The sequence below is a fragment of the Rhodnius prolixus genome, unplaced genomic scaffold, assembly GCF_049639745.1.
Source record: "Rhodnius prolixus isolate KJV_2025 unplaced genomic scaffold, Rpr scaffold_4, whole genome shotgun sequence".
Taxonomy (NCBI): domain Eukaryota; kingdom Metazoa; phylum Arthropoda; class Insecta; order Hemiptera; family Reduviidae; genus Rhodnius; species Rhodnius prolixus.
In genome coordinates this window covers 36,269,574-37,080,064 of record NW_027411614.1, presented here as the reverse complement: position 1 = coordinate 37,080,064, position 810,491 = coordinate 36,269,574, and the positions used below count along the sequence as shown (strand labels likewise).

The 810,491-nt window shown below is 33.2% G+C and overlaps 11 protein-coding genes, 3 long non-coding RNA genes and 1 other non-coding gene across 25 annotated transcripts; 5 read left to right on the top strand and 10 right to left on the bottom strand.

The window, feature by feature from the left end:
• Window positions 1-3,025: 3,025 nt before the first annotated feature.
• On the bottom strand, window positions 3,026-68,836 carry LOC141456563 (uncharacterized). 4 transcript variants are annotated; one of them, XR_012459869.1, is made up of 8 exons: window positions 68,639-68,836; window positions 49,666-49,832; window positions 12,864-13,006; window positions 11,927-12,124; window positions 11,214-11,292; window positions 9,039-9,274; window positions 8,101-8,254; window positions 3,026-6,663 (listed from the first exon to the last, which is right to left on the bottom strand). It is a non-coding gene; the product is annotated as an uncharacterized lncRNA (long non-coding RNA). The 4 variants fall into 4 exon arrangements; XR_012459870.1 differs by lacking the exon at window positions 49,666-49,832 and having other exon boundaries at window positions 9,185-9,274; window positions 68,639-68,831; XR_012459868.1 differs by lacking the exon at window positions 49,666-49,832 and having other exon boundaries at window positions 11,927-12,066; window positions 68,639-68,829.
• On the bottom strand, window positions 33,983-38,318 carry LOC141456561 (uncharacterized). The gene has a single exon (XM_074132709.1). The coding sequence runs from the start codon at window positions 37,580-37,582 to the stop codon at window positions 36,530-36,532; it is 1,053 nt and encodes a 350-aa protein (XP_073988810.1). The 5' UTR covers window positions 37,583-38,318; the 3' UTR covers window positions 33,983-36,529.
• Window positions 68,837-72,484: 3,648 nt separating the features above from the next.
• LOC141456562 (uncharacterized) lies at window positions 72,485-75,989 on the bottom strand. Its single transcript, XM_074132710.1, has 6 exons — window positions 75,841-75,989; window positions 75,011-75,149; window positions 73,833-73,975; window positions 73,199-73,304; window positions 72,998-73,112; window positions 72,485-72,643 (listed from the first exon to the last, which is right to left on the bottom strand). The coding sequence occupies exons 1-6, from the start codon at window positions 75,905-75,907 to the stop codon at window positions 72,491-72,493; spliced, it is 723 nt and encodes a 240-aa protein (XP_073988811.1). The 5' UTR covers window positions 75,908-75,989; the 3' UTR covers window positions 72,485-72,490.
• Window positions 75,990-85,564: 9,575 nt separating this feature from the next.
• On the top strand, window positions 85,565-94,897 carry Wwox (WW domain-containing oxidoreductase). Of its 2 annotated transcripts, XM_074131948.1 has the most exons (7): window positions 85,567-85,796; window positions 85,874-85,938; window positions 86,139-86,369; window positions 87,380-87,581; window positions 88,607-88,792; window positions 88,946-89,207; window positions 89,301-94,897. In XM_074131948.1, exons 1-7 carry the CDS (start codon window positions 85,702-85,704, stop codon window positions 89,487-89,489), a joined length of 1,230 nt encoding a protein of 409 aa, XP_073988049.1. In that variant the 5' UTR covers window positions 85,567-85,701; the 3' UTR covers window positions 89,490-94,897. The 2 variants fall into 2 exon arrangements, with proteins under 2 accessions (XP_073988050.1, XP_073988049.1); XM_074131949.1 differs by lacking the exon at window positions 86,139-86,369 and having other exon boundaries at window positions 85,565-85,796.
• Window positions 94,898-95,687: 790 nt separating this feature from the next.
• tei (irregular chiasm C-roughest protein teiresias) lies at window positions 95,688-603,938 on the bottom strand. Its single transcript, XM_074131947.1, has 9 exons — window positions 603,514-603,938; window positions 603,320-603,427; window positions 126,211-126,495; window positions 113,774-114,151; window positions 100,226-100,348; window positions 98,310-98,456; window positions 97,918-98,220; window positions 97,635-97,816; window positions 95,688-97,258 (listed from the first exon to the last, which is right to left on the bottom strand). Exons 2-9 carry the CDS (start codon window positions 603,375-603,377, stop codon window positions 97,013-97,015), a joined length of 1,722 nt encoding a protein of 573 aa, XP_073988048.1. The 5' UTR covers window positions 603,378-603,427; window positions 603,514-603,938; the 3' UTR covers window positions 95,688-97,012.
• Window positions 140,964-142,702, bottom strand: LOC141456201 (probable salivary secreted peptide). The gene is made up of 2 exons (XM_074131951.1): window positions 142,528-142,702; window positions 140,964-141,737 (listed from the first exon to the last, which is right to left on the bottom strand). Exons 1-2 carry the CDS (start codon window positions 142,638-142,640, stop codon window positions 141,470-141,472), a joined length of 381 nt encoding a protein of 126 aa, XP_073988052.1. The 5' UTR covers window positions 142,641-142,702; the 3' UTR covers window positions 140,964-141,469.
• On the bottom strand, window positions 153,595-163,075 carry LOC141456200 (probable salivary secreted peptide). The gene is made up of 3 exons (XM_074131950.1): window positions 161,135-163,075; window positions 160,915-161,045; window positions 153,595-156,370 (listed from the first exon to the last, which is right to left on the bottom strand). The coding sequence occupies exons 2-3, from the start codon at window positions 161,028-161,030 to the stop codon at window positions 156,103-156,105; spliced, it is 384 nt and encodes a 127-aa protein (XP_073988051.1). The 5' UTR covers window positions 161,031-161,045; window positions 161,135-163,075; the 3' UTR covers window positions 153,595-156,102.
• Window positions 434,943-438,022, bottom strand: LOC141455656 (uncharacterized). The gene is made up of 3 exons (XR_012459380.1): window positions 437,820-438,022; window positions 435,491-435,627; window positions 434,943-435,328 (listed from the first exon to the last, which is right to left on the bottom strand). It is a non-coding gene; the product is annotated as an uncharacterized lncRNA (long non-coding RNA).
• A 6,107-nt stretch (window positions 603,939-610,045) lies between the features above and the next one.
• Window positions 610,046-617,520, bottom strand: LOC141456477 (WD repeat-containing protein 43). Its single transcript, XM_074132507.1, has 11 exons — window positions 617,368-617,520; window positions 616,976-617,224; window positions 616,661-616,902; window positions 616,341-616,556; window positions 616,103-616,261; window positions 615,839-616,010; window positions 614,618-614,701; window positions 614,297-614,500; window positions 612,714-612,865; window positions 612,374-612,624; window positions 610,046-610,622 (listed from the first exon to the last, which is right to left on the bottom strand). Exons 2-11 carry the CDS (start codon window positions 617,153-617,155, stop codon window positions 610,519-610,521), a joined length of 1,764 nt encoding a protein of 587 aa, XP_073988608.1. The 5' UTR covers window positions 617,156-617,224; window positions 617,368-617,520; the 3' UTR covers window positions 610,046-610,518.
• A 1,177-nt stretch (window positions 617,521-618,697) lies between these two features.
• Window positions 618,698-619,659, top strand: Srp9 (signal recognition particle 9). The gene is made up of 3 exons (XM_074132511.1): window positions 618,698-618,952; window positions 619,260-619,328; window positions 619,537-619,659. The coding sequence occupies exons 1-3, from the start codon at window positions 618,884-618,886 to the stop codon at window positions 619,633-619,635; spliced, it is 237 nt and encodes a 78-aa protein (XP_073988612.1). The 5' UTR covers window positions 618,698-618,883; the 3' UTR covers window positions 619,636-619,659.
• A 549-nt stretch (window positions 619,660-620,208) lies between these two features.
• Window positions 620,209-626,089, top strand: LOC141456478 (CDK5 and ABL1 enzyme substrate 1). Its single transcript, XM_074132508.1, has 9 exons — window positions 620,209-620,878; window positions 621,134-621,273; window positions 621,349-621,481; window positions 621,548-621,674; window positions 621,825-621,919; window positions 622,046-622,125; window positions 623,304-623,401; window positions 623,739-624,038; window positions 624,788-626,089. Exons 1-9 carry the CDS (start codon window positions 620,580-620,582, stop codon window positions 624,926-624,928), a joined length of 1,413 nt encoding a protein of 470 aa, XP_073988609.1. The 5' UTR covers window positions 620,209-620,579; the 3' UTR covers window positions 624,929-626,089.
• Window positions 626,090-628,327: 2,238 nt separating this feature from the next.
• Window positions 628,328-632,560, bottom strand: LOC141456482 (uncharacterized). Its single transcript, XR_012459793.1, has 3 exons — window positions 632,229-632,560; window positions 631,040-631,189; window positions 628,328-629,828 (listed from the first exon to the last, which is right to left on the bottom strand). It is a non-coding gene; the product is annotated as an uncharacterized lncRNA (long non-coding RNA).
• A 3,676-nt stretch (window positions 632,561-636,236) lies between these two features.
• Window positions 636,237-647,503, top strand: LOC141456479 (trypsin-1-like). 2 transcript variants are annotated; one of them, XM_074132510.1, is made up of 7 exons: window positions 636,237-637,265; window positions 638,516-638,690; window positions 643,247-643,372; window positions 644,303-644,460; window positions 644,563-644,714; window positions 646,901-647,075; window positions 647,161-647,503. In XM_074132510.1, exons 1-6 carry the CDS (start codon window positions 637,244-637,246, stop codon window positions 647,057-647,059), a joined length of 792 nt encoding a protein of 263 aa, XP_073988611.1. In that variant the 5' UTR covers window positions 636,237-637,243; the 3' UTR covers window positions 647,060-647,075; window positions 647,161-647,503. The 2 variants fall into 2 exon arrangements, with proteins under 2 accessions (XP_073988611.1, XP_073988610.1); XM_074132509.1 differs by lacking the exon at window positions 636,237-637,265 and adding an exon at window positions 637,287-637,525.
• Window positions 647,504-659,102: 11,599 nt separating this feature from the next.
• On the top strand, window positions 659,103-788,217 carry LOC141455410 (uncharacterized). Of its 6 annotated transcripts, none has more exons than XM_074130466.1 (5): window positions 659,103-659,257; window positions 690,708-690,743; window positions 758,631-758,800; window positions 777,267-777,421; window positions 785,827-788,217. In XM_074130466.1, exons 3-5 carry the CDS (start codon window positions 758,644-758,646, stop codon window positions 786,469-786,471), a joined length of 957 nt encoding a protein of 318 aa, XP_073986567.1. In that variant the 5' UTR covers window positions 659,103-659,257; window positions 690,708-690,743; window positions 758,631-758,643; the 3' UTR covers window positions 786,472-788,217. The 6 variants fall into 6 exon arrangements, with proteins under 6 accessions (XP_073986567.1, XP_073986561.1, XP_073986562.1 ...); XM_074130462.1 differs by lacking the exons at window positions 659,103-659,257; window positions 690,708-690,743 and adding exons at window positions 753,016-753,142; window positions 758,311-758,436; XM_074130460.1 differs by lacking the exons at window positions 659,103-659,257; window positions 690,708-690,743 and adding an exon at window positions 742,212-742,387.
• TRNAL-AAG (transfer RNA leucine (anticodon AAG)) lies at window positions 725,520-725,601 on the bottom strand. The gene has a single exon. It is a non-coding gene; the product is annotated as a tRNA-Leu (tRNA).
• Window positions 788,218-810,491: the final 22,274 nt, after the last annotated feature.

Sequence of the window (810,491 nt, the reverse complement as noted above, 5' to 3'; positions counted from 1 at the left end):
GTTAATTATATTTTTATATTTGTTTCTCCTATGTTCTTGTGATTTTTATAACTAGTTCTTTGCTTTAGTAGAGCTTAATAAACACATTATTGTTAAGACACCTTACAAATATTTCGCAGATGGTATTTACACTTACTTTTCGGGTGTCTTTTAATTATGTATTTAGATAAACAACGGTTTATATGTATCTATTTTCATTGTTAAGAATTTTAAATAATAGACTCCTATCGGTTTCGGACTTTAGCAATGAAAATATTTTTTGATTAGTTTAATAAATTATTTTAAATTATCCCTGCTCACCATTCGTTAAGAAGTGCCCATTAGCACACGACTGGTGTGAAGGATGAAATTATAATTAGTCAAGTTCCTTGCAGAAAAGCACGGAAAACTGCATCATTTCTACATAAAAAAATATATTTTTTTGTTCTAATTTTTACTCATTACTTATGTGAGAAATGAGAGATAGATCACTTTAAAGTATCTGTTAAATCTTCGTTTTCAATAGGAGGCATATTTCTGTCAAACTTAAATATGTTCTTACGCTTTTAAACTTTAACCACACTCTAAACTAAGTTTAAATTCTTACAGTTAAAAAAGAACCACACAATTGATCGGAATCTACCAGCAAACATACTTATGTACTTACTGGTAAAATAACAGAGCATTTTAGTAAACCTTTCGGTACAAGAAAGGCTGCATGATTTTTTCAATGTGCACCTCGCCTTTCTGAGGCGGTTCTTCCAATAACTTGATACTCTCAAGCAGCTTATCCATCATGAGATAACAGCCCGTGTCCAGAAAGCTGAGAAGACACTTCCATTTTGAGCGAGTCGTGAATGTTCGGGCTTCTTTAATTCATAAGGAGTGCAATGCAGAAGTAAATGGTTGTAAAAGTTTAATAAAGGTTTTCTTTTCCAAAACATAATTCCGGTAGGATCAGCCTTGGAGCTTACTCAGAAATTGACTTAGAAATTTTCAACTAGTGATATTGCAAAATTATTCACCCACAGCTTTGATGAAAGAATATTGTTCAACTGTTTTTGGTCTAACTCAAAGGCACTTCATGTTTTTTAGATCGTAAAGTACACTTTCCACAAAAAAGTGTGTTCTGATTTTATCAATTTAGTTCTTTGATACCTTACTGTTGCTGAATATATTTTGAAATTGATTGAAGCCAAAGGATGACCTCAAAATGCACGTGAGAAATTTTAGGTAAATGTCTCAGGTACCATTTCTTAAAAGTAAATACAGTAATCATGAATCCTACAATTGGCAAAACTTAGAGTAAAAAGAAGTAAATAAACATTGACCCCTAATACCAAACATATAATACTATACTGTTATTACGAAGAGACTAAATTTAAATGGTGCATTGAAGGTATGGTTTATTCGTAAAAAGGGAAAAGTAGGCATAAATTCAGGGAACGTATGACAAGAATGAGGGAATGACCAGTAGATATTACATTTTTGGGCTCGATGCTCGTTTCTCCTGCTTTTTGTGTAAATGTGTGACCTGTGATGACGGGTGCGGAAGAAAAACGGAGTAGCGATAAGTCAGTGGACCGGTAAGAAAGAGATAGTCATACAGCGGGAGCGAGGATCCAGTGGCGAGGGGAGCTACAGGAGCTACTATCATGTTAATGAACATTATGTGCTCCCCAGGCACCAACAATGTCACCACACTTCGTGGCGTGAGTACACATGCAGACTTGTGCTCACCCTTGTGCTTCTCTACTTTGTTACGCTCTTGTTTTCTATGTCCTCTCTTCCACTGTCAACATATCGATTGATCACTTTCACTCTCTTACAAATTTCTTCTTTTTCACTCACAAAATCCTTTCTAAGATCAGCCTGACCATCAAAATCTTTCAAAGGATTTCATAATTTTGTGAAAGATTTAAACTTTAAACTTGAAGTAATATTTACTTAAAAATTTCTTGCCACTGAAAATGTAGGGCTTCGTGTAATCATTGTACTTGATGAACGCATGTGAATTATGATTAATTTTAAAACTGGGGAAGGATACATTGACAACAGCGAAAGTTTATTCACGATGCCTATACCCCTCTCTTCGGAGAACTTCCCAAGAAAGAAGGTTTCCTTGATTTTGGAAAGCCATTCTCACATGAACTAGGACCTTTGAATTTATCCAGATTTTCTTGAACAAGAGTATATCTTTCCTAGAATTCTCTTTGTTAACTATAGAAAGTCTTCATCAGAGTATCTGTTTGTTTAGTGATTGGAGAGAAGAGAGGTACGTATACATCAAGGCAGTATCCAACCCCAAAGCTGACTCACCTCGTTCTTCCAGGTACATCGCTAATGAACCTGGGTGACAGGTTTTATTAACTGCAGTGCACAAGATGAGTGACCGCGCAATAGATAAATTTGGTAGCCCTGCAGTATTCCCAGTAAATAAAAATCGGAGATCGGACAGACTGCTTTTTGTCTTGCTTCACCACAGGTTATAGATCTACAATTTTAGAAATGATTAAGAAAAGTGAAATTTTTTGACCACTGATACTGGTCATGAAAGAGCTTCACCGCGGTCTTATCATCGAATTACCGCTCCTCACCTCGATCTAAGGCTGTGGCTCACCATTTCCTCAATTTACCGCGGTAAAACTCTGGTACTATTTGCAGCAGTATCTCAAAACAAATACCTTTGAAGTTCCTCAACTAACAACTACAGATATTTCCTTATTAAGAAGGAACTACAAATAATAGGAACAACAGATATTCAACGGGCAGATAGCACGATGTATTGTCAGCCAATAACTATTAGCAAACACATAACAACGCTACCAATCACATAAAAACACTTTAAAACCAATTCATAGAAGAGTATACAGCTTGCTACACACAATTAATTCCATAATCTTTATGAGTGATAAATGTACACTCCTTTAAGATAATTTATTCATAGATCAGCTTAGTCTTTACTAATCCTAAGTCTAGTATTCTAAGATCAATAAAATTTATGGACATAAACAAAAGTTTTACTTTGTTAATGAAGAATTATCAATTTCTTGCTGGCGTTCTTTTATTGTTTTATTAAATTATTATAACAGACCATATTCTTATTATTAATTTATTTATTAGTTATCTAATTTCTTTTGTGTAGGGTTCTCGCCATTATCAAATAAACTGATTTGATTTGAACTCGATATCAAAAACCAAATTTTGGTTAGAAATGAAAACCATTGTCAGTATTTAATTTTTCCTAATTTCTTTTGTGTGAAAATAATTTTTACACTTCTACAAGATGTATTTGTTTTACACTGATTTCTGAAAAATGAATCGTTGATGATTTATTTTGAAAACAAACAATAATTTGTATTACTTGTTACATATAACAGCTTTACAAGAATGTAATGCAAGAATCTTTTAAATACAATCTATATATATATTTTTTTGTAATTATTAAATACCTTTTTTTTTTTAATAATATAATAATTTTGTTTAGAGAATAACATTTTTCTTTTAGGAATGCTGGATTTTTTTTTTCCAATGGGTACAACTCTGTTTTATTTTGATCATCTTTGAAATTTACTTCTTTAAATTAGCGATTAATCTCTAGTTTTACAATACAATTCTTTTCTTTAATTTGTTAAAGAATTTGGGATAGAGTTTTATTTGTATGTTTGTTTTTTTAAAAAAAAAGCTTGGTAATTGCTTTAAACTCTAATAAACTGCCTGTTTATTATTTATTTACGAGTATTTAGATTTCATATGTTCATTTGTAAATTGATTGTTTATGTCTTATTTGTGAAGGTACTTAAAAATATTCAACATAAGTTATAATTGAGATTTTTTTGTAAGTTACAACTAGCGTTCGACGTGGTTATGTTAAATGAAAGAAATTAAGCATAAAATATTTCAGATAACTGTTAGTAATGTATTTAAAAGGGAAAACGAGGGTGACAAGAGTCTGTCTAAATAGTAAAATAACCAGAATTAGCATGTTCGGACAATACAGGAAGGGATAAAAATGATTTTGTGTGTTCCTGTATTAGACAGACACCCCAAGGGTTGTTGTTGTTGAATGATAGGGTAAATATAGTAAGATGATGAGAGAATTATAGTCCCTATTTGTGTGGGGCTGAGGTACTGGAATAGAAGATGTTGGAGAACATTTCTTTCTTCTTAGCTGGTATAAGGATTTCTTGGCTAGTTGATATCCAGGTTTTTAAAGCTTTTTAAAAACACTTTTTCTATAACTAATTTAGCTTTTAGCTGGCAATTGTTAAACAAAAATTTTTAGTTTTCAGGTAGTTTGACTATTAAAATTAAATTGACAACGTTATGTTTAGAGTATGGTGATGCTAATGCAAAAAATCAATAAATAAATAAGACTATTAATAAGACAATTAAACATCTTGTGTGCACACTCACACGACTTTCTCTTCCAGAAATTGACTTAATTGACAAATTTGTTTTTTTTTTTGTAATTATATTTTTCTGTTTTGGTGCTCAATAAATATGGTCCTTTGCAGAACATTGCACCTCCTGAACCCTTCGTAATGTATAATTCTTTGTCTGTTCTAGACCTCACATAAGAGCTTATCTATTCATGCCATCTCAATCATACCCAGTGCAATCATCCCAATCAGACAAGCATTCTAAAAGCATAAAATTAAATCCCATCCTCGCTAATAAATACATTCCGTCTAATAAATACTCTCACCGCACTAATCATGTATGATCAATCACAATCCCCTCATCTAATATTCAAAGACTTACAAATCTACTCAAACTTACAAATGGCATAGAGTACTGGATACTCCTCTAACCCCATCTTTCCTAATTTATTCTAAAAAATTGATTAATAAAAAAAAAATTGTTCGATACGGAAGCCCGAAGGCGCAAGTGTAAGGAATGAATTAAGCTGGACGGCCAGAGATTATAATAAATATAATTGTTAAATGGTTTCTTAACAACATTATAATTGTTCTATTGTAAACAAAAAATGAAAAAGCGATGAACTTTTGAACTTCAATAATTGAGAGGATAGATATTGGAATGCCTAATTGTTCCCCTTAGTATAAGTTACTTATGTCCAAATAGGCTTGAGTTGTGCGTTTGTAGCTATTCTTTGTCGGTCAATGTTTTTCTCTTAGGTAGTCACGCCATAAAGTGATAATGTTTCTTTATTTCTTGTCCTTTGAGTTTTGAGTGTGTTTTTGATGTCAGTAGTTCCTCAACATTGAGTCTTAGATTTTATGATTAGTCGGGCCGAGGAAGTGCAATTTGATTATGTTTGATTTCTTAAATTAACTTTTTTATATATTTAATGACTCATTGACTGATTAGATGTTTTAAAGAATTTTGAACAAAGAATAAGTATAAAAGAAATGCTAAATGAGCATTTTACTGTCATGTATGGTGATACTTCATTGAAAATAAACATGAATGACATCAAAGCAAAAGGATTAACATCAGTATCGTCAAGAAGATTTTGTCGTCGTATTCATTTTTGTAATTAAGAAATAATATAAGTTTGGTTTATTTTTACAATGGATAAAAAAAAAACGACGCAATGCTAATAAACATTATTTATTATTTACTCGAATAGTTTTGAAGGAATTAGTTTATACTATTTCATACAAATAGTAAATAAGAAGAGGCGATAAAGTTCCATTCTACTTGTAGGAATTTGTTTTAGTTAACAAATATCTGGACCAAGCTTTTTTTTTTCAACGTGTATGAGCGTATGTTTTTTATGTTTTCTGTTTGACCTTTTAACAAGCATAAAGCTCCAAGAGGTTGAGTTGTCCACCCGTCTTACATCTCTCTAGACGCGTGCCTTAGTTTATGGCAACAAAAAACTGTGGAGGGATATAATGGTCTCTCTCTTGCTCTCCCTTATTCATCTATATATTTCATTCACTTAAATTTCTTTTTCTTTCACACATATATTTCAAGTTTAGAATTATAAAAGTATGGATATGTTAAAACAGAACAAAACAAAAAAGAGTAAAATTTAGAGTTTTTGGTACCTATCTAAAAAAATAATAACACATGTCGTTGGTATCGCCATTTACTAACATTCACTCAAATACCATTTTGTGTGCCATCCAGGTTGAAGAAATAAGAACAATAAAATACTTTTAGACTTATGTCTGCCAATAAAGTGATCGAATGTAAAATAACGAATCTAAAACCTGCACCTGCTATTCTTTATTTCCCTTCGTAAAGTAGCAGTTTTTTTACTTTTTAAGGTTTAGACCATTGGTCTGTAGCAGTAAGTCGTAATAACTTAGACCTTCACATTCCTTTAGAGGTGTGAACATAATACAAATCTTTATTTCATTTTTTTGTTTTGTCATGGCTAGTTTTTTTTATTTTTTAATTTTGTTAAAGTTTTTATTAAAGTGTAAGGAATTCAGGGCTCGCAAAATGACACGATCGTGCTCCTCATCATATGGTCAAACAAAAAACATAATCCGTAACATAAAATAATGTAGGACAGTCACAGAACTTATACGTTTTTAACGTAGAAGCAATTATTATGTTTTCCTCTACCCTGGCTGGCTCCCAACGAATAATTTCTGACAAGCCTCTTTTCTAGAAGTTCCTCAAAGAGCTGGCGGTATTTTTGGGAGAAGTTGTACTCGAGGGATATTTTTTGGGCCTTCGCTCTATGATTCTCCACGATAGTACCTGTTGGATTAAGAAACAAAAGAAAAAAAACCATGATAAATATACAAATCACAGAAGTAATTGGCCAATTTGATGACAATTAATAATAATTCTAACATTTTTCTTAATTCTCAGTAATTAAAAATAAATTTTTATATAGCAGACCTTATGGTCTACCGTAAGAGGGTAGTATCCCTCTGCTTCTATGCCATCAATCATTCTTTATTACCAAAAGTATATTAAGCTCAATCCATTCAATAGATCAAAGAAATAAGAACAAATATTGAGAAATTCTTTGTTAACTGGCTCTAAATACTTTAAACTTTAGAAAGATCTTTGTTACAGCAATTTGCACAGTTTTTGAACAGAATCCGCCACTGTCAGAGTCAACTTTATCAACTAAATCTGCTCACATCTAGCTCAATATTATGTAAATAGATCTACATTTTGTTCAATATTTATTTTAAGAGTATATTTTTGTGTGGAAATTGTGGTAAATTAATAATTATTCAAATTAATTATTAGATATTATATCTATTTTTAGATAGTATAGCGATGTTTACAATTGTAGATCGTCCTGGTGAAATTTTACCAAAATAGCTTGTCCTAAAATCTAAACTAGTACAAAAACAAAATCATCATAACCAATACCAATTGAATACTAAATAATGAAGCTACCGTTTGTATCTGCCTGCACGTTTGGACATAGGTTCCTCTTAATATATTATACATGCAGTGAAGGGGGTCACTGGGTGCAATATTAGCGAATGTGTGTGAGTGAGAGAGAGAATGATATGACAAAGAATGAGAGAGGCAGTTGAAGAAAGCCGGTCTATCGCCCAAGAAGAAGCAGAAGGCCGATAGTAGAGAAGGACGCGGCGACCCCTTTCCTATCACAGTTTGATCTATGTCCAGATATTAGGAGAGTGTCCCCGTCCATGTGAGAAAGATATACGAGCTCGTGGCATCCTGCTTGGACCTCACAGTCTCCACCTCCCTCCGTTTTATTGCTCTTCTAAAAAAAGAAGAAAAAAATATGTTTCCTTCTTAGTTTATCTTCCTCTCGCCATAGGACAGAGTCTAGGGAGTGACAGTGCGCGCAAGGGCTTATATATAAGTATACTCTGTCCTCCGCACCATTTAATAAAACTAGGTATCCACAATTCCTCCACTCTATTCCATCTGAAACTGAATTTCTCATTCCTCCTTTCAGATGGTCAGCTGTTTCACTACGCTCTAAATCATAAAACGGTTAAAAAAATATATATAATAAATCATATTTTGTTTCTATTTTCGAAATGCAGTAAAAATAAAAGATTTATGAAAAGCAATATGACTGAATCTCCAGCATAAACAAATAAAATTTCTTAATTTTATTTACGATTCTTTATTTTATTTTAAACTAATTTAGTTCAATTTAAGAAAGGATTTCTTTTTAAATGGAAGGTTGTTTATTACCCATTGATTACGCATCATTTTCAGGTGTGCTTCACATATTTTTTTGTCTTTCCTGGGAGCTGCTTCCATTATGGGTATTTCCTTCTGAAACGAGGTTGGTTGTAGGCTGACAGTATTCTGATAGGCGTCACTGCATATAAAGATGTTGAAGTGCCTTAAAAATCAGAATGTGAACAAATTCTTAGATTTTCCAATCAACAAATTTTAATTAAATTTAAACTTTCAGGCATTATATAGTAATAATAATAATAGGATGAAAAAATAAATGCCATTTCAGTCAGTCAAATTTATTTTGCCGAGCTTTCGACCTCCTAAGGACTAGATCATCTTCAGGGCTAGTTTAGAAAGTAATATTTTTACATTACAGGGTTGGTGTGTCTTCTGTCTTGTCTTCAGTCCATGAACAGACAAGACAGAAGACACACCAACCCTGAAATGTAAAAGTATTACTTTCTAAACTAGCCTTGAAGATGACCTAGTCCCTAGGTCGAAAGCTCGGCAAAATAAATTTGACTGACTGAAATGGCATTTATTTTTTCATCCTATTGAAACTATGAATCAGTCACCAAAAACAATGAACAATAATAATAATAATAATATTAATAATTGTGCACTGAAAAAAGTTCCGGGCGCCAATAACCTCAGATGTTGACGCGCCTTAAATCATTTAATAATAATAGTAATAAGGAAAAGGATTAGCTTAATGCTAAGTGTAAAACTGGATTCCAACGCGGAAATCTTGGGTTCGAATCCAGCTGCTAGCTTCTTATATCCCAGTAGTGATGGACAGTGTGTCTTTAACGGGGAAATACGCCCGGAGGCCGGCAAAGAGCTCCGTACATCAATGGCCTCAGATGTTGATGTGCCTTTTTTTAAAAAAAAAATTCGTTAACACCATGTTCTTTCTTTTCGTTCACTAAAAGGAAATCCTTTCTAACCTGTATCAGGAAACGTGCCGTCTTTTTTTTTACTTCACCCAATGATAAGCCCACGCAACACAGGTGAGTTTATTTAATTGGAAACTGATTCAGTTCGGCCATTGAACATTTCAGTAGAAAATTGAACAAAGTTCTAATAACTTCACTGAGCATATAGTTTGCTGAACAGCCAGTAAGGATGATGCCATCAGAGGTTAGTTTTTATCTTAAATCTTCTTCATTTTCAAGTAGTAATCCTGAAATCAGAAAAAAAATGAATGAAAAAATGATTCAGTTTATTTTTTTTTTAAAAAGTTAAGGTTCTAAAGAAAATATTTTCTAATAAATTATCATTTAATCGGCAGATAGACGTAAAAGCGGACTAGTGGTGCCCAATGAAGTGTCGCTTCCTTTAGCCGCCTCCACTCTAAGGGCGACTGGGCACGAATACTCCCTTTTTTTATGTTTCCTTTTTTTTTTTTTGTGATGATGAGGAGGAGGAGGAGGGTGAGTTAAGTACTGCGAGCCTTCTCATCACGCCTCTTTTTTATTTATATATTTACAATGACCCTGTTCTTCAGCCAAGTTTTTATGATGGTTTTATATTCTTCATAAATCAGTTGGCAATATCCGAGGGTTAAATGTCTCTTTACAGTTTCTTATAATATTTAATTAACTGCGGAAGCTCGATGATGGGAAATAGTTTCAATAAAAAAAACATCCTCCCTACAGCTCAATAGTTTGATGATCCACAATTAGTTTAGTTGTAAGGTCTCTGGATCCTCTTAGATTTTATGAGCCGTATGAGGCTTTTTCGGACTTTTCTCATCTTTTGCTAAAGCGTATTAGTTAAGTTTTTTAACTAATTTTAATGCATTTGAAGTTAGAGCCCATTTTGTTGAAGATACTTTAGTGTTAATAATTGCAATTCCCAGCCATTTTATATTAGCTAAGTTTTTATACTTTTTTTTTATTTTATTTAAACAAGCGTGTTGCCGTTGCAGGTTCAAGAGGGAGGATGGCAAATCTGTTTTCAAAAGATATTCAATCTTCCTACTGTAAAAAACCCGTGGTGTTACTTGGCCTCATCAACAATCCCAAATTTACTTTGTTGACCTAAAGCAGTACTAGCATCTTGACAACAAAGACCATTCAACACACACTTAGCCTATCGACCTTCAATAATAATAATAATAATAATAAGTAAGTTTTATTAAAAAAATAAATATGCAAAAAACATTTTAGTTTATAAAAATAAAAACTTATTATGGCGTGGATATCCGTCGGCCGGGGTTTGGTTTTTAATATATGTAAATCAAATCATACAAAATACAGCTTATAAATTTTGAATAATTAAAAACAATTTTGAGTTGTTTTAATGTAAAATTAACCTTTTTGTTATACTAGAGAAAAAAAAATAAAACAATTAATAGTTAAAAAATACCTATTACTGATAATAAATCAACAAATCAGCAGGCCAATCAGAATGCAACATCCCTACTTATAAATAAATGGTTTACAGAACAATAAATACTCTTTAAAGTAATACTGAATTCACTTAGAAAATAGATAATAACTGAATTAAATATCAAACAAAATTAGAAATTAACATCCTTTTATTAAATTTAATAATAATTATAACGGTATTAATAATAACGTATATACATTACTTCAGTCCTTCAATAATATTAATTGATAAAAAATTTACTCAAAATCTAATAAAAATAGCGTTCGTGGCCTATTTCGGTGTACCGCACTGTCTCCGGACATTGTACTCTAGTTATAGATTACATTGGCCATCATCGAACAGTGAGCTGCAAGAAGTTCCTTGAAAGAAATGGTCTGGCAGCTGGATTCAATCAATCTAGGGATCTTCGCATTGGTATACAGTGCTTTGTAAATTGCTGTGAGATCTCTAAACTCAATCGTAAGCTTCCTAGAGGTCAGATATGAAATTTGAGTGTAGAAAGAATATTGAACGAAGCTGGATTGAACTCACAGTAATCTCCCTCTATAAAACGCCCAAGACACAGAATACATTACTTTGATTACTTAAAACTGACTGCATGCTTTATTACTTTTGTGGATTAATCAATCAGTCACCAGAAATAATGAAACAATACTCTACAACTAGACTACTTATGTTTGCTCAGGCAATAATTAAAGTATCCATTCTCAGACGAGTCTCGAACCTACCTCCAGTTCCAATCAGCGGAATCCGTTTGCTTTCGTGACATTCTCAAGTCCGGAGACAGTAAAGTGATGGGAGTAATAACTGAAAAAAAGGATAATTATAGAGGATTATGAAACAGATATGTCAAATAATCAAAGCATTTGGATTTTGCACAAGAAATTAAAACATTCCTGTTTCCTATTGCCATTATTGCTGTAAAACAAAATAACGATGTACAGTACTTATATAAAAAAAAAAGCAAAAGCAAAAAATGGATTAGTGATTTAGCCATCGTGAAACACATTTTACAGATGCCTAGTTCTTGTTTCTTTTGCTTTCAAAAATACAGTTGGCTGGAGAGTTAACCATTTTACCTAAGCATAAGTTCTCAAAAGGACATAAACAACACTTGACCACTTGTGTAATAATTATGAAGATGGTTCTGTTTATTTATATTGACATAAATTATTTACTAGTTTATTTGAAATAATTGTTTACTTATACTTTTTACGTTTGCTTATATCACTTTCATAATTGTGTAACATGTATTCGCATGATGTTCTGTACAGTTTAATATACTCAATAAACTTGATTAGAAATGTTATTTTAAAGTTGTATGGGAAGATAAATAATTCAAAAAATAATCCCGTCTTTCTACAATCTTTTTTTTTTAGTTTTAATTTTTTTTGTAGTGCATTAATGCATATAAATGCACAAATATACATATAGTGCTTACCAATATATTAAAAAAATGCGGTTGTTCACAACATCAGCAGAGTATATTGGGTAAAATCGGAACTCCATCGTCCAACTCGGTCCGTTTACGAGTCTCTAGTATGCTTTATTTGCTCGACCTTCATCACATTTAAGGTGACCCTTTAATAAGAAGCGTATCACAATTCTTTTTTTTTGCGACATTTTTCACAATACATGGCTGGAAATAAACAGAGGAAAAACGACCTTAACCTCTTACATATTAAATAAAGCAAGCTGGAATAAAGTAAGATTAATATAAAAGTAGGAATTATCATGAATATATAAATTGTGATAAAGAGCGAAGCCGTTGCGTGATTGTCCTTGTGGTTCATGCTTTAATTCAGCTGATTGAGAATCTGGCTGTGCTTTCTCCTGGGTCTAGATCAAGAAGGTTGTCAGGATCGTTCTTATTATTTTCGAACTAAAGTTACAAGCTTAAAACTTGTAATTTAAACTGGAAGAGAAAGTACGAACGGATAGCTAAGTTTAGGATTGCCTGTATATTGCCAGGAGAAAGCGTGCCCAGCAATATTCTTGCCCTTGTACTTTCAATAGAAACTGTTCTTTGAAGTTTTCAGCAGCTGTCTAGCATAAAGTATAACTTAAGATATTGACAAAAGAATTAGATCAACGGTGTGAATATCATAGTAACAGGGTAAATAACGCGAACCTATAGATGTTATGGTGATATTGTTTCTACAGCATGGAATGTATGTTGGAATATTGAGTATGTAAAAGGCTTTAGGTTATGTTAGCACACCGAAGAGCGGACAGTCTTGAGGGAAGGAAAACACCATCTATTTCAATATGCGGTCCTTGTTCTAGAACTCCGACTGACCGTACAGCTGACCAACACAATATTATACTAGAGTATGTGTTTGTGTATATAAGATACAGAAATATAGAATTGTACTAGCCTTCAGCAGGCAATCCAATAAATGTCCTTTTGCTTAGAGAGTACTGGCTGTAACATTTGTAAGTAACTGCCTTCGACACGTTGAAATCTCCTAAAGAAGGGATGGCTCTTGCAACAGAGAGAAAGGACGGAGATGAGAGATGCCTAAAAAGAAAATCAGAGGACATCTGTGCATAATTACATTCAAACATTTGCCAGAATAATATTGTTTTTAACTGTTACATAAGATAATTTTTATTAGATGCTAAATAAAATTAATTAGAAAAATTGAGTACTTAAGAAATAAGTAAAAATCTAAAGTGAATTAAAGTTTAGATCAAAATTATTCCATCTGCTTATTTTATAGCAGCACATGTTTAACTTGCTCAGAGAATTTCATTTGATTCATAAAAAAAACAATGTTCACGTTATTAATTCAAATTTTGTCAATTTTTAAAAGGATGCAGTAAGATTTAGTTTTTTACGATCTCCTGTTGAGAAAATATGCGAATGAGAATAATTGTGTTTACGAAAAGAGAAAAATGTAGGTTTGTTTCTCGCCAGAACCTTCTCTTTTTACTCACCTTCGTTGTCTGATGCTCGCCGATATCGGTGATGAATATAAATACATCACAACTGTAAATTTAACCAGTTACGGTCTCGAACTGAATACCTCGCTATGGCATATCCTCTCTCACCACCCAGGGATCAATCCCAAATTGTGTTGATGTTACAGAATTTTGAAGTACCTTTTAACTGCGTATATCTTGAACTAACTTCCGCTCTCAAACTTGCGATTTTTTTTCTTTTATACTTTCTTTTACCATATTTTATTTCTGTACACTGCCATCTACATCAGAGGCTCAAAGTGTTGCATGTCACTACAACTAGACAGTAACATTGAATGTCTTTATTAAACTTAATAATAATTAAGGGAGATTCCATGGAGATGTGCGGATTGAAATAGAAGAAGTTGTGAGATAACAGGAAGTTAATGAAACCAATTTGCGTGTTTCTGTCTATTGAGAGAATTACTGAAATGAGACACAGAGGGTAAGGTCGGAGAAGACTTGACATTTTCGACCAACAGTTCGTACTTTGATGGTTGACATTCTGCCAGCTTCATTATCAATATAGTCTCACCTCTTGCTAGAGCTCTCCTGCGATGTATTTTCAAACTAACAAACTTTGTTAGACTAACTGAGCTACAAATGAACTTTTCGCTTGGTCTGTTCCATTACAATTACTCCCCTTCATCTCATTAACTCCAAATCACCTCATACTTGAGAATTTTTATCAGTATTAGTTACTATATAATTATTTCTTTGTGGATTTCCTGTAAAATGAATCTTTAAGATTTTCCTCATTGAATCCCATAAAGACAATAAAAGTTAATTTTTAAGATTCTTAATTGGGCAAAGATTTCATAAGTTAGCTGGTCTTTTCTCTGTCCATCGCTTCCGTAAAATCAGAAAAGTTTCTATTTTTCAAGGAACATACTCGTAAATGAAAAGCTACTCAAATTCTCATGCCACAAGTAATAACTCTTAACACAAAACAAATGTAGTAGAACGTTGGCATTTTAGCTTAACTTTTTCTACTGAAAATTTATAACTTGCGCAATATAAAATATTGGATTAATCAGCTATATTTCTATAATGATGTGTCGAAACAGATGTCTTTATTGCAGAGAGAAAGTACACTATTTACAACCAACAAATTGTTGTGAAGTGCGGCTACGAAACTGTAAAAGTGCCCAGGAATCAAATAAAATATATGTAAAAATAATAAGTTTCTCTGTTTTCAATAAATATCTTACCCCATACTCGCTGGTTCCGCCAAGTACTTCAGCTAGTTTACATAAATAAAAACAAAACAGATAAAAATAAGCGAGGACCTTCTATTTGTTAGATCTCTCTCGCTCCATCTCTTTCTAATGGTCGATATCGATTGTCAAGTTTAAACGTCAATCCATTTAGTGTGGCCAGGTACAGAAGGTCTTCCTGTTCCAACAAGGCTTCCCTACAGGCATCTGCCCTAGCCATGAGAGTGATCCGGTCAAATGTTCCCTGCCCCCGCATTCTGTCACTTTACACCTTTATTATGTAGACCTGTGGGGAGTGCCCTCGGTGAACCCTACTCACTTCATTCTTCCCTCTCTAATAATTATCTTTTTTTATCTTTCTCTCTTGGTATTCTTCCTTTTAAATGTTTTGTTTTCACTTCAAAATTGATATAAGCACAGGGGTGTTTTGGAAAATTCACCTATAAGAATTAAATTTAACTTATTAAATCTGTTGAGTCTTTCTTCAATGTTCTAGATTGTTTTTATATAAAATGGTAGACCGATCACTTTTATTCGAAATGCTTATTTATTACCGATACAATTTGTGAACCCTCTAAGGGAAATATTAGAGGAGAATCAGACAGAAATAGTATGCATTATGACGATATTTCTAATAATGAGTCTATTTTTAAAAAGTACAAATAATAAAAGAAATTTTATTGATTAAACCTTAACCTATTGGCCTAATCAGAATTGATTATTAATTGGTGCAACATAGTTGCATGTCATTATCACATTCTGACATTATGCATGCAGATAACCTTTGCAAATCTTTATCACACACGTAATTTTTTGTTTTGATTTACAGTTCCGTAATAACACCAATTATTCATGTAATAATTTTTGTTATTTAGTTCTTAGTTATGTCGCATTAGATACTTTACCTATTTTATCATGATGCTTTTAGTTTACATAAGGGATAAAAAAAACAATCTTGAATATATTCAATCAATGAACTATCTACTTTTTGGTTTTGTGATTTCTAAAGAATATATTTTGGGGGATTTCATTCTTTGTGGTAAAGAGCAAAGTGTCCATTCCTGCACTTTGTACAGGAATGTCGTGAAATAAAATGCTAAAAAATAGATAGGGAGTACAAAGCATTGATAAGAAAGGCAATGCCCATGTTCTGGGTAGATATGTAATTACGCAGTACTTAGATGTGAAAGCTCACAGATTAACAGCACATGCGGCTCGTACTGAAGGTAAAGATTAGGCTGGAGAAGCTGAGAGTGGAGATTCCGAAAAAGAAGAAGAGGTCATCAGGTATCTGATGGAGATGGCGATAAGAGCAGCTTGTGGATAGTAGACCCCACAGCAAGAGATAGAAAATCCTGAAATAATGTCTCAAAGAAGAAATTTCAAGTTGCAATTAACGTTATGGTAAAAAGACTTATAAAAGAAACGTTTTAGTTAATTTTTATTCATTATAGCATAATTTCATTTAGTTTTCTTTTTCTTTTATATACGAACACCATTTAGTTTCATGTACGAGGGTCGTTTGAAAAGTCCGTGCAAAGTCAGAGAGATAGCACTACTGGCGCGTATCGAGGTTATGTTTCGTTAGTAGCATCTCTTGGAAGAACACACACCAAGTTTCAATCAGATCGGTCTATTTCTTTGTGTTTGGCATTCGTTTGAATCGAGGAAGTCGAGTGATTTTCAAAAAATGGACGAAAAAGAATTTCGTGTGTTGATTAAACACTACTTTATGAAAGGCAAAACGCCTCAGGAGACTAAAGAGAAGCTTGATAAACATTATGGTGACTCTGCACCTTCGATTAGAACAGTTTATGAGTGGTTTCAAAATTTTCGGAGTGGCCATATGGGCACAAGTGACGCTGAACGTTCTGGACGCCCTGTTGAGGTTACTACTCCAGAAATCATTGATAAAATCCATGATATGGTGATGGATGACAGAAGAGTGAAGGTGCGTGAGATTGCTAGTGCTATGGGCATCTCGAATGAACGGGTACATAATATTTTGCATCAACATTTGGACATGACAAAGCTATCCGCAAGATGGGAGCCGCGATTGCTCACGCTTGACCAAAAACGAAATCGTGTGAAGTGTTGCACGGACGGTTTGCAGCTGTTCCAGAAGAATCCGCAGGACTTTAAGCGTCGTTTCGTCACTGTGGATGAAACATGGATACATCACTACACTCCTGAGACCAAAGAACAATCTAAACAATGGGTTACCAAGGGGGAATCTGCGCCAAAAAAGGCGAAGACCGTTCCTTCGGCCGGAAAGATTATGGCGACTGTCTTTTGGGATTCGCAAGGAATAATCCTCATCGACTATCTGGAAAAGGGTAAAACTATTACAGGTGCATATTATTCATCGTTATTGGACCGTTTGAAAACCGAGCTGCAAGAAAAACGCCCACGATTGGCCAACAAAAAAGTCCTTTTCCATCACGACAACGCACCAGCTCACACCTCAGCAGTTGTGGTCGCAAAATTAATGGAAATAGGGTTCCAACTCGTTTCACATCCCCCCTATTCTCCAGACTTGGCTCCCTCGGACTACTATTTGTTCCCCAATATGAAGAAATGGCTGGCGGGAAAAAGATTTTATTCAAACGAGGAGGTGATTGCAGAAACGAATGGCTATTTTTCAGACTTGGACAAATCCTATTATTCGGAAGGGATCAACAAACTAGAGCAGCGTTGGACGAAGTGTATATGCCTAAAAGGAGACTATGTTGAAAATAAAAAAGGTTTACCCCAAAAAATTAAGTAGTTTTTATTTTTGCATGGACTTTTCAAACGACCCTCGTAACTAGTGCTTCTTTTAATTATTTTCGTCTTAATATGTAAATATTAAGACGAAAATAATAACTAGAACTTGTAACCTTTTGAGGCTTTTGTTCTGTGAAGAGGGTAAAATAACACCTTTATTGTTAATATTGTCAATCAATGGCAATGACTAATCATAAACACACATTTACCGTTCTTCAAAGCACATCATTCCAGTAAAACTGACACATTCTTATAAAATCTGGCCAATAAAAATTCTCCTTCTGTTAGCCACAGGGATGTAACATTTACCATCGTAAAACAAATGAACACATTCACATACTAATTCATATAAACAGTGCAACGTATTTGCACTATATTCGTAGAGCACAAGAAAACCAAGTATGTTCTTGTTAAGTTATTTAAAAAAAAAAATGGTGTAAAAATACCAATAATTTTTTTCTTGTTTGGATTTCCTGAATATTCCATTGATAAATTGGCATTAAAAAAGGATTATTGATTGGTTTGTAATGTATATTTATAGAGTGAGTATTGTTTACTGAATACTATTGTTAGTGCTTGGATTAAATACTGTAATAGTGCCAGGACTTAAGATCAAATATCACTTTATTTTCTTTCTTTTAACTTCATTAATAGAATTTGATCTAATGTATACTAATTATTGTAAATTCTAAATTAATTTTCTATTTTATCCTTTCAAGCATTAAATACGTTACTGCCCTTCCTAAGCGCTCATTCTGATCCTCTTAAAGGCTCTTCAAATGATAAACAGTAACCGCTTACAGCCCTGGCTAAAAAAGACCTGATCAAAAACTAACATTGCCGAATCCAAATATATAAACTACCTTCCGCCGAAAAATCCTACCTCCCATCTTCATCAGCCAAACTCCTATACCAACTGTTGGCAAAGTGGGCTACTTTGGACTGTACCTAGATATGGAATCCCCAAACTGTACTAAATAGACAAGAGGCTAACCAATGCTACAAACTTCTCGCTAGACTATTTGACAAACTCAACTAGAATTATTAAAGCTCAACCAAAATAACATAAGACCCTCAGATCTATTCGTGATGATGAGATGTCTCGGCTTCATGAGCGCAGTGTGACTACGATGATGGAGTGACCTCACTGAGAGCCTTTTTTAATCCAGCATCATGACGTATTGTTACCTGCTATTTGCCATATTTACTTGAGCAGTTGTAAGTTTCTAAAAAAAAATCTTTATTGTTTTAATTGTTTATTGTTTTCCTTTGCCACTACAAGAACTGTTGATACAGACTTCTGCATTGAAAACAGTGCTGTCAGGAGGAACTGCTTCAGTTATAGACATGAAAAAGGAATGCCGCAAATATTGCCTGTAAATATTCATTAGAATTAATTTTAGATAATAAAAAATTATTACTAAATGAATTATCTGGCACTTTGGTTAATTGAATTATGTTAGGAAATTTATTGTTTCTGGTGTTCCATATTTTAGCCGTTTGTATCAGTAACAGACCTTTGTTATAGTGAAGACGACTTAGGGGTAGGTATATGTGTATTCTGCAGATATACCATGGGGCTTTACGTTCCCCGCTTTGTGAGTATGTAGGTGTGTATGTGTGAGTGCGGCGCGCGTATGTTTGTTAAGGGAGGAAGTCCTCCCTGGATATTTTATCAGCGATATGGTCCCAATAAATATATCCTATAATGGATGTGGATAACTTCCGATTGAGAGATTCCAGTCTCAATTTGGCCCAGTGTCTACTACCAATTCTGTCCCTATAACCTTCCAGCAGGGATAGATCTTTGGCAGTAGGGAGTTCAACTTGGAAGTTTTAGATTGTTTGTGGAGAGAGAGAGAATAGAAGATTCAGACAACAACGAGTTACTTAGGCGGTAAATATCTTTTAGACTTATGACAAAAAAAGAAGTAAAAAGACTATACTGTAGGTTAGTATTATGTTTAATACGTATTAGTATTATATTTTTTTGACGAAATAGTCACCAACTCACTAAAAATTGCTAAAAAAAGAAGAAATAAAAAAATAAGTTCAGAGAAATTGTCAACAGATTATTGTGTGTTGAAAGTTTGAACATCGAGTGCGACTAAAGAATTACGAAACAATTATCTTCTTAGGCGTATTGATAATTTTAGTTATACGTTCACAAAGCATTCGATAGAAGATAATTTGACAAAATTTGCCGATAATCTCCGTTGAAGAAAAGTGGATTACGATTATGAAGAGTATGAGTGGCATTAAGAGTGCAGACATTAAGGGTCTGTACCAGAAGGCGCCTGCGGGTATTCCGTTCAACCGTACTAATCTTGTCACTTTTACCGGAACGTTAAATGCACTTATCCGGGACCCGGATGTGTCACAATCAGAAAAAGACAAGGAAGGAATGACTGGTGTATGAAAAGAGAAGTAAGGTCTTGTGTTAAACAGTGATGTTGAACTACGTTACGTGCGTGGGGGGGTGGAGAAAGAGAGAGACAAAGAGAGTGAAGGAGATTGGACTGCGAGAGAGTTTAAGGAGAGGAGAGGGAAGTTTTGGTGAATGAACAAGGAAAAGGGGGGTATATAGAAGGAGAGATGCGATTTGTAAAGGCAATGTTCCGTGTTGCGTTAGTCTGTGATACAATCAGCATTGGGTATAGTGGTTAAAGTTGGGTAGGTTGGTAGCGCTGGCTACCATAGCCAACCAACGGACCTGACATTGCTGACGTCACCCTCCCAGATTCAGTCTGCTCATTAGTGGCGGCACTATCCTACAGGAGCAGAGCCACTCCACTCATTTACCACCCACTCCTCGCCAATCCAGGCCATGCCTAACTTACTGTTAATTAATTGAGACATACACATTCACGTACTTACACACAGACACTCTCGATACTATAGATTTCATCTTAGTGCAGTATCATTGCACTCCCAATGCCCTTATAGGAGGTGCAATCCTTGTTAAATTTTTTTGCCGCATTCAGACAGATAAAAAAAATAATTTTTGCGAACATAATTTTAATATTATTTAATTATTAATGGAGGATATTAATTGTACGTTTGCTTACCGGATGTAACAAGATTGTCTTGAAGAGCGGATGTTAGAATGACAGGAAGCAGAAAAAAAAGCACTTGTCTGTAAGAAACCGAAAAAGATTTATATCGCGTAGTAGGTTTGTTTACCTTTTTTTTCCGGAATAGCTTAACTTAATTTTGTTTCAAACATTTTTCTGTCATTTCATTAGTGCTGAAAGAAGCAGATCACTTTCTCGTCTGAGCTGAGTGTTGAAAACAAATGTTTGATAAAAAAAAAAGTATATTTTTTTTTATTCTATTAAAATCTAACCGTCTACGCATATATTCTATGATCTTCAGTTTTTGGTTCATCGTACTGAGAAAACTTTCTTTTTTGGAACCCATGAATTAAAAGAAATGGTTTTTAGAAAATCGAGCACGCGCTCAAACCACAAATCGTGCACGCTAACCAAAAATTGTTAACATTAGTAACTGTACATTAGGGTGTTTCAAAAAATGATGACTTTTAAATTTTAAAGAGCGCCGGGCGGAAAATCAAAGTTCATTTAAAAACGAAAAGTTTCGTCCGTATCAGAGCGAAATCGATTAATATTTCGAGGTCGCTACCATTGATCAAAAGATTTTTGTTTTGCTTTTTTTTTTTTTTTTTTTTATAAAAAATCCTTATTAAATGCTTTGTATCTTTTCAAATTATTAGCAAAACATGTAATTGTACAAAGTTTATTTAAATATAATTTGCTATAAAGACAACGCAGTTGGAATCATTTTGATGGCCTTTTTATTTTCAAAGTTATGAATAATTAAAGAAGCTGTATTTTTTTTTAAAAAAAACATACATTTTTGAAAAATTTCAATTAATTAACGTTAAAATCACTTCATTTTTTGTGTGTTTTCGAACAGTATTTAAAAAACCAATAATTTTGGTTACTGAAAGGTCTAAATTAGGGAATATTTTGCATTTATTGTTAAAATTTGAAATTAATTTACTATCAGTCAATCAATTCACACCCTACTGTACATCTCCTGAGTGAACCGTCATAAGATGGCCCTTAACTTCACTGTCAAAATCCCTTCTACAGAACTACCATTTTACAATTTTCCTTTTTTTTGGTATTTTCTTCATAATTACTTCTAAACTTGTACTAATATAACTAACTTTTGTTTGAAATATCTAGAAAAATTCATTTTAGGACTGTTCTGGTAAAAATTGGATAGGCTTGCATCCTAAAATTCCGAGTTTGTGGAACATCACTTATCCGCAGTCCGAAATTCTTAATATGTGGGCTCTTTTAGTTTATTTATTTGTCAATTTTCTTGTAAACCGAAACAATTTTCTTTCTATTTTTGATTATTTGACTTTTAATCTTCTTTCTTGAATGTAACTTGAAAAATGAAACCAAGATAGTTTCAAAACAAATTCATTTGAATTCAGCCTAAGTTTGAGATGTTGGTCACATAACTACAAACCTTTACTTTCATCTTTTGCCTTACATACATTACTCGTACATTTTAAAGGTTATTTTTATTACCTTTAGAAGTATTTTGGCAGTCTCACATTTGCATTGTGCTATAACACTGAGCAAGATAAGATCCTGTCCGATGCTCCGAACACCAATAACCTTAAATACCCCAAATAGAAAGAAGATGGTAGTTAGGACTTGCCTCAGATGTGCCATTCTACTAACTTTACAGGTTTTACCAACTAAGTTATGCTTGTGACAATTAAAAGTTTGTTTTTCGATAAAATGTATGAGTTAGAATCGATATTAAGTATTCAAGTTATTCAAGATATTTAAAGTATTTTGTGAACAGGCATTATGATTCGTTTTTATTCTTACGAATAGAGACCATCTCCCTGGTGTCAAATTTGTTTATCTGTGTGTAAATACTAACTTTTGTGGTCTAGTACGGACCTAGAAATTCAACGGAAAAAGAAAAAGTTATTGGACCCTGTCCAAAGATATAAGCAAAGCCAAATTATGTAAATGGTTTTTATTGAATGCCCGTTTCTTTTGGGTATGATAGCCAACAAGGGTGGGATGGCTTTGTATGGTCCACCTAACTATATAAATATATATCTTATGTAGTGCAGAAAAGATAGAGGGCAAAAGTCTGCAGCTTTACCTCACCCTAAATGTACTGGATCTTGCCGTAGATATCCAGGACGAAGGATTAAAGGTGAAGTCAAAGCAGTAAATCTCCCCCGTATACCGGACATGCCAGCAAACAAGATCTATTAATTGTCCCACACCAAGATGGATATCTTCCGGAGGTATTCTTGTTCAGAAATCTATTTCTATTATTGAATGTTGGTGTTGTTATATTTCTATAGGTTTCCTGTTGTTTCAATTAAAATCTGTACACTACAATTCCGCAAAACTATCTTTTGAATTTTTTTGATTAAGCCATAATTTTAAACTTCTTTTTGTTATTTATATATAACTTTGTTCTAGGTGTAATTTTTTCTTTCTCTTCAAAGAAAATTCAAATTCCGCAGAAATAAAGGAAATTATATCAATGACGATGTGTTCCCCGCAAAAATTGAATCCTTTTTTTAAAAATATATTTTTCAGTTCTATAAACATCGACACAAAGATTTGTATCTAGTTCAGACGAACTCTGTAAAAATTGTTTTAAAGAAAATTAAAAAAAAATTATTCTTTAAATTGTCCATCTGGTTAAATCAATTTATTCAAATTTCAATTCATATAATGCTTTCTTAATGCAAAGATCAAGAATTAGTTGACGTCAGAAACTTTATATCATTATCGTGCACGCTCAATCATCTAATCTACACATATTTAGGGCTTTCTAGGCTTTGAGTAGTAAAATTCTTGGTCACATACCATGGAGATTGTTACTTGGTAGAAGAATCGTACTGGCAATCGTACTGATATTTTAGATATGAGATTAATGTTACATTTCCTCCAGGCTTCTGAAAAAAAAGTGCCTGTGAAGTATCATTTTTTGGAATAAACAACTAGTTTCAGTATCCGGACCGCTTGATCAAACTGATTGATCCGGTAACGCAAGACGTACGGCTGCGATTTAGAAAGTTGAAAGATAAAACTTGATTGAAACAAGTATTTTTTTTTTTTAAAGAAATGGTACCCCGCTCCTTCTTACTTTTGAATACTTGAAGGAAGAAGAAACTAAAGAATGGTGGTGTTTAGTGCTGGAGAGTGACGCTGGAAAGGGCTCTTGGAGTTGGAGTGAGTAGATGATGCTTGGAGTACCTTGTGTCTGGAGGAGTAGACACTTAGTGCGGAAGGGCTGTTACTTGGTGTCCGCAGATATACCACGTAGTACCACTTGCTTTCTATCCTATACTCCTCCGTAGAGGGAAGTTGCAAGGATTTAGTTTCTTCGTAGTATTATAATATTTTTAAGATTAATTAATTGTTGCAAGTGATCTGATTGTAAAATAACATTAGATCAAGCACACTAGCTAATTAGAAGGATGTATCATAATATAGATTCGATCTAAAAACCAGATAGGTTAGAATTTAGCTTCGTATATCGCTCCTTATATTGCAGATATCAACTACAGCTCAGAGATATCATTTATTCCTTTCAAAAAGTATTTATTCTTTGATGTAGAGTTTATACTAAATAATTTACGCAAAGATGTAGAAATATAGAAAGCCATGATGCATTCAATAACCAAGCACTATTTTTTTTTTAAAGAACAATTTAAGGAGTTTTAGGGTTGACTGTTGTTAGAACTGATAACAATAATACAGGGAGATAGCCGCACTGCTGCTGTAGGGTATTTTTGGTCTTTCTGGATACAAAAAAAAAAAAAAAAGGTTTTAGTGCATAAATTAGTGATTGAAGTTCTCCAAGCAGCAGTATTGGCGTCAATTAAGATGAACGGAATAAACCAGTCAATTAACTGGTTGAAGGAGGTGTAGAAATTGCTGGGATGTTCTACGGCCAGATAATTTTGAATGTGAGGATAACACCACCAAGACAGAGAAAGGAAGACTGTTTTGTGAGTATTCCATAACCAGGAGGGCTTTTCTGAAAAGGTTTCTACGCAGATGACCTTTTGTTGATGCAAGGATCAGCAGGAAATTAAGAGCTTCTACCTCTATAAAAAAGTGTGTTTACATGGTGCTTTGATAATTAGTTGCGTATGTCCCAAGACAAGACATTTGAAGTTTTGTTCAAGGGTAAGCTTACTGTCTCTTGGTAACAAAGTAAAGATTTTCTCATTGTACAAGTAACTATATTTTTAGTATAAATTCCAAGTTCGAAAGAAATTGCTGAAAATTATGAAATTACAAGGAATATCTTGGGAATATAGCACAGTCCAAATCTATTTTTTTTATTTTATAATCTAAAACTCCTGACATAACTTTGTAATTCAAATATACCTAATAATAATACTGTTTTCTCCGAGACAGAAACATTTCAAATTCCCATTATTCCTGACATTACAATCATGTTTAAAAGACAGCCTAATCAATGACATAGATTCTTCTGTCCCCACAATACATAAACTTTTGGACATTAAGGTTCAACATAAGAATTGACGAATTAAAAAAAAACAATATCGAAACTTTAAATCTATTGTAATTAATTATGCTATTATTGCAATATAACCTATTTACGAGAATCTTCCACCTATATTTTGATTTATTATGTTACGAGTTTTTCTTTTTATTATTATGATTATTGCGTTATTTATTTTTTGTTTTTATTACTTGTTTTTTATGTTTATTGTCAAAATATTTCCTGGCTTCGATGGCCTTGTGTCAGACATAAATAAATGTCGAAACGTTTAACAGTAAAACAGAACAAATTGCTCGAACAATTGTGCTCTTCTTCAATATTCTGTAATGTGTTAATAATAGCTATCAACCATTTAATTTGCCTTAGAATTACCAAGTAGTTATAACTGAGCATTTTGTGTTTTATATTAAAAAGTAAATTTATAATGCTACCAGTATGTTATTTAAACGATAAATTTGTAGAGTAAATACTCCAAGTTTTGTAGCGGCATCATTAGTTTGTTATCAAATTATTGTCTTCTTAAAAGGAAAGAATATTACATCAAGAATTGATATAATTTAAAAAAATTACTACTCTTGAATAAAAAATCCATTTAGACATTGCTAAATTTTATAAAAACTTCTGCATTTATTAATCTTTCTGATAGTGAATTGAAAGATACGAAATTGTCCACTCTTTGATAGAAAAATCAGAAGTAACGCAGAAGGAACAGAAGATGTTAAAGCCTTAAAGGTCAATTTCCTTTTAATGAACTCTTTGGTAACAATCCTTTTCTCCTAAATTACGCCCTCTACCTTAAAACATTCTTGCACGTTCTGTAGTATATTGTTCACGGTAAATTCTAATGTACTTTGCATCGTTCGCTTGCAGTGTATGGAAGGCGGATTGATTCATGCAAATACCCCATATTACATGCACTCATTGCTTTTTTTTTTCAAACCTTCTCTACGACTACTTACTTACAAACAGTATGACCGCGCTGTAGAATATCGTCCATGCGTAACGCTAGCAACAATGTAAATACATACATGTAAAACTCTTCCAGTGTTGAGAGTGGCTGGAACACACTGCGTGCTCCATCTGTTTATGTTTATATTTTCTGTGTTACGTCCAGCCATCCTCCAGCGCTCTACTGGAGAATCTACACTCTTCTTGTTTACAATATACAAACCTCTTGGTCTGGGGATAGTTCCTTGGATGCTGATACTCGTCTAGGCACGTACTAAACATTACCGATACATTTCAAACCTTAAAGATGTTATTCAGAATGCCTTTTTCTTCTTCTTCTCCTAAGTTGGTGTACTTAAAATTCTAAGCAGTATCAATAACCCACAGGAGTTCACTGGAGTGAAGTAAACCTGTACTTTTGGAACCAGAAATTGATGTGAGATGATTTATTTGTGCCGTGTTTCGCTATAAAGACAAATCCCTTTAGAGAGTAAGTAAATGCGACGTGTATTTGCTGTTTTCCTGTAGTACAATAAACTTTAAAATTTCACATCATCACTTATAAACGTATTTGGGTTTGGATCAAATGTTGGACTTAATCTTGTTTGTACTTCAGGAACGATAAGCACTCTGATGAGATGGTTAATCCAAAACTTAAAGCCTAAATAATAGGGTTTAAGCTTCCTGTGGAATTCTTCTTCTTTGTCTTCTAATTCTACTGATGTATTGCGTTGAGATCTGATGATAGTTCCGCAGTGTCTCAGATCCTTCCAATCATCTACTTTCTCTTGCAACAGTTCTGCAGCAAAGTTTACTTATCTTCTCCCATAAGATGTCCGAAGTATAGCAGATTTCTTTAGCTGAGAACATTACTCACATGCATTAACGACCAACAAGAGTATCTCGGCGTTGGCCACTCTCCTTGAACATGAGCCGTTCAACATCTTCTTCGAAATGAAGGTTCCATATCTTACATATTCTATAGATATGTTTCCTTCTACCATTTACAAAAAATGGAACCTAAAGTGGGCCAGACTCAGGATCCTCTAAACAAACACTTTTCGGTAAGTAAGATTATTTTAAATTGAAAGCAATTCAAATTGATGAGAGTAAAAGAGAAGAATTAATGGACTTGACTGTTCGAGGTGATCGCCGCCCATTTTGTAATCACGTTCCGTGCTGGAAGAAGTTCAAGGTAAGCAAGAGGTGTGCCTGGGCGGACACAAGATGGCAGTATTCACCTGTGAGTTTGTTTAGATCTCCATTTATTGCTCCCTACGATACCTCCACAATTAGTACATTACAATACCTCTGCAGCTTGCCTTACGCTTCTGAGATATTGCTCTCTTTCTCTGGCTCTCATTGGCTCTCTTTTTTTGCTAATCTCTACCTTTTTTTTTTATTCCTTACTTGGTTACAGGTGTCCTTAATTAAGAGCAGGATGTTTATAAAAATAAAATTGTACAATCTACGCTTAATTACAAATAATTACAGTTCACAAATCTTTGATTTCTTATCAATAAAAGCTACACTGCTTATATACTTCCTGTGACGTTGTAGGGAGTAAATTGAGTGATACTGAACAGAAATACCTAAATAAAAATAACACGAAGAAGTATTCCGATAAATTTTATGTTCCTAAATAATTGTTGGTGATTCATTCGGATCAATGATTCACACCATACGAATCTTTTCCTTCCAATACTTCTTTCTTTCCTAAACTATGAAGACAGTTTCCGGGCTGTTTACTATCTAGGTTGGAGAGTTAATCTAGTACATCAGCAGGGGGAGAACCCATTCACACTAACCTTTCTTCATTTCTCTTTCTCCTCCACTTCCTCTCTCTCTCATCTGATCGTGTGGAGTACCTTAGATATTCTATCTTAAGTGTCGTAGATCTTACTACACAATTCTCAGTTAATGATCTCTCAGTTATGAAAGGTGGTGAGTCCACAGGATATCATTTTATTCAATTTTATCTCATTCATAACTACGTACGATTATACTTAAATCATTCAATTAATGGCCTAAGAGTGTATGTTTACAGTGTGTGAAGTGTGCAACAGAAAGAAAGCGATAAAGGGAGCCGAATATCCCAAATAAGGGAAACTGCAAAAAGCAACCTGCAATTCCGTTTTGGGAACAGTGCCCGTTTCCGATTACAAGGTTGCTGATAAAAATTCATCAGTTTAAATGCGATTTTACTAAATTTACTTTTCGTAATTTTGATTTTGATTTTTTTTAAAAAGATTTCCAATATGGACCTTCCTTTTCTACTTCAACTTAATAACTGCTTATCACTTTTATTTAAAATAAAAAAATTACAAGTAACTGGAAATAACCAAATTAAAAGTCTTTATGGACAAGACATCACTCGGATTTCCTACAGAACAAGAGAACATGGGCAATACCATCGACTTGGAAAGAAGACAGATCGACGTTGACTAAAACCAAAATTAAAAAAAGACACTATATAATACAATTTTTTTTTTGTCGTTTATTTTTGCTACAATCAGCGCGTTGGCGCTATAAGTAACAGTGATAACTATGAATTGCAGAGGTATACGAGTGGAGAAGTTACCCAGTGGTAACGCTCCAAAATATTAGACTATTAGTCGCTTTCTTCAATGGAGTGGAGATCACGAGGCCACTGTCTCTTAAGGCGTCTTGTCCGGGTTGTCAGGAAGAGTTCTTGAAGAAAGATTTTGAGCTAAAGGATTTATATGAGACTGCAGGCTGAAGTGGAGTTTTCTGTACCGTGTTTTAGCAACTTCGGTGAAAAAAAGGAATGTTAAGGTCAGTGTGTACAGTCAGGTTGAAGACATAAATTGGAGCGTGTACAATAGTTCGAAGTATTTTAGATTGTTGAGATTGAATCCTTTGGAGATTGGAGCGTTTGGTTGATACAAATTTAAAGAACTAATAGTCACTGATTATTGTCGTGCAACATTATTGTAGCAAAAATTGCCACTTTGAAACAAGGCAATCCATTTACGGATTGATCATTCAACAAATTGTGAAACTTGATGAATTTGTACAGGAAGAAAACGTTGAAACTTCAAGTTTACTTTTTACACACTTCAGTAGCTGATGAAGAAAAACTTTTTAGCTATAATCACACAACTTAAGATGAAAAATAGCCTGACAGTCAACTTCAACCAATAATTTGATCTACGTGGCTGTACAGCCGCGAATTACGGGGTTCTACTAAACCTGTCACCCTGTTCAAATCACGAAGGTTTACATCAAAATTACTGGAGACTGAAAATAAAGTAGTCCAGGTTCACCTATGAAACAGAAGTATGGGTACGAGGAGAATTACCGCTTGATGACTTCTCCAATTTCATCGATCATGATTCTATTGTCCTACAAAGTAGCTTAATTCAATTAAAAAAACACAATATTTATTGTTTAGTATCCATCTTTTAAAATGGAATTTGATTTTTTGAAATCTTTAAATTTCAAAATGCTATTAGGGTAGTAATACAGTTTCTCATAGCCTAACGAGAACCACGCCCACAACTTTGACGCCCTTGAGCGAAGCGAACGTAAGACTTCATCAACATCAACTGTCAACTTTGCCCTGGGGTGTGACTGTCTCACAAACTAGACAAACACACTGCAATATGGACACGCCCCTAGCTTTTATATTCTGGGTATTATTATCTGCGCTAATAGCAAATGAACGGTCGTTAAGAGATGCGACATCCCTTGTCATTCCATCAAAACTTGCGACTGTTTATCCCTGGCCATATCCCCTAAACATAATAAATTATAGTTATTACATGATATTTAAAAGAGAATGAAACGCGTGTCGTCATGTATACGTCCACAGTAATTGCCATTTAATAATCCCTGTTTTCTTGTAAACATTGTTGAATGAAACAATCCATTACTGAAATATTACACATTGTTTAATGGGTTGTACAAAAAACCTTTTTCTTTTTGCACCCACAACTAGGCCATTAATGCCGGTCTTGGATTTTAGGAAACTTGAAATCTCGAGTTTCTATTCGCACCATTTTCAAGAAATGGTAGTCTGATGAAGCTAAATCTGAAATGTAGCTGAATTTGCTGCAAATGTCCAAATATATTTGCAAATCAAATTTAAAATACTTCATCATTCTGTAACTTTCAAAGTTTATACTCTCAACATAACATTTATGGAAGCAAAGACCAGCGGGACCAATATCAATGAATCTTCCCATTCATCGCAAGCAGCACGCATAACTTCATGTATAAATAAGGCGTTGTTTGTTAAAAGCTTTTTAAGAAAACCATGACTGTACCAACAAATCGATGAAGAAAATTCAAAAAGAAAAAAAGTCTCTGAATAAGAGAACTAGACAATCATAGCAGAATGCCTTTCTTTAAAATATTAGTGGGGATAGAATATTTAAGTTAAATTTTAAATATAAAAAAATCGGTGGAACGGAAGTAATTCTTTATTGAATAAATTTTATGTTTTCTGTCAATTTTTTCGTGTAATTCCTGAGTTTAAGGAATTTTTCATTTGTTAGACAAAGTTGTGCCTTACAACCATATCGTTCCTTACAAGTCAAAATTTTGATTTATTTCCTGAGAATTTATAACCGATCAATTCTCGAACTAGGGACCTCCACTAACAAATCCATGCTTAACCACAGCACCATAACTACATCCCTATTTTACAGATTATAACTACTGCCTAGTTTCCATATAGTACAGAATAAAGTAACCCCATTTTACGCCTTCATTTCGCCTTAAATTAAGTCCACAGCGAATCGTTCACATTTTAGACTCATGTATATATTTCTGAATAATCTTTTACTTTTCTATTTCAATCACTTCTATAGTAAAAACTATGTTTAAAGAACTTAAAACAGTATCTTCTTTCTACAACCAATTGGGAGAGATTGACGCATTAAAATCGAGTTATTATTTTTCAAGAACTGTAACAGACCTAGTCTATAAAAAAAAAAGTATCCTTCTTTTCAGTACTTTTGAAATGATGCCACTAGAAAATCTTGTGCACCATGTTTACGTCTTTTAATTGGGTTAAATAATTAAGTTGAGTGCGCTAGATAGTATTTAAAAAATCGCTTTAACTAGTACATATATCTACATATTAACATTAAGCTAAAAGCTTTAATTAATTTATTTGAAAAATTTAAATACATACTTAATGACGATTCGAATAATTGTTTAATAACAACCAGTATTTTGTTCATGTGTTTTGAATAATGAAAATTATTTACGATAACAAGGAATCAGTTCTCTAATTGTTCATGTTCTAGTTTATTTATTTACATTTTCTTTTAACATTCATTCCCAGTTTATATTTTGAGGTTAAAAACCTTTCCGGCAAAAACAAATAATATTCCTTGAAAAAATATGGCACTAGTAGAAAATAAAAGAAAATGGAAAAATTTTATGAAAATATGACTTACCTTTTGTGGTTTAGGAAGGGATTTACTTCCTCTAATTCCTAGGAGAAGAAGAAGGTGTTGCAATGATGTCACTTTGAGCTTACACTGGAAACTATGTATGCTTAGAGGTCGCTTGAATAGGAAGAAATATTTAATAGCGGATGCTATGTAACAGGATATCTCGTTCAACTAACAGTGGCAAAAAGCTGGAACTTCATAATTAATAGTTGGAAAGTTATCTCTCTCTAACTGTAAACTGATCAGCATAAGATGCTTTGTAAAGAGGAAATTGAATTTATGACTGATAACTCCATATTCGCTCTAAATATTCACAGGAAATTGAGTTGTTCCGCCTTCTAAAACAACTATGAAATTAATTGTTTCCTTTTTAAACAAAAAACTTATTTCTTGTTTATCTGGTTTTATTAAGTTAAATTCTGAATATCTCTAAAGTGTGCCCCTAAGCATGAAGTTATTTTTTTTATATTATAGTCTATTTTCCATTTTAGGCAGATATAAAAAATGATTTGTGATGTAAGGTTTCAACGATCAAGAAATTGATATTTAAACGAAGTTGCCAAGGAGACTGGTTAAGCCTGATCATATGTAAGCACTTCCTTCCCTGACTAGATGTTTTGGTATGTTTAAATGATCAGTCACCAGACTTTAAGAGTTAGGACAGTATGTAAGGAGAAGTAAGACCCACAATCGAATGCGCAAGAAATAAGAGGGATATTTAGTTACTTTACACAAATATGGTAAACTGAGTTAAAATTTTTGCAGCACTGCTCTATGTAACCAGGAAAAGAATGAAAGTGACAGTAGTAGATCTGAAGAAGCAGGAACAACTTCCTGTGCGATAAGGCAATCTGTTTATATAGGAAAGATCTTCTATCGATCATCTTCCCAATAGCTCATCAAAGGTTATCTCTATCTTAAAACAGCATACATGGTTTATTTACTGAGATTGTCGTACAGGAATAGATTGCCCAAGGAAAGCTGAACGGCCTGAGAAAAAGGCAAGTCAGCGATTAGCGCGGAAATGTGCAACAACACAACGATTCGACTCTTGCGATGAAGAAGTACCTGCACAGGCAAAACAATGATACGAAGATCCTACATCAAAACAATCCGGCAGTTTGATTTTAGAGCACTGGAAAAGGCACAATGCGTCAATACATTCAGATGTTGTCAAGCCTTAATTAAAATAGTATTGAAAAGTATAAAAGATGAAATAAAATGTGGTTAGATTGGCAATGAAGTCAGCATAAATAAGTAAAATTGAATTCTTTTTACCAAAAGTAATTAATCTACCTCCATGTGGTGAAGAATGAAAGTTCAAAACCAGTCAGGGACACAATAATCATGCCACGATGGATAAAATTCAACATTATGAAGTGAAATTTTGAAAATATATCTGGCAAATGGTTTAAAATATAGATTATTTAAATTTTAGCAGGATATTCATTATTAAGAAATATCCTCATTTGTTCAAGCGGTTTCAGCTACCTGGAACCTTTTTTGATTTTTTTGGTGAATGTTTGCAGTTTGGCTTAATGAATGGCTGATCAATTTATAACTAAATCAAAATCCACCAATTCGAATAAAATTTAAATTCAAATGAAATTAACAGAAGGAATATTACCCTGTTTCTTCATTTTTGTTTTGTTTTTTTATTTTATTTTAATAAAAATTTACAACTGTACAAGACAATAGATTCATTAAATTTTCTTTTTTAATTTTTTTGAATAAAGAAAATTAGTTTTCTCCTTTTTTCTTTTTCTTAAAAAAAAAAACTAACATCAAATCATAAAGAAAACAACTTGTATTTGCATTTTTCTCATTTTTATTTATTTAATTAAAATACTTGGTAACATTTGGTAACTTGTAAGCTGTATGAAATTTTAAAAAATACTTTGCTTTTTCGTTTTCTAAAGAACTTAAAGTAAATAATACACTTTGTTTTTTGAATTCCATGAAGAAAGTAATTTGTTTTAATTAACCTTTTTTCTTTTTTGTTGAAACATTCGGCGCAAATAAATATTACAATAATAATATTTCTATACATGTAAGGAAATAAAAAAATTGAAATAAGATTAAAAAAACACAAGTAATTTGTAATAATTGCCAAAATACCCAGCCAAATTATTATTAAATTTAATAAAGAATATTTATACAATTAACAAAACTAAAATATCTGCAAATATATACATATTATATGAGTGTGTATATTGCACACTTATCCGAGCAGAAGAGCAAACTATTGCGAAACTCACAACTGACCCGCTTTAATACTTCTCTTATTTAATTCACAAAACATAAATAATAAACTATGCAGTTGTTCTCCTTTGTTTAAAATAAATTTATTCAAGAAAAAAAATAAATAACTAGAAAGAAAGAATTAAAAATATTTTTTTGAAAAACTTCCTGCCATTATTATTATTATTTTAGTTTATTAATTTTTTTTATCTTTTCTTATAAAAAAAACTAAACTTTAAACACAAAAACTATAATTTAACAAAAAACTAATATTTAAACGAAACCTTTTTCTGTATTCAAGTAAATAATAGTTTTATAATTAAATAATTAAAGATATAGATAAAAAAAAGAAAAAATATTGGCACATTCTTTTGTTTTAAAGTTTTAAAGTATTTTAACAACAAAATTGTAACTCATTTCCTCTCACTCACATCCCATTTCCAAAAAAAATATCTCTTCTTTTTTGTAAATAAAACATCAGTAAGATCAGCTACTTAAATAAAAAAATTTGAAAAAACATATTTAGGTTCTAAATTGGATTACAAATTACTTAAATCTATCTAAATATTTTTCAAATAGATTTAATTTTTGTTTGCATTGTTTGTACTTGGAAGGAAAATAAATCAAGATCCCAGTTTTATGAATAAATATTTTAAGAGGGATCGTGATTTTTGTTTTTTTAAAATTGATCTATGATATTTTTTTCTCTTAAGAGAACGTTCAAATGATTATTCATTTGAATTAAATCATACACGATATAATGTTCGTACAATTAATATATCTAAAATATTGATTTTAGAAAAAGTGTTTACCTTTATCTTGTTTTTTCTTTTTAATTCGCTAAACAGTTCAATAATTTTTATATTTTAGAAATAATGAAATTTAAAAAAAATTGGGCACCGTTCATTTATGATATCTTTGACAAATTATGTTCCAAGTAATTTTTGTTTTGTTTGTTCCTCTCCCTTATCTCTTGTTAAATCGAAGAAACTTAAAATTTTAATTTATTATTATTACAATTTACTATTTACAAAAAGTATCAAAATAAATAGGAAAAAAAGACCCATTAAATTCAAAAATTATTGATATAAGCTTATAAAGGGCATCACCAAAACTTGGGCTAATATAACTTTAGAGCTTGGTCTAATGACAGATCCAATAATAGTTAGTCTATAAAGAGTGGTATCATCTTTAAAGGTGTTTGAATTGAATCAGAACAAAAGTTGAAAGCAATTAAAGTTAAAAAAAAGATTAATTCTGGCATAAATAATAATAAATGGAATTTTGCCAAAAATGAATGACAATTTTGGAGTCTGCCTTCATGGAGTCCAGTCCCAGAATATAATAACATCTACTTCATTTTTATTGAAACCATAAACCCTTGGCATTCTTAATTTTATGAGAAATGTCTTTAAAGATCTCAGTTTGGCTCAGAATAAGTGTAGTAAAGTTATTATCTTGTTATTGTTATAAAGTTATTGATAGTGTCTTGCGAAGGGGAATTAATGAAATTAGGACATGCAAAGCCCCACAATCCCATGCTAATTTCTTTTAAAAGTGATTTGTGAGACAGGGTGTTTGTTTGAAGTTAGCCCAAGATTCTGAAGGAATGACTCAAAACAACAGTCTATTACTCGTACTTATTCCAGAAATCGGCTCGATAAGCTCAAAATCATTCCATCCACCGACGCCAGAGCTTTTTTAAAATTTTGATTAATTTATTCCGAAATGCAGTGCTCTTTACTAAGTGGCATGAATTAAGACTGAAACCTCTTATTTAGAGCAGTAAAAACTGTCTTACAATGCAGCTATCACTGCAAGGCAACGCAATATCTTGGTGGGCTCAATAATTCCGAGATAGAATAAAAAATCTCTATTAGCTAATTGCCATAAAAGTTTGCTATGGATTTATTCCAAAGACGAGAGGCATGGCAGCAGTCTTGGGGAAGCATATTAATCTTAAGGGTCCCAAATAGCCTGTGTAAGTTTGGTGTGGAGCAGGAAGGATTTAGCAGCGTTTACTATGCCAGAATAAGGGCTTGTTTGGCTGTTCAATATAGAAAAACTATGTCTGCCGTCAGATTTCTCTTAAATTTGCTAAAATTTTGGTTATACCCTTTCATGTAACTTACAATTACTTCTGACATGTTGAAGCATTCATTTTGATTTTGATTTTTTAAATATATATGTTACATATATATAACTATTTATAAATCTAAAATATTGTAATAAAAAATATGAACATCATCTCTTTTATGAAATAATTTACAAATTACACACACACTCACACTCGTCCCAGTAAAGGTGTTAAAAGTGTTTTAATATTTCTCTGTCACTATGTGTATATATATCTATATATATATATATATATATGCAATATAGTCATGCATTATGCAATTTCTGCCATTTCCTAATAATATTCTCTTCTTTGTTTTAATACTATGTACAGAAAATAAAAATAAATGTAGGATATAGTGCCCCTACTGAAATGTTCGTACAATATTCAATATTGTTTGCAACAATACACCAAAGAGAAGCTATAGTGAATAGATTTATCATATTGTATTAGCTAAATTCTCATTTAGTTTGTATTTTGTAACTGGAGGGGATGTAGAGCAGTTACACTTTGCGTTATTATAATAATAATTTTATTTATTAAGGCCACATTATTTTCTAAATGACCTTGTATTAGAATTTATTAATGGAGTGTCTTAAACTGCTCTGTTAAAAAGAGGAGAAACTTTTAAAAAGTCCTATTTAGAATGTTTTGTAAACAGTGTAAGATATGGGATCCTCTTACTTCTTTCACGGGTCATCAAATTTATCACAATGTGTTTTATATAAACTTTCTTTACTTAGCTTTCCTTTCGGGCATTTTGATTTCATTTTTTGTTTTCTGTTTTAATAGTTAAGCATACCTCACCTAGGTCACACATACATTTCGGGCGCAGTCTCCGGGCTGATCGGGCTCCCCCTTGCGTTCTCCAGTTCTTTTCTTCTCATCACCTCGCACCGATGTTTGTACATATCCCTCTCTTGTATCAATCTTGCCAAATCTAATTTTACCCTGTGTAATTCACTTTGTAAGTTTCTATTTGTTACTTCCAATTGATGCCTTTGTTGTAGCCTTTTACTTCGACAATTTTGAGCATAACCTCGATTTTTCAATGTTCTACGTTTTTGTTTTAATTTGACAACAGCTTCACGTGGAAATCCATGTAATCTTTTATTTAGTTCTCTCACTGACAGCTGGGTGAGCATGTCATCGTTGATCAGATCATCTGAGGACATTACATTTAACCGTGGTGTATTTGAATTGGACCTTGAAGATGATATACTGACTTGAGGAGTTGGTGGATTTAGGTCCATGTCATCTGGATGATGATGATGGTGGTGGTGGTGATGATGGTATTCTGGATTGATTCTCTTCACAGGCGCGGCCAACACGCCCGGATGTTGCGGAAGTGGAGACCATTCTTCGGGCAGTTCTGAATTCGGCCTCAAATCTAAAGGTTCCTGTCTCAGTGGTTGTGAAGTCATCAACCAACTCATTTCGTCCACCATATGCGGTGCGGGCCCACCGGGAGCTGCTATCAATTTATGCTGATGGGTTAGGTGTTGCTGAACTGGTTCGATAAAGTGCCTGGATGGAGGTGACCGCGGGGAATTACTTTCTGGCGGTGTATCAGGCGGAGTACCAGGAGTGTCCGGGTACATCAGGCCTGCAGCATTCTGCGGCATCATTATAGAATGTGGTGTCATATTAACCACACTGTAATCATCACTCTGATGCCCTGGCGGCGTTAACAGATGATGTGGAGGAGGCGGAGGTGAATGACTTAACTGTACTAGTCCTCCGTTACAATTCATCATCGACGGCAGCCTTTCCATGCAGATACCTTCCTTTTTAACGGCCACATCTTCAAAATGGTCCAACACAAACTCTTGTACGTACTGATCGGCAAGATGTTCTGGATCCATTGTTTTTTAAAAATAATTTTGAGTGAGCTAATGATCGTTCCGTGTTGACGCTCTAACTTTCACAAGAAAAACAATGTTCACATTCTGTCGCACTAGTGACACTGCACGCGCTTTCAAAAATCAAAATAAAAAGAATAAATTAAAAAGAAGTAGCAAGGAAACTTATAAACTGCTGTGTACAGTTTGACAGCCGAACACTGCTATTGCCAAAGAAATTCACCAAATAAAGTCCCGGCAAATAAGAAAGACAAAAAAAAAAAAAAAAAAGGCGGGGTTTTTACTCAGATAAATTATTCAGTATATTAATTAATAATAGGATGAACAAGGAACTGGTCGTTCGATGGTGATATGAACACTGAAACGCGTTAGTTAGCATCTGCGCGCAAAGACGCCGGAGACCGAGTTTTGTGTGTGCGTGCAAGAGTTGGAAGGCGGAGCTGAATGCTGAGCTCTAATCGGCCATTGGCTGCCCCTCCAGGATGGTGGGCCGTCTCCAACTCTGGACTCCTCCACGGGGTAATCCACGAGCCACTTACCCTTCACATTCTAGTACTGTGCCCTACTGTTCTTTTTTGTTTTTATTTTTTGTTCTTTTTATTTTTTTAAGAAATTCCATAAACTGGAATCTATGACATGAAAGTCAAATAGCCTTTACACTTCATTAAATACCAGAGTGATGTTTAAAAACAAATATTTCTAGAATTCTGCCGTTTTTTTACACAACCTCTCAGTTAGATTAAAACTGTCCGGTAGGACAGTTGTATAAGGGTTGATCGTCAAAAACTGCACGAAAAAGCGTAACGTTGAAAAACACCCAACTTTGACAATTTTTTTCTCTTTTTCTATAAAAGATAAAATTCCCAAATTTTCTTTAAAATATAGGGCAAACCCTCCTTTATAACTGTAATTTTTTTGCAACAACCCAAATCTAATTGGTTTCGAGAAAAAAGTTGCCGAAAATGAGCAAAAACGGCTTTTTCAAAAAATGTTGTTGTTCTTGTTCTTGTTCTTGTTCTTGTTCTTGTTCTCGTTCTTGTTGTTGTTACCTTTTTTGTAAACTGCGTAGCGCCTAAACGCGCGAACCGATTTTCATGAATGAGGTGTCATTCGATTCGGAATTTTATGTAGATGTGCCTTTTGGGGGTCTCGATGCTGTACATTGAATGGGAGAGGAGTTAGCCCCCTTTATGTAATGCCCCTCCAAAATTATTATTACTAATTACTCTGTAAATCTTAGCCCGATTTTGATAAAATTTGGTAGGATGACAGGGTTAGGGCTCCCCTACGTAACATTAAAGCGACGATCTGCTCTTACACTTGTTAAGGGGAAGTATAGCAATCGTTTCAAATTATCGACAAGTGAACCGATTTTCATGAATGAAGTGTCAATCGAATCGAAATTTTGTACAGATTTGAACTTTAAAAGTCTCGACGCCGTGCCTCATAAGGAGGGGAGTTCACCCCACCCAAATAAGGCCCATTCTAAAACTATTATTACCAATATTTCTATATCGCTTAGTCCGATTTTGATAAAATTTAGCACGAAGAAGTGGTTAAAGCTCCTCTACTTGGCTGTGAAGTGCCATCATGCTCTTACACCTACTAAGAGGAAGTATTGCAATCGATAAAATTATCACTGAGTGAACCGATTTACATCAATGAATTGTCGTTCGATTCAAAATCTTTGCTTCTCAGCCTTTTAGGGAGAAGTACTGTAATCGCAGTTTATTTTTCTTACTCCTCTTAAAAGGAAGTACTTAAATCGCAATTTAATTTTGCTATTTACGTACAAATACCTTCCTATTTTATTCAAAACGCTTCTCAAAAAAATTGTTATTGAGGATGGTTTGTGGGCCGCAACTATAATCATTCTTTAAAAAGATCTCTCCAGTGGTAGTTACGGTAGTAACTTAACACCTTATCAGGTTATAATGATAGAATTGCTTATTCTAAATTTTAAAAAAATCTGTAAAACAGATATGTAACTTTGCAATATAGACAAAAAGGAAAATCTATCCAAAAGGTACAAAAATCTCTTTAACAAAAACTTACAGTTTAAAAAGTTAAGTATAATGGTTGATTAAACGCCAAAAGGTACACAAATCAGCAAGTACCCAACATTTCATTAATACTTCATTGATATTATTTAAGTAATTTTACTGCATTAATTTTCATTAATATTTTTTAGAATTTATTAGATGTCACAGACCCTTATGCTGGCCAGTTCATTCATAATATTTTTTGTTATAATTATGATAAAATGTATATTATAACTTCGTTATTAAATAGGTACTTTATTTTAACTCTATTCCAAATTATTCTTCTGATTTATCTTTAATATGCTTTATTCTGAAGTTGTCACATATATGTACATGCATGTTAAAGTAGAAAAAGACAAAGTTAGAGTCGGCTACTGTTTAAATTTGAATCTCGGAGGATTTAAAACAATATTTTAGTATTGAATTCGTCTTACCGAAATATTCGTGAGCACAAATAACACACAGTTAATAACAAGTAGATTGTGCAACAATAATTATTCATTTCTCAATTGTAATTTAATTTAGTCCCCCTAATTTTATTTATGCATATTTTATTTATTTTATATTACATATATACCTAGAAGAATACCTAGATTGAGAATGTAATTGAAGAAAACTATATTATTTGCGGATAAAGCCAGATTAATTATTACCTATTATTATAAACGTTTGACTACTACATAAAGTAACAATTACATTAATCGAAGAATGAACTTAAACCGTCGATTTTTGTTTAAAAATAAAAATAAATAAATAAAATCATTGATGTATGTTGGTGTAAGCATTTTTTAAAAACAGTTTTTGAATTTTTAGCCTCATATTTTTTTATTTTTTATAACGTTTTCTTTTTAACCTGCAATTAGTAGTTTGATTATTATAGATAAATAGATACTACAATCAATCTACAGTGCTACTTGAACATATATTTTGTAGATGAAAATGGCCAGCATAAGGGTCTGTGACATCTAATAAATTCTAAAAAATATTAATGAAAATTAATGCAGTAAAATTACTTAAATAATATCAATGAAGTATTAATGAAATGTTGGGTACTTGCTGATTTGTGTACCTTTTGGCGTTTAATCAACCATTATACTTAACTTTTTAAACTGTAAGTTTTTGTTAAAGAGATATCCTATAAGAATTGAATTGATTTACAAATATTCTTTATTACAATATTAGGAAGAAATACATATTGCGCACCTATCGGAATGCGATAAATCCCTTTAAATAATCACAGCAGTTTGTCTTCAGGATTTGCAGAGAAGTAAAACCAAAAATAGTCCCTGCAGAAAAGAGTTCGGATAATTTAAAATTAATGTAATTATTATTGATGAATTTAATGGAAGTTTGACCAGTGTTATAATACACCTGGTAGTAGTTGGCTGGGATTAAAAAACACAACACGTTTCGGTCAAATTTGGTGTCCTTCTTCAGATACTAAGGATTAGAGTATGGGTGAACTGAACTTTTAATAATTCAACAAGTGCACTAAATCTATAGTTCCAGTCGTTAATGTCAAGCAAAGATTTTGACAATGATAAAAGTTATTCACTCTCACTTTTCAAATATTTTCCATTTCCAGGTTCGTAAAATAGTGATCCATTTTCTGACCAGCACTGGGAGTCCCTTGATCAAGATAGTAACTCCTGTAAGAGTGAAGGCAGACCTGAGCTGTTCATTAGTGAGTAATTAGAATTAAACTGAAATACCAGGGGAAGTCGCTCAGGTCGCGGAGAGAACTTGTGGCGGGTATCGTTTCCTCTGCACATTATTACATTGTCAGGAAGTGAATATTTTTGTTCCTGGAGCCAGTTTTGGAATCAGCTTAGAGTAAGTCGTTCCTCTATTGTAGCTTTATCCAAAAGGGGTGCTCAATAAGAAGTTCATTACTGAAATCGTTCAATACTGAATATGAATATTTTAGCGTGATTGACAGACCTCCGTGAACTCGAATCAGCTCCATTGTTCAACGTTCTTCGAACGGTTCTACAGCTCCATAAATGTTATTAAGGAATTTAGGATCTTAACGGAAATTTGAAAGTGATGAACAAGCGCACTAGCAATAGAAAACTTTTTTGAAGTTCTTTTTACCTTCTCCATATCTCATCCTTCATTCTATTCTTAAATATTGCACAATCATTGACGTGTCTAGGAAGGGTTATATTAATGGTTTAGTGCGTTGCATCCTACTCAGGGAAAATCTATCACCATTAGATCATCTCTTGCAGCTCACTGTCTGCTGGCCGAGAACGCACTGCAAAATACTCTGGGTAACTAATCCAAACTAACCTTTAAACCTTTGGGCAAATATTCTTGATGTCAAAGGGGTTAGTTAGAATAAATATAAGTTTAATAGCAGTTTATTTTTCATCTAAAGGAAATAATAAATAAAGAGGTAAAAGATCAAATAATTTAAATCACACCTTTATGCAAAACTCTATGCAGTCATCTTTTCAGTATTTATTATTTTATTTGTCCCCAAATTCTCATAAAATAAATAAGTTTGTCGAAAGTAGATTTAAAGTTATAAATTAATAATAATACAATAGTAATAAAAGTTGATGGTTCAGACTACTCTGTTTATTTCTTTTCATTATTTGTCAGGCAATACATTTACTCTTCAAATTTCTGTCGGCACTGAAACTTTTTGTCTTTTGATATCTTTTGACTGTAATCATGTCTACGAATATATTAAACCATTTTCGCTTCAAAGGAGCTTCTACCCTAGCACATGGCTGTACTCATCAATGAGTAAACATCAAATTTTATGTGGCGACTTCAATGTTAATCGTCATTTTATCTTATTTTGGATATTTCTTTGCAATTATCAGCCTCTTGTAAGGTATCTTGGAGATAAAGATTGCCAACGTTTTGTTCACCGAGGTGAAAATGCCCTTAGCGGTCAAGATATTGGAGTGAAAAATCACATAATCCAGTTACCGCTTTGTTATTATTTCGACCTATATCTAAATATTCCCTTTATTGTGTTAAAAAGTTTTATACACGTAGATTTGTCTAAACTTAATTCTCTGTAAAGATGTAAACACTTTTACATCCACATTATCACTGCATTCTGGTAGAAATGCAACATGTGGGGATCTTGTTTCTTATCTACTTTGTTATCGTTGGCCAAACTTACAACTACTGAAACAATAATGTGTAAGACTTTGTTTTTTTAGTTAATTTCTTTTTATAATCTGATCTCTTTTTCTATTTTTATCCTTATTTGTTTTTTTCTTTATCATCTCAATCACCACAATCAAGTACAAGGTTTTTTCCTTTTGTTTTGAACATTTAGTGCACGCTCTTTTTGTAACATGTTTTTATTCAGTTCACTATGAATGAAGAAGTTATTTGAAACTTCGTATTCAGAATCATACAAACTTTTTATTTGTCAACTCCCTCATTTTTAAAAGATACAGAATCAATTTATTCAGAATGCGAACAAAATCAAAAACATTCTCATAGAATAAATCTTTCTTAAATACATTTTCAATCAGAGTTTCCTACGTCCAATAACCCATTAACCCACACAGATATCTGGAACATGATTTTTTTTGTTAAAATTACAACAATTGATAACCACTAATTTTCTTATATCCAAATTTTCGTGACAGTATGAGAGCTAGAGCAGGAATTCTCTTGAGTTAAGCGCAAACTGAGTTAAGCTCCCATTTCATAGGTTCCTTGCATCTACTAAGAGAGTCAGGATGCGTTTTATGCACTAGATTTTATGTTTTCACCTACAAAATATTGCTAGAATGATCCAGAAGGTAGGAAGAACTGAAGATATTCTAGTTTCGTTGCAAATTCATATAGAACTCTCCGGAAAGTTAGAATATACTCTTAGAACCTCTTTATTTTCATCCTTTGGCTTGGTTTATGCCTCTTGTAAATTATGTATTAGTTTTTATGGCGTGGACATTACACAAAATTAATCCCGCTGTAAGTATTCAGCGGGTTTCCGCCAAAATCTTAAATGCTGATAGGAGTTTTTGAGCAGAAATGAAGTATGAGATCTTAATGGGTTTTTTATATTCCTCCATTAGGCACCTGGTTAAATCGTACGTTCTTTGGTATGACGATATATTTCTACGTGATATAGCTAATGCTAAACTCTTTTTAGAGCTTGTGAGTCTGTAGAGGAAACATCTAAGAGACATTTGTTCTGTATAGATTGACGCAGAAGATTATTTCCTCATTGAGGGTTTCTTTGTTTCTGTGAAGCTAAATGATTGGTCAGGAGCAGGACTCATATCCAAAGCTCCTTTAATTTTTCCTTCTTAATCCAGCTGTACGGTTCTACAGGAGCTTTGGAAAAATGAATGATGATGTGGAAATCCTTAGTGAAATAGCTTTCTGCAAAGCCTGTAATCATTTTCCAGTCAATTTCTACAATGTAGGTATTTCGATGAAATATTTTACTACCCTAAACTTTCTTGACTGATGGAAAGTGTAAATTAAATTTATTAGTACTAGTTTTTAATGCAGTTCCTGATGAAGGGCCATAACAGTTCTTGAAACAAAGGTCCATTTCTTTTTCAAAAGGCAATATTTGACCTTACTTTCCGAAATTAGTATAACCAAAGAGAATCGAAATTGAAGTCATTAGTGTCCCTCACTCTAGTGAAAAATATATGGCGACCTGAAAGAATTAATAATAAGAACATTACTGTATTGGGTAACATGTTTAGATACAAATTTATTAGGTGTAAAAAAAACATTCGAAAATTAACCCACTTATATAAAATATTAATTATTGCTAAATAATTTGTAGTTCTAATTTCTTATCTTAGTATTATGGTTACGCAACCAAATGGAAACACTAGACACGCCAGGTTTCATTTTATATTCAATAATCAATTCTTATTTTTTTTCAATTACAAAATATTTGTTTTATTAAATTTGAATATTTGATCACTTCCTGAAGAGTGGGAACATCTAAAATTAGTTATAAATTTGGTAGGCATCGATTTCTTTAATAATAAAAAAATTAAATCAAAAGCAGAACCTCTTTCAAATATGTCTTTGACAGTAGTTATTTTGGAAAAAGTGTCCACTAAAAAAACCTAAAAAAGTATCAACTGAAATGTTGAAATTAAGACTTGTTAAATGTTGCAAGCCATAAAAAAACTCCTACGGAGGAAAGCCAATTTGAATCGTCATTATTTGGTCAAGATGCATTATGAGACGATCACTTAATGTGTTATTTTGTTTGGACTGTTATTAAAACTGATTCTGATTATTCAAGAAAAGTTAGTTACAGCTATCAATGGAAAACCGACCTGCCACCCAACAGTATTATCCCTTGATCTATATCTATAAGTTTTCCTTTTATCATTTTAAGGTTTGATCTCATCTACATAGAACTACAGATATAAAAATAACGGAATCAATTTAAAAAAAAAACTACAAAAGCAGTTTATTGGTCTAAGTTAAGTATGAGTACATTGCCAACAAAGGTTATCAACTATTAAGGACAGATAGACTAGAAAGGGCAGATAGCCTTTTAAGCAGGCAGAATACTTAAAACTAGCCATTATAGAATCCACCAAAGATCCCAAATCTCATTTTACTTTCTCAACAAAAGACTTCGTTTCCATTCTTGCCTTCTATATCTATCAAGAATTCCTTCTATCATACGAGACTTACTCGCATCTGTAACTCAAGACACTGCTCACTGATTTTTCCCAACAATAATACAGTTATTTAAAGCAAAATAAAACAATAGTGTGCTCCACGATGGCTACATATTTATTCATTCAAAACTTGTAAAGTATAGCTGCTATTTCAAAAATAGATAAAAACGTTAGACCTATTTATTTCCAATCACATACTATGTACACAACATTAGATATTATACTTTTTTGTTCTTTATAATATTTCATACTATTTCTCTGACATTAAGAAATGTTCAATATTGTCATTTAAACATTACTGTCTTTTTATACATCTGCTACATCTGCATTCATTCTGTGTATTTCATTTGGAAATAATTTACATACTTTTGTCAAAATTATGATTCTATAAACCAGCGCTACAAAGCGTTCGAAGTTCTAAAGATAATGTTTTCTTTATGGACACTTCATTTTAGTAGATAAGTAGATCTGATCTGCTGCGTATATTTTAAGTTTACATTAGAAAGAAAAACAACATACACAAAAAAACTGTCCCTGTTAACAGTTATTCATTAGAGAAGTGTGGACACTTCATTTAGTGTTATTTAGTGTAAGATTTTTTGTTTTATTGTCTCTCTTTGTACCCAACAATTATAGAATAGTATTTTTAATTTTATTTGAATGAATAAAATTTCTTCCAGTTGGTCTTCAATGCTTGGAATTGATAATTTGTTAAGTAACGTCGGAGCAGCTTACACGTAGGTTAACAGAGAGTACTCCTGTTTTGTTTTTGTTTTTCTAAATTCCGGGAGAGAATTCCGGGATACTTTGGATAAAAGACGCTGAACCCAAAGAACACTTTTCAGCAAAACCCTAAAATCCAACACAATTACTTTTATCATCTATGTATGATTTACACGTTGTGTAAGATAATGCGATTATTAATGTAATTAGAACTGCAATCTTTTGAGAGTTTTTTTTACGGCACCGTTGAAAACTGTACCACCACCACTCTGGTCTCGTCACTAAGTTTATTCAGGCAACGACTTCAGCGTCTAAATTATAATGTCCGCCCTTTGGCCTTATTAGGCATTTACCCAATTTGTTCTCATGAAGTGTGTGTTTCATCGTAACATTAGATTAACAATTGTGAATCGAATATAAAGAAATGTAACTAAAAATTCCATTTTTTTACTAGAATCTTTTTATTTAATTAGACAATATGTTTAGAAATTGACAGTACATTTACGAATAAAATAAGAAGAACAAATAAAATGGAATAAGAATAATTATTATGAATAATTGTTTCATTAGTTTAACTTATAGCCGAGTAAGAAGATAGTTAAACCTGCAATTCCTGTAAGTAATGCATATCACATGCAGTGGAAGTCTTCTGTTAAAATAAACCATCAAAATATGAATTAATCTGAAGACAGTTCTTGACTAAACTGTCCAAAAAAAAAGCCATCCGTCTCTCTACTTAGGCTCAATTTTGGGGTAAGAGAGCCTTAAAAATACTTGCCTCCAGAGATTCGTAAGAATCTCACAACCAACTATATATGGTATCCAACAAATAAAATACAATTCAACAAACTGACGCTTTTACTTTGATCTAAACTTCGATAACTGAGTGCAGATCTACTTCAACAATAACAACAAACCACAAATTCCTTTGGTCTTTGTAAACCAGGAGGGCACCCAAATATGGCGACTTCTCTTCGAAACAATAGTTTTGCAAGAGAGTTTAGTAAACTGATTTGGACGACAACTGTCTGTGTTCGATGCCAGGTTCGAAGGTTTTGTCTCATATTTAAAATAACTAGATGTAATAATTGTAAAACTAAAATGACTATTTCTTATAATCTAAGATATGCGCTGGTCAAAATGTAAATAAAAGAAAATAAAAAAAAGTGTCAATAAATCAAAAGAAAAGAATTAATATAAAACAGCTGCATATTGACTTGTTGATAGGCAGGATAACCAAAATGTTGTTTGTTGACATTATTAACCCCTCCAGATGGACTCAATAGATGATGGACTTCGCCAGTCAGACTCAAGTGTTGCTCTTCACTAAGGTAACAAATGGTAGGGTCTCAATGTCCCTTATCTTTTTTTCTAGAAGATGGAAGGGAGCTACATTGATTGATGTAAATGACATTTGTCAAACTGATGTTTCTATTGTTCATTCCCTCACAATAGTCCAAAAAAAATCATAAAAATACGACACATTAATTTTTATGATTATTTTTTAAAAATTTTCTCATTGGTTAAAAGGAAGTATTAAATTAAATTTACACCGTAAGTGTGTCTTTTTAGGCCCACTGAATACGAAAAAGTGGGGTGAAAAAATATTAAGATAGCGGATAGATAAGTCTAGAATATACAATGTGCGTCAGACTGGTTTTTCAAAATATTTTTAATGAGTAAAATTTGCGGCTAGTCAGGTTGACAGAATTAATAGAATGAGAGATGCTTTCCTGATTTCTTCTTGAAATATTCCTTTTTTAAATATTTACCGCTGCTAGCAGAGATCTGTTTTACTTCAGAGATCAAGAAAAAATGATTTCCCTTGTGCCAAAGAGATACAACAATTTTTGAAATTCGATTTCAGAAGTTCTATTTTTCTGTAAGCTCCGAATTTTTAAATTTTGGACACTTCCTTTCTTGAAACATTGGTAAGAATTATGTTTGTATCTAGGAAATGAAGAAATTATCAATGCTGATTATACAATTAACTTTAATGCCTCAAAAATAACTATTTGATCGTCAGTTTTACCTAAAGAAAATCGTTACAAAAATAGAATGTCCGAAGAATAGAATTTTTCCATAAAAACGGAGCAATCTCAGTTATGTATTGTACAAATATCAAAATTTAGAGTATTGTTTGATATTGATAATTTATTGTTTCACCATTTTATGTGGGTGTTTATTATTATTTTTTACCCCTCTCTATTTTATAACAGTTATTGTTAAAAAACAAAAAGGTTTTTATTGAGATAATATGGGATATTTATCATATTCAACCCATTTATTAAAAGTTTACTGATCAAAGTAGATAATACTTGAAATGGTTTGTGACCATGTTGCTACGTGTTCTTTAATGAGTTTACTTACGTCGATGTTAGGAGTTCCGGGCACGAGTCCCACCATCGTTATGACCAGCCTCACTGATACTGTTAAGTAGTGCATTATTATTTAATTTTTTGGATGTTTCAAGTAAAAATTTCTAGACCATTCATTAAAATAATGCCGTAAATAGCGCTTTAAAAACTTTTAATAGAAGATTCAATTACAAACATTTAATTCAAAAAATGAATTAAAAGGCACGCTTTTGATTTATATGGTTAGCTATTATTATAAACAATTTTGTTTTTTAAGTGCAAACAAGTTTTACTTCCTCTATGCAGTCAGCAATGGTTGTTTTTGTATAATAATAATGAATTATTTGTTAATTTAATAACAAGTAAATAAATTTAGCCATTAATAATTATGTTATTAATCGGTACGAGACTTTTTAGTGACAAATTACAGATTTTAGTGGACTTTAATTGAAGATTTTTATGAAAAGCATTGTTTGTAATCCCAGAAATCGAATTTGAGTTTCCGCAACTTACGTTTTATTATCTAAAATAATACAGACAGGAAATAAATCTAAAGTCAATAATGTATTTCCGTTTAGTTTTCTAAAAGCAAAACAATTACCTTTTAGAAAAAGGAAATGATTTTTAATAAATCATTTGAAAGCCTTCATTAATCTACTTATTTTAAATTAAAGGAAGTATTAAAGGAATAGTCTTACGCTTGCGCTGTCAGAAAGAGAGATTGGTGAAGGAGAAACAGGAAATCTAAAAAAGTAAATCAAATTATAGCAAAAAAGCTATAATTTGATTTAAACCAAAATCCGTGAATCAGATGTGCGACTTCATTGAAGCCAATTTCAAGTTTTCAGCTATTTCATCGAAATTCTGCAATGATTTTCTTAGAACTTATTAACTTACCTTTATTTAATCTATTTTTTTTTTGTATTTGAAGAAAAAATTCGGGTGTAGAACCAAATTGTATGTAAACATATACATGTGACACCACCATTACTTACGCAGCTACAATTTTAAATTTAAGTTTTGTCACATTTTCAGCGGCAACTATAAATTTGTTTGACTTTGTTCCTCTGACTTTATTATTCATTACCATGTATGGATGCCAGCTAATCCAATTTTGTTTCTAATTCCTAATTTTAAATTAAAAGTTATATATGTATGTATAATTCTTACTGAAATTAAACATTTTGTAAAAAAAAGTACATGATGATTTAGTCCCCTCATCCTTTGAACCGAATTCAAATATTTCGGAGGTAATTTGATCCTTCTTGGTGTAAAAGTTTATGAGATGGCTTTTTTCGTCACTATTTGTGTAATCAACTTACTATTGAGCTTTTATAGTCGTGGAAATTTCTGGTAAGCCAGTGATCTCTATTTGGAGACGAGGATGGCCGTGTAGACGTCACAAGAGGATGAAAGAAGAGATGAGGTATGCCAGCAGTAAATTCCGAGTAAAGGAGAGAAGACCGTGGTATTCTCTCTTCCAAAACACCTGCGAGAATAAGAAAATAGCTGAACCATGGTTTATCTAGGAATAAACACCCAGGCAGATAAGAAAATTAGATAGCGCAATCCAACAGAATAGAAGATGAGCAAAAATCCAATTCTTACTACATCTTCAAAGATCTGTCATTTTATTTGAAAGACTATTTCCGTGAAAATATTACCAATATTTTCTCTTTCGGTGAGTTAAGATTCAAGAACGATTTCACCTCCTCGGTTCTGAAGAAAACTTGTATTGTGAAAGTGAATGAATAATGAGTATAACTTTAAGAAAAAAGACATATTATTGAGCTAGAGATTCTTATTACAAGACTAAAATTGCATTGATAGAAGATCAAAGGGAGAGTCAATCCAGTTACCAAGTTCAGAGTTTTTCACTCTCATCTAATCTTACCTCTTGAAAATCCAAAATTGAATGGTCTTGCTGGAAGCTTAGAGAACTGGGAAAAATTTGACAACAGGAAAATTAGTTTTTTATGTGTATCGTTAAACGATCAAGGTAAATAATTAATAATTATAATTATTTACAGATTATCTGTTAAATGGAATTATTGTTGTTTCAAATATTATTTACCATAATTATTCTTTATTAAAAGTAGATTTACTATTGGCTTGTAACATGGTTAGTTGTGTTTGCCGAGAGAAAACTGCTGACCGCATATTACAGTGTAGACTTTCTCACGATGAATCTAGCCGGTCTTCTGCCTCCCCACGGCCCTCTTAGATAATAAATATACAGCTTAGTTCTTAGAAAATATTACTCATTCATTTAATATTTAATTATTTTATTGCGTCTTTAAGTTGATTAATTTATTAAACGGATGCAAAAAGTAAAAAGGTTTTTATCTTTAATTTAAATAGACGATTACATTGAAATTTTGCATTTATTAACTTTGAAATCAGTCAATCAATCAATATTGCTCACAAATTTCAAGTTAATTACTATTCTTAGTTAATGATTCTCAAAATTTCAAATCAAAGAGTGGCTACATTAGTTTATGGCCTATTCAGCTCGTCTAAGAACAGTTCGGGCACCTGAGAAGACAGAAAGCTTGGATCAATAATACCTCCATGGACAACCGCAATGATGAATCTGCTATCTAATTAATCCTAGTGTTTTAAAGAAGGCTATATGATTTCTAATTACGTCATTTTTCTTAAAATTCAAGATTAGTAGCTTGAATAAATTTAAAAGCAATTTTATTATTTGATGGTAATAATAATTTAATATTTTGAATGAAATGGAAATAAAAGGATTGAACGAACCTTAAGGGGAGAAGAGGGAGCACGAGCTACAGACAACAGGTGAATAATGCTGACTCCAGTAAAATATTGCGTTGGGGTGCTTTTACACACGGATCGCTAGGTGAAACGAACCTTCTTTTTTGTTAACATTCTGAAATTAAATTCTTTTTAATTTGTTGTTTCATTTCGATATTTATTTATGTTCATTTTTCGATAGTAACATTTATTCTGATATTTACGTTTATCTGAAGTACAACTGGCTGTAATGAAAAGATCCTAAGCTAAATCTGTGAAAGACAGCCGCCTTTCAGTTGGCTGAAAACATTGCAGCATTTGAAATATGATTTTCCCCGTTGTTAATTTCTCCTAGCGAGCTACTGAGTATAAGAAGAAATGATTAAGAAATTCAAGAACTCTGGCAGAGCTCCGAGAGATCAATAGAGTTTCGATCAATATTCATTCGGAGTAGGGTGACCTTTTTTTGAGGTTCGAAAGAAGTTTTATTAAGCGTCAAAACGCTCCTTGAACAACACTTTCATCCTATTTATGTTTTCTGCCAGATCTAGGACTTCTGATGATAATCTTTGTCACCTGTAGCGTTGCACAATCCTTCTTTTCAAAGAAAAGAAAACAATTTAACCTAGAAGTAAAGGTGAAGTCATATTTTTTGTATTCATCTTTAATATAAATAGTTCTTTGAGGGGTGATTTTTAAAGCATATCTCACTCTAATTTCCCTAATAAAACAATAAGTTTATCAAAATATTTTTTGAACTATACTGCGGAAGTGATAAAGAAAAATGAATTTAACAGGAGTTGAATCCTGGTTATGGGATCCGAATCTAAACATTGTATTTTTATAAACAGATCTAGCGTTCATTTTTGCAGACAACGTGAAATCTTTAGAAATTGTTAAATTAAAATATTCTCGTCAATATTAAGTTCTGCTCACTTCAATTTTTATAACGTATTAGTGCTTCGAGGCCTTAGCCTCCAGATCTCTCCATCTATTCCTAGTCGATGTTTTCTATTGACAAAGGTCTTTCAAATCGTCTGGCACATCCTTTTCACTTCAGAACTGTTCTACAACTTCTCTACTCATCCGCACTTTGTGGTATTTTTTGCATCTTCAGAGCTTCAAATAATCTTACAAATACTTTTGTTTACTATCTGTACCATCCGCTTTGGATAGTAAGTATGCTTCCGAAAACCATATAGATTGATCGCATTGTCGTTATGTAGTCTCTCATGTTTTTTCTATTCGGAACATCTACTTCTAAATGGTGGCTGCAACGCCCAGTGATATCTAGCACCAACTGTAATTCCCCAAGTTCTGACTCTCACGGCTACAGATTAGATATCAGTGAATAAAAATGCCTTCATCCAATTCTGTGTCTTTTAATAACGCACTGTCAAAAGTCAAGCAAGCTTCGCGAGAGGTGGTCTGCATGTAGATTAGCAATCATCACCTCAGAAATTGGTCTGTAAAACCAATTTGCTCTATTTTGCCTTTCTTTGCTCATATGAGGCTAACAGAAATGAAAAGTAGTTCATTTTGGAAACATTTTCAACACAGCAGTTAGGGTTTACTAGAGTAAATCGTTGAGACTATTTTTGGAAAACATTTCCTGCCACGTAGGGTAGAAAAGCCATTAACCGCTTGTGTTGGCAATCTGGGACCAGTAATCAAATTTGAATTCCTAAGATACTTTGTAAGTGCCAATAAACATTCTAAAGAACTAGTTACTGTCCTTTTTGATCTTTAACAACCATCGCATCTAGATGAAATAAAAGAAACAATTAATTCACGAAAAAGGAAATGATACTTTTAAATACGTTGTAAATATCCGCTAGACTAATCTATTTATTGCAACTTCCGCAACAGTGTAATGTGAAAACAATATGATTCATACAACTGACTGAAGGAGTTTTATATTTGCCGGAAATGGCTCGCTTTATTACACTATTATATGGTAATAAAATTAAATCAAGTTTTGAAACCCTTAGATATTAAACGTTAAAGAAAAAAGTAGCTTTCAATTGAATGGATCGTTAATTTCTAAAAATGGTTATTATAGTTGTAATACCTAATAAAGTTTGATTTAAATTCTGTTTTATAAATGAAATATAATTGCTGAATGAAAGATAAAGATTGTTTATTTTCCGTCTTTATGATTAATTTACAAATTATTTATTTTTATTCTCTAGGTGTTTGTAGTAGGGTCAGGTTTCATTGATGATTTTTTTTTTTCTTAACTTTCAGCAAGTTACAGAAATATTGGATAAGCAGAAATGGTGTCCGGTAATAAAGTACAGGAAAAGAAAGCTACAATTCATTTTAAGTCTCAGCAAATAAAAATAAAATAACATATAATTTTGGCTTGCTAAGGAAGCCAGCCAGGTAATTAGACATTCATATTTAAGTCTTAACACTTGATTCAGGTTGCGGTAAATAATTGATTTCTCAGACCAGAAAATGTTCATATCAGCTATTATCTTGCTACACATGACTTGTACGGTCCTTTTTTTACGCAAGCTGCGACGGTCATAGCCAGAAACGGAGTACGATCCGATATCAGAAACACATTTCATTAGACTTATACTTATCGGCGACACAATTTAATGTGATGGCTTAACTCGTATATTTCACAGATGTAATGGCAATTAATGCGTACATGGGGCTTCTTTGTTTGGCTAGAACCCTGGATGCTAATTGCCTTGATGTAGAGGAATTCCAAGGGAGTTTATAGGCCATTATTAGGGAGGTGACCGGCCATAAAGTCCCAATTATTAGATAAGTAAAGAATGATGGCCTGCATTACCTGCTGGAGGAAAAAATTTGCCCTAATTTTTCTATTTCAACAATTTACTTACTGTTTCTTAAAATTACGGAAAAGTTGGCGAAAAATTTATTGTATTCCCGCTAGACCGATTCTCTTCAAATTTGAAATTTTGTTTAAATTGGTTATATTTGTTATTATTATTACCATTTAGGGCGTTTCCGAGTCAATCACAAAAAAAACAAACACGAAAATCATTCCAATAATGTACCATTTCCAGTTAGAAAGATTTAGCATTTCTTTCTTAGAGTTTCCCGAAATTGCCCTGCACATTGTAAGACACAACGACAATGACAGAAATGACGCTGTATTATGTTAGAAAGGAAATTACGTTTGGTGCCAATGAGAATTGGACCTAAGACCAATATTGGCCATTTTTTTAAAGTTTGGACTACTGTGACATTTTTTTAACCATGATTCGTTAACAATGAATTGGGTTAACACTCTAGTTAGGAATGCCCAACTTATATTTAGAAGTTAAACGACATCTCTGACATTGCAATATCTAACTAGTAAAGAAAGGTGAAGTAAGTCCTATTTTTTTTAGGCAAGCCTTACCTCCAAGGAGAGGGATAGCAAACATACTTTACAGTAAATTTCTTTTATTTCCAAGGCCTAGATCGGGAATCGAACCCAGGACAACAGTACCTATTAGCTTTGCGCACCTCGTTTCTAACCTCTCGGCTACCGTGGCGCCCAATATCTAACTAATAAACAAGATTAAATTTGGAAGAGTATCTTACAAACATATTACGATCAGCCAATTAGGAACAATATGTTGGTAATAACGAAAAGTTAAAGAAAGATGCAGAAATAGTGCTATTTGGTCCCAGTACTTTAATCCATTTTTTAAAAAAGGTTACATTTTAATATTTGCCAGGAAAATATTTCTACTTTTTTAAAGATTGTGCAATTTGTGAAATGAAAAATACTGGATGCTAAATAAAATGATGTAAGCTTATTTTATTGGCTGTTAGTTAGTTAATTAAATAGTACATAATGAGGTATGTTATTTGTATGTGTTTGAGTTAAAAGTTTATGTTAGTATTTAGTGTGAGTGTTGTTATTGAGGAAGATGGTGTGCTGGTCCGTATGTTAGCAGTATTACTGCGAGCTGGAAGTCCACATGCAGCAGTAAGTGGTATAGAGGAGCACACAGCTCCAGCAGTAGAGCAGTATCCAGGCAAAGGGAACCAGCCGCCAGCCGAGAGATCTCTGCTTGTACGAGGGTAGAGGTGGAGGCGGTTGGTGAAGACTTGCTGATGTCAGCTAGCCACGGCTTCGATTTTCTACCACTACTTGGCAATCTACTGCCACACAACACACTACCACTAGGCTGGCTCTCTTCACTTCGCTCGCCGCCTCCAACCAACAAAACCAGCAGCATAGTACGCTACCACCCCCGGCCACGCTCTTCTTTCTGCCCTATACCTCACTAACACACATTATATCACCACCCATATACATACAGCCATCAAATCACCAATTCCCCAACACTCCTCTAACCAGTAATCGTTTATAGGTTATATTTTTAGTCAAATATTACGATCAAAATTCGCCCGGAGGCAGGTTTGTCGGATGAAACAATTAAAATATTCTGTTAGCCTTGACCTGATGAAACTTACCTTTATCTCTATTTGCGTACATAATTCTCCAATAATTATTTATTGTACCCTAATGAACAGCTTTTTAGTTGGTTCTGTTATATTAAATGTGAACGTTCAAACGACTTAATAATTATCTCTAACAATGTAATCGTCCTACCCTTAATTTTTAACCCTTTTCAGAACTGCCCAGGGAAGATATTTTCAATAAATGTTACAGATCTTAGTAAATTATAACAATGTTAAAGAATCGTTTGTGCCACTTTTAGCCAAATCTAAACCAATTTTACTCAGTTGCCCGTATAAGGAAAAAATTTAACCAAAAAACGAAAAACAGTCAAATTTGTGTTATCTTTCCTCTAAAATTCCCATTCTAAAATATCATTAATTAAATTGAACTAAGAGAAAGACATTTCAAGGTTATCAAAAACATTTGTTTATATCTCTCACTCTATTACTGATTGTGTTCATGCAGTTTTTTCGATTCTAAGTTTGTACTGAAAATGTCGCTTTTGAAGCCTCTTGAGTCTGGCAAAGTGTTGGCTAAAACTTGCCCGTTCGGAGTCTTCTGCTCTGTTCTCCGTTCAGTGATCTCTTACAATACACTACTCTACTGGAGCTGCAGATTACCTGAACTGCTGATTGATTTACTGAATCGATTTTCCGCCACTAACGGTTTTCTTAAATAATACGGTTGAATCCGTTAGTTCTGCATAATTTAGTTTTTTATTGATAAGTCACAGCATATAATGGTTTTTGTGTTTCCAACAGGTTTTGAGATTATCATCCATTACCATAGTGAAGAGAATTAGTCTTTCACTAAGTTTCTGGCATATTTTCTTTAAACTCTGCACACATCTACCTATATTGTTGGAAATCTTTTACCAGAAAATACTGCTTATTGGCAACAGTCATTTTTTGGACGAGAAGTGGGGATAACTTTTCTTTTAATGTGACATTAATGCGATTCATTATAATAGTAAGAAGGAGTCACGGTAGCCGAACGGTTAGATTCGAGGCCTGCCAAACTAAAATGTATTTTGATTACTGGGTTCGATCCCTGATGTAGGATTTGTGTTTCATTTAATGGTAAATATTAAAGAATGTTCGGTAGTAGCCACCTTCCACGACACCTAATTTGGTAGTTGGACATAAAACACGCCTGAAAAAATAGGAATTACTTTTACTAATAAAAATTCAATACGTTAGTAACATTCCGAATTTAAGAAAACAGCTGAGAATCATGCTACTGGATGATTTTGTGGTTTTTAACCATTTTTCCACCCAAATTAAATGTTTAAAGGTAATTAAATTTAAATCCGGACAGAGAAAGCTATGAAGTACTCACTCCGGATTTTACCAATTAATGAGGATCAATTAATTTGTCATAAAATTGATAAAAACTCCTCATGGAAATTTATTATCACTTTAATATAGTTCTCTTATTACTATTTTATTTTTCTTGAAAGGAAACTGATAATTCTAATCATTATCACAACCCATATGATATTTTTTTTGGTTGATTTAGATAAAATAAAAAGCTGAATTTACAATATTCATTGACGTCTTGATGTTCGGCCAATATCGCTTCCTTAATTTCGCTGCCTGAAACCTTCCTGTCTATTCCTTTAACGTCTGGTATCTGTTGTGATAAACTTAATAAAAACGAACGATCTATTTGCTAATTTTTGGTTGTTGGATTAAATTTTTTGTTAAGTATACTTTAAAAAGTAAATTTTGGCAAAAAAAAAATTCAAATTCTCTCAGCTGAAAGTGCAGAACTATGCCACTAAATTACAAATATTCTTTTTATTTGTAAGCCATCTTAAAAGGCTCCAAGAAGTCACTTGATTTTTTAACCTATCAGCAATCAGTTCCAAAATGGGGCGCTGAGAAGGAAACAAAAACAAAAAAGTTTAATCATAGGAGGTCTGAACTCGGAATGTTTTAAAAAACTAGGACTTTAAATGAGTGTGAGGAAGTACAAATTTTGGGCAAATAAATATGTCCTACGAGTTCTTTAGACCCTCTCCTAGTACTTTGTACTCTATTTCCCAAAGAAAACCTATGATCTGGTACAATTATAAAGTGCTTCCTATTCGAATATCTGAGGCCAATTAACCTCAACAGAATGCTGGCAATCCATCAGGGGATCTCACCTTTCGCTACTTCAGAACTGCAAGAACCAAAAAACATCCTAGCCCCAACTACATCAGAAGACTTCCAAGTATCCGAAGCCTAAAGAGAAAAACCTGTCATTATTCGACAGCATTCGCTGACACTATTTTCAGACGACAATTCTTTGCCTGTATGTTTGACCAGGGCAAAATCGTCTTCGTTTCACCTTCTTTACTGAGCACTTCTTGAAGAGGAACACATTGAAGAAGTGGATGGTTACATCTTTCTTTGAGAGGATGTCGGCAATATTTATACCACTCTGTAGCCAGTGCATGAACATTTTACTCCATTTTAAATGAATTATTAATTATTGAATATTAGTTGATTACTTACATTATAATTAGTCCTTTAATGAAGACATTTAGGAAACATGAAAAATGTTCAATATGTAAGATTTAGCTGAATGAGAAGATATAAAATCTACCTCTTTAAAACTAGATAAAGAAAACATTGATATTTTATTGCGATCGTTAAATTATTGTATAATATTTCTTATGAATGAAACTTTATAATGAATAAAATAAAGGAGATGATACAAAATAAGATTATAACTAATCAAGTCAGCATTATTAATGCTGTCTGTATTTTTTCATTACATAAGATAATTCTTGATTTAATTATATCCTGTTATTAATATAAATTTATGAGCAATTTTTAAAAGAAATATCTGACTTTTTTTTTTTTTGTTGCTGTTAAGAAACAATTCAATTTCAACACGAATGATTAGATTGGTAATGCTAAAATTATTCCACCGATTTTGGACGATTTTTGCGATATCTTGGTTCTATAGAATGAGATTATGCCAAAGCGGTTTCGAATAGCGTAAAGTTTGGTCGTTTCATTTTAGCTTTTTGTCTATTTTTCACACACCCACACACGCAAACTCTCAGAGAATCTCACAGACATAATTTTGGAATACATTTCGACCATAATTTGAGGACTCCAAAATATGTATTCCTTAAAAAAAAACTGAATCCAGAAAATTTGTCATGATAGCAGTCCTACTTCTTATGCAAGAATAAGAGGCTGTAACATAGAATAAGCGAATTACTGCCAGTGTGATTGTATTCTACGATTGAATAGATAAATCAAACTATAATTCAGAAACTACCAATTGCATGAAATCCAACTTACTAATCAAATTAGTTTTAAACATTTTTTAGAATCTGCATTCAGATCCTATTGATTGAAAAACTATGAAATGGAATGCTTGTTTTATCTAGACGTGCTCCTGTATATACAAATGGGTTTAAAAACAAATCCTTTGTTTACAAACAACAGTTTCTAGCGACTGCCCAAATAGGCTAGATAGAATTCTGTTCATCTTTTCTATTTTGTTAAATTCTAGATATTTGTCAAGCAAGATGTGCCTTAAATATAAGGACTAGGTCTACTGCTATATCCCGTAAAAATGTTTGGAAAAATCCAAATCCATGAAAATATTGATGGGAACGTCGCATTGCAACATAGCTTTAGGACGATCTTACCAGTGAATGCGCTGAGAGGTTGATACACTTTTTTTTGAGTAAAATACGTAAAATTTAGTATAAAATGCGATCACAACTCACAAAATCTAATACCACTTATAACTAGTTAAGGTTGAGGATGATTCTAGCTGTTATTAACATCTTTTTTTGTTTTACAACCTTTCTGTCAATTATGATTGCGAAACTAAATTGTATATAATCAACCAAAGACCCTTATATTTTAAAAATAATAATAACAACAAGAGATACGCTATTCTAAGAATTTTCCAACGATATCATTTGGAATAAAAAATCACTAGAGCAACAGATTATCGCGCATTGTAAAACTGCGAGACAGTGTTGACTTTACAAGCACGGATTTGCAGATATGTTTTATATTTGTAAAGAAATAAGATCTTTGTCAGTGGGATTTTCTTAGAAATTTGATGTAGTATTACTGGTCACGTTACATGACACACTCTGGTCCGTAATGTCTCTAACTATATTTGGAACTTTGTTAACTTTATTTTCTTAATGTTTATTTTTGAGCGTGGTTTGACAAAAACTATTTTTTTTTTTCACAAAAAGATCCAGCAATAATTTGGTCTCTAACCAGAAAGGGACAACCAGAACTACTTAATATCATTGGGAAACATTAAAATCATAATGCACTCTAGACTCGGTTGGTGTTGGATGTTACCGTGAACTTTCTAGCATGTTCTACTGCAGAAGCTACTGTACAGATAGGACTTCTTGTTCACAATACAATCAAGTAGATATGCCTAGAACTGAGAGAAATTGCATCCCACACAAGTTCCCATTTTGAAGCGAATGCTAATTTATTTTTGCCTATTTTAGAAGAGAATTGGTAGAAAACTTTTTACAGTTAATAAAAATAAGTAATTGGTAAGAAATTGATGAAATTTTAATCTACGCCGACTTTCAAGTTACTGATTCAGGGTTATAGTCTGAAAATAAAAATAATAACTTTGGACTAGAATACACTTTGATTAATCTATTCATATCTCTTGTTAAATGGAGCATCGCCATAATTTTGGCAAATTTAATTGTGTACGTGCTTTGTGACCAATTAAAGCAACTAGAATAACCTTAGCTTTCTTTGAGTTTTCACTTTCGAAAGAGATTATGTTCAATTTGATATTTTCCTTTTAATGAAGCTGTACATGCGTAAGCATAGTATTTTTCACCAATAGAATTACGTAAAGTACTTTGGAAGCATTTAAATTGTGGTACATGAATTTAGGGTTTAGGACAGTACCCGAAATTTCTTTAAAAAAAAACAGAACAAATTGTGTATTTATTTTTTACACCTAAAAAATCAATAAAGGAATGAAGATGTAGCAAGTTCTGAAGCTGAACTCCTCCAAGATTCTCATGTTTTTTGTCATTTTTCTGATTAAACTTTAGTAATATTTTATAAACCAGAGAATAGTAGCACTTTTTAATTTTAATTTTTCACATTGAACCTTAAAAAGTCATAAAGTTTGTAAGCTTACGACGCTATTTAGAAATCAAGAACTGAAATTAAAGTTGCAAGCAGCTTTTTTGTACCAAACGGAGTTTTATTTACAGGTTGCCTTAAGAATGAAAAACGAAAATTACTACAAAACTTTATTGTTGTAAAATATTAATTTTCTAATAGCATTCTTGTTAAAAGCACCATTTGATGACATTGGCAATTGTTCGGAAACACTAATTGTATTTTATTATTTGTCGTATTAATTATTATTAATTGGCTAAATTTATTCGGCAAAACTGCCAATCTCAGCTCTCAATGGCGCAGGCATTCTACGAATAAATATAAATAAAATTATTATTCTCTTTACATAAATTCTGAATTGAAGTCCAATGTGACTTCAATTACATTGTACTTAGTGATCAAGCTTTGACAAGGGTCTCTTTTACTTCCAAGACTTCTGACCCATAATCTTCATGCTTTACTCAGCTGTCTGAACCTAAACTTAGCAAAACCACTTTGAAAGTGTAAGATGAATTCCAGTTGCCTTAGAATTTGAACTAGTTTATAATCAATGATACTATCAGAAAATTTTGAACAGAAGGTTGCTGATTTCAAACGAATTGGAAAAATAAAGTTCTCAAAACGCCTAAGATCTCATACTGTCAAGCAGCGATTGAAACGCATGATACAAATAGGGTATCTTCCTCCTATCCCTCACAGTCTGCACAATGTCTTTAGGAGATTCACCTGAACAGGTGCTTCCTGAACTTACCGTACCGGGTATGCAGATTAATCTAAATCCTTCCTAGTTTAACGTTCTTGTGGATTTTGGTTTGCGTTTGAGACATACGCACGATAATCTTGGTGATTCCCAGGGCAATTTATAAAGGGTAAAACATGAAAAAGTGAAGTGCATGCATTGAAATTGTAATTTTCATTATTTCTATATTTCCATTTCTTTTTGTTTGGTCAGTTTCATAGAAACGGTCCTTTTTCCTTGCGTCATGATATCAAGGAGAAGCATGAACTTCTAAATCTAAACATCTCCTTTGCAATTCGATCCTTGTCAGTTGAACAAATCGAATTAAAATTGCATTTGTTGCTACTTTTTTTAAGTACACATTTTAAAATTAACTACACGTTGTTTAATAACATTTTTAATTCATGTATTAAACTGGATTTTGTAGTTTAAGCATGTTTATGAACATGAAAAATCCAAAATTGGATTCAGAATATTTCTTAGTAACTCCTGAGCTACAAATGGAGCTACTTTCAAAGATGGTTTATGTTACGCGGACCTTTCTTAACATGGAATCTCCATAAATATATGTTTGTACTAATAACAATGGCCGATCTACCATCTTTGTGCTCTCTTTAAATAAAAGAGTTACAGTATCAGCTATTGTTAATTGTTGTCAATTCTTTTTTGTTGTTCCTTTTATTATTTTAATTGTTGTAAGAGAAGAAATAGTAATTAGAGCAATGTCCTGAATGGCCCCCGTGACAATGTACCGTACAACGCCATCAATATCCACTGCAAAGTACTGCTGAATAATCATAATTAATTTTTCTTTCTTTCTTTTTTCTTTTATTTATAAGATCTGGAGGGGTTTTTGATGGTATGGAATTTTTGCGCCTTAAAATGTCTAATATTTTGTAACTGCTTGCTACATATCAAATAAACGTTGTTGCTGTCTAACAAATAATAATTAATTCTATTTAAATGTTTGAACATTTAAACTACGGTTATACCAAAATACTAATCGTTCAATAAAAAACAACAGTAAGGTTTCTTCTAGTCACGGCGAAACTAAAGAGATCATGCAAGAAGAAAATAATAAGAAAATACCGTTTAAGTTTTTGGACCAACTGCATAAAAGTCCAGAGTAGCAATTGTGGGTTTTTTTTTCTTTTTTTTGCAATAACTAAGCAAACACAGTTATTTCTTAAGACTTAATTGATTTGCAAGGAAGCTTATCGATTGTCAGTTTACAGGACTCAATGCAAGAATTATCACCTTAAATGCTATTAAGTATGCCTTAAAATTATCTGCTAAGATGTTACACATCTACGCGTTTCTTCGTTTGTAAAGGTTTGAAATTTCAATCAAGAAGTCCATTCCTTTCCCAAAAAACTTCTTGCTCAACTTAGAAGTTTGGATTGGATTAATACTGTGCCAAAAGACTGTTTTTGTGATTTTACTAAAAGAAGCTTCTTTCATATTTGAATACCGCGAAAAGATTGGATATTGCGGCCATTTATTTAAACATTTTAAACATATTTTGTAATATTGACTTTTGAAGGAATTGCTTTCACCTCTGTTCAAAATGCCTCCTTGAAAAGACCAAACTGTTCAACTATCTTCCTAAGATCCTATGTTAATGGCTAAAAACCTACGTTACTGCGATTTCTTCTTGGGTCTATTGGAGTACTTACAGTTGCAGCGTAGAAAAAGTGTTCTAAGGTAGATAAAGCTTCCAGTTGTCTTCTTGAACCGTCTTAATCTACTTCTGATAAAACCTAACTATCCTGAACCAGATCTTTTTGGTAAGAAGGAGGTCCGTAAGGACTTCAGGAAAAATCGTACCAATGTGCCGTCTCCGTTCTCTTACTGCGCTTTTCCATATAGCCTAGATGTTGAAGCGGGGCTCGTTCTTCTTGGAGGAATTAGGGGCGGTATCAGGTACCAAAGACTGGTTATTCCAATTTGCCGGCTCTCCTATCCTTGGGGTCATCCCTAGAGATGGTGGGCGACTACCAGGATTGGAGAGTTGAATACTCTCCTAGGACAATCAAATCTTTCAATTAGGAGCCAACTTTTGAGTATTTTGGGCAAATAATTTGTTATATTGCTTAAATATACTTTTTAAATAAGATATTTCGTTGGTTCAGAGCACAAATAATGCAAATATTTCATTAATTTGTTATAAAAACGAGTTAAAACTGGGAATTAGATTTGTTTACAGCCTTCAGAAAGTTACTATGGAGTGATCTATATCAGTTAACAACGTACATTACAACTGCGACTAAAGGGGTACAAATGTAAACCTCCCTCTGTTTTGTATCCTGTAAATTAACTGGGTTTTCCTGATTTGTTTGTGTACCTACCCAACATACATAAGTATACTAAGATAATATACTTACTTGGTGCTTTGGTTAGATAAATAATATAATGAATTATGTAAACTTAGTAAGTAAGAAGCTTTATTAACTTAAGAGATGATATGTATTTCTTGGGACAACATTTGATATCACTGGTTAGTTTGCTGAGCTTTGCTGTTTGAGTGGTACACATATATTAAGCTTATGTAATAGTATATAATACATGTACATATATTTGTGTGTGACTATGTAAAGTACGCATGCGCTTACAGACGCCGTGTCAGCATCAGCTCCAAGCCACAGCAACAGGCACCCGGTTGCCTAGAAATTTACCCTTTCCTTATCACTTCTATTTTATCATTAACTAGACAATTTATCTGACACTTTTCTAAATAATTCATACTTTTTTTGGGGAGAAAATAGGAAGAGAATATAACTAAAAGCTAAACTAACTTGAAAACGAAAGGATTTACTAAGTTACGGACCTAAATACGAGATAAGAAAAACTTATAAAAAACGAAAATTTGTTCTTTATAAAAAAATATTTTACCTATTTTCAAAAATTGACATTTTAACAAAATGAAGTTAGTTCAGAAATTTAATGAAAATTATTGTGGTTCTCTTGCACAGTCTTCATATTGAACAAATAATTTTTTTTATTTTTACCTTTAAAGACTTGATCTGTTTGTCAGGTCAAAGTAAAATGGTTCCTTCCCAGAACTGGAGAAATGAAAATGGACTAAGGCACTTCAAGTTATTGATTGAGTGCCCATTACGTTCAGGCCAGTTGAAACTTTATTGATGGTTTGAGAAGAGTGATCTAAGAGAGATCTAAGCCACGTTGAAGGGGCACTGCCTTCTAACAAAACGTTTTCACAGTGTGAATCTTTTACAAGAAACTAATTGCCGCTTTAACTGTGATTTATTCACATAGTTCTTCCAGCCTTGGTCGTGTGAATGATTTAATCTAAATGGCGATATTATCAGGCTATTTCTTTCATTAAAACCATTATTATTCGTCTGAGGGGAGAGAAACCCTAGGCTTTTGGAAACCCATAGCTCTTCTTGACCCATATAGCTACTGAATAGTAAAACAAAAAAATAACATAGCGAGTTTAGAACGAAGCCAAGATTGGATAGAGCCACATTAGATTCACCGAAGTCCTAGCAACGACCCTAAATCCAAGCTGTTCCATCGTCAACGTATCCACGTTAATGTGATTCCATTTAATCTTTAAAGATCACAATATGTTTGTGTTTTAATAAATTTTGTTAAAAAGTTAGAGTTAAAGAAAAATTTAGAGAGAGAAGCGTTCCATTTGGTAACCTATCTGAACCTACTGGTATTTTATCTGATCTGCTTCAGAGAAGCGATTGGATTAGGATAGCAATTAGGATTGGATAACTCCATTAGATTGAACAGAATAATTTGCTTCTACGGCGCTCAGTTTACCAACTTGTGAATATAGGAAGTATTTGTTGTTTCCCACCGTTTTCGCAATTCAGCTTTGCAAACCGGACCGCTATTAATTTTCCATTTTATCTTTGTAGTGAAGAAGTAGGGAATACATAATCGAAAGTACAACTTCTGATCAAAAAGAAAATCTTTTCATATGATGTTAATATCTCTGCGATGCATGCAATACTTTTACCTATCTCAATATTTTGTCATCAGAGTCTTTATTTTAATTTCCTGAAGAATCGTAGAAAACTGTAATAATTGACAGTAATCGAATAAATTGTCGAGAAAACAAAAATCATCATAAAAAAAATATGCTAATTTAGCAAAAAAGATAAGGTTGTATACACGTGTGTAAATAAGTAAGTTGGCTAAAAAAAAACAACCTTTTTTACAGATAATTATGTTTTTAATAATTTAATCCTAATTATTAAATACATGATAGCATCGAATATTCGACTAGCTGCACAAAGCTGTAAGAAGGGAACTGCGAGATCTAATTGACAGTCCCAGGGTGCAGAGTTATAGATTCTGCTTAGAGATTTTAGAGTCGAACTTGGCTTGAGGCAAGGGGATTCCTGTTATGAACACTATACTAGCTGGGTTTTTTGAAAGCTGTGAAAGCCATAAGTTCAATCTTGATAGAACAATTAACACGAGATGACAATTGCATCTATAGCAGATGTCCTAATATCCTGATTTGGTAGTATGGCCTGCCTGAAAAATTAGGCATTACTTTAAAATATTTAATAATTTAGGTATTTTTTCTGTATGACACTACATAAATTTGTTTTATTTTTTTTATTCCTTCCAATTAGTTTATAAATGCTTCGAAGTCATACATGTTCTGACACTTCTTTTAGAAACTTGCCGCTTTTTCTAATTATATCTATTGCATCTAAAGAGGAGATGATGTTTCCATCTTCTACGCTCCTGCGATCGCAGATACGACTAAAAAGTAACTTTATGCAGATCCGGATTCGTGAAGTTATGTTGAATCTAAGTTGAGTTATTGTTGCGTAAAAATGCCTTTCTTCCTCCGGCAACTCTTAAACCGTGGCTTGTTGGTGATTCTAGGCTGTTAATCAGTATAATATTTACCCTTATTTTCTTCTTCCAGACTCTACATCAATTGAACTAATTGAATATGTCGATTTCAAAATCTTTCTTCAGATTGGTATCATGAAGAAATATCTACTCTATATAATATTCATGTTCTTTTAAACTTTGAAACAACTTGGTTAAAATAGTAAAATATTGTGAAGTCATTGCTGAGTTTGAATTTTACTTGAAAAAGAATGTTTGTGAACAATTATTAACGTATTTACTTTCATTTTATATCTATAACTAAAAGTAAGTTTTTTTACTATGATTTCGGAACTGAATCTGCAGTTTGCAAGATGAAGTAGCATGAATAAGCCGTCTGAAACGATTGAAAAGGACCCTGCCACCCAGCAATCTTTTTAGAGAAATTATACCAAACTTTTTGTGCTATTATTAAGAACAAAAAATATGCAATATTATATTCAAGATAAAAAGAAAAATCTAATTATTTAATTAATTTTGGTAATTAAGAAATATCTTTAATGATAAACTAAACGAATTGCGACGCAAAATCTTCTAATTTTGCAACAAATAATGTAAATTGTCTATGCAGAACCATTAAAACTTATTAAGAAGGAAATGGATCAGACAGAAATATATGATTAGTTAGTTTAATATAAGAAAAGAAAAAAAACTATTTTGCCTGGGAACTAGTAAAGTCAGCATATTTTCCTAGTTTAAATCACAAAGCTCACTATTCTAATCCGGCAAAATTTTCCATTAACAAAACAGATTGCTCCTATCTTTTTATTTAGATACCATAAGTAAAAATTTAAAAGTTTTTTAAATTCAGCTTAAATAAATGGGAATCAGATGTTTTATTTAGCCTTGGGAAGCTAAAGGTAAGCATTTAAAAGTTATTACAGAAATTATCATCTATTACACGGATATGTGAACAAAGTGGAATGAATCATACAAGTTAGGCGATGATAAGTTCCAAAAAAAGTCAGACAGTACTAAAAATGTATTAGTTTCATAAAACCTAAGACAAAAGCTCTTTTCAAATTCAACTTAAAACGATGGAAAAAGCACTGTTGAGGGCTATGGAGACTAAAGAAAACGGCTTTACTGAAAAGGAAAGAGCAGAAACGGAAAAGGTTAGAAAAGTCAGCCATGATTTGATGGGCGAGAATGAATTAAGCAAGACCGTATTTGCCGTAAGGAGTAGTGAGATGTTGATGCTAAAATAGATGAATGAGAGGGCCTTTCACTCTTTATGAGGGTCGTCCATATGCTTAGAGGACCAGCGGTAGGATGGTTGGTAAAAAATGGTAATACAAAAAACTTTTCCCTGATGTACTGGTTAATTTGTTTAAGAACTAAATTTGAGAAAGAGAAGTGATGAAAATTTAAAGTAGATCTTAACCTAGTTTGGTTATTACCGTTCTAACCAATGGCGCTTTAGAGTAAAGCTAAAAAGTGCACCTTCCCAAAACCATCGAAAACAAACACTTTCAGACAGGAGTTATAAGACCTTGGATTCCATTTTTTTTTTTTTTTAACATCATCAAACCCCAATACTGAATAATTGTATAATTTATAATGCATACAATAATTGTAACTGAGTCTAATATCATAACGAAACCAATGGAGGTACTTAATGCTTAAGATAAATTTGCTAAAAAGTGGATATAAATAAAAAGGTCACACGACTTTCTCAATCTACAATTTTCAAGTTTTCATTTGAACTTCATAATTTTAATGAATATTCGTTGGCGTTAATGCAGCTCATTTTAATAAAAGTGCTTTTGAGAAAAGCATTACGTCAAGGAACCCTTCTTAAAATCAATGTTCATGAAAGAATTTCAAATAAAAGCGACGTCTTTATGTGAGTAGAGGATGTAGGAACGCGCAAAACTAATCAAACAATAGTTCCAGAGCTGTATAGCAATTCTGTAAAGTGGTAGCGGGATTTTAGTACCCTTCTGGCCAGATCCCATGGAGGATCCGCGAAAACGAAACATAATGTTTCGAGTTTCCAGCAATCTAACTGAGTAGTAGTTAGCAATTTAACTTTTTCGAGTTTATATGCATCTACAAATGTCGTAAAGACAAGAAAATTTTCTAAAAACATTTTTGGACTTTGAGAACCAAAATAGAGTATTGCTGGGTAAACTTAATTAAAAAAAAAGACGAACTCAAAACTAAGAGAAAGTAGAAATACATATATGTTATAGGTGACTTAAAAACATTTATTTCTGTTAAGAACTAAGTTCTCGACACTTTGAAAAGATAAAACAATTCCTCTTGTTTTTAAACTGTACACTGAGTAAAAAAAAAATTGTAATTACTTGCGAAAAACGAAATTTTGTACTTACCTGCCTCGATGAAAAGATCCTAATTTAATGAAGAACCTAAACTAAACCACACATTCTCAGTCCAGCATTCCAATAACTGAAGAAGAAATCAAACTAACTGGTCAATAAACTGATGAAGTGTTGTTTTTAATCATAGCTTTGCTAACTCAGTACCAAACTCGCATATAACGTGCAAGTTTACTATTCTGTTTAGTAGACAGTTAATGCATCCAATCTATTCTTTTAGTATTATACTATTATTATTATCATCATGTTTGCAAACATAAGATGAATTTGATTCTATGGTGCAGTTATATCAACATTCATTTCCTTGTTTTTTTTTTGTTTTTGTATATTTATTTGTATTTTCGATTGTAAACTATTTTTAAAAACGCTCTTTCGGCTTTCTAAAAATATTTTCATATGAATGTAAAACTTTGCATATTTTAAATTCAAGCAAAGTCAATCATTTTCTAATCAAATTATTAATAAAAGAGAGCTAATACGTGTGTCAATCTTTCTGACATTAGATAATCCTTTTCAATTATTTATAATGACTTGTTAAATGTTTTCTATTTTTATGGATTTTACCTAATGAACAAGTAGTTATTTGTATAGAATATTAAAAAATGGAAACTATATTTTTGAAATATCTTTTGTTAAATATGGTTTAGAAAAAAAAAACTTTTATAAAAATACATTTAAATAGGATTCAAAAATGTAACTACTTTTAAAATATTGCTTGAAGCACCTGTCGGATTGCAATCTATGCTTTCTAGACTAAACTAGAAATTTCTTTTGAGAGACCTGGACGAATTAAAAGTCCACTGTAAACAAATTTTAGCCCGAAAGATTAATCATGCTCACTTGAAATTAATAATAACAGCGGTTATTAAATTGTAAATGAAGAATTTTGTTCAATCAACTTAATGTAAATGGCTGTAGATAGAGATTTTTTTAAATATTTGCAGAAAGGTTCCTAATATCGCCAGAAAATCGGGAACAGAATTCAATTTTGAAAAATTTTATTGAATACTTCCATTTGAAGCAGTAAAGATTTGTGGAAATCATTCTTTTTTTAAATGACTAAAATATGCATGCAAAATTTTATTTTTATAATTTTGGCATAAATTTATTTACAACAGAAAGTTCTATGGGCGGTTTTTCGAAAGAACTGTGAACCTATGAACTGATATGTCGCTAGAGTTTTATACTGCTATACAAAAAAATAATTTTTAATCAAAAAGTGTAAGATGATAATAATTTGCTTACTACCTACTTCTTTCTAGTTTTATTTTTAAATATGTTTCGCATTCCCTAATTTTAATAACAAATACTGTTTACATCTATAATCTATAATGTTTTATTTTTATTAAAAAATAATCACACCGAACTGTGATTATTTTATACTTACGATACCATTTTGTTTAAAAACATTTCACACCTTACATTGCCAGGATTAGTTTTATAAAGTAATTTATACTGAAAACTTGATCCCTAATTATTAAATAAGACTATTATTATTATTCCTGTTATAATTCCTCTAAATATTCCTGTTAGGCCCTTTATATCGTACAATAGGGTTGATCGGCAGAATGCTAAGCAGGCTACGGAAAGTAATTTGAAAGAGTATCTAAGATACTCTAAAATAAGGCGATGAAAATACGTTTTGTTTTTTTTCTGCTATTTTGACATTGAAGTGAGGCTAGGAGGCAATGGTTTATTGGGAAATTAGAATTGTTTGGTTCAGAGATCTTACTTATTGAAGAAATGTTCATTGATCTGGAATGTAGGAAGTTCTGACAACTAATTTAAATGGATGTTAGGACTATAAAGGCTTTTCGGAAAGTTGATTTAAGGTGACTAGTAAGTAAAGCAATGCCTATTCTTTCAGGAAGGTTTTACAACCAATTACCAAATTAGGTGTCGTGGACGGAGGCGACTAGTAAACGTACTTTCTATAAATTTTTCATATTAACCAATAAAATAAAAATAAAACATAAATGAAATAAAATAAAAAATAAATAAAATAAAAACCCAAGGCACAGACCAGGAATTGTACTTAATATCACAATACTTCTTAGCCTTGTTGGCCTCGCCTCTAACTGCTCGGGCGCCTATTAAATTTGACTAAATTTATTAAAGAATCAATAAAAACTAAGGAGCAAATAATTAGATAGTTTAGAATGACCGAAATTAAGTTTTATACCAGATGGTCCTATAACAGAAGCGGGTTGGGTAGACATTTACATGGCAATAAGAATGAGGAAGTAAAAATGCTGAAACAGTTCAGCAACATCGATCTAAAAGAAGGAAGTATCTGTAAGAGAAAGAAACATTTTCATAAAACAAGATTTGGTGCTCCGAGTTCATCAAAACTTTGAAGTCAGAGAAGATTGCAAAGAAAAGGAAGTGTAATGGAAAAAAAAGTAAACATTTTTAATATGGAATAATTGGACATTAGAAAATGTTACAGAGTTCGCACGTGTAATAAGATGGCCTTAACCTTGCCAATAATATCAATATACAATGTAATAACATAGTAGTTGTAACAGTTTAATTACAAACATTTAATATTATCTTTAGGGAAGAGGTCATACATGTGCAACACATCTAAAAGTTGTTTATTGACCTCTTGCATTTTTATCTGTTCACATTTTTGTGCTTTTTTTTTCTCTACGTCATTTTTGAATGAATATTTTTTTATCGAGATTTTTTATGATTTAAATAGGAGAGTCAAACAGTCTAACTGAATATGACTAAGTTTCCATCCTTCAGGGCTCAACTTTTTCAATTTTTGTATTTATTTTTTACTTCTTAATCAGGATTTTTGTTGTTTGCAGTTAGACAGAAGGTGCCCATCCAAAAAACTATATTGACATTGATACCGGGAAAAAACTAAAAGCATATTTGTAGTTTGCCTATCCATTTTTATTTGTTTAAAAAATGAAATTTTGCTGTAAAAGGTAAAGATGAATTTTGTCTTACATTTATTCTCATTAATTAATATTTATATTTATTAATATTTTAAAAGTCATCTTTTACATTTAAATTTTAATGAACAAGTATAAAAACTTTTCCAGTTTTTATAGATTAATTAATTAATAGTAACTTTAAGAAAATAAATAAGAGAAGTACCTTACAAATTTAGCAGCATTAATTTAATTTCTAAAAATATTCTCAAGTTTACTTTAATGTAATAAAGAAGAAGAATAATGTAGAAGACCTAAATGGGAAGTAAATAGTAAAGTCTGATGGTAATTAGTGGTATAAGAGGTAGATGGCGGGCGGGTGTGCAGGCTAAGTTTCAGGGATTGTACTGCCGTTACGAGCTGAAGGAATCAGAAGAGTGGGCAGATAATGTACTAATTGGGATAAAGAGAGTAACCGCTTTAGATTAAGGTTAAAGTGCGGACTGTGCAGGCAAACATAAACCTGGAGAGTAACCTGACCTAACAATCCGAACACCAGCCTACACCCTTTTCCAGAGATTTAATAAAACAAACAAGTCGGTGGGAATGCGGTTGGAGGCAACTCAGTTAGGGATACAATCTGGTATGGGGTGTAGCTGCTATATTTTGGGCCAGATTTTTACCTCTACCACTAGGCAATGCCACTATTCATGGTGTTTCTTCGTGGAAGGAGATCTCACTTGGACTATACTGGGATGAATTCAACCGAAAAGAAGAACATTTATTTTTTAAGAGCATTTGTCAGATGGATTGTGTGTGTAAAAAAACAAAAAATTGCAAATTTGTATTAATGATCAAGTTTGATTATGCAAATTTCGTCCATACCCAACATCCGGAAGCAGCTTTATCTTTACATACGTGTAAATAAGTATAACTATAATAAATTCAAACTCAGTATGGATTATCTTTTATGCTTTCTTCGACATAAACAGACTATAAGGCATAACAGTATTAGTATTATTGTAATGTATACCAAATTCAGGGACACATAAACACTCATGTTGATTAGATAATGTGGTTTGATAGTTGGTGCAAATTTTGGTCCACAGTCAACCTGCAACAATTAAGTTACGTACATTAACATTTTATTTTATAATAATGTTTGCTATAATTAATTAAAAGTAAAGCAATCGCCTATTTTTCTGGCGGAGCTTATTGTCCAACTACCGATTAGGAGTCGTAGGCAGGAGCAGAAGCACTTTATACTTTTTACTTTACTAATAATTTTTTTCTAATAAATAAAAAGTAACTAGTAACAAATCGCGGGATTTGAACTGGGGGATCTCCCGTTTACAAATTGTGACCACTACACCAACACCCGCCCATGTAATTAATTAAACTAAATTTTAATTATTTAACTGATAATAAGAGTATTTTAAAATTAATTTATGAATGATAATTAGCGTACTAAAACTGAAGCAGCGATAATGCTGGTCAATAATTTCTTGTAAACATCAGCCGCTTTAGCGCCACATACAAATGTTGCTTTTATAGTATGACAGTCAATAATATTTTTATATGTTCTGAAATTTATTCAATTTTATTAATAAAAACTTAATCGAACTTATTTTCATGATAAAAGTAAATAACATTATTTTTGTTATTTTACCTGCATAATCTTTCTTGATCAGAATCGTCTGCCCAACTGTGTGGTACATCGCAGTCATCATAAGTGCCGAATGCTTTATCATAGCAAGATGCATAGGAAATGAATTCTGAAATTAAAAATAATTTTAGACACTTGGAGATAATAAATATCTCTTTGTAAACGGTGATAATAATAATATATCCATTATTATTTTTTTTTAATATGAATATGTATAAATGGTTTTTGTTCTTTAAATAATTGTAGGGAATCCATACAATTACAAAATGTGAATAAAGAATGCTACCTATATTGGACAAGTTTAAGTTGTTTGCAATTGCTTGTGCCTGCAACAGGCGTAGGATAGAAATATTATATAAAAAAAAATGAATTTAACAGAGGCTTTATTTTTAGAACTCTATCTCTAAATTTTAATTTAGTTTGGACTTGCTGACGTCCTGGAATGATGGATCCACACTCCAAAAACATTCATACTCTAAAACTTCAAGAATTTCATTATACAAAACGATTCATACTGCAAAGTGAAATTGTATAGTGAAATAAAAGAATAATAAGTAACTGAACAAAACATATAGAATTGTAGAAGTATCTCAATAACTAAAAGGATATTATCTTTATAATGAAAACAACTACTAACGTTTCTGAAATTGTTTATCTAAGCAAAGTGTACTATACAGATTGTTTGCTCCTTCCACAAGATTGCGGTAACTTTTCTTAATGCGATACATTTCACATTTAATAAAGTATGTATCTATATCATCCAGTCTTTTTTTAAAACCACTGAAATCAGAAATAACAAATCACATTAATTTGGGCATGATAAGCGATACCACTTCCAAAACATTTTTTATCTCTCCAATAATTTGTTATTTAATGCAAGAAACAAGTTTGAAAAGTGGCGTGATAAGGTATAAATAAACTTGTGATAAAATTTAACGAAATCTTTCTTTCTGTCTCTGTCTTGGGCGCTTTAGTTAAGATAGTCCTCCTCAAACAACTGCCTCCATTCTTCCTGATGGCAAAGCCTTAGAGGCGCATCTCTTTACCATTTTCTTACTCATCTACGCATCTAACAATGATGTGATTCAGCTCTTAAAATGTTCCAATTTCAGCGCACCAGTACTTAAAATTTCTCAAGTTCCAAGGATATTAAAAGTTTAATAAAGTAAGTACAGTAATGCTTATTTTTTTTCCCGTCCAACTACCTAATTAGGTGTCATGGACGAAGGCGTTCTTACCTAAATTTCTCTCAATCTAAGGGCTACATCGCAAATCAAACCAAGTCCCACAAAATGCCTTAGCGTTGCAGGCTTCTCCTCTTAAAATTTACCTTTTAAGCGCCTTAAATGACCATGTTCCACATGACTCAATCTCTTAAAGAAGACGTCCTTTCTAGATGAAGGCCTCGAGATTTGATTCATGGTACGTGTAAGTCCCTCAGCTTTGCTTTCGACATAATCCTTCACCTCTTTCCTTCAATGACCCTCACATTCAGAGCTCACTCATCCTCTCTGGACAACTCCTACGTCTCATTTTAGAATGCGACTACTGGTCTAAAAATAAAGTCAGCAGTTTTGCTTCTCTATACAGCGTTGTGAAACTTATGAATAGCAAAATAACATTTTTGGGCTGCTGCGGTCTTTGCCTTAATGTCTGAACCAACTTTCTTGAAGTCAGTGAGCGATTGAGTATAATTTAGCCCTAATTAAATCCAAGATTTCCTCTAAACAAGAGTAGGAAAAACACTCTCATTTAAAGACTAGATAGTAGGAACAATCGAGTCCCGAACATTTAAATAATATTTAAGCAATTTACTTGCAAAACTTCGTAATTTCATTTTGGACGGCTCTTTTTACTAATTCAGCGGGCGATAATGTTTGAACACCTCTGAGTTTGGTAATAAATATTTCCTCATCACATGCTGGGCCATTAAATTCTCCGCTATAATCTGTAACTATATTAATAAAAATTTTGAATTTGTTTTTAAACTAACTGGCAAAATACACAAGCACACAGTTATCTAATAGTCTAAACCTGTGCAGTAGTGAAGAAAGATAAGTAAAAACTTGTGCCCTCTGAGGAGTCACATCCATTAGTCACAGCCCTTATGAAGACAAGGGAACTATCCCAGATCGTCTGGAATATCACGAAACTAAAGAAAAAAGTAATTGCGATGCTCGTACCTCTAATAATACTAGTGTTGGCCATTGTTACAGTAAATTATTAAATTGGTTTGTTTTCGGTAGTAAAAATTATATTAAATTATTTCCAGATAGTCGCCGAGTGAAAGAAAAAAGTGATGGCTACTCCTCATAAATACTCTTAAACCAAGACTGTTAAATAACAATCCAGACAATAATATAAAATCTGGTCCAATTAATTAATGTGTTTAAAATTGGGTTTAAAAATTAATGTGTTTTACTTTCTTAATAGTTTTCTTTATGGAATTACTATGTGGTGCAACCAAACTTAAAAAACTTTTAATAATCTGTAAAACAACTGATACCTTTCTTGATTTTCTTTGGTTATCTTTCTTTAAGGCAAAAGTCGTAAGAATATAATATTAAGACAAGACTTAAAGAAACTGCAGTTATAAAACGAGTAGTTCAAAACTTAATAAGTTAATACTTAATAATATTACGTACCATCCGTGAAAGATTTAGTATAAACTATGAAGAAAACATTCAAACATACCACTAATCGGATGCACATTAGTTAAATACATTTCAAACTAAAAAAAATATTACGCATTAAAAAAAAAGGCATCACAAATATTAAAGAAATGACTAATAAATATTTCTATGGTAACTTGGCATTTGTTACAATGCAAAATAAAATTAATAATTTACTTAAATAAATTTAAAACTTTCATTTAGTATTGTAATTATTGATTCTTATGTTATCTATGAGAGTTGTAAAATTATATATTTTAGAATTTTAGGCTAGTATCTATGCAGGTGCCTTCTCATCTACTGAGTAAGGGTTATTGGAAGGAATTCTTGAGCTGCTTAATTGATTGAATATTTGTTGAGAAATAGATCTCTTATTTTGAGAAAACAAGGCCGACATACTCGTATGTATGTTTCAACTAATTGCCTTATTTTTAGGTAATCACTCACATAAGAATAATATTAAAATATGTGACAATTTGTTGTGAAATAAAACAATAATGCCCAGAAAAATACCTTTCCTGATGGGATGATCCCAAGGAATATCACTTGATTAGCAATGTCTCAGGGATATTATCGTTCAGTCAAGTAACAAGAATACAGCTAAAACATCTGCAGGAATGTTTTATCCACTCCTCCTTTCAACCACTACCCTGATTTGTAAGCTAACGGGAATGGCTAATATTAACTCTGCCTCTGGTCTCAGGTTTAGTCCAGTAAAACCTCCTGGATGTCTAAGAAAAGTACAATGCTGAAATTGATTATCTTCTGTTATAATCTCAGCAACAAATATATTACAACTAGGTCTGTCTGAAAGGCTGGTTTTCCCAGAATTCCCAAAATATCATGCGTCAAATTCATTTATCTTTTCGTTCGAGAACCTTTCAGATTCAGAAACTCAAATTAATTACTCTCGTTTATTAATGTTTTTATTCTATTCCTGAAAAAAAGATCATGCTATGATGTACCGAAATTATTTTGTAAACAGACAAAAACAATATCATTATGATACCTAAACAACACGTTCTCCAGACAATTAAATCTGGGTGCGCATCTAATGGTGATTACAGTGATTAAGTACGTATAGCTCTGTGTTGGGATAGAGGGACCGATATGTTCATGCACACCTTTATATTATAAATCTCCTGATGGACGTAAACTGAAACTCTGGTATTTATTTGTACTTCTTGAGAAGCAAAACTACATAATTCGTAATTATAGTGTTGGGATATTATTTGAAAAAAGTAACTCTCATAGTTATGCAGTTTCAGTTTACATCATATTGCAACAAAAGTAGTAAATAAATTAATTCTTTATCAGAAGGGACCAATTCAGATCAAACATGAAAGAAGTAAGCATGGGAAAGAACTTCTTAATGAAGGATAGTAAATTTTTAGTTTTTTTGTGATTCGAGACGAAATAATTTCCAAGCGTCAATTTGGAAATTCCATACATACATTTTGAATTAAAACAATATTTAACTTCAACATACGTAAACTGAACTCTGATTTACATGTTATAATTAAATCGATCAATTCGCTAGAGTGGTTGGGAACGTGTATACATTTACGTAGTTATACATGAAGTATATATAAACTGGACCAATTAATGTAATCTCTTACAATAGAATTAATTATGTTTACATAATGAAAAGGGTTAAGGGTTAAATTTGTAGACAGATGTTAGACAAACTGAAAGGGATCGAAATGAAACAGAAAAAAAAATCACCCATTTTGCGGTATGTAACTTTACTGTTTGAATTGTTCGTAGGGAAAGAATGATTGTAGTATGTATAAACAGTAAATACTACTATCTGAAGGTTGTAAACCCTTTTCAATTATACAAATTGGATTTCATAGTGTTATTGGATTTTAAGGAATGTTCCCCATCATTCAGTCTAAATTGTGGCATAAGGCAACCCAACAACATAGAAAATTTGCATATGTATCTAAGACAAGTTAGCGACCTTTAAAACTGTGGCCAAGCTCATACTGTTTTGAATTAGTAATGTGGCCCGTCTGCTTTACTGAATGTGTTTTCAACAAGTGTGATACCAATCTCTCCTTTTAAATGGGCATTATTTTGCCCAGTATTGATTTCTAATTTTTGATTTATTTTGCTTAAATTATTTTGTGTTATTAGTTAATAAGAGATGTGTGAATTTACATCTTATTTTTTTTTTTATTTAATGAGCATAATGCTCAAATTGAGCTATGCATCGCTTTAAAAAAAATAATTAGGACACTTCCGAGGCGATTATCGTTCATTAGCAATGATATTTTTGTCATATAAATCTTTAACTTTTTGAAAATTAATTTGCATTAGGGTGAAAAAGCTAAGATTAATATTAAATGTATGCGATGAGTATACAGATATATACAGAAGACTATGGTGTAATAGTGAGAAAACAATAGTATTGTGTGATGAACTGTAGCAGTTAGTGATGCAATCAAGCAGGGATTGTAGTCACTAATGTCACATGCCACTCACATCCTGATCAGTTCACCCCATATATCTCCTCCACACTTACCCATACAATCACTTTTCACACATACTAAATAGAACACACTTTTACAATCAAAATACACCCTCTATTATGTAATTATCTAATTATTGTTACAGTCTCAGTCTACAGTACAATTCATTAACTGTCACCAACTGTATAATACATAATTGCTTTATACTTGAGTTAAATTAATCTCTCGTGTTTTATAGTTTCTAAGAGAAGTTTATTTTCACAAATTTTTGAATCATTATCATTAAAAATCATCATTTTTTAAATTTATAATTTAAAGTAAGAAATGCAAACTCATATTTTCTGTATTATCTGCAATCATTTTGCCCTTAGAATCTATCCAGGGCTACCTTTAAGGCCGGGCTAGAGGAGCCGTAGACCCCAATTTCATTGATTTTTAATACCACATACCAACAACTTACTCTTCTGCTAAAGCATTGCTTTTTCTTAGAGTGCCTCAAATGTTCTTCGTAAAAATTAAATTTCGAAATTTTGGCACAATATCGTTATTTTCTTTCTCAAGACTAAGGAAAGTGAAACTGAAAAAAAAAACCCTATTATTTAATTCATGTTAGGTTTATTATTAAATCTTCAACACAATGAACAATAATCCTTCGTTTCGTTGAAGCGCAAAAGTGCAGCCACTTTTATTGAAGTTCACGATGGAAAACACGATCGGATTTAAGTGCAATGCAAATGTGGGTTGTAATGCAAATGAGGAACGATTTATAAGACAAAGCAATTTCCTGCTGGGTTTACAACACCACTTTTCTGTTGGAGTGTCACTTTATCACTCCCATTTCCACTTCACGGCAATTTCTATACCCGACACTTATCTTCTTTTTAATTCTCCACGTAGGAGGTAAATTATGTTTCCTTTTATGTTTATTTCAAAAAAAAAAAAAAAAAAAAAAGGTTCTCTTTAAATACCGGTGTCTACAATTAATTTATCAATATGAATTCATGGCTGACCTTGAATTTTTCCCCTGATAATGCCTATAAGTGTCATTAGTAAAGAAAGTAGTAGATCTAAATTCTTAGTGTATATATACACTGTCCAAAATATAATTTTCAAAATAAAAAAGCCTTTTATTCTATCAATGACTCAGATCTATCTCTTAATGCCCTTTGAAATTGATCACGTTCTGTGTCTATCGTCATTTTAACGTTTGCAAGAGTCATTTAACTTTATACCAACTATCTAGGTGTGCATGTTTGGACAGTAGACAAGCCTTGGCAACCGAAGGTTTGTTGTTCGCTTATATGATCTTTCATATAACAGCTAACTAACAAATTTGCAGCTAGATCTTTTCCAGCAAAATCAAAAAAGTTCTCTTTGTTCGTTCCTTCTAGAGAGAAGAGAGATCCTTGAAACTGTAAGAAAAAGTCGTGATAAGTGTTCTCTTATTTTTTTCGACGATTTCGCTGTAGTCAGTTTCCTATAAAACTTTAACCAGCATAGTTTTAAATAATAAAATAGTGGTTCTTGAGTGTGTCATTAGACATGAATATGAAAATTACCCATACAAGAAAATTATGATGTATTAAATAACATGTAGTCTATCAAGTCACAGGGCAGGAAAAATAAGAAAGGAACCTATGCTGATATTTTCCATAAATATACGGCGGAGCTCCTACTTAAACGGTTCCGAATCATAGGAAGTATAGGACTGACGAAATTGCAATTTTTGAGAAGGATTAGAGGCCGCATCTAGAGAGATAAATTGAGGAATGAGAATATTGAAAAATCTCTGTAACACACAAAAAGAAACAAATAACAGCCATGCAGAAAATACAAAAATAAAATAGCTACAACATTAAATAGTAAGGATGACAGCAGACTTGTTAAACTTGTAGAGGTCTTCCCGTAGAGGGCATTTTGATAAACTACGGCAAAGGTGGGTACAATAAAGATAGGAACAGGCTACAGCCTGGAGGAATATCTCCAGTATTACAAAATCTGCCGTCAATCTTGTAATTCACTTTTCACAGCTAACTTGTGATTTATTAATTCAATGTAGATTGTTACAGAATCAAGAATCACATCTGCTCCTTACCGATCTATTATAAAGAAGAAATATATTATTAGCAACGGAAACAGACGCAGAAATAGAATGGCGAGATGAAGAGTATGCTATATAAGGCACTGAGAGGAAGGAACTAGTAAATGGATGGTCACACACGGATGGTCTGATTAAGACACCAACAGTAGCGGTGAAACGGCCAGAGTTGGCGCTCGCGACCATTCTGTAAGGGCTCAATGATATACTACCCTGGGGACTTATAATTAAGCACCGTCACGAGCTGGCGGTTCAGTATATAGGACCACAGCGGCTCCAGAGAGAGGTTTGGGGTGGCTCCAACCACCGGAACTAACCATTTATCGTTTATTAATTAAGCCACCCTATCTATTTCCTGCCTTAAATCACACTTCCCCATTGTGACATTAGCTTCTTCTCTTGCGCCCACTATAATTATGAATATTTTTATGCGGAAAATATAACATTATATTTTCAGTTTTAAATTTAATTACTTGGATTTTATGATCGGTTATAATAGATTCTACTTAACTGAAAATTAATTATTTTGAGACATGAATGCTTTCTAAATAAATAAAAAATTAAGTATTTTTAAGTGGGTTATGAACATGATCCTTTGACTGAGAATCTGTAATACCTATTGTGAAGGAAACATGACTAGACAGCATGTTTAAGACTGTGCCTTGACAACCATCCTAAAACCTCCAACCTATCATTTCCGCATTTATTTTAGTGAAAATGATTATTTGAAAAGTTTTCACAATTGTAGTAACTGGGAAAAAAGAAAGTAGTTGTCAACAGATTTTCTATTGTTTGTCTGCTGCTAGAAGCATTTCCTTATTTTATCCGTCAATGCTCGTAATTATAAAGAAAACTGTAGATTATCTCCCAACAAAATCGTATTTCAGTAACATAAATTGAATCAGAGATTCAATTAATATTTGTTTACAAAAAAAATAAGGTGCGTCATCGAGGTCATTGGAGCCTGAAGCTGTAAAAGAGACTTCCAGCTTCCAAGCAGCGTCCGTCCGTCTCATTACTAACAACTCTTTCCATCTCAGGACAGAAGAAAGACAAATATCTAAGAGCAGCTAGATCTTAAAGTCGAGATCTCCGCATGGGGCTTCAGTCCACTAATTTTTAGATTGTACTATCACTTTTACTTTATTTTTTTCGCCTTTGTATGGATAATATACTAATAATAATACAGTAATAATTACTAACATAAACAATTACTTCTGGTAAATAATGTCAAACCTGCTCGAGTAATTTATCTTCTTTTTTTATAAAGCTATTACGTCACCATGACAAAGAAAGCATCATTGACTACAAACATAAATAATGGTCTACTCAAGAAGGCATAACAGACCATAGCTAAAGAAATATTAAATCAATATGGATTTGTATCAATTGGTTTACGAGGGGGCAAGAAAAGGGAAGAGAATTATATTGCAGACAGAAAGTCTACAAATGTTCAACAGAAGAGACAGAGGGAATGGATGTAAGATGGGTTGACTCTAAAGACTTACAGTCCCTTTAATACTAGACCAAGAGTTTACGCTAGCTTGGATCTGATTGAGTCTTAAGACGCATCCTTTAGGATGATATGAATAGCCGACGATATCTTCTGATACTCAAAGGTAGTGTCTTAATTAAACTAAACATAAACTTGAAGAGATTAAGCTGAAGACTTTGGTCTCAAGGAGATGGGGCAGTTGAAATGTTTAAATGAGAAATTAATTTAAAGCAGTTGCAGTGAAACCACATATATATTGTTTTGATTTATGCCTATAAAAAATATCGTACTTTCTCACTCAGCTAGAGAGAAAAGGGAACTTAGTACTAATGTTTTTACTTTTCTCTTCTTTTATCAATGAGTTCTGAGAAATACATGATTAAAATTTCTTGATGCGATTTTAGGAGTTCTTTAGTCCATGTAAATGTTTTGGACAGAATTTCTTTAAGACGAAAAATCATTAGATGCTCAAACTTGATAAGTATGCAAATGTGAGGAGAAAAGTGATGACTAAAATCACCGAAGTATAATTTCACCTACCAACTATTGTCTTTTTAACTCTACACTTGCTGCAAAATACAATAAAGTCACTATGTAGAATAATCATGTTATTATAATGTTTAAACTAAAAATTTTAAAATGTTTTCATTTTTGAGAATTTTAGAAGGGGCTTCTCTTTTGGTTCACATTAGTTATTTTTATTCCTTTGATTTACAGAAAATCTGTAATGCACATTTTAAAGAATCTGGAACGATTAGTGTTAAAAATGTCTCTCTCTTTCCCACTACATAATATATTATATGTATATAATATATTTAGCGTTTCAAAATCTAAGGATGTCCTGGAACCATGCTCTAAGCACTACTTACCTCCGGAGAGTGTTCTAAAATTACAGACTACCCTTTGATCACCGTAAGTATAAACTTTAAAGCAAATCTGGTTTCACCAATATCTGCTACCACAATCATCTGAGGCGACATACAGAATTTTATTTTTGCTAATTATACGGTGTTCATCAAGCAATTGTGGAAAACACAGAAAAAAATATAGTTAATGCAGAAACTGGTTACGAAACGGAGATAGAAATTAAAGTGAGCTTTATTCAAGTAGTCAAGCTGTGTTAAGTACTATTTTAACACAGTTTTTCGTTTGCTAAACAGCTGCTTAGTAAAAATTACACAATTCATGTACAAGACCCCTTCAAAATGAGGGTGAGATCGTCAATAAGGCAAGGCAAGGAAAAGGAACAGGGACCTATTTCAGTAATTTTGCTTGATCGATTTGATTTTCTGTAAATCATTTATCGAAATGAATACCATACATAGGTGTTAAAAATACAGGATACGATAAGAAAACGGGACATTTTTACAAATAACAGAAGGTTGCATAGATAATGCATAGATTTTGATTATTATTGTAAACATTAGAAAAACAGAATGTTATCTCTTTATGGATGCTTAGTAGCTATTATGGATGACACTTGATCATTAGGGATTTAGCAGGAGTAAAGAAGATGTTTCGGGCTAATGATGTATGTACTCACAAGATTGAGTTTAATCGATGTTATTGATGTGTGCATACCGGCTGTGCTAGGAACCTGCTCTAATCTATTTAACGTATGAACCACTTAATCATCTGTGCATCACTTACCATCAAAATGTTATACGTAGACACTTAATTAATTATATTCGCCGCCATTATTGGAGACAAGTGTGCTAAACTATTACCTTAACTTTGCTATATATCTTTACCATATGCTATTTTACAGAAGTAAAAAATAGAAGTATACTTATTGTTTCAATAAGTATCATTTTTATAAAATCCTAAGTTAAAATCCTTAAAATGGTTGCTTTTGCCTTTGAATCAATCAGGTTTCTTTGCTTCCAGGTTTCGTGCGAGTTATCGGTCTCGATTCTAGTGGAGGGGCTTCCTCCTTAGAGCCTCTACGCCAGGCCCTCCTTTCGGGGACCTTGGCGTGCTGTTGATGTGCTTGTATCGGTGTAAGCGTAAGTGTCGATGTAGTGTTCTGGTGAGTGTGTACGGTGTAGTGTACTCAGGAACTCGGGGGTCCGGAACACCCCAGAAGCTGCGCACAATAGCTACCCCCTGCGGGCTATGTAATTATACTTTACTTAAAGCAGCAATAACATCCAGTCTTCTGCAAATTTTTATTAAGAAGTTGATAAAGAAACAAGTAATTACTACTAGAACAATAGGTAGTGGTGGAATTAGTGGCACACCTAAATTTAGGTGAGAGTTCAGATTATGTTATTAAAGCATTATATAAATACATTATTTTTTGTCAAACTCCTGCTTATATTTTAATTCTTATTCCTTTTGTGTTTGTTTAATATCAAGTTCGCATTACAAGTAATTTTTTATCACACACCAACACAACCATGTGATATGGGCGGGACACAAGTAGCATACTTACATTATACATCGTATAATATGAATCACTCTAGGGAAAGTATAACATTATTCGTTTTCTTTCTCGCTCTGCCTAATCAGTGGCAGGAGAAACATAGCAAAGCGGTTGTTGCAGATGTAGTCTACTGATGTTGTAGACTTCCTTTTGAGGATCGAAGTCTGCTCAAGTAACTGATCGAACAAGCATACTTTAGCAGTAGACGAGAGACCATTCATGATATTTGAACTATTTGAGGGGTTGTTTCTTTCTCCTTGCCGAATTAGCGACAACAGAGATCTCCAAATAAAAGATAATCTTAAATGATAGCCATATTAATTTCTAACCTAGGATTTTAAAGTCCCTAAGAGGATTATTTTTATAGATAAAGATTTATGAGTAATTTATTCCCTTTATTTCAAACGAGTAGAAGCTCTCTAATGAGAATTCATTGTATTTTCTAATTAGTTTTTGTATGTAGCACAAAGAGTTTCTCGCCAGTGTATTGAGTATATTGTATTTTAACCCAGGCAATAAATAAATTTGATACTACATGTGCGAGAGTAGAAAAAAGAAAAGAAGAGTAATATATTGTAGAAACTAACAAAGATTCCCCCAAGTGGTTGTACTCATTTTTTATACCTACATTTAAATATGCACAGTAGTGCTTTTATCTTAAGAGAATTATTTTAAGTGGTAATAAACTTTGTGTAACTTGATTATTAGTTTTATGAAGATTTTGGAAATAGCTTTTTTTAAGCTAAAGATTGACTGAGTAGTAATTTATTAACAGGTGCGGAGGAATTCAGAATTCATCACATATGAAAACTAAATGTGTCAAATGATTCAATCGTAGAAAGTGGAAACCATTGAAACATTTGTTAAAGAACTTCTACAATTTTTTTTTACATTACAATGTTTACTAAATCTCTATTCCATACTAGAGAAAAGTACTACCCACAATATTTTACTGAAAAATTTAGTAAAATATTGTGGGTAGTACTTTTCTTTGGCGATATATTGTGGCTGAGACTTTTAGTAATATATAGTACAATAGGTAGTTGCACTAATTTTGTTTTTGTTTTCACTAAATTAAGTTTAAATGACTTGTCTTTCATGAAAAGTAAATGATCAATCCATCTAAATTAAAGATAGCAGCAGTGGCTGAACGCAATTGCTTCTGCTTTATTTTGTCATAATCTCACTGAGCTGCGCTAGAGTCTATAAGTTATCACTCCGTAATCAGCGTCGCCATTCGTGTCACCAGTTTGTAACCTACCGTTAATTGTGTATTAATCTTACCATAGTACCAGTATTCATTCTCAAAATTCTTCGTTATAAGGTAATGTTTTTGTAAGAAATGGCAGCTTATTTAGCGGATACAGATAGTGAAGATGAATTACCTCCAGGTTGGGAGGAAAGAGCTACTTCTGATGGAAGTGTTTATTATGTCAAGTAAGGCCTATTTCCTTCAATTACTTCATAACAGTTGATTTAAACAATGGAAAAATAATCATATGAAATGGTTTTAGTCATAACACAAAAGGAACTCAATGGAACCACCCAAGGACTGGAAAGAAGAAAAAGGTGTCTGGAGGTAATATTTGATATTAACCTGTTTTTTTTTTTTAAACATAGTTTATCTTATCTTGACCGCTTTTACATCTTTCATTCCTGATTCGGTAATACTATGAGGGCGTACCATACACTCTAGTGCTGTGTTACGAACTAAAGCATTCCGTGAGTTAGAGCGAGTTGATTTGTTTGATTTCACATTTATTTCTTAATGATTTCCAGAACTTCCCTATGGTTGGGAACGAGTTACAGATGAACATGGTAGAACTGTATTTGCTGATCATAACAATAAAACAGTAACTTACACTGATCCTCGCTTAGCATTTGCAGTGGAAACTAAAGAACATCCATCTGACTACCGGCAGAAATATGATGGTTCTACTACAGCTCTTCAGGTTCTTCACGGTCGAGATCTTAGTGGGAAGGTAGCTGTTGTAACTGGATCTAATTGTGGTTTGTAAATCAAGTTTATTTAGCTTGAGACTAGGTTCCGTGAAAAAATTACTTCGAGTTCAATTTTAGTGGAGGAAAAATCACTCATTTATGGAAATGTTAGATGCATGACATTGATGCTTTAACTATAATATTTTTTGAAACAATTAGGAATTTGCCAAATTTGAACTGTAAGAGTGAACCAAGGTGGTACTTATCTCCTCCAGTCGTTATTTATTACTCCTCGATTCAAAAAGTATGATAGAATTACTTCTTAATAAACGGGTTAAATTAAACGATACAAAATTAACATAGGTATCGTGTAAGAAGGCGACTAGGTAAGGACACATCCAAACATTACTGTAAATTTCTCATATTAACCATTAATTAAAATCCAAGGCTTAGACTGGCAATCGAACCCAGTGCCACAATTCACTTAGCTTTGCGGGCGAAGCCTCTAAAAACCGCTCAGTTATCGTGGTCTGAATATTTTTGTAGTACAAAAATACAAATGATGAGTTCCATTGAGCCACGGCGGGGGTTGCGTCAGAATCAGAAAGTAGAGTAAAGGATATATTCTGTGTTAAGAGGTGATTGGAGTTTTTCCAACGAAATTATTATAGGTTCGCTCTGTTCAGAAACGATTGATGTTTGAAAAACTTTTAAGATAGAAGTAAAAGAGGGTAGCTCAAACCAAAGAGGAACTTGTATCGAAGGGCCTGCATTTTTTTAATTATCAGCTAATCTTTAGAAGCAGTAAATTCATGTACCTGCTAAAAGATAAATGAAGGTAATTTCCCTTTGTCTACGAAATTTTGGTATTTAACCTTAGCAATGAATCATAGAAAAGATTACTCAATTTGTGACAGGTTCCTGTTGGTCACTAATTAGGTACACTTCATATTATCGTGTTCTGTATTTAACACATGGTAAATCTCACCAACTTGAATTAATTTAAGCTTACACGTTAATAATAAAGTTTTCCTAAATCTGTATGTTAATTAATTTTTTATTCTTACTTTTGGCCACAGGTATAGGATTTGAAACCGCTCGTAGTCTTGCTCTACATGGCTGTGAAGTTGTAATGGCCTGTAGATCACTGGGTGCTGCAGAAATAGCTGCTGCTGCAATTAGGAAAGAACGACATGATGCAGCTTTGCGACCAATGCTATTAGAATTGCACGTCCTTAAATCTGTTAAATCTTTTGTTGAAGAATTTCGTAAAATATACAGGTAGAATTTTTATTCACGTATATAAACTCATGAATTTTTTATTGTTTTAAAATTATCTTGCACCGCACTTTGTTTTCTGACGAATTAAGTGTTCATATTGCTAGAAGAAAACACGATTTGTTATTTTGGAATCTTACTTATTCTGAAAAATTATTTAAATAAAAGCAGAGAAATTTGAAGAAGGCATTTTCTGGAAAATTTACCAGGTAAAATGTTATGTCGAGTTTTGGAATTTTCTACAATTCGTATAAGTAACGTTGAACCCCGTTTATAATATACAGTACGCAGAACCTTATATTTTACTAAACTGGTACTTTAGAGGAATAATATCCGCGGTGCTCTTTCAAGAATCCTCTTAAGTCTTCAAAAAATTATTCAAATAAAAGTTGTAGACCATATTATTACAATGAGGAAACAAACTTTGGAGTAAATCCTTGGAACAGTCTTTGGTATTTCCATTTGTAAAATTTTAATCCTGCTCGGAATTTTAACAACGGATTTGTCATTTTTAGATGTCCTCCTTTGTAGTGTGTAGGTATAAAACCTTACATTACTCACAAATAGTCCTTTAGAGGAAGCTTCTTCTTCTCCAAATCCCCTTAATCGATGACTTCATGCATCGCATTACTTTCCTTACCTAGTTAGAGAAAATAAAGAAGGATGAGTTGAGAATCTAGGTAAGAGTTCTGTGCAGTAATGAAACCCGCTCATTTTTCAAGTTTCACTAATTTTTTTTTTTTCCGAGAGAATTCAAGTGGTGTTGGACACTGATAATAGGACTAACAATTAACTCCTTTAGCTTCTACTGTTGCTATAAAACAAGCATAAATTTTCAATTACTTATAAATCGCAGAATTGCAAATGGAGGATCCTTTTGGAGGAGATACTATTGTACATTAGACTGAAGAGATTACTTTAACCTGTTGTTATAACCGAGATAATTAAGATAAAGTAGTCATCAAATTGATGTAAAACTAGTTTCCTTTATTGAAATTTCCGAATTATGTTAATAATTTTTCTTTTAGCAAATTGGACATTTTGATTCTTAATGCAGGAGTAATGTCTATACCATACGGTTTGACAGAAGATGGATATGAGATTGTTTTTCAAGTAAACCACCTTTCTCATGCCTACTTAACCATGTTAATGGAAGATATGTTGACTAGAGGTGTTCCTTCAAGAGTAGTATTTGTGGCATCAGAATCTCACAGGTATTAGGTGTTAGTTTTAAAATGATCTTATTTTACTTTTTTTTAAAAACAAATATAGTATGAAAGAAATGTTTAGCAGGTTTAAGCATAATTTTTAAAATATTTGATAGGTATGTGTTGGTGCAGGAAGTTAACTTAAAAAGTATATTTTAGATATTCTAACCTTACCGAAGAACGACTTACTGAAGATGCTGTAACGCCAAAATCTGCTTCTTCATATTGGAGTCTTATGGCTTACAACCATAGCAAACTGTTAAATGTGACTTTTGCGGGTATGTTGTCCGAAAAATGGGCAAAGAAAGGCATTGCTGTATTTTCTTTACATCCTGGAAATCTTGTTTACACTAGTCTTTCCAGAAATTGGTGGCTAATTAGAATACTGTTTGCTTTGGTTAGACCATTTACAAAATCATTGGTAAGTTTTTATCTTTTTCTTCAATTTTTAACATATTTTGTACGGATTCTTAAACTTATTGAATTTATTTGTTGATGTAAATTTTATTTTTAGCAACAAGCAGCGAGTACTACGGTTTATTGTGCGACTGCTTTAGAACTGGACTCTGTGACGGGATTATATTTTAATAATTGTTTTAGAACCGAACCTAGTCAAACCGCACTAAGTCAAAAATTTGGAGAAAAAGTATGGAATTTAACTAGAGAACTTATACTTAGAGCAGGATTTAATATTTCCATGTGAAGTGAGATTTTTGTAGCAGTATTAAAAAAATGTTAATTTGGCAAATTATCAAGCTCAACAAGAGGTTGAAATGGCAAATGAAATTTTTGCTATCGTTACTTTATTCGAATGATCCATCGAACAGTTGGTCTCAAAAATAAAAGTAGTTCTGAATCGTAATATTGTAATGTTATTTGAAAAATTCACTTTAAAAGGCGCAATCTTTCAAGGCAATTTTCAAATAAGTTTTTTATTGTAATTGTGCTGATTTTATTGAAATCACTACAATCATGCTATGATTTTATGAAGAAACAAAGAAAAATCTTTGGTTCGACTGTAAAACAACGTTGTCTATTAAAAATAATAATCTAAAAAAAATATAGAGAGATAAAGTGAATAAGCCAGTTAAACTGAAATTCTAAATAATAAAAATTAGGGAAAGTGCAGTTGACTTACACGCGGAGTTCCTGGCATTTTTTCTTAATGCCTAAAAAATGGTATTTAAAACGAAAATTCTTTAAATGGAATTTTTTTTATAGTAAATTTACTTTTAAAAGATGTTTTTTTGAATTGTTACATTCTGTTCTTTTGACAGGTCTTTCTTCATTCGTTCTTGTGAGCTTTATTTGTTAACTGTAAAAAACAGCTGGAATGAAGGATGTTTTGTTGCATTTTAGTTAGTTGTTGAACGTTCTTAGTGGAATGCGTTATTATTTTTACGTATTTTGTAATGAATAAAAGTAATTTATAGAGCACTAATAGCAAAACTAAGTGATCTTTATGGTGACTGATTTTATTAATTCAAAGAGAAGAAAGATTATAATCATAATTGTTATTTATTTTTTTGCTTATCTTAGAGTGCCTAAACAGTCAGGACAGAAGACACTCCAAACTGTAATGTTAGCAGTGTAAAATAAATTATAATTGTTAATAAGTATAAGACTTGAAGACGAACTAAACCCTAAATGAAAAGCTTAGCAAAAAAAAAATTATAACTGAAACTGCCAATAATCTTTCTTCTCTTTGATACATTCTGTTCAACATTTGCTCAATACCTCACACGCACATTCTTACTTAACCTCTAAAGCATTTTTTTCGTATCCATGGAACCTGAATGTTTGTTACTAACTTGATATCTTTGTACAGTGAAAATTGGTTTTCTTCGAGATTCAAGTTTGTTATTGTAAATTTTTCAGTTCCAAAGCCCTAAACTTGAACAATGAATAAAGAACAAGGGGAAAAAATAAGAAGTATTTTTATAAATATATTAACCGTTTTTAACTAACACTTTTTGAATATTTTGTCATTAAAATTTTTATAGAAAGTAGCGGTGAGTCAGCATTATAGTCATGTATTCAATCTCTAAGGATATCCCTGGGTCACTTTTTTTTTTTCAGTTTCCTTATGTTGATAGGTTGTACCAAAATTTCTCTTAAGCATAAAATGAGAGGGTGTTGGCGACGATCTAGTGTGACATGGAACTTTCTGTGTTTGGTTTAGTTTGTGTTGTTTCACGTATGATCAGAAATTTGTCGCTGTTGTTTGGATTGTAGCCTTTGTATTCTTTACAGGTTGGAAGGTGGGGTAGAACCCAAAACTTATCAAATTAATAGTTTTATAAAACGAATTATATTCTTGTACGTACTGACATATGTATGTATGACTGGATGAAAATACAACTTGATACTGATCAAGTTGTATTTTCATCCAGTCATCGTCGTAATTGTTCAAATCTGTATCAAAGCCATTCTTTATAGTCTAATTTGAGAGTTCCACGTTTTCTCTGGGAGTAATTTTTAGTTGGAGCAGACCATCAAGTCCAAGTCTGTGCGTTTTTGTACAGTGAATGTCAAAGTCAAATTTTAGACAAAAAAATGAATAAAAAAGATTCAATTTCTACACATTTGTATCTTTATTATTTATTTATTCTTGTAACTACACAAAGGTTACTAATAATGATGAGTGAGATACCTATTGCATTGCAAATATCGTAAAAACCTAGAATATAAGTTAAAAATTGCATTGACTAATTCTTGGAAATGTATTTCCATAGAATCAAAAGCAAAAAAACTCGTGAATAAAACAAAATCTGAAGCTTTTAATACAAGTCCCTAAAAAATTAAAGTTGATCTTTGGAATAATCTTACATTTATTGTCTCCAGAATGATGTAGAGCTTAAGAGATCTTAGCGATTTATCAAGATTCTGATCTCCTCTCTCATATTAAATATACCACCAGGAGATGGAAGTATTTCCTGCTGTAACTTATCAACTCTATGAGAAGAAAAAGTGTCTTGATACGAAACACATTCAGATACCTATACTCTCCTTTATCATAAAATTCCTGTAAGAATTGCGTATCTAAAATAACGAAGTTTTTTTGTTCAATGGGAATTTATTAAGAAGTAAGGTACAATTATCAGCAAATTGCTTGAAGAGAAGTGAAACATCCATGTTTTCCTAACTACTTCTCAAAATGATCCCTTGAAGTGAAATAGCTATTTCTTAAGGGATTTCGTCGTTCCTGCAACGTCAGCTCCTGAATATCACAACCATTCCAACATTCACTCCAGGAAGTGCTGCAAAAATAGTTGGTGGGAAATCGAAACCACTCATAAACTAGTTAATTATCACACACTTTACTCATTACAACAAGATCAAGGGAGTAACAAAAGATCGTATCGTAAAAGTATATACATAAATTTTCTTACCACTTCACTCAGATACAGTGGGGAAGTTACATAGCTCCTTAGAGATAAATAATGTTGAGTTCCTCCCCAAAATCGAATTATCGTAATAATTACATTAAATGATAGTTCATGATTAGAAGAAACTCGAGGTGATCAGTATTGCTTGGATTTCAGGGAGGTAATTACCAAGTGTTTTCTGGCATTGTGGGAGTTAATTATGAAATTAAAGCAGCGGCGGATATGTATGTGCACGGTACTGCAACCATTTCGTTAATTTTTTTGAATAGACATCTCCTGAGTGGAACTTCTCTAATCGATTTTGTCAATTGTTAGTCTCTGAGTAGTCTACAGAAAAAGCAAGAAGTTGCCTCAAGATGAATTAATAATTCGATGATAAAATTGTTTTCTAATGCACTGGGTTAGTTTAAAAATTTAGTTGGAACAGGACTGACAAAACAGAAATATTGATATTCTAAGACTTCATGTATTGCATCATTTTTACAGCGATAAGGTAGTTCCGAGGACGTGAAGCGATCTGCTACAAGTGTCCTTCCATTAACAAGACATTTTAAAAATTGAATAAGTATTACGGGGATTTAAATTGGTGAAATAAAAAACTGATTTAGTTGTTTAAGATCGACGAAGCATGATCGATCCTTCATTTACCGATGAGGGTGGACACTATCTTTTCACAAATGAACATTAGCCTCCGACAAATATCGTGTCACGATATAAAACAGAATTACAAGATCTAATTAACAACACCTTTTTATTTATTTATAGTAATGGACGTATGACAGCATTTTAACATTGAATACATTGCAATTCTTTTTGTTTTTGTATTTTCTTTCAGCACTAATTATAACAATAAATACGCATTGAAAACATGTGTAAAACACCTCTGCTAAAAATTATGAATTGACAGTTTACTACAATTTGCTCATGGGCCATAAATTCCCATCTAACATTTATTTACACAGCGATGTTCTCCATTTAATAATAATAAAAAATTATTTCTATTATACATTTTTTAAAAATTATTATTATTTTTCTGTTATTCATTTTATGACATATAGTGTACATCTATATGAACATTAATGAAAAATTTACGTTTCTTCACATGTAACCATGCAAAAAATAAATAATTTGTTTTTTTACCAATGCCTGCAAGTCGTCTGTTAATTGGAATTAGTAAGAAAAAAGTAATTAGTGTGAATTAATATTAATTAATGAGAAGTAATATAATTTATAGGAACATAAATCTTTTTAGGAACATAAAATAAAGCTATAATACTGATATTATTAATAATTTATTGAAATTATAATGTAAATCACGATGAATATTGAATAAAAATCTCCTGCAAGGAGGATTTTTCAATTTGGCCACCTGCTGCAGTATTGAACTCTCAAGTTACGGGAAATTCAGAAAAACGAGTTTGCTGTAGTTTTTATTACCCTTCTTCTTTTCTTTATATTTAACTAGTTCTGATAAAGAATGGCTTACAATGTGGAGATTATAGTTTCTTCCATTGTGGGTTAAATAAAATTCGATAAATGTAGAAGAAAAATTCGAAATATGTTGTTCTTTGATGAAGGCACACAACTTTCCAATTTCTCTAGCACAATTTGTGATACATCTTTAATTTTTAGATGGCTGATGCAATTCCTATAGCTAACGTCTAACATAGGCAAATTTTGAAATTTTTACTCTGCTAGGAATTATTTAAATGGGATTTTTTAAATATTTTATCATCTGAAGCCACTCCAAAAATATATTCATTAAAAGCCTTTCAAATGCATTTTTTAAAAAAATATCTTTTCAGTTGTCGGTACCTGTTAGAATTGCCAGCTGAAAGCAGTGTTCATGGCAATTTCAATTTAATTACAGCAGTTATTTTGACTTTAGATTAAACTATTGCAACCGGTGGCCGATTTAATGTGTTGTTGCTTCATTTAGGCCAAGCATGTTGCCTTATTTTAGATATTCCATTTATGTGGGAAATTATCATCTAAGCAAAGGCACACTTAAATTTTGTGCAAATCAAAAATTTAAAAAAGAAATTAGGTTTTCTCAATTGTAAATGAAAAATATTGACAATTTTAGGCCAGGGTGTGATTTTTTAAAATATTAAACGAAAAAATAAAAGTAAACTTTTTCAGGCGTACTATACGTCCCCAACTACCCATCGACAGAAGGCGGATAGCTAACATTACGATAAGTTTCTTATAATTAAGACATTAAATAAAATCCAAGACAAAGCCTAGGAATTGAACCAATACAACAAATACATTTCTTTGCAGTCCTCGCCTTTAACCGCTCGGCCACCGTAGCGCCTTTTGTAAAACTAATATTTTTATAACAACTATTCTTGTTATAAATTTTATTTTTTGTTGACACTATTTTTATACTGTACGCTCCGCAATTTACTGGCCAAGTAAGAATTTGTTACGCAAAGTATGAGGAAAGCAACTTTATTTTCAGATTCCTTTATGCCAGATGAAACGATAATAAATGAGGTCACTTTTTCACCTCCAGGATTAAATAAGATGAAATTAAAAATGAGTATGATTCCGAACGAGGTTCTTTCTAGGCGCGGGTCCAGAGGTGACGCCTCCCACAGTTGTACAAAGTTGTTTTTGTTATATTTAGATGAAATTAAGGGAAAAGGTCTCTTAAGTTGCATCATAGAGTAAATTTATTAATACGCTCTCTTGGCTCTGAGAAAAAAAAAAATGAAAATAATAATACATCCATCTTTATTAATTTCCGCCTCACTTGAAGAAAGTTATACCGTTAATTTAATCAGTATTCTGAATCCGAAACTGTGTAAAGACATCTGCAGGTTCCAGAAAATATAACTTCCAATAAACCAACCATTTTTTTGGTTTTCACATTGTTCACCTCAAACCGGTGAAGTTAAATGCTGTTTTTAGATCTAGGAATGTAGATTAGAGCACCATTGTGAGCGAATCAACATTCCTATGTGATAGTTTTCTATCCTGTTTTCTCGCTTTTAGGCTGATCGAATTATCTGATTTTCGGATCAAGAAAATTTGAATAGAAAAGTTGCCATTTGAGTCTTGTTCCTGGGAACCTAAATGAAATTACATCCCACCTACTCTGGAAGCGAAAAATCTCCCCGGCATATGTTATTTCTGTTTTATGAAGTGACAAATAGTTGCTTTTCACTTTGTATTCAGTAAACAAATTTATTTTTATAATGTACACATAAAATATAGCAAAGAAAATTGAAATTAAATTGTGAAAACCGCCCTATACAATCACTTATTTATTTATTAGAATGGTGTTTTTTTATTGTTTAATGACTGTGTTTACTACACTTAACATTAATGTGCTTTTTAATTTTTTTTTTAATGACGTTCTTCTTCTTACAGCGTTATTAAGAAATCTTAACACAAAATAAAATATTTTAAATTTTAAGATGCCTAAAACTTAGAGACATCTTCTTTTTTTTTAATTATTATTAAACATTTATTCAGGACAGTTTTTTTTTGAGATTTTAAGTAAACTATTATTTTTCTTCAAGTAGGATATTTTCTTGAACACTTTCTACTTTTTTTGTTACTCCGTAAAAACATTAATTTGTTTCTAATATTCAGTGCAATATTTCTTTTTTTTTTACTCCATTGTTTCTATTCAATGGTATTTTGGCTTTGTTTATAATTACAAAAACAGATTAATTCTGAATTTATACATCCACGTTTATATTTATTATCTTATTATTAATTAATCTTATTACATATGAAAATATAGTTATTTCTACTGATAAGATGATATTAATTATGGAATGGCAATCAGTCATTAGTCCTTATCTAATGTAGACAAATACAAGTTACCATTTTTCTTCTTTTTTTTTTTAATATATGTTAATATATAATTATATGTTATAATTACCATCACTTCAATTTCGTGAGCGTTAATCAAATGGAATTAGTTTTCCAATCTAGAAATACACTTTCTTTTATTCAACTTTTCCTTTCTTTTAGAGCCACTTTCAACTAATCTATAAAAAAATATATCTTCCGAGTTATCTGCTAGAAAAATTGTTAACAATTATATTTTTTCATATTGATTAAAAAACTGAATCAATAAAAATTATAGGGTTAAAAAAAAATATACATATGTATATTGGAGGTGAACTTGTAAGTTTAAAGGTTTGTTTTTTTTTTTCAATTTTGCGTTGACATTGAGAAACCCTATAAGTTACTTTTTTTTAATTTTTTACAAAGTAGAAACACTGCTGGTGTTATTTTGGCGGTGCACAGATGGAAAATGTATTGTACGTTGCGAAATTATACTTTTTTTTTTTTACATATATGAAGCAATAAATAACGGCCAATGGTTTTTTATTTACGGGAGAATAGGCTCATGAAAAATGCAACCATTTTTTTTTCTTTTACTTGGGGGGGAGGAAATTCTTTCAACCTGCTCTTAAAAAAATTCATTCATTAAAAAAAAATATATGAAAAAAAAATAAAAATTAATAGTATTAATAGTTATTTGGCACAACATAATAACCACATACTAAAGGAAACATTAATTATTTATTCCTAAAATATACGCATTTAATTAACAATGTTCGATCATTAAATATATACTTTATTATATTGGTATCCATTTATCTCAATAAAATATTTACAATCACTTTTTTCCAATTCTTCCTTCCTTTTTTTTTGTTTATATATGTATACGTATTACTTTTTATGTCTCTATATTTAAAATTTATATAATGGCGCACCATGAACAAAAGGGAACATATGTCCATTTCCATTTCTTCGTAAAAAAAACAACAACATGTAAACTGTTGCATATTAAAACATTTCTTTGGTGATGTTAACAGCCTTTTAAAGTGTTTATCAGAATGTAAACCAATAAAATCACCAGATTTTTATATGAAATGAACTGTTGAGAACAAAATGCTGATGAACTGTCCATAGTGCCCCCAGTTACGTTCAATCTTATTGTTATTTGGCCAATTCCTCTGCCTGACCAAACTAAAAGGCTGTAGTCACCAGCCAGTTCAATTCTTGCTTCTTGAATAGTTAGCTGGGCTTTATGACAATCTGCCCAATTGCCATCCTGTAAGAAAATATTATAGCTTTAATAGAAAATTTTATAGTTTTAATGATGAAATGTAAAAAAAAGAAAAAGAAAATGACGAGATGGAAAAAGGTACCAGGGAAGATTAGAATTACATCCTATCAGAAACTAAATACGAATATGTTTCTCCCTCTTGTCACTCTATTGATTGTTTGTATGTGAACTCAACTGGATTTTACAGATTTTGTCATAATGGCTTGAAAGCTTTGAAAGAAAATATAATATAAAATAGTAAACTTAAGCATAATTAATGTCTGCATCTATATCTACAATTTTTTTTAAAGAAAGGCACAATTTCCTTTCACTATCTTAGTTTTTGAAAAAATTTGTATAACCTGAATTTAAAAAATATTACCGTGACATTGTGGGCAATAATGCCATAACTAGCCGAATGGCCTGGAGAAACTACTCTGGAAGTAGGGAGAAGCCAAACAACTCGAGTCACTCCTGGGCTAGCACAATATTCCGCTGTTAAAGACACTAGAGTGCCTGCTTCAGCGACTCTGCTCAAATTCTTAGCCACTACCATTGGCACTCCTAAAGAAAATAATATTTCATTAATAATGCTAACAGCGAATAAATGAATTTAAATAAAACATATAAGTTAGGATAATAAAATACTTTTAGATGTTCCCCACCTGTTACTTTAAGATGGACATTGTGCGTTCTCCAGGCATTAAGACGATCTGGTTCAGGTGCATAGCATCTGTAATGCCCAGCTTGCTGGTACAGCACTGAGTGTATTGACAAAGGAGCTCCCGGGCCAAGAGGTGATACATGACCTGTGGTACTTACCCGACCCCAACAACCTCTTTCACTGCCACCACATTCTAACTGAACAGCACCACCGACCGAAACTTCTACGGCTGCTCCAGACGCAGCTTCAGTACTACCACCAGCAGCTGCTTCTATTTCTGCTCCTCCCATATCTCCCTCGCCGTCTATTAAGGCAATCATTTAAGTAAGAGAAATTTAAATTTGGCAGATTGATGTGTACATTTTTTTCAAAATTAAGAAAATTTATACTAACATCTAACATTAAGGAAATATCCAATGGACGAGTATGTCGAGAGAAGGTGCCTGGTAGTACATTTGTACCATCCACTGTGCTCCCTTTTTATGGATGTGAAGTTCAAAAATCCATCATTGGATTGCTCTACTGGTGGTACCCCATCATCTAAAAATGACAAAATTCCTAAGACATTTCTTCAGTTAAAATGAAAAATTATATTATTACGATTATATTATCACTCGTATGTGGCTCATTCGGTTACAACCGGCTAAATTATTTAATTTTTTTTAATTTTCAACAGTATAGCATGAAACATTTATAAACATTTATCTCTTCTTATGCTTCTGCCTTTTAATCTAATCTTTTGGAAAAACGTTGAAGAAATTTAGCAAGAGTTTAAATAAAAATATAGAAAATAGTTTTAGAAGTTGTCGAGGAAATAATATAAATAAATACATATATTATTCCTCAACTAGTACCCGAATTTGGGAGAAACGTAGGACTGGATCACTCCATTAATCATCAGGATTAATTATCTTGTAATAAACACAATATCACGTTTGTAATTTCTCCTTTTTTTGCTTTTCAAAATGTTTCTAATATTTTTTGCCTCGTGCCTTGCATTAACTGGTTCAAAACCATTGAATTAGCAAAGGGAGAGTTTTATATCATTTAAACAATTTAATCATTCATATGTGGGAGCGCAGTTCCGCTCTAATAAGATCTAAGAAATAAGTATTGCAGCCTTTTTGGCGGTAAAATTTGTAACTAAAATCAGTTTAGTACAGTACAGTGGAAAATGTGTAATTATGCATGATTTATGTTGAGAACTAATGTTTTTTTGGGTAAATCCATGCAGTTTATACCATTATCTACCTCCCAGCACACCGAAATCATGAGATAATCTTGGGTGATACTCCTAGGATTACAAAGTCCTCTGATCAAGTTATTCAAATTAAATTATAATAAAGTGAAATAAATTATTAACAAAAATGGTAATATGTGTATCTACATATGTAATTGTTTTGCAAGTTAACACCATTATGAATTGTTTCTAAGGTAAAACAATTGTAGATAAACTGGTAACGAGATGCTATTTATCTTCACTATAAATTTAATTCTATATGAATTGTAAACAAAATGGTACAGACAGATTTATTTGAAGAGAGAGAATAAGTGTTGCTTTCTAAGTGCTTACTGCGACACATCTAAATATGGAAGATCTAGTTACATTATTCACGTAATGAGGCCATTGGACACCTGTAGCCAGACTGTCGACTCGTTTATGCAAAGCTTTCTTATTACTTATTCTGTACACTGTTCTTCCCTTTATTTGATGTAAACATGGATTTTATTATTGTTTCTGTTTATATTTAGTTAGCAGATGCTAGCAGTGTGTATCTAGCCTTAAAAGTAATTTTTTTAATTGTTGGCCTTGTTTAGAAAATGATTTATAAAGAATTCGTCCGTAATTACTGGAGGGAAAATCTTTTTATTTCATTTTTTATAATATTCAAGCACTTCCTTAAGAAATAATTTGGATAGGGGGAAAAAAGGCGCTATGTTTTAAATTAATCAACTATAATGATATGAATATTTTATCGGAATTGCCCGAAGAAGTCTATTTTTGGAGACAAATTTCTTTAGAACATTAACATTTTTATGGTACCTTCTGTTGAAGGTGTTTCTAGGCCTTCTACCAAAAAAATAATTTTGTTAAAACGTGGGCCAAAAATTAGCGTAGATTTTGTTTTGTCCTCGAAAAATAAATCCAAAATAAAAATAATAAAAATTTATACATCTGAAAGATTATTATTATAATAAAAATATATTTGATAAATTTCTGAAAATAAAAAATAAGCCCAGAATTATTTTCGAGGATAATTTAGAAACATTTGATAATTAACGTTTTTACAAAATGCTGGTGTCAATACCTTTCTGCCAGACTGGAGAGGACGGTGGATTACTGTCCACATCACATTTAAGAGAAACTGAAATGCCTTCTCTTAATGGAAATCCAAATCCTGGAGTTCGCATTATAGCAAAAGATGGTGTAACTGTAAATAGAAAAAAGAAAAAATTGTTAGTTTTAACATTAATCATTAGGTTGAAAATATGTTGGAAAAAAATAGAAGTTGAACGAGAATTTATATTAAAAGTTAAACATTTTATACTACATTCTACCCTTGTATGTATATTCCCAGAAATGTATTTCAAGAAATTGTAAACAATCGTAATAACCAGTTTGTATATTAGAGTGGAGGGTAGCAGTTTTAATAAGTTTATTATTAATGGCAAATATACAATTATTTCAGTAAATAATAGCAAACCTTTTCTTCGTGCTGTTATGTAGTGCAATAAAATTAACAAAAGATTAAAAAGAAATTGTTTTGCACTTGTGATTGTGACGCTGTTAGAAAAGGTTTTTTTTTTTTTTTTTTTCTAAAATACAGTAATTTGCTTAATTGAGTGTTGTGCTTATTTTTAAAATAACTTTTTCTAGCTCGCTGTACCTGTGGAATTAAAAAAAAATTATTTCGCAAGAGAGGAAATTTTTTTATTCATTATTTACTTTTGGCTTGAGCTTATACATTTTGCCAAAAAAAGTGAGTTATGATTGTGCGAATTTATCAAGAGGGATAGATAGTGTGAACACTCACAATGGTTCCTATCTGTCCGAATTTGAAGTGGATGAATACTTTACAGTTATTGAAACCTATATTACGAGTACTTCTGATCTCATTAATATTATTATTTTTAAATAGATCAGCAATGAATAATTTAATATTCTAATGAGGTATTCAAGCAGTATCAAAGTTAATTTGGTTGACTACAGACTCTTCCGAAAAATAGTGGAATAAAAAGTACAATTGTACTAGCAGAATGAAACAATGAACTGATAAAAATTTCTTCTAGGATGAAGAAGGAGATTTAAAGTCGTTAGTGTAAGAAGAAAAGGTATGTCTATGTGAAATCAGAGCAGTGATCAGAAAAGAGAGATACTAATGAACTCTCTTCGGAGGACAGAAACTCTTAGAGGCAGATTTGGGTAGAAAATACCCTCTCTCGGAATATATAAACGATAAGCCAACCACCGGGCAAACTTATTCTGAAACACACTCAGTAGAAGCTCCGCGGATATTGCAAATGAACACATTCAAAATGAGTTTTTACCAGGGATTTATACAAGGAAACCGCAAGAGAATGAAAATACATCTTGTTCTGAAAACAAATCCAAGCATTCGCAACAATTAGCCATTGATATACTGTTGATTTGTTCAAGAAAATCCAATTTACATTTACATTAAAGGTGACTTCCAATTGTTTTAATGATGATGGCCTATACTCGCAAAAAGTGTATCATAATTAAAGTTAGCGAAGCAAGCTGTACAGGACGGGTTCAATGATTACATCCACAACTTCTGCATGTGTTCAAACAAGACAGTAAGAGAAATGGCCTTAAGCCGTCCTAAGCTACTCATTCTCACAAAGCAAATCTTTAGTTCATTCTGCTGAGTATTTAGAATCATTGTTCAAATTATATATTGTGAGACAGCTATCAATGGAATCATAAGAGAATGCTGGTTCTAGGTGGCAAATAATGGAATGTAATTAACATATTGGACGCTTCTAAGGAGATAATACGAACTTAGTATTTAACAATATCAATTTACGATAAGATAATGAAAATTAGCCGATGTTTAATTGAAGATTTAGGAAAAAAATCAAAATAGATATTTATTATTAAAATTTGTGTTCTATATTTCGGTAGTTTTGTTAATATAGCAAGGGAATATTATCAGTCAAGTAATGCATGCTGTGTGGGTAGTGGGAACTGAGCGCTGATCCAGATGTATGGGTCGCCAGCCCCTTCGGCCTCAGTTTCTTATTTCTTTTCACCCTTTTATCTCTCGTCTCTAGCTTAGCATTCTCATCCTTCAGTCTCTTGCTATCCCCTTCTTTTTCAGTCTTTCCTTCTCATACAGCCGATAGTCCTATTCGCTTCCTCTTTCTTTAAAAAATCCCATACTTTCTAACAAAACCTACTACATAAATCAACAAAACTCGTGCTACTTATTTTTGGTCAAGAAAAATAAACATAACAGAGGCTACAGTATTTCTATCATATAAAATAAGAAAACAAAAAACCGACATATTTTATCACAACTTTACAACAACTATAAAAATATTGTTAAGTGACTCGAAAGAATAAAAATATGGAATGAATGAAGTAGTTGTATCCCCAACATTATTTTTCAAAGCTATTTTCTTTATTGCTTTTATTATATATATACATATATATATTTTTTTTTTGCAACAATGGTTAGTAGGTGTTGTACGGCCGGAGCTGAATGGAAATAACACCTTGCTATGAATAATTTTTTTTTTGTAGCTGCATTCTGGACTTCATGTTTTCTCATTGCAGGCCACACTGAAATTCTGGGTCCTGTAGAAGGACATCACAGCCTAAACTGCTTCTAATCTAGTTTTCACTATCTTCTAAGCTTTTATCTTTTTAGGGGGTCGCCTCAATCTAGCTTTTCTCTTGACTTGCAATTTTTGTTTTTGGTCAAAGACAGGGAGAGATGGCTGTCCTATCCTCCAACACTCCTCTGTTTGAACTCTCGCTGCCAGTAGTGCGCTTCTTAAATACAACCACATACTCATTATGCCATAGTTTTGTCATTACAAGTGGTGTTTAGTAAAGAATGTTTGTACCACTAACCATTCGCTCATTAGTAAAACTGCTTCTCCAGTCAATGACCTCTTATTTATATTTCTTCTTCGCTATTAGTTCACTAATCGATAAGCCATAACACAATGAACCGTCTCTGAAATCGTCCAATAAGGTAATGATTGATCTTGCAGCATCTAGCTGAAAATTATCTAGTTCCCTAGTACCCTGAACTAATTTCATTCTATTTGATAACAATAAAGTGAGAAGTACTTTTACTTTAAACGCTTTATAGTAAGTGAGCTTCTCAACTTAGTACTTCCAAGTTAAGACTACGATAATTAAATAAAATAAAGAAAAAGAAAGAAGATAAAATTAAAAATTAGATTTGTATTGTGTCTTTTATGTTACTATGTTAGAACAAATTTCTGTCAAAACTCAACGCAATTGATATGATAATAAACTATATATACGATAAAGTTAACTATGCTAGACTAGATTTTGGCATTTTCATGCTAAAGAATTGGTCGTACACCAAGAAGATAAAGCTATTCTTGCACAGATTCATAAGCTTAATTTTTGTAATAATAAAAATCTTGATTAACGCTGTTAACTGCGCTTCTAATAGGATAGACATTACGCCATCTTAATCTTAATGTTAATATTATTCTCGATATGTAGGTTTCCAATCGGTGTTTTTGAACTGCAAACTGCCGTTAGATCATTTAAAACCACTGATTTCACTTACAATATTGTTATCAAAATCAAAAGTTACTGACAATAAAATTGTTCTTGTAGGGTTCTGCTTACTGGACTCACGGACACCTCACTTTTCTAAATGTACCTATTCCAACAATTGGCCTTCCAATTGTAATTAAAATGGCACACATTAAAGTTAACTGCTACTGTTTAATAGGACAAAATTTTAATTAAGCTTATGCTGCTTTTTTAAGAATATTGTAATGGCAGACAAATAAAATTATAAATAAAGCAGAAAGACAGTTTACACTTAAATAAATAATAAATTATGTTCTTTTTATTTTTTATAAATTATTAAATGGCAGTTGCTGTAATTTTCAAACTTTGAAAAATCTCACTTCAACTGAGCCATTTTATAAATAAATGGTATTCTTAAGGTTTTATTAAATATGCCTTAGTTTAGGCAAACTACCCTAGAAACCTATAAACCGGGCTACCTACATATAAGAGACAAAATTACATCAGCTTCAACACTACAGACTACTGAAGATTAATCACAAGTTTTTGTAAACTAATTAAGAAACAAAACGAGGCACGTTCATTGTTAAAACTACACAAAACTTCATTCATTTCAACTTCTGAGCTGGTAAACTAGTTATAACAACAAAAACTTAAAAGCAAAATGTAGAAACTTCATAAGGATTTACTGCAACAAGAATTCGAATCTACTTTTATGCAAAAGTCTAATTTCCCAATAGTTTTCTCTTGATTACTTTTCTAATAATAGCTGTGCAGCCCACCACGACATCATCTTTAAAACTAAGCAGGAATATACTGGCAAAATGTTTTAATTAAAAAAATGCGGAATTTTGAATATGAATTTGACTTTGATTTTTTATTCGAGTTAAAACTATCTTGCATTGTTGAAATGGCTTTTTGCAGGAAGCATTTCTTGCCATAAAATATTTACTTACTGCGATTATTCTTATTTGAATTATACGGTTTAAACTTAATCACCGCAGTCTAAACAACCACTTCTATCTCAGTTCATCTCAAAACATAAATTTCTTGGGCAAACTCTAATTGAAAATCAGCACGACATTTAAGAGACTGCACAAAAAAAATCTCTTAAAAAATTAAAGTCTTCTTAGGGTGCATAGTCATTAAGGACTTGAGCATTTTATAAAGCATAAAATCCCATTTGGTGATTTCAAAGATTGTAAGCATACTCTAATTGTGCAGATCGTGGGCACACACTGTGCTAAACGCAGGTGCTTACTCTAAATGTGCTGAAGGCGAGCACATTAAATAAATTAATGTACAGACATTTCATAACAGTCGAAGTAGCAATCCTGTTTTTTAATAACACTGCCAAATAATGTCTGATTTTTGAATTGAATGCAAACACTCAAACTCTTCCGAGAGCGTCTCCTCTCTAATCACAAAAGATAATATAGAGTCAAAAAATGATGGTTCTTTCTGAGAGGCCTAACCACGCATTTCTCAAGGGCCGATCCTAATCCTCTTGTTCAAATAATTCAGCCGTAAAATGAATACACTTTGCAACTAGAAGGCTCATCCAGTAAGACTATTTTCAATGAAAACTTGGAGGAGTGGGATAGATTTCCCTATTTCCATTAACCTCCTAGATAAATCTTATTTGAGCTGCAGTTTCATTTTTTAACATATAACTGTTAGGAGAATGAATAATGTTGTGTGATAGTTCTACAGATATAATTCAAAAGAAGGAATTTCAAACGAAATTCAAAAGCATCCTTCTTGCGAAATTCATCTTATTTTAAAGAGATTATATAAATAATATAAATTCCCAAAAATACCAAGCGAAGATTAATGCAAACAAGAAAATGATTTAACGAATCCCTGCAATTAAGATAAAAATCTGAGCACCTTTATATTATATAAATATTATATATACATTATAAATTGTATAATTTATCAATTTTTTTAAAGGATGTAAATTCTTCATAACACAATTTAGAGTTTTCATGAAGTCGTACAAAACAAAAATAAAAAATCTTTGTCCTTATTTAACAAAACTCTGCGGAGAGAGCACTAATACAATCTCGTACAAATCGTAATTTCAAAATTAATAACAATAAACGGAATGAGCTTTAATCGAAGTGTTTACCTGAAGGGAAAGTTATAAAATATGCAGTAACTTATAAATTTATTATGAAGTCGATCTCTTCCAGAATATTAATTAAGCACCAATTAATTAAAAAGAGCTCATTCAACTTATTAACAAGCAGTTAACAATGGCTTCACAAAAATTCATTCAGAATAAAAACTCAATTTCTTTAATTTTACTATTATGAAGAGCATAAAATTACTAGAACTCTTTTATCAACGAAAATCTGTAATTTATAAATAATTTAATTCAACTTATTCAAACCTAATATTGACTTCTTAATTCAGCTCTCTTATTGAATTACTTAATCTTGAAAGATTTTATTAAATCCAACAAATTGTGCACCTGGTTCCAATACAAAGTTGAATTACGATTTGATTAAAACTTTTCTTTTAGTTTTTTTCCGAATAGAAACTTTTTTTTCTTCAATCTCCCATTTTTATTGGCTGAATTGCTTTTATTTAAATAATTCACATATAGAAAATCTGAATATCTAACAAACCAGCATATTTACACGTTCTAATGGGGGACCAATATTGACATTTCTACTTTTATCACTAACATGGTTTTGGAAAAGCGCAATATAGTTTGGATGTTGGCAAATCGCTTCGCTGATTACATAAGAGTAAGTTAGTTTTACTATTTAGGCGATAATCTAGTTTATGGGGGATTGATGTTTAACTTTGCTGGTGAACTATTTATTTAGCTGATAGAAGTTGATTCATTCGTAAATAGTTGTTGCCTGAGTTTCAACTGTGTGGTATTTTCAGTCTGTTGCGTTAAAATATTTCACTATTTAAATAAGAACTTTAGATGATATCAGTCAGCTACATTTGTATCTGAAATTCATCCCTAATTGAAGAGGCAAACTTCAATAAGTAACGATTAAAATCAATCCTAATTGAAAACTGAAGGTTTAATACGAAATGTAATCATAAAGAGTCTTCTTCTGTTTCACTGTACTACAGTAGATATTGAGATAAAAGACTGATTCTCTCTCATTCTTAACCGTAAAACGATTTTATCAATATAAAGTCCAAGTTAGTGAATGCCATTAGTGTTTGAAGTTTAGATTAGTTTAAAACAGGGTGTGTCATTGACGACCATAGTTCGATTACTTTCGTTATTTCAGTAGCAATTTTTTTTTTTTTTTGCAACTATTCTTCTATCTTCACTCAAGTTCCTCCAGGTCTCTCCAGGCAGAAGATATCAGCATTACTTGAAAATTGAATTCGCTTGTAGATTAGTGGCCTATTTTCTGAAATGTGGCCTTATTAGACTTTGCAATTGTTTATCAACATTTTCTTGCATAATCTTAAGTACAGCCCTCTTGATTTTCTTCAACGTTCTGTCCTTAAATTGTTCACCTTTTAATTAAAAAATGTTAGGAGAGCGAAGAATACTTTTTGAGACTTACTGGGGTCATTTAAAGGATTGAAATTCCACAATTTAAAGGAAAGGCAGGAAGTGAGCGGAAATCGTGATTAAGTTAGTGAATGGTGATTTAAATCAATGTACAGGATCTAAACAAAAGATTGGCTTGATTTATCTTCTTCTTCTTCTTAGTCAATCCTCGTTTACCTTTCAGTGTCGAGGTTGGTTTGATTTATGGCCAGAAAAATGATCCATTTAGGTACAAGACACCGACAGCCCTAGCAAAACCCTCTTTCAAGACGTTTCGAGTATGTGATTCGATGCTTTTTTGGCTACAACTTACAACCTGAATTAATAAAAAACATTTCTTTTTTTTTGAAAAAAGAAAAATTATAAGGCAAAAAAAAATCATTATATAAGAAGAAAACTCAAGTACTAATTAATTCGAGCGTCCACTGTAGAATGGAATATCTCTGATGCAATTGTGATGTCTTGCTTTAATTTATTGGCGTTCAATATTAATTAAAATAAGCTCCTCCCCGACACATTTTTAATTAAACACTTATAAAAAGTAAAACGAAATTTTTTTTAACAGAATTTAAACTGTGCAATAAATTTAGCTGAAGGTTTAATTAGTTTAACTTTGTAAATTATATCAGAGAGTCTTTCGCTAATGTATTAAATTATTGTCATTAGGATTGGCTGTATATTATTTGACTGTATTCCCAACAATTTGATTTTACATTTAATAAAAAAAGGGAAATTATTTTTGAATATTCGTTAAGAGAAAGAATGAAGTCCCTCTAAGTTATCTTAAGTCATTGCAGCCCATACAAGGAGTCTTACAACAACTCACGCTTTGAATGCACATTTCCAATTTGAGTTTTTAAAGAATCATTTGTAATGTTATCGCATAAAGCTGGACAAACTAGGCCATGATGTTTATTTTTGCAATAACAGCCATAAATCTACTATAACATTGGAAATGGAGGGTAGGTTACATGATAGGTGTGAGGGTTTATTTCGTTTCTGGAGCAGAATTAGGTTACTGTTTTAACTACAAAAATTAAATCAAATGAGATTTGTGAAAAGGACCAGTAGATGCTTCAAATACACTTGAAGTAGACCCCCAAGTAAGAATACTTTTTTCTGGTAGGAGACGAGACTGTATTGTCATTAATACAGTTATCTTCCACGAAAAGGAATACCGGAGAGAATCTGATTTGATCTTTGTCTCTCTAGAGAAAATAGTTAACGAGAGAACTTATTTTCGAGAGCTTCTCCTTCTAGCGAGAAGTAGATTTAAAATCTTCCTACTTGAGCACAAAAAGAAAGAACCAGTTTTAAGTATCCTTGAACATCACTTTAATCATCGGATCATTATCATCACTTTCTCATCATTTAACTGCAATCAGTTTTTTGAGAAATGATATGATTATACCCGGGGTAAGTGCTAAATGGAGTTCCTCACAATTAGATTAGAAATGGTTATTTCACTTTTTCAAAAGTAAAATGTTGCAGATAATTTCATTTGATTAATTTCACTCAGCGTTGAAATTAAAAAAGAAAAATAAATTTTTAAGAGATGGACACAGCATTTACTTTTTTCGAGATAGAACGAATAATTTTTCAAAAGGAAGAATTAGAAAATAGAGTCTGATTTAGTGTCAAAGTATAGTTAGAGCTACCCTCCGAAAGCACCTCTGGATTTATTACCGCCTGCGTTATTTTAAGATAAAATTCAACGTAACAGTACTACTAGGCTATGCTAGTTTGAAAAAGGCGATGTAATTAAAAATTATACATTTATAGTCTCAACCGTGTAGTATAAGCCTCCTTATCTTTCGCACGGTGAGGATGAGATGATACCACCGTTAATTGCACTAATTAGGTTTTTTTTTAGACTAAATCTTGCCTAAAAATAGATTCCATGACCCATTTATAATAAATGTTACATGCCTCAATTGCATGTAACAGATTTTGTAGGTTTAGAAAAAATAATTGAATTACAGTTCAAATTATTTAACTGCTTTTACTGCATAACTATCGCGAGATAGCAATATGAGGTATTTTTTGAACCTTTGCAGCCAGAAGAGGTACCATTACAAAAACTAAGATCCTGGACCTAGTAAGGAGAGGATTTCCTACTAGACTAACTAGAGCAGGGGTGGAAAACTTTTTTGTATATAAGATCTACTTTTTTACCTTAAAAGTGTGTCGCGATCGAGTTGCCATAGGCGTAGTCTAAGTGGGCAGAAGGGATGTGAAATGTATACTATGTTTATACACTGTGTTTCAGTATATAAGTTTATACACTATGTTTCAATATATATAGTATAAGGTGCATTCCAGCGAGGTGTGGGTAGATAAGTAAAATATATAATTTTTTAAATCACTTATTAAGTTTTCGAGATATAGGCTCATGAAGAAAATAAATTTCCAGACTCAACTTTTGATAGCAGCATTCCGTACATGCGGTACCTAAAAAAATCGATTTTCCGACACTTTTTCAAGATAGATTTTTACTAACTTAAAATGCAATTTAATTTTTTTATCAACTGCAATATATAAGTTGTTATACTATTTGTTCGTAAATATGAAAAAGTTATTATAAAAATGCACAGTATGGCCGATAATTTGATTTCAATATATCACTTTCGCGGTTTTTTTCGGGGCCAGGAAAATTTATCATGAAAGAATAATATGACTTACGATCGACTAAAACTGACCTCGCGTTCGACCGGTCGACTTGTTGGCTACCCTTGAACTAGAGGATGGTACAATAAGCCTCTTGGTTGCGATGCCTTGAAGTAAGAAAAGCCCCTTGTCCCAATAATAATAATGCCTCATTAAACCTCGCATTGCGACAGACAGTGCTACTGATGGTCCCTTGTAAGGTAAGAAATGTATAAGTATATTTGATTTAATAATTCTTGAATCCGTACCATTATACATTTTTTTTTTTTGAAGGAAATGGGAAACTATTAGTTTTTCTTGGATACAAATATGCAAGCAAGAAAACGAGGTGTTTTAATATTTAAACTGGAAGGTAAATAGATTTTTTTGAATGTAAAGAGAGCCCCTGTAATGCTTCCACTGATGGATCAATTCAGTAATAGAAAATGGTAGCACCTATTTTGTTGAGTGGTAAAACCCAAAATTGGGGGAAACAAATCATTGATTTGTACGGTGAATAAAACACAGATTTTGGTTACTCTTAATTGAAAATACAGTTACTATTCATTTAAGTAAATATTTTTATCGTTTTTTTTGTATCCAAAGAACACTAGAACTTGGGTTAAAACTGAAATTTCGGTAACTCCGCACTTCCTATATTCCACGTAATGAGAAATTAAAGCATGATAGACAATATTACATGTTTTATTTATCTACAAATAAAGCACATTAATAAAAAGTGGAAAGTTAATTAAAAGTTAAATAAATAATTGAAATGCGGTATGGAAGCGGTGTGTAAATGCGGAAGAACAGAGACTGAAGGTTTTACTTGATCAAATTAGTCTATGCAAGGCCAGCCGCCTCCATCCGACTTTCTGATCCTGTGCACACTCCTGCAACTTTCCTCCTTTCTTCACCACTGCCTGCACTTCACGTTAGCCTATTACTCCCGATCCAAGCTTTTCCATTTTCTTCCCTTTCAACGAAATAAATTTTACTTCCTATTGATGTCGACAGTTTTACCTCTCTAGCCTAATGAAATTTTCACCATCTCCACAAGCCGGAAGATAAATTGAATATTGGTCTAATTAACGTGCGGTTGAATAAAAGAAAGTAGAGGAAAAAAAAAAAATATTGTTAACTAAGATAATTTTGGTTTTATAATTAAATAACCTTAATCAGGTTATTTTGGAAAATTAGTTTTGATTTCAGCATAAACTCATCAAGATCTTTTTGTAAAAGAAAAAGTTTGCACTTGATTTTATTTTGTTTGTTTTAATAGGTCTGCGTTTGAAGTTTTTTTTTTAAACTTACAATGTTTTAACTTGAATTATGGACAAGTAACTCGATTAGCCTTTCCGAATAAAAAAAAAAAAACAGGGAACCTCATGTATAAACTGTTAAACATTAGTTTAAACAAAAATAATTAAGTAATAATTATTAATTTAGGGCACGTCTATATCTGGTATCCCCGGAGCATATTTCAGTTTAGTGGATGCTGTAGAAAGCTTCTAAGAAGAGAAAATCTAAGGCCGGCACTGGATTCGAACCCGGGATTTTACGTTAGTATCGGATGTGCTAACCATTAAGCTAATTCCTTTCCTAATACTATAATAATAATTGCAAAAAAAAAAGAATAGTAGTTTGGAACAATGAAAAAACCCGCCAATAACCTTCGTCGTCAACAATGAAATGCTATCTCAAACTTCCATACTTCTTTCCCATGCAGAGAGATCATTGAAAATTCCAACTAACAAAACGAGATTAATCTGTTTGCCTCTTTTTCTCATCAAATTCCATGTACTACTGTTATTTAGGGTACAACTTTCAAAGTCGTTCATGAAACCAGGCTCTTCTCACTCTCAGAGAAATAAGTTACTAGTCTTAATAAGTTAAGTCTTAAGTTACTAGGGAACTTAATAAGACACACTTGGGTCGTTGTAAGTGACTACATTTCCCAATTACAAAGTTACCTCCATCAGCTAAGTGGGGGCCTATTATACTAAGAAGCAATTTCCTTTCAAAATTGCCTAGTTAACTGCCTCTCGCTTTGTTGGTGGTCTTTTTCTTTTTCTGAGGGTTAAATGATCACCGGACTTATCTTGCCGCCAAATCTTAGGATGATATTTAATGTAGCAATATTTTAGGCTCATACGATTCAGAGCGGCATCTTTACTTTGCCAGTATAAATGCAGGTTGTAAATTATTATTTATTAGTTACAGAAGCCTAAATAAAACTTTGTCAGTAAAACATCATACTTTCGTTCGGGGCTTTCATCATATTCAATTTTTGTAAGGAGTAATCCATTTTGATCAAATTATATTCAGATGAAGGAAGCTAACAATGAGATCAGAGTAATGGATGAAAAATGTATTGATTTTTCTTCAAATCATGAAACACACAAAAAACAAACTTTGGAGAGAAATTTGAAAATTGCAACTAGAACTATTGCCAAATCATGTCTTGAGTTAAAAACAACTGCAGATTTTTTGAATTTCAAATTTCTTTTATGAAGTAGGCTAGAGAATGTATAACAATTGCAAGAGCTACTTTATTGTGAATGAGATATAATATCCTACATATTTAAGAATTCTTGTTCAATAAAGAAAAACTCCAAGTATCATTTAAAGTATTCATTAATTATTCGGAAACTTATAATTGGGCCAATATAATCTGATGATATACCCAATTGTTATTACGATTATGCACAATTATTTTGAAAACGTTTTCAAAAATTTAAAAATCTTATACAATTAGAACAGGGCCCTTTTTTCTCTTTTGAGAAAAAAAAAAATGAATACTTGGTCCAGAATTATGTCTCCTAAATATAGTTCACATAATCTTTGGTTATTAAAAAACGCTGAGTTTGTTTTCTAAAACCCTAGAAGAGGCAGCAAATTTACTAAATTAATATTCCAAGGTACCATATTAAAAGTGACATTTGGCACCAAGGGGGCGATATATTTTTAATTAGGTTTAAGAGAATAACTTATAACAAGCTGATAACTTAAAACCCAATGAATTTCACCGTAACACACTTGTTAGTTAAAAATGTTAGTTTAGCCAGGCCAGCTTTACTTAAAAGAAGCTGATATAATATTAGCAAGTCACATTATTAATTGATAACAATACTGAAAATAGTTAAAACTAAACTAAAAACCAAAACAAATTAAACAAAACAATAACAACAACAAAACCAAAACAAATGAAAGGGAAATCAGGAGATATAGCACCCTGTACAGTTTAAGTTTTTATTTTCGTTCATTATTCATTCCCTTTAAGATCCCAAGTACTTACTAAATAATTCACAATATAAACTCAAACATGCTGAGAAGTGCAGAATAAAGTTTAGAAAGAATTCTTAATAAGAACCATAATCTGCAACCAGATTGGTTTTGGACTATGAAACGGCAGTTAACTGATCCGCTTGAGGTTTTAATTATTTAATTATCTCTTAGGTATTTTATTGCCTATTTTTAATTATTTCTGTTACTCGGTATTGAGTGGACATCAGTTTTAAATAATTGTATAATGCTCTCCTTCTCCAGGAGGAATCGGAATGAATTAAATCAAATGTAGTACTATACATAAATGTAGACAAGTAAATGTTCATCGTTTTTGGTAACTGATTTATTAATCCAGATGTAGAAAGAACATTACCAATTTGTCATTATTTTTTATTTCCAAGCTTTCGACCAAGAGACTAGGTCTTCTTCAGACCTTATGCTATTGACAATTATACTTTTTTTACTTTGATACATGTAAGGTTGGTGTGTTTTCTGCCTGTCTGTTTATGCTACTATAAACAAATATTCAGGAATTAGTCCCAGGAAGAAAGCTTGGCAAAAATAAAAAAATAATGGCTGAAATTGGCAATATTCTTTCTTCCTTTAAAGGCAATAACTTACACTGTACATCCAAGAGTATTGAAGCGTTCAACGGGGCTGGTAGGGTAGGATGGGTAACTATACATGCAACTGTAGAATTGTGATGAGCTCTCAGGACTCTGGGTATAGTAGCCGTGCTGGCAGTGAAACCATGTTGTGGCGCGTGTTGCGGTGAAGGAGGCACTGTTGGAGCGGCAGGATTCTCTTCCTGCTGGGATAATCCGGGTGGCGAAGCAGCTCCTGGAGGCGGTACCAACAGCCAGTGCAATCCTGGCGCCGGGGCACCGCCTTCCACAACACACTCTACAGAAAGGCGGCTGTTCTCCTTTACTGGTACAAATATATTGCCGGGATCTAGACGCCTGGAATCGATCAACAGGTACGGCGCCTTAGGCGATTCTGTAACAAAAAATACAAAACCATTTATAATTTAATGTACTAACTTTTATCATATCTGTCTGAAGACTTATTTATTATAGAAGAGAACTTCAATTATCTGCAGTCAAACACTAATTCAATAATAATAAAGTTAAAGCTATTTTAATTTTGATTATAACGCTGCAGAACTAGTGAAAACTATATTTTTGTTGCCATTCTGGATCCAAAGGCCAAAAAGGCATTGTACAATCTCGTTTTGATCTCTAGACTGCAGATCCTCCAGAAGAGAAAGCAAAATCCAAACTTGCCACCATCAACCTGTTCCCACAAAAGATCCAGAACCTAATCTGTTTACACCACATCACAGAAATCAATAAATGGATTTCCTCCCCTGTCAAAAATCCTAGTGGGTGTAACTCATAATTTTAACCAAAAAGGGACTAGTATGAGTCTTTTATAAAGAGTTGACCCCTTAAATCAGACATTAGAAGTCTGAAAGATGAACGTGCAAGATAAAGTATCATTTTACAATCAACCCTATCCAGAACCTATTATTTTAGACTTCAACAACCTTCCGAACGGTTTGGTAAAGATGAAGGATGTGAAGCTGTTCTTCACTCCTAGAAAATAACAAATTTGTGTCCAGAGATGCATCAACACACGAATCTCATCAATGAGCAGTTCTTAAAATAATCAGTTATTCATTGATTAATTTTACAATTAATTGATTGTATATTTTGTGCAACTATTTTCCTTTCGTCCATTAGTTAGGATTACTATATTCTGAATGTAAAGAGTATAGATGAGAAAGAAGGTTCGTCAGATGGCTTGTTGTTGCTGTTAGCTTTTATTTTTTCTTTTTTCCCCTTCTTTAGCTCTTTTGTATCCTTTCAGCCAGAGCACATCAGCACCAGCTGGGTCATTAGCGCTTCTGCTCGACGAAGAAAAAAAAAAATTCTTTTCCAACCGAACTTAACACTCTCGAACACATTCACACAGAGTATCATTATCCTTCCACTTTTCAAACTTAATCCCAACTTCCCATTTATTATCCGATAATCCATTATACTTGTATCTTGTATTTCTCTCTCCTTCTTTTACCTCTCAAGAAAAAAAAGTGCTTTGAGAATAAAAGCTAGTCGAACTTCCGGATAATTAAAATCCTTACATCTATAATATCCGATCTTAGGGTACTTTGAAAATAGAGATAATTTTAGAAATTATCCTTTTTGAAGATAAAAACTCACATTTAAAAAAATATTTCATAATAAAATTACTTCGAAGGTTTGTCATGCTAGTGAATTTATTTAAATATTGTGCAAAATAAATTTTTTATAAGAGTTTATAAGTTAAAAAAGTATGAGAAAATAATTTAAGTTGTTTATTCTGATAGTTACTTAGTTCCTTAGGATTTGGTTTACTCTTCGAAAAAATACATAGAACTAGAGAGGAATATGAGGCTAAAAGTCTATAACTGGAATACGAATGTGATTCAACCCACAACTGAGCGATAGTTACCCACTAGACCCACTGATGTTGAAAATGACCCAAAAGCACCTTCTTCCTAAACAGAAATAAATTTACAATTTAGAGTATTATTACTTACAAATAACAAATATCGTTCGAGGTTGTTATGTATACGATCGTATATTGAAAGTTATGCACCCTCAAAGATAGTGGTGACTAGGTAGTTGTTTCAAGCACAATACTGTCAGGAAATATAAATGTGATCGATCATAAGGGACCCATCTAATTATCTTTGTCTTTAGATACAAAGGGATATGATGTATGTACGTTGGTTCTAGAAGCAAACAACACCCACAATGAGAGAGTATGTACAAACTTCAGGTTACCGAGTCTTCCTCTCTCTGTCTCTTTCTCTCGTAACACTCAACAACTCCCACTTAACTCTATTTCGTGTAACCGTTTGATTTAGTGTATGCGTTTTGCTCCATCTTGTTGTATGTACGATGCTAAGCAAAGTAAATTCTGATACACCTTTGTATTTTATTGGATAGGAAAACAACTTACCATCAAGTGTTATATAAATATAATACTATATTAGTGTTAAAATTGCTTTCTCATTCTCTTCTTACGTTGTAGAGTCTACTTTTTCGTTCTATTAAGAAACTAGAATCACAACTCATACAATTTCTGCTTTTTAAACTAACATAATCTTTAAATTATGTCATTCTAATTCCAGATCATGGATACTATTTTCGATAATTTATTTCCAGCTTGTTTAATTAATAAATAGTAAATTAGTAAATTTACATTAATTCATAGAGTTTACTTACAAAGAGGGAAGTACACTTAGCATCCTGATCCTATTTAAAATAAAATTTATGATATGCGAGATATAATGAGTCATAATAATGGGATGATGATGTAAAAAGACCATATATAGGGTCTTGGATTTCTCACACATGGTATGTTACGATTCGACGTGTGTCCAGCTTTTCTGCTAATTTAAAAAAAAAAACATTTTCGTTGTATCTTTTGCTTTAACACCATAATCGGATAATTTTTCCAGTAAAATAGTTTAACTAAAAGTGAAAAGTTAAGCACATAAACTATTAAAGGTAGAAAAATGCGATTTATACCAGCTGTACATAAAACATTTCTCTACATTTCGGTGAAGAATGTATTGAAATCTGATAAATATGAAAAGAGATATAAGAGTTGGAAATTTTGAACGAATTCGGAAACCTTCAAAATATAACCTTCTAGATCACAATAACTATTGAGACTAGAACAATGTGATAAATTCCATTTATAGAGGTATCTATTCTCTACGATTCGGTAAAGATTTCATTAAAATCCGAAAAGAAGGGATAGTGTTATAATGTTTCAATTTGGGACGAATTTCAAAACTGAGATCGAAAACATCGAAAATTTAACCTTCTACATCAAATTTTCTGTGATATTTCGGTGTCTTGTACACTTCGAAAATGGGTAATTTGCTTCGAAATCTAAATTTTAGCGGTACCTTTTTTTTTTTATGTTATTTAATAAATAATGCCGTTATTATCTTTTTAATCGATTCCTCTTTTTGTTGTCGTGGTGCGGATTTCAGTCTCGTCAAATTCGATGATATGTGGGGATAAAATGGTGCTGATCGGTATGGCTTACAGCTTCGTTGAACTGGATGATTACCCGGTCAGATTGGGAGGAGTGTGGATCTTGTACAATTTAGGTGCGGCAGGACCGCCATTTTCCCTGTACTATTAGCCATAATCTACTTTGTAGTACTTATATGATGTATCTTAACCAGAAAGTTGGTTTTGGTTTAGAAAGTTACAGGGGAAAGCCCTTAATTGTTAACAACCTTGGACTTCAAAATCTCAAGTATGTCCAATCCAATTACCGTTTAAAAAAAAAATTTTTTTTTTGCTTATCAACCGGTTTTCTTGATCTAATGGCTAGTACCTTCATCTTTTTGCCGGATTTTTAGGGTACAATTCTTCAGAACTAACTGCAGTGCAAACAATTTACTTGCAAGATGCCATCTCGCAAGTCTTAGCAGAATTTGGATCGTTAAGTCAAAGGTAAGAACCTAATAGGAGTGAAGAATCTCCAAGAGTAGTGTTAGCCAAACAATGAAAAACCCATTCGACTTATTAAAAAAGAACTTACTAAAGTAGCAAATGTTACAAGTGTTTTAAATGAACTTTTTTCAGTGTTTTCAATCTCTTTTATAATGTTTCAATTAGACTCTGATTTCCTTCAGGATAATATCTCCACTACATACTTTTCCAGAATTTTCCCTTTTATTGAAAAGCATACATTGTTTAGTAGACTTATCAGACGTCGCAATTTCATTCAATTATGTCTAAGGTTCTTCGAGTGTAGTGATTCTTTAAAGAAACATCATCTGTAAGTATATGAAAGTTTCCTTTCTTTCTGGTTTTCCTCCACAAGGATATTTCCATTATCTTATTGAACCAAGAATAAGAACGCGATACAAATAAATAATTGAGGAAAATGTTCAAAGAATTACTAAAAGAATTGGTCTTCTTCTTCAGGGAGAGCCAGTACGAATATAGAAAATAGCAAACATTTGATGTTAATTTTAGCTCTACGTTTCGGTTGCTAGTTTTAAAATAAATAAATAAAAACACAAATTAATCCCTTCTGAGACAATATTATCTAAATGATCAGAAGCCGCGGAGTTTGAAGTGATGGGTCAATTCTCTGTAATTACTAGACCGCTATTGAGAACAACTCGTAAGCGTTTCTGACGCCCAACATAACGACCTTTTATTTATTTATTTTAGACATTCAAATTAATTTAAAAAAAGTATAATATTGAAAATCTTATATCATGAATAAAATTTACTGAAATTATGTCATTAATGAAAGAGATCAGAAGAATCCTGTAACTTTAAAATTCCTTAGTCGACGCATTTGCATGAGAAAACATGAAATTAAAATAACTACTTTTTAGATAAGCGGTGCGTACTTATCCTTAATGATCTCATTCAACATAAAACAGAAAGTGAAATTAGACTATTTTTCTTTGTAACATGATGCAGCTTTTAAAATAAAAAAAATAAATCTCTCCGTGGGCTCTACTTTGCACTTTTCTGGCACACTGGTTCATTAAACAGGCATTTGGACTTAATCTGTTGTTTAAGCCCTGCTTTCAATCTGAAGGTAATGATCTCTCGCTCGCAAATCCAACATCCCCTCACGACACCACTTGCTCCAGCCCCTTTTTCTTTTTTATATATACAAAAAAAAAGCTAATTATTTAACGAACGAAAACACACACAAAATTTGGCCGAAGTACTCGTATTTTATTCACGAAAGAATATATTGATTTTTTTTCTACACTGTTGCTACGTTTCAACACAATTTACATATTCATATTTTTTTTTTAAATGAAAATAGAAATATCATGCAAAAACAATTGTTTTCGTTAGAAGAATAAGATTAAAATTATTGAATAAGATTAATATAACAAGAAGTAAGAAATAAGATTAAAATTTTAGAGGAATAAGGAATCTGAGACGTCTGCAAACCCATGTGACTGCAGCCGTTACACATGTTTGTACTTCATTAGAAGAGACTGAAGTAATTACTTTCGGTACGATTAGAAGCTTTAATTCAATCTGATCACAAATTTTTAAATAAACGCTGACGTTTGTTTGTTACTGTAATGGAAGAGCTGCGGTATTGTCAAATATTCAGCTCAATTCAATTAACAACATCTACTGGCGCGAGAAAACAGGCAGTGGTCAATACAAATCAAAACCAACAATATTAAAGATAAAATTAGGTACAATAATTGTACTGAAGTTAGCAGCACAAATGCAAATAGCCGGTTACCTATAAATTCGATGGTTCTTCGTGCCAATTTGCCAGTATTGAAAGACATTTAATTACTTTTAACGAAAGTTTCTCAACGTTCGACATGATTCTGTTTTATTAGCTCTGTAGCCCCATTATTCACTTATTCTTTGGTAAGAGAGCTACTTCATTCTATCGTATTATTCCTTTTTTGCGATTTACGTACCCGAAATTTATGTTTATTAATGTATTACGACAGGCGCCACGGTAGCCAAGCGGTCAGAGGCGAGACCTGTAAAGCTAATTGTGCATTGTGGTACTGGGTCCGATTCCCGGTCTTAGGGCTTGGATTTTATTTAATGGTTAATAAAAGAAATTTACAGTAAAGTATGTTTGCTATTCGCCTCCGTCCATTACACCTTATCGGTAGTTGGACGTAAAGCCCGCCTGAAAAAATAGGCAATTACTTTACTTTACTTTTTACTTAATGTAAAACGACTCCGAGAATTTGAAATCTACAAACGTATCTTCCGAACAAACCAATCAATATGTTTTTAAAAAAGAATAGGACATCGTAATTCAGGATCTGCTATTGGCTCAAGTAATGCAATGGCTGTAAAGAATGCACTGACACTATTTCTCGAAAGAGTGTAAATATATTTATTAAAACTATTCTAAATATTCATTTTTTAAAATATATATTATGTGGTCATTAGTAAAGTAAACTTGCTGCTAAACGGTTGCCAAGTTAATGACCTTTTAGATTTCTCCAATGCGGCAATCTCTAACACATTAATTATATTTCCAAATAAACGGCAATAATAAATATGAGAATAATAAATTCCATTATTCAGTTTTGCGTTCTTCTTTATTTTATTTTATTTTTTCTAAATCGATTACTCAACCTTTACTATACCCTTTCCACTAACCTTGGGGCTATAATTAATGTGGCTGACCACAAACCAGGCTCGTTGACATAAAATTAATTTTTCCTAAAACAATTAATTATAAATCTAGAAAAAATGGTACTCGGAAAATATGACACGTATTTCACATTATATTTTATAATGATGGTAAAATTTTTTTAAATATTAAAAATATGGAGTGGACACACAAGACTAAAATTTAAAAGTAAAAGTACCATTCTGTAAAGTAGTACATCCAGTTTTAATTTTAAGTTGTAGTTTTCATGTGTAAATTATTTATCAATCCATCTCTAGAGGATTCTGTTAACATTGATTAAGAAAATTGCCTCTAAAATATTGCTGCATTTGCGACAACTAAACTAAGGATTTAATCTTCGTAAACTTTGATGAGAACGGTTAGCCTTCACTTTTACATTTACAAATGCGCCCTTACTGTGGTAACTTTAGAAACGAATACAATTTTTATCTTTTCTCTAGGGTAAATAAACGTCTTACACAATAGTTAAGGTTTTTACACATGTTACAAATCTAATAATTCACCTTACGTTCCACATTAACTTACAATAAGGTACAATTTTTCTTAAAATGTTTGTCTTCTTTCTATTGGGTGTGGATGTTAAGGTGATGCTAACTGTTTGTGAAAATCACTTTAACAGAATGTGCCAGCGTTCAAGTAATCGAAACCAGCATAGTTCAGCATTTCTCTGTGCTCTTTTCTTGTTCACTCTATTTGGTTCCATGTACGTTACGAGATTTTGTGTCGACAGTTCTCTTACAAAGACATTACAAGACACGTGTCCTCTTTCCCACCTCATATTGATCCTTCTACCTCAGTATGCATCAACAACCCTCTTGCTATCACAGCAAACTACATTTCCGTTTCTTCTTCTGTTATCCTTACCCAACTCCGGCCTGCTACTGCTATAGTCTACATATGTACAAACAACTAGAGCCATAACTTAACCTTTGATCTCAGATTACTGAACCCGATTGGTTATTATCACTTGAACAAACTGAACGATAAAAAAAAAAAAATTGATATTTATTTAGTAATTCATTTTGTGATGTTAGATATGGTTGAGATTAACAGAAACTTGAAACATAAGAGACAAACAAAAAAAAAACTTCTTGGAAAAAAGAAAAAAAATACTGCTACAGTATTAACACTTCTAAGAGTGTTACACCGCTATTAGCATTTTGCTGGTGATTTTTATTAATGGTATCTCAAAATGTTTGCAGCTGATTTTACGGGGTCCTGAACCTCGGTTTCCACTGATTTTTTCCTTGCAACGTTCCACATCAAGAAATATATGTCGTTTCTTATGAGGTTACCAAAATATTGCATATTCCTTTATGTGACTGAAAACATTGCTATTATTATTATTCAAAGCAGCAGGTAATTTGTCTTGCTTTGTATTTTTTTAGTTAAATGCTAATAAATTAATAATTTTTCATTCCATGTGATTTATTTTAAATACTGGGTACACTTTTATTACTTATTACACATTTTTTTATCGCTTTGTCTCCTTACTTTTTTGTTATCTCCGTCTGCTTCTTCCAAGGGTCTTTTTGTGCTCTTATTTTGTCTGATATCTGTAGCAAGTCTTCCCCTTCACATCGACCAACCATTGTTTTTTTTTCAATTAACTTTCAATTTAAAATACCTTCTCGGCAATGAATGATACTTGTAATCCTTTCAATCCGCTATTGTAGCATTAACGCGATGTTCACTTGATGAGAATCTTCTGATTGTCATAACGTCTCTGGTTTAGGTCTAAGAAAGAATGCGATCTGCCCAAAAATAATTCTGGTGGTGTCAAGCCTGTAGTCATCTGCTTGGTATCTAAATACATTTTTTTGCCATAACTTTGAAATTATTTTGTTCTCTTTCACATTGCATGTTTTTAATTTTTTTATTGCGACTTGGAACCGTTTTCCATTTGATCATTCGAACTAGGTTGGAATGCAAGACTCGTTACCCACTATCTGAGCACTGAACATTCGCATCTTCAAGTTGGTCTATCTGAGTTTATTTTTATGTACCGTTACTTCTTGAGTAGTCTCTTGAATCATCATTGAATTTCCTTTGGAGTCCTTGTCGCCTATGTTATAATTCATTCCAATACTATTTTATAATTATTGATTTTATTTACTTCACTACACATTAATCAACAATGCTTATAACATTTTTGTATTTTATATACAGTGACTCCCATTAATATTGGGACACCTTTTACAAAATGATTTAAAAGGAAAATGAAAACAACATACAAAAGTTTGGATTTTTTTTTTTTTAAATTACATTAGCAATTATATATAAGTATAAATCGATGAAATTCCAAACTGTTAGGTAGCACTTTTTGAAAAAGTGTGAAATAAGGCTTTCAAAAATATTGGGACACCAGAAGTGCTAGAGTTTAAATGTTCAATATTTAAAATCTCCTACTATTTAATATTTGGTTGGTAATAATTTAATAATTGCTTTTTGTCTTACAATAGCCCTCAAACGATCAGGCATAGGTGAAACAAGTTTTTGGTTAATTCAGGTGGTGTTTTTTTCCCATTCTTCCAGGAAACATCGTTTTAATTCATTTTTGTTAGATATTACTCGTTTACTTAAAGCACTAGCTAAATATTGCCATAAATCTTCAATGGGATTAAGACCTGGAGACTGCGGAGAGGTTTGGAATACTTTTGGGCAATTATATAACAGTCACTGGCGTATCACCCAAGCCGTAGGTTTGGGGTCGTTCTCTTGGTAGAATTTAAAAGACCCTAAAATACCCAATTTTTGGGCATTTTTTTTCAAATTATTTTTTAATATATTACTATAAACCATTTTGTCTATCACTCCATCAACAAACATTAATTCTCCAAATCCTGATGCGGACATCTAGCCCCAAACCATAACTGACCCACCTCCACCCGGAGGTGCAGCTTTAAAACCCTTTAAAGTTGGCTGTAAATTCTTCTTTTCGAGTTCAGCATTCGCTTTCCTCCAGACCATAACCCTTCCATCTGACTGGAAAACATTAAATTTTGATTCATCGCTAGAGTATATCATTCCAAAATTCACTATTTTTATTAAAATATTTTTCGGCAAATTTCACTCTCTTAGCACGATTTATCTTACTGACAAAAGGATTCTTCCAGACTACTCTACCATGATAGTCGAGTTTTCTTAGCACTCTCCGAACAGTTTCTGCTCCATTTTTGCTCTCTGAACATGTCAAAAATTTCACATTGAAGTTTTGGAGCACTAAGTCGGTGATCTTTTCTAATTCTTTTAATATATAACGCTGCTCTCTCTCAGAGAGCAGTCGAGGACGGCCTTTTTGTGGGATTGAAACAATTCTTTTTCTTTTTGGTAATGCTGAATGATGTTCTACACTGTAGATGTTTTAGGTCCGATCAGTTTTTCTGTCTCTCTAACACTTTTTATTGACTTTGTGCAAAGAAATTACAATTTTTCTTTGTTCAACCGTTGTATTTGTATTTTTGCGCGACATGTTACACCTGGCTTGATTTATATAAACTAATTTAATTATTAATTTCATATTGAATATACGTATGCTTAAGGCATATATTTACAAATTGTATAAATATTCGGGCAAAACCTTGGACAAACTATAAATTATAATAGTGTCCCAATATTTATGAGAGGTAGAATTTGCACTTATTATTATATATATTTTTTTTAATCTACCAAAACATTTTTATGTACTTATTTAAATAGTTTTTATTTAATTACTAGTAATTATAAAATGAAATGAATTTATAAAAATTTGAATAAATGGGTGCCACTTTTAATTTTCGTCAATTTTTAACTACTGTATGTACTGGCCCAATATTAATGGGAGTCACTGTATATATATTTTTTTTTATACCAGATTATCTTCATATGTCTATTTTAAATAAACTATGATTTGTGATAGTTTTTTTTATTATTATTTATAGTACAATACAAATAACGTCTATAATCTCTTTTCGATTTTAAGAACACCTTAACATTGTCCCTTCCCTTCTTTCGAGATGTAAACATTTCAAAGCCGCATTACGCGTTCAAGAGATCCATTTAATAGGTCACATAACTCATGACAACGAACATTTCTGACTCTTAAGTGTAGTGTGATATTCCTCCTTCAAAGTATGCTAATCATTTTTATGAAATGATAATTCTAAACGAGAGGTATTTCCATTCATCACATACATTCATTGCACCAAGTTACCTAATTCTATCACATGTACTCTCTCCCATTCTTCATTCAGAATTCCCTAAATGAAGCCGCTGATTTCTTCAAGTTTAACTTTAGCTCAATACAGCACTTTTTACTTCAATTGATTAACACAATATATCTAAGATTTCAAGGCAAACTTTATAGACTACAGCATTATTTCATAATAATAACTTTAGCGCGGCTTCGAACATTTTACACTTTACCATTCGAATTTTCAGGGCATTTTTTATTTATTCTATTGGTGGCCGCTAAATTTTAACTTTCTTACCCAATTTACTTTCAAATAACCATATCTGCAAAAAGGAGATGGTAAAATTGTATTGAATTCTGATTGCTTTACAGTAATAATCGTTTGGGCATATGACCCAAAACCTTGCTTAAAAGTAATGACTATTAGATGGGCACTTTCACATCCTTGAAGATGGATTTCCCACGTCCCCTTTCTAAATTTTCGAAATTTAAAATGAAAAAATAAATAAATAAAAATAGAAGAGCAAAGAAAAACTATTATTACAAATAACAGGTAGAATATAAAAGAATGTAACTGAGAATGCTCATATTACATTCAACACATATTGATGGACAGCATATTATATCTGCCATCTGTCAATATGTTCCCACTCCTTCATGTCTTCAGTTTTTGGATGGATGTCATCATAAATAAACAATAATTTCAATGTTACAATTTCCTAGTAATACCAGAAATCTTTTCAATTATTCAAATAAATGCCTAAGTTGAAATTTTGTTTCCTATTTACCTTTGTGAAATATTTATTTGTATACTGTTTTGAATATTTCAAATTTTATTGCTGAGTTGAAATTAGTCTCAATTTAAAAAAAAAAAAAAACTAAAAAAACAATACCTATTTTAATTTGATTAGATAGAATTTTGTGCAAAAGACGAATATTCCAGACAGTAGTATCAGTAACGATGAAAGTAATATAATGGCAGTGAATGGTTTGAATTAACGTAATGTCTATTTTTTCAGGCGGACTTCATGTCGCAACTACCAATTAGGTGTCGTGGACGGAGGCGACTAGCAAACATACTTTACTATAAATTTTTTTTATTAACCATTAAATAAAATCCAAAGCCTAGACCGGGAATCGAACCCAGTACCACAGTACGTATTAGCTTTGCAGGTCTAAATAATGAATGGTTTATTCAATTTAAAAACTGATGAGATATTAAATAAATAAGAAACGTAGTCTTGAAACTCGTCATTTTCTCGCAGTGCAGCCAGTTTAAATGAAGTACTATTCTCTCAATGTCTTCCATTGGGAAGATTCTTTGATTAATGTTAATTATCAATCCTTACATTTTTTCATAACTTAGCATTAGAACGTATTTTCTCCTGGTCATGTCAAAGAATGTTGTAAAGAATTAGAAGATTATTCTCTATGTTGGTTTAATGGATATATATTAATTAAATAAGAATTAATACCGGAGATCGCGGATCCGATTTCTGATTGCGGATCTGATTTCCGATCTGTGATTTTCACCGATTTCGGCGATGGGAAGTGTTGTCTGTTACAATGTTTTGAGAGAAAAGTGACCGGAGACCAACGTGCATTGAAATGGCTTTGGGAGCCAATGTCCTTAAAAAAAAAAAAACTGACTAACCTAAAACTACTAGATGTACTGGAGAAGAATGTGGCGAACAGTGCCACTGGCCGGAGTCTGAAGGTCTGGTTCTTGTGATGACAAGACTGGTCCTGTCTGTGTGATAACGCGGGTCTTGCGGTAAAGGTTGGCCATGATGCCTCCACATCGGCGCCGACAACCCACTACTTCCTGGACCACCGCTACCAACTCCTGCTGTACCACTGCCTTCAGGGGCCGGCTGGCAAGGCAGCACTGCCCTGCCTCCTTCTCGTACATGCACCTCCACGCCTTCGACCAATGCCACTGTAAGAAAATGTATGTCATTAGTTTATATAACAAAATAACTTATCCGTTTGATGCACCTTTGGTCCAAACCGTAAATATTTTTTTAAATGGAATTTGAGCAAATAATAGGATTTGAGTCATTTTTAGTTCACTTAAAGCAAATGTGGCGTTTTAACTGAATTAATACTTCATAAGTTAACATGAATTTTGAAGTTTATATTTTGTGAACAAGCTAATAAAATGTTTTAACTATAAAAAAGTCCAACAGATAGCCAAACTTATAACTCAGCAAGCAGAATGTACATAAGTGCTTTATAGCTGCGACCCTCCACTGATGTATTATGGATGAAGCGTTCCCTTCTGTAATGACTTTTAACCATTTCACTTTGTTTATACATACATGTATACATTTCTGCGAATGTATTTATGTTTTGTACATCAGCCGTAAGTCTAGTATTACGTTTTCATTCCTAGCATAACTTGGGAATTTTTGACAAACAGATTAAATTAATTATCCTATAAAGATAAACCTAATGTTATTTTAGTCTCTGTTTGCGACAAAAAAAAATAAAAAATTACTATTTTTAAATGATATCCCTTCATTTAAAAGAAATTCGAAAATTTTAATCTTCATTACAATGGTTAATTTCGGTTATCACATAATATTTACTTCACAACAGTAAATATATCTTGGAGCTGTTATTTCATTAGAAGGAATAATACATTTTTATGCCTATCTTAAGCCATCTCAAGATGCAAAGCTTCTCTTTGAAGGAGTTGTTGATGACCAAATGAAATATCTACGAGAATACACGTTTTCTTGTAGGTTCTCCTATCAGCATCTCTTGTCTAACGTTTTCTCAACTTGTGAACATGAAATCAGAAGCTAACTTACGATCTTGGATTTTTTTTTTTTTATTAGGAGAGGATATACCATCCGTGGCACCTACAAAGTGGCAATATTATTGTTCTAACTATGACCTCTTTGTTTAACTAGGCTTAATAGGCTGGAGGTTGGGTGTGTTATCCAATTGATTATACGAGTATTATCTTCTTCTAAATTTAACTCCAGATGTGCGGTTACTGAGGAAATATTTCTATCGAGCTGATTGTTTTCTTTTTGTGAGTTTTTGCAGTAAATACCCGCTTTGAGTACGGCTAAGTATGTTTTGCAAAATGGTCAGGGTGATAAGTGTATAAAAAAAACCTACAACGCAAATAAGGAAATGCGCAGAAGGTTTTCATTTGATATTTGGTTTAGGTGAAGATCAAAATTAGTGAACCGAAAGTACCACTTAAAAAATAAAATTCCTAACTTTTTTGGAGTTTTTTTACACTCTCAATAGTTTATATAAATATTCGAAACAGATTTTTTTGTTCAAAAAGTGTTGAACTTACTTCATTTACTTTTTTGAATATTGACCAAATCATGTCGGTCTGTTAATTTTATTAGAATCATTTTTCGGGAAATTTATCATTAATTTAAGTGGGGCCAATAAAAACGTTGTAAAGTTTAGCCCATGAAAAAAAGAAGCGTTTTCAGAGTATAAAATGGAAATGGAAGGAAATAAGTTCGTAGGGTTTTTAAGGTGAATTCTACATGATTAATTTTTTCGAGTATTTATAGTTATTTTCTAGGTAGTCGCAATATGTATGTATTAGGTGGATACATATTGCACCTGTCACTTGGTTTGAACTTTTTTTTTGGAGAGCATTTAATTTACTATAGTTCCGGGGTCTTGTATTCTTTAAAACAATCATAACTATTGGAAACATGTACAGGTATAATATTGAAAACAATTATTTTGAAAGGTCTCTATCTTAACCATTTAGAAGGGGTTTCCCTCTTTCAAGCTACCTTTATATGTTACTACATGGGCATCGTGAATTCAATTTTGATCTAATCTTGACGGCTTGATATATAATCAACATCCTTTTCAAGCAAACTTCTTTAAAGTTTTTCTGAAAGGCGATCTAAATTGCCAACGGACAGATACGAACACAATACGCATCCAATAAGTAATTACACTCTGGAGTACAGAGTTCGTCGAACAATTCAATCTAAGCTAATGGAAGTTAGACTTTCAGTGGAATAGAGCTTGTGTACCGTGCTGTACACAAGTCTTACTGTCAATATGACAAATATATAGAATTCTCTTTCACTGCCCTAATAACAGAGTAAAGTCTGCCGTCTTAGTATTAAGGCGATGCTTTTGACATTCTCGACTAGCATTAGCAATGGACTGTTCGCTTTCAAATTCTCTGTCGAAGTTGTCCAATTGTATTGACAATACTTTTCTTAACATACTAACTTCTTACTTCTTAGTTACATACTAATAAACTATTTTTTTTTTTTTTGCGCATCGACAGCCAAAGTAAGTCATTCGCGCCATATTATTATTATTTTGAATTTAAGGCGCGACAACAACTGAGGTTTACCAGCACTGCTGACCATCACTGGATAGTGAGCTGTAAGAAGCTCCTCACAAAAAATCTTATGGCCAGCCAGCAGCTGGATTCGAACCCGTGTCTCCGAGCTGGAATCCAGTATTCACTGACCACTCAGGTAACACCTTCCCTACCATATTATTATTACTATTATGATTTCTATTATTATTTTTTTTTTGGCGCATCAACAGCTGAGGTTATTAGCGCCCGGAGCTTTTTTCAGTGCACTGCCGGCCTCCGGACAGTGTTCTCTCGTTACAGACAACACTGTCCATCACCGGACAGTGAGCTGTAAGAAGCTCCTAGGAAGAGAAAATCTAAGGGTCAGCTGCTGGATTCGAACACGGGACCTCCGCGTGGGAGTCCAGTATGCTAACCACATAGCTAATCCCTTCCCTATTATGATTTCTATTATTATTATTATTACTGGGAAACGGGGCGGGTTCTGTTCTCCAAGGTACTGAAGGTAAAGAGCCTTATTGTACCACCACCCTCTGTAAGCTCTAGCAAATCAAGAATCCCATCTTTTCGAGGTCCAGGGTTTTACCCACAAGTTGTTTTTTGCTAGATAATAATCCCCACTGGTCTCTACGGGCTAGACCTCTCATGCTGCAACTGATTATTGCGACTTATAGGTAAGGTCATTTATGAATAGCAGAAATAATACAAGGCCAAGATGTGAGCCTTGTGGGTATTCGTTAACTAAATGATGTAGAATGGGTTGGTCTAAATCGGAACTCTTTGTCAACTCTGGGAGTGACAGAGAATCAATAATATCCAGGACAACTAATTCAAATATTTTGCTTGTAAGGGATTAAACATAAATTGGGACGTAATTTTTTAACCATTGTTCGACTTGCAGACATGTAGACAGAAACGATATTACCAATTTTTTAAACATTACACATGAGAAAAGCGATTAAACTAATGAAAATGATGTAAGGAATGACCAAAAAAAAAGCATAATGTTTTAGGATAAAAGGAGAAATTTAATGAGGACCAGGTCCTTTGATGGAGTTGAGGCCGGCTAGTTTCATGAGGATTGATTGTGGATTTTTAAAGAATTATTAATATGGAGCAGTAACAGAATCATAAAAACGTACGGAACGATATTTCAATCTTTCTGGCATGATTTTCAGTTTATTAAAGAAGGCTATTTTAACAGAGCAGAGTTGTTCCTCCTCTACTTTGGGACTTCCTCCATCACTGGTTCTCATGAGCCATTCATCTCGCAGCACCTCCCCCCCTGTATGAAACTTGTCACGTAGGGAAATTCTTGGGAGATCAATGAAAATATTTTTTCCATTTATTAAACTTATTTTAAAAAATCACGGCAAACCTTTCACCAAAAAATGCGTTCGCGGAACTCTGCCTCACATTACAAAATTCTCTTAAAAAATGCATATACCAAACTGAAACTCTTGAAAAACCAAGTAAAGTAAATCAATGTACAAGTAACATAAACAAGTAGTCCCAGGAACTAGTATTCCATCACATATCTCTTATTTCAGCAACGATCACTATCAAGAATGTCCAAGAAAACTATTTAATCACCTCTGTTGTAAGGATTTTTCTGAAGGAGGAAGTAGATTAGTTTCAGGGATCTTAGCGACCGATAATCTGCAGGTATTCCAACCTAACACTTCCGAGATGCCTAGTTGATTATGCAGTTGCTTGTTTCCAGCGATACGGATCGACAGCTAGCTAATAACACAATTATGCAATCTCCCACTCGTATACAAGGTTCTTACGTCTAAATCTGTGAACTCTGACACTACTTAAAATAAAAATCTTTTAGGTCACCGTAATTTTGGCTTTAAAGACACTTATATTATTTTAAGTATTTTTTTTTGTTATAAAGGTAAATGTATGCTTCATTTCCTGTAGTAACAGAAAATGGTAAAAAGAGGTTGTACAAGCCGACTTTCCAAATTTGGATAAACAGAATTGGCGAACTATAGACAACAATTTGAGATTTTACGAGTTATATCTATAGATACAAATTATTGTGGCGTATTTTAACTTAATGTAAAATTAAATTGCTAATTATAATTTTAAGGGGTACTTTCGAAAAATATTATCTTGGCCACTTTTAAGAGTAAGAGACTTTTTATCTCTAATATTCTGTTATAATAGATATTAAAAAGTTATAGCATATTTTCAGAAAATTAATTGGTGTTGGTCTTTTCTGTTAACCATAGTCTTACCTCCACTCAAACCCACCAAGACGGGCTGGTATTAAGGAGGTGGTGGGAATCCACTGTACATCTGCATAACGCCGACTTAGCAGCTAGAGGAAAGGAAGATGTTCAATTATAATTATAATTGATAAAGTTATAATATAGGAAGCAGCCTCATTACCTAACCTCTTATCTTTTAGGCACACACACTAAATTAAAACGACAAGACGGTCTGTTACTAGCGGTGCTGCCACGGTTTTGCTCTCTCACTTTCTCTCCCTCGGATATCCCATTAAGGAAATTTGCTATCCCTCTCAGCCGTATTCTTAAGGTTTCTCATAACTAGTACAGAATCTCCCTATTAAGTTAAAACTTCTCCTAAATTGACTAACCACATCTACTAATGTACTTTCAAAGTCCAAAAATTATGAAAGAAAGGAAAGAGAGAGAAAACACCAAATGTTACGAATGTTTCTTTTTTTGGCATTGGCTTCCGCCATACAGCCAGCATCGTCTAGGTGCTTATCACTAGAATATCACTCACTCTCCATTCTTACCTACAAATACATTCGCTTCACACATTCATCATTCTACTATATACCGCTATTTACATAAACTACTGCTAATGGATGGAGCAGCACTCTGTGCTCCTGCCATCCTTCTCGCTTAACCAAAATTAAAATCACGTAATCCTTCTCTAAGCATTTTGTTCCATTCATTCTAATTCGGCTATAGCTTCTAAATACATTCATATTTCATTGCTAGCTCTGCTATCGACTTAAGCACATAACTGTTGGTGGAGAATATAATGTCTTCGTAGCGAAATGGTGCATCTAAATACCTGTATATATCGTCAAACATTCGTTTCCTTTCTACCACATAACGTGGACATATCATTATTACATGTTTGAAATCTTCCTCCTCATTGCAATCTACGCAAAGAGGAGAGGACCTTTTGTTGATCCTGTGTAGATACGATCCGCACACCGCGTGGTTCGCTCTCAGCCTGCTTATTGTCGTAACAACCCATTTATTAGTGACAGTTCCCTTAAACCATGGTTGTCTAGGTAACTGATCTGCCATAGTTTTATAGAATCTACCTTTATCACCATTATTGTAATTTGTCTGCCATTTTTGTAGTGCTGCTTTTGCAATTATACTCTTGATATCGGTGTGAGGTAATTTATAATTAGCCATTTCCCCACTATTGGTGGCTTCCCTTGCAAGTGTATCAACAATTTTATTCTCTTTTATACCACAATGACCTCTTACCCACAAAAAATTAATGCAGACTCCCTTCTCTTTAAAAATGGCAATAGTTTCTACAATCTCTGCGATAATGTGATTCATTCCTGCAGACTGGTTGTGTATATGTGATAATTTACACAACGCACTCTGGCTGTCACTAATAATGGTATATTTTTTCTCCGACAACGAATGAATATATTTTAAAGCTGTTAAAATAGCAATTAGCTCCGCTGTATAGATGGACGCCTCATCTTCTAATTTAATTATCGTAAAATAGTTCCGAACCGGATCATACACAGCACTTCCGACTTTATTATTGATTTTGGACCCATCTGTAAATAAACGATATGAGCCCGGATAATGGGAAGAAATGTAATCTTCGAAGGCCGCAGTTCTCATCTTTTCCGGTACCTTTATCAAGTCGAAGGAAGTGTTAACACTTAATTCGCTCAATAAATGACGAAATCACGAATGTTTCTTCATTTTTATATTATTTTATTAATCAGGAAGACTGTTTAAGGGCTGGTAAAATTGTCCAAAAATTTATTTTTACGGATATTAGCACAATTTAAGTAGTAATCAGTGAAATTTACTGCAAATTGATTGTAACGTTTGAAAAAACTCGAATTCTTTAGATGGGAAAAAACACAAGTACATACACTGGGCCAAAAAAGTCTGTGAACACTAACCTAAATTTTATTACTTTTATTATTATCTTATTAGAAACTTCTTTTATTTTCAAATGAAATATACTATTCGATAGAGAGAAACCAGAGTTTTTCATTTTATATTCAATCTTTTATTTTTGTTCAGCAGGAATATCACAATTAAATGTTTAACAAAACAACACCCCAAACGAATGCAAAAAAAGTCTGTGAACAGCTGTATAAATATGTAAAAACATTAAGATAACAAACAGAAAAACGATTGAATAAAGTTTCAAAGTTCTCTATTGTATTGTAGAAACCACTACAGTCAGTTTTGTGAATAAATAATCTAATTAGTACATATTTAACCACTAATATGGAAGTTCCCAGACCAATTCGAGAACTTATTGTGACGTTGCGAAATGAAAGAAAAAGTATTCGAGAAATAGGGAAGATAGTTCAAAAAAACCCTTCAACGGTGCATAATATAATTAAAAAGTACGGAAATGTGATTAGTAGGCCACGCAGTGGACGGCCACCAAAACTTAATTCCTTTCATAAACTGCAAATTCTGAAGTCTGTTCGAGAAGAACCCAGAACAAGCGCTCAAAAAATCAGTCAAGAATTATCAAGTGGTTATGTGTAAGCGTAACACCAGATACAATTAGAAATAAATTACATGAATACGATTATTGCGGTCGAGTCCCGAGGAAAAAACCTTTAATCAATAAAATAAATAGTAACCGCCGATTGGATTTCGCGAAAGAATATGTTTCTAAGCCTTCTAGTTTCTGGGAAACCGTAATCTTTTCAGATGAGTCGAAATTCAATGTATGTGGGTCTGATTGACGACAAAAAGTGTGGCAAAAAAGAAATGAAGCTATGAAAATGAAAAATATGAAGCCTACTTTTAAGCATGGGGGAGGCAACATTCTGGTGTGGGGTGCATGAGTGCTAAAGGAGTGGGCAAGTTAGATCTAATTAATGGTATGATGGACCAATATGTGTATGTGGATATATTAAGACGCAATTTAAAAGAAAATTCAAAAAAATTAGGGTTGGAGGGAACGTTTGTCTTCCAACAAGACAATGACCCGAAACATACCGCACCAAAAACTCGGGAATGGCTTTTAAATAATACACTCTGGCGCCTAAACACCCCTCCACAAATGCCAGACCTTAACCCAATAGAACATTTGTGGGATGAAATCAGCCGCGAAATAAATAAACGAGGAATAAGAAACCGTGAACAACTAAAAAACGCTATTTTAGAAGAGTGGGATAAAATTCCAACATTGACGACCACAAAATTATTAGGATCGATGAAAGCTCGTTTGTTGGAAGTGATTAGGAACATAGGAGGTCCTACAAGTTTTTAAAATTTATAATTCACGTACAATGTGTAACAATGATTTATTTCTGCAAAGTGTTCACAGACTTTTTTTGCATTCGTTTGGGGTGTTGTTTTGTTGAACATTTAATTGTGATATTCCTGCTGAACAAAAATAAAAGATTGAATATAAAATGAAAAACTCTGGTTTCTCTCTATCGAATAGTATATTTCATTTGAAAATAAAAGAAGTTTCTAATAAGATAATAATAAAAGTAATAAAATTTAGGTTAGTGTTCACAGACTTTTTTGGCCCAGGTATATTATTAAAACTAACCTCAATGCTTTGTGTCCAAACATGATTTTATTTTAAGACTAGCTCAGATATTCCTCCTTTTTATTTATTTATTTACGGTTTTAATTTAATATTCTCTGGTCTAAAAGAGGTGTTTTTTTTCGTTGATATTTCTAGATCTGAAAATGATTTCACGGCTTCATTAGTTGTAAAAACAAATAATAATAAATAAATAAATATTAATTAAAGCGGGAAATTCTCTTCAAAACAGGTAGGAAGAATTGTGTGACACTAATTTTTCTTAGCATGCTGCCTTTTAACACTCAAACGAAGGCATAAGAGATAATGGATGAGGATCTAAATGGTTAGGAACTTCTATACTAACTCAGTTGTTCCTGGAACTTTCACATATTAATTGTTTGTCACAACGATTGGGACAAGTTTCTGCTTGTATGCTCTAAATTCGTCAACACCGTACATGCCAAAGCGAGTTGAGGGAAGAACGCTGTTTCATGAGTCGACCGATTAATGATGTATGCTTCAATCGTAACTAATAGCACACCAGACAGATTGAGGGTCAAGCTGTCTGTCCCCCCAGAATAGTCTGCCGCAACTGCCGCGAGATAGCGTACAGCACTCACAGTTATGGCGGTGGTGACTCCCGCTCCTTGTATAAACCTCTCAATAAACTTCCACGAACATTAAATAAATTAAAATAATTGAATTTTTTGTTAACCGTAAATTATAGTCGGTAAAATTTAGCACAAATTGAAAAAGAAAGATCCTCCGATTATTTTTTTTTAATTTCTTAAAATTTATTTTATTATAAATACAAGTTTGGTGACTATTTACTGAGTGAATGTGATTGTTATCTACGTGCCTGTAACAGAATCCCTTACAACCATTTGGCCCGACCATACAATCCCTAATTGCGGCACCAGCGTAACCGCTAAGTAAGTCTAGAGTCACTAATTTTCCCTTTCCCAAGGCGCTCTGCTCACATCTCTCCTTTCACACGTGTCACTCTGATTCCTCTCAAACTTTGTACCTCCACCAACCACAGCAATCAATTTAACCACAGCTAGCTTTACTATGTATCGTACTATTACTAATCATACTAATAATTAATTCTATAACTGTCTTTACGTCACAACTAAAACATTGATCAACACAGGGAACATCAAAAAAAGATCTTACTCTAAGCGTGACTCAATGACCGACAGTAATAACTCGCTCGTCGAAAAGTGTAATAAGCTAACAATTGCGCATGAGGCGATTAGAACGTTGTTGCACTTTGGAGTGGATAAAAGATACAACTGACTTCATAACAAGGCTTCTTAAAATTTCTGACCTTAATTATTCAGTCAGTATGATTTGCATTTGCCAGATGTCCATAAGTTACGCATCTAAGTCACACTATCACTAAAATTAACTTACAATTTTCTTGGTTGACTCGCAGCGCAAGAATAAAAAAAAAATGATGTGGTTTAAGAAAACTACTAGTACGGTATCCATTGGAAATTAATAACTGCAGTATCATGTTAGTGAGGAGCGTTCGAACTTGGAACCGATCATATTTTCTGGTCAAGCATGGAAGATAAAACATCTTTATTTCTCACTTGGTTTTACACAAGGCTCCAAAGTGTCTCTGTACCAGAGCTACGAGTAGTCTATCTTTCGGGAATAAAAAAAAAACTTTAAATAACAATTTCTTACGATTAAGTTAAATTCTCTAGGAGCCATTCAACTGTTATTTCTTCTTAACCTGAAACTCGTGCTCGTCTCTTTCTTTAGATTTTGAACAAGAAATGCAAAGTGTCGAGACAGTAATTAAAGGATAAAAAACAGTCCTACCAGCCAAGTGCTCACTATTTCAGAAGATTATTAATAACTTTTATATTACACAAAAACTTTAATATTTTATATACTGTTAGGAGCATAAGAAAAGTAAGTAAATTTATGGCATTCTCCAAGATTACATCTACATTAATACAGCCTACAGATAAAAGTAGTTTTTGCTTTCACATTCGCAATATATATTTCGCCAACGAAAATAGCTTAACCGTTCCTTGTAGCTGGAATATAGTGATATCGACCTAGCTCTCTGGACAGTTTCCAACAAATATCATATGATATATATATATGTATATATAGTGTCCAAGTTTAATGAGGTAACTACATCTTTTATATATTGCTTTTTACACAAATAATAATTTTGTAAATAATGTTTTGATGCAGCTGAATATAAGAATAATATCTGCAAGAATAATATCCTATGGCAGTTAGTGGAGAATAGATCCTCTCTCGCAGCGATAGAACATTTTTCTATCTTTTTTACCTTCTCTTCCCCTGTAAGATTGGCCTGATTTTCAATTTTAAGTATTCTTCCGCAACATAAGTTTTAATGATAAAATAAAAACATAAAAAATAAAATATTGTATCTGTTAAATTCCGCCTAGTTATTCATACTTGAATACACAGACAATTGTATAATATATAATTTAAATTTGTCACGCGCAGCTGCGCATAACCGCGCCTTTATCTTTTTATTGATTTTTAAGCGTTGAACACACTTTGGGATAATCGAAATGATTGTTTTATATAAAGAAAAGTGGAATTATACAAACATATTTTACTATTCAGTTGAACATTACTACCACAATAATATGAACGCAAAGGCATCAAAAGATTGACCGACCACTTTTTAAAAAATCACAGTAGCAATCACTGGGTCTACGTAAGAACGCATTTTTTTTTTTTTTTTTTGTTTAAAGAAAAGATAACTATCACCTTGTAGCGAGATTTCCTGACTACATCAAATTGGACGCAACTTCTTAATGCGTGAATTTCCATCTGGAAGATGATGAGAAGTTTTTCACTGGTTTATAAGCCCTCCTGGTCCAAATGCAATAGCCTCAAGCCTTCGGTGGTCATCCATATACCACATTCGTGCTCTTCAATGCTAGAAAAGTTAGATTCACTTCTTCGCTCCATTCTGGTAGTCAGCCTTAAAGAAGGTTTCTAAGAAATCCATTCACGTTGTCTCTAGAAAACTGCAGGGAGGCAGAAAACAGGTGTGGCTACTCCTTGGAGCCCTTATACCACTCTTTGCAATGAGGATGACTCCTTTAGACCACCTTTGGTCCACCAGGTAGAGAGGTTTAGAACGGGGATAATCTCAATCCTGGAATTGATTGGGCCAATGCTCATTGGATTAGAAGTAAAAAAAAAAGTAATTAAGTTCCAAATTTTAACTTTCTCTAAAGTAAAACAGATATTGAATAGAGTTTGACGTTACTCCCCAAACCAAGAAAGCTACTAAACAATGTACCCTGAAAATACGTTTCAAATACAAGTGAAAGAAAAGCTTTTCAGCTTTTTGGTTTATTATACTAAACGATTTATGTGATCATGTAAATTTATGTTGTAATAATTGTATAATGTTAAAAAAACTTTGATGAAACAGATCGTTCGTGATACCATATAAAATATTCAATATTTTCAGACAATGTTGATATAGTATCTTAGAAGACCGAAATTTTCAGCAGTAAATATGTAAAATAACTACAGATAAATAATAAAAAAAAGTTAATTGAAAATTTGAGACTTGGTTTGGTCTCTTAATGCACTTAATGCTGATAGATAACATTTAATTAGAATTTTATGTATGCGCGTTGACCTTGTGACCCTAAAAATATTTGGTGAATACTGATGTTTCATTGTCAAATGTTAGAAAGCGGATAATCTACAACGAACTAGATTTATCTATTTTTGCCCTTCTAAAATTAATTTGCTATATACAGACTCAAAATTGTTGGAAAGTATTATAAGAATTGTTTATTAAGGTTTTCTTTTATCCTCAACTGAACAGCTAGGTTTAAGATAGTGTAATTGGAATTAATTTCCATTATATATGTTTTTGTTCGCTGCCGGCCATAAGTAAAAACTTTATAATTTTATCAAGGTTTTATATTTCAATTTAACCGTATCGTCGTGCTTCTTTTGTATATCCACAAATCCTATAAAGCTGAAACATAGTATTATATACATTGACGCAATTAGAATCATTCATTTGAAACACAGAAAAACCGAGTTATGCATATTTTTTGTGATTCTAGTGTTGGTGCTTTCTCAGCAGACGATTGCTATTTCTAAAGTTCTGTATGACAACAATGATTCAGTTACTAACTATCTTCTTCACCATTATAAAACATAACAGTAAAATGATACTTGAACATAATGGTAATGTTAGCTAAATGAACTATTCCAGAACCAAGAAAAAACAGTTTTATCGAGAAAAAATTAAAACAGAAGGGTTAGTACTACTTTAATGACAAAGAGTAAGAAAGATTGTTGACAATTTCAATCATAATATTTTTATTTGTGCCAAGCTTTCGACCTAGGGACTAGGTCATCTTCAGGGCTGTGGATCATATAGTCAGAAACAGATTACAATTAATGTAAAATGTCGACAAACTCACGAAATTGTCCTTTGAGAAAAAAAAATTATGTTGAGACTAATTTTAATAAAATAAAACTACAATTTAGTTACTAATTAGTAATGCGAAACTATGAGTTAGTAAAGATATTAAAGTAATAATTTACGCACCAAAAAAATATAAGAGGTGTAATGTAAAAAATAAAATGTTACAAAAATTAATAAAACAATTATAATGTAATAATAATAAATGGATTGGTTTTAACAATGTTTGATTAGTGATGAAATTAATAATTAATAAAAACAAAGTGCTCATTGATAAGTGTTCAACGAAATTTTCTTTTAATTTAGTCGTGAATCATTATTGTGTAAACAGTTCCAGTAAAGTTTCATTAAAGTGTTTGTGGTTAATTTATGACCTCAACAAATTGTGTAGACGGATAAAACAAATCTGGCGAGGCGAACTCAAACTAATTTCTCCTATTGAGGTTCTTAACTTAGACGGCAAATTTGCTTTAGACTCGAATCTTTGTATTAGGCCACTGCTACTAAAAATGCCTAAAGTGACAGACACACTGCTTTTAACAATTCTTCCACTAAATTAATGTTTTTTTAATACACAGCAAAAAAAAATAAAAGGGCCACTGGAAGAAGCCCACAGTACAACCTGTTTAGAAGAATAAGGCTGACAACACTTTGTTATTAGTGCAGAGAAATAATATGTGAAATAATCACATATTTAATACTTGGAATAATTCCTCAAACAAATTGACAATTCTATTGCCTATTTTTTAACCTCTCTCTATATATATATAAATGAAGAATTATACTACAGTTGGATTTGTATGTTTAATTAAACTAAAGATGAGTTTATTGAGTTGTACTTATTTTCTTCGGTTGAGCAGATTTAATTTTAATGAGTGTTTCTACAATACTTCATTTTGCAGAAATAGTTATCTACTGCAACTTATAAAAATAATGTCGAATGAGAATGTACTTTAAATTGCACAGTTTATGGAAATACATATATTCAGCTGCTCAATTTTATTCACAAATGAATACCTTTAAATTTAAACTATTTGTTATGAAATTCATTTATTTCTTGTAAATAATTTAAATTTAATTGCCTTCAAAGGGTTAATACGAATTTAATTTATTTTATTTAATTAATTTTATGAAGGTTTTGTTCCACTTTATTTCGATTGTTCATTTTTCCTGGTACTAATTTATGTTATTTTCTATTCTTTAAGTCTGTATTGATTTATTTTATTTTTGTTTTACTTTTGTATTCGTTTTACAAAGACTTATTTTATTTTATGAATATTTTCTGTTTGTTTGAAAGCCAACTGCCTACAATAAAAGTAAACTGTTCTATCAAATAAAAACTAGCCATACGTTGTATTCGAACTGAGGATCTCTCACTTACAAAGCCACTGAAATTCTGGAATATGTGCAGTGCCTGTGTCATTATGTAGCGGAGGTTTGGACACTTATATAACAGTTCGAAAAATAATGTTAATAGCTAGAGCAATGTCCCGAATTGTGCCAAAAAATTTCCAGAAGAGACAAAAAGCAAAGCAAATTAAGGAAAGAAACAATGTTAGAAGGTGTGGGAAAAATTATTTTGAAGAGGAAATGGAATTTGGTAAGCTACATAATAAGAACATCATGTGGAAGATGGACTAAGAAAATACTGGAGTGATATTTAAGAGACCGGAGAAAGACAGACTAACAGTTGAGACTCTGAATTCAGAAGGGTATTTGGGGGAGCAGTATGGACTCATTTGTATGAGTCCAATGGTATTTGGGACTCATTCATTCAAAATCGCAAGAAAGGGATACGAACGAATGAAATATACAAATAAGTATAGCTTTGCAAGGTGTAAACACAAGAAACTGATTTTCTCCAACATGAATCGGTTTTTATTTACTTACACTTTAAGGTTTTGTTAAATATTAATCTCACATTTTTTTTAAAATTATAAACTTTATTATATTCTGTAGATATTATGATTTTTTTTTTGTAAAAAAAATAGTTACTGATGATAAGTCACTTATTGTTTTTATTATATTTTTTAAAATGCTAGACACTCTACTTTTATTTTGTTTCTGAAAATGTAGGTGTGATAGTTAATTTGAAGCCAATTATTTGTTTATTTTTTCATAAAATTTATTTTCATAGAGCTCAACTTTTTCGTCTTAAAGTAAAAAAATAAAAAACTATAGTTGTATAACTGAAGTATGAATTATTGTACTATTCTAGTGCCACGGCTAAGCCGATTTGCTGTACTTACAAGAATTAAATATGAATTTTTGTAAAATTTAGCAATAAATGACAATCATAACAATTTAAAATTAATTTTTGATTTAAAATATAACAATACCATTTTAAATGTAAGTTAAAATTTAATAATTACGACCGTAAATAGTCAAAACGAAATTAAAGCCAAGCCCTTTTTGTGACTTGAAATGAATTGTCACATTGTTGTAGTTGACACCACCTTTGGTTATGTATGCATATCCTCCTTTGTCGTTTTTATCAAGATCAATAGCGTCGATCTCCGTAATTACTCTCTTTACACGGTGCTCCTTTTTGACTGGAAAGCTTACGTCTTCACTTACTGTTCCCCACGGTTTCCAATTAGATTTCGATACAGTCTTTTGGAATAGCAATCTATAAAAATTAAAGTGTTTATTTAAATTTTCTTTCTTAATAGAGATAGATATATATAATGAAGATTTTAAAGTTGTAGATTAGTTTATTTAGAGTTGACTGCGATGCAAAAGTACAAGTAAAAAAGTGTTATAAAACAGGCAAACTTTAGGTTTTATTAACTGCTTCCTATTTCATCCATTTCATCATTTTGGTTGAAGAAAGACTAAACATCTAAAGGAGCTAATGGCCAAATGAGAAAAAAATCTCGCTAGAGTGAATTTTCGAAGAGCCTAATACTTTTTACCATCCTGAGGTATAGTAGATCTTGGTCTAAACTTTGCGTTATGTAGCATTTGTAGCAAGATCAACAGCATCATAAAAAAAAAAAACAAAACGTTAATGTGGAATTGGAAAGAATTTACTGGAGTTTTCGGATAGCAAGTGACTGAGGAAAAACCAAAATCATGGTGAATCGAATGAGCCAAAACTTTGACAACTGAAAGTAGGCTACACTTAAGTATGTGGGCGTCAGTTGTCTTAAATATGGGAAGATACCTTCATGAGAGCCAGTATAGAATTTGCGGACAGAAAAGTAAGTAAAATTTAACGAGATTCACCCATAACTTTTCTTGTACTAAGGTTAATTCACTAAACATAGGTTGACACTTGTTTTTGATACATTTTAGAGATAAAACAGATCTTACAGAGGAATTGCTTTTGGGAAAAGAATATGTAAAAAAGTTAACTGAATGCAAATTACTAAAATTATTTAACCTATTAGTTTTATATAATAAACAAAAATACATACACATCATTAAATCCTCTTTTTCCAACCTTCAGGTCATGAGAACCATTGATTTTTCCATAAGTCACATATAAACATGTCACCAACAGTAAGGCTACTAGAGATATGTTCGCCATTTTTTTTTTCGTTCAACTAAAAAAAGAAACTTGCTTAACTGAGAAAACACAAAAGTGATGAAAACAATTTAACAACTTAATTAACGGATACTTTCTCGAACTTACCTTATATTTATTGCTAAAGTGATAATGGTAACTCTAATACACTCCCTATATATACTCAACTGAGTACATGAACATTTACTATCATCAGATGTCAAGAGTCCTTACATTTTAATGTTTACAATGTGATAACATTAATTAGAGATAATGGGGAAGTATTGAAGTATTGATTTGTCAGTTTTCTATTTTTACGTATTAAAACAGCAAGGTGTTAATTGAACATAAATGACCAATCATGGACGTAAAAACTTGAAAGAGATAATGCATAGAGATATTTATTATGACACATTCAAATTGCTTTCTCTATTGTTCTATTTCATAATCTTATTTACTATTGAAATTGGGTTTTGTTAGAAATACATTTAATTCTACTTACTGATTTAAAAAGAAAGACAAACGCATTTTTTTGTTCAAAAAATAATTCAACTAAAAGTGCTTTCCCATCCTGTATAACTAACCTTACCACCATCCAATCTCAGTGTATCACTTGATCATCTTCTTCCAAAAACCATTGGCCTTAGATTTACCACAGAAGACTCTAACTCGCTATCTGGAAATCCCCAACTAACTTATGATGGTCCCGTACTTTTTTTGGTAACTAATTCAAGTTAATCAAGCTAGTGTAATTTCACCAGCTTTTTTACTACTAATTTTAATTTTCTTTAACAATATGAATTTTAATTGCAGAAGATTTGTAAATAAACTACAGAGGCCACTGAGAAAAAAGTTCCAATATTTCAAATGTAAATTTTTTGTATTATTAAACAAAAATATTTATTTCAAAATTTTTGCCAGTAAACTAATTCGAATAAAGTGGAATCTACAAGGCTGTCAGTGTTATTATAATTACTGTCTTAGTAATTAATTACTTAGTTAATTTTAACCAATTATTTTTCTACAAAATAATTCCTCTTCTTTTCATTCATTTAAAACAATTTTACTTACATGACTTGATCATGGCTTTGCTAATGATCATTTAAAATAATTAGGCGACCTTTAAAATAATTTAGATTACCCATAATTATTAATAGAATGTCGTTTGATGTCTATCTCAGTTGCGGTTTTTAAGATGCAAGAAAATATATTTGGGAGAATGGGATGAGGCCGAACGCATTAAGATCACACTGCAAGTACTGCGAAATCCTCACTGTTGGCTCCGATCAGAAGTAATCATTGTAACTAATAAGAACCTGATGGATTTTTGAAATATAAAAAAAGGAATCGGTGTTTGATTTCTTGTTATATCATAACTATAATAGTGGTATTGTCAATAATAATAATATATGTTAAAGAACTATACAAAAATAGAAATATTTCGTGAGAGATATATGTATATTGTAGTCCCGCAAGGGCTTTTTTTTTTAGCTTACAGGGATAATTTCATTGGAGAACTTGACGTTGCTTACTATGTAACGTAGAATACATTACAATGAAGATATCTTCATGACAAGAAAAATAGTGCAACCAAGTGCATAAGAACCAATTGTAAGAGTAATATACTGGCCAGCCAACTGTGAGCGAGTAGCGACTAATCTGTCAGCATATGTACAGAAATGGTGGTTAACACTCTGTTTGTCACCAGCTTGTTAGGTAGAGCATGCAACATGTACAGCTAGGAAATGTTGGAACACAATTTGCTCTTCTTCTCTATTAACACTTCTTTTAGAAATAATTACATCTAGAGCTAAGTGATTGGTAATACTGTCGAATATCTTAAATTATTGAATCATCAGAAAAATTAAATAGGATTTTAGTAGAAAAGTAGAAAATGGCAGTTTCCATAGAAAAGTGGTAGTGTCTGGTTACCAGTTACCATAAATATCAAATCGCACACAGAGGAATTCCTATATTTGTAGCTACAACAATTTGTCAATTTGTATTAAATTCAAACGTAATTTTTATCTCAAAATCTCCTCACCATTAAAGACTAAAGCGAGAAATAATGCAAAAAGACTCTAGGTTATCTTATCACAATTATAAAACATCATTTTGTTATTTCATTTTTAATTAAATTTTTATTTCAAATTTACTTGATAAACTGGTGACACATATTAATGTAAATCATTATTTACAAAAAAAAAAAAATATCTGTCATTGGGAGTGTTCTTAAAATGTTCACAGCCTTAATTGACTTTTAAGTTAATTTATTTTCTTATTTCTTATTTTATTTCTTTTATTTTTTTATTTATAGTTGTTTTTGCGGATTCTGTTGAATACATTTCAATGATGTATTTGAAACTGATATAATTTCCAACTAAATAGGAATACTGTTGAGGTTGAGGTTTATATTTTGGTCTGACAACTGATACCCATTGACAAACCAAACAAGTACATGATTTGTAAATACATTTTATAATGTAAATATTAGTTCCATCTACGATTCCTGTATCATGATACACAACTTTTGCGGTATAATACGTTTCGACAGAGCGCTGATGTAAACCTCTTTGAACGTCATTCTCTCACTCACACAGTCTATTCAGTCCCGTTTCTATTCAGCCCACCTAGTTGATAAATATAATTGAAATAAAACACCTCTTTTTTTTAAAAAAAAAATTTATTAATATTTGTTTTACAAAAGAAAAAATAATTTAGCAAATATTGGGAGTTATTTTTCTGTGTAATTATTGCTGAAACGCGGTATGTAGCTCGAAGGCGTAAGAATGGCGATTACTGGGAAATAAACAAAATTTATTTAGAGTTAATCAGCATTTCAAAAGAATTGTAATGTGGATTATTGAACCTATTTGATATTTTCCCAATCTAAAGTTCCAGATCCAATTAAAAGTTTATCTAAATGAAACTTCTTTATTTCTTTTCAAAGGAAATAAAAAGTGAGTAATCGCCTATTTTTATAGGAGCTCAACCCCTAACAACTTAGGCGACATTTTATTTTGAACCAATAACATTTTTTAACAAATAAAACTAGCTGTGACTGTAACTGGAATCTTTCCGTTATGAGCACACGCCCCAAACATCATTCCAAACCGCATTTTCGATAGTGAAAAAAAGTAATTAAGAAATAAAAAGTAATGAATTTGACAGTTTTTGAAAGTGTTGTGAAGAGATGTTTAGCCGCGTGGGAAAGGCTACTAACGCGAAAAAAGAGAAGAATGTTCTGCCGTTAAAAAGGCACTGAAAGACCAGTAATTTGTGCTGGAAAAAGCCTGCTTTGTCGCTAAAGGGGTTGATGCTAGGAAATCGACTAAAAGTTACTAACGTCCAAAGAACTCCATGAAGGCGCTAGGACATTCTTCAGGAGTTTTCCACTAAAAAAAAACCATCAGCAAGTATCACCCCATTCAAAAAGTGATCTCTAGCTTATTTGGGTCTTAAAGCTCGGTAATTCGAAGCTATGAAGTAGTTTGATAATCGGCATTTCAAGAGACACGAAGCGCTTCAAACTACTAACTAATCTCTATGAAGAAAAAAACAAAAAACCAGGGGCTTCTAAATGACTATTTTTCGTCTAGCATTTGAGAATCTTTAATCAACTCTTAATATGTTATACCACTATAAATCGTTTGAATTAACAAAACGAAGCATGAATATTTAAGATTGACCACCAAAAACATTCGCTTCTCATGTTGCAGCATTTGCGGCTGTCGGAATTCTTAAAGGAGAGCTCACATGGCCATTTTGCTTTCTTGTTACATTGGTTTGCAATTATTTCAAGATGGGAATTAAAAATTATTCTTATTATTAAAGGATTAATTGAAAATGAAAAAGAGTAGTTAACATTTCAAGTTCTTCACTTAAATTTTTTAAAGGAAGTTTTAAAGTTGAAAATGTTACTTTATTGTGATTACTACTCAGAGTTTCCGTTAGAAGAAGTTATACTGCACAACTATAAGTGAGGCACTACGGCTCAGGCTACTCAGATAACATAGTTACATAGTTAAACAGAGAGACTTCAGTTAATATATCAACTTAAACTAACAACTTGCTACTTGAAGCAAACTATAACATATTATAAATGCTACATCATCTAATTGCTCTTTTCTTGTAGTGAGAATATAGCAAAATTAAATTTTACCTTAGTGTTCTAGCGTAACAAAACTAGAAAGTTGCGAAAGCCTTACATGTGGAAGAGAAATTGATAATATAGTTTATTGCTTGTTGATAACAACGTATTCAATGCTAAATGTTTATAAATTATTAAAGCATATTAACTTTCACCTAATATTAAAAAAAAAGCCTAATGTTTAAAGAATGTTCATAAAGAAAGAATGAATATTGCTGACAGGTAAAAAAAAATCATTTATTCTGATTATTACTCCAAAAAAAAATGGAAGGTCAGCTTTTAGAGATTGTTTAAAGATAACAAGAAAAAAGCCGAATGGGAAATCTTCCAGCTTTAGAGGGCGGCAATCCAAGAAGATGCTTTAGAAAGATTTTATCAGAACTTCTGTGCTCATACTTTAGCGTGGATATTTGCACAAATTGGATATGTAGGTCTAGCGGAAGATAAAAACGCAGATAGCGAAGATTTGTTAAATCCGCCTAAGCATTTTTTGTTTTTTTATTTATCACAGCCAAACTAAATCGTCCTAACTTAATCATTCCATTCCAAACAAACTGTGTAACATATACGCTGTATAAATTTACGTAATGGTATTGTCTTAAGCTCTATCCAAAACGGGTTTTCTTTTGGTTTATTTTTAATATAAAAGATAAAGTTAGTTCTACCAGCTTATAATGTTTCACAACTAGAAATAATTTTGACGATTCTTAGTTACAGCAAAATATAATGAAGTTGTTTTGTGCGAAAATCTTGGGATCCCACAACCAAAAAATATACCAAATATAAAAAATGTATTCAGTATTTTAAAATGAAGATGGAACATTCCATCCTTAAAAACTATCATGCAACTTACAATGATGTCTTTAAGTTCTGCCAATGATCTTATATATACTTCTGCATAAAATCGACATTGTTATTTTCTGCATTCAGGAACTCATGAAATGTGAAAACTCTTTAAAAATCATTGTCATTTCACAGGAGGAATCAAAACCTTAAAGCCAACTAATATGTAATTCATCACATTAAAAGAAAGAAATCAAAATTAATTTGTTGTCCAAAGTCCCGGAAACTTTATATATGTCTCTGCCAACATTCAAAGTATGGAAGAGCAATAAATTCATACAAAATTATTCAGATAAAATCCTATTATATAGCACAGCGGACGTAACCACATTTTCAACTGAAAGAACAATTATTTGACTTTCTTCATTAATACCGAGCCTATTTTTGGCTTGCCTCATAAGATTTCTAAAGATTAATTAATATAATTTTAAAAAAATCAATAGCTTGCTAACTGCATCGTTGGCTTACATGAAAAATTCTTACAAGTTAAAACTATTAAGTTGATAAATAATCTTCATATCGATGACTGACTTTTGGGCAAGAGTACTCCGGAATTTAGGTTTGTTATCATGTCACATCCCTAGCAGCTAGCTGAAACCCTTACTACATGCACACCAATCCAATATATCTAAAACAAATATAAGAATTTCGGGGTTCCAGAGAGCGCAATGTCTTCCTCCAAACCCAGGAATCTAAATCTTCCTGGACCGGTAGTAATTAGAAAGTTTATGGGAGTTTTCTAATACAATTTGTAGGGCTTATGCCAATTAAAGATAAGCATATGCAGAAAAAGAATTTGTTTATTTATTTTCAATTTTCCTCCATCTTTTATGGATGTTATTAAATTAAATCACCTGCCAAATGAATGAATCATTATTGGCTGCTACATTTCAGATTGACTTGTAAGTATTTAATTATTACAAACACGTTCAAGATCGCTTCTTTCTATCAGTACAATCATCTGTAATTTTGTTTTTCTACTTGTATACTGTGCCACCGTTGAAAATATTAATATTTAGAAGATTTAACGATAATCCAATGGTAAAGAGAAAGTAATTACTCCTCCTTTGTTAGCAACTCTTTGCAAGATATTAAAGACTATCTTGAATCATGTCCCAACAGGAAGTGACCTACTTTTGCCCATTGTTCTGTTTTGGTATTTTCTCCTTCGTCGCGTTCTGCCTACTGCTTTACCAAGATAAGAGGTTTATTCAGTGTCTTCTCCATAATGTTACAAGGTTTAATACTCTTTTCCATTGTCTTTTATGTACCTTCTTCTATGAGTATTAAAAAAAAAAGTATTATCTTTATTGTCATCACAATTAAAAACTATTTTTGTTCAAGAGTTCAAAATAAGGTATTGAAGACAAACAAATATTAGTTATTTATTTCAACTGCAAACAATGTCACCAAATAATTACTGTTGTAATTTTGTCGGCACCAGATGGGGTTCAATTAGATTAATTTAATTTTCATTCAACATCTAAGGAGACAGGTATCCAAAGCATTTTTCAGTGCATCACTGCCCTCCAGACAATGTTCTTTCATTATAACAACACTTGTCATCTATGAATTTGTATAAAAACATTAATACATTAGTAATATTTAGGATTGTACTAGTGAGAATTTTTTTTTCTTTTAAAGATGTTGCGTATTTTTATTCCTGTGTGTTTCAATAGTCTAATTATTGTGTTATTTATTTTTACAGATAAATCTTACAATCCAGACCTTGAGGAAGACAGAAAATTTGTTGAAATGTTGGTTATAAAGACGTTGTTGCTGTTTTTTATTTTGACCGAATCCTTGCTATTTCAATCCTAAATACTGTTCATCACTAAATGAGTTGAAAGAGGCTCTCAGGAATTAAAAGACAAAACCTAAGCCAGGTAATACTCAAACCTGAGGCTCTACGCGTGGAAACCCATTGCACTAACTCAGTTAAACCATGCCTTACTTCATGATAAAGAAAAGAAGCCATATTCGTTTTATACTCAGGAGTGTAATTAAAATAGTTTTTTTACCTTTAAATGTTTCAACTATTTCTATAATTTGACTCAGGAAAGCTTGTAATAATTCTAGAAACTGACATAATTGATAGGAAGGACTTTAATAACCAATTCAATTAATTAACTCAAATTAGTTATCTAAAATGTAACCTGATGTTGTATGAGTCTGCCGGAGGCAACTCTTTTTTAATAAATAAAAATAAATAATGAATTCCTCAGGTACTGTGGTAAAAAATAAGACATGCCATTTCCTTGCCATTTTAGAAGATGAAGTCTCCCCTATTTTTTAGGGTCCAGGTTCATCCCCATATCACTTGGATTTTTGAAATGATCTAATGCCTCAAATAAGGCAAACTAGCAATTGCAACACATCAAATAGAGTCTGAGATATCTTTTCTTCCTTTTTCTCCTTAGATATCTGCACAACTCTAGGCGAGCTTTCTTTCTGTACCAATTGTGCTCAGTAAGTAGGCCAACCACCAGGCTAATCTGAATCCTACCTTACATAAGGGCCTCCTCGGTTCTTTTTGTATAATCTGTATCGTGAATCTCCTTAATTCATTTTATTTTAACTCATCTTTCACAGTTATTCCATGAAATTTTACCAATGTTCGTCATGCTCTCACCAAGCCATAGCTTGAAATATGTTTACCTCGGTCAAGTTCTAGGATAATGAATAGAATGGCTGCCCAATCCTTATCAGTTAGTCGGCAATTACAATTTCTCTCTTGACAGCATGTCCCTGCATGCTGGACTGCCATTCAAGTACAACCTTGTCATCAGGTAAAAATCACCAGGTTTTTCACTTCCATACATAAGATGAAATAGTAATAAACTTATATTACATAAATAAAATAACAATACATATTACAAGAAAATAAATAAATAGAAAGTGTAAAAAGTTTTATAAGGCTGATTAAGTGAGTTTAAAATGGTTTTATTTGTGCGTAACCCAACGTCACTTAACCCAAGGATCCAAGAATACTTGGGTAATAATTTGAGCCACTTTTTAATGATGTGTGAGGTGTAGGTAATACAATAGAATATATGAAAGGTGCCTTAGGCGCCTAATACAATAGGTATTAGTTGCGAAGCGTCAACAGTACTGTCTGGTGACTGATAGCTGACTGCTTAAAGCTAGACAGAGCCAAAATGTTGAACAGCGAGATTGCTCTACTGTAGAACTGTAATAGTGTTACTGTCTGTAACCGTGTTGAGAGAGGTAATGAGATGGAGAGATGTGTGGAATGGTCCATTGCAGACACAGAAGCCTGGTTAACTTAAAACAGGCACACTGTGTGTTTATACGAACACAATGCAATAACCAACATAGTTGTGGCTTAGTGAGAACAAATCTACAACAGTTTCTCACTTTAGAATTACCATTAATTAAATCAACACTGTTGTCGTGTAAATATTGCGCAGTTCATGTACGCCAATAAGTTCATCCATCAACATGTTACCGTACAGAACTCAGTATTAGTTTAGTTAGGCTCCTCAGAGATGTGCATGTAATCTATCTTGAGATTTTAATTAAAAGTATTGCGTGAATGCTATACATAAACTCGATAATCTATAAATGGTTATAGAAAGTTGCAGAATAGTTCGCTAGCAGCAATAATTAAAAAAATATCTTCCAAATTTTAATTAAGTTTTCTATTCAGTTTAGAGCTCTTAGGAAGTACGAAAATGAAGAAGATGCCTTTCTAGGTACGGATTGGACTGAAGCGCTGGACATCACGGATTTAGGATGATAAAAAGCTGATGAACTTGCTAGAAAAGGATACTGATATGATTCTGTAGGCAAGAACTTGTCATGGAAATGTCAATGCGATGAGGGACAGAGATAAAGAGGTTGTCAACGGACTAAGAGAAGTAATTGTTCAAAAACTTGGAAGCAGCATCGTCACATGCATCAAAACATCGCAACAAGTATACAAGAAGAATGCGAACACCTCATTCCAAACATGCCCTGTTGTAATTAGAAAATGAATTTTTAACTATAGTGTCGAAGGTACTGAGAAGAAGATATTTTTGAAATTACTTCTTTGTTATCATCACCCACATTTAAATAATTTACAACTTAGGTTAATATATGTTTACTGGATACGTTTCAGGTGGAACTTTTTATCTTCCTGGGTGGTGGAAGTATTCTTGATTTACCTCCTTCGCACTTATTAACCAAGACAATGGATGCAGGAAAAGACAGTTTAATTCTTTACATTCAACATTTGGAGAATTAAAAGCAGGGTTAGAATAGTAAATCAAACAATATCAGGAGCTATTTTAAAACATTATCATTTCTGACATTGTTTAGTCCAATCTAGTACTGCAATCATGTCAGATGTCCACAATATCATTTCACCATTCCAACTTAAATACTTTAGACAAACGTAGTTAAAATCGAAAAGTTCTTTTAAAAGCTGAAAAGTATTCTTCAGATTTGTGGTTGAATTCCTTACTGGCCGTTGTGGTTTCTCAAGACAGACTGTTCTGATTGATCTGTGACAGCTGCGAGAAGATAAGATTCAATGTCTTTGTTCAGACAATAATTATGATGAAGAATTTAGGGCGTTTCGTCGTTACTGAGTGGTTTTTACCATATCATTATGATTTTAATTATGTTCTAATTGAATACCCACACTACGTGTAATTTATTTGAATTTAAACAAATAAAAACTAATGGTGCCTTATAATGCTCATTATTAGAGTTGTGTGATAAACATAGAAATGGCTCTATCTAACTAAAGTAACATAAACTTAGTTCAATCGCTAAAACTGAATCTAGTTTCTTGTGGTGTTATCATTCAACAGCCCCGCATACATCCTCTACTCCAAGTACTACATCGTCTGAAACAGACCTCTCGTTCTTCTCAAAGAGTGTTTCATTTCACTTGTGCACTTGAACAAGCAGCAGACGTATGATCTTTTCACTCAATCCTAATCCTACCAGTTTCAAGTCTATTTAACGCTTTGTTGAGTATAGGTTTTTTTTTGTTTGTAAGATTGGAAACTGAAAGTCAGCAATTCTATATTATAGGCAGAGTTTTCGCCCTATATCAAGAATGTATTTTTACGCAAGATTGACAAGGCACTGGCAACAATGTTTTAAGATAAACCAAGCCAAAGACTACTTTTTCTGGAAACAAACTTTAATTTAATTATTATATCTTGGTTATTACTATTAAAACTACAAAAAATACATTCCGTTTGCTTTGAGAAATAGTGTTTAAAACTTGGGAGACCTCTGACAGGGATTCAAAACAAAATTTCACTCAATTTTAAGATTTCATCTAAAGAAGGAAGAACAAATGGAAAAATATAAACTTTGTTAAATTTATCATCGAGTTTTGAGCGAAATTTATAATTTTTATCTCGCTTGTTGCTTTTTCCATTCCCTTTTACCCTTTTTGCAGACGGTACATCTGTTGAGCCTTTTTTTTGGGATTCAAACCCAAAATTTCTTCGCTTCTTCAGTAGGGTATCAATTAAAAGACACTTTTTGGGCTTAGAGCTAGAAACATACAATATAATAGATTTTTTTAAACGTCTAAAAAGTAAGATTTAGGCAAAGCTTATCAAACATTTAAGAAGCAAATGTTCTAGGCTACCATGTTCGGAATATATAAAGCGCTGTTGAGTTAGAAGTTGCAAACAGATCTGAATGCTGGAACATATCCACCTCTGAAGTATTCTTCATTTTGAGAGGATAGTTTTGATAGAAGGATTAATGTAGAATTAAAGAAACCTTATAACGATGTGGAGGCCCTAAGTTTCGTCAAATTTGCATACAGTCAAAGATTGCATTAGACACGATGTTTGGAAAGAATGGAACCCGAAGATGTACTAAGAAAAGTGATGGACAAGCGATTAGGCAACACTTGTAGAGACGGATGTCTTAGATTCAGAGCATCTCAGATTTGGAGCACAGATGGCATAGCTTGAGGTGCAGGGAATCTTTTTGAGGTCTGAAATAGGAAAAGGCAACAATAAGTAGAGAAAAGTGGTCAACTATTTTGAGCCACCGCATCTAGAGTATAGAGATTAGAATTGATATAAGTCGGAAGAAATATATTTAACAATTTGTTTAAGGTATAAATTAGGTGTACTGGGAAATAAGATAAAATTATAAAAAGTAACTTAGATGAGAGAACAGAAAGTAGAAAGTATAAATTGAAGAAAGTTGATAAATTGAGGGCATGGAATAGTGGTAAAGAGATTGATAAAGTTGGGAAACTAAGTTGGCCGCGATTCGTGTATGCGAGAGTAAATATACAGGTGATTGGTCCGTCGAGGGAGTGAAGACAAAGGTAAGTTCCCTTAAGTTACCACCAACCAAGAAAGACTTTGCAGTCTTCTCAGTGCTGGTAGAATGGATAAACAAAATTAGTTACACTGCTACCAACACGGCCGGAGTCCTGGGGAACTTACACCGTCTTGTAGTGAGAGAGCGACCTTTAATGTAATAAGCCGCGGGAAATCACCTTCAACAACACCTTTAATACATACAAATTGGATAGACAACACTCTGCTGCAGTTAGTTAAATCCATTTTGAAGTTGGTGGAAACTTATAAAAGAGAAAAACTAAACTCATGTTGGTAAGCTTTCTTTAAAGTCAATTATGTTGGGTTGGATTCCTACGAAGAAGATTTTATTGAAATTTCTAAAACAATTTTAATGATTGTTTCTTGAAATGTCTCTGTTTTTTAAATAAAGATTCTTTTACTTTTGAAAATGAAACAACTTTAACTACTTTAAAGTAAGATATTTTTTATCTTAAAACTTTGAAAATAAACTAATGGAATTATTTTTACTGAGATTTAAATTACAGAGTAGCGAAAACACAGGTAAAATTATCAAGAAATGGACAGCAATCATAGGTTATGTATCATAAGTCCGTATCATGGTAGAAAAAGATAGCCTATCGAGAAATAAGACAACCACTTTTGAATTTAAAAGCGACTGTAGGAAGTGGAATTACAAAATTTATGGTTATAAAAGACAAATTTACGTAGACAAATTATATGAGGGCAGAAAATTAAAAGGGAAAAACGCGCAGAAAAGAAAATAGTAGTTAGGCCGAGGTGGAAGAGTGTGTTGCAGATGTCAGTGTGCGGTAGGAAGAAGAAAAATCGCCTGTCAAATCTAATAGGTACCGGAAGAGAGAATAGTCCTGGGGTGCCTACAACTACCGCCTCCGTTACGTATACAGTTGTTTGGCATTTGTTAAAAGGTCATTATGAATAGAGGTCGCTGCTGGATGACGGGAAGGGATATGGCGATGAAGGGTGCTGCGGCTCTTCTACTACCGCAGTGTGCGCACTTGCTAATTGATGTGTCTGTCGGTGGTGGGTGTACTGGAACGTCTATGTTGATCTATGGTGGATGCGGTGGGCTGATAAATTAAAAACTCTTGAAAGCTCCACTCTTTCTGTCGTGCATGAAAGAGGTAGCCACAGCAGCAGGTGGGTTAAACTAGTGTAGTTGAACAGGTTAGAGTACTTAGAGGTTAAAGGTGAAACATCTCAGTAAACATTATACACCCGTTTTACCCACCTACAAACCCACACTTCCGTCTGAAACAGATGACTATGAGAAATAAAACAGATGGCGGACAGTCTGTCAGAACTGACCAGTTTGTTTTCTTGTCACTTGGATATCAATGGGAGGAGATTCAGTTCCATTCTGACAAACAACCGGATGAGAACATTTACACGAATTACCACAAAGTTCTAACAAGTTTTATTCAAATTTCGAACATTTAGGTCATATTTAGTTCTCATCAATTTAGAAGAATCATTTTATATCTCATCATCACGCCTTTCAAACAGGAAAAAATTTAAAAAAACTCAGGCGTTCGGCTATTTTCAGAGACAAAAATTAAATATCATTGATTGACTTAAAAAATTGAGATTTCTTTTGCAATCTTTCTCTTAATAAAAGATAATTTCTTATTTTTCCGTTTCAGAGGTAATTTAAAATTCCGCTTACCTGTGTATATATTCCATCTCTGGCTTAACTATAATATAAATACACTGTTTTCAACAATTCTTTTTATTTTATTATTAAACTTTATTATATTCAGTAGATATTATGATTTTTTTTTTGTTTTTGTAAAAAAAATAGTTACTGATGATAAGTCACTTATTGTATTTATTATATTTTTTAAAATGCTAGACACTCTACTTTTATTTTGTTTCTGAAAATGTAGGTGTGATAGTTAATTTGAAGCCAATTATTTGTTTATTTTTTCATAAAATTTATTTTCATAGAGCTTGACTTTTTCGTCTTAAAATAAAAAAAACTATAGTTGTATAACTGAAGTATGAATTATTGTACTATTCTAGTGCCACGGCTAAGCCGATTTGCTGTACTTACAAGAATTAAATATGAATTTTTGTAAAATTTAGCAATAAATGACAATCATAATAATATCAAATTAATTTTTGATTTAAAATATAACAATACGATTTTAAATGTAAGAATTTAATAATAATGACCGTAAATAGTCACCTCGAAATTAAAGCCAAGCCCTTTTTGTGACTTGAAATGAATTGTCACATTGTTGTAGTTGACACCACCTTCGGTTATGTATGCATATCCTCCTTTGTCGTCTTTATCAAGATCAAATGCGTCGATCTCCGTAATTACTATCTTTAAACCGTACTCCTTTTTGAATGAAAAGCTTACGTCTTCACTTACTGTTCCCCACGGTTTCCAATTAGATTTCGATACAGTCTTTTGGAATAGCAATCTATAAAAATTAAAGTGTTTATTTAAATTTTCTTTCTTAATAGATATAGATACATATAATGAAGATCTTAAAGTTGTAGATTAGTTTATTTAGAGTTGACTGCGATGCAAAAGTACAAGTAAAAAAGTGTTATAAAACAGGCAAACTTTAGGTTTTATTAACTGCTTCCTATTTCATCCATTTCATCATTTTGGTTGAAGAAAGGTTAAACTTCTAAAGGAGCTAATGGCCAAATGAGAAAAAAATCTCGCTAGAGTGAATTTTCGAAGAGCTTTACACTTTTTACCATCCTGAGGTATATGAGATCTTGGTCTAAACTTTGCGTTATGTAGCATTTGTAGCAAGATCAACAGCATCATAAAAAAAAACGAGATTCACCCATAACTTTTCTTGTACTTTGGTAAATTCACTAAACATAGGTTGACACTTGTTTTTGATACATTTTAGGGATAAAACAGATCTTATAGAGGTATTGCTTTTGGGAAAAGAATATGTAATAGTTCTTAAAAAAGTTAACTGAATGTAAATTACTAAAATTATTTAACCTATTAGTTCAGTTGTTGTTTGAACTTTAAACAAGTAACATCGTGTGTGCTGCTCTGTTTGATAAAACCTAACTTCATAAAACTTATTTGAAATCTTGTTTTACTTTCTTTTTCTTATTAATTCTTATTTTATTTCCTACTAAGGAGAAAGAGTAACAATTTTCTTTTTAAATTTTATTTGTTTTAATAACATCTAAATTATTTGGTGTTTAATATTGAGTGTAATTAGTCTGATAAAGTGTATATACTTTGTAAATTATTGTAGATAGTAGTGTACAAAATTAAGTTAATATATTGTGTACATTGATGAGTGGGACGGATGGAGGCCCAGGGCCTCCGAAACTAGATCCTAATGTGTGAAAAGTGATTAAAACGAAAAAATGGAAAAGGAAATTGAAGCTAAGAAGTTACACTTAGAATTAACTAACACAAATATAGATGCTGGTACTTTAGATAATAAATTACCAGAATTTTACCTTCCCGGTGACCCCGGCTCCTATGAGGTGATAGTAGAGAGTAACTCAGAAGGTGCAGGAATAGGCAGAATGCATGCTATGTCTATAGGGAAATTGATTAATAACACCTTTCCTCAAATACAGAGAGGTATACAAGAAGTAAAAGAGGTTGGAATAAATAAAATTAAAATATGCGTCAACAGTGTAAGTAGTTGCGAATGTGATTGCCACTTCGCAAACTCTTAAGAGACAAAGGCTTTCTGGTCTATATTCCGAAATTTCCTGTTACAGAGGCAGGGAGTTATTAGAAATGTTGATATTTCCTTAAATGAGGAAGAAATTAAAACATCTGTTGTCTTTCCATTTGAAAGAAACGTTAAACTCACTAACGCTAAAAGATTCACAAGAAAAGTAACAAATGAGAAGGGTTAAATATTGCAACAACCTACATATAGTGTTTTGTTAACATTTTGAGGTCAGATATTACCAGAGTATGTGTACATTCATTATGTAAGATATCCGATCGTACCTTACATACAGAAACCCATACAGTGTTTCAAGTGTTTGAGATTTGGCCACGTTAGTAAACAACGTAAGGGTAAATTGCGATGTAGTTTGCGTTCGGAAGAGCACGAAAAGAATAAATGTACGAATGTAAACAACCTTAAATGTGTACACTGTGGGATGGCCCATTCCTCACTAGATAAAGGGTACCCTGAAAGAAGGAAACAAGATAACATTCGGAACATTATGGGCTCTGAGAATCTCTCATTTCAGGAGGCAAAAAAGCGTGTGAATAAATTATATGCTTCAGCCACTACACTGTCACCCGCTAATTCAGTAGACGAATTCCATTTTCTAGCTTCACAGCCTGTGGAAAATATTACAAGCCCATCTTATCAGCCCACTATACGAACTCGTATCAATTCTCCTCCTAAATCGCATTTTTCTCAAAAAGAAATAAGGGAACAGCTCATGAATGTGAGTGCCCCAAAAAACTCTCAAGGTGTGAATCCCTATAAACCAGAAATTCATTAAATAAGAGATATACAAGCCTCAAAAAATTGGATTTGTGAAATAGTCTGTTCTGTCATAAATAATTTGAAATCTAATATTAAACAAGAAATTCATGAAGCAGAAATTTTAAGATTGATAAACGAGAGAGCGGAAGTCTATCCATTTTAGTAGATGTACGTCCGTATGTATGTGTACGCGCGTCCGGACGAATGCGTGCAGGTGTATGTATGTTTGTATAAGTGTGCGTGTATGTATGTCTGTGTATCTGTGTGTAAATGTTATATTTGTAAGATAAGTGATAAAGCAACTACAGTCATCAGTATATACAGGGGTGACCAGAGTTATATGCTCCACCCACTTTTTTTTTTAACGGCGGGAAATTTCGAAAAAATAAAAAACGTATTTAATCATTTTTAGTCTAGTTTATTTTCAGTGATTGACCCATTTTTTTAAACCCTTGTATCTCGAGATACAGCATCCAACTTTTGTTTTTCAAATGGACAGTTATATTTTTTTTTTGTATATTTTTATAGTATTTGAGCTCCTAAAAAAAAACAAAAAATTTTTTTTTGAAATCGGTCAAGTTTTTCAAAATTTATGGTAATTTAAAATATGAAAAATAAATTTCAGTTTATTGTCAAAATTACGTTATTTTTTTAAAGAATCTGTTCAAACTGGGCACTAACAACGGATAGGCAAGCCAAAACTCTGGACTCCCTCGCTTTGCTTGTAGCAGCACTTATGGTGGCAAAGTCAAGATCTAGGCAGGCTAGAGTTATTCGACGTTCTGGTTGTTTTTTCTACAAACGTTTGGTGTGGAGTTTTAGGAAATCAACTAATCGGCCCATACTTCTACAGAGAGAACTTAACTGGTGCAAGGTATCTAACTTTTTTTAAGAGACATTTTGCCAGTTCTGCTTGAAGAGGTTTCTCTACAACGTCGGCTAGATATGTATTTTCAGCAAGATGGTTGCCCGGCACATAATGCGAGAGTTGTTCGACGTTACCAGGACAGAAATTTCCAATTAAAGTGCTTGGGAACTAATTGTCCCATCCAATGGCCACCTCGATCTCTGGACTTAACCCCAATAGACTATTTTTTGTGGGGATATCTAAAAAATAAAGTGTACAGTAACCTTAATCCCGTGGCTTCAGTCGATCAAACGTCGAATAACTCTAGCCTGCCTAGATCTTGACTTCGCCACCATAAGTGCTGCTACAAGAGAGCGTGGGAGTCCAGAGTTTTGGCTTGCCTATCCGTTGATAGTGCCCAGTTTGAACAGATTCTTTAAAAAAAATAACGTAATTTTGACAATAAACTGAAATTTATTTTTCATATTTTAAATTACCATAACTTTTGAAAAACTTAACCGATTTCAAAACTTTTTTTTTTGTTTTTTTTAGGAGCTCAAACACTATAAAAATATGCAACAAAAAATATAACGTTCCATTTGAAAAACAAAAGTTGGATGCTGTATCTCGAGATACAAGGGTTTAAAAAAATGGGTCAATCACTGAAAATAAACTAGACTAAAAATGATTAAATACGTGTTTTTTTAAAAAAAAAGTGGGTGGAGCATATAACTCTGGTCACCCTGTATATAATCTGTACTTTAACCTATGCAACAACTTAGAATATTACAGTGGAATGCTAGGTCTGCGGTTACAAACAAAGGTTCATTAGAGATTTGTTTATCCACTTATAATGTGAATATAGCTCTTATTTTAAACCAAATACCAATATGATATTCACGAATTGCTACACCATTCGCGTAAGGACGGAAAGGCGGGTACCGCCTTATTAATTCACAAATCGATTCCATTTATTCAACTAAATAACGTACCAGTGATTAAAGGCGTTATGTCCGTTGGTATATCTCTTCCATTTGATTGGAATAAAAATTTTATTTTATTTTTAGATATACTGGCGAAACAAGCTGCAGTGAACGGTACCTTACTATCGGTGTCTTTGCCACATTGTGATTTTAAAGCCTGCATCAGAAAGAAGATAAATGAAAAGTGGCAGGGGATTTATTCAGAATCACCAAAGGGGAATTTCTATAAATCTTTGGTCCCTAAAGTAGGTCATAAACCCTGGTTCCGCGATGGAGCATTCTCCAAGCAGTTTTTCTCCATAGTTAATAGACTGCGCAGTGATCATTGCGTTTGTAAAAAATGTACCTCCATAGGATAGGTAAAGAGGCATCCCATTATTGTACAATCTGTGACAGCCTAGAAGACATGGAGCACATTGTTAGGACGTGCTCCAAATATACATACCAAAAAGATTTGTTTTTTAAAAACAATAAAAAATCTATTGCCGGGTGATATAACTTACCCTAAAATTATAAAAAACAGGAAAGCCTATGAGGAATTGGTGCACTTCATAAACGCCATTAAAGCCTCCCTAAATAAAGATTAAGAACTAATTAAGGAAAGATTCTGGCTATTAGTGCAAACTGATGCCAAAGGTAAAAGAAACAAAAAAAAAGCCTATTAGTTTTATATAATAAACAAAAATACATACACATCATTATACCCTCTTTTTCCAACCTTCAGGTCATGACGAGAACCATTGATTTTTCCATAAGTCATATATAAACATGTCACCAACAGTAAGGCTACTAGAGATATGTTTGCCATTTTTTTTTCGTTCAACTAAAAAAAAAAACTTGCTTAACTGAGTAAACACAAAAGTGATGAAAACAATTTAACAACTTAATTAACGGATTCTTTCTCGAACTTACCTTATATTTATTGCTAAAGTGATAATGGTAACTCTAATACACTCTCTATATATACTCAACTCTGTACATGAACATTTACTATCATCAGATGTCAAGTGTCCTTACATTTTAATGTTTACAATGTGATAACATTAATTAGAGATAATGGGGAAGTATTGAAGAATTGATTTGTCAGTTTTCTATTTTACTGATTTTATCTGTTTTTTTAAAGGCAACAATAAGTAGAGAAAAGTGGCCAACTATTTTGAGCCACCGCATCTAGAGTCTAGAGATTTTTTTTTTTTTTTTTTTTTTTTTTTTTTTTTTTTTTTTTGGCGCATCAACAGCTGAGGTCATTAGCGCCCGGAGCTTTTTCCAGTGCACTGCCGGCCTCCGGACAGTGTTCTCTCGTTACAGACAACACTGTCCATCACCGGACAGTGAGCTGTAAGAAGCTCCTAGGAAGAGAAAATCTAAGGGTCAGCTGCTGGATTCGAACCCGGGACCTCCGCGTGGGAGTCCAGTATGCTAACCTCATAGCTAATCCCTTCCCCGTCTAGAGATTAGAATTGATATAAGTCGGAAGAAATATATTTAACAATTTGTTTAAGGTATAAATTAGGTGTACTGGGAAATAAGATAAAATTATAAAAAGTAACTTAGATGAGAGAACAGAAAGTAGAAAGTATAAATTGAAGAAAGTTGATAAATTGAGGGCATGGAATAGTGGTAGAGAGATTGATAAAGTTGAGAAACTAAGTTGGCCGCGATTCGTGTATGCGAGAGTAAATATACAGGTGATTGGTCGGTCGAGGGAGTGAAGACAAAGGTAAGTTCCCTTAAGTTACCACCAACCAAGAAAGACTTTGCAGTCTTCTCAGTGCTGGTAGAATGGATAAACAAAATTAGTTACACTACTACCAACACGGCCGGAGTCCTGGGAAACTCACACCGTCTTGTAGTGAGGGAGCGACCTGTAATGTAATAAGCCGCGGGAAATCACCTTTAACAACACCTTTAATACATACAAATTGGATAGACAACACTCTGCTGCAGTTAGTTAAATCCATTTTGAAGTTGGTGGAAACTTATAAAAGAGAAAAACTAAACTCATGTTGGTAAGCTTTCTTTAAAGTCAATTATGTTGGGTTGGATTCCTACGAAGTAGATTTTATTGAAATTTCTAAAACAATTTTAATGATTGTTTCTTGAAATGTCTCTGTTTTTTAAATAAAGATTCTTTTACTTTTGAAAATGAAACAACTTTAACTACTTTAAAGTAAGAGATTTTTTATCTTAAAACTTTGAAAATAAACTAATGGAATTATTTTTACTGAGATTTAAATTACAGAGTAGCGAAAACACAGGTAAAATTATCAAGAAATGGACAGCAATCATAGGTTATGTATCATAAGTCCGTATCATGGTAGAAAAAGATAGCCTATCGAGAAATAAGACAACCACTTTTGAATTTAAAAGCGACTGTAGGAAGTGGAATTACAAAATTTATGGTTATAAAAGACAAATTTACGTAGACAAATTATATGAGGGCAGAAAATTAAAAGGGAAAAACGCGCAGAAAAGAAAATAGTAGTTAGGGCGAGGTGGAAGAGTGTGTTGCAGATGTCAGTGTGCGGTAGGAAGAAGAAAAATCGCCTGTCAAATCTAATAGGTACCGGAAGAGAGAATAGTCCTGGGGTGCCTACAACTACCGCCTCCGTTACGTATACAGTTGTTTGGCATTTGTTAAAAGGTCATTATGAATAGAGGTCGCTGCTGGATGACGGGAAGGGATATGGCGATGAAGGGTGCTGCGGCTCTTCTACCACCGCAGTGTGCGCACTTGCTAATTGATGTGTCTGTCGGTGGTGGGTGAACTGGAACTTCTAAGTTGATCTATGGTGGATGCGGTGGGCTGATAAATTAAAAACTCTTGAAAGCTCCACTCTTTCTGTCGTGCATGAAAGAGGTAGCCACAGCAGCAGGTGGGGTAAACTAGTGTAGTTGAACAGGTTAGAGTACTTAGAGGTTAAACATCTCAGTAAACATTACACACCCGTTTTACCCACCTACAAACCCACACTTCCATCTGAAACAGATGATTATGAGAAATAAAACAGATGGCGGACAGTCTGTCAGAACTGACCAGTTTGTTTTCTTGTCACTTGGATATCAATGGGAGGAGATTCAGTTCCATTCTGACAAACAACCGGATGAGAACATTTACACGAATATCTCTAAGTTCTGACAAGTTTTATTCAAATTTCGAACATTTAGGTCATATTTAGTTCTCATCAATTTAGAAGAATCATTTTATATCTCATTATCAGCTCTTTCTAAGAGGAAAAAATTTTAAAAAACTCAGGCGTTCGGCTATTTTCAGAGACAAAATTTAAATATCATTGATTGACTTAAAAAATTGAGATTACTTTTGCAATCTTTCTCTTTATAAAAGAGAATTTCTTATTTTTCCGTTAATTTTTCAGAGGTAATTTAAAATTCCGCTTATCTGTGTATATATTCCATCTCTGGCTTAACTATAAATACACTGAAGCAGAAATAGTAATATATCCGGTCAAACTAGGCGAGAATTCAATATTTTTTCATTAAGTAACTAAATATTCAGGCTGCTCTGTGCATGCGTTTCAGTTATAAATGCACTAAAACAGAAATCCTTATGTTTCAAGTAAAGCTAGACGAGATTCCTTATTTTTCCTTTTATTTGACCATCGTAACTACAAATTCGGAGTATCCTGTTTGTAAAACCCAATTCACGCCTGAATTTTGAATTACCATTACAGAAATATTAGAAAAATAAGTAATTCTTGACTAGTTTTGAAGAAAAGAATGTGATTTTTGCTTCAGTGAGTAAATACGTATCCAAATATTTACTAGTAAATATTTATCCAAATACGAGATAAAATAATGAATAATGAATTGGCAGTTTTACTGCAAACTAATAGCAAAATGAGGAATTCCCGTCGAGTTTGATTGGAAAGATGGTGATTTAAATATCATACTTTTAATAACTAAGTCAGAGGTGGAATGTAAATACAGGGTAGTCCGAAATTGAAGATACAATTACAGAATTCTCGTTTAGTTTGACTGAAAAGAGCGAGATTTCATTCTTCATTCTTTCTCTTTTAATTGTTCGAAACTAGAAGAGAATTTCTTATTTTTTCATTCAATTTTCAGACGTAATTTGAAATTCGGCTAACCTGAGTATACATTCCATCTTAAGTATTAATACACTGAAGCAGAAATTTCAATTTTATCCAGCCAAACTAGAAGGAATTCCTTACTTTTCCAATTATTTTGCAATCAAATTCGGAGCACCTGGGTAAGCTGGGTGCTAGGTGCTGACGCTGGCCCTGCTCTCTGGTAATGAGCACGTTTTATTGAAAAGCCTAATATCATTTTAAAAGATGGTAAAATTTCAGTTAGATGTTAATGAATGTCAAATTGAACTCACAGTCAAGAATTGTAAGCTTCGCAGGGGAAGATAGAAAACAAATGTTTTGTTATAACTCTCACATAGAAGTAGTCCAGCCAATAGTTCAAGAACTTGTCGCCTCAGTGGTTATCCCAGACTAACACACTAATGTTACACCATATACACACATAGTATACGTATGCCTGTGAAAGTAGTGGAGATGTGCAACTCTATTTGCTCAGGCAAACGCCACAATAACTCTTTACACGCAAGGAGGAGGAAAACACGGATTTGTTCCTTCTTTGGCCGATGTAAAGAGAGTCCTGCTGTGTAAAGGGTGGCCTCTTAGGAGATCTCTGGTTATGTTAGAAGGAGGAGAAGCCCAGAAATTTTTTAAGTTATGAAAATTTCATCTAATAATATCTTATTAAATAAATGCGAAGGAGGCAATTGGGATGGATAAGATGTTGCGCGTCAGTGGAAGAGATTGGCGACAGTTTCCGCCAAGAGTTCTATTAAAAAGAGACCAACATTCGGCATGGATCGCAATGCCACAGAAAGATTAACTTACAAAGCTTTTACACTGAAATAAATCTGAAATAGTTATTTATTTAACAAGTGTGGAAAGTAGTACTTTTCCTCACGCGAGGCAGGGTTTGCACGCACGAGCGAGCGAAGCGATGCAAGTGCAAGTGCAAATTGCCGAGTGTGAGGAAAATACTTTACACTAGAGTTAAATATTATATTTTTTCTGCAACCATTTATTAACTAAAAAAATTAAAAATTTCATTTTTACAGTCTACAAAAAGTAATTTATTTATTATAAACATTTATTGTTATATTACAATTATTTACATTACTAACGTATTTACATTACTTATTACATTTTCTGCTGTTTCTTTTATTGATGGAGAAGTGTTTTCTAAACAGGAATCACTAGAATCCATTTTAAATTTCTATAAGGTAACACTATAACCTTTTTAACTGTTATAATTAAAAATATCTAATTATTTATTAAAGTATTATTTTTATTTCTATATTCCTTTCAATTTTTATTTTATTTTTTAATTATTTAGTTACGTTAAATAAGCTTATTAAAGTTTTACAGAAAATATTTATGTTAATAACAAAACTTCTTATATCAAGGAAGCACAATAAAGTTTTTCCACACACTAGTGCGGAAAGTGACACTAATGGGAATTTCCCCCCACTAGTGTGGGAAGTTGGGCATTACACAGCTGATTTTAATTGAGTAATGAGAACTTCCCTACATGGTTTTACACTGCTTCGCACATCTTAGCCGGAGAATTCAGGTACGATGAAAACTCTAAGACTCAATTCATTATGAACATTTCATGTATAAGAATAAAGGTGAAATGGAAAATAACTTAAAATAACCTTCTTCTTTAATAAATTTTTCTCTTTGTTGAGTGAAAAAGTTAATAAAGCAGGAGAACTAACTTAACTTCGTTTTTCTTCGTTCTATTTTCCCAGACCTACATTTGAAAATATTATATACTTCACAGAAGAGCTTTCGAACGGAGCCGGAATGATTTTATTTAAGTTAATACTTTTAAGATTCTTAGACCTTGTCCCAAGGCCATGGTTTGGCTGTGAAATGGGGCCCACAGTAAACAACAGATTATTCGTATGAAATTTACTGCTCATACAGATCTGATTGATGCCAGACTGAGTGGAAACAGAGTCTCTCTCTTTTAAAACATAAATATCTGGATTAAATACAGCTTCAACGGAATAATACAAACAGTATGATCGTGCGGGATGGTTGCAGAAAAAGGATTTTTTGTTGGTTTTGTTTTGTTAATCCACTTATTTAAAAAAAGTTATTGGGGATAATTTCAATCAGTTCGTTACAGCTGAGTAACTAGTAGGGAAGAAAAATAATTTTTCCTCCTAAAATAAAGCATTAAAATGTATTTTAGAGCATATTAGATTGATGCCAGACTGAGTGGAAACAGAGTCTCTCTCTTTTAAAACATAAATATCTGGATTAAATACAGCTTCAACGGAATAATACAAACAGTATGATCGTGCGGGATGGATTCAACTCACTTCTACCTACCATATTATGTGCTTCAAATTACAACAAAGGGTGTCATTAATATTATTTATTTTTATTTGTTTTTATTAAAATAAATGGACAATAAAATTGTCTCTGTAGGCAAATTTTGTCAACTTTTTCAAGTTAAGATTTAGCTTAAATATAAATTAATACATCTTGAATTTCACTACAAATTCTTTATGCTTGTAATTAACACATTTGAGATATAATTATTTCATATATTTTGCAACTGCTTACTCGTATATTTATGAACATACTTTCTTAGTAATTCAAGAAAAATCAGAAGCACATAACCATCATCATTTCCTGCTTTATTAACTTTTTCACTCAACAAAGAGAAAAATTTATTAAAGAAGAAGGTTATTTTAAGTTATTTTCCATTTCACCTTTATTCTTATACATGAAATGTTCATAATGAATTGAGTCTTAGAATGTGATATATTTATACATAATGCTCGGCTTTTTTTTCCCCTCTTCTCAGGATTGGTTCTTTGTAGTTAGTTCTCCTACACAAGGTAACAAGAATCCCGGGAAATCATGGGGAGAATTATTAGAAGGAGGAGGTGAGCAATTTTGTCGTTCTTCCCTTTTTTCTCATATCGACAAGCTTTTTCTTTTTGAAAAGCTTTTATCAGGAGAGTGTATACAAAGTGAACCCTCTTGTTGTGAACAGCGTGCTCTCCGCCCAGAACTTGTTCAAGTTATTATTAGGGGTACCTTATAATAGAGGAAAAATAAGCGACCTCTGTTATTCTCTTCTAACATCAATAAAGATCAAATGTCAGTATAATTGAGTATGTACCATTTTCAAGATGAGGTATCAACTTTTTTTTTGACGATTTCTATTACTTTATTATTAATACTTATTCGTTAAATTATTAATTTGATGCACCAAATTGTGTTATCGATAAACGTAACTCATCATGGCAGAATTTTGTAAAAATGTAAAAACAAAAAAGTATTCACTTTTATTGCTCATTGATTGGCTACAAAAGACGTCAAGCTAAATTGTTCCTAAAATCTTAATAATTGCGGAACAGATCAAACAGCGGAAAGCATAGACTTACGTCTTCTGAAAAGTATCGCTTTATGCATTCCCAATACATTCTTATTGTTCCTAGTGTATGGTCTAAATCAGCGTTTCCAAACCTGTGGCGAGTTGTTGGTTGGTGGTACGCGAAAAAAATAATCAGTAATGGCGGACATAAAAAAAGAAATTAAATCATAAAAATATCATAGAAACGTTGTTTCCTATAATTCATAAAAATTATTTTAATTAATAATATTATACAGTAAAGTTGTTAATATGCACAGTAATAAGGTTAGTCTGTCTTAAGATATATGAGAGAATATAATAGCACATTTAACAGGATTAAAATTGTCTTTCACGGAGTATTTTCTAAACCCCGAAAACACGAAAATTTAGAAAAAGCTACATCATTATTGATAATAGATAAAGAAAATTTAATAGAATTATCATACGACGCAACTTAAATGATAATGATTTAAAAATTTGCTCAAAGAGACTGATTGTAATGAGTATGCTCTATCTAAGCAACATTAAATTTAATTGGTACTTACAGGTAGTTGAATGCTTAAAAGAAATTAATTTAGAAGATTTGGGCACAAATATAATAATCCTAAAGAAAAACTTTGTAAATTAATTAATAATTTTGAAGAGAAAAATAAGTGCCCAATTTTTAATTATTTAAAAAAAGTTTTAAAACTAAGATCTTACACTTGACAAAGTTTATAAAGTGAACATAATTTTTGAACTCCTTTGTAACAGATACATTGTATCTATATACCAATAAAAATAAAAAATAAATAAACTAACACACTCGGAATAACAAATTTCACGAAATACAATCATTTTTACGAAGTGGTACAATTTAGCATGATGTACTACCAACTGGTAGGCGAGCCAAAAAAAGGTTGAGAAACGCTGGTCTAAAGCAAAAAAACCAATAATGTTGTATCCGTATGGCATTTTTTTAAAGCTATATTTCAAACTATACGGAGGAAGTGAAGTAACTAAAATGTTTCACATTGATGACTTTAAAAAAAACACAAACGAAATTTTTGACCAAATCGAAACGAACTCATTCAAGTTTCACAGTTTTAAAATTCACTACTTTATCTTGTTTACACTCAAATCGCTTTATCGATAAAAGCTTTGATACACTCAGACGCATCTATCTAGAGACAGAAATTGTGCCGTAAAACAATGCGTTTCAAAAGAAATAAGGGGAGCAAGAAAAAGGAAATAAGGGTTTAATATTCTCAAGGTCTGTGCCATACTCATATGTTAGCCACTTTCATAAGAAACGGGCAGCAACATTTTTAATAAATGTCTATGTTTATTGAATTTATAATTTATAATCTTAAAGCAAAAAACTTTATTAAAAATATTTTACCTAAGTTGAAAATAAATCTAAGTTAGAGCTTTTATGGTTAATAAACAAGAGCGTAATAAATCTTCTGATACTAAATTGGAATTTAGTTTAACCTTGAAAATGGATTGGAATATGAATATATGAAAATAATGAGTCTGGAATTGTCAAAAGTATTTTTTATATTCTCTAACCATTAGAGAATATTACTAGAGAATAATTTATCCGTTTATAAATCCACAAATAAAATAACTAGTCTCACAAAACATGTAGAAAAATATCTACCTCCTTAATAGCAGAAGTACTTGGAACAATTTATTGAGGAAAGAAAAAATGTTAAGCGAATAATTTGACTTTTTATAACTTCATATTAGAAAGAAGCGTGATTATCATTAATTAAATGAAGCTTTCATTTGAAGACGGTTGCGTGGTACACTACTTATTCTTAGAGAAGATTTTAAGATCCACTTTAAACGCTTCAAAAACTGGGCGAGATATTTCTACAAACAATATATACTTTAAAATACGAGTATAAGTTTTTGGGTGGCACCTCCTTAAAATGGACCCTGGTGAAATTTATTTCTTAGTAGATTTTTTAAAAGTTTAAATTAACAATGGAAAACTTTTTGTTTTATAAGGAAATATTTTACGAACGTCACGGTGTCTTAGTAAAACTGCTCGCATCAGTGTGTAAAGAAATCTTGGCCTCTGAGAGAACTTAAGTTCTGACCGTCAGCAGTCAACTTCCTCTCCCAAGTGACTTGAGTTAATTAAATTGTACGCCAAAACCACTCTTCCGGACCGAAATTGAAATCATAACTCAAGTCCACGTAGAGATAATGGCACAGGAAGTTTCTAGAAATGTTTAGGTCTAATGTTTAAGCGCACCTCGTCTTGTTATCGTGTAAACTTCAAAGCTCTTGTTGCTTGACTTCCATTTCTCTCAGGCGCCTTCTTTTTTTTTAGCGCTCGTTTTATTAGGATTTGAGGTTGATAAGAACTGAAAGCAAAAGACGGCTAAATGTATTTTAAATGTTTACTAAGACTAAGAATATTTTTACTAAGATATACATTTTTCGTAAAATTTCCGATATTGTTCAGAACTAAGGTAAAATTACCGTAGAAAACATGTACGAATTTATTTATGATTCTTCAGAAAATGTTTAATAGCTCAGAACACATCATGATTTAAATGGCGAAGGTAAGTAGAATTATCAGTGTGTGATGTGGTGTGATGCTATAATGTCACTTGCTAAAATGAGAACAGTATTCAACAATATAAGAGCATATTTTAATTGGAAAAAACAATTCAACAATTAATTTTTTGGCCTAAAAATGGAAAAATAATCTGTTTCTTTGTGACATTTAGTGAGTGATTGATATTATTTTCAATTACGAGTATTAATACTAATATTATTCTATGATTAATATTATTCAATATTGTATTTATCAGTAAATAAACTACGGATTGTGTCACGTGTACTTATTATGGTATAAAATTTTAAAGAACTGAATGTGTTGCTAAAAATCTACTTTTGAAGAAAATGGTTCAATTAGAAGTGGTAATCAGAGGCCAAAGCATCGTTTAAAATTCTTTATATCAAAATGGTTTGTAGGGGATAGTTGGGTTGACATGGCTTCTTCAAAATGTTCTGTTGTACTGTTCAATTACTAAGAATCCAAATGTTTATGATGCTATCATTTAGGAAATTTAGAGCAACTATAAGGAATCTCTTCTTGCAACTATTTATTCAAATTTATCAGTAATACTTTTACAATAATAGACATTAGATTAGGCGTCGATTATTGAAGAGCCCGAACTAAGGTACTATTAAAGCAATTAAAGAAAGGCCTTACAATTGGTCGATATTATTAGCGAGACCCTTTCGTTCTTCAACAAGTTTGTAAGTAAATAAATTAATCCCTGTACCACCCTTGTTCCCCTTGCCATTAGGGGCGCAATAGAACTCAACTCCCCGGGCACCATAAACTGCTTCCACAAGTTTAGACAATATTTCCACTGTCTTAACATTCGTGCATACTAAACTAAGTGTCGTAAGGAAGTTGCGCGCCTTTGTAATAATAAATTAAACTCCGACTGCCAACCTTCTTAACAGAGCAACGAGAAACATGCAACGTTTGTCAAGAAATGCAAATGGTACTAACTGTTTAATATATATCAAATTGTTTAATGCTTTTATTACTATAGCTTTTTCCATTTTTAATTTCTTGATATTAGATTTAGTTTTTAGTTAATTGGTTCAGATTATGTTGCTTTTGTTGGAATTAATTAAGAAAATTAAAGTACGGATTTTTAACCAGAATATGAATCTACACAAAATGAAAAGATTATTATGGCGATGAAGCCACTCACAAACATAAGTTTTACCATCTCTTAACTCCTATATTACGTTTGATTCAAAATCTATAGACTATTTAATGTAATTTTTACCGACAATTTTGCAATGGGTACAAGTACATCTGAAAGGAAATAAAGGAAATCTGGCCGTTCTACTTCAAAAGCTGAAACTTTTCTTTTAAGCTGCTGAACATCTGCTTCCATAAAAAAAACTACGAGATGGAAGGACGTTACATAAGATGCTAAGCAAAATCGATGTGACTTAAGGATGAATTAATAGGTAAGGGGATAGTTGCCTTTGATTTTTGACAGCAGCCCAGAAAATAAATCTAAGGAAGAATTGTTTCTCCACAAAGGAGCAGGCTTCGTCGTTGAAGCTGTTGAACGGATGAAGGAGCTTGAATTCAAAATGATGTTCAGGGAATACTTGTTGAAACTTTAAGGACAGGAATTTTAAGAAGGAGCTTTTCAAGGAGTTTGGATGTTATTGGGAGAAGACATATAGGACTAGTAGGAGCGAGGATAATGTAAAAGTTTTCTGGATTTTTGGGGATCATCTTTATGATCAGTCATTTTTCTGTTTTTTTTGGGGGGTAGCCTTTTATTTGCAAAATATTTTCTGGGGAATTTTTATGAGAGTTTTTTTTTATAGAAGTTTGATACCAGGCTCCTGTATAACATTATGCGCTTACAACCTAAATTTATATAAAGTAAGAACTTAATTTTAAAGAATTATTCTGTCGAGGGAACTTTATATTTTTTAAATTCAAAAGTAAAGAAATGCTTGATGAAAAAAATAAATAAATTAACCGATATTGAGTAATTTTCCGGTTAAATTAATTTCTTGTTTAATTAATTAAAAGATAATCTTGATTAATTAGAGCATTAAGGATTATTGATTGTTTAATTACTTCATCCTGTCCCTGTCAGTTTCAGTAATATATCGCCGTTATTATCACAAATGGTGATGAAAAAATGAAAACACGCAATCATTAATTATTATTTTTTCATTTTAGCTTAATGCTCTCTCTTTCTCTCTAACCGAAATTCTCTCTTCTTCTATTTATGTGTGTGAACCAAATCTTTTGGTAAATGTAAGAAAATCTTAAGAAAAGGGCGACGATATCTCGAGAGTTTTGTTTGACAACTTTTAGGAAAATTATTTCATTATTTACAAAAAAAAAAAATAGTTCAAATTTCTTTAAAAGTGTTTTTTTGGAGCGTAAGTTAATCACACTTTCCTCTAAAAGAACAACATCAATCAAATGTTTTGTAATGGCAATTTTATAATTACAAATTGTGACGCAATGGGTTCAAATTCTATATTTTCTTAGTATTCTTATAAATAACAGATTTTGCACTTTATACACAAATTATGTTTGAATTTTCCTTTAAATTATGTAGGTCATTTGCTGCATAACTTGTGAGATTATTGCGAATTTCAGTTTAAATTTTTTGCCAAGCTTTTGATCTAGCGACTGGAGGTCATCTTCAGAGCTTACGCTTTTATAAACTATTTTTTGTTTACATTATAATATTAGATATTGCAATGTAAAAAAAAAAATTATTGTTAATGATTTAAGCCCTGAAGACCTAATCCCTAGGTCAAAAGCTTGGCAAAACATCAATTACCAATATTCCTTCTTTCTTTTGGATTGATGAATAATTCACCAAAATCGATGAAGCAACAACACACTAGAAATAAATAAGAGTTCTTTAGTTAAATGCATAAATTTGAAAATTTGAACAGAAAAGCCTGATCTATTCTAGTGGGCAGAAAGTATGTTAAAATGCGAAAAACATAAACATATTCTTGAATTTTAAATGAAAGTACAATTCAAGAAACAGGAATGGAGTCTCCTGGGCGAATTCTTTCCATCCATTCAAGTTGTATTAACAAATATTGCTACTATTAAAATTACAACAAAATCATTTCGGTTGAGCAAAGGCAGGAAAAGAAATAGTCAAACATCATTTTAAATCATTCAAGTGGATACTAACAAATAGGTATAAAAAAATTATTTATATTTATTACAAATACCTACATATAATTCAAATTATAATTTTCTTTTAGATACTAGATATTTGCAACTGAAGTGATATTTTAAAAATTAATTACGAATTTCTACTATTTTTTTCTTTGTGAAACAAAACGAATGAAACCTGCAGTGAAGGCCAAAGATAATTTGCTGATTCTAATCCAATAAATTCAGTGTCTCGAAGTCAATAAGATGCATTAAGATAACTAAGAAAAAATTAGAATTTTTTGCCAATTAGTATAAGTTTTTGGTATTTTTTTTTGTATGTATTAGTGATTATACTCCAGTGATGTTAGATTATACTCCAGTGATGTTAGATTATACTCCAGTGATGTTAGATTATACTCCAGTGATGTTAGATTATACTCCAGTGATGTTAGATTATACTTCAGTGATGTTAGATTATACTCCAGTGATGTTAGATTGTACTCCAGTGATGTTAGATTATACTCCAGTGATGTTAGATTATACTCCAGTGATGTTAGATTATTAAGTTAAGTAAGTCCTAGAATGTTTGATACTTCTTCATAAATAGTGTCTATGAGCAGTGGAGTTGATATAAAGAAAGGAAATATGTTCAGTGAAGGACTAGGGTATTCAAAAGCTATGGCATTTGTAAGCTTGATTTTTCCAGCGAAGGATTACTTGGAGAAGTATTGGTATGGTTTCAAAGGAGAAGGAAATAGTTGAAAAAGGACGGGAGGCATAGGGTATGCTAGAGAGAGGTGTACGTTCATCCAAGCGAACAACCTGGGGGTACCAAGGAGCACAAAACTAGCTACAGTAAGCTTTTGCCAGTAGTAGGCTACATTTAGGAAAGCGTGTGTTGAGGTGGGCTGCATTGGGTAAACTGTTCAGAAGTGTAGGATGAAGAAGTAGGGAATATTTGTTCAGTGAAAACGAGAGGGGCAAGTGGGAAATGGGTCTCGAAAGCGGAGAGTGCGGGGGTCAATAATAACCACCGGCCGCTTGGGGCCAGCCGCTCTACAAATACTTGACCAAAGGGCCAGGCGCAAATACGCGGGGCCAAACTAGTGAGGGTAAAAGTGGGCGAAGGGTTGCCACACAAAAATGAATTTCCTTCTTGCCAAGCCACAAATATTTTATATACACTGCACTCTGCTCACCCTTTGGATCCGGAGAGGGTGGATTCACTTCCACCATTCTGCCCCTTTAAACGTGAGAACATCCAAGAAGGCCTCTACAGATCTAAACCGGTGTCTAAATAATAAAATATTTAACAGAGCTACATTCAATCGTGATGTCAGAAGCTGGTTATGACGAACGCGTGTAGGAAACATCGACACGAAACCCTTCTAAATCTTTCGCACACAGATGGACAATTAGCAGTTTCCGTCTTCTCCGTTGTAGTTTAAAATATCATTAGATTAGATTAGATTAGACTAGGGCAGCCTCAAGGCCTACGTCACTGCGACCCCTTTGGATCTATTGTGGCTCCCTTCACTTTAAAGCTCACCCTCCAGGCTTGTTCTTTTTATTCAGACTCTTAATGCTGGAGAGCGACTCTTGGGTAAAGCTCACAGGCCTTGGTTTTTCCTCCCCGAGAATTAACATCCTTAGTCACACGAGCCTGTGATGTTAGATTATACTCCAGTGATGTTAGATTATACTCCAGTGATGTTACACTGACAACACGTGCAGTGCCGTTTCCTCCTTTACCTGACAGAACCTACAGAGGCTATCATTTGCCAGGCCCATGTGTTTTCTGAGCCTGCAGTGGCCAGTTAATAGGCCTACAATCATCCTTATAGCCCCTCGGCCTTGACGGATTAATTCTGCAGTCAGCCTCGGCGAATAGCCTTTAATAAACTCCTTCGCCTGTCTCTGTCCAGTGGTGGCAAGCCACCACTCCTGAGACCTACTCTGCAACCATAAATTAATGGTCGCAGTCTTAATACACTTCAGAACCCCAAAACAGGGCTCCGGGCCAACGAAATGTCCCGCAGAGCCTTCCCGGGCCAATAAATCTGCCGCTTCGTTTCCCTTATGTCCTGAATGACCAGGTACCCAAACCAAAAAGACCTTATTTCGGTCACTAATTTCCTTCAGGGCACCCAGACAGTCCCAAACCAGCCTTGAGTTGACCTGGTAGGAACTAATAGCTCGTAGAGTAGCCTGACTATCCGAGAAAATTACGACCTTGGAATTAATAATTCCTCGCCCTTTAATCTCGGTAGCACAGAACCTAATTGCAGCTAGCTCAGCCTGAAAAACTGTAGCTAATTTTCCTAGGCTAACCGAAAGGCTACATTTCGGCTTCGCCCCGTACACTACCGCTCCCACACACTCCTCCGTCTTGGAGCCATCAGTGTACCTCAAAACCCCAAATTTTGCCCAACAGTTTTCTTTTGCTGTGAGGCTTTCCTTCAAAATTTTTCACTCTAGTAGAAGATTTTACTTTTTCACTATCAATCTATCTGAGTTGAAATTGAACGTGGTGCAAATCTTTGATAGGTTCTTATAATCGAAATTGTTGTTATATTTAGTTTCCCATATTCTACTGTAGCAAATGAAGGTATAATAATTGCCAAAGAAACAACATCTTCCTCTCACAAAGCCCACAATGCTCAGGAAAATGTGAAAATTACTATGCATTTTTTTTCTTTCGTTTCATGTCTCTTTTCATGTGACATTTTTTATTGTCTGGATTCCTGACTCTTGATTCTACTAAACATCCTTGAAAGACTTGAAATTAAAGTCATAATACTCTCACTTTTTCAAATATTTTTCATTAGATTTTTTAAGAATGCTTTTTGTTCGAGTTCAAACTGAAGTCAGAAATTATTTTGATTTGAATTCCTTGAAATCAAACAAACCCATTTCTTCTGATTAACTTCTAATGCACGCCTAAGACTTGATATCAGTGTTAGAACAAGGGAACTGCTTCACTCTATATTTTATTGATACCCCAGGTATTCTATTTTATACATAAAAGTTTTCATAATTGTATTTATTTCTTTTCTTTTTTTTCGTTTAGTTGAAATAAAGATGGTAGAAGTTAGTTTTTCTAGAAGTAAATCTAATATTTTAGGAGTTTCAAGTGATACATAGCATAGTACACTGTCCCCACTGGCTACTTCCTGTTTGGCCGGAAATCCGTCCAGACATCCATACTAGTTGTGGTCGCCACCTAAGTCTGTATTCTTCTTCTTTTCACTCCCGGTGAACGACGAATATTCTTCTTAGAGAAGTTTATTCGTTTTTATTTTTCTTCTTCTTTCCTTATTTGTTTTTTGGTAGCACGTCTGCGGAAAGATTTGTGAACGAATTACCTAACGAATATTCAGGTCAAACTTAGTTATCAGGCATTCATTGGTGTGTTTTTTTTTCAGTAGGACGTTGACTTTACGCTATATTTCCATGTATCTTAACCATAGGTTTTTTTAGGGGTTTAGGGATGGGCCCAATCTTTGAAATGGTAAACAAGAAATGAAAATCATCTGTATTCTGCATCTCCAGTGTAAAAATTGGGCGAAAGTAAAGATTGGTTTCCGTGGGGGTTGGCTAGTAAACCTATTCTACCACGATCCAGAGATTTGTTAGGGCAGCTCTCAAAGTTGGAGCACTCTCTAGTCCTCCCGGGTAAAGCTTGGTACCCAATAATGCGTGTAGTGTCGATTCTATTTCTTTCTGTCCAAATCTAAAAGACTCTCTTGTTGACAGATCCTTGCATTGTTTATTCAGTCTGTCGTGGCTGTTTAAGAGACCTCGATTGTCTGAATGGCCTTTCTGGACTCGATATTGTAAGTAAACTCATGCCTAAGGCCTTCATCCTCCCAATCACTCTATCTCCTTGTTAACGTTTTTTATTAAATGTAGACCAGGTCTTTCAAATTGGTTCAATTATTTAAATTTAATATTCTAGGAATGACTTTATTTTCATAGTTGATTGGCTACCTAAGCAAGTGCGAGTATTCCACTGTCTTTCTTCGTTTGCTTTAGCAAAAATTTGGTTACCTTGATGTTAAAGCTCTTTCGTGGTTTACACCGTTAATTTGAAAAGCTGCGATTCTGCTGAAAATTTGGAATTATTTTTCACCAAACATCTTAGAGAGAAATTAAAAGCATTAAGAACTGGTTATTAATAGCTGAAAAGCCTTGCTGAATCATTTTTAGTTTTTCAAATTTTTGTTTGTCTGTAGGCAAATATTTGATCCCGCGTTTTTCCACCTTCTGAAGTCGTTTTCATCTGTCTTTCAGCCACTATCATCATATTATTATAACTATTATCATAGTTATTTCTCCGTTAACCTCATAGCTATATGGATATCCTCCATGATTAAATTACAAGGATTTCCTCACCTTATTTCTTCCTGTGCCCTATAGTCAGCTCACTCTTTGCGAACTTCTTTATTTACCCAAACTATTTCGCAGACGACTCGACTGTATAAACATCAAAATTTGAACATCTTTTTTTTTTTTTTTTTTTTTTTTTTGTTTTCTTTTTTTGGCATTGGCTTCCGCCATACAGCCAGCATCGTCTAGGTGCTTATCACTAGAATATCACTTACTCTCCATTCTTACCTACAAATACATTCGCTTCACACATTCATCATTCTACTATATACCGCTATTTACATAAACTACTGCTAATGGATGGAGCAGCACTCTGAGCTCCTGCCATCCTTCTCGCTTAACCAAAATTAAAATCACGTAATCCTTCTCTAAGCATTTTGTTCCATTCATTCTAATTCGGCTATAGCTTCTAAATACATTCATATTTCATTGCTAGCTCTGCTATCGACTTAAGCACATAACTGTTGGTGGAGAATATAATGTCTTCGTAGCGAAATGGTGCATCTAAATACCTGTATATATCGTCATCTTTCCTCTTTATGAAGGAGTTATTGCTGAATATGGTTTCCATGGTTTTCCGCAAACTTAGAATGGAACATTTTTTGGAATATTTTTATCTAGGCCTTTTTATTTGCAACTCAGAGAACTTTTGTGACTTCGTTTTTTTTTTTTTTTTTTTGAAAAGGGCTCTCTCACTCCTTCCATTCATAGATGCAGTATTTGAAAGCTTAGACTATTTCACAAGGAGCCTCATTCACTTAATCGAATTTAATTGTTTGTTAATATTTGATAAGCCCATTTTTGAATGTTAATTTATGTTTGACATGGAATCCCCCATACTAGACTGAAAAGACAAAAAAAAAACTAACCAACGCTACAAACTTCTCGCCAGACTACTTGACAATCAAACTAAACTCAACCTACAAAACAAAAGACTCTGTTGTTACTGCAACCTATTTGGTCGTACGGCATTGAAGTATGGGGATCGACTAAACGTTCTAATTCTTTACGCATTCAGACTTTACAATCAAAAATACTACGAAAACTACTTAACGCTCCATTTTATATTTCTAACCTCACCATTCATAATGACCTCAAAATCCCTTTCTTTAACGACCTTACTAAAACTCGTTTCTTAAAATTTCATTCCTTTACAGCAGCTCATCCTAATCCTTTAATTGAACACTTATCTTCTTCCACATTACCAGGTAATACTCCAAGGAGATTGAAGAGAAGATGGCCCCGCGACCTACTCTCCTTATAACAGTATAGTGCATATGTTCACGTTAATGGAGTGTCGCCACTGGGTGCCTTCTCTAATCTTCATTCACATTATATTACATCTCATTTGCTTGTTGCAACAACCGTTGCAGTCGCAAATTTCAATAAAAGATTAAACAAAAAAAAAGTATTGTATGATTCATCATCATAAACATAAATGTTACATGACGGTATTAAATGTAATATTGTAATAGAGCTTACATATTTTGGGCACCGCTTGAAATATTTGTGTAGTCTTTATTTCACCATATTGATGTCCGAACAAAGAATATCCTAACAATGCAAAGCATTAATTACAGCCATCATAACGCTCCCATACCACTCGGTAAGGCTGTGGAAGAGAACTTGATTATAGCCCAACTATTGTGAAGAACCCACTGCAGAAAGTCGTTTAATCAAACTGCAAAGAATAAGATGAGATACCCCTTTTATATCTTTATTCTTAAATATATAGAAGAGTTTATGATTTAAAATTTTCATTTTGAAATTTATCACCTTCATTTTTTTACTGTTCATAAATTTATCTCTTTATTCTCAGTTTCATTAGAGTAGTTTTATGAAGGGAAGATTGCCACATCATTTTATGAGGTTATTAAACTCAAGAATATCTTCAAATAAATTGTGCTTTTATAGTTTTCAATGTTGAAAAATAAATCTTTAAAATTTAATAAATTTTGATTTAAGAAGAAAATAAAAAAAATAAAATAAAGCTTGTCATTATTGTAAATCTCGCGATGAAATTTTCAAGAAATATATTTTTTAAAGGCCGATTTGATTTGTTTTTGCATGTTGATTCCAAAATTTGTTGCCGCCAATTAAATAAAAATAAATTAATGGCGGTTTTTTTCAGACCAGTTTAACGTCCAGTTTTGTTACAGAGTGGATAGCTAACATTTACCATACCTGAGGGTCGTTTGAAAAGTCCGTGCAAAAATAAAAACTACTTAATTTTTTGGGGTAAACCTTTTTTAATTTTCAACATAGTCTCCTTTTAGGCTTATACACTTCGTCCAACGCTGCTCTAGTTTGTTGATCCCTTCCGAATAATAGGATTTGTCCAAGTCTGAAAAATAGCCATTCGTTTCTGCAATCACCTCCTCGTTTGAATAAAATCTTTTTCCCGCCAGACATTTCTTCATATTGGGGAACAAATAGTAGTCCGAGGGAGCCAAGTCTGGAGAATAGGGGGGATGTGAAACGAGTTGGAACCCTATTTCCATTAATTTTGCGACCACAACTGCTGAGGTGTGAGCTGGTGCGTTGTCGTGATGGAAAAGGACTTTTTTCTGGGCCAATCGTGGGCGTTTTTCTTGCAGCTCGGTTTTCAAACGGTAACCCATTGTTTAGATTGTTCTTTGGTCTCAGGAGTGTAGTGATGTATCCATGTTTCATCCACAGTGACGAAACGACGCTTAAAGTCCTGCGGATTCTTCTGGAACAGCTGCAAACCGTCCTTGCAACACTTCACACGATTTCGTTTTTGGTCAAGCGTGAGCAATCGCGGCACCCATCTTGCGGATAGCTTTGTCATGTCCCAAATGTTGATGCAAAATATTATGTACCCGTTCATTCGAGATGCCCACAGCACTAGCAATCTCACGCACCTTCACTCTTCTGTCATCCATCACCATATCATGGATTTTATCAATGATTTCTGGATTAGTAACCTCAACAGGGCGTCCAGAACGTTCAGCGTCACTTGTGCCCATATGGCCACTCCGAAAATTTTGAAACCACTTATAAACTGTTCTAATCGAAGGTGCAGAGTCACCATAATGTTTATCAAGCTTCTCTTTAGTCTCCTGAGGCGTTTTGCCATTCATAAAGTAGTGTTTAATCAACACACGAAATTCTTTTTCGTCCATTTTTTGAAAATCACTCGACTTCCTCGATTCAAACGAATGCCAAACACAAAGAAATAGACCGATCTGGCTGAAACTTGGTGTCTGTTCTTCCAAGAGATGCTACTAACTAAACATAACCTCGATACGCGCCAGTAGTGCTATCTCTCTGACTTTGCACGCACTTTTCAAACGACCCTCGTATATTATTGTTTTAGTTAATATAAAAGTAGTTCTAGAAAATACCAGTCAATAATCAAGATTTGAATTTTGGGATTAATTTTTACCCAGTTTTAGATCGCTCCTTCTGATGATTTCCTATCCTGGCGCCGTCAATTAGTCATCGCTAGTATAATATTATTAGTAACATTCATAAACTTATAACAAAATCATAATTATTTAAAAACTGCCTTATTTAAAATGTTCATCAGTCTACTTGCCTACTTCATTTACTTCATCTACTTGATTATTTCGTTTTCTTATTAAAAACTCACTAATAATTCATTTGAAATATATCTTACCCAATATTTTTATTTTAAAGGAAATTTATTAAAAATGGTTGGCGAATTACCAGAAATAATCAAACAACACAAGACTTTTATTAGGTACGCATAAATTATATTTATTGCATTAACTGTGTGCATCTTTATCACCTCTAGCATTTATTTAAATGGTCTTATTTCCTGCTTTAGTGCAAGTTTGAAAATGAGAACTGGAAGGATAGCGTCATCCTTAAGTACCCAAAGAAAGGCTGTAAGCTGCACTTATGACTTACTAACCTTAAAGTCCTCAATCCTTAAGTTGTTCTCAGTAATCAAAGATCTAGCTTTCTCATGCATCTACAATCAGAAGGTTAACATCGCTTCCGTTCCATAGCCCACTTGTTTTATCTGGTAAAAAAAAATTTACAAACACGGAATATGTTCAAAAGGATGTTCCTAGAGTATACCTCAGTATATCGAATGGGCATTGAATTATTCGCTCATAGAGCCTGTATTCCGTCGAGATAGGTATTTTGTGATCAAATAAACTTATTTTTTGAATTGCTAGGTAACTCTAATTATCTCACTCGATTATTTGGCCCGTTCAAATGTGAGGATGGCGTTGCTCATGAACTCGTTTTGAGACTTCCTTACTTTTTTTTGGAAAAAATAAAGCTTTTCATTATGATCGCACTTCCAGTTTTGGATTAAGTTCGAAAATTTTGGAAACAATCATGAAATGAAAACTAATTTGGATTGTCTTGTTAATGTTTTGGCGCCAAATTTGCGACTATCGTACCACTTAGGGGAAGGCGGGGGAATGTAGCGCATCGGGTAATATCGCACAGATGAGATTTGAGGAAACGGTTTGTGTGAAGATAGTAAACATAGGGCTTCTACCTAGGAGTCAAAAATGTGGCAGAACAACTCAGCTCCCATCAACATATCGACACATGTGTTGACGCTGTGTGTATGAAACCGTTTCGTCAAGTTTTGTTATAGATTTTTGCACGTCTTCTTTTCACGATGAGTTCTGACATAAATATTTTTCATTTTCATTAGCTGGCTAGTTTTATTAGTAGATATCCTAACTCTCAGTTCCAGCCAAGTATTTCTATTTTAAACAAATTTTGTAGTTAATATGGCTTCCGCGCAAACGTACTATTTTAGTTACTTCATTTTTTATTACTGTTCAGGATTATTAATATTGTTAATATACCGCCCAGCGTTACAATAAATGATACTTTTCAGATTGGCACTTGCAATAATGTAATCAAGCCAATAGAACAAGAAATACAGCGATTTCCCCTTAAGTGTGTGATATTCCCCCACCTTTCCCTATTGTCATTTATAGCCGCTAGAAAAAGTAAAATTGCGCATTTTTATATAAATTGTGAAATTGTAGCTATTTTTATCTTAAAATGTAATCATTTTTCTTTTTTTTTTGTGTCTACCATGATGGCAGTTTTGTTCATATCTATTATGTTGATTGCATAAGTTTAATAAGCAGTTGTTTGTAAGTTCAGAGCAGAAAGAGGAGCTTCATTGTTTGTTCAGTGTTTGTACGTTTTAAACAAAAGATAGCAATAATAAGTGATTTCAAAACCAGCTTTGCATTATGAACTGAATGAGCGAGTCAGCTTTTAAATATAAACTTTTCTCTTTTGTTTTTGTATTCGTTGTAATTGTTTGTCTGCAGCAGTGTGACTACATATGTATATATGTATAATGTATTATATAGATATACTGCAATAGTGGCAAGCTCATGTCTGTTTTGTAAACGCAATAATTGGCCACAGAACTAGAGGTTTACATTTGTCAGGAAGAGCCTAGAGGTACGCTCAGATAACACCATGCACACAAACACACACACTCGAATACAAACACCTTTACCCACACGTACAAACAAGCGTACAATATCATGCAAACATTTCTGCACACTAAGCCACTACCCGTTTACGACAGAGCATTGTTTCAAAGTTAATTTGCTTTTCACTAACTACTCCTGCCCCAGTCATTCCTCATCATCGTATCCTTTCAAACAAGCCGCATGCACACAAAAACACTAAGTAAAGTGCGCACTAAACAGATAGGCTGGACCACAGATGCTGTGCTGGTGATCTTGCATCTCTTTGTAACATTAAATACACACAGTTTTACTGTAGATTTTCCAAGTTTAATTCCAAAAATTAATTTTATTATAATAATTCCACAAGCCTATATTAAAACATTTAATATTTACTACGAACAAAGAGAATGATAACAATAATAAAATTAAACAAATACAGGCTTCAGATAAAAAACAAAACACTGTAAAAATGTTACAGAAATACTGGAACATAATTAAAGTACAGCAAAACTTAGCTCTTCGCCTGCGTTTCAAAGGCAGCTAACAATTGATTCCTTCATGTTATTTCTCACAATCTACAATGCCACAACGAGTAATATAATTACAGAGAAACATTTTTAGCTATGTAGTGAATGACGATGGGATATGTGAAAAGTCAGAACATCAACCACTTTCTAAAATCATAATTAATCTAATATTCGCTTCTTAAAACTGAAAAATCGTCAAGAAAAATAGCTGGAAACCAGGAAAATTTTGCAATAAATAGGTGCTTTACTTCCACCGATTTTATTCTCAAACTTTACACCTAATAGCAATTAATACTATAAAGAATGACGTCTTCTGCGACTTTGTGACTTTTTTTACTGTTACTTGTTTAGCCTGCACTCTAAGTGGTGTGTGTAGTTACAGTGATTCATTCATCAAGGTCAAGGCTTATTGACTGATTTCATTTTTTTTTTTTTAGTTTGTTCTGATTCCAAAAAACAAATTGATCGAAGTAGAAATCTACCAAAGAAAAATGTACTTATTGCGTAATGAAAATGTCTATTCAGAACGAGAAGTTAATTTTGTTTTATTTAGATTTGTTTAGAGATAGGCAGGTTTAGAAAAGATGGGAAGAGCGAAAAGAAGTCTTTAAAAAAAGTAACAATAAAAATAAATAAATAAACTAATCAATCTTCTACCAGCTTCCTTTCATTTTGGGCCAAATTCAATTTTACAGGAAAAACGTCTAAACGGTTTTTTTGTCATCATTTTTTGTTTGGTTAATTCCATTATTGGTGTCTTCCTGATTCAATTTATTTTTCTACAATTAAATATTACACGAAGTATAATTCAACCTTTATTTTCTTTCAAATTTTAAACAAGTACTCTTTACATCAGGGGTGTCAAACTGGTGGCCCCCGAGATCATTTCTTGGGGCCCCACGATGTACTGAAATAAAATTAAAATAGAAAAAGTTTTTATGAAGAAAATAGCGCTTAGGAGAGGATCGAGGCAAAATATCGTACACACAATTCCCAGTTTCCGTTAACTACTGAAGACCGAGTATACACGTGGCCCAGTGCCTTTCCTGGGGGGGGGGCCTGTCGGCTTGTATAAACGCGCTGACTCAGTTCCAGCGACGTTTAAAAGCCATATGTCTGCCACCCTCAGTGGAATTCCAGAATGATTCGGTTTTAAAATAGGAAGTAGGAATTCTCAAAAAAAATTCTTATTTAGTTGAGAAATATCCAAAAAATGTTTGCTGTACAAAGTTTGTGTTATTTTTGGGGGTACCTTCTTGTGTGAGCAACTATTTCCGTCTACAGAAATTAAATAAAACGACATACAGAACAAGATTGACTGGATAAACATCTATCTACCTTAATGAAGATTGTCCGTTCTCAGTCTCGGAATCCAGATTTCGGAAAACTAGGCAAAATTTGTAAATATGTTGCGGCCCACGTGAATTTTGTCTGTGCCACCAAGTAGCTCGTGCTTTATTTTGAGTTTGACTCCCCTGCTTTACACTATAAATATAACTTAATATTTAATACCTATTTAAACCATAAAGTCGCCCACAGAGCGCTAAGATTGTACTGTCCTTTAACTGTTTTGTTTTGCGATGCCTTCAAAGTTAAAAAGAATTGTGGTACTGTGTTCAATTCCCGGTCCAGGCCTTGGATTTTATTTAATGGTTAATATGAGAAATAAGTATGTTTGCTAGTCGCCTCCATCCGTGGCACCTAATTAGGTAACTGAACGTAAAGCCCGCCTTTACTTTACTTAAAATATTATTTCATTTAAAAAACAAATGCTACTATTTCATTAAGTTTTTACCGTTAAATAGTTTGCATTTTTTCTGACTTATTACTTAAGTAACAATTTCCAAACAGTGGTAGCGATCTTTTAAAAGTTTGTGAGACAATCACAAGGGAATCGTACCAATTTTACCAGATATATTTTTTTTTTAAAGCACAAACAAGCTACAAAGGTATAAATATATTCTTAGTTAACTGAGTAGCGCCATTAAGAGGTAAGAGGAATAAAATTTATGGGCCGAGAAATTCGCAAGATAAAAAAAAATTAAATTATTACAGAACTTATAATTAATAAATGCTGCATGTTTCTGTAAAGAACTTAATAAAAAAAAATATAGAAACATGTTTTGTGAGCTATTAAGTTAATTTCAGCACAAGAATATCATTAACATAACGAAACTATAAAAACAAAAACAAAAACATCTTTTCACAGCTTCTCTAGATTTTATTAACAATTTTTTCTAGTAATTCCTTTTGAATAAAATAATGAAATTACTTTCCCAAAAAATAAAGCCCATTTTATGAATGTATGCATATAGTATGATAATGCAAACAGGGTAAACTGTAAAGTATATTTTTGAGGAAAACATGTTTCCTGGAGAAGAAATTGTATTGTTGAGTGAACAGAGATGTGCAACGAGTATGGAGCAAAAAGAGAGAGAGGGAATGAATATATGAAAAGATAGGAAAAGAAACAAGAGGAGATTTGCGCGGATGTGAAGGCAATTCCAAGTTATTTATATCACACGTAGGACAATGTAGCGGTTGCAGTATAATGGGTAAGACTGAGAGTGTGTATAAGTGTGTGTTGGTGTATGTAGAAAGGGGAAGATAATACAATGATACATGTAGCAACCACATGTGACTGTGTATGAGTAAGCCAGGAACTCACATTCTCAAATGTGGTCTAGGGCAAGTTCCTCTGCCTTCAGCACTCTCCTGGGGGATATCTTTATGGCATAACTCTCGACCGGAGAACAAGAGAGTCGACTATTGGTGGTAGACTGGAGGAGACCTTACTGCTGGCCATACTACTAGGCTAGAGTAGGCTTTCTCTTTGTCCCAGGGCGGTTGTTGTAGCCAAGCCAAAAACGTGCTGCCTCAAGTTCTAGAAGTTGTATATTAGGTACTCTATCGTTTTGCCAAACCACTTGAGAATTCCATATTTTCTTATAATAGCTGTCAATAGTACGTGTAGACATAAGACGATATATAAAATTAAAAAAAATAAAATAAAAAAAATCCTTAGATGCATCTTCGCTAAAGTCCGTGGTTTTATATTATTACTTTCTGTCATTAATTTTTTAAGCAGAAGAATGCTTTTCTTATTTTTCAGATTCTAAACATTTTCAGTTCCCGGTGGACCAGTTTTTATTTATCATTATTATATTTAAATCCTTTTCTTTTAGCATACCGACAGTTTTCGGAAAGTGTTCCAATCCCTTAAAGACAAGTCTGTACTTTGCCGGACAGTAAGATGTGAGACTCTTCAAATTCTCGTGACAGAGTCTGTAATACGTACTTATCAACCATTCAGCCAATGAAATCCTTTCCTCAGTACTAGAAGGCGAGGCGTGCAAAGCTAAGATGTATTCCGTGGTACTGGGTTCTCTGTTTGCTCCTTGGTTTTTATTTAATGGATAATAAAATAAATTTATTAGTAAAGTACATTTGCTGGTCGCCTCCGGCCATGACTCCTATTTAGTAGTTGAACATTAAAGCCTGTCTGAAAAAACAGACATTAGTGTACTTTAAGTATTAATTTAAGGACACTGTAAGCGCGTGAGGCTTACACCCAGATGCGGAGAGGGGAAGATGACGTAAACGTAATTTAAATCGATACGTGCTTGGGGGAGGGATAAATAAATACAAAGAAAATATTTAGTAATGAAAATGGTCAAGAAAACACTTACCTTTAACGCACCGGAAGCGAGCGCACACAGTATCCGCCAGGCGGCGAAGGTTCTCTAATTAAGCGGTAGAAGGGAATAGGAACTATTAAAGAGCTTAGGTAAACAAGTGTGTAAAGAAGTGTGTGTGTAATGTGTAGCTGAGCTCCTAGAAGCGTAAGGAATATTGGGGTTCAAGCCCAAAGAGGCGTATTAGAATTGGAAGTGAGGTAAGCGGAAGAGGGAAGGGTAATAGTGCACCAAGTGCACTAGATGCGGAGGAGGAAGAAGTAATAGTACAATCAATGCACTAGATGCGGATGAAGCGAAGTGCTAGATATCAGTGGAAGTGTCTCTTAGCAGGCTGAGATGCAGTAAGAAGTACACCAGCAGGCAGACTCGAGTGACGTAGGGCCGGATGCAGCCGATGATGAAGCGTTGCGGAAGTACGAAAAGCTGTACTTGAAGCGTTGGTCCAGCGGTCGCGAACTATATCTGATGCAGGGCAGGGCCAGACGTCGACTCGTTATGAAGCGGTATGGAATTGAGGAGCACTAACTTATTTGCACAGAGTCAGCGGCGTACTGAACTACAGCAGACGGAAAAACCCCACGGGTAAGAGAGGATAGAGAAGGGGAAGGTTGAAACCATGGGAACTGAGAAATAAACAAAACTACAAAATAGCAGAAAAATAAGATATTGGCGGCGACAGCAAAGGAAAAGATTAACGAAAATTAACGCATACTACGAGAATTGGAATAAGGAGAGAGAGAGAGAAATAGAAAAAGGCGAGATGGAGAACTGTCAAACGGTACCGCCGAGAAAGGACGGTATGCGGCTTAACAGACACAAACTTGCCGGGTGCTCGCCCTTAATATTTTGAGAACATTCATTGAAACGTAGAAGTAAACAGAATTTAAAAATTAAATAAAATAGATGAAAAAGGTATTATTTTTGAAGGCGCTGCAGTGTTATTCTCTATCTTCTCTATCTTAGCTGCAATCTTCTAACTTCTAACTCTGTATGGGATGATGCTGCAGGTATCCCCTCCTGTGTAACAGTTCATCATAATTCAGGCCTTCCCATATTACTGGTTCGGTACAATTTCTTCTCCTTCAGTTCTCTGTAATTCTGGTCACATTATGCCACCCATTTATCTTAGATGCCCAGCTTCACGACTTATTTCTCTTAATTGAGGCATTTATTTCCTCCTTAAATATATCAGCTTCTTGGAAGATGTGTTTTCTAACGTCTGATTAGTCCTTTCTTTCCTGGTAGCTCTCTTTACAGAGTCTTAGAATTTAACTTTTAAAGGATTGAGTCCTTTTCGTCCATTTTAGAGACAACTCAAGTTTCTGGACTGCAGGTGAGTACTAGTCAGTTTCTTTAATAAACATTATTTTTGGACATTAACTTACTCCGCAGCAATTGGTTCAATACAAAATAACTCCTGTTCTCCTACATCACTTTAATTCTAGAATTCCTCATTGAAAATAAAAAAAGGTAACAGAGAAATTAAAAATAAATGCAATTTAAACGTAGCTATAATAGATTTCAGCAGATGGACTGCTTTAAAGTGAAAACAGAAGACCGAACTGGAATATAAGTGCTTATACTTGAAATACTTCCTTTGTTTGGAATATAATTTAATGAAATTGAAGATAAGTTTATCAAGTAAATCATGGATTATTGATTTCATCATGGAATTTTAAATTAAAGTTGGAAGTTAGAAATGTATATTACTAAGTTCTCCAAAAGAACAACAAAGATTTCATTTTAATATTAAGTCCAACAACAAACTTAAAGTACACTTTCTTAGACTTACTTTTATGTTTATAATTGCGAAGTCTTCTGAATTAATTTAATTAATTAAAAAAAAACAAAACAAATAAACTAAAAAATAAAGAAAGTAGGTATTATATTGTAAAAAAAAAATCTTTCAATTTTAATAAATAAGTGCAAAGAAAACTAACAAATTTTAATTGGAACGTGGCTAATTTCTGATGTTAGGGATTTGTAATTTGTAATGTCTAGAAGAATAACTTAAAATTAAAACTTTTCTATTCTATTTGGAGATGAATAAATTCAAGATTTTTGTGAAAATATCCAAGATATGATAATTGAAAGGCTAAAAAAAAGTGCTCAGTGCCTGTATAAAAGACAACAATTCTAATAATTGGTCCCCTGGTTGACAACACTTCAACTGGCAGAAAAAATATGATTTCTCCGATCTATATGAGGCGCCCCTGGTTCTAAGCTATATATTAGGGGATATCCTGAATTAGGACAAGTTCTAAAAATCGATTGGACTAAGTTTTTGTTGAATGGTTGAAAGTCATTCCTCAAAAGATTTTACACTTTTAAGACATTAAACTTTTTTTAAATAATTGCACATAATTTGAATATTTTCATTAAACACGAGTCATCTTGAGAGAATATAATTAATTACAAGCGATTGAGATATTACGCAGACTTCATATCAAATTGCCTAAAGCATTTTATCAGGGGATTTACTGGTGTAGAGCCATGGCTATTTGCATCCGCTAGAAACTTTTACTTCCAGCGGCTTTTCACGTCTGCAGTAGCATCACAATGTGATCAAACTAAATTAAATTTAACACTTGTGCTACCATGGATGGACCAAGTTATATATATATATGTGTGCATATATATACATACCATCTATTCTTAGTGAAGTACCTTTCATGGATTTAAGGGTCTAACATTTTCCGGTAGTTCGGGTGCCAATTTAATTACTGTTGGGTAGCAGTAGTAGGCCGAGGATGTCCTTTAGAGAAAACCATGGTACCTTGCTTTACATAACTATTCCCTTATTCTCTGATTGTGTGACGCGCTCAACCAGCTAATCCCTGACCGTATTTTCACCACTACGAGGTACCTAGTTTACACAGACCACAAGTAAGACCTCTAGCGCTAAACGTAATCGAATTTTATCAACTCTAGTCTTACTACAAGAGAATTTGAATAAGCTCTCTTTACCTTTTCCATTTTACAACCTTATATTTAATTTATTTATTTTTTAAATTTAATAAAATGAAATAGCAAATACAGAATAAGCATTTATTGAGTTACTTTACTATTGATTGCGAAATTCATTTGTTTTATTTTAAAATGTTAAGGAAAGTTCTAAGAGTTTGAAATGAGATTAGAATTCATCACATTTTTCTCTAATCATTAATATTCTACTGGCTCATGGTTAAAAGAAACAGATTTGTCTTTAAATAGTTAGTGGAATAAAAACATTAGTTTTTTTTAACGAGACTGAATGTTCCAAGTTCATTAAGTGGATTGAGTTTCAATACTTTAATGAATCTAATTGGGTGAATAGTTACATCTTACGCGCTCGTTTTTTAGGAAACCGGAAACAGTTATTATCTTCTGCCAAAAAAGAGTCTTATACAAAAATGCTTACCATCGGAGGAATTATTTATATGTCTTCTTAGCATCAGACCACGTAAACCCTCTCTTTATCACCATTATGACCAAATTGCGGAAGGTTTTAGTGAGACGATGAGATAGGATATTCATTTGGACCGGTGCACTAAACACTATCGTAGACCTTAGCCGGTTTTAGTTGTATTTTATGGATATGGAGCTGTTAGAGATAGAGTTATTGGAGTAACTACGCTGGAAACCTCACCCAGTCGGTAACTTAGTTTTGGACTAAAGTTGATTGTCCTTTAATGAAAATTTGGACTATTTCTAGATCCATTTAAAAGAGAAAATATTTCGAAGAAAACATGATTCCATTAAGAATGAACAGAAGCTCAAGAATGAGCGATTAATAAAAGAAGAATATTTTGTAAAAGGTGGAATGTGTTATGAAAGATTGAGGGTCCATTTTAAGGCACAGCTAGAATTGAACTTTGGCAACAATTTGAAAATACAAGTACAATAATTCCAGCAAGAATGCCATGAGGTGTTATTCATTAGTTTCTTATTGATTCTTTTTAACAATTCGCAAGATGGCTTATCTATCTGTCTTCATCAAATTCAAACTAGATTAGGTATATGTTCAATGGTTAATTAAACATCAATTTAAAATTAGAACAGAAATGAAATACAAATCTTTAAATATTTAATTTTAAATTCTGCTCACTTATTTTAATTTTAATCAATAAGTTCGAAACAGAATTCTTTGATGTACTCTCAGAAATTTTCCCTTCTTTCTTCAAAGACATATTGGTATTTTTTACTTTATCTCACTGGTGAGGGATGAAGTACGGCCGTCTTGCATTCAGATGAATATTTGAATAATTCCAGCTCTATTTCCTGACTTGAGTAGTGATTTATTTTTAGATTTCTTTTCTCAACCTTTTGATGTAGAATTCTTTTCATTCTATTAATAAACTATGTACTGAATTTGATCTCAATCGTCTTTGAAATATTGAGTACTTTGTGTAGATATCAAACTTAATATTAACTGGATGTAAAATAATAGTATATCTTATGTGACTGACCAATCTAAACTGATTGGAATGCAAATACCCAATACTAATTTGGGTTCAATTGTAGTAGGTTGTTATTAATTTGTATAAATTAGAACCCAAAACTAATTCGCACGAGAGATTTTCCTCCTTGTGTAAACTAACTTTATTTCTTGTCTTTTTTATTCGCCAATAGATATGAAAATACTAAATGCCTGCCACATAAGTATTCATTCCAAATAATTTGACAATTTGAACAATATAATTTAGTTTGGGCTACCGTTTAAATAATATTGAAATAAATAACACTGAACTTCAAAAAATCACTACAAACTAAACAAATTACCAATTCTCAATTCATATTCGTCGGTGCAACAGTTTGCATTATGAATTTTTTATTAAGCAATAAAAATAATTGGCTTTACAATCAAAACTTTCTCTCGATTTTTAAAATTCTCAATTTCTAATATTCAGAAAAAAAACTTTACTAAATACCAGTACAAAATTTCATTTATGCTGTTATCTCTAAACATAGAGAACAGAGTTTACAATAATTGCGTTTGGTTATTATTTCACTTGGCAGCATCTGTTTGGGAGCCGTGTAAGACCAAATGGCGCCATTCCCAGCAGTAAGTGGTTGGTGCGGAATGACTATTTATAATATTTACTGTGATGTACTAAAACTTTATTTTCATTTTTTTATGGTTTTCTTCTACCGAAGTACAAATTCATTAAATTAAAACTAGACATTGAAGCCTAGATGAAACCGCACATTAAAAGAGAGACACCGAAGGCAACATTCACTGAATACCGTAAATAGTGGGTGCTAATCTCCGAAAAGATGGATTTTAGCCCCAAAAATTGTATGAACCTCTCAAAATAGGAACTCACGTTTTTTGACTTGGCTATTAATTTCAGATGTGCATTAAAATTTCAAGAACATTTGAACATTTGATGTTTATGGACACCAAATTGAACTTAGTAGTTTAAAAAGTACAGTTCTCAAGAAATTGCCCAGAAGGTTGTTAATGAAAAAATACTTACAGTAGACCTCAGTTAACTCTTACTGAAAAACAACTTACCTGTAACAAAAAAGAAAAAGTGACTCGAGAGAAACTAACAAAAAAATACTTAATTTAACTAAAATAAAAATTACAAAATTCTTAAAAAAATTAATGTAGAGAAATGGTAGGAATGTAGTTAAAACTGTAAAATTGATTCAGCATCATAAAAGAATTAAGATGATTTAGTTCACAAAATATGATGAAATTTTAGGAGCCATAGAGCTGTTCGTAGGACGGCAGTGCAGTATCTGCAAATCTTGGGTGCCAATGATGAACCCTTCATTTTGGTGCTTCTTAATTTAAAAAAAAACATTGATCTTATGTCTTTAGATTAAGTTCGACTAACTTAAAAAAGAAATGTTTTTTAACACCAGTTTTCTCCGGCTATTTCTAATTCCATTTAAAGCATAACACATTAAATGAAGAACATAATTCCGTAGAATCTCAGAAATCTTTTTGTTGTCTACGATTCCAAGTATACTTTTTTTGCTCGTGAACAAAATGGATAAAAAATTAGTTTGCATTTATAATTCGCATTATTTTCTCTGCCACGTTTTAGACATCTTGTACCATTTACGGAGGCCCAATTATTCAATTATTGTTAGATAAGTTGTAAATTACCAGACAGATTAAGAACTAGTACATGTTTTGTTTATTCTTTGAAAGAATTAAACATTTCCACTTTACTTTTAATGCTTTAACATTTGTTTGTAACTTTAATTCGAAAAACTAAGGCTAAAAAATATTCTTTCCTACGATTTGAGCTTTAAATAATTTATAATTGAATGCACGAAACAATAAAGAAGTGTAAATATACAAGCAAATAAATATATGGAGTGGAAAAAACAAACTTTTACCATTCAAAAAAGGAGCAAAGTACAATCGTTTTTTTTTACCCCGGGGCTAATTTTTCTTATTTCCCCCACGCTGTCTGTGCCGTTCTGGCTATATCCCACAATCCCCCTAGTTCATTTTTACTAAGTTTCTTCATCCTTATTCGTCGTCCTTCGTCAAACACAAAAAGAATATAAAAGACTCTTTCCGGTATTACATAAAGACGAAATGGAGTGAGATAAATGCCCTTTAGGCCTACTCTAAGGACGACGAGAGACTCCAGCAATCTCGCAACCCTCACCATTATTCAGTTATTTTTCCCAGACTACCTAATCCTCTAGTTTATGATTTCAGATATATGTAGATGCATATGAACAAAATTATGAGAATTTAGAATGGAAACGAGATGATGAAATAAAAGGATAAGAAGGGAATTTCGTAGAATAGGAAAGATATATGCATAGAGATCAATCCTTTTTTATACGTCCAACTTTACACAGAGATATCTTCAGATAAACAGGACAAAGAGAAATAAAAAAAAGAGATTTTTCATAACTGAGGAATTATCCAATAAAATGTAGGGAAAACAGTCAAAAAATGGGTAATCTTATCACGAACAATGTCAAGTTTGACGGCTCCTTCAACAACAAATAAATGTGATTACCAGAAATTCGAAGAACCCAAAACATCATGCCCTTAAATATCTTAGTTTTGAAATGAAAAAATATGTTTTTAAATTGTACGAAAAGCTGCTTTAAATTCAATTCATTCGATTCGATTAAATTCATTCGAAGAAATATTGACACATCGAGATTGATAATCCTACTTAAAGAGTGTGTTTATAGTGAGCAAATAAGTTTTGTAAGATTGTATTGAGAAATAACCTCAAATTCTCAGGATAATTCTACAAATGCAAAGGTATTCTTTAATTATTTTCATACTCTGAAACCGTGCATATTTCATCGCTACATGCAAGCACAGTTGGTAATCCAATTCATCTATAGAATAAAGTGGTGAAGTGGAACGTGCATTCTGCAAAATAAAATTCTTTTAGAGTAAACAGTATATATTTATCGGACTTCAGTATGGCATTACTGATGTAAAAACAGGTTATTACCAGGTGAAGCGATCATATCACTCCCGAAATAGTCGAAAAGAATTTATAGAGGGTCAATGAGGTGGTTTGTTACCGAATAAGTCCAGTGCACTATTACTTAGGCAAACATCTTAATAGGCTTGGGTTACTTCGTCCTCGAATTGTCTACTTTGCCAGAAAGAAGAATAAATGACAGGAGAGCATCTCTCTCATATGTGTATAAGTAGAAAATAAAGAATTTCTAGTAAAACTAGCAAAGGTATTAAAGAAATTCCACTTTGTCCCAATTTTCTGATCTTCTACTTTCAAAACTAGTCGACCTAATGTATATGATCGGGCACTGGCATGAGAATCCAACACTGGAAGTAGAAAATAAAGAATTTCTAGTAAAACTAGCAAAGGTATTAAAGGTATTCCACTTTGTCCCAATTTTCTGATCTTCTACTTTCAAAACTAGTCGACCTAATGTATATGATCGGGCACTGGCATGAGAATCCAACACTGGAAGTAGAAAATAAAGAATTTCTAGTAAAACTAGCAAAGGTATTCCACTTTGTCCCAATTTTCTGATCTTCTACTTTCAAAACTAGTCGACATAATGTATATGATCGGGCACTGGCATGAGAATCCAACTCTGGAAGTAGAAAATAAAGAATTTCTAGTAAAACTAGCAAAGGTATTAAAGGTATTCCACTTTTTCCCAATTTTCTGATCTTCTACTTTCAAAACTAGTCGACCTAATGTATATGATCGGGCACTGGCATGAGAATCCAACACTGGAAGTAGAAAATAAAGAATTTCTAGTAAAACTAGCTGAGTTGAGTTAATGGAGTTTTAAATCACACTAAGGTACACACTAATTGGTCCTTTGGTGAAATTTTAAAGAACTTTTGATGATTCAATTTCTTATATTAAATTACATTAGTGCACCTACGCCTGATTTTCATCGAGAAGTACAGATTTAGAAGCAGGCCAAAAACAATCTAGCAGGTTCTAAAGTTTCAGATAGATGTTGAAATTACATCGAGTAGTTAATTAATTACGTCACAGTAATTAAGTCAAAGAATTAGTAATCTCGTAGTCATTCAAGAATAAATAGCAGGTAGAAAAGTACAAGAGTGGTAAATGAATCGTCCTTATTAATTAAAATATTCATTTAATAAGAAACAACATTTTAATTGCCATTTTTGATGACCTAGTTTTGGAATAGAACAGTATTAAGTTAGTTAATTAGAACTTTTAGATTTGCAAATAGAAAAAAAAAATTGATAAAAGTGTGATAACTTCTTTCTATGTACGGATGTAGAACAGTCATTCATGTAAACTGCATCTGTTGTTTACGCTAGATCGATATTATTATGCCCATCTACAGCAACAAACTTTAATATATACTATTCATATACATCTATAACTGTAATCACGTTTAAATGAAATTGGTTGTTGCGGTAACAGTTGGTGGTTCAGATATAAACCGCTAGAATGTTCAATAAATGTAAATTGGCCAGGTATTAGAGAAAATAACCGCTACGCACCTGCAAGGCATCGTACACTATTACTGCTACTAGCTATTTGTTACAACTTAGTATTAGTAATAATATTAGAGTCCACTAATGTAAATATAGTTTGTAAATATGGTGATATTTGCATTTATTAAGAGGCACAATGTTACGCTTTCCTTTTATTAAATAATTACATTCAATTTTTACCGAAAGGTCTTAGAACTTCCACTTCAAGATCTATGGTCAGATAGCTATCTCGAAGAATCCTCGGGTGTTTCTACAGAAGTTTACAATCCAAATAGTCCATTATTGCTCGCAAGACAGCACTTATTATTATAATTAATTTGTTGAACAACAAGTTTGTTCAATAATATTTGGGATATTCAAACATGGCTACTTTTCCCTATCCCACAACAAGGCAAATTTTGGTTTTCCGACTTACACTCGCAGGCTTATATAATTTTTACATGTTCAACTTTGATAAAACGAGATTTTAGCTTATAAACTACTACCTTTTGCAAAAATAAAGTTATTTTTATATGATTACGAAGGCGCCACGGTAAGCCGAGCGGTTAGAGGCGAGACCTGTAGAGCTAATATGTATTGTGGAACAGGGTTCGATTCCCGGTCTATGCCTTGGATTTTATTTAATGGTTAATTAAAGAAATTTACAGTTAAGAATGTTTGCTAGTCGCCTCCGTCCACGACTACCTAATTGGTAGTTGGACGTAAAGCCCGCCTGAAAAAAAATAGGCAATTACTTTACTTACGTATATGATGATGATGATTTTGTTTTTAATGATGCCATTTTTCCGCTTTTAGAGTTGCCAGTATTTTTACAGATAAAAATGGAAGTAAATTGAAAATGTATAAATAAAAGTTTTTGCCTAGCCGGACGGACAACAGCTTTTACCAAAATATAAATCGACTGGCTAAGGGAAAGAAACAGACAGCAGCGGGAATCGGGGTCCACCAGTAGAGTTGCACTCTCTAGTTCTCCACCCGTCCTTTCATTCTATCTCTTCGCCGGCTTCTTTACCCTCCACCACTTTAATTCCGGTCGGCCAATGAGAAACGACTTCCGCAGATTTTAGTTTCTTATTTCCGCTTGGCAAACACTGCTGCCTCTTATAGCAGAAGGCTATGTAAGTCTTGAACTCTAGTCTTGGAGCTTCTAGACTTGCTCAAGCCCTCTTCTTCACTACCACGCCTTCCCATTCATTTTGAGAAACAGCTGGAACATGCGAAAAAGAATCATGGGGTCCATGGAATGGAGTGGCGAAGGGACCAGAGTATTGGGGGAAATTAAAAAATAAACGGTGAAGTAGACTGACTTGGACAAGGTTGGCAGCAGTTGGAGTTTTTTTTTATTCTTTGTGATAAAGAGGAAGCTGGGAGCGAGGAGGCGGCAGAAATAAAGAAGTAAGAAATGGGAGAAAATAACTTGACACTGAGATGGAGCCAGAAGTTTGTGAGTGGTTAGGCACAACAACTAATTCTAGCCATTTACCGCCTCCGCTCCATTATCTGGAGATCCTCTTAGGCTCCGTTAGCAGCACGTTCCAACGGACCCGCCATATTAAAAAGAAAAAATTGGAATTTTTCTGAAATAGATTCTTAAGCTGTAAGAACTACATTCCAGGTCTCCCTGGCAACCACTGAATCTAAACCCGCTATGATTACTTTTATTAAAAACACAAAATATTTTTTTAAGTGGTTTTAAGCCACTGCTATTTCATGATGAAGTTTCAGCTTAATGTTGAAGATATTTTCAAATCTTCAGCGTTCGGCTCCCATAATGCTCACTTTTCTTTCTTTGTTACTCCAATTTTTTGAATAAAATTAATTAATTGCCGATTACTCTGTATTCAGAATAATGTATTCTTGCCTTAAGTTGAACCCATTGCAAATTTAAGGAAAATTTTTCATTCCCAAAATGCTCTTCTCAGTTCTGCCATTGACCTTCCATAAGATCCGTTCCTTGCACAGCTTATGCAGTGTTGCAAAGGAGCAACCAGTCAAGTTGCTTAGTTTTCTTGAAATTCTTTAACTTTTTTTAAAAAATCCTTTAAGGAAACTTATTATTCGATATATTTGTCAGATGCGCCAGCAATTATCCCACAGTCCTCTGCCTCTAACAAAGGATATTCTCGCTTTACTTGCATTAGCCAGAACGCTAATCCTACCAACAGAGAGGTTGTGCAATGCTCAAGGAACTGCAGCGTCTACACAACCTTTCCTTCATCGATGATCATCCCTCAGGTCCTTCAGGACGAAATCTACGAGTACAATAGCCTCCAGATTCACTAGTACTCCATCACTATCTCCACAATATATCTACGCACCTGCAGAGACGTCCAGTGATCCTTACTCTAAATCTCCTCCTGTTATCATTGACATCTCCTCTATCCTCAATGACTTTTCACCGACTAAAAAGCTACTATTCTCTTTCTCTTTGAATTACTGCTGTCACCTATCTTTCCTTTCTTACCACTTGAATTTCCTGCTTTAATCACTCCTCTCTATGGTCTGCCTCCTTCAACTTGACATTGCTCTAGCCGCAGGAACTCATTTTCATCACACTCTTCTAAACGTATCACTGATTCGTTAGAGAATTGATCACTTAACACAAAGTCTGCTCTCTCTTACCATCCACGACAACCCCCTGAAGACTAACAGGCCGCGGCCCACGGCAAAATATCCTTCAAAAAAATAACAAAATAAAATAAATAAATAAATAAAATAGGGAATATTTCCATTCGAAGGAACCTTCCAGGAATATTATATCATGCTATTTATTCTATACAGTCGAACCTCGCTTAACGAGCATAATTCGTTCCAGAACCTTACTCGTTACGCGAAATATTCGTTAAGCGAAACAATTTTTTCATATAAATTAAAATAAAAGGGGATCAGCCACACTTACACCATTTTCTCGTTTCTAAATGATTTTACGTTTCAATTCTAACGTTATTTTAATTCTTTTCGAAGCCATTTTGTTAGAGGGATAACAAAATATACACAATAATATTTAAACACAAATATCATTATATGGACTTCCCCTATACACCACTCATTCGGTGAAGTTCGATTTCGACTGTATCAATGCATTAGATACGTGGAGAATATGAAACGCATATGCGTAAACAGGAATGACTAATCGAAGAATGCGCAGTTTTCGATGAGTCAGCGAAAACTGCGCAGTCAGCGAAATGTCATTAGAAAACTATCGTTATGCGAAACATCGCTCGCTATAAGAATCAATTTGTTTTACTCGTTATGCGAATTACTCGTTAAGAGAGGTGCTCGTTATGCGAGGTTCCACTGTACTCTGTATTGCTATTTATTCTTTGCTAAGTATTGTTTAGTATTTTATAGGTGACAAGAGAGATGCCAGTGAGGGCTTCATATAAGATCTGCTATAACCTCCAACATCTTAATCACTGAGAATCCCTTGCATTACATCCATTTTTAATCGTTTAGATCAGGGGTCGGCAACCTATTTCAAATAGAGAGCCATTTTTCCTTAAATAATTTTAATAAATCCTACCAAGAGCCGCAAGGATGGTAGTGTAAACAAACTCTGCAGATCATTTGTATTTTCACAAATTATTATTTTATGAAATTCAATAACATTTAAATGTTTAATGTATTTATTTTCACATATTGCAAAGTAAATAAACAAATAAGTAATAACTAAACCTGTGTTTGAATGAAAGTATTATATAATTACATACTTTATTTTAATGTAATTCTATTCAATTTCAAACCTATCACATTTAAAATTCTTTTTGAAAGAATATCTTTACTTTAATAAATGAAATTTTCATTTGTTTCAATAAAATTAAAATGTACAATATATTTTGGATAGGCTGAAGAGCCACACAATTTGGATAAAAGAGCCGCATGTGTCTCACGAGCCGCGGGTTGCCGATCCCTGGTTTAGACCAATCTTCTTTAGTAGGTAAGACCCAGGCTAATCTCAGTTTGCAAATTATTACAGAAAATAAAATGTTAAGCCAATTAAATAACATATTACATACATATGTAAGAATTCAAAAGAAAGAAAGTATTAAAATAGAAAGTTATAGTTACAAAGAAAACGTTCATGTGAAGTAAAGTAATCCAGAAGAAATAAGATATGGAAGTATGTGCGAACAGCTGACGCCCAATTTATGTGATTTATTTGAGAGAAACGAGGAAAACCCGTCAGTTGTGATGCTGCCCTGAAGTACGAAGCTCATACTCTACTGACTCTCTGACTGAGGTCTCTTTAAAGTATGGCTTCCTTAAGGCAGTCCTTGTCCCACTAATGGACTATGCTGACTTAGTACAGGTCGTTTACCTTCCTTTTTCTTCTATTTTCTCCAACCAAGTCACCTGGAAAAAGATTTTCTCTACCTTACTTGTTATTCATCTGTTTCTTGTTTGTCCATATTATCCAGATCTACCAGCGTGACAAGAATCGGGAACTAGACGAACATGAATCATTCCTGAAAACCTCATTAAAACTGAAATACAGTGGCCATTTGAATGCGACTGTCCTAAGCAAATAGTTGCCGCTAACAAACTATATTTCTATTAGTGTTTTTGATTATTTATGATAGATTTGTTATTTTACTTTGCATTTTAATACATTTTGCTGGTAATATATGAAATATATTTTGCTTAACACCAAACAATTTATATATATGCTTTCAGATGAAACAATGCACGAAATAATTTTCTTGCACGCTGAATCTAGTAAGAAGATTTCACATAATACTAGTTGTAATATCTAACATAATACAAAATAACGTTGTTGTGTATAAATGTTGACATCGTAGGTAATAAAAAAGAAATCGTTGCAAGCTAAATGAACTTTATAACAAATTTGATTATCACCAAACCATCTGTCAGGAAGTTATTACTTATCAGTAAAAAAAAAATCATCGCAACGAAATAACAAGTGCTCAGCGAATTTTTCCAGTTTACCCAAAAAATTTACGAAAGAAGGTTATTATTTTCATTACACGTTTAAGCGGAATTACACCAATTGATATCTTTGCAGAGACATAAAGTGTAGGGATTGTTGAGTGTTAGTAGCAGTCGAATTCTAAGCTCTGGATTGATGAATCAACCTCTGATGGGTGTGAATAAAATAAACATGTTGTGCCAGCTAAAATCAGTAATAATATTCAGCCCCCGAATCTAACGAAATTTTCAATTTTTGAATCAATTTTGATAAGCTTCTCATTACCCACCCAAAACAAAACCACAAAATATAGGAATCCAACTTGGATAATTTAAAATGAACAAAATTAATAAAGCGTTAATATCATGTATTACTTTAATACATGATATTAACGCTTTATTAACAATTCAACAATTTAAAGAATTGAGATTGTGAATGATTTAAATGAGAAAAAATTAAAAAATCAGCATCAACCTAACATTGAAATGAATTTCTAGTTTCCTTTCAGCTGGTTATTCTAGCCAGATAGAAAATAAGCTTATCCATTTTATTTAAATTTGTTTATCATTTCTCTCTTTCTCTCTCTGATTTCTGAAATGATTTGTTTTTCTATAATTTGGGCATGAATCCTTACAGAATGTACGAGTGCATATACAGGGTGACCAGAGTTATATGCTCCACCCACTTTTTTTTTTAACGGTGGGAAATTTCGAAAAAATAAAAAACACGTATTTAATCATTTTTAGTCTAGTTTATTTTCAATGATTGACCCATTTTTTTAAACCCTTGTATCTCGAGATACAGCATCCAACTTTTGTTTTTCAAATGGAACGTTATATTTTTTGTTGCATATTTTTGTAGTATTTGAGCTCCTAAAAACAACAAAAAAAAAATTTCGAAATCGGTTAGGTTTTTCAAAAGTTATGGTAATTTAAAATATGAAAAACAAATTTCAGTTTACTGTCAAAATTACGTTATTTTTTTAAAAGAATCTATTCAAACTGGGCACAACCAACGGATAGGCAAGCCAAAACTCTGGACTCCCACACTTTGCAGCACTTATGGTGGCGAAGTCAAGATCTAGGCAGGCTACAGTTATTCGACGTTTCAGATCATCGACTGAAGCCACAGGATTAAGGATACTTTACACTTTATGTTTTTAGGTATCCCCACAAAAAATAGTCCATTTGGTTTAAGTCCGGGAATCGAGGTGGCCATTGGATGGGCCTAAGCACTTTTAATGGAAATTTCTGTCTAAGTAACGTCGAACACTCTCGCATTATGTGCCGGGCAACCATCTTGTTGAAAATACATATCTAGCCGATGTTGTAGATGAACATCTTCAAGCAGAACTGGCAAAATGTCTCTTAAAAAAAAGTTGGATACCTTTCACCAGTTAAGTTCTCTCTGTAGAAGTATGGGCCGATTAGTTGATTTCCTAATAATCCACACCAAATGTTTGTAGAAAAAACAACCTGAACGTCGAATACTTCTAGCCTGCCTAGATCTTGACTTCGCCACCATAAGTGCTGTTACAAGCAAAGCGTGGGAGTCCAGAGTTTTGGCTTGCCTATTCGTTGATTGTGCCCAGTTTGAACAGATTCTTTAAAAAAAAATTACGTAATTTTGACAGTAAACTGAAATTTGTTTTTCATATTTTAAATTAGCATAACTTTTGAAAAACCTAACCGATTTCAAAAAATTTTTTTTGTTTTTTTTAGGAGCTCAAATACTATAAAAGTATGCAAAAAAAAAAAAAAATATATAACGTTCCATTTGAAAAACAAAAGTTGGATGCTGTATCTCGAGATACAGGGGTTTAAAAAAATGGGTCAATCATTGAAAATAAACTAGACTAAAAATGATTAAATACGTGTTTTTTATTTTTTCGAAATTTCCCGCCGTTAAAAAAAAAAGTGGGTGGAGCATATAACTCTGGTCACCCTGTATATTAATTTGTCAAAATTTAATAACACTGATATCAATTAATTAATTTTACATATTACATTTTTATTAATACTTTTTAGAATTGGATAAAAGGCCGTAGACGTTTTTTGCTGGGCGTTTTCAATTTATAAAATATTTTTGCCAAGTGAATAGTAGCAATCGCCATTTAATTTAGATTGATAATAAATAATTCCAGGTACCCAGCTAATAATGCATAGGTGTTTAATAAAATACAGTCAAAAAATAACTTAATAAAGCTTTAAAAAAATTATTTTGCGAAAATGATTTAGAGTTGAGGGACTTTTTAAAAGAGACACTTTTATATACTGCAGTAAATAAATTAATAAAAAATTATTCATACATCTATACATTTTATTTGAATGATTTTGTTCATTTCAGGACAGGCCTTGAGAGGAATTTTTCCCTCCAAAGGGTCTTTTCAGAATAATGTGCAGTTACACAATCTGCAATCAAGGTTGTAAGAATTAAATAGGTTTTGAAATTCCGAGTTAGAGAAAAATATATAAAGTACAACCTTCAGAATGTAGTAAGTAAAAAATTTTAGAGCAAAAACAAAATTAAAAATCTAACCAATCAAATTCACGTCACAAGAAATATAACAAACATTGTACTTATATTTGATGAATGGGATTTTAGCAGAAAATAAAAAGAGGGGTTTAGCCTTTATTGCGGCAAAATGCTGGAATTGGAAAAAAAATGTAATTTCCAGTTGGGAATAATCTGCACGCAGTTGAGCGGATGGATGCTGCGAAACCAGTACACAGCACTTGGATTAGAGAAGTAGTATGGGGATTGGGGTATAAAAAGTGCGAGTCCGCTCGAAAATTAATTCTGTAGGAGTTCTGTGTATGGTCGGTGGGCTGTTTGCGTGGTAAAGCAATGAAGAGGAAGGGAGGAGCAGAGCGTGAAATATACGATCACTAATGAGGCGTCACAACGGCACCCGTTCATCATCGAAATGAGGCGAAGTGTGGGCAGGGGGCAGACAGTATACTGGAGTAAAATCCGAACGATTTGATGAGAACGTCTTGCCACGATGGTAGAATGGCCGTCCCGTCCTGGCAATACCGCACTAAATATTTCCATCAAACTGTCAATAATGGGCCGATTAAGGCGTCAATCAGTCAATCATTGCAGCACCCCGCTATTAATAGGATTAGTTGCTCTTCAGATTGGATATCGTTATTACCATTCAATCAATATTAATAATGTGCTTTCTTTTTTTTTTTATATCATAATACCAAAATCAAATATTTTATTGGTATTAATGTCGTATTCATCATTGATTGCTTCATTAAATTAATTTTCACTACCTTTTTATTTTTCTCTATTACAGTGAAAGTTTAATCTAATTTTAATGCTTTTATCAATTAAGCATTGGAATGAAACGCTAATATTTAAGGGTCTTTTATTTGTGTAAAGTCTAAAATTAAAGTGCAACCATATACAACTAATTTTTTACTTAAAAAACAAACTACTGAATTTCAAAAAATTCCAGCATACCACTTTTATTCTCCAGTAGATCTCCTATACAGCTGACTTTCAATTTAATAATATATTGTATTAAATAAACACTTAATCTTGCTACTTAATAATAACTGTAAATAATTAAGTACATATTTTACAAATAAATTACAATTTTTCTTAAAGAGGGAAAAAATCAACTAGGTGAAATAAGAAAGAGAATATGTTATATTTGGTTGGAAAATATTTTCATTCACATAAACAAGTTGCCTTTTATAACCTGCGTGTCTGTTAGTAACTTCATAAAATGTTAACGAAATGTAAATATCCAAACAGAAGAAAAAGGGCAACCATGATAGTATAAAATAGATGCAGCAGAATGGAAGAAAAAACAACAGGTGGTTGGGAACCAATGTATACATAGGTAAGGTGAAAGTAAATTTACATTGGGCTTAAATAATACATAGAATGTTACATTATGTAATAGTTGATATTGTATTGATTGCTATCACTTCTCCACCAAAGGTATCCGCCAAATAAACTGGATCACATGGTAATAACAATACGGAGTTTGTAAGATACAAATGGAAAATAAAGGAAGGCCTGCAGATATGTAAAAGTGTCTTTCACAGGCTCCGCCAACCTTTTATCTATAAAGAACTTTGGGTAATAAAACTGATGAATTTGTAGGAAATAAATATCACAGCTGAACTAAACCGGCATATTGTAGACACTCTCACAATCCAGTGAAAGTGTACAACTATTTGAGTTTAGCATATCCACAGCTCAACAAAGCATTAATAATTTTGCATATTCTCGTAGTTCACGAGAAAAATTAAACCGATTTTCATTAGATCGATTTGGCTATGTAGCCATGGAGGAAATTCAATTTAAATTTCTGGTTTCTAAGACTACAAGATTGATCTGATAATTCCAAATGTCAGCTGCGGGACTAATGATAAAAATAGAAATACAAAACTAGAGTTTAAATGATGTGGATGGAATTTTAGGAGAGCAAGAAAATCATGTTCTCCAGGATTGTCAGTTCTTAAATCCCAGTTAGTTTTTTTATTAAAATTTATAACTTGCAAATTCTTTAGGTCTGAATGAAATCCACACTCAGAGTAAACCTCAAATATCGTAGTAGCGTTCCTGGTAAATTCCTGGACGTGACTTTGTAGGGCAGAAATCCTATGAGAATCGGGAGTTTTTTTTTTTTTTTTTTTTTTATAGATGTAGTAAGCGATAGCTGCAGCAACGTTTTCTTTAAGGAGAAGCTAGGCTTGTATTAATTTGGATGCTCGAACTGAATTAATTTTTATAGATGGGTCTTTTAAGAGCTGCTGTCTACTCATTGAGGATATTCAAGGAACAAGTTTTTGTTTTTGCACGATAATGTTCGGTCATATTCAACATGGCTTGTTTCCAATCAAATTAAAATGTTTCAATCAAATGATTAGAGTGGCCAGCACGTAGTCCAGATATGAATCCCATTGAACGTCTTTCTTTTGGAAGACGGATAAAGAGATTAAGAATAAAGAGACGTCCACCTTTACAAGAAATGCTTCCAAATTAAAAATGATTATCAAAATATCCTCAGGTTTGTATTCAAAACGTTATGAGATTGATGCCACGATGTATGCAAGCCGTGATAAACACTAGAGGAGGAAATATGTCTCATTAAAAATAATAAATTTAAAACATTTTTAGATTACTTATCAGCAAAACGTTTTTTTTAAATTTGTTTATTATACGCCCATTTCTAGACCTCGCTAAATTCCTAATTCCTTTCATGATGTGAAGTAACTTCTGTAAAAAATAAAATAAATGTGAATATTATTATTATTATTCTGTGAATGATGAACAATTTTTTTGAATTTGCTATGATCTTTGAGAGATATGGTATTTCCCGAAAACAATAAAGGCTATCTTTCTAAAAAATCTGAAGATAGGGAATAAATCAAACATTTAAAAATAGGAGGAAAAATGAAATCTGCGTGAACATAAAGTAAAACTATTAGGAAACGAGAGAAGATAAATACATTTTTTGATTATGGAAAAATGTAATTTATGTCTGAGTTAGAGCTTTAATACATTTCTAGATGAACTACATGTTCCTCACAATAGCTGCGAGGAAGTAAGTTGATTCAGTATGGACAGAAGGTTACTATTATATTAAGAGCTGTGGAGTAATGGCCACTATTAAGAGTTGGTTGTCAGGACATGCTGTGAATTGATTCGTGGTAGAAAGGAATAAGACCCCTAGGGATACGTTTCCACTCCTGTTCCAAATCCCCTTCTACTCTTCTAAAACCACTCCATATACGGCCCTTTTGCTTTTGCCAACATTGCCAACAGATCTCTTCTCCTTCTCCTCTTAGTCACCCTTTAAGTTGCCGGCTACAAAATTGGGTTTACCCGCCTTCCTCGTCCACACTCTTCGAGATAGGATGTGGTACAGTACTTCTAGCCTTACCATGAATATTGGATCAGCTGTAATCTAGGTATATAATATTTCATTTGACCACACCACAACCAATACTGCTTGCCTATACTCTCTTCTCCTTAACTGGAAGGAGACTGAATTCCCGCTGTACCACCACTCCATCTCATTCCCGGTTGCAACCCCTAACTCAGATAGTGGTTCGGGTCAACTTCTTGGTACTGTACTAAGAAGCATATATTGGTTATGGTAGCGGTTGCACAGATTGTGAGCTGAATATATCAGCGATGCTTATGTTGCTGATGATTGCAATCTAGCGGGGTATTACAAAACTTTGAATACATGAACATATATCTCATTTCATTTTATCAATAGTTTTTTATTTATTGTTTCCCAACTTCAAATTGCTCTATGTTTGTCTGAGAATACCATAACCAATGATGGTAGTAATGATTTTCCCTTAATTAACAACGATAAAAAATAAATAAAATGCAATTATGGGCAAATAAGTACTTAATAGTAGCCTTAATACTTTGTTGCTAAGGTGAAAAATTACTTCTACTGAATATTGGACATCCAAATCGTCTTCGCTAGAAGGCTAAAGAAAGGCCAAAGAGATGCTCCGACTCTACTTTGACTTTGATAGTCGATGCTAACATGAAATCTGTAGAGCGTTCTTGAAAAATCATGTTTACAATACTAAGCATGGATAGACTCCTTTTGCAGCATTTTATTCATCGATAAACACCCCAAAAATGTACTTTACACTCAATTGATAAGAAGATTTAATATTTTAATTTTAGGTTGTATTAATTTTCTCACTGTTTCTGGAAAATTCCAGCTCTCGCTTTTAATATTAATTCTCTTGCATTTAAATAGCTTTTTCTTTTTTCTTTAATTTTCTTTTTCTTTTTTAATTAAAGTATTCTGTTGAAGCTTAAATAGGTATAGTTATAAAATACTTAATACAAGGACAGCTTTTCATTATGTTCCTTTCTGACGCCAAAAGAGAGCAATATCCTTTGTAAAAGGAAGCTAGGACGGTACATTGTTTTGGCGGGCTACCCCTCGCCTTTAGGTGTACACACATCTAGCCATTTTACAAGAACTATTTTTTTTTTCTTTTATGAAGGTTTGCCAACATTTTCCCTTGGAAAATACCAAGAAAATGAGAATGTTGCAGGTCCACCCAAGACACTAGAATGTAAACAACAATGTATCCTAACTACTCTTTAGCCAACAGTAATTACTCCAGAGGGAATTTCTTTCTTTTATTTTGGACTCACTTTCTTCAAAAGAGATTATTACAATGCTTACTGTTAGTTGTGTCGGGTTAAGTAGTTTATTTGTGGAAATATTAGTTCTTTATTTATGGAAAGTTAAAATTCTATTTTTATTTATTGTTTTACTAATTTCTATTCGCAGCGCACATAATTTGGTTTTCTAGCAAGGCCTTCTTGGGCAATACCTATCCCCTGAAATAAATTCATTAGCTTCTTGTTTTCCTGTTTCTTCCAGGTCAGTCCTTCTCTGAAAAAACATTCAATCAGAGGTTTGCATTATCTTAAGAACAGGTTGGATTCCGCAGAGGATTGTTTCGGTATTTCATGACATAAGTTTGCTCTTCATGTGCAGGCCGATCCCTAAGTTTATAGGCCTGTTCTACTCTTCGTGTTGATTTACGAGATACAACTTAATATATTGTGACTTCAGTGCCAAGATACGAGTCCTCTTTTAATATTCTATGCATATGTAACAGCCCTTCCTAAACGCTTCTACTTTTACTCGATCGTTAGTTCCAGTTCCTCAGCAGCTCTGTCCAGGTTAATAATGCATTTTCAATAAATTTAAATTCTCTTCGGTATACAAATTGTTGGTGTAAATTTATAAATTCAATATTAATGAAGATATTTAAGATTAATTATTTTGATAAAGGAAAAAACAGCCTCTCTGCGCAGAAGTTATTTCTAATGTATGAAGTCTAACATATTTTGAAGTTATTTTGTATTTACTAAGCTGTGAAGTAAAAGTGAGAATTGAAGAGAAATCAGTGTCAGGTTAGTTGCAGGATCCATTCTCTGTCGAAGTTGATATTCATTATAAAGATGGTGGTGAGGTGATATGTAATTTCTCACGAGACCATCCTCAGGACTGGGCCGGGGCAGGCCGGTATTACCATTCCCCAATGAGTCACCCGCTCTGTCTAGATTACAGCTCTAACATTGTGTCTATTGAACGGAATGAACATTAACTACAACCTAATCACTTCACTGCAATCTTTAAACGAAATGTGCTAACATTTTGTACCACCTCATCAATCATTATACAATACACACACTAAAATACTCGCGTACTGATACATTGTTCATATAATTTACATGCATACTACCTCACTATATTATATCAATTCTGTACATTAAAAACAAATTCTTCCAAAGATAGTGCTCGCACAAATAATTAAAAAAATATAACATAAATGCTGATAAGATAATGTTCAAAACATTTCTTTTTTTCCTTGACATTCTCCTATTATTCATTCTCTTCGCCATGATCAACAACTGGACTATTCTGATCTCTTGTATCCTCTTTTATTTACCTCACTCAAAATCAAACACCATTTGCCAAAACTATCTAAATCAGGTTTACAGATTACAAGATTAATGGGCAACCCAAACAGAAAAGAGATAGTGACTTTCTCAACAAATTGACTTCTCAATAATTTGGGGGATTTGAAATGTTTTGCACCAATGAGATTCCTAAATATTTTATATCAATTGAAACAATGTTTTCAACGTGTCACTATTTTTAGATATCAATTGTTTGAGATTTATGTTTTCAATTTAATTTTTTTAATTATTATTATATTATTCTATTACTGTACGCAATTATTTCCTAAATTGCGATTCTTGCATTATTTACCAAATGGAGATTTCACTAGAATTACTTGTTTTGGAGGAAACTTACAATTACGCCCAATTTTATTAAAATTGACGCTTCCGTTACTGTTTCTCTAAATCCGTTAAACGGATACCCCACTTTATTGATTCAATTTTTTATTTTCCTCGATAATCGCTTCTACGATTTTCTTTAATCTTTGTTCTCTATTTCCGTTTAGTCAATTCTTAAAACTTGTACTTCATTAATTTTTCTAGAGATTTGGTTTCTATTAGGGAACTCAAAGAACTACATCTTTAAGCATCCCGCTAAAGTATACTAATTCCTGAAAAAGTTCTGAACTCTACCAAAATCTGAGTAAAACAAGAAAAATGTTTCATTTAAAGTATACTAGAGGTTGTCCGAAATGGTGACTTTAAACGAGAACAATAAGATAACAATAAGGCATCTGTATATGATTGGCTGTTACTAACAGTAATAGTTTAGTAAATTAATATACGATGTCTAGGACTTCTTGCAATCAATCTGTCGTCAACACGATAAGTCACTTACTTGTGGTGTAAAGTACTGTGTAGAGCTGTCAAGCTGCCATATAGAAGTAACAATATTATCTGCAGAATATGCATAGCTTACAGCAATATGATGGAGGTCACTCTATTCATCTCCTATAATCTGCAACAGTCAATAACATGCTCAAGATTGACAAGTCAAGGAAATATTCACCTTTTTACTTGAAAAAGGAATACTTCCATTATCTTTCTTTGAACAAGTTAAATGATTTTTTTAAGCGTTTCTATCAGAGATTCTTGTAGAGAAATAGATGTGAATCTTGTAAACATTAAAATATAATATTTATTCTTGTCACCCAAACATCTTTTCCTAAACAGATGGAAGAATTGTAAAGAAATATCTATCTCGCTATACAAGGCAGGAGAGAAAACAACTAATATATTCTTTCACACCCCATCATTATTGCTTGCAATCGGTCTGCAACAAAATAATAATGAGGAATTGACAGAATCCGTCCGAATAAAAGGCGTTGGGGCATAACCTCAAATCAACTTTTAGTGATGCCTGGGTTCCATGAATACTAATGTACATCATGATTAAGAGGAAGGAGAAAGGGTCCTTGGAAAGCATTGGGTTTTGGATTCCTCATCCTCGATTTTGAGTAGTGTTAGAAAATGGTGAGGAATTTAAATGGACAGTTAACGAACAGTGTGTTCCAGGTACTGTAATCTTTACTGAACATTATCCTGGACAATAAATAAAAAATAACAATATGCCGAAGCTCAAGCCAAGAAAAGAAAGGTCAGTGGAGAAAAGTCAGCAACCGAAGCGAAGAGGGTGATGAAGGAGATCTTTTATTACGGAGAAGGAGCCAACACACTTTTTCTCGCAAAGATTCTTCCGCCAACTTTAGGATGATAACGAAGCACGATTTCCTTAAGGTTACCAAGTTAAAATCGCTGTGAATGATAGCCTTATACATATCGATGTGATGTATAACAACTTGACCAAAATTGTTCCATACGATGAATAATGAAGGCACTCATAAAAGCACCAGAGGTCTTTAATGTATCGGTATGCAAGACGAAGAATGGAATTGATCTCCAAGTAAATAAAAAAAACTTGTCTGTTTTTTATATTTGATTGTCCTGGAAGAATAACAACATTTGGGGGTGATCAAAAATAAAATAAAATTGGCGTAATTAAGCGAAAGGAATTCTGACCATTAAGTTACTATCAGGAACCCTGACTTTCTTTTTTCGATAATTGGGGCCGTACATCTATCGGGTTTTATCACTTGAAAACAAACAAATAAGCAAGAAATCTTCTTCTATGTGGGTTGATAACGGAGAATCTATAAAGCAGGCAATTTTCATCCATAACTGTTCTCCCTTTCAAATGAACCAAGAGGGTTAATTTGATAAGAATCCGCAGTAAAATCAAAATAGATCTTTATGTTTCTAGATAATGGCAAATATTATGGAATTTCTGTTTTGGTAAACAAGTTAGTAATGTGGTAGCTTTTGTTTATGTACATTCAGTTTTACAAGAAGTACTTAAAGGCAAACAATTGAAAAACTTAGGAAAATATAGAGTTAAAACTCTTCTTTGCTCTCAGTTTGCAAAACACGCCTCTACCATCACCTCTTCTAACCTCGTGATTAATGATGCTTATTTTAATTTTTTTAACTTTATTTATTTTTATAACTGAATAAAATTTCTGCAACATGTGAAGCTGGGCATAACTGGATATATATGAGTACATGAGAATTCACCCAACGATGAAACTGCTGAAGAAGAGCATTACACTATTATGCACTGGCACTTACTTCATTAAGAAGATCACAAGGCTATCGGCGCTTCAACCGTTTTGAAGGATTTCCTGGGAAACTAGAGGGTTAGGATGTGAGGAAACAAGAAGCGTGTCTGTCTTTAGAAATCGAAGATACTATATAATATATCAAGACATTCTCGTTTAACAGTAATTCCTTCCTCTGATGGTGATCATAGGCTGGCAAATTCTTAGGGCATTCTGAAGTTCTAATTAAAGAGCAAAACAAAAGAATAAAAAGCATCAGGAGTCAAAAATGATTTAAACCATATTAATTACAATAACTTTGGATAGTGGTCTGTAACGAGAGAACACCGTTCGGAGGCGGGCAGTTCACTGAAAATCACTTTGGGTGCCAGTAACCTCAGTCAGATGTTAACGCCTTAATTAAAAAAAAAAAATAAATAATAAATAAATAAAATAAAATAAAAGAACCAAAAAAAAGTTAAATAAAATTGTCAAAATAAACGGGCAAAAGATTCTTTAAACAAATTTTCATTTAAACCATACTTAGAAGGTACTTTTCCTTTAATTGAGTCATTTTTCCCATTTTTTCAAGAAGTAATTTATTCTGTGTAAGTTTTTATAAGATTATTCCAGTAAGTTTTTATAACTAAAACATTTTGTTTATTTAAGATTAGTTTTTTATTCCTTTATAATTTGTTAGTTTATTATTCAATTTGATATATAAACAAAATGTCCAAATTAGCCATGCTAATTTAATTAAATCATGTTGTGAATAAAAATTGATCTTATTTTTAATTATCAGACGATTAAAATACTTCGAGAAAGTGATAAGTCCCAAACGAATAACTCTTTAAATATCTCAAAATTAAATCCGGAATTCTTAGATTTTATAAAGAAGGCAACTCCGGAATGAAACATTAAACACGTAATATTTCTTAAATTATTACAAGTTAGTAGTTAAATCTCGTTCGATGCACTATTCAAATTATTAATTTTGCAAAAAGAGAAAGTAGGAAGAATTGATATCATTCTAGATACACGTATCGCAACAAAGTGCAATCGCAGATGAAAGATAAAAGAAAGACAAAGAGATACACTTCTGACCAGTAGAATAGAAGATGAAAGGAGAAGCAGAAATAATCTGATTTATCTTTGGTACTTATGTGGAGAGATACTATAAAAGTGGTTGTAAGAAAATAGTGGAGCTAAAGTAAAATGCAGCACCATTGCTAGTGTAACGTACATACTCGTATAACTGAAATATCATGTCACATTATGGTCTGCCATACATTTCTGTTTATGTTTAGTGTAATGTTGTACCCATGGTGAGAACCGATGAGAGAAAGATCCAGACTATTCCTTCAGGTTGAACCTAGGTGTAGAATAAAACATTCCCTATAATAGCTGACAACAGATGTTCGTTATATTAGTTTTATATTTTTTCCAGGTTTACATCTGATCATTTCTTTTATTGGCTGTTATAGACGTAACTGATCTAGCACTTTTCAAAGCTGTTCAGAGTTAACAAAATATTTTACAAATTATTGAACATGTGATTAGCTCAGCAGTGCTGGATCTTTGGTTTTATCCGACATAAATTTTTACCAAATATTTGACTAATTTACCAATTAGTATTTATTAAATATTTGTTTTAGATCATGCTCTGAATAAAATATGGCAAATACAGTAATCCAGAAATCAATACTACATTTTCCAATGAACACTCCAACGAACTTCATAAACAGTTTTTATTTAGTGGAAAATCCACGTACTCCTCTCTAATAAATATAATTAACGTCAAATTTAAAAAAAACAAGGAACTATCTTTCAAATAGTAATAATAATTAGGAAATCATCTATTTTTGGAAGCAAAACGAGAAACCATGCAAAAAGCAGAAACTCAAGATTATATTAAGAAATTAGTTAAACTAAGATCAATGAATATTATTAATAAATCTGGAGGCAAGACTGTAGATTCCTAACTGTACCACTTCATTACCACAGAAAAAAATAATAGGAAAAAAAGAAACACTGAAGTACAATTTCTCCTTGATAAAGAAAATGGAGTTAATTAATGCTATTAATAGCCGCCTGTACATTTTTAATTACATTGAACATTGAAATTGAATTTTCATTGAAAGTCATAAACTTCACAATAAAAAGACAGATATTGTTTATTTTATCAGAATTGACAGTTAAAAAACTTTTCATTTTGTTACCTTCATTTCCACAGCTAAAGTTATTGATTTAAATATCTATTTCTATATGACTAGTGAAAGAGCCAATTAACTGAAATATGTTATCTGGCGATTTATTTATCTTCCATTTAGGAGGATGATACATGCTTCATTTAGTCCCACATTTATTAAACACCATGAAATTTTAATCGCGTATTTATAACAAGTAAAATATAATTGCAAAAGGTATTTGGATCAAACTGAAATTATAACAAATAATTAAACACGAAAATTAATGAAAATCAATTAAAGTTAAAATATAACTTAATGTTATACACTAATTCTGTGATTCTGTATTTACTTTGAATACTTCTCAGTAACGTTTCTTGCATTTTGACCCAATGAATGCAATTATTACAAAATAATTGCAACCAAATTTCTTAAAATAAAATTAATATGATTTAATTGTGAACTTATTAACAATTATTTTAATACCAAATTCTTCAAAATGGTTCACAAATCACTCTAATTGTTTAGTTCATATTAGTTACAACAGATGTCACAAGCACTCGCCTGCATAGTGCTATTATCCTGAAAATTGTCATGCACGTGGTTTTTAAATTAATAAAATTTTTATGCTAAGTAATTAGAAAGAATCCATTGCAATTTTTGGAGCTTCTGTTTTATCGTTATTAATTTCCCAAAATAATATTTATTACGAAATAATTTTAAATGAACTGCAAGTATTTGTTCATTATAATAATTAGAGAGAGAGGATTCCAGCTACCGATCTTTACATTTTCTCTTTCTTGAGCTTCGAACAGCTTGGTGTCCACTGTTCTCTGCAACTTCAGAACATTGTCCAGAATCCTGCAGCGTACTGAAAAGCAAATGAATCTCAGATATGGACACACCTTGAGTAATAAAAATCAAAGCAGATAGAACAGTTATGCAGCCTTTCTACAGATGAAGATAGTACCGATTATTATATCTTATAAGAATCTACTCCCTAAAACTATGGTAGAGGTGATATAAGAGGTTGGGAGCTGCCTCTCATGTGAATTGCAGGTACCCAGAAAGCTGCATTTCTGGATACTGTTAAAATAGTCTGGCAAGTTCTTAATCCCCGATTCAATTTATTTAAAATAATCGACAACTTCGCAAGGTTGTTGGGCGTTTGCCCCTTACCAGGTGTGTTTTTTTTTATGAATTGTGACGGTGATAGTAATATTTATAATAATAGTAACCATAATAATAAAGAATAATAAATTAGTAAAAATAAAATCGCATAGAATGAGTGATTACCCTTATCATACTCATATAAATTATATGTAGCTTTAAACAAAGTTATATCAAATGTCATAAAAGAGAAGTACAAGTTGAAAATGTGAATAATAATATTGCGTGTATAAACTAGCAATATAGCAACTCAGGTAGCGAGACATTGCCTGGTGTATGGCAAAGTCTTTCTATCAAAGTCTTCACCTCATTTACATATGAAGTTATTAATTATTCAAATTATGTACATGAAGAAGTATTAAGTGGAGAAAGTGGAGGGACAGAATGGGTGTAGGAGAAGTTTCTAGATGATCAATCGTTATGATGTGTTCGAGGAACCTTCACCCGTCGTCCTACCACCGCCGTACATGGGTACGGTACTGCGTTCGGCGGCTGGAGGCAGTTCGCCTCGGTACGTTGTTTCCCCTGCTTTATTATGGAGTGCTATATACCAAGCTACACTCACCGGCGGCCATATTTCATTATAAACGCAGTTCATCTTAGTCCTGCCGTTGTTACTCTGTTTTCATGATGAGTAATTTGCTCACTACAGCAGGATTATCCCTCCTCGCAATGTAGGCGCATGCTCACTTTCCTAATGTTACTATTTCATGAAACCATACATTGCAATGAAAGGAATGAGTATATATATATATTTTACTTGCGAACATTCTCTCCACATGATTAAAAGAATTTATGAATTGTAACCACCTAAAAGGCTTTGTCATAGACTTTCTTCTCTGTGACATGTTAAAGCTTAAGAAATGCAATTAGAAGATAAAGAAAAAATCCTATCATTATCAAAAACTGATAAAAGTTTATGTTAATATTATTTTATAATATTTAACTAAAACATGAGGAAACTAGTTTTTGCGGCCTCATTCCTTCCATGACATTTAATAAAACTATTGTTTTTCTCCCTGTTTTAATTTTTTGTCTTTAAAAATGTGTTGTACTGAAACTGTTTCCTAATTAACTTCAATTTTTCCTACCTTGGATACTATTTTTTTACCACTTCATGTAGATATCTTTAAAAATGAAATATTTTTATCTGGGATATATTAAAATTACCATTAATATTCTTATGAGATTGGCACTAATTCAGACGTTACAATTTCTCTTTCTGTTGATTGGCCGCAAAAGATGGACAGCCCACTTTTATACCATAACGGTGAACATTATTTAAATTACAATAAAATTTATTTTTAATTAGTTTATATTGAAATGAAATGCCCAGTGATGATGATTTTGAAGGGAAAGTCAAGTGTTAAAAGAACATAAGGGTAACGATAATTGAGATACTTGAAGTTAAAGATTCAAGTACTGCTCGTTGAAAACCTCAATTTGAGTCTCTATGCACAATGCACAAAACCAGAAACCCATTATTTAAAATCTTCATTGCTACTAAAAGAAATTATAACAAAAATGTTAGAAAATGTTGCTTTCCTTTTCCTCTTTTGTTTCTATTGTTCCTTTTAAAGCGGAAGTAAAAAATGGTAAAAGAATGGTGCCAGACATTTAGTATTACTTCGCCAAGTGCTGTACAGCATTAAGTATAGAACTTGTAAAGCGAGCATGCTACAACAAAACGCTACAATTATAATTAGAGGATATTTTGTAAAATGAATAAGGAATGAAGTGAGAGGGAAGAAGGAAGTAAGGACAAAGAAAAAAAAAAGAGGCTGTCAAGAACATCATGTACAAGTGAATTCTAGGCGGTGATAATGAAGAGTAGCAGACGGGTGGTTGGGAATACGGTATTTCTCAACATAGAGAGTGAACTACTTGGGTAGCAAGGGTTGTTTAACAACTCCATGAGAGTCATGTAACCTCAAGAATCACACTGTATGTTGGCGGAATAAGTACGAAGCTAGCTGAGGGTCCTAATTGGGTTCAGGTGTCACCTTACAATGGTCATCACAACATATTGCACTGTATTTCTCTTCCGTTAATTCTGTACATCTTTATTTTATTTTTTATTTTTTTGTCTTGTTATCTTTTGGGGATTATAAGTTAGTTAAAATATCCACATAAAATAATTGCTTTAGTATTTTATATAATAACGAGATAAAATAATGGCTTAACTCATAATAGTTACCTCGAGTAATATCTAAATAGTGCAAGCTTGCATGACTGAAATACGGCTTGCCTAAATAACAGCAAAGGAGGGTAAACCAACAAAAATTTTATCTCAAAGATTGGATAGATTAAACGCGAACATAAAATTACATCTTAAACATAACGTATATTCCAGGCCATGGACCGAATACAAGCTATTTACTTAAACCCTAACTAACTGAAAAATCCCATAATACTCCAGTCAACCATCAGAACCAAAACAAGTCAAAACAACATCTCTTAGTAGCTGCGCTTTATTGAAAATCTCAAGATACCTCTGGTAAGAAGAATTGCACCGGGCATAGGTAGCCTCTAGCCACATTGAGTCAACTGCTGGAGCAACAAAATTTAAAATATTTTATTACTACATAAACTAATAAAAGGAGAAGAGTTGAGTGAATAAATATACAAAATGATTTATATATTTTTATTTTTTAATTCAATTTTTAAGTTTTATTAAAATAAGTAAATGCAAAGTTATCTCTTAGATCAATGAATATTTATGATTTTGGGGAATATTAAGGTGCGGTCAATAAATTCAAAAACTAATTTCTTTCTTCATACCAACGTTTCGGTGAATATATTACCTTCTTCAGGGTCTGTACAAAAGGAATATTTCACTAATATAGATACAAACTGAGTAAAATTTTTATTTCCTTGCTGCTAAAAAAATATTACAAATCTTAGATTACTTTTACTTTATGTTTCTATTGTTCATTTTAAAGAGAAAGAAAATATTAAAGTAGAAATTTGCCAGACATTTAGAACTGATCGATTCTATTTCAACCTGGTGCTATTAGTCAGACCTAAATAATTACTACACTGTACTAATACACCAAACTCGCTATGAGTAGCCACAAGCTTATTTAGCGCAGGAGACATTTCCATTTATTTTTGCCTTCTTATTCGCTCTTCTTTCTCTGAAACTAAGATCACATTTTATACAAATCGCTTTTCCCACCACAACTCAGACGAGTTAAAAAAACACACACACACACATTTGTAAAGGAAGTGAAAGAGGAAACACATTTTCATTGAATAGTTGGCGGCAATGGGACACATTTCCTAAAGATATATGTACGTATTTATGTATGTCTGCGTGTGAGGAGCAATGAGTGAGTAAATAGCGCGAGCAAAAGCTCTCTTCCGGGTACACAAGGGTGGTGCGTCACACAAAAACACAAAGGGAGAGAAATGGTGCAAAGTTTAGGCCCTACTCTTGCCACACACAGACTAAATGCCCTAGTTCTGGTCTTGGGCAGACCTCATTCGTCACTGCCATATATCTCGCCAGTAATTTATGTCATTCTTTGCGTTCACTCAAACCATTTCTTACAGGGTAATTTGTATGTAGAAGTTCTACTCGTCACTTTAATTTAAATAAATGGAAATTAATTGTACTTAAATGTGTATATTCTTTAATTGGATATTTATTATGCAAGATTGGCTAATGAATGGGTCTCTCTCTTAAATTGTTCAATGATGGGAATCACAAATTCAGATGGATCAGAAATCAAAATTATGTATTATCAAAATTATTTAAAGTTTGGTCCCAAACACACGGAAATGAAAGAAAAATAGACATCGAAAAATTGACCACCTCTAATATTTTACTTATTAGTCGAAGTAAAAAGAAAAAATGCGACCTCTAGTGCGTTTTGCCTTCATTCTTCAAGCCCAGAGGTGGTGGCCAACCTTTTGCATACCATGCGCCAATTTCATCAAAGACGAGTTCAGATGCGCCACATTTAGGCCACCCTTGTTCTAGCCCATCTACAGGGTGATCCATTTAAAACGCACCAATCGCTAATAACTTTTTAGGAAAGTGGAATACGAAAACATCCACGAGGTAAACTATATGTTTTTTTCGGTCTAGTTTTCAAATTTTCTGCTCCTGATGCTGTACATTCATTTTTGGCAGAGTTATGGGTAAGGACCTGATCTGAGTTTCATATGGACCACTGTTTTTGACAATGTTTCTAAAAACTACATAAAAAATTGTGAAAAATGACGTTAACTCCCTAATATTTGTCGAGATATTTTAGATCAAAGTTACAATTTTATCTATTCGTGGTCGGTTTTCAATATTAATTTTCCACCAGAAATACACGTTTTGGGAGGTCCTCTGTCTACAAAAAAAAGAAAGTTATTTGTGACGCAAAAAACAGAAATAATAATAATTGATTTTAAAGAATGTAGTATACTGAAATGGTAGTGGGAGAATCAGGATAAATTTGTTTTATCATCAAATAAAAGCAACCATGTTTTTTTTTTCGGAATTCCGCTTTCCTAAAAAGTTATTAGCGATTGGTGAGTTCTAAATGGATCACCCTGTATATATTTATATATTGTATATATATTCATTTATTTCTTATTATTTTTTCAATTTAATACGCGTCAACATCTGAGGTTATTGGTGCCTACACTTATTTCTAGTACACTACCAACCTTCGTTCACTCGTTATAGACAACACTGTCAATCACCAGTGAACTGTAAGCAGCTCTTAGGAAGAGAAAACTAAGTTTCGGCATCTGGATTTGAATCTGGAATCCAGGACGCTAACAACTTAGCTAATTCTTTCCCTCTAGTTGGCTCCAATGACTTCTTGAGCGTTTTGTTTCTGCGGATAAGAAAGCAAAAATTTTTAATATGGAATGTAATTACAGCCCCAAAAGTATTTAACTCTCTCTGAAGCGTCTCTTCAAACTAATTTACTATTTTACCTCCTAAATAATAGTAAAGGATATTAAGATAATAGCTGAAATTTTAAAATTGAAAAAGATAGCGCTCATTTTATGGAGTAATTTTCTGAGTTCTTTCAGAAATTGCAGGTTTTTATTTATTTGCCATAATTATAATTGTAATCAAAGATCGGGGCCATAAAAATAATAAATTATATAGAAGCTATAATATTTTGTGGAAACAGCTCCATAAAAATAAGAAGGAAAAAGGGCAAAAAAAGGTATAAGAAATGAAAATGGGTCCCAATCGGGAAATTTCCATTTGTAAATAGGATTTATTGGTTTTTGCCACAATAAGCCTATAATAAATAAACGGCAAGGCGAGAATAATGGTTAGAGCAATGTGGGTGTTATTTCTGTTGGCTGGAGACTTTGGTCGATTGGGAACAAAATGACCATCCCTTCTATCGGAGGGCACAGCTTGTGCGCTGGCCACCTCGGTACCTCGCCCCCAATTTCCCTTGTACTGCCGACTTACTCCCTAGTATTAGCTGCCTTAGTGGGTGGGACTTCTTGATAAGTGGCCGAATTTCGCCCGGTTCGCTTGGCTATGCTTTACCACCTCTCTTCGTTCTCCTCTCACACTTAAACTGAACACATACTCATTCAACAATCTCTCTTCTTTTTTCTTCCACACCTCTCTCACTCCTCAGTGTCTCCTATCTTTCTAGTGAAAAGGGGCGTTCAAGTGGCACTAAACGGTAAAATTAGGTGAAAGGACATCAAACCCAATGTAGCCAATCTAAAGAGATCAGAAGAGACTTTCGGTCAGTGGCTAATGGTCATTGGCTCCACTCGTCTTCACCCTGGATTCATCTGCATCATTTCACCCCAGTGGAAGATATTTTACTGAAAATAACCAATAGCCAATAACTTACATCTCAGATTAAAAATTAATTTTAGCAAAGTAAAGTAAAACATAATTCTCTTTATTTTCCCCCCTTAAGTATATTCACTTTAATATCCTCAATGCCCTGTTAATGCTGTATTAAATTTTAATAATTATTAAATAATATTATTAAACAAGTATGTAAGTGAAATGTAGACAAGTATTATTAAAATGCAATAGAGAGAAAAAAGTACAGAAACAATGGACCATGGAATCTGGTGTGCCTATTAATGCCAGTAATACCTTTTAATGGTGATTCGGTGGAATGCCATTGTATGAATTCAATGTGATTTAACTGCACTAGTTATTAATGCTAATTTTCGTTCAGCTTTTTAAAAATAAGCCTTTCAATAAAATGAAATTTCTAATTATAGTTTATGATTAAAACGCCAACCAAATTCATTGAAAATTATATTTTCTTATTAATTCTAATCCTATATTTATGCAATTTGGTAAAATTATTTAAAAAATATTTATTTCAAAAACTAAAAATAAAACTGTTGAAAAGAATTCAGCTCCTTTCAGCAGAAACTAAAAATTTTGTATGTGTGAAACAATGGTATTTTGAATACCATAACTCCGAGTAAAGCTTTAAACTGTAGTTTGGCATCAAGGCCGTGTGATTCCTTTTAATGATCTTTGATGGATAAATATTGTAGACTGGTAACAATTGACTTGAGACTAACTGCTTGACTAACATTTGACTGAAACATTTATACAGGAGACTATCTCTTCTAATCGCTCATACAGGCGTAGAGCAGCCATTATTTTTATTTGTACGAAGAGTAGAGTTATAGTGCCGTGAGGAGAGAGGATGGCTCCAATCCATCAGATGGTAAACAGCTGTTGAGGATAACCTCCTCCTTCCTAGGCTTTACTTTACAACCATTTAGGATTTTTCTCGCCCAAAACGCAGTAGTTTCATCTTCTACTTGAGTAGTTGCTTAGAAGTAAATCTTTGGGCAAGCTGTGGTTTGATCGCTAAGTCCAACTAGACAACCCTCAACAACGGTTGCGTCTCAAGAGATGGATAAGGTGTTGCTCCCAATACTCCGTTTATATTGTAGTTTTTAACACACTGGTTGACATTATTCTGCCAATATTTGTACGATTTTCATTGTTTAGTCACATTCCAATACTTAAACATTAACGCTAATCTTCTGCATAAAATGTTGAAATAATTATAGTAGGAGATCATAGGTCACCAGTTTCTGGCTTAAGATTTACTTAATAGTGTCAACTTGACTGCAACTCCACACTAAAACTTATAATTTAAAGTGTAATTGTTCAGACAAAAGCCAAAGTAGACGATTCGGGGCGAGTTCCACTAATTTGGCCAACCTCTTTTAAATTAAACTTAAACCATCTGTTTACCAATATTTTCATTATCATTTTTCGAGAAAAGTAAAATATTTCAGATGGCAGTGATCTGCTTATACATATGTTCCATCAGAGATAGTTCAGTTTGTCCTTCAAAGTACGCTCATTTGTTTTAACACTGTCCGGAATTGGTTTATTATGAAACAGTTGATAAAGAGCAATCCTCTTATAAAGTACTTGCAAGAGGATAACAATAGAGAAATAATAAATATATACAATAAGGGAAGTGTGTAAAGAGAAATTCAGTGGAACTGAGTCTAACATTGCATTGCCGAAAATCCGAGGTGATGTTGGTATTAAGGAAATTGTGTTTGTCTTTCACGTTTTATTCATTATTCATAAAGGGACTGGAATTCCTTCTTTTTGCTGTAACTGGTACTTACTGGAACAATCCCATCATAATGTTAACGTATGTGAATTGGATAGTAAACAAGGCCAGCAAAAACAAATACTATGTCCTTTAGCCCTCGAGTAAATAGCGGACAAAGTACCAAATACGCAGCAACCAGGATAGAAGAGGGGATGGATAAGACAAAACGGAAACTTTATTTCTGTGTGTTGTGAAGAAAAGCAATGAAAGAATCTAGAAAATAGGGGAAGAGAGTTGTTGGGGTTAAGGCGCCGCGGCCAGAGATAAAAAAAAAAAAAAAAAGAAAGCAAGAGAAATGAAAGCCTAGGAAATCTCATTCGATGGTGATATCCGGGGGGAGACAATGGGAACGAACAAGAAGAGAAGGAAGAAAACGGAAAGAGGCAAGTGATCCTAATGTAGAAGGAGATGGTAGAAAGAGAAGGTGAACAAAGACTTAGAACGGATGGGGCGAGAATATGTAAGGGTAACGATACAACACTAAGACGGGTCGGGTGGACCAGCATTTTAATGGGTCTGAACTAAGAGCACTCGGCGGAAACTTGTTCACCCCTCTTTTTCCAAACAGTGTCATCCTCTCTCTAGCCGTACGCTTTGACTATGTTCAAACTTCTTCCTCAAAGCTCTGAAGAAGCGATCTTATGAAAATCACGCTTCTCAATAATATAACAGAAGCTGTGCTAGAGATCCATCCACAAGCAGCAATCAACCTCCAGCTACCGCCATCCACAACTTTCCCCTTAACCCCACAGCCATTATGATCTCATCGTTTTTCTTTATCTTACATTTCCTCACTTCTTCTTTTCTTTTTTAACTCTCTCGTAGTTTTTTTTTTTTTTTGAGTCTTTGTTGACAGCTAACGATAAATAGGAAAGATGGGTGTGGAAAAGATATTTATCAAAAGCGAGACTGAATAAAGCTTGAGGGAGCAGTTTGGAATGGAGGCAGTGACACAGAAATATATCACTGAAATTACTGCTGGGCGAGTGGGGACAGAGAGGGCGGGCTAGAGCCGAGTATTGAGATGATTCGATCACGAGTTGATAACTCACTACCAGTATCCAGTGAGTGTCTAGAGGGTACTACTTGCCGCCCCTCAGTGGCAATGGGTTCGCTCGTATACAGAACACCATCAGGCTGTCTGGAGATTTCTTATCTGTGAACGGCCTTCATTCTCCGTCCTATCCAAAGATATTGATCACAATTGTTGGCGGCCTTGCAGGAAACTCATTTTCAAATAGTCTTATTAAGCTGAACTGTAGCTAGAATGGCACGCTACCCACACTCACGGACCTAGCTGGTGGCATCAACTTCTTGTCCAGCAAGACGTAATCCATCTAATCCTAATTGACCTAATCAACGTGGGGTGCCATCTCTAATCTTCTAAAGCTTTTTATTTCTTTATTAGCTATTAATTTATTATGGCTTTATTTATTTTCTAAATACGGGCAAAAAAAGAAGCCATGTTTTGAATCGATCTACTGTTTTACTTTTCGATTATTTTGAAAAGCTACTATCTAAGGAGGCTATTTATAATAACGACTTAAGTAAATCAATGTTCTTACACGCCCTAAATAAACTGTTCAATAATAAGGACATTATTAGTTTGGAAATGCTGTAGAGAAGTCAGGTTTAGCAAATTAATGCTGACCTGAATTAGAAGTTGATGAACAGAAACGCCAAAATTGATGATATGGTGTTATGCCTGCCTACATAGTGCAAGAAATGTACAACTACTTGTGTAAGAGCGATGTAACAACTTAAATAACAAAAAGAAAAGATATATCCAGAAAGAAAAATAAAAACAATTAATGTAAACAAGTTTAGAAAGTAGAAGTAGTATTCTTGCAGAATGTAAAGAGAAAGTTAGACGACTTTCTTTAATACTGCCCAACGATAGGTTTAAACCCATTTTGAAAGAATACGCGTTCTGTAGATGTGATATCCGTAATATCTTTGTTTGGATCGACTTAGTTCTTCTTTTTTTCAACGAAGGGTTTTCTTTATTTAGAGAAGTTAGTATTCAAAATAGGTTTACTTTTGCAACTGTATCAAATAGGGTAACACAAAGAGATTGGAAACTTCTTATTGTAGAAATACAATGTGGAGATCGCAGTTTTGTTTTCCTGATTTCAACAGAGAATCTGCAGAGATAGAACCATAGTGGTGGTGGGAAGCCAGGCAAATATATACAGATCAGATTTTATCTTAAAAACTTATTTTACTCTTCGCAAATATATATATATATATATATATATAGGATGTTCTGTGCGAGTATATAAAGGAAATTGGCTGAAGAAAAATCATGAGTTTTGTCCTCAATGTACTGTTTTCCTTCAATCTGCCCGTTCTACACTTATACTGCGCATTTCCATGATAGTGTTTGTGTTATCTATTACAAACATAGTTCGCCCTGAGTGTACTTCTTCTCCTGAGACGAGGATCTATCCTCGTCCTATCTTTCTTCCGTACTCTTCATATGAATGTTACTAGCTTTCAAGCGAGTCCAAGTAAATTGCTAACCTCGACCTTTATTCGCTCCACTTAAAGAATTACTTTTGGTTATAGTTTAATCTTTCATCATTTTTTTTTTTTTTGTAATATTTCAAATGAGCTCCATTTTAGGCAACATTTTAGCCAAAAAATAAATCTTTTGTAGCTTAAATTTATTCAAAAGAACTTAAACACATATATTGTCATAAATTTTTTACGTTTTTACATAATAAACGTCTCATACACATTTTAAGTTCATCCTCAATCTATTGAGTAGAGAATGGAGAGTAAAATTTCCGTTTTCTTTAGCTATATTTACACCAAACGAATTAGAATCTAGATAAAGATCAACTACTAGATTTGTGTTCGCTTGGCGTAAACGGTCTTTCTTTAGTTATTCAATGAACGTTCTTTTGAACACATTTACTTTAGAAGAACATTTTTCTATTCAGCCTAATCCCACTAATTTAACATAACTTAATTAAAACTAATTTTTAGATAATAAAATATTCAAAATAAAAGTCATAGTATTTATTGTTCATTATTTTTGGTGATTGATTCATTAATCCGGAAGGAAGTAAAGAATACTGCCAATTTCAGCCATTATTTTTGTATTTTTGCCGAGCTTTCAATCTAGAGACTAGGGCTGTGGAACATATTTTACAGTTACAGAATTATTATTGATTACGTTATGCTATTAACAAATATAATATTTTTTACATTGTTACACAGTTGGTGTGTTTTCTGTCCTATCTGCTTATGGTCGACTTTAAGTTAAAGCCATAGATTTACCTGCAAATATCGTATCAAACTACTAAGTGAGAAAAAAAATCTACTATTTTAAAAGAAACAAGCTCAACCAGTATCAGACGGTACCAAATTTTTGTTTTATGGAAGCTGGGTTTGATTTGAGAAGTAAATGCATTTTTTTTAAAAAACCCTTTTTTCATTTAGGATACACTGCAATCACTTTCTTAATGTGACCATTTCTGAGCACACAGAAATGTGTGTGCTTACAAACAAATTTGTGACAGCAGTTCTCGGTTAGTTCCGAAACGGTTCTGGAATGTATTATGTTTTCAAAGAGAACTAGCGCTATTAAAATTTTAAGCGATGATAAACAATAAGGGCAAAATTTTGTTCAGACATGCAGGCTTTAGTTCGCTTTAGTTAATTAAGGAATGTGAGACTGTTCCTTTTTAAGATTGTCCGGACATTCAGAACAAAAGGAGTTGAACTATCTTCCTACATTCTCTTCTGCTGTTATAGCCTCATGTAAACATTAATTACAATAATTGAATAGTTGATAATCGAAAAGGATCTAAGTGTCTAAAAAATCATTTGAGTGTAAGATTGAAAAATGGTTAAAGATTTTCTTAATGATTTTAGTGATTCTTTTAGTATTATTACTTAAATGACATTAAAAGAGGCACTCATATCGAATTTTAACTCTTCAATTGCAATTTGGTTCATTAAATCATGTAATAAAAGATAAGTAACAAAGTAAAAACAAATTATATACACTCCGTCCTTCTTTATAACGAATATTTCTCAGTGAGAATTTTGTTAACCCCTGAAATTAATCTATTAAACTACTATTTTGCAACCAATTGAGCGCGACAAGTTCCCGATCTTTGCTTCTCCAATTTCTAGTGATTTCAAAGCTCAAGATATTGGAGAAGGACTAGGAAATAGAAACTAAGTTTGTAGCAGGGCGATCGGAGTAAAGCGTAAACTCATTGACAAACTCATTAACAATTTATCAATATCAGTAGCAGGCCTCAGACCCATTAATACATCAATTATGTATGCCAACAGAGCTCTCTCTCTGTCCCACGCGCGTACTACCAGAGATCGTACGGGAGCAACACCCTGGCAACGTCCTGTAGGGACGGCTGTTTCATGTTGGCTTGGTCTCCTCCTGGTAGGCGGGGTACTTGCGGCGGGATTCAGATTCCCCTCCTCTCTTCACTCTCAGCACTGCAACCCACCAATGTTGTTCTGAATGGAGAAGTGAGGTCTACAAGAAGGTTTTGTGCTTTGCTTTATTTTTTTTTTCTGTTCGCATTTTTATTTGTTTGGTGTGATTGATAATACAATATTCATCATTTTAACCATTTTTAGCGCTTATTCCAAAATGATAACGCCTTAAAGTGCTGATTTGGATGAAATTTTAACAGAAAGATCATTTAAGCTTGTCGAGTTTGAAGAAATAAACTTGCTAGATACTAGCTTTTCAAAATAGCACTACCTTCAAATAAAAGTTGCCTCGCACGTTGTTTGACATAACTTCAAAGCATTTTAGAGAGTCAACGCAATAAAACTTACCCTTGAAGTTATTCCGAAGGGCTAAGAAATGGTTGAAAACATTCAATACTATTGCATTTTTGATTCCTCAGTTCGTCCAGCATCCAGTAGAAAAAAAAGATAATGAAGTTTGATAATAGTACACAGTTGGAAATGAAATAGTTGAAGTGTAGTTTGTTGAATAGAGAAAAGGTAATTCGTGCGGTTATGTTAGCATATTTCATAGCTTCGTTATATGCTTTAACAAGCAGGCTCCTAAAAGGTTTTTGAAGCGGATATGTCAGATTGAAGATGTTAAAAAGATAACGAAAAAAACTGGAATCCCTAGGGAAAACATATTCAGCCAGTCGTCAACTGGTTTCATTTAAACTAAGATATGACATACTCGAACGAGGTGTGGCTATTAAATAACGAGACTGATGCTGCTACAGAAGAACTATACATGCGCCAAATCCTAACAACCGACAGCTGTGCAGCGTAAAGCCTTCTCTTTCGATTGCAGCGTCTCACGTGTTTGTAGAGAAATCTGTCTGACCGGAACCGTAGATTGTGTAAGAGGTGTTAGTTTCGTTTTGCCGAAAACATAATACTACACATGTAGTAGAGCAACGAAATGTCGTGAAATTTCACATCAAAACTTGATAAAACCGCTGCTGAAACTTATCTTTTATTAAAAGAAGTTTATGGCGATGAATGTTACTCACGTGCGCAAGTGGTTCCAGCGTTTCCAAGATGGCCGAGAAGACGTCGGAGATGATGACGGCGCGGGTCGCCCTTCCACGTCCAAAAGAGAGGATTTGGAGGAGCTTCTTTCAGCAGTATCTTTTATTTAAAATGAGAATCACGTATGAATACTACTTTTTTTAGAATAAATTCAGAGTTTCATTAAAGTTTTTGAGTTCGTAAAAAATTGAAATCACATAAATTGAGAAAGTCGTATGCCCAAACCAGATTTTGTTGTAATCTTGTTTTTTTTTTTTTTTTTGCAAACAATTGTTTGCTTTAATCAGAATAATGATTGATGGTAGCCTGGGACAGTTGCAGAGAATATTTAATTACCAAATACTATGCGCTAATTGAACGAAATAATGAACTTTGCCATCAAGTTAACGCCTCCACACTAAACGCATTTACTATTAAATTAACAATAGTGTGCCATTAAACGTAATTAAGTGAATGCACACTATAATGGAATTAGTGTTAAAATTTAAGTAATGAGTGCATAAGGAAAGTTTTCCCATTCGTTCTTATTTGAATGAAGCCATTACTGGGGCTTTCAATTATCTACTATTTTCCTAACTGGACGACTCGCCGGCGCGAATAAGTAATGCAGCACACTCCAAACCATTTAAAATAAATTTTCGTAGGCAGATGTCCTGAACAAAAGAGACTTTTGGGGGATAACTTTTTAAGAATTTGAATAGTTTTATTTAGAACCGTGAAAGTTTAAACTTATTTTTGAAAGTGAGGTTTAATATATTTTTTTTTTTGAGCTTTGTGATTAGTATGCAGATTAGAAATCGTTTTAACTTGGTAATGCAACTGGAAGGGTTGCAGCTTATTTTACAGGCAACGTTTTAATTTCTGTGCTTTCAAATTTTAACAGTGTGTTTTGTACTTTTGACCTTCAAATCCGCAAAATTGTTTTGACTTTTTGAAATGCCAGCTACAGATAGCTTAAATTACAGACAGCCTATAAAGTTTCTGGTCCATCAGCTTACCAACCACTGAGGTAAAACAAAATTAGGTTTCTGCGCAATGTGCCTCTTACACTCCATCGTGGTTTAAGCTAGCATCACACCTAATCAATATGGCCGGCACCATCTTGCAATCGCCCTTTTTAGCAAACCTCTTCAACTGAAACAGTGCTAAGATTCACATAAAAGCAGTGAAGTAAGGTTACAGCACGAAGAATTTCCATCAGAAACGTCGCCAAGTTTCTTGGACAATAATAAATTCAGTTTGAGTTGTTGCATTATACGATATTAGAAGAGCTAACACCGCGGTTAACTACACCCAATCCTGCATAGGGATTGACCAATACGAAAGTTTTACAATTAAACTAGAAGTTAGTGTATAAAATTAATAGGACGTTAAGAAATGCCTTCGTTTAGTTCAAGATAGTTTTTTGAAGAACATAATAATTGACTTTGAACAACCTACAAGTATCTAAATCTTATTGAAGAAGTTTCAAGCTATACTTCAAAAAATGTTGACTTCAACAGCTACAGAATATCTTTATCTAGCCAACATACCAGCATTACTCGCAATATCGCTCTTCACTTTGCTTAGACGCAGTTTTATACTTCGCAAATTTCGTGAGTGTCATTTATATAGAAATGATGCGATTAGTCTTCAGGCTCAATTTCTATCCAACGGCAAACGAAAAATTGGTGGAAAATTTAATAAATTTTACCAGTTCATATTAATATGAATGTCATTTCCAAAAAAAAAAAGTGGGATCCACTTAAGAAATGAAAAGGAAGAACCTTAATCGACAAACCTTATCCACAGCTACTCTAATAATAATCATATAATGGATATCGTATTTGTATGTATCGCACATTACACACACATTTTGCATTAATATGCATTTCCAATGAACTGACTAGATGCGGCTGGTTACTATGGTGCTTGCAGTACACTTGGAGTAACATTCAGCAATAATCAATACATTTCACAGAAGTTCTGCATACGTGCATATGTTACATTTATGGTGGAGCAACTTTTTAAGTGTTGAACCAGATCAATGGCTATTTAACAGTTTTGAGCGAGTATGCAATATTTCTCTTTCCTCGAAGAGCAACTCAAGAGAATGTACTGAACTCCAAAATTGAAATATAACCGTTGAAATTGTTTATATTTTCTCTTTCTCTATAAAAAAATTGCAAAAGCTGAAAATGCAATTATATTCTACATAATTATGTCAAAGTATTTTAAGTGAATATTAGAAAAAAAAAAAATGTACACAGTTGCTACAGTATCTGAATGTTTTGTGCTATAACGAGCACTATTATGAGTTTAGAAAAATCTAATAGTTTAACATTTATACCAAATCATGATAAGAATATTCCATTGTAAGCATTTTTAAACATTATAATTTAGATCTATGCAAAAAAGTATTTGAAAACAGAAAGGCAATGTGTTATGTGATTATATTCAATAGATTTAGTCGGTGGCCTGACCCCTGCAGACTCCCGTCTAGTTGCAGATAAAGAATTATAGTAAAAGTACCATCCACTATCAGCGCATCTTCCTACCAACCAATCTTCTTTCTTCCTCATCATTCACTGGTTAAAACCGAAATCACGGTAATGTTCAGTCCGTTTCAGATTTACTCAAGTTTTCCGCCTTTTTTTAAAAAAAATATTTTAAAGCCAATTTAAATGGTTAGGTTATAATAATTTAATTTTATATCCTCTTTTTAAAATAAAATTAGTTAGAACTGTTAAAAAAAATCAAATATAGAACACTGAAGAACATGCTTACATAAAGTTCGTAATAAAGATCAAATTTTGTAATTTAAAGATGGATCTACCTTACTCATACCACTTTCTCATTCTATCATTCTCATTTTCTCAAAAGTTATGAAAATTGAAAGTTAAATATTCTCCAGACTTCTAATTTTATAAACTATTTTTGACCTTCACTGCTGGAATGGAAAAACTATATATTGAATTAAAAATAACATTTTAGAATTCGACTTACTTCCTCCAAAACCCTTTAAATTAAGCCTTAGGCCTTTAGGTAATTGTTGGGTACTTGCTCATGCATTTTTTTTTTTCATAAAGTACTTCTGGTGTAGCTGTTAGCTGCAAAAAGGGGATCTACATAATCGTAAACCCTATGTAATTGGTAAAAACTGTACAGTACACTTTCTTGGGAAGTCCAAAATAAAAAAGAACAAGAAAATATTGTCAGATCCATCGATGTGCACCTTCCTTAAAGTGCTAAGTTGAACAAGGTAACAACAAAACATAGCGAACTTTAAAGTAGACTACAAAATTGGTAGAAAAGTAGTCAAAAATGTGAATTTTGTCTGACTCTTTTCATATTCCGTGATCTCTTTCTAGTAAAAATAAAATAAAAGTGTTATTTGTAAAATTTGACTCAACTGTAATGCTTACAATGGTTCCAGGTTATCAATAGTAAAAGCAAAAGGGTTGCAGATTATATACAACAATATACCGTTTAGTTTGCTAATCATCTTTTAGCCTCAATTGATAAAAATGTAGCCTTTTATTCTACTTTTCCTACAACAGCTATAAACTTATTTTTAACTTTTAAAAAATAAATAAAAAAAGAAAGAAAATACATAAACTGAAGTATATATAATCAAAATTATTATCCAATAAATGAGCAGGTATCTTATATAATTGTTTGAGAGGTAAACTAAGATAACGACAAAGCACAAACTATCGGATTAATCCCAAAACTTCTAAGTTTAGATCGTTAAACTAATTCAAGTTTGGGCCGGCTAGCGTAACAAAAACTAGTGAATAGCAGAGTTTCCTAACTACATATAACAACTATTGTCTAATTATTGGACACACCTTAGTGATAGCCCAGAAACAATAGTTGAAGAAATTCTAGAATGGGTACAATTCAATATTGTCTACATTTAGGATTGTTTGTAAGTCTATTATATCGTGAATTTAAATCCGAAATCTAATACAAAACTGTGGTAACTCCCAAATCAATTTTAGTGGCGGTAGGACGCATAATATAATTTTATGATCAATAAATAATCAATAATTTTACGTATTTTACAAACATAAATTTAACAAGAAAAAAAAAAATAATGTGAAATTAATAGGTAACCACTCAACTAATCTCAAAATGAGGGCTTTCAACTTTATAAGTCTACGCTCAAAATCTCGTACAATTCTCAAATCTGGGGCAAAGTTTAATTTTGTAAACCGGAGACGAACTTAGCTGGCCAGTTAAAAACTAAAATAGTTGCGGGATAAATAATGAATACGCAATTTAGTTCTGCTACTGTGTTCAGAAAATTATTTTTTTTTTTATTTGTTTTGTAATTTACAATCTGTATAAATATATACAATAAGTAAATAGGAGGTGAATGAGATGAACTGGTGCGGGAAGAGCAGGAGGAGAGAAGCTACCCAGCGGTAGCACTCTCTATAGGAGAGAGGAGAATGTGATGAGGAGGGTGTGAGGAGGAGAGAGGAGAGATAGGAGAATAATGACGTTTGGCCTTCAGACCTCAAGGAAGTCGCGGGGTCACTGGCGACTCAGTCGGCGAGGAGTATTAGGGATGTCAGAGGAGGCGAGAGACTGTACAAGAGGATTTGAGCTAGTAGAGAGAGCAGTATGGAATTTTTGATTTTAGTCTTAGCGAGTTGGTCTATGAAGGGAATGTTGAGGTCGGTGTGAAGGGAAAGGTTAGTCACATAGAAAGGTGCGTCAGCTATCTGTCGGAGGAGTTTTGATTGAAATGTTTGTTCAAGCTCTAGTCCGTAAGTCCACATAGGTTTGAGAATAGTATTGTATAGTAATCGTTTAAGTCCTATGGGCAATTTGGAGCGTCGTCCAAGGAGTCTGTAAAGCAGTTTCGCACGTTTCGTCATTGCTTGTCTTTTAAGTCTAGTGTGTGGGTTCCACGTGTGTCTTTTGTCTATGTAGAGCCCAAGGTAGCGCACCAGATCGTTCAGAAAAGATATTTTCAGAAATGGTTTTAATTGCTGCTGAAGAGTGATGTTAGTAGCTATTTTCGCGGCGATTCCTGTATACTGAAAGTCGAAATATTGAGAGCTTGTAGCAGACTAAATGATTGTTCACAATGTGAATTGGTACAGAACCTCTCATGGAGCTAGCTGAAGGAGCTTTAGGCCATTACGAGCGTTGAAAGTAATAGTAGTAGTAATCATTATTTATTTTGTTTTATAGAATCTAAATTAAGAGAAATAAATTACTAGAAAAACGTGTAGACATTACATTCTATTCGAGATTGTCAACGGATTGAAGATGGCATTGACCAGTTGTTCAAAAAAGGATTCAAAGCCTTTCGAACTCTTCAAAAAGAGGAGCCGAAAATATTTGGGCAGCAGAAAAGGAGCAGATTGCAGTAAACATTAGTGAAGTTGATTATTAGAGTTATTTTTGTTAAAAAAAACGAAAGCCGATCAAAAATTGTTATTAATAACAACCAAAAATTGTATTATTGGATTATTAAAAAATATAAAAGACCCGTGAAGTGGGAAGAAATGATGATGATGTTCAGGATGATGCTTGAAAGTCGAAATTGAAAACAAGTCTTTGAGAACAAAGATAAACTCTAGTTAACTGGACTAAACACAGCTAAGTGCCAATTTCTGTTTTCAAAACGTTTGTAGAAAGTCGAAATGAAAGGTTCCAAATGGTGTCTGAAACGTATATCACAATTAAGACTATTTAGAATACTTTTTCTGTAAAAAAATAAACATTCACCTTATTAAATAATTTTAATTTACTTCATTTTTATAAAAAGTAATTTTCTTTTACAATAATATACGTTTAAGTAATTCACCAGAAAATAATTGATAAAAACGTGAGAGAAATCAAAATATAGTAAAGTCCATAGACCATACAATAGAACATCTTGCCTGTGTAGGTGAGCAGAACTAAAGACAGATCTGAACAGAGTGTACCTTTGCTACGAACAAGAGGTGCCAGCGGCCACATTTGTTTCCACCGTGGTGTGTGTATTCATATAAACAAACCTGGGCTTCTACCACTCAGCATCACCATGCTGGAATTGTCACACTACTCAGACTCCTTCTTCCAATAAAATATAGAGTGAGAAAACTTGCCGTTCTCTCAAGTTGTAAACCGTTTCTCATTTACATATATTCACCCTCCGTTATCAGGTCGTACGTTCCACATATATTTGCACCCAATCTTCCACCAAACCTACCCAAAAGATGCGTAAAACATGTGTTCGCTGATAAACAATCCAACGCTAAGCTTTACTTTATTTAATTTTCCTAGTTTATCAGAATTTTATTTCAGTTAACAAAAAAGTAAAATGGTGCAAACTGCACAACTATCTCATACTGCAATAACAGCCACGAGGTAATCCCGTATTATTTAGCGGGTCACACGAAATAGTTGATATCATTGTCGCTCTTAAAGAAATGTGCCAAAAATACGTGAGAAAATATTTATCAAGTATCGGTCACCTAGTTTTGGGTATTGAGAAGGTTCATGTTAAAATGTAATTATAAATCAGCATCTTGATAAGCGTGGCAATAAAACATTGTGAACGAGTTATCACGTCAGATTTTATAAATATATATATATTTTTAATAAATGAAATGTTAATGAAAATATCGTGAATAGAGTGGTATATATATATATATATATATATTTTATTATTTAAAGCGCGTCAACATCTGAGCTTTTTCCAATGCACTTCCAGCCTCCGGACAGTATTCTCTCGTTACAAACAACACAGCCCATCACCGGACAGTGAGCTGTAAGAAGCTCCTAGGAAGAGAAAATCTAAGGACCAACAACTGGATTGGAACCCGTGATCTCTGCTTTGGAATACAGTATTCGCTACCCACTCAGTCAATCCATTCCCTAGGACAGCATATTAAATGATGAGAACATAGAAATGAAATAAAAATAAATAAATAAAATTAAGGAAAAAAAAGAAGGGAAAACTAACATTCGTTTTTCACACATTCTGACCAAAAGATATCTTGGGGAAAAAAATTGCAAGCAACTCACGTATGACCTGAGAATACAGAGAGAGTCTGTGAGGCCATTTCGTGATATTTATGTACGTCTCAATCGGTAGTATATTTCGCACGTTCGATGGATCAGTGATAATCTTGGCAAATACCCTCCATAGTAACCCAGTAAAGCTTGCTCGCTGATCTCAAAACTCTTTCTCATTTCCAAAGCTTTTATTGTAATTGAGCCTCTTTTCCACAACATTCAGCGAATTTTCACCTATCTCTTTTCCATTTATGAATAAATTCATTTTACGACGTAGAAGCCCAGAATCCTTCAAATAAAAATAAGAACAATCGCTTTTCTTAATTTAGAAAAAGAAAAATACATTTTTTAAATTAATCTTTGATAGAAGTTGTAGTATGTATTAAAGTAGTAAATAATAATAATAATAATAATAATAATAATAATAATAATAATAATAATAATAATAATAATAATAAAATATCTGCTGTATGGAGAGGAGTCTCAGGGGTGGAGATAGTCCCGTTGATTATTTCAGCCACGGGACTTGTGCCGCGGTCGCTGGGTGAGGGCCTCTGCATGATGGGAATCAGGAAGACCATCATATACGAGATGCAGCAGGCTGTGGTTCTCCACACCTGCCGCATTGTAAGGGAAGTGCTAAGGGAAGACGCCAGAGACTAGCACGGACATATTTTCTTTTGTCTTTATCATAGGACAATTGTCCGGTTCCAGTTAGAACCGTAATACCACAGGTAATACCAAAGAAAACAGGTTCCTCCCTTGCCTGCGGGCCGCGAGGAATTTGAAAAAAAAGGAAAAATAAAAAAAAAAAAAAAAAAAAAAAAAAAAATAATAATAATAATTTTTTTTTTTTTTTTTTTTTTTTTATAAGTGAGGAAAACCTTCATAAAGGTACCATACGCTCGGTTATGTGGGATTCCTACCCACTAAAAAACCTCACTTTCTCGTTTTCCTTGATGGAACCAGCCCGGGACCGTTTATCACATTACTTCGGGCTGGACCAGGAACACTATGCACTCCGTCATTTTTCCCTCATTTCAGCTGAAGTGTTCCTCTTCAGCTTTCTTCTTTTTTAAAATATCGCTGACGGTCTTGTCCACCTTAGTCCAGTTGGACTTCGCGGCTAACATTTTGCCCACGATATTCTCTGGGGTAATGCTCCCTATCTCCAACTCCAGTTCCATTCTTTGTTGGTCCCATCTCCCACACTCGAAAAAAGTGTGCCGTGCATCGTCCTGAACATCCTTACAATATAAGCAGCAAGGGCTTTCCACTTTTTTCATGGTGTTCAGATACTTCCTGAAGCAGCCATGACCTGTTAGAAACTGAGTCAAGTAGAAATTTACTTGACCGTGTCTCCTAACATACCATCCCGCAATCCTGGGAATCAACAGTCTTGTCCATGCTGCTTTGTTACAGAATTCCCATTCTTCTTGCCACTTCTTCAGAGTGTCTTGTCTTGCCTCCATTTTAATTAGCCATCGGTTTTCTCCTATTCTTTCATATATGGCCTTTCGCTCCTGAGCGAGGAGGTAGATCGGGATAACCCCGGCCACTACCATAATTGCTTCTTCCGAAACTAATAATAATAATAATAATAATAATAATAATAATAATAATAATAATAATAATAATAATAATAATAATAATAATAATAATAATAATAATAATAATAATAATAATAATAATAATAATAATAATAATAATAATAATAATAATAATAATAATAATAATAATAATAATAATAATAATAATAATAATAATAATAATAATAATAATAATAATAATAATAATTTTTTTTTTTTTTTTTTTTTCTTCCGAGGGGGAAAAATGCCACAGGCACCTTCCAGATGAAGTCTGGGTGTGTGGGGTTCTACCCACTAAAAAACCCCCTCCGCTTCAGGCATGACGTCCACCCCGGAACCGCCATAAGCATTACTTCAGGGTGGTGCCTCGTATTAAATGCATCTTAAATTTGTCTAATTGTCTGGGCCGTAGATCCTATCGACGGTCTAGCTCCCTCTTCTTACTTCTTAGCACAGACCTAACAAAGTACGAAACTTCCTCCCATAGGTCTGAGCTAACCAGCATAGTATCAACAACGTTGTGCGGTGATAGCGGACCAGTCCTTTCTTGCAATCTCGCTCTTTCCTCCGCCCATTTTTCACACTCGAAGAACGTATGATATGCATCATCGTTAGCTGAGTCCCCGAAAATACAATCCTTTGTGGCTAATTTACCCATTTTGCCAAGATAAGAGCAAAAGTATCCATGGCCGGTTAGGAACTGGGTTAGGTAGTAGTCCACCTCGCCGTGTCTCCTATCCGCCCAAGCTGCAGGATCTCCGATGAGACTGGCTGTCCATCGACCCCGAGTATCAGCCAGCCATCGTTCGCGCCAAGCCCGTTTAGCGAACTCTCTAGCTTGCGCCTTAGCCTCGCTTTTCTCCAGAACATCCTTCTGCAAGTAGATCGACCTTCTAGCCTGAGCGAGCAGATCTATAGGTGTCACTCCAGCCACCACTAAAACCGCCGGTTCAGACACCGTTCTATATGCACTAGCGATTCTAAGTGCACCCCTTTTTTGCACCACAGCCAATCGCTTACGGTACTTTTCTTTGCTGAGTGCATCAGCCCAGATTTCGCTACCGTACAGCAAGATGGCATTGACAGTAGACATCAATAAGCGCCGTCTGCTAGCAATAGGTCCTCCTGTGTTCGCCATCAACCCGCTCAATGCGGAAGTGACTTTAGCGGCTTTCATTGCTGCATGTTTAAGCTGGGCACCAAACGTGAGCTTTGTGTCTAAACGTACACCAAGATACTTGACATTGCTCTTCGTTTCCACGGCCAAGGCCCCTACCTGTACACGAACATTTGTGGGAATATGCCTTCTGGTTATCATTAAAACATCAGTTTTTTCTGTAGCCAGCTCCAGTTCATGATCTTCCATCCAGGATTGGGTGCGCCTCATCACCTGATTCAATCTTAACTGCGCATCCTCCACATCCCTCGCAACAATAATAGCGGCAATATCGTCCGCATAGCCAACCAAGAAGGAATCCAGAGGCATTTCCATGCACAGAATCCCATTGTACATTACATTCCACAAGTCAGGTCCCAATATAGAACCCTGGGCGGCACCACCGGTAATTTCCTTCCGCCGAGGTCCCTCTATCGTATCGTATCTCAGCTCTCTATTACTCAGGTAGCTATCGATCACACGCAGCAAATAACCAGGTACACGGAAATCCCTGTCTAAGGCAAACAACATATCTACCCACCTTGCCGAATTAAATGCATTTCGGACATCCAAGGTTGCGAGTAGTACAATTCTCCTTGAGAAGTGATTACCCTGTTGAGCTGCGTCAGCAGCTTTTACCACTTCATCAATTGCCCCTAGAGTGGATCTGCCACGTCTAAAGCCATATTGGCGCTCTGCCAAATCTCCCGCTTCCTGAATCGCTGTAGTCAGGCGTAGCTTAATGAGACGTTCGAGCAATTTCCCTGCAGTATCCAGCATGCAAAGTGGTCTGTAAGCCGATGCTGAATTAGAATCTCCTTTACCCTTACTGATTAAAACTAATCGCTGGATCTTCCAGACATTTGGGAAGACTCCCTCTTTTAAACAACGGTTATACATCTGAAGAAACATTTGAGGGCATAGCCGCACAGCCAGCTTAAGTATTTCTGAGGGAATGCCATCAGGCCCAGGCGCCTTCTTATTTTGAAGCAGATTTACGGCACTATTTAATTCTTCCTCAGTGAAACCTTGTACCGGTTCCTCAAGTGCTACACGCAGCGGTCTTTCTCTCCTAGGATGAGTTGGAAACAGCTTTTCAACAATTTCCCTCATTTGTTTGGCATCTAATCTAGGAGGGGGCTGTAAGGAGCCTAATTTACGCATAACTAACTTGTAGCCGAGTCCCCATGGGTCCTGGTCCACCTGGTACCGAAGTTCCTCCCACTTTTCCCGCTTGCTAAGAATTATAGCTCGCTTCAAGGCTCTTCTTGCTTGTTTGAATTCCTCGATTTTCTCTTCGGTATTTATTCCGTTTCTTCTCCTACCTCTAATGGTAACACGCCTAAGACGAAGGCAGTTTTTTCTAAGCATAGCTATCTCCGTCGTCCACCAATATACTGGTGTTCTCTTCCTCTGGAATCTCTTTCTTTTAGGCATAGATGCATCACAAGCTTGGCGAACCAAACCCATAGTCTTGCTAACCGTTTCTTCCAAAAGGCCCTGCATATCTACAACAGCCATTTTACCCTGTTCAATAACCATGGAGAAGGCTTCCTCATTCAATTTTGACAGGTTCCAGCCAACTCTCCTCGTTAATATGCCATCTGTTTTGTCGTATTTTTGCTGCAGATAGAAGATGATGTATTGGTGATCGCTGCCAGTATAATCTTCCAATACCCTCCAGTTTTTAACTTGTTGTGCAAGCACGTCAGATACTAAAGTAATATCTGGAACTGTGCCTAATTGGCCCGGCCTCCTAAAAGTAGGCGTATTACCACTATTTGCCACAGAAAGACCCAACCTGGCCGCCATCTCCAGTATGTATCTGCCCCTCGCATCTGTGGTGGGCATACCCCATTCCGTGGCTCTGGCGTTAAAATCCCCCGCGATTACCATAGCACTCCTCCTATCATGAAAAGTATCTTCTAGTGCATCAATCTTTTCACGGAAATCGTGGATACTTTCATTCGGTGTAAAGTAGCAGCTCACATAAGTGATGCCTAAACACCTGATCCACACAAAGCCTCGTCCAGAGCTATGATATTCAACCGGCACAGTTCCCGGATTTGGTACCCAAATCGCCGCGGTATTATACATATCCGTATACCAGGTAGGGCTACCCCTGTTGCGATATTGTTCGCTTATAATAAGCAGATCGGGCTCCCATTCTGTTATGAGACGGTCCAAAAGTGCGTCAGCAGTCCTGCTTCTATGAAGGTTTCCTTGAAGTATCTTCATAGCTTACTGAGTTTGCGTACTCTCTCCAATGCCTGCCTGAAGATCTTACATCCTCCCGTACCAGCAATATGTTTCAGAGAATCCAGGGCTTCCCCGCGTTCTTCACACAGAAAACACTTCGGGTCCGCTTTACATTCTTTTTTAACATGGCCCAACTCTCCACATTTAATACAAACTCCGTCAGATCTTCGGTTTGGTCCCTTGCACTCCATTTGGCGGTGACCATAGCCGAAACATGCATAGCACCGAGTCACGGCTACTCTCCGTCTTATTCTGCAGTTTACCCAACCTATTTTAATGCGGCTAGTCATCAAAAGTTTATTCACTCCCCGGTCATTAAGTTCGACAATAGCTATCTTCTGCTCTCGAAAATTCGCTTTACCAACAGTTATCTTTAGTTCCGCGAAATCTTCCCCTAACTCCTTCTTGATCGCATCCCGTACCTCCTCCTCAGTGGTATAGCTGTCTAAATCCCTGATTTCCAGCGTACCCATAGGTTCGAGGTAACGTATATTGGCCTTATCTCCAAGTGTATTCCTCAAGGCTTCACTAAAATGTTCCCTGTTTTTAGTGTCAGATCCCAGCTCAAGCAGAACCTCTCCGGCTCTAGTTTGTCGGATAGACCTTACTTCAATGTCCGACCTAGCTGGATCTACACCTTTCCGGATTTCCATGAGAACTGATGCATATGTGTTGCCCTCAGCAGGTTTTATAACAAACGCATCAGGCCGCGGTGGACGTTTGTTCTTCCTCTGCCTCTTTCTTTCCTTCTTTACTGAGGCCTTTACTGCTCCTGTCTCATCAGACACTTTTTCCACCGCTACTTGCGGACTCTGTGGCTTACGCGTTTTTCGCGGTCTTACCACCGACCAGGGGCTCGGATCGTCTTCATGATTTTCTGACAGCATCTTTCCCGCAGATACTAGCAGCGTCTTTTGCTCCACAGTCTCAGGTACTCTATCTTCTTTCCCTTTTAAGACATCCAGGGCTCCCGCACCAATCGGTGTTTGAGTATACCGCGATTGCCCTAAGAGATGAGACTGAGGCAATTTATCAGCGGTTTTCCATCCACGCCTATGTCGCTCTATCGCATCGAGAGCGTCCTCAAGTTCCACTAGACCCTTCTTAATGTCAATGCTGACATTTTTTTGTCTAGCAGTAGCTACCAGCATTCTCTTCAAGACATTTCTACACCTGTTTAGTTGTTGTTCTTCTTCTTTGATGTGCTTCTCAGCCTTATTCGTCGGCGGACTACCACGCAGAGGAATCGGCGATGTACTTGTTCCTAAATGTGGAGAACCATCACCCTTCCTAACACTTGTCGCATTAGATGCTACAGAAACCAAGTGATCCACTCCTGTAGCACTGCAGTCGCTTGATGACGACGCCCCGGAGCCTGCTTGCGCACTCCTGACGGCCGCCGGTACTGGGGATCTTCCCCCCTGCACCGTAAGGTTATTCCTAGAATTTTCCCTCATTTTCTCCCATAGATGGTTTTCTGTCGGGGTAGCCTTCCCTTAGCTTTTTATACCTACAGCCAGGTGGGAAAAGTAAAATAGGATAGGATGGGAAAGGGAAGGAGGAACGGGAAAAGAGAGGTTAGGGCAGGGAAAGATGGAAAGGACGGGGATAAGAAAAGAAAGGAAAAGGTATCCGGTCAACGGTCAGTTGCCCCTTTAGACGCCTCTTACGTCAAGCGGGAGACACTGTGGCCCTATTCTACCCCCGGAACCACAGGGGTAATAATAATAATAATAATAATAATAATAATAATAATAATAATAATAATAATAATAATAATAATAATAATAATAATAATAATAATAATAATAATAATAATAATAATAATAATAATAATTTTTTTTTTTTTTTTTTTTTTTTTTGGAGGGGGAAAAATGCATAATGCATCGTCGTGGGTGAAATGCCCACGGTATGTGGGACCCTCACCCACTAAAAAACCCACCTCCCCTAGAGGCATTGAAACCCACCTTGGAACCACTTGCGCATTACATCAAGGTGGTGCCTCACAATAGCTCATACGAGCTCCCACCGGATTTAATTAGTCTTTATTACGACAGGAGCAGACGGAAGTCCAGCTCCTGTTTCTTTCCCCTTAACACCACCTTAACAAAGGCAACCACCCGGTCCCAGCAGTCTTTGTGAGAGAGCATAATCCCCACTATATTTTCGGGCGTAATTCTTCCGATCTCCTGTTCCAATCTCTCCCTCTCCGACACCCATCTATCACACAGAAAGAATGTGTGATGGGCGTCATCGAGGTTAGAGTCTCTGAAGATGCATGACGGGTCTCCAACTTTCCCCATCCTATACAGGTACGAGGTGAAACACCCGTGCCCTGTAAGAAACTGGGTGAGGTAGTAGTCGACCTCGCCATGCTTTCTTCCAGCCCACTCAGAAGGATCGCCAATGAGCCGTGCAGTCCATCTGCCTCGGGTGTCCGTCCGCCACCTCTCATGCCAGGACCGAATGGAGTGATCCCTGGCCACCACCTTCGCCTCCGATCTTCCGAGGACTTCCTTTAAATCGTAAGCCATCTTACGTTCCTGGGCCAACAAATCGATGGGGATCACTCCAGCCACCACCAGTGCCGCAGGCTCCGAGACCGTTCTGTAGGATGAGGCGATCCTGAACGCTCCTCTTCTTTGTACCGAAGCCATCTGCTTTCGGTACTTTTCCTTCTTAAGAGCGTCAGCCCAAACTTCACACCCGTACAGAAGTATGGCGTTCGTTACCGACATCAGAAGTCGGCGTTTACTTGACGTCGGTCCCCTAACGTTTGACATAAGCCCACTCAGAGCTGATGTCACCCTCGCGGCTTTCTCCGAAGAGTGCCTGATCTGCTCCCAAAACGAGAGTTTAGTATCCAGGCGAATCCCCAGATACTTTACCGCGCTGCTGGTGACAATCGTCTCGTCAGCTACGCAAACATGCACTCTCGTGGGGATACGTCGCCTTGTGAGTAAGACTATTTCTGTCTTTTCTGATGCCAAACTTAGACCGTGGTCCCTCAGCCAAGAGGTCGCGCGCCTCATTACTTGATTCAGCCTAATCTGAGCATCCTCAGTATCACGTGCGACAATAACGGCAGCGATGTCATCAGCATATCCTACCACGAAAGAACTTTCCGGCATCTCCATACGCAGGATACCATCGTAAGAAACGTTCCACAGATCCGGCCCCAAGATAGACCCCTGAGCAGCTCCTCCCGTGATCTCTTTGCTACGCAGCCCGTCTGCAGTTTCATACTTCAGCTGCCTGTCCGAAAGGTAGCTCTGTACCATGCGGAGAAGGTAAGGCGGTATTCTAAAAACTGTCTCCAGGGCTCTCAATATATCTGACCACTTCGCTGAATTAAACGCGTTTCGGACATCTAATGTGGCCAGTAACACTATTCTTCTGGAGTAGTGGTTTCCCTGCTAATAATAATAATAATAATAATAATAATAATAATAATAATAATAATAATAATAATAATAATAATAATAATAATAATAATAATAATAATAATAATAATAATAATAGTAAGGGATTAGCTATGAGGTTAGCATACTGGACTCCCACGCGGAGGTCCCGGGTTCGAATCCAGCAGCTGACCCTTAGATTTTCTCTTCCTAGGAGCTTCTTACAGCTCACTGTCCGGTGATGGACAGTGTTGTCTGTAACGAGAGAACACTGTCCGGAGGCCGGCAGTGCACTGGAAAAAGCTCCGGGCGCTAATAACCTCAGCTGCTGATGCGCCAAAAAAAAAAAAAAAAAAAATAATAATACATTTTTTAATATATTTAATAATTTATAATTTAATAATAAAATAGTAATGCAGAAAATCAGGATCCAGCAGTACCAGGACCTTAGTTTCCAACTAAGAGAAATTTACAACCTGGACAAAACGACGATTGCGCCTATAATACTTTCCACGAGTGGCCTCGTGCCCAGAACAACGGTGAGTGCTGTCAATGAGTTGGGCCTATCCACTGATCTGGTTGTAGAGGCGCAGAAGGAAGTCCTCCTAGATACGGTCCGTATCGTCCGAAAGTTCCTGAGTGCTGCCCATTAAGCAGATCAATACAGCCAATCGCCGCGTGCAGCCAGTTATTATTTGGATTTAGTTTTTAACTCCGAGAGATAGATAGTAATTTAGATAAGGGGTTGTGGCAAAGTCCACCCTCTAAGTGATTTCTTTAATAAGGAGTCAGAAATGAAATAATAATAATAATTTTTTTTTTTTTTTTTTTTTTTAAAGAGGGGGTGAAATGCAATTTACGCACATTGTGCCGGACTCCCTCGCGGCCTACCGGCTAAAACACCCCCCCCCCTACTGCCAGGCCTAGCCTGGATTCGCTGTGATGTCAGCATTACATCAGGCTAGGCCTCAGTCCTGCCCCTACTCAGGGGACCCTGCTCAAATGATGTTCCATTTCCCTTTTTTTGGAGACGAGTACTTCTCTTGCAAAACCAGCCACTAGCGACCAATTAGTTCTGCAAGAGAGCATCGCCTCCACCAACGTCTCTGGAGTCAACCGCCCGATTATATGCTCCAAATCTCTTCTTGGGCGACCCCACCTTTCACATACAAAAAAGGTATGGCAGGCGTCGTCTCTCGTTTCAGGACAATATAAACAATCTTCTTCTGCCTCCTTACCCATCCTCTTGAGGTATGCTCTGAAAAGGCCATGCCCACTCAAGAGTTGGGTAAGGTAGAAGTCCACTTCTCCGCTAGACCGGCTTATCCAGACACTAATATCTCTGATAAGCCTGGCGGTCCACCGGCCACGCGGCTCCTCATCCCAAGCAGCCTGCCATTCCAGCACGGTACGGGAACGCTCCTCCCTGGACACGGCTTCTCTATTCATTTCCTTCCTCCTTTCATATAGCCTCTTACGCTCTCCAGCTAAGAGGGCAATAGGGATGACCCCAGCAATTACCATAATTGCAGGCTCGGATACAGTGCAGTATGCCGAGGCTATTCGCAGTGCACCGAGCCTCTGCACCCTGGCTAGCCTTTTTCTATACGCCGCTTTATTTAGAGCGTCCGCCCACACCTCCGCCCCATAAAGGAGTGTGGAGTGGATGACGCTCATCAGTACTCGCCGGGTGCTTGCCCGCGGGCCACCTACGTTGGCCATCAGCCTCCCCAGCAGTGCAACATTTTTCGCAGCCTTGTTCGCAGCCTGTTGGACGTGCAAACCAAAGCTCAACCTCTTGTCTACCGTCAATCCCAGGTATTTCACGGAGTTCCCAGAGATCACCTCCTCCTCACCAACAAACCATGAGATGTCGGTCGGGATCCTTTTCTTCGTTAGAACAACAACCTCCGTTTTGGCCAACGCCAGAGAAAGACCATGTTCGGCCATCCACCTATTTACCACCCGCATCACTCGATTCAGCTTCAGCTGAGCTTTATCCGTGTCACGAGCAGCAATTAGCGCCGCGACATCATCTGCGTAGCCCACTAACACAGTCTCCTCAGGCATATCTTGTCTGAGTAGACTGTCGTAGGCCACGTTCCATAAATCAGGGCCCAATATTGAGCCCTGCGCCGCGCCCGCTGTTACCGCCGAGGATCTTGGCCCGTTAGCAGTCTGATAAATGATTATCCGATTGCACAGATAATCACTCAAGACACGCAGAAGGTATTTCGGGACACGAAAATTGTTTTCTAGAGCGTGCAACACGTCAATCCACCGAAGGGAATTATATATACAAATACATACCTAATATCTAAATCAGCCGAAGCTGTGGCTACAGTAAAACTAAATATTAATAAAAAATAAAGACCGTAATTCTAATATTGCAATTTGAGATTAAAGTTCATAAAAAATTTTTGTAAATTGAATTTCATTCGGAAGAATTTAGTTTTTGTTCATGAACAGCCAATAAGCCGACTGCCCTATTATTCTGCAAAATTGTTACTCTAAGGGGAGGAGCAAACTCACGTTTGGTTGCTTACTACCTGCGCTGGGTAAGCAATGGAAAGTTTTAACTCAGAAAAATTAGCCTTGACACTTTTCCAAAACCCAGTTCATAATTCAGAATATCGGATAGGTATTGTCAGATTGTATTCACAATAAGTTTGGCACGTGGCTTCTTCTTCTTTTATTTTTTGTACACTTTGCGGGAGTAAATGATATGAGTTCTGCGTTGCAAGACATTCGCAGTTCCTTCAATCTCAGGAAGATCACTTTTGTTCCAAGTTGGCTAACCTATATTGGGGCTGCAAGAATGCGAATGGCCTAAAAGACTTTTAGCGATTGGATTAAGGAAATGCACTTTTCTTGTAGAATACCTTTTTTTGAATTTGACTTTTCGTTTGTGTACGGGTTTTTTACTCGTAAATGGGTTGTTACAACACCTTCACAATATTTTGGCACCGTTAAATAACCAGAAATAATATTTCAAAACTGGGAAGGTCTTGTTAATAATATAATAATAAATCCGTTCATTATAAAGTAAAACAAACAATACATAAATAAAACATGTTGTGAACACATTAGTGTGTATCTGTACTCCGCAAGCACAACTTTTATTCAGGAAATGTTCCAGGTTAAGAGAACTAAAAATATAAATGAAATGTACGCCCAAAATTTTGAGAGCACTGTTAAAAAGAATAAAGAAAGAATATTCCACTTCTGAAATCCATACCTATAATGAGAAAAGTAAAGATGGAAGATTTTAATAAATTACTTCGACTAATAATTTATAAAAGACAATACATCACTTTAAGAACTCATCAGAAAGAAGAAGAATTTAAAATAGCGAGGGGACACTAGCGGTTGGATGGTCTAGTTTGACTTGGAACTTTTTCGATAAGTTCCGCCCAAGAAAAGAGTGCTCAAATATAAATGAGATGAGCATATATATTCAGTCTGCGTTCTTGGTTATGTATATTAAAAACATTTATAAGTAGGGATATTTATGTACGTACAAAGAATAAAATAAATAAATAAAACTTCCTTTGAGGAAATAAGTGGGTGAAGGGATCGTGAAGAACTTCCAAGATGGAGCGTAAAGAACCCAAACCTTAGGACAAACAAAAACTTTATGAAACCGCTGTGTTGTGCTCACATAGTCCTATCATTATGCTCAAATATTAATATATTGCAGCCGCTCCTTCCCCATTCCCAAAAAGAACTTCAAGTCTTTGTGTATGTAAAAGGTAAAACAATTACACATTAACACTCACAAATATTTGACTTTCTTAAGTAAATAATGTTTGAAACCTTTTCCACATTAAATAAAAGTTACTTTCAAAAGTAAACAAACTATAACAAACTTTTACTCAACAGGCCATGGTAATCAAAGCAATCAAGACTATTATATTTGCAGCTGTAACAATAAAGTGTTGTCATACTCGTATAAGAGTCGTTTACACTGCACCACACGATTTACTGCATAAAACAAAAGTGGAGAAATGCGATGAAATAATGTACATTGTTTATTAAAATTCCTGTTTATAATATAAATTCAAATAAATTTACTGTTGAATCTAATGCCCCTGCTACTGAATTTGAATTGAATTATTGCTACATTTGAGCAAGGAAATTGATCAAAATGGCTTCTAGAATAAAGTATTTATTACTCAATGGCCAATAAAATTTTGTCTTTTAATGATGTTAGTCTTTATTATTTGGGAAATTTATTTTAAATATAAACAAGCTATGACTGAACCAAGTGCTTTGTCACAAATCTAAGATATTTGAAAAAGAGGAATTAATCGAATTGTTCATTGAATGGCTCATATTTCTCTTACATTGAGTACTCTCAATTCAGTGAAGTATGGTTGATAAGAATTCAACGTTTTAAAGGAAGGTGGAGATGTGGTCTGAATTGATGGTTAAGAACATTTAAAAATTCTGTTAACAATTACCATAAGCTCTAGATGAAGATCACCAATGGTACCCAATGCAAAGGACATCCTCAACAAATTTTATAATAACGACATTCTATTGCCGAACTTCATTCCTCTAGCGATTTAGGGGAATTCCTCTTTTATTTTGTAAAAAATAAAATATATAGTTTATGAACAAAATAACTCGAAACGAAAAATTGCTGTAATCTGAATCTTTTGTACTTCGATTGGGACTCATCAGCAGATCCGCCTATAATTTAGTGATCTAAATTCTTAAACTGAAGTACCATTTTACGCAATGTCCGCTTTTTTAATATTTTATCAAAAATAGCTCGAAACTAAACTTTATATTTATAAACTAGTTAAAGCTACTTAATTGAGATATTTCCTGCTCTAATTATTTTATGAAGGAAATATCAGAGTACATTATCCCACCTTTCTTCCTCTTTACAAATATAACATTATAACAAGTTTTTTATCTTTAAATATCTTTAAAAATGGACCGGAAAAAATTAATAATAAATAATCAGGAAATGAAAGAAATAATACTTTAACCTGGCGTTTATTGATAAAAGAGAAGCAATTGATAATTGATTTTTATATTGGATATGACAGGAAGATATATTTACTTTAGAATTCTTTACTTAACAAACGGAAAATTGATAAATGATTGTAAATTCAATTCTATTGCGATTAGATTTCTTGTAGGAAAAATTTCTGCATAATATGTATATTAAGAATTTTTAGAAATACAAAAAAATTAGATCTTATTGCAGAATACATTAATCTTTTTGAGATTTCTATGAAATATGCTTATAAAACATTATTTTGTTTACCTTGTCACAGAACTGCATTAAACTTTAATAGATAATTGATATTTTAAATTCAATGCATTTTTATTTAAAAAAAAAAGAATATCAATTACATTTTTAATGTTTTATTTTGCTAACTTTCCGTTTTTTGTTTGAACATTTTTCATTATTAATTAACTTTTATTTTCTCATATTGTTGTTTTAACCAGTAATTTAGACCAGCGGATTTCATTATAGATTTTTAAATTGTATTTTAAACATCACTACCTGAATACTGTAGTGGGTTTGTGACTTAAATTACATTGAAGGCAAAATGCTGTACTAAATTATGCCGCTTAGTTGAATCTATTGGAAGCGAAAAGGCTGTGAAATTCCCCACTGCAGAATGTTTACTTCACGGAAACTCCTTGCTATTTATACAGTATCTTAAAGATCTCCTTATTCAAACTAGTCCAAAAGGTATTTCTATATATAACTTTCATGATTTCCTAGTTTGCTATAAAAAGACGACTTAGTATTTGTAGCGACCACGGGATAGAAATACTAAGTATGTAAATTAGGTATACTGCAAAATTTAGTTAGTGTCAACCGAAGGAATTTTCCAATAGATCTGTATATACGAGGGTCGTTTGAAAAGTCCGTGCAAAGTCAGAGAGATAGCACCACTGGCGCGTATCGAGGTTATGTTTAGTTAGTAGCATCTCTTGGAAGAACACACACCAAGTTTCAGCCAGATCGGTCTATTTCTTTGTGTTTGGCATTCGTTTGAATCGAGGAAGTCGAGTGATTTTCAAAAAATGGACGAAAAAGAATTTCGTGTGTTGATTAAACACTACTTTATGAAAGGCAAAACGCCTCAGGAGACTAAAGAGAAGCTTGATAAACATTATGGTGACTCTGCACCTTCGATTAGAACAGTTTATAAGTGGTTTCAAAATTTTCGGAATGGCCATATGGGCACAAGTGACGCTGAACGTTCTGGACGCCCTGTTGAGGTTACTACTCCAGAAATCATTGATAAAATCCATGATATGGTGATGGATGACAGAAGTGTGAAGGTGCGTGAGATTGCTAGTGCTGTGGGCATCTCGAATGAACGGGTACATAATATTTTCCATCAACATTTGGACATGACAAAGCTATCCGCAAGATGGATGCCGCGATTGCTCACGCTTGACCAAAAACGAAATCGTGTGAAGTGTTGCAAGGACGGTTTGCAGCTGTTCCAGAAGAATCCGCAGGACTTTAATTGTGGTTTCGTCACTGTGGATGAAACATGGATACATCACTACACTCCTGAGACCAAAGAACAATCTAAACAATGGGTTACCAAGGGGGAATCTGCGCCAAAAAAGGCGAAGACCGTTCCTTCGGCCGGAAAGATTATGGCGACTGTCTTTTGGGATTCGCAAGGAATAATCCTCATCGACTATCTGGAAAAGGGTAAAACTATTACAGGTGCATATTATTCATCGTTATTGGACCGTTTGAAAACCGAGCTGCAAGAAAAACGCCCACGATTGGCCCACAAAAAAGTCCTTTTCCATCACGACAACGCACCAGCTCACACCTCAGCAGTTGTGGTCGCAAAATTAATGGAAATAGGGTTCCAACTCGTTTCACATCCCCCCTATTCTCCAGACTTGGCTCCCTCGGACTACTATTTGTTCCCCAATATGAAGAAATGGCTGGCGGGAAAAAGATTTTATTCAAACGAGGAGGTGATTGCAGAAACGAATGGCTATTTTTCAGACTTGGACAAATCCTATTATTCGGAAGGGATCAACAAACTAGAGCAGCGTTGGGCGAAGTGTATAAGCCTAAAAGGAGACTATGTTGAAAAATAAAAAAGGTTTACCCCCAAAAATTAAGTAGTTTTTATTTTTGCACGGACTTTTCAAACGACCCTCGTACACCTTGGCACTAGGCCGATTGTTGTTCACTTCTCTAAGTTTTTGTTCTAGCAATAAGTTTTTAATAAATCACCTTTCGATTATTGCATACATATATTTTTTTTTGTGTATCACCTACGTAAAAATTACCTGACTGCTTCACAAAAAATATTTCGTATGAATCACTTTATCAAACCAACTCCTTATTTGCTCATTAAGTTACTTTCATCGGGATAAGAATAAGTTTGAACTGTGAGTCTAAAATTCCCTCTCTCCTATCTCAAGGTGGCCGATTAAACCTAGAAGTCAGGCAGAAAAAGTGTCTATTCTAGAAAAATTTGGGAAGAAGCCTAACGGAGTGTTAGCGCACAAAACCCTGGGATTTCTCTACAGTGGTTACCAGGAATGGAAGAAAGGGTTTTCTTAGATAATTCACTGGAAAACTTCAGTTTCTCTCTTCAAGAAGACTGAATTGACAGTGTAGAGGGGACCGTGAAGATAAACGATGGTTCTGATACCTGTCAATAACAACAAGATGGTGAGGATGTCACGGAAAAGAAATTCTAATATATCACTAAGAATGTAACCAACATTTAAAACAGTAAGGTCCTTGCTACATAACCTATTGAAGGGTTTCCGTCTACAAAACTATCGATGAAATTCACTTTTTTCGGACAGGCTCTATTTTATGGTATTGGTTTGGTTAAGACGTCTATCTTAATGATGTTCTTATCTTTATACTGTTCTTCAAAATATCATGAATATAGGCAATCGAAATCGAATGATATTCCAAAAATATAAAGCACATTATCAACGAAAAGATCACTTCTGTGTTCACCCTCTGTGGTAGATTTAAACATTTTAAGTATATTGTACAAATTGTATGTCCAAGGAAAATCGAAGACAGGGCGTGGCCTCACCAGAAATTTTTCCTTTATAAAAATTAATTTAAATTTCTCTGCACGTATAAAAAACTGAAGCAGGGCAAAATGAAACTAAAAAGTAATAAAATCAACTAATTCATAAATAAGTCAAGAGCTTTGGTTTCTAGATCAAACAACACAACAATTTCATTCACTCGGTGTTGCTTATTAGTTTATGAATAATCAGTCAGAGTTTGTTTTACTAGGGTTGCTGCTTTCTTTCCTTTAGCTCATTGTGAAATCTCTCTCACTCACGTATATTGTAACCTTCCAACTTCAGCAATTTAATTCACTGTTATATTCGTAATGTTCTGTTTTAAGTCTATAAATATTAAAGGGGTAAGAACTGAGAATATCTCAATCTGCATTAATTAACAACTGGATATTCAGTAGAGTAGAGTAGATGGTATACTCAGTATACTTGATGAGTATTCATTTGCTCAGTGTACTTGGTGAGTAAATGAATGCAAGCAATTGAATACGAAGGTGATCTTTGATTATATTAACTCAGCCTACTTAACAATCGTAGACGAGCGGTTGGTGCGTCCCAGAATATATTTGTATGCTTATTGTCTCTTTATTCTTGTCTCTATAAACACTTGAAATTTTAATAATGTACTCATCATTATTATCGTTACTTTGATTAATTATTAGAATAAATTATAGTCGTTTTTAACAAAAGATTTTTATTAAAGTTACTCTGCTTAAAAAAACTAGTTTGAACATAATCTTTTGAAACCCATCTGGGCGCATGGAATAGAGCTGTGGGGTTAAACCAAACGCTCCAATCTCCAAAGGATTCAATCGCTACAATCTAAAATACTTCGAACTATTTTGTGCTGCATTTTATGTCTCCAACCTGACTATACACACTGACCTTAACATTCCTTTTGTCACACAAGTCGCTGAAAACACGATACAGAAAACACCACTTCAACCTGCAATCTCTCATAAATCTTCTAGCTCAAAATCTTTCTTCAAGAACTCTCTCTTCCTGACAACCCGACAAGACGTCTTAAAAGACAGTGGCCTCGTGATCTCCTCTCAAGTGAAGAGAGTGACTAACCACATAATGTTTTGGAGTGTTACCACTGGGTACCTTCTCCACTCGTTACCTTAACATTTATTACTCTATTGTATCGTTGTTTTTTGTATCACTGATTGTAGCACAGTAAACGCAAAAAAAAAAAAAATGTGGCTGTGTGATGGACACGGCCGTGTGTTGTACGTGAATACGTTATACGTAACGGGTTATATTTTTTATATAAAATATTTTTATTTATATATTTAGGATGAAATCAAGGAAACAAATAATTACTGTGTTACAATATAACTTTATTAATTATAGGTCTGTGATACGAAAAGCACGACACAAATGGCATACAAGATACATCGAGATTTCTGGTAAACGTTAAATCAATATAGGTATTACCTAACGTTGTTGGAGCAGTTTCAATATAAGACAAATTGAACTCGCTGAGCATGAAGTCGGGCAATGAGCGGTTTTGTGAGACATCAACATTAAAGTCTCCAACTATCATAATTGGTGTAGTAAGATCAGGCTCGTAATCGGGTATAATTTTAGAGATGCTTTTGGAATATTTTAACAACGATCGTAACATAAAGAGTTTAATTTCTGCTAACGCTGTGCCCGGATGGATAAACACACACCCGAGTACGAATTTGAAGATGCCATTGGCCTTTATGTTTACTAGACAGACATTACCAGCTTTTGCGTCTTTCATTTCCAAATAAATTTCCGAAATGTCAATGTTAACTCTGTTACAATCAGTGAAGCTATTGATGTTGCAATATATGGCGACTCCACCGGCTTTGCGACTTTTACCATTCGATTGTTCTTGAGAAGCCCTTTCCAATCGTATACGATCTCTGTATTTGGTTTTGGCTTTTCGACGCGTATAGGCCGACATTATATATTTTTGATAATATTTTTTTATTCTAACACCTTATTATATTAACTGTCACTATTTTACACAAATGTTTTATATAGATTGTGACGACAGCTGACGATTAAAACTAAACGAACATCGTACCTTCTCCGAGTCAAAAGTTATACTCATTGCAAATCTCAATACGCAGCAAAATTATCTCAAAATGGCGGCGCTTTCCTCTCCACCGCGCGCGATGCGTCACAGTCCTCGCTTATCGTAATGAATTCTTTGATCCTTTAGCTATCCAGTGGTCTAATTTAATTTTGGATGTAGACGATAGATTCGAAACTCTAATGCCAAACTGTATCCCCCGATTTTGTTATCATTAGGTTTTTTGGATTGCCACCATATGATTCAAATTTAAAGACGTATTCACGTCAGAAAACATATACCACTTAGTAACCAGTAACCAACGTTCTAACCTGAGCATTTTATTAAAATATTTGATTTTTAAAACAAATTCACTTCTTGCTCACATTGAATAGTTTGTAATTCCGAACACTACAATGAAGTGGCACCGGAAGGAAGCCTACTCCCAACTCTTCCCAGAATTGTCCTAAAAGGAATTCTCCCAGTATAATTATTCAATTTAAAATTATTGATAAAAGGCATGAATTGGTTAAGGAAAGTTTAGAAGAAATTATATAAACCTGTTTTACAATATGTTTAAATATATTACCTGTTTTCGAGTAAAGTCCCCACAAAATCACTGACTCTACCAAACAATTTATTCTAAAGAAACAAAAAGTGAAAACAGCTGAGAGATTGGAAGAGAAGGAAACTTCTATGGGCAATATTTCAACTTAAATTTACTTCTATTTGGATCAGTGATATTAAATTAATGGAAATTTAAAGAAATCTAATATATAAGTTTATTCTTTAAATAAAAATGCCATGATATAATATTTGGTCAATTAAATCCAAGTAACAGATTTAATACAAGCTTCTATAAAAACAGTAAAGTAAAACTTGGTAGTTCAAGCGCGCTTTACATCTAGGACTAAGTCAAGAAGACGTGGACAGAGGCGGATATCTAACAACGTTAACTCGATTTGTTTGTCTACCAATAAATAAAATCTAAGACTAAGACCAAAATCGAAACCACATTATATTTTAGTTTTGCGGGACGTGCGATTAACCGCTTGGTTACCATCGATCTTTATACATTCATAACAATAAAATAATAATGTCTCTTTGGTCGTTTCTAAAGGAACATTTTAGCAACAATTGAACTTTTTAGCTCTACAAAGTTAGTTTTTGGAGGTCTATAGAATTACGATATTACAGTACCTACAGAAGAAACACCAACTTTGCGTATAACAGTGTAAAAAACAATATTATAATTGTCAATAGCTCAAGCCCTGAAGATTGCCTAGCCCCTAGTACAAAAGCTTGACAAAATAATAAGAAAAGAATGATTGAAATTGGCAATATTGTTTCCTCCTATAAGAATTGATATACTAGAATTGATATAAGGAGCTTTGTGAGGTTAAAAAAGCTGTTCAGTAATAAGTTTTTGATTTTCTGCGAAAAAAAAGAAGAAGTTTTTAAACACTCGAGATCACATAAAGCACAGTTAAATATGGAGGAGAATAGCGATGATCTGCCACACGACAGAGGACCGTCGATACCCTTCAACAAAACCAGATAAGCAGAAACTGAAATCAGTACTAACACTAATAATATTAACAGTACTCCCACAGCCTTCGATAGCGTGAATCCCAATGCAGACAAACCAAGCAAATAAAAAAATCGCTGGCTCGGAAAGCAAGTACTACTCTGGATTTAATCTGGGCTTCTAAATTGGAGTTACTACCATCCGCACAAATGACTATTAGTAAATATCAATCTCAAATCTATAGAATGATACAAAATGTTAGTAGACTAACTCTTTAAGACTTGCTGATAGTAATGATTCAATTTGGGCAAAATCATGTTTATTAAATTCATTAGTCCGCCATGAATATACAACAAAAATAATGGGCGATAAATTCGATAGCAAAATGCCTTCAATACTGTATAAATGTTATACATCATCAATCAAAATCATCCACGCTATGTCATTTAGCGCGTTTATAAATAAAATGTACATCCATCCGTAAATATTTTGATACAATATGTCAACTACATGTGGACATATTTCACCCGGTTTGTACAACGTAAAGACATTATGATAACTTAATTCCGTAAATTCAAATTTCATTGCATACTGCAATATTCAATATTCAATATATGTTTGTGAATGTAAATGTCAGTTATTGTAGTTCCAGCTAGATATCTATCGTGTGTTACGAATATCTGACAAGTAACAAATACAATCTAGGTTTTTAAATTTTCTTTCTTTTGTTCTGCGGTCATTGGCGTAGTTTTGGTTGTTTAATGTTAAAATAAGGAACCTTTTTGAGTCATACAACACTAAATTTTGCGATGAGAAGTATACACAAAGAACATCCTGATAATTAGAATGAATTGTTTTTAATTTTCGTGAGAAGGGATTACAAGTTCATCAATTTCAAATCCCACAACTAAAGTGAACTTTTCTTAAAATTTTACTATTCTTCAGCTATATAGAAATTTCACCCGCTGCACAACCCTTTAATTATGCTTCGTCCCAGACCAAATGGACCTTCAAACCATTATTGTACCATCGCACGGCAACGTTAGCCTTTGGATAATGTTTTCTCACTAAAGGCAAGCAACCTTGTCTATTACTGGACTATAATCTGTACAAAATCGTAAGAAGAGAAGAGGAAATCTATGAGCCAACAGCTGGATTTGAATCCGGAAACTCCTCTTGAAAATCCAGTTCGATATTCACTGAGCTAATCCTTTTCCTTATTATTATCTTCTGGGATTGAAGTTCCTGGATAGTGAAAAAAATCTAAAAATCAGCTGGATTGGTTCCTTCTCTTCTCTTTCTTCAAAACGCATCCTTCCTATATTATTAACATTATTCATATCCTGTTATTATGGCTCCCAGCAACAGAAAATAGACCTGACACTTCTCCACGAATCTTGGTGATTTTTAGATCATAGGTGATTTTAGAGTAAATCATCCGAATATCACAGTTAACAGTAGCAAATTTATCCCATTAGGCCAACAATAACCAATAAAAATAAAAGTCAGGAGAGATAGTTTACAGGAGGGATTCGCCTTATATTATTCTCTATTTAGGGACTATAAAGAGACTATGATAGTTTTGAACCCTTCAGGTGAACAAAAATAATTACAACACACATTCTGTAATTTTATGAACATTTTTTTATCTAGTTCGGTATCCATTAATTTTGTTAAAAGAAAATAAACCCAAAAATATTCCAGTTTTTTAAAACATTTGGGGAGATTGCTTAGAAATAAAATAAAAGCATTACCTTTTTGCCAAAATTCCAAATTTATATTTAAATCCTCGATACTTTTTCAAATTCAAAATGTTCAAATTTCTGCTTAAGAATTGATGCAACAATTGTTGCAGTTGTAAATATACAAATAAAGTAAAAAAAAAAAGAAAAAGTTTATTCTTATTTTTAATAATTAAATGACACCATTTTGAGTTTAGATGTTATTTATTTATTTTTGCGGGGAGGGTTCTCTCATTATTACAGAATAATGTTATACTATCAAAATTAAAATAGAAATTAAATATTTTCGAAACTCGACTAAGAAGATAGAGTTTTCATTTCATATATCAACTTCCAAAAAAATAAAACAAAACTTAGATCCATATCTGCTAATTTGCTAAATGGAAATTTGAAATCTGCTTAGATTAAAAAAATATATAATTTTATGGAAAACATAGTATATTATTTATTATATTTATCCCCCAAAAATGGATCTTAAATCTCAATTCTCAACAGTAAAGTGTCACAATAAAGGAAAGTTTAATCTAGACAGACATAGATATCGCACGGTTAGAAAGAAAATTCAATGAAAAGATTTTGATTAGATTTTCCGAAGAGGCTTTTTACCACAAAGGAGTATTGCTATAGCAACAATATAAGTCAATTACATTTGGTCTCTTCTTATTTTGCTTTGTGTGTGTACAATATATAAAAATGGAAACAATTTATTAAATCATACAATAGCTTTTCTTTTATTATTATTGTTTCGTAGAATTGATTTAATTCAGTATTTTTTATTTATTTTTGAAATCAGAGAAGAAGAAATTTTTATTATTTTTGTCTTCTTGTTTTTACAAACTTTTGCGAAAGAAATCACAAAGTAAAATATTTAAAATATTGTAACATAAAATATATTCTTGATTGCGTTTTATAATTGGACGATGGGAAGATTTAGTTTATCGAATGATTGGCTGTCTCAGCTTCCTTAAAAGCTAGGACATCTATAAATCTTTAGACCATCATATTTATAATTAGTTTTACCAGCAGTATGTTATTTCTAACTCATTTCGCACAAATTACCATGCTCCCAAGACGATGCGCACTACTAACATAATTTTGGAAAACTATGAGCTTGCTCTCTTACTGGCTCCGATCCAGTCTAGAGTCTAAAGCATTTTGGTTTCAGTTGTGTTTGTCTGTTAATTAGAGACTAGATTTATGTAAAGGTTGGATGTGTATGTCTTAATTTTAATTTAATGTGGTGGAGTCCATGTTAGTCTAGTATCGAGTCTGGATCGTGGTTTTCTTGAGCGGTCATAGTAGACGTTCTGCATATTTTATTCCAGAGTAATTCCTGCTCCTGTATTGATGGAATTCCAATAAATTATGTGTTTAAGTCCAAACGTATTTATGTGTAACTTAATCAGTCGAATAGTTCTCTTCATGTTTGATTTTTTCGTAGATTGTTTGTTAGAGTATTTCTTTTGAAAAGAATCAACTAGATGAAATTTTGGACTATTTAATTCCAACGGAAATCTACCCACTTTGGCGAAGTTATAGGCTCTGTTTTTCATTTTCAACAGTGAAGAAATGCCAGCTGAATTGAAGATGAGCCGCGTGAACGTAATTCAAAGACAGCAACAACAAACGAGAACCTTGATTGAATGCACAGTGCATTGGATGTAGGTTATTAAATGTGTTCAAAATAATTGACATCGAGGCGTATCCAGGACAATCAGTCTGAAAATTTAGCAACAAGAATTAAAATTAGAGAAAGCTTTATATCTTTACTTCAAATGTTGGCCAAAGACTAATTTCGATTATTATCAATCCAACTGATGTTTTGAAAGCCAAATTGTAATAGTAATGAGTCGTGATATTACAAAGTGATACAGCTGTAGACAAGTATCATCTTCAACGTAATCGCACTTTAGCGGATAAAATAAGAAGATTATATGGACAAACTAAAACAATACACTCTTTTAAATATTTTTGGGTACGAATTTTTAATAATCGATAGTATAATTTTTAATAATCAGATCTAGATTAAAGAAGAAATTGATAAAGATCACCCATAAACGATCAGATTAAAAGCAGAGCCGAATCAAAAAATCAAATATAGTTCAAGGGATTTCGTCGAAGAAAAACGAGCTATTTATGAGAAATTAAACGATATTTTAACTTTTTTGTGTACTGTAATTCTTATTTTTTTTTTAACCAAAATAACTTTTAAGAAAGACACATTGAAAAAAATGCTGCAATTGGCTAGCTGGACATCATTTCTTAGTTGTCTTGTAAAGGCTTCGAGCATCAACCAACTAAATATTGGTTTCTAGGATTTAGGAAGTGCTTTCCTGATTATCTGCATTAAATAATAACATGGTACTTGTTAAATACTCTGGGTAAAACGTCACTAATTAATACTACATAATACTACATCCAGGTCAATTCATAACATTGTTTGTGTTATACATTTGTGTAACAAGATGTACAATGATTAATTAATGCATAACACCTAACTAGTGACTACTAAACCAAATGGAAAGAGAAAACGTTCAAGTGAGAGATAGAGAATATTGACACTCGCGATATACAACTGGATTCCAGTTCTATCAGCTACTATTGGTAGAAATCCCAATAGGGTAAGTTGCTAACACCTATCTACCGACGATTCATCTGTATTAATCCTTGCATAATTATCATGCCATCAATAGATCTGTTACAACAGTATTGCCAACCAGTTATGAGTTATATATAACTTGTACAAATTGAGCCGGTCCGCATTATGCTAACTGATATTCCCTAACTGTGAATCCATAATTATCATTCCAGTACATAATCGGTTATTTGGTCTCAGTCATTTATGAACAATTATGTACTGAATAAACTTGGTTGTTGTTCATAAACACTATTTTTAATTTCTTCATTATTTTTTAATTTTTTAGTTGACCAAACTTGACTAAATATCTAATTGGATTGATAATTTTATTGTGCTGGATTTTAACAAATTCCGGGTCGAAAGGCTCAGCAATATTTAATATAGAAAGAGGTTTCATCTTGAAAAAGAAGATGAATGACTTTTTTTTTTAAACTTTGATTGTTACTTAAAGCTTTACCTTAATAATATGGCCTCGTTCTTAAAAATAGCAGAGCAAAAAGTTAATTTTGTTTTATAGGTTGCAACCTGTACCATTCCAGTTCGGTGTACCACAGTATATCAGTCTGGCTATACTAAAGCCAAGTTCTTGCATCTAACGACTACCTCTGTAGATCGTACAAGTCACTGGTCACCATAGATTTGTCAAATTCCTTGTTTAGCATATCACATATTGTTTCTATTACAGCGCACCGTCTGAGATGATTGCAGAAGTCCTGTACGCTCCATTATGTAGAGGATGTCTGTTCCAAAATGACTGAGTGTGAAATCCAACAAAATGATACTCAGAGAATTGAGAACCAAAGACACTGTGTCGGCGTGTGAATATCAGAAAGAATTCAAAACTTGTTCGGTAAGCTAGAGCTTCGTGTTACGAAGTAAAGGTAAAACCCAAAACATTAAGCAGATCAACTAACTCTGCAAGTTCAAATTAATTGTGAGAGCTGTGCGAGTGGTTGTTGGGCAACCATGTTTGCTAAGTTCGCTAAAAAAAAAAAAAAAACATGATAAAGTGGCTTCTACTGCGGGAAAGCATAACAATTACATTCAAAAAAATTATGAATTTAAAAATTTAGTAAATAAAAAATTGGGACTGTGAAAAACTACTGGAATTAGGAAAATATGTCCATGTTAACAAATCCAATTAAGATTTTTTGTTTTTTAAGAATTATTTTATGAATATATGCAATTAAAGATGATTAAGTCATCACAGTAATGTGAATATATTTAAATATTCAGCGCGTAATATGCAGCAATAAATTTGTGCATATTTTTAATTTGTTTTCCACTTTCTAGAAACCGTCCCTACTGCACCAACTCTCATTTACGATATTGAAACTTTTGCGTGTTGTTCACATTTTACGAGTACTTTAGGACTATGTAAGACACAGAACACTTGGAGTCAGTTCAAAAACTTCTCCCAAGAGAGGTGGAAAAGCAACTCTTGCACACTCATTCTCAATGTACAAGATTTCCACTGGGAAATTCGAAACTGGCTCTAAAATTCTTCCTACTTTTCCCGTTCTCCTAACAGCTAATTCTACATGGGCTTCTACTTCTCTCTTCCTCTTTTACAAGCTATCGACAACTGAACAAACACTCTTTATATATATAATGGCTTCCTGTTTAAAGTGACGTAGAAGAATTGAACCAATCTTTATTCTTTCTTATCTTTTACTCAGTAGATATTGTTAATCAAAAAAATTTTTTTTTAAATTAAGTATATTTTATAAAGTAAAAAGTTTTAAAACAAAACTAGGCATTGATTAATGGATATATTTAAATTGTACAAAGAAAATATATTAATTTCATTAACGCAAAAATCTCAGTCTCGCAACAAACATAATTCCACGCTCTACATCTTGGATGCAGAAGCTGAAAATGATTAGTTAAGCAGTGAATTTACTATAAATAAAAAAAACCAGACTAATGAACTATTAGTTATTAATAGTTTAGTTGACATTAAAGAAAAAAATAGAACTACTTTAAAGAATTCTATCGTAAGATGGCTGTAACGTTGATTTATTGCAAATTATAGACATACAAAGAACCTTATGTTTACTAAAGCATAAAATATTAGATTTTGATTGGTTACACCAATCAATTTCAAAAATTAATTAGTTATAATTTTAATATGAACATTATTTTTGAGAATACATTTGAATAATACCCTAATGACTAATTTTGATTTTACCCTAATGACAAACTGTGGAACGCAGTCATCAAAGCGAAATGTCCACTTCCTGCCAACCTACATACCATCCTCGCAGAACCAATATTCGACACGTTGGCTATTTTCCAATTCATTACCAAAAACAAAATCAAACTTTGAAAATAAAAATTAAAACATAAAGCATAACAGCAACTAAAACAAAAATAACAATAGTACTCATCATAACACATCCCATTAAATAATACACTAGTACATCCCTGGCTAATCTGCACAGACAGGAAGCCAACAAACAAAAACAAAAAAAATTTTGATTTTCAAAACTGACACATAATTATGTAAATTGTTTTCCATTCTAGTTATTTTTAAAATTATTTAAGATTAAAGTAAATAACAAATATTACTTACGCATTGTTCTGAGGTAATTTTGTATGAAAATCAACTTACCTGAAACAGTAAAAATAAATTGAAGAGAATGGAAATAATGTAATAAATAAAAGTTAAATCTTTATAATTTCAAAATTATCATCAAAAAGGAAGAGAATTGGCTACATCAACTTCACAAGAGGGGAAATGAAGTCGGATGTAAAAGTGGTCAGAAATTAGTTTATCGATTTGAATGATTGGAATTGGGAGTTCAATCAAAAGGGCTGCTTAGAACTTGAATATTACATTTGAATTAATTGCAATTATGATTGGTTTTTTTCAAAATCTAATTAATAATAACAATTTATGTTTTATCGATATTTTAGGAGTTTGGTTCATTTATAAAAACCTAGGCAGTGAATCTTTTCTAGTTTCCGGGACACCAAGGGAATCCAGAGTAATGAAAAGCTGATGATGTGTGTCCTTCTCAACCTTTGAGGGCCCCATGTACTTGCAAACTATTTCAGCCCCAACAGAATCAAAGAGTTTGAAAGAAATGGTCAGGTCAAGGAAGTTTAGAAATTATTAAATAGAAATGATTTGAAAGTTCCTCTTATAGGATATACTCGTAAAGCTGTAGCTCGTCACTTTGTTTACCATGAAGGTAAAGAATGAGGAATTTGGTAGGTACTGGTTCACCAGTGTAAGATTAAGGAGTCTTTAAGAGTCTGGACTCATTATCTAGAAAGGGAATTTCCGCGCTTTGTTCGTTGCAGGAAGATCTTAATGAATGAATATGATTCGCAGAGAAACCTTTTTGAACTTGTTTTAACGAATTTGAATAGGTACTGAAACAAGTCGAATAGATTTAAAGATAACCAGTTTCGAGACTGAATATACTCGGTAAGTGTTGGAGAACAAATAAGGTTTTTTATCAAGTAGGCAGGGCTCATCTATTGTCTAGTTCTATCCCTTAGGGTAAAAGCCACGAAATATTAATACGTAAACATGAACTAATTGACTCACTGACAAGAAAAAGCCCTTATAATAATAATAATTAAGGATAAGGATCCAGCTAAATCCTTAGATTTCTATTTTTCACAGCTTTCTTTTACAGCTCTCTATTCTGCGACAACCAACATTTGAAGGTTCTATTTTAGCTCGTTATTTTTAAATTATTAATATTGCATTAGGTATAAGAGATGACGTGATATAGTTTTTATCTTAATTACGTCATTCTATGATAATTTCTTTATTAGTTTACTTAATATAGTCACTCAGTATCTTTTAAGTTCTATCTTTTCTCATTAAAACAACCCTTTCCTCACACTATTCACACAGAATACACAACTATAACATAATTCTAAGATAGTGGAATAGAATTTTGAATCTCCTAGCTGTGCTATTCTTACAGCGGATAAAGTTAGAAGCAAGACAATGAATTTCCCTCAACTAAAAGCAGCAAGTTTGATGTTCTGAAATAAGAAAAGTCTAGCAGGGAGAAACAGTTAATTAGACCGACAAAAGCTGCTCTCCTTACCACCGCTAGCAAGTTTCTATTCACTGACGCAACTCTACTTAATGACATTTACTTCTTTTGTTTTTTTGGCGAATTTCCCATACAGATCTTAAATTCTTATTACTAACGTAAAATAGAATAATATTCACTGCGACGGACAGATAAGGCCTAAGGAGAGAAGGTACTGCAGGGGTTAAAGGTCAAAATAGCCTGTGTATTCTTTCTTAATAAACGACCATTTACTCGTACAGTATTTTAAGATGCATGCAAGTCCTTGATACCCGTAACTTATAATTATTATTAATTTCAACATTATTTTATTCCAATAAATTGAGTTTTTTTTTTAAATTTTGCTGCTTAAATTTTTTTCATTCCAAAGATTAAGATGTTAAAAACAAGTACATTTTTAGTTCTTTTATTTCTTCTAAATGTAAGGTTATTTTTGCGTATACATATACAGTGGTCAAAAAAAGTATTCATACACTAAGTTTTCTTACTTTATCTACTGAACTTTTGTTTCTAGGATGACTATTTGTTCAGCACTGAAATCGAAGATAGTAACAATGAATTTAATGCTCTCATTTTCTTTCAAAGAATTGATTAAAAAGCAGAAAAATAATTTATTGTATGCAGAATAAGTGTTCAAACACTCAGTCTGAATGTTATAATTAACGCAAAACTAAAGACCTAATATTTTGTAAGCAATCCCTTTGCATTTATTATTGCCTGAAGCTTCCTTGGCATAGATTCCACCAGGTTTAGTGCCTCTTGAGATGTGATTTCTGCCCATGATTTCTTTAAATTGGTTATGAGCTCTTTTCTGGAAGAACATTCCGATTTTCGAATTTTTCGCTCCAAACAAGACCATGAATTTTCAATAGGATTTTATTTTTCTGCTTTTTAATCAATTCTTTATGATTATAAAAGAAAATGAGAGCATTAAATTCATTGTTACTATCTTCGATTTCAGTGCTGAACAAGTAGTCGTCATAGAAACAAAAGTTCTGTAGATAAAGAGAAAACTTAGTGTATGAATACTTTTTTTGACCACTGTATATGTAATATGTGTATTTATAATTACATTATTATTATAATATATATGAGCAATAATTACATTATTATTATAATATATAAATATATATGAGCAATAATTACATTATTCTTTATTTAAAATAAAAAACAACAAGTATTCGATCGGTGATAACGTTGTAGTCAATTTTTAAGTGTGTCTTCAACTTATCTCACGCTGAAGCACTTTCTATATTCGTCAAGTCATAAATAATCTTTTTTTCATGTTGAAAAAAAAAAAAAATATGACCAAAAAAATATATTAAAAGATACCAAATCAGAAATCAGAATATTTTTTATTTGTCGCAGATATTCTCCAAAATGAATTAATGATTTATGTTATAATTAGTTTGCAGTTTTCTAATCAATGAAACAAGGCTTTTTTTTTTAGTCGCTACACAAATAACAGTTATTCACTCTGAATTCCTAGGTTGGAATTCACTTTCAATTCCTTCGCAGAAAATCATTTTACTAATTTTTTTAATACAACACTCAACAGTTAGCCAACTTTTTGGATTCTATTGCTATCATTTAATGAAATCAAATAAATTCAATCCCCTCCCTATCACTATATCTCTCTTTTGTACCCATAATTTTTTAAAATTATTGTAGCTCGCGCGTCTACGTTGGTCTATAAAACAAAAAGCAGATTACTGAAATTTGTTATTCTGAACAGTAGACATAAATGGCGATTCTATTAAAATTTTCCGTCGGTAATAGTATTCGTTTCTTTTCAACTGACAAATAAGAAAAATAGAGAAAATAAAGTGTTTAAACTGTTCAAGAGGTTAAAAAAGGTATTGTGGTAAAAAAAAAATACCGCTTATCTCTGACGGCTTTTACGCATTTATAATCAATAACAAAAGACGTTATTTGTATGTGAATAACAGGAAGGCGCATTCAAATGTCAGAAGATCATCCGAATTGGAAGTCGGCAGCTATGTTTAACTCCATAGGGTAGAGAGAGTGTAGCGCAAACGGCTTGTCAAAGGTGACGCGCGCGGAAGTGGCCGACATCTGATCGATCCAATCAGCCAAGCAGCCTTGCTGGATGAAGGGCGGCCGAGAGGTAGAGTTCTGCAAACTAGGCAAACCTTTCCACCAATATCTAAACCAACTTTAATCCGTTCAAAACATTTTAAACTTTTTTTTTTTTTTTAACTAATTTATGCGCAAATGTAAATGTCTTAAACGTAAAACTGTTGTTTCTAGAAGAACTTAACAAAATTTAATAAAGAAATAGTCGCTCCGAAACTCTCTCTCTGCAATGTTTAGGTTGCTAAGGGACGAATTTTCAGTAACTCGGAACTTTTAAATTAACTACATACTGTTTAAGTGGCAGAATATGGGAATCGGGTTATTTATCGGGAAAATTTGCAATTAGACATTTCGGTAAGTTTCGGTAGACTAGACTAATTTAAGTCTTTCAGTTGAAGCTAATTGAAATATAGAATTCCCTTCCCTTCTCTAACAATCACCTCGGAAGGCCTGGAGGTTTTACAGGTTATCAGATGCTACAAACATTTCTCAAGGTTAGCCGTATAGGACTGTTTATAAATCCGGACAGGAATACGATGTCAAAAATGTATTTCTAATCTAGGAACCTTGCCGTAGCATTGAACAATGCTTCGTTAATGCGCTTTAAGAGAATAGGAGCATTACCAGACGTAGGTATAGTGGCGGGTAACTTCTAGCCATAAACAGGCGAAAAAGTTCATCAACCTAAATCTAAACTCACTGCGGCATCCTTACTTCTTAAGAAAAACTTACAGCTTAAAAAGTTTAAGTATAAGGGTTGATTAAACTACAAAAGGTACAGAAATTAGCAAATGATGTCTTTAAATCGGCGTTGGAATTGAAAAATTTCTGTGTTAACGTTCTTGGTAACGATATTGTTTCGTAAATACCTAACATCGTTTTACTAGGTTTAGGTCTGTCCATAGAATAGAAATTGTGGAGTGTAGATAGGACTTATTGCTCCCTGTGGCAGGCTTGTGAGAATTGTTGTCGAGTACTTTAAATGTTATTGAATCTTACCCAGAATGTTAGGTCCAGCAAAAATAATTGTATGATTTGAATAATCTAATCAAGAGAAATAACCACCTAATTTTTTAAATCAGCCCAGAGTGTTGAAATTGTCAAATACTTCAGCTAAATCAAGAAATAGCTGCTGCGTACATTCTGTTTTCTACTTTATTCACGATGAGTTCAGTTACTCGCTTAACTAGATGTTTTTGGCGACCTGTGATCAGCGTCTCACAAAACAATTATAAGCCCGCAAAGTAATTTTAAATTACAAAATACAAATACTTTTTTCTTTCAACTGACAATAAAAAAAAATTTTTAAATGTTTTTATTATGTTCTGCTTGGAATATATGATGAGAAATAAGACACTAAAAAAATGTACTCTCCTTAAAAAATAAAGAAGAAATGGCTAATTATATTTTGCAATGCAAAAAAAAGAAGGAAGGTTAAAAAATAAATTTAAATGATTGGCATTTCCTGCTTGCAGAAAGGAGAGGTGATAAAATGCTTTCAAGTTATGAATTCCAGTTTTAAAGGCAATTTCATGTCAAATTCAGATCCTGTAAATAACACAATATTTCCACTGAAATATTTCAAGCAGAAATTTATAAAATCTGTAAAACGGTAATTAGTGAAATATAAACTAAAAACAAAGTCATGTTCGCTAAATTTATTCCTTATTTCGAATTCATTTTTCATTCAAATATAGCAAATATATTGTTTTTAAAAATCAGATTTCAATTTAATTTTATATGCACGGGCCAGCTGGCCATAAAAGTTGTTGGTAAGAAGGACATGACACGTAACTTTGACGCCTCAGATTGGCAATGAAGTTGATATAATTGTCCATGAATAGATATAAAATTTGCATGAATTTATATGAAGTACGACAACACATGAAAAAACGAAGATTTTTTCCGTTCCGAAAATTCGAAAAAAAATGAGAAAACTATTCTGTAAAATAGCAGCTTCTGCCGACAATTTTTTTTCTTTTAATTTGGAATTTAACCAGAACAGAAAACTGAAATTATGACAAATTGTCCCGTTATGTTCACTAGGGGCCATACATTATAATCAAGTGACCCTTGAGTGTGATTTATGTTAAATTTTCCTGAGAATCCTCTATAAAGTAAATTTTCCTAGAAAACGCTTCAAATAAAAGTGATAAGAGGATTAGCAGAATAAGGCGTTGAAGTGAACCTGACAAAATGAAAATCGTATTAATTAATTCGCAATTCCAATTGAAAGAAACACGTTTTTAATGAAAAAACTTATAATTAATATTAATGAAAGCAAACGAATACAATGGAGAACTTCAAATAATCAAGGAACATTTGGATTGATTATAGGAAATCATTGTAAACAGGGCCGGATTTAGATGAAAAGAGGCCCTAGGCTATTCCACATATGAGGCCCTTTCAACTCCCATTTTTAACTTTGTAAATTACATGAGAGATAATAAAATATATCACTACTGTGATATATATCAATATATTAAATGTTAATGTATAATATGTTATGTTTTTAGAATAGTGAAATTTTAATTTTGCTAACAAACCAATTTGAATGTAGGCCCCTCTTGATCTTGAGGCCCTAGGCTGAAGCCTAGTTAGCCTATAGGAAAATCCGGTCCTGATTGTAAACCAGAATGAGACTAATGGCTGCAGCAAAACTTTATCTTTTCTTTTATCAACATAGATTTTATAGGTTGACTGGGAGATTTTTCTGTGCTTTTTGATATGCACTTGGAAAGCTCCCCATATATAATTGTTAACATTCACAACCGATTTTATACAAAATACATTTTTATCAGATTTTAATTTTTGGTAAGAATGTGTAATTTGGAATTGATTATAGAAATCTTTCACATTCTGGAAAAAGTATAAAAATTAAACTGGATCAAACAGAAAGAAATGCAGAAGACAACATTTCAAACAAGAAATTATTAAACAAAATTGGAAAGTTTGACAATCCTTTTTTGCCTCTTATTAAAAATGATATCGTAAGGCTAAGGTAAACTCATTCTGGTTGAAATGATAGCAAAATCACTAGACAGTAAGCTGTGAGTTGTTTCTAGAAAGAGAAAATGTAAGCGTAGACAGCTGGATTCGAACATTCTGGATCCTCGATTGGTAATCGCTTCACTCACCAATGAGTTAATCCTTTTTGCTAGTAAGTTCTTTTTATTTTAAAGTTAGATCTCTTGGATTTTGTATTTTTATTCTTCAGTTTCCTACACAGGTCATATTTTTTTTGTTTTACTTGTTTTAATTTTTAACTAATTGCTTTAACTTAAATTTGTTCTGAGTGTCTGGTATTTCAATTAAGTTCATAATACTACACTAAATGCAAAAATATTTTAACAAATTTACATTCATTCTTTATTAAAAGGTAATGGTTATGAAGATGATTTGAACGTTTTACTGCAAACATTAATTAGCAAGAATCTAAAAATATATTCTCAGCGCTATAACCCATGAAAAGGCCTAGTTATTTTTATTGCTGGTCAGTTCGCCACAGTTTCCAATGCTTGCAACCATGAGCGCCACAATTCGTTTACTTTCTACGAGTAAAAAGGAATAAAGTTGTGCTACTACAAAATATGAGCAGTAAGTATATTATATTATAAGCCATTTTCTTTTTTTAGAGAAAACCTTGGAAAACTTACCTATGATCGCAATGCTTCTTCTTACATAGTATAGTAAAAGAAAGGAAAAATGAAGTTAAGAATAGAAACTACAAATGGACTAAAAAGTTAAGCCCCAAATAAATTTCCCGATGGAATATCCTAGATTCAGGTCTGTTCGCCTATTTATCTTCCTCACTTTATAAGAAAAAATAATGGCAGTTTATTTTGCCCTCAGAGGATAATATTTCAATCCAATGTCCGCGTAAAAGAAGTATAAATTCAGCATATTATAACTTGGCTAGCTGGAATACATTTTATATTCCATTTTATGCCGTTAATCTTCTACTCATTTTCCGTTTAGTGAATCATTATTATTTTTTCATTGTAAGTAAAAAAAAAAATGGTTACTGTTTTAAGTAAACCTAAGTTTCGTCTACCAAATTAGATGTCATGGTTGGTGAGTAAATCCATCCAAATCTAGAATTACAAGAAGCTACAACTTGATGTATAAATAACTATTATTGACTTATGACCAAACATGATCCTTAATTCTAAGATGGATTCTTGCTGATATGTGGTACTAGGTTTGAGGAATTTTGATTCATGATTCACTATTTAATTCTCAAATAAAATTTGAAGTTGAAGCACAATGGAATTTCGAGAAAGATTATCAAGAATATTAACAAAATAACAAAGCACATGACTGAAAAAAAAAAATAACCTAGTTTAAACCCAAAAAAAAAAAACCTAATGACAAACTATTAAATCAATTTTTCACTTTGTATTAAATTGTGTGCTAAGATAACAATATTATGTAATTTTAGTGTGATTGTTGCAGTAACACTATAAGTGCACGAAATAACTAGCTATAAAAGACACTATAAATGTGGCCATTTAGACTGTCCCAACATTTGCTAGCTTGCCTTCTACACCTTCTCATTCTACCATCGTAAATTCTCTTTTATATATTAATATAAATAAAGTTACTACTAAGTCAAGGCTATCTTGTATTTTTATAAGCACTTTACTGTCCTATACATAACATTTTCTTATTTTCTTGAACTCAAGCACAATAAAAAGTGAACTTTCACAACTGGGACATCCTTACACAAAATACCACATACATAAAAATATATTTATCTCTCACACACAAGCATATATATGTATATAAATATATATATTTTTATATATTCTATAAAAAATGAATATATTTTTTTATATTTACTGCTGATAAAACAGAATGTGACTGATTTTTCATGGAACACTTTTTGTAGTATCTTCTCAGTGATTTGTAGTAATTTGACTCCAGCACTAAGTTCCCCTATCTCATCTGTATGTTCATTGTGCTGATGATTTTCGATCTTAGTACTAGTGGCTTAGAAATACACTTCTCAATCTTCAGGTTGCGTTAAATTTTTTAACGGGTTGTAAAGGAATGAAAGAAAACAAAACCCTGTTAACCGAAATTTTTTCACGAGATATAACACATTTGTAAGAGATGAGAACTGATGGATCCCCTGCAATGTCAGAAAAACTTACGAGGTTAGTACTATGCATAAAGGCAATTTCTCATTCAGATTTAATAATCTCTCACTGTTTACTTCACTTGGAACAATTGGTAACCAAAGATATGTGTGCAGATTTATATGTCGGTGTACTTATAGTGGACTATATTCTAGAGAAAGTGCGCGTGTTTCTGTAAATGAGTGATGAAATGGTTTCAGCCCGTAAATATTTATTGCTATATATTTTTATAAAAATAGGCTTTCGTTTGAGAGGGTTCTTTGAATTGATAATTCGAATTTCGGATTATATTATAGGTGAGATAGATTATGTGTCTAAAACTTGTCTTAGCTTTTAATATTTGCCCAGTTTTAGATTTGAAGAGTGCATTTAAGTACACAAATTTCAATCTGAATGTAGTGTAGAATAGCAATACTTTGAAAAGAAGGCTGAAATACTTCAATCAAAAGTAATTTAATAAATTCTCTGTTGTTAATTATTACTTAATTTGTTTTTAATAATGTAATAATTATTTTATCAATAGATTGAATATTTGGAAAATTATTAATAAAATCTAGTCTATATATGAGAAATGGAGAGGAAAGAGAAACTGAAGATTAACAGCAAAGATGGTGATACTAATGTCATTAAAGGTAAGATAAAAGTTCACAATGTAAGACTCCACGATGAAGATGAAGTGGAATCTTATAAAGACATAAAAGCTGAAGGAAATGGTGGCTGATTCTGAAGCAAGGCAGACGGTTAGAAAAATTGGTTTTTCCATTTCATCCGGCAGAAAGTGATTGTATTGACATTCAGCAATATTGGCCAGGCTCTGGTACAACGCTGCTCTCTATCTGCCCTACCTAACACTATTCAACGTGCTCCATAGGCTGTTTTTTTTTTTTTTTTTTTTTATCTAATAACCACATTTGACAATTAGAAATCTCCCAGTTCAATGAACATCACGTTCTTACTTCTAGTATTACTTTATTATATCTCTTTTTTCTCCAAATAGCAATTTGAAATTTTTCTGCTACTTAAATGTAGAATGCGGTAATACTTTAAATATGAACTCGTTATTGATCATCAACAGACATGCAAAATCAAAGTTACATTAAAGTCAAAGTGGTTCCTTTTGTTTACTTCTTGACAAAGAGGCAAATGCAGGTTTTTAACAAAGTGAAAGTTTCATGGTCTCTAGCAAAAGATTGGGTTGGAAATGGTGATGTGCGTTTACTGGAGGGAATTAAACTGAGGACGGAATTAAAGATGGAGTATGGAGTTTGGAGAATAGAAAGGGTAAAGGGTCATTAAAGTAGAGTATGTCCCAATGGGATAAGGGGAAGCCCAAACCGTTTGCAGAGAAGAGCAACTGAAAGGCTAAGTGGCCTTTAGTCAGGTCAATACAAGCTACTGTAACTGCTGGAAGTGAATTCGTTTTACTTGTCTATTTCTCTGTGGAATTTCTATTGTGTGAGTTTTATGGCCAGTGTGTTTGCATTTGTAGCTAATCTTGGCGCTATCAAGTTGAGCGAAAAACGCAGAATCGTAGATACAGTGATGCCAGTTTACATAGCGTTATACTGGGGCCCATAGATAATAAATCTGCAGACAGTGAGAGATCATAGCCTGGGTAGGCTATCTAGTCGTACACTTCCTGCTGGCAACGGGCCTTCCTGTTCCTGTCCTCCTTCATATACACTCACACCCTTTCAGCGTTGTACCATCAATCATCCGGTTGTTGGTAAGCGTGAGCATTATAGCTAAAACTACCTCTAAAAGTTCAGCTTTTCCATTTTCCCAATTCTGCTTCTTCTCCAGCAATTATTTTACTTTATCAAACTGTCTGTTAACTCGTATTTAATTTAAAACCTACCTTTTGGAAACAAGTAAAGAAGTAAATTTAAATAAGGCCCATCTTAGACAATGACCAACATGAATTGGCTAACACAGGATACCAACAAGTGAATTTTAGAAATAAATTCCTTCAGAATCCCTTTTTCTATTTCCGTCAAGGCTTTAACTTTCAAAAAAGAATTCGAAGTAAGGGTAATCTAGTGAGGAAATTATGAACGGGTCGGGAAAGTTTAGTTTAGAATGAAATTTGGGGTGATGATAATGGGGTTAGGTTTGGACAAATGAGATTTTTAGGTCAGTGTGGATAGTCTGATTGTTAACGTAGTTTGTTTGCAAAAGTTAGGATTTTCGATTGGAGAAATTGGACACAGTTGCGATTGGAGCTCTTAGCTGCTCTATATACAGTTCCAAGTTGGGGGTTTCTTTTCGTTCAGTAGAGACAATATGGGTTAGCCTTTAAATCATTTGGTAACGGACGTTAAGTTTCTGTCTATTGGTGTAAACTTTACGCTGTAAAGGTTCCAGTTGTGACGTTTTTCGAGGTGCAGTCCAAAATATCACATTTTATCAGCCAGTAGGTTAGGAATATGGTTCAAGATAGGAGGGTATATTTTACGATTGAGGGAAAAGGTTATGTTATGGGAATTGGTCTTGTTGATTGGTCTTTATTCTCCAATTGCGAATCCTGGGTTCGAGGATATGAAGTTGGTGCTGAATGGAGGGAATGGCAATGATGGGATCTGAATTGTGGACTAGAATGGTCGTTGGCAATATACATCAGAGGGTGATTCTTATGTATAGTGGTAACGAGTAGATTGCTTTTTTTTTTTGGCAATAGAATTAGGATATTGGAAGAGATCAAATCATAGTTAGGACTTGGTAGGTTGTCTATTATTTTAAAAACAAACAATAATTAATCTACGATTTCTTAAGAATTATTTATAAAATATTTATGTAAATTATTTGGTCTAAAAAGTTCTTGAATAGTCCTTACCCTCATTATCAAAATAAGTTTCTTCATTTTTCTATATTAATATAATTTTTATTTGATTTGATTGTAGGCTTATTTTTGTGTAGGCTATATCACACTTATGTTTAAGAAAAAAAAACTTAATATCTAGGCACATGTTAAAATTTTTATTAGGTACTGAGTTCAACCTACTTAATTGAAAGTCATATCTTAAGTGACTATATTAGTATCGGCAACGAAATCATAATCAAAACGGAAAATTAAGTTTGAGCATTCCGCGTCTTTTCGTCTTTGTAATATTCTATCAAGAAGTACTTATACACTTTCAGATCAAGTGACTCAAAACTTGTATTTGTCTCCTCTGAAACTTAATTTCCAAAATGTTTTACGATAGCAATTTATCTCTTAATAAGTGAGAAAATAAAAAAAAAATCTCGAGTGTTGTTTTAATTGAGAAAGAAGTGAAAGAGATAATGTACTTATGGAAACTTAATATATAATACTTAAACAATAAGTGCGCAAAACATTTATTTATTAGTTTCATATTGCTTTCCAGGTCATGACCTAGCCAAAAATAAATTTTCTAATATGAGCGTTTTGGACATGGGACTCGTCAATTCTAATAGAATTGTTAATTGTCTGAAGTAAATTGGTGGTTTGTCAATCAGAAGACTAATTGATGGACACTTTGTCATCATTGATTTCATTGTTGTCACGTCAGCTGCATTTCACCTCGTCCTCAGTAACATTTCACAAGTATGAAGCTTACTCGTATGTAAGTCTTGTTTAATAAATTAAAATAATGATAACATTATTATTATTATATAAATGTTAATGCTTACCATTGATTTGGTTAGTAGCCTTGGTCGACACGCTCAGTTCCACAGCAGCACAATAGCAGTATTGTGGGCATAATTGCTTATTGTAATTATTTAATTATTCATAAGAAGTTTACTGCCGTACATTTGATAAATTTGTGTAAAACTTTCTAAATAGAAAAAAACTTTATGAGTCATATCGCAACTTCAAGATCAGTTTTACATAATGTGTAACACTAACAAATCTTACTTATTTATTTCTGCACTGTCCATGCATTGAGACTTTTATTTTCTACTTTATTTAAGTACTTCTTCACTTTGAATTCATTTTCTTGATAAATACACTTTTTATTACGATTTAAATTTTGTTTTATAATAGAACTCACAACCAACTAATGGATTCATGTTTAGGAAAAAACTTTACAACACCGAAAAAACAAGAAGTCTTACCAAATACTTTGTAAAAAAAATGTTAAGTAACATTGTTATTTACAAACTCTCTTGGTGAAATTTAATTAAATTGATGGGCACGTTACTCTCTTGTGCCAGAATAGAATAATTTTTTTTGTTAAAAGAATTTTTAAGGAGTGCAATGAATTAAATTCTGTACTAGCCGAGAACATCTTGCTGTTCACATTGTGTCCACTTGTACACTATATAAGATTAGATGGAGATAGTGAATATACGTAGAAAGCTAGAATGAGTGAGAGGATGAGGCAATGTTAGTACAATAGTATGTATTAGACAATATATCAAGGAGTATACAAGATTTATTCAAGCAGTGCCCGCCAGCACACAGAAGAAATACAGTCGGGTATGTATTATTCATTAGCTGGATATTCCGGTGTATTTTCCACAGACTCTTTCACACCTCACCTTATACCGTATGTCACTGGTGTCATCCTGGATAGTGCACATGTTGTATAGGCTGTTGCAAGTATGATAGAAACAAGCCAAGGCAGGGTAAACCCCTTATTGCTACTATCTACTCTACAATATATCTGCTAGTCAGGTTATAGATGGGAAAGAGGTCCCCTAGGGACCTGTCTATAACCAGGGCCCAAACTCACTATCTGACAATGTAATTGCGGTTTCATATCACCAAGTGACACCTGTCTAATTACTTGGAATGATACCGCTTGGTTATCTCCAGGTAGTGGAGATTAGGAATTTGGTATCCAACTACCAAAATTACTTTCAGCCTTTTTTTTTTTGCCAGAAATTTTGTAAGTTTTATCATTTTTGTATTTAATAATTTTAAAACCAGTTTTTCAGCAAATAATTTCGTTATTATAATGAATATAACTTAACAAAAACTTACAGTTTTAAAAGTTAAGTATAAGGGTTGATTAAACGCCAAAAGGTACACAAATCAGCAGTTCCCAACATTTCATTAATACTTCATTGATATAATTTAAGTAATTTTACTGCATTAACTTTTCCTTCACATTTTTTAGAATTTATTAGATGTCACAGACCCTTATGCTGGCCATTTTCGTCTACAAAATATTTACTCAAGTAGCACACCATTTAACTTAGATTGACTGTAATATCTATTTATCTATAATAATCAAACTATTAATCACAGGTGAAAAAAAAAACGTTATAAAAAATATAAAAAAAATAAGAGGCTAAAAAATTCTTAAACTTTTTTTACATCAATGATTTTATGCATTTATTTTTATTTTTAAATAAAAATCATTGGTTTAAGTTCATTCTTCGATTAAAGTAATTGTTATTTTATGTTGTAGTCAAACGTTTGTAATAATAAGTAATAAATAATCTGGCTTTATCGCAAATAATATAGTTTTCTTCAATTACATTCTCAATCTAGGTGTTCTTCCCACAATGTTATATATATGTAATATAAAATAAAGAAAATAAAGATATGCATATTTTTAGGACAGCTAATCATTCCAGTATTTTACCATAAGTAAAATTAGGGGGACTAAATTAAATTACAATTGAGAAATGAGTAAATATTGTTGAATAATCTACTTGTTATTAACTGTATGTTATTTGTGCTCACGAATATTTCGGTAAGACGAATTCAAGACTGAAATATTGTTTTGAATCTTCCGTGATTGAAATTTAAAAAGTGGCCGACTCTAACTTTGTTTTTTTCTACTTTAACATGCATGTATATGTGACTACTCAGAATAATTCATCACTCATTTTATCATAATTATAATAAAAAAATATTATGAATGAACTGGCCAGCATAAGGGTCTGTGACATCTAATAAATTCTAAAAAATGTGAAGGAAAAGTTAATGCAGTAAAATTACTTAAATTATATCAATGAAGTATTAATGAAATGTTGGGAACTGCTGATTTGTGTACCTTTTGGCGTTTAATCAACCCTTATACTTAACTTTTAAAACTGTAAGTTTTTGTTAAGGAGATTTTTGTACCTTTTGGATAGATTTTCCTTTTTGTCTATTTGCAAAGTTACGTCTGCTTTACAGATTTTTTAAAATTTGGAATAAGCTATTCTATCATTATAACCTGATAAGGTGTTAAATCGGAACCGTAACTACCACTGGAGAGATCTTTTTAAAGAATGATTATAGTTGCGGTCCCCAAACCATCCTCAATAACCATTTTTTTGAGAAAGCGTTTTGAATAAAATAGGAAGGTATTTGTACGTAAATAGCAAAATTAAACTGCGATTTCAGTACTTCCTTTTAAGAGGAGCAAGAAAAATAAACTGCGATTACAGTACTTCTCCCTAAAAGGCAAAGATTTTGAATCGAACGACAATTCATTGATGTAAATCGGTTCACTCATTGATAATTTTAACGATTGCAGTACTTCCTCTTAGTAGGTGTAAGAGCATGATGGCACTTCACAGCCACGTAGAGGAGCTTTAATCACTTCTTCGTGCTAAATTTTATCAAAATCGGACTAAGCTTTGTAGAAATATTGGTAATAATAGTTTTAGAAAGGGCCTTATTTGGGTGGGGCGAACTCCCCTCCTTATGAGGCATAGCGTCGAGACTTTTAAAGTGCAAATCTGTACAAAATTTCGATTCGAATGACACTTCATTCATGAAAATCGGTTCACGTGTCGATAATTTGAAACGATTGCTATACTTCCCCTTAACAAGTGTAAGAGCAGATCGTCGCTTTATTGTTAGGTAGGGGAGCCCTAACCCTATCATCCTACCAAATTTTATCAAAATCGGGCCAAGATTTACAGAGTAATTAGTAATAATAATTTTGGAGGGGGCCTTACATAAAGGGGGCTAACTCCTCTCCCATTCGATGCACAGGGCCGAGACCCCCAAAAGGCACATCTACATAAAATTCCCAATCGAATGACACCTCATTCATGAAAATCGGTTCACGCGTTTAGGCGCTACGTTGTTTACAAAAAAGGTAACAACAAGAACAACAAGAACAACAAGAAGAAGAACAAGAACATTTTTTGAAAAAGCGGTTTTTGCTCATTTTCGGCAACTTTTTTCTCGAAACCTATTAGATGTGGGTGGTTGCAAAAAAATTACAGTTATGAAGGAGGGTTTGGAGTAAGATTTAAAGAAAATTTGGGAATTTTATCTTTTATAGAAAAAGAGAAAAAAATTGTCAAAGTTGGGTGTTTTTCAACGTTACGCTTTTTCGTGCAGTTTTTGATGGTCAACCCTTATACAACTGTCCTACCGGACAGTTTTAATATAAGATAATAAATATAATAAAACGCTCACAAATTCAAGTTGTTGATATCCTAGTTTATGAAAGAACGAAAAAAATAGTATTTCTTTTTTAGATTCATTTAAGAGACTTGGAATTTTTTCAAAAATGACTCAATCGATCTGTTTTAAACTGTGTTCTCGTAGCACGCAATACTCATCTAAAACATTTATTTGTAATCTTTTTCCAGTTTTAGAGAAATACTGGGTTAAGCTTGCCTATAATGTGTGTTTAATGTATAACGAGTGGCCTCAATTACCGAATTATATTAAAAAGAATAGAAATATTTAAATAAAATTCTAAATTTAAAATAAATTAAAACATTAAAATTGAAATTTAAAATCTATCGTAATTATTGTTATATTTTTAACTGCAGTTAAAATCATACTGGGGCCAATTCTCAATCATTTTTTGTTGTTTGCTATTTTTATAAAAGCTCAAATTTACTAAACGAAAAATTAATTCTTATTGTTTAATTTTTGTATTAATTACGACTTCATATCTCTATTATTATTAATATTATATTATTATTATTATTTTTTTTTTTTTTTGGCGCATCAACAGCTGAGGTCATTAGCACCTGGAGCTTTTTCCAGTGCACTGCCGGCCTCCGGACAGTGTTCTCTCGTTACAGACAACACTGTCCATCACCGGACAGTGAGCTGTAAGAAGCTTCTAGGAAGAGAAAATCTAAGGGTCAGCTGCTGGATTCGAACCCGGGACCTCCGCGTGGGAGTCCAGTATGCTAACCTCATAGCTAATCCCTTCCCTCCTATATTATTATTATTATTATTATTATTGAATAGTAGAAGGACTCTTAGTGTTCTGTTACATCCATTATAGGATCCAAAGATTGCTATAGCGGAGTTGGACGAATGGGAAGCTAAAAAACCAAACCCTGGAAACAAAATCGCTGAAGTAGGATAACTGCATTTTTAATGTTTTAATACACATTTAGTGCTTTGTTTGTATTTTATTTATTGATGTAAAGGCGTTTCAATATCTGTGCTCTTCTCTGTAAACTGCCGGTTTCCTAACATTTTATTTATTTTTAATCATTATCTACATTGCTTGCTATCATCATTAGACGTGGAGCTTTTCTTTTTTGAATATATAAATTTAATCAGCTGCTTTTTATTGTTAAAATATTATTATAAAATTTATTCTTATCTTACAAAAAAATAAATTTCCTTAATTGTGCTTGTTTAATATTCTGGAACATTTTTCTTCGCTCTTGTCCCTTTTACTTTTTGCTAATGAATCCTGCTGTGCTGAAGGGCAGGTAGCAGCCAATGTACATAAAAAGTTTCACCATCGTATCACTTTCTACGCCCTAACGTTATTGTGCTGAGATAGAAAGGCAGGAGTGCAAGCAAACATACTCGCATAGAATGAAGCGGAGAGTAGACACTTTTCTTTAATAAATTTCAAAATAGGGTCTCTGCTAGTGGTTCATTTCACTATATATGTAGCTTGAGGGATGGTGCTGGAGGCACGAGATGAGCCTACTGAACTAATTTAAAAATGAAGTAGTAGGAGAAGGAGAAGAAGTAAAAAAAGGGATGTGCATAAATCAGTGTTGGCGTCAACATAATACAGGCATGATGGGTGTGGTGTGTTAGCTGGTGAAGTGTTGCCAGCCATCTCTGTAAACTAGCTGATATAAAATTATATTTAACTGTAAGAGAACAGAGAAGGTCCTGCGGCAGGGAAAGGGCCCTGTTTGAGTGACAGTTACAATATACTTACCGGGATATATACAGGGTCGAGCAGCCTTTCTACTTTCAAGCCCTCATCCTCTATGTGCTGAGTACTTCAAGTATACCCTATCCCTACTGCTACAATAGCTTACCAAGGGCAATCTTTTCTCACTTTCTTCCCCACTTATAAGAAAAGGTACTTTCTCATTATATCACCTGTGCAAGAGGCGACAGATCCTGTCTCCTAACTACACAACATGTGCCACCGTCAGCCTTCCCAAATTATTTACTATAACGCTATCTGTATTTATTACATTACGCGAACTCATACAATCTTTTTTTATTCAAAATTGAGACATTTTTCTTACATGTAGTTATAGGAGAGCATTTTCTCTTCTTAAATAACCATCACAAAGTTTAATTCAAATACTTAGTACGAAGACCAGAAAAACAATAAATAATAAATACTTGGGACTGCTTATATTTATATAAATAAAATAAATTGTGAAAATTTATGACAATCTGTTTCGAAGTAGTGTTAAGGAAACACATCCTATTGTTTATAAATTCTTAAATTCACACATTTAAACATAATATTCATGTTTCAAGAAAATAAATAATAAATGCGACCACGAAATAAATAGTTAATATTTATAGACTATACAAGAGTAAGACATTAGATTTTCAATCACAGAGTCCAAGCTTTTTCCACCTTACTTGGTCGGAAATCTGGATGAAAGAATGATATACAATAAATAATTTAGAAGATAAACTATAAAAATAAAGTTTGCAGTAATGGCATGTTATTGAATCTAGATTATTAGATTAACCTGAGCATAGAAGTGTAAAAATTACCAAAATTCATTAAAATTGTTAATATTATTTAACTGTTTATGAATCAATTTCTTTTATTGATGTTTACTGCATTTTCAATTACTTTCACAACTATCATAATGGGCAATTCTGCTGCTGTTTAAGTGCCCTTTTCTTCTAATATTTTTGTAAGCTTCAAGTAATCTACGTTTCTAGTTTTCTGCAATTGATTTAATTTTAGCATAGATTGGGTATCCTCCTATGCATCGACTTAATGGAAATAAGAGTCCTGCTCTACCGGTCTTTAATAATGTTCTAGTACATTTAGGTATTTATATTCCAGTAAACCAATTAAAATTATTTATAATGTTTAGTTATATAAAGTTTAATATTTCTGCTAAGAAAATGACAGCCAAGTTCAGTCTTTTACTTCTGAAGTAGGTTTCTTTTAAGTATCGTAAAATAATCTTGTGCTAATAAATGAACAAAAACTAATTTTAATATAAAAAAAAAAATTATAACTTTTTGTGCATAGAAATTGAAAATAGTCTCAAACTTTTTCTGTCTGGGTTTTTGGAACCGAGAATAGGAGAGTGTCTGACGCTATCCATTTTTCCCTTTCATTAAAACACTTTTTTTGGGGAGGAAAAATCTTTTCTTTTTCATTTTTTTGCAATGTCGCAATCTTGATTTTCGAAAACTTACCGATTCTAAATGCAATTTTAATCGGCTCCTAATACAAAGTAGTTAATAGAACGGTATATTTTCTAAAGCATTTATGGTTAAAGCAGAGATCAAACTGTGGTTGACCTGTGAAACTCAAAATGAATTTGTCACTAGCACACTTGGAGTAAAAGAATAAGTATTCTAAAAATTTATTGTTGAATGAATAACATTGTTCAAAAACCATAATTTTGTGGAAAAAATTGAAATGATCGTCATTAATAACAATTCACTATTAGCAGTTGAAAAATGTAAAAACAAAAAAAATGTAAAAATAATTAATTCAATAATTGATTGGATAATCAACCATGAAAATAATTAAGCATTTTTATCATTATTGGTAATTCTTTAATTACGCAGTGTACAATAGTTTCGGTAAAGTTAAATATTGATTATTTAATTGTGATTTAAATTTAAAGGTGATTTCAATAAAGTAAAATAAAAATGAAAATGTTGATTGCTAATTACATTTTGGTAGGCCCAAATAAAATCACACTTGTACATCACAACTTGAATTATTCATGCAATAATTACATGACTGGAATAAATTTTTATCCTGTCTTTTAAATACTACTCTATAATCAAAATCAAATTAATGTGTTGCAAATCGCCAATTAATTTTTTTTTTCTTTCAAAGCAGCATAGAATTTATAAACTCAGTGATTTTTTTTTTTTTTTGGAAATAAATTAGATGGACTAAAACATAATAATGGTCAACAGAAATGCGCTCATTTAATTTCAGGGTAACAGATGTTTAGTTAACATTTAGAATCGACAAAAAGTTATGAAATTCAAACATAATACCGGTTGGAAATTACGAAAGTTTTTCGTATCGACTACATTCTTTTCTTGCATACAAACAAGATTGTACATATCTATTTTTAAAGGTCTTTCTTTAAAAAAAAAAAACACATTTTATTACTCACAAAAATGGCTTAATTTTTAGTTTTTTTTATTTGTCTTACATACGAGGGTCGTTTGAAAAGTCCGTGCAAAGTCAGAGAGATAGCACCACTGGCGCGTATCGAGGTTATGTTTAGTTAGTAGCATCTCTTGGAAGAACACACACCAAGTTTCAGCCAGATCGGTCTATTTCTTTGTGTTTGGCATTCGTTTGAATCGAGGAAGTCGAGTGATTTTCAAAAAATGGTCGAAAAAGAATTTCGTGTGTTGATTAAACACTACTTTATGAAAGGCAAAACGCCTGAGGAGACTAAAGAGAAGTTTGATAAACATTATGGTGACTCTGCACCTTCGATTAGAACAGTTTATAAGTGGTTTCAAAATTTTCGGAGTGGCCATATGGGCACAAGTGACGCTGAACGTTCTGGACGCCCTGTTGAGGTTACTACTCCAGAAATCATTGATAAAATCCATGATATGGTGATGGATGACAGAAGAGTGAAGGTGCGTGTGATTGCTAGTGCTGTGGGCATCTCGAATGAACGGGTACATAATATTTTGCATCAACATTTGGGACATGACAAAGCTATCCGCAAGATGGGTGCCGCGATTGCTCACGCTTGACCAAAAACGAAATCGTGTGAAGTGTTGCAAGGACGGTTTGCAGCTGTTCCAGAAGAATCCGCAGAACTTTAAGCGTCGTTTCGTCACTGTGGATGAAACATGGATACATCACTACTCTCCTGAGACCAAAGAACAATCTAAACAATGGGTTACCAAGGGGGAATCTGCGCCAAAAAAGGCGAAGACCGTTCCTTCGGCCGGAAAGATTATGGCGACTGTCTTTTGGGATTCGCAAGGAATAATCCTCATCGACTAACTGGAAAAGGGTAAAACTATTACAGGTGCATATTATTCATCGTTATTGGACCGTTTGAAAACCGAGCTGCAAGAAAAACGCCCACGATTGGCCCACAAAAAAGTCCTTTTCCATCACGACAATGCACCAGCTCACACCTCAGCAGTTGTGGTCGCAAAATTAATGGAAATAGGGTTCCAACTCGTTTCACATCCCCCCTATTCTCCAGACTTGGCTCCCTCGGACTACTATTTGTTCCCCAATATGAAGAAATGGCTGGCGGGAAAAAGATTTTATTCAAACGAGGAGGTGTTTGCAGAAACGAATGGCTATTTTTCAGACTTGGACAAATCCTATTATTCGGAAGGGATCAACAAACTAGAGCAGCGTTGGACGAAGTGTATAAGCCTAAAAGGAGACTATGTTGAAAGATAAAAAAGGTTTACCCCAAAAAATTAAGTAGTTTTTATTTTTGCACGGACTTTTCAAACGACCCTCGTACAAGTACGAATTTTGCCAACTTCCACGTTACAACTCACTTTGTAAGCTGCCCACCACCCAACAGTAGAATCATTCCTACAAAAAGTAGTCCAACGTTATAAATGCCTGGAATATGGTCACTTCAATGCCCAATTTAAAGTTAGAGTGATGTGCACAACTTGCGGTAAGGAAACCTGAAGGAAAATTGCCGAAAGGTTAAAAAGTACGGTCCTGCGTGGCAATATCATCATTCTACCTATAATGTATGTCCCATAACAATAAATTACTATAGCTAAGCTAGAAAACGGAAAATCTTTGCAAACTTATTTATTTCTTTTTGTACAAGGACCAAACCTTTCGTTTATTTTACTGGTAAATGATTACAGGCTGTTATTTTTTAAAATGATTAACATATAAATGATCCTAATAACTATTAGGTACCTTTGTTTTTCATTAACATTTCTATTACCAGAGAATCCTTCACTTCTGAGGTATTTTTTGCTTACAAGAAATCCTCGAACAGTCCGGTATGTTGCTATTAAAAGATGTTCCAATAAAAATAATCAACTTTAGCATTACTTGTAATATTCAGCTATATTAGCACAAACAGCTGGCTATTTTTATTCTGTCCGTATCACTTGTTTGCATTACTGTAGGCCAACATTTTTTTTTGTAAAAACTAACATTTGGAAAGTCGTTCGTAAAATATTCATGAAAAAGGAAAATAGGTAGATATATATTTTCGTAGTAGAATTGGAAACCAGGGCTACAGTATCTTTGAACAATTCTGTTTGTAGGGGATTCTGTTTGGCCGGGTTTGCAAGCACAATCAGACCAGAGGTACAGACATGTCACGGACGTGACATCCCATACATTCCCAATCCTAGTTTTATAACTAAGGAGGAAAAAAAAAGGTTCAATACATACTATTTGAAATATTCTTCAAGTTTATCGCTATCTTAGAAATAAGGGAATTAATTTGTTTTTAAGATACTTTAAGATGTTTGTTTCCCAGAGTGTAAACAAACAAAATATTCAATTTTTTTGAGTTATGCTGTACTTGGGCAGACTAGAAATCGTACGCTAAACACCCAGTTCAATTTGTAAAAATCATTTTTCAGTTAAAATTCAAAATCAAAATTCTATATGATTTTAATACTTGTACTGAATGTTTTCCATTTCCAAAGGACAAGAATGGCTGTAATTTCCTTAAAGAAGGCTTAAGGTTAACTATCTTTACTAATCTCTCTCTCCCCTGTTCGCTAGCTCACTGAGTCTCTTACAGTAATTATCTAGAGACAGATGGATGGGAAAAATCTACTCTTTTTGAAGTTAAATAAGATCATCGAGTATGGGAAATAGTTTAACATTTTCTTGAGTGAACTTAGGATCCCTGCAGGTATCATAAGTCTAATGACAGCCCAGTATTCACAAAATAAACAAAGCTTGGGTGAGGCAAACCCATAGGCAATCTCTAGCTACATCAAACAACTGATTCTATTCGTTGAGACCGGTTACCCCATGAGACCATGGTCCTTAGAAAGTTCTGATTGCTTCAATCCACATATAGACAAATAACAAGAATATAAATTTGGATTAAAATAAATAAATTTTTACGGCTAATCTTGACAGAACAAATAAATTAATTGGTAAAAAAAAAAATACAGCGTAATTCTTGTTATCAATGTAGGCTTTTATTCAAATAATTTTATCGAGTACATCATGTCATTTCTTCTGTACACTTACATCATGTTCGCACGTGACGTGATACTGCTTGTATTTTAGTAAATTCCAATAAAATAATGTTAATAAAAAAAGACGTAATATTTTATAATTTTAATCACTAAATTACATATTTTGTTACTAAAAGGGTTCGTAACATTTTTTACATTATTTACTTAATATGTGCAACGTTATTTGTTCATAAATAAATTCATACTGTTTAATTAAAACATATTTGTTACAAAATGAGAGCTGCAATACTGCTTAACAGAAAATTCAAATTATCAAATTCTTTTGTCTAAATTTTGTATTAAAACAATTTTCGAACAACTACATATATAAATTTTCTAAAACTTTGGTTTCATATAATACAGTCATTTTAGTGATACCTCAGTCCTTCTTCTGTAAAAATACAATACTGAAACAAAGAAACTTTAAAGTAATCCAGTCTGATGGTGAAATTTAAAATTATCCTTACTTTATCTAAAGTATATTTATCCTTGGGCATATAAATAAAAGAAAACTCAATCAATAAAACATTAATAACCTAATCTCAAACCTAAAATAAAGCACTGTAATGTTTAACATTAATTGAAAATAACTTGAAATTAATTTTTTTTTAAATCTCAAAATTTAAGATTGTTGGAATTATGAGGGGGGAAATGGGTCAAGTGAATTTACCAATTAATCTTAAAGTTTTACCAAAGGAGGAAGAAGTCCATGTAAACCATCTTGTACAATAACGAGGACTTCGACATCAGACAGTAGTATCTACTATGTTCTACCTTTTTTTAACCAGTTGAATTAAGGTCACACAATAATAATTGTCTACCTTGTTGTGTAGACTTCATATTTGGAAATTACACGTCTTTAATTGTAGACACTAGTTTTAATTCTGTATCACTGAATAAATTATAAGCACCTGCCTGAATACAAGGCTGAAATACACCAAGCAATCACACAGCTGCACTAAATTATTCAAGTATTGAATACAATTTAAAATATATATATATATATTGAAATCAAAAAGAGGCATAAAGATGAAATCTGGAGACCAGCTCATCTGGACAGCAGATTGTATAGAGTGTAGTTGAATTACTTTATTCCAAATTTTGACGGGTCGGAATGAGAGGTTTGTTTTGTGTTAAGTTCCAATCCATCAATTTCCGTCTAACAAACACAAAACTACATCAAACCAAACACACCTTACAGCATACAGCAGACCTAAAGAACGGGACAATAGCTTAAAGTTTAGGCTAAAGCTTTTCTAAGTCCCACCGTTACCACTACAATACTTCATCCTAATCTCATCACGTAGAGAAAACTTCTGAAAGAAATATCTTTAGCAAATATTAGTTTTTACCAGACTTTTCAGAAGTTCTTGAAATAAGGACAGAATAACAAAATAAGAATTTAATACTTTCAAGAAATCTAACTGTCGGGTAATATATTGGTTTGAACAAATTTGAAAGAACATTAAAGAGTCAACTAGAGGGCTCTGCATAAGAACCATCCACATGATGGAGATCACCTTTTTGCCAGAAATATGTCGATAAATAAACTGTAACTCAAGAGGCAATATTGGATATTGTATAATTGGAAGATGATGAAGCCCACTGGGTAGCTGGATGTCCTCATTGTCAATAACCTGAAATAAGAAAAATGATTTACATTTTCACAATACTACAGAATGTTCTGACTCTTCAGGACTAGTGAAGTGTGCTTTTTTTTTTAATTGAACAAAACACAGCCACCATGAAATGAAAGAAATCTAAACGATCAAATCATACATTATTTAAACAAATGCATAGAGTTGTTTTTTATTTTTTGAAAGTTCTGATTTAAATTAACTTTCAAAAGTATTTGTAAATAAACTGGTTGTTGATTAGAGAAGGAAGTTGCTAGTTCAAATTGGACAATCCAATTTGTTTTTGCGAAATTTCTTTTTTATTTACATTCCCTTAGTTTACATGTGAACAAGCTCGTAAAATTAGCCTAACAGACTTGCTAACACTGAATAATATTTATTCTCTTTCTATTTTTCCTAGTTTATTCTCTTTAATGCCGTAAAATAATAAATAAATTATAATTATACGAGGAATGTTCAAAAAATAAGGTGAATTTTCAAATTTCGCGGGCCACGTACATTCGAATTTCGATTGTTTTTTTATTTTATGTTGGTACACTTGTCTCGAACATATTTTCAAAGTTGTAGCTATATAGCATGTTTAGTTTGTATGTTAGAGGCATAAATAAGACAAGTGTTTTGCGAGTTCGGCGATTTTCTTCTGTCGAAAAAATGGATCAACGAATTTGCATCAAATTTTGTGTAAAAAATGGAATTAAGTGCTCAAAAACACTCGAAATGTTGAGAGTGGCGTACGGTGAGAGTACTCTGAGTCAAAAAAATGTTTACAAGTGATAGAAGCTTTTCACAGAAGGTCGAGAAGATGTGAATGACGACGCTCGCCCTGGACGCCCCAGCGCATCAACAACCGATGAAAATGTTGAGAAGAATCGTCGAATCACAATTAGAGAAGTTGCTGAGGTTGTCGGCATATCGGTTGGCACATGTCCTGCAATTTTTTCGGAAATTTTGGGCATGAAGCGTGTGGCAGCGAAGTTCGTTCCAAAATTGCTGAATTTTGATCAAAAAAACCGTCGCATGAGCATCGCTCAGGAATTGTTAAATGACATTATCATGTCTCAGCCACCGTATTTACCAGATTTGGCGCCCTGCGACTTTTTCGTGTTCCCATGATTGAAGAGACCCATGAAAGGACGGCATTTTGCGACGATTGAGGAGATAAAAACCGAATCGCTGAGAGAGCTCAAGGACAAAAAGTGCATATCAGAACTGTTTCGAGGATTGGAAAAAACGCTGGCACAAATGTATTATATCTGAGGGGGATATGAAGGAGACAAAATAAAAATCGATGAATAAATAAATATTTTTTAAGAAAAATGAAAATTCACCTTATTTTTTGAACACACCTCGTACATAATCTTTCTACTGATAAATTTTCTAAAAAAATAAAGAAAAATTATGGTAGCTTTTATCAAATTAGTAAATGAATTATAAAATAGAACCATGAAGAAGAATGAGAACTTATTGTATGTTTTAGTAAATGACTTTAGGCGAATATAAAATAAACATGACATGTTTGTAAGCAGTAAACAGCCATTTGAAAATCAGATGAGCTAAGCAATTTTCAGCACACTGAAATATTGATTGTGAATTTAAATAATTTTCCGAGTGGTTATTGATTTCCTAGGTTTGACAGATACAAGCTTAGTTACCACAATCTTAAGAAATAATTTTACGAGTATCTACACACTTAAATCTTCTTTGAGAAAAATTTCTTTTGAAAAATGTTTAGAAAATGATGTATGCAATCAAACAAAGAGAAGTGTCATGATTAACGGGAAAATTTCAATGAAATTTTTATCTAGATTTTGGAAATTTTTCAAAAAAAGGCGCCTCAGAAATATTTTCTTTCACTTTCACGACAAGCAGTTTTATAGCGTTAAAACATTTTATATATATATATATATTTTTTTTTATAGGGTTCTGGAATAGTTTAGGGTTGAGCTGTATACTCTAGAGTTCAGAATTCTGTGGGATTTGAAGTTCAGAGTTTTAAGATAGGTTTAATCTTTTCTTAATCCTATTATAAAGATGTTCTAGTTTCAAGTTTATAATGACCCTTTAAAGGGAAGTCTAGCCCAAGCTAGATATACGCTCATCACCGTAGAAGTGCTTTAAAATAAAGTTACTGTAAACATATTTCAAGTGAAAAAGTAATAGCTCAGTATGAGCACAATGAGAGACTGTCGTAGAAGTCATTTTACGTAAAAAAAATCTCAAAAACCAAAATAGCCATTCAGGAAAGTTTAGGGATTTTGGTTTGCTTAATTAAGATCAGGATCCATGACAATACTTGAACTTAATATAATGTTAAAGTTTTCTAGTACTTTATATTATAGGTTAAACACTGTCTATTTTACCCTAAACAGGAATCAATAAAAAGAAAGATTACGAGAAAATTCAGCTTAAACACAGGAATTTTTCTTATCAGTTGTAAGAAATAAGAATAAGGTTTAAACTCCTGCAGAGGATCAAGTGAGGAGCAAAACTTAAATCCTTCTCCTTGGCCGGCGGCTACATTTTCTCCTTAAAGTTTTATCCAAAATTTACCGTATTAAATATTTCCTTGAAGTAAAGATTTATCGGGCACATAGTTATCTTCGTTTGTTGCCCTACGAGCCAATAATCTGTCCGTTCATAGCCTGTCAGACTTATGTTAGGCTTATCTAAACGATTCTATTTCAAATAGTAGAAAATCAGCTTATATCTTCTTAACTTAAAAACATAAGTTTTTAAACAAGACTATTCCTACAGATTTTTCTCCAAAATATCTCTAAATAATATTAATAATGTAAAATCGATAAAAATAGGAAATTTATAACGACCCTAAGTACATAAAACAGTTAGTAAAATAAATAACAGGAAAACCTTCTTTAGTCATAAATCATGTAGCAGAAATCCTCTGAAGATAAGACCTTTGGAGTTGAGAAGTGTTTGGATGGCAAAAGTTAGGCATAAACATTATTTCTCTTAATGTTTTAGATTTATTATTTATGTTTAGCCCTACTTCCATCGATGAGAAATAAAGAAGTACAAACTTATAAACATTTATTAAGATGAAAGAACATATTAAGAACTTTTATCCACCCAAAGAAATGTGAATTACAAATAATAGGCTTTTAATAATAAAAAAAAAGAAGTAGACGGTTAAAAGATTTTAATTCTTAAAATAAAAGAAATAAAAGAACAATAGAAAATATTTTCAGTGTTTTAAAACGTTGAAAATAACTAAGAGATAAAAATACTAGAAACTTTTCTTTAGTAATGTACCACGTTATTTTGAGTTGGCCAACGTAACTTGTTTAATAAAAAATTTAGTGGATACATAATGTAACTTAAAACCTTTATCCTTACAAAAATGGTATAAATAAAAAATTTGTTTTATACTAGAGATTTTTAAAACAATAAATTCAGCGTTCTAGAATCCTTGTTATTACTTTTATTTACATTAGTTATAAAAGCAGCCGATAGGATAGTTGTAAAAAGGTTGATCTACGCGAAAAAGCCTGATGTTGTAAAGGGAAGTCTGGGCCTTGGATTTTATTTAACAGTTGTTAATAAAAAAAAGTATGTTAGCTATCCGCCTCCGTCCACGACACCTAATTAGGTAGCTGGACATAAAACCAGCCTGAATATATTGTCATTACTTGCTTTTTTACTTTATCTCGAGTGGCAGAATCGTGAAAGTGTTCACACAATATGCCATGCTTCCTCCAAATTTACTTTTTGATAATAATGAATCATATAAACAAATTGGTGAACATTTCTGGGTTAACAAAAAATTGTAAATTACAACCGAAGATATTGTTTTAGAAGACTGTCCATGTGGGTTTCCAAGTAGAAATCTCGGTTTAAGATTGCTCAATATTAAAACCAGCCCGCCATTCTCATTATGTTGATAATTGAGATTGAGAGACAAAAGTCATGACGGAGGTACCGTACGATGACGTAATGGAATTTACTGGTTTGAGTACTTTACAGTTTCGTAGACAAGCCACAGACTTAAATTTTATTTTCAAAATTCTAAATAATAATATAAACTGCCCTGAACTTTTATCATTGTTAAATTTTCACGTGCCAACAAACGGTACTAGACAAAAACAAGTGTTTTCTAAAGTGTGCCATAGTACCAATTATCGTAAGTTCAGTTATTTTCCAAGAGTTGCGGATCAAGTTAATCATCTACCCGCTGATTTTGATATATTCAACACCAACATGATCGAGTTGAAACATTTGTTAAATAGCTGATTTTGCGGTGATTGGTACTAGGGAAAACTTACCGGTTATTTGTGATATAAAGATTTATTAATTGAGTAAAGTTTCTATTTTTAAAGTATATTTTATAGTACATATTTTGAAGTATTTTGTTTATCTATTAAGTAAATTATGTGTATATATTATTTCTATTTTATCTTTATTTCTATTCTACGATATATATATGTATAAATGTATGATATATGTATATTCTATAATTATTATATATTGAGTTATTATTAAATGTTATTTTAAATTATATTTCTTTGTAACTGGGTGATTGCCCGTCTTGTAAATAAATAAATAAATAAATAAATAAATAAATAAATAAATAAATTAAAACCTATTAAACAAAGAAAGAAATCGATTTCATAATACGAGTTGAATGTCTATGCAAACAAATAAAATGTGTTGTTACTTTGATCAGATAAGATTTTGTAAGAGATCTTATAGAATGCTATTTGGGAATTAGTAGGAATAAATTGGACAGGAAAAATAATGAAAGCGGGTTTAGAGAATGGGAAGAAAAACAAAGACCTTATTGAAGATGGGCATATTGAAGCATTGGGCTGGGGAGTTGAAATGTAAGAGATATTAGGGTGGGCTGTTCGAGGGAGGGAACTAGTTTGTTATCTCAACAAATGAACAGTTGATCACTCTATCGCTTCCTCCCCTGCGTTCTTCTTCGCCCATTTATTTGCCATTCCGGGTCGAAGCTTGCCCTGACTCTTCCAAACATCAGCATCTGACCATCCAATGGATTGATTTACATACGAATCTATTCAACAGCACTTCAATTATCCTTTTGGAAATACGAAGTTAACAAAACTGGCTTGAACTCGCTCCCATTATTATCTGACGTTGCAATAACTTTCTTTAATAAATTATTTCATTTTATTCTGCCAAAAATTTATATGTAAAAAGTTTTGTTCATCATTTTAGTTTTGGGCAATAATATTTAATTTATAATATAACCAGCTTTACCCTGCTGCGGGTTGCTGTGTCTCAGTTCGTAGCGAAGCAGCAGCAGATGGATTCGGCGGGTTGGCATTGATTGAGAGAACTTTGTTCGCAATTTCTGAGCACAAATTTTCAACGCTTCGTTGTAGATTTCTACTGTGAAACCATACTCATATTGGAATTTACCTTGCATAATCAACGGAAAATATCTTCAGCCAATAGCAATTTACATATATCTCTTGTAATTCTGTTGGTGATGAAGTAAAGCAGGCGGTCAAAGTGATTGCAAAACAATGCACGAATTTTATTTGGAATACGCACGTGTAAATAATACATACAGCCCATTGTCGGTGGTTCTCCATTAAGCACTGCAGAAAGTGGCATGTGTAACGCCGTGGGCAATTCTCAATTTCTGGAAGACGTTGGTGCGGGCATATTTACCAACAGCATGCCAAGATAGAAGCATTCATTTTGATTGAGTGTCTTTAAAATAAGCTAGGTTGTCCGTTGACTTGCTCTCCTTGTTTGCCTCGTTCAAATAATTTTCTACTCACATTCCAAGTGTCATATTTAGGCACTTCCGAATACAGCAGTGATTTCGTAAACACGTCATTTTGACATAACGTGAAGAATGCAGTTAACGTTATAGCCGGTGGATTCAGGGCTATTCGTTGCACATTGAACTCTATGAACATTCAATTTAACAATGCAATCGGAAACATTGAAATGGAATCGTAAAATATTTATAGCGTCTGACGTTTTTACGTCCAAACAGATGGATCTGATTTTTTTAAAAAAACATGAATACCTATTCGAACGAAACGTTGTGTCAAAATTTCAAAGCAATCGGTGGAGAACTTTTGGAGATTTAAGATTTTGAACAAATGAACATTTACATTTTTATTTATATAATTAACTATAATAGTATGGTTGTTCAATAATCTGTTCAATTAATTTACAAACTGTGTAATACTTATTTGAAATAAATATTTTGTTGAAATTCTGCATTTGTGGAAAGTATACGATTCTAGATTTAAACTTGTGTCACTACTTTTTTGTTTTGTGTTTAATAGGCAATAATAATAATTAATATGAAAATTTAATATGCACTATTTGAGAGGAAGTTCCGTCACACATATCAAATGAATGATATGTGGTGGTAATAGCATCCAATACATGCATCCTCCAATGCACTATCACATAGCCCACCCAATGCACTATCACATAGCCCTTCCATATGCATATCGAGTAGCAGCTACTCGACTAGAGCGTCTCTCATCCTACCTTTCCTGTAATAACATTCACATTACTAGTCCAACAGACTTCCCTCCGCGCACCCCTGACCATCACTTTATGCCACACTCTGTGTGGGTATGTGGTAATGACAAAATCGAAATCTATACCCTCTTCTCACTGTGTATTAGAGCAACCGGAACATATATATACATATACACGCATACCTATCCACATATCATTTACGTGATATCCCTATTTTATCATCTGCTATAATATGCAAGGATGGAATGACTGATAGAATTTTTCTTTGAGGATATTTCTATACACCAGAATTCATTAACAATCTAAAGCAAATTGCAAAATCTCTGTAAATCAGCAGCTCTCGCTAAATTAGGAAATGTATTACTTTTTTTCACACAGCTCGTAATGAAAGTATAGCTTAACTGAACATCATAATACGTTTGAAACCAGCGTAGTATTCAATATTAGAATTTTGGTCATTTGGGCATTCAGCTTTGCTGATTTATTTACACCTTATCAGGATATTTCAGTAGAAAAAACGAAGTATTGCAATCGTTTCAAGTTTTTACGGTAAATATTTTGTGCTTGGTAAATAAGTCTATTCATCTGTCTGTAAGGAGATGAAATAAATATTTTGTTGAAATTCTGCATTTGTGGAAAATATACGATTCTAGATTTAAACTTTAAGAATTGTGTCACTACTTAAAGTTTAGTAGCGCACAACCAAAGAAAAAATTTAGGAAGTTCAAAGTGATTGTCTGGTTAACCGGTAAAACGCTTTTGAACAAAATCAACCATCGAAAAATACCAGCAGTTTAATGAATAGATTTTCTTCAGTTTCTTGAAATTCTTTTTTTTTCGAAATCAACTCCAACAATTTTCTTTAAATTTGGTGCGTAAGTATTTCCACAACTTTCATTTCAGATATTATACTGAGGACAAATCTAATTAAGATTCTTCTGGGAGAAAATGATGGTTAGTTAAAAGAATTACGGCTGCTAATAGATGCATTTAATAGTGTGTTTAGGTACTTAAAGAGCAGGCTTCTTTATAGTAAAAAAAAAAAACATGACAAGACCATTAATTTTCAAGTTTTGATGTATTCTGCGCAGGCTTGGACTATCAGAAACTGATTAAAAGTAACTTCTTGTGATCGAAATGAAAATACTTTGACGCATAATGAAAATAATTAACCCATATCGTAAAATTTGGAGATATTTGGAATAAAAGCGAACGTCGTGCACATTATTGAACTTTGAGCATAGAGAAAGGTAACATACTAAGTAATATATTGGAAGAAGGAAAGGATACCTCATGGAAAGTGGGCAGATCCAATCTAAGGAGGCTGGATGATGAAAGAAATCTCATAGAAGTGCAGCCACCACAAACAGGGAGATCCAGGCTATCCTAAATGAGGCAGCCAAAGCTCGCCAAGGGTTGTAAAGCGATTTGGACTAGAACACAATGCACAAGAACATAACCATGCCGTCTGATAGTGTAAGTGACCGTATAAGTGCAGCTAAATGTAAATCACAATTTTCTTCTACCCTAAAACTAACGAACATTCTCTAAAAATGTAAATCCGAAACGCTTAAGAAATCTAGAAAAGTGGGCTATGAAAAATGAAAACATCATTAAAATTAATTTTATAATCCAAAATCATAATAACTATTTTTTTAGCTGTTTAATGCAATTCCATTTGTATAATGTTACTCGTGTAAATCGATTCTCCAGTTGTAGGCTATATTCTTCTGGGCAATTACGTTAATGGCCGGCCATTCAAGTTATTGTCCACGTTAATAACGTTGGCCCGTTATGTATGCGCATTGAGGATTTTTGTTTGTTTGTTTCATTTTCTATTTGTGTTTCGTTTTTCTACGGAGCTTTTGATTAATGTTTCAGATTTACAGCTAAATTAGGTTTTTCCCGATTTCACCTTTTTATCGTTTCTTTTTTTATTCACTTTATTAGTAAGAGAAGTAATTGCGAGGCCTGCAAACATTCAATTTTGAGTTTTAGCCAAACATATCTGTTTTGATGTCTTCTGAGTGTGGAAAATATTGGTTTTACGAAAGTAGGCTACGTTTGTGGGCGTGGTCACTGAATCTTAAAATTTGGCATATCATATCGTATGCTCATTGTATAAAAACTGCAAATGCTGTAACTATAACTTTAATTATAACTGTAGCTATAACTTTTATGGGTATCATGTCCCCAGAAAAATGCTTTTCAAGCAGTTCTGGATGGTATTTGTGGTTAAACTTAATTCTAAAGGGCGATTTAAGTGTAATGTCAATCCCTTTGCCTTCATAATACTAATGAGAATACAATGTATTGTGTAGTAAAGTTTCAAATTTAAAGAAAATCAGTAAAGGGCGTTTTCACTTAATAAAGTTCCGGTTTCTAATTATATTTTCGCACGAAGAAATTTCAAAAAAAATTCTTTACACAAACTGCGATAACAGATAAACAAATGAGTGTTCGCACCGCAATTTGTATTTTGAGAAACAGTTTCTATAGCAAATAATGTTGAATATTTTCAAGTTTTTCTTTTTCTCTAAAAGTTCATTGTAATTATTGATTCTCAGCGACCATTGCAACTTAAGCATGGCCATTAACCATTTGTTTTGTAGAAACTACATTCTTAATCCATTCAAATATGTTTCTTAGACAATAAACCTTCCCCTTTACAAGATCTGTAATCCGATTATAGGGGTGACTGACTTCAATAAACCTGCCATACAGTTCAACTGATTTCTATACGATAATTTTGACATTTCTATTAGATTAATTATCACTGCCCACTCATTCCAATGGCTTTTCCCCTAAATTTGCTCGCCAACAGGGGAGAGATAGTGAGAATTACCCTATTCACAGGAAGGAAGGAATAGAGTTATTCGAGAATGATGCCGCCGGAATCAATGACGTCACTTCCTACCTTATCATAGACTATGTGACAAGGAAACAGTGGTTTGATGGGAGCACAGCAAAAGAGGCTTTGATTTTCGTGACTTCCTTTCATACGTGCTCTATCTTACTTGTCTTGTCGTGCTAGACTGATTAACTTCCGATCTAGAGGGAATATACCAAGGGGTATTACTATCAGCAGACCATCTGTTCACAGTTGTAATATTGATTGTTTGTACTTTTCATGAAATTAATCTTTTGCTGCATGTTTTGTTACAAAAAACAAAACAAAAGTGTCTGTTCTAACATTCATTCCTGTAAAAAACTGCAAAAAATTCTACTGATACTTTGAAGTATTTACTCATTTTTTGAACATATTTTTTGATATGCAGCCGTTTCGATTTAACTAACATACACTGTGTCTTGTCCAATAACTAAACATGCACCCTGGAAGTAGGCTACTAAAACTTAGAATTGGAAAACGTTTATTTTAAAAATAAAACAAGTTGTCGAACGCTTTAAAGATTTGTAATTTATTGGTGGTGAACAGAAAATTCATTGTCTTTTTTTAATATCTTCGTTACTCATTGGCCTCACTCTTCTTGTGCCAAGCTCCTACCAATCTTGCAGATAACCTCTCTCTTCCAAAATTTAAAAGTCCTAGAGATGCTTTGTATCCGATCCCTCTTAATTTTCACAGTCCAGTATACAGGTATGATAAATGATAAGAAATGCAAAAATAGTCAGAAAATCTCTGAAGTAACGAAGAAAAAATCCTTTATTTCTTATTCTATGCCAACAAATAGTTCAAAGTTCAAAAATAAAAAAATAGTAAAACGTCAAACAAAGAAAAACCCACCATTGTACTTACTGTTTAAATTAGTGTTTAGTTATTGGCTCCATTTGGATCACTAATTTCTGAATATTTAGTTTTTAAGCTCTTTAAAAAGCAAAAGTCACAAAGAATTCGTTTTTAATTTGCCAATTTTTAGTTACTTTTTTGAGAAAACAACTTCATTAGATTCCTGTAAACTTCGTACAACCACTATTTTAAAGATATAAACGTTTTTATTTTGTAATTTTTTCTTTCAAAAATGAGTTTTTTATTGAGGAGGGTGCCACGCCTGGGGGACAAAGTCGGACAACCATTCTGGAGTCCTATTTCGTTTTAATGGAGTTTTCTCCAATAAATTTCCTAGAGAAAGAAAGAGATGTCTGAAAAAAACAAAATTGAATGGTTCCGTAGCCATAACCTCTTAGAGAAGTGGAAAGTTGCGTTAACTCAAATAAATAGCTTCCGTTAAATCGCATTTCCGGTTAAAGTAAACGATTACTTTAAATGTTTCATACTTACATAAAATACATAATAAAAATTTCAGCCAATATACAACCTTTTGCTTTTTTTACTTCAATAAATCGATCAAAAAATAAATATTCCAACAAAATACGACCTCTAAACAATGTATGGCAAATAAAATTGCATTCAAAATATGCACAAAAATAAATCTGCAATATTGTTTGAGCAAAAAATGGAGATACTGGCAATAAATTTGCAATTTTATCCTATAATATAGTGTGTGGCCTGAACTGCAACGTAGCTATTAAAACCTTCTCCCCACAATTTGGGCGGTTCGTTACGTCTATTCATTCGCAAATTCCCTCTATCTCTGTTTTTGCTTCAATGTTACCACTTTGTTGTCACTATATATACACACCACATACATCCTAGGCTCTTCTGTCTGCCGGTGGGAAATTCCCTATAGTAATGCGACCATCCGCATAATAGAGGGCTACTTACTGCCTTTGATTATCTTAATTAGAACAAGAATAAACTTTATATACAATGCAATCAAAACCATCTGCTTATTTATTACTTAATTTCTGGCTTTTGTAAACTGAACTGTTGAATAATTTTGAAGGTATTTTTTTGTTTTTAATGCTTCACATTTTAAACTGACTGTATTTACAATATGGAATTCTATCAAAAACAAAAAACAGAAAACTAAGGAACTCTAGTTTAGAATTAATATTAGATGCATGAATCATATCGTACATTCTTAAGTGACAGAATAATTTTACCAGTTTTCATGAAGACAGCTGCTTCACATTTCTCACCTCGCTGCCACTCTTTTATCCTTATTTCTTTCTAACCAAATAACCTACTATTCCTTAATAAATAAGATTTTGTAGCATAATTAAGCGGCAAGTTTTTGTGATAGTTCCTTAATGAAATCAATCCTTCATACTCATTAATTTTTATTCCTGACGCTAGCGAATGGCTACAAAGTGTTTTCAATTTTTTTTAAAGAAAACTCTAAACTGATAATAAGAAAAATAAAAATTATAAGAAATCAAAGATTTTCAATAAAAGAAAGAAAACCCAGCTAGAGATTGTAAAAGTGGAGTTGTTTCAAAAAAAAAAGAGTGGGAGGAAGTAGTCAGCGGGGACAAATTCAATTAAAAGGAACAACAGGAAAGAAAGTTTTTGGTAAAAGTGAACAATGGTCGAGCAGAGAGTTTTTAAAGAGGAAAGAGACAAACAGAATTGGATGAGGGCTGGCTAGACAGTGGATGGAGAAGACTTAGAAAAAGGAAAACAGTTGTAGATTGTGAGTGTTGCTGGGAGGTTTGATGAAGTACGATGTAATAATAAGAAGTAGTAGTTGGCAGAGAGTTGTTGGAAGAAACAAGTTTTTCCAGGTTCAAAGGTTGTTGTAGTAGAGTTTTCTAGAGATCTCTCTGTCGCTTTGGGAATTGTTTTAACGAAAGAAAAAAGTGGAACTTAATTAGTGTTAAGCAGAGATTTTATTTAACAAAAAAAATCTTTTAATATCCTAGACTATAAACAATTATCTTTTTTAAAAAAAAAAAAAAATTTAATTAGGAAATATTAAGAAAACATTTTAACACACTGTTCTACTTACCTAAATAAAATTTACCTAAAGAAAAGAAAAACTAATTGATAAAATGCCACAATAAAACATCAAAAAAATTATTTAAAAAATATACTAATTTCAGTTTACTACTTAGCAAAATATCATTCCCTTGAACTACTCCAACTGACCGCCCAAACACTGCCAGAGTGAACATGAAATAAAAAAGAAGAAATATTTCCCGACTGACTATACATTGTCCATTCAGTTATACAAAGATTTCAAAAATACATTTTCCTACTGAAACACGAACGGAAAAACCTGGTAAGATCTGAATAATGAATCTCTCTTTTTTACACAATGCTAGACGATGGCAATTAGCTATCATACTTTACTATTAATTTCTCACATTAACCATTAAATCCAAGGCCAAGATCGTGAATCAAACCCAGGATACTGGGTCTTGCACATGGTCGTATATGATCTGTAAATCTTATAAGACTGTGCCGGACTATGATATTTTGTCAAAGGAATATGACGGAGTCGGAATAGCATACGAGTTAATAGTGTTGACGTCTGTTTACTCTGATTTGGGTACTTGTGAGAGATCTTCGAAAAACAAAATCCCTACAGAATTCCTCTTGAACTCCTGATGATCAATGTTCCTAGCTTGCTGAATGCCAAGATATTTGTAGGTTTTGCACCGGTCTGTAAGTTCAATGATCCTTGTTTTACCATTTGAAATCTTCATGGGCTATGTTTCTTTTCTGTTAATGTTTTGCACTTGTCCAGCCTAAAGGTCATCTTGATATCAGTGGTGAAGAAGACCTGTTCCACTCAGATAAATTCTTGCAAATCCTCCGGAGACAAACCGTATGGACTTATGTCACCCATTTAAAGATATGAGAACTAGCGAGCGCCTTTAATTAAAAATCCACGCTGGTTTTATTTTTTATTAGGTGCATCAAGATCTGAGGTCATTGGTGTCCGGAGCTAGTGCTCACTAGTTACAGACAATATGTCCATCACTGGAAAAGAAATCTAAGAGCCAGCTACTGGATTCGAACGCAGGATCTCCGCCCTGGACTCCAGTATACGCTAATTCCTGAGCTAATATCTTTACTAAAAATAATATAATAATATTATTATTATTATATAATAATAATCATTAGAATTAAAGTAATTCAATTTAGTCATGAAGAACTAGCGAAATTTAATTTTAGTTTAAGTTCCATTCCAATATGTCAAATAGAATGTTCACTACAGCTCTAGGAAACTGAGAGCCAGCCTTTTACCTGAATTACTTGTGACATGCAACAGTAATGAGAGTGGTTCTGGTGGAAAGAGAAATGTGCTTATATCGGCAGCAAGAGCACATCCCTCGCTAAAATATGTCTGCAATACTCAAATGAAACCTTCTATTTTCTGATCCATATCGCCAGTTCTCTCAATCGCAAACCTAATTATTGAAAATGGCTATTAGTACAGTTTTTATTAAATTCTTCTTTTAATTTGATATTTACACCTTTATGCAATTAGTAAATGTGATGTACTGACATGTCAGTACAGGGAGAAATGAAAAACTGTTAGAGATTAGGATTTGGAAGGTTGCACGAAAAATAAAGAAGATAGGGCCAGAGGACTGCGGGAGTCAAGGTCTATTGATGGGCTTAAAAACACAACTCACTGAAGTTTGCAGCAAATCAAAGTGAAATTCCAGTATATTGATTTCTTTTCTGACCAAAAAAATGGATTTTATTGAAGCAAAAGACAAAAAACAAAAATAAATAAGCTTAAAATAAGAATCAAGCATTTCTCTTTTATTAGAAGAATTGGATGGAATTAATTAATTATACTTAGTGGTTTCCAAATTCTTTTCATTTTGAATTTCTTCTCGTTTTATTTAAAACCACTGGACAGGCATGATAAAGAAAAAAAAAATGTTGTTTTATACTTAGATAAGTTTACTAAAAATATGAAAAGAATATAAATAACATTCAATGAGGAGGACCAGGTTGATTTGAAATGGTAATTTTTACCTTTTTACCTTCACTACCCTAAAATCCTTTGCCCGTCGTCCTTTGCCAAAATATAATAGACCATAACTTCAAAGAGTACTTTCAATGTTTTTTTTCCCACTAACAAAAACCAAGATTTGTTTACATCATCACGCTCTCTCGTTTTCTCATCCTTCGCCAGTGTTTTTATTTTCCTAATTAAAACTTTTTTATTATATCAGATAAAACAGTAAATTTGATTTGATTTTTCAAATGAAAATAAATCTGCTATTGCAATTTAAAGAATTATTATTCATTTGTTAGAATGAATCCCACTCAACATACTCGGTTTTTGAAATCAGAAAGTTTTTATTCTGACATTACTTCATGAAATTATTACTTGCATCAGGTAAACAAACATTTTAGAAACTAAAATAAATAAATGTGAGAAAGCAAATAAAATAAATCTAGTGAGAAATATTCAGAATCTTTTCTCTTAAAATTCCCACTTTTATGGGTCTTTTTTTTGGCAGAGTTTCTTTTAATTATAGGCGCATAGCTTCCCATTAGGTAATTTGATTGTTTTTTTGTTTTGTCTTTTTTGGTCTTTTTGGAAGCCTAAGCCTCAACTACTCTCCTTCTTTTCTTCTGTACTTTTTTTTTTTTTTTTAACCTTTATTTAGATTTTTACCACTGCACAGAAATAAATGCAACAAGCAAAACAGATGGTCGATAATAGTGTGCTGATAGGCTAGGCCAACAAGCACACATTGACATGTCTGACATGAACGACGGCCATCCAGCGATAGCAGTCGTAATATGCCATAATAGCAGGAGAATCACGACTGTCCCACTAGACAGCCGACGCTACATTCGCAGATGGTCGCGAGGCCACCGACGCCTCAACCGTCGTGGAGGATTAGTTGGGAGGGTGGAGGTTGAGAGGGCTTGGACTAAAGGATTCATGTGAGAGGATAGTTGGGAATGGAATTTTATGTAACGGGATTTGGCGAGGACAGAGACGAAGGGAATTTTAAGGTCATTGTGGATAGTATGGTTAGAGACGTAGAAAGGAGCATTGACAAGGGTACGAAGGATTTTGGATTGAAGGGATTGGATACGATGAAGGTTCGAGTGTTTGGCTGTCCCGTACAGTTCTATTCCATATGTCCATATAGGGGCTGGCTAGTAATGTGTAGTACAGCTGTCTTTTGTTACGTAGCGTCAGTTTTGAACGTTTGTCTAGTAATTTTTTTAATAGTTTATATCTGTTATTTAACTCAGTTCGTTTTAGTCGAGTATGAGGATTCCAGGTTAGTCGTTTGTCGAGGTGAAGTCCAAGGTAACGTACTTTTGTAACGGTAGGAAGAGCAATATGGTTGAAATATATGGAAGGAAGGGTTTTCCGGTTTAGTGTGAAGACTATATGTTTGGATTTTTGTTGATTTACCTTAATTCTCCACTTTCGTAGCCAGGGTTCTAGGATATTAATATGGGATTGAAGATGGCGAGTTGCCATGACAGGATCATTGTCAGACGATAAAATGGCCGTGTCATCAGCGAAGGTAAAGGTAGCAGTATTTGGATGCAGTGGAAGGTCAGCAGTGTAAATTGTATAGAGGAGGGGTGCGAGAATACTCCCTTGTGGGACACCGGCAAGAATAGGATATATAGGAGAAAAAGAAGTGCCTTCTACAACCATGAAATATCAATCAGCAAGGTATGATTTTAAGATGAGGTAGTAGGTTGAAGGAAGGATGCCCTTAAGTTTCCACAGAAGACCCGGATGCCATACCCGATCAAATGCTTGAGAAATGTCTAGGAAGGCTCCCGGGCAATACTGTCTCCGCTCAAGGGAGGTTGCGACGGTGTCAACAACTCTGTGAGCCTGGTGGATGGTAGAGTGGTAACTACGAAAGCCAAATTGATGGTGAGGAATTAAATTGAGAGGAGTTAAAATAGATTGGAGACGGAATAGTAAAAGTTTCTCGAACATTTTCCCTAGAAGCGGAAGTAGACTAATAGGTCGATAAGAGGAAGGAGAATGAGTTGGTTTGTTGGGTTTATGGATCTTCTGTACTTAATTAAATTATAATTAACATGATTTATCATATCTCGTGAATTCATTAAGTTATGAATTTTTAACAAGTTTGGATGGTAAGAAGAATTACCCTTACTTTCAAAGGGATTTAATAAAATTTGTCTAATATTTGTTTGGAAATTTTATTAAGAAAATAATCATCAGTGCATTATTTAGTAACCTGTACTTTATACATTATTTTACAGAAATTTCAATGTCATGTGGGAATTCATCAATTTTAACATTTTCAAAACGTACCAAGAATAGAAAAAAACACCTTTTCTCAAACAAATCTATTTGATGATTTTAGCCTAATATGTTTTTGCTTCGTTGTTCAGTGCTTTAAGACAGTGATTGCTCCATTTGATGCAGTAATATCTCGCATATTTAGAGGAGCATGCCAATTATTTAAGATGATAATTATTCACTCTGGCTTAAAATATACCTGCACAATTTAAGATGTCCTAGAAGAGTGACTAATAACTTGCAAAAGAAATATCGATTTCAATCGCCACAGTATTTGTTTTGAATAAGCCACGATTTCATTTCTGTTCATTTTATTGGATGTTAAATTGAAATCCATGGCGCAAATATTCTAGAATATTTGGAACCGCAGGAATAATTATGAACTGAGAACTTAAGCAAATATTCCCTAATTGTTCTTAGATCTCGTATTGTACCCGATTATAAATACTTTTATTATCGAGATATTTGGTTGAACAAGAACATTATTAACAAAAATGTTGTATTCACAAGTTGATATGTAACAAATAAATAATTCAAAGCTTCCTATTAATGTACAAGTTCTGGCTTAAAGCAGTGGCAGAAAGAGAATGATAGCTAGGTTGTAAGATGCGAGAAAGAGACGAGAATATATTTTAAGGAGAGAAAGATGGAGAAAACAACAATTATTACAGACACGATGCTTGAATTATTGCCAAGTTGTTCACCAGAGTGTATTGTGATTAAAGATGAGTCTCACAATAATTGTACAGAGTGGAAATCATTATGAATCCTTCATTAACTTTCTGAATGTAATGAAAATTCACGTCATTTAATCAACATTCTCGGCGATAAGATTTTAGTGCCAAAATGATGCGAGAAATATCACAGCAACAATAACCGGCAAAACTCCTACCTTCACATTATTAAGAGCATGTGCAGATGTTAAATGAACAAGTATAATTTAGGGTGGAGAATACTAGGAGTTGAAGGTAATGTGGTAGCAGACCGCAGCGCTAGAAATGTGCTTTCTTAGGATCTTGTCATGCTGCCAAGATTCATTTCTAGTGTTTGAGGAAACCCTATGTTAATCGGGGGTATGGTTAACTTGAACCGAGCTGCAGGCTTTGCCACTTGTATTATCTCACCTCGAAGAGCTTTCTTAACTTCTTTTCGCAGAATCATTTTCTTTTATCTAATTTTAACCAATATTGAATTGCTTTATGGTTGTTGAATGGTATTGGGTGACGAGGTAACGTATGACTGAGTAATAATCCTCTTGTCAAAACAATAAATTAATAAATAAAATAATTAAATAATAATAATGATACTAATTATAATATTGAATAAATAATCTTTTTTTGGAAAGATTATGGATATTTCTGTCTTCTTTTTCTAAATATTAAATCATATTTGCTAGAGTTACATTAAATAATTTTCTGCATTTTTTTTTAATTTACAAAATAATAAATATGAAAACTTTACGAAGATTCTTCTGAGACGTAATCATTGACTTCATTTAGTGTATTCTATGTATCCCTTCTGAGAGAATTGTATTCTGCTGGCTTCTCAAAATATGTTATTTTACAGCTAACAATATTTATAACATAACATATTCAACACTCTTTATGAAAGAACAGATGGCATTGGTAATCTATTATTTTATAAATCATTAAGAGAAGAAAAAGAAGTATTTTATTAACAAAATTACATTAAATTAGAAAAAAAAAATTAAAAAAGGTGAGAACAGTCACACTTGAGGACAATGGGTTAGAAGAATAAGGGGGTTATGATGGTTGCGAATAGGCAAAAAAGTATTTGAAGAGATACCGCTGGATTAATGTTTTAAAAAAAGTTATGGGCAAGATCACCTTTGGTACACTGTTAGGAAGAAAAGATTTAAGATTTAAACTCGTGCCCAAACATAAGTATAACCTTAACATAAGGACCTATCATGGGTACGAGTAAAACGCCAGATATCTGGAGAATTTATTTGTCGATAGCTAGGTCACACTAATACCTAACTAAATAGGACAGAAGAGGTTTTTTTAGGTCGTTTAGATAGTCAGGAAACATATTATTCGCCACAAAGCTTTCTCCTAAGCTTAAATTTTATGTTATCTTTAACTAGGTTCTCAGCTTTATCAAATTAAACATTTATTACCCTTTAGTGACTGTGAAGAAAAGAAAGATGAAAGAAAAGAAAGTGAAAGAATAAAAAGAAAGAAGGAAGAAAGAAGAAGATTAAGAAAATTTCTCATCAGATTAATGCTTAGTTTTCCACAACCAGAATTGGAATATGCAAACAAGTACTTTGTGCAGAGATTTAAACCACAGTACATGGGTAAGTGTGGAAGAGGAGCCCAATGTGTTGTTCCCTTTAGGGCTTCCGAGTCCACTTACTCTGTCATTGCATTGTCCAATTTAGTAAATAATGTTTCGCTTAAATTTGTCCGTTTCTGCATCAAGGAGTCCAGAGTTATAATAAGACTTTGCAACAAAAAGTGTGTACATTGAACATTTTTATTTTTATGTTATTTGGCATCAACATTAAATTGAAACGGTAAACAAAAGTACTTAAAAATCAAATAACCTATTACTAAGATATCTAAGTATCAAAGCTTAAGCAAACTTGAAAATGATTTGATGAGTTTTACTCACAAAATAACTATGTGACGAACGATGGAAAACTGAACTCTGTTGGTAGGGAATATCTCCCCAAATTATTTTTTACCCATTGCAGTATTCTAGCAGATGGGGTCGTAGAACACAGTACCCTTTTTGGCGTCACTTTCTACCTCTCTGTCCTTAAATCTGACCTAAACGGTTATTTCTGTATTTATGAAATAATATTTTTTACACATCCTGTTAATTTCTTTAACTTAGTTACATTAGGAAAACCAGATTCGTAAAATTAAAAAGAAAGGATCATAAAGTATGATCTCAATACAATAAATCCAGTTAATTCATACATTAGATTAAATAAAACCTGAGGTAGAATTATACGAGGGTCGTTTGAAAAGTCCGTGCAAAGTCAGAGAGATAGCACCACTGGCGCGTATCGAGGTTATGTTTAGTTAGTAGCATCTCTTGGAAGAACACACACCAAGTTTCAGCCAGATCGGTCTATTTCTTTGTGTTTGGCATTCGTTTGAATCGAGGAAGTCGAGTGATTTTCAAAAAATGGACGAAAAAGAATTTCGTGTGTTGATTAAACACTACTTTATGAAAGGCAAAACGCCTCAGGAGACTAAAGAGAAGCTTGATAAACATTATGGTGATTCTGCACCTTCGATTAGAACAGTTTATAAGTGGTTTCAAAATTTTCGGAGTGGCCATATGGGCACAAGTGACGCTGAACATTCTGAACGCCCTGTTGAGGTTACTACTCCAGAAATCATTGATAAAATCCATGATATGGTGATGGGTGACAGAAGAGTGAAGGTGCGTGAGATTGCTAGTGCTGTGGGCATCTCGAATAATATTTTGCACCAACATTTGAACATGACAAAGCTATCCGCAAGATGGGTGCCGCGATTGCTCACGCTTGACCAAAAACGAAATCGTGTGAAGTGTTGCAAGGACGGTTTGCAGCTGTTCCAGAAGAATCCGCAGGACTTTAAGCGTCGTTTCGTCACTGTGGATGAAACATGGATATATCACTACACTCCTGAGACCAAAGAACAATCTAAACAATGGGTTACCAAGGGGGAATCTGCGCCAAAAAAGGCAAAGACCGTTCCTTCGGCCGGAAAGATTATGGCGACTGTCTTTTGGGATTCGCAAGGAATAATCCTCATCGACTATCTGGAAAAGGGTAAAACTATTACAGGTGCATATTATTCATCGTTATTGGACCGTTTGAAAACCGAGTTGCAAGAAAAACGCCCACGATTGGCCCACAAAAAAGTCCTTTTCCATCACGACAACGCACCAGCTCACACCTCAGCAGTTGTGGTCGCAAAATTAATGGAAATAGGATTCCAACTCGTTTCACATCCCCCCTATTCTCCAGACTTGGCTCCCTCGGACTACTATTTGTTCCCCAATATGAAGAAATGGCTGGCGGGAAAAAGATTTTATTCAAACGAGGAGGTGATTGCAGAAACGAATGGCTATTTTTCAGACTTGGACAAATCCTATTATTCGGAAGAGATCAACAAACTAGAGCAGCGTTGGACGAAGTGTATAAGCCTAAAAGGAGACTATGTTGAAAAATAAAAAAGGTTTACCCCAAAAAATTAAGTAGTTTTTATTTTTGCACAGACTTTTCAAACGACCCTCGTAACTTCATAAGGGAAACTATTTTTTAAGTATATATTTGGAAGTGTTCAAGCAGTTCTTAATTTTTCGATTTTGTCCAACTCACAGAACAATTGCAGATATCATCAGTCAATTATTCATTCAGTAAGCAAAAAAAAAAACTCCTTGCAAGTCGATTGTAAAGATTGCTTAACAAATTATTTGCACAATCGATAAATTGTTAGAAATGTTTATTTTAACTGTTCCAGTTTTTAGCAAGTATAGATTACTTTCATGTTTAGCACTTTTCATGTATATATTACTGATAATGTTCTAATTAGAAACATTTTTCCTTTAGATAAAATTTATTGAATTATGAAAATAAATTCATACATATAATTGCTGCCTTTTATCGTAAGTGCAAGTTCACTTGACCTTTCTTTTTCTTATCTGATTCCATTTGCGTGATATAAAAGAAAATAGAAAATTGAATGTTTCCAACCTGTTTTACATATATAAAATTTTTTCCGACTTTATTTTGTGCAATCGTTTAGTAATGTGCCCTTTTATTAAGTGAAAGAAGTTCAAATTTCAATGACTAGCTGAGTGCTTAATTAAATAGTTTTTCATTTTTACATTAAGTATAAAAAGCAAAGTACGAAGTACTATACATTTATTAGAATATTAAAAAATACTATTAAAATTAAAGGTTATCAAATGCCTTTTAAGAGGTTTTCTTACATCAAGGTCTAAAATTATAATGCAGAGATTTACTTCACGCAATAGTGATGAATATTTTTCTGAAAATACTTCTAAAATTCAAACTATGGCAAAAAAACTAATGGATAACTTGCTTGGAACTTATTAATAATAATACATTTTGGAATAAAATCCCTTTTAACTTGTTACTTTTTATGCTTATTATTTTATTTTTATCTGAATAATTTCTGTAAAAGTTTTGCATTAGTTAACAAACTAGCAAAATTATTAGTACAACGATAGTTAGTATTTAGCAGCCGAGAACTTAAAAGAAAAAATTAATTGTTTGTATAGAATAAACAGGACAAGAAGTTAGAAATAATACCGAGATGCTCGACGTTTCTCAAGTTCCAGTTAATTCAATCCTCTCGCTAGTTTTGTTAAAAACAAAAAATGATATACAAAATATTTATTATGTGGATATGTTAATAAGGCAGCTTCAAATTTTGGGAAAAGTTGGAAAATTTTACAGTAAAGATGAAAGTAAAATATAAACAGACCAAAGTTTGAAAACTTATAGTTATGTAGACTGAACATTAATATACATACACGGAGGGAAAGAATTGTTAGAGCAATGAGACTGAACGTCCACATTCGGCCGTATAAGTAGGGTCCTAAAACAACAACACAGTAATCAAACCGCCCTCGTTTTTCCTCTACAAAACCCCATCTCGACTAACTCGTCCAGCGTTAAACCTGCACATCAATTCCCTAACCTTCCACCCTCAAGCATACTCTTTTGTTTCTAAAAAGCAAAAAAAAAAGTAAATAAAAAAAGGAGCGAGGGTTGAGTGATTTATGCAGGTGATCCGTTGAACCTATTGAAATACGTAACTACATGCTCTCTGAGGTCAGTTGTGTAAACACTTTAATAAATGTTCGGATTTGTTGATTTTATTTTGATTTTTTTTTTTTTTATAATCTTGTTTAATCGCAACACATGCAACTATAGATCAATTATTCTACGCATCATTATTCAACTATATGTAAGGGTAGTGAAACCCCACCACTCATCCACTCTAGCGAAGGGGTAGTGAAACCCTACCACTCACCCACTCTAGCCAGAGAGAGAGAGACAGCCCCCTCGGCACACAGAGAAGGGAGGCTCGGCGAATGTATATAAAAACGAGAGGAAAGTCAAAAAGGAGATTCTGTTCAAAGTCTTGCACTTTAATTGTACACATCGTTTTAGCCACGTCAGTTAGTCTGTTCTGTTCTTGTAGTGTAAAGTATACAGTCCTTGGCAGTCAGTCAAATACATATATAATATCTTATACCAATACAAGGTGTTATTTATCCATCAACATCTACAACCAACATCTCCTCAAACACCATTACATATAGATGTTCATTACGCTTTTGCTACAACCAAGGTCTATCTTATCTTTTAACTAAGAATAACTGGTGTAATGAGGTATCTGGCAGGTCAGTTCAAGAAATTAAATAGATATTCAAGAAAGAACATTTTGCAGTAGAATTAAGTATTGCCGTACCACAAATAATCCATTACTCTTCTACCGCTGAAGAAACAGCAGAGGTCTTGTATTTTTCTCTCGTTTATCCCGTACTCATGATCAGTTCTTCTTCTTTCCAGCAATCCCTCACTTACTTTCTCCTCTCAAGATCTTCCTTCGATCCATCGTCTTCTTCCTTTCAGCGAAGTTGATTTCTCTTTATGATTGTTTCGTTGCTATACTTAGATCTCTTCTTAAATAGTTGCAGCTGGTCCCTATCTCTTCTAGTCTTTCCTAAAACTTTTCTCCGATTCCTCATCTCCATTGTCTGAATTAGTTTTTTTTTTTTTGGTATAGCCTAAAACTTACTAGTTTTCGGGGAAATCAATAGGAAAATGGTTTTCTAAACTGCGATCTTTCCTGTTTTCCTTGAGACTTTATTCTTTTCTCAAAAGTTTGATCTGTTTACATGGAAGAACATTTCCTGCCGCCCATATCCTTTCGTTTACTTCATCTTCCATTATTCCTGATTTATTTTAGATAGATTCCCAAAAACTTACTCCAATTCACTGCTTTAAGTTTCACTTGAACTTTCTTTACAATTGCACCAACTTTAGATCTCTCAGCGTCTATTTTTAGCTATTTCTTCGCCTACTCTTTCGCCAGTAAGCTTAAGTTATACTTTTCTGGAGACTTTTCTACAAATATGCTGCCACCAGAATATCTTCAGAATTTATCATCATATAAAACTCTCACATTGAAGGTTCTTAAACCCAACTTGCAAATTTTCATTTTATTTTGACATTCTTTATTAACTTTTGTAAGTTAAGAAGTTATTATTAAACAGTCAAACGTAATTATTTTTTTTTTATTCAGAACAAAGCAATAACATGACGAGGAGTTCCCACCCCATTGGTGGCTCTCTAATGATGGCTCAATTACTGACTTTTACCACCATGTAAGAATATAAATTTATAATTAAACTTTTGTAAATAACTGTGATATTAGCAGTAGTAACTCAGAAACAGAATGGACCATATAAATGATGAACTTTTGTGTCAGTTAAATCATTTAAATAAACTTTTCAAATCGACTTTTAAATTTTGAAGAGGAAAATTTTGTGCACAGAGCACACTCCTATTGACACCTAACGCCAGCAATGTTAAGGCTAAATAAAATAAAAATAAATCTAAAGTAAAGCCTGGAAAAACATGGTAACGATGGCCCTTTCTCATGGAATTGAAAGCTAAAACTGGTTGTCAATAAAATGTACCATGTGGCTTTTGGGATAAACAAGAGTACATATTTGTATTCGGTTTTAGGTTCATTTGCATTTACAAAAATGGTACACTCACTGTCCACAAAATCATCTGTTCACTTTTTCCGAATTTTCTTTGATTTCCCGAAGATAATTTCTAGTACCCTGAAATCACATTTTATCGTCTATTTACTCTATCGGTGGCTTTTACAAAGGAATTCATATAAGTGACTATGGAGCTTTTTCTGCGAAGAAAATTCAATTTTCTTAACCCAAAACTACAAGAATAACATTCACTAAACACTGGAAACAGGCCGCTGTATACACCCACTTAGGTCTAAAAACAATCCTCTCTTTTATTAAAGAAAACGAATCTAATAACGGGCTTAATAAAACTAAGAAAAGAATAAAACTCTAGGTTTGAAGAGCTCCAGCTGATATTTTTGAGATGATGCTTGAAAACCAAGGACGGGTGTTGCTGGAGATGAACAACACAAATCACGTATCCTGGGAGCATTAAACACTGCTAGCAGCAGGTGGCGATGTTGGAGGCTGCGAACTGGGCCTAGCTGGGGCTCCACTCTACAGCTACGTGACATTTTCTCTCCTTGCTGGCGTTAATATAATTTCTCCTTTTAGAACAGAATTTTCTCCGTAACTATCGGTGGCATACCCTCTCCACCTACCCGCACCAACAAATCTTCTCAGAAGGTGTTTCATCTAATTTAATTTTTATTTTCTGCTAAGTGACGCTTGACAGCCTAAACAACGTCACTTCTTACAATCCTTCTAAAATTATAATTCTTTACCAAGAATTTTAATACAATATGATCAGCTATCTCGTTTCATCTTCTTTGTTTCTCTCATCTACCAGATATTTTTCCAACTTTAAAATCATCGATCTAATCTTATTTGTACTTCCTCTTATTCTTGGTAAAAGAGATGGTGTTACGATCGAGCAGTTTTTCCACTGGCGCCACTGTGTATTCAGCAATTTTCTGACCTCCAAGCAGCTATTCGTTAGAGACAACACACAGCTCGTTACTGGAAAATAGAAAACATGCAACATTCCTCCAGTCCATCAAGTTATCACTTTGCTGATCCCTTTCCTTCAAAACTTGTACTTCTTCCATTCAAAATAGTGAACTGGTGTGGAGACACCATAAAGGAGAAATAAAAGGGCACCACCGAATCCATAAAAACTCGAGAAAAAATTTTCAAAATACAAAGCAATCTACCTTTCGAACTCGTAAGTCCTATTCAAATTATAAAGCTCCTTTTCTCATCATCCCGATTCCTCAGCACCAAACCTCTCTTTCGTAACTCATCATTCAATCCTGCACGCCACCTAGACTAAAATGGTTCCTTAAATATCCTGTAGAAAGTGATACAGCTAGCCTTTCTCTCCTTCAAAGGTATGGCCATTGATCAGCACTACTGTCCTTCTATGATATATTTTCTTATTATTCTGAAGGTAAATGTTACCAGACGTAAATAATTGAAGTAAATAAATAAAAAATGTATGTGAAAATGAATTTTAAATTAAAAGCATGTTTATTGCAATTTTTGAATTATATAAATAGAAACATCGTTGTACGTAGCGACTGTGTACACAGTGAGGTATTATTGAACCAATCACTTTTGGTTAATATCGGAACAAAGCGACCAACACAATACAAATATTTAAAGAAGCACAGCTAAGTGATCCAGAGGAATTTTGTTGTTTTATAAATTCCTAGTTAAACCGTAAACAGCATGAAAAGTAAGAAGATATTATTTAGAAACAGCAAAATCGGAAAAATGGGTCATTCATTAAAAAAAAAGATATTGTAAAAATTATTACAACGGATAAAATATTTTGTTATTGAACTCCAAATAAATGAATTCGTTAGCGACAAAAACTTCTTTAAAATGATCTCCTTAAAAGAAATATTTCTTTTTTTTCCGTTTTTTTTTTAATAAAGAAAAATGGAGTTGTTTTATTTATGGCTGGGAAAATACGAGAGGATCATAAATATTGATGTAACTGATGAAGCATTGAATAGAGAGGAAATTTATCAACATTTCCCCAGTGTAAAAGTAAGTGACAAGGTTGAGTGAAGTTTTCCGCCGGATATTGGACAATGTAGAAGGGAGAGGGCATATTGAAAGGGAGAGAAGAAAAGGAAAAAAAGGAGGCAGGAACATAAAAAAAAACAACCTAATTTTATTTTGAAGATTGTAGGTGCTAACATTGGAACGTTGATTTTTAGAGATAGAATGTTGTTAGATAATGATGAAAGCTTGGGGTTAACCACTCTGGGAAGTGGCGAAGAGGTGGAAATTCAGAAAAGGGGAAGAAGTGGACAGGCAGCAGCTATGGCCTACTCTACCAATAAATAAACTTTATGATTGGACCCGTAAGTTTGTGGCGGCGGCAGTGTTGTGCAGGAAAGTTGAGTGTAAAGAGGATAGAGCAGGTCTCAGTAGAAGGATAAAGCAAGTTTAGCTGGAAGAGCTACCCTTTCCTAACCAACCCCGTCAGTAGATAGTCCAGGCGGTGCTCCAGTAATACCGGTTCCGTGTATCCCACTAAAATACACAAACACGTTTAACGGAAAAAAGAGAGTGTGATGTGGCCCAGTTTTACTCAACTCAGTTTGACTTTTGACCCTTCTCAACTTGCTCTAAAGTCCATGAAAAGACACCATTTTGTGCTCTTCACTGAAAGGTATTAACACGCTTTCAAAAACATTCGTAAACATATTTGCAAAAATTAATGTAATTAAGAAAGCAATTAAGTCTGGTGAAGGTTATTCTTCATATCTCTGTTAGATTGGAACCCCCCAAAAAAAACTTTAAACCCTACAAAACTTATACCATTTAGTCAAGAATATTTTTTCAAGACTTCCATATCTAAAGAGTTTTCTGTTCACTAAACAGTGGTACTTTGGGCAGCATGGACCATAACCAACTGTGCTGAATAGAGTTCAGACGTGATAGTCCGCCAAAAAAAATATGCACTAGCTTTCAAAGAGTCACCCATCACCATTAAATGAAAGGAAAAATGCAAAGATTTTTGCGATATCCGACATATTTTAAGATTCAACAATTAATCCACCACCACAATTATTTAAATTTAAAACATTTTTCTGTTTCCTTAAACCATTTTCTATTCTATAATTTTAAAAGATAAAACAAAACAAACTTAAAGCAAGCAAACACCAAGGCCTTACAAATCCTCTGAAGTGAATATTCCTGGAAAATATGTTACAAAACTAAGAAGAAACTAGTGGCTAGAGTCCAATATCCGTGATCCTTTCTTGGATTCCTGGACGCAACAGAAACTAAATCCTTCATGAAGAAGATGTTAAATCTTGCGCCAAGAAATAGGAAGAAGGATATTTAAAAATTCTTCACAATTTTTTACAATATTTCAATCTATAATGTAACCGTGGTTTAAGAGCAATAATAAACGGTAACATAAAAAAAAAAGTTAATTAACTTTAATTTTTTTGATATACATATCTGTTTGGATACGCTAAACTTTTATTCGTATCAACTAGTTTTAGAAATAGTCCCAGTTTTCAGGACAGTATTTTTAATCATCAATAAATTTTTAAAGATATTAAACGTTATCTTTAAAAGAGTTTAATATCTATCTGCCTTTCTGGACGTAAGCTAACTCATTCGATAAGACTATTACCATTTTTGGACCGTTACTACTGACTATACACTTAATGCAAGCAATTCAGCCAGATAAGAACTTTATAATAAACAACATTTTATTGCTATTTTTTTGCTAAGAAAAAGTTTGTTGTGAATAACAGTGTGACGTTTGAATGCCGCACAGGTTTCTCAAAATTATATCTCCACTTCCATTAAAATTCTTCCTTTCCACTTTCCTTCCTTAAGTATTTAAATAACAACGCTAATCTGTAATAAATTTGATTCAATGCAAGACTAAAACGAATAGACTAAAACCAAGGATCTAACTTCTCTAAATGTCAGAAACTTCAAAAGCTTACTCGAAAATCACGAATTTGCGATACACTACGCATTCTTTGCTCTAGCGCATTCAAACTCCTTTCAAAGACCAAAGCTAGTCATCATTAACCTTAATATTAAAATGAATATTCCTTTTCTACCCTAGAACACATCTAAATAGTTCCAGATTACTTACGAACAAACCTAAAGCCAAGAGATTGAAATATCGCTGGCCTAGACATAACTCATATTACCCATATTATAGAGAAAATAAATAATGTAATACTCTTGTTCCTCGAGCAAAGTTCCCTGGTGTGTTAGCCTGCAGCATGCTTAGTTTTACTTTAAAAATGAGACCAGTGAACTACTTCAAAAAAATAGTTAAATTGGCTCCATCTCAAAATCAATTTTAGGGAAAAAAGGGATGTTAATCAAATAAGAATAAGTTCCTTATTGGAATCTCTGAACAATATATATTTTTTTTAAATAACGGTCTCGAAAAGGGTTTCAGCGGTTAATAATACAAAATTTCCCCAAAACTGAAAACTCATCGCAATACTTCGATAGAGAACAAAACTAGAGATATAAAAATTATAAAATCACTATTTTATTTTCGCGACCTTTGAATATTATATGCGATGGCTAAGTTTGCTAGGATTTGGTCAATAAAAACAATCCAAATTTTTTCTCTTTTCTACATATTTATTATCTTTCTAAGGCAGTCATTGGGTGCAAAACTAAAAATAATAAAATGTAAAAAAAAAAAAAATGGAGTTGTTCTAATTGACCAAATCCTAGCAAACATAATCACCTCAGAATAAATTTTATTTATACAAAATTTCATCCGAGTAACACTCATCCGAAGTCCTTCTCCCCTCTTCTCCCAAGTTCATAGATACTATCTAATACGAGCTAAGGTAATAATAGTAGCAAAATCTGATATTATCTGTATTGAGAGGCAATAATCATTCTAGTTCTCCCGTATCCGCTATTTCTATTGTTGTCTTTCGCCACGCGTTCCTGATCTCCGGTTATAATTTCCTGTGGTCGCATATAATGCGGCGATTGGGGTTTATGATACGTCATATATGGAGAGCCATTGTTCAACAATAGGGGTTTAAATCTGCAGTTTATTGTTTTCTACAGTAGGCTATTTATGGTTTATATTTTTATTTATTTGTTTTATGTATGTATAAAAGGCAGACAATATGACAGGATAATTTTTCTATTCAAAATGTAAGAAACAAAAATTCATTTATTTCCTAGAAAAATTGTATTTCGTAGCAAAAAAATTATAATTGCTCATTATTAGATAATTGTGTATGCACTCACGACTGTTTAAAATCCACAGCCTAAAAGAGAAGTAAATAATGTCAAATTGCAATACGAAAAAAAAAAATAACCAAAGAATCTAAATAGTAGTGGATAAATCAAAGTTTGGATGTTCTACATATGATACAAACTTGGTAAGATTTATAGCGAACAGCAGCACACTGATGGCTTCTTTATCTTTGCCACAGTCCCATTACTGCTCTTTATTTACAAATATAAAAAAGTTTTGGGTTTCTCTTTTACTTTCTAACACGAGGGTCGTTTGAAAAGTCCGTGCAAAAATAAAAACTACTTAATTTTTTGGGGTAAACCTTTTTTATTTTTCAACATAGTCTCCTTTTAGGCTTATACACTTCGTCCAACGCTGCTCTAGTTTGTTGATCCGTTCCGAATAATAGGATTTGTCCAAGTCTGAAAAATAGCCATTCGTTACTGCAATCACCTCCTCGTTTGAATAAAATCTTTTTCCCACCAGCCATTTCTTCATATTGGGGAACAAATAGTAGTCCGAGGGAGCCAAGTCTGGAGAATAAGGGGGGATGTGAAACGAGTTGGAACCCTATTTCCATTAATTTTGCGACCACAACTGCTGAGGTGTGAGCTGGTGCGTTGTCGTGATGGAAAAGGACTTTTTTTGTGGGCCAATCGTGGGCGTTTTTCTTGCAGCTCGGTTTTCAAACGGTCCAATAACGATGAATAATAAGCACCTGTAATAGTTTTACCCTTTTCCAGATAGTCGATGAGGATTATTCCTTGCGAATCCCAAAAGACAGTCGCCATAATCTTTCCGGCCGAAGGAACGGTCTTCGCCTTTTTTTGGCGCAGATTCCCCCTTGGTAACCCATTGTTTAGATTGTTCTTTGGTCTCAGGAGTGTAGTGATGTATCCATGTTTCATCCACAGTGACGAAACGACGCTTAAAGTTCTGCGGATTCTTCTGGAACAGCTGCAAACCGTCCTTGCAACACTTCACACGATTTCGTTTTTGGTCAAGCGTGAGCAATCGCGGCACCCATCTTGCGGATAGCTTTGTCATGTCCAAATGTTGATGGAAAATATTCGAGATGCCCACAGCACTAGCAATCTCACGCACCTTCACTCTTCTGTCATCCATCACCATATCATGGATTTTATCAATGATTTCTGGAGTAGTAACCTCAACAGGGCGCCCAGAACGTTCAGCGTCACTTGTGCCCATATGGCCACTCCGAAAATTTTGAAACCACCTATAAACTGTTCTAATCGAAGGTGCAGAGTCACCATAATGTTTATCAAGCTTCTCTTTAGTCTCCTGAGGCGTTTTGCCTTTCATAAAGTAGTGTTTAATCAACACACGAAATTCTTTTTCGTCCATTTTTTGAAAATCACTCGACTTCCTCGATTCAAACGAATGCCAAACACAAAGAAATAGACCGATCTGGCTGAAACTTGGCGTGTGTTCTTCCAAGGGATGCTACTAACTAAACATAACCTCGATACGCGCCAGTGGTGCTATCTCTCTGACTTTGCACGGACTTTTCAAACGACCCTCGTAGATTATCCATTTCAAACCTGAACAAGGAAAACTTAAAACGTCTTAAAAAGATTGTGTTCTTCATTTTATACTGTAATAAGATTTATTAAATTTCTGCTTCTATAAAAGCAATAATTAATAAAACAAATTAGATAATCTTTCCTTATAATAACCTTTTTTTTTTTAGAGCCAATAATGAAGCTACACTAATTGTAAGAATATTTCAGAGAGATGGGGTTGGCTAAGTAAGTTATTGGATTCCTCATGTGGAAGCGTTACGTATAAAGTCCAAGTGGCTGCCTTTAGATTTTCAGTATACATCTGTAAATATTTGGATCATTTGAACTCAACTAAGTTTCAAGATGGAAGAGAGCCTGAGTTAATGAGTAAACGAGGTTTAACCCACAATGAACGTAATCAGGAGGACCTCTTCGTAACCGATAAAGGATAGAAAAATATCATTAAAAATTAACTCCTTGAGCAATTTTGGTAAGATTCAATTTTCAATCACTCTTGATTGATTTTTATGAGTATTTCATTAACTATAGAAAGCAATGATGAAACCGACTCATTTCTGAATCTTATTTCTAAACAATTTGAGAACGATCTTCGAAAGATGAGTAAGAAAAAAAACAACATCCCATAATTCTATTCAGTACAGCATGTGGAAGTGCGTTGAAAGTTTAAGTTGAGCTGGGAATAACTGCACAGATCCAGTTGGAAAACACTAGAGGCTTTGATATTTTTATTCTATTAATATCATTGGATTAATAAATTACTAAATCTCTGAATGTTATATAATTATTTAGGACAAAAGGGATTAATAAATGTATCAGGTTAAATATATATATATATAAAAGCTATTTGCTAAATAATTCCTATAATGCTTTGAGAGATATAGTGATACATTATCAGAGCATAACACAAATAAATTTAATGTTTATTTCCATAGAAAAAATACTTCATTGATATTAATTATGTTAGCAACGAATATTAGGAATTATAATTATTACACCATTGCTGACTTTAAAGAAAACGACACGCAATTAATTATAAAATATGATGAAAGGAATTTTTGTAATATAGAACAGTATTTACCCTTAATGGAATATCTTCTGTAAAAATATCTTCTATTTACTTACCTAGAACAGAAAATTACAGAAATATTATTTCATAAAGATGTAGCAAAATTATGAGATGTAAAGTACGTTACATACTATTGATGTAAATAAATAATAGTTTAGAGGCAAAAATGTGCTCAAGAAGATTTCTATTTGGTGTTAAAATAGGGGAGATGTAAAGTTAATTTGAAAGAGTAATAAACTTATCTAAGTAGATGGTTTGGTTGGCCAGTAAGTGTTAAATAATAACTTAAATTTCTCTAAATTCCTTTGCGTTTGATTGACAAGTTTTTGGACGTTAATTCATCCTCCACAAATGTTTTTGATCTGAAAGTAGCCGGTGAGAGTATTGTTTCGTAGGGATTTGATGCAAAAATCTCTAGGTACACTTTGTTAATTTTACACTTGACGATTAAGAAGAGCCCAATAGAATCCTCAAAAAAACAGTTTCAAAAATCAGTTGTGTTAAGGTGTCTATTTAATCATTTGCATTAAAACTTGTTATTGTTTAGTGCTATTATCAATAATTTGAACTTCGAACCGTCTTGTACCGCTTTTTACCGTCTTTTAGAGAAAGCCATATAATATCTTTCTTATTTTGTTAATGAAAATTGATTTTAAGATGTTTCGTGGGAAGGAGAAGTAAATCAGCAATCAATCAACTAAATTGATATTTTCTTTCACTGCTGTGAAGTAATTCATTCTCAAAATTAAAAAAATTGTTAACTAACTGTGAGAGATGGAATACGGAGAATCATGAAGTGTGTCACATACTAGATCTTATTTTTACAGTAAATCTATAGTCATTGCAGTTCCCAAATAATGAAAATCAAACTACTATACAAGAATAGCTTAAATCAATTGCAGAGAATAAATCAGGACAATCTCGACATCCTCTTTTATTGCTAAAATAATCCATTCTCGCTTCCTGATATAGCATCACAGCCTAATCTCACTGTATAAGCTACCTATTATCTACATCCGCCCATTCTGCCAATCTTCTATCTAGCTTAGAGCGACCTTGGCTCTCAATCACTTAAAATCCAAGCTCCCGATTCGAGTGTATAGTGAGTTCCAGCTCACGCTGACTCCTTTCAATCGGAGCACTGAGTCCTGTATGAATCATTCTTCAGTTATTACAAGCTTTCAGGTGATATAAATAAGATTTTAAGCAAATAAATGCTGAAAAAAAACCTTATTTAGGCTTCAATTTTATTTAAACATCACTCAGTTCTTGCATAAATAAAGTTGAAAGCCTCTAGTATAGTGTGGATATTTACAATGGCAAATTTGTAGCCAACGAACAAAACACAATAGAACTGTCGTTTAGTATTCCGTTTGTTTTGGACATGTGTGCTGAACAGTTGAATTGTAGCGAACAGCCACTTGTGCAGAGCGAGTACCTCTCACGAAGCGGAATCCATTTTAAGTACTTAAATTAGTTTAATTTCATTTTAGAACTTCTTTTCAAATTCGTTGGTTAGTTTTGTTTGACGCATTGTTATGTATAGCAGGTGTTGAAAACGTACTGAAGGCTGCTGAGAACAAACTTATTTTATATTAATTTTTAATTTAATTTGATAAAATATGGTCAAACGGAATACGGAATAATGTTGTTTGAAAATGGGAATATAAATTGAGTTTTTAAGAAAAAAGCAAATTCAGATTTAAAAAAATAGCAGAAAATCCGTTAATTTAATTCTGAAGATTAGATAGCTCAGCCTACCATACCTTGAACAGTGCAGGGAAACTAAGAGACATCCCTTTTCACACAACAAATAAAAATGTGTAAATGCTTAAAGATCTCCAGTGTTAAGGTATTGAATTAATTGAGTTTTCAAAAGTGGAAAAACTAAGAGCAGAAACAAAAATAATAATAATTATTATAAACAAAGCAAAAAATACTCTCTTCACAGAGGTTTTCACTTTACAAGGAGTTCAAATTTTAATATTTAAGTCTTAGGTGGACAATAAAACATTGACTGGCAAACCAACATTTTGCCTTTTTCAAACAAACACAATGTTTAATCTTGTTCAATATACAAACTAAATTAAAGTCTTATAAGATTATTTCTGCACAATCGTTTATTTAAGTTCCCATCACATTGTTGCTTTACAGTTAAAGTTGTCTTTAATCCTTCATTTGATTTACATTAGCTAAATATATTTATTGTAGCCATATATTTCAATTGAGTTATTTTATTTACATGTTTATTTTCTTTTAGTAGTTTTCAGTTTGAACCAGGTTATTATAAACAAGTTTGAAGTTTAATAGACATAATCAGTTACCAATAGATTCGACATTAAGGACCTCTTCAGTTTATTTAAAGGATGGTTAGGTAGAAATGTCCTACAGGCTTATGTAAAGGTACAAATGAAAGGGCTATTGATATTGCTTAAAGAGTCACCCGAGATGTCATCAGTTTTACTCCTGTTTATTAATTTTATTCCCTCAATAGAATAGGGGCATAAAATTGTTTATGCAATCCTAGCGGACGAAGGTTCACAAAAAAGTAAAAAAAATTTAGGTGTCTAAAAATGTAGTAACTTTTACAATTAACATTAGCGTTAAGCTGCATTTTTCGGAGTACGCTTGCAATTCCAAGTCCAACATTGAGTTTGTATGATATTGTTGTGGAACTCCAAGCGATTGGTAGGTATAGATATCTGGATCGCACTTTTACAGATCTGCAGGCAAGTGAAATCAATTTTAATTGAAACAGGAATACATTTCCGTTTTCAAAGTTGTTATTGCAAGAACATTGTTTATTGTATGTACATTCACATACACTTAGTAACCTGATTTATTTACATGAGGGCGATCCATTCAATATTTAAAGTTCTTTGATGCTGAATTGTTGTTCTCAATGTCCTGTTCTTCCGGCCTCTTGCGTATGTATCCTGAACATATAAATTGTAATACAAAATATATTGCAACCTTTTGTTTAAAACAGGAAAGCCTGGATGTATATTACATGCACCCTTTTGTCCTAGACGTTCCAATCAAAGCTGAACGATACACGGTCCAGAGTTGATGCATAAATCGGTGGTTGGAGTTTCCACAGTCTGTCATCGTATACAAAGTTGTTGGTATACAACTGTGCAAGTTGGAAATGATACGAGTGGAAACGATTCTAGTAGGCTTTATTCGCCTTACCCAAACCCCTTGACTGCCAATATCGCAGGCTCATTCCGCGCTCATCCCTGGTTTTGGTAACATTGCCAGTTTGATATGCTTAACCCATACCACTAGAGACTAAGTGATGTTGCTCGTAACAGTTCGGATCTGATTGCACAGCCTGAGTAAGCGTGTAGAAGCCTGCAACCCTCTTCGTCATTCTCCATATCTACTCCCCTCTCATATATCCTCTCACACAGACGCAACCTTCCATGTCCAGCCACTGTGGATTTATTGTGAGACAAAGAGAACTAGTGAAAGAAGGAGAGAGCTCGCGATGAACCCAGAGAGAGGAGATAAGCTGACTGGACCAACCTATTGTTCCCAAAGTCCCCTCCTCGCTTGAACCATTCTCTCCTGTCTAGATCATGGATAACAGGGATTTTAGTTCTCTTCCCTACACAGTGTACTGGTCACTATCAGCCCTCTACTCCCTTTATCCTTATTCCTTCCAAGCCGAGGACACCATAACCCTACTGTTCTATCAGCAAGCTTGCCTGGACCAGCAGAGGCACCGCTAGACGCACGATTAAGCTCGCACAACAATATCCTGTACCAACACATTCGTATAAACGGATCTAGCGACTTTTAATATTTTCTGTTCTGGCGTGTGCCCGCCCGTCAGATACATGCTTTCAGACGTGCTTCTGTGTATGTACACATATACACATACACAGCTATGATGTCTTCACAATTTACCCCATTGTACAGGAAACCAATGGACCGTACACAAGAACCAGATTGCAAAACTCGATCCTTATAAACCTATCAGAAAACCCTCCACCTATGTAATATAATATATGTTCCTTCTTTTAATAATAATAATAATAATAATAATAATAATAATAATAATAATAATACTTTATTTTTAAAAAGTATATAAGTACATTAAATTTTTAGTACAAAAGTATAATAGGCATGGCTACATGCAGCCGTCTGCCAGAGTTTACTTCCTTCTTTTACTATAACTTCTACATTTCCCATATCTGCACGCTAGAATAATATTCTCGTGTCCTCTGTCTCACTGATACACGCGAAAACACTCACCTCCTACACATATTCAATAATTCAATTATAATCCCAAGTATTTCTATAAAACTAAATTATAAATGTATTTTCAGCTACTGGCAGTATGTTTTTCAGAAAATAACCTCAAAATTGTTTTTCATTATTACTTCCTTTTATTCCTTGTAAGAGAAACTATGACTAGAAAAACTTCCTTTTCTATAACACATACCTCGAACTATTTATTTCAACCAATATTCTTATAACTATTTTAAATAAGGGCATCAACTTGAGATTATTGGCGTGCGGAACCTTTTCAGGTTCAGATCTCCAGACTACAGACTCACTGTGACCATCACCAAACAGAGATCTGTTAGGGGCTCAAATGAAAATGTTTAGGATTACTGTGGATTCGAAACCAGGTATTATTTATTATAAAATTAGAATTAATCGATACTTTGGTTGAACACTGAACAAAGGAGCTGTGATTACCGCTTCTTATTATTATTTTTATTTCTTTCAAGTTGGAAGGATAATTAATATTTTAAAAAATATATTAGTTTCACGCTATTGCAGTTTTATTACTATAAATAAATTTATACATAGACAATCTATTTTTAGTAAATAAATTTTAAGTAAATTGGTTGAACTGAGAGAAACTAACCATTGGTAGAACTCACGACATGTCACCTGTATTTCAGTTCCATCCTGAACGAAATCATAGAGTTGGCTGTGGTAGGTTGTCAGAAAGAGTAACTGTACGAAAGGATTAGAATGTAGAAGATTGGTATTTCTTATATTTTAGTAAGCTGCTTTACTCAAGGAATGTTAAGAACATTGTGCAGAGTAACGTTTTTGACGTAGAAAACTGCATCAACTTTGTTCAGCATCAATATTAATCATTTTAAGTTTGCATTGCCCGTATGTTTGCCCAGTGTACTTGTTTGTAGGTGCGTATAGGTTTGATTATAAGCATTTTTAGTTCCGTCGGTAGTTTAGATCGTTTTCAATAAGTCGGTAAAGAACTGTATCGCTTTATCCCATGTTTTTTCGTATTTCACGTGCAGTAAGTTTATGTGTTCATGTGGATATTTATCTAGATACAGCCCAAGTTGGTGCACCAGGTCTATAAAAAGAAGAGGACAGTTTGTTAGTGAAGAAGGAAGACGAACTGGAGCCCCATAACATGAATGTGCGTATGATGCTGGCGATTTGGAGGTTCAGTTTCATTTTCCACGGTTTTATGGCGAGACGAGATAAAATGTTTGTTGAGTGGTATGTTTAGGCATTACGAATGGTTACTTTTTATATTTAGTAAGAGGCATTGATAGTATAGCAAATAATTTTAAACTTAAAGATTTGTTTCAGGTTTGTTTCAGGATTGCTTTTTAAATCAGTAATCATATTGTTTAGTACCAGTTTTGAACTTCTACTAGTTGGGCTAACATGAGGTCAAGTGACTGTAACTTATATAAAACGTGTAAAGAGTTTGTACTTGTCGCAGTCAACAAGAAGTGATGGTTAAATAGAATCGGGATTCCCGACTCCTCTTTGAAAAATAAAAAATTTGTTATGATGAAGAAAAAGTCAAAATTAGACAGTGACTATAAACTAAAATGCCACACTTCACTACAAAACTTAAAAATTAGTCAATTCTAATTTAAAAGCTGAAATTGTGTCGTTATTTTCCTTAGAGTATTTAGAATAGCAGAAACAATCTGCCAGAAAAATGAAGATATTTTCCTTTATCTTCAAGTCACTATTTGATAAATCTTTGTGAAAAGAAAAGGTTTTCTACTCAGCTTTTTTTTGGGGGGGGTCATTCTTAAGTATACTGATTCAGGAAGCAACTTTAAGTAGCAAGTGATGTCATTAGCTGAGCCATCTTACCAGCTCCCATTTAAGGATGCTGTAATAAAAGCCGTTGAGAATGTCTCTGATTCAGAATAAAGATTTCCCAATCTACTCATTTTATCTCGTCCATTGCATGAAAAGAACATTAGGTTTGCCTAAACTATGTCGTAATAAATTTTGGGTTTAACAGCCTCTTAAGATCCTGGAGCTGTAGACGGTGGTGTTATCAGGGAGGGATAATTTTCCAAGGTCTGTTTAAAAAGTGATGAGAATGTACATGCAACGCAATCTTACGACAGTATTTGGGAACCTCCATTCAATTTCCCGTTTACTTAAATACTCGTTCAAATTCAAGAAAGAGTTTGGATTATTATTCACAGCATTTTAAGTGGACACAAGTTCCTTTACTACAACGGTTCTTTTAAATTTTCGATAATTTTCTAGATCTGCTTCTACGATAGTCTTTTGCGGCAATAGCCAGAAAGGGTTTTATTTAAAGTGTTCACGAGCCAATCTTAGGTTACCACTTTGATTTGGTACGTAAAAATAGAGACACGACTCTTAGTGGGATTGTGTGAAGCATGTAACATCACCTATATTTCTTCGACAGCATAAATTTATAACATAGATTAGAATTGTCTAGGAAGCCGCAATTGTGCACAATTGAAGAAGTATATTACTACACCAATAGGACAGGAGTTACAGCAATTATAAATATGAAAGAAATGTAAAGCTCCAAATCTTAATTACCTTGTATCTCCTTTATAAATACAGATAGAAATCTGCAATTGTAGAGGTAGATGAGTACTATAATTGTACAAATTTTCGCAGAGATTACATCAATAGGACAGGAGATACAGCAATTAGAAACATGAATTTAATGTAAAGCTCCTAAACTTTATCAACTTATATCATCTTTATAAATACAGATAGTAAGCTGCAATTATGCATAATAGAAGAGGTGGATGTGTACTATAATAGTACGTATTTTCGCAGAAATTACACCAATAGGTTCTTAAGGAAAAGTTGCGAGCAGATACTAATTCAGCTCTTTAAAAATTGATTTCTCTGAGAAGAAAATTACTGGCACAACATGACAATTTGTTGAAAATCCTCTTTAATATTGTACGTTGCTTACCAATTATTTGTGAGCCTTTTGCCTTAAACTGCGTGGTTGGACTTATCCTGCATCATATTATGCCCCTTAGCCACCATTATTCTAAAACTTGATTCTCCAAGGATGCTTTTCACGTTTTAAAGTAACTCATAATAACATTTACTTCTGAATTAGGTTGTACGGATTATCATTCTAAAGAAATCATTTCTGGAATATTGATTTCCAATCAAGAAGACTTTGACATAAACCTTTTCATGAATAAAAAGGAAGATATTAACTAATCAAGTATATTACGGATCAATGAAGTGCTACGACCAACTTTAACAGTTCTACCTTATCAAAGATACTTTCTTTCTTTTTCAAGCTCGAGGTGCCTAAAACCCGCAAAGCACTGCTGCCTCGTCTTCAAAAATATAAAATATGTTTAACGAAAAAGTAGCAGACATTCATTATCACTTGCTTATTTCCTTTATAACTTGCTTTCAAAACATATCTTGCCTTTATAGAAGTTATAATATTTTTTTTTATACGTATATATTTCTGAAGGTGCCGAAACTTTTAAGACATATATAAGACCCTAGCTGTTAAATTTATGTTATTCACTGAGGAAAATTTGAAAGAAAACAAGAAAGAAACTGGCAATACGTATTAAGCAAAAATGCTTAAAAATGCAAAAACTTAAATGCTTCGAATTAGAATTAATAAAATATTGCCGTAAAGTTAGAAGTTATTACATTTATTTTTTTAAAAGGAAGAAATTACAACACATAATTGCAGTAATATTATCTGAAGTACTTGAACTTTCAGCTTTCCTTCATGATGAGAGGGAAAATGCTGATATAACCTTTGAAATGTAAGAGAGAACTTGAGTTAAAATTAGCCAACCAAATTATTAATATTCTTTTGAACCTTTACTCCTTAAAAATGAAAGTATATACTTTATATATTAGGGGTTCTTAACCTTTTTTTGTTTTTGTTTCAAGGACCCTTCTGACAGTAAGGTTCAAGAGTTACAGACCCTCTTAGCATGATTAATTCTAAAACACACACAACATAAACATATACAGTAAATAGTTAATTAATACCACTTGCTTTATAAACTTTGTGTTTGTTCCTTTGGAAAATCTATCTCTTTAAATACATTTTCACCTTGAGCAAATATGTATCTTGAGGAGTTGATTCATTTTTGTTGGATGCATCCTTCCATTCACAATATCTATTCCACATAAACAAAACATTGGGCTGCTAAGTCTCATCTATATCAATTACTAAAACTAAATTAAATCATTAAAACTAAAAAATTTGGAAATTAATATCAAGTAATTTAGGGTTTGGTTATAGTTATTTATTTGGTTAAAACCGGTTAACTTTCTAGTATCTAATATTTTTATTCATAATCACAGATTATTTAAGTTTTGACGAAATAATTATACAGACACTTTAAATGGCTATATTCCAATCTATTTTTATTATTTAAATAATTTGGAATATTTTTAAATTAATTCAGACTGTTCAGTTATGTTGTCCATAAAAGATATTGTAATCATTATGACTTGAAGACATCCTAATCTGTTATTGGAATGAAGAAATATTTATAGAAATTTTTTTTTTTTTTTTTTTTTTTAATTTATTTGCTATTCACAATCTACAAAGAATAGAATTCGTAATAAGTGAATACGATAAAGGAAGTCTTCCTGACTGGATCAACATGAGGAAAGAAGCTGCCCACCGGCATCACTCTCGCTGGAGTTTCTTACTTTACTGGAGATTTTCACGAGGCCAACAGCGTTTCAATCGTCGTGGAGGACGATCTGGAATCGTTGTGGAGGCGAGATTTAGAACAAGAGGATTGGTACAGAATGGAAGAGAGTCAAAGAATTTTCTATACTTAGATTTAGATTCGTCAGTTATGTATGAGATTTTGAGATCGTTATGGAGAGTAGAGTTAGACACATAAAATGGAGAATTTGTAATCTGTCGGAGAATTTTTGATTGGAAGGACTGTATTCTTTGTGAATTGGAATGTTTGGTTGAACCCCACAGCTCAAGTCCGTAAGTCCAGATCGGTTTAAGTACACTGTTGTATATTAGTCGTTTATGTTCCAGTGGTAGTTTGGATTGTCTGCCAATTAGACGTAACAGTAATTTGTTTCTTAGGTTGAGTTCTCTTTGGGGCTCAGCCAAAGCTTCCAATATCTACAGAATCCAATCCTTCCAGTCAAAAACTCTCCGTAGAATCGCTAATGCTCCTTACTTTGTTTCCAATCATACCTTGCACCGAGATTTCCTTGTTCCCTATGTTTCTGAAGCTGTAAGATCCCGATACTATAAATTCCACACATCAATCACCTCACATCCTAATCCTCTAGTAGCTCAACTTACCACTCTACCAGGAAATCCTCCCAGGCGGTTGAAGCGCAGGTGGCCACGCGATCTTCTAAATGAAGTAAGAGCCAATGTACAGTAGTGAACTGTACCACTTTGGGAGTTTCACCAATGGGTGAATTCTCCCCTCATGTATTCATGTATCTATTCCATTACCATGTTGTATCAGCTTCACTTGATGCAGAATTATTCTGCAGTTGTGAAAATAAATAAATTAAAAAAAAAAAAAAAAAAAAAAGGTTGAGTTCTAGTCTTTTCAGTTTAGTGTGCGGATTCCACGTTAGTCTTTTGTCGATGTACATCCCAAGGTAGCGAACTAAATTAGCAGAAGGAAGAGGAATTGAGTTAAAATTTAAAGTGGGACAAGAATTACGACGCAGAGTAAAAGTTATCTGTTCGCACTTTTGAGTATTGAATTTGACTCTCCACTTTTTGGCCCAGGGTTCTAGTTTGTTTAGATGATATTGTAGATGAGAGGAGGCTGTAGTGGCGTCTGAGTTAGAAGAGAGAATAGCAGTATCGTCAGCGTAAGTGCAGAGCAGTGTGTTTGAGTCAGTTGGTAGGTCAGATGTGTACACAGTATAGAGAAGCGGTCCGAGAATACTTCCTTGAGGTACACCAGCCCGTGCCATATAGAAATATTATTTTCATAATATGCGATTAATTATTTATTAATTTTAAAAGACAGAATTAAAAGAAAAAAAAAAAAATCATGCTGTGGCTTAAGCATTAAATGCGTTCTCTATAAATGTTTGGGTTGAACTTTTAGGATCGATCGAACTTAGCCCTTTTAGTTTCTAAACTGACAGCATTTATATGTTGTTTTAGAAGTGTGGAAAATGTCAGAAATTGGCCGCTTTATATTACAGGGCTTATCGTTGGTAGGTAAATACCACTGTCGTTAAGAATTACGCCCTTAACATTTTGTAAATATAAACTATCTTTTGCTTACACACGTTTTTTTTTAAGGGAGGCAAAAACAAATAGATAATTTTTGTAATCACTGATAAATGTATATAATATTAACTAATTGGATGATTATTATTTCTCTTCTTTCACTCGATTTATTATTAATTTAAAACTTATTTTCAGAAAAACTGTTCACTGGAGGAGGAGGAACTGATGGGACAACTCTTTCTCAAAAACTGAGACTGAAATTCTGGAGTATTATGCAGTATTGATGGAGTACATTGCATACACTTCTGAATGCAAATTGAACCTACAGTTTACTTCTGGTCGCATTTCAAACCCTTCGGTTATTTATAGAAACTATGATTCTTTTAATAATATTCAAAGTGAGGTTAAGAAAAGTATCTGTTAAATTTTAATGAACTTGTTAATAGAAAAATATTGAAATCAGGAAGATTTACTATTTCGAGTTAACATTTCAAATAACGCTTTTGATAAATCCTGACCTTTTTTCTTTTTTTAAAAAATTACACCCGGGAGTATTGGTAACACAAAAACGAAAATACAAAACAATTTTGTCATTTCATTTCGGAACAGAAATTAGAAAAATTAGGATTTGGTTGAAATCGGCAAATGGAAATACTATCTTACAAAAACAGATATAAGTGTTTTTCTCGAATATAGTTCCTATTATAAAAATATGTTATACTTAAGTTGCGCTTACATGAAAACGTTTTTCAAAATAATTTTACAGTTAATTAGGAATTGTTGGGCAACCATCTAAGGTTGCTTTTTAAAGAAATGTAAGGCCTAATCACTAATTCATTATAATTCAATAGTATAACAGTAATAATTTAATAGTAAGAATTAAATAGGTGACCAAAATTCTAATTTAAAGAAAATCGGCCGCCGCAAACGTCGCTTTACTGAGTCAATTTTTAAAAAAAATCGTTCCATTAAAGTAAATATGTATTATTAAACATGTTATAAATGTTATTAAACGTATTAACCATCTTTTTGATACAAAATTATAATTTTCATGAACATATTAAATTACACTACTTACCGTAGAAGAAAGTCACAAGAATGAAGTTACTATTTATTTTTTACTATGCCTTTGAAAAATATTTTAACAATAATTATTAACGTTCGTTAAAAGCGTTAAATTTGTCGAACTTGATTTTTAATCGAAAAATCATGTAAACCTAGTTGTTAAAAGCTTTGTAAGATAAACATTGTTAATTACCAACTCTGGCAGAAATGAATTTAATTTTCGTGTTATAAAAGATCACAATGATTTAACGACGTGTTTTGTGTTAGTCAGATTTATATTTTATACTGTGAAATTAATAATTTCTAACGGAAGTTTGCATTTTTTAACAGATTGTTATAAAAAATTATTAATTAAATCTAGTTAATTATAATTTGACAAAATTACTAAATTAAATTACTTTCCTACATTAATTTATTTATTCTATACTACATTATGAAAATTATAAAAGCATATTTCTTATATTTTATATAGATATTTAGTAATTTTTCTGTATTTGTTGGATCTATTACCGATTACATTACTTGAGGGATCCCATGTTTTGAATAAATGAACTACAATAGTAGGTTTTTCTTGTAAAATGAAACAGAATTCTAACATAACCCAAAATAAAATTTTAACCAGAAATTTTGGAATAGCATAGGACAGCATTCTGGGTCCTATTCTTAATTCAATTTACACTTCAGACATACCAACTGATCCTAAGTCAACACCTCTAACTTACGAAGATGTCACCGTCTTACTGTCCACTAATCATGATCCTGTAATAGCTCACAGAAATCTGCAATCTCATCTATCCTCATTAGAACAGTGGTTCAAGAGATGGGCTATTAAGCTTAATGAAAATAAGTCTCAAAACATCACCTTCACTCTTCGTCGCATTACTTCACCTTCAGTCTTCTATAACCTAAAACCTGTGCCAGTCGTGAACGTTGCGCTCTATCTTGGGCTTTACTTAGACCGAAGTCTTTCTTGGTACCCCCACACTAGACTTAAAGAACAGAACTAAACAGGCGCTATTGACGACTTAAAAGACTCTTGGACGATAGATCAAATCTCTCTCTCGACAACAAAAGACTAATTTATACTTATACTTATATTTTATAACTCATCTAGGAGTACGGAATAGTGCAGTAGGGTTCAACTAATCGTGGCAATCTTCAAATAATTCACCATTATTCAGAAATTCGATAAGTTCAAATGTCACCAACGTTATATTCAAGACACGATAATCAAGTGAATACTAAATCATTATTGAAGAGCTGTTCTCACATATTAGCATGTTCAATTCCATTCCAACAATATATAATAATTAGATAATAGCTAAACATCTATTTTGTAGGAGCTCGTAATTACTGAGCTAGATATTGACTAGAATATAGTGTACAATACATTCTAATATTATTTAGTGAGTATATTTACTTACATAATACCAAATTATATACGACATGAATTTCTAATTTGAAGGCAAATTCAAGATTAATTATTATTATTTGCAATTGTTAATAACTAAATCTACAAAGTTATATCGGAAAATGTGAAAGTTGGTTATTATTACTGGCAGATATTTTAAAAATTTGTAGAAATGTATCTGACAATCCATAATTGTTAGAATCGCACTAGATGAAATAATTTGTAAATTTATAGATTTACTTACATTGATGGGTGTTTGAAAACTAATTTTTAGTTATTTAACAATTCTTATAGTTATTGAATTAGGATAAAAATGTTGGAAAGTGCATTTTAGATTAATATCACGATAGTTTTTGACAGGAGCAATAAAAAGTGGTTATTAGCATTCATTACTACAGCATCCATGAAAAAAAAGGATCGATAACAAAAGGAAAATTGGAGTTACGAAAGATGAATATAAATACAGCACTTGGATGAAAATATAACAATAATATTGTAATTATAATATTATGATTATGAAAAATAAACGGCACAAGTAAAAACATTTATTTGAAGAAATAATAATCGACAAATGGTAATCCAGTCATGTAACCTTAGATGTTCATAGCATTTTTTTTTGTATATTGAGATAACTGTTTTTCATTGCTAATACCTCTTCAGAAGTTTCAAAGAGTTCATTATGAGAAATATATAACCGCTATTTAAAGAAGCGTTTGTATTTAACCACTAATGTAAAGAGTTTTGTATCATTTAAGAGTACAAAGAATATATTATCTCTCATTAAATTTATTCAAAAATTAAAGGAAGGAGTCACAGGTAAGCAGCGTTTAGAGACAAAGCAAAGCTAAAATATATTGTGGTTTAATGAGTTCCGTTCTTAGTCAAGGCTTGAGTTATATTTAATGGGTTAATAGGAGAAGCTATATGTTAGGAGTAAAGTATGTTAACTAGCCGCCAACAAACAAAACAAAAAAGTATGCTTTGACTTTTTGAACATAAGAAGGTATGTAACAGAAAACAGAAACAACATACCTATCCTGGTGTTATGAAGGTGTAAATAAATACAAGGATTCTTATCCAGTACTTCTACTTAAGCAGGCGGAAAATTGGAACAACTACTTTGCGAAGAATGATGGCATTCTTGCGAGAACCGCACGTTGGGTTGTTTCCGAACTGGCCATGTCCTGCGGCAGTTTTGAAATCTTGAAAAATATGACAGAAGAGCAACTATCTGCCTCGATTGCTACTCATTCAAGTTTCAACTTTGAAGCGAATATTTATATTAAGGATTCAAATAGCGAGGGAGAAAGAAGAAAAAAACATCAACTCAGTCGTTTTGCCCACGTTTCGACAAATTTATTGTCTTCTGGGTCTTCTTTAGGGCCTGGATGTTACAAATAACCGATTAGAATATTAAAACAGTGGAATAAAAATACATCTTATTAAAAAGCTACAAGAAATTGTATAAATTACAAACAAACTTAGTTTTTTAATATATATTTGTATTCCTGTGGTTTAATATTCTAATTGGTGTATTGTTTATTTATAATATCCAGTCCCTGAGGAAGACAAATTTGTCGAAACGTAGAGTTGTTTTTTGCTCTGGACCCTTTCTTCGCTGTTTGAATCATTAATATAAATATTTTACGGTCACTAAAATCTAATAAAATTTCATATTTGAAGCGAATGCTCATTTATGTTGGGCTGTCAGAAGGAAAATGCCAAAATTCCAAATTAGTGCGACTGCTGTTGTCCTTCAATGATAAAAATAAACCTGTTTGAATATATAATACTTAAATTCATGTCACTGTATTGTTTTGCAACTAAATTTTTAAAAACTTAACAGCAACTTTTCTAAAACTTTCAAGTGACAAAAAGTTAATTTGATTCTACTTCAGAAGTTATTAAATTAAAAAGAATTGATTAAATATTCAACACCTATTCTATGAATGTGAATGACAGTGTTAGATTGAAAATTACATTCTCCAACTTTCTCAGCGAGAAGGGACTTGCTTAACAGTTAACAACTAACAACACACCATGTCTAACAAATGCTTAGCAAAGGAAATTATAATTAATTTTGTAAAAACTTTTTAATATAAGAACTTTATTTCATACTTTGTGAAAAATAGGAGGATAAAGTTAAAAGCGAACGAACCAAACGAGAAATAGAAGGAAATTAAACTGTTGGCTTTCATTAGAGGTTTATATTCTCGTTGAGACTTTGATGAAACGGGCATTCCATTTTAGTAGAAGTGCAATTAAAACGGGCTCAAGAAAAGCTATTCCACTATCAGGGGAAGCAAACAGAAGGAAATGGAAAATATTAACCCAACGGATTAGGTTTGGAAATACAAGCCTTTTCTTCACTCTGTGTAACCTCGCCGCTCGCCAATTTTGTAGCTTTCAAACTCTTCTTTCTAATACGGCCAGGAATAAGACATTATGGAAGCTGTATAGTTAAGAAGAAAGATTTTAAACGCTGCAAGCTGCTTTAATTACACTGCATTATACTGAAATATATAGTTTGAGCTACTGATCGATTGCTTTAAGTACATTGCTTATCATCGCTATATACAAGTAAAACTTGGCGAGCGTAATATCCATTCCTTTATCGATATTTATCTCACTTTTTTATTTTTCTTGTTTTTTCAACGGTCTACATGCAGCTTACCAAGAGAAAATGGTCTTAGCACGATAAAGGATTGCAATCAATGGGAGAACGTTTTGGTGCAAAAATGTTTTTACGCTTAATGAAGAGAAGTCTCAAAACATCACTTTCAATCTTCGTACCTTTATTGCCCCTGTAGCTTTCTTTAACCCAATATCTAAACTTTAACTTATATAAAAGATTCTAGGCATCCTCATACTAGAGTTAAAAAGGTCAGATCTAAAAAGACACTTTCAACAATATCAACGACTCTTAGACTATAAAATTTAAACCATGCGTAAACCATGGACCCCTTGGGACACCGTTTGCCGATTTGCAGCGGTCCAAGATTGCAGGTAACTGATCAGCTGATAGCATTAAACAATGTCATTATTTTCCAAAAGCTGATTCCAAATTCTATTTTAACAGATTTTTACTTTTTCCAACTTCTTTGCGAAACGTTTTGAAGTCAAGTTCTTTTTAATAAAGAATTTAAATGATAAGAAAATTCAATTGTGGTAATAATAAGTCGCGTGAATGTTCACATGAATTTTGCATCAGTTTCTTCTCAAAATCTTTACTTAGTTAAGGTCCTTTCGCTTTTATTTTGAATTCTCTTGAAGAAAATTGATTCTAAGGAGAAATTCAGGACGTTAGCATTACCTCAAAAGATCTTTTATATAGTTTTATGTAAGTATAATTGATGCCTACTTATATTATGCAAAAATTGGATAAACTTAAATCCTTTTTTTTATTGTTATTTTCATAGAAAGTCGAGTTAGTGTGTCACGCCACATTTTTTTTTTTTTTTTATAAGTTTTTAGAGAAAATGCAATTCATCTGGCTTGAAAATGGTTTTTCCATAAAACTGGTGATAATATTATTTTGCTAACTAACGGCGTAAAGGATCGTAGTGATAGTTTAGACCTAAAGACCTGAAAATAATAAATTCCGATAAAAACGAACATTTATTATAAAGAGATAGTAAAGAGGAAAAAGAATGATATACGAATACGACAAAAGAGACGAAAAGGGTTAGGAGATAGTGGCCACAGGTACGGTAACGCTGCTAGCTGGATGTTTGTACCACTGAGGTAAAGATTCGACCCTTCCTGCCCGCCAACAACAAGCCACCCCCAACTAACTCAGCGAAACTTAAACCATCTACTCTTTCACCAGATGCCGCCTCTAACTGGCGGCATTGCTCATTGCTTCAAAGGAAAATATTACTGTTGAAATCGGACCATTTCTTCTGAAAGGAAAACCTCTAGTTATATCATACGCATCTTTTCTTCTATTATGCTGATAGAGAGAAATGTTTTATACTCCAAATAAATTCAAAACAGTACCAAAGATAGCAGCAGAGTAGATGTTGGTGCAGACCGATGACATCAGAACCTCAGAAATATTGTATGGATTCGATTCTCCCTCAAGCACTTAATTTCTATTTGCTTTATTAACTTTTTTTTTTAAAAAAAGGTTCGGGCGCCAATGACCACAGGTGTTAATCCGCCTTAAATTATAAATATAAATAATTATTTGATTGAATTAAAATTAATGAATTAAAACAGAAAACTTTTGAGTGTTACTTTTTGTATGTTTTACATAAATAAAATAGGAATAGTTTTGACCTGGAAACAGCAAATAAATTGCAGGACCAACAAACTGTTCTCCATAATGGTTTTCCAAATAAAATCCGCATCTATTTTTATCCTTTATTATTTTTTATCCTTGATAATTCCTTTTCTAACCCTTACTCTTTCATAAACACCCACACTGTTTGTCCCCAACATTAGGAAGATCACTTTCTAATGATACTTGTAATTAGCTCTTTAAAAAGTGTTTAACAATAATTTGAAAATAATTTCAAAGATGAGAAGGTAATTTCCATGTTGAAGTTTGTAAAAGAACTGGTGAGATATCGATTTATAATACTAAATCGAGCATAAATAATCTGAGTTATTAAAAAAAATGAAAAAAGCGGAGCCTTAAAGCGGTGTAGGAGGAAAAAGTTTATCTACTTCAATTAGTGGTACAATTAAGGATCAAACCGTACCACTTTCACTTGAAAGAACTTAATTGCTTAAACTGGAACTTCCCTGAATTTTGTTAATTGCCTCTTTTTATTTAGGGAATATTCTCGGTTTTTCTGGAATTATATCTCGAGATGTAATAATTCTTCCCAAATTTTTCTCTTTTTATTTTGTGATCAAACACTACCCTAATTAGTCTGATCTAATCTAACTTAGTTGAAAGTAGTAAATAAAACTAATTTCGTGAACAGAGACTATTATAAATTAAATAAAATACAAGTATGTTTTTAGTATAAACCAAAATAGATACTAAATTGAGTCGTTCGCTGCACAACTCGATGGAGGAATGCGATGAAATAATGTATAATACTTCGTTTTTAATAATTCTGTTTATAAAATAGATTCAAATAAATTTTCCGTTACTAATTTTCCTGCTACTGAATTACTGTAGAATTATTGCAACGATTTACATTAGAACACAGAGTTAATCAAAATGGCTTCTGAAATAAAGTATTCATTATTCAAAGGACGAAAAAAAATTGTCGTTTCAGGGTGTTAATCTTCATTATTTGGAAAATTTATTATAAATATAAAAAAGCTATGACTAAACCAAGAGCTTTTACAATTAATTTTTTTTTTTAATTTTAATTTATTTTGTAATTTACAATCTGTAAACATTGTATACAATCAGTAAATATGGAGAGAGTGATGAACTGGTGCGGGAGGAGAGCAGGAGGAAAGGAACTACCCAGCGATAGCACTCTCTATAGAAGAGAGGAGAATGTGAGGAGGAGAGAGGAGAGATAGGAGAATAATGATCTTTAGGCCTTCAGACTACAAGGAAGTCGCGGGGCCACTGGCGATTCAGTCGGCGAAGAGTATTAGGAATGATCAGAGGAAGCGAGAGATAGTACAAGAGGATTAGAGCTAGTCGAGAGAGTAGTATGGAGAAGTAAACTTAAATTTAAGATATTTCAAAAAGTGGAGTTCAAAAAGAGTTGGATCGATTTGTGCAGCCATTAATTCATAATTCAGCGTAAATTTGTGTTTTACATTATTAATGTTGTAACAATAGAAACCTTTCATGATTAATAACTGCTTTCTATCATTCGTAATAGTGGTGCTATTTTATCACTTAAAGGCTTCGCAAGACTAGATTTGGTCTTCTATCATTTAAGGTAAATATAGATGTCAAATTATTCAATAATTAATAGAGACGACAAATTTAGTATTACTGTATTCATTAAGTATTCAATATATTAGTGTCATATTTTTAAAAAAAGTTTTTAATTAACAATTTTATTTATCTAATTTCTTAGCCGCCTTAAATTTTACAGTTTCGAAGGCTTCGATAGCAGTTGATGTTTCTTACAGCAAGAAAACCGTGGTTTCAATGGTGCCGGCTCATGCAGCTAGCGAGAATGATGAGAAGTTCAAGCTTTATTTCTACCAAAAGTAGAAATCCACCTCTCAGAAATAAATAAACATATCAGCAAGAAAAAGTGAAGGAATAAAGTTGATACGATTATGAATATATAACTTATAATTATAATCTTTAAACTCTAATTCATCACTAAAACTCAATTAAAGTGTTTGAGCAGTATCATATAACTCAATTCTAGTAATCATTCAACCAAAGAAATGAATGTTGACGCAGCAGAGGCTCAGATTTAATTAAGTATGTAAGTGTGCGAAGTTATACAGATTCCAGTAGTTATTGACCCACATCAAGTATCTGATTCTAAGGTTGTAACCTCCAGTCTGGCAGTTATTCATCAAGTGAACCAATAATGAACTGAAGTGCATGCAAAATGAAAATGTATGTACTTACTCGTTACCAATTAATTTAGATTACATTTGGAGATTACAAACTTACTACAATTGAATTTATATGTATCAAAAAGTAGGTATAAAACCAATTTAATTAAATTATTATTCCGCTTCAATAGAACGAGTAGAGATCAAGAAAAATTAAATTAGTGGTTGATTTTATTTCGCATAAAAGAACTGCCAGTTAAATACGATCTGTAACTTCAACTTTTTGAAATCCACAAATATAGAAAATAAACATGATCCAAACTTTTATTAAGTACCCTTCTTTCATTTACATTCTATACCTGATATTATTTAACTAACGCACACGGAAAGCCAAAGAAGATCAATAATTTTCTTAGTCATTTTCTTTACTTAGGTGTGTGCGAACAGAAAGGAAACTCTATACTAAACATAAAGAAAAATACTAACGAAGGCTTTAGGGTTAATAATTATGGTGGAAAATACAAAAAAAAAAAAAATTTTTAATTTAAGATAGCTTTAACATGAATTAGCGATGGCTAAAAATAGAAATATGGTTTGATCTGTTGTTCCTAATGAATAGAAAAATTGCATAAATAAATGTTAAATATAATGTGCCAGGATAGCCGAGAGAACAGTAGCGGTCCACTAAGCTAAAATGTATCGTGTACTAGATTCAATTTCCAATCTTGAATTTGGGTTTTATTTAATGGCCACATATAAATATGCTATCCGCCTCCTTGCACGGCACATGATCGGTGGTAGTTGGACATTCAAGGGTGCTAGAAGTTATAGGCATCACTTAATGCTAAGTATAACTGCTGTCCAGGTCCTTGTAGAGAATTGAATTTGTTCTTCCGCTTGGTCAGAAACAGAAATACTTATTTGGAAGCGATAACAACAGATAGTACACTTTGATCTTAGCCAAAAGGCTGGGAAGAACTGCTTGAACACTTTCAAAAAGATGCTAAGAATTTTGGTAAAAGCTAAAATAATATCTTAACGGGTGCCAGTGTAGCCGAGCGGTTAAAGGCGTGACCTGTAAAGCTAATATGTATTACTGTTCATTATTTTGAACTGAATCATAGTTTCAATAGGATGAAAAATTAATGCCAGTTTAAGTCATGATAAACTTTATTATGCCGAGCTTTCGACCTAGGGACTAGGTAATCTTCAGGGCAAATTTACAATATACCAAGAACAGACAATTCAGTCCATGAACAGACAAGGCAGAAGACACACCAACCCTCTAATGATGTAAATCAGTGTATTGTAAATTAGCTCTGAAGATTACCTAGTCCCTAGGTCGAAAGCTCGGCATAACAAAGTTTATCATGACTGAAACTGGCATTAATTTTTCATCCCATTGAGACTAATATGTATTGTGGTACTGGGTTCGATTTCAGGTCTTAGGCTTTGGATTTTATTTAATGGTTAATAAAAAGAAATTTACAGTAAAGTATGTTTGCTAGTCGCCTCCATCCACGACACCTAATTGGTAGTTAGACGTAAAGCCCGCCTGAAAAAATAGGTAATGACTACTACTACTGCTTATTGCTTATGTAGAAATGATAACTTTTACTGCCTTTATCTACAAAATATTATCTAATCTATCTCTTTTCTGTGATTAAACTTCGGTTTCACAAAGTTTGACTATTTTATCGATCTTAATTTTGATAAAATTACCCAACTGATCAAGTAATCAATAGCTAAGACTTCCGATTGAATGAATTTCCCTCTCAAGTTGCTCATTCAATGTGTATGAGTGTACCTTTAAACACAAAAGTAAGTATGAGAATCAGTATTGTGAATAATTAAACCCTGTTTAATTAGTATGCGGTGCTTGTATTAGTTGTATTTTTCATTTCCCACAACATGGTGTACGGTTTTTTAATCAAGTCTAGAGGAGTATTATCCAGATGGCGGTGGAATTAGTAGAGAAGTTTGCATGTTGGGGAGAGTGTCAGGTACTAGGCGGCAGTGAACTACGCTAGCGTATTCTCTTTATGTTCACGCTGCCCCCATTACTCTTTCTACGTACATACATACCTCTACATAACCCCGCGCACTTTTTCTACGACCTTTAATTCTACTTTTTGAAAGGGAACAGCTCTTCACTTTTCATTTCCCTCTTTCATCACCGCCCTTACTTCCACCAAAAAGTTTACATCCCTAATACAGTCTGCACGGTGAACATTAAGAAGACCATGTTTTCCCATGGTATGTTCTTCACTCAGGACCTCTACGGTCCCGGGGTTTCCATTCTTCCAGTTGTGAAAGCTTCCAATGCGGTTGTTGTTTTTTCATTTTCACATCAGACATTTAACAAAATGTTTTTGTTTTTTGCCAGGTGATTATTTTATCCTAAATCATCAAATTTACCCTCTGACCTTCAATAACTGAAGCTTCTTTATCAAGTAATTACTCCATTGTTCTTTAAACTCCAATTAATACTTGTTAAATTTGTTTATTTGGCCATCTAAGTTGCTTAAAGTTGATATAAAATCATACAAACATTATTGAAATAAGGAGTCTTGATTAGTTTATTTTTTAAATTTCATATCTCACTCATGTTTACTAGAAAACAAGAGAAAAAATAAAAATAATAATTAAATAGGCCAAATATCGTGGTGTGCTGAGGATACATCGCTGTACCAAAAGGATACTCTAAATAGCTTAGGGTTCGAAGGCTAGATTAGTTTATTATTATTATTATCCTTGCTGCAGAATCTTAGTGATCTTTTCTTTTGCTATTTTATCTCTTTAATGAGTGTTGCTATACGCCACAAGACACTTGTGATTCTGACCTCAATATGCGACGTCATAATTAGAAACAAATAAGAAAGGGTAGATAAGTTTCTTCTTTAATTTAAAAAACCGACTAAGTTAAATATAAAATTTTGAAGAAATAATTCTGTGGCTTGGTGCAAGAAGTGCCAAAGTCAGATTTTGGTAAAAATGAGTAAAAAATCTGTTTTGATATATTAAACATCCAAATTTTTCTTGCAAGGAGTGCCGAAGTCAATTTCAAAGTAGTAACTGAGTTACTAAAACGTACTAGTGCCAATGTCAAAATTTAGCATCAATATTTCCCCCCTCCAGGTAAACCAAAGAGGACGTACACTCGTAATCCTTTTTTTGACATTGGCACTTCTTGCACCAAGCCACAGAATTAAATTAAATTAATGTTAAGCTTAAAGTTGCATTACAAACTATTATTATAAAAATAATTATAATGTAAAATATACAAACAACAATAATTAAACTAAATAAACTTTGTAAAAACATCCAAATATAATTCTCAAGCCTACCACAAATCTGCATATTATTCTGGAAACAAGGATAGCAGTTATAAAATAGATGAAGGGAATCTGGGTGTACGAACAGTGGACCTGAGAATGGTTTAACTCTGTCCTTAAAACCCTGAGGATAGCTCTTGATGTGGTCCTTTGAACGTCCAAACCACAAACCACATCACAAGCATAAAACAGATGCTATAGAAATCTCCTAGTGTGATAATCTATAACTTGCTAAGCTTATAATGGTGGGAGTAACCACCAAGTGTGGCCGAATGCATGTACGCATGAAATGGAAAACTTATTGTATTTAAGAAATAGTTCTACTAAGTATTTAAGTTCTTGAATTTAAATAGCTTAGTTAAGGATAGAGGGAAGATAAAGAAAGAAACAGAAATAAAAGATGAAAAACGCGGTTCAAAATGTCATTTAACAAATCTATTGTGGAAAATGCATTTGAGAGTGGGTAACAACTATTATCAAAGTAATTGAAATTATTTTCTTCTCTATCCAGAGTAGTGGAACCTAGTAAACTCGTGGTTGTTCCATTGTTCCTGCCTCCTCACTGAACTGCCACCATTCAGCACTATCTTGTGCAGCCGCTATACAATTCCCAAAATCCGGCTTCCAGCGTCGGCCCATAAAACCATTTTCAAATCTTGACTTTTTTTGACCCAATGAAGTTCCCAAACCTTACTCGAGATCACAGTTTCTCCAATAGTGGTCAGTCTTCTCACTTTGATGTTTCTGACAACAACTACTTCTGAAAAATTTCATACACTTCCTTCTGCTTTAGTAGCCTGGACACGTCCACTTACTGTGCCAAATATTTTTCAAAGAAACTTTCATTCGAATGAAAATAAGTCCTACCAATCTTTCATTGATATTGTCTTCTTCAGAGAGCTATAAGTAAAAACTGGCTATTTAAGATGCTTCTACAATCTAGATTCTAGCTCAGATTGTTTCCAGTTAGAGAAACCCTAGCAGTTAAACCCTACTTCACAAAGATCTATATCGATCTTTATCGTAGCAATCTACTTCATTGTCTCTACAAATAGTTCACTGATTGGGTATATTGTGAATTCATATTGAATAGAAATTAAGGATTTTAAAACAAAGTTAATTTAAGAAACAATTATTTTGAGGTTATCTAGATCGATGTAGTGTACCAAAATTCATTTAGAATTTTCCTCACGCAACAGAGTTCTTCTCCCATAATCACAGATAATAGTCCTTGTTTAAATGATCTTTTTAGAGTATTGTCCAGTAATTTTCTTAACTATTATTTTAATAAATTTCATCCTTTAAACGATCTATAATCAAATGTTAGATTAAAATAACAACCAACAGGAGTTACTTCCGATTTAACTAAATGTTACAACAATACTAATTCTAACTCACAAGTTAAATATTGTGGGAGATATTCCAAATTAAAGTTTAGATCCTAGATGTTCACCCTTGTAATTAATATTGACTTGGGACGGAAAAGTATTTGCAAAGCATTGTTTGAAGGACCTTATATTCTAAGCTTGATTAATTAGAAATACAATTTCACAAAATACTCTTCAAAGTTGCTTTTAACGTCAAGAGTAAATTAAATTTGATATTTTATCTCCCTAAATAAGGTCAATTAAAACCAATGCCTGTATGAATGTCCATAAGTATAATATTCTAGTTATCTCCCTATATTTTGTGGTTGTTTACACTTTATGCCCTTCGTCAAGTAGTTAGTTACATTCCCGAACGTAGAATGTAGCTCTTAAGAGTGCGATTAGTACGATTATTAAGTTCATATTTGCAATTGAGAGATCCTCTATTCAAGTTGAGCGATAGAAATTGTTTAATTTGGTTAACAGAAGTATGTACTTCTGCCCCCGTCTACGTCAGCTAATTTGCAATTGGACGTTAATAAAGAAAATATTATTGGAATAATCTATTTAGTTTCGAAACTGTTTTAATCTTAACCAGATCGTATTTTGTATAAAACGTTCTCAGAAAAGAAAAAAATCCTCCAATTGTGTGACTTATAAGGAGAACTTTTTGAATGTTTGTTTCTTTCGTATGTCAAAAAAACAATTTAGCCGTTCTTATTCAAATACTTTGGATAAAGGAGATCTTCTATCAATATAATAGTTGTATTTGTCAAGTTATGGCGAGTGACAATGACAGCCTCCAAGACGAGGGTGTGTCTGTTACGTTAGGAAAGGTTTTCAGTAACATCCAAGCAGAGTAGAGATGACTAAGTGGTGCTATTCAATGCTGAATCGAGATTGACAATAAATTATCTTCGCTAGAGTTGGACATCCAGCCGAGTGTGCATCTCCATCTGTCTCCATAACAGGCCCCTCTCTCCACGCAGACGATGGATCTTCACGGACACTTGCACACATCATTACGCCAGATCAATTCTATGTTTACTCATACTCCTTGCCCTCTCACTTACATCGTAACCCTTTTTTTTCCCCCACCGACTCCTCCAACTGTTCTCAACCCTTGCTTTAACATTTTAAACACTCTGCAGAACAAACGTCTTTAATTTAACAGTCAATGTCCGAAAGAAAAGCAAGTAAAACGTTATTAGGAAATGAAGAAAAATATAAAAATACGACACTTTGCCTAATGTCATGGAGAAAGAACTGTCTGATCGACATGGTTACGAATTTGAAAACTACTTTTTTTGTAACATGAACTTACTTTACCATATGATAAGTTAGTCACTTTCGCGTTTAAACTTAGTACTAAGTTATATTTTAAACAACTCTAGTTCATTTTATATATAAATGCCATATGTATCTCTATTTAAATAAACCCAAAAATAGGAGTTTATTTTACATAAACTAATAAACCTCAAGTTAACCTTTTACTTTATTTTGTATAATTCATAGCGGTAAAAAAAAAGTAAAAACTTTTTTACCGAAGTTTCGGCAGATTTATGTCTTCAGAGTGAAATATATTTCTTTATTGTTTTTGTCTGTTCAGATACAACATCATCTATCTGTTAAGGGATATATGGCATAACAGGTATATAAAACATAAACAGAGGAATGTAGTAATTGTTACATGTTCAGTTATGGCTTGAAGATTAAAAAAAAACTTAAATTGATTTTTTTACTATTATTATTGTATAAAATTTTAATTTATTTCGTACACGATGAATTTAAAAATAAGCGTTTAACTCTTTAACGCTGCATTGCCAATGCTCGAACTTAGTTATTGCCAATGTGGAGTCATATGGCTCCATAATTTATTTTTTTCTTTTTTTTAAATTGATTTCAAGTTTAATAATAAAATTTGCATTAAAGGATGAGAAAGAATAGGAATTAAGAACGATAAAACAAATTTTGTCCACAAATCGGCTTTAACATTTCACGCAGAAGGAATTAACTTCAACTTAGGATCGCAGTAATTTCAGTATTTTCTAGAATCCTGATTGACTGCCTTCTGATCAGGAAATTTTTCATTTTTTTAATTACAATCCCTATTTTTTCAATTACTGTGCGCTGTTGACACGGATCGGCAATTACACAATTCGCTGCAAGTTTTTACTGCAATTCGGTTAGAAAATCAATTCTAGAAAGAGGCTTCTTTTTGTGCCTTGGTACTTTCTATGAAAATTATGTAAATTTAGCAAATAAGCATTTAGACAACAATCTGGAGGCAAGAAATAACAGAAAATCTACTTATATTACCAATCAGGAGTAGAAATGACTCCGATATATTTACGTGTAATGCCAATTCAGAGTCAAAATGACTCATATGATTCAAGTAAACAAATCTGCAAAAAAGAAACTAAGAATTCCACGGTCTTTAGCTCGTGACTATCAAATGGTAAGAGAGTGGGGGATAGCATATCTAAGAGCATTTTGGGATAGCTATGAGATGTGGGGAAACAGAGACCATTCCTATTTTTTTTTTTTTTGGAGTCAAATTGACTTCGGATTGGCAATGCAGTGTTAATCATTAAATACTTAACCAATCAAGAAAGTGTTTTCAGTTTGAATAATTATTTACGATTCTGATGTCTCTCTGAGAGCTTCTAAAATGAATCAGTCTCTCAGACTCCCAATGCTATGGTCTTTGATAAAAAAAAATAAATTTAAAAAAAGTATATTTGGATATTACTTATTCCCAATAAATTTGCGATTTAATTTATCACATAAAAACTAGCAGCATTGACACAACTTTTATAGGTGCTTAAAATAATCATTAAGCATCCTAAAAACCTTGCCTAGACTAAAAAATGTTCTAAAAAAATAAAATATCAACCAAATTCATAGCAAGATCGCAGAAATAGGCTAATGAGAAATCAATTCATGTATATTAATATATTTTTTATTACGTCTAGAACACATCTGCTGTTATAGTTGACCTAAATGTAAAATTGATCAAACCTCACTGATAACTTTGGGAGTAAGTACACTAGCTGGATACTTTAGTAACATTTGATTAAATAATTATATTTATATTAAGATTATTTAATAAAAAACACCCATTTAAAATTAATTTACCTCTTGATAACTTCTAAAACGATAGTTAATCACGGAACCAATGATTTCAAGTTTTAGTTGGTTTTATTAAAAGCACTGCGTGTCTACCTACTTGGGTCACGATTTCAGTGAGCTGTCAGAGTTAGTTAAGTTCAACCACTTTCAGAACGGCGAGCTAGTAATAAATTTTAACATAAACGCGTATGTGCTAAATCATTAGCAATATGTCATAATAATATAGTAATAAAAGTAGCGATCTGGAATGAAAGAGTCACGATCCTTTTATTATATTAATTCGTATTGTAGTAGTCGCCACTCAGTTTGGGGAATTAAGAAATTATTGTGATTTGGAAATTAGATAATGCTAGGATTCAGCAACTGGAGAGTGGCTGCGTAGGAAAGTGACGCCTGGCGGGCACATCTTGAGGTGGCCAAGACTCTTCATGAGTTGTAGCGCCGTTTAAGAAGAAGAAGAAGAAGGAAATTAGATATTTAGTATAAAAAGATGTAATCGCTACTGCTTGGAAGACGATCAAAACTTCCGCAACTTTGTGAATGACTGATTTACAAAACGATTCTAAAACTCTCGTGAACGAACAGTATGAACGATGGGGTCAATCAAGCCTCCTAATTCCAGTTTTTTTTCAAACGTAAAACATTTAAGAACAATTGTTAGTCGTCCTAACTTTGTGTAAAACCCTAACCCTTAAATGCACCAAGATCTTTTCTTTCTTTTCCGAAGTAATTAAAACGAAATATAAATAGCTGCACTCTGCTCTCATCCTAAACCTATGGGTCCACTAGCTTGGTCCTTCTACCCTTCTTCATATTCCACCCTCAGGACTGAAACGTTGCTGATCTCGAAACTCATTAACGGAATAAAAGAAAAAGAGCATGAGTTTTATTTTATGTAGTCTTAACAATGTCGAGTTTTCTTTACAAGAGAATCGTGTGGTTTGTCAAAATCCTTTCGCTTATTTGCTACTTTAATTACTTACATCTGTAAATAATATATAATAAGAAAAAATGAAAAAAAATGTAGTTAAAAGCAGTGGCCAATCTTAATTTTTTTTTTAACAAGGAATACGATTTACAACCGTATAATGTACAAAAGATTTGCACAACTAACTTTTAGGACATATTTAAGAATTAGTATATGAGGTACTAACTTTAACGGAAAAAGCGTTACTAAAAAGGCGTTACCAAGTTTGTTGATAAGAGACAGGTCTAACTCTCTAAGAATATATGGGGGTGGGTGGATTTGCGGGTGGCGTAATGGGCCCTGAAAAAGGAGGTTTGTTCAGATTAGAGGGCATATTTTTAATTACTTTTAAGCACTTTTAATTAGAGTGGCAACGAGAATAAGGGAGATTTTTATTAAAAAATTAAATAAACATTTAAAAAAAAAAAAGTAAAGCGGTAAATTCGAGTCTTTGCAGCGTTATTATTATTGTTTCATCATGCTGTTTGAAGTTCTATTTGCATCGACGTATTCCAAGACTTTCAGCTTTTACGTTTCCGGTTTCATCACTGCCTGCTTCTAATTTAAATACATCTATGGAAAATTTTATGATTTAAAGTGCGCTAAATATGTATATTGTAAAAGTACAATGTCATCGATCTAATTATATTCAGCTGCAATCGATTTCTAAATATAATTTGAATATAAATTACATTTAAAAATGCAACGATTGTGAACAGATGAACATTACAGTAATCGAACTTACGGACCATCAACTTTTCAAATCAAAAGATCAACTTTGTTACAACTCAATACCAGCTACTTTTATTCAGTCTCAAATATTGCAAATTTCGTAAATAACTGTCCATCAATGTTCGTAATGTTACTTGTTCCACAAAACATTTTTTACAAAATAAGTTATTTTATTATATTAATTATTATAAAGCATCATGCCAATTCTTTTAGCAGTTGTTATCAAATATGCAAACAACAACTAAAAATGGTTAGTAAATGGATGGACAGCGACTATTCATTATAACGAAACCATTTCAAAATATTGCTCCCATCGACTTCGAAAGTTTGTGTAAATCCCAGGATTAGTTAGTAATTTAACCGTAATCCTTTCTTGATGAACTAAATGTAATCGCAATGGATGAGAAGAATATACATTCTCTCTAAATTAATTTTATTCAACAAAAAATTTACGCATTTTATATAAAGTTTAAGTGAAATAGATGTAACAAATAAATTTAGTAAATTCTTTTTTAGAACGTTTTTTCTGTATTCTCCTTCTTGTTTATTACATTTTGTAAAAATTGGATACGAAAACTAAGGCTGACTGAATATTGGTGAAAGTATCCGGGAAAGAATGCAACTTGTAGGAGCTATAATGGAAAATAATAACTGGTTCTGTTTTGTGTTACTAACATCTCCGCCAGCAGAGCTTCCTTTATTCTAGCCATAAAGTGAGATTTTATTTCTCTCCCAATAATAGTCATATAAAACACAATCCGAGTTCAATAGAATACACAAATACTATAGAAAACAGTTTATTTTTAGTGGCTAGTTCTGTAAGCTTTTCTTTTTACATTCCAGTTTTACCTAACAGCCAGTTTTTACCTGGATTACTTTTTTTGTCGTGTCTAAGTACAGTCTCACTTTATTGAATTGGATTTTTCACTTTTTGAAATATATTGGAACAAAGTTCGTATTTTTTCTTTACACTTGATTCAACAAAATGGTAGCATTTAGATCTAAAACTTTTATTAGAATGATTCTTCTAAGAATGTTTTTAGCATTCTTCTGAGAAAGAATAACCTCATTCCTCATTAACCTCAGCTGGGCACTACTCTAAAGTGTTACTTTACAGCTACAAACTGTGTAATCTAAGGACAATTTATCAGTTAAAAGTTTGGGATTTGAAGAAAAAGAAATCTTGTGCGTGTTCTGTTCAGATTTTTTGAAAATATGTTGATTAAACTGAAAGCTCAAGATTATGAAGTTCTCTTAAAATATAAGAAACATTTGCAATTCTCATTTTCATATAAATCGCTAGAGAAATGGATGTATTTTTTTTTGCGTTTATTATGTGACAACCAGCGCGTTAGCGCTATAAGTAACAATGATACAATAGAGTAATAAATGATATAAGGTAACGGGTGGAGAAGTTACCAAGTGGTAATACTTCAAAACATTCTATGGTTAGTCACTCTCTTCACTTGAGAGGAGATCACGAGGCCAATGTCTTTTAAGACGTCTTGTCGGGTTGTCAGGAAGAGAGAGTTCTTGAAGAAAGATTTTGAGCTAGAAGATTTATGTGAGATTGCAGGTTGAAGTGGTGTTTTCTGTATCGTGTTTTCAGCGACTTGTGTGACAAAAGGAATGTTAAGGTCAGTGTGTATAGTCAGGTTGGAGACATAAAATGCAGCACAAAATAGTTCGAAGTATTTTTAGATTGTAGCGATTGAATCCTTTGGAGATTGGAGCGTTTGGTTGAACCCCACAGCTCTCTTCCATACGCCCAGATGGGTTTCAAAATAGAAGTATAATTCAGTTTTTTGTTGCCCAGAGAGAGTTTTGATCTATCATCTAAGAGTCTTTTAAGTAGTTGATAGCGTCTGTTTAGTTCTGTTCTTTTAAGTCTAGCCTGGGGGTCTAAGTAAAGCCCAAGATAGAGGATAGACGACTGGTAGAGGTTTTAGGTTATAGAAGACTAAAGGTGAAGTAATGCGACGAAGAGTGAAGGTGATGTTTTGCGACTTAGTTTCATTAAGCTTAATAGCCCATTTCTTGAACCACTGTTCTAATGAGGAGAGATGTGATTGCAGATTTCTGTGAGTTATAGCAGGATCATGATTAGTAGACATTAAGGCGGTATCCTCTGCGTATTTGAGTAGATGTATTTAAGGGAGAAATTTAAAGTTTCGAAATATTGCCATTGCATTTGAATTTATGCTCTTATATATTTATTTCCTAGGACTGTCTACTGTTCCATCTTCCGGTAAAAAATAAGTTTTACTAACACTGCCTGGATGTCAACAGTGGGCTGAGTAGGAGGGCTACAGACACTCTAGGCATTGAAGTGCACTAAATAATTATATTAATAAGGGACTGGGGTTAGCTCAATTTTGTTAATCTATTGAACGAGCTCGAGAAGAATACGGATTCGGGTCCAGCTGTCAGCCTTCAAAAAGAAAATGCGTCCAATAATAGGCAGTGTAGTCTATAACGAGAGATCACTGAACAGGAGGTGGTAGAATAAAACTCTCTGTTTCCACCTATTACCAAAGATGTTGATGTTGAATTAAAAATAAATATATAAAATCAATTCTTTTCCTATAAATAAAATAATTTCTAAATATTTGTTATGCGCCTAAATAGTTGATACAATCTATTTGTGAAACAGTTAAGTACGCCTCTGTCTTATTTTTTACAACATTGATTCGGAAATCTAATTGTAGGTAATAGAATAATTTATTATTTCCTTCCGGATCATTAATTATTCCCATTCCTTTCGAGTCTCGTTTAGTTTGTTCTTGACACATTTAATTATTGTGGGTGAATTAATTAACCGTAAGAAAAATAGAAGTTAATAAATTTTTTATTTTTTGAAGATAAAAGCGAGAAAGAGAATTGAATCATTTTTTAAAAAATAATAAATTGAAGGAATGTTATAAAATATAATATTCAAATTATATTTTTTCTTATCAAATGTTATAATATTTAATATTGTCTTGTTATGTTAAAATCATTATTTTTTAATTAGTTAATTATTAGTTTCTTAATCTGGCTGAATTATTTTTAATGCTAATTGATCAAGTTCTACCTTCTGTGCGTATTGCTGCGATCTTTCACAACTTCCTCAACTAAGCGTATTCCTCAACTAAGGGTCTTGCGTAACATTGTTTGAAACCAATACAAAGTAATACTAGCCATGCTACAATAATCATAATCACAGATCCTTATTCCATACTTCTAATCAAACCAAATCTTTAATAAAATCTCCATTCATTTCTTGATTGTTAATCAACAGAACTTATAGTCTGGTCAGGCATGTTGAGGCAGCTTATCGTCGAGGTTGGCTGGAGTTGGCGTCTCGCTCGCAGCACCACTCTCTGTATAGTAAATTATTGTACAGTGAAGGTCGACAGACATATTTGTCTGATGACAACAAGCTCTACTTTATGAGAGTGGTGTTTCGTGCGCGATGTCAGCTGTTGAGTTTAAAGCATAAGCCGTTCGGAGATGCTGCCAATGAACTGTGCACACTCTGTAATTTGCGAGAGCGAGAGGATGGGTACCACTTCTTGGGAGTGTGCCCTATCCTGAGGGAGTACAGACTGAGATGGTTTGGGAGAGTGCGGTGCTCTGAAGGGGAAGTGGTCGACCTTTTAAACGGCGGAAACTGGTACGCAGTATTTCAGTTTGTGACCAGGGCGGCGGTATATAGGAAATTTTTAATTGACAATGAATAAGGAAATTAGTTAAGTTCATTTTTTAGTTATTTAGAGTTTAATACACCAGAAATGGTTTATTATAAATTTGGTGTGTTTATTAATTGATTGGATTTTCATTTTCATTTTGTACATTAGTTTTCTTTTTTCATGTGCTTTAATGGAGTTAATTTAGTTTAACTTTGGTTAATAATAATAACAATAATAATAATAATGATGATAAGTAAGGAGAGCATTTTAGGTTTGTATGTATGTTATTGGCTAACTTGACAGACGGACAGATTGTCCATTGTCCTATAAGTGTTATTTTTTTTTTTATATTTATATTTTTAATGTACCAATATTTACGTAATAAAACACTATTCTATTCTATAATAGCATATTGAAGAACTGACCCAGTTTCTTCAGTGAACCCTTTCTGAGCGGAACCTGCATGACCAATAATAATTCTAGAACTTTTGAGTCTACCAATTTTTTTTGGTTCTAAATATCTACCCAATAAAATTCCTGGAGAGATTTTTACTATCTCTAAGTCTCATCGTATATGTAATGGGAGAAACGATTTTTTTTCCTTAAAAACTCAACTTGAGCCAAAACGATATTATGCATTTCCATTACCGAAACATCTTCCATCATTACTTTTTCTTTTACCGAAGTTCTAGGCTTAACATAATTAAAAACGGTATTTTCCATTTTAATACAATTAGAAGTTACTTAATGGCAGTAAATTCACCTCCATCATAACTTTTATGATCACTTCGTATAATCACGTCTTTTTTTCAAAACTTTCACTTAGCCGAGTGCGCTAACGTTTCCACGATGTACGGCTTAATTTTCCTTAGGCTTTCATCGATCGTTTTGGTTTAACCAGACAGTTTGATAATGTTGACTTTGCGCTATTCGAAGTTACCCTCAAAGACCACATTGAAGGGTTGTCTGATGTTGTTGCACGGTAAATGGTCAACATTTACTAAGTGTGGCCAAAACCAAAACTATGATGAAACATGAAAATTTGAACCCAACAAAACCGAATGCTGACCAACGTTTAAGCTTACACAGCTTATTAACTTATTTCGTTCAGGATTAACATCTTTTATCTAGAATTTGTATCCGGATACTTTGAGGAAGTTTCATTTGTTTATATTTTCACTTATTTTTTTTAAGGAACTAGAAATTTATGTTAGAGAAAAATTGGGTAACAGAATTTATTTACATTTATAATTTATCGGAGTTATCTTTTTTGAATAATCTTACGTTTTTTTACTAGATTTAAGGCATACGTTTAAAGTAATTCAGAAGAGCAATTTCTCGCACAGTTTTGCTTTGGAAAACCTCTAAGGTAATAAACATTGTTTTCAGCCTCAAAATAATAATAATAATTCCAAGACATTAAATCAAATCAAAATGAGGGAAGTTATTCACGTAATTTTTATAAATCTAATTATACTTTAAAAGGCTAAATTACAAAAATACCGCTGCTTTAAACGCATTTTGGATTTAGAAGTAAATTACCCATTTTCGAAGTGAAAAAGATACCGAAAAATCACAGTACATTTGATGTAGAATGTTAAATGATTGAAGTTTTCGATCTTAGTTTTGAAACTCATCCAAAATTGAAAACGTTTATACCTCTCTTCCTTCTTTTCGGATTTTAATGAAATCTTTACCAAATCATAGAAACATTGAAAATTTAACCTTCTATATCTCATTTACTATTACAGGTAGAAAAATGCGATTTATAACAGCTGTACAAAAACTTTTCTCTACATTTCGGTGAAGAATTCATGGAAATCTGATAAATACGAAGAGAGATATAAGAGTTGGAAATTTTGAACGAATACGGAAACCTTCAAAATATAACCTTATAGGAAGAAATATTTATTCATAAGATCACATTATAAAACACTCAATGGTGAATGTTATACCTAACCTTCACCTTAGACAGACTTTCAAGGGCAAACTTACACACACTGCTCTTTTTTTTTTTTTTTTTTTTATCTAAAACGGGTTTGAACACATTAGTCTCATCAAAAGTAATGATAATAAAGTAATTATAAACAGTGTATGCAATTTAAGCAGCAATTGTAATCCATCAGTAGACAACTGGCGATAGTTACTTTCACCTACACTTAACGGATGGCTGCTACGCAACGATGACACGCAAAATCGTAACAGTGCTGATTTTGGATTTTTAGTAACGATTAAAAAATATCAGTTTTTGGTGTTCCGTTCCCACTTTAATAAAGTTGCTGCCTAGATGACGGTTAAATAAACTCATCTAGTTTTAGAACATTCTGAATACAACATTTTGCCGGAGCTGGATAAAGTAAAGTAAAGTAAAATAGTCCTTAACGTCCAACTACTGCCTAAATAATCTTAACAAATAAATTAAGGATTCAAAATTGGCGAGGAATCGGCCAAATGAAACAACAACAACTCAACCAACCCGCATAGCCACGCCCATAAGTGTACAATATATTTGTCAAAACGGCAAAAAGACGAGTTGTTGATTTATTTGGACCGATTCCTTCCCAATTTTGAATCCTTAATTGAATAGTTTACGAAACCTATATATTCTTAACCAATAAAAATTAGCCATACCCCGAACTTGGGATCTCCCAGAAAAGCCATGCTCATGACCACTAGACCAAAACCCACCCCTCTGGAGATAGAGTATTTATTGATGTATGCACATAAAAAGATAATTTATATTCGAACCGCGATTTAAAATGCTATAATAAAAATTTAACTCCTTGAATATTATACGTCATCAATTCATAACAATCATTACGTTGCACATTGAATTTCCAACCATGAATGCAATTATAAACCATTTTGATTGAGCTATTTTAGCTACATTGTAAACAGAGCTTAACCTTAATAACGTTTAAACTTATGCAACTATGCAATATAAACTACAAAGGGAAGGTTATTGTAAAGTGCAAATAAGTAGATGATGCACTACAGCAAGTACATTTATTGTTTAAGATATAAAAATCAAACCTATTATCTCGCTTACAAAAACTTTAAACGCTTCTAAATTCGCAATTGTTCCGGTTAAATTACAAGCAAGAATGGAGTTAACATTTATCGGATCGAGGGAAGATTCGGAAAAAATCTGTTATGGCGGCGGAAAGAAAATAGTCAATAATAGGGGCTGAAAATTCTTTTCTTTTTTGCAATTTTGTTGCATTACTTTCTTCTACTTCTTGTAGGAAGGTATTGGATTGGTGCAGATTGGTTTTTCATTTCCACAACAGATATCCTGGATTGGTGGGATTAACACCTGAGTCACTAGGAGTTAAAATAGGTTATAAGAGCCGTTACCGTTTTCGTGTCCAGAAATTTCACAGATATAAAGTCGTAGACCCAAAAAAATTTCAACTCTCAATATCTTCTCAACTAATGGATCTGTACTCAAGATAACTATGGCATACTACTCAGTAAAATAGAGCGTGTGAGAGAACAAAATTTCATACGAATAATCTGTTGTTTACTGTGGGAATTATAAAGGCCCCATTTCACAGCAAAACCATTACCCAAAAAAATTTAAACTCTCAATATCTTCTCAACTAATTGATCTGTACTCGAGAAAACTATAGCATGTTACTCAGTAAAACAGAGTGTGTATGAGCACAAAATTTCATAAGAATAATCTGTTGTTTACTGTGGGAATTATTAGGGCCCAATTGCACAGCAAAACCATGACCCAGAGAAATTTCAACTCTCAATATCTAGTCAACTAATGGATCTGTACTCAAGAAAACTACAGCATACTACTCAGCAAAACAGAGTGTGTAAGAGCACAAAATTTCATACGAATAATCTTTTGTTTACTGTGGGAATGATAAGGGGCCCATTTCACAACAAAACCATGACCCAAAAAAATTTCAACTTTCAATATCTTCTCAACTAATGGATCTGTACTCAAGAAAACTACAGCCTACTACTCAGTAAAACAGAGTGTGTAAGTGCACAAAATTTCATACGATTATTCTGTTGTTTACAGTGGGAGTTATAAAAGTCCCATTTCACCGCGAAACCATGACCCAAAAAAATTTCATCTCTCAATATCTAGTCAACTAATTGATCTATACTCAAGAAAACTATAGCAAACTACTCAGTAAAACAGAGTGTGTAATAGCATCAAATTTCATACGAATAATCTGTTGTTTACAGTGGGAGTTATAAAAGCCCCATTTCACCGCAAAACCATGACCCAAAAAAATTTCAACTCTCAATATCTAGTCAACTAATTGATCTATACTCAAGAAAACTATAGCAAACTACTCAGTAAAACAGAGTGTGTAATAGCACCAAATTTCATACGAATAATCTGTTGTTTACAGTGGAAATTATAAAGGCCCAATTGCACAACAAAACCATGACCCAGAGAAATTTCAACTCTCAATATCATCTCAACTAATGGATCTGTACTCGAGAAAACTATAGCATAATACTCAGTAAAACCGAGTGTATATGAAGACAAAATTTCATAAGAATAATCTGTTGTTTACTGTGGGAATTATAAGAGCCCCATTTCACCGCAAAACCATGACCCAAAAAAATTTCAACTCTCAATATCTTATCAATTAATTGATCTCTACTCGAGAAAACTATAGCATGTTACTCAGTAAAACAGAGTGTGTATGATCACAAAATTTCATAAGAATAATCTGTTGTTTACTGTGGGAATTATAAAGGCCCCATTTCACAGCAAAACCATGACCCAAAAAAATTTCAACTCTCAATATCTTCTCAACTAATAGATCTGTATGCAAGAAAACTACCGCATACTACTCAGTAAAACAGAGTGTATATGAGCACAAAATTTCATACGAATAATCTGTTGTTTACTGTGGGAATTATAAGGGCCCCATTTCACCGCAAAACCATGACCCAAAAAAATTTCAACTCTCAATATCTAGTCAACTAACGGATCTGTACTCAAGAAAACTACAGCATACTACTCAGTAAAACAGAGTGTGTAAGAGCACAAAATTTCATACGAATAATCTTTTGTTTACTGTGGGAATGATAAGGGGCCCATTTCACAACAAAACCATGACCCAAAAAAATTTCAACTTTCAATATCTTCTCAACTAATGGATCTGTACTCAAGAAAACTACAGCCTACTACTCAGTAAAACAGAGTGTGTAAGTGCACAAAATTTCATACGAATAATCTGTTGTTTACAGTGGGAGTTATAAAAGACCCATTTCACCGCAAAATCATGACCCAAAAAAATTTTCTACTCTCAATATCTTCTCAACTAATGGATCTGTACTCGTGAAAACTACAGCATACTACTCAGTAAAACAGAGTGTGTAATAGCACAAAATGTTATACGAATAATCTGTTGTTTACTGTGGGAATGATAAGGGGCCCATTTCACAACAAAACCATGACCCAAAAAAATTTCAACTCTCAATATCTTCTCAACTAATGGATCTGTACTCAAGAAAACTACAGCCTACTACTCAGTAAAACAGAGTGTGTAAGTGCACAAAATTTCATACGAATAATCTGTTGTTTACAGTGGGAGTTATAAAAGCCCCATTTCACCGCAAAATCATGACCCAAAAAAATTTCAACTCTCAATATCTTCTCAACTAATGGATCTGTACTCGTGAAAACTACAGCCTACTACTGAGTAAAACAGAGTGTGTAAGTGCACAAAATTACATACGAATAATCTGTTGTTTACTGTAAGAATGATAAGGGGCCCATTTCACAGCAAAACCATGACCCAAAAAAATTTCAACTCTCAATATCTTATCAACTAATTGATCTGTACTCGAGAAAACTATAGCATGTTACTCAGTAAAACAAAGTGTGTATGAGCACAAAATTTCATAAGAATTATCTGTTGTTTACTGTGGGAATTATAAAGGCCCCATTTCACAGCAAAACCATGACCCAAAAAAATTTCAACTCTCAATATCTTCTCAACTAATAGATCTGTATACAAGAAAACTACAGCATACTATTCAGTAAAACAGAGTGTGTAAGAGCACAAAATTTCATATGAATAATCTGTTGTTTACTGTGGGAATTATAAAGGCCCCATTTCACAGAAAAACCATGACCCAAAAAAATTTCAACTCTCAATATCTTCTCAACTAATAGATCTGTATGCAAGAAAACTACCGCATACTACTCAGTAAAACAGAGTGTATATGAGCACAAAATTTCATACGAATAATCTGTTGTTTACTGTGGGAATTATTAGGGCCCCATTTCACCGCAAAACCATGACCCAAAAAAATTTCAACTCTCAATATTTAGTCAAATAATTGATCTGTACTCGAGAAAACTATAGCATGTTACTCAGTAATACAGAGTGTGTATGAGCACAAAATTTCATAAGAATAATCTGTTGTTTACTGTGGGAATTATTAGGGCCCCATTTCTCCGCAAAACCATGACCCAAAAAAATTTCAACTCTCAATATCTTCCCAATTAATAGATCTGTATACAAGAAAACTACAGCATACTACTTAGTAAAACAGAGTGTATATGAGCACAAAATTTCATACGAATAATCTGTTGTTTACTGTGGGAATGATAAGGGGCCCATTTCACAACAAAACCATGACCCAAAAAAATTTCAACTTTCAATATCTTCTCAACTAATGGATCTGTACTCAAGAAAACTACAGCCTACTACTCAGTAAAACAGAGTGTGTAAGAGCACAAAATTTCATACGAATAATCTGTTGTTTACTGTGGGAATGATAAGGGGCCCATTTCACAACAAAACCATGACCCAAAAAAATTTTAACTCTCTATATCTTCTCAACTAATGGATCTGTACTCAAGAAAACTACAGCCTACTACTCAGTAAAACAGAGTGTGTAAGTGCACAAAATTTCATACGAATAATCTGTTGTTTACAGTGGGAGTTATAAAAGCCCCATTTCACCGCAAAATCATGACCCAAAAAAAATTCAACTCTCAATATCTTCTCAACTAATGGATCTGTACTCGTGAAAACTACAGTATACTACTCAGTAAAACAGAGTGTGTAATAGCACAAAATTTTATACGAATAATCTGTTGTTTACTGTGGGAATGATAAGGGGCCCATTTCACAGCAAAACCATGACCGAAAAAAATTTCAACTCTCAATATCTTTTCAATTAATGGATCTGTACTCGAGGAAACTATAGCATGTTACTCAGTAAAACAGAGTGTGTATGAGCACAAAATTTCATACGAATAATCTGTTGTTTACTGTGGGAATTATAATGGCCCAATTGCACAGCAAAACCATGACCCAAATAAATTTAAACTCTCAATATCTTCTTAACTAATGGATCTGTACTCAAGAAAACTACAGCCTACTACTCAGTAAAACAGAGTGTGTAAGTGCACAAAATTTCATACGAATAATCTGTTGTTTACAGTGGGAGTTATAAAAGCCCCATTTCACCGCAAAATCATGACCCAAAAAAAATTCAACTCTCAATATCTTCTCAACTAATGGATCTGTACTCGTGAAAACTACAGTATACTACTCAGTAAAACAGAGTGTGTAATAGCACAATATTTTATACGAATAATCTGTTGTTTACTGTGGGAATGATAAGGGGCCCATTTCACAGCAAAACCATGACCCAAAAAAATTTCAACTCTCAATATCTTTTCAACTAATGGATCTGTACTCGAGGAAACTATAGCATGTTACTCAGTAAAACAGAGTGTGTATGAGCACAAAATTTCATACGAATAATCTGTTGTTTACTGTGGGAATTATAATGGCCCAATTGCACAGCAAAACCATGACCCATATAAATTTAAACTCTCAATATCTTCTCAACTAATGGATCTGTACTCGTGAAAACTACAGTATACTATTCAGTAAAACAGAGTGCATATGAGCACAAAATTTCATACGAATAATCTGTTGTTTACTGTGGGAATGATAAGGGGCCCATTTCACCCCATTTAACTTTCTACATCAAATTTACTGTTATTTTTCGGTATCTTGTTCACTTCGAAAATGGGTAATTGACTTCTAAATCCAAATTTTAGCGATAACGTTTTTTTTATTTTATGTTATTTAAGGAATAAGGCCGTTATTATCTTTTAAAATGATTCCTCTTTTTTTTGTGATGGTGCGGATTCGAGCCTCGTCAAATTCGATGATAGGTGGGGGTAGATTGGTGCTGATGTGTTTGGCTTACAGCTTCGTCGAACTCGATGATTACCCGGTCAGATTTGGAGGTGTTTGGATCTGGCACAATTTAGGTGCGCCAGAACCGCCATTTTCCCTCTACTAATATTTAAAAATAGGTCTGGAGTGAGATAAAAGTTCTTTGATTTTTAATTATCATTTTTTGTCATTTAATATACAAATTTTTGTTTAAAGTTTTGATTCCTCCAGCTAGAATTTTGTGAGGAATTTTTGACATTTTCACCGTTCTAGAACATTTGTCTTAGATTGTAACAAGTCTTTTTTGGCGGATGGGGATGGTTCGTAAGAAGAGTCAGGTTCTTTTGAAAAGACAAAAGTCTAACTTTCATCTGTTCGCCTTTTTAAATTCAAAAATCGTTCAGGTATTTCTTTTTTTGTTTTTGTTTTTTTCTGAGAGTACCAACTATAGTTGTTCTTCTTAGAAGCAAACTAAAACATTGAGTTTTGTTATGAAGATACTGCAAAGAAGAAAAAATGGCTACTTGAAGAGTAAAGAGAAATCCCGCTGGGTTTATTTCCTCCGTTTAATAGTTCTTAATCAGGATCAATTACCTGCGTGATTAAACATGTCTCATTCTGCTGATCTGTGCATGATCAAACATGTCTCATCCTGTTTTCCACTAATGATTAATGATTTCTCATCTAGCCCAGGATAATCATTATCTAAATTCACATTGATGACATTGTTAAGTGGTGACTAGAGAAGGGTTTTCTTTTAATTTAATTTAACAGTTCTAGGCTGACTATTAATTAAGAAGTATCTAGTTTCGTTCGCTCCATTAAATTGTGAGAAATAGAAAATTAAACTGGTGGTCCCAGCCGCCATCTGTATAGACGATTCCCGCCTTTCTCTTGTTCTCCTAACGCTACCAGAACAGCTGAATGGTAGAGACATTAGGTTCTGGGTCCCGCATTGTTTATGTACACAGTTCCGCCCTTCACGGTCACCGGTTACTTCCCACCCTTTCTCCTTACCGTGGGCATGTTAGTGTTGGGATGCGCTACCACTGTGCAAAATTTGTTCATTTGAATTTCTGTTTTTTTTTTTTGTACATTTTGTTTCATCCTTTCCAAACTGAAGCTTTTTTTATGCTGATTCTGTTATATTATTGATTTTAAGAATAATCAACTTCCAAAATTCTCTCTTCCTTCGATTTTCTAGGCAGAAACAAATTACAAATAGACTTTGTAATGTGTACGCGTCACTAAAAAGGGAGGAAATATATTTATTTTTAAAGGACAATAACTTGTAAATTATTAAATTGAAAATGTTTGTTAATCAACATTACTTTTCCTTATAAATGAGGAAGTAATCTTATTCTTGTGATGGAGGCACACTCGTACCTGGGAGTGTAGAGTACTCAGATAATAGATCTTTTAGATCGAAATGAGTCACATTCATTACGTCACTTACTCTTCAAGAGAATAATATAGTATCTGTTGCTTTGAAGGAGGCATATAGGATCGGAAGCCTTTGATTCCTGAAGCGTTCGAAAGTGGTAATGCTTATTTCTTTTCAGGCGGTCTTTACACCAAATTAGGGGGTCATGGACAGAGGCGATCAACGCACATTCTTTACATTAATTTCTCATATTAATCATTAAATAAAATTCAAGGCTTAAACTGGCAATCGAATCCAGTAATCACAACACTTCTTATCTTTTTGCGCACTTCGCCCGTAACAGCTCGGCTATTGTGGTTATATGGATCGAGTAGTAGTTTTTCCGTTAGTTGTGTACCTGTTGTTTTAGTTTCATGTGTGTTTCCATGAGATTATTTTGAAAAACATTTATAAAAAGTTATTTCAATGTTTTCTGAAGACTGAGCTGCTAGTTAGCTTAGTAATTAAAAGAAAATAAATCTGGTTAACGTGGATCTTTCGTTCTCTTTTGATGAATCTTTTGGTAGCTTCAAAATTATAAAGACTCATTTGAAAACCTAACACTATTGAACTCGAATGGCAGAGTTGAAGTCGTTGTAATATTTAATTGTTTTCAAAGAAACTCAATAAAATGCTAAGATGTAACTTGTAATATCCTCTTTTCACTTAAAATTTGCTCTTCTTCAGAGATTATTTAGCAATCAGCTTCTCCTGTTCTCAATGCGCAGGCAGAAGGTGGGTTAAGTGAGCAGAACTTTTATATATTCCAGCAGAATATACTCACATAGAGTGAAATTGCCGTTGACTTACTGTACCGCAAGAGGGAGTATATTAATTTTAATTATCCAATATTTGTTACGTAGATGTATTTTTTTTTGCGAATTGTTACTGCTTAAATTATTTGTGGGAATTTAGAGATTAGGAACCAAGCGAATTGGGAAACAAAGATTGATGATGAGGAAACAAATTGTAAAGAGGTTGCATTAAGGTTTTGTTTGATACAAAAATAAATAATTTTATTTAATGCTGCGACGTGACGAGCATAGAAATAACCATTCCTTGAAGCGAATGAAGTCTACAAGGAAGAGATGCGAGTTAAAAGGAAGAGATGCGAACCTAGTGAGAAAGAGAATGGTTAGTGGATTGTATATATTACTGTTAACAGCAAATGGATTTTCTCTTATTCAGAATCAGGATTTTTTTAAAAAAATAATTAGTCTCTTTTATTTAGCTAATCTTGTTGATTTTAATCGAAAATACTTTTTTTTGAGATTTTATGAAATCGGAGAAAAATTTCTTATGATATGTACCATTAGTCTCCTATTAATTTCCTCTAGGTTCTTGAAGTACATTCCACAAAAAATTTTCTTGATACTGCCTCTACGGTTCCGTTAAAATGACGATATAATAATAATAATAATCACAGAAAGTACAAACGTTATTAGGGGATGTGAAGAACAAAAGTTATAGGCAGATGAGAGAGGTATGCATCCAACTATCGCCATGTTCATGACCATTACTGAAGTTAGCAGCATCAGTCGCGTATTGCATTATGGTTTATCTTTAAAAAAACAATTGTAATTAGTTTATTTATTCAACATAGTTGATTATTATTGTATTAATTTACATTAATTAATTAAATAAGTAAATTAATTAATTAATTGTTTATTATTATTAGGATATCTTGAGAGTAAGTGGCTAATACGAACATGAATTATGTCAACAATAATTAGCCCAAACAGTAATAATCACTGGCTTTGCCAGGTATTTAGTTATGTTCAATCGAAAACGAATGAGTTGACAAAATATTTAGCAATATGATTGCCACTATTGACTTTTCTAGATTATAATAGTTAATTATGGTTTGTATAAACCACCTAAAAAATCCATATTATACACTTATATAAGTCGCCCCCTACCCACGGCTAATTTGAATATACGTGTTTGGAATTCCATAAAATAATGGGGTTTTGCCCGACGATACAATTTTGGTTGTTTATTTGGGTGGAGAGAACTGTGTAGTAGAATGAGTGGACGAAGTTGAGAGTGGTCCATGGACATCGTGCTGAGTGGGAAGGTTTGTACTCGCGGATGTATCTCATTAGTGCCCTGTTGATGGAAGGCTGCATGCAAATACTGAAACCAAACAAACATTAATCAAGTCACATATATATATCCGCCACAAAATTACGCGCATGCGTAAAGCAGAAGAGTTGGTCTTATCGCTGTATGTGTGAATACCAATCTAAAATTTATGAACATTTTAATTCAGTTATATCGAAAGAAATATTTACTTGCGGAGTTTTGGTTATTGTTTCTAAAATTTATTATTTATGGTATGGATCAATGTTTAATAAAGTACATGTTCGCATAAAGTTCATGAAGCTATTATACGATATGAAATTAATATTAATATTATTATTAATAATCGTACATAAATAGCAAAGAATCATAGCACGCTATGGAAAGCATGAACAAGCCCACTGACAAGTGTGGGCATGAATATGTTATGTGTCTGTGTTGGTTAGTTTTCACGTATTTTCACTGAAGTATAAGTGAGTGGGTGTGACATAGAGGTAGTCTGCTTTTGTTGGAGCTCTATATTGTTTGCGTAATGGGACTGTCAGGATAAGTACTGTTGCTGTGGTTGGACTGGAACATGATGGAATTGATGTATTGTCTTGTCAATTCTCTATTAGAGAAAACAGCACAACAACGCCGATATTCGCGGCCCAGTTTGACCTAGGCCCTGCTTTGAGCCTGATCGGGGACTGAATTCTTAAAAGAAACAGTTTTGAGTACCCTCTTGAAATGAACTTGAAACCAAGGACGCCAAGTAAAACCAAGGAGAGAGTTAACAGATGGCTTCAAACGTGAAACAAAACAAAAAATTATTAAAAGTTTTTTTTGCAGATTTTCCAGGCTGAAACTTTTAGCAATTAAAGCTTGTAGGAGCCTTTAGCGAGGAGGAGATTCGCTTTTTCTTGGACAGTAAGGCTGTTACAACTCTCCATTCTCGTTTAAGAATGTAGGGGGACTTTGAGGCAGCTATTCTGGTGTAATAAGTTATTACTTGAAGAAACGAAGTAGTTGATAAGCTGGCCAGGAATAAAGTATCTACTCCATTAACAACATGTGAACGGTTCTTAGGCAATAGCCTTGGAGTGGGCCAGACAAATTTGGAAAAATCATTCTAGGAAGCTGAGGAGACCCCGATCAATACTGGGAACCAGATCAATGTGAGGACACTGGCTTTCTAGCAGCAGGGTTCGGTAGATTCAGCAAACATCTTCTCAGAGTGTGGTTATTCAATACGGAACCTCTTTGAAAGCTCTGCCAGGAAGAGGAGGAGGAGGAAATGGTTTCTCATATGCTGTTTGACTGCGTAGCCATTGTGAGGTTACTATGCGAGTAATTCGGCTCATTGCTTAGGGAAGATCCTTTCGCCACCAAGACTATTTTTCTGAGGGCTTAACTTACTGACAACTAGCGAGCAGTTATCTTGGCAGAGGCGAGTAATTATTTATATTTACTATATAGATATATACTCTTTTTATGCCACATCTTTTAATGAAATCTAAGGCCAGAATCGACAATGTATCCTAGCACCCACAATACATCTTAACTTAAACCATTCAAACCGTTCAATTATTGAGAGCCACAATGTAAGCATTTTTGCAAATTTTATCTTTTTTTCTTGTTGTACTAGATATATAGTTTTAAAATTCTTTGAAAGCCTAAAGAAATTTTTAAAAAATGAACAAGCAAAATCAGCTTTAAAGCAAAACGCTTTTTTTTACTACCGAATTATTTGTTGAGAGCAGAAAGCTGAAGAGCATAAAAAATCATCGCAAAATACGCACACCAAACTTTCTCTCCTGTTTCAGCATATATAACCAATTTACTATGATTTTTTCTTATCGAACCTCCATAGGTATCATTTGGTAATACAATTTTTTGTTAAAACAACTAGCAAGTGATCAAATTTTATATTATTAATGTAATATTTTAAAAATGGCAAAAGATTAAGAGATAATGAAAACAACTGTTCCAATTTTCTTGAATTAGATACAGTAAAATCTCTCACCTTGCCCCGAAATTTAACGCGAACATCGTGCGGCCCAGTTGGTTGCCTAAGATATGCCTATGAGATTTGAATTCCTAACTACTATACACTATATTGTAGCGCTAGCGGTTGGCAATCTGATATCACAATATCGTGTAGAGCTATGTGACTTATATATATATATATATAGGAAGAGAGGAGAAAGAGTAAGTGAGGGGAGGCGCCACATAGCACATCTCATTTTGCTCCCAGCTAGGTGTCAGAAACCTGTAATATATTAACACCATTTATCATGGTAAGTCATATAATTCAATTAATAGAAATGCCTCTCAGGATTCCGTAAATGTGGTAAAATGTTTGTAAAATTTACTAAATTCCTTTCTGTTCGACTTCTAATTCTTCTAATAATACTTCTAATAATTTCGATATCAAATTTTCAGCTGAAATATCCGTTTTAAATACTGAACGAAATTTCACCTTGTATTTAGTTTTTCCAAAATGGCGCTGAAGATTTTTTTGATTAAACTTTACATAATTTATTGAAGACCAACAACTTTTTTGTAAAACATTTTTCTAAGAACATTCAAGTAAGGGCAGTTCTAAGAAATGGTAGTAGACAGTTTTCCCTCAATGAAAATCAAATGAAATTTGGTGCTAATTTTCCGAATTTAAAGAAAATACTACATCTAGAAGTACCACTTCACTGAATTAGATTTCCCACATTTCTGGTACGTTTCCGACAATGGCTTCAACGATACTCTGTAAACTCCATACAAATACATTATTCTACAAGTTTATTTGATGAATTTCGCCAAGTAAAGTTCATTTTAGGTCGTCCTGAGAGGAGAATTAAGTGTCTTTTAAAATTTGGAGCTTAAAAAAAAAAATGTATAAGATAGAGTATCGATTCTATCCGTCGTAGTATACGGCCAGAGATACAGTTTGCCGTAGAGATTTTGACTTCACTTAAATTTCAATTTCTCATTCACTATTCTCGATGTTTTAAAGTTATTATTACTTTTTCTTGTTCTTTGAAGAATAAGTTACGAAATGCTACTAGGTTTCTAAAGTTGACTTGTCGCTAGATGTACATTACTTGAGGCATCCAAATAAATAATAATTATTGTTATCAACCAGCACGCACTTAGAAGAAGAAACAGTTTTCAGACATTTCATTGGTTTCCATTTTATTTATCTCAAATCCATCAATTCTCAAAAGAAACGGTAAATCCAATAAATTGAAATTGTATAGTAAAAATTTTATTTATATATTTCTACAGGATCTTACCACAAGTAATTAAAACTGTCCGGTAGGAGAGTTGTATAAGTGTTGATCGTCAAAAACTGCACGAAAAAGCTTAACTTTGAAAAACATCCAACTTTGACAATTTTTTTCTGTATTTCTATAGAAGATAAATTTCCCAAATTTTCTTTACAATATAGGGCATATTCTCAATTATAAGTGTATTTTTTTTCGTAATAGCATAGATTAATTAGTTTTCGAGGAAAACGATTCCAAAAATGGGCAAAAACAGCATTTTCAAAAATTGTTCTTGTTCTTGTTGTTGTAAACTTTTTTGTAAACTACGTAGCGCCTGAACGCGCGAACCGATTTTTATGAATGAGCTATCATTCGATTTGGAATTTCATGTAGATGTGCCTTCTAGGAGTCTCGACGCTGTACATACAATGGAAGTGCAGTTAGCCACATGTATGTAAGGCTATTCTACAGAAGTGTCCAGTTTTACCGCAGTTATTATATAATTCGTCCATATAGAGTGAATCGTATTTACCTAATGCTTAGTTAAAGATTGAGAACGTAACGTTAAAACGTTCATGCATTGCTATTGGATCGATTACGTTCGGATGTTAAAAGTCACAGCCAATAACAATGCTATAAAGTTCTGAGAATGTAAATATTCTTTTTTTTTTTTATTTAGTTTATTTATTTTTGTTATCATTAAAAGATAAAAAAAACAAAAAAAAAACTGAGAGATGGACAAAAAGCCCAACGTTCATCCTGAGCCAGAAATATGGTAAAGTTGTAACTTAGAGACGGCGATTCAAGAAAAGAAGATGGATGTGGCCAGAGAAATAGCATAAAATAATTCAATTTATCGCTAATCCCAATCTATCAACTTTGTTAGATATTGCTGGCACATCATCATATTCTATGATGGATCGCATTCTTACTTTCTAATAATATAAGAACCAAAATTGCGAAAAGATCTAATTCTTGAAAAGAAGTTTTCTAGTTAATTATTTTCTTAGAGCCAAGAGACATCATCATCGGATCCTATATGCAGATATTGCTCGATACATAACTACGAAATTAACATTCTATGAATAAACGAAGCTGAGAGGTTAACGAAATATGACAGGAAGTTACTTATTTTTCAGAGAGTGTCACAAATAGATTTCACTGATTTGATACGACATCAAACCCTCCATAGAGACGGATAAACACTCCAACCTCTTTGCAAACATCCGAACCTCCTTGCAAAAACCTATTTTGTTTTCGCACTCAAGACTTTAAAACATATTATTTTCAGTAAATCTCAAATCCGAACACCTGCATCTTTCCCCAAACAAGTGATAAGAGAACTTTGCAATAAATAAAGTAATAAATCAAGTTGACGGAGATAAGTAAGATGAAATAAAGAAGACAATGACGTTGGGCGCAGCATGAGAATGTTGCGCTGTGGTTTCCAGTGGGTAATTTGTCTGCATAGAAAGCAGCCTTGAGGAGTCTTTGCCCCATCTAAAGCCAGTCAGCGCCACTAATGTAAGCAGTCTGATTGCAGAGGACAAGTCGTCAGACCATTTCCATGTTACAAACTCTCATCTTATAGTACTAGCAACATCTACTACTACTCTTGCCATTAGTAGAAGATATTACACCGTCACGACCCATAAAATAAGCTACCCAGTACTTGTCATATATAACGTAAGGATATTTCTTATTTTTTGTTATACTTGCTTGGCGAAAGAATGAAATGAAGAAATAAATAGAAGAAGATCAGACTTGGGCTTGCTAGCAGCTCGTGTTGCTATGGTAACATTTCAAGCCTCTTCTCTAACATCTTCTAATGGGTTGGCAATGCTGCTCTCAAACTTTATATATATCTACACAACTTGTGCACGCAACATTTAATCACTTCCTTCTACTCGCTTTGAATAAGTAGTAAATATCTCCTTCGTGGTGTATACAGGTTAAACTCAAATAAGAGATTTTTGTTTTCGAGCTCAATAAATGCTGCTCTAATTGGTCCAAATTTTGGTTTTGTAAATAAATATTCGAATTCTTATTGGCCAACAATGCATAGAATCCAAATTCTTTTTTAAAAAAAATTGTAAAAATGTTTAAGTATTGATTTAATGCTAAGCTAAATACCAAGTTTCAATAAAATTAGCTGCTCTGGAGGGTCTATTCACATTGCTGAATAGATTTTTCATTTTTGTTTTTACGGGAAAACGGTCCCAAAATTTTCTTTGAATTTTGACATAGTAATTGCGTATATATTGAACTGAAACATTAATTTGCTGGGAAAACATTTATACAGGGTGATCCATTTAAAACGCACCAATCGCAGTCTAGTTTTCAAATTTTTCAACTCCGATGCTGTATCTTTATTTTTCACGGAGTTACGGCCAAAAACCCGATTGGGGTTTGATAAGGACCACTGGTTTTGACAATGATTATGAAAACTACATAAATAACTATGAAAAGTGACGTAAATCCCGTTTCGATATCCCTAATATTTGTCGAGATATTTAAGATCAAAGTTACAATTTTATCTATTCGTGAACGGTTTTCAATATTAATTTTCCACCAGAAATACACGTTTTAGGAGGTCCTCTGACTGCGAAAAATGTTATTTTTGACGCAAAGAACAAAAGTAATAATAATTGAAGATTTTAAAACATGTAGTGTCATGTAATGGTTGTGGGTGAATCAGGATAAATTTGTATTATCATCAAATAAAAGCAATCATCATATCATTTTCAAGCACCCAGTATGCAAGACTTCTAGCTATGATTACGGTATGAATATCTTGCCAGGGAGGGGCGAATGTTGGCCTAGTGGTCAAGAGCGTGGTTTTGTAAGTGGGAGATCCCCCAGTTCAAATCCCGCGTATGCAGTCATTCTTATTACTTAAAGAATCATAATACTTTTTTTAATAAAATGTAGTCATATGCGGGATTCAAACTGGGGTCCTCCCACTTACAAAACCACGCTCTTGACCACTATACCAACACCCTGGCAAGATATTCTTACCGTAATCATACGTCAAGAAGTCTTGCATACGGGGTGCATTAAAATGATGTGATGATTGCTTTTATTTGATGATACGAAAAACCAATTTATCTTGATTCACCCACAACCATTACATTACACTACATGTTTTAAAATCTTAAATTATTATTATTTTTTCACTTTGCGTCACAAATAACATTTTTTGCAGTCAGAGGACCTCCCAAAACGTTTATTTCTGGTGGAAAATTAATATCGAAAACCGTTCACGAATAGATAAAATTGTAAATTTGATCTTAAATATCTCAACTAATCTTAGGGATATCGAAACGGGATTACCGTCACTTTTCACAGTTTTTTATGTAGTTTTCATAGTCATTGTCAAAACCAGTGGTCCTTAGGAAATCCCAATCGGTTTTTTGGCCGTAACTCCGCCAAAAATGAAGGTACAGCATCGGGGGTACAATTTGGAAACTGGACCCAAAAAAACATATAGTTTACTTCGTACGTTTTTTCGAAATGCCGCTTTCCTAAAAAGTTATTAGCGATTGGTGCGTTTTAAATGGATCACCCTGTATAATGGTTTAGTGAATGGTGGGCAGAACTCGCCTACGGTGCCATGAAAGCATTAAGTACAGCCTTACACATAGAATATAGTTTTCCGAATTTAATGTACATGTACAATTCTACATTTGAAGTAAACAGACTGATGGAAGTAAATTTCATTAAATTTAATAGAGTAATTAAAATGGAGTCAATGGAGTTATTAACCTTTTTTTTTTGGTACTTTTCGTTAAAAAATGAAACTTGAATAAATTTGAAGATTACTGACTTTTTAGTAAAAACTTTTTAGTAAAAAACAAGTAAATGTGGGTGTTCACACTGTAATTTTTATTCTGTCTTTGAAATTGAACTAAAGGGAAAAGAACTCCGTCTCTCTACGAGTAGATCAATTCACCGTTTAATCTTACCAGTTGAAGAAGAATACAAAGAAAGGTCAAATATAGAATATTAAGTTACTCTTTATAAAAAAGAGTAGTTTTAAATTAAAATGTTAAATACATTTTTGAAAAAAAAATCTACTTTCTTTGTTTAAAAGATCTATTATTAGACCAATTCTAAAACCTCAAATATCATTTAATTTTTTTTAAACATTTGCTTTACATTGCGAAGAAAAAATATAAATGATTTATTTTGTAAGTTTGTTGTAAAACAAAACAAATTTTATTAAGTTAATATTTAATAATTTTCTAAATTTCAAAATGGTGAAATGACTAAATTGGGCAGGAAAACATTGCAAAGGCTTTTTCCCTGACAACGTCAACTCTCCCATGCCGTTGCTATTTAACTGCATTTTGTTACTAATATCTGTGTATTTGTGTGCATCTGTGTTTGCGTAAGTGTGTTCATCGTGTGAAGTTAATTCATTTACCAAAAACCATTAACCTAATTGTTTAGTGCATCACTTTAACCTGGTGTTCTCAACATTTTATGCTCTCTAAATTACCTTCCCAACTCTCTTCCATATTGTGTCCTGTATATTTGTAACATAGATTCTCTCATTCTTGCACATTTCATACAAATCAACCAATGTTTTGTACATAAGTGCAGATATTATTTTACATAAAACATGAATATGTAATATTACCAGAGGTTATTTGAGTATTGTCTTTATAACAGGTTCAAAAATTAAGTTTTATTACCTCCTACTTCTTTCTCTCTATTTTCTTTCATTTTCTATCTATGGCAAACAACCTGAAAGGAACTGGACATCCTCTATCAGTATCTTTATTAACTCTAGGTCGTTAGTTTTAGAGCTCCACCTGCGTTCAATCTACTCAAACGTTGCCTTCCTCGATATCAACGCTCCCGAGAATGTCGTAGAACATATTATTTAGCAAAACAATATAATCCTTTGCGTCATTGACAGAAAGTGTTTTCATAGAAAATGCATGTATATATGTATACACATAAATACTAGGAAGTTTAAACAATAAAATGGAATCGTGAAAGTAAATAACGAAGTAAATGATTGGATTTCAAGCAATAGAACTTACTTATTTAGAAAAACGGTCTTTTTGAACCATAAAATCGTTCAACTAATACGAATGTTACTCTTCAAAAGTTTATATGGACTCAGTATTGACTATAGTATACGTGGTTCCAAAACTGGACCAATAGCAAATAACATGTTTCTGGTTGAAGAAAAGAATATAGAAGGCCGGGGATACGTACAAGAAGAATAGGAAACTGTCAGCATTGTAAGAGAGGTTATCTTAAGAGTGTGTGTGTTTGTAAGTAAGATTATAGGTTTATGGTGTGAGAGTACTTGCCGAGACTTTGCTATCTAGAAGCCGGGATCTAGCGGCGTTAAATTATTTGTCAGCCCCTCCAGTCCAAGCTATATATAGTAGCGAAGATGCCCTGCCGAGTTTGGGGGTATGCTTGGGCAAGAAGAGAAGGAGGTAACAGCCTAAAAGGCTGTAGTGTGCGAGTGTAACAAGAATAAGGGACATAGTGGTGGTGAAGTAAAATCCTAAGGTTTAGAGCTCGTGTGATAAGGTCCTACAACTAAGGATAGGCCTGCTTGGAGAGGCGGGCAAGGGAAACCACCCTACACCCGCCGACCATCGCCAACAACAAAACTGGGTCGATATGCTTGAGTTTTTCCAGACCCGAGGACACACTAAGAAGTAGTAACCCCAGAGTACGTAAAAGGAGGCAGAAGGAGTGATCGTAAAAACGAAAGGACTGCTAGGGTGGATAGTTAAAGTAGAAGAGCTTAGAGAATAGAAGCACTATGGTGAAGGGAAGTAGGTTAAATGAGGGGTATAAAGTGAACGATAAAGAGAAAGCAAATAATTTCTAAATGGCAAAGGTAACAAAATATAATGTAAAATAAAATCTTCCATTGAAATCACAAAACAAAAACTCCCAATATTTCATTTATAACTTCTTTTTTTAAATCTTACTAATTTCTAAAAATCTGAAGTAGAAGTGAATCAGCTCGAATATTCAACATGGGCAGGAGCTTTTCTACAGTAAAATGCAAAATTAAGTATTAAGTAAGTATTTTTAAAGTTTTGTTTATAACTGAAACTGATTAGTTCTCAGACAGAAAACTGTTTTGCGAAATTTGAACAGAACGTGATGTAACAACAATTTTAATTAAGTTCACAGTCTCCTGGCTTCTTCAATTTTAATAAATAGCATTTTTAATATATATTTCGGAATGCATGGTACATTACTAATTATCTACGTATATAATATAATCGTATATATGTATAATAATTGCAAGAGTGGACATTATTGATTTTGTTTGATAAAATTAATTAACGCGCAAATTGTACCCCAATGGGAGAAATGCATTTACAACATCAATAATATTATTCAATAAATTCTCCAAATGATTTAGCATTATTAGTTCAAATTGCTTTAAATTCTGACAAAATAATATAAATCTAGTTACATAACAATTTGAATTTTATGTTAGTTAAATCCATTCAGATTGAAATATTTGGTGGCTACTTAATTAAATTTTTCATACCTAAATCAATGATAAAGCTGGTTACCAATAATAGATCTAAAAGAGTTTGCCTAACTAATAAATTTCGCCTCTGTAACATAGCCGTTGAAGAGGGCTGTGAAAAACTATAAATTATCAGTTAAGTTGTTGGGTTAAAACAGAGGGATGATATTGTTTGAGGTTCCAAATCATTTTATTAAGCTTTGGGTGCTTCGAGACTACTTTTAAACTGATAGCCCAACTATTTCATGATCTTATTTCTGAAGAGATCCTGAACACACTGCGAAGAAATTTGCTCATTTGTCACTAAGGAGTCCTATTTCCAGATTAACAGTGTGGGTAAGCAATGGGGAAGCTTTAACTCAAGGGGGGATAGCCTTCACTCTACCCAGAGAGCCCTCATCTGCAAAGAAAAACCTGCGTTCAATAGGTGTCCTTTTGAAGGAAACTTTGTGGCAATGAGGATATGACCTCATTATTACATTTCAATACTTGCCCGACGTTTCAGTACTTTTTCCAACTCAAGAATCATCTTAGGGAAACTAGAGGGTTAGGATGTGAGGAAATTGAGGCGTGAAACTTAGTGCAGCGGGGTCTTGCAGCTTCAAGAAACTTAGGGAACCAGAAGATCTCGGTGCAACGTAGAGATAGAAACAAGGAAGGAGCATTAGCGATTAAACGTAGTGTTTTTCATTGGATTTAGTAGATTTTGGAAGCTTTTGGCTGAGTTCCAAAGTTTCGTTTTGTATGTCTGATGATCCGAAAGGGGTAAGCTTTATTAACGTATTGAATCTGTTTATACATGGTTGATATTGCTAGGAATTATGGGTCCATTGGTTATTGTGTATTGTAAGTTTCTCACGTAGAAAAGGAATCAAACGAACAAATTTTATTATTTAAAACTCTGTCACAAACAATAAATCAATCTATAAAGGAGGCGTACCTCTTTAAATCATAGTACAAGAGAGAAGAACGCACAAAAGGTTTACTCTTTCTTTTTCTTTTTACTAGGCTTATTAAAAGTAAGTAGTCATTACCTAATTTTCAGGCGTGGTATAACACGTGCGACTATCAAATTAGATGTCGTGAACAAAAGCAGAAAACTTAAACTTTTTTCTATCAAAAAAATGTAACACCTAGAAACAATTCGTCCACTTCCACGTTCACGCTTATAACCACTACAACTTCTTCTGCAGAGGTTATGATTGATATTTTATAGAAATATATATAAGAATATCAAATTTTACAATAAAATAACACTGTTCAAAATAAAAGAAGGTTGACCTGTAAGATAGAATACGGTAAGTAAACAAAATAATACACTACACGAATAATTTTGATACCAGTATGCTTTGAATTTCTTAGATAACCTGCATTAATTTTCTGCTCTAATTATTTCTAGTAATTAGTTAATAAAATGTAATAATTTATAGATAAATGTAGAAGGTTTTTAGCTAATGAGAAAATGTTTTATACCAAGTAGAGGAACGTCTCAGAAAGAATCAGCAGAAGGCCTAAAAATGTTGACATATAAAAAAATCTATAGATAATAGTTACTTTATTCTAGGTGTACTGTGACTTATGTACGTTTTGACTCAAAAGTAAGCGTCCTTCATTTTACCTAGAAAATAATTAAATCGTAGCTACAAAATGGATTAGCTATAGCTAATATTGCAAATCTAAAGAGGTTTCCTGGAGCCACAAATTTTAGAGCAATTTCCAGATGTTCTAAACTGTAAATTGAGGATTTAATTTTAACGTTTAATTATATTTGCAGCACACAGGTATGTTTAAACGTTTGCCAACTCGATTATAGAAACCACTACAATGTAAATTAGGTATTCAACAGGCATTAGTTACTAATGTTCACTAACAACTATTCGGACTCATTACCAATTGCCTAAGCACAACACACGCAGAAATTAATTAGTAGTTAGTAGTGGGTCAATACATGATAATGAAGGATAGTCGAACGCTTGCCGTTATCCTCATCTTCCTTCCTTCTAGTTTGTGACGCCGTTGTTAATCTAATAACATACTCATGCGTCTAGAGACAAGAGAATTGGATATACTTCTTTGGTCTCAATATCTTCTAGTTTTTTTGAATGATGAAAAGTGACAAGCGGCCCAATATCGGGCTGGAACGTATCTTGGCCAAAAGTGAGGCTCTGATACTAGTTTAAATTAGCACGAAAGAATAAAACTGAGGAAAGCTCGTGAGGATATTCTATGGTAACCATAGAGTTGTATTTTGGGTTGAGCCATTTTTAACGTGAATTATCTGATATTTTAACCTTTTTAGCGTGTTCGAGCATAAGATAAGAAACAAACCAAAGTTTTGACTATTGTTTGACCAAGTATTGCAAAATGTTAGAGTAGCTATTGAAAACATAAAAATTAGATAATTGCTAGCAAGTAAATTTTCAAAAATTGTAAGAATACTGAATTATGTATCCAATAGTTCATATCATTACTTCTCTTACTTCTGGTAGGAAGTCGCATAACTTTCGCGTCAAATATTCAAAATTTTGATATCACCAGATTAATGTCTCATTTTATTAAATAAATGGATTGTTTTGAAGATTTTTTTTCTTTAAAAAATCTAAGTATTAAGTAAATTTTATTACGTACATTTGATTTCTTTTTACTTTTCGAACAAAGAATTGTTTCGAATCAACATTTCTGAAAATTCCTTAACCAGTTAAGCGTAGAATTTAGTTTTTAAAAACCCTCCACAGTGTGTGGAATTAAAATCAGACAATGATGTGTATACAAGTCGAACGCAGGGGAAAACAACCAAAACTTTACAACGTCATAATAGTCACTGCAAGCACTTTTTCTGCAATCTCTGGGACCTGAGATTACCAGAGCATTCTGTGCTCTTACAAAATCTTGCACCGCTTCACGTATGTATTGTCTGGTTAACTAGAGACGTAAGAGCTTTTACAAGGAAGTAAAGAGCTTTGAATTCTTTGCAAAATGAAATCATGCTCGTACTGTTGTCTGAACCTCTATCAAAGGTAAAAACGGCATTGTACAAGGGTTGAGAGCTTCTATTTGTGTGCGTAATTCCTAATCTCTAATGCGGAGACCAACCACTTATCATTTGGCTGACTCCCACTGCAGTTCTATAGGTAAGATAAAGGAAACATCCCACCAAATAATATTCTTACTGTATTTTATTAAAATTTCGAGTTTTTATAGTTAATGGCAATTTTATATTTTTCACGAGTATACACGTTGAACGCACCGTAATAGAGATTTGGTTTGACGTGTACACACGTCCAACGCGCTTAACGTTAAAAAGTTAAGAAATTTAAAATAGAAAGAGTGTTTCACAACCAATTTTTAAATCGTAACTTTACAGCCATGTGTAACACAGAAATTAGCGGAATAATAGATGAACATGACCCACAATTTTCTTTTACGTAATTCTTATCGAAATGGACCATTATCCCAATCTATTCCATTTTTTCTTATATTAGTATTATAGAAGACAACATATAGAAATCGATGTTTTAAAATATTTGTTTATATTCAGACTTAATCATGAACATAATTTAAAGGGAAAACTATATTAGAGGTAGAAATTCCAAAGCTTAAATGAAAGATAATTGATGAATTGAAGCTTTAATACGTTGTTATGAAATAAATAATTCTAAGTTAGTTTTGCATCACAGATATTTTTTCTTTCAAATGATTTTTACAGTTTTACTTTATTTGGTTTTCTCCCCTGATATTTTAAAAAATGTATACAATAAAGCGGAGTGGGAATTTATATTCTGTGGCCACTCAAAACAGTTATTGCAATTCTATCGTGGCGCTCTCTGCGTGCAACTGATAATAAAAGTAATTGCTCGGAATTGTTTTTACTCTAAAGGATTAACTTAAAATAGATATTTTTAAAAAGTTTTTTGGATTTTTAAAAAGCAAATTTAAAAATGGTATCACGGTTAATTAATTAATTATCACTTTCTGCTTCAGGAAACATAAAATCCTATGAAATATAATTGAACATATAAATGCGCATTCATACAGTTTTAGGAGTTCAGCACACAATGCATTAACAGCTTACGCAATCAACTAACATTACAGAAATATTATACAATAAACATATATATCCTCAACTACACAGGGCATTAAATACGGAACCCATGCAGCACAAATCCTAGCAATAGCTCTAGCCTAGCTTGTAATCCAGTTATTTGTATAATGCGTTCTCTGCAATGCGTACTGAACCATATTCCATTAGCGCAATCTATCTTCTATTTATACAAACATTACTCTCACAATATTAAAATTATTTACATTTTTAATAATAATTTTCTTTATTTGAATTGCTTTTGGAATAATTATAAACTAAAATGGTCAGACTATTTTGCGTTATTTTAGTTTATTCATTTTACGCCATAATTTATAAGACTATTTAAATAAATAAGGGTAACGCTCTGGCTGATTCAAAGAATACTCAGAATATTGAACTATTTCAGGTGAGAAAATAAGCTTTCCTAAATGTTCAATACAATTATTGTAGGGTAGACATTTATAGAGCTTTGATTAGACCTTTCTCTAAAGGTAATTTGTCTCTGAAATAGAATTTATATTACATGATGTACAGAGCATTGCTTGCAGAAGAAAGAACTTGAATTTTTCAAGCCTAGAACAAAAGCTTTGATCAGAAATAGGTGATGTTTGCAAAGACGAAGCAGTATCTGAAAGACAAGGAACGTGGTAATGTACTCTACTTCCGCAGAGGTAACGGAGCTGAAGGTAGGAATCTATCCAGCCAGCGAAAACTGAAGAATTATAAAGTACCCGCATATCCTAGAAGTGGATGAACCAGGGTGACATGTTAGTTCAATATGCCAGTGCTTTGAAAGAAAAAAGGAAAAAAAAGGTACTCATTTCTAGCAAAAGCGCCACAATACTTTATAATTTGAAGCGCACTTACATTAGAATTACCACAGGTTGGTTACCGGGTAAGCCCGCATTTAAATACGTAATACCCCTTAATAGACAATGTCCACTCAACGCCTGCTATAGTGCTGGTGGATCCGTGGACTGTTAAATTAAGCAGAGCCGTATCTCGGTCGACGTGGGCCCTCGACCTCTTCCATTGCTCCTTTAAACTCCATTGATCCACCTCAGTTCAACAGCGTGGGGTTTCTATACTGGAACAACGTATAATAGGAGTCATGGTTACCAACGAAGCGCTATCTCATTAGCATATTTACACCTTAGAATCCCGGAAAACCCGGGAAATTTGGAAACCGAGTGGGTATCCATTGTTTTTGAAGAATTAAGAGCAACATGGCAAGCAATAAATGAGAATAGATTCTTATTAGGCGAGTTTTGGAGTTTTATTGGCTGCCTAATGATTCGGATTTGTAACTGAAACAGCGGCTTTAATTAACTTATTAATCTTGTAAGAATCAATTTACAAAACAGTTTTATCAAAAATTATTTTTAAAAGTGATTTGTAGAGTCAAATCTAATATGAACTAAAACTTATATTGTGGCTCCCTCTGATGTTAGAGTCAGTAAACAAAATATTTTTTTATTACCAGCGAAAATAAAGAGTATTTTTCCACAATAATGTGAAATTTTCAAGTTTTATAGAAATTAATGAAATCTACCATTAAAATTCCCAACAGTAAGATGTTAAAAAGATCCTGATTCGCACAAACTTCCAAGTAGTTACCTTAAATAAACACAGGACCTCTTACCCAACCTTCTCTACGGTATTCCAATTCTACCTGCAGACCACGCTCGTTATCTCGGACTTTATTTGCGACAAGCAACTGACAAGCAATCCCAGACTTAACGAACCGCCTTCAATCAACATTCAGACCTCTTGTTAAAGTTCTCAACGAAAGTTTCCAACTAAACTTATTTACTATTTCAAAACCATAGACAAGTATTCCTCTCGATAGAAATATAAAGTGAACCATACTTGAAAATCGGGCCTTCAATTACCATTTAACTAAAAAAAATAAAAAAATAACAAATGGCTTCACCTTAAATGTTAAATTAAGTTTCTTTTCATTCGCTCAGCAAAATATGGACAAACAATTTTCAGAGAACACTAGGCTTATTATATTTATTCTAAGACTGAAATGTCACACAGTTTAGCAGTTATTTTGAACTTTTAAAGGTGAAATTATTCTATAAAGTGAAAAAATTCTCTGATAAATTCAAAACCACTGCGTAGTTTATAAGTATTGAGCTCTAGACGTCCTTGTCTTATGAAACTTTAAGAAAGATTAAGATGACGAAAACGATACAGGACCTAGGCCCCACGGCACCGCAGCGAGAAGAGCCTTATTGTGCCTTCCCCTTTTTTTGGATCTAGTAGATGAAACCTCTCCTTGTAAAGAGGTTGAGGACTTTCCGTACTAGTTCTTTTTGCGCTTCTATCTCCTTTGGACTCCAAGAGCCAAAGGTTTCATAGTGCAACCGATCGATTGCAAAGCAATCGAACAACAAATGAGAGGCCATTTCCTCCACTTCCCGACCCCAATCTGCACAGCAGTTCCAAGCTAATAAGCTCCACGTTGTATAGATGCTTCTGGAACCTGCGCTGCCCCTTAAATAGGTCTCTAATCAGAGCAATTCGATTTCTACCCAAACAAAGAGTCTCTTTGGTTCTTTGTTTATACAGCTAAGGCATCATACTGTGTTTGACCCCAGGACTCATCACCCAGTTCTTTTCATGTTCTCTCCAGATCCAGTTTCTGGGAGCCGCACGAACTACACCCTTGGTGAATCCCAGGACATGTTCCTGACCAACGAAAGGAGTGTTAGCTCCGTTCCTGGCCAGTTGATCGGCTGTTTCATTCCCTCTTAATCCTCACATGACCCAGCCGAACTTTACTGTGCCAAGCCAGGATACTGTCCTCAGCCATGCCGATAACAGGTCCAGAATCGACCTTTAACTAAACTAATAAATTATCTAAATAATTTTCAAGCAAAACAAAAATTTTAAAAATAAGATCAAAGATATAGGAGCATTGAGAAAGAGATGCTGTCAAGCAATCTTGAAAACTTATGTCTATTCAACATTATGGCTTCCCTTTAACTGTTCAATTTAAAACTATCACAGTTCTAGGCAATACTTTTTAGCCTCTTAATACTATAAAGATAAGTAATCAATAATAATTAATCTGAACTGGTTCACAAATAGAAGCTTGATTCACTTCTTTGAGAACTTCCGCAAAATCAGTTTTACAAGAAAAAATGTTTTTTAATAAATGTGATAGGCTTTATATGTAAGAGAAGGCGCCACGGTAACCTAGCGGTAAGAGGCGAGGCCCGCTAAGATTTAGTGCGATAACTGATTTGTTGTCTGTGCCTTGGTTTTTCTTTCGTGGTTAATAAAAGGAATATACAACAAAGAAAGTTTCTTAGTCGCTTCCGTTCACGAAACCTAATTTGATGATTAAGCCCGCCAGTGATTACTTTACTTGCCACTTTATATATTACAGAAATATGCAAAGTTTTAGGAAAATCTTTGGAACTATTGGGGGGAAAAACTGAAAAGTCGCTTTGGAGGGATTAACTAAGTATAAATTTTTGTTGCAAAGTAGAATTATGTTGAACAATTGGTTGACATTACATTACGAGCTAATGAAGCCTACATAGTAAATGTGTTGCACATATGCATCGCACTGATCATTGGTGCATCATGTTATCGGTAATTGTAAGCTATCTGAATATCTAATTAGAGAATTAATTACCATAATGACAAACCATCGTATTGTCCGCAAAACTTGCACCATTTACCAGAAGGGCTGTTACAGAACTTGTGGTTATCCTATGTAACCCTAATGAACATAATATTGAATATGTTAGCAACTTCATACTATAGTAAGTGACTGTTAAATGCACGTGTATTTGAGCTTGTCCATGAGCGGTTGAGTTTCTGTTGGTTTGGGTTAAAACGCAGTTGACTAATATCATAATGCTTTCCTCAGGAGTGAAGCATTTGCTGGTGACAGGCTTATAACAAAGGGCCACACACAAACCACATACATACTAGACACACAATCACAGTCGGCTGTACTACAATAACTTAGGCTTTGGGAGAGAAGCAAGGAGAATCTAATGAGAGAAATATCCATGAATACTTCAACAAACTTAGCAATCCTGGAATGTGCGGCAAATACTAAATAATTTCAAGTTAATTTCTCATCAAAAAAGATTTGTATTTCTAGATGGCTTTGTTTCAGAAAGTCTGTTAGCAACCCCACTTTACAGTAGATGTTATTAACACTGTTATATTGTTTCCCAAGATAGAGGAAATTTCAAAAACTTGGAAAGCGTGAAGGAAAGAAAGTGCTATATAATGTACCAAATTTAAGGTCATTGTTCCCGCCCGCTAGACTTAAAAGAACAGAACTAAACAGACGCTATCGACTACTTAAAAGACTCTTAGACGATAGATCAAAACTCTCTCTGGACAGCAAAAGACTGATTTATACTACTATTTTGAAACCCATCTGGGCGTATGGAATAGAGCTGTGGAGTTCAACCAAACGCTCCCATCTCCAAAGGATTCAATCTCTTCAATCTAAAATACTTCGAACTATAGTAAACGCTCTATTTTACGTCTTCAACCTGACTACACCCACTGACCTTAACATTCCTTTTGTCACTCAAGTTGCTAAAACAAGATACAGAAAACTTCATTTTAACCTACAATCTCATATAAATCCTCTATCTCAAAAATCTTTCTTCTAGAACTCTTCCTGACAACCCGGAGAAGACGCCTTAAGAGACAGTGGCCTCGTCATCTCCTCTCAAGTGAAGAGAGGGATTAACAGTCTAATGTTTTGGAGTATTACCACTGGGTAACTTCACTCGTTTGCTTCATTTGTTACTCTGATTGTAGCAAAAATAAACGCAAAAAGAAAAGGCCATTTTTAACTAGACTAGGTTGCGGAGCAGTCTTTTAGCTTGAAGTCGAGTGTGATTATTACTCAAGGCTTGATTATGAATTTCACAATTATTTGCTCAGATAGGTTTACGGTTTCATTTTATTACCGCAATTTAACCAGATTTGGTTGGCTAGCTTACCGCTCTTGCTCATTTAAAGAAAGAAAAAAAAAGTTGTAATTGAAAATAGCAATTATATAAAATAAAATACATAGATTAATAATGGGATTATTTGAGAAAACCGAATAATATTATTAGTTATATTAAAAGTTAACAATTTTTTCCCCCCGTTACACAGAAGGTGATAAGTAAAAATGAAGTATAAGGGAGAACAAAGAGGTTATGTATTTTGTGGTTGGCAAAGTAGAATGGAGGAAGTATATGTGGTGGCCACTTGAGAGTGACCTAAATCCTGAGACTTTGGTCTTTCTTTTCCGCTCACACACAGGAAGTCCACTGTGAACCTGAGGAGCTTTCAGAAAGAAAAAAAAAAAAAAAAGGGAGAGGTTTTCAAGTGAATGGAACTTTATTGTCAAGCCTCAAGTGGAATCGTATACAGACATAAACACTCGCAAAGAGGTCTAGGCAACGCCCGTACGCGCACCCAAACATGGGCAGTAGTTGGAAGCATTCTTTGGTAAAGCTGGTAAAGCATTGCAGCAATAAAATAATTTATTATTTTATTTCATATAAGTTTATTACGCAACCATGTGGATATATGTACACTCACACAGTCACTTACCATAGAAAGATAAAATAAGTTTTAGAAGTTGCAGAAATAATTTCTATGATGAAATACCGCAAGATGTGTAATTGCAGAAGACTCTCTTAAGAATCAATTACGAGAAAATAACAAGCTAAAAATTAAACTTACTTATATTATATTTACCAGAAGAAGAACATCACTTTAATCTTATCGATTCGGTTATTTTTAATTAAAACTTTGTCAATTAATTCAGAAATATAATTCAAACTGGTTCTTCCATCTTAACTGAGAATCGACTAATAAAAGCGAAGAAACCGCTTAAAGGCTAGCTTTCCTTACTAAAATCGATTTACTGAATTTGAGCATGAATATTAAAAAGTAGACTGAACACAATATCGACACATCACACAAGTTAAATATTGTAAAGGATATTGATTTCAACAGAAGAAAATAAGACCTTTCAGAAGCACTGGCAGGTCTCTGATGTCAGTAATAAAAAAATGTTAGATTTGAATTTAATAAATAATACGAGGGTCGTTTGAAAAGAAGATGAAGCGAATAGTGGCACCAATCACCTGAGCTCTGCAATCGATACACATTCCTAAGGGTATCCTCAGAGTAATAATTTGCTCGGAATGAGTGATTCTTAAACTTAATCGGTCGTAACTACACTTTGGTTTTTATTTTAAATTTGGCGCACCGTGTGGTGAGGTGAGGAGTGAGGAAGTCAGAAAGCGCGGTGAATTGTCGACCAGTAGCCAATGTGAGCAGAGGACTGTGGACTTGCGTTCTGTTAACAGCAGATTGCATGTAAGTAAATCTAGTGTTGTGATTAGATTGATTTAAGAGACTAATTATTTTTTAAATCTTTTGCAATTGTTTATTTTGTAACCCAAACAATGGTAAGATGCCTTTGTGTATTAGCTATGCCCATCAAATGTATCTTTTCATTATTTTGTTTTATTTAGTTATTTTTGTTTATGTCGTTTGTGTTTGAATGTGAATTAACAAATATGGGTAAATCTTTACAATAGCCCACGGAGGTGTGGCCTAATATCGAAGTGATTCTGATTCGCTCTTACCATATAACCCGCCAAATTCAAATGTAAATATAAAAATATTTCTTTATTTTATATTTACATTTAAATCTGGCGGGTTATATGGTAACGGCGAATCAGAATCACTTCGAATTATTAATTCAAGATTGAAAATTTTAATTTTTTAGCTTTGCCCCCACGCCCCTGATCTATTTTTTATTTTTATGGGGGGCTTCGCCCCCCACACCCCTCACTACCCAACTAATCCACACACAACTCTAATTTGTAATTCAGACACATGAAAAACATAAGAAAAGAAGCCTACCTTATTCAATGCAATCCCTATCCTTCTGTTTCTACACTTTATTTACTCCCTTAAATAATGTTCTCATGTAATCGCCCATGGAAGAATGACTTCTTTTCATACTTAACACACTTCGGACCTACATATCTATTACTAATGAAACCAACACCCATTCAAAATTTTGAAACTTTCATCTCCATCCTCACTCAGACTACATTCATGCTTTAAATAAAAGAAAAACTGTAGATTTTAAACGTTCATGTTTTATGAACTTTAAAAAAAAAACGCACCTTAAGTTACACACTGGACACTGGCGGGAACTGATAATACGTTGGAAAGGAAGCAGTTACTATGCAGTAAGTGTACTGCGCATGCTCACTAAAAATAAATAGGCAAGAAATTCAAAAAAATTATATACAGCACATTAGCGGGAAGTTGAGAAATTTAAAAAGAATATATTGAACATTGGCGGGAAGTAGTTTAAAAAGTCAACGGTAAGTGTGCTGTACTGCGCATGCGCTTAAAATAAATAGGCCACACCTCCGTGGGCTATTGTAAAGATTAACCCAAATATGTATTTTGAATGCAGGTCTAAGTATTTCGAGAAAGTTAATGAAGAATAATTCTTAAGAACGTTTCTGATAGTGTTTTTATCTGCTCTGGTATCGCTCGACGTTTCACGATAGCCAAGCACGATTAGTTTCAATCTGCAGGACTCAAAAGAGGAGCCAGATGTTCACAACTATAATTCTGAGTAATTCCTTACATTTAATTAATAGATACATTTAAATTTTAGGAGTTATTCATAGCGTTTATTAATAAGTAAAGGGCAATTCGAAGTGGTTTGTTTAGTAATTAAGGGTTTATGTTTTATGTACCTATAGTTTGTAAATTGTGATATTACTAATTGCAAAGCTATTTGCTACTACTGCTAATAATATAATAATAATATTATTAATACTGCAGCATATCCGATAAAAGGTTTAATAGAGGGATTATGGCGGTTCTGTGAACGAGCATAAGTGAACAGTGTGATAATGTGATTTGAGCCGCCAGCTAAAATCTTCCTTTGTGACTTATTCTCTTTAATTATAAAGGAAATACATCCTTTTACACTAAAATTTGCTCCTAGAAAGTATTACCTTGTAAAAATTGTACCTTATTACGCAGGAAGTACGCTTATTTTTAGCGGACATTGATGGATTTTTTTTTTTTAATAAAGGAAGTGATCTTTAATTGATAAATTAAATCCGGGAGGAACAGAACGCTAAGGACAGGAAATAGAGGAACAGGTTTAGCCGAATCGCAGGCTGATAGTTTACATCGCGCTTTCAGATCACTCTTAAACAAAGCGCCAACTTTAAATTAAAAATCAATGGCACATAACTTTTGAAAGCTTCTTCCTACGTACTTCTTGAATGAAAGACTGTTGTAGACTGTTCTGATCAGAGTTTAGGCAATTTCAGACGCAAAGAAGCCCCATGAATGCTGAAGTATTTTTTGTTGCAGCTGAAATAATTGAGATTACTGGTAATTTCCCTGGTTTTGAACTTTAAATGGAAGATTGCTATCAAATTAACTTTGTGATCAATGTTTTTTTTAAACTCGTGAGACTGGGTACAGGACGAAATGGGGCAAGGGCATCATGAAAAAAATCTTCGATTAAATTTAGACTCGCTATTTTTAATTTCCACATCAACTATGACAGAAATTTATGCCTGAGTACGGCTAACAGAAACAATTTTTGAAACATCAATTGCAACATCTAATTCAATGAAAAGAGTGTCGATGGCCGTGGTGAGGATACAAATTTATATTGAAAGAGTGGTCATGGGACGGCAAGTTGATGACTGAAATGATACTATTGAGAAAATAAGTCAATACCTCGGACAATGCAATGCATTTTGTAAAACAGTAAGTACGTAACTATCAGAGTCTACACAAAACCATTTGAAAGCACTACTATTAGAGTTTGTACTGGTAGAGTGCTCCATTGAGTTGCATAAAACTGAACATTAATTGCAACGAAGATAAACTAGAATAAAGCTACTCATCGTTCAACGTGCCTTTTAAAAGGAATCAGGATTTTGCTGTAAGTTACGTTTTATTTAAGTTTATTTCAACTATATTCTACAATCGTGGGTGCATTCTTTAAAAAATTAGTGGTGTCAAATGAAGAGTGATTTACATGTTTTTCTTAGAAAAATTTGGCACTCCACTTCTCGGACCATCTTTTTTAATAGTACCATCTCTTCTCGTTGCTTTCATTTTTAATTAACATTTATGTTAATTACCATATTAGCCTTCTAATTTTAATTAGCTGATATTTCAGTACTTTCAAATTCAAATAAAGGTTTTGTTGGTTATTAACCAATATTGCCAAATCTTAAGCGAATGCTAGGAAGGAATACTTGAAAGAGGCCCAAATGAAAGCTTACTCAGTTTTGAATGCAAAGTAATGCCAGTAATTTTCAGACAGGCTGAATTGCCTGTCAGCTGTCAAAAATCAGTGAAAATGTGGCAATTTTCGTTTTTGTCATAAGGGTTCCTAAATATTTTTATGAAACTAATGTAAAGAGTAGTATTTGACTAAGCAGTTGGTGTGTGCTTTATGTAAATAGAGAGATCCCAATGAGAGTATTTTGCAGGAATTGAGATTTCCCCCTGGTGGATAAAATTGGGTCCATTTCTTGGTTTTTCTTTTTCTCATTTACCTCTGGAAGTGCCAAGGTGCCAAGAACTATTCGTAGAGTGGCCATTGTCACCGCAACACATTGTTCGTTTTACCGGTATGATGTCCGGTATGGTGTAGTGACCGTAGAAGAAGAAGAAGAAGGAGGAAAACGAGCAAACTTGTTGGCAACACACGCGCAAAGAATTTCTGTGAAAAGAGTGGGGAGCAACGCCGTATCCAATAGGGGCAAGAGTGATTGACTGTGAAACTTGTATTACACAGCCGTAGAAGAACATTGAGGAAACATCTCTGCCCATTTCCAGACTCCACGCCCTCTCTTCTTTCTTCGTCCCAGCATCTCTACTACACTTAAGTTCTTGTTCACTTCCAAATTGTAGTGCTGACTTGGCACCATACAGAGACATGCAGTTTACCTCTCTACCAATCTACCCTGGCCTCTTCACTTTTTATGTAACTACTTCCACTCAGAATTTCCTCTTTCCTATCATCTAACATGACGTTACAACCTAGCCAACCTTAGCTAATCCTCCTTACCTCAACAAACGACCAACTGCCTCACACGAATCCAACTTCCTTTCTCTTATTATCTCGTCCAATTCCAAATAAAGATAAAAATAAAGTAAAATAAAAGAAGGCTCACACTATAAGTTATCGATTTTACCTTATACTTTTACAACATTTGTATTTGATTTAACCAATCTTTAATTCTCCGAACTTTTTTTCTAACTTATGGAATGAATTACTCAAACCTTTCCACTTAATCAGTATAGTAACTGGTGCAGTTTTTATGACTATTATATCCGTCTAAAAACGTTCGGTAAGATATTAGAATGTCCTATCACCTGCACAGTATACATTTTCTTTTTATTCTACGGAGTTTCCCCAAAATTGAGGTTTTCCTCGCCAAATATTCTTTGTCTCCAATAAACCCTATTCTCGGCATCACTCTCCGTCAAACCATGGCCTGTCATGTCCATATTGACTACACACCTCCAAGCAAGTCTCGGTCGGACTCTCCTTCTTCTACCATCCAGTACCCAAACCAAAACCTGTTGAGACAATCTTTGTGGAGTCATTCTTTTAACATGGCCAAACCGCTGGAGTCGTTGTCTCTCAAAGATAACTTCTAGTACCGACTTTTGGACATTCATAATCTCCTGGATCTTATCATTCGTTACTTCAGGATTTTCTCACAGTTCTGCACCAGAAGTCCATTTCGGTAGCTACCAGTTTTTTCTGATCTTGCGACCCAACTGACCATGTCTCGCACCCATACAGCATTATACTCTGTATTAGGGCATCATAAATTATTCTTTTGGTGATTTTAAGAAAATTTTTGCTCCTTAATACTGGATTTAGAATTCAGTAGCCTTCCGACCCTTAGCAACCCTTCTTAATACATCTTTTTTGGAGGATTCATTCAGTTCTAGTACCGACCCAAGGTATTAAAAATGATTCACATTTCTTATATTTTTATTTCCAATTATCAGGCATCCTCCATCCGTGATCACATATTCACTTTTTTGGAAATTCACCTTGAGTCCCCACTTCTCGTATTCTTCTACCAATCTGGTACACATAAAGTTGGAGTCACGAGTATCTTGCGCGATGACTACCTGGTCATCGGCAAAGAGCAACTATGAAGAAAGGACCCATTCTTTATTTCCAATCCCATTTTATTACATTAAAACAGACAGTATAAATTAAAAGAAATTAAACATTTTCCAAATATATTACATATTTTCAATATATATATTTTCAAAGAAAATCGTTTGATCGGAAAAGCCACTTTTAATTAGTCAAATTTTATTTCATAATAATAATAAATTGAAATAAAATAATGTACATATCCTTTTAAAAGCGTAGTACGATTTAATAATGAAATGAAAAAAACCTGAAACTCTAAAATGAAAATGGAATTCTTTGCACTCTTGTATTAATCAACTCATAACGAAGTTATGCATCAAATGATGGGATAATTAAATGTGTTTAAAAATACTTTTTCAGCACAAAATCAAGAAAATTAATGTAATCCATACAGGCACAATCAAAATAAAGGGACACTGAAATAAAGAGAAATGAATCTATTCCGTAAATAAATTTCAATACATTTTTTTTTTCAAACTTTATATTAATTTATGTTTAATTATATTGTACAAACTTAATGGCATTCAAAACTAAGACATGCTGCAGGCATCGGGTACTGTCCACAAGAAGAAAACGATCTACGAAAAAGTGCGTTTTTTTAGTGAGAGTAATTCAGGGAGCAACAACACGGTGATCGTCACATTACGGTTCATGAATTACGGTTCGTTTCGTCTGTACATTCCTTAAAAAAAAAAAAAACCCTAGAATTGCTCGAGGTCAGTATTGAATAATCCATAATGACGGAGTCTGTCAAGAGCCAATAATTTTAGTCACTCTGGCAATATTTAACAATCATATCTATGGTCCTTGATCAACCACAGCCAAAAAGAATATTGTTGCAAGAATCAACAATATTGGGAGGTCCAAAGTGTTGGCGATACCTGCGAAATTGATATTTGGGATTAAGGCTGAGAATTCGAAACATCGCAGAGATCTTTAGATTTATGAAGAAGTCTTTGTCAGCTTCTGGTCATTTTCAGATAATACTGTCCTATTGTGCTGCAAGAGGCTCCTGAACTGTGGCTGAGGCTCAGGCTCTTTATGTTTTGTGATGGTCAGATAGTAAGTAAGGAAAGTAGGGCTCTTTTGATGAGGAAAGCTTAGTATAACTAATTTCCTGAAAAGAAGTGCAGGGCGTAGTGAGAATCAGGTTTTTTCTTGTAAGTTCCATTGTAGCTCATTGCAGAATGAAGACGGGCCCTAAAGAAATGCGTAATTACAAATTGTTGTTCATTCTTTTTAGTGACTGATTTATAGTTTCAATAGGATGAAAAAATAATTGTCATTTCAGTCATGATACATTTATTCTGCCGAGCTTTCGACCTAGGGACTAGGTCATCTTCAGGGCTAGTTTACAAAGTAATATTTTTTCATTACAGGATTGGTGTGTCTTCTGTCTTGTCTGTTCATGGACTGACAGTTCATGGAGCCCATGAACAGACAAGACAGAAGACACACCAATCCTGTAATGTAAAAATATTACTTTGTAAACTAGCCCTGAAGATGACCTAGTCCCTAGGTCGAAAGCTAATATTTTTACATTACAGGGTTGGTGTGTCTTCTGTCTTGTCTGTTCATGGACTGACAGTTCATGGAGCCCATGAACAGACAAGACAGAAGACACACCAACCCTGTAATGTAAAAATATTACTTTGTAAACTAGCTCTGAAGATGACCTAGTCCCTAGGTCGAAAGCTCGGCAGAATAAATGTATCACGACTGAAATGGCAATTATTTTTTCATCCTATTGATTCATAATTACAAACTTACATTGCATTCCTTAGTATTTTTGAAGTTTTTTTATAGTTATCCAAAATACATAATATACTAGTAAGTACTGTTTAACTTTATTTAAAGCGAACTAGTTTTTTAATATTTGTATAAATGTCCAGCGAAAGCTGGGAATCCTTTACTTTATTTTGAAAGTTTCTATTTATCATATACAAACAATATTGGCAAGTTCATAAAGGAAAGAAAATAAAAAACTAAAAGATATAGCAAGTAGATTTCAACGAGAACGTTGGACAATGTAGGTCAAAAGATTATTTGGAAAAATCCCTGACTTCAATGTGAGGACATTAGTATTTCTTGTAAAATTGAAAAGCAAATAAAACTCCATAACAATATGGGAATAGAAGAAAGGAGGATGTATGTAATTGAAGTGAACAATACAAACCAATCCCTGCCTAGTACTTTCTTTATATTTATTTTGCCAATCTCTGCAGTCCAATATTTTCTGCAAAATAAACGTTCCTATTCAGTTCGCCTCACTCAACCTCCCCGCTTCGGCTTTTATTCTCCAAAACCCACATAATAATCCACCAGTACCCAGCCTCCACTTGGCTAGCTTCTCTTTGGCTGTGACGTCATTAAATTTGCCGCGCTGCTCCGCCCCCTATAAAGTGGCACAATGCCCTGAGCCTTCCCATAAAACTACTCCCAGTCCACAGCCTATTTGACTCTCTTTCCCACTAACACTAACCCGATTTTCTCTAACTGCTTCATCCTGTAAAACTCTTCATATACATCTCCGAGTTCTCTAATTCCCTATTACCTACATCCTAACTTGTACTTTTTTAATGTACAACTAACTACGTAAATGCCTTTTTTTTAACGTCTCTTTAAAGTCTTTTTTAACTAAGAAGTTGTTAAATATTAAGAAATATAAAAAACTAATTACGATTTTTAATTTATGTTCAATTATTTACCAAACCTTTTACCATAAATTGTAAGTATTAACGTAATAAAAGTTTGCTTATTAGTTGAGCTATAACAAGAAATTTACTCAGATTTAAATTTCCAATTAAATAGTTATCTCCCACACTTCAAGATTGTCGCAGGAACAATCAAAAGTTTAATTGCTGTCCGACTCAACACTGGCCAAGGGCGTCTAGATAATATTGATTGAAAAGAGGCGGTGGTTCTGCGTATTATTTTGGTCAGTGCTGATCATGTCGTCTTAAAATGCAACGCAGTCTACGGTGTGGCATAGTTTAAATTAAGTCTGGGGGAAATATACCATTTATTCTAATTATTGCAACAATAATTTTGTATATTTTCTTCAAAGGCTTAGAGTCTCGTAACTAAATTAGGTGATAAGAAGTACCATTGTTCTTGTAATTGTCCAGCAGTATATCCACGGTATTTTAAATCAGTCTTCTGATTCCTGAAATCCTGAAATTCCTGACGGGATAAGAGTAGGATTCCCTCTGAACTGCAATTTATCTGAATTGAACAATTTACCGCCCTTATAATATCAAGGAACGAGTAATATTAATATTAATTGCGATTAAAAAAAAAATAGCTTGAACACAACTGTAAATTCCATTAACGATTTCTTTATTGTAGTAAATCGACTACTTAAATAAAAATTCTGTAGCTTTTTGATTGTAATTCTTTTCACGATAGTTGAATTTTAAACAAGGGTTTTCTATAATAAAAACCTAAGTTACCTGGAAGCAAACATAAAATCAGTAAAGAAATTCAAAATTTGAAAAAATCTTTTTGAGCCGTGCAAATGTTTACACCAAATTTTTAGTAATAAAGTCACAATAAAGAAAACGCCCCTCCTAAAATCCAAAATTTGACAGAATTACAGAACTGTGTGCTCTTAAGAACATTTTAATAACAAAAAGATTTCGTATTTTGTTATTATCTTTTAAAATATTGCAATTAACACAAGGCAAGTAAATGAAGAATAAAGAAGTAATGAAAATATTAAGAATTGCGAAAATAAAATAAAGGAAAAAAATAAAATAAAAGAAAATGTGAATTTGTACTTTTACAAGGAAAGTAATATTTCTCAAGTAAGCCGTGAGAATGAGTAGAAAAAAGAAAAAAAAATAAAGGAAAAATAAAAAGGTACGTATAAAAAAAAATTCTTGGGGGAAGATCTAAAATTAAATCAGAAATGGAGGCGGTAAGGGGGGGAGGAAAACTTTGCAGGATCTCCCATCGCTATTTCTCCTCTTCACAATCCCATACCAACCCTTTCACAACTGAAGGATAACCCTTAATTTTATTTAACCTTTTCCAGGAGCAGAGACTGTTTAAAAACTTTGCAAATTTTGATACCCTCATTCTCACAAACGGTCCCTTTATATTCTCCCTATCCTGAGAGCTAGTAAAATATATATTTTATATATTTAACTGAAAAAAAAATAAATAAATAAAACGAAAGAAATCTAGCTGGCAGCGATCCAGTTTTGTCAACGGCTTCTTTCTTTAAAAATAAAAATAGATTACACTTTATTTTATTATTTAAACTGTGAAATTTAAGCTTCTTTATTATCATCCTTAAATAAATAAACACAAATATCCCGTAGGCCCAATCACAAAAGTAGTGAAATGCATTTATTTAATTAATTACTCTAATCATATCACCTATTAGTTTGAAAAATATTCTTCTGAAAGAATATTTTCACATCTTTCTTTCAACACTAGTTCATCAGTTTTCTTTTGGCTCAAAAAAATATTCCTTCGTTTCATGGTAAAGGATGACGGATGGTCGGACAATTTGAATAGAAATTAGGAGTAGTAAAATTTCCCAAACTCACTGAATAAATAGTACTATGTACAAGTACTTAATATTTAAAAACAATATCAAACTAATTTAGTTTTTTTTTTTTTTTTTTTTTTTATTTCTGTATTTATACAAAGTTGTATTTTACAGAAGGAGTTAACCTTTTACTGTACTGTTACAATTAAGAATACAAAAATAATTGAAATAGACAAACTTTTACAAAACTTAAAACAAACTTTTACAAAACGTAATTTAACTCCAGGTGAACTTAAAAAGACAAAGAAAAAAAAAAATGAAACTCATTAGAACATAAACTGTTAGTAAATAGGAGTCTAGGAGGTATAAAATCATAAATAAAACCTTCGCATTACTGGCTGAAATAAAAACATTACACGATAGTTCAAGTAGGCACAGATTGGAGTTACTCCTGTAACAAAGTACTACGTAATTTCATTGCGCTAGTAATAAAGTTATACACGTTAAATACTTGAGCTTTGTTTGTACATACAAGAATGTTTGTTACAGAAGTATTTGACTGGTTATTAAGATATCTATCTCTATATAAACTATAGTAGGGACATTTTAAAAATATGTGAACGAGAGATTCCTCGCTTGCTCTGCATAATTTACAAGTTTCGGATAGTTCTACGCTATAACTTATCTTTTTTGCATAAATGGTACATTTTTTTGCGGAACAAATCCTGAGTTGGCTGTACACTCTGACAGCTTCCAAACCAATATTATAGAGCAAGTAATAATTTTCGTATTTTGCATGCAGGATATCCTTATACAATGTGCTATACGAGGAAGAATGTGCTCTCTCTAGGTCATCTGAAATAGATTTCTGCCTCCAATCACCTAACAGTATGTTTTTAAATTTTTTCATTGAGTCTGCCCGCTGGCTCTCCCACAGCCAGTCGTAGCCTAACGTTATAAAATAGCTTTTTATCTGTGAGACCCAGTTATATTTAATGAGATTACTACAAGAGCTATCCATAATTAATAATTTGTTGTAACAAATTTTAGGCAATCTATTGTTGGGCATATCTAACAATTTTATCAGCCAGTTCAAAGCTCTTTTTAAGACAATGTATTCTAATTTAACCTGACCAACTTCTAGTCTGACCATGTAACTGGCTGTGCAAGCAGGCCAGCAGAATAAAGATTTAAAAAATTGTACTTGTACAGTTTCTATATGTTCAACGTACCTCAAGGCCCAAAGTTCACCACCATAAAGTAGTGTGGAACAGACTATACTTTCAAATAACTTTAGTTTGCTCTCCCAAGAAGTCAGTATGGATTTGACCATAATGGATCTCACCGCATTAGTAGCTGTTTGTGCCTGATTTATTCTTGATTTACTGGCCACATGAAAGAGTCCCGAGTTAGATAAAACTAATTTAGTTACTCCAGTTACAGGAAAGAAAGTAAAATAAACATGGATTGAGAAGAGGCCTAGCAGTGCTGAAAAGTAGGGTTGCCGTCTTTATGAAGTAACTTTTAGTAAATGGTAACCTCGTAGTTAGCCGAACAGCGCTTGTGGCGTGTCCAGGTTGTATCAAGACCGTAGATTGTTGAAAGAGATGTGCATACTGCTGGTAGACCATTCAAATGGACTTCGCTGCTGAATACTGAGTGGTATGACACTTAACTTGTTCTCTCTTAATGTTAACATGCTATCGCTAATACTGTGCTGTTCTAAAAGCTAAACCCTTTAATTCTTAGCTAGAGGATGGACGTCTACTACTTCTTGTCGTAACAGAAGAAGCTGGCTGAAGTGGAGGCAGAAATCCTTTCTCTTACTAAAGGGAGTTTTTGTTCTTCCTCTTAAGATTCATTCTTTGAAAGCGCTTTATTCTGTTATTTGTGATAGCGCAATTATATAAATGCTATAAGGCTTGGTAAAATCTATCCTCAGGATTTCGCTTCATTTGATAACATTTTATTTCCAAAGTATAGCGCAAAATTCTGATGAATTGCAATCACTTTCGCCGTCTTAGAAAGTTATAGTATAAATTTAAACAACTAAAAGGTAGATGAAATTCAGGAATTAACTAAACTTCCAGGACTAGAAATAGGGGAGTGCGTTATAGCCTGTTCTGCTAATCTCTTTTCAATATTAAATAAGAGAAATTTGTTTGGCACTCTTATTTGGAGGACACCTTGCGATATTGCAGTATGTTGGATTTAAGAAAATGTGAAGACAACGCTCAGAGAACTGTGAATTGGAAAGGTTCAGCAGGATCATGTTTTGAAGCTGTTTTCCAAAAACTTTTTAGAATTTTGATGTAGGAATTTGATGCGTAGAGTTTTGATGCAAAATATTTCTGAAATAGAAGACTTTTTATTCAACTATAAATAGAAAATACTGAATATAATTTAGGTTCTACAATCACAGAATCCAATTAAATGGAAATGGATCGCAAAGAATTCTTGAACTGTTCATCATCAACAGCTATCTGTGTATTAAAATTACGAAAGTTGTGACGGTAAATAATGTAACATTTTTCACCTCTTAACTTCTTACTACTTTTGAATAACTAAGAAATAATATTTCAGAAAACATTGTTTGAAAAACAGCCTTAATAGTATTTAGCCTTGAACTACATAATTGATGTTAATTAAAAAAAAACTTATTTCGTTTCTGGAAACAACTAAACTGTTAATTAATAATTCGTGCGGTGCACTTAACAAGCATTCTGGAATCTTTAGGCAACCTTTCCTATTGAAATTAGACGGATAATTGAATTAGCTTCTATCAACAAAGAAATGCAAAATGAACATAAAATAACCAAACAATTTGTATATCAATCGTTGAATTGTTAATTCAATAACAGCTGTTTTCTTTCAATCTAGAATTTCAGACATAATTGGTTTGTGTTTGTTCTCAAGCACGCAATGCTTTAATACTCTAGAACGGCACAGATTATCTGTTATTTATAAAATTATAATAATTCTACAAAAAAAATAAATTATCCAACAGTGGGCAATCTGGTTTTTATATCATTTTAGTTAATCTTCCTACCTACTAGTAGGATAATTTCACTTTTTTCTTCAGTGTATTGTTAATCGCACAAGTTTTCCTTTTATTATTATAATTTTTGAACATGAATTTATTTTAATTTCATTGTATTTTATTTCTTATTTACTATGCTTTCTTAGAAATTCTTATTTAGTTTCTCTTTTCTGCTTGTGAAGCACCTCTACTGACGGATTTAACCCGTAACAAGAAATTATTTAAAAATGTTTACATATTAATACATATTCTAAAGACAGTATTAATATTATATTGCATATATAATACGAAGGCCAGAAGCCAAAGCTATTGCTAATGTCAGTAAAAAATGTTTCTTTTTTAAATTTCTAAAAGTAGAATCCTACCAGCTAGTTTTGTAAATTGGTATTTGAAGCAAAAATTTAGTCATATATGTATATTATTAATATATTTATTAATAATATATTAAGGGAGGTTAAATTTGTTGCTAGGTTTAAATAAAAAAATTGCAGTAGCACTTTTGCTATGGGATTTTTTTTTTCCTACGAAAATAGCCCCAAAATATCTTAGCATGTCCGTCTGCAAGTTTTTTTCCCTTTCATCAAATCGTCATGAATTTGCTCTTTCAAAAATGTTTACAAGAAAGTAGGTTGTAGTAAGAGTGGGAAAAGATTAGAAGAGTAATAGTTGGACAATTTAAAAGTAAATAATATAAAACCTTTCTCCCTAATCACAAGGTATTCCTCCCAATCTATCTAAACCAGATTCCTATTCCTCCGGCAGATAAGGTGCGATATCTCGGACTGTACCTCGTCAAACGCCTTACGTGGAACCCCCATACCCGACTAAAGCGACAAGAAACTCTACTCAGCTCTACTAGCCCCAATCTGGGCATACGGACTTGAACTGTACGGTACTGCAAAGCGTTCCAATCTCAACCGCATCCAATCCTTTCAATCGCAAATCCTACGAACCAACGTTAACGCTCCTTTCTACGTAAGCAATCACTCTATCCACACTAACCTAAAAATCCCTTTTGTTCTTAATCTATCCAAATCCCGTTTCACTAAATTTCATTTGAAACTTTCCCAATACTTCAATCCGCTCATACACAACCTGTCAAAGACTACTCTTCTCTCGAATCCTCTCCGAAGACAAGCGTCGATGGCCTCGCGATTCTCTGATTGCTTGATAGTGTAGTAAATTTGTATTGGAATTTTAGATATTTGGCAACCCTGTAGAGGGTGTAAGAGAAGGGCTGACCGCTAGGGGTGGCAATAAAGTTGCAGGTAGCAAGGGACATTCCTTTTCCCATTCGATTACTGTGTGTGATGTGCGTTGGGCCTTGTGTTGGCGTTAGAATCTTATGTCTTATGTGAATAAACTATACTTATGATAGATTGGTGTTTATTTCTACCCTTAGATATTTAAAGTATTAATTTGTGTTTTGTTTTCTTTAGTTTTTCCTTTAACTCATTATATATTCTACAACTTCAGGTGTGGGGTAAAGAACTGGTAAAGTGAGTTAAAGTTCGGTTTATTTGTTAAAGAACATTCAATTTGTGTGAACAAAATGAAGTTTAGTGATAACAGGAAGATTGAGTCCGCAATTATGGCCGCAAATGTAAAGGATGCCAAGTTGTTGTACCAAGTCATTTTTGGGTTAGATGAAGGGCGTCTAAGTAGGAAAAAATTAATGGAAGTTATGCCTTATGAATGTTATGCCTTATGAATGTTATGCCTTATGAATGTTATGTCTTATGAATTATGTGAATAAACTATACTTATGATAATTTGTGTTTATTCAAACCCTTATGAGTATTTAGTAAATTATTATTATGTTTTATGTGTTTTAGTTTGTGTTTCTCTCCCATATTTATTATATTTTTTTCATTTATTTTACAATAGAAAAGGGCATCCTTCAAGTTCACTTTAACGGCATCCTGTGTTAGCCGCGACACTCATGATGGTTATCGTTGGATAGCCCTCTTTCAATTCTGTCAGCCAGTTAATATCGTTTACATATACTACACATGTATTCTGGAATTTGTTAAAAGCGTTATTTAGAAAGGGATGAGCTGAATGAGACTAGAATTGGGCGAAAGAGTTCAGGGATGTCGTGACTGGACTACACTATCTAATGTTTGACAAATCAATTATTCATTAATGTACAGAATAAGCGCGAGAGCGAACTGAATGTAGACTTAAAATGCGTGTTGGTTTAATAAAAACGTGCGTGTGCGTGTGTGCATGAGAGTGTACGGGAGTTTTCATTTAAAGATTTTCCGAACGGAAATTGGTTTGGGATGACGTTTTAACAAGAAAGAAGGAAATTCAAATCTTTTTAATTTGATGTTTATAAAATGTCTTTTAGAGCGGATATGAAAAAGCCAGAATCTTTAGAATAATAATCAAAAATCAAGAAAGCGCGTCAAAACCACTGATCATTCGGTACAGGAATCTACAGAACAAGTAGTAGACTCGTTGCTGAGCTGGAGAGAGCAAAGAAGTTGAATTGTGAATTAAAATCTAATTCAAAATAAGTTAAATCAATAACAAGAACATGGTATGTTAACTTCTTGTTCAAATAAATATCAATGAAATTATGTATTCGACATTTTGGAACCACGTAACTCAGTAATACATCAATGGCCAGTTTCATCAGTCGATTTTTTTTCTTTATACTCCTTTTTAAGTAGACTTAGTGAAATGGATAAAGTAGAAACTTGTAACAACACAAAATTTATTGATTTAGACTGTTTATCGCCAACGGGAATGCATTCAAATTTGGCAAATGTTTATAAAACGAGAATTTCTCCATTTTAATCTGTAAATTCAAATAAAATCAATAAATTAAATTCAAATTCTTATAATAAAATCTGAACCTTCTTCCTTCCGCCAAAATAAAGTTGTAAATAATGTGAAATTTTAACAAAAGCCTATACACAGCTTCAGATAAACAAAATACCCGTAGCTGACCACAAATAATTAAGCTCAGATCAAGTGCCAATCTCTATGGAGCTCCAAATAGGATTCACATTGGTTCTCTAACATTGATCAGCGAAACTATTGATACTCGTACAGTACTGCACACAATCCATTGTGAACGTTCTTCAAATTAATCTCACAACCAACTGTTTGACTTTAGATAAATGGGTGTTCCTCCGTCTCTCACGAGCCACTAAAAAGTAAGTTCTACATTAGGATTTCTTATTTTTTTTTTTTTTTTTTTTTGGCGCATCAACAGCTGAGGTTATTAGCGCCCGGAGCTTTTTTCAGTGCACTGCCGGCCTCCGGACAGTGTTCTCTCGTTACAGACAACACTGTCCATCACCGGACAGTGAGCTGTAAGAAGCTCCTAGGAAGAGAAAATCTAAGGGTCAGCTGCTGGATTCGAACCCGGGACCTCCGCGTGGGAGTCCAGTATGCTAACCACATAGCTAATCCCTTCCCTAGGATTTCTTATTATTATTGGAAACGTTAGTAAATTATTTTGGAAAATCTTATTATATCTAAATACTATGTAAAAGGAGTACTATAATAATGAACTCTAAATATTTTAGGTATTAATTTTTAGAAATTACCTATATGCGATTTAAAATTCAACTCTCTTGCAAACAAATGTAATTTTCATTCAATTAATGAAGTAATGCCTATTTTTTCAGGCGGCTTTACGTCCAACTACCATATTAGGTGAGGATGGAGGCGACTAGCACACATATTTTACTATAAATTTCTTTTATCTACCATTAAATAATATCCAAGGTCTAGACTAAGGGGGAATACAACTCACTAAACCAACAATACATATTAGCTTTGCAGGTTTCGTTTCTAATCGCTCTGCAATCGTGGCTCCTCATACAATTAATAAATAATACATAAATTGTATATTCAGGATTTCTATTGAGGGGAGATATTTTAAACCCATTCTATTACTTTTTAAACCATACCTAATTTGTAATCCTAAGATATCGAAACTCATCGTTAAGGTGGAGTGCTGTAAAGTTGGGCATTGGATGTCAGGATCCTTATCAGGATGTATCCTGTGACATGCCATAACCGGGTAAACTTATTTCCTCTTTGCGTACGTGCTCCAATATACTGAAGAACCATTACTTCCAATAAGTCTTAGCATCTTTCCCAAAATAAAAAGTATCTTTGTATTCCAAAAAACTTCTAAGTTGAATTTGATACCTCTACCGAAAAGTAACACAAGTGTACTCATTGTGAGATCTCCATAGAAAATATCTCACATCTGTCCTGTATCTTTCAAGAACGCCAGAGCCTAGTTTAGCTCCCTGTAGAAGGCGCCAAACGTTTAGTAATCGTTTACGAGCAAAATTCACCTATTCCTCCAAGGTAATTTTATACGGAGTTTTGTCTAATGGTTAAATTCCTTCACAGCGGTTCCTTAGCTAGCCCATACTGTGTAAATGCTTCCTCAAGAGGAAATACTTTGTGACTAGGGCAATAATCTTCTTTAGTTCAACTTCCGTTCTGCCGAGAAAGAATGTTGGGCATGTTTTTTCTGGTCTCTCCAGAAACACTTATAGGTACATTACCTATGGTCAATAAAATAAATATTTTCAACCAATTGGGTTCAGCAGTACTTACAGTACCTACAATAGATAAAACCAATGCTCTTTAGTACTGCCAAAATAAAATTGCAAATAATGTGAAATTTTTAACAAAAAGGTTAGTAGTTTAATTTCTGATTAAAAAAAAAAAAAAAATCACAAAATAAGTCAAAACTGAACTACTAAGTTTTAAGACATTAACTATTCACATTAAGGCGTATTGGTTAACTTGCACTTTTCAAAAATTATTTGAATAAAGATGGCTGATTTTGTACTAACAACTTTCAACAGTAAAAGTATACAGAAACATTAATTGGTAATAAGAAATATTATGGTTAGTTGAAGTGCAACTTCAATGGTTGCTAGTCATCGGATTCCCGCATCTTTATTTCGTTTAGCCAAACTAAATTTACGAATTTTTGTGAAGGGGTTTGCGTACAAACAATGATAGCACCCAAGTGGGGGACACTAGACCCCACAATAATAGTCATTTGATGTAAAATATATAACAAACCTTTAAACTTCTAAATTGTAATGGATTAAAACGTCTGGCTTCTTCCCTGTACAGCTGAGATGTATCTATAATCAGTGTTGCAACATTTTGTAGCAATTATTTTAAAACTTTGAGAAAAGCCATCGCTTTATCTACTAGTGTGGTAAATGGAGTGCGCCATTTTGAAATGGCGTGTTAAAATTTAATTTAACCAATTCACCTGGATATTACAACTGTTACTGCTTAAGTGCAGGAAATTAGTGAAGAGTTCCTATGGTGCTTCAATATTACAGCTGCTTGATCCTCTTTGCTCTTCTAAACTATACCATTCGCAGATACTATTCATTTCCATTGTTAGTTATTCAAGTGGTTCATCTCAATAAAGTAAATCCCCATACGGTTGAACTAAACAGCTTGAACATTCCAAACTCATTCTCCTCTTTAAGCAAGTGAAAGGTGACATGTTAGATTTCACTTCAATTATTTTAACATCAACAAAAAAAATAAATAAATAAAAATAGATAAAACTAGCTCTAACGCTACTAGGACAGGACCAACTGAAGATGTGGTTTTGTAAATGTTTATTGTAATGGTTTATGTGAATTCAAGTTTATGTAAATTGAACTAGTTAAGTTGAAAGCTATTTTATTTAGGGTTTTTTGAGGGAGAATGATTATCTGTTTATTTTCTAATACAAATATTTTGTTGCAGAACTTTTAAAAAAAGCTGGTTTATTCGTTTAAATGTCTACCAAATGCATTCATAATAAGAAAATAAGAAGCTGAATAAAATGAAGCAGGCTAAATACAATAATGAAGATATAGAATTACTAATGCTGAACAGTACTTATTGGACAGACATCAGCGATTCAAGTTTAATGTGAGTGATGATTGGAATTGGAACTTCCCTCCTGAATTTGGTAAAACAATGGGCCCATTATTTAGTGTTTGCAATCAAAATTATACTTGTTTAAACATTTACCTTAAGTGTTTGAAAAGTATAACAAGAAAACCCTTACTTTCATGGGTTTTATTTAGAGAAGGTTGTAAGGTAAGTAGTGCTAGGTAAGTCGTTAAGTTGGCTGAATGCTGTTAAACAAGAAGTGAGAGGAAAGTTGGAAGTTGTATCTGGGAATAACTAGATAGTCGGACCACCAGAGAATGGTCTGCCACTATGAAAACAGCGACACTCGGATGGAAATTAAGCCACGCACAGCCAGCGTGTGAGAGATATCCGCACTTGCAGCCGTACTTCGTAGTCCTCCACACTCTCACAAAGCTTCGCACAAACATTCACAACGATAGTAGGCTAACCCTCTTCCTCGTGTCTTTCTTCCGTAACAGTTTCCCTGTACGCACCATCAGCCTGTCGTTCCACATATATAATGACAACGTTCGCGTAGAGAGCACCTATCCCGCTGTCGGAACATGCAAATGCTATCATGTATTACACTTTCAACCTGGGGATGGTATGGTTTCCTCTCACTACGCTTTTTGTACCTACAGTGCCATCCGTGCTTTCATTTCGTCATTGCCAGCCTTATAAAACTCTTTTAAACTGTTATATTTGAAGCTGTAATTATGACAACACGCTTCGTTGGTTGAAGATAATTGCTTTTCTCTAGGTAAATTTGCAATAATAATCTCTTAAGTATAACCTCCATTTGCCATAAAACAAAACATATGATTTTATAACTTCCTTTGGACCAATTTTTGGTTTTAGAGAATCCATGGAATGAGAAAATGAGACTAAAAAAGAATATAGTGATGTTTAGAGATTCACAAAGAGTTGGTAATCTCAATGGGTGAAGACTCTTCTTAGGACATTAGGATGGAAAGTTAGGCGCAACATTATGATTCAATATCTTAAGCCACGTCATTAGTCGTGATAATTATGACGAAATTCTCTGTAAGGGATATTAGAATTAATGAGGCTTTTCTACGAGTCAACTTACCCCAAAGTAATATCTTACATGAAGGTACAATCTGATATAGCTTAACATTCAATGCTACCGCGAATTTACAATCTAAAAAAAAAAATATCTTGCATAAAAAAGAATAACTAAGCGCCATTGATTTAAACGTGTTTCGCAAAGATAAAAAAAAATAAAAGATAACTAGCAGCTGAATTGCATTAACATTTGCAAACATATAGATATATTCTTTACAAATTGCTTCTTGACTTTGTGCATCATTACACCTTAATAATGTTATTGGATGTAAGAAGTTGCAATTTTGGTAACGGTTGTGGTGTTTCGCTGTTCGGTCAAATCATTAACTATTTGGCTAATCATAATCATCTGGCTAAGTTTGGTTTCTAAAAGTATATAAACATATTTTTTCCTTGTGCTAACATTTTCATACAATCTTTTTATTAAACTTATTCAACAAATTAATTTGAATAAATAAATGATGAAAATTCAATGAAATAAACTTTGTTTAATGTACTGAGAAGCTGAAGTTCAGCTTCGCTTTATTCCCAACTTTGTGTGTTTAATATGAGACTTGCTCATTTTAAACATACTAAAATAATTAAAAGACAAGCGACATATTACAATATCAGTCAAGAGTGTTTGGTGGTTACGGTTAAGTTTTCTAGATGGTACATATCAAGTATCACTAATAATTCCTAAAGTAATTAAATTTCACCATGTGGAAAAGTTACTTCTAGGATATCAATGACATTAGAGTTTGACCTAAATTACCTTAATTTTATAATGAACGATTTACTAACAAAAATAAATGAAAATCGAAAATAAAAATGCCTCCAGCTGTAAACTTACGCACAAGTAATTAACCTTATTATTTGTAGCTAGTGAAAACTGTCGAACGGCCGTCAACGGAATGAGAAGGCTCCGAACGCGAATGACTTTTGACGTTGATGCGTCTTCAATAAAAACTACTAGGCACCACTAATTGTAATTTTTTGATACAAATCTACTAGAGAATTTTGTATGCTGTGAAGTTAAGAGTAAACAGTTAACCTCCTTTATTAAGAAGCTCCTAGAAGTTAAGCTTCTTATAATCTTGCAAGATGAAGCCTAGAACTCACTTCTGGCCAAAAAGTCGTCATTAAGTTTCATTCGCATCTTGTACTTTTTAGAACTATGTCAAACCAGTTCATTAACTCGCTTCTTCTTCCTTCTTAATCATTTCCGATTCTAAACAGCCAGTGAAAAATCATTATACTACTGGGTTCATAATGCTCTGCTTCTTTTTTTTTTCTTTTTTTTCGTTAATGGCATAAATTTGAGATTCACTTAGCAGCAATAAAAGCTTGAGATTAGTCAGCTAAGATTAATACCCCTTGAGCATTCTAATAAAGATGGATTTGAAGCCTCATTCCATTTCCTGTGAACCCTGGGCAGTCCAACAGTTGCACTGAAGTTTTGGTAAAACATCTCTCAGAAAGTACAGTTATATTGAACTTGAGGTGGCATTGCTTGTCAAGGTTATGAAAGACCTAGAAGTCCGACGTCCTTCTAATATACCAACTGCATCATCTGCACTCAAGTTTCGACAAATATCAAAAGTCTCCTAAAACCAAGGATAGTACTACGATTTTTCGTATACTACGTATTTTCAGGCTTATGTTCAAATACAATTATTTCTTTTAAAAACAGAATCGCCCGGTTTATTTCGGCTGAATCATTTTTAAGGGCTTCTGCAACGTTGCTAGAAATTTTTTTTTTGTCGACTTAGTTCTGCGTCATTCAGTAATGATGTGCAGCACGGACACAAGTCAGTTGTTTTACAGGTATTGCACAACGGAATGGGATCGCCTCACATCAGGTATCCATGTGTAATTAAACACCTGACACCCCGCCACGGGAGAAACAAATAAAAATGTTAATTGAACTATAAAAACGTTAGCCTTCTGTTAAACGAAGTTAATAAAGACAATTTTATATAAAAAGGGCCAGAGAGAAAGGAGGCCAGTAGGGCATGACTGTATATCCAAGCCCTTAGGGATTTTATATATGAATGTGTATTGTTGTAAAAGGTCTGAGAGGGTGCATATGTTTTTGTTTTCTTTTTTATTTATTTCTATTTTTCTCCGTCCCCCTCACTCGAAACTATGCCTTTTTACCCAGTAAACAGTATGGTCTCTCTGCCTTTATTTCTTGAATAGAAAAAAAATTCTAACCAGTTGTGATTTTTTCCCTTTTTTAATTTTACTTTTCCCTTTACAAAATGCAAATTGTGTTTTAATTAATGCAGAAGGCATAAATGGTGATTAAAAAGTAAACAATGAAATCATTGAATGTAATAGAAATGTATTCTGTAACCCTTTTTTCCTTTAAATCCTAATTATTTCACTGTTGACTATTTCAGAATTAATACTAATAAAATAGCTAAATTCCCAGACCCCTTTTTTCAATATTTTTACATTGACACTTAATTCCAATCATCTACCGGTGAACAAAAGCCACTTTTATAGTTTAAATCCATTCACATCCCTGAATTAGTTACTTTCTTTTAATTTATTTAGTAATTTACAATCTGTCCATAAATACGAGGGTCGTTTGAAAAGTCCGTGCAAAAATAAAAACTACTTAATTTTTGGGGGTAAACCTTTTTTATTTTTCAACATAGTCTCCTTTCAGGCTTATACACTTCGTCCAACGCTGCTCTAGTTTGTTGATCTCTTCCGAATAATAGGATTTGTCCAAGTCTGCAAAATAGCCATTCGTTTCTGCAATCACCTTCTCGTTTGAATAAAATCTTTTTCCCGCCAGCCATTTCTTCTTATTGGGGAACAAATAGTAGTCCGAGGGAGCCAAGTCTGGAGAATAGGGGGGATGTGAAACGAGTTGGAACCCTATTTCCATTAATTTTGCGACCACAACTGCTGAGGTGTGAGCTGGTGCGTTGTCGTGATGGAAAAGGACTTTTTTGTGGGCCAATCGTGGGCGTTTTTCTTGCAGCTCGGTTTTCAAACGGTCCAATAACGATGAATAATATGCACCTGTAATAGTTTTACCCTTTTCCAGATAGTCGATGAGGATTATTCCTTGCGAATCCCAAAAGACAGTCGCCATAATCTTTCCGGCCGAAGGAACGGTCTTCGCCTTTTTTGGCGCAGATTCCCCCTTGGTAACCCATTGTTTAGATTGTTCTTTGGTCTCAGGAGTGTCGTGATGTATCCATGTTTCATCCACAGTGACGAAACGACGCTTAATGTCCTGCGGATTCTTCTGGAACAGCTGCAAACCGTCCTTGCAACACTTCACACGATTTCGTTTTTGGTCAAGCGTGAGCAATCGCGGCACCCATCTTGCGGATAGCTTTGTCATGTTCAAATGTTGATGCAAAATATTATGTACCCGTTCATTCGAAATGCCCACAGCACTAGCAATCTCACGCACCTTCACTCTTCTGTCATCCATCACCATATCATGGATTTTATCAATGATTTCTGGAGTAGTAACCTCAACAGGGCGTCCAGAACGTTCAGCGTCACTTGTGCCCATATGGCCACTCCGAAAATTTTGAAACCACTTATAAACTGTTCTAATCGAAGGTGCAGAGTCACCATAATGTTTATCAAGCTTCTCTTTAGTCTCCTGAGGCGTTTTGCCTTTCATAAAGTAGTGTTTAATCAACACACGAAATTCTTTTTCGTCCATTTTTTGAAAATCACTCGACTTCCTCGATTCAAACGAATGCCAAACACAAAGAAATAGACCGATCTGGCTGAAACTTGGTGTGTGTTCTTCCAAGAGATGCTACTAACTAAACATAACCTCGATACGCGCCAGTAGTGCTATCTCTCTAACTTTGCACGGACTTTTCAAACGACCCTCGTATATACCTACATAAATAGTGAAGATATATTTGGTCTGTGCACAGCTGGAGGAGAGAAACTATAATACTATTTAGCGGTAGCGCTTTCTACAGAATATCGATGATAACGATGATCTTCAGTCCTTAAGGAAGTCCCGGAGCTACTGGCGATTCAGTTGGCGTGGTTGATTGTTAGGAACCTACAGTAGAAGCAAGTGACTGTACGATTGGATTACTGCAGCCACGTGAGAGAGAATGGAACTTCTGATATATCGTCTTGGCAAGTTGTAAGAATTGGATTTCACTGAATTATTATTTCTTTTTAAAATATCTTTTCATAAAGTTGTGGAAAATATTTTTACAGTTGAGTAAAAACGAAAGAAGAGGAGGCGGCATAACGCTTGAACTGGCAAGAACGTAGATTGATTGTTCGTATTGTTTGAAAGAGTAATTTGACAGCCCATTGCAAAAGTAAGAAACTGCATTTCCCAAAAAAGTTGCATTTCGGTAAGGCAAGAGAAAAAATAAAGATTGGCTAACGGAAGTATAGATGACGTAAGAAGCTGAATCAACTTATTGAGTAAAGTGGCTTATTTCAACCATAAGTTTATTGTTGGGTCTGTTACCCTAATTAAGTTGAAATTGGACGTTTTGAGTTAAACATTTACTCCTCAGGTGGACAGGTAGACTCCCACGCACACCTAAATACGAATCCATAAAAACCCTTTTCAATTCAGTAGACCTCAAACGAATATTTACTGCGAAAACACAATTCCAAAAATTTGACAAGATCCTTCTCTAGTTTTAATTGAATGCTTCTTTTTTCATGAGGACTTAACATCCAACTACCAATTTCTCTACCTAGTATTTTTTAAAGAAAGCAAAAAAACCCAAAAAGTGATTTTTTTTTATCGAAAATTAATTGATTTACATCATGCCCACGTAATGGCTGAATTTATAATCAAGTCAGTTTTAAGTTGAAGCAGGAAAGCATCTATCAAAAAATTTATTCGTAAGTTTACATGACAGCTGATCGCTGGCATTAAGCAAATAATTATTATTGTTCATAGAAATAGAGAAAAAAAATCTGTTCTACTTTCTTTTTATATTTCTAATACATTTTTCCAATTTTCGTCATTCCAAGTTTTCCATCCCTTTTTCCTACTCCTTGAAGTAATTCCACCCACGCTCTTCTGGTCCAGCAGAAAATATAAATCTAAAGAGGAGAAAAGAAAAGACTCTGCAGAGTAGAGGGCCCGTCTTTGTAAAGAAAGCAGGACGACGTGGGGAGTTACTTCATAGCCCTCTATCACTTTTCTCCAAGTGGTCCAACAACTGTACAACACCTTCTTAAGCCCTTTCGAATAACTTTTGATTGGAAATTGGTTAAGAATTGAACTAAAAAACAGAAGAAAGTTGATTCAACTATTTCAACCCAAAGATTGTTACCGTAATAACCAATCGATGACTAATGTATGTGACTGTCGTACCAAGTTTGTTTTTAACATACACAAATTTAGAGCAGTGTCTTCTAATGTCTATTTCTGACCACTGTATACCTAATTATGAATTATTAAACGATTTTTTTTTTCAGTAGAAATGAATCTTTAGTTTGCCAGACTCATACTGACTAAATTGCACTTAAATATAAAGCCAACAATGCAAGCGCTGCAAGAGTAAAACGAAACTCCAGTATATTCCCATGGATAAAGCAACAAATTTCAGAATGGTTGAACCTGCATCAAAAGCCAAGGTAATCTTCATTTTGTAACGTTCGTTACATTTCGTTCCGAAGAGATTAAAAGAGAGGTAGGTACCAGTAAAGCTTGTTTAGCAATAATAATAAATGTATTTCTAATCTTGTATATTAGGGGAAGCTGTCTGAGTAAGAATTATTAAGTTAATTAAGTCAAAGATCAAAGGTACAGATAGCTATAATTTGGTACATGTGGCAGAACCACATCAAATAACATGCTATACGAATTCTCTTCTTAGTAATAATTTTGTTCCAAAAATGTCAGGTTAAGCGCTTTTAGCAGGTGTTCAATTAATAATCAAATTATAAATTTCTTGAAATACGTTAACATTTTTTTGAAAATGGTAAATCAATCAATGTCATTTCCAAAAGGAGTTGTCTTCTGAACATAGGAGCTTCATTTGGCGAGGGCAATTTCACTAAATAATTTTGTTTAGGAAGATTAATTAATTCCCTTTTGGGGAGGAATCAAAGAATCATTGATTTAAAGAATAAGAGAAATATTAAGAAATAAATAAATCGGAAGGGATCGGAACATAGCGGAGGCCCTGTTCGCTCATGTCCAGCCTGTTGATGTGGTTTTAGCTGAAGATGAGATAGATGTCGATGAGTACAGCCATGAAAACGATTAATTTATTGGCACGTGCGGAATATTAGGTTTGATTAGGAAGGCTGAAGGGCTAAATAGAATACAAAATTACTGACAAAGAGTTTATTGACTAGCAGTAACGAGGATAATAACTTAACTAGGGTAACTAAATATGAACTGTTCTTGAAAGGATTGGCTAAAAGTGAATGGCTAATAGATTAAGGTCGTGAAGAGAGTGTAAGAATGAATCCTTAGTGAGTGTATGCAATGCCTGTATGCGATTGATAGTTCCGAGAGGTTTTGGCGTCCTTAAAAAAATATTTTGTTGCTTAGGCAGCCTTTGTTGTTCAAAGCCTATCTCGCTTTAATACTTTTGGCCTTTCACAATTAATTTTTCTAACTTTTGAAATTGTTAATTCTATGATACTACAGTGTCCAAATATTTGTTTTGAATTTACTGTTGAAAAACAGTAAATAAATAACAAAAATCTAACCTAAAATAAGCATGGCAACAGTAGACATTTTTAGAAAATTTTAGTGGCAGTCAACCTGTTAAATTATAATGGGCAGTACATAGTATTTTGATGGCTGCAATTATGAAACAACTTGACATGGGTAAAAGATTCAGGTTCCATGAGAGTTTCAATGTTATCAGTAAATGCTTTTGACTTGTGAGTCTCTAATAAAAACGAACGCTATGGAAATTATTGAAATAAGGTCACCTGTGAAATTTAAGGAACCACATATAATTCTATGTACCCACAGCATATCTGAAAAAAGTTTCTGTTACATCCAGTACAAGTTTTGAAGAATTTAGAAGAACAACAACTCAAAGCTGTGACGAGCTTAAGGAAAAAAGTAAAAACCTCATCATTTGGTATCTACTTACAAGTTGATCAAAACATCAGACGCGTAAACAAACCTAAATGAAGTATGCTTAGTATATGAAATGTATATAAAATGTAAAATTGCCTTAAGGCGGTTTTGTTTAATTAGAATGTTGATTTGCTGAACCACAATTAAAGTAGTTGGACAAAACAGAATGGAAAACTTTTCTTTATTGCTAAATAAATTGTTGTAACTGAAATACTTCTCTCAATTTTCATTCTATGCCAAAGTAAATGTAAGTTTCAATTTATAAACAAGTTAGTTTTCCAAATGGCAATGTACACACCACTCCTAAAATATTTGAATATGAAACAGTGATCATATGAAACAAATAAGTCTAAATTGCACTCATGTGTACAATTTATCCAACTCAGCTAGTGTGGGCGGGTAAGTGCCACTTCTTCAGGGATCATGGACGTCCCTCGGGTTTCTCAGCGAACAACATTTACACCTCCAATAGTCACACACTAAAACCCAGTTCCCCTAAAGGTTGATAGTGTATGTACTTGATTTAGCATGTGGGTAGTGCACACTGACATTTCTCGTGTTTATTTACACACACTAAGCACAAGCACATACATATTGATTGAGACGTTTATGGCCGCCTCTGACGGGCACTCAATAAGACTGCCGGGTTGGTGTGAAGCTTTTCATTCTCTCTACTACTAATCCCACTGATGCATCTAAGCTCATTATTCGGAATAATGGAAAACCTAGAATATTCCGGTACTGAGTATTTACAGAAATCTAACCCGATCAAAATGCTTTCAGATAAAACATAACGCAGATGAAGCAGATTTTATCGAATCTTAGGATTAATTACATATAAATCACTCACTTCAAACTTTTATTTCCCCTCAAATTAAAATGAGGCTGGAAAGAGTAGTGTTGAAGAAGGAATAGCAGAGAAGGGAAAGAAGACTACTCAAGATATATCCGCTCTCTGGAACTGAGACAGTATAATCAAGAGTTATATCTTCATCCGAAATTTTTCTACAAGGATAATTACTACGAAAAAATAGAGTATCAGTGCATCCCTTTCTCTGGCATTTAGAAACATGCGATTGAGTTGAACAAAGAGGTTAGAAATTCTGGAAATAAACACACTGCAGCCAGAGTTCGTATTGCATTATAGATTGGTGTAGAAGGTCAAAGACCTTGCAAGGAAGGGAAGGTTTACCTTCCAGACCAACTGGAGACGGTAGCTTCTCTGAATGCATTTCCTAAGGGAACAGGACTGACCTCAAAATAATGGGCTCTCTTGGAGTAAACAAATCAAATTATAATGATTGATCTTCGTGCAAGACACATACTAACTGGAATACAGTTTCTTAAATCCTCTTTAAAACTGATAAAAGAAACTCTGAACTGAATTTGATCCGATCGTGATACTTCAGTTACTTAAGAACTATGAGAAGGGGTACGTTTTAATAGATTCACTAAAGAGAATTTACTAAACGACTATTACTAACAAATCTGAAATATTATGTAATTTCTTAGGTAAATTTTATAAATAAAAACCACTTTGCGAAATAATAATGATGCAAAATTAAATTATTATTCTCCTTTACTGGCCAACATTCCCCTAAAAGTGTTAGAGCGATCCTGTGTGGGAAGACAACGCCTGTGTAGAGCCCCACCGGTACAGAAAACCCATGAACGTGCAAAGACCCTCCCTACCGGCTACGATCTCAGGCACTCTAACTCACACAAGCACACTCAGCTCTTAGACGTCCTTAGGACCTTGGTCGGTTTATATGGCCGGGCGAATCCCTCCCTTAGGAACATTTGCGGCAATGTTCCAACCTCTGTTATGAACGTTATGGTTCCGGAGGGACCTAAAGTTTTACCACCACTCTGCTCTGCTCTTTAAATCTCCTTGCTTTTTACTCCTTGGTGCTCGTTGTCGCAGCCCTGCCCATAGCTACTGGGTTCCCATTCTCAATGTACTATTTCTGCCCACTTTAACCCAAACGGTGCAACAACGCTTTCTCCTCATCTCTTTATACAGTACACAGAGTGCTTAAGCATTCTTTACCCACCCTGTGTTTCTGTCTCACAGCACGCAATGAATACTCCCCAACAGGAAAAGATTAAAACAAGTATTTACCCGCTGTAAGTGGCTTCAGTAATTAATAGCTTGATTTCTTAATTGCTGATAAGAAGATTAAATTAATACTTTTAACAATTCGAAAAATGAGATACCCAGTTGTGATTACAAAATAAATTCCCAAATCTCTTCTGCAAACTTTAATGCTTTGGAGCTTAAAATATTCATACATTTTTATTTAAAGATAAAATTTGCAAGCAGCAAGGGAAATACAAAAATCGATTATGAAACTTAGACTTTAGTTCCAAACCAAAGTACTTTTCATGGCTTTTTTTTATATTACAAAAATTTTACTAAATAACAATGCCAATAACGCTGTGCTGTGGTGATTTGGCCTTAGTATCAATGTTCTCAGGAAACAGATACTTCCAAACAAATCAGCTACGACGAACTGCATGTTGTTGAGAAATTCTTGCAATACTGACCAAAAGCAGTAGCCACAATTGTGTGCGTGCCCAAAAGCCTTACGGGGATGTCCATGCTGACTCATTCTGGTCCTTTGGTTTTTATTTTTTGTACTGAGCAAGAAAAGTTCATAAAACAACTCCGAGTCTGGAGCTAACTTTTAATCGAGCTCCAGAGAAAAATGGTTTCAAGAAAATTTAAAACAGCTTTTAAATCCTGTTTGTCAGCACTGTAATTTTAGTTTTCAATGACAGTTTTTGCTCACGATTCCAAGCAGCTGATCGCTGAAATAACCGCAGGTAAAACTGTGAAATCGAGAAGTTTATCTCACCAGCTAATAGAAACTCAGGTTTTTGTTTTGCGTTCTCTGAGAAACAGATTGCATCCCATGACTAAATCTAATTTGCTCTTTTCTATGAAAGAATCATACCTACGGCACCAGTATTAACAATCAATTAGGGTTCAGTTGTGTTTAAATATTAATTTCCAGACGGATCATATTAATACCAAACATGATTTGTTCTGTTATTTTTTATTTTTAACTATTCTGATCAAATAATGTTTACATTCCAGAAATTTCGCGTGTACAGTTCCTTTACACATTTTAAGTAATACATATCTAATTGTATGGTTTGTAAAAGTAAAGTAAAGTAAAGTAATCGCCTGTTTTTTCAGGCGGGGCTTAACGTCCAACTACCAATTAGGTGTCGTGGACGGAGGCAACTAGCAAATATTCTTTACTGTAAATTTCTTTTTATTAACCATTAAATAAAATCCAAGGCCTAAAGACCGGGAATCGAACCCAGTACCACAATACATATTAGCTTCGCAGGTCTCGCCTCTAACCGCTCGGCTACCGTGGCGCCTAGTATGGTTTGTATAAATGTTCAGGTTGTAAGCTGTGAGACAAATGTTTGACGATAAATATCACATTTATTGAAGAATACGCATTAATATGAACAATTTGCACTTACTTGGCGCTGAGCAATACGAAGATTGAGTAACTTGTACTTACCTGAAACAGATTAAAAATAGTTTTAAAGTTATTTAGTTCGTGCAGTTTTTGACGATCATATCTTATAAAACTGCCCTACCAGACAGTTTTAATTATCAAATATTGAAAACAAACTTACGCTTTTCCCTTGTGCTCAATATCTTGTGCAATACAAATTATTTTACGATATTTTATTATTTATAGAAATTTCATTTTATGTTCTAGTGTTTTTTTAATAAATTTTAAATAAGTATGAAATTCCTGTTGCATGATCCTGCCGATATTCTAGCATTCCACAGACATGACATTTTGACATTTACACAAGACTCCAATGCACAAGAATATACGTTCGGTCTGTAGAACTGAGTTTTACCATAATTTTTGTTTAGAGAGTCCACATTCAAATTTTAGTTACCAAAGTGAGAAACTAACATTTGTACTTCCATTTTGCAAACTTAACCTGATAGCTGCTTGGTTACAATCTGCATACAAACATAATAAGTTGACCAAGCTTAACTGAATTTACTGAAAAAAAAAAACAAAGGGAGGTGCCCCATTCTAATCATATGTATTATTATTATGTATTACCTATGTATGTGTTAGCGCTAATAAAGGTGAGTTTGCTGTTTTCAGTATTTTAGAGTAAACATATTTCCTGCATTCTCTTCATTTATGGTGGTAGAAAACTCTCAAAATTATTCCAGCTCTATTGTTTTAAAAAGGATCTTTGATAAGTAGTGGTGCGGAGTGTCGGGTTTTTTAATAGTATGACCAGAAGAATAAGAAGATTTCTGTGAATGAAAATAATTATGTTCAACTTTTCATATGGATAATGAATTGAATAGTTATGATTTAGTAACAATTTCAAAATGCTGTATTACTGGCTAGATGTGACGTGTATAAAAGTGTATTTATAGAACATCGGATTAAAGAGCGGACTACGTCAACTGTAAGCTACTTAGTGACGCAAAACTAATGTTGAAAGCACGCTGTGCGTTATTAAATGGAATTTTAGCCCACACTAAAGGAAACGGAAAATGCTAATCCATAAATTTGATAGCCCATTTTCTAAATAAGGTTTTTATTAAAATATTTAAACCAAAATTATTAAAACAGATATGAATTATTTTATTACTTTAATGGACTTACAGGGACCAGTTAATGTTTGACAGATACTCGAAATTGTAGCAAAATTAATTTTAAATTCAAATTAAAGTTTTTTGTCATAATTTTGCATGTGTATAAAAAAAATTTGTAGCAACAGTTTGCTAATGCATAAAATGTGCTTTGATTTTTTTTTAAAGAAAAATAGTCAAGTATTCTAGTTTAAATAAACCTTGCTATTAGTAATAGAAGTACGATTGTGGATATAACATGATTTGTTCAGGGATGCTAAAACTTAGTTTTCCAATGATTTTAGTAATTAAAAACTCTCACAATTTATGAACTCAAATAAGATGTTCCTCATTCTATTGAGGACATCTCTGTGATTTTTAATCAGAACCTTTCTAGGGCAGACAAAGTTTAAGGAGGAGACATTCTCTAAATAGTGTTGCTCTTATCAGAACTTTTTTTTTCTTTTTTTGTGGATTTTGTATGTCTGAGGAGGAAACTCCCATTATTGATTGTTTGGGATATGAGGAGATTAGGATCGGGATGTTTTGTGAACGGAATTAAATGAACGATCTTAAGCGTGTTTCCCAGCAGTGCGTTCGGACGGCTTAGTTAGTTCAGGACTGTAACTAATATGTTCTCTTACATTCAGTTAAGTGCTGTTGTTTTTTATTAAAGTAATACATTTGCCAAAAGGGTAATTGGGATTGAATGAGTCTTTGTGATCAACCATATGGAAAAGAAAATTATGAATCAGATGAGCTCAAAGTGACAAAATATCTCAAATGGAACCTCTAAAGAAAACCAGCAAATGACTGGAATTCAATAACTCATTTTTAGTAAAATATTACATGATGCAATCCTCTGAAACCCAGTTAACAAGGGTGAAACCTTACTGCACCTGTGCTAAAGACAAGCGAACTATACGCGTGTCGCAAGTTATTGTGTAAAACAATAAGCATCATTGCTCATAAAGCAACATTATGTGCCTAGTTGTGTTTGCTAAGTTACATACTATCAAGCGCAATAACTCTAATGACAAATATTTAGACATTAATAACGATGATTAGTGTCAGTGTATACTCCCCTAATGAGTTATTAATGTGCTGTTGTCGGTTGGGCGTGGGACGAAACAGTTTGTAGATTTGTTGCGCCCTATGTTTCTATTATTACGGAGTGTAAGCTTGTTGCTTAGTTAGCTCGTTATTGCTTTCACATTTCTGTCCTGTTCACCAGATATGCTGTCCTTTACAACATCCTACTAGAATGTATCATTGATATTTACTGTAGTGAACAGTTATGGCAAATAGAGGTTGATCCTCATCAGTGCAATAACCTATCGTATATATCTGGTGATACATTAATTACGTAAAATTAAGTGAAATATGATCATGAAACTTGAGTTAAATAACCATCCAAGGCTTCAAACTGTATTCTATATAATATTGTGTGTATGTTTTGACAAACTCATGATAATCTTCTGTAGTGGGTCACAAGTATTGTTGTGTTAGAAATAAGCGTTTTATTTTAATTAAAATTCTTAGTCAATAATAAGTATATGTATCATTTATTATTATTATTATTATTATTTTTTTTTTTTTTTTTTTTTTTGGCGCATCAACAGCTGAGGTCATTAGCGCCCGGAGCTTTTTCCAGTGCACTGCCGGCCTCCGGACAGTGTTCTCTCGTTACAGACAACACTGTCCATCACCGGACAGTGAGCTGTAAGAAGCTCCTAGGTAGAGAAAATCTAAGGGTCAGCTGCTGGATTCGAACCCGGGACCTCCGCGTGGGAGTCCAGTATGCTAACCTCATAGCTAATCCCTTCCCTATTATTATTATTATTACTGTTCATTATTTTTGGTGACTGATTCATGGTTTCAATAGGATGAAAAATAACTGCCAATTTCAGTCATATTTTTTTATTATGTCGAGCTTTCGGCCTAGGGACTAGGTCATCTTCAGGGCTAATTGACAATGTACTACGAGTATTTTACATTCAGTCCTTGAACAGACAAGACAGAAGACACACCAACCAACCTTTAATGATGTAAAATAGTACATTGTCAATTAGCCCTGAAGATGACCTAGTAGTGCCTAGGTCGAAAGTTCGGTATAATAAAAAAAATATCAAGTCTGAAATTGGCAGTTATTTTTTCATCCTATTGATGATATTATCATTATTAAAGGCGCGTCAACATCTGAGCTTATCGGCGCCCGGAGATTTTTTTTTGTCTTCTTTGCGGCCTTCGTACAGTGTTCTCTTGTTACTGACAATATTCTACATCACCGGACATTGAGCAGTAAGAAACTCCTAAAAAGTGAAAATCTAAGGGTCAACAGCTGAATTTATTTTAAAAGAATGGACAATTTAGAAGAAGAGAGGATTTTAGGGTGCCAATCAACTTTGATTTTGACGCATATTAAATTTAAATAAATAATTACTTTCTTTGATTCCTTTATAGCTAAAGTTCTGTCAACATTTTTTGGTCATCATAAAGTGTAGTTTGGAGAAAATAACCAAAGTAAAACTGGTCATTGCAATAAGAATTTTCTCGAACAGAAAAGGCAGCTTTTTGAATGCTAGAGCGTTAATCTAAGCTGGTTTAAAAATGTAGAAGAACCTTCCGGAGACAACATTTGATGCGCCTTAAATTAAGAAAATTATAGTAATTAATAACTTATGATTTATAAGAAGAGAAAACCGTGTGCCATTTTCCAGCCTTTTCCCAAAAGATTTCAATTCCATCACACTTTTCCCAGTACCACAATGTGAACCTGTAATACAGTAGTAAATTAGGGCCTAGGTAGTAGCCGCGGTGGTTTGTAATCTGATGGAAGGAAGCGTTAGCGTGGAAAACCTGAGGAAGCCATTAATTAATTATCAGTCTCAAGCTCATAAACAATTCAAAATGGAAGCTGTGGGGTTTCCATGAGCTGTAATCGTTCGTTAATTTACACAAGTTTAGGCAAATATTTTAATATTAAAAAAAAATTAATAATTATTTATAGATAAACACATTTAAAAAGTGAATATAAAAATGTGTATTAAAGACCCAATTAATCCCAGCAATAATAAATTTTCTGGAAGAGGATAATGGATGTTCAAGAAGAAGTAAAGATGGCCTTTTAACAAGCCATTGACAATGTATAGACGTTGCACAGCCCTATTCACCCGGTACCGGAAGTGTTTACAAAGTTTTCCTTTCATAAAAGCAAGCTACGCTCAACTGGCTACCTTTTCAAACAGACCCTACCCATCTTGTGGATAGCAACTACTGACTTTAGAGCATTTTAACACAATTCTAGAAGCGAGAAAACCCGGCTGACACTATTTAGTAACCAGAACTAAAAACTTGCACAGTGTTGTTAGTTCGTTAAAACTTATATATATATATATATATATATATATATATATATATATATATAATATAATAATAATATTAGCTCGTTATTTTGTGTTTAAGGCCGCACAATTTTCATGATTTAACTTTAATCATTAAAAAAAAGTTTAACATCACGTTTCTCAAATTTGGATAATAACTATCTTCCTTAAACTATTCACGTTTTTATGTTCTTTTTCAGCCAGAAAATAATCGCTTAATAGTCCTTCAAAATCGCCATTTTAATTTATGGTTCCTGCTCAATTATTATTCATTCAAATAAGTTCTAACTTTTCCCAGTTAGTTATTCTTAAGTTTATGACGGAATATTGAAATAATAATGAGGTGTTTTTCTTAATTTTGTTTCATATTTCTTGGACCGTGAACTTTGAATTCTTGGTTAGAAACACTTATTATTGTTTAATGCCATTTTAGTTCCTTTTTCACGAACATGTATTGGATGGGTGCTAATAAAAGAACTACGCATTAAGTCTATGCAGTGTTTTTCGACAGAGACTCCTTTGCTAAACAATTTTTCACCTAGGAGTCTGTAGTCATGCTAATCGATTCAAAAGTTTTGATGATGATCAAACGTTCAGAACTTATTACTTACAACAATGAGGTCCAAATAAAAATATAATCATTCTATGACATGAATGCGACACCAAGCATCAATTTGAACTCAAGGAGAATTATTCCTTGCTAACTTCTATCCCTAGTGTTTTATTTATCTTTTTACTTATTTTACTTATTAAAGGAGCTACTCCTTAGACCTATTTCAATGACATATCCAAAGTGTTTCTTTCATTTTTTATTGTACTTATGTTTGTATATATTTATATTAATTTATGCTGTACCCAACTGTTTTTGAGACAGGACGTGAGTCCTATAAATCAAATAAATAAATACTATGAACTTCTATCCCTAGTGATCTGCGTTCAGGAGAATGGACTAGCTTTCAGGGATTTCATGTGGTAATTGCTGCCTATCAACACAAACAATACTCTGACTACTCTTCCAGCCTTCACATAGGGTAGATGTGTACCGGTAAATCTACTAGGTTTTCGCGAACACATTGATAACCACTAACTTATCAGCGCACATGATTACAGTTTTCAGTGGTATACTATTAGATCCCAGAATTCTATTGAATAAACACTGACTAAAGGGTAGAACAGTAGATTTTATGGTCGCCGTGGATTTGGTTTTGCAGAAAACTACTCTATACTTTGTTAGTGGGAGCTTAGCAATCGTGCAGATTGCAAAGTTTCTGTAGGAATATAAGAAATGAGGTTCCCAAAAATCCGCAAAAGGGAAAGGGGAAGTGTTGAATGTGCCTATAAATTATTCATTTATTGGTAGTTTTAGAGAAGGCAGCTTCAAAAATTATATTTCAATTTACCCGCTAACTTAGAGAGAAGAATTAATGCTGTAAAGACAGTTTAAATGTGAAGAATTTAAGAAATTTAAAAAAGTAAAGCTTCGGAATAAAATTAGTAGATTAGTAGTCAGTAAGATTTGTAAGGTTTTGAGTTTATATTTTTATGTGTAAAATAATTAATTGAATGAGTAAGGCTGCTTGGTAAACATTCTTTGTCTTGAATGGGATTCTAAATTAAAGTACAGTCCCAAGTTTTCAATCATTAGTTTTAACAATAGACCAATGTGTTCTCATGGAAGGGTAAATATAGATGAAAGCAGTAAAGGACCAGTCACAAAAACCCCGAGTATTGGCACGTGTACGGTTAAAGACCCACACATGGTATTTTACTGTCTGACACAATCAGCCCTTTCAACAGATAACTTTGAAAAATCACTTCTCTTCTTTTTTCACCAGTTTCCATTTTAAACACTAAAACCCTAAATAGAATGGCTTATACATTAAAGAACTTATCACATTTGGTATTTACACTCCCTAACGCTTCATGGGAGAATTCTTGGTAGATTTTCAAAATAGGGTTTCTCGTTAGAATTGTATGGAAAACTAAGATAGATGTTTTATGTTAGGGGTCTTATTCTAATGGCTTTTAATCTTTTTGTTGCTGCGAATAAGGTTTCAGAGACCTAGAAATCTTTAAATACCTCTTCTAAACTGAAACTGCATTATTAGGACCTGCGCACTTTTCTATTCTTACTTAGTGCGCAGATTGTTTTCTTTATTTTGATAAGTGTGCTTTTTTATTTAAATTTTTAATTTTCTTTTCTTGTATTTCTGACCCAAACTCAAATATTATACAAGATTTTTCTTTTACAATAAAATATCTGTACCTATGTCACTTTTCTATTCTTGCTGGTGACCTTACATTTTCATCTCCTAGGTGTTTCTACAGCTCATTGAACGGTGATAAGAATGTCCCCACATTAGGGGTTTTTCGGCAAAATATCCTCTAACAAATAATGTATGATTCCTATTGCTTCTCTGCACCATCGGTAACCTCCTGCCCAGTCAAACGTCAGGTTCACTTCAGCTTCCACTACTCTTTTTCCTTTCTTTGGGCACACACATTTCAACATTTTTCAAAACTATCCTTATGATACGTTTGTCTTTAGTAATTATAAAATTATTGCCTCTAAAATATCCACTGTTTTCTTGTTTTACTCATGTCTAATCTTTCTTAAACAGGATTTTCCCCCTGCACGGCACGGAATTTCAATTTCCTTCAGTCTTCACCTACTATTGCTTCAAAATCTGAGTTCATTGGTTCCCTCAGCTTTTTTAAGTGCACTGATGGATTCTTTCGTTACAGACAAAAAAACGGACGGTGAGTTGTAAGAAGAAGCTAGGAAGAGAAAATGTAAGGGCCAGCAGCTGAATTTGAACTCTCGTTGGGATCCATAATAATAATAATAATTATTATTATTGTAATTATATATGGTACGTACAATCACACTACTTGCAAACAACTACATATTAATTCATATTTAATTACACCGCCATAATTAAGAAATTAATTAGGTTAGCTCTTTTGTGTGTATGTATATATTAGATTATAGTTAACTGCGTTTCTCAAACTTCACAACATCTAAACTGCCTACAAACATCCCGAGACTCCCTACCTAAAGTACAACAAACTGCTCAACCATGTTGAGTTTTTATAAACCCAACTAACTCAGAGCTGTCAGCCTAGCTTTAGGGAAAAACCATTGCCTACAATACTTTGTAGACAACCAGACAACCATCAGCAGCAACCGATTCAGTTAACAAGCATTTTACAAAATTGAATAAGCAAGGAAGATTTAGGCAATATTCAAGAGTTTTTACAAACCTCTCGTAAGTTTATTGAACGCCAAAATCATCAAGCTACGGTACTACACATTTCACAAATGAGTACACTTTGTAAAATAGTGAAATGCATGAATTCCCAACCTAATAGTGATGGTTTCAACTTTAATTCCTTCACCCCTCTTGTAAAATGTGTGCTAAAATTTCCAAAATTTCTTCGAAACCCAAGTGCTTTAATAAACTCAAAATCTTCCTATTCAGTTTTAATTAAGGCGAAAGTAAAGTAAACAAATTTTAGAAAATATATATTTTTTAACTTATAAAGTAAAAAAATACTTGTTAAGAATATTGCGAAGGAAGGTGAACGCTGCGTTTAGAACTGCCTTCATTATCAGAAGACATGGCCCCTAAGGGCTTAAAAGTTAAATTATTACCAACATAGGAGCAAAATTAATAAGGATGTTATAATTAATAAGCGGTTAAGAGGCCTTGTTACGTAGCAAGCCAAGTTTGCTGGTAACACGAGTACTAACCAGTAGAAGATCTCGCTTGGCGGCGGTGAGAGAGGTCCAACTATGCTAGCTAGTTCAACTAACAAACATCCCTTGACATCCTTTCTAAATTCAAGAATTATTAGCAATTTTGTCTGAAATATGCTTTCCTTTCAAATAAATCAATCAAAATTATAAGATAATCGTTTTCAATTAAATTTCAAATTTTGATGTTTTCATAAAATCTCTTTGTTTAATAAATATTGCGATCATGACATATTTTCGATTCTCTGTTTTCCAGGTTTCAAGAACCAATTAGTGGTTTTTACAAATTGGTCTGTACATGAGTGTTTGCATCTGTGAAGTGTATGATCAGCTTAACTTGAAATATTGCAGTTACTTCAAATCTTATCTCTGGTTCAGGTTTCACCATTGGAATAAATTTTTAGGATATAATCAGGTAACAGAATTGGGCTATTATTTATCCAATTGATTTTTCAGTATTGGAATCCATCGTCCAGTGGTCATATCGACCAATTTCGCTGTCTTCTTGCGTCATGAAGACGTTCGAAAGGATGGTGAAAAACAGGTTGGAATGGTGGCTGGAGTCAAAAGGTTTACTTCCGAATAGCCAATGCGGGTTTAGGAAAGGCAGATCGGTACAGGATAGTCAGACTGAGCTCGTTACCGACATTCAGTTGGGTTTCACGACCAATAAAATAACATTAGCATTGTTTTTAGATTTTACCGCTGCTTATGACTCGGTTCAAATACCTATACTAGCAAAAAAGTTAGAAAAATTTAAATTGCCGGGTAAATTTATTAGGAATATTATCGAACTAATATCAAACAGACAGATCTTCTTAAAAATAAACAACCTGCTGGAAGGCCCCCAGCTGACCCAGATAGGCTTACCGCAAGGAAGCATTTTAAGCCCAATCCTGTACTCTATGTATGTAGCGGATATAGAGACAGTGTTGGTCGAAAATGTTAAAATGCTACAATACGCCGACGACGTGTGCATCTACACAACACAAAAAACTTCTGAGGATTGCAAAAAAGCGCTTGAAGAAGTTATGGTAAACCTAAAATCCTGGACACTTCTGAACGGGCTGTCGCTGTCAGAACCAAAATCAGTTCTCTGCCCTTTTACTAGAAAGAGGAGATTGGGCCTCTCCGGTGAGATGGTACTGGCGAACTGGAAATTTCCATGCCAAATGTCCGCAAAATTCTTAGGGTTGACAATGGACAAAGTACTTAATTGGAAAAAACACATCGAAACCGTGGAACTAAAAATAGAAAAGTACTTTAACACATTACGAGCCTTTTCCCATAGGAAGTGGGGGGCGGACCCGGAGGTGTCCCTAATGTTCTACAGGGCCACAATAAGAGCGGTACTGGATTACGGGTGTTTTCTGTATGGTCAGGCCTGCAAGTATGTTATGCGACCCCTTCACGTACTACAAAATAAATGTATCAGATTGTGTCTCGGATTCTTGAACAGCACACCTGTGGACGTAATGTACGCAGAGGCTGGCGAATTACCGCTCGCTTATAGAATAGAAGTACTGTCCGATCGATATGTCTTAAAAAAATTAGCCACGAACCGGATAATTTATAATTAAATACCGAAGTCCTCACTCACAAATATTGGACAAAAAAGAAAGGCCCCATTTACACAGAAAGTTTTATTAGAATCTCTACCTTTAGAGATAAGGTATATTCTAATAATAAGTTAGATGTGTACAACTTAAAATACGAACATTTATTGAGCGAATTAAGTGTTAACACTTCCTTCGACTTGATAAAGGTACCGGAAAAGAGGAGAACCGCGGCCTTCGAAGATTACATTTCTTCCCATTATCCGGGCTCATATCGTTTATTTACAGATGGGTCCAAAATCAATAATAAAGTCGGAAGTGCTGTGTATGATCCGGTTCGGAACTATTTTACGATAATTAAATTAGAAGATGAGGCATCCATCTATACAGCGGAGCTAATTGCTATTTTAACGGCTTTAAAATATATTTATTCGTTGTCGGAGAAAAAATATACCATTATTAGTGACAGCCAGAGTGCGTTGTGTAAATTATCACATATACACAACCAGTCTGCAGGAATGAATCACATTATCGCAGAGATTGTAGAAACTATTGCCATTTTTAAAGAGAAGGGAGTATGCATTAATTTTTTGTGGGTAAGGGGTCATTGTGGTATAAAAGAGAATGAAATTGTTGATACACTTGCAAAGGAAGCCACCAATAGTGGGGAAATGGCTAATTATAAATTACCACACACCGATATCAAGGGTATAATTGCAAAAGCAGCACTACAAAAATGGCAGACAGATTACAATAATGGTGATAAAGGTAGATTCTATAAAACTATGGCAGATCAGTTACCTAGACACCCATGGTTTAAGGGAACTGTCACTAATAAATGGGTTGTTACGACAATAAGCAGGCTGAGAGCGAACCACGCGGTGTGCGGATCGTATCTACACAGGATCAACAAAAGGTCCTCTCTCCTCTTTGCGTAGATTGCAATGAGGAGGAGGATTTCAAACATGTAATAATGATATGTCCACGTTATGTGGTAGAAAGGAAACGCATGTTTGACGATATATACAGGTATTTAGATGCACCATTTCGCTACGAAGACATTATATTCTCCACCAACATTTATGTGCTTAAGTCGATAGCAGAGCTAGCAATGAAATATGAATGTATTTAAAAGCTATAGCCGAATTAGAATGAATGGAACAAAATGCTTAGAGAAGGATTACGTGATTTTAATTTTGGTTAAGCTCGTAGAAGGATGGTAGGAGCACAGAGTGCTGCTCCATCCATTAGCAGTAGTTTATGTAAATAGCGGTATATAGTAGAATGATGAATGTGTGAAGCGAATGTATCTATAAGTAAGAATGGAGAGTGAGTGATATTCTAGTGATAAGCACCTAGACGATGCTGGCTGTATGGCGGAAGCCAATGCCAAAAAATAAAAATAAAAAATAAAAAGTCTTTTAAAATGTTGTTATTAGTTAATTTATTTCCTTAAATTAGTTACGGATTTTTTATTTATGTGGTAATCTGCAAGAGGTTGTAGGAAGAGAAATAGTTGAGTTGTTTTTATCTGTTGCTTTGGCATCTGTAAAATTTCCTAACAAAGTCCAGATTTAGAACAGACTTAACATTAATAGCCATTAAAAAAGAAATGAATTGATAAACCATTTCTCTAAACTTGTTTTGATTCCGCATAAAGTGAAAACTGTTCTTCTTCTTCTTCCTCTTCTTCTTGGTTGGCACTACATCCCTTTAAGAGAATTTGGCCTGCGCAACCAGTTTCTTCCCCTAACTCCATCTTTTTACACCCAATATCCTCAAGTCCTCTTCCAGGTCGTCATCCAGCCAAAGTAAACGGGATCTTCCTTTATTCCTTTGGCTTCTTGGATATTCTGCCTTTCTCCAAGTGACCCAGCTATCTCAGCCTCCCACTATGACCTGCTCCATAGGCAGAAACCCTTTTAAATCCACGGTCTTTCGATATTTTGGAAAGTTGGGCGAAGGGACGATAACCCAAAACTAGAAAAACATCAAGTCACGAAACCAAAACTAAAAGAATGCCTTTATAAAAATTAATTAATTTCAAGTAATTATTAGATTATTATTATTTTATTTATTTTTATTCTTTTAGTATGATTTAAGGTGCGTCAACATCTGAAGTTATTGGCGCTCGGAGCTTTATCTCAGTGTACTACCGGCCTCCAGACAGTGTTCTCTCGTTACGGACAACACTGTCCATCACCGGACAGTGAGCTGTAGTAGAAGCTTCTAGAAAGAGAAAATCTAAGGGTCAGCAGCTGGATTCGAACCCGGGGCGTTCGCGTGGGAATCCAATACTCTAACCGCATAGCTAATCCCTTCCCTTATTGTTATTATTATTATTATTATTTTGTATGTACATGTATGTTGAAAATAATTAAAATAATGCTTTTATTATCTGTTGATGGAACTTGTAGAAAATAAATTTTAACGCTCTACTCATAACAACAGTGTAGTTAAAAGAGCAAAATATTTTACAAAGAGAGAAAGACAGACACACTAGTTTATTTTAAATTGAACGTTTTAATTTTTACTGGTCTCCTAATTTTATTTGCACTCCTGAATAATATAGTGGACCAATAATATGTATTAAGGAAATATTTCATTCGGAAAAACGTTTTGAAAAGTACGCATGTCAAAACCCGTAGATCGTTTCTTTTTGCCAAATATTTATTTATCCAAACATTATTTCAAATAGAATAAAAATATTAATAAATAAATAAATGCGAATGGTTGCTTATCTGTCTAGAAAATTTCCCAAACTAAATACTTTGTAGACAAAAAACAAAAACAGAAAACTTAACAGTTAAAGAGGGATTGTATGAGTTAAAATCTGCACCATCATCTGTAGCAGATAAGGCCGTTGTAGTGAACCATAGCCCGAGGTCCTTCAATCATTGCTTTTCATCTCCTCCTTTTCTCGCCCATTCCTCCTCACATACAAACATCCATTCGACAATATCCCCCTAACTATGTTAACCCTACAATGACTCACAGCACCCTTCTATATTCCAGAATGTCATTTGGTCGTTGCTTAGGGACGGGTGACTGGGTGTGCTGCCGCTCCTCAACTTATCTTTATGTGTCCCTAATGACCTATACACCATCAACTGTATACACCAGGCGAAAGTGTACACCATCAACTGTATAACAGGGGTAAATTTACGGTAAATTAAATAAATAAATAAATATCAGTAGTACGCACGTATTCATTATCTTTTCCCATTAATTATTAGGATAGCACCAAGTCCGAGGGCCAGTTGTATTGAAAATAATCACTACTTTAAAAAAAAAAGCAAAAAGCTAAAATATATATTTGTTTTATATTGTTTGTTGCAATAATTTTCAATATAAGTGCTATTATATCCTCGAAGATATTTAATGCAGCAAGAGAAAGTGATAACATTGATCAATTGTACCTATTTTGCAGAATATTTTTGAGTTAGAATCTTAAGATTAGAGAGAAAAAGTTCGGGTCTTATTACCATTTATTATTTCATTTTTATTTTTTATTCTTATAAATGTATTTATTTTTTTAAGTGCAATTTGCATGTAGTAAAGAAACATTTAAGTGGCTATCACTTAAATGAAACCTTTTCCTAACAAAATGTGTTAGGATTTTGTGTGTTTTGGTTAGATTTTACTTTAAGAAACTACTCGACTATAAAATAACAAATCTTTAATTTTGGTCTAATAAGAGGAAAATCAAATAAAAAGAAGAAGCCTGCAGCGGAGAACCACAGAGTAAGGGTGTAATATAATGTCGAAGCAAATAGAACTTTACATCAAGAGCAAACAATCTAGTCGCCACTCTATCCCGAAGTGGTAATTAAAAATAGACGCACTGATCCGGGATAGATATCTCCTTTTATACGGCTTCATTCAAACCAATCAAACATTTCTCTCTCACTCTCTATCTGAACCTTTTGTAATCTATTAACGTTTCTTTTTTTCTTTTTAACACTCTCCATGTTAAAATGGTACCCTGTATTTCACTTTAAAAGACGTTGCCTACATCAAAATTAAAAAGCTAAGAGGTTAGTGAATTGACTTGCCTTAAATTAATATGTGAGGAAGTTTTGTTGTGATGCAGTTCGTACCGTTACATCCCAAAGAAGCTACTAAAGAAACTCTTCTAATGAAGGGCACTTTTGGTTCCCAAAAGGTAGATTTAATAAATAAATTGGTCTATAAAAAAATGGCCTTCCACTGGCCATTGTCGTTAAAAAACCTTCTCATCATAACAATTGTTATACTTCTGCAGTAGTACAACCAGCTGTCCACAGTTTAAAATTTAGGGATACCAGTTACCGTCATCCTCCATTTTAAGAAAGATACTTCAGGGACAAGCGACACAGAAGCAACTTGGCTACGTAGTTCGTCACTAATACCACCAATCGCTCTAAACCAACTCTACCACTGCTTAATCCATTACATATTCATATTAATCCTTGTATTATTAATTATTAGTCCTTAATTTAGTTAGTTCGATAATTGTAAATTAATATTAAAATATGACCTAGTTTCGCTACATTTATTATTAATTACCCTTCTCACATTCACTATTCTACCTCATTTATTTCCGCTCTGTACACAATGGTGCTTAGAACAGTTTATTAATTCTTTTTTAGAATTGCTTGTTCAGCGAAACTGAAGCCTTTATATTTAATATTTATCCTTGGGAAATCGAGAATATACGTTCAGCTTGTTTTTTTTACTCTTAAAATCCAAATGGGTGCAAAAGGACCGAGATTGGGGAAGAAGAGTTCTTTTGGAGAACGATACATGATGCAAATGTTGTAAAATTGAATTAAAAGTTATTTTAAAAAAAAAATCCAAACAATTAAAATTCTCAGATATAACCAAAGTCCAGAATTAGTCAGAAAACCAAATCTCACTTCTGTAAAGTTAAGTAGTATTTTGAATACATGTATTACAAATGACCACAACCAATTGTTACAATTACAGTAATATGAGATAGTATTATGGGATGACCCAGATTAGTAGAATTATCTATGTAGAATATTCTGCACTCATTAATAAAAACTAAATACATCAAGAATTCTTTGAAATTATGCCATTTACAGCGGTTTTGTGATTCAGCTGTATAAAACCACAATAGAGAATACTCTAACCTAAAATGATGAACTTTTCACGCGAGAAAACATAAAATAAACATTCAAAAGCTAGAAAATCAATCACAGTTTTCTATCAACGTCTTTACTAGGTGACAGATATATTTAATTCAACAGGATTGTCACTAGTCAGTATAGCGCCATATAGAGCATGGCTTATTTATCATAGTGGTCGAATTCAGTGGCACAACTAGTTTCCATGGCAATTTTTGTCATGAATAATTGAATACATTCTCGTCTTGATTGGAATGTACTATTGGAAATTTTCATGAGCAAGGTATATTACGCCAGATAACAGTATTATAAAGTATCAAAAGAGTAATTGTGCTCAGTACTTTTAGCAATATTTGTATGTGACTGGCTAATATTTGTAATTACCAATAGGAAAAATGTAAATCGATAAGGAAATAAAAACCAATTAGGAAAGTATAGTTCTTGTAGAGACATAATAAATAAAGAAATGATACAGATGTTGGGAGATGTGCATGAGTGCACACATGGGTTTCTTTGTCACATATGTGGTTCTCATCTTCTCATCTACTTTTCATTTCAGTACCGAACAGTATTATCTAATGTGACGTATAACATTAGCACACACTGTCAGTTAACTGTTCATAGCTATTTCATAAAGGTGGATGATATACTTGTATTCTTTATCATAATTAATCACGGTACTAATTAGGTACTACGAGGCACAGTCCGTAAGAGAAATTATTGCTTTCTCATCAGAATTTTTCTAAACTTTCGATTATATCGAAAATTAAATCATCTTTTTCTGAGTTTTCCCATTCAAAACTCACTCCCCTTAATAATAATAAAAAGAAGAAGAAGGTTTTATTTAGGTATTTTTTCAAAGAATGTTTCTAAAACAAAAACTGAAGAAAGACTCACTTTATCTCAATTTTTTTGATTATTCCATTGATCTTTATAATTTTTCTATTAGCTGAACTAATTTCTAAATTAACTAGGTTCTATGCATTTTTCTAAGCTGCTGTATTTTTATGATGGTTTTAAACTTCTTCTTGAAGTGCTTCTCTAAAAAGCAATCCAGCTAACTTTTTTTAAAAATGTTCTTAGGATTATCTATAAAGATCACCCAGGGGCTAGGAGATCTAGAGATCGGCCATGATTGCGTTGGCTGCAGCATGTGGAAGCGGATCTGCAGATGATAGGCGTCAGTGGAGAAGGAAAGCACCGGACAGAGATGGTTGGGATTGTCAGCTAAAGGAGTCCAAGGCCTTCCAAGGGCTCTGGCGCCAAAGAAGAAGACGAAGGAATTATCTCCAAAATGGGTTTATTGATATTTCATTTCTAAACTTGAAATTATAATTTTAAAATTATTAAATCACAAATCCTTATAACCGCTTTTATGGAATTTTTTTATTTCAGGAAAAATTGACTTCTAAGAATTCTGAAATAAAGGAAGTACTGTTTATTTCAGGCGGACTTAACGTCCTACTAACAAATATTGGATAATAGGGGATGCATGTATTTTAAAAATAGTGGACTTCTTTTGGTCTCTGGGATCTAAAGGAATCAAGGGCAATGAAAAAGCATATGAGTTGGCTCCTCTCAGCTCTTCAAATACCGAGAACTCATGTACTCAATTTGGGCAACTACTGGATTGCCAATATCATAGAGTGGGAATTGCAAGTAATGGACACGAAGCCAACTTAAAACTTTTACACAATCTCAGAGATTTAAAAAAAAAAATTCAAGCCAGTGAATTCATTTTAGATCAACAAATTGAGGAAGAAACATCTAAGGAACATAGTATCGCTGATTATTGGGCTATGCTCCAGTAGCTCGCCTCTTGTTAAACAGCAAGGTAATTCAGCGGGCTCAATGTCAACAGTGTGAAATTGAAGAGTACACAGTGTCGGTGGCGCACTACCATGGGGAATGCTCGCACTTTGAACTATGAAGATTGAGGGTATTTGGAGTGGAGGTAATACAGTGAGACAAGTTTATTAACCTGTCTCTGATGGATTTGTGAAGGTATATTGTAAGGTAAGTTCAAGATAAAGCACAGTGAAGACTGAATGTGTGAGTTAGGCTTTTTTATTGGGTAGATTAGGGACCCAGTAGTGGCCTAGACCTAAGCCTAAGAGTGAGTTAAAAGTCCGGGTAGTTACTAAGTGTAGTGAGCTGAGTATTTTCTTATAAGGCAAGGGATTCTGAAGAAGCTGGGATTTCACAGCTTGATGATATCTACAGATTCTGAGGAGAAATGGGAGGTAACTTCAATATTTACAATTTTGTAAATTTCAGTAATTTCATCAGTAAATCAGAAAATAAAAATTTAAAACATAAATCAATTTATTTTACTAAAGATGTTGGAAAAAGCGTCAAAATTTATGATGGAGTGGAAAAGTAATGTGGAAATATTCAACAGGCCAGCCTACAGTTGAGGTGTAACAAAAACAAACTCCTACTTCTGGTACACATCTCTTGCTTTCATTTCTTTACTAACTTACCATCTTTCATTTATACGTACTAACATCATACATTATATATCTTTCGCACACTCTAATAGCCTTTAAGAGAAAAACTAAGGTTGTGAAAAAAAACATGACAAATAAATGGTTGTTAGTTGTTACACATTTTCTGAGATCGTTATCTTACAATAGTTTAGTTTACTGAAACAATCACCCTTCTTATCTAATCTGGGAAGGGATTTCCGTAGGGAAGTGGAAAATGAACTTAAACGACAAATAGGCCGTAGTACCCATCTTCCTTTAAAAAACGAACATCGGCCTTTTATTATTTAAGAACACCTGAACAGAGCCGAGCGAATAGTCTAACTCCCAGTTGCAGGCGTCTAAAGTACGGAATTGTTGCAAGCATAATGCGCTCATTCTTCTAAGGGTTGTAACAAAGGTTCATACTTCTGGTCCTACATTTCCTATTTTGCGGATCCTCAGCTACTCCAATCCTAAGTAGATTCTCCCTAAAAAGTCAATGCTCTCTAACCATCATTTTCCTTAGCTCGCCATTCAATCTGCTAAAGGGTTAGTTTGAGCAAATCATGTCAGGCTTCTCCGGCAAGATCCTGAAATGTCATATCCCCTCCATACTTCTTTAGAGAGTTAACTTCCATTTGAGATATTTCACATTAGATAGACAAACTTTATTATTAAATATTTAAAATTAATTACAAAGATGAAGTATGCAAATGTAAATTTACATTTTAACCTTCGTAATAGTTTAGGAGACGCTTAAGATGTGAAGGATAAAATATGCAAGAAAAAAAGATAAAAAAAATCTGCAACTAGAGGAGAAAGTTAGAGAAGGAAATGATTAATTCTTTTGTGTCTATAGGGAATGGAAGGATAGTCGGTGGCCAAGTCATTTCTTGATGGTCCCACAAGAAAAACAAAATAAAAGGTCGTAGAATATCCGCAGAGTCCTCTGCTTGGCAAACCTAGTTACCTTCTTTGCCTTCATTCCTGGAACCCAACATTTTCTTAAGTTGTTGGGGTTTGCTAGTACTTCAAGTTCCTCGCTTCCACAGTAAATAGGTAAATATACTAAAATTTGAGCGATTATTACCATTACTGTCTACATTCAGTTATATTTTAAATGGGCAAAAGTCCAATAAGAAGAATGAATAACTCGCCTGCTGCACATTATATATTTGCTTGAGTGGTTAAGTAGCAAATGATTGAGGGCATTTGATTATTATTATGAAACAGCATAAGTTAGTGAATTTTTATTTTATTTTGAGAGGTATAACGCATGCGCCTGTTGCTGGCGTACAATAAGGTTACTCAGGCTTTTATTACCATTTCCAAACCAATGTCTGCTGAGAAATCTTAGGATCTGAGCAGGTTCTAGGGAAGTTACTTCCAGTCTGGGTGCATTCGAATTTAGATTATTGTGAAATGAGGTGCTAGATAAACTGGCCAAATTATGCTAGTCCAGAAAAACCTATAGGCGTGACTAGGCCTACCATTTTATATAGCCTCTAGGTTCATACTGCACCAGAAGCCTTTGAATGCCAGGTTGTTTTGAATGAGGTGTCTTTCAACAAGGAAGTTGTTTTCCTTTGCTGCAGCACAGTTAGTTATTACAGATGGTCAGTTAAATGGGATACAGCTTGTCAAGAAATGGTATTTTGGTGTAAGGGGCCATCTTTACATTATGAGTTCACAACAACCCTTCTGTACCGTTTTTAGACAGAGGGCTGAATCACTTATTATTTAAGGTGCGAAAATATTATTTTTGTGCTTTGTTCAGAGAGGGTAATCAAAGGGCTGAGACATTTCTCACTTAACTTTAGTGACTGATTTTCTTCACTTTAACCAATTATTAAAACTGAGCATATTAATGTATTTTTAAGGATTATTTCATAGTAAATTAGGATCATAATAAACTTTTAGAATTAAATTTAATAAACTGTTTTTAAGGCAGGTAACAATTCAATGAATTATTTAATGTAGTTTCTCAACCACAGTGACAAGGCTTAACTGCCAATATATAGACCGTTCTCATTTGTAGACACCACATGTCTATTGACTTCATTCCATTTTTGTTGACTTTACTTGGGGGAAGGAACTTAAAGAAAGTAGTTACAGTTCCACCAATTGATTCCAAGTAACATGTAATTTAACCTTAGTCGAAACGCCATGTAATTTACAAGAACGCGGTACGCATTTTCAATCTCGAAACTGTTCAGGTGGACCTCTTTATCCTTTGTTCCACGTACCTCTACCTGATCATAGAAGAGATTTATATAAATTTCCCGAAAAATATTTTTGTTTACATTAAATAAAATTTCAAACTGTTGGTGTAACATTACAATATACATACATATATACAAAAATTCAAATAAAATCTTTATATAAAAAAATTAAAGAAAATTCTGATGGAGGCTAATATTTAAGTAATTTTCATACAAAAAGTTAATTAAAAAGAAATGAGGATTTATTATTAAGTTTAAAACCTTTCTCGATATTAAAAAAAAAAGTTGTTTGCAAAACATAATTTTAATACAATCTTTCCCTTTGAAAATTAAAACGTTACATCTGTAACTGACTCTACTAAAACTTTAATCAATACAGAGTAAAATGAAAGAGTTATAATTGTATTTGATTGTCTCAAAAAATAAATTAAATTTATTAAAATTAAATAAAATTGTGAAATAGTATAATATAAAAAAATAAATGCTAAATAATAAATTTAAATTAGCAAATTGAAATTCCAAGTTACAAAAATCAGTTTTGTTTTTTGTTGAAAAGGTATTTTAAAACAAATAAATAAAAATAGTACAAAGCAAGCCTAGCAGATAGCAATTAAAAGCCCTGTAAAGATAAATAAATGAAATATATTTTGAAAGAGAGGCAGAAGTTGGATTAAAAGCAAAAACAAAAAAAAATTGTTAACCCTAGTCGAAGAGGGTACACGTGTAAAGCGGACTGACTGCTGTGTAGATATATCTGTATAAATAGAGAGTGAGTGTTTTGGTGTGACAAGTTTTGACATGTTCAGTTTGTTATATCAATGATTAGCCAATTACATACTGTTGTTATCACATATGTTTTTAAGCTTGTTTATTTGCCCATCCATTGCTCAATTGGTACAAATGTTACAGTTTTATTGTAAAAAAAAAAAGACATACTTCTGTGTATCAGGTTTCTATTTTTGTTAATAATCATTTGGATTTTATTTTTTTTTTTTAATTTGTAGTTACGGAATTTTTTTTGTTATAATGCGAATGTATACAAAATGGTCACAATCTCCTCCAGCACACAGCATTATCTTTCATCAGTTTTCTTCTTTGGGGAGCAATAGAAATATTTTTCTGTTTCTAGAAGCCTTCATTCCTCTTGTTTTAATACATGCAATAAATTGGATGATGGATTTAGAAATTAGTCTTCGATTTAGCAAGGATGTTATTACTGCAGCGCAAAGAGTTTAGCATCAAAATCGTTTTTCCATTGCATTACTTTTCCCAATAATTACTTACTTTAAAAAAGGCACATCCACGTATGTAAACACAGAAATCTTAAAATGCATTCAATAAATTAATAAAGTAAACCAAAAAATTTTGTTCAATAAGTATTTGTATATTTGATACACTTCTTTGAATTCTTAAGTATATATGTAGTATATTTTTTGTTTTTTATTTGGAAATTAGGTAATATTAAAAGTTTGTATAATACGAACTGTTGAAATGCGAATCTATTTGCTTCTGTCTGTGCAGCTTTACCATTTAGCGTAACATCACAGGTTACCTCTATCGCGCGACTCAACAGCAGCAATGAAAATCTTGGCAGTGTCCAGGTTACCGGTCACTGCTGCATCTTGAGATGAAAGAAAAATTGTGAAGCATTAAATCGATTAATTAAGGAATTAGCCAACGAATAAAGTACCTTTAAAATTACTGAGTAATAATTAATAATTTTTTGTGCAAAACAAAATACAAGTTTATCATTTAGTCTTTTGGAGAGGATGGATAGTTTAAACGGAAGGACTACAAGAAAATCCATGAATATTTGTAGAGTAAGCGATGGATTTTTTTTTTAATTATAGAAGCAGCGTTTTTAAGTATGTCGCAATGAATTTTGATTGACCTTTTACAACAGGTCACACTGTTTTAAATGACACTAAGTCAGATGCGAAAACAAATAATTTCAGGTTCCCCGAATGGTTCAAGCCGGTAAATTCGACATCGGCTCATAATCCTTTTTTTTTCGATTCCATAAAAGTCCTTGCTAAAGGATCACATTCAAAATGCATTAGATTAAGTAAATCTACCATTAAAGAAATTCATTAAAGGGAATTCATTAAAAGTCATTTGCCAACAACTTTTTAAATACCATACTTTTTTACCTTCCTGAAAAATTAATTTAGCTAACTAGGATAAAAAAAAAGACTCCTCATGCGTTTCCCAATTAATAAAGATTTATTTTCATTCAGTAAAATATCTACCTCAGTAGGGTTAAATTTATTGTACACTGTTTAAATAAATTTTGGATCTTAAGAGATAATACATTGGCAACATTAAGTTAATTTCATTAAAGAAAATTAATTAGACTTTTTTTTAACCGTACTGGTGGTCTGTGCACCTTTTATCTGTGGTGCATTATTAATACTTTGTTGTAATTAAGTTCTCCCAAATGCATTCACACGATTGCATGCATTTTCTTTCTAATTTCAAACTGAATGTGCTCTATATGAAGATGTTTTCCTTCTAACCAATTAGGTTTTCAATTAAAGTAAATATCTGTTGATAATGCAAAAATAATAAATAAAAGTAAAACTTACCAAATAATGGAACGCTTTTAAAGAATAAGCATGATTTATTAATAACTCTCAATGCATTCGTCTTTAGAATGCAGAAATGTTTTGCAGGCCGAAAAAAATAAAATAAACAGCTAATGTACGCTTATGTCTGGAGGTATTAAAGAAATAAATCTCCTAATGAAAATGCTCTTCTAAATTATTGAAGAAGTAAATAAAAATGGAGAAAGATAAAATGTTTGAGTAAAATGAGTTAAAACAAATCGGAAGACTTGAATTTGGAAAATTTCTTTTCTTATTAACATACTGTCAGGGAAGGGATTAGCTATGTGGTTAGCATACTGGACTCCCACGCGGAGGTCCCGGGTTCGAATCCAGCAGTTGACCCTTAGATTTTCTCTTCCTAGGAGCTTCTTACAGCTCACTGTCCGGTGATGGACAGTGTTGTTTGTAACGAGAGAACACTGTCCGGAGGCCGGCAGTGCACTGAATAAAGCTCCGGGTGCCAATAACCTTAGATGTTGACGCGCCTTAAATCATTAAAAAAAAAAAAAACATACTGAAACTTGTTCATTGTTTTTGGTGACTGATCCATTAATCCAGTAGGAAGGATAGAAGTATCGGCAATTTCAGTTAAGATGAAATTGGCATAATTCTATTCTTTATACTGAATCTTCTTATTAGAATGCACCGAATAAGTTAAATTTGTAGTAGTAAGAATGCTGGAGAAATAAGAATATTTAAATTTGTATGAAATCACCTAGAAAAGTAAAAAATAAATTAAAGTAAAAGAAATATAGCTAGGCAATCCTAAAAAGCAGAGTTAAAGTAATAAAGATATTTAACAGAAGAGTTCCTCGGTTGCTAAAGAGAGCAATGAGAGTCTAATCATATCAAAGGACCTCTTCTTTTTAAGGAGAGCATCAGACAGATGGGATGAAGTAGTAAGAGGAAAAAGAAGAAGGTATTCTGCAATAAAGAGAAACTTCTGCCGCTTCTTAGGAAGGGGGTTAATCTTCTAAACTGCTGATTATAGGATAGAAGAGAGAGCGCTCTTCCTTTTGGAATGGCCAAATTTGCATCCAAATTGACTTTCCACAAAAGGAAAAAACTTGAACCCACAATTTCCAAGTTAAGTAGAATAAAAAGACAAAAAAAATAAAAATAGAAGAGCCAGTTGTTTAAAAAATTAAAAGTTTTAACTTTGGTCACAAAATATTTTAAAACTAAACATTTATACTTAGTTATTCACATTTTCTTGTCCTTCATTCACTTGTGAGGAAATAAACTAAAAATTCCGTGAATCTTTCACAAGTTTAGAATGTATATATTTTTCTCAAAGATCTGTTATACTTAAAAACCTGTAAATCAACTGTGATAGAAGTAAAAGCGAAACTAATGTTTGAGATGAGTTCGTGGTTAATCATGAAAATTAAGATAATTACTGCAGAAAGATTTAAATTACACAATCATTGCTCCAGCTGTCTGGCAGAACAGATGGTAATAATAATTGCCTGGAAACGGTTGGAGAGTACACAAAATATCAACACTGACAGCAGAATATTTTTGGTCTCGCTGAAAAATAAAGATAACCACAATCAGTTACGGAAGAAACGTTCTGGCATACTCACAGCTAATGGCTGGCCAATTGGTTTCAAGTGGTAAAGTATAGAAGACATTAAAAAAAAAACTGATCTTTTTGACCAAAGATCCTGTTAGTGATTCTTATATCGAATGTTTGTAAGTCTATTCTATTCGAAATTCATGATAAAAATGGAATTAGCGACAAGAACACTGTCTTCAGGAGCAAGTCTGGCAAAATAGCCTCCAAAGAATTTAAACTTTAAGGAATTTTTCCTAAGTTTCTAAAAATGCTAAGATAGCAGGTTGTTGCAGATTCTTTTGAACCGTCCCAGTTCAACTAATCGTCTTGGTAAACATAACAATTTTCTCAGATCTATTTTCATCTGTCTGACAATAATACTAGCTACATCTGTGACAGGGTAAGAAACCAATCATTCTTACTTACTCAAGGGCTATAATGGTCCATTATACCTCAGCCACTACAGCTCTCTGTCCCTTGACGACGTTCTCCATCTCTGCTGACCAAGAGCCTTCAAATCGTCCTGGACATCACTCAAACATCCTAGTCGAGGCCTAAACCAATCATTCACTTTTTGAATTAATCTTTACTCTTGGAATGACTTTGTAAGAAGAAAATTTATTGGAAGAGGTAGGAGAGCCTGGCCTTTCAACTAATTTAATTATTTCATTAAAATTATTGTAAGACAATTATGACACCAACATTATTTTCTAGCTAAACAGTTGAAAACACAGACATTACTTGATTTAATTTTTTTTGTTTACATACTATTTTCTTGGCACATCTTCGTTTTTCAGTATATTTTGCGTTTTCACCTAATTTTTTCGTATATATTTGAGTATTTGCACAAGGAACTGTACTTTAAAAGTATAAATTACGAATATATTGGTTTCGTGACCGTAAATTGTTAAACTTAGGATGGAAGATTTGCGAGGGATCGGTCAAATAAAACAATTCGTCTCTTTGCCAACGTTTCGACAAATATATTGTCCTCTTCAGGGCGTGGCTATGCGGGTTGGTTGAGTTACAGAAACATATATTTTTCGAAACGTTGGCAAAGAGACGAGTTGTTTTATTTGACCGATTCCTCGCAAATCTTCCATCCTAAGTATAAATTACTTATTGCAGTGCCGTATGTAAAGCAAAAGAAAAAAAAAACACTGAAAAATTAAAAAAACAACTTGGTTTAATTGACAACAACCCGGTGATTGATTTAAAAATATTGAACAGCTCAAAAACTTCCAGAACAAAAACGAATTAATTCTAAATTGTAAATGGGGTTAGGGAAAACATATTTCCTTGTTTTGATGTATAAATTAATTAGGGTTAAATTATGGTTTTGGATTGCCTGTTATTGACAGAGAATTCTGGGATAACAGAGTATTATAGGAAGTTGAATTTGGAATGAGTAAGGGGGTTTAGGAGGTTAGCAAGAGAATTTAAACTTGAGTGGACTAGCTGGTAAGGGAGACCACTACTAGCAAACCCAACGGGACAGCCAACGAAGTAGAAGAGGTGGTGGGTATAGCCGAAGATAAAGGCTCGCGTAGTAATGGCGGTGGAGGAGAAATCTGGAGGTCCCTGCCAATACTATACCAACAGTAATAGCAATCAGCCCAACCGATTGTACCCTTCTGCCAACACGATCGATAGCCTTGCCATTCAGGGGAATTGTCTCTAGACCGCAAGACTATAATCCGCAAGGAGCTAATTATGAAGTAATTGATGTAAGTTTTTTATTCTTATATATCTGAATATCACATTCTTACTAAAAAAAAAAATTAAGAGACTGTACTCAAATTCTATTATTGAGTGAATCTGAGTGCGTGAATATTTGAGTTCATTGTAGCCTTTACCGAGCTAAACAGGTTACATAGGAAAAGTAAATCTAACGATAGCACTGTTACTTAGTATTAATGTTGTCAAATCAAACAAAATTTAAAGTTATTCGAAGATTTTTTTCATTTGACAACTGCTATCACTTGCATTGAAAAAGGGAAAAACCAATGCGATCAGAGTTCTGACTGTTCATTATTGTTTGGTTACTTCCTAAAATTAAAAAAAAACTTTCTAAAACTAAACTCTTTTAGTATTTCCAGTTTCAAGAACTTTTTATAATTTAATTTTTGTTTTAATTAAGATTCTACTACACTTTTGGCTTCATAAATTTACATATCAGAAGAACACTCTACTTTAAAAAACTAGACACGTCATATTTCTCACAACTTTATTTGAAAAAATTTCTTAAAATAAAAAGAATAACCTTCGCTACTTTTTTTTTATTTTCTCCGACTTCAAGTAAAAGGAAATTTTTCATTGGATCTTCCATTTTGAGGTCACCTGAGTCCAAAAAAAAAAATGGTTTTCACAAATTGTTTTCTGGATGTATGTGAGGAGCATATACGATACACCGAGACTCAAAAAGAAAATTCAAATGATATTTGCCTTAAGTGCCACCTTAATTAGGCGCCACAATTAACGATTGGGTCAAAATCGGTCAACCAAAAACACCCTTTCACTGAATCGATTTTTTAGTAACTTTTTTAACCTTAACGTGAGACACTTATTGCTCACAACAGTTCAGGACATAACTATTTTAATTTTAGTTCTAAGAATAAAGTTAATTAAAGGTTCTTCTGAGTGTTGGGAGGAGTTGAAAATCCTGCTGCTTCGGCACCACCTATTAAATATTAATATAATTTAACTTGTAAAGATAATTTCAATTTGAAGATATTCAGAATTAGCGAACAAAAGTGTGGCTTCGCTTGAAAAGATATTTTAGTTTTGAATGGTTTTATTAAAGTGGAATTGTTCTATGCATATTGACATAAATTATTTGTTTGTACAAATTGTAAGTTAATATAAAATTTAATTTACATAAACTGAAATAATAAAAGTCTTAGGGATGTTCTTAACTCTTTTTCTTTAAGAATAAAGCATTGTGTTTATAACTAACACAATGCGAAGTTCGACCTATATGAATAGATCAATAAATAAATGGAGTGTAAGCCAAAAACTTCTAACAGATACCAAAACAAGGATAAGCTGGCATGGTTAAAACTTTGGGTAGAAGATGGGGTTGTAGAGCGCCGGTAGGTTTGAGGAAGAGTTACAAAAACCCAGGGGATTGCAAGATTTAATAATAAGATACGGCAGTATGATTTATTTCAACATTGGAAGACTAGAAATGGCGAAGGGGACTGAGTCAAAAAGTAGTGTGTGTGTGTCCTCAGCCCGCCTGCCTGAGTTGCCGGTAGGTCGCAAATTGAAATAGTAATTGCAAACAGTTCGGGAGCAGTGTTGGTGGGTCCAAGTAGTCCAGGAGGTGAAACGCACGAAAGGTAGAAATTGAGGCTATGGCGGCTGGGAATGCAAAGGAAGGGTTTGGAAATGGGTGGCAGTACTTGTGGGATACCTAGGGTAGCTGGTGGAGTTTTGGGCACAATTCCAGACTTTCCTCGCGCTGTTGGGCACCTCAGCCCACCAAAGTGAAAGTAACACTGTCCTAAGTACCGGCTTCTCTCTAGTTTACCATTTAGAAAGCGGTTAAATTAACCGCAGCTAAATTAACCAGCAGCTAAGTATCATGTTTGCCCAGTTAATATGCATCAATAGGAGCTAACTTAATTAGGCAAATAAACGGGGGTTTTTGCTTTGATATTATATAAATATTTATTCTCACTTAAAAATACTAACTTCAAAGGAATGGGAAAGCACACGTCATTTCCAAAGCAAATCTAAACACACGAAATCTTCAGCTATGTTTTGTAGATATACCTACTTAATGTTTTTTTACCAATTTTAAAACAGTTTTTACTTATTAATAGGAAATATTGTGCAGATTATTTACTTCTATTTTTTGGCAGAAATATCCGCTTTTAGGTTACCTGAGTGCTCCGGTCAACTGAAAATACAGCTTTATTGAATGAATTTTATAGTTATTCAGAATTCCTTCAAAAACGGTTTGATCGATTTTAGTGGCATGTAGATCCATAGCTTTTCATTTGAAAGTTTTCCATTCAAATTTGATTTTATGGCAGTTCTGAGAGGAATGTGAGATTACCTTTATTCTAATATCCTGCAATAATATCAAATGTGAACTTAAAAAAAAAAAAAATGTATAAATAAAAACACCAAATTCAATGGAGGAATACTGGCCGATCTAAAACATCTGTTAAAGTTATCTATAAGAACACCACACTTGAACATCACTATTACTAACGTCCTCGATGACCTTATTTCACCAGCCAGCCCACGCTTTGGCTTTTCTTGACGTCCTACTGTCACGCCGCTGACCCTGAGCGCGTGCCCAGAATACCTGGTTCTCTGAACAGTGCGGGATAATGGAATGGTACAAACGTTACTCTTGCTACTAAACTTATGTTCGATCCCTCCCTCTCACTTTATCTCTCTAACATTCACTCCCTCTCAGCTATAAAATACACACACACACCCATCTCGATCTGGTCACGTTTAAGGTCGACACCAGGGTCGCAAAAGCTACGTTCTAACGGCTGGTAAAATTAACGTTTTGCATAATTAAATGATAACTTTAAATTACAACCGAAACTGTTGTTTTGCAATCCATTCTAGCATAATTACAACTAGGTAGTCATAATAATTTACAACTATTTCATACTTAGGAGAAAATATTTTCGATTTATTTCATACTGTACATAAATAAAATAGATTTTGCAGTTTTTAATTAATTTACGTGAAGTACGCTTGTTAAAATTACTGTGAAATATTAAAGTGGTCCATGATGAGATTTCAAAGTTAAATTATTAACAAATTAATTTTTACTTATTTAAGATATCACTTTGAAATTAATGTAAAGTATGTTATCATGTTATTATTACAGTTGAAAGATGCATGGATGTACTAAAAGCAGTGAACTCGTAATGGGTGGAACATTTACAAGAAAGTGAAGCAGAGAAAGATCTTGTTAAGTCCTAGAGTACCGCTTAAATTTAAAGATTTATGCAGAAGATGGAATAAAAAGTAAATGATTCAAAGATGAAAGGAAATTCAAAGAGGTGAATTTCATAGAGATACAGGCATTTCTTGACAAAATTAACACAACATTGCATTGGAACTCATAAATTCATACATTTATTTAAGCTTGTTGTAGAATATTCTGAGCACTTGTAGAAATTATCAAAGTAAATCTGTCTAAACAAAATATCTGTTAGGGGTCATATTAAAAGTGTTGTGACTTGAGTTTTCTTCTAATATTAGTCTCTTTTTTAAAAGGATGAATGTGATTTCATGTTACGGGATATGCTGTTTATTAGGTGCTAAGCGCAATCCTCTCCTCTTTGCGTAGATTGCAATGAGGAGGAGGATTTCAAACATGTAATAATGATATGTCCACGTTATGTGGTAGAAAGGAAACGAATGTTTGACGATATATACAGGTATTTAGATGCACCATTTCGCTACGAAGACATTATATTCTCCACCAACATTTATGTGCTTAAGTCGATAGCAGAGCTAGCAATGAAATATGAATGTATTTAAAAGCTATAGCCGAATTAGAATGAATGGAAGAAAATGCTTAGAGAAGGATTACGTGATTTTAATTTTGGTTAAGCTATAAGGATGGCAGGAGCACAGAGTGCTGCTCCATCCATTAGCAGTAGTTTATGTAAATAGCAGTACATAGTAGAATGATGAATGTGTGAAGCGAATGTATTTGTAGGTAAGAATGGAGAGTGAGTGATATTCTAGTGATAAGCACCTAGACGATGCTGGCTGTATGGCGGAAGCCAATGCCAAAAAAAAAAAAAGCGCAATAGTAAAAGCGTAAATGACTGGAAGTTTATATACGCAGTAAAAGCGAAATATCTGAGTTCGACAACGACAAGATTCTGTTGGTTTTTCTCTTTCATTATATATCAGTGGTTGGTAGATGCATATATTTACAAGAGTACCCTTTTTCAAGCAATCAGTCTGCTGATTAAACTAAAGACACCAAAAAGGGCCAAGATGACGCATCTTAAATTTATACGTTTAGTATAATGTACATAATGAAAAGTTAATCTCATTTTTTCACTTTTTATCTACTACTAGCGTCTAGAATTTTAACATATTGTGTTTATTGAGATTTATTTATATTAGGGTTAAATAATATTAATATTTTAATTTAATTTTCTCTGTGTTTTCACAAGTATGTATTACTTGTATTTTTGTTTCATAGTTTAAAAAATATAAATGCTATATTCCTGCAGATACTGTCTTTTTCATAGAGTTATTTCTTTAATTACAGTTTATTAACATTAATTTTAATTTATGATTTCTAAAAACTTAAAACAAAATTATAATCAATAAAATCTCACTTAAAAATGAGCTTGTTTTAATGATAAAATATACATATGTATTGAAATTCAATGAACTTAAAGGACTGAATTTTACAAATTTAAAACAAATAATTGATTCTGTAAATATTTTTTCGCCACTCTGATAGCTACAGTTTACAATAATTGTTACAATAAAATAAAATTAAGAATCTGATTAAAAAACAAAAAAGAAAAGCTATTGATTTAATAAAAAGAAATTTTAGGGAGAGCAAGATAGTATCTATTTTAAAATAATTTGAAATCATTAAAAAAAACTTCAATAGACAGGGTTTGTGATTGCAACTAACTTGAAACTGGAGGCAACAAAATATTTTAGTTCTATTAGAAATGTTATAACAATTTGCCAAAACTTAAAAAAAATGTAGCAATTGAGAGTATCAGATTTTGGGAGAAATAGGGAGGAAGAATATAAATTCTTTGTTTTTTTATTAAATTTAAATCTTTGAAACAAACCAATTTGCCCATTCTATTATTTCTTGCTTCTATTTGCTTTGAATTTCTCAAATGTTCACCCATATCTTAGAACTAGTTTCATATTCACAATAAATAAATCGAAGGCTATAAATGAGATATCTTCGTAGGTAAAGGGAAGTTAAGGCGAATGAATGATAGAGGAAGCGAACATAATTTATTAGAGAATTCAATTATGGTAATTAATATTAATAACAGAATATATGTGTACTATATTGATCTGGTGGAATATTGCATATTGATTGAGTAGTTAACTAGGATAATTTATTCAGATCAGATAAATGCAAATTTACAATTAAATTTATGTTAACAATATTATTGTTATTTGTAATAATTGAATATGTTTAAAATATAACCTAGTGAACAAACATTGTAATAATAATAGAAGTTAGGAATGACTGTGTACTGGGGCTGCTTAGGGTACCAATTTGGAATGGTTAGTGATATTACTGAGTGGTGGGGACAGTTGAATGCGAAGAGGCGGCGAGTATTTCTAATTAAAGCGTAAATCTAGCGAAGGGTGAGGTTGTACTGTAGGTTCTGGTGACTGAGAAGAGCTGGGGGTCAATTCCCTCTAACTTGCATAGATCAGAGCGATCCGCCAGCACTCCGCGCACTACTGCAGACCCTACCGGTTTCTCTCTGCAGGGCACAATTCCCTGTGACCCTCGTTAAATGGAGAGCGAGGTGTAGGCTGTAGTGGCACCTGCTAAGATACCTTCCTCCTTCCAAACCCTTCCTCCAACACTCTTACTTTACTGCCTATGTTCACAAACCTAATCTATAGCTAGCCTCAGAAACTTTACCTCCATTTCACTAATAAGTAAATTTAATTAAGCGAAAATTATTAAAGCTTCACTAAAGTTTCAGCTTAATATACTGCACACTTTTTCCCTTTAATAAATGAATTTTTTTTTTTCAGTTTTCTTAAGAGCTTAGAAGAGGGACAATTTATTTGCGATCGGGTCAAAGTTTCAGCATTGAGTTTGTAAAAGGTCTGTGTTTATACGTGAAACCTTCCAGCGAAAAAGTGCAAAAAGCTTTAACCTTAACGTTTGGTTTGGGTACCACCATAGGACCTGTCTCTGATTTTATAATACGAGGGTCGTTTGAAAAGTCCGTGCAAAAATAAAAACTACTTAATTTTTGGGGGTAAACCTTTTTTATTTTTCAACATAGTCTCCTTTTAGGCTTATACACTTCGTCCAACGCTGCTCTAGTTTGTTGATCCCTTCCGAATAATAGGATTTGTCCAAGTCTGAAAAATAGCCATTCGTTTCTGCAATCACCTCTTCGTTTGAATAAAATCTTTTTCCCGCCAGCCATTTCTCCATATTGGGGAACAAATAGTAGTCCGAGGGAGCCAAGTCTGGATAATAGGGGGGATGTGAAACGAGTTGGAACCCTATTTCCATTAATTTTGCGACCACAACTGCTGAGGTGTGAGCTGGTGCGTTGTCGTGATGGAAAAGGACTTTTTTGTGGGCCAATCGTAGGCGTTTTTCTTGGAGCTCGGTTTTCAAACGGTCCAATAACGATGAATAATATGCACCTGTAATAGTTTTACCCTTTTCCAGATAGTCGATGAGGATTATTCCTTGCGAATCCCAAAAGACAGTCGCCATAATCTTTTCGGCCGAAGGAACGGTCTTCGCCCATATGGCCACTCCGAAAATTTTGAAACAACTTATAAACTGTTCTAATCGAAGGTGCAGAGTCACCATAATGTTTATCAAGCTTCTCTTTAGTCTCCTGAGGCGTTTTGCCTTTCATAAAGTAGTGTTTAATCAACACACGAAATTCTTTTTCGTCCATTTTTTGAAAATCACTCGACTTCCTCGATTCAAACGAATGCCAAACACAAAGAAATAGACCGATCTGGCTGAAACTTAGTGTGTGTTCTTCCAAGAGATGCCACTAACTAAACATAACCTCGATACGCGCCAGTAGTGCTATCTCTCTGACTTTGCACGCACTTTTCAAACGACCCTTGTAAATGGAATTTTCCAATGTTTTAATCAATGAAAATAAACTGTATTTGCGCACAAAGTATAAACTCAAGTAACAGTTACATTATATCAGAGTTGAAAGCAACTTTAAGAAATTGTAAAATTTGAAGTTAATCAATTTTTACATTTAAAAGGGCAAAAATGTTTTTTTTTATAAATGCTAAATAGTAAATGGTAAACTGAAATGAAACAACTTTACCAAAATCAGTAAAAAAATTAATAAATGTTTTATCCTTAAGATAGTTTGCTTTTAAAAATTTCAATTAAAACTTGGTATTCAGGAAAAATTTTCATTTAGGACTTAAATTAAATTGAGTAGGAATTTTTTGTATGTATTAACAAGATAAAAGGATTCGCTTAGGAAACAGGAACAAGGTGCCTTGACTAGATAGATGCTTCTTCTAAAGAATCAAATTCCTGAATCTATTTATCTTAGTTTACCTTGAGATAATATTTGCTTTTATTAAATTTTGCTTTAAAATACTGAGAAAATATTTTGTCTTAGATTATTAAAGATTTTTTAAATAAATTTATAAGTTTATTGTAAGAAAAATGCTTCATTTTTCTTTAAATAAAAATATTTTCAAACAGTTGGTGAAATAATTTCCTTAATTTCCACTCAAATGCGAAAAAAAATAGGAAGTCTTACCATCGTATCAAATTTTTAAAATAGAAATTGTGTAAATGTATAACATTTATTTCCCAAATAAATTCATATAAGGGCACTTTGGTGTATAAAATGTGGAGGATTTCCTCAAATGGGCCATTACAGGGTACAACATATGGCCTCCAAACTTGTTAGATATTAATACTAGATATTAATATTAATTATTAGATATTAATGTTAGAATTAAATATGTAAAGGAAATTCCAAAAATAATATAACCAATGATTTTCTTTTTCTTTTTTGGCGATTTTCTCTAAACACTGTAGGCTTCCACAATTTTTTCAAAGAAAATTCTATTTAAGACAGTCTTGGAGAGGAATGGAGGTACACTTCGCTTTAATGCGTTATTTCATTGTAATGTCGGTTCTGAAAACTGTATAATAAAAGCAAGAATTTATTAAATTCCATGTGTGAATAAAATAAAACATTAGGAATTTGCTGTGAAAGAGAAAGTTATGTTGTGCTGCGTGCATTTTTTAATGCACTTTTCACCTTAAATGTAAATCATACATTTTTATCGGGCACTAAATTGAATTGAATTTGTAATTAATAACATTTTGTTGATTGTGTGACAACATTTATTGAAATAATGGTAAATCTACAAGAGCACTTATTGTTGATAGCCTAACAGACCTTTAATATTATATTATTTTTAAGTTCAAAAGAAAGTTACGTGCTATAATACAAAGGAATTTGTCACCATTTAATGATGAAATATGGATATTTTTATTCTCTTATTTTCTCCTTTGCCCTTTCCCTTGCAACCCATATACCGAATGGCGGACCTTTGTAAGCCAGATTATATTGAGAACGGAGCTCTAAGTTCTGTTTTTGCCATTAAAATGAGAAAGGTTAGAACTTATTTAACTGCCTTTTTTTAAACCATTCTTTTTATTTGTTGAAGCAACTGAGCACTCGTTAAGACCAGTAATAATTTTAGTCTATCTAGAGATGGGTGTAAAATGATATAAGAGGAGCGTCCTGGGACCTCTAACGTTGATGAACTTACAGTGGACATTTATTGTGAAACAGTAGATAATTCTCTTTGTTACAGAATCCCTCTCTCTGTGTCGAAATCCTCACCCTGGTCTTTTATTCTCTGCAATTCTCGCCCACATATAGACATGCAGACCCAACTCTAATCCTATATACAGCTTTTCTTTTTTTTTTTAAACCAGAATCTCAACCCATCCCCCACACATAGACACACTTCAACATTACTTCACTCAACGTAACAAACGCTTTATTCCACTCGTTGTTGAATGTGTCCATTTATCACGAAGCTTACAAAAAAAGGGACAAAAAATAATTAAATGAAAAATTTGCAAAAACGAAAACCTTTCACAACTTCAATATGATGTTCCTTACGACCTCACTACTTTAATACATTATTATGCGATATTTCATTTACTAATACATTAAATAAAAAATTTTGAATACATTTTCTATTGAATAATTTGTATAATCCATACAACTATCTTTCGCACCATTGCGACAATCTAATCGTTTAGATAGTAAAAAGCTGGAATTTAATATTTCGCCTCAGGTATCACTAGAGGATGTTAAAATTGTTACAGCTCTTACTTCAATTGTTATATCCTAAACCGATTAAAACTTGGATGAGCCCAATTTAGTTTAGGGTTTTAAAGGGACCCTTAGAGGTCAGTAATTGGTCACTGTACAATTTTAGAAATATTTCTTATGAAGACTGGACAGCAGACGGTTGGAACAAGACATTGCAACATTCAGAAATAAAATCACACTCAGCTATGGCATCAATATTTTAATAATTACACATGGATTTTCCCACGATAGATAAGATTAACAAAAGTTCATGCAATTTAAACATCAAATTAAAAAATATATCAAAATACCAAAGCTTAGTTAGACTTGAAGAATTATTTGATAAGAGTTTTACTTATGAAATAATAACTTGGACTTGAACGACGATGGAAAACTGAACCCCGTTGCTAGGGTACATCTTCCCAAAAATATTTTTTACCCCCACAAGATGCAAAATCCGAAGTAAGCAGATGGGGTCGTAAAACTCAAGTCCCTTTTTGACGTCACTTTCTACCTCTCTGACTTTAAATCTATTCTAAATAGCTTGTTCTGGGTTTTCAAAATCATCTTTAACATTTATACATTCTGTTAACTATTAGTTGACTAATCTAGGAATTCCAAATTCGTAACACAATGAGGTTTTGATCAACATTGGTCAACCGTAAGAACCAATCACTCAATCATTTACCACTTTTTTCAAGATTTGAGAAGAGGAGGTTTACTCTAATGTAAAATCTGCCACCCGAATAATAATATCATGAATCAAATTGTAACTAAATTTTCACTGAAAGTGCCACTTAATGAATAGATTTTCATAGGTTCAAGATTATCTTATTCCTTCAATTTTCTTTAAGCATGGTATACTGACTGGAGTGCCTTCTTTCTATAAGTTAAAAACCTTGTTAAGAAGGATTAAATATAACTCTAAAAACTAATTTGAAGATAATTCCTCACACGGAAGGCCTCTGAACTAAAAACCAAACCAAGAGAACCTTATCAAATATTCAGCAAATTATCTCTTCTCCGATGTAGACAACAGAAATCTGCCAAAACATCAACTTTGTTGATGGCTTTTCTAATAAAATCATACTCAATACTCAATAATATACTGCATGTTTATTGTGACCAAATCGGGAAAGTAAAAGTATATTTTAATTAAAAGATACTTGAAGGAATTTTAATAATTTCAAACTTGACAAAGAAGTAGATGAAAATAGTCAAAAGTTTTTAATTAATTTACAAATAGCTGTTATTTTTAAACTGAATTTAAATTTAATTAAGTACTTTACCTTTTAAAGTTCAAATTGCTTTCTTTTTCATTTGAAGGTTACATTTCAACTTAATTTAGAAAGGTAAATACAAATGCAAATGTTTCTTAAAGTTCTCAGTGTAGAAGGAATGTAATAATTGATTCAACCATCCTACAATTAGTAGAAAGCATGTCTAAATTAAAATCTTTCTTACCAATTTTCAAAAATCTTTATTCCTTGTTCGCTTTCTGCATTCTTAATATTTAAAGGTTTCTCATAGCGAATCAAGTTGAATATCTTCGGTCATTGTCTGGACAAACTACTCAAATCGACCCTTCTCTTACTTAACTAAAACAGAGAGGACGCGGAAGCAGATACAAGATGCCAAAAAAAAATATGTGTTATGTTCTCTAAACTGACTTTACCAAACAACAGTAAAATTTGCATTGCTTTACTAGCACCTTCAGAAAACATCTTATCCTATATATTGTACAAATTTGTGATGATCCCCCGATTAATGTTTCGATTTTTTATTATTTACCTGTTATTAGCAATAAATTGTAAATAATAAAACCTGCAAAATAAAACACCAATCGTTAAATCAATAATTATCACAACTTTACGCTTAAGTTCAAAAAGAACTTTAAAACCAAAAAAATATATATTTTAATTTATTTAGTTTGTACGGAAATCGACAGATCGCATGGTAGTCTCCTGAGTAGTTCTGCTTTCTTGAGGACTTCTGTCTTACTTGACTCAAATTAAATTAATAATTATTTTAATGGAAAAATATGAAAAGTATTTTCCAATGTAAACAGTGCGAAACGAATTTGGCCTGCAACTAATTTCATTAAAACGTAAAAAGTATAAAAAGAAGTTTAAACGCTGCATCATAGAGAATAATAAGACTGAATAAAATTACTGGCATAAACCTGATTGTGCGTTTCCAACCCAAATAAAAAGTTTCAAAGTAAATAATAAATTAATTAAACCAATTATATGTTAACGGTTAAATAGACCTGATTTATTCTGTTAGTACAAAAAGAAAAGAAAAAAAATGCATTTTTATACTTGTTTTCCCCCTTACGGTATTGTTGACTGCAGCATCTGGGGAAGATAATGGAGAAGAGTCATTACGCTTCAGAAACTTCTCGGCATAGTATTGATTGGAATATTTCCCGTCAAGACCCATCCTCTGAAAATGAGATCAGAACTTTATTGGATTTAGGTCTCACGCGACTCTCCCTAACTGTTGGCGTTAACCTTTTAAAAAAAGGCGCAGAAAGAATGAAATATAAGGAAGGGAAAGGTAGACTGGCAGTCCTGGTTTCATTTCGAATAAAAAATAAATAAAGGGCGATAAAAAAAAACGTAATTTCAAATTTCTATGGGATGGGCAAGAGTGATTTGTAAACAATGATTAGAAATGAAGGAATGAAACTTTCCGCACTACTTTTTATTTTATTTTTTTGAGTGAAAAGTCACTCATGATTGATCCAAATTTAAGAATGAAAAATGAGAAAGTAAAGATTTAAAAAAAGAAAAGTACCCAAGGGAAATAAAGAAATAATAAGTTTAACAGAATAGCTTTATTTCTGCCAATGTAGAAATAGTTTTGATTACTTTGTAAAGAAAGCAATAAATCATTCTAACCTTCTTGTAATTAATTAAAAGTCTTAAATTCTCCTCTCTTGTATTGTTGAAACATTTATAAGAGCTATTATTATTTCAAAGTCCAATCAACCTGTTGCAGACTTAAGTCGGTAATTATACATCCAGTAAATTTCAACTTAAATCACCACTTCTTTTTTTTATTCGCTGGATGATATTAACCCAAAACATTCAGCTGATTTGGTAGAATCGTGGCAGTCGATTGAATAAATTTGTATGTTTTCTTTTGTTATCTTTTCAACGGTAGAGAAGGCCCACTTCAAACTAGGATGCTTTATCATCAAGAGTGCTTGCTTAAAGCTTAAGTTCACTCGAAGCACCATCTGCGAAAAGCAGTCCGTCTTCAATAGTTGGAAATGTAGTAGAAGAACAGTGCCACGGATCAACAGACCGTACCACTGAATAAACTCTCTCTTAAAGCCTGTGGGTTGATTTTACCGGTAGCTTTTGGAAGTTTTCTGCAAATGACCTTTTTATTTTGATTTAGAGAATTATCATTGGGACATTTTCAGTTATTTGAAACAGAAATATTTTAAAATTCCAGGACCTTAAGTTACTAGCGCGCTTATCCGCGATGTGTTCTTTTACTTTTTAGCATGGAGACATTATGAAACTAAAGCTGGGGTTCCACGAGCCCTCTAAGTTTGCTTGTCGCTAGGTTCTTTGAAGTTAATGACGTCCGTTTTTCAGGAAACGGCTTAGTATGCCCTAAGGGCGTGCTGCTGCACCTTACGCTAAATTAAAATAAATTGAACGATGCATTATTTTTAAATTTCTTTCAACTTCACTATGTAAGAGAACGTATTGTAGTGGTGCAGATTTTTGATTTGAGATATTGAGGGTGATTCAAGTTTTCCTCTTACGTGCTACTACTGTTCCACTGTACTAACCCACTACCTCTACTATACTAAGAATATATTTGGTACTTAATTTATAAAACTGGAGAAAAATGAACTGATCGGAAATGCAAACGGATTTTACGATTGTATTTTCAATTTGTGTAAAGAGCACAAACACAAATTTACAACTTTTACTTGGGACTTTTTGCCCGAAAATTTGATAAGGGTTCTTCTGAAATAAGAGATGGGTACCTAATAAAGTTATCAAGAATTATGTATAGCTCAAAAGCTCAGAGTTTGGGCTTGAAAGTTAGAATTTTGAAATAGTATTGAGAGAAAGTATATAGCCTTGAATAGCATAGGCTAAACAGGCGTTTAGTTTGCGTCCGAGATAAGTTCTTTCATAGACTTTTCTCTTTTTCTTACCTTCTTTTGTGGCGTTAAGGCCCATGAAGGTACCTACGCCTTCTTTGGATAAAAAAACTACCGTCTCTTGGAGGTCTACCATCATCCTTTCTCTGCCGCACTCATTTCCGTCCCAAATTCCCTTCAACCATCAAGGCGCGTTCTATCTCTGGATCTTTCTTAAAGCATATCGTTGACTGTTTCCTTACATACATCACACAGTAAGATGAAATGAAGTTTCAAAGTACCAATTTAATAATTGTCTGGGATTCTTAACTCATCCATTCTGGGAGATAAGCCTGAACTAATCCATTCTTCTAGCTGATATACGCTGAAGAAGGTATTTTTCTATATCCATGACCCTTCTTATCTGCTTATTTCATATCCTTCCTATTCGGGATTAACAGTCTCGCTTTTTTTTTTCGTCATGGTATCTAGTAGTCGCCCGTTTCACTACCTTACAACATATCATCCACTACTGAGCTATAAATTAACTTTAAACTTTTGATAATAACCTGTACTCCACAATATTGGATTAAATAACCAAATGGCCCTACGCCGTCTGATACTTTATTTGCCTTCTAAGGTGAAGGACAAGGAAGGACTTGTTCTCCATTTAAATTTCCATTGCAGAACCCATGTACTCGCGGGAAAATTTAATTAAATTCCCCTCCATTTTTAAAACTTTCACTGTTTTCTTGGTTATATGTTCTGTTTTCTTTTAATTGACGTTTGTTTCTCACTTTTTATATTCACCCGTTTTATTGTATCTTAATATAAAGATGAAGTAAACTAATATTTATTAAAATTGGGGATAATGAAGAGAATACTTTTTGTCAAACTTGAGCATAATGGTAAAAGCCTGTCGTGTAAGTGTTTCAGGCATAACTTTTATGCATTTATGGTAGTAAATAGTTTGTAAAAGTGGAGGACGAGATATTCCATAATATTTTAGATTACGTTACATTGCTGAAACCCGTTAATAACAGTTGTTCTAGAAAGCATAAATAGAGAAGTGACAGTTTGTTGGCGACATTGTTAGCAATCCATTAGCAATAAATAGCCCAGAGTGATTGCATACCGCAAACCTATTACCCAACATGCTTTATACAATTCAATCTAAAGGGTGTTAAATTGAGGGACCAAATATTGATCTGCCCTAGGGAGCGGATGAGAGCACCCTAGCGATGACTTTAATATAGCTTCAACCATGCTACAGTAAAGTACACAAAAGAATACTGCAGTTTTATTCACGCAGTTTAATTGAGCAAAAATTGTTATTTCTGTGTTATCTATTTTCAAGTTGTATTTTAACTAACTCAAAAAGCTGCTTTCATTTTTATGAATATTTACTCTGATATTTTGCCGGAAAAGTTTTGGTGTTAAGGTTTACAATTTTGATATTTATTTTCTGCTGAAATGCAGGTTTTTCCTCGCTCATAACATGTCACTTTTCTTTACAATGTTAACTCTTTTAATGTTTGATTAAATGATTCTTGTTTGTGCTAGTTTATTGGTGAATGAAATTCAAAGAGACTCATTTACATTGGGGCAGGTTGTGTAAGTCTTATAACTTCCCAAATCTTACTTCCATACACGAGGGTCTAGCGGGGATACAGTTTGGTTTGGTGAGCATTATTTAAGCAACAAGAAATGATGTGCAGTTTTAACCTTGACTGTATCTACAGAACAAAGCGAAAAACTCTAGAGAAAAATGTGGACCAAAATTTTAACTGGAGCAGTGGTATGTATGTCTAAGTAAGCAGTAAGTATACTGTAAGAATGATAAAGCATTAAAATATATTTGCAGAGAGTTTTGTGCTTTGTTAGTTTTGTCCATTGGGAATTATTTGCTTAGAATTAATTGATACTTTTAAAGACGAAACAAGGAAGCGATTCTATTTGTAATTGATATATTTTTACTAAACCTTTAAAATTGTACGATTAAGAGAATGGTGGATGTTATTAATAAAACAAAAGACTCAAATGAAATTATTGATAAACTTTGCCGTGTAAAACCCAATGAAATCTTATTGAAGGCTTAGTAATTTATAATATAATGAGATTCAGAAAGAAATAAAATTTTTGACATTAATTTCTGCGAGGGAAGTGAACTTACTTTTAATGAAACTGAAGATATAAATCACCAGTTAGTTCTGGCAATTCTCTACGGGGTAAGATCGAATAAACATTTAAATTGAGTTTGCCTTCCCATCTGGGTTATTGTTTGGTCAAATGGTTTTTAGTTTTGCTTTTCCTTTTTTTAGGCTAATGATGAATTTTATTGCCTAAGGATGAAAACGAATATTTGACTTTTCGAGTTTATTAATGCATTTTAATCAAAAAAATTAACGAGCGAAAGAAATAGCAACACATATTTTGTGAAACTGGGTAACTACGTAAGTGAAGTAAGTAGAGTTCAAAGTGCATTTTACATGGGTATTATGATGAGTACTTATCATAATTAGGGCTTTAACATCACAGGGTTTTAAAACATGGTCACACTGAGACTTGCTTTGGAGATTACCAGATACGAGAAAACAAATAACAACAGGTCTTGTTGGCCTCATGTAAGTATTTAAAATTGATTTTTACTGAAGTAAAAATGTTGGAAATAATAAGAATTTGGTTACCACGCCTTCTAAAACTCAGATAAAGATTGAAGCAATGAATACTATTTAATTTGTATAAAACGCTTGCCTACAAATTGAAAGTAACATGAGAAAAGAAAAATGCCTAAAGTTTCAATAAAGGAAGATCATTTTATATGAAAGCCTAAATATATGAAATATAACAGTCTAGGCTGTTATTTTAAATGGAAACCAGTGTCATATCTGAGCAGTAGGAGATATATTTAGAACGAACAAAGTAAGTGAATAATTAGTTTTTGTGCTTAAGAATAATCGGAATGGCAAAGTTTGTTAAGAATTTAAACAAAAACGAATGTAGGTTTAATTAGATTAGATTCGATGGAATTGGCCAGATGTCTGCCTAAAGGATCTCTTTTTAAAAGATGGGTGTAATTAAATAAAATTAAGAAAGTTTATCCTGTAAATTCTAGTAAAAGGATAAAATCCTTCATTAGGATGACCTAATATTTAATGATAAAGGGCATCTTTTTACCGTGCAATTATTACTAACTATTACTATCTATTACGTGCTTTTTTTGAGTAAATAAACTTAAAAAAAAAAAATTTATTTAAGTGGCTATCCAAATTTACCTTAAAATAGTTTTTTCAAGAAATAATGTCTCAATTAAAACCAACAGTGTTGTGATTAATAGCTGCAAACTCATGGAAAATAATTCAATATTGTTTACGAGAAAATTTAAGAGAATGTCCTGGAAAATTTAATTTCTGAATAACCAATTTTAGAGAACATTTTCATGAAGAATTCCTTAGCGTAAATATATGCAGTTTGAGCTTAAAGCGATTTTTCTTTTACATTAATTTTGGAAATACTTCAAAGAAATATTTTACGCGATCACATTGTTCTTTGAAAGGCAGTAAATAATAAAATTACGTTTCTCTTTTTTTCATCTAAGGAAACTTCGGAACAAAAAGTAATATGTAGTTAGATAATTCGTTTTAAATCTGGCCAAACTTGCATTAATTTTCGGGGAGTATCGAAGCACAATAACTCAGATGGTAATTTAGAAGAAAACAAATATGTAACTTTTAAATATTCGTACTTTATGCGTTATTCGTGTAAAAAGCCTAACGTTTATGGTCACAGATGATTTAGCCATCATAAAAACCAAGAACTTTTGTTTTAAGTAAAGTTGTTTAAACCAATTCTAGCTTACTAGGAACATAATATTTCTTTTCAAAGTGAAACAAAAAACTTTTATAAAAAGCCATCCTTAAAGTGAAGGCTAAAGGTGAAAAAAAAGAGAAAAGAATATTAAAGATAAACATGTAAAAGGAGAAAGAAATATGAAAAAAGTAAAGAAAATAATAACAGGTACGAAGGAAAACATCAAATTTCACACACACAGAATTATTTAGAAAACTAAAGTTATATAGCTCAGGCAAACCTGGGTTACTAACACCAACTTCTATCAAGGTTTTTGTTTTTTTTTAAAAATAAAAAACATTTGTTTGTGGTAAGTTAGAGAAGTGGATGATTGGATTTAGTAAGCTTTATGGATGTAAAACCACGGGTGAATGTTGGCGGTTTACGGGCCGCCTCAAATGGTTAGAAACAAAACTTTCAGAGCAGACTATCTTGTGCTCTTGCAACTGCACTATATTGTGCCATCATGTTTTTGTTACTAGAACAGAGTTTATCCACTTCTTTGTTTTGCAAACACAAAGGCTAAGTTATTTTAAACAAAGAAATGGATTGCCTACAAATATATTTGTTAGACCTAGTAACGAGTTATTAGTAGCAAGATATTGTAGATGTACAAATGTGCAATGAGTATTAATAATCCACAAGAAACTTCAAAATTTATTTAAATAAAGTGAAAATTTCATATTTGTTCCAAAACCTAATTTATGGCACCAAAATCAAATATCAAATGTAATCTTTCTGAGATTTTCTGCTTTTAAGTTGTTAATCACAACTTAAAGAAAGAAATGTGGTAGAAGATATAAAGAGGAGAGTAATACGTTAGAGGGGGCGTACAATTAGGATATGTGTTAGATATTCTATCCGCAAAACCTGCAAGATAGCTTACATAAAATCCTCCTGAACATAGGCAGATTTTTTAGCTTAAAATTCTTCTGATGAAAACTTACAGCAAGCAAACTTAGTTTATATAAATAAAAAGAAGCATATCTTTGGACCCGACCAAGACTTCTTTCGATTGTATAACTTCCTTTAAAGTTCGAATTACTGCAACACATTTAACTTTTTTCTTTTTACTTTAAATTTTTTTTTCAATTGTACAGCTAAAATGGATGAAATGTACATTGAGTATGTGCGTTGCCTTAGTGATAACAACGGTTATAGGTCCTTATGGCATTAGAGAGTGCTACTGTTTCTCTGGATAGCCAACAACAAGCATTCAGCTTGAAGAAGATGAACTGAAGGTGGAGTGGTAGCTGATCAAATACAGGGATTAAAATATGCAGATCTTATCCTATCCTCGTCACCATCGTACAAACTAGTAAACGTTACTAAAACAATTTAATACTATTGTACATTTGTAAATACAGATTATTGATTTTTTTTTTTTTTTTTAGATCTTCTTAATGGAGACGACTGGATCACCCTGATAAATTATTGTAAAGAGGCTTATGAACTTCGAGGAAAGTTGTTAAATGTATAATATAATTATTAATTTAATAAAATACAGTGATTAAGTCAGTATATGATTATGTTTGAGAGTTAAGTTTAGAATTATTTTGGATGTCCACTTTAATAGATTGATTTGATAATTACAGAGGAATACGTGATTTATTTATGTTATATTATGTTAGGTAAAAATTAAGATAATTTTAATATGACCTCCAGGACATATGTGTTATTAATATTATCATATTAATCAGTATTAATATTATAATTTTGTATCATTATTACTATTTACGTTGGCTCGTTTGCTTTAAGTACAGTAAGTGAATTAATTTGAAGATTAAATTTAATTTATAATTATTATTGTTATGTAAGTGGCAGTTGTCCCGACTCCGGCGATGCTGGCAAGCAGTTGTGTCTTCTGGTTTTTGTTAGATATTAAGATAATATGTTTTAGTTAACATTATATATATTGTATTAAGACATATATGTGGGATGAATATAATAATTAAATACGACTGAAATATATTTCTCTATTTCAATCCCTACAAAAATGGTCGCGCGGCCAATGACCCCTCAAACGCGTTAAAAGGTTCGTGGGAAGAGTTGAGGTTGAGATGGCTTAACCTATGTGGAATTAAAACTGTTAATTACACTGAGTGATGACTACCTAAAGCCACCTCCTCATAGAAATAACCTTAGATAGATTTGTTGTATTTAAGATGAAGTGTTCACCAAAAGAAATTATTTTCAAATTATTATTATTATTTTTGTTTTTGAGAACCTCAATCGATTGTTTCCAGTGAAAATTCTACTTATTGATAACTTACAAGAGAAAAAATATAAATTATTAAGGTAATGGAAAAAGTAATTAATTTAAATAATATAATCACGTAATTAGCAGCAACTCATTTACGGCAGATATTTGATACATTGTTAGTTTAAAGACAAAAACTTTTTCAGCCTCATTCAACTCATTAAAAATACATCAATACGCGTGTGACGCACGTACAGTGGTGCGCAAACTCTTCTCTAATGCAATATATAAACACTATCTCTTTTCTTCTACTAATTAGCTATTGCATTAGGCAAAAGATAAATTATTCGTAAAAAAAAAAATCATTGAATTCACTTATAATTATTAAATTTTCTAAACTCAGTTTTCCACGGAACTAACGGTTAAAACTCATATACAGGGTGTCCCAAGCTATATGGATAACGACTTTTTCTCGGAAACTAAGATAGCTAGAAAAAACTAAAAAATACGTGTTCCCTTAGTTTTTTGTTAGAAATCCAAATTTAATTTGTAAATTTTTTTCGGTGCTTCCAGAAGCGAGATACAGGCGCCAACTTCATTTTTTCAAATGGGGAGGTGTAGTTTTTATTTCAGAAATAGATTTCTCTATTTTTTTTTAAAGAAAAATTTACTTGAACGGTTTTTTTCTGTGAGCGATATTTTAGAAGTTATGAATGAAAACATGATTCTTATAAGAAATGTCAAAATGATAATATTATAACGGTTTTTTGATAGAATAAGAAGAAAAGTACTATTTTATTATAAATTTTACTCCTCATTAATATTACAGATCATGCTCGAAATGGACTCCACCATTTGAGATGCATAGACATGCTCTTTCCTGCCAATTGCCCCTTACTGCCAAAGAAATAGATTCGGCTTTAACCGACTTACAGGTATCTATTATTCTCTGCTTTAGTTCATCTACAGATGCCATCCCGACTTGATTCTGATACACCTAGATTTAGAAATGCTTTTAGATAAGCAGAAATAAGGAAAGAAACAAAAAAGTTATGAATAATCACCTTGTTTTTCAGGTATCCCCAAAGGAAATAGTCCATAGGTGTCAAGCCCGGTGAGAGAGGTGGCTACTGAATCGCCACCCGTGTCGATATAACACCATCAGGCATGTAAAGAGATATCTCGATAGGCAATTTGATGGGCGTGTTATATCGACACGGGTGGCGATTCAGTAACATTTAAAAGGTGTCTTTTTGAGGGGAAAAAATGGTCAACAATTATAAAAATAATTTTAGTTAAAAGCACTTTCAGTAAGCTTGTTTGCTTTAAATTTGGTTGGTTACATATTGAACTTTATCAACATTTAATAGTAGATAAGTCCACATATTACACTGAAGAAAAAAATAACTCAATATCATCCTTCATCAAATTTTTCCGGGAAATATTTCAAATATACGTTGTAGAACTATTTACAAGAAGCAGTAAGTATGCTAATGGTTTGAGGATTTTTCGAGAAAAGCAATAAAACGACATTACCGAATGGTGGATTTTAGTCCAAATGTTTATTGCTGGATCCGACAGTAGTAACCAAAATCAGATAGCAAATTTGGCTTCCTGCAAAGTTGGATTTTGTCTGCGACAGACGGACAGAGCGATGACACAAACACATAAACGCTAATTTGAATTCACTTTTTTATTTTTTTGGATTCAGAGAATCTCGCGATGTATATTTCCAGCAGAAAACACGAAATAAAAAATTAGACGCGATCGCTATACTTCCTCTTGCTCAGTAAGAGAACTGTTTCTACTGAGAGTATATTTAAAAACCGTTAAAAAACCACTGATATTTCCAGCTTATCAAGCATTGTTCGAACTAAACAATTTAAGCATTCTCTGTAGTGACTTTTGATTGGACAAATCGATACGGATAACAAACTCGATTTGTTCTCCTCCCTCGTTCTTCTCAACCAGCTCGACAATGTTCACTTCCGGCGAGTTATATCTTGCTCTCTGTAATCCCGTCCAGTGCTTGGCCCGGAGACAACTCTCGACCGACTGAACACACACACACACACACACAAACACAAGTTTTACCACGCTAACGAGACCAAATGATTTCATTTGGTCCACCACTTCTGATCACACAATCGGTGATTTTTCTAACATTACTTGAGCTTTTCAATATTATTATCATGCTACATTTAAGTCTCTACTTCTAAATCGTTTGTCCTGACAAGTGACGGCTTGTGATTAGGTTCTAAGGGTTGTAAAAACTCCAAATAAAAATTTAACGACTATTTATAGCGTGGTGTTCAGGTGTTTAAGAGGATCCTGGGTTACTGGTTGCGCATCATGTACATGAGTGACAACCGATTGCCTAAACTTGCGTTTTGTAGAATGAGGGGTTTGAGTCAACAAGCGGATAACAAAGTTGAGTGTAATTGGTTCTCCCAATTGCAGCAATGGCTTGCTGTTATTGGCGAATCTGACTTCGTTTTTTGCGATAATGAGAGGTGCATAAAACAGAGGGTACCAGATTTGATTGAAAAGTGGACTAATCATGTTCTTTCGCTCGATGTCGATAGGGCTGTCCATTCTGGCTATAGTGTAGAGATATCAGTTTATTGGGTCTAAATGAGGATTATATTTATTATACTTGCGCTTCAAGCAAACTCAGTGTCAGATTCGAGTATCGAGTTGCAAGGCATTGAGAATCAGATCTAGAAATGGTTATTACAACACATAGACACCAACTCAATCTGTACAATGTGCAATTTAAAAAGGAATGAAACGCTGGAGCACTTTCTCTTTATATGTCCGCTGTATTCACCGCTGAGAAGGCATTACCTGGGAGAGTTTCTTCAAAAAGAGTCCCAACTAATAAATATTCTGAAAATAAACACATATGATCGCCAAAATAAGTTCTACCATTATGTTATAGAATCATTAAAACTAAGATCATTTGTAAGAAATAGAATTTATTGCAGCTAAAATCTTTAATTTACATCAGTATGATTATTATTATTTTTTGTTTACAAAAAATTTTTTTTTATTATTACTTTATAAGAGTGATTATTTAAAATTATTGTATATTTCAGAATCCCTGTAATATGAGTATGTTAATTACATCAAATACAGAAATTTATCTATCTTTATCTATCTATAGAGTATATTAATGGAATAAAGTGGAAAGCGCGTCTCATCTCTCCGACCACTCCTGGAAGAAGTCGTGTCATCCTTCACTCGATACTGTAAAGAAGTAATCACAACTTGGAGTGTAGAACCGTACAAGAGCACCTCCATTCTGAAAATCATGGACCAGTCAGAATAATAATAATAATAATAGTAATAATAATAATATGCAGGGAAGGGATTAGCTATGGGGTTAGCGTACTGGACTCCCACCCGGAGGTTCCTGACCCTTGGATTTTCTCTTCCTAGGAGCTCCTTACAGCTCACTGTCCGGAGGCCGGCAGTGCACTGAAAAAAGCTCCGAGCGCCAATAACCTAAGATGTCGACGCGCATTAAATCATTAAAAAATAATAATAATAATAATAATAACAATAGTAATAATATTAATAATAATATATAGGCGCTAATGGCCACAGACGTTGATGCGCCGGAAAAGAAAAAAAATTAATAATAATAATAATTTTTTTTTTTTTTTTTTCGAGGGGTGAAATGCGTTTACGCACGCAGAGACCCTGCTGTGCCGGACTCCCAAAATAGACTACCGGCTAAAACACCCCCCCCCCCGCTGCTAGGCCTAGCCTGGATTCACTGGCGACCAGCATTACTTCAGAGCTAGGCCTCTGTCTTTACTCATTGGAGTATTTCCCTCAGTGTTACCCTACTTGGCAGTCGTCCAGGTCCTGCTTCTTCTGCTGAAGAAGGTCCCTGGCGTACCTAGCTGCAGTCTGCCAGTTGGCCTCACTGGCCAGCATAGCTTCAACTATAGTGTCTGGAGTCTGTTGCCCAATCACTGCCTCGAAGTGACCTCTGAGCCGCTCCCACCGACAGCAGGAGAAAAACGTGTGGGAAGCATCGTCTTTACTGCCGGGGCAGTAAAGGCATTCCTCATCCTCTACCTTTCCCACCTTTTTCAGGTATGCCCTGAAATAGCCATGCCCACTCAGGAGTTGTGTGAGGTAATAGTCCACTTCCCCATGTGGTCTCTTCGCCCATGGCTTTACCTCCTTTATTAACCTAGCGGTCCATCGACCCCGCAGATCATCTTCCCAGGAAGCCTGCCACCTCCGGAAAGTCCCATTCCTCTCCTCCCTGGAGAGAGCCTCTTTACTCCCCTCTGCCCTCCTTTCATGGAGGATCTTGCGTTCCCTGGCAAGGAGTGCAATCGGGATCACTCCGGCAATCACGAGAACCGCTGGCTCAGACACCGTGCGATATGCAGAGGCAATCCTCAGCGCACCAAGCCGCTGCACACGAGCCATTCTCTTCCTGTAGGCCTCCTTGTTAAGAGCATCTGCCCACACCTCAGCTCCGTAAAGGAGTATCGAGTGTGTCACACTCATCAACACTCGGCGTGTGCTGCCCCGGGGGCCACCAACGTTCGCCATCAGCCTACTGAGGGACGCGACACTCTTTGCGGCCTTATCCGCTGCGCTCTGAATTTGCTTACCGAAGCTCAGCTTGCCATCAATCATCAAACCCAGATACTTGGCAGTACTCTTCGAGGTCACAACTTCTTCTCCAACACGCCATGATATGCTCGTGGGGATCCTCTTTTTGGTCAGGAGCACAATCTCTGTTTTGGACAGTGCTAACGATAGTCCATGCTCCGTCATCCATCGATTGACGATACGCATCACCCTACTCAATTTTAGTTGGGCTTTCTCGACATCACGTGCGGCAACAAGTGCTGCCACGTCGTCTGCGTATCCAACCAAAACTGTCTCTTCTGGTATTTCCTGTCTGAGCAGGCTATCATACGCCACATTCCAGAGATCCGGGCCCATGATCGATCCCTGCGCTGCACCTGCCGTAACTGCGGATGCTCTTGGCCCACTGCGGATGCTCTTGGCCCTCTCGAGGTCTGGTAAATAACTGTTCGGTTCCGCAGGTAATCACTTATTACTCGCAGAAGGTACCTCGGGACTCGAAACGTTTCCTCCAGCGCTCTCAGCACATCTACCCAGCTAATTGAGTTGAAGGCGTTTTTTACGTCAAGCGTGACCAGAAGGACCACCCGACGAGAATGATGATTGTGATCCTCCGCCCTGCGTACCGCCTCAATTACCGTAACAATAAATAATAATAATAAGTAACTGACAGTTAGAAATATATAAAGATTCTTCTGTGGGCTTAACCTCATTTTTTCAAAAATAATGAATTTTTTTAATTGTAATAATGTATGTTATAATAATAGTTATTATTTTATATCCTTATTTGTTAAGACTAGTTTTGTTTATTTCATTTAGAAAAATTTATAATAAACTCTACTTAGAGATCACTGACGGCTGTAGCCATACCGAATGTACTTGTTTTTTAAAATGATGTTACTTTTTTAAATAAATTATTATTATTATTATCTGTTAAGATCGGAAATAATAAGAGAAGTTACAAAAAAACTTGGTATTACGAGTGTTTTACTTTGCAAACAACAAAATGAACCAAAAATAAAAACAAAGCTAAATAATTTTAGTAAAGTAGAGAATAATAAAAAACACTCACAAATGAGATTAAATGGCAGGAATAATTACAGAATTATAAATCTACCATTTTTTTCTCTCTTCATTCAGATATAAGTTACAAAAGTTATTACAGAAAAATAATTAAATACTATTTGACAGATATTTCTAATTACTTTCTCTCTCTTGCGTTTTTTTGTTTTTGTTTTCGCAGTAACTACCAATCAGGGTACAGCGTTCTGGGACATTGAATTAAGCCGAGTTAGTTGTGAAATTACTTTCTACAGGGAAAGCACTACAAACACCTGGTTTTAGCACTGTAGGTGTGTGAATGTGCGAGGTGTATGACAGTGGGAGCCAGTAGAAGTGGCCGGATTGTCGAAGAGTAGTTGTGGGATGATGCTGTGCTTTCACCTTTGGGACTTTATATACATATATAGAACAGGAAGGGAGAGGGTACGAGTGAGAGAGATTCTGGGATGGGCCCGTATGGGTGTCAAAACTGTGGTAGTGTTCCCTGGACGGTGGTTTTGTGGGTAATACATTAGTAACGCCCCTGAAGAGGACGACTACATCTACACTGACCAAATACTAGATATATCCTCACATATGCGACACTTTTAATAGCCCTCTCTCCATAGTAATTTAACACTGACAATGCCGCTCGCCCCTTCTCTAGCCAGACCTGAAAGTAGATGTTAAGCCAATGAATTTATGTTTGCGTATCTGATTGCAGCCAGATAATTTGGTAAGGATGTGTTATTATTAAAAATGCTAATTTCTAATAATAATAATATAAATAAAATTTTGAAATAATGGGAAGTACATAAGATAAATAACCTTTACCTCCCTCTACTTCGAACTATCGGCCTCCATATAGAATCTTCCGCAGATCCTCTTGTCTTATCTACATTAATACTCCACTTCAGAATCATCACTCAGATCTTATCTCTGCCAGACTTCCGCTTCCCTCGTATAGTCGCACTTGAAATCATTAACAAGAAAACTGCGTTCCCCAATCACTGGAATTCGATTGCTGCAAGGTACTCGGTTGAAGTTGATTTCACGGTTAGACAAAATGGAAACTTGGCCTAAACAGCACTCGGATATAATAATAAAAATGAAAGCTTTTTTATCGTGAAGAGTCTCTGAAACGATCAAGAGATATTGGAACGGTATTTATTATTCAGAACGCTGATGGATATTAAACCTCAATTTGGTCAAATTATTAGTGATGATTACGTAAACCTGAAGTTTAACGATTTGAAGTGGTTGGTTAGACTTAGAGGGGAATTATTGGCGTTGAACAAGGGGTTATGAAGGATCCAGAGACTAAGATTTGTCCTTTGTGCTCACAGGGTCCTGAGGATCTTTTCATTTTCTTACCTGTCCAACATTATCCAATTTCCGTACAGAATATCTTGGTTCTAATATATCACCAAACTAAATTGCAAATCTTCTCTGTTCGGTAAACTCTCAAAAAGTTATTTATTTTGCTAAAAAAACGTGGTTATAGATATAAACAAATTCCTCTACTTAAATTATATCCACCATAATTATTATTTGTACTTATATTTAATTATTTTTCATGGAATATGATTCATAATATTGTGTTATTTTATTTTACTTTTAGTTTTATTTATTTTTTTTATTTATTTTTTAAAAGTGCTATTATTTAATTTAATCATGCGGCAGCTTCAGCAGACGGCTTGTAGCCATGCTATTTCTGAATTGTATGTAAATATGCTATTGTATTGTTTCTACCGAATAAAGAATTATATATAAGATAAATAGATGAGTGAAAAGCAGGAGGAGAGAAACTACCCAGTGGTAGTTCATGATTATGTTCTTCAGAGTACAAGGAAGTCGCCGGGCCATTGACGATCCAGTCGGTGGGGAGGATTGTTAGGAATTTCAGAGGAGGCGAGAGACAGTACTAGAGGATTTGAGCAAGTAGAGAGAGCAGTATGGAACTTTTGATATTTCGTCTTGGCGAGTTGTTATAAGAATGGGATGTTGAGGTCGTTGTGAAGAGTGAGGTTAGTCACTGTAGAAAGGAGCGTCAGCTATCTGTCGGAGTAGTTTTGACTGAAATGTTTGTAGGTTTTGGCTAAACCCCACAGCTCTAGTCCACATTGAGGCTAGTATTGTATATTAAACGTTTAAGTTCTATGGGCAATCCGTAGCGTCGTCCAAGTAGTATACAAAAGCATCTTGTTTTACCATTGTTTATCTTTTTTTTTAGTATAGAGTGTGGGTTCCACGTGAATCTTTTGTCTATGAAGAGCCCAAGGTAGCGCACCAGATCTGTACAAGGAAGAGGATTGCTGCTGAAGAAGACAAGTGGACAGGAGCTCCGACGGAGAGTAAACGTGGCGTGCTGGCATTTCATTGGCTTCACTTTTAATCCGCCACTTCTTTGCCCAGGATTCTATTTTATGTGTGTTTGTAACATGTATGAAGCTGATGAAACTATAAAATATCCAATGAAAAATATTTAATGTTATATAATTTATAATTTATATAATTATATAATATTCCATCGCACTCTTGGATTTTTTTTAGAAACATTATCATAGGATAACTTTGGTTATGAGCACTTATACAATATAGTATAGTTTTTAGAGTTTATAGATTAATTAAGGTTGGGTTTTACACTGGTTGACATTCATTAAAAACCACTGATCATCCAATGCAGTCTATAAGGGTTATTGTTTCTTAATTTTAAATGTATGGTTTTTCTGGAATTTGCAATTATTTCATTTGCTGATTGCCGATGCAATAGCAACAGTTAGTCAGTATAGAGTTTAAGTGGTCACTAAAGGAATTTGTGTGCCCAAGCTGCCCTCCACAATAGACCGTATTTTCTAACGAATCTTCGAAAGACTCTATACTGTAAGCTTACAATTACCTATTTCAGTTTGTCCATTTTTATTCTTAATAATTGATCGTGATCATTATTATTACAATTTATAAAAACAAGGTTTGAATAAGCTTGAATTTCAAGTATCTTGAAAGTGAACAATTTGTTTAATAATTAAAATAGGATCTTTTACTTTTGCGGTTGCTTTCATCTAAAAGTGAAATAAAACGTACCCTGCTGCTTTAAAATATTGTAACCTCACAAGTAGTATAGCAATCGGTTTATATAATTTTAAGATAATAAATATTGTGAAATAAAAAATATACAAAGAACGATCGATACCAAAGTTGTAGTGTGACGTTGATCGATGTTTGTTCAAGAAAATATATAAAAAGAAAAGATGAATGATAGCGCAGATGTTTATCGTCGACCCATGGCAAGAGACACAGCGTTCTCTATCTTTGCAACTTACTTCCGACACTGCTAGAGTTCTGTACATTGTCATCCCAATAATCAAGAGACAGTAGCATTTCCTTTAATTAGCTCAGTGTACTGTGGGGAATAGGTGATACCAGGGTGCAGGGAAGGTGATAAGCAAGAGGCTTGTTGGACAGATGAAAGAGAATTCCCAGTTGGATCAAGAGAGGCTAGTGTTTTGAGAGTGCCAAGGGTCAGCGGAACGTGGGGAAGTGGAGACGTTCTGGACAAAGGCTGTTCCATCAGTCCCCTCTAGTCAACCAACAATGATAACTTTCAACGGGGGTCGACGGCTAATTGTACGTTTCACAATGTCTACTTAATTGGATCCGATAGTTGAATTGAAGTGAACGAATTTTACATTCTTGCAAATGAATAACAGTTTCCCTTCTTTAAAATTATTTTCCGTTACAAGGATTGGAAAGTAATGCGATATGCCAGATTTTGGCAGTTTGGTCGCTCAATGGAATGCGTCAGTAACTTTGTGATCGAAATTCCTCAATTGAAAATACCACTACTTTACAGAGTGGATTGTTCATTATTTTGAGATTTTCTTTGAAATTGGTTTCAAATATTTTCTTTACGCTTCGAACAAATATGGTTCACAGCTTAGGTAAGACCAAATCTAAACGTAATAGAGCTTCAAACATTCTCTAAAAAAGTGTCTCCAGTACACACCAGACTTGCCAACCAACATATTTCCTCATTTCTATGTCGCCATTAAGCGACAAAATTTTTAGCCATTGAATAATAAATAATAATTTATTTCAGAAGCCATTTTGGTTATGTAAATAGTTGCAATTATTCAACTCCAAAAAAATAGCAGCCGCTATATGATAATGGTAAATTCATTTGAATTTATGTTATAAACAGAATTATAAAAAAAACAATATACATTATTTCATCGCAATTTTCTCCCAATTTTTTATTTTATGGAGTTAGTCGAGTTGTGCACTGTACGGCTCATTTATTACTAGCGTAACGGAAACCTGTTTTTGTCCACAAAGAAAATTTTATTTATGTATATTAATAGTCCAGCATTTTCTGGGAGAATATAATGCGCTTTTAGAAATGAGGGAAAAAAGATTAATATTAAAGGCCCTATTTAAATGGTCAAAGGTGATGATAATATCAAAATGAGAGTTATTATCGAGTATTTAAAAGAAATATTTGATGCTAGTACTGAAACAAAGCGCTACTAGTCTTGGCAGCTGATCCAACATTAAGAAAAAAGCATTACCATAATCAAACTTATACATCTTATATAATATACATATAAACTCATATATAAATACGAGTCTGATTTTGATTAATTGGTTTTTTATCTCCTCAACGTGATGCAGAAAAATGGGAATTAAATATAATCCATTTATATTAATTGATCATAGGATGTCGTAAATTATTGTAAGGTTATAAAACTCTTTTATTTCTTTGTTACAACGGTAGGTGGAGCTATATTAGAATGGTAAACGGGTATTCAGTTTATGTGGGTTAAAGTAGAGATTGGAAAGAAACGTGGATTGAATTTGTTTTCCACGATGGTTACCAACCCTTCGACCTTCAGTTTTCCCTGAACTTGGGGTAGTAAATGTGATTGGATAGAAGAGTAATGGAATGAGAAGCGGAACTATTCACTACTTCCTGCTCATCACAAAGGCTGTGCACTAGTACGCCATTCACTTAAGCCCTTATAGGAATGAATTGCCACATAGACGACATCAGGATGTAGTTGAGAAGTGCGTGCTTGTAGTGTGGGGGGCACAAAGTGGTGGGAAGTAAGCGACGTTGTAAATCTGGACCGTTATCCCAAGTGGGAGAAGATGGTTCTGAAGCACATTCACAGTGTAATAGCCATTATACAGCCTTTGGGTCGTTTGATACGCTTTAACGGTAGCTATTTAAAAATTCATGAATTACACATTGCAAGAGGGTTACCCCCCGTCCAATGGATTATTATGTTATTAACCGGATACTAATAATAAGTGGCAAGTTAAATGTAGCTGTTAAGACTGAGCGCTGAACAGAACGACAGAAGGTCTCCAAAGTAAAAACCGGCCGGTGACTCAGTCAACTCCCTTTTTCTTTGGTTCTATAGTGATTGGATTTGCTACAGTGACTGGTTTAACGCCACCAACTCCTCCTGGACAGGGAAATCTACCAATATACTGACAGTTTAACAAATACATTGTAACATCAACCAGCCTTTTTGGCCCTTTTCAACCAAACCACCATCAAGGGGAGGAGTTCCGTACAGCCTGCAATTGTAGGCTGGAGAAGGAGGGAAAAAGCGGTATTTCCAACTCTGACAGGAAATTGCTGACTTCCACTTTATTATTCTAAATCGAATTCACCGCCTCTTGCAGCTAAGCAGTCTGCCACGACATTTGCCGCACACCCCCCATACAGTTAGTTTTTCTATCGCTAGAATGTTAACGCTCAATCACAATGAAGGAGATTTTCTAGCCAGATGTAGATTACCTACAAGCTTAACCTAACAGCTGCAACATTTCACAAGTGGAATAGCAACCATAGTAATGAAAATACTTATTCGTTTTGGAATAGATTGTAGATGACAGCGACAGAATTTTAGTTCAACATCTAGTTAGGTTTGCTTTTTCTATTTTCAAGAGTTATTATAATATCGAGTCTATCTTTTATCAAAACTGTCAATAACAAAGAATTCTAGTAAATCATTTTTACTTCAACAAAATGTAATAACAATCAACTTCCTGAGAGATCTATTAGTTCCGGTCCAATTACTGTTTGAAATCTCGTTAACTTTTGCACTATTCTTTCCCATCACTTGTTAAGTTTTAATCTGCAAAAAGTGGTTTATTTTTTTTAGTTGCGGAGTTTAGTTATAATTAAAATTTTAAGTTTTGTATTATTCAATTAAAGAGTAGAATATAATCTCTGAACCTAATAATTTCTGAATTATCACAGAAGTATTTTGTAGATGTATCAAACAAACAGTCAAATGTTTCTATCAACAAAATATTAAAGGTTAAAGTTGATCAGTTCAGTTGGTATATTATGTGTTCATTTTGTTTGCATTTGTTATATAATCTTGTTTGTTTTATTTTGTTTTAATCTCAAGATTAAGTGGATTAACTTAGTTTTTATGCCAGGATATACGAGTCTCGTATGTTAATATTAATGGGGGTCACATTAGTATTGTGTTCAAATTAGTACACTTGAATTGTTGAATATCTCGGCACCCTAAGGGTACGTTTACAATGGAGCTGTGAGTATAGATGATAGCAGAGATGATAACTGATAGAGTAAAATATAATCGCTGATTAGTGTGCACAACAGAGCTGTGATACATGCAACATGTCCGAGAAGTGAAGAAGAGTTTTTATGTTCAGCAGCAACAAAAAGGTATATTTTAAAGAAAAAACGCTTTAGAAAATATCATGTACATACCATAAATAAAAAACGAAGTACTTTGGGCGAATTTCACTATTTATATGAGGAACTTAGAAATTATCCGGATTGTTTTTTTGAATATGTGAGGATGGGTCCACCCACATTCGACTATATTTTAGAAAAAAATAAGGTCAAAATTAAGAAAACTTTGGAAAAATTGTCATGGAAATCCTATAACCATAGAAGAAAAACTAGTGATTACTCTTAGGTAAGTAATGATTTTATTGAAAAAAAAAAAAAACAAATAAATACACATGAAAATAAATGTAAGCACGATTTAAAAAACAAAATATTGTTTAAAAGTAAATAATAAAAATAATGAGTAAAGACAGTACTAAATAATTTTTCGACGTCCATTTTGAAGCTCCGATACTGGAGTTCAGCTAGCAGAAAAATGAAAAATTCAATTCTATCATCTATGCTCGTTTATAGCAGCGCGTATGAGTCACTAGTCGAAGCTTCGTTGTGCACGCTCACATAAGAATGTACTAGGTTATTCTATAAGCGCTGCTGCATCACAGCTATCATCTCCGCTATCATCTATGCTCACAGCTCCGTTGTGAACGTACCCTAAGTTGTCTGCGATGTGAAAAGAAATAAAATAATAATAATATACAAAAACAAGGTTTATTTTTAATTTGTAATTTTTGTAGATATGTTTTGGTTACAAATGTATTTTATTTATAATATACATCATTATTCATTCATTCATTCGTTCCAATAAAAAATGTTACGCATTATCGATAGCAGTCAAACTGTCTACACTGACAAATAAATCCCTTCTGTTCTTGAGCTAACCGAATCCTTTTACACTAAGTTTCATTTCAAACTTTCCTAATACTTCAACCCGCTTATGCAGTATTTATCGCAAAATACTCTTCCCACGAATCCTCCTCGTAGACTGAAGGGTCGATGGCCTCACGATAACCTGATAGAAAGAGGCATCCTGAGTTAACCTACTCATTATGGTCATCGTTGAATAGCCCTCATTCAATTCTTACAATTTATTTTGTTTATGTATTATACGAAATCATATTTTGTTGTTGGCAATGGGAAGTTATAAATTACAAAAGGGAATAAACAAACAAAAAGGCTGCACCAACAGAAATTAAAGCTTACAGTAACGCGGCAATATTTTTTGTAAATACTTTGCACATTTACAACATTTTATTTGTGGATTCGCTATTTGGTTTGAGTAATGTATGTAGAATAAATTGATGTGAGGACCAAGTGAATGAACATGATATGGTAAGGAAATTGAGTGGAACTGTAAGGTAAGTTTAGGCTGTGATGATTGTGAATGTGTGGATTACATGAATGAAGGTGAAAATGCAGGTTTTGTTGGTAAAAGGGTTCGAGGGTAAGTGGAGAAGTATTTACTTGAGTAGTTCTGGGCAGGATTTAGACCCACAGAAAAGGATGAAATCCCAAACAATTCCTTTTCCTTATGTTGCTGGATAGCTATATGTATCGTATACTAAAAGTATATATATATATGTAGATACATACAAATACATACAACAAACACACACAGAGCAATTATATAAGCAACCACTTCTATCCTACTTACCTGAACTAATTCCTAGCTTAGAATCTATGCTCCTTTGCTCCAAATCACTTCAAATCAAAGTTTTAGATTACGGTTACTTCTATACCCATTACTAACCAAGAAAGAAGAAAGATATATCGGACTACACCTTGACAAACTACTAACATGAAGCTCCCACAAGAGACTCAAACGAATTGAAGGCATAAAATGTTAAAAAGTCTACTAAACAAACGTTAAAAATTGCCCCTAAAGAACTAAAGAAAACTATATACCACCTCACTTGCCCCAATATGGACGTATGGAATACAGCTCTACGGAAGTGGCAAAAAATCGAACATCAACCGACTTCAAACCTTACAGTCTAATATTCTAAGAGCAATAGTTAACGCTCCATTCTACATCTCTAAACACACAATACACTCTGATCTAAATATTCCTCCCGTTTCTGAAATAAGCCAATGTGGATACACAGAACTCTACTCAAATCTACACAGTCACACAAATGTCTACTTCAAAACTTCCTTCAAACCTACATCGCAGACTAAAGCGGCGGTGGCCACGCGACCATCTCAACATATAACGCCGATCTCCTAGGATGGTTGCTACGTAAGCTTGCCAATCTGGCGAACTAACGACTTCCACCACTGGATGGTCGTCGTTGAAAGATAAAAAAAAAACAAATGAAAAAGAAAGAAGATCACGAACATTCCAGGAAAAATCTTATTTTGTCATACGAGGGGGTACCCAAAAATAACCGGAATTGCGTTGCCGCTTATGGAGCTTATGTAGTACGCATTTCTGCCGCTAGACGTGTATAGCGCAATTCCTTGCCAGTTCAGTCCTGCCTGTGTTGTCTGCCTGGCTTGTTCTGTTCATCTGCAGTGATTGTTTTTACCAGCGCTGTTTTGTTCTTTTTTCGTTTTTTATGATGGCAAGTTTAAGTGAACAACGTGCAGCTCTGAAATTTTGTTTTCTACTCGGCAAAAATGCTGCTGAAAGTGTTTTAATGTTGAAAACAGCTTACAAAGATGATGCTATGGGAAAAACTCAATTATACGAGTGGTTTACTCGGTTTAAAAATGGCGACATGTCGATTGATGACAAACCTCGTTCTGGACGTCCATCAACTGCCCGAATCGACGAAAATGTTGAAAAAATTCGAGAGCTGGTGTGCACAGACCGTCGACAGACAATTGATCAACTGTCAGAGAGTAGTGGGTTATCTTGGAGCTCGGTTCAGCGAATTTTAACGGAAGATTTGGGGATGAAAAGGGTTGCTGCCAAGTTTGTTCCTCGAGTTCTGACTGACAATCAAAAAGAACATCGAGTTGAAACATGTCGTGCTTTGAAACAACAGCTTGAAACTGATCCAGACTTTCTGTCAAAGGTCATTACTGGTGATGAGTCATGGTGCTATGGTTATGACCCAGAAACAAAGCAACAGTCGAGCCAATGGAAGACGTCATCTTCACCCCGACCAAAAAAATGTCGTCAAGTCAAGTCAAACATCAAAACAATGCTGATTTGCTTATTTGATGCCAAAGGCGTAGTCCATTCAGAGTTTGTCCCCCCAGGTCAGACCGTCAATCAAACCTTGTATTTGGAAGTTTTGAAAAGATTGCGCAATAGTGTTCGCCAAAAAAAGACCCGATTTGTGGCAAACAGGAGACTGGTTCTTCCACCACGACAATGCACCTGCACACACAGCCATCTCTGTTACACAGTTTTTGGCTAAAAATGGCATGGTTCCGCTGCCCCACGCACCTTACTCGCCTGACCTGGCTCCGTGCGACTTTTTCTTATTTCCACGCATGAAAAAGGGCATGAAAGGTCACTGATTTGACAACATTGAAGAGGTCAAGAAAAAAACGAAGAAGGAGCTGTCAGCCATTTCTAAAGATGACTATAAAAAATGTTTCGAACAGTGGAAGCACCGGTGGGACAAATGTATTAGTTGTAATGGAGAGTATTTTGAAGGGGATAAGGTTGTTCTGTAAAAAATTTGTAAATAAATAGCTTTTAAAAAATAATTCCGGTTTTTTTTGGGTACCCCCTCGTACATGAAGAAAACCAGCCTTGATTTCCTTATTATTAAATCTTTAACGCTGATTCACAAAATTAAAATCTTTTTAGAGAAAACTATTGTTATTGTTCAAAAATAAAACAAAAAAATCTGATAAATGAATCCACTTCTGTCTCCAGTCAGTTGATAAAATGGAATTATTATTTGCAATCTCCATCAAAACGTTAGGCTTTTCTTTTAAAAATTATCTCTTCGAAAACTGAAGAATGACATGAATAGAAATTATAATAATTATTGAAGAAACAATTATAAAACAGTATATTATTTAATGAATAAAGATAAATTTAGAATTGCACTATTACAAACAGCTAAACAATAATTCTAAGAACTTGGTTAATTAAAATACTTGAAGTTACAAGCTTTTATGGCGAATGGAATTCCTTAATCTATTGTTTGAAACTTAATTATAATCAGCAATAATTATTTTGTTACATAGAATTGAGGTTTCATTTAACATGGAAGGTATAAGAGTTTTAAGCTGGCTGAGGGATGGCAAACAAGGCAATATAAGGATGTACCTTTAGTGAAACATGAGTAAAGAAGTAGTAGAAGTAGAGGCAGCCGCAGAAGAAACTCTTGATGGTATTAGACAAGAGAAATGAAACTGTGTTTGCAAGAGTTCTATAGAATTGGTGGAGGGTCTGAACCTAGTGTTCTGTGGGTGTGGTTGGGAATTGAAGAGCAGTTGTTCTTCACCCTGCATATCTTCACTTGTATCTTCAGGACCATAGTAAAGATGAAGAGTGTGGTAGAAGGTCATGCGCACTGCCAAGTACACGCGCAAACACCCTCTTAACACACTGCTCACATGCTATAAATCCCGACAAACTAAATATGTGACATCTAAAACCTCCCCGAAGTCTGCTGTTGTTAGTCTTTTAGTCAACGGATATAGTATATATATCCCCTAGCAGTGAGGCTGGAGAAAAATAAAAATAGATCTCTCCCCTTTTTTCTTCAGCTCTGACTACTGTCAATGTCATCCTAGTCCAAGTTGTTCACTTCAATTGTTATCGAGAAAGAATGTTTTACAACAAACAACACATCTTTGGACGTTGCAAGTCTTACTGTTAAATAACACTGGAAGTGAACTACAGAATTTCTTAAATATAGAAAATCCTATTTGGGTCTCTGAAAAGCTAGAAAAATATACAACCTGATAGAAATGCTGAAGCGTTAACCACTGTCATCTTTGTTTTTATTAGTTAATGGCATGTCAAGATACAAAATCAGTGACAACAATCACGGCCACAGAATAGTTTCTTTCTCTTAATATAAAAAACTGCCCATCACCTGACAGTGAGCAGTAGGAAGCCTGAATTTGAATCCTGTAAGCGCAGCCATCTTACTACAAACTCTCTCTCTGATTTTTGATTATTTATTTTTTAGTTAGTTCTCGAGATGTTTCAAATAACGTACAGTTCTCTTTGCAATAATGGAAGAAACAACAAAAGTGTAGAGTTTGAAAAGAAAGAGTTTTAAACAGAAGTAAGTTTGTCTTTCTCTTTGAAAGTGGAATTGCTATTCCTGTTTCAATAATCAAACGTACAATATGCCAACAATACTTTATCAAACACTTTATTAAAAGAACCGTAAGCCTTACAGACTTTTAGAAAAAGAAAATCTAAATCTGAGCCTTGGCTTAAGCCTGACACTTCCAATTTGAATTTAACCATTTGGCTAAATTCCCCTATTAGCTACATTATATTATCTAAATAATTGAACAGATTATAGCTGTATCAATGCATTTTTGATTACCTCGACAAGTTTTCTTTCTCTAATTTTGATTGCTTCAGGAAATTCCTCTAGCAAAATTGACTTTTTTTTATCAGAGAAAAAAAAGTGGTTAGAATTGAAGAAAAGCAGGATATAAACAATATCAAACTTATTTACTACATCCTACTTACAAAAGCACAAAAATATTGATTAGTTTTAATGATAAGTTCGTTTACAATCTAATTGATTTGGGATGAATTTTATTTTTAATAGAATAGAATAGAATGAATAGAAGATTTAATAGAATTTATTTCTATTTTTAAAAGAATCCAAAAGCTGAATACTGATGATATAACTGAAAATCAAGTATTATTTTAGAATGCTGCAAATGTAATTGCATTAATTTAATTAATAATACATTGTCCTTCTAGTTAACAAATAGTTCCACTAAGAGAGAGATACAATGTTATGTATATGTGATAATTAAATTTTCTAGGAATAGAAACGGGCGATTTCTTTTCAGACTTTGTTATTTACTTTTTCTAGAGAATGGGCAGGATGTGGTTACCAATCTGCACAACTTTTGGAACACAATTATGGAGGCCATTAAAATAATTACCTTTTGTTTATCTTTAATTTCTTTCTTTTATTTACTATTTGTTTGTTTTGTTCAGTTTTTGCTTATACATAGACGAACATTGTGCAGTTTTCTTACAACAATAATGTGTAACATCCTTAAGATTTTTTTTTTTTTTTTATGAAGAACGAAGGACGGAATTGTTAGATGATTTTGTGAATCATCACAAAATCACGATTACAATCAATACTAACAGATAAGAAAACATCACTAGGACGTGAACCATAGCTGCTATCACAAAAACATAAATAAATTCGTTTAAGAGTGAAACCTTGTTAAGCTGATAGCTGAGTTTTTCAGCTGATGTAATAAAACAAAAATACATAGTAATACTCTATTTATTTTGTACCTAGAATAAGAAAAATATACCTGGAAGATATATTCCTCTCTTTGGTGGACTTCATGAAAGATCAATATCATCAAGTATTCTCTATATATCCCCTATGATATTGAGAAATGATGATCGCGGAGGTAGGAGAAAGATAATAGGGTAGCAAGAATGACTGGGGAGAAATCTCCGGAGATCTGGGTGGATGTAAAGATGGAAAGAGAAAACAAAATGGGGATAGCATCCTCATTACAGCTGGGCATTCAGTCTACATATTTTTTTCAATACAGATTTAAATCATTTGAAAATAATAGGTTTTTTTTTTTTTTTCTTTGAAGAGGAAAAATTATTCATTAAATTGGTCAACGAATTGACAGAAACTTTTTCTTTCAAATTATGGTGCCAGTTTAAATGAGAGAATAGAATGTTGAATTGATGTTCTGGGAATTGATTGCCAGTAGGACAAAAGAATAAATAAACATAAAAATGTCCAGACAATACACCATAAAATACAAACTGAACAATATAATAGCAAAGATAGAGAATAAAATTTAAATATAATGTAAATATTACATTATTTTCTTCTAAAAGGACAATACATTCTGTTCTTTAAGGTAAAGGTTTATTTCAATCCTTAACAAATGAGGAATTCAAAAATTTACTACTAAAGGAGCTTTGGATATGCAGTGATGTGGAGTAAAGGTATAATGTGGTTAATTGAATCAGCCTTAGTCAGTCTTTTAGTAAGATTAAGTTAGGTAAGTAAGGTTAGTATTTTCAGGTGAGAAGTAAAGTCTAAAGATTTCTTTTTTTTTCTCTTTTAAGAGTTTAATCAATGAGAGATTTGAGGTATTCGGAGTAATATTTTGGCATTTTTGCAGATAAAAAATAAGTCGCATGCATGAATTTAGAGATCTTTATGGGTTAGTATTAGTTAACAGTTGAATTACTCTAAATAACAGTGCCCTAAGTGTGATTCCCGAATCTTTGCACTCTGCTTTGACTATGATCTACCAACTTTTTTCCTGCTCACCATATCATAAATCTTTCTAGACATCATCCTTTTCCAGTTTTCAGTATTTCCCTATCTGCTAAATTCTTCATTGAATCACTGGCGTTCTTCTTAAAGTAATGTTTTGTATAACTCGAGAAAAGTTTGAAAGACCTTCTGCAATACAAAATCTTTTTAGTGCGTCACCTTATTTGCCAAAACCTTTCTTTGTTGATTTTGCCGATTCTATTACAAATCTGGTGGTATGCGCTTCAGCAGATATTGGGGTTTCTCTAGTTAAATGCCTAAATTCAACTGTTTTCAGAGCACTGCTTCTCTGTAACGCAGAAATTCTTTGATCTTTGGGAGTAGAATATATATTTATTATTCTACACACACTCTTTTCCATTTTAAAAGAACCTAATTTCCCAATATGTTTTTTGGTAAATAAAATTATCTTTTTGTGAAAATTAACCAAAACGGTAAATCTAGTGAGGTCCTTTTAATTAATTAATTAAAATGTTTTAAATTTGGAGAGATAAAATAATGTTTTAAATTTAATTTAATTTAATAACTTTGCTTTAAATTTGATTAACTATTTCAAAAAGTTGTTCACTGTTTCACTGTTAATTGTAAAAATGTAGTTTCAGTGATAACATGAAATCATTTCAGACTAAACAACTTGTTTTTCTTTTTTAATCACGCACCTTAAAAATGTACAAAAACATTCCTTTTTTCCATTTAGTGATACTTTTTAAATTAAAACCATTTCATTCAAAACGCATTCTATTACAAATCCTACAAAAAGAAGAAAAAAATAAAATCATGGTAAAAGATTAAATTCAATCCATTTAAAATGAAGTTGTAATAGTACTTCACTTCATTATTATTACTAGTGTACATTAGAGTTCTGTAGTTCATGTGTAAGATTAAATATTATGATGAAATTTTGGTGCAAAAACTTCTTGTCTCTCCAAATTCTACCTAAATTCTTACCTAAAAAAACTGTACCTTCTTTTGATAGATGGTAAGTGAAATATATAAACTCAATGGGTTCTTAGTTGATTTACAACTTAGGCTTAATATCACATCTGAGCGTATAAATGTTAATATCTGATGCTTTTATTAGTGTACTTATTACTTAATTAATATAAGGGTTTATAAACTTGAACCCTCTTGCCCATGTACTATTGCAAACAGTAAATATAAACTAAATTAACAGATATTGCCTTGATGTTAAGGGCGTTAGAAACTAACACAAACACGTTTCTAACAACATATACAATAGTTTTTAGTATGTACGCCTGCGTTTAGGTGTGTTTGGGACTTAGTGATGGAATGAGGGCACATATTATTTGATACCGGAGCGTGGCTAATTTCATAAGTTTAATTAATGCAGTGCGTGTGCCGTTATTAGTGATGGCTGGCGCAATCCACATCTCTGGAAATAATCCTTTCATTATTTAATATTCCAGTTAACTCGGTAATTCACCGCAAGAGCTTGCCAACTCCTCTTGCCTATCTTTGTAACCTAGAGGATCTGACTTATGCATCGGCCTCAAATTTAATATCACCAAAGAGCGCTTTTGCTTTTATGCCTAACTTAGAGATTTACTTCAGCATAATTCGGGTAGCGGTGATTCTGGGTATTAAGGCGCAAAATGCTTGGTATAGTGACAGTGTAGAGTGCTGTAAGTGCCGAAGTAGCCTTTTGTGATCTTCACTTTATCTTCATCTCAGACTTCCATCCTTTATATTCTTCGCTTTAAAAGAATTCAGATTTTTATGAAGAGTTTATAGCTGCTTCGAATGGTCACGGCCACTTAGACTTTATTATGTCTCAGGCTTTTTTAAAATCAATCTAATTTTCTGCTGAATTAACTTACATTAAAATTTATTTAGCTCCATCTAGTAATTAACGGGAAGTACAGTTCCCGTGTCCTAAAATTTCCGAGCTTTGCTTTGCTTCGGAATGTCAGCCCTTTTTATGCTTGTTCCCTACTTGAACGTGATTAGGGAAAATACAGCTTTGTTCTTGACTGGCTTTCTCTCAGTTATTGCCCTTTTTGTGCTTAATATCTCTCCATTTTTTTTTTTTTTGTATTCATTCTAAAGTTTCCGATCAATTCAAAATATGTTCTTGTTTCCAGCTATGAGTTTAGAAAAAATTACCTCCTGTTCAGGAATTGAGTGGAGAAAGTTATTGATGATAACAGGGAAACCATAGCACAAGTTGTTGCCAATAATAATGGAGAATTCTAATTGTTAAGCTTTACAACCAATCTGACTTTTCTAATCATTTAACACAAAAAATAGTTTCACCAGAGAGTAGCGGTCCGTCAATGATTGGCTTTTACAAAATCACATCATTCATTTGCAGGCAAAAAATCGTGAGGTCAGTTTTCATCATCCGACATAAAATTATTCTATTCAATAATGAAACATCAAGAGAAGAAAAGTAAGTAGGAATTTGGAGTATTACATAACAATTGCATGACTATAATTGATCAAGAAGAGATGTTTCTTGAACTTGCTTTCCATGGAATAAAAAAAAAAAAGCGTAAGGTTCTAGATAGTGTGAGAATAAATGGTAGAAAACACATTCTAGGCAAATAAGGAAAATAGAAATTGTGTTCGCTCTGAAATAATAAGGTTTTTTATAAACACGGAGGGACTTAAGTAAATTTGTTTTCAGTAAGTGATTTCATTTCTTGATAGATTTTATTATTATTGTTGTTGAATAATAATTACAAAAAATAAAAATAAATAAATGTGAAATAATAATGATTTCCTCTCTCCAGCTTAATTTTCAAGTAATCTGTTTTTTAAAACAGGAAATAGGGAAATGTTTCCGCTAAACTCTGTTTACGAGGGTCGTTTGAAAAGTCCGTGCAAAAATAAAAACTACTTAATTTTTTGGGGTAAACCTTTTTTATTTTTCAACATAATCTCCTTTTAGGCTTATACACTTCGTCCAACGCTGCTCTAGTTGGTTGATCCCTTCCGAATAATAGGATTTGTCCAAGTCTGAAAAATAGCCATTCGTTTCTGCAATCACCTCCTCGTTTGAATAAAATCTCTTTCCCGCCAGCCATTTCTTCATATTGGGGAACAAATAGTAGTCCGAGGGAGCCAAGTCTGGAGAATAGGGGGGATGTGAAACGAGTTGGAACCCTATTTCCATTAATTTTGCGACCACAACTGCTGAGGTGTGAGCTGGTGCGTTGTCGTGATGGAAAAGGACTTTTTTGTGGGCCAATCGTGGGCGTTTTTCTTGCAGCTCGGTTTTCAAACGGTCCAATAACGATGAATAATATGCACCTGTAATAGTTTTACCCTTTTCCAGATAGTCGATGAGGATTATTCCTTGCGAATCCCAAAAGACAGTCGCCATAATCTTTCCGGCCGAAGGAACGGTCTTCGCCTTTTTTTGGCGCAGATTCCCCCTTGGTAACCCATTGTTTAGATTGTTCTTTGGTCTCAGGAGTGTAGTGATGTATCCATGTTTCATCCACAGTGACGAAACGACGCTTAAAGTCCTGCGGATTCTTCTGGAATAGCTGCAAACCGTCCTTGCAACACTTCACACGATTTCGTTTTTGGTCAAGCGTGAGCAATCGCGGCACCCATCTTGCGGATAGCTTTGTCATGTCCAAATGTTGATGCAAAATATTATGTACCCGTTCATTCGAGATGCCCACAGCACTAGCAATCTCACGCACCTTCACTCTTCTGTCATCCATCACCATATCATGGATTTTATCAATGATTTCTGGAGTAGTAACCTCAACAGGGCGTCCAGAACGTTCAGCGTCACTTGTGCCCATATGGCCACTCCGAAAATTTTGAAACCACTTATAAACTGTTCTAATCGAAGGTGCAGAGTCACCATAATGTATATCAAGCTTCTCTTTAGTCTCCTGAGGCGTTTTGCCTTTCATAAAGTAGTGTTTAATCAACACACGAAATTCTTTTTCGTCCATTTTTTGAAAATCACTCGACTTCCTCGATTCAAATGAATGCCAAACACAAAGAAATAGACCGATCTGGCTGAAACTTGGTGTGTGTTCTTCCAAGAGATGCAACTAACTAAACCTCGATACGCGCCAGTAGTGCTATCTCTCTGACTTTGCACGGACTTTTCAAACGACCCTCGTAAAACCAGCAAATAGGATCTTGTTTTGGAAGTAATAAACATTTAGTAAAGTACCATTAACAACCAACATCCAATTTATTTATAGGACAGTGATAAAGTTGCATTGTATATGAATTAGCTTTAACTTCGCCAATTATCAATTCTAAGCTCTTTAAATAGAACTTAATTTTTTTTGATAAATTCGAAACGTAAAATAGTTTAAACGCTAATGGATTACAATAAAGTCTGCTCTTTTACTGAAATCAAATTCTACATTCCTCAAACTTTACTAGCAACGACATATTATTAATTCGTCGTAATTTTTCACAACTCACTTGTATGGAAGCAATACAAATTAAACTATTTTCAAAGCACACACCTTTTTCGCAAAAATTATACTTTGTTATTGCTGGTTATTATGACATAATTTTACTATACAGTATAAGTTATTTATTGTTGAAGTGTAATGGGATACATGATATCCAGTTTGCTATAATAATTTATTTTAAACGTCAAGTTTCTGAATAAAGATTTTATATATTTTTATGAGACATAACTTTAAAGGAGATACAATTCTGAAATTAAATTGAAATCAAACTACCTTCAACTTCTGAAATGCATCCGCAAGAGAGCTTTCGTTCTCCCAGTGAATATAATCCAGTCATAAATGAGTTTGCTTAAAATCTTGTAGATTGCGCCATTAGAGCTAGAATGTGTTCCGAAAGGGCCTCTCTAACTCAGTTTACATGGAAGGAGGACAAAGAGTCCTAGGCAATAATATATGAAGAATATTTTGAAAACTTACCTAGTAATTTCTCACAAACTTTTGATCCTTGAAGAGTTGTTGTGGTTAGTGGACTAATTTCGAACTTTTTCAAGCATTTATAAGAAACTCTTCTCGCTTCAAAACTACGCTAAGCCAACTGGAAAACTATAAATCTAGTATATTTGTCCAGTATTTAATCTATATTCATAAATAGTTGAAAATATTTTGTAGGCAACATATTTTAAAAGGGACATTCTTTGGTGGCTGTTGCTGCTGAATTCCTTCTTCTTTAATCAGGACAAATAATGAAATCGTTCCAATCTTTTTAATAGTCCTAATATCCCATCAGCCGAATTACTAATATTTACATATTTGAGAGATAACCTTAAATCAGTTCGCGATCCATATAGTTTCTCTGAAAGGAAAGAGGTTTCATTTTGTATAGATTCGGTTAAAGCTACTCTTTTGTGCCTATGATTTTTTTTTTTATTTTTGCAATGAAATAGTGTCACGAAAACGTATAAGTTAGTATTTTTTTTAGAATTACGTTTATAATCCCAAGACTAACATTTAGTAAAAATTCAATTCTCCAGAAAATATTTTAGTTGTAACTTAAAAATGGCAACAAGAGTAAATAGCAGAAGAATTCGTCTAGGTTTTTGTTGATAGTTAACAATCATCTAGGATAATTGGATTATTTAACAGCGATGAGCAACCGTAATAATTAACTTAGTTGAGAATAGTTAGCAGATGAACGTCCTCTTCATCTGTTTTGTCTCCAATTGTGGTGGTGATAGATTTTGATTAAATCTTACCACAAATACCACAATCGTTCACTCACTCTCTCTGAAAATAGATAATTTCTACACTAGTGAGCTTGCGGATGGATATTAGAGTGATTTCCAAACTTGATTCTAACACTCCACCGAATTGAATAATTGGCAATACTTATCAAGGTTATTACCATTATTTGAAGAATTTCTTTAGACGTATAAAATATTGTAATTAATATGCCTTTTCTTCAATCGTATAATAATGTATTTATTTATAGTTACTAATGTTATAGTTACATTATTTTTTGGCAGAGAAACTATAATTTATGATTATTATAATTATGATAATGATGATGATTATTATTATTACATAGTAGAAATTCTCTAAATTTATTAATGTGTATTGTACCCCGCATCAACTATGCTTATTATTAAATAATATGAATAAAATTAGGTTTTATAAAAGTTACTATACATATAGCCAATATATAATAATTTTTTTCATTTCAGAAAGATATATTAAATGCACGGACATGAATTTGTATTAAGTTGTAACATTATTGCCTGACTCTAAATAAGTTATAATTGGAACGCTTTCGACTAGTCAAGTAACGTTCCTCTATAATCCTGGAGTAATAATGAAAATTACCGTACATAGAAACTTAACATTCTACCTCGTATTTGTATTTTGTGCGTGTGCGTGTGTTTTGGTGAAAGAGTGTGGGTTAGTGTGAAGTTAAGGGAAGGTAGTTTCCATTCCAACGGTCCAGCCTAACTTCTAGATAGTAGGTTATAGCTGCACGTGTCCAGACAAGCTAATGTAGAAACTTCCATAGCCGCCTGTACGTACCAACCTTTAACACACCACAGTCTTCAAGCTAGAGAGCCCATTCCGGTTTTCTATATCTAATAATGAACACTAAAAGTTATGTCAATGTTCTCGCATAATGTTTTTTTTTTATAATGAAGTAGAATTTCAAAATTTAAAAACTAGAATTTCGCACGGTAACAAACACTTAGATCCATGGATTACGATTATAATTGTAAATCTGTGTAATGTTTGCTTTTATTCTACAGAAATCGAATTTCATACTAAATTTGACATTTTGTAGGGAAGCTCAAGGAAGCATTCTAGCCCCCTTACTTTATATTCTCTATACTGCCGACTTACCAACTCACCCGACTACAATTATTTTCACTTTCGCCACTGCTGCCACTGCAATTCTATCTTCTCATCTGGATCCTGTAACAGCATGCCGTGCACTCCAATCACACCTTAAAATTCTCGAGCCTTGACTGCAAAAGTGGGAGAATCAATGTGAATGAATTGAAATCTAAATACATAGTATTCCTTAACCTTAAACAAGAAAACTCTCCCTCCTCACTCATTCCACAATACTTCTGTACCAATTACTAACAAAGTACGATATCTCGGACTACATCTTGACAAACGAATAACTTGGAACCCCCATACGAGACTCAAACGAATTGACCTCAATCTGAGGTATAAAATATTGAAATAACTACTCGACAAACGTTCAAAACTGACCCCTGACGAACAAACGAACACTATATACCGCTCTACTTGCCCCAATATGGACGTACGGAATATAACTCCACGGAAGCGCTAAAAAATCGAACATAAACCGACTTCAGACCTTACAATCAAAAATTCTAAGAACAACAGTTAACGCTCCCTTCTAAGCCTCCAATCATACTATACACTCTGATCTAAATATTCTTCTCGTCTCTGGTTATAGCCCAATCTCGATACACAAAACTCCACTCAAATCTACACAGCCATTACAACCCTCTGATCCACAACATGTCTACTATAACACTTCCTTCAAATCCACATCGCAGACTAAAGCGGCGGTGGCCACGCGACCATCTCAACATATAACGCCGATCTCCTAGGATGGTTGCTGTGTAAGCTTGCCAATCTGGCGAACTAACGGCTTCCATCACTGGATGGTCGTCATTCGCTCCACTCACGCCCTTGGCGCACATGCGTGTGCGCGTGTAAGTATCTACACATATATATATGCGTGCAAGTGTATTTTCGCCATCCCTTATCTCTCATCACTTTTGCCTATTGTACTAGGATACAGTTGCAAAATAAATAAACATATAAAAATAAAAAAAATTGAACGCTTACATTTATTTTTATCAAATACATAAGGTATAAGGAACTCGAAGTAGCAAATACTGTAAAGGTAAAAAATAAATTCAATAAAATATCCCTTAAAGGCAGCTAATTTTGACCAAAAGTTAGGGATTCTTCTTGATGGTTCTTTAACTAAATATTAAATTTGAAATTCCTGCAAGTTATGCAAATCAATCATTTGCATTTAGATAAACACGCACATACTACTTGTAAAAAACACATTTTTCGTACTAAAAGGCATTTAAAAAAAATGTATTTCTGAATACCGGAAATCTCCAGCATTGCAAGAATTCCATGAGGTGTAAGTGGAAAAGTAAAAGAAAGAAGAGGATTCGCTTAAAGAAAAAAGTGATCCTGTTGAAGTCAGGAAGACAAACAGCATTCAATCACTATCAGCACAAAGGAAATTAAAGGAGACATTAGAAATTTTAATGTTGACAGGTATGTCCGGCATAAGAACTAATGATGTCAGCAGTAATCAGGACTTATTTGGTCAGAATCTTAAATTAAAAACAATCCGTTTTTACGAACAAAACAATTAAAAACAGATCCGTCTCTCTTACTCATTCATCAAATTGGCCGCCTGTTGTAATGTATCTTTCTAACAAACCGTGGCTTTATTGGTAGTCCGATTTGCGGTTGTGGGTGGGAGCTTTCATCTCTTTTCATCATATTTACCACTTTTTGCCAATTGCCTTCATTTAATTTTGTGAATACTAAAACTCTAAAAAGTTATCTACAAAGTTCCATTTGTGTGCTCTGCTAGAGCATTAAGTTCAATGTACTTCCCCGTTTAACAACTGAATGTTCAAATTATCTTTTCATTTTTCCCAACTTAAAGAGGAAAACTTAATCATTCCATTAAACATGATTGAATTGGAGTAATCTCCTTCATCAATCTTAGCAAAATAATACCATCTTTGCAACTCTTCGAGAAAAATCTGATTTCATTTCATGCTTCGCATCATTGGTTCAAACCACATCGTGACGTACGCTTGCCTACTGTACTTTGTAAGCATAAGTATGTCAATGTATCTTACAAAACCTTGGACGTCCAATGCGTACACTTTATTGAAGCGTAAGTGGCTGAGGGATAATGCGGTTAGCCTATTGGATTCCCAAGCGGATTCGAATCTAGCTGCTGTCCCTTAGATTTTCTCTTCCTAGGAGCTTCTTACAGTTAATTATCCGATGATGGACAGTGTTGTCTGTAACGAGAGAACACTGCCCGGAAGCTAGCAGCGCAATGAAAACAGCTCAGATGTTGACGCGCCTTAAATAATAATAATAATAATAAAAAGCTACATTCAATTATTATCCACAATAGCTTTAATTAACAAAATTAAGAAGTAACAATAAATATTTAAAGATGTTGTTATAATATAAATTAATTTTGCTAGCTATTTAAAGCATCTGGTTGTGAGACTGTTCTACATTCGGCTCGAGCTTCTCGTCTCTTTAGCAGCCGAGAGTATGTGTAAGATGTTAGTAACAGAGGCCCTCTTTCACGCCAGCTCATTCCATTCTCTCCTTAAAGCATACATCAAATTGTTAAATGTATAATTACATATCTCTACCTTTTAATGTAAGAAAAATGGTAAAAACAAAAAAAAAGAATTGAATCAAATAATGAATAACTTCAAATTCTATTCTTCAACTAAGAACTTTGTTTAATTTAGTTACAAGTAGATGCTTGGAATGTTTACTAAATGGATTAAATGAGTGCTGCGAGGAAATGGTACAATAATAAAACAGAAAACTTTTGAGCGAAGCTTTTGCCTACCCAATTCTCTGGGTCCTTTCAAATCAATTTAACCTGAAAAAAGGCACGATCTAAGCAAGTCTCTAATTGCACTTAATTCTGGAACACCGTTTGTATAGCTTTACCAGGAAATTTTCATTAAATTGCAACGAACTCGAATTTTTAACCCAATTTCTTCATGAATGCTCGTAAAAACAAATTGGCAAACCATTCGTTTTTAATAATAAGACGATAGTGAGAGAATTTCATATTAAAAAGATAAAAAACAATCCTCTAAGCCGGACAAAGAAAACTGGGAAACCTTGTCCAGAAAACTCTTCAATGACCTTTTCCTGTAAAAAAAAATTTGGGAAATCTAAATGATGGCTTACTGAGTTTAGAGCAAATGGATTGGATTGGTTTTTCTTTAAACTCTGTTTATAAAGAAGCTTCTTCTGATAGATTGAATTTATTAGGACCTTGTGGTTAAGATCCGCAATGTTTCTTGCAAAGAAATTCAGTTTTTCGAGTCATTCAAGTTTTATAGTTTTCAAATTATGCTAAAGAACGCAAATACATAGTCTATCAACGAGAGATAGGAAAAACGAATAAGGCCAAAGAAATTACAGATTGCTGAGATAATAAATTTTGGTGATAGAAATATTGTGAAAAGAGATTATGATTCCCGGATAATTGCATAGCCTTTCTTTGAACTTTGCAGAAATACTAATTTAAAATAAAGTTTGGCGATTTATCTAATTTTTGCTTTAAAAGAAATTATTAGTATATTGTTGAAACTACTTTTAGCTTTTCTACACTTATTATCTGTTACTTGGCTACAATTTTTTCACTTTTATGTTTGATCAGTAATGTAATCGACTTGGCGATGGCAACCTGCAGAAGGGGCTCTACTACCCATGCTGAAGATGTGATCAATAGCTCGCTACTGCCCAATACACTTATAGGATAAAACACTAGAGGGGAGTTTACATTAGATGTTCCAAATGTTAGTTTAACAATGGGGAACTGCCTCAATGTTTAGTCAACAACAAGATCCCTTTTTTAAGTTCATTTCTTAACACTAAACTTAAATTAGATTTAGGAATAGAATCATTGTCAGAAAATAAACAACAGTTTGTCTTTGAAAAGAAATTTTGCCTAGATTTTAGGTTTACAACATGAAATTACAACAAGAAAAACAAAAACAAATCTGAATCCTAGAAGTTATTCTAATTGCACAATCTCTTAGTTCCAGGTCAGTTTGGACTAATTAACAATTAAATACCAAAGAATTCTGTTTGTTGCCAAGAATGTTTGGAAAAGCGCCTTTACAAGTGGAATGAGAGAAGTTTGTTTCGAGTGATTTAAATAGTTCAAGACCAAAACTTTTAACTCGCACAAATTTAAAACTATTTAAATGATCCTCGGTTGTGACACAGGTTACAGTAAAAGATGTTTTTAATTCGCACAACTGTTGTACGAACTTTTATCAGAACGATTTGTCTTCTAACCAATATAGTGTGAAAGTTTCAACCAAAATTTGGTGTCTATTTTGGATAAATTTTGGACTTATTGATTAAAACGAATTCGTATTTTGTATATTATATAGAATAGTAACTGATTTGTGGTGGAATACCATAAAAAGTGAAGGGGAGTGTACTAGCATGGGCATAAAGATAGATGGCAAAGTTCCATTATTCCATTATATTCTTGATGATTATAGCTGAAGAAAATCCTTGAGTGCATTTTGAAGAAGTTGTTGGAAGGTTTAGCAATTTGCAATCAGGACCTTTAAGAAAACTAAGAGTTCTATTAGTGATTGGTTGGCAACTCAAAGTGTTGAATCTAAATGCTTGGGTGTTTAATTAATGAAGAAACGTTACTTGAGTGGGTATTGATCTAAAAAATATGAAGGGAGATCCTGGTTTGAGTTCTGCAAGTACCTTTTTTTCATTTGTTATAAAATGTTAACAGAAAAGAATATACACCTAATTGGATGTTAGACGTTATATCTCTCCTAAGGTAATAATAATAAAGACATACTCATATACCAAACAATAATAGTCCATTCTAAACATTTAATTAACACTCTTAACGCCATAATGTTAAATAAAAATGAAAATATGGAGACAGAAAAAAGATATATGACGCATTTTTCTTTGGCGTTCCACCTCTGTTAAGGGCCTAATTCCGGACTATCAGGAGAGAAGTCGTTGGCCTTGGCATTGGGTTTTTGGAGAAGCTGTAGTGTTCCAAAAGTCCAATTCAGAGATCAGAGAGTAGGTTAATGTAAAACATAATTTCATAGAAATAATTAATCTGAACATAATAAATGTATAATAACATAATTGATTGATGTTATTCAGTTACATAATGAGAATGTATGATGTCAGGTTTCTTAAGAGGATTTATTGTTTGTACAAAGCCAATCTAAGAAAAGATGCTCAAAAGATGTGAAAAATATTTAAATAATTTGGTTGGTGAAGCTTGTTGCAACAATTAAAGGCAATAAAATTCGTTAGTAGTTAACTTTTCGCTACTAGCTCTTGCAAATCATAAGGGAAATGCAGTCAAACAAAACTTGTCATATTATCATGTAATATAATATATTTATGCGGCTCTTTTTGCAAGGTTGCAAGGTTTCTTGTTACATTCTAGCCTAATTTGCAAATGAATATCCAGTTGGAAGGTAGTTAAGAGTATCAGAAGCGAATAGTATAAACTTGGACAACACCAAGTTAATTAGTTTTGCAAGTACAACTCTCAAGTTGGTTTACGAGTAACATAAGAAATGCAGTTCCCCGTAAAGTTGAATGCGACACTTCGTACATCCAAGGCAAACATGTAGACTTGTTAATTTTTTTTCCTCCCCTGAATTACATTAAATTTATTCAAAGTACCGGAAGCAGGCCAAATACCCGGTTGCTTGTAAGTCCTAAATTATTTCGAGAATCCAAATGGTCATCAACTGAGACCAACTTCACACTTGTTTTGTCTTCTTTTGAATCCTGCTCAATAGTTTCAGATCTCCAGTAAATTAAGCAACTTCTGATAAACTTAAAATAGAGGTCTTTCAAAATAAGAGACAAACAAAGTAGCATATTTCGTAGATTCACAAATCAGTGATTGAGTGCACAATCTTGCGAGCGAATAGCAAAGTCAGCGATATTTTGAAATTCTAAGAGGCTTCATCAACCGCATTATAGAACAGTAGATCTGAAGTGGTTTTAGAATGGGATTCTGGAAATGTGAAGATGCCAGGGCAGAGTTTAGGTATACAAAGTAAATATTGCATGCAAAATCTATTATTAACCTAAAGTAACATACAAGTGTGTTGCTAACATACTGATACCAAAACGTAGACAACTAAATATATGTATTTTTGTGTGTTTATTAAACACTTACAAAATACCGCTAAATACACAATTAATTAGCGGTTTTCAATCAAATTATTAAACTCTAACAGCAGATAAAATGAAGAACTTTAGAACAGCGATGAATTAATAGTAACTCAATGAAAATAAAATGAAATAATTATATCTATATAATTAGTTAAATAAGAAAAAAATAAATTATTACATACAAGGTAATTGCATAACTTGAAAAGATTGGTACCAGTTCAAAATATGTTCAACGCAGAAACTAATAATCTTCGCAAACCATTGATTGATATTGGTATCATTCTTTAAATAACAAAGTTACACAAAATAAAAATAATACATATACAGATTAAATATGTATTTTTATATTTATAATTCAAAAGATCTCCAGTTGGCGATAAGAAGAGGAAGCTGGGGCCAGTACTGTGGCTTGCAGATGACAGAAACTGAGACAGCAGAAATGTGGAATGTGTCAGGGTAAATAGTAAAAACATTGTAGTTTGCACCAACAACGCTTATGAAGGGAATTAAAGCAAAAGGGAAGAAGACTCGCTTGTGTGAAAGAGGACGTCTACCTCAGACTTTCCCCTTCATGTTCCAAACTCTCTGAACAACACAGCTAGAGAGCGCGCCACACATGTTACACAACTTCTTAACTCGCATAACCTCTCCAGGGAAACTAAAATATTATTTTACTCTCTACTAACGATTTCACTGCTAAAATGTAAAGTATAAATTCATATTTATATAATTATGGCATAAGCATACTAAATTAAATGAAATACTATGTAAATGGCTTTCAAAAACATATATCTTGGTTGACTTATATTAAATTCAAAAATAAATTTAGTATGTGAAGTACCATTACCTCCAAAACTCTCAAAACATTAAAAAAACGTTTTTTCAATTTATTTTCTGTGTTCTTATTTCTTCTAAAACTCCAGTTTCTGGTAGTAGGAATATCCTAACAAATGTTTGATACTAAACATCGGCAAAATTACGGATATATTTATGCTAAAATGGTTTATAAAAACAAATGAATAAATTTTGAGAATAAAAAATATTTTGAAGTTGCAGGATATCGTATCGTTTACCTTTGAAATTAGTGTGTGACGTACTTGGGAGGGAAGAGAGATTATCCGCTATAAATGAAAACCAAAAATCTATATATTTGGTTTCAGAGTTTGCAAAAATTGTTAAGAGGCGAGACCTGCTAATATGTATTGTGGTACTGGGTTCGATTCCCGGTCTTAGGCCTTGGATTGTATTTAAAGGTTAATAAAAGAAATTTACAGTAAAGTATGTTTGCTAGTCGCCTCTGTCCACGACACCTAATTGGTAGTTGGACGTAAAGCCTGCCTGAAAAAGTACGCAATTACTTTACTTTAGTTCAGGGTATGCAAAAATAAAGTTTTCATCTGAATTATCATTTTACTTTTGTTTTCATGTAGTACCCTACAGCAACCTTTAACGTTCAAATGCCAGAGTTTTTTAAGATCTGTTAGGGTTCTAGTGATGGTATAGAGGTTTTACAACAACTCCTGGTAACTTCCCAGTCACCTTATGCTGATCAGTTATGGACCAAAGGGTTTGTTTTCTTTCAATGATCCTTCAGAAAAAATTTCGAGTAATTTTATCTGGAGCTTCTGAGTAGGCTCTGCCAGGAGAAAGAAACAACTTCTCCAAATATTTTGCTCTCTACATCCAGGGAAGATTATTTCGCATCAAAGAATGGTGGAGAAGGTACTGGGACCTTGTAAGAAAATGGATTAACCTATTAGGCCATCTAGGGCATAATACTATACACATTTTGGCATCACTGTCCCGAGTACCAATAATAATCCCAAGCACCTCGTACCTAAATCTTCCTTGAGTATGACAATTAGTTAGAAGGTGTTTTAATATCTTTTCTAATTCGACACAAAATATGTGTGCGCTAACACATTGTGTTCTTAGCTGTTTCAAAGATACCCTCCTAGTTGTCACCTCCTAAGACGCCAAACTTGTTCTTACTCGCTACCTGATCTATTGCGGTCATAGTTGACCAAAGAATTTTGTACTAAGAGTTAAGTGAGTTTGATCAAAAGCTTATAATTTCGTTTGCCCTCTGACAAACCAAACTTAATATAGGCCCTTCATTAGAAATTCTTACTAGCAAGATAGACAGAGAGATTTGCACCACATTCACGCCTAAAATAGGAGAGTGACCAATCCAAAAACTACGTGTATAGGAGATCTCAAAAACATGCGAGCGGTAAAAATTACACGATGTCTTTCATACAGTTTGTAAAATAAATAGATAGCAAATGAAACTGGCCCATTGAAGTTAGAGTGGGAGATGGTAAGAGAGAATACTTTCTGATTAGAACAAGAATTTAAAAAGAAAGAATAGAAAGAAAATTAAAAAGAAACAAGACTTCTTCTTACATAATACAGCATTGTGTCAGAAGTAGTACCGTAAATTCTGAGTAGAAATTGGGTATGAGGTGTATATATACCTCAATTTGGATAATGCAATCTCTAAATCATACTCTACTTGGCTGGTAGGAAACTAACAGCGTTCCACCAGAGCTGTGTTCACCAGAGTAGCTCGCCCTACCACTTACTCCACCAATTCATCCAATAACTTTCATATCCTTTAACCATCCTCCTGAAACTACCTCCAACCATTTCATCATAGATTACAATGTATTAAAGGCAAGTTTAACTCACCAGTTCAATATTTAGATCACACCCACCAACCAGCTACCTCCTTCCTCAGTGAACACGCACACGTTAGAAAAAATGCGCATAGTAACTGTGCAGAAGGCAAAACAGTCCGGGCTTCTAGTCTCTTTTTTTTTTTCTTTTTTTTTGACCGCCCAAAATATATGACCCAATAATTTCAAGTTGGACATTTTAATAAAGGGACCAGAAAAAGGTACGTTTGGTTTATGGGTAGTGATATTGTCAGAATGGAAGAAGCGGGTGTTGGGTTTTATCATGCTATCAAAAAATTGCTATGCTTTTGAATATCGTAACTTCTAAAATCCTAACGATTTTACTTTAATTACGAATAAAAAGCTTCGGATATTACATTGAAATTTTTAGTTTTTGTGCATATTTATTCTTCAATTTAAACACCTTCGTATTTCTTTGTTTCTCTTAATAAATCCAAGAGTTTCAATAGATTTGTTTCGAATATGATGGAAGTGCTCCGCCGTAAGAAAGGAATGAAGAAATTACACCAAGATCCAATTTTGGCAGGAAAATACAAATCGCTGAATCACCTACGGTGTAAACCTTGCAAAACTATGTAAAATTAAAGTACTCCTTTACCACTACAATTATGCACAATTGTCCAGATTTTACGAAATTTTGTTTATCTCCTATTGGAACTGATTGATTTACAATTTAATGATGAACTTAAACACATTTTTGAAACATCAAAATCAAAATGGGTTTTTATAATAGTTATGTCATAAAGAAAAACTTTCTAATTTGAGAAATCTGGCACAATTGTTGTGAACGTTTTTGGATCTACTTTCACTTACGAATCGCAAAAGTAAAATGGAATTTTAGAAAAAATATTCCGAACAATATGATGGTCTGTAAGTTTATGAAGTTATAAGCTACCTATTTCTTAACATGTACCTATTTACAACATTTAAGAAATAACCTTTTTAGAAATGAGCTATTTAACATTTACAATGTCACCAAGACGGGACATTTAGGTAAAATTGAAGAAAATAACTGAATGAGAAAGAATGTTTAAAACTAAGAAACGTGAATGAATGTTGACTATGAACTTTAAACACAGACATATTGTTTATGAACAGTAATATAACTCCTAACAAATGTACGCAATTTGTCAACGTATTGCTGTAGTTTACGGCCGGGGCTTACATTTTATTTTTGTGTGAAGCTCAAAAGAGAGAAAAAAAAGGAACCCTTTATTATCTTAATACTCTCTAGCAACATTTTGTTTTTGGATTGGATGTTGTGGGACACTGATGAGGGTAATAAAACTCTTAAGGAACTGCAGTAAAATATTTCAACATGTGTTCTGTTTACTAGTAATGCCAACTACAATTTTTAAGTTTCCTTATTACTAGGAAAATTAAATAGATACTGCCAACGTATCAAATTATTATTATCAAATTTTCACTGTAAATACATGTTTTATCCCTAAAAATGGTTTCCATAGAACTACCCGAGTTTGTTTGGGAGGGGACGTATTCTGTCTTCGTGTGAATACTAACTCAGAAAACAAATATCACAGTTAGCTCAATTATATTTCTCTGCGTACCACCATAAGATGGGAACGAATCGAGGATACCTGGAAGAGCAGTTTACTGATAGCCTTTTGCAACTATTTGAGATTGTCTCGAAATTGGCAACTATGGTTTCCTTTAAAATGTATACATTTATTTCTCGAAAGATTAAGATTTTTTTAGTTTAATTTGTATTATTTTTGTCAGGTGACATTGTTTAAGGGTAATATGGTTGTGTGGGTATGCTTTCTCTAAAGAGACATTTTAAAGTTTTGCTGAAAAGATAAAAGTTTTGTCTGAATCAGTAGTATCTGGTTTTAAGATCTTAAAATTAGAAAGGGAACTTAGCACCGTTTTCTTAAGAAGTAGGAAGGAACTGTTGGCAGGAATGTTGGTACCATAATGGCTCATTTTAGTTGGAGCTGAATCGATGAGCTTTCCAAATGACTGAATAGTTACCAGCAGCAGTTAAATCGGACGGTTAACACCGTTTTAGTCTTGGATTTAAAGATGAGAAAAACAGTGCCTGGTAATGAGTAAAATTTCTTGTTTCTTGTCGAAATAACATCTTACACTAAAGATACTTTAATATAAAATTGGAAGATTCTTTTTTCTAAGGCAAAACATGAAGCTAAAGCTTATAATGTACGTTTTGAGACGGCAGATATTGAAATGCTTGGCTATCCCACAAGTCCATAGGTTCAAATCCATTCAACAGTAAAATATAATTTATAAATACTGCCAACTTTGATCGTCACACAAAGAGTCGTGCGTGCATGTTTAAAAATCTGCTACAATACTATCGTTTACTTTTAACATGATACTAATATTCTTTTATAATTTGACAGCAAAGTTTAGACAAGGTTATATTCACTATAAGGGGTCAGGATATTTGGATGCACAGAGTACTTACTGGCACTGATGGCTACATAAAGTAAAAATCAAAGAATCCATTGATAATCATACATTTTTTTTGGATTTAGAATCGGTATTGAAGTTGTCATTCAATTAACTTCAAAAGCTTTTCCTCAGTAAATTCAGATGAAATGTATCTCTTCTATTATATATCCAATTTCACGTTAAAAAATAATTGCACAACTACGTTTAATAGGAAAGAAATTTAATAGGCTAGCGTAGAATACAGGTTGTAGGTTTTATACAAAAACCATCCTCTTGAACATAATACCTTAAGCAACCTAAAATAGAATATAGGATTAAACATTTTATCATAAATTGCCTTTAATTGGAAGAGTATCGAAAAACCCACAATAGATACTTGACACAGGCATTGATTCTCATTTCAAATTTGAGAACCTATTGTTAGTATAACATATATTTATAATGAAAAATATCTATTTATTTGCAATTATTTCTATAAAATTAAAGAATCTTATTCTAAATGAATAAAACAATCAAACATTTTATATTCTCAATTCAGCTTAGGTATTTATTTTGTGAATTATTTATATGGTTGTTTTTAGAATACTTTTTTACTGGTCTCTGCATCTTTATTTTACTTTTACATTAGTTTATCTGACATTTTGGTTTCCATCAGCCATCTTCAGCTACAAACCCTCCACAAAACGGTTTAGATCGTCCACGCTTATTATTATTTATTTTCACTAGTTTGTTGCACTGAAATTTACTATTTTGAAAATATCAGTCCAACCTTAGCTACAAACCGTAAGTTTATAAGCAATAAAGCACCAATTACATACTTATAAGAGCAGCCAAAGAAGAAAGTGTGATATCGTCGGAAAGATTTTAAGTTGAAAGCTAGTTAAAAGTAACCTTTTTCTTTATACTTGGACTAAGAAAAAATCTTGCAAAACGTGATTTTTTTTGAACAGTTTAAATGGTTCTGTCAAGTAATTATGTTTAAATATCAAAATAATATGTGAATACTAGGTGACACTATTTTTATGATAGTAGAGAAAATAAATCATATTTATCGCAAGGAAACATTATACCTGGTCAATGAGACGGTGAGATTTTGAATGAAATCAGAAAACAGAGAAAGCAAAATGGAATATAGATGTTAAAGGGATACAGGGTACCCTCACAGAGTGTGTATGCAATAACGATAATACATTATATATACTCGGATGAAATATTATGAGCAAATGTTTATGAGATATACTAACACATGCACATAACGCAGATACATATATTATAGACAAGGGTGTGTACTATCGCTGTCTGATCGCCCGGTTGATGGGTGCGAGGTCGGTCATCTACATGAAAGCTAGAGTACTCGCCTATGCTGGCAAACCATCCTGCACAGCCATGATTTATGGACATTATAAAAACCATGTGGGCTAGTTTTAATAACTCTCCGAATATTTTATGTACAATTTATATATTACATTCACAAATTAAATATATACTGCCATACATAAAAACAAAGCCCTCGGCTAAAAGAATGTACAATATACAAATCATTGCCTCCAATAACTCTATTAATATGGTTTAATATTAATATAATCTAGCCAAGGTAATAAATTTACGATATTATTAGCTTTATTATACATTATTTACATCTTACTGAATAATTAGTTTTCGATGTAATAATTCTGAAAGGTCATTAATTCTATTATCAGATGATAATATTGTAAGGCCAATATTTATGGTAGATGCCTTGAATTATATCTTCCTTATATCCAGAACTATCAAAAAACCCATTTTTTATTCATACTTCCAGTCCGGTAACCGCTAAACCACTAAAAAATCATTAAAACCACTAAATTTACAACCTAGAGAACATTCTTCTACTTTACAAGCTTTTTGCTTATAAAGATAGCCCTTTTAAAAAATATGTAAATATATTTAACTTACATATATCTGCTAAATTTTTATGCATAGACATTTAATTTTAATCCTTACTTTATTGACATTATCTAAACTTGTAAGGAGGAGACCTTCCAAACAACACACAAGGTTACAATTCAATACAGTTGACGGTTTCTAGTCGAATAATATATTGTTAATCTGCAGTAATTTTCGTTTTTAAAGATTAGTTTGCATATTTCATATCGTTGAAATGTCAATCATGCTTCTATTTATCATATCTAATTATCTAACCAAACATTGAATACAAAAATGATTCTTCAATAAATTTTGCAGTACACCATTCGATACAATTTTTTAGACAAACCAATGCAAAAGTGGCTTTATGGCACTTCGCTTCATTATAAGAGATAATTCTTCTTCTTCTTCTTCTTCTTCTTATTATTTGTTTAATATTTATTAATTTATTTAAAATCTGAACACATGTAAGTATGTAAATTTGATAAGTACCTATGTCATAATTAGTCGTCGATTCTTCTAGGACTCCAAGTCACGACCCGAGAAAAAGCTTCTGATAAACATCCAGTCTTGGAACTTTGTGCTTAGGAATTAAAAGTTAGGAGTTGGGAAACTAATGACTTTTAAGCGACATGGAAGACTATGGGGATAGTCATTCGATTTTCAGGGCATATATAAGTTCTGAAGACTCAGAGGAGAGTTAAATTGGTGACGGTGAGTGAGCATCCTTGGCAATATGCTTTTAGATTGGATTAATTGGATTTTACTGGATATTTGAAGGTTTCATGGAGCCACTCGAAAAATTGTAAATGTAAAACTGATCATAATTTCTAATATTTATTATGAAATATTTCATTTTTACAAATATTTATTTTCTATTTTGTAACAGAAATTTCCGCTAGATGGCATAGGCTGCATATTTTGATTAAAACTTGAAATTAGTGGAGTCTCTAACTGACCGTTGGACTGCAATACATACTCCATGAAATGATTATTGTCAATAATAAAAAAATGATTCGTTTTCGGACTCAGCCTGGCTAGAGCAACTGCATCTCGTAATATTTCAACTGTTTTTTTGAGTAACAAAATTAAGTTCGCTCATTTGATAAATAAACATTTCTTATTGGGTTAGGAATTATTGAGTACATTGTTAAATTTAATTTTAAGTTGTAATTATTATTACACGAATTTTAAATTTAAGGTTTATTTCTATTTTCAACATCCGGTTGTTTCATTGTCTTTCTTTCTTTTCTTTAAATAAAAGTGCTTGTTTTTGTTCACTTTAATTTAAGAGAGACTGTTATTTTAGCTTCTTTTCAGCCTACATAAGACCCGTCTACTTCTTTATCAGATGGGAGTTATCCAATCTGAGGCATCCTTAAGGGAGCTGGCTAGGATTACCGTTTTCGGATAGCCTCGGCTATCTGGCACCCTAAAACAGATTATCTTTCTTAAGTGCGGAGCCGAAAGGTTACCCTCGCTCCTAAGCAAGTTCTATCTTATAAAAATTGTTGAATACAAAAATAATATAAATTTGTCTATTTTTTCTTTAATAATTTATCGATCCAATTGTAAATTTTCTTCTAACGTTGACTAAATATTTAATTGTATTAAATGTTGAAATTATAGAATCCTTTAAGCAGATAAGTAGCACATTAAAATCTGCAATTTATTTTTAATAATGGAATTAACAGTTAACAAGAATACATTTTGGTAAAATTTTCTTTAGTTTCTCAAAATAAGTAAATAAAAAATGTAATTTTATATTCACAAAACTTTTTTTCATCTATTAATTTGATATTTTTAAAAATAAAATTATCTATAACTGAATCATTGTTAATTAGTAATGACTAAGGTAGTTAGAACATAGATAACGATCTAAAAAATCTAAAATGTGTTTCATTATTAAATGATTAATACAAGAATCACAAAATAAGAAATAAATTCTATTAATTTCAGTTTTAGAAAGCTGAAGAGAGATCTGCCCTTCTATTTGTGTAGTACTACAAGGGGTCACTAATGAAATAAGGAAAAGGGGAACTGGCCCTTGGTAGTACCATCCAATATCATCATCCTGCCCTATAGAATTTTAATGAAATAGCCAAACGAGGTATTTTAATATATATATTCATTGGTTTTATTATTATTATTTATCTTTACTAGTAAAATGAGTGCTTCCACAATTATAAGTCGAAAATTAAATAATCCTTGCTTCATATTCTTGATCATGAGCAGTTAGTTCTTGATGAGAATTGATAAACCCTATGATCACTAACAAGGTTTCTTTATTTTCTTTAGATCTGCCATTCAGGACATCAAGGTTATGGTTATAAGGCAGCATATTCCTAGGTCTGAGAAGGACTTGATTATTAACAAAAATTTAAGGCTTGAGTGTTTTTGTTATTGCCCATCGAACCCCTATTAGTGTGAAAGACCAGTTTGGTTTAGGTGACGCTCGTAATGTATGTCATTTGGAGTAAAACAATGAACAAAAAATAAGGAAGGGAAAGATTAGAATTGTGCGAGCATGACTCTAGAAATGGAGAGCTCGGATTTCCAAGAACAATGGTCGAATAGTTACAGAAAGAAAACTAAGGATTGGTGGAATTAACAAGTACTAGTTTAAGTGGTAAAAAGCAAACACAGAGCTTGACAGTAAAATACAACAGACAGAAACAGATGGTCAGGGTCAGATAAACCTTGGATTATTACTTACAATAAAAGGCACTAGTGAAACTCATGAACTAATCTATTTCTAACAAATTAAGAGCATTTCCTAATGTTTTTAAACTTTTTTTAAAAATTTATGAACGATGATTGCTTAAAAATGTTTTCCAATTGCGATTAAAAAAAATTCTCTGGGGTCAAGAAATATAATAAGATGAAGTTATCCCTCTCTGCAGTTATTCCCTTGTTAAAAGACAGTAAGTGACCAAACTGAACCTGTAGAAAGAATGACTTAACCCTCCAAAAAAGAAAAAAAAAAACTCTATAAAGTAAAATTGCCAATTTAAAAGTTTCCAAGTCCCTCCAGTCTAATCTCCTAATGCTGACTTGCCAATACTTCTTAGAAAATCAATAACCAGCTGTAGAGGCGGAGATTCAGCCCAGAGAACAGAGCTTTTTTCTCCGTTTGTATTCAATTAGGGCGAGTACGGATTAGAAGTTCAACGGATATTAGAGGAGTGAGTAATAAGTGCTGGTGGCTGAGAAGTTGAAGTGTTTGGACTAGTCGATGAGTAGTCTAGAACTGTAAACACGATGTATGAGCAGAGTAGTCCATAGATACATTCACACACAAGGATACGATCTAGCCAACCCCTTGCTAAAAGCAACGCACCAGTTAACGATACTAAATAACTCTAGGATTATAACTACTTTCAAACTATAAGTGATACAGAAACGTGCTGTACTGCACAATGAAATGGCTCAATGAGATATTGTGCAACTGCTAATATCTACGGCCAGCAAACTGATGGACCAATAGTGAGGCAAGATATTTATGAGTCCAAATATCTAGGAATAGAATTCGCTCAGAATGTTTTGGGCAGCTCATGATTGGGGCAGCGTTCTACTATGTACTAACCATTCATCAAGCATTGTAGTGTATCAATCACTTCCACAGTTCTGGGCCGACGAATCCATATTTTCTTCTCTATCACTAAATTCAAAAACTTCTTGTATCCTGCGTATATATCATTACTAACTAATCATTCGTCTAATTGATTTTCAATTAGTTACTCATTAAAGATGATACCTAAAAACAATATATTTTCCACAATGTAGCAAGAAGTTTTTTGCTCATTTTGCAGTTTGTTTTTTAATGTCCTGTTAGGAGGTTACAACTTAACCTGAAACTCCTTTGTATCTTCATTTAATGTACAAATATATATCTACATATGTTGTGAATAAAGATGTTTCCATTTAACAATTACAACTATTTATTATTATAAATTATATAATTATTATTATAATTATAATTATAATTATTATTATAATTATTTTATAATTATTATTATCATAATTTGAACAGAAATTGAATTTAGAACGAACATCCAATGAGCCAGTAAGGTTACCGAAAAAAAATCGAGCCACAACTTCAAGGGAGAACAACCTAAGCACCTCCGACCAAAGATCCTAAACCTAACCACTTTATATCCTAAAACATTAGTAGAACGATGTTTCTTATTTTGTTTTACAAAACTCTTCAGAAAAGTTGTTATAGCATTAACCCACTTTTGTGAGGGAGTCCCATTAAACCACAATCTTAAGTGAGGAAACAAACCAGATGACTGCAAGAGATCTCCATGACTCTGCAGCATCACACTAACAACCCTGGACGAGGCTCAAATCAACATTTTCAACTGTTGATTGTCCACAAAGCTCATTCATAAGGATGAAGACCACAAGGCCATCCATTCTCCGAAAAAAACAAAAAACACGACTGCTTCAAACGACGCGTCAACAGCATCCACGATGAGAGTGACTCATCTTCACAGCAAATCCTTAAATCACCCTACATCCAGACCAAAAGAAAGTCTTTTAAAAAAGATTTTTTACTACAGTGCTACCGCAATCAAATTCGACTTGGGCAAGGCCGTTTACTGTAACTGTTATGTATAACTTGTGAAATACAATTTAGTAGATTGCGTGTTTAAAAACTTTTTAGACGTGGTGGCTTCTACAGACCAGCTTCTTAGGGTCGACTATTATACTATTAAACATCAATTAACTAAGCGGTTCTACCTATCAATATAATTATCCTAGCGGTTGAAAAAGACCGAGAGTACGTGAAAAGATGAGAGTAGCATTTCCAAGCTGGGATAGTTATTCCTTGATTCAGTTACGTCATAAATTTATGCAGTAAACAATTATTTTCATAAAACAAATAAATGGTTTAGTGATTTAAAGCTGCAAATTTGGAATAGTGTATAATACTAGCTAACATCTCCTGCGCTTTGAACTGAATTTTGATCTTCTGAAACAAATTATTGCATATTCCACCACCATTTCTTGCTAAACCAAGTTATTCAGCTAACGTGCTTCAAAGAGTGAAGTGAACAAAACAAGCATAAAACAGAAACCCAACTTATTTGCCACAAATAAACACATTTCTTTCCTTTTTTTTTTTTTTTTTTTTGATAAATAAATCTGATAGTATTATTAAAATATCCGATTTGCAGAACCTACCTGTTTTGTTAGTTACCATTTTCTATACTTTTGTAACAAAAGATCTTTTTATTGCGATATTATCATTGCAACCAAGATATCTTTTACTACACAATACAAAAAGTTTTTATGTATTATTGTTATTACCCCATATCCCCCATCTTCTTGTCCATCGATATCATCCCAGTGGAAATGTTTTCTTTTCACCTTGATATAACCTCTAAGTGCTTTTCCAGTAGTTATGGAGAAGAGCACCTGGATATACAGTACATGAATTCCATTTCATTTTATTTTCCTCTTGATACAATGTTCTTTATGAAACGGAGGAATCCCTGTTTTATAGAGTACCTATAGCCAAGTTTCTTTTACTTTCAACTTAGCTTCTCATTGGATAAATAATAATATTATGGTGTCTTTGTTTATGCATTATTAGTTTTATTTATAGTTTCTTTTATCTGTCCCTGATGAGCTCTTTTTTTCAACTATTTTGTACTTGATTAGTAGTTTACATAGAAGATTAAGGGCAAACAAACCACTTAGAAAACATTGGTTGTTGTGCAAACCAAATCTAGGAGGACTGCCTTCTGCGCCTCTACAACCAGATCAGTGGATAGGCCCAACTCATTGACAGCAGTCACCGTTGTTCTGGGCACGAGTTGTACTTTCTCTTAGTTGGAAACTAAGGTCCTGGTACTTCCGGATCTTTTCGCTTATTATTATTATTATTTAAGGCGCGTCAGCATCTGAGGTTATTGGCGCCCGGAGCTTTTTTCAGTGCACTGCCGGCCTCCGGACAGTGTTCTCTCGTTACAGACAACACTGTCCATCACCGGACAGTGAGCTGTAAGAAGCTCCTAGGAAGAGAAAATCTAAGGGTCAGCTGCTGGATTCGAACCCGGGACCTCCGCGTGGGAGTCCAGTATGCTAACCTCATAGCTAATCCCTTCCCTAATTATTATTATTATTATTATTATTATTATTATTATTTCATTTCTGACACCTTATTAGGGAAATCACTTAGGGGGTGGACTTTAAATTACTATCTATCTCTCGGAGTTAAAAACTAAATCCAAATAATAACGGGCTGCACGCGGCGATTAGCTGTATTGATCTGCTTAATGGGCAGCACTCAGGAACTTTTGGACGATACGGACCGTATCTAGGAGGACTGCCTTCTGCGCCTCTACAACCAGATCAGTGGATAGGCCCAACTCATTGACAGCAGTCACCGTTGTTCTGGGCACGAGTTGTACTTTCTCTTAGTTGGAAACTAAGGTCCTGGTACTTCCGGATCTTTTCGCTTATTATTATTATTATTATTATTATTATTTAAGGCGCGTCAGCATCTGAGGTTATTGGCGCCCGGAGCTTTTTTCAGTGCACTGCCGGCCTCCGGACAGTGTTCTCTCGTTACAGACAACACTGTCCATCACCGGACAGTGAGCTGTAAAAAGCTCCTAGGAAGAGAAAATCTAATCCCCCGCGTGGGGGTCCAGTACGCTAACCACATAGCTAATCCCTCCTCTGTATTATTATTATTATTATTATTTTGGTAAAATGGGTAAGGTAGTCACACAAGATGGCAAATTCGGGGGTTCAGCTCACGATGATGAAATTGATTTCAATGTGAAAGTTGGGCGTAGGAAAGAGCGAGACTGCAGGAAAGGAGTGGTCCGCTTTCACAGCACACCATAGTAGAAACTATGGTGGTAAGCCTAGGACCTATGGGAGGAAGTTTCCTATTTTGTTCTTGGTCTGTGCTAAGGACTAAGAAGGAGCTAAACCGTCGACAATTTGCAAATTTAGATAGTTGCTTTCAATGCGAGCCACAACCCTGAAGTAATGCTTATGGCGGTTCCAGGGTGGACGTTATGCCTGAAGAGGAGAGGTTTTTTTAGTGGGTGGAACCCCACAAACCCAGTCTTATTCTGGAAGGTGCTGTGGCATTTTTCCCCCTCGGAAAAAATATTATTATTATTTTTTTTTTTTTAGCGCATCAACAGCTGAGGTGATTAGCGCTCGGAGCTTTTTTCAGTGCACTGCCGGCCTCCGGACAGTGTTCTCTCGTTACAGACAACACTGTCCATCACCGGACAGTGAGCTGTAAGAAGCTCCTAGGAAGAGAAAATCTAAGGGTTAGCAGCTGGATTCGAACCCGGGACCTCCGCGTGGGAATCGAGTACGCTAACCACATAGCTAATCCCTCCCCTTAATATTATTATTATTATTATTATTATTATTATTATTATTATTATTTACTCTAAAATCCAATCGATGAGCAACCAACAAAATCGCAGTATTTAGATTCAGATTCTCTGCATATTTTTTTGATAATAATGATTAATTGATTTCAACTTTAACATTATTTATATCAGTACTAAATGTTAATCCAATACAAAGACGTGAGATAGAATATATCTTCTTACTTCATTGAATATAACTTGGTATATATTTTCCTGAGTCTGTAGGAAAGTTTCAAATATCGTAAAAAGAGAAGCTAATCTTATTTTATGGTTCCAATGTTTGGAAAGAGTTTAGTCAGCTTCTTCTTTTTTATTTTTATAGAGGAATCGTCCATTTATTTAAGTGAATCAGTGGATAGAAAGGAAAATACAGCCTCTATTAATCCGAAAGAATATTGTACAAAAGTGTACCTAATATAAAATGAAATCTGACTTTTCAACTGGAAAATTTGCGGATCTTCCATTTTATAAAAATCATTTTTATTTTAGTTTTTCTTTGTAATTTATCTTCGATTACGTTACATACAAAATTCGTAAATGCAACAATCAATGTGAATTATTACAATTAAAATTATATTAGAAATTTTTAGATAAAAGTTGCAGATATACAAGTCTGAAAGTATTGTTCGGAGCTTAAAGAAAATGTTAATAGTTGTTTTCGAAAAAAAATCGGTAAAAAATGAACCACGTATTCAGAAAAGAGGTACTGCAGGCTGATTAAAAATTTAGAATTTATATACACATGTAAAGCTTACGTTATCTTGAAACAAACACAATAACTTAAATTAATACACACTTACTTAAAGCACACATATCCAAGGGTTGTTGGTATATAGCTGGTACTTACCTGAAACAGATCAGACAGATATTAAATGCATTCTTTAATTCCTTAATATTCTGAGGTGAGGAAATGGTTTGAATGTATTTATGTGTGAGATAATTCGCTTGAGGTTCTTTATTGTGGTTCGTTTTCGTCTCATGGTTGTGGTTAGTTGAAATAATGTCCTTTAATGGCGAATCAAATCATTTCAAATTGAAAAGTAATAATAATAACAATAACACTCTTTACGTTTTTGTTAAATTTTGTTTTCAATATACTTAATTCAGCAAGACATACGGTCATTGATCGTCTTAGAGGTTGTTGTATTTTATGTTAGTAATTAAAAAACAAAAAATATAATTATACTGCAAGTACGATAAAGAAATAACCTATGAATATCCAATACAAAGCAAAATAAACAAATCTAATAAAATAATTATCTTCTTTTTTTTAATTTTTAATTTACTTGTTATTCACAATCTACAAAAAGAATAAAATGCAATCAGTGAATATGATAAAAGAAGACTTCATGACTGGATCAACTTGAGGAGAGAAGCTGCCCACCGGCAACACTCTCGCTGGAGTTTCTTACATTACTGGAGATTGTCACGAGGCCAACAGCGTTTCAATCGTCGTGGAAGACGATGTGGAATCGTTTTGGAGGCAAGATTTTGAACAAGTGGATTGGTACAGAATAGAAGAGAGTCAAAGAATTTTCTATATTTAGATTTAGATTCGTAAGTTACGTATGAGATCTTGAGGTCGTTATGGAGGGTGGAGTTAGAGACATAAAAAGGAGAATTCGTAATCTGACGGAGAATTTTTGATTGGAAGGACTGTATTTTTTTGTAAATTGGAAAGTTTGGCTGAACCCCACAGTTCAAGTCCGTAAGTCCAGATCGGTTTAAGTACACTGTTGTATATTAGTCTTTTATGTTCCAATGGTAGTTTTGATTGTCTGCCAATTAGTCGCAGTAGTAATTTGTTTCGTCGGTTGAGTTCAAGTCTTTTCAGTTTGGTGTGCGGATTCCAAGTTAATCTTTTGTCGATGTATATCCCAAGGTAGCGAACTAAATTAGCAGAAGAAAGAGGAATTGAGTTGAAACTTATAGGGGGACAAGAATTACGACGCAGAGTAAAAGTTATCTGTTCGCACTTTTGAGGATTGAATTTGACTCTCCACTTCTTGGCCCAGGGTTCTAGTTTGTGTAGAAGAGATTGTAGATGAGAGGAAGCTGTAGTGGCGTCTGAGTTAGAAGAGAGAATAGCAGTATCGTCAGCGTAAGTGCAGAGCAGAGTGTGCAGAGTCAATTGGTAGGCCCAGGGTTCTAGTTTGTGTAGTTGAGACTGTAGATGAGAGGAAGCTCTAGTGGCGTCTGAGTTAGAAGAGAGAATAGCAGTATCGTCAGCGTATAGAGAAGCGGTCCGAGAATACTACCTTGAGGTACACCAGCCCGTGCCAGAGAGTAGTCGGAAGAGGCAGATCCACAACTTATCTTAAAGAAGCGATCGGTAAGAAATGATAGTATAATTAAGTAATAAGTTGATGAAAGAGCTCTTTTTAACTTTCACAACAGTCCTGGGTGCCAGACTCGATCAAAGGCCTGAGCCACGTCGAGAAAGGCCCCAAATTATCGTAATAATTGAATTCTGAAACTAAAAAGAACCTGTACTTCCACGCATGAATACAATAATTTATTAGATGAGCCCAATCTTTTCCATCCAAATATATGAAATAAATTTGGCATGTTCTAATGTTCTTTTATTTAAAAATGTAATTCTAAATTCCGACAAAATGGGACAGAAAGCCACAAAGTGGAAAAATGTCTTCGACCTCATTTTTTGTTACATATCGAGCAAAGGAATCGATGTTGCGGTAGGTAACATACTACTTTTTTAATTGATAAAAACATACTATTTCCTCTTTTATCTTCAATTAGCAAAATTCTAATAAAAATATGAATAACTCTAATTAAATGGGATTTCAGAAATGGTCACAAAATACAATCTGCGTTCTTATTGTTTTCATTTGTAATATATTTCTTATTTCTAATTTCCAGCGCGTCCATAAATTTCCCTAAGCTCACTATTTTCCTTCCAATTTCTTCAACCTTATCTTACCCACCCTTTTAAAAGGAATCATCTCAGTTTAGCCACACCCTACCCAAAGACTTGCATGCCACACCAAGCTAACCTCTTCCCCAAACTTGTCCCTACTTGGAAGAACCGTCCCTCTTACTTATACAGCCTGTCGGTTTAAGCTTACTCCTGGGAACTCTCTAATACAGTGAAAGTAATCCCTAAATCCCGGAATAGTATTTATCAAGACTAGGTCGGCTGTTCAAAGATACATCCAAACAAAAGTGTATGAGAATTGGAGAGAAATGTTGAAATGGTATAGTATACGTGAAATAGGAGTTGATACCAAGACAATCCTTTGCCTTAACTCTCTCTCCAAGTACAGACTGACGCACCCACTTCATTGCCAACACACGCCATTGCTTCCTTCACACCCTACCTCCTAATGCAATATTCATGCAATGATTTAGCTAACGTTTATGTGCCCATTAGTTTCTTGGCCTTAATTAATCCGTGAGCCGGGTGCTTATGTAGAGGGTACAACAGTAGGACCAAACCGCGCAAAGATATTCAGAGAAGGGCCAGTGCTTTAGGCTTGTCCTGCTAGTATCTTCAAGCCCTCTAGTTATATGTGAGAAACCCCTTGCTTAAAGCCTTCCTAATGGAAAGACGGGTAATCAGAAGGCTCTCTTGCCAGTCCCAGTAACTGTGGGTTCCTAAACCACCACAAAGACTCTATCCACCCAGAACAGTTGTAGTTATATACCCAACCCACAGACTCCGCTCTTTACCCTACTTCAAGATCTCCCACCTTCTTCCTGAAACTATCGCCGCCACAATGGCCGACAGCCCTTCTAGCCCAATCCACAGGGACTCATTAATTAAATACGGTTTTGCTCAGTGATTCCTTCCCTTAGCTTCTTGCACTACTGGGAGGAATCTTTGAGATTTTGGTCTTGTATTAGTTTCACCAAGTAGGTAAACTAACTAAACTGTATTTATATTATTTCGTCTTTTATAGATAATTATATCAATTCTATTTAATTTCATGGTAAAAAACAATAAAAAAATATATTGTTCGGGTGTTTAAAATCTTTAAATATAGTAGGAATTACTTGGATGTGATTGTTTCTATGAACAAAAAACAATTATTTTAGAATGCAACCTGAAAAATGTCCTGGTTCCCAAGCCGAAAGCTTCTTTCTTAGTTTCGAAAAAAATATATGCATCTTTTAAAACAACAATAATATTGTAACATGAGAATTAAGTCCGTAAATTATAAAAAAAAATATATATATATATATATGGTTTAAATACTACACAAATAAATAATGGCGCGAATACTGACGTATTGAAGATTCACAGTCTCCATTGAATAATGAGAAAGCTTCTCAAGTTTATTTAAAAACAGAAACTCAGAGCACTGCCGGTCTTAGGACAGTGTTCTCTTAATACAGATAAGCACTGTTTATCATCGGACAGTGTTATCTATAAGAAGCCCCTTGGAAGAGAGAATCTTACGAGTCAGCAGCTCCGATTAAAACCCGAGATCTCTGCTTGGGATTCCAATACGCTAACCACTTACCCTAATCCTTCTCTACCAACAATAATATTTGAAGATTTTGTACGGTTAAAATTATAGGAAAGAAAACAACACTGTCGTATGAAAGGAAAAAGATTGGACTGTTCTAAAAATATCTTTACTGATTTCTTTTTTTAAACAAATGTTAAAATAAAATATCTGCGCTTTATGGACAATTTTTTCTTAATAAATAAAGAGGAAGTGTATTTCTAAAGGAAATGTAAGCTTGTTGTCCCTTAGGACAGCTTTAAAGAAGCACTAGAGTGTGCTTGAGAAAAATTTATGGCCGACGTTATCATAATCGACACTTCAAATGTAAATTTTGTTATCTGAAATTTAACTCAGAATTGTAGTAGTGTAATCGATTTTTTTTTTTTATTTATTTATTCAAAATTATTGAATAAAACTCTTAAATGAAAACCACAATTTTATTCTTCAGTATATTCTTTGTGAAAGACAACAAATAAGAATTCCATATCAGGTGAATTGTTCATCGATAAGTGTCAATTACTGAGATGAGTCGCATCCATTATTTAATGTTATTGATGTTCTTTTACACATAGTAAGTTAAGGCTAAGATTAGCAATAAATCAATAATTTAACGCTACATTTTGATCAGGAATCCGGCAAGACGAACATTTTAACAATAAAGTCGAATAAAGTTCGTTCAATTGATCCTTTTTTTTTTTTTCTTTAATTTGTGTTTTAATAATCTGCTTAATATTAATATGTAATTTAATTCCCAAACTCATAGAAAGTAACTCATAGAAATAAACGTAGACATTGAGCAGAAGTATGTAAATTAATAAATTCACTTTTGAACAAAAAACAAAACAAAAAAACGAGACCCTAGTCATAACTTATTATAATTATATTTTATTTTACAATTTTTACATAAATTCAGCATCATGAACTGACAGCTAGACCCTTTGTAAAACGAATTACAATAATACCATACCACACTTGGAATGTTTTTGATATTCAGACTGATTTAATGGTCATCAATAACTTCAAGATTTCGCCCATGTTAAGGCCAAAGGAAGTGGCCTTGGTAATTTGCCGTCAATTAAAATTCCCTCTTCTATAATCTAATAAATCTTCAAGTTTCGATGCCATTTTGATCATTTCCTTTTTTACTTTTCTTCTCATTTGCCTTTTACAAAGAGTAAAAAGAGAAAAAGAAAAATTAATGCATGGAAAAATTCTTTTTACCAAGCCCTCATCTTTGGTACTCATACCACAATCAGTAGAAACCCTTCCTCGGAGCTAAAGAAAATACGCTTCAATGAAGGAATCCCCTTCGGCCAATCATGTTGGTCGTGGATAATCAGCATAGGATTTTCTTTCTACTTCCTTTATATCTTTTGCCCTTCTCCAATCCCTACTTCTGCTTACTTTCATTCCGACTTATCTTTCTCTATTTACTTTCGACCTGCTTAAAAAAAAAAAGACAAAAAATTCTTTAATAAAGTTTAGAGCACAAGCCGTGTTCTCTCTCCTCTCTATATTACTTTTTCATCTTCTTTTTTTATTTTTCTTTTACTTGCAATTTTACTTCTTTTTTTTTTTTAAAAAAAAGTATTTCAGCAAATTCATTAAATTATATAGTATTAATTTCGTATTAAATCTGAGAGTAATTGCAATGTTTGAATTATTTACATATTTTCATTAATATCAAATTAAGAAAAGAATTCGCGAGAAATATTAATTATTAGAAAAGCTAAGGCTTCTAAAAGAACCGTGACCGCCCCCGACGAAGCATTCCAGGGATTCGATCACAAGCTTTTCTCAGCCACCGCCTCACATTCATCTTCACAGGACGTCCTCCACACACCCAGCTCAATGTAGCGATTTCTCTGTCGAAGGCAAGTCTAGTTTTTCTGGGGCCTCATTGACCATGGAAATCAGCCACCGAAGTCGTCTTATCTTAGTCACGGTTATGGGATCTGAGAATACCTTTCTTTCTAATCTGTTTAAACTCCGATCATCATGATAAATTTTGTATTCCCTTTTAACGGGCCCAATATGTTGATTGTGCCATTATTATTTAGTAATCTGGCTGCCTGTTCTTCAGCCGCGCAGAGTTACAGGGTGACTTGTCCAGTATTAAAAGTCGGTTGTAGCAGATTCCCGGAAGACAGCCGCTGTTAATCATTAATAGTTAACACAACCATGAGAGAGTTTTATGCTACGCAGGTTACAGAGTGTTCGTAACATTCCCTGTTTCAGTTCTCTCCATAAAATAAAAATTTAACAGCTCCTGTTCCAATAGAATAAAATATCTAATTCCCCACATTAGGAACTCCGTATAGAAAAGTAGAGTTGAGCATCTAGTCTACCGCATTTTGAACACATGGTTAAAAACAATACATAATAATCGTTGAGGTGCCAATCACCTCAGATATTGGCGCGCCTTAAATAGAAAAAAATCCAACAAATTTTACGTCTCAAAAGATCCAGATTTTTTAAAAACTATTACTTGTAGTAACATTTACAGAAGCGGCTGAGAAATCGGCTGAGATCCACATGTAAGTTCTTTTAAGTTGAAATGATGATACAAAATAGACACTACTTGTTCCACTTCTTGAAAGAAACAATATACATAATAAGAACAGAAAATAGTATCGATACTGAAAATGATACTGTTCGATACTATGATTAATGAAAAATAAACAATAAAAGAAAATACATTATTAAAATACCGTTTTATTTATTAAAAAAAACAGATGAGATATATTCACCATAGAATAAACTAATGAAATATAAACGGATGGCAAAAGGAATCCATTTTAATGGATACTCTACACCCTTAGAACTGAATCCATTTTAGCTATAAAGGAAAACCGGTAAAATGAAACTTCTAAAACTAGTTAACGACTTTGGGGCCTCTACAATGTGGAAGTTAAAGTTTTATAACGTAGCGTTCACAAAGTAATTAAGTAAACCTGAAATCTAATTGTTAAAATAAGACCTACATGATCTGTAATTTTGGTTTAAATGTAATAGCGATTAAGTAAAGCTATTTTTGTTTTCAGTACAATGGGAAGCGAATGAACTAATTTGAAGTGGATGAATTATTTTGCGAGGGAAGGAAATCAGTCTAGATTAGGGTGTTCTACTATTCCAGAGTAAAAATGGCTAATCGGGGCTAATTACAATCGCTTCCTCCTAGAATTGTCCTTTTGGCCACTGTTCCCAGGAGTAGGCCAACAGAAACGGTTCGAGGAATTGAGGTGATCCCCAACTTCACACGTCTCCATCTTGCGGAGGTGTAGGCGAAAGGAGTCGTCCCAGGATGACTGGAGAAGATGTTTGGTGGTAGTAAAGAGAACCTAAGGAGAAAGGAGAAAGACCCTTCCCTGTACTTCTCCAAACCAGTCCAAAGCGCTGTACGACCCGCGTCATTCAGGGCAGAAATACCTAACAAATTATTTTTGGAAAATGATGAAAAATTTACATTTAGCTTCCAAAAGCGACTTAACTGTAGAACGTTTGGTTTTACTTCTTCATCATAGCTAAAGTAAGCAAAGAATCTCGAAGACTTGATTTAAAGTAGATATTTAATTAATTTTAGATTTCAAATAAAACCATAATCTCTGGCTTACCAAAAACAATACAAAAATTCAATAACATTTTTTTATATCTGATTATTATACTTAAACTTTAACCAGACACGTAAATATCTGAGGCCATGAACTTCAGAGTTTGTTAGAGCGTACAAAACCTACTTACAATAAAACTTACAAATCTAATTAGTAATGTATTCATTATTCAAAATAATTTGGGTTTTAAAAACTAAGTGATCTAAATCATCGCAAGACTTTCTCTTGATGTGGTTATTGCTGGGGTTATTGGCTATTTTTAAAGGCTCAATTGATCTAGCAACAATAAAGTGAGGATAGTAGAACTCCCCGACTTTGTTCCTACGTGTAACAGGGTGCACTACACTCTTCAACCAAACATTACAAAGAAAACTCTGTACTGCTTCAAACAAAATTTAAATTAAACGTTTAATTATTATATGAGACCACGAATGTAATGAAAATCAACTAGGCCATTGTCTAAAAAAATTGTAAAAATCTCACAAACGTATAATGTAAAATCTCTCTATATTTTATTAGCGCTTAACACCTTAAGAATCATAGCTTGTTCTGAGAAGAGACTTTAAATGGCGGTTTATAGTTACACTTTTCCAAACATTGCTCCAATATACTGGTTTGACAGATTATACATAAAAACAAAAAATAAATAATTAAAATATATTTCCAATTTTACTAAAAGTTTTCTCAAAGTAATAAAAGCTGTTCGTGATATAAAGTTACAAATGGGTAGTGTAAATTTTAGTAAAAGAAATGGCGTGACGTTATTTTAAGAAAAGAAACCATTTGGAAAATTGAGATAAATGTTTGGAAAATGTGAAAATAGTATTTAATAGCAAAATAGTATTAAATAGTTTAATAGTAAAATAGTAATAATAGTAGATTTATAATGCACACCAGATACTTATTATATTTAAATATAATAATAAAATACAGCGACTAAAATGAATCGAGTTGAGTCCACTGATACATTACAGTTTAGTACTTTGAAAAATTTATTATCTCACTGATGGGAGTTAATCTAGGGGCTTGGATGTTAATAATATAAGAGACGGTAAACTAGGAATCCACCCTCCTCCTCGTCGACTGAGTCGATGATTCAAGTGAGGATATATGGAACCATACCTGGAGCTTCAATCAACCTTGCTGGTCAATGTATAGCTTTGCCCCCAGTTACTTGATAAAAATGGAAAAGTGCCAAATGTATATGCTGTTCATTATTCACAAAAGTTTTGTAAAATCACTTTATAGAATAACTTTACAGGCTGCCAAGTATATCCGCATCTGTTGAAACGATAATATCAATAATGAATAATAAATAATTTTAAAAATGAGGAGATTGCCTGAATCAACAGTAAAAGCTTTATTGCACTGCAAACTGTGGACTAAGTTGTACTAAATTTTCTACGCTATTAAAAATGATGTTTAAATTAAGTTATGCCAGTGAAAAATATTAGCAACTTTTTAATTAAATAACATGTTTAGTCCAGTTAAAAGTAATATTTTCAAAAAAGGAAGAAAAATATCTGTAATTCTCTAGAAAAGTTTGTTTCTGCCTCAAAAAGTGTAGATTTAAAATTATCATTGGCTGTTTTTCTTAAGCTTGGAAGTACATTCTATGATTGTTAAGGTTTTAGCCATCATTGGTATGCAAACTGAGTTGGTAGGTTTTACAGAAATACACTAGCTTTCCTATCAAGTTTTTTGGTGCAGATTTAGAAGATTTCTATTTATAATAGAAAATAAACTGCCACAGTCCTGATTAATAACTAAGAAAGCAGATAAATAATCGGCTCAACACAAGACACAAAAAAAAGAACATATCAGATCTAACATAGCTTAATGGACAGCAAGAATGAGGCTGAAATTAATTCTTCTCGCCATTGATTCTAAAGCATACAATTCTTATTGCTAATCAATCGTATTTGGATTGTAACTTTTAATTTATTTAAATGACACTAAAAATTAAATAAGTAACTTAAATTTTAAATAAGTCACTTCTAATCTAAGGAAATAAATATTTCTGTTAAAAGTATTTGAAGTTAGTGTTTATAACTACATTAAAATCTTTGCAGCTTATTTCTAAATGCATTTTAACATATGCAACGATATAGAGTTTAGCAAATTATCATCCTGGACAAGCCTTACACTTCATCGGTACCAATTTCAAATAAACAGGAATCAACATCCTTCATTCAGTTCAAAGAGATAATTTGATTGTTTTGCAATTCCAATTATCTGCGATGGCACATTTCCACCATTGAAACAATTCTTTATCACTAGCCTACCTCTCCCTCCAAAAAAGAAGCAATTAAATGGATAATTCAATAAAATTTGGAAGAAAAAAAAGTGCCATCAAATGATGTTTAGAAGCGCAAGGGATTAAAGAAAACGAGACAATACGAAGAAAATCGATGTATTAAGCGAAGCAAACACAATTAATTATTCAATAGTGTGTAGTAGATTTTCAATAGAACTAATGGAAAAGCCTGTTGCTGATTGCCGGCACTACAAACCGCTTTCACACTCAATAGACATCACGGATTACATTAATCCTTATAAAACACTTCCAATCAGAGCATCAAGTTTGCACAGTGAGCCTAGTTTTATTTTTAATTGTCTCTATAAATTGATCTCTTTTTTTTTTTTTACTTTGAAGAGATTTTGAACTAAAATAGATGGGATTTTTTTTTTCAAATACTTTTTTTGATCAGTTATAATTGCTTTTTATTTGTACTTTCTTCTATTTGTTATAGAAAGTATTGTGACTTTGTCAACGTTTAGCAATTTAATTTTCTACAAAAATAAATAGGTCTAATAATATAAAACATTTTGGTTTAATCAGTTCTTAAAGAAAATGTCTTATTTTAGAGTAAATAAGACGGTTAATCTGCACCAATCCAGTCTATGTCTATTCTGAAATGATGTTTAATATGCTTTAATTTTTATCAGCCAAGCATTCCAAGATCTACCGTCTGTAATCATTGCAGTTAGGAATTCTTTGCTAAATAACTAATGTTCCATGCTATGTCTCAAAACAATTCATAATGATCTTAATACTCGATCTAGTCAGAGACTTATTACATCTTCCACTTACTATTTCTTTAATAGTCATCCTAATCCTAACCCGCAGAAAAAAAATCCATTAACTTTCATCATTCACCGTTGGCCAAGCGATTTTCTTAGCGATTAAGTTACTAAAAAAATATTACTTTGGAGAGTCGCCACCAGGTGATGAGACTCTTTTCGAGTTTCTATTTTCAGCTTATACATTTATTGTAGAAGCTATACTGTCCGTTTTAAATTACAAATAAATTAATAAAAGAAATAAAAATATCCCACAAAGATTGATATGAGATTTAAAACGCTGGAAAATATAAACAAAAAATATTCCTGTTAATTGTTAATAATTAGAACAAGGAAAACTCTGATGAAAAAGTTTTAACCTTGTAAAAGGAGTACTAAATTAAAGAAAAACTTTGTAATTATTTGTTCTGGTTGTGTTCATAATTTATTCGGATTAAATTTATATGTGCATATGTAAAATAATTCATAGTTTTAGTTGTTTCTCTTGGGAGCTATTTTATCTACTTTGCTCTAAGTACAATGTGAGTTTTCTCTTTACTTTACACATGTACTTATATTATTCATTTCTGTAAGAGACATCGGAAATTATATTGTAAAACAAATTATGTAATTCCTTTATCTCACTTTACAGCTCTTTTAGTTTTAAAGTGAAGGGACGGTAATTGGCTCCAGGTGTAGGTTATACAATTGTACCGCTCCATTAGGATGTATTTATGTATTATTAATATTTAAATAGTAGCAAATTCGATCTTTATGTCAACCAAAATTTTTTTTTAAGTATGTCAGTGACCTGGTAATTGACATTAAATTTTCGGAGGTACCCTGTGTTTGACATGGGGTGGGACTTGTGATTGAAAACAAGTACATTCATGAAACGACATTAGGTATGTATTCAAAATTCCTCTTTCCACTTGGATTTATAACCAAAATCAGTCTTAATAATAATTATTTACAATTGATGTTTAAATTGGCATACATAAATAATGTAATATTTTTCAACATTGCGCTTTTTCATGCAGTTTTTGACGATTAACACTTACAGAACTGTCCTACCAGAGAGTTATAATTACGTTGAAACCATCAAGGACATCTACAATCCTTTCTTCATTCAAGTATCTATCGTATAGACTTCATTATACCAAGCGTTTAAACTAGTATTGGTTACTTTGGCTCGAGAAAAAGTGAGGTTTTCGCTTATCCTTGTCGCAGTCAGTGATAAGCTGACAGATCCGGAATCCTTCGTACCAAGATTTACCTGGTAAGTTATTATTGAAAGAATTCGGTCTATCTAGTTTTTTAATAAGTTATCGCACACTTAACAGCAGTTGGCTTTTAGTGATGGGGAACCCAATAGAACCGTTGGGAGGTAGGGGTAGACCACGCTCAATTACACGCCTACATACCACTTCCAAGTTCCACCATTAAGACTTTTATGGCAAATTATTTTTTTTGAAAAATGTACTCTAGAATTTTTTCATTATTTTTTTCCTCTACAGGTTTTTAGGTAATTTAAATAAATGTAAACCTTTTTTGTTTTTAATGAGAAGCAAATACAAGTTATAAAACACATATTCTAAGTTTTTTCTATTAAAAACAATATTTAAAATTAAAAATAAAAACCCCAAAGGAATTCTTGATACCAGCTAGATGATTAAAAATTGTATCATTCAGTTGAACATCCTCTACTATATTTATGCATTAAAACAAGACTTTCTTTGTTGGACTTGCACTCCAAGCTTATCTGCAAAAGACCTCATCACCACTCTGCTTGCTACTTCACAGTTAAGGGCTGTTATAGTCAATTGGTTCTCCCTTTTTAAACATTTCTTATCATTTTCTTCAAACCAAACGACAAGTACAAATTCTTAAATTAGTTTAATAACTGACTAATGATTCCATTTAATTGGCTTGACTCTTGATAATTTATTCTTGTGTAAAGGGAATGGTTTCTAAAAACTAAATTTTTCTATTTATATTTATTATGGAGCATTAAAGGTCCATGGAACTCCAGCCTCTATGAACTGGATTTAGGTAATGGCTAAAATCCTCCAGATTGACCTAAAATTACTAGTCAATCTGGAAGTGTAAGGTAATAAGTATTAAAAAGGTTGCCATTCGGATTCTGAAGGCTTTAGATTATATGCATGAATTATTTCACTCTTCATTCAACTTATTTACCAATTGCTAATTAAGGCTGATATAAAATAATAAAATAATTGTCACATTTACCAGGCTCAGTTATGAGTTCTTTTAGAATTCAAGAAATATTATTTTTAAATCTTTATTCTGACTACTTTAGGATGACTTCTGCCGTCATATTTACAAAGTGTTTCTCGTAAATATTTTTTTGATTAATTTACCATCGGAACTTCCAGTCTATTTCTGCAGATGTTGAACAAGACTACGGTTTTCTTGTTATTGATGCACTCTCAGTTGCATTCTCATTATTCAGGCCAATTTAATTTAAATCACTCTCAATTAATAGTCAACATCTGCATTCAGGCTTAATATTTTATTACATACTTAAAAAAATTAAAAGAATATTTGTTTATTGGGGATCCGCACCTCCTGTCCCACTTCGCCATCATGCATACCTGACCCTTATTGTTCAATGTCAACAATTTTCTAAAAATATCAAATATCCAGAAGAATAAGATAATAGTTTAGGTATTCTATATTGTTACATTTTGATAAATATTGTATGGGAATCGCTATGGAATTTCTGAACATTACACAAACCGCTCGGCGTAACCAACGTTGAAACAATATTACGACCAGTATTGTTTACGTCGACAATTTAGAGAAATAGGCAGATCTGAGGACAAGATAATATGATGTAGGAAAGGATGGTGTTGAGCTTACATAGTAAACATTCGTACCAGATCCAAATCAGAAAACTAATATAAAAAATTAGAAATTTGTTAGAAAATGATTTTATTAAATTAATTATTCTGATTCTTCACTGTAATTTAAAATATAAAAACATGAAAATGTATTTATTAAAAATAATTCAATGCATCGAAATTTCTTTTTTCTTTCAAATAAATTATTTCCAGTCACAGAAAAATTCCAATGTTTGCAAGTTTTTTTCCTCTACTGTTACGATTCATGCTTACAATAAATCATTGGGGAAAACGTGTCAAACGCACTGGAACAACATATTTCAACGTTTGGTAAAAACAAGAGAAATAGATGCTGGAAAGAATGGAAGAAAAAGAGAAAGTAAATCTATCTTTCCCTCGAGCTATCTCACTTGAAGAATAAAAGAGAGATCCATAGACTGTGGTTGGTGAATAAGGAGAGACAGGGGACTACGAGAGTGGAATAGAAACTGATATATAATACAAGGTAAGAGTACATGAGTATTGAAGATATGGATAAGAAGAGAAGCGAAGAGATATATTCTTTTAAAATATGACTAACCTGTATAAAACAAAGACAAAGAGATATACTAAAGAACTCAAGTCGGAGAGAGAGATTAAGTATAAATATACACTCTTTCGATCGGATTACCCAAGACAAACTGATCTAATAATAAATAATGCTAAAAAATAAAGAGTTAAATAAAAAAGTCAGATACAATAAGAACAATGGTGGTAAAGACTATAATATAAAACCAAAAAATCTGGTGCGAACGATCACATGATTTTCTCCCATTTCAATTCTCCAAATTTTAACTTATACTAATTAAATATTGTAATATACTTATAATTATACTAACTCCGGTTTTTTAAATCAAATTTTATGCTTAGTAACATTATCCAGCTTGTAAAACTTCATATAAAAAGGCTCTTCTTTAACCTATTACTGATAAAATTATTGATTAAATCATTTTTGAGTTGCAAGTGAAGAAGAGTGCTTCAAATAATTAACCTGCAAGAATATGTCGCGGTGCTGTTAAGAAGCGAAACTGACTTGAAGATAACCTAGATAAATACCTTTCTTTGTATATTCCAATAATTCATAATGATGTTCTGGATTAGTTCAGTTGTAGAGCACTGGACGTAGAACTTAAGATTTTGGTCAAGTCGTGTCCTAGTTTCCCTCTTCCTCGAGATTTACTGGAACGAGTTACCTGTGAGAAAGTTGACTGTCTGAAGGCGGTGCATTGGAAAAGCTTTAGGCAATGATCTCAGATGTTTGCGTGCCTTTATAAATATATAAGAGAAAGTAAATAGAATAACAGAAATATATTTCAAACAAATAAGGAGGAAAGAGAGAGAGAAATTGTTAATACCACTGTAAAAGTAATAATGTTTAAAAGAGAGAACATGAAATTTAATAAACTGAATACATTTTGTTTAAAAGAATGTTTTCAGATAATTTAAAAAGATTAAAAGAGAATAGAATAAAATATTAAACAAGGAAAAGATACGGTGTTAAAACAACAGCAATTTTGTTTTCACATTTCAATTTCAGTAAAAACTTAGAGAAGTGCTGACATCAAAGTGTTGTTTTTGTCAGTCAGTAACATTTATAATCATGCCAGTATTCCGAAGATTCTGTAATCTAGCTTCTTTTCCGTTCTTACTTTATTATTGACTAAGAATCTTGATTAATAAATTTGAATATTAATCAAAACCTATGATTGATCTTTTTTTTTAAAGTACTATTATTTCTTTATTTTATTAAAGTCTCACAAGATCATCAGTGGATCTGTAAAGTTCTTTTATTTAATTAGTTTTGTAATTATTTATTTTTTATTGATTTAATTTTATAATTAACTAAAAAAAAAAAATTGAGTGCTAATATTTATATTCAAATACACAATGCATTATTGTACTTCATTTTTTTGCAACAATAATAAATATTTTATTTTATTTATTATTTATATTAAGTAAAATATAAAGTAATGATAATAAAAGTAAAACTTACTCTAATAAACAAAAAACAAAAGAATACAAAATGAAATACTAATGAAAAACAAAAAAATCTCCAGTTCTTAAACATAAAGAAGCACAATACAATAATTTATTGTGTATTTGAACAGTTCACAAAAATATATAAATAAAGAAGAAATAATTATATACTAGGTGTGGCTATTAAATAACGAGACTGATGCTGCTACAGAACTATGCATGTGCCAAATCCTAACGACCCACAGCTGTGCAGCGTAAAGCCTTCTATTTCGATTGTAGCGTGTTTCACGTGTTTATTGAGAAATCTGTCTGACCGGAATCGTCGTTTGTGTAAGAGGTGTTAGTTTCGTTTTGCCGAAAACATGATACTACATATGTAGTAGAGCAACGAATTGTTGTGAAATTTCACATGTTACTTGGTAAAACCGCTACTGAAACTTAACTTTTATTAAAAGAAGTTTATGGCGGTGAATGTTAATTACGTGCACCAGTTTTTGAGTGGTTCAAGCGTTTCCAAGATGGCAGAGAAGACATCGGAGATGATGACCTCCCGGGACGCCCTTTCACATCCAAAACGGATGAAAATATCGATTATAATTAATCAACATTACTACCGTGAAGTGCTTGCTCAACTCCGTGAAAGAGTAAGGAAAAAACGACCCGATTTGTGAAAGAACAAGTCGTGGGTTCTCTATCAAGACAACGCGCCGGCTCACACTGCATTGTATGTCAAGACGTTTCTAGATAAGTACAACAATCCCAGTTTTCGGCCATCCGCCTTATTCGCCTGACCTTGCCCCATATGACTTTTGTCTGTTCCCTAAAGTCAAATCTGCATTAAAAGGAACACGATTTCAGTCCTTTAAAGCTGTGAAAGAAAAAGCGGCACGCTGACTTCCAACACTGTTTCGAACAATGGTAAATTCGCATGGACCGTTGTAGGGATAGGAGAGAGGTGTATATTGAAGATGATAATAACTTAATATGTTTAAATTTAAAATAAAATGTTTTACAGCAATAGTCTCGTTATTAATAGCCACACCACGTACATAAAATGTACAGATAAAGTGAGGATGAACCTGTGGGTTGAAAAGTTTAACCAATTTTGACTTTAAACAAAATAAATAAATACTAAAGACTATGGGAAAACAATTATTGCTTTTCATGAATATTCAAATTTATAGTTAGTATAAAAATTAGATAAAAAAATGCTTCATAATTACCTAAATGTTTAAAAAAGAAAAATATAAATATCATTATGGTGTATTTTAAAAGACAATAAAATAATAGAAATTTTGTAATAAAGTTGTAAGAAGAGAGCAAGACTGAACAGTAAATGGAATGGAGATGGTGATGTTATTGTAGAGGAAAGGTTTGATGTGGCAATGGTAGGTGTCGCTGCTGGAAGAGCTGGGACAACAAAAGCAATATAGTAGCTGACAATGTGATGTAGGATGCTTTGGGCTGCCGTAATAAGCATTCAGCACAGTTCGCTCTGCCAGGGCAGACGGTCCAGTCGGGTGACCTTCAAGCAGACTTCAGTGTTGGATTATCTGTAACTACCAGACCTTCTTTCTTCCTTTCAGTTCACCCTTAGTGCGCACATTGTCGCATAACATTAAAGAGTCTGGTGATGTATCTGATAATAAAGTATAATAATCGGGGATATATGCTTGTTATATATATTCAGTGTAAAGCTCTAACTCTTATTGGATTCATTAATTTTATAAATGTAAAAATAGATTCTTATTTTTATCCAATGTCTGCTGCAATAATAATGCAAAGTAAAAAATAAAAAAATCCACTTTTTTCTGCAATTGTCAGAACTAATTGTTAATGTACTTTTCTAAATACATTAACTCTTCTGAAGTTTAAATTTCATCGAAGTTTTATGTTTATTTTCAAAATTATTGAAACTATTACAGAAATAGTTTAATGTTGCACCTGAAGAAAGTTTTTTTTTACTCCCTTGTCAAGTTGCCCATTCTTGTAGGAAAAAAACAGATCTTGGTAAATGAAAACTTAATAACCCACAATAAATAACTGTTATTGATTAAACAATAATTCTATACCAGTGAATTGCATAATAAATGTACATATATGTATATGTTCTCAGATTCATTGAACTTACAATGTGGAATGTTGAAGGCAAAAGAAGTAAGAGATTACATGATAAAGGATCCATGAGTTACAAGCTTTTCGTGACGTTTGACTCGTGTTGAAGACTAATGAGCCTGATGTACCCTTTTATCAGCTGCACATCCCCAGGTAGATTATCGTCTTGAAGGTTTTTTTTTTTTTTTTTGGACCCATTCTAGTGGTAAAAATAAAAGAGCTTCTTTCGTTTGAGTAAAGACAAAATCCATCTTACCCTTTGAAGAAATAGACTTTCATTTATTTACTTGACATAAATAAACTTGGGAATTTTTTTTTTGTTTACATTAATTTTGCAACTATTACTTCCTTATTGTTCATAGATCTGGGAACTCTAGCATAGTTGATCAACTTTTAAGACTATGAAAGCATGAAGAATGAAGAGAGAATACAGGACAAATTTGGAAATCATCAGCTGTAAACACCGAAATCAGTGTACCCAGACCTATGTTATCCTTCTCAGGGTTATCACTGATTTAACTACTGGTGGCATTCACCTTTTAGGAAATTCATTTGACAGTTAAGAGTTTTCTTTAAATGAAGGGTATGCCCAGTAAAATGGAATTAATTTCTTTCAAAGTTAGTAAGTAGAAAAAAGTGTATTCTTAGAGACTATTAATTTGACCAAACATCACTCCATTTTTGATCATCTTGGCGTTGTATGTATGACAGTCAAAAGCTGACTTTAAGTGAGAAGATCTGATGATAATTTGGTGCGCAAGATGGCAAATATTGGCTTCTGAAAACATATATCAGTTATTTCTTATTTTAGGTAAACCCATCTTTACTGTTATCTGTCAATAATTATTCCATTGATTCAATACGCTAATTACAACTAGATAAATTTTACCCATCTTTTAATACGACAATATTACACGAAGATCTATAAATTTCTGCGCTTTCTATTCTTAACCAGTAACGCGTATTAAATGTTAATATTTTGGCTACCTAACGAGATATTCAGCCTAAGATAAGAGTTTAAAAGCACGTAGAAAATATAATTAATAGCTGTGTAATCTGGCCAACTGAGAGAGCCTAAGTGTATGGATTAGAGTTGGTTTCTGAATGTGAAAATAAATTTTACCAAGACCATTACTTAACATTTAGTTTAAGTAATATTAAAGTCATTGTATAAAATGAATTGTAATAGATAATTACTTAATATAGGTTTAGTAAATCCTTTGAATATGAAACAACCCTATACTTATCTAATGTATATATTTAGATATACTTACGCCTAATACGTAATTAGAATATAATTGTAATATATTTTGTGAAAATAGTGTTTAGAATTACCTACTCCCCTGTACCACTGTCTGCAGGTAGGATTATAGCTTCTTCAGGGAGTGAGAGTGTATTGTAACACCTCTTAAACCCTTTGGTATTACTATCCTGACCTACCTTATGGTTACCAGCTGGTACCAACCCTAAAGGGAGAATCCTTTTCAACGTCAAATATAGTTAAGATAATTAGTATCCGCCAGTGTTAACTCTATAGCTATATATATAATCACTATCTAGAGTAAACCTTTATTACTAACGTATAGTAGAATATTTGTTGGTTAAGTTTAACCCAGCGATATAATAGTAATATTGCTTTTTAGTGAATGTACAGAGCTCAAGGATTTGCCCAAGTATTTCTAATATCATGGCAAGGGTTAATTCAGAGAGAATACTATCTAGAGTAGAAACTTACATTTCCTAATATCACTAAAATATTGTTCCTATTCGTCAATGGGGAATATAACCTTACGTTATTCAAAGCTACTCTGGATCCATATAGTTATACACCAAAGGCTCTGCACCTACAAAGCTAGTCCACGATTAAAAGCCTGCCTCATTCCTGAGCTAGATGGCCAAACTATTTGACCGTGAGTAGAAAAAGTCTAAGCTCCTCAACCTTCAACCTATTCTGCCCAAAAAATATTCTTAAACTGGCCTCTGCAAACTCTAAAGAATCTGCCATAAGCTGGATAGATCATTCCTCCTCAGTCTCACAAACTTCTCCATTTTCTAGAGATGTCCCTACTTAAACCACAAATTTAGTTACGGAACCAACAAGGTTCCTGAAAGAGGTACCTGGAGAAACCCCATAACATCTCTCTGTGAAACAGCGGCTCTGCTGTGGCTCCGATTGATCAAATCCTAAGTAATTCCTAATTAATTTAGAAAATTTGGAAAGAAAAAATCTTTTAAATTGCATCATTCTATGCTTCAAAAGAAAAAAAAAAGAAAGACTGAAAAAGATTGTCTGAAAGACTGTCAGGGATCTGGATGTCCATGCGAGTAGGCCATCTAACAACACTTACGAAAAAATTAAAATCCACTACGACTCATTATAAACCATTAAGAATCTATTTTTATTCACTGAAATTTAGACCTCCTATATCTTGTAAAAAAATTAAATGTGAGAGAATGAATTAAATGTGATAATTTGCTTGGATAAGGCTAAACCCATGCAGTTGCTTACACTAATCAAATCTGTGGTGCACGTGTTTTGATTAAGAGTAACGGTTTATAATTATTTTAATCTAACGTGCGACAACATCTAACATCATGGGCCTTCATCAACTTTTTACAGTAAACTGCCAGCCTCTAGACATATTTATCTTGTTACAGATAATGCTGACAGTAAACTGTAAGAGAAACTACTAAGAAATAACTTGGAAGAGAAAACTAAAAGCTGACAGCAACACTCAAATCCGGGATTTCCGCATGAAAGCCTAGAGCATTAACAACGGAGCTAATTCCTTCACTGTCGTAAATATATTTTTTTTATGGTTAATCCAGAAGAAGTTGTCAAGTTCCTTTAAGAACTAGCTAACCTCGGATCCTTTAAGATGGTGAGCTGAGAAAAGTAGCAGTTGATGTCGTGAAATCAAACTTAGACCTGGTTCTTAAACAATTAACAACTACGTATTTTACTGTAAGCTAATACTATATATCTAATCTATGTGAGCTAAATTAATTTATAACAATGTATATTTAGTTATTTACAGATCAATCAAGTTGATTATTAATTAGTGGACTGGAGAGTTTAATTGAGAAGGAGATTTATTCTGAAGCGTGTTCTAAATACCAATTGTTGCAGGACATCGTTAAGGGTTTATTCTACTGTTTAGTGTAGTGATTAATTGACTCTTCTTTAGCAAGTGCGAGGTAAAAGAGGTGAATGATCTGCCCGTTGCAGGTTTAAAACTGTAAGTCTTCTCTAATATCTTGGGTGGGTATTGAAATTGGTGTCCCCATCCAAATAGCCTAGTGGGTAGCTAAGTAAGTTTCTGCTCCTTGTCTTTGTTTTTCAACTCCATCAAAATGATTGTCAGCTCTTTGTACTATGTAAATTTTGTGTAAGTCAGCTCTCTCACTGTGTGTAATCATCCCTGCCATTACAACACTTCTGCGCAGAAAAAAGACTGGGGCTCTTTCCTGAAGCTGATAACAAATAATAATCACTGAGTTGTTGCACCCGCAAGAAAGCTCAACCAAGCCCATGACAAGCAGAAGATTCACAAGATTCAATTCATATAAGTGTTGATGAGTTAATGCCACAAGGATTTATAGTCTTACTATTTTTCATTCTTCAGAAAACCCTAAACATAATAAAAACTATCTCATTTAGAGACAATACAGTTTAAAGATGTGGAGCATCATTAGAAAAAGTCATGATGTTAACAGCTAAGAAAATGACCACTTCCACACAAGTGGCTACTGCCTTTATTCGAGCATGACGAAGACGCTTCAACCCAAAGTAACGGAATTGCCTTCAGAAAATTATGTAGGAATCCAGTTGGAGTTTAATAAAAAAAAAAAAGAAATTTTGTCAGACCAGTTTGAAAAGGACAGCCAGTAGAGATTAACAGGTTAAAGTCCTCAAAAGAGTACTTAAAGGTAATGGGCAAGATATACTTTTACTTCAGATATGGAAGACAGCCTTTTGGTCAGGTGCAGGTTTGATCTTAAAAGTGTTCTGTTTCTGATCTTTTTGCTTCCAATCAAGAAGCCAATAAACTGCAAAAAAAAAAGTGGTCAATTTACTTCTGCGGCACTAGAAGACCACACACTTCAATCAATTGAACTATATCCTTCACTGGGTAACTTCTTTCAATTCATTCATATCATTTGATTCTAGTATCGCACTTCCTTGTTATAAATTTAGCAGTTGTAAATAAATAATAAAAAAAGAGAAATTTCTCTAACTTTATCTCAAAAATTGTTTGTAATTTGATGAGACAATTTGACAATAAAAGATGTTTTCTTCTTCTGTTACAAAGTAAAAACTAATTTTATAACAATAAAAATAATAATTGAGTATAAAACGCGGACTTTTATGAATTCATATTTAAGTTTTACAATGAAAATTAATCCACAAAATTATCTACTGCTAGTTAGAAGCAACTCATCCATCATGTCAAGAATTCTTTCAGCTGGAAATATTTGTGGATTTTAATCAGTCGAATTTCTTCAAATAATGACACAATAAAAACTAACTTTGCCCATGCACCACTGAAGGGGTAAAAAAAATATAAGAGCCGTTTACTACAAACTTGAAGTTAAAGCATAGTGAAAGAAAGCAAACGGCGGTTATTAAAGACCTCAAAGGAAAGGCCTGAGAGGAAATTACTTGAGGGTGACAAGTTGTTTATAAAGAATCAGAAAAGAAACATTATTTTCTTAAAGGCTTTTGAGAGAGAGTGATGAGTTTTAAATGAAAGCAGAGGAAATAAAGTGATACCAACATTGTAATTAGAGAGTAGATTTAACTACAAAGATGACTATAAAGATGAATAGTTTATATTCGTAATCTACAATGTTAGCTGTTTTGCTGAAATATTCAACTAACAATATCTGGTGTTCATTTTACAATTGTACTTCTTTTCCTCCTTAAGAAGTAATGGGTAAACAAAAGAAAAGTATATTCTTAGATTAGACTTTTCTTTGGAATTATGTTATGATGTTAGTTGTAATTAATAGTTAGGAATAATTCAGCAAACCAGCTGGTGATAGTTTTTGAAAGAAACTAAGTCAGGTTGCCGAAGTTGAAGTATTGTTCCACTGTCATATAGCCTAAAGTGAGCTTAAGACTTAGTAATGACGCCGAGTTTATAAAATAAAACAATAGAATCAGAAAATGAACATTCAATTGGCTTAAAAATACGGTAACACTTTAAGACTAACAATATTAGATCAACGAAATGTAGTTACTGGTCAGCTGTAAAAGAAGTAAGAAATAGCAGCGCAATGCATTTAAACAAATTTAATTAAAAGAGAACTTATATTTGCACTTCTACCGAAATATCCTAAACGGTTTATTGGCTCAGAAAATATAATTTCATTAAAGTTCTGCTTTGTTAGGAAAAATGGAAATTATTTTACAAATGTAAAAATCAGCAGAACTTAGTCTAACATGAGTTTTTTGTTTATTTTAATTTGGATTTATTTCCCTTACAATTCATCTATTAACTACATTCTTCAACTGCCTTTTTCTTTTAAAAACTGAAAAATTCTTTTGATTATTGTGAAAGGTTTTCTTTAACCTACACCCTAATATTCTAACTAATCTGATCATCAGAAGCTCATAATAAATATAATATATACAAGAATAGAAAGAACAAAATCTCTTTAAGAAACACTTCCTGATATTTAAATTGTTGATACTAACAATTTCTCAAAATTAATTATAACAATATTTTATAGTGGAAATTAAATTAGGGAAATATTTGTGGATTTTAATCAGCCGAATCTCTTCAAATAATGACACAATAGAAACTAACATTGCCCATGCACCATTGAAGGGAAAAATGGCAAAAAAAATAAGAGTCGTTTACCGCAAACTTGAAGTTAAAGCATGGTAATTAAACAAATCCCCTCTTATTGGAGGAACCTCTGAGTTTTTAAACTTTTTAATGCAGATCTAATCCAATCAATTCCTGACTTTAGGAATAGATGGCTGAGTTTGTAATATTCTTTAAGGATGGGTCAAGTTTTAAGATCTTAACAAATTCACATCATATTTATGTCAAATTCAATATGTACTAAATAAAGATGGTTTGAAATGTATATTGGTATTAATATGTTTGGTCCGTTTGCTGACCAAGGTTTATAGCCGAAATGTGGGCTTTGCTAGGAGATTACTACAGAATCCCTGAATTCACGTTCTTCTCGACCCTTCTTCTAGAATACTGCACTAATTTTATCAATATTTGTTGATGTGATTCTTAGATGATGTTTATTGAAACAGTTTTATTGAACACAATATTAATTTTACAAGTAGTTTTCCAATAATATTATAACAATATATTTATTAAACCAATAATTTTAATAACTCATCAAATTACATCAATTTTCTGAGCAAAAGGAATTTCTGAACTCATTTAAGATCTTCTAGTTCTGAAGTTGGCCTCTTTCTTCATCCCAGATTGAATTCCACGACCAGAAGCTTCAATGGCTGCAAATTCTGTTGCATCTCCAAATCGACCATAAAATTTTTAAAATTAAAATGTCGATTTTTATTGAATACTGTTCCATCTCAAATTATGAACTATTTTGGTTTTAGTATTCGCAATAAAACGGGATTTGTAACGGTATAAAGGTCAACAGATAAATAAAAATTAAAGAATTAAGTAATAAAAAGTTGTGTGAGGGTTACCCACCAAAAATATCATTTTAATTATTGTTGGTTACTAGTCAAAACAGTAAAATATAAGTTTAGCTTTTTTTTCTTTTTTAAATCTTTTATTGCAATTTACCACTGCAACAGTTGTTGCAACAAGCAAATACGGTGAAAGGGAAAAGAAATAACGGGAAATCATGATTGGAGAAGGCACCCAGTGGTGCCACTCCAGTAACGTGCTTAAGATAAGAGAAGATCACGAGGCCATCTTCTCTTCAATCTCCTTAGAGGATTACCTGGTAATGTGGAGGAAGATAGGTGATCTATGAGAGGGTTAGGATGAACTGCTGTAGAGGAATGAAATTTGAAGAAACGAGTGTTAGCAAGATCTGTAATGAAAGGAATTTTGAGGTCATTATGGATAGTGAGGTTAGATACATAGAACGGAGCGTTAAGAAGTTTACGAAGTATTTTTGACTGTAATGTCTGGAGGCGTAGTGAGTTGGAACGCTTAGTCGATCCCCATACTTCGATGCCGTATGACCAAATGGGTCGCAGTAACATTAGATATAAGTTTAGCTTGATTGAAAGCAAACGTTTTCAACACATAGCAATTTAACAATTCTATAAAAACAATTTACCACAAAACTTTAACGTTGAAATAAGAAATACAAATACTGTTTCAGGAACTTGGGTTTGTTTTATCTCAATAAGATTCTGTTTCATTAACAAAAAAGAAAAGGAAAGACTCACTCCAAAGATAATTCAAATATTTGTTTCCTTTTATTAGGTTCTCTTTCGGTCTTGTTATCTCCCACTCTTAGGAATTTCCACTTTATTTCGCAGATCAACAAATATAAATATTGGTTCAGGGTATCTGAGGGTAGTAACTGCTGAGTTCCCCATTTAGGGTGGCGCATCCTTCCATGTAGCTATTATATGTCCTTTCTCTTCACATTAATGTAGTTTCCATCTGAGTTAAGTGCCAATTGTTCTTTATTTTTATGAGGTAGAGTGGAGGAAGAGGTTAGAATAGGTTATTTTTGTTTCGAGGGATGTTGAATTCCTAGCAGATATCGCAATTTAGGTTTAGAAACAATGGTTCCATAACCAGATGAACCGTTAATAACCTTCTTCTAATCGCCTTATCAGTCTTTCTCCTTTAAAAGGCCAAATATTGGAAAAACGTCTAAAACGTTTTACCCTATTCTTGCCCATAGACTTTCAGCCCTTTACTCTACCTCCCAACGGTGCCATCACGTTTGTAGGGTAACTTTCTCGATGATCTGTAACTTGTGTTCGGGTATAGCACCTGAGCTTGCTGGTGAATCTTAATGGCATTCTTCCCAGTAGTTACAATTTGTTTTTAACGTCCAACCTTACCGATCGTTTTTGAATTAACTATGGTTCGCTCATTTCAAATATCAGCTGTATCTCAACTGGTATTTCGCAAGTTCTCTTCTTTCAATGTTATATCCTTTTCTATTCTACTGGTACCTCCACCACGCATTCTTTTTCTAGTTTCTACCTGCTATTCTCTCGCCAAACAACGATCCCATTCTCGCTCTTAGAAAGCTTTAAAACCACGTAATCATTCTGGAAAGCTGGTTCAAAAAATTGAGTACAAAAATTAACTAAATAAAAAGCCAATACATAACTTTCACCTTAAGACGAACTACATTATTTCCTCTGTTTTTTGAATCACTTCCGACTGCTGACCATATACGCTACCTAGGGTTATTCGTCGACAAACGACTCATATCGAACCAGTAAACTCAATTAAAAAGACAAAACCTAAAACAATCAAAACTACTGCTACATTACAAACGAGTAATCTACTTAAAGATAATGAACCTATTTGGACTCGCATTGAATTATGTGGTTTAACTTAGCCTATTGAATTCATTCTTTTCAATTAAAACGCTAAAATTGTTAATTCTTGCTTTTTTTATTATAAACGTAACCCTGCACAAAGACTTCTACATTTTTGTCTTTCGGAAGTTGGTAAAACTGAATAAAAAAAAGTTCTAGAAGGATCTCTACGATCATCCCAGAAAGAATTTGTAAGAATTTGTCAACGCCAGCTAGGGGTGAAGGGAAACTTTCGGCTCCGCTGTTGAAGAAGATAATCTGTTTAAGGCCGAAGCTATTCGAGACCGATAGTCTTAGTCAGCTCCAAATAAAAATACCCTTAAGGGAGCCTCAGCTGGGATAACTCTATGATGAGGAGGGTGGGTCCTGTAATAGAAAATGGAGGCGAAAGGAAGATGAAAGTAACCCTCTCTTTTAGATTAAAATGAACAAAAATTATTTTAAGAAAAGAATGAAAGGCAATGAATGATACAAGCGGAAGAAGAAAATAAAAATAAACCTTAAACCTAAATAATAATTACTACTGAAAATTAGTTGGAACTTCACACACACATATATAATTCTTAACACAATATAGTAATAAATGGTTGTTAATCAAATGCTTAATGTAAATTTCGATACTCGGAAGAACGATAGGCAATAGAAATTTTAAGAGATGAAGCTGCATTTGCCAGACATAGAATCAGTATACGAATCCTCCTTTATAGTTGACAATAATGACTTCATGTAGCATTGCAGTCCAACGGTCAGTTAGAGACTCCTCTAGCTTTAAGTTGAAATAAAATATAACCAACTAGTACAGCCTATGCCATCTAGCGGAAATTTTGGTTACAAATTAAAATAAGACCATGTACCTTTTCGTCATGGCTGGTCAATTTAAAAACAAAACAAAAAACACTTCTTATATCAACAATCTTCTCGCTGGATTTAAGTTTTCATTTATTACATGAAGTGGGTAACCAAACACGTTAAGGATCGTTATCATGTTGTTGAAATACTGACTTCTCTAAAGTTGCTTTTTACTATTCTTATCATTTTGGATTTCTGTGGATTTGATGTTCGAGTTACTCTACAGGTATAACAGACTACACGGCTGTTCACGGGAAAGGGAATTCAAACTACAACCTTTACTATCACTAAGTCGTGAGAAACGTCACAATGATAAGTATTATATTATGTATTATTACTATAATTTTTTTTTAGACTTCTTCCTTTTATTGTTTTTGTCATGTCCAGTGTTACAACAAATAGGGTCGTAGTTTCAGAAAACATTATTTATTTTTTTACCTAATTTCAAACATTTAAAAAACTTAAGATACTAAGAACTGAGTAAAGAGTAAGAAGATTATATAGATATAAAACACGATAAGAAAATAAAGGAATTGTTTATTGTTGTCTGTACTTTTTTGAAAAAAAAGGTACGGTTGGTATTAAGTTTCCATTTCTGTGCGAAAATGATGTTTTGATGAATTTGAAGGCGAGGGGGAATAAAAGATATTGTTACCCAGAAAGATTGCTGAGGAGGTATCTGGGCAGGTGTTGAACTGGAGCTAAGTCCGGTCGAACCTTTCCATCAACTTCCATTCAACTACTTAACACCAACAATAAATAAGTAAGTACCTCCATGCCAGCCAAAACCCACTGTTCGTGCTGTCTATCTCGTACTCTCTTTAGAATCTCACTTAAATTACTTTCCTGAGTACTCCTATATAATACCAAACTTTATTGAGTTAAGAACACAACAGCTGTAAACAAGAATTAAGGTTGGTAGAAGGAAGCTCGCTTGATAGGTTTTAAAAACCCAACCGCCTAACTGAGGAGAGTAACTTTAGGTAAGAAAAGTGAACCGAAAAAAAAGAAAGAATCTCAGAGATATTTCAAGTTTTTCAAGTACTTTAATTAATGAGTTTTAAATAAGAGTTTTGAATATTAAGGGGCAGAAAAAAAAAGAGAGTGTAAGGTCTTACTTTAAAAATGTAAAAATTATTTCTTTTGGGATAATGAATTTTTTAAGTTAATATCCTAACGAATTGTTGAATTAATATCGTTTATAGCAGGCATGTTTTTCTTGTTTCTGTCCTCTTTTGGATATCAGCCATCAACAGAGGAGGATCCGACAGTGTATTGTTGAGAATTTGAATTCCACTGCATCATTACGACACTTATTCTTTAAAAAAAGGATTGTTAAATTAACTTAATAATTTGAATTTAGCCTGAATTTAAACTGATCGGCTGAACTTGCAGATGTATACGCAATATTTTTGGCCCCTTAGTTACTTTTTGTTTCTGACCAATTTTTTATTTTCATCAGAGGTTGACTCAGGGTAAAAGAAGAAAAGGAAGATCACCTACCTGAAGGCTTCCAGATATCTGAAAAGCAATGGATCTGTACAGAAAGTCGGAGCAGGATATTCAATTTCGAAATATTTATAGATTATGATTTATTCTTCAATTTGAAAGTTTGTTCACAGAAATGTAGTGGAATACCATGTCCAATGATTTTGTAGGTTTATTTATTTATCTTTTTAATGTAATTTACACCTGTACCTACAGGGTAGAATAGGTAAATGCAATAAGTGTATATGAATAGCGTGGCAGACGTGAATGACGGTCATCCAGTGATGGCCGCCATTAGTCACCCAGTAGGTCACGGGGCAAACGGCGCCTCAGCCGTCTTCGAGGATTGGAGGGTAGTGTAGTTGAAGATAAGTTTTCAGCTAAAGGGTTGGGATGAAGTGAGAGTTTTTGGTGAAAATTTTTATATCGAATTTACATTTTATTTTTGCATTATAAATAAATTGATTACTTAAGTTAGAAGGAATTATTCATCAAATAGTTCTACGATCCTCGAAGGAGTTTGCATTTTTTTAAACACTCTTTTCTACATTTCTCTCACTGCGGCCTCCTTCTTATTCTGTGACTTCTCAAATCTCACCGTGCTATCCGATACTTGGTTTTCTTCCTTTCTTCCAGCTCTTTCTGGTATCCATTCAATATTCTTTCGAAACCAGGAGAATCCTCATTCAATATGCCCCAAACACTTAAATCCTTCTCCTCTTGTTCCAATCTACTACGTCCTGATCCATTCTCTTCTGTTTTTCATTCTGTATCTTTCCTGGTTCATAAAAAGGGGCTAAAATTATCCCATTGAAACAACCTCTCCAAAACATTTAATGAATTTCCATCCTCCTTTGTGATCACCCACGTCTCAATATGAGCTTTTATTTAAACTTCATCGCTTCTGTAGAACTATAGCGTTTAACGCTTTTTATAGGGTTTAAAATACGGTTATCGTAGAATTAATAAACACATTTGCGCAGAGATATTAGGTCAACGACTATTTTCTTGTAATCTATAGAATACAATCAGGTTATGAAATGACTTTTTGTTCCATACAACGAATTAGTTCGTACAAAAGAAAAATATACTTTATGGTAATGCTCATTTTTTACTAATTTTCGTTTGATGAAATTGAACGAGAGAGAAGGCTGTTAACTCGAGTGTAACTCTCTTTAGGTTCTGAGATTATTAGTCATTTCCTTTTTCAACTATTAACGAAAAGAAGATAAATATATTGCGTAGAGACATGATTACCAAGTTGCATGATCTAGTCATTATACTTACATAATACCCTGTAGTTCTGGCTCCATATTAAGGTTAATATTTCTAATCTTCTCTTTATTACCCCTGGCCAAGTTATTTACATATTCTTCTAGTTTTAGATTTAGATATATTAATCTCGTAAACATTAAATAAATACTTTCTTTTTCCAATTCTTATTTTACTGTCCTCACTGGAGAAAGAAAAGGAATTGAAAAGGCAAGGGCATTTACCTAAAATTTTTCCCTACAAAGAGGAAAACTTTGAAGAAAACCCTAACCTAACCGATCATAATTTCATGAGTCATTGTTATTTTACGTGTATGTAGGCATTTTATTCATAAATAAAGGCAATAAATTCTTGGTTCAAGATTTTGCCTACAAAATTCTTGGTTCGGGGTTTCTCGTCAAACTAATCAATACTTTTCTTGGACTCCACGCTCAATAGCTGTACTCTCTCGCATAGTCATTTCATCTTCTTCATTTTAGAGTCCTACCGCAATTCTTATTTGTGGATGGATTTGACATAATGATTGTTCAAGGTAGCAATCAAGACAAACCTTAAAGCTGCTTCACTAATGATTTGTTAACAACAAATTAATAAAAATTCATAAAGGGAAGATGTTTTAAAATATAATAGCTACTTTTTTACAAATTTTTGTCATAATTCAGCAAAAAATCATTCACGTTGTAATTTACTTAAAGTTACTAGCTCTAATTAACTGTTAGAAGAAATCTTGGTGTACTCTATTGCTTTTTTAAGTCTATTCTCAGAGAAAAAAGTCTCTACAGACTAGACAAAAGTTCTCAAAGAAGATTTGTTCTCACAAAGAGAACTATTTTCTCCAAATAGGTCCTAAGGTCATATATCGAACGTAGTAACTTCTAAATTGTGCGTTCAATCTTGTGGAACAATTTAACATTAACCTAGCTGAGTCAAGCATTAAATTAAAGTACTCATTCAGTAATAACATTAGTACGGGAATGGCCGGTTGTTTGGCTAGAACTGGTTTGCTGGAATTAACTTAATTCCAGCGGCTTTTATTGCTTCAGTTAAGCGAATTGTTTCAGCAATTAGGTTGACGAGAGATTTCAAGAGGATTGGTATATAATTATCAATAATTTAACAGTACAACTAAACATAAAACTCTTTCGTAAACAAGAAAAAATATATTTAAACAATATCTTTTCTAAAACAAAACATTAGTTATCTTGAAATTTTACTTGGTATTTTAGATTGGTTTACTTAACAATATCTTAAGTAAAATGCCCTAGCGGAGCTACTTTTAAGAGAGAGTTGGTAATTGTTTATATAATGTGGATTCTGAAATCTTTTTTTTTTTTGTTTAAACAAAGGGAGTAAAGTTTGAGGTTTAAAGGTATTTTTACAAAGTTTCTTTACGTGATGATCAGTACATTATGTGAAGTTAGTTCTTTGACTGGCTCAATGTATGTTGTGATTTTAACAAATCGCCGAAAAAGATATACACAATCAATTGGAGTTTTGAGCCCCTCATAAGAAAAACAATATTTTTACCGAATAGGACAAATTTACTTTTTGAGATAATCGGTTTGAAATACTCAAGAACAAAATATTGCTTCATTATGCTTATTAGCAACAGATAATCAGTCAGTATCCTGTGAGAGTAGATCAGATACAGAAATGAAGGTAAATAGAAATTAAAACAATATTACAATGAATAAATTGGATGCTGTTACAAAAAAGCAAACTGCATCTCCTTTGGTGTCCGAAAAGAGGAACATTAAATAATTTTTTGTTTTGTTTCTGGCCCTAGCTAAACACTGCAGTCTGTAGTATATTAACATATTTTCTGTGGAGAAGAAACAATATTGCCAATTCCTGACATAATTTTTCATTTATTTGTTTTGCCAAGCTTTCGACACTTAGGGACTGTCATTTTTCAGGGCTGTTGAACATCAATTTTACAAAACCAAATTACAGTTTTTTATGTAAATCAAATCAAATGTAAAAATAAGGAGGAGTGTTTTCAATGATATTGCTAAAAATTATTTAAAAAGTCGTTTAGTTAAGTCGTTTCTGGTTTTTCTAAACTAACAAAAAAATTCATGAACCTCCCTTTTACATCCTTAACACTAAACCTACCGACATTTATGCATAACTATTCCTACCATGACCGCACTTTAAAATCACTTAAATTTCTTATTTTAGAATGAAGATAATAATTAGTTAACAATGAAAAAGCGTAGTTTCTTTTGTTTAAAAATAAATCTCGTAGATTTTACTCTTTTTTGCATCATTTTTTATAATTACAGGCTTCTCAATTGCAAATTTCCCGCATACTTACTTTTTACATTTTAGACAGCATTTTTTAGTCTTATTGCCTTTGCAGTATCTTATTTGGCTATTTTCCGACCATTTGTTCTTGTACTAGTATTTGTCATGCTTTTGCAATGGTAACACCAATTTTGCCTTGAAATTTCACTTCCGGTAGTTTTTGATACAAAATCCATGCATTTATCTTGGGGTTAAGTCTAGGATATTGAAAACTATTTGTTGAGGCCATCTCCGAAATTTTCTACGGTTATATTTCTTCCACGAGCTGTATTCATTTCTGCTAATTTCAGAGCGACAAACTCCCCAAGCGGAACTGAAGGTTTCTCTGCTTTCACGTTTTTCCAAAAATGGAAAGCCTTTTATTGCATCGAACGCTAGCCAAGATTTGATACCAAATTTGTCCAGTTTATTTGGTATGTACTGAGTAAATCTGCATCTTTACTTTGTTGGGAACAAACGTCCTTGGAAGAGATATATGCTCTTCAGTTTTGACTGTTCTCAACGAATTTGTTCCAAAATTTAGAAATCAAAGCAAATTTATCGGTTTGTAAACGATTATTTCTTTGATCCACTCGAATAAACCTCGAAAATTTCCGTCTATACATTTCTGCTCACAATGTTTGAGAAGAATGCTCGTCCCTATTTTTGTTCCAGTGAAAAGGGCAAAATCATACATTTTTCGCCTCATATGCACCACATGCAAACAATAATCCGATAAATGCATTATCAAATTGAGTTTTTGAGAGAATTCTGTTACAAAAATAAATAAACAAATAAAATAAAATATTAAAATAAGTAAATAAAATGAAAATATTTAGCCGGTCAAATAACCGGTCGCGGTAGTTAAGAGGGACTACAAATTTTTCTTAAAAATCAAATATTAGGAAAAGAAGTGAATATTAAAAAAACAATTGTATACACAATTTAGGAAAAGTCGTGAAGTTTAATGGCGGTATGATGACGCTGTAATTAGAAAATTTAAATCAAATTTAAAAAACAGTCAATTGACCGGTCGTGGTAGGTTTAGTGTTAAATTATTTAGATTATGAGCTGTCGCCTTCCTTCTTACAAATAATACGAATGCTATATTTTAATAAGCAAGTTACTAAGAAGCATTATAGAATTAAAATTAAGAGATTTATACTCTTAGTTATTATTTTGATGACTCATAAAGCTTTATATATTTGTCACTAGAGTTATAAAACCGCCTAGTTCTTATGTTAATTAGCCTAAAGAAGATTTATTTGCGGCACTTATAATAATGCTGAATTTAAAATAAATAAATGCAAAACAAGTTTAAAATATAAAGTTAGGGAAATGCGTGAAATTAATATTACTCAAGTTGGATGGGATGACAGGGGGTGACCCACTGTTTGCTGTATTCATTAAATTTACCGTGTCATTGTAGAGGAAAGAATTAATAAATTTGAAACTTTTGAACAGAAGAAGAATAGAACTGGGTTTTATTTAATTCCTGTTGTGAGAAAGAGAGCCAGAAGGCGTAAGAGAATTAAGAAAAAGACTTCTTCTCTCATTATCTAGTTCTTGTGAATGTCTGCAAGCTTGTCCAGGACAATCGTTAGAACGGATTGCTAAGCTAAACTTTCGGCGAAACGTTTAATTCAAAACTCTTATCAATAACTTTTAAAACAATTTAAGATTACAATAAATTTGTAGCATGGCTGCTCATGATCTTGGGTGTAACTGAGATAGCTTTTGTTACAATTTGCTTCCAAAATAATTGGAAATACACGTTTTTGAGGTCCTCTTTGTGAGAAAAAAAGTTTTTCATGCATTTTTTTAATCCGGATCAATGGATTTGTATGCATGTATAAATGTCAACTTAACTTAGTATCAAAAAAAGGCGCAGAAATTTCATCAGAGGACCGACAATAATTCTGTTCAATCAATAACATCTGATGGAGTTCGGTATTGTTTCTCATCCTCCAGTACCCACCTTCACAGACAGGTCCATATACTCTTCTGGGTTCTCACAAAAAATCGTTTTAGGTCAATTCTTAGCATCCTTTGAAAGTGCTATGGCAATGTAAATGTAGGGCCCAACTGTGCTAATGGTGTTGATCATAGCGCGATCTTAAACTCACTTCTAGAGAACAGAAAAAATAACAAAAATTTATTCATTTAAAAAGTATCTAGGGACAGTAGCCGATCGATTAGAGACAAGGCCGACAAAGCTATGATGAATTGTGGTACTAAATGTTCGATTCTAGTCTAGGCCTTACCTTCCTACCTAGCTACCCCTTGGCGCTACGGTCCTTCAAGAATCTGAGCCTCCACCACTAACCTTTGCCATTCTCCCTTCTCATGGGCAAATCTATTCCATCTCCTCACACCGAGTCTTCAGAGGACTTCCTCCGAAATCATCTTTTACGTAAGCCTCCTCTGTTTCTACGTCCTCCAGGCTTACCTTTCAATAATTTTTTGAGGATTCTCTCAGCTGGCAACCTTTTCACATGTCCCAGCCACCTCAACTGATTCCTTATTATGAAAGAGATTCGAGATCGTTGTACATCTGTAGGAGTTCTCATCCTCAAAACCAGGTCCATATATTCTTCTGAGTTCTTTCCTTGCCCCATAATATATTCAAGTAAGTACCCAAGCTTCGCAGCCATAGTTGATAGATAATAGGTGTATTTTCACAGTTGGCCTTATCTCCTTTTTTAAATACTGGAGATATAATTGCAACCGTCCAACTAGCTCGGCATCTTTTCTGAGATCCATACTTGTAACAGTCTAAGCCTTGGATTTTAGAAATTCATAGAAAATTACATTTGTTTTCTGCCTTCGTCGACATCTTAATCTGGTAGTTGGACATAAACCCACCAGGAAAAGAAAATAATAAAGGCATTTGTTTGCAATAACCAGTATCCAGCAAAGTTGTAACTCATTCATGTGTAGTAATAAAAAGTTACAGGAAGCGAATAGTGATAGCTCGCAATGTTCGCTTAACCCAGGCAGTGCTTCCCTTATACTGTCTCTTCCTAGTAGTCTTTACAGCTCAGTGTACGGTGTTGGACAGTTTTTGTCCAAAAAAATACTTTGCCCCGAAGTCCTACGTTGAGCAGCAATGGCTACAGTTGATGAAACGCCTTAATTAAAAAACTAAACAAAGTTTTAACATTTAAACCAGTTTATGGATCTACAAGCAAAAAAAATTAAAGAATTTTTTTTTTGTCGTCACTTTATCATAGAGAGTGGGGAAAAAAAATAATAGAAAGGAAGCGGGAGAGAAAATAGGAAAGTAGGTGCTGGGATAACGGAAGGAAGCCTGCAGAAGGCGGGAAGTGCTCTCTCTCACTGGGTGGGCAGGCGGGAGGTTTACGAAAAATAATTAGAACTTGTGAGGATGGGGCTGCGAGAGCTGTAAATCAAAAAAAAGAAAGAGAGAAAAAAAAAAATTAAAAATAATACCCGGATCTCGAGTGAAACTGTACAGCTCTTGTCCTTGTGTTCCACCCAACGGCAATCGAGTAAACAGAGAAGGTATTAATTCGGTTCTCAAGCTACGGCTTGCCCGGGTCACTTCACTTTCATCTTCCATGACTATTTGGAACATCTCGGGAAATAAATTTTATTTTTTCACCCTTATCGTCAGTGCCTTTTCTTTTTTCGTCCGTCAACGCGTTTTTTTTTTTCCTTAATTTTTTTTTTGTATGTTCATTAAACATTTTATTAAGAAAGGCGTTTATTTACAAAAAATAAAAACCAGTGCAATATTTCATATTTTACTCTGGGTAAATTCTTCCGTTTTATAAAATCTTGAATAGAGAAATTCTAGCTTAGTTATTCACATAAGTCCAATTCTTTTTGTTATTCGTTTAAAGAGTGAAAACTATTGCATTAAGATAACTTTAGAATTTGGATAATTTTCAAAGAAGTTCCTTGAACTGAAACTATCGTCGCCACAGAATTGATGCTCTCTGTTATTGAGATATGTTTATATTTTATTCATTTATTTTTATTTTTTACTTTTAAAGCGAAATCTATTGTGATTTAAAAGTGCTTACGAAGGGAAAGAGGAGATTATCCTGTCTGGAGAGTATCCAGGGTGACTTCAAAATGTAAAATTCGCAGCTATTTCGATTTTAATACTTCAATTAGGTGCTACCAATAGCAAAGATTTGACCAAAATTCGTCATCTGGGTAGCAGCCAGTACTTTTTTTACCAAATCTAATTTTTCAGTTTTGTTGTGATTTTCATGGAACAGATTTTCTTTCCGCGTGCCGTTTCCACGCAGATATTTGCTATATATCTTTCCAAAGATAATAATAGTTGTATAATACAACTTTTAATAAAAACATTTCCAGGTAAAATGCTACAAATGTAAGGAAGTTTAGGTAGACTTTTGATTAAAGGGTATTATGGTAACTATACGTAACGTAAGGTATTTCCATTTATATTAAGAAAGGTTAAATTTAATGCTGATATTTTATGTATCAAAAGGATCTTTAGTTTAGGAACTTTTTAATCCGGTCTTCCAACTATTTGGAGTTTTCTGCCAAAAATGGCGAAGTATTTTCTAACTGTAAACTCCTAATTAATATTACAAACATTTACATTAAAATTAAAAAGTCCATTTTGGAGCAGTAAGCTTGACCATAAGATTACAAAGATGCAGTTTATTTTTTTTTTTTTGCAAACTGCATAATACTTTAATGCTATAGGATTATAGAAATTCAATATGGTTTAAATATACTGAATTAGAAAATGTATTATGTTGAAGGTTGGTAATAGTTTTAAGCCAACCTCGTGCATTCATTTTTCATTAAATTAATTTTCATATTGTCTCTACATTAGTTTTTAAATTTAAATAGTCTAATAATGGCATTAATAGAGATTTACCACAGAATATGTATAAAGCTCGCTAATCTGCAATGCGATGAAATACCCTCGGGTAAAATTATATTTGTTCTATATTATACAGATGGCTGGTTGTATATATGTATGTATAATAAGAGAATGCTTGAGGCTATGTAATTATTAAATACATCTTTTTGTAGATTAAGTGGATTAGATGAATGATTTACTAATTATTTTAGTTCAGACACACGTAGTTCGCTTTTGTATTCTACATTTTAGTACAGCAAAGTGGAAGGAAAAAGCTACAAAATTTAACAAATTAAAAATAAAAAAATTTGTTATTTATTTATTGCTGTAGTTTACACTTCAAAATAAGCACTAATTAAGTTTTTTAGAAAGGACAGGAACGATGATTCTCTTTTCTAAGATGTTAAATGTTGGATTTACTATTACTTTTTTGCACAAGAGATTTCTATTTTGAGATCTCCTAAGTTCGAAAAAAATGTTGTTGTTTTTTTTTTTACGAAAATTATGAGATTGTGTGGGTATGTATCTCGAGATTGAAAAAACAAAGAAAGCTGAAAATTTACATTTCGATAAGTCTTACTGACTTTACCCCTTAGCTATCAAAAGCGTTCGACCAGATGTTCTTACTATTTTAATGAAAAAAGTTTTCACTTCTCTGAAATTTGTGAAAATGAATTTTCTTTACACATTTGTGTTGATGGTGGGTGATCTTTAATTGTTATTTGGGAAAATTTTCCAGATCAATTTAGCTAAGTGATTTTCTCAAAGGGATTATACAATTTCAGTACAATTTACAGTCTTTATCTTATATATTATAAAGGAGCATTAAATATGATGCTAGAAATTGAATGAGAATTGAGGCCATATTATCAGTAAGGCAGTACTCTCCTAAGATAGGCCCAGCAATAATATGATTCAAATGAAACTAAAATCTATAACTAGAAAATATGATAATTTGGAGAGAAAATGGCGTTTTTGACTGGGCGAAAGAAAATGATTTGAGCTTAAAATATCTTAAGTAGAATCTCTAAGATTTTTGAACACCTTTTAGTTCTAGATTGCTAGCACTTAATGTATCTTTCTAAACATGTAAGATGGATTTTGTTTCCTAAAATGACGATGTAGCTTAAAGAAATGGATACAAGGGCGATAGATAGCAACATGCCGGTTGTGCTGCTGCGTAACAGTTTGGAAACGAATGTACTGATGGTGAAAAACTTCAAAAAGAATAACTTATAATAGTGAAGAACTTCAAAACATTTTTCCTTCGACAACAAACAGTTCAATGTTTTATCCTTATTTAAATTATCAAAACTCTAAACTCTTAAATAATAAAGAGAAAACATTTATCAACGTCTAAATCACAATAATTTATATCAGACTGATCTAAAATAGTAACCACGGCAGTGTATCAAACTGACTGGCGTTACAATCAAAACCGTGACCGGGCAGCCGTTCTAGTGTGACCCCTGTCTGAATTCAGAACTGCTTTTTTTTTTTTTTATTGAAATTATTTTTAAATCGCTGAAACTCTGTTATGCAGAAATGTTAAAATACAATCGACCGCAGTTCACTTATTCCTAATGTAACATATTAATCTCCAAAAAGTAAATAGCTAAAAGTAATTGCTTATTTTTAGGCGAAGGTTAACGTCTGTTAACATGTGGTAACATGGACGATGTAAGCTCAAATTTTACTGTTAACATTTTACCAATAAATAAAAAATAGCTGCACGCTGAACTCGAACTAGGGATATCCTATTTACTAGACCAATCTTCTAACACTAAACATGTTTTACACAAGTATTCGACTGAACTACTATTTATTAAAACTAAGATGGACTTAGTGGGAGACGAAAATTTAGTTGAAGTCAAATTCTTTACAACAAGCAGATTAATCAATCTCTGATTATGAATTTAAATCCGAAAAAAGGTCAGAAATATAAAAAACATGAGTGCTACAATATATAAAATTGATTTCGTGTTTGTATACGTATAATTCCATGAACGGAAATACACATTACCAAGTGGTTTTCTTCAATTATGTAATTTTTTAGGTTTATTATTATTATTTATTTTTTTTTTTGGCGTATCAACAGCTGAGGTTATTAGCGCCCGGAGCTTTTTCCAGTGCACTGCCGGCCTCCGGACAGTGTTCTCTCGTTACAGACAACACTGTCCATCACCGAACAGTGAGCTGTAAGAAGCACCTAGGAAGAGAAAATCTAAGGGTCAGCTGCTGGATTCGAACCCGGGACCTCCGCGTGGGAGTCCAGTATGCTAACCTCATAGCTAATCCCTTACCTTATTATTATTATTATTATTATTATTATTATTATTATTATTATAGATTCTCCCTGAACTTCGTATATTTATTAAAAGAATGCAGATCTCCGAGTTTTAGTTGAATGTTTTGGAGATAATCCGGTTAGCGCATTCTGTGAAGGGATAATCCTTCTCGTGACATTTCAATGAATTGGACAGTTTAGCACTCTACAAAACTCTACAAAGAATCGAATATGTTTAAAGGATTATATATAAAGTCAGAACCTTGAGATCTGTAGTAATAAATGGGAGTCCATGCTACACTCCTATTTTATTAAATAGCCTGGAAACTGAAGAGCAGACATTTCGCTCAATTTCCACAATTTTAAACTTAGGTGGCTTAGTTACATGTTGTTGAGCGAAACGTTCATAAAAGAAAAAGGCAGCAGTTGATAATTACACAGTCATTAGGTGCTCTGTACCATACATTGTTTAAACGTTCCATTAAAGGCCCAGAATGTGTAATTGGGCGAAAAACGCTTTGCTAATAATTTTGTGCATTGTATGGAAAGTCACTACTTCAGGTGTATAATTTTAGAGGCACTTTTATTTAAATGCATTTTAAACTTTAATTGACAATAAAATTTTATTAAAACAATTGTTTCTAAACTGAAATCGGTACTTCCAAACGGAAATAAAATATGCAATTAGACTGCACCACATCCCATAAAATTCTCTACAAATTTAGTTCTACGCAGTTTTTCACTGTTCAACCGTTCTTGAGATAGACCGCGAAGAGTGGGAGGCGTTTAGCCGTATGTATAGTAACGTTAGGTCTACTGTCTAATTCAGTACATAGTACGTTTTATAAAATTACAAAAATATTGTAATTTCTAGCTTAACGCGTTGCTATGGCTCAGTTTGGATAAATGGAACTGTTTCAGACGACGCGAGAGCTAAGGCTATGTCATGGGATGGAATTGCTGCCAGAATCAATCTAATTAGGATCCTTTTACCAGTTCCTCCTGGCTTTTATTACTAATTTAAACATAATTTTTAAGAGTAAATTAATTACAGAAACTATTAATATAATAAAAAGAATGTAAAATTTAAAAAGTCCCCTTTAAAATGCCACAAAAAGCAAAGATTGCATCCGGGGAACATATTGCTTTAGGAGCTAAGTGTAGAATCTCAGTAAAGAGGTGTGGCAGAATATCAAGAATATTATCAGCCAATCAGAACGAAGTACAGCGGCCATATTTTGTACACCTTAGTACTTAATTCCTATTGGCTGATGTTTCCTCTTCAACTGCCCAACCCATAACACATAAATTCTATTGTAAGCTCCTATACCATTATGTTCTACTAATGCAAAAGTTGCATTTTACCTCGTTCTTTGACGGAAATTTTGGCAGATTAAGTAATATCTGGATATTTTAATGTTTTACACATTATTCGTTACAAAATATTTTATTTGGACCTTTAATATATTTATTAATATATAATTAATATATTATATATGTGTTTCATTTCTTTTTAAAATTTTACGTTAATGAATTTCATAAATTTTTCAAACTGTTTTGCGTATTATCAATAAATATGTATGCCTTATACTATTTAAATACTGTCTAATCTTATTGCGACGTTCTGTTCTAAAGTTTCTCAGATGTAATCACACTATCTAATCCGATCAAAAAACAATTATTTAAAACTTGAAAGTGACGAAAATAAACTCAATAAAGGACAATTAAATAATCACAACCCTTTATTATTACATACATTTATTATAACGCTTTCTTACAAATTATTACATCACTCTTTGATTTATTTATATGCAATTAGGGTCCAGCCCCGTACAAAAGAGTTTGGTCTTACAACAAATGTAAAAAAAAAAATCAATAATCTCGCATCGGCGGTACATTACTAAAATAAGAACGACAACACTCTTTTATTGATTTCATTTACAAAGTTGAGTAAAAAATTAATCTTTACAATTTAAATTCTGTATAATAATGTATTTTTTTTTATTACTAATTAAAATATAATTACCAGGTATTAAGAGTCAATTAATTACAGAAACTAGTAAAATGCCAATATGATTATAAATAAACGACAAGCAAGCATCATGCATTAACTCTTACTAATCTATCGTATTATTGGAAACTAAATTATTATATAAATAAAACTAGTAGTTCACTTAAATTAAGTTAGTAATTGAACAAAGTACAACATAAAACAGATGGTTGTTAAGGTGTACTGAAAACAATGTTAATCAAAACATATTCGGTTCTGAGTTTAACCAAATAATCGCACATTTACACCTTTCTGCTTAAATAAAAACCTTTACTCTAAGATTAGAGAACTAGACAAGTTCTCTGAGAAAATAATAAAACAATTACAATCTTTTTTTTATTGATTATTCTTAGAAGAAAACTAAAGAGAAAATAAATCTACTGAGCACATGGGTTTTCAAAGCATTTAATATGGTTGCCAATCTTTGATTTATTCTTGCATGTTCTTTTAATACAATTCTGCTGTTATTTATAAAAGTAAATTTAACTTGGTTCGATAGTAGTAGGGTCAAGGAATCCACTTTTGCAATGTAGTACTACATATGATATTGTGAAAAGCATAAGAATGCTAGTAAAAGGCACAAAGGACCAACTCTTTGTGTTTTGTGAGCTTTGATACTTGATAGAACTGAATATTTAGTTTCCACATTGATGATTTTTCAACAGAAGAAGTACCTGTTATCCATCTTACAGTCTCGGTATTGTGCCATCTTGGATAGTAGATTTCAGGCTCTTTTCAACAGTTCAAGTATTGGTGATTAAAACACCTGATTCTTATATCTGGAAATGAGGTACTTAATAATTCGTAAAATACGTACCTTTAGGATGGATCGTTCAAGATGGTGAATGCATGAAAGTCGACTTATTATTATTCTGATAGAGAAAACTGTTGCCTCATCAGAAGATATGTTGTTTTAATAGAACTCCATTTTTCATAATAGCTTTAAAACCTTCAACAGCCTCATTTGAATTATTAGTTTAACATTTTACTTGAAGGTTAATTAATTGCGCTAATCTAAGAATTAGTTTTACATATAAACTTTAATGAATTAATGGTAAACCATTGCTCAAGAAAGAGTAAGGTTGTTGCAAGAAGAGGGTGGATTACCCAGGATCGCTATACAGATAGAGAGAGGTTAGTTGTTTTAAATGGAAAGAAGTTGATTAAGATCGAAGAACCAAGACAGTATGAATTTTTTCACATCAATTTCCCATCAAAATCTATTTAAACTCATTGCTAGTTAAATGTTCTCTAGATTCCTTACTGCCCAGAAGTCCATTCTTCTAAAGGTGCTCTTTGTCACAATTATAGAGCCCCCAGTAAGTAGCTAGCGTTAAATTGTAAAAAATTTAAGTGGTTTTAGAAAATAGTATGGAAATATTCTAGATAATCGACATAAATAGAAAATGAAACGAATATCAAAAGTGATTTTCCACCTGCAGCAAGAAATTTATCAATAAATTTTGGTAAAATTTGGACGCTACAATTTTGTTTCTCATTCGATGTTTAGTTATTTTCTGATTAGAAAAAAAACAGGGCACCTTTTAAAATAAAATTTATGATTTTGCCAGCAATATTTTTTTAATCATTTTGCACGATTTATAAAAAAAAATTAAAATTCTAAACTTCATTGTTGTCTGTTGCGCAAAAAATAATTAACTTAATTAAATGTAATTATTTTATATGCTGATATTTTCAGGAGATAATTATTCGAAAGAATTGTTTTTCTTCCTAAAAGGCATTAAAAAAAATAAACTTTTAATTTTAATAAAAGTTGTTTAATTATAAATGAAAAATAAATTTTTATTTTTGATATTTCATAGGCTGTTAATGGATCAGATCATTCATTGGCCTTTGCTGCCCTCAACACACTTTGCTCCACTTAGAAAGTGGAAATATAAAAAAATAAAAAAAGGAAAAGTAGGACGAAAATGCTATTAATTATTCATTTAGACAAATTTATTCCAACTTCCTTCTGCCAAGAGTAGATTCAAAAGTTTTCTTCTCCAAGCTGTCAAATCTTTCTTTATTTCCCATTAAATATTAACAACTTTTAAATTTTCGTTTTTGGGGTACCAAAAAGTAAAAAAAAAAAAAGAAAAAAGAAAAGAAAAATAAGCTATCAAAAAGGCTTTTGCCAATTCCTCAATCTCCTTTAATGTCAACTACACATAAAAAATAAAAATAAATAAAAACGTTTTGAAAGGAATTCTGAAACATTTTCTCCTTTTGCTTTGATGAGAACAGCTGTATATAACGAATGATTAAAGTAAAAAAGGGAAACGTTATTCCACTTATTTATTTGTTTTCTTTAAAAGCAGCAGTAAACTATTAAATTAGCTGAATAAATGTTTAATAAGGCAAAAAGTAGGCGCTAGACATAGGCAAGATTTCTTTTGCAAAATGAATATAGAACGGTTATAAAACATTATTCCTAGCTTATTATTTTTCTGTAATTTACATTTTAAGAAAAACTAAACTGACGAACAACAAAAAAATTAAAACAAGTGTAACCAAACTAGGCGAAGAAAATCAATTGATTCATTGTTTATAATAAGAGAGATTTCTCTACCAGATGGAAACCTAGAAAATTAAATCTTTCTCCAACTTGATTGCTAGATTAAGAAAGAAAGATGAAGAGAAGTGGGACGTGGAAATCGGCAAAAAAGAAGAAGGCGCTCCCACGCTGGATCAAAAGATATTCTTGAACGTCTATTCAATTACCCAAACAACTCTATGTTAAAGGGCTGAAACTTGGGCAACCGTAAGCTGGGAAATCTTATTAACGATATTTCAGTACAAAAATAAATGTTTTTTGACAGAACTGAATAGATTTCCTTTTTTTCAACTCTCTTTATTTAACAGCTTATTGGCAACAAGTAAATCGGATTAAAATACATAAATAAAAATGGTTGGAAAGATTTGAATGAGGGCCATCCAACGATAAACATCATGTGTCGACTAACACAAGGATGCCGTTGAAGTGAATTCGAAGGATGCCCTTTTTTATCACGTGATCAGGTGATCGCGAGGCCATCGACGCTTCAGACTTCAAGGGGAAGAGTAGTTTGGAATAGATTGATAGATTGAATAGATTTATTGTTTAAAACATAAACTGTTAGCCAGTTACGTCGTTCACTCGTGATGGAGATAAATGATTAAAGATCTCTATTTTCTTAATAAAGTAAGTAAATAAACTTATTCTATTTTTTCGGGCCGAGCTTAACGTCCAAATACAAATTGGGTTTTCTACTTAACCCGTTGCCGCACACTTTTAATTTGATGATCGTGCTCAGAAACACACTTTTTTTTCTCTCAATTGTTTATGACTGCCAGATGGAATCAAGTGTAAGTTGTATGTTTGGAAGTAAAAAATATCACATTTGGCCACGGTTTTTCCAAAAAACCTCTCGACGGCTATAACCGTCATTTGCTCATCATGTCATTTTTTCTCTTTCCAGAGCAAATGACGGCTATGACCGTCGTGACGACTATACAGCATTTGCTTTACTAATTCAATAATTAACAAGTGTATGCGTTAGTACACTTCGTACTAACGCTGTACTTTTTTTTATTAATTAAAATGTGCACGACGGCTATAGACGTCGTTTGCCTACATATCAACAAAGATCGGACGGCTATAGCCGTCATTTGCGGCAACGGGTTAATTATTAACACATTTTGTAACAAATCAAAATTAGCTGCACGAGGGATTTTTTTATGGGTTAGGCAGAGAAGATTCCAATAGGCGTGGTTGATTTGATGTGGGCGTGGCATATTATTGGTTCAAAAAACCAACCATATTTCTTACCTTGAATTCTCCATTCTGATTGGTCAATTACTTATAGTCAATTATTGCCCATTAAAATACATATATATAATATTTTTAAACAATTCTTTTCTCCGTAGGTATTGAAGACCTATTAGAACAAACAATTGAAAACAAATTCATCAAAAATTCACTGGAAGTATCGATTTTTCTTAAGTAATATTTTTTATTTTAAGTTACTATTATAAAAGAAATGAAAAAATACAGAGAATTTTGATATTTTTTGTAAAATAAAAAAGAAAACTGTGCTGGTTGTTCATGATTGTGGTGTTTTTGTAACGTAGAACAGGAGATTTAAGGGTAGTGTACGTTATATCTATCATATGTTGTTACAAATTAATACTATTCGAAACGTGGAGCACCAATTGTATCCGAAACGTAGAACAGCAATAATACCCGAAACGTTGGGCTTACCTCGTAAGTAAACCAAATGACAACAAAATAAAAGGTGAACCATTTGATTTCAATAGTTCTGTTTCAAAGCGTGCAAGAAAGATTTTGTCATGGAACAACATAACATTTTGATAGCACAGTTTGGTTTACTAATTATAAAATGCAATGGTGTTAATTGTTAAAAAAAAATTAAATCATTATAATGTATAAATAATTTTCGACTGAAGAGGGTTCCAATGTTTACAGAAACGTTTTATACCTAAAATAAGGAGAAAATAAAAAAAGATTGACTGAAAAATCAGCTTCTTATTTACCACAAATGCTACTTTTTTTTATAATACCAATAATCTGAATAATGTAACACTTTTAGAATGTAATAATGTGTAAGTTAGAAGTTACAAGGAGATGAAACAGTTTGCAGCATTTTGCGACATCTTTAAGTGGAGAACTCAAGTTAGTCGCTGTGAATGTGGACATATAAGAGTTCTATTTAGATCACATAAAGTGGAAATGGTCACCTTCAACACTCTCTGACATACGCACTTCACTTTGAAGCGAAACAGCAGCCAACAAACTGCAAATAACGGTGCAAGGCTCTTAAATAACTGAGGAAAGTAGCCGATAGACAACAGAAAACCTTGAAAGAGTTCACAACTTCCAGGGAATGACCATCCATTTATTAGAATATAAAAGGTTGTGTAACTTAGAAATGAAATGTAAACTACACAGCATCAATTTGTCTTGCAGAAATAAAACGTGGGAAAAAAAATAATAAAAGATTATTAAATCGCAGAAAATAATCTCTATTCTATAAAATGGATAAAAAAAGAAGAAGCAATCCAGTTTATACCATCCATGTCAGCAATATTCCATCAATAATCTATCGAGAAAAATATATCGCAAACAATTACACGGGCACATGTACATGCACACACAAATACATATTATATAAAAGACTCTAAATTAAATTCCATGGCATATATTACAAATCTTATAAGAGCATATGCATACTTGATTCTTCAAAATAGATTAAAGAGACATGAATTTTTGCCTTAGCTTTCATTATTACGCTATATTTATCTTGCTTTCAAGGACAAAAGAAATATGTAGCTTAAAAAACAAAAACTTGCAACCGAAAAAAGATTCAAATTACTCGAAAAATGAAAAGAAAAAGTTAAAAAAAGGTTGTCTTAAAAGAATGTATAGCTCTAATAACATCACATTCACTATATTATCCATCTTTAATGTTTGACTTAAATATATTTATGATTAAGAAAAGTTCGTAAAAGATGTGAAGAAAAGTTCAGTGTTGGCAGAGTAATAAACTAGGACACATTTTTTTTATTAGATTAGGGAAATTTAAATGTGCACTTCTCCAAAATGTTTTTTGGAGTCTCACCCACACTATTTCATCAGATTTTGTTTTGTTTTTGATCTTTAAAAAGGAATTTTTTGTTTAGTAAAATCTTCTCTAATCGGACATATTGCTGAAGTTTCCACCGTAAGCCGGTAAACCAAAGTAAAAAAAAGGTCACAATTACTAAAAAATTATATGTGTTCTAATATGAACAAATTCTCAAAATGAGTTTAAAAGAACAACAAGAATTTCAACTGAATCATGTTAACAGTACAATATGGAAGCTTCCTTTTTAGTAAAAATTCAAATTACAAGAAAAGTTATTATGTGAACTACATCGTGAATAAGTATACTGTGTATGGTACATACTTTTTTCTTTAAATTGTTTCAGTACCAACATTTACTAAAACAAAATCACTTAGAAACAGGACAAAATTTCTTGCACGTAAGTTTAAAGAGACAGAATATCAAAGCTAGGCAAAATTTATTACTTATAAAGCTCATTCGCATACTAACACTACTGTAAAAGATTTATTTTTGTTAATAGAAAGTTTTCTTCAACCGCAAAAGCAATGAGTGAGATAAAATAAATGGTAAGCTGCTGTGTGGATAAAACTCCGAGGCGCTTTGTGTTTGTGTTGTTCTAGAACTCGCAAACTACATTCTGAATGCGTTTATACGTGAACTACTCATCCATATAAAACAGCATGAAAGAACTTTTTTAAATACTAGCAAACTTTTAAATTATGTACGTTTAATCGCTCTTTTTTTTTTTAAACAGATTATTATTATTTATTTTTTTTTTTGGCGTATCAACAGCTGAGGTTATTAGCGCCCGGAGCTTTTTCCAGTGCACTGCCGGCCTCCGGACAGTGTTCTCTCGTTACAGACAACACTGTCCATCACCGAACAGTGAGCTGTAAGAAGCACCTAGGAAGAGAAAATCTAAGGGTCAGCTGCTGGATTCGAACCCGGGACCTCCGCGTGGGAGTCCAGTATGCTAACCTCATAGCTAATCCCTTACCTTATTATTATTATTATTATTATTATTATTATTATTATTATTATAGATTCTCCCTGAACTTCGTATATTTATTAAAAGAATGCAGATCTCCGAGTTTTAGTTGAATGTTTTGGAGATAATCCGGTTAGCGCATTCTGTGAAGGGATAATCCTTCTCGTGACATTTCAATGAATTGGACAGTTTAGCACTCTACAAAACTCTACAAAGAATCGAATATGTTTAAAGGATTATATATAAAGTCAGAACCTTGAGATCTGTAGTAATAAATGGGAGTCCATGCTACACTCCTATTTTATTAAATAGCCTGGAAACTGAAGAGCAGACATTTCGCTCAATTTCCACAATTTTAAACTTAGGTGGCTTAGTTACATGTTGTTGAGCGAAACGTTCATAAAAGAAAAAGGCAGCAGTTGATAATTACACAGTCATTAGGTGCTCTGTACCATACATTGTTTAAACGTTCCATTAAAGGCCCAGAATGTGTAATTGGGCGAAAAACGCTTTGCTAATAATTTTGTGCATTGTATGGAAAGTCACTACTTCAGGTGTATAATTTTAGAGGCACTTTTATTTAAATGCATTTTAAACTTTAATTGACAATAAAATTTTATTAAAACAATTGTTTCTAAACTGAAATCGGTACTTCCAAACGGAAATAAAATATGCAATTAGACTGCACCACATCCCATAAAATTCTCTACAAATTTAGTTCTACGCAGTTTTTCACTGTTCAACCGTTCTTGAGATAGACCGCGAAGAGTGGGAGGCGTTTAGCCGTATGTATAGTAACGTTAGGTCTACTGTCTAATTCAGTACATAGTACGTTTTATAAAATTACAAAAATATTGTAATTTCTAGCTTAACGCGTTGCTATGGCTCAGTTTGGATAAATGGAACTGTTTCAGACGACGCGAGAGCTAAGGCTATGTCATGGGATGGAATTGCTGCCAGAATCAATCTAATTAGGATCCTTTTACCAGTTCCTCCTGGCTTTTATTACTAATTTAAACATAATTTTTAAGAGTAAATTAATTACAGAAACTATTAATATAATAAAAAGAATGTAAAATTTAAAAAGTCCCCTTTAAAATGCCACAAAAAGCAAAGATTGCATCCGGGGAACATATTGCTTTAGGAGCTAAGTGTAGAATCTCAGTAAAGAGGTGTGGCAGAATATCAAGAATATTATCAGCCAATCAGAACGAAGTACAGCGGCCATATTTTGTACACCTTAGTACTTAATTCCTATTGGCTGATGTTTCCTCTTCAACTGCCCAACCCATAACACATAAATTCTATTGTAAGCTCCTATACCATTATGTTCTACTAATGCAAAAGTTGCATTTTACCTCGTTCTTTGACGGAAATTTTGGCAGATTAAGTAATATCTGGATATTTTAATGTTTTACACATTATTCGTTACAAAATATTTTATTTGGACCTTTAATATATTTATTAATATATAATTAATATATTATATATGTGTTTCATTTCTTTTTAAAATTTTACGTTAATGAATTTCATAAATTTTTCAAACTGTTTTGCGTATTATCAATAAATATGTATGCCTTATACTATTTAAATACTGTCTAATCTTATTGCGACGTTCTGTTCTAAAGTTTCTCAGATGTAATCACACTATCTAATCCGATCAAAAAACAATTATTTAAAACTTGAAAGTGACGAAAATAAACTCAATAAAGGACAATTAAATAATCACAACCCTTTATTATTACATACATTTATTATAACGCTTTCTTACAAATTATTACATCACTCTTTGATTTATTTATATGCAATTAGGGTCCAGCCCCGTACAAAAGAGTTTGGTCTTACAACAAATGTAAAAAAAAAAATCAATAATCTCGCATCGGCGGTACATTACTAAAATAAGAACGACAACACTCTTTTATTGATTTCATTTACAAAGTTGAGTAAAAAATTAATCTTTACAATTTAAATTCTGTATAATAATGTATTTTTTTTTATTACTAATTAAAATATAATTACCAGGTATTAAGAGTCAATTAATTACAGAAACTAGTAAAATGCCAATATGATTATAAATAAACGACAAGCAAGCATCATGCATTAACTCTTACTAATCTATCGTATTATTGGAAACTAAATTATTATATAAATAAAACTAGTAGTTCACTTAAATTAAGTTAGTAATTGAACAAAGTACAACATAAAACAGATGGTTGTTAAGGTGTACTGAAAACAATGTTAATCAAAACATATTCGGTTCTGAGTTTAACCAAATAATCGCACATTTACACCTTTCTGCTTAAATAAAAACCTTTACTCTAAGATTAGAGAACTAGACAAGTTCTCTGAGAAAATAATAAAACAATTACAATCTTTTTTTTATTGATTATTCTTAGAAGAAAACTAAAGAGAAAATAAATCTACTGAGCACATGGGTTTTCAAAGCATTTAATATGGTTGCCAATCTTTGATTTATTCTTGCATGTTCTTTTAATACAATTCTGCTGTTATTTATAAAAGTAAATTTAACTTGGTTCGATAGTAGTAGGGTCAAGGAATCCACTTTTGCAATGTAGTACTACATATGATATTGTGAAAAGCATAAGAATGCTAGTAAAAGGCACAAAGGACCAACTCTTTGTGTTTTGTGAGCTTTGATACTTGATAGAACTGAATATTTAGTTTCCACATTGATGATTTTTCAACAGAAGAAGTACCTGTTATCCATCTTACAGTCTCGGTATTGTGCCATCTTGGATAGTAGATTTCAGGCTCTTTTCAACAGTTCAAGTATTGGTGATTAAAACACCTGATTCTTATATCTGGAAATGAGGTACTTAATAATTCGTAAAATACGTACCTTTAGGATGGATCGTTCAAGATGGTGAATGCATGAAAGTCGACTTATTATTATTCTGATAGAGAAAACTGTTGCCTCATCAGAAGATATGTTGTTTTAATAGAACTCCATTTTTCATAATAGCTTTAAAACCTTCAACAGCCTCATTTGAATTATTAGTTTAACATTTTACTTGAAGGTTAATTAATTGCGCTAATCTAAGAATTAGTTTTACATATAAACTTTAATGAATTAATGGTAAACCATTGCTCAAGAAAGAGTAAGGTTGTTGCAAGAAGAGGGTGGATTACCCAGGATCGCTATACAGATAGAGAGAGGTTAGTTGTTTTAAATGGAAAGAAGTTGATTAAGATCGAAGAACCAAGACAGTATGAATTTTTTCACATCAATTTCCCATCAAAATCTATTTAAACTCATTGCTAGTTAAATGTTCTCTAGATTCCTTACTGCCCAGAAGTCCATTCTTCTAAAGGTGCTCTTTGTCACAATTATAGAGCCCCCAGTAAGTAGCTAGCGTTAAATTGTAAAAAATTTAAGTGGTTTTAGAAAATAGTATGGAAATATTCTAGATAATCGACATAAATAGAAAATGAAACGAATATCAAAAGTGATTTTCCACCTGCAGCAAGAAATTTATCAATAAATTTTGGTAAAATTTGGACGCTACAATTTTGTTTCTCATTCGATGTTTAGTTATTTTCTGATTAGAAAAAAAACAGGGCACCTTTTAAAATAAAATTTATGATTTTGCCAGCAATATTTTTTTAATCATTTTGCACGATTTATAAAAAAAAATTAAAATTCTAAACTTCATTGTTGTCTGTTGCGCAAAAAATAATTAACTTAATTAAATGTAATTATTTTATATGCTGATATTTTCAGGAGATAATTATTCGAAAGAATTGTTTTTCTTCCTAAAAGGCATTAAAAAAAATAAACTTTTAATTTTAATAAAAGTTGTTTAATTATAAATGAAAAATAAATTTTTATTTTTGATATTTCATAGGCTGTTAATGGATCAGATCATTCATTGGCCTTTGCTGCCCTCAACACACTTTGCTCCACTTAGAAAGTGGAAATATAAAAAAATAAAAAAAGGAAAAGTAGGACGAAAATGCTATTAATTATTCATTTAGACAAATTTATTCCAACTTCCTTCTGCCAAGAGTAGATTCAAAAGTTTTCTTCTCCAAGCTGTCAAATCTTTCTTTATTTCCCATTAAATATTAACAACTTTTAAATTTTCGTTTTTGGGGTACCAAAAAGTAAAAAAAAAAAAAGAAAAAAGAAAAGAAAAATAAGCTATCAAAAAGGCTTTTGCCAATTCCTCAATCTCCTTTAATGTCAACTACACATAAAAAATAAAAATAAATAAAAACGTTTTGAAAGGAATTCTGAAACATTTTCTCCTTTTGCTTTGATGAGAACAGCTGTATATAACGAATGATTAAAGTAAAAAAGGGAAACGTTATTCCACTTATTTATTTGTTTTCTTTAAAAGCAGCAGTAAACTATTAAATTAGCTGAATAAATGTTTAATAAGGCAAAAAGTAGGCGCTAGACATAGGCAAGATTTCTTTTGCAAAATGAATATAGAACGGTTATAAAACATTATTCCTAGCTTATTATTTTTCTGTAATTTACATTTTAAGAAAAACTAAACTGACGAACAACAAAAAAATTAAAACAAGTGTAACCAAACTAGGCGAAGAAAATCAATTGATTCATTGTTTATAATAAGAGAGATTTCTCTACCAGATGGAAACCTAGAAAATTAAATCTTTCTCCAACTTGATTGCTAGATTAAGAAAGAAAGATGAAGAGAAGTGGGACGTGGAAATCGGCAAAAAAGAAGAAGGCGCTCCCACGCTGGATCAAAAGATATTCTTGAACGTCTATTCAATTACCCAAACAACTCTATGTTAAAGGGCTGAAACTTGGGCAACCGTAAGCTGGGAAATCTTATTAACGATATTTCAGTACAAAAATAAATGTTTTTTGACAGAACTGAATAGATTTCCTTTTTTTCAACTCTCTTTATTTAACAGCTTATTGGCAACAAGTAAATCGGATTAAAATACATAAATAAAAATGGTTGGAAAGATTTGAATGAGGGCCATCCAACGATAAACATCATGTGTCGACTAACACAAGGATGCCGTTGAAGTGAATTCGAAGGATGCCCTTTTTTATCACGTGATCAGGTGATCGCGAGGCCATCGACGCTTCAGACTTCAAGGGGAAGAGTAGTTTGGAATAGATTGATAGATTGAATAGATTTATTGTTTAAAACATAAACTGTTAGCCAGTTACGTCGTTCACTCGTGATGGAGATAAATGATTAAAGATCTCTATTTTCTTAATAAAGTAAGTAAATAAACTTATTCTATTTTTTCGGGCCGAGCTTAACGTCCAAATACAAATTGGGTTTTCTACTTAACCCGTTGCCGCACACTTTTAATTTGATGATCGTGCTCAGAAACACACTTTTTTTTCTCTCAATTGTTTATGACTGCCAGATGGAATCAAGTGTAAGTTGTATGTTTGGAAGTAAAAAATATCACATTTGGCCACGGTTTTTCCAAAAAACCTCTCGACGGCTATAACCGTCATTTGCTCATCATGTCATTTTTTCTCTTTCCAGAGCAAATGACGGCTATGACCGTCGTGACGACTATACAGCATTTGCTTTACTAATTCAATAATTAACAAGTGTATGCGTTAGTACACTTCGTACTAACGCTGTACTTTTTTTTATTAATTAAAATGTGCACGACGGCTATAGACGTCGTTTGCCTACATATCAACAAAGATCGGACGGCTATAGCCGTCATTTGCGGCAACGGGTTAATTATTAACACATTTTGTAACAAATCAAAATTAGCTGCACGAGGGATTTTTTTATGGGTTAGGCAGAGAAGATTCCAATAGGCGTGGTTGATTTGATGTGGGCGTGGCATATTATTGGTTCAAAAAACCAACCATATTTCTTACCTTGAATTCTCCATTCTGATTGGTCAATTACTTATAGTCAATTATTGCCCATTAAAATACATATATATAATATTTTTAAACAATTCTTTTCTCCGTAGGTATTGAAGACCTATTAGAACAAACAATTGAAAACAAATTCATCAAAAATTCACTGGAAGTATCGATTTTTCTTAAGTAATATTTTTTATTTTAAGTTACTATTATAAAAGAAATGAAAAAATACAGAGAATTTTGATATTTTTTGTAAAATAAAAAAGAAAACTGTGCTGGTTGTTCATGATTGTGGTGTTTTTGTAACGTAGAACAGGAGATTTAAGGGTAGTGTACGTTATATCTATCATATGTTGTTACAAATTAATACTATTCGAAACGTGGAGCACCAATTGTATCCGAAACGTAGAACAGCAATAATACCCGAAACGTTGGGCTTACCTCGTAAGTAAACCAAATGACAACAAAATAAAAGGTGAACCATTTGATTTCAATAGTTCTGTTTCAAAGCGTGCAAGAAAGATTTTGTCATGGAACAACATAACATTTTGATAGCACAGTTTGGTTTACTAATTATAAAATGCAATGGTGTTAATTGTTAAAAAAAAATTAAATCATTATAATGTATAAATAATTTTCGACTGAAGAGGGTTCCAATGTTTACAGAAACGTTTTATACCTAAAATAAGGAGAAAATAAAAAAAGATTGACTGAAAAATCAGCTTCTTATTTACCACAAATGCTACTTTTTTTTATAATACCAATAATCTGAATAATGTAACACTTTTAGAATGTAATAATGTGTAAGTTAGAAGTTACAAGGAGATGAAACAGTTTGCAGCATTTTGCGACATCTTTAAGTGGAGAACTCAAGTTAGTCGCTGTGAATGTGGACATATAAGAGTTCTATTTAGATCACATAAAGTGGAAATGGTCACCTTCAACACTCTCTGACATACGCACTTCACTTTGAAGCGAAACAGCAGCCAACAAACTGCAAATAACGGTGCAAGGCTCTTAAATAACTGAGGAAAGTAGCCGATAGACAACAGAAAACCTTGAAAGAGTTCACAACTTCCAGGGAATGACCATCCATTTATTAGAATATAAAAGGTTGTGTAACTTAGAAATGAAATGTAAACTACACAGCATCAATTTGTCTTGCAGAAATAAAACGTGGGAAAAAAAATAATAAAAGATTATTAAATCGCAGAAAATAATCTCTATTCTATAAAATGGATAAAAAAAGAAGAAGCAATCCAGTTTATACCATCCATGTCAGCAATATTCCATCAATAATCTATCGAGAAAAATATATCGCAAACAATTACACGGGCACATGTACATGCACACACAAATACATATTATATAAAAGACTCTAAATTAAATTCCATGGCATATATTACAAATCTTATAAGAGCATATGCATACTTGATTCTTCAAAATAGATTAAAGAGACATGAATTTTTGCCTTAGCTTTCATTATTACGCTATATTTATCTTGCTTTCAAGGACAAAAGAAATATGTAGCTTAAAAAACAAAAACTTGCAACCGAAAAAAGATTCAAATTACTCGAAAAATGAAAAGAAAAAGTTAAAAAAAGGTTGTCTTAAAAGAATGTATAGCTCTAATAACATCACATTCACTATATTATCCATCTTTAATGTTTGACTTAAATATATTTATGATTAAGAAAAGTTCGTAAAAGATGTGAAGAAAAGTTCAGTGTTGGCAGAGTAATAAACTAGGACACATTTTTTTTATTAGATTAGGGAAATTTAAATGTGCACTTCTCCAAAATGTTTTTTGGAGTCTCACCCACACTATTTCATCAGATTTTGTTTTGTTTTTGATCTTTAAAAAGGAATTTTTTGTTTAGTAAAATCTTCTCTAATCGGACATATTGCTGAAGTTTCCACCGTAAGCCGGTAAACCAAAGTAAAAAAAAGGTCACAATTACTAAAAAATTATATGTGTTCTAATATGAACAAATTCTCAAAATGAGTTTAAAAGAACAACAAGAATTTCAACTGAATCATGTTAACAGTACAATATGGAAGCTTCCTTTTTAGTAAAAATTCAAATTACAAGAAAAGTTATTATGTGAACTACATCGTGAATAAGTATACTGTGTATGGTACATACTTTTTTCTTTAAATTGTTTCAGTACCAACATTTACTAAAACAAAATCACTTAGAAACAGGACAAAATTTCTTGCACGTAAGTTTAAAGAGACAGAATATCAAAGCTAGGCAAAATTTATTACTTATAAAGCTCATTCGCATACTAACACTACTGTAAAAGATTTATTTTTGTTAATAGAAAGTTTTCTTCAACCGCAAAAGCAATGAGTGAGATAAAATAAATGGTAAGCTGCTGTGTGGATAAAACTCCGAGGCGCTTTGTGTTTGTGTTGTTCTAGAACTCGCAAACTACATTCTGAATGCGTTTATACGTGAACTACTCATCCATATAAAACAGCATGAAAGAACTTTTTTAAATACTAGCAAACTTTTAAATTATGTACGTTTAATCGCTCTTTTTTTTTTTAAACAGATTATTATTATTTTTAAATACGTTACAATAAATAATTTGTGTCCTATTAGATAATCAATTACATTCTCTACATCAATCCGATCAAATTGACTCCTGAATCGTACTAAAGAACATTAGAAATTGTTTTATACCCGACGTGACATTTATGCCAAAAAGAAGTCAATTTATAGAATAGTGCAACGCCGAACAGGTATGCAATGCCCAGAATTATAGAAATAAAGTATTTCTTAAAAAAAAAGAAGCGAAGTATAGCTTACTTTTACCGGCGGACTCAAGGTTCCACAGACCAATAATTTGTAAGCACTTTACTAATATTAATACCATAAATAAAATCTTAAAGATTCTGCCAAGATCTCAAAAAGTATATTTCTGGGTGAAAATTTAACACTATTGCAATAGTTCCTTTTATCTCAAGTTTTATAAGTGAATGTGAAAAGGTGTTCTTCAAACCACCAATTAGGTTTTTCTTTATAAACATTGAATAAAACGATCTGTACATTTTAAAATATAAAAGAATATGTATCTTTCTGAACTACAAATAATGTAAAATCAAACTAAATTGAATGGGCTTTACAATGATGAGAGATAATATTTTTGAAAGTGCAAGAAACTATATCGACATCTCCTATCTAAAAACTTAATATTACCTTGATTTTGCCAATAAATATGAAAGAGAAACCAGGGAGCAAAAAAAATTATTTCTTCTATTAAAATAATGAATATTTTTTTTTTTTGCGTTTATTGTGCTACAATCAGCGCGTTAGCGCTATAAGTAACAATGATTCAATGGAGTAATAAATGATAAGTAACGAGTGGAGAAGTTACCCAGTGGTAACACTCCCTAATATTTGGATGGTTAGTCACTCTCTTCACTTGGGAGGAGATCACGAGGCCACTGTCTTTTAAGACGTCTTGTCGGGTTGTCAGGAAGAGTTCTAGAAGAAAGATTTTTAGCTAGAGGATTTATATGAGATTGCAGGTTGAAGTGGAGTTTTCTGTATCTTGTTTTAGCAACTTGTGTGACAAAAGGAATGTTAAGGTCAGTGTGTATAGTCAGGTTTGAAACATAAAAAGGAGCGTGAACAATAGTTCGAAGTATTTTAGATTGTAGAGATTGAATCCTTTGGAGATTGGAGCGTTTGGTTGAACCCCACAGCTCTATTCCATACGCCCAGATGGGTTTCAAAATAGAAGTATAAATCAGTCTTTTGTTGTCCAGAGAGAGTTTTGATCTGTCGTCTAAGAGTCTTTTAAGTAGTCGATAGTGTCTGTTCAGTTCTGTTCTTTTAAGTCTAGTGTGGGGGTTCCAAGAAAGTCGTCTGTCTAAGTAAAGCCCAAGGTAGCGGGCAACGTTTACTATTGGTAGAGGTGTTAGGTTATAGATGATTGGAGGAAGAGTAATGCGCCGAAGAGTGATAATGAATATTAAAAATAATTACTTTAATTAATAACAAGAATAATTGTAATTAAGTTAAAAAATAATAGGACTAAAACTTATTAACAGTAAAGTTTTAAAGGAACAATCTTCATTCTCGTAAAGTACAATATTTGTAACTTAACTGGCGGCGCATACTTCAAGTTTAAAGTGAAAACTTTGTTAAGTCCTAGAAGCTTCGTCCTTTAAGACTTAATTTCATATATCACGGAGTAAAGTTTATATCATAGTACAGCACGCATCTGAAATTCAGCTCTCTAAAATATTATTAAACACAATTATCTTTTATTTATTATAATAAGGAATATTGTACTCTCTAAGATGTTAAATTTAGAATAAACAAGCTTTTTTTCAAAAAATATTTCTTTGTTGTTATAATTAGGGATATAATCTTTTAATATAATATAAATGAACCGCTCAACAAAAAAAGTGTCCTCTGAAGAGAGATAAACAAGGTCGGTTTAGTCCTTGATCAATTCTGAGAGGGGCATCCTAAAGGAAATGTGCGCTTTTAAATTAAAATAACAAGAAAATATTTGGTTTCAATAATCTCATTCCTACAAAATAATTTTGGTATAGGCCAAATAGTTTTCACCTTAGTTCATAAAATGAATGGCAACTGGTCAAGAGTTTGTCAATGAAACTGTTCACTGCTGAATGCCTAGCTAATCTATTCTGTTTTCGATTTGTAGCAAATCACATTGTAACCACACGTAGGAATCTATCGATTACTAGGTACCAAAAGATTAAAGTTAGTTGAGGCTAATTAGTTGTTAATTCCAAACTGCCATCGAAGTACCAAATTAAAGGACTTGGTTTAGTAATTTTAGAGATTATTTTTAACTTTCAGCGAGTTATAGTTGGCTAGAAAAAGAAAAACTTACTATAATGAAGAGAAAAAAAGATATAATGCAGTCCAAAAATTGGAAAAAAAAAATCTAGATAATTTAATTAGAAAATTAAATACGATACAAATTCGTTTAAGTTACTATGAGTACATAAAATTTTATTTTATTTTATTAATGAATATTATGCGTAAAGCAAACTTTCCAAGCAAAGGGTATCTTAAAGACAAGCATTTATAAAAAACTAAAAAAATAAAATCATTGGCAAAACATTAAATTTTTATCAAATATTAGGTTTTATACTTTTTGCATCATTTATTTGAAAGGTTTGGTGGTAGAAAAGAATAAAAGAAATTTATGAACTTGTGGCATAGTTTAACAACTGTATATTATGCAACATTCTGAGTTTATCTCTAAATAAGATCTTAATAGGTCCTTTATTATGCCTTATCTGGACGATGAAAAAACATTTCCATGTAATAATGTACATTTTCCAATATGGAGCCATTATTTGTCGATATATACGAGTCGAATATTTCATCTATTCTATTTCAAGCCGTAAAAAAGTGCAAATGTTAATAAAAGTCTAATCTAAATAAAATTTAAAAATAGCAAAAGTAATTTACATAATTTTCGAGGTATAAAATTAAAAAAAAAAATGTTGTATTAACAATATCCATATTTATTTTTTAGTTGATTCGATATAAATTTTACTCCCACGAAGTTGGAGCCATATTTTGTTGCATACGTGCTTGGAAAGTTGCTATTAGGTTCTTTTATGTGGAAACTGGCGATGGTTTCCATGAATAGCAACCAGCTGAATGACGAAGTCACGTCAGAAAGACTAACCCCATATTTTCCATGAACAATAAATATTGATGACGCAAAGTTATTATTACAAAATTAGTACACTTAGATATAAATAAATATTTTTAATTGGATCATTCGTCTTTTTTTACCGGCTGATTTATTAATCCAAAGTGAAGAAAGATTGTTGTCATTTCAGTCAGTTTCAGTCAGTTGAGTGAGGATCTTACCAGCCAGGACAGAAAACAAGACAAACAATGTATACTAATTTTTGTTTTTTTTGCCATTGGCTTTCGCTATTCAGCCATCATCGTCTAGGTGCTTATCACTAGAATATCACTAACTCTCCATTCTTACTTACAAATACATTCGCTTCACACATTCTTCCCTCTACTATATACAACTATCGCATTTACATAAACCTTACAACTAATGGATGGATCAGTACTCTATATTCCTGCCATCCTTATAGCTTAACCGAAATTAAAATCACCGTAATCCTTCTCTAATCATTTTCTTCCATTCATTCTAATCGGCTATAACTTTTAAATCTATTCATATTTCTTTGCTAGCTCTGCTTCAGATTTAAGCACATAGATGTTGGTGGAGAATATTATGTCTTCTTAGCGAAATGGTGCACCTAAATACCTGTATAACCTAATCTAAATACCTAAATTTTTCATTAGTATAATTCCTGAAGATGACGTAGATGGGGTTCAAAAGCTTGGCTGTAAAACAAATAAAATATAATAACTGAAACTGGCAAATCTTTCTTCATTTTTTAAAATGAAAATCTACACAAAATATGAATGTGATAACAGATCAATAATCTACTTAAGTTTACCGATAAAGGGATTCAATAAACATGAGTGTCAGACGGATTCAGTCACAGATATTACGCAATACTGACAGAACTAACCATATTTTAAATAATAAGTAAATTCTTGACAAGACTTCTATCCATTTAAATAGTTTGGCTAACTATGCGCATCAGAGGCTTTGTGTACTAGTTTTGACCACTAATTCACCAAAGTCGGCTATAACTGACCACAAATTCAACGTCCCTTGACCCCTTGTTCTGAGCGGAATGAGATCCCTTTCTAGTTAATTATCAAATATTTGATTAGTTAATTATCAACAATATCCAGCTAAAGGTTTAGAAATTGAAATATCCAATCATTATTATTCCGTCAGCAATGAATTATTCGTTAAATTAAAAGCCGAATATGTTCCTTTCCCTAAATCAGTACAATACAACTCCCTCTACATCATACAAGTCAAAGATATCGAAGTAGAGGTAATAAAGTCAAACTTATCGGCAACCTAACCTTTCTATCCATAATGTAACATTTTTTTTTTACTAAATTTTGCATTATTATAAAAATGTTTTAACACTTTTTCTCGTGCGAATATTAAAGCAAACATTATCAGGCTTCCACTTTGCCCACTGCTAAATATATTTTCGGCTTATCTTCCACCTTTATTATTAGTCTCTTAAAGTTCATCTATAAAACTTTTATCTTGTTCCAGTTTTGTGTAAGTTTTTCTCTTTTTTTCTTTCTTTTTTTCTTCCACGGTACACATAAATCGTGTGTTGGAGATAGAATAGTCAGAAGTGGGAGAAATGCATAAAAGAAGGAAATAAGAAAACTGTAAGTACTGAAGGTCGCACTCATCAGTGTCCAACCCCCGCGTGATGATAGCTGTGAACGCTGAGAAGTATTACATGAGTTTTACAGCCAAGTTATTGTTCATCGCTCTAACTTCACTCTAGAATTTCTTCAAGAATATTATTTTACATTTGACTTTTAGAGTTATAAATGTTTGATTCTAGTTTTCTTTGTTTATTTCATAATATCATTCTTCGTATATTCGAGGCGACTTGTGTTAATTTCTTGTTTACCAAAAGATCCTAAAGATCGAGTTAAGTTTTTTCACCTTGTAAGAAGTATGATTCCTATCTTGCAGATATTTTTGATCTCAGTTATTACCAGAAAGGCAAGAAGTGCTCTGAGAACGAAGAAGTTGTTTTTACTTAATGATCTGTGGGTCTGCAGGTGATTTCTTAATGAATGTTGCAAAAGAATTTCGAATACTCTCTTCATATCACTTTCTCCTTTTTTGATTTGGAGTTTTTAGATGAAATATCCATTTTTTTTTGTAAGTATGTGAGCAGTATAACTCAAAAATTTAAAAAATGGTGCCACCATCAACCCCTTAATAAGCTATTGAACTAAATTAGCAAACCCGAGTTGTCACTTTACAGAATTTATTATTTTGTTTTGTTTTTGGGGATTTGATCGAAAACTTTTTCGAACAATTTTCTTGAAATTTCCCGACCTCTTTGGCCACACGTTGATCTATAACTTTTATTTTAAAGTTTTTTTTTCTTCTTATAAAGTTACGTATCCCGCTAACGTCTCATTCATGTACAAATAGCGGCCTCATCATTTGTGTCATATTAATAACAATTAAAATATTCAAGTTTGAAGCTGACCATTTATTTAATTAATGGAAATTTATTTGTTTATAGATTTAAATATTTAAAATGTTCTCGCCAACTTATGAATACTTTTAAGACATGTAAGTATTTAAATACGAACTGACTTGGTTCAAATGCACTTTTCATTGTCTTAGAAGCAAAAATTTAGCTGAAAAACATTTTAGTGGATAAGTAACAATGAAGCCGCTGACAGGGCTGCTGAAGATGCCACGTTACTGGACGATAAGTACGAAATTATTCTGCCCTCAGACTGGAAAAGTTATCTTAGATCAAAGATTATGACTCAGTGGATAAGTGACTGGGAATCATTTCCTCTAACGAACAAATTGAGGAATTTAAAGTCCACACCAATGGAGTGGTTAAAAACATGTCCGAAACACTCGCCATGAGGAGGTGGTGTTAGCCAGGTTGAGGATTGGCCACACATTATTAATCCATGGTCACATCTTCAGAAGAGAAGAACCACCTATTTGCTCTGGGTGTAATGTTCCTTTAACTGTACGCCACATCCTGCTTGAATGTTCCAAGTATTCTAGAGTTAGGCAAAAGTTTAACATTCCCTCACAACTGGAAGAAGTATTGAACGTCAACGAAAACAGCGTACAAAACACTCTGCAATTCCTTAAAGATATTAAGGTTTTTAATCCATTATAACATTCGATATAAAGGTTTTATATTCAATATTTATCAGGATGAATGTATTTATTAGTATGAGTGTATGACTGTGTATATAAATTTTATGTAATTAGGTGATTTTAAAATTTAGGCTAGAAATATCGACCAATTTTAGTTAGTTAGATTAAAAGGAAAGAGTTAGGACAACCAATAGGTAAGTTTCGTCTAGATTAGATGTTAAAGTAAATCAAGTAATATAGTAAAGTGTCTATTTTCCGGTGTAGTTCAGGTGCAAAGGACCTTCGATGTTGTGCACCTTTCAAAACAAAATAACATTTTAGTAAAATATTTTTTGTACTTCTATAATCTCTGCATACCTATTTTATTCTTCGATATTGCGGTAGATAAATGTGCAACTCACTCCAGTAGTTGATGCTGGAATTATATAAATGCATTTGCTCCAAATTAAAATATGATTGAAATGATTTTAATATTTTTTAATTTCACTCAAATAATTTATGATCATTTTTATCAAAATAATTACTTATTTTAGGATCCCTAAACTTGAAATTAATACCAGTTTCCGGTAGTGTAATATTCCATTATTCTTCATTTCCTCAATTTCTTAGTGTTCATAAACTAATTATACTTTTAATTAAATGTCAACAATTTGTAGACGCAGATGCTGTTTGTGGATGTAGTGAACGTTCAGGACGTAAAACAGGAGTTACAGATGCTGCACCTGGAGAATTCCATTGGATTGTTTCTATTTGGTTATTTCTGTGGTGGTAAACAATATTTATTTGTAAGCGAACTCTGCAATTCGTTAATTTCTGGGTTGAATGATAAGCCTCTTTTTGGTCTCAATTCAATATTCAATATTTTTACTAAAGGGGATCCATCCTCAAGTCAGTTAGAATTAGGTCCAAACGAAGGGATTTGCCAATTGTTATAATTTCCTCAGAAAATAACGAATTTAAACTTATTTGCATTTTTTAATATGCTCATCTAATTCACATACAGTACTACCAACATGTAAATAATTATCACTTTAACAGCGTATCATGCATTACCAGTGAAATTATAATCTGCACGAACGCACTATAAAAGTGAGGGGGAATGTAAAATAGAGAAATAGAAGTTTAGCTAGCTCCTGAGGTATATATAATAACTCATTCAAACCTATCTAGGGAAGGAGTACATCAATAAACGTTGTCTAGAGGATAAAATGTAGGGTACAAAAATGAACACGCAAAATTGTATTTTATGCTAACGCAACATTACTTTATGTACACCATGCTTATCAACACTTTGGATAGGTTATATTTTCTGCCATCCACAAAGAAGGCTAAAAAAAATAAGGGATGAGGTTTTATTTTCTTTCTTTTTAATCCTTATATTTCTTGTTCTTTCTTTTTTCATTTAAATAAAATGACATGATGTATTTGTCGTTTTATTAAGAAGAATTCTTCTTCTGGATATTGCATATTACCTACATAGAATAAAATGAAATGTTTTACATACAAACATATAAATACATGTGTAGAGAATATGCAATATTCTAAGGAGGAGTTTACACATGTGAATCACGAAATCCAAGGTAACCACCAACTGTACAGATTATTGTGCAAGGAAGTGACATTTAATTCTCGATCATTTACTTGTCTCGAACAATAGAGAATGTTGGTGGAGAATAGCTGGCCAACAGAGAGAGGAAGAAACAGTTTTGCTTCTTACAAATTACTACCGAGAGATGAAACAACCCGTTCTATTTGCCGGCACCTAACTACTATTTTAACCCTTCTACTCCGTGCACTTCCTTCTCTTTCCCTCTGTATATATCTAAGTTACCCATCCCTCAATCCAACCCTATTATACCTAAACCCTTAATATACAACTGTTCTAACAAAATTAATTGAGGACAAATCCCACTAGACAGTTAATAAATTTACGCTGGACTTTACAAAGAAAAATACCATAGACTCCAGGCTAAAGTAGAGTGCTTGCTTGGCTTACCTCTTGAAGATGTTTATCTTTTATACTTTCTTAACTACTTCCTCAACAATCTAACTAAAAATAACAACGAATTTCCACCAATTCGCACAATAGCGTCAAGCACTTGAATTCATTTCTTTTAAAGTCTTGTCACTTAGGGTATTTACAACACGTGACAATTAAACCTGACAAATGCAAAGAAGCACAGTTATACAAAATAAGTAACAAAATAAAACTTGAAGCAGAAAAATAAGTATAAAAATCTAACAGTAATAATAATAGTAAATTGTATGTAATATTCTTAATTAAACTTCTTAAAATTAAAGAGACCAGTAAATTAAATATTTTAAATTCTTGAGGTTAGTTAGAAAAATATGATAATTATTTCCTCCATGACAACCCTCCAGCATATTAAAAAAAAAAAAAAAAAAAATTAATTTCCAAGTGGTCGCGAGGACAAAACAGCATTTTCATATTTTCAATTCACAATTTTGTTATAAACTCAAAAAGTAAATAATATAAAGGGAAAATATTAACTCAAAGTCAAGCACACTAATAGATTCCTTCAGGAGAACCTAGGTTTGAATCCGGCTGCTAGCCGTTAGATTCTCTCTTCTTACAAATCTCAGAACTCGGTTCTTAAGCTAGCAGTACACTGAGAAAAGCTACTGGTACCAATGATTCGGATGTTCACGCTCCTTATATTGAAAATATAAAAAAATACACAGTAATTTAAATGTATACCTACTATGTTTTATTTTTATTTATAGTATAATACACTATATATTAAATCTACATGGATAATACTAAGTAATTAATTAACAAACTGTTTATATGTTAATTTTAACTTCTTTTTTTATTGTTTGACCAATGATCGTGTGACCAACGGCGCTTTATACTAGGAGAGGATTCAATTGGAGAAATAAATAGGACTTTTCGATTAACGGAATAATTTGTTGGAAAAGTTGTGAGTGGGATTTAATAAAGTGGGCTGGGCTAAGTCAAGCACAAATGGGATTCGCAAATCTGTGTGCATGGTTATGATTGCACGAATGCATCTGTGACTGTTCCAAAGATTTGTTTACTGGAGATTTGAAACCAGTTAGGTAAGCTGTTCTGAACAATCCAAAACCAATAAGTCCTGTAAAGGGCAAAACTAACTACAGTCTTTTCTTGCACATTCAATTTTATTTGGGAAACCTTGAGTACTGCATGAGAGAGGTTAAGATTTCGCTCTTTATCAAACAAGAGGAGGAGGTGATTGAAAGAAAACCGGAGTATCGCAATTAGAAATTTGGTTGTTGTTCATGCTGAAATTGTATAGCATAAAACCCAGCTGATATTTTCAGATGGTGCAGCAGAAATGAGCAAACTCTTTCGATAAAACTTTCATGAATATTCCTGATGCTTGATCTCCACACCAATAAAAAATACTAGTGATGAATTTCATTCTTATTTTTGTTGAAAAGTTTTCAATAAGTATTTCTTCATCTTTAAAAAAAAAAAATCTCTCCTTGCCAGATTAATATCATTAAAAAAATAATAATAAAAAAAATGAATCAACTGGAAGAAGCTCTTTCGTAATTAAAACTTTCTTGGCTGGCCTCTTCTTCAATTTTTTGCTCTCGTTTTGTTTTCCTTATTTTTGTTTCCTGCGCAAGAGCAAGCAATTAGTATCCTGAATCAACTCAGTTTATTATTAATGTAACTGTTTACTTCTTCTCTGCCGTTTTTTTTTTTTGCTTCAGATGGAAATTTCTGCTTCTCGATCTGCTTCTTGAGAAAATAATATCAAAGTTGTTTCTTTTCAACTTTTTGTTTCGTAGAATTGAATGGCAGATAAAACTAAAACGAAAAGTTTTCTAACATTAATTACACGAATTAAATTTTTGATTTTCCGAAATCTAATAATGAAAGTTATTGAATAAATAAATCTACCGCAAATAAAGAATTTTAGGTGAATAAGTTTGTAAAAGAGATTTGTGTTTCTTGAAAAAAATATGTTGTGGCTGTAGACCTAGTTTAGTTTAGGAATAGAATAGATTAGATTATCTGCTAGAAAGTATCTTGCTCTAGCGATTTCAAGTGCCTTGATTCGACAACCTGTTCTTCCTAGAAATCTAGAAGTAACCTCTAATATCTAGATATATGTTCTAGCCAAACTTAAAAGCAGAATACGATCTAAAAGCCAATACATTCTATTCCAATAGTTTCATCTGATTTCTAGAGTGTAAATTCTTTAGCCCTTCTGGTATGTACTGAAAATGGTGAATATCCAGTTTTACAAACCTCGCTAATTCGCTTCTTTTTCTTCCTCAGCACTAAAGTCCAGCAGTACCTTTGGCATCTTTCTGCAGCTTTATCTCGGGAGTCCGAAACAAAAAAACTCGCTAGAAGGATGTCTCACATTTTCTTGGAAATCCTAGAATCTTCCACTATTTTTAAAAGTTTCTACTATTTTGTTCTCTTTGTTTATCTATCCCAGTCATCCTGACCGAGGTCCAGTTCCTTCATTAAATGATTTGTCTCTTATTCTTTGTAATTCTCCTTCTTCTTTAGGACCAAAGATCCTTCTTTTGTAGTAATTACGTAAGAAATATTTAAAAAAAAAATTAATTAACAATATCATTGAACATAAGTTAGGATTACTTTAGTTTGATTACCTGGATAAATAGTAATTTATGTAGTTTTAATCACTTTGGAAGCGAGGTAAGAGATCTATACTTAAGTGCAAGAAGTTAGAGAAATAGATACAGTTAGAGGATACAGTTTAGCTTTGTGTGTTTAATTGTAGAGGAGAGTCTAGATATATAGGCGGAGTTAATGCCAACTATTGCTACTGCAGTAAAACTAGTATAGTGTCGGCCCTAGAGTTCTAGATTGCCGTTTAAACTTGCATGACGGCTTTGGCAAGAAGTCTCCATTACTTCTAGCTCTCTCAATCTCTCACTGTGTCAGTCCTAACCATAAGTATTAGAAAACTGAGAGGGCCATACTTTGGTCCTTTCCATTTCGATTGAATAGTTCTATTAGGAAGCTAATGATAATTTTAATAAGCTTTGGTTATTGCAATCATCATTGTCTATATTTTTATACCAGAAAACTTACCTTAACTAATTCCTCGGATTATCTACGGATTTATCTACGTCATGGTCATAAAATACAAGTCATGCAAACACGTTGGAAGATGCCTTGCTTTAAAAGAACGAACAAACAAAATTTTAGTTGAGCAAAGAAATGTGAATAATATTTGTATTTCTGATAGTAATACTTGCAAAAAACTGTTTAAGAAAATGACGTGTAAATTTCCCATAAAGTTTCCTTAAAGAGAGGTGTTTTATCTCCTGGTACCTGGAGTTTTGATTTTTCTTACTTATTTCTTCCTCCATAGATATTTGATGAATTGTCAATGCAATCATATTTATTGTTTTGTTTTATTTATGCTTAAGAGGTGAAGAAAAGTGGTTAGATTTACATGAAAGAAATAAGAAAGAATTAAAAAACCAAAATCTACGAGGGTCGTTTGAAAAGTCCGTGCAAAGTCAGAGAGATAGCACCATTGGCGCGTATCGAGGTTATGTTTAGTTAGTAGCATCTCTTGGAAGAACACACACCAAGTTTCAGCCAGATCGGTCTATTTCTTTGTGTTTGGCATTCGTTTGAATCGAGGAAGTCGAGTGATTTTCAAAAAATGGACGGAAAAGAATTTCGTGTGTTGATTAAACACTACTTTATGAAAGACAAAACGCCTCAGGAGACTAAAGAGAAACTTGATAAACATTATGGCGACTCTGCACCTTTGATTAGAACAGTTTATAAGTGGTTTCAAAATTTTCTGAGTGGCCATATGGGCACAAGTGACGCTGAACGTTCTGGACGCCCTGTTGAGGTTACTACTCCAGAAATCATTGATAAAATCCATGATATGGTGATGGATGACAGAAGAGTGAAGGTGCGTAAGATTGCTAGTGCTGTGGGCATCTCGAATGAACGGGTACATAATATTTTGCATCAACATTTGGACATGACAAAGCTATCCGCAAGATGGGTGCCGCGATTGCTCACGCTTGACCAAAAACGAAATCGTGTGAAGTGTTGCAAGGACGGTTTGCAGCTGTTCCAGAAGAATCCGCAGGACTTTAAGCGTCGTTTCGTCACTGTGGATGAAACATGGATACATCACTACACTCCTGAGACCAAAGAACAATCTAAACAATGGGTTACCAAGGGGGGAATCTGCGCCAAAAAAAGGCGAAGACCGTTCCTTCGGCCGGAAAGATTATGGCGACTGTCTTTTGGGATTCGCAAGGAATAATCCTCATCGACTATCTGGAAAAGGGTAAAACTATTACAGGTGCATATTATTCATCGTTATTGGACCGTTTGAAAACCGAGCTGCAAGAAAAACGCCCACGATTGGCCCACAAAAAAGTCCTTTTCCATCACGACAACGCACCAGCTCACACCTCAGCAGTTGTGGTCGCAAAATTAATGGAAATAGGGTTCCAACTCGTTTCACATCCCCCCTATTCTCCAGACTTGGCTCCCTCGGACTACTATTTGTTCCCCAATATGAAGAAATGGCTGGCGAGAAAAAGATTTTATTCAAACGAGGAGGTGATTGCAGAAACGAAAGGCTATTTTTCAGACTTGGACAAATCCTATTATTCGGAAGGGATCGACAAACTAGAGCAGCGTTGGACGAAGTGTATAAGCCTAAAAGGAGACTATGTTGAAAAATAAAAAAGGTTTACCCCAAAAAATTAAGTAGTTTTTATTTTTGCACGGACTTTTCAAACGGCCCTCGTATTTCAAAGGAAATAAGACTGCCATATTTGATGATGTTAATATGATGGATTGCCTTTTAATAAAATATAAGATTCTTAAACCAGGTCTTATCCAATAATAACATCCAATATGAGCATTAATAAAAGATTCAGATAGTAATTTGGTGAGGAAACTCATTGAATTCTTCAACACAGCTATCTGGATCTTCAACCTGAGATCTTCTCACCGCCCAAGCAGTCAGATATCAATTTGGGTAGCTCTTTCTTCCTCACGAACTTTATAAGGTAAGCTCTGGCCACTCCCCCAATAAGTAGAGAGAATCCAACCAGTTATCGGTGAGATTCGTGCGAAAGACACCGAAACTTACTGACAACTTTTTTTTTTGCGTTTATTGTGCTACAATCAGCGCGTTAGCGCTATAAGTAACAATGATTACAATAGAGTAACAAATGATAAGGTAACGAGTGGAGAAGTTACCCAGTGGTAACACTCCAAAACATTATATGGTTAGTCACACTCTTCAATTGAGAGGAGATCACGAGGCCACTGTCATTTAAGACGTCTTGTCGGGTTGTCAGGAAGAGTTCTAGAAGAAAGATTTTGAGCTAGAGGATTTATATGAGATTTCAGGCTGAAGTGGAGTTTTCTGTATCGTGTTTTAGCAACTTGTGTGACAAAAGGAATGTTAAGGTCAGTGTGTACAGTCAGGTTGGAGACATAAAATGGAGCGTTTACGATATTTCGAAGTATTTTAGATTGTAGCGATTGAATCCTTTGGAGATTGGAGCGTTTGGTTGAACCCCACAGCTCTATTCCATACGCCCAGATGGGTTTCCAAATAGAAGTATAAATCAGTTTTTTGTTGTCCAGAGAGAGTTTTGATCTATCGTCTAAGAGTCTTTTAAGTAGTCGATAGCGTCTGTTTAGTTCTGTTCTTTTAAGTCTAGTGTGTGGGTTCCAAGAAAGACTAACAATTAAAACAGCATTTTGAGTGAATCGATAACCCAAAGGACTTAATGAGTTTGAATGGTGCAGAAGTGTACTTGTTCCGATGAAATCCAAATTTTTAGAACTGTGAAAAGATCGCAACACTAGCTCCGATTTCTTCGATGCACCACTTTTTTTTTAACTCCCATAAGCGCAATTTTTGTGACAGTGCCAAATTTTTGAATACTTTATATTGATTGAAACCAATTTAGACTGTTATCTTACTAATACGTCTTTAAAGGTCAACTTAGCTAAGCCAAGAGCTCGGCTGCGAGCGCTAAGTAGGCGATTAGATAGGTCTTCCAATCTCTTAATTGAGAGCAATTTGGTCAACATTTATTCACGAATCCCAAATTTATTACAACATCGAGAAAGAACTGGAGAGTACACTACCCTAAGAATATATTAAAAATATAATTTTCTTTTACTAACATAATGCAAAGATCTTGATGAGATTGTCCGTGAGAAAAGAAGTAGACATTACTATTATATGCCGCCAAAGAGGGCGACATGCTAGCTAGTTTTGCTTTCAACTGCATAATGCATCAGACTGAGACTTGAGTGCAATGGTGTTAGTAACTAGATAGCATGGTATAGATATATACATATAAAGCACAGCGTGTGGTCGGTTAGAGAAATTGCGACGCACCCCCTAGCTCTTCTCGAGTACGTGACTAACTCATACTTCCTCCACAGACTTCAACTCATGATCACCACCCTGGCAAGACGTGAACAGTTTTCCTAATTCTGATACCAAGAAAGTCTCACATCTTTTTAGTTTTTTCTTTCTTTTCTTTTTTCTTTTCAAGTTACGAAACTTGCGCCAGAGTTAGTACAAAATTCTTCAATAATATTAGGTTTCTTCCAGTCATACATTGCAGACAATTTGCTGGATTGATGGTAAACCAGTCCTGTAATTAGTCCTGTATTAGTTTCTGTCCTTACGAGAACTACACATTTTCGAACTAAAATATGACAGCATTGTCAATTCTAGCAAGCATTCATGACTTATCAGTATTACGTAAAAGCTAGTTCCGTTATTATCATTTTTAGAACCTTATCTACATAACGAAATTATCTACAATACATGCAGTGCCTGTAGATAATTTTAATAATTCTTATTTTGCTCCAGGAGACCAAATATATTTTACTCTTTCAAAGAACTGCTATTAGTTTAATTGTTCATTTTATATTATTTATTTATTTTTTGTAAGAGCACGACTATCAGATGTCTGAGTTTTCAATAATTTATCATGAAAAAGATACTGGCAGATAATCTGGCTTTACATCCATTCTAAAATTGGCCACGCTTATTTTCATCAAGAAGTCCGCTGTTGCTTCGGTACTATCAAGTAAATCTTACTTTTTTCCAACTGTTTATTATTGCTTCTAGGCCTAGTCACGGATTTCCTTTCCAACAATCTGCTGTCTTGTTTTGAAAACAAAAAAAAAAAATTTTATTTTAGCCCGTTGGATGAGGAATCATGAGATACGATGGACAAAGTAAGCTTCAGGTAGGAATGAAACAGGAGAGAATTAAAGCATCTTCTCTTTTCCAATTAAAACCCATCCGGGTGAAATACCGGATGTACAATTTTATCAATCGATGCCCAGTTCGTGCACTATAAAAGGTCTGCGAGGAAAACAATGTCATAATTTGTTCCTAAATATACAGTAAATTGATCAAGATATTGTCTTTGCAATTAAGTAAGTTTTGGCGAGCTCAGTCGACTTGCTTAACATTTTTGTAGAAAAACAATCAAAGCTTTATTTTAAATAATTATTGTTGCGATTGTCACCATATTTATAGAAAATGAAAATTACTCCATATAATTGCCCTTTTTTACTTTTATGTATACATCTTTTTAATTAAATTTTTTTTTTAAGTGTAGCCTACATACATAGAGTGTCACAGATCGATTACAAAGCTATCAATCATTCACTATCAATTTTGTAGAGCAGTACGTCTAGAACACATTTTCTTTTAAAGCCCTTCTTTCCCTTTTTTGTTATTTTTGTCTAATAGTTTTAATTTTAGCCAAGCGAGCTTTGCTCAAGGATATAAAAGAAGAATTTAATTTTGAACATGACACTTTCATTTCGTATGATAATCGCCACGTTATTTCAAAAAATGTTTTCAAATACTAAATCTAAATAATATTTATTAGAGGAATAATAAAATTAACATCAATTTTAGCCCTTCTAATCCTTGGCTCAACTCGATAAAAGAAAGACAAAGAATAAAGAATCAGTGGTGCGATTCTAAAGCTGCAGCTAATTTCTAGAAAGCTATTTCAGGAATCAAACTCATTAAAAAGTTTAGGTACGCCTGGACATTGTAAAATCAGGACTGTGGAGACTCAAATGCTATGAAAGGAACCAGATCAATGTGGACGAATGGCTTCCCTTATAAGGCACGATGGGTTCAGAAAATTTCTGAACAGGATGAAGCTATATAACCAGAAAACTTGGGTAATCTTCGCCAGGAGATGAAGGAAATGTCTACTCAAATCCTAGTTGATTGCATTGCTTTCGCGTGGTTGCGGTAAGAGATATTCGGCAGAAAAAAATCATATCACAACAAAGATCCTGAGCCTTGATAGAAAAGGAGATCAGGAGTAAGGTCGATAAGCGTCAGGCTGCAGTGTGTAAGGAATCATACACGCACTACGAGTTAATATCAATAATAAAGAGATTATTTATTACCCATAAAGCAATTTGACCTAATTATACCGCCTTACTTGTAGTTTGTTTTGCTAATAAAGACCATGTAGTAATAATTATAAGTCTGATAAAACAAAGAACTGAAAATATTGGTTTAAAAATATGTCTAAATTAATGATAGATAACATCAGTTTGTGGAGACAGAGTGATATTGATTGTATAAAATTAATGGTAAACGCCAAATAGACTTAATTATTGTTTATGCTAAGTATATGTTCATGAAAACTTGGGTAACTTGGAAATTATCAATATATTGATAAAGCCCAGTTTGGTAAATGTATTGACCTCATTAGTTGTAGAGAGTAATTATTTTTACCTGGCTACATTTCATTCCTAAACTTTGAAACAAATAATCAATTGCTAAGTGAAAAACGTAAGTTATAATAGCAATGAGTTCTAACAACTCAAGAGGAGTAGTTCTTGAAAAAGGCTCTTCTAAATAATTAAGTTTGAAATTGAGTTTAACAATATGTTTAAACAAAAATGGACTTCAAAATAGGGTATAGAAAAAAACTTCTAGTCTTGCACAGAGAATGTTAATGTCAATGAAATTTTGTTCGTGATGATGCACAATAAGCGTCACCTTTAGTCAACAATTGACTTGGTCTGTCGCATACGAGTAAGTGGCTCCTTTAAAGTGTTCTGTTTAGTTCGCTGAAATGTCATGCCGTCAAAAATTCTTTGTTTTTTGTTCAATTTTAACAAAAATTTATCTCAAGTCTTGGTCCGGTTGTACATAAGAAGTCTTTCATTTTTAAGAGTTGAAAATTTTCTCACCTAAACATTTGCCACTCTTTGAAATCCTTGAAAATGGTTTTTTTGTGAAGACTGAAACTTTAAGAAACACTTTAAGCTCGTAAAACTTTCTGATCCCCAATAATTGAGAGTAAATCAACATTACACCTCCGTCTTTCTCTTTATGTGAGTAAAACTAATGTTTCAAGTAATTTTTGTAGTTAATAAGTTGTAATATTTGAGACAAAATAAAGTCAAGCGATTTTTTACATTAGATCTATTACAAAAGTAAGAATATAAGGCGTAGTACTCGCCATATGTAGCAGGCAGAAATCTCGGCGATTGTTGAATCGCTAGATGAGTTTTTTTTTTCTTCATCTTGAAAACTTCTTGCAGCAAGTTGCGAAGTCCCAATATAATGTGGTTCACCATTGTGGTACCATGGATGAAGAGAGTGTATCTTGTTGTAAGATATCTCTGGTCCTCTGTGCCACTCTATTCTTACAGCAATAACACTTTGTCACGAACCTTCCTCTTCGTCACAAACTTGACTTTCTTCCTTCCTTTTTATACAACACGCACTTCCCAAATATGATTCACAAGATCCTTTTTTTATACCCACACATAGCAAAGCTCTCTTCTCCAAAACGGACAAGTAAGGGGGTGAGAAGTGGACCCTACAGCAAACATATATATATATTATATATGTTATTTTTCATATCAGGAAATATAAACAGTATGAGAAATCATAAAACAGTATGTCCAGCGATAATCTTGTACGATCTGCGATAAATTTGTATACAATAGAAAATCCCAAGTTTTATTTTTGTTTATTCAGCAACTACTTTTCTTAAATTTTCCCTGTTAATATAATTCCATTTTATTCGAAAAGAATGTAAATTAATAAACAATTAAATAATTATGTATTTTTTTTATTAAAATATTTTCTTTTTCTATTCTAAATCCTGTGTTTTACATCTCAGATCAATAATTAAAAACAGCTTCCCAGTTTAATTACGATGACTGTCCAACTGTTCAAAAATTTTGTCCTGCAAAATTAATAAAAAAGTACTATATTGATTCGAAAGATGTGCAATGATTTTATTAATCTTCATTAAACCTTTTTCTCTGACATTTCTTTGATACGAACATTATTTGTTTTACAGTTCATAATTTAGTTTATAGTGTATACTTTAGAATAAAGAAAAAGAAGAAAACTGTGGAAACCCAATTTTCAAAAAATTATAGTTCAAAAAATTACAATTACCAAAAAGTACACTGCAAAGTTTTGTAATAATTGAATTGGGCAATTCACCAGTTGGAAGGGTGCATTTCTTTAAGAGAATGCTCAAATGGTGGGTTAATCGTACTGAAATGTTTTCGGAAGTATGTACAACTATTTTGTTTAAATAAATACCGTTGAATGATTTGAATTTCTTTACCTACATCCCTTAATCAGCAACTTGTCCTGCACTAACCTCCTGGCAAATCCTCCTCGCAGCCTGAAGCGCCGATGGCCTCGCGATCACCTGGTCTAGAGATAAACAGGGCATCCTTCGTATTCAATCCATTCGGTATTTTACTTTAACCGATTTATAATGGTCATCGTTGGTTGGCCTTCATTCAAGCCCTTCCTATGATTTATTGTATTTACTTATTTATTATTTTATTGAAATATTTTGTTTTGTTTTTGCTTTATTTTATTTTTGTTTCTATTTCATATTTATGCTGTATTTTACGTTCGTCACATTTGCTTGATGCGTCAATGTATTACGCAGTTGCGAAATTAAATTTGTCAACTCATAACTACACTAAAAATAATGGTTCAGAGAGTTGGTAGATTAGTTGGGTCGCTTTTAAAGCTAGAATTCCCTGACAAGAAATTTAAATCTTTGAATCCCAGTCAAGGATTTACAATTATTTCCTGTTAAATTTATCAGAAAAGACTAAAGAAGACCTATAATACTCTATAAAGAGCTTTCCAGTTGTTTAACTCCCATTTTTCTTATTTTCGTGTTATCAGTTTCTGTTTTTCTAGTTGTGAAAAAGTGTTTTTACCCAGGTGAAACCCGCAGAGAAACTGTGATTTCTGAAGTTTCCTAAAATATGGCGAATTTTAAAAATCTCTTTTCCCAACATCATTGTTGTTTCCAAAACTGTGACTTCTGCATCTCTTTTCTCAATCTATATCCTCGTCTATCTACAAGAAGGGTGTGAGATTCTTTCTCCTATAAATAACTTCTTCCACTGAGCATCCCTGTGATTTCATGTTCCTAATCGTAAAATACATTTTTCAGGCCATTAATGAAAGCTTAAAAGTTATGCTACCCTCTTTCGTTGTTCATTCAATTAGTTCCATTGTAGGGCACCGCCTGTTGTGCTTTTAACGAGATAGAAGCGCTGCCCCCTAAGGGCTTCCGTGCACATTACGGGAAAAGTGGCCCTGAAAAATGAAACGATGACAAATTCATCAGATAGTTTTCCTTTTTTAGTCGCCATTTAAGGAAAAGCAGTAAAAACCTTGGGTCTATACTATCCCCGATTTCATTATCTGTAACAAATAATTAAAAATTCAATAACTTTTTGAATGGAAAAGGATTTAATTTAACTCGAGTGAAATACTCTTACATTACTTTGAACAGTTTGCGGTTGAGTGTCCCATTTGCTATAGTAATGAATTAATCCTATTTCACGCCAAGCTTGTCAGCTGTAATTAGACTAAAGACTTTAATACTATTGAACACATCTGAGGGCTGGTACAAATACCATTTCTGTAGGCAGTACATGCTACCACTAAAATAGAATTTCATTTATAAAATAGTGATATTTTATAAGAGGAAAACGTGCCTAGTGAATTCATTCCATTGTAAAAGTGAGTGGTTAGATCGTAAATGGCTCTTCATGAAAAAATATTGTAAAATTTTACAGCTTTTGAATGGTCTTTCGTACATATTTGTTAAACTCAAGTTTTTAAAAATTATTTTCTGCAATTAATATTACTGAAATAAATTAAATGTTTCTTACTAATTAGCCGATTATCAGCGTTTTTCAAATAGATATTTCTGTCAAAAAATAATAATTATAATAATACGATATAATATAATAATGAATGTAAATATTCATCCCTGAGGAATCGTTTCCCGATTTTGTCAAAATTTTATCTTTTGAAACAGAAATATCTGTGTGAAAAAGAGGCTAATAATAATAGGCACATTTGTTTACACTAAACAATCCAACAATACCTCAACAACAAACTGTTTGCAGATGACATAGTAATTTTCTGTTCCCAATGCAATCGATCCAATCCTAGCAACACAGTATTTACATTCTCAGTGTCGTTTGTTGTTTGAACAATAGTTCTATGGATTTTGTATGTTGCTACATCAATCTGGTGTTTTCTAGAATAAGCGCTTGGTTGAATGTGTAATGGTTTGTAAAAAATACATTCTACTTAGACCCATTTTATTGAAAGAGAATGAAGTAAAGATGCAAGGCTGAGAGGCAGGTTAGTTTGATGAACATAACTTCTCTAGTCTGAACTCTTATCATCTAAACTTTATAATTTGTTTTATCTAATACGATTTTGGCACTAAGATTGTTTCTTTAAGGAGACTATAATGACTATAACTACTTAAATACTGCTCAGAATCTTCCATCACATTCGTTTTAAAACTGGTTTAAGTTCCTTGGATACTCTTCAAAAAATTATTTGTAAGTCAATGTGGACGTAAAGTTATTACGATCGTATATGTCTTCCACAGAGAAAAGTTAGGGTTGAATTAGGTTTAGATTGGTTTGGAAAGGTAAATTTCATGTCAGCGTGCTTTTTCATTAGAAGAAACTGAAATCAATGGATAGTCCACAAAAAATGCTCATCTTAAAACATGCAATTTATATTTCATAAGGTCTCTTGGGGGTGTGCTTGACTTTTCTAAGCGGAGATTGTGGCTAGCACATGCCAGTGAAGAGGGCAAAGCCAATGCTTTGTTAAATTTTAACAACCACGGTGTCTATAGGCTTAATATCTCTTGCCAAGAAGGAACGAAGTAATCCACTCTCGCCAAACTTTACGACATAACTGCTTAACAAAGCAAAGTAGCTCTAATGCAGGATTAGAGCTGCAAACTTAGCCTACTGGGTCTGGGTATGTGGTGGTCATTGCACGTTTTGCTTGACAGAGAAAGGAAACTCCTGAAGTAGGACGTTGAAACACCCATGTCATTTGGCATTTGTAATGACTGCGGGGTTGGCTCGCAATCATTGGGCCTACGTGCTCACGTCTCAGAGATTGATCAACTTTGATTGAATGAGGGTTGTTACAATTGATTTGTAAGAGTCGTAGTAACTAAATAAAGTTTAAGGTTCCTTCATTACATTCTATTTCTTGTATGTGAATAAAGAATCTTTTAAGAGAAATTGGTTAACGCTTAATAAGTCCTTGTGAATGTCTTTCGAGTTTACTATGAAGATTTTGAAGTTCTTGTCCAACTCCAGGAGCTGGAAACCAATCACCTGGTTGAGAACTTGATTATAAATCAGTTAGAGGAAGAGAAAATGAGATGAATTGTTGTATAATTTCCCAAAGTTGTTTTACTTCAGGCAGCAACATGAAAAGCATAGAATTAAGGTAGAGAATTGCAGAATCATCTGCTTAGATAATAAGGGGTCTATTAGAATGGATGAGCGGTGAATATAGTTTGATTGAACTACCATAAAGCCCTACTTTGTATACCTATTTCAGAGCGATGTTAATAGATATTGGATGTGAAAGGGCCGAATCCATTTTCAACTGGAAGATCAATTAAGGATCCCTTAAGTGCTTGTATTAAATCATTGTGAACTGTCGTACGAATCTATGAGTATAAGCAACTGGAGTGATGTATGTGGCAATGAGTAGTTTCTTCCTCGGTCTACCTAAAACCACATCGTTACTATTACTTTAGGTCTCATTGTTGAGGAGAATAGAATTTGAGGAGATAGCCAGGTGTATGTAACTTGCTCTGATCTATGAAATTAGCCAAAGGTTTTACCCAAAATGATGTGCGAGCATTGTTGATGCAGATTCAGGGTACAAAAATAAGTGGCTCGCAATGGAAAGCGAGATTTATTAGATATTCTCATTAAATAATAGCAGAATTTCTTAGCTTTTCATCAAAGATTTAGTTTAACTTAAGTCCCTTGAATGGTAAGCTTGGACAGGTTTCCTTAAGAAATAGTAATGAAGGTACTAAGTAAGAACACTTAAAATAGTTGGTTGGTAATCTTCTGCATGACTTAAGTGATAGTTTTGGTTTTCGACCGTTCTCAATTGATGATTTTGGGGAATATTGAGGTGTGGTCCACAAATTCACAAACAAATTTCTTTCTTCACACCAACGTTTCGGTAAATATATTACCTTCTTCAGGATATTGAACAGTTATGATGATTCAGCTTAACATTAAACTACACAAATTTTACAATACCCTGAAGAAGGTAAAATATTCACCGAAACGTTGATGTGAAGAAAGAAATAAAGTTTGTGAATTTATGGACCTCACCTCCAATATTCCCCAAAATCATCAGTTTGACTACAATGTTCTAGAAATATCTGAACTTAATGACTGAGAATGGTGTTAGGAACCTATGTGTTCCAATAAAATCTTAACTTCAGAAATTAAAAACGATCTCAACACTGGCTCATACAGGGAAGTAAAATTAGAGAAATAATAATCGTTTTAGAATCTTTTTTGATTGTAGTTCGATTTAATTTTACTTTGACAATAGCATGCCCGGGAAATTTAGAAGTAGGCCTCAAGGTTCTACAGCTGTTCTAATCAAAGCTTTAATAATACTTATTTTTTGTCAGAATTCCTTTTTCAATTACTACTTCAGATTGTTTGAGCTAGGATAAACAAAATCCTCTATTCTTTTAAAGATGTGATTGCCAAATAAAATGTAATTTCTCTGTACTTTTTGAGATGAGTGTGGTAATGTACTTTATTTACCTTGAAATACAAACTTCTCGCCAGACTACTTGACTAACGATCGAAACTTAACCTACATAACAAAAAGACTCTTATATCTAATGTTACTGCGACCCATTTGGTCATACGGCATCGAAGTATAGGGATCGACTAAGCGGTCCAAATCACTACGCCTCCAGGCATTACAGTCAAAAATACTTCGAAAACTTCTTAACGCTCCGTTCCATGTATCTAACCTCACTATCCCATAATGACCTCAAAATTCCTTTCATTACAGATCTTGCTAACACTCGTTTCTTCAAAATTCACTCCTCTACAGCAGCTCATCCTAACTCTCTCATAGAACACCTATCTTCCTCCACATTACCAGGTAATCCTCTAAGGAGATTGAAGAGAAGATGGCCTCGTGATCTTCTCTCATCGTGAGAGCAGTGCAGCTGAGCACGTTACTGGAGTGACACCACTGGGTGCCTTCTCCAATCATGATTTCCTGTCATTTCTTTTCTCTCTTTCACCATATTTGCTTGTTGCAACAACTGTTACAGTGGTAAGTTACAATAAAATATTAAAAAAAAAAAAAAAAATTTACCTTGAAAGCTCAAGGAAAGGACTAATGAAAATTTATAAATTCCAGAAAACCAAATAAATATATATATATATATCTGTACCTCGGAGGGAAAAGGCACCATGTCACAAAAAGTAAATTTTACAGGGGAGCCAAATAAAGATATTTTTCCAAATTCATTTTTTGTTCCACTTTTCCGGTTATACTCTTTCCTGTACTTCTCACCATAATTATTATAGTTGGTATGGCCACTTTAACTCCCATATTTTAAAATATTTTACTTTCATCTCCATTGTGAAAAAATTTATGTCCATGTAGTGCCTTTTACCCTTAAGTAATGAAGTATCATAGCGCTTTTTAAAAATACATAAATCGCTTAATAGTAAACATAGGACATAGTGCTTTACACCTGTAGAAAGAGCAACAAAAAATTTGTAAAATGATGCCAAAAATCGAAAATCGAAAAAAATGGACATGGTGCCTTTTCCCTCCGAGGTACAGATATATATATCTCGAAGTTAGAAAAAGATAATTGTGAGTTGTTGTTTTATTTAATATTTATTCTTACTCAGAAGATAAAAATATCCTCTTTTTAGATACGAATGGCCGTCCCATACTGCCCTACCGTTGTGTGTATATCACTGCTATAAACATTAACGTAAAGCTTTCTACCATAAAAAGAAGATGTACTGTTTTGCAAGGTGGAAAAGGTAAAGACGAAGGGTGTACAGCAGAGAACGGGAAAGCTTGGGAAGTGTTCCGTTTTTGTGTATAGTCAAAAACAGTGAGAGCTGGGGAGGAAGACGCTATCCTCTGTACGCTAACATTGTGTCTGTTCCAGGATGAAGCCATCCCTCAACACTGCTCATTCCAAGGGGCAACCCAACACAGTCTTACAACACACACACACACACACACTGACAGAGATTACAATCCCACCCACTACAGACGGATGCTGGGCACCTTCACTTTGACTCATTGTTAGCGCACTGTCCTCACAATAATGCCATTTCTGTTGTAACAATGCTCCCGCACAAAATAAGAGGGAAGTATTGCTGCTGGCAGCACCAGGACACGACATAGAAATTCAATTGTTCTTCTTTTGCTTCCAGTTCACTACCAGAGGTTCACACTAAGGTTAACTACAATAGATAAAAAAAAATGGGGGAGCTAAAATCTGTTGTTAGTAAAAAAAAAAAAATAAAAGCAAAAAAAAGAAAGAAATAATTCAAAATATTTACAGGCAAAGGGCCCATTTAATATAACCACATTTAATTTTTAAATCTTCCAAATAAACACCCCAGCTCTCAGAATAAGAATTTTAAAAAGAACCTATTCAGCATTAGAAGTGTTTAACAAGGTACAAGAAATTGGCAGTCTGAACTAAGAAATCCAGTGGACCATCCTATTAGTTCTGATATCAAAAACAAACATGGAGGCAATAATTTTTACTAAAATACTTTAAAAGTAATCTGCGACAATTCCTAAAACAGTCTTCTTCATTGAGGCAATCATTAAGTTGATGCGAAGTGAGAAAAGGTCTCCGCAAGAAAGTTAATTCTTGCAAGTTACAAGCAGGTGCATTGACTTGAACCAAATAAGTGTTACTATGTATAGTTTCTACTGCTCATTGATTGAAAAGTTTAATATGGTTAAAAGGAAAGCGGCAAGAAGGAAGAGAAGTGTTCCGATCTAATTTAATAATTATATTTTACAGACTGAGTAGGGATTTGATAATAATATTATTATTTATCATGGCAACAGATAACAACTTTAATAATCTTGCTATGTCTCTTCTCGTTTTGAGGTATAGTCTATGTTTCACACATATTGCTAATCTTTTGTTAAATATTGCAGGCTTCACTCATAACTTTTGTTGGTACGATTAGGCATTCACTGCATCCTAGTTGAATTCCTCCAGTTATTCTAAACTACGCATGACTTACCCCTCAGGTTCTCTCCATTTCAAGCACAGTGGTTGAAAACGGTTTCTATATCAATAATACCGAAAAAAAATGCATCCCTAATGCAACCACATAAACCTCTTTCTGGAAACCTTTGAATTTGTCTGAGAGGGGCCGACTTTGATAAGCTTTTAGTGCTATAAACGATTGTTTTCAACTAAACTAATAATAATCGAGTAATTTTCACATTCTACTTTATCTTGGCACTGACTAAGAATGCAATAATACTGCATTGCCAATGCTCGAACTTAGTTATTGCCAATGTCGAGTCATATTGACTCCATAATTTATTTTTATATTTTTTTTTACATTGATTTCAATTTTAATAATAAAATTTGCATTACTGGATGAGAAAGAATATGAATTAAGGGAGAAAAACAAATTTAGTCCACAAATCGGCTTCAACATTTCACGCAGAAGGAATTAACTTCAACTTACGATTGCCGTAATTTCAGTATTTTCTAAAACCTTGATTGACTGCCTTCTGATCAGGGGCTTTTACATTTTTTTAATTACATTCCCTATTTTTTCAATTACTGTTCGTTGTTGACACGGATCAGAAATTACCCAATTCGCTACAAGTTTTTGCTGCAATTCGGACAGAAAATCAATTCTAGAAAGAGGCTTTTTTTTTGTGTCTTGATACTTTCAATGAAATTTATGTAAATGTATAAAATAAGCATTTAGGCAATAATGTAGAGTCAAGATAATAACAGAAAATCTACCTATATTACTAACAAGGAGTCGAAATGACTCTGTTATATTTACGTGTAATGCCGATCTGGAGTCAAAATGACTCTTATGATTCAAGTAAACTAATCTGCAAAAAGAAACTAAGAATTCCACGGTCTTCAGCTCGTGACTATCAAATGGTGAGAGAGTGGGGATAGCATATCTAAGAACATTTTGGGATAGCTATGAGATGTGGGAAACAGAGACCATTCCTATTTTTTTCGGATTCAAATTGACTCCAGATGGGCAATGCAGTGTTAATGCCCTTTTCACTTTGCTTGCATCTATATCCAAAAATAAAAATAAACTAGTTCGTTTCATTTGGGAAGGTTTGGTTAGGAAGGTTGTACAGAATTGTCGCTTCGCTTTGAGAAAATTCGAACTGTGGTTACCCTTCGTGAGTTATCATGGTTTAAACTTCTCTCAATGAGTGCGCCGTGGTTCTGAGGGAGCTAGGATGTCTCCTATCGTTTTGATTAATATTTATTAAAGTGAACTTGTTTTATTTTAAAGTCAGGATAGAATAAATTAAAAGTTTTAAGCAAAATTTAATTACGGAAGAGAAAGGTAGTGCTAGTGTTCATGTATTTTTTTTTTTTTTAATTTTAAAACAAATGAATAGAACAGTTATTTCGTAATATTGCATCGAATCGCTGAAATGTTATAACATTCAAACTAACAACTACTGAGGAACATAATGAATAAACTATTAAGTATAAGAGGAAGTGAGTAAGCCCTTTGCCTAAATGTATATAGTGGTTGTTAAAGGGAATGTTAGCTAAAAGCTGGACTAACTTTAACCAAAGTGCCTAGCCATTGATCATAACTTTACTGAGCTTTATCCAATTTGTCTACATATAAGCTTGTGTCTATAGATTAATACAAGTTATATAATAAGTAGACATTGGCCAAAACTTGTATTTTGTCCTTTGTAACAACAACTGAAAAGTCAAATCGATTATCTTTCTATCTGCTTCTATTCTTTTCTTTTTATTAAAAAAGACAAACCAAACAAAAACATATTGTAATTTCCTTATAAGTTATTGTTAAGTATAATGTAAATATTGTTTCTAAATAGTGAAATTAGGCAATTAACGGCTACCTAACATTGATTTTTCAAATGAACGAAATTTTTCACTTTCCAGTATTCTCTGTTAAAAATATATATATATATTTGAAAAGTTTAGTGAGATTTGGCTACTTCTAGAGTTATTTATTAAAGAGTGATTATTTTTGTATTTTAATGTTTACCTTTTTTTAGTTTTGAATTGATATAATAAACACATTAAAGTATGATAAGAATTAAGATCAATTTATTTAATTAAAAAACAATTCAAAAATATAGAAAAAAAATTGTAACTAATGCAGAAGAACTTCAGAACGTATTATTTCATGGTTTATGATTAGGACTTTTCGAAAAAACAAAATTATCGTAACAACGGAACGAATTGTGAGAGGATGGAATATTTCAGCGGCATTTCACTTCATTTTCCTTCACTATCACCCAATTCTTTTTAGAATTCAATTCCCAATAGAATCATGGGATGCGTGGTGTGATGGTAGCTTTAATTATTGTATAATTCCTAAATTAGTACATTGAGCATCATTCAAACTTAATTGTATGTTACCTCAATCAATTGTAAAACAACAAATAAGCCTGTTTGTGTTACAAACCTACTACCAAAATTTAACGTAAAATGAGACTAAATCTAAATTCTAAATGTAATATGTTAGCATGAATAGTGTTTCAATTAAAACTGTTCAAACTAAGAATATTGTAACTTTATTAAACAATATGAACTATCTACAATATGTGATCTACCTCTATACTTATCGCATTACACTTCAATAATAATTACAGTTGTTGATGAGTTTGTACGATGAGATATAGATTAACTAAAACTTGAATGGCTTCAAACTGTTTTGTGAACCCTTATAAATTTCAACAAAAGTTTACTGCAACTTGTACGCTGTTTAGTCTGAATGTAAGGTAATACTCTTGTATTCTAGAATACATAGTTTTCCAATAAGAACTAGTTGCGATTTAAGGCAGATTCTAACGAAATTTATAATCAGTTATTACTAGATTACACTTCGTATAAAGTAAAAAAAATAAAGTCTTCACTGTATTATTATTATTATTTTTTTTTTTTTTTTTTTTTTTCCAAATCCCTCGCGGCCCGCAGGCAAGGGAGGAACCTGTTTTCTTTATCTGGTATTATGGTTCTAACTGGAACCGGACAATTGTCCTATGAATTATTATTATTATTGTTGTTATTATTATTATTATTGTTATTTTTTTTTTTTTTTTTTTTTTTTGGCGCATCAACAGCTGAGGTCATTAGCGCCCGGAGCTTTTTCCAGTGCACTGCCGGCCTCCAGACAGTGTTCTCTCGTTACAGACAACACTGTCCATCACCGGACAGTGAGCTGTAAGAAGCTCCTAGGAAGAGAAAATCTAAGGGTCAGCTGCTGGATTCGAACCCGGGACTTCCGCGTGGGAGTCCAGTATGCTAACCTCATAGCTAATCCCTTCCCTATTGTTATTATTATTATTATTATTATTATTATTATTTTTTTTTTTTTTTTTTTTTTTTTTTTTTTTTTTTTTTTTTTTTTTTTTTTTTTTTTTTGGCGCATCAACAGCTGAGGTTATTAGCGCTCGGAGCTTTTTTCAGTGCACTGCCGGCCTCCGGACAGTGTTCTCTCGTTACAGACAACACTGTCCATCACCGGACAGTGAGCTGTAAGAAGCTCCTAGGAAGAGAAAATCTAAGGGTCAGCTGCTGGATTCGAACCCGGGACCTCCGCGTGGGAGTCCAGTATGCTAACCTCATAGCTAATCCCTTCCCTCATTCCTCGTATTAAAATTTATTTTGCATAACATTAATTGTTGTTTTGTTATTATTTGACAACCGAACCACAGAACCATTTGGATAATCAGATTTTAATGTATGCTAATGTAGTCTATACAATAGGGAGATGCAAGCTCTTATCAAATTAATTTCTTGTCGTTAATACAGTATATAATTATTAGGAAAATGTGTCCGTAGTTTTATAAACTTTGATAAGCGATCACAATTTATGAAATATTCATGAAATCATAAACTAAAAATGGATTCGAACCCGGGACCTCCGCGTGTGAGTCCAGTATGCTAACCTCATAGCTAATCCCTTCCCTCTATTATTATTATTATTATTATTATTATTATTATTATTATTATTATTATTATTATTATTATTATTATTATTTGTATCCATGTTTAAGTACTTTATTTACATTTTTATTTAAAAATGATTCTAATTAAGTAATACTGTGCTAAATTTTCTTCAACTTTAAACAAATATTTCCTTCTAAACGTTTTAATTAACTTAATTTTTTAATTAGTCAAGTATTAACAAAAGATTTTATTAAAGGACTAATTTATTTTTATCTTTTTTCTCGCTGCCAGAAGCTACTATCAAATTTCTAATTGAAGTTTTCAACTTTAAGAAAATCAGCTACTTTGAATAAACAAACTACAATGTAGGAATGTTTGCAAGACCTAAATTGACTTTAGAAATGATATATCCACATGTTAACTATTTTAACTTGACATTAGAATCCTGCTGAAAAGGTGTCTAGAATATATACCTGGAATCTGAGATTTGTCTAAAGAATTTTCTTCAAGGAATAGTTCTTCAGAACAAATATATACATATATACTATAAAGGAAAATAGAAGAGGAGTTAATGATCCTTGGTTTTGAAGAAGCTGAGAGCAAAATAGCTAAACGGTATCGCTTTTAAATCAAACATAGGTTTCTTATCTTGGGCAATTTTATCCAAAAGGCCTTTTAACGAATTTCCTTAAGCAAAGCATTCATTTTCATTTTTATTCTAGAATTAAAGTTTTATTTTTCCTTAAAATTATTCCAGCAAAACTTTTTTATGTGGTTAAAAAAAAATTGAAAAATACTGTTCCTCCAAACACGAAGTGCACTTTACTGATGGCTTACTGGTGTGTTTAAGTTATTGAAAATATGTCTTAAATTTCGAGAGATAAGTTCAGTAATTGTGTAAAGTAATTGTAAGATGAAAAAGCGCCGGTTTTTATACAAATATCTCGCTAGAATTTACAAGAAAATAAATCCTAGCCTTGGTAACAGCTTACAAACTAAACACGTACTTGACTGATTTCATTAGAACTTGTATTATTTACATAAGAAACGTATTTGTGGAAGTTTTGCCTTTGGTTTAACAGTTGGCAAGGCAAGGTTAGGGCCGATATGAGACTGTGAGTGCAGGATAGGTAAAACTCTTTTGTCACGTCGCTTATTGATTTATAAGAAACGTGCCCAGGGCATGCTTGTTCCCATCATTTATTGCATTTGTACTTCTTTTTATTGCAGGTTGCAATTTTCTTTCTTTACCTTTCTCTTTATGTAAATACATAGTACTGCCGTGTGTAAAAATCATAGAAGTACTTACTTTAAAATCATAAATATATTATATTTCCTTGAAGAAATAATTTGTATTCTTGAATCGATTTCTTTTTGCAATGTCATTAGTTGTAAATTATTAAATATTTAAGGTAGATAAATATTTGCTTCTGAGATTTTTATGTACCTTTATGGTTTTACAAAATAAGTTTGTATAGAACCCTCGATTTGTTCAATAGTTTTCTTTATAAGGCTTTTTAATTTAGATGTTTCAGGAGTTTTTCTCTTTAATGGATAAAATGCTTAAATTTTGGACCGTTTATCTCCAAATGGAATTCTTTTTTTTACTTACTTCTCTTTCATTTTTCTCTGTGAAGAAACAGATGGCCAAATTTGAATACAGTTTACTTCATTTGAAGAAGATGCACATGAAGGAAGGTTCAAAATGGCAAGGACTGATAAAATTGAGAAGGAGCCTTCCAATTTTAAATAATTACCGAAATATATCAATGCTAAATAAACGTAAATGTAAATGAAACTATACAACATAAAATGCTGAGGATTTAAATTTAATTAAACAAATTCTGATAAAGTGGAAAGTAATAACAATTTTAAGGAAATATTGATTTAACATTTTTTTTTTAATTTTGCCCAAGAGTAATCAATATTCAATAATTACTTTTTTAGAAGTTTCAATTGTCGAAGGAATTTGTTATTTATGATCACAGATTGAATTAAAACTTTTTTTTTATCGAACTTTGGTACTGACTCAAATGTGGCAACTAAACGAGTGTGAACAAATAAAACTCACTTGTTAAATATTGGATTTTGTTCTGCAACTGCGTCAAATTGGTTTTTCACGTACATGAATTTAATAATGGAAGGTGCTGACAGTGATAATCTGCACATATGCCCTCTCAACTATTTCTAAATATACACTACTAAATGTATACTACACTCTTTGAGATAGCTTTTTGGTTGCTAACTGTGATGGCTAATATTTCGGTTTACATAAACTGCCGTTGGAACTTGAAATTTACTGCGTACCGTTTGAACAATTTTACTTTATGTCACTTTTTAACTAATTACTTATGTATCTTCTCACACATGTGATTAAATTAATCCTTGCTGTTGATTTTGTAGCAAATTATTATAAATATTAAAAATAACAAATTTGTCAAAAGTTCTTTATTATTTAAAACTTAATTTAAAGTCGGAAAAGTGACGTGACTCTTCAAGTAAATAAATAATAAATAAAATAATCAGATATTCATGGAACCGTACATTACACTGAAATGGCTCTCCAGTTTGGAAGCTTTAAATGAATTTTAAGAGAAAACTTTTCAAATTCAGCTTTTATATCTATTCCTACGCAATTAGTATCTATGTTTAAAAAAACTCTTTGAGACTGTTATCAAGAGAATCCAAAAAAAAAAACTGAAAAATCTATTCAGTTAAGATATTTTATTTTAAAGCCTATTTCAGACGACACAGATAGACTTTTTATTTATTTAAACAAATAATTTTTACAAATAGAGTACAAATCCGTTTACAAACAATAATACAAATGAGAGAGGAGGAAAAAATGAAATGAGCAATGAATTCACTAAGAGAAAAAAGATGGTTATAAAAATAACTAAGCTTGATAAAAAATTAATTAAACGGAACTACATTACTTTATTGGTCTTCTGACTAATTGAATAGAAGAGAATTAATTGGAGGAAATAAAGATATATGAGAAATAATGTACATTGTTTTTTAAAATTCCGTTTATAATATAAATTCAAATAAATTTACCGTTATCATTCAGCGCCTGCTACTGAATTTGAGTTGAATTATTGCAACGATTTACATTAGAGCACTGAATTAATCTAAATGGCTTCTAAAATGAAGTATGCGGTGCCACCATTTTTTACTATCGGCCAAGTTTATAATAAATATAAAAATTATTTCACTTATTTTCGCATTTACCATTGGTGCATAGCACTGCCATCTGAATGAAAAACTTTAAATAACATATTAAGCTGTACATATGTATGAATAACTTCAACTTTTCGAGGTGGGTTAAAATATATCCCACCATGCAGCAAAAGCTAAGCAAAAGGTGGGGCAGTTTTTAACCCACCTAGCCCCAAAACAGTTAATGGTGTTAATATTAATTTTTTGGAAAATTTATTATAAAATTATAAAAAGCTATGATTGAACCAAGTGCTTTGACACCTAAATTTATGATATTTTAAAAAATGGAATTAATCGATTTGTGCAATGATCGTCTCATATAATGTTTGTGCATGTTCAATTTAAGTAAAACATTAATATCGCTCAACCTTAACGGTAGAGCAATCCAATATTAGAGCAAATAGGACGATCTCAAATGTCACTGGACAGGAACTTAAAACAGGGTTCAAAGTTTCTGATTCTAACTTGAATAAAGTTTATAACTCTCAAGAGCTAATTGAGTATAAATGCCAGCAATTCAAAACATTAATAAGTTACCATCGTATTTGTGAAATAAATTTAACTTTGTTTAAATTGATTTTCTGCCTGAGGTACTCATCTGATCTACGTGGAGAACTGATTCACTGATCCATTAGTACTGATAGTAGGACAGAACTAAATTTTAATGTGATACAATTTTACCACCACCCAAGCGCAAACATACTGTCAATTTGTGCAAACCACTTGAGTGTACTCTGAGGATCACAAAATGTGCTTTAAGGGAGGAAACTCTTCTTTTTTTCCAGTTTACAAAACTAAACAAACATTGAACTATCAGTCACTCTCTTCACTAAAGAGGAGAGCAATGAGGCCAATGTCTTTTAAAATGTCTTGTCGGGTTGTCAGGAAGAGCTGTAGAAGAAAGATACCGTGGAAATTCACACAATCGTGTGCAATATTTGTACGATCGCAATACCTCCTTTTAAAAGAAATGAGAAAAAGAAAGAACTGATTTATTTTGAATATCGCATGATTCAAATATAATTTAGCAGCAATGATATGTAACAATTAGCTAGTTTTATTTTTCTTTCCTGATTTCCTAATAATGTATTTAATCGTAAACCAATAGAAGAGTTAGCTGCTCGAACAATTCCTTGTTCTATTATTATTACTTTTTTCTTTTATACATTATTATTACATGAGGGTATAATATATAATGATAATAAAAGTGCCTCACCAGAGGCAGGAAAGCCGGGGATGCCCATAATAAGTCGACGAGGACGCATAACTCTCCGTCTTGTAAGATATAATAAAGGACACTTTGGAATTTCTCCATAGCAGGGAGGAAAATGGCCGAGGAAGAATTTAGTGAATGAATTTTCACTTGTGCATTGAATGAAGCCTATCAGTGAGTAAAAAGCCTCTTTGCATGCCAAGACCCCTGAGACAATAGCCCTTCTGCAGCCGTAGCAAACAGGAAGCTGTAGAAGAGAAGAGTGATGAGATAGTAGGAGACTTCCGTCTTGAAATTCAAGAGGAAAACGAGACCTACCAATTATCTATCTACAGCGCTATTCCATCCTTTTGCTTCAGTTATACGGATAAAGATCTAATTATAGGCTTTAGAGATTATGCAATCATTACTATTAATATCATAATTCCTATTAATTAGATTGACATGTAGTTTGGATATTTAGAATTTAATAAACACAAACATTTGATTCTCGATTTAATTCCCACCATTGTAGCATTTGTTAACGAAAATGAAATCCATTGTTCTGTAGTCAGAACTGTTCTTTCAAATTATTTACTCAATAAATGTTAACGTTATTATTTCCAAATCCAACGAATATTCGAGCAGATGTAAAAAAGACTCGCAAGCGATTCATTACAAGTATTTTAATTAGGAAGGAGACCATTCTCTTAAATATATGCAACTTGACACAATAAATGCGGCTTAGATACTGGTAAACTATTCTCAGTGTTACATGAAGTATATGAAGTCCGACAAGTTGACAATATGTGCAACACTTCCCTGGGGGTTTTGTAAACGTTTTTTCATTTACAGCCATCTGTGAACGATTAGGTTAACTAAACCTATAGTTGCAATTCTCTGACACTCCAGAAGGGGTCGTATTGCTGCAACGATAGGACTTGGTAGTGGATAAAATTACCTTAAAATGTAAGCAAACTTTGCTGTACTTTGAATAATAATTATTATAAAATAATATAAGCTATTTCTTATGATTTTACGCTTTTATTCTATTTCTATTCGTGAAATTTATTAAAGCAGGACAAACAATAACTTTTTCGAAAATTTGACATGATAAATGCTTGTATTACCAAGTAAAAGAAAGAAAATAAGGATTGTTTTTGTTCCAAAACTTAAGAAAAAAATGCAACTTGTAAAAACCAATAAAATAATAAACTTATACCACCTTATGCCCTTCACGACAGGTTGCTATAAAATTTATAGTTTTTTTATTTATTTATTAAATTGAATTCCTGAGGAATTTCATTTTACATTGTGTTTTAATTTTCTACTCTGCTGTTGTGCATAAATTATGACCATTTATGAGGCCAAGTTAATTGAATGCTATTACATTTAAACGTGATTTTACAAAATTTAATGGAAAATATTATCCATTTTTCATGTACTTTTACAATTAAAAAATAATAGCTTGTTAATCAAAGTTATTTAATTATATCATACGTCCCTTATTTAAGAACGTACGAAAAATAGAATTAAAATTTCATGTATGTTTAAAAAAAAATAATTGATTTTTGAGAAAAATATATTAATTTTAAATTCGAACATCAGCTAGAAATGGGCATCCCTTTAAATTTGTAATTGTAATTTATGGTCCAAATACATTAAAATCAATTAAATGTAGGATAAATTCCATGGAGTAACCAGAAGTGTGCATTTTTTGAAGGTATTTTTTCCTTACAGTTTTCTCGAAAATTAGATATCATTATGTAATTCATAACACTCCTTTATGAAGAAAGTCAAATTTATTTTTTTGGGCTCTTTAAAAACCATTGACAGAATCAAATTTAGAGAATCCAGCTTGCAACAGTTGTTGTTTCGACCAGCAAAAACTCTTAAAAAACAGCTGATGATCTCAAATGAACAAATTACAGGTAAGTTATGAGTTTAGTCTCCTTTGTTTTGAGAGGAAAGTTTCACAGAAAATGATGGAGCAGAACTAATGCTAACCTTGTGAATCTAGAATGTAGATTTCTAAACTTCATCGAATAATAAAAATTTGTCTAATAAATTTGTGGTGTGCAAGTACAAAAATATAATCTTCAAATAGAATTTTATGTAAAAATATCGCAGAAAATGTTTTAAATTGATAATTAACATAGTTATTGAAACTTATTATAAAATATGTAAATATTTTGAAGACTGAAAAAGCTTTCTTTGATACTACAAAATTCAATTAAATTCTCTTATTGTTGTCCTGTGGTAAACCTCTCTTGAAAATACATTTTGAAGCGCTTTCAAAGACAAATGAATAAAATTTTAGCGTTACTTACACGACTTTTTATAACTGAATAATTAAAATTAATTGGGAAATTTCATAATATCGAATTTTCTAAGACTTCCAGAAACCTTCTTGCGAATCTAGTAGATTCTAAATTTATTGTCTGTTCGAAACAATCTACATTATTTGAAATGAGTTAGGGGTTTTGTATTCATGAAGTTAGAACTGTAAAATAATAATAATAATAATCCTAAAAATTTACCTTACGCTAAGTGGATTGCGATATTAGCGGCAAAGCTGAGTTATATGTAAAACAAGGCGTTGTATTATGTTTTTAATTCTAACTCTAATCATCTGAATATTTGTAATATCTATTTCCATTATGTTTGAATGAATGATAAAATTGTATCTAGATAATGGCATTTGATAATACAATTAAACCCTTAAATTGGTCTGCATTAGAGAAATTGACGAAACAATGTATAATAATGCCCCCATTATTCTTGGCATAATAAATCCACTCTAGACAGATAGTATAAAAAGTAAATTTGAACTTATTTACTTTTTTTTATAATTTTTTTAATTTAATTTTTATAATTGCTTTAATTTAAAGCAACATCTGTGGTTATTGGCGCCCGGAGCTTTTTTTCACTGCACTGCCGGTCTCCGGACATATTCTTATTTGTAACTTTGTCATATTCATAATTAATTGAGTTTATTCAAAGAATTACTAACCTGCCTTTAATTGATATAACCACTTTGACTAATTAATTAATAATAGTAATAATCTGCCGATTTGTATTGGCGATGTTCAATTTCAATCTATTTTTAATGCATAAATATAACCGAAAAATCCATAAATAGATAGGGTACAGTACTCGATCTGATCTAAATGTTAGGATATTGAGGAAGCCTCTATCTATGAGAAGGGGCTTTGAAAGAATGGTCCGAGTATAATGGCAAGAGATTTTTAAGGCAATCCCAAAATTAATCAATTAATCCACAATTAATTAACAAGTGTTTTCAGTTAGTGAGTACGTTAATGCCGTGAATGAACTATCTATCCACTTCCAGAGAAGTCCAGTAGTCGAGTAACGGCAGAAGTGAGGAACCTCTGTCACAAATGTGCCAATGGGATTCAAACACCAGCACATGCGATTGGAAATTGCACTCATAATTCTCTAAGACATCACAGAAGAGGTCGAGTTAGTTTGACAATTGGAAACAAAGGAATGCCCCTCATTTGAAGAGGGGTTTGCGTAGATTGTGAGGGATAATCAAAATACGATGGCATTCCTTAGCAAAAGAAATACACTTCTTGTTCTGGATCTCACTGGGCTTTTTAAAAACAATGACCTTGGACAAGCGACTAAAGTTCATTAGAAAAAGAAACCACCTAGATCTAAAGCACTAAAAGGAATTTAGAGTGAGAAGAGTATTTTGCGATAGGTGGTGGCTGTTTTAATGTAAGAGGAGCGAACTCCAATCTCATCTACGAGAAGCGGATTATTTGCAAGAATCTGCCGATTCTGCAAGAATCCCGTAATTTTGGACACCAACAGAATTCCACACCATCACCTGTATATTTAATTTTGTGAATAATGGTTCCATGTTGTGTTAGTGTTGCTTGCACATTGTTATATTTTTTACTAACGAATTAATTTACTTTCTTATTTATCTAATATCCATTTAATGTTATTGCATCTTACTCTTTTATTTCTTTTGGCTTTCCATTTATTTTATTGTGATAGTTTTAAATTACTTGCTTTTTTAGCGATATTTTGATGTTATATTCTTATTGAAGAAAACTTTCCAATTGACGACGTAAAGTCTTAATTTACGTTGACCATTTATTTTGCTGTAATTTATTATACTGCCTGATCAATAAGTAGTGTCTACAGTAACTTGATGAATTAGTCAGCACCTATAATTTTGTATCGTTAAATTAAGTTGTCTTTCTCTCATTAGTCATTTAAATTTTCAATGTTTGTTTGTTCAATGCGTTTCGCTTAAGTTTAGTTAGGCTTAAAGTTTAACAGAATTGGTTTAAGAGTACTGAATTCTCGCAAGAAGATCTTGGATTAGAATTTAGCTGCCAACCTTTAGATTTGTTCTTATTAGAAGCTTCTTACAGCTAACAGTCCGCTGATGAAAACAGCAGTGCACTGTAAAAAGCTGAGGGCGCAAATGACCTCATGTTTGGACGTTCCGTTAGAAAAAAGAAGTTTAGAGTAGGTATAAGTTTAGCAGTTAGTCCAACGCGGAGATCCAGCTACTAGCACTTGAATTTTTTTCTTACTAAGAGCATCTTTCAGCTCACTCACTACTTACAGCGTTGTTTCTAACGAGAGAATGCAGTCCAGAGACCTCAGTCATTGACGCACCTTAAATGAAAAAATAATAATAGATATAGCGCTCACGAAAAAATCTACGGATTTGAGAAGTAATTAAAAATTAAATTCAGTAGTTAATTAACAAAAAATAATAATAATTGTATCGAAATTCATAAGTTTAGGTGTGATTGTACCTACAACAAGTAAATCGAATTACTGACTCAATTCAGTTTTATTAAATAGAATTCTTTTAATTCGCTGAAGCAATTTAATCTCCACTATGTTCAATTTAAAATTGGTATGTTATTTGGCGAAATGTTCAGAAATGGTTTTAATTTAATCGCCCAAAACAATTGTTACAAGTTAAAGTAATGACTATACTTTTATTGCCCTATCTTCTTCCCAATTTTGTTACTTTTTTATTTTTAAGTTTTGATTATAATTTCAATTGGAAGACCCATTTGGTCATTTTCTATTAATTTTAATAAAAAGAAAAAAAACACTTCCTAAATATTTGATATATTCAAGAAAAAAGGTTTGAACAACTAGATAGTAAACGTATAATTATGTATTTGTGCCCACTATTAGCGTAACTTATTACTAAATTCTAATAAACTAAATTCTTGTATAGCTTAACGTTTGTAACTAATTTCAGTAGATCGGAATGAAATAAGTGCCCAGTCTGCTTGACTGAAGTCCCACAATTCTGAATCCATTCGCCTCTCCTCCACTTTTCAAAAACTACGCTAAAGATTTTCTATAAACTTAATATATTTTATTAACCTTACTGAAACCTGGCATTTTTACTTAAAAATATTTTACCAGGAAAACTTGTCTCTTGAGATGAAGAATATGTTTTGTTAAAATTCTATACAATGTTTACAAACAATATATTTGGCGATACCGCCTCTTGTTTAATTAAACAAATTGCAAAAATAACAATCAATTTGAACAAAAAGAAAAAATGCATTAAGAGAATGCATGACATGCAGAATTTTCTTTATTTTTCTATTGTCAATGCGAAGACACTTGGTAACAAAAAGTCTTATAATTTTTGTTTTATCTGAGATATAAAGTTAATTTCTTATTTAATAATGGGCAAACTGCATTGTTAAACATAGTATGGAAAACAAAAATAATTGCTACTAAAAGTGACTTACAGTTATTGAAAGAAGCAAACGCGATAAGAGTGGCCAGTACCAAGCTGGTCGGCTCCATGCCGGCTGCATATCGCTCTTGCAGTCACATGTTCACAAGGCTATGCAGTTCTGTTGAACAATAATTATTGGATATAACACATTTAAAAAACACACGACACTATTACAAAACGTCACCTGTTTTTTTCAATAATCACCTCTTTTCTGTCTTATAAGCTGATTAATTTTATTTCAGTGGCCTTTTTAATTTATTAATTCTTCCCTTGAATTGATCTAACTCTTTTTCTGTATTATTTTTCCAAGTTTGTTTGTTTTTTTTTAAATTAAATTTCTTCTAAGGCCATTATTGTTATTCACAGTAAAAATTAAATGAACTAGGAAAAGGATAAAACTATAATTACTTCAAATAAACAAATCGAAGGTTTCTATCTTTTGAACGAGAAGAACAAAGTTGGCAAAAAAGAAGAAAGTGGAAAAGACGACTAGCGCCGGAGAAGGACACACGCGGCACCAAGTCCGGAGCACGAGTGACTCTCTACTTCGCTGGCTGGTTAGTTAGCTGTAAGAGTCAACAGTGGATAGGAGAACACGAACCGACGACCTATCGTCGTACGGGCAAACAGCGCATGTGGGTGCTCGTGTGAACGCCGCGGCTATCTGCCTGTGGCGGGCGGGTGAGCCTGTGTTGTCATGGTAACATTGGGGGCACCCCTCTCAACATGAACCCCTTGCTGCCCCGCCCGTCATCCCTCAAAATACAACCCCTAGTTCCCTCTTCACACACACACACACAGCCGTAGTGGTGGTCCGTCCACACCAACCCCTCATTATCCACAACACTCTATCGACCCCGGAGGGGTGGTGACGCCACTGCCGCCTCCACACTCCCTCCTATTATGTACAAAAACCTACCCCCTCGGGCGACACTTGTATAGACACACACTAACACATATACTAGAGTATTTATAATGCCTATACATTTTTATATTTTCTTAACGGGTTTTTATGAGCCAAATAACAGAGAGGTTTAAGGTTTTTTCTAGTTTATCTTTTGCGATCTAAATAACAAATGTAACAATAAACGATCACTTAGTTTTGAAATTTTCCAATTGTGATTTTAATTTTCAGAAGCATAATCCTACTTCTCTCTCTAGTGACTTAATTGACAGAAGGAATAAAAATGAAATGATGAGACAAAAATACTTCTTGAGGCCAAAAGGTACGTAAAGAATGCATCCCTTGTCGAATGGAAGTATGTTGTAAAGCATTATCTTGCGAGCTTGACCTGTAATCTGGAGAGAAAAGAACTTTTTATCCATTGACCAATTTTTTAGTATATTTTTGATCGAATCCATTGAGTTGCCACATAGCTCAAACAGCCAAATACTTCCTGCTCCATTGGTTCGGAATTTTTCCCATACATATGATAGAGTGACTTTCATAATAGCGAGGAAAGAATATGTAAGAGAGATAGAAACATTTGAGAGAATTGAGACTCTCCTTGCATTCAAAAATCTGATAAAGATGACCTAGTCCCTACGCCGAAAGCTCGGCAAAATAAAAAAATCATGACTGAAATTGATATTATTCTTTTCTTCCTACTGGATAGTTGAATCAGTCACCAAAAGCCATTAACAATACTTAGTAACCTTAAAAAACAAAATATTCTCACTAAATGTTTAAAATTAAGTCTACACTAAGAAGAAATCAAAGTGTGAATAAATTATCACATCACCTATGTTAATACTGATATCAATATTTTAATTCACAAAAAAATACTTGTTTTTAGTCAACATTTTTAGTTTATGATTTCATGAATATTTCATAAATTGTGATCGCTTATCAAAGTTTATAAAACTACGGACACATTTTCCTAATAATTATATACTGTATTAACGACAAGAAATTAATTTGATAAGAGCTTGCATCTCCCTATTGTATAGACTACATTAGCATACATTAAAATCTGATTATCCAAATGGTTCTGTGGTTCGGTTGTCAAATAATAACAAAACAACAATTAATGTTATGCAAAATAAATTTTAATACGAGGAATGAGGGAAGGGATTAGCTATGAGGTTAGCATACTGGACTCCCACGCGGAGGTCCCGGGTTCGAATCCAGCAGCTGACCCTTAGATTTTCTCTTCCTAGGAGCTTCTTACAGCCCACTGTCCGGTGATGGACAGTGTTGTCTGTAACGAGAGAACACTGTCCGGAGGCCGGCAGTGCACTGGAAAAAGCTCCGGGCGCTAATAACCTCAGCTGTTGATGCGCCAAAAAAAAAAAAAAAAAAAAATACGAGGAATGAATTAATTCTTGAAAACCATTGTCAAAAAACTTTTAAATCTCATTTAAAAAATTATTTATTTTATTGTATTACTTTGGAATAAATTAATTATTTATTTTTATAATGGAATGGGATTTCTCAAAAGAAAAGGAAGAAGCATATTGGACCAAATTATTATTATTATTTTCTATTTACAATAGAACAACCATGATTAGTCGTTATCCAGGATTATGTGACATCAATGAGAAAATTGATTGAGAATCAATCTAATACATGCAACGAAATAAAGGCAAAACCAATAATACAATGCGATATCGGTAAATGAAGAGAAATATTTCGATATGAAAAACATCTTCAATTATTTTGGCTTGAATATTTTTATACTCAGTTTTGTGGAATATATAATATGTATTAGTAAAAGAAATAAAAAAAATATACTATCATTAAGGATATTTTTGTTTATGAACAAAACAGCGAGACTTGGACTACAATAATTCAGAATTGCGTCTCAATAGCAAAGTATTTCGAAATGATTTATCAACGAGTGTGTTTACAAACAAAGCGGAGAGAATTAATTATTAACAAAAATATCAAACAGAAAATGAATGTCATGGAATTTACAAAAAAGAGAACAGAAAATATGTGCTAAGTGCGCTTTTTTTGTGAAAAATATTCCGAAAGCGAAAACTTGCTGAAGCTGAAACATTTTTCTTTTTTGAAACGGTAATAGCTTTCTATTTTAAGTTATTGGCCAACATTTTTCATCCACAATCCTCATTAAAAGGAATTAATAATTAACTGAATAATATTTAGTTTTTTTACAATTTTCTAAAAAACTTTTACAATTATTTTATCTATAAACTTTAAACCTTTATTTTAATCTCTAAAAAGAAAAGAAATCTTTCACTTTTATTTGTAAAATGTTTCCAGAAAGATTTTCTGAAGCGTTTGGTGATGTTCTCACCACCCCGCCACTTTTACACTTCTCAATCCACAACTTTAAAAAAAAGATTAAAACTGCCTCCATAAAAAAAATACTTCTTTATTTAACGAAGTAATTTAAATATTCCAAATATTTCTTTTAGGAATGGAAAAAAAAGATTGCTAATATTTTACATCCCCGCAATACATTTCCATTAGTTACTCAGTCGCATTGTAGTTTGCATAGAGGCAGGGCTTAACCAGATTTAATGCACCATTACTCTGGATAGCCTTGAGCAAGGCACTATCTTTCCCCTCTCAAATTGCGTTAAACGATTCATTTCTTTTCCTCTCAGAATCACTAATATTCTAAAACATTAATATAAATGTCCACATAAAAGTGGCAAAATTATTATAAGAAAAGATAATCATTCTTGAAGGAGTTTGTGTGTTTCAGATTTATATTGCATCATAATTTACATAGGTACGCAAATGCCACGATTTTCTGTGTTCGGATAAATTTGATCATGAAATCCAAATTTTCCCTGCATTTAAAAAAAAAAAATCACTATAAATTTATCGATCACATTTAAAGAGTTCAAAAGGCGTTAATTAATACTATGTCTATTAGTGAGAATGTGGTAGTAGATTGATTACATAGGTATATCCCAGTGATATTTGGTGAAAAACAATTCTGCTGCTAATGTAAACTTTAGGGGATATAAAGGGTTATACACTAAGAGGTAGGGTAGTTAATGACAAAAGTTTGACGTTAAGCAAATATTTGGATAGTAATAGAGGTGCCCTCGTTCTCAGATGAGTCTACTTTAGGCAGGCGGTGATGGTGCACTCTCTTGTCAGTTGTACATCTACTGTTAATTACACTGATAATGCATTAGTTACTAATAAATTATTGCTATTCCAATCTAAACTAATGTTGATTTTTTCCCCCTAAGAAACAAGTCTTATTGGCGCAAATAAAGATTACATAAAAACAATCATTTGCAGATCAATGAGCATTCTCGAATCACATTTTTTAACAATCTATCTGAATATTTCTTAAAGAATTAAAAATTTTTAGTTAGCCTTAAAATTAAGAGACAAAAATCTGTTTTTTCTGACCTCTAAAAAAACTTTTTCTACTCCCTGTAAATATGACAAAATTTAGCAACATAAATATACAAATTCTAATTATTGAAAAATATGTGATGGTGGCTGCACTTATAAGGTAAATAAAATAGCTTCAAAGCTATTTTATGTATCAGTGTAGTTGTTCGTGCAATAGACTTCCACAGGAAAATCTAGTGTTTGACTCCGGTCTTCTTCGGAGCTTCTTACAACTGAGTACTCAATTGATCGACAGTGATGATCTGTTAGCATTTTCGAAAGAGCAATTTAGCATAGATCTTTGCAAGAGCAAAGATTTCGAAGAGCATAAGCAAAAACCTGATTTCTTTATTTTCCCAATATTTCTAGTAACAGAAAATATTTCAGTGGTATCAAATTTACAAAATTGAGTTTTAACAGTAAATACTCACGTTTCGTTTGAAATTCCAAAATGATAAATGTACCTCGCATTCGTTGCCAGTAACATTCTCCGATTTCTTAATACTTTCATAATCATAAGCTTATATGTATATTACAATAATATTGTAATATTATTGCAGGGTTCAGCCTATCCTTATGTAGCATGGAAGACTGATAGCAGAATTCATACCCCTCTTAGTAAAAAAATGTATAAAATGTTACCGTAGTCCATTAGCGATTTCTCATCTTTAAAATATGTTGAAAGACCATTTATTTAACTAAGCATCTATTATTATTATTTTTTTTTTCAGATGTAGGGATAACTCTTTTTTTTCACTGACTTATTCAGTTTTTTAGTACACATATATTAATTTAAATCATTGTATTTCATTCTTGTGAATTTTAGAACATGTGTTGATCACTGTCGAGCCTTGTACACCATGTATAGCTGGAAAGTGTTTTGAACGTAAAAAACTAATTTATTTAAAACGTTCTGCTATGGAAATTTTATTTAGTGCAATTCTAAAGAATAGTTTTCTGTTAAGTTTGTCAAAAAATTGAGCAATCTTTCATCAATCTTCTGTAATTGCTGTTACGCTATTAAACTTGTTCGAATTGCCTGAAAAACTATCGCGATTACTCGAGAACAACATCGTCATTGCAGACATACTATTCACTTTTACTACAATTTTTTTACGTGAAAATTTATTTTAAGTGGCTCTAATGGAGGAACGTATCTTCAACAGCCCTAACCAGAGCCATTTTAGAGTACTGTGCGTTTTTTTTTTTTTTTTTTTATGAGTTGAATTCACTGATTGTAGAAAATAATTTAAGGGAATGACATAAATTTGGTGTGCTTGGCATTTTGCGTTCCACTCACCTTACTTGAAGGTATTGGAGAGTAATCATCGTTTTACGTTGTAGTGGCAAATCTTCCAGAAATAGTAATGTACATAGTTCAAAGAAAAAACTAAATTGCCTTAAGACATAAACAAAAATATTTCTTTCAATCCTTACAAAACGATGTGCAAAAATAATTTTTTAAAAGTGCTGGCCATGCCTTCTCTTTACCAGCTTTTATGAAATTATTTATAACTGATGAATGAAAATATTTGTTAATGTGAGGTTGCCTGAAAGCAATAATAGTTTCTGTAAACTACAATAGATTAATTTGTTCGTTTTAAAATCTGTCTAAGAATCCAAAATCTCTTCAAATCAGTAAAAGACCATTTTTTTTTTTTTTGCTTCATAACTATTGTCAGTGATGACTGCTAACAATAGTTAAATTGATTAACTGAGAAGCATCTATCACAAGACTTCCTTTATAGAATAATTACCATTTTCAAGACGGTATGAGTAAAATAATATCTTAACATTACAATACGAACAAAGATAACTACTTGATTTTTAACCAAAATAAAATCCAGAATCAAAAAATTCACCAGTTAATAACTACTTCAAATTATCATCTTGAAATCTTTTAAATGCGGTTAAAATCAAACATTGATCATCTAAAGGCGATACCTTAGGACAAAAAACATTTTGTTGTTTTCCTAAAGGAACAAAATAGTATCTCTTTGCAATTTGGCCAACTTTCTAAAAGAAGCACATTTTGGCAAATCAGACTGTTGTTAAGAACGAACATATGCTTTCATTTAGATGTTAATAGAAAATTCAGTTTGGCCTAAAAACTATTAAAAATGAAGCAACCAACTTATTGAAGAAACACATTGTTCACATAAACCTTAATTTCATACACTTCTGCCCCTTCTATGAAGCTGGAAGCAACAGACTCCTGACATACTCCTACAACGGATTTGTTTTAACTGTTATGTAAAGCTTGAAATACCCTTCATTTGTTATATCAAAAAAACACGTTTGAAATAAAAATAATTATAGGGGTAAATACTTCAAAATGAATCTTGTTTTTGATTGTATATTACCCTATTTTATTTACAATTAAAGAAATCTCTAATTATCGCTGATTAAATCTTTAGCTTTAAAAACAGAAATTTATTTCCATTTACAAGTTAATCTTTTACCATTCATGCTGTACAACTTCCACTACTTTTTAAACAAAGTAAACTAAGAATATAAAAACAAAATTTTAAAAAGTCTAATTTATACGTATCGGGTATAAAATTTAATACAGTTTCCATAAGACTAGTCTTAATTGAAAAATATATGTACATTGAAATTAAAACAGCATGTTTATAAAAGTAACTATTGTACTCTTAAAACGTAAGTAACTTGTTTGGGGCCATAATAAATAATTTCAATAAAATAAAAATCAAGCTTCGAATTCTTTTATTGCCTCAACAAAAGACGATCAAACATCAAACGATCTCTTTACTTCTAAGAATTCCAAGCTCAATGATAAACTTACACAAATCTCTAATGTGTAGCACTTCCGATAATAAAATATATACTCTATTTACAACTTAAAGGGTAAACAAAATGTACATTTATGATGAGGGTTCGCTATCAAGTTGTTCATCCGTCAATTCATCCCATTTATCTTCTGATTCGTAGTCACCGTCTCCTATACTTCCCCCTTCGTCGGAAGAATCTGTACAGAAGATAATTGTTTTAATAAAATTTTAAAATATTCAACTGTAGAATTTAATAGTCATTTTAAAATTTCTTACAAACAAATTGAAGCTCTTTGTTTTCCAAAAATTTAATCACTTTAAATAAAAAATGAACCCTTTTCGAATAAATTAATGCTATTTGACATTCTTAATTAATTCTTTTTGACAACATAAACCTATAGAATCAATAATAAAGGCGAAAAATCCCCACAAGACTTATTCACAGCATTGGCTATATCAAAAATGATTTTCAGTACAATTTAACCAAATATAACGCACCATTCAACCCACAATATTCCCTAACGGACATCTGACACCCATGAATTTTAGAGTTTCGCAGAGACTATTCCCTACCACAGCAACAACTAATTCAAAATTAATCCATTACCTAAATTACAATTTAACCAGATACCTAAAACTCAAATTCAACCATTACCTCAACAACAACTGTACAACATTCGTCAATTTCCATTTTCCTCTTATCGACAATCGATGTTAATACGTACTAAACAAATTCCTAACAAAACTTCACTCAAACCGATGAGTATTAACATGAGAAACACGAACTAACCAATGTACAACCACATTTCAACAGAAAAAGAACAGGGACCTATAATAGAGGAGGTCCATACTTTACTACAACACAATGTGTTGTAATTAATGAAAACCGCTTCAAGTGGATCCCAATAAGCGAATCAATACCCAGCAGTTTTCCCAACTAAGAAAACGCTGCAGATCCGACAAAGTGATGAAACGGACCACACAACACTTCAAGGGATTTTCCTTAAAATGCCCGGCAACAACGGGGTATTCTATTCAAGGTATATTTACGGGACATCAGGGGATATTCTATAGACGAATACAACAATTGATACATTGGTCCAAAACAATCAGCCGAAGGTCCTGCAAGAGTTGAAAATAAATTGGGACCCCCACATAATGGTCACCACAGGTATCCGAGCGGTTAGAGACGAGGCCAGCAAAGCTAAGAAGTTTTGTGGTATTGTAGAAGTACTGCGGGTTCGATTCCCGGTTTAGGCCATGGTTCTTATTAAATGGTTAATAAAAGGAATTTGCAGTAATGTACGTTTGTTAGTGGCCTCCGTTCACAACACCTAAGTTGGGAGTTGGACGTAAAGCCTGCCTGAAAAAAAAATAGGCATTACTTTTCTTTTTATACTTTTACTGACAATTATCATTTACTGTCAAGAACAAGACAATGGACTCATCAAATCTATCACCCAACTCACTGGAGCCAAGTCATGCCAACCATGGAGAGTTCTTTCTACTCATTGAAGATAAAAATCCCTGGATACTATTATTTGCAGCTAGTATCCTCACATACTGCAAATGCTATGTTAATACTCGAAAGACAAAAGCTAACCCAATCACCTTTGGAACTCCCACAGAGACTTCTTCCCATGGAAGTCCTATTTTGGAGTGGAGGTGTTATAGTATGTGCACACAACCTGCTGACACTTATTAATAGATAAAGGACTGCTGAACGCAGACATAATATAGAAATGGACACCTCGCAACGGTCGCCAGTCATTTGGAACTGCGTACATTAGTGATATATTCTGCACGTATCATTGTAATTTGATTTTGGGTAACTTATCAAATTCTTGTTCTAATATAATATTTTTAATAAACATGTTTTTTTAAAAATTAAAATCTCGTTACGCATAACATAACTTATATATGTATATAAAAGAATAACTTTGATTACCTTTCTCTTGATAAAGCACGATTGGTTCTACAGCGTCAGCTTGATTGCGCCAACCTTGACCATCTGAATCTAGTTGTTGCAATAAATGAGTCAATCTTCCAGAGAGACTACCTAATGGGCCCAATAAGCATAATCTTGCCTCAACCAAGGACTGTACAGAAGACAGGTAAGTTTGAACAGAAGGATCTGCTGTTAGTTGACTAGCATGTTCTCTTAGTACGACCTTTAACCACTCAGTGGCTACTATAGTCCTGTAAACATAATTTCATAACATTACACAGAAACCAACATGATTAAAAATTTCCTGAAGAAAAAAAAAATTTATAAAATTTAAACTTACGACAACGTTTTTCTATGCAACATGTTGTTTAGTTCTTGTACCAATGGTAGCAACGCTTGTACGGGCAACCTTGATACAGTTTCATTTATCACTTTAGGATCCCTTTTCAATAATACCGATTCTAATATGGATTTGTCCTTGCTATCCAAACCCTTAACATAGAAAATATGTTTTAAATAACTTCCACTTCAGCAAGCTAATACAAGGCAAACAAATAACAGGACAATACAATCAATATTTTTTATTTGATTAAGCACTTCATTCAACTGAAATCATCGTCAACCTTAAAAGTAATGTACTTTGTTTCAAGCCTAAGATTTAAGAATTTATTAATGAAAACAGAAAATAATTATCATTCGTCTGGAACATTTCCTAGCTGCTCAGTCAATTCTAAAATCGTTGGTCGCATTAAGAATTATGTAACAATCTCACCATCAACCGCAGGCAAACCATGAACGGAATAAAAGCTATCTAAAACACTTCAATTTAATCAAGTCCATTTTGCTCTAGCCAATCTAGGAAACATTTAGCACAAGATTTCGTCATCTCTTGAATTACTGTCTTTCTTACTGTCTTACAGGAAAATGGGAGGACACACCTGCACAGCTACTTTGCACAGGACAGAGGGATGTGGATCCCGACATAGAGAACCTCTGTAGAAACAAAATTTATAATATTTCATAGACTTGATTAACAATAAATTGGAAAGACATTTACTTTTTAAAAAAATAAAAATCTTAAAAACTTTATTGTAAATTTGTTCAATAGAAAGTGATTAGTTTTAATGCTACAAAGTTCGAAAAATGATGGAAATTTCTCAATATTTTGCAATAAAACTAGGGCATCTTTTTAATAGTTTGGTAGAGTTGTGGCAGTGAAAGATATGGCTCAACTAATCATGTAGATTTTAAATTAAGCTACTTTAACAGAAATATCCTTTAGGTACCCTAAGCAGAAAAAGTAGATTTACAAATTGGTCTTAGGGTGACGATGGTATTGGATTGGGTCAAAATCAATAAAACGGAAGGATTACTACTGAAATGAATTATTCCATCAATTTTTTTTAAAAGAACCTCAAAAACGACGCTCAAGATTTTCTTTAAACTTAAGGTACTAAGGTACATATGCAAATCTATTTCAAAATTTCTTTCATAACACTTTAAAAGTTCAATTGAGTACTTCTAGGAAAAGGGGTGGTCTTTTCTCTCGGGTTATTTATTTATTTTGTAAAGTTCGGTTATATCTCTGTTAAGGAGAGTAAATATGTTACTCAAATCGATTTTAAAGAAAATTCCTCAACCTGTAGTATATTTTACAATCCATTGTTCATTTTTTTTTAGTTTTTCTCCAAAATGGCTCAAGGATTGTTTGCAACTAAGTATATAATCACAATAATCATTCAAATTCCCCTTAACGATTTAACTAGATTTATTCAGAATAATTAATTGTCCCAATTCTACGGACTATGATTTTCGTACTTTTATAATATCTTATAATATTTACAATAAATGAAATCTGGTATGGTAAGAAATTTAGCAGCTACAGGCAAGAAAAATCTAAATGTCGTACTAAAAAATATTTACCTGAACTAATAAATGAGATAGATTATGAGGATTTAGAATAGATGTAGTAGCTATTCCTGGAGCATCCTTCATATCTATACACAAATTACCAAGCCTTTCTTCCATTGTAACTTCACCAGGTTTTCCTAATTTTCTTTTTGCACTAGCCGAGGAAGTTATTCTGTTACTGTATTCCACATTTCCAATCTCTTCTTTATCTCCTTTCTGAAAAAAAAAAAAAACAGTGCAGTAGTTCATAAAAAAAAGAACAAAAAAATTTAACTAAGGCTTCAGGAACAAGGAGAAAAATAGATCAGTTGTAAACTAAGTAAAAGTACTTACACAGTTGGTTGAGACTGCTTTTACAAATTTGGCTTCTGGATTTAAGACACATACAGTTTGATTATCACGACATAAGGATACACTCTGCAACAATTAAAAAGTTCTTGTAGTGATCTTTTTTTTTCTGATGAATATGAATTAATGTAACTACTGTTCATTTTTTGCCAATTTTTACTTAATCCTAACCCTCATATAAGTAAGAATTGCAATCATACAGTTTTCTTATTTTTGAGTTTTGAAAAATTAAATTCTAGGCTAGAGAATGCGACAATTCGGCCACATCCAGAAAACTGGAATAGTTCAGATTATAAAATCCTCTCAAATATTTTTTTTAAATGAAAATTGCAGATTTCATTGTGTAAATGTAATATAAAAACGCAGGAAAATTCATTTTAGAGCTATGAATTTTAAGAATTTTATTAGAAATGATTTTCATGAAAATTAAATTTAAGGAATGTTCTGGAAAGCCGCAATCAAAAGTAACTCTACTAAGGAACTTATTTTTAATAAATTAAGTAAACAAATATACATATAACAATAAATGATCGAGTTGTTAAGAATTTATCTTTCGTGATGACTGATTCATCATTAATCCAAGGGGAGGAGAAATTATTGCTAATTTAAATCGTTATATCGTTTTATAGCTAAGCTTTAACCTAGGGAACAGGCCATCTTCATGGCACAGATTTTACTATAGGTATTTTTTTTTAAATTGTGGTAGTAACCTTAAAGACTGATATGTCTTCTGAAAAGACAAAAACTTAGGAAAGGAGAGTTAGTGCCTAAACTTCAAGAACGATGACAAAAAACCTATAAAATTAACACCCACAACGCACACCAAATAAATTTGTTAATTCAATAAGCCCTGAAGATGGCCTAAACCATAGCTCAGAAGCTTGGTAACAATATTATATATAATACTGATATTAGAAATAAACTTTCTTCTCCTTAAATAATTCATTACCATTTATACATATTTTATTAACTGTTGTAAACATAGCCCTTGCGTCATTTCAACAAGTGCGCAAATCTATTTGAACGCTTCTCTATATAACAATAACAAAATCGAAGTTACTTCTATGAATCAAGCGTTATTTTTACTTCAGTTAAGCGAAAAAGAAAAGAAAATAATACTTAATCAAGTACAAAGCCACATTACATGATTTGACACTTTTTTTTACTAAATCCTTAGGTAATAAATACTAATTTAAATACACTTACAACTGTTTGGAAGCCATAATTAGGATAAAATCCATACGCCACTGAGATAACAGAAGAAGTCTTGAGTTGCCCACAAATAACAGGTAATGATTTTGTGGAATTAGCTTGGCTATTATTATCAATATTTACTAATTCTACTTTTTGTATAGGTTTAATTGATTTGATGACTTTCCTAAGGATAGAAAAAAAGATAATCATTAGACAAACTATATGATGCAGGCAGGAAAAATCCCATTTAATACTATCAATTAAAATGGCACTTGCCCATTTAACTGCTGAGTAAAATACAACAAAGTCCCACTTCTGGTGACGGCAACCATGTGCAATGCCGTATTATTTTCTAATAATATGCTTACTTCGCCTTGGATATTGTCACCTAATGAAAACCTTCCAGTGGGCGAATCATCTTCACTACTAATTGTCCTTTAAAAAAAAGAAAAAAAAGACACAATTAAAGTATCAAATTGAAACAAACATAATATTTAAAATAAACTGATCATACCATGTTGATATGTGCCTATCATTTACTCCACAGGACAAGAAATGTTGTTCATTAATGAAGGTAAGATTACAAAGTTCACTAGAATGCCCCATAAACTTTCTAAGGCACTTCTGAGTTCTAACATCCCAAAGACTAATATTGATATTTCCTGTAACACAGAGATCACCACTTGGAGATACTGCTACTTGAGTGACATTCTCTTTGCATTTCCAATTGCTAAAAATAAAGTTAAAATACTTAAAAAATATTGAAAACAAAAAAATTAAGACGTTCAATGTGACATTCCAATCAATTTGTTTTGTTAATAAAACTAAATTCACCTTCGGACAGATTTACTTTCTAAATCCCAGTGTAACACGTTAGAACCATCTACAGTAAATATTCCACCTTCTTTTGACCATGACAGGTCTAGCACCGAAGAAAAATTACTATCCCTCAAAGTTAAAATTATATCACCTTCTGATAAACTGTACAATGCTAAGGTCCCTTCTTTTGAACCCAACACTATTATCTTAGCACTATTTCCTTTAAGCTTTCTTTTTCTTTTTTGATTTTGATATATCTGAAAGAACATGTAATAAGTCAAATTTCTAAATAAAACACTATGGACATGCTCTAAAACTTAGAATACTTACAGAGTTTTCTGATATTGATACCCATGTCAAACATGTACAAGGGGTATTTAGATGTAAATTAGGTGTATATTCTTGTTTTAAATTTCCGGAAAAAGTGTCCCACACTCTCAATTTTCCATCAGACCCACAATGCACAAAGTACTGCCCGCAATCGGAAAACGATAATAAGTCTTTCACCATTATTGCTAAAAATTGTATAACTCCGGGTACTCATGAAACTAGGATAACCTTCAACCACGTGCAGACCAACTAACAAAGGAAAAAGTCGTAAAACATAATAATATCATAATTTTTAAGTCATTTCCTGATTAACTCCTTTAAAACAAATAAAAATATTGATCTTCTTAACTATTATTAAGTAATTTATACCCACAAATGTGACTTCAACTAACCGTAAGCATCAAAACCGCAGTATTTCTGTCAGTGTTGACACCAATAGGCTGTATAGTGTATACATGTACTGTGTGCGACATGTTTCTACACTTCCACAGTACTTGCATCAAACTGTAGTTACCACTGAATTTTTTGACAAAGACGCTCATCCTAACAAAGAGTGGACACTTTTTTTTATGTTAAACTTAAAGAAAAAATGCCAACGTTTGTTCTTTCATCCTGCCGCAGATTTACAATATTTAGGCGTGTGTGCTGTAGTATTTAGAAAATTATTAAAAAAGAAAGTCCGGCACCCTCCCCCGAAATAAATCCATTTTTTCTAAAATGCCTAATCTCTATAAAAGTGTTTCTTTATTTTTCGGTCTATAATATAAAAACCTTAAATCCAGAATATTCAGTATCATTATTTTAGCAAAAACAGTGAAATTTAACAGCTTAATGAAGCAATAATCAAGTGAAAGTGAATTTTTTTCCAAGTGACTCAACCTCTTTGAAGAACAAACGCTGAATTTAGTAGATCGGGAACACTAATGAAAAAGTGCCTTACATTCTCAACTTTCCATCAGATCTACAATGCATAAAGTACTGCCTTCAATCGGAAAACGATAATGCCTAAAAATAATGAAATACCAACTTGTGGTATACAGAAAATTTTAAAGGTTAATTAGAGATTGGTGGCTACTTCAACGACAACTTGAGGTGGTGACATAATTTGTTATAAAATTTCAGTATAGGGCCCAATTAATCAAACCTTTTGCTGGTGCTATTGAACTCTGTACAACTCCTAGAACTTATGAAACTAGGCCAATCTTTAACCACAAGCATATTCCCTAAAAGTTCGAACATTTCTTAATAAAAACAAAAACAAAAATATGACCCTTATTTACTAATACGCCGATTGTCGATAGTCTAAATTCAGCAGAGTTAGTCTTAAATCAACCTATCAGTATCGACGCCGGCGAGCAGCTGGCTATAAATTAGCTATCTCTCATCTTGGTCGTTTAAAATATCAGCGCCCCTTCCCATTAAAGAACTGAAGTCAGTAGCACACATTTACTCATTTATCTATCATTTTACGTGTGTAAATATCTATTTCAGAACACTTTTGGTTAAAAATACTCGGGAGTTTATTAATTTTTTCAAATTTTAAGAATTTCGCAATGTGGAACTCCTTAAATAAAACTATACAGTATTTTTTTCCCATTCTCCTGAATGAGAAATATTTTAAAAACAATGTATTCAATTAAATAATTATTGCACTTAATTGTGTTATTATAGCGATTGTGATACATATTTCATGCACATGCTCGTCTTCATTCTAAGGTGAGGTTTCTTGGTTAAACGTTGCTACAGAAAGTTGGTCCTCGCTATAGTAATGTTTTCTCTAACCTAGTGAAATTATTAATAAGTGATAAAAAATTAATTACAAGTTCCAAACAGTGTATTATGTCTTTTGTTAAATATTCTTTGTGAACTTATACTTTTTTTTGCACTGCGTTGTGTATATCTTATAACATGTACTTGAACAGCTGGGACGAATTTGAAAAAGCTGCTCAAAATTTGTATTTACAAGATCCTATGAAGGTTAATAATTCTCCGATTTTGAAATTACATATATTTATTTATTTATTTTTTGGCTTTACAGAATCAATTTAAAAATTCAATGTAGGTGCTCGTAGTTATTATATCAGTTTTATATAATTTCAGTGTAGGTGGGCTTAATTGAGTCATTTTTTAATTTACTACTCAATATTTACTTAATTACAAACTCGTGTACAGTCCGACTTGTCTCTCTCAAAAATTCGGACTTCATTAAATTGCTAACAGTCTTATACTTTCACATTTCACTGCCAGTAAAAGCAATTTTTCTCATAATGATTTATGTTTCCAGATACGTTATTCCATGAAGTACACACATAACAAGAATTTGCTCAAGGTGAAATTAACGGACAACAGTGTGGTTGGTTTGTTTTGAATTTTTGAAATCTGATTAATTAATTGCTTTAAAAAAAGGAAGAATTTAATTGCTTCACTGATTAAAACTATGATAATATCTAGAGTGGACGCGCCGGAAAAAAAATATATCTAGTGATTAATTACCCTAACATTCTACAAGAGCCTGCGTTATGTGAATTTAAGAACTAATCTGATCCATTCTATGCTTACAGTGTCTTCAGTACAAAACAGAAAACCAGCCTGAAGTGAAGAAGATAGAAAAGTTTGTCAATAATTTAATGAGGCATATGGCCTCGAAAGAACACATGTAAACAAATATATAATTTATTTTATAATCTCGTTAAACTTTTTTTATATTTCCAACATAACTTCTTATTAAATTATATAAGGATTATCTAACAGAATAATAACTTTAAGCTGTTTCTATAAAGACCTCTGGACTATAGGAATTTTAAATACCATATTTAATTATAATTATTCTAGTGAACATCTCAATAATCATATTACCAGAATAGACAAGAATCAATAAAATAAATAGCTCAGATTAAAAATATGATATAACCTAAATATTAATTAATTTTAATTTTCCTTGATATACAAATGTTTCCCTGTAAAGAACTTTTGGTGTATGAGTTCAAAAAGATTTGAAGAAAGGAATTTACATTCCCTAAAATATGTCAAAATTTAGCCAACGGTTGCAGTTATGAAACCTAGAGTAGTACGACGACTTAAGAAATCAGTAGGTCAGCAAGAATTAATTTTTAGTTTTGTATGAGTAAATCGAGTTTAGCTCTATTATAATTTTACAAAGTCTGGACTTTAAAACCCTGGTTATTTACCAATAACAAATATAGAAATGCCTTTACATAAGGCAGCATTACATGTTGATTAAGGTCGAAGTTCTAGCGTTGCTCCATTTTGGGAGGTTTTAGTCAGGTTTCACGGTGTATTACTTGTTGATAAGAGCGGATTATAGTGGGGACATGTATTTTCTTTAAATGAACATTATCTTAATTTTTTGTGCTCATGTGCGCCATTCATTGTCAACATACCTTTTTCTTGTTTTAAATTTGTCTCATTTATTCCTTAAGCAATCTTAATTTGAGAGGTGATACTTTGCGTACTTTAAGATAAATGATCGAATTAAGATGAAAATTTATGCGTTATCACATTTAAATGAAATATCTTGACATTGGTTCTCTGCAGTATACAGTCAATAATACAACAGGAATTCAGTTGATTTAGGTCGAACAACATGAAGTCTGGAAGGTACAAAAGGCGACTAGCTGCTATATCATTTCTCACTAACATATCATTAGATGGAACACCAAGAACTTTTTCGAATCTTCTGATAAAGAACAGTAATTTAGATGAAGGAAATTTGCAGAGATCAATTAGAGATTCTCTCGAAAAGGAATGTAAAAGTGTTTCACCTACTACAAAATTAAATCCTGATCCTTTTTTTAATTCTTCCAGTGAAAGTCATTCTATTTTGATGTCTAAGTTCTTAGATCCTGAAGGCCAAAATACATTTACTTTGCCGTTTAGAGAGAGGTGAGAAAAGCAGCTATTTATTGTGCATTCATTACAAAAGCATTATAATTAAGAATGATAATTTAGTTTTTGCTACAGAAACTAACCAGATTTAAATTATTAGTAAGTTCAATGTTTGTATATAGAATGAAAGCAGATTTGTTAGGAAGTATGTTAAAAACCGCTACTATATATATATTTTGTTTTAACTGCGCTTCTGTATTTTATATCTGTTCTGCAAAAGTGATTTAAATTTTTCTGTTTAATCTTTGATAGAACAAGTACAATTGGTAGTGAATATGGCAGTGAGAAACACTTTAGTGGGATGTCCTATAGGAAAAGATTATTGCAGCAAATTCCTGATGATAAATTACACGGTATTTTTAGCAGTTCGGAAAGTATGACTTCTGCAGGAGGTATTACATTTTTAACATAGTTGTTACCTACAAAATTTCTTAGCAGATTAATAGAGTTGTATTTCGTATTTTTAGGAAAGGCGAAAGAAGTAACTTTTTTGAAAGTGTCTAAAGGTCATAAATTTAGAGGTCAGCGCTTGGTTCTAGTGTCTCAATTGCAGAGAATTCCATTAGCTGTATTTTCAGTGATGCCTTATAATAGAATGAGGTAATTACAAAAATAAATGTATTAATAATTAGAACATTGTGATATTATTATTTCTTATGTCTGTAGAACCGATCTGAAAAGCCAGATTGGGGGTAGGAGGAGAAATACTTCTGGGGCAAGACCTTTGTCTTCAATAAATGATACAGTTGACCCTTGGACGTTACTAGGCATGGAAAAGGCTCATGAGGGTCAGGTGATATGTTTCTCTGTTTCTTCTTGAATTAAGTATGATGTTAAAACTAATGGTTTTTATTTTTATTGAATGTATCCAAAACACAATAATTACACATGCAGATTTTGCTTACATTAAAAATAGTTCATGTTTTCTTCTGTGTTTTTTTAGGAAATATCTTACGGTACTTTGTTAGCACCTTCTAAACACAGAAATATTGACTTAGCAGTTCCTGATTCTCAGATAAAACACTATCCAGTCTCAAGGTTTGTTCATGTGTGGTTTTTTTTTAATTGTTATTTAAATATGTTTAAATATGCATATTTAATATATGTTTTCATAATCTTTATCATGAATTTATTTTTTCCACTAAAAATCATTATTTTTTAAAGGTGCTATTCCCATGACTCAGGCACTCATCAGAGAGTGTTTCCAGGTTCTCCTCCTATAACTTTAGATAAGGGAATACAAGGTAAATTCTGTTAACTTTAAATAAACTTGCCAAGATGAATTTAAGTAAATTCAATGTTACTCATATTAATTCCATAATTATTAATAATTGTAATTAATGGCCACAAATAAATTGTGATAAAATTGAAGGTTTAAAGAAAGTAATTTAGGTAATGGATTCTCTTCTTTTTCAAGATCCGGGTATTTCTTACCACCGTTTTTCATATTATCTACTCTCTCTGATCTCCAAATGCCGGCAGGTCTCATATCGCTAACAGCGATCGCCACACAGTATACACGAATAGACCGTTTTCTCTCCTTCTATTAAAGCATGTACTAGGTTTGATTTTCTGTGAAGGTGTTTTTTATTGTTTATAAAGACAAGAGCAGTTTGAGCCATGGACATTTAGCCTGGTTCGTCAAGATCCTAGCTAAGTAATGCCAGCACCTTTTGACTGGTGCAACTTGCTTAGATTTTGTAGTGGCTGTAATAAGCTGGACCTAAGTAACCGCCTAAGTTATCCTAAATGCTTAGCTAATGAGCAGTTCCCTTTCATTTCCTCCAAGTTCAGTTCAGTTGCATGTCCTCAATGAATGCACAATTACAATGCCTTCGTAGTCCTTCACATCGGCCCCAATTTAGATAGCTGGCATCCCAGCCGAGGAACCTAACTCCAAAAAATTATCCTTTCGTAACATCTTCACAGAAAGAGCTTTTGAATAGAGAAACAAGTTTTGAAGGGCAGCTTCTTCCATCTAGATACTTCTAATTAAAAAAAGAAAATAAACCACTGTTACCGATGTTTACAGAGATCGATCTAAAAGATATGTAGTTGTAGGAGCAGAGTGACAGTATTTTAAATAAAGGGACTGAAAAATTGCAACTTGTAGTGAATAATTCGTGAGAGTTTGTCCTTCGGATGAACATAAGCAGTTGCACATATCAACATATGTACTTCGCGAGTTTGCTCTTCATGAGTTATTAAAAATGTTTATTACTTTAAATAATATATTTTTATTTATATAAATTATTTATCTTTTTCATTCTATCTATCGTTGTATTTATATTACTGGTCCGTTATTTCTTGATTATATTACTTTAGTATCAGTTAAAAAAAAATTATAACCAATAACATTCACATGAAACGTTTAGTCTAAAAAATAAAGTAAAAATATATGTTTTTACAATTTTTTTTCTAGGTTTGATGGATTTCTCAGAATATGATCCAAATTTATTAGATGATCCAGAATTAATTGCTGGAAAACATAAAAGACTCTTACCTTTTTCATCTTATACGGTATGAAAGCTTTTTGATTAATTTCCTTATTAATTTTTTTCCCCATTTATGTGTCGGCAGTTCAGTTCACGCTATATAAGTAATAACGATGTCAGTAAAGAGTAGACACATAAAACACACAGAACCTCTAGGCATTCTTTTTGCTAGACAGGAGATCTCGGGCTCTGTCTTTATGTAAAGGTGTAAAGACATAAAGATGTAATGTTAGCTTTATTATACATATAAACTCTTTTTTTAAAAAATAAATCAGGAATATTATTGCTTCATTAGTTTTCGGTATTAATAAAAATTTATTTTTTACTCTAAAGTGTGTAAAAGTAATATTTAATTTTGACAGACTTCAGTGATTCTTTACGTCCGTGCAGCTGATTTGAAGAAAGAACTAAACGACAAATTTAAAGAGAAATTTCCACACGTTGAATTGACTTTGTCTAAGCTCCGTTCATTAAAAAGAGAGATGCGTAAAATTGCTGCGCCTGATCTGCTCACGGCAGCATATTCTTATGTTTACTTTGAACGTCTTATCTACAGAAATTTAGTGAACAAACAAAACAGAAAGCTTTGTGCTGGGGCTTCTGTGGTTCTTGCAGCCAAGTTAAATGATATGAAAGGCGAGACTCTGAAACATCTGATTGAGGTAGAGTTTATTTTTGTATAATTATTAATAATCTAAGAATCTGCCAATCTAGTTTTGTGTCTTTTAACATTTTAGTTTCTCACTTAATTTCGTCACGTTGTACCCACCTATAGAGAGGGTTGAAATCAGCAAAAATAATTAATGTTGAGGAATTTTATCATCTCAGAATAAAATTCCCTACAGGAAAGCATTTGGACAGCTTCAGTCACGGCTATTATTTCTTTAATCGGCCTTTATAAAAAAATTTACTAGGCTATTATATTCGTATACAATATACGAAGAAATTACAATGTTCAACGCATTCCTCCCAAATAAGTGCCTAAATAATTTTTAATTTGAAACAATTGTAACACTAAAACAACTCGTGCATCAGTGTATTGATTTTAAATAACGATTTGTCCTTACTTTTGGGTAAAGTTGGGGATTTTTTGAAGCGAAAAAAGGGAGATATTGTCTACCAACCTCTGAACACACAATTCGCAACATTCTTTCGCAAAAAAAGGCGAATTCTAAATAACACCTGCAAGAGCTCTGACATCCTGTTTGATCCATCTCTATAGTTACTGGGGAATATGTTGAAATAGTGTCTCTGACATCAATATCTATTCACGGGCCCATTTTCCATCGTTCTCTTGCTCAATATGAGCCCGAACCGCCACAAAAATGTACCCACATTTAAATTTTCCTAATTGTAACTACAATGCAGGTAATAGACTTATTTTTTATTTTAATTTTATTTTTTTATTTAGAGAACTGAAGCTATACTACGTTTGAACAGAAGAGAACTATTAGCATCAGAATTTGCTGTGCTGGTTGCATTAGAATTTGGTTTGCATGTGCCAACTAGCCATGTGTTACCCCACTATCATCGCCTATTGTCGGAGACCTAGATAACGGATTTACAAAATGACAGCTTAAATGTTTTTAATGTTTTACTTAATAATTTTAATACCTTTAGAGTTAAAGATACGATTTTAAATATTTCATTCTGTCAACTATTTTGTTTGTTTGCTTTTTTAATGTGTGATTTTTAAAAGAAAGTTAAGGTTTTGACCAAGACAATATTTTAATTAAAAAAAAATCATATTTTATTTACTATTATTTCTATTTTTTTAAATGTTAAGTTGGAAATATATAGTTTTGTAACATATTTTAATTTTAAACATTTCAAAAGTTTTTTGTGATGCAGTTGTACTTACTAACCAGAATTTAAAATGGAAATATATTTTTTTACTAAATAAAAGAGACATAATTTCCTCTGATGATAACACTTTTTTATGCATTTTTTAATTTGTAAAAGTAAAATTTTTACTTAAGTAGAATAAAAACTATTTTGTTAAGTAGAAGTTTAACATTGATATTTGGCCAGGACATTTGTACTTATCAAAATTAAAACTACTAGCTATTTGTAAATTTTATATTGATAAAAATTAGAACTTTTTTACTTAATTTTGTTGGTAATTACATTTTGACTGGGTTTGTTTATTGAATTTCACTTATAAAAGACTTTCTATTTACTTATTTTTGTTTAATATCTTACTTTAAAACATTTAACCATACATATATTGAAATGCAAAGAAAGCTAAGACGTATTGTATGCTATGTTAACAAAATAAATTAATTATCTATATGTAATATTCTAGTTCAGAGCTTACTATGACTTGTTTCGAGTCCTGATCTAGGCCTTGGATTTTACTTAATGTTATTGAATGAGAAAATTAAGTCCGGTATATTTATATTAGCTATCAGCCTCCGTCCACTACACTGATTGTTTTTTTTTGGATGTGAAGCCCGCCTAAAAAAGTAATATTGTAATTAATTTAGTGTGACACAAATATGATCTTGCTTTTAAGTAATTGTGAGTACAATATTTCTAAAGATGGCGAGAGTGTTTTGTACTTTAGTAATTGTTATATTATATTTTTGAGTCTTATTTTAGTAATTTTGTTATTGAAATAATCTGGTAGCTAGCAAGTTTTACCTGTGATATGTATAATGTCTTAAAGAACTGTTCAATTTTTAATAATAAAAATTTTATGTTCAAAGCAAAACTGCGTTTTTTTCCTTTTTACGGAAGTACACATTATATGAATTATCTGCAATTATTGATTATTTTCTTTGCAAATCAATTCTTTTGGAGCGCCAATTTTTCTTTAAGATGTTAATATAGAACGAATTGCCTTGCCCTCTTCCTTTGATCCTTATATTTTGCATAAATTTAATTCTTTGTAGCTTGGCCAGGGGTGGCCAACCCTCAACCCAACTTACTAGTTGTATTTATGAAGGAGGTATAAGGTGTTGGAGATTTGTATGTGATCAAGTTTGGGAGCTTAACATTTTCTTCACATTTCGAATTGAAGTATTTCATGTCCTATTAGTGTAATGTTTGCGAAAATATGGACAATTATAATACTCAATTACTACTATAATTGGTCGCGATTCCCGCTTTCTAACTCAATTGTTGAAAGAGATATAAGGTGATAAATTTTGAGAGCTTTACATTTCCTTCATTTTCCAATTGCTGTATCTTCTGTCCCATTGGTGTAATCTCTGCAAAAATGTGGACAATTATAGTACTTGTTTACTACAATTCCTGCTTTCTAGCTGTATTTATGAAGGAGATATAAGGTGATAGGAGATTAGTGGCCGAAGTTTATTTTCCGTTCACTGCCAACCTTAGGAGAGTGTTCTCTCGTTGCAGACAACATGAAGTATCTAGCAATTTCGATTTTCCACGATATTTATATATTTTTAAATACCAGTACCCGGAATTGGGAATTGTTAAGAAATATCAAGTGCATATTACCCGAATCCCATATCTGAATTTGAAAAACATTGCACTTGGTATTTCCTCCCCTGAAGTATCCCCAAAATTTTTCCTTCTATTTAAAAATATACTTTTCTAAATCAAATTACTTCTCTAGACGGTTTGATGTTCATCATTGTTATCGTAAAGGTACTGTAGAAGCTAATATCAGTGCTCCTGACATCCTGAATGATGTTGTTTGGATAGTTTTGCCGTGAGCATATCACTTTCCTTCACACCCAGCATTAACACCAGAAACTCATTAAAGGAGGGCGCCTATAAACTTTAGTTATAAGAAATTGTTTCTCTATATAAATGCTGGAGCTGCATGTCTACATTTTTTTTTTTTTTTTTCCTGTCTTAATACCATTAAGGTACTAAATAAAAGGATTGGTTAAATAAATTATTATTAATGAAAAACTTTGCATTAGCAAGAAGAGGTAATTGTACGTATTTATTTATAATTACTAATTTAACAGCGGAAATCAGGAAGTGTGTAGAAAAGTTAGTTTCTTGTCTTATCCGGAAGAGGCTGAAGTGTGAATTTGTGTAAGGGTACCAGCAGATTTTTTAAATACCTTGCAAGCATAATGCAAATTCTGCTCTTTTGCGTGAAGGTCAAGTTTACTATTTATTAACATAGTAATTACATTAATATTAATGTTATTTGGAAATAATACAATTATGGATGTGTCTCGACACATTTGCACGTAATATTTTGTATTGCAATTAATTCTAATTGTTAGTTGGCCGTTAAGCCCTGCCTGAAAAAATAGGCGATTACTTTACTTTTCTGTAATTAATTCATGGAAAGAGTGCATCACAATTAGCCTCCAATTGGTTAACAAATTTTATGTGAAACTACTTATATACCATGCCTGGATGTACAGCAATAAAGTGTATAACAGTTTGTCGTTATTTTATTCATTTTTTGAAAAATAAAAAACGGCGAATTCGGTGATAGTAATGTGCAAATGAAAGCAGCGTGGTTATTTCTCTCGAAGCTCGCCACACCAAATGTTTACGAACTCTTAATAAGGTCAGTGTTCATTTGACAATTAATTGACCTGATTAAAAAAAAAAAAAAAAAAAAGAGTCAGTTTTGCGCACTTTTCAGAAGTTAGAAGGAATAATTCATTACGAAGTCCTGCACGGTAGACTTTGCTTTAAACTCCAAATAATTAACTCCAAATTTTGATCAAATTGATCGACTCCAGATTGATTAACTCCAGTGCTAGTCAATCGCACTCAGAATATAATTGTTTTAGGGTACTTGTAGGAGCAGGAGACGTTTTTCTTTTATAATGCTATTTTAATTCTACCACTTATAAACTATTAGGAAGAATTAAATGGTGGATAATTTCTGAGTTTAAAGAAAATTCCTCAACTACAAGTAGCACTTATTTGAATGTATTTTTCAAGTTATGATATTATCTCACTGACCCGGACGACATCCTCTTAATATACTCACAGACCTGCTCACTCTAAACGATTATTTTACTCTTTTTTTTCTAGAAAATTTGTTTTAGAGCTACCCCAGGGAAGATTTGAGAACGCTTCCCTCCAAGATGTCATTTCAGAATAATGTACAGGTTTATATTTAAATTTGGAGTTTGCCGAAATCGTTTAAGTAAAACCCAGAAAGTTTTAGCAAGAGAATGTCGTATAAGTGTTTCATCTTTCTCAATTTTTTTTTTTTGGTTGTCGTGTTAAAACAGCCCGATAAAGATAAAATGGCCAGCATAAGGGGCTCTGAATTGTAATAAATTTTAAACATATTAATGAAAATTTAAGGCAGTAAACTTTCGTAAATGATATCAATTGTTATAGCATTTCAATTAAACGAATACTTTTTCAAATATTTCTATATGGCTGAAATTACGAGCTGAAATATGAATGAAATGTTCGGTACTTTAGTTTGATGTACCTTTTAGCGTTTAATCAATCCCTGTACTTAACTTTTTAAAATGCAAGTTTTTGTTAAGGAATTCATTCCATGTTTTGGATCTTTCATTCTTGATGACACGAATGTTTTGTCCTCTTGAAGTACAAATAATTTCTCAAAATGGTTCATAATGCTCTTACAGAAAAGAGAGAAAGTAATAAGTTAGCGATGTCCTTTTAAAAACATAAATATGTGCTCTTGGCCTAAATTTTATTTCAGAGAAACAAACGCAGTTGAGAGATTTAAGTTCTAGGAACAGTTTAATAAAGCTATATATCTTTTCGTTTGATAATTGTTTGAACTGAAAGGTATTCATTAATTATTTCATCAAAAATTAAATACTGATTTAGTTTAGAATTAAATATTATAATGATTCACATTGCATACATAATTTGTATTTTATTGAAGACTATTTGTCAAAAAAGTTAATCATCTTTGCTTACTTCTTTAAATGTTAACTATTAAGAGAGAGTAAAACAAGTTTGGTAAAATGAGAAGATATTTGATGAACAGTGGGTGAAGTGCTTAAGACAAAGGGCGATTCTGGGAAGAATCTTATTTGAGTAGATAAAATTCATGCTTAATCAAATGATAGGGATGCTTATTTTGCGGAGGATACAAAGTTAGTGGAATTTGAAAGAAATTTAATTTTAGAAAATAATTTTGAAATATTCTCTGACAGCTTTATGAACCTTAAATTACCTCCAATTCAAAGATCTTCAATCTGCGTTACACAAAGCGTGGGCATACCTCCAAGTGGTGTTCGGACGACTCCTGCATATCTCAGTTGGTTTTCAGGAGATTATTTGTTCGGTTTGGATGTCAGATCAGACAATACAGTTTTTAATTATATAAGTATTTTCCTAGTTAGTATCATTTAATAAAATATCAAAACTCCAGGTCACTTCCACATAACACTCCTAGGCTCCTTAATAGAAAATGGCCTTGCGATCCCCTGTCTAACGACGAAAGTTGTCATGTTTTTACCACGGGAAGTAAGCTCTACATTCTGAGTGCTTACATTGTAATGTTGTGAGGGCTGTAATAAAAAATATTCGTTAGAAAGTTTAATTTTTCTTACCTCAAGCAATAAATTAATTGGTTTGGGAAGCCTATTTTTTAAAAATGGTTACTAATGTTTTCTTGAACCCATTTTAGAGTCTTTAATGTAAACCACAGTAGAAACAAACGGCAGCAACATTATTTTATATCATTTGAAAGACAAAATAAGAGTCTAGGAAGTTACTAAAAATTTTCGGGGTCGTTAATTTGGAGTAATTAACGTTAATTCACCTTGTGGGCAGGGACATTTAATATTAATTGTATTTATAATCACAACTTCTGCACTAAAAAAAAAAAGGGGAACTCTTCAATGCATAATACTCCCCACTGTAAACACAATTAATTTTTATTGCAACTATAATAATCATATAATAGACCAATGTGCCAGTAGCTCAAGGGCACCTTTATTGGTGTGTATTTTTAAAATGCACCAAACCACATACTGATAGGTAGTAGGTGTTAATTAAACATTCCCATTTTGATAAAGAATTATGCATATATATATTTTTTTAATTAGAATTAATAGAACCCTAAAAAAGTTGTTTAAAACCAACAAGAATTTCAATTAATAACAATAACAACAAGTTTTCATTTTTAATGATTTTTTAAGCAAAATCTCGTGAATAAAATTGAGGCTTGTTTACTATCTTAAAGTAGGTTAATGTAAGCCTGTTAATTTGACAATAGCGCACATTAAAACAGTTAATTATTCAGAATAACAAAAGCAGAAGGTTAAAATTGGAAGTATTTAAATGTGTAAAGAATCGTTTGTATAGAATAGTGCATGTTTTAAAAAGAGAGCAGAACCTGATCTATGACAAAATACAAGAATGTCTTTAGTAAAGTGATTATTAAACAATAAAATTAAGCCACCGTTCTTTTCACATCTGAATCTAATAGTTTATTTTCTCTTTCACTCTCTCTATCTACAATTATAAATAAATTTAAATTGTGCTTATTTTGGAAGGTTGCTTACTCAGTTATCCATACACCAATTAGGAGTTATGGATGGAGGCGACTTTACGATAAATTTTTCAAATTAATCATTAAATAAAATCTTAGGCCTAGATCGGTGTCGAACCCAGTATCACTACACTTTTTAGCTCTTCGTGGCTTGTCTCTAATCTCTAGGCTATCGTGGCGCCTTATAATACTAAAAAAATTGTTCGTTCTCAGGTTTTGACGTACCTTAAACTACTCAAATATAATAATTGGCTTTTTGGTGGAAAGTTGTAAAAAAAAATGGTCCTTGCTCAGTTTTTAGAACATAACACTTATTTCTGGCTATGTCTCTCTTTCTTTGAAATCCGAGTATGATAATTTTTAAAATACTTTTGCCTATAAAAAATATAAAGCATTAAAAAATCATCGAAAATAGTTTTCGGAAGATATAAAACAATACAGTAAAACTTTGAATAAAGTTTGAATTTTAAAACTCGCGGCAAAAATATTTGTGAGAAGTGTAGGAGGCATTATGCATTCATATTGCATCACTTTTAAACAAAACAAAAAAGACACAAATGTAGTATTCAGTTAATGTACAACTTTTAGCGTGCATTGGCAGATATAGCGGGGTGTGCGGACGACCTTGATCTAGTGATCTTGGATTCAGGCCAGCCACCTGTCTGTTTCACTATCACGCTAACCCACGCATCATTAGGACAATAGGTACTCTTGTTTTCAGTTCGCTAGTCAGTATTTCAATACAGAAATAAAATAAGGTTCTTGTTTTATACCTTATTAGAGAAGTTTAATCAAATCGTCTGTGATAAGAAATTAATTGTGATAAGTAACAAACGAAAGCTTTTTAATGTGCACTAAATTGAATCTAAGAGAGCTAATCTGAAGATAAGCTCAGAGAGTGCTGGGTAAAAAGAAGCTCTAAGAAAAGACCTGCATCATATCTGATTAGATTAAAACCTACGCGGGTGAACCAGAATCCATAGAATCCTAGGACACGCGAATCAGTGGCTATATTGTTGCATCCCTTTGTTAGAGCATCCCTCCAGACTTATCTGTTAAAGTAGACCTCGCAGTGTAATGAGAGGCTTTTTGTCCTCTTTGAAATGCCAAACTAGCCCATCGCACTGATGTGCAGTGATGTTTAACCTTCTTCCTGCCAAAACCTGCAAAGGCTATCCTCTGCCAGACCCAAGCGATGCATGCGGTTTTTTTTTCAATTCACAATAGCCAGTAAAAAAAGTGCACGATCAACCAAATTCAATCTCCATTGGCCTCTGCTAAAGCCATCATTGTACCACAGTTGATACCAGACACTTGTACGCGTTTCCAATGCTCTTAGAACTAGTGGAGCATTTTTATTAGAAGGAAGGCTCAAAACCTAGTCCGAATTGAATCAAATATGAAATTCTTTTACCTTATCGTTACCTCAATGCCAGGCTATTTGGCAGAAAATATCTGCATGCTATTGTGGTGCATTAAATATTGCAAATTTCCAGTACTTACATTAATAAACAAACTAATAACAATGCTTAAGATAAACTGAATAATCAGGTGATAGTTTTCATTGATAACAAATGAGGTAATTGTAATTGTATACTTTATCATAACAAAGCAGAAAATCACAAGGCTTATTATAATGTGGAGATTTTAAAACTGTGAGAGAATATATTTTTAACTTTTTATGAGATATAAAAATCAAGCCATACACTCTTACCCTTGATACAAAAATACGTACACAAATTAACACAGTAAATGATACCTTGTTAATTGTGCCAATGCTAGTCTGGACTACATTAGTTGGATGTAATGAATGTAGTGGGGATGTTGTTTTAACGTCTTATGTAATCAAAAAGTTACGTTTACACGTGGTTATTAATGCACGTGAACATCACTCTTTTTTTGTCAATTTTTCACGAATAGACTTCTTTTTTCTCTTTTTTTTTTTGTGAATAGCGATATTATAAAGTGGGCTAAATGTGTGGCTAAGTACAAGTAGAATTTTTAAGACTATAATCACAGGTTTTCTAAATAACAGAGAAATAAAGATTAGATGGCCTGATAGCGTTCATCCTCATGGATAGTTCAGTGGACAAAGTCCAAAATTTTAATTGGAAGACCAGGTTTATTGTGCTTGATAGTAAAATGATTTTGTGTCAGTCATGGATAACTCGCAGAAGTATGTTTAAATACTAGAACAAAGCACTGCGATTTAATAAGACATCTCAACTCTAAGGTTAACTTTTTTATTTTCTTCTAGAGAAATTTTAATCAAAACATTTTATGGGAGTTATTAAATTAAATTAAATTTTCTGCCATTGTTTTGATTTGTAGATAAATTATGTGCTTATTACCCTAAGATTACAAATTACATGCTCGGGTTCTTATTTTTTCTTAATCAGTGGAACTCAATATGTTTTTCGAAGAAACAAAAGTTTTGATAAGTTGCAATGGTTGCAAAACTACTTACCATCAGTGAGAGAAAATCCTGAAAAGCATGAGTTTAATGTAGGATCGATATGTCTTTGCGACCTGTGATTGCTAAAGAGCGAGCCTTTGGGTCAAACTTTCACAAGGATATTGGGCAATCTATTTGACTAAAATATTTTCCTAGGCACATTTCCTTCCAAAATTACCTCATATTTTCATATTATTGTGAATAATATATTAACATTTAGAAAGTCGATGTTGAGCTAAAGACCCAGTAGTAGATGGCAGATTACCAAGTGAAGTAAAATTTTACTCGTTGTAAGTGATTCTCCAGAGATTTATGAGATGAGTTCATATGGCAAGTGCATTTTTCCAAGATAGCAGAGCGGTACATACAACCTGAAAAAAAATGTGACTGAAGCAGAAGTAGAGAGATAACTAGGACAGTTTCTGGAGCAGGGTCAATGTTAGACAGACTCTGAGCATCCACTAGATTTGCCACTCTTTTCCAAGCTTTTACAGCTAATCTTCTGAAGTTGTCTTCCATATCGTCCAACCATCTCAGTCTCTTTGTTCTTCTTCTCAATCTTCTTCCACTTGGCTGCCTATTTTTTACTAAGTGGCCAACAAGCTCAGTCATGCTTTTTTTTACGACGGCCACGAGACAGGATTTATCGAATAACTTGGATATCTCTACAATATTGAGAATTCACCACCTTCCATTCATTTACCGGGCCAAAAACCTTCCTTCTCCAATACAATTCTTCTTAGTCGGTATCCAACTCACATTCTTACTCTACGATGGATCTAAAAACCATGTTATTCATGACAATTCGCACTGACCAAATGAGTAACTTGAAGCTTAGAACTTCATTCTGCGCCTATAGGCATCCACTGTCGGCCGCTATCCTGGCTTTTATTTCAGCTTCTACTCATTTCCCTCCCTCACCCCAGCTGTTTGCAGTTCTTACAGCGCCAGAAATTGTACCTATCGATCGATTTGCACAGATATTTTCCCAGAGTTCTTGAGGTCTTCTATTATTATTACTATTATTATTATTATTATTTATTCTTAGCCCAGTCGTTCAAAAATTCCTGATTGGTATGTTAAGGCACAATCAACCTAGTCAATTTAGTTTGTTGTAGATGAAACCTCGAGCGTTTATTCGGATGGCTCTTACCGCTTTTTCCAGCTAAGTACTATATTTGTATTCTTTGACAGGAGAAATTTCTTCATCTTCCAGCTGTCCGTCATGTCGTTCGCCTTCATTATTACACTGAAAACTATCTTCTCAGCCTGGAATTTGGAGAAGGCTCTGGAAAACTCAATATTATAGTCTACAAAAGTATTTTGCCATGTTTACTTAACCAAGGCGAATCCAAACTCAGAAGTTCACTAGTTTGCTTTCTTTTGCAAACACTAACATTATTGATAATGATATTCAAAATGGATCCAAAAGATCAAAAATTTGAGGCAAGAGTAATGGATTTGTACTTTTTTTTTAGAGACAATAACTGATAGCAAACTCCTACTTTTTTGGTACACTTTTTTAATTAATAAATATCATTAAATTCCTCCTTAACTTAATTATATAAAATACCTACAAATTTACAACTTTTTCTTATAACGTAGAAATTTAGAAAAATTCTCCAAAAAAAAAAAAAAAATTGAGAAGGAAAGTAATTAAGATTGATAGACAATATCAATTGAATCTCAGATTTCCAATTCATAGAATATGAACGTTACCATAAAACAATTTGGCAACAATAACAAATGTCAAATTATCAAGAGAAGTTAATGTAGGTGCTTTAATAGATTTTAATTGCACGATATAAAATGTAAACGTTTTTTTAATGTAACTTGCTAATCCTCTTGCACAACAGAAGTCACGAATTTTCTTGCTCCATTTTTCTAACCTCTTTTTACTGAATAAAATTTAAGTTTATGATCTTCGTTAAGAAAAATCCTACATAATGTAATTGTTTCTCCCTTATATTTTAACCTAGCCAATTTATTTTTCATATTCTCTTTTACAGGTTTTGTTTGTTTCATTATACTTGAAGGAACAAAAAAAAAAAAAAATCAGTTATTAAGAATTGGTATCTAATTCTAAAAATAAAATGAATAAAGCAATTATTCATTCAAAATCACCAATCACTTAACAACTCCCTCGCTAAATTGCATCGCTAAAATATTAGTATTGTGGACGGCCTTGACCTGCTTGCATTTAGCTCATGTCTTGTTTGCTATTCTGGAACAAGTGGGCGTCCAGGCAACAGTCTCCATAAAAATAAAAGCCGAAAAAGGCATTAAAATCACTTGAAAATAATTAAGTAAATTTTATTACTTAAAAAGTTACGATCCAGTTTAGTTTTTTAAAATTATAAAAACGTACCAAATAATGTAGAAACTACTTTACTTGCTATTATTGATTAAATTATGCCAAAGACTGCATGATTAATCTAGTGGTCAGGATGTAATTACTCAAAGCAGAACTCACGGTCATAGTAAACATTTATTGAAAAATACTAAAAATATTGTTAAGTATTAAAAACTATATTCTTAAGTTTTCAAGTGTTTTTTTAGTAATAAAGTATTTTTGTTTTGAAGAAAATGGAATTTATTACACTTTTATGTATGAGGCTGCTTGGCAAATCTAGATTTAATTTCTTCTGCCTTAGCTGAGTTTACTAATACATAATTTATTTAAATTTAATTTAATGCACACAAACACATGCAATTGATTGCTTTGGCAAGTTTGCAAAGAGCAATTCATTAATTTTAGTCGTACTTTTAGTTGCGGCTTGTGCAGTTAACAACACGGATTTTTATTAGTTTTTCCTTATGTTTAAAGTCTCAATCGGTTGTTCCTTACGATTAAAATCTCAATTGGTTGTTCCTAATGTTTAAAATCTCAATTAGTTGTTCCTAATGTTTAAACCAATTTCAATTGGTTGCTCCTATTGTATAATCCAATTCTAAAATTTAATGTGAGTTACTTAGGACAGTCTAGGAGATTGCATACCAGTGGATATCCGGCCACTGTGGAACAGCGGGGAATCAATTGGTGGTCAGACTGGCAAAGGATGGATGTAAGCCATCACCACCAGATGATCTAATTACTTACCAGCAGGTTAAGTATGGGTTAGAGCAAAATTGCCAGGAAATTGTTTTTCAAAGAGGAACGAGAGAAGCAGAAGGAAAAAAAATTGGGAATCCGTACTAACCACAAGAGTTCCACCAGACTTGCCCCCGAGTTAGAGGCAAATTTTAGGCTGCAGATGGTACATGATTATCAGCATGCCTATCTACACAGGATCGGGATAAAGAGAACCCCTTACAGCCCCCTTTGTGAGAGTGAAGACACTAGACGAAGAGAGTGGACGCTGGACACCTTGAAGTATGTCCACAAGCCTTGCACACAAGTTGATGAGACATTCCTCTAAGTGGAAAACAAAATTCTATACTTTATTGGGCTGCCAGGTAGGAAATGGTTTGTATGCCTTCCGCCGGGGTAAGATAAAATAAAATTTAAAAAAATCAAACAATCAAGAGATTGTTAGACGAAAGGTTCAGGCAAAGGATTTAGTAAATAATTTTCTAAAATGGTCAAATAGTGAATGGAGTTTTTTTCCTGCTGCAAAAGCAAACCACTAATAAGTGTTATACCTATGATAAATATTTAAAAAATAAACATGGAAGTATTGCCTTAACATATTCCAAGTTAATCAGCAAGAAATAATACTTAATTAAATTATATTGTAATTGAATGAGACTAAAATTAATAATTCTTTTAGTCTTTAGTTTCTTTCAGATAAGTTGTGTAATGCCAAAATTGGTATAGGCAGATACAGAAGATGTTCTACCAACTCTCAAGTCCTGAACGCCCCACATTGAAACAAGGGATTATGGTTTTCGCTTTAAACTCGTAACCAAATAAGGAAAATGTGAAAACTATCAAAATACTTGATGTTATTTTTAGTAACACTGGTTGGCAGGGGATGTCATTTAAACAGAACAGTGGTATGCAATTCACCTATATTAATGTAGTATTGTCACTTCCTCCGCGCGATCCAGGGCCTCAACTGGCCTGCCCTTGACTTAGTCCTCGCAAGCTTTACCTCGTTCTCTCGGGTATATATACTACATCTACTACAGTTGACAGACTATATGCAATTCTCCTCTCCATATATCATAATCTACTATGATTAGTTTCACCAAACTTATATTTATCTTACTTAGTTTTTTCTTTAAGTGCCATGTAGATGCTCAAGTTACTAATTGTAAGTAAGACGTATGAATTGTTAAGTGCTTGTTATCAAATTTAAAAATTAGTTGGACAAAAATCTTCTCAATTTTATACAAATATACATAAAAATAACGCCGTTTATCTTTAACTTAATTTTTCCTCCTTTAAATAAAAAGTAATAACTCTAATATTAAGGATATTTTTAAAAATATCCAAAATATTGTTCTTAGATAGGCATCAAACACGGCTAAATAGAAGTTCAAAAGAAAACCGTATAAATAACAGCTTTCACATTTCTTTTTCAGATGACTTTTGAACAGAGTTATTAATTTGATAGCTGCTATTTTTTAAAATTAAAAGCTTTAATTAAACTGCTATATTTATTTATTCTCAACGTTAAACAAGAAAATTTAATTCTCTTAAAATATTTTAATAATAAAGCAGTAAATTTATTTATTCTCTTACTAACGTGATTCACATGAATTGCTTTTTTCTTCTGAATGATCTTTCACTTCACCTCTCAAAGTGTTGTGACGGATAAATTGCTATTTTAAATTTTATTTTGTTCTTGTCTTCTCTTAAATACTGAAAACATTTTAAATATCGAAATTCGAACTGAACTTAAATCAAATTCATTTTTCATTGTTTTAAAAACAGAAACCAGCTGACAAGCTATTTAGTATAAATGTATGAACTACTTTATCATGGTTAAAGAGGTTCCAGAATCTCTGAATACCATTTTATTCTTCGACATTACAGTGAATAAGTCTGCAACAACGACAGTTGAAAATATAAATGCATATGCTTTAAACTAAAACTTTATTGAAATGATTCCAATACTTTTTAAATTTACGCAAACAATTTTATTGACAAATTATTCATTTTAGAATCCGTCAACCTGAACTTATTTGTAAATACCTTAATATCAGTCTCCGGTTATCTAATATTCTATTATACTACATTTCCTCGATTTCTTGGCGTTCATTACATAAACAACTTTCATTAAGTGCATATTATTTTGCAGTCGCAGATGTAGCTTGTGGTCGCAGTGGACGTACAGGACGTATAATTGGCGGTACTGATGCTACTCCTGGAGAATTCCCTTGGATTGTTTCTATTACAAGACGTGGTGGTCATTTCTGTGGAGGTACACTACTCAATAATAAATGGGTACTAACTGCTGCTCATTGTTTATGCACGTAAGTTGATATCAATTGAATTTGTTTTGGTAATTCTCTTATTTTTTTAGAGAATTCCGCATTTATTTATTTTTGAAAAAAGCAGGGTAGTATCCAAGCCTTTTTGGTAAACGTTCCGTCTAAAAAATGAGAATGTAGCGTTGAAGTAACCATAATAATAATAATAATCATAAGAATCCAGCAGCTGACCCTTAGATTTTCTCTTCCTAGAAGCTTCTTACAGTTATAGCACATTTTTAGCTTTAGGAAATGTAAAAGTTTTTCTGAGAGAATTCTTGAAAATGGGTTTATATTTAGTCAGAAGAATATGAATGATAGTAAGAAATGGGTATTCAAAATTGGAATTAATTCTTTTTCTGTAGAAAGATAGGGGTTGCAGCTGCAATACAAACAAAACCGTTTGTACAAACACCTTCAAACTGAATTCACTTGTATATTCGCGCTATTAAAAAGATGAGGAGTACTTGACTATCTAAAAATTGGAATTTAGGTGCCTTTGAAAAAATGTTTTCTTTTGTGTAGGCCATAGATTTTTAAATTTGACTTCTCCACTTTTTGTTCTAAAGAGTTTTAGTCTTTCGGTTTTATAGGCCAGCCCTGAAGAATAAGTTTAACGCAGTCTCTTTCAATGTACTACTAGCCTTCGAAATTTTATTCTATTAAAAATGGTTTTAAGTTTAATATTCTTTATAGTCCATTTGTTTATCTTCCCTGCCTCATAGGGCATTACCCTGTTTAACTACTTATCTCTTCTTTTCTACCTTATTTTAAAGCTTTTTAAAATATCATGTACTTGGGAAAAATAATTTGGACTCTCGTTAGGTTGGAACACTCTGTTCAACAATTAGTTGAGTGTAGGAATTAATTCTTTTTCTGTAGAAAGATAGGGGTTACAGCAGCAATACAAACAGAACCAATTGAACCAGCTGAACTATTTGTAAATTTGGTTAGGTCCTCTGTGCGAGAAAATTCAAAGATAGAAGGAATTGACTTACACAAGCCTTTTGTAGTAAATTAATGTTTAATGTTTTATCTATAAAAATAAAAAGAAAAAATATATTTAATGAAATTTGTCACTTTTTCATCTTGAAAAGAATTTTTTTTTTTAAGTGAGATACGAAAATTCTTTCCTCTTATGTTTGTGTCATTATTACAATTCGATAACGATGCTTAGAAGGACAGATAAATAAGATACGTTGATTAATTGAAATAAAACGCACACAAATAAACGTGATAAAAATAGCCGCCGGTGTTAATTTGGTATAAGGTCAAAAGGTTGACTGTTAATTTTTTGTTGTTTGGAGGAACTTGACCCATATATACTTTATAGTAGAGTGAAAACAATAGCTGGCCAATCGAAGTATGTCACAGTGTACAAGGTCGGCTCTTTTGCATTTTTATTATGATTCATCCTAAAACGCATTCATCTGTATTCTCTTCCTACTGTTTTTTGTTTTTTTAAATTTTCTTTAAATACACATTAAATTACTTGATTTTTGGAAATTTCCTCAGTAACCTCTTTACCAATAACAGCTCAAGTTTTTGATCATTACAATTGGCATGGTAATATTTTTTAATCTTGTTGTATCGGATGTTTTCGAGCTATTCGATCAGAGAGGCGCCTGGATATCAGGACCGAAACTGGGATGAAGTTGCCTATGGTATACTAACAGACTTTCAACTTGAAAATTCAAGGCTAAAATTGTCTGTATAGGAAGCAACTTTGACCAGGTTGTCCATAAACTAGAGGTCGTCGCCTCCAATCCTAATGCTCATTTACTGACATTTTTTTTAAGCCGTTTTCTGCGATAGTATTAAAAAAGAGGGAAGATTTTGCTTCTGAGGTTGGATTATGAGGAATGCTAATGTATAAGAAACCTCCCAAATTAATACTGCCCTTATACAACTACAAAAAAATGATTTTATTTTATTTTGTTCGATCTTTTATTTTTTATGAATAACGTTTTATAAGACCACTGTTAAGTTGTGTACTTGATATTGAGGCAAAATAAACAAAAGTCATGAATTATGACCAAATAACTAAACTGAACAAAAATGTTGATTAAAACAATACTTAAATGTAACATCTGCTTGATCTAATTAAGCAATGAATTATTCAAGTTAAAACAATGCTATAACAACCATAATTGTTGCTCTTTAAAAAACTGAACTTCTTTGCTTCCAACGTGCAATGCTGAAGTCATTAAAAAATAAAATAGAACCTCTTTCTCAGGAATGGAAAAAGATACTAATTCCGATTAGGACTAATAATAGATCGCTAATATTGCCGTAGATTGTACTATTGTTTTTAGTTGATTCATAAAAATAAGTGGCCAATATTGTATTATCCAGTCCATTTTTTAAATTATTAGAACCATGACAATCGGTCACCTTAAGCTTTAACTGAAGAGATAATATTTGCGCGAATTGTAGTTAACAAAAATTACATAACGGGTTAGCAGTAGGTATGTGCCGGCGATTATAATCAAGAACAGATCAAGTTGTAAACAAATTAGACCGACTTGGGTGTTTGTTAACTAGGTCACTTAACAAACTACTGCTCTTGTATTCTACTTCTTACAATCTGACCTTTAACTTTTGTTATTTATTTTAACCAAAATGTAGAAATAATTGGATGATTTATTGAGATGGAATTATTTGTAGAATATTAATTGATGTTTGATATAATTTAAATGTAACAAAATGTATTTTCATTCTCTTTTTCACTATACTTTATTTTTTTTATTCAAAAAAGAAGAAACATTATTGTCCATTTCCATCATACTAATTTCATTTATCTTTACTAAGCTTTCGACGTAGGACCTAGGACATCTCCAGGGTTTACACTGGTTAATTAAAATTTCACTTTTTTGCACATTAGCTCTGAAGTTAGTTATTTATTTATAAATAGTTATTTATGTTCCTTGATGTGATAATTTTGGGCATGTTTCTTGGATTTGTGGTTACCAAATTAATGAAATCATAAGTTGGCAAATCTTCCTATCTCCAGTTAGCATATAGAATGTAGGTGACATGTTGAGTTGAACACAAGGTCGGTTTAACTGTAGACCTAGGTTACTTTTAAAAGCGAAATTCATTAGCATTCGTTTAGTACGCTGTCGCTTTTGTTTTCTGTCTGTTTAGTAGAGTACCAACTGATCATCAAGGCAACCACCTCATTCAGACAGTTGCCCCAGTTCCTATCCTTTCACTGACTGCATTCTTCTATCTCTCTCTCGTTCATTTGGTTTCTTATGCTCTCTCAAACTATCATTGAAACTGTTTATCTGAGATATTCTGAGTTAATGCATATGAGGAAATGAGGAAGATAATACTAATCAAGTGGTAAACGCACCAAAAAAAAAAAAAATCTGGGATTTATTAAAACTTTGAGTTTGTCATTGTTAAAGAGATTTTCTGTTTAGTTACTTAAGAATTAGATTTTCAGCGATTATAGTCAACATTGTTGCTTGATGTCCTAAAAAGTACATTGATATTTGGCAGTCTTTCGCGGTCTCAAAAAATTATTGCCCAGATGTTGAAGAAAAATAAATGATTTATTGAGATTGCGTCCAAAAGATACATGCACGGAATAAATGTTAAAATTTTTGTGAACAACACAAATTATAAGATGCTTTCCATTTATCTGTTGTTTGCCCAATGCACAGTTTCGTAAAATTACTGTGTTCTCTTGTTACAGACATCACTGCCCATAACCGGACAGTCTGCTGAAAGACTTTCCTAGAAGCAATAAATATAAAGGCTGGTAGATGAACTCGAAGCCGAGATCAAGTGGAAGTTCACTGTACTTACCACTTCGCTGATCTCGTCCAATAACATTGTTATTCTTTTCTATGGTACTTTCTAGTTTTAATCTCACTGATTTGAACTGATGCTTACATTGCCAGTACCGTTGTTGTGTAAATGAACGCGTGTCTATCTGAGTAACGATTCGCTAAAAATGTAAAAGTTACTTAGAATGCAGAATAGAAGTATCGTTGTGCAGAATATTGAACGGTAATAACACAATAATAATTTTAGAATAATTTTTAAAAAAATTACTTAAAGTAAAAAAAATTAAAATTTGGTTTTTTAACGTTCACAAATGGTTTGGTGAGCAGCTTTTAGAATCCCCTGGCATATAATATATGTTCCTGGGTCCCTGTAAGAAGATCACAGCAGTGTTTACTATTTTCTGTAAGCTCTATATTGCTTCGTCTAACCGGACATTCAACATCTTAAAAAGATATTGTAATGTTACACAAATTTAGTGATGTTCTCTTCAAATCTTGTTTTATTTCATGATCATCGGTCGATTTGGCCGTTCGCTTACCTTCAAGATTTCTTGGTTTAAGTGTGTATTCTTCCAGACTTTGAATTCTACTAGTTTGAATGATCATTAAAATCTCATCAAAATCCATAAAATAAAGAAAATAATCATTTTTCTTTGACTACGTATTATTATTGTTGCATAAAACTTATCTCTTGTTTCTGATGTGATCGATATATCTTTATTAATCATTTTTATTTGTTATATTTATTTTTATGTGTTGTAGGGGTAATGATGTTCTTGGGGCAGCAGAACTAAAAGTAACAGTAGGAGGCCATGATCTCAGGGAATCAAGAGGAAGAAATATTCCAGTAGCCAATCTTTTAGTGCATCCAGATTATATTTGTTCTAGGTGAGTTTTTTGTATTAATCACTCATAAAGTTATGTAGACCAGAAAATGAAGTTCTGAGTTTAAGAATAAGTGGCAAACAGGGCAACTTTACTCTTTAGAGCTAATTCTGAATCCCATTTTAAAACAAATTATTTCGCTACTTTTATTATTCCTAATTTTGATTTCATATGATTTCCATCTATACTAATCCGAAAGAAAGTAAAGTAATTATGAAACATTGAACATATGAACATTATGAAAGTAGATTGTAGATTGGTATTAAAGGGTGGTTCCACCAAAAAGAGGGAAGGAACGTAGGCAATCCAAAATGCTCTTTGAACATTGAGCCAACTCTCATTTCATAAAGGATACCGGGGCTTCAAGACCAACAAATCCGGCTAAAAATTGCCAGGTAGCAGTACAATAAACTAATAAAGTAGTGACACTAGGGAGCAAGGCGACTCATTCGCCCAGACATTATGAAAGTAAGCGAAATCGTTAAAAATCGTCGGCAGTAGTTCTTCAAAGTGCTTTTGGCCAATCTGTTAACTTATGTTTTATGATCGGAATATGCACTATTATCTTATGTAGTTACTTCCATTAAATTAAGTAATATACTTTGTTATTTCACTAGCATTTCCAAAAATTGACTTAACAATAATGAATTAAAGTATTGAATGGGAGGAATTGATAATGATTACTAGTTAAAAAAAATAGATTGGATGTTATGAACTTGATTCTAACCAGGGCAATATATTGTCTTTCTCAATTTTAAACTTGGAAAATATTATGTTTGACCTAAAATAAAGTAATAAAAAAAATTATTGTGAGGTTTTCTTGGAGGGTCTTACTTGGCAATCACAGGCTACTGGAAGTTTAACATAATAATATTTAAAAATAAAGAAAAAAAAAAAAACCAGCGTTCTTACATTATAATTTCTCGTCTCCAGGTACGTCAATGACATTGCTCTGCTAGAACTCGATGGAACACTGTCTTGGTCAGATTCAGTTCGTCCAGCGTGCTTACCGACAGGCGTTACTGAAACTTATTCGGACGAAAGGGCGATTGCAGCAGGCTGGGGCTGGACCAGTGAAAAAACAGGAAGAGGTAACTTACTTCACAATCTATATAACTTTAACTTTGTGATTTCTTTTAATCTAGGATTGTATTTAGTTTACAATATTAGAAGCTAATGAATAAAAATTTAAGGTGGTCGAGCAAATGTACTACAGAAAGTGTTTCTGGAAGTAGTTGGCAATGATAGATGTAAAGACTGGTACAGATCACAAGGAAAGAAAGTGAAGATACTGGATTCACAAATGTGCGCAGGTTTTGAAAAAGGTGGCAGAGATACTTGTTGGGTGAGTTGAGTTTGTTGGTTATTTCAAAATAAATACTATTTAAACTCTGACTTGATCGACAAAGTTGCGATCCAGTTAAGCCAGAAGAGTTAAAAAATGTTTTAGTTATGAGTGAACCTCCCTGAGTAGACCAGAAAATGAAGTTCTGAGTTTAAGAATAAGTGGCAAACAGGGCAACTTTACTCTTTAGAGCTAATTCTGAATCCCATTTTAAAACAAATTATTTCGCTACTTTTATTTTATTTTATTTTTTTTTTCGGCGCATCGACATCTTGGTCATTAGCGCCCACTATCATAGTTCTTCTTATTTCCTTATACTACACGAGCTGGGATGACACATGTGCAGACCCATAGCTTCCAATCACTACACCTTGCTTAACAAGGTAGGGTGGAGCCTGGGTCTGCAAAATTGTCTCCACACATCCCCTCTTATTTCATCGACCTTGTCGACGAGGGGGAGTGTGGAATATAATTGTGACATCCCTTAATTAAACTAACGTTTATACTACATATCTAAATCTGAATTAATAATTTTAAATGTTTTCTATTATATTTATTGTAGGCAAAACCAAAAGTATTATAATTTCTAGGTTTACTATTTGCTTGGGCTTTACTGAATACTAAATCCGAGGAGGGTATTTACTCTACTAGCAGTTGGATGTGCAGTACTTTGAACTAATATTCCTGCACATCCTAAAATAAACTAGAACTAAATATAATTAACCTAATGGGGTTGAAATACTCATATAAAATTTCTTTCAACCCCGAGATAAAAAACCTAACCTAAACAGACATACGACTTTCTCGCCAATAAATACGTTCATGCCACTAAATACATTCACGCCAATAAATACATTCAAACTAATAAATACATTCACGCCAATAAATACATTCGTACCAATAAATACATTCATACTAATAAATACATTCTCACCTATATACAATACACTCATCCAAAGCATTCACACTAGGGGAAAGTACTCGATATTCCTTTCCCCTTTAAAAGGACTAACCTATAAATTAACCTAATTGCTAACCTAAATTTTAAAATATAAATTGATATGTTTTAGAAACGTAAATAGCCTCCTGATGTAAGGAGAACCCTCCTGAAGGATAACGCGCTTGTTATGTGGCAGGCCTGCTGTTTCTCTCTGTGTTCGCAGTGCCTGACACCCTTCCAACACGTGTGACACTGTCAGCCTTTCTCGGCATCGCGGGCACCTCGGCCTTCTTTCGGCAATGAGGAGGTACCCATGTGTCAGACGTGTATGACCAATCCTTAGCCTTGTTAGAATCACTGATTCATGCCGCGGGTAATTCTCGACTCTAGTATTGAGCACACGTGGCCTTATCTCTTTTAGTTTTTCATTAAAGTTGTCCCACTGAACTTGCCACTTTCTATTAGTACAGAAAATTTATAATAAGTTTCAAATAGGCTTGTAAATCAGTGGGACGTACAGGGATTATATCTTCAGAGGTAGTAGAGGCAGCTTCTTTAGCGGCCTGGTCTGCTCTTTAATTGCCGGACACACCTATGTGCCCTGGCACCCAGACGAATGTTACCCCTTGGCCACGTGCACGAAGTTCAAAAATTAGTTTAAAGATGTTGATGACCATTGGGTCCGTCGAGAATTGATCCCGGAGAGCCATTATCGCACTTAACGAATCTGTCAATACCAACAATTTATTATAATGATTATCTTTTATTAGCTTTAGGGCCTGGCAAAGTGCATACGTCTCTGCCGTGTACACCGACGCGTAATGAGGGAGTGTCCAACTAAGGGTAACTCCATCGGTCGCTACTTTTATTATTCCTAATTTTGATTTCATATGATTTCCATCTATACTAATCCGAAAGAAAGTAAAGTAATTTATCAGAACCAGTTTATATCAACCCTTATACAACTTTTAATCAGTCAAAACTCAATCCCAACTAAATTTTAATTTGTAGAAAAAAAGATAGTTTTGTTCAATACTTCTGCTATTCATTTTTTCGGAAGATGTTGGAGTTCAAATGCTTATAAATTTTTACAAAAGAGCTTCAGTTTTTGTTAATCTATCTTCAAATCCCCAATTATAGAAATAAAATTTTGAATTGTTTTTATTTTGCCAATTACAGTTTTTTTGAATATTGATGTATTCTCTCTCCTCTAAGTGATTAATATATTACCAAACATAATTTTTAGGCCGACAGTGGTGGTCCGTTAATGGTTGGAGAAGGAGAACGTACCATGGTTGTGGGCATAGTGTCCACCGGTATTGGGTGTGCCAGACCCAGGTTGCCAGGTCTCTATACAAGAATATCTGATTATGTTTCTTGGATTGGGCAGATGTTGAGAAGATAATTGAGAATGTTGTTCGGTAATTAATGTTCATTATTAATGTATTATTAATGTTTTTTTGTATATAAGATTATTTCTTGATAATAATATAAATTTTTTTTTAGATCTACAATTAAGGATTGAAAAAAGCAACAATGTTGAGAAAAGTCAAAAGCCAAATGTTCCTAATTATGCCAAAATATAAATTAATTATTTTTACATATGTGCTGCCTGCAAAATAGAAGTTTAGAGTTTAGATAAAACAAAAATTTCATAACTGTCTCAGAATAATTATATTTTATTTAAATTTGATATACTTAATTTTATTGTCTGAAATTACTACAGTTACCATTATTTACTTTTTATATAAATAAGGATGATAGTTTTAGAATATTTGTTTCTAGTCCTCTGTTACCATATAATGACTAAAACTAGGTTTAAATGCAAAATAAATGGATAAGAAATTGTTACCTGAACTTTGCTTTTTTAATAAACTTCTTTCCTTTAAAATTCTAAATTTCATAAGACCAAAAGAAAATACAGATTTAAATGTTACAGCTATCCTATATTTCCGAAATTTCTTATTTTGGTTTATTTAAACAAACTTACATTTGTGTATTAAGGAAAATCTATCCCAGATTTCCACAACATTAGCTGAACCTGTTTATATCGAAGGTCAATAGTAGTATAGATGTACGCAAGAATCCAGAACAATGAGGTTACAGAGAAGTCCATCGTTTAATTAGAGGATAGAGCTATCTGAGAATTAGGGTTGGCCTATCTTACTTTCTTTATAGCGAGGTGTCCAGTGTCAGGTTTTAAAGAGATTTAAAATTATTATTAAAAATGTAGCTTTTTGGAGATTAATCGCCAAATTATAGGCACATAACACATGAAGCGTTACTTTCTCTTTGGAAATCTTTTTGTCTTGAACTCTCGAAATTGTCCTATATGAGAAAAAAAAAAATGTTTAAAAACGATTCCTTTAGGAAAAGTAGAAAGCTATTCTTTAATTCCTTAGTAGACAGATTTTTGATGAGAAGAGGTTAACTATCTTTTGTACATACTATGTAATTTACATAAAATTCAAATATTATCAAACGTTTCGGCTAGAATACCATCATATTTTAGTAGTACTATACAATGTTATGACATCTTTTATAGTAGAAACTCTTTCGTCTCACATATCTAAGTTTTGCCTTTGAATAAAATTGCATAACTTTCATGAAAAGTTGTATAAAATTGTAATTACCTAAAAGTTACTTAAAAACATAATGTTACAAATTAAACTTTGTAATGGTTGAACACTTAATTAAATATTTAATACAAACGCCCAATAGCAAACTTAAAAAGCACTCAAATGTTTACTTAAAAATCCGCTAGATGGCAGAACATCCTCGAAATAAACATACTGGGCTGAATTCTTCTCTAGAATTTTATTGTTAAATGGGAGAACAATTCGTAACTATTAATTCCATAATATAGTATCTAAACATAAATTTGGAAATAGCGTAAAGCTTGTATTTATCTTTATTTTTTAACATTGATATATTGTATGATTAACCGTGGACTACTTAGAGTTAGTACAGACTGAGCTGATAGATTAAAAATATGTATTGTTCAATTCCTTATTCATTAATTTGTTTTGAAAAGTCATTTATTGAAATTTGAATTTATTGAATGAAATGGCAATATCTATAAAAATGCAATAACTACTACAATAATGAGAGAGATAAAAGGCAGCAAGCAAGCAGCACAAAACTTTTGGGACTGGTGCTGATTAATTGCAGTAAACCATGCTGCAAATTAAAGAAAATTGGACATCAGAAAAGTTTTTACGATTTTCGGGTTATTGAAGTTTATTGGTTGTATACTTAATTAAATACTTAATACGAATGCCCGATAGCAAACTTAAAAAGCCCTGATGTTTACAATAAAATCCGCTAGATAGCAGAACATCCTCGAAATGAACAAACTGGGCTGGAGCAAATTGAAATCTAATGAGACTTATTACATTTAGCTACTTCTATTTGTTTGTTTCCTAACTATTATATTCCTAAATATAATAGAAAGCTGTTTCATTATATTTTCTTCTCTAGAATTTAATAGTTGAGGGGGAGAACAATCCGGTTATTGGAGCTGATTAATTGGAGTAACCATCTCTGCAAATTGAAGAAAATTGGTCATCAGTAAAGTTGTGAGTTCACGATTGAAGAATGAAACAGTGGAATGGAAACCTAATAAGTCCTGTCATATGATTGATGGAGTTGTCCAAAAAAACTGATTGCTGAACCCACTGTTAAAATACATCTTAGCTTTGTGGTCCTTGTCTCTAAGTGTTCAACAACTTTACGCCTGTCGCTGACAATGTATCGAACAGTTTTGTCTCAACTAGGAAGATATTTCTACAAGCAAATGAATGCGTTACTGGATGCTACGGCAGTGTAGTGTTTTTCTGAATGTATAAACGGCAAGAATAGTTGTAGTGAAAGAGGCTGATCCATATCGCAACAACGAACAAAAGGATGTAAAATAAAGGCTCTGAAAAACGAGCGGAAAAAAGAACAACTAGAATATCATAAGAAAAAAATGAAAGCATTCGATTAAGCGAGGCGCTCTTCGACTTTATCATGCAGGCATTCTGAATTGGAAAAACCTCACTGAATTTAACAGACGGAAAGTTCGTTCGTCGAATCTAATTTAAGTGATTTGTTGCTTTTTGTTAATGTAAATTGATGTAATTTCATTTACGCTTACGGCTTAGAACTTTAAAGTGAAGTGAAAAATGGAAATTATTTAGCAGTGTGTTTATTATGTTTTGCAAAGATAATGGTTTTGTTTAAAAACATAAATTTAACAGATTTTTAAGAACTATCTCTTTCTTTATTTTTTTAAGTTGAGAGATAAAAGCAAAAATTAAACAAGACCTACGTTGTTTTAAAAGAAACTATGGAAAATTAATACGTCACCTCCAAAAGTGATACACTTTCCCTTCATATTTCTGCCAGAAAAATGAGCATTGATCTATCCTTTTTCCACTTGTGACGCTTTTTCTTTTCAGACTATCCAGATAAATTCCCAAGTTCAGCTAGAGTCAATATTTGGTAACTTATTTTAGGAACCCTTGATGATTCTTTGTATTAGGCTTCTTTTAAACCTTACTTACCTTACATACCGCCAACCCTTGCCTTCAGCTTGATCTCGAATAGTCTTCTCGTAGTCCAGGGGCGACAGATCCAGCTTTCGCGCTACTTCTAGAACACTATTTTCTTCATCTAGTAGTACCTTGAAGGAATGTTTCATGACAGGAATAACATTTTGCTGCAGTGCATTACAAAGGCTGTATTTTTGATTCTTCAGTATCTTCTAACAAGTCAACTGGCCGGCTTATTAATTTAGAATTTTAACAAATAAAAGAAGACAATTCTGTGATTCCAGAATTACTCTGCAAACACTGAGGCACAGTCAGTCTGCAATCGCAGGGTTTAATGGTGATTACCTAGCCATAGTTTTCACTCATGAACTTGAGTTTACTAAAAAATATTATTTTTATTATATTTATAATGTCTCAATGAATCTTTAAATTGTATTTTCTTATAAATTGGGAAACTAAATATTATGTATTTTTTTTAAATTAGATACTGGATTAATATAGTAAACTACCATTAATGCAACAGGTATGGAATATCAGTGTTGAATACATTTTTAGTTTTTATTTATTTTCTTTTAAATGATTTGTAGGAGGCAAGATTAAGAGGAAGGAGGGAGAGAATTGTATTGTTTGAGAGAGATAGATACACAGGAGGAATGGTGTAGTAAGGAGAGGCAACTCAGGAGCGCTGTTTATAAATCAGATATAAATAAATCTGTGCGACGGGGAAGACCAGTAGCCACTTCTACACACAAAGATCTTCTTTTATGGTAATTATTACACATAAACTCCTCGCTTACACTCCCTCACCATCTGTGTGTGTGCCTTTAGTTTTATTGTTATCCTCTCCGACTGCGACCAGTATTTAAAAAAAAAACATCTTCACATTCTCTCCTAAAGTAGACAAGGGATGCTGTGGTAATCATAGACTGAAATATCGCTACTACCTACCTGAAATCTTCCTTCTCTCATTTTACCCGGATTATACAAGTGTCAAATCTAAACTTTAGGGCTACAGCTCACACTTAGGGCTACAAACCTCCGACATATAGACGAAGGAACCTTTCTTTTCATATTCTACATTCATTTCACATACAAACGTACAAAATTTACACCGCAACTTCAAAAACTAAAAACATAAACAATCTAAATATTTTATTTAAGTGACATTTTGGCAAGTTCTTTTGCGAAAATAAAAGATAAAAGAGTAACTTAAATCTTCTCTTTGGATAATTCAATTTTTGGATTCATAAATTTTATTTTATTCGCATTTTATTTTAATTTAAATTTTTTGGAAAAAGATTTTTGGCCATTTTGAGCATTTAATTAAGCTACAGTCTGAGCAGATATTCTAAAATAATATCAATAAAGAATGTTATTAAGAAACAAAACAATCAAATCACTTTTAGCAGTTTTACACTAAACTGGTTTTACAAAGTTATTTTTAATATGTTCGTTATTAGGGAAGGGATTAGCTATGAGGTTAGCATACTGGACTCCCACGCGGAGGTCCCGGGTTCGAATCCAGCAGCTGACCCTTAGATTCTCTCTTCCTAGGAGCTTCTTACAGCTCACTGTCCGGTGATGGACAGTGTTGTCTGTAACGAGAGAACACTGTCCGGAGGCCGGCAGTGCACTGGAAAAAGCTCCGGGCGCTAATGACCTCAGCTGTTGATGCGCCAAAAAAAAAAAAAAAAAAAAAAAAAATATGTTCGTTATTTACAAAGATTTTGCGCTAGTTGTTTTTAGTTTAAGATCATTGGCGCCCTGGAGCTTCTCACTGTCCTGTCGCCGTTTTACAGAAAAATATATATATATATATACAAAAGGCAGTGAGCTATGGAACAGTATGTCTTTAATTAAACTAGAACTTCTGTTTTGAAAGACCATTGCGCTAATCTCTTCTTTGCGCTGCTACGGAGATTATCTCGGCAGTCATAAGAGTATTCGACCAACTCTACTGCTATGATGATTTCTTTGGATATTCCATCTATTTCGGTGAAAAGCCTGTTGAAGAATGAAGCAAAGAGGTGACTTACGAAGGAACAGAAATTTCTGTGATTTGGAAATCTTCACTCATCACCATCATATTTTATATTACTTCTTCTTATAGAAAATTCCTTCTATACCTTCTAAAACGTGAAGTAAGTTGAAACATTAATTTCCCTAACTTATTTGATAAATGGTTCAAACCAATTTTGCAGACATTTTGCAAATTCGAAAATAATCAATTGCTTATAAACTTCAACATAAAAATTAGAAAACAATTCACTACTTACGTTCCGTCAGAACCAATAAAAAACAATAAATGCAGATTGGCAGTCAATCCTTACAAGGTGGATCTAATATAGCGTCTACTCTATATTGAGGAATTACAGTATCAGTAAAGATGATTGTCCACTGATATCTTGTTCATACCAGTGAATAAGAACGACAGAAAAACTGTTCGCATGGACAATGTAATCTTAATGCTTTAATGCAATAGCCTAATTATGGCCGTAGGGCAAACTCTCCACCTAAACACATTTGTTGGAAGTTATTAAGAAAGTTCACTTCCAGGAAGACGATGCTGGACGCCTTCTTTACGCCAGAATCACATACCCAAAGCATGGACGAATGGTTTTGGTCCTAACGACTCGCAATTTCTGGGAAGATGTTTGTTTCATGAAAAACGACAATTCTTTCCATTTCGAAGCAGTGTAACTTTTGGCCAATTCTTCGCATAGCAGAAGTTCATATCTTTACTTTCTTCCCAAAGTAAATGGCTAGATGAAGATGTTTACCAAAAAAATCGTGTTTAATTTTAATAATAATAATATTTTTTATTTAATAAAATTTGTCCCAAATTCAAATAATTTATGATGATACCGAAAATTAAATGTGAAACTTTTATAACTACAATATTGATACTTCTGGATTGTAGAATTCTTTTCATATGAAGTTTAGGTTCAACGCAAAAGGTGAGTATGTTTTCGGTGGAGTAAATTCGCAGATATGAATTTAATCGGAAATCTCAGCAGCATAGCACTTTTTACTTCCTACAATATTAAGCGATGTTTAAAAGAATTTTAGATTTAGCGACAGTTATCATTTTTTTTAGTAACATCTTCATTTTTTCTTTTATTTTTGTATTTGTCTAGGGCAGTTGTCTCAACCGGTTCCATTTTTAAATCGTATGCTTAGGACCGCTTACTATCAATAGAAGAGGATGGACATGAGCGAATTCTTCAAGCCCTTGAAACTGAATACCAAAGTTTAAGCTTTCTACGATTTTTCATTTTGAGTTATTCGGTGCGCACACATTCACACGACACACTGGATATTTTTTTTTTTTAAATTTTCGATTAACCTAAAAAAAATACATCTCGGGCGCAAACTCAATTTTAGAAATTTGATACTACCGCAATATTACCTCTAACTACAATTAACACAACGTAAAATATCCAAACAACACAGGCCCAGATAAGTAATTAATTATAAGTCGCTGACTTTGTTTTTTAAATGGTTTCATTCCCGGATATTGCTTTTGGGATTAAGTATTCAATTTTAAATCATTGACGAAATATCGATTACCTCAACTTTTTACAGAGACCTCGCTTGCATGGTTTGACATTCACTTTCATGGTTTTGCTTATTCAGCTAGATAGATTTCTTTAAAGCCAATGCGCAGAACTAACTGGCAGAAAATTTCAACTCAGATAAAAAACAAGAAGTAAAATTGTTGTAAAAAAAAATTAAATAATAATAAGACAAATTTCTCTCCTATCGTCAAATCTAATTGTGGCCATAAATAACTTCAAAACTCAATCTTTTCCGAAATGTTCTCCTATAATACTAATTCTAGGTTTTATCAGGCACGATATTAAGATAACCACGGTAATATGTGTTACAATCTTAAAGAAAGAATTAAGCCGTTCTAATACATATATAATTATAGCTGGCGTTATATTGCCGAGCTATTAATTCATTAAACAAGAGGGGAGAATAGACACCCAGGAATCTTAAGTCATTTACTATTATCATTGATGAAATGAACGTTAGCAAATAACTAGACAGATACATTATAATCCTTGTTTAATGTGCCAAAAGGGTAGATTGTCATCTTAGCTCTAACTGCAGTGTGGTATGTCTGTCATATACTTTTTAAAGTTCTTTATGATATCTTTAACAAATACAAATAGAACAGGAATTAAAAGTAGGATTTAGTTCTTATAGGTAAATCTCTATGCGAACAATCAAGTAAGCTGAAGGAGAAATGTTTACTAGGAATTTGAGATTCGATTGAGTTGTTTTATAATTCTGTCTTACAAAGCCAGTGACAAGTAAAACAGTAGAAACGTGGCTAGTACAACATCACTCGATTCCTATTTTGATAGGTTTGTTAAGGAGGTTCTGATTCGGTTTGTAGCCATATATTGGGTGAGTAGAATGTAAGTGATTTCGTATTCAAATTCAGAGTCTAACCACAGGTCAGTGATTGGCAATAACGTTCTGCAATTGATATTCTTTAGAAACTAAATTAAAAGTAAAGTAATCGCCTATTTTTTCAGGCGGGGCTTAAAGTCCAACTACTATTTACTAGGTGTCGTGGACGGAGGCGACTAGCAAACGTACTTTACTATTTCTCATTTAACCATTAAATAAAATCCAAGGCCAAGACCGGGAATCGAACCCAGTACCACAATGCTAGAAACTAAATTATTGCCATCAAGTTCAGCGAACTTACAGGCTCGCAGGAAGAAATAACTTTGGCAAATTCAAGTCCTCCTCATCAAGATGAGATGCTGACAGAATTGATGAACCATGGAGAAGCCAACTTAAGTGAAATATTATGAAAAAGGTTATAATATTAAGCAGTTAATACGCAGTTATGAAAAGGGAGAATGCCTTGGCGTAAGCGTAGGACATCGCAGAGCCTGCAATCAGGACAGGCCAACATCAGGCTTTAGCCTATGTATAGTTTAAAAGATTGCCGAATGCTGAATTTCGTCTTAATAATAAACTCGAATTTTTATGTGGGTTCATTATTTATCATGAAAAGGGCACCAGAATAAAACGATGTATCATCTGCTCTATTTTCTAAACAAGTACTTTTGGGATGGGTCCTTAAAGCCAGTCAATATTAAAAATATGAGTATTTCTGTGACTTTCCATACGACTTCCAATCAAATTCAGCTTTTTTCAATTACTCTTTTGCCTCGTAAATGGCCAGAAGCTAAATGAAGAAATTATGTTGTCTAATATTTGAGCATGAGCATTATTATGAGAACTCAAGATAGTAGGTCTCATGGTGATAAATTAGCGGAATGCTGCATTGATTTTAGTCACAACAAAACTCACACTTCGGAAAATCAAATTAAGCATTTACTAAGAAAACTTACGTTTGAAAATCTCATTCCTTTTTTGATTACAGAATCAGATGAAGTGATCAATTTCTCACCAAATTAAGTTTTTATTAAATAATAATTACTTAAATTTCAAATTAAATATGAAGTATTGCCTTTTAGACTGGGTGTCCGGTCAAATGTGGATTTCTAGAAATTAATAGGTTAGATAGATTGGCCAAATTAGGCGCTGTCTCTCCATTATTTGTGCCGAAGTTGCAATGAGTGAGTCTAGATACATTCCTGCCCAGCTTCACAGGAATGTAACTGTGTTCATTTCGACAAATTGGCTTGTAGCGATAGAAAATGCTTAATAGCATTTCGGAATATTCCCTGGTTATCACGGACCTCTCAAATCAGACTTCTGATTTGATCTCATCTTTGGTTTAAGGAGGCATCTTTAATCATCATGTACAGAGAGCTCACTTGCGTTTTAGGGTCTTAAAAGGTTTAAGGCTGAATTAGGTTCAGGTTTTCGGTTGGAAAACATTATAAGAGGAAAAGTTTAGGCTGCTTTCCCGTAACGGGAATAAAATAAAAATATAGGGTGCAGAGAGACTCCATAGTTTCTACCTTAGTTCTTATTTACTGACGCAAACACTATCATCACTACACAACTATATTCGCCACTCTAACTGCACAACAATTAACGAAGTCACATTCAGATTTTATTGTATTGTTCTAGGAAGGAATAAGCCAGTACGTAGCGCTCAAGATATCCTCATCTGATGGAAGCCACGAAGAAGAATGTAGTAGAAGAGTGGCAGTCATGATGAAGAAAGAAGTGAAAGAAGCTGCACTATTCCTCAAATTGTATATTGGAAAAGATAGGGCTGGATTTTATCCGCCAATATATTGTTAAATTAAGACATTAGAAGCCAATAGTAGCAGTGCATACCAATATGTTGGTTTTTACCAGCCCTCTTAAAAAATAATGGTTAATGTGCAAAAAAGACCACAAAAACAATAAGTAAATGCTTTTCCTCAACAAAACGTTCGGAGTGTTCGGCCTGCTGCGAATTTTAGGTTGTTCTAGTCCAGGATTGAAATTTAAAGCCTTACCTTGGCTAGTGTAGTAAAGTTAGATGGCTAAATGGGCCCAGCGAAGATTTACTTAGCCTTCTTTCTCGCGGAAAATAATGAGTGTTGTGAAAAAGAACATAAAAATTAATAAAATTTGCTTTTTTTGGAGAAATAATCGCCCAAAATATTATTTCAATGAAATAAAAACATGGTATTTTTATAACTGTTAATCCATTATTTAAAAGTTAAAGTCTAAAAAGAAAACAGAATAGCTATTTAAAAAATAAAAAAAGCTGCCAAAGAAATACAAAGTGGAAAATAGAAGTTTTCTTGTCTGGTAAATGTATTTTAGGGAAATGTTTTGGCTAACGTTGGTTCGCCTCCATCTAATCACATAATCCAATTCTAAATGTGGCACGCAGAATAATCCTTCAAAAGCGTTCCTAGTCTCGCCAGCCATTCAGATGCTTGTCTCGGTTAACTTATCGCCTTTTCAAACGTCATTGACTTTATTTAAAATAACGTTTATCCCCTCTCCTTTTTTAACTCTTGTTTTTCTCTCCACTCTGTTGGTATTTTCTTCTTCATTTTTTTGTTTTGAAAGAGAGAAAGTTTGTGAAAAATTAGAATGATTAAGGGGAGGTGTTTTAATGATTTTATTTTCACTTTGTCTTTAACGCTTTTATAGTGAGAGTAGGCATTATAATCGGGCAGAGTTTCCATTTTAAATTCTCAATGCAAATATCGGTTCTAAGATAGCTTGAGTCTGAAATATTGTACTAGACGCTAGTAGACCTCAGTTGGTGACGCACCTTAAATGATTAGTAATAATTATGGAAGAGATTAGCTGAGTGGTCAGCGAATACTGGGTTCCAAAAAGCGGAGATGAAGAGTTCTAGTCCAGCTGCTGGCCTCTTAGATTTTCTATTCCTAGGAGCTTCTTACAGCATCCGGTAATAGTCAGTATGGTCTATTTCGAGAGAATACTGTCCAGAGGCCGGCTGTTTACTGAAAACAGCTCCGGGCACCAATAACCTCAGATGTTGATGCCTTAAATGCAAAAAAATTAATTCACAATCAAATAACAAGTAAAGTAATTGCCTATTTTTTCAGGCGGGCTTTACGTCCAACTACCAATTAGGTGTCGTGGATGGAGGCGACTAGCAAACGTAATTTACTGTAAATTTCTTTTAATAACCATTAAATAAAATGCAAGGCCTAAGACCGGGAATCGAACCCAGTACCACAATACATATTAGCTTCGCAGGTCTCGTCACTAACCGCTCGGCTAACGTGGCGCCTCAAATAACAATATTAATATTAAAAAGCATTTATTTATTCAACCTTCCAAAAACTGTGAGCAAACAAGTGTTTTCAAAAATTACGATGTAAGTCCGAAAATTTGAATGAGATTTCTGATTTTTTTTAGAATTCAACTTTCGCAGCGTCAACTTACATTAAGTTACTTTTAAATTTAAGGGCATAGAGCATTTATGTTAATGCATTCCATGCCAGTCGGGATGGTGTCCTGTAATTGCTGTAAAATGTATTTTTTTCCCCCCATCAACTAATTCTCTTTATCCAGACATTATTAAATTAATCAAAAGTATACAGACCCATACATATTGTATATTGTATATCAAATATTTTAACCGTCACGGCCTTATTTTTGTAACTTTTGACTGGTTTCGGATTTTCTTTTCCCATCAAAGAAAGGTCGACACATCCTGGAGGACAAGACAAATCCGATCGTCCTCCCTTTTTGCAGTAAACTGTACATTTTCAGAGCTTGTTTGCTTAGAAACTTTAAATCACTAAATGGTAATGAATGAGTAATAAATAAATTTAATGGCAAACAATTTATGGATTTAAATCCAATATTTTGTTAAAAAAACTTGAGGTAGAGATTGAGATTCTAGGTATTAAACGAAGGTGGCGAGATCTTTTTTTTCTAAAATACAAAATTTGCCAGCCAGAAAGATATGAAGTAAGGGAAGAGAGTTTAAGAAGAATGCAATTCACTAGTCAATTTGAAGCTTAAGATATAGTTCTAGGCGAGGTTAGATTGAGAATTGTATTCAGAAGGCATCAGAAGATATGTTGAAGTCCTGAGGGTCGGAGATATCTTTAGGGAGTCCAGCCTGGGGTGGTCCGAACCCGGGCAGGGAAGTGGGATAGGAGTAAAAAAAAAAAATTAATATTTCAGCCACAGCGATGTGATAAAAAAAAAGCTGGACTCCAATTCTCTCCGGCCGAGGCAAGAGGACTACTCTTTCCTACTTTTTACTTCAGCAATATACCTTGCGTTACTATGTGTGCACGGTTTCGATAGTACCCATACAGTGGAAATGGTTTTGGGTAGGTATACCAAACTTGCCCGCCTTCACTGCCCGCTGTAGCTTCCGGGAGGGATGGTCTTTAGATTTCCAAAAGGAAGTGGGGAACCAATTGGACGTTAGTGTAGACGGCCATCTTGTACAACATCGGCGCTCCAAGTGACTATTAATGGAACTTTGGTCCAGTCTGTTGTTGTGACTCTCCAGTAGTGGCCCAGCGCCCCTGCAGCCTAATTTTACCACTGCAACATACCGGCCAATACGAAGGCAATCAGCAGAGAAGTCGCGCTATCGTCGCCCTAACTTACATCGTCAGCCGTATATTGAGGTGTGTGTAAATTTTTTTTTTATAAATCAAATTTTCTATTTAAGTTTCCTAATTAATCCGTATTTCTGATTACATTAAAACAAAAATAAATTTTTAAATACCTTATCTAACAAATATTAAATTCTAAACAAACAGTGATCCACCATCTGTCAATTCTTTAACCACATTTCGATAGTTGAGGACGTACCTATAACTTGAAAACATCTCATATTTCTCTGTTATGAGTAGCCTCAGCTATGTTCAATATAATTATTAATAATTACGGAACTATTAGACAATGTTGTGAACTGCATCAACCAGTCTTCAACTAATTCTAACGAATGTCAATAATTACATCTAAAATGCAATTAATTTTTAAAACTCAAGTACACCTTATAAATAAAACCAGTCACGTCCTAGATAAAATCTTATACTTGATCAAATTGGTTCATCCATCGTGTTTAAATAAATACTGTAATCACAAATATACAGAGAGAAGGAATAATACCTAAAGTAAATTCCTTTGTTGAAGGGAAAATATATTAATTCTCGGTTTTTGTTTTTATTCAAAATATAATTAGATTAAAGTATCGATTTTAATATCAGCTTTATTACTACTAGTCCCTAATCGGATTGAACTGCTAATGTAACCTTTTTGCTTCATAATGAATTTGAAAATTGCATTGGTGCCGTGTACCTTAAATTCTTTTAAAGACCAAAATTCTATGTCTGAAGTTAATACAACACTATTATAGTAGTTAGTGAAATTTCACATTCTAACTACTCTTATACGATTGATTTGACAGAATTAATACAATAGTTAAAACATGTCACTAAACTGACCTATAAAACATTGTGAATGTTTGTATTGTTTATTTTTGTTCTCTTAAATTAGCTTTAAATATAAGACGGTCATTAATTCTCTTTTTAATTACGATTAGAATACTGTTTACTTAGATGTTATTTTTTTAAGATGTTAAAGGGATATAGCTTTTTTTTCCATTGTTTATTAATTTGCGTTTTAGATTTAATGCGCTTAAGTGTTAAGCTTCTTATTTTGTTCGGGTTGTTTTCCTTGCCATATTCAGAGCTGAAATCGATTCTATACTTCTTTTTGGTTTTTAAACGATTGAAGAATGACAACCTTTTTTCTTACTAAAGACTACCTAATTAGTCTTTTAATTAGCCAATTCAAGTTGTGTAGATATTGTTCTCATACTTAGCACTTAATTTGTTTAATGATCTTCTTTTTTTTAATTATTATTACAAATTTTTTTTATTTAATGATATACTATAATATCAGTTATTCTGATAACTTTGAACTTTTATTTAATTTATTAGGGAATGAAAGTCCTTTGCTGTAAAAAGATTCGCACTGATGTACAATTTTACATAAAATGAAACATAGAACAAATAAAACGCGGTTTACAAATTACGGATGCTAAATTTCAGTAGATCTGACAGTTGTTCGTACTTCAAATTGAGAAAAAAATTAGCATTTATTGGTTTTCACATCTAATTTCTTATATTCATTTAAATAATGAATTTGGTTTTAGAACGCTTGTTGTTTGATCAAGTTTGTCTTCCAAATATCTTTTTCCAATATTTTGTTTTTTGTTTTTGTTTGTTTTGTGGTATTAATAACAAATGATGTCAAGAATCAATATAGGGTGCTCTAATTAGCTCGATGGAATAATAAAAGCAAAATTTTCTTACAACCATAAACCTAAGAAGTCTAAATGGGTGTCCAAGAAAATCGCATGAAGCTCTCTGCAAACTTTCCTTTAGTCAAAGGATTTACGAGTCCACGAAGAATTTTCGCTCGGTGTTGGTAGTGAACGACCATCGAAGGGAAGAACATGTCATGGCATTATGTTTCCTTTCTAAATGGTTGAGCTCTAGATGATTGTTAGGTTGATTTCTATGTTCACCCAAAAAAGATTTCCTACATGTGATAGATTTTCAACTGCCCCATATCATGAGAAGAAAACACCTGTAAGAATCTGTGCTGTTATTTGTTGTTCAATTGAAGATCGAATTTAAATTTGCAGTCTCCTAGTACAGTGAGGTTCGGAAAGCAAACTGTTTGTTCTTAATAATAGATTGAATAATAGGAGATATTTTAAGATTTAAGGCGGATTTTAAGATCTTTTAAATTGGTTGTTCCTATTAATTAGTTTGTTACCAAACAGTAAAGAACTAATTGTTTTCTAGCACTTCCACAAACGTTGGGACTGATGTAGGAAAGAAATCGGATATGTTAACATTCCTTTGGAACAAAAAGCACAACTTTCTATCATAGGTTCTTTTTCATTATTGCAGATATAATACTAATGCAATAACTTTTGAAGAACAAGAATTACGTAGAAGTAGACGTCTGTTGCATAAAAGGTTGTTGTACCATTCTTATATATTTGGGGATTTGATCCGTAGTGCCGGAATGCAGCTGAGTTTCTGTTCATGATCTCTGTTCTGTTATCTTAAATTTTAAGATTTAAGTGTATTGATGCTTAGTATCTCGTCATGTTACAAATTCTATGTAAAACTTATGGCGTTAAGGTCCGTTCATTGTCAGGATTAATTCAAAAGTCAATAAACAAGTAAAATCAGAATATTGTTAGTAGTAACAACCCGTTACTACTTGGTGTTCGATCCTGATGCAATCTACGCTTTCTGCAATTTGGTATAGTTAATATTTTATTTATTTTTCCGCAGAGACAAGCAATGTTACGCCTTTCATTGGTTGTTTAGTTTCTGAGACCAGAAAAACTTCTTTAGGGAAAGTGAACTAGCCTTTTTTTGTCACTGCGCCTAGCCTAACAGAATAAGAAATATCTCAACACTGAGCAGGATGCAAGTTCGTGACATTACTCCTTTGTGAACTCATGGACGATGTCCAAAACTTGCAAGTATCCTGTAAAAGGCTCAAATTACATTGAAATTCTCGCCAATCACATATGTAATAATTATAGAGCCTTCAGAAATAGTTGTTTTACTATAGTTTAGTGAATCCACAAACCTTCTAGCCCTAATTATCATAGACTTACTCCATATCTCTCATATCCTTAGCTTTAATGGGATACTATAGATCTTTTTAGTCTATCAAGTAAAAAATCTAATGAACAGAATGTAGACAAACTTTGGACATTTTTTTCCCTCGTTATTCTGCGTATATTCTTTCCTACTTATGGCTGTTATCGTTTTTCTTTCATTATCAAAAGTGATTGAGGACACCCAATTTGTAGGTGGTACTAGCTTTTAGTTTTTAGCTTGCATTCTCTGAACTATAGAATGCACTTTAACTTTTTTACCCCTATTTAAACATTAAAATAGCAAATAAGAACCTTGCGATCTAAACCCAATCAATGTAAAGGAGATATATGTTTTTCCCGCATCATTGGTTACGTTCTTATTGGATCAAAAACCCAATAAATCATTGCATAAAACCAATAATTAGTTGTAAGTATAAACCTCCGTGTCAAGTAAAGCTATTTATGATAACATCATAATTACTAGTTAAAATCAAATCAAGAAGATTAAAACCTGTATTTAGCTCTATAATTTTCATATTACAAAGAAAATGACAATGACTACGGTTATCTCTTTATTTCCCTTTCTTTGAACAGAATCGGACCAATTTAATCATGCTTAATGAATCTATCATAAAATATATTATTTGAATCAAATATATGTGTATCATAATTGCTTAATTGTCTAACGTGAATGTATTTGCATTCATGAATACAAATTAGTTTTTTACCGCTTTCTCATTGAATTTATTTTTTATTTTTATCTTTTGCAAACTTAGTGTTTGGCCTCGTTAGTAACATTATCTGCTGCCATGCACACAACTGAGTGTAATTGTAATTACATTTTATGTTTTAATTTTCTTTTTGTATATTTACTGAATATTTTCCATAAACCATAAGAATTTATGGCGTGACCACCAATGGCATTACTGGGGTTTGGTGAAATAGAATAGAATTTACGCTTTTCCTTCTATTATAACATAAAATGCTGCTGATTCTTAATATTTTAAAGAGTGATGGACACATCAAAGTCCTCCTTAAACCTCAACAAAAAATCAAAGCGGCAAAAAACTACTTCAAAACAAGGAAGTGGATGTTTTTCTGTTAATCTGGTAGAATTCTGAGAAAAAACAAAAAATAAACTTGAAAGTAATTATAAATATTTACTTTCTGAAGTTTGCAGCTGACAGACATTCTTCTCAGATTGGGGGATTTCAGACAGTTTTTTTGAAATACTATAGATAGAAACCCAAGTTCAATTATGTTAAAAACCATAATTCTCTTATTAGCTTTCAGTAAGCCTTAGTAACGTATAAAATTATTAGGCTTTTGTCTATTTTCTAGATAGATTTTCTAAAATGGTAGAAAATGGAGATCCATAACTACTTTATTCAAACTTAGGGAATATGATGCGGAAGAATGTTTTAGCTTATTTCTATTCTGTTCAAATTTATTGGCATTCTAACAATGTATTTCATTGGTCTATTAAATAGTGATATCGTAGATGATATCATTCTTCTATTTCATAATACTGCCATTGTGCATTGCTAAAGCGATTTCCCTTCTGGATTTTTAAAACTTGAAAAATGATAAATGCATTGTAAAATAATTGCTAAATATCTCTGAAGATGCTGTTTGGAAGTAGTTTGAAAATCGGAAACAGAGGAAGGAATAGTTAGTTTTACTCTTTCGGAAATATTAGTTTTATTTTTAATTAAACGTGTAAGTTAATTTGAACATTAATTGCTAAATAGTTTTGTTATAGGGTTCATTGACCACATTAAGTAGCATTGAATTCCATGGATGTATTTTCAACATGTCCAAAAAAAATTGCTGCAGATGCCCAGCCAAGGATTTAATCTGAGGCAAAAATCTTGTAACAAATTTACAACATAGAATTACATTAAAGCCATTTTTATGAAAGTATTTCTATTAAAGGCAATAATCTACAATCAAAGCAGTAAATTTTCTTTAATTCATCTATCATACTGCCGAAAAATTCGTAAGATCTCAAGAAAATTCGTCAATCTTAAGATCTAGCGGTCCTCCAAGGAATAAAGTAGAAGTCCCTGACCATCAACACTACCTCTAATTTATTTTTTTAGCAGTCACACTAAATCATTAGCCACCTAAATGAGTTTACTTATTTATAAATAAAGTTTAAATCGAGGTAACATACGTAATAAAGCCAACAACCCAAAACTGCCACATTTAAGTATTCCAAAAAGGAATTTTAAGTAGATTATTTTATATTATTAATAGTAAATAATATTATAGAAATATAATTCAAATTCATCCGAAATCTGAAAATAGTATTAATAATTAATCTGCTTTATCTCCAAACTATTTGTATCAGAATGACAAATTGTATCAATTCTTACTCAGACTGAAATATCTTAAAATTTCTTTAATTAACTTATATTACGTATTCCCGTAAAATTGAAGACTCATAAGAATGAAGTGACGGAACTCCAAATAGTGATTTATGTCGTCATTCTAAGCCAAAACATTTCACAAATTTATACGCAAATAATGGTATCTTCCGCTTTTTCAACAATAGAATTATTTTTTTTAGAGGCTGCTTCAGTTAATTGAGTTCATGCTGAAGTGTACCTCAATAATGTTTATTGAACGTGGAGAATATATCATCGTACTTCAGGAGTTGTAGAAGAGTAGGCGGACAAGCTATAATTCCCTAAAGAGCCTGTACTTTTTTAATAGAAAGTTGCCATTTTTAAAATTGCATAAAATCGTAAAAATGTTTGTGATTTTTTAGTTGTTTGCCTGAACTCAATAATAAGTACGCTAAACTCAAATTAGTTACACAGAGCTGAACATCTCTAGCTATTAAAGAAACTGTGTTAAATGCTGGGGGATGTTAAAACACGATTAAGAGATGACTAGCTGGGATGACCACAGAGCGCTAATAAGTTAACTCCATAAACCGCAGAGTGGGTTCTTCAGTGGTTTCCCAATATCTATTTCTATTCTTTTTCTGTTTTCAATCGCATTTTAAAGATCTGTGTATCGCTATTAGCAATATAGCCACAAAAGCAGGTGCAAGAAGAAGATGTGAAATTTTATCGCTTCATCCAGGCTTTTGTGCAAGGCCCATAAGGTGGAAGAAGTACCCTCTTCTTGAAGTCGTCAGGGCAGGTTGTGATTCATTTTACCCAGCGCGTGATGTGGACTTTCCAGCTACGCCTTCCTCAAATCGAAAACACACGCATTACCTACCTTTTTCCCCCATATTCGAGGGTTATTTATTCCTTTAGAAGGATAAAACAACTATATTAGTAATTGTTCCTTAAAAAGTCTTATGTATCCTATTTATTGCAATCCACGGCTCGTCTTTATGTTCGATTTGAGGTTATTTAATGTCAAACATTGAAAATCGCGTATATCATAAAAATGTTAAGGACCATTTAATAATTATTCTTTGAGGTTATTAGTTGGAGATGAATTGATTCAGCCAGTAGAGGCAGTTTCGTGCAGAGTGCCTCCATTAAGCCGGAATTCTTATTTTTTTATGGCAATCAATGATTTTGCTAATTGTCTTATTAAATTGTCATTCTGAAGTAATCTTAACTTTTATATACCATTGAATAGTAAATATTTTTCATTTATTTGCCTTTTACTTTTGTAAATTAATTTCGTAGCATATTGGATTAATAATATCGTGATTCACTTTTGGAAAGAACTGTGCCCACTGGCGAGACTCCATTAGATACAGCATCTACTAACTCTTCAGTTACACCATTTAAAAGATAAGAGGCTAGCAACGTTTCAGTTTTCTGTTTGAGGAAGGGTAGAAGATCAAATCTGGTGGACCAGTTGGCACGACTACAGAGAGGAAATTTTAAATACTTAGTTCTAATCACTTTGGAAAGATAAAGGTCTGAATTTAGGATTAGGTTTGACACAAAGATGGTAGCATTAACAATTGTTCTCTTACGAGTTTTTGATTGTAAAGACTTGAATTTGACGTGAATTAAAAAGGATAATTAGTATAATTAGTATTATATTCCGAATAAGAGTGATATTAGATCAGTTTTTTATAGAATTGTTGTCATTGCTGCCAGATATGCTCCATTATTATCTAAGTCTATCTACCTGGAAAAACTAGAATATATTGTAAACATTTCCTTTACAATAACCTTACTTAGAGTGCGTGGTCAGCAGTCGGAAGTAAAATACCATTCAGTTAAGTAGATCTGTCTTATAATTGTCTTTTTATTTCATTAATTTTTATTCGCCATTTTTTTTTTTTTTTTTTAATCTAGCTTTCCAGTTTGTTTTAACGGTTGCTAAAGGCAAAGGTTGGGATCGTTCTGTGGCGAGAGAATTTAGTTGTAATTTTTATTAGTTTAAACAAAAATAGAAACTTAAATAAGACCTTACTTCGTAAAGCACTTTGTAAATTACTTGATTACAAAAACAATTTTGATGCAGAAATAAATGAATTTATTGAAGTATTAATTAGAATAATAGGACTCAATACGGTTACTGGAGGATGGGATGCTCTGTAACTCTTCAGAGAATCATCTTGAAAGGTACATCTCCCAATTAATACAAGAAGTTGTATTTACTTTGTCTTTATAAACAATTAAGGGTGCGACAATAGTTACAACTGCAATGCATAGGTTTATTGTGGTACTCTGTTCAATTTTCTGTCATCACCTTAGAATTTATTTAATAAGTTAGGAGAGGAAATCGATTTTAATAAGTTGATTGATACCCGCCTTTATCCTCTAAATCATGGACACTTGTGGATTGAATACATTCGGTAAAAAATACAATAAATAATGTTACAACTGATGACATCAGAGGCCTAAAAATTGTACTATTTTTTCTAAGAAGAAAGGACTATCATTTATTTTCTTCTGTTTAATTCTCAGTTGTTTAATACATCTTTTCAAAATAGTGAAATGCTACTGGATATTTCTGTTGGGAAATAACTAGATCGAGATCCGAAGAGAGTGACTGAATTATCGTCTGCCAAGAAAGGAAGCATAAGATAGTCCCTTAGTAAATATCACCTTCGAGTCTTGGAAAGGAGCAAGAAAACATCCAACCATTTCTTTAAACGCTTTGAAAAAATAAGGCCTTATAAAAATAATATTTTGATTCAAAAAAGGAAAAAATGTAGTCTACACTCAGTTCCAATTCGCCTTTGGTACTTTTTATCTGGTTATATTCATTCAGTAATGATTTTTGGTTTGTTTGCAAAGAGAAAGAAGTGTGTTTTATATTTGGTCAACAGCATTGGTGTTGAGGTTTAAAGAAATATTTGGGAGAAGATAGATCGTGTAAACTGAAAACACTTCTTATAAGCCTAATTAGAACCAAACAGGAATTTGTCTCAATATAATTTCAGAAGTCTTATTTAAGGAATTACATTATTGTTTAATGACACACTAGTTGCGGAATCTGCTTCAGTAAAAAACAGGGATTAGTACAGAAACTTAAATGAAAGGAAATCATCCAAGACTTTAGCTACTTCCAGGCTTATCTTACCGGAAGATAGGGCGACATTGTTTATAATAATACGTAATAGCCAGAAACTCAAGATGGGGGATAGATAAATGATATCAGCCAGTGGTGACTTTAAACCTCCTGATACAAATATATATTTAATCTTGTATTTCCTTACCATGGTATCTTCTTTCTAGGATTACAGCAATGGTGTCCCTTATAGCAGTTGGCCAATGTAATTTTACTTTTTATTTTTGAAGATCTTATTTATTTTTTGATACCTTTTATAATGTTTCTTGTGTTTTTGTTTAAATAATTAATGAAAATAAGAGAATACTAATTTCATTTAATTGCAATAGATGAGTAATTTGAAAATGATAAATATTTGGTAGATAATAGTTACTTCCTTGAATTTACCTACTGGAATTCTCGAAGGTCTTTCAAATTTAAGATTTCGAGAAAAACGGAATTAATTCAAATGGGATGGTTGTAAAAAGCACATGTTAATCGTTGTAAACTGAGGGCATCTTTAGCCAGAATTATAGGAGAATTTGTTGCTGCGGCAGAATGTGACCGATGAACCCAAAATTTGACACCTAAAAGACCTATGTAAGGTAAATTAGGCTTGTTAAGAAATCTTAATAACAATAACCGCTTTATGTAGATCTTGCATATTGACTTTTAAGCCTCGTTTTGGGCACCGCCTAATCCCGGACTTGTATTTAAGTTGTTGCTGCAACCCATTTTAGGAGAATTTTTAAGGAAATTTTTTGGAACCCATTCCGGCAATTTGGGAGAAATTAGAACACGTAAAAACGTGTTTGCTGGCTATTATTATTATTATTATTATTATTATATTATTATTATTATTATTATTATTATTGTTATTATTATTATTATTTATTATTATTACACTGCCTAGAATGTTAATTCTAAGGCTTGAAAATGTATACGAGGTGTGGCTATTAAATAACGAGACTGATGCTGCTACAAAAGAACTATGCATGCGCCAAATCCTAACGACCGATGTGTAGCGTAAAGCCTTCTCTTTCGATTGTAGCGTCTCACGTGTTTGTAGAGAAAACTGTCTAACCGGAACCGTCGTTTGTGTAAGAGGTGTTAGTTTCGTTTTGCCGAAAACATGATACTACACATGTAGTAGAGCAACGAATTGTCGTGAAATTTCGCATGAAACTTGGTGAAACCGCTACTGAAACTTATCTTTTATTAAAAGAAGTTTGTGGCGATGAATGTTAATCACATGCGAAGTTTTTGAGTGGTTCAAGCGATACCAAGATGGCCGAGAAGACGTCGGAGATGATGACCACCCAGCTCGTCCTTCCACGTCCAAAACGGATGAAAATATCGATTATAATTGTTCAACATTACTACCGTGCTTGCTCAACTCCGTGAAAGAGTAAGGAAAAAAACGACCCGATTTGTGGAAGAACAAATCACGGGTTCTCCATCAAGACAACGCGCCGGTTTACACTGCATTGTATGTCAAGACGTTTCCTAGCCAAGTACAACATCCCAGTTTGAGGCCATCCGACTTATTCGCGTGACCTGGCCGCCCCATGTGACTTTTATCTGTTCCTCAAAGTCAAATCTGCATTAAAAGGAACATGGAAGTCCATTTATGTGAAAGAAAAAGCGGCACGCACCCGGAACTTCTTTTGACAAAATGGCGCTGCAGTCTTTTCGAGTTGTGCGAGTTTACCGGGATAATTTTAATATTTTATAATTATAATTAAATTAAAACAGATCTAAAAAAAATTATATAAAGAATTATTCAGCAGAGCAATTGGGGGGAAAGCATTTGAGTTAATTGAGACATAATAATTAAGACATATTGCTTTTTTCCTTAATGAGTGTTAGAATAACAGATAACATTTATGGAGGTGCTCTTTTAAAAACAGCGGCTTCTGTTTTGAAACTACAGAGGAAACATCCTTAAATGTGTCCTCTTATTTCTTTCTTTAAGCTTCTGTGTGTGTGCGTGAATTTTATTTGTTGGTGACTGTGTGGTATGTGATTGTATGCGTGCCCTAATAGAGTTTTGATTGGGTGATCAATCATTTAAGGACGTTTTTTGGGTCCTTGTTAGTTTGGTAAATGTGTTAGGTTAGTGCCGTGTCGTGATAGTTTTTTTTTTGTGTGTGTGTGTGTGTACGCATGTTACTACACACCTTGACTCATCTTTATTCAGTCACTTTAGACCGACTCGCGTTCAACTATCTCTTCATATATATAAATGTGTTTGTGTATGTGCGTACGTATAACAACTAAACTAGGTAGAAAGTATATAAACAACTACGTCTTGGCCACCTCTCGTGACTTCACAGCTTCCGACCCGCATTGACTAAGGAAGACTAACAGACATACCGACAAACGCTCAACTCCTTAGATTCTTTCTTCCTTTTTTTTTTTCTTTTTTAAGCACCTCTTCATGTCAGTTCCTGATTTGAAAAAAGAAGAAGTTATATCACCCAAATTATGAAATATAACGGTGTGTACCTTCTACTCATCGTCCTTCTTTCAGAGAAGAAATGTGTTCTGTGGCGTACACCTGAAGTAGTATCTCGTGACAGCAATGATTAGGACAAGAAGAAGGGTAAAACTTTAAGGGCTTTATCCTCTTTGCCATCCAGCTCAGAGAAACTGAGGGGGAGATTGCCCCTGAACAATGTCACCCAGCATTTACATTTTCCATCACCACCCATAATGGTAATGGATATGTACTGTAATTTTCTTCCATCTTCTTTCATAAACCCTCTCCACTCAAACCCTTGTACTTCAAATTACATACCACCGTCAATGGTATTTTGAAAACCAAGAGACTCCCCCCTTAAGTTTGTTTTAGGTGCACAATCATCTTTGTGTGCGACCCATATATGCGAACTAAGATATCCGATTGTTGTAAGTGGTTAACCTTGTCAGAGATATTGGCATTGAAAATGTTATAAATTTACTTTACACTGATTTACAATAAAAGTTTTTCTCTATTTAGAAATAATCTTATGACCGTGTTGGACAGACTTAGATGGCAAAATCTCTTTGCTACATGATAAGCAACACAAATTTCCTCTATAAATGAAGTTAGGAACCAATTTAACGGATTTTAAATTGTAGTTATGGTATGTTACTGACATCTTTACTTTTCAATTGATTTCTGCCAATCTTTCACACGGATAACGAGTTTAGAATTTAACAATGACTCACAGTATAATAAGACTGGCCATCGTTTGGCAGAAAATAATGACACCAGCGCCATTGTTGATGTGAGCGACCATAAGATTCTGTGCATTCGAAAGCTGATTAAAAATTTGTTGTGAAATTGAACAGTATATCGAAATCTTTTTCCAAATTTTCATTTGAAAACAAGTGTAGAATCCAAATTCCATGGATACCAGATATGCTCCATTATTACCTAAGTTGTATTATCTAGGTGGAAAAACTAGAATGCATTGTAAACACTTTCTTTACAATGCTTAAGTCTTGTGCGCTTTTCTAAAATTAGTTGAACCTGTCTGTATTTACTGTTTTTTGAGAAGTAGTTTTAGAAATTGATTCGAAAAGTTCAGAGCAACCAAAAATCAAAGCATCTAAGAAAAATCCTGTTCTTTATGTGTTTTTGGAAGGCGTTAAAATCCTTTTTTTTTTAAAAAAAAAAAAAAAGAAAAAGAAAAAATGTCCCATTTACAATAAGAAAGTGCCTAAGGTAAGTGGAAGACAAATTTTTCCACCCAAACTTGATGAAACTTGATGAATATGAATGAAAATTCATCCGCTTTGAAACAAGCATTTTACAGCAAATGAAGTTGATACTGCCGATCATTGGGAGGTCCAAACAATTGTTTAGCCATCGGCCGACCTCAGGATCTTGATTTTTTTTAGTTATAAGGCTCACTCATCTCAGTCTGCCAAAATTGACCATCTTTGGGGTTCCGCTTACTGCACGTTTAATTGATTATTAGCTCAAATCTTCTTCACCTTTATTCTTGAAATGCAGGTTTGTCGATGCTATAATTTTCATATTCAAGTTATTTATGACTGCTCCTTAATTAAAATTCGGAATTTACCTATACCCAGCCTTTAGAATGATGTAGCAATAGATTAGATTATAATAGCGGGACGGAACCTACACCCCATGGCACCGCAGCCACAAGAGGCTTATTGTGCCCTTCCCCTTGGATCTAGTAGACGAAACCTCCCCTACTAAGAAGGTTGAGGACTCTCCCTAGTAGTTCTTTTTGCGCTACTATCTCCTTTGGTCTCAAAATTCCAAAGGTTTCATAGCACAATCGAACAACACGTGAGAGGCCGTTTCCTCTTCTTCCAGACACAATCTGCACAAGGTTCCGAGCTAATAAAGCCCCACATATGCTTCCTGACCTTAGCAATAGATTAAAATGCTCTTTTATTGAATCAAGTAGTAGTTACATTGCAAGATACACAAAAATAATTCCTTTTTTTGCATAAAAGGGCTGGTAAATTGTTATAATGCCAGCCCTTTTATGGAATATCCATAATTTGCAACTTTTATAGATTATACACCATATTAAGAAATACTATTGATTATTACTATCATAGTATTTCCAAGAAGGGCTGTTCCACATACCATCGTTTTTATAATTAGAGGATGAGATGTTCGATAAGGATGTCAAGTGAGTGGACAGTCTGTGACGAGTATATAGGTTGCACCATACGTCAAGTTTTATATCTTTTCTCTAATCTCTTCGAAGTTTTTCTCTATTCGGTTTTTTTTGTTTTTTTTTCTTGAATGTCAAGACGAGAGCGTAGCAAGGAGGAGACGCATATCAAGATGATCATATGATCAAAACATCACACAGTCTCAACATACTAATAGCATTCTTTTGTTAGCAAACCTGCCCTTCTATAGCTTTTTTCTGTTTCTATTTTTTATTTTAATTTTTTTTTTTTTTAAGACTTCATAATTAGATTTACCAGCATATATTATGTTCTAACGAAAATGACATTCACGAAAATATTTACTTAGGCAACGGAAAAGACGGTCAATTTTGGATCTTTAATTTTTTTATTTAGCATAAATATTAAGGTTATATTTCCGATTTGATTTTTATTATCTCTTAATAATGGCGAAATATTCTTGTTTTCTTAAAAATGATTCTTTTCTTCTTTTAAGAATATTTTATTTTGACAAGATTTTATGATGATCTTAAATTTATTAGACAATTTGCTTCAATATTCTCGATCTAGAAGAAAAATAAATTGCCAATATCGCTTAGTTTGGTGTATTTTCTGCCCTTGACTCTACAGTTCATAAGCAGACAGGACAGTAGGCACAATAACAATGTAACAGTATGGTGTAATTTGTCAATAACATAAACCCTGAAGATGACCTAATCCCTAAGTCGAAAGCTTGGCAAAAATTAAATCAAATAATAATAATTATTATGACTGAAATTGGCATTTTGCTTTAAGTTTTAGTTCCCAGTAAACTTCCAAAAAATTCATTGCAAAGTGCTTCAAGTAAAAAGCATAGGTATTGACGAGGAAAAACATGAGATGTTTAAGAAAATTGGTTGGACTGTCTCACAAAAACACTTTGCACACTATGGATCCTGCGCCAAACATTTCTTTCCAATAATTACGGGACTCCAAATCATTTACTTCCGTTGAATACTGGATAGCCAAACTGTGATTTCCTTAATGCTTCTCCTTACAAAGGAGTAAGAAAAGTAATAATATTAACTCTTGTCTCTTGTCGAATATATCTTTTAAATAGGGTAAAGTGCCCAACTTTCGTCCCCCTTAAGTATGTTATATTGAATTTTATTGTAAAATAAAAACTAATAATAACTTCGACATATTTCTATTGTTACCTTGAAGATTCAGTTATTGATTTTTGCAATAATATTGTTTAAAAAATTCATGCAAGACACGCAAAAAATATAATTTAAAAAAAAGTACACTTTTAGTTGTTTAAAAAAAGTGATCTTAATTTCGTCCCCTCGGCCAAAGTAAAAAATAAAAAAAATATTGGGTAATAAAGAATATTGTGTTTTTTAATAATACTATATTATATATTGTACACAAATCTCAAATAAGATGAAAACTCTGAACAAATTTCACAAACAAATTTGTTTTTGTTTGTGAAAAAACTGGCCTGTCTTTTGTTTGAGAAATAGCCGTACTCATTTTCGACCATCTTTTTGATTTGTTGCAGAAAAAAGATGAGGCAAATTGTTCTTCTTAGCTAACTGAAACGCAACTCTCCGACAGTTAACCCTCATAGAAGCTTTTTTCTAATGTCAGGCAGTATTCTGCAAGCATTTGCTCGACAGAATATTTCTATTACCCATATCCTCTGGTTCTCTAATGAGGATTGGACATAATCCTTCAGCGTTGCTCTTGGAACTTGGAATGCCTTTGCTGCCGTTTTGTATCCCATTTCTTTTTTTCTCACCGCCTTCACTGGTTCTACCATTGTCTTAGGATACCATTGTTTACGTTTGCCATCTAAATCGAAAGCAAATAATCAACTGTTTTCTGTAACTTTTTTAAATATGAAATAAAAATAATGTTCTAAATTTCGTCCCGGGGACGGAATTAGGAACAATTACATTTTTAAAGATGGCTACCACTATATAAACAACACATGAATGAACTGGCGTTTCGTTGAAGAATTTCAAAATAAAGACAATATGTGACATGCCCTAAGCAACATCAATATTTTAACGAACCTTTAAGAGACTGGAATACGTTTTGAAACACTACCAAATATAACAACTTATTATGACTAAAAATATAACGCTTCAAAACTCGGCTGGACATGAACCGTACCCCGAGTTGACGTTTCCAAACGATTACTGCTGTCTCAATGTAGCTTTCTTAAAATTGCCATTAGTGTGCAATTTAGATTAGATTGTTTAAGACGGGCGGTTCCACCAAAAGGTGGAAGGAACGCAGGCAATCCTAATGCCCATTGTTCCCCGCCCACCCCTCATCTCATAAGAGATACCGGGGTTTTTAAAAAAAAATAACAAATCCGGCTAAAAATTGCCAGATGCTAAAATAATAAACTAATAAAGTAGTAACAGGACACTAGGGAGCATGGCGACTCAATCGCCCAGTGCACTGAATAAACCTAGAAAGTTCGTTAAGATTACCAGATGCCACAATCTCCGGTAGAGAAACATTTGACCTTCCGAAGACGAGGAATCTAGTTTTAGAATAAACTGGACACACCTCTACAAATTGCCGCACAGTCTCATTGGACTTACCACAGCCAGCACAATTTGGCGACCGTATAAGGCCGCGTTTAAAAAGATGATACGCTAAATTCGCATGTCCACTCAACACCTGAACCAGCTGGCGGATCCGGGACCTGCTAAGACCAACCATATCCGTTCTCGACAGGCCAAGGATTAGTGTGCAATACTTGGCGATTGTTTTAAATAGGGAGACGAAATTAGTGCTCAGGGACGCAAATTTGGGCACTTTACCCTACACATAAAACAGGAGATTTTAATTTCACTAACTAGCTTCTATTTGATTGTCACCCATAATTTTCTTTGTTTATTATAAAGGCGTGGTGAGAAAATGGTTAACCCACTCCCATTTCTACTTTGCGTGGGTTTCTATTTATCCTACAAGAGGCCGTTTACTGCAGAACTGTCACACTATAGTGAGTGACGTAGCAGCAGCACACAGCTCGGTTATAGTTGATAGTAGGCGTGCGTGTGGCGACGCTACTTGGTGGGCGACAATTTACCACGGTGAAGTTAAAAAAAGAGTCTTCTAGAGTGAGATGGTTTGAGAGAGAGAGAGAGAGAGAGATCGGAGCCTGTACAATAAGAGAGAATGAGGGGTTGCTTTGGTATAGTGTTGTGATATGGTAGTTACTGGCTGGAGTGGGAGAAGGTTCCTCCGCTGGAACGTTACGTGTTGGTATTGTGAGTTATTTGTGGTAGATATTGTAAATCAGGATTAGCAGCTACCGTGTCTTTTCTGTTCACTATGCCGCTTCTTCTTTCATTTTCAGTTTCTCCTTTTTTTACCCGCTGCCGCGTCTTTCTCTGTCGCCACAGCCTCCCTTATTATAGCATTGCTACCTTGATTTGTTCACCGCCGCTTGACGCACCCTAAAGGCTTAAGCACTAGGTACCCATTGTGTACCAAGTCTTCTTTCCATTTTTATTGCCATATAGGTAAATTTCTTTCATTAATATTGGGTTTTTTATTCCTTCATAAAATAAGATAAACTTTGGTAGAGGTTAACTACTTCCTTTGTGCTGCAAATAGAACTGTCAAACAGCGGTAAAATTTCGGGTATGTCCGCTAGGAAATGGTTGCAATTTAATATGAAGATTACGATGTATTTTGTTTTGTAAGTTCTAAGTAAAATGCACAGTAATACTTGGTAACACGAAACAATTTAGTTCCTTTTACTTGCTATCTATTACCACACTCAGATACGAATCCCCAAATTATTTACTCAAGTAGTTTCTTAGTTTCTTTGAGTGAAGTTAAAGTAATCGCCTATTTTTTCAGCCAAAGCTGGATTTCGTGAACGGGGGGCGGAAGCATAATACGTTACTATAAACATTTTTTTTCTAACAAATAAAAGCTAGCTACACTCGGGATTCGAACTGGGTATCTCCCAGTACAAAAAAAAACTCGCCGCAATTGTTTTGAGCAATTTTCAACTTAAAACCTTCCAGCAGGCGCGCCCAAAAAGTTACAAAAACGGGCGCGCGTAAGAAAAAACTTTAGTATTTTTAATTTTTTCTATCAATAGAAGGAATGAAATTAATTAAATAACATCTGTAATCATTAATAATTAAAATAACAAATAAAAAAGGCTCAGAAAACGACATTACTTTTTATTGTTTACAAGCCAATAAGTGTAATAATTACAATCAGCATGTTCAGCCACTAGACTGTCTGAAAGTTTTCGCAGATATTTAGATATTTCCTCCTCGTATCTGAGATATACAATGTCTTTTTCTGTCAGTAGAAAACAATATTCTTATAAACCATGTTGAAAATAGTTCAATTTGATGGACATGTATAAAAGAAAAAATATAAATAATTGGTAAGTCTGGAAATCACTTGATTGGTCGTGAGTATATGTCTGGCACAGATCGACAATTGCAAAGAAATGTACACCCCCAACAAGATCTGATTAGCGCTGAAGGAAACTAGTCGTGAGGGTGTAGCATTGCTTAAAGGACAGCACCCTCCGTCGCTCCGTCACTAAACTGCGATTATTTTTGGCTTAGTCTGTACCTGTGTGATACTCGCGCCCGCTGGAAGGTTTTAATGCCAGTCATGTTTGTTAATATAGTGAACAAGTCCATTAATTCAATTATTAATTTATTTTATATTAGCAACTGATGATTAGGGGGTCCATTCTTGATTAAAAATACTAATTTTTTCTTTGAACATTTGAATGAATTCTAACAATCAAAAACCCTTGTGATATCGATGTACGAATTTTAGGATCATTTTCGATTTTGAAGTTCGATTAGTAATCCAATACGTCCAAAGACGTACTTGTTCTGCAAATTTGATTTTTTTTTTATAACACCACTTACGGGTCCAGTTGGTGCAGATATGATGCTTAAGGCTGAACGGATACAAAATAAGAGATTCTGCCGTGGATTACAGTTCCCAAACATCTTCTGCAGTCATTGCAGTCAAATCATCTGGCCATATAACCATTGTCTCTTATTTTGATTATTAACGTTTGACTTCAACATTTTACTTTCAACAAAGACAAAATGACTAAATCTTCAATTCATTTCTGTCCATCCCAATCAGCTCTCATCTTTGAAATTATGTACTTTCTCGACAGATTTCGGGAGACGAGATGGTTTCTTTAAAATCACAGCAATTTTTTTTTTTTTTTTTTTTTTTTTAAACTTAAGTGGTCCGTACAAAGATAAAAGTGTTTTTTAATGTTAATCTTGGCAGCCATAAATCATTATAATAATCGATTTAAAAAGGACCCAAGTTATATTACAATTAGACACATTAGCATATAACATATTTTCTCTCTATTACAAAAATAAATCGAATATCTGACGGTGCAAGTTAACAGTAACTGAACGTTCAAAATGCTTGTCACATTTATCATAAGAAATATATTCTTGTGAAGGCCAAGGTTTTTATATTTTTTTCAAAATTTCCATTTCGATCTGTCTGAGGAAGGTTTTTAATGTAATTAAGAAGCGGTAAAAATTACCATAACTATTATATAATACCATTGATTTGACAAATGGCTAGTAATTTATTGTTTTATATTTACTGATCATTTAATGTCAAGTAAATTTTAACTTCTAATAATGAAATTAATCGAGGAAGCGATTTGTACAAGAAAATGTCGCTAAAACTTTGAAGGAAGCATTCATTTATCAGCAAGCCTCTCCAAATTGCTCTGGATTTATTGATTTATCATAGCTATAAGTAAAAAACTATTGCTCTTGTACCACAAAAGGAACAACAAGGCCATGGACAAAAATTCGTAACAAATAAACTAACTGGCCCAGTCGGTAGGACAGAAAAAGCAAAGAAAGTAAACTAAGAAACCTAGACCAGGAGGCAGCTTTTTGCTATTGAGAATGAACATCTGACCTTTTGCAGATTTGAAAATGGGAAAAGTTAGAGGAAAGCATTTTCTTTTCGTTCCAAGGAACAACTGCGAAACATGCTTTACTGTTAATTCTTTGCACACGGATCCTTTTTTAGAATTTGGTAAGCTTGTTTAAAGTAAACACATTAAAACTATCCGGTAGGATATTTATATAGGGGTTGATCGTCAAAAAGTGCACGAAAAAGCGTAACGTTGAAATAAACCCAACTTTGATTAAATTCCCAAATTTTCTTTAAATTATGGGGCTAATCCTCCTTTATAACTGTAACTTTCAATGCCACTTTTGTAGAACGATTTATCTTTTGCCTCAAAATAGGCCTCAGTTTCAGTGATAACCTCTTCATTCGAGTGAAATTTCTTACCGGCGAACCTTTTTTTTTTTTAGGTCTGCGAACAGCCAGTAGTCGCTGGGAGCCAAATCTGGCGAATACGGTGGATGTGGGAGCAATTCGAAGTTCAATTCATGTAGTTTTGCTATTGTTTTGATTGACCTGTGAGCAAACGCGGCACCCACTTTGATCAGAGCTTTCTCATAGTCAAATGCTCATGCAATATAAAACCAACACGTTCTTTTGATATCTTTACGATGTCTGCTAACTCACGCAACTTCACTTTTCGATCATTCAAAACGATTTTGTGGATTTTTTTGTTTTTTGTTTTCTGGTGTTATCGCCTCATTTGGACGTCCACTGCGTTCTGCATCATCGGTGTCTCTACGAACACGTTTGAAGTCAGCAAACCAACGTTTTATTGTTGTTTCTGATGGAGCAGAGTCCCCATAACACTTTTCAAGCCATTGCTTCGCTTGAACGGTATTTTTTCCCATCAAGAAGCAGTGTAAAATTAAAACACGAAATTGTTTTTGATCCATTGTTTTGAAAATAACAAAAGTAGCGTAACTCTTAGCACAATAACTCACAAACTAATGAATAGAATATCATGAAATTTTAATAGCTGTCTTTTGAAGGTTAGTAATAACTGAAAAAGAGGTGATTGCAATAAAATTAGCGCCATCTATGTGTTAGGCCCGGGACTTTTCAGCCCATGTTATATAAGGTCACCTCAAAAATTATTATGGGTATCGGTGTAAATCTTAGCCTGATGTTGTTAAAATTAGGCAGGATGAAAGGGTTAAAGCTCCCATACGTAATGTTAAAGCAACGTTCTGCTCTCTCTCCTATTAAGGGGAAGTATGGCACCGTTTCAAACTATCGACACGTGTACCGATTTTCATGAATGAAGTGAAATTTGAATCAAAATTTTTGCATAGATTTGTATTTTAAAAGTCTTGACACTGAGCCACTAAAAGAGTGGAGATTGTCCCAAACTACATATTAAATGGTGGGAAAAAAAGGTCCAGTATAGTGCCTGAAATAAAATAAAAAAAAGTCATAAAAAATAGAAAGAAAAGTAAAAATGAAAAAGTACCCCTAGACGGCGGTAATAATTACAGATAACGCGCTAGAAGCGGCAAAGATCGTTTGTCATCATAACAGCGAAAAATATCGTAAAACCAGATTTTGTTTATTTTCATTCGTTGTTTTGGGTATGTGAGAGTATTTTATATTAGGTTTTCTGGGTGTGTTTGTATGTGTAGTGTCTAGAGATATAAAGAGGACGAGCGAGAAGAAGTGAGGCGGCTCTAGGACAAATGGGCGGTCAGTGTTATTGATGTTCTACTATTTATATTACAACCAAAAGGTATGCGCAGCGTTTAAAAAATAGTTTGATGGAGGCCTATAAAAGATTTATACTAATTAATTAGGTAGGTATGGAGAATAATGGTGGTTAGTACGATTATTAATTTTTTTGTTATGGATCAATTTAGTGAAGTAGTTATATGCAAATATATTAGGTAATTAACGAGGAGTAGACTAAGTTAAGTTTGAAGTGAAACGATTTTAACAATTTTCTAACTCCTCTATTACTAAATTCATAACCAAACATTAACCGAATTTAACCAGTCAACAAGCGTGTTTGACGTGTATACAAGTTAAACCAAATTTCTATTACGGTGCGTTCGACGATAAGAACATAATAAGAATATTATTTGGTGGGATGTTTCCTTTATCTTACCAATAGAACTGTGGTGAGAGTCAGCCAAATGATAAATGGTTGGTACATGTTTGGTCTCCGCATTAGGAGATTGGGAATTACGGGCACAAATAGAAGCTCTCAACCCTTGTGGAATGCCGTTTTTACCTTAGATAGCAGTTCAGATCTCAGTACGCGCATGATTTCATTTTGCACAGAATTCAAAAAGCTCTTTTCTTCCTTGTAAAAGCTCTTACGTCTCTAGTTAACCAGACAATGCATACGTGAAGCGGTGCAAGATTTTTGAATGAGCACAGAATGCTCTATAATCTCAAGTCCCAGAGATTGCAGAAAAAGTGCTTGCAGTTGACTATTATGACGTTGTAAACTTTTGGTTGTTTTGCCCTGCGTTCGACGTGTATACAAGTCATTGTCTGATTTTAATTCCGCACACTGTGGGTTTTTTTAAAAAAACTAAATTCTACGCTTAACTGGTTAAATCAAAATTATTTGATTTAATGTTATGGTATTTATTGTTTTATTAGTTAAAAATGTATTATTATTTCCACTTTCCGGTGGTAAAAGGTCCTATGGCGGTCTTGGCAGATTTTTTAATTGAATTCTACGTGTTTTGAAGTCTTTCTTCTCACCGGAACACAATGGTAACGTTAATGAAATATAACTCAAAAGCGAGGGTGCAGAAATCTTTCTATATAGTTTTACTTACTTGTAATTATTTGTTATTTGTAAATTTGTTATTTATTTTAAATTTGTTATTTGTAGTTATTTGTAAATTATTTGGCATATTTTAAATCGTAATTAGTACTCTCTCTTTTTTCCGTATTAACAAGTGTCTTGTTATCTAGTTTCTGTTCTAAATACTACATTTTATACCGTTAATATTCTAGAAGGAGGCTGTACTTAGATCACAGTTGTTACTATCCGTTGGTTGTGCCTAGTTTGACAGTATCTGAAATTTGTTTTTCATATTTTAAATACCCATAACTTTTGAAAAACCTAACCGATTTCAAAAAATTTTTCTTTGTTGTTTTTAGGAGCTCAAATACTACAAAAATATGCAACAAGAAATATAACGTTCCATTTGAAAAACAAAAGTTGGATGCTGTATCTTGGTTTAAAAAAATGGGTCAATCACTGAAAATAAACTAGACTAAAAATGATTAAATACGTGTTTTTATTTTTTCGAAATTTCCCGCCGTTAAAAAAAAAAGTGGGTGGAGCATATAACTCTGGTCACCCTGTATAAGGTCAGATGTGTTTCGAAAAAATTTTCAGTTTTTTTATTTTGATGGCAGAGCTAGACTGAAGTTGGTGGATATCTTATACTTCAATGAAATCACCATCAAATATAACCTGGTGTCTTAACCTATAAAGTGACCTTAAAATATTTCATTCTTACGTGCAATTTCCAAGTTTTTAACAGATATTTGGAACTATGAAAATAAATGCTTTTTAAATTATTTGTGTGTTTGTTCCTGGAATGTCACAGGGTCCAATTGAATGATCATACAAAAAGAATAAATCAGAATGTTAATTTCTCTAGTAATCCTTGCAAAGAAGCGGGTGAATCTAAAGATTCATTGTTTAAATATTTAAATTAAAATTTAATATCAAGTATCATAAATAAAACTGTTAAATGATTAGCTCATATTTCTCTTAGTTAAAAGTTAGTTCTGTCACGCTGTTGCGTACCATACAATCGGAACACAGGGCTGACTCACTTATCTGAAAGGAGTAGCTGGATCGAATTAGTGAAGGATTGTAGTTGTAAGAGAGCATGGTTAATGAATGTGTTTGTAGAAGAGAGAGCCACATGCTCTTCACTATCTTTCTTCCACATTGCTCCATGAGAGGATGTCCAAAGTGCCGCGCTCCTACAATAAGGCCCCCCCACAGAGGGCACGATGTTAACTCCGACACCTGTACAGCCGCCGCGCTAGATAGTTTATTCTTCTGGCAGCAGACAATCAAGAAACTTCTAGACTTGTTGCTGCTCCTGTGTGGTAACCGTAACATTGGCTATGGCTTCCTGGTTTCCCTCAGTTATTCCGTTTGATTGATTTTGTTAAAATCCAGTTTCTTTTATGGGTAAATTTAATTTTCTTTCGTTTTACATGCTCTACCTACTTTATTATAAAACGAAATCAATTTACGATGCTTACCTTTTTGCTACAATTTATGATTGCTTAAACTTTTCAATATAATAAACTAAACTTTTAATGTACAAGTTCAGAAGTGCTACATAAATTCTAGTAATTCATTTTATTCAAACATAAGAAATCACCTACAAATCAGTCTGTTATTGTTTGTCAAAGTCGATTTATCTGCATTGATGTAACTTAACCAAAGTGGAACTATGTTTCCAGCGGATTTTCAGATTGTGCTTTGTCATTTAGAATTTTGACATTTCATTTGGTATTTGTGATTAAAATATGATGCCTAACTTTGAAGTTAAACGATATCTTGTATCGTTAATTCTTAATTTAGTGTCAATACCAATAGATCCTAACACTACACTTCTCACATACGCAGATGACACCGCCTTACTGTCCACTAATCATGATCCTGTTCTTGCTCATAGAAATCTACAGTCCCATCTCTTCTCGTTAGAACAGTGGTTCAAGAAATGGGCTAATAAACTTAATGAAACCAAGTCTCAAAATATCACCTTCACTCTTCGTCGCATTACTCTTCCTCCAGTCATCTATAACCTAACACCTCTACCAGTAGTGAACGTTGCCCGCTACCTTGGGCTTTACTTAGACCGAGACTTTCTTGGAACCCCCACCCTAGACTTAAAAGAACAGAACTGAACAGACGATATCAACTACTTAAAAGACTCTTAGACGACATATCAAAACTCTCTCTGGGCAACAAAAGACTAATTTATACTTCTATTTTGAAACCCATCTGGGCGTATGGAATAGAGCTGTGGGGTTCAACCAAACGCTCCAATCTCCAAAGGATTCAATCTCTTCAATCTAAAATACGAGTACTTCGAACTATTGTACACGCTCCTTTTTATGTCTCCAACCTGACTACATACACGGACCTTAACATTCCTTTTGTTCCGCAAGTTGCTAAAACAAGATACAGGAAACTCTATCTTCAACTTGCAATCTCATATAAATCCTCTAGCTAAAAATCTTTCTTCTAGAACTCTTCCTGACAACCCGACAAGACGCCTTAAAAGACAGTGGCCTCGTGATCTCCTCTCCAGTAAAGAGAGTGGCTAACCATCTAATATTTGGGGTGTTACCACTGGGTAACTTCTCCACTCGTATACTTCTGTTATTCAATGTTACTCTGTTATCACTGTTACTTATAGCGCTAACGCGCTGATTGTAGCATAAATAAATGCAAAAAAAAAGAAGTGTCAATATACCAAACAAATTCTTCAGAGTTTATTCGATCTGATAGCTTATTCCATTAATAGGATGAAAAAATAACTGCCCGTTTCAGTCATGATATATTTTTATTAAGCCGAGCTTTCGACCTAGGGCGCACACTCAGTCCATGAACAGACAAGACAGAAGACACACCAACCCTTTAATAATGCAAAATATTACATTGTAAATTTGCTCTGAAAATGACCTAGTCCATAGGTCGAAAGCTCGGCATAATAAAAGTATATTATGACTGAAACTGGCAGTTATTTTTTTCATTCCTATTGAAACTATGAATCAGTCACCACAAATAATGAACAGTAATTATTCCATTTTATTTCTTAACAAAGTATAGTAAAAATAAATCAGAATTTTACTCTTTTAAAGCAAAAACAAAACAAAAAATTTAGATACATTTTTAGAAACCTCATGCGTTTTCTCAAGTCTTTCTATTAGCAGATCCCTTGCGATCATTAAAGTCTCCATAAACTTTAAAGTAAGGCCACCTTCTGGTGACCAGCCTCCTTACAGGGCAGGCCAGGTTCAGAAGACATCTTTACTGGGAGAGACGGTTATTTAATCCAGATACTGCTAGTAGACTTCGCCAGAGGAGGTGGAATGAAGAGGAAACGATTTCTTCTTCGTTATTTGGCCGTCTGCGGCAATGTCTAGTGGGGAATATTTTTTGTATCTTGTACAGAGAGGATTTTCGAATTAGGCTATATCCAAGGATGCTACAGTCTGCGTTGCCTTGAGAAACTAGAATCATTCCTTTATCCAATTAATTAGTAAATAGATTCTCACTTCCTGATCTGAAAGTTTTAGTAGAGTGTTCTATCGAAGCACTTGTTATCTTTTTTGGCCAGTGTTTTCTCAAATCAATCTTTAGATCTCTTAAGATACCAATCCGCTAAGTCTGATTTCATCACAATTCCAAAGCGTACCACAGAAGTATTAATAAACTCATAAAAGAATTATTTGAGTGAACTCGACTTGTTGGCTTCACAACCTCCTGTATTGAGAGCTAAAGATTTCGATGATTTTACGATAGATTGTCCGATTTAAGAAAGAAACAATGTTAAAAGACGTCTACCCATTGTTTTCCAGACATGGAGCATCAAATAAAGATCATTCAACCAAATCGCTGGATGGACGCATGTTACTAGAATGCTAGTGGCATTACTGGCAGTTGATATAAAGTAATTCCACATTTGATGTTAGGTAGTTTTGAAGTTTATGTGCAGATAACTATTCTTGCAACCCTTTCTTCACGAAAGGGGGAATTATACAAACTATAGATATTAAATTTCGAGTTTTTTGAGTCCTTGATTCAAAGAAATAGTTCTTTTTAAAAATTGGTCTGCATGTCTATTTGTCTGTATAATCTTTTGGTCAAAATCGTTCATCCAAAGTATCGACTTACTGAATTGAATCCGTAGTCAGAGAATCGCTTAAGTGAGTGTTCCGTTGTCGATTTTCCATCATTAATTTCGTACTTTAATTAAAATTATTTATGTACTCACTTTGCCAAAGCCATTATAATAAAATAACAATAAAAAGAGAAATGGGGTTTTAATTTAAGAGAGAAACACGAAGCGTACAAGATGTGATGTGTTCATGCTTGATATTGCTAGTGCAAGGTAAGTATGCAGTTATTCGTGTCACGGTGTAACTCGAACATGTTTTCTGATTTTTATTGTAAGTTAATATGTGTTGGCGGTATAAAAGTGTTGGTGCAGAGTGAACACACACTACTTTGTGCACATAGCGGGGGGGGGGGGAAGTCTGTGCTGGCCAAGTCGGTCAGGGATAGGGAAGTGTGTGGTGGAACATAATGAAGTCCCATTGTCGCCTGCAAGTCGTATATCTGTCCCAGGGAATTCTCTTTGCCACCCCTTCTGCTTCCTTGTGACCAACACAGCCTCCTTGTCCTTATAAGTACATATATCTAGACATATCCAGCTATAATTAGAAATTATTGTTAACTGCATTATTGATCGTGAACTTCAAAAAAAATAAAAAATAAATATGGCCAATTTTCTTAAAAGATTTATCACCATTCTTCCAGATGTGGCAGTTTTATAGAAATTTCTTGGTCGGTCTTCTACTTTACCAAATTGTAAGGATAGGTTCAGTTAGCTGGAATAGTCACGCTAATGGTGGATTAAGTTTGAACTGTCAAAACAAGACAATAATCTGTGGTATGGGGCGCCACGGTAGCCGAGCGGGTTAAGAGGCGAGACCTGTAAAGCTAATATGCATTGTGGTACTGGGTTCGATTCCCGGTCTTGGCCTTGGATTTTATTTAATGGTTTAATGAGAAATAGTGAAGTTCGTTAGTTATTCGCCTCCGTCCACGACACCTAGAGGTAGTTGGACGATAAGCCCCGCCTGAAAAAATAGGCGATTACTTTACTTTACTAATCAGTGGTATGAATACTCGAGACGATTTGCTCTTTTGTTTGAGGACGGTAATGCAATGTATTTGGATTGAGAATAGGGTGATAGTGAGTCGGGAGTAGGTACATTAATTTAAGAGATATAGTTTAAAGTTGGAGGCGCCACGGTAGCCATGTTGTAAAGAGGTGAGACCTGCAAAGCTAAAATGTATTTTATTGGGTACTGGGATTCGATTCCCGGACTAGATCTTGGATTTTATTTTATGTTAAATACGAAAACTTTGTAGTAAAGTGTGTTTGCTAGTCGCCTCTCTTTCCTAGGCACCTAATTCATCTAACGGACGTAAAGCCCGCTTGAAAAAATAAGCAAACCTTTTAGTTAAAAGTTTGGTGACTATAAACGAAGATAACAATTGAAACACCTTATTAACACGAGCCTACATTCTTAACTTGATTACACTGTTATTAGCTACCAGTATGATCTTTTATTAGATAGCTGTAAGAAATGATGTGACCAAAAATTTAGAGCAAGCATAAATAAAGAGCTGTGAGAGAAGAGCTCTTGCCGATTAGAAGGCAAACTGCGCAACCTTCAAACCGTCAAAACTAGACTGGGTACCTATTTCGAATTAATCAGCCATTAAGCCTTCTTGTAAGGCATGATAAGCAAGAAAAAAAATCTCCTTCTCAGGATAGGGTTGGTTAATATCAAGTCTCTGTTCACACTGTGCTAGAAAGAGAAGAAAGTGATTTCCCTGTTTGTCGGCGTTACAATCGCTAGGTTTTGGCATGAGGTCTTGCCAAAAAACCGGTGATCATTTAATATTTTCCAAAATAAAAAATAAAGAACAATTTTATGAATTAAAATATTGACGCTTACTTCTTATAGCTAAACAATGATAGAACTGCGGTTCTTTCAAAACACTTCACTGTAAAATGAGTAATAGTGTTACAAAAATGAATATATTGGTTTCGTGACCATAAATTATTAAACTAAGGATTCAAGATTGGCGAGGAATCGATCAAATAAAACTCTGTAAGTTCTGTAACGTGCGAAACTGCTTTACAGACTACTGTCGAATTGCCCAGAGAACTCAAACGCCTAATATACAATATTATCCTCAAAACCTATGTGGTCGTACGGACTAGAGCTGTCGGGTTCAGCCAAACCTTCGAACATACGGACTGTACTAATATTTCAGTCAAAACTACTCCGACAGATAGTTTACGGTCCTTTCTACTGTGACTAACCTCACTCTTCACTACGACCTCAACATACCATTCGTACACCAACTCGCTAAGATTAAGTATCAAAAATTCCATACTGCTCTCTCTATTTGCTCAAATCCTCTTGTACTGTCTCTCACCTCCTCTGACATCCCCAACAATACTCGCCGACTGAATCGCTAGTGGCCCCATGACTTCCTTGTAGTCTGAAGACCTAAAGATCATCGTATCCTTTAGAGAGTGCTACCACTGGGTAATTTCTCTCCTCCTGCCTTTCATGCATCCATTTCCCTTTTATTCCTCCTATTTACTTATTGTATTTATGTGTATACAGATTGTAAATAACGGAATAAATAAATGATAAAAAAACAAAGATTATATTTCTAGCTGTTTTTTTACGCTGCTATCATCCCCAAGACATTTTTTCATGGCAACTTTAAGTTGCCTAGTGAAGAGTAAATTGGTTAGATACAGTACAGTAAAGATTTCAGGAGGGGTTTACTTCCAACTACCAAATTTGGTGCGGTAGGCGGAAGCGACTAAGAAACATATCTTACTACAAAGTTCTCGTATTTAATATTAAATAAATTCCAAGGCTTAGACCGGGAATCGAACCCAGTACCATAATACATATTAGCTTTGCGAGCCTCGCTTCTAACCGTTCGGCTAACGTGGCACCTTATTTAGATTACATTAAGATTGTAGATTAGATTGTCTGTTATTCGATTAAAACACTGAGGCTCATTTTTACTTTTAACTTATGTTGCCCGCAATCAAGTGTTTGACATCATTGTATTCTGCAGCAAATATCGTCACCTTAGTTTAAAAAAATGAATTCTAGTTTTATAGAGTATATATTTTTTATTTTTTTGTCTCAAAATGAAGTTGAAAGAATATAAAGGTATGAGAAGGAATTGTGTTTTTCTCAGGTTTAAAATGAGATGTGAGAAAAGAGAGTATAGGTAAAGGATTTCAAGGGAGGAGGAGGTAAAGTGTAAGTGAAGAGTGTGGAGACGAACACATGTGTGTATGCGAGTAAGAGAAAGAGATGGATAAAAGAAGCGAGTTGGAGCATAAACACATCGTGCCGGCGTGGCGGTCCAACATTCATATATGTCCGTAAATTATGATCCAGGACTGGTCGCAGCTACCGACAGACACGGTGCTCGGTATTTACGATACGAACACCGACACACCTGGGCAACCTACCCCCATTCCTTGTCCACCTTGAACAGAATAAATTGTCGCCCTCACTTCCCTCTTATAGAGTCTCTTCTATATCCTCCACATCCAGTGTGCACTTCTTTCTTCTGCTCCTTATAACACCTTTCTTTTATTACCTTCTCATACAGGACTCGGATTATTCCATGTAATTAATAGCTAGGCGTAATAAAAGATGCTATCAGCTGATTGGCCATTTACCAAACATATTATTGGATCGGTTAATTCCTTTTGTCATCTCTTAACATGGTATTTTGCTTTCGCAGAGGAGATCCCTAGATCATTGGCAATATCTTCAGATCCTGTACAGGTGCTTGTTCTTATATATTTACCTGTGAATGAAGCACATCATAATAATTACTTTTTCTAATGTTTTTTAATAGAATTTGTCACGATTAACCCATTAACATTTGGAAAACCTACCAGACAGTCCCAGAAAACGACAAAATCGTCCTCACGTTTTGTGTAAATTTAAAAAACAAAAACAATACATTTTCTTTGAACTAATGATCTCCCCGTAATAGTGGCCAACTCTTTGCCAAATTTTTTAAATTCCTGTTCATTTTTTTTCATCCAATCTTTTAAGAGAAGTTGTATAGTTTGAGGAAAATAATTAGGATAGGTTAAAATTGGTAATAATTAGGATAGGTTGAAGTATGTCCACCAACTTACTGTAAGAATCGATAACAATTAATAGCCGTGCTAATTAATAATTAAATCAGTTTCACTTCGATATCTTTAAATATGATTGTCTTTATAGTTAAAATTTATGGATGTAATTGATCCTACTTGTGGTATCAAGATAGTCAATTCACAATGATTGACGGAAAGAAATTGATGGTGATTGCTTGATTAATTCCTTAGAGAAAACTCAACCTAAAGAAGAAACGCGTACAAAAAAGCAGTCTATCGTTCCGCCTCATTGCCAAAAAGAGTATCGGAGCTTGATTAAGGATTATCTAGCCCAAGAATTGAATAATCCACTCACAATCCGAGTACTACTAGCAGCAGAGAAACGTGGTGAAAATCCAATCACGGGAACATAAACTTTCACCTACCCGAAGGCAAGAAATCTGGTTTCACAATATGCGCAACTATCCTCTCCATCAAGATGCACAGTTTCATTAGACCTCACCACAGGTAGCTTAAATAGATGTTTTTGGTTAGGCGATTGTTAAATAGGTGATACTCCCGAAGTAATTTGTCCATTCTACACCTAGAGCAATTGCGGATCTGAGAGCTGAAGGAAGAAAGCAAAGTTTTATGTTGGACATTAGCCTAACGACAGTTAGTGCAGAATTTCGCCTCTTGCATTGATTGTTCAATCAAAATTTACTTTCACCTCCGTTCTTTAACCCCGATAGGTTATAGGCGTGTTAAGAAATTTGTTGTTTTGACATAAACAGGAATTGAAACTAGGAATCGTTTAACCGAAGACGGTTTTCCATTGCCGTAGAATACTTTTCTTTTCATTTTTTATGTTTGTATTAGAATTTCTTTTCAAATAAAGTATTATTATTATTATATTATTATTATTATTAACCGAAGAACAATTAAAATTGAATGCAACGTAAGTGTTATGTAAGTGTGGAGATTTTACCATTACTCTAGAGTAGCACTGAGAAATGTCTGTAGTACTAATGGTTGCTGTTTTTAATAAACCCTTTTTATTTCCAACATAAAAGCAATTGAAAGAACTTGATGCTATTTTTGGGTATACAAGAATAAATCCTTTCAGTGCAGCTAAAATTTTCGGCAAATCGTTTAGTTTTATTTTTTGCTAGCAGGAATGTAATTATTACACAATTTTGGCTCTTTATATCTTAATATTTGTAAAGGAAAGCCAATTGCTTTTAATTAATGCTCAAAGTTAATCTAAATTAATCTACACCTAGATTTAGGGTGCATTGAAAAATGAGAATGTGATAAATGTAGTTTTAAAGAATTTAAATATATGTGAATTTTAAATTTATGAATTATTTTTATTTTAAAACACCAATTTAATATAATTTAATAATATTCAAGTATTCGTTGCAGGTCCCAAGCAAAGCTGTTCAACTACACTTTACACGCGTAAGTGAAATTTTTTCTGCTTGTTCGTAAATTTAATAAAGTTTAGTCTGCATTTTGTTTCTCTTGGATAACTAAACTTTTAAATGTTTTTAAAATTGTAGCCATATTTTGAGGAGTTATCATAGGATTAATCTCAGGTGAAACTCAAATTCCGAGCGAATTATTTTTATCTATTTGAAATATAGAGCTTCAGTTGAGCTGCAACAATATTCATTACATTGTTGCTGAATTACATCTGACCAATTAGTCCAAAATATCGTATCAGAAAATTGTGGCCACTGCTAACAAAAATTTTGGATTCTCATCTTTTAGTTATGGGCTCTGTAATTTTTACTTTTGATGAATTGATCCGGAAGTCTTACGCTTCTGTTACACAAGAGTTAATCTACCTCAATACATTTCATAAAGTTTGGCTACTTTTATATTGAACTTCATCTATTTTTTTTGTAAACAAAACATAGAAAATCACTTAGATCTTTATGATAAATACATGGGTTAATGTATTTTTGACATTGATGGGCCCAAAAAGTAGTATAATTAGCATTCAGCGCGTTTATAATTTAAACTGATCAGCTAAAATTTAATTTTTCTCGACATCTGACTAGTTCGGCAAGTTGTCAAGTCCTAGATTGTTGCCGCCGCTTACTAGACAAGCGTCATAACAACATAACCGGTTCGCACTATTTTAATTAGTAGAATGATGAGTGTGGTTATGAATGTAAAAACCGCATTTTTCATTAACTTTGGTGAATATAACATAATAATTTAGAGCGTTCAAAATCTTAACATTAGAAATTAATTTAGATTTAGATTTTGATTTGTTTAAATTCTTTTTATGATGTGACTTAAGTGGGACTGGGTTTTTAAACGGAATGATTTGTGTTTATAATGTGTGTTTCCATTTGCACTGATCAACTTCCCTTAGAGGGTGGCCGACAACAGTTGTCGGTGAGTGTATAGCGGAAACACCGCAGGGGTGAATTTGCTGGATAGCTACAGTAGAAGGAGTACATAACTTCTTCATTACACCAATCTTCTCTTCCTTCCGAATGGAAGTCACTTATCACATGTTACCCTAGAGTAGGGGGTGTCAAGCTCAATTTAAACACAAACAATTGATGCTACAGGAAAGATTCACGCGGGCCACATCACATTTGCAAATCTTGTTAACTTTGTACTCTGAAGTGAGGAGTCAAGACTATATAATTATATTTATAAAACGATACGAATTTATACTCTTTTTTTGCCGAAACTTGGCCAGCGATTCCCTCGTACAAGTTTCGCTATATCTGGATTCAAAGACTGAGAACGTAAGAATATATTTTGGGAATTCCTACTTCCTTTTGTCTTTTAAAACCGAATCATTCCGGAATTACACTAAGAGTGGCAGGCATATCGCTTCCAAACGTCGGAACTGTGTCAGCGTGTTTTATCCGTGCCCGCAGGCCTCCTGGTAAGGCACTGGGCCACGTGTAAACTCGTCTTCAGTAGCTAAAGGTTAACAAGGAAGGGAATAGATGTGTACTATAGTGCCCCGACTCTCCTAAGCGTTATTTTCTTCATAACACATTTTTTTAATTTTCATTTTATTTCAGAACAAAGTGGGCACAAAAAATTATCTCAGGGGTCGACAGTTTGGCAATTCTACGCTCTAGATCAGTGGTACTTGACCTTTTCATAGACGCGGAACACAATTATATATATATATTTTTCTCGCGGGACACTAACATTAAATAATTTGAAATTCGGTATTTAGCAAGAACTTAAAATTAAATTCAAATTATAAAAAAAAGGAACAATTTTTTGTTTTTGTATCATTTCTAAGTTTCTAAATTTCAATACATTTAAAATTAAAATTCCGCGGAACACTTAGACCATATTCGCGGAACAACGGTTAAGAACAACTGCTTTATATCTTCTAAAATTATAGATCTGTGCACAAAATAACTATAGTTTATAATTGAGAAAAACAAAGTGTACAAGAGAAAAAAATTCTATATCAATACGTAATTCACAGTGGGAGATATAGAACGGCCATAATTTTAAAGAATTTTATGACCCAAAAAATTTTCAACCGTTTATATCTTCAGCCTTTTTTAAATCTGTGCACAAAATAACTATAGTTTATAATTGAGAAAAACAAAGTGTACAAGAGAAAAAAATTCCATATCAATACGTAATTGAAAGTGGGAGATATAGAACGGCCATAATTTTAAAGAATTTTATGACCCAAAAAATTTTCAACCGTTTATATCAACTACCTTTTTTAAATCTGTGCACAAAATAACTATAGTTTATAATTGAGAAAAACAAAGTGTACAAGAGAAAAAAATTCCATATCAATACGTGGTTCACAGTGGGACATATAGAATGGCCTTATTTTTACAGAATTTCATGACCCAAAAAATTTTCAACCCTTTATATCATCTACCTTTTTAGATCAGTGCACAAAATAACTATAGTTTATAATTGAGAAAAACAAAGTGTACAAGAGAATAAAATTCCATATCAATACGTGGTTCACAGTGGGAGATATAGAACGGCCATAATTTTACAGAATTTCATGACCCAAAAAATTTTCAACCCTTTATGTCTTCTATATTTATAGATCTGTGCACAAAATAACTATAGTTTATAATTGAGAAAAACAAAGTGTACAAGAGAATAAAATTCCATATCAATACGTGGTTCACAGTGGGAGATATAGAACGGCCATAATTTTACAGAATTTCATGACCCAAAAAATTTTCAAACCTTTATATCTTCTATATTTATAGATCTGTGCACAAAATAACTATAGTTTATAATTGAGGAAAACAAAGTGCATAAGAGAAAAAAATTCCATATCAATACGTAGTTCACAGTGGGAGATATAGAATGGCCTTATTTTTACAGAATTTCATGACCCAAAAAATATTCAACCCTTTATATCATCTACCTTTTTAGATCTGTGCACAAAATAACTATAGTTTATAATTGAGAAAAACAAAGTGTACAAGAGAAAAAAATTCCACATCAATACGTGGTCCACAGTGAGAGATATAGAACGGCCATAATTTTACAGAATTTCATGACCCAAAAAATTTTCAACCCTTTATATCTTCTACATTTAGAGATCTTTGCACAAAATAACTATAGTTTATAATTGAGGAAAACAAAGTGTACATGAGAAAAAAAATCCATATCAATACGTGGTTCACAGTGGGAGATATAGAACAGCCATAATTTTACAGAATTTCATGACCCAAAAATTTTTTAACCCTTTATATCTTCTACATTTATAGATCATTGCACAAAATAACTATAGTTTATAATTGAGGAAAACAAAGTGTACAAGAGAACAAAATTTCGTATCAATACATGGTTCACAGTAGGAGATATAGAATGGACATAATTTTACAGAATTTCATGACCCAAAAAATTTTCAACCCTTTATATCATCTACATTTATAGATCAGTGCACAAAATAACTATAGTTTATAATTGAGAAAAACAAAGTGTACAAGAGAAAAAATTCCATACCAATACGTGGTTCTCAGTGGGAGATATAGAACGGCCATAATTTTACAGAATTTCATGACCCAAAAAATTTCCAACCCTTTATATCTTCTACATTTATAGATCTGTGCACAAAATAACTATAGTTTATAATTGAGAAAAACAAAGTGTACAAGAGAAAAAAATTCCATATCAATATGTAATTCACAGTGGGAGATATAGAACGGCCATAATTTTAAAGAATTTTATGACCCAAAAAATTTTCAACCGTTTATATCTTCTACCTTTTTTAAATCTGTGCACAAAATAACTATAGTTTATAATTGAGAAAAACAAAGTGTACAAGAGAAAAAAATGCCATATCAATACGTGGTTCACAGTGGGACATATAGAATGGCCTTATTTTTACAGAATTTCATGACCCAAAAAATTTTCAACCCTTTATATCATCTACCTTTTTAGATCTGTGCACAAAATAACTATAGTTTATAATTGAGAAAAACAAAGTGTACAAGAGAATAAAATTCCATATCAATACGTGGTTCACAGTGGGAGATATAGAACGGCCATAATTTTACAGAATTTCAAGACCCAAAAAATTTTCAACCCGTTATATCTTCTATATTTATAGATCTGAGCACAAAATAACTATAGTTTATAATTGAGGAAAACAAAGTGCATAAGAGAAAAAAATTCCACATCAATACGTGGTTCACAGTGGGAGATATAGAATGGCCATAATTTTACAGAATTTCATGACCCAAAAAATTTTCAACCCTTTATATCTTCTACATTTATAGATCTTTGCACAAAATAACTATACTTTATAATTGAGGAAAACAAAGTGTACAAGAGAACAAAATTCCATATCAATACGTGGTTCACAGTGGGAGATATAGAATGGCCTTATTTTTACAGAATTTCATGACCCAAAAAATTTTCAACCCTTTATATCATCTACCTTTTTAGATCTGTGCACAAAATAACTATAGTTTATAATTGAGAAAAACAAAGTGTACAAGAGAATAAAATTCCATATCAATAAGTGGTTCACAGTGGGAGATATAGAACGGCCATAATTTGACAGAATTTCATGACCCAAAAAATTTTCAACCCTTTATATCTTCTATATTTATAGATCTGTGCACAAAATAACTATAGTTTATAATTGAGGAAAACAAAGTGCATAAGAGAAAAAAAATCCACATCAATACGTGGTTCACAGTGGGAGATATAGAACGGCCATAATTTTACAGAACTTCATGACCCAAAAAATTTTCAACCCTTTATATCTTCTACATTTATAGATCATTGCACAAAATAACTATAGTTTATAATTGAGGAAAACAAAGTGTACAAGAGAACAAAATTCCGTATCAATACATGGTTCACAGTGGGAGATATAGAACGGACATAATTTTACAGAATTTCATGACCCAAAAAATTTTCAACCCTTTATATCATCTACATTTGTAGATCAGTGCACAAAATAACTATAGTTTATAATTGAGAAAAACAAAGTGTACAAGGGAAAAAAATTCTATACCAATACGTGGTTCTCAGTGGGAGATATAGAACGGCCATAATTTTACAGAAATTCATGACCCAAAAAATTTCCAACCCTTTATATCTTCTACATTTATAGATCTGTGCACAAAATAACTATAGTTTATAATTGAGAAAAACAAAGTGTACAAGAGAAAAAAATTCCATATCAATACGTAATTCACAGTGGGAGATATAGAACGGCCATAATTTTAAGGAATTTTATGACCCAAAAAATTTTCAACCGTTTATATCTTCTACCTTTTTTAAATCTGTGCACAAAATAACTATAATTTATAATTGAGAAAAACAAAGTGTACAGGAGAAATAAATTCCATATCAATACGTGGTTCACAGTGGGACATATAGAATGGCCTTATTTTTACAGAATTTCATGACCCAAAAAATTTTCAACCCTTTATATCATCTACCTTTTTAGATCTGTGCACAAAATAACTATAGTTTATAATTGAGAAAAACCTAGTGTACAAGAGAATAAAATTCCATATCAATACGTGGTTCACAGTGGGAGATATAGAACGGCCATAATTTTACAGAATTTCATGACCCAAAAAATTTTCAACCCTTTATATCTTCTATATTTATAGATCTGAGCACAAAATAACTATAGTTTATAATTGAGGAAAACAAAGTGCGTAAGAGAAAAAAATTCCACATCAATACGTGGTTCACAGTGGGGGATATAGAATGGCCATAATTTTACAGAATTTCATGACCCAAAAAATTTTCAACCCTTTATATCTTCTACATTTATAGATCTTTGCACAAAATAACTATACTTTATAATTGAGGAAAACAAAGTGTACAAGAGAACAAAATTCCATATCAATACGTGGTTCACAGTGGGAGATATAGAATGGCCTTATTTTTACAGAATTTCATGACCCAAAAAATTTTCAACCCTTTATATCATCTACCTTTTTAGATCTGTGCACAAAATAACTATAGTTTATAATTGAGAAAAACAAAGTGTACAAGAGAATAAAATTCCATATCAATACGTGGTTCACAGTGGGAGATATAGAACGGCCATAATTTTACAGAATTTCATGACCCAAAAAATTTTCAACCCTTTATATCTTCTATATTTATAGATCTGTGCACAAAATAACTATAGTTTATAATTGAGGAAAACAAAGTGTACAAGAGAAAAAAATTCCATACCAATACGTGGTTCTCAGTGGGAGATATAGAACGGCCTTATTTTTACAGAATTTCATGACCCAAAAAATTTCCAACCCTTTATATCTTCTACATTTATAGATCTGTGCACAAAATAACTATAGTTTATAATTGAGAAAAACAATCTGTATAAGAGAAAAAAATTCCATACCAATACGTGGTTCACAGTGGGAGATATAGAACGGCCATAATTTTACAGAATTTCATGACCCAAAAAATTTCCAACCCTTTATATCTTCTACATTCATAGATCTGTGCACAAAATAACTATAGTTTATAATTGAGAAAAACAAAGTGTATAAGAGAAAAAAATTCCATACCAATACGTGGTTCACAGTGGGAGATATAGAACGACCATAATTTTACCGAATTTCATGACCCAAAAAATTTTCAACTTTTTATATCTTCTACATTTATAGATCATTGCACAAAATAACTATAGTTTATAATTGAGGAAAACGAAGTGTATAAGTGAAAAAAATTCCATATCAATATGTGGTTCAAAGTGGGAGATATAGAACGGCCATAATTTTACCGAATTTCATGACCCAAAAAATTTTCAACTCTTTATATCTTCTACATTTATAGATCATTGCACAAAATAACTATAGTTTATAATTGAGGAAAACGAAGTGTATAAGTGAAAAAAATTCCATATCAATATGTGGTTCAAAGTGGGAGATATAGAACGGCCATAATTTTACCGAATTTCATGACCCAAAAAATTTTCAACTCTTTATATCTTCTACATTTATAGATCATTGCACAAAATAACTATAGTTTATAATTGGGGAAAACGAAGTGTATAAGTGAAAAAAATTCCATATCAATATGTGGTTCAAAGTGGGAGATATAGAACGGCCATAATTTTACCGAATTTCATGACCCAAAAAATTTTCAACTCTTTATATCTTCTACATTTATAGATCATTGCACAAAATAACTATAGTTTATAATTGAGGAAAACGAAGTGTATAAGTGAAAAAAATTCCATATCAATATGTGGTTCAAAGTGGGAGATATAGAACGGCCATAATTTTACAGAATTTCATTACCCAAAAAATTTTCAACTTTTTATATCTTCCACATTTATAGATCTTTACACAAAATAAGTATAGTTTATAAGTGAGAAAACCAAAATGTATAAGAGAATAAAATTCCATATGAATACGTGGTTCACAGTGGGAGATATAGGACGGCCACAATTTTACAGAATTTCATGACCCAAAAAATTTTCAACCCTTTATATCTTCTACCTTTTTAGATCTGTGCACAAAATAACTATAGTTTATAATTGAGGAAAACGAAGTGTATAAGTGAAAAAAATTCCATATCAATATGTGGTTCAAAGTGGGAGATATAGAACGGCCATAATTTTACAGAATTTCATTACCCAAAAAATTTTCAACTTTTTATATCTTCTATATTTATAGATCTGAGCACAAAATAACTATAGTTTATAATTGAGGAAAACGAAGTGTATAAGTGAAAAAAATTCCATATCAATATGTGGTTCAAAGTGGGAGATATAGAACGGCCATAATTTTACAGAATTTCATTACCCAAAAAATTTTCAACTTTTTATATCTTCTATATTTATAGATCTGAGCACAAAATAACTATAGTTTATAATTGAGGAAAACAAAGTGCGTAAGAGAAAAAAATTCCACATCAATACGTGGTTCACAGTGGGAGATATAGAACGGCCATAATTTTACAGAATTTCATGACCCAAAAAATTTTCAACCGTTTATATCTTCTACCTTTTTTAAATCTGTGCACAAAATAACTATAGTTTATAATTGAGAAAAACTAAGTGTACAGGAGAAATAAATTCCATATCAATACGTGGTTCACAGTGGGACATATAGAATGGCCTTATTTTTACAGAATTTCATGTCCCAAAAAATTTTCAACCCTTTATATCATCTACCTTTTTAGATCTGTGCACAAAATAACTATAGTTTATAATTGAGAAAAACCAAGTGTACAAGAGAATAAAATTCCATATCAATACGTGGTTCACAGTGGGAGATATAGAACGGCCATAATTTTACAGAATTTCATGACCCAAAAAATTTTCAACCCTTTATATCTTCTATATTTATAGATCTGAGCACAAAATAACTATAGTTTATAATTGAGGAAAACAAAGTGCGTAAGAGAAAAAAATTCCACATCAATACGTGGTTCACAGTGGGGGATATAGAATGGCCATAATTTTACAGAATTTCATGACCCAAAAAATTTTCAACCCTTTATATCTTCTACATTTATAGATCTTTGCACAAAATAACTATACTTTATAATTGAGGAAAACAAAGTGTACAAGAGAACAAAATTCCATATCAATACGTGGTTCACAGTGGGAGATATAGAACGGCCATAATTTTACAGAATTTCATGACCCAAAAAATTTTCAACCCTTTATATCTTCTATATTTATAGATCTGTGCACAAAATAACTATAGTTTATAATTGAGGAAAACAAAGTGTACAAGAGAAAAAAATTCCATACCAATACGTGGTTCTCAGTGGGAGATATAGAACGGCCTTATTTTTACAGAATTTCATGACCCAAAAAATTTCCAACCCTTTATATCTTCTACATTTATAGATCTGTGCACAAAATAACTATAGTTTATAATTGAGAAAAACAATCTGTATAAGAGAAAAAAATTCCATACCAATACGTGGTTCACAGTGGGAGATATAGAACGGCCATAATTTTACAGAATTTCATGACCCAAAAAATTTCCAACCCTTTATATCTTCTACATTCATAGATCTGTGCACAAAATAACTATAGTTTATAATTGAGAAAAACAAAGTGTATAAGAGAAAAAAATTCCATACCAATACGTGGTTCACAGTGGGAGATATAGAACGACCATAATTTTACCGAATTTCATGACCCAAAAAATTTTCAACTCTTTATATCTTCTACATTTATAGATCATTGCACAAAATAACTATAGTTTATAATTGAGGAAAACGAAGTGTATAAGTGAAAAAAATTCCATATCAATATGTGGTTCAAAGTGGGAGATATAGAACGGCCATAATTTTACCGAATTTCATGACCCAAAAAATTTTCAACTCTTTATATCTTCTACATTTATAGATCATTGCACAAAATAACTATAGTTTATAATTGAGGAAAACGAAGTGTATAAGTGAAAAAAATTCCATATCAATATGTGGTTCAAAGTGGGAGATATAGAACGGCCATAATTTTACCGAATTTCATGACCCAAAAAATTTTCAACTCTTTATATCTTCTACATTTATAGATCATTGCACAAAATAACTATAGTTTATAATTGGGGAAAACGAAGTGTATAAGTGAAAAAAATTCCATATCAATATGTGGTTCAAAGTGGGAGATATAGAACGGCCATAATTTTACCGAATTTCATGACCCAAAAAATTTTCAACTCTTTATATCTTCTACATTTATAGATCATTGCACAAAATAACTATAGTTTATAATTGAGGAAAACGAAGTGTATAAGTGAAAAAAATTCCATATCAATATGTGGTTCAAAGTGGGAGATATAGAACGGCCATAATTTTACAGAATTTCATTACCCAAAAAATTTTCAACTTTTTATATCTTCCACATTTATAGATCTTTACACAAAATAAGTATAGTTTATAAGTGAGAAAACCAAAATGTATAAGAGAATAAAATTCCATATGAATACGTGGTTCACAGTGGGAGATATAGGACGGCCACAATTTTACAGAATTTCATGACCCAAAAAATTTTCAACCCTTTATATCTTCTACCTTTTTAGATCTGTGCACAAAATAACTATAGTTTATAATTGAGGAAAACGAAGTGTATAAGTGAAAAAAATTCCATATCAATATGTGGTTCAAAGTGGGAGATATAGAACGGCCATAATTTTACAGAATTTCATTACCCAAAAAATTTTCAACTTTTTATATCTTCCACATTTATAGATCTTTACACAAAATATGTATAGTTTATAAGTGAGAATACCAAAATGTATAAGAGAATAAAATTCCATATGAATACGTGGTTCATAGTGGGAGATATAGAACGGCCATAATTTTACAGAATTTCCATGACCCAAAAAATTTTCAACCCTTTATATCAGTGGTTCCTAACCTTTTCATAGACGCGGAACACAATTATATGTATATATTTTTCTCGCGGAACACTAACATTAAATAATTTGAAATTCGGTATTTAGCAAGAACTTAAAATTAAATTCAAATTAAAAAAAAAGGAACAATTTTTTGTTTTCGTATCTTTCCTAAGTTTCTAAATTTCAATACATTTAGAATTGGAATTTCGCGGAACACTTGGACCATATTCGCGGAACACCAGTGCAAACCAATCTTAGTTTAAAATATTTGCATTATAATCACATTTTATTTATTTAGTTTATTATAAACTGGCATAAATATAACAGGAAACGTATATATAGCTGGCGACAATTTATTCCGTTACCGTAATTATTTGTTAAACAGTAGAAGGATATAGCATATGGAAATTAACTTACCTGCCAGGAAATAAAGTGGTTACAAAAAAACCAGATTCATAGTGAAAAGTAAAGGTCAAAGATTGGTCAGGAGTGGTCTTGAATTCTGTTACTACACAACTACCAACTAAACTCACAAATCGCCTGACATATTCGGCGTTTGATTATTTGATAATCGAGTCAGTTAATTTTAAAATGTTTCCCGAACTTGTGCTGTATGTGCAGAGATTTAAAAAAACTTAGGTGTTAGGAATTAGTCTGGCAGTAGTATGGGGATTTTCTATTAATTTCGCGATTTTTTTTCCCCCCAAAATACGTGACAATTGGTGCGCGGAAAATGTAAAAAATAAAATGTTCTGTCGCTAGGCTTCTTATAAGTTATAAAATATCATAAACAAAACTTCTATATTGTGTTGAATTATAATTGCCTGTATTCAATGATATGGTCGCCTCTCTCAGTAGCAGGTTTATAAAACAAAACTTCATTTTAAACTAATATCTTTCCGAATCTGGTTTTATTTTCAAAATTAATGCTGGTAGACTGTTGAATGTCATTTTTTCGGACTTAAATTTCGGATGTTCCATCCTTTCCATCGCATAAACCTTTCTTTACGGTTCTTGGCGCCCGGAGCTTTTTTCAGTGCACTACCGGCTTCCGAACAGTGTTCACTCGTTACAGAAAATAATAATGTCCATCACTGGACATTGAACTGTGAGAGAACAGTGATATCGAACCTTTTGTGTTAATAACTAAGCAGGCGAATAAGGCGGATGGCCTAAAACTGGGATGTTGTATTTGGCTAGAAACGTCTTGACAGACAATGCAGTGTGAGCCGGCGCGTTGTCTTGATGACTTGTTCTTTCACAAATTGGGCCGTTTTTCCTTACTCTTTCACGGAATTGAGCAAGCACCTCACGGTAGTAACGTTGTTTAATTATAATCGATATTTTCATCCGTTTTGGACGTGGAAGGGCGGCCTGGGCGGTCTTTATCTCCGACGTCTTCTCGGCCATCTTGGAAGCGCCTGAATCACTCAAAAACTCGCGGAGGTGATTAACATCATCGCCATAAACTTCTTTTAATAAAAGATAAGTTTCAGTAGCGGTTTTACCAAGTATCATGTGAAATGTCACGACAATTCGTTGCTCAGTAGAGTAGTAACATGTGTAGTATCATGTTTTCAGCAAAACGAAACTAACACCTCTTACACAAACGACGGTTCCGGCCAGACAGATTTCTCTAAAAACACGCGAGACGCTGCAATCGAAAGAGAAGGCTTTACGCTGGACAGCTGTCGGTCGTTAGGATTTGGCGCATGAATAGTTCTTCTGTAGCAGCATCAGTCTCGTTATTTAATAGCCACACCTTGTACTTAGATTCACCATATTTGTTTCCTTAATTTCACTTGCCAAATCTTAAGATTGTTTCAAATTCAGGGACAGGTTGTTTTGCATGTGCAATTGTTTACAGTTTATCTTTTTCGCCTAAAATATTGTGTTAGTTGAATGAGTTAAAACGAATAAAGAATATAAATTGTCGCATGTTAATTATATAAATAGGATTCTATCTGAATGTGTTTTGATTTCCATAATAGCAATGTGTGCTCGTAGAGATGGGTAAGACGGTAGATGGAGAATGTGTCAAGATAAAGGAGGAAGTCGAAAGAATGAGATTGCGGCAGGAGGCTGGCTGTCAATGTGGTGGGAGTTGGATTATTGGCCTGACAAGGAGGCTCTTTCCCTTCAACTCTCATTATAACATGTATATCAGTTCCTGAAGGTGTCCCCCTTGGTATATCTATTATTAGACAGTTTTCACCTCCTTTTCGTCCCGGTAGGGTGAACAAATTTAAAAAAAAAAAAAAATACATCAAGGGATGAAAGAGGCTCAGAATGGGCGTCCACCGCGCGCACACATTTCTCCTAGGTAGGCTAGGTATGTTAAAAAAAAAGATAATAATAAAATTTCTATGTGGGACGTTTGGTTTACATAAAAAGTTAAACGTCAATCACTTTGGTAAAGAATTAAAAAAATAAATAAATAAATAAGAAAGAAATAAGTGCTACTCGCGTTGTTTGCGTCAGTGGTGTAGTAAAACGCTTCTCTGTGTGTGTAAATGTTGGTGGTGTTTTGTTGGATATCCCGCTGAGACGTTCTTCATCAATGAAACGGACAGAAGTGTTGCGCGGCCCCTGTAGAGAGAGAGAAAATGCCCAGCAGTAGGTCTCTGTGTGCGCCTGGGCTGACATGAGACGTGTACCTACCCACCCATTGTAAGATCTGTGTTTCTGTGATATCCATGACCTCACTAATTGAGATCGTGAGGCACTTCATGACGTCATATAGTGAGATAGATAGAGTTTATGTTTCCAATATTGTCTTCCTTGAGAAGACAATATTGATCTCATTTAAAAGATTCAGCTGGTTCTTAGCTTCTGCAATGAAATGGCTGTGGAGTCATATTTCCATCGGCGATGTTTGCTCTTTAAAACGCTGCATTTCCTTGAAAAGATGTGGTTACAAACGTCTGTCTTTAAAAAGATCAACATTCGACCTTTCTACTTCCCTTTTTAGCAATGGTGCAGCTTTTAAAGTATTTGAGGTTTGCTTAACTTTCTATTTCTTTGTGGCGGTAGTGTTCCTTTCATGAACTCCACCAAATATTAACAATGGACGCTACAGCCTAAAGAAATACAATGTTGTACCACAAAAAAATACAGTACTATTCAGAATTAAGCCACTCGCAAGTTATAATCCAACTTAAATCAAAATAGTAAGATTTGATGAATTAATAAAAATGTTAAACCAGTATTGTTTACGAACGAGAGAACTTGGATAGGTGGCCTGACAATGACATCAAATATTATCCACAAATTAACAGAATAGATTGTCATTAACGACTCGAAGTAATCTTGATACAGTACACCCTTCGGATAGAATTCTCTCGTCACAGGCAACACCCACACATCGTTGAATGGAAAAATGTAGACGCTTTTGGAAGGTGAAAATATTTGTAAGTTCAGCAGCTAGCTGAACTAAACCAAGAGGCAGCCTCAAATCAGAGAAGTAACACTTGGCTAATCCATCCCCTCAATAAAATCATAATCATAATTTAAAGGCGCGTTAACACCTGAGCTCATCGGTGCCCTAGAGTTTGTTTTTTTCACTGCACTCACGGCAGATTTATTGGCCCGGGAAGGCTCTGCGGGACACTTCGTTGGCCCGGAGCCCTGTTTTGGGGTTTCCAAGTTTGTTAAGTCTATTAATTAATGCGGCCATTAATCTAGGGGTGCAGAGTAGGTCTCAGGAATGGTGCCTCAACACCTCTGGGCAGAGACTAGCGAAGGAGTTCATTAGGGGCTATTCGCCGAGGCTGACTGCAGAATTAATCCGTCAAGGCCGTGGGGCTATAAGGATAACTGTAGGCTTATTAACTGGCCACTGCAAGCTCAGAAAACACATGCATCGCACGGGCCTGGCAGATGATAGCCTTTGTATGTTCTGTCAGGAAGAAGAGGAAACGGCACTGCACGTGATGTATCAGTGTGAGGGACTTGTCTGGCTAAGGATGTTTCTTCTCGGGGAGGAAAAACCAAGGCCTGTGAGCTTTACCCAGGAGTCGCTCTCCAGAATTAAGAGTCTGATTAAACGGACGGGTTTGGAGGGCGAGCTCTAAAGCTGGGGAGCCACAATAGATCTAAAGGGGTCGTAGTGGCATAGGCCTTGAGCCGCCCTAATTTAATCTATTCTATTCTATTCACTGCACTTCTGGCGCTAGGACAGTGTTCTCTCGTTACTGACAACACTGTCCTTCACCGGACTACAGCTTACTTGTAAGAAGCTCCTAGGGAGAGAAAAAGTATAAGACAGCAGCTTGATCTGCACGTTGGAATCCAGTATGCGAACCACAGAACTAATTTTTTAACTGAACTAATCTTCCCTTACAAAAATTATCAGTATTGATATTTGCCTTCAAGTAGTGTCTCACTTGTTGCCAGCCCGAAGTTCTACAAGCTATTCCAATTTGACAGAGAGTTGATGAACTGGAATTAGCCCGATATTAGGTTAAACATAAACAGAACATTCATTTACAACCTTCTGCAGATTATAACTAATTTGCATGAATGTTCTCGGCTTGGCAACATAATGTTGCATACAACTAGAGCGGGTGCAGGGATGCCAAGATCTCTGTAGTGATGCCAGTTCATCATCAATTTATGGTATTATTATAAGAGTAATAAACGAAATGTTTTCAGAAATTTGTTTGTAAATTTAAAGAAAAATTTGTCTACAAAATATTCTGTAAAGGTCAAATAGTTGTGTTGAATAGCGGAGTCTTTTTTAACTTTATTGATTCTTCATGTCATCGCTGGGTGTCCATTTAAAAAAATTTAAATGTCTGAAAATGTAAAGTTTGCATCATTAGAACTTTCAGCGAATAAATTACACGTAATTTTTGCATTTTTTTTCTTTTCAGTTTATTCTTTTTCTTTTTATATTTTTGAATTAGCATATTTGAATTATTATCACATTTAGTATTGCTGCAACCTGTTATACTCGTCGAAGGACATAATTTAATTTTGAAAATTCCCTTCAATTTTTGGGTTAAAAAAAGGTAAACAAAAACAATCATACAATTTTAGATTACCCTACATTTTTGGCGTTCTGTTATTATTCATTTTAGTGCCTGTGAGTGTCACTAACCAGACAAGGGTTTAATTTACCTGTTAAAGGAGTCATAGATATTTCCGGCATTAAGAAATTTGTAAAGGATTTTCCCACAAGTTTGGCCAAACCTACTCTGTCTTCTAAGGGTTATTGACCTTTTGTGGGATAGGGAGAACTATTGCTATTTAAATAACTATATAATATATTATAGTTAAATTGCAGCTGCTGACTGTAGCAATACTTATAGTATTGTGGACTAAGCCAGAAATCTCATTTTATTATTTATTTATTTATTTTAACCAATTAATAATGGCGTGTGACATTATCTTGAGTTTAATGGGACCGCAATTTTTTTTGTTACTACTCTTTTTCTATGCCAACGTACAGATAGTGTTCTCTCGTAACAAGCAGCTTGTCTAACTTTAGGAAATGAGCTGTAAAAGGTTTCTTGGAAGAGAAATTCTAAAGGTTGGCAGTAGGTTTTGAACTTTGTATCTCAGCGTGGAGTTAAGTGCACTAACCACAGAGCTAATGCTTCTTATTTGCCATCAAATTCTTGAATTAAACAATTCTTAAAATGAATTTAAATTCTAATACTACCTCATTGTTCAAGTATTTGTGACGAATCTCATCTTTTTCACTTGGTCACCAGTTGAAAGTTGTTATTTTGTAAATACGACTACATCCTGTTATTCCATGGACTAACCAGTTTTATTTGGTTATTTGTTTTCTTAAAAATGCTCTCCCAAGTTTTATATATAAATAGTTAGTTACAGTTGCACGTATTTAAGATCCTTTGAAGTATATGATTTTATAAAAACATTTTCTGTGGTATTAATTTTGTTTTTAATCGGTTGTACCTAAATTATAGTACTAATTCGCTAATGGTGGGAGTTTTTATTATAAATAATATTACTAGTTTGGAGGAATGCAGAATATATTTCTGTGAAGAATCGAAATTTCATTTGAGAATAATTTCTCTCTAGTAAGCTCAGACATGAGTTAAAGCTGCCCTCTGCTAAAGAGAATTTATTGCGATCTCATAATGGTATTGTTTAAAATTATTAATAATACTATCACTGGCTAGTTTGAACTAATAATTAATTTCCTTGTACCTATTTCTCAGATTATTAAATTTAATCTTTTCACAATGAAACTGTTAGTTGCAATCACCTACAGAATGCACCACTATGCTAGTCTATTACTTGAACTATTCGGCTTTGTAAAGAGTCAAGAATATCTAATACAATATAGGAATTTAGAAAATTTAATGTAGCTGTAATGAAATTAATACATCAAGTTTTTGATTCAGAATAGAGCATCTAGCAACTGAAATGCATTCATCCACTTAAAATTTGTGCATTATTTATTCTTTTATTGTTTAAATGTTTTTAGTTGTAAATTTATCTGAACTTATCTCGGTTAGAATTTTTTTCTTTACGTTTTTATACAATTATATCATCATTATTTAAACCACTAATTCGTTTAGAATCATTATACCTTTAATAATAGTAATAGTAAATATTATAGTAATAGTATTCATAGTAATTATACCTTTAATACGTTACTAAATAAATGATGTATGTATTTAATTTCTTTGCAGAAGCAAAACAGAATTTATTTGCCGCTACATAATTCCATCATTAACTCACAAATCAAAGGTTTGGTCTACCAATAGTTAGCAATTTTTGCATTCTTTTACACTCCTAAGAGGAAGCAGTGTGATCGAGCAGATTTTCTGAGTTATCTTATCAAAAATAAGATTTTGAGGTCCCCGGAGTAAAAACAAAAAAAGCTGTTCTCTCTCAGAAAGTTCTACCAAGAATGACTCAAAAGAAAGCGAAAAACGTGAATGTTTTAATTTTCGTGGCTAAGTAAGATTTACTGGTGGAACCCAAATTTAACATTGTCAGCTTCCTTTCACTCTCTTGTTTTTGAAAGATTTTCTTCATTTTCCAGATAAAAAAATCCTTTTTTATAACCTTAATCGTATTTTTGGGGGAAATTCTATTTCGAAATTTAGACTCTTAACGTAATACAAGAAATATTGGATACTAAAAAATCATTAATATTGCTTGAAATTATCTAGATTTCATAAAATAAATTTATATCTTTTTATATTTTTTTTACAAATATTTTGGGTTCATGCTAATAATAATTTTTTCCTTTAAGGCGGTCCTAAATTTTTACCCATTTTGGGATATCCGTGCGGCAAAATATTTTACAAAAAGTTTCTTGGAAACAATCATCTCCTCTTGTAATTGGCTATAAATTTAGTTGGGTAAAGAATTCATTTTACTTCTTTGGTGATTCTTGAACTCTGTTTCTTTTTTTATTCTAAGTTGGAAAGGTTTATTTTGTCCACCTTAAGATTTGATTTATTTACTACCCAGGTAAAAAAACCAAAATCAAAACAAAAATAATATTTTTTTAAATAAGAAGAAGATTGTGATTCAAATAAAGGTTTTATTGTTGCGAATAATTATTAAAATGTTAGTAAGAAAGTTACAAATATGGTAGATACAAGATGTATTTTAGGCATTTTAATTTTATACTGGCTAATATAATGATTGTTGCCGTTATTGAGAGAAACTATACATGTACATATTTATGTGTTAGAATGAGAGAGATGACTTTTTATAAATAAAGGAGGATAGTTGTCGGGACACCTAGTCGAACAGTAGCTGGGTAGATGTGAAGACCGGTTTTTGTTGTCAGATGTTGCTTTTAGACTTCATTATTCTCTCTCTCTTTCTAACTTCAGGCCGTCTTCATGCTCACGTTGGAACAACGAACTAAAATGACATTTTTTTTTTTTTTTTTGGAGATAGAATCATTAATTTTGTAGATAGTTTGTGTCAAGTATTTTTAATTGATATTAAACTTTTGAATTATAGCCTAATTACTTACATTATGATTTTATCTTATGTAGGCCAATTGTCATTTGTATAAAAATCAGATTAAAACAAATTTTTTAACACTATCTTCAAAAATTTATTGGTAGGCTGGCTAAATAAGAAGATTTAAACAATCCTGATGAATTTGTTAAATGTTTGGCCGATGTTATAATAAATGCTGTAAAGATCGGCTGGGCAAATACAGTCGAGCCTCGCTTAACGAGCATAATTCGTTCCAGAACGTTACTCGTTAAGCGAAATACTCGTTAAGCGAAACAATTTTTTTCATTTAAATTAAAATAAAAGGGGATAATTGGTTCCATGCAAAAAAAATATTGATAAAAATTTTTTTTATAACATTTATTTCGAAAAAATTATGTACATATGATGTAATATAATATAAATTACATATATTAATTGAGATAAATATGTACATTCATAATTAATCCTTTTTAATTATAAATTTGTCCAATGTTCCTTGTTTCTGCCGTTGCTTCAAAATGTCTTCAAAATGTGACACAGCATTATCATTAAATAAATTTATAGATCGCATAGCCACAGCCTTATTCGGGTGATAGTTTTCTACGTGTGTTGCAACAGTTTCCCATGCTTTCAACATTTCTCTTATTGCGCTGGAAGATTGTTGTTCCTCTGATATTTTCTCCTCTTTGTCTAATAAATTCTCTTCCACCAATTCTTGTTGTGAAATGTGTTGCAACTCAACAAGTTCCTCTGTGGATAGCTCTTGACTATGATCTGCTACAAGCTCATCAATATCATCTTTATCAACTGTCAATCCCATATCCGTGGCCAAAGACACAATTTCATTATCTAGAGATTCCACAGGTTCGGATTCAATCGCCTCAAAACCAGATTCGACGAGGATTTCAGGCCAGAGCTTCTTCCATGCAGAAATTAGAGTTTTTTTGGTAACCCCGTCCCACGCCTTGTCGATTATCTTGAGGGATGTAACAATATGGAAGTGGTATTTCCAAAATTCTCGCAAAGTAAGGTTTGTCTCTTCAGTCACCTCAAAACAATGTTCGAAGAGACCTTTAGTGTACAGTTTCTTAAAGTTGGAAATTACTTGTTGATCCATAAGCTGAAGTAACGGTGTAGTATTAGGAGGCAGATATTGAATTTTGATAAATTGAAATTCGTCAAGAAGATCATTTTGTAGACTTGGAGGATGAGCGGGAGCATTGTCCAGTACAAGCAACGCATGGAGCGGCAGATTCATCTCCAATAAATATTTTTTCACAGAAGGACCAAACACTTCATTTATCCATTCAACAAAAATGTCACGTGTCACCCAAGCCTTGTTATTGGCTTTCCACATTACATTTAGTTTGTTCTTGTGGATGTTGCATTTCTTAAAGGCTCGTGGAGTTTCCGAATGATACACCAGCAATGGTTTAATTTTCAAGTCACCGCTTGCATTAGCACAAAACAGCAACGTGAGGCGATCTTTCATGGGCTTGTGGCCGGGTAATGCTTTAACACAAATGTCACTATATGGACTTTCCCTATACACCACTCATTCGGTGAAGTTCGGTTTCGACTGTATCAGTGCATTAGATACGTGGAGAATATGAAACGCATATGCGTTAACAGGAATGACTAATCGAAGAATGCGCAGTTTTCGATGAGTCAGCGAAAACTGCGCAGTCAGAGAAATGTCATTAGAAAACTATCGTTATGCGAAACATCGCTCGCTATAAGAATCAATTTGTTTTACTCGTTATGCGAATTACTCGTTAAGCGAGGTGCTCGTTATGCGAGGTTCCACTGTACAAACTTTACAGTGACCTTATTCAAAAAAACGGCAAACGAATCGTTTAAAATGAAATAACGTCAAGTATTTCATTTGCAGTTTCTAAAAAGACACCATATGTAACTAAAATATGGAAACAATAATGTTCTACGCTTCAAGAAATATGTGCTTCTTGATATACTACGGAAAACGCCACAAACTATCACATTCATTAACGTAATTAACATTCGCATTTAGAGCGTTTAAGTTTTATTAAATATTAATAATAAACTTGTAAAACTTGTTCCTTCTAAACGAACATACTGAACATAATGTACTCATTTTTTGTTCCTCTTTCTTTGATTTCATTCTTAACATTTTATTGCCTTTTATTGTGTCCCTGATCGGTTTCGGAATTTAAATCGATCATTAGAGGTAGATTTCTCGGTTTGATGTTTGCTCCAATCAGCAACTGTAAGTTGCGAGATTATAACGTTATTGTAGTCGAAATCTTTATACCAAACTGTTTATCCTAGCTCGGAGAATAAATTAAAGTCCAAAACAGTCTTGGATACAATAAGTATGAGTACTGCGACGGATATAATTAAAAATATTATAAATATTTAATTTACACTTCTGATAAAAGATTAATAAAGAAAATAATTTAATAGTAAACTCACTTTAATGGAGTAAAAGCTTATGCATATTTTAAGAGAAACAAGATCTATTTACATCTCAGAAAAAGTATTGCGTAATTTGTTTTCCTATAATAACGGTATGAGAATAACGAGTTTTCCGTGTATTTCTTCATTTCAATGTTAATAAGTATAATTTTATTGTTGCTAAAAAAGGCATTTCTTTGAGGAAAGTATAAGATAAGATAAGATAAGACAGTAGATGGGACGGGACCTATGCCCCAAGGCACCGCAGCCACAGAAGACTTATTGTGCCAGTCCCTTCTTAGTTCTAGTAGGCGAACCCTCCCCTCCTAAAGAGGTCAAGGACTTTCCCTACTAGTTCTTTTTGCGCTACTATCTCCTTCGGCCTCAACGTTCCAAAGGTTTCATAGCGCAAACGTTCGATTGCAACGCAATCGAACAACAGGTTAGAGGCCGTTTCCTCCTCTTCCTGACATAATCTGCACAACGGCTCCGAGCTGATAAGCCCCACCTTGCGCAGATGCTTCTTGAACCGACCGTGCCCCGTGAATAGGCCTGTAATCAGAGTAATCTGATTTCTGCCCAAACACAGGGTCTCTTTGGATCTTTGCTTACACAGCCAAGGCATCAAGGTCTTGCTGTGTTTAACCCCAGGACACATCACCCAGTTCTTTTCGTGCTCCCTCCAGATCCAATCTCTGAGAGCCGCGCGAACCGAACCACTGGTGATCCCCAGGACAGGCTCTGGACCGATGAAAGGAGTGCTAGCCCCATTCCTGGCCAGATAATCAGCTTTTTTTGAGGAAAGTATAGAGGGTCCGATATGTTCACGTACACCTTTATATTGATGTCCTAAATGGACGGATTCTTTGAAACGTTGGTATTCATTGAGGAAAGTATAATTTCTATTGTTTATTGCTGTCCAAATGCTTTTTTTTTCCTTTGAGTATTTGTAATTTATTGTAGAAATAAACAAAAATTCTTTATTGCTCAATTTTTTACCTTTATCTGCTGGAGGTTTTAAGCACCCCGTGTGTTTAAATGGCTAATTTATTTATGTTTTTCTTCTTCTCCTAAACGGTGTGTTTGAGCTTAGCGTCTGACTTCATTATGCAAAGATATAAATTACTTAAATTTGTGTAATTTTTCTTAAACACTCAAGTTTTCAAAGAGTATTACAGAACTTCCACTTATTTTTTGGTTTCTCTCGTTTGTGCTACTATTAACGTATCGGCGCTTTAAGTAACAATGATAACAGTGAACATTGGAAGTAAACCCTAGTGCAGGGGTCGGCAACCTATTTTAAGTAGAGAGCCATTTCTTCTTAAATAATTTTAATAAATCTTACCAAGAGCCGCAAGGATGATAGTGTAAACAAACTCTGCAGATCATTTGTATTCGCAAATTATGATATTTAATAACATTTAAATGTTTTATATATTTATTTTCACATATTGCAAAGTAAATAAACAAATAAATAATAACTAAACCTGTGTTTGAATGAAAATGGCGGCAGTCCTATGTATTACATACTGTATTTTAATATAATTCTATTCAATTTCTAACCTATCACATTTAAAATTCTTTTTGAAAAAATATCATTACTTTAATAAATGAAATTTTCATTTGTTTCAATAAAATTGAAATATAGAATATATTTTGGACAGGCTGAAGAGCCACAAAATTTGGATCAAAGAGCCGCATGCGGCTCGCGAGCCGTGGGTTGCCGACCCCTGCCCTAGTGGAAAAGTTACGTAATGGTAACGCAGCAAAACACTGAACTATTTAGTCAATCTCTTCATTTGAGAGGAGATCAAAAGACCCACTGTAGCCCGATGTAGATGATGAAGTAGCATCTCACAATTTACGTCATAGAATATTTACGTGATAAACATGAAAAACGAGAGCCTGAAATGTGAGGGGTAAGTTGTTTAGTGCAGTAGAACGTGCAAAATAACTAAATTCATTCATGCCGAGATTTCTTTTCTCTAGAACCTAATACAGTGCCAACACTAGATTTTTTGCTAATTAAATAATTTTGTTATAGAATAATTAGACAACGTATGTTAAATTAACTGAAATTAGAATCAGCAAAAACCCTGTAAAGAATACATTTGCACAACTTGATTCAAAATTCAGGTCAAGGCACTAATGTTCATATGTATAAGGTTAATTATCTAAATCCAAATTGAAAGTACTTTATTGTATAATAATTGGTTTTTCAACACCTTTTTAATTATGTTTCAACAACAAGTAAGTTCTGGTTAACTACCAGAAAACCAAATATTTGGTTGTGACAAGAAAGAGAAGGATATTTCGGAACCTATGGGTGGGGGAATATACCTTTGAAGGGGTAAGGAATTTCTAATATTTGGGTTCAGTGTTTAACCTCCAAAAACGATGTAACAGAAGATATTGCTGGACGAATGGCTGCTGGAAATAGTTGCTTATGGGCTCCTTCTTCAAGCGGTGTTTAGAAATAAAAATGTTTCAAGAGCAGCGAAAATAAGGCTTCTTAAGACAGTGCTGAGGATTGTCACCTATGGCTCAGAAACGTAAGTTTTGACCCCGAGCAGAAGAGCAAAGGATACGCAGGTGGGAAAGGAAAATATTAAGGTGCAGGAGGATCTGCGAGAACAGAGGAAGGCTTCAGAATCAGGACGAACCAAGAAGTGGCTGAACTCTGTTTGCTGATATTGTGTCCTTGCATAAAAGCAGGAAGACTGCGTTTGGTTGGGACACATACGCCGAATGGAGGATATAAGGGCTCCTAAAGAGAGCATTGTATGGACATCCTGGCGGAAGAAGGCCCCGTGGCAGACCACAAGGCTGAGATGACTGAGGGACGTGGAGGACGATGCACGGTTGGAGAACGACTGCGAGGGACCGTGAACGGTGGAAAGCTGTTGTGACTGAGGTCCAGGCCCTCCATGGGCTGTGATGACCAGAGTGTTGTAGTAGTTGTAACAAGCAAGTGTGAAAAATACATGTTGAATGTGTTTTACCTAATAACAAATTGTAATTTAATTTACAATATGATTCTAATTTCTACTCAGTTCCAATTATTTCTAATTGACTTATGAACAGGTGGATTGGAAAAACAAAATTTGGTTTAAATAGTCGTTCAGGGTCTCGATTGAACCTTGAAGAAGTATCTAGAATACCATGAAAAAGTTGAAACTTACCAGATTTCTCTTTTGAAAGATAAAATTATTATAAATAGAACCTGAATCAACAGAAATAGAATGTGAGTATGTATATATATACATATATGTACACATTTTTAATAATTTAGCCGGAACATCGATATAAATGATGTCACATAACTATGTATATGCGAGCTACACACGGCTCCAAAGAGTTGCCTCCAAGTCCAGCAGTAGAGCAGCTATAAATAATCAATTATGATAATGCCCGGCTGTAGCAGCTACCTGGTTCCCCTCTGCACCCTGAACTCCATCTTCATCTTACAACAGTATAATGGTAGCAGTTCACCCATCAGAAATATTTTTTTTTTTTTTTTTTTACTTTCAAAGGTACCGCCTCTGTTCTAATGTTTATATAAGAGATAAATAGTTTTAACATTTTAACTGTGTTATAGATAAATGCAATTTTGTCACCTTAACAAATTCATTTTTACCAAATTGGTTTCACATTTTTAATGAAAATTTTGCTATATAATACAAGCATTTTTATTTTAAGCTATACCTAAATGTCATTGACAATATAGAATATATATATATTTTTGTATTCAGAATGTTTAGGTGTCTATTTACTAAAACACACGGACACTTTTGGACCTTTTTTAACTATTTTAGCTATTTAATAGTAGTTAACATATTTAAGAATTTTATTTGTACAAAGTTTCCCATAAACATGCATTTGTTGTATTAGTTTGATTTTGTTCTATTATTTATTTAGGAATTAAATTACAATACGGTAAGCTTTGTTTGTCGACAATTGACTTAGCTAAATAAGCATTGTTTTTTAAAAATTAGACATTAGATTAGATTATCGGGGTGGGACCTATGCCCCACGGCACCACAGCCAAAAGAGGCTTATTGTGCCATCCCCTTTGGATCTAGTAGATGAAACCTCCCCTACTAAAGAGGTTGAGGACTTTCCCTACTAGTTCTTTTTGCTCTACTATCTCCTTTGGTCTCAAAGATCCAAAGGTTTCATAGCGCAATCACTCGATTGCAATGTAATCGAACAGCCAGAGAGAGGCCGTTTCCTCCTCATCTTGACATAATCTGCACAACGGTTCCGAGCTAATAAGGCCCTCCTTGTACAGATGACCAAGTCCCCTATGTGTACTGTGTAAAATGTATTGGTGTGTAACAAACAGTATATGTTGTTCATGTTCATGTTGTTAGGCTGGGATACCCGCAGGGACGCCAAGAATCCTGAAGAAGTGGCTAATCCATTTCTTCCTACGGGGGAATTAGACCTTATTATATGCAAAATTTATAAAATTCTTTAAGAAAAAGTAGTTACAAGCTTTGTTTTAAGTTCTAGTACTAGTAATTGTTATAGGTCCGAAGTGATTCGTCAGTTTTTATTTGCACTTATTAATATTGTAATAGATCAGTTATCGGCTACTTAAATATGGGCTGATTTTTGGGGGATCTTGGAACCGTCACTGGGTGAATGACCTAACCAATCCGGCCTGGTTTGCTGCAGCCTTAGGAGTTTTTTTAACTGCATACGGCCAGCAGTTGGCAAATAATGAATCAAGAATGTAAGCAGATATAAACCTCAGAACAAGCTGAAGTTGACCATGCCTTATGCCTTTTTAAAAAGGATAGATCAGATTATAAAACATTTCCATAAGATTGTTTTTTGAAGTCGCATCTTTTAGGTCTCTGTAAGTCCCTCTTAATCTCATGTGCATGAATGCTTTGCTGCAATTAGTGAGACTTTTGGCACCTTGATTGAAGTAACTAAAGAATTTATTGTCTTTGGCCCCTGAGCTTTTATAAACCATCGTCAGCTTTATAAAGAACGGAGTAGGGATGAAGCACACCACTTTTTTTAAACCATTTCTTTCTGAATTTTAAAGTTCAGAAGCCCTCAAGCTACATAAATTGTAGAAAATTCATAAGATATAGAATATTTGCTATTCTAAGTCCATTAAAAGCAAGTTTCAATCTAAAAAGAAACGAAATATATCTAATTATAGCACCTATACTCTCTTGAATATAAATACTGAATTACTATTGGATTTCCAATAGATATTTATAAACAAAATGTAACTACAAAAGTTTTTAAGGAGAAAAAGAACGATTTAACTTACAATTAGTTATTACTAGCTATAGCTAGAAGCAATTATTATTAAAAATAACATTAATTAAAAAACATTAATGATATGAAATCTAATAGAGACAAGTTTTTAGTAAAAATAATGGTCTGCAGGTATATAAGTGAGATGCAAAGTGCTAAATAAAGAATAAGCTGGAATAAGTAAAGCAATACATTGTAAGTAAGGTAAGTTACCAGTAAGTTAAGTTAAAAGTAATGTTAATAAGTGAAAACCCTCTCAAGTGGTATTATCCTTAAGTAATACTTGAAGATCCTCCCATAAGAAGTAATGTGGCCCAAGATGAAGCGTGTCAAACGGGTATGCTGTAATAAGCTTCTTCCTCAGAACACATAATACTGTTGACAACAATCTGATAATTTCATGTGGACAATCTTGCTTACAAAGTTTTAAACTACCTAGTCATCTTATTGAATCCAATTACATTTCAAAGGAAAATCCAGTAATCCACAAAAAAAAACTTGTTTCTGTAAGAAACTGGAATAAATAATCGCTCGAAGATGATTGGTTTGACAGATGGTTCTGTTTTAAATGCTTCTTAAGGCTGATAGCTGATGACTGATTATTCTACGCTAGTATCTATTCTGATTATTTATTTTTAATAACGGTTCTCAATGCTTACTTAATTTGTTAAACGAGCATATTACCTATCTTCCTTATTTTACTTACTTTCTGAATAAAAGTTTTCAATTAGCCATAATAGTCATAGTTGTAAATTGTTCAAGTGAACTTAAGTAGTAAACAAAATTGACTACGCATATGTGGAATAAAAAAGACTCAAGAAGAAATAATCAGCAAGAAATATTAGAATGAAAAAAAGACCAAAACATCCTGCAAAAAAAAGGTCATTTCTTAACTTTGCTGTGTCTAAGTGTGTTAAGGAAAGTTTCTTAAAGTGACCCATTTTTCTAGGAAACTAAAATTACAGCTGTGTCCCGAGTTTAAGAACTGTTTACTCCTTTCTACGCAATATGAACGAAATGCGTTCTAACTTTTTACTAAGAAAATAAGGTTTATATTTCTTTAGGGATCTCTTGTAAATCTTTTTAGAAAACGAGGGATTTAATTTTAATTTTGTTTCTTTAGGTACAAGTTATTATTATCTAGAGAGGGAGTGATCTTATCTGCCAATCTTGCTGGATTATTATTTCTTTTTTAATACAAAGAAGTTAAATGAAATTAAATAATCGCGGTGCGTTGCACTAAATTGAACCCCTAGAATGTTTGGTGACGGTAAGGGTATCTAATGTTATTAGTGTTCAACATAATTGTATTTGTCTGAAGGTTAACCAAGACTTGAAGATTGCTGCATTAAAATATCCTGTAGATTTAACGAACTTCCGACCTGAACATCACAGACTCTTGATTTTGACTTGGTCAATTATTGCTGAAATATTATCATATATTAATAATATTTTCTCATAAGCTTTTGCTTTATATCTGTAAGTGAATTCCTGTTTATTTATAAGAAAGTTCCAGAGCCAATCACGCGACGACCTAATTGATCCGTCCGTAAAGAATTAAAATGGGAAAGATTTAGCTTAGTTATGGCTGGTTATTACCAGAGGTCTCAAACTCGCGGCCCTCGGGACAGTAGTTTGCGGCCCGAGTTTGATTCTTTGTTTGCTCTGTTCAGTGTTGTGTGCGGGGATGAATGAACCTACACCAATCACGGCGGGGTATATTGCTCTCGGAAGCAAAACATTCTTCTCGGAGCCGGGCTTATTGCCAACTTGCGCTATTATCCCGGGCCCAGAAGCGGAGGCGGCAGCGGAAATTGCTGCTCAGCGGGGCAGGAAAAAAAAAGCCGAAAAGACGCATCGGCCAAACACTGAAACAGTGACACCAAGTGGAATTATATATATTACACAGCCCCAAACATGTCCTTTTCAAAGCCCCTGCAGTGAAGAGAAAAGTTGGTGATGAGCACAGACAATTTTAGGAAAAGTGGGAAGTGCAATATTTCTTTGTTGAGCACAGGGGGCATCTCGACGTGTCTTATTTGTGCAGAGAAAGTTGCCGTGCGCACAAAGAATACAATTTGATACGTCATTACACAACTATACGTAACTGAGGAGTATGCAAAATACCAGGGATACGAGAGAGCAAACTGAGTTGCTAATCTTAAAACATATCTACTGAGGCAACAAGATTTCTTTAAGAAAGCAACCAAGGAGAATGATGCAAAAGTCGAAGCTAGCTACGTGGTTAGTGAGATGATTGCTAAAGCAGGAAAGTCATCCAATGAAAGTGAATTTGTAAAAAAAAAGTGCATATTACAGGCTGCAAGTATTGTCTGTCCAGAAAAGAAAGGTCAGTTTAGCAACATCAGCCTTACTGCCAACACCCTAGCCAGAACGCATTTCTCACCTGTCAAGTGACATTTATGATCAACTGTGTGAGAAAGTAAAATGTTTCAGTGTATATACTCAGTCGCTCTTGATGAGACCACAGACATCACCGACACTGTACCCATCTCGCAATCTATGTTCGTGGTGTTGACAATTTTGAAGTCATAGAGAGGAGTTACTCACAGTGATTGCAATGCATGGCATTTATTTATTGCTGGTTTATGTATTTTATTCACGCAAAATACGATGAAAAAATAAAGACATTTGATAACATTGGAATGTTTTTGTAAGAGCTTTTCTTGTGGAAAACCTGATGCGGCCCAGCCTCACCCAGACTCTACCTCCAGCGGCCCCCCGGGTAAATTGAGTTTAAAACCCCTGCCTCAGGCACTCTCAGTGACACCCTGTTCGAATTCAGCTTCTTGCTCTCAGATATTTTGCTCTCATAACAACCTATTAAGCTCGCTATTAATAGTTAGTGATACCCTGTCGGAAGTTTACCATTAAAATAAATCATGTGACATTAATTGAGAGGTTTTCTATTTTTTTAAAAATGAAATATTTTGGAGAAAGTAAGTGATTAATTTATTATACAATCCTGTTTTATTAGAATTTGCTCTAAAGGTTTAAAAAAAACCTCTTACGATGAGTGTATCAAATTTTACTCTGACAATATTAACGCTGCTAACTCACAGATTTTTATATATTTTTTTAAAATTATTACATTTTAAACAGTAAAAAGAATAAAGATTTTACTGCTATATTCGGTGTGACTAAAGTAATATAAAATTGGAACCGCTTTCGCTCGTTGTCACAGCCATTAGGTTTGCTTTTTAAAGCTGTACAAAATATTCGAGAACATCATTCCCACTTGGCGACAAGTTTGAACATATTTTTGAAGGTTTAAAAGCGTTGCGCTGAACGAGTTTAAAAAAAAAAAAAAAGCTGGCGTCACCAATAAGGTCATTATACTTAAGACAGAAGTAGGTTTATTTAAAAAAAATTCTCTGGTTTATGACCTAAGCACGCGTATTCTGATTTTAATGATTTTTTGTTCTTCTTTATTTTAATGTGATAATGTATTTCTTTCACAATTCTTTTATTACATCCACCTTTTTTTTAACGCATGTAACGTTAATCCCAATCCTAGTTGAATTGAGAGAAATGTTTCAAAAAATACTACAATTTTTGGACATTTTCCCCACTTTGTTATCGTGACAATTTTAAAAAAGCTGTGACTCCGAATTATTGCTGTGTTGTAAAATTTTCGAAGTCCAGTTTTAAACTCTATAGATTAGAGTCTAAACCAGCGTTTCCTAACCTGTGGTACGCGAGTTGGGTTGGTGGTACGCGTAAAATAGTCAATAATGGCGGACATAAAAATTAAATCATAAAAATATCTAAGAAACGTTTTTTCCTATAATTCTTATAAATTATTTTAATGAATAATATTATACAGTAAAGTTGTTAATATGTACAGTTAGTCTGTAATAATAATATTAGTCTGTCGCAAGTTATACAAGAAAATATAAAAGCACATTTAACAGGATTAAAATTGTCGGACAATTTTTCAAAAAACACCAATGATAAATTCGATTTCAAACCCCTTCTATAAAGAAAATTTAGGAAAAGCTACATCATTATCAATAAAAGATGAAGAAAATTTTAATAGAATTATCGTGTGACAGTACTTAAATGATAACTATGTAAAATCTGCTTAAAGAGACTTGATTGTAATGAGTGAGCTCTATCCAAGCAACATTAAATTTAATTGGTACTTACAGGTTGTTGAATGCTTAAAAGATATTCATTTAGAAGATTTGGGCACAAATATAATAATGCTAAAGAAGAACTTTCTAAAATAATTAATAATTTCGAAGAGAAAAATATGTACGCAATTTTTAATTATTTAAAAGTTTTAAAACTAACTTTAAAACTTTACAAAGGTTATGAAGTGAACATGAACTTCTTTGTAACAGATACACTGTATCTCTTTACAAATAAAGATGATAATAATAAAATAACACACTCGGAATAACAAATTTCACGAAATACAATCATTTTTACGAAGTGGTACAATTTAGCATGATGTACTTACTGGGAGCCAAAAAAGGTTGGGAAACGCTAGTCTAAACCATCTTTAGTATTCCTCGATTAGAGGCCCATAATATTCGAAACAACTCAAACGCAAAAGAATCGCAGGAAGTATATGTTTACTAAGAAACTCGTATTTTTATAAAATATTTTTGAAAGAGAAAATTAGTTGACGGTTCAGAGGGTGCATGCTGGATCCTGTGGTAGCTGGTTAACCAAATACGAACGTAAAAGGCAGCAGTTGTCAAGAAGAGAAAGTATGACTGTAGAGATGATAAGTCTCTTGCTGAGAACAGGACGATAGTGTATGATAAATAAGATCAAACGCAAACGTCATGAAGCATCAATGTAAGAATGCATTTTAGGTTCTTAGAACGGATCCCCGGAGACTCCAGCTTTAATAAAAACCCAAAAAGAAAATTAGAAACTTACAACTTGCTGCCATATTTATTTTATTAATGAACTGGCGGAGGGAACTAGATCCTCCAATGAGCGAGTGAGTATTGCCTTTGTCTAATGTCTTTTTTAAAATTTTTAAAGTAGTTATGTTTTTTGCTAAACATACATTTCCAAAATTTAACCAGTGTAGAAAGGCTACAACTTATATTTTTTTTTACATTTTGTACAATCTTTTACTAGTTAACCAACACTCTACTTTTACGCCTGCAAGCTTACATTTGTACATTGGTACACTTGCATTCGTCGGCTGGTTGCATCTTTTACCAATAGAGAAGCTGTATAGTAGAAACGTACTAGAATTGTCTTTTCAAAGGCACAATGGGTGTTGCTAAAGGTTCTATTCGCCACTAGCCAGAAATTTACGGTCGTTTGAACCAATTACAATGCACACCAACACTAGTAATGTTCTCTTTCGAGTTGGTTACCTTCTATGTGTGCATACATTGTGTACACAAGAAGGATCTAGGTTAGAAGGTTCAGAGGGATAAGCCGAAAGATTCTCTACCTGAGTTTCTTCTTTCTTCATTCGAACATTTCATAAGAAGGCACCAGGGCACCGGAATGTTTTGTCACTTTGCTGGCTACTTACACGCCTCGTGGGCACACCTTAGCCTCGACATGCTTACTGAGTTGAAAGTTTTAATTATCTCACAGCAGTGTGTGGAGGAAGGAATGGTTCACTCCCACACACATAGAGAACCTAAATGTATATCTTCCTTGCTTCAAAGAAGCCTCTTCTAAAACTCCTTTGTCGGTTTTATTAAACACGCTCTTGAAAAATCATTCACTTTTAGATGATTTGATCCCGCTATTACCCTTAACATAAGAATAACTACATAACTTGTTTGCCCTTGAATTCATCATTAGAGTCTTTTAAATCTTCGCTAAAAATTTTAAGGAACTGAATTCACGTCAGTCACTATTTTTTTCGAGATTATTTCATTTTGTTTTGGTGACTACATAGTTAAAGCTAGCATTCTTTGTTAAAAGGGCATCAACAGAGCTGCTCGTGGTTGACTTTGAAATTACTTTCTTGTACTGTAATAATAATAGTAATAATAATCAACAAAATAATAATAATAATTAGTACAATATTTAAACAGTTTTTGTGATACACCCAAAAATTTTACTCCTTAGGCTGATGATGCAGTTTTAATAAATTGGTTTCACTTACTTTTGAATTACTGGTTTATTAATCTCACCATTTTCTCTTTTACTTTTATTAAATTTACTTATTTGTATATTTTAAATGTTATTTTTGCAACTTAAGCTGAAGTTATCTTAAGTAACTCCCTTATTTGTAGTAGGAGAATGTAATGTTTAGAAAACTTATACTATGATTTTATGCTTTCGCCATTATTTTTATTATAATGTCACATAAATTTTATTTATCTTATTTGTAATTTTGTTTCTGTTTTTGTTCTCTTAACCGTTTGGCTGATCAATTCATTCTATGGTAGCTAAAAGTGAAGTTAGCGGTTTATTTTTTTTGCACTGTTGGCAATTGCTAATAAAACTGAAAATACTCGTAACTATGTATTTTTACAAATCTAAAGTTCTTACTTATAACTTCTCTTTCTATTCTGAATATAGTTTGTGTAGTGCACTTTTATTCGTTGATGGAAAACTTATATGTCTAACATTGTAATAATAGAGAGTAATTGTTGAGAAATGTTCATTGATTTTGGAGACAGATTCTTTGATCAAGAAGAAAGAAACAATATTGCAAATTTCAATAATTATTTTTTGCCAATCTTTCGACCTAGGGACTTGGGCATCTTCAGGGCTTATGCTATTTAACAATTATAATATGTAAGCAGACAACCTTAAACGTAACCATGTAAAAAGTATTACCATTTTCAACCTGCCCAATTCTTTCTTCCTTATTTACTTAATTTTTACCAAAGAAAATTTATTTCTGGCAGCTCCGGAAGTGGGTTTAGCTTCCCAATTATGAGTCATTTCAGGGTAACTATAATGGATTGGCAACTAAGTTCCTACCGTTTTTTAAACGTTTTATAAGTTTATTTTACTATAAAAATCAACTACAAATGAATTAATCATGAATTAACCCTTGTTGTACACAACTTCTTAACGTTCAACAAGATTATCAGTACCTTGTTTATGCAGCCAAACTCTCAATTCTGCATCAGTATTGAACGAAACTCGGTGAATAGCATTTGAAAGAACTTTAAATCCATTTCGGAAGAGTACGGCGAGTGTGGCAGCACTTCCCAGCCATGCGTTTGAATGGCTTCCTTGGGTCATTTTGGCGATATGAGGGCGTGCGTTGTCTTGTAGCAAAAGAACTCCATGCTGCCGTGAATGGCCGTATTGAGTCGTTTCATCTGTTGAACATAAGAGTTCCTAGTTTTGACCGTTTGTTTCTGTTCACGCAATTCGTAATGGATAATTCCTTCCCAGACCAAGCATACGCAACAACCTCGTTTTAAGTGGATGTAGATCTTGCTTCTTCACGCGCGGTGTCGTTTACCGGGGCTAAGCCATTCCTTGCGCTGCTTCATATTAATGTCCAGGCAATTTTCTTCGTCGCCAGTAACGATTCGGTGAAGAAATCGTTGTTTGCGTCAATGAGTTGAGCGGTGACGAGCAAGATTTTTCACAACATTCTATTTTTATGATTTAAAACATTATGCCAAAAACATTTAATGAATGCGTAATGTTAAATTTTAAAAAAACGTCGGGAACTTACCACTACAAATTTTTAATTGTAGTAATAATAATATTTTAATTAAAACTGCATAAACTTAGATTCTTGAAAATGAAAACAAAATAATTCGTGTACAGTTTCGGACTTTTTGTTATAAATTATATTAAAAGTTCGCCCTAAAAGTGGACGAGGCCTTCGTTGGTTTTATTAGTAAGTATGATACACCATTAATGAAGCTATTAATCACAACAAAAAGGGCAGCCGGCCCTGATTACTTATCTGTTGAAGGGTGTATCAACGATTTCGAGCTCACTTAATAAAACAATTTATGGAGTTTGATTCCCTCTCATAACAATATATTCTCTTTCAGTACATTGGATATGCTGTCTGTATCGCTGGGCCCTGACTTTTCTCGTGCTTCTATTTAGAATTTATCACCAGAATACGAACTGACACCCAGTTTAAGGTTACGTCACACCATACTGAAAGTAGAAACTAATCCGGGCCGTGTTACTTGGTACAGAAAGTGAGTGGAAATGATCACCATGATCACCGTGACTGGGCGTGAACTGGCTTGAGAGGGGGCGAACTGTTGTTGATGTAGTTATCAGCTTGGAGGAAGGAATGTGCGAGCTAGTAGAAGAGTAATGGTAGAGGAGTGAGCCTGAACAATTAGCGATACGCTGCTAATACTCTTATCAGTAGGCCTGCACCCGGTCAGGGTCGCAGTGACATTATTGAGACGTTAGCACTATTGGGGGTACTAAAGAAGCGACATCGACTGAGAGTTCGGGTTGTTGTCAGCATAGAGGGAGACAGAGATTGCAAGCGTGCGCATCCAAGTATTAAACCGTCGCCCACCCTTTCTCATCGCCATGTTTATCATATTTGTCATTTTATAAAAAAAAAAATAGGAATATGAGAAAATACAATAGTTGCGAGTATTTTTCGGAACCTTTTACAAATTTAAGACTCATGTTTTGTGGATGACGTACCTTTTGTAGTAAAACTAAAAAAAAAAAAACAACAATATAAATTTTTGAGAGAGGTTGTAATAAAATAATTTTAAAAATCCAACATCAAATAATGTTACTACAAAATAGAAATGAAAAAAAAAAGTGGCACTATAGAATAAAAAAATAGTGGCAGCGGTGGGATTCGAACCCACGCCTCCGAAGAGACTGGTGCCTTAAACCAGCGCCTTAGACCGCTCGGCCACGCTACCTGATGGCTGCTCTGTTCAGTAAAGAATGTACATAATATCCAACTTCATTTTGTAACGCTATACGTATTTTTCTTAATTTCATGAATTATTGGAATATTCATTGTTTTTTCTAGTTTTACGAATCTTTTTCCTGAGGACTAATCTACTGTAGGGCTGTAAAAAATATTTTCGAAGCATATTAGGATTCATCAAATTTATGTTTATTTATAATTTAGTTTATAAATTATTTCTAATTATTTACTATTATTTCCCTTATACCTACTGATTAAATTAATAATTGCACATTGAGAAATATTTGATAAAAACCAATGTGCTACTTGTCACAGGCAACATGGTAAAAAAATAATTCTGATTAACTCAAATGTAATCTTTCCTGACAAATTATTTTTTCATAGCCCTGAAGATCGAAATCTTGGCAAAAAAAATGAATAAAAAAGAATTCTGAAATTGGTAATAATTTCTCTTCCTTATTTGAAAGAATTTTCAGAAACATGTCTTGATCATATTGTTATCTTTTTTGTAGTACAGATTATTTTTATTGTTGTAATTTTACGTCGAGGCAGTGGAAGTATGATCTGAGTTTTGTTTTTAAGATTCTAAATGATGAAGCTGATTGCCCTGAATAATAAGTGAGATTCTATCTTCCTCGTTTCAGTCTCAAGACTGTGTCGCAATGTTTAACGTTCCTCATTTTTCCAGTATACATTCAGCGAATAGAAAAGTGTTTGTTGCTAAGTTAGAATTTGAAACAATACCTTACCCGATGAGCTGGACATGCTTACTTAAGATCAGATGATTAGGGAATGTGGCGTTTCTCATTTTTAGTGCTCTTGTTATTCACAATCAATTTACTTTTGTTTGTCTTCCAACTGTTTTGACTTTGTAGCTGTTCGTTCATGCAAATAAATCAAGGGAAAGTAAAAATTTAAAATCTCAAGAAGCTATAACTTCTTACTGAATCTGGACTTCCATTGGTATAATTATATCAACCTCAAAAACATACTAAATTTTGATTTATTTTTTGTTTTCGTTATTTTAATATTTTAGCAAAAATGTTTACTAAATTTTCTATAAAAATTTAACATTAAAATAATAATTATACGACTTACTTTCACGGATCATTAGCACAATTATTTATCGAGACAATATTAATGTCTATGATGATATGACTATAATATGCACATTAATATTAAAAAAAAGAAAAAGGCATATATTTTACAAGCACATGCATAATGTTTGCAGATATCAATGTCCTTGTTTGTAACAAGCGCGGCTTTGAGTAATCTATTATGATAACATAATTAATGGGATGCTGTAGATGCTAAAATCTCATTATTCATTGTTACACATTACTTACCGTCTAGCCTTCTCCTTGCTTTTGCTCTGCGTCCCATCTTGTAATGTATATTATTACCTCCTTCCTATAACCTTCCCAACAACTTTTGTGTGAACCCAGGGTATTAGTGTCAAATAAATCTGAAGGTCCAAACTGCTTTTTATTATTAAGGAGACCGACATTCCAGACACGCTTGTGTATCCTGCTCTCCTACCATTTCAGAACCCATCTTCTTCTTCTATCTTGTCCTAATCTGTTCTGAAGCAAAGGTAAAAGTTTTTTTTATTTAGTAAATTTTAAGAATTTGTTTAAAAGTAATTCACAGCATTATTATTATTTTAGATAAAATATAATTTCAAACAGAAAATCCAAACTCAGAGAAATTTACCATATTTCCATTTTATTCTTATCCCTCAGTTAAAGGACCTCTTTCTCCCTTTCTACTTCTTGCGACAATCAGTTTTATCGATTTGAATATTTTATTTGAGATTGCCTAGTATGAAAAATTGTTCAGTTATCATTTATTTTTACCACACTTAATATCGTAAGTATAATAATAATATACAATTAAATAAATGCAGAAGTAAACAGTTCCTTAACTACATATATTAATCAGAACAAAAGCTACTAATTTTTTTTTTTTTTTTATTTGTTTATTTATTTTGCAACTGTATGCAGTACAATAAGCAAAAGAGATGAGTGATAAGGATGGCGCAAATACACATGCACGCATATGCATATCCATACACATACGCGCACATGCATTTGCGCCAAGGGTGTGATTGGAGTGAACGACGACCATCCAGTGATGGAAGCCGTTAGTTCGCCAGATTGGCAAGCTTACACAGCAACCATCCTAGGAGGTCGACGTTGTGTTGAGATGGTCGCGTGGCCACCGCCGCTTTAGTCTGCGATTAGGATTAGAAGGAAGTGTTGTGGTAGACATGTTGTGGATCAGAGGGTTGTAGTGATCGTGTAGATTTAAATGGAGTTTTGTGTATCGAGTTTGGGCTATTTCAGAAACGAGAGGAATGTTGAGATCAGAGTGTATAGTATGATTGGAGACGTAGAAGGGAGCGTTAACTATTGTTCTCAAGATTTTAGACTGTAAGGTTTGGAGTCGGTTGATGTTAGATTTTTTGGCGCTTCCGTAGAGCTGTATTCCGTACGTCCATATTGGGGCAAGTAGAGCGGTATATAGTGTTCGTTTGTTCGTCAGGGTCAGTTTTGATCGTTTGTCAAGTAGTCTTTTCAACATTTTATACCTCAGATTGAGGTCAGTTCGTTTGAGTCTCGTGTGGGGGTTCCACGTTAGTCGTTTGTCAAGATGTAGTCCGAGATATCGTACTTGGTTAGTGATTGGTATAGAAGTATTGTGGAAGGAGAGAGGAGGGAGAGTTTTCTTGTTTAGAGTGAATACTATGTATTTAGATTTCAATTCGTTCACTTTGATTCTCCACTTTTGCAGCCAAGGTTCGAGAAGATTGAGGTGAGTTTGGAGTGCACGGCATGCTATAACAGGATCTAGATGAGGAGAAAGAATTGCAGTGTCGTCGGCGAATGTGAAAGTAATTGTAGTCGGGTGAGTTGGTAAGTCAGCAGTATAGAGAATATAAAGTAAGGGGGCTAGAATGCTTCCTTGAGGAACTCCAGCGAGTATTGGAAGGATAAGAGAAGATGAAGAACCTTGTTTGACTTGGAAGAAACGGTCGGAGAGATAAGATTTAAGAATGAGGTAAGAGGTAGAAGACAGTAGGCGTTTGAGTTTATAAAGCAGTCCCGTGTGCCATACCCTGTCGAATGCCTGAGATATGTCAAGGAAGACACCCGGGCAATACTGCTTTAATTCAAGGGAAGTAGCGATTACATCCACCACTCGATGTGCTTGGAGAACAGTCGAGTGGCAACTCCGAAAACCGAACTGATGGTCAGGGATTATGTTTAAAGGTGCTATTTCAGTTTGAAGGCGGAGTAGTAGGAGTTTTTCAAGAACTTTCCCCAGGATGGGTAGAAGGCTGATTGGTCGGTAAGAGCTTGGGATATGAGAAGGTTTATTTGGTTTGGGGATCATTGTTACAGAAGAGAATTTGTAGAGAATAGGAAAGTAAGTGGTTCGAAGTACAGCATTATAAAGAGTAGTAAGAAATACTATTGCTTTCCTGGAGAGTTGTAAAAGGATGTTAGCTGTAATTAGATCATAGCCCGGACTTTTCTTTTTGGGAAGACAGTTGATTATGTCCATGATGTCTTTAGGAGTGAATGGCTTGGGAGGAGGTGAAAGTTGTAGAGGGATGTCCAGTTCTTTGAGAATATTTTCAGTATGTTGTAAGTCTTGTACGTCGGGATGAGGAGTGAAGACTGTAGAAAGATGTTCGGCAAAGTACTGGGCTCTCTCTTCGTCGGATTTAGCCCAAGAATTGTCCGGGCGTCTTAGTGGGTGAGAAGTTTTTCTGTATTTGAGAATTCTTTTGGTTGCTGTCCACAGAGAGTTGTCTTCAGTTGTGAGTGATTGTGTATAATCAGAGAATTGGTCGTTAAAGTAGTCCCTTAGTTTTGTTGTCAGTTCTCTAGTGAGTTGGTTAAACAGTCTTTTGTGAGAGGGATATCTGGTGCGATGCCAAAGAGCTCTTGCGCGACGTTTGCGCGTTATCAGTTCTCTCAAGTGTAGAGGTAGATTTAGAGGTAATGGTGCAGTTCTGTTGTATGAAGTCCGTTGAGTAGAATGCCAAATACTTTGTTGAATAGCGGTAGTCAAGTATGCCACGTTATCGTCTAGTTGTTGTGGAGTTTTTAAGGACACATTTAAGTTCAGTTTTCCGTCAAGAGTTTCTCGAAATAAGTCCCAGTCAACAGTTCCGTTTATTAGGGTTTGTCGGGGAAGAGCTTGTTTTGGGTGAATGTCAAGGGTTAGAATGATGGGGCTATGATCTGAAGACAAGTCGTTTAATGTGTGTATATCAGTGTGTAAAGAGGTAATATTAGAACAGATAAAGAAGTCAAGAAGGTCAGGTCTTTTGCGAGGAGAAGTTGGCCAGTAAGTCGGTTGAGAAGGAGATAAAGGAATGTAACTATTTTGATTGAGGATAGTCCTAAGAGTTCGACCTCTCGGATTCGCCACCCGGCTGCCCCAACTCGGATGCTTAGCGTTGTAATCGCCACCACATATGAAACGAGAACCAAGAGAAGAGAGAAAGGATGAGAAATCGTTTTGATGAATATTGTGGTTAGGAGGACAGTAAACAGCTGCAAAAGTGTAGGAGAAGGGCTCTGTCAGTAAAGAGACTACTGTAGATTGTAGGAAGGGTGTAGCGTTGTAGGGAATTAAGAAATGTTGTAAAGAAGTTCGAATAAGTATTGCAGTTCCTCCGTGTCCTGTTCCGTCGGGGTGATTGGTCTACTAATTAATGAATGAAATAGTAAGATGGCGTGCAATGTACAATTACAAAGTGTAATTACAAACTCCAATTATATCGATATGTATAAATTGTAATTAATCGAGGCACCTGGAATAACTAAATTAAGTTTAGATCTGCATAGAACACCAAAAAATACCCAAATATCTCAAGCATCGTTTATTTCTTTATGAAGAAGCTGAGATACGGATCTTGTTTACGATATGTATAAAGAAAGAATGATGCGTAAATAAAAAAAACTAAGAAATGTTCTAGTACAAACGATTAGTACGAAATTATTGTCTTCTTATTTACAAAAAAAACTAGCAAATTAAATAATCATGTAATTCCTAAATAATCTTCATCCGGTTTAAGCGCAACTATAAAGAAATATGATAAACATCTCAGTGATTATTCTTCTAAACCTAAAAAAATTGAAAATATTGTAAACATATGTCTGTCTACTTTGGTTTCATTAACAAAGTACTGTATTTGCATGAAAGCTAGAATTACCATAATAATTTAGAAATGATTTTCTGATGGAGCCACACGTCTAAAAGTTGTGTTGTCCGCCATCTCTAGAGGATAATCACCATCTAGTGAAGCCACATTTTGGAATATCTTCGTCCTTAATGTTTGTGTGAATGTTTGTTTTTTAAGGTAATATATTTTGGCAATTTTTTTGTACACTATCGTTCGTGTAAAGTGAAAGGTCACGACGGCAAGCAGCCGCTAACAAAGCCTCGCATATAAACAACGTACTATCAGGAAATGAGGCCTTCATGAGTTCAAACCTAGACACCAAAGGTGGCAAACGATTTCCTGTTGATATTCAGCTAAAGAGCTGGTGAAGTTTCCTTTTACTCTGAGGGCATCAAATCACTGGTAATAAGTGAGTTGAAATTAAGGAAAGTTATATTGAAACATAATAAGTTCAATTTTTTTAACAGATTTTCTGTTCAGATCCAGGCAGTTAACTTATTGAATAGTCTTCATAATTATCTACAAATACTGCATAAAATAATACATTAATTTTTTATGTAGTAGGTGTACTTCATGTTGTAAATTTGAGATAACTATTACCTGCAATCTAGATAATATACAGAAATGTAAGATTAATCTGCATTTATGTCCTTTGCGCAGAGATTGCATTGGAGACCGTTGCTACCTTAAGCAGGCATTAGCTTTCCTGATAAAAGACATGTTTTTTGACATTCTAGTTGTTAACGAAAGCCTTCGTTTAACTTAGGGGTTATAGGCAGTCAGAAATTTGAAAAAATCGATTATATATATATATATATATATATATATATATATATAAGTATAGTATCTCAGGAATGTTGTCCTAAAATTTCAAGTCGATCCGAGCAAAATTGTAAGAGTGAAAGTGTTTACAAGCCCCGACCGTTCGAATTACCATCGCTGAGCACAGAGCTCAACTTGCAACGCGGGAGGCAAGAATCCTACGCAGACAGCAGAAATCGGAAAACTTGGACATTTTGGAAGACATGGAGGACTTATTTTATGGGCCTGGAATCTATGACACAGTGTAAGTTGAAAAAAAGATTATCCAGGTTTTATTCGCAAACCTTTAACTGCTGAAAACTTTAAACGCGTTTTTCTCAAAACTACGTTTTCAAAGTCGGTGGACACGATATCTCAAAATCTACTGCACCGAACTTTTTGAAATTTTACGTATTTCTTTTAAACATATTAAAATCGTACTTGGACGAAGGATTTTTTTTTTTTTTCAATGAATAGAACTTGTTTTACAAACATAAAATGGTCAATTTTTTTTTAGTGAAAATCGTGAATCAAACTTTAAAGTTGTCCCAAAAATTAAAAATTCAATTTTTTTCTAAATCCTTCGGTCAAGTACGAGATAAAGTCATCTACTAACGAAATCTTTTAGAAATTTTGATTTCAGATGATCCAGTCTCAAGATATCATGTCCACGAGAGGGTTGCATTTTTTTGACGTGTTGCATTAAAATATTCGCCATTAGTACAATTATTATTAATTTGTAACGAAAAAATTACAATAAGTTCTTTAAACATGGACTGATATGACGCAAAAGTTTCCGAATAAAAAAAGTAAACACGTTTTTCCCCCCCAAAAAAATTGAAAAAATGACTTTTTTGGCGCCTCTGACTGCCTATAACCCCTTAATAGAATAAAATAAAAAGACAATGCATACTTTAGTTAGCATAGTAAACAGTACTAGGCGGGGTTACAGTAAATATAGTGTTAACGTTGGTAGGGAGGCGGTTACTTTGTGAACCAATCGTAGTCTCCCTACCATTTTACTAAATTACTGCGCCGCCTTTCATAGTGGAGGGCAACACATCACAAAAAGGGGTCAAATCGTTGTTCTGTAAGAGGGTTAGCAATTTATCTGGGCCTGTATGAGTAACTATTAGCGCCTGGAAGTTGTGTGCCACTATGACCCTCTGATACAGGTTTGAAACCCTAGCCGAATAAAAGTGTAGCCCCAGATAAAGTGTAGTACTAAGTAAAAAAATTGAATCCATAAACTTCACTATCTTCTAGAAGTGAGTAAAATAACTTTTAAGCTTACGTTCTACAAGTTTTTTACGTTGTTTCAAAATATTAAAATGTGGTATTGTTTTATGCTCACGTTAGTTACAAAACAGAACAATTTTTTCATACTTTTTACTACTCTTATTCTTAAAAAAAAACTTGGTAAAGGACCAGCCACTTCTTCAGAGATTTTAGCGACCATGCAAATCACTAGCTTAAAACAATTGTGTACAAACTTGCACATATACTTTTAATCACGCTCATTAATACCAGCAGGTAGTTACAAAAAGATTTTTGTGTAGTACAATTATTTGAGTTTTGATATCTACGAGCTAAATCTAGCCCGTAATTAGATTCATTTAGACATGGCACTTGTTAAACATTTCAACACTTAATGGGTGTCTACATCTCGTATATGCCAACTTCCACGTGCTTGCTTCTAAGCTAGAGTGAGGCACATAAAAATTTTACATAGCTTATTAGGAAGAAAGGAGAAAATTTTGAGAAGTAACATCTGTATTCATATGGAAATAATTGATTATAAGTTGTAAAAACTTGTAAGGTTCGTGGAATATTTTTAAAGACAACATTAATCGTAGTTGTCCATCCAAACTTTGGCTATGTTTACTCATATTGACAGCCCTTTTGTCCAATCCTCAACTACAGTGTTTCGTAGTCAGTATTGCTAGTTCGCATTATTGATATTATCGAGAGTTATCGGCTAGAATTCCTTCACAGTGAAATTCATTATAAATTCATTCATTATACGACTTATTTGTTTGATGACTGAAAAAAAGTAAATTCCAAAACGCTTATTACTCAAAAACAACATTATAGCAATGTGTAACCTGCCTAAAAAAAATAATCCTAAATAAGTCACCCAATATTTGTGCCCCCATTAACAGTGTATGAAACCGTTTCCTACTTTCTGAAATAGCTCCTAAGTAACGTTGAGGTTACTGGCACCAGTTAGTTATGTTAAAATCTGTGGGGAAGAACTGTCCATCAAATAGTCCAAATGAGACTCAAATCACGCATTTTTCCAGATTTATGTTTTAGATTGAATTTCCAATGCCGAAGCTCTAATTTTGGAGCAGTATACGAGGGGGTACCCAAAAAAACCGGAATTATTTTTTAAAAGCTATTTATTTACAAATTTTTTACAGAACAACCTTATCCCCTTCAAAATACTCTCCATTACAACTAATACATTTGTCCCACCGGTGCTTCCACTGTTCGAAACATTTTTTGTAGTCATCTTTAGAAATGGCTGACAGCTCCTTCTTCGTTTTTTTCTTGACCTCTTCAATGTTGTCAAATCGGTGACCTTTCATGCCCTTTTTCATGCGTGGAAATAAGAAAAAGTCGCACGGAGCCAGGTCAGGCGAGTAAGGTGCGTGGGGCAGCGGAACCATGCCATTTTTAGCCAAAAACTGTGTAACAGAGATGGCTGTGTGTGCAGGTGCATTGTCGTGGTGGAAGAACCAGTCTCCTGTTTGCCACAAATCGGGTCTTTTTTGGCGAACACTATTGCGCAATCTTTTCAAAACTTCCAAATACAAGGTTTGATTGACGGTCTGACCTGGGGGGACAAACTCTGAATGGACTACGCCTTTGGCATCAAAAAAGCAAATCAGCATTGTTTTGATGTTTGACTTGACTTGACGACATTTTTTTGGTCGGGGTGAAAAATGACGTCTTCCATTGGCTCGACTGTTGCTTTGTTTCTGGGTCATAACCATAGCACCATGACTCATCACCAGTAATGACCTTTGACAGAAAGTCTGGATCAGTTTCAAGCTGTTGTTTCAAAGCACGACATGTTTCAACTCGATGTTCTTTTTGATTGTCAGTCAGAACTCGAGGAACAAACTTGGCAGCAACCCTTTTCATCCCCAAATCTTCCGTTAAAATTCGCTGAACCGAGCTCCAAGATAACCCACTACTCTCTGACAGTTGATCAATTGTCTGTCGACGGTCTGTGAACACCAGCTCTCGAATTTTTTCAACATTTTCGTCGATTCGGGCAGTTGATGGACGTCCAGAACGTGGTTTGTCATCAATCGACATGTCGCCATTTTTAAACCGAGTAAACCACTCGTATACTTGAGTTTTTCCCATAGCGTCATCTTTGTAAGCTGTTTTCAACATTAAAACACATTCAGCAGCATTTTTGCCGAGTAGAAAACAAAATTTCAGAGCTGCACGTTGTTCACTTAAACTTGCCATCATAAAAAACGAAAAAAGAACAAAACAGCGCTGGTAAAAACAATCACTGCAGATGAACAGAACAAGTCAGGCAGACAGCACAGGCAGGACTGAACTGGCAAGAAATTGCGCTATACACGTCTAGCGGCAGAAATGCGTACTACATAAGCTCCATGCGCGGCAACGCAATTCCGGTTATTTTTGGGTACCCCCTCGTACGTTACTTTTACAGTATTAAGGGTTGTGTCAAATTGTGTTGACTCATGTGAGAAATTTCATTCGCATTTCTTCAAGGAACGAACACAAAAATGAAAAACTCTTGAAGGAAAAACCGATCTTAATTTTTTTATATTTTTTATTGTCCTTTTTTGTTGTATTTAAACCAAAAACTAAAGAACAAGTTGTTTTCATTTATTTTAGATAACCATTTTTTTATGTTTGTTATGTTGGTATACTTTCCAGCTTCCACTCAAATCGATTACCTACTACTTCATAGTTGACAAAAAAAAAAGTCACAAAAGTTTTTCCATTTTGAGTCTAAACAATCCACAGTTATCTCAATGTATGCCGTTCTTGCTTTATCCACAAGTTTTAGAGAAATGGAGATAGAAAAAGAATGTTACGTCTTGAAAACGTTGTCTGGAAATTAGGAAATGGATTTTCCAGAAATCCAATTATTAGACAACAAATAATAGAGAATAGGCTATTGTTATGAGAAGAGTGAAAGGTTAAGGGAAGGGTGAACGATCGTTTCGTCTTAAGAGTTCGACTTGTGAAGGAGTCTAGTAGCTTCCATTCTCAATGTAGTACTTCTGTAAAACATCTTCTTAAATACTTTTTTTAGCTTTTTTTTTTGTAGAACCAAACCTGTTTGGTTTTGTTTTCTTTCTCTAAACCGAAACAGCTGCATAAGTTATTAGGTACAATTTTTATGGCCGAAATATTACATAGTTCAACATATAATAGTTTAACGTTTGAATTTGTCCAAATTAGGGCCGTAAAATATGTTCATAAAAAAGCCGGTTCTTTTCATTTTGTAAACAGTTCTAGGAAATGGATGTTCTCTTTTTTTTTTAATGGCGGATATATAAACTGCGTATTTTTTATTTTTTGCGATATACTCAATTCACTTTTAAATTATTGGTCGTTAATTTTAGTAGATAACTGTGAGGGATACCAAGTTTACAGTTCGCTAGAATTTAAACAAAAATAATCGATGTTGTGTAGCCATAGTTGTCTTGTTTTGTGGCACATTCAGTGCCATTTTCCACTATTATGAATCCTCTGATGATGCCTTAACTTCCAAAATATACATTTCCTGTCATTATTTGTGATTTCAACTTTTGTTTTTTGCATACTTAGATACACGTAGAAAAAAATGAACATCCCTTAGCTGTGGAAACCTAAAAAATATTCCACCTTTTAATAGGCGTTTCCCCGACTGGTTGCCTGCAGGTCAACCATTTCCTGCCTTTAGCTATTTCTACAAAAATTTTTGGCGTCCATCGTTTGCACAGTCATACTTTTCTTTTTTTTTTATATTAGGTCCCAAGTTTTCTTAATTGCTGTTATTTTATGCAATTTTCTTTTAAAAAAACCTTAGGGGACTTCAAAGACCAATTCGCAATGTTTTCCTCATATGAATGCTTCACTTGCAAAATCGATTAACTCCACTTTCTGAATTTTATTAACCAGTGGAATTTAGTTTTTTTTAAAAAAAACCCTTACAGTGTGCGGAATTAAAATTAGACAATGACGTGTATACACGTCGAACGCAGGGCAAAACAACCAAAAGTTTACAACGTCATAATAGTCACTGCAAACACTTTTTCTACAATTTCTGGGGCTTGAGATTACAGAGCTTTCTGTGCTCATTCAAAATCTATGCATTGCTGTAGTTAACTACAAGGAAGAAAAGAGCTTTGAATTCTGTGCTCGTACTGAGGTCTGAACCGCTATCTAAAGTAAAAACGGCATTGCACAAGGGTTGAGAGCTTTTATTTGTGTACGTAATTCCCAATCTCTAAAGCGGAGACCAAACATGTACCAACCACTTATCATTTGGCTGACTCCCACCGCAGTCCTATTGTTAAGATAAAGGAAACATTCCACCAAATAATATTCTTATTGTATTTTATTAAAATTTCGAGTTTTTATAGTTAATGGCAATTTTATATTTTTCACAACGAGCGTACACGTCAACGCACCGTAACAGAGATTTGGTTTGACGTGTATACACGTCAAACGCGCTTAACTGGTTAAATTTTAATGTCTTGAACACTTTATTGGCTCCTAATTGAATAATCATAAACAAATTTCGCTGATAATAAATATTAACACCACTAAATGACAAACAATTTTTTAGCCACTGGATAAAGAATAATTTATTTCAGAAGCCAATCTGATCAACTCCATACTTTAATGTAAATTGTAATAAAACTTTAGTTAAATCACTTCATACAACGAAATTGACGACTTTTTAAACATCTATTAAACATGATTATTATAAAAATATAAGGATAAATCGACATGACGGGAGCACAAATACACCTAACGAAGAAGACATCATTTATATTGCAGAAGAATCAATTTAAACTAAGTAATAATACTTGTAGTATTAGTAACAGAACAGTTATTACTAATTTTTGCTAAAGTCTTTAATAAAAAATGTATATAATTAATTTTTCCTGTAATGAAAATATAAATATAAGACTGAATTTAAATTATTAATTTTCTTTCATCTGCCAAATCGAGTAACTTCCTTAATCACGTAGAAATTGTCGTACTAATAACGATATATTCCATCTCTTACTTTTAATATGATGTTAGATAAAAGATACATCTGCAGCAATACAGTCTACACCGTTTATTTGAATCTATCGTTTAACAGGAATTTTAAAAAAGCAATACATTCCTACTAGTTTCTCATTTTTCTCAACTTTTTGTTTTATGGAGTTACATCGATTAGGCAAGTGAAGCATTCATATTGTAAAACAAATAAAGGCGAGTTTTGAAATTATGCTGGAGTATAAAGAACATTTCGTCTTTTAGTGATCTTCTAACTGTACAGAAGGATTTTAAATTTTCTTCAATTACCCCAATTTATTAGGAATTTCCCTGAGACATTTTAAATCAACACTTAAAAACGGAAGAAAAGTCAGTATGTAATATGAATTATGAAACCAGATTGTATTTGCTTTTCCATTTGTCAACAGTTTGACTCTTTAGGGGGCGTTAACCCCTTAACTGTTACAATGGGAAATCCCCAGACTAGCTTGCCTTTTACAATAAGAATGAACCCAAATACTCACAGTATGAGGTGTACACCCCAACTGTTATATAGTGGAAATGTTCTCCTTTTTACCAATACACCAAACATCTTTAATTAGTACCTAACGATCCAGGTATAAGAACTGAAAGTTGAATGTACATTTACGTTTGAACAGAAGCATTGCTTACTAGTACAGCACGTGGAAGGTATAATTTGGCTCATGATATAACCTCTTTCGCTTAAACATATTGAAGTAATGTTTTGTTATCTCACTTTACTGTAAAAGTTGAGAAATTTCTCTGAGGAATGTATTTTTTGAAGTTCCCGTTGAATGCGAGAAATTGTTTTTTCATATATATAGAACATTCTAAATAAATTCGTTTGATTATAATGTATGTGACAATTGAATAATATCCTATAGATTGACGAACTCCAAAAACATTGATGACTAAAACATAAAATATTTTTTATACCAAAATCACCTAAACGTAGACAAAAGAGCCTGCTGGAGATGGTTGATTATGTTCAGTGAAGGTTTCGCTTGTTGCTGAGGAATAGATTTGAACATTTTTTTCAAAGAAAATTCTTTTAGAGCAGTTATTAGAAAGAGTACAACTTCATACTGAAACCACGATGTGGACTAACAGACTTCAACTGTTTGGTTTAATTGTTAAAAAAAATTCTCGCCTTCTAATCTATAATTTTTTTACCAGTTATTATATTTTATGGTACCAAGATTTCCAAATATACTCTCCACAAAGATCTCAACTTTTCTTTACATAACAAGAACAGAATTCCATAGTTCTTTTCCTTTCTGTAGTCTAATCCTCTCATTTACAATCTCTTCTCTATAACAATCCCAGACAAGCCTCCACGTTGGCTTCGCTACCTTCTCCTAGCTGATATCCAGCGAAAGTGTTGATCATCATAAGTTATTTTCTCTCCACACTACAACCCATGCTAACGCAACTAACTATACAGTGAGAAGAACAGCAGTCACTATAATAATAATAAAAATATATCGTACAACAATTTGGTTTATTGCGGAGATTATTTTGTGAGATTTATTCTTCTTGTCTTTAGGAGCGACTAGAAGGAGGCATGGATTGTTGATCCTAATTCCGTTATTAAGCAAAGTTTGGGAAGAAGCACTTTTTGAGGTGAGGCCTAAGATGCTGAGGTTCAGTCCGTGGGTAACCAAGCCCCAATTAATGTGGGGTTTCCTCGAATGATTCGAATTCAACCTTAACAGCGGCATACTTTTCTAGCTGGAATCATGTTTGGTTGATTGACTTATACATTTTGTTGTATTGATTGTAAATATTATGCTAAATAAACAATTCTAAATAATTTGATGCTGTAGTAATGAAAACTTATAGGAAATAATTTTCGGTTTTTCTCATTCATCATCATCATGAATTACAAGTTCTAAGTACAGTTTCCAAAAGCGTATTCAAGAAATTTCATTTTTCAGAAAACTTCCCTAAGAAATTGATAGAAAATTAGTACCTAATTCAGTTAGAATATAGAAAATATGGCGTTTAAAAAGTTATATTTCTTCTTTACTAACAAATTACATAAAAAGAACACCTGTCAATTTTATAATTCTGTGTATTTCCCCAGCACATGGTCAGGTGATTGGAACAGGACAATGACCTCTGAAGGAGAAGTACCTTCGAAAGGGTTTACCACCAGAAGAATGTTCCTTTAAAATTTTACCAATTTCATTCGTATTAATAATTTTCTTTGAATTTAAATTGTTAAAATAAATTATTGCTTAATGTATCTTATGCAGATGAATGAATGAATATATTACCTAAATGAACAAGAAGTTTGAATTTGTATAATTGCTACAATACACAAGTTTTACTGATTATAATTTTGTTTGAGAGAAACAAAAGTTTCAATTTGACTTGTTTCATGCAAGTACATATTTTCAGAATAGGCCATAAACGACCTTTTACGTTTTACAAAACTTAGATGATTATTGTACAGTTGTATCTAAAACTTTTATTTTAAATAATATTACAAAGTAAAACTTATTTTAGAGTAATCTGAGTTGAAGTTTTATAATTAAACTGCGGTTACAAGTTTAAAGTGCTGAGATTCTAGATAGCGCTTTAATACGTGTTGCGTTCTCTAAGGTCAAAGTTAAAGGTCTCAAAAGAAAACCACTTCTAATGCAGTAACAAATAGCACACAATGGAACTTGCTCAAAAGATTTGTGTAGCTAAGATCACCCAGGTCAATTCAGTCAATATCAGAGGTATAACTAGAAACTTATTTACGTTGAACTTAGGTTTATTAAATATTTGGTAGAACAAAACTATATCAGCAAAATTATCTGGTAAAATTTAAATAAAATAAGTAAAAACGAACTAGTAAAATTAATATTTTACCAATTAATATTGATGTTAAATAAAACAAAATATCTTAACAAATCAATGTTAGATTCGGTCAGTTTTTCGGATCTTTCTATTTCTTTTGATTTTGTCAAAATAGTCGTGTCTGGTAGGTTCAGAACTCGCTCAAAAACCATAAGCCATGGACTGACAGTTTATACTGAACTTTTCTAGATATTTTTCTTTATAATATTCGTTTCATTTATTGAAAAATTTTCTCTCTTCTATCGTTATAATTTTTTAATGATCGACGACAGTCTTATTAAATCCCACTATGGGGTTCTTGATAGAGCATAACTACTAACTGACCGCTTTTCTTCTAGAGATACAATAATATCCAGGTAGAGCTATTGCCACTACCATATTCCTCTTTTTAACATAAGTATCGTCTCTTCGTCCTCCAGGATTTGGTTCTTGACATTACCCTGTTTCACGAGAAGAATATGTTATTAGGGCAATTTCCTAGACATGGGCTGGCAGAGTGGGGCACATTTGCTTTAGCAGGCTGCTGCAACTTGGGATACCCCATCATATGTTTATATGTTTAGGGGCTTTTGAGAAGGGAATGTCTGAGATATAAACAATTGAGTGTTTAGCGTTCTGGACTCCAACGCGGAATCTAGCTGGTGGCTGTTAGATTTTGTCTCTTCCTAGGTGCTTCTTACATGCCACTTGTCTAGCGAGTGAACACTCTCTGGAGTGCAGTGAAAAAAGGCTCTAGGTGACGGTTTTTATGCGAAATTATGTCTGTATTTAGCTCTGACTGATTCACATCTTTTTTATGTTAATTTAGACTATTTATTTCTTTGGAGAGAAAAAATAAGAAGTTAATTTGTTTAGATAAACTTTGACATTAAGAATGGGTCTACTGAATGCTAACACATACATTAATTAGTTAGTTTAATAAATTAATTAAAATTAATCAGCGTTTAATTACATAATGAGTTCATAAAGGTGCAATGAAAGCTTGAAGAAATATATGCATTTTGCAAAATATAATGAGAAAAATAACTACGAGTTCCTCATTTAATCTTTTGTTTACTTCCGGGATTTGAATCGTACTAAAGTGGGCAATTCACAATAGGAATAAAGACTCGATGAATACTTTGTAGTCAGAGAGGGGATAGAAGTAAAGCCGTTGATCCTCTTGAGAGGTCAATCTCTAAATAATCCTTTAATCCAGAGTTATCAAGGGTGCGAGGTGGCATCCTAGATAAAGTACATTTCTGCTTTTTGGTATTACTATTGTGCTAAGTTTTTTTTTAAAATATAGAAACTCAATATGCAAATTCACGCAGATAACTTTTAAATGAGTCATTATGATTAGTATTCTACCAGTTTGGCTAGGTTAGTTGCAGCTAGTTGGGTGATTGTTGAAGTGATTTTGCGGGGGTGCCCCCCTTGCTTGCTTGTGGGCCTAACAACCCCTCTCTTCGAAAGATCCAGACTTGGGAGTGGGGATTTACTGTGTACATCGAAGTTTGCCCGTTCAGTTTACATATGTTGCCTTTCATTTAGTGTACGGGGTTCTCCGCACAGTTTACGCAGTTAGTGGTATTCGTTTCTTTTTTTGTGTTGTAGTTACCAGATTTGCACACATGTTGACAAATACTGCTGTGGATTTAACATATAATGCGTACGTATACATTGTTATCAATTATTATTCATATTTTTTATTATATTTAATGATGTATTTATCAAAAAATAAAAAGATGTAAAGCAAGATGATGTTACGCTATCAGTGTCATAATAGGGATGCGTTAGAAGACGATGTTTCAAACCTTAGCTACAACTTGAAAGGCTTCTATGGTATAATTTACACGTAACTCACCCAAACCCTATTGCTTTTATAAGTTGTTTCATTAGTCAACTGTCTAGTTTACTGTATTAATGTTTTGCATTGTTTATAAATTACAGGAGAAAAGAATATTTACTAGTATTTAATGGGTTTGATAATCTCATTCAAAAATCGTGCAGAAAACTTAGTTGACTCTTCTATAAACAGATTTTCTTCTTTTATGGAATTATTGTAGTTGTAACTGTATGCTAGGGACCTCATTTTATAGATATACTGTAAAGTGGTGAGTACAGTTTGCAGGACAGTTGAAGAACCCAGCACCCGAAAACTTATATAGTGATGTGGTACTATATTTGTTAAGATCTTATCACCATTTATTGTGAACTGTGATATCAAGATTGAGACGGCCAAAACAAATCCGTCTGTCAGACCTACTTCCGGATTTTTGACTACGCATTTAAATAATTTAAGTGGTCGGTAAAACATTTAACACCTCACTACGCAGAACTCCATTAAATGAAATTTTCAACTAAAATAATTAGATGAACATGGTTTACTTCCGGCAGAGCATTTTTGACCAAAACACGGTAGCTTCTTAACGATTCATCAGATTTGAATTGTAAGGGTTTTTTTTTAATAGAACCCTTATTTTTATGTGTTGAAAAAAAAAAGAAGAGGTTATTGAATTTGTCCAACTTTTTGAACTGTTAACGAACTGAATAAGTATTAATTGCTATTTAACAAAATTTTAATGTGTATATTCATTACCTATGTAGCAAGTTCCCTGCTGTATTAGTGTTACTTTATTTACGGGCAAAATCCATTTTTAAATTAAGAAAATTAACAAGAAATTGCCTAAAAAAATAATGGCCCAAAAAATTGAATACATTAATTATTATAAAACACAAAAAACATTAAAATTAAACGAAATTATAAAATTAAATACATTAAAGGAAAGTAATTCGTAAATCATAATCCATAATTTTCTTATTTACTTACATTTGTATGTGACAAGAATAATTGTCTACAATTATCTGCTTACGGAATATAATTGTAATTCCTTTATATATAAAATAAAAATATTGTACATTTTAAGATGTAGATACGATTCTAATTGTAATAATTATTTGAATTTGCTTCAATTTAATTCTATTAGTTTTGGTTTGCTCATTGTCCTCAGGAAGAATATTTACTTTCAAGGTAAATCATTCTGTTATCTCGGGTGTGATAGTAATAATTGGTATTGGAGAAGTTTAGATTGAATTAAGGATTTATACAGGTTGAAATGGAAGAGACCTGGAAATTAAGAAAGGAAATGAAGTCAGGAGAAACCATGTAATTGTTGAGAGAAATCCAAAATTAATACTACGCTGCCATGGATCTTTTGTACGATAGAGAATAGGGGAAGTTAATATGGAATCTATATCCTGTAGATTAGTCATGAGAGGCCTTAGATAACTTGCAAATTCAAAAATCAGACGGACAATTGAGCATAATCAGGTCAAGAGTGTTTAAAGTGACTGGAAAATCTACGTGCAAAACCCTCTTTGTATTCGTTTTTAGAAGTAGTGTTTACATCAATACTAAATGATATCACATCAAACCAGAATCTATCATTAACTGGCCTATAAAACGGAGTGTTGATGAAGAAGATAAAAGGTATTCTATTGATTTTCTAAAGTATGATAACCCGAAACATTTTTTTTTTTTAATTTCAAAAACATCCTGTATAGAAAACACCAGGGTGCGACAATCTTCAACATAGGAAATTGAATATAATAATTTTTTATCATCAGATAACAAGAAAGTTCTGATTGATTGTAGAATAATCTCTTGTGAGTAGCAGAGGTAATCGAGGTCCAAGGGTGAGAGTTTTGAAGTACAATGAGTTGAATGACTCTGAATACATGCAAAATGGATTGATCTAAGTCGAACTCCTATTTCGACGATTATTAAAGTAATTCAGGAATCATTGAAACTTTATCCCACTAAAACCAAAGATCTTGTTTTAGAAGCAATATAATAATGGTCAGAAATCTGATGACTGGACAGAAACTGACCAGTTTCTAATTTTTTTTTTTTTTTCTCGGCTTATCGCGATGCAAGTTTGGAGGAGATGCACATCACGTTTAATCTTTTGTTGTGTTACAATAAAGTTACACTTTTAAACGAGGGTAAACCATGATATACGAGAAATTACGCTTTTGCTAGTAGCTTTTTTAGATGTTAAAATATATGATTTTGCGCTGTAACATGATTTTCTAACTTATTTCGATTACTCGCATTAACAGTTATGTTAAAACAATCTTGACTACGCTGACCTAAACCAATTGTTAGTAATGTTATAATAAGCCGAAATAGTTTATTATTATTTGAATTTGTTTGTTTTCGTCGATTTTTTAGAAACTTTTTTGTATCCATTTACTTTCGGCATTTTACCCAACAACAATCGGCCCAACTTCTTTGAAACTCTTTTTAAAAAGTAAAGCCGCAAAAATAGACTAAAAATAGATAAAAAATAAACTTTTCAATTGTTTGAAGTGCCTCGTAATATCAAGTTAATTCGGAATGCTTTTCTGGATGCTTGATAAAATGAAGTCATTTTTTATTTTTATATTATTTGAGAAAATAAGATGTGAACCCTATATATGTATAATTTTTATCTATCTGCACATCTAAAGTATAAAGCTTGTTAGGTCTACTTGAACACATTAGATCTACTTTCGTAAAGATAAAAACAACCTTTGAACTTGGGTAACGAAAGTCACACAAATGAAAATGCGTATCTTTTAATTAAGTATTATTATTACTATTCTACTAACATGTATTCTCCCAGTATTTTTATCTTTACCTCTTACAGTTTCAAACATTATATAATTTATTTGGTTTTTCATATAATTTATTTTTCATACACCTAATTTTAGAGTGATTAGGTCTTTTTTTGAAAAATTTTATCAGTTTTGGAAGGTAATTTTAGTCGTCTTTTTTTGTTTAGTAGGTTAGACAATATATTGTTAAGAACAAGAAAGTAAATCATTAACGACTCTCTTTCCTCAGTTTTCTCCCTGACAATGGAGTGGATTAGCCACTTCTCTAGGGGATCTTGGCAACTCTGCGGATACCCATTTGAAATCTCGTAATATTCAGACCAATATTCGTAACAAATTCAGAGATGTGTGCTTCTATTTGGATGTAATTTTTTTTTTTTTCTTTTTTTTTTGGCGCACCAACAGCTGAGGTTATTAGCGCCCGGAGCTTTTTCCAGTGCACTACCGGCCTCCGGACAGTGTTCTCTCGTTACAGACAACACTGTCTATCACCGGACAGTGAGCTGTAAGAAGCTCCTAGGAAGAGAAAATCTAAGGGTCAGCTGCTGGATTCGAACCCGGGACCTCCGCGTGAGAGTCCAGTATGCTAACCTCATAGCTAATCGCTTCCCTTGGATGTAATTTGCACCAAACTCTATATCACCGCCAGCACCAGTTCTCACATAATGATACCCTTTGTTTGATGTATAAACGAAGAACAGTATCAATAACAATTTTTTTATTGGTTACAGTACTGTAGAACAATACTCAGACGGAACCAGGGGTCACTTTATCTGCTCCTCTTGGAGGAAGATTCACTTTAATAATGCAAAAATTGTAATACTATAGTTGGTACAACATTTGCTTATCACTTAATGTTATTTTTATATAATTTGAAGAGCTCTTTAAGTCACAGAATTGCGTCACAATACCCGTTGAAAATCAATATTATCAGTGAAGTTGAACCAAATTAGGCTATTAAAATAATAGTTAGTCCAAGATTAGCGGATAACCTAATGATTTTATAGAAGAAATAGTGGCAATAAGAAATCAGGGAATTAGTGTTCTTTATCACACCTCTATTTTATCAATATTATTATTTAATTCTTATCCGATATAACTAATGGAATGCATTGTAATAGCTGGCGATCTTAGTAAGTTTATAAAAATGAATCAACAGAAGAAACTTATAAATGTTTCTTAGATTATACAAAGTGAAAAAGCATTAGAATTCTTCATTTTGCAAGAATAATAATCTTAACAATAAGATAAATTGTTCAGTGAGTTGATTGGAAATGAGTTAAAAGATTAAACAATCCCTCTTCTTACTCATATTTTTGCGATACTTAACTATTCATAACGGTTAGTTATATTTAACGAGGCTTTCTAAGATGAATTTGGTTCTCCCCAAATCATGTAAAATAATGGTTACAGGTTGGTAAAAATTATTGGAAATTTAAAGAAAATCAAAGCAGGAGATTTCGTGAAAACAAAAACCAAAAATAATTTGACAAATCTATTAAAGGTGAGTGATACTTTGATGCTTTAGTGATTTTACTTGGTAACTCTATTTTTTAATTTTCTGAAAATGAAATATGTATTTTAAATTTGATCTCTCTACTTCATTTTATTGCGTATCAAAAAAAACGAAACTTAAAACAACAAATAGCACGTTTTATCCGAATGAATTCGTGGATTAGATCGACGGAAATCATCAGCGAGAATCGGCCAGACAAGACGACGGAACGTGTAAATATAGCCGAGATTGGTCTTAGTCTTTCGCTCATATTTTGATCGTTTTCTCCTGTTAATATACGTCGATGCTGATATTTTCAAGTATTTGTTATTTCAGAATTTTGGGGGGGGGGGCTCTTGTCCTCCACAGCCTTTTTGCAATAAGAATCTTCCTTGTGACATTCAGTAGCTGTAATTTGAGTAATTTTATATAATTTACTTTTTTTCGTTTTGGTTGTAAAAAGATAAAACATCCGAATTATAAAATGGGGTAAAAAATATCCTTGTAACCTTTTAGGGGTTCGTTTTTTTTTCCAACTGAGTAATAATTTTCCAGCTGGAGTTTGAGTGGGGTATATAGTGTAGAAGAGGATGAATCCCCATCTCAAGGGAGGTTATTACGTTGTTGGAAATATCTTCCCCGTTTTTCTTCTTTTATTGGTGGAACATCCAGGGAAGCATTCTCTCTCTCGGCGGGTTGTCATGAAGATCGGGCGAGAGGCTGTGTGTCCCCCTAGTGAAGGGTGCCGCCATCTTGGTAGCCAGGTATCCTGTTGTCATGGCGCCTGTTTCCCCTCTTTACCGTGTTATCAGACTTCTCTTCACATTTCCCCATTGTTAGCCCATGTACTGTCATTTTTCCTGAATAAATAAATATATATTTTTGTCTGTTAACAACGATCGAATAGAAAAAAATTGTTATTTAATAATAAATTAAACTTAAAGGCTTTTTATTAACTAAATAAAAATCAGGGTGTTGTTTACTTCATTGTTCTCGATCTAAGTACTCATTTAACTTACTCATTAACTTAACACTCACTTATTCTTTTTTAAAAGTTTTAAAAATATTGAAATTTTTTGGCTTATTCAGTTAGGTTTCTTTGCCAGTGCGGAACGGTTTAATTTCCCATAGTTTTATATTAAGAAAAGCGTTTTTAAACTTCTTATCATTTGCTGAAAAATCATTTACTAATCGTAAAAATTTACAGTGTCAATTAAATAATTAGTTGCGCCAATTATTTACTGTTCTAGTCCTCTCGCAAAGCTTAATTTTCTTAATTTGTACAAATTCTAAACATATGTTCTCTTTTGGGAAAATAGATCAATTTTTTTCAGAAATTCTTCAGGTATCGCAGTCAATGTAAATTCAGAGTCAGCCCGTATATAGATTCCCCTTACATAACACGTAGTGTCTGCAGCGTTAATTCATATACAACAATAATTCTGTTATTTTTAGAAAAATTGAGCAAGGCCATTTCTTTCAGCGATCTTTGGAACCCTGCAGGTAACCCAGCCTAACTACGGGAATAACACTTAGCCCAAACTTTCTTGCTATACTTATGGTCTCTGCAGAGGTATTTTTTATTGTAAGCAACTAATGAATTATGTAAAACCCATAGGAAAATTTGAACTCATCACCCCAAGACTACAAATACAGTAAAATGGAGTGGCTAAGATAATAGGGCTCGTGAGATACTTCGTTTAATCTCGTGGATTGTAGAGCTGATTCAGCTGCATTATAATTACGTCCTCTTTTCTTGAAATGTCAGTCTTAAGATCAACCTTCAGATCACAATCTTATCATTGTAAAAATTATTACATTCTGTATCAATGACTAATTTTTGAATGTACTACAATATAATCATTTTAAGTCGCAGTAAATGGCTTAAAAAAGGTGTGGATATCTATATCCTAATGTCTAACTTTGCCTTGAAACTTGTTACGGAATTTTATTGAAGCTTTGATGTGAAGTTTAATGCTTGAATAAGTTAAGTTGTTTTTGTAAAATTACGATTTTTTCAGGAATATAAGTATTTTTGCTGCTTAAAATTGTGATCTATACTAATTTTCCGATTAATTAAATCATTTGTTGGTTTTATTATTATTGTTTTAAAGGTTTGTGACCAAGTTTTACTTTTGTCATTCGTTTTTTTCTCTCTCCTAAAAGAAAATCTCGAAATGATTCTCGATAATTCGAATGAACTAACTTATTTACATTTCTTATAAGATAAATTATCCCTTTTGATCGATTTAAAGAATAAGTATAGTCAGTCCTCTGTAATTGTTTTGTTGAATGCTTAATAGAAGAAATTCAATATCCAAAATAGTTTTAATGACAATAGAACAAAAACGTGCTTTTAATTTAGTACTTGGCCTTAACAATTATCATCTGAAAACTAATTGAAGAATAGAAAAAAAAAAAAGTTGATCATTTTAGGATGCTGTTGTTGGTTGCATTACTATTTCTAAGAGCGCTGGTGGAACTTTACAACGCTGCTGTACAGTTGATCAACAAGTGTAACTTTCTTGTGTACACTAAGGCTGATATTATTGTAAGCTGCTTAGCTTTAAAGGGTCTTTTCTCGGATTTTCCCTACTTAGTGGTCGTTTCTTTTCTAGCTTCTTCTCACTCTAGTCGTCCTGCTCTCCAACAGTCTTCGCCATTCTTTGGTTTTAACTTTGTTTTATAGCTTGTTTTTAATATGTTTACATACTTTATACTGTGTACGATAAACAATATACTATCTTCTCCTTTTTAATCATCTTTCTCTTTTAGCCCTAGTGCCTTCCATTCCTGATCTCGTAACTTCAAATATTACTACTCATTTGTATTATTTATGACTTCATAACTCTTAAGCAAATTAGGTAATTATTAGTTACGTAAATATGTTGATTATATTTGTATTTGTGGAAAGATTCATGATAAAATTATGAAAAGCATTCAGAAATCCTAGAGGTACTAAAGCTCCAGAACTCGTTCAAAGTTTGAATGAATTTTATAAACCCCTTCCTCACAACTGGCTCTTCTTGCTGAAAGTTCTGTTTAACAAAATTCTTGCCAGTGAAGTTCTCTCGTTTTAAAGAGATATCAAGATGCTCAGTTATGCTGCGCAAAACAGGAGATGAAAATGATTTAGGAAATTCCAGGGGCATTTTTGTTTAGCCAATTGCATACTCGAAGATAATCACGCAAATTATTTGAACTGACTGTTAATATGGAATCAAAAGGTTGCAGTTATTCTAGAATGTTGAAAATGGCTTTCAACCGAATAGGAGATGCAACGATATTTTTTGTTCTTAGTAGTAATGATTCAGTGTCATTTGAGGTTGCCAAAAAGGAAAATTTTTACAGCTTTTATTGACTTTAAATGAGCATTTGATTCTCTTCTCCTCCATTCTAAGCTATTTTAGGAAAATTCTCCCAAAATTATTAACATATTAAGGAATTTGTATGAAAATGCCTCTATCAAAGTTAACGAAATGGCTATTTTACTTCTGAATTATCTCGTGTCTGAAGGGCTTGAGCTAGAGGAAGTCCTTATTAGTCCTTTTCTCTTCTCGCTTTTCATTGCGAATATTGTGGAGTTTTTCGTGAAAATAATGCTCGGGCTATTAAACATAGATGGTAAATCTTATGTTATCTTACTCTTGTACGCAGACGATATGGTCATCATAGTGATTCTCACATTTATTTAAATAAAAAATTAGATATTTTTAACAGTTAATGTGACTTAAATTGTTTACAAGTTAACACAGAAAAGTCTATAATTGTTCATTTCCTACAAGGGAAGACTGAAGGCTGAAAGGTGCAGTATTTTATTATGATGTAGTAGCGGTGCTAGATATTGTGGATAACTTCAGTTTATTTGGACGTGCACTCTTCTTTGATATTGAAGACCTCGCAATTAGCGGTATTTATCGCTGCCGGATCAGTTATAGTAACAAAATCAAAATTTGATAGTTGGTACTCGAGAGTGAGTACTCGGGGTATTCAATGCGATAGCTCGAAGTGTAAGCACAGCGTCTAAGATACGTCGATTCATTGTAGGAGGCGCATCTGAACTTCTATAAGTGATTATTCCAATTATTTCGGAAATACTCCTGATTATATTATTAGAACTAAATTCAGAATAACTCAAATTTTGTTGCAAATTGTCAAGATTACTGTCAAAAATTTATTAACCATAAAATGCACACGATGAAATGTGCTTCTGTTTTGCCACGACTTTTAAGAGTTCAAGTACTGCTCCAGTGAAATATAATTGGTTTCTTTAGTTGAGAGGCATTAGAAACGCCAAATCTCAATGAACTTTCAACTGGAGAGATTATATCAAAACTTCAAATTAATTTGCTCCAGTTGGACAGACAATCGCTGGAATATTCGCTTTTTAGTGATATTTATAATTAAGGAATGGATTTTTATGTATTTAAAAATGCCAAATATTTAATTAAAATATGCATTTATTTTCGTCAATTATGTGGAAAATATGTGATTTTCTTAAAATATTTTCTGGAATATTTAAGTAAAATGGACATTTTTTTTTATGAAAATGGAATTTTTTTTGGGGGGGCAAGTTATAATTATTTATACAAGAAAAGAACATTTTTACAATTTATAATAATTTATTAGGAACAAAATAATTTGTTTTTACAAGTTATAATGATTTATACAACAAAGAACATTTTTACTATTTATAAAAAGATGTGTTAAATTTTCAATTTTGAAAACTTCACTCTTCGAAATTGTTTGCAACCACATGAAATTTCAAATGTTGGAACGTAAAGTGACGACGATCTGGGCGGGCGTAAGATGGACTTGTAACGACTAAAATCCTTTGAAATGAGGATTTTTAAGTTTGTGGAAAGGGATATCTGCTCTAACCAAAGCCCGACACAGATCTGTACTCAGAGTAGACTTACTTGATGATGGAGATGTAAGGAAGGCTTGATATTGATAGGACGTCCTCTCTTTCTTTCTGTTTTTATTCTCTATGTGCGATCCGGTGGCAATATGTTGGGTGACTTGGGAACGTTGAGAGCAAGAAACGCGCTTGTCACAAGCTGTGCAGTACAAAATGTCTCCATCACTTCGAAAAAGTTCTGCTGGAAACTCGCGAAGATATTTAGCAACCAGTTGTTTGTTTGAGGCCGATGTTTGTGGCATTTCACCCAAAAAAGAATATACTAAGTGACCGAACGAAATGAATTGGACACTTCAACGAACGAGCTGAAAGAACAGACAACGTCAGACAACTTCAAAGAACTAACAAGTGCCCGTCACTGTTTAGCAGCATTCTGTGTAAATTACAATAACCATTGTACCCACTGTGATTCACAGCCCTACAGTCTGTGGTTCACAGTTCCTGTCAACCACCTCCCAATTATGAAAGTATGCCCAAAATGAAAAATATGAAAAAATATGTACACATTTTGATTAAATATGTATAAATATGCGATAACATCCAAATATGTGGAAATATGTGAAATAAAAGTAGACTCAAACGGCTTAAAAAGTGTCAGTATGAATACTTCTAGTTGAAAAACGTCTGTAAATTGCCTAGAAAAAAATATGTAAATACATACGAATCCGTTCCCTATTTATAATAGTCTACCACTCTTGGCTGGAATACCTCAAGAGTATATTAAATTTGCCTTTGTTTATTTAGTTGCCCTTTGCATTAGGTTGATTGCTCAAATGCGAACTTCCAATAATTATTTTATCAAAATATATTTACAGAAATATCCATTCATATAATAAATTGTTTTGCACAATCTGTAACATGCATGTTGAGGAGGATTTATTACATTTGTTGTTTGTTCTATATGTATACTCGTTCTATAAGGAATCATTATTTAATAACATTCTGCCCTCAGATATATAAAAAGATATAGAAAATTACTCATTATATGAGTATATAATTATGTGTTGGCTATATTAAAGTTAAGGTCTTTTTTATTAAATAAATAGTTTCAGTTGTTCAGTTTTTGATTTCAATAAGTTATTTTAATGTTTGTTCTTCTGTTTTAAATTTAAACATAAATCATTACGTTCTATTTTTATTACTTTTTTGTTTTAATTTTATTAACACTATTGTTTTAGTTTTTCTTTTTTTTTTATTTTAATTATCAAGAATGCTCATTTAATTTTATTAATACATCATTCATGTAAATATTTTATAAATGAGTTTGTATAAGGCTTCAATCAGCCTTAATGGCAAATACATAAAATAATAAATGATAATAATTGATTTTTGAAAGAAAAATATTTCAGGTAGGAATTTTTTATTTTTTGGCCAAAAGTTTCCTCTCCCCAATATCTGAGGTGGTTTAATTAAAAACAAATTTCCTCTAATTGTATATTTGACTTTGTGAAGCAATTTTTTTTGCACTCAATCGATTGGTGAAGAATTTGCATCAAGTTTTATTCACGTTGAACGTAAAGTGTATTTGTCACCATTCACTGGAGTCATTCACGAAATAATTAAAAAAATAAATAAATTAGTTCGTATTTGTGAAGTTGAGGCGCTTGGTATCTCAGCTGATCACTCAGTAGACAAATTTTTTTTTTTTTGCGTTTATTATGCTACAATCAGCGCGTTAGCGCTATAAGTAACAATGATAACAGTGAACATGTCGAAGTAAATGAGTGGAGAAGTTACCCAGTGGTAACACTCCAAAACATTATATGTTTAATCACTCTCTTCACTTGAGAGGAGATCACGAGGCCACTGTCGTTTAAGACGTCTTGTCGGGTTGTCAGGAAGAGTTCTAGAAGAAAGATTTTGAGCTAGAGGATTTATATGAGATTGCAGGCTGAAGTGGAGTTTTCTGTATCGTGTTTTAGCAACTTGGGTGACAAAAGGAATGTTAAGGTCAGTGTGTATAGTCAGGTTGGAGACATAAAATGGAGCGTTTACGATAGTTCGAAGTATTTTAGATTGTAGCGATTGAATCCTTTGGAGATTGGAGCGTTTAGTTGAACCCCACAGCTCTATTCCATACGCCCAGATGGGTTTTAAAATAGAAGTATAAATCAGTCTTTTGTTGTCCAGAGAGAGTTTAGATCTATCGTCTAAGAGTCTTTTATGTAGTCGATAGCGTCTGTTTAGTTCTGTTCTTTTAAGTCTAGTGTGGGGGTTCCATGAAAGTCTTCGGTCTAAGTAAAGCCCAAGGTAGCGGGCAATGTTCACTACTGGTAGTGGTGTTAGGTTATAAAAGACTGGAGGAAGAGTAATGCGACGAAGAGTGAAGGTGATGTTTTGAGACTTGGTTTCATTAAGCTTAATAGCCCATTTCTTGAACCACTGTTCTAAGGATGAGAGATGAGATTGCAGATTTCTGTGAGCTATTACAGGATCATGATTAGTAGACAGTAAGGCGGTGTCGTCTGCGTATGTGAGAAGTGTGGTGTTAGGATGAGCAGTAGACAAATGAAAGTATTTTTTGATACTTATTCTGAGTAAGCGGTGGCCTTGCATATAGTCTTGTGTAGTTGCAAGTTGTAAGTTGGAGGTACTTAGTATTGCAATGCACCAAGAAGTTTTTTTTTCCTTCTGCAAATTTTCTTCCAGACTTTTCATTGGGCTTTTCTGAAAGATTTTCAGCCTTTCCTTCGAAAGTTAACGGGTAATTTAAACTCTGCTGCTTTAGTCTAGCCAACTTATTTCTTCTACTGCAATAATCCCAGGGCCTATTGATAGGCGATTGTCTCACACCTCGTTCAGCTGAGGAACTTGAAGCCTGCTACCCTATTATCGCAAATAAAAGGTTTCTAATGGCTGCTTAGGAGATAAACGACTCCTTTATATTTATTTAAGCCATCAATAACAATTTTTGGCCAGCTTTGGGTTGTCAATCTCAGCGTTGAAGTTATTATTTCGTCTCCTAGATTTTTGAGAATGCAGTGGGAGTTAAAAAAAACAACAGCTTTTATCTACTAATATTTTATAGTTTTAATATTTTATTTTAAAGTTTTTTTGCAAATTAATATAGCGTCAAAATGCACATACTTTACTGCTGCTCCTGCTGCTGCTAGCCTAAGCCTTCTTGCTTGTGTTATTTATAACCAGAGGGAACGCTCACAACTTGCTGTAAAGTGAGTTGACGCGGTGGTTTCTAAAAGCTCTTCCTCCACAAACCATATTCCTAGATAGGGTACTCACTTACCAGTACTCTAACAAACTATGTATATATAGATATAAAACCCAACCACAAGTGCCTACACTAGTTATTCACGCTGTGTAGAACTTCCAAAACTTGTCCATTAGTTAGTACAATGGTATATTGTGGGTTATAAAGTACTGGGTGAGCACCATCAGAAGGGGTGTAAGAACAGAGAGGAGAATGGACCGGCATCTGAACCTTTCTTCCCTCGACAACACTATATCTTGCCACTACAGTTTCCCTCCTTAGGTTCTTCACTTTAACACCTTCCAGTTCAAGAATATTATTTTTTACTTTACCGCTTTCCATATAAAAGGGGAACTGTGTGGTGTCGTACCGAACATTCCCAAATAAGTGCTTTCATTGGATATAAGAGGTCTGTAAATTAAGTGATGAGACTGAGACTGAACCTCTCAATATTTATACGGTCAATCAACACTTTTACCGAGATGTTCTTGAAAAACTTCGAAAAAAGGTCATTTGTGTGAGACCAAACATCAAGAACAAGGTGGGTGTTGCATCACGTTAATGCTCCTTGTCTCACAGCAATTTCAGTAAACGAGTTTTTGGCCAGTAAAAACATTCCTGTGGTTCCTTAGCCTCCTTATTCGCCTGACTTGAGTCCTTTTGACTTTTTTCTCTTCCCGAAGTTGAAAAATCATCTCAAGGGAACTCATTTTGGGGCAGTCGAAAACATTCAAACGGCTGTAACCGATTCCAGTATCGAAGTTCGAGCACTGCTATGAGGAGTGGAAGAAACGTCTCCAGCGCTGTGTGGCTTCAGAAGGAAGTTATTTTGAAGGTGACAGTATAGAATTGTAATTCTTTTTGAATAAAAAAAAATAAAAAAATCAGTCTCATTACTTAATTTACAGACCTCGTACCTTCACTTTTGGTTGAACCGTTTACCAAACTATCTCCCTCTGCAATCCTCGGTTTTGAGCGATACTATTCTTTCTTCAGTTCTTCTTAGTCATATTAATGATCTGGTTTAGCGTCTGTCGAAAAAAAAGTATTGAGATCTGGTGGGTATGGTAAAAATAGATCCGTAGAACAGAACTTAGTAAATCAAAAGAGGTTTTTTTCTTGTGAATTGTTCTGCACGGTGTTCCAGAGCGAATAACAGGGATCCATCTACCACTGCCATCTAAATCGAAATACCATCTACGTATTGTGAAAATGCTGCTTATGATTGTCTCTAAACGTCGAGATATCAGGTTTTTTTATTTATTTTAGATGATTCCTAACATCATTACATTTTCTCTTTCTAATTTACCATTAAAAATAGAATTTCCGCGTTCTGTACATTTTCTGGATACCGGAATAATAAAGCTCCTGATGTTTTACCCGAACCATTTTTATAAATTTTCCTACGTTATTTCTGTAACAGTCTCATTCTTGATGCAATGCTCTTTTTCCATTTTATCTCTTCCTATCCTCTTGCTCTCCCCAGCTTTCCACAACAGTATTTCCTTCTTCCAACTTTAGGGGAATCTACTACACCCCTCTTTCCTGCACATCACGGATTTTCCTGTTTTGAGCTGAGTTGTGTGACGTAATAGGGTAAGAGTTGCTGCTGTACTCCTTGCCTCTTCTAATCCTCTTATAGATGAGAAGGAGAGCTCCTTACATCTGTCAGTAACGAGGTGTATTATTGGGAGACCCATTCTCTTGCCTTCTTTCTCTCTCAATGTAGAAAGAGACAAGAGATGTTGAATGGTTGTGTTTCTTCCTGATACGGCGACTGCGAGGTCGGGAGTTGAGAGAATGTTGATGCCTACTCTAGCCTTAACGTCTTGTTCCTCTTTTCTGCACGCAAGTCGAGTGTATAATTGTTCTCTACTTTTTCCACTCTTCACTTCATCCTACATTGAACTGAATCTTCCAAACTTCCTTGTACATCCACCCCCGCGTCTTTTTTCTTTTCTTCTCTTTCCATTCCTCCCCAAGACTTAATCCAATCTTATAAGGACGTAAACTTTCCAACGTTGTGTCAATATGTTGCTTCTTTTATTTAAATTTTTTCCCTTTTATTGTGTGAAGACCCGGCTTATCCAGTCCAGGACAGTGGTGCACTTTCAATCTACCATGGGTTTGGTTCTCCCCCATTTCAAATCTCTTCTCCCTTCCCTTTTCAGTTGTACTACAATTTCCAGTTGTACCGTCCTTTTAACCCTCCATGATAGCTTGTGAATAGATTTTTCAGTGGCATGCTATCCTGGCACCCCCTCGCGTTATACAGCTGCTCATCTTTTTTTTTCTCCAGAACGCAGTCCCTAATTTTAAATTGATTTCATCTTTTCAAACCATAATATTGATTTGGAATATTAATAGCTGCTATAGTAGGTGGTCCTCCTGAATACAAATTATTTGTACAAAGATTTTTTATCAAAATTTCTGTCAAACTTCATGAGCCATTACAGAATTATAAGACTAGATGTTGTTGGCCATTTAACTTAAGTTTACTTAAAAATTAGTTGGGAAGAACATACTAAAAAACATGAAAACATAATAGTGTTTTCTAACACCCAAAAAACGGGCGATAACCAATCAGTTTTTAATATAATAGAATTAACATTTAATAGGATTGGCAACGTTTTTAAGCGTTTTAGTTCACCCATTTGTATTAACCTGTGAATTTGCAATTTAAAGGGCAGTTACTTTGTAATTTCGAGTATTTTTACTGGTTATACATATTTTGGAGGTACACTGGCTATGCATAAAATATTGTAGTCCCTGTGTGGATTTGCGAACATTATATTTTAAAAACTTAAAAATTACGCTTTTGTACAATTTTCACTTCAAATACTAAGTTTTTGGCCAGAATTATGACTTAATAGTCGCCCTTTTCGTCGTTTTTGTTTTCACAATTTTCGTGAAAGTGTCTCTAATCACTAAGGGTTTCCTTTAAAATTTGTATTCAGACCCTTATTTTCGAAACTTTTCCCAGGGTAGTTGGTTTCTTGAAGGTTGTTTTTAGTATTTCAGGTCAATATTTTACGTTAATATTGTACATGAATACGACCAAATATTTCAGAATATTATAAAACAAACTGAACTAATTACTTTCAATAAAATAGAACTTAAGAGAATATTTTCAATGACTTAACAGGATGCAGACTGTAAAGGGGTCCCTCTAACCTCTACAGAAAGTATTCTAGTTTCAGGAAGAATCTTAGAAAGAAAAACAAAAATTTTAGTACTTTGTAAAATTACAACATAATCATAACCATAAACATTAAAACCTTCCACACTGATAATTCTATTAAATTTTAGGCACCTCGAACTTGTTGAAGAGGTGTAAAAACTAAATTAAAATCACGAAGCTGGTATGATTGGATTGATATCGCCATGAGAAGACGCTTTGCTACAATTACAAGACAGTTTCAATCTGATAGAAGTGTAAAGTAATCCTTATAACTTCTCATTAACTACTATCAATTCCTGTGCTAAGATCGCCTTGCCTCGAGGCAAGTTCTTCCTTATTGGAAGCTACAAAAAAATTGGACTAATTTTTGTTAAATTACAGGTATATTATATTCTCTTTTTTTGTTCTTATTTTATTTAAATATGAATTTTTTGTTGTTTTTTTTCAGATTGGGAGGGGGAATGGCTAGCAGTTACTTAAAAGGTAATCCAATGCAGCCAATGATGGGTACTCACCATCAGTACCACGGCCCCGTTCCTTCGCTAGCCACACCTTTTGGGATCTCCCATCATCTGGATTCAACCTTACCATATCCTCAAGGTGACTGTTTTTTACTAGGTATTACTACTCTTTTTTAAATTCAACTATTAATAACTAATGAACAAAATAAAGATGAAGTCAAAGTAAAACAGATAAAAATTGTGAACGATTTAGCTGTCTACTTTTAAGGGTCACACTTCTACAGCTATTTTATAGTTCTCTCTATGATCATCTAAATTTTTGCGCTAAAGAAGTCTTCAATCCTCACTCTTTTCCTTCTTATCTTTACAAATTTAATTTTTGCTTACACTATCATTATATATTTATTGCTAAGATTGACATTTGTCAATTTTAATAGGATTAAAAACCTGTTCTGTTTACCGAATATTATTGGTTTTTAAGTAACTTCCTACCAAATAATATTATTTCAAGATTTTTAAATTAACTGGCAAAAGTATGAGTTGTGGTTAGTGTGAATTTTTGAAGTCTTTACCTTCAAATTTGTCAATTTGAGCTGCATTTTTCATACTAAACAATAATTTGTAAAAAAAACTTGGTTTCTTTTGTTATTTCTGCGATTATTTTCTTGTTTTTTCTTTTTGGCTTTTTTTTTTTGGCATTGGCTTTCGCCATACAGCCAGCATCGTCTAGGTCAGGGGTCGGCAACCCGCGACTCGCGAGCCGCATGCAGCTCTTTTAACCAAATTGTGTGGTTCTTTTCAGCCTGCCCAAAATACATTGTATATTTTAATTTTATTGAAACGAATGAAAATTCCATTTATTAAAGGTATTTTTTCAAAAATAATTTTAAATGTGATAGGTTCGAAATTGAACAGAATTATACAATATCAAAATAAAGTACTTGATTTATATTGTAAGACTACCGCCCTTTCATTCGTTTAGTTATTATTTATCTGTTTATTTACAATGCAACTTGTAAAAATAATATATCTATAAAACATTTAAATGTTGTTGAATATCATAAAATAATAATTTGTGAATACAAATGATCTACAGAGTTTTTTACTCATCATCCTTGCGGCTCTTGGTAAGATTTATTAAAATTATTTAAGGAAAAATGACTCTCTACTTAAAATAAGTTGCCGACCCCCTGGTCTAGGTGCTTATCACTAGAATATCACTCACTCTCCATTCTTACTTATAAATACATTCGCTTCACACATTCATCCCTCTACTATATACAACTACGAGGGTCGTTTGAAAAGTCCGTGCAAAAATAAAAACTACTTAATTTTTTGGGGTAAACCTTTTTCATTTTTCAACATAGTCTCCTTTTAGGCTTATACACTTCGTCCAACGCTGCTCTAGTTTGTTGATCCCTTCAGAATAATAGGATTTGTCCAAGTCTGAAAAATAACCATTCGTTTCTGCAATCACCTCCTCGTTTGAATGAAATCTTTTTCCCGCCAGCCATTTCTTCATATTGGGGAACATATAGTAGTCCGAGGGAGCCAAGTCTGGAGAATAGGGGGGATGTGAAACGAGTTGGAACCCTATTTCCATTAATTTTGCGACCACAACTGCTGAGGTGTGAGCTGGTGCGTTGTCGTGATGGAAAAGGACTTTTTTGTTGGCCAATCATGGGCGTTTTTCTTGCAGCTCGGTTTTCAAACGGTCCAATAACGATGAATAATATGCACCTGTAATAGTTTCACCCTTTTCCAGATAGTCGATGAGAATTATTCCTTGCGAATCCCAAAAGACAGTCGCCATAATCTTTCCGGCCGAAGGAACGGTCTTTGCCTTTTTTGGCGCAGATTCCCCCTTGGTAACCCATTGTTTAGATTGTTCTTTGGTCTCAGGAGTGCAGTGATGAATCCATGTTTCACCCACAGTGGCGAAACGACGCTTAAAGTCCTGCGGATTCTTCTGGAACAGCTGCAAACCGTCCTTGCAACACTTCACACGATTTCGTTTTTGGTCAAGCGTGAGCAATCGCGGCACCCATCTTGCGGATAGCTTTGTCATGTCCAAATGTTGATGCGAAATATTATGTACCCGTTCATTCGAGATGCCCACAGCACTAGCAATCTCACGCACTTTCACTCTTCTGTCATCCATCACCATATCATGGATTTTATCGATGATTTCTGGAGTAGTAACCTCAACAGAGCGTCCAGAACGTTCAGCGTCACTTGTGCCCATATGGCCACTCCGAAAATTTTGAAACCACTTATAAACTGTTCTAATCGAAGGTGCAGAGTCACCATAATGTTTATCAAGCTTCTCTTTAGTCTCCTGAGGCGTTTTGCTTTTCATAAAGTAGTGTTTAATCAACAAACGAAATTCTTTTTCGTCCATTTTTTGAAAATCACTCGACTTTCTCGATTCAAACGAATGCCAAACACAAAGAAATAGACTGATCTGGCTGAAACTTGGTGTGTGTTCTTCCAAAAGATGCTACTAACTAAACATAACCTCGATACGCGCCAGTAGTACTATCTCTCTGACTTTGCACGGACTTTTCAAACGACCCTCGTATTTACATAAACTACAACTAATGGATGAATCAGTACTAGGTGCTCCTGCCATCCTTATAGCTTAACCGAATATTCATTTGTTTGGCGTTATTGCAATGAAATTACTCATAGAAACCTTAATGTGCCGATTGTTTTAATAATTTTTGTTCATAAAGAGAGAAAAGTTGTCCAAAGAATGGTTTTCAATTGCTGCTTTTTAGAGTAGTTTTCAATGATCAGCCTTAATTTTACGTTCCTGCCGTACCAAAATATTCCAATTTTGTATGTTGTTTTTGAATAATACGATATTTCGATAATACCTCATAATAGTGTTATTTTAATGGGTATTGACTGGGCATGATGTATTTTAACACAGAAAAAGAGTGAATAAAACAACGTTTGTTTTTATGGCGTGTGTTTTGCTAAGGTCTACTTGATTGTTTGGCTTTGAATAGAATTATTTGTGTGTGAGAGAATGTACACGTGTATGTGTATATAGTAAACAATACTGCTATCTATTGGCTTTGTGCAACAATATTGACAGTAGGCCAAACTGAGTGGTTAGCCGTGTACTGCGGTGACAAGTGTAAACATAACACATTACCGAGAGCCATTGCAGAGTGCGGACGATGGAACAGTTTTTGTACAGAGTAAAGTGAGAAGTAGCACCCCTTCTTCCCTCTTGCAACTGAAGGTTGTTAATACGAGTCTTCTTTCTCCATAGTGGCTAGTGTAACTAGAGTAGTTTTTACAGTTGACACTTCTCCTGCCGACCGAGTACACTCTTCTTCAGCGTCTTCAAACCTATCCATGGAACGCTACTCTCTCAAGTCCTGAACCTATTTCTTCTCTATATACTGTCCCTATCTGTGCCCATTCTCTCTTGTTACACTAATGACACCCCTTCTTAACAGGCCCTATCTTACTTTCTTTGACCATCTTTTTTTTTTTCTTCTCCTACCGCTATCTTTTGAGGTTTATCTTTTGGTATACAGAGTAACACTCTCTAAAAATAAGCCCTCTACCAAGAAGTCGTCCCAAACTTAGAAGAAACACCTTTATTTATTCTTTTTTTTTGTTCACTTTCATCTCTTACCTGTCATTTTCATCACAAAAAACGTATGTTTGCAATATTTAAGATAGTTATCATGTAAACATCTTCTGAACTATTTCTTTTGTTATTCGGTTATTTGTCAAAAGGTAATGCAAAATTAATAATTAAACTAATAAATGCAGTGTGTAAACAAACAACCTTCTCCTTACTCTCATGCGTTTATGAATTGTGATTTTCCTGAAGATTTAATTGGTTTTTGCTGCAATAATATAAAAAATGACGATTAAAGCTGAGTTTGTTACTAATGAACTCTGCTTTGTCCTTCTTTAGCCCAGAACTGAAAGTAATTTCAACTTAAGCACACTTGCCATCTGGAATTAAAACTTACATTACCCAGAAATCCATGAAATATTTTCTTTTTCGAAAAAAAGTTTATTACAAAATCTTTTAAAGACTTTTAGTTGAAATAAATGTTGCATTTCCGAGTACCATTATTTTATTCTGCTCGAAGTTTTTAAAGGGGCTTATATTTTGTAAATAAAACTGTACGTACAGTGGTCAAAAAAAGTATTCATGCACTAAGTTTTTTTTACTTTATCTACTGAACTTTTGTTTCTAGGATGACTATTTCTTCAGCACTGAAATCGAAGATAGTAACAATGAATTAAATGCTCCCATTTTCTTTTTTAAACATAAAGAGTTGATTAAAAAGCAGAAAAATAATTTATTGTATGCAAAATAAGTATTCATACACTCAGTCTGAATGTTATAATTAACGCAAAACTAAAGACCTAATATTTTGTAAGCAATCCCTTTGCATTTGTTATTGCCTGAAGCTTCCTTGGCATCCTAGAAACAAAAGTTCAGTAGATAAAGTAAGAAAACTTAGTGTATGTATCCTTTTTTTGACCACTGTAGTTCTTATATTGCACTTAAGGGGCAAGTCTACTTATTACAGTTACCTGATTTCCTTTCCTAGAAAAAAATTGTTACGCCTTTTTTGAAGAATAATCATTTAAGGAGACACTTTCGATGAAATTGTGAATAATTAATGATCGCATCAGTGAGCTTGCATTTCCGGTTATGTGATCCCAAACTTTGGCATCAGAAGCCATAGTTACTGTAGTATATAAGTGGAATAGTCGACAAGTTTTAACTATATTACAAATTTTCACTTTTTGAGCAATTCTGTTCACATTAACACAAATAAAAGACATGCACATAAATATTTTTCGATTTCCCGGGACCCCTAATTATTCTAGGCAAACAATTTTTTTAAAAAAAAAGCTGTAATTTTTGACAAGAAGTATCAACTTGTTACATTTCTCATTCAGTCAATATCATCTGACTTTAGATTGTTCAAGTTCAGATGGCAAACGTCTTATTTACACTTCAGATATCAAAACAACTGAGAAGTGGAATTCCTGGTGTTCAGTCTCTCTCGAACCTAGTGTGGGATATTCTAAACTAAAGTGAATTAGTTGCAATTTAAGCCACTTCTACTCTTCATCAAGTATATCTTAAAATTAACGTATAAATGAATTGTATACAGCCCTTTGATCCATAAGAAGTTGATCGACCATTGTTCTATAAAATTTTCTTTTATAATTTTGTTGTTCAGCTTTGTGTTGGTCTAGTGGTTACGAAGCGTGATTTTGTAAGTGGTAGATCCCCAGATCGAATCCCACATGTAGCTCTTTTTATTTGTTAAGAAAAAATGTTCATAGTAAAGTTGTTCTTCCGCCTCTGTCCACATTGATAGTTGGACGATATGCTCCGCCTGAAAAATTTGGCGATTTACCTTACTTTGCTTGTATTATTTAGCTAACCAATCTAAGTATCAAATAATAATTTACTAAGAGAAAGACCTTCGCTATTCTTTAGGTCTCACAGTTAATTTTGTTTTCATTTGCATTACTTTTTTGTCACATTACAATTTTCAAGAGACCTTAGAATACAAGTTGTATTATACGTTGTGTAATATATAATTAATCTAGTTTGTTAATATTATATGTTAATATAGATTTCTTCAATTACATTGTTAATCTGTGCGTTCTCCACACAATGTAATTATATGTGTAATATAAAATAGATATGCATATTTTTAGTTGGTTATAAAACTTCTTTACAAGTAGGTACTCAATTAAAGGGCTACATTAAATTAAAGTTTGAAAATGAATGAATTATAATTACAAATATTAGTTATTTGTTATTAACTATGTAATTTGTGCTCACATTAGACGAATTCAAGACTGAAATTTCGTTTTATCTCCGTAATTCAAATTAAACAGTAAAAGACCAACTCCAATTTTCCCTTTTTCTTTTTAATATGCGAGTGAATGTGATGATTATTCAGAATAAAGATAAATCGCAAGAATAATTTGGAATAGGGTTTAAATGAAGTGTCTTTTTAATACTAACTATGGTGATGAGATACATCTTTTATTATTCTAACAGAAAAATATTTATATAAAAGGCCAGCGTAAGGGTCTGTGCCATCTAATACGTACTAAAAATTAAGATTCTAGAAGTATGAATGAAATATTGGATACTTGCTGATTTGTGTATCTTTTGGCGTTTAATCAACCCTAATACTTAACTTTTTAAACTGTAAGTTTTTGTTAAGGAGATAATATATAAGATGAACAGTTTCATAATTTTATTGCAAAAATTTAATTAATGTTAAATGTTTAATAAAATTAAATGCAACTGTTTTCATTGGTTAATACTGTTTCTAATTGACGACAAATAATTTGCCGCCCTCGCACGCATTAGCGTGTTGTACTGGGGGTTGTAGGAGCCACGTGTGTCAGCTAGAGTGAGTATATATATGACATTATATGGGACCATAGTGTATTGGTAACCCTGCCTAGACACTTTCCATCTCTTGTCTCTGCCCTGAATGTGTATTAACTCTAGTTCCAATCCATATACACGGGCATTATGTTCACATATCACCCTCTCTGAACGTGATCACAATGGATGTATTATACTATAGGATATATATGTGTATGTTGCAGACGTACTGTTCTTGGGGAGGGGATATTACAGTACAGGTCATACACTCTCTCAACTGCATCCTTATTGGCTAGGCAGATATCGATAGGGCCGTTCCTCCTCTATTTCCCCCTTCTGAAATCATGCTGACAACATTAGTACTTTGCAGCTGCTGCTGTGTTAACTACCAAACCCCTTTGAGGATACAAATCGAGCGGAAAGCGGAGATAACGGCATGTCTGTCATACCTCTTTCCCTCGCGGAATGTGTCCCTACTTTTAACGTAGTACAATTAAGTAGTTACTTATTGCTAACAATAAACCAATCAAAACAAGTAGAGTACTAAACCCGATTTACTTGTCTGACCAGACTGGAGCTTTATTCTCGGTCAACTAGAAGAAAGAAAGAAATCTTGGTCTCATCGTAGTTTTCTTGGATTCACCTTCAGATATTCTAACTGCAGATCTCTCGCTTTATCGTTGGCAGGTATCAGCACCAGACTCCAGAATTTATGAGAATATCCTAGGGTAAAGTGGGTTAACCACTTCAAGTTTTTGGTGCATCCACTGATACCTCCAGCTAACAACTTCACTGTTATTATTTAGGCACCTACATATAATCCAGAACAATATATTAATATATCTTATTCGTAGGAAATTAATCGATCATGTAAGCTAATTCCTTGTACTGCTTTATCAATGTATCGCTATTTCCTGGCAATCCAAAAACTTGATACTAATCTATATGTCCACGTTATGTAGTAGAAAGGAAACGAATGTTTGACGACTTATACAGGTATTTAGATGCACTATTTCGCTAAAGACATAATATTCTCCACCAACATCTACGTGCTTAAATTATGTAAGAAATGTAGCCGATTAGAATGAATGGAAGAAAATGATTAGAGAAGGATTACGTGATTTTAATTTCGGTTAAGGATGGCAGGAGCACGGAGTACTGAGTAAATAGTTGTTTATAATAGAGGGATGAATGTGTGAAGCGAATGTATTTATAAGTAAGAATGGAGAAGTGAGTGATATTCTAGTGATAAGCACCTAGACGATACTGGGTGTTTGGCGAAAGCTAATGCCAAAAATTAATTGTAATTTTTGTTTTTCCATTTTTTGGGAGTTGGAGGAAGAAAAATAATTCAATAAGTGTAAAAATGAACGCCAACGCTTAGCTAGATGTGATTAGTTAGGAAATTTTTCACTACCTGATATTCATCAACAAACCATTTAGAAAAGTTATTTAATCTAACGAAGCTATTCACTTTTCCAGAAATCTTGGCGTTCCCAATGGAATAACTGGCAGATTTGTTGGTATACTTACTCGTACTATTCTCCTCGAACAGTCCTCTAAACCACCATTGTAATCGTCACAAATATTTCACATTATTTGAATTTCAGTATTCGATTAATTATAATTCTAAATGCAGTTGATTGATCAAAATGAAGGAACCACTTCAAATTAACAATGGATTTATTCCTTTTTTTAAAGTCACTTCAGCACGGAACTGGTAATCATCGCGGTCTTCTCTGCGGTGGGTTATTTGGAAGATAATAAGTGAACACGGAAACCACAGTTTTCTATATCTGACTGCCGTTTCTCTATGCCAAAACCAGAGCTCTGCAATTGATTCCTCAGTTTTTGTTGGCTTTTATTAAGCCTAACTTTCCTTGTTACTCTCGCAGGTAAATCGAGTTGGCGGCTGAGGAAACATTTTTTATACCTCGGCTGCTTACTCGATTTACCTGCAAGAGTAACAAGATAAGTTTGGCTTAATTCAAAGTTTGGTTTATTCTTGAGAATGTCAAAAGGATAAATTTGGACGGAAGTATGCAATACTTTTGTTGCAATCGATAATCTTTCTATTAAAATAATTTAAGTCACAACAAAGTAAAACAATTAACGTTTAGCTTTAGATGGTCACATGGGATAGATTAGGAGATGGACTGCTCTGTTACCAAGCAGTTTCTACTTTACTGTTCTTCTAGAACAAATATGCAAATGTGGCGTTACATTTTTTCCATTTTTCGATTTGGTTTGTATTCAGCAGCATTTTACTGTCCTTATTTTACAGTAACTTTAGCTAGATGTCATTGGCCATTTAGCTTAATCCCTTAAACCCTTAGCTTATGATTCCTTAGCCAACTTGCATGGGTAATAGTTTCACTGTATTTTAGAACCACTTGTCCCTAGTTAAGAAAGTCTACCTGTACTTTTTGTGCAGGATCCTGTAAATGCTTCTTCCCCTATCGATTCGTGAACAAAAAGTTGCAAGAGAAATTGACTGATGTACAGAAATGCTCAAAACTTTAATAATGTGGTTCCTGGTCGCTTGTTCAGAAATCAAAATGAAGTTGATTAAACAATGTTTATGGTACTCCCCGATGTATTGTGATTAATTTGATATGTTCAGAATATCTTTATTATGAGAAAAATGTAGTTCTTTCTATTCGAAGAACTCATATTGACACGATTACTTATCCATCAGACTGAACAAAAAATTGTACTACTCCTTAATTTGGATTTCGAAAACCATGTTTGGCGACTTATCAAAATATATTAATACTTAAAGAGAGATAACCATATGAGTGGATTTGAACAGAAATATTGCTTGACAGTTTGTATTAAGAGAGGTTGTTTCAGCATTCGACACGATTATTTATTGACGGATTTCTCTACTAACTATGAAGTAATTTCTTTACTTGCAAACAAACTTAAGTTTTGTTGAAGAAGAGTACATTTGAGTTGGAATTAATTCGACGCTCTTTACTCGACGGTTCATCAAGACTCTTCTTCACTCAGTCCCATTCACAGACCGCATTCATACTTTCATTATTACCGTTCTGGCAACTTACGCAGTCGTGACCCTTCTTCTTACAAGACATTACAATCCTCCTACAACTATATAAAACATGCAAACCTCATAGGACAAAATTACTAATCGGTTTCACGAAAGGAAATTAGACACAATATGTTATGTACAATGAACATAGACCAAAATTTGTAACTTCCTGACAATGCATTGAAGACTATGGACGAAACATTCAAATATCTTGGTTTACAACTTACAAAAAAATAACCTGGACACCACAAAGTGAAATTAAAACAAGTCTACCAGATTCTTAAACCATTCTATCCTCACATAAATCGGCGGAAACCACAATGTTTAGGTTTCTCATTACGTCTATATTTAGACTAGACATAACTTCAAGCTCCTATACTTTGACAAAACCTTTAGTCAATTATACTTCTCTGGTGTAGATTAACGAGGGCTAACAAGGTTGCACTGAAGGCTGCCTATATTCCAAAACAGGGAAATGCAAAATCGCAACTGATGCACCTTATTTCATTTAAAAGATTTAAAAAGACATAAACGAGAGAGCACTCAAATCACCTGCAAACTAAAAGCCGTGCAATACCACCGACTTGAACAGAAAACTGGCCGTCGTCGACCAGGAAACCATAACTACCAAAAGATATACTTACTATCATCATTACTATTAACTTACTGAACATGATTAGGCATTGATTCCTGTTCTAAATATAAATTTTTTTGATAAACGAACAGCGCTGCAGAACGTGTACAGATGATTTCCTGATCAAGTTCTTTCATTCTTGAAATTGTTCAGTTATTTCTTAAAAGTTCGGTACGAAAGAAAATTTGATTATATTTTATCATTGAATCGTATTTGTTCTCTTCCTTTCAAACTCAAATCAGTTCATATTAATTAAGATGCAATTTTAATAACGTTTCGAAAGAGTAAAATTGGGATTAAGAAGGTAAAAAACCTGGCAATAATTTGGTAAAAAATGGTTTTATAGATTGTTCGTTTATCACAGATCTTCTAAATTATAAAGGTAGATTTGATTTCATAGGTGATGCATAACCATTTGTGGGAGGTCTCTCTCTCATTCAAGAGAACAACAGAACAAAAAAGTAGAAAATGAAACTTGGCTCCTTACGCTCGATTGTCAGAAGCATTTGGGAGTGCTTCGCTATTCCAAATCAGAATATTTTATCATATTTATATCTATTAAAGTGGTGAAGACAAATCCCTTCTTAGGAGGTCTGTTCTTATCTTGGCTTCTATGACAGTTCTATAATCCCCACCACTTCCTCTTACCTTGTGAACCACTTTGGGCTTTTCATCTACTTAATTCCATTTTTTTTTTTTTTTTTGTAGTTTTTGTCCACTTGATTTAAAATACTCTTTAATAATCCAACAGTGAACCATTTTTGGCTGAACTATTTTTTATTGCATTCCTAAAAGTTACTTAGTCCCAATTCGGCTACAAATTTAACTGCTTTTGGAGTAATATGTTTTGATCTACACAATTAAATTTTTATATTACGCGGCTACAGTACTATCCTCAAAACTAAGTGGAATTACAGACTAGAGCTGTTGGTGTTCAGCCAAACCTACAAACATACGGACTGAACTGGACATTTCAATCAAAACTACTGCCAACAGAAAGCTGACACTCCTTTCTACGGTGACTAACCTCACTCTTCACAACGACCTCAACATCCCATTCGTACAACAACTCGCCAAGACTAAATATCAAAAATTCCATACTACTCTCTCCACTTGCTCCAGTCCTCTAGTACAGTCTCTCGCCTCCTCTGACATCCCTAATCCTTCTCGCTGACTGAATCGCCAATGGCCTCGCGACTTCCTCGCAGTTTAAAGGCCTAAAGTGCTACCGCTGGGCAGTTTCTTTCCTCCTGCCTTTCACGCATCCGTTTATCCTTCATTCTCTCTATTTACTTATCGTATATTATATTATATAGATTGTAAATAACGAAATAAATTTAAAAAAATATGCAGCTTTTTTTTTTTTATTTTTGACCATAAACTTTTATAAGGAGGTTAATGTTAAAATTTTTTAAACCAAATATTATTATACATTTGTATTGGCCAAAATCATATAGACGTGTGCATAAAGTAAGTTTTCAGAAGAAATTGAAAAAAACCCTTCCAGTTTAAGTGATTGTGTCAAATGTCTTACCAGATTTTGATCTGAATATCCATTTAGATTATTTACTCGATTAATTTACTGCTTCTTGTTTGAAAGTTTAGAATACCAAATTATTGTGCATATAGATCATCAGTTTTCCTAAAACAATTTGTGGGGGTTGGGTATAGTGTGCGTAATCGTACCAGACATGAGCATACGATTAGGTTGCTCATGGCCGGAAGGCGTTTATATGGCGTTAAGAGTGGTGTGTGTACGCTTGCAAGTTAATGCATGGAGTGTGATGCCGAGAGAGCAAGGCGCCATTGGTAATTCATGATAGGGGACAGATAGAGGAGAGAGAGAACATCGTCGCCAGCTGCGCCTGTTCCCACTGTCTCTGCTAATCCCTCAACAACAACACTGCCTGCAAAACAATCACCGCGCGCTCTCTGTGCTATTCTCCATTGTCACCGCACTCTTGTGTGTGCCTGGGCGACGTTACCCGGCTGTGCCGAGGAGATGCGAGGAGGTAGACTCTCCCAGCTTCTCTTCATCCACTGCACATAGCCCTGACATAGGTCCTCTCTTGGCAGCCAGGGAAACAAAAAAAAAAAATACATCCAGAGTACATACCGCGCTTCACAGCGTACGCCCTCTTTCGGGGGCCGATCAGAGCTGGTTGTCAGTTTTCTTTTCTGTTTTTTCCTTTTTGTTTGCTAGACCCCAGGCTGTTCTTCCCCTTTATATTTTCCTTTCAACCTTTTTATAAACGGGGTAAGGTAAAATTTCTTCTTTTCAAATGGTTTGTTATGTAAGAAATCATCATGTCAGCTTATCCTTTGCAAATCTGTGTTATTTTTTGTACGATTAGCTTTGACTCTGTTTAATAAAATCTCTTTTTCTTTGCTTTACCTGCTTCATCTTTTGCAGTGAAGTTTCCAGGTTATGTATTGTCTAAAAATTAAAGTAAATTTATCTACGCCGAGGTAGTTTTCAAGGCCAAGAAACACAATTTTCTTTATAATAGATTCGATTTCCTCCTACACCTTTCAAGAAGTTGGAAAGAGAGTTATGATGTTTTATAGAAAGTTGAATGTATGGTCAGTGTGGAAGGTCAGTAACCTTTCACCTTCTTTACACCACAATCCTAAAGAAGGACGCCAGAGGTGACCGAAACGTCGAACCATTATTTTTTGTTAAAGAAAAGATTGCAGCGTATATAGTAGTTATAACGGCCAAACTTCAAAGTATTTCTTCTGTCATTAAGTTTATGCTCAATAACTTCATTGTCTTTAGAACTATATCTTCAAGTGTCTGAGGTGAGGATGAATCAAATATCTCTTCACCAATCTGATGATTAAAGCTCTGAAAATGTATGCCAGCCAGAATGAAGGAATACAAGCTTTTCTGCGACAGAAATAAACCTATTCTAGTTTCCGTTTATCAAGTTTATAATTTTCAGATGTTTTACTTTTATGAGATTCTGGAAAAGTGATTTAGATTATGAGAACACTTTACCTTCTTAACAAAATGGCATATTTATTAACGTTTATCTGGTTTTTGGCTTTTCAAACACTATTTTATTACATTCTTTAAACTTATCTTGCAACCAAACAAAGTCATCATCTACACTTCGAACTTAATATGACTGTAAATAAGAAACAAAAGAAATCCGATTACGATGCTTAAGAGTTTTCGGAAGTTACCTGTATGTTCTTGGAGATAATATCATACATATTATGTTCTACCTTTTAAGCACTTTAATTAAGAAAGAAAACCTTTGAAATCTATTTCTTGAATTTGCCGATCAGAATAAAACAAGAAATTGTGCCAAACGCTTTGTGTGATAGATAAATTGCACACCTTTCTGAATTGCTGTTGAAGATTGGAATATATATTACATTGGAAAGAAGTTGAACAAAGCGCATTGAACTTGTAGGCGCCTAATACGAGGGTCGTTTGAAAAGTCCGTGCAAAGTCAGAGAGATGGCACCACTGGCGCGTATCGAGGTTATGTTTAGTTAGTAGCATCTCTTGGAAGAACACACACCAAGTTTCAGCCAGATCGGTCTATTTCTTTGTGTTTGGCATTCGTTTGAATCGAGGAAGTCGAGTGATTTTCAAAAAATGGACGAAAAAGAATTTCGTGTGTTGATTAAACACTACTTTATGAAAGGCAAAACGCCTCAGGAGACTAATGAGAAGCTTGATAAACATTATGGTGACTCTGCACCTTCGATTAGAACAGTTTATAAGTGGTTTCAAAATTTTCGGAGTGGCCATATGGGCACAAGTGACGCTGAACTTTCTGGACGCCCTGTTGAGGTTACTACTCCAGAAATCATTGATAAAATCCATGATATGGTGACAGAAGAGTGAAGGTGCGTGAGATTGCTAGTGCTGTGGGCATCTCGAATGAACGGGTACATAATATTTTGCATCAACATTTGGACATGACAAAGCTATCCGCAAGATGGGTGCCGCGATTGCTCACGCTTGACCAAAAACGAAATCGTGTGGTGTTGCAAGGACGGTTTGCAGCTGTTCCAGAAGAATCCGCAGGACATTAAGCGTCGTTTCGCCACTGTGGGTGAAACATGGATTCATCACTGCACTCCTGAGACCAAAGAACAATCTAAACAATGGGTTACCAAGGGGGAATCTGCGCCAACAAAGGCAAAGACCGTTCCTTCGGCCGGAAAGATTATGGCGACTGTCTTTTGGGATTCGCAAGGAATAATCCTCATCGACTATCTGGAAAAGGGTGAAACTATTACAGGTGCATATTATTCATCGTTATTGGACCGTTTGAAAACCGAGCTGCAAGAAAAACGCCCATGATTGGCCAACAAAAAAGTCCTTTTCCATCACGACAACGCACCAGCTCACACCTCAGCAGTTGTGGTCGCAAAATTAATGGAAATAAAGTTCCAACTCGTTTCACATCCCCCCTATTCTCCAGACTTGGCTCCCTCGGACTACTATATGTTCCCCAATATGAAGAAATGGCTGGCGGGAAAAAGATTTCATTCAAACGATGAGGTGATTGCAGAAACGAATGGCTATTTTTCAGACTTGGACAAATCCTATTATTCGGAAGGGACCAACAAACTAGAGCAGCGTTGGACGAAGTGTATAAGCCTAAAAGGAGACTATGTTGAAAAATGAAAAAGGTTTACCCCAAAAAATTAAGTAGTTTTTATTTTTGCACGGACTTTTCAAACGACCCTCGTAAAAGAATTGTTTACTTTTAAAAACCTGGTGTTTCTGAGTGCGTCATCTTTATTTTCTCTGCTCATGTAACTTCCAAGTTAGTTGCTTTTATTAAGGGGTCATGTTTATAAGTTTAGAAATGATTCCATGTTTAAAAACGTGATTCCTTTTATCCCTAAATCATATTTCAAGACTGTCGTTCAAAATTTAGTGGTGATACGAATACATTTTTAATGATCAGTACCAATGACCAAAAAACATCCTGAATTTATTCATCACAAGAAACAAAAGTATTGTTTTTCTTTTTGAAAAAATAAAGGGAGGGGGGAATAGAGGAGCAAAGGACCTTCTGGAAATAGGAATGTGACACTGGTGTGGGGTCATTAGCGCCTGCCAGAGTCGCCGTCGGCCTGTTGGGTATTGTGTCTCCGCTTCTTCTTCTATCCTTCTTATTCTATTTTGTGTCTGCTGCAATCGAGAAGGACCGGTTTGTGAGAGTGTTGCTGCGCGTATCATTGCCCTGTTTCCAGAGTCTGAGGTCCCACCTCCTTCATCAATTCTCAGAGTTTTACAGGTCGTGTGCCCTTGTTTGGAGACCAATGGCTTACTATGACTCCGCCCTGTTCTATAATTTTAACTAAACACGTGCTACTGTATGTATAAATACATACAAATACTGTTATGTATGTATATTAACTTGAATGTACAAACAGATTAATACAAACTAACAATCAACCTAGATTAACATTTTACTATACTCCAAATAAAACAGTAAATAATAATAGATATTATATGGACAAAGAGATGTTGATTATGATCGTTGTCATACACAACCGGTTTTATAATTATATACCATCCATGTGTGACTGACCTTGCATGTACCATAAACACTTCCCGTTGGATAATTTGTTCATATGAAATCACCATAACAGCTGGATTGAATATAAAGTTGGTGTCAATTAAAACTAATAATTTGTCCATTCTATTAGGATTTAAAGAATATTCATTAACTGAAATGACAATTATTTTATTTTACTTATTGACTTTTACATCTGTTTAATAAATTAATAAGTTTAGGGATTAGATGGTGAGTACGGCTTGTCACAACAAAATAACGATAAAAACAAACAAAGATATATATTCAATAAAAGAAAGAAATTTAGGCCACTTTCATTTCTTTCAGTTATGAGGTTTTCTTGAAAGTGACTTTTAGGATAAATCTTAAAATTTTGGTATCTTCATGGCTTGCATGTTGCCATCTAATTCCTATTTGAAGCATTTACTCATGAAGATCTATATTAAAATATTTCTGGACAAGAATATAGTTAAGCTTCTATATAAACTGTAAGTTAATGTAATGTACGGCCCTAAATCTTTATAATAGGGTAAAGTAGGGTGAGATGGCCACCATTTTATCTGGAGGGTGCCTGCAAATTTTTGGTAAAGGCTACTAGGCTTACTTTAATATTATTTTTGGAAACCTCATACGCTCACAAACATAAGATAAGGAAAAACTTTAAAAAAAAAATGCTAAGGGAAACGTTTTTTTTATTTTTACAAAAAAAAAGTAGCAATTGGCCATCTATCCCCACTGGGTTGGGTGAGTTGGCCAGTGTAACTTGGGAGAGATGGCCACATATTGTAAATGAAATTGCACTAGTAAAACGTAAAAATAACAGAAAAAAATGAATGGTTACTTAATATTTACTTATTCTTCTTCTCTTTAAATGCGCTTTTACTACAATTTTGGCAAGCGTATGCAAAAGAAGAACAATTTTCGTGGAACCACTTCCGGTTTATTATGCATTCCAACCAAACTTTTTTCTCTGGTCTTGTTGTCGCTTTCCCCATATCCTGTACATTCAGTTTCATCGATTTCTAAAATGGCATCACTTTCCTCTTCAAATTCGATTCCTGTTTCGTCCTCTTCATCGGAACTAGGGGAAGGTGAGCGTTTTCATTTTCGGACAATCCTTTCTTTCAGAATTGTCTCTTTCGGGATGGTATTTCTTGTTGGTTTGGATTTCTTTGCAACTCTTGTTTTTCACAACAGCAATGTGCTCGAGAGAAGTTAATAAAGTGGACAACAGACTTGGCTCGTTTTCTTGCAGAGACGACAGTTTGGATGTGGTGTTAATACGATCTCAAATTTTGTTCAGTATAATTTCCGCGGTTAGTGTTCTGTCTTTTATGCTGAGTTGGCATTTTTCTGCAGTGAATTGGAAACTGAGCCAAACTGTAACAGAAAAAAAGTAAATATAATTGGCCATCTATCCCAATACTGTTTGATGGCCATCTGTCCCGAATGCTAGAGAGAGATGGCCAACATGATAAACATAACTCAACGCGTACTTTTTGACAGTTTTAGAAGTTAGGATTCATTAATGTATACTGTACTTTCCTAATATGTAAAAAACAACACTAAAATTTCGACACATACATTCGCTGCAGCACGCAATATGCAACTATCATACAATTTATTGTTGAGACGATAATGTTTTTATTCTCTGAGTTAATTAATAACGCTTTGACGCAGACCAAAATATACTCACTGTAGTCAGACATGAAGGTTTATCACTGGAGAGGTCACGCAGCGCCGTCGGACGACATTTCGGTTAAATTTCGGCTGTTGGCCATCTCTCCCGATTGGCCATCTCACCCGACTTTACCCTATTGAAAAGTGTTTGTGTGTAAAACGGAATTCCAATGGTAAAGAAAATCTCCCAAATCTTCTTTTGTTTTCAACAATATCTACTTTGGATTTATTGCCAATTGTAAGATTGTTCGTTTAATTGATGACAATTGAAGTCTTTTTCATTTACATTTAAGATTTACCTGGCGAGGATTCGTTCAAAATCAGCAACTCAGTCTTTATAATTCAAATTCATAATTTTCATTTGATTTATTTCAGATTTTGATTGCAAATAATTCATTCATTTGCAAACTTTTCTAGATAAACTTCTTTTATCATATTAAAAAAAGTGTGTACCGATGTAAGTGAAGTTGCTGATTTACCACAAAAGCTTTGCGAAGAATTGAAGGAAGCCATCCTATTTGCTTCCTTCTACTTAGTATTTCTTACGATTAGTGTAATTGGTCTTCTCAGATTCCTTCGCTATCCTACAACGTGGACACAGACTAATCATGAATGTTCTAATATTTTCAGTGCGATTAGCTTGTCTTGCGAGACGCGTATCGTCAAATTATCTATGGCAAGTTTACTCAGTGACATTCTAGTCCAACTTCACCAAAGACATTCCCTAATCTTGACTTGCAACATCGCAATCAAGCTTATCTGACATCCCCTTTGATATGTTATGGTTTTATAAACATCTGGCACTATTAAAACAGAAGTTTCATTGGTAATAGATACTCAGTAAGAAAAAGCGAGATTCATTCAAGATATAAACTATAAATTTGTGTTGCTAATGTTCAAAACTTTTTATCTAGTGTACCAAACACTGGAATAAGGAGAATTGTTTCTAAAACATTCAAAAATAATAAGCCTACTGCATATTGATTGTTTTTAAACATTATTTGGTTAAAACAACCCGTTTAAGAGGAACTTTGGTTGGTTTCAATCATATTTATCATTAAATATAAATCTAAACCTAAATTCTTAGTTTTCAGTCTTGTTTCTCTACCATTAATGTGCACTTCAAAAACAAAACACTATTTGACAAAGAGCCAGTTTGAGATCTTTTGAAAATTAGCATTTATAGATTTGCTTTTAAGTTATTTTGGATAGATAAGTTAAACTATGATAGGATTTTTTTAAAAAAAGAAGTATTTTTTGATGAATTCATTTAATTAAAAACGTGTACTGTTTCAGGTATGAACCCTCGGAAACAGCGACGTGAAAGGACAACCTTTACTCGAGCCCAGTTGGATGTTCTGGAAGCACTGTTCGCCAAGACTAGGTATCCAGATATATTCATGAGGGAGGAAGTTGCCCTGAAAATTAACTTGCCAGAATCTAGAGTACAGGTGAGTAGTAACAACAGTTAATCCTTGATTAATGACATATTTGTTTAAACTGTGACTTTAGATTTCAAGCAAAAAACAAAGGTTCCGTATAAAGTGCCCATATATGTTGTATTGATCATTTTTATTTCGGCGTTTTGACGTCTAAAGGACAGTAGGTCGAAAAACTTCCTCATTGCTATGGCCAAAATGATTGCATGATTGATTCGTAGCAGTTTCTTTGATTTCATTCATGGCGAGATTCTTATTTACTCACTCCTTGGCCATCACAGCCCATAAAGGGCTGAGCCTCAGCCACCGCAGTTATCCAACCTTTACGCCAGGATGTCCATACAATGCTCTCTTTGGGGCCCTTATATCCTCCATCCGGTGTATGGGTCTCAATCATCGCAGTCTTCCTGCTTTTATGCAAGGACACAATATCAGACTCCCCAAACATTTCAACCACTTCTTGGTTCGTCCTGGTTCCTGAAGCCTTCCTCTGTCTTCACATGTCCAAATATTCTTCTTAATATTTTCCTTTCCCACCTGCGTAACCTTTGCTCATCTGCTCGTGTTAAAAACCCACGTTTCTGAGCCATAGGTGACAACCGGGCTCTCAGCACTGTCTTAAGAGCCTTGCTGCTCTTGAAACATTTTTACTTCTTAACACCGCTTGAAGAGCCCGTAAGCAACTATTTCCAGCAGCAATATCTTCTGTTACATCGTTTTTACAGGTTAAAGCTGCACCCAAATATTTGAAACTCCTTATTCCTTCATGACGAGATTCAGTAGGATATTAAATTGCCTGTAATCCTGCTTAATTATTTGGAAATCTTTCGCCGAACACTTCTAGGTGATTATAAATTTTGAACCGGTATAAAAATTGCAGGATTAACCATTCAAAGGTTGTTAACCATTTAACGTAAACGTGTTATTTTCTTAAAATTTTATATTAATCTCTTTGTATTTTTTTTAGTGATTAGTGGCATCAATGAATTGGTCACCAATTCAATTGTTGTTTTTTCCTTGAATCATTGAAGTAGAATTATAGTCGCAATTCTTACGATTCCTGGCTGAATTGGGCTCTGAATTGGTTTTAAATCAGATGGATTTTAACTAAAATCATGCTATCTTTTTTCAAATTTTTTAATAAACAACGCTATTTTTACTCCTTGATTGCACCTAACTAGACTGAAATTAGATAGCGGTGAAGTAAAGGTGGAATGCTATGAACGAAACACTGAAATATCGTTAGTTTAAAACTGCAAAAGACTTACTTATACTCCTACACACTGCATAGACATTAAGACAGACCTGATTAAGATCTCTACCTAATTAAGATTCTTATAAATCTCAGACCTCTAATTAGTCGACTGAACCACTACTGAATAAATGCTCCATACTTTTCTATACTGCAATACTACTAATTACTACTGAGTCTTCTACTGATTAACGCTTATCCTGTGCTGACGGATGCTGTAAGGCCACAATGGACCAAATTATTGCATATTGCTTTGGGAGCCCCGTGGTTCTTAGCTACGATCAAGAACACAGAGATCTAGAAGTACTAACTTCTTCAATGACTTCGTAAACGAGAAAACACGCAAATTTCTGAAAAATATACAAGATTTCGGAAGCCGTGCATTTTTTTCTGAATAAATGATTTCAATCGGCCAGCCAAAATTAATAAGATAAATAATTATTATTACTGATGACTTAAATTTCATTGCGTTTAACGATTCGTATGCCTTTAGTTATGATGTTAATTGTTCTTGAGATTTACCTCAATCTAGACTTACCAAAATTTTTACAAGTTTTCTCTTGTAGCCTCTGTTTGATACAGATGTTGTTTATAATGTTCTGATCTGTTTGAACCTAAACCAACATCATGCCCTTCGACAATTAGTCCTACTGCGTGTTTTTGTCCTTTACTTTCATGTTTCTGTCTTCGTCCCTTTTCCATGCGTCACTTTTACCTCCCTTAGATTTTGACAGGCCACACTAGTCATTGTTCATCAATACATGTCTTCTTTGCTTCTTCTAGACGAGATCTATGTGTAAATAAGTTTCTCTCGGGCAAGTTTGTTTGTATTGTGCTCGTACTACTTGTTGGTTGGTCTCTCCTATGTTCGTTCATCTCAGGTAACTCACTCCTATGGTAAACACATGGTGTAAACACCAGCCTAGATGCCTTAGTACAACATCCAACCTCTAAATATTGGCAACACTATTTCTATTGTTAGAATTTGTCCATACATTCAGAAAACAAAGCCTTACTTTTCAACGAAGTACAGTCTTATTGTCGTTTCTCCCAGTTTCGAAATATTCGGTAAAAAAAATAAACGGTTTTATTCAAAAGTTTTGTATCCATTTTATTGCGGTTTTTTAACTTCATTTTCAAAACAAGTTAAAGGATAAATGTAATCTAACGCCTTTATGTGGGTACATTTTCATTTTACGTTGGACCATACGCTGTATCTATGCTTTTGTGGCCTGAAGCTTTTATCCAAGTATACCGAAGCCCATTTTTCAGTTGAAGCGAAAAGGCACATTGCCGTTCTATAAGTAAAAGTAAAGTAATTGCCTATTTTTTCAGGCGGGCTTTACGTCCAACTACCAATTAGGTGTTGTGAACAGAGGCGACTAGCAAACCTACTTTACTGGAAATTTCTTGTATTAACCTCTAAATAAAATCCAAGGCCTAAGACCGGGAATCGAACCCAGTACTACAAATAGGTACTTATAATAGGCCTTTAAGGTGTCGGTAGCGTCAGCTTTCTGGTTAACCCTATCGAAATCTAAGCGACAGATCTTTAAAGTTTTACAACACCGTTCCCTGAATAGGTTCACCTGTAGGTTTTTCTCGAACATTTTCTCCGAGGCTAGTTTTCGGTCTGTATTTTTGGTAGAAACGGCTGACTCTTTACGCGGCAGCATTCTTTACTTAACAATAAGCTCTATAAGTCTACAGGGTTTTCGAAAACAGACTAATTGACCAAAGATACTCTTTATTTTGCCTAGTAATTTACAATACATTTCAGGGAGCACCTACATATTCAAATATCCCTTGTAGTTTCAATTCAAAATTTTTCTACAACCCCTAGATAAATTTGATAACTCTTAGTCGACTTAAAATATCCTTAGCATTCGAGACGCAGTAACCAGTGTTATTCTATACCTGCCGGATTTTAAGGGAGAGCTTACGAGAAAAATGGTAAAGTAGCCCCAGATCTCGCCAATTAAAAAAAGTCTTCGGGCCCCGAGACATAACGGCGATTTAGCCGAGGAAAAAGAAAATTAATAATAATAAATTAGTTAAAAATGTTTACCAATAATGAAAAATAAATTAAAATTAATATGGCAAACATAAAGCTTGCTAAATAAATATTCATAGATAGATAGAAAGAATATAAAAATGTAACTCTACGATGAGCCTTGGGCGATATCTCATTGCATGAGGAGCATATCAAACTAGAATTCAGCAGATCTATAAGTTGAGTATGCCAGAATAACTTATCAGAACCTTTTGAGACATTGATGGGTCTGAAACAAGGATGTTTGTTGAGTCCATTATTGTTTTCCTTGTTTATTAACGACATTTATGACAACCTTGAGGGTGGAATTAAAATTCAGGGCAGCACAATTAAAGTTTTGGGATATGCAGATGACTTGGTGTTACTGGCCTCGAGTAGGTATTCTCTTCAGAAAATGATAAACTGCCTTTCTGATTACTGCGATTTGTGGAACTTGGTTGTTAATTTAAAAAAATCCAAAATTATAGTTTTCAGAAATGGGGGTAGGATAGCTAGAAGAGAAAAGTGGCACTATAAAAATGAAGCAATCGAGGTTCTTAATACCTACAAATACTTGGGTGTCACGCTATCATCGAAACTGTCTTTAGAACAGCATTTTAAAGAAAAAGTGGAGTGCGCGAAATTTGCTTTGAATACTTTTAACAAATTAATAACGCATAAAAAAATACCTTTTGGGTCTAAGTTGAGTGTATTCAAGGCAATTTCGCGTGCAATCCTGTGTTATAGCGCGCAGGTGTGGGGTTTCCGTTTATATGACAGTGTAGAGATGCTTCAAAAAATTTTTTGTAAAGAAGTGTTTCGGATTACCTAGACATACTCCAGATTTTAACATTTATTTGGAAACAAATCTGAGTTTAATATTTCTGTATACTTTTAAATTGCATTTGAATTGCATAAAGAAGTGTCTCAAATTACCACATTCTAGATATCCTTATATGCTAACTAGAGAAATTATAAAAAAGAAAATATTTTGGTACAGAGAGTGGCAGGTATTGTGTACTAAATGTAATGTTGTAATAGAAGATCTACTGAATGGCGATGTATCCACCTCAGATATTATAGGAAAATTAAGAGCAATTACAGATGAATAGTTTAAGGTAAAAGCATTAAACAGCAGCAGATATACCTTAGTCAAACAGCTACAGCCAGGCAATAAATTTGTTTACGGCAATCTGCCGGCTAACCATATTGGTTGGCTAATAAAAGTGCGGGGTGAGCTGCTGTATTTGAATAAGTATATGTTTAATCAGCCGGTAGCATTATGCTCTTTATGTAACAAAAATGAGGTTGAAGATGTCTTTCATTTTGTAGCTTCCTGCCGAATTTTATCTGAATTTAGAATAAAATTTTTAAATAAGACAACATTAGACCATGCCGAATTTATTTCATTTTTGGATGGAAAAGATTGGGCTGGTCTAATAAATTATTGTATTCATGCGTGGAAGTACAGGTTCTTTTTAGTATCAGAATTTAATTATTAAGATGATTATTTTGATTATATTTTATTGGATTAGTTTATTTTACTTTCTTTTGGTTATTCATCAGGTTTTTTATTTCTATTTCTTTGTCATATCTCAGTACAATTATTTTATTTTATTTTTGTTTTTTAATACAACAACCCCTTAGACGGTCAATGACCATGAGTATGTCTTGTTGAATTAAGTATATACTTAATAAATTTTCAATATTGAAAAACCAGTGTAATAAAAATGTAAATAAAGACTTTTATTATTATTATTATTATTATTATTATTATTAAGTTGAGTAATAGTTATGTAAGAATGATTGTGGTAAAAACTACTCGATCTCTTACAGAATTCAACGTCTACCCATAACACTAGACGTTTTTCTTTGTTCCAAGAACGGATAACGGATAGAACGTGAGTTGCAACGTCCTTCTCTGGTTTTAAACAACCACATAATTCTCTCTCAAAATAAATTCATTAGAACATTCAAAGTTCAGGAATAATAAAATTATGATAATTGAACGTTCCTATTAACTTAGAAAAAAACAATTTGTTGAATTAGCACACTCCAAGTCTTCTAGCTGATTAAAACCTGAATCTAAGTTCTATAATTAAGGAAATAACTGATGTAGAAATATTCTAATTCGTATACATTATAGGTGGCGTTTGAAAGATGGGAATCCTTGGCTGCTAATCACAACTTTTAAGAATTATTATCCTTCAATATTACATTAGGTTTTTCACTTCCTGTTTTAAGGCATTGACGATTATTTCATACTACAGGGTGGGGCAAAAGGTATGAACCGGCTTTAAAGGGATGTAAAACAAAAACAATTCAACTTACAGAAATTATGTTTGTATTGTTTAATTCAGTACAGAATCTAGTTTTTTACATTAAGTTTGAAAGATGATATCACATAGGTGGCGGCCGTCAGCCGCGATGCACTCTTGAAGGCGAATTCTGAAGTTTTCAACCGCTCATCTGCACATTTCCATGGGTATTGCCGTAACTTCCTCTCTGATTCTCTCCTTAAGTTCTTCCTGGGCATGTGGACGATGTTTAAAAACTTTTTCCTTTATGTACCCCCAAAGAAAAAAAAATCACAAATGCTCAAATCTGGTGAGCGCGCATGCCACTCCACGTCACCCCTCAAAGAGACGAGGCGCTTGGGGAACCCTTGCCTCAATCTCGCCATTGAAATCCTAGCAGTGTGAGATGTATCCCCTTCCTTTTGTTGGAACCAGTTGTCTCCCAGATAAGAGGTGCTTCACTCAATTCTTCCAGCTCAGGTTCAAAAAACTCTTCCAACATTGTCACATAGCGCTCAGCGGTGACAGTGAAGGTTCGCCCATTATCCTCGAAAAAGTAAGGACCAATAATCCCAAATTAGGATACTGCACACCATACAGTCACTTCAGTATCCCAGGAAGAACTTAAGGACAGAATCAGAGAGGAAGTTACGGCAATACCCCATCGAAATGTGCAGAAGAGCGGTTGAAAACTTCAGAATTCGCCTTCAAGAGTGCATCGCGGCTGATGGCCGCCACCTACGTGATATCATCTTTCAAACTTAATGTAAAAAACTAGATTCTGTACTGAATTAAACAATATAAACATAATTTCTGTAAGTTGAATTGTTTTTGTTTTACATCCCTTTAAAACCGGTTCATACCTTTTGCCCCACCCTGTAGTTGATGGAAAAGTATTAAAAATTGGGACAGAAACCGTTCAATTGTATCTATTAAATTTAAATTAATTAAGCAATTTAAAACATATTTATTGAATTAGTATTTGTAGTTACAGAAACTCTACGAACTTTACGTGTGTCTGAATGAACGAAAAATTCAGCAGTTTTCGTTACTTGTTTTTATTATTTTGTTTCTGTCACAAACACTGTTAGCTCCAAATAAGAATTTAGAGAACTACAATCGTAAAAAAGTACATAGATGAAGACAAGGTTATTGATATTTGTGGTTGATTAGTTAAATCATGGATGGGGACTTTTTAAGAGGGTCGTGCGTTTCTTTGGTGATTCAATCAGGAAGATGAAAGAGTAAAAAGCGTGCCTAACTATGTGAGGAGGAGAGTACTCGAACAAGAGCTGGTATTTAAGGAGGGAAGGCCAACAAGAGCAGAGAAGCTGTAGGATTTAGTTTGGCGCGCTTAATGTTAGCAATGCCACCTGCAATAGGTATTGCCGCCGTGTGTATGTTCTCGGCCATTACTTTTAATTGGCCAAGTTGTTTATCGTTACGCCCAGTTGGTACTACTATCTGTGCTGATAAAGACTCCCGATAAGCAGGATCAACTAACAAAGTGCAGCAAACATTCCCCTCCTTCACTTCCACTCAGGTACCTCACAAAGGCTAATCATCTTACCCACCCTCGAGTTCCATTTCTAATGCTGAGTTCATTTTTTTCTTTTATATCGCAACTATCTTTTTCATCTCGAACTATTGAATTTTACAATTAACTTGATGATCCATATGCAATGTGCGCTTTGTTGTAAGCCTTTCTGCAATTAGCCCTTGTTTCACTCATCTGGACTTATGGAAGGGCCTGGCCCTCTCTTCCTCCATTTCTTTACTAACTTGGTTGTCCCGGATAACGAGTCTTTCGACACATCTTTTACTTTTTTTTTTTACAAAAGGATTAAGTTAAACTCATCATAACTTTTCATGCTGAGGCCAGATAAATCCCTTTTGCACGAGCATATGCCCAATTACCTTATGCTGAGTGTGTGGCTGAAATTCTTCCCCTGTTTTGAAATAAACAAGTATGATAACTAAATATTAATAAGTCCATATGTGTAAGTGATTTTCAGTTATGTGAGTTAATAAATTATGAAAATTTTGCATGGCTATTCCTAAATAATACAATTTAGAACTAAAGAATTAGCTTGCGATTGCGTCTAATTCAATTGTCCTTTCTGCAACTTGATTTCGGTTTTTGGATTGCCTTTATTTTTGTAACCTAAACATGTAGGTCCTTGCAAAAACCATTTTTCTATCTCGTTCAAGCTTGTTTGGATTAAGTGTGTAATCGACAGTTGATTAATCAGATAATTAGCTAAATAGTAGAGTGTAATTGTGTGACTTTAGAAGATCCTTTAGGCCTTGCAATGTATTAGAAGAGTCAATTGAGTGAGAGGGAAGTTGTGTGACCAAAGTTTAGAAGGGCACTAGAGAGGAAATTGAGGCATGAAATGTATAAGAATAGTCAGTAGTGAGAAGGAAATAGAGTGACTATAGGGTTGGTCACAAGTGAGGGAATGGATGCGTAGTTTAAGATGAAGTCGAAAGAGAGAGGAACGCTTTTGAATATGAAGTAGGATTACTTGAGAGAAAACTGAGGCATGGAAATGTATAAGAATAGTCAGTCAGTAGTGAGAAGGAAATAGAGTGACTATAGGGTTGGTCACTAGTGAGGGAATGGATGCGTAATTTAAGATCAAATCGTACGAGAGGGGAAAGGTTTTTGAATGCAGGGTTGGGTTACTTAAGTGGAAACAGAGCCAAAGAAATTTATGAAGTTAGTGGAGTTTAATCAAATTAGTCGCCTCTTAAACGATAGTTGGTCCAAAATATTTTAGGCCAATGTTGATGTACATTATGTAATATGAATGTATTTTATTATATTGTGCAGGTTTGGTTTAAAAATCGCCGGGCTAAATGTAGACAACAGCTACAACAACAACAGCAACAGCAAGCGGCTGCGGGGGCGGGCAACAAAGGTAACAATGGCAATAGTGGAGGCGCTAGTGCCGGCTCTGCTGCGCCCAACAAATCTAAGCCACTCAAGACTTCACCGTGTTCACCTCTAGGAGCGTTGGATGAGATAAAGTCTGAGCCAGGCCTAAAGACATGTTCACCACTGGCCGGTAGCGGAGGCGGTGGAGGCTCGGCGCCGAGTTCTGGAGTCGGCACACCGAGCCCGCCCTTAACGCCCGCCTACCACCATCAACACTCGGCCGCCGATCTGCAAACCTGGTGTTGGGGGCAGTCACAAAACTATCCGCAAGGTTATTCATATTACGGTAATGTGCACGACTACTTTCCGCCACCGCCGCCAGGACCGTCCCAGCAGGTGTACGGCCACCACGGCAGTAGTGGAGGCGGCGGAGGCGGCGGTAGCGGTTCCACGGCTGCATACGACCACTACCATCACCACCATCACCACCACCATGCGTCCGGCTATTCGAGCGGCTCTGCAGCCAGGCCGGCGGCTGACTGCGCGCACTCGGAGAGCACCCATCCCTACATGCACCACGATAAGTACCATCTAGTCTAGTCCACCGATATTTACCTTTCTGACAATAACGTATCCCCATCGATGTTACTTCTGCGGCCAGATTCACTCAAACATTTTACATTTCAATATTTTTGATGGATTACACCTTTTATTCTCAGCAGTCACTGATAAAGGCTAATTACTTCCATCTTCACATTAAATGGTTCATTATAAATTGTACTCTTCAGGTGCTTGATTCTTAAATCTCGAATGGTAAAGACGATCGCAACGTGTAACCATCACATGTTCGCCTGCTCTTGAGACAGTTCTATTCTCCCTTGTTATTTGGAACCAAGTTCCTACATGTTACTTTATCTGATATTCACCTAATGGTGGGGGTAAACTTAAATAATGCTCCTTGAGTTAGGCGCATTTATTTAATGCTCCAGGTAAACTATGATTTAGTCTGGGGTACCCTCATCAGGGACGCTAAAATCACTGAAGAAGTGACTTTCCTCTTTCAGAGAATCTCAGTGATGCAAGGAGTACCATAATACTGATTCATATCGGTTTTATATACCTCATTTTTTAGTTCGGCATTTTCGTTCGATAAGCGTGTTAAAAACGGAATGCTTTTTTATATTTAAATAATAGACTATTAATGTTCTACATCTTTGTGGTGCCTAAGAGAATCGAAGCTATGACACAAAAATTTAATGAACAGATTTAGCTACCAGGAACTGTAATTTTGTTGTGAAGTATTTTCAGATTTTAAAGGACTAAGGATAGTAGTGATTTGTTCCTTAATGTTGTTGCTAGGAAGAAACCTGAGGCCGCTCTAAATGACTTGCTAGTTTACCACATCCCATTGTGTAACTCTCGTTTTGTGTCAGCAATACTGGGTGTAGCCTAAGAGGCATTCTGCTATCTTAATCTAAGGCGTGTTTAGTCCTTTCAAATATATACTTCACTACATTTCTTGTTGTTTCAAATAAAAAAGATCTTAATGCAATCTTTTATATATTTCATTGGAGCTCATCATCCTTGCCCCAGGATCAAATCAGGAAAACATGTTCAATAATTAGCTGTCCTTTAATAGAGCTTCTTCTTCTAATCTGCGATAGATCCTGTTCTTTTTATCACTTTTCTCTTATTATGTTTTCGTGATTAAGTTGGGTGCCATCTTAACTTTATCGATAACGATTCTCCCATACATTTCATATTGGTGTTCACCAAAATTGCTTTGAAAACTTGGTTTTTCTTTTTCTCAACTTTTCTTGCGTTTTACCTGAATTACTAACAATTCTCCCACATTGAATACTGCATTCCTAATTCTGTTATCAGCGATCAAGCATTTCTGTTCTATTGGGGGGGAAAAAGTTCTTTAATTAGAGAGAGATTCTTAAAATGTGTTGCGATCGTCAGTAAAAGAACACTTGAGATTCAAGAATTTGAGTTCCCTTAAAGGGGGAAAAATAGCTTCAAAACTTAAAATAATTTGTTTATTTAATCAATATGAATGTTTACCCTAACGAAAATGCGCAGGGGAAGATCCACCTTTTTGTAGACAGAATTTTTAAGAATCTAAGTATCAGATTTTCAATATCCTTCAGTTTAAATTAAGGATTCTAGTACTGAACTTTTTACAAAAACTTTATTCATCGAATCTTTTGTCACAATCCTATTTTACAGGCGTGGCTTAATAAATTGATCTTTACGACTTTTGTTTTTTTTTTTTTTGTTCGTCTCTCGCAATATTTGATGTCCCTTATCTCAATAAATACTATTTTGTACATAATGCAAATTCATTGAATATTAATAAGAACTGTGGTACTCTCTTTCCTCGTTGCGTTCTTTCACAAAGAGGATTTTATAAACATCTCCATTCTCGAAATATTATTATATTTAAATAATTTATTTTTAAAAAAAGGGATATTTTAGGTGAAACATGGTCGTAATTCTTTTTAATTTTAGGATTTAATTTTGTTTTCCTTTGTGATAAGCACAGAATTTTGGGGGTAAATTTCTACCCACCAAAAAACAAGTGCAATTTTCTTAATATATTTGTATATTATTATTTTTAGATGAAAACCAAATTACAAGTCAGTTTTCATTTATTGTTCTTTTTTTTTTTCCTCAAAATTATAAATATTTAAATAACAAATTCCTTTGCCGTTAAAAAATGAATAGATAATTTATATATAAAAAATAAAAGTATATATATCTAGTACTGTGTATATATATATTCTATATTAATAATTTCGTTGTTCATCGAACCTTACAATTTAAAATATAAATAATGTAAATACGTTTTTTATGTTTCCAATCTTTTTTTTTTCTCGATAATTTCCTAAGACAGTCATTTTTATCTTCTCTGAGAAAAAAAAGAAACCTGTTTTAAAGAGTAAAAATGTTATAAATATGTCTGTGAGTGTTAAAAGAAAAAACGGAACTTCATTTTTTTATTTTATTTTTTCAAATTGTTGTAAAAAAGAAAATAAAAATAAGTAAACAAATAACTTAAAAAAAGCTCTATTTATTATTATGTTGTATTTATGAAAAGTGATAAATAATTTGAAAACCATTTGGCCTAAAATTTTTTGAATCTATGTGACGAGTTTTTTTTACCCTTAGTTTGAAAAAAAATTGTCTTATTTTCTTTGGTAATTTCAATTAAAAAGGAATAAATTAAGGATACTTAAATTCTATTTGTTGAATAGGTTTTTTGGCCTTTTGAAAATAATTTGTCTTTATTAACTGGCCTATTTTCTGGTGTACAAGCAGACTACTACGATTAATATAGAATATTTGTAAAGTTATGTATCATTCGAAGTATATATATATAAATACATTTACAAAATATATATAATATTTGATTTATAATAAAAATTTTAATGAAAATGTTTGTGAATTTGTTGATTGTCCTTTTGTAATTTGTAATCAGTTTCAGCATATCAAAAAAATAATCTGTGAGGGATAAGTAACCGTTACAATTTTATTTGTATTTATTTTTTTATTTTTAAAAGTGATGGAATCAAAAGTGTAAGAAAGAGCTCCGTGTAGCCTCTGAATTTAGGACAACTAATATTCTTGACTATATACAATCCAATCTGTGAGGTAACCTGACTTAACTAAGATATGATTGGTGCTTTAAAGCAGAGATTGAGAAAACGTTTTTTCCGTCTAATTTTCCACATGTAAGTGAAATTCATATTGGGCAGCCTGCCTCAGTTAATCATCATCTTTATGTAGTCTATCCGTTCTAGATAGTGTGCTTCCCTCTTTATCATCTTCAATGGTGCAGAAATCGTAGTCAGTAATAATTCGTATTGTTGTATTCTGAACTCATGTTCTATGCCTTGTACTGTAAGCCCCTGAATTTTTACAACTAACTATCAGGTAGAGGAATAAATGTTAATCCTTTTTTCATTATAAGATCGTAAAACATCAAGTTGCTAAATCGGTACATAAGTTGTTTCTTTTCTCAACTTGGCATTGACAAAAAAAATTATAGTGACAACAAAGGTAACAAACTTTCCATAGGCAACTAACAAATAAACACACAACAAAAGTCAACTCCAAAACAAAGGACTTATTTTCAAAACTAGTAAAACACTACTGTGAACATGAGTTGCAAAGTGGTTTGGCCCATTCAAACTCTTTAATTATGAATGTAAGAGCATTTGGTCATTTATGTTTATTGCATTTTTGATATACCGAATCAACCTATCACAATAATTTTGCACAATTTAGCTGGAGAAAAGTGAGAGATTTAAATTAAAATGCCTTGTTTATTTAGGCCCATTTAACTGCTAGCATATTAAAAGTTTTATTTATACATTAACACTAGTTGCAGTAGTTAGGTGCATTCCAGCAAAGAATTTTTAACTTAAATCACCAGAAAAAAACTAGTTTCTTGGCAAAAGATTGAGCCCTGAAGGAGGCTTCAGCCCAAAAACTGTGAAGGAAATGCCTTAAATTTACATAATGTACATAATAAAATTCAGTTAATATGTTACTACAAACTGGAATATTTTTGAAGTCTCGCGACTAGCGACCGATGAAATTACATTCAGTGTTATATTTATCGTTACATATGTATTGAAAGGATTTTTTAAATAACCATAGCTGAGTTTTATTACCAGTTTAATTGTCGCTGTTCCCGTAACGAACCACAAAATATTCTTTGATCCCCTTAGTACTAGAATGATGCCAAAGAATATGGAGTACAATTCTCTTTAAAACTTAAAACTTAAAGGTAGTCCTTTAAGTTGACCAATGGTTTAATCTCGAAAATAGTTTAACTTAAGATGGAAGATTTGCGAGGAATCGGTCAAATAAAACAACTCGTCTCTTTGCCAACGTTTCGACAAATATATTGTCCTCTTCAGGGCCTGGATATTATCCAGGATATATAATATTATCCTGGATATATACTATGTAATATCCAGGCCCTGAAGAGGACAATATATTTGTCGAAACGTTGGCAAAGAAACGAGTTGTTTATTTGACCAATTCCTCGCAAATCTTCCATCCTAAGTTTAACAATTTACGGTCATGAAACCAATATATTCATACTTGAAAATAGTCTTATTTAGTAATAATAATTGTTTAGCCCACTCAATTTCATTATAATCTACGATAACAATGCAGTAACTACACAGAAGGCAATATCAGGCAATATCAGGATTGTAACAGTAAGTATTAGTTGTTGAAATTATGAAATTTGATACATTATTTTTAAAAAAACTTTTTGTTACAATAATAACTTTCTGGGAGTCTTAAACTCTCACACCATAAAAAGGAGCTATACTTTCTTGATTTTTATGAAAAAAGAAGATACTTGAGCGGAAAGATCATACAAGAAATTAGATAAAGAATTGATTTTTTGAAAGTATTTACCCCAAATTTAGTGCTGCTTACTGTCCGTAAGCTTCAATTCAGTCGTTAGTTCTTTTTACTGCTAACAGAACCGCTGCAAACCTATTACAGCTGGTGGTGCTGGCTGATGATCGTTAGAGTTCACACTGGAGCTCAGAATTCTCGAACTGAACCAATCTTAAAGTGTAAAACGTATTATGAACAAAGAAAAATTAGAATGCTGGTATTTAAGTAAATATTAAATCAGAACAATTCTGTTTGTCAGTTCTGAAATGTCCAGCTTACAATTCTACTTCAAATATTGAAGTGTTCTATTTCTTTTAATACATACTGGTTAGCAGACCTACGACACTTTACAGTAAGTTAATGAGGTAGCTAAGTTTTAAATTTCTTGATAAAATTGTTACCTTCATAACTGTTTCTAATGCAGACTTAGTACTGAAAATACATAATTCCTGAAAGATAGTGAAGACCTAATCAGGACTCACTGCTGAACCAGTTCGAGCCCACTTCAGGGAAAGAAAAGATGTAAAACTTTCTCAAAAACGGATCATTATTATTACACTAAAGATGACCAATGTTTTGGCCGAAATTAATCTGATCAGATGTCAGGTTTCACGATTTTTTGTGGAAAATTGACCTAAAAATTTTTTAAACTTCTTATATTTGGATTACATAAGTATTGAGTGGCACTTATTTGAAACGCTTTCCCAAAAAGTAAAATGCAACTTTCAACGCCCTACTGAGGGCCCATTTCAGAACATCAGCTATTCTCCAGCTTAGTCATCGAACTTACTCACTCCACCTGAGTTATTATAGCATATGAAAGCTTTAGTCTCGTTTAAGGTAAGCTCAATTTTATAGAATAGTTTCCAAGACGGCTTCCCGGCCATTTATTTATGCTGCAGTTTTGTAACTGTATGATTTAGTGATAAGTGATAAGAAAAAAAGGAGTGCATTGAAAAGTGCCATTTGAAACATAAGACTACTTGTATGCATACATGGAGGAACATATGATTCCAATACAATCTTTACCACATGGTCTGTGTATAATCCTTCTGGTTACATTTTTCATTCAGTTTATTAAAGAATCTGTATAATATAATTGTAATATTTCAAAAAAATTAAATTATTGGTGGTGTTTCACAGATGTTTTTAAAGACCGCTAATTGATACGTAGATTTCCAACGAACTTTTTGGGTCATTCTAAGCCAAATCTCTTTTCCATTAGTATTAAATAGATATTATAAAGTGATGTTCTCACTTATTCCTAAAACATTATTAAAAAAAAAATCTAAATAGGGCAATTCAATTATCCCCCGTTTTGGTAGATAAAAGAAGGAGAACCCTTTTCTTCTAAAAATGAAACCCGACTACAATGTCATCAGCATTTGGTAATTTGGTTGAAAACATCTCTTGAGCTTTGAGTTATGATGAGGGGCTAGAAAGCAGGATGAGGCAAGGAGTAGTGTGGTACTACGTTAAGCCGTATCTAGGGGGATCGGGTGGTCTACCCTCGTTGCCGCAGCGTCCAGACTTCCTCTCGACCTCTTAGTAATTAATAAAGCTAATCCCGCCCATGGGGAAAATAGAATTCATTACCCATGGCAGGCGCAGGCCCTGAGGAGATTATATGTTGTCGTGCTGGTGTTCACAGCACTGAGTAGTGGTGCTACTGCGAGGAGACCCTTGCTGGCTCCTCTGCTGATGGTTATTCTCTATAGTTACGAGGTACTGATACACTAGAACAAGGAGAAGGCCGCCTCTAGTCAATTTTCCCTGTCTTAACTTCCAGCAAGGTCCCCCTTATCATTGTCTGTCTGTAGTAGCTGGATATACTCCAGCAATTTGCAGTCACTTCTTCTTATCACTTCTATTTCATCATCTTAACTTTGTAAACTTGATGATACTCAATTCATTATGCATCAACAAATTAGTTATTTATATACTAAAAAGCACGTTTTAACAACATTGTATTTGTGAATAATTTTATCTTCATTTTTAAGCATAAGAAGGTGCACAGAATGTTTTTAGAAGATTAGAAGGTACCAGTCAACCAGGCAGTTACCAGCAAAACATGTTCCGTCCATTTAGAGTTTAACCTGAAAAATATATTTCCGAATATCCTTCAAATAACAAAATTTTTCTGATAGCAATATACATCCAAGATAAACGCACTCTCCATTATAATATAAATCGTTGGAGGTTCTTCCAGAACATATTGGATGAAGTTAAAGTCAGTCTGCTTATTTAAACTTTCAACTTCTAGCAGTGCATATAATTTAAATTAAAATCATACAATTATCAGGCTCTTACACTGTGCTTACTTTACACTTACGAGAAAAAATGCTTACTAAAGCACTGCACCAAAACAATAAAAAAATAAAATACAATTGAGTATATAAGATAATCGGTACAAGTTTGCTAAAAATCTGGAGGAAAAGTTCAAATTCTTAACCCCTTATCCTCAAATTTTTTAGTATTTCTTTCGAAGAAGATTGCAACGTTTTTCTAAAATAATTTACACTTATTCCAAGTTTTACGCTTTAAAAGTTTGACACTCCTGGCTTACTATGTATTGTGTAGCATTAAGAATCTTGCACATTGTTCCGAGTTTTAAGGAGTATTTAACTTAAGGCTACATTTCCCTGAAAAGCATCTAAAAAAATTAGTCGAAGTAGAGTAATAAACATTTAATAGATAGTTGTGCATCTAAAATAAAAAGAGAAAAAAGAAAGAAAAACCATTTTGAATACTGGCTGGTATAACCAACTTTTTGGCCTTGTCTCGAAATAAGCCACAACGATATTTTCTCGTATTTTAATTAGTTAGGTTACTAATTAATTGCGCACAGTTATAGACCTTCCAGTTTTATTTTAAACTCTTTCTTGGAAACTGTCTCTTCGTAGTCTCTTCTTTCTATGACAAGTAAACAAGAGAAAAAAATTGATTGTTTAAAAGGAGTTACTAAAATTAATGGTGAAAAGACATTAGCACAATTACCACTATATTTAATGAAAAATTAATAAAATAATAATTACAAATTTAATGAAAAGTACTGAGTAAAATAAAAACAAACGCCAACCCCATTTGCTCTTTAATTTATGTTTTCTGGCTTTTCACATTTATGTAGTTGGTAAAAAATGAATTATAGAAGAAAGGAATGTGAGAAATAATTAATGAAGAACATCAAGAATACATGAGCAGTGTTGGAAGTGGAAAAAGGTGAGTTTAGTCCCAGTAAAAGTAAGGATCTATCCCCCTGTATTTCTTTGAATAAAACTGACTGGCGTTCTGCCAGTAAAAACATAATTGGCACTATTAAATAGGTTTGTTTTCAGAGTAAACTATAAAAGGTAAGTTATTTCGCTGCAATTATTATGCAAGTAGTAAGGTTTTTCAAAATTTGTTTATTCTTTTTTTTGGAGGTCCTTCCTGTAATTTGGGGTTTCACTTTTTTTAAATATCGTTAAGAAATCGGAAGTTTAGTTATCTATACTTACTCCAAGCATTTTTGTGGAGAAATTTTGAGTCTTAAGGATTGGACCAGAGAGCTTCTATTACCTGAACATTCCACTTAACCAACTCCCAATTCATCTTTTATATGATCTTAGAAGGGGCCACTTCTCCGAGAATACTCTGGTAACTTCGGGTCTCATGAATACTCCATTCTGGAACCATCCATCTCAATCTGCTGGCCTGGAAAAAGACTAACCGAAGAGGGTACTCACAACAATTTTCCAGTTCCGAAAATTCTTCCAAAATAAACTCATCCGTTTGGTTACCTTGCTTATCCATAGGTTAGCATATCGCAGAATGGTCTTATAGATTTGGATCATTACAACCTTGCCTTTCCTAGTGGGCGATTGCTCAATAAAACTGACTAGAATGTCCAAACCCAATTACCAACAGCTAACCTGCACCTAGAACCTCTCCTCCTAGTTTTGTTTGAAGCTTAACTTTCCAGATTGACTTGAATTGCTAAACAGCACGAGACTTAAATTTATTTACTAGCAGTTTCAGAAAGTAAGCCTCTGGATATTAAATCAGGTTTTCTAACTGTTCATTTCCAGCCCAGTTCTGTTGTGGCTTCATGAAAGTCGATTTCAGCTGTGTCCTGTGATAGGATCCAAATGGCCATGTAATTTTTCCTTTTTGGTCACCATCAATTTGTTTTTACTTGACTTACCCATCTTCTGCCTGAATTTATGTGGTTTATAAGTTCTTCATATTTTTTTTATTCTTTCAAATCATTATCTAAATCGAGATTTTTTAATATTCTAATCTCGAGACCAGTTATTTTCTGTTTGTTTTTAAATTATTTAAGGCGCATCAACATCTGAGGTTATTGACGTTACAGACAACACTGGACAGTGAGCTAGCTGTAAGAAGAGGAGAAAATCTAAGGGTCCAGTAGGTGGTTTCGAACCTCCGCGTGGGAATCCAATACGCTAACGCATAGCTAACTAATCTCTTCTCTAGTTATACTTTATTATCTACTTTTTCGTTTTGATAGTATTTCATTTATCCAGAATCCAGGATCAGCTTTTACTTACATATATGTCTTTACTTTTTCCAGCTTTCTTTTAGTAATACATTAGCCCTTTCCATTCACTTAAACTAGGTCATAGAAAATTGAAGTTACTTATAATATTAACAATAGACAATTACGTAGGTTTTAGATAGAAAGAGATGGACCTCTATAGAAGGAACACAGTCTACAAGACAAAGTTAACGAGACTGGGTACGAGAGAGTAAGGCATATACATTTAAGCGAGAAGGAAGGAGAATGAATCCTCCAGTTGCTGTAGTACCAGTTTCCATGGTAACAGAAGAGAGAGACCCTTACCAGCGCTGTTTCGCCGCCATCTTAATTACCTCAAGAAACTTGTATACACTCCTGTGTTGTACTTGGCGTGCTTGCAGGAGTTGTTTCTCCAGTTCCAGTGGGAGTGGCCTCTTCAGGCTCACCACTTCCATCACACTATCTTCTATTTCTGGAGAGAGAGAGAGGGCCTCTTCAACTAAAACTTACCCAATTAAATTCTAGCTGTGTCTCTAAATTTACATTACCATATGAATAAAACACAGTTAAACGATCGGAGTTGATGATACGCTATATTTAATTAATGCTTTCCTTAATTTCAATGGGTAGCTGCAATGATACACATGAACGTCGTAAACGAATTAATCTCTCTACGAGTCCAGACATATTTTCTTTCAAATTATATCCAAAAACTAAACAACTTTATGTCAAAGAAAAAAAGTTATGTATTAGACTGCAAATTAAGCTATTTAATGATTTTTACTGGCCAGTTTGGGTTTCGTCTATATTGTTGTAGTTCGGCGTGCTGTTTCTTCAACCCTATTATTAATCTGTATCATCAACCTGATTTATCATGCTTTATAAACTACAACATCAGCGATATTGTTTCTGCTATTTTATTTATATGCAGGTCGTTATTTTTCCAGTCTAGTTTTCTTGAACACTTCTAGGACTTTTAAATAAATCTGTAAAAGCCTGGAAGTAATCCTTTGCCAAATAAAAACCTGTTCTAAATTAATATAACCCACTTTATTTAATACATATCGTAGCTATATACAGCTCTTTTTTTGGTTTGCATTTTTCCTTAGCAGGAAGTAATTGTTGTGTCAACCAGAACCTCAAAATTTCCAATTGGTTATTGCCTTGCCGATAATAAATAAAACAAAATCTACAAATAATGAACCAAAATCTAGCGTTAGAGCATAAAAGAAACATCAGAATTAAAGAATCGAATAAAATAATTACAGGGAATATACAAAATTCTGGTGAGAAAAAAATTGTTTTCTAAACCCTATTTTTCTAAGATTACATAAACTTTAAACCGAGAGCAGAAATAGTATAAAAATCAACACTCACCAACCAATGTTTTCACGCCTGGTGAATCTATTGAATATTATTTATATGTTACATATTTAGTAAATTATCATCCAAAAAGTTAGTTAATTAGCAGCGAAGAGCATTATTGGTCTCGTCAAGTTCTGCGTGTGTCGTAACGCATGGTATTATAGTAGATTGCCACTGTTGAGCGGGATTGAATCTAATAGGGGGATTACAGGCTAGAAACACATTGCGTCCTCTTCGGTCATGTACGTGTGTTTTATCTAGAAAAGAAATGTAATAATCAATAAGTTGGTTTGGCAAGTTTTGATAGTTAATCAGAGCTCTCTGTTAAGTAAGTAATGAAATCTCATACATAAAAGCTGCACATATTTACGTGTATGTACAATAACGTATGTATAGGTAGTGACCAACCATAAGTAACTAGATATATATTGAGGAGGTCACGTGATGTGGCCACGTGGACACAGTACAAGGCTTCATGTTCTCTCTCTTTATTTGCTGATAACAAAAGCTTTGATGGATCTCGAATATCTGATTCCCTTTATATAGCGATAATAATACCCAAATAGCATCAACTCTAATGAGGGCACGTTTTAGTCAAATCGACCGTAAGTAGATTTGGGTAAATATAATTAAATACTGGTTTCTACATCGTAATACAGTCCATAAGTTCGGCAAAGCATCGGCTGAGTAGCTTTTACACTAATTAGAGTTTATGAGGGAGATTTCTGCGGCTTTGTAACAAAAGATTAGGGTTAAAGTATTTTAAAATGTGATCTATATTATTATTTTAAAAACGTTTGAATTAAGAAAATAACTTTAGACATTGCATTAATGATTGCCTTAAACATTTTTTAAATTTTACCTTTAAATTAAACTCTGAATGCCGAAGACACGCCCAAGATAAGACAACTTTGAAAAATAGGAATTGGTTAACGGTACACCGGTCTTTTACAGGATACCACATGTAATGCGTAAAATCATTTCAATATAAAGGTTTTCGATTATCCAAGTTGTGGGCAGCAGCGAAGATTGTTAAATTAGATAATGCTGCGAACTTCAGGAGCGAAATGCTGAAGTAGGATGATAGGCAAAGAAGTAAAAAAAAGGGTATTCCCAAAGAAGTGGAGGAATGTATATTGTCTGTGTAGGAGTAGAGCTGAAGATGGTACCGGAAGTTTGTTGAGGACACCAGAATTGGATGGAATAAGGACATGAATGGACCTAAAAAACAAAAAAACGAATGGAAGTAATACAAAATAAAGGAACTCTTTTTATTGCAGAGGATACCCAAAGACCATCATTAAAAAAACTAGAAAGATGAAGGTGGGGTCTATATTTAACTAATTGACGGAAGGAGATGTTCACATTTGAAAAGGCTAGATGATGAGTTGCGATGATTGGTTCTTCATGTTAACGAAGGAAAAAGAAAGATTTATTTAGAAGAAAATAGGTATTAACGAAGAAAATTGCCAGCAGTACATTTCATAGGTGATTACTCTTTTAAATCTACCGAGTACCTCGGAACTACAAACAAAAGTTGCCTGTTGCGCTATTAAAAGAAGTAGAAGGAAGAAGCCAGCTTTGGTAGTCAAGTTTAAAAGATTAAATAATTATAATTAGATAAAATAAAATCGGCTGCAACTACATCAAGTTCTAATGAAATTGTCAAATTTGTATACGCCTCGTATACAATAAATTATACTGCAAATCAGATTTTAATTTAAATTTGTTAATTTTGTTTTGTTCTGTTTTTGAAAAAAAAAAATTGCGTTTTTTTTGTTAGAATTGGCCAACAATTTGCATCCCTCTTGTCTTGCAATCGTGGTCGCTTCAGCTTTGTTGTACACTTCGAGTATTACCACTTTTATTATATAATAAAGGACCTCCACTATAGTTGTGCTCGACTACATTGTCAATAACCATGTATTTCATAAAATTCCTATTGTAACTCGTAGTTTATCACATAAATTTTAAAGAAAGCAGCCTGTAATTGATTGAATTAATCTGAATGATAAGCTTTTGAGTTACCACGGCATGGATGTATGCTGGACATCTGATATAAAAGTTTATTTTTATTCATGGTCCCCTCAAGAACTTTGGTTAGATGACTGTGTTGATGCTCGTTTTGGTAATAACATATCTATGGATAATTAATAATTAATCATCTTTACTAATAGAGTGGTGATTGCGGGCACATACTGTTCTCTCCATGTTCCAAGTGGTATGTGTAATATTGAATTATATGTTGCCAGATGGTTGAAGGGGCTATTAACTCCGGCCGTATCAGATCTCCTTCTGTCCATCGTATTGGGTACAACATGAGGTCTATATGAAAGTAATCATGTTGCCACCATACTCGCTGCTTTCAAAACTTACGCCCCTCTTCTTCTTAAACACTAACCAGCCGGTTTGTCCCAAGGGGGCAGAATCCCTTTCCTTCCCCTAGCCAAAGTCTCTAGGGGTAACACGACACTAAGCTTCTATTCCGACTAGCTCACACAGTCCCAATCCTATCCGTCTGCCTCTACTACTTGGCCAGGACCTAACTTGTATTAACGTCAAATTACAGCACGCTTGTTATCAAAAGGCGGAAAAACTCATTCGGAAACCCTCCAAGTTTGTGGACCAACAAGCCAGCCTAACCACTTTCATCTCTTCTAGACAATACCACTCCTTTTGGAGTACATATATACTTCCTCCACTTTCCACATTACTTAGCTCTATTTTTATTAACATGTTGTTAAATTACTTTTTACCGTCTTGTGGTCAGATAATTCGTATTGCAAACAGCATTACCACAGTAATCGTTATTAGATTACTTTCTACGTGAAGTTTCTTAGAAAGTTCATTTCGTAGCGGTTGTTAAGACATTTCCATTTATTAGTATGTGAAAGCTCACGGTAGTGGAAAAAGAAATATGCAAAGCCAGGCTAAATCTTTATTTTATTTACATTAATTTACTATTAGCTAGTAAAAATCCCATGTATAGTACAATATAAGTACTTTTCTTTAAATAATTACTATGACACTCCAAAAATAACAAACTTTAGCATAAATCACATTAACGAAGTAGTTCCTAAATCAATTTCCAATGGACAAAAATAAAAATGGCAGCTCAATGTGAAATTTGTGTTGATTTTTACAGAATATAAAAGTAATTTACTGAAGTCCCACTTCTAAATGAGGATTAAAAATTTTAGAGTACAAGGACTGCTGAATTTTTTTTATTTGCGGCAGAAGGCTTCTTTTCTATTTATTGTCCAGATTTTCGATTGAACAATATTAAGAGGCTTTTAAAGAAAGTAGCTACAGTTTCAAATTGATTAATTGAAAGAGGGTTGTTGTTAGTCACTCAGATATTCTCTTGTCACCGCCCAAAGAGAATTGTCTACAACAAGACAACCGTCAGACTCTTGGCTCTAATGACCTCAGATGTTGACGCTTCCAAAAATTAAAATCATAAGAGATAGTATTTGATTGTAATTGGACAAGTTGTCGATGCGAAAAAAAGAAATAAAATAATAGTAATAAATAAGAGGCATATGAAAAAAAAATACAAACCAGATTCAAAGTTTTAGGCTAAAGATGGTTCAGAAAATAAAATTTCGTTTAAATAGCTATACTTATATGCGAAAAGTTTAAGAACAAACGAACCGTTAAATGTTAGGAGAAAATGAAAGAATGCAACTTAAAAATTTAAAAAGATGATTAAAAATCATAAATAGAATTTGGTGAATCACAGTTTATAGGATGAAGTCTTCAAATTAGAATAAACAAAATTAAAATCCATATGCCATAATCGCAGATAGAGTTAGTCCAGACTCCATGGCTAACTTCTCAGAAACCAACATTTATTGTGGGCTAAAATATAAAATTAATCTTTTCAACTTTTAGCCATATTTAGAAGTCTTTCTTACAAGTTATAGCCCAAGATGTTGCTAGTAAATCAGATCACATTAAATGACTGCTACTAAGATTAAGTTTACGTTCGATGCTACAGTTAAAAACGGTTGTCAGCTATTTCTTATTTAAATACTCAACAATGAGAATTGTACAGTAGCAAAACTTTCTCTTACAAACAGCCCAGAAAGGGAAAAGTAAATTTCATCAAGTTATAGTTACAATGATGCCAAGTGAAAATTGTTGGGGCGCTAACATTGGCTATCAAAACATGGGCCAGTATATGTCTCCTGAGGCTAGATGATACAGTTTAACTACAGCGACGCCCAATTAATGCATTCACTTAATTAAATCTAAATGAAATTCTATCCATAATTGTGCGATATTAATCAAATACCAATTCTACAAACTGAAATGTTACATAGTTTAATGTTTGTCGACTGTTAATTAATTACGTAGATATATGTATTTCTATTTTTGTTTTGTATAATTTAGTTTTCAGCTAAAAACGAAATACTGTGGAGAAGCTTACTTCATTTATTTATTTGCCAAATTTCGGTCACAGTAACCAGTCACAAAAAAATAAAATAAACTTGTCAGGTTGTACATGGATATGCAAGTTAATACATCGTGAATACACACTGGAGAAAAATTATTACGATTTACAAGAAATTAAAAACATTTGAGAAACAAAGTGCTGACAAATTAGTCAAATAATTTTTTCTATTTAATAGTTCATTTAACCCCAAACAAAAGGTCGAGAGTCAAGGTAGTTGACTTTAAGCATCGTTTTGAAGACAGATTAGTAAAAGATATAACTGGACCTCTGGAATTAGGAATTTAAAAGTGGGATATTTTTAACGTTGTCAGAAGGAATGAATACATACTGAATGAATACTGAAGGAAGAATTTGCGGTCCTTGGATATGGTAGTAGAAGGCATTAATGAGAAGCACGAATCCTAAATCTTCTAAAGTGATCTTTATCCATGTACATATGATCGATATTTTTAAAATTTAATAAAGAAGTAAATGTTTACCCTCTTAAGAAGTTTATGTATATTTCAGCTTCCTTGAATAAAATTAGATGTTACACCGAATTGTGAGCATGTTAGGGCTTATGATGTCCCTTATATTTTTATTTATAACTTTTTTCTTTTTAATTAATAAAACTTACCAAAACAAATTCCACATTTAAAGTTTTATTTTTATTTTGTAGCTCATGTTTTATTCGGATTCCTTAAGATGCAGTTTCCATTCCCTGCTCCCATCCTTAATACGCACATTATCTTAAGTGCAGATTATTTATCTTTATAAACTTAAACTTAAATTAAAGTCTATTACCAATTTGTATAATTTCCTGTTTGTGTGGTTTTGTTTTCGCAAAAGTACTTTACAGAGATTTTAAATAGTTTGTAATGCCTGTTTACTACTTATCCAGCTTCATTATTTCATGTCACTAATTAGGTAATGTATTGGAGGAATTATTTTTAAGATAATTATAAGTGCTAGTTTATAATCGCCTAATTTTTATACCAGCTTATCGTACAACTGTTCAGTTTCAGGGGAAAAAAATCGAGCTTTTTGACGCATTTTCTTTTTTAAACAAATCTTGAATTTAGTACTAGTTACTCGCGGGTCTAGTATTGGCAACCTCTTGGTTACCAGACCAAAATAAAAACTACTGCACCAAATCCGCTAAATGATTTACGGTTGCAAGTGGATTTGCACTTTTTGGTTTCTATTTTGTATAAATAAATTATATTAAGTTAATATAAATCATTACCTCAACGCATTAAAAAGAAAAGTTTGTAAATTTATTTACAGAATATATATTCACGGAATGTACATAACATAAAGAGGCTTCAAAGGGAGTATTATAAAATAGAGTATTAACAATATTTATTTATAAAATCAATAATACCAGAAGCAAAATAATAATTAAACCTTACAAAAATAGATGAAAGTGAATTAGATTAAAATATTGATCAACTTTCATTAATAATGAAGAAAGATTAATGCCAATTTCAATAATAATTTTTTATTTATTTTATTTTTACAAAGCTTTATGACTTATTAATAATTACATTTGTTTTAGATTATAAGCATAAACACTGAAGATGACCTAGTTCCTAGTTCGAAAGCTTAGCGAAAAAATAATAAAAAATTATGACTGAAATTGACAATAATGTTCCTCCCCTTCAGATAAAAATTGTTGAACGATTAAATTTAAATACAAGAAGAGTAAATTTAATACATTTTTAGTCAAATTAAACTTTTTCACAATCAAATGAACACTAGGTCACTTATTACCACTTTATGAGCACAAAGGACCACAATTCTCCCACTGAATATTGTATTTTTGGGTTATAATCGGTAAAAAAAAAAGGTACACTGTGTATGAAAAATGGTTTTAATTACTCATAAAGTGGTAATACATGATCTCAGAAAGAAAATTAACATAAATAGGTTTAATTTGGTTGGGCAAAGTTTAATTCCATTTAAAAAAAAATGCTTTAGATCAACTTAATGTGTAAATTTTAGTGATAATCATAACTGCCATAATCTTTACAATTTTCTCTGTAAATCCCTCATATAGTTGAGTCTCACAAGCTTTTAGTGGTTAAATTATAAGTAGGGCAACTCCTTAAAAGCTAAACCACAAATCTCATGAACGCTTCACTTAGTAAAAGCTGTTTGGCGATATCTAGTAAAGATTGCTAGCACTATTCTATTAGCTAATTACCCTAAACATCCCCCATCTTAATAGGTCTTAAAGATACATCCATTCTATTGCAGCATTTCGATTTAATCTAGTTGCACCTTAAGCTTATAAATTATAGGATTTATCTAAATTAATGTCAGTTAATTAAATTAGTTAAATCTGCCTATCTCAGTAATTTACAATTAGTTGGTACTAATAGCAATAATTGATTAGTTTGGCAAGCAGTTCTTGATACATCTAAATGTTTGTTTTAATCAAATAAACATATAATTGGTTATTTGTTAGCTTGGAGAGGAACATAGTACCCTTGTTGGATTAGCAGTGCGTATGAGATTGACAATCTTCTTCTCTGCAGTCTGCAGCTTAAACTTAAGAGACTCGAATTACATCCAATTCTTGGCCCAGATTGAAGCAGATCTACACTCACCTCGATTATCCATAAAATTTTTATTTCGAATACTCTCTGACCAGCATCAGCTGAGTAAACAACCTTCCATTATTTTGCTCTTTCTCTTTCCTGAGACGTATTGTAATCTATGGTACCTCGTATTCCTGTTCACGGCTATTTATTTTAACTTCTTCACTAGGCAAAGTTTATCGGAAAATTGCCATTAAATTACAAAGTGCTTTCTGCAACGGGCTTGACGACGGTTTTTTTTTTTTTTTTTTTAATCTTTTATTGTAATTTACCACTGCAACCGTTGTTGCAACAAGCAAATATGGTAAAAGAAAAAAGAAATCAAAGAAAATCATGAGTGGAGAAGGCACCGCTGTGGTGCCACTCCAGTAACGTGCTTTGCTCTAACGATAAGAGAAGATCACGAGGCCATCTTCTCTTCAATCTTCTTAGAGGATTACCTGGTAATGTGGAGTAAGATAGGTGTTCTATGAGAGGGTTAGGGTGAGCTGCTGTAGAGAAATGAAATTTGAAGAAACGAGTGTTAGCAAGATCTGTAATGAATGACGGGGATCTATGTTTGAAAATCTTATTTGAAGATCTCCATAGAATATGTTTTTAACTCAAATTAATAAACGCCACATTAGATAAAAAGCTAAATTCATTGCTCTTTCTAAACGCATAAGAATTTTTTTTTTTAAATTCTTGAAATCTAAAGATGAACTTATTTTATTTTCAGATAATCCACCAAAAAAGATTTCGTTCAATCCGTCAAAGACGGTTAAAGAAGTGTTTTATTTTTTTTTGCTGAGCTTCCCAGAGATCGGACACGCAAGAGTAACTAACTAAAATATTCTTAAACGCCTTGATCAAGAAATATTGCTGAACAAGAAATTATAATCTGAGCAGAAATGAATGAAATGAGAAATTTAACATTTTTAAAAGAATGTAATCAATACTAGGAAGGTTTTAATGAGGGTCAGCTGTGAAGCTGCTACATTCCTACTGCCAAATTTTCTCTTGAGATCAGGTACATTTATTTATGCCAAGAGAGGGAAAAAATCTTGGGAATCCTGATTATACTGTCAAATCAGGTCAGAAGAATGTTTTAAATCATCATCTATATCAACATTTTTTAACCAGTTTTTGGACATTTAAGGTGTTGCTGCTAACAAACGCAGTGTGGGTAATATAGAGTTAAAGAGAGAATAATATATACAATCTATTTTAGTAGTAGTTTGAGGATGCTGCTAAAAAAGGAATGACTACACAAACACATAGTTATGTGTAAACACTGCACCGCACTGTGGTCGTGGGTGAATGTTGCGAATGAGAAACACAACTACTTACAACTTGGGCAAAAGCAAATCCTCCTAGCGTTCAAATCCTCTTTGCGCCACTTACTTTTGGACTCATTTTTTTTTTTTTTTTGATGCCCGAATAACTAAGCCAGCAGTTACAGTTGATCAAAATATTTTACTTTATACAGGGTGTTCATTTTAAGTCGGCTCAAACGCATTTCATGCTTAAACGGTTAATCTGAGCGAAAAATGGTAGAGGAAAAATTTGTTGCCCGTCACCTCTAGTTTCAGAATATGTGACTTGATTTTAGATTCCTGCCCGCATACGCGGCTGACGCGCGACCAAAAGTGAGGATACGCAGTTGACCCCCATTTTCATGTACACAGTTTTAAAGAGTATAAAAAGTAATGAAAGAAACCGGAAACCGCAATTCGATATCTACAAAATTAAAAGTGCTAGGCCGTTTCAAAATCTGGCATTTATTAATAATATTTCAATGTTTTAACTTGTTATCAAAGAGAAAGAAGAGCACGTGATAGGTCATTTTTATGTATTTTTTCATCCCCTTATTACTAAAAATATTGCCAAGTCAGTAAAGCTAGTATTTTTCTTAATATCGGAAAATTAGTCGTTTTCCGAGTGATTTTTGTAAGAAAAATCAAAAGTTAAGAGCTTTAGATGTTCTCAAGCGTACACAAAATGGCTAAAAATTAATTTTACATCTGTTACAAACAAGAAGGTTTAATAATTATTTGGTAATTTTGGGAGAGTTGCGTTTAATTACCAAAAACATTGGAAACCTGCCACATATTTAAGTGATCAATATCTTTCACGTAAAGGATTAAAATTATTCCTTAATTTATCAAATAATGCACTTTACTCAACTTGTGAAGCATGTACTGTGCCTTCAAACGTGCCTCCTCAGATACAGAGAACAGTTGATAACCTCCAGGCTAACCTGGCTTGCGAGCCAGAAGAGGCACCTGCGGGCAGGAATCTAAAATCAAGTCACATATTCTGAAACTAGAGGTGACGGACAACAAATTTTTCCTCTACCATTTTTCGCTCAGATCAACCGTTTAAGCATGAAATGCGTTTGAGCCGTCTTAAAATGAACACTCTGTATAGTCGACTATACATGAAGCAATTCGCCCATATAAAGGATACAATATAGTAAGACTTTTTCCTTTAAATTTATTAAGCCTTAACTGCAAGCCTAACTGGAATGCGACTTTTGAAGTTTAAAGTATATTTCCTATCCTGCAACTATTAATTACCCTCTAGATTACCCTGGTCTTCAACCCTTCTGTCGATCTCTGAGTTATTTATTGGCTCGTTCGCACTCATAGAAATTAAAATTAGTTTCATACGTCGAAATTAGGGTAATTGAAGTGCCCAAAGTAAGGCTATAGAGTGAGACATCTCACTTTACTGTTAGCCTTGGCCCCTTTTTGATCCTGCTCATCATATTATCAGGCTTTTAATTTAGCCTTTTACGGAGATTCTCTCAATTATCCATTTCATATTTTCGCCATTAATGTTTAATAATGAAAATTAGTATTAAAATAAAATCTAAGAGTTTTTTTTTTGGCGAATCAATGAAATTTAAATTGGATTTAATTAACACTTGCTTTTCTTCTAAAGAGATAACATTACCCAAAAGTTAGAATAGAAGTGACTGGTGATCTTCCATGTTCTCTCTGTGCGGATGAACATTTTGAAGAGTTCTTCATCATGAAAAATAATTATTTGTCGAGGTTAGTGATAATTGGTACTGAGCATTAAATTTATGCTAGAATAGCCGAAAATATGGAGTAAAACTCCAAGATAGACGTTCACATTTTGGTTTATTTTTATTTTTTTATAGATTTAATTCCTAAACGAGACACTCTAGCCAGAAATGCTAAATCGACATTATTTTTACAAATAGTTAAAAACTACTGTTTACAATATTTTCTTTGTACATTGTTTATAAAAAATATACCTACTAAAAAGCGGAGTTATTTGTAGAATTGAAACCAATTCCATCAGCTCATATTTGATCACTACTTTAAGTTATGCTGTTTGAAAATGTTTTGATAAGTTTGATTTGTTTTATTATTCGCCAGGTAATTAAAATTTAAGTCACCTGTGAGAATTACAATCCTAATTGTCCGATATGTATGTATATATTCTAATATCCAGTCAGTTTTTTTTTAAAAACAACATGCAGCAAATTCTTAATAGAACACTTGTTTCAGAGAGTGCACGGACTTATCATTTTAAAATATTGCCTGTGATCTGTGCTACCCAAGAACTACCATGAATTCAATCTATTCAACAAAGCTGGTTAATTAACCTGTAGCAAGTTAGTTTAATTTAACTATTAGTCAGTTTTCAAAGTAAAGTGAAGCAAGGTGTTTCAATGTATTTGAAATTAAAGTCCAATTAGTTCATCTAATTCATTATTTTAAGTAATTCCATATTTATGTAATATAGCTCAGTAGAATTCCATGTTAAATGTCTTCTTTTATAAGCAGTCTAAAGCTATTTGTAAAAAATAAAATATGTGTTTGAACTATATTTTATAAAGAATAGTACCTAAAGTTAAATTAAAGGTTTTCGGTTTTCTGGGTGCAAGAAAAAATGCAAACTAATATTGGAAAAATTACCACCTACACTAAAACCGTTTTACCATCCAACATTGGTTATATCGTAGCAAAGGCAAAGGTTTTAGAATGAGGTAACTTTATCAATGAGAATAGAAAGGCATGAATGAAACGGAAGCTATAAGGCATATAAGTTCAGACAGCCCTTGTGTCAGGCTAAAAAAAAAAAAAGGCTAATGAAAAAATCCCTTTATATAAAAAGGGTGTCTTTTGACGGCATTAGGGCTCGTCTACCTGTGGACGTGTTTAGTGGTAAAAAAAAATTCAAAATAAAAGTGGGTTTTTGATATAACTGTAAAGGAAATAGTAAATCATACGGACGTTGAATATGGGTTGGGCTCAGTGATTATGCTGACAATGGCTGGTTCCACCGATCTTACTTTTAATACCTCAGCTAGTTTTTTTGAAATATTTTTTATTCTATAAAATAAAAAAAAAAAAAAATTATCGAACTTATTTATTTCCAATTTTATCTTAATTTACCTTTACATTAACGATTTGCAATTCCACTGTTCAAAAACTTATATTCTCAAGAGATCCCCTGAAGAACTTTACGATTGTTAGCTCAAGCAAATTACACTTTGCTCACCCTTAATCAGTACATTTTATAATGTTCTGTTATCAAAGAACAATAACAGCGTGTTACTGCTTTCCAACCCTTTTGAGAGGCAATAATTATTATGATTCTATTCGTAGCTGATTTTTGGAAGTAATTTATTAAATTTTGTCATAATAGTTCTTGAAAGCTTTGCAATTCAGTTTTACTCAGAAGTTGTTTTCTTATCAATGCTGAAGTTTTAAGACAAAAAAGACTGGTACACATTATAGATTTATTACTTTTAATGAATTTCTACTTTGAAGTCTATCGCCTACTGTATTAACATATTCGTTATTATTTCTATGGGGGGTGAAGTGATCGCCTGCTCGTGATGCCCCCTGCGAAATCTAAACAATCAACAGTGCACCAAGCTGAATAGGTCAGAGGCTATCAGACCGTCTCAGGAAGTAGGAGTTTACAAAACTCTGAAGGTGCTCCAGGGCAAGTATAGAGGCCTAAAGAAGACAATCCCTCCATTTCACTAGGGGATTGTGGGCCAATCCGAAATAATTCAGATTAACAGAAACAAGAAAAGAAAAACTGGACACTCTTTTTACAGTGAAAGATGGCGTTCTATCTGTCAAATCTCTACACCGCATGGAAGATGAGGTGGAGACTAAGTAAGTAAATAAGTATTATTACCACTGTAAATGTTCCTACAAGGACGCAGCTTCCCGATCCTGTGCAACGCTTTCCATCTTCTTATTCCAGCTTGGTGAAGGACCTTCTAAGCCGTACTTTGCTTTTAGCCTCCTGGTTTTGCCGGATAGTAAGCATTCTGGTATAATGGCGCTCTACATTCTCTCCAAAAGCCCTAAACAACTATCTAAACCATATTAATTCACTGTTTAACTTAAGATTTCCTAAGTTATGCCAAACTTGATTAGAAAAAAGTTCATCTATTACAATATTTTTGAAATTTTTTAATAATCATTAGCCAGCGCTCACCTCTCCCAACAGTTTATTAACATAAGAGTTAACATGGAAGAGGCAAAGTTAGTGCTGCTGGCCAAGCCTCATGCTCTCAAGGGGCCAATGTTGACATTGAGGGTCTTAAAAAGTCCAGAATCACTGACGTTCCATTAGTCATCTCAGCTTTTCTTGTCACACCCTCTCTCTTTAACGCTCTCAGATCTTCTCTTTTTTCCCCCCAGCTCCGTCTTGGAGCATCCTTCAGCTAGCGCACATTGTCAGATCTATTGATTATCTGAACATTTACATACAAGGGGCAATGTAACTTTTTCATGAGGAAAAATGTTATTCTATTAGAAGAAATGGAAATTGTTATGTCCTACCTGTGTGAGGATCCTTCTAGATCCATCCTTTGTACTGATTCTGTTTGTAGATAGTGATAATGGGCTGACACATTAGAGGACAAATAGCAGACGTTTGACATCTTTACCCAGATATGATATCTTCACCAACATCTTCATTAAAACTGTCCGGTAGGACAGTTTTAAAACTGTCCGGTAGGACAGTTGTATAAGGATTGATCGTCAAAAAGTGCACGAAAAAGCGTAACGTTAAAAAACACCCAACTTTGACAATTTTTTTCTCTTTTTCTATAAAAGATAAAATTCCCAAATTTTCTTTAAAATATAGGGCAAACCCTCCTTTATAACTGTAATTTTTTTGCAACCCCCCCAGACCTAGTTGATTTCGAGAAAAAAGTTGCCGAAAATGAGCAAAAACGGCATTTTCAGAAATTGTTGTTGTTCTTCTTCTTCTTCTTCTTGTTGTT

Excerpts from the sequence above, each read along its gene's own strand:
- LOC141456562 (XM_074132710.1), bottom strand. The coding sequence starts at position 75,907 with ATGTGCATCCGATTAGTGGTATGTTTGAATGTTTTCTTCATAGTTTAT. Across the intron at positions 73,305-73,832 it reads AGATAAACAATTTCAGAAAC|AATTCATTTCCTATGCATCT; the intron begins GTTAGTAGTTGT and ends TTTTAATTTCAG. Across the intron at positions 73,113-73,198 it reads GATCAAGAAAGATTATGCAG|AACATATAAAAATATTATTG; the intron begins GTAAAATAACAA and ends AATAAATTTCAG.
- LOC141456478 (XM_074132508.1), top strand. The coding sequence starts at position 620,580 with ATGAAGTCTGGAAGGTACAAAAGGCGACTAGCTGCTATATCATTTCTC. Across the intron at positions 620,879-621,133 it reads ACTTTGCCGTTTAGAGAGAG|AACAAGTACAATTGGTAGTG; the intron begins GTGAGAAAAGCA and ends AATCTTTGATAG. Across the intron at positions 622,126-623,303 it reads TTTAGATAAGGGAATACAAG|GTTTGATGGATTTCTCAGAA; the intron begins GTAAATTCTGTT and ends TTTTTTTTCTAG.
- LOC141456477 (XM_074132507.1), bottom strand. The coding sequence starts at position 617,155 with ATGGTGAAAGACTTATTATCGTTTTCCGATTGCGGGCAGTACTTTGTG. Across the intron at positions 614,702-615,838 it reads ATTATGGCTTCCAAACAGTT|AGTGTATCCTTATGTCGTGA; the intron begins GTAAGTGTATTT and ends TAATTGTTGCAG. Across the intron at positions 614,501-614,617 it reads AAGCAGTCTCAACCAACTGT|AAAGGAGATAAAGAAGAGAT; the intron begins GTAAGTACTTTT and ends TTTTTTTTTCAG.
- LOC141456200 (XM_074131950.1), bottom strand. The coding sequence starts at position 161,030 with ATGGCAAACATATCTCTAGTAGCCTTACTGTTGGTGACATGTTTATAT. Across the intron at positions 156,371-160,914 it reads AAAAGAGGGTATAATGATGT|ATTGCTATTCCAAAAGACTG; the intron begins GTATGTATTTTT and ends TAATTTTTATAG.
- Wwox (XM_074131948.1), top strand. The coding sequence starts at position 85,702 with ATGGCAGCTTATTTAGCGGATACAGATAGTGAAGATGAATTACCTCCA. Across the intron at positions 87,582-88,606 it reads GAATTTCGTAAAATATACAG|CAAATTGGACATTTTGATTC; the intron begins GTAGAATTTTTA and ends TTTTTCTTTTAG. Across the intron at positions 88,793-88,945 it reads GTGGCATCAGAATCTCACAG|ATATTCTAACCTTACCGAAG; the intron begins GTATTAGGTGTT and ends AGTATATTTTAG.
- LOC141456479 (XM_074132509.1), top strand. The coding sequence starts at position 637,447 with ATGATTAGTTTCACCAAACTTATATTTATCTTACTTAGTTTTTTCTTT. Across the intron at positions 637,526-638,515 it reads AGATGCTCAAGTTACTAATT|TCGCAGATGTAGCTTGTGGT; the intron begins GTAAGTAAGACG and ends ATTATTTTGCAG. Across the intron at positions 644,715-646,900 it reads GTGGCAGAGATACTTGTTGG|GCCGACAGTGGTGGTCCGTT; the intron begins GTGAGTTGAGTT and ends CATAATTTTTAG.
- LOC141456201 (XM_074131951.1), bottom strand. The coding sequence starts at position 142,640 with ATGGCGAACATATCTCTAGTAGCCTTACTGTTGGTGACATGTTTATAT. Across the intron at positions 141,738-142,527 it reads AAAAGAGGATTTAATGATGT|ATTGCTATTCCAAAAGACTG; the intron begins GTATGTATTTTT and ends TAATTTTTATAG.
- tei (XM_074131947.1), bottom strand. The coding sequence starts at position 603,377 with ATGGAGCCGACCAGCTTGGTACTGGCCACTCTTATCGCGTTTGCTTCT. Across the intron at positions 98,457-100,225 it reads CTCTCCAGTCTGGCAGAAAG|ATGATGGGGTACCACCAGTA; the intron begins GTATTGACACCA and ends TGTCATTTTTAG. Across the intron at positions 97,817-97,917 it reads TGTCCATCTTAAAGTAACAG|GAGTGCCAATGGTAGTGGCT; the intron begins GTGGGGAACATC and ends TATTTTCTTTAG.
- LOC141455410 (XM_074130460.1), top strand. The coding sequence starts at position 742,350 with ATGTTGACAAATACTGCTGTGGATTTAACATATAATGC. Across the intron at positions 742,388-758,630 it reads GTGGATTTAACATATAATGC|ATTGGGAGGGGGAATGGCTA; the intron begins GTACGTATACAT and ends GTTTTTTTTCAG. Across the intron at positions 777,422-785,826 it reads TGCCAGAATCTAGAGTACAG|GTTTGGTTTAAAAATCGCCG; the intron begins GTGAGTAGTAAC and ends TATATTGTGCAG.
- Srp9 (XM_074132511.1), top strand. The coding sequence starts at position 618,884 with ATGTACTTGAACAGCTGGGACGAATTTGAAAAAGCTGCTCAAAATTTG. Across the intron at positions 618,953-619,259 it reads ATTTACAAGATCCTATGAAG|ATACGTTATTCCATGAAGTA; the intron begins GTTAATAATTCT and ends TTATGTTTCCAG. Across the intron at positions 619,329-619,536 it reads AATTAACGGACAACAGTGTG|TGTCTTCAGTACAAAACAGA; the intron begins GTTGGTTTGTTT and ends CTATGCTTACAG.
- LOC141456561 (XM_074132709.1), bottom strand. The coding sequence starts at position 37,582 with ATGGATCCAGAACATCTTGCCGATCAGTACGTACAAGAGTTTGTGTTG.